The sequence below is a fragment of the Hippopotamus amphibius genome, chromosome 2 (assembly GCF_030028045.1).
Source record: "Hippopotamus amphibius kiboko isolate mHipAmp2 chromosome 2, mHipAmp2.hap2, whole genome shotgun sequence".
Classification (NCBI taxonomy): Eukaryota; Metazoa; Chordata; class Mammalia; order Artiodactyla; family Hippopotamidae; genus Hippopotamus; species Hippopotamus amphibius.
Window position 1 is genome coordinate 177,038,324 of NC_080187.1, and position 1,153,433 is coordinate 178,191,756.

At 41.0% G+C, this 1,153,433-nt stretch overlaps 11 protein-coding genes, 2 long non-coding RNA genes and 1 pseudogene across 20 annotated transcripts; 8 read left to right on the plus strand and 6 right to left on the minus strand.

The window, feature by feature from the left end:
- Positions 1-3,936: 3,936 nt before the first annotated feature.
- Positions 3,937-11,378, plus strand: LPCAT4 (lysophosphatidylcholine acyltransferase 4). Its single transcript, XM_057725023.1, has 14 exons — positions 3,937-4,146; positions 5,397-5,539; positions 5,875-6,095; positions 6,467-6,579; positions 6,693-6,753; positions 7,033-7,091; positions 7,291-7,325; positions 7,844-7,898; positions 8,030-8,112; positions 8,374-8,499; positions 8,847-8,979; positions 10,140-10,238; positions 10,572-10,737; positions 11,011-11,378. Exons 1-14 carry the CDS (start codon positions 4,033-4,035, stop codon positions 11,163-11,165), a joined length of 1,563 nt encoding a protein of 520 aa, XP_057581006.1. The 5' UTR covers positions 3,937-4,032; the 3' UTR covers positions 11,166-11,378.
- A 1,072-nt stretch (positions 11,379-12,450) lies between these two features.
- Positions 12,451-21,961, minus strand: NUTM1 (NUT midline carcinoma family member 1). Its single transcript, XM_057724219.1, has 7 exons — positions 21,877-21,961; positions 19,542-20,250; positions 17,261-17,389; positions 16,006-16,145; positions 15,209-15,495; positions 14,824-14,940; positions 12,451-14,472 (listed from the first exon to the last, which is right to left on the minus strand). Exons 1-7 carry the CDS (start codon positions 21,890-21,892, stop codon positions 12,451-12,453), a joined length of 3,420 nt encoding a protein of 1,139 aa, XP_057580202.1. The 5' UTR covers positions 21,893-21,961.
- Positions 21,962-23,633: 1,672 nt separating this feature from the next.
- Positions 23,634-24,461, plus strand: NOP10 (NOP10 ribonucleoprotein). Its single transcript, XM_057722828.1, has 2 exons — positions 23,634-23,777; positions 24,077-24,461. Exons 1-2 carry the CDS (start codon positions 23,724-23,726, stop codon positions 24,215-24,217), a joined length of 195 nt encoding a protein of 64 aa, XP_057578811.1. The 5' UTR covers positions 23,634-23,723; the 3' UTR covers positions 24,218-24,461.
- Positions 24,462-27,678: 3,217 nt separating this feature from the next.
- Positions 27,679-108,478, plus strand: SLC12A6 (solute carrier family 12 member 6). Of its 4 annotated transcripts, XM_057721464.1 has the most exons (26): positions 27,679-28,912; positions 29,025-29,311; positions 70,897-70,941; positions 82,540-82,634; positions 83,661-83,792; positions 84,529-84,675; positions 86,050-86,104; positions 86,593-86,723; positions 87,407-87,648; positions 89,696-89,910; positions 90,873-91,031; positions 91,207-91,305; positions 91,576-91,633; positions 94,439-94,613; positions 94,910-95,028; positions 96,264-96,362; positions 98,313-98,432; positions 99,478-99,582; positions 99,986-100,154; positions 101,474-101,669; positions 102,239-102,408; positions 103,074-103,205; positions 103,707-103,814; positions 104,015-104,199; positions 104,598-104,731; positions 105,694-108,478. In XM_057721464.1, the coding sequence occupies exons 2-26, from the start codon at positions 29,041-29,043 to the stop codon at positions 105,783-105,785; spliced, it is 3,453 nt and encodes a 1,150-aa protein (XP_057577447.1). In that variant the 5' UTR covers positions 27,679-28,912; positions 29,025-29,040; the 3' UTR covers positions 105,786-108,478. The 4 variants fall into 4 exon arrangements, 3 of the variants coding, with proteins under 3 accessions (XP_057577447.1, XP_057577446.1, XP_057577448.1); XM_057721463.1 differs by having other exon boundaries at positions 27,679-29,311; XM_057721465.1 differs by lacking the exons at positions 27,679-28,912; positions 29,025-29,311 and adding an exon at positions 43,677-43,900.
- EMC4 (ER membrane protein complex subunit 4) lies at positions 108,468-113,034 on the minus strand. 4 transcript variants are annotated; one of them, XM_057721466.1, is made up of 5 exons: positions 112,837-113,034; positions 112,387-112,501; positions 109,787-109,940; positions 109,302-109,462; positions 108,468-109,052 (listed from the first exon to the last, which is right to left on the minus strand). In XM_057721466.1, exons 1-5 carry the CDS (start codon positions 112,920-112,922, stop codon positions 109,017-109,019), a joined length of 552 nt encoding a protein of 183 aa, XP_057577449.1. In that variant the 5' UTR covers positions 112,923-113,034; the 3' UTR covers positions 108,468-109,016. The 4 variants fall into 4 exon arrangements, with proteins under 4 accessions (XP_057577449.1, XP_057577452.1, XP_057577451.1 ...); XM_057721469.1 differs by lacking the exon at positions 112,387-112,501 and having other exon boundaries at positions 112,837-112,976; XM_057721468.1 differs by lacking the exon at positions 112,837-113,034 and having other exon boundaries at positions 112,379-112,501.
- Positions 113,035-122,891: 9,857 nt separating this feature from the next.
- On the plus strand, positions 122,892-171,969 carry KATNBL1 (katanin regulatory subunit B1 like 1). Its single transcript, XM_057721474.1, has 10 exons — positions 122,892-123,123; positions 157,491-157,621; positions 158,680-158,720; positions 160,152-160,431; positions 166,726-166,844; positions 167,536-167,586; positions 167,685-167,774; positions 168,110-168,199; positions 169,015-169,108; positions 170,982-171,969. Exons 2-10 carry the CDS (start codon positions 157,505-157,507, stop codon positions 171,012-171,014), a joined length of 915 nt encoding a protein of 304 aa, XP_057577457.1. The 5' UTR covers positions 122,892-123,123; positions 157,491-157,504; the 3' UTR covers positions 171,015-171,969.
- Positions 171,970-199,019: 27,050 nt separating this feature from the next.
- Positions 199,020-202,241, minus strand: LOC130844998 (uncharacterized). Its single transcript, XR_009051302.1, has 3 exons — positions 202,152-202,241; positions 200,353-200,489; positions 199,020-199,297 (listed from the first exon to the last, which is right to left on the minus strand). It is a non-coding gene; the product is annotated as an uncharacterized LOC130844998 (long non-coding RNA).
- A 93-nt stretch (positions 202,242-202,334) lies between these two features.
- EMC7 (ER membrane protein complex subunit 7) lies at positions 202,335-214,284 on the plus strand. Of its 2 annotated transcripts, XM_057723717.1 has the most exons (5): positions 202,335-202,642; positions 206,144-206,263; positions 210,116-210,254; positions 211,546-211,626; positions 213,817-214,284. In XM_057723717.1, exons 1-5 carry the CDS (start codon positions 202,410-202,412, stop codon positions 213,967-213,969), a joined length of 726 nt encoding a protein of 241 aa, XP_057579700.1. In that variant the 5' UTR covers positions 202,335-202,409; the 3' UTR covers positions 213,970-214,284. The 2 variants fall into 2 exon arrangements, with proteins under 2 accessions (XP_057579700.1, XP_057579701.1); XM_057723718.1 differs by lacking the exon at positions 206,144-206,263 and having other exon boundaries at positions 202,338-202,642.
- Positions 214,285-230,012: 15,728 nt separating this feature from the next.
- Positions 230,013-231,611, minus strand: CHRM5 (cholinergic receptor muscarinic 5). Its single transcript, XM_057723644.1, has one exon. It carries the CDS (start codon positions 231,609-231,611, stop codon positions 230,013-230,015), a length of 1,599 nt encoding a protein of 532 aa, XP_057579627.1.
- A 12,327-nt stretch (positions 231,612-243,938) lies between these two features.
- Positions 243,939-423,807, plus strand: AVEN (apoptosis and caspase activation inhibitor). The gene is made up of 6 exons (XM_057721475.1): positions 243,939-244,356; positions 280,245-280,422; positions 414,347-414,417; positions 419,290-419,385; positions 422,146-422,506; positions 423,316-423,807. The coding sequence occupies exons 1-6, from the start codon at positions 244,108-244,110 to the stop codon at positions 423,429-423,431; spliced, it is 1,071 nt and encodes a 356-aa protein (XP_057577458.1). The 5' UTR covers positions 243,939-244,107; the 3' UTR covers positions 423,432-423,807.
- On the minus strand, positions 289,941-293,680 carry LOC130846665 (lupus La protein homolog; annotated as a pseudogene).
- Positions 423,808-424,161: 354 nt separating the features above from the next.
- RYR3 (ryanodine receptor 3) lies at positions 424,162-786,128 on the minus strand. Its single transcript, XM_057721476.1, is given in 105 exon segments — positions 424,162-424,895; positions 425,858-425,909; positions 428,170-428,270; positions 428,704-428,768; positions 430,094-430,250; positions 431,609-431,743; positions 436,110-436,256; positions 436,548-436,608; positions 437,029-437,156; positions 437,639-437,681; positions 442,293-442,423; positions 445,485-445,685; positions 446,926-447,012; positions 448,063-448,231; positions 449,368-449,426; positions 451,279-452,609; positions 453,268-453,349; positions 455,084-455,188; positions 458,018-458,146; positions 459,107-459,195; positions 459,572-459,652; positions 460,074-460,091; positions 460,346-460,419; positions 462,938-463,014; positions 464,467-464,546; positions 464,699-464,798; positions 465,689-465,745; positions 466,710-466,761; positions 467,229-467,335; positions 468,999-469,095; positions 471,850-471,962; positions 472,440-472,571; positions 474,104-474,163; positions 474,477-474,647; positions 481,939-482,031; positions 482,136-482,223; positions 492,955-493,195; positions 495,815-496,135; positions 502,331-502,461; positions 510,771-510,852; positions 512,220-512,458; positions 514,374-514,434; positions 514,830-514,879; positions 518,299-518,420; positions 519,380-519,447; positions 519,983-520,098; positions 522,879-523,002; positions 523,118-523,193; positions 524,382-524,444; positions 524,653-524,799; positions 525,882-525,971; positions 529,570-529,648; positions 531,849-532,012; positions 533,332-533,472; positions 535,159-535,249; positions 538,443-538,663; positions 541,051-541,220; positions 550,883-551,003; positions 554,183-554,294; positions 555,480-555,660; positions 564,952-565,087; positions 568,532-568,635; positions 569,804-569,933; positions 571,440-571,554; positions 573,615-573,888; positions 593,422-593,559; positions 594,975-595,077; positions 600,140-600,340; positions 602,567-603,362; positions 604,834-605,060; positions 605,462-605,548; positions 611,910-612,075; positions 614,816-614,979; positions 616,895-616,931; positions 617,808-617,983; positions 619,557-619,765; positions 628,388-628,562; positions 629,146-629,321; positions 630,185-630,365; positions 631,727-631,886; positions 633,531-633,614; positions 635,291-635,394; positions 637,005-637,109; positions 641,318-641,534; positions 651,932-652,124; positions 662,721-662,962; positions 664,727-664,860; positions 677,521-677,639; positions 679,141-679,236; positions 681,714-681,849; positions 683,181-683,349; positions 693,908-694,029; positions 697,741-697,905; positions 708,046-708,202; positions 710,394-710,468; positions 715,022-715,115; positions 718,330-718,429; positions 719,341-719,453; positions 725,140-725,218; positions 727,474-727,548; positions 748,691-748,711; positions 756,106-756,213; positions 777,924-778,039; positions 782,567-782,580; positions 786,088-786,128. Coding segments are annotated over 105 exon segments (14,613 nt in total). The 3' UTR covers positions 424,162-424,799.
- Positions 786,129-858,942: 72,814 nt separating this feature from the next.
- LOC130845001 (uncharacterized) lies at positions 858,943-862,886 on the plus strand. Its single transcript, XR_009051303.1, has 3 exons — positions 858,943-859,189; positions 859,260-859,353; positions 862,574-862,886. It is a non-coding gene; the product is annotated as an uncharacterized LOC130845001 (long non-coding RNA).
- A 94,430-nt stretch (positions 862,887-957,316) lies between these two features.
- LOC130846320 (transmembrane and coiled-coil domain-containing protein 5B-like) lies at positions 957,317-1,000,264 on the plus strand. The gene is made up of 12 exons (XM_057724476.1): positions 957,317-957,418; positions 989,574-989,618; positions 990,306-990,455; positions 990,773-990,887; positions 991,213-991,263; positions 991,806-991,874; positions 993,155-993,211; positions 993,700-993,759; positions 994,335-994,399; positions 998,360-998,435; positions 998,694-998,737; positions 1,000,014-1,000,264. The coding sequence occupies exons 1-12, from the start codon at positions 957,369-957,371 to the stop codon at positions 1,000,210-1,000,212; spliced, it is 981 nt and encodes a 326-aa protein (XP_057580459.1). The 5' UTR covers positions 957,317-957,368; the 3' UTR covers positions 1,000,213-1,000,264.
- Positions 1,000,265-1,153,433: the final 153,169 nt, after the last annotated feature.

The following is a 1,153,433-nucleotide window of genomic DNA, read 5'->3' on the forward strand; positions in this document are numbered from 1 at the left end:
CCCCATCCAGGTGTCTAATATGCTAGGTATACCACTGCATGGAGTAATTTCAAGTAGTCTAGAAATCTGTATAAAAGGCAAATATTATCTGCAAGCTGAATAAATAGAACTCACATGGTATGCATAACCACACAATATGTGTGATTACACATATTACTACATAGATGTCTGTAGAACTTAAACTGAACACTGCCGTGTCCTTATTTGACCTCAGCTTACTCTTTACTAGAGGTAGGAACAAGTACAAATTATTTAGAATGCTTTAAAGGTTTTGCACAATATCTTTCAGTCTCCATCCCCACCCCTAACCTCCCAGCAACCTGACCACATGGGTGTATTCAAACCCTCATTAACATTCTCCTGTCCATGAGGAAGTGCTCTTTTTCTGCCTGATTTGTTCTTTCCCAACTTCTTTACAAACTACTACTTATTCATCAAGATCTAATTCAAATGACCCTCTTTAGGGAACTCTCTCTTGAGATATCATGCTCTGCTTAATTGTTCCCTTTGTTATGCTCTAAGAGCTTCTGTTTATATCTGCATTTCAGTATTGCTCATGTAATTGTTAGCGTTGAGATGGTTAAACAATAAACTCTGAGCAAGAGAAAATTTTTACTTTTACAGGAAAAATAAGTGTATTTCTCCACAATAGGAGAACAATCTTCATCCTGGTCCCTGCATCACTTTGTGTCTATAGTAAACACACTAGAATGGCCTTATGATTCCTTCCTCCTTACTATGCATGTCATTGTATAATTCCCTCCTCTTGAGTTCAGGCCCAACTGTGACTTGCTTCTAACAGCAGAATATGGCAAAGGTGATGGGCTATCTCTCACATGATTATGTTACATTATATGGCAAAAGTGAATGGATTTTGCAGATGTAGTTAAGGACCCTGGTCCCTAATTAGCTGACTCTGAGTTAATCAAAAGCAGTATTGTGCTGGGTGGGCTGACCTGAAAGAGGGCCTGGAGGTCAGAGACTCTCTCTCTGGCACTGGATGTAAGAACCAAGCTGCAATGAATTCTACAGCCTCACGGAAATGAACTCTGCCAGCAACTGAGGAGGCCTGGAAGCAGATCCTTCCCCAGTTAAGCCACCAGGAGAGAACATGGCCCTGCTTATACCTTGATTTCAGCCTTGTGAGATGAGACCCCAAGCAGAGAACCTAGCAAACCTGTGTCTGGACTTCTGACCTGGAGAAACTGTGATAATAAATAGAGGCTGTTTTAAGCTGCTAATTTGTTATACAGCAATGGCAAACGAATACAGTAGGGTTTTGCACATAAAATCTCTGACTCAAACTGGCTTAATGGGCAAAGAAAGTGATCCTCTCATGTGACAGGAAGTCCGGAAGTACTTCAGACTTCAATTTGGTTTGTTCGGAGGCTCAATTTTGTCAGCAAAGACCCAGAGTCTCTGCCTCTCACCACTGTGCTATCCTAAGTCATAGCGGATCCTCGGGGTTGCAAGGTGGCTCCAGCAGTCACAAGAGTCACACTCAAGATAAAAATAAGGTGTTAATTCATATGCATTTTCATGAAGAGTGAGGAAACTTCCCAGAAGCTCCTCAGCAGACTTTCCTTCAGGTCTCATTGTCCAGGATCACACATCCATTCCAAATCAGTCACTGACCAGGAGAAAAGAATCACCTCAGATGGGTTCCATCCAACCTGGCTGCCCTCTGGGACAAATGGGTGTGTGAGGCAGCTAGCTACTTGAAGTAAAGTGGAGTTCTATTTAGGAGGAAAGGGGAGAAAGGAACAGCATGCCCACCACAAGTCCCAATCAAAGAGTTACTCTACAAAAAAAGACATGTATAAAACCTGTGGCCCATCAGTCCAGCACTGGCAGAATGAATTATGCCAGAACATCTAAAAGATGGAGGCAGAAAGGAGATGGGCAAAAACAAACTATTGCTATCAGCAAAGCACATCTGTGGAACATTTTAACAAAAGGTAATGAAGACATTTAAAGTATTAAGAACTGGCACAAAGACTGAGATTGCTCTGTAATAACTGATAAGAAATGGAGACAATGAAGTAACAACCTGGCAACCAGCAAGAACATTGTAGGAGACATAAAAGATGAACAAAACAAATGCTAGAAGAATAGAAATACACACCAGACACACTGCCTAAGGGTTTTATCAGTTCAATAGAGAGAATTGGAAATTAGTACCAAAACTGTCTCCATGTATCATTGACAGTATGTGGTTATCCATAATTTAATTAAATAGTAATTTGCATATAATTATCATTACTCTATGGGCTTGAGTCCTAAGTTTAATAACTCCTCATGGTATGGTTATTGATAATTTATGTTAAAATATTAGAGGCATAAAAAGAAAATTATGTGTAATTATGCTTTTAATGAATTGCCTTAATTGAAAAAAATGAAATTATAAAAATATTGAAACCTTGGAAAACCCAAGACATACAGAACCTGCCCTCCCTTAAACAGTAGGTAAAATATATGTATCTAATAATCACATTCAACACCTTATATTTACATATATGTCAATAATATCTAAAAACAAAGCTGGAAACATAAATTAATTTTTAAAATTAAAGATCTGTGGAATCGTCTGCAAAAATCTTTGAGAAATAAATCTTAACTAGGATATCTTTTTATGTTTCTGAGCATGTTGGCTGCTCTCTTGAGTATATAGGCAGGAATGTAAGTGAGTAAATTACGGGGCAAGGAAGGAGGGAAGGGGGTCTAGAGAGAAGTAAAGTTACTTCTGACTTTTGCCTGGTGCCCCTTCCAGTAAATGATTAATGGTACCCAGTGACCCACTAGCCCCCTGATCTGCCATTGTTCCTATTACCCTCAGGAAATGCTGACTGACAGGGATGCAGAAGAGAGAAGTAAAACAAGGTGAACTGAAGGCAGCTTCTTTCCATAAGCAATGAGGCTCATCGCCTTTTTTGTCACTATTATCTTTCTGAAGGTGTTACTGGCTGTAGACCTCAAAGTCTACACAATTCCCTGATCTCACCACAGCCTGACGACCAGGCGCGGACCAACTCATGAGTTTTCTAGGACAGTATGGAGTTTGGGGACGAAGGGTATTACTTTGTCCTCTTACACAGTGGAGAGGGAGAGAAATAGAAAAAAGAGACTAAGAGGAAAAAGAGGGCTGCGTCCAGGGTCAAACCAGCTTTTCAGCTTCGCACTGCGGGTCCCTAGCCAGGCCGGCGTGGGCCCTGCTAAGCGTGTGGCCGGCGTGTCGATGGCTGCCGGCGCCTCGCGGGGTTCTCATACCAGAACAGGCAGCCCCGCCTGGCGCGGGCGGGACGCGGGTGCCGACAGCCGAGGGGCGCGCCGCGAACGCCAGAGGGTGCGAGCGCCTCGAGCCCCAGCGCGATGGCGTCCACCCGACCGCGAAGGAAAGCTGGTCGCGCGGTGGATGCGGCCCGCAAGCCCTGCGGGACGGCGGGGCTCCGCCTCGCCCGCGAGCTGCCGGCCTCCGCTGCCGGCGCGCACGCCCTTCCATTTTCATCCGCCCCGGAGCCCCACCCTCAGCTGCGCTGAGAGGGTGACCTCAACGCCCGGCCGGGGTCGGAGGGCATTCTCAGCTCCGCTCCCTGCTAGCGGCCCCAAAGCCGCTCGAAGCCGGAGGCCTGCGGGGAGGCGGCGGCCGCATCTTTCGAAAGGAGCGCCCGGAGGGCCAGGCCTGGGGGCGGCCCGCAGGCGGGCGCCGCGCTCCAGCACCCGGCCGCCTCGCAACAATGGCCCGAGGGGCTGCGGCCGCGGCCGCGGCCGCGGGCGCGGAAGAGCAGGGGCGCCGGAGCGCTGGAAGCCCCGCCCCTCGGCCGGCTCCCTGACAACGCGGGCCCGGCAGCGCCGCCTGCTCCCCGCCCCTCAGCGCCCCGCACCAGGCGGGGCCGGGGCCAGAGCGCCGCCGCCGCCGCCGCCGCCGCCGCCGCCGCTGCCGCTGCCGCCGCCGCTGCCGCCGCAGCCGCAGCTCTGCAAAGAGGGGCCCGGGGCCGGGCCGGGGCGCCCTCCCTCCCACCTTCTCCCGCCGCTATGAGCCAGGGAAGTCCGGGGGACTGGGCCCCCCTCGACCCCACCCCCGGACCCCCAGCGCCCCCCAACCCCTTCGTGCATGAGTTACATCTCTCCCGCCTCCAGAGGGTTAAGGTAAGCTGTGGGCGGGGGGCGTCGGGAGGACTCGCGGGGATAGAAAAAGGAGGCCTTTTAGGTACATGCGGGGGTGGGAATCCGGAAAGGAGGTGGGTGAGAGGCTAGCGGGGTGGGAGTCAGGGAGTGCGCACGTGGGGGCGGCGGGGCGTGGGCGAGCAGTCCTGGAGAGGGCGCGGGCTTGGGCGATAGAGGAGCTGAAGGTGTGTGAGAATTGACTAGGTGAGGATGGAGGACTGCAGGGGACCCAGGGGTAGGGGAGATGGAGGACACTGAAGACTGCGGATTACATCCTGCGGAGGCCGGTGAGCAAGGATGGAGTTGGAGGCTGCGGATAGCGGGGTTGGGGGTAGGGGCGTGCCGAGTGCTTGTATGAGGCTCTGACTTGGAAGAGGTTTCTGGGCCCGGAGCCTGCACCCCCTGTGCCCTTCCGACAACCCCTCTTTCCACTGCCCCCCTCCCCCCCCACGCACTGCAGCACCTCCTGGTGGAGGTTGGGGGAGGGAGGTAGAAAAGGGGGTTGGCTACAGGAAGTGGAGGGCCGCACCGGCCTGGGAAGGCTCGGGAGTGGTGTGAGAAGGGAGTGTCCTAGGTTTCTGTTGCGTTCACCTCCCCTGAGGCCTCTCCTGGGGCTCGGTTTCTTTACCTGCACTCTCCCCAGGGCAGCCCGTGGAGTCACCCTGGCTCCTGGCAACCCCTACCCTGTGGAGTAGGGCCAAGCTCTTTTCTCCCCCTGTCCCCCAGTACCGGGGGCGTGCTGCTGGGCAGAACTAGAGACTGGCCTGGGTCTGAGAAGTGGACCTCTCTGTGTGTGCGAACCCTCTGCCTCCCAGGCCCAAAGCAGAGTGAACTATGCACCTGGTTTCTGTTGCACATAGGAGCTATTTATGGAAGGGGATGGGGGGAGGAGGAGCTATCTCTAGCCTACTCTACATCGAGCACAGTGCTGGGCGCTTTCACACCAGTTATCCTTGAATCCACTGAACAGTCTCTCAATTTTGTTGGTGTGGTGGGGACCACCTGAAAAACACAAAAGTAAGACCCCTGATCCCATTAATCTTTTATCCTTTCCCCCATTGATATCTTCATCCCACCTTGGATTCCAATCCCATTTCCTGTTCTCACACTACTTGTCACCCGATCTACAGGGGTGATGGCCCTCTGCTCCTGGGTCCATCCTCGTGGGAGAGGGGAAGCCTGGAGGGAGCATCTCACAGCCCTGAAGTGGCCTTCTCTCCCACCCTCTGCAGTTCTGCCTCCTAGGGGCACTGCTGGCCCCCATCCGAGTGCTTCTGGCCTTTATCGTCCTCTTTCTCCTCTGGCCCTTTGCCTGGCTGCAAGTAGCTGGTCTTACTGAGGAGCAGCTTCAGGAGCCGATTACAGGATGGAGAAAGTAAGTGAGGGAGCAGCCCCCAGAGACCCAGCTTCTCATCTCACTTCCCTGCTACCCATTCTGCTCCCTCTTTAAGAAGAGGAGGAGGGAGGGTTCTGAAGTTCTCCTGCCGAGCCTGGGTAGGTGAGATGAGTCAGCCAAGCTCAGGCCCTCGTACCCAGGATCTCCGCTCTAAATGATACACCCTGTTATGTCCCAAAGTAACCAGAGACTTTAGCTCCTTTGCCAGGTAATAGAGGGCAAAAGAAGGGCACTTGCTTTCCTGGGTGTCTGAGCCTGGGGGTGAGTGAAGGTGAGGATGGCCGCCTCCACTGATGCCCAGCCTTGCCCTTCAGGACTGTGTGCCACAATGGGGTGCTGGGCCTCAGCCGCCTGCTCTTTTTCCTGCTGGGTTTCCTCCGGATTCGAGTTCGGGGCCAGCGGGCCTCTCGCCTTCAAGCTCCCGTCCTGGTTGCTGCCCCTCACTCTACTTTCTTTGACCCCATTGTTCTGCTGCCCTGTGACCTGCCCAAGGTTGTGTCTCGAGCTGAGAATCTTTCTGTTCCTGTCATTGGAGGTGAGCAGTTAAAAGGAGTGAAGGGGAGAGATGACCACTCTGGGCAAAAAACACAGGAATCAGAGACACTCTGGAGAGAAGGGGCCCCAAGGAGGGAGGGAGAAATTGGAAGGAATATTGACTCATGCTGGCAAATGAAATGCAAATCAACATCATTTCTGAAGCAGCCTCTTAGACTTTGAGCTCTGTGCTTAGAACAGAGCCTGGAGCTCTGGTCATTTCCCTAAAAGGACAATATACCGTGAAAGGAGGGTCCCCAGGGCAAAGAGGTAACTGGGAAGCATCTCCTACTGTTGAGGAAGAGGAGGCTGCTGGTGTTACTGCCCCTGGGTAAGAACCAAGTGACTCTTTGTATCCCCTCTGGACCCCAGCCCTTCTTCGCTTCAACCAAGCCATCCTAGTATCCAGGCATGACCCGGCTTCTCGGCGCAGAGTGGTAGAGGAGGTCCGAAGGCGGGCCACCTCAGGAGGCAAGTGGCCCCAGGTGGGTAAAGGGTCTTCAGACCTCCTTACCTTTTATGTGCTCCCGAAGAGGCTTCTCTTCCCGCTCCTTCCTTCTGCCCACCTCATTCTGGTCCCATGATTTTTTTTCCCCAGGTACTATTCTTTCCCGAGGGCACCTGCTCCAACAAGAAGGCTTTGCTTAAATTCAAACCAGGTGAATAAAACAGCAGTGAATGTAGGAAAAAGGAGCCCCACATTTGGGGAGGGACTCTGGAATAACCCAAGAAGTGGAGGGGTTGGTGGAGGGAGGAGGACAGGGAACCTCCTAGCTGACACGGAAAAGTCTCCAGAAGCCAGAGAAAATTATCAATGAAATGGAGCAAGGCCACATCGCATCACAGAGCTGATCCAGACCCCTGTACTTCATGCCCTCTAGCTACCTCCATGGACTAACCTCTGCTGGGGGCGGGGTGGGGGTGGAAATGGGATTTAGGAGCCTTCATCGCAGGGGTGCCTGTGCAGCCTGTCCTCATCCGCTACCCCAACAGTCTGGTAAGTCTTAGTGCGAGAGGGGGGGAGGGGGAGCACAAGTCCACCCTGAATGGGAATCCGTGAAAACTGCTAGTGCCACCATGGGATGTGCATGTGGGGGTGGGGCTGGGTCAGGATCAGGGCCTCTGCTCAGAAAGGATTGGCCAGTTCCAGGGGAGAAAAGTCACGCCTTTTCCCCTCACCTCTGCTTCTCACATAGGACACCACCAGCTGGGCGTGGAGGGGCCCTGGCGTGTGAGTAGTGGTGTTCCTGGGGTGAGGGTGGGGAGCAGGGTCCGTCAGAATTCCCGGCGTGTCTTCCACCTTCCAGACGAGGTGAATGGCCCTTCATCCTGGGACTGAGAGAACTCCAGAGAAGGGGATGCCCTATCCCTGTTTTGTTCTGATCTCCTAATATAATCTGGAAGTGCCTTTAGCTATCCCACCTAATCATTCCTGCTGTGATTATGGTGACTTTTGATTTACTTTCCTACCTTTTCTCCCTCAATTGGGTACACCACCAGGCTTGCCTTCTCCCAGTTACTCAAACCCCTTGCCTGCACTTCTTCCTCTGGCATACCCCTGCAGCACTCTCTCTCTTATCCTACCACCTTTCTGGCCCCCCTTTCTCCCAGCTGCAAACTCGTACAGCTGACTGTGTGGCTAGTAGTTTATTTTTATATCGGTGGGCAGAACTTTGCACTCCTGTCCTTGGGGTAGGGAGAGCGCATAGTTAGAGATTGGTGAGCATCTGCGGTCTCTTTTTTTCTTAGACTCAAAGTCCTCTGGCTCACAGCCTCTCAGCCCTGCAGTATTGTGGATGTGGAGGTATGACCCCCCACAGGTGGGGTGGGAGAATGGGTACCTGCTGACCTTGGAAGCTTTGGGGAAAGAGGGTAGAAGGGGTCACCCCCAGCTTTGAGGTCCTGATGAGAAGTCCGTATATTTGTATGTTTCAGTTCCTCCCTGTGTACCACCCCAGCCTGGAGGAGAGCAGGGACCCCACCCTCTATGCCAACAACGTCCAGAGGGTTATGGCACAGTGAGTGTCCCACGGGGTATTTCCTAGAGCAGATATACAGGGCGGAGGAACCACAGGAAGGGGAGGAGGGCTGAGGTTTTGAGGCAAAAATTGGGAATAGGGGGTGGAGCTAGGGCAGGGGGAAGGGCTGTTGGACAGCTGAGGTGGGGGAGGGGAAAGTGAAAGGGGCCCAATCTCCTCTCCCTAGTCAGCACGCCCGAATCAGTAATGAAGCCTCGGAGTCCTCATTCCCCCTGCATTCCATCCCTCTTCATCCTGTAGGGCCCTGGGCATTCCAGCCACCGAGTGTGAGTTTGTAGGGAGCTTGCCTGTGATTGTGGTGGGCCGGCTGAAGGTGGCATTGGAACCACAGCTCTGGGAACTGGGGAAGGTTCTTCGGAAGGCTGGGTAAGTGACCTTGAAGATGAGGGTATATGGGCAAAGAGAAAAAGAAGAAGAAGAAAAAGGAAAATGGGTAGGAGGAAGAAAAGTCTTAAAAAAGAAAAAAAAGTGGGAAGATAAGGAATTTTTTAAAAGATAATGGGGCAAAGGGAAGGAGGAAAAAAAAGAAAGATATGTAATAACCCCATGACAAAAGTAGGAATGGCTCTCCAGGGACTATGAGTCAGAGTACATCTGAGAAAAACACCAGATGTACCCATGCTGGGAGAATTCTTGGGGCTGGGGCCAGGGTCCTGCTGGCTGGTCCAGAAGGAAACCAAGTCAGCTCTGCACCTTCAACAATTCCCTTATAGGCTGTCCCCTGGCTGTGTGGACACTGGGGCAGAGCCAGGCCGGAGTCAAATGATCAGCCAGGAAGAGTTTGCCAAGCAGCTCCAGCTCTCTGACTCCCAGATGGTGGCTAGTGCCTTCAGCTACTTCCAGCAGGTAAACGGACTGGGGTGCTCAAGATTTAAGTGCAGCGCCAGAGGGGCCGTGTGGATGGCCGGTTTGGAGTCTGGGCTGGATGTTCTAACAGCTGTTGGTAGACACCTTCTGAGGTCTGCTGGGGGGTTCATTTTTTTATAGAGTTTTATAGAGTGTCCAGTGCATTGACGAGCAGTGTTTCAGTCGTGAGGAAGAACAATCGCGAAATAATGGTCAGTGAGGTCCATAAATTTCTGAGGCACTTTAGAGATTGGCCGAGATGGGGATCATGTGACCTTGTGGGGCATTGGGGAAGGGTTCGGTGGGGAGGATTAGAGGAGACAGCGTTGGACAGGTCAGACAGTTAAAAGAGTTTGAGACCCAGAAGTAGCTGTAATACTTGGGCAGATTTTTAAAAAATATTCCAGAGCTTCTCTGGGAGATTCCTGAACTTTCTCAGGAATCTTGGTGAGTCATGTATTTCCTGGGACTTAACCAGGTTGTCCTGTCGCATTATAATAACCCCATTCATAATGTTTATGAACAACTCCCAGTGGTCCCAAGGAGTTCTTTTTGACCTAAGAGGCAGCCCGTGGTTTCCAACATCCTCTGAAGGGACAGAGAGTGACCCAGGTGTGCTGATTTCCTTAGACTGGGGCAGACTGTCCCTGAAAGGAGCTTCCCATCATAGCCTGTAGCAGAACAGAACCAAAACCCAGGTGCCCCGTTCCCCCATAGATCTGAGGATACAGCAGGTATCCTCGGGGTGCTATTTTTGGTAAGAAATTATGCCAGTGGCCTCCTTTTAGTTTGTTGGACCAGTTCTCCCACATAGGCCAAGTCAGAAGAGAACCAGTTTTTCCAGCTTGGGGTCCAGAATGCCCTGATAGTATATCAGAAACTTGATGGTAACTTCAACATACCTGAGGGATTCCATCATTCTTAGGAGACCCCTTCATAGGAGAGCTTGGTCACCCGGTGACTTGGGGAGTATAGCGTGTGCAAACCCATGCCCTGAGAGAACTATCAGAGATCCCGGAGAGTTCAGGGCTCACAGTTCTGAGGGAAGTGGACACAGGGGTCACCCCCATGACCGCTGAGAAGAGGGAGGAGCCGAGATCCAGAGCAGCAAGGAGAGCGCGGGGTTGGTCCCTGTGATTATGTTCTCTTCCACTCTCCAGGATGCCAGTGGTTTGGTGGACTTCCGAGACGTGGCCCTTGCGTTGGCAGCTCTGGATGGGGGCAGGAGCCTGGAGGAGCTGACTTGCCTGGCGTTTGAGGTATCAGGAAGTTGTGGGGGTGGGGGGCACACGGTGGCTGTGCTCACCCCACCCAGAGGCCTGTGCCGTGTGCTGTTCCCAGGAGCTTCTGCATAGTCGGTGCTTGGTGTCCACCCTAGTGCCACTCTTTCTGAACCACAGAGCCCCAGCATCTCTGCTGAGGCCTCCCTGGGAACAGGAAGAAGGCAGAAGCTGTGACAATTATATTCAGAAAGGGCCCAGCAGGGCAGGAGGCCTGGGCTTCCCACTCTCGGAAGGGGAGGCGCCTATCAGACAGATGTGCAGGGCCGTGGCACAAGGAGAGAGCTTGACCGGCGTCCCTTTTCCTCCCAGCTGTTTGCCCAGGAGGAAGAGGAGCAGGCCGAGGGGCCCAGCCGCCTGCTGTACAAAGATGGCTTCAGCACCATCCTGCACCTGCTGCTGGGCTCGCCCCGCCCTGCCGCCAGGACTTTGCATGCCGAGCTGTGCCAGGCAGGAGCCCGCCAGGGCCTCTCCCTCTGTGAGTCACCACCTCCAGGCCTTGTGTGGGCACTCGGGGCACCACCAGCACTGAGCTGGGAGGGAACGGGGCTGGAGGCCAGCTCGGGGGATCAGGATGTCCGAGAGGCGTGGCTGGGAGGAAGCAGCGGGGGAGGCAGAGGATGTCAACTTGGATTTGAGACAGTGAGGCTGAGGTGAGAGGAACAGGACACACCAGTTCTGAGAAAAGAGTCGGGCGCCTCCTCCTCTCCTCCTTAGGTCTTTACTTTCCCATCTCGCTCTTAACATCCAGGTGAGTTCCAGGACTTCTCCCTGCACCACCCGCTCCACGGGAAGCTCTTCAGCACCTACCTGCGCCCCTCCCAGACACCAAACGCCTCCTCCCCAGGCAGCGCCCCCGCTCTGGCCAACGGGACTGTGCAGGCCCCCAAGCAGAAGGGCGACTGAGCGCTTCGACCTCCCCAGCTTGCACCCACGCACAGACTCAGGGCAGCGCCAGGGGCTAACCCTGGGCCTCCCTCAAGCCCATCTCTGTCCTGCTTGACTTTTTGTTATTGTTGTTGGTTTTTTTAAGTTGGTTTTCATTTTTCGTTTGTTTGGTTTTATTTTGTAAGAAACTATTTTATATATAAATATATATCTATATCTATTTAAAAAAAACGAAGCTCAATCACATTGATGGTATAATTAGCCGGGAAGGAAAGGGAGTAATGGTTGCAGGCCACCCATGGGAAGACCCTGGAGGTTCCCAAGGTTAGTCCTCTTGGCCACGGGCAGATGAGTCCTCACTTCCAGATGAACGGATCATGCGAATCTCATATCCTCCCTCCTGTTGTCATACCCTGTAACAGGCCTCCTCACCAACCTCTTTTCAGCCTATTCCCTCCTGTTCTGTCCTCATTAGAGACTAAAAAATAGCTAAGTACCATTCCCTATTTAATAATCCTACTGAGATTGATTCCCGTCCCCGTAGCTGGGGCAGAGAGCTGTGTCAGGAACCAACCATCCTGCCTGCAGCTCAGACCTGCCACCTAAGGGGTTTCCGGCTAGGATGAATTGGGGACGTGTAAGTCCTTCTCTCCAGCTGCTTTTCAAGGAAGAAGAAAAGGCCCCCCGTAAAGAAAGTGCTGTGTCTAGGCACAATTATGGAAATTAGTTAGGTTTAGAAAATAGGTATCTATCCCAGAAATCTGACAGGTTAAAGAAAAGGCACTTTCCACCTATGGGCTTTTAAAGAGAAACAGATATTGGAATGATGTTCAGAGAAGCTCTCCCAATACCACATCCAGGCTGCTGATGAGGGGGGAATAAAGTGACCACCGGGGACCCTCAGCGCCAGGGCTTATCAGGCGGCCTAGGTGAGGCTGGAGGTTAGAAAGGCACCTGGGGTCTGTCACATCCAAGGCCGCCCCCACCTCCTTTCTCCTTTTCAGCACTTACCCTATCTAGCAGCAAAGACGGGAGTACAAAGGGGCACACTGGAAGCATTTTCCAACAACAAAATCTTTATTTTCTCCCCCATACAACTCCTTTCGAAGGTACTTCACAAACTCTCACCAAGGGGACCACCTCCAGCCTAACCAATGTGACCCCCCCCCCCATCTGTCCCCATGCTCGCCACTCTCGCAGAACAGAACACAGGGCTGATAACAGGTGTCTGTTGGTGTGGGATCTACTCTGGGCGCCCCACCTGCGGGGACCAGCAAGGGGGACAGGATGGTCCTGCTGCTCCCTACTGGCTACGACGTCGTTTCTTCTTCCTGCCTGTGACGAAACTATCATGCCGCCTTTTATGAGGCTGTGAGGCGCGAACCACTCGCAGAGCCAGGGGTTTCTCCCCAGGCGCCCCAAGGTCAGCTCCCTGGAAGGGCCTCTTTTTAGCAGGGGCTGGACCTCCAACTAGAGCTCGCTTCCCAGCCTTGGCAGCAGGATACGGAGGCTGACCGAGGCCTCTTGCCTCAGAAGCGAGGGAGTGGGATGCTCTCTGGGTCCCACGACCCCCTGAGGAGAGCAGGCCTGAGGCAGGGTGAGAAGTGAAGGGAGGTCCCCTCGGTGACAGGCTAAGTTTAGAGGCCAATAGATGGGCAAAGTTGGAGAGTTCCTTATCTTCCTCCTCCTCCTCCTCTTCCTCCTCCTCCTCCTCCTTGCCTTTGGCCCCATCTGCTGAGCTGCATGTTTCACTAACAGGAGAGGCTTTTCTCAGAACTAACGCGTCCCTGGTTCTCAATCTAGGGGAAGTTCTTCTAAGGCCCTGGTGAGGAGATGTTGATTTGGGGGTTCTAGGTGCATAAGACTCTTGATCCCCTGGTAAGGGAGCAGGGTCTTTAGGCTCAGATAAATCAGTATCCTCCCTGCCCTCTCCTTGGGGATTGTAAGAATTAAAACTTAGTGGACAGGTATCCTCACTGACCTCTAGCTGGAGGCCACAGGCATCCCTAATATCTAGTATGTTGACATGTTCCTCCAACAGAGGAGAAGTGGACTTGCCTCTGCTCTCTGCCTCATCAGGGAAGGAGGAGGTATCTTGGGTCCCCAGGCTAAGGATATTGCCTTGACTTGCAGGCAGGAGGGTTTCTTTAGAAGCCCCCAGTGTAGAGGTACCAATTCTGCTTTCTAGCAACGGGGGGCAACCTTCAGCCCACAGATTACTGGGATCCCGTAGAGTCTCAGGGCTCTGTTCTCTGTTTTCTTTAGGCCTCAAGGCCGGGCTTTTGGCCCTCAGGGGTCCTGACAAGCTGCAGTAGTTTCTCTTTTCCAGGGCAACTGTGGCATCTGTGCCTCCACAGGGATCTACACTGCCTCCCACATCCCCAGGTGCTGTGGTTTCTCCAGGACCCAGAGAAATGTTGCTTCTGGAGCCCAATGCCTGGCTGTCCCCCTGGTGTTCGGTTACACATTCCCCATCATGGAAGTTCTCTATGACCTCCTCAATCTGTAATGGCAACTCCAAGCCTATGGCATCCATCTCATTGCTGAGCCAAAATACTGGACTGAGAGAAGCCCCGTCCCTGTCCCCATCCCCAGGTGCTCTAGGGGAAGGGTTCTGATCATAACTCTGAACTGTGGGAGGACCTCTGTCATCTCCCCACATGACCCCTGAAGAGCCTTCCTGAGGCACTGCTAATGGCGCCGTCCCCTGAGGAGCCACTCCCACACCCCCTATCTGTTGTCCTGTCTGCAGCCCCAGGACCTGCTTTTCTAACCGCTGTCCTTGCAGAGGAGCCAGCTCTGCAAGTCCAACATCCAAACTGGGACCTATTTCGAGCTGGGGGCCTTCCTGCCAGCAAAGGGGCAAAGCCTCGGACGTCCTGTCAGCCACAAGGGAGTGCCCAGGGGGCCTAGCACCTCCCAGGTGGTCATCCTGATGTGGGAATATCTGGTTGGTAACCGTCCCAGACCCTCTTCTCTCTATGCCCAGGGGCCCTGGAGTCCCCTGTGCAGCTGCAAGTTCTAGCTGCAGGTCCCAGCCGCTGGGGGATGGCAGGCTGTTCCCATCTCTGCGCATCCCCCCCGCGCTATCGAGGGCCTGCTCCTGCCCACCAGGCACTTCTCTTGCCCGCTTTCCCAGAGAAGGAGCCTTCCCAAGGTGGACGGTGCCCCCGGCCACCCGGAGCCCAGGTGAGGGCCGAAGCCGCCCACCCCCATCTTCATCCTCATCAGAAACGGAAGGACTTGAGTCTGATTGAGCGCCACTGCAACCTGGAGGTGCCTCCGCATCCTCCTCCTCCAAGGCCAGGAGTCGCTTCTGGACCAGCTAGAAGGAGAATGGACAAATCCTGTTCTATATGTGGTTATAAGAAGGAGTAACAGGCTGGGTGGTGAGGAGATGGAACTTGGGCAGGGCAGGGAATGCAAGCACGTGGCTTCAGTGACAGTATCAAAGCCAGATACCACAGCTCTTCTTTTCCACCTTCCTGGGTCTTATTCCCATGCTTTGAGCCCTTACACTCCCCTTTTCCACGGTCCCTTGCCTACTTGTTCTGCACCCAAAACTGATTGCTGAAGCTGTGTGTCTCCAAGAGTCATACCATCCAAGACAACGTAGGGTTAGATAAAGCCACGAGAGCTTCTCATTCTGATATTCTCCTCTACCTCCCAGGTTTACCTGGGCAAGACTGAGTTCTTCTTCTTGTTCCAGCTCCTCCATTAAAGCCAAGGGATCCCTCTGTTGTTTTGGGGACAGCAGATCTGCCAAAAATTGAGGGTGAATGACAGCCTCCACCTGGGGGGACAGAAGGAAAAGTGATGGGAGTCTTTGACAGGAGGTAACCTGTGAACCATGGCTCTGGAGAAGCAGCCATGCACCTTCCCACTCACCACCCTCTCCCTAGGTTGTTAGAAACCACCAGCTACACACATTCACGTGTGTGCACGCACACACACATATTCCTCAGCACGGAAGACAGTCTAGGGTAGAACCCTAGATCTTTGGTTTCCTGGAGTTCCCACCCCAGGATCTGCTAGAAACCAGACACCCAGGGCCGGCCCACCTTGGAGACAAAGACCTCCTGAGAACACAGCTCATCGATGTAGCTCAGGAGACTTGCGTCTGGATACATCCCTTCTTCCTGCTGCTGCTGCTCTTCCTCTTCCTGTTTTCCATCGGACTCCTCAGTGGCCAAGTGGCTCCCCACCAGCCCTTCCATGATGTCGGTGTACTCCTTCACTGCCTCTGGTGGGATCTCCTTGGGTGCCTCAGGAGCCGGAGGCCTCTGGGCTTTGCGCTGCCGCCGGCGGGGGGCCCGTGCCTTGGAGGCCGCCTTCTTGGGGATGTACACTGAGGGGCGAGGCGGGAAGGAGGATGGGGAAGCGGCACCAAGACCTCGGTTTCTGTCTCCTGCCCGTTTGTCAGGGCAGCAACCTAGGTACACTGAGACGGTTCCCGACTGGATCAGGCTGACCTGACACAGTACCAGCTGGGGGAGAATATTTAGGAGCTGGAGGGTCTGAGAGAGAATCTGGATGAGAAATCTCAGAATCCCTGAAATTCCGAGAAGCCCCCTGATCCAGCCCCTACGTCTTAGGCAGATGAGGTATTATGTGCCTCGGTTACAGTCTCAGTGAGACAGTAGTTGGTTTACTTGGCCAAGATCAATAGCTAGTTTGGGACAAAGGGAACCTGAGAACTCAGCCTTCTAGGTATGTCCTGTCTGGAACATCAAATGCCACTCCCTAGAGAGAAACTGGTAGAAGCAAGGCCAATGCCTCCCCTGATCCGTGACTGGTTTCTGTGCGCCTCCCTTTGAGCTTCTGGCCCACAGCTCCTGTTGGAATTGGGCGGCCTTACCTGGCTGCTGGCAAACCTCAGGGGCTGGGGGCCCTGGAGGATCAAGTTTCAGAAGGGCTGCAGGAGGCAGGCCCTGGGACCCACTCATCAGCCGTGTGTTTTGAATCTGCATCTCCTCCTCGGCTTCAAACTCCATGAACCTGCAGAGGGTGCAGAAAGCCCAGGCAGCGCTGAGAAGACCAAGATCCATTGGAAACCCAGACCCCAGGCCCCAGGGGATCTGCTCACAGATGGCCGAAAACCATCACAGGTTTTTTTCCAAGGTTTTTTCTGGGAAAACCTCACAAGGTCCCCACACAGCCCCTCTACTTGAAGTGGTCCCTTAGGAAGCTTATTAACGAAACCATCTAGAGCTTGTAAGCTTCACAGGACAGAGCCATGGCTTTTTCATACCCTATCTCACCCAGCATCAAAGAGAGTACACAGCAACGATTAACACAGGTTTGTGGAATTCAATCAGGCCTATGCCACAACCTGGCAAGATCGCACACATGGGTCCTTCCTCAAGGCCTCCTCTGCCCCTGCCTACAACCATAAAGAATGGCTGAAATACTGAAGCAGGGCCTGGGTTGCAATTCAAGGCAGTTCCCACCAGGAGGCAGTGCTGAGATCCAGGAATCCTGAGGCTGGGCCTAGGGTCCTGGAAGGGTGAATCTAGGAAGGATGGGTCCAGAAGATTTGGGGGAGAAAGTGATAGCTAAGCTTGGAGGAAAGCCATCATTTTCCTGAGTTACTTTTTTTAACCAAGGAGATTATCATGAAGAAATGGGGGATACAAACCAGAAGACCACTGTGGGCATCCAGGACCTTGCCCTGAAAAACCTCTTCAAGAACCAGCCCTTCCCTGGGATGATGGGCTAAACAATTTCCAGAGGGGCGGTGGCCCCAAGGTCTGCATCAGTAGCTACCTGCTACTGGTCAGTGAGATAGGAGAGAACCTGCCTAGTAGGGCTTACCTCCTCATTGCTAGGTTCCCTTCCGTGTGGAATTTTTACACCAGTTGGGCTCCAATGCCATCCTAAGAGCGTCAATACCAAGGCCCCTATATAACTCAAGATCTGGAGAAGGGACAGCTTCCAAGAGGAGATAGGACAGAAAAGCCCGAAAGTCAAGGTGGCAGGAGGAGCAGCGAGGACCCAGGAGACCCTCTGCTAGCCTACACCTCTCCTCCAGCATCCCTCACAGTAACCACCCACAGCCCAGACCCCTCAGCCACACAGCCCCCCTTGGGAGGACGAGGGTTGGTGGGACTCACTTTTCTGCCATCTCATAAAAGATCATGCGGTCAAAGTTGCTGGTACGCTCCCATTCCTGCACAGCCCTCGGCAGTCCCTCCTCCAGGGTCATAGCGGGCTTCAGCCGGGCCAGGGAACGGAGCACTGGGCTAAAACCCCATTGGGTCAGTCACGGTCTACAGGTGTGCCCCCCACCCACCTGCCCTGACACCCACCTCAGTGCACACCCCCCACCCCTCATCAGACCAAACATGCCCCGCAGTCCCTGTCACAGCCCACTGCTCTTGGACTGCAGACCCTCAACCTCCCATCCACCCTTTTACCATGCTGGCCTTTCTTCCCGCCGAAACTTACAAACCTCACACAAAATCAGAAGATTCCCCAGCTTTTAAAATTAACTACCCTGAACTCTCACAGTGCTGTCCTCCACAAAACACAAGGAAGAAAGTGCTCATATTATTCAAGTAATGGGATTCATTGGAAAGTAGGCTGAAACCTGCCCAAAGGCTCTTACATTTAAAAAAAAAAAGGCACTCCTCGCTAACCAAATGAATCTCTAATTAAAGGCCACGTGGTGTTTTTCTTTGTTGGTTTTTAAGTGTTTTTTGCCTCCGGGATACCCCTCACTGTCACATATCAGTCCTCTCTGAGTTCTTTGTGATGCAGTTTTGCCTTTCTGACTTCTCATGGGTCCTCAATCATTATGGTGCCTGGAATCACCTGGGAAAGCTTGTCACAAACGTAGACTCCAGCCCCCAGAATCCCAAGACGGAGCCTCCCGGGTGAGTGTGACAGAGGGTCTGGACTGCACTGTGGGGGAGACCCTGCCCAGAGCCCCTGAACGGGCGGAGCAGAAATAGTCCAGGAGTTAGAAATTCAGCCTACCAGTCTCCAAGAGAGAGAACCCATAATGCGGGGAGTTGGTACAGTGATCTATACCAAGGACTTTGGGGGAGCCTTTTGATTTATTCACCCCAGAATCAGGGTGGAAAGGGAGACTCCTTTAGGGGTTCAGCCAATGGTGGAACAGCATGTACAGTTTTTTTCAAGTCCAGTAAAATGCAGCATGTGTTATATGGTGGTTTACACAAAATGTTGAGAGGACAGTGCCGTTGAGAGAGACAGTGGGTCTCGGTGGGAAGAAGAGAAAATTCCCCAGATGGTTAATGACTTTGCTTTATAAACATAACAGCCCATGACCCTGGGCTCCCAGGCCAAGCATCCGCTTACACAGGCATTTGGGCCTTCTGTGAGTTCTTTACCTCTTCTAGAGTGCCCTTTTATAATGTAAACAATAACAACAACAATAGCAGCTGCCATTTCACGAGGCATCCTCTGTGCCAGGCACTCTGCTGAGCACGTCACACACACTAACTCATCCCATCTTCTCAGCAACCCTCTCAGGTAGGTATGATCATCCCTCCCCTTTCTAGGTGAGAAAACTGAGGGCAAAGATAGAAAATGTCAGGGCCCAGGAGGACAAATCTAGGGAGTGGTGGGCCCTTGGCCCTTGACCACCAAGCAAGCTCCACCACCTCCCTATTTCCACTTGATTTCTCCTGAAGAAAACAGGGGCAGTGTGGGGACATCCCTGGCAGTCCAGGGGTTAAGACTTCGCCTTCTAGTGCAGGGGGTGCGGGTTTAGTCCCTGGCTGGGGAACTAAGATCCCATATGCCTCGCGGCCAAAAAACATAAAAAAAAATTAATAAATAAAAGAAGCAATATTGTAACAAATTCAATAAAGACTTTTTAAAAATTGTCCACATCAAAAAAAAACCCCCCAAAACAACAAAAAACCTTAAAACAAAAAAAATAATAACAGTAGTAGAGAGAGCAGAGGGCGGCACATAAGCTCCTTGGCCTGGTCCCACACCATCCTCCCCTCCCTATGCTCCTCAGCCTGGCCGGTTTGGACAGCTCAACTCCATGCCAAAAGGTAGTAAAACAGAACGGGAGGGCCCTGGCCCTCGGTATCAGAGACCGAGTTCCAATCATCGCTCAGAGCTTTAGTCTTCTCCTCCATCAATGAGGGTGACCATAAAAATGCCTGCCTGAGCTCACGGGGTTGTGAAGATCACTTGAGAGGAGACACCTGAAAGCTTGTTGTCATCTGGCACGTGGGTAAAGAGGCTTGTTATTGTTGTTGCTGCTGTTGTCATTATTTTCATTCTCATAGCATCTCCATCACCCTCACGACCTGCCCTCAAGTATTCTTAAATAGCCTAACCTCCGTTGTCCACCCCCAAATCCTCCTTATTTAAAAGCCTGTAGGGTAAGGAGTCTCAGGTCTCCCCACTTACATAAGAAAGCAGGAAAGGGCCTCTGCATCAGGACTTTGGGGTAAGTGCCTCCTTGCCAAGGCTTTGTAGCGTTGCCAGCGTCGGAAGTTCTCATAAACACCCTTGGAGGTATAGGAGAGGTCACCCAGTGAGGGCCTGTATCGGGCGGCCGTAGGACCTCCTTCCCCAGTTGCCCTGTGTGGCCCTGGCCAAGCCTTTTCTGGAGGCACGATGGGGGCCAGTTGGGCAGCTGGTGGTAGAGCCTGAGCAGGAAGGCCTGGGAGGCCCTCCTGGCTCACCCCAACAGCCTCAGCAGGCAGAAGGGGCTTCACGTTAGAGGCTGTCGGGAATCCAGGGGCAGGAGCCTCGGGGGCCCCGCAGGGAGCGCCTGAGGCAATCCAACTGAGGGCGGTCTGAGTAAGGATAAAGTTCTGAGTTTGAGAGGGCTCAGCTGGCCCGCCTTCTGTCTTGACTTTGACAATGACTTTGCCAGCTCCGGCTCCACTGGGGCCAGGGCCCCCGTCCCCTGTCACCAACAAGGGGCTGGGGAAAGCAGAGAGCACCAGAGGGTTGCCTGGAGAGAATTCTGAAGGCATCGGGGGCGGTGAGGGCGGCTCCCAGGGTGGTTGATCTGGTGGGCCAGGAGCAGGTTGGGGGAAGGGAAGTGCAGCGTAAGGAGACGGGGCAGAGCCAGGTTTCATGGTCATGTCCGGTCCTGGCAATGGAGACGCTGTAGAGACAAAGAAAAAGAGGGGATGGAGTAGAAGAAAAAGAGACCAGAAGCTAGGTCATCTGAGTTTCATTCTAGTCCCTGAAGAATCAGAGCATGGATTCTCAACAGGTGAGGGAGGGGGAACGTGTATAGTTTGCAAATGTCCCCCCAAGTGTTTCTGATGCCCCTTACTCCCTGTTGAGAATTACTGCACTAAGGAAGCAAGCTGTAATGACCCTTGGACCCAAGAGCTCGTACCCCATAACACATGCCACCCAGCATACGGTACATTCCAAACACATTCAGACCACCTGGATCCTGCTCCCAGCTGCTCTGTGGTCCCTGCCACCAGGCACCAAAGCACTGTTCCCAGGAGGGGGCGTGTGTGTGTGGATTAGATGTTTTGTTCCCAGAAATTTTGTTACATAACAGCCAGGAATGACTAGAGATAAGAGCCAGGAAGTGTGTAAGGGGAGGGCAGTGTGGGGAGAGAGGCTTCCAGAGCTGGAAGTAGATGCCGGACATATTACAATGTGGTCTGTGACCCTTCTGCTTGGAGCCCCTCATATCAGAAACGTAGGGTCCGCTTTTGAACAAGGCACCAACAATGAAGTCTGAAACACAGTTCAAGGGCAGTCAAAGTGACCAAGGATAAATACATAAGATGTGTACTTCATCAGGATGTGTGTCTCCTAGGACTTTTAATAATAATAATAGAAGATCATCGGCCTCATTTCGTGCTACTCTCCTCTCCCTCTTATAAGGAATATTCCACTGGCAAACGAACAACATTCAGTTTCTGCTGCTTCCTGACCATGAAGGAGACACAGAATACGAGCAAACTCTTCACCTCAGCCACAGAGCAGAGGGCCAGGAGCACTCCCCAAAGTACGGAACACAATGAAATGGGTCTGAAGGCCTGAGTTCCACGCAAGGTAGAAAGACAGAGCATCTCAGGGAAGCCCCAGTTCTCATCCTGGCTGGAGTGACCCACCTCCCCTGGCCCTGGAAAGCAAAGAAAACTGCTCCCTGAACTAAAAGAGAAGCCCTCACTGGGGCTGGAAGGAGCCAGAAGACTCTGACCAGAGGCACTTATAGCACCTTCTGGTTTAGCTTCCAGGAGGACATTCCTCTATTGACTTGGCAACAGATGACCCCATTGAACAGTTTTCTAGCCAAGGCTTCCACTCCCCACACCCAGTAAGATCTAGAGTGGCCCCAGCTCAATTCTCTCAGGACAAAATTCGAGAGCAGCCTCCAACTGCCTAAAGAAGACACTTGGGTCTTCCCTTTGAAACCCCCTGTGTCCCTCATACCACACACACCCCTGGCCCTCCCTCACATGTTGAAGGAATCCCTCTTCCAGAGAAGCAAGTTGCTAACTACCATTCCTTCTCTCTACTCAGCACTCTCCTCTGAGGCACTTTGATCTGCCACCCAGGAGGCCCTCTTCCTTCCCCAACCCCTAGTCTTAATGGCACGATCCCCTTCCAGCCTCGCCAAGTGTGATGCCTTTGATGGGGTCTAGTGTTCTCACATCCCTCTAAGTCAGCCCAGAGAGCTGGTCCCCAGATAAAGTGTCAAGTTTTGAATCTCCAAGGAGGGAGGAGGTGGCAGGGACCCTCCCCCTACCTACAGACTCACCTCCATCTGAAGACATCCTCTCAGGTTTGGGCACTAACCGTGGCTGTCTGGAAGCCTCCAGAATGAGACAGTCAGGTCCAGGGCCCAGAGAGTAACCTGGCTCCAGTAGATACACAGGGATCCAAGGAAGGGAGGGTAAAGATCAGATCAAAACAGAACTAGAATCTAGGACTCCAAGCATTCTGCAGTGGGGGAGGGGAGGGGGAATATGGGGTAAGATTAGGGAGATCTTCCACAAAGGGCTCTGGTATGTAGGTAGTAACCAGGAATTTCCTCCAAACCAGAGTAGGGCAACACAATTGTTGTGTATCTCTTTAGGACACCTTGCAAATTCTTTCTCAGATTCCCAACCACGTAGTTTTACATCCCTGTTCCCTATACAATTCTTCACCAATATATCTAGTTTTGTGCCTTTCAATTCCACCCAGTTCTGTACCTGACTTCCTATTAATAGCAGGTTGTGGCAAACTCTTGACAATTTAATATTGGCTGTATTCTCTAAAACCAAATTCAGAGTACATAGTCTGTATGTTTGAGGTTCAAGAGAACAGAATATTTCAAATTAGGGTTGTCTCAGGGTTGAATTGCTGTATGCATATCGTTTCCTTGGAAAGCTGTCCTGCAGTTCCCAACTAGACCACTACCATCTGCTCTGCAGTCCACAGAAGGCTCAGCTTTACCCTTGGCTGAAAAGCCTCCCATTCCATCAAAAACTGCAACTCAGCCTAAAATTTCAAGACCAAAAGGTCCTTTTCGTTTGTTCAATTATTTTTGTTGTTTTAAATTTTTGTTAAATAATTTTAATTTTTTAAATGGGTAACACATCGGCATGGTTCAAAAGTCACACTATGCAAAACAGAATACACAGCAAGCCTCCCTCCGCTCTTTTCCTCTGGAATTGAGTTCTTTATCCCAGAGAAAATCGAATTTCTTCCGAACCCTTACAAAGGTATCTTATGCAACTACAAGTAAACAGAAACTATATTCTTAAAAAAATGCTTTCACGTTTTTCTGGCTATAAAATTAATATATGTTCCAATGTTTTTGCCGTTATAAATAATACGGCAACGATTACCTTCGTAATGATATCTGGGTTCCAATTTTCATTCCTTTAAACTAGAGTCCTATAAGGAGAATTTGTACGTTCTTTTAAAAATTCGCAATACCTCTATGAGGTGCGTCTTATGCTATTATTAGCTACTCACCACTATAAGAAAGAGCGTTGAATTTGTGGTGGAGACCTGAGTTTGAATCTTGGGTCGACCACTAAAACATACTTCACCAGTTTCATAAAATAACTTCACGCTGTCTTCGCTGTGCAGAATACTGAATACCCATCATGCACTCTTTACCGCCAATACTTTGAAATAGGGCGAGGGAACCGGATGTAAAATAGGGGAGGGAAGACAAGCTTCTTTCTTCCCTAAGGTAAAAGGGGCCCTGGATCCTGGAGCCCTGGTTTCTTCAGGTACTAGAAACCCATTGCCTCTGAAATGGGTACGCATCTTGAGATAAAGACGGGGTTCTATTAATTAATATTCAATTTGTATCCATCCCTACCCCCCTCTAAACGCCTAGCAGTGTCTGGCACACAGTGGGCACACTCCACGTGTCTTAGAACGCCTGCAAGGTTGCAACTGGGTTGCAACTGGGTTGCAACTGGCCAAGTGCCGCGCTAGTGCGCTCCCTTCTGGCCAGCTGGAGAAAGGCATAAACTGGACTACATTTCCCGGCGTGCTTTGAGAACGGGACTTCCGGCTATACAGGAAGGAAATTGACCAACACGTGAGGGCTTCTGCTAAGAGGCAGCTGCAGAAGGCGTTGGTAGCTCACGCTTCGGTGTGGTCATGTTCCTCCAGTACTACCTCAACGAGCAGGGAGACCGGGTCTACACGCTGAAGGTGGGTAGAGGGAACAGGTTGTATATGGGCATGGCGAGAAATGTCGTTGGGAGGAGCGGTCGAGATGAGCCAGTGAGTTTCCTAGCTGGGTGGGGGGACTGGAGAGCCCAGAAGCCTGGCGTGGTAAAAGCAGGAGTGTGTGGCTTCTTGATCTGACAGTCGGGTCTCCGGTCTTCATGTTTACCCTTTTCGCGCTGCCCCCTCCCCATCCCGCTCTCCTTCTCCCTCACACGCCAGTGGTTAGGTTTTCCCCACCGCTCCAGTACTGAGATTATGTTCTCTCTTTCCTCCTCGAGCAGAAGCTTGATCCTGTGGGACAGCAGACCTGCTCGGCCCACCCTGCTAGGTTCTCTCCAGACGACAAATACTCTCGACACCGAATCACCATCAAGAAACGCTTCAAGGTGCTCATGACCCAGCAACCGCGCCCCGTCCTCTGAGGATCTCTTAAAATTTCATCTCTTCTGCTGCCTGCTAGCCTCAGGAGACTTTCTGAAACCAAGCTCTTCAGTCTGTGATCCTTGAAGTCTTGCTACGACCCTTGCTCCTTGAATCCAGTCTCCTCCTTGCCTTTGATCATGCTTGTTGTGAGGCAGTGGTGGTAGCATCCCCTTTAAAGGGAAGATGTTTGAGTCTTTTCATACTTTGAATCACTGCCAGGTTATTAAAATGATTTGAAAGCTCTTACTTTGTATGTTGTGGGAAGATGGAGTGGTTTAAAAACGAAAACGAGAGAGATGAGAGGGAGGAGTGCCCCCAGGGGTACAACAAGACCACTTGGAAGAGAAACTTTGGTGGCTGCTGTGGCAAGAGTAGTGCTGTGCTGTGAGTCATAGGAGGGTGCTGGGGAAGGGGAAGAAAGCTTAAGAAAGACTTTTGTACAGCTGACAGTATTCACTGAAAAATACCTGTGTTGTCACTTAGGTAATTTTTTTATCCCTTGAAATGACATTTGGCTGAAAATGAAAGAGTTGCTTGAAAAATAATAGTAGCTATATCGCAGAGAGAAGGCATTGAATTAGAAGCCAGGAGACAACCTGTTTAGTTCCATTTTTCTCATCATTTCTAAGTCCTCTTCCAACTCTAAAATCGATAGGGTTCGGTGGTGGATCTTAATATATCTACTGTGTTTGTCCAACCGATTTGAATAGGAGTGCCTTTATGCATGTTTACTGCCCTTCTGGAAATATTCCCAGGTGTTTAGTCCCCTCTTCTTACATACACCTAACTTTATATTCTCTCCGGTAGGTAGCTGATGTGTGAACTCTACATGAATCTTTGTTTAGAAGATGAGGTATGAGAGATTTAAGCAGGGGGTTTTGTTGTTTTTCAAGCTACTCTTGGAGGTTAATTTTTTATTTTATTTTAAATCCTGGAAGATTTCTTAGGACTTGAGCTTCTATCATGGAGTAACCATAAATTTTTAATCCAATTCATATTAGAGGAATGTTGAGGTAAACTAATGTATACAGGCATTCAAGAAATGTTAGCTTCTTTCCTTATCAGGTTAATCAACTCAGTATTTCTCAATCTTCTGATTCATGGCCTTTGACATTGAATTTGAATGTTTGCTTCGTGCCACTGATTTAAAAATTGCTTTGTGAAGATTGCATTCCAATTATACAATCTTCTTTTTTCTACCAAGATTCTAGACTCCAGAAGCAGATGTAACTTAAATCAGCACAAATTTGACTTATCAAGACTGGCCCTGGAAAGGAGTAAATATGTTTCTCATGAATGCTGATGTCTGACCATCCCAGCAGGAAAGTTCAGGATAGTTGTTGACTGCTGAGGAAATCTCTAGGCTTGAGTCATAGTTAATAGAGACAGATGATTTTCAGTAAGTTACTTACTTAAATTTATGAGAATGGTGAAATAAGTATTTACTGTCAAGCAATTTTTTGTTTCTTAGCCTGTTCACTGAGCAAGGTTCTTAGCATAGAATCTGAGGGATTTTAAAGACCTGTCCTATCAAGGGTTAATGATTGAAGAAATGTTAGAAATTCTGCAAATGACTAGGGAAAGGATCTGCTATGTAAGTTTTTTAAGAACTAAAGTCAGGGGAATTCCCTGGTGGTCCAGTGGTTAGGACTCTGAGCTTCCACTGCTGAGGGGCCCAGGTTGGATCCCTGGTGGGGGAACTAAGATCTTGAAGTCACCCCATGGAGTAGCCAAAAAAAACCAAAGTCAGTAAATTCTAGCATTTTTTTAAAATGTTGACTGTGATTCTGTCTTTATGTTACCCCCCCACACACACCAAAAAAAGGATTAACATTTTCCATGCTACCTGCTGTGTAGACTAATGAAAAGGCAAATTGGTGTGATTATCCCCCAGATTTTTTTTTACTTAAGAGATCTCCTAGGTATTAACATTCTGAGATGTGCTGAGAAATGGGAGAAGAGTCTTAGGAAGTATAGTGTAAAGTGAATGAAAATACACTGTGATGTGAAACAAAATTTGATGTTGTAGAAATCCAGGATATTTTTTTAATAAAGGGAAAGTCTGTTATGACTTGAATGAACAGCAGGCCTGCCTGAGGAGAAAACTGACCCCTCAAGGAGATAAATTTCTTATTTCCTTAAGAAAGCTGTAGGCCTGAATGAATAATCACAGCCTTTATAAAGAATCAAGCTTTGAGGAGATTTACATTTTAAATAGGAATTTAGTTTCCATTTTGTTACCTGGATCTTTTAAACCAGACGTTGGACTTTGTGTGTCATTTGATAAAAGGGAATTTCCTGACTTAGGTCTTAAATATAGTTCTGATCTATTACTAAGGATGATCTTAAACATTTCTTAAACTTGTGCTGAGCAAGGACCCAGGCAAAGCCAGGGTCCAGATTACTGAATTTAAATGTCTTTGGATAAACAACAAGGTCCTACAATATAGCACAGGAAACTATATTCAATATCCTGTGATAAACCATAATGGAAAAGAATATAAAAAAGAAGAATGGCTATATGTATATAACTGAGTTACTTTGCTCTACAGCAGAGATTGGCACAACATTGTAAGTCAACTATACTTTAATAAATTAAAATGTATTGATCAAAGCTCTAGGAAATAACTTTCAAACAAAACATTGATGAGCCGAGTATATTGAAACCTTTATTCATGCATTAAATAAACGTGCTAAGAAAAATATTCTCGTGGCAGTAGCAGGGAAAACAGAGTGGAGTCAAGAGAAAGTATCTCAATGTCTTCTCCAGGTCTAAAATTAAAAACGTTTTCTTTAACGGAGCTTTCAGGCTGACTAGAAAATGAACACAGCAATTTTCTCCCCCAGTTTTACTAAGGTAAAATTGACAAAGTTGTATATATTTAAGGTGTACAACGTGATGACTTGATAGATGTATACATTGTTAAAAAAGAAAACCAACAGCATTTTTTCCCAAAAGACAGGAAAAAGAAAAAATGTACCACAAAGTATGCATAAATTTGAGCATACAGTGCTTTAGAATAGACCACTGCATAAAAACTCCAATGTATAGCCAATATATACCACATATTGTAGATACATGGTATTGAGAGGTTTGTAATTTAAAAAAAATTTTTTTACAGGTTTGTAATTTTCAAAGAAATTAATGAATGGTATTTTCAGGGACGCTCTTATTAAAGAGGTTTTTGAGGTTCCCAGGGCATGAAGCATCGCCTCCTCCCTGAAATACCTCCACCTCCAGAGTGAGTTTGTGCAACGCAGCAGGAGCAAGAGGAAAAAGCATCTTTCTCGGATGCAGGCACCTCAGGGCCCCACACCCAACTACAATTCCCGCCGTGCTCCGCGCCTCGCACGCTCGGCCCTGCCCTTTACCCGCCTGTCCCTTTGCGACCCGGGCGAGCGCATGCGCGCAGCCCTCTCCGCCGCCTCGCGGGCAGCAGAGACTGGGCGGGGCCTCCGGGCGCCTGTGGGACGGTGCCGCCCTCCGACCGCTCCCCCAGGCTTCTCTTCGGACCGTTAACCTCGAATGAGGAACGAGCTGGGAGGAAAAGGAGGGGCTGCGGCGGCGCGGGCACAGCCCGCCGGTCCCGGGGCTGGGGGCGGCGAGGTCACGTAACTGCTGCTCTGGCGTCTGGCCGGGGAGGGGGCGCCCTCCCCGGCAGCCCGAGCCCTCCTGCGCGCACCGCGGCTCGGAAACAGTTACCGGTGGTAAACAACAGCTGCGCGCGCACCCGCATCAGCTGGCGCCGGGATTCCGCACCTGCGACTTCGTCCTCGCCGCTCCTTCCTGCTCAGCCAGGGCCAGCCTGCGAGGCCGTCTCCTGTTCTGTTAGGACCCGAAGGAAGAACAGCGAGGGGCTGACCTTGCGCCGGGGCCCTGGTAGGAGAGAAGGCGTCTGCGGCAAGGGGGTGGCCCGTCCTGTCACTCGCAGGAGAAACCCAGCGAACCGATCCGGGGCTCGATGGACTAGCAGCTACCCGCCACGACCCTGAGCTGTAGTCCGCAGAGTCTCGATCCGCTAGACGCCTCCTGCCAGACCCCAGGGACCTTTCTGCCAGAAGAGCGGCAGGCCACCCGCGCAGACCTCTCGGAGGCAGGAATCCGCTCTGTCCCTGCAGCCTCCTCTGCTCACCCTTCTCTCCTCATTCTCCTCCATCCATAGTGTGCGATATTTTTTCCGTTATGCATGCGCACCTCTCCCACCAGACCCAAGTGGATTATCGGCCTCGGAAACATCGGGTGGCTCTACACACACCTCCTCCCAGCCCGACCTGTGGGGTATTCACCTGATACACAACAGGTGGTCGGGTGTATACGGTTTCGCAGTCTGATCTATGCTATCTGTGTTCGCCTGATAAGGGTGGGCCTGTGCGCACTTTGCTCAACTAGCCTTGGGACATTTGCAGATAAAGGACTGACTACCTCGGCCGAAACCTTAAGGTCGAGGCTAGAAAGGCTTCGTCACCTGCTTCTCTGAGACCATGGCTCTCTGCCCGCATCCCAGGACCAGTGGAGATAACTAGATATCTCTTCATTCTGAAGGAACGAAGTTACATGAGATTGGCATCATTTTGTCTTTTTTTTTTTTTTCTTAAATATTTTTCAGCTGCTGGTAGTGCACTTTTTAGGGCAGCTTGAATTCTAAGTAGAAGGATCCTTATATATAGTGGCTTTTTCTGTGGCATAAATCAAGGTAATTGAGGGTTTTTTTTTAAAAAGTTGTCGTTTCTGTTTTTGCAATCAAAAGTAGCCAGTATAGGAGGAAGGATTTGCAGGGTTTTTCTTTTTTCTTTGTGCTTATAAAGGAAAAGAAAAAGAAAAATGCATCCTCCAGAAACCACCACCAAGATGGCTTCAGTTCGGTTCATGGTGACACCAACGAAGATAGATGACATTCCAGGTTTGTCAGACACCAGCCCGGACCTCAGCTCTCGATCCAGTTCCCGAGTAAGATTTAGCTCCCGGGAAAGTGTGCCTGAAACAAGCCGTAGTGAGGCTATGAGTGAGATGTCTGGAGCCACCACTTCACTGGCAACTGTTGGACTGGATCCAGCCAGTGACCGGACTTCTAACCCCCAAGATGTTACTGAGGGTAAGTAGAAACACATATAGCAAGATACTTCCATTACTGGTTTATTTGTCCAGGATGACAGTATACCCGAGAGATCATTTTTGCGTTATAGAATAATCATCAAGAAGCAAGGTACCTCTTTTTGAGATGCTTAGGCACCCTTTGGAATAATGATTAGCATAGTGGATCTCTGCAATAGTGATTTGGTGTGTGGAAAGGTATATGGCAAGAAGGGAAGTAGATGTATGTTTTGACTTCCTCATTTTTGTCTTCATAGAATTGAAATTGGTATTTTGGTTAAGGATAAATATCAAAGAACTTAATTTTTCAGCACGGAGAATCCTAAATTGTAAAATTTAGTGGAGAGTTGGCTTTGGGGCTCTAACTATTACAGTTTGCTTTTAAAGGCCAGTTATGAGGAGTAATTATTGATCATATCTTAGTTATTGACTTTCCATCAAAGACTTCAGATACTGTATCACAAAATTCTTTTTAAAAATTTATATTTTACAGAGTCAGTGGTTCAAGTGGCTAAGCTCACTCAAGGTGAAGCTGGGTAGATCTGAGTGGGCAATCCTGTCCAAAGGAGAATTCAGAAGCGGCTTTTAGGGCCTGATTCCCACGTACTTTTTTCACTTTGAACTTTAGATGGAATGTAATGAGTACTGAGACCTTGTAGTCAGCAAGTAGCACACAAGCTACTTCTGACTTATATTGACCACTGCAGACTGGCTTCCTAAACCAATTTGCATCATCGTGCTTGGAGGTTTTCATTGCGTTTGGTGAGAAAGAGGTGATGAGATAAAACAGAGAGGTCATAACGTTTTTTGGACTGTAATGTAGAAGAGTTTGAGAAATGCCGTAGTGGTTTATGTATTTAGTGCTGTGCTGTGTTCTAACTAACGTAGATCTGTCATGTAATGAAAACTTCTCTTAAGAATCTTAAAGTCTCTTAAAATGATATTCTACCCACATTTGAAAACCATAGCTTCAGCCACTGACTAGCCATTTTCCGGTGTCAGGAAATATTGTTCCTCCTAACCTAAAGGGTGCCGGAAACTAGAATGATTTTAGTTCCTTATTTGTTTGTGTTTTTTAATGTCTGGAGACAAGGTAGATTTGGTAAAGTTTATAGTCCTAGAATTCACTTATCCTTGACTAATTTTTTTTTTTATGAAGACATTACATGTCGATTCCTGGACTTAACAATTTTCACCTTCTTGACAGGCTTTACACTGTGTACCACGGTGTTAAAATTACATTATGGAATAAAAAATAATTTATCATTTTCTCTTCTTACAAAGTAATTCTAAATTGTGGTTTAGTTTTTACCCATCATACTGTATTTAGGTTGTAAAAATACTGGGTAAAGACTATAAGTGTTAATTTTTTAATGTTGTGATTGTCATTAGGTAATTTATAGTTAAATGTTGTTAGGTTTGTGACTTACATATTAATGGAATTGTATTTTTATTCTGTTTTTAAAAGTGGACTTATGTCAGTAATGTGTTAGCCTTGCAGAAATAGGATCCTTGTCCAGGCTTCTGTTATTATCTATAAGCATTCTTTAAGGTCTAGAATGGTATTGCTTTACACCATAGGGTAAAACTGGGGACATGTCTAGGTGAAATCTATCTTGTTTAGCTGGGTATAGAAGTTAAAGCTTAGTTCTCTACCTAATGTATTCCTTAATGTTTAAATAGTCCCTGGTACTAGATGAAGGGAAATTAACAGTCCAGCCATTAGACTGCACTTTTCCCTAGAGTATTCTTGGGAAACGAGTTTCCTACTTTCCCAATGACTTTTTCTCTTACTGTCTTTTAAAAAGATTCTTATGATGATCATCTTGTGATATATTTTTCACATCATCAGAGAGAACTGGTTAGAAATGTAATTATTTCACCTTTGGCCTTGTAATATGCAGATACCCTTATTAGAAGATGTAGATCTTCAAAGGATGCCGTTGTCAAGAAAATCAAGGATGTGTTAATTTACATTTGTCTCTGAGTTAGATTTAGTATAGGAAAACAGCTACTTCCTTTTCTACAATGGTCTCTATCCTTAAGTTCATAGTGTATTTCAGAATTGTGTTTGCTGTTTTACCGTTTAGAATTTTGTGATTGGGGGGGGGGCACTTTTTACATCCTTCAGTGGTTTCGACATTGGTATGATTCTCTCTCCCCACAATTCCCATGCCTCCCACATTTCTTCCCACCTTAAGTTTCTTATCTTGTGATACACCTTTTACTCACATTACATTGCACAACCAAGGTGGGGTGCCACACCAAGTTTTAAATATTTATTTCTGTTTTAATTTTTTTCTGCTGTTGGCCTTTGGAGTAGTAATTATCTTTCTGCTATCAAAGTGTTTATAGTTCTCTTTCATTTTGTCAAGATTCCATTAGAATTTATAGGACTGTCAAATTGGTAAATAAAATCAGCAATCTTAGTACTGTACTTGCTTATGCATGAAGAACGCCTTAAAGGTACAGAAGGAACTGTTAAAAGTGGATACCTCTGGACAGTTATGAAAATAGGGTGGAGAGGGTGTTCCTCCTCTCCACCTCCTCTCCAAATAGGGTGTTCCTTTATTTAAACAATTTAGTAGGGCATGTACAATTTTTTGTATTGAGAATGTATCACTTTTGTGATTACAGAAATTTTTAAGAGCCATAGTATGTTAGTTAGGGAATCTCAGATGATCAAGAATCAAATTCTGATCACACTCCATTTTAATAAATGAGGAAACTAAGGCTTGCAGAGGTAGTTATTTGTAGATCATGAGTGGCAGAGCCAAGACTGAAGAGCAGGCCTCTTGACTTCTGTCCAGGGCTTTCCATTATATCGTTTTGCCTCTGCCATGATGAACATTGTTTACATTTGCCTCATAACCATTTGGTTAACTTAAATGATTGTTAAAATAATATTACCAAAATAGAGAAGAGAACTTATTTTTATATGTCTTATACAGGCTCTGATAATATTTCACCCTTTTATAGGTCAATAAATGCTCCCCGAGGCTCTGATATGTGTGAGGCACTCCAGTAGGAATTATAGGAAATACTCAGGTAAAATAGAGGTTCTGCCTTTGGAGAGCTCAAGGAAATAGTGTTGAAAATGACAAGAACACTTGCACCAACATTTACTGAGCAACTCTTATGGGCCAGGCTCTGCTCTGGGTGTTAGGGATGATAGAAAGAATCCAATAACTGTTCCAAGGAAAGTTATGATCTAATAGAGAAAGCAAACAAATTTTCATATAAATTCTAATGCTGTATGATAAATGCAGGAATAGAAGTATACATCAAAATACAAAAAAAGAAAAGAATACAGCAAATTTTAGAATAATGCAGTAGAAAAATATAGTTAAGGAAAATGAGGTAAAATGGAGACACCAAGAGACTGGAGGACTTGACAAGGTGAAGTGATAGTGAAAGATGTAGGACTGAAGACTGATCAGACAGTCGAACATTGGGGTTAATGGATACAGAGGTGGGCCAGTTCCAGTGTTAACATGATCTAGTGTACAGCCTTGGGAGTGGGTTTCTGAAGTGGAGTAAAAATAAAAGCCAGTTGAATCAAGGAGCTCTAAGTGTACCAACTTTGAGACTGGCTGTCACCAAGTTTTTATTGAGGGGTGTTAGCTGGTAGAGATGCAAAAATAATTTAGATAAGCCTCTCCTTCATGGAGTCACCTCTGAAACCTTTTCTCATTCAACCCCACACCCAGATAGAATAGATCAGTTCTTTAAGGCCCTATATCTCTTGTACAAACTACTACTATAGCACCTACTTCACTTAATTTTGGTTTTTTATTTTTTTGTTTACGTATTATCTTTCTCACTTGGGCTGTAAGGTTCTTGAGGACAGGGACACAAAGTTGTCTTTGTATCTTCAGAACATAATGTCATCGACTGAAAAAAAAATGCACAACCTAAAAGTTGAGAATTATGTTTTATTTGAGAGACTTACTGAAGACTTAAACCTGGAAGACAGCCTCTCATATAGCTCTGAGGGACTGTTGTGAAGATGTAAGGGAGGAGCCAGGAGATACAGGAGTTTTTGCAAAAAAAAACAAGTAGTCAAAACATCAAGAGATTACTGCTAATTAAAGAAAACCAGACATCTCAAGTTAATGAATTTTGCGTTTTTGTATGTATGCGGAGATGTAAGACTCTTTGAGATGCACCTTAGCTATCTAGGGCCAGAATCCTGTTTTTCTTCATCTTGAATCCCTCAGGGTGCACCATTGGGAGTGGCTGCAGTGACTGATGTCTTGATGGCCTCAATGATATTTAAAAGCTCTTGAGCCAGCCTTGGGGACCATATTTCAAAAGGGAAGAGAGATTAATGTTATATGCGTGGGAAGAACTTCCTACCTGAGATGGGCTTACGAGGGTAAGCAGACGTTCACCAAGTGGATAAGGCCTAGCAGGCTTTTCCTTAAATGCCAGTAGGTCTTACAGAGTATTTAACTGTACTTGGTGCCATTACAGTACTTATGGACATTTAGCCCGCTTGGCTGGTCTACCAATTCTGTGTTATTGGTAGATCACATCAGTCTCTCATGCTAGGGTTAAATAATGTTTGACTAAGAATCAAAATAATGTTGGAAAACTGTCTTTTTATTTTCCATAAGAACATGTTTCAAAATACCAAGCACTCTTTTTATACTTTCGAAAAAAAATTCTAGTTTTTTGCCCTGAACAAAAACAAGTGAATTACAGTGTATTGCCAGTTGTAGGTGACTATTACCTTTCTTTTAAATATACCTTTCATATTATATGGTAATCAAATACTGTCCATTTCACTTTGACACACTAACAGAGAGCTGTAAGTAACATTGTATAAGGTAGTAAAATGGATAATTTTGTAAAAATAAATGGATTTGGTACCTTCTTAGCTTGCCTGATAGCATCCTCTGATAGACTTTTTTTTCAGTCTCAATTCTTCGCCCCACTTTTTTTTTTTTTTTTTTTTAAGAGACAGGTATCACTTGTGTGAGATGTTTTGGTTACAGACCACATCTGTTTTTCCCCTCTCCTCCATACTGCCAAGCCAATGATTAAACTTTATAATATACTACTTTACACCACAAGTAGCAATCAGCTAAATCCAGAATGTGAGAAGTTTTACTGAAAAACTAGAATTTTCACCAAATAAATGGCATGGGGTGGAGGAGGAGTGATGCAGAGGTTGGGGTCAGGGGGAAGCTGTTACAGATAAAAAGCATATCAACCAAATGCAGTGTGTCGGATGTGAGCAAAAGTGGAAAAAGACACTTTGGAGGAAATCAGGGAAATGTGACCATGTACTTGGTATTAAACAGTATTAAGGAATTATTGTGAATTTTCTTAGGTATATTTTTGACATTGTGGTAATGTAAAGCCTTTCTATATAGAGATACATATTGACATATTTACAGGTGCAACAAAATATGTTCCACCTCCCTCCCCCCATGCCAAAAAAATGTTGAGGAGAGATAAACAAGATTGGCAAACATTTATAATTTGTTGAATTGGAGTAAAAGGTACCGGAGGATTCATTTTACTATTTTCTCTAATTTTGTGTATATTTGAAAATATCTGTAATACAGGTTTTTAAGAGGTTGGACTGCAATCCAGAAAGCTACGTTAATAGAAACGACTCTCTTTTATAGAGTCTGTCCTACAATACTCTAGATATTTGATTAAGTATTAGTGATTGGAAGAGTGATTGCTTCAACTTCTTGTCTTTTATCTTGGGTCATCTCTTCTACATCCTAATTCTTTCCATGAGAGGCCTCATTCTTTTCCTGTCAGAGGTATGTTTCTTGATTCCAGATTCTTATAAACTTTGCTTTGATATTACCTGTACTGGAATGGAAAAGAAGGAAGAGGACACTCCTAGTTACCTAAGAATCTTACAAAAGTCATGCTTTTCTATGTTAAGGCTATTAGAATAAGAGGAATGTTTCTTATGCTGACATTCAAGGCAATTTGTACTGACCTAGAAGGATGATATTTTGCTGTAAACTTTTGAATCTTGGTTGCTCCCTTTTTGCCTCCTCTGTGTAATAAATACTTCTGGACTAGCCAGTCTTGAAATGGCACCCCTTGCAAGCTTCACTGGAGAAGGGCAAACTGGATTTCAGTCCCCCCCACCCCTTGCCCCTTTGGCCTGACATAATCTGCACAGCTGCACCTGGTGGGCTTGTTGACTCAGAATAATGCAAATTATATGTGTTAAATTCTTGGTGATGTGTTTCTTAGCAGTAGGTATGAAAATTTGGAGAGCTGTATTGTAGGAATTATGAAATCATTTTATTTTGTGATTGTGTAAAACAGTGTATTACTCAATACACACACACACACAGTACCTTGCTTTAAATTTAATTGCAGAAGTTCAGTTGTTGATTAATAGGAAATATTATTGCCATATTTGCTCAGTTCTAAGTTGTACATTTGTCATGTTTTTTAACATTTCTGATATTCAAGTGCATTTTACTTTTGAAGACTTTTAAGCTACTGTTAAATCACGGGCGTAATTTACAGTTAAGATTTCAGAATCAAACCAGTATTGTACAATAAATAAGTCAATCTGAGAGGCTATGCAAAACTTGAAAATTTGAAGTTACCTCTGGATGTCTTAACTGAAAATATGTAAGGACTAAAGCTTTTTTTTTTTCTTCTTAAAATTTAAGTTTTTATACTTGGAAAGGACAGAAATAGAAAACAAAAGCTGTATTAAGTTATTAGGAAATGGCAGGTATACTTAGGTCTTAATCCTGACTTTAGTTTTTGTTTTTCTCTTTCAGAAATTTCCTTTTATTTTAACTGAGAGCTAGGTTTTAGTCTTCTGCTTTGCATTTTTGTTACTCCATTGCTAAGCCTTATTACATTTCACATGGCCTTGAGAAATCCATGCAAGATATTCAGTTGGTAGCATTTATGTTTACAGTTGGAACCATTTGGTAGATAGCATTGATTTTTTGGCAAAGCGGCACCTAAATTTCTTCCATTTTACCAGACAAGGCTGTTTTTACTTTTGGGGTAAGGGAATTCATTTTTCATATTGTTAATTTTAAAAAAAGAAAACACTAATAAGTTTAAACTCTTGTATACACATGTACATTTTCACTTTGAGGAGCTATGATAATTGAATCCAACTGAAATTTATCTTTATCTTTGAGAGCATTTGCTTTTAATATTTAAGCTATTTTTTAATATCCAGAAATAGTACTTATTTTCACAAGTTAATTTACATCCTAAGATGCATGTAAAAAATTCTGCTTTTGACTTATTTTTTTTCTAATTTAGCAGTGTGTTAATTTCCAAATAAAATTTTAGGAATTAATAGGAAATAGAAAACAGGCTTTCCTATTAGATGAGGTTAATTTTTCCCTTTTCTGAAAAAAACATAAGTGTTGATACTTTTTCATTTAAAAAAGAGTAATTTTTGCTGAGCTAAGTTGGATTTATTGTCCAGGAAAAAGCTGAAACTGATAAGGTTAAGTAACTTGCCCAAGGTCATATGAGTAATAAATTGAAAAATAGTGATTTGAACCCAGTGTATGTGATTCTAACACCAGTATTCTTGTCATTACACTTTTTCTGCTAACAGTGGTTGGCTCTGTTGAAACATTTATTCAGCTGCAAATGTATAATAGAGAGAGGAAGCATAAGGAAATGCAATTTTTATGTTCCGTGTACATTTTTGCAATTATTTTGCTTGGCATTAGGGATATGAAAGGAAAAAAAAATTTTTTTTAAAGTAGTAAAATGATATGTTCCCAGAATAACTTAAGGTTCTATGTTCCTCATAAGAAAGCTGGCCATTTCACTGTCTTTAACACAAATGAGCTCAAATACCTAGGGCAGTATAATAGTGCTGAATTACATGAACAGTTACTGATTTAGTTACACTAGTCCATCTAAAGTTAATGAATATTCATATTTTGACCCATGTCTCAGTAGGTCTGTTTTAAAATGGAGTTTTATTTCAAGGGAGGAAGGAAGCAGTAACTTATAAAAACACTTGTTCTCTGAGGTGAAAATTAACAAGGAAATTTTGTTTCAAATTATGTTTTCATTTTCCTTTCTTTACATTTTTAGAAATATGTCCTAAGTTTTGACAATATGTTGCTCAACATCAGTTTTATTTTCTATACACTATTGGTAGCATTGACTGGAAGCCCATATAGCATATTTCATAATAAAAGAATGAAATGTCATACATCAGAAATGAAATTCTGAGTTACTGAGTAGTCCATGTTAGTAGCTGCCAGTGCTAGCTCTTTGGTTGGTGATTCTTGGGTCCTGTCATACCTAGGGTATAATGACATTGAGATCAGCAGTCTTACACAAGGAATTGTAATATTGTGAAAAAGGTAGCAGTAGAAGCTGAGGGCTCTAAGTATTCAGAGGCTTTTGATAATACCTTCTTTAGTATTTGGATCAGTAGCCAAAATGGATGGCGTAACTATCAAATTAGCTAGCCATCAACTATCCTACTACATTCTTTCCTCTAGCAAACACTTACAACTTTAGGTCCCTGCAGAAGTAACTGGGCAAGGTAGTACTGTGTTGTCCTCTCAAGTTTCTTTCTATGCTTATACTGTATTATACTTACAGTCCCGGTTTTATATTGACTTTTTTATTGTGTAGTTAATTGAATAACAAGACTGTGAGCTCCTTGAGGGCAGGAAGAGTGTCTTGTGCTCTATTGCATTCCTATTTCCTGGCACTTAGTGAACACTCAAATATATATTGAATAAATGCATGATGCCTTCAGCCTCAGTAAAGCATTAGATTTCTCTGATGTTTTGTTCTTGTGTTTGTTTTTTTTATTTTTAGCTGCAGTGGGTCTTTGTTGCTGCATGTGGGTTTTCTCTAGTTGTGGCGAGGGGGCTACTCTTCATTTCAGTGAGCGGGCTTCTCCCTGTGGTGGCTTCTCTTGCTGTGTGGAGCATGGGCTCTAGGCACATGGGCTTCAGTAGTTGCAGCATGCAGGCTCAGTAGTTGTGGCACGTGGGCCCTAGAGTGCCCGGGCTTCAGTGCACTCGATATTTAGCCTAATGTATAAAGCACTGTGGAAGTAATAACATAAGAAATGCCCCTTTTGCCCTAGCCTGGCCTTAAGTCTTTCTTACTGCTTCAAAATATCATAAATTTTTTAAAAAATTTATTTCATTTAAGTATAGCTGATTTACAATGTTGTGTTAATTTCTTCTAGACAGCAAAGTGATTCGGTTATACTATATATATATTCATTTTCATATTCTTTTTCATTATGGTTTATTACAGGATACTGAATATATTAATGGTTCCATGTGCTATATAGTAGGACCTTGTTTATCCATTCTGTATATAATAGTGTACGTCTGCTAATCCCAAACTTCCAATCCCTCCCTCCCTCACCTTATCTCCCTACTGGCAACCACAAGTTTGTTCTCCTTTGGATTTTGTTGGGGGTGGGGGGGTTGTTTTTATTTTTGGCTTTTTGTTTTTAATTTTTTTGGCTGCGCCACTCAGGATCTTCGTTCCCCAGCCAGGGATCGAACCTGGGAACTTGGGCCCCTGGCAGTGGAAATGTGGAGTCCCAACCGCTGGGCTGCCAGGGAATTCCTTGGGGGCGTGTTGTGTTTTTTTAATGTGAAAATGTAAATATTTCAGACCTGTAGGATGACTCTGATTTAAAGCAATATTTGACACTCTAGAATCAAGAAAAGCATTTATGTAGCTGCCTGAATTTTATGTGAAATGAAATTTGACCCACAAGTGATTTGTGTTGTACTCCAATCCAGTTTTTTAGATTTCAGTGAGCTTCATTCAGTTCATTGTATTTTTTCCAACTTTTTTAATGAAAAATTTCAAACATACACAAAAGTCGAAAGACTGTTTCATGAACACGCATATCCATATCCTCCAGATGCTACAATTAACATTTTGCTGTATTTGTTTTATCACATATTTATCCTTTCCATTCATTGATCCATCCATTTTTGAAGCATTTCAAAGTAAGTTGCAGACATCACTGTGCTTCACACCTGAACACTTCAGTATGTATGTAATTAATGTGTAATGTATAATTTATAATGTTTTTGAGATTCATCCATGTTGTTGAATGTATCAGTAGTTCATTCCTGGTTATTGCTGGGTAATAATCTGTTGTATGAACATACTATGGGTTGCTTATCCTGTGATGGATACTAGTCTGTTTCCTGTTTGGGCTATTACGAATAAAGCTGCTAAAAACATACTTGTTCAAAATTTTTTGTGGACTTAGCTTTTATTTCTCTTGGGTAATTTTTATTTCTCTTGGGTAAATACCTAGAAGAGGAATTGCTGGGTCATAGGGTAGGTATATGTTTAAATTTATTAAAAAACTGCCAGACATTCTTCCAAAGTCATCGCACCAACATTCCCATCAACATTTGCTCTACGTCCTTGCCAACAGTTTTAATTGTGATTTTAATTTGCATTTCCCTGTTGGCCACTGATGCTGATGAGCATTTTTTCAAACGCTTAGCCATGTGTATAGCTTCCTTTATGAATTGTCTGTTTGAATCTTTTGCTCATTTTCTATTGAGTTGTCTTTTTATTATTGAGTTGTAGGGGATTTTTATATATTCAAAATACAAGTCCTTTGTCAAGCATATATTTTTGTTTTTTTATAAATTTATTTATTTATTTATTTTTATTTATTGGCTGCGTTGGGTCTTTGTTGCTGCACACGGGCTTTCTCTAGTTGCTGCGAGCGGGAGCTACTGTTCATTGTGGTGCGCAGGCTCTTCATTGTAGTAGCTTCTCTTGTTGTGGAGCACAGGCCCTAGGCGCATGGGCTTCAATAGTTGCAGCACATGGGCTCAGTAGCTGTGGCTCACAGGCTCTAGAGCACAGGCTCAATAGTTGTGGCGCACGGGCTTAGTTGCTCCGTGGCATGTGGAATCTTCCCAGGGCAGGGCTCGAACCCGTGTCCCCTGCATTGGCAGGCGGATTCTTTACCACTGCGTCACCTAGGAAGTCCAAGCATATGTTTTATAAATATTTTCTCCCAGTCTTTGACTTGCCTGTTCATTTTCATAATGGTGTCAGTTTATTGTATTTTTTCAACATTCTATTATGAAAAATTTCAAACATACAGAAAATTCACTCAGAGTGAACACTTGTATACTTACCACCCAGAATCTATCATTATTTTGTTATGCTTTTCTTGTCACATATCTATCCATTTATCTTATTATATGCATTTCAAGGTAAATTGCAGATATTAGTTCATTTTCCCCAAATACTTTAAAATGCATATTATTAGTTAGAATTCAGTATCTGTTTGCAGCTTTCTTTCTTTTGAGTTAAACTTTTCATATAATAAAATACACGCAATTTAAGTGAAGATTGACTGAATTTTGACAAATGCATGTACCTATGGAACTTTAAACTCTGTCAGGATGTAGAATATTACCATCACTCTGGAAAGTGCTCTCATGTCCCATCTCCACTTCCATTCCCCCATAGGCAACCATTGTCCTGTTTTTTTTTGCATCACATTACTTTTGCCAGCTCTAAAACCTCCTGTTAGTGGCTTCATATAGTGTGTACTCTTTCGTTTAAGGCTTCTTTCACCTAGCATGTTTTTGAGATTCATCCATATTGTTGCAGGTATCACACTGGTTCATTCCTTTTTATAGCTGAAGAGTAATCCTTGGTATGAATATGTCAGAGTTTATTTATCCATTCTCCTGTGGATGTACACCTGGGTTTCCAGTTTGGGGCTATTGTTAATAAACTGCTATGAACATTCTTACACAAGCCCTCATGTGGGAATGTATTTTCATTCAGGGGGTAAATACCGAGGGGTGCAATTGTTGGATTATAGGGGAAAGTACTAGACCCTTTTGCAAAGTGGGTGAACCAATTTACACTCCAGTAATAACATATGAAAGTTCCTTTCACTCCACATTCTCACTAAATTTGGTATTGTCACTCTTACCAGTTTTAGCCATCATGGTGGTTGTGGAATGGTATACCTCATTGCGGTAGTTTATTGTACTTTAAATAGCTGTTTCTTAAATCCCACCTTCTCTGTCTTTCCTCTGTTCTATATAGCACTTACACATCTCTTCTTTGCCACTTTCCCCCCAACATTTTCTGTATTACTTTAACTATGCCGTGAATTTTTTATGCCCCTGCACTATTATCTACAGTGCACTCTAGGAGAGAACTATTTTAAACTTGCTGACCATTGTGGTACCAAAGCATCAATATGGTAAATAAATTACTCCTATCGTAGATTAACGGGAATTTGTTACATTCCTACTTGTTTAGTTTGGGTTTTTTTTTTTAATTTATTTTTTTTGGGGGGTACACCAAGTTCAACCATCTGTTTTTATACACATATTCCCGTATTCCTTCCCTCCTTCGACTCCCCCCCGCCCCCGCCCGAGTCCCCTCCACCCTCCCCGTCCCAGTTCTCTAAGGCATCTTCCATCCTCGAGTTGAACTCCCTTTGTTATATAACAACTTCCCACTGGCTATCTATTTTACAGTTGGTAGTACATATATGTCTGTGCTACTCTCTTGCTTCGGGGTTTTTTTTTTTTTTAAAGGGGAGAGGTGACCGGATAACATTTGTACATAGGCTTATATGTACAAGCTGTACATAGATTTATAAACACGTCATTGTTTCTGTCCACTGACTATAAAAGATTAGCCACAGTTAATCTCTCTTAATAAATTAAATATGAAAAGCCAGATCCCATTGGAAATAACCAGTGGCACTAAAGTATTAATACATTTGGAACCTAGAATATAATATTGCACTCTTTGGCAATTTGGTAGTTGCTTTAAGTTGCTTTGAGTAAATTAGTTGCGTAGCTACCTAAGTTGTAAATATGGAAAAATCACCAAGGGCACTACCACAACTGACTTAGTTTCTATCAGAGATAAAAAAATAGTTTCAAAGCCTTGTCAAGTGACAAACATTTCCCTTTCTCTTATTGATAGTTCTCAACCTTGGCTGCCTGTTAGAACCACCTGGGGGAATTTTTAAAAGTCCTGTTGCCCAGGTTCTACTCCAGAGCAATTATATCAGAATAGCTGGGATGGGACCCAGGCATTAGTCATTCTAAAATCTCCCCAGGTGATACCAATGTGCAGCCAACATTACAAACCAGCATTATACAGGAACCCATGAAATAGAATTTAGGTAAGTGTATATGAGTTTTCTATGAAACTTCTGTGCTACCTACAACGAGAGTATTAGAGGTTTTTAAGTGGGCTTCACCATTTACAAGCTCTGTAACTTTGGGCAAGTTCCTGGACTAATGTTTCTGTTTCTGTGATAATTAAATGAGATCATGATGGAAAGTTTCTAGTGCAATGCAGAGCACAAAATAGGTCTTTAACAACTATTGGCTTCATTTTTTTTCTAGAAGTGGTATATTGGAACAAATGGAGATTATAAACCATTCTTCTCCTATAAGTGTAGTGCCATCTTGTTTGTCAGGTGTTACTAACAGTAAAGCCCTCATATTACATTATTAACATGGAAATTAGCACAGAGCTCAGGTTACTGAACTCCCTTGTCTAGGTGCAGAGATAGGGCCTCATACTCTGTAGTTAAAGTCATCAACTGAGAACACAGTTATCTGATAAACTATATCAAGTATGTTATTTTAAGTGTGTGCTGAAGGAACTATACACCTCTTAATTGGGGATTTTCTTGGATTTTTGTTTTTAAACACGTTTAAACTGTACAATACAAAAAATTCTGAGCTCTTCCCTTTAAAAATATTTTGCTCTTTTAAACAAACTTGGACTTTCGGGAAAGTTAATGTCTCTTGTTGGATGTCCTTGTATACACTACAGCATCTAGAACTATGTCTTTATAAAATATATAGGTATTCATTAAATACTGAATGAATATTCTTATCTGAAAGATAAAAAAACTGATCTGTATGACTGTTTTCAATATGCTTTGAAATAAAGCAACAACAGGGGCTTACAAATAGTTTGTTTAATTTTCCAAATTGATGTAGTGCCAGTCTTTCTTTAAAAAGAAAAGTTTATGGAATGAACTGTTCCCTAATCTTATTTCTCTTGTGAGATCTGAGGGCAGAAGTTGAGATCCTGAGGTGCAAATAACTCAAGGAAACAAGAGGATGAGCACACAGTGGGCGGAGTTCCACGCCTTCTGCCTACACTCTAGCCATCGGCAGCTCTGGGAAAGCAGCCTAAACAGTTCTTGGGATTCTTAGAGTTTAATAAGCAAGAGGTGGAATGCTTAATCCTTTTAAGTGAACGGTAAGCACTGTGGAAGGCGTGTCTTCCAGGTTCCACTCCCTTGGGGCTGTAGGTCACGTGAGCTGAAAGTACTTCCCCATTCCCAGCCTAGGTTTCCCGTGGGCAGTGATCAGAGTCGGAAAGGGGCACAGCAAAGAAGAGATAGGCAGGGAAGTGGACTGGAAGGAAGCTTAAATACAGGAAGAGCACAGGTTCCTGGTTGCAATGCCGCACTTCATCGTGACTAAGGTAGAGGATACAGAGGAGGGGGCAGCAGCTTCGGTCTCCCAAGAGGGGGAGCCCAGCTTAGCAGAAGTAGAAGCGGGGATTCAGCATTCAGATGAATCAGGTGAGTACTCAGCGTGGGAGCTTGGGAAACTGGGGGTTTTCGTGAAAGAAACAGTCACTAAAATATTCAAGATGCCTCTCTAAGAATGGAGAAAAAGTATTGTGGTTAAAGTGCTTTTAAATCAACTGTTTCACTCCCTTGTATATCTGATAACTTATCTTACTTTTTTCACATTCTGGTTTGTTTTTCCCCACAATGAGTTCTGTGTTCATTACCTACAGGTGAAACTGAATCGGTGGCAGTGTATGAAAAGCGTTTTCAAGCGAAAAGGCACAGTTAGAGGCAATTTATGCGGAATTTAGAATTCATCTTTTGCTCAGACAGTTTAAATTGTATGTGGAAGAGTACAAAAGCAGGGAGCATGGTTCAGTAGTTTTGTACAGTGGACTTTGCACTTGTTGACTTCTCAAGTTATTCAATATTTTGCCTCAGTTTACCAGTTAAACAGTAATTCAGTAGTGAATGGTCAAAGAATTCTTCAGTGAAAACAAAAGTACAGTAGGTCATTATGGTGACTAGCATACCTTCAGGTTTAATAAATTTGATGAATGGGATTATCCCTATTTTCTCTAAATGATAATAGTTACATTTGCTGGGGGAATTGTGATTTTGAATTTTTAACATGCCATTAAAATCTGAGTTAATATTATGGTATTAAATACAGTCATGGTTTGAAGCCCTTTATAGTTTGTCTGTAACTTTCATAAATTGTCAAAAATTCCTCTAGTGCATGAGTACGGGTTAAGGGAATAAAAATCTCTTAAAACTCTTTTGGATTCCATGATTCTAACTTTCCCTTATAGCAAGTAAACACATCACAGTTCTTTGCTGTAAACTGCTGTTGACCCTCTCCTGTCCTACCAAGCATTCATTAATTTTTAAAAATCTCTAACTTAAAGATAAGGCTTATCAAGAAAAGTTCCATTTGTTTACCTTTTCCTTTTAGTGAGAGAATTTACTTGGGGAAGATAAGAAAGAAGGTTTTATGGAAACTCTTTGTCCACCAAGGTATTTTTTTTTTCACCAGGTTATGTTTCATTTTGCTAAATAAATAGGGTGATTAGTTGAAAGTAAGGTTAACCTCAGCAAGGACCTACTGTGTAGCACAGAACTATACTCAGTATTTTGTAATAACCTATAAGAGAAAAGAATCTGGAAAAGAATATGTAAAAAAGAGCATGTATATGTATAAACTGAATCATTGTGCAGTACAGCTGAAAATAACACAGTATTGTAAATCAACTACAATTAAAAAAGAAAGTAAGGTTAACCTGTTTTGTACTTGAACCTGATTCTCCACAACTCTAAGTCAAAGAAGTTAGGTTCTCTTTGGGGATTGTATGTTTGAAGCTGCACCTTCTTTGTTTTGTTTGCTGCCCTTAGATTTTAATCCTGTTAAGCTTTTGTTTTTGCTGTTGTCTCATTAATCCCACATTCTTCATTCTTCATCACTTCTACTCTGTTTTATTATTTCATCTTTACTGGTCCCATACTGTTTGGGGAAATCTGCTTTATTCAGATTAGAACAGTGTTGAAATCATTTAATCTATTAGTAACCACCTAGAAAGCTGGTAAACAAAAAATTATAGCAATCAACACTGAATAAGTGACATTGCTAGGCTTAATTTACTTTCTTCCGTGGTAGTTGTTTTGAACAAGGAAGAAGTGACAGATATGATCTAACTTGAATTTAATAAGGCTTTTTATTTTGGCGTTTTTCCATGACAGCCCAGAAAGTATACACTTGAATGAACTATTGTTTCATAAGTGAACAACTGATGGGAATACATTATCTAAATTCTATTTATCTTTATTGTAGGGTTAAATTAGAGAGGAAAAAGGAAGGAAATGTATATGGGGAAAACCTCAAAGGTTTTTTGTTTTGCTTTGGAATAAAATGTTTTTGAGGATAGATAGTGGTTTTGGAGCACTTGCTTGAGATGTGATAAGTTGTAGCCACTTGTTCTTCTGTGTTAAAATCCTGAATTGATTGTCGTTTTGTTGCAAGCACCTCTCATACTAGCCAGTTATGTAACCCATCACTTTTTTAAACTGAGTGTTTTTCCTTCTTTGTCTGTGAGGAGAGAAAAATATGATGTACCATCATCTAAACTGAACATATTTAGAAAGCAGATCATCCTTTAAAATGTGTTTTTTAGAAGATGAGATTTATTTGAACTAGACAGGTAGTTTGAGATAAAATAGAAATATAAATGTAGACATAAGCTACTTTTATTTTTTTATTTATTTTTTTTAATAAATTTATTTATTTTATTGGCTGTGCTGGGTTTTCGTTGCTGCACACGGGCTTTCTCTAGTTGCGGCTAGCAGGGGTTACTCTTCATTGTGGTGCGTGGGCTTCTCATTGCGGTGGCCTTTCTTGTTGCAGAGCACAGGCTCTAGGCGCGTGGGCTTCAGTAGTTGCAGCACATGGGCTCAATAGTTGTGACTCATGGGCTCCAGAGCACAGGCTCAATAGTTGTGGTGCACGGGCTTAGTTGCTCCGCGGCATGTGGTATCTTCTTGGGGCAGGACTCGAACCCATGTCCCCTGCATTGGCAGGCAGATTCTTACCCACTGCGCCACCTAGGAAGTCCACATAAGCTACTTTTAAAAAGTACGTTGTGGTGGTCCTTTCGTAATGTATAAAAATATAAAATCACTGTCGTACGCCTGAAACTAATATCGTAAATCAACTATACTTCAATTAAAAAAATGTACATTCACCCCTGCCATGCCAGCTGCTAGAATGCCAGTCTAATAAAACCCTACTTAATTTTGGTTTCAAAGGGAAAAGCGGAAACTCAGACTTACCTAACATCTTTCTTGACTGTATTCCTCCTCCCTGGTCCAGTTTAGGTGCCCTTTCCTGTTTTCTCTGAATCCTGTCCATAGAAATAGCATGTACCACACCCCATATTGCAATCACCTGTTCACCTGTTTGTCTCTCTCCCAAATAGACTGACTATAGGCTCCTTGAGGGTTGAGACCTTATTGGATAATTTTGTATTTCCACGTCCAGGTGAATTACACATAATAGGCAATTCAGTGTACAAACTTGTTCTCTGCCTTCTTTTACTCACTAAACACATGTTCATGCCAGGTGGTGTACTTTTTTCCTAAGGCTACAAAGGCAAAGGAAGTATAAGTTCCCTACCAAAGGCAGCAGAATGGCTTTGGAGCCAGGCACCTGGCTTTGAATGCAAGTCCTACTAATTATTACTAATTAGGAGTAGTGATAATTTGTATTAATTATTGCTTGAGTGACTTTGGGCAAGTTATTTAACTTTTCTAAGCCTTACTTTACTCATTGATAAAGGGAATAACAGTACTACTTACTTCACAAGGTGCTTGTGAATTAATGGGAAAATGAACATAAAGCACTTAACACACGTGACACAGCACTCAAAAATAAGAGCTACCATTTACTCATTATATTGTTATTAGTGGTTTAATAAGAACAAAAAGAAACAGCTTTGGATAACAAATGCTGGAGAGGATTATAATATTGCTCAGAGGGACCCTGGACAGGTATCTCGGAGGATGGGACACAACTGATTCTTGAAGGGAGGTTTAGACAAAGAGATTGCAAGCAGTAGGAACAATTAGAAGGAATAAGAGGAAGACGTAGAGCATGTGGGAAACAGAATTTTAAAGTAGTTAGCACATCGGGCATGTGGTGGGGATGAGGCTGCTTAGTGAAGAAGTGTTAACCAATTTTATCCTCTCCCCACTCTGTGGGATAATGGGTGTTATTGATGCCTTTTTACTTTATTTTATTTTTGGCTGTGTTGGATCTTCCTTGCTGCGCGTGGGCTTTCTCTAGTTGTGGCGAGCAGGGTCTACTCTTTGTTGCGGTGCGAGGGCTTCTCACTGCATTGGCTTCTCTTGTTGTGGAGCATGGGCTCTAGTTGCACGAGCTTCAATAGTTGTGGCTCACTGGCTCTAGACTGCAGGCTCATTAGTTGTGGTGCACGGACTTTGTTGCTCCATGGCATGTGGGATCCTCCAGGACCAGGGATTGAACCCCATGTCCCCTGCATAGGCAGGGGGATTCTTAACCACTGCACCACCAGGGATGTCCCTTGCCTTTTTAGAGATAAGGAAACTGAGGCTGTTGACAGTAACTTGCCTACAGCTCCATGGTGAGTAGTAGCAGAGCCTGTATTCAGAAGTCCTAAATTTTATGTGCTTCCCATCTCACCATGGTGCCAAGTCCTGGCTTTTGAAAAATAAGAGAAAGTTGCTTTTTATGTTAATGTGCATGGGTCACAGGGTTTGATGTAAATATTATGAAATCTGTGTTTTTTTTTATAGGAACAATGCAAGAATTTTACTGTATTGTATTTACTTAATCAGGTATAAATGTTACATTCATTCATTTTAATATTTATTGAGTTTACATATTTCTGTGAAATAATTGTTCCAGGTCTTCTCCCTCACTCATCAGCTCTTTTTTTCTTTCTTTTTTTTTTTGGCCACACTGTGTGGCTTGTGGGATCTTAGTTCCCTGACCAGGGATTGAACCTGGGCCTCAAAGTGAAATCACTGAGTCCTAACCACTAGGCAAACCAGGGAAGGGAATTCCCTCATAAGATCTTATAGTGTCTATGGATTGGGTAGATTTTAACTGCTGGACTTGCCTTCACTTGATACAGCTAGCAGATTGGAAGATTTCTAAGGACATTTGAAGAGACGAACCTATAACAGAAAAGAAGGGACCATTATATTGGTATTGAACAGCATTTCCAAACATTAACTCTTAGCAACCCAAATGGCATGAGTGCATACTCTGGAGAGAGATTTCATGTTAAATGGAGTTTAAATTTTATTAAGAACCTCAAGATGTTAAACTGTTACCTAAACATTAGTGCTGCTTGTTACCCGTGAAAGCTTATGTTCTAAGAAAGGTGATATGACTACCTTTTTATTGACTAACACTGAAATAGGTTGAAATAGACAACTGAGGAGTTCTTTATGTTGATAAAAAAAATCTTTTCTATAGTGAAGATTTAAAAGCTTTTTAGCTATTCACATGTTGGGGGTTTGTTTTTGGTTTTTGGTTCTGTTTTTACCAACCCAACTAACAGAAATTCATATCTGCATGTTTTTAAATCTCAGAGTCGAAAGTTTATCCTTAAACGCGGCTTCATGAGGCATGTTGTTCTCCCCCCCTCATTATTCCGTCATTGTCAGAAAGACTGACACCTCTCTGAAATATCTTCCCAATTCTTTTTACCATGTTTTTTTTTTAACTCTGTTTAAGACCTTAATACAAGAATACAAATTTGAGACTGATAGCTTTCAGTTCTCTACACTTTAAAACTTTGTTTAGATCATTAACCCTTCTTTGTCATATTCATGTTACACTCAGACAGTGAAAGTGATAACACTTTCATTCTCCATTTCAATACTGTTATCACCAATTTTTTAAATATATTTAGAGTTTTTTGGTTGAAGTATAGTTGATGTGCAATACTGTATGTTACAGGTGTACAATATAGTGATTCACAATTTATCATTGATTTTTTTAGAATTTCTTGCTCCCCAGATTTTTCTTGCTTAATGTACCAGCCCTCTGTGTACTCTGCTACTTTTGCCGCACAGGAAATATACCAGAGTAGAACTGATTAATTTGATAAAGATAAAATTTCTCCAAAATATATATACATACATATTGCTTAATATCTTAAAATTCTATACACAAACCAACATTTAATTTAGGATTATGAAACCTTACTGAGTATAATTTTAACAAGTTGTAAATTATTCAAAAAGTTTTCAAATTTCAGACTGAATTTGGACATATGGTATAGGTTACAAAATTGATTATAAGCTGGTAACATTAAAGGCTCTAGCATCTCTTGATTTTGCCAGTTTGAAAGAGGAAACGATTTTACATGAAAAATGTCATCAACATTACAGTAATAATGCCAGATGCTTTACAAATAAATATTGGCTTATTTAATCCTTACAACAACCAGGACAGGTAACCATAATTGCCATTTTAGAGATGAGGGAAGTGAAGTGACAAGAAATTTAAGTAGCTTAAGTGGTAAATGTGGAATTCAAAGTAAAGTCTCTGTGACTTTAAAGCCAGTTTTCTTTTCATCACACCACACTGTTTCTTTCTAGTTTAAACACATGTTTAAACATGTTATGTTTTCTGAAGTAGGCTGCTCTGTTTTCTCAGTAGTTACTAATTCTTCTTAGGTTCTATTTCTTTTGTCTTCGTGAATTTTTCAGAATTGAAAGTTACTTGTTGCTTCTAACTTTTCATGTGTTAGATTGCTTTTTTATTTGGTGTAGAATATTTCCAAATGTAGGATATTCTTTCAAATGATGCTAAAAATTGAGAGAGATGAACAGGCAAGAAACCTGGCTCAGTCTGATCTTTTAGTAGCCTTCCACTCCTTGGCTTTCAAGGGAGATGCTCCTTACCAGTGAGATGGTAATAGGAGCCTTAACGACTAAGGTTAGAAAAAAACGGGCATATGGAGTAAGTGAAAGAATTAAATTTTAGTATAACTTTAAGAATAAATATGCTGCTAAAGGTATGAAAGATGTGTTTTAGTGTATTAGAAAAAAATGTAGTATTTCATTTCATGGGTCTTATTACTTAGAATGAATCTAGGTAAAAACACAAGTCTGTTTAAGGAAAAATACTAACATAGGTGGAGCACAGACATGGCAAAGGTTGAATATGGTACAAAATAACATAAATGATTTTGATCTATTCCAAACCCTCATATACTGAATTGGATTTCATTTCCTTTCCTATGTGTTCTTAACACTGCATCATATAACCTTTTTGTGACAAGAGATTTCCATGGTTGTATTAGAAATGGTGAACCTGTAGTAGGAATCCTTTTCAAAAGCTATCTTCATCTTTCCACCACCACATTGCCTTTGTCCATATATTTTTCTTCCTCTGAACTCTCTTCTGCTTTCTACTCCCTGTCTACACCATTAAAAAATTACACAAACCCACATTACTTCAAGACTAGGCTCATACTCATTTCCTCCAAGATGACTTGACTGATCCTCTACCCCAACTTTGATTATTCCATCATTCAGTATCCATAACCACTCAAAGATACTTTGCAGTGTGCTCCAAACATGTAATAGCTTTGTAATTATATTTGTATCTTTTCAGTTGTAGTGTGTATTACATGAAGATGAGGGACAGTGTTTTAAGATTTTTTTGAAAATTATATGTTTTTTATTATGGAAAATTTCGAACTCACAAAAGTTCAGTAACTTTCTGTTCATTTCTCTTACCTGTTGGTGTTTTTCTTTATTTTTAGATGTTCTTTATATTTAGGGATATCAACCCTTAGTGATGTAAATTAAAAATGTTTTTCCCAGTCATTACTTCTTTTGGGAATTCCCTGGCGTCCAGTGGTTAGGACTCCTCACTTCCATTGCAGGGAACATGTGTTCAATACCTGGTTGGGAAACTAAGATCTTGTAAAGCACGGGGCACGGCCAAAAAAACCCCCAGCAAACATACAAACAAAACACTTCTTTTAAAGTTTTATTGAGGTATAATTGATGTAAAATAAACTGTACGTATTTAAAGTATAACAGTTTGAATTTTAACATAACACTCCTGTAACAATTATCATAGTCAAGATAACATTTTCATCACCGTCAGGAGTTTCCTTGTACCCTTTTGTAACCCACTCACCTAATTCCCTGGTCCCCAGGCAACCACTGATCTGCTTTCTGTCACTATAGTACATTAGTTTGCATTTTCCATAATTTTATATGAATAGAATCATACAATATGTACTTCTTTTTGTCTGACTGCTTTTATACAACATAATTGAGATTCATCCATCTCATCAAAACCTTTAAATCCAACTAACATTAAGATCTTCCTTATTTCTCAGAGCTTAACATTTAGGGCAGTAGCTGAACATGATACAACCCACAGATGTTTGGACCTCACAGAGGCTTTTTAAAATGTTGACTTCTTTGCCAAGATTTGAATATTTTTAGTATTACTCTGTAACCAGGACCTACTTTTCAGAGAGGGTTCCGGGAAGGTGAAATCTCCCTTTCCTTCTGTTACTAATTCCAGCCTGTATCTGCCATTCCTGAGCCAGATGGCCCATGCTTCTGATGAACAGTTAGATGCAAATGAGACCTGAGCTCTGTGGGAGTTCTGTTAGGGAGAGCTGACCCAGGTCTTTTTTTCTCAAGGGCTGGACAAGATCCTCAGAGTGAGGATAAGAATGGCAGGTCCAGAAAAGAGCTTGACTTGGTAGAAATCCACAGACTCCCCTGATGGGGAGAAAGGGAAAGAGCCAGGGGACTCCTGTCTCCCTATCCCTGAGGCTGAGAGATGTAAGGAGACCTGCAAGCCGGGAGGCTTCCTCCTGGGCCTCTACAGGGCTGGCAGCTGGCCTACTGCCCTGCCCCATCTACAAGGGTAGAGGCTGCTTTGCCTTTCTATTCTCTTGAGACTGCTCCTACTTGTGGTCCTCCAACAATGAAACCTAAGCCCTTCTGAAGTAACAGAGAAAAAGAACTAATCTGCGGAAGCCAGGCAGCCAGAAAGAGAAAAGGCACTTTGAGTAAACAATGCAATAGACCAACTAAATAGAAATGCCAGAGGAGACAGTAACTTGAATATGAAAATAATAAACAATAGGAGCACTTAAGGAAGTTCAAGTGAAGTAAAAAAAAAAAAAAACTTATGGAGCAAAAATATGGTTTCCCAGCTAAATACTTATTACTACCTGACTTTCAATCCATGCACATACACTTAAAAAAAAAAAATCTCCGCTAAAGTGTAAGCACCATAAGAGCAGGAATATTTTCTCTTGTATACCTGCTGAGCTTTTAACACAGTCTTGTACATAGTAAGCACCCAGTACATAATTATCAAATAAAGGAATGAATATTATCATTTATTGGCCTGGAAGATTCAAAGCCCAGAGCCAAAAATACAAATAGATTGAAAAAAAGTAAAAGACTTGGAGGATAGATTTAGGACACCCAACATGGCTAATATACATTACAGAAAAAGGAACAAATGAAGGAGAAGCAGTAATTAAACAAATAAAAATTGCCTGAGCTAACAAAAGAGTGCAGATTGACGTTCCAGGGAAGATCAGTGTTGAGAAAAACACACCTAGGCTTATCCTGGTAAAGTTTTTGAACTCCAGGGATTCATTTTGGAGGCTTCCAGATAGAACATGGTATACCTATAAAGTATGAGACTCACATCAGAATTCTAATCCACAACACTGGGAATTAGGAGACAGTGGGCGAATATTACCAAGAGAAAAAGACTATAATCCCACATCCCTATTGCCAGTGAAGATATCATCCACTCTGCATGGGGGAACTGTCATAAATGTAACTTTAGTATTACCCACTTAACCTCCCTGAGAATATTTAAGAAAGGTTTTTAACCAAATAAAAATGAAAGGGATAGAAAAAGTGGAAAATGACAGGCTCTCTGGGAATGTTATATAAATGCTAAGTAAGGACTCTAATCAAAAGAGACACACTTCAGGGAACAATTCAATAATATTTATGATGTAAAAGTACTGAATAAGTCAAAGTAAAACCTCAAAATTGTGGGAGGAAAAAGAGGTAAGAAAGAGCTTTCCAAATGGGGATGAGGAGATGAAAAAGTGTCAGCAAGCATATTTAAGCACGTTAGTCATCAGGAAATGCGCATCAAAGCCACAATGAGGTGCCACTTCACGTCCACTAGGATGGTTCTTATAAAAAAGACATACAATAACAGGTGTTGACAAGATTGTGGAAAAATTGAAACCCTGATATACTTATGGTGGGAACATAAAATGGTGCAACCACTTTGGAAAACAGTTTGGCAGTTCCTCAAGAAGTTACATATAGAGTTACCATATGATCCAGCAATTCCACTTCTAGGTATATACTCAAAATGAGAGTATGTCCACACAAAAAAATTGTACAGGAATGTTCATTGTGGTATTATCCATGATAGCCCCAATTATAGAAACAACACAAATGTCCACCAACTGATGAATAGATAAATAAAGTGTGGTATATCCATATAATGGAGTATTATCTGGCAGTAAAAACAGATAAAATACAGATACGTTGCTACTCTATAGATGAACCTTAAAGACATTATGCAAAATGAAAGAAGCCAGTCACAAAAGACCACATATGATTTCATTTATATGAAATGTCCAGAATAGGTAAATTTAGAGAGACAGAAAGTAGATTAGTGATTGCTTTGGACTGGGCAAGGTGGGGGTGAAATGGACACTGACTGCTAATGGGTACAGGGATTCTTTGGGGGTGGGGAGGGAACCAAAATGTGAAATTAGATGGTGATAGTTGCACAACAATGTGAATATATTAAGAAACATTGAATTGAATACTAAATGGGTAAATTATATGGTACGTAAAGTATATCTCAATAAAATTGTTTTTAAATAAAGGGACTAAGTACTGATAAATGAAACAACTTTCATAAATCTCCAAGGCCTTATGCTGAATGGAAGAAGCCAGTCTCAAAAGAAAGGGTTATATACTGTAAGATTCCATATATATATATATATATATATATATATATATATATTTTAATTATGGAAGATCATTACACATTTACTAATAATCAAAACATATGTGTGTGTGCATGTGTATATTCATGTACACACTAGAAACAGACTTTAAAATTGCAGCATGTACAGTATTTTTTTCTATAAATTTATTTATTTATTTATTTATTGGCTATGTTGGGTCTTTGTTGCTACACACAGGCTTTCTCTCGTTGCAGCGAGCTGGGGCTACTCTTTGTTGTGGTGCGCGGGCTCCTCATTGTGGTGGCTTCTCTCATTGCGGAGCACAGGCTCTGGGCACGTGGGCTTCAGTAGTTGCAGCACACGTGCTCAATAGGTGTGGCTCACGGGCTCTAGAGCACAGACCCAGTAGTTGTGGCACATGGACTTAGTTGCTCCATGGCATGTGAGATCTTCCTGGAGCAGGGATCGAACCTGTGTCCCCTGCGTTGGCAGGCAGATTCTTAACCATGTACAGTACTTTCTATTTTAACTTCTCTTTATGTTTAGAAAACATAAAATGTTAAATTCAGCTTGCATTAAGCAGTTATCATTTTACCAGTGACATAAAATCAATACAGGCTCTTAAAATATCAGAAATGTTTACCTTATCCTCTTAGTCCCATAATGCAAAGCTTTCACTCCTTAGTTCCTTAGCGCTGTAGCTCCTTAGAACTTGAGTGTTCGGGTCAATTCCCTTCCCTTTTTTCTTAAGGAGGTAGTCTATGTGGTCAGACCTTATTCTTCCAAAACCATCTTTTATCAATAAAATGAAGAAAACATGAAATACATTTTTCTACAGTGCATGAAAAGTAATTTGGATCCTCCATAAAGCCAAAGAAAGACATAAGATAGCAACAGTCTCTTGAATGTTTGTAGCAATCCCCAAATCCTTTCCTCTTTGTTACTTCTTGGTGAGATCCTTTTATTATTTTTAACTGTGTAAGTACTGCCCTCTTATGTCATTTATACTTTTCTTAGCTGATCAATTTGTGGGTTTGGTCTAAGAAACTATCTTTATATAGTGGGCTTCATTAAATCTGCTTTTTGCTATTACTCTTGCTATCTTCCGAGTGTTATAGACTGCATTAAAATCACAATCATGTTCATCTCAGGTGAGCTCTTCAACTTCTAGGGGATTTACTCCTGTATATTTTAGAAGAGTTTTAACGAAAGTTAGTTATTTGAATGAGTTCTGAACATAATTTGTATCATTTTCATTTTCTTTACACAAATCTGAAGCCCAAACAAAAAAAGTGGTCTTCTAAGAACATTCCTCTTGCTTGGGACACTTTTCTAAACAGTACTGGTTTCCTCAAGGGCCTCCATCTAATGCTTATGCTTAACATACGGACCAGAACTTGAAGGATATTTTGATGAGCACCCAGAATTGGTGGCAGATCTGCCTGTACCTCCTAGTGTCTCCTTCTAGTTCTTCTTGTCTGGAGTTCTGTATTTTCCCCCCATTGCCATCAGTTTCACCTCCTCCAACATGGGGTTGTACCCCTGCTTCACGGAGTGGGGCCCTGCTGTGGGAGATGGGCTGGGGTGGCCTGGAGAAGGCTCATGACTGGCCCTGATTCTTGGTCCACTCCAGCTTCAGTGACTTACCTGCCAGCTTGTGTTGTCTCACCACTTTCTCTTTAAACCAGGGCAGGTGGATCAGAGGGAAGATTGCTAAATGAATTCTCGTAAATTTCTTTGGAACTTGTGCATAGTGTCCTTTGCTCCCATAGGTGTGTTTGACTCTGCACTTTCACTTCTTCTCACCTTAATTACCTTTCTCATATTTTTAGTGTCTACATTTGTTGGGGGAAACTGGCATGACTGCATTGCAATCATAGTTCTTTCAGTGATTTTTTTTCTGTTTCCTTCTGTGATTGCACTTTCTTCTAGTATTTCCAGGGCTTGATCTCAGCTCCTCTCTCTTTAGTGATAAAAGTTTGTCCTTTTATCACTTTTATCTTCACCTCTACATTTTGGTGATAACTTTAAAATCTTTATTTCTGTCATTAAGCTTTTATTGAAACTAGTACTGAATTTCTATCTCTGGGTATTTTTTCTTTGAAGTCACTTCACCATCAGTCAGTTAACAAACATGTATTGAACATTTTATAGCATGTACAAACCTCTATGTTACAAAGAGTTTTAGTTGTCATAGCAATGTTAAAAGAATTAAAATGGGCAGATAGGACTCCATGCCTCCCTCCAACGTCCCAAGTTGACTTAATGGGCTTCCTCTCATTCTCTTTTCTTTTTTAAAAAAATTTATTCATTTATTTATTTCCTTCTCTCATTATTAATCTTGGCAGCTGTGATGCTGGGGACTGGGGATATTTCACAGCTATGAAATTGATGCCGTCACAAATTCACCATTTCCAACCTCAGTGCACTGTTAACACTATTCAAAAGTTCTGTGTGATCCTAGTTAAACTTCTTTCTCTAAGTTCCTTACAAAACCTAAAATGCTCATTAAGCACCTCCGGTCCTCTATTCTGTTATGTTCAGCACGTGACTGAACTTCTGCTTCACAAGAGTAGACTGTAATTCCAAAACATCTCTCGCAGATTCTCACCACCATCTGTATTGACACTTATCCTTTACTTTCTTCCTTCTCAACGGTGCTTATCTGTACACTGTGCTGTAGAGACTCTCTTGCCTCCTCTCTCTTGTGTTTTCTACTTTATTGACTCCTTCCCCACAAAGTATTAAACTATTTAATCTCTCTCCCCTGCCTCTCCTTCTCCTTCCCCTTCCCCCCGCCTGCCTCCCCCTCCTCCCCCCTCCCCCCCTCCTCCCCCCTCCCCCCCTCCCCCCACCTGCCTCCCCCTCCCCCCACCTGCCTCCCCCTCCTCCCCCCACCTGCCTCCCCCTCCTCCCCCCTCCCCCCACCTGCCTCCCCCTCCCCCCCACCTGCCTCCCCCTCCCCCCCGCCTGCCTCCCCCTCCTCCCCCCGCCTGCCTCCCCCTCCTCCCCCTGCCTGCCTCCCCCTCCTCCCCCCGCCTGCCTCCCCTTCCCCCCCGCCTGCCTCCCCCTCCTCCCCCCTTCCCCCGCCCTGACCAGTGATTGCTTACTTAGTTTCCCATGAGATCCTCAAATCTGTCCCCATCTCCCTATTCTCACTACAGCTATACTGCTTTGGGATAGTCCATTGTCACTTCATGTCTAGCCTCCAAAAGCCATCCATTACAGTCACTACCAGAAGAATTTTTCTCAAATATACATCTCATCCTTTTACATCCCCATTTAAATTAAACCTGTAATGTCTCCCCATTTCCGCAGAATAAGCCTATACTGCACAGCAGGTCATACACGTACCTTCATCATCTACAACATCCTAATGTAGCCTCCTTATCTATTACTCATATATACTAAACACCATAGCAGATGTTCTTGAATGTCTTTATTGTTTCCACACATTTGTTTCATCTTCTTGGATGTTCTTTCCTCCAATACCAAGCAAACACTCTTCCTTTAAGACTGAGCTCAAACATCACTGCTTCCTTTATGGCTTCTCTGTTATGTGATGTAATGTACACACTCCCTTTGTCTATATCTCCGGTGTAGCACTTTAAGCAGCCTGTTGTAATTATTTGTCTTAGGCATATGTGCTATGAGCCTCTTAAGGGTAGCTACTGGGTTTGTTCATCTCTGTGTATGCCCCAGTGCCTAGTATGTAGTCTGACACTTACAAGTGCCTAGTAAATATTTGTGGAATTAATAAGTCGATTAATTAAAAGACAATACAAGGCAGTATATACCCAACAGTTCAGAGGATGATTAAACCTTTTAGAAGATTAAACCTCAGGGTAAGGCTAGGAAGAAGCAGCATTTGAATTGGACCTTTGAAGGATATAGAAGTCAGGTAAGGGGAGACAAAAGAGAGGGAAATTTTCAATGAAAAAATGATACAAAGATGCACACGTCTAGAATCAAGGCTCAAAGCATTCCAGAGAGTTTGGAGCAGAGGGTTTGTGACTAAAAACAGCAAATGATAAGGTTAGAGAGGAGTAAACGACTGCTAGATTATAAAGGGACTTTAAAGCCAGGATTAGGTTTTTGGAGTTCATTCTATAAGCCAAGGGATTCAGACAAATAAACTGGGATCTATTTATGGCTGTTTAAGCCATTAGCCTCTGCTATCACCACCATTACCACTACCACGCCGAGCCTGAAAATTCACAGTAGGAGTGGAGAACAGAGCCTCAAAGGCAGCCCTTTCCTTTCCTTGGAGGGACTTGAATCAGTACCCCACGCATGATGTCAGGATATATATAATCAAGAAGTGACAACGATCTTCTTTTCACAAAATGGTTGGGCACTCCTGGCACTTTAACTTGTAGATCTTTGAAAGTGTTTATTTTTTAAACAATAAAGCAACCTGATAAAGACACCGTTAATAAGGAGGAAAATGCACGATTGTTTAAAGACGGGAGAATTGGTGGCAGGGAGAATAATTGAACTATTTTATCAGTCCAAGCTGTGAAGAATGACTCTAAATGATGGCAGTGCAATGAAAAGAAGATATTGGTATGGAAGCCACAATTGACTGAATTTGATGAATGAGAAAGGGGAAGAATCAAAAGTTGGAAATACATATACTGACTGGTTCTGCTTCTTACCCACTTTATAAATCAATTTTTAAAATCTCCTTTCCTGTCAAGTATATATTATATATTAGGTACAATACATTTATTTATATGTATGGTATTATAGACTAATATAACATTATATATTAGGTATAATATATACCTAATATTGTATACAGGCATATTATTAGGTATATATTTCCTGTTATCTCCAGAACTTCTCCATTAGCTATGTCCTCGTTGTCAGTCCCTCTGAGTAGAATGTCTCCTCTTGTCTATTTTCTCTCAGTCATTCTGCTTTTTTTAAAAAATTAATTATTTATTTATGTTATTGGCTGTGTTGGGTCTTTTTTGCTGTGTGCGGGCTTTCTTTTTAGTTGCGGTGAGTGGAAGCTACTCTTCGTTGCGGTGTGCGGGCTCCTCATTGCCGTGGCTTCTCGTTGCGGACCATGGGCTCTAGGCTCAGTAGTTGCAGCACATGGGCTCAATAGTTATGGCTCATGGGCTCTAAAGCGCAGGCTCAATAGTTGTGGTGCACGGGCTTAGTTGCTCCGCGACATGTGGGATCCTCCCGGAGAAGGGATCGAACCCATGTCTCCTGCATTGGCAGGTGGACTCTCAACCACTGCGCCACCTAGGACGTTCCCATTCTGCTTTTTGATGAACTACCCATCCTTCAAGATTTAGCTCAGTTATCCCCTTGACACCATCCCTGAGCACCAGTTTGTTTTGTTTCCCTTCCTTTTTGATTCTCACAGTATTTGTACCTATACTATAGCAATAATTTTTATTGTTTTCATAATTATTTGCATATTTCCTCTCCAAATTCTTGAGAACAAAGGGTTACTCTTTTGGTATCTGTAGTGCCTAGCACAGCACCTGGCATAGACTAGGCATTCAGAGTACTGGTTGAATTGATATTAACACCCACCTAGAGACTACACTACAGGTGAGTGTTAGCACATGGGTAAACTACAGTGGCCTAGTAATGATTATGCCTGGTGATCTCTGATAAAGCTAGCATTCACTTCATTTGCATATTGTACTCTTGTTTTCTTCTAAAATGCCACTTTTATTTTTAGACTTCCACACAGAGAATTTTAGTTGTTTTTCATCTCCCTTAGATGTCCAAAACTTTTCCTAATAGGACCCAGCTCTTCCAAGCAAACGATCCCAGACAGGTGCCATGGTTATTCCTCTCCTATGATTTTGAGTTCTCCATGATTTTTAAGGTTTTCAGAAGTTTGAATCACAGCTCTTACTGCCTCAGTCCATGTCACTTTTCTCCTTTGGACCCTTGCAGCACTAAAGGCAATATCACAGGTTACCAGCTATACCACCTTGGGCAAATCATTTCTGTTTTCTGAGCTAGTTTCTCCTGGAACATGGGAATAATTCTTCCTCACAGGGTTGCTGTGCAGGTTGGTATGATGATGGTAGGAAAATTTCCCTAAATTGAGTTCCTTAGAGACTGCCTTTATAATCTTTCCATTTTTATGTATCATTTTTGCCTTCATTTTTTTTTCTTACATTGAGTCACTGCTTTTCTGGTTTCCTTTATATAAGAAACTTTGTCACCAAATGAAATAGCAGTGTGTTTGCCACTCTATAAATAAAATATAAACTAAAAATAGATGTAATATAAATGATTTTAATCTTGCTAGATACTGTTGCCAAGCAGAGGCTCTGAGCTTGCTAAAAAAGAGATCATCGAGTTTTGAAGAGTTGTTACAGATATTCTAGCACAGACATAAGGAAATTCTTTTTGATAAAGTGCTTCAACTCCCAGTTAACAGGGTTAATGGTAGGGGTGTAGGGAGAAGGTGGAATCACATCCTAATAATCTAAAATCACACTTTAAAAAACTACCAAGATGTTTAGAACAAATGATTTTAATAAACTTTTAGTGTAAAATTATGATAAATATTTATGAATGCTTGTATTCTTACAGAAGTAATCAAAATATAAAAATAACAAAAGTGAAATAGTGTGGTTACTAAACGTTTTCAAATAGTAAAAATAGAACCATATTCACTGTCCTAGGTAGGTGATCTTTATCTCTTCCTACTATCTCCACCCTTTCAGCCCTGACTCTGTGTTGGATTTCATAACTGCATGGGCTTCTCTTCACCTTCTCATGCCGGGGTGGGGGAGGGGTTCTTCATAGATTTTTATGTTGAATTTGACTCTTCCACTAGATTATGAGCTCCTTAATGTCAGGAAATATACTCATTCTTTTATTCCTCACAGTATCTAACAGGTTTAGGTGTCTTTAAAGCTTACTGAATTAAATTATTATTGTTTATTTGAGTTGCAGTCATTAATAAACTTGTATGGGGAATATAGTACAGGCACTCTTGGGCACTTACTATTGTAATTATTTTATCTAAAAATCTCAAATCACATGTTAATGCATATGTAGTCCAAACTATAAATGTATCAAATTTTGAAATAAGTTGAGTGAATCAAATTATTAGTATCACATGACTATACAATTTTAAGTCAGTGAACACAAGGGTTCACCCACATTACTTCTATATTTTCCTCAGTACTGTTGTACGATTGCAAAATGTTTAAAGTTCCAAGAAATATCTCCAGCTCCCTAAATTCTAATTTTTACCATCATTTGCAGCACTACAATTTTTTATTATTTCTCTTTAGGATCATTCCATGGTTTGTCTCAGTTATCTTTATAGTTCCCGTTTAATGAGTATCTACCACCTCTAATCCTCACAGTAAATTTCTGTGGTGTAGTTTTATTCCTGTTGCATAGATAGCAAATTAAGGCTAAGAAATATTATATCATTTTCCCAGAGTTACATGAATAATGTGTGGTAGAGCTGGGATCTCACCTGAGCTTTATCTGCTTCCAAATCACGTGTTCTATTTTCTTTATGCCTTGTGTTTGCTCCGGGACAGCTGCACAGCTGTCTCAGAGGACCTCCTTTTATCACCGTCATTCATCGTCACCATCACTGCTCTTCTCCCAGTCTTCCACAGCTCAGTAAGTGGCATCTGTGTTCATCAAATTGCTCTGGAAAAACACTTTGACTCCTTTCTTTCTCCTCTGCACCATATCCAGTCCATCAGCATGCTAATCTTGTGAATCCTTCCATTGAAACATACCCAGCATCTGATCCCTTCTCCGCACCTCCACCCCCGCTGAGCTGATCCACACTGCCATTGTCTTTTCTGGAACCATTGTAAAAGCCTTCTAACTATTTCTACTTCTTCACTTGCCTCCTGCAGTCTATTTTCCAGACAACAGCTGGAGTGGGCATATTAAAATATAAACCAAAACCTTCCAGTGGCTTTTTAGCTCACTCAGAGTAAAATCATTAAGTCCCTACTGTGTCCTACAAGGTCTCACATGATCTGTGCCCCCTCCCTCAACACACACATTCATCTCTTTTCCCATATCTTATCACTTTTACTTGGCTACTCTGTTTGGTAACTTAGATTCCTTGCTGTTTATTGAGCGGCCCAACATATCCCTGCTTCAGGGTCTTTGCAACTGTTCCCTCTGCCTGCAGTGTTCTTCCCGCAGATATTTGTATGGCTAGAGGCCTCACTTCAAGTTACTGGTCAAATGTCACATTATCTGAGAGACCTTTTTTAGATTCAGTGTGTAAACTATGAATTAGCACACAAATCATCCCCCCGCTAATCCTCTCTATTCTTGCTGTGCTTTTCTTTTTTGTTTTATAACTCTTATTACTCTTGACACGTATGTTGTTTGTGTATTGTTTGTTTCTTCCCCACTAACATGTAAGCTCTTTGATGACGGGGATTTTGTTACTACATTTCCAGTAATTAGAACAGTGTTTCACATGTAGAAGGTGCTCAAAAAATATTTATTGAGTAAAAAAATGAAAAGGACTACAAAATTTAAAGTAAAATGGACATTACCTTTGAAGGCTAACCCATGAGCTCTCGTTCCAGAAGGTATCATCAGCCTCTCAACTTTTACCATCTTCACTATAGTCATGATCATCTCTCTCTAAGATTTCTGCAGTAGACTTCTAGTTGATTCCCACATTTTTACTCTTGCTCTCTCCACAATCCAGTCTTCAACCAACAGTCTCTGTCTTCTAAAAGGTTAATCAGACCTGTCATGCTGCTATTTAAAACCTTCCAACTATTTCATATCATTTTTAGAATAAACTTCACACTCTTTACCATGGTCTGCAGTACTACGAGATGTATCTGCTACCCAATTTGCTGACCTTTCTTTCTTTCTTTTTTTTAAAACCGCTTTCCTACTCACTGTGTTTTAGCCACGTTCATGTTTCCCAAACACAAAGGCCTTTGTGTAGCTACTTTTATGCTGATCAGTCTTTGTCAAGATTCTCACGTTTGTCTCCTTTACATTGCAGATCTTGTCTTAAAGGTAATCTCCTCAGAAAAATCTTCCCTGTGTAGCAAAGCAAAATAGCCTCTCCAAAAAGAAAAAAATAAATGAAACAAAATAGCCTCTTTATTCAGTCTTCTTAATTTTGGATTAGTGTTATAAAGAAAATAATCTTGATTATTAATTTTCTTTTATTCATTTTAAAAATTTTTATTGGAGTATAGTTGATTTACAATGTTGTATTAGTTTCTGCTGTACCGCAAATTGAATCAGTTATACATATACATATATCCACTCTTTTTCAGATTCTTTTCCTATATAGGTCACTGCAGAGTACTGAGTAGGGTTCCCTGTGCCATACAGTAGGTTCTTATTAGTTATCTATTTTATATATAGTAGTGTGTATATGTCCATCCCAGTCTCCCAATTTATCCCTCACCTCCTTTCCCCCTTGGTAATCGTAAATTTGTTTTCTACATCTGTGATTCTATTTCTGTTTTGTAAATAAGTTCATTTTAATTTTCTTTTATTCTTTATCTTCCCACATCTGCATGAGAATAGCACATTTGTCTTTCTTACTTACTGCTCTAGCCCTATCACATAGAACAATGCCTGGGACTTATCAACTCAAATACTTAAACAGATGGATGGTTGAATGAATGAATGAATGAAGCTTTATAGTAGTCATCTGGGGCCCTTCATAAATCTGCAAAATCTTAGCCTCCTCCCATGAGATCAAGTCATTAGGGTTAGTTATGTGACCCAGGGATTTGTAGTTTAACAAATATTCTAGATGATTCTTTTGACTAGGCAAATCTGGAAAATACTGATTTAATGGGAGTATTGCAGAAGGAATGAAGGAGTAAATGGGAGTGATGATTCAGGGAGTTAGCTTTTAACCTTAGTATATTGATACGAATTGGTTGAACATTTCCCAGAGCATATACCATAGAACACTAATTACACAAGATGTTTGAGAAAAAACAAGGTATCTCTTCTGATATATTGAGGAATGCTGAATATTATATTCTTCCTTGGAGATTAGCTAGGCGGCATATTGGAGGATCTGAGAAATTAAACATTAGAGAAATCTACTTGACTATTAAATAGATTTGCCAAATTTACTTAACATTCCTGCTGCAAGTCATTTTCTCCCCAAACCTATTAATAATAAGGAATATGCACCATACATAAGTACAGTCCATGGTTCAGTGCTGCTACCACAGCTTATTCTCTCCATGGTTAGCTATCTACAGAAATCAGTTCCATGGCAGATAGTTTGGACTAAACTATAAATCCCAGCAGAAACTATCTTTTTTTGGCAGATACTTCTAAATATCTTTTAAAAATTATATTCCTATTATATGAAAAGTTCAAATAAGGATCTTTTGACTTTCCTTTATGGGGTAGGCTTGAAACATAAATAACTAATGATTTAATAACTTTTTGTATGCAGTACTTTATGTTTCCATCTTATTGCTTACTTACTTAGCCTAAAATTGCCTGATTTTTTTCACCCATCTATTTCTTTAAACCCAGTTACTCACATGTAAATTTTCTTAGGTCTGTCTAGCTTCACTGCGGTCAGTTCAAAATCTATGTAAAGAGGATAGGCTCTTCTGATTTTACCTTATTTCAGCTTGTTTTCCCTCTTAAGTTTCCCACCAAAATTAAAGCCTACTCATAATAGGCAGAATCTAATAAATGTGAATGTTAGAGTAATTGTCTTTGGTTCCATCTTTAATCATCTTTGCCTAATTCTGTCACAGTGGCTTCTTATGATGATGATGATGCTTTGGTTTTTTTAAAGTTGGAGTCCAGAAAATTAGAAATGTGTTAAGACTGGTGATTTCAGGTTATTTGGTGTAGTTTTTGCAGTATGTTTAGATAATACAAACGGTAGCATAATAAGCTAATTGTCCTGATGTATATGCCCTTGGTCATGCCTACTTCTTTTTCTAAAAGTTTAGGCAGCAGTTTCCACTATTGTGTTATTTTAATGAAATTACTGATTCTATCTTCAATGAAGACTAAAACCTTTTCACTGAGTTTTAGATGCAAGATATAGGCTAGCTTTATTTGCTTAAAATTCTCTGCCAAGAATAGTAGATGAAGTGATTATCAAAGGAAATTCAGAAGAAGACTATTGCTATGGGCAAAAACTAAGGGAGATAATAAAGCTCTTCAGAAAAACTATAGAGGCAGTTTTGCAAGTGAATACCACCCACAATCACTTTTTTTTCCTCTTTGTTCTCCAAGGCACATGGAAAGAAATTAAATAAAATCTCTGTTCTTAAAAAAAAAAAAAAAAAAAAAACTCTGTTCTTTACCATTTGCCCAGGATGAACTAAATATATTAAGTGCCCATTTGTAACCATATCATTACTGTTACGAGGAAGTAGTTTCAGTTCATTTTTCTAATGGTATTTACCTGTTGTGAAAAGGTATATATTTCTATTTTTTATTTGAACTACCATTTTGCTTGTAGTTATCACAGGCTTTTGTATATAATCTGGTTGTATTATGACCTAGAAGTAGTTTAATTTAGGAAGGCCATCAAAGGGTTCAAATAGTTACATTATAATAGGCAGATAGCTCCCATTACAGGAAGTAATTTGGTTAAAACAAGTATCATTTTGAGTAATATTTAGGACAACTCCCAGTATTAGGCAGACTTGGGTGTGCCCTCATTAGTGACGCAGGCAGGAAGAATGTTAAATGGGAGAGTTCAGACATAGGACAGTAGAAAGGCACCCATACTTATCTCAGAGCACTGTTATCATGTGAATACACGATTTGGATTGCTTGCCCAGAAACACCCTTCAATTTAAACCCATTTACCAGCTGTGATTTTTTTTTTTTACAGCCATGGCTAGTTTCATTCTAGTGGATTCATGAGCTTGTTTACTCCTAGATTTGCCCTTGTTTCACCTTTTACATATATTAATGAAGCATTTCTTTGCATGTCCGTGGGGGTTAGTCTTCGTATTACCAAATAAATATCAAGTAAAGATTTCCCTGCATTCCTTTAATTATAATAAATGAAAAACTTGTAAGGAACTGCACAATAGACTTATTTCTACTCATCTCAAACACAGTTGTCCCTCGGAATCTAGGTGGAATTGGTTCCAGGACCACCCCACCCTTGAATACCAAAATCCGCAGATGCTCAAATCCCTTTTATAAAATGGTGTAGTACAGTAGGCCCTCCAAGTCTGTGGGTTCCACACCCTCAGAAACAGAGGACTGACAGTATAGCAGGAAGAGTCCTGGCTTGACTAAAACATGCACATACATCGTGTATGCACAGCTCAGAAGGCCAGGAAATACACAGTAAAGAAGGTGGTAATTCTTTTTAAGAAAAAAATTCATTTATATACCCCCCTCTAAAATCATACCTATTCTGTCTGAGTTATCTGAGATGTTTTTCTATTTTTTTTTATAGATGCATTCCCTGACAATTCCAGGTAACGTGTTTTAGGCTATTGTACTTTATTTTAGAACAAGAAAGTTAGAATTACAGAGTATTGAGAAACATACGTTCTCAAACATCAAGACTGTATCTTAACCTTTCTCTTTTGTCAGTAGTGTGATGTCTCTTTGGTCACTCATTAGCGCAAGCATTCATCTTCTCAGCTGTAGGTGTTAATATCCAAGGTTCTCAACTTTGTTCTGACCCAGCCCACCTGAGAGATAAAGGTATTCCCATTAGTGACAGTATCTGGGAATCATAATCTTGAGAAGGGTTGTTGGTACAGTTTTAGGGAGGAAAATAGATGATGCTGATAACTGTTCTGCATCTTTTTCGTTAGAATCACTAGAGTAGATCTAGTGATGATCAAGGTTCTTCTGGTTCTGAAATTACATGATTCTTTCCCTACTCTTCCTTTCATGTTACTTATATATTTGTTTCTCTGTAATGATAGGGCCCAATTCTCCCCCTACATGAGAGTGAGAGCTCATGAGTGAGCGATCTAATAAATTAAGATGCTATAGGGGACTTCCCTGGTGGCACAGTGGTTAAGAATCTGCCTGCCATTGCAGGGGACAGTTTGTTCCCTGATCCGGGAAGATCCCACATGCCACAGAGCAACTAAGCCCGTGCGCCACAACTACTGTGCCTGCGTGCTGCAACTACTGAAGCCCATGCACATAGAGCATGTTCTCGGCAACAAGAGAAGCCACCGCAATGAGAAGCCCGCACACTGTAACGAAGAGTAGCCCTCACATGCCACCACTGCGCAGAACAGAGACCCAACACAGCCAAAATAAATAAATAAATAAATTTATTTATTTAAAAAAAAAAACCCATGCTATAGAACTGTCAGTCCTAGTTTTGTCTTATGTACAAGAACAACCCATATTCTTTATTTAGATAGGAAATAAAACTAAATTAAAATGGGAATTCACTTTCTAGTATGTTGGGGAAAATATCTTTTAAAAAATTTGGAATTTCTCTTTTTTAAAACCAAATTAAGGGAGAAAATCTTATAAAAATATATCATTGAAAGGTCACATAGCATTTAAAACTTTAGTTTTACCTTATTTCTTCCTTGATTAAAGTATGTAGTGTATACTATAGTATACACTATATACATCAGAAATCAGAATTTGTTAAGTATTTTGATTGGTTTTTTCTGTCTGGTATGCTTTAAAGTGTTAGATTTAACTTTATATACTTATATATTTTATATTTAGAAACACCATGGAAAATGTTATTTGAATTTTGTTTAAATTAATAATTCTTAATCTTTTTTGTATCTTGGACCCCTTTAAGCAGTCTTAAACCTGCTTAAACCTAGCAACCACGCTAATAACTACAATAATTTCAAAGTAGTGTGGAACCTGAAAGATATTATGAGATATATACAACAACTATAATGCGATATGAAAATATCAGATATTTATTGTTGACAAAATCACAGGTACTTTTATGTAATTTGTTGCCTACATCATATTTGGAGAAAATACTAAACTTCAATTAGAGGTTAGTGAAAATGAAGATGTAATTTTTTTCCTATAGTTCATAGACCCACTGGTCTAAAGTTATTTTTATTCCTTAAACACATTCAAGGAATCCAGATGTAATCCTCAGTATCTCAAGAGATTTACTCTTTGAGGAAAGTGCAGCTCAGAGTCTTTTCCATATTTAGCCCTTAATGCTTTTCAAGCCTTTAAAATAAGCATGTAGTTGGTCGTTAAATGGTGATTGTCAATACCTGTTGGATTAGGAACTTGGTTTATTGTCACTAATCTTGTTACACGTTACTGAAGAAAGAGATTTTATAAAAGCCAGTTTAGTCATTTTATCTTAAAGTCAAATCAGAACATATCTGCTAGTAGTAATGAGTGCTTTACTTATGTCTTGACTTGCAGCTGCTATGGCCACATGTTCTTTTGTCATTAAAAAGAAAATGTAATTCAGGTCATAGGCCCTGAATCATCCTTCTACTTTATGGAACTTTATGGCCAAATTTGTGTGATTATTATGTGTGTGTGTGTGTGTGTGTGTGTATATATATATTTTTTTTTTAGTGAAGCAAGTAAAATGTTTATTAGGAGGAAAAAAGTACAGTCTGAATGTGGATAGACACATGGGCAGACTCGGAGAGATATGTGATTATTTTTTAACTTTTTGTAGTAAAAAATATATATAAGACAAAATTTGCCATTTTACCATTTTAACCATTTTTTAGTGCACAATTCAGTGACAGTGATTACATTCACAATGTTGTACAACCATTATCATTATTTGCAAAATTTCTCATCACCCAGACAGAAACTCTGAACTCTGTTGACCTCAGTAAAGAGGTAAACTGAGGCAAGCCAGAAAAGATGAGTTTATTTAGCAATAGCAGAGGAATTGCAATTTGGGACAGGCAGACTGTAGCAAGCTACAGATGAGCCTGGTGAAAGTTTGGGATAAGTTGTATTTACGTGCAGGGAATGTAAAGAGGGGAGAGTTCAGTTTGAGTCAGTTAAAATCAAAAACAAACAGACCAGCCTTGAAAACTTCCCAAGAAGACCGAGTCAGTCTAGTCATACAAACAAAGCTCAATTCAGCCGACTTTGTGAGACTAACCCAACCTGGGTCATCTCTTGTTCATGCCTCTGGCAAAACTTAGCAAAGTTGATACGAGACAACCTCTGGTCAACCCCCCCCATCATCTGAGAAAATTTTGTTTCTATAAATCAGGCATTTATGGGAAATCAGCCTCTTAGTCCTTAAGTTTTGTCTTCCTGAGGGCACATAGATGAGACTCACCATTTTATATCCTCCATTTCTAGTAACCTTTGACCTACTTTTTGTCTCTAAGTTTGTCAATTTGCCTTTTCTAGATAGTTCATATAAATAGAATCATACAATATTTGTTCTGCTTCTGGCTTATTTCCCTTAGTGTAATATTTTCAAGGTTTATACATGTTGTAGCATGTATCAGAACTTGATTCCTTTTTAAGGCTGAATAATATCCCATCGTATGTATGTATAGATCTTCTTCGACTTACAGTAGGGTTACATCTTGATAAACCCTTCCTAAATTGAAAATATTAAGTCAAAGTGCATTTGCTACACCTAAGCTACTGAACATCATACCTTAGCATAGCCTATGTTAAACGTGCTCAGAACACTTGTATCAGCCTACAGTTGGGCAAAATCATCTAACACGAAGCCTATTTTATAATAAAGTGTTGAGTATCTCATGTAATTTATTGAATACTGTACTGGAAGTAGAGAACACAATGGTTGTATTGGTACAGAATGGTTGTAATTGTTGTTTATTCTCCTGATTCTGTGGCTGACTGGGAGCTATGGCTCGCTGCCCTGCCCAGCATCACGAGAGTATTGTACTGCAAATCACTAACCTGGGAAAAGGTCAAAATTCAAAATCCAGGAACTTCCCTGGTGGTCCATTGGTTAAGACTCTGTGCTTCCACTGCAGAGGCACAGGTTCAATCCCTGGTCAGAGGAATAAGATCCCTCATGTCATGTGGCACAGTAAAGAGAAAAAAAAAATACACACACACACACATTCAAAATCCAAAGTATGGTTTCAGCTGAATGCATATTGCTTTCGCACCATCATAAAACTGAAAAATCTTAAGTCAAACCATCGTAAGTCAGGGACCACCTGTATCATATTTTGTTTATGCATTCATCTTTGGCGGGCACAGATTATTTCCACCTTTTGGCTATTGTGAATAATGCTGCTATAAACATTGTTGTACAGGATCTGAGTCCCTGTTTGCAATTCTTTTGGGTGTATACCATGGGTCATATGGTATTTTTATTGTTTAATTTTTTGAGAAAGCTGTGGGATTATTTTTTATAAGTTCTATTTTTAATATCCTTTCATTAATGTTTCTTGAGCATTACAATTTTTTTTTTTTTGCTTATTTCCTTGGTTGACTTTTGTTGCTGATTTTTAAGAAATTATTTGTTTTGTTCATTCATTTTTCTTTTCTTTTCAATTGTTTGTTTTTCAGACCCGAGTCAGAACTCCATCACAGGGGAACACAGCCAGCTGTTAGGTATAGTATTACTGTGGGTGCTGACTCTCTCTGAAGTCACCCTTTTCCTGCTTATACTAAGAGACATTACTCCCTTCTCTAATTCTATTTTTTGTACCCCTTTTCTACCTTCCACTCCTCAGCTTTTTTTCTTGCTATTTCTATTCCCAACTTGGTAAGTTTTAGGAATTTACTTCTACAATTGATTGCTAAGACTCAATTTAGTTACATTAAAAAGTAATTTTACATGGTCTGTAGTTTTAAAAAAGGTCTATAAGAGAGCTTTGTTTTTCCAAAATAATTTTGAAAAGAAGATATAATATCCTATAATATCTTGTGATCACCTTATTTTAATTTCTGAAAGTACTTCATAAACAGCACGACCTTCAGTGAGCCAAAGAAATTGATGTTCCAGTTCCTATTCTGTGAAATAAGTTATGGAAATGAATTGATTTCTTCTAGGTGTCGTGTATTTAAATTGCAGTAAACTTGTAATTTGACAAGGATTCCACGTCTCAGAACTGATGAATTTTTTAAATATGAAAATAAAACATACTCTGGTGAGGAACTCAGACAATACAAAAAGTATATATAAAAAATTTAAAGGTCCTCTAAAGTATCTCTTCTCCCCACCTCACCTCTTCTCCCCCAAGGTACTTGCTATTGACACTGTCTTGTGAATTCTTACAGAAATTTTTAATTACACATTTATAAATTATATACTATGACTATCTTTTTTCCTTTTTCTGTGAGTGGAGTTATACAGACTGTTCTGTGGTTTCATTTTTTTCACTTAGTATTTTATCTTGGACATCCCATATCAGTACGTAAAGATCTGCCTTATTTCTTTGTAGTAGAATAGGTATTTCATTTATTCCCATGCTATAATTTTATTCGTGAGCATTTAAGTTATTTCAAGGTGTTTTACTGTTACAAATTATGTTGCAGTGAACATCTTGTACATATATCCTTGCATTCTCATTGCCAGTATATTTTTAGGATAAATTCCTAACAGTGGGATTCCCTGGTCAAAAGGTATATATGTTTTCAAGACGATGCATCAACTTGAACCGACCAATAAAGAATATGGAAGCATACGCGGCTCCCTATCATCAAAAGTAGATATTATCAATCTTAAAATTTTTTCTTTAACTAGTAGGTGACAATGGCATCTCTAGTTTTTATTTGTACCTCTTTATGAGTGAGCTAAGTACTTTTAAATATATTAACAGCTATTTTAAGTCTGTCTTTTGATTTGATGTTTACTTTGATTTATGCATTGTTAAACTTTTAGCTGTTTGAATATATGCAAAGCAGCTGTGGGAAATATACGCTATCAAAAGTCCAAAATAGAGAAACTAGTTGACTTGTTTGCTTATTACAAGTTCAGAGTATTAGTTGAAGAAACTGGGATACTCATTTTTTGCTCTTTCTGTGTTAAGGACTTAAGTTTCTGGTCTTAATTCTCATTCCTTTGAGTGAGTTTATGTGCTGGAACACTGACACCTTAGGCACCTAATGAATATTTGTTAAGTAAATGGTTTGACATGAACATATAGCTAGAAATGTGATCACCAGGGTCTTAGCCTTATGGTATTGGAGTGGTCACTATTCTCTTTTTTTAATATTTTTATATTGGATAGTTTATTTAAACTGTTCAAAATTAGTCTTCTCTGTATAAAAATTTCATATTTGGACCAGGAATGATAAGATTTCATCGAATGATTTTGGTAGATCATAAATAATACGTTTCCCCCTAAAATGTTAAATTGCTTCTCTCTCTAATACATGCCTGACAGGGAGAGATGTTTGGAGAGTGGTTCATCATTTGAGCAGGAGCACGTGTGTAATGGAGGGAGGGAAGGACTTAGTTAAAGAAGTGGACAGCTAGGGAGTTCCTACCATTTCAGTGTTACTGAGCTGGATTTTGTTTCCAATTAAGCACTTGTAGTAAAAGATAGTAGATTAATTAATTGTATGCAAAAAGAAGTAGTATGTGATCGTGAGCGTTCTCTCAGTCACTATTAGCTAAAAACCCTAGTATTTGCAGAGAGATTACTCCAGACATTAATCTCATTTGGCAGCCTACAATTGCATTCACTTTTAAATAAACCTGGGAATTTATCCAGTGTAGGTAAGTTTATCCTGCTACCCTGGGTTCTCTCTCTCCTAGGTTCATTAGGTCAGATTATATTCTCCTTTTTTTCTCATGCTGTTAATAATAACTGTCATCCTCTGTCTCCCATTTAACTACAGCCTCAAAATCCTTACTGGTTTATTTTTTAATTTATTTATTTATCTTTGGCCACGCCCGCACAGCTTGCGGGATGTTAGTTCGCCAACCAGGGGTTGAACCCATGCCCTTGACAGTGAAAGTGCGGAGTCTTAATCATTGGACCACAAGGGAATTCCCCTTACTAGTTTATTTTTTAAAATTTGGAGTTTGCAAAAGAGTGAAAGATAATTTTTTTGTTATATTTCCTAATCATCTTATAGTTGCTCAGAAAAGGCATTGGTAGCTTGAATTAAAATCTTGCCAGATTCTATAAAAACCTCATTTAGGATAATTTAGCCATGTAGTTGAAAAACTGCTTCAGTTGCCTTGCCTGCTGAAAGGAGTTTATAATAGGATCTTTCAGACCTTCTAAATGCTTTTCCTGTCAACAGGGTGAAGTTATTTCAGTGTTATCCCACTGACTCATCAGATCTCTTGCAAAACTCAGGGTCATGCTGAGGAGATGTATAGAAAGGTGAAACTGCAGTTGTGATAAAGAAGTAAGCTGTAGGCTTATGATTTATGAACTTTTATGTGTGTATGTATCTATAATTTTCAATTTAAAACATTTTAGAAAGCAAGCAAACAAATGAACAGTGGGCCCTGGCATTTTTACAGTTTTTACCAAACATTCAAGGAAAAATAATTGTGCTCTTCTACAGTTCCTCTCAAGGAACAGGAAAACAAGTAAACACTCCCCAACTCAGTTTGAGACTTGCATAACCTTGATACCAAAACTTAACAATGACAGGATGAGGACAATATAGGTCATTGTTACTTATGAACACAGATACAAATATTCTAAATGAATTATTTGCAATCTGAATCAAGCAATATACAGTTGACCCTTAACAATGTGGGTTTGAACTGCACTGGTCCTCTTATACTAGGATTTATTTTCAGTAGTAAATACTACAGTACTACAGAGTCTGTGGTTGCTTGAATCTGCAGATCCAGAGGAGGAACCTCAGATACGGAAGGTCAACTATAAGTTATACTTTGATTAACCCCCAGCATTATTCAGGAGTCAACTATATTTTTAAAAATTACTCTCGTGACCTGTTGGGTTTCTGCCAAAAATACATGGTTGGTTTATTATTAAAAATCAATTTATATAATTTAGTATATTAACATATTGAAGGAAAAACATCATATAATCATCTTAATAGATGCAAAAAAAGGATTTGATTTGAAACATATCCAGTATTTGAATTCATGAGTTCGTAAAAAATTGGTCATCATTGGAGTATTCTAGTGAACCAATTAATTATTCTGAGAATTGGTCTAAAGGGAAAGAATGAAGTATTTCTCTTGTTGTTAACTATACCAGTGGGTAACCAAATAGTAAATTAGAGGGAATGTTTCTTTATAAAAGTATTTCAGCTAATAAATTAAGGAAGAATAATAGAATATCACCATTTTGTAACCCTTCATAAATTAATGAATCTAGGCATTAATCATCAGCAGTTGCTAGTACCTCAAAAAGAAAGACAGCCAAATAACATGTACCTCCTGTTGGAAGATCAGAATACCACTATGAAGGTGTTTTCCTCCCTCCCCTATAAAAATACTGAATGTGGTTAAGCTTCTAGACCAAATTACCAATTTATAGGAAATAGAGGAAAGCAGAGCAACATGTTAAACAGCATCACACGGGTGCTCATCAAAATCTAGACCATCAGAAACTTTACTGAACATATGATGTAGGTTCTTCAACAAATAAATTGCAAAGAAAAAGAGAGAAAGCAATAGACTTAAGAAGTACAGCAACCAAGCATAACATGTGCCTCTTGTTTGACTATTGACTCAAACTAAAAATCAAAAACATAATTTATAACATTGTAGACATCCTTTCATGTTTACTTAGTCACATAGTTCAGACCCAAACCTCTCTTGTTCTGCCTAGCTCAGACCGACAAAGGCCATTAGACAAGCTCAGGAGTCTAAGGGAGGAATTTGAGGTTTATCTTAAGGCCAAGTTGTAGTGTAAGTGGTAATTGAAAAAAAAGCAACATTATAGAAATAATAGCACCACCACAGTAAAATGCTTATAAAGAGCAGGACATTTGGTACACCCTTTTTCTGCTTACAAAAAAAAAGTCTGCCACAACAAATGGAAATCTGAAATTTTCATTAGAGCCAGTGGCATTCCTGTCAGTTTTCGTTTGACTTGTGCAATGAAACACTAGTAAATTTCCCAATAATATCGGCATCATATGGTTGGTAAAATGAGAAAAAAGAAACATAATAGTGTTTAATTCAAAGCATTACTGAGGCCTGTCTCAGTAGGTATCCTTCAAAGGAATCTTATGATTCTGGATAATTCTAAAACACATACGGGTTTGGTTTTTAGTTTTTGCAGTGTAAAGGTTATTTGCTATTCAGGAACTGGAATTTCCATTCCACTTGGGATTTCCTGGGGTCATAGTAGTGACCCAGACTTCTGAAGGCTGTAGATTGGAAGCAGCATGATTTCCAAGATATTCAGACCAAGAACTGATCCATGCCCTTCAGTATAACCACTGCTGATTTCATACCTGGTTGATCCATGTCTCTCAGTTAACCACTTCTGATGAGAGCTTTGCTCCTTGCGTGGAAAGCCCTGACCTTTCATAGTTGACCAGGAGATCTATTGGACCCTCCCATTTCAAAACACCATCACAAGTAGACCCTGGGTAAGACAATCTGGGAGGCATCATTAGTCTCATAAATGCAGGCAAAGTCTCCAGGGACATTCTTGCAAGCCCCCCCCCCCCCAATTAAGCAAGCAAGCAAGCAAGTAGAAGTTGGGCCAGAAACCTCCAGAACCAAAGTGTATGAAAGTGAAGGTAGTTGCACCTGAAACTTGAGACTAGAGAGGCCCCAAACATAGAGGTGCCAGGGCTGCAGCAAGGGAAGCCAGAGCTGCAGGAGGTGGCTTAGGCCAGCAGGCAGTGGGATGGGGCAGGATAGTTCTGAAGTCAGATTTTTATAGCAGCAGTATTATAGGGCAGGGAAGTAGTATGCTGGAGCTGGAACTCCTTTCCTCCTGTAACCCTCAAGAGGGCTGAAGTGGTATTGAGTCTGGGATATAACACCATTAAATGTCTAAGTAAATAAAGGATGCAGGAAGATGAACATGGTAGCCAGGAATGAAAGACTGTTTAAAGAGAAGGAAAACAAATAGTTGTTGATATTTTAAAAATGGAGTTAAATAGTAGATTAGAAACAGTTGAAGGGTGTTTGTGACCAAAAAGAAAATACACCTAGACATATCTTAATGAAGCTGCAAGACACCTAAGAAAAGCTTTGGAAAGCAGCAGAGAGAAAAAACAGAACATCAAAGGAACGACAGAATAACAGAATTCTCAACAAACAGATAACAAAACAAATAATGTCTTAAAAAGTGTTTGCAAACATTTTATTATCCTAGAATTGTGTTTAGCAAGACACTTAAGATTAAGGGGAAAATACAGACAATTGTAGATGAGTAAAAGCCAACAACTTTTTTTATCACAAGACTTGCTCTAAACTATTAGTTTTCAGCTAGGGACAGTTTTGTACCCCAAGAGATATTTGGAAATGTTTGGAGACATTTTTTATTGTCACCATTGGAGGTGCTACTGGCATCTAGTGACTAGAGGCCAAGGATGCTTTTAAACATCCTAAAATGCACTGGATAGTCCCCCACAACAAATAAGTATATTGTCTCAAATTTCATAGTGCTGAGTTTGAGAAACCCTCCTCTAAAGGAATTCTAAAGAATGTGCTTCAGGTAAAAGGAAAATGATCCCAGAAGACTAGTATTCTGAAATGTAACAAAGAATATTGAACAAATGAAATGGAAAATGTGGACCTTGACCCAAGTCAGTGTTGTCAATATGAAATAATTTCAGTGTCTTATTTGTGTAGTTTTTGTTTTTGTTTTTTAAAGACTCCTGGAAATGTCAGTAATATTATGTAAGTCAGGAGGAGAGAGTTGGAACTGATTAAAAGGATAGAAGTAGAGTGTGGAAACTCCAAGAGAGGAGAGAGAAAAAATGAAATAAGGAAAAACAAACCAAAAAATCCAGAGAGAAAATGAAAATGAATCATAGAGAAAGAAAACCAAAGAGAAATTAAAAAATGGTAGAATTCAGTCTGAATATATCAATTGCTAAGGTTGATGGACTTGACAATTAAAAAGACAGATTGTCAGATTTTTAAAAATACAGCTACTTGCTGTTTACCAGAGATCTACCTAAAGCATATGGACCCAGGAAAAATGGAAAATGGAAAGACAGAAAAGGACACTTAACCAAAAGACAGCTGGTAATGACTATCATTATCTTTTTCCTTCTGCTGTGTTAGGATTTATTCTCCTTTCCTTCTAGCTTCTTAAAATAGGTACTTAGCTCATATAATTTTATTATTTTTACTTTGCTAATGTAAAATTTTAAAGCAATAATCTTCCTTTGAAGCGCTACTTTTGTTGCATCATACAAGTTCCATTAGGTAGTGTTTTCATTGTTATTCAGTGTTAAGTATTTTAATCTTTGATCCTTGAATTGTTAAGCAGTGTGTGGGGTTTAATTTCTAAATTTGCAAGGATTTTAAGTTTATCTTTTTATAATTAAATTCTAACTTGTTGTCATATACCAGGATCATAGCTTATATTATATCTGTTTGAAATTTGTTCAGTCTTTAAGATCTAGTACATGATAACCTTCCATATATAAATTTTCCATGTATGTTTGATTTAAATGTATAGTCTCTAATTTTGCATACAGAACTCTATCTCCATTAAGGTCAGGGTTATTCATTGTGCTATTCAGATTTCTTTACCCTTCCTATTTTATCTGCTTCATCTATCAATTATTGAGAAAAGTATGCTAAAAATCTCCCTGTGTGATGGTAGGTTTATTAATTTCTTGGTATAATTCTGTCCATTTTGCCTCAGATATTTTGAGGCATGGATGGATTGGTGGGTGGATGGATGGATGGGTGGATATGGTAGACAGCCTTTTTTTAAAGGAGCGGGGATGCCCCTTGGCTTGAAGGATCTCAGTTCCCCCACCAGGGATTGAACCCAGGCCACACCAGTGAAAGCACCAAATCCTAACCACTAGACCACCAGGGAATTCCCTAGACAGCCTTTTAAATTGGCTCTGTTGATCCTTTCTCCCTGGTGTTCATGCATGCCAGTTGTGTAATCCTCTCTCCTTTGAGTGAGGGCTGGACTTTATGACTCCTAATTACTAGAATATGGGAAAGGAGATGTAACTTTCAAAATGAGATTACAAAAAGACTGTGACATCTGTCTTGCACTCCCTCTCTGGCTATTTGATGGCTTGCTTGCGGGAATCCAGCCTCCATGCTGTAAGCTGCCCTATGGAAAGTCCCATGGGGCAAGGAACTGAGAACGGCCCTTGACCAACAGCCTGAATAAAAGTGAATCCTGCCAACTGTGAAAGTGGGGTTGCAAGAGGATCTTCCCCAGGCCTTCCAGTGAGACCACAGCCCTGGCAGCAGACTGTGAAGCAGAGGGCCCAGCTAAGCCATGTCTATATTCCTAGGCCCCACTAACTGAGATAAGTGTGTATTGTTTAGCCACTAAATTTAAGGGTAATTTGTTACATAGAAAGAGATAACTATAAACAATAGATGTATGTTTAAAATTTATATACTTTCTTGGTGAATTAAGTCTTCTGTTATATGGTTACCCTCTCATTCCTAATAAAAGTTTTTCTCCTAAAGAAAAATTTATCTGCTAATAATAAAACTGTATCAGCTTTATGTTGATTAGTATTTGCCTGATATATCTCTTTCCTTTAGTTGCAGCCTTTGTGTGTGCATATTATGTCTCTTGTAAACAATATATGCCTGGATTTTGTTGTTTAATCCAATATGTCAGTCTTTATGTTTTAACTTGTAAATTTTGTCTTTTTGCCTTATTATAATTATTGGTATTATTGATATATTTGAACTGTTCTGTCACTCTGAGTTTTCAGTTTTTTCCACATTTTTTCTTTTTGAATCCCTTACTTTAAAAAAATGCTATCTATACCCCTGTCCCCCCCAAAAAAGGAAGTAACATTAACACACTCTCACATGACTCTCTCCTCAGCCCCAGCCCCTACCATATTGTTGTTATCTAGAATAGTTCGGTGGCAAAAGCCTCAATAAATGGGTTTGGAAGAGCCATCCATTTGCTAACTACATGATCTGACTTCTTCCTGACTTTTTAACTACTCTGTCCTTTCCTAACTCTATTTCAGACTTGTTATCTATTCTATTAATCCATTAAGATTGTTTCTGCCTTAGGATCTTTTTAAATTGCTGTCCCCTCTGCCTTAAATGCAGGTTTTTCTTGACCATCCTGTGCCAAGGGTATGCTACAGCCAGCCAGCTCATACCAGCTCATGAGAGCCAATTTGTACGCATCTCTTCCCAAAACTATGTTCAGTGACTTCACATTAGTAGTTTAAAATTAGCATATGTGAGTATTTACACCACAGAAATTGGCAAATACTATAGATCAGTATATATTTTTTAACTTTTTTTTCATCTTTATTGGACTATAATTGCTTTACAATGTCATGTTAGTTTCTGCTGTACAACAAAGTGAATCAGCTATATGTATACATATATCCCCATATCCTGTCCCTCTTGAGCCTTTCTCCCACCGTATGTTTTTTAATTCTGGAGAGCCTGCTTACCAGCACTCTAAAGATCTTACCGAGAGTTATCAGATGTCCTTCCCATCCCCAATCATAATCTAGCCCAGTGCATTTCATTTTTTTCATTGAACTTACCACTTTTCTTAAAGTACTTTTCTGTCTTCTGTGATTTCAGTAAACAATGAAAGTACAGTCTTTAACTGCCTTGTCTACTGTTGTAGTGCCCAGCATATAAGAACTTAATACTTATGGAATTAAGTGAATTTTTAAAATTAATTTATTTTTTGGTTGTGTTGAGTCTTTGTTGCTGCACACGGGCTTTCTGTAGTTGCAGAGAACGTGGGCTACTCTTCGTTGCGGTGCGCAGGCTTCTTATTGCGGTGCCTTCTCTTGTTGTGGAGCATGGGCTCTAGGCGCTCGGGCTTCAGTAGTTGTGGCACACGGGCTCAATAGTTGTGGCTCGTGGGCTCTAGAGCACAGGCTCAGTAGTTATGGCTCACGGGCTTAGTTGATCCACTGCATGTGGGATCTTCGCGGACCAGGGATCAAACCCACGTGCCCTGCATTGGCAAGCACATTCTTAACTACTGTGCCACCAGGGAAGTCCCTGATTAAATGAATTACTCAAAAGTGGTGATAATTTTTAGCTGTGTCATTCTCTTTAGAATTTTCTGGAAACATGAGAGGAAAATAATTGCATTTCTTTTTTTGACTTTTTATTAGGGTATTTCCAAAGGTACAGAAAAGTAAATAGAATAGCATGATGACCTCCATGAACCCATCACTCAGCTTCAACAGTGCTGGAAGTCCTTTTTCAAGCCCCCACCAATTTTTTTCCCAGAATATTTTAAAGAAAATTCCAGATATCATATGATTTTACTTGCCCTTTTTAAAAAAATAACCAGTCCATGTTCACATTCCTCTGATTGTTTTCTGACATTTGGTTTTAGTCAGGATTCTAACAAGTTTCACACCTTGCAATTGATTTGGTATGTCATCTTAAGTCTCTTAATTTATGAGTTCGCCTATTTTAGTTTAATGCCGTTTATTTGTTGATGAAATCAGATTATTTGTCATGTGGAATTTTCCACATTCTGAATTTGATGACTGCATATTTGTGGTGATGTTTAACTAGTTCCTCCTTTGTTTTCTGTGAACTGGTAGTTAGATTTAGAGGCTTGGTTAGATTCAGCTTCCATTCTTTGGGTAAAATATATCATAAGTTGTACAGTATATTTTTCGTTGTGTTACTTTAGAAGATTGTGTTGTCCCCACTTTTAGTGATGTTAAGATTGATCAGTGGGTTCCAGATTGATTAGTGGGTTATGCCTCAGCCTTTCACCTAATGGTTTTAGCAACCATTGATGATCACTGCTCATAACCATTATTTTATTAGGGGTTGAAGATTGGTGATTTTTTTTCTAATTATATCATTCCATCCCCATTTATTAGCCAGAATGTTTCTGTAATGAAGAAATTTTCTTTAACTGTTTGGTTACCTTGAAATATAGTTGGTACAGGAAAGGTGGAATAATTGCTTAATTCTTTACATTTATTATTTTTCAGACCTTGATGTTTCCATAGCAACTCTGCAAAGGGGACTAGATTTTTTTACATACTATCTTGGATATTTCAAGTACTTGCATTTCAATTCATTGCATTGTGTATTTTCAGTGTTCACATTATCCCATTTGTAGCCAGTGGGAACCCCTTCAGATTGGCTCTTCTGTCCTTTGACACGACTTAGTTATTTTGATAGCTTGTTGGCCATTTCTGAAGCTCATCTTACATATTTAAGGTTATGGGACTTTAATTTCTTTAATTTTTGTATTGATCTCTATTTCCTTAATGTTTAAAATCTTAGGATTTGGGGCTTTTTTGTTTTTGTTTTTTTTGGCCTCACCTCACAGCATGCAGGATCTTAGTTCCCCAACCAGGGATCGAACCCATGCCCCCTGTAGTGGAAGTGTGGACTCTTAACCACTGTACCTCCAGGGACGTCCCTAAAAATCTTAGTTTTTAATGACATTTACACAATTTTTAAATTTTTCTTTCTTTCTCTCTGGCCAGGCGATTATAACTATGTAACTTTTATACAATAGAAAATAAAAGTTAAGAAAGCACTCAAACAACAGAACCTCTACTGTTTTAGGGAACCCAATCTCACTCTTTTTTTTTTTTCCTCATAGCGGGTTCACCAAATTCTTGTGGAGTGCCTCTTTTAACGTAAAAATATATGTGGCAAATGTTTGTATAAAAACAACGTCATTTATAAAAGGTGAGACAGCCCTTAAGGCAGAGGGCTTTTACTGCCCTTAGCAACAGCAACAGTATGTAAAGTAGCCCTTGTCTAGCACAGTGTTGTACACTGAGCAGGTACTCAATGACTTTTTTTTTCATCCTCGATTTGGGTGACATTAAGAGTAGGATCTCTATAGGCTAGAATCTTAAAAGAATAGTGTTTCCAGAGGTCTTCATATTGTTACAAAAAGGAATAACCCATGTTTACTTCTTAGAGATTTGCTTTTGCTCCTGTTCAAGAAGGAGTCACATTCTTCAAGCAATGCTGATTGAATTTTACCACTCTCATGTGAAAATTCGAAAATGAAAATAGGTTCTATTATTACAGAGGCAACATGCAGTTATTTGGTTCTGATGCTTCTTCAATACTAATGAGAAATTAACTTGGCTAATTTTTTTTTCCAGATGATGGACATAAGAAAGCTCGAAATGCTTATCTTAACAATTCCAATTATGAAGAAGGAGATGAATATTTTGATAAAAATTTGGCACTCTTTGAGGTAATATTTGGGAGAAAACCAGGGCAGAGATTTCAGGAATAGTAATTTCAAGATCGCTGTTTTCCATCCCATTTAGTTTTAAAACAGTACAGGTTGGATAATTTAATAACTAACGGTAAAAATACAATACTTATAGTTTGTCATTGTAGTTGATTTAATCTTTGTGATCTAATTATTGCTAATTAATGAATAACCAAATCAAATTTCTATGAAATAAAGAGGAATGTTGATATCATAGGCATATGGAGAAACTGGCTGTCTAATTTAACTAGGATTTAAGTGTTTATGTTGTAATAATTTACTAAGTATAAAATTTTTCAACTCTGTGTTTGTGATGAATGACATTTACTTTAGAACTATTAATTAAAAATCAGGGTAGGAAGGAGGCTGCTGGATTAAGAGGACCTGAATGTCTCATCCGACTAAGATAGAATGCACTCTGAGGGGGTCTGTGGCCGGTTGTCAAAAGGAGCCTGGTTTAGTCCAGTGCTGCTTTGTCTTACTTTGGACAGTGACTCGAGTGCCACTTTCCTCGGTGTTCCTGTTTTTTAAATATTTTCTCATAGCTTCCTTCAAGAAAGGGTCTGAGGTAAATATTTGGTTCACTCACAAAAGTTTTTCATTGACCTGTCCATGCTTGGTGCTATAAATAATAGCTATAAATATTAGTAGACTGTTAGTAGTACCGTTGTTAAAGATGATGTGATCAATGTTCTTTATGAGGTTACAACTGTCTACAGGGGCCAGCATGGTTTTGTGTTTTCCGTTAAATTAAGCTCTTAGAGTCATAAAGCTTTCCATATAAGAATTTTATAAGAATTCTATAAGAATTTTATAAGAATTCATGTAGCCCTAATTACATATTATAATTATGGTGAATAATTGATAAATTGATAAATTTTCTTAAAATATTTACCTGTGAAATTTTTTCTTATTTACTTTGCAGTTTTCTGGTAGAGGGATCATTTTGATGCTTATTCTCAGTGTTCTTCATCATTTATTTCTTTCTTATTTCTGTCTTTATAGGAAGAAATGGACACCAGACCAAAGGTGTCTTCTCTGCTCAGCCGCTTGGCCAATTACACTAACCTGACACAAGGAGCAAAGGAACATGAAGAGGCAGAGAACATCACTGAAGGGAAAAAGAAGCCCACCAAGGTGAGGCCTTAGAATAACAAGGACAAATATAAAGAGCCCAGTACACAAGAAAGGAGGAAATGTCCAGGGCATCACTCTGTGCTTGAGAACTATTGACTGCTTGGTATATGCCAGGCACATGAGGGAGTGTGCCGTGGAATTAGTAGCTGGGAGACAAGCATTCTAGGAAAAGGAAATAACACTTCAAAGGGAAAGTGTCCACACCCATCGACTGATGCCATCTCTCTGTTGTGAAGTTGTTGGGTTTTTCAAAGACCAAATATCAGTTTTTCTCAACATGAAAATTTGGAACAGTATTACAAGTAAGGTTTCTGGTTATTCAGGAGTAAAATGACCCTTAGATCTTTTTATTAACTACATTTACCAACTACTAAGGAATTTCATCAAGCCATTATCCTTTTTTTTTTTTTTTTTAAGGAAAAGCTATTGGCCTTGAAGAACAGAAAATTTTAAATCATTGGGGATGCACTTAAAAGTTTATTTGTGCCTATGTAAAAATATGTGGAGAACTATGTAAAGTTAAAATGTATATCTCTAGGAATAATAAAAGGCATGGTGATAGACATTTGTTAAGATGGAGATTGTATATGTATGTGCCTATTTAAAGACTGCTTAAACATCTCTGCTTTGCAAGTAAAATGATAGGGCACAAGTTTTTATATAAAAGTAAATGGATGAATCATCTTTTCTAGATGACTGTGTGATTTTTTTCTTTTGTCAACATCTTTCTTTCCAGACCCCCCAAATGGGTACCTTCATGGGTGTCTACCTCCCATGTCTACAGAATATTTTTGGAGTGATCCTGTTTCTGCGCCTTACATGGGTGGTGGGCACAGCTGGAGTTCTGCAGGCCTTTGCAATTGTCCTTATCTGCTGCTGCTGTGTAAGTCCCGAGCTGGCCCCTGAAGATCACATGGAGCCTTGCAAAAGCTCAAGAGTATCATGCTTAACCTTTTTGGGAATAAAAGAAAGAATATGTACTGGGGAAAGACTCATGATCTCAACAGGGAAGATTATTTTGATATTAAAATCTAAAGGATTTTCAGTTATTTAGTGTCAGTTATTCACTGCTTATATCTGTAATATGATGTACTCAAAGTTACAAAGAAAAACTTCTGTAGGAATTAGAAAACACAGTCCCTGACTTCAAAAAATTCAAAATACAAAGCATTTGAATTTGATAACACTAGTGTTGTGACAGAAAATGTGTTAGAAAATGTGATGTACTACTCCAGTGTGGTACCAATAAACAAAGCTGATTGTTGTTTGGGGGTAAGAGGTATTTGTTTTGTTTTGAAGTCTTATCCGTTATCCCCTCCCCAGAAATTGGTGTGTTCTTTCCAGGTCTTCTCTCCATTTTACTGAGAACATTCTGGTCTTCCTTTAATTTAAACTCCTCTTATCTGTGTATCCCAGCCACATCTCTCACTTTTATTGTAAGTTGGTAGATTATTATAAAATTCTTTATTTTATTGTTAAGCTGTCTACTGACCTCTTTTATTACTATCACCATTATACACTCCCTGTGCTCAGCTGATACTATGCGAAGCAGGGTAAGCAGACACAGTCCATATCATGAATAACTTAATGGTACCTCCATTTTTTTTTTTTCCCCCAGTTTCTTATTCTTGAAACTTCAGGGCCATATTTGGCTCCTTGATTGCCTCTCATAACTCATCAGCTATCAAGGCCAATCAAGTCTCCCTCTGAAATCTCTTTTGTTCAACCCTTTCTTTATATTCCCACTTCTACCACTGCAGTCTTTACCTCTCACTGAACTACTACAATAGCCTACTAATAAGTCACTCTGCTTCCATCTACTTCCTATCTGCAGTCCATTCTGTACTCTGCTGCTATCAGGTAATGTCTTTAAAATACAGTTCTCATGAGCTCAGAAGTCTTCAGTGGTTCCCCTTCTAACTGAATATTATTCTTGTTATCGTAGCCAGTCTTTAGTCAGTTTCCAGTCTGTTTTCCAAGTTTTTAGGGTGAGATCAGTGGTTCTTAATAGCACCTAGCCTACTGACTATGATGTAGGAGTGTTTTAACAGAGTATTCCAGATACCAGTAGTGTGACTAGTGCAGTGTGTTGAAGCACATCATCTCATTTCCATACCATTTGGTATGACAGGCAACTCCCTCCATAAAAATAGGTAGAGTTAAATATTTGATAAGTGCTCTGAGGTCCACAGATGGGAAAGTAGTACAGAAATGTCATCTTTATACAGTAACAATCTTCTCCTTTCTTTCTTTACAGACAATGTTGACTGCTATCTCCATGAGTGCCATTGCCACTAATGGAGTGGTGCCAGGTCAGTAGCTAAGACTGGATTTCAGGGATTGTCATTGATTACTGTATGCTTATGCTATAAAGCCAGAGGTGCAAACTTCCAAGGAACAGAATACTGTTTAGTCTGTCGGCCACAGGCACTAACACTATTTGACTTTAGAATACCTTCTTTTAAAAATCTTTCTATGTTTTAAGCTAGAATCTGTAACTTATACTGCATTCTTAGCTTCTTTTAGTTAGAATATGTATTTTATTCAACTATCTCATGCCTGTGGTAAATATTCCCTGATATCTTTCCAAGTAGTACTGACAAATTGTGCTGCTTTATGTGGCGCATTAGATGTGCAGTATGAAGGTTTCACCTTATACTCCCTACTGGGAAATCTACTTTTTATCACATTCAGGGTTTTCAAGAGCCTGAAAACATCCTTCTTATTACAACTCGTTTATATTGCTGTTACTAACATGCTTTTTTTTTTTATCCTGTTCACCTTCTGTTCTGTCTTTTAGCTGGGGGCTCATACTTTATGATTTCCCGAGCACTGGGCCCAGAGTTTGGTGGGGCTGTTGGCCTCTGCTTTTATCTTGGAACCACATTTGCAGCAGCCATGTATATCCTTGGTGCCATTGAAATTTTTCTGGTGAGTAATGACTTCATTGTGGTCTATAGTATAGAAAAGATATAGATTTGGATTTATTTTGCTGTTTGATATCAAAGCTTCTGAGAAATCAGCTATAGGAATCAATCAGGTGATTGACTGCTAGCCTGTTATTGACCTGCTATTGTGAAATGAGTCAGAAAGACTGAGGGTATCCTCTGCCTGCCTACTCCTTCCCCTCCACCCAATCACCAGCACCCTGCTACCTCAGCCAAAAACTTAGTCTCAGAGGCAAGACTCGACGCTAATGGGGGAAAAGTAAAAGAAAGTTTATCTCTTTGATGGCTCTATTCCAGTGAGATAAAATAGTTTTCATTTATTTATTCACTAGGATATATTTTTTTACTATTTAAAGTAATGATAACAGAAGTAGAACTCAAGCTAGTCATTACAATTATTTTATGTAAAACTTTGAATAAGTTATTGACACATTCCTTGTTTTTCCATTTGGAAGTGTAGGTATTCAGAATGGCATGTAGACTTTAAAAAAATCAATGCTTTCCCATTTCTATAGGCATTTTAGTTTGAAACAGGAATTAGGCTTTGTCTCCAGTCGTTTTCTCTCTCAGTTTTGCTTTCCTTTGTGAAAGCAAATGCAAACTACAACAGTTCTTTTATTTGATTACTTTGAAATGACCTCATTTTCTACTTCTCTTGCCTAACAGATATATATTGTCCCCCGAGCTGCCATCTTTCATAGTGATGATGCGCTCAAGGAGTCAGCAGCCATGCTAAACAACATGCGTGTCTATGGCACGGCCTTCTTGGCCCTCATGGTGTTGGTGGTGTTCATCGGCGTGCGCTATGTGAACAAGTTTGCCTCACTCTTTTTGGCCTGTGTCATTGTGTCCATCTTGGCCATCTATGCTGGAGCCATCAAGTCGTCTTTCGCCCCTCCACACTTCCCGTATGTGTCTCTCTGACTAGCCGTCATTATTTGGTCATCAGCAGTATCTGGTGATGTGATCACTGCAAGCCAGAATTTCGCAGTTTCTCTGAGATCGCCCCCCTGAATAAGCCCCGTTAGCACCTGTGTGGGAAGCCTGCCAGCACACTGCCATGTCCATCCTCTTCTTTGTGTCCCAGGCATAGAACTGGCAGCTGTGGCCATCCTCTGGATATAGAGAGTGGGTTTTTCAGAACCTCCTGATAATGATTATGCATATTTGAACTATTCATGAAGGGCTTTTCAAACAGCATAATTTTGCCAGCATCCTTTGTATTTAGATGTTAGGTTCCTTTTATTGATGATGAATCAAGAGAGTCAAGGAAACCTAGATCCCTACCTGAATAGTTACAATTAAATTTTTTATTCTGCTCTTAGTACAATAATGGGCTTTCTAGTCATAAAATAAAGGGAAACAAATGTCACATCGTTTGCATATAGGAGGGTGAGTCAAAAGTTATCTGCACTGGCTTAGCATTTATAGAAGTTTTACTGTAACCAGAGTGTGGATAATCTTTGACTCACCCTCGTATATCTCTTTCTATATATATATTATATTGCATACCATAAGTAGTACAGGTACCTTAAGGTATATTTTTTGAAGTAGAAATGGATTTGTGCAGATATGTGACTCACAGGCTCACCTGTTTTCCATTTGACTAGACAGCACTGAGTGTTGTTTGCACCTTATTATAGTGACTGTGTTTGAAGAATCATCCCAATTGTCCAAGGATCAGACTCCTCAGTCTTATGTTGATTTAACCTGATTACAGAAAGATAGATTTTTCAAGATGAAAAAACAGGTCCATAGAGATTAAATGACTTGCCCCAAAGTTAATACTTGGCAGAGCAAGAACACTAACCCTGTGATTTCCTGACTCCCAGCTCAGTATTTCTTCTACTATGCTAAATGATGTCAGTAATAGATTCCATCATAAATTTTTATTCTGCTCGTCTAAGGGCTGCCAAGTAACTGAAGACCCGTTGAGTCATAAAAGTACTGAAGGCTACATTCTGGCTATATCTTAACTTGGGAAATTCCATTTTGCCTCAAGTTCTCCTTTGATGCTTTTCCTCTTTTTTGGTGGGCAAAAGTTCACGATGTGTGGTATTTCCATTAAAATATTTCAGCAGAACAAGCCAAAAAACCTAGAGGAATGCATGAAACAGGACTGGGAAATGTTGAGAGTTGTCGAAGCTGCGTATTGGGTACCTGGTTTATTGTGTGTGTATACTATCATTTTGGAGATTTGAAAAGTTGCTTTTTTCCTCCTGAGAGGTATTTTTAACTGTGGGTGTGTTATTCCTTTATTCATATTTATATCTCTGGGTTAAAGAAAAAAATAAAATCAGCAGTTTGTATTTGTATTATCCTTAAATACCCTTACCCCCACTGGGTCTAGGCTTAAGTTCAAAAACAGTTTTCTGTTAGGCCATAGAGGGATGGCCTAATTCTAGCCAAGCTGTCGTCCCTGAAACAGTAGCCAGAAGGTTTGACCTTTAGCATAACATTTTCAAGGGAGTTGTTATGAACATAAGGCTTTTACTTAGCCCAGAAAGAAAGGGGTGGGTTTTTTTTGTGTGTAAGAAGAACAAAAGGACTCTAAGATTCTTTTAGATGTAACAGTTGGTTAATAACCTAGAAATTCTTGAAGATGATTCAGCACAGCATCTTCAGACAGTTCTTCTTCTATTTGCATTCTGTCACTACTACCTAACACCTGTATGACCTTGGGCAGACTACTTTTTCTCCCTAAACTTCAGTTCCTGCATCCACAGTATAGAAATACTAGTACATATTTTGTGAGATCACTGTAAGGGTTACATTGGCAGAAAATGGAAGACACCATTTACAGAGCTAGTCAATATTAGTTCTTTAACCATCTGTGACAGTAAAACCTCTTAGAGATGAGATTTTTTTTCCTTTGCAAACCTATATATTAACCTATTTTCTTTTTTTTAAATACTTTTTCCCCTTGCTTCGTCTTTCTCCCTGGTTTTCATTTAGGGTCTGCATGCTGGGTAACCGCACCCTTTCATCAAGACACATTGATGTTTGCTCAAAGACTAAGGAAATTAACAACATGACAGTACCGTCAAAGTTATGGGGCTTCTTCTGTAACTCCAGTCAGTTTTTCAATGCCACCTGTGACGAATACTTTGTTCACAATAATGTCACTTCAATCCAAGGCATCCCTGGATTGGCTAGCGGTGTCATTACAGGTGAGTTGGGAGGTTTCGGAACACATTTTAAAATTTTTTTCTGAGGAAAATGGGCTTTGCCATCTTATTGAACCTTTATTTTCATTTTTTGGCCGTGCTGTGCGACTTGTGGGATCTTAGTTCCCCATCCAGGAGTCAAACCCACATTCCCTGCATTGCAAGCTCAGAGTCTTAACCACTGGACTGCCAGGGAAGTCCCCAGACTTTGCCATCTTAACTATTCTGTTGTCCATCGATACTCACTGCCACAGTGCCACTTCCCTTCTTAAGTTCAGCACACAGCTCTTAATTCAACATCTCTGTGCCTTTTTGTTAGTGATTTTATCCTTTTTCAGGACTCCCTTGCAATGTTGTCTGCTAAAATTTACTGCTCTTGAAAGCAGAGCTGAGCAAATGACTTTTTAACTTAAGATAATAAAGTACTCTGTGTGTTATTATAAAATTGCCAATGTTTTTCCCACAGTGACAGATAGAACTATTTTAATGTCATCACATCCACATGTGTGTTTTCCTAACTCATCTAAATTTTTGAAACTCTTTCCGTAAGTGACTTCTATTTTAACTGTTCGGTCCACAGATTTCTTTGCATGTAAGCAAGTTTATACTAAGGTGTTAGAAGTAGCATTGATGCCTAATTTTTTTTTAATAGGCTTTGTAAGGCATTCAGCTTTAGTTCGCTTAATTTTTACAAATATGCATTGGTAAACTTAACTGCATTTGTATGTACCAAAGTGTTCTGTCAAATTACATTAGAACCAGATGAGAAAAGGCATTAGGTTTTTATTTATGTGCGCTTTATTGTATGATATGTATGTGCATATATCTGTGCTCATGTAGAAGCAAACATACCCTTAAAAACTATATAAATGATGAATCTGATTTAGAATGTTGTTGGGTAGAAAATTATCTAATTATGTCGTTTCCATACTGCCGCTGCTTATATACCTTTTTTCATGCTGCAGAGAATCTTTGGAGTAATTACCTACCAAAGGGAGAGATTATTGAAAAGTCCTCAGCCAAATCTTCTGATGTCTTAGGCAGCTTAAACCATGAGTATGTCCTTGTTGACATCACCACCTCTTTCACTCTTCTGGTGGGGATCTTCTTTCCCTCTGTCACAGGTAAGCAGATGGATGTTGCCTATTTTACAAGCCATCAGACTCAGGGAGTGATTTTTCTTAGACAAAATTATATCCTCAGGATTCCCAGATTTGCCTCTAGTCTTTGATAGCAATATGAATATCAGAGTGTCCAGGAACTGGAGAAGTTAACTTGTTCTTTTTTCCTTTTCTAAAGGTATCATGGCTGGATCAAACAGATCTGGAGATCTGAAAGATGCTCAAAAGTCTATTCCCATTGGCACTATCCTTGCCATCCTGACCACCTCCTTTGTCTGTATCCTTTTGATGGATCCAGTCTGAGTCTTAGTCATAGCAACAGCCATAGAACAAGGGTGATCAGTATTTTTATCCTGGTAATAAAGATAGCTGCTTTCTACCACCTCACTTCACACCAGATAATCTACCCACCTCATCTCTAAAACCCAGGAAAGAATTTATGAGATTAGTGAATTTAGCCACTCATTTTACTGATAGAAGAAATATCCCGAGTGTTTATGTTCATCTTAGAAGGTGAAGTCAGTTTCCTTGACTCTCAATATTGTAGATTTAAGCAATGTTGTCCTTTTTGGTGCATGTATTGAAGGTGTTGTTCTCAGAGACAAGTGAGTAGTTGATTTCTTTGTAACAGTCACATGTCTACCTTCTATTATGTCTGATCATCCCATATAGCCCCAAGAGAGTTATAAATTCAAAGCCCGCCTGAGGTATATATCACAACTAACAATTAGAAAATACATGTATATAGGCCTCCAAAAGGGAGCTATATAATAAGGGCCAGTATGTTGTTGTATAAGAGGCAATGAATATAGCACTTCAGTAAAGCAGTGAATTTGTCTGAATAATGAGGACTTTTCTGTACAGTAAAAAGAGATGTTGGAAAACTAAGACTAACAGTAAAGGAGGGCAAATAAAAAATAAAACTTTCAGTTGTTTCTAGCATCTCCTCGGTGAGACATAAGTGTGTCTGAATATGGCATTCTAAATAAAATCTTGAAACTTACTTTCTTCATTTCCTTCATGAAGGCTGCTGAGTGTTTTTCCTTTCCTCTTCTCTGTGAGTATAAAAAAATGTTTTGCAAGAGATTTCTAGAAAACTCCTTCTCCAAAACCTGCTATATCTCTTCCCTTTTAACCCATCTTGAGGAGTTAATAGCCTCACCATTCACTCCTTTTTCAAAACAGAAACCTAGACTTTTTCCATCAATTTCCTCATCTGGTTGGTTTCTAAGCCCTGTAAATCTCACCCTTCAGCTTAAAAGATCTCATCCGTTCCACTATTTTTGTCCCCATCAGTCTGTACAGGCCTTCAGGATCTTTTGCCTAGATTATTGTAATACTCTTCCTTTTGGTTTTACCACTTTCTAATCTTTCTTGTACGCTGTCACCAGAATGATGTTTCTAAAACACAAAATTTGATCATGTAACCTTCCTGCTCAGAGCCTGCCAAAGCCCCTTAAAGCCCATTACTTTGGTCTTGCCCTCTCTACCTCTTTCTGATCTCATCTCCTACCATTCCCTCAAAAACTCCCTAAACTCCAGCCATAACTCAGAGTTAAATATTGTTGTTTCAGGTCTCCATTCAGCCACCCATTTGTGTGTGCAGTTTTATTTGCTTAGAGTGGGTTACTCCCACCTGGCAGACTTATATTCATCCTCCAAGACTAGACTAAGTGTCTTCTATCCTGTGAAGCTTTCCCAGACTCACACAACAGATAACCGCCCCTCCCTTTGTTCAACTACTGTACTGAACATGCTGTATTATTGCACTTAGAATACTGCATTGCAGCTACTTGTTTTCATATCGCTATCCCCTGCTAGATTGAATTCTTTGAGGACAAGAACTCTAATAGATGCTATATAAATATTGTTAACAAAAGTAAATAAGTAACACAGTTTACTATTTCTATACAGTTGCAATTGAAAATGAGTTTATAGAGCTTTGGTAAATTATAATGTAACATAAAAATTATAGAAAGTGTAAATTAGAATACCACTTTGGAAAACTGTTGGACATTATCTCTTAAAGTTGAACATATGCATACCTGATGAACCAGCAATTCTACTGCTAGGTCTATCCAACACAAATGCATGCATGAGTGCATTAAGTGTGCACAAGAATTCTTTCAGCAGAATTGTTCTTAAGAGGCAAAATCTGGAAATAGTCCAAATGTCCATAAGCAATAGAATGAGAAAATTATGTATTCGTGTGATGGAAAATTATACAGCAGCGAAAATTAACGAACCACAGCTATTACCAAAAGAAAAGAAAAAAAGGAAAAAGAAAAGTTTCACAATGTTGAATCAAAGAAACCAAACAGAAAACATGTATACTGTTTCATTTATTTAAAGTTTAAGAACAGGTTAAACTGTATAGCATTAAAAGTTAGGATAGTGGGGAGGGAGAAAGAGCTGCTGAGTGGGCATGAGAGAATTTTGGGTGCTGGCAGGTTTTATTTCTTGACTGGGTGGTAGTTACATGGATATTTGCTTTGTGAAAATTTATTGAAATATGCGTTTAGTTTTTGCACATTTCTTTTGTGTGTGTGATAGTGTATAAAAAATTGTTAAAACTGTAAGTAAACAGTGAGATGCCATGTTTTACCCATCAAATTAGCAGTGACTTAAAATTTTAATAAGAGCTGGTGTGCAGTAGGTATGTAGCTATGAACCTTCATCTACTTACAGTGGGAATAAATTCAGTATATCCTTTCTGGAAAGGACTTTGGTAGTGACTTTGAAATATTTAACGATGTTGATCCCTTTTGTTGCAGTTATTCCTTCTTAGAAATCTACCATAAGAAAAAAAAATCTAAAATATGAATGTAGATATGTGCATAAAGATGTTAATCACAGTATTTTCTATAGTAGACAATCAACATTGGAGGAATGGATAATTAAATTATGATGCAGTATCATTAAAACCACTAAAAATGTTTATTCATGAGTTTTTCATGACATAGGAAATTGCTTATAAGCTTAAAAAAATACAGAAGTATAGGTGCAGTGTGGTCTCATCCATGTTTTTAACAACATAGTAAACAGACTAAAATATGCAGGGTATGCTAAATGTTAGCAGTTAGGATTATGGATTTCCTCCCTGATTTTTTTGTATTTTTCTATACTTTTACAGTTTGTCTGCAAAGAGTAGATATTTTGATAATTTGAGGCAGAAGGCTTTAATTAAAGCTTAGCTTATTTCTGGCCCTACAGGTTATTTTTTTCTTAGGCTACTAGTAGTGCCTTTTGATCAGATCTGTCTACCTTTATGTTTATTAATATTATTCATGTCTAGCTCAATTTTGATAATCTAAAAATTATAAATAGAAAAAAATGGGTGAATGTCAGTCTTGTTTTTTCATCTAAAGTTGTTTCCAGGTCAAACTTCCTCACTCCAATTTCTCTCCCAGGTTTGGGGATGCTGTGAAAGGTAATCTCGTGGTAGGTACCTTATCTTGGCCATCCCCATGGGTGATTGTTATTGGCTCCTTCTTCTCCACGTGTGGGGCTGGACTTCAGAGTCTCACAGGTGCACCGAGGCTGCTGCAGGCTATAGCCAAGGATAACATCATACCCTTTCTGAGGGTGAGTGACCCTGTCCTATGCCCTCTTCCTATTTTCTCAGTTTTATAAGACACAGTGTGATCTTCATAGGCTTAGGAATTACTGGCTCATATAATATGAAGACATGGGTTTTTAGCACAAGACCCTCTAAATCTCTAGTGTGAGTTTACGTGAGTGGGGTAAAGGTATTTAAAAGCTACCATAGTTGTAATACTATTATCTTTTAGATCTATGAAGCCATAGCATAGAGGAATCAGGGAGCGTTAACTCAAACCCTCCCCACACTCCTGTGTCTGATATTTCCCTTCTATGTGCAGGTGTTTGGTCACAGCAAAGCCAATGGGGAACCTACCTGGGCTTTACTTCTAACTGCTGCCATTGCAGAGCTGGGAATCCTTATTGCCTCCCTTGATCTTGTGGCCCCAATTCTTTCCATGTAAGAGCCGGTTATTCTTTTCACTTACTCTTGCTTATGTGATGTATAATACATGTTGATTTCCATCAGGCATGTAACAGTAGTGATAACAGAGTGAGCCAAGTATAGGTGTAACTTCACCTACATAATAAATGTTCCTGAGAAGTTTCATGTAAGGCTAACTTTTGTAAGTTGTCATGGTTTCTTTCTAGCTGTATAACTTCAGAAGTTCTTTGCCTTCATTGCTGATTTGTTATCAATTGATTATAGCTTTTACTACTATTCATTCAACTTATTGACTTATTGATGACTTACTACCTACCTGGCACTGGGTGGTATGCTGAGAATAAGCCTGAGATGATTGAAACACAACTTCAGGGAACTGAAGGTAGTTAAAGAAACCAGTGATCCCTGTCTCGCGTGATGAGTACTGTGGTCAAGGTGAACACAGTGCTATATGAGCTCTAAAGTAAGGCCTCTAACTGGACTGAGACTCAGGAAAGGCCTTCTGGAGGAAATGACAGTTGTATCTTGAAGGAGGGCTGGTTATTTGCTAAGCAGTGAACAGGTGAAAGAGATCCCAGGCAGAGAATGTGTGTCAAGGAACTGCGAGATGAAATAGCAGCACATTTGGAGAAGTGGAAGTTTGGCTTTGATGGAATGGGAGATGTGGGTTGGGGAGATGCAGAACAGGGAAGTAGGTAGAGCCAGATCACATAGGACCTGGAACTTTTACCTGAAAGTAATGGGTAATCCTTGGGGACCAAAATGATCATGTTTCTATTTCATAATGATCAATTCAGTATAAAAGAGAGGTTAGGAGGAGGCCAGAATTGAGCTGGGAATGCCAGTTGGAAGCTTATTTCACTAATCCAGCAAAGAAGAAATGAGAGCCTGAACTATGCTGATAGAAGTAGAGGTGGAAAGGAGGGGGGAAAGTTTAGATGTTGGTAAATAGGTAGAATCCAAAGGACTTGATAAGCGAACTTGGAACAAGGTTGAATAGTGAAGAGGAACCCGGGATTATTTCAAGAAAAACTGAATAAAGAGTGGTTGCGTCTTTCACTGGGAGAGAACTTATAAGGTTGAGCAGGTTTGTGGGGAGGTTAAGTTTCTCTACACCCTAGTCTTAATCAAAGGCTAGTGGGCTAGAACAAAGGCTTAAATATAGCAAAACTCTCTGGTTATTTAAAATAACCAGTGAAGAATTATTTTTCAATAATAATCATTCCTCTTACTTTTTTTTATTCTGCCAGGTTTTTTCTCATGTGTTACCTCTTTGTGAACTTGGCATGTGCCTTGCAAACATTACTTCGAACACCCAACTGGAGACCACGGTTCCGCTACTACCACTGGTAAGTCTGCTTTTTTTTCTTCTTCTCCCCTACATTTGGAGAAAACTCATCATTGAACTAGGACACTAGGAGTTTCTGAGTTCTCAATACAATTTTTTCTTGGTCATCCATTTCCTACAGTCTGTTTCAACTTCCAGTGCTCACATGAATTTCCACCATCCTACTGTGTTTTTTATATATGGTTTTATAATAACTTATAATACCCACTTGAGAATGAAGATCAAAACTGTTAAATAAATGCTTCCAGGCTGCTGTGTTCTTCAGGTTAAAACAACCTACCCTTTGCATATCTGATTGCCTGTTTCCCTCTTAGCTAAGCACTGGGCTTCATTCCTTTCCATTTATCCTCATATGCTCATCAGTTTTCATTCTCAGACTCTCTTCCTTGTGATGATTTCTTTAGGAGTTAAGAGTATGAGGGGACTTCCGTGGTGGTCCAGTGGTTAAGACTCTGCACTCCCAGTGCAGGGGGCCTGGGTTCAGTCCCTGGTCGGGGAACTAAGATCCCATATACCTCCAATATTGAGCCTGCACACTCTACAGCCCATGTACCACAACTAGAGAGCCTGCACACTGCAACTAGAGAAGCCCACGCACCACAACGAAGACCCAGCGCAGCCAAAATTAATTAATTAATTAATTTTTAAAAGAAAACAGAGTATGAGCTATGGAGTCAGATGACCTAAGTTCAAGTGTCAGCTCTGCTATTTACTAGCTTTGTAACTTTCAGCAAAGCATATAACCACATAAAATTTTATTTTATTCATTTGTGAAATGGGACTGATAGTATTATCTATCTCACAGGATTATTTTGAGATAATCTAAAGTGCTTAGCACGGTGCCTTTGTACATAACACAGCTCTCAGTGAAATGCTGCTGCAGCTGCTGCTGTTATGTTCACATCTCCTCAGTCCTAAGGAGCCACCACATTTTTAGCTACCATCCCATTTCTTTCCATTTCTTTTCTGTCATAGCTAGTTCTTTAATATGTCCTGTGTGTCCCTGTTGCTACATTCCTCTTTGCTGACTTTTTCCTTGATTCCTTTCTAGCTTCACTTACCAGTGGTGGGTAGTGATGCACCCTTTATCTGGCACAAATTTAGATCTTCAACTGATCTTAACATCTCTCATCCTCTTTCTAGCTTTAACTTTAGTTGAAACCTCATTATGAACTATTTTTGTGTTACTATTTTGCTTTTGTTATTTTTTCTTTCTCTTTACACCGTATTTTCATTCATTAGATCCCAATTTTCTTCAGATTAACAACTGTTCTATTTGTTCTTTGAAATTTGTCATACAACTAAGTTCATTCTGTACAAAAAACAACTTCAATAAATGTAGTTGTCTACCTAATTTATTTGATCAAAGTAAGAATTTCATTATTTTTTTCCAAGTTCCTTATGTAAAGTAAGGAAGCTAATGAGAGATATTTTTCCAGTGGGTTCTGCAGTTGTGTTAATAAATGTTCATAAAGTTTTTAGCCATATTCATATGAAATACTTTTTTTAAGAAGATCACAGAGTTTTGACTACACGTCCCATCTCTGCTTTGCCACGTAGGTATTAATTGTCCTTATAACTACAAATGACTTTAGTAGCATCCCTATTCATTTATGGTTTTCCAGCATTGGGAAACATCAGCACGAAGGATGGTTTGGGGCTCAGTGCAGATCTACTGATTGTTGCTAGTCCATGATAAGACACCTATAAAAACTGAGAAAAAGCATTTAGAAACTTTTATAGCAATTTGACATTGTCACAGCATCCAAGCATATAACAGTTTTTCTAGTAATTCATTTTTATTGCATTTTACAGAAGTTCTATCTGCAGTATATTGGAATTTTAAAAAGTAATAATTTCTCACCAGTTTAAGAGACATCTCTGTCACAGGCTTCCTTTTTGGCTGCCTAGAAAGACATTTTTTAATTTGTTTCTGTTTTTAATTTTCTAGGGCCCTCTCTTTCATGGGAATGAGTATCTGTCTGGCTCTGATGTTCATTTCTTCCTGGTATTATGCCATCGTAGCTATGGTAATAGCTGGTATGATCTACAAGTACATCGAGTACCAAGGGTGAGTCCGGATACAACTTTGATCACTGCTAAAACTATTGAAACTGGCTAGTTTGGTTAGAGCCAGCCCGGTGAAAATTGCATTAGGGATCCAGAAAACTTCATTCATCTGTAACTAAATTTTGTACCCCTAATTCTCTTAGCTATCTTACAGACATAAGCCATTGATCATAAAGGGAACCTTTTGACAAAGTATGAATAGATAAATGAAAAGATAACTAAAAGGATGTACTGAAATAATAATGACGATATTAAAGTATACTTTGCCGTACAGCAGAAACTAACAACATTGTAAATCACCTATACTTCAATAAAAATTTAAAAATAGATAACCAACAAGGACCTACTGTATAGCACAGGGAACTCCGCTCAATACTCTGTAGTAAACTGAATGGGAAAAGAATTTGAAAAAGAATAGAAATATGTATATGTATAACTGAATCACTTTGCTGTACACCTGAAACTAACCCAACGTTGTTATCAACTATACTCCAATATAAAATAAAGATTTAAAAAAAAAACGAGCGTAACACAAATATAAATATTCTTGCTTATCTCTTCAGGCAAGGAATTGTGTCTGAAATGGAGAAGAAATTGGTCCTGAATAACTCTGTAACAGCTAAGACTTCACTAACAACTTCCCAAAATTACGAATAAATAACACTCTGATTTAAAAGATTACATTAAGTTTTGCTTTCTCTGCATTATTTTTGAAATAATTTAAAATTTGGATCTGTAGTAATTTCCTAATCCAAATTGCTGTTTTACGTTACTGCTTTTGAATAGTTACATCACAGGACAAGTTAAGTGACCTTCCAGCCATTATTCTGAGATGTTGTGCAGTGCAGTGTGTTGATGAAGGGTAGTGTTTATCTGCTTACAGTGGGTTCATTATGTTAGTGGAGAGCATCATATAAATAATTAATATGAGCTTTAATATATTACCTTGTATATATGTTACCTTTGGATAAAGTAAACTTTCTTTTTTGAGATTGTACTTGCTATAGTTCAAGTCTGTCTCTGCTCTTTTCTCCTCTTTCTCCCAGAGCTGAGAAAGAATGGGGTGATGGTATTCGTGGGCTGTCCCTCAGTGCAGCCCGATTTGCTTTGCTTCGGCTGGAGGAAGGACCTCCACACACTAAAAACTGGAGGTAAAAAAACAACAGAGCCTAGTGGTGTTTGGCAGAGTTAGCACACAGAAATGTGTGCTTCACTGATTACAGGATAAGGAAATCATGTGGCTCAAGGAATTCATGTAATAGACCTGTTTTGACTGATTCTCAATCCTTGATCCTCTGTTCCATTTTATTCCTGTGATATATGATCTAGACTTCTACCATTTTCATTCTTCCTTCAAGACTGATCAATTTGAGATAATACTGGGAAATTTCAGAGTAACTGTACAGCATGGCTTCATCATTTTCTCTAATCTCTTCCTTCTGTCAAAGTATATGTTTTATACAGATCTCCTGAATTAAAGGTAGAATTGTCATTCTGTCCCCAGACCCAACGTGTTTTCTCATCCCACCCCTTCCCCCGGCAACCTGTTTACAGGCCTCAGTTGCTTGTGTTGCTGAAACTAGATGAAGACCTGCATGTCAAGCATCCTCGCCTCCTCACCTTTGCTTCACAGCTTAAGGCAGGAAAGGGTCTCACTATTGTGGGCTCTGTCATTGTGGGGAACTTCCTGGAGAACTATGGTGAAGCTTTAGCTGCTGAGCAGGTAAGAGTCAAGGCTTATTGACCTAGGGGGATTCAGCTTATGGCTTTGTGCTGTTGAGTCATAAGACCTCGGATTTCTAAGTGGATCGCTTTCCGGAGTGATCTAGGAGGCGTCCTTCTTAGTGCTGACTTGAATGATCATATTCTCCCAAATAATAAAATGAACCAGAAGATAATAATTTATGCTTCCCATTTAAAAAGCATTTCTAAACTAAGATTATCAAGGCTAAGCACTATTTCCAAATAGACTCCAGACACTGACTCAGCCCTGAGAGAAGTCATGTAAATAAATCATCCCTTGAGCTATGGTGATAGTTCCTCTCAATCTTGTGACAACAAGGAGCAATGAGTACATTTTCTTCCTCTTTACTAATCTACATGGTATCATGAGCAAGATTCCTTTGCTACTTCTGACTGACTTATGGGATTAAAGTTCTTCCTGAAGAAGAAAGTAGATTTCAGTCTAATATTTATTATAAATGATAGAACAAACCCTGGAAAAAATTCAGTTACATTTCAGAAATTTTACTGGATTTCATTTTGGAATGCTTTGAAAGCCTAGAACTAGAAATGTTGAAGAAACATTAGTCCAGAATGATCATAAAAATAAATAAAAAGCACAGTATCAGAAATCAAGAGACCCTGATTATCCTAGCTACAGCACTGACTTAATCTGTGCCTGTGGGAAAATCATACCCATTTTCCACACTATTATTCCCTTCACCTTTCCACCAAGAGAGTGAAGTAAAAGTAAATGAAATATTATCTCCAAACTGGCCTGAATAAATAATAGTAAAACAAATACAAGTGTCATAGTAATCACCATTAAAATATCAAAAGGGATGTGGAAATAGGAGAAACAAAAAAGAAAACGTACCTGAGAAAATTCTAAACAGAAACTGAGTCGTCATATTCAATTTCTAGTAATACGAGTGAGGGCAAGACTGGGACTAAGGAAGGAAAGAGATTATGTTCACCCTTCCCCTGGGCAGTTAAGAAGGAATATTGACTATTCACTTTGTGAGGATCCCTATTCTCAATTTGTTTGGTATGTTAGAAAAGCAGAAGAGAGGCAAAGGCAAAGGAACTATCAATACATGTAGACAACTATCTACATATGTAGTAAGCACTTAGAAAGTGAAAAAGGCAAAAGATAATAAAATTTCATTGGGATAAGTTAAACTTTTTGAATTGTTCTGTAGGAAATGTGAACTTATGCAGAGTTTGGAAAGAGGAGGGGAATATAATACGGAGAAGGAGGAAGAAGTTAAAAGATTCAGGAGGACGTAATTCAGTGTTGAAGTTCTGTCTCTCTTTCAGACCATAAAGCATCTAATGGAGGCAGAGAAGGTGAAAGGATTCTCCCAGCTGGTGGTGGCCGCCAAGCTGAGAGAGGGCATTTCTCACCTCATCCAGTCATGTGGCCTTGGAGGCATGAAGCACAACACAGTGGTGATGGGGTGGCCAAATGGCTGGCGCCAGAGTGAAGATGCTCGAGCTTGGAAGACTTTTATTGGTACAAAACACTTCTCATACTATCCTGAGAGCTCAAACAGAGGATGTACCCTAACCCCAGCCCCCAGCATCCTCAAGTAGAGACTGTGCCATTGCTGAAGCATAGTCTTATAAGAGCACCTAAATTACTACCACTAGTAATAACCTGATTCTGCCCACCCCCTCCAGCCTTACATAATGTTCATCAGTCGTTTGTCTCGCCAAGTCTTATGTTAGAAATTATCTCTGAAATTGCTGTATTTCCATGTGTGATCTCCCACTTTGACATTCTCACAGGAATTGGAAGAATTATTCTTCCGCATCAAATTCACGTATCCCACCCCTTAGAAATGTAGTAATCAGAATACACCTAGTAATGTAAATCATAGTTCTAAGTCTAATTCTGTTAGCTATTCACATTTTTCTTAATGATTTTTGTCACTTGATTTGGTGTAACCTACTGTGTAAATAGGACACCTTGCTCAAAGAACTGTGAAAGGGTATTATCCTTTCTTTGCTGACATGGTAGGAAGCAAGGCAAGCTTAAGGATTCATCTCTGCTTATCCTGATTCTCTCTGTTTTCTCCCCAGGCACAGTTCGAGTGACAACAGCTGCCCATCTGGCCCTGCTGGTGGCTAAAAACATCTCCTTCTTTCCCAGCAATGTGGAGCAGTTTTCTGAGGGCAACATCGATGTGTGGTGGATTGTGCATGATGGGGGGATGCTCATGCTCTTACCATTCCTACTGAAACAGCACAAGGTATTTTAAAACGTTAAAAAAAAAAAAGTCTTTCGCCCTTAACTCCTGTCCTGGTTTACTAGGCAGAATCTTCCTTTCATTCTGTAGTACTGGCACTTAGGAGAGTTGGAGATTATTCTTGGCCTTCCAGGATCCCAGATTCAACCTTATGAGAAATAGTTTTCTTTGTAGTTGATACCTAACCATCTCCGAGGGAAATTCAGCAGATTAATAAAGCTCCATATGAGCTCTTGGAAAAGACATTAACAAGTGAACACGTCCTGTTTTTTTTAAAAAAGACCAAAATGCTGGAAACAAGGGTATGTGTGTGTATCTTACATATGTGCATCGTTTGGTAAGACTGAAATTAAAAGTAGTAAATATTTTAGTCTGCACAGTGTCGTCAGTCTGCTATCTGAATAAAGCACCCTCAGTGTATCATGTGCCATCTTTTCTGTTTTGCCAGTTTTTTTCTTGTTATGAAATAAGAACTCCTTTAAACTGTATTTAATGTGTTCCTTAGTCAAGCTTTTGCCCTAGTACAATGATATAGCAAGTGAGAATCTAGGAACAAATACCCTGATACTATACAAGATTGTTCTAGGAAAAATTCTGTTTGTCTTAAGAAATAACTCTTTTTTGCCTTCTTGTATTTAATTTTCCACGTATATATGGTACTTTCTCAGGTGTGGCGAAAATGCAGCATACGGATCTTCACAGTAGCCCAACTAGAAGACAACAGTATTCAGATGAAGAAGGACCTGGCCACCTTCCTGTATCACCTTCGCATTGAGGCAGAGGTGGAAGTGGTAGAGATGGTGAGTAATCTCTTCTGCAAATGTGGATTAATCCCTTAGTTCCAGCAAAACTCTAATATATTGATCTAGATAAGTACAATGCCTATGTAATGCATATTTGTTGGTGGTTTTTATTTTTGCTTTCTTGTTTATTACCTAGAGCTTCTATTTCTGCCAGATTCTTGTCTGCTTAATATAGTTTTAAGTTTCAATTCATATATTCATGCCAAAATCACACATAGCTTTTTTTTTTTAAGTATTAAAAAATAAAATAAAAAGACTGGAGTTTGTGTTTTGTGTTTCAAGGAAACACATACATAATGGTTAGATTGTGGAAAAGACTCAGGGCTCTGGATTTGATCTACAGTCCACAATATTATATTTATGTAGCTCAGTGACTGAACAAAAACTGAAACCTGGATTGATACTGTGATACTTTCTCTGGTTTAGTGAGTGGAAATGAAAGTGTATGGTTCTTTCTCCTCTGTGCTTATTGCCTACTCTGCATGATCTCTGTGGCAGCATGACAGTGACATATCAGCTTATACCTATGAGCGCACACTGATGATGGAGCAGAGGTCCCAGATGCTCCGGCACATGCGACTGTCCAAAACGGAGCGGGACAGAGAGGTGAGACCTTGCTGCATCGGCCTAACCCTGGCCCTATGAAGTCTGTCACTGAGAGGGATGATAGTATTGTTCTCAGCATGACAGACTCTTTCCTGCTTGCTTTGTTAGTTACTCCACTATAAACACATTTCAAAATAATTAAAGATGAAGCATGAGAGAAAATTGGGTATAGAGTCATAGCTGTGTTGGGCCTTCCTCAGGCACAGTTGGTGAAAGATCGGAACTCAATGCTGCGATTGACCAGCATTGGTTCTGATGAGGATGAGGAGACAGAGACCTATCAGGAGAAGGTGCACATGACCTGGACAAAAGACAAGTACATGGCATCCCGGGGGCAAAAGGCTAAGTCAATGGAAGGATTCCAGGACCTGCTTAACATGCGTCCGTAAGTTTTCCAGCTCACAAACTTATCACTTATCATAGGATCCTAGTTAGTGCCACAGATGTGACTTTGCCTGGATACACAGGACAGAACCTGGCCTTCATTTCATCCCAGATCCAGCCGTCTTTCTGTTCTTTGCCTATGCATATCAGCTACCAATTAATATTGTACCCAAGCTAACCATCTTTCTTTCTGTCCACACTGTGTTCCTGGTATAAAACAAGCAAACGTAGAATGAGAAAACCCACGGTATCAATATTATGAGGCAGTCATATTGTTCATTACATTAACCATGGTCAAAGCAAAAAATCTCTAATATCTCAAGTTTTTTAAAGTTGACGATATGCCTAGTTTTCTCTTTGCCTTAACCCACCTGTTTCTTCCTAACACTCCTCTTCCAGGGACCAGTCCAATGTGAGGCGGATGCATACAGCAGTGAAGCTCAATGAGGTGATAGTTAACAAGTCCCATGAAGCAAAGCTGGTTTTATTGAATATGCCAGGGCCACCCCGAAACCCTGAAGGTGATGAAAACTGTATCCTTTCCAAGAGCAGAACTACCCCGTAGGGAAAATCTTAGCCTGTGTTTTAGATGAGACACTAAGTAACTGTAAAAGTTATTGTCTATGACTTCCCCTCTTGAGGAGGGAAGACTGTTAAAAGTCTTAGGCAAGGATCCTTACAAAGCAGTGATACTACTCTCCTTTGGGGCAGCTGGGTGTAATATGTTCTTTCGAACCCTAAAGAGACTTTTTAGGTGGCATATTTGCAATACGACTTTTAACATTCGGTGTATAGAATGACAGCCCTAGAGATGCAACACCTGCATCCTTTCTCCTTTCCAGGCTCTGCCCACTTTGCAAAGCCTCTCTCTTTTGGTGGAGTTAGGGAAGAAGCAGTTGAAGTGGAATCTCCTCTGAGGGGAAAAGATAAGGGTTCTTCCTCATACCCTAATTCCAGGATTGTTTGTACGGGATCCCTTTAGCACTGCAGTGGCATAGGCTGGTCCATTCCCACCAGTACCATTAAGGAAAATAGGTTAAGAGAAAACAAAGAATAAATCAACTATATTTCAGTTGAAAAAGAAAAAAGAACTGGCAGAAAAAATCTAATGAGCAGGTTCACTTGGAAATTACTTGGATTCTCTCTAGGAATCTTACAAGCTATCCTGTTGTGGCTTTTTCTTTTTAGCTTATTTCCTATGTAGTAATAACACATTACTTGTGGGTTTCCCCCATTTTAAAATAACATTTAGAAAAAAAAACTAACAAGTGGGAAAGCGTCTTGTGTTTTTTATGCAAAGAGACTAGATCCCAAGGTTATTTCACAGAGTTAAGTTGAATCCAGAGTTCAGACTTCTCCAGTTCTGAGTATATAATAATTAAAACAAGCACGTTGATTTTGCAGCTTTGTAGTCAGATAAACTCAGGTTATCATGGTGCCAGGTTGTAAAGTGTGCTCTTCTCCTGCCTGTTTGTCTCCTTGACAAATTCTGAAGACATGGAGTTCCTAGAAGTGCTCACCGAAGGACTAGAGCGAGTCCTTCTTGTCCGAGGTGGTGGCAGTGAAGTGATCACCATTTATTCATAATCCACCCCTGAATGACTCTGCTTGTCTTTACCTTTCTGAAAAGGCTCCCATCCTCCGTGGAACTGCCAGCTCTTTACTACCACTTCCATCAACTAGAGACCTGTGTTCTGTATACATCACGCTGAATTCTTAACGAGCTGAGCCACAAGTACTTGTGCGGAAAAGTACAATAGATCCGCTGTTTGCTACCACATGACCTGCTCTCCTTAAAGAAGAAGCAGATATTCCCTCAACATCAGAACAGTGCTCAAGTCCTACAAGCCATGCCTGTACCAGATGAAGGCAAGTTAGAATTAACAAGCAAAACCAATAAAAAGAATTGGCAAAAGGGATGCTAGAAATGAAACAAGACAAAAGACAAGTACACATCTAACATTAAAGATGAGTCTCAGAAATCATGATTCAGTGATGACACCACGGGGGTAACAGCCAGAGAGACCCAGCCTCATCATACTAAAGAATTCATGGCCATGGGGATCTAAGGTCTTTGTGGAGATAACTGTGGCAGGCCAAGATGAAACTTTTCGTCAGAGCATCCACTGCTCTCCTGGACTCTAATTTTACATTAGAGTACTAATATATAAAAACTGAAACATGAAACTGCAGCCTCTACTTCCTCCAAAACAAGATTCCCCCAAAATATGTTTAAGTACACATGGTGTGTTGTATATTTCAGCTGTTTCTCAAATCCATTCTGTGGTTAAGAGTTCAATACAGGCACTGTTACCATGAAAACTGTTTTTTAAAAGGTTGAGTAAAAATTATTTCTTTCAGGTTCTTTGCAAATGGACAACCTAAGTGAACTCCAAAAGGTAGCTCTCAAGATTTACAAAAACATAGTCTGTGGTTACCTATGTGACATGGGCAAAATATACAAGCTGTTATCTAAGAAATACAGATGATGATGCATATTGACCAATAGGTTCTCCTTTCCTTCTCCCTTTTATGCCCTCTGGGTTATAGACATAGATCAAAAGTCAGAGGAACAAACACTAGGAAGACTGGCTAAAATCCTTCCCTAAAACTTTTGGACTATCCTTCAAAGGGAGAATCCAGCAGTGGAATTCAAAGTTTAGAGCCATACTCCTTCCATAGTGCCAAAGTTACTGAGCTGCTGCTGCTCTTCTTACCTGCTTCACTCAAGTGGCATACAATTGGCATTGGCCTGATTCAAGAAACTGCTTTCATTAGGAAACCTGTGGACTTATTCCCAAAGCCATAGTGAAGACTTGAGGGCATGCATCTCAGTGCTCAAAGTATGAGCATTTATTTTTTCAATTTTATTCTTCATTTTGACTGCAGAAACTTGGATCTGAACTAAGATTATCCAAGGTAACAGTCTTTTGCTATTTCAGTTTTGTTTTCAGAAAGCTCTAAATGTGTCAAGGAAATGCTTATGCAAGCTTAGCTTTTTATTTGCTAACTTAATGATCACAAAATACCAGACTTTCAAGCATAGGGAAACTGCCCTGTGTGACTGAGTGGTAGTTTCATACATGTGGAATCTTCATTTATTTTACAGGATAGATAGGATAGGGTATTTCAGGAAACTGTTTTGCCTGTATTCATGACTGCTTTTGAACTTCATTTTATGATAAAGAGTGCCACTCTTGATTACCAGTAGGATGTGGAGCAAGCTGACTTGCTCTGTAGTCTGCAGACTATTCATCTGACCCTTATGGACAGAGGAGAAAAACCCTTCAATATGGCTTAAGAAACTGAGTCATTTTGATTTATTCCCTTTGTTCATCTTTCAACGCCCAGGTCCAGTCAGGTAGCAAAGCAGACGAGATCTTTTTTAAGTCTTTTTTTTTTTCTGCTGCTTCCTGCAGAGTATAGAAGCATTGTTTACAACTTTCATTGCAAAACTCCATTGCTAAGTTGAGTCCAACAGTAGTAGAACAGGTCCCCTAGGACCCAAGCTATTAAAGACCTGTGCTCTAAAGGTCAGCTTACCCAGGAATTCCTTTACATTTACACAGACCCTCTGGCCACAGTGATATATGTATGTATGTGTTTTTTCCCATATAGAAAAAATGTGGGCAGAGAATAAGATGAGTTTTGGAAGAGCGTTTTGTGGCTGGAGCTCTGTAAGAATCCTTTAAAGGGATAATGGAATTAGTGGCTACTAATATAGCTCCTACTTCAGCCCCTAAAACACAATCACTGTTACATGGGGAAGTAGTTATTAGGCCAGATTTAAACTCATCTCTGTCTAGAGCATTTCATGTTTGTGTGTTGCTTATGTTGTCTGCAGGGTGTCTTGTCTCTTTTAATCACTGCAAATAAAGCAATACTGAAAACTTGACGAAGAATGCACCTTAGGGGAAGGGGCTTTGTTTTTCAAGCAGGAAGAGAAAGGAAAGACCTCCTCCTGCCTTTTGAATGAGATCCAGCTTTTAAGTCTTAGCTATGACTTTACCAGGGCAGGTTATGACAATATTTATTTTCCAACTGCTGGCCCTCTGCCTTTTATAGCTATCTTAAAAGCTTAAATTTGAATTGCAGCATCTGTTTGACAGGTGCCAAGTTCCTTTTGGCAGGCAAAAGATCACTACTTTGTATCTTCCATTGCCTCAGATTCCTGTGGCCCCAGAGATCCCGCCAATCCTCATTCCCCCAAATGTGTTAAAAATCCATTTTTGTGGATATTAAAGTAGCAATTACACTGTAAGCATTTTATGTGCTTTTTTTGTCTGGTTTATTTTTCTTTTCATCATGTTCATAATCTGAATTCAGCGTTAGTTTCTCACATTTTCCACAAGTATCTCCAACAGAATTTTTACGTCCCAGCCTGTGTTAACTAGAAGTGAAATATTACGGAGAAAAGATTTAAGGGAAAATTGTGCAACTTTTTTTAAAGCATTGTTCTCAACCATTTAATTTATTAAAAGGAGATGCTGCTGTAGTTCTTGATTTAGCAGCAATGATTCTTTTGTTTACATAGTTGTGGTTTTATTTGTTGTTTTGCTCTACACTGGAAACATAAATAAAGTTTTCTACCTTATTTTCAGTCAAGAGTTGTGGTACAGTTTTTTTTTTTTTTTGTATTTGTAGTGATATGTACATTGTCTTTCTAGGATTTGACTCTTCACCATGGAGAATAGAGCGTTTTTGGTTCTTTTCAGTGAGTGACGTTAAGGGTTAGGATGCTGAGGAGGAGCCGCTGGGCATGAAGAAGGTTGTAGATGAGATCCAGATCCAGAGGCACCACATGTTTCTTTCTCAGGTTCACAAAAGCAGTCCTCCACCACTGAACTCCATTCTCTGGAAAAAGGAAAAATGAATAGGTTAGTGGTGAATGCGTTGAAATAACTTCCTAAATTGAGTACTTAATACTTTAATCATAAGCTCTATTTTGCTTTATCTTTAAAAAATAACAACTTCCAAACTCCTTATGGATCTTATTTCTTAAGAAATAAGCACTAATACCAACTGTGATCCCCCACCAACAAATGGATCAGCTATTTACTGTACATTACAGCTGCCCCAAATTTAACTTTCCTTTTGCCTTACCTCAGGGGGCTCAATGAAGGCTAACCAATCTGATGCATGTGTAGGCAACAGTCCCATTGACTGGCACTTATAAACAGCCAATGCCAAACCCATAAGGTTCCCAATGAGATACACCAAGCCCTGAAGAAACTTCTGGCTTGAACTTTCTAGCATCTTGAAAGCTGTTGGGGTAGCAGAAAGTGTCAAAAAACAAAACAACTTTTTTTTTTTTCAATACGAATCAGGCCATATATTAATATAAATAATACAGGCAGACTGTCCAGTCCCATAGTAAGATAGCAAATAGAACCACTAAAGGTGAACAGAAAACCACAAGCACCATTTCCCCTCCATGCCCCCACCCACTGCCATCAGCACCCTGCACACACTGCTACTGCAACTAGCCAAGAGCTAGCTCTGCTGGAGATATCCAGTATGGGTTCTGCCGAAGAATTTGCCTTTGATTCTTAAAGCTTAGGAAGGATTGTCATTTCGAGAATACTTACTGGCTGAAATGGCCATAAGTGCCTGAATGGGTCGCCAAGCCATCATACACACCATCATAGTAGGGAAGATGGAGATAGTATTGCCTGCCATGTACATGATGAAGAGGTTCATGGGAATCTGTTTCAGGGGACCCAAGGCAATGTCCCAGCAGCGCTAAAACAAACACAGTTTTAACCGCTGATCACAATCCTTAGTCCCACATTTATCGTATCACTGATGTTAAAGTCAAATGAACACGATTCCCAATTCTGTGCTTCTAAGTGAGCTGACTCCTCTGCCCTCCTCCCACTTTGCTCTTCTACTGAAGATAAAGCATCGTCACCATTTGTTTTTCCCTATGGGTTTTCCAGATACCATTTTTCCCTATGATTTCAGGTAAAGAAAAGACTTTCCTACTTTTGTTCTTATACTTCTGCATCTATCATTGGCCGTCTGCAATTGAAGAACTAGATAAATCCACATAGTGGTAGATTAACACACCTCAATCACTAATAGAACAAACAGACAAATCCAGATATAGAAGATCTGAATGACACTATTAACTTAACCCAACTGACATATAGAACACTGCACCCAACAGCTGCAGAATTCACATTCTTTTCAAACACACATGGGACATTTGCAAAAACTGACACTTATTGAGCCATGGAGAAAGTGCCAGTAATTCTCAAAGAACTCAAATCATACAAAGCATATTCTTTGATTATAATGCAATTAAGCTAGGAATCAATAACAAAAAGATAACTAGAAAATCCCCTATGTGTTAGAATGAACAAATGTGCTCTAAATGATCCACTAATCAAAGAAGAAATTTCAGTGGAAAATAGAATATTGTTAACTGATAACAAAATACCATATATTAAAACTGTGGGACACAGAGCTTTGAGAAATTTACACCCTCAAATACATATTAGAAGACTAAAAGTATCTAAGCATCTATTTCAAGAAGTTAGAAAAAACAATAAACCCAAGAATATGGAAAGGAAGGAAATCAAAATGAGTGGAAATTAATGAAATTTTCTTCAAATCAACAAAGCCAAAGGCGTTTTTTTAAAAGATTGAGAAAATCAATACTGGTGAGCCTGATGAATAAGAAATAAGGTAAATATTCAACAGCAGGAATGCAAAAAGGGACATATCTACAGGTCTTGCATATGTTAAACTGATCAATATTATGACTTTTGGCAAATGGCTAAATTTCCAGAAAAAATAAGACCTAAAAGGTGTAAGAAATCGGAAATTTAAAGTCTTATAATTTTAAGAAACTCGTAATTATGCCCAAATGGTATCCCTTGGCAAATTCTAAACACTTAAGGAAAAAATAAAGCCAATATTACACAAACTCAGAGAATAAAAGATGAACTCATTACTGCAATATGGGGTCTCATAAATACCAAAACCTGCCAATGACATCAGGAGAAAAGTTTACAGATCAATATCACCCATGAACCTAAATGTAAAAATCCTAAACAAAATATTTAAAGTAAATCTATATAAGCAGAATAATATACCCCTGTCCCTTGGGTTTATTCACATAAAAGAATAAATGGCCATATCTGTAAACAGTTCCCTAATGTGTCATTTACAAAGATCATTTATCTGAGTTTAAATATCAAATCATCCATACAACTGAATTGTTCTAAAATACATATTTTATAAATAATCTACCTTTAAAATCAGGCCATTTTAGTAATACCTTACTATCATGTATTATTCATATTACACTTTGATGTACCAAGATGAGAAATGACAGGATGCTTATCAAGAAAATCACTGACAACAGCTCTTATTTTCACGTGAAAAGCACTGCATTTCATGAAACAGATCATTTAATATTGAACAATATTAAGGCTGAGGGGAAAGAAAGTGCCAGGCACTGTTCTAGAGACTTGGGAGACAAAATCTTGCTCTCATGGAGCTTACAGGAGTGAAAAGAGAGATGATAAAATAAGTAAACTATATATGAATGATATGGAGAAATACAAAGTAAGAAAACAAGGAGTGCCATGAGGGTAGACTTCACTAAGAAGGTAACATTTGAGAGACCTAAAGGAGATGAGACAGCAAATCATAAAGGTATCTGGGGGGAAAGGGAAGAACAAGTACAAAAAGCCTGAAATAAAAGCTTGCCTGGCGTATTTAAGGAGCAGCAAGAAAGCCATTCTGACTATAGGAGTGAACAAAGGGGAAAGGGATAGGAGATGAAGTGGCTTAGACCAGGATGATAGAGTAAAGCAATAAGAAGTAAGATTTTGAATCTATTTTGAAGGTAAAACGACTATTCTGACAGGTTGGTTGTGTGGTGTAAGGGAACTAGAGTAGAAAAAAAGGACTTCAGCTCGAACGCATTGCTACCAATAGACAATTTTCAATCTAATTCTTATACCTTATGTTCAAACGTCTTTTATTTTTCCAATTATTCAGCACCTTTGGATCTGCTATGTCAACTAATGTAACACTAATCTCAAGCAGTTAAGCTACCAAATATTTCGGATAAGGACCATCTACAGTAAGAAATTCATGTACTGCCTGGGAGAAGAGGGTGGGTGTGTAGGTGAAGACTGGCCCAAGGACTATGGTGACATCTATACCTCTATACCTTCTCCACTAGGATCCGGTCTGTCTCTTGCACGCTGGTATCAGGAACTTGCTTGTCCAAGTAACCAACTGGGTACAGCGAGTCTCCCTGGCCACCGCCCCGGTCACTTCGGCCCCTAGAGACCAAAACCAAGAAACTAATGCCGCAGCCTCCCGCACTTCATAGCCCACATTTCCTGTTCTAATCATAAGAACAAAGATCCTCAGATGCATCTACCCAGATTAGACCAAGCCCCCTCGTGGGTTCGTCAGACCCTTGCCTATATGAAGGAATGATATAAGCATCCTTTGGTCATGGAAACTCGTATGCAGAGAAGCCGCCAGCTCTCCAGGAGTCTTTTTTGTGCCACCCATCCTTTTCGGAGAGTTATGCCTGAGGGATCAGGTCCTATTCCTCTGGGGTAGTTCTGGGGTGAAAGCTCTGATGTCGAACTTTGCCCAGGCACCTCACCTGCTGCCTCCTCCAGGTCCGCTCAGCTCAATCGCCCACTTGAAGCGCCGGCCTCGGTTGGCCACCAGGCTGCCCTGGGCCGTCATGACAACAGCCGCCTACCAAACCGGCAAAGCTCCTGACCAGAGCGTAACCGGGCCTCAAGCTCGACTTTTTGGGCTCACTATGCAAGGCCACTTCCGGCGCGTAAGTATAGACGTCACTTCCGACCCCGGAAATCGTCCTGCGGCCGATCGAAGGGTACGCTAGGAGCTACAGAAGCTGGGAGGAGGAAAAAGGAGGCGGAATGCAAAGCTCCCTGTAACGACTCCCGCACCTTCCCTCCTTTGTGAAGAGGCCAGCTGGGTGTTCCCTGACCTCGGAGGTGCTTTTTACGGGACAGAGGGAAGTCCACACAGACTCTGTGTTAGGAGTCGAAGCCACGAAAAGCTTCTGGAGCTCTTACGCGTTCCCGGGAACACAAAATTCAAATCCTTGTTTAAATCTTTGTTTCACCACGGGTTGTGTGACCTTGAGCGAGTTATTTAGTGGTTTCTGGGTGTTGGATGTCCACTGTATTGTAGGAACTTTGTGTTTATTATTTCACTCAATTATCACAGTAACCTGGCGACTTAGGGTTTTCTCCCTCCTCTGCACAAAACCTAGGAGGCAGTGTGAGCGTGTTAAGCTTCTGAAGTCTCCGTTTGAATCCTGGCTTCGTTACTTAACTGCGTGACTTTGGGCAAGTTAGAGTCGATTCTTCCGTACCTACTTTCAAGTGTTGCTCTGGGGTTAAAAGGAGTCCTCGCCAGAAATGCATGACGTATTTTTTAATGTTATTAATCTCCAGTGTTATTCGTAGTGATTGGGTTTTGTATTCAATTGTATACCTATATCATAATTAAACCTATTATTGTGTTTTTAAGTTGTTTACTGTTTTTTTCCCCTTTTATAATGTTGCTGTCATTGTCATTCAAATCATATATTCCTTCCCTTTTAAAGTACTCCCAACTTGCTATAAAATGTTTTAAACCATAACTCAAAGTTTCTTTGGTCTCAATAGGGTACTCCAGGTCTTTTATTCCTTTGTTCTAGGAATCCTCATAGTGTTATTTGCTAAAACGTGTTCCAAAGAACGTGAAGATATTGAGACTGAACTCAGGAAAGGTTCCAAGGTCAAACAAGTTCGAGATATTGTATTCTGCACATACATCCCAGAGATTCTCGGTGTTATTAGTATAACATTAAAACCACAAGAAATGATTCAGTAAAGAATCTCCTTTCATTTTGTTTCCCAATCTGCCTGAATAACAAACCCCCTTTTCCCTCCCGTCACATCTGTTAATGTCCAATGGAATCAGTGTTCAGAACACAGGGGCCGACTTGCTATACACGCGCTAGAATTCAAGAGAAAGACGAAGGCACTTTTTAAAGATCTGACTGATATTTTTTAAAGATTGTTAGAATATCATTAGAATAATAGATCCTTTATGAAATTGGAGTTTCAGATTGGAATTAAACTTTTGAGGATCCAAGTTTTTGCACAAAAATATGTTTTGCAAAAAAAAAGGGGGGGGGCATATATTTTAATCCTGACTCCAAGTGAACTCCTAAGAGAGGTAGGAACTCTCTTGGCCTTCATTTCTTCATCTATAAAATAAGGGACTTATACCAGATGACTTCTAAGGGTACCTTCTAGTTCTAAAATGTATTTTTTTAGAATACATATTTTGCATATTCTTTCATTTATGGTATATTCATAATACATAAAGAAGTAATGGGATTTCAGATCACTTTTTTAAATTGTTGCTTTCCCATACTTTTCCTAATTCTCTGCATTATGCAGGTACCACTTTTGGATTTAGAAAAATATAAATGTTATTAATTATAACATGACATGATTCTAAACCTAAAAGCGGAATGATTCTGTCCTAGATTCACAGGAGACTCACCTTGGGACCCCGTAAAAAATACTGATGCCTGGGCCGCACCTCCAGAGATTCTAATTCATTTGCTTAGGGTGGAGCAAGGGCATCAGTAGTTTTTATGGCTCTCCAGCTGATTCTACTTTGCAGCACAGACTGAGAACCACTGACCTACAGTGTTTTGTTGCTCTAAAATGACAAGGTTTGAATTTACACAAAGTAATTTAAGCAATCATTAGTTTTTGAGAGCCTCCTTGTATGCCTCCCACTGGGATAAACTTGAATTAGAAAATAATAGGAATACTGAAATTGTAAAAATAAATTTAAAATTCCCTTATTTTGTGGCTTTGGGCAAATATGATTTTAATTAAAGAAACTGTAAGAAGGCAAACCATGGTTCCACAGGTCATATGAGTTGCCTTGTTTGACTTTTACAATTTGTGCCACCTACACAGTTTTGGTATTTACTTTTGTAAATATCTTCCCTGCCCCCGCAGGCCCCACTGCCCCCACCTCTTTAGGGGTCTAAGAAGCTGACTTTTTCTAATACTTCATGCCATTTTCTTCAGAGCAGTTGCATTTGGATTGAAACCTGAACAAAGAAATTTTCTATTCACACAAACAGATTTATAAGAATGGATCCCTTTAAAGGAAAAAGAGCTTTACAGCTATGTCTTAAGTTTTTGGTCTATGCCATTTTACAGTGTCTCTATAGTAATTCTATTCAGCTGTCCTCAGTGGTCCAACCAGTTCCCCCAGTGTGCTCCTAATCCTTTTGGCAGCTTCAATAAAATGGGCTTCTATTGCAGTCTCCTTACTATCATTATTGCCTTCTGAAAAGGAACACCTTACTATTGCACCATTCATGATGCAGTTTATTCCTTGTCAGTAATGGAGTTTTAACAAGAGGAAATTTTTTCTTCCATTTTGTCTGTTAGCGTTTTCAAACCCCTTTAGTGGGGAAAAAAAAATTTTTTTTTAAGATCCTACCTTGCTAGTTCTTATTGGGTTTCTGCATCATTTCTATGCAGATTACAGATTTTCCAATTTCTGGTTCGTGGTTCTGCAGTGTCATGAAATGCCCCCATCAGCAGTGACATGAACTAATATGGTGCTGGCAGAAGATGTTGGTTAGTAATACCATTATTCATTAGCAATTACCTTTTTTAATTTCAGGAGGACTGTTGTGCAATTCATTTAAACAGGTTCCCATTATAGCACTTCCCTCCAGCACTTGCTTAGGAAGCTGGGAGGATTGCCATTCCCACAGATTCCATTAAAGGATGACAAGCATAGCATGAGTCATAATGATACATCACTGATGGCCTAATGTGTTTCTTCAAGCTTGGTTACTCTGGATTCATTCTGGTGATTAATTTCAGCTATCTTGGAAGTGGGCTAAACTATCTCTACATCAAGGATCTGAATGTTCAATCCAGGTCCTTTATGGCAATTTTTTTCTCATGTGCTAATTTTAAAAAGCCTCAATTGGTTCCGTTATAAAACATTGTTTCATAGCCTGAGTTTTCTGTAAGGAGAACTGTGCTCCCAGAATTCATATGTTGAAGCCCTAACCCCCAATGTATTTGGAGATGGGGCCTCGGGGTGGGGGACGGGGGGAGTGATTAGGGTCAGATGAGGTCATGAAGATAGGGCTCTCATACTGGCATTAGTGTCCTTATAAGAAAGACACAAGAGAAGTTGCTCTCTCACTCTGCCATGTGAGGACACAGTGAGAATAACGACTGTCTACAAGCCAGGAAGAGAGCTCTCACCAGGAGCTGAATCAGCCAGCACCTTGATCGTGGACTTCCCAGTGTCCAGAACTGTGAGAAAATAAATTTCTGTTTTTAAAGCCACCCAGTCTGTGGTATTTTGTTATGGTAGCCCAAGCAGACTAATAAAAGGATGAAGTGGGATTCAGAAGAATTGAAGGAGAACAATAAGTACCTTTTGTGCTTACTGAAGTGCTTTTGAAAGACAGTCATTCCTTAAAACATAAAATAAATGTAGGATTAATTTGTAGGAGTTCATTATGTAAATGGAGACATATGAAACAATGTCCACTGACTTGTATTTTCACTTAATCCATCTTGGATGTCTTCCATGTCTGTCACTCAGATATACCTCATCCTTTTGAAAGGCTACAGAGTACACATGGCATGGACAGTAGGATAACTTCGTTAACCAGTCCATCCTTAATTGACGGGCATTTAGGTTGTTCCCATTTGTCACTGTTACAAAAAAAATGTTACTATGAACATCCCTGGATACTTTGTCAACACAGTTTTGTAGGAGAGTCATAGAATTAAGGTTACCACAGAGGTTATAGAGTTACAATATTAATAGATTCAAATAGGCCCCCCAAAATGTGCTAATTTACACTTTTAAGAGTTTGTGGACAAAATTATTTTTAGTGTTATAGTGAGTTATGTAGTGTCTCCCCAAAAATCACATCCACCTGGAATCTCAGAATGTGACCTTAAGTGGATATAGGAACTTTTCAGATGTAATTAATTAAGATGAGGTCATACAGGATTAGGATGGGTTCTAAATCTAATAATTGATATCCTTATAAGAAGAGGAGAGGACACACAGATAGATACATGGGGTAGAAGTCCATGTGATAATGGAGGCAGATTGGAGTGATGCCGCTACAAGCCAAGGATCGCCAGCGCCACCAAAAGCTAGGAGGAGGCAAGGAAAGAAAGATTCTTGCCTAGAGCCTGCAGAAAGATCACGGCCCTGCCAGCACCTTGATTTTGGTTTTCCATCCTCTAAAATTGTGAGAGATTGTGTTTCTATTGTTTTAAGCTACCCAGTTTCTGATACTGTGTTACTGTGGTCCTAGGAAACTAATTCAAGTTTCCTTCTGAAAGAGGAAATCCATTCAAATGAATCAGGCTAGCCAGGGTCAGCTTAAGTGGGAAATAATAACAAATACTAAAATACTACTGCCAACGCTGCTGAATCAAATCCTAACCTTTAAAAACGTCGCACAATTTTAATTTCACAATCGCTGTAAATTAGTAAAGTGATTTTTAAAAATTATTTTAATTGAAAGACATTTATTGTATAAAATGGAAAATACAAATAAGTAAAAAAGATAATTAATAAATCCTACCATGATAATAATTTTCATGGACATTTTGATTTAGACTCTCCCAGATTTTCTGATTTATATTTTGACCTATTTAACATGTTTTATAACATGCTATTCCATGAAGGGCCATATTTTTATTTCTATAAAAGGAAAAGGAAAAAGTATGGCTAAATCTTTCAGTTTTTAAAAAAACTCTCTGATATCTCTGCCAGATGTTCAGTTTCTGTTGCTTTCATCCAGCCCTGGTCACGATTATGAAGCACCACCCCCAATTTCCACAGTCCTTCCCACCCAGCCTGCAACTGGAGCTACACCCCATTTCCTAGGCCTGGAACTAGTCCTGCTACCCTTCGTAGATCAGGGTAATTCTGTAGAATATTTGTGCTCTCCCCTTTAAAGGATTCAGAGTTCAGGTAAGTTTGGGCAGCACTGCCTATGTCTTTTATGTTTGCTTATTTATTTATTTATTTATTTACTTACTTACTTACTTACCTATCTCGCCATGCGGCTTGCGGGATCTTAGTTCCTCCACCAGGGATTGAACTCTAGCCCTCATTAGTTAAAACGCAGAGTCCTAACCACTGGGCCACCAGGGAATTCTCTTTCTTATAGAGATTCACAATTAATGTTAGTATTTTAAAGACTGAGAAGTGCTACAGTAAAGAAATATTTGTTTTATCCAGCAGTTACCAGACTTCTGTGGCCAAGGAAGCCTTTTTTTCTTCTTTTTTTCCTTTTTTTTCAGTCTGTCCACACCTTGTAGAACAGGTGTTCTGAAGAGCACAGCTAATATCGGATAGCCAGTTTAGATTCAGACTCAATTTTGTTACTGCCAAAGTGCTTTGGCCTTGTGTCTAGCCCCAGGAAATGGACTTCAGTCTTAGTGATCTTCCTGCAGCTCCAGTCTCTTGAGGCTGTAGACCTGCTTAGCTCTTTCAAGCCCCCTTTCCAAGGACATCATCCTGCTTCTGATGCTTGTCCTGCCCATTTCATTTCCTTCCTGCCTGCACCCTGCCCTTGAGCTCCTCTCCACTGTGCCTGTTAGGAGGCCCCCATAGTATCGAACCCCCAAGCAACTGCAGGACTGGACTTGTTTTGCGAATGGTCATAGCTTTTAGATGCCCTGTACTGATTAACGGCCATCAGCACCACAGCCAGTCTGTCTCCCCAGCATTGGCCACCCTCCTGGAGCTGGCCTAATTCCAAGACTGCTTTTCCAAGGCAGCAGTCAACCAAACTGTGTTCTCCATCTTAGAAAAATCACTGAACAGGAACAGTGAGGGGTGGGGAGTGTTTTGCAGAGAGAGTCACGATCACTGTGCTATGTACTACTGGAGTGTTTTACGTAGGTTACCCTGTTTCCCAACATCCATAAAGTAAAAATGGTGTAGAAGGGCCCAAAGGCGGCGATCTAGGCTCCTGCTAGAGATGAGCCTTGCTCCAAAACTAGTGTTCTTTCCACTCTAACATGCTGCCCCCTACCATCTTCCAGGTGACAGTGCACCTCATTGCAGGAAATCTACTTGGGGAAGGAGGGAAATGGTCTCTTTAGCTTCAGATTTGAGAATCTATAAATAACAAATATCATCACCCACTTTCCAGCTGTCGAAGTGTAACAGAGCTGCATCCAAAACAAACTGTTTTTAACAGGAGGATCCCCTACCATTCAATAGTCCCCACCCTCCCACCCTCTACCTAACAAACAAAATCCAGGAAACTGCTGCTTCTACCACCAACGCATCTGTACTGTGGTGGTATTTGAAATGATCATGAATCTTGCAAACTAGGAGTGAGCTTTGCTCGTTTCCACTGCTACTGCCTTATCTGAAACTTTCCTTACTGCCATTCTTTCCTTCCACAGTCTGTCTGTACAGGAAGGTGGGAGAGGGAGGAGCAGAATAAAAGGGACTGACTTCTCACTTTGACTGCCAAAGTCAACTGGAATTTTCCAAGGGCTCTGAGGCTAAGCAGTGGATGTAGTTAGCTATGGAATGGATGAACTATTGTGTTTTACATCTCTTCACGCTTGGGCCTCTATCAGGCCTGGCATCAGTCTGAGGGGATGAGGATGGCATCACCACAGTAAAGGCTCTGGCTCCCTGAACCTCCAGCCTGAACTACAACTTTTCTTACCCCAGGTTCAATCCCCCCTCCCTCCCACTAGCCATCTTGCATCCTAGTGATAGATTAATCCTCCTAAAATACTGATTTAACTCTGTCATTTCTCCACTCAATGCCTATGCCTTGGTTTTGTTTTTTTTTTAAGTTTCAACTGCCATTTTTATTATTATTTGCATTTACAGTAATTGGCATTTCAATTAATATTATATGGATTGATCTACATAATATATCATAAAGAAGCAGTTTACAAAGTTGTAAGGATATGATCTCATTTCTGCTCTTAAATATAGTTACATTTGCATAGTAAAATATCTGAAAAGAACATGTTCAAATGGAAAGAATGCTTGTCCATGAGTAACAGATTTAATAGTTTCTAATAATTTTTTTCCTTCCCAAACACCTTTGCTTGATTATTCCAGATCTTCACAACTTGTCAGGTGACAGTCTTTGCTCCTGCTATTCTCCAGAGCTCTCTCCATCCCACTCAGATCGGGATAGACAGCAGTCCTGGAATTGATTTTATACTTTTCCCACCTGTCTGGAACACCCTGCCTGTCAAAATCCTGTCCAGCTTTTCCGGCCTGACTCCAGCCTTCCTGCACGATCCCTTCCCTGATTCTCCACTCAGAAGTGTACATGCAACTTTGCATGAGAGTTCTTTTCTCACGTGGGTGTTTACAGTCATGTTATTCTACACGCCATCCCTGAATGATGTCCATACCCCTGTGAGAGAGGGATGTAGGGCAGAGAGGCTAACTCAGCTGCCTGTTCACTCAGATGGAAGGAATATTTAAGGCCGTCAGAAGGAAGGACTGAGGGAATGGCTAGCGGGGTGAACTTCCTCGGAGACTCCACTGTGAGGGCTGGCGGGGAACTACCTTTCTGTGCATAAGGACGGGTGGTGCAGGGGTAATAAAAATATGTATGGAATGTATTCTTTTTTAATCCATTAAAAAAACAACAACAACAAACTTGGTTGAGCTCCAAGGGGAAAAAAAGTTCAACTTTATTGACTGAAAAGTATCAATGAAGAAAACTGACCTGCATTTTCATCACTAAAGTGGTATATATTTCAAAAACAGCAATATGAAGGCAAACTTCTTTATTTTCACCTTAAGTTATATTGACATTTGGCAGCCACATGAGATCTATGGGCCAGAGATCTGTAAACTTCAGAACCAGAGTCTGGAGACGAACCTGCCTGAGACTCTTGCCCTAAAGGAACTCTAGAATTGAGAACATCAAGGTTCTCCCCTGACCTTCAGACAACCTGGGGCCTTGTTTGAGCTGAGATCCTTCTATGTTAATACAGCAGATTCCCTGAGTCCTAGGACTCCGTTACCTGTCTTGCCTCATCACCCAGCCTTCCTTGAGGGTAAGAACTGTGCCTTACACTCTTCACCCTCTTCTGGTGAGGGCCCAGCACAGTGTCTTTTGCATAGTGGGTCATCAAGAAATTCCTGTTTGTGATAATAGTGATGAGGAAACAGCTTAAGAGAAAATGACTTCACCCATGTGCGTTGAATGTTATTTCTTTAAAACAGCACACCCACTTAGTGGAAGTCATACTCAGGCAATGGTCTACGCTGCACACCACTAGAACCCAGGGCTCCTGCTCCCTTCACTCACTCACCCTGCTGGATGCTCAGCAGCCCCTCCTGTTAACAGGTGTGGCCCCATGCAGAGGCATGTACCAGCTTGTGCTTGGTACAATCTGAGACGCTCTCCAAGGCATTGCTTATGCAAAACATATCCTCAAAGTAATTCTCCCATCGACCTAAAGTAGTGCCGGAAATTTTCACTATCGCTTAATTTTTTTCCTATTAAGTAAGTAAGGACCTTGTTACTAGAGAGGAAAAATACACTGTTATTATCACCTAATGACATTTTAGCTCTGATTAGTTCATGTGCCAGGCCTCTCATTGCTCTCAACTCCCACAGCCTCTAGGATATAATTTTTATCATTGCATTCACCACAATGTATTAGAATGATCTCTTTCCCTGTTTGTCCAAGCCACTGTGAGCTCCCCCAGGCTATCTCCTGGTATAATGTCAGCCTGGCACATGATGGGCCCTCAAAAATATTGTTGAATCCAACTTAGGCAGCCCTGGGGAGTTCTGAACAGAGAGCCTAAAGCAGTCCAGGGATATGGAGTCTTGCAGTGAGCAACTGTTCCACCAAATGCAATACTTGATGGGCTTCTGCAAGGGATGAGAGGCCCACCAAAAACAAACTTGCCCCATCACAATTTGGTTAATGTTGACCAGTAGCTTACCTTTGAAGATGGGTAGACTCTATCTCTACTAAGATGAAGAGAATTACCCACAGCAATTAAAAGCACGTCAGGGACAGATCCAACTCTAACCTCATCCTCTAGTGTCCCTCATCCCAAAGAAACTGAGCCTGCTTCCTAGCGACAGGGTCTACATCATGCATATTTCTCATGTTCTTAAGAGTCCAGTACAGAGTCTGGCAAATATTAGGAACGGAAAAATAAGAGCTAACAATTATATAATGCTTACCATGTGCCAGATACAGTCCTCTAAGAATCTTATATGTGTGAACTCATGTAATCCTCATAACTATGAGGCAGATACCATTAACATCCCCATTTTACAGATGGGGAGTTTATATGACTTCCCCAAGGTCGCAGAGCTCCAGTCTACCCTTTTAAATATTTTGACTTAGTGCACTTAAGTGGGAGCGAATGAATAAGTCTCTCCCTGCACCATATTTTTATAGCAGATTGTTTGTACCTCCTGGTACAACACTTAAAGCACGGTTTCACCCACTAGACTGTCACTAGCGCGGTGTCATTCTTTGACTATCACCCACCCTTAGTTCCTAGAGCAGTATTACAGTACTTGCCACATCGTAGCAGGTCTACCGTGCGTACCTGTGGCCGCCAGGGGGCACTGTGGCCTCACGTCCTCTTCCCCCTCCCTGCGCCCCTGCGCAACCTGAGAGGGGCGGAGCCAGAGTTGGGCGGAGCCTCCGAGACACCCTAGGGGGAGCTATCCCGGCGGGCCTCGCGCGCGGCTGCGTTTGAATGGCCGTGAGTGGGGCTCTGTCCGGGAGCCGAGGGGTAGTCTGGGCTGCCCCGCGAAGTCGGTCAGCGTCTGGGCTGGGCGGAGGCGCCGCGGTACCATGAGGCGCCGGTAAGTGACGACCGGGCCTGCGCCAGTCCCGCGCCTGCGGCTGCCCTGCCGGGGCCGGGCTTCTTCTCGGGCCTGACCGCGCCCTGGGCCCACCTGCAGGCCCCGCGGCGGCCTCTGTTCCGCCCGGCCCGAGCCGGGCTGCCGGGGTCGGGGGTCGGGGCGGCGAGGTCGCGGTCTCCGGTGGAGCCCCCAGCCCGGCCGCGGCGAGGAGGGTCGAGGCGGCGGGCGCGAGGGGTCCGGGCCGGGCGAGGCGTGGACGGACCCTGCTGTCACGTATTTATCTTCGGGCGGAGCCAGCTTGCGCACCCCGCGGAGGGGGAAGGACGCCGGCGTCTGAGGCGCCCTGCTTGAGGACAGGTTCTCCCGAGAGCCGCCTAGGCCCGGCCGTGGTATTTCCTTATTTTCTGTCGGGTCCTTGCTTCCCTGACACATAACCTTTTGTTCAGCAGGACAAAAACTTGACATAACTGCATAAGAGTTGCTGACTGCAACTTTTAAAACCTCATTGTGTTTTCTGAAAAGTTCTTCTGTAACAGTACCTAGGCTTTTACCAAACGCTCTTAAATTGGCTTAAATATGGAGAAAACAAAGAGTTGATTTGTTTTCTTGTGGCTTGTAAAATTCCTTGAAAACAGAGGTGTCTATGTCAGTTTCTTTGAGATTAAAAAAAAAAAAAAGACTGTAACAGAAATTAGGTCTGTAATAATCACCAGTTTAGCACTGGCAAAGATTATGAGAAACTAGTCCACCTAATAGTTTAAATTTGTGTAGTTTGTCCTACTGTGTTATTTTTTAAACCAGCTTCAGACTTGAATCAGAACTTCATACATTGAGGCTTTTACTTGGCTAATAGCTAGCGTTGTAATCATAACATTGGTTAATATTTATTTTATGCTTTCTATATGCCAAGCACTGTTTTGAGAGCTTTGCTTTGTGACAGATACTATTATTATCCCCATTTTGACAAGAAGGAAACTGAGGCACAGAGAAGTTAAGTAACTTGTACAGGGTTACGCAGCTAATATAATTGGGACCCAAGCAGGCTGGCTCCACGCTTTTAGCTATACTGCTCTACTGCCTCCTTTATATGTGGCTCTTTTCAGTTTACAAAGCAGTTTCATTTCATTTACTTCTCTCAACTGGGGAGATAATATACGTGTGAGGTGCGTTCGTCTACATGCACACGCTATTAAATCGAGTTCTCTGCTCTTGGGACATACTTAAGTTTTGTGCGTTGAGCAAAAAAATCCGTTGGCTGTTTTAAGATAAATAGAATTTATAAAGTTCATGTTTGTGTTGTAGTGTATAGTTTTAATTCCTTTGTGTCATTTCCTAAAAGTGTAGAGAACTGTTTGAAACCTATGCATTCTTTAAGATATACCATTATACATTAATGTTTCTTTCTGAAAACTTATTGAGTGGTTACTCTGTACTTGGAATGATTAACTTAACTAATAACTCCATGACAAGAAATAGGATTCAAAAGCAATTAAGAAATCATCAGTGTACACTTATTTACAGCCGAGCATTTAAATTTAATACATCAGTTATCAAGCAGTGTTAGGCCCAATTGGTTATACAAAAGAAATGTGCCAGGGCAACAAACCTGAGGGAAGTTAGCCTAGTTTGGGATATAAAATTAACAATCACCACCACCAAAAAAAAAAAAAAAAAAGATATATGAGATATTCTTTATTAGTGCAGTGAGTATATGATGAACTGAACTGAGTAGATCAGTAGTGCTTCTGCAAGGAACCCAAACTGAAGAATGGATGTAGGGCACTGAATAGAAGTGTGAATGCGTATTTTATGAGAAAACAGTGTGTTCAAAGACTTGGAATTAGGAATGAAAATGGTTTTTATAGGGAACAGCAAGTCTGGTCTATTTGGAGAGTTCCTATTGAGAAAAATAGGATTATGGCAGAAGACTATGAGGAATGTTATTAAGATACATATGTCAAAGAAGTTTAGGTTTGACATATATGTAAAGCAGAGAGAGATATGATTTTAGAAGTTTAAAAACTTTTAAATCGGTGATTCTCAACTGCTGGCTGCTTTGCCCCTCAGGGGACATTTGGCAGTGTCACAACTTGGGGGGTGGGGTGCTACTGGCATCTAGTGGATAGAGGCCAGGAATGCTGCTAAACATCCTGCAATAGGACAGCCCCTCCGTGTGAAATAATTACCCCAGATGTCAGTGGTGATGAGGTTGAGAAACCCACTTTTAAGTTGTTTGCTTATATGCCCAGCCTCTGCTTCCATGTGCTGTAGATAAATATGAATGATATATTTTCAGAGCATGAGTACAAGCAATATTAAAGTTAGGGAGAAGCAGCCTCAAAGACCTCAAGAAGGCAGCTATTGTTGGATTCCTGGGGGAAAAGAGAAGCTTAAGGAGATAGGATAGGCGCAATGAGAATGAACAAGTAGTGGTAAAATGAGACAACTATTTAAACAATATTTTTTTTAAGTTTGAAAATAATGCATGTTCATTGTAGGAAATTTAGGAAATGTAGAGAAAGTGTAAAAAGAGCAAAAGCCACTTAGCTCTCAAGCAGGAAGAACAACCGTTAACATTTTCGTGTGATGGTTCCTTTCAAATCATTTTTTTGTGCTGATAGCTATTTTTCTTTATGAAAGTAGGATTATACATTTTTCTCCCTGTGGGTTTTCTTTTTTTTTTTTTTGACTCAACATATCATGAGTATTTCCCATTCTTTGAAAAATGCTCCTTTAAATGGTCAGTCTTCTTTGTTTTTTGTGTGTGTTCTTTTGAAGTTGGGAATTTTGTATTCAAAAGAGACATTTTGAAGGAGGAAATATTAGAACATAATGACTGATTAACTATAGGAAACAATAGGGGTAAAAGTGTATGGTATCTCCAAGATTTTAAATCTAGGAAACTAAAATAATGGTGCAGCGAGTGAAGTAAATTGGGATACTCATAATACTTTTCATCTTAGGTATGTAAACTGCCATTTACAGAGACACATAATGAGATTTTACTGAGGATCCTTGATGCCTGTCAGCCTACATTTTCCCTAAAACTCCTATAATTAATAATCTTCCTTTTCTTTTTTTTTTTTAACTTTTTGTTTTTTGTACTAAGCTTATTTTTCAGTTTTTCTTAGCAAGTCTTCCCCTTCTTGGAAAGGTTTTTTTTTGTTTTTTGTTTTTAATTAATTTATTTATTTTACTGGCAGTGTTGGGTCTTCGTTGCAGCACATGGGCTTTCTCTAGTTGCGGCGAGCTGAGGCTATTCTTCGTTGTGGTGCATGGGCTTCTCATTGCGGTGGCCTTTCTTGTTGCAGAGCACAGGCTCTAGGCGCATGGGCTTCAGTAGTTGTGGCACATGGGCTCAATAGTTGTGGCTCATGGGCTCTAGAGCGCAGGCTCAATAGTTGTGGCACACAGGCTTAGTTGCTCGGTGGCATGTGGTATCTTCCTGGGGCAGGGCTCAAACCTATGTCCCCTGCATTGGTAGGTGGATTCTTACCCACTGCGCCACCTGGGAAGTCCTGGAAAGGTTTTTTGAATTATGTTTTCTATTAGAATACTAAATAAGGCTCAAGTTTGTTGGTCATGAATCTTTACTTTGAAAGATTAAATGACTAGTTTGAGTTTTTTAAATGTATAGATTGCTAAAATTTATAAGCAAGAGGTGAGTATAACTCTTTCAGAGGAGGAGGAATTACCTTTAAAAATGCTTATCCACTGATGGGATGCCTCATTACATCACATCAATCTATGTTACATTGCTATTTTATCAATCATTATACTTGTTGATCTCTGTCAGTTAATTTGGTGCTTTGTGGAAAATGTATTTAGGAAAGTAAATCTTAAAAAAAAACCCTTAAAACTAATACAAATGATACTTGTACTGGAACTATACACTTTTCAAATTGGATAGGATGTAATTTGACTTTTTTTTTTTTTTTTACTATTGACTGTTTTAGTACTTCATGTTCATCCCCCACCCCTCACCACCCCCAGAATCTTCTCACTAATAGCTAATATCCATTAACTTTGGAGAAGTTTTGTATTTTCTTTGTTCTTGGGGCATGATGAGGATAGAGATGGGAGGAAGGGGTCTTCTGAAAGTTCTTCCCAGTTAGCCTCCCTATAATCACCTCTCTCTCCTTCAGCTTTACACACTGCCTAAAATTCTTTTTGCCTTTAACAAGTCACTCAGGAACCTCCACCTATGTATGAATCATGAATGCCCATTCTAGCATCTCTTCTAACTAGTATAATCTTAAAAGAGGCAGCCTGGTGTTTTATGGGAAAGGCTGTAACACTGGAAGTCACAGTTCTAAGCCTGCTTCTCCTATTAGTGGCTGAGTGTTCTTGGGAAAATCCCTTAATCTTATCTGTAGGTTGAAATTATCTCCAAGGTCCTTTCCAACTCTTAAGAGTCTGAATCTGTGAAGTATTTGCTTTTGTAATTACCATGGGGAGACGATTAGTCTTTCACATCTTAGTGTGAATTAATCATAGGTCATAAATGATTCCTTCCAAAGGCATTTGTAAAAGCTACTCCCATATAATAAGATTGGGGGAGGAATTTTAGAATGGAATTTAAATGTCACTAGAATACAAGCTCCAGGAAGGCAGGGAACTTTGTTTTGTTCACTTCTGTTTTCCCAGTGCCTAGAGTGGTAATTAGTATATAACATGTGTTAATATTTGTTGAATGAGTGAAGGAATGGGTTGTTTTTGAGGAAAGCTTGTTAGAGTACTGTACAGATGCTCTGAGTACCTTGAAGAACTCAGGATACAAATCAACCTGGTTACAATCCAATCATTCCTACAACATAAAAATACCTCCCAGTTGTTGTAAAGCATCCATTGTTCACTTGGCTGCCTTTCAGAACTATTAAGTAATCCCTGTCTTGACAGCCCATCATGCTCACAAAGTGCAGTTTTGTCCATCACCAGATCTTACTTTAGTGCCAGCTTGATTTTTTAATGTGCCTTTTACTCTTATTTGCAAAAATCTCTGCTCTGCCTATTCCCTATACCACTTCATATCATCATTAACAGTGTATTTAATGTTATCGCAAAAATAAATCATAATTGATTAAAATTTGACCTGTCATCTGTGGAGGATTCATGACACAGCAGTTAGAAACTAGTACTCTTGGCCTTCTGATTCCAGTCATCCTAATTCTACAACTGCCATATAAAATAATCTTAAGGAATATTTTTAACCATATGATCCTTATACAAAGCTTCTTAGTGAGCCTATTTTGTCTACAACTAAAATCCAAGATTCTGGACCCAGCATTCAGCGATTCTGCATTTTAGCCAGTCTACCTTTCTAGTCTGTTCTAGTCTTTCCCCTACAGTGACCTGGACTGTAAATTTTTGTTTTTTGCTTTTTTTTTGGCAATGCCCCACGGCTTGCAGGATCTTAGTTCCCCAACCAGGGATCGAATCCGGGCCCTCGACAGTAAAAGCCCAGAGTCCTAACCACTGGACCACCAGGGAATTCCCTGGACTCTATTTAATTATTGAATAGTTGTAGATAATAATGAAACAAAAAAAACACACAGTTATTCTTACCTAGAAGGTATAAGGAGAGGCTGACAGACTATTTCTCAAGAAGCCTTGTATTTTTCTTTGCTGGCAGACATATTTGAAAACTAAATAATAATCAGGAGGAAATTAAGTATATACGTATAGTATATGTGTTTAGTGGTATTAGTTGACTGCTTAGTGAGACTGACTATATAATTCTGTGCCCACAACATTGGATGGTTTATCAGTCTGGATGGGCTAGGTTATTTTGCAGTAACAAAGAACCACCATATCTCAGTGGTTTAAAATAACAAAGAATTATTTCTTCCCAATTTATATTACATGCGAGTTGTCTGGAGGCTCTACTCTGTGTTGTGCTTGCTCAGGAATACTGAGCAAGTCATATGACCATGCCTAACTTCAAGATGATGGGCAAGTATAAACCTATCATGTATCTGAAAGGAGAATTGGAATATCATGACACAATTTTAGTGTTTACTACAGTTGGGGCACCCATTGACTTTTTTTTTTGTTTATTTGGTTTTGGTTTTGGTTGGAGAGGAAAGGTTGCTTTATTCAGGAGGTTGGCAGCCTGGGAAGAAGGTGGACTCATGTCCAAAAAACAACTCCCCCCTTTGACATTTTTTAATATGTTGTTACTCTTCTCTCCCAGCTGACTGTTGTTTCTCATGGTTGACTTAATCATTCTTTAGATATGTTTCATTTATCAGCTGTTCATTAAGTACCCGCTATATGTCAGGCACCATTCTAGATACAAATGACTGGTTCCTGGTCTCATGGAGTTCACAGTCTAGTGGGAGGACATGGACAAGAAGCAAATAAGTTAATTTCAGATAGTGATAAGTGCTATGGAGGGGAAAATAAGGTACTGCTATAGCGAATGGTTGGTGGTGAGGGTGGGGTTATCCTTAATTGGTGGTCAGGGAAATCTTCTGGGGTGGGTGACATTTGAGCTGAGAAGCAGCAGCCCTGAGAGTATATGGGAGGAATATTTTAAGCAGAAGGAATGCCACAAAATGGAAGTGAGCTTGATGTGTTTAAGGACAGAAGACCAGTGTGGCTGAAGCATTTAGGAGGAAACTGACACTGTAGTCCAAGGGAGAGATGATGGTAGTTTGGTCTAGGATAGTGATAATGGAAATAGAGAGAAATGGACAGTTTGGTAATATATTTAAAGGCATAGTCAGTGGATTGGATGTAGGGAATTTAGGAAAAGAGAAATCAGGGATGAATCCTTTGGTTTGGGCTTGAGCAACTGGGAAAATGATGGTTCCATTTACTGAGTTAGGAACAGTTAGGAGGAGCAGATTTGAGAAGGTGGATATTAAGGATTCTATTTTCAATATATTAAGTTCAAGAATGATAACTGTTAGACATCCAAGTGGAACTGACTCATAGGAAGTTGGAGATAGGAGTCCAGAGTTTAGAAGAAACATTGAGACAAGTGATTTTTTTTTTTAATGAAGCTAATATGTTAAATTTGGTGACAGTTACGTCTTAGACCTGAAAGTCATTATATCTCCTTAAAGCTGTGTGTGATTCCTCTGGAGAAGGGAGCATTCCCTAAGAGAAGGGAGTGTTTTTAAACTTCAGTATATGTTCTGATTTCAGCCCAGGAGATAATGGTGGTAACAAACCTTTGTAACTGATGGGATATATGGTAATCCTCACAAGCATTCGAGTATAAGAAGCATTAAGAACCATTGTTATAAAAGGACACTAGCATCATTTTCTGTTGATTTCTTCATTTCAATCTCAAAGGGCAATCTACCCTAATATTTAGGCTCTTAGGGTATACTTCACTCTATTGATTTCAAAATTAGGAACATGTATTATAAACTGGTAACACTACTCCAAATCATGAAGACAGGGTGTTAAAATTAGTTTATATCAGCGTGTCCTTTTTGAGTGTTGTGTGCCTTATTGGCATATCCTTTCACATATATAGAGTCTGTCTATCTTAAAAGCATCAGGAATACCTTTAGTAGGTAAACAAGGGGTCAAAAAGGATCCTTCTAGAGATGTTGTTTTATGTATATGTATATATATTTACATTTCTGAGTTTAAGAAGACAATTGGAAAGGATTAGAGTGTTTTTCCTCCCTGTGAATATTTCCAGAAAAATAATGGAATGTTCTAACAGGGAAGGTAAGGGATATTCATCAGAGCATGCTAAGATAATTATCTACAGGGCTTAAGAAACCCTAAGTCTTCCCAAAGATTTGGGTGTTTATATAGCCATAAGAAGAGAAATATATAATATATTTTCATTTAGTTAAAACATAATTAGGAGTTTGGAATTAACATATACTACTATATATAAAATAGATAAACAACAAGGACCTACTGTATAGCACAGGGAACTCTATTCAATATCTTGTAATAACCTATAGTGGAAAAGAATCTGAAAAAGAATATATATAACTGAATCACTTTGCTGTACACCTGAAACTAACACAACATTGTAAATTAACTATACTTCAATTTTTAAAAAATGGTTAAAAATAAAACATAAGGGATTTCCCTGGTGGTCCGGTGGTTAAGACTCAGTGCCTCCAACACAGGGGGCCCTGGTTCGATCCCTGGTCGGGGAACTAAGATCCCACATGCCATGTGGTGTGGCCTAAAGATTAAAAACAAAACAAAACAAAACAAACAAACAAAAAACCCCATAATACTCGCATTTGATTTAAAAAGTCCAAAAAGGAAGTTACCCTTTCACCTCATCCCCCAGTCACACATATCCTCTCTCTAGAAATGACTTTTGTCCCCAGTTTCTTGTGTATCATTCCAAAGATACTCAGTGAATATATAAGCATTCACGTACACTTTATTTTTTATTTAAATAATAGCATACTGTTCTGTACTTTATCTCCCCCTGCCCACCAACTTTCCAGTAAAAGGCATAAAGTCACTAAAAAAATTGTCTATAGGTCCAAAAGTATTAATAAAGGTAATGATAAACAAACACCTAGTTATCAAAATTTAGCTAACTTTGTTTTCCCATTATTAGTCTCAATTCCTTAGTGTGGAATACTCAGTGGACTTAATTATCATAGCTGAGGAGTAGGTGGTGGAAATGATAATTCCCACTCAGTATCAATTTTGTACTTTTTATTTCAGGGTGGCTTAGTCATAAGAGAGTTGGAATTCAGTTTGGTGTAATTGATTGAAATGATGTATCATCATGTTGTACCCACTGAATTGCCGGAAATCTATATTTTCATGCTTGACCCGCCTTCCTGAATTTGACATTATCTCTCAAACCAGCCTTCCATGGGAAACTGAATTAAGAGAAGGTGGTGATATGAATCACTCAGCAAATAAAAAAGCCCTTGGGGTTTACTCCAGGTACTAGTAGTTTTGAGTTATTAAGAACATGGAATCAGAATGACGGTACTTAAGTTTTATGATTTGAATATTTAATGATATCAGGCTCTGATAACTTGGTAAATTCATTTCCTCAATAGGAATAAACCTAGAAATGTACTAGAAAATCATGTTTCTTACACCAAGGCAACTTTCTTCATTAGTGATGTTTCTATGTAACGTAATAAGAGCTAACACAGAGTGATTAACCACGTGCAAGACATAGTGGTAAGTGGATTATTTTATTTAATTCTCACAACTCTACTCTGAAAATAGGTTAAGTAACTTGCCTGATATTGCATTAACTAGTAAATGGTTAAAGCAGGACTCAAACCCAGGAAGTCTAACTCACCCAAGACTTGTGTTTCCCCATTGCCACATACTGCCTAGTCCTTACGGTTTAATCACATAAGAAAAATAAAATTTATATTAAATATTTCAAAAGCAAACTATAGCATGATATTGTTTATTGTCTGTCAAATTTTCAAAGGGAAAAATTGATAATACAGAACCTTCTGTTATTGAGAGTGCTGATAGTGTTCATTCTCTACCTCTGTTGGCAGGAGTCTGGGTCTAGAGGGCAGCTGTTCATTTCTGCCACATTTGCCAAGCTTACATAGTTACCCAATTTAGAAAATATAAAATTTAAAATAGAAGTTTAAAAGCATTTTCTTTGAAAACTACTTGGAATACTTTGGATAGATTGGTTGAAGGCAGGTGACTCAAAAAAACTTCCTGTCAAATTCAGTGTTGGTTAGAAAGCTAAAGATCAGTGAAGCATAACTGTAACAGTTTAGGCTTTTGCACTGATAATGCTTTGTGAGTGTCATTAAGTTCTTGAGCCACTTTAAAGAAATCCAAAGTAAAAATTATAGATTATGCTTATGCATTATTTTTAGATTTTAAATTAAAATGTTTAAGGTATATGTATACATCTGTCACTTTTTTTCATGCACCATAATTTTAAATGATTTTTTTTGATCATTTTGAATGACCAACCACCACTCCTAGTCACATTACATGAAAGGGCCCTTACTATATATTTCAAGAGCTCTAAAACCATATTTTTCAACCCAGAAATATGTTTATTCAAAGGAAATAATCAAATGTGTACAAATACTTCTTTATACAAATATTCATCTAGTATTTTCTGTAGTAGCAAAAACAAAACATCCAAATGATAAAATATTTATATATTAAATCATTTTCAAAAACAATTTTTCATATGTAGGAAAGTATATGTCAATGGCAAAATGCAGCGTATAAAACTAACAGCATGAGAGGAAAAGCACCAGAATATTATTGATGGTTGAATTACTGCTGATTTTTTTGTTTTAATTCAATTTATTTTAAACTAAGTAACATTTGTATGAAATGCAAAATTTGGTATAAAGAGGGTGTAAAGTAACAAGTTTCTCAGCTGGTCCCCAGCTTTGCAGTTCACCTCTGAGGAAACATTCATTGCTTGCTGAAATATTCTAAAGTGAGAGAGATAATTTTTATCAATGTTTATATCTGATTTTTTTTTTTCTGTTATGCAACACGCTTCCTTCTGCTTCCAAATACAAGGATGTGGAGTGAGGGAGGGAGGGATAGGACATAGTCTTCCTGTGCACAGTTTTTGTTTCTGTCTCTTTCCCCCTCCCCTGCCTTTCACAGTACTGTTGTTGAGACAAAGCTGACTGTATTACAGTCATTAAAGGGAACACCACCTCTAGCCCAGGGCACAAGAACGTGCCATTTTAACTATATCTTTGAGAACACTGCAGTGTGTGTATATATATATATATAGCCCACATATAAGCTTTGCTCATTGAAGTAGTCTAGTATTTTATCTAGTTCTTTTTTTCCTTCTTCTTATATTTTAATTATATTTTGGCCGCACCATGCAGCATGTAGAATCTTAGTTCCCCAACCAGGGATCGAACCCACACCCCCTGCAGTGGAAGCACAGAGTCTTAACCACTGGACTGCTGGGGAAGTCCCTCTTATCTAGTTCTTATAACATGTAAAATTTTAATCATGTAGAAAAATAGAGAGGATGGTATCATGAACATCCCAATTACTTAGCTTTAACAGTTACCAACATTTCTTGTTTCATTGATTTTCCCTGTATCTGTGCAAATCTTACACATCATCTTTGTTCATCTGTATATGTATCTCTAAAAGACTGTCTTAAAAAAAAAAAGACATAACCACAATGCCATTCAACTGGAAATAATAATTTCTTATTCTCATACACTGCTGTTGGGAATGTAAAAGGGTACAACTTTTAAAAGGTTGGCAATTTTCTTAAAAAGTTAAACATAACACCTTCCATATGGCCCAGCCATTCTATTCTTTAGGTATTCACCCAAGAGAAGTGAAAGTATCTGTTCATACTAAGATTTGTACATGACTGGTCATTGGAGTTTTATTAGTAATAGCCCAAACTGGGAGCAACCCAAATATCCATCAGCAGGTGAATGGATAAACAAATTGTGGTACATCCATACAGTAGAATACTGTACTGCTCTGCAATAAAAAGGAATGGACTATTGATACATGTAACGGCATGGATGATTCTCAAAATAATTGTGTTGAGTGAAAGAAACCATCTCCCTCCAAAAAAAGAGTATGTACTGTATGATTCCACTTATATAAATTCTAGAAAATACAAACTAGTCTATAGTGACAGAAAGCAAATCAAGTGGTGAGGAGAGATTGAAAAGGGGCGCAGGAAATTTTGGGAGATGATGGGTAGGGTCACTATTGATTGTGTTAATGGTTTAATGGCTGTATATGTATACATACATACACTTTAAATGTGTGCAGTTTGTTATATGTTAGTTATAATTTAGAGTTATAAGCAAATAATTTTTAATATCACGTTTCCAGTTGATATTCAAATTTCCCTGATTCTAACACATCTTAACAGATTTTTTTCCCACTAGGACACATACTATATTTAGTTGATACAGTCTTTTTTGATGTGTGGGTTCCTCCTCCTCTTTTTGTTTTCCTTGCAGAGTATTTGTTAAGAAAACTGAGTTTTGTGTCCCAGCGAATTTCTGTATTCTGGATTTTTTATAATTACATCCTCATGGTAGTGCTTAGCAGGTTCCTCTCTGGTGTATTTCCTTTAAACTGATAGTTGGTAACAGGTAATTGAGCCTTGATTATGTTTAGGTTAGATTTTTTTGACAAGGATACTTAATAGTAGTGTTGTGTAGTATTTCCTATTGAATATATCACATCATCAGGAGGCATATAATGTCTGGTTGTCTCCTTCTTTGTAATGCTAAAGTTGTCAGCTCATCTATCCATTATAAAGTGATTTGGATGTTGTCTACCTGATCTCTCCGTTATAAAGTTCCCCATCAGCTTCTGCATCTGTTTTTGCTTTTTATTCATGCCCAAATTGAACAACCATTTCTGGAGAAGAACTGAAAATATGGAAACAAGGAAAGCTTTAGATTTTGATTTTTGAGTACATGAGAGTTTTTATTTTTTTAACTATGGTTGCTTAAATAGGATCTTTCCTTCATTTCATTTTCACAATTTCCTGTTTATCTTCAGGACTCAGATCTACTATAACCTGAGACACATTTCTGGATATTTCACAGCCCCTCAGATTAGATGTACTACTAATGCTTTTTTAGCAACCTATACTATTTCTCTTTTATAGCACTTACTGTTTTATGTTTGTCAGCTTTCTTTCCCGCCAGGCTGTGAGCTTCTTGAGAAATAAGGCATACACTTATTAATCTCTTGACATATAGTAGGTGCTCAGTAAATGCATGTTGAATTGAATACGTATGCTTTCTTTCCTTTAATCATTTAAAAAGTGAACCTTAAAATACTAGTATACTTTGATCGGGATGATACTCATATGCTCACTGTTGCCTTATTGATTTTGTCTGGATGATCTGTCCACTGATGTAAGTAAGGTGTTAAAGTCACCTACTGTTATTATGTTATTGTCAAACTCTCCCTTTATGTCTGTTAACTTGCTTTATATATTTAGATGCTCCCACGTCTGCAGGTTTTCTTATTCTTTTGGAGTAAGGCAGGAGTAAAACATCTTTGCTTTTATAGGTGAGTAAAATGAGGCTCAGATGTTCATGTTGTTGGTTAAGTGGGAAAGCTGGGAATTTGAACACGGGTCTGTTTGACCTAATCTTTTAGCTACACTAGCCTTTAAGGTTGTATGCGTCTTTAATTTTTCACCCAGATAGTAAGTTGTGATTCCTGCTGCATAGTGAGCAGAAAGATTTCTAGAGAGCTGAGTCAGGCAGGAGGAACATGGAAGCCTTTGAAGATTAAGCTTTTAACTCCCACTGGCCTCCAAGTGAGGGCATTCACCTCACGTCATTGTTCAGGGAGAGCACCGAGGACATCTTGTGTCCTCAGGGCCGGACACAGCCCACATGGACGAGTAGAATAAAGAGAAAGCCAGAAGGGCAGGCTTTAGTAACCACTTGTCAAAACAGATATATGTTCCAGATGCTTTGAGGAATGTTTCTGGAACCTCTAGGACTGAAGTGTGGACCTCAGTTTCTTAGAGAAAAAAGAATGGATGTGGGCCTCATGAGCCATATTTCTTACTTCCATCAAGTGAGTTCTGAATGTCCAAGGAGCTTAGTGAAAAGCTATTAATGACGTGTTCTGCACCCCAGTTTTTTAAAGTCGGGTTATTGAGATATTATTTACGTGGGCTTCAACATATGCACAGTTGTAAAATAACTACCACAATCAAGATACAGAACATGTCCCTCACCACAAAAAGTACCCTCTTATTCCTTTGTAGTCAACATCTCCCTTCTCCCAGACTCTGGCAAGAAATTGATATTTTTGTTTCCCTATAATTTTGCCTTTTCTAGAATGTCATAAAAATGAGGTATAGTATGTAGCCTTTTGAATCTGGTTTATCTTATTTAGCATAATGTGTCTGAAACTTGTGTTGTCATGTTTTTCAATAATTTTTTTCTTTTTATTGCGGAATAGTTGATACAGAAAGTCAATCTAGGAAAGTAAACATTTTAACTGGGGCAGGGTGGGGGTGACCATACATCCCAGTTTGCTTGGGACAAACCTGGTTTATGCCTATTGACCCAGAATAATTTTTAATAGTATTTCCTTTTACTATCAAATGTGTGCTGGTTTGGCTGATAAATTATATGGTTGTTGTAAACTGAGTGACAAGATATGGTCATAGTTCATTGCTCTACAGTGTTGTCAAATTTGCCTTCCAAAATACCAGAGTTGTATATATTTATATTTCATATAAATATTATCAGTGATAATAGCAGTAATAACGTGCATGTAATCTTATTTTGATCTTCACAGCAGTCTCATTTTGCATTTGAGAAAACTGATTCAGAATATAATAAATGATCTGCCAAAAATCATGAGAGTGAAAGTGATGAAACCTACATTGTCTATCTACACATTTACCTGTAGTATCTCATATTGACTGAGTGACGGTATAGTATATCAGTTAAGAGTGGGGGCAATGATGACAGAATGCCTGGATTCTAGTCATGACTCCTACTGCTTTTTTGCTATTTGACCGTAGGCACATTACATAATCTTTCTGTGCCTTAGTTTTCCTCGTCTATAGAAAGGGCATAATATGATATAGCTGCAATGCCTATGGCTAGCATGTGGTAAGCTTTTGATAAAGGTTGCTATTATTTTTAATGATATTACCATTGTTTCATTAACACTGTTGCAAAAGAAGCTCCCTCCCTCCTTTCTCCGATGTAAAAATAATAGTATGGAATGTTTTGCTCAACTTCCCTTATAATTTAAAAAAATTATTAATCTCTAATAGTATCATACCTGCTTATGGAGGTCTTTGATATTTAGATAAATATTGACAGTTTAGTCTTGATGTAGTTAAATCAATTCCACAAACTCTGTTCCTTGGTATATCTGCATTTTTGGAATTTTATATGTATTGGTCAAAATTAAAAAAAAAAGTTTTTAAAGTAGGATGGTGGCTAAGTTTGGAAATCAGAGTTAAATAAAATTACGGCAGGCTCCTCAGAGCCTTATTTAATATATATAATTAATTTCCAAGAAGCAGTTTAACATCGAGCATATCTAAATTTATGTGGACAGAGTAAAACATCCATTAAAATCTATGTGGATACGCTAAACATAATTTGGGAAATTCTGTAGTAAACAGGAGGGACCTTTTAGAGATTTGGGGATCTTGCTATCAATACCATAGCTTGCAACGGCTGATTTATAGGAACCAGGAAGAGACTGGAGGCAAGAAAATCAAATAATTCGTACAATAATTAGGCTTGAAGTGATTGGGCTAGCATTCTGACACTGGGAAAGGGAAGGTCTAAATGGATCTGTGAAATATTTTGAAGAAGAAAAACTTAGTGATTGACTGGAAGGATGGAGAGGGGAGTCAAAATAACTCCTAGGTTTCTAGTCTGAGAGAAATTTTTTTTTAATTTATTTATTTATTTGAGAGAAATTTGATGCCAGTAGTTTAAAATTTGGTAGCTAGGAGGGCCAGCTAGTTGGCCCGATGCTGGAAGAGATTGAAGAGGTTTGTTCTAGATGTGTTGACTTGGACCTCGCAGTGGCAGATTAGGAAGTCAAATATGTTGAAATTAGAAGAGAGTCTGGGTCTACAGAAATAACTGAAGTTATGAAAGCCTATTTTTCCAACTTTAGTGTAGAGAGAAGAGAGTTGTTGAAGGAAAAGGAACCAAAAAGGAGTAAGGGAACAAGGAGAGTCGATATAGCACTGTGTTGCAGCACTATTTACAATAGCCAAGACATGGAAGCAACCTAAATGTCCATCGACAGATGAATGGATAAAGAAGATGTGGCACATATATACAATGAAATATTACTCAGCCATAAAAACGAATGAAATTGAGCTATTTGTAGTGAGGTGGATGGACCTAGAGTCTGTCGTACAGAGTGAAGTAAATCAGAAAGAGAAAAACAAATACCGTATGCTAACACATATATATGGAATCTAGAAAAAAGGTACTGATTAACCCTGGGCCAGGGTAGGAATAGAGTTGCAGACGTAGAGAAGGTGGGATAGGGAGGGGGAGGGAGGCTTGAGAGGGAGGGGATATGGGGATATGTGTATGCATGTGGCTGATTCACTTTGTTGTACAGCGGAAACTGACACAATACTGTAAAGCAGTTATACTCCAGTAAAGATTAAAAAAAAAAAAGATAGTGCTGTGTCCTGTCAACAGAAAGATTGAGGGTGGGAAGAATGATGGGATGAAAAAGCTAAATGGTGATGAAGAATGAGCAAAGTTCATAGAGTTGTCTTGGCTGACCTCAGTGGGCATCATCAGTGCTCCAGAAGGCTCCCTCATAGCTTCAAGTAACCTTGAAGATGCAATATTTTCAGATGAGAGGGCAGACTAAAAACAAGTTTATAAAGGGTTAAAGAGAAAATGGAAACTAAAAAGCACTCATTGTAGAAATTTGGCAGGAAAGAGAAATAGAGAAAGAGTATAGGAGTTGATAGGGGAAACCTGAGCAAGTTTGAAAACAGAAGGGGAGGAATCAGTTCAAAGGGAGACATTGAAGATATAAAAGCATGTGTGGGAGCTAAGTCCCAAGTGAGGTGAGAAGGCAAGAATTGGGAAAGTTAGATGGAGTTGCCCTAATTTTGGAAAAGTTAAAATAAATTCTTCCTATGAAATGTTACCTTTGTGTTAGCGTTTACACCTTTCTCACTTTTTTACTCTAAGGTAGTTATATAATTTAGTTGGTTTTTATAAGATGGTGACCTCATTAAGTTAGAATATTATTCAGATTATGAAAATAGTTCATGTTCATTGTATAAAATAGAGAAATATGTAAATGAATGAAAAAACCTACCTATAATTCCACCAGCAATAAGTAACTTCTGTTAATGTTTTGATAGAGCTCTTTTGAATGGATTGATTTTATATATACATATAGCTTTTGAAAAACCAGAATTATACTGTGTGTTCAATTTTCTATCCTGCTTTTTATAATACTGTTATTTTTTGAACCTTATCCCACTTCATAAGACATTCTTTGAAAATAGTGTTTTAAATATTCCATTGTAAGCACTGGTCCCATTTGAGTTAGCTTTGGCATTCTCAATTCCTTTTTTCATCACCTTGTTTTTTAACTTGATCCAAATTCCATTATTTATCTTAGGTGCTACAGATAGCAAAGCATTTATTGAGAGGCTGGTAGCTGAATTTAGGAGGAAAGAATCAGTATCCCCAGGCCCTAAAGATTGTCCCAGAAAATCCCATCTTTACCTCCTTTTCCTCTTCCCTGCACTGAAATTCTTGAGAGAAAAAGTTCATGTTCATCCTTCCCTTTCATTTTTTGTGTGGCAGCTGGGTCATGGGGAAACTTATGATTTGTCTTTAAGCCCTGATGGGCCCTAGAAGAGAGAAAAAAAGGTTACTCTTATAGGATAAGGGAAGGATGGAAAGTAGGGCTCCCTTATAGTACAATTCATTTGTCCCTCTCGTCTTCTCCTCAGAAAAATTAGCAATCTCATCTTATTTGGCTTCTTTGGTTATTCAGGATTGAAAATGTTCACTCTGTTGTACTTGGGAATGAACTGGATTCAATTAATGAGAACAAATATGTGGTAGAATGGCACAGATTCTATGCCCTACACTCTGCCACTAACTACCTAAGTGTCTTTGGGCAAGTGACTTGATCTCTCTAGGTGAAAAAAAATATTAGGCTGAAGCTTTAAATTCTAAAACCTCTTTCTTTCTTTTTATTTACTTATTTTTTTAAATTTTTGGCTGTGTTGGGTCTTCATTGCTGTGCACGGGCTTTCTCTAGTGTGGTGAGTGTAGGGGCTACTCTTCGTTGTGGTGTGCTGGCTTCTCATTGTGGTGGCTTCTCTTCTTGCAGAGTGTGGGCTCTAGGCACGTGGGCTTCAAGCAGTTGCAGCACGAGGGCTCAGTAGTTGTGGCTCACAGGCTCTAAAATGGAGGCTCAATAGTTCTGGTGCATGGACTTAGTTGCTCCTCGGCATGTGGGATCTTCCCAGACCAGGGATCAAACCCATGTCCCCTGAGTTGGCGGGCAGATACCTAACCATTGAGCCACCAGGGAAGTCCTTTATTTCTTACTTATATTTTTTATTACTATACAGTAGTGGTCAGTTTTCAGCCTTAAGACTCTTAGGGAATACAATTCATGCCCTTTGTGATAGTGAGAGTGACTCTGTGGTGGTGATTGGAGGAGAATCACTGATACCAGGAATATTAATTATTCAATATTATAATTCTTTGTACAACCATGCTTTGCTTTTCAAGACAAGGAATGAAATTGCCTAGTGAAATTGCAGAGTTAAATACAGTACAAATAATGTACTGTAGTGTATTGATGTAAAAAGAAAGCTTAAGTTAATTTGATCTCAAGCCTGTGACTTATTAGAGACAAAAGTCCAGACATATTTCATTCTTGTAGATGAGCTTTTCTCTTTGTGAGTAGATAGGGAGTTATCTATCTAAGTAACACTTAGAACTACTTAATCTTATGATTTGGTAGCCATTGTAATAAATTATGTGAATAGATCCCTTTTCATCTTTCTGGTAGGAGATCAGTATTATATAAAGGGAATTCATCCCTCCAGCTCCTTCTACATGCCACTATTTTTCTACCATCTCAAGGAAATACCTATAAGCAATCACTTTATTGTCTTCATTTAAGAAAATATGCACTATATCCAAATTCAGAATGGTTATCAGTTAGTATTTTTTTTTCTGTTCTCAATATCTCCTAGCCCTTGCTTTTATTCTCTTAAGGCCTTGTTTCCTTTTATTCTTTTTTCATTAAAAGATTGTCATTTCCAGTTTCTATTATCACTGCCTTCGACCATTCTTAATCCCACTGCAGATTATTCCCTTACTGTGTATTATCAAATGGCACTAAAGAAACACCTAGAAGCCTCAATAATTGCTTTAAACTATTTGAATAGGACTGTCATATGCTCTTAGGGAAAAGGATAATCCTATGTTATTGCCCAGGAAAGGTACTACAAAATGTACAAGACATAAAGCTAAGTGGAATTTGTAGTGTAAAAAATCCTTTGTAATGAGACTTTACTATTATAATTTTGATAATTTCCTTCCTTTTTTTTAAATCTTTAAGCAAATATAATTTATGTACCATAAAATTTACCTGTTTTAAATGTACAGTTTATTGTTTATAAGTACATACAGAATTGTGCAGTTATCAACCCAAATCTAATTTTAGAACATCTCCATTGCCCACCAAAGAGCCTTGTACCCATTTGTAGTTATTCCCACTCCCAACCCCACCCTAGGCAACCACTAATCTACTCTCTGTCTCTATAGGTTTTACTTTTATTTTTTTATTTTTTTTTATTTTTTTGGGCACACGGGCTTAGTTGCTCCGCGGCATGTGGGATCTTCCTGGAGCTGGGATCGAACCCGTGACCTCTGCATTGGCAGGCGGATTCTTAACCACTGCGCCACCTAGGAAGCCCCTGTAGGTTTTACTTTTATGGACATTTCATATAAATGGGATCACAGTCTTTTGTGTTTGCCTTCTTTCACTTTAGCCCAGTGTTCATACATATTGTAACATGTATTAGTACTTCATTTCTTTTTGTTACTGAGCAGTGTTCTAGACAGATATGCTACATTTTATTTATTCATCCACTAGTTGATAGACATTTGGGTCATTTCCACGTTTTGGCTATTCTGAATAGTGTTATGAACATTTGTATACACGTCTTTGTGTAGACATAAACTCTCATTTCTCATGAGTGAATACGTAGGAGTGGAATTGCTGGGTCATATGGTAAATCTATATTTAACATTTTAAGAAACTGCCAAATTGTACCATTTTACATTCCCACAGTAATGTATGAGGGTGCCAGTTTCTCCACATCCTTCTCAACACTTGTTATTGTCTGTCATTTTTGTTGTAGCCATACAAGTGGTGTGAAGTTTTGAAATTAATTAATAAATTAATTGGCTGTGTTGGGTCTTCTTGATGCGCGGCCTTTCTCTAGTTGTGGAAAGTGGGGGCTACTCTTCATTGCGGTGCTCCGGCTTCTCGTTGCGGTGGCTTCTCTTGTTGCGGAGCACGGGCTCTAGGCTCGCAGACCTCAGTAGTTGTAGCACATGGGCTCAATAGTTGTGGCTCACAGGCTCTAGAGCACAGGCTCAGTAGTTGTGGCACGTAGGCTTAGCAGCTCCATGGCATGTGGAATCTTCCCAGACTGGGGCTTGAACCTGTGTCCCCTGCACTGGCAGGCGGATTCTTTTTTTTTTTTTGAATTTGTTTATTGGCTGCATTGGGTCTTTGATGCTGATGGGGCTTTCTCTAGTTGCACTGAGTGGGGGGCTACTCTTCATTGTGGTCCACGGGCTCCTCTTTGAGGTGGCTTCTCTTGTTGCCGAGCTGGGGCTCTAGGCACGTGGGCTGTGGCACACGGGCTCAATAGATGTGGCTAATAGGCTCTAGAGTGCAGGCTCAATAGTTGTGGCGCTCTGGCTTAGGTGCTTCGTGGCATGTGGGATCTTCCCCGAGCAGGGCTTGAACCCAGGTGCCTTGCATTGGCAGGTGGCTTCTTAACCACTGTGCCACCTAGGAAGTCCCGGCAGACGGATTCTTTTTTTTTTTTTTTGTGACTGAATTGGATGCATTTTATTTATTTATTTATTTTTTTACCCTGCCTTGTAATATTTTTTTTTTGCGGGGGGTACATCAAGTTCAATCATCTGTTTTTATACACATATCCCCATACTCCCTCCCTCCTTCAGCTCCCCCCCCCACCCTCCCTCGAGTCCCCCCCACCCTCCCCGTCCCAGTCCTCTAAGGCATCTTCCATCCTCTAGTTGGACTCCCTTTGTTATACAACAACTTCCCACTGGCTATCTATTTAACAGTTGATACTATTTATATGTCTGTGCTACTCTCTCGCTTCGTCTCAGCTTCCCCTTCACCCCCCGCCCCCCCTCAAACCTCGAGTTCTCCAGTCCATTCTCTGCATCTGCGTCCTTGTTCTTGTCACTGAGTTCATCAGTACCATTTTTAGATTCCGTATATGTGAGTTAGCATACAATATTTGTCTTTCTCTTTCTGACTTACTTCACTCTGTATGACAGACTCTAGGTCTTTCCACCTCATGACATATAGCTCCATCTCATCCCTTTTGATAGCTGAGTAATATTCCATTGTATATATATGCCACATCTTCTTTATCCATTCATTTGTTGATGGGCATTTAGGTTGCTTCCATGTCCTGGCTATTGTAAATACTGCTGCAATAAACATTATGGTACAAGTTTCTTTTGGGATTATGGTTTTCTTTGGGTATATGCCCAGGAGTGGGATTACTGGATCATATGGTAGTTCTATTTGTAGTTTTTTAAGGAACCTCCAAATTGTTTTCCGTAGTGGCTGTACCAACTTACATCCCCACCAACAGTGCAGGAGAGTTCCCTTTTCTCCACACCCTCTCCAACATTTGTTGTTTCCAGATTTTGTGATGATGGCCATTCTGATTGGTGTGAGGTGATACCTCATTGTGGCTTTGACTTGCATTTCTCTGATGATTAGTGATGTTGAGCATCTTTTCATGTGTTTGTTGGCCATCTGTATGTCTTCTTTGGAGAAATGTCTATTTAGGTCTTCTGCCCATTTGTGGATTGGGTTATTTGCTTTTGTCATATTAAGCTGCATGAACTGCTTGTATATTTTGGAGGTTAATCCTTTGTCCTTTGTTTCATAGGCAACTATTTTTTCCCATTCTGAGGGTTGCCTTCTAGTCTTGTTTATGGTTTCTTGGTTTCTTTCACAGGCAGACGGATTCTTAACCACCAGATTCTTAACCACCCTGTCACCAGGGAAGCCCCCATTGTGGTTTTGACTTGCGTTTTTCTAATGATGTTAAATTCTTCACTCTTAAAAAAAATGCAACATTGTATGTTCTTTAAAAAACTATTTTAGGCAGTAACCTGGTTGTCTAGTGGTTAGGATTCCAGGCTTTCACTGCCATGGCCCAGGTTCAGTCCCTATCAGGGGAAGTGAGATCCCACAAGCTGTGCAGTGTGACAAGAAAAAAAAATAAAGAAGTTTTAGCTTTTGAAGAAATGAATATTTTTTCCATATGAGAGGGGGACAGACTATCAATAAATAAATGCTACCTTCTAGTGGAAAAAATATTCAAATCTATAGACAAACAATATATATATACATGTACATACGTGTGTGTGTGTAATAAACAGGATTAATTTGTGGGTAAATGATTCTGGTAGTCTATTGTGAAATAGGCTAAAGACCAAAGGTGGAAGTTGTTTCAATTAATTATTTTTACATAGTATAGAATGGAATTTTTACTAGTTGATTCAATATGTATACATAGAGCACTTTCTATATGCCAGACAGTGTTTTAGGCCCAGGGAATATAGCAGTGAACCAGTGGGCAAGATCCCACTCCTCATAGAGCTTACATTTTAGTGGAGAAGACATATGATAAACAGACAAATAATATATATCTAGTAGTGTAAATATTATGAAGAAAGGTAGAATAGGGTGAGAAGATAGAGAAGTGAAAGTAAGAGCTATTTGAGAGGATAGGTCAGAGAAAGTCACTCTGAGGAGGGAATATTGGAGCAAGAACCTAAAAATATTGTAAGGAAGAAAGCCGTAAGAATATATGAGGGGAAAGCATTCCTCAGATACAGAGTACAGAAAACACAGAGCCTTCCTTGAGATGAGAAATTTTGTAATCCATCCTCCACTGATCAGGCAAATTTAGGCCTCAGAGTAAAATAAAACAGTTTTGGTACATTAAACCAAGTTACTTACCTTCCCAAAACTTTATTTAAGAAAAAAATGAGGATTGTAGTTTCTGCATCAGAGATTGTGCTGATGATTAAATAAGTCAATATAAAGCATTTATAGTTCTGTGATAAAATGATGGTAACTATTATTTTATTGGAAATTATTATTCTTACTGTCAGACTACCCATTTTAAGCTTTCAAAATTAACTACTATTTATATTTTAAAAATGCAAGTGACATTAGAGATCTCTTTCTTCCAATTATTTTTATTTCTTAAGGTTTGTTTGTGATAGAGACTACTCCAGATTTATCGATGAGTTGGATTCCAAAAAGTTGACTTTTTTTTTTTGGCTGCTTTGGGTTTTCGTTGCTGTGCGTGGGCTTTCTCTAGTTGTGGCGAGCGGAGGCTACTCTTCGTTGTGGTGCACAGGCTTCTCAGTGCAGTGGCTTCTCTTGTTGTGGAGCACGGTCTCTAGGTGCATGGGCTCCAGTAGTTGCAGCACACAGGCTCAGTAGTTGTGGCATGAGGGCCCTAGAGCACACGGGCTTCAATAGTTGGAGTGCATGGGCTCAGTAGTTGTGGTGCACGGATTTAGTTTCTCTGCGGCATGTGGGCTCTTCCTGGACCAGGGATTGAACCCTTGTGCCCTGCATTGGCAGGTGGATTCTTAACCACTGCGCCACCATGGAAGTCCGTGAGTTTTTACATTTATAGCCTTGAGGGGTATTGGTTTGTAGCTTTCCCTTTTTTGTGCTTTTTTTTTTTTGTCTTATTTTTGCATCAGGATAATATATATTAGCTTCATAAAATGAATTGGGGAGTCTTCCTTGCTCTTCTGTTTGCTTAAAAAGTTTGTGTAGAATTGGTGTTCATTCTTCTTTAAACATTTGGTTGAATTTTCCAGTAAAATCATCCAGGCTTGGAGATTTCTAGTTAGGGAGTTTTAAAATTATGAATTCAGTTTCCTCAATAATTACAGGGCTATTCATGTTGCTTATTTCATATTGAGTGAGTCATGGTGGTCACTTTCTTTTAACTTGTCAAATTTATGTTTGTAGAGTTGGTTGTGGTATTTCCTTATCCTTTCAATGTCTGTAGCATCTATAGTGATACCTCTTTTTTATTCCTGATATTGCTAATTTGTGTTTTCTCTTTTTTCTTTGTCAGTTTCCCTGGAGGTTTGAAATTTTTTTTTACCTCTCAATGAACTAGTTCTTGGTCTTGTTAATTTTTTCTGTTGTTTTTCTGTTTTCAGTTTCATTGATTTCTATTTATTATTCCTTCCTCTGCTTGCTTTGAGTTTATTTTGCTCTTCTTTTTCTAGATTATTAAAGCAGAGGCTTAGATTATTGATTGAGATTTTTCTTCTTCGTGCATTTTAGTGCTAAAAATTTCCCTCAGCACTGTTTTAGCTGTGTCCCACAAATTTTAATGTTAAATTTCTATTTTTATTTTGCACAATGTATTTTATTGATTTCCCTTGAGACTTACTCTTTGACCCATGAATTTTTTAGAACTGCCCAGTTTGGTTTCCAGGTCTTTGGAGATTTTCCTGTTATTTTTCTTTTATTGATTTTTACTTTGATTTCATAGTAGTTGGAGAACATGCTCTATATGATTTCAATTATTATATTTTTTATTTTATTTTAAATTTTTTAGCATTCTGGAATTTGATGTGTGTATATATATATTTTAAAGTGTAGTTGACACAATATTGTGTTAGTTTCAGGTGTACAGCAAAGTGTTTCCATTATACATACTTTTTTTTTTTTCAGATTCTTTTCCCTTATAGGTTATTACAAAATATTGAGTATAGTTCGCTGTATTATACAGTAGGTCCTTGTTGGCTCTCCGTTTTATATATAGTAATGTATATATGTTAATCCCAAACTCCTAATTTATCCCTCCCCCTGCTTACCCCTTTGCTAACCATAAGTTTGTTTTTTATGTCTATGGGTCTATTTCTGTTTTGTATATAAGTTCATTTGTATCTTTTTTTTTTTTTAGATTCCACATGTAAGTGATATCGTATGATATTTGTCTTTCTCTAACTTCACTTTAATGATAATCTCTGGGTTCATCCATATTGCTGCAAATGGCATTATTCCATTCTTTTCTGTGGCTGAGTAGTATTCCATTGTGTATATATACCACATCTTCTTTATCCATTCAGATCATTTTTTGGACATTTAGGTTGCTTCCATGTCTTGGCTATTGTAAAAGAGTGCTGCAGTGAACACTGGGATGCATATATCTTTGTGAATTATAGTTTTCTCTAGGTATATGCCCAGGAGTGGGATTACAGGATCATATGGTAAATCTATTTTTAGTGTTTTAAGGAACCTCCATACTGTTCTACATAGTATCTGTACCAATTTATATTCCCACCAACAGTGTCAGAAGGCTCCTTTTTCTCCACACCCTCTCCAGCATTTATTATTTGTAGACTTTCTAATGATGGCCATTCTGACCAGCATGAGGTGATACCTCATTGTAGTTTTGATTTCTCTAATAATTACCAATGCTGAGCATCATTTCAATTATTTTAAATTGTTGTGGTTTGTTTTATAGCCTAAGATATAGTCTGTCTTGGTATATGTTCTGTGGCATTTGAAAATAATTATTCTGCTGTTGGTGTTGGAGTGTTCTATAAATATTGATTTGATCCTGTTGGTTGATGGTGTTATAGCTTTGCTGAATTTCTATTTGTTTTATCAGTTGTTGAGCGGGAAAATTGAAATCTCCAAGATTATTGTGGATTTGTCTATTTCTTCTTTCAGCCATAGTTTTTTTAATAATTAAACTTTATTGAGCTCTGATTCACATACCATACAATTCACCCACTTAAAGTATATAATTCAGGGACCTTTAGTATATTCACAGAGTTATGCAACCATCATAGTCAATTTTAGAGCATTTTCATCACCTCCCAAAAGAAACCCCATACCCATTATAGCAATGCTAGGTAACCACTAATCTACTTTATGTCTCTATGGATTTGCTTATTCTGAACATTTCATATAAATGGAATCATACACTGTGTGATCTTTCATTTCTGGCTTTTCTTTCACTTAACATAGGGTTTTGAGGTTCATCTATGTTGGAGCATATATCAGGACATTCATTTTTATGGCTAATATTCCATTGTATGGATATACTACATTTTATTTATCCATTCATCAGTTGATAGATGTTTGGATTGTTTCCATTTTTTAGCTCTTATGAATATGCTGCTATGAACATTTGTGTACAAGTTTTTGTGACATGTTTTATTTCTTTTGGGTGTATATGGTCATATGGTAACTCTATTTTTAACCTTTTGAGGAACTGCCAAACTGTTTTCCAAGGTGGCTGGATCATTTTACATCCCCACCAGATACGTATGATGTTATCTGGGCTTTTGCATTGATATTTATTGGTAAAATTGGTCCACAGTTTTATTGTGTAATCTTTATTATATTTTAATAACACTGGTATACTGCCTTCTAAAAAGAATTTGGAAGCTTATCTTTGGAACCACTCTAAGTGACTGCTGTAGTGCTACATTACAACAGTTTTTACCCCATTATTTTAGAAGTTATAATGAAATTGTATGAATTTGGATTTAGAATACGCTTTAACCATATGTATAGACTTCAGTGCCATGTACCAAATGTCTTTATTTTTGAAAGGGGAATTTAAAGAGAGTGCCACTCCAGAGAAGTAACAGTGGACCCAAAGACAGAATTGATTAAGAACACTCCCCACTGAATTGGGAGATTGGGATACCAAATTGTACACTCTAAATATATGCAGTTTCTTGTATGTTGACTGTATCTCAATAAAAGTTCTTAAAAAAACAAAACAAAACAAAAAAACACTCCCCACTGGATCACTAAAGGAAAGAAGCAACATCACAGATGAACCAAAACAGTATTTCATTCATATATATTTCTTCAAACAGATTATCTGACCAACTTTGTTGATTTTATCCTGAAATAAAATTAATTTACATTCCAGTCTAGGAACTAGGCTAAGAGAAAGGTGAGGGAGAAATAAAATTAGATCTCAGTGAAATTTTTACCTTGGAAGACCTATAAGATTGATCAACTACAGACAGTTGAGAGTTGACTGTAAGTCAGGTCCTGTCCTTTCTTTGTAAATACATTATATCTACAGAATAAACAAGAGAATACAGTGGATGGAACTGGCTTTAATGAATGGAAATCTGGACACTTTTAAAACAGTGAAACACTACAGTATTTAATGAGAAACTTTCAGAGAGAACTCTAATTCATCGGTTCCCAAGTGAGGTCTTCAGACCAGTAGCATGAGTGTCACCCAAGAACCTGTTAGAAATGCAGAGTCTCAGGCCCCACCTCAGTCTTTCAGGGCATGGGGCCCAACAATCGGTGTCATAAGAAGCTCCACAAATGATTTTGATACTAAAGTTTTAGAACTGCTGCTCCAGCTTTTCACTTTTATGTTTCTAGGCTGACTTTAAAGCTGATTCCATCCTCTGGCTCCATGTTTTTATCTGTAATTTAGCCGAAATAAACTTATTTCAGAGTCTAAGAGGAAGACAGATTTGCCTAACATTAGGAGCCCCTCTATTAGTGACCAGAATATTCTACACTGGTTAAGGAGGACTGGTAAACAGTTTTGAGATCTTGGAATGAAAGGTACTAATTAATTATTTTACTAGTTATATTTTCCATTTCAAATATCTCTGATTCTGTGATTATGTCAGCTGATTAACTTACATAGTAGCAAAACAGTGACAATAAAAAAATTAAAATTAGTTCTAATTTAATGTCAGGTTACACCTATATGCCATTTGATAAGAAATCATAAAACTGATTATTGTTCTTGGTGTTTTCATTTACTTTTTTTCTTTTTTCTTTATTTTTCAAACTTATAAACTTTCAAGCATAGAGTATTGTAATGTAGGGATTTTGCTATTTCTTGCCAATTTCAAGTTGTAACTTCCAGCCTTGTCAGTTTTTGTTTCATGTATTTTTCACCTGTGTTGTTTGTCTCCCTGATGTTCTAAGATTCCTTTTTAATTTCCTTTTATTTGAAAATGTCTTGGTTTCTCCTTCATTCCTGAAGAATCTCCACATAGGAGATTCTGGGCTGGCAGTTCTTTTCTTTTAGTGCTTAAAATATGTGCCACTGCCTTGTAACTGTCCCTCAGTTCTCTCCATCTCCTCTCTAATGAGCTCCAGGTATTATAAATCAATTTCATTTATGTGAGGACTTCTCCCTTGAGTCTGCTAACCCACTCCAGTTGATATTGTGTACTCCTGCTGCATAGCCTTCATCCTGGGATCTTTCTTCATGAGAATTCCCTTCTCATTTCTCCTGTTGGCTCTCCATTTCTTATATTTCTTCATGAGATCTTTCTTCATGAGAATTCCCATCTCATTTCTCCTGTTGGCTCTCTATTTCTTGTATTTCTCATTTTTGTTTATTATTTCTCTGATTGCTGCAGGAAAAATTTTTTTGGAACTTTGGATCTCTGAAGATATTTTTTCCTACACTTGCATTCAGGTTGTGATTAGTCTGGATATAAAATTTCAGGTTTCCTAATAATTTTGAAGGCATTGTTCTATGTCTTTATCATTTGTATGTGACTTGGTTTGGGTTTTAGGGGGGTATTGTTTATTTGTTTGTTTATTGTATGCTATCACCTTGTCTGGCTTCTCTGCTGCTCTGAAATGTGACAGTGATGTGCCTTGTAGGTCTGTTTTCATCTGCGATGCTGACCCTCAATGTGCCCTTTCAGTTTGGGAATTCATGTCCTTCAACGGTGAATAGTTTTCAGTTATTTCTTTGATTTCCTCTTTGTTTTTTTCTGTACTCTTTCTGAAATTCTGTTTATTTGGATGTTGGTCCCTATAAACTAATGGGTTCTTATAAAAAATCTTTTTACCCTATATTCTAGGAGATACCCTCAACTTTCTTTTCCAACTTCTATTGAGTTTTCCTGCTATCTTATTACATCCTATTTTTAATTTCCAAGAATCTTTGTCAGTTTGTTTTTGTCTCATTTGTGTTTTGTAGAGGTGGTTTATTCTTATTATCTCTTGAGGATTTTTGGCAAGTTTGGTTTATTGAAATATTTACCTGCAAAAAAAATAATTCATTCTCTTAGAGTTTTGACAGTTCGGTAACTACTACCATAATCAAGATATAAAACAGTTCTTTGGGGACTTTGACCATCACCGATGTCAGAATTTTAGGGGAGAGAGAGAGAGTGTGTGTGTTTTCCTCTGGGACTGATCAGAGTTCCCAAGAATCATCTTCTGTACTCTTCCCTGCAGTATTTAAGCCTGGCTGCAGGCCTCTGTGAGGCATGTGGTAGAAAGCAGGTTAGAGGTCTTAACATTTAGTATGTAAACTTTCACTTGATTGCCCTTTTTAGAATATGTTCCTCTCACCCTCATTTGTGCCTGGTGTTTCCCATTCCAAGGACTGTTTTAGATTTTCCATACAATAAAACTCCTTTTTTTTTTACTGAAATGGGGAAGTGGATCCAGGACTCTGTCTTAAATGGATATTCATTCATTGTACTTGTTCTTAAGCCCACCTTTATTCCACTTCTTGAGGTCCTCAGTATTGCCAGTTTCTGAATCTTTGGGGGATCCTGCTTTTCACCTTTCCTCGCTGCTGCTTTAGGATTTGGCGTTCATAGATCTGCTAAGCTATTTATTACTTATGTTTTGCAGTTTCCAAAATGTTGCCATCACCTCATCTTCTATTCTTTGCCCTTAGGTTTATGCCTTTAGAAGCTTTACTGTCATTGTAATAGGGTTTCAGGGAAAGGTAAAAGTAATTGCATGTGTTTAGTTCACTATCTTTAACTAAAATCCCACTTTCTTTCGAACAACAACAACAACAATAACAACAACCCAAAAACAAAGAACAAAAAACACTTACCTTGCGGACAAGACACTTTATGATCTAGCTTCTGCCTATCTCTCCAGCCTCATTTCTCACTCTGCTGCAGCCCACCCCCAGCCTAAGCTCTAGTCACATGCATCTACTTAAGAGATTGCCAAACAAATCATGTTGCTTCATGCCTTTCAGTTCTACACATCCTGTGTTCTCAATGTGCTATTTGCCCTAGAAGACTCTCCTCCGCGGAGCTTTGCTGACTTGCATGGGTGCCCCTCTATCAGGGTGCTTATTGTATTACTGCAGTTATTTATTTACTTTTTTAAAAGTCTCATCATAGAGATTTATTAACCTGGGGGCACAAGTGGATGGGCTGTCCATGAATTAGCAGCAAGAAATCTTAGAGTACTCTGAAATTGATTGCAGAATGTCATGTGTTCGTGCCTATTTTTGGAGAATTCTCTAACGCAGATTTTTTTTTTTTTTTTTTTTTTTACCAAGAATGTGCGTCAGGAAAACCTGTGATGGGTAGGGAGAGGGATGGACTGGGAATTTGGGGTTGGTGGATGCAAACTGTTACATTTAGAATGGATAAACAACAAGGTCCTAATGGATAGCACAGGGAACTATATTCAATCTCCTGTGATAAACCATAATGGAAAAAAATATTAAAAAAGAATGTATATATGTGTATAACTGAGTCACTTTGCTGTATAGCAGAGATTGATACAACATTGTAAATCAACTGTACTTCAATTAAGAAAATAAAAAATTAAAAATTTAATTGGGATTGCCATATATATATTACTCATAAGAAAAAAATATCAAATTGTACACTTTAAATGTATGCAGTTTATTATATATCAATTATATCGCAATAAAAGTTCTTAAAAAAATAGAAGTACCTGTGGGGATTTTTAAAAATATAATTTCTTTGGGCTTTTTGCCTGATACCTAATGAGTTACAGTCTGAAATTAGGGCCCAGAAAGATGTATTTTCAAAGAGCTTTCTAAATGATTCTTTGGAACAGGATCTCTGTTCATCATCTACATTAACTCCAGGGCCTAGCATATAATGAATGCTCAATAAATGTTTAAAGAAAGAATGAGGGAGAAACTTGGGTTTCAGGGCATGACTTGAAATAAATTTGCTATGTGAAACCTGAGTGCAAATGGGAAAGTCACTGATTTCCTCTGTTACATAAATGAAGTCACAGCATTTATTTTCTGCCCTTTGGATATAATTGGAGGAACAAAAGAGTGTGGATTATATTTTTCAAAGATGGAAGAAAGCTTTGGAGAGCTAGCTGCACAAATGAAAGAAAAATTTAAAGATTGGGCTTAAAACAAGTCAGAGATACATCATCCGATTTTGGTTCCCCTGGCTGCTTATGGTGTATATGACTCAGTGATTTGATTCCAAATATTTAGGCTTCTATGCATTTGAATGTCAAGATACCACTACCATTAGACCTGATTTCATAAACTTTAAATTTAATATATGGCTAGTGATATGGAAAATGGGGAGATTGACATGTTGTGTTGGCAAAAATTATATGCCATATTATTGTAATTGGTTGCAACTTAAGAGTGGGAACAGAAAGAACTTTACTGAAATCCCCTGCCTTGTGCTTCCTCTGTGTTTAAGGCTTTAAAAAAATGTTTAACTTAGAACTACATTCATACCTCAAATATATTGCAGGTTTGGTTTCAGACCACCATAATAAAGCAGTCACACAAATTTTTTGGTTTCCCAATGAATATAAAAGTTATGCTTACACTATACTATATGTAGTCTATTAGGTGTGCAGTAGCATTGTCTTAAAAAATGTGCATACCTTAATTTAACCTTTTTTTTTAAACTTTTGATACTTTATTTTTTTTAAATTATTTTTTGGCTGCATTGGGTCTTCATTGCTGCACACAGGCTTTCTCTAGTTGTGGTAAGCGGGGGTTACTCTTCATTGTAGTGCATGGGCTTCTCGGTATGATGGCTTTCTTTTGTTGCAGAGCATGGACTCTAGGCACATGGGCTTCAGTAGTTGCAGCATGCAGGTTCAGTAGTTGTGGCATGCGGGCTCTAGAGTGCAAGCTCAGTAGTTATGGCGCACGGGCTTTGTTGCTCCACGGCATGTGGAATCTTCCCGGCCCAGGGCTCAAACCTGTGTCCCCTGCATTAGCAGACAGATTCTAAACCGCTGGGCCACCTGGAAGTCCCATACCTTAATTTAAAAATACTTTATTGCTAAAAAATGTTAACCATCATCTGAGTCTTCAGCAAGTCATAATCTTTTAGCTGGTGGAAGTTCTTGCCTCAGTGTTGATGGCTGCTGACTGATCAGGATGGTGGTTGCTAAAGTTTGGGGTAGCTGTAGCAGTTTCTTGAAATAAGACAGCAGTGAAGTTTGCTGCATCAATTGACTCATCCTTTCAGTTTCTCTGTAGCATGCAGTGCTGTTTTTTTTTTTTTTTGGGGGGGGGGTACACCAAGTTCAATCATCTGTTTTTATACACATATCCCTGTATTCCCTCCCTTTCTTGACTCCCCCCCCCTCAAGTCCCCCCCACCCTCCCTGCCCCAGTCCTCTAAGGCATGTTCCATCCTCGAGTTGGACTCCCTTTGTTATACAACAACTTCCCACTGACTATCTATTTTACACTTGGTAGTATATATATGCCTGTGCTACTCTCTCGCTTCGTCTCTGCAGTGCTGTTTGATAACACTTCACCCACAGCAGAACTTCTTTCAAAATTGGAGTCAGTACTCTCAAACCCTGCCGCTGCTTTATCAATTAAGTTTGTGTAATAGTCTATATAAATTCTTTGTCATTTCTGCAATTTTCACAGCATCTTCACCAAGAGTAGATTCTCTCAAGAATCCACTTTGCTCATCCAGAAAAAGCAGCTCCTTATCTGTTAAAGTTGTATCATGAAATTGCAGCAATTCAGTCACATCTTCCAGCTCCACTTCCAATTCCAGTCCTCTTGCTGTTTCCACCATATATGCAGTTACTGCCTCCACCAAGTCTTGAACCCCTCAAAGTCATCCATTAGGGTTGGAATCAGCCCTTCCAAAATCCTGTTAATGTTGACATCTTCCCATGAATCACAAACGTTTGTACTGACATCTAGAATGTTGATTCTGTTCCAGAAGGTTTTCAGTTTACTCTGCTATAGCCTTACAAAGTATATTTCTTAAGTATTAAGACTTGAAAGTCAGAATTACTCCTTGATCCATGGGCTGCAGAATGGATGCTGTGTTAGCAGGCATGAAAACAACATGAGTCTCATAGTACATCTCCATCAGAGCTCGTGGGTGACCAGGTGCATTGTGAATGAGCAGTAATATTTTGAAAGGAATCTTTTTTTTCTGAGCAGTAGGTCTCAACAGTGGGCTTAAAATCTTCAGAAAACCATGATGTAAACAGATGTGCTTTCATCCAGGCTTTGTTGTTCCAATTATAGAATTCAGGTAAAGTTGATTTAGCATAGTTCTTAAGGGCCCTAGGATTTGGGGAATGGTAAATAAAGCACTGGCTTCAACTTAAAGTCATCAGCCACATTAGTCCCTAACAAGAGAGTCAGACTGTCATTTGAAGCCAGGCTTTGACTTCTCTCTTAGCTTTGAAAGTCCTAGATGGCACCTCCTTCCAACAGAAGGCTGTTCCGTCACCATTGGAAATCTGTTGTGTAGAGTAGCCACCTTCATTAATTATCTTAGCTAGATCTCCTAGATAACTTGCTACAGCTTCTACATCAGCATTTGCTGCTTCACCTTGCACTTTTATGTTGTAGAGACGGCTTCTTTGCTTAAACCTCATGATTTAACCTCTGCTAGCTTCAAGCTTTTCTTCTGCAGCTTCCCTACCTCTCTCAGCCTTTATTAAAGAGAGTTAGGGCCTTGCTCTGGAATAGGTTTTGGCTTAAGGGAATGTTGTGGCTAGTTTGATCTTCTATCCAGATCACTAAAACTTTCTCCATATTAGCAGTAAGGCCGTTTCGCTTTACCATTTGTATGTTCACTGGAATGGCACTTTTAATTTCCTTCAAGAAAATTTCCTTTGCATTCACAACTTGCCTAATGATGCAAGAGGCCTAGCTTTCAGCCTTCTCAGCTTTTGACATGCCTCCTTCACTACGCTTAATCATTTCTAGGTTTGACTTAAAAGGAGAGATTTGCCACTGTTTCTTTCACTTGAACACTTAGAGGCCATGGTAGGGTTATTTGTTAACCTAATTTCAGTATTGTTGTGTCTTAGGGAATGGGGAAGCCCAAGGAGAGGGAAAGAGTGAGGAATAGCCAGTCAGTGGAGCAGTCAGAACACACACATTTATCAATTAAGTTCATCATCTTATGTGGACAAGATTCATGATGCTCAGAAACAACTACAATAGTAACATCAAAGATCCCTGATCACAAATCATTATAACAAATATAATAATGGAGAGGTTTGAAATATTGTGAGAATTACCAAAATGTGACACAGACACGAAGTGAACAAATGCTGTTGGAAAAATGGTACCAGTAGATTTGCGTGATGCAGGGTTGCCACAGACTTTCAATTTGTAAAAAAAAAAAAAAAGCAAAACAAAAAACCCCCCACAATATCTGTGAAGTGCAGTAAAATGAGGTATGCCCATATGTCCTCTGCTTTATTCGTAAGCCTCTTTTACATAGCGTAGAGCTGTCATTGTATTTTTATGTGCGTTAAGGAAAGGATCAGGCTCTTTTGCTTTTCGTATTTTCCATTTATTATTTTTATTTTTTGTCTAGGTATTTAAGAGATTATGGCATCTGAAACCCACAATGTTAAAAAACGCAACTTTTGTAATAATATTGAGGATCATTTCACTGATCTTCCTAGAAAAAGGATCTCTAATTTCACTAATAAGAACATGAAGGAGGTAAGTCAGTCCATGGTTTCTAGGAACGGGTAAGACAGTATCTCATTCTGTTTAGGCTGCTACAACAGAATACCATAGACTGGGTGGCTCATAAACAACAGAAATTTATTTCTAACAATTTTGGAGGCTGAGAGGTCTAACATCAAAGCCCTAGCAGAGTTGGTATCTAGTAAGGACTCACTTCCTGGTTCATAGATAGCTGTCTTTTCTCTACTTCCTTACATGGTAGAAGGGGCAAGAGAGAATTCTCTGGGCTCTCTTTTATAAGGACAGTTATCCTATTTATGGGGTTTTACTTTTGTGACCTAATGACCTCTCAAAAGCCTTCCTTCCTAATACCATTACTCTGGGGGTTGGGATTTCAACATACGAATTTTGGGGACAGTCATTCAGTTTGACACAGTTTAATCTGTTAAGTCTATGGACAGTTCTGGGCAAAGTGTTTAAACAATGGGAGGGTGATAGTTCTGCTCAATCTGCCAAAATTAAGTAGAACTAATAAAATAATTGAAATCTGTTTATATTTCAAAAGTTCTGAAAACTGGCCAGTATATTGTTTTGATATAAGTTGAAGATTTTAGTTTAATTTTAGAGGGATCACAGAGGTGCTTTTTGTTCACCACTGCAAGGCTCATTAGCATTGATATAATTTCTTAAAACCATATTAAAATTCACCTCATTTATTTAGCACCTTGTATATATAATAGTGACTAGTAGCATGGAAACTAGCCAGATGGATATGTTGCGTTAAAAATACCTACATACAAGGACTTCCTGGATGGCGCAGTGGTAAAGAATCTGCCTGCCAATGCAGGGGACACGGGTTCGAGCCCTGCCCTGGGAAGATTCCACCAAGGAAAAAAAAAAAAAGGAAAAATACCTACATACAATGTTCTTGTAACTAATGATTGAGTGTTCAATATCAGTACAGTAAAAGGCTTAATCTGAAAAATTTAACAATTGCATTTCAGACTTGTTGACATTAATCACAAAGTTTACATAGCTTTGATAAAGAACTTAAATATGCTGCAACTATCTACTTTACTTTTATTTTTTAGGTTAAGAAATCTCCAAAACAGTTGGCTGCTTACATAACTAGGTAAGAGCTTCTTTAAAGTTTATGGGAAACAGCAGATGTTGAAAGCTGGGTAAGAGTGAAAATGGGGCAGGCGGGGGGGAGGAGTATTGTCTTTTAGTATAATAACATTAATTTATTGTCAAACAACTCCTTTGTGCCAGGCACTATGCTAAACATATCAATATTAGATAGGTATCATTACCCCAAGCAGTTGATGAGATTTATGATTTCTTTAGGGTCACACACCCAGAAGGTGGTAAAAATGGCATTTGCTCTTTGATCGGCTAAACTCCAAAGGTGCTTTCTACTAAACCACTGGTTCTCAAAGTGTGATCTAAGAACCCTGGAGGTCCCAAAGGCCTTTCAAGGAGTTTGTGAGGTCAAAACAATCTTTATAACAATACTAAGACATTATTTACCTTCTTCATTCTCACTCTCTTACAAGTGTACAGTAGGGTTTTCCAAAGGCTACATGATATTTGATATCAAAGTATATTGAATGCAGAAGCAGATATGAGGATCCAGCCATCTTCTGTTAAACCAAATAATAGAGATTTTGCACAAGTGCAAAACACTACCATTCTTCTCACTATAATTTTTGTTTGTTTGTTTTGGAAAATAATGGATTTAAAAAAAAAATATTCTGTGTAGTATGTAATGAGGGTTTTTTGGGGAGTTTTTTGTTTTTGGCTTTCCCATGCAGCTTCTGGATCTTAGTTTCCCCATCAGGGATCGAACCTGGCCCCTCAGCAGTTGAAGTGCAGAGTCCTAACCCCTGGACCGCCAGGGAATTCCCCCAAGTTTATCATTTTTAAAGTGAATTAACAGATTTTCTGTTTTAGTTTCTAATTCATCAAATATCAATAGATATTGCCCATATAAAAAAGTTCTTTTGAGACCTCAATAATTTTTAAGATTGCCGAGCACCCTGAGGCCAGAACATTTGAGAAACACTATACTAAACCATGAGATGTGCTCTGTAGTGTTTTATCTTATTCGCCCAAATTAAATATACTTCAGCTTAATTGAAATGTGTCCTCTTTTATTTTATATTAAAATATATATTCAGACTTGCATGGTTCAAATTAAAATGTTCAAAGTTGCACAATTATTGTGTCTCTGTGTTAGAAAAAATTTAGGTGATTAGAAATTGTTATAATTTTCATACTCCCTGAATGCCCTGTAATATTTCATTTTAAAAGTATCTAGTTATTATGCCTCTTCATTTACTTTTAGTATAAAGTATCCTTTTCATTGCTTCCCAGATGGTTTGTAATTTCCCTTTTATTTTCCTCTTCAATCTGAGTTAAGATTTTTAAAAATTATTCTGCTTACTTCTAGTTTTAGTGGATCGTGATCACAAAGCGTGGCCTGTTAAGTCTTTCTCTTTAAAAGTTTTTAAAGGTTTTCATATGGTTCTTTTTCACTTAAGAAAATGAATTCTTTTTACAGAACAGTTGGACAAGCTGTGAAAAGCCCAGATAAACTACGTAAGGTGATCTATCGCAGAAAGAAAGTTCATCATCCTTTTCAAAATCCTTGTTACAGAAAAAAACAGTCCCCTAAAAGTGGGGGCTGTGACATGGCAAATAAAGAAAATGAACTGGCTTGTGCAGGCCACCTTTCTGAAAAATTACAGCATGATAGTCGAACATATTTGGTTAACTCCAGTGATTCTGGTTCTTCCCAGACAGAAAGCCCATCATCAAAATATAGTGGTTTTTTTTCTGAGGTAAGTCATTTATATAAGCTTAACTTTATTTCTTTTTTAATATTGGCTTTTTCCTTTGTCATAGTCTACTAGAAAAATAATTCACTGTTAATTGAATTCAGACTATTTGAGAGATTGTAACTCCCTGAGACAATTTTCCAGATTAATTAAATTTGATTTAGTTTTTTATTCCATTTTTCCAAGTTAGTGATATCTGAGATGGAATGAAATGACTGACCGACTGCTATAAATATCCAGAATGGCAAGTTTGCCAGTAGAGATTAAAGATAGGGAAAAGAAGAAATCTTGCCTAAAAAGTGGACCACAAAAGCCAGTTATCCAGTCACATTTTGCTGGCCTCTCAAAATTGCCATTGGAAACTTTTTTAAGGGAAACATGCTTAGTTTTGCTGTTCTTCTGGCTCAGGCAAAGTTAGTTGTTAGAAGAGGCTCATGGGAATTGTTCTGGGTGATAAAAATGTTCTAAAACTGGACTGTGATGAGGGTTGCACAACTCCTTAAGTTTATTAAAAATCATTGAATTACATACTTTCAATATGTGAGTTTTATGGTATGTAAATTATACCTCAGGAAAACCATTTTTAAAAATTTTTTTAATTAATTTATTTTTTATTTATTTTATTTTTGGCTGCATTGGGTCTTCGTTGCTGTGCTTGGGCTTTCTCTAGTTGCAGTGAGCAGGGGCTACTCTTTGTCACCGTGCATGGGCTTCTCATTGTGGTGGCGTCTCTTCTAGAGCACAGGCTCTAGGCACATAGGCTTCAGTAGTTGTGGCACGTGGGCTCAGTAGTTGTGGCTCGAGGGCTCTAGAGCACAGGCTTAGTAGTTGTGGCACACAGGCTTAGTTGCTTCTCCGCATGTGGGATATTCCTAGACCAGGGCTCGAACCCATGTCGCCTGAATTGGCAGCTGGATTCTTAACCGCGGCACCACCAGGGAAACCCGACCATTTTTTTTTTTATGGTCATTTGAAAGAATGGTTTGATAAAATTTATAAACACATTCTGAGTTTATAATAATAATGATTACATGTTTATTGTACATGTTGTAGAAAATAAATCCAAAGTAAAAAGTTATCCATAATTTCAACATTTGTAAATAACAGTATTAAATTTTTGATGTATTCTTTTCTCTTCATATTATATATATTGTTTGCTAACTTGATTTTTATGTTTAGTAAATTTGGATACTTTTCCATGTAATTAAATAACACTTCTACAGTTTTTTCCCTTCCAGTTTTATCAAGATATAATTGACATACAGCATTTTAAAAGTTTAAGGTATACACATAATGATTTGACTTAAATGAAATGATTACCACATTAAGTTTAGTGAACATCCATCATATATAGATAGAACATTTTAAAAATGGGGAAAAATTTTTTTTCCTTGTGAGAATTCTTAGAATTTACTCTCTTAACAGCTTTTATATATAAAATATAGTAGTATTAATTTATATTTACCAAGTTGTACATTATATCCCTAGTGCTTATTTGTCTTATAGCTAGATATCTTTTGTGTCTTTTGACTCTCTTCATCCAGTTCCCACTCAGCCACCCCCCGCCTCTGGTAACCACAAATCTGATCTCTTTTTCTGTGAGTTTGTTTGTTTATTTATTGGTCTTGATATATAATAGACCTACAACACTGTGTTAGTTCCTGGTGCACAACATAGTGATTTGATATTTCTGTACATTTCAAAATGATCACCACAGTAAGTCTAGTTACCATCTGTCACCATACAAAGATATTATGTAGTTAATGGATACATAACATTACATTGCCATAATGTACCTTAATTTCTTTAACTATGATTTGGTAAACTTAGTATTGTTTCCATCTGGCATGACTGTTTGAAAAGCATTTTCTGTGGCATTTAAGCAAAAAAAAACCCTTTTATATTAAAATGGTCTTAAGTATGTAGATGAATGGAAATGAGCATCATATGTAGGGTAATAATTACAAGTAAATAATATGAAAGAAAAGTAGAAAACAGGGACTTTTCTGGTGGTCCGGTGGTAAAGAATCCCATTTCCAATGCAGGGGACATGGGTTTGATCCCTGGTCAGGGAACTAAGATCCCATGTGCTGCGGGGCAACTAAGCCCGCACGCCACAACTACTGAGATTGTGTGCCTCAGTGAGAGAGCCTGCATGCTGCAAACTACAGAGCCCACGTGCCCTGGAGCCTGCACACCACAACTACACAGCCCATGCACCACAACTAAAGACAGAAAACCCACACACCACAGCTAGAGAGAGAAAACCCCATGCAACACAACTAGAGAGAAGCCCAAGTGCTGCAATGAAGAGACCGTGTGCGGCAACAAAACATCTCAAATGCCTCAACGAAGATCCTGCATGCCGCAACTAAGACCCAATGCAGCCAAAAATATAAAGAAAATTAAGCAAAACAAAACCAAAAAAAAGCAAAAAAAAAAAGGTAGAAAACAAAGTGTTATTAACTAAAACCATAATGAAATTATACAAAGATTCCATTTGCCAGTGAAAATGTTCTTGTATAGATCAGATCCTGGGGGAGTTCCCTGGCGGTCCAGTGGTTGGGACTTGGCATTTTCACTGCTGTGGGCCAGGTTGGATCCCTGGTCAAGGAGCTAAGATTCCGTAAGTTGTGCAGGTTGGCCGCCCACAAAAAAATGATCCTGGAGTAATAGAAAGTTAGTAATGCTAGGAGAAGTGAAGGAAGTGTGTATGGTGTCTGTGAGAAAAGAGGGAGCAAGTAGAATTTGACTTAATAGTGAATTTTCATAAGCCCTGGAGAATAGGATACCTATAGGTACCTAAACCTAGTGTTAAAGAGGATCACTGTCTTAATTCATTCACAAATGCTTATTATTGATGGCTCCCTGCTGTGCAATGCATTCTGCAAGCTCTGAGAAACAGATTGGTAGGTAAAAAACAGACACTACCCCTACTTTCATGTGGTTATAGAAGTGATGAGGCCAACACAGATCAGGAAATCAAAGAAACTACATACCCTGAAGGAAAAGAAAATGTGACTATATAGTCCAGAAATCTGGCCTACATTGGGACCTAGGTTGGTTCTTCAATTGAAACTGAGGGAATAAACATTCTCAGTGAAAATGCCTTAAAAAAAAAAAAGCTTCAGTTGTACATTTGTATTAGTGCCACAGTGTGGCATTTTTCAAGGCCCTCCTTTAACCTTGCTCCCATATGACTACTTTGCACAAACCTTCATTAACCTCATACTTAACAGGTTTATTGATTGTTCTTTTGTTGCTTCAGATGTTTGTTTCTTGACTGACTAGTGCCTGCTCTAAAGACCTAAATTTAAAAGTGATGCTATATTGTTTTGTTAGAGTTCAAATATACATAACCTTTTCACCCAACAGTTACACTCCTAGGTATATACCCAAGAGAATTGAAAACATAAGTCCACACAGATACTTATGAACAAATGCTTATAAGATTTTATAATAGCCAAAAGTGGGAATAATCCAAATGTCCATCAACTGACTGGGTAAATAAAATGTCATATTCTATACAGTAGAGTATCATTTGATCATTAAAAAGGAGTAAAATACCAATATATGCTATGCTGTATATAAATCTTGATCTTTCACACATCATGCTGTGTGAAAGAAGCCACACACAAAAAAAGGCCACATGTTGTATGATTCAATGTATGTGCACCATCCAAATTAGGTAAAGTCATAGGGACAGAAGATTAATGGTTGTGAGGAGCTGGAGAGAGGGGAGAATGGAGCCCAGAGTTTCTTTAGAGAGTGATGAAAAGGTTCTAAAATTCATTATGGTGGTGCTTGCACAGCTCTGTAAATGTATATACTAAAAATTACTGAATTGTATATTTAAAATGGGTAAATTTTATGGTGTGTGAATTATATCTTAGTCTGTTATTGAAAAAAATTGGATCTAGCTGTTCCAGTTCTAAAATTAATCCTACAGAAGGTTTTGTACAAGTGCACATATTTACATACGTAAGGATGTTCAGTGAGGCACAGTTTTAATAGTGAAAAACCAGAATCAATCTAAAGTTATGTTACATAAAGACTGGAGAATATGTAGTTGTTTTTTAAAAGTGAGACTGATCTATGTTTTGACTTTGAAAAATCTTTATAATATATGTGAAAAAACAAAGTTTTCAAAAATATCCAAGGGTGAGTCAAAAATTATCCACACTCGGCTGTAGAATTTATCTTAATTAACTTTTAGAAAAGACAAATACGTCGTTTTTCCACATAATCTCCTTGCTTTTCAATACACTTTGTCCACCTGTCAACAAGCTTTCATATTCCCTCATTGAAAAATGTTTTAGGCTGAGCTGCAAGCCACGATTGCACCGCTGTCTTCACTTCTTCATCAGAGGTGAATCTTCGTCCTCGCAGGGCTGCCTTCAGGCGACCAAACAGGTGAAGTCCGATGGAGCAAGATCAGGACTATAGGGAGGATGCTTTAACACCTCAAAAAGAAGTAATCCAGGACAGACTTAGGTTTCGAAAAGTTTGTGCGAGATGGGTACTGAAACAACTCACGGAAGAGCATAAACAGAAGCATTTGGATATCTGCAAACAAAATTTGGACTAATACTCTAAGGAAGGTGAAAGTTTCTTAAAGAGAATCATTACTGGTGACAAGACACTGATTCATCACTACGAGCCTGAGAGTAAATGGCAGAGTATGGAATGGAAACATCCTCAGTCGCCGACCAAGAAAAAGTTCAAAAGTCAACCATCAGCTGGAAAATTGATGCTTACATTTTTCTGGTATTCTCAAGGGCCAGTATTGGAACATTATCAGAGAAAAGGTTCAGGGCTTCCTAGGTGGCACAGTGGTTGAGAATCCTCTTGCCAATGCAGGGGACACGGGTTTGATCCCTGCTCCAGGAAGATCCCACATGCCTTGGGGCAACTAAGCCCATGTGCCACAAGTATTAAGCCTGTGCTTTAGAGCCCATGAGCCACAACTATTGAGCCCACGTGCTGCAGCTACTGAAGCCCACGCGCCTAGAGCCCATGCTCCACAACAAGAGAAGCCATGGCAGTGAGGAGCCCGCATGCCAAAACGAAGAGTAGCCCCCATTCACTGCAATTAAAAAGAAAGCCCGCGCACAGCAAAAAAAAAAAGACCCAACACAGCCAATAAAATAAATAAATTAATTTAAAAAAAGAAAGAAAGAAAAAAGGTTCAACAGTCAACAGTGCTTGTTACAGTGAGGTGCTTATTGAAGAGCTGAAGCCTAAACTTCGGATTAAACGCAGAGGACTGCTATCCAAGGGCATTGTGATCTTGCATGACAATGTACGTCTGCACACTTCTGCCCACACTGTCAACACTCTGGAAAAGCTTCGTTTTGAGGTGTTAAAGCATCCTCCCTATAGTCCTGATCTTGCTCCATCGGACTTTCACCTATTTGGTCCCCTGAAAGCAGCCCTATGAGGACGAAGATTCACCTCTGATGAAGAAATGAAGACAGTGGTGCATTCGTGGCTCAAAGCTCAGCCTAAAATATTTTTTACTGAGGGAATATGAAAACTTATTGACAGGTGGACAAAGTGTATTGAAAAGCAAGGCGATTATGTCGAAAAATGATGTATGTCTTTTCTAAAAGTTAATTAAGATAAATTCTACAGCCAGAGTGTGGATAATTTTTGACTCACCCTCATAAGTATTAGGATATTTTAATTTTATATATACCTAATCTGTCTTTGTCTAGAAAGTGGTTTGAAAGATACTTACCAGTCTGTTAGCTGTGATTACTTCTGGGAAGTGTTATTAGTTGTTTTTGTGGGCAAGCAGAGAATATTCACTTTTTATTTTATAAAGTTTTATGCTACTTGAACTTTTTACCATAGGCATATATTACCTTAATTATATAGAAAAAAAATGAATGAATGAATTTAAATACTTGTCACAAAACTCAATTTTTGTGGTCCCTTACTCATATGGTATTCAGTTGGTAATGACTAGCCTATATATTTGTGTTTTTCTTTAATTCACATTATAAATTAAATCCTAGGTTTATGGGTGAGTAAAAATTATTGTATGAACTATTGAGATTTAAAAGGAAAATGGTAGCAAGTAAGAAAAAGTATTGATAAAAAAATAAATAGGTCCTAAATTTATTCAAATTATTTGTTTACTGTGTTCACTGCAGTATTCCTTTTCGTGGACCAGTAAAAGGAGTCATCTTCACATAATTTTAAAATATGTCTACCAGAATAATTTAATTGAAAAAAACTGTTCCATGGCATATCTCAATGTGCTTTTCAACAAATTAGATTACTGCCTTTCAGGTTTCTCAGGACCATGAAACAATGGCACAGGTTTTGTTCAGCAGGAATTTGAGATTGAATGTAGCTTTAACTTTCTGGAGAAAGAGAAGTATAAGTGAACTTGTAGCTTACTTGGTGAGGTAAGTGTGACCCTTTATGGTTTTGTTCAGTAAAAGTAATTTCCAGTGTATTATCTAGAAGTGCCTCTTCTTTTTCATGTTATACTGGCTAAAATTTTAAACTTCTATGTTTAGCTTCAATAGTAACAATATGGTTTAAATTACATTTATCGCCAAAGAGTAACCAAAATACAGAAAGCCATCTATTTTATCAGATTGAACAAAGCTGTTACCTTCTCTGACTAAGATTCTTATCTACATAAAACTAAGAGATACATTATGGGAAAACCAACCTTTTAAAAATCCCCTTTGAGTGAAAATTTTAACCATTAACTTCCTCACTGTATTTGTCTCCTCAAATGTTACCTTGGTGAGGCCTTCCGTGACCACCTTATTTAAAAATACATATTTCTTCACTCCCTGTCCCTCTTTCCCATTACATTTTTCTCCATAACACTTACCACCATCAAGATGCTTTATATATTTCACTTGTTTATTGTCTGTCCTTTCACTCTCCACCCCCTCTCATACTCAACACACACATTGAAATACAAGCCCTGTTTGTCTGTTCACTGCCTGTATCCCTAACACATAACTGATCGTAGACACTCAGATCATTTGTTGAATGTGTAAATTTCTCAAAAGCTATGTGAAGGTTATAATATGAAAATAAATAAGAAAATCAGCTATCTAAGCAGTTTTGTTCCCACAGGATAGAAGATCTTGGAGTTGTGGTAGATTGCCTTCCTGTGCTCACGAATAGGTAAAAAGAATATTTTTCAGAAAAAAAGTATGTTTAAATAAGGACAAATTACAACCTGTTCATAATTTTACAACTTAGTATTCATTTATTTATTTTAGTTTACAGGAAGAAAAACAATATATCTCACTTGGCTGCTGTGTAGACTTGTTGCCTCTAGTAAAGTCACTACTTAAAAGCAGATTTGAAGAGTAAGTGCTAATCTGAATTCCAATTCATTTTTCTCTTTCAACATCTGTAATTTTGTGCCTTATAAGTGCATAATAATGGTAGATTGAGCTCCATGAGACATACATCGTTTTCTGTTTCGCAGGAGCTTATAGTCCAATTAGGAAAAGAATATGGAATGACTGAAGAACAATTACAAAACCATCTATAAACATGCTATATAAAATACAATTTTGTGAAAGTAGTGAAATAGAATTTTTAAAAGGGGAATATCAGTATGTATATGTGTTTTTTGAGGGGGGTAGAGTATCATCTTTTCTGAAGGCTCCTTGAATTTTGTAACAAAATGTCATTTCAGGTATATAATAGTTGGTTTAAACTGGCTTCAAGCAGTCATAAAAAGGTGGTGGTCAGAACTGTCATCCAAAACAGAAATTATAAATGATGGGTGAGTATACCTTTAAAAATAAACTCATGCTACTAAAGTTTTTTTTTTCAAGAAAGCAAGCTTGATTAAGCTAGGTGATAATTTTATTTCATGATTATCTGTATATAATACTTATTCTCTTCATTTTCAGAGAAATATTAAATTGGGATACTCTTCATACGTGAAAAGTTGAATTCCAGAGCCCAGTAACCCCCTGTATCTGTTGTTCTGGCAGAATCCTCCCCTTCATTTTGGGAGGCAAAAGCACAGCAGTGGTTTAACCCTTATATCCATTGTAAAGGAGTGAGAGAGAAAAAAAGAGATGACCTTTAGTGGAATAAGGCTGAGGCACAGGAATGGAGTCACTGTGCAGGGTCCTTTGGCTCCTAAACATTAACATGAGAATCCAGTGATCACAGTTCTAAAAACTATTATAATCATAATTTGAGTATTGCCTTGTTGTGAAAATGTGTGGGTATTCTACCAAATGAGCCAGATTATCATGAAGCTACCAAAGAAAAAGAAGAAAAAAAAAATCTCCCAACAGTTTCCTTTAAGTCCATAATTTGCTTTCTAGGCTCTCAAAATTTTCCCACTTCATACCCAGTTGTCTGAATGTTCCAGATGCCTCATTGTTTTCTTTCTTGCTTTAACAACTAAGTAACGTTTAATTTCCATGATTGACATGTACTAGTTTAAAGAGTTGCTTGACTTCAAATGGTATAATTTTATCCTGAAAAATACTTGAAAATTTTAAAGCTGTTTTCATTAAGTGTATTTACTTCCAGAGTCCATATCTTACTATATTTGCATTTTTCCTTTTTTTTTCCTCCTAGAAATATTCAGATTTTAAAACAACAATTAAGTGGATTGTGGGAACAGGAAAACCATCTTACTTTGGTTCCAGGATATACTGGTAATATAGCCAAGGTAATCTATATTTAAGTTTAATTAAAAATTAGAAATAATGTATTAGTATTATGCATTCATAAATGAGCTCTTTCAGATGTCCAGTTCGGTACTACTCTAATAAGGTCTAAAGTTGATTTCACATTTATAAATGCTTAAGGTCCTCTGGATATGAGTATGACTTTGGCAAGGAACATATTGAATGTGTTTCAGATATAGCCACAGAAATAATGTACTAGTAGGTATTTAATGACCTAGCTCCACTTAGAGAAAAATATTTGAAAAAAAGTTAAGAACCCAAGTTAAAGAGGCCTCTGAAAAGACAGTGACACTCAGGAAGCAAGGGGTGAGGAATGTAATCAGATAGTTTGGGGGCATATTTACTTGGCTTTTGCTAATGTCATGCTTTTTGGGGAAAGTTAAATTGCTCAAATCACAGTATGAATTTGACATCTGATTTCTTTATTGATTTGCTTTTCTCAAAGAAAAGGTACATTGTTATTTTGGATTTTAATACTTAAACTTCAGAAAACATTGGTAGTTAAAATATAATTGCAGGAAAAAAATCACTGTTAAGGAATATTTCCACCTTTGTATTGGGCATACTGCTGTCATATAAATGGGCATTAGCTTAGAAGTATAAAAACTTTCTTTGGTTTAAAAATATAATATTCTAAATAAGAGGATTTTTTAAGCTCTTTATTGCAATATAATTGCTTTACACTGTTAATGCCAGTTTTTGCTGTACAACAGAGTGAATCAGCTGTATTTATACATATATCCCTATATCCCCTTCCATGACTCCCTTCCACCCTCCCTGTACCACCTCTCTAAGTCCTCACCCATCCTCGAGTTGATCTCCCTGTTTTATACAGCAGCTTCCCACTAGCTGTTTTATATTTGGTAGTGTATATATGTCAGTGCTACTCTCTCACTTCGTCCCAGCTTCCCCTTCACTTCCCACCCCGTGTCCTCAAGTCCATTCTCTACATCTTCATTCTTGCCTTGTCACTGGGTTCATCAGTACCAGTTTTTTAGATTCCATATATATATGAGTTAGCATACTGTTAAATAAGAGGATTTGTGTCTTGGACTTACTTATAAAATTCTTCTTGGAATACCTTCATGAAAGGAAGCATGATGATGTATCAAGCCAGCGTGTTACCACTGTGTATAATTTTACTCTCTAGAATTCTTAATGATGAAAATCTTATGAACAGAAATCAATTTCCTGAAGTTTTTATGGTTATTTTGATTGCTCTTTTGATAATAGGAAGGAAGATGAAGTAAAAATTGATTGAAAATAAAATACATAATATATCACCTTGTTCTGGAAGTGCCTTGTATTTTTAGTAGTAGAACTAAAAAATTGTTTCTTAGAAATTTGTTTTCAATTGTAATTTTTTATAAAGGGAGAAGCTTTATTGTGAACATAACCATAAGATACTGTATTTATTATTGCAAACAATATTGGGTGATTAAAAGTTCTGTGAAGTTTCTTAAGCTATGATAAGACCTCTTTTACAATATTAAACTCTCATTGCAATTTTTTGAGGGTAGAAATCAGAATGGCTATCGTTAAGCTGGCCTAGAGTTTATATAGCGCTGAAAGAGTTGCTGCGAATGATGTAATGATCTTACTTAGCTATAAAGGCAGAGTTATTTGATCACAGAGACTAAAACATTCACTAAGCACTTTGTGAACACTTTTGAACACATGCTGTGTGCTACAAAAATGCAGATAAAATGTTGAGTAAGACAAATCTTTTGCCCTCAAAAGGTCAACTAAGAGAAACTAAGGCAAAACTAGTGACAGAAAGGGAGAAGAAAATGGGGTGTGTGTATGTGTATTTACAGTACTGGCTAATTAAATGTTTTTGTTTTATTCTCTAAGGATGTAGACGCTTATTTATTACAGTTGCATTGAGAGACTTCATCTACTAAATAGCATTTGATTATCCAAAACATCCCTGGACTATATGACTTCCCAAAAAATGTCTCAACTGAGAACTGTGAACTGTGGAAGAAATCGAAACCATTTTTTCCTTTAAAAAGCCACATAATGAAACCACTAATGAAACCCTAATGATCTACTTCACATTGAAGTGGAAAAATATCCAAAAGGAGCAGCGTCAACTTTAATGAGGTGAAAGTGCACTATGAAGATTGTTCACCTTTGCTGCGTTTGGGATTTATATGGTTATTTGGTAACATTATTGAAGAACTACTGGGTCTTAATGCAGTCCTGCATAAGAATATAATTTATACTATGTGAAAAATAAGACAGGACTTATTACTAGGAATCACAAAGACCAATCATCATTACTTTTTTTAAGATTGTGTTTTATAAGAAAACACTTAAATGTGTGCAGCTACTATTTTCTTATGTTGAAAAGACTTTGAAAGTTTAAACCATTGTAGCAAATAATCAATACTAAAAGTTTTTTGTTCACACTGAGATACTGTGTATGCAGAATGCCTTAATTATTAATAAGCCAATGTGTATGATACCAATATCTGTTTAAGAAAATTAAAACCAACCATGCTTCTGGCATGATAAAATCATGGAATTAAATCAGGGGTTTCCATTCATGTACAATGTTGTTGTTAAAACTTATTCCACACCATTCTTAAAACTTGAGAATATTTTTAGTATCTGATTTTTTTTTTTGCCAGAATCGTGTCATGTATGTATGTGTTATTCCTATATATAAGAAAAAGGTGAATATGTATTTGTATGAATGCTTAACTGGAAATGTCCGTGGAGTTGGCTAATTTATATTCACTTTTTATTGTATATAGATTTCTAATATTTTCAGTTATGTATCATTTGTTTTCTTCATTTGAGTAAATTCACTAAATATTTCTAATTTTTGCTTTTTTAAATTCTGATTTTATATGAATTCTGATTTTTTTTCACTATATATGTTTAAAGAATTACATACTATGCTTTAGAAATGTTTACACTTAGTGCTGACCTTGTATTTTAATTCCAACACTTTACTACCTCCTCCAAAGGTTGGTATGAAATGCCAGCAGACTGTATGAGGTCTTTTTTTTTTAATACCATTTTTAGTATCAGTGAACCCACTTCTGGAATGTCTTAACAGCTGTATACATTATCTTGAAAGTGGCTGGGGTTTAAATACTACTCCTGGTGGCTCATACATCATCTCATCTTTAATAAGCCAGAGAGACATCTGAGCAAAGATTTTTAATAATTGAATTTCTGTTCAGTAATTCTTCAAGCACTTGAATGTAAATCTTTAGCATTTACCCAAATATTGATATGAATCTGAAACAAGCATCTTTCTTACTTTAACAAATGTTACTTTTTCACTGAGTTCTATTTTTGTATAGCTATATTTTGTATAGCTATGTATTCCTCACAGTGAACATCAATTGCAGTAATTGATTATTCGCTAAAGTTTTTAGATTAGAATAATTTCAGATTATTGCACTTCTGGGTTTTGAGAGTTGAGTTATTTAAGAAATCATTTTTCAGGAAGTGGGAATTTGAATTGTAAACCTGCGTCATCTCTGTGAAACCTTAAGATGATGAAATATAACCTTTCTTTGTTCCTATTCCTTTAGTTTTCACTCTCTTATCTAGCAGTTTCAGCTAGTCAGCGCAGTTGGTGCATGATGCTGATGAGGCTAAGGAGAGGAGTTCAATCCTTTTAGGTATTTGTTAACTTTACACACATATACAGAACTATTCATGGCTATGATTGTACCTTCCCTTAGGTATCCATCTCACAAATTCAGCTCTTGATCACAAGGAAGATGCTGTGTATAGCATTACACAAACCCTTCACCTCAAATGGAAAGATAAATAATTGACACATGGGATATTATAGACTTTTAAGCTAATATTTAAAATAATGTTAAAAATAATATCTAAAATTCTGTGTCAGTATAGTTTTCTCTGGGTAAGATCAATGACTAAACAGTGTCTTTTGAAAATCAAACTTCAGTTAATCAAACTTCAGTAAAAATTAGGTACAAATACAAATGAAACATAGTAAAAAGTATTATTTTGTTAATGCTGAGGTATAAATACAAATGAAACATAGTAAAAAGTATTATTTTGTTAATGCTGAGGTATAAATACAAATGAAACATAGTAAAAAGTATTATCCTGTTAAGGCTGCATTTGGGTTTGTTAAGGGAGAGTAGATAATACTTCACTTTTACACACTCAGAGCTATATAAGGCAGCAGTCTTTAGCTCAAAAATATTATTCAGTGGCACACACTCCCAATTTCTGTTCTTGGCATTTGCAGTTTACCTTAGTACCTACCTCTCTCAGTTACCGAGTTAAAATTAGTATTAGGTGGTTTAAGATTCTTGGATAAAAGATGTTGGATAAGTAAACATTGTTGAACTCTTACGTTGCTATCAAGCCCTTCTCATGCTGTTTAATCAGACCAGTGTTGATCTCCAGAAAGAGCCAAAGAAAGTGTTTACAAAGTATTTTGGCTGTTGTATTGACCTAGATTAGGACAATTGCTGTCTGTCTGTCATCGCTCTTTTGTTGCTGTGCTGCTAAGCAGTATAACTGAAGGACTTCCCAAGGTCTCTATGCCTTTCTATCTTTTCTACCTTCTTCAGTTTTCTGTTTGTGACTTTCTAACTTTGTGAGTCCAGGGACAGGTAGTTTTTTGAGATGGTTGAGGTTTATAATCAAGTAATTTGCTTCTCCTAGAGATAAAATAAATGGTTTTATAATAAGAGTTCAGAATAAAAAAAAGTTATGAAGCAAGCATTATCAGATGGTTTTTAAAACTAATCTTTTGGCAGTAATCTCAAAGGTAATTGAGTTACATTATTTACGTGAATCCTGAGGTGTGAGAATTTGGATATAAATATCTGTATCTACTTTGAGGGATGGTTAATAACAGCACTGAACTCTAAGGGCTACTGAAGAATTAAATCCTAATGCCCCTAAACATACTTGGTACATGTCATGTCCTAATCTTAAAAATGGTTGTGTGGGTTTGAATCTATATATGGATGTTGAAATAGTTTTCTCAAACTTAGAACATTTCTATATTTGGCAAGTTGTTGATATAATTAATATCAATGGATAACTAATTTGGATAATGATTATTAGCTATTAAATGCTGAAAATAGAAATTATATTTAAATGTTTATTTAGTTAAGTTAGTCAAGGAGTTTGAAAAAATAAAACTTAATATTTTGGTAGGTCATCCCCAGTTATTTTTCTTCCTGTTTAAGAACAAAATGATAATGTCAGTTGCTGTTGTTAATTTAAAGAAGAAAAAAAAAAGAATCACAAGCAGCTGACTCAACTGGAGTGATCTATTTGGATGCACTACTTATCTTTCAACACAGACTTTTATTTTCTGGATTATTTCAGATAAAAATAGTATTGCTGGACATTTGTTGGCAGGTATTTACTCCTATGTTATTCTTTCTCCCTTAATTTTTAATTCTCCTAGCTATGGAAATTGTCATAGAACTTTGTGACACACTACGCCCCCTCCTTTTTTATTCTGTAACAGGCGTATAGAATAAAAAGTTCATCCTTAAACACTGTATGGTTCTAATTTGTAATATAGCTTGATTGATTCAGTAACAGCACTAAGTATAACAATAAAAATAAATACTGCATATCATATACCCAGTATACTGAGTACATTTTCCAATGCTGTACTTAAAATAATATTTAAAATATTGTAGCCATCATAATTTTCTCTGGGTCAGATCATTGACTTTACAATAAATGCTAACATCAAACTTCAGTAAAAATTAAGTATAATTACAGATGAAACAGTATATACCACAGTATTTTCTCTTATAGACTATAATAATCATAAAACACAAAAAGACTCAGTTACTGGGTTCCTGTGAAAGGGCAGCCCCACAGCTGCCAGTATTTTTTATAGCAATGCTTATTATATATTCTTTGATGTACAGAATTACTATTCTCTGAACTACAAAGAAGTTTTCTATTGTGAGATGCTGTGAGTCTAGGTAAGGAATCAGTCTCCAGATACACTTGAACTAGCATTCAAGTTCTGTGCTTTACAATAGTCTGTATTTTCATGCAGATTTAAACCAGGATTTCTTTTTGGTTTTTTTTTTTTTTTTTAAACATCCTGGACTTGGCCAAGACTGTTGTGACAGTATGGATTATATGAAAGCTAAGGAGTTGATCCAAGTATTTTTTAGGATAAGAAAGAGTTGTTATGGGAGTCCTGGGATACACTGAATTGCTAGAATTACTTGCTTGTAGAATTACTCTACTGTATTTATCAACCAAACTTGCAACATAGAGCCTGGATTGGAATTAGACTTCACTTTCCAGAAGTCAGGAACAGAATTTGCATCCATTTACTTTTCTCCTTTCATTAGAAAAAGAAAGTGAAGGGGAGGAGGAGAAAGAGAGAGAGAAAGAAAAATGAAGAAACTTCACTAGACCTTTGTATAAATTAGTTGTGCAGGTGAATGAGAACCTACCTTACCTTTCACTTCTCTGGAGTACACTGACCAGTTCCTCTCTGTACAACTGCACCTTAGCCTCAATGACTAGAAATACAAGTTAGTACCTTTATTTTAGGCAGGTTCTAAAGCTTACAAAAAGTTTAAAAGATGCTAATCTTTTCTCCTTAGCCATCTTGATTCCTTTTTCCTTACTTAGAATAGATAAGAAATCAATGAAGGGGAGAAATCAATTCACTTTTCAGTCTCTTCTTTTGAAGGCCCCCCTGCCTCTCCCTTAGACATTGGTATTCTTCAAGGTTCTGTCTTAAGTTCTTTTCTCTTCTCACTCTACCATTTCCCTGAAAAAACATTGTTTATTTCCATGGCATCCTTTACCATCTACATTAATTGTTCTCATTTGATGGGCAGAAGGGAGGCCATTTTTTGACTGATCAAATGGGTATGGGTGTTTTTTTAAAAGGCTGAGAAAACACTGAATTATATGTTTATCATTCTCAAGTGTATATCTTGCTCTAAACCCAACTCTTAGTTCATATATTATATATCCAATTGCCTACTGGAAACATCCATTGGGATATCTTGTAGACATCCTAGATAAAATATATCCAGAATTGACCTCATTCTCCACCTCCATTGCCTTGCACCAAACCTGCCTCCCAACAGCTCCCCCCTCCCCCGCCTCCACCACCACCCAGGGATAAAAAAGTTGTGTCTGGGTCCTGGATTTCCATTTTCATTGAATATTCCTAATATCAGCAGCTATCAAGCCACAAACCCATGAGTCATCTTTGAATCATCATCAAATCCTGTTGGTGCAACCCCCTAATTTTTCTCATCTTGCCACATCTCTCCACTTCTGCCATTACTTAGTCTACATTATTCCAGCAGCCTTCTGACTGGTCTCTCTGGCATTCATCCCGCATCCCTACAACCTATTCTCCATACATGCTTCCCCAGAATAGTCTATAGAGCATAAACTTTACTGTGTCACTCCTTAAGGTCTCTTAGGAGAGAGTCTAAACAGTATGATTTACAATCTTTAGATAGCACCACCTCCTTCCTTTCCCTCCTGATGCTTCAGCTAGAATTAACTTGTTACAGTTTCTGAAAAACATTACACTTCCTCTGCAAGAACAATCTTCTCCCAAAGTTCACCCATTTGTCACGTTCTTAGCCTTCAAGTATCAGCTTAAACACAGTACTTCTGGGAGGCCTTCTCTGAAGCCTCTTTAGCTGTTAGAGGTCTCTGCCACACATCTAACCTCAACCCTGTTTTTAACTCTGCATAGTGTTTTGTAATTTCATATTATCTGCCTTCCCGGGTAGATTTATAGCTTTATGAGGCCAGGCTCTGTGTTCTCTGTCACATCCCCTGAACCTAGCATTTACCTAGCCTACCAGTAGTAGGCATTTAATTCTTAAGAAAAATGTAAGAGTGTGGCATCTTTGGGCATACATTGTGTGAGGAAGTAATTTAGTAATCCAAAGCTATTTTGTGATAGCATAGCAGCTAAAAATGAGTAGTTTGAGAATCAAAATACCCAACTTTCTTTTCTCACTTTATTGTTTTATGAAATTGGTTTATAAATGTTCATGCCGCAACAAAATACAACCTTAGGTAAAATGTGTTTGATTCTTAGATGTTACATTTTTCTATTGTATGGTTCTACACTCCACACAAGACCCATGCAAGTGAGAACCATCTATAAAGTTCAGAATTAAGGTATTTTCATGTAATGTGTAAAATACATAAATTTTCTTCGAATTGGTGTTTTGTATTTCTCTTCTGCTTTTATCTTAAAACAATTGAGAATCACACGAGATAGTTTTTTCTCCTGTAAGTTCCTTTTTTAAATTACAAAAGTAGCTCATACTTATTTTTGAAAATAGAATAAGAAAAAGGAGAAAATTAAATACCTATAATCTCATCCACTTAGAGAGGAACCACTGTGTCTATCCTTCCACATTTTATTCTATATGTATGCATATTTTTAATGCAAATGGATTCCTACTCTACATACTGCCATTTGTTGTATTGTTTCCTACTTTCCATACACTGGAAAAGCTTGAAAGTAACAGAAAAAACTCTTTTGCCTATTAAAGCTATGCATTAAAAGCGGTTACTATTAATTTCTTTAGAGAAATTGGAAGAGGTGAAAAAATATTTGAGAGTTACTTTTGAAGTATTCTTAGTATAGGATTCTGGTTTTTTGACCATTACTAAAATACATCATTATGTATTTTTTAAAAAATTTTAGGAAGCGGGCTTATAAGGAAAAATAATTTCTGTATTTTGAAAAGAAACATAGGTTTGTTTAAATGATTCTAGGTATTTTAGAACAAAATTTCAACTTCTGCTGAACAAAATCTCAACTTCTATTTAGCCATCAAACTTAATTTTCTGAATAAATAGTAGTTCAGTCCTTATTTAGGAAACTGACATAACATTAAGCAGTACTATGAATGGTGAGTCAGTATAGAACTAAGATTTGATTTTTAAGATTTAGCCCTATCCAAATAAATCAATTCCAAATAACCTGACTCTCTTAAAACATTTTCGACAGAGTCCATCTAATGAAGTGCTTCTAAGTGAATAATTTTGTCTTTTGCCTAAATAATTGTTATTTACATTTATTTATTTTTAAATAAAAAGTAATCAGTGCATTCTGTCCTGGAAGAAAGTCACTTATATGCTGGAAATGGAGAAAAAAATAATTAATGGTGAATAGGAAGGCAGGTAGGTAAAGCTAGTAATTATGCATATACATACACACATACTCATATGTATATGTGAATATTATCCTTATGCCTAGGATCAACCTATTATCCTATGCTGTAGTCATCCATAAAGATTATTACATCTTTATGCAGAGTAAAGGGAGAGGGGTTTTCTTACAAATGGACACAAATGACTTTTATTGAATGAACATTCTCCTATAATGGATTAGTGTGTTCACACTACTAACTAGGTGAAATTCCTTAGTCTTCATCAACTCTAAGATCACACTTTATATTGGTTTGCTTTCACAAAGAACTATTTAAATGTTTGTTTTAGGGAACAGCAATAAAATTTTATTCTCCACATTATTTGTAAAGTTATTGGCGATTTAACCTCGTATAGTTTTGTCTTCTTTGACCTGGCACTTTTAAAGCCAATTAACAGCAAAACAGATCAATAGAAAATTATTTAGTAATTAATAATTTTTAAACATTCAAATAATATATGACTTTTTTTGACTGTATCACGTACGAGCTTTTTAAAATAAAGACAATTTTTAAAGATGACTGGATAGCAACTGAAACAACCAGTGTTAGGCTTTCAAGAATGTCTGATAGTGTTGATTCAGGGCCGTGTTATTGTTGCCTTAGTCTAATAATTTAATCAATAATTTCTGCTTAGTCAGAATGTAGTTAGGTTAATGTGTATAATGACATCATTCAACAAATCCTCAAAATATGAAATAGCAAAATTCTGCTTTGAAAGTTTCTCATGATAACTAGAAATTATAAATTGGTCAATTATTTAAAGTAATTTTCTGTAAATATTATTTTAATATTGATATAACTTTGGAATTAAATAGTGAAAACTATAGCTGTATATAATAACTGATGTGTTTGATGTAGTCTTCAAGAGGTAGCTAATGTTTTAGAAAAGTATTAAACCATATATCTTAAGATTTTCTTGGACAAATGATACACTTTTGTAATTTGAACTAAATGAAAATACTATGACTTATTCTGTTTTTATGAGGGGGTAGAACCTAATAATTCTTTGCAAATATAAGTTGATAAGGGAGGACTCAGTTGTAAGATTTGTGTTGAAATGACATGGCTTAGTGTTTTTTTTTAAATGTTAATTCAGCTGTTGACTAGTGTGATATTTGAGGAAATACTTTATATCTTTGAAATCAAATACTTAAGTTAAAAGATATTTATAAAATATACACAGCATCCATTAGCTGCTTGTAGCAGCTGGCCCATCCCCATTTGTCAAATCACGTGTGAGTTTCATGTCTGCTACTTTTATCTCTTGATCAATCTTTTCCACCTCTTCTTTTAAGTAAAAAGCAACAGCTGACTATATGGAAGGAATAGCTTCCTCAAATACATGCTAGTAATATTTATTAGTAGTGATCTAAGTAAATTGTAACACTGATAGTTTAGAAATATATGTATACAACCACTATAGGCAAAATGTTTACAGATACCAAAGAAACATAATTTGGTTCAATATTCAACAGTTAAGTTGTTAACAAGTGTTTAAATTTTTATAAAGTTGAATCTATGGAATTTTTTTTTCCCTCAAGTAAGACTAACAGAATTTCTTTTTTCTCCTGTTAATCATTCTGATTATAAGCTCCCTAAAATTCATATTTTAAGTAAATTTCCTAAAACTTTTATTGGAAAATTTAAAAGGTGGTGTTATGTCCCAATGGATGCTAACAGGTGTGATTGAGGCTACGTCTAAAGTTCTCTGTTTACTATATGTCATTGTTTCCAGGTGCTTAACAGAGGCATTAAGTTGTCAGATACCCAGTAGGTAATAAGATGTCAGCTGGTTGAGGTAGTGAGGCCTTCTATAATCAACAGGTTGCTTGCTATATGCTTGTTGATGTTAAGCAGAAAGGTTAGGTACAGTCCCTGTCCTCAAAGAGTTGTTTTAAAATACTATATAATTGTCCCATGATTCTAAAACCATACGATTAGGAAAGACTCTGAAAGATTCAGTTCTTCTCTATACTTTTTAGGACAACCCACATGTAAGCAATTTCATACTCAAATGCATAAGGTAGTATACTGAACATTTTAATGTTTTTTTTCTTTATGTAGTGCATGTTACTTTTTGCTAAATGACTAGCTACAGAAGAGGGAAGCTATTTGCCCTGGTGTCAGTATATGACTCAGACCTTTATAATCAAAACTCAAGTAATGATTAAGTTTAATAGAGAGTTTTGTATACCATGGCCATCGCTGTTTACTTTTAAGTTAGATATATGATTCTGCTGCTTTCAGATGGAATGTTCTATATATAGCCATTAAGTCCATTTGGTCTAATGTATCATTTAAGGCCAGTGTTTCCTTATTGATTTTCTGTCTGGATGATCTGTCCATTGATGTAAGTGGGGTGTTAATGTCCCCTACTGTTATTGTGTTACTGTTGATTTCTCTTTTTATGTCCGTTAATATTTGCCTTATATATTTAGGTGCTTCTATGTTAGGTTCATAGATATTTACAATTGTAAATTGGATTGATCCCTTGGTCATTATGTAGTGTCCTTCTTTGTATCTTGTAACAGTCTTGTTTTAAAGAATTTTCTCAGATATAAATATTGCTACTCTGGCTTTCTTTTAATTCCATTCGCATGGAATACCTTTTTCCATCTCCTTCCTTTTAGTCTGTGTGTGTCTTTAGATCTGAGGTGAGTCTCTTGTAGGCAGCATATATATGGGTCTTGTTTTTGTATACATTCAGCCACTCTGTGTCTTAGCTGGAGCATTTAGTCCATTTACATTTAAGGCAATTATCAATATGTATGTTCTAATGCCATTTTGTTAATTGTTTTGGATTTGTTTTTGTAGGTCTCTTTTTCCCCTTCTTTTTTCTTCTGTGATTTGATGACTGTCTTTAGTGTTATAGTTGATGTATAGAGAGCATTCTATCTGAAAGCAGCAGAATACACATGGAACATTCTCCAGGATAGATCACATACTAGGCCACAAAACAAGCCTCAGTAAATTTAAGAAAACTGAAATCATATCAAGCATCTTTTCTGACCACAATACTATGAAACTAGAAATTAACTACAGGGAGAAACTGCAAAAAAATCCACAAAGGTGGTGGCTAAACAATATGCTACTAAACAACAAATGGATCGCTGAAGAAATCAAAGAGGAAATCAGAAATACCTAGAGACAAATGAAAATGAAAACGCAACAACCCAAAACCTATGGGATGCAACAAAAACAGTTCTAAGAGGGAAGTTTATAGCAATACAAGCTTATCTCAGGAAACAAAACACTCAAATCACCTAACCTTACACCTAAAGCAACTAGAGAAAGAAGAACAAACAAAACCCAAAGTTAGTAGAAGGAAAGAAATTATAAAAATCAGAGCAGAAATAAATGAGAGACTAAAAACAAACAAAAAAAAAAACATAAAAAAGATCAATGAAACTAAAACTGGTTCTTGGAAAAGATAAGCAAAATTGATAAATCTTTAGCCAGACTCATCAATAAAAAAAGGGAGAGGGCCCAAATGAATAAAATCAGAAGTGAAAAAGAAGTTACAACTGATACCACAGACATACAAAGGATCATTATGAGACTACTATGAGCAACTATATGCCAATAAAATGGGCAACCCAGAAGAAATGAACAAATTCTTAGGCACAATCTTCCAATACTGAACCAAGAAGAAATAGAAAATACGAACAGACTAATAATCACAAGTACTGAAATTGAGTCAGTAATTTAAAAACTTCCATCAAACGAAAGTGCAGGATCAGATGGCTTCACAGGTGAATTCTGTACCAAGCATTTAGAGAAGAGTTAACACCTGTCCTTTTGAAACTATCCCAAAAAATTGCAGAGGAGGGAACAGTTCAGAACTCATTCTATGAGGCCAGCATCACCCTGATACCAAAACCTGACAAAGATATCACAGAAAAGAAAATTACAGCCCAGTATCACTGATGAACATAGATGCAAAAATCCTCAACAAAATACTAGCAAACTGACTCCAGCAGTATATTAAAAGGATCATGCACCATGATCAAGTGGAATTTATTCCAAGGATGTAAGGATTTTTCAATACCTGCACATCAATCAGTGTGATATACCACATTAACAGATTAGTAAAAATCATATGATCATCTCAACAGATGCAAAAAAAGCTCTTGATAAAATTCAACATCCATTTATGATAAACAAACAAACCTCTCCAGAAAGTAGGCATAGAGGGAACATATCTCAACATAATAAAGGCCATATATGACAAACCCACAGCTAACATACTCAATGACGAAAAACTGAAAGCATTTCCTCTAAGATAGGAGCAACACAAGGATGCCCACTCTTACCACTTTTATTCAACATAGTTTTGGAAGTCCTAGCCACAGCAGTTACAGAGAAAAAGAAAAGAAGTCCAAATTGGAAGGGAAGAAGTAAAACTGTCAATATTTGCGGATGACACAATACCATACATAGAAAATCCTAAAGACACCACCCAGAATACTGCTAGAGCTCATCAATGAATTCAGTAAAGTTGCAGGGTACAAAATTGATATACAGAAATCTGTTGCATTTCTATATATTAACCATGAAATATCAGAAAGGGAAATTAAGGAAATAATCCTATTTACCATCACATCAAAAAAGGATAAAATACCTAGGAATAAATCTACCTAAGGAGGAAAAATACCTGTACTCAGAAAACTATAAGACACTGATAAAAGAAACTGAGGGCAACACAAAGAGATGGAAAGATATGCCATTTTCTTGAATTGTTAAAATGACCGTACTACCCAAGACAACCCACAGATTCAGTGTAGTCCCTATCAAAACATCAATGGCATTTTTTACAGAACCAGAACAAATAATTTAAAGATTTGTATGGAAACCCAAAAGACCCCAAATAGCCAAAACAATCTTGAGAAAGAACAGAGCTGGAGGAATCACATGCCTTGACTTTAGACCATACTACAAAGCTACAGTAATCAAAACAGTATGGTACTGGCACAGAAACAGACACATTGATTGATGGAAGAAAATAGCCAGAAATGAACCCACCCTTATATGGTCACAATCTACAACAAAGGAGGCAAGAACATACAATAGAGAAAAGGCAGTCTCTTTAATATGTGCTAGGAAAACTGGACAGCTACATGTAAAAGAATGAAATTAAAACATTCTCTAACACTGTATACAAAAATAAACTCAAAATGGATACTACAAAACTCCTTGAGGAAAATAGGCAGAACACTCTTTCACATAAATCACAGCAATGTAAAAGCAGATAGTGTAAAATTCCTATAGGAAAACATAGGCAGAGCACTCTGACATAAATCACAGCAACATTTTTTTGGATCCATCTCCTAAAGCAAAGAAAATAAAAGCAAAAAAAAAACGGGACCTAATTAAGCTTATAAGCTTTTGCACAGCAAAGGAAACTATTGACAAAATGAAAAGGCTGTCTACTGAATGGGAAAATATATTTGCAAGTGATGTGACCTATAAGGGATTAATATCCAACAACTTAACATCAAAAAAACATAAACAGGACTTCCTAGGTGGTGCAGTGGTAAAGAATCCGCCTGCCAATGCAGGGGACATGGGTTCGAGCCCTGCCCTGGGAAGATTCCACATGCCACGGAGCAACTAAGCCTGTGCGCCACAACTATTGAGCCTGTGCTCTAGAGCCCATGAGCCACAACTACTGAGCCCATGTGCCTCAACTATTGAAGCCCACGCGCCTAGGGCCCATGCTCCACAACAAGAGAAGCCACTACAATGAGGAGCCTGCGCACCACAATGAAGAGTAGCCCCTGCTCGCAGCAACTAGAGAAAGTCCGTGTGCAGCAATGAAGACCCAATGCAGCCAATAAATAAATTAAATAAATTAATTAATTTTAAAAAAACAAAAAAACAAAACATAAACAACCCAATTGAAAAATGGGCTGAAGAACTGAATGGACATCTTTCCAAAGAGGAAATGCAGATTGCCAACAGGCACATGAAATGGTGCTCAACATTGCTAATTATCATAGAAATGCAAATGAAAACCACAATTAGATATCACTGCACACCTGTCAGAATGGCCGTCATCAAAAAGAACATAAATGATAAATGTTGGGGAGAATATGGAGAAAAGAAAACCCTCATACACTTTTGGTGGGAATGTAAATTGGTGCAGCCACGGTGGAAAACAGTATGGAGGTTTCTCAAAACACTAAAAATGGAACTACCATATGACCCAGCACTTCCACTCCTGGATATATTGTATATCTGAAAAAAATAAAAACACTAATTTGAAACAATTCATGCACCCCAGAATTTCTAGCAGCATTATTTACAATCGCCAAGATATGGAAGTAACTTGTGTCTATCAACAGATAAAAGGATAAAGAACATGTGGCATATATATCCAAATGGAATAGTACTCAGCCACAAAAAAGAACTAAATTTTGCCATTTGCAGCAACTTGGAGGGTATTATGCTAAGTGACATAAGTCCTACAGAGAAAGACAAATACCATATGATATCACTTATATGTGGAATCTAAAAAATAAAACCAACTAATGAATATAACAGAAAAGAAGCAGACTCACTGATATAGAGAACAAATTAGTGGTTACCAGTGGGGAGAGGGAAGGGGGAGGGGTAACGTAGGGGTAGGGGAGTAAGAGGTACAAACTATCTTGTATAAAATAAGCTACAGGGACTTCCTAGGTGGCGCAGTGGTTAAGAATTCACCTGCCAATGCAGGGGACACGGGTTCGAGCCCTGCTCTGGGAAGATTCCACATGCCATGCAGCAACAAAGTCCGTGCACCACAACTATTGAGCCTGTGCTCTAGATCCTGTGAGCCACAACTATTGAGCCCATGTGCCGCAACTGTTGAAGCCCACGCACCTAGAGCCCATGCTCCGCAACAAGAGAAGTCACTACAATGAGGAGCCAGCACATCACAATGAAGAGTAGCCCCCGCTTACATCAATTAGAGAAAGCCCGTGTGCAGCAACAAAGACCCAATGGAGCCAACAATGAATAAATAAATTGTAAAATAATAATAATAATAATAAGCTACAGCATATATTGTACAACACGGAAAGTATAGCTAATATTTTATAATAACTAAATGGAGTATAACCTTTAAAAATTGTGAGTTGCTGTATTGTACACCTGTGACATATAATATTGTACAGCAAGGATACTTCAATTAAAATATGCTTATGTTCATTGTCCATATTGATGTCTTTGAGAGTAATGGTATCCAGTGGATTAAGGTACAACTTTAAAGGACATTTTGTCTTGGGTTCTTTCCACCCTTCCCTGCATATTATGACTTGTTTTATGAGTAGCTGCTGGGAAGTTTTCCTTAGAAGAATCTGACCCAGAAGAACTCTTGATTACATTTCCAGATCACCTTTAAGCTTATTTTAATTTTTTACGGCTTTATTGAGGTATAATTGATATACAAAAACTGCACATGTTTAATGCATACAATTTGATGTTTATCATATCACAATAAAAAAATAAGCATCCATCACCTCCAAAAATTTCTTTGTGTCCTTGGGGGGGGTGTGTGTATGGCAAGAAAACTTACCATGAGAACTATTCTCTTATCAAAATTTTAAGTGCACAGTACAGCATTATTCACAATAGCCTAGGTAAGGAAACAACCCAAATGTGCACTGACAGACAAATGAATTTACTGTATACATACAATGGGATATTATTCAGCCTTAAAAAAAAAAAGGAAATCTTACCATTTGCAACAACATGGTTGCAGCTGAAAACATACTAAGTGAAATAACTGAAATAACTCATTCCCAGACAAATACTACATAATGCCACTTATATAAGGTATTTAAAGTAACCAAACTTAAAGAAGCAGATAATAATGATGGTTGCCAGGGGATGGGGGGAGGGGGAAATGGAGAACAGCTGTTCAATAAGTATAAAGTTATTAATAACTTCTAGAGGTCTGCTGTACAACATGGTGCTTATAGTTAATAATTGTCTCGTTTAGCCATTTAATACTTTTGGAAGCTGAGGAGAATGCTCCCTTAAAGAAACCAATACACTTCAAATTTTTGCTAAAAGTAGATTCTTTTCACCTTCCTTTATGATATTTTGCTTTTTAAATTTTTTTCCACATGTCATCTACATCCTTGTTCATATTCATTTAGATTGTAAGTCAGCTAGACTTCATGTGCCCTCAATGTTTGTGTCCTGTATCATCTGAGTAAATGGCTGCTTGGTAAATTCTAAGTATTTTTCACTTTTTCTTTCCTTAATTGTTGTAGCAACATTCTTTCTAAATGGCTAACTTTGGCTCTTCAGAGAAAAAGTCACATTTTAATTATAAATGATACATAAAAGCAAAACTGTAGCTCTCCTTTGGGTTTGTTATGCCATTACCCTTTATAGAAAATTATATATAAATTAGGTAAAATCATAGCCTTAAGTATACCTACCACTTACCTCCTCCCTGAGATAACCATTTTAGCTAAAAAACCATTGCCTCGTGAAATTGGCATTGTACAGTGGTTACACAATGAGTGCAGATTGCATTCCTAATTCACAAGATAAAGCCATATGCCAAAAGCACTCCCTCCGTAGGGGTGTGGTTAGCCTGAAATACATTCCCTGAACTATCTCAAATGAAATTGCTGAACTTTTCATTCCAGAGTCTCTTATGTCCTGCGGAATCTGAGCTTTTCCTTCTAAGGATTCAGAAGGAAGCTGTTCCTTAGCACATGCAGAGTCACAAGCAGTGTGAGGACAAAGGGGAAAGGGCACTGGATTAGGATCAGGGGACCCTGAGTTTTAAACACTTAAAAACAGGCTCAGGGAGATTATCAGGTGAAGAAGGTTTTATTTATGTGGATTAGGAGAAATGGGTCTGACTTTAGCTCAATACCCAAAAAAATAATTAACTCTGGTCCATAAGTCCTCAGCATGCTATACAACTTCTGCTTTGGCTCCACAGAGAAAGAGTGTCTTGATAAAACTGTCAAATTTGGTTTAGAAAGGCAGATTTAGACAATGTTTTATATCAACTGAGACTTTTTTTTTTATATATTTCTGAATGCTGTGCCAGAAAATGAGCTAAATCCCTAATCCTTAATAAACTTAGCTCCTTCACTGTAGCCTGGTCTTCCCATTTTTTGTATATTAAGATATTAAAGATCTCAAATACACAACAGCTAGTTGATTATACGTTTTAAGTTTCTGTATTTATAGAAACATCACTTTCTTTGGAAGAGTACTCAGTAAATGCATTGCCTTGTGAGAGGATTTGCTGAGTCACTTGATTCTGTTTGTGATTGCTTCAGCACTGTTGTTTCTGTGAAGCAACAGCAAAGCTGTAATTGTGTCCCACAGGCACATTTTTGACTCCTACTTGCAATTCTTGATTTCCACTCATGAGCTTTTCCAACATTTTATACCTATTTATCCAAGTCATTTCTCGATAAGATCTAAAATATATCTGTGTGTTCATACCTGTTATATATACTTTTAACCATGTCTACATGCGGCACCACAAAATCATTCCCATGGTGCTATGCCTTTTCAGTTATAGGTGGAGCAAGAAAATTTCCATTTAAAATTTATTTTGCTAAATATAGCAAGAAATCAAAGGTGTTCCTGCTTGTATTTTTCCTTAACTATGGAGGTTGTAGTATTATATCGAAACCTCCTTTGCATCAAAATTGGCAAGAACAGGTCTAATCTGTGGCTAAATTATAATCTACCAACACCCTAATAAATATCAGTAAAACCATTTAAGAAAATTGATGCTAAAATAACTCTAATAAGCCTGTGCCTTAAGTTAAGGCAGAGAAAAGGAACAATTATGTTGCTATTATATCTAAAGTACTTTGTTTTTACCACAGTTTAATTTTAGATAATTTGTCTCATTGTACATTCCTCGTATATGTGAAACATATTCATTATTCAAATATAGCCATAAAGCAGAAAATCTGTAAAGAGTAATGTGGAAAGTCCTTTTATCATTCACTCTATCATTCACACCATATAGTAAGGGTCACAAAATGAAAATAAATTTCCTAATTTGCATGTTATAACAGCCCAGATGGACCAAGATAAAGTGTAAACAATCCAAATGCCCATCAACCAATAAATGAGTAAGTAAAATGTGGTATATCCATACAACAGAATATTATTTGATAATAAAAAAGAAATGATGTATTAATATTTGCTACAACATCAATGAACCTTGAAAATATGCTAAGTAAATCAAGCCAGTCACAAAAGGCCACATTGTATGATCCCATTTGTATGAAATGTCCAGAACAGGCAAATCTATAGAGATAGAAAATAGATTATTGGTTGTTTGGGGAAGGATTGGGAAATGACAGCTAAAGAGGGAGGATTAGGGGGGTGGTAATGAAAATGTCTGAAAATTGATTATGGTGATGGACACAATTCTATGAATATACTAAAACTGTGTTCTGTGTACACTGAAAGTTACACTGCATTGTACACTTTAAATGGGTGAATTATATGGTATGTGAATTAGATCTCAAACAAAGCTGTTTCAAAAAAAAAACTCAGTGGCTTAAAAAAAAACCTATTTTGTTATGCTCACAATTTCGGGAGTCAGGAATTTGGGCAGGGCACAGCGGGAACAGGTCATATCTACTCTAACCATGACTGGATCCTAAGTGGGGGAGACTCAACTGACGAGTTGTTTGGTATGGCTCAGCTATGATCCGATGCATTGGTATGCTGCAACCAGCTTGCACCAACTTTGGGAAAAGCCAATTGTGCACATCCCAACTCCACCTTCAGTAGCATGACATAATTGTCACTGGTCATGGAGAGAGTATTTGTACCACAAAAATTGGAAAATACTACAAATTAGGATTTCTTAATTTGAGTATTAGAGCTAAGTACAAAGAAAAAATGAAATGGAATGACATCAGAAGCCTCTCTAAAAGAAGCTTGCAATCATTTTGTGCTTTGTTGTTTTTGTTTGTTTTTACCTAAAATTTTAATATAAGAAATAAGTTGTTAACATGTATCTCTCCCTAGGATGGCAGAATGAAAATTAAGACTAGAACATTCTCATGTTGCAGTAGGCAGCCTTCTGCCAACCTGTGTCTTAGGTTTTCTCTTTCAGAAAAGTAAAGGATGGTAGCCTAAGTTGGGAATACCACAGTGCACCATGAAAAGCCTAGAAATCTATCATTTACTCTTCAAAGACAGCAATTATCATTTTGTTACCGAGTCAAACGTGTGTCTGCTTACCCAAGTGCAGTGAAGCCAATTTAATGACACCAGATTGTGGTGAAGGAAAGTGCAGCATTTTATTGCAAGGCCAAGCAAGGAGGACGGGTGGCTTGTGCTCAAATGGCCAGAACTCCCTGATGGCTTTCAGGGAAAGGTTTTTAAGGACAGGGTGAGGGAGAGGGTTGCAGGATGTGTGACAAGCCTGTGGCATTCTTCTGATTGGTTGGTGGTGAGGTAAATGGAAGTCAACATTGTCGACCTTCTAGTTCCAACCGGTCTGGGGTCCACGTGCTTGCAGTCAGCATGTAGTTCCACCATAAGGTGGAAAAAGGGGTTTCAGTATTTGCAAAATATTAGCTTACGGATATGGCTCAGAATATTATCTATAGGTCTTGAGGAGGAAATAAAGGTCCTTAACTTTGTTTAATGGCTAAAATACTATTATTTTGCCTTATTTGACTGTTTTCCTTTGTTTCTGCATTTTCTCACTTCTCTGATTAAATTGCTCTTTGGAACTCGGGGAAGGCCTAGGAGGCTAAAATTTTTCTAGAGACAAGAGGCAGGCAGAGGACATGGAGGCATCTTTCCCAGGAAGGCCCTATAGGTCCTGCTTGGTTACAGTTTCAAATATTTTAAATGTCAAGTTTTTGCAATGGAAGGAACACACTGAAATCAGCACAGTTAGGGTCTGTTTTTCATATCTCTTGTCCATGCTGAGGATGAGATCCTTGGGTTGATCTGTTCAGAAGTCCCTGCTACTTCACTTTTACCTCTCTGTTTCAACACAATAGTTTGGGAGAGTATGAAATCTGAATTAAATTTTCAAGTGTATTCTGGCCAACAAATTGTCATGCACATAAAAAGAGGTTTAAAACCATACCTTCATTTTTAAAAGACTCTGTTCTATGTACCAGCTATATGCAAGGCTTTGTGGGCTCTATAAGGAGGTACACGCATGGATAAAAGCTAAAAAGTAAGTGGCAAAAAGCATGTGCAGGGAGGGGTGTGGTTGTTTGCGTGTGGTTTTATATACATATATATTTGTGTGTGTATATTGGTGGGTGTAGTTGAACACAAGCTGATTAGTTTGAAGGAATCTGGGAAACATGGTCTCTGTACTCACACTGGCAATTTCAATCAGCATATATCAAATACCTAATTTGTTCAGACAAAATCTTTATAAACTTACTGTGGATAGAAATTTTTTATCTTTTAATTGGAATAGTTTTATTACTGATGTCAGCCTAACTGCTGTATTCTCCATGTTTTACAGTTGATTGGGATTAGATGGGCTTGAGAAAGGTAAGGGGTGAAAGCATCAGTACCTACAGTGGAAACAAAAATGCCTAACCCTCTTCAGTCTGGCTCAGAATCTGCTGAGATTTAATCACTTCAACTCAATGCTGCGAGTGACCTCACTGGACCTTCCTGGCACCTTCACATGGTCTTAGTAACTTTGAAAACACTAAGGTAAAACTTTATAAACCTACTTGGCAGGTTGTTTTTGAGGGAGGAGATGAGGGAAGTTACTAAATCTTCTCCCTTATCTTTTGTAGCAAATAGCTAGAGGGATCTTTCCAACATGTAAGAAGATCAAGATTTGAAATACTTCATAGTTGTCCACTGCCTCAGGATAAAATACCTTGGCTTACTAGGTCCCTCATGTTCTTGACTTTGCTTTCATCTCCAGCCTCATTTCATTTAGACATTATAACCCCACTGGGGGCCAGTGTTTTCTTCAGCTAGTTCATCTGACACACCCTGCAACTTCAACTCCAAGCTTTCAAACTCGCTGCTCCCTTAGCCAAGAACAGAACACTCCTCCCTCCCTCTCTGCTTTTTCCCTCCAACCACCCTCACCACCTCCTCCAAAAATAACCCTTCCTTGAATCTTTGCTGCTTAGCTTACTTTTCAGTTCCTTCCCCCCCGCCCCCGGCTGCATCTTGTGGCTTGGGGGATCTTAGTTCCCTGACCAGGGATTGAACCCAAGCCCTTGGTAGCGAAAGCACGGAGTCCTAACCACTGGACCACGAGGTCACCAGGGAATTCCTCCAGTTTTTGTTTATGTCTGGTGTTCCTCTGTCTCCTCTGCACTGCTTCTACCATGGTACATAAATATTGATATTATTGGCAATACTGCATTTTATTTATTTTCTTGTCAGTAGCTCTTAGGTAGGATCAGTCTAACTCACCATTGTATCTTCAGCAATCAGCTCCATGCATCCTAAATAAGAGGTGTTCAATACAAATCTGTTGAAAAAATGAGTAAATAAAGGAACAAAGGGCTACTGGGTGTTTTTACTAAACCAGCATGTTCAGATAAGACCCAAGTGTCTGTACTTATCAATCATCCATTCTTCTTGGCTGTAGCTGCCAACTCGCACCTGTTTTTCTATCGGGGACAATTCATTCAGTAATAGAATTCCTGTAACAGGACCCTGCCATGCTGTCAATGAGCACATCTGCAAACCCTCTTCTGTTACTGCCATTGGGATTTGCTGCCTAACACATGGATCATTAATTGTAAGACTGTATATTTTGTTGCAGAATTAATATAAGGTGCTTCCTCAATAAGGTACCCGGCACAGTACCCTTTACAGTTTTATTGTTTGATAGATGTGTGCTGATAATTACAGTAAAACCCAGGGGACCTCCAGCAGCTTATCGTATGTCTACTAGTAGATCAGGCGTGAATGTTGTTGGTCCCAACCTATCAGTTGCTCCTCTGACCAGTTCCCACAGAGGGATGGGAGCAGAGAGCTCAGTAATTTTATTGTCAGCGCTATCTACCTCTGTTTAGGGATTTCACCGTTAGCTCGTGGGCCTTTTCTGGCTTCACCTCACCCCAGCTCCTACCCATGCAAAATCATAAAGTGTCTGGGAATGAAAAGGTGTTCTTTTAGAAAAAGATTAGGGACCTTTGAAAACCAGAGTTGGGTAAGTCTGGGATAGGGGAATTGAACTGTTCTATTGGAAACCTAGTTGCTAAAGATTCTTTATCTGAAAACTGTTCATATTCACTTTAATGCAATGGGTCAGAGCATTCCAGCTGAAAGAGCAATGATTAATGCTGTTTGCTGATTACCGTTACCACTTTCCTGTCTGGAATTAGGACATAAGCCTCTCACCACTGTAAGATTAATTTATTCTTGTTTTAGAAAAGCATTCTGAATCTATAAAAATATTGAATCACTGTGTTGTACACTTGAAACTAATGTAATATTGTAAGTCATCTATACTTCAATTAAAAAAAGAAATTAAATGCTTAATTTTTAAAAAAGCATTCTGGTTTTGAGGGAGAACTTTGGTCTGGGATATAAAATTAATCTTCCAGATCTTGGATTTCCATAGCTTGTGTCTGCATTGTGGCCTAGAATATCACACAGGTGGCCATTTTAGGCTATTAATTTCTTTCTGTAAAATCATCTCCTTGTGTGACTACAGGGGAGTTTATTTCTAAGTGATATAAAATGAAGAATGGAAGGGATGTGATAAAATTACTCTAAAATAGAACATTTGATTGTACTGTGTATAATGGAAACACATGTATGTTTCACCCTCCCCTGGAACAAATATACTGTCACAGAAAGCTCATTAAATTGATTCTATTTCTTATCCTGCATTAATCACAGCAAGGTCACACTGAAATCATCTAGGATTAGTCACCAGAATAACAACAGTACTTCCATTTATTATCTGTGATAAATGTCTCACTTCCATTATCTCATTTAATCCTTATAACAACCCTGTGAGACAAGTACTCTAATCCCTGTTTTTTCCACATGAAGAAATTGAGACTCAGCAAAGTGAAGCCACTCTACCAAGGTCTCACTGTTCGTAATTAACAGTGTGCATTTGACTCCAAAGCCTGTGTGTGCATTTTTAACCCTTACGGACCCACTGAGTCAGAATCTCCATGGGTGGGGACCAAGCATCTGATGTTTAACAAGCTTCCCAAGTGATTCTGACACACACAGAAGTTTGAAAATCACTGAGGTCTGTGAACGTGGGAAGGTTTTTTTAGGAATGATAATTCTCAAGTCTGTAGATTTACTTAGGGCCTCACAGTAGTTCGGGAATGGCTAAATTATAACTCATGAGTTCCAAACCATCACCCTGTCTAAATTCAGATAATAATTGTTAACTGGCAATGTCTGTGTTATGACCTATCCTAATATGGAACTGATTGTCATCTCATTCTTCTTTTTTCCTGTTTTCTTTTTTCCTGATCGTTTATTAGTGATAATAACTAGCACTGTTTTGTTATGTGTTGAATCTTTTTCACTTGGTATGTGAAAGATATTTCCTGTAACCACTGTTAATAGAATCTTAAGCAGTTTAAAACAACAACTGTTCAGACTCCAAATAAAGAATCACAAAATCCCAAGATTAAAGTTCTCATGTACAGCCATATGTTACTTGAATTCTCCTTTACAGTATCTCCACCAAGTGGCTAAGTGGCCTATTTCTGCTAGATAGCTGGCTCTTCCTGGGAACAGTCTGTTCTGTCTGACTTAGAAAGTTCTTCCCTATAATGAGCTAAAATAGATTTCTCTAGAGCTTCCATACATTGGTCCTAGTTCTAACCCCCTTAACAGAACATCTTACTCAAATAAAATCAGCCAAAACCTTTAGTCAAGAAAGTAGCTCCCCGACTGCTATTTTCTGAAAGTTCACAGGATGCCTCTCTGAGACTCTGTTTGTTCCATGGCCACGTCAGCATCTGTCACACTATTTTCTGTACAGATGCGCTTAGAATTATAGGACTTAGGCTACATTCATTGATTCATATTGTTTTTTAAAAAAATAAACTTTAGTAATTCTATATATGGGTATTTATTTATTTATTGAAGTATAGTTGATTTACAATGTTCTGTTGGTTTTAGGTATACAGCAAAACTAACACAACATTGTAAATGTGTGTTAGCGTTAAATGTAAATTCAGTTTGTATTCAGCAAACTGAATCACACACACATATACACACATACATATACATATATACACACATACATATAATCTTTAAGATTGTTTTCCCTTATAGGTTATTATAAAATATCGAGTGTAGTTCCCTGTGCTATACAGTAGGTCCTTGTTGGTTATTTATTTTATATATAGTAGCTTGTACTGGGGGTATTTAAATATGCAGGCCCATATGATGGGAAAAGGAATGTGATCTTACATTTTGTTAAAGCCGTCTAAGTGTTCCATTTTATGTTGTCATTAGCATGGATATATTAGATGTAAAAGTCAGATTTAAAGTTTAACATGTTTTTACTTTGTGAGTTGTTTAGAACCTTCTAAAAACCTGGTAGTTGTTAATAGGTCTCTTCTAAATGAGAAATATACTGTACATCAAATTCCTGTGATTCATTTGTTCCTTTGAAGCTCAAAAGGAAAAGAACATTCAGGTCCTCACTGCCCAAGAAGTTCTGGTTCTAACATTCCTTCTTTGAGATATACATTTCCTTTTCACCATCCTTTCCCACAGACCAGAACTGAATCTGGAGCCCAAGAGAAAAATAACAAATGCGTCACTAACCAGTGGTGCAGTTGCCACCAATGTTAACTTTTCATGTTCTGGATTCAATGAGAGTCAGATACAGGCAGAAGCTAAGATAACAGGTTAGTGTTGGGAAGAGACATTTGCCTAGGACTTCCTTGCTGTAGGTAGTCTTGGGTATAAGGTCCATATTTTAGAAGATAAGCAAGACAAATGTTAGTTACTACTATGATCATTCAGGTAGACTGGCCAGGGTGAAAGAAACTTTAATACACTAATCACAGATGGAAATAACACTCTATATTAGCATATACTAGCACAGAAAATCCACAGTTCAATTACAATTTATGGTAAAGTTTAGCTGTGTCCAAGAGACAGTCCCTTCTCCAATATCCTTTTCCTGGGGCCAGAGTGAGAGGCCAGCATCCTCCTCTATCTCCCCTGATGGGTCCAGACTTTTGTCCTTCTATCATGGATTTATTTTATAAGGGAAGAATATGAACTTATAGACAAGCTCTGACAACCAAAAATTACACCGTGGGAAACTATATACCTGTTTAGCCAAAAGGGACTGAACGACATATGAACAATAATAATATGTATCTTATCTTAAAGTCTGATTTTTGAAAAATTATAGGCAAAAATATGTCGATTTATATCATTAATCTTCTAGGGTTAATTCCCACACAAATTAACAGATAAAGTGTACTAACAGTAATTTATAAGCAAAAAGTAGGAAGAGCAGCAATTGAAAATTATGACCAACTCACAGCACTGCTAGTGTAGTATTTCAGACAGCATCCAGTCTGAAAGCTGTAGGAATTCTAATTATTTGCCTCTGCTCATTAATTGTGGGAGCTCAACAACCTACCAAGTATTGTATGGCTGCCAGTCTTCCTCATGGAATTCTAATTTAGAATCTTTGGTAAATCAAGGCCAATTCATGTATTAGGCACAGTAGGCACAGTGCCTAGGGCCCAGGATACTTTTAAGAGCCCACAAATGTCTTAATTTCTCTTAAAATAGGAGAAAATAAATAAAACAATAATGAATATACAATAATGAATCTGCCTGGATTGTATTTGTCTTTATATATACACCAATTCAGTCATAGAATAGAATTAAAAAAATTTTTTATGGAGAAAGGGGTCTACAAAGGCAAGAGTGCCTAGGGCTCCCTAAAGTCATGATAAGGCTCTGTTGTAAACTCTAATACTCTGCTAATGTTGCTCATGGATCCACATTTTAATGGCTCTTAATAACTCACAGAATATAGCAATTAATACTATATGAAATTCTGTGGAGCTGCTTGTCACATGATAAGAATTAAAGAAAGAACTTGGGGCTTCCTAGGTGGCACAGTGGTTGAGAATCCGCCTGCCAATGCAGGGGACACGGGTTCGAGCCCTACTCCAGGAAGATCCCACATGCCGCGGAGCAACTAAGCCCGTGCACCACAACTATTGAGCCTGCGAATCACAACTATTAAGCCCATGTGCTGCAACTACTGAAGCCCACACACCTAGAGCCTGTGCTCTGAAACAAGAGAAGCCGCAGCAATGAGGAGGCCACGCACCACAACGAAGAGTAGCCCCCACTCACCGCAACTAAAAAAAAGAAGAAAGCCTGTGCACAGCAAAAAAGACCCAACACAGCCAATAAAATAAATAAATAAATAAATTTATATTTTAAAAAAAAAGAAAGAACTTGTATTTCATCATCTGAATTGGAGGATCTTCATAGTTCACCCATGAACAGAGGCCATACTTTGATGATCACAGCTCTCCCCCACACCTTCCTACTCAAAGTGTAGTCCATAGACTAGCAGCATAAAGAAATTTGTTAGAAATGCTGAACCTTAGGCCCTACCCAGGACTTGCTAATCAGAATGTGCATTTTACAAATCCTCAGGTGATAGGTATGCATGGGAAAACTGAGAAGCACTGTCAGTTTTAGAAGAATCCATACCCAGGAAATATTCTGCATTCTAATAGGAAGGATTTCTCCAAAAGTAATACAACTGAGTTTAAAAAATCCTTAATCAACAAATCTACCCATCAAAAATGAGTAGTTCAGATCTTACAAGAAGCAGAGAAATTGTCCAACAAATGTAGAAAAGGTGGTCAAAAAAGACAGTAAGAAAACTATAAAACTCTTAGAAGAAAACACAGGGGAAAATCTTCATGATATTGGATTAGGCAATAGTTTCTTAGATATAACACCAAAGTAAAAATAAACAAATCAGACTACATCAAAATTAAAATCACTTGTAATACATCAAAGGACACTATCAACAGAATGAAAAGGCAACCCATGGAATGGGAGAAAATATTTGTAAATCATATATCTGATGAGTTAACATCCAGAAAAATGAAAAACTCCTACAACTCAACAACAAAAAACAAGTCTCTTGAAAAATGGGCAAGGGATTTGAAGAGACATTTCTCCAAAGAATATATGCAGATGGCTATAAGTGCTTGAAAAGATACTAAACATTGCTAGTTGTCTTAGTCCCACTATAACAAAGTTGCACAGACTGGGTAGCTTATAAACAACAAAAATTTCTTTCTCACAGGTCTGGAGACTGGTTAGTCCAAGATCAAGGCACCAGCATGGTCTTGCTCTGATGCAGTCCTGCTTCCTGGTTCATAGCTGGCCATCTTCTCATTGAGTCTTCACATGGTGGAAAGGACTAGAGATCTCTGTGGAGTATCTAAGTACACTAATCCCATTCATGAGGGCTCCATCCTCATGGCCAAATCACTCCCAAAGGCCCCATCTCCTAATACCATCATCTTTGGGAGTTAGGATTTCAACATATGAATTTTGAGGTGACATTAACATTCAGACCATAGCACTAGTCAAATCAAAACCACAGTGAGGAGGGACTTCCCTGGTGGTGCAGTAGTTAAGAATCTGCCTGCCAATGCAGTGGACATGAGTTCAAGCCCTGGTCCGGGAAGATCCCACATGCTGCAGAGCAACTAAGTCGTGTGCCACAACTACTAAGTCTGCGCTCTAGAGCTCGCAAGCCACAACTACTGAGCCCATGTGCTGCAGCTACTGCAGCCTGCCATCTAGAGCCTGTGCTCCGCAACAAGAGAAGCCATTGCACTGAGAAGAGTAGCCCCCACTTACCACAACTAGAGAAAGCCCATGCACAGCAACGAAGACCAAACACAGCCAAAAATAATAAATAAATAAAATAAGTCAAAAAAAAAAAAAACTGAGATATTTCTTCTCACGCATTAGAATGGCTATTTAAAACAACGACAACAAAACAGAAAATACATGGTGTGGTGGATGCAAATGGGAATGTAAAATGGAACTTTTGTGCATTGCTAATGGGAATGTAAAATGATGTGGCTGGTAGGGAAAACAGTATTGTGCTTATTCAAAAAATTAAACACAGAATTACCATATAATCCAGCAATCCCACTTCTAGGTATATACTCTGAAGAAGTGAAAGCAGGGACTTGAATAGATATTTGTACACTCACGTTCATGGCGCCATTATTTACAATAGCCAAAAGGTGGAAGCAACCCAAAAGTCCATCAACAGATGGATTAAAAAGAAATGTAGTAGATAAATACAATGGAATGTTATTCAGTCTTAAAAAGGAAGAAAATTATGACATACTACAATAAGGTTGAACCTTGAGGACATTATACCAGTAAAATAATCCAGTCACAAATGACACACTGTATGATTTCACTCACATGAGTTATCTAGAGTAGTCAAATTCATAGAAACTGAAGGTACAATGGTGGTTCCCAGGGGTTTGGAGCAGAGACAAATGGGGAGTTGTTTAATGGGTATAGAGTTTCAGTTTTGCAAGTTGAAAAAGTTCTGGAGATTGGTTCACAGCAATGTAAATAATAGACTTAACACTACTGAATTGTACACTTAAAAACGGTTAAGGTGGTAACCTCTATGTTATTTTTATTTTACCACAATTATTTTTTTTAAAAACAGGCAGTAAGACTCAAGGCATGAAGATTATCCAGCTTTCAGACTTATTATGCACAGATGTAAATAGAGGGCTAATGCTTTGTAATGGCTGGCATGTGAGGCAGACAACACAGGCAAGGCACAAGGAGGGCTTGGGATGCCTTGTGTAAGCCTAGAGTTCAACTCCTGTTACTTCTCAGGTACCATGACTGGTCTTGGAGCCAATCCTTTAGCCTTGGTTCCTGTGGTGCATTGAACATTCCTATACTGCAGCCACAAGCCAGTAGGAAACTGGATCCACCAGGCTGGAAAAGCCCAAAAGCACAGAGGGCAGTAAGTGTTACATAAGTCCTTTATTCTAACACTTTGGCTTCTTTTTCACCATTGCTCAAATACACTAACAATATATATATTTTGGCATTTACAAAACATTTTTGCTAGAACATCACAGGATGTTTACATTTTTGCCTCTCTGCTTAATATCAAAGATGATTGTTTTCTCCTCATGTTTATAAGTTGTTTATCATATCTTCACACTTCCCTACTTTATTTTACCTACTTTTTCACAGAATTTGGTGGAAGGGATGAGAATTTAGAGTAAAACAAAAATGTGAAATCTTTCTATGCTAATTTATTTTTGTAGGACATTAAGGCAAGTTAGTTGCCTCTTGAATTCCATCTTAGTCCATTTCAGAGGACTTCCATAGGGAACTTTAGAAAGCCAAACTTCAGGTCCCAGTGGATGATAGGAATTTTTAAATATTAAGGGAACTGGTTCCAGCTTACTTGAGTGAAAAAGATTAGCTAATCTACTTGAAGTAAATGAGGTCTGAAAACTCAAGGGGCAGAAATCACTTAAAGTAAGTAGCAGGGTATTTGGGGATTAGCACAGCTAAAGTTTCCCAAGCATTCAGCTAGTATTACTCTATTTTAAAAATAAACCCATTTACTTAAATATAAGCAAAGTAGCTAAGGGTTTGATCCTCATTACTTTGTAGTCACACCTTATAACCTACTATGACAGCCAAAGTGTGACGAATAGTTTGAAAAGCACCGTGACACTGAGCGATGCTGACAAGCAGAACACTTAGACGGGGGGAAAAAGATCAAAATCATCACCAAAGATGCCACTTTAAGGGATCATCAAAACTCTACATAAGGATGGCAACTGTTTTTTGGCTGACTCAAATTTTAAGAGTTCAAAGTAAATTCTATTATATATAGATATATTATTTAGCAATTTTAGCTTCTTTTATTTTTAAAAATAGCTTTATATTTTAATAATTTATATGTTTAAAATATATTTATAATCATAAAAAATTTCAAAAAATCAGAAACATAACTCTTTGAAAAAGATTACCTGTAAAACCCAGAGTCAACCTCTATTAGTATAATTCAACATTTATAAAAATTCCTTGTATGGTTCTTCAGTGTCATCTCTGTCCCTATCCTTGCTCACCTCCTTGTGGCCATGATATGAAGAAGCCAAGTACCAGGCTGCAAAAAAGGAAGAGAGAGAAAGCAAAAATCCTGAATGATAAACTGATCACCAGTCACTTTAACAACATTTTCCATAATTAAGATAAGTAGGTCTTCTTGAAATCCACATGGGTTAGGATCTTTGAGGAAATAGATGGAAGACTTAAGTGGTGACTGTAAATTATCCCTTCATTAAACTTTCTTGGAAGTATGGGCATTGGTAAGGGAAACTAAAAGGGTGTCCTACTCATACTTCCTGTTGGCTGAACCCAACTGGAAGCACTCAGAAGGCAAAGAAACCAAGTTTTCTGCAATCCTTCAAGGTCCAGCCTTCCAGGGCACAAAGCAGAGAGAAGGGTAGAAAGTGGATCTGACTGGGCAAACAGAGCAAGTCCAGTACAAAATCTTTCTAAAGTATTTCATTATCATTACAGTTTCTTTTATAAGGCATGAGTCCAAGAGCTACTTTATGAAATAACTCTTGTATAATTTGGAGTTGAATATCTATGCAATTCCTGTGGTTTACCTGGAAAACACCAGAAATAACAGAATTTCACACCACCTGAAAACATTACTTAGGCTTCTTTCCTCCATCTAACGCCTTCGGGGAGGCATAAGCCTGGCAATTGAGAGGTCAAATCATTGGATACTTTAGTATTAGAGTGACAATAAGGTAGAGGCAGAAAAAAAAGGCAGAAATAAGGATGCAGAGGGTTCAGTTGCTGTGTGATGCTGGTCCTCTATCGCCATTTGCCTCACATAAAAAGTAAACTCCCCAACTTCTACCTGAGGTATTAAGACCAACACTGATTACCTATTAGTCAAACTGAACATGTGCCTTAGACACCAGCAAAAATATGTGAAAGAAAATGAAAAAAAAATTGGGATGAAGCTATTTTTACTTCTATATATTTGTAAATTTTGTATCATTTTAGAAAAGTGAAATTTAATATTATAATTTAGCATCGTTTTGACTGTTGGTGTTGGTGAGGAGGGTTGTAGCACATCCTCTTCTTAGAGCATCCCTGATCCTTCCAAAGATTAAATGCGAAGAAATGGCCATCTTCAGAAGACTCAGGGAAAGCACTCCTAAACAGCAGTTGCTGACGCTCAGAACATAGGTATGGGGTTACATCACTACCCTCCGCCAGGGGTTCAGATCCTTGTCTCTTGTATCTCTTTTTTCAATTTTTGTTACTCTTCTCTGGGAGGCTAACTCTATGAGTGGCAATGCCTAAGACCAACAGAAACCCTGGGCAAGGCACTTTCCTTTCTATCATCAAGAAATAAAAGGATGGGACCAGATGATCTCTGAAATCTTGGCTTAGCCCCCATGATCAAAATTGGCAGGTTCTCTCCACTCATTTGCTATCACAGTAAAGCATTCAAAACTGGACGAACAGTGTAATGTAAATAAATTAATGCAGATAAACATCCTCCGACTCTTTCCCTTTTCACCAGACGCAACCCTTAGTAAACAGTTTACCTATTTTTCCAGCTATTTTTCTATGCAGATAGTATCTCCTTTAAACACGCAAACTGGAGACTTTTCATCTTACACATCTTGGGGAATCTCTAGACGCTTTTTAAAAACGCTCTCTTCTGGACTTGTCTATTCTGAAGTCGGAGCCTCATTTGCAAACGCTACTTAAGATCCTCGTCCCTCTCAGTTCTAATCACCTTTTACTCGCGTGAGGTCCTCAGCGCCCCCGGCGGCCAAAGCAACACACACTTCACTTTTCCTTTGTGCACTGCCGCGTCGAGAGCCGCAACACTTCCGCCTGGCAAGTGGATTGGCTAAGACTGCGGCGCTCGGATTTGAAGCCACGGCGGACGCCCGAAACCGGCGCACAGGGATGACGACATCAGCCGGCGGCGGCGGCGGCGAGAGACCGAGGGCTTCCGGGCTTCCCGGCCTTACCGCCGAGAGCTGCTGTCATGGCGGCCGATCTGTGGGGCTTCTTTTCCGTCCTTCTCCTGCTGCTAGCAAGGGATGCCCAGAGCTCGGAGGTGTCTGGGGCTGCCTCCGAGGGGTCAGGAGGGAGTGGGGTCGGCATTGGAGATCGCTTCAAGATTGAGGGGCGTGCGGTTGTTCCGGGGGTGAAGCCCCAGGACTGGATCTCGGCGGCCCGAGTGCTGGTAGACGGAGAAGAGCACGTCGGCTTTCTGAAGTGAGCATCCTGAGGGCAGCGCGAAAGTCGGAAGGGAATTTGCCCTAGGGGAGCTGAGTGTCAAGACCTGAGGACGTCGCTGTCGGAGGGTGAAGGGGCGGGCGCCGCTAGCGGTCTGTGCCAGGGGGCACCTGGCGAGGCAGTCTGACGCATTCCTCTTCCCGGTCCCGAACCTCAGAAATGAGGATGGCAGCTGCTCGTCCCAGGGCCGGAGCAGTGGAGTCAGTTGTCTTCAACTCCATTTTAGCCCCGGATGGGGACGACCACTACTGGGCCCTGGGGACAGGTGGACCCTTTATTTGTCTTTTGCTGAATTCTTTCCTTTGCATCTCATCTGGTGTCCCTAAAATCTGGCCGCTATTTGCGTTCATTTCAGTCTTTTGGTAGCTTCATGTTGTGTAGAAAGATGCTAAGCAAGTGGGAATTCTCAAAGCCCACAGGGTTTCTAGTGATGACACAGTCGGAGGCTAATGTTGCTGCTTCTAAAATTAATAGGCCCTGAAGTCCCTCATCAAAGCACCTTTTTTGCCTGGAGGTGGGATTGTTGTTCTTTTTTACACTTGAATTCATCGAGGGATTTGCAACATCACTGTTGTCATTTATGTGAGACTCTACAGTGCTTACGCCCTTCTGTCCTTTCTAGCTATTAGTAGAAATAGAATTTGAGCCTATATTAAATGACGTGGAGGATTTATTAGCACTCTAGTTCCGCAGGAACCTGCTTATGAGATGTCTAGTCACAAATATGATGCTTTAAATTTTTAAGTTGCTGCTTGGAAAGTGAAACTTTGATCTGAAAATATTTGATGAAGTGTTTCTCTGATGGGTTTGTATATCTGCAAGTGGTATCTGAAAAGCAGACAATTTAAGTGTGGACATTTAATTCTACCTAGGTGCCTTTGAATGAGAATTTCAACATCAGGTTAATAAATAATGACAAGAAGCTTAAGATCATTTTTAAAGTACTGTTAATTATTAAAAATATGGCATTGGGGCATTTTTTAAGTTTTACCCTAATAAATGATCTTTTAGTAGTAAAACTCGCACTGAGCTTTAGCAAATTAGCCATAAGTAACCATTTGACCTCTCTATTTTTCTATTGCAGTATACAGTTTTTTAAAATAAACATATATTATTTTTATTTGAAAGTTATATATGTGATATGTTTATTGAAGAAAATATAAACGAGCCTTAACATTTTATTGTATCTTTTTTGGAATCATATGACCTATGTTTTTAATAGTAATATGCAATATACAGTGCTTTGTAACCTGCTTTTTTCATTTAATATTTTGTGAGCAGCTTCTGATACCATTTCATGTTCTTTTATTTGTATGTAGAAAGGTTAATTGAGAATGAGTATGAGAAGCTTATGGTGGCAGCCTTTTTGGAAGAGGGATAGGTAATTTGTCTTGTACCTGTAATGCATAACTAGCATGCAGTTTTGACTGTGTTTATGCTTATTGGAGCTAGCTTGGGACTTGGCTACATGGAGATCAGGGGAGTTTCAACTGAGGACTCCCCATGCCACTTCTTGCTCTCATCACTGTGTATGTAAACCATAATTTATTTATCTAGTCCTCTGTTTGGGAGCATTTAGGTAGTTTTCAGTTTTTTGAAATTATGTGCTATGCATTATGTACTGTATGTAAGATTATGTACTATAATTTTTTGAACTTTTTATTATGGAAAATTACAGACATACACTAAAATAAACAGAATAGCTTAGGAACCCATCACAGTTTACTGTTTGGTTTCATATCTCCTCTGTACCTCATTAATTTTTTTCTGGAATATTTAAATATGATCTTAAACATAATTTCACCTGTAAAAACACTATTATGTGTCTCTGAAAGATAAGGGCCTAAAAAAACCCCACAGTACCATTATCGATTTGACAAAATAAATAATAATGCCATAATATCATCTAATACCCAGTCCATTTTTATGTTTCGCCACTTATCTCAGAAATACTCTTATGTGATTGTTTTTTCAAATCAGGGTCCAACAAGGTTTATGTATTGTAGAGTACATTTTAAAAACCAAGTTTTAAAATTTCATTATAAAATGTCTATGTTATCTTTTAAAGTAAAATATTTACCTTAGGATGAAAAATATATTTGCTTTTTCTTTACGCCGTTAGTTCTGCTATTATTTGTGTTGCACAGGAATTAATTCTCTTTTTTCTGGACCTAGAAAAATGTTTTGAAATTCATTCAGTTAGAGTCCCATCCCATCAAGAAATTGAATAGTTAGAATAATTCAAGGAAAAGTTTAATGAAAGGGTTAACCAGAGTAGTTATGGTGTAGGGAAACAACCAGATTATGCAGTACTCCAGACTTTACAACCTCAAGGCTATTGTCACCTCTAAGCCTGAAGGGAGGCGGGGAAGTAAAGGTTACTGAAACCTGGAAAAGAGGAAGGAATTGGAGGGGCAGGATGTATACTAAGTTCATTTTCTTCCCTTCCTGCTGTGGGGAGAGAAGGGTGGAGAATGATCTGAAGGGGAAAAAGAAGACATCCAGCCCAGGAATAAGTTAACTTGTTGTTTACATTTCGATTTTGTTTCAGTTTAGTGTGTACTTTGAAGTAGTAAGGAACTTTTTCCTCTTACTTTTTAGAAAATATTGTGGATGTGACAGAATCAATTATTCCTTTAATTGTGAAAGAGCCTAGTGATTTAAGGAGTATTATTTTGACATTATTATGAGACTGGCAGTTCTCTGATAAAGTCAATCCTTTTAGAACCATTTGGTCTGAAACAGAAACTTCTTTTTCCCCAGAATGGCAGTTTTTCATTAGCAAAACAAATTAATTTTGGTCTGTGAACATGAAATTATCAGTTCTTGATGGGGTGGCTTTTCTAAGTCTGGAAGGTTTAGAAGAAAGCAGTAAGGAAAAGGTGGATGATTTTTTGTTTGTTTGTTTTTTAAGGTGGATGGTTTTAACTGCATAAACATTTTGAACTTCTACCTACCCAAAAAGAAGTAACCAAAGTAGATGGGAACTATTTATAACAAATGGAACAAACAGTGCTTAATTACCTTTTCTGTAAAAAAGGAAAGAAAACAAAATGTAAATTAAAACTAGGAAAAAAAGCCATTTTTAATTAAGAAATTGTTGGAGGGGATTGGCAAAATTGGAACCTTGATATTGTAGGAATGACATATATTATTCATTCCCTTGAATGAAAACATGGCTTTGGAATTGGACCTGTGCTCCTGTCACCTGTCATCTCTATCCCACAGAAGAAATAGAAGTACTTTCTGTGTCAGGGTTCTCTGTGGAATGGTCTGGGGCATTTTCAGAACCTATGCAGTGTAATTATGGAAGCTGAAATGTGGGACAACTCTTGCCAGTTTGAGGTGGTTTTTTTTTTTGCTAATTACTCTGTCATTTTGGGGGAGTGTTGGTTTGGGAGTTAACAGATGATTTAAAACATAAGAAAAGAATAAGCTGTTGATCAGAAGTGACTAAATATGATAATTTCATTGTTTCAGGACAGATGGGAGTTTTGTGGTTCATGATATACCTTCTGGATCTTATGTAGTGGAAGTTATTTCTCCAGCTTACAGGTTTGATCCTGTCCGAGTAGATATCACTTCAAAAGGCAAAATGAGGTGAGGACAACTGATTCAATTTTTACCAAAGGCTAGGCTACTGAGTACCTCATTATATATTCCTTTTAGAATTTATAATTAAGGTTGAAAAGTTTCTTACTTAAACTACAGGTATTCCTTAAAACATTTAAAACATTCTTATATTGTTCTAATCTGAGCATTGATATAATATTGTACAGTTGAACTTTCTCCTGCTCTGGCTTAATATTTATTTTAAAGCTCCTCATATGATTATATAGAGAAGAGGTAAGTTTACTTACCTCTATACGAGGTAAATAGGAGCAAAAGCACTGTGAAATGTGATTATTAAAGGTGGAAATAATTTAACTTTTCTAGGTTGAAAATACTCATCGCTGGGATATTTTGATAATACCTCCTAGTACGTATTTGATAGTATGTTGATCTAAAAATTTCTATACTTTTTCCTTTCTAGAACATTTAGTGTGCAATGGAAATTTAGTATTTCTTTGGAAAACAATAGATTACATCATGGAGTTTATTTCAAAGTGAGGATCATAATAAAAAAATACAGTATTAGAGGCTGGCAGACTAGGAAGAAGTTTCAGAATTTCTAAGTAGATGAACACATGCTTTGAAGCCGAGGCGAAAAGAGTTTTTGGACTAATTCAGGCTCTGATTCTTGAATACCACAAACCTATTTGAAGTTAGAATCAGTTGTGTAGATGTCCATAGTGTTCAGATTCAGCCTTCTGCTGTGATAACCCCAATTTATTTATTTGTTATTAATCTCATGCCAGTAGTGCTCTCTTTGGTCTAATCTGACCAGGAAGTATAGGAAGCAGTTATCTTGCTTGCATTCTTGCTTTATTGAGGTGTAATTAACAAATACCAAACAGTTTTAAATGGTAATGTCTCTTCTTTGAGCTATCACAAAATTACTTTGTATTGTAGTAATAAAGGATAGGTCATGCAAAGGCAAAAATAATTTGGAGGTTAGAGGAGCTGTATTTTACTACTGATCTTTTCATTATGTGCCTAGCATATTTCGGTTGATTTGTAGAGACCCCAAATTGAGCTGACATAAGAGAGATGTTCGGTTAGTACCATAATATTTATATTTGAGTTAGCGTTTACTCCAAAATGCTTTCCTTCCTTTGCTTTTTTTTGGTCATTGAAAGTTTTTAAAGTGTAATGTGTAAATATGCTATAATTAAACTAGTGAGTCATATATTGAGCTGCCTCATCCTTTATATCAGCTGCATGTTAGTCCATTGATGTCATCTCCTGTTGATGGATAGGTAGAGTTTTCTTTTTCCTCTTATAGGATGTGTAATAAGCAGAGATAGTTATTCTTTGGTAATTTAAATTCTTGGTATTATTATGAAACCAATACTGTGATGCCACTGAAAATACGTTCTTTAGAAACAAATTACTTTCCCCTCTATTTCTGAAGTTAAATTGTTGTCGTAGAATATTCTACTGTGTCCAGATTCTAATATTTCTCAGAATTTCTCTTGGCTATTCAGAGCAAGGTGAAGCTTGGAATTAAAGGTAATACCTTGCAAATATGTCTATAAATATTTTTGATGTAATAAATGGATTGTTTCAAAGTAATTGAACCACATTAGCTATTGACTTTCTTGTGTCTTTTTAGAGGCATAAAATTTTAAATATATGTATTTATATATATACATATAAAACTCTAGTATGTTAAAATCTAAACTGTAAAGGACTTGTGACTTTTTGTATATTTTAGAATTGCAAGCTTGGAGATGAGGGGGTTTTGTAGATTTACCATATGAACTTTATATAGGTTTAAAAGTTTTTTTAAAATACTGAAAATACTGGGAGTTCCCTGGGGTTCAGTGGTTAGCACTCCACGCTTTCATTACTGTGGGCCTAGATTCAGTCCCTGGTCGGGGAACTAAGATCCCACAAGCCGCATGGCCTGGCCAAAACAAAACAAAAAAACCTGAATACAGGGGGGAATGAGAGTTGTTAAAAGGGGATACTTATTGATTAAAAACTATAATTTATTTTTATTTATTTTTTTACTTTGAATTTTGAATAAAGTAGTGTGAGCAGTTAGAAATATTTTTCTAAATGTGAAGTTTTATTTGCTTTTTCACCTTGGGTAAAGAGAACTTCCTGCTTTAGTATTTAAGGACTGTTTGCGGCAGTGGGGTTCATATTCTCAGATTCTTTCCTGATGCTTGGATGCCTGAAGCATAGGTAAAAAAAACAAGACCCTTATCATTTTAATAATCGGGAGGGGACAGAGTAGAGAACAAAGAAGAATTCATGTAAGATACTAATATTCTTGACCAGTATTTTGTAAGCGTGCATGATAAGTTAGTTTCAAATATATGTGGGACTTCCATTTCTGACCGTTTGTCAGAATGAAAAATTTTAGAAATGCTGGGTAAAGCATGATAAGCATTTCCTTTTAAATGTATAACTCCCAAAAAAGTAAGGGAAATTCCCAGAGGATAAACTGTAAACTACATTCCTACCTGGGGTTTTTGTTATTCTCTTACCAAAAGGCTTAGATTTTATTAGCAGTGTGTAGGGGAGGCAAGCCTTGGGCATGCTTGGAGTCATAATTAGATCTAAGACCTGGTTCCTTCTTTGATCCTTGGCCTGAAATCCAAAAGATCAGATTGCCAACCTGGCCCTGGCTTTTGGAGGGAAAAATCTATGCTGAAAATTGATAGTCACACCCTCACTGAAATTTGGGGTATGAATTTATTACTTCCTGCATGATCCGGAAACTTCCAGTCTGAACAATTAATAAGATGGTCCCCGGTCATAATCCTGGACTCCTGGTAGAGACGAATGCATAACTCTCTGTCCCGGCCCACGCATAAATAAAGCCTACTTAACTTATAAAAGACCCAAGAAGACAGTGTACATGGAGTCAGCAGATGAATCAGACCTCTGAGAACTCTAGATAGAAGAATTATTGAACATAGGCTATAAAGTGGTTTAAAGTATATTTAAAATGCTTTAAACAAATAAAAGAAATACTTTTGCCATAAGATAATACCAAAATAGACCATAGATATTTGAAAAAAGAATAAAACTGAACTTTTACAATCAGTATACACTTTGGAATACAAAACTCAATGGATGTGCTAAGCAATTGAACAGAGGTTTGGTGAGCTGGAAGACAAATCAGAAAAATTACCCAGAAAGCAATACGGATAAAGAAAAGGACATTGTAAAAATGAGAGTTTAACAAGATGTGGAGTAAAGAATGGAAATGTCTAACGTATGTCTAATAGAAATTCCAGAAGGAAATTATAGAGAAATAGGGGAGGCAGTTTTCAAAAAGTAAACTGCAATATGTGTGAACATGGGTGATTAAAATTAGTGGCATGTCTGGTAAAAATGTAATGTTACCTGTGGCATTGTTGCAGGACTTTCTTAAACCATAAGCTTTTCTTGCAAAATACGCTTTAAAATTAGGTGTGTCCAGTAATGCATATCTCAGACAATCAGAAAAATCCAGCATTTTTGTGTATTTATAACAAAATTCATTTATTATTGAATAGAATCAAAGAGCTTTAGAGCTAGAAGAATTCCAGAAGAACTTTTTATATAACCAGAAGAGTTAAGAACTTAAGACCACAGGCCTAGATAGTAGCAGAACTATAGCTAGAAACTAGGTCTCTTGATTCCAAATCTAGTGTTCTTCCTCTACATTTTGCTAAATATTTTAGACATACGATAAAGTTACTTTGATCAGATTTTCAAGATCAAAAGTTTAGATGCCAAAGCATTTTGGAAAAAGCTAAAGGTAATTATAAGGCATTGCTAATATAAGCATTTCTTTTAACTAGTAATGCTTTTAATAGGATTACTGATGCTTTTTTCATGTTGCTTTATCAGAGCGAGATATGTGAATTACATCAAAACATCAGAAGTGGTCAGACTGCCCTATCCTCTCCAAATGAAATCTTCAGGCCCACCTTCTTACTTTATTAAAAGGGAATCTTGGGGCTGGACAGACTTTCTGATGAACCCAATGGTATGTATCAGGCTACAATAAAGTATCTTTACTAATCTCTAATTTGCTTCCAGGCAGTTGAAAAAAATTCTAACCCCTGTGAAAGGAAAGCTGGAGTCAGATTGTTGGATGAAAGGATTATTGTGAATAGTTTATGAATTTCAGGAAAATAGTAGCTTTGGGAATATATAATGGAAAATATAGTAGTGAAAATGGCACAGTAGATTTGATATTGAAAATGTGCATCAGAAATTAGATAAGTACTTACGTTTAAAATTCAAATAGAATAAGAGTATGTGGTAAGTCACACTGGGGCTATCTCATCCTTACCACCTGCATATTAGTCCACTGATGAATGTGCCATCATTTAATAAATTGCCCCTCTTGATGGCACAAGTAAGGTTTTTTCCCTCTTTTTTTTGAATGTGTAATGAACAGAGAAGTTATTCTGTGGTAATTTAAGTACTTGGTATTTTCATGAAACAATATTATGGTATCCACTAATATAAAATACTAATAGCATATTTAGAAACAAGTTGACTTTTTTTTCTTTGCTGTCTCTGAAAGTTGATTTATTATCTTAAAGTTATCTAAGGGTTGATCGTATTTCTTGATAATAGCTATTCAGATCACAAATAGGGATATTTCAGTCTGTACGTCCTTTGAGAGGAATAAATTAGTATCTGGAACCTGCAGTTAGGCATAAAGAAGCAGGAGGGTAGAGTGGATAGGTGAAATCAGCAATGAGACTCCAAGGCTAATTGAGAAATGTCTTCCATGTTCTCATTTCTAAAATTCTGTGGGAACATATGCAGTTCTAGAAGCTCCTAGGTCATTTTTTAAAACTTGTCTGCTATAGTAGTTGCCTAGTAGTATATTGTACATTAGAGGGTGGAGGAGGGATACGGTGTTTTCTCCAAGAACCACAAGTCATCTGGAAAGAGAGCCCAGCTGGCCATCAGGATCACCAATCTCAATGCCAGGCAGCAGACTGAAGAAAGTGAATGAATAGTTCTGTTTGCAAACTGTTTGTGTTAGATAAAATTCTCAACTCTGCAAAATGATAGGTAGCACAGATATGAAGCGGAGGTGTCTATATAAATCCACACACTTATAGGTAAGGCCCTTATATTGCAACAGTCAAACACTGAGGAGCACCTTGGTGTCAGCAAGGCTCATTCAGTGGAGTTGAAGTGGTGGCTGCTAGTTTTTTTCCATTTACACTATTTGATTCCATCATTGGTTGTTAAGTGCAGATTTTATTCTACATTTATGTGGGAAAAACATTTTCTGAATTTTTTTTCTTTCACAGGTTATGATGATGGTTCTTCCATTATTGATATTTGTGCTTCTGCCCAAAGTGGTCAATACAAGTGATCCTGACATGAGGCGGGTAAGATGATTGAACCATGTTCTGATGCCTGGTCCATCTGTTGTGGCTGAATGGCTTGGGTTTGTTCAGCTTTATCCTAATTACCAAGCCAAATTCATCTATAGGTTGTGTTGATACAGTATTATGTTCTTGGTATTTAATTAATTGTTTCCATTGGACCAGAGAACTTCAGTTGATTCTGCCTGATAATAGCCTGAGTCCCTTCATATAGTTAAAACATTCTGCTTAGTACTTGCCTCTTTGTGCCTCACTTGTTAAATAACATACCTAATCCAAATATTTCGCAAAATGGTAGCTTCTTATAATCTGTCTTTACTTTACAGTACTCTTCAGAGTATACATTTAGTTTATGTGTTCAGACACTCAAAAGAAATTTTGAATAGACCAAGGGAGAAAAATAGAATAGTGGTTTTCGGAACTCTGTACCATACTGTTTGTCAAGGGGGAGAGGAGTTGCCAAGTAAGATGCTTCAAATTTAGTGCCACCACCTTGTCTCTTTTAAATATTGGCTTCTGTATAAAATTTCAGAATTAAAAAAAAAAATTATCTATTCTTCTACCCAAAACCCATCAACAAATATCTCCTGAATTCCAAGTTCTTCTATTGCATTTAATATATTGATATATTTACACTTTATTCATCACTGAATAAACATTTATTAATCAATTTTTAGGTTCTGGTTACAGGGGATACAAAAATGGATTATATGTCATCTCTGTTGTCAACAAGCTCATAGTCCAGTTAAATGTAGGAAATAGATTGGATTTATAAAGCACTCTTCTTGCCACCAGAGGATTTTGTGTGTGTGTGTGTGTGTGTGTGTGTGTGTGTTTTAAATGGAAAAATAAGATATACATAAGTAAAAATGTTTGCTGACGTATTACGTGATTAAGTTCTATAGAAGGTAAGGCATTTATCCCAAGCTGGAATGGCAGAAAAAGCTTCGTGAAAAAAGAAAGCTTTATGATATTTCAAAATGTTCTATTGCTAACTTTTGGCATCTTTGCTTCAGTGTTGGTCAGAAAGTGTACATCCTGTATCCTTGTGTCTGTTAACCCAGTTAACTCTGTAGTATCAGTAGATGGAAACAATAGAAGTCACATTGGATTAAAAATTCATTTCTTACAAAATGCTTTGCATATAGTAAGCAGTATAAAAAGTTGTTCATTCAAGAGCTTCAGAATTCAACAGATTCAGAAATAGAGTTGATGGTATATTTTTGCAGGGACTCAGGACTATATACATTTAATTCTTGATTACTAGGGCATGTTAACTATATACATTTAATCCTTGATTACTAGGGCATGTTAACATATTTGATTTATGTTTATAATGTTTCTTTTCCTGGCTGTATTTGTAAAAGCACTTTCTCCTTGAAAACTCATGTATAAATTCTACCTTTGGGGAGAAAGCCCAAGCTGATAATTGAATAAAAAATTCAATTTTAAATGATAGATAATAGAGTATTGCTATTTTTTTGTTTGAACTAATACAATTTTAAGTTCACTTTTAGAATATCATATGAAATTCAAATGAAGCAGACATTACATTAATATTGTCAAAAGTTGGCTTAGTAAGGGAGAGAACAGAAACCTCAAAAGTGCCATATCCTTAGGTCCTGTGGCTGTAACATTTTAACATTTATGTTGCTTCCTTTAGATGCTGTAACTGAGGTCACCCAAGTCATACAGTATTCATAGATTTACTACTAAGGCCCTTAGGAATCAAGTCTTGGAAATACTACAGTTATCTTCCAGACTTTTCTGATACCTTGTTATGTAGTTAAAGATTGATATTCTGGTTATATGCAGCTAGAAAAAGCATGAGTTTAAGAAAACACTTGTTAAAACAATAAGAAAGCATTTTAATCAGAAAACAAAATAAGGTGGCAGGAGTATAATCACATATATCTGTTATCAGAGAAAATGCCCTTTATAAAAGCATAAGTTGAATCGAATCCCAGGCAACACTTATTGGACATTTACTAAGGGTCGAAATGCTTAGTGATATAAAGGAGACATGAAACGTGGTTTCTGAAATGCTGTTGGATTTGACATTACATCATTGCTTAGAAGCAGTACATTTTACTTGTTCTGTTTCTCTCCTCATTCCTTAATGGAAGTGTTAGTTGTTAAGTGACTTGAAGGGTCCCTGTGCCTTTCATACCATTGTGCTTTGTCTTCCCACAGGAGATGGAGCAGTCAATGAATATGCTGAATTCCAACCATGAATTGCCTGATGTTTCTGAGTTCATGACAAGACTCTTCTCTTCAAAATCATCTGGCAAATCTAGCAGTGGCAGCAGTAAAACAGGCAAAAGTGGGGCTGGCAAAAGGAGGTAGTCAGGCAGGCCAGAGATGGCATTTGCACAAACACGGCAACACTGGGTGACATCCAAGTCTTGAAGGAAAACCGTGTGAAGCAACTACTGTAAACTTGAGTCATCCTTAAAGTTGATCTCTTATAACTGTTGTGTGTGATAACTCTTTAGCACATGTTTTGTATTTGGTACGCAAGAAAACCCAGCTTTCATCCTTTGTCTGTATGAGGTCAATATTGATGTCACTGAATTAATTACAGTGTCCTATAGAAAATGACATTAATAAATTATATTAAGTACTATACATTATGTATATTAAAATAAGTCTTAATCCAGAGATAAAATTATCTTGTCATTTTTTTCCACTTACTGTTTCCTTTATTCCTGACAATTTTCTTCTTTCATTATCTGAGGCTTGAAATTGACCTTTCCTTTTAAAAAGAAGTGGTTGACATTTTTAGAGCAGCATGTACCGTGGGTTTTTGTGTAACTAGACCTTCCAAATTTCTTAGTCCTTCCCTGCCATTTAACATTCCCTGATATTTGAAGTAGAACTACATGTTCCTGATGTAGTTTTAATTTTTATTATTACAGTTAGTTTCAGAGTGTGGGTATATGAATTAGAATAAGTATTATCGATTTTTAAATTCTGGTTACCATCTCTGGTTTCATTTTACAATTATTGAATATCAGCTGTGTGCTGTGGTTCAAGGTAAGGTACAGAGATGGATAATATCCAGTGCCTGTCCTCCGCAGAGCTTATTATGTAGAGAGGAAGCACAAATAATAACAGTGAGTGAATGGCCAGGGGAAAGAAGGGCAGGAGTAGGAGAGCCTTGTAGAGTCTGAGGATGGAAGATCAACCTTAGAGCTCCATGTTGTAATGTTGGTAGTAGAGCAGAGGTAGCTTATAAATCCCCTCATCTTCCCCATTATCAGTTCGCAGAGGTGTTGGAATATAAATTACTACTTTCCAATCAGGGGTATATCAAAACCTTTTTATTTCAACAAGTTACAATGCCTTTTCTTTTGGATTGTTTTAATTAAAAAAGAACTCTGAGGCTACAGTATTGTTTCTTGTAGGGCTCCTGTCCTCTCCTATATTAAAGAACTCCCCTGTTGCTTTCTTAGGGTTATTAAATCAGCAAAAAACAACAACAACAACAAAAGTATTAGTTCAGTTTTCCTTTTTATAATAGGTATCATTGTTCATTTTGAAATGAGGTATGTGAGTTTTCTTTTTTAAAGAAATAAGTTTAAGAAAATTTAAACCAAAGGGAATTCACCAGTGTGAATTCCCAGTGCTTAGGACTCTGGGCTTCCACTGCAGGGGGCACAGTTTCGATCCTTAGTCAGGGAACTATGATCCCTCATGCCATGCAGCACGACAGGGAAAAAAAAAGAAATAAGTTCCAACGCAGGACATTTTAAAAGCTGTATCTCTGATTATATTACATACACTAAAGTTACCACACTGGTTAAGCTATGAATGAATAAAGTGGATAAACCAGTTAATGGTAGAATCTTTAAAAATAGTTATTTATTGAAAATAACTAAAATATTAGAACACTAATTGAATGAAAGTTGCAATTCAAAGGAGCCAGGATATAGTAAGAGTCACAGTTGTACAACCAGAAATCATATTCAAAAATTTCAAAATTTGAATCGTCAAAATTTGCACATGGAATACTTAATAAGCTAGAAATTGGAAAGCACTTCCAAGGAAATTACCATTTCATTTGCTAATTAAAAAACTATATGTGGTTATTTTACATAGATTTTAACACAATCTGAATATAACATATATATATATCCTTTATCATATTACAGAATGTTATATCCTTTATATTACAGAATGTTATTATATGAATTGTATATGAAAATCCTGTCTTTGCACAGACCCTCCATTAAATGCTTAGTGTACTTACAGGTGCAGAAATGATTGTATATTATTAGACAATTTGGAGTTGAGTGCAGAGAGCCCCTGTTTAGTTGCTAACTTGCTTTGTGACTTTGGGCAAGTCACATTCCCTCTTTGGACCATGTCTTGTTCATTATTGTATTTCCAGCATTGAGCATGTAGGCACATAATAAATGTTTGTTGAATGAATAAATAAATGGGCCTCAAGTTTCCTCATCTGTAAATTGAGGGATTTGGATTAGCCCTGTAAACTCCTTTTCGGATATTCCATATATATGTGTACATATATATATACACACACGCACACACATATGTACATATGTATATATATATAAGTAATCCCACTAAATGGGCTCCAACTATATATATTTGGGTATTTTAAAACATATTTCTAAATAACCGTAGTAAAAAAAAATAGAAAATCTTTAGAATTAAATGATCATGAAAATTTGGCGTGAAGATCAAGAAATGGAATCATTCTAAAAGTGTTATGAGGTGATTCATAAGGGACCATGAGAAGATGTATGAGAAAAGCTTACTTGCAATCACTGCTGTCATGGAATCTTGTGCATTACACACAAAGAGAAAAATTTCATTTTGCACTTGTCTCTCCACAGGCCTGGATGGACTTGCCTTCCCATCCACAGCTGGTTGTCCTAAGGGTGGGACTTGAGCCAGTCAGTTGGGTGGTACTGGATCAGAGAAAGCGGTATGTTGATCTTGAGCCACAGGTGAGCAGAATCAACAGTCTAAGGAATCTGGCCCACAAAAAGAGGGTGGCAGATGCCCAAGTGAGAGAAAGACCATGGGGACCCCAGAGACTGGTGGAGCAAGTAGCTGCTGGACAAGCTTTCAGGTCTGTGGAGGTTCAGCTGCTCTTCTTGCAGGGATTCAGTGAAAGCCTCTTAAATCCCTTCCCCCACCATCTCTACCCTAACCCCTTACTTATCATTTATCCTGATTTGGAGAGTACTGTGTCCAGTTTTAGCCTCTATAATAAGATACCTAGAGCCAGTCTAGAGAAAAGCTGCCAGTGTTTAATATTCATACTTTTCTATACAAATGATTCTACTGACCTCATGACTAGATACACTTTAAGAAGGATTAAAGTGGCAGTAATTTTTAGTTTGGTAAAGAGAATACTGAGGGAATTTTCCAAATTCTTGATAATCCCTTTAAAGCAAATTCTGATGAGCTGCATACCACTCTATGAAGTCTGAGAAAGGAAATGGACTTAAATACAGCAGCAGGTATTAGTTTCTTGTGAAGAGGAATTTCTTGGCATGTTAAACAAAATTGTGAAGTGCCAGGGACCATGAGATTTACTTTTCTTGGCGTTCTTAACAAATTGGGCAAAAGTCACCTCTTAGGATGGTTTATATGTGCACTTACCTGATGGTCTCTTAAATTTCTTCCTATCCCCAAAGGTAAAATATTTTAGTCCCAGAATGTGAGGAATGGTAGAATCGATAATGGAGGAGGAAATGAGATATAACAACAAAATTGGACAGTGGGGAAGGAATATCTAAACTCTGACAAGAGCTTTCCTTCCTTTAACATACATCTGTTGAGTTGTCACCCAGCTCACCCCTTTAACTGGTTCTCCCCTGAGAAGGGGGTGCAGTCCAAAGAAATGTTGTCCTAGCAGCTGTATTTGTGCTGTGTGACTCTGCTTTTATGGGCATCTCTTCCAGGTTAGGCCAAAGGCTGTCTCTGGGGAATTTGAAATAAAAACTGAGGGACTAAATGAGTAGATTGCAGCATATAAATTTGCAAGATATTCATGGCTCTTTATTGTGCACATTACAGAAAAGGAGAAAACAGGTTCCAAGCTAGGTGGAAGATGAATTTTGAGAACTGTGCCTTCGTTCAAATCCTTTCCCGTGGTCTCTGCGTTCTTGCTGTTGCATTCCACGGAGCACTGCTATATCCTCTAGTATAGTGTGTATGTGTTTTACTTAAGCTGGTGCCAGTAGATGTCTATCACTTGAACCCAAGTGTCCTAACATACACACTTTTCCAGAACTGACAAAAAGGATCTCCAACCTGCTGCAAGCTTTCTCCTTTTCCCTCAGTCAATGCAAAATTGGCTCTGTTGCCTCCATATCCATCTTGAATGAATGGGTCAGAAGGAACTTTCTGAGTTAAGGGAGAAATTGGGTGAACACATGTCCTGGCTCCATCACTTACAAATTGTATGATCTTGGGAAAGAAACCTTTCTGAGCCTCAGTGTCATCATGTGTAAAATGGATCAAAGGTTCATCTGTAAAATGGGGGAAATATCTACTTCATAAGTAGGACCGTTTAGAACTCTTTACATGTATTACCCCACTTAATATTTATACTGACTCTGCTCATGTAGGTGCTCAGTGAAAGTTTGTAATTATTAATATTCTTACTTTTCAGATGAGGAAACCTTACAATTTTCCCAAGCTCACCAGCTGGTAACCTGGAGCAAATTCTGTTAACGACTTGCTCCAGTGCTTTGCTCACAAGCGAAACTGAAAAAACGGGACATTCCCATTCCCATGATCAGCACATAGCCATACAGCTATTCACTTGCGCATCCTCTGCCTGCCTCTGGTGGCATGGTCTGGGGACTTGCCTCTCTGCTTCCAAACACTCCTCGGAGTGGAGGGGTGGTGTCAAGAGAGTCAAGGGAAACTGACTTCCAAGACAAAGCACTTCTAGTCCTAATTTCTGGTGCCTAGAGCTTCAGACACTGTAGACCTAAAGATCTTTCTAAAAGGTAAATCTGATGGGGTCACTCCCTTATTAAAAACCCTTTGTAGACTCTCCATAGACTTCAAGATAATTCCCCTGACCATGGTCCCTCCAGACTCACTTCTTGCCACTTTGTTCCCACGTACATCTTGTATTTTCCTCATTTCCCCACTTTAAGTTTTGTGTTTTTTTTAATAAATTTACTTATTTTTGGTCAGGTCTTCGTTGCTGCGTGGGCTTTCTCTAGTTGCGGTGAGCAGGGGTTATTCTTTGTTGTGGTGCACGGGCTTCTCATTGTAGTGGCTTCTCTTGTTGCAGAGCACGGACTCTAGGTGCGTGGGCTTCAGTAGTTGTGGCACACAGGCTCAATAGTTGTGGCTCACGGGCTCCAGAGCGCAGGCTCAGTAGTTGTGGTGCACGGGTTTAGTTGCTCCACGGCAGGTGGGATCTTCCTGGACCAGGGCTTGAACTTGTGTCTCCTGCATTGGCAGGCAGGTTCTTTTTTTTGTTTGTTTGTTTTTTAATTTTTTTATTTTTTACAATAAACTGCATATATTTAGAGTGTACAATTTGGTATCCCAATCTCCCAATTCATTCCACCCCCAGGCAGGCAGATTCTTAACCACTGCGCCACCAGGGAAGTTCCCCCCACTTTAAGTTCTATATGTGTGCTAACTTCTGGGCCTTTTTGATTTATTTCTTCCTCTCAACTCTCTACCTGACCCCTATCCCTTCCCCTTGTCTACCTCTTACATTTTTTTCAGGTGTAGATTTCACCTGAAAGGTGTAGAAATCACCTTTGACAAAAATCTTCCAGGTGCCCCCAAGGCTTGGATAAGGGCCTTTTTTTTGGTCTCCTTTCATGCCTGTGCTTACACCATTATAGAATTTGATTTTATCAGATTACCTGTTTACTTCTCTGACTTCCCTCTCTGGACTCTAAGCTACCTGGACTGTAAAGCACTAGTAATACAACAGTCCTGTCCTCAAGGTAGAGTGGGAAGAATCTTAATTTCTCCACTAAAACGGTTCTGGGGTGGCTGCCACATACAGTTTCATCATTTTTAGGGATCCCAACTCAAATTATTAGACAAAGATGGTGATCAGAGATGCACGGTGAATTAAGCTTCTACTTCTAAGGGAACCACAAAGATACGAGCCATGCTAGAAAAAAACCCACAACCTTACCTTGCAACCATCGCCTGCCTCAGGTATGCACTTGCCTATTTAGTAAAGACTGCATTGTAGAGCACCTATCCTATTGAACGTGCCAAAGGCTATTAGGTGAGGGGACACAAGGATGAGCAAAACAGCATGAACTCTGGCTTCAGAGCTTAGAGTTTAGTGGGAGAAATAGACATACATAACCAAACACATGCATATATGTAGTGAAAACCTTGATAGGTGCGCCATGGAGAAGTCCTGGGTGCTATAAAAGCTCATAACACGGGAATATGGATGAGAGGATAGAGGGCCTATGTAGCACTACTCCTCTGAGAAAGTGACCTGGGAGGTAAGATGAAAGACTACATAGGAATAAACTAGGCTGAGGCTGAGAAGGAGGGATAAGAGTGAGAGCTTCCCAGTGTGAGCTGAGGTGGGAGGGAGGTCGGCCCTTGAAGGAACTGAGAGAACCATATAGCTGGAGCACTTCCAGAGGAGGGGAGAGGAGAGGACCTACCTGGAGAGGTAGGCAGAGGCTGCCTGGAGGCCTTGCAGGCCTGAATTCGCCTTATTGTCTCGAAGACACACCTTGCTCCTCTCAGGACAAATGGTAAGGGAAAACCCTGGGTATGGCATTCCAGGGTCATCCGGCGTGACTGACTGCTGATAACCAGTCTCTAAATGAACTGTGGTACATGAAAATCACTATCCCAAAGCCTAGAATCTTTTTTTTAAATTAATTTATTTGTTTATTGGCTGTGTTGGGTCGTTGTTGCTGCACACGGGCTTTCTCTAGTTGTGGCGAGCGGGGGCGACTCTTTGTTGTGGTGCACAGCCTCCTCATTGTGGTGGCTTCTCTTCTTGCAGAGCATGGGCTCCAGAAGTTGCGGCACATGGGCTTAATAGTTGTGGCACATGGGCCTAGTTGCTCTGCGGCATGTGGGACCTTCCTGGAGCAGGGATCAAACCCATGTCCCCTGCATTGGCAGGCGGATTCTTAACCACTGCGCCACCTAGGAAGCCCAAGCCTAGAATCTTTAGTAGAAACCCAAAACCTTTGAGATAATATGTTAATGGCAGAAAAACAAGCCTTGCCTTCCCTCCTGCCTTGCTCTCTGGCCCAACCTCATGTCTTTAAGTGATGTAGCCCAGCAGTGGTCTGTGGCATAAAGCAGCTTCTCTTTCCCTTCAGGTTCTTTGCAGCTGGTGGGGATTGGTTGGGAAGGAACTTCCTGCTCTTCTTCAAGGCATCTCGAAGGATTTTTGACCTCCTGGTAGGCTCTCAGCCCTCCCACTCTGAACCAACTGCTGCCACCTTGAACTTGAGGCTCTTTTCCGTCCTCACTGCTTCAAATTTTATGTATGTAAATATGTGTGTGATTGTATGTATTTGGTTTTGAAAGTGTCCTTGCCAAATCCTACTGACAATTTTGCTAATTTCTGCATTCCCACCTGACCTCTACCTTGAGAAGGGATTGAATTATGGAATAGGAAAGTTAGGCTGTATCCAGACAGGGCAAGACTCCTTTCTGAAAGGCCTGGGAACTAAATTGGGAAAAAGAGCAGAGGATTGCTTGTGAGAGCTTCTAAGTGGAATGTGGGATATAATCCACATTCATCTTGTTTCTCTTCACTCACTTTCTCTTTTCAACCATATAAGGGTTCTATACTATGCAGTTCAGATTTCGGTGCTGGTTTCCCCTTCTGCCAAAGAGCAGGGGAAGAAAGAGGCCTAGAAGAGGGAAATGTTTGTGTTTGAGGAGGAGGAGAGCTGGAGGCCTCCAGCCATCACTGGAGGGGTTCTCTCTGTACTGTTGTTCTGTTACTCTGTGTTCTTGGAGGCAGGGACAGTGTCTTATTCCCCTCTGCAATCCCACGATTCCCACAGAGATAAATAATTCTCTGCTGAACAAATGAGTAACCAGACAAAGGAGTAATCAGGTTGCCTGGATGGTGGTTCTTGGATCTAAGAAGATGGTGAAGGAAAGAGGATGCGAAGATTTGGGGCATTTGTAGAAGGTGGCTCTAGTGACAAGTAGAGGAAAGAAAAAAAATGATTGTGAGTAAAAATGAAACAAGGGTTACTGATTTTAAATGGAGCCTATTCACTCTGGCCATAAAAACCCAAGTACTTTTATTAATACGTTTAAGAAATTGGTCAGGATGAAGTTATTCGTCCATTAATCCTGATTATAGCTAACAAATAGCCTAAGGTCTTTATTTTGTCCTATTCTGACATTTAGACCCTCAGGGCCCAGAGCGGTGATGCTGGGACTTTAGGAAGGAAACTTTCCTTTGCACGCTTTCTGATTGCACTCTCATGGAGCATGCCCTCAGCTAGGCTCCAGATGGATGGGTCTAAAGTCTCCAAAGGTTCTCCTTTCACACATAGAAGGAGCTTTAAAAATCTGGTTCCATTCCTTTAGTTTCCTGTATTTTTGCAGGCCAGGAGAGCAGAGGCAAACCCTTAAAAAATACTAGGTGACTGTCCTATGGCAGTTAGGACTGCCTTGTCCGGCCAGGTCTCTATGATAGAGTTGGGGGCACTGCAGTCTTCTTTGTAGGGGCTCTGAAATCCTTCCCATTTGGTACTACCCAGCATTGGTCTACAGTTTGCTCATCTATAAGATAGGAAATGTTTTTCTTGTTTGGGTATTATTATGGGTTGGATTGTGTCTCCCCAAAGTGTTGGAATCCTAACCCCCAGCACCTCAGAATGTGACCTTATTTAGAAATGGGGTCTTTATAGAGGTAATCAAGTTAAAGTGAAATCATTAGGGTGATCTAATCCAATGTGACTAATGTCCTTATAAAAGGTGTGAATTTGGACACAGAGGCAGATGTACAGAGGGAAGATGACAAGAAGAGACACAGGGAGAAGTTGGCTACCTACAAGCCAAGGAATACCTGAGGCCACCAGGATCTAGGAGATAGGCCTCCAACAGCTTCCCCAGAGCCTTCAGAAGGAGCATGGCCCTGCTGATACCTGGATGTTGGACTTCTGGCCTCCAGAACTGTGAGATAATACATTTCTGTTGTTTTAAGCCACCCGGTTTGTGGTACTGTGTTATGATAGCCCTAGGAATCAAATACAGTTATTTTAAACATTAGATTTTTTAAGTCTTTAAAAGAAATTTCTCTGGCTTATGATTGGTTCTTCTCCCGTTCAGAATTATGGAGGGCAATAATCTCTGTAGACCAAATTGTACTGTGTGCATCTAAAAGAGATGAAAAAGGACAGAAGTAACCTCTTTCTAATCTACATTTAGTTATGGATAGAAGCTCCCCATGTTAATTGGAGACATGATTTTCTGCTTTTGAAGAACTGGATTGGTCAAGAGTGGTCATATTTTCTGCAAAATATGAACATTAGAATTACCAAACACTACTAAGCAGCTCTGTGTTTTAAATAGTATGTTTCTGTACATACAGAAAAAAAATTACAAGGACAGTTGCTGAGATATTTAGCAGAGGTTATCTCTGGGTAGTAGAATTACTGGTAATTTTTTTGTTATTTGCTTATTTATTTTCCAAGTTTTCTAAGCAAATATATGTTATTAATCACTATATATAAAATATAATGACAATAGATCAAAACCTAGTATAGTTTTTAATTTCTAACTCTCCAGGATAGGCCCTACTTCTGGGTACAAAGGATCTGTCAAAAGATTTTCCAGTCATGGCAATCTAGTTTTTTGGGGAGGAGAGTAGACCTCCAAATCCCGATTTAAACCTGTCTTCCAGCCTGTAGTGTTTTCCACTATAGTCTAATGTATGGTACAGTAGTGGGGCTGGGCTATAGTTAGTACACCATGGACAACAGCTTCATGAATTTTCACTAAAAGTTGCTGGACTACCAACCTGTCTTTGGGTGTGTGTGAGATTACCAAAAATAAGAACCAGCTTTCCAGTGAGTGATATTGGGGATGAGTGGATTGAGTATGAACTGCTCTCTGTTGAAGATAAGAGTACCTGTTCCTTTACTGGAATACCACTGAGATGCATTTATGCAAGAAAACTCTCTCTAGAAAATCATTGCTGAAGGCTGTGAATTGAACTCTTTGGAGAACTGCTCTTAGCAGGAGCCTAAAGGCATCTGGTGGTATGAGGCTTGTTCAAGGGCCATATAAAATAAGATTAGGGCTTTTTGACAAATAGATTGCCATAAGACTCACTAATGTAGACAAGTCTGAATGACGGTGAAGCCCAGTGAGCAGACCATGGCTGTGTTTAGGCCTTGGCTTTCTTTGCCTAATCACAGATAATTTAAGGTGGTAGCACCGCTCCCCCCCCCCCCCCCCGCCAACACACACACACACACATCACATACACACACATCACACACACACACACACACACACACACACATTCATCAAGGGAGATGAAGGACAGTGCAGTTAATTGGAAGGATAATTTACCCTATTGGATGTGTTCTTTTTGATTTTAATATGAATACGCGTCAGCCTTTTGCCTATTATTACTTAATATCTTCAGAGTTGTTCAACTTGTTCTACTTGGTGATCTCATTAACAGAAGCAATTATTGAACCTAGTATTATTACCTATAAATTTGATGTCCTTTTAATCTTTTTTAAAAATATTTATTTATTTAGTTGCACTGGGTTTTAGTTGCAGCAGGTTGGCTCCTTAGTTGTGGCTTGCTTGCTTCTTAGTTGTGGCTCACCAGCTTCTTAGTTGTGGTACGCAAACCCTTAGTTGTGGCATGCATGTGGGATGTAGTTCCCTGACCAGGGATCAAACCCAGGCCCCCTGCATTGGGAGCTCAGTGGGCCCCCTCTGTGTCACCAGAGAAGTCCCGATATCCTTTCAATCTTAAAATGAAAAAAAAAAAAAACGCAAACAAATGCTGGAACTTCACTAGAAGGTTGGTTTTTCACACAGTGGTATGTATTTGCAATTCTGAAACTACTGAAGGATTGAGCAAATTGAGCAAATGATGATTCTTACTGTTGGAGAAGAGAGTACAAATATGGAATGGGAAGATTTCTGTAGTATAGGATTTGAATTGCAGATGTCAATAGGAACTCATTGTTTTCAGAAAGTATACACATGTACATATTTCTTAGTTCCATCCACTGAAAGTGACTAACAGCAACGAATACATCCTGATTCCAGAACTGAGTCAGGTACCATTCTCGACTTAATGAAACCGGGGCTCCTTGAAGAAAAGTCTGGTTCTTGGGTTGGGGTGGGGAGAGTGAAGATGAGCCTGGAACATCTTCTTATACCAGAAAGTAAAGGAGTGCTCAGAAAATGTTTGAACTATGTCAAAGGGTCACAGGAATCATCTTGAAGGGCCTCTTACTGCTTAAATTTGTGGCAATTTTAACATTGAAATAATGACAGTAATGGATTTTACGAATTATTTTTATGAGTTAGCTAGCCTATAATAGTAATAAATAGATAATAAAGAGGGAACAAGTCTTCCTTACAGTGGAATGCCAACCATTTGGCAATCATCATAGTAATAACTTATTTGGGTGAGAATAATAGACACTACAATTATTGAGGGGAGACTTGATGATCCATAGGACATTTACAGAGGCTTAAAGTTTCTTTCCCAAAATTATTAATTGCAGAGGGAAAAACAGTGAATTTATAGTGGAGAAATGTGGTGGTGGTGGGGGTACACTTTAACCAAGTGATCCATGGTAGTTAGCATCACCACTACTGGGGTAAAACTTCATGTCTTCCTGATGTGATGCACTGAGGACACGATATCACATTTGTGACATTCCTGCCCAAATCAAAACAAATTAAACGGAATCTAATGTGAAACATCAGACAACCTTAAACTGATGGAAATTCTTTTTTAAAAATTGGATTGAATGTACTCTGAAGAAATGACCACATCATGAAAGACAAAAGAAAGCCGAAGACCTCTTCCAAATTAGAAGAGTCAAAGAGACATGACAACTAAATGCAATGTGTGGTCCTGGATTAGATCCTAACTGGAAAAGAAATCCTTATAATGAATATTGTTTGAACAACTAGTAAAAGTTGAGAATGGACTGTATTACATAATTATGTTTTATATAATAATATTACAGCAATGTTGAATTTCCTGATTTTTTATTTGTATTGTGGTTATGTGAGACAATTTCCTTGTTCTTAAGAAATACCCACTGGAGTATTTAGAGGTCAGTGGACATGATATCTGCAACTTACTCCAAATGGTTGAGAAAAAAAAAATGTGTACACACACACACACACACACACACACACACACACAGAGCATAAATGTGGCAAGATGTTAACAACTGGGGAATGTGGGTGAAGGATATCAGAGTTCTCTATACTGTTATTGCAGCTTTCCTCTAGGTTTAAAATTATCCCCCCCGCCAAAAAAAAAGCTGTATATTTAAAAAAATTTTTCTTCTGGTTCCTTTCTGGGTGCTTAAAAAACATATTTCCCTTCCTCCTCCCACTCCCAATCTGGGGCTCTTATTGACGAGAATTTATATAATCTTAAACTCTGCTGGTGATATGAGGCGGGGGGAGATGGGAATTAGTATCACTTACAACAGGAATGAAATGACTGGGGTACCAGCTCTTCGAGCTGTTGGACAAGAAATGCTGCTGTTCTGGTTTGTTGCAGGGTCTGTATTGGCTAACATGCCCTGGTTTGAGGACTGCCTCACCTCCCTTGTCCTGGAGGGAGATGGGAGCATATTAGTCACAAGAATCTTGTCATCATTATTTCACCTTAATTCAGTTATTGGTAACTGAGAGGAAAGGGGGAAGTCACAAAGGTGGCAAAAGGGCCATGTATCCACATTGTTTATCAACGCCTGCGCCCCCTTAAAAGGCCAGGTGATGTGAGTGTGTGTGGAATCTCTAAGATAGATGGATCTGTCAAGATCACTGAAACCATTTTCTTATTTAAACACTTTGCATCGGACGACTGTATGGTTAAATTTCTTTAATATCCAGGATGCTAGTACGATACAGAAAAGCAACCCAGTCCCCACATCCGTTGCTGTAATTCCAGTATTTACAGTAGACAATGGGATTTTCCTATCCAGAGATTAGGTACAGATTTCACAATGACAAAGAGCCATGATGTTTGCATCAGCATCACCCTCAAAGGACATTCACCAAAGGAGCAAAGCAGAGGCCAGAAATATTGACAAAGTGCTTTAACCAAAAATTGTACTGAAAACAGATTCCTCAACAAGCCATCAAATTCACACCAAGGAGAAACAAACCACAATATTAACAACATAGCAGCATCCACTAGGCAACTAATCAAAGCTGCACATAGTTTACCACAGACAGAGATTTGGAGATGGGGCATAAGAAGGCCAAAAATCCGAAGTCAGCCCATACCCCACCCATCCACCTGCCAGGTCCCTGTAGTTTACAGTTGGATCTGTTCATTCTGAGGACCCCACCGGAGGCCCTATACTAAAGAAGTCTAGTTTCCCCTAGTAGTTTGGGGCATTCTTTTTGTCTTCGTCAAGGGACACGGGTAGTCTGCATAACTGGCTGCCTCACAAAGCCCATGATAAAGGAGGCATAGACCTCTCAATTAATTTCACAAAAGACAAACAAAAAAGGCTAAGTTCTAGGCAATTATGGAGTGAGAAAAGTATGCCCCTAGCAGCACTCTCTCTCCATTCCGTGTTCTTTTGTTTGAATTAGCTTGTATCTTTCTCTACGGTGAACAGTGAGTGAGCTCAAAGTACTATTTTCTTGGAGGGATTTTCACTTTTGTCAGGAGTCAAAGCCTAAACTAAAAGAATCAACTGTTTATCCAGAGCTGGTGGAGCAGGTTTGCTTATGAAGCCACACCCTGTTGGCATCATGTAGAACTGGGAGCCTCTGTCTTGGAGAATTGAGCCAGTTAATATTCCCTATCAAATTCTTGGCAGGTGTTAACCTGCTCTTCATAAAGGCTCAGCAGCTACATTGCTTCTAAGATGTTCCATCTCAACAGCAAGTCCCTACAGGGCTTGAGAGGCCTGAGTTTCCACTTTCCTGAATCCTCCTTGGGACTCCGTAGAAGAGGCCAGTTCACTCTTCAGTGGAAAATTGAAGCTCTCCTATTAGAGGAAACACAGATTGAAACTGTCCACCCTGGCCAGGCAGACAGTAACAATTTGCATGAGTTATTTTACAACAGGAAATCCTGGTAAGGAACACAGAACTAACAAGCCACCACCAATTGGAAGAATACAGGAAAGGTCAAAAGGACAAGCCAGTCCACATGTCCTACCCACCTCCCAAAATTCTTCTCGCTGGAGTCCATCTTGGCTGAGAGATGTGCACACCACCGGAAAGGACCCAAAATCAGAATGATTGGCCAGAGACAACCTGGAAACCCACCCCATAACCATAAAACCTGAGTCTGCGAGCCATGTGTCAGAGCAGTTCTCCTGGGTTCCCTTACCGTCCTGCTCTCCACCCGGGCATCCCTCCCCATAAAGTCTCGCTTTGTCAGCATGTGCATCTCCTCAGACAATTCACTTCTGAGTTTTAGTCAAGAGCTCACTCTCAGGCCCTGGAAGGGGTTCCCCTTCCTGCAACACTCCTATACTCAAGTACATACCAAATTCCCAGGACAACTAAACCAGCTATTTTTATATCCCCTTAGCAAACAAGGCTGAAAAAGAACTGGCCCACATTAGGTGAAAAGAAGTCTGGAGATTTTTATATACAACTGCAGATGTAATGAACAGTTTAAATAATGAGCTTCTGTCTGACAAGAATGTTTCATCTTTAAAATCCTTGTTGTGTGCTACATTGCTGCTTTCTTTGTGGACCATTCATTAATTTGATGCACTATTATATTATTTGAATTTCTTGCATATCAGAATTATCAAAGAAACCTCTTAGATTCAGTTTGTTTATATACACAGAGATTTCAATTAAAATTTGGTTTTTGGATAATCCTGATATTTAAATACATGTTGATAACTTTTATTTTTATACATTATTGTGGCTTACATTTTGTTTTTAAAGAAAACATGATCATTTTTAATGACCATAGTGAGCTTTACTGGACCTCAACAGTTTTTCTGGGCTTCTCATTTTTGTGAATTTGGAGAGGAATGAATGTCAGTCATTTCTGAGCCATGATTTGAAGGACCTTTTTTTTTTTCTTTTTTTTCCCCCAAAGAGCCTTTCCCCCTTGTCCCTCTAAGTAGCACTTCTGGCTGGAGGCAGCACAGTGACCTGCTTGTGCCTGGGTGTGAACTGGGGGTCTGGATGAGGGCCTGAAGAAGTTCAAAAGCATAGAGTGAAATCAAATTTATTTTGCACATTTTGCCTCAGCTTTGCCTTGTGAAGAGATTAGAAAGTAAGACCTCTGAAAACAATTTAAGAGAACCGTGATTAAACAGACTGGAGAGGGTCTTTACCCAGTGAAGGACTGCCATACAATTAGTCTTCCTAAGGACAGAGCATAAGTAAATGGGTTCAAATGGACACAAACTAGAATCCATATTTGTTTACATAAAAGGAAAAAAATTCCCACTGGTAAAAAGAAAATAACGGACTGGGGAGACCTAATATCTTCATTAGCAGAATAGAGGTCCCGCTGTAGGACTGGGTGTGATCAGGTTCCAATGTCCTTCCAGACCCAGGATTCTGAGAGGAAGGGTGATTCTGTGGGGTACCAGCCCGGCCTCGGTGGGTACCAGGAATCAGCATCCGTTGTGAAAGGGAAGAGTAAGAGCTTCGCTCAGATGTAGGGACAGGAAAACATACCACAGTACAGAACATATGATAGCTGTGTAATAAATATTGATCAGTTTATAAAGAGTCTTAGAAGCCAGTTGAGTATCACTCTTATTAGAGATGACACTGACTTACATCCTCTCGGTTCTCACTGGAATGAGACAACCTCGTAGACACATACATACTGCACAGAACTCTGTGACAGGTTTCCCCTGGGTCCCTGCTCTTTCCCACAGAAGGTTAGACAGGGGCTTCCTCAGTCATTGTTCACTGTGACCCAGCATGCCTCCTGCAAAGGGCCACGAGTCTGTCTCTTTACTTTGGTGGCAAATTCCAATGGCATCAGGCCACCCAGGTCACAGATAAGAATCATTCAGTATGGCAGCAACTGTGGCAGCTGTGTCTCCTTCCTTTTGGCGACAGACCTCAAGCCTTTACAGAATCCTCATGGACTCATAAGGGCAGATGTCTTTTTGGAAAGTAAACCAGAATCAGCTTACCTATCCTCAGAGGACCTTGACCATGGTCATTCTTTTGAGGGGAGTCTTTACTTTTCAGGGGAGCTTGCTGTTACCCTGCCAGTACAATTTCTCTTCCACTTTTTTCTTTTTCCATCGGCAGAGAAGCAGCATCTTAAAGGTCTTCCTGAAGGTTCTGTTGCAGAGGGCATAGCAAATGGGGTTGACAGTGCTATTGACGTAGCACAACCAGTAGCCCAAGTGCCACAGGGTGACTGGGACACACTTGTCGCAGAAGGTGGAAACTAGGACCATGATGTTGTAAGGAGTCCATGTGATGATGAAAGCCAGAAGAACTGCACTGAGGGTCTGGGCTGCTTTCCTCTCTTTGATGAGGACCATCCTCTTTCGTTTGGTCATCTGATGGCTGAGGTTGGGATCGAGGCCTTTGGTTGAAGGGTCCTTGGACACAGGGAAAGAGCAGGGCATGATTTTCACTTTTTGACAGCCATTGTTGTTGTCCTGGGTCCCATCAGCTTTCACCACCAATCGGAACTTATAGGCCACACACTTCTGACTCTTGGTTCGATGAGCAGCAGCTGGAGACAGGAAGTATTTTGGGGTGTCATAGTCATTTTTTTCAGTTTGAGCACTCACAAAAGTTTCCTTGGTTTCTTCGGTACTGAATTCTTCCCTTGGGCTTTCCTTGGCCTGACTCTTGTAGACCACTTGAAAGACAGGGTCAGTGGCAGGCTTGTCCTCGTCTTCTGAGGAGGGGTAGCTGCTACAGGTGGTTAGCTGCTCGGCTTTGGCCCACTCAGTGCCTGGGCCAGGGGCTTGGGATGACTTCCCAGTGATGGAGGTGCTCCTGCGGGAGGATGACCAGGAGGCTTGGTTCCTTTCCCTCTGGGCCAATGTGGGCCGGGGGCAGCTAAAGCAGGACCTGAGCAGAATCTTGTGAGCTGGCTTTCTCTTCTCAGCTTCAGCCACGGAGTCAGAGCCCTGGAGGTCAGCCAGGTCCTTGGTTCGCTTCTCTGTTTCCCGGTAGATTCGGCAGTAGAGGATTGTCATGACAGAAACAGGAATGTAGAAGGCCGCGATGGCAGTGCCAAAAGTGATGGTGGGCTCAGAGAGGAACTGGATCTGGCACTCATCCGGTGGTACCGTCCGCTCCCCAACCAAGTACTGCCAGCAGAGGATCGCTGGGGCCCAGAGGATGAAGGAGATTAGCCAGGCCAAGCCAATCATGATGCCAGCCCTCTTTGGGGTACGTTTGGCCCGATACGTCAGGGGTCTTGTGATCGAAAAATAACGGTCAAAACTGATCACCAGAAGGTTCATGACAGAAGCGTTGCTGGCCACGTAGTCCAGCGCAAGCCAAAGGTCACAGGCCAAACTCCCGAGAGCCCAGCGTCCCATGAGGATGTACGTAGTGTAGAGGTTCATGGAGAAGATCCCGATGATGAGATCTGCACAGGCTAAGCTGAGCAGATAATAGTTGTTAACTGTCTTCAGCTGGCTGTTGACTTTGAAGGAGATCATGACTAAGACGTTGCCCACGACGGTGATCAGGCTCACCACGGCCGTCACAGCTGCGATGGTGATGACTTCCCACAACCCGTGGCGTTCCAGAGGCTGGTGAGTCACGGGGGTGCCATTGACGGTCGTTGCATTGTGGTAAGATTCCCCTTCCATCCTGGTGCAAGAGTTTACATTAGGAGTCCGTTTTAGGTTCTAGACGGTTCTCTTTTCTACCTCATCTCTTCTGGCCCGTATCTGGAAGAGAGGGAAATACATCAGCTCCACTCACCAGCATGAATTTCTTTTCCACTCATTGTTTATCATTTCTAATGGAACATTAAATGTGGTCCCACACCCATTCAGAGCAAGATGCTGAGATCTCTAAAGTTTTGATCACACTTTTTATAAAGGCATCTCCTCCCTTTGCTTTTTATGATTACCAGTGTCTGAGAGCCTTTCTTGTACATGGGGCTGCTGCCTTCTTGTGGTTCCAATGGGCAATTAAAAAAAAAAAGGGCTGGGAAGAGGACAAGGGCAAACAAAAATGGAAAAAAAATAAAAAGAATCGGACTGTTGGAAAGTAGACAAAGGGGAAAACAGGTGATGTTAAGTTACCTTAGACTATGGCCTTTAGGGCAGACCCTCTGTTTTTTAGGCTTCTGGTGATAAGTACCTATTCTGTCATGTACTTGGGAAAAAGACAAGTTGTATCTACTTTATAGTCCAATTACTGAAGAGTATCCAGTTTAGTTATAAACCCAGTTATTAAACATTATTGAGACACTGTTGCAAGCCAAGGCTGTATCACACCACTAATCCCTGACTTAATGCACACACTCCCCATGTGTACCTAGTTTTCATCTAGAGGGTTCAAAAGTTGCCCCAGTTGCTGAAGATGACGACCCTCCCTCCGTTTTTGGGCTATTTGCAATGCCACAGATGTTTTATAGTATCTTTTTTTCTGATTATAAAGTAATATGCTCCTGTAAAAGTTCAAGAAATGTCAAAATATATAACATAGAAAGCCAAAGTTTCTTCTAATTCCATCTTGCCAGGGTAATCAATGCTAACAGTGTGTACTTGGCAGCTTTTCCCTATGCATATACATGCTGACAAATATTCAAACATAATTTTCTCAGTGGGTGGATTTTTAACATTTACATTCTAAATTTTGTTTTTTTTACTTAACAAATCATCATGAACATCTTTTGGATCAATACATCTTTTGGATCAAAGCTATCTTTTTTCATTTTAATGACTGTATGTTATTCCACTTAATGACTGTACTATAATTTATTAACCAACTCCCCACTGACAAATTCCGGCTTCAGTGGGTACAAAAGTGTAAATGGTAAAAGATAGGTTTCCCTCCCACCTCTGACCTCCAACCTCCTAATCCCCCTTTTCCAGAGGTAACCACTGTTACCATGACTTATCTTTCCTTCCAGACGTATAATATGTGCATACAAAATATTTGATGATATATGAAAAATACCGCTTTAATTACATGATGATGGATAGTGAAGGGAGAAGAATCTTTTTGATGACCCTCAAAGCACATCATGTAGGCAATACCTGCTCTGCCTCCTGGCCAGTCTTGACACTTCTTTGATAACAGTAATTGATATAAAGATGACAAATTTGTCAAGGGCCATAGATTTCTTGGCTTTGTTTTATATTTCAACTGCATTTTTAGATGCTTTCCTAATACCTCAAATTCGGTATGGAATTAAATTGATGATGTTGTCTTGTACCAGAAACCAGATTCTCTCAACTTCCTGACCTTGCACCCTTCTCCTTCACATCCCAACGAATGCAGTCCAAATTTGCCAAGAAACATCTGTCTTATGGGACCCTTTCCATTCCTGATGCTACCACCCTGGTTCAACCTCCTGTTACCTTACACTGATAACTCCCTGGTGATAGCAATGTCCAAATGACAGCAAGACAAAGCCCCATGATGCCAGGTCACTAGACAGAGGCTCTCTAACACCTGAAAAGACCAAATTTGCTCTACACCCTGCAATCCCCTGGGCAAATTTCATCACAGACTATTTTTAATAGTCAGATCTAAGTCATGCAATGCAAGATAGGTTCTACAGAATTCCTTCCTTTTTCCTTCATTCCTCCTTTTCTTCCTTCCCCCAATAAATATTTATTGAGTGTCTTTTATGTGACAGACTCCAACACTGGGGATACCATGTTGGGGATGCCACTAGTAGGGCTATAGATAAACAGTTAGTAAACATCAGGGGTTGGTACTGCGTGCCATAGGGGCACATGTGAAGGACATCTAACCCAGTCCGGTAGGGGCAGGGGCATTACCTGAGGGAAAGATGTTTCAGCTGAGACTTAAGCATGACGGGGCTTTAGCCAGGCAAAAGGGATGTGTGTGGGGGCGAGGCAGGTTGAGGAAAGAGTGCTGCAGGGTTGAGGGAAGAGCTTGTTTGTAAGTCCAGAGGCAAAAGGAGGCATCAGGTTGGAGGAAGCCTGAGAAGGGAGAGGTGAGTCTAGAGAGGTTGGATAGGAGGGATAGGAGTGAACTTGAGAGTAAGTCCGCTTTCGGGGAGAGCTGTGTTGGGGATTTCCAGACTCCCCATCTGCTCTGGAAGTAGTCTCAACATCCAGCGTGTAGGGGCATTAGTCTGGAGAGAAGTAATAAAGTGGACTGTTTGCTGAATTTTTCTAATCAGGTCTTCAAAATAAAAGTAAACGGTGTTTTGGAGGGATTTAATTTTTCTACCTAATTGTATTAGAAGGTAGTGAGCAGTTTATGAACTTCTGAAGAGTTCTGGGAATGGTGGTGTGCGTGCTCTCCTGTGAACGCATGTGTATCACAGCGGGCTTATCCTTTCTGATCTTTCTCATTTGCAAAAATAAGGAAACTGGACTATGCAATGTAAGATACCTACATTTTTATGATTTTTGTTTATGACATTGTGTGATGGTTAATTTTAAGTGTCATCTTGGCTAGGCTACAGTACCCAGCTGTTTGGTCTAACACCTGAGTCTACGCGTTGCTGTGAAGGTATTTTGTAGATGTGACCAACGTGAATCAGTTGACTTTGAGTAAAGCAGAATATCCTCCATAATGTGGGTGGGATTCATCCAATCAGTTGAAATCCTTAAGGGAAAGGACTGAGGTCCCCAGAAGAAGGAATTCTGCCTCCAGGTTGCCTTCAGATTCAAGACTACAACATTAACTCCTGCTGGGATTTCCAGCCTGCTGGCCTGCACTGCACATTTCAGACTTGTTAGCCCCTACAGTTCTTAAAAATTCCTCAAAAATCTCTCTCTCTCTCTGTCTGTCTCTCTCTCTCTAGTAAATGGAATAAACACTCTGATAGATGGAAAAGAAGATCATTTATAGTTTTAACATCATTTCATAACCACATAAAGGAATCTGGCATTGGGCAGCTTCGTGTTCAAAACTTAGTTCCATTACTTACTGTATGACTTGGGACATGCTACTTAACCTCTTTTAAGTCTCAGATTTTTCAACTTGAAAGTAGAGATACTAAGAGTCCTTATCCCATAGGACTGTTTTAAAGATTAAACAAGATAATCTGGGTTAAGTGCTTTGCATAGTGCCCGGCACAGGAAAATGCTCATTACAAAGGAGCAGTCCAGCATAAAGGACATCAAGATGACTCTTCCTGTGGCGGGAACGGGTCTGAGGCATGGTCTGTTAAGGGACAAGGTGGAATAAAACGATGAGGCCGTACTTCTGCAGCCTTGAGCTGGCTGTTTCAGATGCTTCGTGGTGCTGATGATACTTTTCCCTTTAGTTATTATAGTTGGTGCCTTACTTCTGAGGGCAGAGCAGATTGTCTCCAACCACTCAAGCAGAGTAGCCTACAGTTCTCCTCAAGGTTAACTTATTGGAGTAGGACTGCATTAAGATTCTTGATTGAAAAAAAAGTGGTTCCATAGTCAAATAAGTCGTGGGAATGACATATATTACATAAAGCTCTCAGAGACTCGGAGGACACATGATCCCAGGGAAGGCTGAGAGGTCCTGGGGTCAAGGACATTATTGAATTTGTTTTAACCCAGAGGTGGCTCAGCGTATCTTTTTTCAGCGGAACATCTGTTAGTATCTTGTGGAATCCCACAAGAAGGATCACACCTGGAAAAGGCAATTTAGTGGAAAACATACTGAACTAGGAGTGTGGCCATCTGCATTCTCATTTCAGCTGACATCTTGTGGTTTGAGACAAATCTCTGGGCCTCAGTTTCCTCACATATGAACTTAAGAGGCTGGCATTGGTGATTTATCCCTTAGAATGAGTTCAGCCTTTTCCTATAGACTCATAGTGGAGAACACTGGATGTTGTACTAATTTTAGACCTCAACTGTCCTCTATTCTGAACCAGGAAAATAGCAGTTATTTAGCTGTGCTGTAAATTAGTGTAGTGAAAGCAGCTCTCAGCTAATTTTCTCATCTGTTAAGTGAGTGTAACAATATCTGCTCTACCTACCTTACGGAGTTGTTTTGAGGATTCCCAAATGAGATAATATAGGGAAACCATAAAGTCCTATTCTAATGGCAGGTTGGGGTTAAATTATTGTAAAATGAGAGTTAATCTAGGTAAATGGATTGCACCACCGGCCACTCATTAGAATCATCTGGGAGCTTTTGGAAAATACTAATATCCGGGCCACACTCCAGACCTGTTAACTCCGAATCTATGTAGGAGAGACTTGGGCTCATATTGTTCTGAAATTCCTCAGGTGATTCTCACGTGCAGCCAGGGTGGAAAGCCAGTGCCCTCTCTAAATCCTTGCTACTCAAGGTGCCACCGATAGAGGGCAGTGTTGGCATCACCTGGGAGCAGGTTAGACCTGAGGGATCCCCAGGACCAGGATCAGTGCTTCTCAAAATGCTGACGAATTACTTGGAGGATCTTGTTAAATTGCAGAAGGGAGGGGCTTGCAACTCCACGTGTCTCAAAACTTCTCAATGTTGCTGATCTACGAACCATATTTTAACTAGCAAGGTTAAGGGTAATTTCTGAATTTTCTAGGAAAGGGGAGCCATAGCTTACCATGTGCTGTTGAAACTGGAATTTTCCTACTGAAATGTCCAGTAATAATTTGGATCCCCCTCTACTTTCCAAGGACATTTGAGTTCTTTTTATTTCTCCTGTTTGAAATTAATGCATATTTCCTTTCCAGCTTTGCTTCCTTCTCTCTTTAAAATAAATTTATTTATTTACTTTATTTATTGGCTGCATTGGGTCTTCATTGCTGCACACGGGCTTTCTCTAGTTGCTGTGAGCAGGGGCTACTCCTCATTGTGATGCAGGGGTTCCTTACTGCAGTGACTTCTCTTGTTGCGGAGCATGGGCTTTAGGTGCGTGGGCTTCAATAGTTGCAGCACACGGGCTCAATGGTTGTGGCTCACGGGCTCTGGAGCTCAGGCTCAACAGTTGTGGCGCATGGGCTTAGTTGCTCCGCAGCATGTGGGATGTTCCCGGACCAGGCTTGAACCCATGTCCCCTGCATTGGCAGGCAGATTCTTAACCACTGAGCAACCAGGTAAGCCCCTACAATAAACTTTTTGAATCATTAAAAGGGTTTTGACTGATGGATTGTATTTATGGAGAGAGAACTGAATGTTTTTCTGTGTGTGTGTGTTGTGGAGGCAAATGAAATATAAGTGGTTATGGGGGTTAGTGAGAATTCTTCTGAGTCCTTATTTGGTTACTCAAACTTTATTTTTTTGGCCGTGCTGTGTGGCTTAGTTCCCCAACCAGGGCTTGAACCCAGGCCACTGCAGTGAAAATGCAGTCCGAACCGCTGGACCACCAGGGAATTCCCTGGTTAGTCAAACTTTAAAAGTTCCCATTTTTCACTATAGTGTCAAGAGTATGTTTGTTTCTAGGGTGCCTGCATCTGCAGAGAGCAGATAATCATCCCTGGTTTATTCTCCACCACTGAACAGAAAACAAGAATCTAAGAGTGATGAAAATGTCCTTGTTCCCAACCTTGGTAGATTGCTTCTTGCTTCTTTGTTGTCAATAAATTACAAATGAAGCAAAACAACATAAAACCCAAAAAAGGTAACACTGTATACCAAATGAATTCCTTTCCTTGTGAACTGACCTTGATGACTTCTGGGGCTTTGCTTTCCTGAAACACCTTTTCTCTGAGAAGCTTTATGCCTGAACCACGCGGCACTGTTTCTATAGCAACCACAGTGGAACACTTTAATAGCATCTACAATCCAGTGATATCAGAACACCATCATCACCAGCTCATGCCGTTATGTAGAGTATTCATGTGCCGCTCCTCCTCTCCTTCCATTTCAAGGATAAATAATAGAAAGTAAGCTTAGACACATGATACCATTGGGTTATATATCAGGAAGAACTTACAATGACAAAATGTGTGAATAAGGGAGGTTCTGGACTTGTCTTTTTTGGTTTCTACTTTCAAGGAAGCTCTATCTAACCTTTGACTGATAGAATAGAATGCTGTCCAAAAATGTATGGTGATTAAGAAAGGACTTCTCGGCTGCTCTTGCCTTCTGAGACAGACTGCATTCTGCCATTCTGCCTATGGAATGTGTATCTCTCTAAATTAACATGCATTCAGTTTAAAAAAAAAAAAGGACTTCTCAATGTTGCTGAAGCAATAATATCTGGAAAAGAATTTTAATCTGACATTTTAAAAAACATTTTCTGTGTTCACCACTGTGCTAGATGCTGTGGGGCATATAAAAGGGATATACAATAGTCCTTGAACTGAAGGAGTTAAACTTTTACAGCTCTAAGGAAAAGAGGATATAAGAATTTTTGAGGCTTTATACCACATTTATGTGACAGAGAAGTCTATTACCGAGGTCATCAAATGATTGTACTTTCATTGTAGGACAAGAAAACAGAGGTGGGGTTGCATTATATGAAGACTTAAACGGGAGCCATTCAAAGCATGTGTTGTGACCCTCAGGCCTTGGAGTTACCTAGGTGGGCTGCCTTCTGTTGGGATCAGTCATCTCTTTATCCCGGAGTACTGGGTAGATGTTATCATCTTTTTATGTGTGCCAGGACATGAAAACTCTGCGCAGTATGCCACAAATGGATTTATGTGAGACTCTGGAAGTCCAGAAGCTCTTGACTGTGTTGTCCAAGTCTTCCTAACAGACTTGGAGGCATGGATTGTGTATTCATTGTTGAATTCCCAAGGATAGTGTGTTATTCTGGAAGCACCAAGGGAATGTTTCAAGGATGGGGAAGTGATCAGCTGTATCAAATGAAGCTGATAAAACAAGAAAAGATTAAGACCGACACCTGACTATTGGATGTATTTATATGGAGATCATAAGTCACGTTGGTAAAGTGGTGGGCGTGAGAGCTCTGCGGAGTGAATTAAAGGCTGAATGTGAGGAAAAATGAGACAGTGCTGCAGATGACTCTTCTGAGGAGCTTTGCTATAGAAAAGAGTAGAGAAATGGGGCAGAAGCTGGATTAGAATGTGGGGCCAAGAGTGTTTTTGTTTTTAAGAAAGGGGTAAATATAGCATGTTTGCAACCTAATGTGAGCGATCCATCAGAAGAGAAAAACTGATGTGTATGTGTGTGGCGGAGGGGGGTTGCTGGAGAGATGTCCTCCCATAGGTGAGCAAGGATAAGACCCAGTGCAGTACTAGAGGCATTGGCCTCGCACTGGAGCAGAGGCCCCTCCTAGGAACAGGAGAGGAGGCAGGGTATATGTGTACAGGCATAGGTAGCCTGGGAGTTGTACTAATGGCAGTGGTGGAACGTCTTTTCTGATTGCTTCCAATTCTTTGTGAAACAAAGCAGGACCAGCAGCTGGGAGTGAGGATGGAGGGAGAGAGTAGAAGGAATCAAGTCATGAATTCTGTATGTTAGGAGTTTGTTCTGTTCATTTTTGGCAGTTCTCTACCCCTGACTCCAGCTCTGGAAGCCAAAGCACCATTGTGAGCTGACAGACGGTTCACTTGCCCTCATCTTCACCAGGTTACAGGCTGGGGAACCTGGCCTGAAATGATGGCTCCTGTCAGACTCCCACCCCGTGCAGCCTGAGAGCTCCCCTCGGTGGTGGATGCAGCTGTTCAATACACAAATTAAATAAACAGACATGAGACCTTATCAGTGTTTTCCAATTTGCATTGTTCATAGACCATGCACCAGAAGTCAACTGAACTGTGGAAAATCTGCCTGCCTACAGAGAGAAAAATCAGGAAGATGCTTTTATTCCCAGAAAAATTATATTTGCAAGGGGACAGTGCCTTTAAAAAAAAATCCTATCATAACATCTACTTTCATCAAACAATGAGAGCTTATGAAATCCATGGTCTTGGACTAGGAATTAGGATGTTTTCTTGTGATGTTTAAATGCCCAATACTACCTTGAGATAGTGGTTCTCAAACTTGGGCACCCAGTACAATCACCTGATGAGGGGTTTGTTAAACCCCTGATTGCAGGGCCTCATCCCCAGAGTTTCTGATTCTGGGGTAAGGTCTGAGAGTTTGCATTTCTAATAAGTTCCCAGGTGATGATATGCTGCTGGCCACATTTTGAGAAGTATTGCCTTAAGGAATTGGCTTCATAGGTCATATATATTTAAAAATATGCAAAAAGTGGTTTATCTTCCTAAGGAGTTACCTATGTAATTCAGGACTTTGTTTTTGATATTTCATGAATACTACCTTAGGGAAAACTGAATTTTTTATTCATGCAATGGCATATATTTAAAATCAGTACTATCAAGTCAAAGCAATTGCAGCAAATCCTCCTTCCGTTTGTTATTTATAAAACTAAAAGGTCTCTGGGTTTTTTTGCAATGCAGTAGGTACTTGTGTGCCATTTTCATTCTTGATGATAGACACTTTTCCCATGTGGATCAGAATCAAATGAGGAAAGCATCCTCAACATCCTGGTAAAAGGAATTTCTGCCAGTGGTGTCCTGCAATTAGGTGTTAGCAGGAGACCTCCGAATTCTCCACATCCTAAACACTCTTGAACTGAAAAAAACCTTCAATTAATAGATAGGGAGGGCAGAGTACTGTAGTCCCTGGACTTCTGATGGCATCTGCAGTATAGACTTAAGGACACAGATTCTGAAACCAGACTGACCAGGTATGAATCTGTTTTGTCACTCATAAGCTTGAACAAATGATTGAACTCCTTTGTGACTCAGTTTTCTTATCTGTAAAGTAGGAATAATCATATTTATTCATAGAAATATTAGTATTAAACGAGTTAGTATGTGTAAAGAGCTTGGAATTGTGCCAGGCACAAAGTAAATGTTAAGTAAATGTTAGCTCTTACTATCCAGCACCAAGTCTTTCTGTGTCCCAATTGACAACACGAAACCCACTGATCTTTTCAACCTCATTATTTTGGAGGCTTCTTAAGGGATAGTTACATAGTTAGGTCAATGTGTGCTAGTGGTTCTCATCCAGGGTGATTTTGCCCCTTGGAACAAATGTCTGGAGACATTTTTGGTTGTCATACCTGGGGGGAGGGAGGGTTGCCAGTGGGTAGCATCTAGTGGGTAGAGGCTGGGGATGCTGCTGAATTCTACAATGCACAGGACAAGCCACCACCACCACCAAAACTATACAGCCCTAAATGGTCAAAGTTGAGAAGCCCTGATTTGCGCTGTCTGGTGTGAGATTAATATCTTGGTGAGAGCTGAATCGGTGGCATGCTGATAAATATTTAACCACCTGTTTCTATCCCCACTTCCAGCCAAGTTCTGATTTGCAAAATTTTGCCAATTTCTGTGGTGTAAAAATTCCCACTGTAACCCATTTCAAGCAACCAACTTTATGTCACTGCATGTAGAATTAGGAAGAGATAATGTACCAAACCATTATAGCTCCAGGCCACACAGGGGATGAGGGCCCAGGTTTGTCCAATGGGTTCTTCTGCTAGTTCCCTTTATGCGGTGCAGAGAAAAGGATAAAATTCTTGTTACTATTCCCATTTGCCTGTTTAGTGTTTCTCTAGGAATGGGATTATGAATTTGAGAGTTTAGCATGAGGATGAATAACTTAATTCTGAGCGCCATTGACAGTCTTAATTTCACAAATAAAGACAAGGTAGAAAAGAGAAAAACAGGATGTGGAGGAATAAAAGGGAAAGGCTGGAGAAGAGTAGAGAGGGAAAGGAAAGAAAAACTGATGTACTCTATGAAAAGTAATAGTGTCTACTGACAAAAATGTTAACTATTAAGAAGATGAAGTAACAGAAAAATATAGAATACAATGTTAAAAAAAATAGTTATCCTGACACATGTTCTCTCCCAGCCCTGTATTTCCTCTCTTGACTAATGGCATCACTCACCACCTGGTCATTCAAGCAAGAAACCTCGGCATCACCCCTAACTTCTCACCCCAACCTCGCCGCTTAGAATTGGACACGAAGTCCTATCAGTTCTCCCATCTCCTATCTGTGCCATTATCTTCCTTCTTAGCTCTCAGTTTAGTCCCAAATCATTTGTGGCTTGGACTCTTCCAGCAGTTTCCTAATGGCTGCCTAGAACTCTGATTCTCCTCTACAGAATGGTTTTCTGAGTATAGTAGTTAATAGCATAGAGTCTGAAGCCAGACTGCCCTGGGTTCCTATCATTCCATTACTCACTAGCTGTGTGACCTTGTAAGTTACTTAACATCTTTCTTGGATCCCCCACCTGTGAAATAGGGATGACACTAGTAGTACTTCATAAGGCTGCTGTGGGATTTAAAGGAAGTGCTATATGGGAAGTACTTAGAACTGTGCTCTGTGTTACTTTAAGATAGCGTTTCTCTCCAGTTTACAACACTTCAGCAATTCCCTATTCCCACTTATGAGCCAGGTAAACTCCTGCTCAGCCATCAGGCCTTGGCTCCTGGGTCTGTTTCTCATGAAGCCCTGGGCGACTCATTTAGGCTGTTTAGTTTCTTCCTTCGGGCCTTCACCTTGAATCTCTCCCTGCACTCGGCATACTAGTGCAGTCACCTGTTTACAGAGTTATCTTCCTTGGAGGAAGTGAGCTACTTGAGAGCAAGAACTGTGGCTTTTTTCTTTTTTTTAAATCTTCAAGACCAAGCACTGTGCCTAACAGAGTAGATAATTAGAGGCAATGAATAGTGCTCACTAAATATGGATGTAAGAAAGGACCAGAAAGGATTGGGAAGAAAACACCTGTTTTGCCACACTGATTGGATGATGGATGTTTTAAGCTTCTCTGTATTATTTTCATGTGATTTCTGTAATACAAAGTTAAAAATGCCTCCCATGTATCCACGTAACCAATTGCCCTTTCCCCCCTTGGTTAAAATCTACTTGCTCCATAAAATGGACTATTCCTTAGCAATAAAAGGGAACAAAATAGTAAGCCAAAAAACATGGGTGAGTCCCCAAAACTTTCTACTAAGTGACACTGACACACACACGAACAGACTGAGCTTGCCTGAGTTAGAACGTCAGTTCCGCCACTACCGTAGCTGTGTCACATCACACATGTGGTTTAATTTCTCTAGGGCTAGTCCCTTATCTGTAAAATAAGGATCCCAGTAGTATTAACCTCATAGGGCTGACAGGAGAATTATATGTTCATGTGCTCAGTAAGTGTGAGCTAAAGCAGTCACTTATACAAAAATTCTTTTGAGGTCCTGGGAGCCCCTTCTGCCCATGACAGGCTGCACAGTTCTCTCAGTGGCTTGTTGTAGTCCATACCTCTCACCTGAGGCACCCCCCTTCCTCCCTACCTCCCCCTGAACCCAGAGTTCAGTATAACTTTACTACACATGTTCATTCTTGAAGAGGAGACTAAACAGAAAAAAAAGGAAAAATTAACTCACTGGATGTCTCACTGCACAAGTTAACCACTAATGTACTACAGAAGAACCTTTGTATTCTATTACAACTTAATCACTAAAGAGCTGTTGTCTATAAGCTTCAATTATACATAATGGCCCATCGCTGGAAACCCTGCCTCACAGGTAATGCGCATTAAGCTAAAATTCCTTCCTTCAGCTCACAAGAAACATCCTAACTAGGCCCACTTGTGGGGATGCAGGGAGGAAGAGGAGGCTGACCAGAACCAGGAAGTCTGACTTTACTCCCTCCCTTTCTAGTATAAAAGAAGCCCGAATTCTAACTCAGGCAAGATGGATTTTGAGGGCAGGCGTCCACCATCTTCTCAGTTTGCTGGCTTTCTGAGTAAGTCGCCATTCCTTGCCCCAGCAACTCATCTCTCCATTTACTGGCCTGTCCTCCCGCGAACAGTGGGAGCTTGCACTTGGTAACACTCATAATTTGGTATATACTTTTTAAGACCTTTTCTTATGCACATACAGCATACAGTATGTCTTCTCTTAATCAAAAAACGAGTTCGTGTTATATACACTGTTTATTTTACAACCCATCCTTTTACGGCCCCTCTCCCCGAAACACCCCTGTCCCCCACTTGCAGCTTCTGCTGGCCAGGCCTTTCCGCCGAACCCCCGGCCCTCCCGGAGCCCCGGTTCCGGCCCCACCTGCCAGGGCCGGGGCCGCCCCGCCCCCGCCGCGGACGGCTTCCATCCCCGGCCCCGCACCCCGCGCTCGCTGACACCGGGGCCCGGCGCTCTCGGCTCCTCCGTGCCGCCCGTTTCCGGTGGGGCACGAGCGTCTCCGCGGAGGCCCGGCTCCTACGCGCCCGCGGAGGCCAGATGCAGGCGGAGCGAGGAGGTCGGGGCGGCCGGGGCCGCCGACCCGGCCGCGGCCGGCCCGGCGGGGACCGCGACCGCGAGCGGGCGGGCGCCACAGCGGTGGTGGCGAGAGGCGGCGGCGGCGGGGATGGAGGCGGCCGCCGGGGCCGCGGCCGGGGCTTCCGGGGCGGCCGCGGAGGCCGAGGAGGAGGCGCCCCGCGAGGCGGCCGCCGGGAGCCCGGAGGCCGGGGCGCCGGGCCCAGCGCGCCGGTAAGAGGCGGCGGCGGCCGGGGGAGGGGGGTGGTCCGGGTCGGGGTCGCGTCCGCGCGGGACCGGGGTCGGTGGGGGTCCCAGCCGCGAGTCCAGAGCAGCCAGCGGCGGGCGGGGCGCGCGCGAGCCTGGCGGCGGCGGCGGCGCCTGCGCGGGACGGGCGGAGGGCGGCGGGGGCGCGCGCCGGGGTGTGCACGCGGCGCGGGCGGCCGTGCGTGTCCTGCTGCGTCTGGGCTGGGCTGCCCCAGAGGGTCGGGGCCGTGGGCTCCTCCAGCCTGTCCAGGGGGGTCTGCGCCAAATTATTAAACGAGCCGGCGGCCGCGGCTGTGTGTCTGCCAGTGTAGGGGACCGGTTGGGTTCGGGTGCGGTGTCAGTCACCCTTTTGGAGTGGGGACAGCCAGGCCTCGGTCTCCCGGTGCTTAACCTCACGGGGAGACAGTCCTGTTATTAAGATATTCCTGGGGGTCAGTTTTGTTCACTGCCTGTGCAATGCGTGGCACACAGTAGGCGCATAATAAATGCTTATTGCGTGAAAGAACCCCGACTAGCTGGACTCTATAGTATTTGGGGGCGGGATCAGATGCATAGTTCTCTCTCTCTTGTTTTAGTAGCATAGTTCTCTTTTATTATGTATGTGTAGGGATTAAGGGTCAGTGACCTTCGTCTGTCTGAATTTTCAACCTGTAATGTTTCAGCAGTCAGGTCTCAATTTTAATAGCAATATAATCGGCCATATTCACACATTCATAATTGGAAATGTCTTACAGCTTGGAGCAGAGAATGGCTTCGAGGCAGACTTTTATTCTACTGATATCCTAGCTAAAGGAGTTGAATTTCTGTCTTTATGAGCTGTTCTGTTATTGTTTTAACATTTGTAGTACAAAACTGCCTTGATATTTTGAATTCCCATGTGTGTAGATTTAAAAATTATTGTAGTTTTAGGTTGTTACAATTTCCTACTGAAGTATTTGTGATATCTTAAGGGCATAGTAGGTAGGATGTTCCTAAAGATAGGAGTTATGTACAGAAATAGTTGGAAAAAAATATAAAACGTTAAGTGTGGCATATTTAACCTTGTTAGGATTAAGGTAGGCAATAAATAAAATTTGAGAGAGGTATGAAGAAATTCTTAGAGTCAGCTCACCAGGAAATGAAGGAAACTGACCAGCCTAGTGCACATTACATATCCCATTTTGTCTTTATAACATCATTTACATATATAGCTTTATTACAACTTAATATTTTTAGCAACTTGAAGTTGTTCAAACAACTTTATAACAAATTTGTTGTATATACATACTTTATATGTGTAAAATTTTCGTCTTTGTAGGTTAACCGACTTGCTTAAGCTGTTGTAGCTGGTGGCAGAACTGGGATTTTTACCCAGCTGCCCTTGACTTGATATTATCGCTTATATTTTTGTGACCCAATTATTGCTTTACTGAGAACAAAGTGGACACTTCTTGGTTGCAAGGCTCATGTTTTAACAGTAATCCTAGTAATGGTACCTTTGGTATTTGGTCTCCGTTGAACTAAATGGAGTAAAATGGTGGTATATCATTTAGAGATGAATAATTTTTTTTGATTTGTGCTAATATTGTAACTACTGTATTAAAACGTTAGGCTTTTATCCTTTTTTGGAATGGTCTGAAACATTCCATCTTGTGTTTTCTTTTACGATTTTCTCACGTAAAAGTTTAATGATTCATTGTGTCAGTGAATGTAGATGCTTGGCATAGTGCCTGGGGCATAGCTGCAGCCACTGTTACCATCACTATCATATTTTCAGGCAAAGCAGGACTAAGAGAGGTTGGAAAGATTATTCCTTCATTTTAGTTTGGTTCGTGGCCTCCAAGGTCACTTCCATGTCTCAGATTCTGAAGTGCGGTTCCTATAAAGGTTTGCTAAGAATACCATTCTTGGTACCTAAAGACTAAATGGGACAAAATCGACGAAGCTGCCTGAGGCCTCCTTGCTCTTATATCCTATGGTGCATTTGTACCCCAAATGGAGATTAATTGAAATGATTAGAAAGAAGAAATTCACAGTAGAGTTTTAGCTGTGTAATGACCAGGTACCTAACTCCAGAATTTAATACTGTGTATTTCCTTCGCTTTCTACTTTAATACTATTTCCTTTGCTTTCCACTTTACATATACATAGCTTATAAAGGGAAAACAGGACAAAGTGAAACTAAACAAAACAATTTCTCGATATGTAATACTCCAAGCTAACTTAGTTGAGTACATTGCATCTGCTAGTCTATTGCTCTTAAATCATTCCCTCTGTAGAAGATATGAACCCCATGCCTATGGAGTTTGGGTAAGCACGTCATAAGGCTAGTTACCTTCATTGAATACACACTAGAAGTGTAATATTGTACTGAATACAATCATTAACTTAAACCCCCAAATATTAGGATTTCCTTAGTATTAATCTTTTCGATGAAGTGTTAACAGAGAGGAAGTCAAGGCCAACTGGCAGTCCTTGGAAATTTTTTTCTTCCCTGTAATATTAATAGTAACTTACGTTCATTGAGCACTTAGTATGAGATGAGAAAGCTGAGCCGCAGTTATATTACTCACAGCTAGGAGAGGTTAGGTGATTTACCCAATATCACTCAGTCACCAAATTAAAGTCTGAATTCAACCCAGGCATTTGGCTCCAGAGCTGATTTTTTAACTACTACCCTAAACTGCCTCTGGAGTGACTTTGAGATTTGAAGAGCGGATGTATGGAGGACTGAGTGATCCTTTTCACATCGCTGTTTTCCTGATGTTTTGATATGATTATAAGGTTTTCAGATAATACAGATACCATATTCAGTTATTGTGGGTGTCATATCTTTGCTTTCTTGCTTCATGTTTATGTCAGCTGCTCCTACTCATTCTTTAATTACTTATGTCCAATAAAAGATGGCTGTTTATGGATGCATTAAGGAGAGCAGACTTGGAGGCTTTTTTTGATGAAACTTTTGCTTTGCAAACAATAATATAAATCGTTTGCTTGAGTAGTCATTAATACTAGGTGCCTTTGGCATTTTCATTACTACTATTTTACTTAGTAAAAGGGAAATCTCTGACTTTGTTCAAGCTTAGTGTGAACAGGGAAGAAAAAATGATTGCAAATCAGAGTTGTTGGCAGTCAAAGGCACCTGCTCTTTTGTTGTGGCTGAAAGGAGTCACCTGCATCATGTCAGCCAGCTAGAGACTGAGAGCCTATTAAAGTTCAAACTCAAATGACAGGCTCTAGACTGCATTGCTCCTATTTTCAGAAAGCCTGAAACAAATTTGGTTAGAAACAATGTGCTTAAGTGTCCCGAAAGAGAATTGCTTTGAGATTAGCTTTTGGTAGTCCACAGAATTGGCCCTCTCCCCCTGCTGCTGCAAACTGCTGCTCTGTAACTATTTTGGCATCCTTATCCTTGCTAATGGGTACTGTTTGAGGTCTGCTTTTCTCACGGACCATTGTTCCGCTTACATATTTTCACTATCGACATAGGCAACTGATCCTTGAAACTTCCTGCTTACAGTCCGCCTAAAATTTTTTTGATAAATTATATATGATGTTGTACTTTAACATTTATAATGAACTTTTAAATCAGTGGTTCTGATTGCTTCTGAATAGAAAATTTCCAGTATATTGTCTGTATGGACATTTTGAAATAGAAGTGTCACATCATTCTCACACATGGAGGGAGTCTAAATACTATAGTCATTTGATATTCACCATCATTATCTGTTTTTCTGCCTTTTTCTTTTCTTTTTTTGATGTTTTTCTTCCAGTTTGAGGTATAATTGATATCTAGCACCATATGAGTTTAAGGTGTACAGCATAATGATTTGGTGTACATACATCATGAAATGATTATCACAATAAGTTTAGTGAATATCTGTCATCTCGTATAGATGCAAAATTAAAAAAATAGAAAAAAATTCCTTAGCAGAACTCTGAGGATTTACTCTTAACAACTTTCATATATAACATACAGCAGTGCTAATTATATTTATCATGTTGTACATAAAACCCTAGTACTTGTTTAACTTATAACTAGTTTGTACACCATCATTCATTTAAGAATCACATTAATAAACTTCAGTAGTGAGAAGATTTACATTATTCCTTATTCTTTTGAACTTGTATTTTAATTCCACATGTCCAACACAACTTGACCCAGTGTAATGTTTTCGGCCTTGAAAATCTTTTAGTGATTACCCTTTCTGCTTCCTTATAACAAATTGTGATCAAAAAAAAAAAAAGTTTTGTAACCTTAAAGCTTGGGTATAAGTTTTTTCTTTTCGATTAAATTAAAATCATTGACTTATATACAACTTATTAGCAGTTAAACATAAATGTAAAATTTTATTGTAAATGCATCTCATTTAGCTGGGTGTCCGTGAATGAATACTACTAACTGCCTGAATGAGCAGGATTCACTGTCAATTCTCTTCCTAATTTTTGTTTTTATAGATGTGAGTGCTGAGAAACATAGTTCTCATAATTTGGTGGATGGGAATGGTTGGAGTTTCATCATATAAGTGTCCGTTCTTTAAATACCTTTATGATTATATGCTGAAATCATTATTGTAAAACATTTGAATGATCTGTCAGCTGACAACTAGATTAGGTCCTCCTTCAATTTTGTTGAAAATGAGGAATTGGAAACTACTGATTTGTGAAAGGTCTTTAAAGTTATACTTTCTCACCATCTACACCTATATTTCAAATTACCCTTTGCTTGGGGCTCAGGGAATGTACCAGAGACTGAGAAGGCTGAGAAGGGGTTGCCTTGTCCTCAAGCGCTAAGGGTCCTGTATTTCTAAGCCTGCTCTTAGGAAAGAGTATGGGCATTGAATATCTGGAACTTGATTCTTTTAAAAACATACTTGCTCCAAAACCCTTTGGAAAATCTTTATGAACTCCCAGGCCTGTGCCTGGTCCATCAGAGGCCTGTTGACTAAGATTACATTATTTGCAAGCTCTCCTTTCTATCAGGAGCCTGTGTAGAGCCCTGTGAAAAAGGGTAATGCTGGGGAACAGAGGAAATCAGTACGTGAAGGCTCTGTTAATTGCACAACTGTCAGAAGTCCCTATTCAGGATTTCCTTCTTAGGAATGATTTTCCCGAATATCCCCTCATCTCCTCATGACCTGAGCCCTATCTCCCACTGGGTTCAGTGCCCCGTATTTGAGCTGCCTTATCATCCTGCCACAGCCCTTGACATTCTGATTTGTCTTAGAGAACAGGCGTTGTCTTTTTCACTGTTCAAAATTGAAAAAAAAATATTACTTATTTTCTTTTTTTCTTAGTAAGATAGTTTATTGCATGTATTCTCCCAGAAGGTTGGGTGGTTTTTATTTTTCTGGGTTTTTCTTTGGGTTGCGCATCATGTGCAGAATATGGTTTTTAATTTTCCAGTTTTTTGTCATTCTTAGTAGTGTTACTGTCTTTGTTTTAAACTACTGCTAGGATGGAAAATGGCAAGCTCATAATTCAAGACCACCAGGCTGTGTTTCCTAGGGAATTAGGTGGTAAACCATTTCTGCTTTTTCGTGTTTTCTCCAGAAAAAGTAGTGATTGCTTTTCACAGTACTGGGCAAGTGGCCTCTAGAGAGGCTAAGTCATTTGGTCTTAACCACATCATAGCTTGCCTGACTTGCCTTTTAAAGAAATTAAGTGGTTGTAAAGGTGTTTTCTATTCAGATGTCACTATTTCCTGAAATAGTGACTTTGAAATACCAAAGGGAGAAAAAAAGACCATACTGACAGTTATTTCTGTTTTATAGAAGCTACTGATTAACTTATGAGGGTACTGCCTTTATTCTGTTTAAAATTTCATTCTCTTTTGTTAGAGCCATTTGTGTTGTGTGTGTGTGTGTGTGTTGAGGTACCAAGAATAAATTCTTTAATACTTTCTTCTTTTTTTTTTTCCTTTTGGTTGGAAATAAGAACAACTTTGTTGGTCTGAATGTCTTCTATAAAGGTGTCATGGGGCATTGCATTGATAATTGTTATAGATAATATCTCACTTTTGAGTGGATTTTGTCAAGGGATGCTGAGAAATACAGATTGATATGCTTAGTTTTATCCTGATGTTGCTAGGATGCTGTATTTAGAATTCGACCAACCTGATGTCTGTCAACTTTAAATTAAAAGACAATTTCTATAAGGAATAGTCCTCCCAAGGATGCCATTTCTGCTATCCATGTCACATCACTGGTATGTGCAAATAGCATGAAAATTAGAACATAGGTAGGAGACTAATAGAATGAATTCCCTGTTGTACATATTTAATCCTACCTTTTTTCTTCTTGCTATTGAGGACTGATACAAATATGTCTGATCTGTATTTCCTTAGTACTAAGTCAAACTTACATTGAGGGATAGCAAGCACATTTTAATATTAACCTAAGCAAAGAACTGGGATGACAAGACTGTTACCAAAAATTCATATATACTCTTGGATTATCAGTGCTGTGATTCCTCCATTTCTATATTTAGCTGTGGGAAGTTACTAACACTGAGAAATTTTGTCAATGGATGTGTATTCTGTGAAATAATTAGTCACCAAATTTAGATTTCTATAGTCTCTGGCTTGAAAGGATGATTAACATCTGCATTTTGGGAAAATGTAAAATACTTAGCCTTTGCTCTCAAAGTCTAATGCGCTGTGAATTTCATTTAAATCATGGATTTGGACCTGTGGTTCTATTGTGAATCTAAAGTTCACATCCCATAGCTGGATTCATGATATTGAGGACTAGGATATTTCGCTCTCATTTTTTTTTCTTGTACTGCTAGGCTGATAATGAAATAACATGTCTTTGTTTAATACTTGGACTAATTAAAGCCTAGCCTTATTTTATACTACTGAAGAAGGCTTAATCCCTGTTACAGGTACATAAACTTCAGGTCCTTCTGAACTTATGAGTTCTCTGGGAGCAAAGCTTGATTAAAAAAAAAAATTGAGTTTTTTTTCTAAAGACAAAGCTTGGCTTCCTGTTTTCCCTTAGTGTCCTTCACCCCACTCCCAATTTGCATTTTGATTTGCTGCTTTTTTTTAATGTCAGTAGTATGATTTTATAGAACAATTCCTATTGTGTTTCTTTTTTTTAAATTTTTATTTTATGGAGTATATTTGATTTACAGTGTTATTAGTTTTGGGTGTACAGCAAAGTGATTCGGTTATACATATATATCTCTCTCTACTTTTTCAAATTCTTTTCCCATATAGGTTGTTACACAATACTGAGTAGAGTTCCCTGTGCTATGTAATAGGTCCTTATTGTTTACCTATTAAATTTTAAAAAGTATTTTTCTCTTCTTCACAGCCAAGAGAATCATTAAATTAAAGGGTGGCTAGAGGGAATTCCCTGTGGTGGTTAGGACTCTGCACTCTCACTGCCAAGGGCCGGGTTCCATCCCTGGTTGGGAACTAAGATCCCACAAGCTGTGAGGTGGGGCTAAAAAAAATGACATGACTAGAAAATGTTATTTTAAGAGCAATTATTTTATGTACATTGGAGAGGAAAATTAAGCAGATAACTTGGTTTTTTATTTTTACAATATGGAAGTAGACTAAAATGGAGGGGTTTTAGAGTTGGCAGGGAGGGGGCTCCAGGTTTGTACCTTATCTGTTGCCTGTGTGACTTCCTGGTGGGCAGGGAGGAGAGGGGAAAGTGCTGTTGAAGCCTGAAGATGGGTATCCATACTGGTAGGGGCACCATGGTGATCCCATGTGGGATGGGGTCTCTGAAAGCTTAAGTATTAGAGCTGAGGAATTATGGACCAGGAGTAATTATTATTTCAAGGTGGTAGATAACAGTTTATAGACAAATGGAAGCTAGGGTATAACTTCTCAAAACCTACTAAGTATTCAGCTTTTTGCTTGTCTCCCTTCCTTTCTCTCCTTCCCCCCTCCATCTGTGTTTTTTGTTTTTGTTTTTTCATTTTTTTTTGTTTTTTGTTTTTTTTGGTGTTGTTTTTTTGTTTTCTCATTTTTCTTTCAGGGGCTATATCACATGGTGGTCAGTGATGTGTGTTTTTCAGTCTAGCAGACTGGTTAGAATCCTACCTTCCAACTACCTACTTACTGGTTGTAAAACCTGAGGAAAGTTGCATAAACTTTCTGAAACTCAGTTCCCTTACCTGTAAAGGGTGACTCTAGGAGTGTTTACCTTACAAAGTTGTAAATATCGTAATTAGATGAACACAATCAAAGGTGGTTCCTTTATCTACAGTCACTCTGCTGTCCTTCCTCACACAGAGTCTTTCCTTCTTAGAGTGTTCAGATCAAAGGCAAAACTACACACTTAGTCATACACATGAACTTATCTTTTAGATGTATAGAATGTTTAGAATTTGTATTACTTATTGGATAGGTATTATCTTTTTTCATTTAGAATTTCCTTAAAATTTTTGAAGCGTTAACTCTCCCAGCCTTTACCAAGGGGCTCTATGTGTGTGTTTTTGGGTATGTTTTCAATTCTCCATCAGAAAATTTACAACTCTGCCTTAGCCTTCACTTCCTGCTTATGTAGAGCCTCAAGGTCAGCCTGAGGTAAAAGATTAGGGCCTTCTCAGAGCTTTCCTGGGCATGTGCACAGCCTTGTACATGTGCATGTTCTTCTAGATTTTCAGGAATATGTCAAAGCTTTGTAGCGCTCTCTTGGGCATCTCATTCCCCAGTTCCACCTTATATGTTTCAGCCTCTTTTGAGCCCACCTGGTATCATTGCCTCAGGTAGCAGTGACTTTAAACCTTTGGTGCTGATTTTTTTTTTTTTTAAACATAAATTCCTGGTTATAGGACTGTTTACACAGAATGAGTTCTAAGTCTGCTCAAATAAAAACAAGATCTCAGAACGGAGCTTTTCACAGAGCTTCCAGAAAAGTCAAATAGTGACAGCTCTCTGGGGATGGCACTTTTGGCAAGCTTTTCTGCCCTCTCTGGTGGCTGCAAGGTTGCTGGTTTTCACAGTCACCATTGTTGTGAGGCTTTTGGTTTTCAGGGCTGCTGTAGAGCTGGGTATTAGGGTTAGTGTAGAGTGGGATTGGAATAAGCAAGTTGCTGTTCTTACAGAAATTTACTGTTTTTCTTGAATAAACACTCTTTGGATGTTGCAAAGTTTTGGCTAATTCCCATAGTTCTGAAGGTGTTGGTTTTAACAATTTTTTTGTCAGTGTTCTTGTTTTTTTTTTGTGGCAGAGTGGATTTTCAGAAGTCCTTACGCTACCATTCTGGAAGTGCTTCTGTTCTGCTGTTTTTTGAAGCAGCCATTGCTACTCTTTTTAATTGTTGGAAACTTCTTCTGTTTGTGACAGAACGTATCTCCCCTTGAAGCTATTATGTGTAGGACAGAGTTCTGTTCTCTGGAACAACAGAGTTTTTGACTGAGCCAAAACATAGGAAGAACTCAGACAAAAAATGCCCTGGGGGACTTTTTAAATGTTTAATATGAGAGACATTTTTATCTGAAACTGTCAACTTGGGATTGATCACAGATAGTAAGAGTATGTTAAGTAGCCTAAAACTAATGATTTTTAATTATTTAGTCAAATATGATTTTTTTCATTTTATGAGACTGTTTTCATGATTGATTTCTCTGAAGATTTTGGCACCTAATTTATGGTTTATATTTTTTAGTACATCCTGGGTGACACTCACTTATGTGTGATTGATACACACTACATTATGGTCTCCATTATGTGACTTTTTTCAATTCTAAACTTATTTCAAATTTGACCTCTTCCAACATGCCTCCCTATGTTTTCAAAATTAATGTTTCTTTTCCTTCCCTTTTGTATCAGAGATATAGATGTCTCCTAAGACCAAAAGTTCTACCTATTCTGTTAAATAACAGAAAAATACCAAGAAGAAAATAAAAATTACTTATACTATCATCACCCAGAAATAACCACTGTTAATATTTTGGTGTTAAATGAACCTGGAAAGATGTCATGAAAAGACTTTTAAGGAAAAAAGATAATACATATTTATGTGAAAATTATAAGATGTATACATGCATTGAAAATATCCTGAAAGGGTGTGAGTACCTGGCAAGCTGCTAATCTCTGTTTGGAGTGGGGAAAATATAGAAACCATGCGGAACTTTATCTTTCCCTTTATTCAATTTTTTTATAGTTCTATATTATTAGAAACATAAATACATTCCATTTTTGAAAAGAGGATTCTACAAATAAGCTGTGATTAGAAAATAAGACAAGACAGGCAGGCAAGATGATGCATATACAAATAATAGGGGTCACCTCTGGGTGGAAGGACTGTGTGGTGTCACGAACCATACATAGGGCTTTGTGCAGAAAGGTGGTCACTTTAGTTTGGACAGGTTATGTTCCTGTCTCTCTCCTATTTCTCTCTCCCCACATACACACTCACTCTTTTGTTTTGTTTTTAAGATTTTTTGAATCTTTAAGAGTAAATGGGGGGCTTACCAGGTGGCACAGTGGTTAAGAATCTGTCTGCCAATGCAAAGCACACGGGTTTGAGCCCTGGGTCGGGAAGATCCCACATGCCCCGGAGCAACAAGCCCTCAAGCCACAACTGTTGAGCCCATGTGCCACAACTACTGAAACCCTTGCACCTAGTAGAGCCCGTGCTCTGCAACAAGAGAAGCCACTGCAACTAGAGAAAGCCCATGCACAGCAACAAAGACCCAACACAGCCAATAAATAAGTTAAAAAAAAAAAAAAGTAAATGGTAGACATGATGTCCCTTTACCTCTAAACACTGCAGTATGTGTTTTCTAAAAGCAAGGCAATCTCGTACATAGCACAATTATTAAAATCAGGAAACTAAATTGATACAATACTATCACCTAACTTTGAGATTTTTCCAACTGACCCGATAATGTTCTTTATTAGGCTCTGAATCTTGAGGCGATGACACATAGATGTGGGGCAATTAGAGATTATTTGCTATGGCAGTTACCATGGCATCCTCACTTGTCTATTTCTGTTAGGGGGCCGAGTTCTCAGTTGCTCATTTCCTACTTGAGTTTTTCATTTTTTTCCCCAGCCTCTAGACTTCTCATCTATTTTATAAGCTACTTGAAATTCTTTTTGTAAATTCCTTTTCTACCTCAGTTTGCTAGAATTGATTTCTACAGTTTGCAACCCAACTTGGATACATTTCTCACACTTTGTTTTTCAAAATCTTATTCATCTTCACACGCTTAGTTCGAATGCCACCTGTTTTTGTGAAGCTTCTAAGTTTTCCTCAGCAATGTTGTACTTTGTAAATAGAGCACTTATTTTTAGTCTTCATTTTATTATAGTTGTTTACTTGTATATCTCCCTCATTAATTGTAAGCTACTTGAAGGGCTGTACATGACATAGCACTGCGGTGTTCAGGTGAGTGATAGGATTTATCAGTAGAAGTTAACTTAGAAGGTAAATGGGGCAAGCTAGAGAGTGTGTGTTTTTAAACAGTACCACTGTGGGAGTTCAGGTCAGGGGAACCCTTTATGTTTCATTTGCCCTTGTTATGCTTCTTTTGGTGGTTGAAAGCTCAGTAACTAAAAAGTTATTGCTCTCCCAAGGGCCAGATCTATACAAGAGCTTTAAATCACATTGGATTTTATATTCTCCTTGTTCTGAATCTTTTAAACTTCTTTCCAGTTTAATGCAAACCACAGATTTTTTTAGACTGTGAGAATAAAACAGGAATTAGAGTATCCAGAGGTCTTATGTGTATAGCGCCCCTTTTCACTCTTTTGTTTTCTACTTATGTTTTAAACTCGCTTGTTGTATTATTCAAACTTGATTCATATTTTGTCTATATTTGGGAGTCCTTGCCTCTTTTATCTCTGCCAATTTTTGGTCAGTTATTAAATAGAAATTTTTCTAAAGCTATCTGATTATATGGTTCTATATTTTTAAAATTATGTTTGAAATGTTAGATTCCATAAGGAATTTTAGTGTTTATTTTTCTGTTTTTTAACTGTTTCCTAATCTGTTACTAATGAATTGACAAGAGTACATGTTTGTTAAATTTAAACTAGAATTTATTTTTAAAAATCTGTGTTCTATGTATAGAATAATAGGATTGGAGGAAAAAAAAATTTTTTTTTTTAACCTAGCAGGGAATAATTAATGTAACTAGCTTTTTAGTAGTGTTTCTTTATGCTGTAAAATTAGGTCAGGGCTAACCTAGGACAGAGCATCTCTTGTGCCTTAATTTTATTATTGTTGTTACTTTTGTTTCTTTTGCCAAGTGGAAAATTTAGGTTCTTTATTTGCTTTGAAGAGATGATGGAAACGTAAATTAGGTTGCTTACAAACATTTAAAAATCTATGTTAATTTCCTTGCAGATAGACTTCCTAATGCAACCATATACAGAAAGCACCTTTAAAACTGTTCTTTTTTTTTAAAGTGTTGATCATATCCAGTATTGGCTGAACTTAGATACTCTTGGTGGGAGTTGGGACAACCCATTAATGAAGCCATTTGACATCAGAATTTAGCCTGTGGCCCAGCAATTCCATATTAGCAATGTATCTTACAGATATGTCTGAATAATAGTTAGCAAATATAAGTAGATGACTCTTCTTTGCAACACTGTTTAAATAAGGAAAATCTAGAAACATCTTCCTAAATCTCCATTAAGAAGGACTGGTAGAGTAAATCATGGTATGTCTATGCAGAGGGATACCATGTAGCTATTAAAGATGAAGTAGCTATTAAAGATGAGGTACATATGGAAAATATCTAACATCAAGGGAAAAAGTTATTTCAGAAAACTAAGTATAATATTATTACAATTGTGTAAAAAGAAGTTACTCAAACATAGGCATACAATGGAAGGCTGTATAAGAAACATAGGTAGTGTTTACCTTTGGGGAGTAAGACTAGGAGAAAAGGAGAATTTTCTGGCTTTCTGTGCTATTGAATTTTCATTTTGTTGCCATGAGCATGCATTACTCGTATGAGTAAAGAAACAAATATTAAGTTAAATTAACTAGAACTGCTTCTTCAGAGTAGGCCCTGAAAGTCATCCTTACCTTTAAATGATCAAGAACCTCCCTGTGAAGGAGGCAGGCAGTGTTAAGTGTAAGTTTTTATAGATGAAGAAATTAGTAGTTGGGTGAATTTAGGCCTTTTAAAGGATACAGCCAAGTAGTTGGTGGTGGGATAAATACTTGAACTTGAGGTTTCTAAGTTCTAGGATAAGTTTTTTTTGTTTGTTTATGAATGAACAAAACAATGAGTTGTGAACTTTTTTTCCCCCTCCTAGAAAAGTTATGTACTTTTCATGCTTTCCTATCAAGCACGTGTATCTTTTCTAGTATAGCAAATAGTTAGGCTATATTGAATGGTAGCTTATCCCTTAAATCTGTTGACTTAAATTTTTCTAGTTTATTCAATATGTATCTTGTTGCTCTTAGAGATAGCGAAATGTGGGGTAGTAAAATGTGGAGCTGGGAATTTTTTTCACCAAATGACACAGAAATGGAGGTTTGCACCCAGTATCTAGGTCTAGGTGTGTGGCTTCACGGCACTGGACTCCCCAGGCTGTAAAAGCCATACTTCCATCCCCCAGATTCTAGTTCTTAAACGTAAGGGGTTCCAAGTGGGCTGCTGTGATATGTGATATTACAAAGACTGGGAAGCCTTTGTATCCCATTTACCTTTCCTTCTCACTTTCTTTTCTTTCTACAATTGGGACATCTATAGCAAAAAGTATTAATTCATTCTCTTTCTCACTTCAAGTGTGAAAAGCCTTTAAGAGACCACTCAGTTTTAAAATGTCATCATTATAGTTTATAATCAATTAACTCATCCTGTAGCTTAAAAACAATCGTGTTAGATTCAGATATGCTCTGTAAGTCCACATTCTGGAAGTGCAGACTACTTAAAAGTGACTTGAAATGGTGATGGTTCATTTCTCTTTACGAAAGTTAAAGGATTTTTCTTTTTTTCATAAGAAGTGAATAGTATAGATAAAAGCAAATGTGTAAGTGCTTTTTGGCCTAATCAAATAAAGGACAGTGGAGCCATCTGTCAAATGCAGGTTGAGCTACATGTACTCCAAGGCCCTCGTCCGGCTCCAAATCAGCAACGACAAGAAAATTTCAGGCCGTCCCAGGCATCATCTGCTGCACAGAATGTGTGTCTGCTCCCAGCTGAAGTGAAACTAGCAGCCAAAGCACAGTTTTAGCCTTGAACAGCAGGTGGAGTAAGCAGTCCAGCATTTTTCCAAATGGGACTAATGTTCATTTTGTGCTTTAGTCGTTGATTGAAAAACCATGGATTGCGTGCAGACCTGAGTGTGTTCACACCTTAGCTGAGTAGGTTAAAACAAAAGTAACAAATTTTTAATCGTGATTAAAATTCTTCAATCCTCAATTTTAAGTTTTCTGGATTGTTGATATTATTTCAAACCAGACTGGAAATCTGAGAAATGGTGTATACACATCATTCTCTTTTGTGTTTCTCCTCCCCTTGTTTTGTTAGAATCGTACAGCCTTACCCATAGAGGAAAAAAAAGGGGGAATCAGAGAAACAAGTTGTATGAGAAAATCTTTTGATGGTGGGGTTTCTTATCTCTTGGATGTGCGGGCATTATCTCTGATTATCAGTGTGTATGTCATGGCCAAGGGTAATTCAGGCAAGGATAATTAGCAAATGTGTGAGCTTAATATGCTGCTTACGGCTTCCCTGGTGGCACAGTGGTTAAGAATCTGCCTGCCAATGCGGGGGACACAGGTTTGATCCCTGGTCTGGGAAGATCCCACATGCCTCGGAGCAACTTAGCCTCTGGGCTACAACTACTGAGCCTGTGCGCTAGAGCCCATGAGCCACGACTACTAAAGCCCGCGTGCCTAGAACCTGTGCTCCACAACAAGAGAAGCCACTGCAATGAGAAGCCTGTGCACTGCAAGGAAGAGTGGCCCCCGCTTACCACAACTAGAGAAAAGCCCATGCACAGCAACAGACCCAACGCAGCCAAAAAATAAAAAAATTTTTTAAAAAATGCTGCTTAATATTTTATCCTTAACGTAGGTATTTTTCTAGATGAAAATGTTGCCTGAAACTGACTTGTAATATAAACTCCAGATCTGGTATGTATTATCATATTTGTGAAATTTCAATATAGTTTCATTGATTATTGAGCTTTAATGGCTTAGAGTCAAGGTAGAACTTACAGAATAAATTTTATGGAATAAACAGCAAACTTAGGGAGTTCTTTTCTTTTGGGTTATGAGTCTCTTCTGATATATGGACTTTTGTTTATACTACTTTCTTCATTTTCTGGACTGTATAAACTGAGTTTATATTTGCAGTTTATGTATATAGTGACTTTTGGTGCCACAGCCATCTGTACTTCACTTTCAAAGCTTGTATATCTTAAATACACATTTATTTTAAAAGAACAAATTAAAGAGGCACCTTTTTTAGTGCAGAAGCTGACTGTATATGTTGTATAAACACATATAATTGGCCTGTGCCCCTCTCTATATCCACACATATATCCATTAACATACTAATATAAGTTGTATATTAATATGCTATTTGGAAGCTCTTTGTACTCCCAGTTTTTTCCTGTTTGTTTCTGGTAATTTACATGACTTAATAGTTTTCTCTAGTGAATATTCTCTGGGCAGAATAGCTTCCTTTTTTTGTTTTCTGACCTAAATAATGGTTACTGATGATGTTAGGAACTGAATGTTTCTGTTCCCCCAAAATTCATGTTGAAGCCTTAACCCCCAGGTGACTGTATTTGGAGATAGGGCTTGTAAGGAGGTGATAAAGGTTAAATGAGGTCATAAAGGTGGGGCCCTAATTTGATAGAGCTGGTGCTCTTGTCAGGAAAGAAGAGATCAGAGCCTTCTTTCCTTGATATGTGAGTATACATTGAGAAAGTGGCCATCTACAAGCTTGGTAGCTGGTCCTCACCAGACACAGTCTTGCTGGCACCTTGATCTTGGACAGCAACATAGCATCTTTCTGACTTTACTTCTGTGGTCACATTTCTTTCCCCCCTTTTTTTTTCTGCCTCCCTCTTCCATTTTTGAGGATTCTTATGATTAGAGTGGGCCCATCTGTATAATCCAGGGCAATCTCTCTGTTTTAAGGTCAGCTAATTAGCCACCTTAATTCGCCTTTTGCAGTGTAACCTAACATAGTCACAGGTTCAGGGGATTAGGACATGGACATCTTTAGGGAGCCGTTATTCTGCCTATCAGAGGCAGAAAGTGATATACTTAATAAAGTATAAGGAAACTTTGCTTGGAAAATTATTAGAGTTCTTGTCTTTCAGCCTATCTTTTCTTGAAGGAATCGTGGTCTGTATTTCTCAGCTGTTTAAACCTGTGTCCTGCTTTGAAAAAGTTTTTTTCCCCTCTAAAATATTTACAAACCAACCCCCCCACCCCGCCCCCGCCCAAGTGCTTGGGCTAAAATAAGGTTTGTCACACCTGTACGTAGCCTACATCTGGGCCATTGTTTCAGAGTTCTCGAGTATTTTAGGCTCTGGGATATAACATTTACACTTTTTTCCAACTTAAAAATCTGTCTAGTGTTCGCTTTATTCTTATTACCAGCTCCATTTCCCCCATGTGGTAATTATTTGCTGTTGCTATTGTGAACTTATTTAAAGAGGTAAGCATGCCTAACATTTTCTAAACATGTCCATACGCTTAAGAGGTAGAGAGTGGCTAGTGCTTGTTCAGAAAAAGTAAAAGATCTACAATCTCATTGCTTAGTTGATTTGAAGCTAATTTTCAGTTTCATTGTTGCATCAACTGAAATAACTCATAGCAGCAGGATAAGGTGATTGCTTTTGTTGGTTTGTGGTCTCAAAGCATGTATCCTGCAGGGAGATTTTATATATATATATATATATATATATATATATATATATATATATATATAAATAGATTGTATAGACGTTTTAGAAGAGTTTTAGATTTACAGAGAAATTGACAGACTAGTAGCGTCCCCATATATCCCCTACTCAGTTTTTTCCTGTTATTAACATCTCACATTAGTATGGAACATTTGTTGCAATTAATGGACTAACATGGATATATTGTTATTAACTAAAAGCCATGCTGTCAATTTTGTTTCTAGTAGAAAAGGAATAAATTGGCATTTGAGAATATCATTTATGAAATATAAATAATGTGTTTTTTGGGGGTGGATTAATTATACTTTATTCATCTTTAACTTTGTGACTTGACTTTGTATTGGCTTCTTGATCTGTGAAGACTGACCGTGAAGTGGATTTGAATGTTAGATTTAGCTCTGAGTTTGAAAGTAATTTTTTTTGGTTAGGACTGAGAGTGAGAGATGGTCAGATTAAACCTTGCATTTTTCATGTCTTTATGAGTCTGCCTTCCCGTCACATTTAGAATAAAATCGGAATTCCTTACCCTGCTCTAATGCTCTTCATGATCTGACTCCTGTGAGCCTCTTAGATCTCATTCCTTCACTCTTTCCTCCAAGTTCAATACAGTGTAGCCAGGATACTGGCTTTACTTCTGATTTTTTAAAAAATTAATTTATTGGCTGCGTTCGGTCTTTGTTGTGCACAGGCTTTCTCTAGTTGTGAGCAGGGGCTACCCTTTGATGCGGTGCATGGGCTTCTCACTGTGGTGGCTTCTCTTGTTGCGGAGCACAGGCTCTAGCCACGGAGGCTTCAGTATTTGTAGCACGTGAGCTCAGTAGTTGTGGCTTGTGGGCTCTAGAGCACAGGCTCAGTAGTTGTGGCCCATGGCATGTGGGATCTTCCTGGACCAGGGCTCAAACCCATGTTCCCTGCATTGGCAGGCGGATTCTTGACCACTGAGCCACCAAGGAAGCCCTACTTCTGAGTTTTGAATGTGGCAGGATTGTTCTCTTCTGAGGGCCTGGAACATTCTGCCTTTCTACCCCCAGATCCCTGCATGGCTTACTCCCTCATTTTTCTGATTCTCTGCTTAAATGCCGTCTCTGAAGACATTTCACTGATGATTCTGTATAAAATGGTGCCCTCAGCCTTCTCCAAACCATTACCCTACTTTATCTTTGTAGGGTTTTGTCACTACCTGAAAGCACTGTGTTTTATGCATATATTTATACAAATATTAATTATTTGTTGTTTGACTCCTACAGTAGAATGCCAGCTCCAAGAGGATAGGGAATGTTCCATGCACATCCAACAGTACCTGGCATAGTATAGGCTCTCAACAGATATTTGTTATGTGATCAAATAGTGGATTTTGTATTTAGGCATGACATTAGAATATTTTGGAAATATTCACATTTATTTTCTGTTAGCAGCTTTATGCTTTTCCTATTACAACTAAAAGTAGTGAAGGGAGGCTGGGTGTAGCTGTGGTAACTCTGAAACCAAATTTGCTCTCTGGGCTCCTCTCTGTATACAGTCCTCTATTTTGCCATCAGCAAAAAGAGCCAGAATGAGTTTAAATGCCTCTGCCAAAGAAAGAAGCGTCTGTCAGAATTTCCCAACACTTTTAGACGCCCTTAACAGCCGGAACGTGTGTAGGTTAGTTTTCCTTAGTCTCTTACCGGGAGGCGCAGCTGTTCACAAAGAATAGTTCCCCACCCACCCGGCCTCTTAAACCCCGTGTGATTGGCAGGGAAGGTAAGAGGTGGGGCTTATAGAGTGGGGACTAGAATAGGACAGTGTTCCGGAAGTCAGGAAGTTTTGGTTTTCTTTGCTGTGGGTTTTTTGTTTTTATTTTTATTTTATTTTATTTTTTAGGGTATTAGATAAATGGTGACAACTAAGAGGAGAATAAGAAATGTGCATGAATGTCATGGTTTTATAGCAGTCAGTGATGGGATTTTTCTCTCCCCTGGTGATATCATCAAGTGGAAGGTGAGAAATGGGCTGGCCCTCAGCTCAGGTGTGTGGAAGCTCTCATAATTCGAGAGGTCGAGAGAGATGCCGCCTCAGCAAGCCACGGTAGAATTACCCGGCGGACAGGACCAAGGTGGAATTGGCCCACTACAGCCTGTTTCTCCTGCTGAGTCCAGTTCAGCACTATGGACAGATTACCCAAGGACTCAGAAAAGCAAAGACAGGCCGGCAGATGGGGAAGGGAGTGAAAACCCGGGTAAGCGACCTGTATGGGGGACCAAGGCGGCAAGTTTCTCATTGTTTTCCTTTTCTCTCCGGCCTTGAACCAAAGGCAGGCTCTCAGCAGAGCTGCAGCCATGGCGCAGAGGTAGCTAAAAACCAAGAGAGATTCCATCTTCCTGACCAGAGTACCAGGAAAATGCAAGCTGGAGAGTATTGGGGGGTCGACTCCTTCTTTTGAATCATGGGGTGCGTGCAGGGGGAGGGGCAGCAGACCCTTTGGAGAGCCAGGCTGGCAGGTGGTGCCTGCAGCTAAAACGTGTAGAAGTTTGTCTTTCTGGCCAGAGGAACCAGGAAAATGGGTTCCTGCAGTCCAAAAAGTATGGGGAGATGCCCATTTTCTTTTCTTTTTTTTCTTTTTCTGCTTCACCCACTAAGGGGCAACGTGAGCAGCTAGAACCCGGCCTTTGGGCTAGAGGATTGGGAGACTCCTAGAGAGGAAGGCGCTGAGGGGGATCCTCTCTGTGCATGAAATGTCCAAAGGCAGGGCTCACCCTGAACGGCACGTGGGGGAGACAGACCGGAAGCAGCAGTGTAGCAAAAGCCTTGAGGACTGAAGTGACATTGGAACCATCGCCCACAGAAGATGAGACAGAACTTACTGTCTGGATCTAACCAGATTGGTTGCCTGATAAAATGGAACAAACAAAACCATAACGTTCTCCAGAGGATTTTTTTAACAAGAACTAGAGTCTAAAAAACTTCATATTCATAATGTTATTCTACATCCAAAATTTCACAGTATACTAGGAAAATGTGACCAGTTCTTGAGGCAAAAGACCATCAACAAATGCCAACCCCAAGATGGCCCAGATAATGGAATTCTGAGCCAGAGACTTTAGAGCAGTTATGATAAGCCTGCTCCCTCCATGCGTTCAAGTATCTCGACACTAACGGAAGGACAGCTTTTCTTCTTTTGGAAGATACCATAGGAGGAAATGTTTGTGACCTTGGGTTAGGCAAACATCTCTTTGATCCACACAGGAAAAAAAATTGCCAAGTTGGACTTCCTGAAAATCAAAAACTTACACTTTGGTAAGGACACTGTTGAGAAAACAAACAAAATAAGCCACACAGGAACATATGGGAAATTGTTATACCTTCCATGCAGTACTGCTGTGAACCTAAAATTGCTATAAAGAATAAATTCTATTAAAAACAGAAGCTGCAGACTTGGGAGAAAATATTTTCAAATCACCTATCCAACAAAGGACCTGTATCCAGAAAATATATAGAGCTTTCAAAACTCAGTAGGAAAGTAAACAATTTGTTAAAAAATGGGGAAAAGATTTAAACAGATGGTTTACCCAAGAAGATATATGGATGGCAAATAGCACAAGGTGATCCACGTCATTTGTTATTAGGGAAGTCCAAAGTAAAGCCACAACGAGAAGCCATTTTATGTCTATTAGCATGGCTTAAAAAAAAAAATGACGATACCAAATCCTAGCACTTTCTTGTCCAGGTAAACATACACTTTTGTTTTTTTCTTTTTTTTTTTTGCATACTATGCTTTATTATTTATTTATTTATTTATTTATTTATTTATTTATTTATTTATTAATTAAACATACACTTTTCATATGAGCCAGCAATCCCACTCTTAGGTATGTATTTACCCCAAGAAAATGGAAACTTCTGTGGGCGAATATTTATAGCAGCATTTTTTCTCATAATGGCCAAAAGCCGGAAACAACCCAAAGACCCTTTAACTGGTGAATGGAGACACAAACTATCAATACAATGGACTACAATTTGGCAGTAAAAAGGAATGAACCACTGTTACTCAAAAGAACATGGATGGATCTACTACGCATGTACTAGGCTAAGTGAAAGAAGCTTATGGGGTGGTATGATGGAAAACTTTGGGGTGATAGGACTGTTCTGTATCTTGATCGTGGTGGTGGTTTTATTGATTCCATTTGTCTAAGCTCATAGAACTTCGTATTTTACTATATGGAAATTGATAAAAGAAAATAATTATTGGTGACTATGTAGCTATAATTCTTAGCAGATCCTAAAAGGGTAAGTTTCCCAGACTGAGAGGACTATTATTTTTCACATGATCTACTTTGGCTTTGAGGTAGGTAGGTCATCAGCTCTCTTCAGCTGTGAGAGAAGAGCATGTCCAATTAGCAGACTTGTAAACTTGTGATGTCTTTTTTAAGTGAATTGTGTGCCTCAGCTAAGGAAATCTACGACTCTGGATCTTACTGCTTTTTGCATGACTTCAGGACCATTAGATATAATGAGAGGAATTTCCTTTTTTCTTTTTAACCTTTAGTGCACTGAATTGCTGTGAATAATGCCTGAAGGCTGGTCTTGGGGATTGTGTGCAGAAGGAAGCAGGGTTTATCTTTCTGGTGATTATGACATTTTCTTTGGGACAGACCCAGGGCCTTCTTCCTGTCCCTTCTGTTCTCTAGGGCTCTCTCTGAGGTAGCCCATTCAGAACTATCTTAATGATAAATCACACTCCAGACATTTTCTTTTCTTCTCTTTTTGTCAAAATTGTGATAATGACAGTGTGTTACTCTCAGGGAAGGGCTTTGAATTTCAAGTTTCTTTAATCTAGTCAGTGTGTTGGCTTTTTAGACATCCCAGTGGGGGCACTATTTGGGGGCAGAAGAACCTTTTTGTGCTGAGCATATTATGGGAAGATGCAGCATTTTCATTCTGCTGAGGCTAGAGCTCATGTCCTAATGGATTTTAGCTTTTTCATACTTATTCCTCTTGAGAGTTTCGATTACGATTTTAAACTCACAGGCTGCCTTGTTAGCAATACTATGAGTTTAGTTTGTGCTTCCTCCACAAAAGAGTATTTGCACACTGTTGGCAGGGATCTAGAGCTGGTGGAATTAAGTGTTGCTTTACATTTCTATGAATCGGAGATAGTCTCATGCTTACACAAAAGATGAGGCACACATAATGTCAGTATTGTGAACTCCAAGGGAATTTTACTAACATGCTCAGGCTCACTGTGCCATGGCCCAGCTTCAAGGCCCTTGGCTTGTGTGCATTACATAATCCTGGTCCTGGGATTTGCATTTTGTCCTTGTGGATAGAGAGCTTTGAGAAAATCCACCTTTCTCTAATGCAAGGTAAAAAGCTCTCTCCCTTCCTTACGCATCTTTGCTGCCCTTTCTTTTAATTAAAGTTTTTTCCTCCCTAATGTTGGAAGAGCTTCCTAAAGGTCACACTTGAAAAGCGCTGCAGAAGGGTAATGCAGATTATAGAATCCTGTCTTTTCATGGGGGAAATTATCTCTCAAATCTCTCTGCCTCCAGAAAGTGCATTTTCTTTTTCTCATTTCTGTTTTGGTTAAAGCGGTGCGGATGGGAAGGAAAGAGTTGTGCTAACATGTAGCCATGATGTCATTCTGTTGGTGGCAGAGGAACAGAGAAGGCAGTTTAGCCCAAAAAGAAGAGTGTACCAGCTTAAGCGTCTTGCAAATATGCATTATGGGGCAGACTTAGGCCTTGCGTTTAACGCAGGCATTTATCTTCTTTGCAAACAATGCCATCTTGTGCCATCTACAAAATATTTGCCCTTGAAATCTCTAAATACCATGTTTGTAGAAGTTGTCATCCGATTTCTATGGACTCTAAGGGAGGTAGCTGACGAGTGCTGAGTGACTGAGTCCTTGTCTCTTCAGGTTAATGTTGTCACGTGTAAGTGCTCTTGAAGATAAAAGATTTTAACGTAAAAAAAAAATCAGCCTTCCCACAAAAGAGAAATGTTATGCATTTTGTACAGATTCTATTCATCAGGGAAGAACTGAATAGGAGGATAAATTCAAAAGAGGGGCTTCAAGGGGTAGGAAGTGAGAGACGGTGGAAGCATACATTAAATTATAAGTGTCAGATAAAATACACGCACAAAGAAAGACGTTTCCAGTGACTTGGTTGAGTGATTCATTCCTCCTCTTTCGGTCAGTGTGTGTATGGTCTGCCCCACATCACGTAAGGTAGGGCCTTAAAAGGAAGATAATTCTCTTAGATCCGTTCGTTCATGTGAAATGGCAAATTAAACAGCTTTCACTAGGTAAAGCCTGAGTTTAGCCCTTGTCTTTAAAGAGAGAACAACTAAAAAGTGTGGAGATTGTATCTTTTATCTTTGGAAATTTGACCTAGTTAAGCTTATACATTTTTGCCACAAGAAGAGTAAGACTGTAACTCAGTCAAGGGATCTGAATGAGGTGATGTGCAGAACTTGTATGAAGGCGCACAAGTTTTTAGCTGCACAGGCTGTAACTTAGATCAGCCACTAAGGAAAGTGCAGTGAAAACTGCAGTCCGTTCGGCTGAGTTGTGAGGCGGCGTGAGAAGTGTGTTCTCCAGATGGTGGCATTCATCCTTTAATTAAGAATAGGTGGCATAAGATTTAAATCACACCTGTTTGGTTATAGTTTCCTTTTTTTTCCCTCCACATTTTATCAGTTTGTCACCCATGGGCGTCATCTTCTGTTTTAGTTTCGACAATTTTTGCAAGTGCTCATCAGCTCCCCTGTTTAACAGCATATTTTTTCTTCATGTCATTTATGTGTGTGTGCTTCTCCTCCCAGTCTCTGGTCATATTTATTGCTTTTAACTGTAAGTGACTTATTACTATCAAGTCATTTCCCCATGCTGTGAACCTTGCTGTTTCCAATGATTTAATAGGAACAGGTTGCAGTGGATAAGTTTTTGGGGTCAGACATTTGTTCTCTTTGTGTGGTTGGTAAGTTTTTGGAGGGGGTATGTGACCTGTTTCAACTGTATTTCATCTGTATACCTACAATTGACTGTATGTAAATAAGGTCTTGTCTATCTTCCAGGGCTTCTTTGAAATTAAATAGCTGAATGAGAATGAGTTTTGAGAGACACAAGATGGTGTCATTGATGTAGGGAAGGTAGTTTCACACATCAGAAGATAATTCTTGAATCATCAGTCTCTGGCTGGTTACATCTCTTCTGCCCTTTCAACAGTCTCATCATTTTTCTGTATTGGTAGTTAGGAGTTTTGAGCAGGACCTTCACTAAAGCTTTAGGAATTAAAAGACTTAAAACATTAGAGGGAATGATTTGTTTTATTAAGATTTTGCTCAGTGAAGAGAGATTTGCAAAAGCACTAAATTGCATCTCAGGCAGATCGTCTTTTTGCCTCTGCCATTAAGACCTTGGGCAAGTCCTTTTCTGAACCTCATCTCATCTCAAAGCTCCGGGGCTTAAACCAGATGATCTACAAGGATGCTTTGACAGATACTGTTACTTCAACCAAATTTTCAGTTTGTCTCCTTGGGTTGATTATTGTGGAACAAGTTTATAAAGGTATTGGTAAGAAATTCTGTTCTAAAGGTCAAAAATGACATTATCTAGTAGTAAAACTTGTGTTTCAAGGCATGGAAAAGAGTAGATGACTTCATTAAAAAATAAATTTATTGACTGTTGTGTGCATTGGATAAAGTACAGCGACAGATGAAAGAACTGTATGTGACTTTGAGATTCTTCTAAGTGTTGATGGAATAAATAGTTGCTGGGTAACAGCTTTCAGTTCTTTCAGAATCTCTGAATAAGGCTTACTGAAATCACTTTCCTTGGTGATTGGCATCTTATTAGAATTAATAGCTACATGGTAACAGGGACATTGCATGAAAAATTAAGTGATAAATGTTTCAAAATAGCTAACTTCTTTGAGGAAGCTGCCTAATGTTACAGAAACAAGGATGAGATCTCCATGCTGTTTAAAATGACAGGTGGTGGTGGTGATTTTGTCTCATTTTGTAGGGAGAGTTTAGCACTCCATTCTAGGCTTTGTGATGAATTATTAACAAGTGGACTGGGGGTGAGTTTGGGATGGATGGGTGGGTGGGTTCATCGTTGGTGGAAAAACGCTTGGCAAATCATAATATTTTGATAAGCCCAAGAGATTATTTAGAAGACACTGGTTAAGAAGAAACAAACCTTGTTTTTGTCTAAAAACCTGTGCTCACCAGAGGAGGGTGTTCACTAAATATTTAAACTGTTTGTTCGTTCCCCCGTAGCACACAAGCAGCCAGAGATTCTTGGGTTTAGCTAAACAGTGGGTTCACAAGTTTGATGGAGAAAATTTTGTTGGCTGGATCAAAAACTCTTGGTAGAAATGTTTTAGAAAAAATTCAGGTTCATTTTGCAGCTCTGGAGATAAATATTGCTGAAATACTTTTGACCAAAGTGTAACGTGAATGAAAAGGGGGACATTTGTAAGAGCAAAGAGACTGCCCCATGCAAAGAATGAAGTAACAAGGAAATAAGTGATCATGTGAGATAACTGCTAAGATAGATACCCATCAGAGTCTATCTTTATTATAATGAGTTTATTACATAATTTTGAAAAAATCTGTTGTGCTGATCTGATAGTACTGTGAACTTCATTCTGATAAGGAACCTAGGAAGTAGAAAATTTCTCCCAGTTTTGTGTGCACATAGTGGTTACTGTTCAGATCTGGGGGGTATCGTTTGAAGGTAAGGTGAAGAGCCTCTGAGGAGCTAGGAATGGAGATGAGCTGTATGGCCTCACATTCTTGATTCTGCTAACGAATGGTAATCATTTTTTCATGGCTTTCCTTTTTATCAAACTCTGAAACAAAATAACAGCAATGAGGAAGAGATAAGAATTTGGAGAAGGAAAGGGATGGTGTGAAGAGCCCTCTGAGCCGAGTCATTGAACAACTGCCTCATGAGTTTTTACCTTTTTTCTCTGTTCTCAGATTCTTTCCACCTCACACCCCGCCCCTGCCCTCATATATTGATGTTTCTGAGCAAGATTGAGGCTGCACGGCTGTTCTTTTTTATCCTTTGCCCCAAAAGACTGGGGGTAGAATTTCTAGTTACTTATTTAAAACAGTGTGATTGTATTATGATAAAAAATTTTTCTATGCTGTGTGGGATTTATTGTAAAAATGCCCATATCCTTAGTATCTTTGTCTTTATAATACAACGTTGTGTAGAATTTGATCATGATCCTTGGTTGTTCCTGATTTTCATGTGAAAGCAGGTTCCCAAACTTTTAAAAGGGAGACATGTAAGACTGGCTTTTCAGATTTCATGACTTTAGAGCCCCCTCTTCTGCTATTTTGAAGTGTAAAAATATGGACATCTCGTATCTGGTACATCCCTGCCTCCTCACCACCCCTTCTCCCCACCCCCACCCCCTTTTTATTTTGGTCCCTGTTCTGCGCAATTTTGACTCTACCCCCGGCAGTTTGTCCGGAGTGGAGTCTGGTCCTGCCAAGGAGCTCTGCCCAGCTACTTTTGAGAGCACATAAGGCCCCGCTTACTCAGCCCCTTCAGGCTTTTCTGTGAGCGCCTTGTACACACCCACCACTGGAGTACAAACGACCCGGCACTCTTAGCCGCTGTTCTCAATGGGCCTGCCAAACTTGAAAGCTTCTAGTGAGTGCCTGTTTATTTTGGGATGCTCAGGTCTCCTAGGTGCTCGATCGCCTCCCTCTGCCTCCTCTCACAGGTGCTGGTACATGTGGGGCTTGTGACTGTTGGTGATTTGTTTCTACCTGCTCATTTCTGGCATTTTGTGACCATATCTTGCCACCTAGGTTTTTGTGAATGTTTTCCGTGAAACTTTGATTTTTCTATTGTTGCTGCTCTGTGTGGATTTTATGGGGGAGGGGTGGATTTGGGAAGACTGAAAAACTGCCACTACAGCTACCATCTTCCCAGAATCCTCAAAGATGTTTTTCTTTTTCATACTTTCCCATTGTTGAGCTCCCTGGGCTGTGCCTTGAACACCTCTCATCCCTTATTTAGAAGCATGTTCTTTGCTAATTCTCCTTGAACCTGGGGGCTGCCTTCCAGCAAGCGATACTGGCTGTTTCCTTCACTAGGCTAATCTCAGGCCATGTGTCCCTCAGCCTGAAATGCCTTCCCTGGCTCGCAAGACTGGTCCTGCAGACATCCCCCATCCCTCTCCCTCCTCCGTTGCTGATGCTCGCTTGCTTCCATGACGTCTTATGTTTTATCAAAGCACATATTTCACTGCTTTAAGTGTATATTTACTTCTCTGATTTCCCCACAGGACAGTGGTTCTTAAGGCTATGGACCTTGTCTTGTTTTTTTTATATTCCTAATGCCTGAGCTGGTGCTTGGCATTCAGCAACTACTCAAGAAATGCTTGTTGAAGGAATGTTGGCAAGCCAGCAGTGCAAGGAACAAAAGTGGTCCTCTTTGGATGTATTGTAGGATAGACAGAGGGAAAGAAAAGTGCCGCTTAGGATAGTATTTAAAGAAAAAAAAAATGTGTCTTGGTATGGAACTATGAAGATGATTTGTTATTTTCAAAATTTATGGTGGGGAGAGGGTGGCACTGGCCAAGCCACATCTACCAAAACTGTTTTGATTATAACCAACAGTGGTCATGGGGAACTTAAGAAATTTAGAACAATGATAATGATTAAGAATTAGAACTTTGTGGTTATGAAGGAAGAAATATGGTTATTTTGGATTGAGAACACAATCAAAGACTGAGGAAAATTGGCCCAATGTGATTTCCACATGATCTTGCTTGAGGGCAGAGGGTGGACCAGGGCTACCCAGGTTCCCTCTAGGTCAATAAGTCTTTCCTCATTTAATTAAGTTTTCTCCCTCTGGTGACTTGAAGATTTGGGGAGTGTCTTAAAGTTGGCCAGATAAACAGCAGCTGTATAGTGGTCTGTGATTTGTTTCTGGAAAGTGAAAGGTGATAACGTTAAAAGCTCAGTAACTAAGGAAACCAACCCGGTGCTGGTGGAGAAGTGAGAGGAAAATTTTACTGAGACAGAGTCAAAAGAAAATCTGGCTTCTGGAGAACAAACTGGTGGTTACCAGTGGGAAGAGGGGAGGGGGAAGGGGCATGATAGGAGTAGGGGTTTAAGAGGTACAAACTACTGTGTGTAAGATAAAGAAGCTATAAACAAGGATATATTATATAGCACAGGGAATATAGCCAATATTTTATAATAACTATAAATGGAATATGACCTTTAAAGATGGTGAATCCCCACATTGTAACCCTAAACTTTTATTATAATATCCATCAACTATACTTTAATAAAAACAAATTAATTAAAAACAAGGAAAATCTGGCCATTTCCAGAGTTAAGCCCATGCGGTGTAATCCCCGGGAAGATGGAACACAGGCAGAGGCAGCTGAACTACCGCTTGCTTTCTTCGGAAAAGAGTAAACCGTCAGTGGCTGTGGTTGAGGAGAGTGTGTTTCATACACTGAGCTTACCCAGGAATGCTCGTTCTACATGTGCTCTTCATGTAAAGGTTGATTGTTTTTGTGTATGTAAAACCTTTTAGTGAAATGCTTTAGTAAAGCAAAGATTTTACTTCCAGGCCTCTTAGTTGCTTTTCTAGTTAACGTGTGTGACCTGGATCATAACCACAGCAAGAAGCAAATTGTCTTCATTATAATTGCATCTACTGCCTTCTTTACTGGAAAAATTGTTGATGTTAATTGAGTTCGTGGAATTTTACCTGGGAGTTGGGACTTACAAGGTGGATTAATTTGGTAGTTTTTAAGCCTTTTTAGCCTGAATTCTTACATGGAGCTCAAGTTGTAAAGCAGATAAAACGAAGCCTGTTCATTCTGTTGCTACTCCAACCCTCCTTTCCATAGGACTCCGTGAAAGGACTTACACAAAGCATAGTTTAAAATCACCAATTGGCCCAATGAAAGTTACTGTGGTCCAATTTCCCAGAATGCCCTTAAATTGTGGAAGCCGTGAAGTCTCAAAGTCTTAGGTGGGCTTCCAGCAAATGGTAATTGGCTTTCTGTGCCTCCTACTTTTAGGCAACTCTCTGAAACAATAACACAGGTGAGAAAGAAAGACTTGAGAAAGATATAAGGACTGGGGTTAGTGCAGAGGCCTGTGAAGATGTGTCATCGAACAGCTGCTCTGAGGATTGGGTTACCATTTTCTCTGTTCTCAGATGCCTCCACCTTCTCTTCTTTCCCATATACTGATCACAAGGAGGGACAAGAAAAGAGGCTACATATAATTCTCTTGCTAGAGAAAGAGTCAAATTCGAATATAGTCTGGGTCACTTTTTTTTCCCCCATCCTTAATGGTCACAGTATGTTGGAGCTCAAATGCTATGTACATTGTTCTGGGCTCAATAAATAATTTGTCTATATCTATATGTCATATATTGCATTTACTAATTTTTTTAAATATGATCATGCTGTAGTGTGCATTTTACTTAATACACAATGACAGATGGAAACATCCTTCTTAGTATACCTGTATACTAGGTATATAGTATATTTTTTACTCAACCATTTATTAAAATTTAGCTTCTTGATATATACAAAGTATTTTTGCCAGCACACTTTTCTAATACCCAAAGCTGCCATTGAACTCTTTAACTATGATGGTGTGTGAATTTTTTATTAAAAAGATAATTTTAAAAAAGTAGTGACACATCAGTTGCTTCTTATTGTCCAAATGATTATGAAGATAAAAATGACCTTAAAAGGGTTACAAGTATGAACGTTGGCAACTAGACTATTAACTAATGCTATGTTTTAAAGCTTGACAACATTAAAAAATTTTATAGTAGGATGAATTAATTTCCAATTATATACATTGTAACATTTTTGGTTGGATATATTTGACAGTATTACTTAATTACTGAAATTAGTTTTCAGTGACTTTCTGTAGGAGGGTTTCCCTAAATATGTTCTCTTTCATATCTCTTTATCCCACCTGTTCCCTTCTGTGGTATAATTACATTTTGTGAGGAACATATGAGGTTGTTGAAAAATGTGTGATTGACTATTTTCAACCTCGCTATTAGGTTCAAAGCAGTAAAGCCTTTTCTACACCCATTTATGCCAGGAGAAAGTAGAACAGGGACCTTCAAAAGCTGGGTTCCTGAGTATAAAAGGCTTTAAATAGGATCTGTTGTTTAGTTGTTATGTATTAGTAGCTTCCCAAGTTTTACTGGCTTACCTGCAAACTTTTCATGATAAAGATAATCTTTAAATATTGACTGTTGCTTTTTTGAAAGAAAAGGTAAGAGGATATTTAAAAAAATAGTGTTGCCCAAGCATACTGTTCATAGGCTGGCCATTTAAATTAACCCGATTTTAAGTTAATGTAAATTATTGTTGTAAGTTAAATAGGACCTCAGCTTCTGTGAGTAAATCTTTTTATTGGTTCTGCTGTGTATATTGGTAACTTTTGTCTGGTTGTTCTAGTCATTATTGAAAATGAGGTGTTGAAGTCTCCAAATATTATTGTTGAATTATTTTCCCCCTCAATTCTGTCAGTTTTTGCTTCTTATATTGCAAGGTTCTGTCATTAGGAGCATGTGTTTAAATGTTTATAGTTATCTTTCTGATAGATTGACCCTTTTATCATTGAATAATGTCCTTTGTCTCCTACAACAGTTTTGCCTTGAAGTCTGTTTTGTCTGATATTTGTGTGGCGACTCCAGCTCTCTTTTATATACTGTTTGCATAGAGTATCCTTTTCCATCCTTTTACTTCATTTTTAATGATATTTTGATTTTTGAATCTAACATGTCTCCTGTAGACAGCATGTAGTTGGATTTTTAAAAACCTATTCTGCCATTCTCTGCCTTTTTGATTGAATTGTTTAATCTACTTACATTTAGTGTTATTATTGATGTAGTTGGATATTTATATCTGCCAGTTTACTTTTTGTTTTCCACATCTCATGTGTAGCATTCCTCTGTGCCTCCTTTACTGCTTTCTTTTGTACCAAGTGAATAGTTTTAATGTAACAGTTTAATTCTTTTAATGTTTTTTTCACTTTTTAAAAAGGTCGTTTCCTTAGTGGTTGCTCTCAGGCTTACCATATACATTTTAACTTAGCAGAATCTGCATCAGAGACGTTAATTCCAGTGAAGTGTAGGAACATTACTGCAATACAGCTTTATTCACCTTTCCACCCTTTTGTGGCATTATTGTTATACATATTACATCCATATGCCACAAAACCAACAATACATTGTTATTACCTTATATATTTTTATATCTTTTAAGGAATATGAGAGAAGAAAGAAGAGTAAGCACATATTTATAGCTTTTGTTACAAAAGCCATCTTCTTTCCTATTTCTAGCCTTCATTTGTTTCTGTGTATTCCCCAAATCATTTCCTTAGTCTAACACAGTTTTGCTCCCACTCACATCCTTTTTGCTGTTATTGGCAAATGTATTGTTGGGTCTATAACATACAGAAATAAAACTATGCACGTATTATTTTATAATTGCTTTTAAAATCAGTATTTGGAGGAGAAGCTGTATCAGATATATGTTTTGCAAATATTTCTCCTATTCTGTAGGTTGCCTTTTCACTTTGGTGGTGGTTTCCCTTGCTGTGCAGAAGCTTTTTAGTTTGATGTAGTCTCACTTGTTTGTTTTCGATTTTGTTATCAAATCCAAAACCTCATTCCCAAGACCAATGTCAAGGAATTTACCACCTATGGTTTCTCCTAGGAGTTTTATGGTTTCAGATCTTACATTCAAGTCTTTAATCCATTTTCAGTTAATTTTTGTGTATAGTATAAGATAGGGGCCCAATTTCATTCTTTTGAATGTGGCTCACCAGTTTTCCCATCAACATTTAAAGAAGAGGCTGTTTTTTTCCCCATTGTATATTCTTAGTTCCTTTGTCATAAGTTAATTGACCATATATGCATGTGGTTATTTCTGGGCTCTCAATTCTGTTCCATTGAACTATGTGTCTGTTTTTATGCCAATACCATACTGTTTTGATTGATATAACTTTGTAATATAATTTGAAATCAGGAAGTGTGATGCCTCCAGCCCTGTTCTTCTTTTTCAAGATTGCTTTGGCTATTTGGGGTTTTTTGTGTTTCTTACAAATTTTAGGATTGTTTGTCCTATTTCTGTGAAAAATGCCATTGGAATTTTGATAGGGATTGCATTGAATCTGTAGATTGCTTTCAGTAGTACAGACATTTTAACAATTCTTCTAATCTGTAAGCATGAACTAGCTTTCCATTTATTTGTATTGTCGATTTCTTTGATCAATGTCTTATAGTTCACAGTATACACCAGACTAATTTCATAATAATGATGTTAACATAATAGTCATGCCTTCCTATTTGGTTTTCACATTGCTTTCATCAGTATTTTCTTATTTGTTCTGTTCTTTCCATCATGGGACTTTGCATATGTTATTTTGTCCCAGCTTTTTGCAAAATGAACCAAACATAAAATCTCTAGGAGTTTTTAAGATACACTTTTCTCTAAATTACATCAAATGTCTTCCAAACTTTATTAATTCTTACTGCCCTCTTGTGATGGAGGCTAATAATGACTCTTCTTGTCTCCACAGTTTGGTGGAGGTAATGAGATCTTGTTCAGTGATTCTTCTAAGTTGGGGATTAGTGAGTCATTCAACTGTGCAAGGCCCAGCCTATTATAAACACTTTGTAAATATTAAATTATGGTGATGACAGGGTCATTAATTCTATCTAGATCTCCAGTCTCCCATTTCACTGCTTATTTCTGTGTTAATAATTCCTTGGGTGTTTCAGATCATAATCCTTTCATGTGGAGCTAATTATTTTGCTTAAGTTTACATTTTTGCCATGGGCTATATTTGTGTTCAAAGTTTTCTATTAACTGGAGAAGTCTCTCTGAACTCTGTTTACCCAATGGGTCAATGAAAGAATATTGCATTTTTCCAAATTAAACCCTGCAAATATTTTCAGCTGTAGTTCTACCCCTCAAATTCTCATCAGTTGCAAAGCTATTTTCTTTAGAGTGTTCCTGGCATATGTTATTTATATAGCAGATCTCATTCAGTCACATACCTTTAATCTCCCAGCATCTTTTGGTTCTGAGAAACTTTCAGGAATGGCAGGAAATCTCTAGGTTTCAGCTAGTCTTTGCAATCTCTAGATTATGATGTGGATTGCCATCTTTTTTGTGCTGTCAAGGAGGTTTATGATGATATTTTAAGACTGAAAGTGATTTTGAAAGGTCAGTTACTCCATTGCTTCATGAAAGCTTATGAAATTTGATTCAGGTAAAGATTATTGACTAGTGTTAAATTTGGTAGGTGAATTGCTGGGGAATAGAAATTTGTAGTGGACCAAAATAACAACACAGATAGTTTGCTAGATGTAACAGGGAAAACATATCAATACAGTGGGTGGATCAGGCTTCATCATACAAACTCATTGGTTAATCTTAGCTTTACTTATGTTAACTCAGCTGTTTATCATGTCATTTGATTTGATATTGCATAAGGTTCAGAGCACCATCTATTATGTATTTTAATTTATTTTTTAATTTTTTTAAAAGAACTTTTATTGAGATACAGTTAACAGACAATAAACTGCATATATTTAGAGTGTACAATTTGGTATCCCAGTCTCCCAGTTCATTCCCCCCCAACCCTCCCTGCTTTCCCCACTTGGTGTCCATATGTTTGTTTTCTACATCTGTCTCTATTTCTGCCTTGCAAACGGGTTGATCTGTACCATTTTTCTATATTCCGCATATATGTGTTAATATATGATATTTGTTTTTCTCTTTCTGACTCACTTCACTCTGTATGACAGTCTCTAGGTCCACCATGTCTCTACAAATATTATGTATTTTAGCCAAAAAATATTTAACTGAACACTATTGGGCATTTAGATTAAAAATTTTTTTTTTTACCCACTGTTTCCTGTAAACTAATATATAACACTACAGGGAAGTAGCCAAGTAGAAGATGGGTCCTTTTGGATTCTACCTGTATTGGTCTCTTCAGGAAATCAATGTCATAAAAAATAGAGATTGTGGTAGTTTCAAAGACATTTAAGGGACAAGCAATGAGATTCAATGTATGGACTTGAATACTGGCTTGGACAAACCAACTGTACAGGAAATTTTGGGGGTCAGTTAGGGAAATTTGGAAATAGTCTGAATGTTATATGAAATGAACTCTACTGAAATGCAGAGGTGGAGAATATTGATGAAAAAATATGTTTACCAGAAGTGTATATAAATATAGACATAGTAAAAGATCTGGAGGTGTATACACTAAGGTGTTAGTAGTGGTACTCCTGTGATGGGAATGTGGGCTTTTTATTTATTTTTTGGCTTGTCTCTCCCTCCTAATTTTCTGCAAGATAGATGTCCTTTTTCTGTGTTAATAAAACTTAAAGTCTAATTTATCCTGTACAGATGGATTATTTTATTTCACAAGTTTTTTTTTTCTTGGTAAGGATTTTATAATCTTTGGGATACACCTTTGAATTGTATCTTTAGATTCTATATGTATCTCTTTTTTTAAATTTAATTTTTTGTTATGGAAAATTTCAAACACATTCTAAAGTAAATAGAATAATATAATGAACTTCCATTTACTCATCCTTCAGCTTCAGAAATTATCAATTATGCCCAGTTTAATTCATCTCTACCCACCATCCTCTCCACCTGTTATTTTGAAGCAAATCCCACGTCTTACCTTTACATCCATAAATAGTTCAATATTTATTTCTAAAAGATAAAAACATTAAAATAAATAATTGTATTACACCAAATAATAAGCAGATAAAATAACTATTTCCTTAATGTAAGAAAATATCTTGTTACATTTCTTCAGTAGTCTTATAAGTGATTTTCTTTAGTTTTATATATATATATATATATACACACACACATACATACATATATATTTTTACATATATACATACATACATATATACATATATATTTTTTTGTCCATGTTGTACAGCCTTCGAGATCTTAGTTCCCTGACCAGGGATTGAACCTGGGCCATGGCAGTGAAAGTGCAGAGTCCTAACCACTGGACTGCCAGGGAATTCCCACTAGTTATATTGTTTGAATCAGAGTACAAATAAGTTCCCAACATTACAGTGGTTATGTGTCCATTAAGCTCTTTTAATCTATAGATTTCTCCCTTTTCTTCCACCATTTTTTCCCTTGCAGTTCATTTGCTGAAGAAACTAGACCCTTTATCTTTTGTAATTTCTCACATTCTGCATTTTTCTGCATGCTCTATTAACATTTTAATGCCCAGGACTGGAAACTGTTCTCTAGAATGCATCTGAGCAAGGCTCCCATTTAAAGCTTATAAAATATACTTATGGAGTGTGTTTGTAAAATCTGTAAATTGGAAGAACTGATTTCCGTCCTGAAGTCTCTTGACTTTAAGACTCTTACAGCCTTGGTTATTTCAGTAAGAAGAAACAACTCTTGAAATAGGATACATTGGGGTAGAATTTAGAGATTCAGTTACACAAATTTTTGGTGGGAACTCTTCAGATTTCCTTTTCACAGCTAAATGAAAGTTTACTATGAAAGTACACTCTGATATAATGGGGTTCTCTTGAAATATTATTTAATATTTTCAGAGAGCTTGGTTTGTGTAATGTGCTCTTTATCGTGATACCTATGTACTGTTTTTTGTTTGTATGTTTTTTAAGCTCTTTATTGGAATATAATTGTTTTAGACTGTTGTGCCAGTTTTCGCTGTACAACAAAGTGAATTAGCTGTATTTATGCATATATCCCCATATCCCCTCCCTCCCGCGACTGCCTTCCGCCTTCCCTATCCCACCCCACTAAGTCATCACCCATCATCGAGTTGATCTCCGTTATATGCAGCAGCTTCCCACTAGCTATTTTACATTTGGTAGTGTCTATATACTATTTTCTGTTTTGATTTGTTTTTAAAAATTTTACTGCTAAGGCTACTAAGGTCAAGATTTCCACTGCCTGTTCATTGATTTGTCTCTAATAATTGCAGGTTGAAGGTGACAGTGATGCAGAGACCTATGGAGAAGAGAATGAAGAAGAGGGAAATTATTCTAAAAGGAAGATAGTCTCTAACTGGGATCGATATCAAGATACTGAAAAAGAGGTCGATAATGAAAGTGGAGAATCACAGAGGGGGACAGATTTCAGTGTTCTTCTCAGCTCTGCAGGTATGAATTGAAGTTGCATGCATACTGCTTAGTGCTATGACAGTTGCATAGACATTTATGTTCCTTTTTAAATAGCATTTTAATAACTAGCAATTCATTGTTCTTTGGATTTTAAATCCAGGTAAAGGACAGTGTGTCTAATGGTTTGCAAGGAAAAAGTGACATTTCTTTAAATGGAAGTCTGGGTTTCCACGTACTGATGTAGAATGACTTAAGTCCTGGTTGAAACGGATAAAAGGCTTTATAGGGATGAAAAATGCTAACCTGTGTCCCTCTGAATTGGGTAGTCTGAGAAACAGAAGTGCTTTCTTTGATTTCAGAGGGATCAGTACTTAAGCTTATACAAAGGTTTACAAAGTTTCTCGAAATATATGTTCTTTTTGCCATTTATAGCCAGCAGTATACATGTTAGTGGGTAGGCACATATTGGAGCCATATCTACCCGAACACTACAACTTTTCTTTTTTGTTTTTGGACAGTCTTCTCTATCAGTAAGGTGAAAAACTCGTTCCTTCTATGACCAGCTGTTTAAGATTGACTCCCTTGAGCGGTGCACAGCAGGGGAAGCCTGAGAGCAGTAACAGGAAATGGAGCAGAGCTGGTTGTGTAGAAGGCTACTCCCTGCCAGGGTGTGGCATAAGAATTCAAATGGTAAACTGTAGCTAGAGTTTTGGTTTTCAGGAGTTAAGGATGGGAGGTGTGTGGAGGTGGATGTGCTTATAAAAGGGCAAGGTGAAGGGTCCCTGAGGTGTTGATACTGAGTAACACCTTGATTGTGGTGGTGGACACACAAACTTACACACACACACACACACACACTGGTGAGCACAAATGAGACGGGAAATCTGCCTATGTCAAATGTCAATTCCTGGTTGGGATATTATTCTGTAGTTTTGCAATATGTTATCATTGGGGCCAACTGTATAGGAGACCTTGCTGTATTATTTCTTCTAACTGTGTGAATTTATAATTACTTTGAAAAAAATTGCCAGGTTAAAAAAAATTAAAGGGTGACGCTATGAGAAGCAGAGAAATAAGGGGAAAGTAATATTTTCAGAGAATTGGCTGTGAATTTCCTCTTCTCCCCAACTTGTATGTTGCTGTTGAGTTGTACCTTCCTTTTTTCTCATCTGCCTGTATTTTTGAATGCATGCACCGAACTGAGAATCATAAAGTGATGAATTCTCTTCCAACTTAATAGGATAAACCTTTTGAGTAGGAAAGGAAGAGGTAAGTGGGGAGAGTCTTAGATTTGAGTAGGTGAGCAGATTCCGCCTGGGGTCGTTATGTTTCTGCCATACGTAGCGTAACCCCCTTGTGTGCATGATGGCATCCAGCTGACTGCTCAGGGACTGGGAACTCATCTTTTTGCCACTCAGATGAGTGTGTCTCTCTTGTTACTTGCATTTTGGCTAGTTATGGATTTATAAGCACTCTTCTTCAAGGTAGGAGGAGGGTAAAATGTGGGCTGGTCAGTTTCAATTTTTATCAGCTGTTCTGCAAGAAGATTTAGGGGGAAAATTGAAGCAGTGCATAAAATTAACATGTGGACTACCTACCAGTGGATTTAACTGAATCAATTGTGTAGTCAGTTACTAGGACAGTATCTGGCAATAAAAGATACTGCATAAATGTTTGAAGGCAATTCAGAATTCTAGTCTAACCCAACAGTTATGCACATTGGCTTATGATTTTGGTTACTTATTTTAGCGTTTTATTTATAACTTAAAGCCTGGCATGGTTTGGGTCTTATATGTATTTTTCTTGTAGTCTGCCTTTGCTTACTGATTTCTTAAAGTGGCTTGTTTATCTGTGATTAGTTTCTCGGGAGATTGCAACTGTCACATCTTGCTATGTGCTTACATTTCTTCCCCACTCTGCTGCTGATCTGTCATTTTCTTCTCACTATAGCATAAGCCTGTGAAGGGCTGCCATGCTTTCTTCCTCTATGGTGGTAGGACTCTATTGGTTTACTGTCGAGAAGTGCAGTCCATCCTGTGATCATAAAATGTTAAGAATGTCCTCTAGGTAGGCCGACCATATTCCCTAGAATGATTGTGATTTTTAGTATACTGTCCTTATTTGTATAAATAAATATACAACCCAGGAAAGACATCAGGCGTGCACATCATAAACTTTCCTAGATCCTGCCAAACTGCTCTTCAAAGAGGAGATGGGCTGAAATTCCTAGTGTTTGCCGTCTTTGCCACTAGGCAGCACTGTTAGACTTTTTTTAAATTGTGGCAATTGATTGAGTGGTATCTAGTTGAGATTGCCTCAACAATTATTGGAGTACCCACTATTTCCAGGCATTGTTTCAGAGGCTGAGCATACAGCAGTGAAACAGTACAGACACAGACACCTGCCTTGTGGAGTTGACATGCTAGAGGGTGGAGACAAAATAAAGGAAAGGAAACCACATAAGATGTTACATAGTGGTTATTGCTTAGGATAGAAATGAGGTGGGAGGGGCTGTTAAAGTTTTAGAAAGGTGGCCACAGAAAGTTTTACCGATAAGGTGACATTTGAATAAAGACCTGAGGAAGGTGAGGGAGTGAGCGTTGGGGATATCTGTGGGACGTGTTCCAGGTAGAAGGAAGAGCAAGTTCAGAGGCTTTGAGACAGGAGTAAAGGAAACAGCATAGAGGCCAGCGTGGCTGGAGCAAAGTGAGCAAGTAGGCAGTGAGGTCAGAGAGGCATCACGTGGCCAGGTCATGTGGAAGCTGGTAGAATGATATAAAGATATTGGCTTTTACTCTGAGTAAGATATGCAGCCACCAGAGGGTTTTGAAGAGAAGAATAATATAGCTAACTCATGTTTTAATAGGATCACTCCAGCTGCTGGGTTGGAATAACCTGAAGGCAGGCGAGGCAGGGAGCAGGTAAACCAGTGAGGCTATTGTAATACAGTTCTCCGTTGACATCCATGGGGGATTGGTTCCAGGCCCTCCCCCCCCCCCCCCCCACTGGTGGGTACCAATATTCGAGGATGCTCAAGTCCCTCACATAAAATGGTATAGTACAGTTGGCCCTCTGTTTCCATGGGTTCTGCATTTGTAGATTTCCATCTATGGTGGAATCCCCGGATGTGGAACCTGCAGCTATGGAGGGCCGACTGTGGTGCGGACAAGCACTGATGATGGCTGGGGCCAGGGCAGTAGCAGTGGAGGTGGTGAAACATGGTTGAGTTTTGGATCTATATTGAAGGAACTGCAGATGAAGAGATCGAACTTGCAAATGTGGGGTATGAGATTAAAAGATGCATAAGGATGACACCAGGATTTTGGCCTGAATAGCTAGAAGAAGTGGGGTGACATTAATTGAGATGGATAATGCTATAGAAGGTGCTCAGTTTGCATGTGTTAAAATTGAGATGCCAGCTAAACATCTGTATTTGTCTGAATCCTGTAGGCAATAGATGGTACACTCAATGTAATTGTAAGGCTGTTTAAACAAAGGAATCATTCACAGAGGTATGGGCAGGATGTAGGGAAAGCAAGAAGATAGTACATTTATTGGGAGGGCAGGTAAAGGCAGAGATGTTACCACCCCTGTTACTAGGACTCTGAAGGAGACCTTCAGGTGAGACATTTACTTAAGAGGATGAATCACCTCTGGTCAAAAGATGTAGCCAGCAAAGATGCCTCTGCAGGGAGAAGGACAGGGGAATAAGTGCTCTGGTCTTAGACTCCTTTTTCCCTCCATTCTCCTGTCAAGACTCCCCATAAGCCTAACCTACTGGAAGTTGGAAGGAAAGGGAAGCCTGTAGCTGTGATCCATGTAGGTCAACCTCCTAGGGCAGATCGGGTTGGGGGGTGGTGGTGGTGCAGAGTGAATCTGAAGAGGCAACTGGAAGAGACTGAGCACAACACCCAATAGGAAATATCAAGCAGGAATGTGGGAGGAGAGACATTTGATACAGAAATGTCAACAATTATTAATATTGAGTTTTGTTATGAAGGGAAGGAGAATAATGGGTTGCTGGGGGAAGTGGGTCAAAACATATTTTTTAAACATGGGAGAAGTAATTGCATGTTTGTTTGTTGGTAGAAAGAGCCAGGAAAGAGGTCAAAAATAATGCGAGGAGAGGTGAGAATTGCTGAATCTGTGTTCTTTGGTCCACAAGAGGCGATGCAATTGTTTGTCCAGGAGGAGCGATTGCCCACTGCTAGGGGCTTGGGCAGTTTTTCAACTGTAATTTGAGGAAACGCAGAATATTTGGGCATAGGCATAGGTAGGTGGGTAGATTTGATTGGGGCTTGAGGAAGTTCTCTTCTGATTGCTTCTGTTTTCTTAGTGAAATAAGAAAGCTCTGAGGGAGAGTCAGGGAGGAGGTATTGGAAATGTGAGGAGAGAGTAGAAGGTAAGAAATAGTTATCAGTAGAAAACAAACTCATGGTTGCCAAGGGGGGGGGGATAAATTAGGAATATGGGATTAGCAGGCACACACTACTATACATAAACTAGGTAAGCAACAAGAATTTACTGTATAGCACAGAGAACTATATTCACAATCTTGTAATAACCTACAATGAAAAATAATCTGAAAAAATATATAACTGAATCACTTTGCCCTGTACCCGAAACTAACATTGTTGTAAATCAACTATATTTCAATAATTAAAAAAAAAAACAACCACATAGGGGCTTCCGAGGTGGTGCAGTGGTTAAGAATCCGCCTGCCAATGCAGGGGACATGGGTTTGATCCCTGCTCCAGGAAGATCCCACATACTGCAGAGCAACTAAGCCCATGAGCCACAACTATTGAGCCTGAGCTTTAGAGCCTGTGAGCCACAACTATTGAGCCCATGTGCTGCAACTGCTGAAGCCCATGCACCTAGAGCCTGTTCTTTGCAACAAGAGAAGCCACGGCAACGAGAAACCCGTGCAGCACAACGAAGAGTAGCCCCCACTCACCGCAACTAAAAAAAGCCTGCGCCCAGCAAAAAAGACCCAACACAGCCAATAAAATAAATAAATAAATAAACTTATAAAAAAAAAAAAGAACGAAACTGGACGTTTGTAGAGTTGTGGATGGACCTAGAGACTGTCATACAGAGTGAAGTGAGTCAGAAAGAGAAAAACAAGTATCCTATATTAACACATATATGTGGAATCTAGAAAAATGGTACTGATCAACCAGTTTGCAAGGCAGAAGTAGAGACACAGATGTAGAGAACAAACATATGGATACCAAGCGGGGAAAGCGGGGGTGGGAGGGGTTGGGGTGGGATGAATTGGGAGATTGGGATTGCCATATATACATAACTAATAAGGAAAAAAAAAAACCGCACAACACTTGTCCAGGGAGTGGGAAATGGAATGAAATAGGAAAATGTGGTATGGTTGCTGGGTGCTAATGGAGGCCCATAGGAGGTTGATGGTCATGAAGTTAAGGTGAGAAGAGGTATATTTTCCCCCACTTCACATTCTGCTTTATGGGTGCAGGTATGGAGGGATGGAGAGTAGGATTTAATCATGATTATAGTTCAACCAAGCAAATGCAGTGAAGTGAGAAACAGAAAAGGGGTGATTAGAATGACTGCTGGAGTGTTTAATCTGCATAAGGAGAGACGGGCAGGCATGAGAGAGGTGAGGGGCAGTGGAAAGAGAGTGGGATCAATGGACTGTTGATTTCTCTGTGCAGAAGGATTGTTGACCTCCTTGAAAGGGAATGAGTTGGAAAGGCGGGAAGTGGTGGCCATAGAGTAGAGCATTTCATGCTGGGATTTAGAGGGGCAGTGGTTGTAAATGGTGGTAATGATATACTCTAGTATAAAAACATGAAAATGGGTGGCTCTGAGCTGCCATGGAAGGCTGGGTCGTTGCATTTCTTTAGCTAGCTGTTGAAGCTGAGCATCTTCTTTTGCCGTGCTAGCTTGCTTCTGTGAACTGTCTGCACACATTCTTTGATCATTTGGCTTGTTTGCTTCTTATTGACTTATATTTTTAATATATTCTTGATATTTACCTTTTGATGTTTATTTTTACAAATATCTTCTATTATGGGATTTTCTCTAATTTTTGTAAGATATCTTTCGGTGCATGGTTTTCTGTTTTAATGTAATTGAATTTATCACTTTTCTGTCTTACAACTTGTGTTGTTTTATGCCTTCTTTGGGAAATTCATTTTTCCCGCAAGATCACAAAGATATGTTCGCTTGTACTTTCTCTTAAAAATTCAAGTTTTGTGTTGTTTTACAAAGTGTGTTAAATTTTATCAGGTGCTACATTCTTTCACAACCTTTTAAAAAAAAAAACACCTTATTGAGGTGTTATTGACATGTAGAAGGCTGTTCATATTTAATGTATACAATTTGATGAGTTTGGGGATAAGTTTATACCTGTGAAATAGTCACAGCCATAGAATGTCCATCAACCCCCCCCAAATTTCCTCCCATCTGCTTTATTATTATCTTATTAATTTTGGTGGTAAGAACACTTAAAGTCTACCCTCTTAGCGAATTTTAGGTATACAGTATAGTACTATTAGCTGCAGGCACTCTGTAGTAGATCTCCACCACTTATCTTGTGTAACTGAAACTTTAATGACGATTTTAGATTAGTAGAGTGAGGTGGCATAATTACTCTATCTTGCATTTCAGTCTTCTAAAGAGTATATAACTTTTGGTTCTATCTTCAGTTTTTCTTTTAGTATATAATTTCTTTCCTAACCAAAATTGGAAACAATTTATCAAGATTGAAAATTTAGATTTTTAATATTGGACGTTGAAGTTCAGCATATGATGTTGTAGTCTTTCTTTTGTCAGTGTGGTTTCATAGAAGGTCACAAGCCTCTGAGTAGGACAGATCTGGATTTGAATCCTATCGTGTTTCTGTCTAATCTTAGGCAACACTATTTCTCTCAGTAGGAAATGTAAGAATGGTAGGAAGTAACAGTGCTTGATTTGATGATGTCAGCATCTTATTCCAAATTTACCACTGATTTTAGTTCTGCTTAATGTGTAACCAAGGTGCCTAGATTTAGTATTTATCTGAAATTTTTTGTTGATAGAAGCTTAGTTAACTGTGTTCAGTAAAATGAAGCCCAATTTCTTATTCTCCTTGAATGTTAGACATAATAGCAATGGTTGCCAACAGAATTTATGTCTCCTTGCTTTCCTGAGGAATTAAAAGTTATCCTTGGGTATAATATAACTGACTTATTGAGTCTGTTTCTTGAATAATCAGTGGTGGTGGTCTGAGTTACTAAATATTTAAAAGTTGGTGGCCTTAGGTTAAGTCATAAAATAGTCTTTTCCCCTTTTCAGTGCTTTGCTCCTGTAGTTATTCATCTGCTTTTCTCCCCCATCTTGGCGTCTGCCACGTGCCGTGAAGGATGACCACTGCCATTGCAATGTGTCGTCCAGACCTGGTTTCTCAGTCAAGGGCTCTATGCTTTGGCCTCTTCTTTAGACATTATTTCCTATTCCAGAGTTAGCTGTGCTTTGCATACACCTCTGGTCCAATTCTCAATTGCCATTTTGAAGGCAGACCTTTTGCTAAAAGTATATCTAGCTTAATGTGGTGTCTTTCTTCTAGTAGGATTTCCATTAAAACAGTGAATTTTTGAAGACCATTAATGAATTCAAAAAGTGAATTTCTATTGTGCACACAGCTGGTGTATATGTATGTTGATATATTCACTTTAGAAGACAGTTTGTCATTTTCCAGTAAAGTTGAAGCTCCAGTACTTCCAGCCTTGGAAGATTCTCTAGAGAAGTTCTCGCACGTGTGTATCAGGAGACATGTGCATGAATGTTCATAGCTGTGTTGTTCAGAAGAGCCACAAATGGAAGCACCTGAAATGCCATTAACAGTGGAATGAAAACATAAATATTGTAAGTGGATGAACCTCTGAAACCTTATGTGAATACCTCCAAAATACCTCAGTATGATTCTATTCATATAAAGTTCAAACGTGAGAAAAATGTAAATTGTTATTTACGGATGCATGTTTAAATGGTAAATTGAAAATCAAGGAAATGGTTATTACAAAAATCAGGACTGTGGTTCCCTGCAGTGGAGAGATGAGGGGTAATGGCTGGGAGGGGCACACAGTAGGGGTGGGGTGGGGGTGGTAAGGGCAACTTCTGTGATGTTGGCAGGATTCTCTTTCTTGATCGGGATAATGGTTCCTCGTGTTTGTTTAATAACCCTTTAAATTGTATATATGTATTGGCTATTCTTTTATGTATCTCTCTATACAAGGGGAAAAAAAGTCTAAAAATGGATTTCTCATGGCAGAATTTCAGTTACTACCATAGATCATGGGAAACATTTTGGGAGAAGCAGCCCTTTTCAGCACCTTCAACTTGTGTCTGCAGCACGCAGGTGCTTTTTGCTTTGAGTTTCTGGCCAGGGGCAGTGGCATCTCATTTTTATAAATGGAGTATTGGGAAGGGGACTAGTTTACTTGAAGTCCTTCTTTTTCTGGTAGGATTGGCCGTCTTCAGACATCTGTTTCGTACTCTTTCTGTAAGGCTTCAGCTTATAGCTAATCATGCCTTCAGCTTTTCTTTTTGAATAGTGTATTCTTGCAATTCTAAGTTTCAGAAGCTTTGAAAATGGTACCATACTCTCACATTCAGGCATAAAAACTTAGATCTTTAAGCAATTTTTCTGCCTCCTACTTTTTTTTTTTTTTTCAAATGGTGAGTTATTGAAACCATGCCGTATGCTTTATTTTTTTCTCTCAAGATGTCACACACAACCAGAGTCAGACAAATGTTTACAGTGTGTGCGGGATGCATTGGAGCAATATTGAAGATAAACATGAGAAAAACAACCATTTACGTGCAAGTCTATAAGCTGTTTATTTTAAGTGGAACAAATAAAAATGATTAGAGTACAGTTTGGTCAGCACAGTCGTCTAGGCATATTTTCATTTACAGCTGTTGTAGGAAGAGTCCGTCTATCTTGTGGATGGGATGCTGCCTGATTCACGAATCATTGAATAAAGCCAAGTAGACCTTAAAATAGCTGCTATATATCTTCCTCAGTGTAATTTTATGAAAAGTTAATTTTGGGGGAGCTTTTAATTATAATATTTGATTTTTTTTTTCTTTTTGGCTTCTGTATCCTTTTGCCAGCAATTAGACCGAAAGGGAAAAGAAGGTTGTCACTCCAGCAGCCTGTATTTTTTAATTAAACTTTGAGCCTTCTTTCCCATGAAGCAGCAGGACAGTTGAGCTGTATTTGCCCTCCTTGATTCAGTTCTTTTGTTTTTTTCTCTTTTTATTTGGTGTGTGTTTGGTTAGTTTTTGCTAACATATTCTCATATTACAAAGACATCTTTCCTTTTAAATTTGTATCATTTGAAATAACACAAGCAGAACTTTACATTAAAAAAATCTATATTTTAACAACAACAACAAAAAGACAGGTTAAACCACACACACACAAGACAATCTTTCCTTTTTTACAGATGGGCATTGAAGTGGGTCTAATTTGATTTTCTCTTTTTCAAACCTCCAAAGATAGAAGCAGCTGAAAACCTAGAAATCTGCCTGCAGTCCTACTGGTCTCCTGCCCCGTTGTGTTTTCTGTTGTTCTGATGAAGGCTCTCTGTCTGTTTTTTTTTTTTTTTTCTATAAATTTATTTACTTATTTATTTTATTGGCTGTGTTGGGTCTTTTTTGCTGTGCGCAGACTTTCTTTTAGTTGCGGTGTGTGGGGGCTACTCTTTGTGGTGCGCAGGCTCCTCATTGCCGTGGCTTCTCTTGCTGCGGAGCACAGGCTCTAGGCACGTGGGCTTCAGTAGTTGTAGCACATGGGCTCAATAGTTGTGGCGCACGGGCTTAGTTGCTCCGCGGCATGTGGAATCTACCTGGAGCAGGGATCGAACCCGTGTCCCCTGCATTGGCAGGTGGATTCTTAACCGCTGCGCCACCTAGGAAGCCCCTCTCTGTTTTTACTGGTCCAGCTGCCTCATTTTTACCATGTTCATCATCACTATCAATTTTCATTTTCTTGCTCTGAACCTGTACTTTTCCTTTAACAAACCCAGCCTAGGCAGCTTTAATTCCTTTTCTTTTTCCTTTAAATCCATGACCTTTTAATGGCCATTTGTTGAGGGATTCTGGTTGATCCATCATGATTTTCTTCAGGGCTGTGTTTTGTATCTCTGTTGGTACTCCCCACCTCTCTTTGTTCTTTAATTGGAGGTTACCATTATTGTCTTCTGTGGCTTTATATAGTGCTTCTTTAGCTTTCTCATGAAATAGAATTATTTCTCTCTTTTGTACCTTTGGTAATGTCTATCCACTTTATTTTCCCACAATTTGAGGAAAGGAAGCGTAGATCTTCTCTATAGGTCGGATCATCTGAGTCATCCAAAAAATTCAGCAAACATCCAATCTTTTCTTCTAGAGATTTCATTTCAGCATTTATAGTGCTGCTGTTTTTCTTCTTGTTTAGCTCTCAATTTAGCTTATACTTTATTTTGCCTTCTCTCTCTCTCTTTGCAAATTAATCTTTCTTGAAAAGTATTAGAAAGCCTCTTTATGCTTTTGGTCAGGGGTCTCTAAACTCTTTAGCAAAATCAGACACTGCAGTATGAATCCCTTAAATGCTTTGTATAATGTGTTTCTCATTTGAATATTTTGTGCTTGACCTTTATCTTCTAATCTTTGTCACCAAGGGCTATACCAGTTGAGAAGCCTTTTATATAAATGGATCTGTTTTTACATCACTTTTTTTGTAGTCATCAGTCATCAGACATTTTATACTCAGAGAGAGCTTCTGATTTTAACTTTATTTTCACGAGTTTTGACTTTGATTTTCTTAATACTTCTATTAAAGTCTATAGGCAGTTTAACCTGTTGAATTTTATCTCCAGAGGTACCCAGCTTTCATCCAGTTTGATCTGTTTCTTAAAAGAATTTGTCTCATGGCAAATTAAGGTCATTCAAATAACACTTGGTTTGATGACAGGTTTTGGTCCCAGAGCAGCCATTTTTTCACCGTCACCATTTTCGGCTGTTTTGGCGGTCTTCCTGAGCCCAGTCCTTTAGCGCTGAGCTGCACGATCACTAGCAGTGACCGAAATGTCTCAAGTTGATTTTTTGAATGGAACGTTTATTTAGACTATTAGACAATTTAGATTATTCTTACTAGAAATCGTAATGAGAGAACATCATTGAATCTTTTTGGATTTGACTTGTATTCCAGATACTGTTCTGGTTGATAAATGTCTAACTGGCTGCATCATCAAGTCTGCACGCTACATTCTAACAGCATCTAGCATATTCCTCTCAACTCTGCTGTCTCGCCTCTCAGTCTCTTTATTCTTGTGGACTCATACTTCCTTTTACAAAATTATCCTTATTTAAAGGAGGGTTTTGGGAAGCAGAGCAAATAAATGCTCATGATCAGTGTCATATTTAAGTAGAAGTTGACAAGTTCTCTTTACTGGCTCTAGAAAGAGAGAATAAAAGAGTTATTTTGGTAAAGTCTTTAACAAAGGTCAGGGTACAACCTCTTCTAATAGAAGATGCATGGATTGTGAATTTAAAGGCTATGAAAAGGGCAGATATAACCACAGGATTGTGATAACAAAGTCGTCTGTTTCAGTAAGTGTACCTGAAGTGTTGTATGTGTATTTTGGTAGTAGAATGGAAGGTGCATTGGATTGATGGATGTCAGCTGAACTGTCTTGGTTCTGCCAGTCACTTATTAACCATATGCTCTTGAGGGAGTGAAACTCTTGGAACTTCCTTTTTTATTTTTTTAAACTGTGAATTAGAAATAATGCCTGTCTTGCTTTCATCCAGGATGGTTGTGGGGATCACGTAGAACTATTAGATAAACTATAAAGTGCTGTAAAAAGTTAAGAATTATAGGCAAAGAAAAGCAAACTGTTGGGGTAGAATATACAGTGTAAGTGTGATGATTGAGAAAAGCTAGTTGTATTTGAAGTCAGTCCGTTAACATGGGGCCATCAATGAAATAACAAGATAATACTAACATATATAAGTAGAATGTAAAACACAATGGCCATTAGCTCATTTTCTCTCTTATGGGATTTGTCAACCTCTTTCAATCTCTACGACTACAGAGATGACACAGGGAACTTGAAAGATGATTAAAAATGGGAAAAACTGAATCTCTGATGAAAGGTTTATGATGCTAAGGAAAAGAAGTCTGAGAAGTGGTTTAATAATTATGTCCTATGTGTTCCAGGCCCTGAAGACAATGGAAAAGAACCAAATGTGGTCAACTAAATGTAGGGGAAATAGATTAGATATTTATGTGCATTTTGTACATGAGATGTTAACTGGGCATCTAAGGGAAAGATGTGGAATTGCTTTGATTGGAAATCTTTCAAAATGGATTTAGTCTCATTTGACTGGAATGGATTCAACAATGGTCCTTCCTGCTGCACAGGGACAGGCAGGGTAATTTATCAAGGAATTTTATTTTATATTATTTTATGATTTATTTATTTGGCTGTGCCACTTGGCTTGCAGAATCTTAGTTCCCCGACCAGGGATTGAACCCGGGCCACGGCAGTGAAAGTGCCAAGTCCTAACCGCTAGACCCCCAGGGAACTCCCAAGGAATCTTTTTTTAAACCCTATAATTCTGTTCTCCTGGCTTTTAAAAATTTTGCAATGGTTCTATAGCATTTTACCCAAGCACATTAACACATCCAGTGTGCTCAGAAGGGTTAGGCTTAAAATAAATCAGCAAGGGATGTGTGTGTAAATGGATCCCTGTGGCCATTAGTGACCCTGTGACAGCAGATGACCTTCAGCTAACAAACTGATGACAAGTACTTCCATTTCCTGAATACCTACCAGGTGCAGACTCTGTATAAGGTGTGTCACATAGGCGCTTTTCTATGTTATTGATTCAGGACTGTAGCTATAGGGTAGATTTCATTGTCTCTATATGTGTTGAAATTAAGCCTTAAAAAACAATGTTAAATAACATGTACAACATTCACATGTCTAATATGTAGCAGGATTCAAATTTAAGTGTGCCTAGCTTCAGAGCTGGTATCTTTCCCATTTGATACTATCCATTAAGATCTACATGTATCAATATATCATTATCTGAGATACTCATTCTCTTTTACATTTGTTTCTGCAAAAGGAAGCTTTATTGTTTACACTTAGTCTGCAGCTTGGGAGAGGGCTTGTGGTTGGTTAAGAAGCTGCCTTTGGGCTGGAGGCAGAGACTCAGGCAGAAGTCCAGAGGCCGGGCTGTTGCAGCTGGGCCGTAGAAGGTGCTGCCCCTGGAGGCTTCTGGTCATGCTTAAGGGTGAGCATTTCAAAGAGGTCTCACCCAGCCCTGCCTCAGGCTGGCTGGAGCAGGTTGATCAGGTGGTTGTCCTTCTTGATGAATTTCATGTCGTTGTCCAGGAAGTGTTTCCCCAGGAAGTCAGAGAGTTGGCAGCCTCTGTGGGCAGAACCCAGGCATGCAGATTCAGCAGAACCTGGTTCAGGGTTTCCTCTGGGGCCAGGGCCCCTTTCCTGGCACCCAGGCTGTGACCCCACTCATCTTGAGGCAGCTTCTGCATGTCTTGGAAAAGGACTCAGCCGCAGCCCTGGTTTTGGGTCTTGTAGAGATGTTCAGTGCCCTTGTATTTTTCCAGCAGCTCGTGGCCAGCCACACTTTTGCAGTTGGGATGGAAGCGCAGACAGAGGAAGAGGTATAGGAAGCCCACAGATGCAGGTTGACCAGGTGGGTGATGGCAGCTTTGACCTTGGTGGAATAATGCTGATGGATCTGGGAGCTTGTGGTTGATTGGAGACAAGGAGCTAACCACAAAAACTAGTGTTAACTGTTGTGGGAAGCAAGGGATGGCAAGGACATGGTCCTGGAGGCTGCAGCAGGAGAGGGGATTGGAGGGTGATCTGAGGCTGGAGTATGGGGGCAAATCCTGGGTCTGTTCCAGCCAGCACTGCTGAGGCAAGAGACAGATCCAAGGACTGCCTGGTGCTGTTGATTCTTTTGGTTTTAAAAGAAAGCTAATATCAAATGAATTTGGTGGGGAAAAAAACTCAAATGTACCTTTTCCAGTTGAAAGGTGACATAGCTCAAAAGATTAGAACGTTTACAGATACTGCATTGTATATTCTTAGCGAACTGTTGTACTTGAAGGGAATGGAAGGAACAAATTCACACGATTTGTTATGAGAATACTACATTGGTCCCAGCATTTTCAGTTACTTAAGAGTGGAACTGATACTAATGAAATATCAATATAAATTGCTTAATTTAGTGACTGAGCGTGGTGTACATTCACCAAATAGTGAGGATATCAACTTACTACTTTTCATAATCTGTGGTGAGAATTTGTCTTGGAAATTAAATTTGTATCTTACATGTTTCTTTGGCACTTGTGAAAGGGACTTAATTGTCTCTTGGTCATTAGCTGTTATCCCTTAAATACTGCATCCTGTGTATTATACATGGAGGGAAATATTTCATTTTTAATAATGATACTGCTAGTCTTTTAAAATCATAAAGTTTGAGAACGTTTGTTTTCTTCATCTGTTCATCTATTTATGAGCTAAGTAGATAATTTATGTGGTTTTAGTATTTACTTTGAGAATTCTGTGACTACAGTTTTCTGCCTTGTTTTTATAGTTTAGTATTTATGAATATTTATAGTGAAATTTGAGATTATCATGAATAACTTTGAATAACCAAAGTTAGTATATAGGATTCTAAGTTTATCTTGAATTTCTACCTCCATGGTGGGAATGCAACAGGAATCACATCTGTTAGACAATCAGGCACCTGGGCTTTCTGGCATCGCCTGTTTAGAGAATCATAGAAACTTTCAGTTTTAGAGAGAAGAATCCTTGGAGATAATCCTTTCATTATCTTTTCATTTCCTTTCTTGAGCTTCTGTTTTTGAACATTTCCTACAAATTAAGAGAACGAAGCTTAAGAAGATTAAGTGACTGTGTCCATGGTTTCAATATTGAGCCACTGTCTTTGGCTTCAAACTCAGGATTTTTAACTTGCAGTTATTCCTTTAGGAAACACTTAACAGGTGTCTACAGCATGTCTTGTGTCATGCCAGGTGCTAAGGGTACAGAAATGCCTAAAACATGGTTAAGATTATTGTTGGGACCTCCTACACTATTGGTGGGAATGTAAATTGTTACAGCCACTATGGAGAATAGCGGAGGTTCCTCAAGAAACTAAAAATAGGACCATCATATAATCCCACTCCTGGGCATATACCCAGAGAAAACCATAATTCAAAAAGATACATGCATCCCGATGTTCATTGCAGCACTATTTACAATAGCCAGGACATGGAAGCAACCTAAATGTCCATCAGCAGAGGAATGGATAAAGAAGATTTGGTATGTATATACAATGGAATATTATTCAGCCATAAAAAGGGATGAAATAGTGCCATTTGCAGAGACATGGATAGACCTAGAGACTGTCATACAGAGTGAAGTAAGTCAGAAAGAGAAAAACAAATATCGTATAATATTGCTTACATGTGGAATCTGGAAAAATGGTATAGATGAACTTATTTGCAAAGCAGAAATAGAGACACAGATGTAGAGAACAATTGTATGGATACCAAGGGGGTAATGGGAAGGTGGGATGAATTGGGAGATTGGAATTGACATATATACACTACTATGTAAAAAATAGGTAGCTAATAAGAGCCTACTGTATAGCACAGGGTACCCTACTCAATGTTCTGTGGTGACCTAAATGGGAAGGAAATCTAAAGAGGGCATATGTATATGTATAACTGATTCACTTTGCAGTATAGCAGAAACTAACAACATTGTAAAGCAATGATACTCCAATAAAAATTAATATGAAAAAAAGATTATTGTTGGGAGAGGCAACAGGGGTTCTGAGCATTCCTGCATGTTCTTGCTGGACAAGCCAGGGATGCAGGGCCCTGACCACTCTCTACCTGGGGCAACAAGCAACCATGAGGGATGAGGTAACCTCTCCCCCAGGCAAAGGTCAGGCTTGCTTCCACTTACTGTAAAAGCCGTGAGTCTCCTAAGCTTAGTGTTCCTTTCCTGTAACATGACCCACAGCATGTAGAGGATTCCATGACAGGCTTTTTGAATTACTGCACTGAGGCAGAGGGGGCCTGAGAAACCAATGCAAAGAAACATGAAGCTTTGGCCTTGAGTAATTATGACCTTGGTCTCTGATCCAGGAGTCTCTTATCTTCTGCCGCCATCCATGGAACCGTAATAGCCTAATTTATTATCTTACAAATAGGATAAAGTTTCAGACCCCGCATAGTACTAAACAAGTATCACTTGTGGGAAGATACAGGTGAGAAAACCAACAATTAATGTCCAGTGTGGGCAGCACAGATTGCTGTGGAACAACCAAGGGAAGGCACCCAGTTCATCTTGGGAAGGTCAGGGAGGCTTTTCTGAGTGCATTGCTCTTGACCTGATCAAATTGGATTGTGTGTCTATTGAGGGTTTATCCTCAGTATTTGGCATGGTACACAGCACATGGTTCATGACTATAAGCTTGCTGAATGGATGAATAAACTTATTTGTGGCTGTTGCATGTGATTTACTGCGTCAGTGGTCCATACATTTGCTATGTACAGTTTGTTTCCTTTTTAAGAACTGTAGTCCTGGGAGATAGTCTTCAATGAAAAGCAACTCACTTTGATGCCTAGCATAAATCTATTCCAACAAGTGAGGAAGGTGGTAAAGTGGCAAGATATCTTGCATGTGGATTCATTTAATACTAAGTGGTATTAAGGCGCAATTATTTGTTTTTTGACTTTAATTTTCTAATACTACTTAGATTTTTCAGAAGAGTTGCAATGATAGAGTTCCCTTATACCCTTCACCTAGCTGCCCCTAATGTTAACCAGCATCTTAAACAAACATGGTACCTTTATCAAAACTAAGAAATTAACTTTGGTATACTACAGACTTTATTTGAATTTCCCTGTTTTTCTCTCTGCTGATGTCCTTTCTTTGTTGTAACTCAGGATAGCACATTGCATTTATTTATCTCCTTAGTCTCCTCTAATTTGGGACAGTTTTTCAGTCCTTTCTGGACACTTTTGAAGAATAGTGGTTAGGTATTTTATAGGATGTCCCTCAGTTTGGGTTTTTCTGATATTTCCAGGTGATTGGATTGAGGTTATGGTTTTTTTGGGGGGAATACCACTGAGATGATGTGTCTTGTTGGCACACATGCTAACAATGTGACATTACTTATTGTGTTAACTCTGATCCCTTGATGAAGATGGTATCTGTCAGGTTTTTCCACTGTCAGATTACTTCCTACTCTCTGTTCACTAAGTCCTACTCACACTCAAGGGGATGGGAATTAAGCTTCACCTACTCAGGGGAGGGATGTCAAGGAATTTGTGGGCATATGTTAAAATAATGACAGTAAAGGATAACTATCTCCAGGAATATGCAAATGTCCTGTTTCTCCTTAAAGTCTCAGGGGAACTAGTTCTCTCAGAATGAGGCTAAGTGTTGCCTGGGACAAGAGGTCAAGGTGTAATGACTAAATAGTTGACTTTTTAAATTTTATTTATGCTTTATTGCAGAGCTATCTGTATTATAAATGGTGCTATTCTTGTGTCATTGATCTTTCTGTCAACTTTGTTATAGAATGAAGGCATTTGTATTAATTGAATGGGGTGAATGAGGGTACATTTGTTAAACAAGGTAAAACATTAATAATTGATTTTAATTTCTTTTTCATTAATCAGTTATAAAATGCTTATTTATCTCTGAACATGTGTTGACTACCAAGTAAGAAGGTGCATTTGTGTGTGTGTATATGTATGTGTGTATATATGTATACATATGCATGAGGGTATATGTGTGTTTGTGTGTATGAATAGCTTCATTCCAAATGACTTGTATACATGTGTAAAGTCCATTGATCAGAAAAACTTCATTTAAAGAATAGATATACAGTATATGTATAACTGAATCACTGTGCTGTATGCCTGAAAATAACACAACATTGTAAACAAACTGTACTTGAATTAAAAAAAAACAACTTTGTTTAATGTTGTGTTTCTTATACAAGAGACAGTCATGGTGTCCCATGCAATCAGGAGGTGCAGTCTTCCAAAAGCTAACCTAACAGTTGATAGATGAGAGGGAGGCGTGCTTCAGTGAGCCAGCAGTCATCTCAGCATGTACCACCTATGTGGCTGATCTTCCATGGAAGTTGGGCTAATTTGAGGGTAGCCTTTGTTGCCCTTGGGGTGCTGTCCAAACAGGGGCTGCTCCAGAGAGATAACGTGGTTAATGTGTCTTTAGGTTGATAAGGGGAAAAACACCATGACATTTTGAAGTATGACATAACCATTTATTCCTTACTGCTGCTCTCAGCAGCCCCATAATCTGAATGTGTTCTTGCTTAGCTATTTGAGTTGAGTAAGAGAAAATTGGAATAGTAGTATTTGATACAGAGCAAGATATGGGTAAGGACTTCTAGAGACTGCCGTACAAAGTGAAGTAAGTCAGAGAGAAATATGGTATATTAACGCACATATGTGAAATCTAGAAAAATGGTACAGATGAACCTTTATGCAAAGCAGAAATACAGACACAGATGTAGAGAACAAATGTATGGACACCAAGCAGGGTAGTGGGGGGTGGGATGAATTCGGAGATTGGGATTGACATATATACACTACTATGTATAAAAGAGATAACTGATGAGAACCTACTGTATAGCACAGGGAACTCTACTCAGTGTTCTGTGGTGACCTAAATGGGAAGGAAATCCGAAAAGGAGGGGATAAATGTATATGCATAGCTGATTCACTTTGCTGTGCAGCAGAAACTTACACAATATTGTAAAGCAACTATACTCCAATGAAAAAAATTTATAAGATCTTACAAAAATATGATCATGATTTGAAAGTGGTGATCTAATAGTGGTCCATCGAATTGAATTTGACCATTGGGCTGAAATTTGGTCTCTTAACCATATGTTATTGCTTTGCTCCAGAACAGATTTTAATGATGAGCTATTGTTAGAAATACTTTCATTCATTTTTTTCTTTCGCAAGGCACAGCATTTCTGATTCTTGGGGTCCTCAGAGCAGGGTTTGGGTGAGAGAGGGTATTCTTGCAGGAATTTGCAATGGAGAAGGCAACGCTGTGAAATGTATTGGGGCCATTTCATGTTAATTTAGGTTGAATAACATAACTGCCTTAATTTGCGGTGGAGCGGGCAGATGAGGTGTAGACATAAACAAATGTGTTATAATAGTTCTTATTCGTAGAGCACCTGCCTGGGTATTTGGTACTTTATGTACAATATTCTATTGGTGTTAGACAGTTTTACAGACGTGGCAAGTTAAACTCAAGGAAGTTAATGTGCCTAATGTCACGTAACTAATACATGGTGGAACTGCAGTGTAATTTCCTATCAGCCTGATTCCAAAACCCATCACTGTTCTTTACTGCAGGTTTTGATCATGTGTACAGTTGGCTGTGTAGCAGTAGCCCCTTTTGGTATATTGTATAGAAAATGAGCCATTTCACGGTTTGGGAATAGTTATATCCTGGCCCCTTGTAGTTAAAAAACAAACAAACAAAAAACAACAACAAAAAAACAACCTAAAAAAACCCCCCAAAACTTTTAGCTACTTTTTAAAAAGTTACCTTTGTTGGATAGTTTGGTGCCTTTTGATCTGGGCATGAGAATGGAAACATTACTTATTACTTGCTACTTGTTTCCTTTATACTGAAAAATATGGAAAACAAAATAGAGATTTATTCAACTATCTGGCTTATTTTGACAGAGGTACTCAGGAGCTCTAGTATGGAAATGAGTTTTTCTTGACTGCTGATAATTATGTGTTAACCTATATATGCTGTGTATGTGTAAATGAAAGTCATCTGCTTCATGTTAGGAAAATTGACAAAGCATCACTATTAATATTTTTCACATTACCCTCTTGGATTTCTTATTTGGATACCTTCTTATAATTTTGAGAGAAAATCCAAAGGGATTGTTGCTAGGGCTTAGAGAAGTCTTGGAAAAAGTTGACTGTAATATTTATACATAAACTCAGTGTAATCTCAGTAGACTGTTGAGCATTTTTGCAACTTGATGGTCCCTGTTTTAAAGTGAGAGAGTCCTTGTATGCGAAGCGTTTCTGAATCCCAGGGTTAGTCTTTTTTGAGTTTTGATTGGAGGCTGTCATGATGTCATTTTTAGCATAGGCTGGAGTTACCTATATGAGAACTATATCTTTTCCCTTATATTTTGAAGTCAGAATGGTATTGCATGTTAGTAGTTTTCATACTATTCTTGATGCATTAATTTACATATGGTGTAAATGGAATTTGGGAACAGCTGAGAGATTTGCCTATACCTCTATTCAGAGCAGGAAGCAATTTGGGGCTCTGTGTATAGCTAATCATAAATGGGCCAAGTTGTGGGACCAGTTTTATCTTTAGATAAACTTCCACCTCTTTTTTTCTCTGTGGTGGTCCCTTTTCTTTCCCATTTAGGTACTTGACCACCTATTGTAATGCCCAAGGCTGTTATGCTTTGCCGGCTCTCAGGGTACCTCTCCCAGGAAGCCCATCCGTGTATGTTTTATGTTCATACTTTGTGCTCGTATCACATATGACCAGCGGGCCACAATTGGGGAAATCGGAGGGAGCGTTGTTTGAGAAGAGTGCGTTGGAGTGTTCGTGTGAGGGACTGTACCAGGGCACCCTTGTATAAGTGACGCAGCAGGTAAAGTGAAATCGTTTTAGAGCAGGCCCCTGGGTGAGGTCTTGTCAAGTTAAGACACTCCTGGTGCACGGGTACTTGAAAGATAAGCTGCTAACAAAAAGATATTATTAAATCTGGTCTGTGTAGGAGTGTGCATGTCTGTCAGCTATACAATATAATTCCTAAAGAAGAATTTGCTGTTCCTGATGTGACTTTAAAACGTGTCTTCAGCGCTACATGTTTGATTTTCTTGTGCCTCATCTCCACTGTGCCTGGTTGCTATAAGCCATACTAGTTTACTATGGGATCACTAAAAAAAAGTAGTACTAATTCAGCCACAATATCTTTAGTCTTCACCCCGTTATTCTTATGCTCTTTTTTTTTTTAACACTGAAAATCATAGTGAAAAAGTGAGTTGTTTCTTATTTTGAAACCCGGAGAATAGAGAATTAAGAACTCTCATTACATAATGAATTCATAGCTAAAACAAGTAAGGATTCACCTGAATGGTTTCTTCTAATAACCAGTCTTACATCTCTTGGGTTGCTCCTGCTATTCCAATAACCAGCAGTCGACATAAACATACAGCCGTGCATAAGCTGCTTTTATCCTGACCACTTCAGGTCCCTGTTGCTTTTCTACTTGTACCCTTCAAGATCCCCAAGGGTGACAAATAACAACTCTTGGTTGAGTGAAGTTAATTTGTTTTGAACTTTTGATGTCTTTTTCCTCATTCTTCAAGGGGCATCGTAGAATGTACACCCTCAAACAATCTTAGATTTCATTTAGTTCAAATCTTTCACTTTTCAAATTGGGAAACGGAGACTCATAAAAGTTGGGGTTTAACCTAAGGCCATATATGTGTTTGTTGGAGATGAATTGCTCAGATAAGTATCTTTTCTGAAGGTTCATAAGATAGTGTGGTTTCAAATCATAGTAGTAGACACCCCATTGAATTCCAGTTTTTATTTGGAGAAGAATTTGAGTTGATTCCTTTGGGGTTGTGTCCTTGGGGTAAACTATAGTCAGATTGGTATGTAGAGAAAAAGCAGGAGTCATTTTTTTCAGAATTAAAAGTTGTGAATATTCTCAAGTATATAAACTTTCCCAAATATATTCATATAGGATGAAAAAAGCAATCTGGGGTAACATATAAGCCAAAAGTCCCATCTGTTGTCTGATTTTTGGCTATCTTGTTTTGCTATCCCTACTCTCTCCTCTTGCCTGACAGGGACATATGTCTTTTTCCTCTGTCCATTTTCCATGTTTGCTTTTGTTAGACCTGGAACTTCAGCATAAAAGTGAATATTACTGACTGGTTTCCATGTTTGTGATTTATATCCTTTGAATGTTTCCTGGGTGTAGGAACCACGGGAAAGGAAAAAACTGAGGCTGATTTCTGTGTTTCTTAGACCCTTTAAGGACCAGTTTGTACAACTTAATTTTCATTTTCTTTTAATCTCATAGAGACCTCCTCTGTCTATAATGGATTTACCATACTCTAGTCCTACAATATGTTCAGAGGCTGTTCGGGAAATACTTAGTACATAAATGCCACTTTGATCAGGATGGCCAGTCTATATTGGATCTCTGCCTACAGAGAGATTTTCTTCTCTCATCATCTACTCTGATCCCCCAGTCTTTCTGGACCAGTTCATTTGTAGTTTTAAATAGAAGCAGTGAATTTTGAACTATCTTTCTGATTGAAGCCTGGCTGCTTTAACAGGGAGGACTCACTTACCTGAAGATCTTATTATTGGAAACGTAGAGTATAACAGAGCACTCGTGATTCTCCATTTGTAGAGACAGAGTTTCAGTGTTCAAAATTTCACAGAGATATAGGGATGTAATGAAAAGGAAAATATGCACGGGCCATCCTTTATTTTGAAGTGTCCTTAAGGAGAGAAAACATATGAGTTGTGCTCCGTGAAGCCACCGGGCTGGGATACAACAGCCTGACTCTAAGTATGCTGTGAGAGCCTCCTAACGAGAAAGAAAGTGAATGTATAAAATTGGAACTTATTGTGATGTATAGTACTTGATATGCTGGTGGATAAAGGCAAGGGGAGAGTAGGAGGAGGTGGTGAGGAGGGGAGGGTTTGTTTGAATCTGTTTCATCTTGTGTTTGTTTATGTTAAATCAGATCTTTCTATGGTAACAGTATATGAGAAACAGTATCCTTTTTTTTAAATTTACTTTTTATTTTATATTGGAGTATAGTTGATTTACAATGTGTTAGTTTCGGGTGTACAGCAAAGTGATTCAGTTAGATGTATATCTATTCTTTTTCAGATTCTTTTCCCATATAGGTTATTACAGAATATTGAGTGGAGTCCCCTGTGCTATACAGTAGGTCCTTGTTGATTATCTGTTTTATATATAGAACTGTGTGTATACATTAATCCCAGACTCCTAGTTTATCCCACCCTACACCTTTCTTCTTGAGAAATAGTATCTTTTAAGCGGTAAGCGTATTGGAGCTCACCCCCAATTTTTATCCTGAAGGTATGCTTCCTTGTCTCCCTGTAAGAAGTCCAGAGTCCAGCCTTTGTGTTCCCTTTAAATGTGGTTATTGTGGTTTTTGTTTTATTTTGTTTCTGAAAAGGGGAGTGGCTGAATTTTCTGATTGACCTTTGAGTGAAGAGATGCACATTTTCAATATTCCTAGCTCTTTGGTACTGACCTGAGCCAAAAAATGAATTATTTTTAAAATGCAGTATTAACCTCACCATACCTAGTTCATGCCTTTGTGACCACAAGTTGAGGTATTTTCTACCTAAGAAATCACTGTTGAGAGTTGGTTTCCTTCCCAAGGGACCCTGTAATATTGATTATTTTATTTCTACCCAGGATGTTACTGCGCTACAGGAAGCTGACACAGTGGCGAAGGTAAAAGAAACTAGCTGTGATTCTGTTGTCTAGGATGTTTACTTCAAAAGTTCAGCTGGGTGTCTGAGACAGGAAGTGTACTATAAATTGAGAAAGTTTTTGTCTCTGTCTTTGTATTTACATTTATTTAAAATGTTTGTAATGAAGATAGGTCTATAATGAATAATTAGGTATCCTTCTGATACTTAATAACCTTAATAAAGATGTAGAATTATAACTAGCTCCTAATATATTTATCTCAGAGAAAACAGTTGTATTGCCTACTGGAGTTTTTCTTCACAGACCTATTTATGGAGGGGACATAAAATCTGATGCAAAGATGGCAAAAATTGATACTTGTTAAAGCTGGGTCGTAAGTACACGGGTACTGACTGAAGTAATTCGAAGTAAAATATTAAAAATAAATAGAATATCAAGGATATATTTCAAAGTATTTGAAAACATTTTGAGGGGGGAAGACATTGCTCACTTGGGAGACTGGCTTCAAAATAGGAATCATTTGCGATTTTGGGATAATAGTTGTGAGAATTCCTCAGTAAATAGGAAATAGTGCTAGAGAGGATCGATGAATGGGAAAGAATAAATTACCACATAACTAGTGTGTTACTGTAATTGAAACATGTTTTTGGGGGATGGAAAATGATATTTCCTCTTAGAAAAAAACAAAGGTTGCTCTTATCCACTAAATAAAATATTTAGTTTTGTATTTTTTGTAGTTTAAATACTTGAGCCGTATCTCATTCTCAAAGTAAATTACAGAGCCCACAAACCTGGAATAAACTGAAGGCAACTAAAATGTTTGGCATAATGTTATAAGTGAAAGAATATTATAAAGGAAGCTTCTGGGATTTCCACCAATTAAATTCTGTTGATTTCTCATACTGCATTTCGACTCTTTTTATGACAAATTCTCACTCTTTGATTTCCATGCCTTACTTCTTGATTGCAAATGATACAATTTTCTGAGATTTTGTTAATTTTAGTTACTTCTGAGGTATCCTAACCCAAATTATAGGTGTTTCGTCCTTGTTGATCAGCTTGTGATTTTTTTGACTCCTTGGTCTTGGCTGCTTGGTCACTGTTGAGACGACAGAATAATTGAGTAGCAGTCTGCACGTCTAGCCAGCGCTGTTCTGCAGCAGGTGCCCACTGGGCTAGCAAAAGCCAGGGCTTGACGTAACTCATTCCAGGAATTTTAGATGAGAGTATTTGGCAGTGTCTATACGGATTCATATATGTGTATTAAAATAGAGGGGATGCTTTTGTGGATCCTCTAGATGGCAGAACAGTTACAACAAATATACCTCAGGAGCTTCTCCGAGAAGTATGGGGAGGGGAGGGCAAGGAGAGGTGGGGTATGAAGGGGACCTTCTAGCTAGCAGGGCTCCAGGCTTTCCATCTCAACCCATCCAGGACACATCTGCTTTTGTATACTTTATCTTGATGGTCTGAGATTGTTTTTGAAAGAATGCAACACTGCTAAAAAAAAAATGATGAAATAAAGGTCAAAAAGTCTTGAGCTGTGCACACCAACATCAAACCACAGATTTCTGTGAGGACTAATGAATGCATTCGTCCTTATACCCTGAGCATCTCTAGAGACTGTAACTGACTCCACCCCCACATGCATGCTGATGAATTCCACAGGGATGCTGGCCTGCTTCCACACTCTTCCTACCTCATTTTCTATCAGAGAGAATCAGGTGCAGCATAGACTTTAGCCTTTGTCCCTACTTTGACACAAGAGGTCACCGTTGTTGGCATAGATTTAACAGATAATCTGACAACAATGGCTCTCAAACTCAGAAAGGAGCCTTGACTTAGACATCCACATAGATTCTTCATTCCTCACACAGAGCCACTCTCTCTTCATGTAAGATTTGTAAGTATGCCACTTCCCCATTCTCATCTTTGAGTAGGAAGCTGATTGTAGTATTGCTTCAATTTCTTTTGCAGAATGCTTATCCCAGTTCTCCTGTAATCACCTTTTAATAGCAAGGTCAATCTTGGCCCTTTTGGACTATTGATGAAGTTCTAGACCACAGTATGGTATGGCAAATATAGCAGAAGGGATAAAACAGAAGGATAAATTTGCTATCCTGTGCTTGCACACCTCATAATATCACATAATATGCTTAATACATCTGATCTCTTTATAGCCATGTATGACTGCTCCAAAAAGTTCCTCACATTGAGACACTTCTGTCCAAAAAGTTCCTCACATTGAGACATCTTAGTTGCTCATTACTAGTGAATTGAAGCTAAGGTATATTTCAGGATCACTATTCTTCTGCCTATTTGATGAGATTGTACTTTAGAGTGTATTAGGATACATCTGTACAGTCACTGAACTATTGATTAACTAGTCCTGTGCTTATCTTGGGAATAGACAAATTGAGATGTGGCCCTCATTCTTGAGGCCCTCACCCATGAGGACGCAGAGTTTAATAGGCAAGATAAGTATATAAATAGATATTCAATGCAATCTAACAAGATGTTACAAAAGAGGTGTTACCAAAATGCTATGGCAGTTTCTAGGCATGAAAATTCTTCTGTAGGTAAACTACCCAGAAATTACTGCATGTAGAGGACTGTGTCCTTGCAACACACATGAAGGAAAACATGCAATTGATGAAGGTTTAAGTGTTAGAGTGACACCATATTAAGTGACACCATACTAAGCCTGATAGATCTAGATTATGCATCAACCAGCATATTTAGGTTATTGCACTAAGAAAGTTCTATAAACAGCTAAAGATTTTTATTGGGATAACTGAACTGGAAGCTGTCTTTGACTTTTCCTACTCGAAGAGCACATTATTTAATGCTACATTCCTATAATGATAATTAGTAAATAGGAAGCCTGCAGTGTTCTGATGGTAACAGTGTGACATCACACTATGAGTCTATAAGTGTAACATTTGGTCTGGATTATTGAGCTCTTTCACTAATACCTTCAATACCATAGGAGAAGTGGAGAATGACAGGATCTTCAAACAGCTGTTGAATGATAAAGTGGTAGTCATTAACCAGTACGTGGAAGAATGGTTTAGGAATTCTCTAACACAGCATTGTTTCAAGCAAACTGAGTAATTACGGAGGACAAGTCTTCAGGTTGGCTTCTAGTAATTCATAGAGTTATTTTTTGCACATAATATTTACATGGATCTGAGTCTAGGAGGCTAAGAGACAAATGACTGATATTTTGAATCGGGGCTACTGCAGTTAATCAAAGGATAAACTGCACATGTGTTCACTGTGGAAGGATTGGTGGTTCTGCTCTGTCCTTTGCAGCTAGAGCTGCATGAAAGATGATAAAAAGAGAAGAGAGAGTCTATGTATGTTTGTGTGTCTGTAAGAGGGGCTCTTATTTTGTCTCCTTTGTTGAACTCTAACTTCCAAATTGTTTTTATTATTTTTTGCGAATTTTTATTGAAGACTTACGGAACACCGTAGTTTTGCTTATTGAAGAGATTCCTCTTTTATGAATTCGTGTTTTCTTACAAGGACGTTCACCAGCTTCCTCCTCACCCCCATGTCACGGTGCTGTGTATGTGCCTCACACTAATTAATTGTCATGGGATCACTTTATAACCTATACTTAGGGGTCTCTTATTCAGAGAGATTCTTTCTCATTTTGAGTGTATTGATAATTTTCTCAATTTCCTGAGTGGCGTCAGTATGTGTTTGAACCAGGGTGGAGTTGTGCACCCATCCCTCACATCCCTCGCTCTCCAGGTCCCTCTTCCTTTATTGTCTGGTTGCTCGCTGGTACTTTCCTCCCTCCCATTTTATCATCATCTGCGAATTTTATTAACATGACATTTACTCCCTCTTTTAAATTATTAACGAAGTAAACTGTGAAATGGTACTTTTATCTTTAATGGTTGATGCTGTAAAAGTGACAAGTGCAATTCAAGCATCTTTCCCTCACTCGGCTCCTGTCATGCATCTCCATAGTGTCTCTGTGACAGGACTTGAAATGATAGTGTTTACATCTCTTGCAGCTCGTTCATGCTGAAAGGATATAATCAGTTTGCTATCACAGCTACTTCCCCGGCTCAGATTGTGATGTCACAAACCAAAGATGATTCTCTCTCAGCAGGAAGAAGCTGGAGAGGAGATGAATCTCCATGATGAACCGTCAGCCTTATTCAAATTTGGTCATTTCATGAAGAAAAATTAACCATAATAAAGAACAAAGATACTGGCTAGTTGAAGTACCCTGTTGAATTAAGCTTGGAAAACTTTTCCATGATAGTGGAATGAAGGAAACTCTTTCAAAAATTCTAAGGAAAAATTTGAGAGTTATAATAATGCAGATATCAGTAAATATTTATTGAATTAAAAACATTGTATAGTACTGGTCCCTTTAAATTAATGTGAACACTTAAAAATAACTTATTGGCATATTTCTTATTTTCTGTGCAAAATTATGTGGCTGCTATTTCAGACAAAGATGACATATCAATCTAAAAAGTCAGCAAAGACACAAAATGGATGTACTTTTGACCTATACACCTACTTTTATCTTCTCATCGTTTAAATAATAAGTATAGCTTTGGGATGACTTAAAAAGAGCAGAAGCTAAAAACACAGTAATAAATATCATTGCAGAGATATGACAGGCAAAATATTTGCTCCATTTCTATGAAAGCATCCATTAATACACAATCATATTACTTTTATAATACTTTTTATATTATGTGTGCATAAAAAGCATTCAATTACGGAAACAGTCATTGAGTACTTCCCAAGCATGTTCAAAATCTCTTTAATTGTTAAATCTATCAACACACAACAAAAAAACTCCCATAAATAAACCAAATCTTCAGGTATCAAACCAAATCTTCCAGCATAAAATTCCTTATCCTTTTGTACCCATGAGATGCTAAAGTTGAAGCAGTTTTCAGCTTGAATCATTGATAAATGATGTGTTAAAAATTAGCTAATTTTTATTCTTTTTCACTTAAAATGAAGAAACTGTAGACTGGGATAATTTGGAACAAATTGCTTTCGAGTTTTTTTTTTTTTTGAAAGCTGTTATTTAAATCTCAATAATCAGTATTCAGAATGGGTTATTATAGAGAAATAGCTTGATTTAGATAGGAAAGAAAAATGAAGATTCATTGGAACTGATGCTAACCAGGGCTAAAAGGGGAGGTGAGTTTGCCCATTCATTGTCTTCAGAAGCTAAATCATAGAAGCAAAGTCCCCAAACTAGTGGGACATGGATCTCTTTGTACATTACAGTGAGTAAATAAAATCCAGAGGACTTGAGAAATGTAATTTTATACCCCCTTCAATTCTATTTATTGGAAGCAAGTTGAGCATGATATTGTTAATCTCATATTTTTCCCTAAGTTAATTAAACAATTCTTTGAGTTGAAATATTTTAACTTAAAAATATATGCATATTTTCAAAGCATGTGAGCTTACAAAATATAAAGAGGAAAAAGATTAAAAGAATTCTTAAGGGTTCAGTGTAGTTAAAAAACAATAGTTTTAGTTAGGGCTGGTATACAAAGTACTTTTGAAATTTTTAAGTAAACATTTTCCTGTGCAACGAATTGGTAACACTGCATTTTTACTGCTTGTATTCCAATTGCTGCTTTCCTTTACTGGAAAATGATGGGTGAATTTCTGTAATGAATTCCAATGCAAAAGATTTATGATATTTAAGGTTATTTATAGACTGTCTTAAAAAGAGTGATGGGATCATATAATTTACTCTTTTAATTAAAATTTGGAAAAAGGAAAGAATTCAGTGAAATGGAAGAATTTCAGATTTGACTATTAGGCAAGTGCTGAATAATTCAGATAAATTTCCTTATATTATCAGAAGAGCTCTATAGTTAGGTGTGATTTGCTCTTATTGTTTCCCTTATGTCTTGTCTTCTAAGATAATAGAAGCATATTATTTGCAGGGCTTCTTTATGAAAAGATTAAGCTTTGAACTTTTCCTGTTGAAGTTAACTAATATGGTTGAATTTTTGCTAAAAAAAAATCTAGGGAATTCAGATTCTGACAAATCCTTTTTTTTAAAACATAAGATAGTCTCTCTAAAAGTCTCATTATGGAGTGATTTCTACGGAATTGCTAAAAGGCACTGTACCCTTTAAAATTCTTTGATGGTTTCAGTAGTTCTTTGCATTTTACTGCTTGGGCCATTTGATCTGTGTTAAAGCTTTTGAGGTATTAAGATACCAGACATTTTTTTGTTCTGTTGTTAAATCAGAAAAATGTCCTCATTTATAAATGTTATGAAAATATGCCCAGAACCTTAGGGGATTTTAGCCCCATTCTACTGAAGTGCTATACCTTAGTTTACTAGAGGTTTTTTTTCTTGAGTGTGAATGAGAATGACATCACAGTGTTGTGTTTTTTTTTTTTTTTTGGCTAGTGATAAAAATCAGTCATTGAGCTTTGTTCTTTTGCATCAATAGAAATGATATTAAAAATACATTAATTTTTCTTTGTTTTACCAAGTACCCTGGGAAACAAATTACATTTGAATGTGTTTGGTAAATAGCATCTCTGAATGGCTCTTGTGTCCCATTCAGGGCTCTCTTCATGCATTTTTCAAGCTATTAAATAAAACAAAAATGAGATTTTTTAAGATGAAGACAAAGATGGGACAAATCTATTGAAAAGTGAATGGAATTTTTGGAGTGTTTTCTTACCTAGTTATGGATGATTATAGTTTATACAGCATAAATAAAAACAAGTGTTTACCTCATAAGGCTTAAATCTGCACAGAGCTTAAGGGAAGATCACCTGACATTCAAATCTACTGGCTCATTCACAGCATCATCAGGTTTAGTTTCAGTGGTCGAGACATAAATTAATGTTATAAAATTAAGTCTTACCTGGCAGTGGTTTGTCTGAAGCTCAGTCATTTGAACTCTGGCTGGAAATAGTAAGCTTCGAGACCTGAAATGCCTTCTCTACTTCCTTTAGCGTTTTCTTTTACCACTGTGTTTCTTTCCTGCAGAGTCTGTATTCCTGGTAATCCTGTAGCATTCGTTGGACAGCATGCAATAGATGAAGATTCCTTTTGGATAGAATTATAGAACTAGATGGGTGAATTTTACCTTTCTGTATCCGATAACAGCCGTTGATCTGACCACAGACAACTTGAGTGTTCAGAACTTATTAAAAATTCATTGACTGTTTCAGCAATTGAGAAATCCTGGGTCTTTCCATAGACGTTTTACCTTCTGCAAAAGTTCTGTCCTTATTTCAGATTCACACATGCTGCTGAATCAAGTTGCCTTAAAAAAAAATTGTCTGGACTAGAAACATGGATATTCTCTGCATTCTCTGGCTTTCTTTGTTTTTCCCTTTACCAACTTTTCAGTCCATGAGTTTCCTTTTGGTAGAGGATGAAGGGATTTCTTCTGTCCTTCTTGTGTTTCTGTAACACACAGCTCCAGTCCACTGTTCTGTGAATAGTGAGGGAAAAAATCTGAAAGGAGGTACGGCTTTATCATCATCTCCGGACAGTGAGCACACTTGGCATGAATGAGGAGCTGATATGAGCTATTCAGACCAGACCGCAAACTGCTGGGATGACGCTTTCATACATAATAAACCCATTAATTACTTCTCCTGATGGACAGCAGTATGCCCTGAGAGGGAAAAAAGAGCAGATGATCACATTCAGTTTAATAGGTGCTCTCTGTTTGAGCAGCTTGTCATTGAGAAGTGAATCCAGGAAAAGCTGCAGCTTTGGAATGTGATCAGGTAGAGTGGGCAAGAGTTGTTTTGACAGACAGTTACGTGACGTATTTTGGGAGGAAAAAGAGAGCTGAGCACAGAGGTAGCTGGAATAAGGTTCCAAAATGCTTTTGAAAACGTTCATTTTTCCCTGTTAGTCCTTTTGGAGGGAAGAAGGTAATCTGTATTTTATCTCTGCATTATTTGCAGGGATTTTGCTGAGCTGTTTTCTCATGATATAGCTTTCCCTAAAGAAGGAAAATAATTTTTAAAAAGTCTTTGAGATAGAAAAGTATATTGTGTGTTTAAAAATTTTGTAGCAGGGAAAAGGCTGCTTTCTGTGAAAAAAAAAAAAAATTGTATGCTATGTTCTGACATAAACCTGAGGGTAAGCAGAGAAAAGGCTGCTTTTAAAAAATATGTTTTTACATATGTTTTAGGCACATGCATTTTGTTGCTTTGGAATATAACATCGTTTGACGTAAAAATTTAGCAGGGTCTTCCTTTTAAGATATTCTTAAATTAGATGGAATTTTGAGTAGTTGTATAAATGAATAGGTCTAAAAATGTCAATTTCATAATTTTTTACTTCATGTTTAAAATATCACAAGATGATTTGTTTTCCTACCTGTTCATAGAGTCCTTTTGGGAGAGTTTCTGGGCAAGAGAATGCTTTTGAATGTTTTTAAAAAGTATTATGAAAAATTTCAAATTTATACAAAACTATGAAAAATAATGTGAACTTCCATAAGCCTATTACCCAGATTCAATAATTACCAAGATTTTTGCCACATTAGCTTCAATTAGCTCTTTACTTTTCCTTAGCTGAAATATTTTAAAGCAAATCCCATTTCATCCCTGCATATTTTATATGTATATCTTTACAGCATTAGCACTTTCTCACATGACTGTGCCATTATCACACCTAACAATAATAATAATTATAATTAATATTTAACAGAGGGGTTAATTGTTAATAATCATTTGGGGTCATATACTATCCAGCCTATTTAAAATTTCTCATGTGTCATAAACTGTCTCTTTACATAAGCTTTTTTTGAATTAGGATCTAGACAAAGTCCACACATTATATTTAGTTGTTAGGCATGAGAATTTTAAACCCTGACTAAGATGATCACATATGAGAAAGAGGTAAAATTTAATTTTATTGTGGTATTCTACACACATTCATAATATGAATATCTGCATAAAGAACATATCTCTAGAATATTTTTCCACTTAACATTATGCATGATCCAAAAAAAGGAATGTAATTTTATATGGTAGTGATTGGCCATTGGTCAGGTTCATTGCTTTTTATAAGTTTTGGTTTTGACTTGTTCTGGAGTGTGTGTCTAATGGTTCAGGATTCTGCCCAAGCTGCTGAGCCTACCATTTGTGCTTGGTGAATTTAATTTAGTGCATTCCAGTCAGTTCTGCGTTATTGCTGAAAAAGACCATCTTGCCTGTTTACCTAATCAAACACAGTCGAACATTGCTATAATAAACACTCCAAGTTTAATGCCACTGATTATTAAGCCACTTTGAACATTTGAATGTGACTTAGAGGTCCGTGAAGATCTAAAAAGAGAGATGTAAGAATCAGATGGGGTCATGTGTTCATGAGGACCAGTGACTGTAATACTATATAATTACATAATATCTATAATAGTGTATAAGTTTATAAATTATATAACTATTTCCCAATAATATCAATTTTTTTCCTATGAATTTTTATTTTCCTGTAAGATGTGAACCCCCAGCTCCTTTCTGACAAAGGAGAGCATTTGGCTGCATACTTAACTTTTCCAGGAGTGCAATAACGTGACGTCCTCTAATAACTTGTGTGCTGCATTCTCCCCTGCTGAAGTTCATTCTTCATTCTCATCCAGATTCTCTCGCTCCCTCCATCTTCCAGGTGGGCTCGATAAATGAGAATGGGGAAGATGAAATACGGGGAGCCACTAAAAGGGCATGGACAGAAATTATACCCAGCTTCAGAGGCAGTGCTGAGGACCATGCTCCCGTTACTCTGAAGGGCTGTAGAATTCTCTCCCAAGGTGTCCATGGCTGGTACACCCCTGGCTGTATCTCCTGTCCCATGTCATGTTATGGCATGATTGGTAGCTTTGTGTATCACTTCTTTATGTTCTCAAATTATGCCTTGTTCTTTAAATCTTGCGGAGCAAGGAGTATATGTTTATTCTCTACATATGTGCTTTATTGAAAGCTTGGTAAACAGTTAATGACTATGAGCATTTTATACACATAAATAGAAAAAGATGAGCCAAAATTCTACTTTCTGTAGGATGGACTTTCTGCTTTGATGCAAGGCATTGTCTCTGCGAATAATATTGTTCACAGACCTAATGGGTTGAGCAGCTAGTTGGGTGAATGGCTTGTTCTCCTCATCCCCACCTCCATAGGAAGAGGAGGAAAGTCTCAGGGAGATGGACTTTATGTTCTCTTTGGTGCATAAGATAAAGCACAGTTTTCTTTTGTTCAGATGTTTCAACTCCCATCTCCCATTTTGCAGCTCCCTTTATTCTCTAAATGTAAGTTAATGTAACCTTGCCCATTTCCACTGTAAAAGTGACCAAAGAACTTCAGAAGTTTCATAATCTTTATAGATTTTTAAGCGCTTCATGTATAATAAGATAAATGACTTTCTTCCCACAAAGTTCTTTCTTGCAAGAATGTTTGGTCCATACCAAAAAGTATGCTCACAGCTGTTTTTGAGCCTTTGCAAAATTATAACTGCTTTTATAAAGAAAAAATTAAAAAATAGCCCCTTCTTTCTGTTCTCCAGTTCTTAGATGAGTAGGATTTGTGTTTCAGGATTTCTTCTGTTGGCAACTACTTATTTTTAGGGCATTTTAAATATCCATAATCTCAATTGAAGGTGATTATTTTTCAGTTTAACAAACCAAGAACAAAGTTGCATTTTAAGAGTATCGTAGAATCATGCACGTTCTTTCTAAAAGAGCTTCTTTGGTTGCTCTTGTTGTAGGCATCAAATCTTTGTTGGCTTATTTGGATTATTCTAGATCACTTTAGCCCGTTAATTATAATAATTAACAAATATTTGATTCCTTCCCAGGTACACAACACAACCCTAGATTCTTTGAGTGTGATACATCTACTTTTTGTAGCTTTGGGGTAGAGGCTGGTATCAATCTTACTTTATAAAGGAGGCAGTTTGAAATACAGGCAGGTTAAGTAACTTGCTCAATTCGACCCAGCTAGTAAGACGTTGAACTGTGGTATGAATCCAGTGAGATGCCCTGCTAAGAAAAAAGATCACGGAGGCTTTTCCTTTACGTGTGAGACTCCAGCATAATCAACACTCTACCAAAATGAGATCTGCAGTTTCTCTGAGATCCCAGATGATTGGCAGATGACCCTAAGAGTTGACTGTCCTTGAGAAAAGGACAGCGAATGTCATATAGAAGGAATGTTGCCTTTTTCTGGTTTCCATGCTTAACAGTTATGAAGGGGTGATTTATACTTTCTAAAATTATTCATTTTATTCTTTTATAGGCTCTCAAATAGTAGTATGTTTTAGAATACCAGTCACTTACGTTTAATTAAAAAATTTTAAGCTGAGTGTGGTGCTACGAGGGGATATGAACTAGACTTGTACTTTCCAATAAAACTGATAGGAAACCATTCTTCATATGTCACATTCAGATAAACTGATTGCAATTTTATCATCTTTGGATTTGTTTTATGTTTCACTTTTGAACTTCTTTAGTTTGTTACTCTACTGTAGCACTCACTTATTTCTCTTATCTTGGGCCTTAACCTGTGTCCTGGTGTTCGGTCCTTTCCATCCAATCTGTCCTTCAGATTTTGGCTTCTCCCAGTGACCTGCAGACAACCACTAGAGGTCTCCAGACCACACTTTAGAAGGCTGATTTTACAGGTACACCCCGGTGAGTGGGATAGTAACTGGGGAGATCAGTCACTAATATTTCTCATTAAATATTTATTAAGTGCTTCTAATGTTCCAGGCTCTAGACTAGGCTATGTTCTGGGGGTAAATTTAAAAAAAAAAAAAAAAAAAAGAAGGTAAGGCCGCTGCCCTTAAGAACCCTGCAGCCTAGTGGGGACACTAAAGTGAACACATGGTCACAAAACTGAATGTTAGGTATAGCAACATCCTATACTTTTAGATCCCAGTTGCTGGAGCCCTTCATATTTCCAGGTTTATCAAAGCTCTACTAGGACTCTTGAACTTCTCTGTAGCTCTTCATCTATTGTGAGATCACTTCTGCTTTCTTGATGAGCCCTGATACTGCGTCTTCATCAGTCTGGCAAGGAGCCATTCTCTGGGGCAAACTGGATTATTTGAATAGGCTCTGCTTTTTGTTTTGATGCCCCTCTCAGTGGCTCTAGGCATCTAGTCTTTAGGGAATCACCTCATGCAAGAGTCAGCCTCTCCCAATCCCAGGAACCAGGTAAGCCCCACAATTTGCGATCTTCTGTTTCCTTGTTACTTTAGACTAGAGACATTTTTTAGAAAGGGTCTGTGTCCTGTTTGCATTTCTTGTATGTTAGGGGTGGTCTCCTAGTAATGTGCTTATAGACTTATTCAGAGTGATCCATGAAGAGTACCCAGCACAGAGCATGCCACATGGACAGCAAGTGCTCAGTAAACATCAGCAGTTACGATTATGGAACTTTGTTTAATTTTAGTGCCGGAAGAACTTCAGAGGTAATTTAGTTTAACTACCCACTTTACACAGTAAGTTTGAATGTTCTTTTTCAGATGGGCTGTTTAACTGGAATTGTTATCTTTAGTGCTATCCATTCCAGAGTAGGAAGGCCAAAATTTTGATTCGGTCATTATCAGCTTAATGATTACACTGTTTCATAGGAGTTTTTCATGTGGATAAATATTTTGACGTAAATGGTAATTGTGGGTTTTAAAAGAAATTAAGGATGAAATTGGGAAAGCACCAAACATTTCTACATAAACAGTGATGGTACAGAAAACCCGACAATTTGTTAGTCTTTTATCTGTAACAAAAGTTCCAGGGGGAATTCAGAAAATTATAGATTAGTAACTTTCTGGATGGCAGATTTATTTATTTATTTAGGTAGTTTTTAAAATTCATTTTTATTGCAGTATAGTTGATTTACAATGTTGTGTTACTTTCTGCTGTACAGCAAAGTGAGTCAGTTATACATATACATATATCCACTCTTTTTTAGATTCTTTTCCATATAGGTCATTACAGAGTATTGAGAAGAGTTCCCTGTGCTATACAGTAGGTTCTCATTAGTTATCTATTTTATATATAGTAGTGTGTGTATGTCCATCCCAATCTCCCAACTTATCCCTCCCCCTACCTTTCCCCCTTGGTAACCATAAATTTGTTTTTGGTAGATCTGTTTTTAAAAGTATAGAATCCATGAATACTTAGATGAGCAATTATTGAAGCAAAGGTAGTTTGGTTTCAGAAATAAATAACTATATGGATGAATAGAAACACGGGCTTATATTTTAGATTTAAAAATATATTTTGACAAAGTTTATACCTTAAAATTTATTTTAAGGTGCTTAGTAAACAGCTAAATATTTAAATAATCTTGGGGACCTTTAAGTGAGTACCCAATTGAGCTGGCGAGAGAACTGTAGGGATAGACGTCGGTTCTTGGAATGGAGGAGCTTTGGGGATCCTCTAGGAGTTGAGACAGTTTTCATTTAACATTTTTATAGATTATTTGAAAGACAGAGGATGGGGGAAAGCCCCAAGATTAGACAGTAGTATATGAATCTGTTAGGAATAAATTCTAGAGTAGAGCTGTATGAGTGAGAAATAGAGGCATTTTAGTGTGGGCATGAATGTGTGAAAATAACATTGATAACAGCTGTGTATGATAGACCCTGAGATAAGGGGGGAGTTATGGGAAGGTTTTAAGCAGGGACATTCCATGATTTGCCATGTTTTTAAAAGATATCTCTGAGTCCTATGGGGCATCGTAAGAAATGAAGAGATTGGTAGACTAATAGGGAGATTGTGATGATCTAGGCAGAATATGATGGTTCCTATCTTAGCTCAGGCCGCTATAACAAAATACCATAGACTGGTGTCTTTTTTTTTTTAATTAAGTAAAGAATTTATTAGAAATGCTTAATCCAAGTTTAATGTCTTATATAGTTCACAAGTACGTACTTTTTTATTGAAGTATAGTTGATTAACAATGTTGTGTTGATTTCTGCTGTACAGCAAAGTGATTCAGTTACACATAAATATTCTTTTAAAAATTCTTTTCTGTTATGATTTATCACAGGATATTGAATACAGTTCCCTGTACTATACAGTAGGACCTTGTTCGTTATCCATTCTATACATAATAGTTGGCATCTGCTAACCCCAAACTCCCTGTCCATCCCTCTCCCACCTCCCTCCCCCTTGGCAACCACAAGGCTGTTCTCTATGTCTGTGAGTTTGTTTCTATTTCATAGATAGTTTATTTGTGTCATATTTTAGATTACATATCTAAGTGATATAGTATTTGTCTTTCTCTGACTTGCTTCACTTAGTATGATAATCTCTAGGTCCATCCATGTTGCTACAGATGGCATTATTTCATTCTTTTTTATGGCTGAGTAGTATTCCATTGTGTATATAGACCACATTTTCTTGATCCATTCAGATCCATTCAGTGGACATTTAGGTTGTTGCCATGCATAGGCTGGTGTCTTAATCAACAGGCATTTGTTTCTCACTGTCCCAGAGGCTGGAAAGTCCAAGTTCAAGGCACCAGCACGGTCCAGTTCTGGTCCAGTTCTGAGGACCCTCTTCCTAACTTGCAAATGGCTCCATTCTTTCTGTATCCTCACATTGCCAAGAGAAGAATATCTGTTGTCACTTTGTCTTCTTATAAGGGCACTAATCCCATCATGGGAGCTCTATTCTTGTGACCTCATCTGAACCTGATTACTCCCCAAAGGCCATACCTCCTAGTATCATCACACTGGGGATTAGGGGTTCAACATATGGATTTGAGGGCACACAAACATTCAGTCCATAGCAGTTCCTTAGGCTACGGGAGTAACAGTGGAAAAGGAAAGAAGTGGACAGATTAAAGGAATATTTTGGAAGTATGAAAAATAGGACTTGCTGATGAATTGGAGAGGGATGGAGACGTGAATGTTGAGAATGAGTCTCAGTAGTCTGGCTTGAGTAACTGGATGGAGATGCCATTTGCTGAAACAGGGGAAGCTCCCTGAGGACCAGCTTTGGGAAGGGGCAGATCAAGAGAGAGAATATTGAGTATGCTGGGCTGTGGATCTGGTGAGTCTTACCGTCTTAAATACTTGGGGCATGTGAAGGAATACAGTCTTTATGTGTGGGAGTCAACATACTCTTACATGTAATATTTGTAAATAGGCCTTTTTCTCTGTTTTAAATAGTTTTTAACCTCACTTTGTTTTTCCTTGTCTCCACTATTTACATGCAATACATACTCATCATAACCTCTCTCCTTGAAGGTATTCCAGGGAGGTAGGAAAGGACTTGATAAATCAATCTCTTTGTATGGAGTATGGTTTGAAAAAGACATTCTAGGAGTAAATATACCCATGCATATTTCCATCCCCACCTTTACCTGGTTGACAGTAATTTTAAACAAATCTTCTATGAATGGTTTTCGACATGTCCAGATTGCTTTAATGTTTTTTGGTTTCTCGGTCACACTGGCTCGTAGGTGGAAAGGGCTCTCCTCAGATGGTCCAGACACCTCATTTTCTAGATAATAATCCTGAGCATCTGAGAGGCTGGCATTTACCCAAGGATGCAGATCTTACAACTGGTGAACAGGAGATATATTAGAACAGTAGAACCTCCAGAATCGGAATCCTAGCCTATAGTTCTTTCCATGAGACATACCATTTACTTCTCAATATTCTCTCTTAAGAGAAATGCTTATGAATAGTAAGAGAAATGAATTATGTTTTACGAGAAATATGTTTAAGGTAAAAATATAATCTGTAGAGATTTCATATTTATAATTTGATTGGATTGATACTTTAGTCGTCAGTCGAACAGTTTAGCACCTAAACTATCTGGATCTTTCTAGGCTGGATGTGTAAGGGTGACTAAGGATAAACTGTTCCCAGGGAGCTGACATGGGGTGAGGGAGACAAGCATACAAATGAACAATGTTGTCCTTAGTGTGATTGTTACTCAAGTGGCTATAGAATAGTCAGTAAAATTGGGGCTTACACGCAGGAGGAAACGGTGTTACCTGGAGAGATCAGGGAGGTTTTCTAGAGGAGTGTTGGGGGTAGACATTGGCTCTGTGGTCTTTGTACCTCTCTGGAAGAATCAATTTTAAGAAGCTCATTTTATTTTTCTTATTTATCCTGAAACATTAACAAGAGGCTTGTTGTGTGCTAAGTGGAGAATTAGTTTGAGATTATATGTAAAACATTTAAAATAATAGGGGCGACAATTGGAGCACCCCCCTTCCTCTTTTTCACCCAAGTATTCTAGTTGCCATAACAACCTGATTATGGGAGTGCATTTGCTAGTATGGTTGAGGTTGTGTCAGCAGATCCATTATAAGCTGCAGTTTTCAGGATTTTAAAATTCAATGTCATATCCATCGACGTGACATATAAAATCCCATCCATCGGTTTTATTTTCCCGTCTAGTTGAGTACCTAAAAGTCATTCTCCTCTCCCCTCATGTTGACGAAGTCCAAATATTCAGTGTCTAGGATTCTGCTTTTGTTTGAATATTTTATTGCTCAAAGAAACCTCCATATCTGATCAATTCTCTTATTTTATAATGAGGAAATTCATGCTCTGAAGGGTTAAATGATTTGCCTGAGGGCCAATAATTCAACAGGGTTTTAGTAGTTAATACACTACAGCAGTGATGGTGTTGGAGTTCCGTGTCTGTGCCTAGAGATCTCCTTGATCGTTGATTAAATCACAATGACATGCCTTTGATTTATTTAGATGTGTCTCTTTGTGTGTTTGACGTGTGTCCTTTCTCATATAACAGCATTCTTTTGTCACACGCTGCATTGTAGACATTTGTTTATATGTCCAACTAGTCTCCACTAAACAAACTCCTCAAGGGCGGACACCAGAGTTTACCCATGTCTCCAGCATTTGCTGGGAGAGACTAGCTCCTTCTTGCTCTGACTCAGGTTTCCTTGGCTTCTGATCTTTGTTGCATATTCCTAGTTCCTAGACCTGGTGACCTGTTATTGGTTTGTTGTAGTTTGACTCCTAGCACTCTCCTCTCACTAGAGAGCATGACAGGAGATTGGGAAAGAGGAAGTGGTGGGGGGTGGGGTGGAGGAGGTTGTTCTAGGAGAGGGAGAAGCACAGGGAAGAGTCTGGAAACTCAAGAGCTAGTGCTTTGAGGGCTGTTGCTTTGCTAAAGTGCTATCAGGAGTATGAGGGGTGGGTTAGAGATTAAGGGGCCTGAAGATAGACTTGTACTGGAGTTTCTGCTAAGGAGTTTACAGTTTGTCTAGTAGGTAATAGAGACCATTGTAAGGTCATAAGTACTAATGGAGTTATATGAGGAGATTACCTGGAACTACTGACTTGAAGACTGAAATTTGCATGAAAAAAAAAAGTGAGGCATAGATACACATTTTCTGAGGTAGGAAAATGTAAGCACAGAAGAGGAAGCAATTAATTCTCCCTGGGGTATGATGATAGGGAACTTTTACAAAAGTGATGATATTTTAGCTGGATTTTAAGGGGCAGCTAGGATTACACCAGGCAGGGAAGTGGGACAGATGGAATTTTAGAAATGAGAAGCAGCTTGAACGAAGGATTTGGAGGCAAGGACATGGTTGGCATTTTAGGAGAATCTTGACTGTGCCAATGTTGGTGCCACGTAAGGTCCGAGGGTGCCACTGGCTTGGGATGAGTTTGGACATGTTGGGCTGTGACCAGGTTGCCAAAGGTTTTTGGTGTAGTCTTTGTGCTCTAGATAGATTGGAGTCATGGTCTTTAAAAAAGCAAGAAAATGCTGAGTTGACATAGAGAAATAGTTCTGGCAATTTAGAGACTGAATCAGACAAGGAGAGAGGTAGGCTGTTCTGCTAGAACAGGTTAAAAAAAATGAGTGTCTGTTGAACTAGGGTATGGGGTTAGAAATGGATGCTAGAAATGGAGGCTAAAAGTTGAAGAGGAGAGGCATCTCAGAGGTAAATTTATTAGATGTGGTGACGGACTGCTTACAGCAAAGGAGGAGAAGGAGTGCAAGAGGGAGTTTTCTCATTCAGGCTTCCAGGTGGATTATTTTGCCATGTATCAAGGTGCGGAAAACAGGAAGAGGAGATAGATTTGGGTTAAAGATAATATTTAAGGAGTTATATCCAAATTCTAAGAATCAAGTTATTTGTTTACAAAATACTCATATCCTAAGCGAACATTTAGATGAGCTTTGACAATTGTATACAACTGTGTAATCACCCACACAAACAAGGTGTAGAAAATAGCTCTCAGCCTTTAGGGAGCGTCAGGAACACCTGGGTGGCTTGTTAAAGCACAGATTGCTGCACCCACCCCCAGAGTTTCAGGTTCAGTAGGTCCGGGTAGGGACTTGAGAACTTGCATTTCCAACAATCTCCAGGTGCTGCTGGTTCAGGGCCAGCATTTTGAGAATCTCTGATAGAAAGCATTACCATCACTCCAGAAAGGCCTTTTCCCCTCTTTTCCCTGCTCCCCAGGGAGTCATGGTTTGACTGCTGTCATCATGATACGAATGGAATTACACAGTGTGTACTCTTTTATGTCTGGCTTCTTTTCATACAGTGTGATGATTTGAAATTCACCTATGTTGTTGCATGTAGTTTATTCCTTTTTATTGCTGGCTAGTGTTCTGTCATATGAATATAGCACAATTTGTTTATCAATTCTGTTCAGACATTGTTTTAGTTTCAGTCGTGGGCTATGATGAATGAAATTTCTATGAACATTTATGTACAAGTCTTTATGTGGTCTCATGTTTTCATTTTTCTTGGGTAAATACCTAGGAGTATGCTGGATCATAGGGTAGATATATGTTCAGTTTTCTAAGAAACTGTCAAATCATTTTCCATAGTGGTTGTAACATAACTAGTTGAATTGTGATTAAATGTTAATTGAATCTAGTGAGGTTACTAGATTTTGACTAGACTGAAGGACTTTTGTCAAAGATGAAGGGGCTAGAGTGGACAGGGAAGTTTGGCAAAACTACCCTTTGGGACATATACATAGTTAATCAAGAGTGATGCAACTCTCCTCTGAATCCTAAGAGAAGTTATATCTATACTTGGTCTTAAAAAATGTAGATCACTATTCATTCAAAGAATCTCTAGTAAGCAGTTACTGTGTGCTAGTTAGGGAAAGGTACATGGGTCCAGATATCTGCCCCAAGGACCTCACAGGTAAATTCTTGTACTTTGAGAAGATATAAGGCAGTGCTTTAAAGTCTAAATTGCTCTTAACTCTAGTTTACCTGAATGTCATTATCCTAGAAATCCTAAGCATCAAAGAATCATGACATAAACAAATACCCAAACCTCCCAAACTTAAAGCATTTCATGTCACGGGAAGAAAAGATGGAGCTGTCAATCAATGATATTGGTCCAAGTGGAGGCACCATCTGGGAAAAAAGTGGTATTCAAACCTCAGACTGTATAAGGGAATACAGTCCACATGGGTCAAAATTTTAAATGTAAAAAACCCCTATAAAAGTATTAGAACAAATCACTGACACATTCTTTTCTAACGTCAGAATGGGGAAGGTCTTTCTAAATATCACACAAAATCCAGAGACCATAAATGATTTAAATTTAATCCTATAAAAATTAAGAATTTCTGCAAGGCAAAGACCATAACCAAAGCCAAAACACATACAATTATGTGCATGGTGGTGGGGGTTGGCAGGTTATAGCTCATATTACAGAGAACTAATTTCCAGTATGTATGTAATGAGTTTGAGCAACCTTATTAAAGATGGGCAACGGCTGTGAGCAGACTGTTCACAGAAAATGAAATGCAAATGGCTCTCAAACATGGGAAAAGATGCTCAGCCCACTCATGATAAGAGAATTGCAACTTAAAATGGAACTGAAATCCATATTTTTCAGCTTCCAGACTGACAGACATCAGAAAGTTGGAGAGACCGCGTTGGCAGGGGTGCAGCTGGAGAAGGGCGTTGGGGCTGAGGGAACAGCAGGAGCAGAGACATGGAGGCTGGGAAGCAGGGTCAGCAAATTGGACCAGGGCAGGGAAAGTGGAGGCAAGCACGCTGACAACAGCGAGGAGTGACAGCAGCAAACTCGTGTCCGGGGAGAAGACGGGCAAGCGAGGCATCGAAGCCGTAGCTCAGATGTTCATTATGATGGAGGCAGACAGCCCTGCAGGTACAGTGGCCTGAGAGTGTCACTTTATAGTAACGGGTCAGGGTCACCGCGAAAGATTGCATTGTGCCCAACATTTTTTATTTAAGAAAGCATTAAGATAACATTTTAAGTTAAACAAATCTAGACAATAAATGATAATTTAAGGGCTCTTTCAGTTATCGTAAATGTATAGAGTATCCTTTGTATCTGAAGATGCTGAGTAAATGAAACGCACCTCTTACTGTTTTAGTTGCTTGTTGCCACTCTGACAATAGCAGCTTCTCTTACAGTGAGTTACGTTACATCACTGAATGTTTAGGCCAGTAGCCACCCCTCTGTCTCTCTCTGGTTGCCAAGGAATAGGGAACATAATTTACTGATTGGGAGAGAGATGAACTCCTACTGCTTGATTTTGAAAAAGCAAGTCATTTCGGTAATTTAACAGAGTGGTGCTTTTATTTTTAATTCCCATTCCCCCCTTCCCCTGATATTTCTTTTCCTTCTTTTATTACTTCTGCTTCATTGCTCACTTTATTCTCAGAATTCTAAAATTCATGGTGCTCTTTAAAATGAGGTTATTGTCACTTTTCATGACTAATTTAGTATTGGAGGCAGAAGGTGAGATCAGATAACTACTTGAGATACCTTTTGGTCTAGGATGTTATTCTCTGCAGGCTCCATGGTTTAAGCATTGTACATTGTGGATTATGCCTTCAGATTTTATAAGTATTAGGGGCCCATAGGGCACCAAATATTTAATGAGATTCTTGTCTTCTTACATCCCTAACAAAGAATGTAATTATATGCTCAACCCAAAAAGTTAATTTATGTTTTCCTTCTTACAATTTGGTTGCTATCTAGATTTTTTAAAAAATTTAATCCTTTGCCCAAGTATATTTCCATAGTTTCTTTGTCACTAAGTCAAAAGCTCTAGCAAAAAGATAAACCTTAAGAGAGTACTTTGAATGCTGATGAGTGTAGATCATATAGAGTTTTCTGATAGGCAAGGATGTAGGTGCTGTTAAAAAAAAAAAAAAAGGCAGTGATGTTACATGATTAATATCCTCTGTGGTATCTGAAAGGTAAGCATGTTGTTTTGTATTGAATTCTTGGACAGGTTATCACTCGCCAAGGTGTTTTGTACCCTTTTCAGTGCAAAGTTGTAGAAAGATAACCATCTGATACTTGTCATTAGTCCTTTCAGGGACTTGTCTAGGTAGAAAATCTAATAATTAAGAAATGGTGACACTGATAACTCAGGTGTTATTCATCTCAGAAAGAGTTGAGTTTGTGAGACTAGAAGTAGATGGAAAAATCTTGTTTGCTAATACTGGGATACTTGGAAATCTGTGTGTGTCCTTGAAACGTTTTATTTTCCTTTTTACGTCCTGTGGACGAGGGTCGTGTCAGACTTGGCATTCTTGTGTGTATGTGGCTGTCTTCCTGTAGTGCCATGTTAGACACTCAAGTATTGTTATTGGCTGATTGACATTTTTGTCTATATTGTTTTCCTCGGTTGGACAGTTTCATCTCCATATCCAGTTCAGCTGTCTCAGAAAATTAGGTAAATTTGAGTTGAGCTGTTACACAAAAACCTAATGCATGTTTACTCTCTATTTTTCTACTTGGGCTGTTTGGGAGCCGTTTAAAAAAAAGTTAATTCTGTTTCATTATTTATGCAATTTCATATCTTTTCAGAGATTCATTGTAGTTTTTGCCCATGAGCGTGTTGATTTCTGACTCAGAGGAGAAATACTGAAATTGCAGTAAATGAGACTTAATTTCACACTTCCCTCTAACCAACAAATACTACAGGTGCTACCAATTATGGGCGAGCATCTGTATTGATAGACAAAGTAGGATAAATTTAGGAGTCATTTTCTAATAGTTCAGGGAATAAGTTGCAAGGTGTTTTGCTGTCTTTTCAGTGCTTCACCTCTTCCAACTCCCTCCATCTGTACCCTTGAAAATTAGAATGCATTTTTTTTCTATTTTGATGTGGAAAAGAGAACTGGCATTTATTTTCTAATTGAAGATAATATTAATTATCCCTGCCCCCCCCCCCCCCACTCCCTGTTTGTGAGCTGCTCTTATCTACATCGCCACCTTGGTATAGACTCTGATTTCTAAAATTAGGCCAGATAAAGAGAATTTGGTTCTAAAATACATCTTTTGTTACTACAGCCACCTGAACCGTGGGTGATCTAGAGATCTTGGTATCGAAATTGAATGGATTTTTGAGTTCTAGAGCTGTGCTTACTTGAGTGGAGAATGCTGAATTATGTGTGGTAGGTGTTTAGGAAATTAATTTTTGGCATTGGTTTTCTCTGGCCTTATAGGTGGAGGTGAAAGTGATTTCCCTGAAGAATAGAAGTATTCTTCTCAGCTAAGATACAATTTAACTTTGAAGTCTATCTGTCAAACTTTCCTCCTGTGCTACCATGACCTTTACCAAATAATTTCTTCTTAAAATTATTTTATTTGCATTGTATGTATGATACTTTAATAGTGGACAAGGGCACAGTCCTTGAACTTGGGAAGTAGCCTCTGCCTCGATTTTCTTCTGCTTTATTGGTTTGCTTCTCTTGTTCTAGGATGACCCTAATTGGGTGAGTAAGCGCCTTTTCCCTCATAGCTGGGAGTGACAGACAATGCAGATCCCCTGCATCCTATTATGGACCTTAGAGATGCTTGTCATTTGGCATGAAGTGGGTTTAGCTTCTGAGGTCTCTCTGACTCATTTGGCTAAAGGAGTACCTTTGTAACTTTTCATAGACTTTGAAACTGGTTGAACTGGATACTGTAGAGGTAACTAAAATGATAAACTATAAATACTCTAATTTTTATGATTTGATTAAATATTTAAAATAAATTTCATTTGTAGGAACTGTAAACAGAATAATCTTATGTGTGTATATATATTTTAAAAATACAGATAATCTGTATTAACTTTTGATTACTGATGTTCATTCCAGAAACATCTGTTGAACAACACCATGTGCTTTGGTATTGTGTAGGCCCCCGGGGGGGCGGGGGGAGGGGGTTGGCAGGGATACAAAGAGGGACAAGACCTGGTTCCTGCCTTTTGAGGAGCTTTCATGCTAGCGGAGTGGGTGGATATGCGAATGTGTGACCAGCACCTGACAGAGGTACCTAGAAAGGGTATGAGCACAAAAGAGGAAGTGATTCTTCTCCTTGGAAAGAGGTACTCCTAGGGAGCGTCAGTGGTTGAGTGATGTACAGAGGAGGAGTTTGGGCTTGAGAGAGGGGTAGAGATAAGAGTTTCTGGTGGAAAGGAAAGAGGCAAAGATTTCAAGCAGGAAGTGATCAACGATGTTGAATGCCATAGAGCAGTAAAGCAGGATGAGGACTTTAAAGTGCCAGTAGTTGTGGCTTGGGAGCCACCTTGGCAAAGGCAGTTCAGTGGGGCAGTCAGTGGAGAAGCCAACATGTTGGGGTCTGAAGGATGAGAGAGAAGAAAATGGAGGGAGAGTAGGTGCAGCTTATGTTAAGAAGTTTGTTGGAGAAGAGGCAGAGGTTGAGGGAGAGACAAGGCCAAGGAAAGGGTATTCATGGATTGTAGAATATTTAAAACATCTTGAGTGTAGGCAACCTCAGCTTGTAAGTGGGTTGAGAAGAAGAAGCCATAAAGATGACACTGGCATGAAAGAAAAAGGAGTAATAATCTGTAGATCAAAGTCTGAGAGATGTATAAACAACTAATGGCGTAGGTCATTTTATTTTGTTTATATCTCCTATTCTTCTGGAACCCTAAAGAGCAATGTTACCCTCACACAAACTGGAAATACAGTAGCATAATTCTTGATGAGAGTCCAATATTATGTTCAGTATGAGCTAGGTGAGTTCAGAAAGAGAGTGAATTAGAAACTGGGTACGGAGGTTATAGAATTACTGAGGTTGCAGAGAAAATGTGCTAAAGGACTTTTTGAAATGCAGAGCTTCAGTTTGAGAATTTGTATCTATTCACATAGATTGGGAAGGAAATTTATTTCTTATGTACGTGGAGTCATTTGGGCAAAATGTCTCCTGCCTCCAAGGAGCCAGGTTTGATGAGAATGGAAGAGCGTGGGCTTGAGAATAATGAAATGAGAGATGCTACAGGAGGAAAAGGGAAATGAATGAAGGGATTTGAAGGCTTGCTTAATCTTTAATTTTTAGTTCAGGGAATAATTAATGGCTGTAAGTATTACAGTGACATGGTCAAAGTATTCATTGTTAAGAAATCGTTTCAGGAATACTGTGAAGAAGGTGGAGCCTGAATTACTAAACAGTGTTTGCCTCCCTCCCCCACGGAGGTTTTGGTGCTGGAGGCGTAGACAGAAGCGCCACGCGAGACTTCCCACGGTCTGGCCTCGGTCAAAGCCTCTGGCTCCTCTCTCACAAGTTCACCCTTCTTTTACAGTTTCCTGAACACACAAGACTCTCTACCCTCTTACTGGCTGTTTTATCTCATTATTCCCCTAACCAGCTTTTCCCTTTTCCTGGAGACTCTCACTCATCCTCATTTTCTTCCTGAAACTTTCCCCGATGGCCCAGTGTGGTCAGTCAATCCTTCCTTTCTCGGTGTCGTCTCTGCCCTTGGACCTGTGTTCTCACAACTGTGGTAATGGCCTAATGACAACTTGTAATGTTTGGGCATCTGTCGCCCTCATGACTTTGAAGTTCCTTGAGGGCAGACCCAGTGCCTTTCACTATCAGCACCTGGCAGGATATTTGGCATAAAGTAGGATATCCTTAAAGGTTTGTTGAAATGAATTGAGTTGTCATACCTAAACAACCTTCAAAAACCAAACTTTATTTTAGATGCATTCTTGGGGTCTGAGACTCCTGCCATAGTATCCGTGAGTACAGAGATGGCTTTTTTCCTTATATTTTTAGTAGTTTTAGATATTTATTGATTCTAAAAGTATTCCTTAAAAGTATTATTACTTTCTTTATTGTTATGCCTTCTGCCTCAATGGCATCTTTAAAATATTGATGTTCTTTAGACATTTAGGTATTTAAAATTTGCTTTAAAAATATACAAATAAATTTAGTGGTGTTTGATTCTTTATATCAGTTTGTATAGCAACTGAGACAGCTGACAGGCAATTGAGACATTATTTGATATTCTCATAAGTGTAGATATTTTTAGAAATAGCATGTGCTTTCATGTTTATATATCATTGTGTATATACTTGAGTATATAATCACATATAGTTTTAAAAGATTTTATGTCATTCCTTTTTTTTTTTTTTTTTGGGCTGCCTTGGGTCTTCGTTACTGCTCGAGGGCTTTCTTTAGTTGCAGCGAGTGGGGGCTATTCTTCGTTGTGGTGTGCAGGCTTCTTATTGTGGTGGCTTCTCTTGTTGTGGAGCACAGGCTCTAGGTGTGTGGGCTTCAGTAGATGTGGCACATGGGCTCAGTAGTTGTGGCTCACGGGCTCTAGAGCATAGGCTTAGTAGTTGTGGCACATGGGCTTAGTTGCTCCGTGGCATGTGGGATCTTCCCAGACCAGGGATCAAATCCATGTCTCCTGAATTGGCAGATGGATTCTCAACTACTGCACCACCAGGAAAGTCCCTTATGTCATTCTTGAAAAGAAAAAACCTTTAAAACAGAATTGTTTATATGTTTTCTACCTAGTGGAAACTTATTATTGCAGTATTTTCCGTCCATCATAGATACAGCCTAGCTGTCATTTTTGTTCCAAATGATTGTGTCCAAGGGAGTCTAAGTGATTATACTTCATGGTTAAATCACTTATTTAATTATGTAGTCCCCAAATACATCTATATATTACCAATATTTCTATTTCCCTCATCTGTCTTTCTCAGCCTCTTATGACAGTTTTTCACTTTTCCTATTCTGCTAGTTGGGGTATGTATACCTCTAAATTTTTAAGAAATTAAAGCACTAGGAGCACCCCAGCTGTTTGGCTTTTCCCCTCCTCATGCTGGGGGCATTCAGTGTGGCTATTTGCCCAAGGCAGTCTCCAATGGATGCATAAAGGTCTGGCTGCCAGGATTTTCTGTCAGTGATTTCTTAGAGTTAGATGGGGAAGGGGGTGGAAGGGGCTGGGAGTTTGTCACCTTTTACCTAATCTCCCTGTTTTCAGTAGAGCCCCTCTGCCTCCTCCCATAGCTATGCCTGGTGTCCTGGAGCCTGGAGCTCCTCTGATTCGTGGTTCTAACCTCATCTGCACGTTGGAACAACCCACGGAGATTTTGAAATTACTGATAACCAGCCACACCCCATACTTATCAAAATTCAGGTCAGGAACTCTGTGGTGGGGCTCACATTTTTTTCAAGTTCTCCAGGGGATTCCAAAATGCAGCCAGGTGGGGGAATCATTGCTCCAGAGGGTCCTTCTGTGATCTGGCCCCTCATGCCATCTCAGGTCCCCTCTGTCCCCTCCCCCTTCCCCATCACCTCCCCCATCACCTCCCCCACCATATCAGCTTCCATTCTGTTCACCCACCCAGCGTGCTTCCCCGTTGAGGTCTGTGCAGCCAGCCTGCTGTGTCTTTCTGGGGTGCTCTTTCCCAGGGTATCTGCATGGCTCACTTCTTTCTTTCAGGTTCTTGCTCTCTAGCAAGAAGCACAGCACACTCCCTGTCCCCTGCCCTGCCCCCCCTTGCTCTGGAGCAGTTATCACAGGTCCACTTGCTCGTTTCTCCCCACCAGAGCAGAGGCTGCACGGGGGCAGGCCTTGGCTGTGTTCCCGTGGAGCTTTCTGGGCATCTAGCATGCAGCCTGGCACAGAGCAGTTGCTCGCTGCCCATCAGTTGAACGAATTTCTCTAGAGAAGTTTTCCTGCTGGCCTTGGAGGGGAGAGTTGGTTACATGCTTGTGTCGTGTTGGGCAGGAGCTCTGGGGAGCCTGATGGCTCTTTCTAAGATTTTTTCAGCCTGCCTTTCCCTTTGGAGCCCTCCCTGCACCCACGCGTGAGAGACACCTGTGCCTCCATTCCTAAGCCTTTCTTCTGGGCTGCCCTTCTGAGGTTCACATGACTTGGGCTGCTGGGTCGATTGCCTTCCCCCATTCCGCTGCTGTCATCTCTTCTCTTTGTCCTTATGGATTTATGCTTTTTTGAAAAATGACTTTAACAGTTATTTAAGTGAGAGTTCAGGAGGAGTAGAGGTAACATTTGTAGTCAATCCACTCGTTTTAACCAGAAGTTGGGCCCTTCCTCAGTTCCTCCTTCACTCACAGATTAATTTCTTACATGAATTTATTGGATATCAACTCTGTGCAGGACACTATGAATAAAATACACAGTTCCCTTTCTCATGCGGTTGTGTCCTGGGGTTCATGAGTGGTGAATTTGGATGAAAGAATCAGTATAGTTGATTTACAATGTTGTGCTAATTTCTCCTGTACTGCAAAGTGATTCAGTTATACATATGTATACATTCTTTTTCATATTCTTTTCCATTATGGTTTATCACAGGAGATTGAATATAATTCTCTGTGCTATACGGTAGGACCTTGTTGTTTATCCATTCTATATGTAATTGTTTGCATCTGCTAATCCCAAACTCTCAATCCTTCCCTCCTCCACCCCATTCCTCCTTGGCAACCACAAGTCTGTTCTCTAATTCTGTGAATCTCTTTGTTTCATAGATAAGTTCATTTGTGTCATAGTTTAGATTCCACAAGTATAGGTTCTTTTTACCATTTTTGCAATATTTCTGTAAACTTGAAATTATTTAAAAATAAAGGGTTTTTTTTTTTTTTTTTTAAATGTGTCACGCAGGAACTAAATTGTTGAGAGCCTCCTATGCCATGTCAGAGATCCTGAAGGCTTTGCGAGTCATTGGAGGTCTTAAGCAGGGGAGTGCCGTTGTAAGTTTTGGATTTAGAAATATTAACTCTGAGTGTAAACTAGGATGGGTTCGAGGCATGCAAGACTGCAGGGAGGGAGAGCAGGTAGGAGGCTTTTGCAATAATCCAGAAATGATGAAGGCCTAAGATGAGACCCTGAGGATGGAGCAAAGCCTCTTTTCCCATAAAGCCCATGTTATCAGATTCCCTTGGAGGTAAAGCTGTTTCTGTGGTAACGCAACCTGCCGATATACCATCATTAAGGAAAGTAAGCTTGGTCTTAGAGACTAAGTGTCTCTTGTGGTTGTACCCAGAGATGAAATACTAGGATTTATGACAAAATTGATACTGCCGTACACAAAAAGACCAACCAGAAAGTAGCACGGGTTATTGCTGTTCAGGGGACAGCTCCGGGTGCCGTCATGATGAGACATTGCCCAGAACTGGATTCAACGGGTCTGAAGGATAAAATGTTGGAATTGGTACGCATACGTTTCTATTGTTACCGCAGCCGTAAATTTTCCATTTTATGGGGCTGCGTGTTTCTATCCCGTTGGACAGCGTTTGCTGGCGCTTGTTGCTGTGGAGAGTCTGTCCCTGCTATGCTAGGCTATTAAGTGCCTTAAGGAGTCTTTATATATCTGCTTTAGTGGAAGGGCATTTCTATCATTTTTACTTCAAGTTTTTCTTTTAACAAAAGAACTTTTGGTTAGTTGAATGTTTTAAATTTTATGTTGACTTCTGTCCCACATGTGGGTATTGTTCTCTGTGCGTCCTTTAGGGGAACTTAGCCCAGAGAAACTTCAGTCTAGAGAAATCCCACTTTTCTCCTACAATTTAGCAGGTAATGCAGGAGAACTGTAGAACTGGTCAATTCATCACACAGATAATGGGTTCCCAGCACTGAGGTAGGTGCTGTTGGTTCCTCTGATCTGCTTAGGGGCAGGGATTGTGACCTAATTAATCTTTATATTCTCTTGGTTATCACAGCCTCATTGCTTGCTCGATATCTGGTGAATTGAGCAGGGGATGTGAGAGAAGTAGACTTTGTTCTGTGAGCCACATTCAGAGCTGCATGGGACCTGAGACAGCTTTTTTCAGTAGGTGCCTGTGTATATTGAGTAAATATGGTAACATCAATTTTTTGTGAAGATTCAGGACAAATAAAGGGATTAAAAATTTTAAAAGTTGCGGTAAAAAACACATAAAATTTACCACCTTGATCATTTTTAAGTGTATAGCTCAGTAGTGATAAGTGTATTCACGTGGCGGTGAAACAGATCTCCAGAACTTTTTTAATCTTGCAAATCTGCAACTTTATACCCATTAAATAACAACTCCCCTTTCCCCTCTTTCTTCCAGCCCCTGGCAACCACCATTCTACTTTCTGTTCTATGAATTGGACCACTTTAGATACCTCGTATATGTGGAATCACACAGTATTTGTCTTTTTGCGACTGGTTTATTTCACTTAGCGTAAGGGTTTCAGGGGTCATCCATGTTTTAGCATGTGACAGGATTTCCTTCCCCCCTCAAGGCTGAATAATGTTCCATTGTGTGTATATATCACATTTCATGTATCCACTTATCTATCAATTGACATCCAGGTTGCTGCTGCTTCTTGGCTATTGTGAATAGTGCAAATATTTCTTTTAGACCCTGCTTTAAAGTTCTCTTGGATATATACCCAGAGGTGGAATTGCCGGACCATATGGCAGTCTGTTTTAAATTTTTTGGAGGAACCTCTATACTGTTTTCCACAGCAGTCACAACATTGTACAAACTCCCAGTAGTGTACAAGTGTTCCAGTTTCTCCACATCTTCGCCAACATATTTTTATGCTAAAACAAATGTACTGTGGTATGAAATCTTACCTTTTGAATGACTTTTAAAGGTAAAACAGAAGACTTCAAATAAATTTTGATTCTGTAGTAGATCCTCTAACAAAAGGTATACTTTGGGAGAAACCCTTGAGAAATCCTGAATTATAAAAGAAATCCTGAGAATAATCTAGTTGAGAAGAATTCATGCGCATACACGAACTTAAAGAACATCTTCCCAGAGCAGCACGTCGCAGAGAACAGCTTCCTCTTTCAACACTTATTACCACAGGCACTTAGTAGGGGAGTGAAGTCTAATTATGTCAGTAACACAAGATTTCCTGAACGTGATATTTCTGAATAGGAGCTTGAAGGAGGATGGTAAATGTGACTTGACAGCAAGAAGAATATGCATTAATGTAAAGTAAAAAGTGATCCCATAATGACACAATCATAGAAGTTGACATTGACAGCTAATACTCAGTGCTTTTTTTCCTCTGTATTTAGAAATAGTTGTAATTGGATGTAGTAACTGTGAGTTAATTTAATGAGGACAGGTTGAGTATTTTTATTTTTATTTTCTTCAAGATCTGACAGTAAGTCTTAGCTAATCCCTTAGGACCCAGTGTTTTTGATGATTGTGATTTAGGGTAGGCTGTGCCTTTATTTTCTTCTTCTTTGACATGGCTTGGAGGAAGAAAGAACACTTACTGTCAAGAAAGCAAATGCTGAAAAACTGAAGTGTATAAATAACTAAGTGTTCTACTTTTTGCAAGTATTGCTCCATCTTGGGTTGATCTAAGTCAATCTTAATTTAAGTGATGACTTAAGTTTTCAATATGAATGCTGAGTGTAAGATTGTTGATCCAGAAGTCTTATCTTTTTTGTTTTTTACATGTAGATTTTTCTTCTTATGTATGGTGTATCAGTGTGTCTTAAGATTTGTCCATTTTCAGTTTTTAAATCTACCTTTCTCTGCTGGTGATTTAAATTATTCTTACTTTGGCTGTATTTTAATTACCTTTTGGTTGAAAGCTCTGTTTTTTTAAATGTAAACTGTGCAGTTATCAAAATTGATACTGAAAATATCAGACTAGAATGGATGTTACATTCTGATGGGGTAACAGTAATTTGAGAACATGGACCAGAAAGCTGGTGATAATTCCTATCACACTTGGCCATATTCTTTGGTTGGTACGTTTCGGATACCTGTGTCAGGGGGAAAGCCTTACCATTTGGTTACCCTCGAACAATTGGATGCTGAAGAACTAATTTCATATTTACAAATTAGTAAATGACTTTGCTATAAAATGCTAGCAGCAGAAAACAAATCAGTTTCAGTTTAAATATCATCACGTTTTGAGCAAATTATGTTTAAGCAAGCACCTTCTAAGGTAGCTTCCTTGGAGCACTGATTTCATAGGGTGTTAACAGATATTCTGTGACGAAAGATTTTTGTACTTACTTGGGTTGAAGAACCCTCAACTTAACAGTATAAATCAGATCAATATAAATCTTGACTCTAAGGCTTCTTAGAGCCTTTAATATGTGTGTGATGTTCATTTTTAATTGCTCAAGAATGAGGTATAGCATGCAGCATTTCTGAAACATTTGTGGCATTCTCTTTCGTTAAGGCATCTTGCAGAACTAACATCCAGTAGAGCAAACTGTGGAAAGATGGACTAGGAATGACTAGAGCCAGAGTTCTGTTGTAGATTACAAAAAGGACATGCTCCAAATGAAATTGAATCTCTTATAGTCAGCTTAAGAGATAAGAATCAACTAGATTTTATGTGTGCATCCTGCTCCCCAGTTTCACAGGTATGAATGAAGTCTACTTTGGGGACAGAGAGCAATGGGGACAAGATATCCTGCCAGTCAGTAACTTTTTTTTTTTTTAATTATTTCTTTATGTATTTGGCTGTGTTGGGTCTTCGTAGCTACTCACAGGCTTTGTCTAGTTGTGGTGAGTAGGGGCTACTCTTCATTGCAGTGTGCAGGCTTCTCATTGTGATGGCTTTTCTTTTTGTGGAGCATGGGCTGTAGGCTCATGGGCTTCAGTAGTTGCAGCATGTGGGCTCAGTAGTTGTGGCACACGGGCTTAGTTGCTCCTTGACACGTAGGATCTTCCTGGGCCGGGGATTGAACCCGTGTCCCCTGCATTGGCAGGCGGATTCGTAACCACTGCGCCACTAGGGAAGTCCTCAGTCAGTAACTCTTAACATTGCATTTGTGCTGCAGGACACAGGGAGGAAGTGAAAGGTTGATTGATGAGAGGAAAAATAAATGGAACTTTGTTTTCTTGAAATATTTGGTATTATTTGATTTTATACTCTTTAATTTTACGTGTTAAAAGATAATAAATACCTTAATGATTTTTCAAGATTGTTAAAAGGAAACTGAGATACTGGTTCACATTACCTGTTTAGTCCAAATTATTATTTTTAGCTCATTGTGCCACATTTTCCCCATCCATGGAGAAGAGTTTATAGAATCGTAGCATTTTAGAGCTTTTAGAACTTTTAACAGTTACTTCACCCTATTTTTAAGAATGAGAAAGCTGAGGACTAGGGGTTTTATGTCACTCACTTCATTCACAGCTAATTTATGGTGGGGTTCAGCCTAGAATTTGGGTCTCCTGATTCCTGGTTTAAACTTCTTTCCAATGCATCTTGCAACTCTTAGGGCGGCTGTGCTCTTTGCCTCCCTCCTCTCCCGCCCCCCCCCCCCACCCCCGTTCCTTTAGCGTTTACCTGTGTAGAGGCCTTTGTCTTTAGCACATTTTATTCAGTTGTATATATTACTCCATAAAAAACAATTGCAATTGATTTCTAGCCTCTGATCATACCTCCTAAAATGGTGCCGTTTTACACTCTGACAGTTTATGAGTTATAGCCGATTATTAAAATTTAACCAAATTCTGGTGACCGCATTGGAGATTCAGTGATACTTCAGCGGGAGGAGTGAAGACTGATGGAAGGTTTCAAGGCTTCAGTGGCCAGGACAGGGACGGTGCCATTAAAGGAAACAGGCATATCTGACACTGGGGGTGTGGCAGAACACTTAATGCTTGTGGTAAGACATCTAGAGCTCGTTTAAAAAGTAACTTTATCATTTATTCTGATTATATAACTAGTGCATTCTCAATTTGATTAATAAGGTGCTGCTAAGAGTTTCCATATAAATGTCCAGCAAGTAGCTTAGATTTGTAGGAGGTCTTTGTATACTCTAGAACTAGATGTTAATTTTCGATTAGCTGCATGTGTTAAAATATTTTCTCCCAGGAAATGGCCTGCTAATTTTTTTTCCCTTGCACAATTTAATAAATTAAAGCAAAATGGATCATAGACCTGAAAGTAAGAGCTACAATTTTAAAAAGTCTGGGCAAAAACAGAAAAAGATCTTTGAGATCCTGAGTTGGGTGAGTGTTTTTTAGATAGAACTCCAAATGAACAAACTATAAAAGAGAAAAGAAATTTGTCTCCATCTGTCTTCGTCTGGTTGGGCTGCTGTACCAAAGCACCACCATGAACTAGGTGGCTTTTAACAGCAGAAGTTTCTCACGGATGTGGAGGCTGGGCAGTCCGAGATCAAGGTGCTCGTGTGGTCGGTTCTGGCGAGGGCCCTCTTCAGGTTGCAGACTGCCGACTTCTCATTGTGTCCTCGCGTGATGGAAAGAGAATGGCCAGTGTTTTTTACTTTGGTTTATGGTGTCCTTTGTTGAATGTAACTTTTAAATTTTATAGTTACAAATTTACCAGCCCTGCCCTTTATTGTTTCCGGTCTGTTACTTCAAGAAATCCTTCTTTTCTCTGAACATCTTATGTGTATATATTTACTTTCTTTTCTTTCTTTTCAATTCCTTAATTTTCAAAGTTAGTACTTTAATTCTTAGGTGGTTTTGTGTGTGTGTATGTGTCTGTGTGTCTGAGGAATCTTGCCTTCTCAGTTATTGATATCTCAGATATCTTTGTGAGAGAGAAGTAAGCATTTGTATTAATCATCTCAGGCAGCCTTAGCAAAATACCACAGGCTGGGTGGCTTAAACAGTGGAAGTTTATTTTTTCACGGTTTTGGAGACTAGAAGTGCAAGACCAAGGTGCCAGCATAGCAGGTTCCTGGTGAGGCCTCTTTCCTTGGACTGCAGACGGTCACCTTTTCTGTGTCCTCACATGGTAGGGGTGGGGTGGGGTGGGTAGAAAGTGTACAAGCCCTCTTTTGTCTCTTCTTATAAGGGCACTGATCCCATCAAGGGGATCCCATTCTCATGATCTCATGTAAACCTGATTACCCTCCAAAGGCCATATCCAATACCATCACACTGGGGGTTAGGATTTCAAGATATAAATTTTAGGGGGACACAGTTCAATCCATCGCAGGATTTTGTTTCATTTTTTTCGTATATGGCTAACCAGTTGTCCTGGCCTCATTAACTGCATCAGCCTTTCTTTCCCCACTGATTTATAGTGACATAAAGACCTGTTTTTGAAATCTTCATTTTTAATCACTGCTTTATCTTTAATTGTATTGCTCCCATACTGTCTTAATTATTATAGTTATAGAGTAAGTCTCAGTATCTGAGAAGGCAAGGTTCTACTTTGTTATGCTTTAAAATTGTCTTGGCCATTCTTGGCCCTCCTATATGAAATTTAGGAGTAGTTATTTAAATTCACATACAAACTGAAAAATAACCCCAAACCTAAGGATTTTGTTTGGATTTGCATTGAATTTATCGATGATTTGGGGCGAAATGACTTCTTTGTGATATTGAGTTTTCCCATCCGTAATCATGGCACATACTCCCTTTATTCAGCTCTTTTCTTTTCCTGAATAAGGTATTGTAACTTTTTCCCATGAGAGTCTTTGACATATTTTAATGTATTTATTCTTAGGTAACTGATAGTTTTGTTATGGTGCATAGAATTTTTTATCAATTACATTTTCTAGTTATCAGTGGAACACATTTGATTTAGTAACCTTAGTGAACTCTAATTAATTCTTGTAGTTTGTCTGCAGATACTTTTGCATTTTCCATGTAGTAGCTGGGTTGTCTGAGTACAAGATGAGTTTTGTTTCTTCCTTTTCACTTCTTACATCATTGATTCTTTTTCTTCTCATACTAGTTTTTACACAGGTTGAATGGAGACAGCGATGGAGGGCATCCTTGTTTTGTTTTTTTCTTGATTAGAAATGATTCTAAAATTTCACCATTATGTATATTTGTTGAAGGTTTTTGATAACTTTCATCAGTTTAAGAAAGTTCCCTTCTATTCCTAATTTTGTTTTTGATTTTTTTTTTAATCTTGGAAGTGATTCATTTTATGATTTTGTTTTCAGGAAATTAAATGGTTACTCTCAGACACATTTCTTGCCAATGGTATTACAAAACTAAATGTATGACCATATGTTGACTCAGAATAACTTTTTTAAAAAGTAGAATAATAATCTCTCAAACAGTCTTAAACATTTATGGTACATTATAGAAAATTTGGAAAATACTCAAACACATTAAAGGAAGTAAAAATTAGTCATAACCTATTTAAACACTTTTCTTCTGTTCATATTTTATGAAGTTGAGAAGGCATCCAGCTTCCATCCATATCTGCTTCCTGCTTAATAACCTCTGAACTGATTTGTATGTATTGTTCCTACCTTTTTTCTCTGCATGCAGAAATGCAGACTGATTACTTATATATATTTTTATAACTATTTATGATCATTTATATATATACACATACACAACCTTAAAAAATCCCCAAGAGGGATCATGCTGTATATGTTTTGCAACTTTTGTAATGCAACAGTATTTAATTAAAACATTCCTAGGTTTTTAAAAAATGCTACCTAGAGCTCCCTTATATGAATACACCATAATTCAAACATAGCTCTATTAAAGAAGTTCTTCCTAGTTTTTGACTAATAATAGTAATTGTGAACACTCGGGTACGTACATCTTCACTTACTTATGCTAACGTTTTTATGTGATAGATTCCTAGAAAAAGGACTGCTATGTCTAAAATTATTTTTGTGGCAACTATGACAGAGTGATTTCTTCATTTTATTTTATATTTATTTTTAAAATTTATTTTATTTATTTAGTTGCGTTGGGTCTTCATTGCTGCATGCAGGCTTTCTCTAGTTGTGGTGAGTGGGGGCTAGTTTTCGTTGCAGTGTGCGGGCTGCTCATTGTGGTGACTTCTCTTGTTGTGATGGCCTTCTTATTGTGGAGCATGGCTCTAGGTGCGTGGGCTTCAGTAGTTGCAGCATGTGGGCTCAGTAGTTGTGGCTTACAGGCTCTAGAGCGCAGGCTCAGTAGTTGTGGCGCATGGGCTTAGTTGCTCTGCAGCATGTGGGATCTTCCTGGAGCAGGGATTGAACCCGTGTCCCCTGCATTGGCAGGAGGATTCTTTACCACTGTGCCACCAGGGAAGTCCCTCTTCATTTTAAATGTCTCAGAATTTTCAGTTTGTGCATTTGTGGTTCCAACAGAAGAAAATACAGCCATCAGAACATATGAATCGTGTCTGCACATTATTACCATGGAATCATAGCACTTTGGTGGCTCATACCACTTCTGAAAGGGCCTTAGTGATATCTGTTTCTGTTTCTTATTTTATAGATGAATAAGCTGAAAATCAGAAATTATTTCTGGGATTTGAGATGGGCATGATTATTTTCAGAGTAAATAATATGAGACCTGTATTTTGCCAGGCAGTGCGCTATCTGCTTTGCATACGTGATTTTGTTTGATTTTTTACGCAACAGTATGTAGTACGTATTCTCATTTACCCTTTACAGTTGAGGAGACTGAAGTTTAGGATTTAGGTGCGTAACTTCCTAAAGTTACACAATCCAAAAGTGGTAGAAATGGAGTTTGGAACCACATCTTTCTGATAATAGAGCTCGTGTTCTTTTCATTATGTTACTTTCTGCGAGACCGTGTAACCAGGACACTAGGTAAATACATTATATTCTGGTTGTGTCTGTAGCATATTGATTTCATGATGCAGTGAATAAATATATTCACTGTTCACCAGTTAGTCATCTTTAGTGAGGATGTTAGTATGCTGCTGGGAGAGTCAACTTAATAGAGAGGTTGCTATGAAGGGAGCCAGCTGACATTCGTATTGCTCAGAATGGCTGTCCAGGGTTATTTTGAGATCAATCAATATAAAAAACAAAACCAACCTGGGCATAGATGACACTGTGTGATTTTTTGTCCCCTGTCCCCTACCCAGCAAATTCTTTTCTATTCTTTGGGTTTCTAGAAGAATTGCTTGAAATCTAGCTCCCGAAGTTCTTTTAAATCACGTTATCTTAATTTTATTAGGTATGTTTGCTAAGTACAGTAACAGATTGCGCCTCAGCAGTGAACAAAGAGGGATTTCTTTAGCAGTGAAAATTCCTTTTCTTAAACCAATCTTTTTACCATGATGGGACCCTCTGTTTGCTGATGCTAATTTTTAATTTTAAACAACTTTGATAAGTAGAATCTAGGCTGGTTGATCTGTGTTAATAACTCGTGATCCAAATCTTCATTGGAAGTGGAAATCACTTATTAACTGACTTAGGGATTTTTGAAATAATTCAAATAACATTTTGAATGAGCCTTCACTACTTTCCCTTTCAAACACTTTTAGAACCCTTTCTGACACTGTGAAGGTACATATATTTAAAATTAGGTATAGCCATAAAAAGTATGTCGGCCATACACATTTTAAAAAAATTATTTGTTGGCTGCATTGGGTCTTCGTTGCTGCTTGTGGACTTTCTCTAGCTGCAGTGAGCGGGGACTACTCTTCGTAGCGGTTCGCAGGCTTCTCATTGCGGTGGCTTCTCTTGTTGTGGAGCATGGGCTCTAGGCACGCGGGCTTCAGTAGTTGTAGCACGCAGGCTCAGTAGTTGTGGCTCGCAGGCTCTAGGGCTTAGGCTCAGTAGTTGTGGTGCCCGGGCTTAGTTGCTCCACGGCATGTGGGATCTTCCCAGACTAGAAATCGAACCTGTGTCCCCTGCATTCGCAGGCGGACTCCTAACGGCTGTGCCACCAGGGAAGTCCCTGGCCATATACATTTAACAGACTTGTACATTTATTATTATGTTATTTAGTCTGCTTTAGATTAATTTTTTTTAGAAGAGAGAAGTCATCTCATAGTATCTTAGCAAGTTTGGATCTTAGAGGTTATTCTGGAGACAGCCATTTGATTCCTCTAGAACAAAGATTTCCCCTTTCTTAGATGCCTTAATTCTAAAAAATGTAATGTCTTGACTCTACAATTTAGTTGTCATGAACTTCCTTTTGATTTCTCACTTTTAGCTTTTAAAAAAGGACAGATAGCTTCTCACTGAGACCTTCATCACAGCCAGTGTTAATATGTGACTAGTGTTGCTAGAAAGTGACTGAATCACAGGCCACATCTCATCAGTATTGTAAAGGTAACTGGGGAGTGGGGTGAGTCTATGGGAAAACAATGATCATTTTAACAGATTGAACCTTACAGCTGAAAAAAATTTTCGAGTCTATATTTTAGACTTGTCAGGTTCACAGTCATTTGGTAAAGATATGGACAGGATGTCATTTTGTATCATGGTGACGATAACCCAGCTTCCTCTCTTGTGGCTCCTCATCTTGTAATGATTGCTGAAATACTGAAGGCTTTTGTTGTTGGCCACTCTGTAGTTGCCATATGTCCTGGCCGCGGGTTTCTCTGCATCTCCGCATGGAGCCGGACAGATCACTCAGGTCTAACATGTTCTCGCAGAGCTTCACGACGTTTTTCCTGCTTCCGAAAGACCATTCTACTCCCGCAGTGTGTGGACAAGAGCTGTCGTTGGAATACATCCCACTCCTCTCCAATGACACAGAGTAATTTTTGACCTGCTTAGAATAACTTTTGTGGCTCTGGAGCTGCAGACTCTGAGAAGGAACGTGATTCTTTCAGGGTTCCCTTCATCTCAAGCACAGGTTAATCATGTCCTGTCTTGTAAAGGCAGTGCGTGAGGCAGTGGCTTTCAGACTTCTTTGACCAGGATCCAAGTAAGAAATACAGTTTATGTTGCCACCCCTTCTCCCCACACACCAGAAATAAGACTCACGAAATCTTATACTTACTGCATGCAATGTCTTTGATATATCCTACTATTTACTTAATTTGAAAATGCTTACTATATTGATTTAACAAAACACTAATATACCAAGCCTTGCAATTTAAAAACAGTGCTGACTTGAGACCATTTGTCATTTTCCTTCATAACTGCTTATTATTCCTGTTACAGTTTAACTTCCTCATAGAAATAATCTTCCAGAACTGTGTACCTGGTAATGTAGCATACATAATATTGTTGTTCATAAACTCTTTGTCTTCTGTAGTGTGTATGTAACTGACAAGATTACTGTATGCCTTTTCAACATGTGTGTCCATTGGTGGAAATGGAGACTGCAAATTATTTTGTTGATTTAGAGACAGTAGTTACGAACTTGCCAGTTTGAGTGTATGTTATTGAATAGTATATATTACAAAAAGGACCAGAGGTTCTCAGAACTTGTTTTTATTCTTCAGATTTTTGCTCATGTCAGTAGATGTAGCTTGTTTATACCACCTAATGCTACTCTTAGTGGCTTGCATCATCATTTTCTTTCTTTTTTTAAATATGTATTTATTTGGCTACACCAGGTCTTAGTAGTAGCACATAGGATCTTTAGTTGTGGAGGGCAGGAACTTTAGTTGTGGCATGCAAACTCTTAGTTGCGTGTGTGCACTCTTAGTTGTGGCATGTGGGATCTAGTTCCCTGATCAGGGATTGAACCCAGGCCCCCTGCACTGGGAGCACAGAGCCTTAGCCACTGAACCACCAGGAAGTCCCTGGTGGCTTGCATCTTGACCTAGTAAGATATAGTTACTGACTTAGTGATTTTCAGATGTTTACATGCTAGGAGTCTATTCAAATTAACCTTATAGGATGCTAGGTAGTATTTATTTCTCATTGTGATTTGTTTCCCTGGAGATCAATGTTATCTCAGAATCAAGCTTATTCAAGGAAGTGTGAACTGGATGTTTTATTCTTTCTCTGATCCCTTTCTTCTGTTAGGGGGAGTATTATGACTATGATGAGCTATTTCCTCTGTTGCAAATGACCTATGCTTCTAGATGTGAGAAAGGAATCTTTCTAACCAGTTGAATCTTGTATTCTGCTTACTGCATGAATTCTAATGACCAATATCTTTATTAAGAAAAAAAAGATGAAATGAAGTATTTGAAATTAAATACTTGATTTTGCTGTAATACTGTTTATTTTAATGAATTTAATGTAAATATTCAGCATTGTTTCTTTTTTGGCAAATAGGTTTAAAAAAGTCCCTTAACTTGATGGTCACATGCTCACTGAAATAACTTCAAAATAAATCCATACAAATGATGGTATAAATGGAATGAAATATTTAAATTTCAGTTTTTGAAAGCTGCCTTTCTTTAAGTGAAGAGGGATAATGGCTTACGATTCAGGCTGTAGATAATCTACTCATTGTTTAGACCATACTTGTCATTGTAGTTATTCTGAAAGAAAAGCACCTATAGGTAATTTCTATTTTTTCTGAGTGGGTGGTATATGCAAGTAAAATATAGGCTCTGCCCAGGGAAGAAGAGGGGATGTTTAAAAATCATGAAATCATGGTTATTAGGATCATCATGCTATCTGCCCTTAGTATTTGTTAAATTATAACAGGTTGCTTTTCATTCAGAATTTCATATTCAATGTGATAATCTTAATTTTAGGTCTAAGTGACTATTTCTACAGCATTTTACATTTAGCAGAAAAGTATTTATAGGCTGTTTCATTTGAAAGAAAGAGGGACTGTTTTGCTCGGAGTTATGGACTATAATTTATGCATATTTTATTCATGCTAACATTCTTTTGTAGAAAGTCTCTTTATGTCTAGGACCTTACTTTTTCTTGACTTAAACTGGATTTGAAATTAGTATTTGGTTAATAAACTGTCATTAGGGATTACTAAAGTAGTTCTTTGTCACAAATGGAGTCAAAATAGTCCTTGTGTCATGGTTGAGTTCCTTGTCTTGAGTGGCTAGGCGTCAAGATGCTATCCTGAATCAGGTCTTTAGTCCCCTAATAAAATCTTCCCAACTTTGGAACATGGTTCTGCTTACTCCTAAAAGATTAGGAAGTTGTAGATGAGGGACAGAGAAAGATAGCTGAAGGTTATTTGTAAAATGATGGAAGGTATTTGTTAATTTTTTCTGTTGTCCTGGGGACTTACCATTGTCGTATTGGGACAATTGCTTAAATCTGCTTATCAAGATGCTAGTGCATTTTTAGGACCCATTTAGTATATCTCTAGCAGATGCTTGATTTGCAGCACTTATAAAGAAAGGACTGGATGGATTTTTTTTTTTTTTTTTTTTGCAGCAGCAGTTGTGCCAGTTATAACCAAGCATACTTTATTCATCAGTCTGTTATCATATACTTTTTATTCAGTTCATTAGTAGTTTAATGCCTTATGTTCCTATTTGTTCTGAATAAATTTCCCTTCTCAGATATGTGAAGATTAGACTGATCTGCTTCGCTGTGTATTTAGGGACACTGTGTTTCCCATTTATCACCTGCTGCTAATCTTCAGCAGTAAAATTAAATTGACATTTGTTAAAGGGTGTTTTCATCTATCTTTGCAAAGGGTAGTGAAGAGTAATTAGTCACAGTAATGGCTCCCCCCTCCCCATTTTGTGTGCATTTAGGTTGCTTGCTGAAACAGATTCAGATTTTGTAATGGTGGTAGACAATTCTTGCTTTAGTTTCACGGTTTGTTTAAACAATTAAAAATCCGATGAATCCTTGAAACATTTGTAAATTCGGCAGCCTTGAAAACTTGCCTCCTTTTCTTTGGTCGCCCGCAAGGCTGACACCAGCACCTGTCCTACAGTGTTTTTCCCTTTTTTTCCTTGACCCAGAGGTTGGCCCCAGTCCTGTCTGTTGAAAGAATGTCTAAAGCTACGTGGTCTGGGTAACTTGCTTGAAATCATCACTCAAAATAGGAAGTCAGGACATTGGCAGTGACTTTGAATTTCCTGGGTGACTAAATTTAACATTTCTGTGCTTCAGTGACGAAGGGTTGGTGATTGTCACTGGCTGGTCTTTGCTCATTGGTGTTGTTGTTATTACGGAGATTACTTGTGGGAATTAAACAGAATTAGGCTGAGGGAGAAGGTGATGAGAAATGATAGAAAGTATATTTTAATTAGGCCCTTTTGACTTGAAACTAGTGTGGAGAGTTTTAGTTGTATGTAGGCTGTGGATTTTGGTAGAATGCTTTCTTGTCAGATAGGTCTGGGAGGGAGGATGCTGATTTTTAGCTTATCAGGTTTAAATAAGGTGGTGGGTGGGGTGTGATGGTAGGGAAATACCCTAGAAGGGTGGAAAATTGGAAGCTGCTTGTAGGGTATTTGAATTTTAGGTTTTGTGTATTAAGGGTGATTTCAAATGCTAATATAAAGCCTAGGATAGTTACTATTAAGGCTGTTAGTTTGAGGTAGGGAGGTATAGTTATTAGGGGGGTTGTTACTGGGGGAAGGCTATTGGAGATGATAAATCCTGCAAAGATACTTCCACCTAGGAGGCACGTGAGGGAGTTGAGCAGAAGTGGGTTGTTTTCATTAATTAGGATCAGTGTGGGGAAGCAAAGTTGTCCTAGAATTGCCAAGATGATGATGTGAGTGCTGTAAATGGCTGTAAGAGAGGTGGCGATTAAAGTAATTAATAGGGCTCAGGTGTTGGTATAAGACATATTGGCGGCTTCAATCATTAGGTCTTTGGAATAAAATCCTGTTAGGAATGGTATTCCCGTGAGTGCCATGCTGCCGACGATAAGACCTGGGAGGGAACAAAATGAGTGTGGGAGGCAGGATGCATCAAAGAGCAAGTAAGGCTCAGATGCTAAGATTGATAAAACATGTACACTTTATATGCTGGACATCACTGATTATTCTGGGTCGAGTATCCCATTCTCCACACCTGTGGTCCTAAAGCTCCATTCAGAGCAAGTTTTCTTCTCCCACCAATCAGCTGCTTCTTGGAGAGCGCTCTGCCCATTTTACTGTTTCCCATCATTCAGCATCAAACTCCTGTGCTATTAGTCCTCAAAATGCATTCTTCAGTCTAGACGTGCTGGCCGCAGCACTCCCTACCTCGGATTCTTTCAGGGCCACCTTTGCCGCCAACCCTACAGCCCTGCCTGCTCTGTTGATCTTCTCTCACCTTGCTGGCCCTGCTTCAGCCAAATTTGGGAACACCTCTCTTAGGCTTCTTTCATAACATGAGCTGTCTCCCGAGCTTTCAAATTTTCTCATGCAGAGACTCATCTTTGGATTGACAGCACTCGGTAAATGGTTTGTTCTCATCTTTGTTGCAGTGGTTTATCACTGAGCTTCATGGAGTGATTTTTAATAGTAGTACCAGTGCATTATCGAACAGAGAGGACTTCCATTTTGACCAGATGTTGAAGAGAGCTGAATCTTCAGCTTACAGCTTGACTTGTTTGTTGGTTGGAAGACTTTGGTGTGGGTTAGCTCCTGCCTTGATACATTTCAGACCTTGATTCCACTCCACTGCCTGCAGACTCCATCACCAGGTCTGGAAGGATACACAGTGACGTTTGTATCCTGATGCTGAGTGAGCTGGCACAGTGGGAGTGTTCCTGAAAGTGATCCCTGTACCAAGATGGCGAGCACTACAGAAGTGACTGCAAACCACATGCACACGTCCCACTAAACCCCAACTATGTCTTCAATTCAAATTCCCTTTGAAAGGGCCACAGGGCCCAGGGCCACACCAAAGCTGCCCCGCACGAGGGAAAGTGTGAAGTCAGAATAGAAAGAAAGAGTGCTCTTAACAGAGTGCAGTTAAAATATCTTACTTTTGCAAATTCTACAGAAACATACGACTGCATAAATATATTCCTAGGCTTCCCAGGACCTTGGAAGGAGCCTGTGCAAGTGAGGAGCCCCGAAGTATGAGAGTGAGTCAAAAATTATCCATGCTCTGGCTGTAAAATTTATTTTAATTAACTTTTAGAAAAGACAAATACATCATTTTTCAACATAATCTCCTTGCTTTTCAATACACTTTGTCCATCTGTCAACAAGCTTTCGTATTCCCTCATTAAAAAAATGTTTTAGGCTGAGCTTTGAGCCATGAATTCGCCACTGTCTTCACTTCTTCATCAGAAGTGAATCTTTGTCCTCGCAGGGCTGCTTTCAGGGGACCAAACAGGTGAAAGTCCGATGGAGCAAGATCAGGACTATAGGGAGGATGCTTTAACACCTCAAAATGAAGTTTTTGCTGAGTGTCGACAGTGTGGGCAGAACTGTGCAGACGTGCATTGTCATGCAAGATCACAAGAAGTACTTCTTTAGAAAACACAGTGAAACTAAATAGCTTTTCAATAACTGCCCTCTCCCTGGCTAAACAGTCTGAATTCTTATTTTCTTAGGAATGCTATTCTTGTATTGTGGCCTCTCTTCTGTGAGTCTTTTACACAGCCTTCTTGCAAAAGGAAAACAGAAGACATCCATACTAAATACACTGGAAGGTTTCCTTCCCAACATTCTACATCCAACGGCTACACCCCTATCTTAAAAGCGCTGCCTTATGGTTCCGAAGGCCAGCAGTGCTGTCACTGTAGTGACTGGAGCATGAGAGAAATTAATGGCAGTCGAATGGTCCCACTCTTCCCTTGCCCATTCCTTCAACCAAAGTGTCATACCTGGACATCAAAGACTTCCTTCTTTGTCAGTTTTACCTTAGTCCTGTTGGGGTCAGGTGAGCAGCCCTGGTTTTATATTAAAGGAAGGTATCAGAAGAGATATTTGAGGGCAGATTTCTCTCCATCCACTGTCAGCGCTAATCATTTGTCCTTCTGAGACTTCGTAAAAATGAAAGTGTTAGGTGGGATGGAGTAGTACTTTTTTTGGTAATTGTTTTAGGGAATCATCGGGGGAAGGTCCACGGAGCTTGTGTGAAATCATCGCGTTGCTTTGTAAACCAGAAGATATGTAAACGTTAACATAGTTGACTTAGAGTTCAGTGAAGAGTGAGTTTCAATTCTAATTTTGACATGAACAATTAAATATTTTTTTAAAACAAGGTTTTGATAACAGAGGTATTTGTGATAAGGAGTTTTAAAAAGACATTTAATCACAGTTATATAATTTATGTTGCAAACATAATTTATAGTTTTTTAAATGTTTTCTCTATTTAATTCAGAGTAGGAACAAATCATTTCAATTATTTATTGCCTACCTCCTTCTTCAAATAATGCCAGTAATTCTGGATTTCCATGATAACAGTGGAGTATTCTACACGAGAAGCCAGGAGTGTGCTCTGAATGCGTATTTGTTAAAATAGTAGAAGACAATCATAGTAAAACATTTAAAATGATGTGCTATGAAAAGCATAATACAAGGTATGATTTAACATAAAGATTGTCAGGAAATCTACCAGACTCTGCCAACTGGGTCGTGGACAGTGCAGATGTAAAACATTTCTATTGTTACAGAAAGTGCTTCTGGACAGTACTGCTCTTGAGAGTTGTGTTAAATCTAATGGCTTCTCACCGACTACCTAATAATCACGTACGGGTCTCTCGGGGTTTGAGAATGACCTCATCTCGTACTTATGTAGAGCTGGACCTCTGATCCAAACTCTTTCACCTGTCCTGCATCCCTCTCAAAATTTGTGTCATACGTTCATGATCACTTGTAAACTTTTCCACATGTTCATTCAGCTGTGTTCTCCCAAAAAGAAGCCCCCTTTTGCTTTACCCTCTTTCCATTTGTCTCAATCCTGCCTTATTTCAAAATTTTTTATGCTCAGTATGTGCTGCTTTATATTATTGAGCAGTTTCATTACTTTTTGGAGGACAGGGGCCAGACTGTACCCCTGGTCCTCAGCATTCAGTAAGTGGTTGGTGGAGATGCAAGTACTCTGCATCACAGGTGCACAAATTACCACCTGAGGGCCAAATCTGTCCCATTGCTGGCTTTTGTAAATAAAGTTTTATTGGAACACAGCCACATTCATTTATTTGCTTATTGCCTATGAGCACTTTCGCACTATAACAGTGAGGTAGTAGTTGCAGCAGAGACTGTGTAACCCATAAAGCCTAAAATATTTACTGTTTGTCCCTTTGCCAAGAAAGTTTGCTGATCTTTCCTCCACATTTGTAACATCTCAGGCTCTTAAAATTTGATAGTCACGGAATAAATCATTTAGTATGCCTAGGTGAAGTAATGTGATTATACTCTTCATTAATGCGTCTGCTTGACTATTATTGTAAGGTTACATGTAATTATCATTAACACTGTGGGAATTAAACACATATTTCAGGGATAGAATAAATTTTACCTTCAATTGGTAAAACAATGTTTGACTAAATCTTACATTACTAATTCTTTTTTTTCTGCCTAATAAGGATGTTTCACTGAAATGGAACAAAAGCATGGTAATTACCAAGCTTATATCCCCTTCGTTTCACTGTATCCCTTTTTAATGTAGTTTGACTTAATCTTGTAAAAACTTGCTAATTATTGTATAAAATTTGTACCTGTAAAATATGTGTTCTTAGGTTGACTCAAAGTGTGAGATTTATTTTAAATTGATATTTATTAATCATATATATAATACTAATTAGAATATTTTTACAATTTACGATTAAAGCAGATGTGAGTTTAACATTCATTCATGCACTCATTTATTACTAATGAAACTTTGAGCTTTGGGGAATTATAAATGTCTTTAGGATATGGTCACAGGACAAAAAAGAGGGAGGAACGTTTAAGTATCAAAAGTAAAGCAGAGGGCTTCCTAGGTGGCTTTGAGCTTTGGGGAATTATAAATGTCTTTAGGATATGGTCACAGGACACACAAAAAAGGGGAGGAACATTTAAGTATCAAAAGTAAAGCAGAGGGCTTCCTAGGTGGCTCAGTGGCTAAGAATCCGCCTGCCAATTCAGGGGACACAGGTTCGATCCCTGCTCCAGGAGGATCCCACATGCCGCGGAGCAACTGGGCCCGTGCACCACAACTATTGAGCCTGTGCTTTAGAGCCCGTGAGCCACAACTATTGAGCCCATGTGCTGCAACTACTGAAGCCCACGCACCTAGAGCCCGTGCTCTGCAGCAGGAGAGGCCACAGCAGTGGGGAGCCTGCGCCCCGCAACTAAGAGTAGCCTCCACTCACTGCAACTAAAAGAAAGCCCGCACACAGCAAAAAACGACCCAACACAGCCAATAAAATAAATAAATAAATAAATAAATTTAAAAAAAGTAAAGCAGAAAACATTTTATGAAATACGCTGTTCAGAAGAGAAGGTCTCTGAGATAACAGAGGGTTTGATTGTCAAATCAGATTCACGAGAATCAGATCTTACTTCCCACTAGGCTCTACTGATGTTTTAAGGATACAGATGGTCCTGAGGTACCACAAAGCATGATGAGGACCAGGACTGCCCCCACCCCCCCAAGTCCTCTCTGACTGCGTAAGGGGTCCTCTGGTCCCCATTTAAGGTACCACATCTCTAAGCAATGCCTGTGGTGTGTTAAGAGTGTTTCCATTGGGAAGCATTTCCATGTTGTACTCTGAAGGTGACAGACCTATGTGACATATTTTCCAAGGGATTGTATTCCATAAATCCAAAAATTTCAGATTTGTGAACCATTAATGATTCTAGACAGATTAGGTACATTCTGCTGAAATGATTCCATAGGTAAGGACTCCCCTGCTAATAAACATGATTAGATTTTTTTGTCAAGAGCTCTGACAGTAGTTGCTTACAAGAAGAGTTGACCAGGTTAACTGCCCTCTTTCCCAGAGCTTTTCCACACCTCAGTCCCTCCCACCTCCCTAATGGAGAAGATGAATTGTAGGCTTGCTGCTAACCATTTCTTCCCAGTCTCTCTCCCTAGCCTTGCCCTCCTTCCCCTTTGCTGCCCCTGCTCACATATACAAACATTTGTGATGTGGAAGAAGATAAAAGACCTGAAAGAGGAGGCTGGACAGTAAAGCCATGTCAGTTAGCATGTGCCCTGAGTTTTCCTTTGTTCTTTTTTCTTAACATTTATGGAGATTTGTGGACGTGCTTACATTTTCAGTATGATTCTTGTACCTATATTTTCAGAACAGGTCCAAGTGTCCAAATGAATCTTTCTGACTCTCAGTCCTCACTATGTCATTGCTTTCTCACTGTTTCTGCTGCTACTCCGAGGGGTGTAGTTTAAATATATTCTCCCACCATTTCCAGGGAATGCAGTCTGGTCCCAACTTACCTTTCCAACTCTCTTGGTTTCCATTTTCCTAAAGAATCCTCCTTGCCACCTAGAGGGAACCACCTCTACCTCCAGCAAGGCTCCCTCACACCTGTGACTTTTGGTAATTTCCTTCTGCCACAAACGCCTCCCCCCCCCCCCCGCCCCCCCACTCATCCTTCTCACTCCAGCCTGTCTGAGTTCTACTCCTCTCTCAATTCCGGATGAAATCTCTCCTGTTCTGCCAAACTGTTTCTGACTATCAGTTTACAGCAGGCCCTTTTCTGAAATACTAATTGTCATTGTTTGTGTCTGTCGCCTGGAACCTGCCTGTTTTTCTCCCTAATTAGTTTGCGAGCTCCTGAGGATGGGTACTGTTTTATGTACATTAGGTATGTAGGTACAGTTCTGCAGAGGTTAGTCTGTGTCTGTTAGGAGCTGGTCCATGTGTTGAGGGTATTTGGATAATAATAATAGTAATAACATGTGGGCAGGGCCATATTTTTCAAGTCGGTGAGATAATTGTTTTCTTTGTTTTTTCATGTTTTGTGTTTGTTTGTGAAAATCAGACCTGTCAGTCCTGTGTGAGGGCTGCACTACAGAGGTAGCAGGGTGAGTAGGAGTGGAGGACTCTGTGGCCAATACAAACCCAAGGGCCACCACGATTGCTCGTAAAATGGGGCAATAATAGTACTTACTGCACGTGGTGGCTGTGAAAGTGAAGTGAGTAATGTGTGAAGAGTGTAGAATAGTGTCTGGCATGCAGTGGAGCTGCTGCTGCTTTTTGTTATTTTCTGTTGTTGTTGAGATATGAAATGTAAGAGTCAACAGTTTTTCTTTGTGTCCTAAAATAAGTCAATTTTTTCATTGGTGGTTAAGAGGTTACGTTACTCTGGGAAGCTAGTTATGCCTTCAAAAGATTTTGACCACATCTGAGGGTGAATTCTCATGCCAGAGGAATTCTTGCTACCTAAACATAAGGAACATTCCCAGAGCACACCGATTTCCAAAACCACATTTTCTGTAATGGAGATCCTGTCTGACTGGACAAGTTTTCCCTTCATTAAGCTGTGAGAGCCCTAGAGGTGGCAACAAGGAGAGTGCTGATGTTAGCCTATTTCTTGAAATAATAACTGGCCACTTCAAAAGAAGTGTATGTACAAAGTAAGATGCTGTTTTTTGTTTGTTTGTTTGTTTGTTTTGTTTTGTTTTAAAAAAGGCCTAGGGAAGAGAGTGATACATAAGGGAAGGAAGCATACATGTGGAAACGGAATCCATATTCACTAAGAGAAGGAGAATTGGTGAGGAGTGGGGGCTGTCTCAATGTAGTTATTGTTCTCTAAGCTTTTAGGTGTTCAGTGACCATAGCTTTGTAAGTGCAGAACATGGTAAGGGGGGTGACAGAAGAAGACGGGCTATCAGAGCAGCTAACTCAGTGAGATTCTTGTGATTAGTCTTTCAAGAACCAGGTTTTAAAACTGTGACTGTTAAGAACAGAGGTGGCTGTTAACTAGTTAGATTGAATGTTATTTTGATATACTTATCAATGGAATACAGATTAAAATGATTAATAGTAAAATACCATTTCCTCTTAAATCAGTGAATATAAATGAGACGATAATGTTCATGATTGAAGGTATAGTGTGAGAGGCACTGATTAGGTAACTTATTGGCAATGTCATTGATAGAACCATTAAAGTATTATATTAATATGCTTCTAGATATAAGAATGTTCTCCCTTTTCGTAACTTTACTCTTCTGACTCTATCATTAAAAAATAGAGGATCACATCAACAGACAAATGGATAAAGAAGATGTGGCACATATAAACAAGGGAATATGACGCAGCCATAAAAAGGAACGAAATTGAGTTATTTGTAGTGACGTGGAGGACCTAGAGTCTGTCATACAAAGTGAAGTAAGACAGAGAAACACAAATACCATATGCTAACACATGTATATGGAATCTAAAAAAAATGGTACTGATGAACCCAGTGGCAGGGCAAGAACGAAGATGCAGATGTAGAGAACGGACTTGAGGACACGGGAGTGGGGGAGGGAAAGCTGGGAGGAAGTGAGAGGGTAGCGTTGACATATATACACTACAAAATGTAAAATAGCTAGCTAGTGGGAAGCTGCTGCATAGCACAGGGAGATCAGCTTGATGATGGGTGATGACCTAGAGGGCTGGGATAGGGAGGATGGGAGGGAGGCTCAAGAGAGAGGGGATATGGGGACAAATGTATAAATACAGCTGATTCACTTTATTGTACAGCAGAAACTGGCACAACAGTGTAAAGCAGTTACACTCCAATAAAGATTTGGAAAAAAGAGGATCAGATGGAGATTTATGCATAAGAAAATTAATTGAATCATCATTTATGATGAAAAAATGGGAAACCATCTAAACTTCCACCAATATTGGAGTGGCTGAATTGTTTGATAACTATGAAAGGGAGCATTATACAGCCATTAAGTTTGGGCTGTTGAAGAATATGCGGTAACTTTGGACACATTTGTGATTTAATATTGATTTTAAATGGTGTACTTAGAATGTGTATAATTTATATAAAATTATACATACAGAGCATGACCAGATGAAAATTCATTGAGGGGTTATCTCAGTATCGTGGAATCACAAGTAATTTTAGTTTTCTGTGTATACCTTATTGAAATTTTTTTTAACTTTTTATTTTTTACAATAAACTGCATATATTTAGAGTGTACAATTTGGTATTCCAATCTCCCAATTCGTCCCCCCCCCCCAACCCTCCCCACTTTCCCCATTTGGTGTCCGTATGTTTGTTCTCTACATCTGTGTCTCTATTTCTGCCTTGCAAACCGGTTGACTTGTACCATTTTTCTATAGTCCACATATATGTGTTAATATACAATATTTGTTTTTCTCTTTCTGACTCACTTCACTCTGTGTGACAGTCTCTAGGTCCATCCATGTCTCTAAAATTGTCCCAGTTTCATTGTTTTTTACAGCTGAGTAATATTCCATTGTATGTATGTACCACATCTTCTTTATCCATTCATCTGTTGATAGGCATTTAGGTTGCTTCCATGTCCTGGCTATTGTAAATAGTGTTGCAATGAATATTGGAGTGCATGTGTCTTTTTGAATTATGGTGTTCTCTGGGTATATGCCCAGTAGTGGAATTGTGGGGTCATATGGTAGTTCTATTTTTAGTTTTGCAGGGAACCTCCTTACTGTTTTCCATAGTGGCTGTATCAATTTACATTCCCACCAGCAATGCAAGAGCGTTCCCTTTTCTCCACACCCTCTCCAGCATTTACTGTTTGTAGATTTTCTGATGATGCCCATTCTAACTGGTGTGAGGTGATACCTCATTGTAGTTTTGATTTGCATTTCTCTAATAATTAGTGATGTTGAGCAGCTTTTCATGTGCCTCTTGGCCATCCATATGTCTTCTTTGGAGAAATGCCTATTTAGGTCTTCTGCCCATTTTTGGATTGGGTTGTTTGTTTTTTGATATTGAGCTGGATGAACTGTTTATATATTTTGGAGATTAATCCTTTGTCTGTTGATTGGTTTGCAAATATTTTCTCCCACTCTGAGGGTTGTCTTTTCATCTTGCTTAGAGTTTCCTTTGCTGTGCAGAAGCTTTGAAGTTTCATTAGGTCCCAGTTATTTCTTTTTGTTTTTATTTCCATTATTCTAGGGGGTGGATCAAAAAAGATCTTGCTGTGATTTATGTCAAAGAGTGTTCTTCCTATGTTTTCCTCTAGGAGTTTTATAGTGTCTGGCCTTACATTTAGGTCTTTTATCCATTTTGAGTTTATTTTTGTGTATACCTTATTGAAATTTTTAAAAAAACCTTGTTTTTACTTTTGTAATTAGGAAAAAATGTTACTAAAAAATGAATGGCTGTACTCCCCCATCATAGTGGTCTCTAATGGCTGTGTCAACGTAAGCTAGTAAACGCACTGTTTCGCCAGCAATAAGTAAAGCCTGGCACACAATAGGTGTCCTATAAATGTTTCTTGATTTGAGATTAATTTCTAGGGAGGCTGGACCTAATTACTTTGCCTTTCCCTGTTGGCAGCCTAAAGGAATGAGAATCTTAGTTGTAGAGAGTGTCACTTTTTTAAAAAACTGAAATTCAGTCCAAGGAGTTTGGTCACAGTAAGTGGTTGAAGCTGGACTTTGTAGAAAAGCATTAAAAATTATCAAGAGCAAATAGAAATTTAGCTATTGAAAATTGAAAAAATGAGGAAATATGTTTAGAAAATTAATCATCAAACATTTATTGTCTTTTATGTACTCGCCACTGTGCTAGAGATCCAAAGCGAATCAGATGTGGCCTTTGCCCTCAAGCTCACAGTCCAGTGTGAGATAGACATACACAGAGTGACTTGTCAGGAAACCATGTGGTACATCCAGCAGCAGAGGAACGTCTGGCTGTTACAGTGAGCAGAAGCAGGGCACTCATGCAGGCTGGAGTGGGCAAAAGGAAGGGGATGATGAAGGTTGACATTGGTTACTTTTATTTTATTTATTTATTTATTTATTTATTTATTTATTTATTTTTTGGGGGGGTACACCAGGTGACATTGGTTACTTTTAAAATGCATAGGAGTGAGCTAGATAAAGGAGAAAAGGGGGCAGTCATTCCAGAGAGAAGGAACAGCAAAAGCCAGGGCATGGAGGCGAGGCACAGCCCAGCATACTGGAGGTGGAGGAGGGCGTGTGCCCTTTACTGGAATGGAAGGAGGCAGTAGGTAGTTATTAGGGATCAGGCTGATGAGGAAGGCAGGAAGCAGGTAACAGTGCCCTCTTTGGAGTCCTAAAGACCTTAGACTTTGTCTTCTATATAGTAGTTATTCAGAGGTTTATGCAAAGAGTGACAATGAGATTTGCAAATTTGGAAGACTCTCTGAACTCTCTGGTGGAATATATGGCATGTGGTTTAGAGATACAAGACTAAAGGCAGGAAGAGCACCCAGTTAATGGTCTTTGCAGGAGTGGACCTAGAACATGAGGGGAACAGGACAGGGAGGAGCACGAAAACCAATAGGATGATTAATGAAAGAGGAAAGAAAAATCTAGCATGTATGTTGTAATAGCAGTTTGTTAAATTTTTTTTTTCTGCATCTGTATGTATGCAAAAACAAGACATAGAAAATAACAACTGTAAGGACCTTATAAAGACTGTAATATCATTCATATTAATAGTGATTCTTTTTAAGTAGTAGGAATTCAGGACCCAGTGCCTTTTTTGTTTGTTTTTTTTTTCAAGTATTTTGCTTTGAACGTGGATCACTTTTTTAATTAGGAAAGAAGGCATGTCCTTTTAAAAGTAGTTGGAGAAAGATTAAAGAGAGCACTAGGATTAAGACACCAGTCAGATTTAGGGATGAGACTGCTATAAAAAGGAATACCATAAAGTATTGATAAGAAAATCATAGGACCAAGTGAAGTAAGCCAGTCACAAAGAGACAGATACTGTGTGACCACGCATATGAGTAATCAAGCCCGTAGAGGCAGTAAGTCGAAACGGTTGCAGGGGTTGGGCGAGGGTGGGGGGAAATGGGGAGTTGTGTAAGGAGTATAACGTTTCAGTTTTGTAGGATGAGAAAGTCCTGGAGCTTGGTTGTACAATAGGAACATAACACTACTGAGCTGTACATTTAAAAACAGTGAAGATGGTAAATTTTATGTGTATTTTACCACAATTAAAAAAAAAAAGGTAGGACAAGTCCTCATGCTGTAGTTAATCTCTAGTGCACTATTGCTTGGAGAAGCAGGTATGTCATGAATCCAAGGTCAGGGTTTTACTGGACCCGCGTAGAGGGGAATAAGAGGTGCTGATGAGAGTAAATGCACGTGGTCAGTTAGTTCTGGGGTAGGAGGTGGACAGGCAAGAAATGAGAGGTTAGGAAGGGCTCTTAAAAAGCACGTATATTGAGAAGATGCCAAAGAGACAGGAGATTGAAATCCGAGAATAGGAAATGGAAGTTTCAATGTGTTCTGTGGCAGGGATACTTAACCATATTCATTATAGATCCTGTTCTGTTAGAAGGGAAGCTCCTTAGGGGTTGCTTGGAATTGTTCTTATTTGTACTTTGTAACAATTGAGGGAATATGTAAATATGCTCAATAAAATGATCAGTTGAAGAATGTGTATATATTGAGTCTCACATATTTGGAAGGAGCATCCCACACATAGAAAATGCCTTTTGCTTGCCCCACTTTTCCTTCTGTGGTCTTATGCTGAGCCACAGATTGTTGAGGTGCTTGCCAGGTAGGGCTCAGTACTCATATGGTCTGTTCCCATACCCTTTTTTTCCTAAGGGGAATTGATATTCCACTGAGATGTGGAAACAGTTTTATAGATGTCGACTCCACCCTGCAGATTCTGATTTACTTGCTTTTGGGTAGGACCTGAGCACTTCTATTTTAAACAAGCTCCTTAGATGATTCTGAAATATATGAAAGTTACATACCTACTTTTTGAGAAATACCAATTTTGTCTTTCTAAGGTTAGAATTACCGTATTTGCCTTTGCTATATCATATGACCGTTACCCAATGTTTTCAGACATTATTGAAGTTTGGAGTAGAGTCTGGAATTTATTTTCTTCTTTCTTAGAAAACCTATCAGCAAGATACTAATGTGGATCTTTTTCTTAAAAACACAAACATGAAAACATGCTATTTCATGTTTGAGAAATCAACAGCATTAACCTCCATTGAAAAAGATTAATTTTCTCCACATTGAGGAAATTGTGTTTAGTCATTTGAAACCATGTAATTTATAAGAAAAAATTTAATTATAAAAAAAATCATCCTATAATTTAAAAGACTGGGAAGCCATAACACGCTTCATTAAATTTTATAAAATGCTCTGTTTTGCTTTGACACAAATCATAGCAATGTTCAACTTGTGTTGTCTAAGTTATTTAGTAAACAAGATCTAGAAGAAGGTTGCTAGATTTATAACATCAGTTTGATTTTGAAAGGACATAGGGGGGCTAAATAAGCTTAAATTTTATGGTCATTTAAAGGAGGCTTCAAGAAATTTTTAAAAGTTGATTCATCTTTTCCAGACCTTCCAGTCATTTATGCTTGGCCTTTCTCGGATACATATAAGAATCTGCTTTTACATAAGAAAGCTTAGAGTGAAATATCTTATTTCTGGTTTTGTTGCATACTTTTATTACAGAATAAAACATGTACAGAAAACTGCACAAAATTATAGCTTACACACAAAGCAAATACCCTTGTGATCACCACCTGGGTCAAGAAATATTGGGCTGGCCAAAAAGTTCGTTCTTGGGTCTAAAGACCAAGAAACGGTGCTAGGTGTGTGCATGGCTCACACTCCTGCGTTGGGAGCCTGGAGTCTTAACCACTGGACCACCAGGGAGGTCCCAAATTTCTTTTCTTTTCTGCTTTTTTAAAAATAAATATCTTGCGTTAGTTCTCTCTCCCTTCCCTGCTCCTTCAGTGTGGTTATGCTATTCATTTGAAGTGCGAAGGCGTATCTGTTTGTTTGTTTGTCTTTAGGTGTTCCGTCTGGTACCCACCCAAACTTCTTGGCCGACCCAATAAAACTTTGTACCCCAGGGGCCCTCCTTACACCCCAGCCCCAGCACAGCCTGCTCCTTCCCTCCATTTGTAACCACTGTCCTGGTCTGTAGTAATGAATTCATGTGTTTTCAAAACGTTTGATTACCCAAATGTAGCTCTAGACACTGTAGTTTAGCTCATGAAAAGAAAAACATTGACCTGTTTGAAAAAAAAAAAAAAAAAAAATCTCTTACTGGATGGCAGCACTGTTTAGTAATGGCAGCCACATATGTAATTTAATTGAAAATGTTTTAGTAGCCACCTTACAAAAAACACAAAGAAACAAATGCAATTAATGTTACTATATTTTATTTAATTAGATACATCCAAAGTATTATCATTTGGACATTTAATCAGTGTAAAAATTACTGTGATATTACATACCCCACATATATATATTTTCATGGGAGAGTACGAAACCTTTGAAATCTGGTATGTGTTTTTTACTTATAGCACACCTCAAATTATCTTGGGTCTGGCCATTTGGAAGCTGCCGTATGCTTGTGAGATGCCCCATCATTTTTTGGGGGTACTTTCTTACTTTCTGTCATTAAAGATGTGCCCAATCCCAACCCTGGAATCGACTCTGGGGTTGATTATCTCAGGGGCCCTGGTTCCTTTTGGTGCTGATGGTTCTAAAGACCAAGATACGGTACTAGGTGTGTGCATTGCTCCTGGGGTGCCTTTGCTAGGTGGTCAGAGGTAGGGAATACATGAATATATATATATACACATACACACAGGAGTACACACATATGCATGTATATCTCTCTACATATACTTTTTTTTTCTTTTGCTTTTGTAGCCATGAATTCACACCAGTACTTCCAGTTCTAATCTATCCCCATAAGGTTCCTTCTTGCCTTTCCCTTCATATTTGTATGTTCCTTCTTTCACAGTGAGAACTCTGGCACTCAGAAGTTATCAACCCCATTTACTTATTTGCTCAATCCTTTAATTCATCTAGTATACTAGTATAATTTCTACACCGCTTCTCTCATTTTCCACTACAAAAACCAAAACCATTAGAAAGAGATGGGGATTTATTTGCTGTTTTACCCCACAATTAAGAATATACAGTCAAGTATGGTGTTTATAAATTTCTTTTTTCTTTTTTTTGGCCAAGCCGTGCGGCATGCGGGATCTTAGTTCCCTGACAAGGGATCGAACCCATGCCCCCTGCATTGGGAGCTTGGAGTCTTAATCCCTGGGCCACCAGGGAAGTCCAAAATTTCTTTTTTTTTAAAATAAACATCTTGCATTAGTTATTTCTGCCTTCCCTGCTCCTTCAGAGTGGTTATGCTATTCATTTGAAATACAAAGGAGTCTTCCCCCCCCCCACCCCCGGTTTTAGGTATTTCCTCTCCTACCCACCCATACTGATTCACTTGTACGTAGAACATCGCTAAGCTCACAAAGGTTGAGACTATACAAGGTGCATCCAGAGAAGTATCGCTCCCTTCTGTATCTCTTCCACCCTGCTTCCCCTCCCCTTGTAGATAACTTCCATCACTGTTTTCTAGCTTATCCTTCTTATGTTTCATTTTATAAAGATGGGCATATATATACTTTCTTCGTTTCCCCTTCCTTCTCACACACTGTGTCCAGAATAGGCACATAGAAGAGACAGAAAGTAGATACATGGCTGCCTATGGCTAGAGAATCTGGGGGCAAATGAGGCGTGACTGCTGATGGGCACAGTGTTTCTTCCTGGGATGATGAAAATGTTCTAAAAGCATGGTGGTTGTACACCTCTAAAGGTTCTAAAAGCCTTTGATTTGAGCACTTGAAATGGGTGAATTGTATGGCAAATGTGAGTTATATCTCAATAAAGATGTTATTTTTTAAGTAGCAAGTTATATGTATTCTTTTTGCACTTTGCTTATTTTACATTCAACTGTATTTCCTGGACATTACTTCACATCAGTTCATAGAGATCTTTGCTTTTTTAACTAGCTGCTTAGTAGTCTGTTGTGTATATGAAAAATAGCTTATGTAGCTATTCTCCTGTTCTTAGACATTTAGGTGATTTTCAATCTTTTTCAGTTATAAATGGTTCTACAATGAATAACTATGTGCACATACACCCTCACACTGTTGAGGGTTAACTTCAGGGTACGTTCCTCAAAGTGGGGTTATAGGGTCAAAGGGAAAATGCATGTGCAGTTATAAGAGAATGCCAGTTCTCCTCCATTTTGCTTTCCCATGAGCAATGAGTGAGTGTCTGTCTCCCCATAATTTTGCCAACAGAGTTTATTATCAAGCTTTTCAAACTTTGCCAATATGATGGCTGGAATATAGGATCTTATTATGGTTAAGGTTTTCACTTCTCTTATCATGGGTCAAGTTGAATATCTTCATATTTTAAGTCATTTTTATGTCTTTTTGTGAGTTGTCTTTTCCTGTTTTTCTGTAGGATTTTTTAAAATAAATTTTGTTTATTTATTTATTGGCTGCATTAGGTCTTTGTTGCTGCACACGGGCTTTCTCTAGTTGTGGGGAATGGGGGCTACTCTTCGTTGTGGTGCACGGGCTTCTCATTGTGGTGGCTTCTCTTGTTGTGGAGCATGGGCTCTAGGCGTGTGGACTTCAGTAGTTGTGGCACGTGGGCTCAATAGTTGTGGCTTCTGGGCTCTAGAGTGCAGGCTCAGTAGTTGTGGCACATGGGCTTAGTTGCTCTGAGGCATGTGGGATCTTCTCGGCCCAGGGCTCAAACCCGTGTCCCCTGCATTGGCAGGTGGGTTCTTAACCACTGCGCCACCAGGGAAGCTCCTCTGTAGGATTTTTATTCATGTTCTTCCTCCATTTAAAAAAGTTCTTTGTTGTAAATCAACTGTACTTCAATAAAATTTTAAAAAATTAAAAAAGTTAAGAGCTCTTTGTTTATGAGAGGTATTGACCCTTTCTCTTTGTAGTATGTTGCAGAGATTTTCTCCCAGTTTGTCTTTCAATTTTGCTTATGCACAAGTTTTTATGTAGTCAAATTATTGATCTTTTCTCTCTTTTTTTGCATCTGGATTTTAAATCATAGCTAGAAACCCTTTTTTCTATACTCATTAAAAAGGAATTCATCTATAGTCTCTTCTGGTACTTAGAGTTTCATATTTTACATTTAGATCTCTGATGCATTTGGAGTTTGTACTTCTCTGTGGTTTGAGGAATGGATCTAATGTTATCTTTTTCTAATAACTGTCCACTTGTACCAGTCCTACTTGTTAAAAGGGCTGTCTTTGCCTTGGTGGTTTGAGATACATCTCCCTCATGTGGTAGAGATGGGTCTATTTGTGGGCTTTCTATTCCATTGGCATCTCTGTGTATGCATGTACTACATACTGTTTTAATGAAAGAGGCTTTTTAATGTGTTTTAATATTTTTTCATGGCTTTTCCTTTTCAGTGTGTTCCTAGCTATTCTTGTATGTTTATTTTCACATTCAAACATCACAGAGAATGACTATAAAACTACTGTAAAAGAGCTCATTGCTATCTTGGGGGGGATTTCATTAAATTGATATATTAACTTAAGGAGAACTGACATTCCACTCTCTTCCCACTCCTCAAATGTAAGTATAATTCCATTCACCTCCTCCTCACTCTTTGTGCTGTTGTTTACTTCTATATACAGCAATGACCCCCACCTTATAATGGTGTTATTTTGCTTCAAGCATCAGTTGTCTTTTCAAGAAATTAAGAGAGAAGAAGAAAAGTGGTCTTTTATATCTCCTCACATACTTTCCAGTGCTCTTCAGTGATGTCTGTAGGTCCCAGTTTCCATCTGGTACCCTTTGATGACACTGAGATGTCCTTAGCAAGAGCAGGGGATAGCTTTTCATGCTTTCAAGTCTCCTTTTTTGTTCTCAAAGTGGTGGGCGAGGACATTCTTGCCTTGTTTCTGATTTTATGGGGAAAGCATTCAAGATGTTAAGACTACTTAAATCCTTGGTCATTTTGTTATGACTCAGTGGGTGGGTTTTCAGTTTTACAGGAAATGTATAATCTTTAATGACTTAGGGTGACTTGTATATGAGAGACTTACTGTTTTAGATCTCATCCCATGTTCACTTGCCACTTAGCAAATTGCTAGTTATCCCACCACGAGACTTAGGAAATACTTACTGCAAGGCAGTTTTAATATTAAGCAAAACATAATTAGGAATGTAAATCCTCTCAAAGGCCCTTATGTTCTGTAATGTGCTGTACAGTTCCAAATTAATGATGTTTTGGTTGTCTCTATTACCTACTTCATTAACTGAACAATTGTAGTGGTGACTGTTTGCGAATCAGTATTATTTGGCACCTGTATGTGTATTTCTATTCTCTTTAAAACCAGTCAGTTTAGAAGTTGAACGTTTGGTTTCAGCCTTTGTTTAAAAGTAGGCGTGGCTGCCGTGTTTACGTTAAAGCCTCTTTATGGTATTCTTTTTTCTCTTCTGTCTTTTACATGATAATCTCTAAATAATATATGCAGGTTATAAATGAGAATTATATTAATTTTTAGTAATGAATTTTAGAAAGTTCTTGCCAAATATGGATTCTAGCTGCTGGCCTCTAGGGACGCAGCTTTTTCCCTTTGCCATCAGCGCATCAGTCTATCAACATAGTATACATGAGTGTCGTGTGTCTCCAGTCTGGGTGTGGTGATTGATTTGGTGAATTAGCAGTGAAAGACAAGCTCCTCCCTTAACAGAGAGCTACGATTAGAACAGCTAAGCATTTCAAATGGGCAGAAGGTCAACTAAGGTGCCCTCTTTGAGAGGAATCAAGTTTCATGTTAATGGAAATCCGTACTGGGAAATGTTTTATATTGTAGTTTTGCCCTTTTACCAAGAATTGTCCCTAACATTATAGATAATAATTTTGTGAGGAATCTCATCTGGATGCCCATATTTAAATAACCTTTCTTATGAATATTTTGTATTTCTTGTATTTAAATTTTTTTTTTGTAAACTGAATTTTAATGACTACTGTTACATACCTGATAATTTTAAAATATTAAGCAAAAACTATCGTATTATGTAGGATACCTTCCAACTATGGTCTGTTAACCTTGTTAAGTGGTGAACAGGAAGAGCACGTAGGGAGCACTAACATTGATTGTGCCTCTTCTGAAATACATTCTGTGTTCTTTCACTTCAACTTGATAGCAGCGCTATTAAGCAGATAGGGTTGAATCTTATTTTACAGATGATAAGGTTAAGAGAGATTAATTAACTTTGCTGAGGTCACAGAGCCGATGAGTTGTGGAGATGTGCTTTAGGCACATGTATCTTTGATTTCCATTGCCTCGTGCTGCTTCCAGACATCCACGGATGATTTACATCATGCAGGGAATATATAGGTGATACAAATCCTTGAAGCCTAGAGTTGCTTCCCTTTCCTGTCTTCAAATCAAGTTATTGGAAGATGCAGTATAAAAATAACAAAGTGACTTGCATTTCACCTCTTTTATCTCTCCCCTCCCTCCCTCCTTCTCTCTCTCTCTCTCAATATATAACTGAGCAAAAGCAAGGAAACTATGTAAGTCACTAGCTAGTTGTCAGCCTCTAAGGAACCGGAAGTTTACTAAGATGATTCTTAATTGCTATTCCACTTTTCTGTGTAATTTAGAGCAAACTAGAGTTCCATCTTTTCATATTGCCAATTAGATGAATACACAATGGATTTGCAGTGTTTAAATAATATATGCTTTTATTTTCTGAGCTCGGTATTATTATCCATAGTATTATTTAACTGTTTCAGTTTCTGGCTCAGAGATTATTTTAAAATCCAGGAGTGCCTTAGATTTCAAATGTAATGTATGCTTTTTTTTTAAACAAATTTATTTATTCATTTATTTACTGGCTGCGTTGGGTCTTCGTTGCTGCGTGCGGCTTTTCTCTAGGTGCAGTGAGCAGGGGCTACTCTTCGTTGTGGTGCGTGGGCTTCTCGTTGTGGTGGCTTCTCTTGTTGTGGAGCATGGGCTCTAGGTGCACGGACTCAGGAGTTGTGGCACTTGGGCTCTGGAGCTCAGGCTCAGTAGCTGTGGTGCATTGGCTTAGTTGCTCCGTGGCATGTAGGATCTTTCTGGACTAGGAATTGAACCCATGTCTCCTGCATGGGCAGATGGATTCTTAACCCCTGTGCCACCAGGGAAATCCTGTAATATATGCTTTTAACGAAGAGCTATTCTCTCATTTGATCTTGTTATACTGAATAAAATGTATACCTTTTTTTTTTTTTTCCAGGCATGTGATTTCTGAGTCACTTTGAATGAAAGGTGTGTAGTGCCCTGTGAATGAATGGCTGTGTAAAATACTTAATCATTTAAATGTACTTCATCAAAAAGAAAAGGAAACACAAACTAAAGTACAGATGAAAGTGACAGCTAGTGACAATGTTGATTTTGTTGGGTGACACTGTTGATTTTGTTGGGCATGTCATTCCTGTGTTCCTTTCCTGTTCTTCACGAGGTGTCCAGCACTGGCTCTTGTCTGCTGCCTTTCAGGGTGATATGTGGTTGATGCAACAAGTTTTAACCATGTGTTTTGTTTGACCCCTAATATGGCACTGGCAAAGAGGTGGTTTTGGTGCTGAAAGTGGTGACGAAAAGTGGGGGTGCTGGAGTTTGTCCCCAGAGGAATAAGGAACATTGATTTAACATCTATAAATATTTTTGAGAGAGCATTTTAATGAATTGCATTCAGTGCAGTTTAATTTTTGAAACTGTTCTCACTGCTTTAGCTTCTCTCCCCTAATTCAATGTTGAGTCACAGTGATTCATTCGTTTAAGGTTGCTTTTCTTCCAAAGAGCTCAAGGCACCTTAAGAGGGAATATTTATGATCTTGATATCTGCCCAGAAGTGGGCAAATGGAGAATTGAAGTGGCAACTAGTTGGCTGTGGCAGTGGTACTGGTGTGTCCCCTACCTCTTCATTAGAGCTGCCTTCTCTTGGCTAGACTTTGGATAACTCTGATTTCTTTTTAGGTCTGTCCCTATAAGGAGTAAATGCCTCGGTCCCTCTGTAGAATGTTCTTATTAATCTAACCTCACCATTGTGTCCATAAGACAGATCTCCTCCTAGCAGAAAGAGTAAGGCTTCCTTCGGTGAGTTGAGCATTTATGAGGTGCATTCAGTCACTTTTTAAAATCCTAGAGCAGAAATTCCACTAGTGTCTGTGAGAGAGGAAGCCTGTACCCAGCATCCTTTTAGCCATGGGACAAGTAAATAGACTCCAATACTGGTAGCACAATCTTCAGGCCCCAATAATTTCCATCTACTTTTTGCCTGGTTCTTAGAGCACCAGGCGCAAAACCTTGCACTTACTGGGTATGTGGTAAATGTGTTTGCTTTGTATTATTTTTGTTTCTCTTCTGATCTTTCCTGCAGGTGATTTCTAAATAGACAACTCAATAGTTGTCCAGTAAAGTTCCCAGCCAGCTCACAACATCCCTCCTTGTCTGTTTTTAATGCTCCCTGGAGCTCCCCACTGACAGATCTCAGAGAAAGAGAAGAAAGGTATGCCTCTCACAGAGGCCAAGGGGACCCATGAAAGAGACTGATTTTAACAGGCAGTACCTTGCTTACTAAGCACATGCTTTTAATGCTTAAAAATAGAAGTCCTAAATAAATGCAAAATTGTGGTGTTTATAATTTTATATACCCGTTAGATTATAGTAATTTAGTCATTCTAAAATTGTTTTGATTTTAAATATTTGAAAAAAAATACTTAGTTGTTTTTTAACTGGTAGCTTGATGGGGGTAGGAATATAACTGACAATTTTTAGCATCTAACCAAAATCCTTTCACTTCTAAAGCTAAATTGCTAATTCCAAGGAACAGTGTGCTGACAGTGCCTGCAATTAAGAAGCTCTCACCTTTGTAGATGACAATTTTGTATCTTCCAGCAAGTGTTATTGTTAATGGGAAGAAAAGACTTCTGCTTTCTTGTTCAAACCTTGAACTAGTAACATATCATTATTCATTCATGTTACCGTTAGTGCATTAATTTAGTATAAAATCATTTTATAATCACAAATGGGCAAATAGTTTATTTACATGAGAGCTCTTACTAACCCCCCCACCACTACCCCACCCTCCCACACATTTTACTTTTGTCTTTTTCTCTGGATTGCCAGCCTGTTACCTAGCTCTCTTCCTCTCTCTAAAGTAGAAGGCATGTAATGTCTTCTTTGTTCCTGAGTGTGGAAGTAAAGATGTTTCTGCTGTGTGCCTTCCTGAGAAACCTGGGATTTTGCAAAATCACACACTAAAATAATAGGGCTTAAGGGGAACATAGGTGTAGAGCTGGCCACTTAGAACTTATGCAAGTTTGTGACCAGACGACTGACTGACTGACTCAAGCACCCAAAAAAATAGCTAGTGCTTAGGGAGATCATTTGAGGGGCAGCCCAGGCAGGCAGCTCAGAGAGGTGGGACGCTGCTGCAGGGGAGATTAAGAATGTGCAAAAACGTGTTAGTCTCCGCAGCATCTCTGGAACTCAGCAAGCATCATGCGAGGGACGTTGGTCACACTTCACACGTCCAGCTCTGTCACTCTACAAGACCTACGCAGCTGCTCCCATCTCAGCTGGCTGCTTCTCTTCCCCAGCAGCAGGCCTCTGCCTGAACCAGGACTCAAGCCTCCTGCAGTTTTGTCCATTAATTGGATTCTTTGTCTTTAAAACAAAAATCGATTTATGCACAATAGCCAATATATGGAAATGGCCTAAATGCCCTTTGATGGATGAATGGATAAAACATGTGGTCTATACATACAATGGAATATTATTCAGCCTTAAAAAGGAAGGAAATTCTTTTTTTTCTTCAGATCTTATTGGAGTATAATTGCTTTACAATGTTGTGCCAGTTTCTGCTGTACAACAAAGTGAATCAGCTGTATTTATACATATATTCCCATATCCCCTCCCTCTTGAGCCTCCCTTCCACCCTCCCTATCCCACCCCTGTAAGTCATCACCAATCATTGAGTCAATCTCTCTTCATTGAGTTGCTCTCCCTGTGTTATGCAGCAGCTTCCCACTAGCTTGCTATTTTACATTTGGTAGTGTATATATGTCAATGCTACTCTCTCACTTTGTCCCAGCTTCCCCTTCACCCCCTCCCCCGCCGTGTCCTCAAGTGCATTCTCTATGTCTGTGCCTTTATTCTTGCCCTGCCACTAGGTTCTTCAGAACCATTTTTAAAATTCCATATATATGCATTAGCATACAGTATTTGTTTTTCTGACTTACTTCACTCTGTATGACAGTCCGTAGGTCTATCCACCTCACTACAAACAACTCAATTTCATTCCTTTTTACGGCTGAGTAATATTCCATTGCATGTATGTACCACACCTTCTTTATCCATTCATCTGTTGATGGGCATTTAGGTTGCTTCCATTTCCTGGCTAGTGTAAATAGTGCTGCAATGAACATTGGGGTGCATGTGTCTTTTTGAATTATGGTGTTCTCAGGGTATATGCCCAGTAGTGGAATTGCGGAGTCATATGGTAATTCTATTTTTAGTTTTGCAAGGAACTTCCGTACTGTTCTCCATAGGTATCAATTTACATTCCCACCAACAGTGCAAGAGGGTTCCCCTTTCTCCACACTGTCTCCAGTATTTACTGTTTGTAGATTTTCTGATGATGTCCATTCTCACTGGTGTGAGGTGATACCTCGTTGTAGTTTTGATTTGCATTTCTCTAATAATTAGTGATGTTGAGCAGCTTTTCATGTGTCTCTTGGCCATCCATATGTCTTCTTTGGAGAAATGCCTATTTAGGTCTTCTGCCCATTTTTGGATTGGGTTGTTTGTTTTTTGATATTGAGCTGGATGAACTGTTTATATATTTTGGAGATTAATCCTTTGTCTGTTGATTGGTTTGCAAATATTTTCTCCCACTCTGAGGGTTGTCTTTTCATCTTGCTTAGAGTTTCCTTTGCTGTGCAGAAGCTTTGAAGTTTCATTAGGTCCCAGTTATTTCTTTTTGTTTTTATTTCCATTATTCTAGGGGGTGGATCAAAAAAGATCTTGCTGTGATTTATGTCAAAGAGTGTTCTTCCTATGTTTTCCTCTAGGAGTTTTATAGTGTCTGGCTTTCCACTTAGGTCTTTAATCCATTTTGAGTTTATTTTTGTGTATGGCGTTAGGGAGTATTCTAATTTCATTCTTTTACATGTAGCTGTCCAGTTTTCCCAGCTCCACTTATTGAAAAAGCTGTCTTTTCTCCATTGTATATCCTTGCCTCCTTTGTCATAGATTAGTTGACCATAGTTTATCTCTGGGCTTTCTATCCTATTCCATTGATGTTCCTTTCTGTTTTCGTGCCAGTACCATATTGTCTTGATTACTATAGCTTTGTAGTATAGACTGAAGTCAGGGAGTCTGATTGCTCCAGCTCCATTTTTCTTTCTCAAGATTGCTCTGGCTATTCGGGGTCTTTTGTGTCCCCACACAAATTTTAGCATTTTTTGTTCTAGTTCTGTAAAAAATGCCATCGGTAACTTGATAGGGATTGCACTGAATCTGTAGATTGCTTTCAGTATTATAGTCATTTTCACAATGTTGATTCTTCCAATCCAAGAACATGGTATATTTCTCCATCTGTTTGTATCGTCTTTGATTTCTTTCATTAGTGTCTTATAGTTTTCTGAGTATACATCTTTTACATCTTTAGTTAGGGTTATTCCTAGGTATTTTATTCTTTTTGTTGCAGTGGTGAATGGGATTGTTTCCTTAATTTCTCTTTCTGATCTTTCATTGTTAGTGTATAGAAAAGCAAGAGATTTCTGTGTGCTAATTTTGTATCCTTCAACTTTACCAGATTCATTGATTAGCTCAAGTAGTTTTCTGGTAGCATCTTTAGGATTTTCTATGTATAGTGTCATGTCATCTGCACACAGTGACAGTTTTACTTCTTCTTTTCCAATTTGGATTCCTTTTATTTCTTTTTCTTCTCTGATTGCTGTGGCAAGGACTTCCAAAACTATGTTGAATAGTAGTGGGGAGAGTGGACATCCTTGTCTTGTTCCTGATCTTAGAGGGAATGCTTCCAGCTTTTCACCATTAAGAATGATGTTTGCTATGGGTTTGTTGTATGTGGCCTTTATTATGTTGAGGTAGGTTCCCTCTATGCCCACCTTCTGGAGAGTTTTTATCATAAATGGGTGTTGAATTTTGTCAAAAGCTTTTTCTGCATCTATTGAGATGATCATGTGGTTTTTACCCTTCAATTTGTTAATATGGTGTATCACATTGATTGATTTGCATATATTGAAGAATCCTTGCATTCCAGGGATAAACCTCGCTTGATCATGGTGTATGATCCTTTTAATGTGTTGTTGGATTCCGTTTGCTAGTATTTTGTTGAGGATTTTTGCATCTAAATTCATCAGTGATATTGGCCTGTAATTTTCTTTTTTTGTGGTATCTTTGTCTGGTTTTGGTATCAGGGTGATGGTGGCCTCATAGAATGAGTTTGGGAGTGTTCCTTCCTCTGAAATTTTTTGGAAGTGTTTGAGAAGGATGGGTGTTAGCTCTATCCTAAATGTTTGATAAAATTCACCTGTGAAGCCATCTGGTCCTGGATTTTGTTTGTTGGAAGATTTTTTCTTTTTTATAAATTTATTTATTTATTTATTTATTTTATTGGCTGTGTTGGGTCTTCGTTGCTGCACACGGGCTTTCTCTAGTTGTGGCGAGCAGGGCTAACTCTTCCTTGTGGTGTGTGGGCTTCTCATTGCAGTGGCCTCTCGTTGCAGAGCACAGGCTCCAGGTGCGTGGGCTTCAATAGTTGCAGCACATGGGCTCAGTAGTTGTGGTTCATGGGCTCTAGAGTGCAGGCTCAATAATTGCGCACAAGCTTAGTTGCTCCGTGGCATGTGGTATCTTCCTGGGGCAGGAATCGAACCTGTGTCCCCTGCATTGGCAGGCATATCCTTACCCACTGCGCCACCTAGGAAGTCCCTGTTGGAAGATTTTTAATCACAGTTTCAATTTCATTACTTGTGATTGGTCTGTTCCCATTTTCTGTTTCTTTCTGATTCAGTCTTGGAAGGTTATACCTTTCTAAGAATCTGTCCATTTCATCCAGGTTGTCCATTGTATTGGCATATAGTTGCTTGTAGTAGTCTCTTATGGTGCTTTTTATTTCTGTGGTGTCCGTTGTAACTTCTGTTTCATTTCTGACTTTATTCATTTGAGTCCTCTCCCTCTTTTTCTTGATGAGTCTTGCTAAAGGTTCATCAATTTTGTTTATCTTCTCAAAGAACCAGCTTTTAGTTTTATTGATTTTTGCTATTTTCTTTGTTGCTATTTCACTTATTTCTGCTCTGATCTTTATGATTTCTCTCCATCTACTAACTTTGGGTTTTGTTTGCTCTTCTTTCTCTAGTTTCCTTAGGTGTAAGATTAGATTATTTATTTGGGATTTTTCTTGTTTCTTGAGGTAGGATTGTATTGCTAATAAACTTCCTTCTTAGAACTGCTTTTGCTGCATCCCATAGGTTTTGGATCATTGTGTTTTCATTGTCATTTGTCTCTAGGTATTTTTGATTTCCACTTTGATTTCTTCAGTGATCTTTTGGTTATTTAGAAACATATTGTTTGGCCTCCATGTGTTTGTGTTTTTTACAGTTTTTTTTTTTTTCCTGTAATTGATTTCTAATCTCATAGCATTGTGGTCAGAAAAGATGCTTGATATGATTTCAATTTTCTTAAATTTACCAACACTTGATTTGTGACCCAAAATGTGATCTATCCTGGAGAATTTTCCGTGTGCTGTTTTTGGATGTAATGTCCTATAGATATCTATTAAATCTAGCTGGTTTATTGTGTCGTTTAAAGCTTGTTTTTCCTTATTAACTTTCTGTCTGGATGATCTGCCCATTGGTGTAAGTGGGGTGTTAAAGTCCCCCACTATTACTGTGTTACTGTTGATTTCCTTTTTTATAGTTGTTAGTGTTTGCCTTATGTATTGAGGTGCTCCTATATCGGGTGCATATATATTTATAATTGTTATATTCTCTTCTTGGATTGATCCCTTGATCATTATGTAGTGTCCTTTCTTGTCTCTTGCAGCATCTTATTTTTTTTTAAGCTCTTTATTGGAATATAATTGCTTTACACTCTTGTACCAGCTTATGGGGTACACCAAAGTGAATCAGCTGTATTTATACCCATATCCCCATATCCTCTCCCTCCCGTGACCCCCACCCTGCCCCCGTCCCGGCCCTCCAAAGCATCACCCATCATCGAGTTGATCTCGCTTTGTTAAACAGCGACTTCCCATTAGCTATCTATTTTACAGTTGGTAGTATATATATGTCTATGCTACTCTCTCACTTCGTCCCAGCTTCCCCTTCACCCCCTGCCCCCCAAGACCCGTGTCCTCCAGTCCATTCTCTGCATCTGCCTCCTTATTCTTGTCCTATCACTGGGTTCATCAGTACCATTTTTTTTTCTTTTGATTCCGTATGTATGAGTTAGCATACAATATTTATTTTTCTGGCTTACTTCACTCTGTATGACAGACTCTAGGTCTATCCACCTCATTACATATAGCTCCATTTCATTCCTTTTTATAGCTGAGTAATATTCCACTGTATATATATGGCACATCTTCTTTATCCATTCATTTGCTGATGGGCATTTAGGTTGCTTCCATGTCCTGGCTATTGTAAATAGTGCTGCAATGAACATTACAGTACATGTTTCTTTTTGGATTATGGTTTTCTCTGGGTATATGCCCAGTAGTGGGATTACTGGATCATATGGTAGTTCTAGTTTTAGTTTTTTAAGGAACCTCCAAACTGTTTTCCATAGTGGCTGTACTAACTTATATTCCCACCAACAGTGCAGGAGAGTTCCCTTTTCTCCACACCCTCTCCAACATTTATTGTTTCCAGATTTTTTGATGATGGCCATTCTGACCAGTGTGAAGTGGTACCTCATTGTGGATTTGACTTGCATTTCCCTAATGATTAGTGATGTTGAACATCTTTTCATGTGTTTGTTGGCCATCTGTATGTCTTCTTTGGAGAAGTGTCTATTTAGGTCTTCCGCCCATTTGTGGATTGGGTTATTTGCTTTTTTGGTATTAAGCTTCATGAGCTGCTTGTATATTTTGGAGATTAATCCTTTGTCCGTTGTTTCGTTGGCAAGTATTTTCTCCCATTCTGAGGGTTGCCTTCTTGTCTTGTTTATGGTTTCTTTCACTGCACAGAAGCTTTTAAGTTTCATGAGGTCCCATTTGTTTATTCTTGATTTTATTTCCATGATTCTAGGAGGTGGGTCCAAAAGGATCTTGCTTTGATGTATGTCATACAGTGTTCTGTGTATGTTTTCCTCTAGGAGTTTTATAGTGTCTGGCCTTCCATTTAGGTCTTCAATCCATTTGGAGTTTCTTTTTGTGTATGGTGTTAGGAAGTGTTCTAATTTCCTTCTTTTACATGTTGCTGTCCAATTTTCCTAGCACCACTTATTGAAGAGGCTGTCTTTTTTCCATTGTATATTCGTGCCTCCTTTGTCGAAGATAAGGTGCCCATATGTGCTTGGGTTTACCTCTGAGTTCTCTATTCTATTCCATTGATGTTCCTTTCTATTTTTGTGCCAGTACCATACTGTCTTGATCACTGTGGCCTTGTAGTATAGTTTGAAGTCAGGAAGCCTAATTCCACCAACTCCATCTTTCCTTCTCAAGATTGCCCTGGCTATTCGGAGTCTTTTGCATTTCCATACAAATCGTAAGATTTATTGTTCTAGTTCTGTGAAAAATGCTGTTGGTAATTTGATAGGGATTATGTTGAATCTGTAAATTGTTTTGGGTAGTACAGTCATTTTCACAATGTAGATTCTTCCAATCCAAGAACATGATGTGTCTCTCCATCTGTTTGTGTCGTCTTTGATTTCTTTCATCAGTGTCTCATAGTTTTCCGCATACAGATCTTTTGCCTCCTTAGGCAGGTTTATTCCTAGGGATTTTACTCTTTTTGTTGCAATGGTAAATGGGAGAGTTTCCTTAATTTCTCTTTCTGCTTTTTCATTGTTAGTGTATAGGAATGCAAGAGATTTCTGTGCATTAATTTTGTATCCTGCTACTTTACTAAATTTATCAATTAGTGCTAGCAGGTTTCTGGTAGAGTCTTTAGGGTTTTCTATATATAATATCATGTCATCTGCAAAGAGTGACAATTTTACTTCTTCTTTTCCAATTTGGATTCCTTTTATTTCTTTTTCTTCTCTGATTGCTGTGGCTAAAACTTCCAAAACTATGTTGAATAATAGTGGTGAGAGTGGACACCCTTGTCTTGTTCCTGTTCTTAGAGGTAATTCTTTCAGTTTTTCACCAGTTAGAACGATGTTGGCTTTTGGTTTCTCATATATGGCTTTTATTATGTTGAGGTAATTTCCTTCTATGCCCATTTCCTGGAGAGTTTTTATCATAAATGGATGTTGAACTTTGTCAAAAGCTTTTTCTGCATCTATTGAGATGATCATATGGTTTTTATCCTTCAAGTTGTTGATATGATGTATCACATTGATTGATTTGCGTATATTGAAGAATCCTTGCATCCCAGGGATAAACCCCACTTGATCATGGTGTATGATTTTTTTTAATGTGCTGTTGGAGTCTGTTAGCTAGTATTTTGTTGGGGATTTTTGCATCTATATTCATCAGTGATATTGGTCTGTAGTTTTCTTTTTTTGTGACATCTTTGCCTGGTTTTGGTATCAGGGTGATGGTGGCCTCGTAGAATGAGTTTGGGAGTGCTCCGCCTTCTGCAATATTTTGGAAGAGTTTGAGAAGGATAGGTGTTAGCTCTTCTCGAAATGTTTGATAGAATTCGCCCGTGAACCCATCTGGTCCTGGGCTTTTGTGTGTTGGGAGATTTTTAATCACTGCCTCAATTTCCATACTTGTGATTGGTCTGTTCATGGTTTCTATTTCTTCCTGGTTCAGTCTTGGAAGATTGTATTTTTCTAAGAATGTATCCATTTCTTCCAGGTTATCCAATTGATTGGCATATAGTTGCTTGTAGTAGTCTCTCATGATGTTTTGTATTTCTGAGGTGTCCGTTGTGACTTCTCCTTTTTCATTTCTAATTCTGTTGATTTGCATCTTCTCCCTTTTTTTCTTGATGAGTCTGGCTAATGGTTTATCAATTTTGTTAATCTTCTCAAAGAACCAGCTTTTAGTTTTATTTATTTTTGCTATTGCTTCCTTCCTTTCTTTTTCATTTATTTCTGCTCTGATCTTTATGATTTCTTTCCTTCTGCTCACTTTGGGGTTTCTTTGTTCTTCTTTCTCTAGTTGTTTGAGGTGTAAGGTTAGGTTGTTTATTGGATCATTTTCTTGTTTCTTGCGGTAGGACTGCATTGCTATAAACTTCCCTCTTAGAACTGCTTTTGCTGCATCCCATAGGTTTTGGGTTGTGTTTTCGTTGTCATTTGTTTCTAGATATTTTTTGATTTCCTCTTTGATTTCTGTAGTGATTCCTTGGTTGTTTAAGAGTGAATTGTTTAGCCTCCATGTGTTTGTATTTTTTGCAGTTTTTTTTCCTGTAAATGATATGTAGTCTCATGGCATTGTGGTCTGAGAAGATGCTTGATATGATTTCAGTTTTCTTGAATTTACCAAGGCTTGATTTGTGACCCAAGATGTGATCTATCTTGGAGAATGTCCCACGTGCACTTGAGAAGAAAGTGTATTCTGTCGTTTTTGGATGGAATGTCCTATAAATATCAATGAAGTCGAGCTGGTCTAATGTGTCATTTAAAGCTTGTGTGTCCTTATTTATTTTCTGTTTGGATGATCTGTCCATTGATGTACGTGGGGTGTTAACGTCCCCCACTATTATTGTGTTACTGTTGATTTCCTTTTTTAGAGTTGTTAGCATTTGCCTTATGTATTGAGGTGCTCCTATATCGGGTGCATATATATTTATATTTGTTATATTCTCTTATTGGATTGATCCCTTGGTCATTATGTAATGTCCTGTCTTGTCTCTTGCAACATCTTCTATTTTAAAGACTATTTTATTTGATATGAGTATCGCTACTCTAGCTTTCTTTTGACTTCCATTTGCATGAAGTATCTTTTTCCACCCCCTCATTTTCAGTGTGTATGTGTCCCTAGGTCTGAAATGGGTCTCTTGTAGACAACATGTATATGGGTCTTGTTTTTGTACCCATTCAGCCAGTCTGTGTCTTTTGGTTGGGGCATTTAGTCCATTTACATTCAAGGTCATTATTGATATGTATGTTCCAGTTACCATTTTCTTAATTGTTTTGTTTTTGTTTTTGTAGGCCCTTTTCTTCTCTTGTTTTTCCTGCTTAGAGAAGTTCCTTTAGCATTCGTTGTAGGGCTGGTTTGGTGGTGCTGAATTCTCTTAGCTGTTGCTTGTCTGTAAAACTTTTGATTTCTATGTCAATTCTGAATGAGATCCTTGCTGGGTAGAGTATTCTTGGTTGTAGTTTCTTCCCTTTCATCACTTGAAGTATATCATGCCACTCCCTTCTGGCTTGCAGAGTTTCTGCTGAGAAATCAGCTGTTACCGTTATGAGAGTTCCCTTGTATGTTATTTGTCATTTTTCCTTGTTGCTTTTAATAATTTTTCTTTGTCTTTAATTTTTGTCAGTTTAACTACTGTATGTCTTGGCATGTTTCTCCTTGGGTTTATCCTGCCTGGGACTCTCTGTGCTTCCTGGACTTGGGTGGCTGTTTCCTTTCCCATGTTAGGGAAGTTTTCAACTGTAATCTCTTCCAGTAATTTCTCAGGTCTTTTCTCTCTCTCTTCTCCTTCTGGTACCCCATAAGGTGAATGTTGGTGTGTTTAACATTGTCCCAGAGGTCTCTTAGGCTGTGTTCAGTTCTTTTCATTCTTTTTTCTTTATTTTCTGCATCAGTGATTTTCACCATTCTGTCTTCCAGGTCCCTTATTCTCCCTTCTGCCTCAGTTAATACATTGTTGGTTCCTTCTAGTGTATTTTACATTTCAGTTAGTGTATTGCTTATCTGTGTTTATTTGTTCTTTAATTCTTCTAGGTCTTTGTTAAACTTTTCTTGCATCTTTTTGATCTTTGCATCCTGTCTTTTTTCAATGTCCTGGTTCATTCTCACTATCATTCTGAATTCTTTTTCTGAAAGGTTGCCTATCTACACTTCCTTTAGTTGTTTTTGTGGGTTTTTATCTTGTCCCTTCATCTGGTACAAAGTCCCCTGCTTTTTCATTTTCTTTGTTCTTCAGTGCTGTGGTTTTCAGTTCCACAGAGTCAAATACTGCTGATACTGTTTGGTACTATTGTCTGCCCTCTTGTGGAGGAAGCTATCTAGGAGGCTGGTGGGTGCTTCCTGATGGGAGGGACTGATGGTGGGTTGGGCTGGGTGGGCAGAGGTCAGTAAAACCTTAATCTGATTTGGTGGGCAGAGCTCAGTAAAACTTTAATCTGCTTGCCTGCCAGTGGGTGGGGCTGTGTTCCCACCTTGTTGTTTGTTTGGCCTGAGGCTACCCAGCACTCGAGCTTGCAGGCTCTTTGGCAGGGCTTATGGTGACCAGGGAGGGCTTATGTCAATGAGCACTTACCAGAACCCTTGCTTTGTGTCCCTGTCCCTGCAGTGAGCCACAGCTGCCCCCCACCTCTGCAGGCAACCCTCCAACACCAGCAGGCAGGTCTGGTTCAGTTTCCTGTGGGGTCACTGCTCCTTCCTCCTCGGTCTTGGTGTGCACACTACTTTTTGTGTACCCTCCAAGAATAGAGTCTGTGTTTCCCCTAGTCCTGTGGAGGTCCTGCAATCAAATGCCAGTGGCTTTCAAACTCTGATTCTCTGGGGATTCCTTCTCCCATTGCCAGACCCCCAGGTTGGGAAGCCTGATGTGGGGCTCAGAACCCTCACTCCAGTGGGTGGACTTCTGTGGTATAACTGTTCTCCAGTTTGTGAGTCACCCACCCAGCAGTTATGGAATTTGATTTTATTGCTTTTGCGGCCTTCCTACCATCTCACTGCAGCTTCTTCTCTGTCTCTATATGTGGGGTGTCTTTTTTGGTGAGTTTCAGTGTCTTTCTGTTGATGATTGTTCAGCATTTAGTTCTAATTCCGGTGTTCTTGCAAGAGGGAGTGAGCACATGTCCTTCTACTCTGCCGTCTTGAACTGTCATTAGCTTTTGATGCAAATACTGGGATGAGTATTAATGATCAGTGTGACCTTGTCCATGTGCCCATGTTTTAGAGAAGCAAAAAGGGAGTATCTGGCATTTTCTGCTTTGATAGTAGGAAGAGAACCATCTCATAAGGAAGAGGGTTTAGATCTGGTGGCCAAAAGAATGGTTCATGGCTCCAGTAGGTGACAGTTGGTTTAGCAATTCTGGGAGGTTGTTAGGGACAAATAGATCATCAAACGATGGGAGAGTGTGCTAAAGATAAGTATGTAAGATTTAGGCAGAAATTAAGTATTTTACTTAAATTATAAATGCAAGCACAACTTGGTTTCCAAAAAAACAGTGATATTAACTGATGAATGGAGAAATAAAATGTTATGTTCATACAATCAAATATTTGGCAATAAAAAGAAGTGAAGCACGGATATGTATTACAACTTGGATGAACCTTAGAAACATTGCACTAAGGGAAAGAAGCCAGTCACAAGAGACCACATTTATATGAAATCTCCAGATTAGACAAGTCCATAGAGAGAAAAAGTAGAATAGTGGTTGTCTAGGACTGGGGACGTAGGGAAGAAATGGGGGGTGAGCACTTATGGGTATAGGTTTCCTTTTGGGATGGTGAAATGTTCCAAAATTGATTGTGGTGATGGTTGCATAACTGTGTGAATATACAAAAACCATTGAGATGTGCAGTTTAAGTGGGGGAATTGTATGGTATATGGATTATATCTCAATACAGCTGTTATTAGGGGGAAAAAAAGTCAATGAGAAAATTTAGGAAACAAGACTCTCAATTAATTGAAGGCAGGAAAGGCACTAAAAATGCAAATCAGTGGCTTACCCTTACATGATTTGTATTTGCTTTTGAAACACAGAGGGATATACTCAGACCCCTTTGGCTCACCACTTCCTTCTCCCTAGCCCCGACCTGGCCACCTGTGTGGGAAAGGGAGGAGGACGTCTCATTGTCCTTCTGAGGGAGAAATGGTAAACTAGCCACTGAGGATGAATAGTTGACCGATGTTGCCTTTTATGAATCTGATCAATTAGGAGTTAGAGATAGAATTTGATTTAAACTTTTTATTTAAAAGTTTGTATCTTTTATCATCTAAAAGATCTATCTTATATCATTTATAGCTGAATGTCAAATTTTAGTCCTTAGGGAAATTGTATTGTGGTAGAAGAGAAGTATGATGCTAAAATGATATTTTAATTGACTTATCTGGCTATACAATCAGAGTTTTTGTATTTAAAATTAAAAAAAAATTGTTTTTCCATCTATTTTTCCGTGTTAGAGTCGCTGTGATCTTAGACAATTGAGAACATTTAGACACAGTGTAGCTTTGTGGGAGAGGTGACCTTCTAAATCCAAAGGTTTTCAAGGACATCTTTCCGTAGAGCAGTTACAATTACATAGTCCTAGAAGAGGGCTTAGAAGAAAAGGGGGGAAAAAAGAAGGTTTTTCGATACAGATATAGGATGTTAGACAAGAGTGCATGCAATAATTGTGACCTTGGCATTCTCCCTGTGAATTTCAACAGACTTGCTGTCAACTAGATCCTCTATTCTTGTACTTATTAGCACATGACTTTCTATTGTTTGAGGATCCTCAGCTTTGTAACCTAAAAGGAGGAGTTGGTTTATACTCTGGGAATACTCTTTTGGAGAGGGGAATTACCTGTAAGAATTGTTTCCCTGTGAGTTAGAAATCTTACTAAATTTTGTGTGCTAGCTGCAAGTTAACACTAGAAAAGTATAAATAAATATATTTACTGAAACAAATAAGTATAAACACTTTAGAATTAATGTTGCATTTTCAAGAGGGAACTATTTCAGCAGGTGAGTGAAGTAGATTACAGATAGTGTTTGGGGCCTTCCAGCTGTTTCTAGTTCTGATATTAGATGTTAGCTGAATCAGTAGTGAAAATTCCCAGTTTGGGCCCCAGTCATTGCAGCCTGGGTTGTATGAACAGTCCAAAGAACTACTTCGAAAAGTCCCCTGTTATGTTACATGAATCTCTTCCATTACTTAGGCAGGGGTGAGAAAAGAGGGCTCTTTCTACCACTATTAGTCCCTCAGTGGCTCCCAAGCATCTACTGAGTGAAGTACAGGCTCCTTATTTAGATATTCAACCACCTACTAGCTGGTTCCCACCTGCCTTTTCAATATGTCACACTTAGAGCTAATGCTTTCACCAAATTGGATTCTTCTCTGCTCATCTACCCTTTCCTGCCTCTGGTTTATAACATCGTAGCAATTCTTCCCTTAGAATATCCCACCTTTCTCCTGCCTATCTCCTGGCACTAATCATACTCTTCTGTCCCTGGACTGTCTCAAATACTGTTTTTCAAACACTATGAAGCCCTCTCTTAACTGCCTCCCCCCCCCCCCACCCTGAGCTTCAAAAACATTTTATACTTTTTATGGTGTTATTTGTCATGTTTTTGCCTTGTTTTATAGCTACTTATGTGTCTTATGGATTGAATTGTGTCCCCTCAAAAGATATGTTCAAGTCCTAACCCCCAATACTGGTGAATAGGACCTTATTTAGGAATAAGGTCTTTGCAAATATAATCAAGTTAAGATGAGATCATACTGCATTAGGATGAGCCCTAATCCAGTGACCAGTGTCCTTTCCTTAAAAGAAGAGGGACATTTGGACACAGAGGCGGGAGACACGAGGAAGAAGTCCATGTGACCGCAGATGCAGTTATTGGCATGATGCAGCCACAAGCTAAGGAACACCAAGGATGGCCAGTGGCACCAGAAGCCAGGAAGAGGCAAGCAGGCACCCTCCCCTAGAGCCTTCAGAGAGAGCATGGCTCTGCCAGCACCTTGACTTCCAGCTTTTAGCCTCTGTGAGAGAATACATTTCTGTTGTTTTAAGTTTTCCATTTTGTGCCACTGCCTTAGGAACTGAGATCTTGAGGAAGGTCTGTGAGTGCCTTAATGTTCTCTAACCAGACTATCCAGAGCAGGCTCCTTCGGGAGACGTGATAGGATTCAACAGCTTCTTCCCATTTCTCCATTTTTAGGAGCTAGTGAAGACCTGTTTAAAATTCTTGGCATAATGGCTGTTCCTCCTTCCCACTCTTTTCTGTTTGAGAAATCTTGAGAAGAAACTTGCTATCTTCGATGGAACACTGTGGCCATGCTCTCTTCCAGCTGCTTCTTCCATGTATTGCACATTTGCTGTGAACCAGAAGTAGCTGCTCCGAGGTGCTGCTGAGCAAAGAAGGGGGCCCATGGAGGGTGTGTCCGCTGCTGCGGTTCCACTCATCAGCTCCAGGACATCTCAGGCCATTTTCGTTTTCCTAGTAGAGAGGACCACACTTTTTATTCAGGAAAGATAAAATGCAAAAAGAACAAAAGTAAGTTTCTAAAGAATGTATCTTAGGTCATTATGTATTGCAAAAAAATAGTTTAAAAGTTGAGAATCTTCAGGAAAATACTGCTTTATAATACAAGCAGGGCTGGTGTTTGCATGAATCTTCTCCTATATATTAAAGTTTCCCTGAGGATGCATTTCTAAAACTTGCGTATTAATAACAAGTGGAATATTTTATTTATTGACCTATAGTTGGTTCACAGTGTTTCAGGTGTAGAGCAAAGTGATTCAGTTATGCATACATTCATATATATATATTATTTTTCAAATTCTTTTTCATTATAGGTTATTACAAGATACTGAATATACTTCCCTGTGCTACATAGTATATCCTTGTACAAGTGGAGTATTTTAAAGCCATATTTTCTAATAAATATTTTAGGATTTTTTTTCCTTTTATTTTAATGATTTTTTCCACAGCTTTCTTGAAAATAATTGGTGAATATAATTGTATCTGTTTAAAGTGCACAATGTAATGATTTTGCTATATATATTTACATTGTGGAATGATTACCAAGATCAAGATAATTTTAACATATCTATCACCTCACATGGTTAGCTTTTTTTTAAATGGTGAGAACACTTAAGATCTACTCTCAGCAGCTTTCAAGTATGCCATATAGTATTATTAACTGCAGTTACCATGCTGTACATTAGATCCGTCAGAACTTATTCTTCGTGTAACTGAGAATTTGTGTCCTTTGACCTACATCTCCCCATTTCCATCTCCTCCAGCCCCTGGCAACCGCCATTCTACTCTCTGCTTCTATTAGTTTTCTATTTTAGATTCCACATGTAAGTGAGATCATGCAGTATTTGTATTTGTCTGGTTTATTTCACTTAGCATAAAGCCCCCCAGGTTCATTCATGTTGTTGCAAATGGCAGGATTTTCTTTTTTATGGATTAATATTCCGTTGTGTACACACACACACACACACGTATATATATATATATATGTAAAACACACAGACACTATATTTTCTTTATCCATTCATCTGTTTAAGGATGTTTAGGTTGTTTTGATATCTTGGCTATTGTGAATAAGGCTGCAGTGAACATGGGTGTGCAGATATCTCTTTGAGATCCTGATTTAATTTCCTTTGGCTATACCTATATCCAGGAATGGGTTTGTTGGATCATATAGTAGTTCTATTTTAAATGTTTTGAGGAACCACTGTATTGTTTTCCATAGTGGCTGTACCAATTTATGTTCCTACCAGCAGTGTACAAGAGTTCCCTTTTCTCCAAATCCTTACCAACATTTGTTATCTCTAGTCTTTTTGGTAATACCCATCCTTACAGGTGTGAGATGATCTCATTGTGGTTTTAATTTGTGTTTCCCTGATGATTAGTGATTCTGAGCATTTTTCATGTACCTTTGGCCATTTGTATTTTGTCTTTGGGAAAATGTCTATTCAGGTCCTTTGCCCATTTTTAAATGGGTTGTTTGCTTTTTTGCTGTTGAGTTGTATGGGTTCTATATATATTTTGGATATTAATCCCTTATCAGATATATGGTTTGCAAATATCTTCTCCCATTCTGTAGGTTGCCTTTTCATTTTTTTGATGGTTTCCTTTGCTGTGCAGAAGCTCTTTAGTTTGGTGTAGTCCTGCTTGCTTTTGTTGCCTGTGCTTTTGGTGTCTTATCCAAAAAATCTTTGCCAAACTGAAACAGACTCACAGACTTAGAGAACAAACTTATGGTTACCAATGGGGAAGGGTGGCAGGAGGGATAGATTGGGAGTTTGGGGTTGACATGTACACATTGCTATGTTTAAAATAATATGCCTTTCCATGAAAAACAAATCAACTGTATTCCAGTTAAAAAAAAAAACCTTTGCCAAGATCAGTGTCAGGAGCTTTTCTCCTGTGTTTTCTTTTAGGAGTTTTATGGTTGCTGGTCTTACATTGAAGTCTTTAATCCATTTTCGTTGTAATTTTTTGAGTGTTATAAGATGGGTCCAGTTTCATTTTTTTACATTTGGCTGTCCAGTTTTCCCAGCACCATTTACTGAAGAGACTGTCCTTTCCCCATTGTGTGTTCTTGGTGTCCTTGTCAAAACATTAGTTGGCTGTAGGACTTTTTCCTTCAATTTGCGCCATTCACTTGCCTCGGATAGTGGTAGTTGTTAGAATATTTTCATTTTGAGATCCATCCTTAGTTTCTTTGTATCTTTCTCCAGTTTTGAGGGCAGTGTAAGGCAATGTCCAATTGAAAATTTCTGTATCTTTTCCTCCTTCCTGCTTGTTCTTAATTGAGGTCCTTGATTTAACAGAAGGTTCTGGCTGCAAATATAGTTTTATGTTTCTGCTTTATATTTTGGCAAGTTTCATGAAAATAGAATGTTTACTTTTTGTCTTATTTCTTTATCCCCTACCCACCACCCTTTATGTCACATGGACCACTTGCATCATTTGCTGATTTGTTCTTTGATCCGCACATTTGCTCATTTGCTTATTGGTTCTTGCATGCATAGATTTATGCATTATTCATACAGTAAACACACATGTACTAATTGCCTACTTTTGTGCCAGAAACTGCACTAATCCCAAGAGTATGTGATAATGAAAACAGCGGGCTCTGATGGTTACTGTACTTGAGATGATTGCTTTAGTGAAGGTGTGTGTAAGATGCAGAAATGATCTTGGCTTTGTGTGGAGCAAGGGGGGATTTGTGTGGGATCCCCCACAAAGATCAAATTGTTTGCATCACCCATTTTCTCTCAAGGAATAGGAAAAAAACCCCTCAAGTATCAATGAACAAAAACCAAGGCACTGTCAGTGATGTATCGACACCACAGTGAGATCCTTGTGACACACGGTGAAGGGCACTTGGGTTGATACCGTGGCAAATTGGTTTTGGGTGAAGTTTAGTATCGCAGAACACTGGGCTTGCAGCCACCTTGCTGTGCGCTTGCCCCATTGGTGGAAGACACATTCGTTTGCATGTAATTTTCACAACCAGGCTTTGTGACCACCACCTCCCCACCAAATCCTGTGGTCAGATTGTACACCAGATTTTCTCTGTAGGTGAGGAAAAGGAACCATAGCTGCTTTGTAAGTCTCTAAAGACATGACCCAGCGACAGCCACAGTTCTTACATTATTTGCTTTATTTCTTGACAGGAAGGCAAAACAAAACTTTTAAAATTCAAATTACTCTGCATATTATTTACTCATTAAATCATAGCTCAGTAGAGTAATACTTTAGTGTGTTTCAGAAATAAAAATAAAAGTAAAGAAAATCTAATGGGATGAGAAGACTGATTTTTTTTTTCAATGCAGAAACATATTTCATACCCATTGGGTTGAATAGGATGAGGACGAGGCAGAGAAACAGACATTTAGATTTACATTGGCATGTGAGAAGGCAAATCCAGGGGACAACATGAACTTTTTAATGAGCCTGATATGAGTCTAGACTTTTCAGCTGAGCTCACAGTATGTACAAAAACAAACAACAAAACAGACTTCATAAACCAACAATGGAGAGGGCAATAAAAGCCAGAAGTCTGCTGGATACTAACAGAAATGATCTTAGTATTGATTGGAAATGTTTCATTACAGTGACAAATTAAAAGGCCATCATTATTGGATAATGGGGTCATTTTGTTTTTTTTTGTTTTTTTTAAATTTTATTTATTTATTATTTTTTGGTGGTACACCAAGTTCAATCATCTGGTTTTATACACATATCCCCATATTCCCTCCTCCCTTGACTCCCCCCCGCCTTGAGTCCCCCCCCACCCTCCCCATCCCAGTGCTCTAAGGCATCTTCCATCCTCGAGTTGATCTCCCTTTGTTATACAACAACTTCCCACTGGCTATCTATTTTACAGTTGGTAGTATATATATGTCTGTGCTACTCTCTCGCTTCGTCTCAGCTTCCCCTTCACCCCCCGCCCCCTCCCAAACCTCGAGTTCTCCAGTACATTCTCTGCACCTGCGTGCTTGTTCTTGTCACTGAGTTCATCAGTACCATTTTTAGATTCCGTATATGTGAGTTCGCATACAATATTTGTCTTTCTCTTTCTGACTTACTTCACTCTGTATGACAGACTCTAGGTCTATCCACCTCATGACATATAGCTCCATCTCATCCCTTTTTATAGCTGAGTAATATTCCATTGTATATATATGCCACATCTTCTTTATCCATTCATTTGTTGATGGGCATTTAGGTTGCTTCCATGTCCTGGCTATTGTAAATAGTGCTGCAATAAACATTATGGTACATGTTTCTTTTTGGATTATGGTTTTCTCTGGGTATATGCCCAGTAGTGGGATTACTGGATCATATGGTAGTTCTAGTTTTAGTTTTTTAAAGAATCTCCAAATTGTTTTCCATAGTGGCTGTACCAACTTATATTCCCACCAACAGTGCAGGAGAGTTCCCTTTCCTCCACACCCTCTCCAACATTTGTGGTTTCCAGATTTTGTGATGATGGCCATTCTGAGTGGTGTGAGGTGATACCTCATTGTGGCGTTGACTTGCATTTCTCTGATGATTAGGGATGTTGAGCATCTTTTCATGTGTTTGTTGGCCATCTGTATGTCTTCTTTGGAGAAATGTCTATTTAGGTCTTCTGCCCATTTGTGGATTGGGTTATTTGCTTTTTTGCTATTAAGGTGCATGAGCTGCTTGTATATTTTGGAGGTTAATCCTTTGTCCGTTGTTTCATAGGCAACTATTTTTTCCCATTCTGAGGGTTGCCTTTTAGTCTTGTTTATGGTTTCTTTCGCTGTGCAAAAGCTTTTAAGTTTCATGAGGTCCCATTTGTTTATTCTTGATTTTATTTCCCTGATTCTAGGAGGTGGGTCCAAAAGGATGTTGCTTTGATGGATGTCATAGAGTGTTCTGCCTATGTTTTCCTCTAGGAGTTTTATAGTGTCTGGCCTTACATGTAGGTCTTTAATCCATTTGGAGTTTCTTTTTGTGTATGGTGTTAGGAAGTGTTCTAATTTCATTCTTTTACATGTTGCTGTCCAATTTTCCCAGCACCACTTATTGAAGAGGCTGTCTTTTTTCCATTGTATATTCGTGCCTCCTTTGTCAAAGATAAGTGCCCATATGTGTTTGGGCTTACTTCTGAGTTCTCTATTCTATTCCATTGATCGTCCTTTCTGTTTTTGTGCCAGTACCATGCTGTCTTGATCACTATGGCCTTGTAGTATAGTTTGAAGTCAGGAAGCCTGATGCCTCCAACTCTGTCTTTCCTTCTCAAGATTGCTTTGGCTATTCGGGGTCTTTTGCGTTTCCATACAAATCGTAAGATTTCTTGCTCTAGTTCTGTGAAAGATGCCATTGGTAATTTGATCAGGATTGCATTGAATCTATAAATTGCTTTGGGTAGTACAGTCATTTTTACTATGTTGATTCTTCCAATCCAGGAACATGGTATGTCCCTCCATCTGTTTGTGTCGTCTTTGATTTCTTTCATCAATGTCTTAAAGTTTTCTGCATACAGATCTTTTGCCTCCTTAGGCAGGTTTATTCCTAGGTATTTTATTCTTTTTGTTGCAATGGTGAATGGGAGAGTTTCCTTAATTTCTCTTTCTGCTCTTCTGTTGTAAGTGTATAGGAATGAAAGAGATTTCTGTGCATTAATTTTGTATCCTGCTACTTTACTAAACTCATCAATGAGTGCTAGCAGTTTTCTGGTAGCGTCTTTAGGGTTTTCTATATATAATATCATGTCATCTGCAAAGAGTGACAATTTTACTTCTTCTTTTCCAATTTGTATTCCTTTTATTTCATTTTCTTTGATTGCTGTGGCTAAAACTTCCAAAACTTTGTGGAATAATAATAGTGAGAGTGGACACCCTTGTCTTGTTCCTGTTCTTAGAGGGAATGCTTTCAGTTTTTCCCATTTAGAATGATGTTGGCTTTTGGTTTCTCATATATGGCTTTTATTATGTTGAGGTAATTTCCTTCTATGCCCATTTTCTGGAGAGTTTTTTTTTTTTTATCATAAATGGATGTTGAACTTTGTCAAAAGCTTTTTCTGCATCTATTGAGATGATCATATGGATTTTATCCTTCAAGTTGTTGATATGATGTATCACGTTGATTGATTTGCGTATATTGAAGAATCCTTGCATCCCAGGGATAAACCCCACTTGATCATGGTGTATGACTTTTTTAATGTGCTGTTGGAGTCTGTTAGCTAGTATTTTGTTGAGGATTTTTGCATCTATATTCATCAGTGATATTGGTCTGTAATTTTCATTTTTTGTCACATCTTTGCCTGGTTTTGGTATCAGGGTGATGGTGGCCTCGTAGAATGAGTTTGGAAGTGTTCCTCCTTCTGCAATATTTTGGAAGAGTTTGAGAAGGATAAGTGTTAGCTCTTCTCTAAATGTTTGATAAAATTCACCTGTGAACCCATCTGGTCCTGGGCTTTTGTGTGTTGGGAGATTTTTAATCACTGCCTCAATTTCCGTACTTGTGATTGGTCTGTTCATGGTTTCTATTTCTTCCTGGTTCAGTCTTGGAAGATTGTATTTTTCTAAGAATGTATCCATTTCTTCCAGGTTATCCAATTGATTGGCATATAGTTGCTTGTAGTAGTCTCTCATGATGTTTTGTATTTCTGAGGTGTCCGTTGTGACTTCTCCTTTTTCATTTCTAATTCTGTTGATTTGCATCTTCTCCCTTTTTTTCTTGATGAGTCTGGCTAATGGTTTATCAATTTTGTTAATCTTCTCAAAGAACCAGCTTTTAGTTTTATTTATTTTTCTTATGGTTTCTTTCCTTTCTTTTTCATTTATTTCTGCTCTGATCTTTATGATTTCTTTCCTTCTGCTCACTTTGGGGTTTCTTTGTTCTTCTTTCTCTAGTTGTTTGAGGTGTAAGGTTAGGTTGTTTATTTGATAATTTTCTTGTTTCTTAAGGTAGGACTGTATTGCTATAAACTTCCCTCTTAGAACTGCTTTTGCTGCATCCCATAGGTTTTGGGTTGTTGTTTTTCGTTGTCATTTGTTTCTAGATATTTTTTGATTTCCTCTTTGATTTCTGTAGTGATTCCTTGGTTGTTTAAGAGTGAATTGTTTAGCCTCCATGTGTTTGTATTTTTTGCAGTTTTTTTCCTGTAGTTGATATCTAGTCTCATGGCATTGTGGTCTGAGAAGATGCTTGATATGATTTCAGTTTTCTTGAATTTGCTGAGGTTTGATTTGTGACCCAAGATATGATCTATCCTGGAGAATGTTCCATGTGCACTTGAGAAGAAAGTGTATTCTGTCATTTTTGGATGGAATGTCCTATAAATATCAATGAAGTCGAGCTGGTCTAATGTGTCATTTAAAGCTTGTGTGTCCTTATTTATTTTCTGTTTGGATGATCTGTCCATTGATGTAAGTGGGGTGTTCAAGTCTCCCACTATTATTGTGTTACTGTCGATTTCCCCTTTTATAGCTGTTAGCATTTGCCTTATGTATTGAGGTGCTCCTATATTGGGGGCATAGATATTTACCATTGTGATATGTTCTTCTTGAGTGGATCCCTTGATCATTATGTAGTGTCCTTCCTTGTCTCTTGTAATAGTCTTTACTTTAAAGTCTAATTTGTCTGATATGAGTATTGCTACTCCAGCTTTCTTTTGACTTCCATTTGCATGGAATATCTTTTTCCATCCCTTTCCTTTCAGTCTATATGTATCCATTGGTCTGAAGTGGGTTTCTTGTAGGCAGCATATAGAATGGTCTTGTTTTTGTATCCATTCAGCCAGTCTGTGTCTTTTGGTTGGAGCATTTAATCCATTTACATTTAAAGTGATTATTGACATGTGTGTTCCAATTACCATTTTCTGAATTGTTTTGGGTTTGTATTTGTAGGTGTTTTCCTTTTCTTGTGTTTCCTACTTAGAGAAGTTCCTTTAGCACTTGTTGTAAGGCTGGTTTGGTGTTTAATATGTTTGTCATTTGAAGTCTTTGTGGTGTAACAAAGATGCTCATTTTTATAGCTTCATTAAAAAAATTTTTTTTAATGTATTGGCTGTGTTGGGTCTTCATTTCTGCGCAGGGGCTATCTGTAGTTGCAGAGAATGGAAATTACTCTTCATTGCAGTTCTCAGCCTTATTGTGGTTGCTTCTCTTGTTGCAGACCACAGGCTCGAGGCGCTGGGGCTTCATTAGTTGCGGCACGTAGGCTCAATAGTTGTGGCTCGCAGGCTCTAGCGTGCATGCTCAGTAGTTGTGGTGCACGGGTATAGTTGCTCCATGGCATGTGGGATCTTCCTGGACCGGGGCTTGAACCCTTGTCCCCTGCATTGACAGGCAGATTCTTAACTACTGCATCACCAGGGAAGCCCTATAGCTTTATTAATAGAATAGATTATTTTTTATTTTTTCTAAATAAAATTTCAAATATTCAAAATGTAAAATATGGTAAATATTTTCTGAAAGGTGTATTTTCTTGTACATGTAAATTAAAAGAATAATCTCTTTTGAATATCTTTAAGAGGACATCTTACTTGAGTATCAAAATAAGAAAAAAAGCAGAATTCCAGAAGTATTTCCTATAGATAATATGTTAAATTCCCCAAGATTAAAGCTATTTTATAAAAATGCCCCTTTGGCCTGTAAAGTACATTTCCACGTTGTTTTAGGCCCTGTGAAGGAAGGTAATGACCCACAGCTTTAGCTACTCTGGGCTCTGCTGCACCTCACCTGAGTAATGCATCATCTCAGGGCTTTGCATGTTTCTCCTCCTCTTGGAATGCTCTTCCTCCAGAAATCTGCATGCTCCCTTCCTTGCTTCCTTGAGATGGCCTCACAGTATTACCCATCAGAGAGGCCTTTCCTGACCTCTCCATAATGCACTAGCAGTCCACCCACCCTCCCTCCCCGGTCCCAGCTCTTCTTACCCTGCTTCATTTTTCTCCACAGCACTTACAGCCACTGGACACACTGCATATTTATCTTGTGTAGATGGATGTACCTCTTGGTGCTCTAAGAGGGCAGGGCCTTTGTTTTATTCACCTCTGTATCACCTTCCCCCGCCCCCCAAAATCTGAGACATTGTATAAGGTGCTCAATAAACGTTGAACCAATGTATGAAAGAATGAATGAAGTTTACAGATGAGAAAATGGAGTTAATGAAGATGGAACTAGAACCTGGCTGTCCCAACTCTAAATACATCTTCCCATTATGTGGTTTGTTTTTACTTTTCATGGTTGTACAAAAAAGTGTAACTGAGTAGGCCTGACACAGCTTATCTATAGAAGGGCCTGCTTGCCAGGTTGGCCCTTGGCTGGTGTCTGGGAACTCGGAATTTGGGAGGATTCTCACCATTCCCAGAACTGATTAGAGTGACTCACTCTATCTGCATTGTTTGTACAAACAACATGGTTTATGCTAGACACCTGCTTTCCTCTGGATATCTGGAATTTTAGAACAGGCTAGGCAGCAAGTGCCTATGTGATCAGCCCCTGGTAGGTGCCCTGGGCACCAAGTTTCTAATAAGTCTCCCTGTTAGCCAGTGTTTTACATGGATTGCTGTATTTCGTTGCTGGAGGAATTAGATCCAGGTGACTCCACTGGGAGAGGACTGTTGGAACTTGTGTCTCTGGACTTCATCCATGCCCCTTTTCCCCTGCCTGATTTTGTTCTGTGGCTCTTTTGCTGTAATAAATCATAGCTATGGGTACAACTGTATGTTGAGTCCTGTGAGTCCTTCTAGCAAATCATCGAACCTGAGGATGGTCTCAGGGACCCCTGACATAATGGTGTTCCTCAGCTTGCTCTTTCGACTCATCACTGCATTTTACAAACGTCCTTCTGTGTTAGTTATACAGATCTCATTCTTTTTAATGGCTGAATAGTATTCTATATTAAGAATATGCTGTGAGTTATTTAACCATTCTCCTATTAATGAATATTGAATTTTCCATTTTATAAACAATGCTTGCACATATACACTGAGTTCTAAAACTAGATTTACTTTGGTCAGTTTTGATAGGTACTTCCCAATTATCTTTCAAAAACTTGTTGCAGGGTATATTTCCATTAGCAATAGATAGTGCCCCATCTTTCCACAATCTTACTAATCCTGGATTTATCAGTCTTTTCAATTTTTGTGTCTCATGGTCAGAAAATGGAATGGCCTCTTATGATTTTTAAGTTTGAATTTTCTGACAGCTAGCAAGTTTGAGCATCTTTTCCCATGTTAGCTTCATTTGTCTATTCTTTTGTCCTCAATTCTATTCTGCTGAGTTCTGTTCTTCTGAGTTGATTCGTTAGTGCTCTCAGTATATTAAGGATATTAGCTCTTTGTCTTTTTTATCTTGCTAATTTAAAAATTCAAGTCAGTTTTTCTTTTTCTAATCTTTGTAGTATCTTTTGCTTAACAGAAGTTTTCAATTTCAAGTAGTAAAATCTGTTTATTTTTTCCTTTATGGGTTTTCTAGATATCAAGTCTTGATTTGAAAAGCCCTACCCCATTCTAAGGTAATAAAACTCTTCCTTTTTGGCTTGTCTTAGTATTTTTGTAGTTTCATTTTTTTACATTTATATTTTAAATTTATCTGAAGTTTTTTTTGTGTGTGTCTGTAGCAAGAAATGTGAAAACCTAATGTAAATTTTCTTGCATATGAATAAGAAGATTGTCCCACTCATTGGCTATCATGTCTCCCCCTCCACTGATTTGAAATGCCATCTTCATCACATACAAAGTTGTATGCCTGTGTTTCTTTCTGAAGTATTTTATTTTCCTATTCCTCTGCAGGGACTGTAATGTTTAATGGCTATAACTTTATAGTCTGCTATTTTGAATTGGTAGGTAGGGCTCATTCTTCCTTTTTATTTAAACATTTTCAGAAAAATCTTGTTTGTTATACATTTACTCTTGTAGGTGAAACAGAATAGTTGACAAATTCTCCTTCTACCCCAAATTGGGATTTTTATTGGAATTGCACTGAATATAAATATTTATTTTGGGAGAAGTTGATGTTTTTACAATTGTAAGGTTTCATCTAGGAGTGTTATATTTTTCCATTTATACCTTGTCCTTATCTTCCTTTACTCCTTCCTCAAATTTTATGCTCTAGTAACAACAAATGGCATGCAGGTACCCACAATACCTGCATTTTCTCACTTTCTGATTTTGGCCAAACTGTGTCATTCCTCAGGTCAGGTGTCACCTCTTCTAGGAACCCTGACAGTGCCCCTACCTGAATTAATTACCCCCGACTCCACACACACACACACACACACACACAGTGCTCCCATAAGATGTTGTGTCTTTTGTTGTATGTTCTGTGATTGGTTATTCATGTAGCCATGAGCTCAGCCAGGGCAGCAGTGTCCTATACGGTGTTATACTTTCAGCACACATACAGCCTGGTTCTTAGTAAATTTTTGTTAAATGAACAAACAAGAGTCCTTATTTATAGTTTTATAATTTTCTTCACATAGGGCTCAACATATATTGCTATGTTTTTGTTGCTGTCATGAAGGGGTTCTTTATTCCACCTTACCATTGTCTAATTGTTTATTGATAGTATGTGGAAAACTTATCGATTTTTTTGTTTTGTTTATCTCGTAATCAGCCTTCTACTGAATTTATCTAGTTTTTCAGGTAGATTCCCCTGGCTGGTATTAAATTCTTGATATTATAGCTTGGAAAGAGGTGGCTGAAAGTGACAGAGATAAGTTTTAAAAAATTATTCTATACTTTAAAAAATGCTTTCATAAAAAAGAAACAAAAAATGCTTTCATATTAAAGGGAGATTAGATATGTTATTTCAGAAGATATTTTAGTTTTCCTCTATATTAAGTCAATTATTATCTAAGTAAGAAGTAAACTAAGTTCATATTTGGCTATCTTATAATATGTGGGGTTTTTTTCTTTCCCAGCAAATCTTAGCTAAATGATTAAGCACTGTTAAAAACATATATAGTTGTGAGGCAAATTTGGTTATATTAGTGTTAATGAGTTATGTAGATGAACAGGGTGAACATGAGGTTGATTTGGTAATCGGAACATCCTGATAATTGATGGGTGAATTTTGAGATTGTCTTTCCCTCTTATTCCAGAATAACTTTTTGTGATAATAAGAAACTAAATACTAATATTTGATGTAGAATTATTTCTAGGTAAAAAATATAAAATAAATTTATATTTAGTATTTATGTGTTTTTCTTTTTATTGTGATACTGGAACAATTTATAGTATTGTTTTTTAAACATCAGTGTACTGAAAAGTACTTTTTTTTGCTTGTTTTTTTAATTGAGATATAATTCATATGCCATAAAATTCACCCCATGAAAGTGTACAGTTCAGTGGTTTTTAGTGTATTCACAAAGTTGTGTAACCATCAACACTATCTAATTTTATAACATTTTCATCACCCACCGAAAAAACCCACAAATCCCTATACACATTAGGAGTAACTTCCCATTCCACCTCCCTCTGCCCCCTGGCAACTAACGATTTACTTTTTGTCTCTATGGACTTGTTTAGGCTAAGTGCTTTATATAAAAGGAACAATACATGTGGTCTTGTGTCTGGTGGCTTCCACTTAGCATATATTTCCAAGGTTTATCTATGTCCTAGTATTTATCAGTACTTCATTCCTTTTTGTGGTTGATAAATATTCCATTGTATTGGATATGCCACATTTTGTTTATCCATTTTTCAGTTTGTGGACATTAGGGTTTTTAATACTTTTGGCTATTATGAATAATGCTGCTATAAACATTGGTATTTACGTTTTCATGTGGATGTATGCTTTCATTTCTCTTGGGTGTGTAAGTACCTAGGAGTGCAATTAGTGGGTCATAGGTTATTATTCTATGCTTAACTCTTTGAGGAAGTGTGAAACTGTTTTTCAAACCAGCTTCCCCATTTGATACTCTCGCCATCAGCTTATGAGGTTCCAAATTCTTCATATCCTCGATAACATTTGTTTGTCTACTGAAAAGTACTTTGAATGCCTTGGAACAATGGCAGTTCTTTCTACAGTTCTCATAATTTAGGCTCAACACTTAATATTTGGCAGTAGATGATTGGTCTTTGAAAGCAGTTACTTATTCAGGTAGAATTTCTAACCTTAACCTTATCATTTACTCTCATTCAAGATGGCAATAGAGATTCATTACAGTAGAAAGCAAATGTGAGCTCTCAAACAAACAATCACAATACTTGGCTGTTGCTCTTTCAATTTTATTTACCTCCTGTGGTCCCATGGCAAAAGATTTTTTTCTTTGTTATTTATCCTTCCAAAATTGGTACAGGGAAGTCAGCCTGAGTGACATTCTTTGGAGAGCCCTAGCGTCACTTGGCTTTGGGGGCACAAAATACTGCAGGATGGAACAGCATCATAATTTTTACTAACTGTTTGCTTGGTGATTATGTTGACATCAACTAAAATTACTAAGCATTTGCTGTCTTCCAGTGACTGTGTTAAAGCAGTTTATGTGCATAGATCATTTAATCCTCATAATCCTGTGAAGCTCGGAGCTGTTATTATCCCCATTTGACAGAAAGGAAGTGGAGGCACAGAAAGTACAGGCCACTTTCTTAAAGACATACAGCCACTAAATAGTAGGGCCAGGATTCAAACTCAGACAGTCTGACTTCAGAGCCTAATCACTTTACCACCATAAACACATGAATGTGTTACTTGTACTTTGATTTACCAAAATAATTATCTCTAAGTGAACATCCCCAATTTTGCTCAGTGGCTCACTTTACTTCCTTTTTTTTCTCTCTCTTTTTTCCTCTTCCTTGAAAACTAGATCTGAGGACTTGATTTGATATCCTTCAGGTTGATCTCATTTTCCCCTTGGCACTCAGTTCTTCAGCTTTAAAAGTGTTGTTGACTGTTCAGTGACATAGTATAGTGTCAGGGGAAACTTTGTTATTTCTTTAAAACATTATGAAATCAAAAATCGATCTTAAACTCTCAGATGTGGACTTTGTGAATTTCCTTCTATATCCATGATGTCCAGTTACCATATCCCTTGTCAGCAGTGTTGGTATTATGTGATCATTGGATCTGACACTCTGGAGTCAGATAAGACTCGTACATGTGACCAGTCACCTGGTGCTGGCAGTGTTGGTGCGGGACCTCTCTCAGGCTCACGTTTCACTCTGACCCCTGTGGGTTCTTGCCGGAGGACTGGGTGGCAGGAGCAGTTGAGGGTGAGCTCTGAGCTCTCGTTCATAGTCTTGGCTCAAACAAATCATCTTGGATCTTGCTTCTCTAAGATCACGTGGCCTTGTGTGCCATGCACACGTTGTGATTCACAGTCCTTGATGAGTAGACCTGCTTTGAGAACTTGGGACAGTCTACATAGGAGAGCCCTCTGCTCATGTTGATGGCCCTCTGCGTAATGCTGATCTCTGCCATTTTATTTTGGGATCTGTGTCGTGGCTATTTTTTTCTTCACAGCCATGGCTAGGGTATATTTTGATGTAGTTTATGAGTAACCGTTGCTTAAGTGCTGCAGCACTGTGAAGCCAGCCTACTCTGGTCTTCATGCCATTTGGTGATCACAGGCCCAGCAACTAAACCAAGAAAAGCAAAAAATTAACCATGTTAATTACACAAGTTCACAAAAAATTTTAAATTTAAAAATAATAAAACATAACTACATAATCCAGCCTTTCTCTAGAGACAGTACGTTACCTTGAAGGACTTTACATCTATAAATAGAATTATTAGCTTTTGAATGTCACATAAAACTGTAAAAAAAAAAAAAAACAAAACCCCAAACCCCCAAAAACCTACTTCTTATTTGGCAAGAGGATGGGCCTCTCCAGAAAAGAAACCGAAGGAAAGCAATGCCAGAATTTATTACCTTTAAACAGTTTAAAATATGTTTTGGGTTTAGAAACATTGACATTTCAAATAGCTATTTTTTCTACCAGAAAAGAGAAAACCTTAATATCCTCTCCTGAAGAAGAGTGATAAAAATTGGAATTTTATTTTGTAGCAAAATACTACAATTGAATACTTTGTAAGAATTCAATTTCAATTCTGACATAAAGGCCATTTTAGTGAGGTTACATTTTCACAATGACAGTTGTAAATAAATGCACTTAGTATGTATCATTCACTAAAATTTAACTTGAGAACACAAAAGGATGCTTTGTGCAATTCATTGGAAACAGGCATGTGGAGTAGGAAGGGGTTTGAGTTCCCCTCAGTGGTGGAAGCCCTGGATTCGTGGGAAGAGAGAATACTGTCCATGCATCATATTCAGGCGAGGAAATGAAAGCATCGAACTTCTAGACCCTGGGGTTTTGTGTGTATTAGGGTGGGGGCCCTGTGTGTGGTGGATGCGGGCACCCTTTCTCTTCCTTCAGCATGTGAACTCTGCAGGGGCAAGGGTCATGCCATTCCAGGAGCCCCACAAAGTAGCCAGCCCAGAGCACGGGCTGGAGAACCTCAGACAGCTTGTAATTCTGCCTTTAGAAATCTCAGTTTAATTATGCACCCGTTTTGGAAATTTCCTTGAACAGAATTCTTCCGGTTTTGCCCTGGGCATGCATCTGCCTCTCTTTGTGTTTCATCTCTAAATGACCAAGGAGGGAAAGTGGCATGGAAAGTGGCACTCATCTCTTCCACTTTTGCTCCCTCTTTTCCTTGGAAAACAGGATGGGTTCAAAACTGGATACAAATACAGATCTTCCTCGACTTACAATGGGGTGACGTATGGTAAACCCCTTGTAACTTGAAAGCATCGTTAAGTCAAAAATGCATTTAATACAGTAACCTACTGAACATCATAGCTAAGCCTTGCCCACCTTAAATGTGCTCAGAACACTTACATTAGCCCACAGTTGGGCAAAATCATCTAACACAAAACCTATTTTGTAAAGTGTTGAATGTCTCATGTAATGTATTGAATACTGTGCTGAAAGTGGAAAACAGAATGGTTTTGTGGGTACAGAATGTATGTAAGTGTATTGGTCGTTTACCCCCATGATTGTGAGGCTGACGGGCAGCTGTGGCTCATTGCCGCTGCCCCGCATCACCAAAGAGTATCCGCGTATCACTAGCCTGGGGGAGAGATCAGAATTCAAAGTATGGTTCCTACTTAATGTGTATTGCTTTAGCACCATCAGAAAGTCGAAAAACCATAAGTTGAACCACCATAAGTTGGGGACTGTCTGTATACAATCATTTCCTTGGCTAATCAGGATCTAATCTATTCTCATCTGAATAAAAGTTTATTGTCAGTAACATCCTGGATTTTATATGATGTCATTATTGATGACCATACAGGTTGTGCATTATTATCAATCACTTCAGTTAAAAAAAAAAACTTTCCTCTATTATAATTGAAGCTTATCTTAATTTTATTACTAAGTGATATTATGAATGAGCAACTTTAGGATCTACTCTTTTCCTAAAAATTTCAGGCAAACGGTAGGGATACTTTCCTTCTGTCCAGATAACTCTAAAAGCCCAACATTATACTTTTATCTAAAATTGGATTCTGTCCTTATACATTTCAATTAATTTTCTCTGATTTAAAAAACATCCTTCCAGAAAATTGAATTTCAATCTGATCAACCCTCTATTCTAGCTACCAGTTTATAGGAAATAGAAGGAATAAAAGAATAGGTTAGACAACAATATGAGAATACAAATAGGCAAAATCCAGGAAGTGAAAAAACCAACAGATCAAATGCTCTGGTTTCCTCAACAACAACAGAAAAACTATGAATACTAAAGAGAGTTAAGAGACACATCAACTAAATACATTGTAGGGAATTTATTTGGATTATGGTTTGAATACATTAACTATAAAAACCAATCTTCACCTCTTTACCTCCCAAGAGAAACTCAAAACATTTCATGGAGATATTTAAATATTATCTGTATATTTGATATTCTTTAACTACTGCTGTTTTACATATAATATTATTTTATTGTTGAAAAGGGACCTTGTACCTTAGAGGCATATACCAAAGTTTAAAAAAGAGCATGCTATTTGGTTAATACCTGGAAAGCCCCAAATGGGGCTAAATTTGCAGATATGAGTGCTTAAAGCAAATAGGCCTATAACTTGCTGCAGTCTGCCCAATGGCATCTCCTGGAAACATAGGAAACACGAAATGGAGCAAAGCTTGTTCCTTATGTCAAAAATAATTGCTAAAGCTTGTCAGATGGAATTTAGTAAACAGATTCATTCCACTGGCACCTTGCTTACTAAAGTTTCTCATACAGTGGCAGTAAAAAGATTTATAAAATAATTCTTGCTGTAAAATAGCAAAAACACAAACCCAGCATTTACTACACTTGCCCTACGCTTCAGACATGAGAGAGATAGTAATGATTTAGAGAGACTGCTCTGATAGTTCATGTATGTGAATTCTACTTTGCGATTTGAAGCCTTGAAAAGAGGTTGCTACTTTTGACAGTACCCATGAAAAGCAAAATATTTATTTTGAGTATATAATAAAACACAAACATGATCATCAAACCGGGAACACTAGAGTTAGCATCCAAAGAGCAGATGTTTCTTTATAGATAATCCACTGATGTTCCTACCATTGAACAATCAACGTATTCTGAAAAAACTTTAAGTAAAGCTTTTGGAAATTCAATGACATTTTAAATATGTCAAGGAATCTCAGTATCTAAGTGAATCCGTTCATGAATCCTCTGGTAAAATCGATAAATTATAGTTCAACTTATCAAGTTACTGTCTTATAATTTTGACTTTTTGTGTATCAGATTTTCTTACAACTCAGCACTCTGTCTTTTAGGTATGGAATGGAAACTAGGTAAAAGCAAGCCAAGTACACTCTAAGGCAGCTGTGAATAGTGAGAAACAACTTTTGTACTACTGACATTCTCAAACAGATCCACCCAATACAAGGCAACTTGTGACTTTCCAATAAAAGCAGCACATATAATTGACATAAATAATGCCAGGACCCAAAAAGTGCCCATCAAAATTTGTTCAGTAAAAACAAATACTAAGACTTCTGAATATTCCATTTGCATTTCTGCTTCATAGTTCCGCACTTAAGCATAGGACACTCGTAAACTATCGTCAAAATATGTACTGGCCATCTATGTGAAAGAAAAAATAGCCATGAAATTGATACCAAAGTAAAATGGCAGACCTGCGAAGGCTGGAAGTTAAATGTGGTCAAAACATAGGCCAAGGTTCACATTTAGGAGTTGAATCAGGAAAGGTGCTGATCAAAACAACTGTCTTAAATGGCTAAAGTCTGGGAGACAGGGTTCTGTAGTCAACACCAGATGCCAGGGTTAGTATCTGTGGGCAACTCTAAGTAGGAACAGAGAACCAGGAGGCTGAATGTTACCTCTCTGCCAATCCGGAACAGGCAACAGACATTTATCATGTTATTAGGTGTGGTGTGAACTCCCCAATTTCATCTCCCTCACTACATTTCCTGTCCCTTCTGTCACTGACAATGTGAAAGTCAGCTTTCCAGATTAGTGACTCTGGATATTAATTGGGAAAGTGGCATGTTCTTAGGCATGGAGATTTTCCTGTGCCCAAATTTTGTAGAGGTCCCATCAGATTTTCCCTTGAGCTAATTACTAGTTAGGGTAGCTTCCCAAATTCCTCAGTGTCGTATTTGCATGTCTGCTTCTCAGACATGGCTAGGGAGATGGTGAATAGCCATGGTAATGTTAATTAGAACAATCATTACCCTATGCATAGAGAATTTTTGTATCTTCCACCCTCTTTGTTTTGAAGGTAGCAATTTGACAGAGCCTGCTATTTTTTTTCTTAATTTTTATTTATTTGTTTGTTTATTTATTTGGCTGTGTTGGGTCTTCATTGCTATGTGTGGATTTCCTCTAGCTGCGGTGAGCTGGGGCTACTCTTTGTTGCAGTGCGCAGGCTTCTCATTGCGGTGGCTTCTCTTGTTGCAGAGCATGGGCTGTAGGCGTGCAGGCTCAGTAGTTGTGGCACATGGGCTTAGTTGCTCTGCAGCATGTGGGATCTTCCCGGACCAGGGATTGAACCCGTGTCCCCTGCATTGGCAGGCAGATTCTTAACCTCTGCACCACCAGAGAAAGTCCCTATTTTATTTTTTAATTTTTTACTATTTTGTGTTGTTTTATCTGCAAGTGGTAAGGGTAATTGTCACTTGAGAATTGGTATGTGTTTGGGTACTTATGTAAAATGTGTTTAACAGATAAGAACTAGGACTAGTTGAGTTTCACTAGCCTTGGTTATTATTGTGGAATACAGTGTCGGGAAGTGAAACTTGATACCTAGTTGGAGAATGCTGAGTCACATAAATAATATGACCCAGTCTTCTCTTCAGTCTCTTCTTGCCTCTTCACCCTTCACTGTGCTCGGGCCACACTGGCCTGCCTTCTGCTCCTCCAATGGCCAAACTTCCTTCTGTCCTGAGGCCTCTCTCAGGGGTTTCCTCTGGGGAGATGTTGCCTTACCAAACTCATTCCAGGGGCACTCAAAAGCTAGAATTAAGAGTTTTAAAAAGAAAAGCAAGGATCTGGGACATGAGGAAGTTAATCAAAACTATTATAACTTCAGCAGGTTCTATGTTGCCTACATGAGTTGCCCTCAAAGAAGGTATATTGACTGATGGTCTCAGCTTGGGTATTACTCGTGCTTGCTAGAGCTTCTTAGTTGGAGATTTTATAAAGAAGATTGTGCTTGTGAACAGTGAATTCTTATATGATTTTTAAAAAAGACTTTATAGAATCTTACGAATGAGAGTAGAAGCTAGAAGTAGAAGGAGAGAGAAAAGACCAGTCATTAGCTAAAGGTATGGATATGAGTTTGGATTTTATACTAAGAAGATGTGAATTAGTATCAGAAAGATAATTTCTATAGGATCAAGATGGTGGAGTAGGAGGATGTGTGCTCTCTCCCTCTTGCAGGAGCACCGGAATTTCAATTAACTGCTGAACAATCATCGACAGAAAGACACTGGAACTCACCAAAAAAGATACCCCACATCCAGAGACAAAGGAGAAGCTGCAATGAGATGGTAGGAGGGGTGCAACTGCATTAAAATCAAATCCCACAAATGCTGGGTGGGTGACTCACAAACTGGAGAACATTTATACTGCAGAAGTCCACCCACTAAAGTGAGGGTTCTGAGCCCCATGTCAGGCTTCCCAACCTGGGAGTCCAGCAATGGGAGGAAGAATCCCCAGAGAATCAGACTTTGAAAACCAGTGGGATTTGATTGCAGGACCTCCACAGGACTGGAGGAAACAAAGACTCCACTCTTGGAGGGCACACAAAAAAGTGTGCTCACCAGAACCCAGTGGGAAGGAGCAGTGACCCCATAGGAGACTGAACCAGACCTGCCTGCTGGTGTTGGAGGGTTGCCTGCAGAGGTGGGGGGCAGCTGTGGCTCACGGAGGAGACAGGGGAACTGGCAGCAGGGGTTCTGGGAAGTGCTCATTGGCGTGAGCCCTACCAGAGTCCACCATTAGCCCCACCAAAGAGCCTATAAGCTCCAGCGGTAGGTAGCCTCAGGCCAAACAAGGAACAAGGTCAGAACACAGCCCCACCCATTGGCAGACAAGCAGATTAAAGTCTTACTGAGCTCTGCCCACCCAGCCCAACCCACCATCGGTCCCTCCCATCAGGAAGCACCCACTAGTCTCCTAGATAGCTTCCTCCACAAGAGGGCAGACAGCAGTATCAAGCAGTATCAGAAGTATTTCATCTTGTGGAACTGAAAACCACAGCCACAGAGAAAGATAGAGAAAATAAAAGAGCAGAGGACTTTGTACCAGATGAAGGGACAGGATAAAACCCCAGAAAAACAACTAACTGAAGAGGAGACAGGCACCCTTCCAGAAAAAGAATTCAGAATAATGATAGTGAAGATGATCCAGGACTTTGGACTGGATGCAAAAAAGACTGGATGCAAAGATTGAAAAGTTTACCAAAGACCTAGAAGAATTAAAGAACAAACAAACAGAGATATGCAACACAGTAACTGAAATGAAAAATACACTAGAAGGAACTAATAGCAGATTAACTGAAGCAGAAGGGCGAATAAGTGACCTGGAAGATAGAATGGTGAGAATCACTGATGTGGAAAAGAATAAAGAAAAAAGAATGAAAAGAACTAAAGACAGCCTGAGACCTCTGGGACAATGTTAAACGCACCAACATTCGCATTATAGGGGTCCCAGAAGGAGAAGAGAGAGAGAGACAGGACCGGAGAAAATATTGGAAGAGGTTATAGTTGAAAACTTCCCTAACATGGGAAAGGAAATAGCTACCCAAGTCCAAGAAGCGCAGAGAGTCCCAGGCAGGATAAACCCAAGGAGAAACATGCCAAGACATATAGTAGTCAAATGGACAAAAATTAAAGACAGAGAAAAGTTATTAAAAGCAACAAGGGAAAAACAACAAATAACATACAAGGGAACTCCCATAAGGGTAACAGCTGATTTCCCAGCAGAAACTCTGCAAGCCAGAAGGGAGTGGCATGATATATTTAAAGTGATGAAAGGGAGGAACCTACAACCAAGAATACTCTACCCAGCAAGGATCTCATTCAGATTTGAAGGAGAAAACAAAAGCTTTACAGACAAGCAACAGCTAAGAGAGTTCAGCACCACCAAACCAGCCCTACAACAAATGCTAAAGGAACTTCTCTAAGCGGGAAACGTAAGAGAAGAGAAGGACCTAACAAAAACAAAAACAAAACAATTAAGAAAATGGTAATTGGAACATACATATTGATAATTACCTTGAATGTAAATGGACTAAATGCCCCAACCAAAAGACACAGACAGGCTGAATGGGTACAAAAACAAGACCCATATATATGCTGTCTACAAGAGACCCATTTCAGACCTAGGCACACATACAGACTGAAAGTGAGGGGATGGAAAAACATATTCCATGCAAATGGAAATCAAAAGCAAGCTGGAGCAGCAATGCTCATATCAGATAAAATAGACTTTAAAATAAAAAATGTTACAAGAGACAAGAAAGGACATTACATAAAGATCAAGGGATCCATCCAAGAAGAGGAGATAGCAATTATAAATATATATGTACCCAATATAGGAGCACCTCAATACATAAGATAATTTCAATGAACTGAGCTAACATATAGTAAGAAAATAATGAGTCAAATTAAAGATAATAGATAAGACTTTTAAATCCTTTAATATATGAGACTCTGGCATACATTTAGCCAGTAAGCAACAAATTGAAAGCAACCTCACATTCCTGATGGAAAGGGCTTCAGACATTTCCTCTCACAAACCCCACAGAATTCTCTGAGGGCAGGCTTTGAGCTGTCTGCTTCATCATGGGATTACAGTGTTTGGGGATTTTAATTATTAACATTCACCTTGATGGAGAACTTTTAATTGCAAGAAGAAAACTTGGGCAGATTAAGGTAGAAAATACCATGTTTGAGAGACATAAGTGGTAGTAGGGATAAATTGACTTTCAAAAAAGTACTCAGTGTAGCAAAGAAGATGAAATTAGGAGGAGGAATGGATAACGGGCCAGGAAGTTAAGGGAGTTTGACTCCTCTGTGGGACCAAGTTACTGAGAGTTTTGCAGTGACCTTTGGAGAGGAGAACGTCATTGTCCTAGTGGGACTGTGCCTTTTCTGTCTTGGTGCACTGAAGTGTGTATGAGTGTGTGTTTAAATCTGCACCACATCCTACAGATACGGTTTTCCAGATAATGCCGATTTGGCATTCATCTGGCTTTTCTTTCTCATTTGCTCCCTCTGGAAGTGAATTGTATGTTATTGCAAGATTGCTGATGGGATTAGAGGGCAGTCTACTCCTTAAGGTATTAGACCTGGAACCTGAGATTATACATTTGACGGTTCCACCAACTGCAATAACCAACGAAGTCAACGTTTTGGGTGTCAGTTTATAAATAAAAAACAAGCCATTAGGTGGACTGAATCTTTTTTGAGGAAATTAACACCATGAGTGAGTAATTATTTGTGTATGTTTGTGTAAAACAAGAAAGGGAGAGAGTGCAAACCCTTTCTAAAGCTTTGGGGAAGGAACTTAAATTTCCTTTACATTTCTTTTGTTTGTTGATTTTTTTTTTGTAGTTCACTCTTGTCTTGTTGAATGCAGGATTTGAGAGCAGGGAGTCTTCTCTGTGTATGTTACTAGCACCCAGTTGCATCTGGCACATGGTTGTACTGGAAAATGTATAAGAGAAAGAAAAAATTAATAAATTTAATGAATTGTAACTCCTAAAGTCATTATGGCTTAACTTCACATTATGCTTATTTTCCCTGAGAATGGTAGTAAACAGTATTTATTTTGGTAAAAAGGCCTTGCATTATACTGGAAACTGAAATTGTATCCCACTCTTACTTCATAACAGAATTGGAAAAAATGTTGAAAGGCACATATTGTCTAAAATTAATTTTAATGACAGTCTGAGAAGTTTGAATGTCACAGTATTTCACTGAAGTCATTGGAGGCAACTCATACTTTGGTGAGCACAGTCACTAAGTAGCAGCTGAACCTTATTAACTAACTGCCTTTTGAGTAGGACCCTCGGGTAGTTTGTCACAGAGAGCCATTGCTTCCCCACCTCATATGCATTCTCCCTTTTTCTCCTCAAACCCTGGTTGTTATCTGGGTACATAGCCACCTGGGAAGAAATTAATTCTCCTACCTTCCTCGTGGCTTGATAAAGTAATAGATACAGTTCTGGTCAAAAGAGAAAGAGTGGACATATCCTGTGGTAGCTTCTTTCTCCAACTCTTCTTCCATCTTGCTGTCTGGAATTTTGCTGGGATAGTGTTACTGAATTAAGTCGTGTGGACTCTGCTCAGACCCTAGCCTGGCCAAGGCCCTCCCTCTGCCTCAGTGGGGAAAGGTTCTTTTCCTGCTTGCATCTGTGTAGCCAAATGACAAAGGCAGAGCTGAGATGGATGCAGCGCAAGCTTCATTCGGTGGCCAAAGAATGGAGAAGCAGGAACTTAGTTCACAGATCAACTTCCTGCCCACGTGATGAGAGATGTTTGATTTTAAAGAGTAAAGACAAAGGGAGAAGGAGTGAGGCTAATGATAGGCACATGCCTTAGTCTACGGGGAAGAAGCAGGGCTCTTAGAGGGAGTGGGGTGCCTCCCCCCTTTTATGCATTTTTGGTCCTTGATGTCCAGTCCTGGCTGCTGGTAGATGTGTCATTTAATATGCTAATGTATTAAACTCCATGTGTAATGAGACTCAGGGTCTTCTGGGGGTCAGATTCGTCCCCATCTTGATCCCAGCTGGCTCTGTCTGGTTTTTGTTTTCCTCTTCCTGTAGCTTCCTTTCTTATCTCTGGACCCTGTGACTTAAAGATTTATGTTAACTCCTGTTAGCAGTGGGGGTTGGCAGGTTTTGAGCAAGGATCTGGCGCCAGCTCTGGCAGCAACAGCAGGAGTTCTGGCCATCATCTTTGATCGTGGCAAGGAGGGCCTCCCTAGGAGTGGCAGAGCAGTGAGCTGGAAGGAGCCTGGGCCATCATCCCAGCCTTTGACTGCCTAAGTCTCGACTTCATTTAGTTGACAGGAATAGAACCTTTTCTCTTGTTTAAGCCATAATTTCTCAGTCTTTATTACATGTAGCCAGACATCATCCTCACCAACACACTATTTTACTGCAGATCATTTCTAGGATCTTATGACTTCATCGTCCATATTAGGAGTAATCTTTATATTCTTTTATCTGTTCAGTCTTGTCTGAACACTTGCTGTCATCTTGAAAGTCTATGTCAGGGTTCGATGTTGGTCTTGCTTCTGAAAACAATTGATCTGAGAGATTTTACTAGATTGTCTACTGTAGAATGCAGGTTTAACACTGAATATTCACCAGCTATTTTGGGGAAAACAAGCTAGATTCTAAGTTCCAGAATGTCAGCATCATCCTTCGCTCATAAAGCCTAGAACCTTTTATGGTACCTGAGTATATTTGGCCCTCAACATAATCCATGCAGATGGGGAAGCATCTTTTTAGGGGCATTAGAAAGATAGGCACATCCTATTAGGTAGTGTTCAATGTGGATATTTGATGCTCAGGGGCCTTTGGGGCCCCACACCTGGTGAGAAAGCTAATTATAGGTCACTGCTGAGCAGGAGGAGAGAGTTTCCTTACCTCTCTTGTTCTTTTGGCTCAACCTAACTTTTAAAATTCATCACTATAGTGGCTTGTATAGTCTTCCTCACAAAGACAATATTAGCTGTTGCTTTGTTTTAGGGTAAATACTGAAGTGCTTGACATCTGCGTCTGGAATGGTTCATCTGTGGAAACTAGAAATTGGGGGTAGCAAGGACTTTTAATATCCTATAGGCTGAACTGTGGATCGTCTCTGGACTGATCTGTGTCAGCCCGTGGACTTAGGATCTACCTTGACCTTCCAAATATGCCATGTCTCATGGATGAGCTAGAGAAATTCAAAGAGAAGAAAGGGTATATTTCATTTTCTATAGCAGCCAAGGTGTTGACCATTGAGACATAGTGTCTTTCTATGAAGATTGTGAACGTGTCAACCTATGAAGTTGTTTGTGATTTCCCATAGGCGTGGTGTCCTGGTTGAGGGCATGTTCTCAGGGCTGTGGAGGATGTAAAGGAAGGTGATCATGATAAAGAAGAGCCAGGAAAACGGAGCTTAAAGTGAAGTATTCATCCAGAAATAGTGCCGCCTTCCCCTTGCTTTCTACAGTTGGTTTCCGAAAGGACACACCACAGTGGTCTGGGCCAGTTTTATAAGGAAAAGATCCAAATGCTTAGGACAGATGTTGGTATGGGAATTGCCACTCCCAAATCATTGGAACTGGGTATTTTTAGACTTGGGTACACTTTCCGTCTTTCACACTCATTCTTCGTGTACATCTGATCTGTATTGTCGAAACTGAAAGTCTTTGCAGGTTTCTTTGCCCAGAAAAAGGTTGTTCCTTGTCATCCCACCTGAACTTCCACTGAAGAGCTTTATGGTTAAGTTCTTTTACTTGGCTGAAAGCTCTTTTTTGCTGATGTGGCTGAAAGGGTAAGCCTAAAATTCAAAGCTGTCTTATCAGTGACTAGAGGGTAAGTTTTTTGATAGTATGTTGGTATTGTGGAAGTCTAGTACGTTTGGTGTCCACTTTGTCACTGATCCTGAGACTCGTGTTAGACTAGTTTGAGAAGTTAGGCAGAGTGAGAATCCTGGGTATCACATATGCAGTGACATTTGGTGTATCACCTTTATTTCTCTGGTGCTATCACTATTAGAATACTTAGAGGGCTATAAAAACACTCTTATTTTTTAAAGTACTTATTGACAGGAACCCCTGAAATGATTCCTTTCCTAGCGTGAGGAATTCTTTGTTTTTGAGCTTGGATTGTCATATCTTCAAATGTTGTCAACATATCAAATAGTAGTGTGTCAGATGTCCTAAAATACTTATTGAGTATCTGTTTTTGTCCTAGGAAGCTCAGATGGCTGAGAAGCCCAGTGGATATAGTGGAAAGAGCTTTCTTAGCTGTATGTATAATAGTGTATGTCAGGAGCCAGGAGGTCTCGATGTCCAGCCATTAGCTGGATGGTCAGGCCATTGAGCCTCCCTAGACCTAAGGCTCTTTATTGTTCTATAAAGTGAGGGTTAGCATGAATGACATCTGGTGTTTCAGCTTTTGAGATCTATGGATGTTTTGACTTAAATGCATTCTGAGGTCCTTCTGAGGGCTTCGCCCTTAAGAAGTTCCAGCGTTTTTCTAGATCTCCTTACTTCTGTTTGGCTCAGTTCCAAAAATAACATGTGCTTATTGTTTACCAAGGAAAATCCAACTGGAAAATGTATTATACAGAAAGGAAAAGTCCCCTTCAATCCCACCCTCTGAGAGAGAATCATTGTTAAAATAGGTATATAATTATCTCCACTTATTTCTATGCATGTATTAGTATTTTTGTGATATATACACACATATGTATGTGTATATATAGTATGTGCATATGTATGTGTGTATATATCTTATTCATACTGTACTAAAACTTGATTTTTTTCATGTAAAAGTTGACATAAGGGGCATCTTTCCATGTCAGTACATACAAAGCTACATTATTTTTTTTAATTTAGGTATAATTGATACATAACATTAGTTTGATTTTTTTTCCTATTTGAATGCATCTTTATTCTAAGAATTCTCAAATAATTATTTTTTCCTTCAGATCTTTATTGGAGTATAATTGCTTTACAGTGTTGTGTCAGTTTCTGCTGTAATAACATTAGTTTCAGGTGTACAATATGATTCAATATTTGTATATATTGCAAAATGATCACCACGATAAGTCTAGTTACCATCTGTCACCATACATAGTTACAACTTTATTTTTCTTGTGATGAGAACTTTTAAGATCTACTCTCTTAGCAAGTTTCAGTTATGCAGTACAGTATTATTAACGATAGTCACCATGCTCTACGTTACATAAACTACTGTACTTTTAAAATGATCTCATAGAATGTCACTAATTGACTATTGGAGGCACATTAAATATGCATTTTGGCCAAAATGTCAAGTGTTGAATCATATTCAGCTGAAGCTAAAGCTTAATATCACTGTCATAGAATGGATGTGCTGGAATACATGGAAAAAAATCTGAAGTTTCAACAAAACTATTAAAATTTTATTATAAGATTTTTTAGTTGCCAGGTTTAATTTTGACAATATACAGGCATTCTCATTTCTTACCACTGTCTGCTGTTTAGATTATTCCTACAGTCACTGTACCATCCTACACGTTTGTGATACTAAATAGATGGTAGCTTGGCTGAGGTAGGTAGAGGAGCACAATACTCTTTGACTAGTTCTGCCAGAATAGTTGAGGGTAATGGTGCCCCTCACAATTAAACTTGTCCTCTCAAGAGAAACTAGATAAAGACTAGGTGATAGGCTAGGTGAAGACTTACCTCCTCATTAACTTGGGGATTTGTTTGATGGTCATGAGTTTCATTGAAGGAATCTCCTAAATTGAAGCATTGTGCCCTCCTTTTCCCCCATATTCTTTTCCATTATGGTTTATTACAAGATGTTGAGTATAGTTCCCTGTGCTATACAGTGGGACCTTGTTGTTTATTTTACGTATAGTAGTTTGAATCTGCTAAGCCCGAACTCCTAATTTATTCTCCACCAGCCTTTCCACTTTGGTAACCACAAGTCTGTTTGCTATGTCTGGGTCTGTTTCTGTTTTGTAAATAAATTTGTATCATTTTTTAAGAGTCCACATAGAAGTGATATCATATGGTATGTGTCTTTGACTTACTTTACTTAGTATGACAATCTCTAGGTCCATCCATGTTGCTGCAAATGGCATTATTTCATTCTTTTTATGGCTGAGTAATATTCTAGTGTGTGTGTGTGTACACACACACATCTTTATCCGTTCAACTGTCAGTGGACACGTAGGTTGCTTCCATATCTTGGCTATTGTAAATAGTGCTGCTGTGAACACTGAGGTGTATGTATCTTCTTGAATTAGAGTTTTCTCCAGATATATGCCCATGAGTGGGATTGCTGGATCATATGGCAACTCAACTTTCAGTTTTTTTAAGGAACCTCCATACTGTTTTCCATAGTAGCTACACCAACTTACACATTTGCACCAACAGTGTAGGAGGGTTCCCTTTTCTTTGCATCCTCTCCACCTTTTATCATTTGTAGGTTTTTTAATGATGGCCATTCTGACTGGTGTGAGGTGATACCTCATTGTGTTTTGATTTGCATTTCTCTAATAACTAGTGATGTTGAACATCTTTTCATGTGCATTGTGCTCTGGTCGAAACATTCTTTCTGATTATTTTCAGAAGCATACTTAGGATCATATATATCTTTCTAATATTTTTGCTGCTTTCTACAATTAGTTGATTGAAAAAAATCTATCATTAATTTTGGCTCCAGAAATGTGGCAATAGAGCAATATTGTTGACTTTCATGGTATACAGAATTGTCTTATTTATTTGTTTATTTAGGCTGTGTTTGGTCTTCATTGCTGCACCCAGGCTTTCTCTAGTTGCAGCGAGCGGGGGCTGCTCTTTGTTGCAGTGCACAGGCTTCTCACTGTGGTGGCTTCTCTTGTTGTGGAGCACAGGCTCTAGGTGCGCAGGCTCCAGTAGTTGTGGCACATGGGCTCAGTAGTTGTGGCTCGCAGGCTCTAGAGTGCAGGCTCAGTAGTTGTGGTGCACGGACCAGGAATTGAACCCATATCCCCTGCATTGGCAGGCAGATTTCTCACCACTGCGCCATGAGGGAAGTCCCAGAATCATTTTGATATAACCTGTATCTCAGCTTTTATTGCATGTATACTAACTTCAGCTTTGTTGGAATAGAATAACATGGGACTTTTTATAACATAGGAAAAATATGAACTCTCAAGGTACATGAGTTTTGTTCAAATGCCCCGCCTCCCCTTTTTTTTTTTTTTTTTTAGCAGATTCTAATGAGTAAATTACTTCTTAATAATCATTGGATTTAGCAGGCCTGCTATTTTGGTATTCTTATCTGCAAAGTACAATATCATGGGATTTTGTTTCTGTTGCTCAAGCAGCCTATGTAATAGGCACTAGCTCTTCTCCATCTTGTTTGAGGATATGGTATAAGTACACAGCAAGGAGTTCCACAACTGCCTTGAAATTAGCCTTTGGCTGAAGGAGGAGGAGGAGGAAAGTGCTATACTCCTTTTATGCTTTCTGGTGCTGTTCATTGCGCTGTGCTGTAATGACTTTCTGAACACACAGCTAGTGACTGTGACCAAAACTTTGAATGCTTATGACTCCTAAGACACATTTCACCATGTGTGTTCCATTGTCAGCAATAGTTGGCTTTCCCTGTTCTTCACTGGGTTCCATTCTATACTTCTTCATTCTGATTCATCCTGTTAGTGTGAGAGACAGGAAGTCTCTCAGCCAGAGTATAAAGCAGGAGTGGAACTGAACGCATTGTGAATGCACCATGCTGTCTTATGTAAAGGAAGTCTCCAGTTGCTCCTTGCATTACTGTTATCTTGTACTGATTACGGATTATAGGACCTATGTAATCATAGGATTGCTTTTAATATAGACGTTCAGGAGTGCCAAAAATTAACACCATTGAATAAGGCATTCAGCTGTTCAACCAAGTTTAAAAAATCTACCAGATTGATTTTTAATTCATTCACGATTTATTTCATATATATATTAGCTGCTTGTATTTCTTATTCTCACCCCTCTTCCTGTTTTCCTACTAGGTGGTTTTGTTCTGGTTAATTCGCAAAAGCTCTTTGCTCCTAAGAGACAGGCTCTCTGCCTATGTGTGCTACAGATGTTTATCAGCGGCAAATAAGGTTGTATGGCTGCTATGTTTTAGGATTTTTTAAATGTTTTTTTTGTAGCCTTTCTATAGTCCTTTTAAAATATTAACATTGTATGTGGATACTTTATAAATATTTGTGCAATCACAATACGTACATGCACATATATGCTTATATATCCACATGCACAGATAAGACTTTTATTAATTCAGGTCCTTTATAATATAATTTTTGAGGGATGAAATTGATTTGCCAATGACTAATGGTAGTGATTTTACCCTTTCTCATGCTGAAAAGTGATGTTCTTGGTCTTTTTTACCTTGAATTTGACCTTGTCCGGTGTTAAAATGTTGTGATCCATGTGTTTTGGAAATGCTAGTGGTGTGGTGTAGGTTCTAATTTTATCTTTGTCTCTTTAATTCGGAATTTTTCACTTCTTTTTCCCCTCTTTTAAGTTAGAAGTAAAGAATGGATTTTATGGTTAAATAACACGAGAGGTATAATATCATAGCAGGAGGAAGTAGGCCTGTACCTGAGTCTTGAAGTATAAATAGGATATGAATGGGTAGAAGTGTGTGGGTCTTCCAGACAAGGGAGTTTTAATCCTTTAAAAAAGAAATGAGGATAGGATAGAAATTGCAGTATGTTCAGAATGTGAAAAGAGGCTGACTCTGGCAGAAAGTCTGAAGAAATAGGAAACAAATGTGGGTTAAGGAGGTAGGACCACATTTTGGAGGATCCTGAAAGCTAGGTGGAAAAATAATTATTTATAAATTGGCTATTCTTAATGTAAATGACCAGATAAGTACACATTTACAAAATAAGCCTTGTGTCAAAACTCACTGTGTGGAATCATCTGTCAAGCTTATCTTTTTTTTTTTTTTAATTTTTAAAAAAATTTTTTATTGGAGTATAGTTGCTTTACAATATTATGTTAGTTTAAACTGTACAGCAAAGTGAATCAGCTATATGTATACATATATCCCCTCTTTTTTGGATTTCCTTCCCATTTAGGTCACCACAGAGCACTGAGTAGAGTTCCCTGAACTATACAGTAGATTCTTATTGGTTATCTATTTTATATGTAGTATCAGTGGTGTGTATATGTCATTCCCAATCTCCCAGTTCATCCCCCCACCCACTCACTTTCCCCCTTGGTATCCATACCTTTGTTCTCTACATCTGTGTCTATTACTGCTTTGTAAATAAGATCGTCTATACCAGTTTTCTCAGATTCCACATATATGCATTGATATATTTGTTTCTCCCTTTCTGACTTACTTAACTCTGTATGACAGTCTCTAAGCTTGTTTGTCTTGATTCATTTTCCTTTTTTCCAAGAGCTCAGAGCGGTGCACCGTGAGTCACGTTAACAAATCTAATGCACATTCTTTGAGCTTTATTTTGCACCTGACATTCTAACCAGGTGATTTCGAAGTGATGGTTGAGGTTGGTAACATCGCCTCAAAGAGATATTTTAAGTCTGTATATAGTGGATCAGTTGAAAACTGCTTTCCTTCACTTCTGTTTTTCTCCTTCCTTTTCTGCTGTGCCCACCCCCAAAATCATAAATATGTTTCCTTGCATACGTTAAGCAGATGAAATGAAAATAATGCTAAAAATGGGGAGATGGCCATGTCTGCAGGCCTGGACTGTTCAGTTGTCTCTCAAGAAGCGTGTAAGATGGTGGCTTATTGAGAGTTGAATGAAGCAATGAGTACAGTTGCTGACAGTATTTTCAAGTGCCCACCATGCACAGACTGCTGTGGAAAGATGTGGAAGCCAGGACCTTCTATTGAATGATATTACTGAGTTTCAGATGGTCAGCTCTCTTCAGAAATGGCACTTTTCCTCCCAAAGGGAAATTTAGAGAACCGAGTGTTCTCCTTTGGCTTTGACATAACATGGTATGTTTCTTCTGTTCCTAGGGGACTCCTTCTCACAGTTCCGGTTTGCTGAGGAGAAAGAGTGGGAGGGTGAAGCTTCGTGCCCCAAACAGGTAAGATGGAGCTGTGTCTTGAAAGAGGATTGGCTCTTCGCAGGGCTGAAGACCGGCACCTTTTATGTTGTGGTTGAGATGGAGTCTTCACACAGAGAAGAATCTAGTAATTCATGTTCGGTTCAGCCTCAGTTCCCTAAATTGCTCAGAAAGTTTTCAGGGAGCTTAAGTTATACAGGTTCTTGGAGCTGGAGTTGACCTTTACACCTGTGTGAACTACTCATATAGATCATATGTGATTAGTTCATATAGACTGGGTTGCAGGGCCGAAAGCTTATAGTCACGATTTTGAGCAGATTACTTTGCCATTTGGCTTTCTTTCTTTTCCCTTTCTGTGAAAATTCACCTTAGGCTTGAGAATTATTCTCCCACATTGTTTTTGGTGTTAGGTAAGATGCTCCTTAACTTTATAGTTTTAAATAACTCTTCTTCTATAATTAGGAGAATAAAGCTATAAAATAAGAACAAATATCATAGAAGTCTTTCAGTGGATTGATAAAACCCACACACTTTACTTGCATTGTATTCCTGCCATGTTTTCTTCCCAAGGAGTTTTGATGATTCTCCAGGCAAGATTTCACTGATTCTTTCCATACAAGAGACAACAGGTATTCTCACCCTTTTAAAACGCACAGAGGATGAGTAAGTGGTGGCTTGGCATCTGCTCCCGACTCCGGGGCTAGAGCTTACTGTCTGATACAGTGATCAGACAGTCTGCCCACAGCTCCAGACAGGAGACCGAGCAGCAGACCCGACAGGTAAAGTGCGGGACCCTCCTCCCCGTTTTGCATTCAGCTCAGTACACACACAGTAGGCGGCTCACACCCCTAGCAACGGTCAGTTGCTTAGGATGGACGCTGACTTACCATAAAGACAGAGGGGAGGGAAGTGACTTGTAAAGTGACTGCCTGTCCATTTACAAAGAATATGTATTATAACATAGAAAAAGTTGGGAATTAAAAATATTTGTTTTTGCTTGAGTCTGTTTGGGCAGGCACCTGAATATGGTTTAGAATTCTAGGAGACGTTGTAAACAGACGAATGGAGATCATGGAAGAATTCAGTGAAAGCCAAAGAACTCGCATTTCAACTCCTTCGACCCATGTTGGCTATCAGAGAACATTTTAGTTATCCTGAGAGTTTCAGATAATTCTAAGGTTCTTCACATATCAAAACACATGTTCTTTATTGGATGCAGCTTATTTGAAGATGAATGAGACAGAGACCATGTTTGTTCACCGCCCTAGGCCCCTTACCTTAGCACAGTGGCTAACACGTGTTAGGTGATCAGTAAATATCTACATGATAAATGAAAAAGAATGCAACATAAAGTAAGTGGTATAATGAATGAACGAACGTAATACTGTGGGAGAAAGCTGCTTTGGGCTGGAAGTGATCGAGAGTAGGAGCATGGGATAAGCATCCTTTGAATGGTCCTTGGTGGATGAGTTGAGGTACTAGGACATGCCCCAAACGGAATTCATCACTTCACCATCAGGACTGTTTTGTGTCCCACTTCACTCCTCACTCAGTTCTCTTTATTTTTGCTTACTTGAGAGAGAAAAAGAAGAGGAGAATCTATTTGTTCCTCATGTGCTCCCCTGTCCCCAGTGCAGCCAGTGACATGAGGCAGTGAAGAGTTTGCCATTGGGTCCTGGTGGAGGTCCTCAAAGGGCATCCTGACAGGTGGCTTGCCTTCGTGTATTTGTGGCTCACGTGCAGGGTGAAGGGGACATGGCCTGGCCATCAGGATCCCTGCTTCCGCCATGTTGGCCCCATTTCCACAGGGGAGGTGGTCTCTTAGATCCATGCGTGGAGTTTTGAGACCTGTCCTTTGGACAGTGTGGGGACATGTGAGGAGGGAATGGGTGGGAGGAGAACTTCTTAGGGTGAAAAAAACAGGTCCATTATTTTTTGAAAACCATCTGAAGCTTTTTTGTCATTCCACTTTTCATTTTTGTTGATTAGTGACTTATTTAGTTAGTAGAGCTTCCTCAAGCAACCGCTGAGTTCTGGGTGACCTGCTGTGGTTCCTGAGTGCCTGGGTCCTGAGGGCACAGACTCCCAGGTCCACCCCTGAGAGCACAGTTCTGAGTGAGGCCTGGGACTCTGTACATGGAAAGCATCCCAGCTTGCTCCAAATTGTTGCTTGATCTGGGCGCTTCTGGCGTAAAGTATATTCGTGGTCCCTGAGTCCCCAAATGAATGTGGTTAGTGAGTGCTGTAGCCCCTGAGGAAGGTGTAATGGTCTGTTTAGAGGCTGTAACTGGAGTTTCCAGCAGGTTATTTCCTCACCAAATGGTGTACCTTTACACAGACACTGAGACTTGGAGTCTGATCGGGTTCCTGGACAGGGAGGAACCTTCAGGAATAGATTCTCACCACTCAGACCCAGTTCTTTGCACACTGATGCCGGAGAAGTGGGATGGAGGGACTTTGTTCTAACAGTCAAGGCTGGCCTCGCGCTCCCAGCCTTGGAGTCTGCAGGAGCGGAGGCAGCGGGGTGGCCAGGCTGCATGCTCCAACTGGGTGACCGTCAGGGTCGGCCAGGTGGGTGTGGGGACGGGGCTCTGCAGGTGAGGATGACCCATGGAGCAGAAAAGCTAATTCGTGGTGGTTATTCCAATTAAACCTGTTCTCAAATTCACACTTTACTATTACAAGTAATTCACTTTGGCTCCCTTTATATCTAAGGCCTTCAGCTTTAGCCCTTTAGGGGACAAACTGGTGACAGAAAAGGGAAAGTCTTCTTACACAGTGGCGTTTGATGGCAGGTTCTGGGCTCTGGGACCCCTGCAGGGAGAAGAGAAATCGCTGTGCTGGGCCGAAGTGTCTTAGGGGCCTCGTGGAGGTGGTGCCCTGTCAGCGGGGCCTTGGATGGTGGGTGGGAATTAGAGACGTGGGGGTGGGAGACACTTCAGCAGCTGAAGGCCCATCATTTGGGACTTGGCACATAAGCACAGTTGGGCTGCTCCCCGGATCTCACAGACTTTTCACTGGTAATGATATATACCTTGTAGCCATGTTGCACATGATGCAAAAGTGGGGAGGAAGTTTGGGCACTTCTAGCCGGACCCCAGCTCATCTCAGCAGTCCTTCTCTAGAGAGCCGAGACAGCAGCAGGTGAATGGTTGGCAGGCCTCGTGGAGGGAAAGTCCTCGCTATTTTATAGGCTGAAAGCAGGGGGTCTACACGGGTGACTTTGCGGACACCTTAGCAGCGGGAAGGGTGAGATTTCCAGTTTGTAATGTGGTGACTTACCTGTGTGTTAAGCATTCCGGATCACACCTTTCTAGTGGTTTGAGAAGGTTTCTCCAAATTTCGAAACAAAGACTGGCCATGCTGGTCTTGAGCAAGCACTTGGTGTGCTGTGTGCAGGACTGAGGTGAAGCCTGCACGTGTGCTGTATTTCCCACTCTCCTGCTTTGTATTCCTCCATCCTGCTCCGTAGATACTCTGAGTTTTTTTTAACTTTTTATTTTCTATTGGAGCATATCCGATTAACAGTGTTGTGACAGTTTCAGGTGCACAGCAAAGGGACTCGGCCATACATATACACGTAGCCCTTCTTCCCCAGACTCCCCTCCCATCCAAGCTGCCACATAACATTGAGCAGAGTTCCCTGTGCTATACAGTAGGTCCTTGTTGGTTACCCATTTTAAATATAGCAGTGTGTACATGTCCATCCAAACTCCCTATCCCTTCTCTCCACCCTCCCCACACTGATAACCATACATACGTTCGTTCTCTATGTCCGTGTGTCTCTATATTTTTAGACGTAAGTTCCTTTTTTTCCAGGGTGAGGGGCCACATCTGGTGCTGCCAACATTGCTTACCTCAGAGCTACCATCTCTGGAAACTTTCAGAAGGGCAGTTGAAAAGCTATATTGCTTCTTTTGATCGCTGTGTACTGCTCTTGTGGGGCCCAGGGGTTTGAGTGGATCTTGATTGAGTGTTGTTATGCTACTTAAGAGCACCAGGTATGACTCCCCACTTCCAGTCATTATACACCCATCTACCCAAGACATCCTTACAGTGGATTTGAGATTAGACTCGATGACCCCTGGATTTTCTTCACTAACTTGAAATCAGTGATTGTAGCATAAGGCATGGTTCAGCCTGGGTCTGTGATAGTCCTTGGTAGACAAGGTGGTCAGTAGTGTCTGCCTCTAATGTGAGGTCATTGTAACCACCTTTTAGTTTTTCCATCGCTTGGGTGGCCAGGGCACCTCAAAGCGGCTGTTTAGGAGTCAGGTGATAATCTGGAATGTTTTCTCAAATACAGTGAATTTGTGAGGGCATTGCCTGGATGGGACTTGGCATGTATGCATGAGAAGGGAGTCCAAGGGAGTTTTAGTGTTGGCCTCACACAAAGAGCTGCCATCTGGAGGGCGAGTTTCCATCCTCTGCTTTCTGGTTGGAAGAGAAGCATATGCCTCCTGGGCTCCTCTGGCTGCGCCTGGCAGCCCCATCTGACTGCTGAGATGGCTCTTCCCTGCTCTCCTGAAGCCCAGCCATCTGAATGTGGGGGAGGGGTCCAGCTAGATCTCATTACGTGCTTTGAATCTTTTTCAGTAATTCCAGGGTTTCCACAGTTTCCAGGTGATCATGCGGTCTCGATGTGAGGTGACCACCACCCTGCTGCTGCTCTAGCAGCCTGAGCTGTGGCTCAAGAAGGTGGTTTCGCTTTTGCTTGTCTTAATGCAGAGGTGGTAGAAATTAAAACCATATCAAGTGTGATTTATGATCCGATTCCTCCCAGTTGAAAGTAATGGATAATTTATTTACAGTTACTACCTAGTGTCTTGTGCTCTTTTATTTCTGAAAAGTCATATGTAATCATCTTGATCAATCTGTTTTTTCTTTACATAGAATTCAGCATTTTATGTGGACTGTGAGTCACTGGTTCGAGCCCTTCAAGAACTGCCTCTCTCGCTCCGACTCAATGTTGCTGCTGAATTGATCCAGGTAAAAACCCTGAGAGCATCTTGAGGCCGGTGTGAATTAGGGCAGGAGAAGAAAAAGTGAAAAAAATGCCCCTCTGCAGGATGTTTCAGACTCAGCTTTTCCTTTCATCAAGCTGAGGGTTTTGTATCAGGTAGAATTTCGTAAAGTTTTGAGGGAGAATGAAATACTTTTTAAAGATTTTTTGTTTTTTTTTAATATATTTGAAACATTTTAAAGGATCAAATGTAATGGAATTGAATGAAATCTAAAAGTATAGTCTGGCTTGTATTGTACTCACAGTGTTTATGTGCCAGGCGCTGTGTTAGGCGTGAAGGTTACAATGGTGCATAGACAGACTTGGTTCCTGCCCTCATGGAGCTTAATCTATTGGGAAAGATGGGTATTAATCAAGTTATCAAATTATAAGTACTGTGAAGGGGAATGTTCAGTGTGCTATGAGACTATGTAATAGTGAACCTGATCTACTTTGGTGTGATTAGGAATGGCTTTCCTGACGAAGTGACAGCTAAGCTGAGATCCAAAGTATAAGAACATTTGACTTGGGATTTAAAGAAGATTGACCCAATCAGATCTGCACTAACAATTGTGCTAATAATAATAAGAATAATAAAGAACATTCTGGCTACAGAATGGAGAGAGGACTGTGGGATTGGGATGGGTGTGTTCATGGGTAGATGCACGCACATGCAAGAGCAGAGCGGATGAGGAGAGGCAAATGAGGAGGCTACCGCACGGTCCAGGTGAGTGATACGGAAGCTTGGACCAGAGACGGCAGCGGATTGGACTTTACCAAGAGGTGTACTACAAAAGTAAAATAAACAGGACTTAGTGAAATACTGGAAGTGGAGAGGGAGCAGGCAAAGAATTCTAGGTTTTCCAGCTCATGCAACTTGGAAAGGGTCAGGCTTGGACATTATGAGTTTGTGTTTCTGAGTTGTCAGAGTAAAAGTATTAGTCAATTGGATGTAGAAATTTGTAGTTCAGAATTAAGGGCTGGACATATAAATCTGGGAGATATCAGTATAAGGTAGCTAAGAGGGGAGCCATTGAATTGGCTAAGAGAGGAGGGGCCCAAGGGCTGTACCTTAAGGAACTTTGACATTTAATTGTGCCTTCATTGGATGTTTTATAAATGTGAAACCCTGGGCAGTATTAATTTTAAATAGAATCCCAGCAACTAAAATGATCCGTTTTGCTCTGCACCTGAATGTGATGCTAAGCCTGAGCATGGCCATGAACTGGTTACCCACCCAGGTGTTGTTTCTGTGGCACTTACCTCAAATTTAGGGCAGCGAGTAGATTTCAGGGCTGGAGGACTCTTAGGGGCAGAGAAATAGAGAGGGGACAGCCTTTACCTCTGATGAGAAATCACCCTGGGGCTTCTTTAGGAATGTTTGGGGTATTGGGGGTTGTCTTAGTGACTGGGCAAGTGCTACTTTTCCTCTTGGTGTCCAGAGGTGGTCAAAGTTCTGACATACTTGGTTTGGTCCCACACAGTGAGGAATGGTTAACAGAACACATCAGGGAAACTTTGAGATGAAGGTGATGGGGCCCCCAGGACTGAGGAGAGAAACGGGAAGTATTGGGAGCATTTGAAAGTGAAGGATGTTGTCAGTGGCAGGCCTTAGAGGAAAGATATGAAATAATTGTACTAGCTTGTCACTATTCAGCCAGATTTTCAAATTACATCCCCCCCAGTGTAGAGCAGTTATTCTCAACTGTGTGTGCACGTTAGACGCACCTGGGGAGTTAACAAACAAACAAAAACAATGCCAGACAGCCAATCCAGACCAACTGAATGATTGCAGGATTAGAACAGGGGACCACATCCCAGCTTTGCCCTGCACACCAACAATGCTGGATGAGTTTTTAAGCGCGTGTGTAAAGCCATATTGTCGTAAAAGCCCTGAGGAGTTATTAGGAAGCTGGGTCTGCTCAGGATGTGTAAATGTACACGTGAGGGGACAGTAGCAGCTGCACGTCCTGAACCTACCCCCCTGACGCCAGGCTAGTCACTCCAGGCCTCCCTCCAGAACCATGGTTCTCAGCCTTCCTTACGTTACAGTCACCTGGGGGGAGGGTTTAACTGTACTAAATTGTAACATAGAAAAGTGCATGCTTAAGTCATGGAATCGGCATCCAGATCCAGAATCAGAATATTGCCACCACCCAGAACCTTCTCCCACCCAAACCACTGTCCTGACTTCTAATACTCAAGATTAGTTTTGTCTGTTTGAGGAGTTTTGACAAATGTAATCAAAGAGAGTGTTTTCTTTCATGTTTGGCAATTTTTACTCAAATAATGTTACTAATGGTCATCCTTTTCTTCTTGGTGAATCTGTTCCTCTGTATTTGTGCATTTTAGTACAGTGAACAGATCTGATTTGCTAATTACTTCTTGGTGTCTTTTACAAATGTTTGCCTCGTCGCAGGCTTAAGTATACATTTACGTAGACCTACCAGACTGTCCGTTCTCAGGCCAGTGACAGGAACGCATGAGCCTTTTGAGTTCAGCTCTGAGCTGGGTATCACACAGCTGAGGTGGGCACAGTGGGGAGGTCTCCCACATTTACCTCCCCCCTGCCCCAATCAGTAAGGGGGTTGCTGGGGCAGGGCCTGGATGGAGACACTTTGTGACTTTCCTGTCTGAAGTGAGTTTCCTACTCCACAAAGTCTGATGGCATCCTTTGCTTTAGTTTCTGCTTAAGCAAATACGGCAGGACTTGCATTTTTAACTCAGATATTGTGCTTCTCTTTCAGACCGCCCTTCCTGTAGAGCTTCCTCAGGTGAAACCAAAGAAAAATGCTGATGGCCAGGGATTGGGGATGCAGTTAAAGGGACCCGTGGGGCCTGGAGGAAAGGGGTCCATCTCTGAGCTGAAATCTGCCGCTGCTGGTGGTCCCATGTACCTGGGTAAAGATAGCCCAGGACTGGGCCCTTCCAAGCGTTCTCAGAACCCCACTTCCCTGCTGCAGTCAGCAGCAGACCATTTGGAAGAAGAACTAGATCTGCTGCTTAATTTAGATGCTCCTGTAAAAGAGGGAGGTGACATCTTAGCAGACCAGACAGCTCAGGACCTGGAATCTGAGAAAGATGGGGAGGTGGCCCAAGAAGAAACAGGTATGGTTTTCATTGTATTCCCCATCCATCTCCTTGATTCTGGGTGTTTTTCTGAGAATAGCTTCACCTCAGTCACATCCCTGCACATCTTCATCAGTGTCTGACATCGATCTGCCCTTGTCCACTGACATCTATTACTGTGCTCACATCTTTGCTTCCCCCTGAGTTGACCTTTCTGACAACATTGCTCTCACTCGATATAGTGCGCTTCCAAAGCTGCTGCCTGCCTGACTGCAATCTTAAACCCAGGGCTGCAAATTGAACTCGTGCTGTAAAAGGCATTTAGATACTTGCGGCCTCAGCTGTGCACCAGCAGACCTTTTAATCGACTGTCTGAACAGGCCTGTTGACCAATTCTTCGTGCTTCTTGCTTGCTACTTCTATCCTATTTTTATTTATTTTTTACAAAAGAAGACTTCCCCACTTGTGCATGTTGTGAGATGGTGGCCCATTGGACAGGCAGAGGCCTAGCGACTGCCCCGTCCATACACTGCGTTCAGGACCCTTTAATGGCTTTCCAGGATCACTACAGTAGTAAAAAGGAAGCTAAGCTGTTGGTCTTTTTAAAAAACTAAACTGTCAAATTCAGCATCCAAATAAATAGAAGAGCAAATCTCTACCCCATTTATAAATTTGTTTAGGTATTATTGGATCTTCTTAGGGAGTAGGAACAATAATAGACTGTTTCCCCTTATCGTGAGCGAAATAATAATTTGGCTGGTTTCTGGCATGGATCAAACCCCAGGGAAGCGTTACCCCTCAATTCTGGAACTAACATGAAGTTGTTAACAATGCTTTTATTTTCTTAGGTCCTGCAAAACCGTCTGTGTTGGAAGGGAATAACGTGGCATCTGAGCAACCAAGTATATCCAAAAATGTTACTGAGGAAGAGCTTGAAGACTGGTTGGACAGCATGATTTCCTAATCACAATGGAGAAAAAAGAGAGAAAGAAAATGAAAAGTGCCTGAAGCCAATTTTGGTTGCCTTGTAAGGGCAGGCAGGCCCAAGGCTGTCCTTCCAGAATAGCTGGTTTACAAGCACAGCCCAAGCTCGTGTGGACATCACGCTTAGTGCAGTGGACGCCTACCTCCATGTTCAACATCTGAAATAAGACATTAAGAGGCTTGTCGCATTTGTTCTCTGGCTTGGTAACTGAATAGATTTCTTAAGGGCAGGAGATGTTATGGCCCTTGTTTCCAGTTTCTTCCTCTCAGTGTTTACAGTATAGCAGGTGCTGCTGATGAAGAAAGCTAAGCAACCAGGCATGCATTTTGCCAAAATAAACAAACGCTGGTCTGTGGATTTCTTTCTTTCTTGTGCGAGAGCCGTGGGATGTTAGTCTCATGTCCCTTTTCCCAGCAGTCACAGGGTGGCTGTAAATCACCCAGAAAAGTGGTGCGTTACAAGAGGCCAAACCATGAATTGGTGATTATGACTTTATTGCAGTGGGCACTTCATTTTATTTAAGGAGATTCACCTAAACAGAGCAGCTCCACTACTTACAAGGGAGACCATAAAGCGTTACTCAATTTGGCATAGGATTGAGATCTTTTTTCTGAATTTTCAGTACAGTACTTTTTTTCTAATAACAGCAGTTGACAAGCTGTTACTGAAAAAAAAAATCATATGAATACCCTTCGAGTGCAGTTTCATAAAGACAGACAGAAGAGCAACACAACTAATGGAACTGTCCATCTCGAACATAAACATAAAAAACTTGCATAGCTGTATCTAAAGAGGTTTTTAAGGCACTTAATCGATATTTCAGTGTCGACAAAGTGGTGGTGTGTTTTTTTTCTACTTCTTTAACTGCTTAAAGCTTTTCAAGCCAATTCTGGATACATTCACTAGCAAGTACCATGGGAAAAATTAGACTGCAGTTAAAATGATTTTTTTGGCGCTCAGACCATGAGTCACAAGTAGGATACCATCATGTGGCGTTCAAGTGTTTAAAATTACAGGTATAAAACTTCCTACTTCTCTAGCCCTTCCCTCAGTGGTGCCATCCCAACAAACTAGTTAGAAATGAAAACCTGGAAGGCTTTCAACTGGAACTTCCTTGGTGCTGTACCATCTTTTTTTTCCTTTTAACACTTTGACAGGTTATCTCCCACTGTGCACGTCCATTAGGCACAAAAAGCCAAATTAACTCCAAAATATCACAGATTTGTAACAAACACTTCCTTGTGAGGGAGGCATGTAGGAAACGTCACTTTTCACATGTGTTGCAGAACTGTAAGAGAAGGATTTTTATTGACCGTCCAGAATGGTGGAAGCTTCTTTCATTCCCATTTATCCAAGCTGATCTTCATACTGTTTCCGGAAGCAGTCACCAGCCGGGAAGAAATCCCAACACCTTTCTTGGTACATCTTCCAGACATAAGATTCCTGAAATAATGGGAACAAAGGACACTTCTTTATAAACCACAGTCAGCTGAAACCCAGTTTATTTTCCCTCTATCTGTGTCCCTTTGGGGATACTGACGTGGCTATAGATGCTCAGCTGGCACATTCTTTCTTGCTGTATTCCCAGCTCAGGCTGTTTTGGAAGCAAGAAGCCATTTCTCCTGTCTCCTGACCCCCCCCCCCCCCCCCCCAAAACAAAAACAAAAACCCACAATGAAACCAACGCAGTGCTTGCCACTAAAAATACTTAAAGATTTAGCCGTGGGTTGACTCCATGTCATCTGTAATTGGTACAAGGCAGAATGTACGACGAAGGAGCACTGAGTGCCTGCCGCTGAAGCAGGTGCCCAGAGAGCCAGATCTGGACACCAGCTGCCTCTAAGGGGCTGAGCTGCGAAGTTTTCCTACAAATCTGATGATGTCTGAATATTTGGTAACCTACCTTTTCCTGCCCTGTTCTCCGTCTTTGCATTTCTTTTTCATACTTAGCCACAGAATCCCTGTGACACATACTTTCGCTCACACCCACACGCCCGCGTCCCCGTGTCCCCCACACAGGAGGTCGCTGTCTGTCGCACCATCTCACTCTGACGCTCCTGCTCTTTGTTGGAGCCGCCCACTCGGCTTCGCATTGTCTTTTTCTCTGTAACGTTCTCCCCACCTCCAGCTATTCTACTCTGAAGCAGCAACCATAAGGGTTTAGAAACTGTCAGTGTTTGTGGGGAAGGATAACCAGGGGGTTATTTTGGAATAGGTGGGAGCTGTCTTAGAATTTTGGCTTCAGTCACGAAGAGATGGTGGAACAATGCAGAAAGCAGTGGGAACGTGCACGGAAGAGACGAATGGGATCATGTCTCTGTTTCAGGTACCCTGGGCTCTGCGGAGTCGCGACCTAGGAAGGGGACGTTTAACACAAGGGTGTGATTCTTAAAAATAGTTCTCACCTGACCCGTGTGCTCTGTTTCATCTTTATTAATCAAATACATCAGGAAGAACCTGGAACAAGGGAAGACAGTTTAACAACTGAGAAAAAGACAAGATTAGACACTGTGGTTAGGAAACCAAAGTTCATTTACTCTGTGAAGTGAACTGGAGAGAGGATCAAATACATCATTTAGCACTATGCTGACGACTCTACCTTCCAGGATTAGGGAACTGTGGCAGGATGACACACACCATCATCTAATAATATACCTTTATCTCAAGATGAGCCTGTGAGGAGAGGTCCTTTTTACTGCCATCAGACCTTCAGCTAAGATCACTTGTGAGGAACCATTTTAGCTACCGTTTCATTGTTTAAAAAAATCCTAATGTAAGCAATAAAATGGTAACCAGAACTCTTACCATATAATTTTTAGTAGGCCAGTTTATCATCTTATAAGAATGTGGAATTGAAATGATGTGTCTCAAAGATGTCACAGAAAAGTAAAAAGTATCAATATTTAATCTCATTCAATTGCCTTCATGCTTCCAGAAGTATAGTTTGTTTTTACAGCCCACGGAGAAAGGCCAGTGTTTTTTACTTGCTCTAACTGGGATGTGTCTGAGTCTGTCTGTCTGGAGCACGCAAGTATCCCAGGAGGCTGGGGCTGACCCCTCAGTGCACATTGCATGATCCCAGAGACAGCTTCCAAAGGAACCAGCCCTGCGCCCTTCAGGAAAAGGACTGTGAGGCTGGTGGAAGGAAGAGAAAGCAAATAGCATCCTTGTGAGGGCGGGGAGAGCCTGAGCCCCAGATTTTGAGTTCTCACAGGGTATTCTTAGGTTTATAGTCCCAGATTGTGGCCCACAGTAAGGCAATAAATCTGTTAGGTTCCTTTCTTCCTTTTCTTTGATCAGCCTAAGAAAGGAGGCACGGCCAATACCTTGTCATGTAGGACATTATTGCTTTCCTAGCACATTTATTTGACAAAGCACCATCTTCAGCGGGGAGTGTCAAATGTGAATAAGACAGGCTCTCTCCACTCAGGCTTGCTATTAGAAGGGCACAGAGACAGAAAATAGGTATGTTACAGAGTGCCATGGGAAGACCTTGAAGGGGTCCCAACCCAGGCACCATAGCACTGCCCTCTTATTCTTCTCTATTCACTGGCCTGACATGAGCCATGGGTTCACCTTTTCTAGAAGGACATCCATCCTGACCATCTGCATGGAGATGTAAACAGCAACGAATGCTCATGGCTGAAGGAAAGGTATGCTAAAGTTATTTTTTTGAAACCTGTGTTTCTGTGTTAAGAAACTCATTCTAGCAAAAAGACATACCCTTTCTACTTCTCTTTGACAGTAGCACTTTCCCCAAAGGCAAGGCGTGTTCTATCCTAAAGAAAGGTTAGGATTTTCTAGACAATACATGTAGACACAGAAGGGAAGGGCCAGGCCAGGGAGCAGAGCCCAGCAGTTTCTTTTCTTGAAAATGATGATCACTTCGAGAATCTGAATTGTCAGGTGATCTCTGTTCCCTACAAATTCTGTACGTTATAAGTCTCCTAGACCGTCCATGGCACACAATTGGCTCTGAATACCTTGTTCTTGAGTGAAATAGTCATTATTTGCCTACTGGGTGCCTGACCTCAAATGCTGGGATAGAGCAGTGTGAAAACATGCACATCTAAAAAACAAAACAAAACCCTGCTCTCAGGGAGCTTAGGTATTACTAGGAGAGGATAGACATATGAGGCCTGGAAACTGACCCTGGCATCCAGCAACATGCAGGTCACTGGCCGCCTTGACAAGAGCAAATGAGAATTGGGGGGTGGGGGGTGGGGGGGGGGACGAGGAAGGCCTGACTGGAGAGGGTTCAAAGGAGAGTGGAAAGAGAGAAACTGGAGACCCTGAAGGTGCACACGTTTCCAGTGTTGCTGGAAGGGAAGGAAAAGTGGGGCCATAGCTTTTTTTCTTTGTTTAGGATTAAAAAGTATTTAATGGTAGTAGGAAAGATCCAGCAGAGAGAAAACTTGCTAGCGTTAATATGACCTTGATTGAGAAGGAGTGGGATCTAATTCCAGGTTGAGGGGGTGACATGTGCTTGGAGCAGAAACAGTCAGCAACACATGTCTGTCAATACAGGGGAGGGGCAGGGTATATGGACAAAGATACGGGCTCGTGGGGACTCCTGCAAGTTCTTTCCTAGTTGCCTCTACTTTCCAGAGACCAAGGAGGAAAAGGCTTCGGCAGAGCGTGAACTAAATGATGTAACTGTATTTTACTCACGGCTCCTACCCCCGCCCCGTCACCTCTGCTGCCCAAGGATACTCACAAGTAGTTGGCTAAGTTGTGCTCTTGTAAGGTGTGTGTTTCAAAACCATGAGGGGTCGTGTCAAAGTAGTCATTGCCAATCCCACAGATGAAACATTTAGTCTAAGAAAAAGAGCAGGCAGAAAAGGTATGAGTAGGCGTGACATTACAGGCAGGTGGGCAAAGGGTGATGATCTCCGATTGAATTGAGAGACACTGAAAAATATTTGTCTTTCATGCTTTAGGCTGTTAGTCATCTGCTGCATAGTGTCACATACCTAGGTTCCAGCTAGCAGAGGGTACTTGCTCCCCACCTATGCAGGGGGAACAGCAGAGGCAGCAGGCGGGGGGTGGGGCAGGGTATAGAGCACAGAGGGTGGAGCAGAAGAAATGCCCAGAGCTGGCAGATGGGCACAGAGAAGAGGACAGGCGTGGAAAACAATCACGGTTGGTAATTTTGCCTAGGGCTGTCCCTAAGTAATAGTAGAGCCTATTGTTTAAAAAAATCCACTTGCTGTGAGATACAGAAATCAAGTTGGGAGTCGCAGAACGGTACCTCCATATCCTCTCGTACTTGTTCCTGCTGGTCTCTCAGCTCCCCAAAAGCATCAATAATAAGACCTAGAATTTTAAATACAAAGACAAAACAGGTTGAATAACCTGTTTAGTAGTTCGGGGCAGAGGCCACTTTGTTTTGGAAAAAAAAAAGTGAATTATAAAGCTGAACAGTACAATTCAAGCAAACTCAGAAGAAACACTTGTGTTCACAGATGCTGCATCTTGGTGAACCATTTTCTCATGGTTCCCCTGACCCCACTTCTCTGCAGTGTTTGATGCTAACTATCCACTCCTCCTCGACTGTCTCTCTTCTCATCCTTCCTTGTCCTACTGTTGGCGTGGCCCTTCCCTTTCTGTCTTCCTTATGGGCTTTCCCTCTTCGAGCCCCTTAGGCATTGATGGGTATCAGTCAGGGCTCCTCCTCAGCTTCTAGGCTTCTCTTTCTGGGAAATCTCAACACCCACATCTCTGACCACCACCACCACTAATGGATCCCATTTCTTTTATGTCTGTATTCATTCATATTTGTTTTTGTGTGTCCTTATGATATTTAATATTTCTGTCCGACTCCATTCCTGCCTTGTCTCCTGAAAGACCCATTACAGTTAACTGCTTATTAGCCCTCAACACCTGCACGGCTCCTCTGTACCTCAATCGGCATGACTCAGAGTAAACCCACCCCCATCCTTCTCTAATTCCTGACAAGCTACTGGCTAAAATGCCAATACCTCTCCCTGCAAAGAAGGGAAACACATGTCACCCTCTCATAGCTCCTCTTTCTGCTCCTTCCCCACCCCACTGCCTGGGAGGAAAGTGATCAGGGCAGGAGTCATGACGATGTGGGGCAACACCAGCCACAGGAGGCGTTTAGGAAGCGGAAAGGGAATGAAACGATGAATTCAGAGTGGGCCGTGAAGGAGGGGGTCCTCTGTAAGGATGCTCGAGTTCCCTCTGTCAGTGCCTGGGTGTATCTTTGGCTTTATAGATAGTAGACATTCAAGAAACATCTGCTGAATTTTTTTTTTTAAGTTGCCTTGAAGGTTTTTATTTTTTAATTTTTATTGGAATATTGTTGCTTTACAATGTTGTGTTAGTTTCTACTGTACAGCAAAGTGAATCAGCTATATGTATACATATATGCCCTCGTTTTTGGATTTCCTTCCCATTTAGGTCACCATAGAGCACTGAATAGAGTTCCCTGAGCTATACAGTAGGTTCTCATTAGTTATCTATTTTATACATAGCGTCAATAGTGTATGTGTATTTGTTGAATTAACAAGTGAATACACAGACCTCTTTACAGGAAACAGTTAGGTCATAGACGGTGGAGAGGTGAAGAGAACTAGACTGACTGAGCTCTGTGCAGATGGCATAATGGGCAAGCGTACCTTGGATGATGGCCAGCAGGATGACGATGACGAAGAAGAAGAAGGTAATGTCAAAGACGATGCGGTACATCTCATAGGGGTCCCCAGCAGGGTCTTCAATTTCATCGCCGATGCCCCCTCCAGCTCTCACTCCCACGTACATGTGGAACAGGTAACACTAGAGAAGAGAAATAACGGTGATTCAGGTGGAAGCCGCAGAGTTTCGTTTGTTTTTACAGAGATGGTCAGATCATTCATGTAATTAGATCAAAATATAATTAGATCAACACATGACAGCTCTGAGGCAGGAGAAGGGTCCTCTTGACAAGACTATATTCATGCTGCTAACTCTGTCCTCTACATCCGCTGGTTAGGTTGGTGTCTATAAAGATGGAAAAACTGCTGTTCCATGTAGCCTTTAAAGGGTATATTTTGCTGTTTCCTTAAAAGCAGGTTTGAACTCTTTGACACACACATGAGAATTCACTCTCGGCGTAATTAAGTGAAAAGAACTTTTGGCCCTGATGAGGATGGCATATGCCAGAGATGAGTCTTCTCTCATTGAATTTAAAGCGCCAGCCTGGACCCGGGGCCGGGCTACAGGCTCCGGGAAAAGGCCTCCCCTACGTGGCATCCTCCACACACCGGGGAGGACAGGGCTCCCCGCAGCACCTCCTCCCAAGTGCCTGTGTGCTCCAGATAGGCACCTGGGCCCAGGCTCAGAGAGCAGGCTGCCCTCTGTCTCTCCTCCTGGCTGCGGTGGCTTCGGCGTGGCAGTGGGGCAGTCTTACGGCGGGTGAATCAAAAGCCAGGGGCAGCATGGAGCCCGTGCTGGCCCCACTGTTGCTCCTGTGACTGCAGTGTTACTGTCTCATGGGATGCTTGCCCCAGGAAAGCATATGGAGAGTTTTTAGCCAAAAAGTGTATCTGTCTTCTGGAGAAATGATCACAGGCGGGGGCGGTGCCCTGTCACCTGTCTCTGATACACACGTTCTTTTCCTGAAATCTGGTCGTGATAAATGTCTAGAGAGGCTACTGCCGCTGTGCCGGCTCGCCCTGAGCGGTGCCCTTCTATCCCCGCAGGGGCTGACCTGACAGGAAGCCCACCCTACCCTGCTGCCCCATCCCCGCTGCCCCCGACCCGATCCTGCTGCCATGACGTCTTTCAGGTGACACGGCTGTTCTGAAACAAGCCCCACTGGCTTGCTGAAATCCACTGACCACCAGATTCATGGGACTTTGCTCCTAGTTCTCAGAGACAGAGAGTCAAAACTTGACTTCCATGAGATACGGACACAGGTAATTCCCATCTTCGCCACACACAGATGTGGATGGATGGTGCCCTGCTTAGCTGTGTGCTTCTCTTTCCACCTGGGCCCAACAAGTGGTCTATTCCATCACTTCCGTCTTTCCAGGACCCGCCTCCCTTTCGGACCAGACATCAGTATTCTACTGTCATCTCTGTCCTGCTCTATCTCCACTCTGCTTTGCCCTTCTGTCCCAGCCAGGCCAGGCGGCCCTGCAGGGAACTCTCACCGTCATCATGTCGTCACACTTCATGTCGGGCTCGTCATCATCTTCACTTTTGTTGTAGAACTTGCGGAAGAAGTTGAACGCCACCACGGTGTAGAGGTAAACCACCACAGCCAGGAGACCGACAGTCAGGACCAACTGAGAGTGGAAAGAGAGGGAACAGGGGGTGGGTCTTCTCCACCTTGAAAGGTTGGTGGGAGACTCCGAGAAAACCGAGAGGAAAGGGGAACGATGAGGGGTCTGGAACAAAGGCTGTCATACTGCAGGTGCTGAAGGAAAGCAAGATCATAGAAACAGGCTTACTGGGAGAAAAGAGTAATGATGGACTGTTATGGAACAAAGGTGTCCCCCAGAATTCATATGTTGAGGTGCTAACCCCCAATACCTCTGAATGTGACTGCATTTGGAGATAGGGCCTTTAAAGGGGAGATTTCATTAAGATGAGGCCATTAGGGTGGGCCCTGCTCCAATCTGACTGGTGTTCTTACAAGAGGGGGAGGTTAGGACTTACAGGGAGAGATACCAGATAGCTGTATGCACTGAAGGATGATCAAGTGAAAAGCAGCAAGAGGCAGCTAGCTACACGCCAAGGAGAGAGGCCTCAGAGGAAACCAAGCTGCCCATACCTTGATCTTGGACTTCCAGCCTCCAGAGCTGAGAGGAAATCAATGTCTGTCATCTAAGCTGCATCTTCAGGATTTGGTTAAGGCAGCCCAGGCAGACTGCCAGCTGACGTACTGCACGGGGTGCATGCAAACTACACAGGGATTGAAGGATGAAAATAGTGATGGCACTCTGAGGATGGCTACTTTGTTTTTCCACAGAGATAGCAGTGACCCAAGGCTTCACAATGTAGCTCTTACTCTAATGCTGCTTTTATTTGTTTGTTTCATTGAAGTATAGTTGATTTACAATGTTGTGTTCGTTTCAGGTGAACAGCACAGTGATTCAGTTATACATATATATATTTCTTCTCTATATTCTTTTCCCTTAGAGGTTATTACAAAATATTGAGTATAGTTTCCTGTGCTGTAAAGCAGGTCCTTGTTGTTTACCTATTTTATATACAGTAGTGTATATATGTGAATCCAAAACTCCTAATTTATCCCTCCCCACCCGCTTTGGTAACCGTAAGTTCTAATGCTGCTTCTAAAGAAACTACAAGAAATTAATATAACATTGTAAATCAACTCTACGTCAATAAAATTTTTAAAAAATTTAAAAAAAGAAACTATAGATCCCTTAGGCTGGTGGGTATCCCTACATCACAATATTTTATAACTAACTACGAACTGGATAACTGTCACAGCTTTGAAGTTACTCTAAGAATTATGATGGTTGAGCAGAGTGACATTTTTCACAACAAAGAAACCTGCCTTGGACCTTTGCCGGGGTTATAGGGCCTGTTTGTTTCTCGGCTTTCAGAGGCACTGTGAATGAGGACTGCACAGGACCCACTCATCGGGCCTACGCCAGGGACTAGGTGCGGGGCTGGAGCCCTCAAGATCAACAGCACAACGTCTTTGCCCTCAGTTTGCTGCACAAAAGAGAGGGGGCAAGATAAGTGCCAGAACAGACATATTCAGGGGCTTCTTGAACAATGAATTTAGTAACTTAAACCTTGGATAGCAGACCTCACAGAATAGCAGCTGGTTTAGAAAAAGAGAAAGAACCTGGGCTTTGCACCAAGGAAGAAATGGGGTTGAACCTAAGTTCTGCCACTCAGCAGCTGTGTGCTCTTGGGTGAAATAGCCTCTTTGAGCCTCCGTTCTCTTCTTTCTCAAGTGAGTGTAACATCTGCCTCACAGGGTGGTTGTGAGCCATGGCAACATCTGGCACATAGCACAAGCTGGGCACGTTTTTTTTTTAACAACCTTGCCAGAGTTTCGTCAGCAAGCCCACATATGCAATTCATTGTTCAGTAAGTGCCGGCGAGGGGGTGGAGAAAAGGAAGCCTCCTGCACTGTTGCTGGGAGTGTAAGTTGGTACAGCCACTATGAAGAACAGTATGGAGTTTCCTTCAAAAACTAAAAATGGAGCGACCATGTGACCCAGCGATCCCACTCCAAGGCATATGCCCGGAGAAAACCATAATTTGAAAAGACGCATGCACCCCAATGTGCAGCACTATTTACAATAGCCAGGACATGGAAGCAACCTAAGTGTCCATCAACAGAGGAATGGAAAAAGAAGATGTGGTACATATACACAATGGAATATTACTCAGCCATTAAAAAGAACAAAATAATGCCATTTGCAGCAACAAGGATGGACCTAGAGATTGTCATACTGAAGGAAGTAAGTCAGACATAGAAGGGCAAATATCATATGATATCGCTTATATGTGGAATCTAAAAAAAAAGGGTACAAGTGAACTTACTTACAAAACAGAAGTAGAGTCACCGATGTAGAAGACAAACTTATGCTTACCAGGAGATAAGGGGTGAGGGATAAACTGGGAGATTGCGATTGACACATACACACTACAATATATAAAAAAGATGATTACTAAGAGCCTAGAATAAGCAGCACAGGGAACTCTACTCATTACTCTGAAATGGCCTATATGGGAAAAGAATCTAAAAAGAGTGGACATACGTTTATGTATAACCGATTCATTTTGCAGCACACCTGAAACTAACAAAATATTGTAAATCAACTATACTCCAATAAAATTTTTTTTAATTAAAAAAAATTCTTTAAACTTCATTTATGGTACAGTTTTGTATAATGCCATTAAGCAAAATCAATAAAATTTGAACTTTCAATATCTGAGTGAAGGGGAAGAAAAGAATTCTAAAAGAACATATTGGATAACTGGCATTCCATAAATTATGTTTTGGGAAACGCCACCTTTATAGGATAAAACTTCCCAAGACACACATGGAAAAATAATACACAATGCCCTCTCTCCTAGGAACCTATAAGGAAGTATTTACCACTCTCTAAGCAAACATCTATATCACAGGTTCTGTTATCATCTCCCCAGACTTTAGCTTCTTGTATGTGGCAGCAGATTTCTATCTCCAGCTTTCCTCCATTCCTTTTAGTGTCAACCAAGAAAGTGTTGCTGCTACCAGAAGCCTAGAAGAAATAGTCATTGTAATACCTGATGAGCTAGCACCCTTTCATTTTAGAACAATTAAAGGATTAATCTGACTTTTTTTTATGGTTGGAACTTTTATTTTTCAAGGTGTATAATGTGATGATTTAATATATGCATATAAAGTCATCACCATAATCAAGTTAATTAACATATCCATCACCTCACACAGTTACCATGTATGCTGGGAACACCTAAGATCCACTTTCTTCACAGATTTCAAGTATACATTACAATGTTTTTGACTATAATCACCATGCTTTACATTAGATCCCCAGAACTAATTTATTTAATAACTGAAAGTTTGTACTCTTTGACCAATACTCCCCGCTTCCCCCAACACCCTCAGCCCCTGGTAACTACTGCTCTACTCTCTGGTTCTAGAAGTTTGCCTTTTTAATGATTCCACATATAAGTGACACCATATTTGTCTTTCTGTGTCTGGCTTATTTCACTTAGCATAATGCCCTCTAGGTTCATCCATGCTGTCACAAATGGAAGAATTTCCTTTTTTTAAATGGCTGAATAATATTCTACTGTATTTTCATAACAAATTTTGTTTATCCATTCACCCGTTGATGGACACAGGTTGTTTCCATATCTTGGCTGTTGGGAACAATGCTGCTATGAACACGGGAATATAGATCTCTCTTCGAGATACCGATCTCATTTCCTTCAGATATATATGTACACCCAGACATGGAACTGCTGGGTCATATGGAAGTTCTCTGTTTAATTTTTTGAGGAACCGCCACACTGTCTCCCGTAATGGCTGTACCAAGCTGGGGACATATTAACTTCCTTTTTTTCTCCCTCCTCCTGTAAAGATTTAGAGATGTGAGGGAACACGTCTCATTCATGGATTTGCACTTAATGAGGAATACAATGCTAGGGAGTTTGAGTTTGTTGACAGGAGGAGCCATTAGAGGACTTTAATCGAGGGACTGACCCTGACAATTCTGTAGAAGACAGACTGGATATTGATGAGCATGGATACAGAGCGACGACTATATAGGTGTATGCAGACATGCACATATACATGTAAATATGTATTTAGCTACATATGTCCACATATATACACATATAGCTGTATATGTGTGTGTATATCTGTATATATCTAAGTCATTGATTCTTAATTGGAAGCATGTATCACAAGAACCTAGGGACTTTTCTAACAACATATATGAAACTAAATGTTAGGGGTTTCTGAATCAAGATCTTATGCTTCTTAAGTGATGGCTGCAGTTTTGCAAAACCAATCACTATTCATTCAAGTGCTTGGCCAAGAAAGGTGTGACACATACCTTCCTGTCACACACTAGAGCACTACCTGTCACTGGTTATGTTTTTTCCTATCCATATCTAGGTCCCTCCCGTTCCACACCAATATAAACCCCATACCTGTTTGCCGTTGTGAGTGACAGATGACAGAATAGTCCTCAGAGTCTTGAAGCCCATGGCGATATCCAGCAGATGAGCAGCGAAGAAGAAGTTGTTGTAGTGGCCCAGGACTGACATGGTCGTGTACCAGGCGAGGTAGAGAAAGGACTGGGGAAACAGAAGAAATCGAGCGGCTTTTCAGGCATTCATGAAACCATTTTTTTCTCATCTTTGGGGGCTGAGGTACTATGAACTGGCTCAAGAACTGCCAAGTGAAGCCCCATCTGCCCTACACTGCTGCACAAGAGAGAAGTGCCCCCCCACACCCTAGTCCCTATGTCTTCAACGAGCACTCCCTGCATCTCCCTGGGCTGCCTCTACAGCTTGTTTCTTTGTGGCATCTAATGACATCCCTGGACCTGGGGCACAGAATTTTGCTTTCCCAGATGCCATACTTACATTGTCAGTAAAAACAACTCCCAACTTCCAGATATGGTACTTCATATCGATGGAACTCAGCCTAAAGGGGAACAAATCATTTCAAAACTTATAAATGTCAAGATTTAGTAAAGTGTTTAATAAGGGGAACAAATGAATTTTTTTTCCTCTCTTGGGCTTAATAATCTCAATACAGCTCTGAGCTTTATCAAGTTGTATGTGTTTACCATGAGGATGAGAATGGCTGGATCACACACCCTGAAATTTTAATTAGTCTTTCTCTCTCAGCTCCATCAGGCATAAAAGCTGATAAGTCTTTAGATTTTTTTAAAGCAGTGCTCTCCCCCCCATATTTTAGAACTTAGAAGAAACACTTAGGCCACGCCAGAGCGCAAGACAACAAAGACATGATTGTGAGTTTTCCCTCTAGCACAGGAAGAGGACTGGAAAGACAAAGGGTCTAGTCAGCCAGACTTTGGGATTTAACTCTTAAGCTCTGTACCATGACACCAGGGAAGCTGCCTCTGCTTTGGTCTCTTCTACCGGGCTAAAGTCAAGGGCATTTTTGTCCAAACCCAGGAGTTCGGCAATGCGTTCCGCTCCGTAGAGATCTCCATACTTGTTGATGACCTAAAGCAGAGAGGAGTACAGGCTGAGCTCAGGCCGTGCATCAGCACCAGTGTTTTCTCCGGCCCCCAGGTCTTCAGAGCCGTGTTACACTCTGGGCTCTTCCAAGGGGTTGATAAAGACATAAGTCAAAATGCAAAAGGAAAATAAAGAGAAAAAATAACCCCCAGAGAAAAAAGAAGTAGTAAAGACAAGTGAGTGAAAACTGCTTTTCCAGCTATCATTTAGGAGGGGAGAAACTTACTGTGTAGAAAACAGTGATTCTGTTAAGCTGATTAAGGCAGATGGATATAGGAGCTAAGCCCCAAACCTACATACGTTCCTTTAAAACCCCTTCTGTGACTTACTCTTCTTGAGATACCATCATAAAAGCACCTTTACTTTTATTCATGTTTGCATATGGAGAGCTTAAGAAAAAAAATCTACATCTCTCTGGAGGTCATGGAATTAACTCCCCCCAGCCCCCACACCCCAACAAGGCATACCTTTCTCTTTACAAACTTGTCCCAGTAGTTATTAGGAAAAGATCTGAAAAAGAAAATGAAAGGGATATTCTCAACATCAAAGCAAACACATCAAGAAACTTTGCAGTCTGAGTGTCTGGACCTGTGATCTTTTTGGTTTTTGTCCTGCTCATTGAAGAATTCAAGACTTGATTGAAGTTCAGAATCACCGCAGATCTGATTTCTGGTTTCACTACTTTGTAGTGTGTTCTGAAACACTTGGAAAGCTACTTTGCATTTTCTACTTCAGAATTATGGTTAAGAGGCAGAAATTGTGACGACAAACTAGCTAGACGCAGGGATATGTGTCTTGATCTCAGTGTAACTAGAAACCAAACCCTACAAGGAAACAGATGCATTCAACCTTCCTTCACTGAGTACCTACTTTATGGCAGTAACTGGGGTAGGTGCTGGGGACACGGTGGTGGGAAGTATAGACAAGGTCCCTAACTATGAAGTTTCCAGTCTGGAAATCACCATTAGTTATTACATTTTTTTTTAAAAAATGCAGTGCTCTTCCCCTCTGTTCTCCATTCCTGCATAACTCCTGTGGAGTATGCTTTTCCCTGGGGAATCAGATCCCTCTCTCCTTTGGAGGTGGTCCCTATACCATCCCAACTTTAACCCCATGAGGGAACGTCTTCTGCCAGGTAGCTAGTACCTGCTCCACTGCAAACACCTTCTTATTGTTAAAGTCAAGAAAGAACTGCTACTTTCAGGTATGTTGTCAGAAACCATTTAAAATATTTTGCCCCTCTCCAGAATGATTAATCCTTCCTGACACATTCCTTGCGGGTCTAGTTTGCAGCCAAGGAGCCTCTGGCCCTTGGTGCAAGCATTCTTCTGTTTTCCTTCATTTTTAAGTCATAATTGTGAGCTCTGGAACACAACAGTCCCCTATTCTATAGAGGCCACTCAAGTTGGTGATGAGGAAGGAGGGCTTCCCTCTGTTTGTGGACCTCTCAGAAGAATAACCCTGAGCAAATGCCACCTCTCCCACAATAAGGTGGCAATCTTTAAACAAAACAAATATTTTTGATATTTAAAACAATCTTGGCCTTAAACATCCAAATGCCACTTAAAAGCAAAATCAAATGCTGGGCTTAAAGAGTAAACTGCTAATAGATTTTTTCTATGGGGGGATGGAAATAATTATTTTGACTTTCTTCTTTGTCCATTTTTCTGCTGCTTAGTTTTCTTTCATATATTGTATTTAGAATCTAAAATAAAACAAAAATAAGCCAGTCTTCTTCTGTCAACACTGATATCACCTTTCTCTTAAATCTTTTATACAAAATGGTCTGTAACATACAACTCAGCATTGGCCACATTTTGGCATAAGTGGAAAATTCCACAAGCAAGGCTGAAGGGCCAGTGACTGAAGCCTCTGGTCAAGACCCTTTCACAGATGTGGTCTTACTTTGATCTGAATATTCTTGTTTCCTGACCAGTTATGTAAGCGCCTTCAAGGTAGAAAACATAATTCTACTTGGTAATGTTCCTTTAAGTTTCAGATAGGCAAAGAACCCTCAGAAGGGAAATGCATAAATAAGTGATACATCTATATATGAATGGTCAAGAAAACATAAGATGCTCAACTTCTTAGAAATCAGCAGAATGCATAATGAGATGCTATTACACACCTATCAGATGAGCAAATTTATCTGAGGACAACAAGTGCTGACAAGAAGGCAGAGAGCAGGAATTTTCACAGTGTGCTGGTTTAATGTAAATCAGGACAAACATTTGCATATCCTACTATTCAGCAAATTCATCTCCTGGTCTCTGCTCTAGAGAAACTCTTTTACTTGTGCACCAGCTATAAAAATATTCCTTATAGCACTGTTTATAACAGCCACTAGTTGGAAATAGTTGAAATATCCACTGTCAGGAAAATGGATAAATACACGATAATATACACCTAAAGGAAAATGCTACAGTTTTGAAAATGACCAACTACGGCCACACACATCAACCTAGATGAGTTCTTGAATGGGGTGCTGAACAAAAGATTCAAATGACAGTACAATGCATGTAGTATAACTCCATTTATATAAAGTTCAAAACTAGTTAAGTTGAAACCGCGTATCTAGGGATACATACCTAAGTGGTAGCTCTATAAACTAAGGCAAAAGAATGGCTAGCACTAAAGTCGGGAGAGTGGTTGGCTGGGGTCTGGGGAGGATAGGGACCAGGGAGGATAACATCTGGGACTTCAAAGTTTTCAGCGATGTTCCAGTTTTAAAATATACTATGCTTTAAAATATACATATACATGGGACTTCCCTGGTGGCACAGTGGTTAAGAATCCACCTGCCAATGCAGGGGACACGGGTTCGATCCCTGGGCCAGGAAGATCCCACATGCTTCAGAGTAACTAAGCCTGTGCACCACAACTGCTGAGACTGCACTCTAGAACTCGCGAACCACAACTACTGAGCCCATGTGCCACAACTACTGAAGCCTGTGCGCCTAGAGCCCATGCTCTGCAACCACAGAACCCATCATAATGAGAAGCCCTGCATCGAAGAGCAGCCCCCACTCGCCACAACTAGACAAAGCCCACGCACAGCAACAAAGACCCAATGCAGCCAAAAATAAGTAAAATGTTTGGAAAACAAATAAAAATATATGTATATATTTTATATTTTCTTATATACATGTATTTAACAACATAAGAATAAAATTAAAAAAGAAAGCTCTCCATGACATATAGTTAACTAAAAAAAAAAGCTTGTTACAAAGCACCACCTGTACACTGATGGCATTATTGTGAAGAAAAATTAGAGGTTCATTGATCTAAATGTTTTAAAACAGCTGTTCTACTTATATACGCATTTCCCTATTCATGGGCATTTCAGCCACTTCAAATAAATGTCAGCGACTATCCTTGTTAAAACGGTTTAGTGTTCTTGTCTCATTATCTCCTTAGGATAAATTTCTAGAAACTGAACTTTCTTTTTACAGGGACTTTTAGGTCATATCATCTTGTGCCACAGACATAAGCATTAACGATAGTTACAGAAAGCTTACCAAGGAATAAGATTATTTAATATTTAATATTTCTGTACTATAATAACAAATGGTCAGAAATAAGTCTTAGTAGTTTCCCTTATTTTTCCTTAAGTGAGGAGATTGCCGGTGACCTGCAGGCAGAAACAAGCTTTTGATTTGTGTGCTCACAGCTTTTTTTCCCCTAAGAGAACAGTCTTCCCTTTCTAGGGACTATTAAAAAAAAGCTCAGCAGTGCCTTTGTAGAACTGCCTCTCTAAATTTTCTTAAACATCGTTGAATAAGTAGTGTTTTATTCCCCCAGGGGTCAGGGTTGTTGTTTCTAGATGTGCATATTTTATTGGCACAGCCAGGAGTTTCAACAGTCACCTTTGTTTACATATTCAGCACTATTTCTTTACTTTTCTTTCAGCATATAAATTTATCTTGCAACTTTCATTTCCCTATTGTGAATACAATGGCGTTAGAGCATCACCTTTGCTAATGGTGATCATTTTTTTCCTAACTTTTTATTGTGGTAAAATATACATAACTTAAAATTTACAATCAATCATTTGGCTATATTCCCCGTGTTGTACAATATAACCTTGTAGCTTATTTTTTACCAAATAGTTTATACCTCTTACTCCCCGTCCCTATACTGTCCCTCTTCCCTTCTGTCTCCCCACTGGTAACCACCAGTTTGTTCTCTGTATCCGTGCACCTGCTTCTTTTTTGTTATATTCCCCAGTTTGTTGTGTTTTTTAGATTCCACATTTAAGTGAAATCACACGGTATTTGTCCTCTTCTGTCTGACTTATTGGTGACGGCCAGTTTTTAACAGGGAAGGGGAATGACGAACAGCCATGCACCGGGCGCTGTGCCGAGTATGTGATGGTCCATGCCTGAGTCCTCCCAGGACTGTAGGAGGTGGCATTCTCATCCCTCTATTAATGAAGAAGAAACTGAGGTTTATGAAACTTGATTCCCTTGCCCTAGGTCATGGGCGTTTAAGTTATAGAGCTGGCAGTCTTCTACTTCTCTGCCTCTAGAATCAATGCTTTTAACTACCGCATTAGCAATTACACACACACTTACCAAGAAGGCAGTCTTAATCCCACAGGTCTCAACATCCCCACCTAGATGGTCCTACTTTAGCTGCCCATGGGACTGCCTATCAAATTATATTGGGAAGAGTTCTAGTACCAACCAGGCTATTTGTTTAAGGAGAAGGCTTCAGAGATGGTGCTGTCATAGGGCTGCTGTGCCACTTGGGGACTCTGGAGAAGCTGATCAGCTTGCTCTCTGAACCCCCGGGGTCAGGGAGATACTGTATGACTCGAACATGGAAAACCAGATTAAGTAGTATTGTGCTGGACCATCTGGTCTTAACTAAATATGCTCAGCACTTTCTGATAATATGCTCTGTCTCCCATTAAATGCATAGGGAAATATATATATATATATAAATATATATTTAACTGTTTGAGGCACAATAGGCTACTCTGTGAAAAGGCAGGGGAGAAAATGAGTCCCAGAAAACAAAGGAAGGCTTATCTTAATCAGTCTCCAGGGCTGCTGAAGAAGATGTTATCCTATTTATAGTAGAAACTCCTCTTTCTTTTTGGGGTGGGGGGAAACTTACGGTGTGTTGATTACCAAGCGATCCCATTGCCCCTTGATGTCATCTTCAGAAGGCTGTTCGGTGATATACAGACCATCAAACTCCAGCTTCCTGGCGATTTCTTTTTCTCTTTTGAATACCACCAAAGGGACCTAGGAGTGGGAAGACACTGGTTACTCAGAGAAGGCTTTCTAATGAAAGCATTCTCTCCTATGTGTATCTCACAAATTGGCCTTCCAACCTCAGGGCAGCAATCTCTTTGTAGGGGGATTCTTAGGGTGCCTAGTTGTGGGTCCAAGGCTTCTCACTCCTTTGGCTCATATACCTCCCTCTCCAAAGCTGATCTCATTTGGGCCATCCTTTAAACAGCTGATGGTGGTACAAATTAGACTTCTTGACCTGTCCTGGTGAGAAGACCATATTTAGGTGAATTACAGGGCTGAATGAGTTAGGTCTCTTAAAACACTTAGGCTGGAGATGAACCAAGACTTAGGACAATAAACTTCTAGAATATATTGGATAGCTACAGAAATATGGTGAAAAGTTCAACCCCCTTCAATGGCTAGGGTCATATTCATCTCATGTCTACGAAGTTTGATTAATGAAATATGGCTTAATGGTTAGAATGAGAGGATTCACTGGGCTCTGTACAAAGTCTTTTGCTATTAAAGTTTTCTTCCCGACCTTCCTTCCACGAAGAGCTCCTGCCAGGCACACTTATTTGTTCCCTACCGTTGCTTCCCATTCTCTTATAGTTATGACTTTGCTTTTAGCCTAGATACAGTGGCATGGTTAGAGAGACCTATCACAAAAGTGGTAAGTACACAGAAAATGCTGGGAAAATAATCCACTTGCCCCAGTCATCACCAGACACACACATTTCAGAGAAAAGACAGAGTCAGCAAGGTCAAAGGATATGGCTGGAATCCCAGGAAGTGAGAAGGCAGGATAGCCAGAGCTCCACTAGCCAGAAGAGCTTAACTCAGACAGAGCTAGGGCTTCTCATCCACCTGGAAAGCGACTGGTTACTTGGCAACATCCCTGAGACCCTGGTCTTCAAGCTGTTTCTTCTAATAACTCTTTCTCAAATCTCATGACATCCATAAACCTCATACTGCTCCTTTACTTCCAGGACAAAAAGGTAAATTTGGATAATGGTTTGTAAAGAGTTACTGCTTACCCTTTTTTTCTCCTTTATTTTTTTTTAATGTTTTATTTTTAAAATTTATTTTACTGAAGTATACTTGATTTACAATGTTGTGTTAGTTTCTGGTATATAGCAAAGTGATTCAGTTACACATCTATATACCTTCTTTTTCATAGTCTTTTCCATTATGGTTTATCACAGGATATTGAATATAGTTCCTGCTTACCTTTTTTTTAAACAAGGCAACAACACTGAGGAAATAAAAGAATCACGACAGGAAGGTAGCAAAGGCTACCCTTGGGCATTGCACACTGTAGAATCAGTGACTGTCGGTTCATGGATGATGTGGGAGGGGAAGCAGGGAAAGCCACCCTGACTCCTGTCTGCTGTGGGCTGAGGTAACTCTGAATGGCAATAAGAGCATCGTGTTAGATCAGTACTCATCTCTGGGATGTGAAGTATTCTCCTTCAGTCTTTTATGAGTTTGTATTCCCTTGTAAGCAGGACTTCCACATTTTTATTCCCTAGTGTTTCTTTTTGTTTTCTCTAGGTCACCCATGCACCTGCACCCCAGCCGACAAGCTGAGCTCTAGATGATGAACTAAGCAATAGTAGTGAAAACGCTCTAGTGGTCACTATGTCTGGTTCTGAGTACTTTACATATGTTAATGCATTTAATCCTCCCAGCAACTTTAGCGCTTGGTGTTATAATATTCATTTTCTCACAGATGAGGAAACAGAGGAATGGCAGAGCTATGGGTCCAACCTTGGAGGCCTGGCTCCAGAATCTGTGCTTTCATCGTTATAATTCAGGCCTCAGTGTGGCTTAGGCACAGCAGAACAACTGGACTTCCTACGTGATACTACAGTCCACTGCAGGAAGTGAGGGCCACAAGGATAGGAAAAGATTTCCTGGACTCTTCCCAGGGAGAAGATGGCTGGGTATAGAGCCAAGGAAACTTCCTACTTAAGAGAATTAAGTAAAAAATGTAATGAGAAAAAAAAAAATGTGGTGTATCAGAAACAGAACTGCACTTGGAACACCTAAAACAGAATGACTGAAGACTGACATAACTGCAGCGGAGTCTGAAGATGGCCCCGGCGAACTGTGTCTCCTGGTATTCACGCTCCTGTGTAGCCCCCTTCCCCTCTGTGCAACAGTGGACCTGGGCTGGCCCTGTGACTTGCTCGAATCAACAGGATGCAGTAGAAATGGCACCTTGCCAGTTCTGGGCCTAAGCCTTAAGAAGGATTAGCAGCTTCCATCTGTGCTCTTTTTGGACACCCAAGCCATCATATGCAAGAAGTCCAGCTACCCAGCTGGAGAGAGCATGTGGAGAGGCCACAAGGAAAGGGAGATGCCCTGAGTCTACATGGAGAGAGAGAGAGGCCCAGCTACCCCAGCTGAGCCCAGCCTTCCAGCTGTTCTCTCGCCAATGTGCCAGGCATGGGTGTGGGTCATCTTGTACAGTGTAGCCCAGCTGAGCTCCCAGCTGGTTGCTGATGTGGCCACTTCCACACGGAGCAGAGGAAACGCTCTAATGTGCCCAGGCAGACACAGAATCAGAGAGATAAAATGGTTATCATTTTAAGCCACTGAAATTTGGGGGTGATTTGTTATGCAACAATAGACAATGGAAACAGTAACTCAGCTCAGATAGCTAAAACCTAATAATTTCTGAGGGGTGAAAAGCATCTTAATAAAAATTTCAACATAAATTCAAGCCCATCCATTACCAGCTCCACGTATGACTTAGCCTGAAGATTCTGGTTCTATGAAATGTAACAAGGGGAGCCTGAAGTGAGACTCCTGGGACAAGACTTCTCAAACCAGAGTGTGAATACAGATCACCTGCGGATGACGTTCATTGCAGATTCTGATTTAAAAGGCTTGGGTGGGGGGCAAGAGTCTGCAGTTCTAATCAGCTCCCGGGTGATGCCCAGGCTGCGGCCCCACCAATCTCAGTCTGTTAGTAAAGTCTTAGAGAACAAAGGGCTGGCTGGGTTCAGCAATGATGCTTCTTCCTCAAGGAGTCAGGTTAGATGCAGAGTGGCTGACAACTTACCTTCAGGCAGTAATAGCCCACCACGCAGACTAAAGAGATGATGGTGTGGATAATGGCCAGGGCCCGCAATGTTGGTGCCATATACCCCGTGCTCTCCTGCAGGACAAAGAACACCACTGCTTCCTCCTCTTCCTCATCATTAAAGGAATTCCACAGGTTTGCAACGTCCTCTGTCTCTTCTTCAAAAGGCTCTTCGGTGACCTGATCCAAGACACATACTGTCTTAGAAACATCAGAAAGACATCCCCTGCTGGGCTCTCCCCACATGTTTTATACTGCTGGCAGTTGCTGTACAAATAGTAGTGACTCCATATCACTTGATGAGTAAATGAGGTTTTTAGGTACCTTGTTCCTAGGAATCTCCAGGATCTCTAATAATTGCAAACCAAAATTTTAAGAGACAAAAATCTCTCTCTTGAAAACAAGCCAAAAATTTGAAAGTTAGGAAAGATTTACTACATGTTCTACAATTCCTTGGCTGCAGGAGATAATCTTTAAAATGCTATGGCCTGGGAGGCAACTAAGACAAACACGCATGTGCACAAGTGCACACACGCACACACAAAGCACTTCCATTCTTTCTTAGATGCCATTAATGTCCATGGCTTCACTGCCGTCCTTACACAGTGATTTCCAAATTGGCACCTTTGAGGCTGTCACTCTGCAGGTTCAGCTGCCTGCTGGCTGTCTCCACCTGCATGACTGTCTGAGTCACCTCAAGCTCAGTGTAAAGTCAGGCTTCCCCACGCCCCTCTATACTTTTCTACTATGGGCAATAGCAAGCCATTAGTTTATCAAATGCAAGGCTGATGTGGATAAGAACATGTTTTATAAAAATTAGATTTGTGGTTTTCAATAGGGAGGAAGACAGGCAAGAGACAGAATAGCCAGTTAAAGACTATGTCAAGAATCCAGGACCTTCAGCATTCATTAATTCATCCTACTAACATTTCTTATGTGTCTGCAGTGCATAAGACCCACTTACCAATATTCAAAATCATTTATCTTGATGAGTCTCTCTCTTCCACATCCAGAAACCAACTCCTATTAATTCTTCCCTCATAATTGTTCTAACATACGGGCCAACTCTCATGGCTCTTTGTTACCTTTCTCCTCAGGGGAAGAACTGTATTATTCAGTTTGAAATACCTGACAGCTCCTAATATAGGGTCTAGTACATTGCAGATACCCAACAAACATCTGAAGAATTAAGTAATAACTAGAACAAGCCTCAACGATTGAAATGGTGCCCTAACTGGCTTCCCTTGCAAACAGTCTCTCCACTCTCCCGGTTGCTAAAGACGGAGTCCTCTTTTCGAAGTCAGTGTCTTAGAAGTTTCCTTAGATATTAGAGTTTTTACTTGAATTAAGAGCCTCACTCCTATCACTTTTTAGAAAGTACATAGTCTATTCACCAAATAGCCCCTGAATGAAGCATCACCTTGTAAAAGAGCAGGATGAAGTTGATAGCGAAGGCTACAAACAGAGCGAGGAACCTCAGGGTGTAGAAATTCCTGGCCAGGTAGTGCTGAAAAGGAAAGGACAGGCAGGAGTGGAAGAGCTTTGGCAGGGAGGACCTTCCCTCTCTCACACAGGTGACCTCCTCTGATCGGAAGTTTACACAGGCCTAGGGCTACTCTTCAGTAACCACTCACCTAGGACAATCCTGGCCTTCTTACAACTTATTGGGGGGGGGGGGACCAAAAATGATGATTTTTTAAAAAAATTGCTTAGAATGATGCTCAATTTAAACCTCAGGGAACCAAATGCCTAAACACGCCCTCAGCACAGGACTCAAACGCGCCTATGATGAATGTATGTGTGTGTATGCTTGTGTATGTGCATGGGGGGGCACTCCACCCAGGAAGCAGTCAATCTGGAAATTATGAGTGATCTAGGCCCACAAAAGACCCCTGCAGCTCCCACCCTGGCTGCAGCGAGACTGAGGCCAAGCATCCCTGTCCCCTTGTAACTTACAGCCCCCATGCCTCTGCCTCTCCCCTTTTAGGGGGAACCATTCCCATCCCCACTGCCATCTTCCTTGGAAAAATTGGCACTTGAAGACTGGAATGGTAGCTGCTTGGGGAAGCTCTCCCTCTCTCTGTGGAGGGGCTCCCACCAGTGGTGCTGGGAGGATCAGCGACTGTGCCCCAGTGGGTAATTTCCCAAAGGATATTACAAGCTGTGCTGAGGGCTGATGGCGTGTGGAATAACAAAGCTTTTGAGGACTAGCGTGAGACCCTAACACAACACAGGAATGTTCTTTCTGCATGCGGATGATTGCACCACTTCTGAAGTTTTGGACCAGGATGGGCCAAGTCCCCACCTAGCACATATAAAGGAGCAGCTCTCCTGGAGGGAGTGTGGGGCAGAGGAGCTGGAGCCCTTGTATTTTCCCTTTTCCTTTCCCTCCAACACAGAAGGGACAGGCAGACAATCAGGAAGAGGGAAGGAAGCGGAATGAGAAAGATGGGGAAGCACGACTAACCAAAGAGTGAAAGAAAGTCAGTGGCCGTTTCTCTGAGGTCTGCCCGGGCCAGTACCTGCACCCAAGTGGGGCCAGGGCCGGAGCGCTTACCAGCAACTTGGTCTGATAGATTTCCAGCCCTTTAAAGAAATTGGCCATGAAGGCTTCAGGCTTCTCGACTTTCTGGCCACACCGTCGCTTCTTCCTTTTGGTCACGTCTGCCCACAGGGCCTCTGCCTGCTCTTCTTTGGCTGTGTCCGCTTTCTCCCCATCTTCCATGCTGCAGGAATGAGAAACCCACTCAGCACAGAGGGCAGAGGGAAGCTTGGCCCTGGCAGAGACGCTAACCAAATCTGGGCTGGGAGGGAGGGGAGATGTATTACTCCTTGAGGATGGGAACCTCAGGTCTTTATCACCCCAGAATGCCTGCATGTCACCTTTGTATTTAGTGAGTCATCCCCGCTTTGATGGGTCAGGGTCACAGGCAAACATCAGTTATATACAAGTTTGTAGTCTTCTTCCAAAACCTGGCTTTACCAACCTTTTTCCCCTCAGAAATTTTGTCCTTTATTTTCTAAGCTTTCATGGGAATTACCAGTAGTACTTATTCTTCTAAGTTTGTGGTAGGAATTAAATGAGATATTGTATAAAAGAGCTCGGCAAAAGGTCTGGTATGTAATAGTTACTCAGTAATTACCAGATATCACCATCATTAACAGTATATGAAGTTGCTAAGTGTGAGTGATAATTTGCTCGGTCAGATGGTGAAACGCTGATCTACTATTTGGATTATAAAGTGAAGAGAATTATTAGAATGTGTTTATTGAATAGCTGGGGTAAAAAGAAATGTATCCACACATGCAAAGGTGCTCACCATCACTAATCATCAGGGAAATGCAAATCAAACCCACAAAACCTCACGCCCATCAGAATGGCTATCATCAAAAAGAGAACAAGTAACAAGTCCTGGCCGGGATGTGGAGAAAAGGAAACCCCCGTGCACTGCTGGTGGGAATGTAAACTGGTGCAGCCGCTATGGAAAACAGTATGGAGATTCCTCAAAAAACTAAAAATAGAGCTACCATATGATCCAGCAATTTCACTCCTGGGTATGTATCCGAAGAAAATGAAAACCGTAATTCTAAAAGATACATGCACCCCAATGTTCATAGCAGCATTATTTACAATAGCCAAGATATGGAAGCAACTGACGTGTCCATCTACAGCTGCATGGATAAAGCAGACACACACACACACACACACAGAAAAAATGAAATGCATCCAGGGCTTGCACAATATCTGTTTCTTATATTAATAGAAGTCAAGCTTTCTATGTACCACAGCAACCAAATAGCAGTTAGCATCAAGAACTACCCACCATAGCAAGTAGAGCAGTCCATGCTACCAAGAACTTACTCTGCCTTCTCAGACTCTACTCTTCCTTCTGCTTCATGAGCTGCTTTCATCTCTGCTGCCTAGACAAAAACAACAACAATCAGTCAAAATGTCCTCACATAAGTGAGTTCACGGTGACGAGCCACGTCATTGGCCATTTTACTCTCCGTGGTCACAAGTCTCAATGACTTTCTCTCTTTACGCTGCTGCTTTTCTCAGGATCAAAGATGTCCTGCTATATATCGGTCTGCTTTGGAATGATAAGACAAAGATTTCAAGCTTGAAAACGTAACTGCCCTGTTATTATTCAACCCAAAGAAAAAACTTGTGCTAGGACACTGTCAGAGCCCCGTGAGAGTGGTCCTACTGCTTCGTGGGCTCAGAGAGAGATGGAACACAGGTCCGATCCAGAACCCGCTTCTATCCCACAGCATCTTCCGTTCTCTTCCAGCACCCCAGTCCTCCTGATTGATGACCATTGCACTTAGAATAAAATAAATTCAAGCTCCTTACCAAGGCCTATAATGCCTACATGATCATGGCCTTTCTGTCCGTCCTCATCTTGCATCGCTTGGCTCATTTCCAGCACAAACACTCCGACCGTCATTGCTTTCCTGGGTCATTCCAAATCCTTCCCTGCACCAGGACCTTGTCACAAGTCATATCATTTACCTAGAATATGTCTGCCCTGGCTTTAGATGTGCCTGTTATTCTTCAGAATTTGGTTCAGATGATACCACTTCAGATGCTCCTTGAGCACCCTATTTATAGTAGGGCCTACATTCACCCTGTAACGCATGACCTTGTTCATTTATTTTAGCATATGTCACAAATGACAATCATTTGTTGTCTTCTTCCTCTAGAAGGGAAGCTCCATTAAAATGAAAGTGTTGTCTCTTGTTAAAATCAATGTATTCTCATATCCTAGGAACACAGCCTGGCATGCAGCAGGCTTTGAATGAGTCCCTTTTATGTGTCAAGCTCTGTTCCAGGCCCTGGGTCACATGAGGGAGCAAAACAGAGTAAATAAATGAATACTGTCGGAATGCCTATGATTCTGATGCTTCTCTCCCTGACTCTCAGCCGGGTGAGACTTCTCTCCTGCACATTTCCATAGCACCTGACATGCCTCCTTCCTAACAGTATTCACGCCTGTCCTGACTTGTCCCATGTCTATCTTTTCCACTAAATCATAGGAACGATGCATCTCTCGTTCATCACTGTATTCCCAGAGCCTAAAACAGTGATAAGTGCATATTAACTCTTCAGGGAACATTAATGTAATAAATGAATAATGTCTTTGGGCTCTGATCTCCTTACACTTCTCTTCATATTCTCGTTATCACCAGAATGATGCTGTAAGTTGGATGCCGCAACACCCAGAACTTTGCATGGCCAAGGGGCTCTGAATTCCTGCTCTCTTATTCACTTAATCTAGTTGACTAATTTCAAGTCCGAATTGGATAATGGGTGCATCACAAGGATGAAAGTGTCCCAAGCATGATAAAACTCACTGGACACTGTGCTAAATCATGTGATAACATCTGGACCTTTTAGGACACTGCAGAAATCAGTAAGGTCTCCTCTTATGCTATACCTGGTTTTCTACCCTTTCAGTTACTGAATGAACTTGTGTGCCTTGAGCACTAACCTAATAAAGGTGTGGAAGCAAGTTGAGGATCATGGACCATCCTGTTTGAACTCAACAATGTAAACTGGAAGACCACTCAGCAATCAGACTTTGAGACAACCACCTAAGTCTCGTCTCCCCAGACATGGCAGAGCTGGAATTATCAGATCAAGGTCCTTGCAGAAGAGCTGGTATCTAACACAATGTTGGCTCCTAGGGAGTTGGTGTCAGTACTGATTGCAAGGTGGAGTGACAAGTCTTTCTGGGGACAAAGAAAGATGATAGAAGTAAATCACGCTTACCTGTGCTTTCCTTTTCTTCCGTACAGTACTCTCTAATGTGGGGGGCTCATCCTTGCCAATAATCTCAGAGAGGTCACCCAAACCCACTTCGGGCCCATGCTTTAAGCCACCTTCTTTCTTTGAGTGGAATCCAAAGAGATCTGACATCACTTCCGCATCTCCCTTCTCCCCCTTTACGAAGTGCACAAGTTCCGTGGTGATCCCTGGCTCGGGCACTTCTGCCCGCTCAGCTTCCATAGCATCATCGTGGATACCAAACTGGGTGGGGTCGGGCATGTCACCCAGGATCTTGGTGACTCTGATGTTCTTTGCACCTTCTACGAGGCCCCCTCCAAAAACTGTGCTCCAGAGGATCTGAAAGATTCCTCCCAGTATGGTGAAGACCAAGTGGAAGAGCCCCACAAACAACATCCAGAAGAAAGAGAAGAATACCTTTACCAGCTCCTTCAAGGTCATCTTCTTCACCTTCCTGTACTGCTTCTTGAGGTTCCTCAGGGTGGCCCTCTTCAGAAAGCTGGCCACGTGTCTCTTCACTGAGGCACAGGCCACAGCAAATGCAGAGGCACACTCGAAAGACGTCTCCTCCTCCTCTTCACCCTCAACTTCTAACACATAAGAAGAATCTTCATCACCTTCCTCCTGCTCTTCCGGCCTGTCAGCGGAGTCAGATTCCGAGATCTGCGATGCTAACTGCATCTCAAAGATGGTGTCCTCACAGAAGTTCACGAACAGCTCCATCTTCTCTTGCTCTCCACCTTCGTTGACGACATCAAAGATGAACTGTCGCTTAGACTCCTTCACTTGGGGCTTCTCCCACTGAGTCCGACTGGACTCACTGATCTCAAAATAAACACGCTCAATTTTCTTGGCCCCACCCATGATCTCAATGCGTCCCAGGTACGGTTCGAAGTAATTGAGTACACTTTCTGCTGGGTCCAACAGACACTTAAGGCGAGAATCATTTGGCATATGTTCGGAGAGATTTGTCAGTAACACTGCCACGTTAAACCCTATGTCCTTGGCTGGCTCGTGGAACCGGTCTACAAACTCAATGTAATTGAACATGTCACTCTCATCAGCTTCTGCGCACGAAAGCAGAAAGTCAATCTCTGACTGTGTGTACTGTTTTTGCCCTTCCATGGCTTTCTGGAATTCCTTTTTGGAGATGATCCCTTTCCCATCGGGGTCATGTTCCTTGAAGGCGTCCGAGCTGGTTAAGTCTTTAAGTTTCAGGAACATATCAAAGAATTTCAAGATCATTTCTACATTGGCGGATGACTCCACCAGTGTGTCAACCATCTGCTTGCCAATAGTTCCGTTTACCACATTCCCTGTGAGGCAGGTTCAAAAAGACACACAGATACATAAATAAACCCAAGTCACCATGTCACTGGTCAGGCGGATATGTTTAGAAGACCCATATGCCAAATCGGCCAGCTCTTTTCTGACCGTGGTGATTTGGAAATGGGTAGCAGGGAGCAGCAAGCCATAAAGACTACACCCCTAGGAGCCAAGGGGGAAAGAAACGCAGGGAAGGAGGAGATGGCCACGCCAGCGCCTTTTGTCTGGCCTGGGGCCTGGAGAATGGATTCATTACCAGATTATCGGGGACACATAGGGATAAGTGGTGCCCCTCTCATCCCCTGAGACCTAGGAGGGTGCCCAACTAGATGGCTGGCATACACACTGGCAGCCAGATGTATTGAAAAGCAATGGGGAGAGGGAGAGGATAGGGAAGAGCAAAGCTTGGAGGTTTTCCCCAGTTCATTCTGGCTTTCCTATTGATATAAAATGAGTTGCTTTCAGGCTTTGTCCATCAGACCATGTGCCCCTCACTCATTTTTTTTTTCTGTTTCTGAAAATTTGGCTTTCTAACCAATGTCATACAGCATCAACAACCTGCCCAAAGGATAATCTGCGTGATTAGTACGGTTAGTGCTCGGACCAATCACAGTCGTGTGAATGCCTAGTTATACCAAACAGCCCAACCTTCCAGGAGGGACAGAAGCATCACCACCATGTCCTGAAGGAGATCCAAGAGTTCCTTCAGCAGCTCGATCTGACTGGAATCCTAGAACAGAAACAGGAGATACCCCTGAGCTATCTGATCCCTCAGCAAAGTACAGGGCAGTGAGCAAGGAGAGCCTGCTCTGGGAAGGTCAGGTGAAGGCTGCATCCATCTCCAGAATGAGCTCCCTTCTCATGGTGAATGCGGATGTCTTAGCATCCTCTCTGTGCAGCATCGGGAGGCTCGCTGTAGCAGGGCTCATCCAAAAGAGTTCCTTTACAGTTTTCCTTTTATTAACACAATGTGGCAGATGTACCAACTGTTGTCCCAGACTACTGAACAACCCAGTACACCAAAGAGCTGTTAGGTATCTCTAGTAGCTTAGGTTGCCACTTTTCATACTGAAGAATTACCAGTGAGCTTTTGGGGAATGCTACTGCAATCCAATTACAGTATCGAGGTTCTAATCACCAGTTGGGCTCTCCTTTCTTTCTTAATTTAGGTTCTCCTGATTCTAATTGGTGGTGATCTGGGTGCCACGGGTCCCTTATAATGTTATATCATCGAGGCTATTCCTCCGGATGGTTCTGATACCAGTCTGTTTGGTTTTAATTTCAGCATTGCAGACAGGGCATTGCCGAGTGAGCTCTGGGCTTGATACCTGCGTCACAGAAGGAAAACAATCCCTGGAAGATCTGAGGTGGGGAATCTGAGGGTGAGGTTAAAAAATGCATTCTGGGTCACACTTCTTTTACAGACTCTCTCACAAAGACATAGTTGGCCCTGCAGATTTCAGAGAGATTTTTCTCCCACCTTTGGAGTGTGTCACGGCTATACACAAAACATCATAGAAATGTAGACGGTTAGAGCTAAAAGAGCCCTCAGAAGTCATCTATTCTAACTCCCAATATTTTATAGATGATGAAAGCAAAAACCAGAAAGGGGAAGTGACTTGCCAGAAGACACCAGTGAGGAGGTGGCGGGGTCAGGACCTTGTCCCTGGAGCCTGTACACCGCACTGCCCCACTGGGCTGACATAGCAGTGGACATGTTACCGCAAAATTGGCAGCCCTCCCAAGAACTCTCTCCTCCCATAAGGCCAGAGTCAAAAGGGGAAAAATGAAAGGGGTAAATAGCACATTCCAGAAGAGAGAGGCAGATGTGACAGCCTTGAAAATTTTAGATACACATTATTTAAATTAATGGTGCCGATGTGACTCTAATCAGCCTGAAACACATCCTGAAGTTCTCCCTCATGTGTTGCCATGGAGAGAGGCGATCGACTACTACAGACACTATATTTATTTATTCATAATAAATGCTCTGAGCGATTCCGATTCATCTTGCCAGAGAGATGGGGAGTGAGAAGGAGAGGCAGAGATGGGGAGGAGGGGAAGCGAAGGTGAGAGAGAAGGGATATGTGAATTACAGAGACATGCAGACAGTAGACAGATCAGACGGGGTGGTAGGTCATGTTCATAAATTGCAAAACAGTGACAAGGAAGCAAAAGGGATTAGCACCACAAAAAGCAGGTGTCGAGGCAATTATGGAAAGGGTAGGTTGGTGAGACACAAGAGAAAGCTGCATTCATGCAAAAGCCTATCTGGGACCCCCCAGGAGGTGTTCGTTCCTGTCTCCCACTTAGGCCCTCATTTTAAAAATGAGACCTGATCTGCATGGCTTTTCCAGTCATTTGGTCAAGCAGCCACATCCACAATGGGAAGACCGAGGGGTGGGGACTGACTTAGCATTTCACATCAATGACACATGGGGGAACGGGGAACGGGCCACAGTACCTGAGAGAGTTTCATCTGCATGTTAGCAAAGACATGGAGGAAGCCGACCACTGCGTCCCATAGCCTACTGTGAGCCAGGCTCTGCTGGTTCCCAAGGCAGGGGCCCTGCGGGGAGGAGGACACTCTTATTTCACTGAAGCATCACAAGCTGCTCCGAAACTTGCCCTAAAAAGGGCATCTGGCATCAGCTCATCTATGTGGAGAGCTCTTTCCAAACGTCACATATCTTGTAGCCCAATATTTTCCCAGGATATTAGTTCTCCCCCCACTCCCCCTCCCCCATCCGAAGGTCCTATTTCTAGGAAAAATCACTAGGAATGTCACAGTGCGGTGATTTTCAGAGATTTTCTTTTAGCTTCAGATTTTCTTTTAGTTTCTGTTCTTACGATAAAGAACACTATTTAAGGGACTTCCCCTGTGGCACAGTGGTTAAGAATCCACCTGCCAATGCAGGGGACATGAGTTCGATCCCTGGTCCGTGAAGATCCCACATGCCATGGAGCAACTAAGCCGGTGTGCCACAACTACTGAGCCTGTGCTCTAGAGCCCATGAGCCACAACTATTGAGCCTGCGTGCCACAACTACTGAAGCCCATGTGCCTAGAGCCCATGCTCCGCAACCAGAGAAGCCACCGCAATGAGAAATCCGCGCACTGCAACGAAGAGTAGCCCCTGCTGGCTGCAACTAGAGAAAGCCCGCATGCAGCAACAAAGACCCAGTGCAGCCTAAATAAATAAGTTTAATTAAATTAAATTAAAAACAAAGAACATTATTCAAGAGGTAAATGCTCTGGTTGAAATAGGACTGAAGGGTATTCCAGCTGACTCCAGCCCACACCTTGGCCTAAGAGGGGTTCTGAGGAACTCCAAGGTTCCAAGGAGCACAATTTGAAAACCAGGCCCTCGTGCATCCATTGTTTGCAGACAAAGCTACACATTAAATGTGCTGACCACATGCCTATCTACTCAGGTAAAAAAAAATTCTGAATTATATTCCTAATGTACAACTAATTTTAGGATTTTCTTATCATTAACCTAAACATCAGGTATATCATCTCTATCTTTTCTGAAAGCCAAACATCGAGGGATGACTTGATGACCAGTCTGCATTTTCCATACTAATAAACTTTCCTATTTTTGAAGATCATTATTGAACCACTGTTTCTTTTCTTTTCTTTTCTTTTTAAAAGTAAATTATTTGGAGTTCTTCCGAATGGAGAGTTGTCTATTCTTTCTTGTCTATTTAATCATTTATTTACATCAGTATGGACTCCACATATTCATTTTATGCTTTGGGTTGTAATTCAATACTACTTTATTTTATTTTGTAGCTCTAATTTTTCCAGTTTGGGCCATTGGGAGTTCTTTCAGTTGGCTCCTGTATCCCTTTGTCATACCTCCATCATTTTTTAGCATTTTCTTGCACTGTAGGATTCTCTAGGCTCATCTTGTATGTTTCCTGCCCTAGTTCTAGAATCAGCCATTTCTCTAAGGAGCCCTATTTGCTTTCAATGGAGAATGGTATTAGAAACCAAGATCTGGGCTCTAGGTGTGCTTGTTGCTACTGGGGCATCATTTCCTGAGGCCCTCCTGGCTGGCAGAGCAGTAGGAATGCATGTGTTATACTAATACATGTGTATACACCTATCCATAAATATTTCCATATGTAATCATTTGTATCTATGTTCAGCTGAACATGAGTTTAGCATATGAATATCTCCAACTCTCTCTCATTCCCACAGGGATCTTCTGGTCTCCTCTGCTTGCTCAGCTGTAACCTCCCACTCCATCACTTCCATTATATATGTATAATGGTTTCAGAATTATTAACACATATCCACATGGGAAAAACTTCAGCAACTAAAGTGCTTATGTATAGTTTCTTCTGCCTTTGGTCCTTCAGACTGTACTCATTTCCAAAGTTTCTGAGGCCAGCACCTTATTCCCCACCCCTTCAGTGAGGCTGTTTTATATATATTTTTTGTACATGTAGAGTCTTCTGTGACATTCTGCCTATGGTCCTTATCCTTAACTCTTCCTTATAACCTTTTCCTATAATTTTCTAACCTTTAATCACTCTCAAATCATGCTTCGGTAAATTTTCAAAAGAAACACTGATACCAGTGTTCTAGTATCAAGTTCTAGAAAAGGCTTGGCAGAATTCCCAGGGAAGAGGTGAGCAGGAGAAATTCTGCCTGTATCTCTAAATCAAGTAAGCTTGTTTAAAAATCACTGTTTGTGTACATTTGGTGTCTGATCCCTAGAAGCCTCTAGATTCTTTTTTGAAACAGAACTGATTGTTGAAAGAAACTCACATTCACCCAAAATAAGCTTTTCCTTTACTTTTGGGTTAAGTGCTCCATGGGAAATTCCGGAGATTAGAATGGGTTCTGTAGAGAGCAAATCAGAAGTGCCATTGCACTTAGCTTGTGTGCTTCTGAAGTTACCTTTCCCTTAGAGTGAATTTCTGACAAATTAGGAGGCTCTCATGAATTCTGTTTTTAATCTCAAGGTTCGAGATAATATCATTCGTCTCTTCATTCCTTCACTCTATCAATCATGTCTTCACTCCACTCTCCATGCTTACTGAACACCTATGATGTGCCACACATGCTAGAGATGAAGGATTTTAAAACGGATAGGAAATTTTCTGTTGGCAAAAAGATTTCAGTCTAGGAGGGAAAGCAAACTGTTAACTAGATAAAGGCAAATAAGGTGTGACAATGCTATATACAGGTCACAGGAGGGTTCATAAACTATAGCTTCTTGTAGTGGGTAGGTACTATTGGCTTCTATTTATAGATAAGGAATATTGTCAGTGCTAGAGGTGGATCACAGTCCACATATGCAGCCAAATATCCTGCAGGGAATATAGAATATGAGAATGTTAAAAATGTTCTCTTTGTTTTCAGGCACGCACTCTATAGCACATACCTGGATGTATTCTGTAAGAGAATTGAAAATCTGCTTGGTGACCGCCAGGGCTTTGGAAAAATTGTGCTGTCCAGATTCATCAATGACATCCTTCCCTGAGTAATACCAGTAGAAGTCACTGATTGATTCCTAAGAACAAAAAAGGAGAGTCTCGTATTTCTCACACATCAGTCCATGAAGCTAAACCCAATGTTCAAGAGGAGTACAAGAGCATCCTACATCTTTGTGACCACTTTGTTATGACAGGAGCCTGGGACTCTGTGAAGAAGAACAGAGGTATCTGATCCTGAGCATCTTTTAAGTACAGATATTCCCCCTCAGCAGGAAAGAACAGATAAAAGAGAGGACAGTGTTCAGCTGGACCTGGGTGACCATGTTATCGCACAATTTATCCACATTGAAAAATGTACATTAAAGGTAATATTGATCATCCAAATAATCATGATAGCAGCAGCAACATAATAGCGGACACTGTAAGTGCCAGGCATTGTCCCGAGCACGTCACACGTATTAAACCTCTCCATCTTTACTACCACCCAGTGAGACAGTACTATTCATTTTACAGATGAAGAAAATGGAACACAAGGAGGTTAAATAGACTGCTCCGGGTCGTGAACCGGTGAGTGGCAGAACCAGGCTGAGGAATCCGCAAAGAGAAAAGAGAATCCTTTTTTTAATGTTTGTGTGGATTCTCTTGACATTATTCGGATTTTCCTTCAAACAGTTAAAACCAAGTGACATCTCAACACTAAGAACTTGTGAACTCATCTTATTCCCACTCCTTTCTCTTTTTCCAGTGAAAGTCTGTTCCTGTTCACAGGCTGCCTGCAGCACTGTGGCTAAGTTTACACTGGCGAAACTAAAGTAAACCAGCAGTCTGTAACAGAAGATTCGGTATTGAATCACTCCCCCCACTTCAGTCTTCAAATTCACATTTAGGTATTTGACTTTTGGTAAGTGTGTGCACATAGATTACAGTATCTTCCTTACTGGGGCTGGACCGTATCCTGGGCCACCCCTGACCCTGTGTCACTGTCTTTAGCTTCCGGAAGCGTATGTGAGGCGTGCTACCATCCAATGCCCACTCACCTGCAGACGCAGAAGGTAGTCCACAGTACTGATGATGACATTCACGGTGGTGGTGTTGCCCATCTGAGTCCGCAGGAAGTTCTGGAAATCTGAAACACCAGGGCTGGGTCAGAGCTCGTCCCTGGGGAGTAGGTGGCACCCTGTGGGCTAAGCTCAGAAGAGACTCACCACGTAAAAAGCCCTACAAAGGCACACGGTTTAGGTCCTGGCAGAGCCCTGCCCTGAGCCCTCCCATCCCAGTGACAGCAGAAACTAGACTAAATGAGCTTACTTAGCCTGGGTGGCACTGAATAACATTAGCCATGGAGTTAAAGGTCATGTTACACAGGGCTTATTATTGAGGAATGGATTAACTTTTGTCCTTGAATTAGCAACTGGTTGTATTAAATGTGGCAACCTGAAATGAATCATAATTTTGCACCTGAATGTTGTTTTCCCTTGACAAATCCCATCCGTTCCACTTACCACTGTTATGTCCTTCACAGAGTAACTGCAGGAATCTAAAGAGATCTCGTGTAAACTCGTCATTCTGGAGTACTTTTTCACCTTGAAAACACAGAATACGTGTGAGCATCTGTTTGGCTTTTCAACAGAGAATACCTTCCAATACAGATGGATGGTAAAAATGGTAAAGGAGCTGTGTCAGAACAGTGTGGACAGGGAGCTGTGGGGGAATGGTGACAAACCCAATTAAAAGGGGAACAGAGGCAGTGCCCAACAAAGCTCGAATTGTTAGCCCTGGGATGCATTTGGAAGGAAAACAGCTAGGCTAATGGCAGTAATGGTTCACAGTCCATAACCCATGCTTTGGAAGATGGAAGGCACTTCTTTAATTAAACAACAAACTGCTGAGTTAAACTCAACATGCAAGCACCAAGCCGAAAATGTGTCTGTGTTGAGCCAATTAAATAAGATCCCTTAGGACTCACACACACGGTAGGAACTCGGGCCAGAAACTCAAACTTACCACGCTCACGAACAATGACTGGTCATAAGAGAAAAACAGAAGAATACAGAGTAAGAAAACCACACACATCAAGCTAGACCGTCTTTAGCTAAGACTGGCTCTGTGGACACATCTGCCTGGATGTGCTCTCTCAAAACAATGATGGAAACCTCTTGCTGAAACAGAGCAAGCCCTCGGAGGTTCAGCAGCAGTGAGCAGGGGCTCTCATGGGAGATCGTTAACTAGGATTTTGATCAGGGATAGAGCAGCCTTCACCTTCATCAGTTACTTACGTGTTCCTTCCTCAGTCACCATCCCCAGGCCTTCAGCTTTATTCTGCCTCTCAAATGCATTCAAATCAAGGACACTTGTAACAGACGAAAGAAAACAAGGTTCAGGGCTACGCACACTGGGAAGACGGGTTTCTAACGTCAATGTACCCCTCAACTAAGAATATCTTGTCCTTGTAGTACTATATAAATGCACCACCAACAAATTATGGTGTGGTTGAGAGTCTAATGGTTCCCTGGGTTTGTGCCAAGCAGTGTTGTCCAAGGACGCCTGGAGGTCACAGCCCTTGCCACGCACGAGGACAGGGGTCCGAAACACTCACGGTGACTGTCCTTGTTGTTCTAACTTGAGTCCTTTCTTATGGAGGAAGATTTAGGAGTGCTTTTCAAATAAAGAAGGACTCATCTAAGATTTCTTAAGGGAAAGTTTACTTTAAACTGTACTCATTCATGTTCACCTCCCACATTTACCTACTTTCTCTGAGAATCACAAGGAATTGTAGCTTTTAGTGCTTAGGATGAATACTGATGGAGAGAGCTACAAACTTTCAGATTTTGAAGGGCCACACCCTTTCATTCTATTATTCAGGAGCCAATAGTAGCCAAGATTAAGTGTTCCAGAGGCAATGGCGTCCCTAGGTGTTCTTGAACCTGTGACAAGTTGGCTTTCATTTTTGTCCTCACCTTCCTCAACCTTCCCAGTCACAGCCACCACCAAATCCTGCTTAGCTAGGAACCCCTAGGACAACCACAGAGCTATGATAATGAGGACAATGATCATATGATTTCCAGTGGGGGCGCACTCTCTTTCCCTACTAGAGTCTAACTCCTTCCCCAATATGAAAGATGTCATAGAACATAAGACCAGAAAGTCGCACGAGAACATAGACCTTAGAAAAGCTTATGGCTGAGTCCAGTAAGATTCGGCAAAACATCCTCTTCCTTTCACCACTGGGCAAAGGAAATGGCTGTTGGATTGGAAAGACTTTGGGAGAAAACCCAGCGCCCTTCTTCCCCTTTTAGGGAGTCACATATGTTCTGTAATTTAGATGAATTTCAAAGAGAAAGTGAAAATTCCTATTGCCATTATGCTGGTTTTCCCTAGACACAGCTGTATAAAGGGTCTGCTTGATAATACAAAACTATCCTTTGATTTTGGGAGGAGGATACGGAAACAGGACATTTGGACATAGCTGCTTTGAAGCATCACTGCTGATTCAGGAGACAATCTGTGCCGTGGACATTTCCGACCTTTAGTCCATCCTGAAATACCCATTTCAAATGTGTCGATTTCTTTAATGCTTAACTATTTTACAAATAGATATTATTTTTATAATCAGCGAAAACCCATTAAACATCTTAAAACTGTTAGAACTCAGTTGGCCTCTAAGGGTGTGCCACCTGTCCTTCTAGGCCATCATTACAAATTAGCTTCACAATATTAAGTACTACAGACTACCAAGAGAACCCTGAGAAATTTAATTGAGAATTTCATGAGCAATATGCAACTGAACTGCCTTGATTTTTTGCTATCTTTGAATCCACAGGTACTATTTTACCCTCAGTGAGTCAGGTCTGGCAATGTTACATTTTCTTTTCCTGAGAGAGGTAATAAACAAATTGGTTGTCAGTGGGGGAAAAATGGAGCTGAGGACAAGGGATTGTACTGCAGCTCAAATATGCTCCCTATAGCCCCAGAGTACAATATTTACCCAGTCCAATATGACTAGCAATATGATGAAGTCCACCAAAAAAAGAACATCCATCCTCCAAATTTTCAATTGCACCAATGTTCCAATTTTAAGAATTATTAATTGGAGGCAAATGAGCTAGATAATTACAACTTTGGCTTCTTTCAGAATGAGTTGCAGACGATTCAAAATACATATGAATCTTGGAGAATAAGCTGACACTTTTCTTAGAAAGATTGCTGGCTTGTTTCTGAAACGAGCAAGTGTGGTAACCTTACGACTTTTGGTTACCTATTGTTCATCTGTCGGAGGGTTCAGCCACGAGAAGAGGCTTACACAACTGGGTAATGTAAATGGAAAGTTTAATGCTTTGTTTTTCAGACAGTGTCAAAATGTTCCCACGTCGGGATGTACCTCTGTCAAAATGGATGTGTCAAAATACATACCCACAAAATATCTATTCAGGCTCAAAGAATTGTTAAGGATAGAAATTAACAAAGTGCCTAATGGGTCTAATGAACACATAGCCTTGAGTCATACTGAGGGATTCCTCCTGTTTTCCATTCTTTTCTAGTTTGATTTCTATGAGCACACATGTTTAGGAGAAACTCACACTCAGCTCTGAAGAAAACAACATAAAAAAGGAGGTAAGGTATAGGTAGGTAGGGGTGTGTGTGTGCACGCTTGCACGCAATTTACATTTTCCTTTCTGAATGCTATTTGAAGGTAATCCTGAAGGCTGGAGGAACAATACCCACCCTCTTAGCTTTCTGAAGTAGGTACTCCTTTGTCAATAATTCCATGATAAGCCAGTTTATTCTGTGCCCCACCCCCACCCCAGTCCCCTTTCCCTGAATAGTGAAACATTTTTTAAAAATGCTATGGGTGGTTTTCCCATATTTACCTGCAAGACTGCATAAGGCCAGAAAGGCTTTGAAAGAACCCAGCATCCTTTTTCTCCTTTAAGTAATCTAGCATCTTCTGCAAGGGAGACACATTGGCATAGAAAAAACAATAAAAACTATGGCACAAGTACTGACCCGCCTAATTGTGATGGGCAGATGGCAGCCACGCAGGCACACTGAGTCAGATCCAGGAGGGTGGTTTGTGACCCTGGGTAAGCATCAAGATACTCCACCTGTGAACTTAACCCTTCCATGGGCCTGAGCTCCACCCTCTACTTGTGGAACCAGAATATCTCAGGGCAGATGTTTTATTTTATAAAGGCCCACTGGTATTGACAGTATGGTAGATCTTTGACATTCATAGTTTTACTGCTTGAAGCCTCTTCTATTTGGGAACAGGTTGCAGAACTGGGATCTAGTAATGTTTATGGTTACTGAGGTATAGTCTGAACAACTCATGCAGTGAGTTTAACTGCACTGGCGCAAGGAGCTTAGCTAGTAATGAGCCTAGTTGAGAGCTCAGTATCTCTTTCACAATGAGACTTAGTTTCCTCTGTTCTCTGTTTCTGGCAAGCCAGGAACTTTGACATACTAAGAATTTTGTTTCTTTGGTTTTTTTTTTTGAAGGGCTCTGTAAGAAAGTCAACTGATGGGGTGGTGATGGAAGAGAACAGAAAGAACTACCACTGAAAATGGTAGTTCTTAATGAGACATTTGTTTGTGATGAATTAAAGCCTTGGAAAAATTATATGCAATAATGGTAGTTATGGATTTGGAAATTCTCAAAGACCCTGGGATGTAACCCTCATGAATGCCAAAAGTCTTTGAAAATGCAGTTTCCTGTGCACACAGATGCTTTTATTTGTAGCCAGAGCCTGGAGTGCTCAGGAGACACCAGTGCGTTTCTACCTTCTGTAGCCAATTCCAATTCAGATTGTTGAATGAATTCCATGTGCCAGGCCCTCCACTGTATGTCTGTGTGTGTTCTCTCATTTCATGCATGGTGGCAGGGGGTTTTATTTGCATTATTCACTGCTACATCCTCTACCCATAGAAGAGAGCCTGGCCCTAGCGCATAGTCAGCAATCACTAAACAGCTGTTAAATAAGTGAACAAATGAATGAAGAGTGTGGGGTGATGAACCCCATGTAACTGATCAGGCTCCTTGCTCACAGGAAGGCAGCTAATAAGCGAAAGGATTGAAATAAAAACCTAAGGCTTAGGAAACTTCCTCTAGAGCATAGTTTTGCAGACCATCATCTAATGATGAAAAAATGTCCTGTTTTTCTTTTTGAACCCTAGGTAAACCCTCTTTACTAAGTACACATTTTCTGTAGACTCCTAGTCCTGGCTTTATCTGAATTCCCAGCTACTCTGATATAATTGGCCACTAAGGACAAAACACCAGCAAAGGTGCCTCTGGGTGGCCACCTCTATAGCAGAGTCAACATCTCTTCCCTGAAGTGTGAGAGCTGTCAGATGGAAATACCCCAGGAAGTCTGCCCCACCTCCTGCGAGCTTCTGTTACCTGCTGCACACCGGCGTTGCCCCCATTCAGAATGGCGATCCCCAGCTTCAGAGTCTCCACTACCAAGGGGCTCATCTCACCTGCCGTGGTAAAGATTCGACTGAATCACCAAGGAAACAGAGGGTAAATCACATCTACTGGGTTTTATCAGGACCCTTTAATAATGACTTCATGTCATGGTGTGACATCTCTGCGGTAGTTCAGGGGCCCATGTAGAAATCATGGAAATCACCTTTGCTGGCGCTTATCATCTGAAGGACCATCTCCGCAGCTCCGCGCTCATGCAGCCGAGCTTGCTGATAGAGGGTTTTCTGCTTTTCCATTTCTTTCTCCTAGAAAAGAAAATCAGGGAAAGATTTGTTTACCCCCGGAGAATTCACCGTGGTCAGGTGAGTTGAGAGAAAGAATCTTTATTTGCCTAAGAAGGCAACACACATAATTTTAAACAAAACAGACCTTGGAAATTTATTTTTAGGTGCTGGCCAGCTTTCCAAAACTGTCCACCCATAAATTTACTCACCTTTGGATGCTGAATTTTCTACTTTTTGTACTGATAGGTAACGCAGTCCATTCCCCTGTGATACTCTAATTACAGGAAGTGACCCCAGATTAAAATGTGTTGGTTTTCCATGTTCAATTGTACAGGAAAACTTGCTGAGGGCTCAGTTGGAGTTTTTCTGTCTGAGTGTAGGAAACACCCACCTATCCAGAATGCTCAGACCACACTTAACAGAGACTCTACCAGGTATGAGATGCTAGAGTGTCAAGACTTTCCAAAACTGTAATTATCTTCATTTACTTTTACTGCTGTATATGTTGTCTATAAAACAGTACAAGTAAATTTATATAGTCCTATATTGAAAGATTCAGGGTCCTGCACTACCTCAAAATCAAGACTGTCATTCAGTACATTTACAGAATAACGGTGCAAAAACCATCCAGTGTCTCTCTTGCTGTGAGTTTTCACTTTTGAATGTGCCCTTCCAAGGCCCCTATTACTACCACACTTGGGTAGATGTAGGAGATTTCCCAGAAAAGCAAATCTGTGGGGCCGTTTGCTGGCTGACCGGCTGCCTGCTACCGCTCATTAAGCTGAGAGACAGACGGCGACCACAACTGACGTACGTGTCACCAGACACACATGGTGGGCGAGCCGCGTGGCTAATGTCAGCACCCATCCCTGAAGGCCCTCCTGCTGGCTTCAATCTTAGTGAGAACTTACTTCGAATGTTTTTTCCTTGTCTTCCTCTTCTTCTTCATCTTCCCCACTCTGACAACTCTGAATTCCATGCAGCAGGGCGAGGAGGAGACAGACAATCAAATTAAAGGTGAGCCTGGTAAACAAGACTCTATTCTACTGTGTGAGGGCAGGGGATGGGGTGTAATTCACAGGCACCTCAGGACCTCAGCACTCTGTAAAACCAAGAACACTTGGACCACTGCAGGCAACACTCTAAGTACCACCTTTGCAGTTACCAAGGGGTTCAGAAATGAGAAATGGGAACACTGAGATCACATAATCAATGGGGACCTATCTGGTTTAACCACAGACCCGAACTCTTCTATTTAGTAAAGTTCTGGTGTAAATCGTGAGACAGGAGTGCAGGGAGCTAGCCCTTTCTGAACAAGAACGAGGGGCTTGGCCATAAGATTAGGGAAACCCAGGATGAGAATCCCAAAGTGACCCCACGGTGCAGCTAGTAGAGGAATGGGCACTCCTGCACTCCAACATACCCCCCTTTCTGCCCAACAGTGAGTTCTACCATTTGAGAAGCAGCAGTTCACTTAACCACTAGGCATTCCAGGGGCCACCATCCCTTATATGACATAGAAACGTCATCTCTGGTCACTCCTTCTCTTCCAGAACACTAGGAACTTCCTCTAGTCTCTAAGCTTGTTTTCAAATGTACCGAACTTCCTTCACCTATGAATGTGTCTGGACTACTGGACATCATCTGAGCGTTGAGTGAAAATGCAGGGATGATCTGGATGCCTAAACCCTGCTGAGCTGGCTTAGAAGTGTCCTGTGAACCCACTGTTTCTGCAAAGCATTGACGTTTCCATAGGACGATGGTAGAGTGGCTTACTAATGCTGCCCGTATAGCACATGAATTGTGCAAAGCTTGGAGCCCACGCCATGACCCAGTCCCAGGCCTGCTGCTCAGTGTGACAGTTTCCACGTGCCTAAAGAGGTCCAAGGGAAGCAGAAAGACTGAGGCAATGGACAGAAAACCCACGTGTACCTTGGCCATCATGCTGGCATAGGAGGTGTACAAAGGGTCATTCTCCAGTTTGCTGGAAAGAATGGAGGAAATTTTTAGTAGGTTACCTTGGACCCAGCAGAAAAGACTAAGCGCTTTATATTATTATATAAATTATATACATTATATTAATATATAAGTTAAATATATATATTAAATCTTAAATGTACTAGTGAATTCATTAGAAACCCCCTCCCTCACCCTGATTCTTAGAAACCACTCTGAAAATCTGAATCAGCACTGGCTTGATATGGAATTCAGGGATGAAGTGACAGCTTCAGGCTGCTTCATCTTCAGACTCAGTGTCAGGTGTTATGATGAAAGGGCTGTGGCTTATGTAGTTCCCCTAGAGGGTTCTTGATGGCCAAGACCAGGCCAGCAAGGAGGGCTGCTCAAACCTGGCATGCCCTCTGCCCACACTGCCACCTGCGGGAGGATGGCTTGGGGTCGACACAGCTGTGCCTGTGCCTGCAGTAAGCAGGATGCTCCGGTGGTGCTGACCTCCTCTCCGTGAGAGCATTGCGGCTAAAGTGGAGGATGATCTGATGGAGTGGGTCTGGCTGCTTTTCTGTCTCCTCCTCCTCCTCCTCTTCCACCTTGGGAGATTTCTACACAAACCAAGGCAGATGGGTTTTAGTTGTGGATTTCAGCACGTGGCATACCACCGCACACGAACAAAGGAAAAGCACCAGGCACAGAGCGCATCAACTCAAAGCACAAAAGGAAACCATGACGTCACATGTTTATTTCAGGACAGAAGCCCTAAGGATGCAAGGTTTGGGAATGAAATATATATATATATATTTTTTTTTCAGCCAATTAAAGAAACATTGCAATTTTTGGTTAAAACGAAATGAAAGGCAAAGCAAAAGCCTGACTGCAGGGGAGGCACTACAGACCCCAGTCAGCAGAACTCTCATGCAAGCTCTGGGCACCCGCGTTCAGGAGGGAAGCCCTGGAGAGTCCCCAAGGGGCTGCATCTCTCCACCAACACCTGACATTGCTTTTGGAGAGCTGGGCTGGGAACAAGGGTGGGGCAAGAGTTACAAAGCACTGGGACTGTTCTGGGGTCTACAACTATTCTAGATTCAACCCAGCAAAACATTTCTCTTTCCTGACCTCACCCTGATCCTGAAAATCTTGCTATTCCTGAGACACCATCCTGGAGCTGTGAGCCTTTCGTTTCTCCTCTGAGGAACTCTTTTCTCTATCTCCTTTTACAGAAAGGGAAATAGCAGCTGATGCCAGGCGTGTAAGTGGATTTTCCAGCAGTAGCAGAACCAGCAGGGTGGACCACATTCAGTAAATTGGTGAGAACTATGTAGGTTGTGTGAATGATTCAGAAGAAGGGGAGGGATGAAATGGTGGTCACTGTCAACTTCACACTAATCAAGAAACTGGGAAAACCAAGCAACTGTCTTTTTTTTTTTTTTTTTTTTGGCTTAAAAGCAACTGTCTTTCTCACCGATAGGAATATATGAAAAGATTGAAGGGCATAAAAAGAAATGGAAAGAAAATGCAGGAGAAAGGATTAAAGGAAAAAAGATAAGAGGAAAAGAAACCGGGAGATAGGGAAGGACAGAAGGAGAAAGTAACATGGAAAGTGTAAATAGGAGAAACACAGGGTAAGACTGATGGAGAGAGTAGGGATGAGAGAAGAAGATAAATGGGAGAAGTAAGGAGAAAGAGGAAAAGAACCAGGGCTGGACCAAAGGAGAGAAGGGTGTATTTTCTTTCTGAACCAGAATGAAGCCCAGTGATGCTGCTGTAATAAGCTTTCCCCCTTGCATGTGGTTTCAGTGGTTTTAGAATATGAAGCCTGTTAGAGACAGGGCATGGCAAATCTTCAGAAGGGCCAGATATAGAAATGTGAGTTGCAGGAAGGGGATTTAGATGTGCCTTCCCCAAAGCGGAGCTACTGACAGGAAGCGCAGGGCCTTGGCTAGGGTGGGCTGGCCTCCTGCAACCAAGGGTGCTCAAAACTGAACTTAGCATGAACTTTCCAAGGCACGGCTGTGCACCCCAAGAAATATTAGTTGTTAATAATGAGGAGAAGGGTGATCACAGGACCAGCACCTCCAAGTGAAATTCATCCTCTGGCTCTTATGACCATTATTAGCAGGGCTTCCTCTGATAATTTACATACTTAGTTCCTTTCCAATTTATACACCCAATTCTTTGCGCATCTTTACCGCTTATAACGCACACACAGGAATACAAAAATCAAATTCATTCGCACCCATATCTGCTCCCAGTTGAGTCAGTACTTACAGCCAAATCCTGTACTAGTTTCTCTTCAAAGGAATACTCCTCTGTTTCTATCCAAAATCTCTGATAGCCATGGAGGAAGAGGTTAATAGAGCGGTGCCTGAGCGGAAGGGGTGAGAGTGAGGTCAAGAGGGGTCCACGGGACACCTTGTTTTAGTTTGGGTGGTTAACGGTTAGTAAGCAGTTTTGTACAATTCTTATCTTCTGATTGGTCAGGGTAGCCAAGAGCACACCGTAAGCATTTATTTCAAAGAAACCAGAACCCTCTCACGCGGCAGATCCTGAATATCTGGTTCAAGACCTGGAGGTCACCACAACCCTACTCTGGTCTCACTGGGTCTTTATCACGTTTTCCCTATATTGAGAATTCATTAGGCCAAGGAACAGTCCTGAACTATCTGCTAAATATGGCAATTTGGTTATTCCTTTTGGCTGATTACCTGCCCAGGTAATCCAATCTAAGTCATGCTGATGACGAGTGGGTTAGTCTCAGACACACTGAAAGAAGAAAAGCATGGCTTCTTTACAGGGCATTCGAGGAACCACAGCTGCAAGGGCTCCAGCTTCTACTCAGGAAGCAAAGCTTGGGCACGCTGCACAACTTCCGTGTGCTTCACAGGTTCTAGCTGCGGCCCTGGTATCTGGGAACACTGAATAAACTGGCACAAGCCGCTCACTCCCTATAGGACAAGATTGACTCCTGGGAATATTAGCCACTGAGGAGGAGGTAAGTGGCTACCCAAATGTGAGGAGAAAAGGAGTGAAAGGGAAGGTCAAGACTAGAGTCATCAAGACCTGGTCATGGTTTCTGGGAGAACACAGCTCTTACCATCTTTTTTTCAAAATCTGACCAATCAGAGTTTTTTTCAAAAAATTGTACAAATTTGTGTTTTTATGGTCATGTTAAATCATGGTCAAGAAAGGAGGAGTGTGCAGAGAATGAGCGGGTCTCTCCACAGGTTACATTACCATTAAAATGGGTATAAGCCTGCCATACTGAGTTTTTTCATTAACCTTTTCCAGCCAAACCCGTTGAAAGGTGCTCAGGAAGAAATTGTTAATTTTGTGTCTGGGGAAAAGCATACAGGTTTTCTTTTAAAAACTCATATCAGAGAAACAGTTTCCACATGATAAAATAAATCCCTTCAGCCCTTTAGTCTGGAAGACTCCATGCAGTTTAGATCCTCATAAGAGAGATAAGGAGTGGTCTCCACCGCTAGCTTCTTAGTTTTTATTGTTGCTGTTATGAAATCTCTGTATGATGCTCCAGGGCAACCCCTCTAAAACAGCTGGGCTGGGGTGGGGGTGGCCACGTGGCATCACGGACACAGCGAGTTCCTGGACTTGACGATTATCCACACCGGGGCTGAGTCGCGGAAGGAGCAACCAAAATATTATGGGACGGTACTAACATTTTCAGTGGATTTAGAAAAAACTGCGTGTGTTTGAGAGATGTAATTGCTGCCTAGCTGGCCCTGGAGACTTGTGCTTAAAGCTGAGCCCTTCTGGAGGTCACATTAGCACATCAGGTATGGCTCTCTACCAGGGAGAAAAGTGAATGATGTTTTACCACCTCTAGAAAACAGACAAAAACCCTAGGCATTTTTGCTTTTCTACTGGGCTGTAAATTTCACCTGACTGCCAGGATTTCAGCAGCCTTCATGCCCATGACTGCCTGATTTGATTTTTCAGCTTTTTATTAATGCATTCTACTTGATTTGAGATGCCTCAAGCTTTCCAGGGACACTAGTCTATTTTCTCAAGAGACCTGTAGGAGCAGGTGTGTGTCTCAGAGGCCATGTTTCTCCACCATCTTCAAAGACCCTAACGAGGAGAGCTCAGTTGGCCAGCTGGCTCAGGACAGGGATATAGGACACTCTGGACAAATGATGGCCAAGATGCACAATTTGATGAAAGCGAAATGCCAAGTATAGGAACAGTCTTTCATCTGATATGACAAAGAAACACATTTACTTACACGGGATTCAGAGTTTACTTGGCCAAGTCAGTTTATTTTTCCTGACCAAGTGAGGATGTATCTATTGATTTGAAAGTTGATGAAACAGTGGCTATTCAACTACCAACTTTGTTTACTGATTATAGGCCCAACCTTACTGACGGTGCAATTTATCTGAGGATGGGAATGTTGCCACATCACCAATGACACTGAGTCAGTCTCATTGGTCAGCACGGGCCCAGTCTATACCGATACCCTGCCCTTTGTTGACACAGCATGTGTTCACATATGTCAGAAAAGCCTTCACATGTTTTTGACTTAAGATTATAGACTAAACATCCAGGTAAAGGTCTCATGCCCATGACTGGCCTCTTGGGACATCTCTAACCAGTGCCCTTTCTTCCTCTTGAAGGCAAGTACATCACGCTAAAGGATTCTCAGGTTACATTTCTGTACTCGCTGAGGAAACACAGTAATTTTGCTGCCATCCAAGTACTTGAACATGGAAATGTTGTTTGATCTGTGGATGGAATTTGGGGTAAGATATTTTAGAAAACATTTCCCTTTTTCCAGGGTGCCTTTATAGCTGCACAAAGAATCCTCTCCAGGTAAAACTAGAGAGCTTCCATATGCTTACACGTGGTTGACTTTACAGTGCAAAATGGTGAGCTGAGGCAGGCTTGGAGGCATGAGGGAATCTCATCTGTTTTCAGTTTTTATGCTTATCTTAGCAGGCCATTGTACTATATGCAGACTGTAATGGCTCCGTAAGTGAAGGACTCCAATCTCTAACCCTGAGATTGTGAGAGTCAGGGCCAGAAGAGAACACGGCTGTGGGAAGGTACCTTAATTCTCATCTCTGACTCACATGCCAGGAGAAAATGACAGAATACTTGCCTGGGCAGGTTGTAGAGAGGAGCCATCCTGAAACAGGCCACCACTGCCCGTTTCCGCTGCTTTGACAGCAGTTTGTGCCAGACTGCCTTCTTGGACCTCAAAGGCTGTTCCACCTAAGAAGTAATCACATGGGTAGCTGCATGCTCGGCTGATCTGGGTGGCAGAAGATAGTCACCTGCAGCCCAGACTTCTCAACCCTCGAAGAATTTTAATTTCTCAAATTTAATTTCTGTATTGCAAAAGGTACCCAATACTAAATGATGCAGTCTGTGGAAGTCTTCGGTTTTCTTCCTACTCCCAACTGCTTTTGGTGGCTTATTGCTTAATAGCAGCTTTATAAATGAGTAGGGAACTTGCATGGGTCCTTTGAACTAATGGCAAAAATTTGTAAAACACTGGGAAGGTTAAGCATTGAGGAGTCCTGCTACCAGAAGGCACCAAGATGACACTTTGGGGCGAGCCAGGATGATCCTTGCTCCTTGCTTTCTGTCTTACAAGGGTGCTCTTAACTAAAAGCTGAGTGTGGAGAGGAGTTTTGTATTCTGCAGGGTAGTCCTGCTTCCTCAATCCTCAGGGCAGATGCTACTTACCTGTTCCAGATGGAAGACAGCTGCTGAAATTCTCTGCACACGTTCCACTGTCTTTTCTGGGTTGGAAGGTTCTTCACTCTTCAAAACATCCTTGTATAGGTTCAGTTGCCACTTTACAGCTGGGTCATCAGACTGCAAATAGAAGCACATGCATGAGATGAGCAATCTCTTACACCTCGTGTATTGAAAAGGCCTTTTACTCCTAGCATGGTTCCATGGTATTCAAGAGACTTTTCTATTAATTCCTCTCTCATTTTCTCTATTATCTTTTTTCTGGGACAATGTAGATGCTTTATAGGAACTTCTTATTCTAGCCTATATGTCTCAATCCTTCTGTCATATTTTCTATCCCTTTCTCTCTGTGCTGCATTATGATTTCCTTAAATCACTCTTCCAATTCATAAACTCACTTTTCAGCTGTATCTACTATATTTTTTAACCTATAAATTGAATTTTTAATTTCGATGATTATTTTTAATTTTTTAAAATCACTCTGAGGTCTTTTTCAATCCCACCTCCCCTCTCCTTTTTAAAAAAATAATGTCTAAGTCTTGCTTTATAGTTTATATTGCTGCCTTTATCTCTTTAAATATTTCAACCATACTTTAAAAAAATACCTTTCTGTAGTTTCTTAGGCTTGAATTCTTCCTTGTGTTGCATTTTTTGACTCTCTAATGGTGGTGGATTTCCTTTCACACTGTGTGTTTTTTTTTTTTTTTCTAAATATGAGCTGTATTCATAAGGAGTTTTGTTGACTGGCATCTCAGCTCACATTCTAGCAGGTAGAGACACTGAGTGGTTTCATGGCTGTTTTTGCAGGAGATTCATGCATTTCACTGGTTCAAGGCTAATTTTATGTGAGTTTCTTGCTCTATATTTATGCACGGTATGGGAAATTTGGCCCCACACTCCTCTTCCAGGTTACTAAAACCCCAGCCCCTATGATATATATCTAGTCAAAAGAGCTCTCCAAGTTTTCCCAACTGCATCATCTTCTCTTCATTACTACAATTGAGAGTGCCTTCTTTTTTCTGGCACTTCTAATTTCTTTTTACTGCCTTTTTTTTTTTTTTGTAGTATATTTTACTCATCATTCCTACATATTTGGGATGGAAAGGGGAGGCTATTTGTGTCATTTCAGTCTTCCATCTTAGAGCATAACATAAGGTATCTGAGGGAAGATTTGTTCAGATTTGCAGGCCTGGAAAAATCTTAAATAGCCTTAAAAAGAAAAATTGATCTTTATTTTGTTTGTTTTTTTGGGTTATACCAACTTAGATACAAAGTTAGTTTGTTTACAGATCTCTACAGCTGAAAGTGCTAAAACTTCCCCCAGGTGTCCCTTTCCCTCTTTGACAAGACTTACAGTCAGTAAATTCTGAGACCTAATCTAATCCCCCTGCTATGGCCTGATGCTCACACAGTGGGAGGTGGGAAGATATGTTTTAGTGAGTCTCTTTACAACAGCAAAGGAAAAAACAAAAATGAAGGGCCAAAAAATGAAAAATTAAGGGCAGAGAGTTAGTTCTACCAATTAAGCACAAGTACTCTGAGACTGTTTTTAGAACACTTAAAAAAAAAAAAACATGAGTAGACTAGGCAAGTGGCACCCAGCAGCCAGAAGGAAGCCTGTGTGAGTTCTCATTGTCTTCCTGCTGCATCACCTTTTCCTGCAGGTGCAAGTTATTCCGCAGATGTTCCTTCACCTCTTCATCTGTGTCCTTCTGTGGAAAGAGATGTTAAATTTTATTCCTATAGGTCACTATGGAAATGTAAAGCAGGGTGCAAGGATGCACTGAGAGCCAATGGACAGTTTTGCTGGGATCTTTACTACAAAAACAAAAGAAATGACAGAGACATGTCCCAGAGGCCATGTGCTGATTCCCAAGTCAGCTATAAAGATGATGGCGAGTTGCCTCTGTGCATCTTGGCTTCTGTCCACTGGTCCCCAGGGAAGGAGGACTAACCCTTCAGGGGCTGAGCACCCATCACCACCACCTGTATTACATGTTCCACCAAAGCAGATGGGAGACTTACGTAGCTGTACCGTGATTTTGCGAGGGAGATCAGCTCCTGATCGCCTGGGGTGCACATATTCAAACCAATGGGCAGCATTTTCTTGAGCGCAGCCACGATGAGGGAGGTCTGGATGGAATAGAAGTCTCCCCTCCGCTTTGTCTTCTTCCGCTCCTGGTCCTGTCCTCCAGACTAGGAGATGAGGTTGAAACAAACAGAGGGGCTCAGTGACTCTGAAAGGCACTTCCTCGCCTCGGAGGCAGCCTGCCTCCTGTGGCCCCATCAGTACAGGGTGGGCCTTTCTAGTATACATTGCAGAGGACAGCAAAGGAGCACAGTCAACAAAGACAACCAGCCGGCCGTTCAAGACCGGCCCCGACCCTGAGCCCTTTCCTTGTGCGCATGCTCACGTGACCAGACACACACACATCATGGACACCCATGGTCCCTGCTCGCTTACATCTGGACAGAATGAATGAACTGGTGTTTTTTGTCAAAGAATGATTTGAAAACTGACAAAATGACCGCAGAAAAGGACGGAGGATCCTGATGCTGGGCGGCAGTAAACAAGGGAAAGAGCATCTCCCCTAGAACAACTGCTCGTGGCCAGGGCTGGAGCGAGCCTTTTGGAGCACCGGCATCCCACCCAGCCTCTGCTTGAGGCAGTGCGAATTCCCGCAGGAAAAGGGGAACCCCCAAGTGGGCGGGGCTGCTTTGGGATCTGGCTGTGGCAGAGTTAGGGGAAACAGCGCAGACAGGTGAGGAAGGAACGCCCCGAGTCTGGGGGCGTCTGCCCTCCTCTGGTTACGCTTTCTCGCCCCTTGCTGGGAGCGTTCATCCAGTGAAGTGGGAGGTTTGAGAGAAGAGGCCGATGCACTGGGCTATGGCAGCCCCGGGCAACTAACTGAGGACGCTCTGTACCCACAACACGAGGTGGGTACGGGTGGGCTCAACAAAATAAGGCTCTGCGGTGATCGGATTTTCCTGAGTCAGGCTCCAAAAGGGCAAAGCTGCCCACGTGGTATCTCCCTTGCTGGACTCTGCCTCAGCTGAGGGGGCTCCTGCTGGAAGTGAGGGAGGGCTGGGTGGCTAGAGGCAGAGAATGAAGTCAGGGACCATGCCGGGGGAGAATCGGGGCTCATTAAAGCTTTGCTGTATGAGCTGCCCTCGAGTGTTTGCAGCATCTTGGTGGTCGCGCTGTGGTTACAATAAGGCAAACACACAGGGCTCTGGGAGCAGGCCAGAGCCCAGATGCCTCCTCTGGAACTGTCACGTAAGACCTGGGGCCCTCGGCTGGTGCAGAATTTGCTTTATGAAGGATTGGATTTCTGAGAGAAGATTAAGTAGGGTCAGAACTAACACTGTCTTGGGGCTGATCTCTTTAAATTACTTTCCACAGTGTGAAGGAGGCTCCTAATTACTAATGGACACTCTTAAAATGGAGGTGACCTCTTTTACCCAGCTTGTGGTGGCTAAACTTTCAGGTTGTTACACCACAGAAACCACAGTGAAATCCCTGGCCAGCAAAAGCCAGTCTGACCAAATTCTGCCAGACAATTCTACTTGTACCTGGTGTTCCAAAACAACTGGTCAGACTCAGCACAGCAGGGGAGGGGCAGTGAGGAACATGGGGGGCGGGGAGGTGTAGAGGCAAACAGGCAAGATACCAAGTGTCTTGTGTTGTAGATACACAGTGGAAAGCTGATTCACACCAAGACCTGGAGGGCTCTATCATTTACTGAGTGCTTGCTGGGTTCCTTAGATGTTCTGCTATCATGTAGAGAATTCTAAAGGTCGTGCCTACGGCAAAACTCAAAGTCTAAATTACCCTTGAAAATACCTCAAATTGTCCATAAAGGATAGAACCCAGTTTTGTGTACATAAATTATGAGGTATTGTTACATATACATTACATATAAATGTAAGAGGTAAATAGTAACAGGCAGTATACAATCAAGCAAATATGCAAAATATAACTGTGGATTTGATACACAATGTAAATAATTTCCTGCTTACTATTTTATTTACATTCTCATGTTGTTCTAAGTACAAATGCTGCATATATGATGTGGCTCCCATATGCCTGCTACTTAAAGCATTTCTAATCTTCCCAGCAATGCTGAGATACCAACAAGTCAGTTGTATAAAGGGGAACATGATGCTCGGGGAAGTTAAGTGATTTTTCCAAGGTCACACAGCAGTTAAGAGTCTGGGCCAACACCAGACCCACATCTTCCTGGCCACAGCTCCATTTTTCCTTTTCTAACTAAGAGCTGCATGTGACCTGGTTCCTGCACATCTCCCTGTCTCTGCTACATACCTGAGTGCAGAGGGCTTGGGACAGTGGCAGCAGACACACGTTAATGGAGAGAGAGAGAAATGTTTCCAAGCAATAACCTGTATGGATTGCTAGAAAACTGTCCCAGGGTTTATTCTACTGTGTGCACATTTTATGCAAAAACTCATGGCTATTTCAGATCTTTGCTGCTGATTTCAAACCCTTGACTTTAGCCCTTGGAAAACTCTCTTTGACTCACGGGAGCCTTGCACAAGAGGCAGACATGTATGGTATGGAAGGGCTAGGGTCACTAACAGCAGATAAGAGGAGTGAGTCTCCCCGGCTCTCAGCCCCGGTCAGCATCCCTATCTCTGTTAGTGTGCTGGCTGCAGTGTGGGCAGCTGGAGAAGGGAGCAGAGATAGCAAGGAGACCTCGGATAGGGTGAGGCTTGGCTGGCTTCCCCGGCTTCCCCATTCCAAGGGTGGGTAGGCCTACATTCACTCTTTGACAGGCAGTTGTCTTCCCTGGAGCAGGCCTGGGGGACCTCCAGGTGGGGAAATCCATTCTGTACCACCCCCATGGTGATCACAGTGCAGAGGGTGGCCAGAGCCTGGCACCTCTAATACTAGGACAGAAAAGACACGTCATGCATTTGACCTGTACCTTTACTTGCATGGCCTGTGTGGAAAGACAAGAGAAAAGAAACAAGAAGTCAGTCAGTAAAAGCAGGAGTCCAAGGCATAAGGTACCACATGTTAGCCACAGCTCTTTCACCCCTGTTCCTCAGCCAACACAACAGAAAACCAACTGCTCTGGAAGCCAGTTGACCATGGCATGAAGGTGGAGTGGGAGGTTAGGATGGAGATTAATTGGATCAAGAGGACTTATACCCAGACCAAGCAGCGCACCCCAAGCAGCCATCTCAGAGATCAGCCTTCCACCGTGTGTGACATTCAGACCCAGGAGGTCTTCAGATCTGCCCACCCACGTATACTCTTTAGATCAAATGTCTTCCCCTCTCCCACCTGTCACCAAGGTGGGCTGCAGACACTCTGTCACGTAACCAAAGACCCTGATTTTCTTTCTTCCTTCATCTCCAGAAGATCTCCGGTTACAAAAAGAGTGAGGGGAACTGAACCAAGGGGCCTTGTGCTTCCCCTAAAAAAAGTTTGCTAAAACAATGTACTCTAGGAATGTCCAAGGTGGTTCAGGATCACCCCACAGTCCAAAGGATGGGGCATCACCCTTCTGTGCTGTGACCTTTAAATATACCTTAGGTCAAAGGCTCCTACATGCCATAGGTTCTAATTTTATTCTTTTCTTCACATATTGCTAAGATTAATTGACTCAATGCATTTCCCTAATGCTGGAAATGCTTGTATGCATGTTCTATCTTTCCTTCTTTCTCTCTCTCTCCCTTCCTTCCTTTCCTTTCCTTTTCTTCCTTCCTATCTTATTTTTTAATGTTAGCTGGAACATTTTATTTTCTAAACAGAAATCTAGAAATTCCTATACCTATACCAAAATCACTTCATTTCCCTACATATTATCATCAATAGTTTATGATCAAATAGACAATTTATGTGTGAACTTAAGGAAAAAACAGACACTCTTAAGGGAAAGGGAGCTGGGGGAGGACACAGCACATGGTGGGTGGCGTGCTGTGTGGAGGCAGCACAGGAGGAGGCTTCGGAACAAGGGCAGAGCTGTGCCTTCTGAAGTGCTCATTCCCACTGAGAGGGTAAGGGAAGTAGAGACCAGTCAACCCAACATGAGATGGTAGAGGGAAAGGTGAATTTCCAGAAGCCGGTCTGAAAATGAGAGAGAGAGAGAAAGAGGCACCAAAGGAGGAGGGAGGGCAGTAAGAGGAGAGGGGGAGAGGATGGGAGACAGAGAGATGAAGTGAGATGGGGGAGGGGGGAGGGGTAAGGCAGAGAGAAGAAGAGAGAGCACTTGAACTGCACAAGTGCAAGAGCAAAGGGAATACAAATGAAAGTGAAAAAAGGTTGAGGGGTGGAGGGGATGAGAGAGAGAGGCGAGTGAGCAACCAGGGAGACGGGAGGAAGGAGCCAGCTCCTATATGTCATTCCGAATACCCTTGACAAGCATAAAGATGTCTTCTCAACTCTTCCCTGCCCTTTTCCAGTACACTGAAATCACACTCACAGGGTGGAGTGGCTTTACACAATGAGGCACTCTGATAATTCCTGCCTCACAACTCTTTTATCGTTTATAATCTTGGTCAAGGAACTGGCATTTCTTGGGCTAAACATGTTCTAACTTACCATTCCCCTCCGAGGAAGCTGCTGCCATTTTTCCAGAAAACAAAACAAGTTTAAAAACAAAGCAAAAAACATGTGCTCAGCTTAGTTATGTATAGCTTAACATATATTTGCAAACTGGTGTTATATGAACAAAACACAATACAATGAGCTCTCCCCACATGTGCTTTAGCTGCTGGAAAAAGGACACATCTTTGAACTGACCTTCAGTTAATCAAGTATGACCAGTGTGGCCCACTGTATATTTTTTCCACTTCCTTCCCATTTGCAATGGCATGTGCAGCGTGTGTGGGCCTGCAGCATTCCAGCACACATCTCTCTGCCACATGCACTGAGGCCAGTCTCATTCATACAACACCAGAATTCAGTTAAGAGTGCAGATAAAGGCAAGCACAGATGGCCATTCAGATCAGGTAGTAGAGAGAACATCTAATATCAGGGAGGCAAAGGCAATGGAGATGCAGCTGATAACAAGCAGGACACCCCCTCCCCATCCTCTCAATATGTAGTTCTGTATCCAAAAAATACCAGAAGTGGCTATGAGTTGCTTTTTGTTGGAGGCATGGTATCTCTCTGTCTGAAATCATGTGCTGCACTTATATAATATTATTCTAGAGATGCATTTAAAACTGACTTTTCAACAGGGCATACTAGTAGACCTGGGAGAAGTCAGGCAGTAAGCTCAAGCCCATTCTACATATTGGTAAATTGGGGCCCAGAGAAGTTAAGTGAACGATGCAAGGCCATACCTATACTCAACAGCTGGGTCAAGAGTGGGACTTCACTTCCTTTCAGGCCCCAGTCCTGTTTACTACTAAACTTTGTGTCTCCTGAGAAGCACAGCAAATATTATTTAACACCTAGGGAGTGTCCTTGCATCCATTACACTGTAACTTTGACTCTTTCCAACACAGCTCAGAAAAACTGCATACAACGTCAATGGAAATGAAATGAAAGCATTTGCTCCTGTGGACTAACCTTACCAGCAGGGAAGATGCCCAGATTCTGAACATTCTCCTGAACATGGCCATCCTCTGACAACACTAAAATACCCTTTTCCTCATTCAGTGATGTGAATGAACAATTTCAGGTTAGTTTGTTAGTAGGTTAGTTTTGAAATGTCATTCTTTGTCACCTCATCTCTTTCCAAGTATAAATCCAAGGACCCTGAGTATTCGCTTATCACCAGAGGGTTGAGATATCTTTGCCATTTCTGCTCATCTGGGATCCAAATCAGAGTCATTTCCTTTGCTTTTTTGCCATCCACTGACAATAATAATGGATGCTAGCTGGTTCAATCAAAGGCCCAAAGATCCACCCCACGTTGAAGGGAGCAAGGAATCTGTCTGAGACTCAGTGACTCTCTGTAGGTGCCCGGGGTCAAACGAGAGACTGCAATGGCTGTAAGAAAACCCTTCAGGGGGAACTTAGGCATAGATATCCAGGGATCAGGAGTCTGAAAATATCCTTCCTCATGTACCTCAGATGAACAGCCATATCTGCCAAATGTTGAATGCAAGATAAACTTTGGAAAATCAAATAAAAATTATCCAAAGCACAAAAGGATCCACCTTAAGTAAGGTTCCTCTACAGCAAAGATTCCTCTCGAATGTGAGCATATATACCTAATCTCTCTACATTGTAAGTGCACAGTTGTATTTATCAAACTTTACTAAACAGCGTACACCAGATTCTATACTCTAAGAATCAATTTTTGGATGCTGGAAGAAGTGTTAATGTCAACACAGCTTAAGATGGAAAGTTCAGAGTGATTGCAGCTGACCACAGCTAGCCACGCTTGGTGAAGTTTTGGGTGCTGAAATTTTCACTTTTGGTGTCATACCAACCCCTGGTCGGCAGCTCTGCATACAAAGGCCTTCTATCCCAAATGGTTATTTGGAAAGTTGCCCCAAGAGCTTCGCTACAAACCCATGACTGTCATCTTTCCAGAACTGGTTCTCACTTCTGAGGGTCCCTGTGAACACTCCACCTTCCTGGTCCTCAAAGGCAGCACTGTACCGGCAATGAGAGAGATGCACACCTCAGGTGTCACACGTCACTTATACGTGACAATACAGTCAACCATCACCAAGGCACACTTCTCAGGGGAAGAGAGTCCAGGTAAGCCATGACAGCCGGGAATAAAACAGCACATTTAAGTAAGCCTTGCTTTTGTGTGTGCACCTGAAGGAATGCGTCTAAGAATTCTCTCCAATAAAAACAGCAAAACCTCACTGTGCAGAGCTGATTCAGGGGGAACCGGGAGCAGGGGGAGGGGGAGGAGGGTGGGGGGCTCCTGCTCTTCTCTTCAATACTGCAACACCCCTCCCTGTAGGTGACTCTGTTTTCAGACATATTTGGAACGCCCTGTTTCAAACATTTCCTACAGGGGGATGGACAAATGTTTGGGCTTCTGAATGCAATTCACAGGGAAAATAAACAGAAGACAATAAGAGGTCGGCACAGCTGAAATAAAGCAGCTATTAGATGTTCTGGATAGGAGGAAAATGAGTGCACTGTAAGAATACGAGCCAACAAAATCTTCAAAGCACGGTAATGTCCTCACAGCTAATTAAAATGTGGCTCTAGGCACGTGTGTTTTTGTGGCTTTTCTATACAGGAAGTAGTTCCACTTTAAAACAAGTAACAGCAGCTTTTGTTTCGGAGACCTCTCGAATGCCTTAGGCAAGTCTTGAAGCTTAAACTTTTTGACACTCAAAGCAGCTACTTATTTGTAAAATGTGATGACCATGCTTATCTGAGAGCAGTTTGTTCTGGTTCATCCTCAAAGAAACAACAGTGGAGACTGTTGGTTTTTGTGGTTTGACCTAAATGCAGTGGGAGCTAATCCCTTCATACATTCAAGATACGTAGCTTAGGTCAAGGTTGGAGAGTCTTTGGAATTGACTTCTACGGACTTACTTTTGACATCTTGCTTTTGCTGTCTCCAGTTAAAAATGCCAAATTGTTAATTTCGTTCTGAATCACAAAATTTTGCTCTTCCCTCTTGAAATTCTAAGTGGGAGGGGGAAATAAAAAAGCAAACATTACAAGAAAGTTTTCGGAGACGTGTACCTTTCACTGCCAACTCTAAATCCAGGCCCCCCATGTGTGCTTACGTGAGATTTACACCACAGGATGAAGACCTCTGCCACCATGCGGAAGAGCTGGTCAGAGTCAGCATCAGGGCTTTTGAGCCAGTTAGATCTGAGGTGAAAGATAAATGAATATGCATGTGGAATTCAGCAATGATGGAAACAGTCACACTCTAAAAATTATACCAACATCAGATGCACACATTTATCCAGATAAAACCACATTCCCATAGAAGGCAATCTTCAGAGAGACTAAGAATCAATATACTCCTTGCATGCTTAGATATAGGCATGTAATTGTTGTAAATATTTTTGAAGGAACTACAATAATCATTTCCATTTTACCAAAGGATTCCAGTTTTATCTTAGCAAACAGATGTTAGAAATCAACATTTCAAAATGGTTAAAGGCAGTGTTTTTTGTCCTATAAACTAAAGAGGTGTAACTTCCCTTGTGGCGCAGTGGTTAAGAATCTGCCTGCCAATGCTGGGGACACGGGTTCAATCCCTGGTCCAGGAAGATCCCACATGCCGTGGAGCAACTAAGGCCATGCGCCACAACTACTGAAGCCCACAGGCTCTAGGGCCTGTGTGCTGCAACTCCCGAAGCCTGCACACCGCAATGAAGAGTAGCCCCCGCTCACCACAACTAGAGAAAGCCCACACGCAGCAACGAAGATCTGATACAGCCAAAAAACAAAACAAAACAAAACAAAACCGTTAAAGGGGTGATTAAAGTTACACTCTAAGTTTTGGGCTGGCCTTCTTTAATCCACAAGGCTAGCAAGACTAGGAAAGTCTTGGTCACTATGACATCTGATCTTGTCACAAACTCTTGTTTTTTTTTTTTCTTTTTTCTTGTTATTGTTAAGCCTCTGAAATACTGAGCACACTATAAACAGTTCAGGCCTCACCCCTTTTCCTTTCAAAGATACTTTTATGAATGAAATCTGTAAGACAATATGTTTTTTCACTGATATTCAAAGTGTATAGGCAGAGATCAATACTTCTATGCTCTCTGAAATGGTTTAGAAATTCCCTATAAATAGGCATTTTAAAAATAATATTAAAAAAATACTAGACTAGGTTAAGAAATTTACAGTGGCGGCAAGAAGGCTAAATTGCAGTTGCATTTAGTCATTTCCTAAAAGTTGTCTTGCCCTAAGTATCTTAAATTATATTTTTAAAGGGCTGGTTGAGTTGCCACTTTCAAATATCTTTGTAAAGTAACACAGTAGAAGTTAAATTTTCTATCTTCTTTCTTAAAGAAAATTTTGGCTCTCATGAATGGTCTAAAAAACCCAATCTCCCTTGGTGCCTTCAAGGGAACAGCTATCAAAAGCCAGTTCCCTAAGCCCTGGAACATCAGACTGAATTGCTTTGAGCGGCCCATACCTTCTAGCCATTCACGGAAGGCATGAGGCTAAGGAAGAAAGTAAAGACTCATAAGGCCAAGACCACCTTTGGATTCCCCTCTCATCTCCTCCGTTCCTTACTGCCTTTAACTCTAGCCTCACGGATGTTCTTGTCTAATCTTTCCTGTTTTCTACCTGGGCTGGCCTCTCCTTTATAGGAAGACACTACAGGTGGTCTGCCCAACACTCATTCTCCTCTTCTTCCTTAGGCACAAAATCCCTTTTTACTCCGGGTGGCATCGTGCCCTGCTGAAGATCATTTTACCCAGCCTCCCTTGGGGGACAGTGTGGAACTACGTTCTGATCAATGAGATGGAAGTGGAAGCTGATGGATGAACCTCCTGGAAAAGCTCTCTCAAAAGGATCAGATAGCTGAAGGTACCCTTTTGCTTTTCTACTTCCTCTCTGGAATGAAGATATGACAGCTCAAACTCTAATTGGCAAGTTGCACCGTAAAGTAACTTTGAAGATGGAAACCAATGTTAAGGACAGAAAGACAGAGGAATGAGGGTTTCTAATGAGGAGCAACCACATTGGCCACAGATTGGATGTCTCTGGACGTCTGTTATGTGTGAGATTTAACTTCTAATTTAAGTCACTCTATAAGGTATCCATCACTAGGAGACAAATGCAATCCAAACTTGAGGCTTGAGATTGGTAATGCTTTTTGATTTCTTTCTTATTGATTTTTCAGGAGCGCTTTTACAGGGTCAAGTGTCAAGTTTTATCAGAACTGCCAGCTGTTCCTTCTGTAGTGTTTTGGTTTAAACGAGCTTTATAGGTTTGCACGATGCCTTGAGTGGGAAGAAGCGAGGGGTCACATCCTACCCTACCGAGGAAAAGTATAGCCACAGGGAGTGTGAATCGCAGGGACTCTGAAAACAAAATCTCAGGTAAACATTTGCTCACAGGAGAAAGAAGACGCTTTGGATACCTTTGCATTCATACAGGAATGCAGTTTCAGCTGAACGAATTTTGTTTTCAACATCCTTCTTCCAAGAGGCAGATTTTTACTCTTTGTCTTTAGTGAGGTTCTTTCTTCAGGTTCAGAATTGTGGGTACACATGAACCCCCCCATTCATGTGTAACATGTAACATAAATGTTTTTCCCCAGGCATGTAAATTCTCTGCATCTCTCAAACCAGATTAAGACAGTATTTACAGGAGGACAGAATATCCTGACCTTGCCTCTCCAATCTGCCTGTATCCTTCCTACCCCGAAATGATGTAACCAGGGTCTCTCCTCCCTGCTCCCAGCCTTCCACAGAACTCAAGATCTCTCTCAACATTCAGACATTTTCTCCTTTTGGAGGTACTTAACCGATCTGTGGGTTTCTTTTATCATCTGCTCTGTGTGCTGCCAAAAGGCAGCTGGGAAATGCAAGGCGGTAGGTAGGGAAGAAGGTTGGATTTAGAGGTAAAACAGAGGGACTTCCCTGGTAGTCTAGTGGTTAAGACTTCACCTTCCAATGTAGGGGGTGCAGGTTTGATCCCTCGTCAGGGAACTAAGATTCCACATCCCTTGCCACCAAAAAGAAAAAAAAAACAAACCCAAAACATGAAACAGAAGCAATATTATAACAAATTCAGTAAAGACTAAAAATGGTCCACATCAAAGAAAATCTGAAAAAATACATTAAAAAAAGAGGTAGAACAGAAACAAAAAGCAGGAGAATAAACTCTTGGAGGCAGGCAAGAGTAAGAGAGTTAGATGGCTATGTACAAAATGACAGGTTTTCGAAGAAAGGGAAGCCAGTTATCAGGTTTTGAAAGAAAGTAAAACCATGCTCCTATATTCACGGTCAGGTTGTCTGACTAAGAGGTAAGAGCTTATCTCTGCCTTGTTCCTGAGCCTCTAGTAGAGGATACAGCCTGAGGCGGTCACCGCACAGGATTTACTTGGATTCCCTTCAACAGCATGAGAGATGGGTTTTCACCCCAAATCACACTTTAAATGTGTTTGTTTCTGTTCAGAGTGTGTCTGATTTCCAGAAAGGAGGCTAAGAAGCTGCTGCCTCACGCAGAGAGGTTTGCTGGACCTACATTGATTTATAATCTCCTGGCATGAGGAGGTGGAGCCCTGACGCGCCCTGTTCTGACCACAGCGAGCGTGGCGTTCTCGCTCACTCCGGGCCAGCTTCAGGCTGACCACAGAAGCTTCTCTTCAGAAGATTGTTTCAGGTGTCAAAGAGACTTGAAACACGGCTGTGACAGGGCTGGAGTACAAAAGTGACAAGAGACAACACGGGAGGACAGGACAGGATGGCTCTCTTCAATATTTAAAGAGCTGCCGCAAGAGAGACTGGAGTCGTTTTGTGTGGCTCTAAAGAGCAAAACCAGAGCTGATAGGAGTTACAGATCTGACCTCAAAATGGTTAGAAGTGGGGGGGGGGAGGGGATTGGATGAAGGTGGTTAAAGGTATAAACTTCCAGTTATAAATAAGTACTGCAGATGTAAGGTACAACATGATTAACCTAACACTGTTACATGAAAGTTGTTAAGAGAGTAAATCCTAAGAATTCTCATTACAAGGAAAAATTTCTTTTGTCTTTTATTTTGTATCTATGTGAGATGACGGATGTTCACTAAACTTATTGTGGTAAGCATTTCATGATGTATATAAGTTAAATCATTCTGTTGTGTACCTTATAGAGGGCTGTGTGTCAATTATATCTCAGTAAAACTGCAAGAAAAAAAGTGAATGAGGAGGAGTTGGAAAAAAAAAAAAGGCTCGAACTGTCTGAAACTAGAATGGGGAGGCACGCACGGTATGGCTGTACTGCTGTCCGTAATCGTGGTGGATGATCAGAAACAGGAAATGCATGGCTAGGAAGAGGGAAGAGGGGATGTATTCATCTGGTTATAGGTAAGATAAGCTGACCTCCGACATTCCTGTCAACTCCACCATCCCATACTCCCAAGCCAGCCAGTTCTTCTGGGTAAAGAAAGAGCTCGAGGAAGGTAAAAGCACACACGCAGGAAAGAAATATTTCTAAGCGAGGCTCAGAGGGCCATGATGCTCCCCGGTGTTCAGGGAAGAACGGGTTGAGAAGTGGGGATGAATGAATGAATGATGATTTCAGAGACTCTGTGACATTGCCATTTTTAGCCACTGTCAAACACTGTGTAAGTGGAACCCACTGATCGTCAATAGTGACAAAAGCAATTAAAGAGCTATTCCAGGAGCAACCTACTCTACTTTCATTTTTGTTTTCACCTCAAACTCCGACAAATTCCTTCGCTAAACTGCTTAACATAATTATGTTACCGGAAATGACTAAAATGATGACCCTGAAAGCAGGGTTTCTTTTGAGACAGTGAGTAAGATTTCCCATAGATAGGTAAGGAATTTTATATACATATATATAATTATATACATATATACACCTATATATAATTATATACATATATACACCTATATATTACATGTGTAAGATGTTTATTTTGCAAAGCTAAAGGTAAGTAATCTTATGGAAATATTTTAAATAGTAAGTACAACTTACCTTATGAAATAAATGCTAAAATGGGCATATGGAGACTTATTCCTTGCCCACGAGAGAGTGGCACACCACTCCAAAAGCCAACAACATTCCCCCAAATATTCCTAGATCTCTTCAGTATCTGTAGTGCAGTATTTTAAAATTAAACCTTCCCAAACTTACATTTTAGGCCTCTAAGTGTTAAGAGGGTGTGGTATAAGAAAAATACCTATTTGGTCTTTGTCTTCCACTGGGACCAACAGTCCTTTGCCTGTTCATTAACATTAGCCTCCTATGGCTTCATTTCCTCCGTATGCAGCTTAAATTCCAAGGTCAATCTTCATAATGACCCTATTGTATACACCCGCAACTCCCTAACCCATTTGCCTTCGTCATACTCACTGTGCAAACCCCTCCTCTGGTTACATCCAGCTCTCTTCCCTGTCCTGGCCTATTCCTGGCAGCTGAACTGGCTGGAGAAAAACACAACCTGCTGATGGGTCCCACTTTAAATTCACGACTGCAGATCTCAAGTGGGGCCCTTGATGCTACCGGCAATCACACCGCACTTCCCCGGTCCACCTGCTCTCCCACTCCTCCTGGCCACAGCCTCAGAGCTTCTCCTTCCTCCTCGAACCTCCACGTACCTTCTCGCCATCCTCACTCTCCGCTGATGATCTTGCTTCCTCCTTTACTGAGGATGGAAACAACCAGCAAAGGAATCCTACAGACCACCATCCATCCACATACATAGACGTGTGTGTGTGTGTGTGTGTCCACCAGCAGCAGCACCCACGCTCCCTGCCCTCCTGTCTGCTCCTGTAGATGAATGATCACAGGCTGACCCTCTGCCTGCTCGAGTACATCGCTTTAGAAATTCTCTCTCCCTCTTACATCCACTTCCCCCTCTCCAATGGATCATTTCCATTCATAAAGAAACAAGCTGACAAGTCTGCCATCTTAAAAACTCTCCTCCTGAGCCTCCTTCTGCCTCCAGCTAGCAGCCCATTTCTCCATTCCCCTTTACAGTAAAACTCCCTGACCTAGCTGTCTGTAGTGCTATCTCCAAGTCCTTTTCTCCCATTCTCTTCCAACCTACTCCAAAGAGGTCTTTGTCTCCATCACACCATTGAAACTGCTCTTGTCAAGGTCACCAGTAACCTTCATTCACCATTCTCTCCTCCTGGGAATCCCTTGTGAAGGGTTGGCACCTAGGACACTACATTCTGTTGGTTTCCTCCTGTCTCACTGGTGGCTCCCTCTCATTCTCACTCACTGGTTCCTTCTCTTCTGCCTGACCTGATTGAGCACAAGGGTTCAGTCCTTGGAACGCTTCCCTCTCCCTCTCAAATCTTTATTTATCTCATGCAGTCTCATGTCTCTCAAAGACCACATATCAACATGTAGATGACTCTCAGATTCTTATGTCTACACCAGATTTCCCTCCTGAACTCTGGACTCATAACACATATAGTCAACTGCCCACTCAACATTTTCATTTTTATATTGAAGAGGCAACTCAAATTTAACATGTCTGAAAGGGATCTCCTGATCTTCCCCTAACAACTTCTGTATCCACAATCCTCCCCAACTCAACTGCTGGGAACTCCATCTTTCCATTTGCCCAGAATCACCTTTGACTTACCTCTTTTTTCTTATTCCCAATCTGTATGTCCCAAAGGCTCTACCTTTAAAACAGATCCAGAATCTGACATCTCTGTCAATCTTCATTGCTACCAGCCTGGCCCCAGGCACCACCAAATAAATTTTCTTTTTAATTGTGGTAACATATATATAACATAAAACTACTCATTAGCAATGTCTAGTATAACCATCACAGTCTAGTTTCAGAACATTTTCAGGACACTGAAAGTAAATCTCAGTCCCATTAAGCAGGGGCTCTCCAGCTCCCTCCGCCCCAGCCCTGGCATCACCAGTCTTCTCTGTCCCTTAAAGATCACCCTCAGCCCTTGACTGGGTCACTGTGAACCTCCCAGCCAGTCTCCTCACTTCCTTATTTTGTCCTGACCCCTCCCCACAGTGCTCAAAGACTAAGTCAGATCACATCACAGCTTAGCTTCAAACCTGCACCAACCTCTCATCTTGCTCAGAGTAGAAGCCCTGTACTCTCAGCCCCGTGGAGAGAAGATGCCCTCTCTGACATCTCCTGCTGGTCTCCCCACCCCTCACTCTTCTCCAGCTGCACTGGCCTCCTTGTGATCCCCTGAACATCCCAACACACGCCTTCCTCGGGACTTGCACCAGATGTTCACCCTTCCTGGGAACGTAACCCTTCCCTGGCCTTGCATGGTTCCTGATCACACCTCCTTCAGGTCTGTGTTCAAATGCTGCTCTCTTAGTAACATTCTCTTAAAACTGCCACGCTGGGGCTTCCCTGGTTACACAGTGGTTAAGAATCTGCCTGCCAAGGCAGGGGACATGGGTTCAATCCCTGCCCTGGGAAGATCCCACGTGCCGTGGAGCAACTAAGCCTGTGCGCCACAACTACTGAGCCTGTGCTCTAGAGCCTGTGAGCCGCAACTATTGAACCCATGTGCCACAACTACTGATGCCCACACACATGCTACAGAACAAGAGAAGCCACCACAATGAGAAGCCCGCGCACCACAATGAAGAGTAGCCCCCACTCACCACAACTAGAGAAAGCCCATGAGCAGCAACAAAGACCGAATGCAGCCAATAAATAAAAATAAATTAATTAAAACAAACTTGCCACCCTGGCACTCTTAATTCCCTTCACTTTGCTTGTATAATTTACTTAGATAAGTAAATTATAAGTAAAGTATATAAGTAAATATATAAATGTATAGGTAAGTATATTGTAAATATCTAAGTACTTATTTTGTTTATTGTCTGCTCACCCCACTCTCCTGCCAGAATGAAATCTCCCTAGGTCAACATCTGTTTCTGTATTGTTTTCTCTTGTCCTCTAATGCCTACAACAGTGCCTGACACACAGTCAGTAATATCTGTTGAATGAATGTGTGACAGAGCAGCAGGGGGGCAGAAGTCGGTCACTGCTGCCCTTATTCTACCAATTCCCTCTTCCCTGTGGTGGCCTGTGATGATGGCAAGACAGCCAGGCCACTGATCATATAGAACCATTGGTCAAGGAAAGCACTGCCCAGAGGTCACACATCAGGGATTTGGGGGGTGGGGAGGGGTACTGGTGGTGGCAGCTGTAACCTGCCTCTCTCACCTGTAACAAAACCCAATACCTTCTATCAAACATTTAGAGAAGAGCTAACACCCATCCTCCTCAAACTCTTCCAAAAAATTGCAGAGGAAGGAATACTTTCAAACTCATTCAACGAGGCCACCATCACCCTGATACCAAAACCAGACAAAAATACTACAAAAAAGAAAATTACAGACAAATACCACTGATGAATTTAGATGCAAAAATCCTCAACAAAATACTAGCAAACATAATCCAACAACACATTTAAAGGATCATACACCATGATCAAGTGGGATTTATCCCAGGGATGCAAGGATTCTTCAACATACGCAAATCAATCAATGTGATACACCATATTAACAAATTGAAGAATAAAAACCATATGATCATCTCAATAGATGCAGAAAAAGCTTTTGACAAAATTCAACACCCATTTATGATAACAACTCTCCAGAAAGTGGGCATAGAGGGAACCTACCTCAACATAATAAAGGCCACATATGACAAACCCACAGCAAACATCATTCTCAATGGGGAAAAACTGAAAGCATTCCCTCTAAGATCAGAAACAAGACAAGGATGTCCACTCTCACTACTGCTATTCAACAAAGTTTTGGAAGTCCTTGCCACAGCAATCAGAGAAGAAAAAGAAATAAAAGGAATCCAAATTGGAAAAGAAGTAAAACTGTCACTGTTCGCAGATGACATGATACTATACATAGAAAATTCTAAAGACACTACCAGAAAACTACTTGAGCTAATCAGTGAATTTGGTAAAGTTGCAAGATACAAAATCAGCACACAGAAATCTCTTGCATTCCTATATGCTACCAACGAAAGATCAGAAAAAGAAATTAAGGAAACAATCCCATTCACCACTGCAACAAAAAGAAAAAAATACCTAGGAATAAGCCTAACTATGGAGGTAAAAGACCTGTACTCAGAAAACTATAAGACACTGATGAAAGAAATCGAAGACGACACAAACAGATGGAGAGATATACCATGTTCTTGGATTGGAAGAATCAACATTGTGAAAATGACTATACTACCCCAAGCAACCTACAGATTCAATGCAATCCCTATCAAATTAACAATGGCATTTTTCACAGAATTAGAACAAAAAAATCTTAAAATTTTTATGGAGAAACAAAAGACCCTGAATAGCCAAAGCAATCTTGAGGGAAAAAAATGGAGCTGGAGGAATCAGACTCCCCGACTTCAGTCTATACTACAAAGCTACAGTAACCAAGACAATATGGCACTGGCACAAAAACAGAAATATAGATCAGTGGAACAGGACAGAAAGCCCAGAGATAAACTATGGTCAACTAATCTATGACAAAGGAGGCAAGGATATACAGTGGAGAAAAGACAGTCTCTTCAATAAGTGGTGCTGGGAAAACTGGACAATTACATGTTAAAGAATGAAATTAGAACACTACCTAACACCATACACAGAAATAAACTCAAAATGGATAAAAGACCTAAATGTAAGGCCAGACACTATAAAACTCCTAGAGGAAAATATAGGAAGAACACTCTTTGAGATAAATCACAGCAAGATCTTTCTTGACCCACCTCCTAGAGTAATGGAAATAAAAACAAAAATAAATAAGTGAGACCTAATGAAACTTCAAAGCTTTTGCACAGCAAAGGAAACTACAAAGAAGACGAAAAGACAACCCTCAGAATGGGAGAAAATATTTGCAAACCAATCAACAGACAAAGGATTAATCTCCAAAATATATAAACAGTTAATCCAGCTCAATACCAAAAGAAACCAAACAACTCAATCAAAAAATGGGCAGAAGACCTAAATGGGCATTTTTCCAAAGAAGACATACAGATGGCCAAGAGGCACATGAAAAGCTATTCAACATCACTAATTATTAGAGAAACGCGAATCAAAACTATAATGAAGTATCACCTCACACTGGTTAGAATGGACATCATCAGAATATCTACAAACAATAAATGCTGGAGAGGGTATGGAGAAAAGTGAACCCTCTTGCATTGTTGGTGGGAATGTAAATTGATACAGCCACTATGGAGAGCAGTATTGAGTTTCCTTGAAAAACTAAAAATAGAATTACCATACGACCCAGCAATCCCACTACTGGGCATATACCCAGAGAAAGCCATAATTCTAAAAGATACATGCACCCCAATGTTCATTGCAACACTATTTACAATAGCCAGGACATGGAAGCAACCTAAATGTCTATCAAGAGATGAATGGATAAAGAAGATGTGGTACATACATACAATGGAATATTACTCAGCCATAAAAAGAAACAAAATTGGGACATTTTTAGAGACACCGATGGATCTAGAGACTGTCATACAGAGTGAGGTAAGTCAGAAAGAGAAAAACAAATATCGTATATTAAAGCATATATGTGGAATATAGAAAAATGGTACAGATCAACCGGTTTGCAAGGCAGAAATAGAGACACAGATGTAGAGAACAAACATATGGACACCAAGGGGGGAAACTGGGGGCGGGGAGGGGGGTTGAGGTGGGATGAATTGGGAGATTGGGATTACTATACATACATTACTAATAAGAAAAAAAAATCAAATTGTACACTTTAAATACATGCAGTTTATTGTATCTCAGTTATATCTCAATAAAAGTTCTTTTAAAAAAAGAAAAAAATAATAGCGCGTTGGAAAAAAAAATTTAAAAAACCCAATACTATCTCTCCATCCCAGTGACAGGCTTGCCCAGGCCTCCTCCATACCTGTTATTGTCCACGTAGCGGATCAGCATGGGGTAGAAGGCGTAGAGGTCTCTGCAGAGGATGGCAAACTCATCCAGGATGAGGAGCTCCGCCTCCTGGGTGTCCCCTTTGCTGTCGGCTTTCAGCTGCTCCTCCTCCTGCACAGTCTTGACAGCCTTCTTCTTCAGCTTCTCCAGAGTTGGGATGAAGTGGCTTCTCAGCAGGTCTGGCCTGGCTTTGCTGATGATTGGCTGGGCGTACACTGTATTTGCAAACAAAGGGCCTCCCCCTCATCTCACGTTATGACAATGGATGCAAGGAAAGAAGTGCTACTCAAAGGTGAGGCTGTGAAAAGCCATCAACTCAGACTGGCACCTGCCCTTCTTTCAGTTTCTACTTGGCACTTTCTGTCTCAAGAAATTACAGTTGCTGGGGGCAGGGGTGGAGCTACAGGAGGAAGTCCCTATTCCTGCTTCTCCAGGCGGTGGGGAGCCCCTGCCACCCCTGAACCCTTCATGCACGGCACAGTGCTTGCTTGCTATACCTCTGAGCTCTTCATAACAAGACTACCTTGTTTCATGCTAGAGTAGTGGTTTTGACTCACTAGCTACATTATAAACTCCTTTAAGGAAGTCTATTATTCACAAAACCACCACTGTGTGCAGAGTCGAGAGTAGGCACTCAATACTAGGCTTTCTGGTTATTTTACAGAAAAATCTCTTAAAAATATATGAACCCAACCATAGTTCTCAGCCCCCAACACTTGAGAACTGCCAACCTACTGCCTAGGGGCTCCTCTGGGCCCCGAGAGAAGCAAACTACTATTATCTATAATAAACAGAGGCAGGTTGGGGTGGCCACTAGGAGTCGACGAGCAGAAACAAGGAATCAGTGAGACTCGGGACTGCGATTCTGGCCCTCTTAAAGATAAAGGTAAAACATATATGTCTCACAAAGTTTCTTAAATGGAATATCCTATTGGTCTAATTCATAATAAAGGTCAGGATCAGAGTAAGTATTTAAAGATAAGTGAAATAAAACCCGCAAGGGTCATGAACCATTCACAAAGTGCATTGTGTATTTTGTGTATTTCAAAGGTTCTTTAACGCAGGGCATTTCAAATAGAAATAGCTTATATTCCAGAACTTTTTTCTTTTTAATCTCACTTTGCCTTATTTTTTGCTTTCATAAAAAAGACTGCTTTAGAAAGAGAAGGTGAAGGCAGTTCTCTGCTGTGATGGATTAATCAAGAAGTCGAAACAACCCTGTGATGGTTCACATTTCACACCCCAGCGTTCACCAGGATGCACCTGTGCTTTGGATCTGGAATCAGAATGGCTATTCCATATACAGGTGATTTGAGGTTGCTATTTACAACTGACTTGTTTAGGCACCAGTAATGAAGTGGCCTGACCGAATGAGATCTGGGTTCACCTGTGAAATAACAGGCCAAGTTCAGTTCCCATCAATGTGGCTTGTGCTGTGACATCTTTCCTCCGCACCTCTGAGGAAGCGAGACCTTCTGATTGCCTTCCTTCCCTTAATCCAGATTTACAAATTAGAGCTCCTCAACAAATTGTCTTAGAGTTAAAGATATTCTTGGGCTAATGGATAATTTACAAATTAGAGCTCCTCAACAAATTGTCTTAGAGTCAAACACATTCCTGGGCTAATGGGTAAGAAAGGGACACCAGCTGTATCTACTCATATGTTCCCAGAGGCCTATACTGTCTAGAAGCTATCGGTACCCAAAGTATTTATAATTTGAATCTCAGTTCCTTTTAGAGACAGGAAGGGGGCAGGAAGTTTTCTTCCTCGGTCTTGCAGAGGAATATCTACTCACTTGCCCCGGAAGCTAATAGCTCCTACTGACCCAGCGGCTGTGTTTCATGGTCCAGAAATTGTAGGGGTGAAACAGCTATGGTGGAACTGTCTATCTAAACTGCAGGTCCATCAAAGGCAATGACTTTGCTTTACCTTCTGTCTCCTCCAACACTCCTCTGAGAGGACACTAAAATATTCATGGTTTCCTGGGACTTCTCTGGTGGTCTGGTAGTTAAGACTCCACGCTCCTAATGCAGGGGCCCTGGGTTCAATCCCTGGTCAGGGAACTAGATCCCATATGCCACAACTAAAGAGCTTGCATAATGCAACTAAAGATCCTGTAGGCAGCAACGAAGATCCTGCATGCCTCAACTAAGACCTGGTGCAGCCAAATAAATAAGTAAATAAATATTTTAAAATATTCATGGTTTTCTGACTGTGGAAAGTGTGGTTATTAATTTTCCAAGCCTCTCCTTTTTGGGGCTCGTTTCAGGAACAGAAATCAGCTAACGATACTCATTAAGAGCTTACTGCATGCAAGGAGTTCTAGAGGAATAAAAACAAAACCAAAATCCAAGTGAGGCTACTGTGAATCTAAATTAGAGAGTGTCTTAGAAAGCATAAAGTGAAATACAAATGCTGGAAACTGAGAGTACAGCCCAGGTGGGAGTGAGTTTTGTATGTGTGGAAAACACACGGGGTCACTTACCAAGCAAATATGGACAATTATTACTGTAAGAGCAAATGGATTCTTAAGTACCAAACGCAAATAAGCATTGATCACTGGAGTTGGGTAGAGCTTATTAAGAAGGGCTTCCTGGAGATTTGAGGGGCCTGGATTAGTTGGGGAGTTAGGCAGAAACATTTGCTCCAGGAAGCTCTACAGGCGAATAAGCCAATTTCTTTTTTTTTTTTTTTTTTTTTTTTTTTACTGTTAAATAACTAAGTGGGGGGATGGGGTGGGTCTGGGGGGAATTGCTTAAAGATAGACTAAGAGAAGAAAAGAGAGTCCAGGCATCGTGGTGCTGGGGCTGGGGCGGAAAGGCATGTGCGGTACCTGCAATGCGCTTCATCCAGGAGGCCTCGTCGATGCCCAGGTTGTTATTGATGATTTTCAGAATGTTGCCCAGGATGACACTGAGGTGTTCAGAGGTGACCTTGGTGCACCAGGGCCCTGTGCTGGGGGGCAGGTGCTCAGGCCCCCGCTCCCACCAGTAGGACAGGTAGTTGCAGAGCATAGGCAAGATCACCTCGATGACGTGGGGCATCTCCGTGTACCGGGCCCCTGACTCAGCCAGGTTGTTGATTTCCTTCATCAGGCTGTCCAGCTGGGGGATGTCAGCGCACACCTCCTCCACTGTGTCTGGCATGCCCAGAACTGACCGAGAGGTACAGGAAGAATAAAGGGACAGTAATTCAAAAGCACAGAGAGTGCAACCTTCTGTCTCTGTCCACCCCTCCTTTAGTATTTAGACATAATTTTCCACCCCAGAGCCTCAAACAAGAAAGCACCTGTCCTCTGGCTGCTTTCGTAAAGACTGCAGCTTCTAGAAGCTGGAGTGTCATATTCAGGTTAAAACACTTAAACTGAATCTTAAAGGAGCATAACAGAGACACGGCAGAGGGACATTTCATAAGACCTTTCTGTGATAAAGTCAGTCTCTGCTTCTCCATCCTCGCCTCAGTGCATGCCCTGCAGGAAAGGCAGGACGAGAAGCAGAAAAGAAACCCATTGGTGTCAAGTTGCCAGTTTGTGATTCAGTCACCTGCATCAAGTCTGTACTGTTTCGAAAAGGAAAAAGAAACCTCTTGCATCAAAGATTCTTTCAGCTGGACCAGAGACAACACTTTCCATCCAGTTGAAATTTGGGGGGAAAAACATTGCACATACATTGATTTCTGCATTTCCAACCGAAGTTATTGGTGGCCTGAAGTAACCTTTGCCAAGACCTCTTGTCAATCACTCTAACCTTTTTGTTTCTGAAGGCTTATGTGCAAGGAATGGTGAGTTAGCCCTATCTTTTTCTCACACTGAATGACTGAGGTCAATTCACTGAACAAGGAGAGACAGGATGAAATGATGACAGACAGAGTTCAACATTAAACACTGTCAGATACAAGAATAGCAAACAGGGGCTTCCCTGGTGGCGCAGTGGTTAAGAATCCACCTGCCAATGCAGGGACCACGGGTTCAAGCCCTGGGCCAAGAAGATCCCACATGCCGTGGAGCGACTAAGCCCATGTGCCACAACTACTGAGCCTTTGCTCTAGAGCCTGTGAGCCACAACTGCTGAAGCCTGCACACCTAAAGCCTGTGCTCAACAACAAAAGAAGCCACTGCGATGAGAAATCCTCGCACCACAGCGAAGAGTAGCCCCTACTTGCCACAACTAGAGAAAGTCTGTGTGCAGCAACAAAGACCCAACACGCCAAAAATAAATTAAAAATAAAATAAATCTTAAAAAAAAAAAAAGAATAGCAAACAGAAGAAGCCAAGGGGATATCTGTCCTGTTCTTTTTAAGGCAAAGGACACTCTTTCCCTCCAAGACAGGAGAGTCCAGAAGCACCCTGAGGTTCCTGATGGGTGAGACGCAAGGAAGGGCTCTGAGTGGTGTGACATGGCGTGGTGTGGCATGGCACGGATAAGAAACACGCACAAGCCCAAAGCTCTGCAGAGCTTCCATTTATGTCATAGCCACCAGAGTCCACCTGGGCCGGGCAGGCAGCTCACTGCAGACTCCACCTGCAGACCAAACTTCTCACAGTGGGGCCAAAGCATCAGGCACCAAGGGGCGAGGGAGTCAGAGAAGCAACTGGAAAACATGGTGCATTCTAGATCCACTAGAGAAGCACATTAGATCCACTAGAAGATTTGAGGAAACTATTTTTGATATTAGAACTAAAGTACAAAGTTCTCGTGAATTTCAAAGGACAAAGCAGAAAACTTCAAACAAAATGTGATGTTTAGTGAATTGGGTTATGCCTGCAGGCCCTTTGCCATGGGGTTACCCTGGTGTGAAGTCTCTCTTCTCTAGATTTTAAGTCCATAGGAATGGGAGGGTTAATGAATAAGAGGCCACAGCAAATTCTCTGGCCTTTAGGAATACTGGCCAGTTGAAGGCACTGTCGATTTCTTTCCTGATTGTACTGCCTGGAGCAGGGATACAGAAGAATCCTGGCTACTTTGTAGACAATGAATCTGTAGCTGATAGGAGTGGTTCTAGGAGATGGTGTGCAGCTGCAAAGTGATGGACTTGGAGGAGCCTCCCTGCTACGGAGCAGGCCCTGTGACGTCCTAACACCCTTTCCCTAATTACGATTTTCTGTTGCCATGCCTTCTGGCAAGTAGAAGGCTACAGATCTCTCTTCCTTGGAAGTTGGGAGTGAACCAATGTCCTTTAAAATCCAGACAATTCAAAAGGACTAGCAGCATGAAAGCCAAAGAACACTGAGCTCCTGTGATTTACAGTGGAAGGGAATTATACTGGTCAGACCCAGTCCATTGCCCATGCTGGTCATTTTCAGAGAACAAGTCTAGCCTGTACCTTGCCGCAGGGCAACAAGAATCAGGGGTGACATCAACATGGGGGTCTGGGGAGACTCTAAGAAACAAAATCATTTGACACACACAGTGTCAGAATAAATGGGTACGAACAGTAAAGTCAAACATTTTACCTTCAAGCCCTGCACACAGAACAATGCCAACTGCCACAGATGCAACTGACGTTTACAACCGTTTGCTATAAAATTATACAGGAGAAGGCTCAGGGCGTGTGTGTGTTTAAATGTCACACAGACCATACACCATCATGCACACTTTTTTTTTTTTCCTACCTAAGGAAAACACAGAGTTGCTTGAGGTTCCTTCACTGGAGTCATTATAATGCTCTTTAAAAGTTATTTATATGTAATTGGTCCTCGAGGGGAAGAAACATTTGCAATTCAGGTGGTATTTTGGACTTCAAATGCCACATAATAAACCTGCAGAATGAAAGCTGCTGAGTTATCTACCTGAAAAACAGCTCAGCTGGGTCCTATCAGAATCAGGCACAAGACTGTAAGGGGGACCATTGGAACACACTGGCCTTTCATCTTCTAGATCAGTGGTCCTCAAAGTGCAATTCTCCCACCAGCAGTGGCAGCATCACCTGGAAACTTGTTAGGACCTTCAGAATCCAGACTTTCTGAATTAGAAACTCTAAGGGTAGGACTTGGCATTCTTTAACAAGGCTTTCAAACGATTCTGAACATGCTAGTGCTTGAGAACCATTGGGAACCACTGAGTTAGATTCCAAAGTGGTATTTTCTTCACCAGGCAGCTCCTCCCTCAAGGAGACAGCATCAGAGAGCACCATCTATGTAAGTATAGGCAGAGAGCTTCCATGAAAAGTGGACCAACCTTCTCTCTGGCTGATTTTTCCAACAAGGATTTGGAAAGTAACCTGGCTGATGAGTAGGATGTTTTGGTCAATCTAATATTCTGAAATAGACCACTGCCACACATAACCAAAGATTCCGATCTAGTTTTATCTAGCACATAACAGTATTAAACCGTTTCCAGGCATATCTTAATAATTTTTGGATGAGTCAGAAAATGCTCCAGGACATTACAGGTTAGAAGAGTTCCTAGTATGAGTAACTCTGCTGGCCAGACACCAACTGTTAATTAATAGAGATGCCCAATTGGCTGAAGGCTTGATAAATCAGTTCATATTGTATTTCTCAACCAAAGACGCGCATCATCTGTCACCTCACATCATCTGTCACGTTCCTTTCCCTCCTTGGCCCCTCAGGCCACCTACTTTGTATAGTGAATGAAATCTGCTTCTGAGAGTCCATCAAGCCATCAGTCACTCTCTGGCTCCACGTAAACCTGGTTATCCCAGAATACATACTCATTTACACTCTACTTTTCAAGAGCCATACACATGGTGAGCATTCACTCTTCGTTGATTCATTGAATGATGAAAAACATGGGCTCCGAGGATGTGGGCCCTGAGTCCAACACTGTGTCACTGATGAAGAAGAGTGTCCCCTCTAATCACAATCTTGTCTCTTTTCTTCCTTATGGAGTAGGCAATGATTGATACTTATTTTTAATTTATGGATATATCTTACTAAATCATTGTAAAGGTATATAAAGTAAGAAGGAACATACTTCCAACATGTTGAGAAGCACAATGGGACAGAGTCACTTCCCTCCCTGCCAAAGCCAGTCTAGGGTTTCCTCCATCTTGGTCAAGTTCGCATTTGCCTGCCACTGTACCCCTGTGAGCTCAAGAGCAGAGTAGGTCTCTCTCTTTCCCAAGGTGCAAGCTCTAGCCTTTGGTGATACAGAGACACACTTTTTCTTGAATCACAGTTGGAGCAGAATAAGCATGGAAGTATCCAACACTGTCATGACAGGACCCATGTCCCTCTGGAGCTGGGGAACAACACTGCAGCTGGCTTTTGCCTACAGATGTCACAGCCCTTCCTCCACTTTGCCAAAGCCTGCTCAGTTGCTCAGCTCCTACCTTGACTGCAAGATGTGACTCATTCGGAATCAGGTGGCAGAGAAAAACAAGGTTGGAACTATATTTTTCCTAGTCCATGAAAGGGGAGGAAGGGTGGGATGAGGATGCAGGGGTTGGGGAATTAACTGAGAGATTTCATGTGAGACTTTGGAACGTGGAGGCATCTTGGCAACGTTTCTCTTTCGATGAGCTCTGAGAACACTAGTGTCCACTGTATCCTAGCTCAGGAAGAGAACTTCTTTAAGCCATCTTCCTGGTCATTCTTTCTGGGGGCCGTGTGCTTCTTTGATCTGAAGTAACGAAAGCAAGTGAGAATAAAGCTACCAAGGCTTATTAGCACTCTGGATTCTCTGACAGAAAGAAGAGTGGCGACAGAGAAAAGTGCGGTGGGAACCCCGCCCCCGCCCAGAACCCTTAGGACCCATGATAGTTTGAAAAGGGGGCTTGAACCAAATGGAACCGATGCACAGCCTGGTCATCTGCTCATACTGGGCATCAATATTTTAAGAAAACATTGGTTCTGAATGGGATAGGTTCTGGCTGGAAATGGTTTACTATGATTTTTTTTCTGCTCTGTTTTTCTTAATATTGATTGGGCCCATGGTGTGGTAATTTCCACTTCATATTACATCAGCTCATTGCAGTTCTTTCCAGTTGGAGTCCAAGCTTCACTCAAGGTTCCTGCTGGAAGCTCCTCAGTTCCAATCCATCGCCCTACAGCAGGATCACGATTTATCCATACCTGGGGCCTCTGCCTTCTATGCTCCAGAAGCAGGTTTATCCCCTGCCTTGGATTCCAGTTCTAGGTTATTCTAGAAGAGGGGGTGGGAAAACTTATAAAGGGAGCAGACGGTAAATATTTTAGCCATTGTAGGCCCGACAGTCTTTGCTGCCACTACTCAACTGTCACTGCAGTTGAAGGGGAGCAGCACAGGCCACCCCCAAACATGTCCCTTGGATGGAGGGATTACTTTGAGCTGATCAATTCAGGAGAATGTCTGAAAATGGAGTTACCCTTTTGTAAGGAAAATCTACATTTATAAAGAAAGTTTATCTTAGGTACAAGTGCCTTACCAGAGATCACTTTTTCATCTAAGACTCACGTGCATGGTAGGGAAAACTGTTTACCAAACCTTCCTCTTCTCACTAGCCCATGAACGGCTACCCCCTTCGAAGCCCCAGACGCCTAATCCTTTCCTTAGCTCAGGATGGTGTATAAGCCTCAATGGTTGGGTTGGCTTTTGAGTCTCCTATCTTTGTGGGGCTCCCTTATGTACACATATATACGTAATTAAGTTTGTTTCTCTCCTGTCAATCTGTATTTTTTAGAGGGGGGGGTGGTCTCAGCCAAGAACAACGAAGGGTCGAGGGAAAATTATGTTTCCTCCCCTACACAGTGCTAAAGCAGTGATAACATGTAAATGAGTGGGTGTCACTACGTTCCAATAAAACACCATTTACAGAAATCAGCAGCTGGCCAGATTCGGCCCATGGCCAGAGTTTGCCTACCACTGTTCCAGAACTCAGTGCGTCAACACTCCAGTCAAATTCTCTTTCTTATAGAATTTCAATTCCTTCCTGTGTTTTTCTATGCTTTATTTTCCACGGAGATGGAGAACACGTGGGCATCAACCTTGGAAACACAGCCTCTCCGTGGACTTGAGGAGTGTAAGGAGGTTATCAGTGCAGCTGTGCCCCTCCCCCAACACTCTGGAGAGAAACTGTAAAGGGCCGTCACATCAGGTGCAGAAGGAGAGCAGAGACCAGGGCAGACAGGAGAACCTGAGCGTTTAGGAGGCGACGGACTTAGAAATCAACTGCACTGCCTCCGCATTTTACAGAAGACACAGCCAAAGTCTACAACGATAACAACATACTTGCCTGTGCCCACTCTTCCGGCAAGATGGAAACATGCCACGTGGTCCCAGCTCTGACCTCCCGGCTCCCCTCCGACCACGTGAACCAACCGTGCTGCAGGCTGCCACCCCTGCCTGCGTGGCCTTCCCTCCCACGGCTCTCCTCAAGCACATCACGACCTCTGTGGGCCGATACTCACGAGACCTCTCCCTGGGGGTTTTGGTGTTGAAGACCGAGAGCGGGTTGTAGCGGTTAAGGGTGGGCTCCAGGAAGGCCACTGGGATGGCAGCTGCCAGGGAGGCCAGGCATTCTCCAAGGGCAGGACGCTGCCTGCAAACAAAGACGTCTATTTAGAAGTGGTGACCCCCCCCGCCCCCCATGCTGGCCCCACACATGGCTGGGCCACTTCCCCACAGACGGCCCCACTGGTCATCCCGGGCGCCGGGCTCAGCAAGGCTGTGTGCTCTTCCCCCTCCCTCACCTTTCTCTGGATACTAACCCATGGTTTACAATGGCCTCCTTCCCTGGTACCTAGTTCTTAAGTAACTAAGGTGATATAATACACGACGTAGCTTTGTTCTTCTCTCCCAGCAACTCTGAGAGCGAGTTTTGCTGGCATCTGAACTGAACAGGATCCTCCTTGTTCTCAAAACGTTTTGAAATCTTCTGGGTCATTTCTCCATGTCTATTCCCTGCTATGAATGGAGTTCGCGTCCACCAGTGGGAACAGTAGATAATGGGCCAAAAGAACCAGGAAGACACCAAATGAAAGACCTGCCTTGCAAGAGAAGCAACAGGTCCTAAAACATATTGCTTGATTTAGACGAAAGAGCTCTACCACCTATTATTTCTCTTTTTTCACAAACATTTGTGTGTCCACCACGTATTAAGTTCTGGGTTTTAAGTCATTCTGTGAAACAAGCAATCAATCAGAAACAAATTCCTTGTTCAGTTTTCTAGTTCTCCGGCTGAGAGGACGTGTGCTTGCTTGCAGGATAACCAAGGCTGCAAGAGTAAGCCATGGGAACCAGCCACTGGACGGTCAAAGCAGAGCTAGTATTGAAATAGCACTTCCCCCTAGCAGACCTGGGCTTAGCCTTGGAGCTGTACTGTCTAACCCCGCAGGTCCTTTCTGCTAGTGAAATGATACAGTGACAGTGCTGGCTCAAAGGGCCCCATATATGGTCTGACGTCTGTTGCTTTCTTATGAATGGGAGACCAGAGCCATCTGGTTTCCACCCGTCGATATCTTTTCTCTGCCACTCACTGGCATTCAATCACAGACAGACAACACACCTGTCTTGTGTTATATACGTGATGCCAATTCCCAAATAAGGGGAAAAATTTCTTCAAATAAATCAGCAAGGTAAGTCCTTTGTTAGACTGTGATACTAAGATAACTAGTGGCAAATGCAGACAATACATCGATATTTAAGAGTTGGAAGGGCTTACAGGGTTCAAGCCCGTCTTGTTTGCCTTCCTCTGTGACTGCTCAGCTCAAACTCAGTGTGGATACTGTGTGTGTGAAGCCCACTAGCAGAAGCCTTGGGAGCAAAGGGTATCAGGCTGCATCTTGGGGGATGTTACAGAACCATCATGGAGAAAACTGCCAGCTGGAGAGGGCACACCTGGAGCCAAGAGCCAGTGCTTAGCCCACCACCACACTTCTGCGGAAACAGGAAGGCATTCAGGTCTCAGGATTCCCTTCAGCTCCCACCAAAACTCATACCCAAGACCATGCCCTTCACTGTGCCAACAGCCAACAATTCCAGCAGCATCGAGAAGCCAGCATGTCAAAGCTGCAGGGTCTCTGGATGGGATAACAAGTATTTACTATGGGCAAGGCAGGAGGGAGGCTAGGGAAGCCAGTGTTTACCAAGGAGTGAGCCAGGTAGACTTAACCTTGGCCTTTGGCTTCCAAGTGGTGAAATGAATGCAGAGGAAATATAGAAGCCTGAAGCAATGTGACAAAATAACATGTCTTTATGGTCTAATTATAAGGATTAGAATTAACCTGCAACTTCATTATAGCACAGAGAAAGATACACATTTGAGCTGGGTTAAAAATGTGATCTTAATTGGTCCTGAAAAAATGGCTTGACAGGACTGTCTGGGGTAGAATCAGAATCTGCAGGGGCCTAGCCTGGGGGTACATGGAACTGTTCTGCTTGAGACCCCAGAGGAATCCGCTGGACCAGAGAGGAAGGAGGGAGAGGGCGGGTGAATGAGTCGGTAGAAAGCTGTGTATCCCGTGGAACTCCCACACAATCTTAGCCAAGTTATCAAACTTATGAAAAAAGTCATCTTTTAAGTACTTTAAAAGACAATTAACATACATGTCTTATTTCTTATCTTCTCTCTTCTTCTTGGGCTCAACTTTTAGGGGACCAGCTGACAGCTTATTTGGCCATGAAACATTTGAGCAGATGATTTTCAAATCGGCCCCCAGCAAGCAAGAACGCCCTCAACCAGACGAGCACTCCTTAGCTAACAGCACAGCCTTGTCCTTCCGTGGAAGGTCTGACTGTTAAATCGCCCCATCCAGGTCTGCTCTGGAGGCAGAGCAGCTCCCCCCCATCCCCGCCCCGGCCCCCTCCCGCCCCCCCCCCACCCCAGCCCTGCCCAGCTCCATCTGGAGGCTGCATGAGTGGTGGAGGGAAGGGGGGAGCGAGGGAGGCTGTGGAGACTGCAGAGGCCGGGGCTCCTCTCCGGGAAGCTCTGCAAAGCTGCTTCACTTCCCAGCAGGCCCCGCCAGTCCTGTCCCCCCACCTCTGCCCTCACCACCTCTTCTTCCCCCATTCCTTCCCTTCTTTGCTAAGCTCACTGTGCAGGTGGAAAGGCATAAGAAGAAGCCAACACCCTCAGGGACAACTGAGCGGAGTGAGGGCCTGTATGCATCAAACATGAGGACCCACAAGGGCTGTGTTTTCAGTCAACAATCTCGCCATTTTTACCACCCACAGGGGCCAGCCAGTGAGGAAAACACCCCATTCCTCTCCTCAGTCTTGCCTTTTGAGGAGGAAGAGGAAATAAAGAGTTAAATTATGAAAGGAAAGAAAGGCCATAGCTTTGATTTTAAAAAAAAATCTGGGTGAAAATCATGGATGACAAGGGGTAATATTCAATCTGAGAGCAAATTTTAGTTGGCCCAGGGAGGGCAACCTAGGAAACAGCTGGCCCTGGGTTGTCTCGGTACTGAATTGACCCATTATTCCTTCCTTTCTCTTTCTCTCGCCAAAATTAAAGTTATGATCCCCTGAAAGTGGATTTCTAGAAAGTTAGTCTGATAAAAGGCAATCCTTGGAGCAAAAGACAGTTCTCTGGTGCTCTGCTGACTCCCTGGCTCAAGGGAGAGGGATGTGCATGATATTAATTACTGAAGAACTGAGTCTCTACAAGCTCACCACACTGGCATTTTCTAGTCTGGATCACACGATGATGCTAATTAGCTGTCAGGGAGAAACAACAGTTCTCCTGGCCTCACGGTTAAAAGTTCTGTAAAAGTAAAGCTCAGAAGTCTGCCAATTAATGCTTCTGGCTGTGAAATACCAGAGTGAATGATCTTGGCCTCCAGGTCCAAGAGGGACTGAGCTAGGCAGAGGTCTGCTGTTAAAATGCTTCTCCCATCATTAGCACCCCCCAGGGGGAAGTGTGGGTGTGGACCAAGCAGAGCTAGGGCTGCAGAAACAGCTCCATGGCAACTAAAGGATCTACTGGAAGAGTTTATCACTGGATAGAGAAATTCACTCTCCCCCTCCCCCCTCCCCCTTAGTTCTTATTGCTTAGAACAGTGTTTTTCATATAATAGTATTTGGTCAGTGCTGACAGACTGAAGAGCGTTCAATTTATTTTTCTAGTTGAAGTATAGATGATTTACAAGGTATCAGGCGTGAAGTAAAGTGATGTGTGTGTGTGTGTGTGTGTGTGTGTGTGTGTGTGTGTGTGTTCTTTTTCAGATTCTTTTCCATTATAGGTCATTAAAGGATATTAGATATGGTTCCCTGAGCTATGCAGTAGGTCCTTGTTTTTTCTCTCTGTTATATATAATAGTGTGTATCTGTTAATCCCAAATTCCTAATTTATCCCTCCTTCCCTGCCTTCCCCTTTGGTTCAGTTTGTATTTCAGTTTTTGTTACTTCCTAAATCGATCTCTTAATATTATTTGCATACATCGGGATCTTGCCTCTCAACTGTCTATCATCCGTGACACAGGCAGAGACAAAGTCATCACGGTAATAATAATTATGCCTGCATACATCTGGTGCTTTGCAATTTTGAAAGGTCCTTCATGTAAATTCCAGAGGATGCTAAGGAGAGGAAGCAAAAGGTAGCAGAGGGGCATAAAGTGGAGGCAGAGCAAGGTTCTAGATAGAAATACTAGGAATCTCAGCAGTTTAGGGAAAGCAATGTTTGATCACAAAAAAATTGGTTAAAGTGGGCAAAGCAGGAAGGAAGATACAAACATCTCCAAAGTGTGAAGGCAAAAACAAAGTTTTAATTTGAAATAAAATGGAAATTCAATGCTTAATGTAGTCAGTTACCAAACTTAGTTTTCTTGACCCATCCCCATCAAATGCTCTATCAATTAATCAAAGTATATCCAGGTTAAAGAACGTTAACTATTCTCCATCTTTAGATACACAAAAGCCTTTGCTCTACCCTGAAATTTTGTATCTGAAAACTTTACTTGTCAATGACCATCTCAGTATTGCCTCAGTTAGAAAATATCCCCCCAAAAGTTCTCTACTCTGTTTCAATGACTTTTTCCTTCCCACAGTCAACCCTATCTCTGAGATGTCTACATCTTTAATGCATTCAAGCTATATTGAGCGGTTCCTTTGCAACTCTAAAGACATTCATTAGCCTAAGGAACTTCAGTAGAAGGTGGCAGAGAAATGGTGAATTTCATTATATTGGGTTGGCCAAAAAGTTCATTCAGGTTTTTCTATAACATCTTACAGAAAAACCCAAATGAACTTTTTGGCCAACCCAATACTTTCCTCCCTAAGACCCACAAGAGCTGGGGGAAAATCTGGGAATAAATCTAGATCTAGGCTGAAATTAGAAAATGTGTGGTAACTTCACACTGCAAAGTGAGGATGCTACAATGGAAACATACTTTCAAGACCTACAGCAGAGTCTAGAGATCTTTGGAAGTAAATATGGGGATTTTGAGGAGCCCAGGATACGAGTTTTGCTTGAAACAATGAGGATTAAGGGTGTGAGCAGGCACCGGGAGGCCTGCTGGATGTGTGTGTGGGGCCCAGGTTTTATCCTGCAGAGTGGCAGGCAGGACCAGAGGAGGAAGGAGCATGGGTGCCATGAGCCGTAACTGTGACCTGGACGCCTGGCCGGGAGAACCAGCGGAGGTGAGGTGGAGTGGAAGAGTGAGAAGTAACCCATCTTGTAGCTGCTGCCCCAACCCCTCTAAAGGAGTGAAGAAACATACATTGAATCACGTAGCAAAAGGCCTATTCTATAGGATGCACCACGTATTTCACCAACCTCCCATCTGGGCCAGCTGCTCACTTTGGTTGAGGAAGGACACCAAAGGCTAAGGCGGATGCACTGCTGGGGTAAAGGCACTGCTGCTACAGTGAGAAAGAGTCTTCAGCCAGCTTCTCGGGCTCAAAGATGCCGGATGTTTCACCCCTGCGCACTCCCCTCCACTTGCACACACGCACGGGCACACACACGCATATATGCAAGTGTACATGCACATGTTACTTTCCATCCTTGAGAAACAGCAGTGTACTTGATGACCAAGAAATAGACAAGAAACTGAGTTCAGAAGAACTACCCAGGGGAAAAAAAAAAAAAAGAAAAACTCTTCTCTATACACTCACAGAAAATAAAGTAAGAAAAAGCAACTTGGAGAAAGTTTGAGAAAAATCATACAAACACAGGACAGAAAAGAACAATTAGCTAAAAGTTACTAGAGAGAAAAGGAGAGATGTGAGAGAGAAAAGGAGAAAGGAGACAGCCAATAAATACACATAACTTCCCTCCGTGAACAACAGCCAAGAGGAAAATCCCAACCACAATATAACAAAATGAAAGATTCGCTAAACAAACGAAGACCCAGTTCTGAAGACTGAAGGGTGTATTAAGTTCTGAGAAGAAGAGCAGGGACGGATACAGAAAGGGCAACCCTGGGACACGGTAACAGTGACGTGAATGAGTTGCAAAACCAAAGAAGAACCCAGAGAGCAGCAGCTTCTCCCCTCCCACTGCAGAGTCACAAGTACGGGGAACAAGTCACCGGATCCAGAGAATACACACAGTCAGAACGCGAAGAAGCAAAGTCTGTACACTTCTGAAGGAGGAGAATTATGACCCAAGGATTTTACGCCATGGAAACTGTTCACATATACAGTCAAAGGATGATATTCCAAAATACGCGAAGACTCAAGAGTAGAGCTCTTGTAGAAACAACTACATACGATGGATCTGGCCAACTGAGAGATAAATCAAAATAAAAGTTTTGGAATGGGAAAGTCATGGTTCAAAAGGATTGGCTATGCATCAAATCATTTTAATACAAACCAAGGTAAACAACTAAGGGAATATTAGTTCTAGAATACTGCAGAGTAGAATGTAAATGTTATATATAAGGAATTACGTAGCAAAAAAGGAAAGGTAGGAAGGATAGGAAGTAGCTAGAAATGTAAATGTACTAAACTTGTTAATCTTTTTTAAAGTAGAGACTTAATGATTATTGTATCTAAATGATAAACTAAAAATATGAGTTGTATGATAAAGAAATTTAGTTTTTAGCTTTATCCAACAGGACAACGTTGCAAAGCAACATTACCATCCCACATGTGTAAAAACATACACATGCAGAAAACACCTGGAATGGTACACACCAAACTGTTACTAGGTGGGTGGTCTGGGGTGAAGACAACAACAGACTTTTAACTTTACATATGTCTGTGCTGTTTGATTTTTTTGAATAAGTACGTCTTACTTTCACAATGCAAGAGAAAATAGACAAAAGTCATTAATCGTGGCAGCACCACAACACGAGGATTTTAAATCTTTATTTCCTTAGTTGCTTCATTAGCTAACAGAGAGGCCATAGGGGCCGACTTGATCTAGGTGCTTCTTCAAGCCTGGCTTTTTACCTGCGTGGAATATAAAACACAGGCACCAATATTCACAGTGCTGTGAGTATATTAATAAAGTATAAAAAGTCATATGAAGAAGAGTCTTTTGCTGGTCTGACATTTCAGAGTTGACCTTTTACTTTTTTTTTTTTAAAGAGAATAACGCGTAAGCTTTTCAAAAAATTGTACAAAGAAACGCATACACATATAGATGTATGTATACACACACATATAAACTGAGAGAATAAGAAAAGATATTGAGAAAATATTCACAAATGCTTAATGAAAGTAAAGACACCTCCCCTAAGTGAAATTCTGTATTAATAGAAAAAATTTTATTGTCTCTCTTTGATTTGGTATAAAATATGGTTATGACTTTTGTCCTCCCAGTTTCTATTAAAGGACAAAACTATATTTCATGTAAAAAATAAGGAAAGCTATGTAACTCTAAGGAATTAAAATCATAATTGAAATAAATTAGTTCTTCAATTAATTTCTTGAACTGTAGAAGCTATTTAAGAGCTGTAATTATTAAGACAGATATTTCTTCAACACTTTTTCGTTATTAGCACATGATTTCAAGTCATCAGTTCTTGAGTTCTTGAAGGAGCCAAGCTCTTTTTTTGCTTCATTGAGAAACTGCAGTTAGAATTTCTGTAAGTTCTGATGGGAAATAGGGATTTACCGCTGGATTGTTTCTAAAGGCACCGTAAACCGAGGAGGCCCGTGGAGCGTGGACATCAACGGGATGTTTAGATTAAATTATTTTAAGAACAGATCAAATTCCTTCAGTCTCCTTGTTTGAAAAGGCATAAAGGGGAAAAAAAAGTCTTCCAAGGATAAGACTAAGTCTAGAGTTTGGCTAACACTGTGTTTATCTTTCTTATCTTTCCCGTGGATTTAAACAGAATCACAGAACACGAGGTATTTGATGCTGAAAAGCAGAGGGTCACCAACGGTCTCCACTGCTCCAGGCAGATTAGTGAGCAGAGCAGAAATCCAAGCACCTCGGCAAATCAGCCTGTTCAGATTCAGGACCATCGAATAGCAGTTCTGCTCCCAAAGCGTGGACTCGTTTAAAACTATAGCTAATCTGACAGCTGAGAGTGGTAAAGGTCCAGGGCTGTATCACACAGAAACTCATTAAACACTAAAGCAACTGCCTCACGTCCCTTGAGCTTCTCAGCAAGCCTTAACCACAGGAACTCTGGAAGCTATTTGGAAACTGTGATTACGAAGAAAGAGACATTTCTTGGACATTTTTTGGCCACCAGCCGACTTAGCCTGGCTCTATTGCTCTTCCAGCCACATACATTCTCCAGCTATCTCCACAGAAGTCATCCATCTCAGAAGCCTCATTAACACATTTTATATGGCCATAAACATTTCATATCTTAGGCTCAAAATCACCAAACCATTTCAGTGAGCATTTTGCTTCTGCTGGATTGAAAACATGCTGTTGTTAAGTGTTTAAAGACTTAAATAACACATTCAGATCGAATGTGTTAGCCTCTTTTGTTCGCTAATTACCTTTCAACATAGATGTTCTTTCCTGTCCCGAGGGAATAGAGGCTGCACAGTATATGGTAGCATGAAATCTGCACGTCACCCACTGAAAAGAACAAACAAGAGCTGTCATTCCCATGCATCAATCCCAGAGGCCCACCTCCCGAACGCGGAAAGGGTCCGCAAACAGAAAACACGTGCTGGCATCACCCAAGAGCCAAAAATCTCTCTTTCTCTCTTTTTAACAAACATAGCCCTTCTCTACTCAAATGCTAGTTGCTGAACCGGGAGAGAAAACACGGAGAGAAAAACACCCTCCACTGAGCCATCCCGGTTCCCTTGTGGGCTTCCTAATACAGATCACATGGCTTCTTAGGGAAAGGACGCATTTGACCAGAGTCCTTCCACATGGGTATTTTTTTTTTTTTCTCCATTAGAGGGAGACACTGTAGTCAAATTTTATCCAGAGCTCGATTTCCTTCTTTTGAAAGGAAGAATGCAAGAAATCTGAAGCTTGAACGAGCTTTTTGCTCCTTTCCTAGGGAGACCTGTACAATATCCCTACCTCTTCAGAGAGAGAGCAAAATTCCTCATGTCCACCTGTCCCAAGTTCTCTGATGGATGTTTTTCGAAAGGTAATTTAATTGTATCGTGATTTTGCCATATTTCCCAAGGGAAGGGCATGTTTTTCTTAGGAACTCAGAGTTTCATGGGCAGGCTACGTGCCTCTGCTAATGTATGGAACTGACAATAAGGCTGGAACTAATTTAACACAAAGAGAACTAATTTAATGCTTTATTTTTCAACAAAGGAAGTGCATTGTTTCCATGACACAGAATAACGAGTTTGAATGTTCCCTTACCTCTCCCCCAACCCCATGGAAATAACTGATTTTTGGGGCTATGGAAGACACAGCCTTGGCTACTGGCCACTGCTTAAACTAATTAAATCACGTACCACCATTTAAAATGTGAAACTGAAGTTTGGTGGCAGAATAAGAGGGCTTGACACAGTACTAAATGCAAACTAAAAGAAAACCAACCAACTACAGTCTTCTTCTGGAGGCTCAGATTATGAAAAGTTCGCAGCTTTCTTTTGCTCCTGGTACCCAATGAATAAATTAAAGCCTCTTAACAGGAAATTTGGTTTCTGGGAGCAACCTGTATCTCTCTCTGGATTTCTCAGATAACCTTTTCAAATTACGCGGGAGCACAATGACTGGGCACTAAACCAGTGGGTGGGAAATTCTGGTTCTGCATACCAGTGGAAAAAGATGAAATATTATATACTCAAATTTGGGGATTTCTTCCCCTCCAAGGGTCTATTACTTCATTTTTAAATCTAAGAAGGAAAAAGTGTGGAACAGTTATCTCTACTCTGGCCTCAAGGTCAGCCTAAGGGAACGAGCCACACACTTCCTGCTGATCTGCGGTCAGACGCACACGAACCCACGACAGACCGCGGGCGACTCACGGAGTAAATCCACCCCGAACTGATGCTGAGCCACGTGCTCAAAGATGGACGTCAGGATGGGGAGCAGAGCCACCGTGGTGTAGTTAATATTCTGAGAAACGCCTTTAATCTGCGTTCTGGAATGGGTAAACTTCCCAAGCTTCAGGTTTTCCGAAGTCTTCTCTAAGTCTTCAGCTGCATTTTCAAAGAACGCTCGTAACCCGGCCTTCACCAGCTCTGAGCCTGACTTCATGACGGTCCTGTAAGCAAACCATGTTCAAAGCCAAAAGCATAACCCGAACCTCTGGCCAACCCCCTTCTCGAGACTGGCGACTTGCAGTGCGACCTGGACAGACATTTGACACCCAGGTCACCTGATGACACCGAGTCAGGAGAAACGGAGAGAGTAGTTTTTAGCATCCCAAAAGAAACTGGTATCACACAATTCCAAAGGGGGTGCTGGCAACTGGAAGGCATGCTTGATTTGAGGGAATGACTGCTCAACTCAGGAAATCGACAGAACAATGTAAAATGAAACTGATACTGATCACCTGTTATCTGTATAATACTGCAGCTGGCTACATTCTTCTGTAAATATCTAATTTAAGGCGGGAGAGGGGAGCTTTTCTTGCAGCTCCCTGGGGGCTCAGCAATTTTTATGACTAGTTAGAAATCTAGCCCTCCTGTGATGCAGGACCTCTGAGAGAGAGAGAGAGAAAGAGAGGAGAAAGAATTAAATCAACTGAAGCTTGGATTTCTATCAGTTTGCAGAGATGTTCTAGCTTGGAGAAGGGGAGGGGAGAAGAGCCAGCCTCATTTAAAACAGCTTAATCAGACCACTGAAAAAAAACCACATGGCAATGGAGATTAGCTAAGGGTCTCCGGGGCTTTCCTTTAAAACTCTTTTAAAAAACTTAGAACTGGAACAGAGCCTACAAGTCATCTATTATTTTTTCCATATTTCTACATCTTATTCACAAGATTATGACAGGCTTGCTACAAGGACAGATGCTTTTTATCTACAGCATTTTCGTGATAATCATCCGCAAAAATAAAAACAAGGAAATAAAGTCAGTGAGGCTTGCTCCTGTCCTGTAAGAATTTATGAACCATCTTCCTCAGGCTTTCTCAGAAATGACTATGAAACACAGCAACCTGTGTTTTGTTTGTTTTTGGTTTTGTTTTTTTTGAAGAAAGAGGATTCTAAGGCATTTTGCCTGCTTTTGAGAATAAAGAGTCCTCAGCCCAACTGCATCCCTTGGGACGCTTTGGTCTGATTCTGTAAATTTTGTGCCGTCTTAATATCTCCACAATAACTTGTTTCTCTCCAAAACTTGAAAACCCCCTTTAATTACCCTTAACTTTTTTTTTTTCCTAAATGATTCTTAAGTTTGTACAGGATTTTCATCATCTGGCCACTCTTTTAGGTCGGTGCCTCTCTTCTGCATTGGGTTTGGGGACGTGTGTTCTCCTCCAACCTTTGACAAGGGCCCTGCTTAATGAGTGTGTTAAAGAAAGCCCCCTGTCAGTTATTTGCACTGCTTCTCTTTTTCATCTCATCGAATAATTTATGTTTATACTACCAGAATACACACACACACACACACACACACACACACACACACACACACACACACACACACGTGTGAAAGAAAGGAAGACCTCCTTTCTTGTTCAGCCATCTTTCCTATCAGACCCTCAGGTCATGGGCTCGAATCTGTCTTTGCCTTTGATCTTCTGGTAATCACATCCCCTCCTTGGCCATTCTGAATTCAGAGTGCTATGGGTCCCCTCTCCCAGGATTCTTATGTCCTTGCCACCCATCAGGCAGCTCTTCCTTTTTCTTTTTTTGCAGAGAATTAGGTACAAAGTGGTACTTTGCCATGCTATGTATTTTATCTTCTGAAAGATGAACTTCTCAGTAAGAGAAGACAAGAACTGATCAAGTGCTCAGCTTGCGACATTCGGTATCTGCCGTGACAGCGGCACTCCGTCATGTGAGCTGAGAAAGAATGTGCTAACGTCAGGGTTGGATCCATCTTTTGCCTGTCTTTCCTTCTCCCCCCAGCTCCTGCAGAGCGGTGACACAGCTCCTCTTCAGTACAATAATAAGTGAGGAGAGAGGGTCAGAGAGGAAATCTTGAGAAATTACTGGAAAATTCTGGGCACACTTACCTTGTGTCAAGTGTCTGAGCTAAGATGTGAAGACAGCTCACCATTGTAGTAGAATCGCTCCCTAAAATAAAACAACATCACCTGTGACTCCCCAAGCCATTCAGCCTGTCATTTAAACACAATCTTCTCATTACACACAAACCACAGCCCAGCATAAGTAACCACCAACACACAAAGCGCCAGGCCTCCGTTCTGGGCCAAGGCATTTATCTCTGGCCTGACATATCACTTTATGATGGATGTTACAGGCAGGGCTTAAAACATTCATTGGCGTGGAAAATCTGAGCTGTTCAAGGGGTAGAGAGGTCATTTATCATACTTCAGACCAATTTTCTAAGGCAAATTTAGGTGACACCTTAGCTAAGGCTCAGGTCGTCTGCGGGAGCCACAAGTGAAGGCAAAACACAAGTTCAGGATAATTACAGGGGGTGCAGCCTTTAGCAGGACTTCTCTTACCGAAGAGGGAAATCCTGTGTCGAACAAGAGCAGCGAGTTTGCAGAACAGGCTAAAGCAGAAAAGAACGCAAATCGGAAAGGGACAGAGGTTCAAGGAAGACTCATTTGTACCCCACCCCTCGGCCCCTGTGCGGTAAAACAAAGTGCATAGAACAGCACCCTGGGAAGATGCACTGCGTTCCCCTCAAAGAATGCTCTGGACCACACTAGGTCAACGCGTGGTTCCCACTGTCTTATTGGAGAATCATGAGAGGTACCTGGCAGGCATCTCCAATCTTACAGACAACAATCCTTCTGCAACAGGTACAATATTTTGCGATGAGCCAGATATTGAAAACCACCCCTTGCTATAGAGGACGATATGCTGAAACATTCATGTGTATAACATTCATGGATAAATGAGGATTCTGAAAGGAAGCAAGATTTTTCCATTGCTGCAGTGGACTGCAAGACATTTTTGCAGCCTTCACTGGCGGGGAGGGGGGTGTGAGGCCTTAGCTGGGAGGTGAGCGAGAAGGTGGGACTGGAAGAAAGTTAAAGGTTCAGGTATGGGCAATACTGTATCGAACCAGAAACATTTCAAGAAATGGCTTTTCTCTGTCATCTCCATTAGCCTGACTGGACTGCTGTCCTGTCTGTGTCTTTGAAGCTAGGAAATCCCATCTGCTACGCTTTTGTGTTTTTGACCCTATTCCATGCTTTTACCCACATTTCCTACCACAGAACCCCTGGAGTCCAGTTGTGTCCTACTGTTTTACTTTCCACAATGCCTAGTAGCGGGCCTTGTGCCGTCAGCAAGGAGCCCGGAGGATGTTTCTGAACACACTCCTGATGGCCACTGTAGCCATCACTTGACCTGTGTTGCCGAAGTTCTTGGGAGGAGATTCCTCTGAAGGCTGATGTTATTTGACATTGGCACAGCTAGGTAAAAACTTAGCAATCCCTTCAGAAAGCTCCCCTTCCTGGTAGAACAGAAAGAGAGGAAGTAGAATAAAATCACCCAGTACAGGCCATGGGATTCCAAGGTGAGACCTGGCTGAAGTCCTTCCCAAGATCTTCTTAGAAGTCATGGGTGTCTTGCCCCACACAGGGCAGACGTCTTTAGGGGACAGCTCAAATGGAGAAGAAATCCACCCAAGTGGTGGTGGGGATGAAAACCTTTTCACCTCTAAATGGTTTTCAATGAACGCCCTGAGCCCTTCTGAGCTGTCTACTGGAAACCACCGCCAACGTCTCTCCCGGTTAGTCATTTGTTTTTGCAGTGGAAATGAGTTGGAAATGCTGGCCTAGAGCTTAAGAGAGCTCAGAATAAGTTAGGAGAAATTTGGCAGCCAGCGCGTGTGAAATTAAATACGGACTGCTGCTTTTTTTCTCTTCCCAAGTGTCCCCCGACCGCCCTCCTGCCGGGGTTATGTATCTGATGAAAACTCCTGGAGCTGGCGGAGATGCTGGAGGAATACGAGTTCTGTGTCACTGCCAGGACCAGCCGGGCCGTCCTGGTGAAGCCCCCTCACCACTCTGTGTTTCAGCTTTCTCACCTGTAGGCAGAGACTACGGACAAGACCCTCTTAGTCTGTAGACTTAGGGGCTGATAAACTGAGTTATTTCTGGTGGAATGCTTCAAAATAAACCTGTATAACAAACTGTGTATAAACACAAAATAACATTTTTTCTAACAAAAGCAGATCCTTGGGTTGTTTGATCCTAATACAAATGTGGCCCCCCCTGCTGTCAGAAGTGCTTTCTCAGGCTGGCCAAGGCTGGGGCCTGAAATTTCCACAGGCCCTTTCTTGTCGTCTGTGGGACCCATGAATCAAGCAGAAGCACCGTCCTTCATCCAGAGTTATGAGGGTACCAGAGTGCCTAGGCACCTCTCTCTCATCTCAGAATTTGAAGGCGATACATTAAAGAGATCCCAGGGGAGAGATTCTGGAAAGCACTGGTAAAGGGCATCAGATGCAGGAGAGGTGGGGCCCAGGGGAAGGCTGGGAACAAAAGGGGTCTGGAAATGTGAGCAGGTTCGGTGCCGATACGGCCGCTTCTGTGGGAGGGCGGCGGGCGCACTGATGGATTGGAAAGCTATTTGCAAGGCTGATCAGCTCCAGGTTGTATTCCAGCCGTGACAAATGGTGCCTGGCTGAACAAATGTTACATTTCCATGAATTAATAATCTAAGAAAAACAGATGATGAGAACAGACACACCTGCCCTCTGTCGGCTTATCTGAATATCTCACTTGGCCCCTCATTTCCCTAACTTCTTACAAAACATGCTGGTGCATCGTGAAAATAATCTAGGAAATCTTGGGTCAGTAACTGATTCTAAGTGTGTCTCATTTTGACAGCATGGGCTCCTCCCTGCTTAACAACTATTAATACAAGAAGTAATTACAGTGTAGAGGAAATGGCACTCGATCTGGATAGAGAGGGCTGGGCTTTTATTCTTACCCTAACTTACTACCTGGGTCACTTTAGGCACTGGAGTGACCCTGCCCAAACCTCAGTTTCCTCATCTGCAAAATGAAGATCATAACACACAAGTGATTCTTGGAATTTAAAGCACTGCAGTGTTTCACAATGATACTTCCACAAGTGGGCAATAACTCACGCATATGAAAAACTGAGCTCACTGCTGAGCCATCTGTGCTTGATAAATGTCAGCTAAATCCTAAGGTTGACTATCTTCCCAAAGATGGTGATCGTCAATGGCTGGGCCCTCATAAAATATAAAATACACTGTTCACCATCAGCAGATGCTAGGGAAAGCTGACCGACTGCTTTCACTGCCGTCCTTAACTCTTTGCCATTTGGAAGTCTAATCCATTTCTTCTCACTCGTGAATCAAATGCAGAAAACCTGAGGCAGGGTGGGATCCACCTCGTAGCCTGAAGCCCTTGCTTTGCTCTCAGCTCTGCTGAGGCATCCACGCCTCACGCCAAGTGGGATGAGAAGGGAAGCTGGTGCCTTTGATGAACATTTGTTTCCTATTAAGGCATTTAAATTGAGTTATGTCCCTCTAGATTTCACGTCTCAGATCATCCACCCCAGGACTTGTAAGACCTGATTCTTTAAAAAAAAAAAAAATTAATCTTAAAAAGCCTGATAAGAATGGGATTGAAAACAGTACTAATCTGTTTCTTCTCAATGTTGTCTGTGTGCTTTTCCCAAGCTTCAGAATTACCTTTACCATTTTCTAAATGTCATTTCAGGATAGAAGTTGACCTGAGTATGTAAGTTTCCCCCAAGTCCTACTGATACCCCCAAACACTGCACTTCTCTTGGCTGCCAAAATAATATACAGAAAAGTGTGAATAAAGTCACTTTCAAAACCAAGATGAAAACCAAAACCTCTGAGTTACCAACCGTCGGTCCCCAGCTCACTTCTCCAAAAGATTCACCACTGACGCCCCAGGAATCTGGGGTTTTATATAAATCACATCAGCACCGTGACCTCCTCTTTTGTAGACTCACCTGGCTACCATTTCTTTCTCCTTATGGGAGGCATACCCGCTGCTGCTAAGGGGCTTCAGAGGGGACGAGAGGAAGTAGAGGCGGTGATTGGTGAAGTATTGGTCAACCAGCGGGAGGAGAACCTGAAAGATCCACCAGAGATGAACCTGTAGGAAGCTGGCTGTAACCCTTCCTCTGATTCCTTTGAAAAAGTTCATTCTCAATGAGCAAAAAGCCTCTGAATACCGGTCCTGGAATTTCTAGGAAACTCTACCCTGTGAATCCCAGTTTCCAACACATTTTTTCCCCCTTCTATTCCTGTAATCAGAGGCCTTGGAAATACGTGAAAGGATAGGGCAGGACACTGACTAAGGGCCCAAAGAAATGCACATGGAGCCCTGAATTAACAATTTCAGGGGCATCCTGCAGGAGACCTGCACTCAGATTGGCTTCTTGGACATGGCATCCAACTGGATACTTGAGGCAAGGCCCAGCACTACTAGACTTGAGTGTCCTGTCTCTGCTTCTCAGAGCATGGCTACCTCAAGGCCTCACTTGTATTTAGTTCTCTGACTAGGGTCATGTGGCTGATAGCTAACTGGCATCCAAATTCATTCTCCCTTCTTTCTCTCAGCAGTAGAAACCCCTGTGTTTTAGCTGGGCAAGGGGGTCACCCACCTAGAGAATGCATTACTTGCTTCCCTTGCAGCTAGCTGAGGCTGAAATGATTAAGTTCTAGCCACTGGGTTAGAACTTCAATAAAACAGTAGCTTGCCCTCCCCCCTCTTTTCCCCCTTTCTCACAGATGTGGTACAGGTGAGTCTGTTTGGACCACTGTCAGGGACCACATCTTAGGAGATGGAAGAGCATCAAGAGAGGAAGAACCTGAGTCCCTGGGTGATGGCGTGGAGCAGAGCAGGCTGCCTGCCTCCTCGGACCACCCACCTGCCTCAGACTGTTCCACAATAAAGAAACACATGCCCATTTCATTAAAGCCATTATTGGAGTTCTGAATATCTTTATTGGATATGCTTAACTTGTACCCTAAATTGTACAGATGCTAAGAAGAAAGTAATTTGGTTAAATGGAGAGAGTCACTTACTTTGGCAAAGAATTTGATCTCCTGGTCATGGGGAGACTTTTCAGTTTTCCCACTGCTGACAATGGCTTCTACAAAGACAAAAGTAACACAAAGTTGGCTAGAGCTAAAGAAAACAAAAACAAAAGAGTCACAGCATTGTAGAAACCAAGAAGCTTTTCATCATGAAAAGGCCATTTGATTTTACAAAATATCTAATATTTTACAAAATACTTTACAATTGTGAGGGTTGGTTATTTCTTGTGTCAGTTCTCTAGGGTTTCACTACCCTTTTCTCTACTCTGTTGATGAGAAGGCAGCTTCAGAGAGGTTGAGTCATATGCTCACAGCCACAAAGCAAAATGATGGAAAACTTAGAATAGGATGAGTTATATGAAAAATGACAAGTGATTCAATCAAACTCAGATGGGAAACCAAAGACAAAACTGATTTGTTTAAGTGGGGGGAAAAAAATTCCAGCCACTGTGTCCTTCCCCAAACCATATGTCTAAAAGAATCACGAACAGCTACAGTATGAAAGCATCACTCCTTGAAAAAAGGAATATCAAATTCTTTTTGATGTTATGAGAAGCACACATTTTTGTGATATTTCACAATGATACTTACCCAAATGGGCAATAAACTCTTGAGCAGAATCAACATATTTCAGGATCTTCTTCAAAAACTTATAGGCGAACCTCTTTTCCATGGAGGAGGCATCCAACTCCATATCTTTCATACCTCTAGGTTGGAAATGGGGAAACACCAGGGAGGAACAGAGATAACGATGTGACTTGGTGCACCAGCAATTTTCCCCATGACAACTCTGCTTTCCAAATGTTAATGGTTATTCTGGCTTAGCGACCTGACTGATGACTCATTTCCCCTTTCACTTGAAACCTGCCTCTGTGAGCATGCAAAAACCTAAGCTACAATAATTTCAGAAAAGATTTTTCAGAAAGATCTTTATCATTCATTCAACAAATACTGAGCTAGGGATAAATCAGAGATGCAAACGAGAATCCCTGCCCTCATAGAGCTTACATGCTAGCTATAAATAAACACTACATTAAATAACATGTAAAGTATATGGAGGACTTCCCTGGTGGCACAGTGGTTAAGAGTCTGCCTGCCAATACAGGGGACACGGGTTCGAGCCCTGGTCCAGGAAGATCCCACATGGCCCGGAGCAGCTAAGCCCATGAGCCACAACTACTGAGCCTGAGTGCCACAACTACTGAGGCTCATAGACCTAGAGCCCATGCTTTGCAACAAGAGAAGCCACAACAATGAGAAGCCCATACACTGCAACGAAGAGTAGCCCCCACTCGCTGCAACTAGAGAAAGCCTGTGCACAGCAGCGAAGACCCAACACAGCCAAAAATAAACAAATAAATAAATTAAAAAAAAAAAGAAATCAAAAATTTAAAGTATATGGAATGCGGTAAGTTAATAAGTTTTGTGAAAAAAAGAAAAACTAAAGCAGGATGAAAGGGCTCAAGAGTGCCTGAAGTGGGGGTGAGCAGACTGTCATGTTAAATCAGTGCTGGGCTTATTGGAAGGATGACACCAGAGTACAGGCTTGAAGGAGGTGAACCACATAGACATCAGGGGAGAGAGCTTTCCAGGCATAGGACGCGGGGGTGTAAAGGTCCTGAGTGCATGCTGAGTTGAGGCCGTGTGGAGGGGTGGAAGTGAGCAGGCAGGCAGAGGGCTGTGGGGTGGGCAGCGAAGTCAACCATTAGGAAGCTGTGGGCCGTCCTTAGCGTTTTGCTTTTGCTTTGAGATGGGAAGCTACTGAAAGTTTTGAACAGAGGAAAGGCATGTTATGACCCACATTGTAACAGAATTACTCTAGTTGCTAGGATTAAACTTGACTGTGAGGGCAAGGGTTGAAATAGGGAGCCTGGAAAGGAAGCCCTTTCAGCAATGACAGTGATGGCACGAAGGGTGAGAAGTGGCCAGATTCTGGATATCTTAAAGGGAGAACCATCAGGATTTCCTGAAGGACTAGATGTGGGTTAAGACAAAAAGAGAAGAGTCAAGGTTTTTGGCTTGAGCACCAGGAAGAACAGGCTGTCATTAAGTGATAGGGAAGCTGAGGATGGGGCAGGTCTGAGGCAAGGGTAGCGGGAACCCAGGGTTTCTCCTTGGTGACAGGGATGTCGTCACCTCATAGGTACATCCGAATGCCCACCAGAGGCTCTGCCATAGGGGAAACCGCTGGGAGCATGTGCTTGCTGAATTCAGTCATCTTATTCCTTTCCCCCCCATTTCCTTGATTCCTTTCTTATAGCAAAGAGGAATTTTCACTTCTGTGAGCAAGTTATTTATTGGCAAGTCACAGTCCACATGCACCTCGGTGTTAAGAACAGGATTAAAATGACGATGGGAGTCTTTCTCAAATGCTTCCCTGGAGGCTGTCTCCCGCTGCCTGACCTTTCCTGCTCAACAATACAGCAAATACGTTTTGTTATTTTTTCATATGAGCTACAATAGAAATATCTGTATAGATTTTTATTTGGGTTTCCACCATTCAGTGGCAAAAATTCTGTAGTAAACTAAAAGAAGAAACAGCAGCTGGCTCAGCAGACATGTCTTTCAAAAGGAATGGCTTACTGGGTTGGGGACACTGGCTTGTTTTTTGTTCTACGAAGGACTCAGCAAACACAGCCCATCACCGACACCTGACCGGTGGGGAAACCAGGTTCTACCTTTAAGACTTAAGCATCCCAGACCACCCTCACCTAAAACATTCACCTAGACGATTCCAGCACTCATAATGTCTTAGGAAATCACGATTCATCCAACCTGCCCAGTGGAGCTACCACCTTTGTCCAAAGGTTGCTGAGGCCAGTCATCCTCCCTATTGCTGTGATGGCATTTCATTAAATACCATGTAAAACAACAAAATACACGTGTGACCACAACAAAATACAAGTGATTCTGTGAAAACGAAGTTGCATATTTTGCAAAGACCTGCAATCGTAAGTTTCCATACACAGAATTTTTGAATTAGGTATTTGTGAGACAACTATAAAAGATAGGGAGGAAATTGGAAAAAAAACCCAAAACCCTAGCATACTGCACTTACGTTGTTTTGTATGTGCTTTAATTCTCACTGCTCTTTAGCCCAATTTCAAGAACTTTGAGGATGCATTGTGGATACGGTTTATAATTTCAATCAATACAACGACAAGATCAGATTTGGGGGCCTACAGTGTAAGATTTGTGAATGAATGCATGTGTGTATGTTTTAAGTTAAAATTAAATGTTTAAGGTATGTATGTATAATTTGTCATGATTCTTCGCTGTAACTGATTTTTAGAAATTGATATGACCCGTCTTATTTATGTCAGAAGAGAGGGCTTCAGGCTCAAAAATAAACATTTACTCATTTCAAAGGACTCAACCGCTACCCTCATTCTGATCTGCTTTGTAGGCAGGTGATCAAATATCTAGAGTAGGAGAGACCACACAATCCTGCCCCTGGCCCACTAACATCACCTGGAAGATGACTTACCTAGAAACCACAATGCCATTCACTTGGAGGAACTTAAACAGGTCCTGTGCCTTCTCTCGGTCCCTGAACTTTTCCTTGGCAGTCAGGGTGTCATATGGTACCAAAAGTGGGTGACTGCCGCCACCTGCGGTCAGTAAAGTGAGAGATGACAAAATATTTGGCTCTTCCTTTGCACTTCTGGGAAAACACACCTGCCCCCCAGCTCACCTTGTGTGAGGGATGCTGCGACCCTAGCTCACCTTTGCTCTCCAGCTCCAGCTTCTTCTTCTTGGCCCAGATATTGTGATAGTTCTCAGCTACCACCTCCACCATCCCCTGCATCCCACCGCGGAGGCGATGGTCAGAAAGAAAGCAAGAAAAATGGGTTCATATCTGCCAGGCTATTTCAGGCAGCCTCGGGAGCAGAGCACTGCCAAATGCCAACGGCGCATCGCTGAGTGTCTCCCATCGTTAATTAGTCTCTGCTTATGCACCTCATTAGTTTTATATCTTCCCATACCCACAGAAAACAATTTCTAATTCTGTCCTTCCCTGATAACTTACTATCTTGGCAGTTGGATGCATTTCTGAGGAACACACATTTCCCCGGGAAACTGCATCCTGGCGGCACTTCATTTGTCATGGGAGTCGAGTATCTTACGCCTGACTGAGACAGGGAGCTGAAAGTGGGGGGGGTCAAGCAAAAATCTAGAATCCCTGGAAGCCTCTAGCTTAGCAAACTAAAAATAATCACATGTTGACGAAAACTGCTGCACATAAGATTTCTCAAACAGAATGCATCTTCATAAGGCTCATAAAATAGCAACCTGGAATGAAGGGTGTACTTTGGAAAGAAACTTTCTCTAAGGTCCAGAGGATTGGTCTGATGGGCCCTCCAAGGAGTAACTGCCCCAAGCTGGAGCCGGTCAGGGTCATCAACGTGTGCACTGGCGACGAATGGGAGGAGGAAGCTTAGGACTTTAATTTCAACCTCTTGGTTGTAAGTCCCTAAATCCTGCCATGATGACTTGTCTGCACCACCACGGGCAACTCGAGTGAATCCACCATGGGATAGGCAACTGTCCTCAAGGTTGGGGGGACCTAGTGTGTCCAGGCCAGCACCCCCACCCAGGGGTCTTCTCACAGATTTTCTTCTAGCCGTTATTAGTTTTGTTACTAGTTGTTTATCCTGGCTGTTATAAGTTCTGTTTTGGGTTTTGATACAGTAACTTGCTATCTGTTCTTCCTCTTTTTGAGTCATGACTTGCTATGATGTCCCTGAAAGAACCACAAAGCCTCACCTTCTCAGACAGCTGGTTAATTCTGCTGAGACCATCTCAGATGAGTGCTCAGTGTGGCCCTCTCTAAATCCGATATTTCAGTGTTGGTATGTTTTAGGCACTCCCCCTCCCCACCCCCCTCCCCACACCTTTTAAAAAAAAAAACGCTTTGGAGGGTCATATGTCCTGCACTTGAGGGGTTTTAGAAAGTAAGCTACGCAGTTCTGAAAGTATCAACACTGACCTGGAGCTCTCTGGAGAGCACGACGTTGGAGAGATCCAGGGGAGCAGGGCTGTAGCTGTTGCCCTAGGAAAGCAAAGGCAGAATCACGGGGTTTCCTGTTATTTGCCTTATTCTTAACAGCATCCCCAACTTCAGCTGCCAAAGATGTGTTCCAAAACATCCCCAGGGCTCACTGGTGGTGGGCCTCACCCTGATATCCCAGGGTTAGCTCTCCCAGATTCTCCATGAGTTCTACTGGCCAAGCGTTGGCCTCTGGGCCTGACGGTCATACCTGGCTAGCCTGGGACACGCTTCGAAGCTTCTCATTTTCCCGCTGTTGAACTAGGGCTTCTCCCTCTTTGGTCCTCTCTACAGTCCAGCCCACGGCCAGCATGGTCTTCAAGGACTCTCTGGCAGGCCAGCGATAAATTTCCTTCTCCTGGAAGAGCATTGGAACAGAAAAGCTGTGCAGGGCACACCCTAGCCCTGTGACTGGCCTGTCCCACGGAAGAGAAGTCAGACCTCACAGTGGATGGGTCCACTGGCTCCAGCTTCCTCTCACTGGGTCAGAATACCCTCTGCAGCATCCCGTCTGAAACACGTCATCAGTCTTTCTGAGCTTTTTAAGTATAAGACCCTACAGCCTCCTGCTTTTAGAGGAAACGTGCCAGACAGTATCTACATTCTGTGAATAAAGAGGAGCAAGAACAGGAGAATGACTTCTTCCCTACCCTCCCATCCCCCAAGCACTGCTACCTCTGCCTCCTCCGTGCACTGCCCATTGCACAAGCATTGCCTCCTAGGCCCCGCCCCTTTCTCTCGAGAGTGACTTCTGTTCTCTGGCAGGTATTTAAGATGGAACATGTCAACATGCATCTGCACAAAGCTCTCCTCTGAGCTTGGGATATAGACTTTCTTAGATTTAGAGCTCTCTTTTGAGCCATGCACAATTTTATAGCTGGTCAATTTGCATATAAAGATACACATGTCATCTTTTACCTGTGACACTAGGCTAAAGCCTACAAAGAACTCTTACTGATCGCAAGATAGGAATTCAGAGTTGAGTTGAACCAAATTTTATCATTTAAAAACAAACAAACAAACAAACCAAGAGACCTGTCCCTGTTTCCCTGGGACTCTCTTCTCGATTCTTTTTATCTGTCATGATTGGAAGTCCTTTCTATCTGAATTTTCTCCAACAATTCAAGTCCATCCCCCCCACCCCCAGCCCACAGCAATCTAACAAAAGCCCTTCCTAGTTCAGTTACAAGTGAAACACAAACGCATTTTGGCCCAGCCTCTAAGTGCTGACTGGTGCTTCTCTCTTCCATGGGCTTTCAGCGGAATGGGAGGCTGGGTTCTTAGAAAGCAGTCTTGCGGCTGTGGCCCACGGGCCAGCTCCTGAGGAGTCTGCCGAGTCCTGGAAAGTCTGTGGGGAGCTGGACGGTGAATGTGCCGTCAACTCCTCTGCTGTCTGATACAATTCCCAGGGACGGAAAACTAGCATGGCCTGGTCCTTACCTTCTCTGTTAACGTCTTGAAAGGCCTGATCAACGGATGGGTCTTCACATTTTCATCCAGGGAAATTCCGTATTTCCATCCGTTCTGACTCTGTAGAAATGTTCTCAGTTCAAATATCCTTGGTACCCAGAGTGCCCCGCTATGTGACCCACATCCCAGCTTCTATTTTCACTGAACAAATGAAATAATGGAATGTGACAGAGCTTAGAAATTTCCCTCCAAAATGTCTCATTGATGCTTTAGGGCTGTCAGGCTCTCTGCCCCCTGAATTTTGAACCCTGCTCCTTTCTTTCTTCCTTGTTTTAGTTGCTGTCCCCTCCATTTACTCGCTTGTGTTTCAGGCTCACTAAAGACAGAAGGATGCTTCAGAAGGCCCGAGAATAATGCTTTTCAGGTCAATGTGTCACAGTCACAGGGAAGGGCAGACGTCAAGGCTGAAGGCTTGTGAGCATTGAACCTACTGGCCACGGCATGATTTGGGAGGCTGCTCTGAGGAGGCTGATTTGGTTTGTACTCCTTGCCCACCAACCCCAGAGCAAAACTGCAGCAAGGCGTGCCTTAGCAGTTTAAGAATTTCAAAAGTCATTCAACAAACATTGGAATGCCTATGACTGTAGGTTGCAGACTCTGTCTGCAGAGATAAGTAAGAGTTTGTTTTCTATAACCTCACAGCCCAAAGACTTCTGGCTGCTTTCTCAGACTCTGCCAATGTCCCCTCCCCTTGTTAATGTGGATGTTTCTCAAGTTTCTGTCCCCTTTCAAGGAACTCTCTCTGGGGGATAAAATCTAGGCCCATGGTCCCTAAGTGGACGAACACCAAGTCAGTATTTCCGGCCCAGATCTCTCTCCTAACTTCCATACCTACTTAAGCGCTGCGTGGGTGGCCGCAGGTACCCCTCCACAGGTCTGAAGCAGCACCTGGAATTTCACTTCTCTCAAAGGCTCTTCCTCTCGGGTTCCCTGCATCTCCATGAAGAGCTCCAGCTTACATTCACTTTCCAGGCCAGAAATTGGGAACCTTCCTTGACACCCCCTTCACTCTGCACCTGCTCACCTGTGTTCAACCTCCCAGACCTATAGGTCTGCCTCTGCCTGGCTTTCCCGCCGGTGCTTTAGCTCAGGCCACCACCGGCTGTCACCTGGATTACTGCAACGGCTTCCTATGCCATCTCCCTGTCTCCAGTGTTGCCATCTCTCACAGATTCCTTTTTTTCTACACCACTGTCAGGTGATTTTTATAAAATACTCAGATCAGGGCACTTTGCTGCTTTAAAAATTTCTGATTCCCAGTTGCCATCATGGTAAAATCTAAACTCTTTCTGGCCTCTACAGCTGCAGCAAAGATCTTATGGGCCCCTCTGGGCTCAGGTCCTGGCCTTCTTCCCCTGCTCTACTCTGTGGCCCCACCGTGTTGAACCAAGCTCCCCCAAAGCCACCACTCTCTCTTGCTTCTGGGGGTCTGCACCCCCTGCTCCCACGGCCTGCAGTGCACTTGCTCCCATGTGTATGAACCATGCCCCTCATTCATCACACACTGCAGGTGTCAGCAGCTTGAGGAAGCATTCCTGGACCCCCGCCACTGGCTTGGGGTCTCCTCCCATGTGCTCTCTCTCATGCCCATCACAGCACGGCACAGCCTGTGTAATGGCTGGTTTATTTGGTTTATTGGATTGTGGGGTCCTTGAGGGAAGGGGAAAATACTCTTTTTCTTCTCGGATTATCAATGCCCACCCGGCAATGGTGAGCAAACCTGAAGCTTCCAGGCTAGTGGATGAGAAAGCTTCATCAAATACCACACCAGTAAATGCATAGCTGTTAATTGGTGTATATATAAGTGTATCACTGTTGTATATACAACTACATAAGACTGCTATAAAAATACCGGGAAGGAAAAGAGCAAGGTGTTAAGAGGGCCTGTAACTGAGAAATCTGGGAAAGAGGTGTCCTAGGAATTCACCCTTGGACAGATTTTGAAAGAGGAATTGGTGAATGGTGTTTTCACATGTGTGAGTGCAGATGGGTACCTGGTGCAGACAGCGGGGCAGATCCAGGCATATGTAGTGTGTTGGGGTGGGGGGAGGGAGGGAGGGACAGGGAAAACGAACCTAAATGAAGGGGATGTGGTTAGAGGGCAGACGGTGAAGGGAGAGACAGGCTAGAGATGGTAGCAGAGATTACACAGTGCCTATAGGGCCATGTTAAGGATTTTGACCTTTACATTAAAATAGGAGCTATTAAGGGATTTTAACAAGGAGAAGGGCCTGGCCCGGAGAACATGACCCATTTGGGAGAATCTGACCAAATCTGCATACTGAAACCATCACCTGCCTGTACCACAAAGAACAGACTGGAGAAAACGCACATGGGGAGACTAGTTAGAAGATCATCACATCGTCTGGGCAAAAGATGAGTGCAGCTTGGACTAAAACCATGGCATGGGACAGAGAGAACTATACAAAACCAAGAGCGACTATGGAGCTTAAATACACATGGCTTAGGGATGGCTTGGATATTGCAATGGGTCCATGGAGGTGTCCCCTTCCCTAAGTCAGAGGCTGGCCAAACGGAGCACTGAGAAAACGCAGATGCTCCAGAGCAAGAGTCAGCAAACTGCATACAGCCCGTGGGCCAAATCCAGCCGACCCCCTGTTTTAGAAACATGGTTTTATTGGAACATAAGACAACACTATTTCATTTACATGTTGACACTGGCTGCTTTTGTGCCACAAGAGCAGAGATGAGTATTGCAATGGAGACTGTCCGGCCCACAAAGCCTAAAACGTTCACTATCTGGCCCCTTATAGAAGAAGCATGCCAACCTCTGCTCTAGAACCATGAGTATTAGCCCATTCTATAGATATGACTGTTGTCCTCATGAGCTCTAAATAGGGTTTCAGGAAAGAATCAGAGCAGAGGCTGAGCCAGGGCTTTAAGCTGTCCCTCATGCAGGGTGCAGCCAGGAAGGTGGTTTCTGTGGCCTTGCTGGGGGGATGGGTCTACTGTTACAGGCTGTAAGCCGCAGCTGAGCAATGGCCCAGGGCTTCACTGGCTGCCCACAGGACTCCAGGATGTCTTTGGCACACTGCTCCCCCTTTGCCTGCCAGCATTAAAGGGCTGGCAGAGCAATGAAACTTATTAAGCAGCCTGACCTCATGTGGTGAAGAATTTCAAACACCAGATGGACAGGCTTATTAATAAGGGAAAGTCTGGAAGTTCCAGCACTGCCTGCCACAGGAGGATGTGTGTCCTCCCTAGAATAAAATTCAGCTTGCTGGCAAAATGCGAGGGTAAAGCTTTCCATTCAATTTTCCCTTTTCCAACGCTACATTCAAAGAAAAAATGTAATAAAAGTCTCCAGCCCCGCATTAAGCCTTTATGTCAAACACACGCAACCACGTGCTTGGCCGCCAGCTCCAGGAAATGCAACGTGAAGAGAGCTGTTAACACTCCCAGAATCGATCATTTTCTTGAGAGACACAAAAAGCCGTGCCAGCAGCTGCCACCGCCTATTTCTCAGACCTCCACCAACCCTGGGAAACTGCCGCTCAGGAATAATGAATGCTGCTGGCACGGCGAGTCTGTCACTTAGACAAGTCAGGCAGATTTCCAGGATTGGACCCTTTAATGTTCTTGGGCTGGTTTTTTTTTTCTCTCCCCTGATAATTTTCGGTTGGATGATAATCCCTACCTTGTCACAGGCCCATTTATCATGTGAGTGCTCAGCGTACTTGGTGACGATGTATTCCAATTTTTCAGGCAAGGAGAAACTGTGAAATGAGGGGAGAAATAAAATTACAACCTCCCCAAGCACTTCAGCCAGATGTGCCGAAAAGACGGCCAGCACTAAACAATCAGCCGTCAGAAGCGGGACGTAATCACCCAGCTCACCCCGCGTTTGCAGCTGGACCCCAGATGCAGTGCCCTTCCTGAGCTCAAGGCAGAATCAGGACCAGGTCACAGACACACCCAAGGCTAATCAGCAGGCATCCCTGCAGCAGCCCCTGCTTCACAGGTGGCCCCCCTCCGGCTGCTCCGGGTTCTCTCGGCTCCTAAGAAGCACTTTGGCTCCCCGGCCAGATCTGTCTGGGTTAGACTGTGAGAACAGCTTCATTCAAAGTCACTGCCCTGCCATCTCACAACTCCGATCTGGGGATGGCAGAAGTGGGTAGCTGGAGGACCAGAGGATACAGAATAGTGCTTGTCTACCTTATGGGGTTCAGACTCATGTCTGAATACTAGCATCTCAGCAGTCCGGTAGATACCTGTTGTTTCTGTTAGCCATGCAGCCTTTTCTCGTTGGTAACACGTCCCCACTTAGCTTTAAGGAACAAGTCTTCCTGAACTGCATGCAGTCTTACGTGAACTTCACTGAGGATTGCCACTGACGAGACCAATCAGACCCACTCTTCCTGGAATTTGAATGTTTTTTGTTGTTGTTGCACTGCACAGCTTGTAGGATCTCAGTTCCCCGACCAGGGGTTGAACCCGGTCCATGGCAGTGAAAGCACTGAATCCTGACCACTAGACAACCAGGGAACGTGGAATTTGAATCTTGAGTCAGGTGAGACCAGGAGAGCAAACGCTTCAGGGTTGACTCATCCAATGGGGACACCTGGAGAATGTCCATCTGGCCACTCTGCCTTGGTTCCTGTTGTTGCTGAGGCCTGCTTAGTCAGCCTTTCACTAGGTTTTGATAATGACCTCACATCCTTGCAATAAGGTCCTTTTCTTTTAACTTTTAATTAGAGTTAGTCCCCATTATTCATATTACTCAAGGAACCATACTGATGTCAGAGGTCTCTCTGAAGAAATCAGAGCTCTCCCTGAATGAGTCATCATTAGAACACAATTGCTAGAGTGTCGCATTGTCTTATAATGTTTATGAAAGCATCCAAGTGATTACACCTTTTGTCATCCTTCAGCACACTTACGTTATCATAGGGCCGAGTTCTCTTAAATCAATACCTGCCTTCCCCGTGGCCCCAGCTTGCAGGTTTACCACAGCCCTTACCTCTTCCTGACAGCAGGTTCAATTTTGTTTCCCACCATCTCCTCAGCTCAAGGCTCTGCTAATGGAATGTGTATTTAATTTTCCCGAAGATGAATTTTATACGTTATCAAAGCTGACAGCTCTGGGGAAGGGCCGAGGCTGTGGCTCTCATCTGAGAACTGCTGTCGTGAAACACAAGTCCAAAGGGCTCACATAGGATGCCTCCTTTTTCCTGCTCATTCTACAGCAGTTTTGCAGTTTTCATTGAAAATGCAGCTGGAGATGAAGCCGGTATGCCCCACGACCCATAATCATCACTGGGGCAGAACCGCCAAAGGCAAAATTGAGTCAATCTTGTCTCATATTTTGTCCGTGGCCTAATCATCACCAGTAAGGAGTGCTGGAGAATCAGGGGGAGAAATTAAAAGGTGCTATTGTAGAGTTATTCAAAGATCCAGCATCCATTGGCAAAGAGCAGGTCCAGTCTTCTCAACTAAGGACTCCATGCTGTTCTGCCTTAACGCCCTGAAGCCTTGCCTGAGCTCAGCTGAGTGTTATTTATGGAGATGTTCTGATGTACGATGCTATTAGTACTACACAGGCCTAATTCACAAAGAGCAAAGATCTTGTTAAAAAACTCGTCAATCAATTAATTGCATCATTTGTCACAGTTCTTGCAATGCCTCAGGTGACATACATGGAGAGCATTCATCTCTTATAATAAACCAACCCCGCCCTCCAAAAAAAAAAGCCCAGAATATGATAATATAGCATATAATCAGATATAGATAGATTAAACCTTCAGGAGTTGAGGCCAAAATCCAGGGCCTGATGTGACTTGTAGTGTCAGTGGAAATGATGAACCATGTTGCCAGAAGGGAAGGCAGGGAAGCTTAAATTTCTGGCTACCTTTTGAAAGAGAAACCCTGGCCACGGGGCAAAATCTAGGACCAGCTTAGAGATTGTTTTGGACTCACTTCATGGTGTTGATGGGTTTGGGGTCAAAGTTGCCATCTGCGTCCACTGAAATCTGTTTCTCCAATGTGGCTGAGATTCTGGTATCTAAATAATCTGGTGGCAAGGCCCCAGCTATAGCACTGAGACAGGGCAGCGCCATTCGGAAAAGATCTGAGTCATACCTCTGTGAAGAAAAAACAAAGACCACGTTAGCACACACCCCAGAATCACGGCCACCAGGCAGAACCACTCACCAATTAGCTGGGGTGGAGAGGCGAAGAAAAGCTCACGTGCATTTGCCCAGGTTCACCAAAATGGGGAACGTGTAAGGCCTGTAATACATTATGGTGGCATCTGAGGTATCCTTGTCACACAAAAGTGACAGTCTGTAAAACCTTTGAGTCACTGTTTGCTGTAGGTTGAGAAACCTTACATGGAGGTTTAAATCATATTTCCTCACTAGTTAACTGCAGGAATATCTAAAGGTTAAAGTGGTTCTCACTAGGCCAGAAAAGTATATGAACGTGTCAGCCATAGAGAGTTATAGAGACGGACTCCAGCCTGTGGCTGGAGAGGGCACAGCAGCTTTGCCGGGCCCCTCGGCAGCTGAGGTGGGCCATACGCTGATACCATCAGCAGGCTGCTCTACATCACAGGCATTCTCTCCTGAACCGGCCAGGAGGGACTCCCAGGTAAAACACGTTGGGTGAGGGCTAACCTTTGATCTGCCCGTACCAGACCAAAGGAAGACAGGAGTGATCGTTTAAGTTCAGGTAAACACCAGACTGTAGCTGTACACCTGCTCCAGACATCTGTGCGGAAACCTGACCTGCTCATTTTTTTACCTTTAAAGCTGGTGACCTGTCCACCGCCCTGCCACCCTGAACGTTCCCGATCTAGTGTAAAGCTGGTGTGTCACAAATCTAAATGTGGGTAAAGGGAAGCGAAGGCAAGCGTGAGAGTCGGGGCTGCATTCCAACCAGACTGCACCAGAAGGCTCGGGATTCAGAGGCCCTCAGTGCGCCCTCAAGCCCCTCCCCGTCAGTGGCTGGGAAGTGCCTCCCCTGAATGGTGTAAAGTCTCCTGGGACTCCCACATCAGGGCAGATGCTAGGACCTCCCTAGGCTTGAACCTGGTGAAGGCCAGCTAATGGGAGCCGCACGGCACTGGGGGGAAGGAGTGGGGGCGGGGTAAGTCATTAATACTGGAACCAGGAAATTTTTTGTGATTTACTTTGGAAGTCACTCTCCCATGTATTAGCTTTATGAGTTTGACAAGTTACCAACTGCTCTTTCTCTCACCTGTCAAATGAGCGTCAAGGTAGTTCCTACTTGAGAGAGTTGGGATAATGAATGTGATGCGCTCGTGAAGTGCTTGGCACAGTTCCAGGCACGTGATGGATAGAAGCTGACTAGGTATCAGCTATTCTTATGTGCAGGTGGTTGGATCACTGAGGTTGGGTGCCACCCCTCCCGTCATTTGTTCAGGAAGCATTGCCATTACCTTACGGGAGAGGGAGTCAAAAATCCCCCAGAAGAGCTTCTCTGTCAGATGTAGCTCTTCCTCCACGGCCAGACCGTAGCTCCCCCAGCCCGAAGGCAGACAGTAATACTTCCAGCACTGTTCGTAGTGATTCATCAGAAGCTGGGAAGTTGAGAACAGGTGTGCACCAGTGGGGGTGGGGGTGGGGAGGGCAGAGATGATCCACAGGCACAAACGGCACCCAGGGGAGAAGAAAACAGCACACACACCCATCAGGAGAGTGAAACCAACAATGAAAACAGTTGGGTTATCTACAGAGACGCCCCCAAACGCCACTGGGAACGGTCTGCTCTCGTGCCCAATGAGCTCCAGCCTGAACGGAATCGGCCCCATTCATTCTTATGCCTCCTAACTCACCCCTAGCAGTTCCTGCAAAGTGGAGAGGCACTGTCTCTACTCCAACTGAGAAAATGCTACCCTCTGGAAGTAGTCACTGTGTGCTGTTCCGGCTAGTCAGGGATGGGGAGAATTTCTTCTGAGATCTGTGCTTATAAATGTGGGAGATCCTGGTAATGCTGACATGGGGAGGGGGTGGTGGGGAGCACGCTGTGGGTCTGCAGATTTTCTCGGCATTGATTACAACCCTGACTTCTCTGCCTTTCACGCCAGCCTTCTGACAGCCCAGCCATGTTACAGCAGTTCCCCACGTGGCCAGTAGAGGGCACACATACACAGCCTATGGTCGCATCCCAGCAGGAGGGATCCACATTCTCCAAGAAAAATCCCACCTCTCTGCTGATCTAAGGGGTAAAAGTGAGCTTATTGAGTGCTATTGATGATGCCACTTGGGGAGCCAGAATCCCGCTGACGGCACAGGTCTGCCAAGGAAGCAATGCCAAGTTGAACTGTAAAAACTGGTTTTTAGCTAAAGGACTTTTTTGGGATGGAAACTGGGTGTGTTAGGATCAGACAGGTGAATGAACCCATGGAGGGCTGTGGAATCTCGGACGACATACAAGCTGCCTGGAGTGGAGAAAGAAGACCGAACTAAAGGCTTCTGGGAATTCTGTTTATCCCAGTAAAATTCTTGAAATTCTTGCTTGAACTATTTCTGAAAAGCAGGAAATGTTCTATTGAAATCACTGGGTGGAATTTTCAGGTGTGGTTGGCCACTGCTGATCCTTTTGAATATGCAAATATGGTAGGTGCCTCAGAGTAGAAGATGAAAAACACTGCCCTCTGTGTGGCTGGCTGATTCTGGTGTCCTTCCACCCAGGCCCGGATGCTCCCTGTACCAGCAATTAAATGTTGGTAATTTCTGAGAAAATCAGGAATCAGGTGACAAAGAGAGGGCTCTGTGGCCTTACTTTTCAATAATAAAACAAGGGAAAAGAAGTAAAAAAAAAAAAAAAAGTAAAAAAGAGGATCTGTTACAAAAGGGAAAAAAAAGCACAACACAGTATGGAATAGAAAAGGGACATTTTATTTTCTGCACCTAAGTGAAGCATCACAGGGCCTTCAAATATTTTTTGATATTAAAAACATTCTGAAATCCTAATTAGGGCAGAAAGTACAAAATCCAAATCCCCTCACTAACCTCTGCTAAATAACAAGTAATCGGTGGAAATCGATTAAGGAAAATTGGAGCAGTTAATAAATCTAGCAGAACTATTCTTTCCAGCCTCGACACTCAAGAAGGGATTTGATTTTGGAGGTTGTATTTAGTTAGCTATCAACTTAAAGGAGTAAAACCCATTTAAGATGTATTTATGTCATGAAGATCATGTTTTACAAGGCAAGTTTCCTGTGCCATAGACTTTGTGTATTTCTGTAACGATAGTGGTTTACCTTAAGAGGCATTTTGCAGTATTCACTGAGTTGTGGCACATCAAAAACTAGACGTCGCAGGAGTTGCTGTAACATGGAAGGCCTCAAGTGACTGTAGTACGAAATAAGAAAAACAAAGGGACAGAATGAAAAAAATAAGGAAGAGAGAGTGAAAGAAATACTCAGCGATAACCATACATCAGAGCTGTTCTAGGGTCTATGCACACTCAAAATACAGCTGCTGATTATGCGCAAAGAAATCTATAACAGAAAGAAAGAGCAGGTGATTTTAGAGCCATCGCTACAAACCGACCACCCTCCTGAGCTCTGCAAAAGGAAGATGTTAGAGGTGACCAGCTGCACAGGTGGAATCTGAGGCCACCTACTGGTGTGATCTGAAGGGTGCTCTGAGTTACTACCTGATCCCTGAAATTCTCATTATTGAAATCATTTCTTTGGGTTAGGGGTCTGTCCTCAAAAACGCCTTTAAAAGGCAAATTGAGTAATTAGAGAACAATGTATCAAATTACCAAAGTGTTCATGGCCTTGGTGTTTGGTACAAGTAGATTCTGAGATAAAGGAGAGAGAAACAACATTGATTTAGCCTTTATTTTTAGATTGCCAAACCTTTTAAAACCCAGTGGAACCTCTGGATTCTTCCCAGACAAAATATACACATTCACGCAATTTGGCATGTAAGTTCAGCTCACGAGCCCTTTCCAGAGACGCCTAAGAGCCATGGAGGCAAAGTTCATAACTCTGACGCTGAATGTTAAAATGCCAGGAAAGATATCCTTGCGGGAGTCTACAACAAGGAGGATGGACATGAATGTAGATGGAGAACAAAGCTCGTCTGTTTCACAACTCTTGCTAGAGCTGGCCTTGCAATGAAAAGCCCTGGAGTGAAAAAGCCAGGCATAATATATAGCAAATAAAAGCTTGTCTCTAAATGTAGTAATTATAGATGTATAAAGTTACTCATTTTTTTTAACAGTGTTTATCTAATTAGCAATATCACCTTAAACTGACTAATGAATAAAACCAAGGAATAAAATAAATCCTCAACTCGATTAATTCCTGACTTACTAAAAATAAAAAAAAAATCTAGGTAAGTGTCAGTTTGTCTGCTGTTTCTAGAGCTCAGACGGCCAAGAGGAGGAGTGGGGAAGCTCCTAGGAGTGTAGAAATAGGGCTGCGAGATCTAGTTTTGGTTTGATGTAAGATTCTAATTTCCTCAAGGTCTGGTCTGATTCTTCATAAACAGTTGCATTAACATTAGTCTTGCTATGACTTTCTTTTTTCTTTTCAACTAGGAAACAGCTTACACTGGGAGATAGGACTTCTGGTTTGGTTTCTAAGATACCTGCTGAACTCAGATCTAGCAAAAGGTAGAACAAAATCTATAGCTGTGATTGATGTGGCTAGCAGCCCATTACAGAATCGATGCTGACAGGCAGACTTTCTTTCTGTGCAGATTCGCTGTTTATTCCCTCGGCCACTACTCAGAAGAAAAGTAGCAGCCCATATCCACCAGTAGTGGGGCTCTTGTTCCTCTTTTTGAAGTGGCAGCATGGAAACCCTAGTCACCCTCTTAATTCCTAGAGGCCTGTAGTGTGTTTACCAAGCTTTGTCTCTTTTCTAAGACCAACAGCATTTAAGTGAGCTAAATTCTTTGCCAGTTCTAATGATATTGGAATGAATGAAGTGGTGTCAGAGTATAGGGTCTGATTTTGATGGAGGATGTCAGAGAGAAACGCCTTTTATGGGGCGGGTCCTGGGTAGAGGCCTGCCCCCATACTGTGCAGGACACAGTTTGGTCCTTAAAGTAATTGAAGCCTGTAGGCCTTAGATGATAGAAAGGTAGCAGATAAAGTTTAATTTTAATAAAGCATGTTATTAAAAGAAGGACCCCTGTTACATTTGAAATGTAAATTTGAGATTGCCTTTTAACTTGAGGTTCTAAAAGGACTGACCAGTTGCTTTTTCCTAGGCAGCCTTGGCCCACATGGCATAGTCATCTCTCGTGTGACTAGGAAACAATCCATTCAACAAGAATCAGGACCAGACCCAGCTGGCCACTGAAGGGGATGCCTGCCGGTCCTGATGCCAGGACAACCTATAGCAGCGATTCTCAGTCTCAGCTGCATCAGGGCATCACCTGGGGAGCTGCGCAAGCTAGAGGTCTGGCTCCCTTCCCTAAAGTTTTTGATATTTTGGGCTGAGGTGTGGCCTGAATACTGGGGTATATATCTAGTAGCGCCCAGGTGATTCTATTATGTAGCCGAGGTGGAAAACCCCTGGCTTAAACAGCAGGGGCTGGTCCTGGACGGTGCTGCTGAAACCCGCCATTGGAAGAATCCGTGTTCCTTTGACCCTACCAGACCTGATGTAGTTTCCTGACAATCCCAGCTCTTGGGGTGATTTTACCCTTTGTCCTTGGTTGGCTCTGATGCCCATCTGCAGAGGTGAAAACTACTGCCCTTAATTCCCCATGGGGATTGGAGATAGCTTCTTTCCTTTGTTTTAGGTCTTGTGGGGCCTAGAGGTAGGTTGCTTTGATTCACACTTTTACTCTGTGTAAAGGTCCACTCATTCAGAAGGGGAAAAATCTGCTCCTGGCTCTGTTTTAGGAACTAAAGCATTAGTTCTTAATCTGAATACTTCAGGCCTGAAAATCAGTCTCCATTCCCAGCCCACCAACCCCCAGGGCTAGAGCCTGAGCTGTCCCTCTCTCTTCCCTAGAGTGAGAGATGAGCCTCATGGGAGAGGCAATCAGAGAGAGCCTGTGGGATAAGTTAGGAATTTGGGATTAAAACATACACACTAATGCATATAAAATAAACAACAGGGACCTACTGTATAACACAGCGAACTACACTCAACAGCTTATAATAACCTATAAAGGAAAAGAATCTAAAAAAAGAATGTATGTAAACCTTTTAGGATATGTCATTTATATCTCAATAATGGTGGAAGAAAAGTCTTTTAGGATCAAAAGTATAAAGTAGCATGTTAGCTTTGAAGGGCATAGTAGGAATAAGTGCTTAAAAGAATCACACACATACACAACTGAATCACTTTGCTGTACATCTGAAATGAACACAACATTGTAAATCAACTACATTTCAATAAAAATTTTAAAAAAAAGAAAAAAAGAAAGAGCCTGCGGCAAGTAGGGGACCTAGCACATCCTGAGAGTCTGAGCACATCTCCAGACTAGATTCACCAGGTTTTGGGTTACACAACTAAACGCAGCTGACATGGACGCATACACAGAAGTGAAAAACATGGGAGCAGGTACTTACTTGCAAATGGCCAGCAAACACTCCTCTATGGTGTCCCTCTGAGCTTTGGTGAGGGAACGTCCCTTGGAAAGCCTGTATATTGTCTGCAGTGTAGAGTCGATCAAAGAGGTGTAGTGCTCCGTTCCGGCAAAGAGAGGGGCACATCTTCTGAGGAGTGGGAGCACGGCAGAACATATGTACCTGTTCAGTGCCAGGGCAGCCTCTGTGGTGCTTAGGGAAACCTAAAGAAAGGGGATTGGGACGCTGGTTAGTCTCTTGGGAAAGACAGAGTCAGGCTTCCCCCAGTACCGAGCTCTCATCTAGCAGGGCAGGGAGGTGTACACATATGTGTGTTTCACAGTGACAGACTGAACAACTTTCTACCTTGTTTAAAGAGACCTATTTCTCTTTTGCATCTTAAATTAAAAAAAAAAATCAGGTTAAAAGAAACAATAAACAGAAGAAAAGCAAAGGCTGGCTGGCACTAACTCTTTCCAAATGGGTCACAAACATCTGTTCCCTTCAAAGAAGAAACCTAAACCCTGATTAAAATCAGCTGATGGCTAGTATAACCCAGTACCCTTGATGTTTGCAAAAACCAACTGCCAAGCTACTGGATTATTATTCTGGTTGTCACTCTCTATCACCTTATGGAGACTCACAAGCTGTGCTCTTGCGATTCTGAGATTACTAAATGGTTATAGGCTGAGCCAGCTCACTGGTTTTGTGACAATTTTACAGAGAGGAAGCGGAGCTCTGACCCCCATCACCTAATTTAGGAACACTGTGAGCAATTTGCAGTCTGATAATTGGCCTGTGGGTATGACATCACTGAAGGGAACCTAAGTCTGCATGGGAAAAAGTGTGCAAGGGATAGAAACCTAGGATCTTCTCTAAAACTTTGCTGGAATCCTCACTCACAATGTTCTCTCTTGCTCATTTAGACAGACTGGATTTAAGGAAGGCCCATTTAGTGACACTAAATATAGCCAAAGCATGTTTAACTACCATCTTTGAAAACCTCAGAACTTCCAAAGACACCTTGAGGTCCGCAGAGATGAAATATTATCCTATTTCCTGTGATGATCACAGCTATTATAGCTGTAACACATTTCCTATAACTTATGATTTGATAAACTGTTTTCTTTGAACTGTACATATTTATGGGTGTTTCTATTAATTATCACACGTTTGCCTTCTAGGGACTGCAGTAATCATGGAAAGAAATAGCTAATCTTTCTCATTTATCACTTTTAAAAGACAGAGTTGTTAAAATGAGGAAGGAAGAGCTTTGATTCCAGTGGCTTAAAAGTTTTCAAAAGAGAATGCATGAAAATGCATGTACTGAGGAACTGAATACAAAGCTTCTTTTGTGATAGGTGCTGTGTAGACAAGCATATGATTTGAACACCAAATTCTAGAAGAGTATTTGCTATTTGATCTAGAAACAAATTGAATGCTTTGATCAGGAAACTTGGGAATGTCCCACAAATCAAAAGATTTTTAATTTTTTAAATCAAGGAACTTAAGCTCAAAAAAAATAGCTGTGGAAGCATTGTTTTCATTTTACAAAACAGCCATATAACCCTAATGCCTTCATGGATACACCATTTCTTACCTCCATGCCACAGATAGGGCCAGAGCTCCCATTCAGATTGGGGCTCATACTGCTTTCCTTTTCTGGGTGATCCCATCCATTTCTGCGTAACTCATTCACATTGAAATCCACCCCAATTAAAATATTGGCTAGCTGACCACCCGTCACCAGAGCACAGACTTCTATCTCTGTTGGACACAAGGAGGAGCCTTTGAGAAACTTACAACTGATCAAGCAGATATGCCACTGTCTCTTTAAAAACAACCCTAAACTAGCCAAGATTTTTTAAAAAACTTAAGGTGATGTAATTGGTCTTTCCTCCTTGGACCCAGGACTCCTGGTGCACTGTCTCTCTGCTTCATGATGAATTGGGGCACCTGGCATCTAGGTTTTCTAACTCCTGGGGCCTCTTGTCTTGATGTTTATTGAGGTTGGATTACCCTACCTCACACTTGACTCCCAAACTTGGATTTGCACTTGGCCTCTTAAATAGACCTTGTTATGCCCTGACCTTCAGACTAGCATTCCTGATGGTCAGTGCATGTAACTTAAGGAGTGAGAGTAGGAAAAGTATTTGCAGCCTATCATGCTGCCAGCCATCCTTTTTTATAAGTGATAGAGCCATAATTCGCACATGAGGGAGATTTTGTCTGCCAGGGTACATCTGGTGCATCTAGTGAATTGCATTGCTTTGGGGGTGTGTGCTACTGGCATGTAGTACCAGTAGAGGTCAGAGATACTGCTAAATAGTCTATAATGCATGGGACTCCCCTCCCCCCCCCCATAGTGCTCAGGTGGAGAAATTTTGCACTAGAAGGAGCTAGATTGAATGTCTAAGGTCCAGTTTACCTACATCTAAGTCTCTGGACCAGTCAATTCAGATCTTTCATTTCTTGGTTCCTCTATTTTCTCACCCTTTAAAGCAAACTGTTAATATATAATCAGTGAGTAGATGGAAACTATTCACTTCTAATTCCAATGTTAATCATTTACAGTGATGGAAAAATAATTTTTCTTAGTTTAGCCACTCACTGTATCTAGAGAGGCAGAGGCTCTTAAATCAGGTAAAAATCCTACTTCCAGCAAGTGGAGCAGAAACGTTTGATCCTTTATACCGTAAACGCGGTCCAAGAACAGCACCATGGGTGCCTTGTGGTCTGGGCAGAAGTTGGCTGCCATATCTGGTTCGCTGACTGACCCATCTGAAAGACACACAGAGAATGTCATTTCCCCTTTTCTATCTCCACAGTCTCAAATGGAACATAGAGCTTGTCTGTCTATGGCTTGTTCTCCTGACAAGAATCAGGAATTTTGGAAATAATACAATGTTGTGCTAGAGTCAGCTTATTACTGTATTATAAACTATACTTGAGGTTATTTACATCTATTGTATTTTTATGTTGAAATACAGTACAACAGGGTGCTCTGTGCATTCTCTGTCCAACTCCATGCTCAGTGGTATCACATCCAGAGCTTGAAATTGGTGGGTAAATGCCAGAAATCAGGGCTTGATTTATTGCTTTGTTGAATGATGACATAAGAAAGAGAGGGAGAAAAATGTAAGGCAGATTAAATAGAAAAGTGCATCATGCTTATAGCTACTGCAACATAAATAGTACAAAACTGAGGAAATACTCTTTCAGCATTTAGAAACTATTATCTGATTTGGGTGAAATTTAGATCAGATTATCCAAGAATTCTCGCCTTATTTTTAATAAAGAGGTTGAAAGATAAAGTGGGGAAAATGCCGTGAAGAAAACAAAAGTTTCTTGACGTGGAGAACAAAAAGGATCTTGAAAGAGGATAAAAAAGAAAAAGTCTTCCTCCTGCTGTTTTGTTAACAACAAAAACTAGGAAAGAGAGCCCCTAAATGATTAAGCTAAAGTCACAGCATATTTACTGTAATTCATAGGGCACCCTGAGAGCTGCAAACATTTAGTGCTATCCAGTCCAGAACCTAATTCATCCCAGGCATCCGGGCAGGGCTCTGGGAGAGCAAGGAGAGAAGACACCTTCCAGACAGCAGGCTGCCTGCTCCTCCTCCCCTGAGCACCAGGGGGAGCTGTTTCTGAACATCGGAGGCTGATTTAACCTCTGATGAGTGATGTTCTGAAGTACAGTATTTTCTGCTGGATACTAATGAGTGCTTTGTGTTCAAAGAGGTTGGGAAACACTGAGTTCAACATTTATTTTCTTTATCATATGTTTTCTCAGAGGCTTTATAATCTGAATGTGCTTCATGAAGTTATAAAATGTGATATATTCAAGAATGATGTCACCAACATGGAGAGTAGGAGACCGCAGCCTTGACCACCACCCCCCCCACCCCCAAGGCCAACAATTAAACACCTATCCATGAACAAAACTAGTTCTGGGAAAGCTCAGGGATTTATTTAAGAAACTTCAACAGAGTGGAACAAAAATGTGAGAGTAAGTACACAAAAAGGGAAGGAAGGGTAGCTTCATTTTGCCTGCATCCCACATGCTGGCACTACTTACTGCCAAGGGTGAGACTTCTCATCTGAAAAGAGTTTCTTTTGCCGGAAAGCAAGAGAGAGGTGGGTGATTGGTTTCCTGAGCCTTCTGGGACACCGCATGGAGCTTTGGTTTCATCCCACCCAGAGACTGGCAAAGCTGAGATGTCTAGAGATGGCTAGAAACAAGGAAGAGGGGCAGGGCCTACCAGTATCAGCCAAACAGTAGGAGCCCCTGTGGTTCCCAGTGACCTGCTTGCTGAGGACCCAGCAGCTTCTGCCACTGAAGAAACCAAAAGTCAGCATAGCCACCAGCCACAAAATCCAGATTTCATCGGTTTTTGTCCCACAGGTTTTTGTGTTCACAGGTGCCCAGTCACCTGGCTCTGTCCCCATTGCTCCCCAACAAAAGCCAGAACCCAAAATTCTCACTGGCAGCCAGCCCCAGCCTCTGTGGTTGTACAAGTACGAGATACCACCTAGACCCCTTCAGCTGAAGGATTAGCCACTCCAGCTGTGCACCTGCATTGCTGCCAGCTCAGCTCTCATCACTGGCTTCCACTGCTGCGCAGGTACCCAGGTGAGACCCTGCAGGCACGGGAGTGCATGCTGATAGCCAGGGTCTCTGCAGGTGCTAGTGCACTCACAGTTGGCTCTGGTCTTGCTGTTGGCCCCTGCCCTTGTCATGATGTGTGTGTCTGAAGTTGGCCTCTGCCACTACACAGGCACCTGCAGCTGGTTTCTGCAGCCAAGTGTGTGTGTGTACCACTGGCTCTGGCCACCACTACTGCCTATCCTGGTCCCTAGTTGCTAGACCTGGAAGCACTGCTTAGGACCTCAACAACCCTTGTAGCCACTGAGGATGTCAGGCAGCACTTGCCAAGGACCATGCAGTTGTGAATGTTGTCAACCCCAGTGGCCTGAATCAATAAGACATCATGCCCCCTCTGGACCTGAAGCTGCCACATACCCCTGTGCTTGGTGCCCTGTGCCACGAGACCTTGGGTCACAGCACACTCTAATGAACCCCACCTGAGGGTTAAGGTCTTTCTTTACCAAAGTCAGTCCATAAAGTCTGGAAGAGGTAACTGCTTCTTCAAATGCACAGATACCTATGTGAGGTTACAGGAATCATGAAACATGACACCACACAAAGAACACAGTAAACTTCTAGTAACTGAACCTAAATAAATAGAGATACATGAATTGCCTGACAAAGAATTCAAAATAATTATTTTAAAGATGCTTAGAAAGCTATAAGAGAATCCAGATAAACAATTTAATGAGATAGAGAAAACAATACAAGACCAAAATGATAAGTTCAACAAAGAAATAGAACAGAACATTAAAAACATAAAAAAGAACAGAAAAGAAATACTGGGGCTGAAGAATACAAGTGAATGGAAAAATTCAATAGAGAGCTTCAATAGCACACTGGACCAAGCAGAAGAAACAGTAAACTCAGAGACAGATAATTTGAAATTACCCAGTAAGCGTAACAAAAAGAAAAAAGAATGAAAAGGAATGAAGAGGGCCTACAGGGCCTAAGGGACACCATTAATAGAAACAATTTACATATCACTGGAATCCCAGGAGAAGAGAGAAAGAAAGAGGCAGAAAGCTTATTTAAAGAAATAATGGCTGAAAATTTCCCAAACCTGGGGAGATATTTGGACTTCCAAGTTTATAAAGCTGATTGATCACCCCCAAATTTCAATCCCAAACCATCTTCTCTAAGACAAAGTATAATAAAACTGTCTAAAATCAGAGACAAAGAGAAAATTTTAAAAATAACAAGAGAAAAATATTTCTTTCATACAAGGGAACCTCATTAGAATATCAGTGGATTTCTCAGCCAAAAGCTTCCAGACCAGGAAAGAATGGAATGATATGTTCAAAAGGCTGAAAGAAAAAAAAAAAAAAAAAAGCCAACCAAGAACACTTTACCCAGCAAGTTGTATTTCAGGAATGAAGGTGAGATAAATGCTTTCCCAAACAAATAAAAGCAAAGGGAATTCATCACCACTAGATCTGACTTATAAGAAATGTTGAAAGGAGTTCTTTAAGCTGAAATGAAAGGATACTAATTAATAACATGAAAATATATGAAAATATATCACACACTGTTAAAGCTAAGTATATAGTTAGATTCAGAATACTCTAATATTATAAGGAAGGAAATAAGAAAGATCAGAGCAGAAATAAATGAATTGAGAATAGAAAACAATAATTATCAACAAAACTAACAGCTGACTTTTTGAAAAGATAAACAAAAGTTTATAGTCTTTAGACTTACCAAGAAAAAAGAGAGAAGATTCAAATAAGTAAAATTACAAATGAAAGAAGAGATATTACAACTGATAACACACAAACACAAAGGATTAGAAGAGACTACTATGAACACTTACATGCCAACAAATTGGAGAACCCAGAAGAAACTGATAAATTCCTGAAGCATACAATTTACTGAAAATGAATCATGAAGAAATAGAAAATCTGAACAGACCAATCATGAATAAGGAAATTGAACTAATAATCAAAAACCTCTTCCCAAAGAAAGGCCTAGGAATAGGTGACTTCATGGGTGAATTCTACCAAAATTTAAAGATGAATTATACCAATCCTTCTCAAACTCTTCCAAAAAACTGAAGAGAAGGGGACACTTTCAAATTCATTCTATGAGGCCATATTACCCTGACACCAAAGCCAGATAAGGATACTGTGAGAAAAAACTACTGGCAAATATCCTTGATAAATATAGGTGCAAACACTTTTAACAAAATTGTAGCATACCAAATTCAGCAGACTACTAAAAGGATCATGCATCATGATCAAGAGGGAGTCATCCCTTGGATGCAAGAATGGTTCAGTATATACAAATCAATAAATGTGATCTACCACATTAACAGAATGAAAGACAAAAATCCTATGATCATCTCAATAGATGCAAAAATGCATCTGACAAAATTCAACATACTTTTATGATTAAAAATCTCAACAATTTTGGCATAGAAGGAACATAACTCAACATAGTAAAGGCCATATATGACAAACCACAGCTAACATCTTACTCAACAGTGAAATGCTGAAAGCTTTTCCTCTGAGATCAGGGTCAAGACAAGTGTGTCCACTACTGCCATTCCTATTCAACATAGTATCAGAAATCCTAGTCAGAGCAATTAGGCAAGAAAAAGAAATAAAAGGCAACCAAATCAGAAATGAAAAAGTGAAACTGCCTGTTTGCTGATGGCATGCTTTTTTAAAATTTTATTTATTTATTTATATTTATTGGCTGTGTTGTGTTTTCGTTGCTGTGCGCGGGCTTTCTCTAGTTGAGGAGAATGGGGGCTACTCTTTGTTGCCGTGCACAGGCCTCTCATTGTGGTGGCTTCTCTTGTTGTGGAGCATGGGCTCTAGGAGTGCGGGCTTCAGTAGTTGTGGCATGTGGGCTCAATAGCTGTGGCTCATGGGCTCTAGAGCACAGGCTCAGTAGTTGTGGTGCATGGGCTTAGTTGCTCCATGGCATGTGAGAACTTCCCGGCCCAGGGCTCAAACCTGTGTGCCCTGCATTGGCAGGTGGATTCTTAACCACTGTGCTACCGGGGAAGCCCAATATGATCTTGTATACAGAAAATCCTAGTCTCCACCAAAACATTGTTAGAACTAGTAAGTGAATTCAGTAAAGTTTCAGGATACAAAATCAACATATGAAAATCAGTTGCATATCTACACCCTAACAATGAACTATCTGAAAAAGAAATAAAGAAAACAGTTCCATTTACAACAGCATCAAAAACAATAAAATACTTACAAATAAATTTAACCAGGGAAGTGAAAGATTCATATACCTAAAACAATAAGACATTGATGAAAGAGAATGAAGAATAAATGAATAAGTGGAAAGAAATCCCATGTTCATGGATCAGGAAAGTTAATATTGTTAAAATGTTCATACAATTCAAAGCCATCAGTAAATTTAGTGCAACCCCAACAAAATTCCAATGTCATTTTTCACAGAAATAGAAAAAATAATCCTAAAATTTGTGTGGTACCACAAAAGACCCTGAATAGTCAAAGCAATCTTTTTTTTTTTTTTTAAGAACTTTTATTGAGATACAGTTAACGGACAATTAACAGCATATATTTAGAGTGCATAATTTGGTATCCCAATCTCCCAATTCATTCCCCCCAACCCTCCCCGCTTTCCCCACTTGGTGTCCATATGTTTGTTCTCCACATCTGTGTCTCTATTTCTGCCTTGCATTTCCTCTTTCATAGTTGTTAGCATTTGCCTTGTGTATGGAGGTGCTCCTATATTGGGAGCATAGTTATTTATAATTGTTATCTCCTCTTCTTGGATGGATCCCTTGATCTTTATGTAATGTCCTTTCTTGTCTCTTGTAACATTTTTTATTGTAAAGTCTATTTTATCTGATATGAGTATGGCTACTCCAGCTTGCTTTTGATTTCCATTTGCATGGAATATCTTTTTCCATCCCCTCACTTTCAGTCTGTATGTGTCCCTAGGTCTGAAGTGGGTCTCTTGCAGATAGCATATATATGGGTCTTGTTTTTGTATCCATTCAGCCAGTCTGTGTCTTTTGTTTGGTGCATTTAGTTCATTTACATTCAAGGTAATTATCGATATGTATGTTCCTATTATCATTTTCTTAATTGTTTTGTTTTTGTTTTTGTAGGTCCTTCTCTTCTCTTATGTTTCCCACTTAGAGAAGTTCCTTTAGCATTTGTTGTGGGGCTGGTTTGGTGGTGCTGAATTCTCTTAGCTGTTGCTTGTCTGTAAAGCTTTTGATTTCTCCATTGAATCTGAATGAGATCCTTGCTGGGTAGAGTATTCTTGGTTGTAGGTTCTTCCCTTTCATCACTTGAAATATATCATGCCACTCCCTTCTGGCTTGCAGAGTGTCTGCTGAGAAATCAGCTATTACCCTTATGGGAGTTCCCTTGTATGTTATTTGTCATTTTTCCCTTGTTGCTTTTAATAACATTTCTCTGTCTTTAATTTTTGTCAGTTTGACTACTATATGTCTTGGCGTGTTTCTCCTTGGGTTTATCCTGCCTGGGACTCTCTGTGCTTCCTGGACTTGGGTAGCTATTTCCTTTCCCATGTTAGGGAAGTTTTCAACTATAATCTCTTCCAATATTTTCTTGGGTCTTTTCTCTCTCCTCCTTTTGGGACCCCTATAATGTGAATGTTGGTGCATTTAACACTGTCCCAGTGGTGTCTTAGGCTGTCTTCAGTTCTTTTCATTCTTTTTTCTTTATTCTTTTCCACATCAGCGATTATCACCATTCTGTCTTCTAGGTCACTTACTCGCCCTTCTACCTCAGTTAATCTGCTTCTAGTGTATTTTTCATTTCCATTATTGTGTTTTATATCTCTGTTTGTTTGCTCTTTAATTCTTCTAGGTCTTTGGTAAACTTTTCGATCTTTGCATCCAGTCTTTTTTCAAAGTCCTGGATCATCTTCACTATCATTATTCTGAATTCTTTTTCTGGAAGGGAGCCTATCTCTTCTTCATTTAGTTGTTTTTCTGGGGTTTTATCCTGTCCCTTCATCTGGTACAAAGTCCTCTGCTTTTTCATTTTCTCTTTCTTTCTGTGGCTGTGGTTTTCAGTTCCACAAGACGAAATACTGCTGATACTGCTGTCTCAAAGCAATCTTGACAAAGAACAAAGCGGGAGGCATCACACTTCTGATTTCAGATTGTATTATGAAGCTATAGCAATCAAAACAGTATGATATTGGCATAAAATCAGACACAGAGAGCAATGGAACAGAATAGAGAGCCCAGAAATAAACCCACACATTTACAGTCAACTAACATTTCATGAAAGAGCCAAGAATACTCAATGGGAAAAGGATAATTTCTTCAATAAGTGATATTGGGAAAACTGGATATTCACATGCAAAAGAATGAAATTGGATCCCTTACACAAAAGTTTGAGCCACAAAAGTTGACTTGAAATGGAGACTTAAATATAAGACTTGAAACTAAAATTCCTGGAAGAAAACATAGTGGGTAAGCTCCTTGTCAGGGTCTTGTCAATGATTTTTCTGAATATGACACTGAAAGCAAAAATCAACAAGTGGGACTATATTAAACTAAAAAATCTTCTGCATAGCAAAAGAAACAATCAACAAAATGAGAAGGCAACCTATAGAATGTGAGAAAATATTTGCAAACCATATATCTGAGAAGGAGTTTATATCCAAAATATACAAAGAACCCAAAAAATTCAACAGCAGAAACAAAAACAAATAATCTGATTTAAAATGGGCAAAGGACCCGAATAGACATTTTTCCAAGACATGCAAATGGCCAACAAGTACGTGAAAAGATGCTCAACATCACTAATCATCATGGAAATAAAAATCAAACCACAATGAGATATCACCTCACACTTGTCGAATGGTTATTATCAAAACAAACAAACAAACAAAATAAAAAACAAGGGATAACAAATGCTGGTGGGGATGTGGAAAAACGGGAATCTTTGTGCATTGTTGGTGAGAATATAAATTGATGCAGCCACTATGGAAAACAGTGCTGAGTTTCCTCAAAAACATTACACATAGAACAACGAAATGATCCAGCAATCCCACCTCTGGATATACAGCCTAAGGAAATGAAATCACTATCTCAAAGTGATATCTGCATCCTTATGTTCACTGCAACATTAGTCACAATAGCCAAGACATAGAAATAAAATAAGTCTAAGTGTCCATAGATAGAGGAATAAAGAAAATGTGGTATGTATACACACATGTGCAGACACATGTAAACACACATAGAGGAATATTATTTAGCCATAAGAAGAAGGAAATCCTGCCATTTGCAACAACACGGATGGATCCTGAAGGTATAATGCTAAGTGAAATAAGAGAGAAAGACAAGAATCGTATGAGCTCACTTATATGTCTCATCTAAAACAACTGAGCTCGTAGAAACAGAGTAGATTGATGCTTACCAGGTGTTGGGGGAAGCGAGGGAAATGGAAGACACTGGCCAAAGGGTACAAACTTTCAGTTAAATACCATATGCTAACTCACATATATGGAATCTAAAAAAATGGTACTGATGAACCCAGTGATGGCAAGAATAAAGACGCAGATATAGAGAACGGACTTGAGGACACAAGGCTGGGGGCGAAGGGGAAGCTGGGATGAAGTGAGAGAGTAGCATTGGCATATATACACTACCAAATGTAAAACAGATAGCTAGTGGGAAGCTGCTACATAACACAGGGAGATCAACTCGATGATGGGTGATGACTTAGAGGGGTGGGATAGGGAGGGTGGGAAGGAGTTGCGGGAGGGAGGGGATATGGGGATGTATGTATAAATACAGCTGATTCACTTTGTTGTACAGCAGAAACTGGCACAAGAGTGTGAAGCAATTATACTCTAATAAAGAGCAAAAAAGGTAAGTTCTGGGGATCTAATGAACAGCATGGTGACCACAGTTAACAACACTGCACTATATACTTGAAAGTTGCTCTGAGAGTAGAACTTAAATGTTCTCACCAGCACCATGACCACCACCACCACAACAAATGGTAATTATGCGAGGTGAAGTATGCATTAACTAACCTTATTGTGGTAAACATTTTGCAATATCAAATCATCACATTGTACACCTTAAACGTATATAACGTCATATGTCATAGTTCAATAAAGATGGAAAAATGTGATATAGTCTATAGATTCCCCAAACTGATTGACTGCAAACCCCTTGTTAACACGTACACCAATTAACATCTTTACATTCCTTGGAACACTAGCTTGGGAAACACTGTAACAAAATCATGCTATCTTTTCAATTCTTCCATCTGCTAAGAGGAAACTGCCTGGATAACAGGTGGAGCGACATGGAGAACCTGTGTGCTTTTGGGAGAGTATAAGCTTTGTAAAATTAATACGGACTGAAGCCCAATGTCACAAGTAGCACTTTACGATCCTTGTCTGTGAGGTGCATAGCACTGTGGCACAGGGGAGCACGGCTCAGACCCTGTCCTTTAGTTGCTCTGGCTAGTTGCACAAGCTGGGGGCACAGAGGCAAAGGAGAAGGAAGGTTTGGTGAGAGATCTCATGGTTTCCAGTCCATCAGCCTCCTTACAGAGGTTGGAGTTCAGAGGTCTGGACCAGCCATATTTATAGGAAATGGGGTACAGCAGTGTCAGTGCAGGAGAGCAGGGGAGCCAGCAGCCAGCTAGAGCTGGGAGGAGAGGAAAAAGAGAGAGATACTTCACCTGGACAGCCTGCCCCGCAGTAGGAGGCTGGGAGGAGCCCTGCCCTGCAGACAGAGTCCTGCTGTGAGCGGTGGCCCTGGGGAGACTGGCAGGACTCATCCTTCAGCAGCTTCCCTTACCTTTGTTTAGGGAGGGCAGTTTCAAAGGGATGCTGATGATTCCAACCAAGTCCTCGGTGGGGACCAGGGAGCGCAGGATGGACCTGATCCGGATGGCTTCCCCCTTTCCTGTCTGGATAAGCTGCAAGGTAGGTTTGGAGAGAGTAAGATAAATGAGGTTCCCACACTCCCACTCATCCCACCTTCAAACCTCAGGCAGTAAAATGGTTCTCCTTGTTGGGGGTGGGTAGGGTAGGTACATGTCTATGTTTCCACCTACGTTCTAGACATGTGTGGCCACTGGTAAAAGAGGAGCTTTCTTTTGATTTTCTAGAGGAGGTACTACTGAGGGAAAAACTCTGGCCAGTGAGGGCAAATGGATTCCTTTGCTGTGACAGCGACAGTCATGCTGTCTCGCCATCAAGTCTCAGCAGTGAAGGTGCAGCCTGTTGTTGAGTCTCAGTGTGACTGCAATACTGGGAGCTCTTGGTGGCTATGACAGCAGTGGTGACAATGTGGCCATGATTCCAGACCCTGGAATTCTGCTAAATGTAGAAACAACTTAGGAGTGTCAATTTCCTAAGAGTTTGATTACTGCTGGGACTAGGGCAACAAGAGGGATGTAGCAGATGTCACAGAGAACTTGAGCATCTCAAGGGAGTTATCCAGAGATGGATAATCTGATCCTTATGGCCACAGGTGGGATGTACAGGTGCAAATTCTCCTGGATGTGGGGGCAGCAGGTACACTTCTGGGCACAAGCTCTTAGCCAGCAATGGAACTGTCACAAGGTCAGGGTAGGATCACTCAGGAGGTAGATGGATAACATGCTGGGATATAATGCTTGCAGGATCAGAGACAGGAGAACACCTTTGTGTGACCCTAGCGGCCACCTCTCATTCCTGTGGGCAGAGGGGAGGCTGTCAGTGATGAAAGCATCGCCCCTCCCCCTCACAGAGGAGGGGCCCGGGAAGGGGGAGAGAGAGAGAGAGAGAGTGTGAGTGTGTGTGTGTGTGTGTGTGTGTTTACAAGTCGTTGAATCTGAGGAGCAGTAAGCAAGGAGGAAACTCCTTCCCAGGTGGGGCTCTGAGGCCTTATACCATGCTGCCTGTCTCCCCAAGACTAGGCAAACTGTGTAACCTGCTTTTTTTTCCCTTCGGATCTTTATTGGAGTATAACTGCTTTACACTGTTGTGCCAGTTTCTGCTGTACAACGAAGTGAATCAGCTGTATTTATACATATATCCCCATATCCCCTCCCTCTTGAGCCTCCCCCCCACCCTCCCTACCCCACCCCTCTACGTCATCACTAAGCATCGAGTTGATCTCCCTGTGCTGTGCAGCAGCTTCCCACTAGCCATCCGTTTTACATTTGGTAGCACATACATGTCAACACTACTGTAACCTGCTTTTTGAAGTGATGACAGGTGATCAGGGGAACTGATCCCCTGTCCAAAGACTGTGGGACACCCTAGTATTTCCCTAGCTCCCTTTCAAGTTTCCTTTATCTGTTTAAGGGCACAGAAATGGAAAGACGGGGCTATGTGGGTAAGGTACTAGTTCCACAGTAGGAACGAGAAGGCTAACTTACAAGTTCTGATCAGCCTCCCTTCTGAATATTTAGACTTTCTTCCTTCCACAGTACTTTTATCCTAGATTCTTCCATACTAGAATAGCTTCCCTAAACACCTGTAGATGGATTTGCAAAGAGGCTACATTGTTTATTAGATAAGACTATGACACACTGGAAGAAAGAAAAGAGTGAATGCTTTAATGCCATGTCTTTCAAACTGTAGTCATGACCAATTAAATTAGTAGGTTGTAAAATCAGTTAGTGGATTGTCATCCACATTAAAAAGCATGAAATAAATTAGTAAAGACTAGAAAATATTAGTGTATTATCTTAGTAAGGATAAATTTTGCTTCTGAAATATAAGCATACTAGATTACAATGTAAACTGTATTTCTTTTTTTTTTTTTTTGAATTTTATCTATTTATTTATTATTTTTGGGGGGGTACACCAAGTTCAATCATCTATTTTTATACACATATCCCCGTATTCCCTCCCTCTCTTGACTCCCCCCCACCCTCCCTCAAGTCCCCCCCACCCTCCCCATCCCAGTCCTCTAAGGCATCTTCCATCCTCGAGTTGAACTCCCTTTGTTATACAGCAACTTCCCACTGGCTATCTATTTTACAGTTGGTAGTAACTGTATTTCTTAATATGATCAAAACAATTTTTTTTTTTGGTCAGAAAGTTTGAAAGCCACTACTTTAATCAATTCTGTCTTTCATTAATATTAAACAAATACAATACATCCACTGTTATCCTGGAAGTGACCAAATACATAACCTCATCAATACCAGACAGCACTGCTTATGTCATCCCAACCTGCACTGCAAATACTTCTGAGAGATGTTCTGGCATAATTCAAATGCAGTGAGCACTGCGGAGAGTGGCAGGCGCCTGAGCCTTGAATGAGCAAATCAGACAGTTCTATGAAAAGAGTTACCAAGTTTTGTTTTTTTTTAAATATAAAAAGCACCTTTTCCGTTTTCCTACAAAAGCAATTATTTCTTCTCTCACTTATGATGTGAGGCTTTATGAGAAATAAGGCCAATCTCTCTCTCCACCCCCAGCAGAGATGAGAAAAGGAAGGTGAAAACACAACTTTTTAGTTCAAAACTGGACATCTGAGAAGACATCCCATAAAAATACTCATAGAATCACCTTCTTTTAGTATGTCTGCAAAGCTCACCTGCGGGAGAGAAGCAAACATGAACCATCACGACCTTCCTGAGGCCTGACACCATGGTCGTCAGGGAAGGATTTTCCACGTGGAGTGTCCTCATGGACACAATCAAGAAATCAAGCTGGGTGGGGGGGAGTCCAGGGAGGGAGGGAATATGGGGATATGTGTATAAAAACAGATGACTGAACTTGGTGTACCCCCCCCCCAAAATAATAAATAAAAAAAAAAAAAAAAAAAGAAATCAAGCTGGTCATACTTTGACCAAGTTGAGGCCCAGGGAAACATAATTTTGGGAGGCTTTTGAAACAGTATATGTAGCGGATATGCCCTCCTTGTGTCACAGAGAAATCACACAACATAGAGATTTTCCCAGGAGTCATTCCTTAGAAAGCTGTAGGATTTCCCCAGGTACCAGAGATGGAAACTACTTTTGATGTTGGCTAGGAGGAACAGAGAGAAAGGCTTGTTCACAAATGCCAGAGACAGAAGAAGACATGACATTCATGAAATCTACAGTGTTCCTGGTTCAAGCCCCTCAAAGCTGCTCTCCGGGAACTCATCACTTACGTGCATTTCAGGAGCACAGCGGCCCAGCAGGTCTATAAGAGCTGAATAAAATGACATAATCGCATTGCCCATGTGCACAATCTCGTCTTCATCTTCACGGTCCCCTGTGCTGCTGAGAGAGAACCAGCAAAAGGAGGCGTAAGGAAGCCTGGCAGGTGGGGCCATGCTTTAGACACGATATAGCAACACTTTCTCTGCTCACCCTGGGTATCATGCATCCTTTCCATTGGACTCCTTCTCTCCCTCCAGAGGTCAATGAGGTAGTTTAACTCACCAAGCTCAAGGGACCCAAATATTTGTCCATGACATTCCTAGGGTCCCATGAACTTTACTGACATGAGCAGGTCATGCAGCCCATACACACTCACGGAGCAGCACTGTGACCTCCAAAGTTCCTACCAGCCATGCCTTTCCTTTTGCTTCCTTAATGGACATGGAAAGCACATTGGACAAGAAGTCAGAAAGGTCAGGTCCAGGTCTTGGCTCTGCTGCTAACAAGCTATATGACTCTGGGCTTCAGTTTTTGTCATGCTACATGAGAAAGTTGGGACAGCTTATGTTTTGGGTTCTAACTCTACCAGATTACCTACCAGAACTAATGACCTGCCCCAGCCAAAAAAAAAAAAAAAAAAAAAAAGCCACTGGCTGCAGAGTTATATCTCTTCTCTAGATTCTGGGGTCTAATCTAGAGGCTGCGATAAAAGGGAAATGTGAAAGACATAGTGAAAGGAAGTTCACAAAGCCAATAATGTACTAACTGTATCTTAAGTTCTAAGATTATTAGTGCTGTGATTTTTCATATCCTGTGGCTTTCTTTTTATCTAAGGAATCAAACACTTTCAGAAGAGGGAGTGGAGGGTACTCCCTCTTTTTAAAAGTGAGGCATGAGATGAGACCCCAAGGTTCAAGGTACTGAAGGGAACGGGCTGGAGTTAGACAGTGACCAGAGCCCTGTTGGTCCAGGCCTCTTAGCCTGGATACAGCTTCCTCCTGCGGGGATGCTGTGGGGAGGCACGGAGGGGGCTGACAGAGCTTGCCGACTTCTCCATTTGCCAATTGGCCTGAGTGTAGCAGGAGAAACAGAAAGGGGTGAAGATGATCACTAGCCTTACTAGGAGAGTCAAGACAACAACAAGTTTTGACAAGGTGATCTAAAAGCTTTGAGCCACAGCTGTAAAGAGCCTGTGCTTTCTCTACCAGGGGGAGGTTACTGACACTCGCTTTATCATTCGTGTACTGACAATATTTCAGAGCTCGCCAACCATATCAGGGCCAGAAGGCAATTCTGTTCACTTACACTTCTCTCTTGTAGCCATGTGAGGGGAGGTCGAGGGCTGGGTTCTCAGAGATCTTAATGGCACCTTGCATAGCTGCCAACAGACCGTTTCCTCCTTCACCCCGCAGGGCCGGGCCGAAGCACTCGGGGTGTCTGATGAGCAGCTTGACCACGACACTAGCGTTTTCTTCCACGCTTTCACCTAAGGGAAAGAAGCGTTATTACCATCTCATTGGAGAGGACAACCCCAGAATTGATGTCTAAATTGATGAGGTGGGGAGAGCAGTATTTGATTGAGCCTGTCACATACTCTTAAGATTAGGAGGTAACACGGATGCAGAGAAAGGGGAGCTTTAATAAATTAGGTCAGGCTCTATTTATTTGAAGTATTATGATTAACTGTTCCAGAACAGAGTCCTACTTCTCATTTCAGGATTCTGTGCTATTCACATCACTTCGCTATATTTTGGTCCTCAGAGGGCAAGAAACACACTACTGAGTCTGCCACAAATTCCTGATTAATTCATAAGTGACATAGAGGATAAAAGAACTTTACATCTTTATTAACTCCCGGGGGGGTGCTTAATAAGTATTTCCCTCCTTCCTTGAGAGGAGGTAAGATGGTAACTCAAGCTGGTGTGCCTCAATTAACATCTGGAAAAGTGACATACTAGCTCCTGAGCTGTCTTCTCTCAGAGTCTAATACATACCCCAGAACAACCAGGTCTGTGGGGATGAACCTCAGGGCATTTCTGAAATCATTTCTCCAGGTAAGAATCTACTTGGTAAAGTTATCTTGGTTATTCTTAGAACAGCTCTGTGGGGAGCTAAAGGTTGGAAAATTGTATTCTGCTGGTACTTCTCTTTGGAAGAATCATAGAAAACTAACACAGGGTATCATTTCCCAAAGAAGTAATTAAGCAGTGAACTGTCACCTATAGAAAGAGATAGCCAATGCTTCTCAGAGCCAATATGTATAATCAAAAGTAGTTTTACAGCTTGTTCAATTTCATGAAACACACTTTCTGTCTCAGTGCCTCAGATGACATCCTCATTTGTGTCTGAGAATTTATCCCTGGGCTAAGCCTCAAAGACAAGACTTCTTGATGTTGTGTATTGGATGAAGCCTGAAGAAAAACTTTTCAATAAAATCATTAGATATTATTAGAGGATTGAGCTCTATAATAGAGATAGCATCTTGATACGTTGTTGTAATATTAATTATTTATTCTTCGTAAGAATTACCTTCAATCTTAGCAGGCTAAGGCAGTAAGTATTATCTCACAGTTTCTGTAGCTCAGGAATTTAGGAGTGACTAAGTGAGGTGGTCATGGCTTGAGATCGCCCATGAGGTTGCAGTGAAAATGTCAGCCAGGGCTGCAGGCTTCTGAAGGCTTGACTGGGCGTGGAATGTCCGCTTCCACGCTCACTTACATGGCTGTTGGCAGAAGGCCTCTGTTCCTCACCAGGTTACCTCTCCAGAGGGCAGCATGAACATTCTCATGACGTGCCAGCTGGCTTCGTACAGGGTAAAGGATCCAAGAGACAGGGTGAGGCAGAAGCTGCGATACCTTTTACAACTCTGTCACATGCCGTCACTTCTGCCATATCCTATTCACGAGCAGTGATTCACTGAGCCCCGCTCGCACTCAAAGGCAGAAGAAGTAGGCTCCACCTTTGGTGGGAGGAGCATGGAAGAATTTATAGACATATTTTAAAACTATCACAGGAGTTTAAGTTCTGTTTAATGAAATTTTTTATGAATCAACTTAGAGTAGATCATTAGAATAGGAGCCCATAAAATCTGGCTTCTCTTCCAGGTTTTTAGCAAATCCCGCTGTGAGGACGCACGCTGCACAGTCTTACCGGGTCTTACTTGCCCTGTTGACATGCTCATGCCTTTTCTAGTTTTAGGGTGAGTCTATTAGTCGAACCACATGCAGAGATTTCTTCCATCGTGTCCACCGCATCAGAAGGGCTGAGCTTGCTGTTCAAATACTTGAAATTAACTTGCACTCACACAAACTCACATGTGAACATGCTGCTGTCTCACAGCCCTGGAGAATCTACCCGTAGTCCTGGTCTAGAGCTTGGCCTGCTGACATCCTCTTTCATCACTTGACCTTCTACACCACAGGTAAAATTCAAGATTGTGAGTATATACCTCTGTAAGTTTTAGAACTGTGTAACTAGATTCAGAATAATGTTGCATTAAACTGAATTTATACAGCTCATCAGCATGTATTCACTGTATACAGCTCAATCCTTCAAGAAGAGACTAAAATTTTTATAAAGAAGCTTTTCTTCAAGTTTCATTTAATATAACATCAAAAAAAGAATTTGTTTTTAATTAAACCAGAATCCATGTAAAGAAAATTCTCAGGAGATGCTAAAAGGGTAAAATAGTCACAATAATGGTATGGTGGAATGAAATCAGGGAAGGAAAGGGACGCAAGGAGAGGCTGAGTGACATTGTACAGTTTGATGTTAAGTCCTAAGGACATGCTTTCCTATGAGGTGAACCTAGCATTTATACATGATAGAGTTTAATCACAGAGGGATACTGAAAGAAAAGCATGAGGGGATCAGCATATTTGAAAGCAAATATTCTTAGTTATAGATATAACTGACAGTTGACTGCTTTCAAATGTTGTTCGCCCCCAGAGCTTAACAGGTAGCACACTCTCAGTTGTCATTTTCTGTTATAAGAATAATGAAGCTAAAACTTTGAAATTTTAAGTGTCCAAAATGGAGAAAAAACCCAACCGTGTTAGTCAAGCTTATTTAAACATTATGCTCTGATTCTTTCAATTCTCAGAATGGAAAAACTTGTGGGTCAGTCCTTGTCTTCACCATCACACTGAAATTAACTTAGCGCTTTCCAAAGTGATCAGTGTCATGGAGTTTGATGAGATGTGGACCAGAATGTCCAACAGAATTTGAAAAATTAGACTATGAGTTCTACATTGAGTTTGGTATTGAAATTCACTTGTCAAATTAGCCTTATTTTATCTGAACCTCAGGTCTTCAAATCCAAGCTAATTAGGTTGGTGCTATAACGGGCCCAGGAAGCCATCACCTGGTAACCGAATTGTGGTTGTCCGTGGGGCATGCAGAAGCCACCCTGCAAGAGCAAGGAACTGAAGTGCAACCATTGATGCTAATCCGAGAGAGGACTCAGGAAAAGAATCTCTCAAGGCTTCACAAGGCAGAGAGGATGGCCTGATTAGAAGAGATAGAACATTCTCTTCCTAATCACCTGTAGCTCAGTAAGCTGGACTGCCAACCAAATCCACAGCAGGGAAGCTGGACGCTGACCTTGAGGGCATTTTCCAAGGAAGAGAGAGATCTAAGTAAGCCAGTTTTGCTCAGGGGCTTACAACAGTGTTTTTGCTGGAGTTGCAAATGAGTAATAAGCTTAATAACAGTGTGCATGTTCACAGAGCCTTTCTTCAAAGGCTCTCACAGCACCGCCTTCGTATTACTAGCTTTTTTTCAATGTTCTTCAGAAGTTAGATGGAAATGGAATGATTCTCCCCATTTAAACCAGAAGCAGTCATTCTCACCACAGGGATGATTAGTAAGGATGCAATGGTTTTACCTTCTGCCCATTGCTTTTCTTTCTCTATTCTAACCACAATCCCTGTTTTAAGTGCCTTTGCCTGCAAATGCACTCTTCCTTTCCATACCTTTGACATAAAACCTTGACCTAGGCAACTCCATTTCCTTCAGGAACCGCTTAAACTTGGAAGCCCCAGAGGATCTAGTCCTCTCAAACACCCTATCCTCTTCCTTAAAGCACTGCACACACGTGTAATTAATGAATTGTTTGTATCTGTTTGTATTTTTCTCACTAGACTGTATTTAATGAGAACAGGGCCCATGTCTGAATTATCTAACCCTGTGTGCTCAAGTCTCTTGTTAACATCTTGTAAAGGATCTGATCATTTCCATCTCAGATGATCAGATGGGAAGCGGGGGGTGACTATCCATCACTGCATTGCCAGACTGATTATCAGCCTTTGTTTGCAGGAAACAAGGCTGTCCATTTCCTAGGATCACAAATTTGAGAACAAGAATAACATCTTAGGGACGTCCCTGGTGGCACAGTGGTTAAGACTCCACGCAGCCAATGCAGGGGTCCTCGGTTCAATCCCTGGTCAGGGAACTAGATCCCACATGCATGCCGCAACTAAGAGTTCACATGCCACAAATAAGGGGCCCTCGAGCCACAACAGAGCCCGCCTGTGGCAACTAAGGAGTCCACCTACTGCAACTAAGACCCAGTGCAACCAAATGAATCAATATTAAAAAAAGAATAACATCTTAGACATTTTAATTCTAACCATCCCCAGTCATGAATACCACTCACACTGAAGAATGGTTATTACATTTTTTTTCTGACTCTAAAAACACGGGTACATGAACCAGTTGACTCTTGAAAGCATTTATTCCTACTATGCCTTTCAAAGCTAACATGCTTTGTATTCTTGATCCTAAAAGACTTTTCTTCCACTGTTATTGAGATATAAATGACATATCCTAAAAGGTTTATGTCTTCCAGCTCAACACCCCTCACTAAGCTCTCCCCCAGCTACTCTGTTAAACTATGTCCATTTCTTTCTTTAGGATGTTATTCAACGTTCACCTTCTTACCCAGGCATCCCTATGTTCACTTTACCAGATTCCAATAAGCACGATCACTTTTGGCCTGTCAACCATCACATGTGCCACTATGTAGATGGGTGTAGTTGAGTTTTCAGTATGTATGTACGTTGCTGATGATTTTACTTGGGGTTGCTCTATTTGCCGTTTTGATATGTAAGTGACTTCAGGGCAGAACTTCTAGAGCATGTCTCCTGTCACTTCTCATAAACCCTCATGTACTCTTCACGTGTCTTGTGATGGATGCCCAAGTTATGACCACTGATGATCAAGCTGCCTAGGGAAACAGATTCGCAAAGCTAGGACATCCTGTGTTCCTCACAGCTAAGTTTTTAGCCTGAGGAAGATATCACTAAAATACTCCAAGGACTCTACGGAGGCACAGAATTACTTTTCTTTTCTTTTTGTAGATTGGTAAGGAATCTTTTCCTACTTGATATCTACATTAGGAAGGGATTAATCAGACACCCAGACACATCTATGTGTACACTGGCTATAAACCTGGCAACTCCTGGGTTAAGAGAAACTTGTCAGCTTCAGTACTCCCAGAGTTAAACACAACCCAAGGCTTCCCGGTAAGCTAATAGAGTGCAGAAAATTATATGCTTGAAGAAGTTCTTTTAAAGGCAAATCTTGTTTAAGAAGAATTAACACCAACATTAGGGAAACTAGTAAAATAATGTTAGAAAGGATTTTCTAATTCTATTATTTTGACATAGCAAGAGCTTTTGATTTGGCTTTCTATATTTTTTAAAAAACGTTATCACCAAACAGACAATTTTCGACCGGCTCAAAGAAGAAAATGCTATTTCTCCTTGTTCATTAGACAATACTAGGCAATACAAGGCAATACTACATAATGGTTTGAGTCAAGTTTGGCCTCTGGAGCCAAACTGCTCTGGTTCAAATCCTAGCAAAAGTTCTACTAACTGTGTGATTCTGGGAAATACTTCATCTCTCTAAGCATCAGTGTGTTTATCCATAAAATGATGAAGATAACTGTATCTAACTCATTGGATTGTTGTATAAAATGAATAAGCTAATACATATAGAAGTGCTTTGAACAGTGACTGGTACATGAAAATGCTAAGTGTTAGCTGATGTCACCACCATCACCATCCTCACCACTCATCACCACCTACCACAGTCACCCCTACAACCCACAATGACCATCTACCACCCAACCGTCATATCCGACCACCGCCATCACCCATTGTGACCACCCCTCAGGTCACCCACCACTACCCACAAACCATTATCACCACACCTACCAACACTAACCGCCACTCACCTTGATCACCCCCCAAAATCTACCATGGCTACCACTCAACCACCACGTCCCACCGTGACTGTCATCACCAGACACTACCCACTATTTCTACCCTCACCATCACTCACCAGCATCGCCCATCACCATCCCCCACCATAACCACCCCCATTGTCTACCATGATCACCCATAACACCTTCATCTTTCACTGCTGAGCAGAGGCCACAAAAGTGGCCAGGAAGTCCTTTTTAATCACCTCTTATATATAAAGTCTTCAAAATAAAGATGTAAAGACAAAGAGCTTTGCGATCCCAAGGAACCTGTTTATGAGCGTGCTCCCATTTCAAATGCCCTAACACTCTTGTGAGCATCACATCAACAATGACAGCTAACACGACTGCAGGCTTGCTATGTTTCTGGCACTGTGTGGATCTGAGTTTTCCGTGCATTGTTTCATTCAAGCCTCATAACAACTCTTTGAGGAATATGCAATTATTATCTCAAATGTAAATACATATACATACATATATATATGTCTATGTATGTATATAAAACCCAAGGCTGGGAAACTTTTAGTAATCTGTTTAAATTCACAAAGCTATATTTGAACCCAAGATTCTCCATCCTCCAGCCCAAACTCTTCCATATCACTCTGTTGTGACTGAGCCCCTCTTTCTCCACTAGGCGCTCAACAGGATTCTCATTCTTTCCTTTTTCATACTTGCCATCCCTCTCTCTTTCATACTCTCCCCTGTGACGGTCTATTCCTACCTTTTCAACTGCAGGTGGTCTGCAAGTCCACGTGGTCCCAATCTGTTGCCTGATTGACCTATAGCCCCAATTAGAGGCATCTCCATTCGGGGGTCACGCACTGCAAAATCATGACCTGAATCACACAAGCTCATGACCCTCCATCTCAAACCATTTTCTCCTTCTCACCATCCTTATTTTTCTCCCTACCCTTAAATCTCTAAGCTTCGAAGTGACTTCTGTTCCTTTGCCCTCAACATACAGGGCCCAGCCACCATAATCATCACCACCAGCGAGTCCTATAAATTCTGTCTAATTTCTTCCCAGCTGATCTCCTCCTTCGCATTCCCGTCACCACCATTATAATTCAGAAACTCATTATCCTAACCCAGAAGTTCCCAGTGGTTGCCATCAGTCTCTCTTCTGATGGAAATGTTTCCCAGTTCTCTGCACACTGAATGAAGACAAATCTCTTCAGCTTGGCATTTACACTCTCCCCATTATAGCTGCCTACCTACCTTTTAAACCTCATCTCTTACCATTTCAACCATGTACCTATCCCCCAGACCAGCCGATCACTGTGTTTCCTGAGCAATGTGCTTTAGCCCTCAGGCCACTGCTCAAGCTTCTCCCCAAATGGATCACCTCTCCTGCATCTCTGCATCTGGAAATTTGACCCTTCATGGCTCATCTCTAATATCATCTCCCCAGGAGGCTTTTTTCTGATCTCCACAGGATGTGAGCTTCCCCTCGTGAAACCCTCTATCACTCTGTCCCTATTTTACTCCACTCCTTATTATAGTGACCTCTATCCATGTCTGTTCCACTTACTAGACTGTTAATTCTTTCAAAGCAGAAGCTAACATCTTTTGCCAAAACCAAATGTGCCCCTTATATGATAGAGACACAATAAATATTAAGTTAAAGTGCACATCTCGTCCCACTGATGGTCTAATAGATTTGCTAGAGCTTATTGCACTATGAAATTGTACTGTAGAGAATATATTAAAAAGGCATAAAACAATCTGAAAGCAAAGAGGGTGGACCAAACGCTTTGGTTTAGAGTTTAGCTGAGTATGATCGTACCTAATAAGCATAAGGAAGTTTTAGGATTTGGCCATCCAAGTAAGACCATAGCCAGTGGACTCCTCTACCTTCATAGCCCATGTGGACAGGCCCACTAACTGACTCATAAAGCACTTGATCTTGACTGTGAAGGTGGCCAACATGAACAAATGGGTCTTGCCTGATCTGGTTTGTGTCATACAGTCTATTTACATAATTTGGTGACATTTATGACTCCTTAAAATCTACTTAAGAAATTTCCCTTTATTACCACAGTAACTCTGCATTAATCCTGGACATGCAACCATTTGCATTAGAAGTAACGACTGCAGACTATTAGGGGATACTCTGAAACTGGCCCCAGAGGAAGGAAACGGAGTTTAGCAACGCTGATGATGGACAGATAGCAGGGGCAGTGAAGAACACGCAGAGAGAAGCAGAAGGCCCAGGTTCTCAAACACTTGGCTGGATGAGTCCCAGGGGAACAAAAGACAGACATCTCAGGGTCTGTGACCGAGTCAGGAAAGGGGAAAAACTGGAACAATGGAAACCATTCAAATATTTAGAGTGTATTATGGTGTAGAGAACAAACATTTGGACACCAAGGGGGGAAGCTGTGGGGGGGGGGGGTTGGGGTGGGATGAATTGGGAGGTTGGGATTGCCATATATACACTACTACTAAGAAAAAAACATCAAATTGTACACTTTAAATAGATGCAGTTTATTGTATGTCAATTATATCTCAATAAAAGTTCTTTAAAAAAGTTCTAAAAAAAGAATAGAGTGTATGATAGTGTAGGAAAATAAGCGGGGGTGGGCGTGGGGGGGAGGGGAAGGGAGGCAAGAAGAGCACATGGGAATATAATGATCACGTCACGCCCGTGTAGTTTTAGGTGAATTCTCATAGTTAGAACAATTGGCGTGATTGCTTATCAGCTGCGATCCCTCTTTGTGATCACTTAGCCAGCCCAGTTGGATTCGTTAGCCTGAAACTGCAAACTGGGAAAAGGGAGAAGGATTTTACCTATAATATAAATATTAATACAAGTGAATTAGTATTATAGCAGAATCTAGGGAGACAAGGTACAGTTTTAAGAAAGTAGTCTACTTATTTTACACAAGAGTCAGCACATTAAACTAGTGAAAATACAGAATTTGTGTCAACTTGGAATTCACTATAAATAAGAGGTGACGTGTATTAAGAAGAATAATATTTAGGGTTTCTCTAGCAAATTTTTTTTTCTTCTGGGAGTTTAGTTACCTTTAACAGCTATCAGTTATTCTTGATTTTTATTCATCCATCCATCCACCCATCCATCCACCCATCCATACGACCATCCATCCATTCATCCACCCACCCACCTACCCATCCATCCAACCAACAGTCTAAGGATCTGGAGGCACACTTGCATTTAATTCTGTGAAACAGGTGAGATGAGATAGTAATAAGCCCCCTCTTTTAGGAGAAGAGGTACGGAGAGGTGACAAGCCCAAGCTCATGCAGTGAGTTCCTTGCAGGCTCTGGCACTAGAGCTCAGGACTGTGTACATTGGATTCTATGCTGGATTCTGCTCTTGATCTTTGTCTAGCCTGATTCTCCTGGAGATTTTTCTGCCAGGTGCCACCTACCCATAGAATCTATCAGATTTATAGAGAGGAAGCAGTGCAAAGGATTTCCTTTTCCTAGTATGTGCTGCGATTATGCCATCCTAGGTCTGAAAGGCATGGAAAACTTGAGACTCACTGTTCACGAAGACGGCAAACCTCAGGAAGGACAGGTAGCGCTCTCCTTCAATGGGGTTCCAGCCGACATCAGGGTATCCTTTGGCCAGAAGCATGGGGCAGCTCTGTAGGCCACAGCCTGCCAAGTAGGTTACCACCTGCCAAGAGCAATACAAAAGTACATGCCCAGGTTTTTTATGTAAGTTTTCTATATAGCTGTACGGCATGCAGAATTCTGGGAATGGGAGGGCTTTCACTTCCCCAGAAGCTAGAGAGAGCCCACAACTTTTCAAGTAAATAACTTAGCAGATTTGAAATTGGAACCTTTTATTCACTTTAGTTTCCAAGCAATTGATAAGATTGATGATCACTGCTATGTAGGAATATGCCATGTGCTACCATTCCATGGACTTCTCAGTTCTGGCAAGAGGGACGTGCCATTTAAAAGTGGACCTAGAGGCTTCCCTGGTGGTGCAGTGGTTGAGAGTCCGCCTGCCAATGCAGGGGACACAGGTTTGAGCCCTGGTCTGGGAGGATCCCACCTGCTGTGGAGCAACAAATCTTGTGCACAACGACTACTGAGCCTGCCCTCTATAGCAAGCGAGCCACAACTACTGAAGCCCACGCACCTAGAGCCCCTGTTCTGCAACAAGAGAAGCTACCCTAATAAGAAGCCTGCACACCCCAATGAAGAGTAGCCCCCGCTCACTGCAACTACAGAAAGCCCAACAACAAAGGCACAATACAGCCAATAAATAAAAAGTTAATTAAAAAAAATTTGACTAACACCATACTTAAAAAATAAATAAATAAAAGTAGGCCTAACTAGGGTGCCTCTGGAGAGACAATGGTGGATGTAGGCTGGCCATGTTCATTTGGCCATGGTATTTCAAGACCAAAATGTTCAGTCACTGGTTGACTGGGTGGGCCTTGGACTAATCAGGGGTCCCTATGTAAGTTCTGGCTCAATAACAGCTCTTCCATGTCAGCAGCGAGAGGTTCAGGGTGGGATGGCTAGTAAAGAGGTCACGGCCATTTAAAAACTAGGATGGGTAGTATGTTCTCTTAACTTCCTGGTTACCATACATTTATCAGAAGATTTCAGCTCTGCGATCTGGTAGAATATTTTAGAATTGGCCTACTTTTCAGGTGCCAAGCAAAAAGCTTGGCAAATAGACCTTCTGTGCTGGAAATGCAGTTGTCATTCCAGTTTAGCCTGTGATATTTTATGAACGCAGGGAGAAAAGGGGAATCCGTTGTGCTGCAAATCCTCCAAGTCAGGAACGGTGTTTTCATTTTTCAGTCCCCAGGGCCTGGCACAGAGTAGGTGCTCAATAACCACTTGTCAAATGACTCATGTATTTGCTGACAGCAAATACTCTAAGTCATTTTGCAAGAACGATGGATCTAAATCAAAACTCAGTAAGAAATTATCAGCACACTTTATCCTCCTTAAACCAGCAAGGATACTATTTTGCTTGGTGCTTAGGTTTCATTTTGTCTTAAAAGTGTCAGGAAAAACATTAATAAAGGCAGGAATTAGGCAGAGTTTTCAGGGTTAAGGTGCAGGGCATTTCACTGGTCACAAAAATAAGCGCTCATGTGTGTGCCTGTGTATATGTGTGTGTGTGGGGGGGGTTGTTGTTCAACCTCAGGCCTGATTCCTGTCGTGATGGATAGAAGGGTAGAATAGAATGGCAACATTTACTGGTCCTTCCCCTTCTGCCCTAGGGACCACACTTGGGGCATTTCCGGACACTGATCTGTGCACTGTGCTGAGTCACCGGAACCACTTGAAAAGGAGGCAGCAACCCCTGTCACCCTCCTCTATAGATTTCCCTGGGTCCCATTTCTCCCCTCTCCCTGCCTCCTGGCCTCCACCCTCAACATGTCTTGCATCTTCCGAGGGAGGCTTGGGGTCCTTTTCGAGCAGTATCACGTGAATAGTTGAACGCGGCTGACAGTGGGGTGCTGAGCGCTGAGCCCTGTGGCACTGTCTTGTCGTAAGAGAACCATTGACTACATTTATTTTAAAATTTTATTTCAATTAATTAATTAATTAATTAAGGTATAGTTGTTTTACAATGTTGTGTTAGTTTTTACTGTACAGCAAAGTGGAGTTCCCTGTGCTATCCAGCAGGGAGAACCATTAACTACTTTTAAATACAGGGGTCAGTTATCACCACATCATTCAAATGAAAACTGTGACATTTATTGCTGTTCAAATGTATGAATAGCCAACTTTGACTGAAGTCTGTCCCATCAGAGGCAGAGACCAGGAATATGCGGGGCATTTTGGAACAACTATCACATAACATGCTGCTGGGTGCACAGCTTCTGAGTCCGTGTGTGTATGGGGGGTGGAGGGGGAGGTGTCTTGTGTCTGTTCCAATCAGTTCTCCTTATTGAAACAAGGACGTGTTTTCCAACATACAAACTGTCATACTGCTGTTCTGCTTGAAGCCCTGCAGTGGTTTCCATGGCTTTAAGCTCTACGATGAGGTCCCATAACATAACAGGTAAGAGCACAGCCTCTGCAGCCAGCGCTTGTGACTCCTGGCTCTGACACCGAGGATGTTCCCTAATCTCTCTATGCCTCAGTTTCCTCTCCTACAACTGGGGCAACAATGGAAGGCTTGTCTTGAGAGTCATGCGAGTTAATTCCAAGTGGGGCCTGGCACACAGGGACTCCGTAGGAGGATGGACTTCTGGTATTAGCAGTAATGGCAGCATAAGGCCTGTTCTTTTCTGCTCACTTCCTACCACTGCCCCCAAGCACTCTGCACTCTGGTCACACCCAACTTTCTGAATTTCAAGCACGCCAGTCTCTCCTCTCTGAATGTCAAACATCCCTGGCACACATTTCTCCACCATGTGGCTGAGTAGCTTCTGCCCACCCCGGGGGTCATCTCTGCGCTGAGGGCTCTTCCTGATCCCCTTGTCAGGGTCAGGTGCCTGCTCCTAGGGGCTCCCAAACCCACCACACAGTGGACGACCTTTTCCTTGTCCTCCTCCCCCCACGAGGTTGCTCCTCCCTACACTCAGAAAGTGCATCGCCAATCTCGTCAGCCCAAGGAAACAGTCCCAAGACAGGACGGGGAAAAGAAGCAGGCGAGGCAGGCCCACCCCGACCCCATCACCATCACCACCAGCAGCGCACTTCGCAGTCCTGATGTGGGGCAGCTCAGTTTCGTCTCCTCTGTACACAGAGAGGACATGTGTGGGCGTTCTTTACCTTCATACTAATTATACCATTTTCTGTGATGTCACTTTCTTTAGTGTATAAATACGTAAGTTTGATGACACAGAACTTTATTAGGAACCACAGGTCTCTGGAGGTTCCATGTAGGCCAATGAGGCGGGGTCTTCACACACAAAGAACACACGTGTCCACACATCCACGTCTGTGGAGTTGCTGAGCCCTGCCCACAGGAGATGCTGTGGTCCTGATTACCACACTGCCAGTGACTCACATTCCATCACATTTTCCTCACACGCTAAAGAGGCTGCGATGGGGACCCAGACTTTTGTCTGCTTTTCCTTGGCCTGACTGTGCTGTAGGCAGGGGAGAGCAAGCACAGTGCCTCCCCAGGGCCAGTTACCTTCTCGAGGTCTGGTTCTTCTAAGCCCAGAGCTAACTCATTGTTGTCCATCACGGAAGAAGCGGCCACATCCAGCGGGGTGGATCCTCTCATCGATGGGGAGGCTGAGGAAAGAGGAGAAAAGGAGAGAGAGAGGGAGAAAGAAGCCACCCAGGGCTGAGCTGAGGTTGCAGTGCACAGGAATGGCCAGGAGAGGGAAGCAAACACACAAGCTGGGTCACATTGCTGTCCTCCAAGGGGGACTGCCGGCCCACGTTAGGAACAGTTTTATTTGCTATCTTTCCTCCCCACACTCATTACTGATCGTGACTATGGCTTAACTTAGAAAATCAGTTCACACGATCAGCTGGGACCACATATTTTCAAGTGTTCTTCTAACACGGTAGTTCTTTGGCCCCCATTTGGTGATCATTCCAAAGTCTCAGATGTCACTTGATCAACTAAGCTCATATAACTTGCCCATTTCTGGGGTCACCACCTAGAATTTAAAAATAGCCTCAAACAGCATTAGCTCTTACAGTTAAATCAGGTCAGCAATGCTGTCTTTCATTTCCCTTTGTCTGGTTCTTAGGCTAGAATTGAGAAAAACTTCAGGTGGCATTTTATAAAAAGGTTGGTCAGTCTAAGGCTGCATTTGATAAATAGGAAACCTGAGATTTTAGGTTTCATATGCACAGAATGTGTGTATTTGAGTCTTCCACAAATTCATTTGGTTCATATTCAGAACAGTGAGTGAGGCACACGCATGTGCTGGTTTTCTAGCAGAGGTGATGGATTTACACTTTGTGCATAGTTGCTCCTGGCCCGTCTACCTTGCAGCTACAAAAGCATGGCTGGTTGGCTGATGGGACAGGCATGTAGGCTGCAGCCAGCCTGCCAAGAAGGGATTGGATCCATGACCTTGGTCTCACTAGCGCTGCTCCCTGGTCCGCTGAATGGGCTGGGAGGTGCTGTATCTCCAGACTACCTCCACAATCTCAGGCAGCATTTCATCAACCATGAGCCACTGGTCCCCAGAGAGAAGAGGCAAAACTCTGTGACTATCCGACACAAATCTGTCACCAGCACTGGTTGGCAGCAACTCCTCTACTTAGGTTGGAGAGCAGAGACATGGTATTATTATTATCTCACCTGTTTTTAGATCAGGCAGGGTTCCTTCTTATATTTAAAAATACTATAGTGTGCATGTGACTTCTTTCTCTTTACCGCTGAAGTATTCAGCTGGGCGAGGGTAACCTCTGAGCCTACTGCGGAAGTGATAACGTGACATACCTAGGCCGACACTGCTGTTCTCCAGCAGGTAACTTAGATGCTCAAACATGGCCTTCTGATTTTGTCGGCTAATTCGACAGAAGTAGCACAGGAAACGGCAGCAGCTAGCAACCATCTTTGGAAAGGCAATCTGTAGGGAGAAGTAGGAAGTGTCAAGGAGAAGAAACTACCACGAGGCCTTTCTGAAAAGGCTGACTTCCAAGAGTCTTAGGGTGAAGTCTTGCAAGCTGCCAACAGTTTGGAAAATGAATTTTCTCCTTACTTCCAGGTGGTTCCAAGACTTATTCATAGGAGGGACAGAGAATACACACCTAAGAAGAGGTGTCTAAAAATACTGAGAACTAATTATTGTTCCTGAAGTATCTTTCTTTCAAAGAAAATAGATACCAAAACAGAATCCCAGTCAGCCTTACAGATCGTGTGCAATTGTACAGCCCTACATCAGACCATTGTTTCTAACTAGGAAGGGAGTGGACAGAAAGGGAGATGGGTGATCACAGACAAATAAGACCCAGCATTATATCAAACCTGAGTCTTCTGGGTAAAGAGTGGGCCTACAGTTTTGGAAGCCTCAAAAGCATCACGCTGTCAGACTGTGCGTCTTCCCCAATTACTTCTGTCCTTGGTAACTACTCTCCTATGGGCTCCCATAGTACTTGTAATATAATTCTTATAATTTAGCACCGAGATGCCAACTTCTATTACATTGCCAGTGCTTGGCTTCTCTGCTTAACAAAGTAATTAGCATCTCCAGGGCCTGGGCATGTCTTCTGTTTGTTCAGTCATGCTCAATAAATGGTGTCAGTGTTAACCTTGGCCCCAGAGCCTAGAACGTCCTTGATTTCTGCCACTAGAATCATGGAGGTCCTGAAAGCTGCAGTCTGCCTACCTGCTGAGGCACCCAGACATTTGCTTAGGAATCTTCTGGAGAGAGTCCACTTTCCCAAGAGATCAGAAGGAAGGAAGTGAGGAGGAGGGTGAGCTTGGCTCCTGCTCTTCCTTCAGAATCCATGCCTGTCAATACTGGTGGAACTGCTTTTCTAGGACCAGGCACTTTGGAATCTCCAATATTTGAAAACATACCCTATCTTCTGCCTTCAGAAGCTCTCTAACTCTGAGGAGGACCCAGACAAGTTGGGGTACATGCCCAGGTGGGCCCAGTCAGCACTTCCTGCCCCTTGGCAGCAGGAGCTCCCTGGACAGCAGGCCCCTTTTGGGGGAGCTAGCCAGGAAATCTGACATCATCAGGAGCTTGGCACAGAGAGGAAACATGCACCCTCCAGTGGGAACACTGCCAGGATCGTTATTAAAATGGTGCTCTGCTTTAGAACCTCCTTCCTCGACACAGCACCAAACACCCCAGGTTCCTAAGTGGAGCCCAGAGGAATTCCACGTTGGAAGGAGCAGGGCTGCGGAGGATGGGAAGGAGACTGAGCAGCCCAGTGGAACGAGCGAGAAGAACTCTTACACTGGCTGGACCCCATCTCTTGGCTCCTTCCTGGCTGTGTGCTCATCCCCGCCCCCTCCCGGGAAGAGTCACTAGGCCGTGGGTACCAGCCATGTGGCTGTGAAGAGGTTACCTCATGTGCCCCTGCCCAGGGATCAAGTTCAGGTTAAATTCCCCTCGGAGCATTACCTGAGATTTCTCTGCGCCCAGCACGTTCACCATCACCTCCATGACCGTCTCGTGCATGCCCAGGACACGCATGAGGTTGGGGTGCTGGTAGAACACCTTGTTGTTCATTATGTCTCTAGGGTAATCGGAGACAGAGGTCAGCACTTGCTTATTTCAATGCTACAACGGTTCGGGGGTGAGAACACACAAATGTGCACACACATTCGGGGTGAAGTAATGTACATGCCGTGTGCCGGAAAGATGCTCAGAAGACACTAGGTTGGGAAGAATACACATGGAGGGCCTTTTTTAGCTGATAGGAATATTTTGTGCTCTTTTATTTCTGATAGGAATATTTTGTGCTCTTTTATTTCTACTAAGCGCTCTCTTTTCCTTGAAATATTTCCTTCTAATAACATTAAACAGTTGTCTCTTGATTATTTTTTGTGCTTGTAATAGTTAATAATCCAAATCACTGGATTTCTCTTCCTCCGTGTGCTAAGGGTCTTCTGTTTTTTGTTCTCTCATCCTTATATCTATGTCTCTATGTACTTCAGTTATCCGAATGGTAGGGCTGTACCCTTTTCTTACGGCAATTGTGTATTAGGTCCCAACAATGTTTTTGGACAGCAGTGCTCAAAAAGCAATGAAATGATCAACAATGAAACATAAAAAGAATTATGTTTTTAGTCATTCAACATAAATTCACATAATAAAGCTGCGGGCATATCAAAACACAGAAGCAGCCTGTGAAGGGGCTGTGGAATCCCTTGCAGGTGGTTCCTCTCTACGAATACCCCTTCCCCCAAGGGTTGCAGCTGTTAAGAGGAGACACCACCAGTTTTTAGTGCAGCTGTGTCTACTACAAGGGCTGGGGGAGAAGCGAATTCTGTGGCTTTTTTCTCTTTCCATAAAAGTCTCTTCATCTCTGTTATAAGATTCCTCTTTGGGAATGAGTTTAAAAAAAGCATGCATCCCCCTCCCTGACTCCCAGCAGACATTCCCAGAATCCCTGTTCTGGGCCTCAGTGATGCTCCTTACTTTGCTGGCTCTAGGGTGGTAGGAGAGAACATCCAGCAGCAGGAAGGCTGTAGTCCTAGGGCTTGATTTTAATCAAGTAAAACTGTGGGCCGGTCAGTGAACCTTTTTGGGCTTCTGTTTTCTCATCTGCAAAAGGGAACTATGCTACCTAATTAAATTGTTTTGATGTCTAAAATGTAATCTTTCTTGTGGTATATACATACAATGGAACACTACTCAGCCATAAAAAAGAATGAAAATTTGCCATTTGTAGGAACGTGGATGGACTTGGAGGGCATTATGCTAAGTGAAATAAGTCAGACAGAGACAGATAAACACTGCATGATTTCACTTATACATAGAATCTAAAAAATACAACAAACTAGTGAATATAACAAAAAAGAAGCAGACTGACAGATACAGAGACCAAACTAGTGGTTACCAGTAGGGAGAGGGTAAGGGGAAATGTAGGGGTAACGGAGGGGGAGGTATAAACTACTGGGTGTAAGACAGGCTCAAGGATGTAGTGGACCACACAGGGAATATAGCCAATAGTTTGTAATAACTGTACATGGAAAGTAACCTTTAAAAATTGTAAAAAAAATTTTTTTTTAAATGAAAATAAAAATAAACAAATAAATAAAATGCAATCTTTCTGGTGACATGGCTTCTAAGGAAGAGACATGCATTATTGTCATGGGGAAAGGTGTCTCAAAGAACCGATGAAAGTGACTCTACATTAGTCCTGAGAAAAGGGAGGAACTGGGCTGTAATTATTCTGAGGGACGTCTCAGAAGATCGCCAGTCAAAAACTCAAATGCTCAAAACGTTTCTCTCCTGTTGGGTTGAACACACTGCCCCTTTCTCTGGATTTTTTTATTGCCTCCCTGGGGCTATTTTGATCAGATTCAAACTAAATATCTGCTTTTCTCCAACACTCCTCCCCACTTCTTCTGGCCATGCCCCTTCATCCCGTGTAGCCCACTGTCTGCTCTCTCAGGTTATCAAAGGTGACTGATTTAACAAGCATATAATCCCACGAGGAGTGAAATCAGGATGGGGGCACACGGAGGGTTTATGAGATTTGATTCCAGAACTGCCATGCAGCAAGCTGAACCGGTTTTCCCACCTGCACGCAGCTCCTTTGAGAGCTCGCCCTTGATGGGAACGACCTACCCCAGCCCGTTGATCATGAGCAACTCCTCCTCCTTGCCCATCCGGACACTGAGCAGGCAGCGGATCTGGCCCAGGGCAGCCAGCAGGCTGATGGTGTCGCTCACGGAGGCCTGGCTGATGGTGTAGGTCTTGCGCAGTGCCTGCAGCAGCTCTCCGATGCTGTCGTACTGCCTCCGCAGGAGGGTGAACATCATCCGGACCAGCTCCGCATCCTGGATCTGGTCCTCCTGGGCCCAGCGGATCATCGTCTGCGAGATGAGCTCCTTCAGAGTCGCTAGAAGGACGAGAAGAAGGACCAGTGCTGTGGCTGTCAAGGCTCAGGAGAGCTGCGTCTCTCCACCACGTCATTCAGCGATAACACACCTCATCAACTGGGCAGGGTTAAAAAATTCTTTTTTTAAGGGTGGTGTATGGCAGGTGGAGAAGTAGAATATGTCATCCAAAGGCAGGTGTGTGGGCCATACTGTAAGAAAAGAACATTTCTGTTTTGAATTGAGAAGGCTAAATATTCTATTTGGATTAAATGACATTAAATGACGTTTGAACGATGCTGCACGTAGAAGACAAAATAAGGTGCCTTCTTGCCATCAGGGTGCTCACACACTGGTTCTTTACAGTTTCATTTTGACTTAAAAGTTACATTTTATCTTTATTTTATGATACAATGTAATACACACTAACATGGGGGTGTGTATGCAAGCGCCATGGGATAGAGTGGGGAATGAGTGATTCTGGATGGACAAAAATATAAGACGACATTGGTCACTGCCTCTTTAAAGCACTATTTTTTTAAAACTCTTTATTGGAATGTAATTGCTTTACATTCTTGTACCAGTTTTTGAGGTACACCAAAGTGAATCGGCTGTATTTATACATATATCCCCATATCCCCTCCCTCCCGTGACTCCCTACCACCCTCCCTATCCTGGCCCTCTAAGCCATCACCCATCATCGAGTTGATCTCCCTTTGTTATACAGCAACTTCCCACTAGCTATCTATTTTGCATTTGGTAGTGTATATATGTCAATGCTACTCTCTCACTTCGTCTCAGCTTCCTCTTCGTCCCCCACTCCCAACCCCGTGTCCTCCAGTCCATTCTCTGCATCTGCATCTTTATTCTTGCCCTGTCACTGGGTTCATCAGTACCATTTTTTTTTAGATTCCATATATGGTATTTGTTTTTCTCTTTCTGGCTTACTTCGCTCTGTATGACAGTCTCTAGGTCTACCCACCTTATTACAAATAGCTCCATTTCATTCCTTTTTATGGCTGAGTAATATTCCATTGTGTATATGTGCCACATCTTCTTTATCCATTCTAAAGCACTATTAAGTGCTGGGATTTCTCTACCATAAAACTATTCTCCAAGTATTCTAAAGACACCACGTACCATGAACTGAGTAAGCTGTGCCATTGATTCAAGAACTCTAAAACACATGTGAGATGACACAAACATAAAAATACATTAGGGGATGGAGAGAAGTGGACTGAGAACACTCTATTTCTCTGAAGACTTTGCAGCACTGGGCGTCTGACCATCACCCACTGAACTGGTTGGGTTGTCCTGGATATTTGGCAGGAGTCAGCCGACATTACATCAGAGACTAATTTCACAAGCATCAAGAGAGAAACCAGTATGACTTTGAATTCAAAATGTATCAGGGCTCATGCTGTTTGCACAGAAACACCACTGGCTGCACACGTAAAGGAAAGATGGCTGAAGTGGGACTCAAACCAGCACTGGAACCTTCAGAGGTTGAACTGAATGGCCCCTGAGAAGTGCTGATGGCATCGGTGTGGGAAGATGACCAAAAGGGAGAGGCAGACCTGAGCAGAAGGACAGATGATAGAGGACCCTGCCAGAATGTCTGGGAAGGCACTGCTCACCCTTCTCCATGTCACACACATTTCCGGAAGATGCTGTAACAGAGGTGAGAAATGTTGCTCTTATAATTTCATCCAAGTCCGGCTCTGCCTATTACATTCCTGCAAGGTGAATTCCTGGCACCAGGATCCTTAATTCAGACCCAGTGATAAAGGCGGAGCTCAGGGGATAATGAAGGTCACCAGTCCATCAGTGAAATGACTGGGAATAAACTCAGATGGGTGCTTTCAGTAGCCTGTGCCCCATCTTTAATTGTCTAGTTTTCTACTCTGTTTCACTAAATATGGCAGATATCTGCTCTACATACAGTAATGGCTTATCAGAAGAATATAAAAATAGAACTTCGTTACCAAAACTGCAGAAGCGATCTAGATGTAAAGGATTAATTTAACTTACCACTGTGGTAACATCAACCCTATGGGTATTTTATGTTCAGACAGGAGACATAAGCTGAAAAACTTAAAAAAGGATACCCAAGGCAGAGAAAAGCACCGTTAAAAGATGTTCCTAAGAGATCTCACTAGGCAGGGATTGCTGACTAATATCTGTTAGGTTAGATAATATCTGTAACTCTCTGAGGGAGAAAAGTTACTTATGGTCTAAGCCTGGGCTCCTCTCAGGAACTTGTTTCCTCAGCAGCCAAAGGTAAAAGTTCCTGTTTCTCCTACCTAATAGACACATTAAGGAAGAAAAGCAGGACGAAACCTTAGATGCTCTTGGATGCAACAGAAGTTTATCTAGTCCTGTATGTACAGTTCTGTCTTAAACCTGAATTTGGCCTGAAAGAATTACAAACTTACAACCAAATTCTTGCAGAGATAACACACATCACCATAGTCCCCGCCACCCATGAAAAGCAACCATCAGAGTTGTTCATCAGCTCAAGGACCATCCTTTTTCCAACAGGCAATTTTACAGAGTTGTAATGAAACCAAGCAAATATTAGCTTTCGCTTACCCTGGCTTTCAGATTCAGTCAGGATTTGGGTGAGCTCTTAGTCACACTGACATCAATCCAAATCAACACTTGTAGCCTAGAGTATGGAACATTGCCAGCAAAACACATCATGAGAGGGCAAATGGGAAAGGAAACAGCTATTTATTTTTTGAAAGGGCAAGATTTTATTTTATTTTATTTTAATATATTTGATTTACAATGTTGTATTCATTTCTGCTGTACAGCAAATTGATTCAGATATCTACCTATCTACAGTCTTTTTAAAAAATATTCTTTTCCATTATGGTTTATCACAGAACATTGAATATAGTTCCCTGTGCTATACAGTAAGACTTTGTTGTTATCCATTCTGTATGTAATAGTTTGTATCTGCTAATCCCAAATCCCAACCTATTCCCCCACCCCCCTTCCTCCTTGGCAACCACAAGGCTGTTCTCTATGTCTGTGAGTCCGTTTCTGGGAAACAGCTCTAACCTGAAAGGGTGGAGCAGGAAATGCCCTATGGGTTCTTTGTCCAGGCCAGCCTTCAAGTTACATATGAGACAACAGGATGACAATTACCTGTGTGTGAGCAAGCCAATGCTCAGTTAAAAAAATGTGGCCCCAAGATCCTGACAGAAAAAGCAACTCATCATTGTGTACTGATGGGCAGATGTAATTCAGCCAAAGGCACGACATGTAAGGCCATTCTTGTTGGACAGGGTTTCAAATTGTAAGACCAAGGTCCAGGAAGGGAGAGAAAGAATAACTGAGAAGAAAGCAAATTGGGGGGTGGAGGGAAACATTCTTAAGAACCCTGGAGCATGGCATACTTTGTGGTCTGATGTATGCTAGAGACCTAGCACCCACCAAGCAAACGTAGACTGAATCATGAATTTTTAAAGGTCTAAACACTTCTGGGACTGAGAAAATGGAGCTTTATACCCCTGGCAGCAATGCAGTTGAAAATTCCTCAGACTTTAATTAGCTCCCATGAACCAGCAGCAGAGCATGAATGGACCAGGGTAGAAAGGTTAAAAAGGATACATTTTCTAGAATACGGCAGGCTCTCCATGTATCGGTACATCTGGGGATTAAAATAATTAATGCCCGTAACCATGTCTGGCATATACCGTGGGCTTCATACAGGTATGCTGTCTATACCAATAGCTATAAAAATGTGGTCCACAAACCAGTGGGGTCTCCAAGACCCTTCAGGCAGCTTGCAAGGCCTATTGTATTTTCATAATAATTCTAAGATGTTATCTGCCTTTTTTGTTGTGTAGATGGCTGCACTGGCGGTGCAAAAGCAATAGTGGGTTAAACTGCTGGGTACCTGCACAAATCAAGGCAGCAGCACCAAACTGTGCTTTACCGCCACATCCCCAGAACAACGCCCAGTGTCACACAAGAATGTTCTCAGTGAAATATAAAGATCGTTAATTTTATTAACAATATACTCTTGAGCGTACATCTTTTTAATATCTCATCTGACAAAATGGGCAGCGTGCCTAAAGCACTTCTGTTGTACAAAGGTCAGTGGTTTCCCTGAGGAAAAATACCTGTGCAATTGTGGTGATCATTGTGAGCTGAACTAGCTGCTTATTTTTCATGGAAATGCCGTCTTAATTAAAAAAAACGACAGACAAACTATGGTTAATCACACTTGAGTAACCGATAGATGTTTTCTTAAAAATGAAAGAAGCCTGTCACTTCGAGGAAAACAACTGATAGTATCTGTTGCCAAGTTTAAAATTTGAGCTTTCAAGTGAAAACTAGAATTTTGGAAAATGTTTTATCGGCCACTGTGAATTTGACAGCTTCCCAACACCTAAAGACTTTTCTGATTAAGTTGTTGATGTTAATGAATGTGATTTAAAAATATTTTATAATAAAATGTGTCAACATTTGACAGCTCTGCATAACTTGGTGAACCAATAATTTCCCAAAGATCAATCCATGCATGATGTTACAGAAACATAGTGGGTGCAAGAATCCATTTAACATTTAAGGTAGACTAATGGATTGCTATGTAACCAAATACAAAAATTTCTTTATGATTTCATATTCCACACAGCAAATTCACTTTTGAGGAGCTGTTACTTACTGAGATTTGATGTAGTATCAGAGAAGAATATCCACCATTATCTGAAAAGGCTACTAAAAATACTCCTTCCGTTTTCAACTATGTATCTGTTTGAGGCCAATCCTTTAACCAGATAAAAAATTACAAAAAAAAAAAACAAAAAACAAAAAAGAATCCATCTATCTTCTAAGTCAGACATAAGAGATTTATAAAGATGCAAAACAATGTCACTCATCAGAAAGAGAAAGACAAATATTGTATGCTAACTCACATATACAGAATCTAAAAATGGTACTGATGAACTCAGTGACAAGAACGAGGACGCAGATACAGAGAATGGACTGGAGAACTCGAGGTTTGGGAGGGGGCGGGGGGTGAAGGGGAAGCTGAGACGAAGTGAGAGAGTAGCACAGACATATATATACTACCAACTGTAAAATAGATAGTCAGTGGGAAGTTGTTGTATAACAAAGGGAGTCCAACTCGAGGATGGAAGATGCCTTAGAGGACTGGGGCGGGGAGGGTGGGGGGACTCGAGGGAGGGGAGTCAAGGTAGGGAGGGAATACGGGGATATGTGTATAAAAACAGATGATTGAACTTGGTGTACCCCCAAAAAAATAATAAATTAAAAAAAATTTAGTTGTTTTTCATAGAAGTATGTTATTTATATAGCATGTAATGGCTTTACTAGTTATTATTTATTTATTGAAGCATACTTGATTTATAATATTATATTAGTTTCAGGTGCACAACATGGTGATTCAGTATGTTTATAGATTATGCTCCGTCTAAAGTTATTATAAGATATTGGCTATATTCCCTGTGTTGTACAATATATCCCTGTAGTTCATTTTATACATAATAGTTTGTATCTCTTAATCTCCTGTCCCATCTTGCCCCTCCCTTCTTCCCTCTCGCCACTGGTAACCACTAGTTTGTTCTCTATATCTGTGAGTTTGTTTTTGTTTTGCTACATTCATTTGTTTGTTTTATATTCCACATATAAGTGATACATTGTATTTGTCTTTCTCTGACTTTTTTCACTAAGCATAATAAGGTTTATTATTCTTAAATGAATAAACAAATACTTAAAAAAATTTCTCAGTTTTAAATGCTAATTCTATTTCAGTTTTAACTATGTAAGGTGATAGCTATAATCCTCATAAACTAAAGCATTTTGGGATCCTTGGTAATTTTTAAGAGCACAAAGGGGTCTCAAGACCAAAATTTAGAGAACTGGTGATCTTATAAAAGGGCCTATGTTAGGTGATGGCTGTGATTGGAAAGCAAAGCTTTCCCTCCAGCTAAGATGAAACCCTGTTCCATTAGGCTATGTGATTCTAATCAAGTGGCTGAGACCTGAACCTTGAAAACTGCAGCTTGGGAAGCTTTCTGTTTGTTTCTGGGTGGGAGGTAGATTAAATGAGAGAATAAGAAGAGTAAGACAGCTCACAGTGAGAAATAAAGTGAAGATTAAAGAATCATTATTGTGAAAATTGAATCCCTGCAGTCAGCAAGGGGCCCGGTCATTATTCATTCATCACCAAAGGGCTCCCTGCCAGCCTGAAGGGCCCCCAATGCTTCCCTCTTCCATTTGGGTAGAAGATCAGTCACCTTGGGAGCAAGGAGGGGCCCAGGTATCTTTGATACGGAGGTTACTGGGCCTTCTTCAGCCTGCTCTGTGGCCAGTACAATGGAGCGCACAGAGAAAAGGTGGGCTGCAGGCTGCAAAGGAGACATTACTTATCTGCCCCGATTTTAGCTGACCCTTCAGCAAAGACTTCACTCTTATTAACACTGGAAACTGGGGCTGTCAATTCCAGAAGGCTTTGCTCTGCAAGTCATGTGTATCTAGGCCTCATGACATACCTCACTCATCTGTTTCTGTCTGTCCTCACCTTACTAGCTGAGTTACCTCCAGTTGTGTCCCTCCTAAATTAGCTTATTAATAGAATGATATTTTCTGTTATGTGCCCAATATTGAGTGAAGTACTCTATATAAAACTGTTCTAAGACATAGTAGTTATACACAGCAGCCTAGCTGGGAAAATGAAATCCATACTTGTGAAGAAATAAATGGGTAAAACTGTGTTGCCCAAGACATTTGGAAATAAGACAATTTATAAGAAGGTACAACTTCCAGTGTAATACCTAGGCCCAAAAGAAATCAGAAAAGAGAAATGATCAGATCTTCCTCTCTTACTTTTTACCTCAAGGAGTCCTTTATCTAAAGTTCTTTATATTTCTTGGGACTTCCCTGGTGGCACAGTGGTTAAGAATCTGCCTGCCAATACAGGGGACACGGATTCAATCCCTAGTCCAGGAAGATCCCACATGCTGCTGAGCAACAAAGTCCATGCACCACAACTACTGAGCCTGTGATCTACAGCCCAAGATCACAACTACTGAAGCCCATGCGCCTAGAGCCCGTGCTCCGCAACAAGAGAAGCCACAGCAATGAGAAGCCCGCTCACTGCAACGAAGAGTAGCCCCCACTCACCACAACTAGAGAAAGCCTGTGTGCAGCAATGAAGACCCAACGCAGCCAATAAATAAATACATAAATAAATACAAAAATATATAAATACATATGTAAATAAAAATAAAGTTTTTTGTGTCTCTAGAATAGGTCCACATTACATGGAGACTAAAGAAGCAGGGAGAAGAAGTTCCATCGTGAAGTTAACAGGTTCCTTCCAAGGGAGATATAAAATGATCTGGTAGAAAAGACATTCCAATGGTTTGGAATGACATTTCCCTTCAAAAGATGATTCACACAAGCAGTCCACATAGTTAATTTTTTTTTTCTGGTATCAATGGGAGAGTGCTAACAATTTTGGAAGGATTTTCAAAAAAGCAAACAGAGGCAATTCTTAAGATATATTTGAATGTCCTTCTTAAGCAGAGATAGATACAACTAAATACTGATTTCATTTCTGTTATTTTTCTAAGTTCATCTTTGGAAATGCCGCCTTTTAATGACTAAAAACTCTTTGGTGTTCATAAGAAACACATCTCTAAGTCTGTGAGTCTGTTTCTGCACTTACAGAACAAACTTATGGTTACCAAGGGAGGAATCCTGGGGGTAGGGACAGATTGGGAGTTTGGGATTGACACACACACACTGCTATGTTTAAAATCGATAACCAACAAGATCCTACTGTATAGCACAGGGAACTCAATATTCTGTAGTAATCTATATGGGAAAAGAATCTGAAAAAGAATAGATACTTGTATATGTATAACTGAATCACTTTGCTGTCCACCTGAAACTAACACAGCATTGTTAATCAACGGGGAAAAAAATTGCTAAAACTACAAGAAATCTCCTAAAGGGGGCAAGGCTCCGGGGAAAAGGTAAAGGTGAGGTGGAGATGTCAATCTCCCGTTTGCCATCATGTTTGGCCCCCTCTTCCTTTCTCATACATGCACAGACACGCCTAATTGCTCCACTCACAACCTCCATCCCATGTGATGAAATTGCTTCCACAGTCTTGGTTGCAACTCTAGGATTTTTATCCACCGATTTATCCATTCCAGGAAGGCCTTGTCAAGTGCACTAGATGGTTCAGCTCATGGGATTTTCAAAAAGCTATGGTGCTCTTTCAAAAAGGAAGAAGAAAGATATGTAACCATGCCCCTATTTTTCTGATGAGAAATAAAAACAAATCCTATGAAACAGAGTGCCTTTGGGAAGCTAGATGTGTACGCATGGTTTCCTTGATGATTATAAATGGCTTCATTTATGAAATTATTAACATTCTGACTCACACTCCACTTTTATAATTAGTGTAATTAGGGATAGTCACATTTAGGTAATTATATCAAGTATGTTATCTAGAAACCGCATTTTAAATGATTGCTCAGGCTAACTCAGAATGGAAATATTTCTAAGGCATTGTATTGTTTAGGGAGACTTGATGACTGAGAAATAGTCTAAAAGAAAAATAGCTACTTCTCTACTTGATTTCTGGACTAGTCAGACATTCCACATAAGAAGAAAGGATTAGAGTATCTTCAAATTAGAGCGAGGCTTAGTACATCAGTTTGGGAGCCCAGGTAGTATTTATTGGTAAGTTGCTTATTTCCTTCCACTTGTCACTGTGTAACTTGCTATTGGACCTCAGAACCGTAAGCCCGTCATTCTGTGAACCTTGCAAGAAAATTCTCTAGGGAGTCACCCATCATCCTTGGTATAACTCTTTTCTAAATGATCAAATTACCAGCTTTGCAATGCCAACTACAATAAGAGAAAGGTCATTTATTCTCACAATGCAGGTTTACATTTTTTAGGCTTCAGAGGTCTGGAAAGAATCTTTTCATCTCTAAATTTAGACCATAGTCCAAGTGGCCATCAAGCAATGAAGTGAATGCTTATTATCAAAGAGCAGATGTTGGCCACTGGCAAAGCGAATCCCTGCAGCTTACAGATTCCAAACCTGTGCTGGTGTTACACTTTGAGGGTGCTCTTAAAATATGGGTCAGTTTGGAAGAAAAAGTGTGCTGATTACACTGTGGAGAGGGAGCAAACAAAATTGCACTGCACTTAGTCTAAACTTGGAAAGTAATTTATAATGCTCACACTTACAATGGGAAAAGAAAAATAATTATGTGCCTCTAAATTACATACACTTATTTTTAAATTCTAGGTGATTAAAAAGTCAGCTTGTGGTGTGCTGCAAATGCTCTGGAGGCAGAACAGGTGGTAGATCAATTCCAAATAGGAAGAACAAGTGTATTTTGAACTCGGCTTTCTCCCCGCCCCACCCCATGGTAGGCTGAATAATGGCCCTCCACCCCGCCCACCAAGATGTTCAGTTCCAAATTCTCAGAACCTGTGAATATGTTACCTTCCATGGCAAAGATACGTTGCAGGTGTGATTAAGTTAAGGCTCTTGAGATGGGAAGATTATCTCGGGTTACCAGGATAGGCTCAACGTAATCACAAGGGTTCTTATAAGATGGAGGCAGGAGGGTAGAGTCAGAGAAGGACTTGTGATGACAGAAACACAGGTTGGACTGGTACCACCAGTCAAAAAATGCAGGATGCCTTTTGAATTTGGGAAAGGCAAGAAACGGATTCTCTCCAGAAGCACTGCAATGCTACTAAGCCATTTAAGGCTTATGACCTCCAGAGCTGGGTGATCACAAATTTGTGTTGCTTTAAGCCAACAAGTTTGTGGTAATTTGTTACAGCAGCAGGAGGAAACAAATATAGTTCCATGGATAGAAAGTCCTGGGTTGAGGATATTTGACACCTTTCCCGAAGCTCCGAATCAGACTGGAGGGTCTCAGTGAGCAAGTACTACAGACGCTGAGACCTGAGAGAGAGCCAGTTTTCAAAGTTTTTGCTGAGGCAACTGGAGTAAATGAATGACAGGGTTGCTGACACAAGCAAAGTTTGTCTGGATCTGGCCCAGAGCTTGTGTCAAATGAGAACAACATTAAACGCAGAAAATACCTACTGTAGAACCACTATGGCCCAACAGATGATGTACACACATCACAAACAGAGCATGCTCTAGTTCCCATCACACAGCTTTTTGGCTTCTACTCCCCCTTGGACCACCAAGGGTAGAAATACCTACATCTCAACACTACCCACTGAGCACGAGAAAGATGCTGAAGGTGATGACCATAATGGCATAATGAATATTCCTGGCCATTGAGCCAGCATCCATCTGACCCTCCTTCCTTCTTAACAGAACCCTGCTTTTGTGCAGATATCTGCCTCTCTACCTTATGGCCCATATTCCTCTGTGAAAGGATCTAACTCCACTGCACAGGTGGCTCTGTTGACTAAGTCACCAGCACATGTTATTTTCTAGGTCACACTCATCGGTTCACGAGTTGACCCGTGATCAAGTTCTCCAATCAAAGGTGATCTCAGGATTGTGATCTTGCCTCAAATACCAGGGCAGAAGAAACGTTCTCACTTTTCCCTTGGACACTGCAGTGTGTGGGTGTGAGGCCCAGAACTGCAGCCATCATGTGGGTTGGGGAGGTGAGCAGAACAAAGGGATTAACTCAACCCAGGGAATGGCTCCATCTCCAAACCTCCAGATACACCAGTCACAAAAGTCCCTTGTCAGCTACTCTACCTGAATTGGGTTTTCTCTTCTTTTTTGTTGAAAGTATCTGAAATGATAATCATGGAGGCGAAGTTCTTACGTATGACCTACGCTTTGTATATTCACTTCAGAAGCTGACAGGGATACCATCTTCTAAGTATCAGAACATTAAACTGAGCACTGCTTTACTGAATTCTTATATTCCCTTCCCCTACCCCGTGAAGGGGGAACTATTATTATTCTCTTTTTACAGAGAAGAAAGCTGAAACATACAGAATTTACAGAAATTTTCGTCTAACATCATAAGTAGTAAATGATAGAGCAGGGATTCAAACCTTGCCTACTAGACCCTAAACACATCTACTTTACCATCTTAGTGTGGCTTCCTCTCAACAGCTTCATAAAATTCAGAAAAATAATTATCTTTATTAATGCTACTGCTTAGATGCTCTCATAATAAACTCCAAAATGGATTCAGAAATAAAGCCTGAAAATCATAAAGCTTTAGCTCTTTTTCTAATGGACTCTGAACTGGGCAGATTAGCCATTTTCCCTGAGCCTCGGAATCTTCACCAATGAAATGAAGTGAACAACATAACATTCGTGTTGAAGACAATGAACGGGAGTGTGATCTAGTGACAGAAGTGCTGGGTATTTTGTTTCCCACTCTGCCTGTGTGACCCTGGTATAGATGCTTTACCTCTCTGTGTCTCTGTTCACGTCTATGAAGTCAAGTCACTTGTGGCTTAATATTCTACGATACTATGTCTCTCTGACCCCCTGAGCTCTTGAAAGAGTTGTTCTAATTTGTTAAAATGGTGAATGAATGCCTACGGCTTCATCGGGTTACACTGATGAGCGTCACGGATTTTACCTCTGCATTTTCATGCCAACCAGCCCAGCATGATGTGACTCAGCTTGCTCTTACTAATAGTAAAACCCGAGATTGAGGAAATAAAATCTTAAAATGCCAGCGGTTACTGACCACGGTGAGGACGTGGCCATTATCAGAACATCACCGCACACCACTAATCACTTACATCGAGGAGATGAGCTGTGGAAACTTGATAGCCTTTCTGATGACTGCTCTGATTGCTGGCGGAGAAAGAGCCCTTCCCATGTCAGGGGTCAGATGGCACAATAACACCCTCTAGATTTAGTTGGGAAGATTTACTGGGGAAAAGCTCATGCTCTCTGCGCTCTGTGCTCCAGAGCTTCCTCTGGGCTGAACGTCTGGTCTGTGTTATAAAGTGGCCAAATACCTATGATTTCTTAGAAGAGAAGGTCAGAGAGAAAGTTAAATCCATTCACTCCAAGGAGATTTAGAAAATTCATCATGCTAATTTTTATGAGCTTTCCTGGTGCCTCTCTGGCCGAGGCTGTGCACTTGGTGCCACTTTGGCCTCATTTCAGTAGAACAAGGATGCTATTGAGATCACTGGGAACAAGGTTACAAGGCTCTGAAAACCTGAAAGGCAAAGCCTGCAAAGACAACTGGACGTTGTTCCTCAGTGACAAGAAAGAATCACTCTCTTTATGACGGGGCCCAATGAACAGGCACTGGCTGTCAGACCCCCAGAGGCATGTGATGTGCAAGCCCACCACCACCTGGCTCTGTGGCAAGCAGCTGAACATCTAAGAAAGCACCCAGCTCTCATTCATCTCAGCTCCGTATTTAATTTTTGGACACGTATACTCGTTTCCTTCTCTATTGGCTTCCTTTGCTGGGGAATAAGGATCAAATTTCAGGCTGCTTGCTAGAACATTCTACTTCTCATCACAACAGTAGTAGCCAATATTTACTAAGCGCTTCCTATGTGTCAGACTCTGTGCTAAATGCTGTATCTGACTTATCATTTAACCCTCACGACCGCCATGTAAGAATAGAAAAGACAGATGTGGCAGGAACTGAGTTTCTCCAGCACTGATGGCTGTTGTTAGACTAATCCTCACTTTACTGTTTATTTAGGAAAAGAAGCACTTCAATTTAATAAACCAACCATGGATCTTGTAAATAGGGGGTCTGCGGAGGTAGTGGGGGAGTGAGTGCTGTACAGGAGGTGAAGCCTCCCACCTCTCTGCACAATGAGACCCCACAAACAGCCCAATGTCCCTGGCCTGGCTGCCGTTGACCTTGGCTCTCACAGCAGACCATGTTGGGACAGTCTCGTGGTGGTTGGCTATTTCTGCTAAATCCGTTTCCCTTCCTCAGTGGTTTTCTACCTTGGCCAGAGCTTTCCTACTTGTGAAGCAGACTGCTTCACCCCCAGGACAGTTTCCTCAGCTGGCTGGACACCTCCTCCCATCAGAGGCAGCCCCGCAAAGCGCCAGTGAGGCTGCATTTCGTCGTGGTTCCAATTCTGCCAGCCCATCTCTGTGGTCTCCTGGGGTCTCATCCATCATATGGAGATAATTAGCCTGTTGTTTTTGAAATCAGTCAACCAGCCTCATAATCGCTTTCTCAAAAACAGTCAGGCAGTTAAATGACCGATGATGACAACGGGGAAAAGAGCAGAGAGAGAACAGATGATGTTGGCTGATGTGTTAGGGAGGGAAATCCCTGAAATGAAGACAGAGCACAGATGGGACAGCAAAGGACTCAGGGACCTGAGGTCTCTGTCTTTACTCTGTTGGGAAAGTAATCAAATTGCTTTTATGTTAGTTTCTACCTCTGTGCAGTGTGGAGGATAAACTGATGGTAAGGCCAGCGTCTGGCCACGCATCCTTGACCTTTGCGCTTCCCTGTCCTCACCCTCACTCCCTCCCGCCCCCCGCCCAGCATCCCTGCACAGTTCTGAGAGAGCAGGGGCCCTGGATATGGAGCAAGATCCCCATCTCCGTCTCTTTCTCACTCACTGCAAGAACCTTGTCCAAGTTATTTTGCTTCTCTCAGGCTTAGCTGCCGAAGGTACAAAATGGGAACCTGGCTGTCACTATATCTGGTTGTTTGCTGTGGGATAAGCTCAGATGAGGTGAAACTCAGGTTCGAGCACAGAACCTGGCACAAGTTGGTGCTCAGTTGATGGTCGTTTCCCCTCTATTGACAGACTCTCTTCTCCATTACAAAAGGGCAGGCTGCTCTGCGGGCGGGCCTGACAGTGACAGATCCAACGGATGCAGAACACCTGTTATGCATGGAGGGCTGCGGAGGTCGGGCTCGGGAGCCAGCGCACGATCGCAACCAGTTCCGACCCTGCTCTGCCGTCTGTCGGTGGGCAAGTCGCCGAATGCCTTGGATTCGCTACTTCCTCATCTAAGCGAGGACTCACGATGCCTGTTTTATCCGCTATGCAGGGCTCCCCAGGAGACTGAGACCAGCTATGGGAAATCTCCTTGTGACTTCTATAGAGCTAAATAGAAGTTAAGCCCCACCCCCCACCTCTGTTAACACAATCACCGGTCCTGACCCACTAGGAATCCACACAGACCACCTGTAACCCCTTCCTCTTCCTCACATTTCCAAGTGGTGCCAAGATATGCTGACCCTACTTTTAGAATGTGTCTGACACCTCAAGCTCACTTCTTGCTGTTAACACTTGTATTAGATTGTATTAGATTTTTTCTGCTGTGAAAATCAGCACAAACTTAGTGGCAAAACAACACCAGTTTACTATCTTACAGTTCTGGAGATGAGGAGCCTGACCCAGATAGGAGCTAAACCCAGGCTGGGCTAAAATCATGGTGTGGCTGGGTACATTTCTCTCTGAAGGCCCTAAGGGAGAATCCATTTCCTGCCCCTTCTAGCTTCTAGAGGCTTCTGACATTCCTTGGCTCTTCCTCCAGGAGACCTGAGCCTGGCCCTTCTCATGTCCCCAACATTCTAACTCTCATCTGCCACCTTCTTTCACTTTTAAGGACCCTTGTGGTTACTTTGGGCCCACTCTAGAAATGCAGGAGACTCCCATTTTAAGACCATCTTACAAACAACCTTAATTTCTTTTGCAACTAAATTTCTCTCTGTCCTTTGACTTAATTTACACACACACACACACACACACACACACTCCAGGGATTACGACATGGACATCTGTGGGATCACTGTCCTGCCTACCACACCACCCTTATTCAAGTCCTCAGAACTTCTCATCTAGGGCACTGCACTGATGTCCCAATGGGCCCCCATACCTCCAATGTATCCCCACTGCAGTCCTTTGAACTGTTATCTTGCTAAAATAGGTTGACCAGTGCTTAATACAATGTTTGAGATATGGCAGGTGATCAACAAACATTTTAATAGACAAAAAATGCTTGAAATTGGTGCTTACTCTGTGCCAGGCATACTTTTAAGCACTTTGCATATATTTGCTAATTTAATCATCACATCAAGCAAACGAGGCAAGCATTAATGCTGTGTCCATTGTAGAGATGAGAAAACTGAGGCACAGAGACACTGTCACACGTTCACTCTCATAGGTATTATGTGGCAGAGCAAGAACTTAAGACCAGGAAGCCTAACTCCAGAGCTCTGTGCCCATAACTACATCACTATTTTTAAAATTATATATATATACATATATTTTGGCCACACTGAGCGTCTTGCAAGATCTTAATTCCCTGATCAGGGATTGAACCTGGGCACCCGGTGGTGGAAGCATGGAGTCCTAACCACTGGACAGCCAGGGAAGTCCCTACCTCATTATTACTGAGTAAAAGAATAATTTAGTCCTCAAGAATCTTTCATAGTCATTGCTATGATGTTATTATATAAATAATATGGATGGGAATTGGACTCAGATAGACAAAAGTTTGAATTTTTATGCCACCCCTGTGTGACTCTAAAGTTATTTAATCTGTCTTTATTTCAGTTTCTCTAATTGTAAAATTGGAATAAGATCGTCATCTGCATATTTTTGTTGTGAGAATTAAATGAGGTAATCCTTACAGAAGTGCTTAAGACAATGCCCAGGACACACTGGGTACAATGTAAAATGTCAAACCCTCCCTCCTGGCAGCTATAAGGCCAAGTAGTATAAAATACACAGGAACAGTAACATGTCACAATCTAAGACTGAATACAGTTTAACCACTGGATTTTTCAAGACATTTTGCTCTAACACCACCCTACATTTCCACTCTTCCTCATTCAATTCCTCTTATAATTCAGCTGATCTCAATGCATTGCCACTCCTGGAATATGAATTTTTTGTTGTTTGTTTTGCCTCTGGGCTTTGTTGAAGTAGCTCCTTTCATCAAAAATGCCTCTCCCTTATATATCTACCCAGCTACATCCTTTAAGGATACTTTTCTAATCCTCTCTTCTGGCCACCAACTGTCCTTTATGCATACTTTTATTACAGTACATCCAACCTCGTGATTATATTGAGTTGCTTGTCCACACCTGTTTCCTCCTTTGTCTGTAAGGTCCTCGTCTTCCTCATCTTTGTAAGCCTCAGATAATTAACATGTATTAGAGGTCAGAAAGATTTGTGCTGATGAGCTGAATGTAGAAACAAGTAAGATGTGGTCCTGGTACTAAGTCGCAGTAAGAAAATAAACAGGTACACAAATACTCCACCTGAGGTGGAAAGTTATATATGCCCTGTTAGAAATTCCACAATATGGCAGGGGCAGGGTGATGGAAGATGAGGTTGAAAAAAGATTTCATGGAGGAGGTATCTGTGTGTGTATGTCTTAGGGAGAAGCTGTTTGGAGAGAGTCTAAAGAGGCTCAGAAATACTGCCTGAGTGCCACAGATATCTATACCTACTGCTAAGTTATCTTACTTTGTGTGTGAGTATCTGTGTTGGGGTCCAGGACTTATTTTGGTGGTGAACAGCAGACTTTTCCCCTTCTCAGCATGAGAAAAGGCTGCAGAATTTAGGTGGGGGAGAATTCTGGTCTATGGCTGTTTGGTTATTCAGTGACTGGGTGAGAGCGGATACAGGTAGCAGCTTACTTTGCAGAGAGAAGATGATGGAAAACTTGCCAGGGGGAAAGCACTCAGTGAATGACAGAGTCCAGGAAGGCACCAACTTTGAGCTGTGTAGTGACAGGTGATTTTTTATTTTGTTAATTTTAGAATTTAGCAGAAAGAGCTGGTTGGCCTCTTCTGGAGGGATATCTCTGGGGCTACAGATTTATATTCCAAGAAACCGTACTTAAACTGTAGTGTGTGAGAAACACTGGCCTCCAACTAACATGCAAAAGATTTTGGGGAATGTGCTGGATTGGGATATTAAAAAAGAAATATGACTTAGTATGGTGGGCTGCTACTGTCATAGGTTTTTTTTTTTAATCTCTTCATCATCATATAATCTTTTGAGAAGTTTGTAACAACTTCCATCACAACACGGCCTGGAATTAGTTTGGGCAAATCCCTGTAACACTGAACCAGCTAGCAGGACTCTTTTGGGTTTCATGACACTGTTGCTTCTTCTTTCCTAAAAGTTGAGGTTCCCTGCAGGTTATCTGGCCAACACCAACTGCTCATAGAGGAGAAGTGGCACCACCTACCCTGAAAACCCCAAGTCCAGATCTTTGGCTGGGTTGACTTTTTGATGTTGACATTTGACTACTGTTGGGTTCAGATTCCTACACATGATGAGTTAAGGGAGTGAGCTCCCTCACAGATGCAGTAAGCAAGATACAAAGATGATGTTTTTAAGAAGCCATTCTGTATGTGATGTGTGGGTTGGGGGCTCATTATACATATGCTGATAAATTCTTTGGTAAGTGCCATGTTGTGGGACAAAGGGAAGAGCATGGAATCAGAGTCAGAAGACTGCAATCAGGTCACAGCTTTACTCATCTGGGTTACCTTGGGCTGCTGACATCCAGTCACCTGGAAATTTTTCTGGAACCAGGTAAGGATGGAAAGAATAAGTGAATGAACCAGTATCCCTTAACTCTTCCGAGTCCTATGTTCATCAGCTACCCAATGGAACAGTGGAAAAACTAATAGCAGTAAACTAACACACATGAAGTCTTTGGTAAACTGTTAATTCACAATAGCGTGCTCTTCTCATTATTTAAACTTTTAATGTTCCATCAAATGCAAGGGTAAGAGAAATCATAAGCAATAACACGGGCAAAGTTACCAATATTTTAAAGGATTAGAAACCTTTATGGCAACTGGTTATGCATTCAGAAACATCATTTGCATTCAATCATGTGAAAAACAATTTTGAGGGGTGTGGCAGTTAAACCATCCCCAAGATTTTCTCTTAAAATGTCAGCCCTGAGTGAGGAGCTTTATGTCCCTGGAACATCTGGCAGGGAAGCCATATGCTGACAACCAGACATGCCTGGCCACCTTCTATTTCTGGGACTGCAGGATCGAAGACTTATGACACAAAACTTGAACCTCTCATAATTCTGCTTGTGGAATGCAAGCAGCGTGGGGTGAACCACGGTGTGTCCTACTGGGGTGGCCTTTCAGGTTTGCACATCCTGCCAGAACAGACAGAACATAATCCTTCTGCCTGAGGCCTGGGGTAGCAATGCTAAAGTTTGCAGTCCTTAGGGGCAGACACCATGCTTAGAGTTAGGGAGACTTCACAGAGCCAGGTGACTTAATCTAACGGACCCCATTTACCTAACACGAAGCGGTCACCTTGGAGGACCCCCTGGTTATGACATATTGTGTTCAAAAGAAGCAACCACTTTCAAAACCGACTCTCCACAGGTAACATGGGTCAGCTCAGACTACCTTTAGTTCTGCTTTGGCAGTAACCACAAAGGAAGTCTAAACTCACTTTTTTGGACCTTTGACTTGTGCTGGCCTGTCCTTACCAAAGACCCCCCTCTCCATGGTGACAAATAGGATCGATCTAGGGTTGCCAGTACAACTGCTGCCCAGGACCCCAGACACTCTTGCAGGGGCTTCAACGCTTGTGCTGATAAATGGGGAGGATTCTTTCCCTTCGGAGATAATCTGGCAAAGATGGAAGGTCAACAGAGAGGGCAATAAGGTGTATGAACCAACCCCTAAGTAGCGTTTTCAGACAAACTCATCATATCTTGACAGTCTATTGCTCCAGTCTATAATTTGAAAACATGTTCTAAATTGGATAGGAACAGGGAATAAGATAAAAAGCAACTATATTAAACCTGGGAAATTCCTTCTTTAAGCAAGCAAAATATGTGCAGAATTTGGTAGTAAAGAGCAGACTGATTATAATATACAGACAATCTTCCTCTTGAAATGTTAATGGTAGTCGTAATAGACAGTAAACGGCCTTGCAGAACAAATTATGATCTTGTTTCCACGTGGGTCGAAATGGCAAGAGTCATCTGTACTATGAGGATTAGAGAAGTGATTTGGACAAGATCTGAGAATGTTGAAAAATAGAAGGTCCAATTCCTCTTGGATGCTACATTAGGAAAATCATGGCCAAAACCCCAAAACAACTTCCTCCCCACACCCCACATCCCATGCCCGGTACTTCTTTTTTCTTCTTCTTTTTTTCTTTTTTTTCCCTGTACTTCTGCCTTATTATTATTACGTTATTTCCCCACTAGGGCAATTTTCAATGCTAAGGAAACACCACCAAAAGTGACAGAAACAACAATAGTTAGAAAAGGAAGACTCTGAAGACATAAAAAAGAAAGAATGGAAATCTGTTTGCAGGCCTTTAAACGTAGACAGACAAGAGCAGACTCACCAAGTAATCCATCCCTTTCAGAAAACTCTGAAAGTTCCTTAAGTTACAAGAAAAGCATAGCCACAAATATATAGCAATAACTTCCACCAATAACAGAATGCTTCCTTGAAGCTAAGCAGCCCTTCTCTATCCCACAGTATCTGTTTAGAAAGACCATTACCTTAATTAAGTCTTAGAGGGTCCCCAGGTTGGGAGTACTGTGACTGAAAGGCCCTGGTACTTACTAGGGCATCTCTCCTCCTCCTCTGTCGGCTGCTCCTTCTCTGGCTTGGGAGGGCCTTTGATTTTATACACCAAGGCACGGAATTTTCCAGTCCAGGAGGTGTCCTCCTCCTCCTCTTCCTCTTCCTCCAGAGGAACCCCTAAGCAAGTCACAGAACAGAGTGACAACCTCAAACAGTACATGAAGCCACCGCACAATTGAAAGAATGTAGAAACACTGCTTTCCACCCTTTGGAACTTTCTAAAGATACTATAGACAGCCTCCCATAAGTATTTATCTATATCATGTCTTTTGGCAAGTTTTTTAAAAAGATGATTTCTTGTATATAAGAACATCAAATAATTTCAATCCCAAGACTTAACTTTTCCTAACCTATACCCAAAATGAGCTCTAGAGTGTCCAAAAAGAAAGAATTAACCATGAGTTACTTCAGATGAAAAACTTATCTCTTATCCACACAGTACTACTGATCCACCCATGTACAAGCAGCACAATTGCTGAGAGCCACTTTAAAACCAGCAGATACACATCAAAGTAGGGATGGCTGGTTTAGAATCCTTAAGGGCAGACATGGCCATACATATATCAGTGCAGAAGCTAAAAAGCAAAGGGGATCAGAATCTTGGCTAAGCTGGGAGCAGAGACCCAACTAACTGTAGGTAAATTGGGTGAGGTTTAGTTTATGTAAAGATCAGTTCTTTTCTTTCCTTCAGAGACCCAGTTTCCTCTCTTAGATCTCAGCAACATTTCTTGTAGGTAGAAGAAGTTTCCATCATGTATTATGCCAGGATGATGTCCTACATCTTCTCTGACCCAAATAGTTTGGAGAGAATCATTTCTTGGACAATCAGTATCATAATTTAAAAACGCGGGTGAGTCAAAAATTATCCACACTCCAGTTACATTAAAACTTCTGTTGGCCGCACTGTCTTATCAGCACTTTCCAGCTTTCCGTTCAAGGCTACTGTCTCCCCAGTCACTGCTGTGCAGGTGTGAACGTGTTACATCAGTTCATTTGTAACTGCGGTGCGAGCAAAAATGGATGCCCTATTTGTGATTTGCACAAAAGAAGAGCAGTGTGCAGTGATTCGTTTTTTGTGGTCTGAAGGTGTGTACACTTCTGCCCACACTTGACACTCTGCAGAAACTTCGTTTTGAGGTATTGAAGCATCCTTCCTATAGTCCTGATCTTGCTCCATCAGACTGTCACCTGTTTGGTTCCCTGAAAGCAGCCCTAGGAGGACAAGATTCACTTCTGATGAAGAAGTGAAGACAGGTGCCTTCGCGGCTCGCAGCTCCACCTAAAACACTTTTTAATGAGGGAATGTGAAAGCTTGTTGACAGATGGACAAAGCATATTGAAAAGCAAGGAGATCATGTCGAAAAATATATCTTTCTTTTCTAAAAGTTAGTTAAAATAAATTCTACAGCCCGAGTGAGGATAATTTTTGACTCACCCGCGTAGAAAACTAACTTTGCAACCCCCCACGAGCTTCTAATGAAGGAATCACGAACAGACTTGTCTCGGATAAAGCTTTTATCTTGGAAGCTCACCGCAGTGAATGAGAAGGTCGTCGTGGAAGTCATACAGCTCCTCCCGGATCTCTTCTGGGCACGGGCAGTTCTCTCCCAGTTGAAAGTTAAGAAGCATGTTGATCTTTGAGGGACAAAGAATAATGGCTAGTTGGTTCTCAATGTCTGTCCAAAGAACTCAGATCCAACCTTAGTCAGACACCTAACAGTCTTTGCAAATTTTATTTAACTTGATTTTTTTTTGGTAAAGATGGCCAACATTTAAAAGTAGTTTTCTATAACTGAATCACTTTCCTGTACATCTGAAACACTGTAAATCAACTATACTTCAATAAAAAATAAAAATTTTAGAAAAGGGTACAAACTCCCAGTTATAAGACGAGTAAGTCCTGGGGATGTAATGTACAGCATGGTGACAGTAGTTAAAAATACGGTACTTGAAAATTGCTAAGAGAGTAGATCTTAAAAGTTCCCATCATAAGAAAAAAAAAATCATATAACTTTAACTGAACTTACTGTGGTGATCATTTCACAATATATACATATATCGAATGATTATGTTGTACACCTTAAACTATACAATGTGATGTGTTAACCAAATCTCAATAACTGGGGGAAAAAAATCTCACTACAGATACAAAAAAGGAAAAGAAAATATTCCAGCAATATTGCTTTCCATCACCAAAATACTGTCTCTGCCCTTCTTTGGAGTAATTATGTTGGTAACCATGGCTCTAATACCTATCTTTAGGAAGGAATGCATGATTCTGAGAAAAAAGTCATGCATCCAGGGCATGTTAAATGATATTTGGAGAGATGAGTTACGAGAATACAAAGATGTAAATAATACATTAATGAAACAAAGCCACAAATTATGAGATGGTAAAAAAAAAAAGTCGCTTTCACTTTTTTCTGATTATAAGGGTAATTTATTAATTACACAAAACTTGGAGATTATCTAAAGAAGAAAATTTACTGAGATCTCCCCACTCAAAGACAGCCATTGTCAATATTTTAGTTAATATATTTATGTATGCAAATTGAGATCACATTCTAAATAAACTCTTCTGAAACTCAATTTTTCCACTTAATTTATCCCGAGCACTTAAATTTTTCTTAACCTGATCTTTACCAGGTGTACTTCATTTCATCACAAGGATGAACTGCAATTTATATAAAATGTATATAAAATTAATGATCTGCTATGAAATAAAGTTGTTTCTTTTTTTATCCTTGTAAATAAAGTTAGTTTGAATTTCCTTTCATATAATTTTGTTCACATCTCTGTATCATTTTCTTAGGATACACTCATAGAAGTGAAATGCCTGGATCAAAAGGTTTGCGCATCTTAATGGCTTTTGATATGAATTGCCAGACTGCCCTCCAGAAAGCTCACAACAATTTGCATTATTATCAAGTTTATACAAGACTGTGTATTACTTTGCCATCTCTATTTCAGTAATAAGAGTTAACATATTTTCAAATATTTTCCAGTTTAATGGGTGAAAAATGTCATACCTCTGTTGCTTTAATCTGCATTTAATTGGTGAGGTTGAACTTGGTTTTTCCACACAGAAGGACTGTTTTTATCTCACAGTTTACAAATTTCCCATCCATGTTCTTCCTCCATTTTTCTGTTGTGTAATTATCTTTTTAAAAATTAATCGGCGAGCGCTTTGCACATCTCTAGATTATTAACTCTGGGTAATATATACGTTTCCCAGTTTTTAGTGAGCTTTTAATTTTAACAGAATTTTTTTGACATGTAGATTTTATGTTTTGCAGCCAGCCTATCATCTTTTCCTTTACAGTTTTGTGTCAGAGATGCTTAACTGTTTCTGTGCCATGGACCACTCTGACAGTCTGGTAAAACCCATGGATTTTTTCTCAGATTACTATTTTAAATACCTAAAATAAAATATAGAGGATTACAAGGAGAAGCAAATATATTGAAATCTAGTTGTCAAGATGATAAAAACATTTGTGATATAGTAACATATATACTTATGTATTAACCCATTAGACAAAAAGATTTAGCGGCAGGTCTCACATCCACTGTGATCTTGAAGTAGTGATGAATGTATATGATATTTCAAGGGATTAGAACCACTAATACGATATGAAAAAATATGCAGTTTCTGTGGGTGACAAAGTCAGGTACTTGCTTTGCTGCCTACATCAATAATTGAAAGAAATGCTGTTAGAAATTAATGAAAAGTTGGTGAAAATAAAGCTGCTGCTCAGATTCCTGGATGTCTAAATTCTTTCACAGACCCATGACCCCAAGTTAGTGAATATCTGGAGGCACTGAAGTAATAACTACAGGTAATTTTGTCCATTTTGCTGTGTCAGGAGGGATACCCCAAACACCAGGCAAAATGGTATTTTCTTCTTCTGTTTAGGATATCTAGGTGAAAAAAATTTACAATCTCATTTATTAAACCATGAACCTTCTTTAATATTGTTAGGAAGATCCTTAGTCAAAGCTTCGACTGCAAACAAGCTTTTGGAAGAAGGTAGAGGTATTGTTTATAATAAAATAATATTTGTAAAATAGGTTGGAAAAGTAATTTTGGCGATTCTTCCACAATGTTAAATTATGGTAATTATATCGGCAACATATATGGATGGGTTGTTTATTAAATAAAAACAAGATCTGAAGATCTGGTTTCAAGAATCTGAAAGTTAATTTCTTTACTGAAAGATCTTTTCTTTTGGTGAAACGCTTAGGAAGCAAGTGGTCCATCAGCCCTTAGGGTGTAACCAAAAGGCGAGTGAGCTGAATTTTCTGCTGCAGGTCATACCGTTTAATGACATCCTTTTCAAAGTGAAAGACTTACAGACTGTGCTTGGCTAGTTTGCCAACAATCACTGGACTAATCTTAGCTTTACCTACCTTTGAACTTAGCTATATCCCCCAAGTATGTTTGTTATATCTCTCTGAATAGTGTACGGACATAGGGCTGAAAACCTCTATTTTATCCTCCATGGTTACAGAAGAATGATGTAATCATACTACTGTTTTAAAATTCAGATTCCTATGTATCCTATTTTCCAAGTGATATTCCATTCCAATGCCCTGAGATTGAAATCCTCCCCATCCTTTACTGATATTAAATTCTTATTTAGAAAGTTCTATGGGTAGGTTTCTTCTAGAAATGAATACTCTGGGAGGGGTGGCAGATGGGACAGCTGAGTTTGGTAACAGTGTCCTTCCTTTTATTTCATTTCTAGACCAGCAGCATCAGTGTAGCCTGGAAACCTGCTAAATATGCGAATTATTGGGCCTTACCTTAGACCTACTGAATCAGAAACCCTAGAGGTGGAATCAGCAACCTGTTTTATGCAGCCTTCCAGGGGTTCTGACGTCTGCTCAAGAATCACTGGTCTCACACATTAGAGAAGTTCTTGAGACACAGACCTCTGAAACGGGTCTGAAATGATTGTTCAGAGGATTGTCTAGAAGGCTAAAGGAGGAAGTGACGGTAGGTCCTGAGGATGGCAGAAGAGAAGGTAGGGAGGCAGAATGGGGAAAGAAAGGGTGGAGCCAGCAGGACCCTTCCAGGAGCCAGGATGCTGAGCTGCGTCTATGGGGATACTGTCAGACGGACAACCCAGTCCTGGCTGGGTTAAGGAGATGCCAGAAAATATCCATTAAACTCTAGTCACTGGCTCACTGACAGAAGGTCACAGAACATGGCATGAGGCGAATGCAAATACCTCTGACACTAAAACTAAAGATAGCTCGTCGTACTTACACAATGTTTAGTACCTGACCGATTTCCTGCTAAGCAATCTAAGTGAATTATCTCATGGGATTCTCACAAACATTATCCGCATTCGGCAGCCTGAAGAAACTGAGACAGACAGAAGTAATGCACCCAAGATTACACAGTGAGTGATGGTGGAGCCAGAACAGGAGCCGGGGTCTCAAGCTGACACTGGTGTTTTAATCACTACATCACCCGCCTTCCCATTTTTCACAAATGCAAGTCAGCATCTGCCCAGTGAAATAGGGAATGTTCACACCTGTTGCCAGTCTAAAAGGAGCCTGACAACAGTTGTAAAGACTTCAAGAATAATTCACATTCACTGCATTTTCCTCAGCACAGCACAAAGCATCTGCCCCCACCAATCCACAGGGCCTTTGCATCCTGCCTCTAGCAAAGAGCTCTGCTCTTTATCAAGGCCAGTATCATTCAAAGGAATCTTAAAAAGCTAACATAGGTGGTTCATTTTTAAGCCAATGTAAATATCCGTAGCCTATAAAACAGGTTTTAGGAAAGTACTTGGACCAGGTTGTGGAGGCGCCATTATTATAAAATGGTGGTAATTATACGGATGACATTTATGGATAGGCTGCTTATTAAATATATATAAGATCCAAAGATTTGGTTTTGAAGACAGAAAATAAATTTCTTCACTGAAAGATCTATCTTCTCTTTTGAATACTGAGGGAGCTGTGCCAAGCGGCCTGCAGGATGTATGTGAGCAGCTGAGCAGCAGGGACAAATGGAAACTATCATTTTACAGGATGTCCCTCCCTCACCTGCAAGCTTCTCAAGAGGATTTTCATTCTTTTCAAAGCAGCCTTCCGATCTGGGCGAGACTGAGTACGAGATGTGGTACCGCAAAGAATGGAGACAACACATCCCAGGAGAGGACTCCCTCGCCTGGGTCCCGCTCTGCAGGCTTCCTGGGGCTGGGGGGTGTTTGGAGGAGGTCTAGGTCACAGCGTGAGGGGTTTGGGCCCTTGGATGAGGAAGACTGTGCACCTACCCTCATGAGCTGGGAAATGCTGACTATTGTTGATCTCTGATGGAGAGTAGTGACTACTGGAAGGACCGGACAGAAATCCCTCTAGGGGGTGGAAGCCGGATCCTGACAGTGATCTGGTCTGTGACTCACAGATAGAGGCCCTGGCAAGACTGATGGAGGGAAGGGAGGAAGCCCAGCCCGACATGTGCTTCTGGAAGGCTATCGTCCCACCTAAGACGGCCGGCAAGTGCTCACGGGTCGCCTCAGCCCAGGACCAGCCTGTTTCCTGGTGCTGGTCAGGCTCTTTCCATCTCCCGCAGCTCTCCTGGCTGTCCCCACCCCGGCACAGAAAGGTTTCGTGTACCCTGCTTTGTCAGGTTCAAGTTCTTCCCTAGGAACGGGATAGAGGCTCAGGAGGGGTTTCTCACCTGCTCCTGTGGAGGTGAGCGGAACTCCCTGGTCTTCCGGGCGGTCAGGGCCGCAGACATGTTCAGGGCCTGCATGAGCTCGTTGTAGCGGAACTTCTGATTTGCCTGGAGCTTGGAGACATAAATGTCACCAAAGGCCACGATGGCCTCCACCCGGTGCTGCAGCTCACAGTCACAGAGATAGCTGAGGAGCTCACACATCTGCAAAAGTGTACACACACGCGAAAATAATAATACTTCATGTACATTGGTGAAGCAGCTATCACCCCCATTTTGCAGATGGTAACACTGAGACTTAGGCAATTTAAGGAACTTGCCCAGTGTCACACAGTAAGCATAGAGCTATTACTGGAATCCAAGCTGGCCATTATTGGATGACTCTGGATTACTACTTGAACCCAGAGCCCAGCTCTTCACCACTGAGACCAGGAGAACAACAGGAAAGTGAGCTCATTAAACACAGAGCATGCCTGCCTGTGGAGACAGAGAACAGCATGTAGGAGAGCATTCTCCCAGGGCTCTAAGCTCAGTACAAAAATCCACCACCGAATGGTACATATGAGCACTGGGTCTCCTTCCTGACATCTTCTGGTTCTGGATGATGGGAAAGCGAGACTTCCACTTCCCTCCCCATCTTTCATTGTTTCTGTTTATCGGCACTGTTTTTCTGTGATCAGTTCTTCAGGATTGTTATAACTAATCTTATCACCATTAGAATTTATACTAATAAGAAAAACAATAGCCATACCTTACTGAGCACTAGCTATTTGCTGGCCACTTGCCATACTTTATGTGTGTTCCACATATTTTTACTAAAGTTTAAGTTCTATGAACCCACCTCCACTTAACCCATCACACGTGACTAAAGAACACTCTCCGGTGTGTCTGGGCACAGACAAGGCCCCTGGTGATGGGGTGCTGTCACCTACCAGGACAGTCTCTGCACATCTGCGCACCTCTGTTCTCGCCAGGTAACCTGGAACCCAGAGCTTATGCTTGTCCTACTTGTGATTATAACTACAACATTTAAAGTCCTGTGGGTCAATGAAATAAAAAAAACAAAAAAAACTAAGTTGAATGACTAGGGAACATCTGTGAAAGGCAAGTTTTTTTTTTTTTTTTTTTTTTTTTAAATGCTAGAATTGAGTGTGAGTTAGACAGCTATAAAAAATTGGGGGAAATCTTAAAAAGCTAGAAACATTTTGCACTCAGGTTGCTTTCAATTACCTCTAAATCTGCAGCCCACCTTAAAGACCCCAAACTGGTCATCGTAGATGGTGCGTGACAGGTGTCATCCATGGAAAAGAGAGGACTCTGTGCCAGTCAGGGACTCACATTAAAGAAGAGGCCTCCATCAGAATAGCACATTTCTATGTTTTAATAAAATATTTAAGGTACATATGTAAAATTTGTTATGCTTCTCCTCAATTCAATGTTTTGATGAAATGACCGCCTACCAATCCCATCTCACTGGATAAGAGAGCTTCAACTGCAGATTGTTTTTTATAATATATTTTATGCTAAAATATATTTTGAATTATATTTTATAAAAACACATTGTAATATTATGTTTTATTTTATCATCATCCATATTTTACAAATCATAAAGCTGAGACTGATGGGCTAGTGACTTCGCAAATTTGTGTAACTAGTAAGTGGCTGAGGAGCAGGAATTGAAACCCAGGGATGCCTGAACCAGGCTCACTCCACTAAGACAAACTCCTCTATTTCTTTTCTTTTTTACTTTTTAAAAAATTTTATTGACATATAGTTGATTTACAGTATTGTGTTAATTTCTCCTCTATTTATTTTCATTTCTCTTTTCTCAGTGCTGAGAAGACAAAAGTCGCGATCATCTTCAGTGCATCACTGATACACTTTAAGTCTGGTAAGACTGTTTCAGGAAGCACTGAGGTTCCCCAGGTGATGCCAAGGGAGCAGCTCTAAGGGAGCAGGACTCTTAGCTCAGATGGCATTTTCTTTGAATGCCAGTGTATGTCAGCCTGGTGGTCAGAGCATGGCAACAAATGAGAGCAGGTGATGAGCGTGGTCATCCTACGAGCCAGTTCCTATGGTCAACTCCACAGCCAAAGTCTCCTCCCTGTCTCCAGACAAGATCTCACAAATAAGACCATTAGTCCCAAAGGGTAGGAGATAAGATCAGGGAAAAATCCACCGCTGGTAGCAGAAAAACAATTCTAAAGCACATGCCTTATTGATGAGGGCTGGTATCATTGTTTTGGTTTGGGGAGACTTAGGGCAGACCTTCTAGCTCAGAAACAAGCAGGACCAGTGGGCGCTCTCCCTGAGCATCTCTGCTACACTCCACATTCAGGACAGGGTCCACAGTCCTGGCCTCACCACCAGGCTGCACTGTCTCCCTCCCCAGCTCTTCCCAAGGGCAGGATGCTGGCTGCCCTGCGTTACCTGCAGCTTGACGGACTCTGGTAATCGGGTCTGCAGCAAGCCTCTGATGGGAGCCTCCTTGCTGGCCTTTTCCCCAGCCTCCACGGCCTTCTCCTCCACCTGGGTCACGTCCTCCTTCTCTGCTCCCTCCTCTGTCTCCCCACTGTGCTCCCCGAACACGGAGGGGTCAATGAGGAGGAGGATCTGCCGAACGTCATCATCGTCAAACACGCCCATGACCAGCAGGGCTCCGATGAGTTTCAGCACAGGCACAAACTGGAACTCCACAGACCCCCCGACGGGGTCCCGGATGTGAGCCCCGCTGCCCTGCACTGCCTCCGTCAGCATGCTCAGCGCCTTCGTCTTGAGAAGCTCCAAGGGAATCTCGGGGCTCTGCTTCTGGTGCTCCTCGCTGGTCACGACGAAGCAGGGGGTGGAGAACCTGAACCCTGGCTTGAGGCACGTTCTCAGGCCCACCCCAGGGAGCCCATGCCTCTTGGACTCGTCCGGGTACAGGCGGATTATCCTGGTGCTGCTGGTGATGGGGATGATGTACTCATTCTTCATCATCAGCTTCCTCTCCTTAGCGCTGGCCAAGTGGATGCTGATGAGCAGGTCGTAGAAGCCGGAGCGCAGGAGGCCGGGGAGGTACCGGTTGTCAATGGCGTAGAAGAGCTGGGAGAGGTCCACGTGGCTGCACAGGGCGTAGGCCACCCGGTTGTTTCCCAGGGCACACAAGGCGCTGTAGAGTCTCAGCGTGTGGTAATGGAACTGCATGAGGTCCTCCTGCTCGCAGAGCTCCAGGATGTCCACACACCTGAGGAGAAGACAAGCAATCAACCACTCCACGGGGGGGGGGGGGGGGAATGTGCCAGAATTCAGCAGAGTGCTAAACCTCCGAATCCCCAGGGATCTCACCGGACCCAAGGGAGGCAGAGCAGGTGGAAGCCTGGAGGAGTCTCTTACAGGCTATCATTCCTCTCCCGGTTCTGGTCCATATCCCAGCTCCTGATAACCCACCATTTCTAACTACGAGGGTCTCAAAAGTCTGTAAGACCTAAAAGACACTGGTTTACCAAATATCAAAGTCCCCCTTATCAGGGAAAACCCAAACCTCAGAACTGAAAACACTCAGGTACACGACAGGTGACTTGGTCCTCTTACTTGTAGTCTCAAGGGGATCCTGTTTCCTGATATGAGAGCCCCTCGGAAGTTGTAGCTAAAGCCCCCATCAGTCTACCACCTGCCTCATTTATATAATCTCCACTTAATCATCAGCCATGGGGCTTTCCCTTTCCTGAAAACAAATGCACACCTGCCCTCCTGTCCAGAGGGGAAATACTTTCCAATCTGAGAAAGTAATCCGTTCCCTTTCTTCATCCCGGCTGTAGAGATTTATTTGCTTGTGTATCACTGCCTTGTGTGTGGGGGCCCAGGGCATGAGCTCCGATCTCTGTTTAAATTTTTCTATTTTGTCTTGCTCCTCGCTGAGAATCTGAGGACACTTTGCAACTGGCTTACTTGGCTGGACTCCTGGTCTTTTCTGCTCCTTCCCTACACTAGCCTGTCTGCTGCTGCCCATGACCCAGTGGAACACCTAAAGGTGAGCTACGTGGGTATCACATACCTCCACCTTCTAGTACTTTATTTCTCTAGTCCAAAAGATCAAGGGGTAATAACATCCATAAAAATAAAACATTTAATTCTTTCTCTGTACAGAAACCGAACTAGATTTTTACCTACACAATTTCATTCTTTCTCCCCCAGAAATCCTTTGGGTGGGCATTGATCTCACTGTCTGGATGAGGAGACTGAGGCCTGCAGTGCATGAGTAATGGACTCAAGGCCACACAGCCAGAAAGTGATAGCGCTGGAATTGAACCCAGGCCATAATCCAGGAGCACCTCTTAACAAGGGGGAACCAGGAGCCTGATTCTTGGTTCTCCAAGCAAGCTAGGCATGCCTCATTCTTCCTCTTTTTGCCATCAATAACATATGTATCTGGGTCACGCTAGGGTTTTTAATTAAACATATGGAAATGTCCCTGAGTGTGAGTACTCGGAGCTACAGTGAAAGCCCCGTGGCAGGCACATCGTCGTGAACACCCTGCTGTTTCTCAGTGAATAATGAAAGCGGGGAAGGGAAAGAAGAGACACCGAGGCTCCGGGGAAATGAGGAGTCATCTTGAGCCCCTGGCCAATGAGGATGCTCCTCCCTCCCTCTGGGCTTGCTGGGTCCTGCCTCCCCGCCTCCCGGGCTGGCCCTTCCCCCTTGGGCCCCTCCACTACCTGTTCTCCTCGGGGATGTGGAGCGCCATCATCTGTAGAGGCTCCAGGCACTGCACCACCCAGCCATGGCGCTCGCTCACCCGCTCCATCTCCACCTTCAGGAAGCTGCTGGGCATGCGGCTCCAGAGCACGGGCTGGATGGTTTGGACGTCCAGCCGCGGCGGGCACTGCGGGACGGGGTTCTTCTCTTCACTCTTAAATATGGCTGCCGACAGGGGCATGGCGTTCTGGGGCAAGGCAGAAAGGCATCAGGGGAGAGAACACACGTGCGACACAGAGATGCTCGGTGGCTGGACAAGGCACCTGGCCCACGATAACCAACAGGGTGAGCATACATTAAAGGGAGACAAGTGCATCCAGGGACCAGTGACGGCTTCACCAGCATCAGGGAAGACCGGACATAACGGGTTATACGGGCATTCATTCATTCTTTCGGCATCCAACAGACGTGGGGGAAGGGGAAAATGGGAACCTATTTGTGAATTTCACATGGAAGTGTAGAGGTTTGCGGGGCATATGAGAAGCAAGAGGTGACAGATGTCTGGCTTTCTCAGGCCTGAGCTTCTCCCCCTAATGGTCAGTGCGCCTTCTCATGTCACAGACATTAGGTGAGGGGACAGATAAATACCTTCAGCTTCCCAAGTTCAAACTGAAACAAAGAGGTGCTTGTAGGCTGCAGGAAGACGGCTGGAAACACTTTGGTATTGGGCTCCACCTGGAAACCAAAACAAACCCAGAGGTTTGCCCTGAATTATAAAATCATAGGTGGCTACGAAAGGACCCTAACTCAGAGTGATTGGCCAGAGACAACCCAGAAACCCACAGCATCACCATAAAACCCGAGACTGCGAGCCACGTGGCAGAGCCGTCCTCCTGGGTGCCCCTACCCTCCCGCTCTCCGCCCGGGCGCCCCTTCCCAATAAAGTCTCTTCTTTTGTCAGCCAAAAACCCCACAAACAAACAAACATCACAGGGGGCTAAGTCATGGGCGTTTGAATCAACACGCTCCCTCCAGCTTGACCTGAAAGAGGACAGTTAACTGGCTGCTCGTTGTCCACTGCTCAGAAATCCCCAGAGACCCAGTGCCCACCAGGAGCTATTGTCACTGCTCCCACCGTCAGCACTCCCCTCCTCTCTCCACTCGGGGCTGAACAATCTCACGTCCTTTCATTTACTCTCTCGGGGAACTGAAGCTAGCAGCTCTCTCCAGCACGTAGGAGGACAGTCACAGGTGGGCCACCAACTGGCCACCAAAGGCAATGCCTGCTTTGGGCACAGAACAAGGTGAGGCACTGGCTCTTCACAGAGCATGGAGACCCCTGGCCTGTGGGTAGCACCATCCTCCATCACTCCCTCCCCTGGGAGGCGAGAAGTGAGGGCAGGACGGTGCGGTGACTTCAGTACTTTTTCTGAAGGCACGTGGTTGTGGGTCAGGCAAGCCCAGGGGATGTACAGCAGAGCGTCTCAACCTCAGTCCTACTGATATTTTGGGCTGGGTAAGTCTCTCCTTGGGGGCTGCCCTGTGCATTGTAGGGCAGTTAGCAGCACCCTGGCCTCTATGTACTAAGAGGTCAGCAGCACCCCCCAGCCCCTCCGCAGTCATGGCAACCGCTCCAGAGGCTGCCAGATGTCCCTGAAGGGAGCAGTGCCCCTACCTGAGAGCCCGCTTTGCAGGCAGGGACCACACGGTGCTTCCCTGCAATTACATGAAGAGGCGGCCCCTGGAGCTGGCCTCCTCCCTCAAAATCGCTCCCTCTCGCTTGATTCCTCTGGACTTCTCTCCACCCCTTCCTCACTCTCTATGATTTTAGTTCTTACATTAAATGGTGTGGGATTCACCAACTGCCTTTTAGCTGCCACTGAGATGAGGCATGTGGGTTTACTTATTTATGACATCAGGGGCTCCACTTATCACTTGCTCGCTTTGATGTAGGGCTTTGGTCACACTCGGAGAACCACAGAAGAAACGGGACTTTAATTCCACCAACTGAAGTCCTTTGCCTTTAAGCTAATTCAGACATTAGGACATTCTTGCAACTCTCTCAACCCATCAAATTAGGGGCTGCTGGGTATTGTGAACATACTTGTACAATCCCCTCTCCTAGAACCTGTGTCTTGTTTCCAGCAAACGGAATACGGCAAAAGTGAAAGGACTGTCACTCCCTTGATGAGGTTACACTATGTAAGGCTCCATCTCAGCAGACTGGAGAGGAAGATGCTCACACAGTCTTGGAGAAGTAAACTGGCATGTTGTGAGAGGGCCATGTGAAGAGGAGTTCCAGGGGGTCTCATGGGGCTGAGAGTGGTTGGCCCCTGGCTTCAGCCAGCAAGAAATGGAGCCCTAGTTCTACAAATGCAAGCAACTGAATTCTGCCAACAACCACGTGAGCTTAGAAAAGGACCCCAAGCTCCAGAAAAGAATGCAGCTTGGCTAACACCTTGACTGCAGCCTTGTGAGCTGCTGAGCAGAGGACCCAGCTAAACTGTGCCCTGACTCCTGACCCTTGGACACCATGGGACAATAAATGAATGCTTTTAAGTCACTGAGTTTGTGGTAATTTGTGACGAGGGAATAGAAAATGAATACAGCGATTTTCCTTTCTGCCAGGATATTTGTTACAGGATTCTTGTAAATAATGAACTTCCTCAATGCATTTAGACATAAGATTTGTAAACACACATTTTCATGGCTGGAAGTGACTTAAAAGACTGTGTGGTCCGGTGCTATCATCTGCTCACGAGGAAGAGGCCAAGCGTGTTAAACCCAAGCTTGTGCCCAGAACACATCATTCGAGCATACCACAGCAGGCTCACATTTTGCATATAAACATGTGCTTTCTACCTGATGCTTCAGGTACCCATGGATGACGTGAAGGGATGATGCCTGTAAATCCAACGTGTAGGGATGGGACTGCTAGAACTGCCTGGCTCTGTCTGAAATAAGCTAAGCACATTCAAAGGTTATTTAGTTCCTTTCATATACCTGCTTTGTGTCAGGCTCTGGGTTTATAGGTGAGAGACACAAATGGGAAATTCTGATTTGATGCTGTGTGACTTTGGCCACAAGGCAGGAGTCACCCCTGGGCTGGCCCCAGATTTCTCAGATACCCAATATGTAACATCTAGAACAATGTGTGACCCTCAAGTCATCACAACTTGAAGCAAGTAGAGGTCTGGTGACTAAGAAAACTTCACCTGGACCAGCCAGAAGCCCACGAGCCCATGCTCACAGGGAGAGAAAAATGCATTCAGCCAAGGTTTCCTAGGCTGAACTAAATTGTAGCAATACAGGGAGCCACAGGCCAAAGAGGGTGGCACGTTTTTAGATCCCTCAGGAGTGGTCCCTGCAAACTTCATAAACTACCCAGTCAAATGCCAGGGCCCTCCTCAAACCTCCCTGCAGAGAGGAGGTCCTTGTAAGCATCTAGGATGGATGCCCTGGGACAGATTTATTTCTACCTTGCAGAGCATACTCCCACCATAATGAACAATGGGAATTTCTCTTCCATCACTAAAATAACAAGAACACACAATGTGAGCTCCTGATGGGTGCACACGAGGAGAGAAACTGCAACTGGTGGTGTGGTAAGTGGAATCCTAGACAGCCATCCTGACCCCTGGGGTTAGTCCTGTGATTGTGTATGTCACAGGGCAAAACAGATCCTGCAGATGTTAGTAAGGCTACTAGTCAGTAGACCTTAAGACAGGCAGAATATTCTTGTGGGCCTAATCCAATCACATGAGCCCTCAAAAAAGCAGGTGTTTTCTCCTTCTGGGGGCAGAAGGGAAAATCAGAGAGAGCCTGGAAGCACGAGAAGAACCGGATGTGCCCTTGCTGGCTTTGAAGACAGAAGGGGCCATGTGAGAGGGAATGTGGGCACCTCTGGGAGCAGAGAAGGGTCGACCAGTGAGGAAACGGGGACCTCAGAACCTCAGCCTACAACCACCACTGGATCCTGCTGACAACGGGAATGAACTTGGAGGGGACTCTGCCCAGAGCCTCAGGACAGAGCCAGTGCAGCCCAGCCGACACCTTGATTTCGGGTTTGTGAGAACCTGGGCAGAGAACCCAGTCACACTTTACAGAACTGTGAAATGACAAACAGATGCTGTTTTAAGCTGCTGGTTTTGTAGTAACCTGTTAGGCAGCAATTGAAGGGCTAGTGGCTTCCCAACCGAATTCATCAATTTGATAACAAATACGTAGCATCACTCACTAGGTGCCAGGTACCGTCCCAAGTGCAGGGGATGCAGCAGTGAACCTGAGAGATGGGAGACAGCCTCTGCCTTCAAGGAGCTAGCATTCTGGAAGAGGAGGCTGCATTCTAATGGGATAAGCAGTGAACCCAGCTTTGAGGCGGCCACAAAGTGCCATGGACTTTCTTCCCTTTCGTGTTTTTAAGGCACCTTTCATCACTGGCTGATCTATTTTGTCTTTGCAATGATAGACATTCTATTTCTAATCGTGTGTGAAGGTCAGGGCATAGGGACCAGCCTGAACTGAAAGGTAACCCCTCTCATAAATCTGCATCTTACAGCTGGCTTTGCTCTCCGAGCATTGTGCCTGGTGTGGCAGTGTATGGCAGTAACCAAGGAGTATCTCGTGAACATACATTTTATTTCTCACTTCTCCCATGATTACATTAAGTGAGACAGAAAAAGCTTTTCAAATTGCGTAGCAGTATTTAATGGGGAGGTCTAGAAACATTATTTGAGAGAATCCTTCTCTCATTATTTTGGCGACTGGTCCCTTCTCAATGGAAAGCCAGTGTATAAATATTGCTGCCCTGCTCCTCTCAAGATAATTGAAAAATGAAAATGGCTACAGCTGCAGAATAACAATTATCCCACTGGCGGGAGACCGGATGCATGGCTGGACATGTTACTGTCTCGCTGGGAATGAGAAGGGGGCTGGGTGGGTGTGAGCCTCCTGAGGGTCCCTGCTCAGAGTCCTGGCCTCCTCCCCACCCCCACCCTGAGGTGAGAGCAGGTGGGGAGCCCTGAGCAGAGTTATCAAGATTTGGACGCTTGGAGTCGCACCAGGCACCCTGGGGTGCAGGTGCCACCATGCAGCTCAGACAACTGACCGGCCCAGCATCATCTAAGAACTACTGTGAAAGACGGGATACAAATGGCACAGTGTCCTGCCATTTGTGGTAACATCATGGGCTCTTTCCTGGAGCAGCCAAGTCACTGCTGCTGCAAATGCCATGGGTTATTTATTTATTTATTTATTTATTTATTTATGGACCTTAAAAGTGATTAGAGGCTTTGGAGCTCTCTGCAGCTCAGGGAGGACCCTCTAGTCAAACTCATTTCAAACGTTCATGGGAAAAAGCTAATGGATTCTGAAGGACGGCAGTAATGTATATAAGCCTCCTTTCAGGGGATTTGGGGGGAGGGGAAGGTGGAATCATGAGAAAATACTGGAAGAATAATACCTTACTTTCTGCTTCAAAACCTGGTTCTGCAAAGGCCTCTTTCTGCGAGCTGCTGGTGGGGTCCCGGCTACTGGGTGGTAGTGATGCTTCTACTTCTTCCCGGGAGGAGGAAGAGGGGTGCAGGGGCCCCCCACTGCAGGAGGTCCTGGGGAGGACCGTCACACTGACAGCTTGTCCCCGGCCCTCAGGAAGGGCTCTGCCCATCTAATTTTGGTCACCTAACAGTTCAGATTTGGGGTGGCTACTCTCTCTCTCCTCTACAGACCCCAGCTCTCCAACCACAGGCCGGACAAATGGCTGCCAAGGGGCTTTTCAGCCTGGAGGCTGTAACCTGGGCTGATTCTGGAATCTGGGGTTTTAGCCATTTACACAGGAGCAGGATGCTTTTATCTGCTGTAGTTGGCTAAGATTCCCTGAACACTGCCTGCCACTGTCTGGTCAGAACTCTTCAGGAGCTCCTCATTTCTTCCTAATACCTCCGTACCTTTCCAAACTTGCTACCAAGAACCGTAACCCATTCTACTCTGTCCGTTGTTCCTCAAACTTTCCTTATGCCCTCGTCTCCATTATGCTTCTTGTGCCATGCTTTCAACCTAGTACACTCCTCTCTCTTTACCTGGAAGATTCTTTGTTTCAAAATCAAGATTTCTCTGTAATAAAGCTTTTCTTGACCACTCTTAATGGAAGCAGGCTCTTCCTTCTCTGAACTCATATAACACTCTATCCACACATACACGAGACTGTCCATTCTATCCTGGGAGTGTCGAGAAGGTTTAATACAGAAATTTAACTTTCTAGCTTAGCCTGTCTCATAGTATGCTCTGTAGAACTCTAGACTTATAGAATATTACCAATTGTTAAACTTAAAAAAAAAAAAGCTTTTCTTGGTTAAATAATGAGAAATGATTGGTTAGGTTTCTTTCTGAAGGATTGCTTAAAGTTTTCCTATACTAACACTCACAGGAAAACTTCCAAAGGAGGATATAATTTGTGGTATTTCCCAAGCTTACTTGGCCATCAAAGATGAAAATCTGGCTTAAAGGAGATTAGGCTTCTTGTGGTTAATGACAGGTACACCTGCGTGGGTATAATTGATGGCTTCCCCAAGTAGTTCTGTCGAAGTCCATAGTCAATGAAAGGAGAAAATACATTATTCATGTAAATACATTTTTAAAGGACCTTGTAAAGACGCCATAGTGAATGAGAATAACCTTTTTTGCAAAGGGAATACTTCCTGGCAAATCAGTTTTTATAGGTCTGTATTTTGAGCATAGAAGTATCTTAAAGTGAAGAGTATCTTTGTTGACCTTTTAAACTTTGCATCCTATATACATAGGAAACATGAGAGGTGAACAAGAAATATTGATGGAATTAATGAATAATCTTTTGGAGCCCATCACCAAGGAAAAGCCTTCTTATCTCCTAGAAGGATGACCAGCATTTCTGATCAACCAATAAATGAGATCTTTTCCTCTCTGAACAAAAGTCACTTTACTCTTGTCTTTCTAGATGGCTTTGGACCACGCAGGTACCTCAACTCCATGTGCTGTGGTGGGGATGAGAGGGGACTGAAGAGCAGAGCCCTGAGCACCAGGCTGAGGAGGCTGCTGTCATGGCCCCAGGAGCTGCCCCTACCTGGTAGCAGGTGCCGAGTTCCCTCCCATTGGCCGAGAAGGACAACATGCCCATCGCCAGATCCACGAGGCAGCCGATCTCCAGGTCCACGTTGCTGCGACTCGTTCTTTGGGACGTGGCCACGATGTCCCCACCCCAGACCATGTAGCAGTTGCTGCGCTTCACACTGGGAGTCGGGGAGAGGAAAAGGCACAGAATCTGGACTGGGGCAGTTTGCAATCAAGATTCAGGACTGAAGTGCCCCCAAAGTCTCCAATGAAGCTTTCCAATCAGCCCCCAATAATTTTTTTCTTAAATGAATTCACCCAGTTTGGGACTGTGGCACTCTATCTGCTTCAAAGCGCAGAGTGTTCAGGCTTCCTGTTTCCTGGCTCATCGTCAATTCATGTTTCTGAAACAGTTAATGGGGACGGTAGCATTCCCACCTTAGAGGTGGGAAATAAAGGCACAGAGAGAATGGCCACCACAGGGGGACTCAGAGAGGGATTTGATATAAGAAGCAGGAACACAAAAATCTCAGTGCCAGGGCAAAAGTCCACTTGACACTTGAGAACTCAGGCCCACATTCCCTAGGGTGGCAGGCCTGGGCCAGGGGAGGCTTGCAAAGTAGATAAGTTTGTCTCTGATGTCCTCCCACCTCGTGACCTGTACCACCCTGCCCTCCCAGCTCCCTGGAGACCAACCCTCCTGCACTCTCTACCACCTACTAACCTGGGTGCCTTTCACAGCCAGCTGGTTACCGCTCTCCAGAAAGAAAACTCCATCACAGGCATTTAGATTTAAAAGCCAACTATAATAACCAAAAAGTCTTCAAAGCTCCAAAGCCTGGATTTTTTCATGAGACGATTTCAAACCCTGGCTGGGCTTTGGCGAAGCGGTACGTGGATGCCCAGAGTGCCTCACGATGGCTGCGGGCAAGAGGCAGCTGCTGTGTCTCCTCCTAAGCCCGGTCATCTGAGGGACCCGGCTGCTCAAAGTAACACCAAGTGCTTTCTCTCAGGCTAAAGGAGAGAGTGACTCTATACGGGATGCTAGAGCAGCCACTTTAAACTTCCTGAGGTCAATCTGATTTGGCCCTGGAAAGCCCAGGGTTTGATTAGAATTCTCCCAGGTTCTTTCTGGTTCTAGAAGTCCATCACTTCCCCAGACAACTGGAAATCCCCTTCGTAAGCATCCCGTCACCTCCTCTCCTCACTCTCCTCTGGGGTACCAGTCAGGCTGGTGTCTCAGTGTGAATGCCCTCAGGCAGGGCCAGTGCAAATTGCTCCTTCTGAAGAGTTATAGCCTTTGCTAGATTTCCATTAAGGTTAAACTGCATCCCTGTTATTACTTCTTTTCAGTGATTAGAGTGCTAAGTATACTGATGACCACAGAAACCAATTAATAATGTACAGAAGCTGTGGGAGTGTAAAGTGCCACACTTTGGTCATGTTTCAAAGGGCCCAAGTTTGAAGTGCCTGAAAACATCTGAAAATCAATCCTGTGTTTATTTCTGATTACACAAGGCAAAGAACCAAGAGTCATTGAGCACGTACTATGTACTGGGTCTTATTCTAGGTGCCCATGTGTCACTTAATTTTCACAATGAATGCGGTCACTGGAGGCTCAGATAAATAAAATAATCAGGCTGGCACGGCAGAGCCAGCACACTGGAGCAACAGACCCAACCGGGATGAGAACCATCTGCTTTTTGTTCTTTTGGCGGAAGAACAAAGACTGGACTGGTCAATTGCTTCCACATACTTTCCTTTCTAACCAAACCAGATGTTGCATCTGGTTATAGCATCTACTCTGGGTCTCATAACATGATGGACATTCAGTAATGGTAATAAGAGCGCTGTTTATTGAGTACTTGGGTTGAGGCACTGTTGTAGGCACTTATCTACGTATTCTCTCACTTAATCCCCATAACACTCTGTTAGATTAGAACTATTATTCTCATTTTATAGATGAGGAAATTTACACCCACGGAGGTTAAGTAACAGGTCCAAAGTCACGCCTCTAGTAAGTACTGGAACCCAGTTTAAAACGCAGGCAGTTAAGTCTGTAGTCTTAACCAACTGCCTACAGTGGTCCCCTGAACACAGCAATTCTGCCTGACTTCTGGCCGCCAGGCTCTGATGAGCCAGTAGCAACTACAGAGCACTGAGTGCAGAACATTCCTGAATTTGTAGCGATAAGTGTAGGCACGAGAACCAATTTATTACATTTCTACACAAGCCTGTATGCGCAAGGACTCTAGGAAATCTCCCTTAGCTGGAAATAAGGCATGGTCTGCTGGGTCACCTCTGGGGCATTGCTGGCCAAAGATTCTTCTCCTGGTGATAGTACCAGTGGACCAGAGCGAGGGTATGGGTGTGCCTAAAACATGTTTTCCTTTAAGATCCCTGATTTTATTCAGTGGTTATTATTTATAAATTTGCCATGTTTCTTTCACGTTCTTTATGCTTTCAGCCATCACAGACTTTTGGGATGAGAAGTTCTGAGTTGATCAGCTGCTGTGTGATGTGGTACCTCTTTTAATTTTCTGGAATTGACTCCCCTCAAGCACCCAGGGATTTTTCTCTGTCTTGTTCTGATGTTATAGAAATTGGGGCTTGCCCAGAAATCATGGAAAACAGCTGAGAGGGAGCCTGGACTTTCTAATTGTCCATCTCTACTTTCCATCCCCGGGTCATGTTTTATACACACGATGAAATTGCCCTTTCTTGTGGCTAATAACACTTCTCCCACCATAGTACCCCACCTCCCATTTACTTAAGGATGCTAAGCCTGTGCTTCCTTTTACCTTTACAATAGAGGCCGGATATTTCCTTCTTTGGGGTGTGAGGGGGAAGGGAAAAAGACTGCTGGGGGAGGGAGTGAGGAACCCGATAGCCAACCTTTCCCCTCCGGAGTCCCCTTACCTTTCGTGGACCCGGCCTCTTTCATCCCCCAGAGTAACAGTCACGGTACAGTTTTTGTTCAGGTCAAACTTCTCACTGTACAAGTGATAGTCTGGAGTCACCCATCCAACCCAGACGCAGGAGGGGTCCTGTCCAGCAAAGATGCGGATCGCGTAGTAGCACTGCTGGGGAGAGACCACAGCAGGGGAGTGAGTGGCCCCAGTTGGAGGGAGTGGGCTTAAGAGGCAGAAATTATGCAGACGTCTACTTGGCCCCCTCTTCTTAAAAAGCACACTGTTCAGGAGGTGTACTGCACTGCACTCTGGACTGGGTGAAGGCTGAGGAGAGAACCTGTTTTCCATATTTTTTCCTTTTCTGTTGTGCGTTAGCCTAAAAAAACCAGGCACTTAATATACCACCCTCTGCCCAGAAGATGCTGCTGCTGAGATCAGGGGCAGCCATTTAGAACGGTCAGCACAGAACCCTAACTTTCTTCTGGGTACCAGGGCTGCTGGGGAGAGCCGGGCATCACCTTTGCCCTCCGAGAGAACAGTGGGGGCAGAAAGGTCAGAGCACGCAGGCTACACTTTCCATGTCAGAAGGAAGTCCAAGTTTTTTTTTTCTTTTTAAGTCTTGAAAAAGATGTTATAAAAGAAAAAGCCCACAATGTGGGCAAGTGTGGTCATCAGACTCAATGACAGGCAGGGCTGAAAATTACAGCCATTCTTGGCGGGCATTGTAATAATTTTTGAAGTGTATCGCTACATTATAATAACAGCTAAAGCATTGTGGTAAGCAATGTGACTGCTTCATCATTTTCTTTATGAAACTGAGCACATTCATCCTAAATGAAGTCCTTTTATGTGTAGTCTGTCCTGTTCTTTGGATTGGAAGATAGAAGGGTTAGCCAGACACACCTGTGCTGGAATCGTGGCACTGGTAGCTATTAATCATGTGAGCATGGACAAGTCCTTTGTCCTCTCTGTGCCTCAGAGTGCATGATATCGTCCATCTGCTGGGGTTGCAGTGGAAGTTAAGGGAAGGTGAGGGACTTCCCTGGTGGTCCAGTGGTAAAGAATCCGCCTTCCAATGCAGAGGATGCAGGTTTGATCCCTGATCAGGGAACTAAGATCCAACACGCCGCGGGGTAACTAAGCCCGTGCACCACAACTACTGAGCCTGCATGATGCAAACTACAGAGCCCACGCACCCTGGAGCCCACGTGCTACAACTAGAGAGAGAAAACCCACACGCCACAACTAGAGAGACGCCTATGTGGTGCAGCGAAAGATCCCGCATGCTTCAACGAAGATTCTGCGTGCCGCAAGTAATACCCAAAGCAGCCAATAAATAAATAAACAACAACAAAAAAAGAGGGAGGGTAATACAATGCACCCATTGTAGTGCCCTGCACATAGTAAGTGTGTGACATGATGTGGCAAGAATCTTACTCCTGACAGTAAACCTACAGACTTGGGATTGCAGGATAACTTTAAACAAGGGGTCACATGCATGTCTTCCAAAGAAATTTTTTTTTTTTTTTTTGGTCAGGTGCCAAAGAAGAATGAGAGAAAGAAGGACATTAAGAAGCATTGCTTTCTGAGCACTGCCTAGCTTGTAGAAAAAGAACCAAAAGCAGCCTCCTTCTCCTGGGCTGGCTCCCTGCTCCTTTTTCTCATTCGACTGCATTCAACATTATTCCTGGCACTGCTCAGAGAAACGGGAGAGTTGATACACAGAAGTTTACATAAAAGAGCAAATAAAAGGATTCGATTAAGAGTCCCCCCTTCCTCCCCCAGCTGAGGTTCATGTCCATCAGAAAGGCAGTGCTGGGTGCCTGGTGGCAAACAGGCACCAAGCACACAGTGGTGCCCACTCAGATGCTCCAGGTAGAGTTCTGTTCTGCACTGAATACTGTTTTTCTTTCCCCCACTTGAGAAATGCCATAGATATGTTCTGGAAGCATCGAGATGGATATTAAAAGACAGAGTAATTGGCAGTTAAAGAGGATCTCTAGACAGATCTTTGCTGTAAAGGGCATATGACCAGGCACAGCAGAGAGTCACATAATTAAAACCGTAATTGAGCACATTTACTTACTGTTGTTGTGTGAGACAGTATTTCTTGCATCTGTTTCCTGGGGAGAAGAAAATCCATGTTTTAGTTCTTCAGCTCTATAGAGAAGCCCACAAGTCTGACAGGAAACTGATCTACCTTTCATGATGAAGGCAAGTTTAGGAAGCTGGCTGTTCCCTATGCATGCGTGATCCCAACTGGTCTTGGGACTTGCTCATTTGCAACCCGCTGCCACCAGGCAGGGTTGTAACTTCCCGCTCTTGTCTCTCAGCCCAGGGCTGGGGAGAGGTTGGGGAGATGGTACTAAGGTAGGCAGGGATACCGTGGAATACATTATCCTGTTCTCTCAAGCAGCTTCGCTTGTTTAAATCTTAGTAGACAGTCAAACTCTAGAGGAAACCTGGACCAGATATACATCAATGACTAAAAAAGACATTAAAGGGAAGAAAGATAGCAAGGGATATATTCCTTATCAGGAAGGAGGAGGTCACATTCCTCACGAGTCACATAGCTGCTGGGTTGGATCCTGGCCAGAGGTATGCAAAGAAGTGTTTGCCTACAGAAGCGTCTAATTTCACACAAAGGCAACAACAATTGCACCCTTGCATGCACTTACATCCTTTTTACTCCCAAAACATGGGAATTATAGGTTGCAAGGAGGCTAGGGACTCAGAGAGCTCGGGAAGAGCAGAAACTTGTCCACCGGATGTGACCCAGTTAGGCTTGATTAGTCCCCTAATTATACACTGCACACACACACACATACACACGCACGTGTGCACGGGCACACACATCCTCATTTCTTTCCTGACGGAAAGCAGAGGGAACCCTGCCCACAGGGCTCTAGTGCCGAGGTGGAGTGAGACGGAGACAGACAGAACGCTGACTCTGCAGCAGACACGCGGAGCACCCCTGAGAGCTGGGGGCCCTCCCTCACCTTTTCTGGAAAGCGTCACTGTCCAGACAGGGGCTGTGACTGAAGGAGGAGTGGCACTCGACTGGCACGCTCAGGCGGCAGTAGATCATGGTGGCGTTGCTGTTCTGCGTGCCGAACGTCTTGTGGATCACCTTGAGGCACGGAGGGCTGTCCAAGGTGCCGTCGATCCTCACGACCTGCAGGCGACACGGTCCTCCCCTGACACAGCCTGACCCCGACCCACCCCTCCTCCCTCCCTGACTATTTACGTCAAGGCTTTCTGTGAACTACAAAGCTTGTCATGAGCGATAACAAACCTTTCCACTCCTCCTTATGTGAACCCTGCCCTATAAAACAGCACCGGTCTGCCTCCGGCTGGGGAAATTAGGGATCTAAAGACATGCCCACTGGGTTTTCTTGTGCAAGGTCAAGGGTGCCAGGCAGGGGGTGATGCAGCCTGGTGTTTGCTGATGTTGACCTTTTAGGAAGGTGGAAAGGGGCTAAAGGAGAAAATCTTTCCAGAGCTTTCCCTTGTCAGTGGGCACGAGAATGTCTAAGGGAGAAGGCTCCAGAAAGCCCGAAGCTCAAGAAGAGACATCAGAGTTGGCTCGGAGGGCACTGTCTCCCACCCAGTGCATTTCCCACCTTTACCAGTCACAGCCTGAGTGCAGAGGCTCCTGGAGGCTCCTCTACACACTGAGGAAATTCCTAGCTCCAGGGTACCAGCACTGCAGGGGTGCACTGGAGGAGGAAAGACCGAAGCTGGATTTTTGAAGTGTGTAGGGGGGAGATGGGAAAGGGGACATAACAATAATAATTTTGTTATGATGTGACCATTTCTCCCTAATTCTAGAGAACGGTTCCTATCCTGCGGTCCATGAGTACGCTTACATATTTTTGTGCGGTTTGCGTAGTTTTCTAAGTGGAGGGTCTCTAGATTCTAGTTTGTCAAAGGGGTTCATGACCTCTAAAACGTTTATGAGCCAGCTTTCTATAGTAATGGTCAGGCAGGAATCAGAGAAATTAAAGTCTCTACTATTTAAGCGTGTGGGGGAAAGTGGAGGATGAAGAGTTGATAGTTGCTGAATTCAAACTGGGCGGTGAGTGAAGGGGACTTATAGTCAGGAGGAAGCAAGCCATTGAATCTAAGGCTTCAGTGGAACTGATTTGTCTGACATCCCATCAGCCCCCATCCCACCCCCAGGCCATGAAAAAGCCATGGTGGGTGTGGGTGACGCAGAGGCGAGGAGATGTTGGAACCAGAATCTGTGCCGGGCTCCGTACAATCTTTGGCTTCTCTGCCTCTCTGCTCCCCCCACAAGGTGAGAGCATCATAATCAACTACTACACCTCCACTTAAAAAACTGGAGACGGTTCTGCAGGAATTAAACAGAGCCTAAAAGACTTGGAAGTTATGAGCGGAAGAGAATCATGCCTGGGACATACCATCTTGAGTGCAGGTACTCAACTTTTCTAGGAAAACAACATTTAAGGTCTCTGGATACTGTATTGCTATGATACCAGGATAGGAACATCTGGAGAAAACACAGTGGCCCAACGCTTTGGGGGTGGACCTGCAAGGTGGTTACCACTTGTAAGGTGCCACTCAGCTGCCCCAGCTAAGGCGCCTTCAGCGACAGCTCGGAGGGCCAGCGAGGAGGCAGCCAGGGCGTGGACTTAGGAAACACCGCCTCGTGACAGGAGCCTCAGTGTGAGCTCAGTGCTTCAGTCCCCCTGCCCTGCCGGGGCCCCTGCAACATGTAGCATTACCTCTATCTGTGGGTGATCCTTGGGCACGTTGACGAATGTCGGGAGGCGCTTGCTGAACCACATGGCCACGTCCCGGTTCATGTTGACAGCAAAAGGTTCAAAGCCCTCTTGGAGGCCGCACATGGTATAAAACTTGAAGGTGCTGGCGTCCATCCCGAGATTCATGCGGCCGATCTGAGAGAGGCCCAGAGAGCAGATGGGCACAAAGCCTGCAGGATGATGAGAGAGCCCGGTCAGCCCACAGGACCGTCCCGGGAAGCTGGGAGGAAGTGCAACCCTTCCTTCCTTAACAGTTTTGAGTCCCAGTAGGAAAGACGGGACAGCATCCTTTTCTTTCTTCCTGGCACATAAACTCCACAGGAGGCCAGGTGGTGTTTACGGCTGCCCTTGGTACACGGGAAAGAAAAGTGAGTCTAGTTCAAAATGATTTGCAGAAAAAAGAATTATCCAGCTAAGATTATTCTTAAGATATAAATAAATATCAGCTGGACAAGTAAAACCAAGAAGAGAAAAAGTGAAATTCTTTATCTATGGCTTAGTTAAAATTGATATTAGGCCCTGGATAATTTTATTTTATTTATCTCTGGAGATATTCCTTTTTTTTTTTATTGAAGTATAGTTGATTGACGATTTTATATTAGTTTCAGGTATACAACATAGTGATTCAATATTTTAATAGACTGTACCCCATTTAAAGTTATTACAAAACAACAGCTGTAATTCCCTGTGCTGTACAATACATCCTTGTCGCTTATCTCTTTGATACACAGGAGTTTATGTCTCTTAATTCCACACCACTATCTTGCCCTCCCCTATTCCTCTCCCCACTGGTTATCATTAGTTTGTTCTCTACATCTGTGAGTCCGTTTCTGTTTTGTTATATACATTCAATTTGCTTTATCTTTTAGACTCCACATATAAGTGATAGCATAAGAGTATTTGTCTTTCTCTGTCTGACATTTCACTTAGCATAATACTCTCTGGATCCATCCATGGTACTGCAAATGGCAGAATTTCATTTTTTTTATGGTTAAATAATAATCCAGTGTGTGTTTGTGCATGTACACACACACACACACACACACACACACACAAGCCCAAAGAGTGACCTGGTGTAAATTGTGTAACTTTTCTAAGTCTCCGCATCTTCTCCAGTGAAATGAGAGGTCTGCTGGTTCTTGTCAATTTGAGAGGATGCTCCTAAGAAGTCTTGGATGCTAGCACTATGACTCTGCTTGTTTACAAAACACAGTTTACAAATCCCAGCCTCCCAGCTTACTGCTATGGTCCCCTCTTAAGTAGGAAAGCGAGATTTTCAAGCAGGAGACATAGAAAACTCTGTTCACTCCTACAGTGACTGTCTCTCCAAGCTCTCCTCTGTATCCTCATCATATTAAAACACTGCCATGCAAAACAGACCCAAAGCAGAAGTTCAAATTGTTGGTGTTCTTGTTTGTGGGCTATTTATGAATCATAATTGTGGACCAACAAATCAGCAGAGCTGGGAAAGCACTAATTATCCCAGATCTGGGAAGATGTGAGGCAGGCAGCTGGAGGGCAGCTGAGGCTGCCAGGAGCACTCAGAAAAGGAGGAAGGGCTCCGAGGCTGGTGGCTAAAGCAGGGCTTGGAGCTCCCATCAGGAAAACCGTGTCACTCCTAGGACAGGGGTGTTTGTTTAAGGGGACATTTAAAGGCCTATTTTGGGAGAATTTATGTTCCACAGTAAGTTGGTCTTAAAGACCAAGGTCAAAATGCACTCTTTCTAAAATCAGTGCTTATATACTGTTACCTAAGTCACAAAATTTCTGTGTAAATAAGTCACATAAGTGAAAGGTAAATCCTTTGCAACCTGAGTTGGTTGCTTTCAGAAACTATGAACTCATTTAGGACACTATTTAATACTAAGTAAGAGAGCTACAATGAAAGCCTAGCAATGAAGGTGATGTCTGTACAAAAAGCATCCTCTTAGGACCACCAGGGACTGATGGCCCTACCCCTTGGGAAGGCAGATGGTCTGGTCCATCATACAAGCCCCAATTCATGCACCATCCGAGCACTGCTATGCTTCTGGCACAGCATTTGGGACGGTGATAGATGAAACCATCCTCTTCTACAGACAGAGATTTTTATAAATGAGGAAACTTTGGAGATCTGACTCCAGTATGGAATAAGGACTGCTTGTCGGCAAAATTTTGGGGTCCTTCCTGGGACAGAGGGCTCTGCTCTATGCTATGAGAAGATGTGAAGGAAGGAAAAGAAACCATCCTGATTGCCAGTTGCTTAGAGAAATGGGGACGACAAATGGAACACAAAAGAATGAATGGTGTGTGGTAAGACATCCCCACCCGTGAGACTGTACTTTGGCTTCCAATCTGGAAAAGTACTACTATAGTAGTTTTATCTTGGAGACATGATTTTGAAGCATTCCATCCCTGATGGGAGCAGAGATCTTAGGCAAGTCTCTCTTGGATGTGGAGAAAAGGGAACCCTCCTACACTGTTGGTGGGAATGTAAGTTGGTGCAGCCACTATGGAAAACAGTATGGAGGTTCCTTAAAAAACTAAAAATAGAACTACCATATGCACTAGCAATCCCACTCCTGGGCACATATCCACACAAAACTATAATTCAAACAGATGCATGTACCCCTATGGTCAAAGCAGCACTATTCACAATAGCCAAGGCACGGAAGCAACCTAAATGTTTATTGACAGATGACTGGATAAAGATGATGTGGTAATTATATACAATGGAATATTACTCAGCCATAAAAAAGAATGAAATAATGCCATTTGTAGCAACACAGATGGACCTAGAGGTTATCACATTGAGTGAGGTAAGTCAGACAGAGAAAGACTGATATTTATATGTGGAATCTAAAATATGACATAAATGAACTTATCTACAAAACAGAAATGGACCCACAGATATAGAGAACAGACTTGTGGTTGCCAAGGAGTGGGGTGGAGGAGGGATATTTGGGAGGTTGGGATTAACAGATGCAAACTATTATCTATAGAATGGATAAACAACAAGGTCCTATTGTATAGCACAGGCAACAATATTTGATAACCTGTTATAAACCATAATGGAAAAGAATATGAAAAAGAATGTATTCGTCACTTTGCTGTACAGCAGAAATTAACACATTGTAAATCAATTATACTTCAATAAAATCAATAAAAAAAGAAAGTCTCCCTTCCCCTTTCTTCTCCAGTAACTTGAATGATGGGAAAAGTGAGCAGCAGACTCAGAAACAATGAGGACTTCTCAGTAACTCAGGTCACATCAAGGACTTCCTAGTTACAGACCCCCTGACAATGCAAGATGCATGCGGAAACGAAAAAAGGTCATATTTGCATGAGGCCTTTTTTCTACGGAACTTGGGCTCCTTATTGTTCCTAAGTCATCAGCAGAGGGGACAGTATTTTGCTGAAGGTAAATCTGAAGCTTTGAGGAGCTAACAGACTTGACCAAGGTTGTGAGAAGGGCAAATGACAACATGGGAAAAGATCCCACACTCTCTGACTCACAGACCGGCTGCCAGTCAGCGTACAAGAGAGGGGGTGAAGGTTACAGGGGATGAAGGTCCCAGATTTACAGCTGTTATGTCCTGGGGCAGAGGGCTGTACTCATTACAGAGGAGAGTGCTGTCCCTCTGGGGCAGAAGCCATCTCTATGGGGGAGGGCTAAACACTGCCTGAGAATAGACTCCACAACACAAGTTGGGGATGGCAAAGCAATGGAAGGGCATGTCAGGGACCTCTTGGGGGCTAAGTGGGCACAGCAGAGACAGCTCTGTACAGCAGCAGACGAGAAGCTAAATCCCAGGCTTGAGCCAGAAAAGAGAAACCCCAGAAAGGACCGAGAGCAAAGCTACATCTTCATAAGGCACAGGCACTTTCTCCTGGGGAAGAATACTTGAAAACTGGATATATTTAATTAGCTGCCTCCACCTGGTGGAGAGGCTCCGCTCCATTTCTACAACTTCTTTACTTGAGGTGTTACAACTTCACGTAACTTGAAAACTCTGCTTGATAGACAGGTAAGGGGGAACAACGATGATAAACCCCACCAGCTGATATTTATGAAGTACTTTCTAGGTGTTAGGCCCTGGGCTCAGTGCTCTATAGATTGAGGTCATTAATGTGCCCATTTTACAGATGTGGAAACTGAGGCCTAGCAAGCTGATAACTTGCTCAAGGTCTATCTCTTGGGAAGGATGTGGAAGCAGCATGTGAACAAGGCTGCCTGAGAGCAGTCCAAAGCAAGCAGTGGGGACTGAGGCCCGGATGCCTGCTTTCTAATTCTTATCTCCGGTGACTGGCTCTGTGATGAACTCTTCCTTCACTTTTCAGATGATTTTCCTAAGTGTCGTGTAGTTGATTAGTTTGCCTCTAGATCAGGCAGCTGGAGACCTCCAACCACAAAGCACTCCAGGCCTCTTGGAGGAGAGGGCTGCCTGTCACAAGTGGCCACACTGCTCCCTGGAGTTGATCTGGATGGACAGATCCACTTGGTAAGCCCACATGGCATTACTGTGAACAATGTCGTGCACACAAAAGGATTTACACTTTGCACACAACTCAATCCCTAGCTTCAAGGGAGACTGAAGAAGTAAGAAAATGGGAAAATAAAAGGGAAAAGCAATACTCTGTCCCTACATGCAGCCTAGCAGATGTAACCTACTTCATCGAACATCATTGAAGAGGTTTGAGGAGAAAATTTGCAAATGGCCTTATTTGGAACCTAGATGTACCTAGAGTTCCTGTTCTAGGAAAGGAATGTCAAGAACACATGCATTTAAATCCTGCAGAGGACCCCAGGTTCTGAGAAACCGAATCACAGGGCCTCATGCGGTTTTGTGATTAGGAAGGGAGTCAGCCAGGTTGTCATCTTTTTACAATTCAGGAGCTTGGAAAGAAACCAGTTATCTAGACAATCCCAACCATGGGTCCCTTTTTAATCCATTTCAGATGGAAGAAAGACATGAGAGAAAATCACTCCTAGTAACGGAAACACTAAGATCTTGGGGGATAAGTGGTTAAATGACTGCCTAGACCATTCCTGGGGTGTTTCTGAGAGTCTCAATCCAGCAGTTCATGTTTTACCCATTCATGTTTAATTTTCTAAGCCTTACAAAGATGCCATTCGGGGACAGTACCGAGATGGTCATAAGCCTTGTAGAAAACACAGGAAGCATGAGGCCACGTTCCCCTGCCACAGCCACTTTCTGAAGCATAGGACCCATGCGGGGAGAGAATGACGGAGGACCTTGGGTAGCAGCGGGTTTGTGTGCGGATGGCAGTGACACTGCCTGCAAGTAAGTTTCTGCTGCCTGTGGAAGAGATGCCAGCAGAGCTGGGGGATCTGTTAAATCCTGACAAGCCAACAGCAGGAAAGCCTGGGAGGCTGCCCCTGCAGACACTGAAGCTGTAGCAGAGCAGGATGTGCGCCAGGGGAGTGCCTGGCAGAGGCAAGCACAGGAGACCAGCTCGAAAGCCTCTTCTGTACATCATGTTCTGAGGTCCAGCACAATGTTCAGAATTTCATCTTCCTTTCCCTTAAATGGAATAAAAGAGAACACTAACAGCAAAGGTTTCACCGTGGAAGCTTCTGAGCTTCCAGATGCCTTTCGGGGGCAACATTGTGAGCTGTGATGGTCCAAGCCAGGGAACACAGTAGAGAACAATGATTAGGAAAATTCTAATGAGGCTTATAAGAGTATATCATCTATGATGCAGAAAGGGATGGAGATGACAACTTATAAATAACCTGGAGCAAAAAAAATCAGCCATGAATTGTAGTGTCTGCCCTCATTCCTTCCCCCAAAGGACTAAAACCTTCGCACAGCACAGCTCCCGCGGGGGTAAATGGCCCGAGTCAAGGTTGGGGTGCTGGTGACCAGACACAAACGTATGGGGTATTTTGCTTTACGAGGGGCTGTAACGCACAAAGTGTTTTATTTTCAACAGATGCTTTTCCTAACAGCTCAAGGCAAGAATCGCTGCCTCTTTCCACTTTAGGCAGAGAATAGAGCTGCTATATGGTTATTCTAGGCCTCTGGGTTATTGCCATCAAAGAAAAGCATGCAGACTCCCTTTCAACTGCCCTTCCTCTGACTCCTGAGCCATCACAGAACTGTAAGAGCCTCCCAATTATCTTGTCTCTGTGTTATTAAAGTGCGACACAATACTACAGTACAACGTGTTAACATAATACAGCACAATTCTATTATAAAACAGGGTCCTAATAATAGACTTTGTTACTCTGAAGGTCACATCATGTCTCAGTACACAAAAGGTCTATGAGACATCTTTTTCATTACAGCACCGATGATCTCTAAAAGCAGAGTTCTCCTAAAACATCCCTTTTCTTCACAGTATTCTTCTGCTCAAACCTTAGGACAGCCCCCTGTGTCATACAGAGTGGAGTCCAAGGACGCTGGGCTCAGATTTGATAATAAAGTTTCTTGAATAAAAAGACCAAGTCTTGATGTTTGAGGCTATAATCTACACCTTCTTATTCTTTCCAGCTTTATCTTTTATAAATTCCATACGCAAATCTTCCAAAATGTATCATCACTCTTTCCTGCAGTTTCCTGTTTCCACACTATTCCTCTACTCACATCCCCTTAGAAGAAGACCCTTCTCCTTAGAGGTAGACAGCTCATATTTTTTATTTAACCTTCAGTTCCAATCCCATTCTCATAGAATTTTCATCTTGCATTGGTCATTTGCCATTTCTAACCTACCGCTTCGCATTGGTAGTTACCTTTCCGTATTTTCATCTTATTTATTTTTCCAACTAGAAAATGAACTCCTTAATTTTGCTACTATTTACTTTTTTGTGTATACCGTAGACCACTGCTTCTTATACTTTAAAGTGCATGGGAACCACCGGAGTATCTTGTCTGAATGCAGTTTCTGAATCAGTAGGACTGGCGTGGGGTCTGAGACTCTGCATTTATAACAAGAGGACCATACTTTGAGAAGCAAGGCTTTAGACTTTACAGAGTTCTTAGAACTATGAACACAGGAGATTCTTGTCTCCTCCTTATGTTGAACCAAAGTCTCATAGACAAGTAACCTCCCGAGTCCACTCTCGGGGGAGCCATGACAGGGTCTCTGGTCTTTGGACTCTTCCTACTCCAGAGAGCTACTTTCCCTGGGGATGAGTCTGAATCTTTTGGTTCTTCGTTTCCTCCAGCCTCATGAAGAGAGCACTGCCTGTGATGGGTACTTGGTAAATATCTGTTTCCAAAGGCCAGTGCCAGAAGATTCTCTTCTCCACTGCCCTCATGCCCACCGACAGGACTTCCCCTGCTTGGGCTCTGAACCAGCGCATAAGCCATTCTTTCTTCTGGCAACATCCTTTCCAGTTGTTTCCAAAAATATATTTTTCAAAACTTTGACTTTAAACCTTTTCAGAAGGCATTAAAATATGACCACATCTCACTTCAGTCATCTTGTCTTTCTAGGAAAATACATTGACTAGCAACTTTGCTATTATCCCAAATATATGCCTCTTAGAAAAATCTTTAAAGTTCTTGCAAGGTACAGTTTGATATGCATGTTGCAGATAATACGTGTCTGTAAAAAGCATGAAAGTGATTTGTAAAGCTAAAACACACTATAAATAAAGAATATTTTATATGTATTAAAAATACATACTCATGTATTTCTGCTGCTCTTGCCTTGTTTAACTTTTGGTGTGGGGAGAGAGGACTGTTTCTTTTTGTAAAGTCTCAGAAATTTAGAGCTACCAGGCACCCTAATCATTTACAGAGGGGGAAAGGAGGTACAGAGATACTAAATACAGTCAGTCTGAGATGTCATAGGTGGGGAAGGGCAGAGGCAGGACAGGAACCCAGGTCTCCTGACCCAGAGCAGCCTCTTTTCCTCTCAACCTCCCTGCCTCCTTCTCATCTGTACTGAAGCAGCAGAGAGTGGCAAAGCACCAAGCACAGGAGTGTGACCACAGTGAATATCAAGTCACCATCATAGAATCTTACGTCTAAGAAGGATGTTGGCACTTACACAGTCTATCATCCTGTTTTCTGGTACATATGAAGAAAGCAAAGCCCAGAGAAGACAAGCCAAGCCTCTCTGGGAGCCACACAGTTTGTTAGGAGCAAGTCAGCTGACTTGCAGTCCAGTGCTCCTTCTCCTGGTGCCAACAACCTTGTGTACATAGCAGAATTCTATAAATCAGAAGCGCCCATCGCTCCTTTGTGTAGCTGGAAGCACTGCCCTGACTGCGGTCCATTCATGGCCATTAACAAGTGCAACTGTGCTTGGGTTTCATAGCATGTTTGACTTTCAAAATAAATTCTACTTCATTCAAGGGAACAGCTAGGTCAAACTTCCATGTTTCAATGATTCTCATCAAAGCATCAAGTTCAATTACACAATCACTCAGACTGACAATTCAAAACAGAATAAGAGGATAATTCTTTAATTCATTGACTTTTCTCTCCTGCCAGGGATATTAGTCCACATGCAATTAGCATTTCCTTTCTGATACCGGGAAACCTGGTGAACCTTACCATGCGAAGGCACAGGGCAGGGGATTAGAGGAGAGCTTCTTGGTCAGTTTCTCTGAAAGTTCACTTACATTTACACTGCACATGTCAACTATCACTATTATTTGTCTTGATTCTTCAAAAATAATACTACAAGGGCTTGTCTTCACCACCAGGGTTTCAAATCTGCAAAGATGAGTGTGCCCTAAGAGAGGGGGTAGAAGATCTCACCCCACTCCCTGGATTTCCCTTCATCTCGTGGAGGTGGGGGCGGGGAGGGATGGTGGGGAAAGCTGGTGGATTTACCATTGTCAATCTCGTAGTCTGCGAAGGCAAGTTCAGAGCCTTTGCTGGTGATCAGCAGCTCCCCATTCAGCGTGAAGATCATTGAAGCATCATCCAGGTTAATCATACATCCAACCACATCTCCTGGCTGCCAGGTGCGTCCAAAGTATCCACTCCCTTGATGCCAACGCTGGCCCTAGAAAACAAGAGCGAAGACTTAGAGAAATGGAGGTCCTAGAGGCCTCTGTGCCACTGGAGAAATGAGCCCATGGGTAATTTCGCCTACTGGGTAGTGGTACCTGGTTTCTACAAGGCACTTTCCTTTCTACCATGGACAACTCACACGGAGAAGTAGTCTATCTACAGATGAATGAAACCAAGATACACAGGCTCATCAGAAAAGGCAGGCTGAATCTCTCAATACCTAGTCAGCTATGAAAACAAGCCGAAATCCCTCTAAAACAAAGTGGAAAGATTTCCCCACATACTGGCTGCATGGTGTTCCGTGAGCCTCCCCTGCAGTGGGGGCCATGGGTTCAGAGGCAAGGCGGATACGGAGGTGACTATGGAAAGGACGAGTATGCAGCCCTCCCCTTCTCCAGAGCAAAGAGCAAAGGGACACACACCGGGTGATGATCATTCTATGGTCTAAATTAGCCAGTGTGGTGGCTCCTCCCTTTTGAAGCCAGGGAACCTGATACGCAGCACTTCTCACTTCTGAGGAAATGTTTGGAGCAGGAAACCTGGACTGTGGATGTGCTGACACCAGGCAGACTCACCCTGCTGCCTTCAAACACAAAGGCTTGGTCATCGGCCCCCAGCTCAACGTCAGGCCGACAGCCTGGCCTGGCCCAGCCGACACGCATGTCTCCTCCGGTCACCACCTCAAATTCAAAATACCACTTTCCAGATCTCACTGCATAAGAACGCTCTACCCGGAAAAAGCGGATCTTGTCTATGCTGACTTTCTCCACAGCTGGGTCAGCTATCAAGAAGGAAAGGGAGCAGAGGGTGCAGGAGGGAGAGAGAGGACATAGGTTTTAATATTTAGTGAGCATTCCTCAAAAGACTTTCAACAACAAAGGCTGATGACAGATCTACTAGCCAATAGAGCATTCTGTTCATAACAGAATCACCACTACCACCACCATATCGTAATAACAATACAAGCCACCATTCACGGAGTGACTGCTTTGCAGTAGAAACTGAATCTCAGTTTTTTCTCACGATAATCCTATGAAATCAGTATTACTGTCTTCATTTTATTGAAGAAGAAATTGAGGCTCAGAGAGGTTCATGTGTTCAAGGTCTTAGAGCCAACAAACCAAGGAGAGCAAAGATGGAACCCAAGTCTGTCTTTCTCCACATCTATCCCCTTAACCACGTTTTACTGCCCCACTAGCCCATGGTATCCCCTGGGGTATGAGATGGCAGTGACATGTTAAACACTCACAAGCTGGTGATTTTAGTCAGTGCTAGAATTCAATTTAGAGATGATGTTACCTGGCCCCAAAGTAAGCTGGTATTCACAAGTTTGGAAAACAAGAGAAGTAAAGGTAACTTGGTTTTGTGACCCTGAAAAGCTCAGCTCTGCTGGAGGATAACTTATTCCTTGTGGGACTGGGTCACAGACGTGCTCATTACAGAGACATCTGTCAATGGGACATGGCTCTCTTATCAACATGGTTCCCCTCCTTCCCCCCACTTTTTAAAATACACCACTGAGTTTAGCACTCTAGCACCAACAGCATTTCTAGTAGTGCAAGTTAGACCTGTTGAAAGTTAGCATTCCTCCAGAAGAAGACCTGTTTAGTGAACCGGGGGCCGGAATGAACAATCTCCACTCATTACCTAGTTCTTGGTCTGAGGGTTCGATGTTGTAGCCATAACCAATAAATGTCCGCACGGCTTCCCGAAGGCTGTCCCTATTTGACTTCTTGGTACGCTCATCCAGCAACGTGTATGGAACCAGCCGGGGATTTCTTTTGTTCTTTAAATCCTATATGAAGCCGGAGAAAAGAGACACTGAGAAAATGCATCGCATCTTTCCAAAGAGCTCGTCCCACTCACACACTCCCAGCAACAGTCCTGGCTTCCTCGGGTGAGTCTGCCAGCTCTTCTCCCAGAGCCTTGATATTTACCAATGTACATATTTGCCACTTCAGGATTAAATTGAGTATACATGGAAAATTTGTAGTAACATTCAAAGCTAGCAGTAAAAACATCATTTTAATTATGCCAGCCTGTCAATAAAATGCAGTGTCATGAAATTGGTTAGAAACCTCCATTACCAAGGCGAGGCAGACGGGGGTTTGCATAACTATTCCCACGTGAAAGATCACGCCATGATTTAAACTGCTATGGCCTCCTCACAACAGATTCTTAACTGAGAGACATCTCTGCTCACAGAGAAACGTCTGAAAAGGTGGCAGAGCCACGGTGGGGCCGTTTTACTGTAGGAGGCACGTATTTGTGTGAGAATCCCCCTCGGTTCCTTAGTGGGGACTGAGAAGACAATAAAAACATTGGCATGAAGTCCTTATAACCTTACATGCTGTTTTGAATCCCCACTTCCTTCCCTGCCACAGTTTCCATAGTTGTGGTCTTCCTGGATCCAGACGTGTGCAGATTCGGAGGCTCAGGAATGAATGAACACGTGTGCACACACCTGTCCTTGAACGTCCCTAATACTGAGCCAGGTACTTACTGAGATGAGGGGGGCATTTCAGAGTGAGAGGTGTGCCAGATGGTTTGGACTGAACCCTGGTTCTAAACTCCACTGAATTCCTTGCTAGGCTCTCAGGCTGCCTGTGGATAAGCTAAGAACTCTGCCCAGGAATCTTAGTCCCGTGGACTGAAGTAAGGGGGCATAGGCTTCTTGGCGGGCTGGTCTGCCCCTCTGCTGGGCTAGCTTCCCCTGCTCTTCCCCCTTCAGTGGTGGCTACTTGAGACCATCCCAGAAATACTGTGGGGCTGCGACGTTGATTTGTGTGAGCCTTACCTTGGCCTTGGAGAGTGCATGAAAGCTCAGCTCTCCATGAGGCAGGCAGCAAGATGGGGAATAAGAGAAGATGCAGCCAGCGGCCATATACACAGGGCAACATGATCACAAGTGAACCAGACTAACAAAGGAAAGGTAAGCCCATCCATTGCTGAGAAACTAGAGTTAATGTCAATGTGACCGTTACAAATTTCATCCAGTCCCATGATTTTATAAATAATGAATGCGTTGAGGTGTGAGGAACAGAGTGCAAGGGCAACCTCCGTCTTCCAGTCTCAGACCCACAAAAGCAAAATGGCATTCTGCTGGATGATCACATCTTCTGGCTTCTCCAGCAGGCCTGACCCAGCACTCCTCACCTGTTGAATGCCATAGGTCCATCCTTGTTTTATTCTGTCTTTTGCCCAAACATTGTGTGCATTTTCTGCAAGCTTATCCACTAAAATCTCTTGAGGAGGTAACAGCTTCACATCAGACAAATCCAAAGGGGCTGGCTTATAGCCATTGGACATCATGTAGCTACAAGTAAATGGAAAATATATATTTTGAACAGAACTCTATGACTCCCCCGCTCCAGATTTTAGACCAATAGCACAGGGTCAGAACACTAGGAAAATAAGGCTACAGTCACAGATTCTATCTTTGGCAGAACGGATAGTGCAGCTCTATCTCGGGTCCTTAGAAGAAGACCCTAATCCACCATCCTTTCTGCCAACGTGTGTCACAGATGAAGGCAACTGCTGGAGAAAGTGGATCGTCTGTGCGAATCCATCCTTATTTCTAAGAAAACTACTCTGTCCTACAAACGATGGGCACATTCAGTGTAACATCACCCAAAGCTCCTTTGTCTCACTTCCAAAACACAAAAGGTTATGACCACATTGGCAAGGGTATCGCCACCTTGAGCCAAATGATTTTTCATAAATCAGCAGAGAATGGTCACTCAGTCTTAGAGAACTAAACCTTCACTTTAAGAATTAAAAAAAAAATCATAACATTAGAGAGTTTGTGAGCTTGAAGTAACCTTCCTGATTTGCTGTCCAGTCCAGGAGTCACAGTTGCAAATACCTGTAATTTGACAGATAATTTAACAGATAATGGGAAGATGGGAAAAGCTCAGTATGAGTCCAGGTAGATGCACTGTGTGAATGGAGAGGAGCAGGGCCAAGTGTGGAGTGACTCACAGGAGAGCAACTGACCATAGTCATGTTGGAATGTGAATCCGGAGGCACCCATGGCCCCAAGGCCACTGACTGCCCAGATCAAGGCCAGAACCTGAATGTGATGACTTGCAGACCAACATTACTCTACCCGAGAACCTCTGAGTGAGATGCAAGGTCTACTGCAGGCATGATACTGCCCCTCATCCACCTTCTAGGGATGCCTGACCTTGGGCAGAGTCAACATGTGTTGATCACTGAGCGCTGATCACTCAGCTGCCCCTCCAGCTGCTGCCTCTCAGCTGTGCTGCTCTTGGCACCGGGAGCTGCCTCTGGGAGTGGAGCTTGGCAGCTTGGGAGTTTCACAGGGAGGAAGGGGAAGATAAGCATTCAATTAAGAGCTGGCACTGCCTTGGCTCATAAGTCATTACGACACCTGGGTGTGAATGCGTGTGCACCCAAGGCTGGCATATGGGCAGGTGAGCAAGTGAGCCAGGGGATGTGCCAGCGAGCGCACACCTGAATGTGTGACAACACATGACTCGGTGAATGTATGGACAAGAGGGAGAGAAGAACATTATGCAGATTTAGGGGTCAAATGAAATCTTGGCAGAGACACCCATTTCTGCAAGGGATTTACAAGGCTGGCCCAGCGCCAGAGGAGTGAATCTTTGCTGTGGCTACCGACCGTGTTCAAGCTCTCGTGCCAACCGCTATTCTTACAGACCAGCACAGCGTATCCATCTGAGTGCCGCATCTCCTGGCTCAAAACTAGTGATAGTAGACAGTAGTGTAGGTCCAGGCAGAAGCACTGGAAACATTGTACTTCAATCGGCTTCTGTCTGGGGGAGTCAGTGCCGTCTAGGTACCCAGAGGATCCATCCTGCGCTGGTGCTAGGAGTATCTGGGGCCATCACCTGCCTCTATGCGTGGGCCTCCTGTCCTCCAAGCTTAAGAATTCAGACAGAAGCATTAAAGTCCCAACCATTAAAAGATCACCTACTTTTTGGGCAACTTGACCTTCTTGAGATCCTCCTCAGCAGCCGGGTTAACATGAGCGATGTGGCACCCCAGGGCCAGGAGGGTCCTGTGATGTAACGGAGAGAGAATTCAAGGGTCACTGCAAGGTGGAGGTCAGTGAGAACCCTAACCTGCACCTGAAGTGATAAAAACAGACAGTATTCATTCGTTTTGACCAGAGACTGCCAAACTTTTTCTGTAAAGGGTGAGCTAGGGAATATTTTAGGCTTTGTGGTTCTTACGTCTCTGTTATCACACAACTACTCACTTCTGCCATTGCAGAGCAAAAACAGCCATAGACAATACGCAACTGAAGAGCCTGGCTTTGTTTTTTTTGTTTTTTTTTTTAATTGGAGTATTATTGCTTCACACTGTGTGCCAGTTTCTGCTGTACAACAAAGAATCAGCTGTATTTATACATATATCTCCATATCCCCTCCCTCTTGAGTCTCCCTCCCACCCTCCCCATCCCACCCCTCTAGGTCGTCACCAATCATCGAATTTCTCTCCCTGTGTTATGCAGCAGCTTCCCACTAGCTATCTATTTTATATTTGGTAGTATATATATGTCAATGCTACTCTCTCATCTCATCCCAGCTTCTCCTTTGACTCACCTCCCAAGAGCTTGGGCTTTGTTACAATAAAACTTTTTTACCAAAATAGGTGGCAGGTGAGATCGGCCTGTGGGCCTTAGTTTGCCAACTCTTGATTTAGATGATTGCACACATAAGAATGCAACAAAAAAGAATTTCATTAATAGCCCCTCCGGGAGACATTTTCTAGTTTACAAATTTGCATTAGGATTGTATCCTGCTTCTCTGATTCCAGGGGACAGACAGGATCCTAACAAAAAACCCAGAGGTCAGCAAGTATTTCCTGTGTGCTCCCTGTACAGTGTCTTGAGCTGTGCTGGACACCATGAGGGACAAAAGCCACATCCTCAAGAAGGGTCAGTGTGATGGAAGACATCATATATGGGAGCCTATGAGACAAGGCTCCTGACAGAGCATCACTGTGACAGCAAAACCACAGTGTTAAAATGTTCTGCACCAACTAGAGAACAGAGAAACACAACGCAGAAAACACAAGCTACAAGCCCAACGGGAATTCAAAAAGGGAGATATAAACTTGCTAAAAAATGAAGATCTGAATCAGGGTTTAAACCACAGGTGCGATCACACAGAAGCTAAAAGTTATTTTTTAAATTGAATTTCAGTGAATTAGACCATGTTTTCCCATTCATTTATAGAAATGCCTTATCTTTTTTTCTTTTTAAAAAAATATTTATCATCTCATCTAACCATTACAACAATTATGTACAGATAAGAACTATCACTATCCTCATTTTGTAGACGAGAACATGGAGACTTAGAGAGGTTAAGTTGTCCAATTTCAACATGACCTAGAAGCTGCTGTATATCTTATCTTCTATGCTTGATTATACATGAACTAAAAGAGGCACTTGGTCCTTTGATTCTAAATTTCTCTTCTTTTTTTCTGCCTACCTTTTCCCTGTCCCTGCCAAATAGCAAATTTCTCTAAAGAACTATATATGCTAAACAACAACAGCAGATGTGTTCTTCACTGTGCTAAATCCTTTGGTGGATGAATAATCCCATCCCTGCTAATCTGTCAGAATGCATCATGTTTTCAAGGAAGAGACAACAGGTTTGTAGTTTAGTTATAAGGCATTAAATCATCCACTCACTGTTTAGTCCAAATTCAATTCAATTAAACACTCACTTTAAGGTTTCAGTTGACATTTGTAGGTTATAATTCTTCTCAGTTTCAGGCAGCTTTGAAAACTCCACAAGGCAGGGGTGTTGTCTCTTGTTGTCATCCCGTGTCTAGGTGACAACGTAAGAAAGAATATAATTTAAGTTTTGACACCTGGCACTGCCTTGGAAAACGGAAAAGGACACACGTTGAAACATGGCCCAGGCGATTCACATCAGGCAAGACAAAGACAGCCATCTGCTGATAGGCAAATAGACGATCTTCCCTCTAACAAATGATACACCCTGACCCCAGGCTGCCAGTGGCATGTGTTCCGTGGATTGCTTCCAGTCAAGTGTCTGCATTCAGAACATACTTTCCCAAGAAGCAATTTTATGCGTGGTAGCCATGCTCCTGCCTGTCCAAAATTCATGGGACCACAGTGCCACCGCAGGGTAGCACTCTTCAGAACATAAAGGACTACGGAATCTGGGCCAGCACTGTCCGATAGGAACAAAGTCAGCCCCCAGTGTGAACCACATTTGTAATTTCAAATTTCCTAGTAGCCACATGTGAAAAGCAAAACCAAAACCAAAACAAAAAACAAACAAAAAAACCAGGTGAAATGAATTTTAATGTATTTTACTTAATCCAATACACCCGAAACCGCACCATGTTAACAAGTAATTAACATAAGAAATTATTTGAGCTATTTTATATTAATTTTTCATAGACGTCTTGAAAATCCAATGTGTAATTTATCCTCACAGCACATCTCCACTCAGACTAGTCACATTTTCAGTGCTCAGTAGCCCCACATGGCCCATGGCTATTGTATTGGGTAGTGTAGATCCGGACACTAACTGATTCATTCATTCATTCATTCCACAAACAATTGTTGAATGTCTACTATGTGGTGGGCAGTGAGTTAGACCTTAGGAGTTCAATGGTGAGCTGGGGTAGCCCCAGCCCCATGAAGCATAAAGTCTGATGGAGTAGAAATACGATCATCTTAGAAATAAATTTATAATCGCAATTGTAATTCACTCTCAAAGGAGAGGTTTGTGGTGTTATAAAAGCATAGAGCAGAGAGATGGTCATTTATAAGGAGAATATTTATGGATCTATATCAATATATAAGTGCTAGAGTGCAGGGACCCTTTCAGTAACCAAGCTGGAACGTGCATAATTTGAGAGCGTCAGGGTATAGGAAGCTTCAGAATTATGGATCCTTCTGCCTTCAGACATGACCTTTCACAAGTCACAGAACAAAGTCAGTTTACGTCCTCTTTGGAAAATGTTTTCTAGTGAAAGAGATTCCTCCTCTGAATGCCCATTAATCTTAGTGATCCATCTGAAAACCACATTAAACAAATTCCGATTCACAACAACGAATCAGCCTCTCTTCACCAGCCATGCAGAGACAACAGCGTTTTCTGAAGAGAAAGGGAGATGTGAGGGCTCCGAAGGAGGCAGCTGAGGGATGACCACACTTGATATTCCCTGAAGGGAACACCAGCCTTTGGGAGTAAGAAGGAGATGGACTCCTGGGTCTGTCTGTGCAGAGCTGGTGTCCCCAGCTCTCCTGACTGCAGTTCGACGAACTCTGGAGCAAGGATGCTGGATGCAGTGAGAGTGGGATGGGAGTCAGTAAGAAGCAGTGGATTTAGGCTTGTGATGCTTCTTTCTCATTTGAGTCTGTAAAGAACACTTCCTCTGGCCTGGCCACTCAAACACATACCTTGCCAAAAGTCCAGCCAAGCTCTATTTTATTCATTCCCCAAAGCTCGTGGATGTTTTCCGCCAGCCTATCTCGGATCTTCTCTAGGTGTGGTGGTAAAACAACCTAAAAGGAAAAGGAACAAGTGAGAAGTCAGAACTACAAGAATCAATTGTATTGAAATCTATCACAATCTAGACGGTTTGTGTGCCCCAGCTGAATTCACTACATGTCACCCATGAGGGGCTGCTTCTAGGGATTCCTTCCTCTCTTGGCTTCCTCTGGACCATATCTCCCCTTCCTCTATGCTCTCTCATCCACCTATAGATGGCCACTCCCAACCATCCAGCCTCCAGCCATGGTCTCTCCTGAAGTTCAGACCCACTATTTCAACTACCTGCAGAATTTTTCCACCAAAGTGAACTTAGCATGTTATTCAAAAATGAATTCATTATTTTTCCTTCAAAACCTTTTTCTTGTCTTATCTTTATTTTCTCTTTTTGCTGAATGGCCTCACCATTGCCTCAAGCCTGAAAGTCATCTTAGTGTCTTTTTCTCTTGGCATTATACCCTCCACCCTTCATTCCTCCACCAACCACACCTAATCAGTCACAAAATTCAACATATTTATTTCCTAAGCATCTATCTGAAGGTTCCCCTCCTCTACATCACTCAACCTCATTATTTCTCTACCTGGACCATTGCAAGAGCTTCACAATTGATCTCCCCACCCCCCCACCAATCTATTCTTCACACTGTGGCCAGAGTAATGAGCCCACAACAACGCAACCACGTCAAAACACTCTCCTCCTGAGTACCTCCAAGGGCCCCTTGACACTCCTGAGACACAGATTAAATGTATTAACCAAGTGTATAGTGCCATTCTTCAGTCCTCTCACCACGGTGCTCCCAAACACAGCCTTTCTAAACCTCTTGAGATTCTCCCTAAAGGTCACACTGTCTCATAGTTCTGTGCCCTTGCATATGCAACCTCTATTCTCATTAGTACTCTCCATGAGACAAATAATGTGTATATCCCTCCTCCATACCACATAGCAAATGACGAAGACTTTCTCCTTGGATCAAGCTCTAGGCTGGTGCCTCTGAGCCATTTTTGCCTAGGTTTGATCCTTGAGCTTTGTCCTCAAGATCCCAATTTTACCTAGAATCTTGTTAAATCAGTTTAGCAACAATCCACACCCTTGAGATCTGATCACCCGCTATGTCTGACCAAATTTCTCCACCATCCTCCCCTAGGTGATATCAGATCACTTTGACCTGCCTTCGGTAAGAATGCTGTTAGATCAGTTTAGCAAGAATTCATCCCAACCCATGACGTTCCTCTTAGTAATTTTCCATCACTGATAGGCCCCCCCCACCCCCACCCCAAACCTGCTCCTTGACTGTAAATCCCACTTGCTTGTGTTGTATTCAGAACTGACCCAAGCTCTGTACTGGAGTTCCTTTTCCCTTATTGCCATCACTTCTAAGTAAAATCTGTTTTTACCCCTTTAACTGCTGTCCGGGTCTTAATACAAACTCCCTCAATATTTATCTTTCTGGAGTTAGCTCAAATGCCTTACCACCTTTAGGAAGTGGTTACCTTCAGGGAGAGTTTCTGTATGTTCTCCTGGTACCTTGCTCATCTCTCTCCACAGAGGTCACAAACATGACTCAAGTTTCTCTTTCTTTCCCCTCTTACTTTATTTTACCACTACCACAATAATAACAACAAACAATTATTACTATTTTCAATTATTAGTTGATAGCGCCTAATAAATGAGAGATTTCATATAAAAATCCAGATTTCTAATTTCTCTTGACTGGTTGAAGGATTGCTGACATTGGCCCCACACTTTTGCCTGGCAACTATCAGCTGAGGTTAAGAAATAGCCACCTGCTTTAGGAGGCCTGCATGCTGGACCTGTTTCCCTTCTGTATCACATCCCTGGCTCCTACAGCTCTCACTCTATTACAATAATTATTAGCGTTTCCACTATTTACAAAAATTCCAATTATTTTCAAGGAGGGGAGCTCATGGACAAAACATATATATATTTTTTGTAGAAAAAGTATATCAAATCAGTGATGTACAAGGAGACCACAGAGAAAAGTAGCAATAAAATAATTTAACTATGTGTCATAATCACTATTTACCTTTCAACTAATGACCCTCTTTTAAAAAAAAACCAGCTCATTGAAAAGTCAAAGTTAAGTGGCATGATGTTTTGATCAGGAGCAAAATGGGGAAAATTATTAGCAAACAATGACAACTATATTTGGGTTTGATTGGTTAACTAATATAATCTGTTAAAATTAAGTGCTCCTTAGTCAATCACAGCCTGAAAAGGGACTTCCACGTGGAGGAACCACACGCTTCAGCAAAAGGGGGAAATGTGGAAAGAAGTCTCCACAAACAATCCCACATCATAATTTCAGTGACCTCAATCAGTGACTACCTGCGATAGAGTAACATTGGCTTGATAACTGCCTCCTGGGTGTCCGGGGCCTGAGACTGAAGTCCCCGAGGAAGGCTGCTGGGAGCTGGGCTCCTCCCCCTCAGTGCTCAGCAAGGGCCTGGGGGCACTTCAAGCACTGGACACAGGTAGCACTGAAGGACAGGGATCTAGTCAACAATACTTCATCTGCAAACTGGTTAATGTGCCCCAGGCAGGATGGAGTTGACTTTGTGAGTATCTTGCATTTAACTTCCCCTTAGACAAGAATTTCACAGAATGATATATTCTAAAAAATTGCAAGGTCTCATTCAAAATAATAAACTGCACCTTTCCAATGAGAATGTCCTTATTATTTGATTCCCATCAACACTTCCCTCATTCCAGGGTCTATACAAATTCAGCTTTGGGTCCAGACATGAACATTCTTCTGGCTTGTTGATATATCTCCACTCTTTCCAAATCTTCAATTCTGTATATTTAGAAACTCTTCTCACTCTGGTCCAGACCTCCTTTCCTCCCTCATCAAAACTTCCCCTCATTCTTCTGAACTCTCTTTGAGTCTTGCTTCCTCCAGGAAGCCTTTCTGAGTAACACAGGCGTCTCTGATTACTTGGTAAGGAGGGAGCACAGAGAAGTAGGAATCATGCCCATGAGTACAACCTTTCCCTGCTTGGACACTAACCATCTTGAGTCCATGGAAAAGCTAGTTTAGTTCTCTGGCCCTCAAACTTCTTGTCTAAAATACACAGTGAGCAGATGATTCGATTCCTAGGATCACCCCTGGCTCACAAACTCCTATCTCATTTCCCATCAACGTTCTCAACTCCAACTACTTTCCTGGTGCTGTACTAAGCTCTGTGACACAGGCAGAGAGACACTGTGATTTCCAGTCAATGAGAATTCACAATCATTAGCAACAGGAGGTAAGAAGCAGATGCATGACCACTCACACAGAGCTGAATGTAATAGGGTTATATAGATATTATGGGAAAATACACACTAGAGGCCATCTACAGGTTAAAAGAGCCATATTTCTACAAACTATTACCCCAAGTGCCTCAGAGACAAGGTGGCTTTATTTTCTCTAACAAACACCTAGAATAGTGATGTGAATGCACTGGTGTGGTGGAGACACTGGAAAGCTGTTGTATGCCCCTCGTCATAACCGTGTGAACGTGTGCCTCTCAAAACAGAGACCCTGGGAAGGGAAAGAAAATGTCCACTTACCAGCACCTTCAAGTCCTCTATGCTCTCCCCTGTTGCTTTCAGTTTTACTTCCCACTCTTCTCCTACCTGCTCCTCCTCCTCCAAGCATCCGGCCACAGGAGAATACTCATTGCCACCTGTTCCTATTTTGTGTTTCTACCTCCAAGCCCTTATTTATCCCATTCCTGGTACCTCACCTCTTGGTGCCCCTCCCCATTTGAGTTTATTAAAGGTCCTGACTGAATGCCACCCTCTCTGCACAGATTTTTAGAAACATTCTAGCCTAAAGGATGTCTCTAGCATTTATCTGTGCATACGATCATTCTGCATATTACATTCAGACTTTAAAAAAAAATAACACATTTGCTTCTTATCTCTTCAACTTGGTTGTGAATTCCCAGAGAGTACTGACACACTTCTGCCTATGCCTCACAGAACCTAGTGCAGTGCCTTGCACGCAGCAAGTGCTTAACTTTTTCACCGGTTGCAAATCCTTCAAGAGCTCAATTTGCTGCATGTGGTGGAAACGAGAAGAATAATGGTTGTTCAAATATCACAACAATTCTGTAGAATCTATGATAAAAATGGTTCAAAGACAAAGCAGCAAGGAGGATTTAACCCTATTACGTCTTCTGCATGGGCTGCCTCCTGTTGGCAGCTTGCACCTACCTGACTGGTGTCTATGGGGCACGGGATGAAAGAGGCCTGGGAGAGAAACTGGGTGGTACCCAACAGATCTCGAACACCTTCAGCATCACGTTTATACTCTTTGACAGGCTCCAATCTCATCTTTTCTTTTGGAAGTAAGGCTTCGTAGCAAGGGGCATAGCCAGAGGGAGGCAGGAACTTAAATTCTCCGTGACGTCCACCCATCAGGAAACGTACCCTGTATTATTTAGAGAGACCAGGAAGAGAGAGGTTAAAAAAAAATGCCAGCCCAAATAAGTGAAAGTTAAAGATCAGCTCTCCCCACCCAAATTATTTTTCCAGGAAGTGAGTGATTTCAGATTCATCACAGCAAACACCGTAAAGTATGCAACAGAGCAGCAGAGAGAAAGCCGAGTGTCAATTCATACTGCCCATGATTTTCAGTTGACCATGGCAGCTAAGTTCTTAAAAATTAACTTATATATTAAAATCACTAGATTTTAAATACCAAGTTCATCCTTACTCTAGTAGGGGAATCATTACTATAGACAGTGTTACTATAGTTTGAAAAGAGTAACAGTAATAGTGATGATGACATTATTTTCTGAAAAGATCACATTGAAACTACAGGATGAGAACTTCAAGTCTTTTTTACATGAGAGAGATTGCTCACACAACAATGAAAGGAAACCTGATATAAATATTTGCAGAAAATAGGAAGTTCCTATTTAAGGTGCAGGTAAAAGATCAAGCAATACAAGAGTGTTAAACAGAAATGGTATACGTGCCAGGCGACCTTAATAGGAAAGAAACACTGCAGAGGCTGCAGTTCCCCAAAGTAGCCATATGTGGGCGACTGTGAGGAAGCACCAGCAGGTGGTTACAGCCAAGGGGGGTCAAATGGGCAACAAATGGGCATACTAGGGTCCCAGTGCCCTCCTGGGGGCTCCACCACCTTGCAGGCAGCCGGGCATGATGTCCTGGCTCCCTCCAGCAGTGCCCGCAGGGACCTCCCAAGGAAGAGGGAAGGACCCTTGCGGGTCCATGGTCATGGCAGTCACTAGTTACCAACAAAATGAAATCTTTCGATATTTTAATTCAGCATTCTGGTTGAATTTCAGCTCCATGTATATTGTTAGGTTAGGGTTAGAGCCCAAAGCTCCTCTGCAAGAAAGTGTATTATTTCACATGACCCTTCACAGGCTCTTAGGTTTGGGACTAGAAATATAGCTTTTGCAAATCAACTGCAACCATATTAAACTGATGAGAAAACATGACTGTAATTTTAAGTAATTAAGACATGGCAAGATATGAAGTCCTGTAGATCAACTATAATTTTACATAGGAAAAATCCATCCATACATACAGCAGCTACACGTATTCACTCCTTCCCTCTTTCCCTCTGAGTAACAACTATTTACCGAGCCCATAGGGCTTGCACTGTTCTCCATACTGGGGATTCAGCAATGAACAAAGAATGCCCTGTCCCTGGTGTCACAGAGCAAGCATCCAACGAGACAAAGAGGATAATAACTGATTGGGAGCCATCTGCTGAGGGAATAAAGAGGGAGACTGAGACAACTTGGGGAAGGAGGAGGGTTCTAGATTGGAGGCTAGAAAGGCTTCTCTGAGGGGGAGACATTTTTGTTAACCCCAAGGGAAAAGGAGGAGCCCGTGAGTTCAAAATCTGGAGGAAGAGGATTCCAAGTAGAGGGACAACATGTGCAAAGGCCCTGAGGTAGGGAAGAGCTTGGGTGGAGGGCAGTGTGAGTGAGAACACAGAGAGCCCAAGGGGCAAGAGATGAAGTGGCAGGGGGCAGGGCTAGATCAGGCAGGGTCTGTGAGTTGGGATTTTCTTCTAGGTGAGCAGCTTCTGAGGGATTTTAAGGAGAAATAATACAGAAATCTTCTAGCTGCTCTATGTAGACAGGTCTGGGGACCAATCAGGAGGCACTTGACGCCAATCTAGTCCCACTGAGAGATGAAGGGGGGTTAGACCAAGGTGATAAAGGCCAAGCTGGAGAGCAGCAATTAGATCCCAGTTTTGTTTTGGAATTCAGATTGTTCGGAGCTGGTGTGGGCCTGTGTGTGTGGAAGGGCGTGAGGTATATGTGGGAAAGGTTATGATCTAGCAAAGCTCTTACAGCAACGCTCTCCACTAGACCTCATGTCTTTTAACTGGAATATTCTGCTGGGGCAGCCTTGCAAGAGAGTCTCAGCGTTGGCTGAGTAATCGTGATTGGGTGCAGCCTAATGATAAAACTGGAAAATAAAAATCTCTCTGAGTAAAAGACATGAAGGTTTTTCCCCCCACTTCCCAATATAAACACATTCTTTATCCAAGCAGCATTTTATAAAATGCCATTTTAAAATTAATTACAGAAATCATATGAAGCCTCCCACTTTCCCATTTTAAAGTACTAAACAACGTTATAGAATTAGAACCACAATTGTCCCTTGTGAAAGTTCCTGCGTTAAATGCTATATAACAGGGCGCGGTCTATGTGTATTAAGAATATGAACAATGATATTAGAACAAAACTGAGTCATTAGCCTGTAATGTTACTAATTTAGTGAACCTTCAGGAAATAATGACTAAGCCTTAATATTTGTTGAAAACTTTCCAAAAGTCAGTTGCAACATAACATATTGTGTTACTGACGTGTTGAAACTATGGGATAAAATGAAATCATTTTGAGCAAAGAATTAGTGTGGGAAGTTTTCTGCTTTTCCATTCTCACTGATCATCCTTCCTGTGAAGAGCTGAATACCCAGGAGCTGGTACAGCAAGTGCATTCTTTGCTACTCACTAGTGTACGGATTCCAAGACCAAGTAAATGATTTCTTACGAGGACGTCTAGATGGACTTAATTATTCATAAGCTTTCTTGCCAGTTCTGTTAACTTTTAACATTTCTCTTATGCTTTAAAATTTGCTGTTGTCTTCTGGATAGATACCAAATCAAGAAGGTGCAAATCCATGTAGCACTGAGGGAGAACAATTCTTTTATATTCAGTCATTAAAAGGAGAATAATAATCTGGTTATACATCTTATCACCTCAAATGGCCACAAGGCAGCAAAATGAAAAATTAATGTAGCCAGAAATCAGTGTTTACTGCTTACTGAAGCATTCATCTTCCAATGCCATTATGTTGTGCTTCAGTGGGTAGAAGGAATGGTTCTGGGTGGCTTCCCAAGCCCTGCCAGACAGGAGCCCTGCTCCCCAGCAGGAGAGATTGGATGGGAGCCCGTGCGGGCACAACCCGCCATCTGTGGCTCCTTCCCTCACTGCCCAGAACCTGTGGGAAGGGCACCAACAAACCACCATCAGTACTGGTGATCCTCACGAACTCTCTCCGGGAAACCCAGACTGACCAGGTCAAAGGAAATAACTAGGGATAAAACATAGGCATCAAAAGAAAGGGATCAAAATAAAGAAATAAAATACCTGCAGCCCACTTTAGTTATCTGAGGATATTAAAATGGGATCCCCTTTGTCTCTATTTTATCAGAGGTTCCAGAGGCAAATGATTCAGAGGATGCCAATACTGTCTCATCCTGAAGGGAGGTGCTGGACCAACTACGAGGGCCCATCGGACCATTGTGAAGCCGGTGCAGCTTCAGCCCACCCCATCCCTCCACACTGATAAGACAGGTAAAGAATTCATTTGGAGAAAACTGTCAGGGAGAAAGGGATGGGAGTTCTTTCCCATCAGGAGTCAAATGAGGGCTTTAATGAACGAGTCAGAAACTTGCGAGTGTCCCCTGGAATGTAGTGAGGGACATGTTTGCCTAGTGACAGTGCAGGGCAGAGGGAGAGATGAGCCAGCTGCCAGCCATCAGAAAGGAACTCTGCCTGGAAAGGCAAACGACTGAGCAGAGACCAGAAACCCAGGGACTGGGGGAAGTAGGAGGCCCGCACAACCAGAGCGGGAGGGATGGGGGCGGTTTGGGGTCGGCCAGAAGGGAGCAGCCAGCACAGGTGGTAAAGCCAAGTGAAAAGAGCTGAAGCTGGATGCTTCTGGCCTGGGGCTCTCCAAGAAAGCTACAAAAGAGCCTCAGAAGAGAAAGATGCAGCAATTGTGGAACTGCTTCAAAAGGCCTGATGCCACAAGGCAGCTGCACCACTGCCACTGGATGTGCCCATCCCCCAGTCATCACGGATCTGGACTGGATCCTGGACCCTAGAGGGGACAGGAGCTGGCTAACTGAGGAGCAGTCCAATCTCAGTCCGACTGCAGGAGGAGTGCGGGAGGGCTCAAATATCAACGGGACACAAATCTGGAGTTTCTATACGACGCAAAAGATGGAATTTTTAAAGAAAAGTATTGGCAAGATGGTTCCTGGTCTTAAAAGAAGTAATAAAGTCTATAGAACCTGCCCAAGAACTTACCCAGGAGTCCAGAGAGTGGATTTGAAGAGAGGAAAAGAGAAACAACAAAGTTACACCTATCTAGTCTACTTCCAATAAATCTGTTACCTGGCACCTACTGTTTATCTTTTAAATCCTTTGCCTCATTCATCGATGAAAAGTTTCCAATTTGAACATAAACCTCTCTTCTCCGGGTTCTTCTGCCTGCTCCTTAGGTTCCACTGAATCTCTCAGCATCACAAAAAAATGTTAAATTGAAAATAAAAAGATAATTTAAGAACAGAGCTCATTAAAGTTAGTTTTTCTTTATCTTCCAATTTTTCTCTACATTAATAGATTTAAAAAATCAATTTCATTAATCAATTTAATTTCTTTCACTAAAGCACTTGTGTCATCTTCTGGGGTTCTTCGTATAACTCAGACATGCCATCAGCTCTCCAAGGTCTTTTTCTTCCTAAAATGATTACAGTGAGTGACTATGTCCTTAGATTTCTCCACTTTAGAGATGAGCAATAGCTTCAGTAATAGCCGCCTGGGAGTAGTGAAGTTTGAGGATGTGTAGAGGAATTTTTTATTTACTAGACTAATTTTAAAAACAGAGAAAATTGCATTGAAACATCCCTACTAGCATTTCCAATTTCATCTTTTGAGATCTGTGCATTTTTGCTTGCTAATTTGCGGAAGAGATGATGAGAATACCTATCACAAATCCCCAAGTTTAAACGACTCTCCCATGAATAAAAAAGAGAGTAAAAATCAAGATGAACCTTTGCTATCCTCAAAAAGGATGACTAGGTTTCCTTATTCGTAGCGTACTAGCAAACTGTGAAATTATTTTAGTCTTACTAGATGTCTCATTATTCTTCTTGAATCCCTCCCAGGAGTTAAGATACTGTTCCAAAGAAGAAAAGGATACAGGCTGTGGTTAGGAGGAGAAAGAATTAGCGAGCTTTTGCTGACCTGAATTCAACTCATAAGTCATGATTCATAATTGCATCTTTAGTCCATATCGCTAAGACGGGAGAACAATTTGAGTTATGAACGTTCCCACATCATATTTCTTTCTGGCCAGCGTTTGATGAAAGCTCAGGGCAATCCAGCCAGCGCTCATCATGTTCTCTGCAGAAGTATATTTATCTCAGTAATAATTTCCACAGCATTGACCACAGCAAGCTGGAAATAGCTAAGCTATTGGTTACCTGAATTTTAGCCAAGTCTGGTGGATACCAACAGAAAACAAACAGCAACTGCAAATACCAACCATCCTTGGATAGTGTTGTTTTTATAAATGAGAATGGGCTGGTAAATGAGTTACATAAGAAGATTACGTAGATCTATGGGGAATTTAACCACAGCTATAAAATATATTCTATGATAGTGACTAACATCAACTTTACGCAAAACTAAAAGTAGCACCCAAATTTCACTACACACTGCAGCTTCTGGGTCATGTTCCCCCTGTGGCCCACACCATCATGTCATTTGGCAGGGTGAGATTACCTTTTAATAAGAGCTTCCTGGCATCTAGGTAATTCAACCTTTTGGGTGGGCGCCAAGGTACACATGCCTCATCCCAAATTCTGTCCCAGAACTAATAGGGTTGTTACATTGAGGGCCTATTACACTAATAATACCCTCCACAAACAAACCACAGCGAGAAGGAAACTAAGGAGGCACATTCATAATTGAAAAGAGAGCACTTATTGATTTGTGGATTTTCTTAGTAATTACTCTTGCTGCTTTTGACTTCACTGTGGGTAAATCTAATTGAAAAAGATTTTTGCTCTCCGATGACTCTGGTAGGGACATCCTAATCAGCTGTTATTAACAACACAGTTTGTAATTATAAAAATAATTGTGGGGTCACAAATTCAACATGACGACCTCAGTAAAGACCGTTAAAGAGGAGGAAATGGGGCTGTAAGAGAGAAATCTAATTTAGAGACCAGACAGAAGAGTAAACATGAGAAACAACTCTGAATGCTTGTATGATGGGATAAGAATCTCTTTCTCAATAGGAATAACCTCGCACCTTGCCGGGAGAGATGCTATAAAACCAGAGAAGTACTTGACTATATTGGGTGAAAACAATAATTTCTTTTCAATTTTGTTATTAAACACATTTATTTTCAATAAAATACTTTAATTAACTTGGAATTAATATCCTGCTTTCTCTTTCTAGCCTTCTGCACAATTGAACTAAAGCAGTACAGAGAAGAAGTGCTGGGTTTCAGTATCAAATCATATTTTACCAGTTGATGTAAGAGTAAGTACTGGTATGTTGATCTGATTTGCTCATAAGTGAAAATAAATGAATTGGCAACTCCAACACAGGACCAGCATTGACCCTGAGCAAAGACATTGTGTGATGGACTGGATGTATTTCAGTAAAACGTATTTTCCAGGTATGCAACCAACTGTGATTCCATCTCTCCTCAGGCCATATCATGTTTGGAGAAGCAAAGACGAGAATATGTCACAGGTGATATTTTCCTGACAGAAAGGAAGCTTAAGAGACATCAAGCCTCTGGTACCACTCTTCAGCTTACACTCATTCAATTGCTATAACCAAGAGGTTCTTAGGTTTAAGGTGCTAACTTTTCAAGTCAACACATCTGAACCCCCAGTTCTTAAATTCTCTCAGCAGCTGTGCCTTCTAAGTGGGTTGGACACCTCATTGTTCTTATCTTGGCAGTCTGCTTCTCTTCTCCTGTGCACTGAGAAGGATGCATGATCCCCTGACCCAGACACAAGATACGAGCAACATCTCCTACACAGGAGTAACTTTCAGCCCCTTATCTCTTCACCTGTTAGCTGTAATCTTTGCCAAGAGATTTCAAAAAATCCCAACAACAACAAAAATGTACACACTCAAAAATCCTATCACATTGCTCTGACGGAGATCAGATGGATGAATTAATGATTAAAAATCATGCAACATGTGAGATCGGATGTACTGTTTGCTAAACAGAATACAAAGAAAAGTCTATCAGCCAGCAGACTGGAAAAGATCTCTTCTCCGGAGATTTGACTTCTAGCTAAGCACTTCTCTCAGATGAGATGCTTGGGAAGTAGGTGGGCTTTCTCTGAAAATTAGTGAGACCCAGTGAGTAGCATATGGTCAAAACAAAGAAAAAAGGGAAGGGCACTGATGCTGGCTGACCAAGGCCATTCACTATCCAGATAAATGCGGTCCTGAGAACTGACTGCTTGGTGAACTTGCTTCTCCAGAGAAGGCACTGAGCCAACAGATGGATGATGGCAATGCTGTTATGTCGGATTTAGATTTTTGCTCATTCTCCTTGCCCCCAGGGAATGGGGTAGGGAAGATGTACGACAGGACTTGCACTGGTTTTTCCCCGGATTGCCAGAGGGTCTTTGTTCCAATCAGTTTTCTTTGTGTTTACAGTGCCTCTGTCTTTCAATAATGCCTCTTGTTTTCTACATGCTCCTTATGGATAGCAACAGAAATGATACATTATGTCACACTTCAAAAGAGAGAACTGGGGTGCAACTGTCATGGGAATATTCTCAGCACAGAGAAACACAGGTAAGGAACTCTCAACTCTTCCGAGTATAGTTCCTACCGTTGATGTTACAGTCTCTGGCTTGAACCTGTGAGGCGCAGATTTACAGCCCTAGTAAAGTTTTACTACAATGGTTCTCCATTTGTTACAAGAACCTCAAACAATGAAAATGCTTAATTTCAGTGTGTTATATCCATCTACATGGGTATGTTTATAAATATGCCTCTGTGTGTGTGTATGCATGTAGGTATGTGTATACTGTGTTACTATGTATGTTTGCAAACATACATTACAGGTGTACCCTGGAGATATTGTGAGTTGGGTTCCAGGCATCACAATAAAACAAGCATTACCATAAAGTGAGTCACATGAATATTTTGGTTTCCCAGTGCATATAAAAGCTATGTTTATACTATACTGCAGTCTGTTAAGTGCACAAAAGCATTCTGTATAAAAAAAACCAATGTGCATACATTAATTTAAAAAAAATGCTTTTGGAAAAATGGCATCAATAGACTTGCTCGGTGCAGGGTTGCTACAAACCTGCAATTTGTAAAAATCACAATAAAACAAAGCACAATGCGGTACAGCTGTACCGTATACCATGTATGTTTGCATATCTGTGTCAAATTCCAAAGGTCAATATCGAATCAAAGGATAATTCTTTATTCCTAAATACTTTATTTAATTGAAACAAAATGAAAATTTTATCCTTTTTTGGAAAACACATGAATATATCTTGATTTATCAATCTTCAGGAGGTACTGAGACCTATCACAGTGGTATCACTCTGGACGTCCCATCACTTGGGTACTAGAAGCTCTCAGATGGAGTTTTTGTGGTCCCAGCTCTAAATGTCTGCTCTCCACAACTCTCCTCTTTTCATGGCCCTTTCCAATGGAAACCGGCGTGATTCTAATTGTATTGACTCTAGCTTCCCACTCAGTAAATTATTATCTCCTTAACAAGCAGGGATCAAGAATGCCTAAGAAAATTTTGCAACAAAAGAGCTATAATGAGGTCTTGCCTTATATATGTTAAAATGTATTGTCAGACTAAAATAATTAATACAGCATCCAACTAGTACAAGGAAAGGAGTAGAACAACATACACAACAGTTGGCAACAGGATGAAGAAAAATACATGCATGGTACAAGCCCAATTTAATGAAAATTATCGAGATGTATAAATAAAAAGGTAATGTGATTATCTCTGGGTGGTACAATTATGGGCTCGGTATTTATTTATTTTTTGACTTGCATTACTTTTGTAAAAGGGAAAAAATAGGAAAAAACTAAGTATAAAAAGGTAAATCACAAGCTGGGAAAGATATAATAGTTGAAAATAATAATAGTTTAAAAATCTTAACATAAAAAAAATTGCCCCCCAAATTAATACCGGATAGGCAGAGGATACAGAATTTTAAAAAATGTTGGGTTGAAATAATACGTCAGGACAATAAGCATAAAAAATGTATAACTACATCAGTAATCAAATAGGAATCCAAACTTTAAGATACAATTTTCTTAAATTAATAAAAATTAAAAATAACCAACAGCAGTAAAAGTTCATGAGGACCCAATCAGTTGGGTATTCCCATACGTTACTTTAAACCATACTACAGTCCCAAATTCTTTATCTGAAATTTTTGGAGCTGTGTTTCAGACTTCAGAATTCTTTATATTTTAAAAAAGATAGAAGATAAGACAGGCCGTATATTTTAAATAGAACCTCCAGCTAGGTGAGAGGCCGTACCCCATAATCAAACACAGTAATATTTTTGCAGTTAAGCATGTAAATATTCACAAGAAATGGAATACATGAAAAACTGAAAACAGCCTCATTTCTGTTGATGACAGTATTTGCCACAAAATGAGTTCAGGTCAGATTTTGTGGTGAAATAAGAAAAAAATGTATGGTTTTCAGAGCTTTTTAGATTTCAGAATTGTTGATAGTGAATTCTGAACTGTTCATACAATCTTCCCGAAAATCTCTTTGGCCACATGATTACAAATTTAGACTTAAAAAAATTATACCTTTTGACCTACTTCTGGGAGGAACTAAACAGAAATGCCAACAGAGTTATCCTCACGGATGTTCATGATAATTTCATTTATAACAATAAAAATAAAATCAGCGTGAAAGTCTAACACAAAGTAATGGTTATATTATGGGACAGTGAAATAAAAGGAGAGTATTGGCCCTAAAAAATCGTTTTGAGGAGGATACTTAATAACTTAGGAAAAGGCTCAGTACTTATTGCTGAATGAAAATAATCAAGACATAAAACCTCATATTTAGTGTAATGTCAATTAAGAAATACATATATGTGTAATATAAAAGACGAAGAAAATACAGCAAAATATTAATAGAGATTATGGCTAAATTTTGGGATTATGGGTGATAGTTATTGTCTTATTTATAGCTGTATCTTTCAAAATTTTTATAATGAGCATAAAATACTTTTTATAATTATTAAGGTAATTTTCTACATAGCATTTATCTTATTCATCTTACTATGTATCGGAGGATGTTACATAAACCCTGGCAGGAGGTTTGTGTCCAGCAAGTATATACATGTGACTAATTGCTCCTCCCCTTCCACCATGGCTTTCTTGGGGGAGTTTGGCTCCTGCGCAGAAGCCGTGAAGGAGATTACCATGCTCTCCAGCTCACAGGAGTGGTGGGGAGGTGGGGGAACAGCTACTCTCCATGAAATCACAGCCATAACTTACTTGACACCTGCTGAAAAGCTCACCACAGGGAAGAAGAGCCCATCTGTGTTGAAGTTCTCAAACATCCCCTGCACAGGCTGCCCGTTGATGCGGAAAGAGATGCTGGGTGCTCCCAGGTCCAGGCAACAGCTCACCACGTCGTCCGACTTCAGGAGGTGCTGGTTGATGGAGGCCACGGCTCTGGGTATGCGGCCTGGTGAGCAAAGAACAGGGACAAGGCGTGTGGGACTCTGGAGAAATGCTCACAGGCCACCTGTGGGAGGTGGGGAGGGAGGATGGCACAGAGGAGGTCTGGATATGCCGTTGCATTTGAGATGCAACTTTGCTTTTCCCGCGTGAGGTGAGCAATGAGAAATGGTTTCCTAAGCTTTGTGAAAATGGCCAGCCCAAGATGAGATGCGTCCCAGAGGAAACTCTCAAGCTGCCAGCAATGAGAACAATAAGAACTCAACTTGTTCAACGTGTGCTCAGATTCTGGCCTGGTGTCTGATGTAACGGGCAAACCACTTTGCTGGGTGTGGCTCCTAGAGAGTGTGTGTTTATTCATAGATGCCCAAAGACCTTGCTTTCTTCTATTTCCCCTAAAAGATGTGGCCACCTCAGCAATGGATGCAGGAACCATCCAGGTGAGTAAGAGCAAGGCCATCCAGCCACAAAACACTGCAGCATAGTTTGCTTACTGTTTTTAAAGAATTTTATTACTTCAGTGAGGCAGAGAAACACATTGTCAGTTATATGCTGTATTGGTTGACTTCTTTTGTTGTTGCCTACCCTTCATAAGATGATTTGTCGTTTCTTGACCTAACTTAAAGTAGTGAGAAAACCATCTCTTAGGTTTTCTATGTCACACCACTCCATTTTGGAAGTTCTGGAAGTAAGTTATCATAACCACTCTGACCATCCCACTACCAAGTTTTCAGTTCCATTGGGAAGGGAGTAAAAAAGAGGCAAAAGTTAGGTATTAAATGGGGTTTTAAGTAAAACATTTATAAAGATACATCTTGGGTTTTGATCATGGAAGCAATAAGCAATACACATTCATTAGAAATGTTAATTGTTTATACAGAAAAGTATAAACAAGGAAAAAATGTTACAATGAAATTTTTTTGACTTTTTCACATATATGTAAATATTCACCCAAACTGGGATATTGTAGGTTTTTTAAACTTGTTTTTTCTACTTATCACATTGCAGATATTTGATTGTATAATGGAATATTCATTAGAAACTAGATTTTAATGGCTTCATATGCCATGAAAAGGCAATTTAAAAAAGTCCTCTCAAGATGAGTATGCGAGTTTTCATAAATTTTGTGCATATATCTATGCTATGCAATATTTCTAATCTCAGTTTAGAACGCTTTTTTCAGTGGTTACTGCTATTCTAGTAATAGATTCCAAACTAAGTGGTGGATTTTAAAACAGTGAAACTACTACATTCTCCTTAATAAAAAAAATTTAGGTAACCCCTTGTGGTTATTTTGGGTGATTGACAAAATCGTATTGTATTCTCTCCCACCCTTCCACAAACAGTAAGGAGGCTCTATACTCTGTTAGATACTGTACTTGGGGCTGGGGGTCAAAGCAGAGGATCCAGTTCCTGGTCTTAAGAAATCCATAGTCTGGTGGGAAATAAACATTCAAATAAAGAACTACAAGTCAGTATAACTTTTGGAATGAAGGTGTACATGACGTGATGCCTTTTGAGGTAGAAGAAGGTGTGAAGTCAGCCTGAGAGTATATAACAAGTTAAAACTTAAAGAATGAAAGTTTCACTAGGTAAATGAGAAAGAAAAGAGCATTCCAGACAGAAGGAACAGCTTATGCAAAAGGAGTGTATGAGGGTATGACATCTGCAGAACGGCTAGAGTTTACTGAAGCTGGAACGTAGGGGTTAATGGGGGCTTGGTGGGGGTGGTCGGGGAACAAAGAATGTAGAACATGGACCACCAGCACTGTAACAGCAGAACAGTACCTAATATATTCAATGTATAATGGCAAATTAGCCTGGGATGGCCTCAGACTGTTTTTGTAGCTTTATACCTTGTTTCATTACTGAGATGAAGAATGACTTCCTCATTGTGGGACCCACAGTCAACACTATTTAAAACAAAACAAATCTAAGCAAACTTGACAAGTGTGTAGGTTTGATACCTTTCCAATATTTGCAGTTGACAAGACTGAGTCCTCTAAGCTGAGTTTAGATACCCTAGGGTCCCAGAATCTTTCCTTCCTTATCATATTCAAGTCTGTCATGAAGGGAACCTATGCTGTTAAAACTCAGCAAACTTTGCCATAATTGTCTCATTCTTAAGAGCTTTTGTTTTCCCACTAAAAACCAATCTTTCCTGCTTCAACTGTTTCTTTTTCAATTAGCTAAACTTCTAGAAAATATCACTGTAGTCATTTGAACAAATCCCAAGAAATTTCCATGAATTTGGGAAAACCAGGAAATAATTGAAATGCTGGGTTGGACAACTACTTTCAAAAGTATCCAGATCCCTACTGGATAAAAATACATATCACTTATATGTGGAATCTAAAAAATGATAGAAATGAACTAATTTACAAAACAGACTCACAGAAAACAAACTTACGTTTACCAAAGGGGAAAGAAAGGTGGGGGAGAGGGATAAATTATGAGGTTGGGATTAACATATACACACTACTGTATATAGAATAGATAATCAACAAGGACCTACTGTATAGCACAGGGAACTCTACTCAATACTCTGTAATAATCTATATGGGAAAAGAACCTGAAAAAGAATGGATATATGCATATGTATAACTAAATCACTTTGCTGTATACCTGAAGTACAACACTGTAAATCAATTATACTGCAATATAAAACAAAAAATTTTTTAAATAAAAAAAGACTATTACATTTAAAAAAAAGGGCAAAGGGCCTGAATAGACATTCCTTTAAAGAATATATACAAAAGGCCAACAAGTACCTGAAAAGATGCTAAACATTGCCAATCATCAGGGATATGCAAATTAAAACTGTGATGAGATACCATCTCACGTCTATTAGAGTGGCCATCATTGAGAAGACAAGAGATAACAAATGCTGGCGTGGATATGGAGAAGAGGGAGCCCTTGTAAACCGGTACAGCCACTAAGGAAAAATTTGTGGAGGATCCTCAAAAAATTAAAAACAGAACTACCATATAACCCAGCAATTCCACTTCTGGGGATATATCCAAAGGAAAGGCAAGCACTAACTTGAAAATATATTTGCACCTCCGTGTTCATAGCAGCATTGTTACAATAGCCAAGACACGGAGGCAACCTAAGTGTCCACAGATGGATGAATGGATAAAGAAATTGTCATATATATATAAGCACACACAAAGGAATACTATTCAGCCATAAAAAAACAAGGAACTCTCACCATTTGGAATAGTATGGATGGACCTTGAAGGCAGTATGCTAAGTGAGATAAGTCAGACAGAGAAAGACAAATACTGTATGATCTCACTTACATGTGGAATCTAAAACAAACAGACAAAAAACCAAACTCAGAAAAAAAGAGATCAAACTTGCGTTTAGCACAGGCAGAGGGAGGGGGGAAGGGGAATTGGAGCAAGGTGATGTAAAGGTACAAACTTCCAGTTATGAGATAAATAAGTACTAGGGATATAATGCACAGTACGATGACTGCAGCTAACACTGCTGTATGATATATAAAAAAGTTATTAAGAGAGTGAATCCTAAGAGTTCTAATCACAAGGAGAAAGTTTCCTTTTTTTTTTATTGTATCTATATGAGGAGATGGATATTAGTCGAACCTATTGTGGTCATCATTTCACAATATATGTAAATCAAACCATCATGCTGTCCGCCTTTAACTTATACAGTGATGTATGTTAATTATTTCTCAATAAAACTGAGGAGGGGGGACATTTCCCCCCTCTCTGCATAATTTCCATTTCAAAAAAATACAAATGAGAATAACTTTTACCTTTCTGAAATCCACATTAATTAGGACACAACTGACAGTGTTGAATTGTGACTCCAGGGCCCTCTCGTCCCACCCTCTCAGAATTCACTGTTGGCTTCTGTGCCAGTCTGAGCCTCAGCCAGGAAAGACAAAGAGCAGCCTTCACGAGGGATGCTCTTCATACAGCAGTGCTTTGATGCCATCAGAGGCCGAGTTCTGAGCTTTATTTAGCCTTCAATACGCCATAGCATCAAGTGCCTTCCTGAGGAAGGATGGCTGGGAGAATCTCTCCTGTCCAGTCTGCTCTCTCATTTGAAGACCACCACCAGGATGAGCAATTAGGTCCTTGTGGTCAAGGACAGTGCCTTTTATCTCCCTTATTCTAAGAGACTGGGTGCCTACTAGAAATTGCTGTTGGAACACTTGATAAGAGCGTCTATAGGCAAATTGAAATCATAGTCTGAGCCTATATTTAAAACATATAGAGAATATAGAGTTGGGACCAATATCCAGAAACTGAAGGAATACTGTGGATAATCACTGGCTATAAAGCGTACACTTAGCAAGTGCTTAGAGCAATGTAATGGGAAGTCTATTTGAATAAAAGAGTCCATTTCATACAACATTCATGTTGTAAAAGGTCATCTGATAAAGTACACCTATTTTTAAAATGTAAGTAGTGTAAAGATTTGAAACTAGTAAACGATGGAATTGTGAAATTGCTTTTGTACACTCTGTGTTAAAAAACCGTTCCCATCTGGAGGAAGCAATCTTTACCCCGGCAGGGTTTTCATGACTCCAGATGATTTCGAAGGGTCCTGCACCTCACATTTAAACAAGATGCTTGTACTTCCAGCTGCTCTGTAATAAGGTGGTATGGGAGTGGAGTGGCAGTGGGAGCAGTCTTGGAGCCACAGAGGGCTGAGTTCAAATACCAAGTCTTTACCTGCTGTGCTTTCACTAGAAAATCAGCTTCTACGTCCATAAAATGGGTACAGTAATGCGCACAGTGATGCTGTCCAGAGGCTTGTAAAGGTACCATTATCATTCCCATGATTTTGACAAGACAATAACTGATGTCCGTGTACCACTTGAGAGGCAGTAGCATGTTGAGGTAAAGAGTGTTTCTAGAACCAGGCTCCCTGGGCTTGAATCCTGGCACTGCCATGTACTGTGTGACCTTGGACAAGTCGCTGACCTGTGTGGACTCAAGTTTCTAATCTATCAAATGAAAATAATAATTTCGTGGGGTTATTGTGAGTTTCGAATGAACTATTCCATATAGAAAAACTAGAAAAACCTGACACATTGCAAACCCACAATCAATGCTATTACTATTGCTTTTATAACACCAGACACTTTGATTACTAGGCTAACAGTAAATAAGCTTACCAGAACATTGTAGGGATACTATGTCCTTTATAATATTAGGTAAAAATAACAATATAGAGAATCATAGCATTGAGAGCTGAGTCCAGGAAAGTGATGTGAAAATTGAGTTACTGAAATCAATAAATCCCTTTTATTGAAAGACTGTGCTCAAAAACAGTCACTTTCAAATACATTTAAAATGTATTTGACACTTTTAGCATGACCAACAGAAACGTGATGCTGTACAAAGGAAAAGCAAATATGTCATGGAGAGTTTTCCTAAATCGCCTCAACTGCTTTTCCAGATATTAGGAACTCTGAGTAATCCTCAAGACCATCTACTGGGACAGGCTGGGAAGTCTTGTGGCCTCTGCTAGTCTGAAGAAACCTCTCCTGACTTAGAGGCTCAGGACCATCTGAAAGTCCTGGGAAGCTCAGAAAGGCTGTTCCAAGCCTAGTACTTGGCAGATCAAGGGAAAAGCCACTTCATCACGTGCAGCACATCTTCCAATGAACCCAAGGATGTAATACTGCGGGATTTCGCCTCTTCTGATGAGTAACGTAGAAAACTGGAAACACTGGTGCTCAGCATTTCCAGCTCCCCAGGCCCTTCAGAGTTTGGCATTGTGATGTGAGCACAAATATGCAGGCATTTGGAAAGAGAGAAGATCCAAATACATAAAAAAATGCTGGTGTTCTACAGCTACTCCTTGAATCCTCTCCGCACAGCGCTGGAGTTGGAAAAGTCTGAGTCGCAGAGGGGTGTGTTTTGATAGATGAACAAATACCCTAGAGCTCATCTTAGTAGGGAGACAGGTAAAGACCCTCTCATCCAAGTTTGACTGTAGAGCTAAATTGTCCTGATGAGTCAGAAGTCCTAAGAAATCAGGAAACAATTTTATCCCTTTCATTTACTTCCTGTATCACTTATCTCTTGGGAAGGTGAATTCCCCTCCTTATTCCAATTTTGCAAGGGAATAAGTTGCAGAAAGGGAAGGGTACGTGTGATTTCCTGCTGAGAAACTGCTCCCTAACCAGTGACGTGCTATATATACAGGCTGCCCTGAGCCAAATTCACCCCTAACTGCAGTTCTAAGGCTACGTATGTAAAGGCTACACCAGGAGAGGAAAGGGATGCCAGGACAAGAAAAGAGCCATTTCCTCAGAAATAAGAATCATGCTGCCTGGGCTGACTCAGGAGTCTGTAGAAGGTCTGGGCAGGGCTGAGATGGGGGATATTTGTATAGCTGATGCTTGAAAGTGACTTCCTAGGCTTTGGTGGCTAAAAAGACCTATTAAGGCTGCCCTCCCCCTACACAGAGAAAAAGCTCATTCATATTCCCAGGATGTCACTTTAAAACTTCCTCTCTCATTCAGCATGGAAGCTGGGTTCTTTATCCCCTCAGGATGGGGCTAATCTCAAGGTCTTGAGGGAGGCACATGGAACTCTGAACTTGGTCTTTATGAGGATGGTTGACTTCATAGACAATGAAGGAAGGGAAATCATATTTACTTTGAATCTAGGGCATGTCAAGAACTTCACGTTTCTCATCTAAATTTCCTAAGAGCCTTGTGTCATCTTCATTTTATATCTGAGGAAACCAAGTCTCTGCGAGGTTAAGTAATTTGCCCGGTATCAAAAAACCAAATAAGTGAAAAGCTGGGAATCAAACCCAGGCATGACTACAAAGTCATGCTGTTTCTTCTTGAATTTCTCTACTGACAAAGTGTTAGGGGCTCTGCCATTCTTTCCAACTAGGGCAACCGCCTCTGTGCTTTAATAAGTAGTTAATTACCAGTTAAAGGCAGTAGCTTAATTTACACACATAGATAATTTTAAAGGTAATGGACCATCCATGTTGCTGCAAATGACATTATTTTGTTCTTTTTGATGGCTGAGTAATATCCCATTGCATATATGTACACCTTTTTATCCATCCCTCTATCGATGGACATTGAGGTTGCTTCCACGTCCTGGCTATTGTAAATAGTGCTGCAGTGAATATTGGGGTGCACGTATCTGTTCAAATTATGGTTTTCTTCAGATATATGCCCAGGAGTGGGATTGTAGGATCCTGTGGTAGCTCTATTTTTAGTTTTTCAAGGAACCTCCATACTGTTACCATAGTGGCTGCACCAATTTACATCCCCACCAACAGTGTAGGAGGGTTCCCTTTCCCCCACACCCTCTCCAGCATTTATTGTTTGTAGATTTGATGGTGGCCATTCTGACTGGTGTGAGGTGATACCTCATTGTAGTTTTGATTTGCATTTCTCTAATAATTAGTAACATTGAGCATTTTTTCATGTGCTTTTTGGCCATCTCTATGTCTTCTTTGGAGAAATGTCTAGATCTTCCACACATTTTTTGATTGAGTTTTTTTTTTTTTTGTATTTTTTGCTATTGAGCTTCATGAACTGTTTGTATATTTTGGAGCTGTTTGTATATTTTGTTGGTTGTGTTGTTTGCAAATATTTTCTCCTATTCCTAGAGACTGTCATACTGAGTGAAGTAAGTCAGACAGAGAAAGACAAATATCATACGATATCGCTTATATGTGGAATCTTTAAAAAAGGGTACGAATGAACTTATTTACAAAACAGAGATAGAGTCACAGATGTAGAAAACAAGCTTATGGTTATCAGGGAATAAGGGGGGAGGGATAAAGTGGGAGACTGGGATGGACATATACACACTACAGTACGTGAAATAGATAACCAATAAGAACCTGCTGTGTAGCACAGGGAACTCTCCTCAATATTCTGTAATGGTCTGTATGGGAAAATAATCTTAAAAAAAAGAGAGTGGGTATATGTATAACTGATTCACTTTGCTGTGCACCTGAAGCTAACACAACACTGTAAATCAACTACACTCCAATAAAAAAAATAAAGGTAATGGACTTCGGCATTTACATCTCAAGGAAAAGAAGAAAAATTGCCAGACCAGTTTCCACTAACTCTCCCTAGCCACCCTCCATTCCCTCCTGTAGTAAACTGGAGCATTACTTCATTTCATTTCTACATCAGACACTTACTCTTTCATCAGATAGTCCAAAATTCACTGCTGTCCTGGTGGCAGTCATTAACAGAAACCTTATTTCTTCCGCTGGAGCACACGCTGACATATTTACCTGTAGTGCCTTCTGCAAGACAGATGTTCCCTGTGTGCTGGTTGGAGAATTCAGAATGATGCTCAAAGCCAAGGAAGCTTTGTGTTTTAGTGAGCATGAAAGGTGCCAATTTTGTAGATGCTAGTCTCCCCACATCTCACCAGATGCTTAAGGCTCAGAGATGAAGTCCCCCAAATGCATCTATATGGCTGCTATATTACTGTATGGGTAATGTCAGAAAGCCTCAGTCAGCTTTTAAAAAACTGAGGCCAAGCCCCCTTCCCCTGTATTTCCAATCAGATGAGCCATTGCTAGTGATGACTGCGTGGGCTTGGCACATCTGGCTTCCTGGTCCTGAGTGGACAAGAGGGAAGAGGGGAGCACTGTACACTCCTGGGCACCGTACACTCCTGGAAAAATACACAATTGGATGGATGTCTAGGTCCTGAAATGCACTGACAGCAGCCCTTTCTGGATACACAATGAGTGGGTTCTCTGCCTCCTGACTCACTGATGTATTTATTCTGCAAACTTTACAAAGGGATATGCCAAGTGCCCCATGGAGAACTGCGAAATCTGGAAAAGACAGAGTAAATGTTTTCCTTTGAGAATGGTTAGTTTCTCTTTGAAACTAGGGGCCAATTTGCTTCATCCAAGGGTCTTGGTGGACTTCATATTTCCTTAACCAATTCAGAGTTCTCTCTGGGTGCAGCCCAGGAGCCAGAGAATACGCTTGGGTCACGGTGAGGAGAGGACAGGAGCTGAGTGGCAACTAGCAAGCAGTAGATAATGATTTTCTCACCTCAGTCCCATTTCTCATTGCTCCACAGATTCAATTTTATCAAACTCAGGAGCTATAGATATGTGTGAGCTTAATGACTCTTTTCAAATCACTTCCCCAGGGACAACTTCCTGAGAGCCTTACAACATCTCATGATAACCTAAGCTAAAGGTTACAACAGCTGTATTGCCACAGAAATAGTGGCTCTATGATGGGGTTCTGAGTACCAAGAGAAGATCCCCCCCCCCCCCACCATGAAAATGGAACCAGGGAAGGTTAACCTGGGAGGATAAGAGAACAAGACTTTCACTTCACTCTAACCCATCATCCTGCCATTTTGTACCCACTTTTGTCTGTATCACACTGTCCCCTGGGACATGTAAAACACAGACACAGACAATTTCTTCACATAAATGATCCTGGATAAATAAGTATATAAATGAATACATTTACACCATTTCTAAAAGTTAAAAAATGTTTATACTGAATATAAAACAGCACAAAATTTTTAAGAAAATGTTGATCAATTGAAAGTAAAGACCAATTATAAGAGACATGTCACCAGGACCTGAGCTATTGGTTTTAGCAGGAAGCTAAAGGAAGAAGGAAAACATGATGGATTATGTAGTTCTCAGTTACAAAAGAAAATCCATAGGTTTGTCTTGTGGAGACAAACTTTTCCCTGGTACTGGATTTAGGGAGGAATGTGTGTCCTGGTTCCTTATGTAAGAGGCACGCAGCACAATGCTTACCTAAGACATTTCTATAAGGGACACAATGTTTCCAGTTGCAGTTTTGCAAAAGATACAGATAAGACACACTGTGGACACAGAGATGTGAGGAGCAGAGCTTCTTCTGTGGGTGAAAGCCTGAGGGTTAATCTTACATTTTGACCCAGGCAGAAGCCCACCCACTTCTCCACAGGCACAGGCCATGGACATGCTTGGGGAAAGCATCAATGTCTATCTAAAAAAAAGAAAACTTTGCATTCTTTTAAGAGATTAGCATCTACTGTGTGTCAGGCACAGATCCAGACACCTTATAAAGTGTATCATGAAGCAATATGTTGCATCGACAAAATGACCCACTTGTAGGAAGATCCGGATCCCTCCCAGTGTGGATAAGTTAATCCAACATCTTTGTGTTCAGTTTCCATGTCTGTAACATGCGATCAGTATTATCCATCTTAGGGGGTCAGTGTAAGAATAAAATGAGAGAAAAAATGTACAAAAGATATGGAGCCTACTGCCCAGTAAATAAATGCTCAGTCTTTTTCTCCTTCCCTGTTTGTCCATATAACCTTGACAATTCTATGCAATTAGGATTGTATAGAAGCAGACACAGCTTGATCAAAGTTAAGTGATCTGTACTAGACCATGCAGTTGAAGTGGCAGACTCATGGTTTAAAACCAGGACAGTCTCATTTCAGATGTGATGCCCTTCCTACTTAACCATCTATTTAGTTGAGACTCGAGTCTGTATCATTTCAACAAGAAGCGACCATTTCAATTTGAACAATTTGAGCTTCAATCATCCCCAGTAAGAGACAAGGGGCTGAAGTTTTGGCAAGGTGCCCACCTGACCAAAGGTGAAGTCCATCAAAGCCATAGGAGTACAGGTCATCGCCAACACCGTTGCCTCCCCATCCTTCTCCACCTCCGGGGTATGGAGCATAGCCTGAGGAAGAGGCCCAGCCCACCCGCAGGTGTGTGGGCTCTGCCGTGAGGAAGGGGTCCACCTGGTCGATGATTAGCTCGAAGTACCACTTCTTGTACTGTGCTGAGCCCTCAGCGACTCCCAGGAAGATGTTTGGCCGAATACTGAAATTAAACATGGGACAGGTGGCATCTACAGACTCTTAAGAAAGCAAATTGAACCAGACCATAGGAGGCATGGGCCCAATTAACCGAGGGCAAAAGCAATTTTGTGATTTTCACCTTGTTCTAAAGTACAAAAAGCTTCGGGTCTCCAACACTTGATCAAGTTCTTAGTGGGAGGTGTCAGCACAACATTAATTCCATTATAAAATATAAAGGATATCTCTTCAAACATTCGAGGCAACCAACATTTACTGAGTGCCAACCATAGGTAAAGATCTGAAAACATCATATAGAGTTATATGATTACAAACCCATTTCTTTCTCTAAGTGAAAGAAATGACTTACTCGAGTTCCGTCTTCTAGTAAATTGGTTTAAGCACCCCCAAACCATTTTCGTAACAGCAGCTTTTCCCTCTAGGCATTATTAATAATAATGGCCTCTTGAAAGCATTAAGCAGTCACTATTAGAAATAATCCAGACAGACAAAGAGAAATACTGCATGTTATCACTTACACATGGAATCTAAAAAAATAAATAAAAATAAAAAAAATAAAGAGTCCAACTCCCAGAAAGAGAGAAAAAAGTGGTTTCCAGAGAGCAGGAGTGGGGTCGGGGGGGGATAGGGAGAGGTTGATAAAAGGGCACAAACTTTAGCTTATAAGATGAATAAAGTCTGAGGATATAATATGGTGACTATAGTTGATAACACTGTATTGTGTAATTGCAATTCACTAAGAGAGCAGAACTTACTTCCTCTCATTAAAAAAAAAGGTAACTGTGTAAGGTGATGGATGTGTTAATTAACGTGATGGGGAGAATCCTTTCACAATGTACATCAAGTCATCACATTGTACACTTTAAATACCTCACACTTCTGTTTGTCAATTATACCTCAATAAAGCTAGAAAAAAAATTTCAAGCTTAATGACAAAAAAGGTGCTGTGGGGTGGAGACATCACTACTAGGCAACTTTGTTAAGGGATAGAGGTTTCAATATATCTAGCAAAAATGATTAAAAGCTTGGGACAAACGACTTGGAGTTGCTCTGGTTGGAATCCTACCCTTAGAGGTCCGCTCTCCTGGGTTGGGGCTATGTCCATTTTGGGTGGGCAAGGGAAAAACCAGACTGGTACCCAGAAGAAAGTCTGTGTGATGCTTGCAGACCTGAGCCTACTCTGCACTCCAGAGGGGAGGTTCTTTTCTCACATTGCAGGGTAGGGAGGTAGCTTAGGTGGAAAGCTGCTGCCTAGTCCAGGCCCAGTGAGTTCCTGACTCCCATGTGGCCATATGTACGGACCAGCAGGCCAGAGTTCTTCATCCTGGCCTCCACAGATGCCCTGGGGTAAACGGCCATGTGCCAGAGGATACCAGAAGCCATGGTCTCAACATGGGACATCCACTCTACTAAAAGATCTTTAGAAAAAAAAATGTTGGTATATCAAAATAAAAATAACTATGTTATGAAGAAGGTGTAAGATACACATTAATGTTTAAAATAGAAGTTGGTAGACCCCCTCCCTCAAGGCCAAATTCTTTAGTTATATTTACTCTGCCTTTGGCTACTTCAGGAGAGAAGTTTGAGACACTCAGTGGAAGGAGCTGAAGTACAAGGCCCTAAAAAGAAGTACACATTTGCCTGGTCTCATCTTATGAGGCCGCATCGCCACGGAAATGATGGGCAGGTGACTTTGGAGTTGAGATCAGCCCTTTCCCTCTCCTTTCTGGGGACGAGATGGGCACTGGGATGCTGGTGGTGGTCTTACCTTGTCACGTCATTAATCAGCCGCGTCTGCAGGAGCAGGTTTCTCCAGGGTAGCAAGTTGTCACAGATCAGATTCTGATTGGCTCTCACTGCGACCCCATTGCAGACACAGAGGGAGCAGAGCACGTCCAGAATCTGCAGCAGGACATATGCCATGAGACCTTAGGACCACAGGGAGGTCACAACAGGCAGGACCTGATGGCCACAGCACATGAAGCAAGCGGGTCTCATGAAGGCGGGGGCCAGGTGACAGGTGCAAGGACCTGTCTGGAGTCAAGGAAGCTGCACCTGCCTCACCAGGCACGAATGAGTAATGCCTGGGAGCCTGCTGCCCCTCGGGGAAGTGAGGCTGGGCTTCTTCCTAGCTGCTCTGCCCTAGTCTTGTGCCCCATCCCTCCAAACTAGGCACGTCACCTGTGGTCATTCTTCTGTTCAAGTGGGTAAGAGTCTGAGCTCTGACGACAGCCTGTCTAGGTTAATATCCCAGCCAGGGCCAGGACGAGGGTGAGGCGAGGCATCTAGGGCACAAAACCCAGGCACGACTCCTTCTTGGGGTAGGTGCGAGAAGGCCCTCCACGGGCCTCAAGCTGAAGCTCGCGGTCCTGCCTAGCCTTGGGGGCCCCCTGCACAAGACCAGTCGGCACTCACACAGGTGTTTCCTGGAAGGCACTCAGATTCCCATCTAGCTAAGTTTCCTTGCTCGCCGTAGGCTTGGGACCCTCACTTGGATGAGATAAGGGGACAGCAGCGCAGATTCCGTGTCTTGGGTCTCTTGCTGTGATGATATCAAAGCTCACTAAGATACCCTTATATTCCTAGAAAGCCTATTCAAAAACATTTCACCTACTGTTTCCCTACCTTAGAGTGAGAGCAAACCACAAGAGCAAGCAAACCAGGTGGCCCCTGAATCTACCAGACCCATCGTGAGCTATTCCTATTCCACACTGCTTTCCAGCCACCTGGGACGTGGGAACAGCCCCCAGCCACTTCTGCCACGTGCTGGCCTGTCTGCCCAGTCTCCTTGCACTGCATCCTTGTGCATTCGAGTTTTGTGTTCCTATCAGGACAGGGCAAAGTGCTGGGCCAGGCACTTCTCCTCCCTCTCTCCCCTATGGGGGGGACTGTACAAACAGTGTGGATAAATAACGGCCAGGACTGTGGCAGGCTGTGCTGACGGGGAGGGGGTGGCTGCAGCTGAGTCTTACAAGGTGGCCACCGAAGACTCAATGCTTAGTGAGGTTGGATGGCTTCAGGTTGTTGATGGCATTTGTATCCATAATTCTCACAAACCAATTTTCTACCTGACTCCCTGAATGTCAATTTCATTCCAGATAAATACAAAGCACATTTATGGGACAAGCAGAAAAGAACCCCAAAGGCGGTTTTACGGAGGACTCTCATCATTAGCACTCCGTGAAACATATCGACTGTGGCACTGGAAATTCAGATGATAATTTCTCACTCCAAGAAAAGAGCCGTAGATGGCCAGGAAATTAAATACTTATCATTCAGCCTATCACATATTTTCATCTGTGTTGCCTTGGAGTGACGGTTGTAGGAGCCTTGCTGTCACAGCCGGAGGAAAAGCAGAGCTTAATCCACATACAATAGGAACAGCGAGAAGAAAAAAAGGCTCTGTGAATTGCACAGAGCCCACCGGAGTACTACAGCACCTATAAGTAAATGATGCCGTAAAGAATGTGCTGACATTGTTCAGGCTTAGTTTTAGAAGGCATTTCTGTGGGTAAAATGGGGGGTGGGGGCAAAATTCCTTTTCTAAAAAGTTTAAATGGGTTCTTTTAAAAATGAATGGTTCTAGCAATCCCACTCCTGGCACATACCCGGAGAAAACCATAATTCAAAAAGACACATGAACCCCAATGTTCACTGCAGCACTGTTTACAATAGCCAAGACATGGAAGCAACCTAAATGTCCATTAACAGAGGAATGGATAAAGAAGATGTGGCACATATATACAATGGAATATTAGCCGTAAAAAGGAATGAAATAATGCCATTTGCAGCAACATGGATGGACCTAGAGATTACCATACTAAATGAAGTCAGAATGAGAAAGATAAATATCATATGAGCTCATATGTGGAATCTAATTTGAAAATGATACAAATGAACTTATTTACAAAACAGAAATTCAAAACAGATTTCAAAAACAAACATGATTACCAAAGGGGAAATGTGGGGGTGGAGGATAAATTAGGAGTTTTGGATTAACATACACACACTACTATATATAAAGTAGATAACCAACAAGGACCTACTGTATAGCATGGGGAACTGTACTCAATATTCTATAATGACCTATGTGGGAAAAGAATCTAAAAAAGAATCAATATATGTATAACTGAATCACTTTGCTGTACACCTGAAACTAACACAGTTAGTGAAGTATAGTAAATCAACTATACTTTAATAAAATTTTTTTAAAAAAGTGAAGGGAGTGTAGCTGGGCCATGGGGGACATGAAGACACAGTGCCTATGGGTTATCTATACTTTCTGATGGAGAGGGAGCATCTCAGTGAACTCTGCGTTGCGTGGCTGGCTGTGGCAGGTACTTCCCAGTGGTCACCAGACTCCGCCTCCTTCTCGTCCTGAGCATAGTGAAGCTGCATTTCCCAGCCTCCCTTGCAGCTCTATAGGGTCATGTGACTGAGTTCTGGCTAGTGGAAAGTGGGAACTCAGAGATGATGTACATTGCTTTCAGGCCTGGCCCCTGTACTCTCTCCCTCTTTCCAGCTAGATGTGGAGATCTGAGAAAAGATTACAAATTCCAAGTGCCTCCTTACTCCAAGTGGGATCCAGCAGCGGTGGCATCACCTAGGAGCTTGCCGGGGGTACAGATGCTCAGACCTACCCCTGAGCTTACCAGATCAGAGTCTTCATTTTAAGACGATTCCCAAAAGATTCATAAGCACATGACAGTCTGTGAAGTCCTGTCTTGGGGGACAGTAGGGCCACTACACGAAAGGAACCTGTGTCTCTGAGTGACTACACAGCATGGAGCCCTCCCACTGAGGTAGGAGATAGACGGGCTCCAGGCTAGGCATTTACAAACTGGCCTCTCATTCACATCTCATGAGCCAGAGAAGAAGATGAACTCCCAGCTGGACATTCATTACCAGCCCCCTGTTTACATTTCCCGAGGCCAGAGATAAACGGGCTCCAGGACTACATATTTACGACCGGACTCTATGTCTACATTTTGATATCTGCACTTCAATATAAGAAACAGCAACAGGAATAGGGTGAATAACTGGACATTGGACACTTTTATGGCAGGGACAGAGAGGGGCTAACCCCTGGGAAGAGATCAGGAGGTCTACACCCCCCATCCTCAGGACAAGGGAGACATTACACATGCACAGAAAGGCTCCTTGGGGGTCAAAAAGGAGGGGGCACCACCCCATAATATGTCATGCTAAGCCTTTCCCATAGGCCTCTGGGCTGAAATCCATCTTGGAAAAAAGTTGCACAAGCATGATGGGGAGGGTCCTAAGACAGGTCAGGTGTGGAAAAAGAAACCAGATAATTGGTCAAAGGTAAACAAAGACCCAGGAGAAATGCCCCACATGAATGACTTACTGACTCTTTACTGCCCTCCTCCTCATTAGGGGGGACGCCCACACCCTTTCTCTCCGGGTGTGCATCTCTGCCTTGCTTCTGTCTTAACTAAACAAACTTTTTCTCTGTGTGCTCTCCCACTCGTTGTTATGCTATGTCTCTAATAATAAACTTTGTACCTGCTTTTACAGCTTTAGCCTCCGTGAGAAATGCATTTTTCACTGGGGGCAAGAGCCAGGGAAAAATAGCTTCTAGCCTCCAGCCCTTGCTGGTCTGGTGGCTAGGACTCCTGGTTTTCATCCAGGCTACCCAGGTTCAATTCCTGGGCGGGGAATTAAGATCTTGCTTCACACCACTGCTTACTGCTGCCTCACCGAGATCACCACTGGCTAGCCTTGGACAGCAATGTCATTGTGAGAATTTAGGGTTGTCTGTCTTACAAATTAGACTTCTCTAATTTATACACTGGCCCAACTTGAGAACTTCCCTGGCCCACTTTGTGGAGTTCGTCTGCTGCTTAGTGGTAATCATTTTCATCACTGACACCACATTTCATCCAAGATCCTCTCTTGTGCTTTTAATCTCCATCAGTCACTTCTCCAAACACAGGCTCATGTGGGAATTCTGCTTTACAGGTAAGAAATAGGTATTGTACATCCATGGAAATATCATTTGGCTGTTGCATTTTGTCTTCAGATTTATCTCCAAAAATAGCTTGTTTTAAAAAAAATGCAAAATGTACTTAACTCTGTGAACTTTTTGTCAAGTTGTATACTTGAGAAATGAGTTCTTTGCTGCCCCTGAGGATTCTGTTCTCCCTGTGGATGCGTGAACTGGGTGGTTGGATGCTTCTATATCGCAATGAGTGCCTGGGAACTCAGAGATGATTTTCTGGAGCTACTGTAGCAGGTCTGTGGGAGTTAATGGTTTGCTTACCTGTGCTCTCCTCTGCACTCCCCCTGTCCCCCATCCCTACCCCAGGCTAACTTTTTAGTTCTGATTTATACTTTCTCAGGACCAACGATATTACTGTTCTACCATGGATGTTTCTCACAGGTGGCTCCAAATCCTTGTGAAACAAAGATCATAAAAAATATTTATCTGTGATAACACTGAGCAGGTTTGGAGTAAGGTTGGTTGGGGGGGGCGGCAAGTGAAAAGGGCATATTTTATTTTTATTATTACATGCTTACTCCATGGAAAAATTAGAGGATGACTGTTGTAATTTTCAACAATTTTTCTTACCCAATAACATTGGTGCTACCAACATAGTAAGTGTGTTTCTTACTACTAATAGCCATCTGTTGGATGAGATGAGACTTGTACGTATATGTGAGCTACCATCCAATCATTCAAGATGAGATAGGAGTAGATGCTGGCTCTACACATCCATTCCTCTTATTCATCCATTACAGCCTCAACAAACATGTATTAAATGCCTTCCATGTGTAACATATGAGCTGGGCTCTATGGGGATTACAAGGTCCCTGCTGTGAAGGAACTTAGTCTGTGAGAGAAATATACATCTAATATATCAATAATTACAGGGAAAGGCAGAGTGGAAACATCATGTAACAGAGTGCATGTTGTATGGGGGACTGAAGAGAGGAGATCACATCCAACTGGGATTCAGAAAAAGCTTCACAGAGGGGGTGGCAACTGAATAACTTTTGAAGGCAGATAGAATTTTGATGGGTTCTGGGAAAGCAGAAAGTGAGCAGATGCTGAGGGATCAGCAAGAGGCTTGTCACTGCAAGGTCACAGGGTAGAGTGCATTCAGAAAATGGACCTGGGCAAGAAGTGCAGAGAGTCCCATACAGAATAAACCCAAGGAGAAATACACCAAGACACATATTAATCAAACTAATGAAAATCAAACACAAAGGAAAAAAAACATTAAAAGCAGCAAGAGAAAAGCAACAAATAACATATAAGGGAAAACTCATAAGGATAACAGCTGATCTTTCTGCAGAAACTCTGCAGGTCAGAAGGGAATGGCAGGATATACTGAAAGTCCTGAAAGAGAAAAACCTACAGCCAAGAATACTCTACCCAGCAAGAATCTCACTCAGATTCAACGGAGAAATCAAAAGCTTTACAGACAAGCAATAGTTAAGAGAATTCAGCATCACCAAACCAGCCATACAACAAGTGCTAAAGGAATCTTCTAAGCAGGAAACACAACAGAATAAAAAGACCAACAAAAACAAACCCAAAACAATTAAGAAAATGGTAATTGGAACACACATGTCAATAATCACCTTAAATGTAAATGGATTAAATGCTCCAACCAAAAGACACAGACTGGCTGAATGGATACAAAAACAAGACCCTTCTATATGCTGCCTACAAGAAACCCACTTCAGACCAAGGGACACATATAGACTGAACGTAAAGGAATGGAAAAAGATATTCCATGCAAATGGAAGTCAAAAGAAAGCTGGAGTAGCAATACTCATATCAGACAAATTAGACTTGAAAGTAAAGACTATTACAAGAGACAAGGAAGGACACAACATAATGATCAAGGGATCCATCCAAGAAGAACATACAACGATTGCAAATATCTATGCACCCAACATAGGAGCACCTCAATACATAAGGCAAATGCTAACAGCCATAAAAGGGGAAATCGACAGTAACACAATAATAGTGGGAGACTTGAACACCCCACTTACTTCAATGGACAGATAATCCAAACAGAAAATAAATAACAATACACAAGCTTTAAATGACACAGTAGGCCATCTCGACTTAATTGATATTTATAGGACATTCCATCCAAAAAGTACAGAATATACTTCTCAAGTGCACATGGAGCATTTTCCATGATAGATCACATCTTGGGTCACAAATCAAGCCTTGGTAAATTCAAGAAAATTGAAATCATATCAAGCATCTTCTCTGACCACAACACCATGAGACTAGATATCAATTACAGGGAAAAAACTGTAAAAAATACAAACACATGGAGGCTAAACAATATGCTATTAAACAACCAAGAAATTACTAAAGAAATCAAAGAGGAAATCAAAAAATATCTAGAAACAAATGACAGTGAAAACACGACCCAAAACCTATGGGATGCAGCAAAAGCAGTTCTAAGAGGGAAGTTTATAGCAATACAGTCCTACCTTAAGAAACAAGAAAATTATCGAATAAACAACCTAAACTTACACCTAAAACAATTAGAAAAAGAATAACAAAAAAACCCCAAAGTGAGTGGAAGGAAAGAAATCACAAAGATCAGATCAGAAATAAATGAAAAAGAAAGGAAGGAAACAATAGCAAAGATCAATGAAGCTAAAAGTTGGTTCTTTGAGAAGATAAACAAAATTGATAAACCATTAGCCAGACTCATCAGGAAAAAAAAGGGAGAAGACACAAATCAACAGAATTAGAAATGAAAAAGGAGAAGTAACAACTGACACTGCAGTAACACAAAAGATCATGAGAGACTACTACAAGCAACTATATGCCAATAAATTGGATAACTTAGAAGAAATGGATAAATTCTTAGAAAAGTACAATCTTCCAAGACTGAACCAGGAAGAAATAGAAACTATGAACAGACCAATCACAAGTATGGAAATTGAGACTGTGATTAAAAATCGGCCAACAAACAAAAGCCCAGGGCCAGATGGCTTCCCAGGTGAATTCTATCAAACATTTAGAGAAGAGCTAACACCTATCCTTCTCAAACTCTTTCAAAATATAGCAGAAGGAGGAACACTCCCAAACTCATTCTATGAGGCCACCATCACCCTGATACCAAAACCAGGCAGAGATGTCACAAAAAAAGAAAATTACAGGCCAATATCACTGATGAATATAGATGCAAAAATCCTCAACAAAATACTAGCTAACAGAATCCAACAGCACACTAAAAAAATCATACACCATGATCAAGTGGGGTTTATCTCTGGGATGCAAGGATTCTTCAACATATGCAAATCAATCAATGTGATACATCATATGAACAAACTGAAGGATAAAAATCATACGATAATCTCAATAGATGCAGAAAAAGCTTCTGACAAAATTCAACATCCATTTATGATAAAAACTCTCCAGAAAATGGGCACAGAAGGAAATTACCTCAACATAATAAAAGCCATATATGAGAAACCAACAGCCAACATTATTCTAAATGGGGAAAAACTGAAAGCATTCCCTCTAAGAACAGGAACAAGACAAGGGTGCCCACTCTCACCATTATTATTCAACATAGTTTTGGAAGTTTTAGCCACAGCAATCAGAGAAGAAAATGAAATAAAAGGAATCCAAATTGGAAAAGAAGTAAAATTGTCACTCTTTGCAGATGACATGATAGTATACATAGGTAACCCTAAAGACTGTACCAGAAAACTGCTAGCACTAATCGATGAATTTAGTAAAGTAGCAGGATACAAAATTAATGCACAGAAATCTCTTGCATTCCTATACATGAACAATGAAAAAGGAGAAAGAGAAATTAAGGAAACTCTCCCATTCACCATTGCAACAAAAAGAAGAAAATACTTAGGAATAAACCTGCCTAAGGAGGCAAAAGACCTGTACGCAGAAAACTATAAGACACTGATGAAAGAAATCAAAGATGACACAAACAGATGGAGAGACATACCATGGTCTCGGACTGGAAGAACCAACATTGTGAAAATGACTATACTACCCAAAGCAATTTACACATTTAACGCAATCCCTATCAAATTACCGATGGAATTTTTCACAGAACTAGAACAAGAAATCTTACGATTTGTATGGAAACGCAAAAGACCCCGAATAGCCAAAGCAATCTTGAGAAGGAAAGATGGAGTTGGTGGAATTAGGCTTCCTGACTTCAAACCATACTACAAGGCCACAGTGATCAAGACAGTATGGTACTGGCACAAAAGTAGAAAGGAAGATCAATGGAACTGAATAGAGAACTCAGAGGTAAACCCAAACACATATGGGCACCTTATCTTTGACAAAGGAGGCAAGAATATTCAAGAGAAAAGACAGCCTCTTCAATAAGTGGTGCTGGGAAAATTGGACAGCAACATGTAAAAGAATGAAATTAGAACACTTCCTAACACCATACACAAAAATAAACTCAAAATGGATTAAAGACCTACATGTAAGGCCAGACACGATAAAACTCCTAGAGGAAAACATAGGAAGAACACTCTATGACATACATCAAAGCAAGATCCTTTTTGACCCACCTCCTAGAATCATGGAAATAAAATTAAGAATAAACTAATGGGACCTAATGGAACTTAAAAGCTTTAGCACAGCGAAAGGAACCATAAACAAGATGAATGGGAGAAAATACTTGCCAATGTAGCAACGGACAAAGGATTAATCTCCAAAATATACAAGCAGCTCATGCAGCTTAATACCAAAAAAGCAAATAACCCAATCCACAAATGGGCAGAAGACCTAAATAGACATTTCTCCAAAGAAGACATACAGATGGCCAACACACACATGAAAAGATTCTCCACATCACTAATTATTAGAGAAATGCAAGTCAAGCCACAATGAGGTATCACCTCACACCAGTCAGAATGGCCATCATCCAAAAATCTAGAAACAAATGTTGGAGAGGGTGTGGAGAAAAGGGAACTCTCCTGCACTGTTGGTGGGAATGTAAGCTGGTACAGCCACTATGGAAAACAATTTGGAGGTTCCTTAAAAAACTAAAAATAGAACTACCATATGATCTGGTATTCCCACTATTGGGCATATATCCAGAGAAAACCATAATCCAAAAAGAAACGTGTACCATAATGTTTATTGCAGCACTATTTACAATAGCCAGGACATGGAAGCAACCTAAATGCCCATCAACAAATGAATGGATAAAGAAGATGTGGCACATATATACAATGGAATATTACTCAGTCATAAAAAGGAAGGAAATGGAGCTATATGTAATGAGGTGGATAGGCCTAGAGTCTGTCATACAGAGTGAAGTAAGCCAGAAAGAGAAAAACAAATACTGCATGCTAACTCATATATACGGAATCTAAAAAAAAAAAAAAAAAATGGTACTGATGAACCCAGTGACAGGGCAAGAATAAGGATGCAGATACAGAGAATGGACTGGAGGACAGAGGGTTGAGGGGACGGGGGGCAAAAGGGAAGCTGGGATGAAGTGAGAGAGTAGCACAGACATATATACACTACCAACTGTAAAATAGATAGCTAGTGGGAAGTTGCTGTATAACAAAGGGAGATCAACTCGATGATGGGTGCTGCCTTAGAGGGCCAGGACAGGGAGAGTGGGAGGGAGTTGCGGGAGGGAGGGGATATGGGGATATAGGTATAAATACAGCTGATTCACTTTGGTGTACCTCAAAAGCTGGTACAAGAGTGTAAAGCAATTATATTCCAATAAAGAGGTTAAAAAAAAAAAAAAGGAAGTGGGACCTGGGTAGCATACCCCACTCCTGTCCCTTTCACTCCAAAGATTGTGCTCTTTCGCTCTAACTTTCTGACCTAAATTTGATCATGCTTTAGATGAGTGGCAATGCTTTCCACAGCAAGGACAGAACTGAGAACTAAAATATTGGCTGCCATATAAGTAAACAAAGGATGTCATAGCCATCAGCCATCACATTACAGCCGCCTCAATGGTGGGCCCTGAGGGAACTCAGGAAAGAAACAAAGAATGCCTCCCCATTCTAAACATGTGATTCGAGGTGGCACAGTCAGTAAGAGGTTTCTCAAACCCACTATACCTGCAAACCTTTAAGAAAAATGTCACAACCCTGAAGACCACCTTCGTGGACCCACAGGGGCCCTCAAGTTCCAGTCTGAGAAACACTGACTTATCATATGAAAATGCTTTATGATTGTGAATTTTCCACTGTTATATTTGAAGTATTATATTTAAATAATAAAAATCAGAACACAAAATTAATCATAGTCTCACAGAATACGCCAGAGTGCAGCTTGAGAAACACTGGAAAGAATATTAAACTTGGAGACCTCAATTGTGGTTCTGGTCTGTCATTAACTAGCTGTGTGGCCTCTGGCAGATTGCTTAACCTTCTCAGGGCGCACATACATGGGCCTTGTTTTTGCCTCTGCCAAGTGGAAGTAACAGTGATGCTTCTTCAGGGAGTCATGAAAAGGACGAAAGAAAATGCACATGAACACTGAGGACACTGCCTGGCATTGGACGAATGCAAAACAAATGTGAGCTCTCTTCATCATGATTACTGTCACTGTTTTTTGGAGGAGTTGTGAGGTGCCCCATGGCTCTAAAACTGTATGTATGTTGAATCACTATCTTCACGGAAAACTAAGTGAATGAGTCAGAGATGCCTGGAGACCAGGGACTGGAGAAAACAGAGCAGCCTGCATAGGAAAACATCGCTTTGGCATTTTCCAAGTAAAGATACCATGCTGCAATGGAAGTCTAGCACATTCTTTGCAAAGCTACTGCAAATACCCTTGGTGATCATCTGAGACTAGGTTTCCCTTTGAAAATAAAAGTTATGTACTTGAATAACTCTAATGGAAGACCTGAATTCATGGCAAGCCCGCTACCACCAAAAAATCTATCAAAAGACAAAAAAGGGGACATCCTAGAAGAGACTCTTTTTGTACCATGCTCACATTGGCTCAATTTTGACATCATTGCCAGAATTTCTCAAACAGTGCCCTGGCTCTGGGAGGTTAAAGACTACTCTACCAGTGCACTTGGGTAACATATCAGACCAGGTATTGATTCCAAGCAAAGTCCTGCAGCTTCCTAGGCCTCAGTTTTCTCAACTGTGGAATGGGCAGAACAGTAACCAACTTTCCACCGAGCAACAATCCTTTAAAGGCTTTGTGGCTTTTGGCTGAAAAGAAGCCATCGCAAAGCTGGTTATTTACTAAGTGTGTTCTGTAGCGTGATCATAAAACAGCCCCGGGGGCAACGAATCGCAAGCAGCTTTCCTGTCGAGGGCTCCTCTTGACATGCGCCCAGAGCTCCCGGCTCAGGTCACAGGTTACTTGTGTGCTTCTCGATCACTCTCATTACACTTTGCAGACAGGGAGGAACATGTTGGGATGTAGTGAGGCTGGGCTGAAGCAGGAGCCTCATACCTGCTTTCGATTTACCACGTTCGGGAAAGCTATTACCGACCCCACATATTTCCTTCTTTTCTTTGTCAAGCAATTCCACAGATGCTAAGGACCACGGCTTTTTTGTTTCCTAAGGATGATGCACGTCATCCGAGCAGTGCTGCAGAGGCTTGTTCTCCTGGACCCCCTGAGATGTGTCTCCGACGTGCAGTGCCTCTAACCCATGGCGAGCAGAGAGGGCCAGTGACCAAGCTGGGTTCTCTCCACGCCACATGAGCCCAGCTGCTGTCCCTCACATCCAATCACGCCATCTGGTCTTGAAATGCACCCCCCTAGCCTTGGAGTATCTGCCTGCTCGCTAATGAGTCAGCGCAGCAACCCCCATGCATGGGGCAGATGTCAAAGGGTCGGGATAAGGCATATCCTAATAGACTTTCCCCAGAGGTCATTGTGTCTTAGAGACATAATGCCATAAAAAGAGAGATGTTAGAACTTTATGAGACCTCAAAGAAACTTGAGATAGCATTCCATGTTCATAAATGAGGTAGCGATGTCTTCATTTTACAGCTGAAATGACTGGGGCGCAGGGTCACACACCTGTTTTGTATCAGAGGGAGAGCCCCGCAGCCCGGCCCCTTCAGCTTGTGTGTGCAGATCCACTGGCTTCACCTGGTATGAGCTGTGGCACATCTGATTTCATTTAAGAACATGCCATGTTGCCGAGACTTTCTACATTATTCTAAACCTGATTTCTGTACAGCTTCTTTAGAAAGCTTGGTATTAGCTGTTTCACTACTAAGCTCTTAGACCCGAGAGTGAGCACGAATCCTGCAGCTGCCCTTGTGTGGAGCTGAGTGCCTCACACAGCCCGCTGTGTGTTAAGGGGTATCGATGAACCAGGCTTGGGAAGCAGGTGGAAACTGAGGGGGCCACCCAAGGTCCAGCATGCCTGTCTGGCTTGGAGTGTGTGCCTAGGAAGGAAGGGTCTTTCAGGACCTCAGTTTCCAAAGATTAAAAAAAATTTTTTTTTAAATCAAAGCCAGGAAAGAGAGCAGTCATCACACTCTCCAAAACACACAACAGTTATTAAGCGGCAGGAAAGGAAAAGCCAGGTAAAGCCAATCACTGCTTGGGGTTCTTTCCACGCCTACCTTGTGATTCCGCCCATGCTTATCCAACAGGGAGATGATTGACTTGATGTGGCCCTCTGCTATCAGGTTTAAGGCTTCTGGGCTTTCAATCAGGATGCAGTGCAAAACTTCCAAGATACCTACACGAATGCCACAAAAACCATTTGGACATTAAATAACCTGCAGGACTGACTATAATTAGAAACCTGAGAGTGAAAGGACCATCCTGAGGGGACAGAATAGCATCAATGCTTTGAATCTATTAAATATTTCCAGTCAGAAGAAAGATGCAGCCATCTCGGCTAGACTTCAGGAGCCCTTGGGGCCAACCAGTCTGTAATTTAGAGGCAAGTTTTATTCACTTCTCACCCCATCTCCCTCTTCCTGGACAAAAACATGATCCTTCTGTGTCAAAATACAGAGAAGCAGCTTTAAGACAGAATTCTTAATTTGATCACACCAAGCAATATTTAATTTAAAAACAGATAGAAAAGGGGATACCTAGTTTACTACAAATTCTAAAGGTCATTCAAGTAATTTAGAAAATACTCCGAGTGTTCCTTGAATGAGAATTTTTCTAGGAATCAACCCAGAATTTTTATTTTAGATGCACTGGTGTAGCAGTAAACTATATGCTCACTAAATAAAGACTATTTGGCTTTGTTCCCTTTTCTGGACACAATGGATGGCTTCCTGTATTAAGTGAAGGTTTAAGAAAAACAGGTGCCCCTGCAGCCTGGCACCTACAGGGTTAACACTGGGGTGGACATGCACATGAAGTGGTTGGCCAATGTCTTTATTGGTTTTACTGAGAAGATTCCTCTTGATCCTGTTTTTTTCAAGGTTTTCATAAATTACCCTAAAATGTAGTCTGGCCCATGGGAAGAGGCACTGAAGAAAACAGAGGCTTAGGGAGAAGACACAGGTGTAAGGCGGGTGGTCCTGGAGGAGCCTTCCCTTGGCCTATCCAAGCTCCTGCCATCTTTAGATGATGAAAAGAGCATTAAAACCTTTCAGCTTCCCAGAGTGGGGACCACACCTGTCATGTTGTCTCATCTCTGAGGGGCCAAACCACACAGCCTCATGGCTTGGTCACTTACCAACTGTGACCACCCTTCTTGGCTCAAATTCTCTGGGAGTCACCAAGAAGGGCTCTACAGGATGTCAAGGGCGATTCAGGGGGTATTAGGATTATCATTTCCTCTAAGGTCTCGGTCACCCTTCAGTCCTGCTTCTAAACTAAACAGTTGAGAGGACCATGTCCAAGCAGGGTATGGAAACCCAGAGAACAACAGTCCAACTAGCAGTTAGAAGGAGACCAGCATGCTGGGTGCGGGGTGGACGGGGGTGCGATTCAGGACCCAGGGGGAGGAGGTGAAGGCGCAAAGTGGAAAATCAAGCAGAAACGGAAAGATTTTTGAGGCCTGGGTTAGAGTTGTTCAATAAAGTTATAAAACTGCCAGAAAGATTTAGGCCTTTATTTCTTTTTGTTGAAGTAATTATTAAGAATTGCTTGCAATCCAATGGAAAAAGGAATTGTTCAGAGATTCAACTTCATTTTTTTGTTTGCTTTTTTTAACAGAAAAAACAAAAACCAAAAAACCCTCACTTTCTCCAGTTACATTTCCTGTCAAATCTTACCTGAGGAAGATTCTAGTCTGTCCAATTTGCTGATTAGCCAATCAAGGTTATTGGAGAATTGAGCACAGTTGTTTCTGTTTCCACGAATGAGAGCAGCTGTGAATGAGAACATGTTTGATCATGTAGGTTAAAGGGCACAGTGATGGGCCTGAGAACTTGGGGTGCTGTTCAATACACTACCCGCTTAGCAACTAAAAAGAACTGAATAACACTCTTCCCCTCCCAAGCCGTTTGATACAATCCTGTTTCTACACTTTGAAGAGTAAAACAGTCTACCATTCACTCAAATATTTCCAGAGATTCTACTGTGTACCAGGCATCTGTCTACTTGCTTGGAATAAAACAGTGGGAACACAACAGATTCCCTGCCTTTGTGAAATAGGAGAGAGAGATAATATACACACAAATTAATAAAATTACTTTAGATAGTGATAAGCAAGAAAATAATATCTGCTTGGTTACTGGCTTAAGAACTCAATTTTCTTTAACGTTTTCTTAAATTGAGCCAGAGACTTGCTATTCTTCAGTGCTAAAGGAAGGCACTCAAATGAGTACAGCTGAAAAGGTTGGTTAAACTAATAGGCAAGTAATAACTAAACCTGAAACTCTAAAATATCTAAAATACATCAGTATATGACACTGGTTCCCAAAGTGTGAGACTTGGATAGGAATGTTAGTGTCACTTGAGAACTTGTTAAAAACACAAATTCTCTGGCCTTATCCTATATCTACTGAACAGAAACTCTGGGGACAGACCCAGCATCTGTGCTTTACCCAGCCCTCCAGCTGATTCTGATGCCTGTTCACGTTTGAGAACTACTGGTAAACAATACTGAAAAGGGAGAGAGAGAATATGCTGTCATTAGGTTTTCACTAATCTAGATGAAGCAACCTTCCCCCCATAGTCCAATACTGTAGATGGGACTCTGGAACAAGTCCATGTAAAGTGGCCCCCAAAGTAGCTTGCTCTTCATGCTGTCAGTTTTCAAAGACTGTGGGTTTCACAAATGTTTATAAGGTATGTGGATAAGGAAATGTCTTCCTCGGGGCCTCTGCAGTCATTAGAGGGCAGAACTCAGTCTAAACTCCTACCCTGCTTTTCAGGTTGGCCACAGCAAGGGGGTTAAGCTTGAGGCTCTGGGGTCAGGCTATCAGGACTCAAGCCATAGTTCCACCATTTACAACATGTGTGACCTTGGATGAGTTATGAGCATTTCTGAGCATCCGTTTCTTCATCAATAAAAAGGTCATTTTACCAACGCCTCACAGTGTTGCTCAGAGAATCAAAAAGAGATATTCTACTGCCTGGCATCAACAAATATTAGCTATTATTGTTGTAACAATTACTACCGAGTTTGAACCATATCGTTACAAAATGTTAAGAATTGGAAGAGACTTTCTGAGGTCACTCAGCGCAGTGGCAATCTGATCAGCCTGGCCCTTCACTCTGAGGATGAGTCTAACCTGGCAGCTCTGGGCACCCCCCTGGCCCGCTCAACTTTCCAGAGACTCCCTCTCAATGCGACATGTACATCAGAGCAAAGATTTAATTGTTCTGATGTAAATGATCAGATGCCACATTACCATTGATGGCCACCTTCTCACAGAGGCCAATACTGTCTTCCTCCCATAGGCTGGCAGCCTGGGCCCACGTGATGGCATCAGTTACAGCAGGCACTGGAAGGTCACCATACACTCAGAGTTGTGAGAAGAAATGCTAGGTGCTGGAACATCCCTACTCTTTGCCTCTTTCTTTCCACCAAAATGAAATAAGGAACAGGCCAAAGCAGGAATCATGACTGCCCTAAAAGTGGACCGTGAAAGGGCACACAGTTGAAGAGGATAACCATCCTCAAACCGCAGGTGTAAAAAGGCTAGAACTGGAGGGTACCGTCAACATATTTTTGTCTTGCTCCCTCATTTGAAAGATGAAGAATTGAGGGGCTTCCCTGGTGGTGCAGTGGTTAAGAATCCACCTGCCAATGCAGGGGACACGGGTTTGAGCCCTGGTCCAAGAAGATCCCACATGCCACAAAGCAACTAAGCCTGTGTGCCACAACTACTGAGCCTGTGCTCTAGAGCCCATGAGCCACAACTACTGAGCCCAGATGCCACAACTACTGAAGCCCGTGTGCCTAGAGTCCATGCTCTGCAAAAGAGAAGCCACCACAATGAGAAGCCCATGCACCACAACAAAGAGTAGCCCCCATTCACTGCAACTAGAGAAAACCTACATGCAGCAATGAAGACCCACTGGAGCCAATAAAATAAAAAGGAAGGAAGGAAGGAAGGAAGATGAATTGAGGTTTAGGGAGTGTAAGTGACTGTCAAGGGTTAAACTGTAGTTTTGGCAAAACTGATCACCATATGCTTCCACTTACTGACTTTGTGCTGTCACGTTGGAAAGCACAGTAAGCTACCAGTTAACAAAATGAACGGCTGGGTTAGGATCAAATGGTTAACAAAAGCTTCCAAAGCATGAGGCTGGATGCCAGTCTTAGTTTGTCCCATGGAAATACCTACAGACCACCCTGGGCCACCTTCCCAGAGAGAGGGCTGTGGGTGATACTTACCCAGCAATTTGTAGAGGAGGTTCAGAATTTCTTTCCAGGCCATCCCACTCTCCTCCCTGGCAATCCCTGCGAAGTGTGCTATGCTATTGTAGATATTCAAGCGATCGATGCAGTTTAACACAAGGGCCAACATTCCCTGTGAAGGTGAGTTGGGCAAAAAGTAAAAACACTTAAGATCACGGGATCCCTTTTGTCCTTTCCTCTCCCATATCATGCAGCTTTTAAAGCTGATCATGCTAAAATGCAAATAGACCTTCATGGTGCTAGTTTGGGTTTTGTTTTTCCCTCTCCAAAACAAAATATGCATTTTTATGCCTCAGAGACCTAAATAGCATCCATTTTGGGAGTGAGTCAGCAGTCTCCTCTGACGGGTTTGCCCCCACGTGTTTAACTCAATCCAAGGACATTCTGAAGAAGAGAGAGCGTGAATGAGTCTCACAGAAGCCTGCCCTGTGTCTGGTGTGAAATGATTCTGACTCACCCAGAAACAGCCCTGGATGTAGGACTATTTTTCTCTTAGATGCACCAAGCATCTCCCCATCCTCTCCAAAAGAGGTGGAATTTAGAGACAATAAGACTAAAAGAGGATTTTAAACTACTTTATAGCTAATTTATAATACTATCCCACCCAGTAAAAACATTTGTGCCCAGCTGTTCTCAACGAGCAGGAGGGAGGTGGTACGCATAGCTTCAGCAGCCTATAAGGCACACGGAACGTCCCCCCAGCCAAAGTCTGCTCACATCAGAAGGCTGAGTAGGGAGGGCTCTACTTCCCATGTTACCAACTTTGGAAATGCAAGGGATGAGCCTTGTCCCCAGGAATGGGGGGCTGCAGGAGTATGACCATGGCCTTAAAATTAGTGCCAAATCCTCACATCCAAGTTCAGAAAAGGCATGTGACTTGTCCAAGGACACACACAGTCAGGGATGGAGCCAGAACTGGGGCCAGGGCCCCTGGAGCCCCAAGTTAGCATTTCCCCCATATCCAGGCCCAGGCTCTAGCGACTCAGATGCTCAAGTTCGACTTGAGACATAGCAGCGTCTGTATCTCTCAAACCAGCTCCTCAGGCATTTCTGGTGTGGTGGAACCTGGGCATTCATACGTTTCCGAAAAATTTCCAAGGTAATTCTGACATCTCCCAAAATTTGGGAATCACAGCCAGTGCCATACTCTCATAGCTGAGATTTGTGGAAGATGAATTTTGGATACCTAGGTGACACTGAGGCTTTAAATTAATCTGGTTTGAATGTGCCAATATACAAGCAGGACAGGGTTCGCTGCTAATGTGATCAGGGCTCCAACAGGGAAGGGCGACTTCCAGTGAATCCTTTTCTTTCCAGCTTCCTCTTTCTTGTTCTCTGTCTCTTAAACACATGCATATGTGGAGACAAAGCTAATTCGCAGTCATCAGGGTCCTTTAGCTCTGGATATAAAGAGCATCTCAATTTTTAATGTTTCGGACTTACCTCTTCCTTGAAAAGATTCTGTCTGTTTTTGAGTGAGCGGAGCTTGTTCTGCTTGTCCTCGTGCTGCATCTCCTCCTCCGGGGGCTGGAAGTAGGCAATCAAGTCGTGTAGGGTCTGCAGGACCTCTTCTATCGGCAGGGTGACAGGGGCAGCTGTGCGATTGTTTCCGCTAAAACCACAAGATGGACACTGCTCAGGCAGTGCACCTCCAGCAGGGCCCTGCCAAGTGTCCACTAGGTCCTGGCTCTTCCCTGCCCCACACTGGGCACACGGACTGCTGCCTGGGGTAATCGTTGTAAGGATGACCACACGCTGAAGGGTGCCGACAATTAGAGCAACGGGAAAGAATTTCTGATTCAATTTTAAAGCCATTTCATAAATCAAGGGACATGACCCCTGGCTGCCTGTCACTGTTTTTCTAAGTGGAAACATGTTCATAAATAATAAACTTATTAACCCACAGTTCTCTGAGAGCATCACATGTTCTTGGAATAGGTTAAGCATCAGCTGGAGGGGGTTTCATCACTGGGTCTCCTCCCCCATCTACATCTTCATCTTCTGTCTCTCTCCATGTGTCTTTGTGATATCTCTGCGTGTTTTTCTCCCAATATTCGTGTGTGTGCAGGCACCCCATTTGTTGTGTGTGTGTGCGTCCGCACCCCTTTTGTTGATGTCTCCCTTGCCCTGTCTCTCTCCCCTTCTGACTTCCTCTGTGTGCCCTGCCTGTGTGTATCCACCCCTCCCCCACTGTCCCATCTCTCAACATCCTTCTTCTGTCTCAACATCCCCACCATCTCCCTCACTTTCTCTGCTGTGTTCCTCCCATCCTATATGTGTCTGACTCCCTCTGTCATCATTTCCCAAACAAATCTTATAATTAAATCCTTTCAATACAGAGAGACCACGAACCTCCACAAATGACAAAATGACCCTTCGTCTTCCTGTCTCCTTGAAGGGTACACCGGTGAGCCTTTCAGAGGGCAACGCTAAGAAGAGGGAGGGGGGAATGGACCCAGCCCCTGTGGAACTGTATCTGTGGCCCCAGTGGAAGCGGAACTGATTCCACGTGTAAGTAACATGAGGGTTTTTCCTTGGTGGTCGATTTCTAACGAGCTGTCCTTTACATTTACAGCAGATCTGCTTATATATCAGTCTGGACACATGCTAAGAAAAGACTGGGATCTAGGCCCAAAGCAAAGGCTTATGAACAGCCCTGAAAACATTCCTTATGAGGTAATGATAATTCTATTTTTGTATAAAAAATGCCACAGGCACATGACGAAAAAAGAGTAAACTACCGGCAGGAGGTATTTCTCAGTAATGTGGCCTCTGGCCCGTGACAGATGCTCAGGAAGCTGTTATTACTGACTCTCTGGGACATTACTGGACACAGAGACAGTGAGGAAGAGAACCCATGTGGATATGAGATGAAGGTTTGGGGAAAAAAACTCAATCAGAAACGACTCCTCAATTCCAGATTCAGTGAAGGAAGAATACATTTTCCACAATATTTCTGGTCTAGGTGCAGAGTATGTTTTTCTCTCTCTTTTTTTTTAAATATTTTGCATTTACTAGAGACACTCATGCCAGTTAAGAGTGTTTCTTCATGTGATAAGAAATGAGAATGAAAGGAGGGGTTTGTAGGCATTTCTGTAGCTTGATGGGGGCAGCCTATCACTACCCAGAGGGTTGGAAAGCCCAGGTTAGAGCCACTGCCATTTAACCATGCAATTCTTAGAGTGCCTCTAAGCCTCTTGTGCTTCAATCTTACACCTGAAAAATAGGAAAGTACACTCTATGATTGCCAGGATCCTTCTGGGTCTGTTTTTGTTCTGTGGGTTTTCATTGGTGGATCACTTTGTCTTGCCTCTTGAAGAAATATCAATATAACAGCCCACCAGGGACTGGGGCAGATGCTTCCTTCTTTCCAAAAAGAACACATCGCATGTGTTTGGCATCGGGGACACATCCTCTAAATGGCTTCGTGGTGCTCACATTCTACTCTAGAAACTTGGGGAGGAGGCCCAGATGGACGGGGTCAGTTCACAACTAACTACAATTGGCACCTGTCTCATCTCAGCCTCCGCCACTTCTACAGCCACTGTGCCAACTGTGTTCTCAAATCTTTGCCAAGGATTTCTTTTGTTAAGTAAGAGCTCAGGTGATTCTGAGTATCATATAGTTACCATAACATAATTATTTATATATCGTTTCCCTCCAAAGGTTAAACTCGGAGGACAGCTGGATAGCATCTTTTCTCCAGCAGGACTTCCAAGACACCTCCATCCATCACATTGTTCATTTGTCCTATTGGACAGTTCGCAGCAACTACACAGGAGATAATGAGACAGCACAGGAAAACTTAACCTTTTCTTCTTCCTTGTTCTTTCTTATTCATTCATTATTCCTTTAATTTTTTTCTTGCAGAAGGCCACTCTCTCTTTCTGGTTTCCATTTGTATACAGCACTGTTGGTTTCTCAAAAGAGATGGGAGAGAAGAATCTATTTCCAAATTATTTTGTCATCCTTCACTTTCCAGCTCTTGCAAAATTTAAATACCATGGCTTTTGCAGCACTCACCTTAGTTTACTGTTCATTAGTCCTCCTTTCTTATAAAACATCCTGTGGCTGGGAGAATCAAGAATTTCCCCCATTGAGGGTAGGGCTTCCAGAAGGGAGGAGCTCAGTAAGTTCTTTCTCCCATAAAAGTGATAAAATTGGACAAAATCATCCAAAAAACTATTTTAGGACTCTGGAAATTGACCAAAAGCATACGGAAAATTGAGAAGTGTATTTTTTTTTAAAGAAATAATGAACTTTGGTAAGAACAGTGGGAGTCTACAGCGTTTCAGCCTGAGATTGCTCCCAACCCTCCCCCGCCTCGTGGTAAAGAAGTTCTAACAGGGTGGGGCAGGCCTTGTGCAAGGTCACAAACAGACACACGCAGGAAGGACCAGAGAGGGCCCTAGCTATCCATTCATCCCTGGCTGAATACGAGGCCTTGTGCAAGCAGAAAGTAAAATCCAGGACAGACTTAAAACTGCCTGACCTTTCTACATGATCTCCAACCCATCAGCAAAGGATAGCAGGCTTGCCTTGCAAGAAATAAGTCCTTCAAGCTAAAAGCAAATGACACTAGACAGTAACTAGCATCCATACAGAGAAATAAAGAGCACTGGTAAAGGTAATTATGTAGGTCAATGTAAAACACAATAGAAATATATATTTCTCTTTTGTTCTCATAACTAATTAAAAAATCAAACGCATAAAACAATGATTATAAAACTGTACTGCTAGGCTTATAACATGAAGATATAATACACGTCATTATTATCACAAAGGAGTTGAGAGAGACTAGAACAATACTGGAGCAAAGTTGATTTATTTTACTTGTAAAGTTAGTATTAATGTGAAGTAGATTGTTTCTGGTCAAATACATGCTGAGTTCCCTAGAGCAACCACTAAGTATATAACTAAAAAAAAGTAGTTAAAAAAATTCAAAGGAATTAAAATGGTACTAGAAAATGTGGATTTAACACAAAAGAAAGAAGTAAAGGAAGAACAGAGGAATGAAAAGACACATAAAAATCAAATAGCAAAATGGCAGATGCGAATCTAGTCATTTAAATAATTATACTACCTATAAACTGATTACAGACACCAGTAAAAGGAAGAGACCATCAGATTACACTTAAAAAAAGATTCAGGACTTCCCTGGTGGCGCAGTGGTTAAGAATCCGCCAGCCAATGCAGGGGACATTGGTTTGATCCCTAGTCTGGGAAGATCCCACATGCCACGGAGCAACTAAGTCCGTGCACCACAACTACTGAGCCTGAGCTCTAGAGCCCGTGAGCCACAACTACTGAACCCCGCACACCTAGAGCTGCTGCTCCACAACAAGAGAACCTGCTGCAATGAGAAGCCTGCACACCACAGAGTAGCCCCTGCTCACCACAACCAGAGAAAGCCCGTGCACAGCAACGAAGACCCAATGCAGCCAATAAATAAATAGTAAAGAAATAAATAAATTAATTAAAAGAAAGATTCAAAGTATGCTATCTATAAGACACATTTCCCATTCAAAGACACAAATAGGTTGAAAGTAAAAGGACTGAAGATACACCATGCAAACAGTAACTCTACGTGGCATGTAAGACAGCTGGAGCGGCTCTATAAAACAGACACTGAGAAGAAAAAACATTCATAAAGAAAAAAGGGACTCAGTCATACAAAAGAATGACCTTCTGCCATTTACAGCAATGTGGATGGACCTAGAGAATATTATGCTGAGTAAAATACATCAGACAGAGGAAGTCAAACACTGTATGATATCACTTACATGTAGAATCTAAAAAACAATACAAATGAACATAGATGCAAAACAGAAACAGACTCACAGATACAGAAAACAGACTTGTGGTTGACAATGGGGAGAGGGAAGTGGGGAGGGACAAAACAGGGGTATGGGATTAACAGATACAGACTATTATGTATAAAATCCATAAGCAAGAAGGATAGACTGCACAGCACAAGGAATTAGAGCCATTATCTTGTGATAACTTATAATGAAGTGCAATCTGCAAAAATATGGAATCACTATGCTTTACTGACACCTGAAACTAATATAATACTGTAAGTCAACTATACTTCAATTTCAAAGAAAAGAAACATGTAGGGAAAATTGAAAAAAAGAAAAGAAAAAAGGGAGGCATTTTATAGTTATAAGAGTCAATTTGGGGGGAAGATATACCTATTATAAACATGAAGCACCCAATAACAGAGACCAAAATATGTGCAGCAAAAACTGACAGAATTGAGGGGAAAATAGTCAATTCAACAATAATAGACATCAATTACATTTTCAACCAGATAGTGTAATAAACTATATAAATAAAGGACAAAACCACATCATCATCTCAGGAGGCAAAAAGAATTTGGCAAAATCTAACACTCATTCAAGATAAAAAGCTCTTAGCAAACTAGGAATAGAAGAGAACTTCCTCAACCTGATAAAGGGCATCGACAAAAACCCTGTAGTTATTTAACAGCATACTTCATGGTCAAAGACCAAATATTTTCCCACTAGTTCAGGATCAAGACAAGGATGTCTGTTCTCTCTACTTTACTCCACATTGTAGTGGATATTCCATCTAGTGCAATCATGCAAAATAAAATAAAATAGAATTAGAAATAAAAGGTATTCTTTGTGGAAAGGAAAAAAAAACTTTTTGTTCACAGATGACATGATCCTGTATGTATAAAATTCTAAAGAGTCCATACCAAGAAATACTCCCAGTAGAATAAAAAATTTCATCTAAGTCATAGGATACATAATTGGAATTTTAAAAACTCAATTTCTATATACCAGTATTTATAGACACCAGCAGTGAACAATCTGGAATGAAATTAAGAAAACATTTCCATTTGTAGTTACATCAAAAATAAATACTCAGGAATAAATTTTACAAAAGTGTAAGATTTATACACTGGAAACTGTAATATCTTGCTGAAAGGAATCCAAGAATAATAAATGGACATTCCATCTTTATGGACTGAAAGATTCATTAAAATACAAGTTTCCCAAAACTGATCTATAGATCCAATGCAGTATCTATCAAAATCCTACCAGACTTTCTCACAGAAATTGACAAATTCACTCTAAAATTTATATGGGAATGCAAAGGACCTGGAAGAGCCAAAATAATTTTGCAAAGAAGTAGAAAATTGTAGGACTCACTCTGCCTGATTTTAATGCTTACTATAAATATCTACTTTAATGAAGACAGTGTTGTATTATCGTACACATGTTTTAGCATGTGGGTTGAATATGCCTATGTGTGTATTGCTCTCTCTCACTCTATATACACACACACAATCATGTATATACATACATATATACTTTTATGTATACATACGTGTGTATGATGTATATATATGTATGTGTCTGTATAAAACACATACACAGAAATACTCTTCAGCAACAGAAAGGAACAGAACACCATTATGTACTGAACCTCAAAAATGTAATGCTAAATGAAAAGGCCAGATTCAAAAGATCACATATAGTGTGATTTATCAACTTAATGCATTAACATGTGAGAAAAGTAGATGTCTGGTTGCCTAAGGCTGGGGGCGGCAACTAGTATAAATTGCAATGGGCATAAGGAATCCTTTCAGGGTGATGAAAATGTTCTGAAACAGAACTGTTGCCATGGGTGTACAGCTCCATCAATTTATTAAAATTCACTGAGTTGTACACTTAAAAGGATGAATTTTATGATATGTAAATTATAACCCAATAAAGCTGTTTAAAAATAATTTTCCCATTGTTAGGCATGTAACTCCCACTGGATTTTTAAAAATAACAACTTTATTGGAACATAATTCACATATCATACAGTCATCTATTTAAAGGGTACAATTTAATGGTTTAATGGTTCTTAGTATATTTACAGAGTTGTGCAACCATCACCTAAATCAGCTTTAGAATTTTTCCTCAGCTTTCCCCCAAATCCCATACCCATTAGTAGTCACTCCTCTTTTCACCGGCTACCACCCCAGCCCTAGGCAACCACAAATCTGTTTTCTGTCTCTACAGATTTGCCTGTTGTGGATATTTCATATGAATGCAATAACACAATATGGGGTCTTTTGTGGCTGGCTTCTTTCACTGAGCATAATGTCTTCAAGGTTCATTTATGCTGTAGTGTATATGAGTACTTCATTCCTTTTTATAGATATATAATATTCCATTGTATGGATATAGCACCTTTCAGTTACTCATTCATCAGTTGATAGACATTTAGGCTGTTTCCACTTTTGGGCTATTATGAGTAATGCTTTGAACATTTGTGTACAAATTTTTGTGTGGACACATGTTTCATATCTCTTGGGCATATACCTAGGAATGAAATTAAGTCATATGGTGTTGCTATGTTTAATGTTTTGAGGAATTCCCAGACTGTATTCCAACACAACTGCAACATTTTTTTATTTTTTTTATTTTTATTTTATTTTTTTGGGGGTACACCAGGTTCAATCATCTGTTTTTATACACATATCCCCGTATTCCCTCCCTTCCTTGACTCCCTCCCCTCGATTCCCCCCCACCCTCCCTGCCCCAGTCCTCTAAGGCATCTTCCATCCTCGAGTTGGACTCCCTTTGTTATACAACAACTTCCCACTGACGCTTTTACAGTTGGTAGTATATATATGTCTGTGCTACTCTCTCGCTTCTTCTCAGTTTCCCCTTCACCCCCCGCCCCCTCCCATACCTCGAGTTCTCCAGTCCATTCTCTGTATCTGCGTCCTTGTTCTGGTCACTGAGTTCATCAGTACCATTTTTAGATTCCGTATATGTGAGTTAGCATACAATATTTGTCCTTCTCTTTCTGACTTACTTCACTATGTATGACAGATTGTAGTTCTATCCACCTCATTACATATAGCTCCATCTCATCCCTTTTTATAGCTGAGTAATATTCCATTGTATATATATGCCACATCTTCTGTATCCATTCATTTGTTGATGGGCATTTAGGTTGCTTCCATGTCCTGGCTATTGTAAACAGTGCTGCAATAAACATTATGGTACGTTTCTTTTGGGATTATGGTTTTCTTTGGGTATATGCCCAGGAGTGGGATTACTGGATCATATGGTAGTTCTATTTGTAGTTTTTTAAGGAACCTCCAAATTGTTTTCCACAGTGGCTGTACCAACTTACAGTCCCACCAACAGTGCAGGAGAGTTCCCTTTTCTCCACACCCTCTCCAACATTTGTTGTTTCCAGACTTTGTGATGATGGCCATTCTGACTGGTGTGAGGTGATACCTCATTGTGGCTTTGACTTGCATTTCTCTGATGATGAGTGATGTTGAGCATCTTTTCTTGTGTTTGTTGGCCATCTGTATGTCTTCTTTGGAGAAATGTCTATTTAGGTCTTCTGCCCATTTGTGGATTGGGTTATTTGCTTTTTTGGTGTTAAGCTTCATGAGCTGCTTGTATATTTTGGAGGTTAATCCTTTGTCCGTTGTTTCATAGGCAATTATTTTTTCCCATTCTGAGGGTTGCCTTTTAGTCTTGTTTATGGTTTCTTTTGCTGTGCAAAAGCTTTTAAGTTTCATGAGGTCCCATTCGTTTATTCTTGATTTTATTTCCCTGATTCTAGGAGGTGGGTCAAAAAGGATGTTGCTTTGATGGATGTCATAGAGTGTTCTGCCTATGTTTTCCTCTAGGAGTTTGATAGTGTCTGGCCTTACATGTAGGTCTTTAATCCATTTGGAGTTTCTTTTTGTGTATGGTGTTAGGAAGTGTTCTAATTTCATTCTTTTACATGTTGCTGTCCAATTTTCCCAGCACCACTTATTGAAGAGGCTGTCTTTTTTCCATTGTATACTCGTGCCTCCTTTGTCAAAGATAAGGTGCCCATATGTTTTTGGGCTTACTTCTGAGTTCTCTATTCTATTCCATTGATCTTCCTTTCTATTTTTGTGCCAGTACCATACTGTCTTGATCACTATGGCCTTGTAGTATAGTTTGAAGTCAGGAAGCCTGATTCCACCAACTCCATTTTTCCTTCTCAAGATTGCTTTGGCTATTCGGGGTCTTTTGCGTTTCCATACAAATCGTAAGATTTCTTGCTCTAGTTCTGTGAAAAGCTTTTACTTTTGATAAAGTACAACCTATTTTTTTCTTCTGTAGGTTTTGTTCTTGGTATCAAATTGAAGAAACCATTGCCTAATTCAAGGTCATGATGATTTGAGCCTTTGTTTTCTCCTCCAGGTTTTATAGTTTTAGGTCTTGCAATCAGGTCTTTAATCCTTTTTGAATTAATTTTTGTGTATGTGTGAGGTAGGGGCCCCCGACTCAAAGATATAAGGGCAGAGGCTGAGAGAATTGTCCACTCCCTACAGTGACTGCTGTGGTCATAGTCCAGACTACACGAAAACTTCGTTCATACATGTAGCTAATGTTTTCTGCCCAAACCAAGTCATTCATTCTTAGGCTCTTCAGAGGAGAGCAGTCTGGATGTAATGCAGAATAAAAAGCGGGCTTCCTAGGTGGCACAGTGGTTAAGAATCCGCCTGCCAATGTAGAGGACACGGGTTTGATCCCTGCTCCAGGAAGATCCCACATGCCGCGGAGCAACTAAGCCCGCGCACCAAAAAAAAAAAAAAAGAATAAAAAGGGAGAAGTATTTTTGCTCAAAGTTCGCAGGAAACCAGTGGCAGAGCCAAAAGCAGACAGAAGATCATTGACTTGCAGCCCTCAGTCCCATCCTGTGGCAGGAATACCCCTTTTGTCTACTTTTCTTCCTTCAATTTAGTATCAGGACCCCTGTGTTGTACATGACCAACCAACCAGAGATGGTTTGCCCTCTACTTCCTCTCTCTTCCCATCTTTTCAGGACAGACCTCAGACATGGTACTAGTAAACTATTTTTAATCACATAGTGGATGACGTATACTTATCAGGACAGTTGTGGCTGACTGTTAGAATTATCTGGGGAGCTCTAATAAAAAGCTGGTGTTTTGGATCCCACTCCAGAGACTCTGATGCAGTTGGTTGGAGATGCCACGTGGGCATCAGGGTATTAAACGCTTCCCAGAGGAATCTAACATCTGGCCAAGTTTAGGACCTCTATTCCAGGGCAGTGGTTTGTAAACTTTAGCAGGTGTCAGCATCAACTGCAGGGCCCATTAAAACTCAGTTTTTCTGAGGTACCACTCCTAGGTGTCTGATTCAGTAGGTCTGTCTGGGATAAAACCCAAGAATTTGTATTTTTAACGAGTTCCCAGGTGATGTTGCTGGGCTGATCCAGGGACCTACTTTAAGAACCTGCAGGAGATCTCAAAGCAGCAAGACAGAAGGAAACTGAGCCCCAGAAGCAGGATGGTCTGTTTTCCCTAGGCCACTTGCCTCCCCTATACTATTACTTGAAAAAGAAAAGTTTATTCTAAACCACAATAGCAGCTTAGCCTGTATTCTAACTAACACACATCGCTGGGATCACAGTGATTCAACAGGAAGGAAAATAAAAGTGTAACATTTTTTTCTCATTTCATGCAAATTCACACACGCAATTGAAACCCTCCAGGCATTAGAGAGGTTTCCCTATGAGCGAAGGATGGCTTGCAGCACTGCACTGTTTACAACAGAATCCGTTCCTCGTGGTAACTGGTGAGCACAATCCCCAGAGCTCTGTTTCGGCAGCACTGATGAGGCTGGAGGGATTATGATCCAAGCAGGCAGCTAAGCTGCTTGCCCCATTTAAGTCCCAGCCATAGGTGGGTAACCTGAGCCTTGCCTGCAAATCTCCTGGAACCACACCACAGGAACAATTCTGAATGATGTAGAAAGCCTTTCTAAATAGCACAGAAGGTGTGGATCTGTCTCTCCTCTCTCCTCCTCTCTTCATGCACGAATACAAAAGACACTTAAAGCGCTCCAGCTCTCTCCACCTAATTTTCATGAGAAGACCTTGGGTGTTCATGACACCAACCTGAATAACTAATGGGGCCTGGGCATTTGTTGGGCCAAGAGTGAACCTGGGAGGAGCTTACCTACTGGGAAATATGTTTCAATCCCAAGCTCTTTCTAGCAAAACTCTCTGCTGGTGCATAATTATTTCCTGAAAATTTATAGTATTAAAAGAGGGTGGTTGGTGGGATTGGATGGCCACAAAATAGAAACTGACAGGCAGAGAAAGGGAAGGAGCTCACGTACCTTACAAACTGGCTGAATGAGGCGGTCGTGTTCCGGATGATCCGGGCAGCCTGGGACTCCTCACGCTGGCATCTCTGCAGTGTTAACCCGTCATCCATGTGGCCTTCCTGATGGAGTATGACCTACCCCAGAGCCAAAGGCAGCAGCTCCAGGTTACACAGCTGGACACTCAACGTTTCTTACCGTATTTCCCTCATTCCTTGTATTCCTTTCCCCCAACCGAGCTCCACTGGGCCCATTTTGAAAGTGGGACATTAACAAAGTTATTTTGCCCATACGCCCTATTACTGACGTTTGACTCACTCCTGAGACACGGTGCTCTGATGAAAATGAAATTTTATGTGCCACGGTGGTGTGAGTTACAACAAATTCCTTGGACCTAGATGGCCGGTTTGAAAGGGTGAAAACATGTTATGATAGCTTTTTCTCTTAAAATGAACACAAGACCTTATCCTTGGAGATGAGAAAAATCACTTTGTTCAGAGCCTTTTCCTCTGGAGATAAACAGAGGAAGAAGAAAGATTAAGTAAAACCCTCTAAAACCCTCTACTGGAATCAGGCGTGGCTCTCTCTCCTGAAGCACAGCTGCACTGGGTGAGTTGATTGTAGAACCGGGGAAGCAGCTTGAGATGGTGGTTTGCTTCTCATGGAGGCTAGATAGGGGATTTGAAAGCATGGGCTTGAGTTATCAGCTGACCTGAGTTCTAATCCTGCTAGGCCACTTCCCAGCTGTGTGACCTTGGGCAAATTACTTAACCTCTCCCTGCTTTGACTTCACCACCTGCAGGTGGACTTATCTTAGAGGGTTGTCTGGAAGGTTAGATGATTTACATGTCAATCATTTAGCACATTACCTAGAATATAAAAGGTACTCAATGAATATTTGTTATAAGGGACAGTATATTACTGATCTCAGATCAGTTGTCTGGAAGCTAGGTATACTTATTGCTCACCAATGACATCATGATACAATTTTTGGGTGAGGCTTGCAGCTTTTGGTACAGAGGTCAATGGGTTTTTTTTCTCTTGAAAGGGCCAAATATGTGCGGTTATTAACTGCGTTGGTTTGGTTCTGGTTCAAGTCAGGGTCAAATCCTGATTCAAGTTCCTGGCATGGTGTCCTCTTGATGTAAGTGAAGGGAGACCATTTGTAGGTCCTGGGGAAGGAGAGGTGTGTGTGTGTGGGGGGGAGGGGGGCGGTCAGTCAGTCTATACGTCAATTACATAAACTATGTGGCTCCTGAAAATATCTTTAGAATAAGGATTTTTGGTATCTCTCATTTTTAGCACAAAGAAACAACTTTTTTCCTTTCCATGTGAAAATCTTTTCCTTACTTTGTATTCTTCTGAAAGTATATCCTGATTTAATGAATTCACACAGGAAGTAGAATGCTGGCTTGCACACGTTTATGTTCATTTTTGAAAAAGAGACCTTGCATCCCATCTACCTACTGTAGCTTAAGAAAGGATGCCCTTACTATTGGATTCACCAACTGTTTCAAAACATTGCTTTGTCTGAGATTCCCAGCAACTGCTTACCAATGTTGCATTTATATTTGGCAATACATCTCACTATGTTTACTCTGGCCTCAGTCCCAGCATTTGAGTCCCCAAAGACCCACATCCTTAGGTTTTGCTTGTTCAGATAACACATTCAAACTGGCCAGCCAAACAAGAAAGTAATGAGAAATGGGGGAAATACAGCTGTTAGGATGTTGTTATTATGCATCCTGTTGATTGCAGCTCAGGTCCTAAGGTCCTTTTTCTCTTGGAGGAATTCCATAACCCAAGAGCCTAGAGCAGAAGCCCAAGTTGGGAATGGAAAGAGAGTACTTCCTTTCAGGTGAGTTACCATTCGTCAGGTTTTTCACTGTGTCCGTTTCCCACTGGTTTTTCTAAATTCCTACTTTGTTTCATAAGATGCTTAACACAGATTGGACAGTCTTTGTATTTACAGAGGGGAACTTAACTTGCTTCTCACGAAATGGAGCTGGGCAGCCCTGTCAGGGGCTGAATGTTATGGCACTGTTTAGAGAGAGTTTCTGAAAGTGTCTCCCAAATTCACACATGCATCCCAGCAGTTAAATGGACCTATGGACCATGGCCCCAGAAGAAAAAGGCAGGGACAGTCACAATAAATCAATACCATAAACTGGGCTCTCTCCTAGTTGACAGGGTCCTTCGACACTGTCCCCACCCACCCAGAGTTACAGCCAAGATACACGAATTCTACTCTCTTTAAATGTCATCCTTATCTTAGTAGGTCTGAAAAATTGTGGAAACTCTAGATGATATTATCATACTCTTTAGAGGATTTAACTCTCTGATAGGCTGTTAGGGGAGATAATGGGCTTTTGGCATCTATTTTCATTTTGCCCTTATTTCCAGAGTGCAGCCCTTACTCCTGGGGTAGAGCCCTTCTGGGATTCAGCTGAAGATCTACTGTATTTTCAAAGGCCATTCCAGCTTGAGGGACCCTGAACCTCCACCTCTGTCTCCCTAGTACTGTCATACTGTCTCTGCTTTGCTCTTCTCCACCATAGAGAAATACCACTTTCTGTTCTCTCTTAGCTTCATACCCTATTCACAGTCAGCTTAAGAAGCTAGGGGAAACTGTATATAGAAGTTCAGGTTCATGTTTCTATAGTTTCCTCCACTCTGGCCCCTCAAACCCCAGAAACCTCAGCTGATCTTATCATAAATATGTCTCTCCAGCCCAGTGAAACTAATAGAAGACCCCATTCCTTGTGCTGCAACTCAGAAAAATGCTGAGGGGAAAGTGGTGATAAAGGAGGAACCCACCTTAGTGCACTTACATCCTGTTTGGGATCTTCAGCACCCATGTGCTGGCTGCCTTGCTTGTTGAAACCTTCAGATGGGTTTGTGTGTTTCTGTGTTTAATCCAGCCTTTCTAATTGTTGGCAAAGGAAGGGCTGGGTGCATACAAGCTACTCTTTGTGTTTTCTTACTTATTCTGTTTTCTCTCTTCATCACTTTATTTTCCCCTCTGGATATTTGCCTGGTATGTTTTACTTTACACAAAAGTAAACTATGTATTACCTTATGGTTTCCTCTCAACCTCCTTTCTTATAATAACCAGCATTCTAGGAAACTTTTCATCCCCTCCACATTAGGATGACATACACAAAATACAATGTACAATGCTTCCAAGAGCCTTATTATGGGACTCCTCGACTACCCAAACCCATGTTTTGTAAGGGTTTTCAAAAAAAAAAAAAAAAGCATCATGCCTAGAGCATCTATTTTCTGGTTCCTATCAAAAGAAACCCTAACATGGCAATTGACTTTCTGGAAAAAAGATGCTGTGTGTATCCAAGCCAGATTTCCCACTGTAGCAGCCTGTGACAGACCACTCAGATCTGGATTCATTCTCTGGGGATACAGTATCATCCCATGGTATCTCATCTTCCTGCACATTGGTTCCTGTGCACTTGCTTTTAGGCAATCTGTGTTTTTCTCTATAGAGATTCTATTTAATCTGCATATTATGAAAATTGCATAGTAACTCAATTATCCACTTACATGAAAGAAGCAAGGATGTGGATAATCCCAAAACAGCATACTACCAAAAGTCATTTCGTTCACGTTTTAGAGCACAAAGAACATATTCTACCCCCTCCCCTTACAGATTTGTCATCTATCTTTTTTTCCCCACTGAATATGAGGTCAAAGTAACATTGGGCTACACAATTTGTCACAGAAATAACTCTTCAGAATAGTAAGAATAGTAAGAAGTAAACACACATCATGTTCTCCTGATTCTCACAATCACGTCTCTTGCCTAGTTGCTTCCAGCCTTTCTGACCCCTCACCTTTCTTTTCAGAGGTCCCAGGCGGGATGTCTTGGCATCTTGTGCTTTGTAGGTCACCCACAGACCACTGGCTATATGTTGGACAAAGCAGACAGAGTCTCCGTACTTGATTTCTGGGACTCCCATGCCTTCTATATCTCGCTTGTGACTGGAATCCAATTTCTCCTTGATTTCCTATTTCACAGAAAATGAAACAAACGCAGGCATGCCTGATTACATAGAAGTGCAATGTATAAAACAAGTCACCTGTGCAGAATTTGTAAGCCAGGGAACCAATTATCAGGATGATCATGATGAGCCTGTCCAAGCCAGGATTTCAGAAAGGCTCGCCTCCTTTATCTGCTGCTAATTGTAAAATCAATGGATTTCAAGTTTTAGCTACTTTGGTGATTATTCAAACCCACGGGAAATGGAGGATGCCTGTAGGGTCTCTCTTTGGTTCCGGTTTTATATAATTCTCCATTATATTTTCTACTTTTCTCATCCCGACTTAGATACCTTAGTAACTAACCCTTTACTGGCCAAATAACTTATTTTAAGCAAGTTGTACTTTCCATGATTTTAATGGTTACCTTATATAAACGTCCTGACTCAGGGCCTTAAATATATCTGTTCAAATCATATAAGTATCTTTTATAGAAATCAGCAAAGGAAACAGACTCTTGGAGCAGGTAGGAGGCTACTGTACCTTAAGTCTAATGCAGTAATTGTATTCGTGTCTATGGCCTCCTCAGTTGTGTGCTACAGTCAATGGGTTTCATTCTTCAATTGCCACTGTTTCATGAAACTTACTGTCTACTATGGAGAAAGGAGTTGCTATGCACCAGGTGTTCACTTGGTGACAACCTGAGGTGCCTGTCACAGAGTGAGTCAGGATGTAGACTGGTAACTCTGTCCCCTTCTCAGCATTCAGGGCTTCTGAATGGTTCAACCCTATTTCCACTTCTCCACATCTTGTGTCAAATCGCTCATTTGTAAAAGCCACTAGCTAGGCAGCATTTTGAATTTTTTACGGAATAAAAATGTAGCACGCTGTTCCCTCCGCTTGTGCCAACTCTACTCCCGTTCTTAATGATGGAACAGCAGGAGCACATTGAACATTGAGCTCTTCCCATGTGCAAGGAAGTGCTCTAAGTTCCTTACATATGGTAATTCTTCATAATGGCCTCTGATATAGCTACAAATATTATCCCAGTTTTACAGAGGAGAAAATGAAGGTACAGAGAAACAAGTAATTTGTCCAAGGTCACTTGGAAGTAGTGAAAGGGCCAAGATTTAAACCAGGAGGTCCGACTCCAGAGACTGTGTTCTTCCCATGGCTCCAAACTCCTACTCACCCTTCAGTACCCTGCTCAGGTGCTACACTCTCTGTAAAGGCAGAGTTAGTCTCTCCTGCCATATTTTCCCAGCACAGTCTCACCCCTCTATTGAGTATTTAGCACATCACAATGTAAATGTGCTTGTTTATACGATACTTTCCTTTTGCCATGTTATAAGAGAATGAAGGGCATGAACCAGATGACAATTAATTTTGGATTCCTAATACAGAGAATTATCAATTACTTAAACATATATTGAAGGAACAAATATATATAGCTGAGTAATTTTTTCTTTCAAATATATATATATTTTTCATTTCAGCTCCTATTTCTTTCCTTCAGACCTTCATAAAAACAAAATTAGTTACTTTGCACACATTTACAGGATCATTTTGAGCAATGTTAATACACTGCAAGAATATTTTTATTTTAAACGTATGTTGAGACACTGGCTGGATTGTTAAATATGACATTTCTCAAAATGAACATTTCCAAAGGAACGTATTTCTGATTTTATAACAAAAGTCAGGGGGACAATAGAATTTGATATTTTAGGATTTCTTCATAGGCAAGTGGTCAAGAATGCATTTATTCTATAAAACAATGGATACTTGATTTTCATTTCAAAAATATCCATAGTTCTATAGATACTCAAGCCAGTAGATGGATTTAAAATACTCCAAAGTTTTCATCTCTAGCCTGTTCTCTAACTATAGGCAATGCAGCAAAATGAAAATATTACACACTACAGCTGTTAAATATGAACAATTACACTGACTACCAAGAGCTCATAGCTAAAACAGCGCCTATTCCCCAGTGATCAGTGACTATGATCATCTCACTTGTTTTATCACTTTTCATGGATTTAAATATGGCTTTGCCAAAATACAATAAATACTAAGATCTGGTTTTTTTAGAGTCTCTGAAATAAATGGGTCATTACTGTTTACAGAACGGGGTGTCTGTGTCTTTGCTTTTACAAAATGGCATCAACTCCCAAAGTTCTACGGCTGGCACTGAGGGGCTGCTTCTAATTCAAAAGAAAGACAGGAACAATAACAACAAAGACTACAACATACAAACAAACCAACACTAAAGCCAACTCTACCCAAACCTAAACAACAACGACACAACTTAAGGAAATGAGAGCATCCCGAGATAGAGAAGCCGGATTTGGCTGACCGCAGGTGGCTGAGCTCCTTCTGACTTAAGCCCTGAACTAAGGCTCCCCCTTCTCTGTCTTCACTTGAACATAGTCCCAGATGCATTTACTCTACTGCTGGAAATGGAACCTTCCTACACGATAGGGCTATTTCAGTCACTCCCTTTCAAAAACTCCCCAATTCCCACAGAACACAATTCTCACTTTTAAAGTGCTTGTATACCACAGAACACAATATCACTTCTAAAGTGCTTTAACCAAACTGGACTACGTCTCTGTGTCATGTCAAGTGTTCCCTCCGTCAGGGCCTTTACTGACATTACACTTCCTGCTTGGAACGCCCCTACTTCATCTCTGTATCTTTACATCTCATCCATTCAGCCTTTCCCAGATCCACCTGTGCATTTTCTCTGATCTCAAGGCACCTCCCTTCCCCTCTCTCAAGGCTCTTAACCATCTTCTGTGATATGAACCCTTTGCTAGCATACTTCCTGTCCCACCTCCAAGGGCAAGACTGAGATTTGTTTGTCTTTACATTTCACGCAATGCTCTGCCTAGGTGGCAAATAATTTGTCTGTGTTTTATTGGCCTGTGGGCATCAATTTATCTGTTTATCTGCATCAGCCTCCCCTATGTTAGATCATGAGTGGATTCCAAGAACGAACAGGTTACCTGGCCTCATAAAGTGCTGGGGGGTAGTAATAATCATTACCCCTTGTCTCCACTGAGAGTTTATAAGGAGATGGTTGTGACCACATCACAACTGTCACATGAATATGTATTCAGTTTAGGTGATAAGTTGCTACTCTCCAGATTAATTACAAATTTCTAGAAGGACGGGAAAGGGAACGAGAACTAGTATGCGTTTAGTGCCCACTTTGAGCGAAGTATTTTGCCAAGTGCTTTACAATGACAAGACCATCATGTGAATTTATCAAAGCCAAACACAGGGATATGTGTCATACATGACACTTTAAAAACATTTTCTCTAAACCTTTCAATGGCTCTGCTGTTTTTATTTCTCCTACTTTATGGATGATAAAACTGAGGCTTGCAGAGTTGGAGCAATTTGTTTGAAGCCCTGTAGCTAGTAAGCAATGGAAGAGAGTCGAAAGATAAGTGTAATTCCAAAGCCCATTTGTCACTTGAACATAATTTTTTGAATGGTAACCATCAGCACAACTAAATATTGATTGTATTAATGTTTTAGGTGTTTGAATGCTGTTATAAAGAAAAAATTGAAAATATATGTTATTTTGTGGAAAAAAAAAAGGCTCTGGGTTCTAAAATATAAACTTTAGGAATCATACATACAGACCACTAATGATGACAAGGTGATACAGTTTATATTCAAGGTGCAACTGGAATTTGGAAGAGAGAACAACTCTCTCTGCCTGGGGAGTTTGGGATGATTTTATACCAATTGCCACTTGATGTGAGCTTGGCTAGGAGAAAGAGGAGAGACAGGGAATACGGAAGGGGATGACATTCTAGTAAGATGTGCACAGTGTGGCAAGGGAGTGGTGAGGTCCAGAAAGGGACTTGAACAACAAGGACTCTGACTTTATCCCATAGGTGCATGTTTCTCAAACTCACGCTGTTCACAGACCTTCTGTGGGAAAAGAGGCCTTTGGACAGTACTGTATCTTCTCCCAGGAGTCAAAGGGAGCATGGGGATAGTATAAAATGGACTCATGAGAATAGCAGAAAGAAACAGAACAACCTATTCAACCCTGTTTAACGTAGCACTTTACTTAAAAAATTTCGTTTTCATAGAACTGTTGTTTGGAACACCTCTTGGAAAAAGCTAGCATGGGTAACGGGAATCCACTGAGAATTTTAATAGGCGGCTAACACAAGGGTTGCATCTTAGAACAACTGTCCCAGCAGCAATGCGAATGATGGACTGAAAAGAAACAAAGGCATAGAGACGGACACGTTTTAGCTATGGTATTAGAAATCTAGCTTGATACCTGGGATAGAATAGGTCCTAATTCCTGTTTATTATTAGAGTGAAATTTGCTAAATTTGACATTTATATTCACAGAGGACAAGAACGTACCTTTGGTCACAGAGGACAAGAAGGTACCTTTCCAGCAGGAAGCAACCAACAAAGATTCAGAGGAAAAGGAGATACGGGGTCAGCCATCAACAAAGTGCTGGTGAGACCATTTCTTCCGAAGAGTCTCAGGAGAAACCTTGAGAAATCACTTGTAGGTTCACTTCTCCACCAATATGTCCCCTTTTGAATTTCTGATCTAGAATGGGAGGTCTCAGAATGGCCTTAAAAAGATTGCACGCTGCAGGATACTGCTAGGAGCCTGGCTGGCCCCAAGGCTGGCTGCAGAGCCTCTGCTGGGTGGGAGGCCAAGGATGGAGCCTCTGCTCTCTCCAGCATGCTGGGGAGCGGGCTCTTCTGCCTCGTTAGGGAAGGTGCACTTCATGAGCAGATGTCACTGTGCTGGACTCTTTTCTCCGTCTTTCTCATCAATTCCTCCCTGCACGATCACCTTCAGGTAGGCAGCACTCCCGCCATTTCGTGGATAAGGAAACACTCTCTTATGTCATCTTCCTGGTCTCATGTAATCCTCACAACAATCCTTCAAGACATATTTCTTCACTCTCGTTTTTTACAAGAAGACTGAGTAGCAAATGGCAAAGCCAGGATTGAAACCCAAGTTTCTCCCACTTCAAAGCCCAGGGTTCTCTGTGACGGCCTCTCTATCTGATCCACTTGGAACAGTCAAGACTCGGGAAATCGTTGATTTAAATTTTAAAACGGTTTCGTGGATTTCATTTAAAATGAAACTGCAGGAAGCGGTGCTGTCTTGGGATGATTGAATCTCAGGGTCCATGCTTTCTTCTTTCCCCTTCCCTCCTGTCCTCCCTACCCTCTCCTTCCCCAACGGAGAACTTGGTGAGGAAGGGGACAGGGCAAGCGAGGGGACAGGCGCACACAGCGCTACATCAGCACCCGTGATTTCACAGAGGGATGCCGTGAGCCCAGCTGGCCCCCTGCTTCCGGAGGGGCTGCTGCGGTTAAAAAGCACAGGCGGATCTGGTCCACAGGGACTCTTTCTGCACACAGCAGAGAGAGCAGCGGGCAGCTTTTAAAGGGGAAGTCACGTTTGGCCAAGAACACAGATCTTAGCATAGAGAAGATATTTGATAAATGTTGACGGAATTGAACACAGCGATAGCTTTCTGCCTTTACGTAACAAAGGAGGCAAAATCTGAGACTATCCAAATCATTCAAAACTTATGGTAGAGTCATTAAAAGTAGCTATGAAACAAATGGTTTCATATAAGAAGACTTGCTTTCACATTATTAATTCACCCTTCCCTGAAAGGAACTGCGTGTTATAAACTGATGCGGAGACACAACATCTAAACAGACAGTATTGCTGTGCCAGAGTAAATGTTACATCACATGACCCGACAAGCCTTGGGGAACGCATTGCCTTGCAATGTCAAGAGCACGGGAAAATGCTGTGAAATCAAGTTCACAGAAATTTGACATCGATCTTCAAATTAATGAACCTCCTTCCTTGAGTGTTTACAGGGGTTGTGTCATGATCGAAAACGATCACACAATGATGATAAAATTCTACGAAGAAAATGGAGGTTAAAATGGAATGGATTTCACTCTGTGTTAGTCTATTACCACATTTATGTATCCCTTTAGCAAGCAATGTTCGAACCTACTGCGTGCTACATACTGTGCAGGGTGCAGAGCGGTCCAGAAAAGGGAGGGGGTATGTATGCTCCTTGTCATCCAGGAGTGATGTGATGGCTGCAATGGAATCATGAACAGGGCCCTGCTGGAGGAGAGTGGAAGGGCCTTCTTCCCGCGAGGGACACTTGACCCTTGTCTGTGGGTGAAGAGGAGTTCACTGATGACGGTATGGGGAGGGTTCAAAGGGACTCTAGGTACAGGTTTAGCGATGAGAAAAAGATAACACGTTCAAAGACAATACACATTTAGTATGCCAGAGCTCAAGGCAAACATGAGCTGGTGGCCAGAGATACCATGGAAGGGCAGGCAGGGGCTGGCCCCTAAAGCATCTTTTATGACAGACTTCCAATAAGGTACAACTAGGTTAAGAATTGTGTTCAAGGGTCCACAGAGGAGAGATGGGCGTCAAGGCCAGGTCTCGGCGACTTGGAAGCCATGCTCTCTCTTACGCCCTACCCCTTCCAGATTAAGGGAATAGGTGCGATGCTGTGACTCAGAGCCCTCAATCCCGCCTAGGCCTCCAGTTTGATCTGCGTCCCCTGCCGAAGGAGAGGAAGCTCTGACCAACAGCCCGTTCTGCTCACTCACATAGTTTGCTCAGAGACCACAGTCTGATTCCACCTGAGCCAGGCCAGGCCAACGACGGCAGCCCCTCCCAGTAAGGCTCAGTCACGCCCCTGTGCCGTTGTGTGGTTACAAGATTCACAGGGGCACCTGCTGTCTTCCTTGTAAGGACAGCTTGCTGAGGATGTGAACACACACCTGCAGCTGTCCCGGGGCCCCTGGTGCTGGGCTCGTAGCTGTCACAGGCTAATGCAACCTGACAGGAAACATGGGGCAGGAAGCCCATCACTGCCCAGCTAGCCCAACGTCCTCCCAGAACGCAAGAGTCTAAATAGTGCTCCTTCCAGGAGTCTCCTCTCCTGTTTTCCAGATTCTCCAGCACACAGAGAAGATCAGCTGAATAACCCCACTCAACCCTGTACACCGAGGCACGAAGGACACACTATGTCCCCCTCTCAGCCTTCCCACTGAGTCCCCCCAACCCCTGTGCCACCACCCAGATCCTGACATGCTATTTCAGACCACTGTCTGCCGTCTGCTCCATCACCTAACACCTGGTTTGGGTGAGAGCTAGCAAGACAACTTAGCGCCTTCCCGCTGCTGAAAAACAGAGGCACAAATCTCTCTGCTGGGGAACATTGCTATTCCCCAGCGAGGGGAAGGAAGCACAGTGGAGAGTGTATTTAAGGAAGAGAGCCTGCACTAAGCAAGGAAAAAAGACACGTACTAAGGAGGAGTCTGGAGGCCCAGAGAAATCAAGACATCTCTAGAGTGCTTCCCCAGGAGCTCTTATGGATTGTGGACGGCAAAACTATGTGTTCCCACATGTTCTTCCTTCCTGTGCACCTTCACAGGTAAGATGCCTAATGCCTGCCCACACCATGTCCTAAGGAAGCCCCCAGCTCCTGGGGGTTGCAGCCTCATCTTGGCCTGACACAGAGACTAGGTCATTTTAATTTCAGTCCTTTCAAGTTAAAATGAAGGTATCTGGGCTGAATACTGCTGCGCTGAAAGTTATTTAAACCTCTAATATCGTGACGCCAATGAAATGCAACCACACTGCCAAATGCACAGGACAGTGTGACTCACGGGTGACTTTTCATCTAGCCCTGCTATGCCAGCAGCCCCTGGTACCATGATGCCTTTCAGCCATCAGCTGCTGGCCTCCCTTTGCATGGAAACAGAGAGACTTGGGGAGATAAGCAATGAGCCTTCTGAGGGTAAAATGTGCTCACAGGCCGGAAGTGGTGCCAAGGAGAAGGAATGTTTTGAGGACTCCCTGTGGTGCCCTGAGCTTCTCTGGCTTCCCGCAGAGGCCACAGCACGGCGCTGAGCCACACTCCCTGAGGCTGGGCCAAGAAAGGAATGGCACGGAAGGGTCCCCTTGGAACACGATCCTGCCAGCTGCCTGGAAGGCCACCTGATTCTCCTGCTGTCATAAGAGAAGCCTCTTTCTGCATAGACCTCAGCATCAGGGTTTGTCCCAGGGCTGAGGACACTGGGGTAGAATGCTCAAATAAGGGATACACCAAGCTGGCATTCTTAGAAAGGCATTTACTTGGTCATCAGTCATGATGAGACACTTCTTATTTTCCACCCTTCCCCACCTTCCCACACCTGCTCTCCCCCCACGCCCCATGTCCAAGTTGTCTCTTTGGGAAGAATAGGATCTTGCTTGTCTCTGCTCTTAGGACTTTTCTGTTGCTTCGTTTAGCTGCTCCTTTTAGCCAGTTGCAATGTCCTAAGCCACTTCCCGAAGGCCAAAATATTTTACTCCATAGACATAAACTTGAATTTAAAATCCATCTTTTACACAGATGTAGAGAACAGACTTGAGGACACAGGTGGGGAGGGGAAGCTGGGATGAAGTGAGAGAGTAGCACTGACAATATATACACTACCAAATGTAAAATGGCTGGCTAGTGGGAAGCTGCTGCATAGCACAGGGAGAACAACTCGATGCTTGGTGATGACCTAGAGGTGTGGGATAGGGAGGGTGGGAGGGAGGCTTGAGAGGGAGGGGATATGGGGATATATGTATAAATACAGCTGATTCACTTTGTTGTACAGCAGAAACTAACACAACATTGTAAAGCAATTATACTCCAAGTAAAGATCTGAAGAAAAAAAAAAAAAAACCACACAAAAGAAAATAAGTGAAATCCTTCTTTTGTTGGGAATTTTAAAAAAACAAAAGTGAGGGTAACATGAAGGAGATGTGCTCCGAAAACCAGAATGAAGTCAAGAAGCCAGCACGCCACTGGAAGAGAAGCAGACAGAAGAAGATGCTTGAAGGGAATTTAGGGCAGGAAGCTCTCATTTCTTAATGTTTGAACTATGGGTGTAGGAAAAGCCTAACTCTGATATAGGGCAACTAGGGGAGAAAAATCTCTATGTAAAAGAGATTCTTTGGCATAAAAGGAGGGAAACAAGGAGTCTGACCTCCTTCTTCAAGGAAGGTGGTGCTGAAAGACTGGCCTCCTCTGATTCATTATGAAGCAGAGATGCCCCATAGGAATGCAGCTGTCAGCTTGACACTGAGTCCTACATGAATGGAATCATCAATGACCCTTTACTGAAATCGTGTTGAGAACACAAATCAAGATCTATTTCTGGAAAGGGCAAAGAAGAATGAAGCTAGGGAAGAAGCTCCCAAGGGAGATGTTGAGCTCTCCTCTTAGGAGGTGCGGGCTCCCTGGAAACTATGCATATGTTGTCAAAGCCCTTCTCATGCTTGGGTGATCTTTCCAGAACAATCACAAAGTGACATAGCACTGAACTGCCCTTCAGAACTTTAGCTCAGTGTGCAATTCTGACCATCCAACTAGATCCAGCTCTGAGTCACATAGAGTCAAAGCCTGGCTGACCATTAAAGATAGAGGTTTAAAAAAATATTTGTCTCCCCACACATCAAATGGCAAAGCTACATGTTTGGGGTTGACATAGCAACTACAGAATCCACTCTTAAAGAAAGCTGGGGATGGACAGGCCAGAGCTAAGAGATCTGGAGAGAACAGATGACCTAGGAAAAGGAACTAGTAACTCAGTATAATACGAATAACTGCAAGATGATGTCATGTCCAGAATTACGCCTTCTCTGCACCTTTTTGAAAGAAATCAAGTCGTTAATTTAAGTAAATGTAGTACTGAAATTCCTACCTCCATGTTACCCTTGCTTTATGGGAGTGAAGCATATGACTTAAAAGTATTAAAAACAATTAAGAACATATTAAACAACAACAATTTTCCATTAGCCTCTGAGCAACACTGTCCATTCCTGTGATCCTTTTTGTTTTCTAGGGCTTTCTACTCCCCTTTAAAGTTTTTCTCTCTTAAGATTTCAACCTTCAACCAAGGTACACATTCCTCTATGAGCTCAATTCAAAAGATAAGAGAACAAAATATTTATCATAGGTCTAATTTCCAATTCCATTTTGTTCCAGCCTACTTTCTTTTCAGTCATAGTTCTACCTAGAGGTTTCAGAACTTTCACTTTGAGAAGAAGGTCAAAAAGTCCACCTTACCTTTGATGCTCGGAAGGAGAAGGCTGTGGACTTGGTGTCTGATTTTCCCCGGTCTTGCAGTATAAGGCCTTGGTCCTCTGTCAAGGCTAGGTAGTGGCCTGTGGTGAGATGCCGAAGTCGGAAAGCCTGGCCCCATCTGATGTTACTGCCACTCCAGCTGGGTGGATGAAATAGACAAGAAATTGCATTTACACAAAAATAAGTCTCTTTCAATATTTATCCTGTGCTTTTTCACACATGCTCTGACTCAACACCCTTCATCCCCCCCGACTGCTGACTTGCTCTAGAATTGCATGTCTGCCTACCACTCACCATGGTGTTCTCTTGTGACCACTCTTAAGCTCACCAACAAGGAACCTGGTCCTGGGGTCAGGTCAATGGTTTAATGTAACTGGAAATCCCAAGCTTCCAATTTTTCCTTCACTCCACTGAAGTGTCTTGATGCCAAAAATCACCCAAAAAATGGGAAGCTTGCTTTTTAAGAGAAACTTGTTTCTGGGAAAATGAAGCATTTCCAAACGTGCCATCTCAACTCAAGCATTTTACTACCACCAGAGATTTGAAAAGAGATACACACCCCTGTGTTCACTGCAGCATTATTCACTATAGCCAAGGTATGGAAGCAACCTAGCTGTTCATCGATAAAGAAAATGCGGGATATAGACATATACAATAGAATACTATTCAGCCATAAATAAAGAATGAAATTGTGCCATTTGTGACAACATGGATGGACCTTGAGGGTATTATCCTAAGTGAAACAAATAAAAGTAAGAAATCATATCATGTGATTTCACTCATGTGAAATCTGAAAAACAAAACAAATGAGGAAACAAAGGAAATAACATAAAATTCATAGATACAAAGAATAGATTGTCAGAGAGGAAGCAGGTTGGGGAGGTGGGAGAAATGGGTAAAGGGGATCAAGAGGTACAAAGTTCCATGGTCCTACATCAAAAGGTTGGCACTCAACAGAAGTCGTGGTAAATGTTAGGGCAGGAATTATTCACTGAATAATCTGTATCTAATTTACCTTTAAAGTTAGAACAAAATGTTTCAGAAATACACAAATCAGCTTTTAAAATGACTCCCCTCTTGATCTAATTCTTTGGAGCACCAAAGAATCCAAATAACATCGATAAAAGGCTTAAATTCTTCATGTTTATGACTCTGGGGAAATAAACAAAGAACTATATATACATACTTATTTTGATTTTTTAAAAAGTCCATTAAGCAAGAACCAAGCCCTAATATCCTGAAAAAAAGAGTATGATACTGTAAGAATTTCAGCAGGCTTGAAAGAGAATAAAAATGCCACAAGCCAGCTAACAAGAAGGTGTTCTTTAGAACCAGGATTCTTTCAACCAGCCACTTTCAGAGTTTCTCAGTAAAAAAAATTGAATGTACCTGCCTGTGTGTGTGTAAGAGAAGTTCTAATATTTTCTCCTGGTCTCCACTGGATTATCTTGAGGACTTCTTGGGGGGGCATATGCTCCCTCTGCCCACCCCGCCCCCCACCATTAGAGAGATTTTACTTTGAATGAGTGTTCAGGGAGAGACCAAGCAGAGAGCTAGAGGGAAAGGCAGAGAAGGAAAACCAAAAATGGCAACAATGACCCTCCTCTCTTACCCTGAGCAGTTCAGCTCTAGCCTAATGTGTGATTCGTTTTGGCAAAATAAAAGTCCCGAGCTTAACTGGACCCCCTTCAGTAGTTTGATGTTTAGAGATGGCATGTTTTTACTCAAGTACCTACCTCCAAGGTCTCAGCCTCCCATCCTTCCATCCAGGTACAACTGTTTCTGACAAGTTCTGGTATATATGGTTTCCCTCACAGCTGCACCTCCAGTAATGTTTTAGTCTTCCCTACTTCATGCCATGACAGCCACCACTCTGTCATTTAAAGATAACTTTGCACTGGAGCCAACAAGGCTGAGAGGAGAAAGACCTACCTGGGTTCCAGAGGATCTGTTTAAGAAAACAGATGGGCGAAGAGCTTTGATGGCTTTCACTGGATGTGTCTGTGCTAGCCTTTTATAACATAGACACTGAAGGGCAGCAGGAGCTGGGGGCTTGGTTCAAGGCAGCAGAGCCTGCTAGCTTCAGAGTCACAACAGAGGTCTTGGAAATCATGTGTGTGTGTGTGTGTGTGTGTGTGTGTGTGTGTGTGTGTGTGTGTGTTGCTTTAAAAACAAAAAACAAAGTCACAGACATTTCAGAATTTAGCTCTTAGCCAAGGAACTTCTGAGAATTTACCAGCTGATGTGGAACAAATGAAACATTTAAGACAATGGACCGTCCTGGAAAAGAAAATAATCTTGAGAAGAACGCCACCCTGACACTCCATTACCTTATCCGAAGGGGTTCCACTCTCCACAGAGATCTGGCTCTCGTGCCAGCTCCGCCGGCTTCGTAGTATATCCTCCTGTGAGCAGAGTTGGAGATTAGCTCCTCCGCGCAGGGTGCGGATCAGCACCCGGCAGGGAACAGCTCCCTGCAGGGGCTGCTCGGAACCCGCTGCATCTCTAAGCCCTCAGAGTCGGCAAGATGAGAGGCGAGAGTCAAAGGAAGGCACAACTTGCCAGTCTCTCTGATAAGGGGGAAAAAGGTGCTAAAGGGGAGGGAACTGCTCGCCACAAACTCGTCATGGACTGTCGAGTGTACAATGAAAAGACCGTCTCCATTTGCACATCAGGAGTCAAAACAGCCCGGTCACATCATCAGACCAGATACCGAATGCTCTGATTCTTTCACCTTCAGCTCCCTGATGCAGGTTCACATCTTTAGAAATTGTATTCGTACTTGTAAAAAATATACGTAGTACAGTGTGAATTCATTTCCATTGTTCTAGGGAGCTGGGAACAAAGCTTTATGCTCAGCTGCTGTAGTGTTCAGGGTTTTGTTACTATACTGTTGTCTCCTTTCCTGCATTAATGATACTCTTTTAATGTGTTTTTAGCAAAAATATTTATTTTGGAATAACTCTAGATTTACCAAAAAGTTGCAAAGATAGTCCAGAGAGCTTCCATAGAGTCTCCTCTAGTTTCCCCTACGGTTATCATCTGACATTACTAAGGTACAGCTGTTAGAACTAAGAAACCAACACTGGCACATCATTACTAACTAAACTCAAGACTATCTGGATTTCACCAGTTTTTCTACTAATTCTTTTCCTGTCCCAGGATTCTATCCTGGAGGTCACACTGCACTTAGCTGTCATGTTTTCCCTGTTTCCTTTGGTATGTTAGAGTTTCTTAGTCTTTTCTTGTTTTTCATGACTTTGCCAGTTTTGAGGAGTACGGGTCAGGAATTTTGTAATATGTCCCTCCATTTGGGTTTGTCTGATGTTTATCTGATGATTAGCAAAGTCTAGTATTTTAATCTGTACAATAAAGACCAGCCCATCTATATCACAGATTATGAGGAATTAAACGAACTATCATAGTTTAAGGCATGTCTCCTGAACCTGGAGTACCTGGTATACTGAATCTAGACATTTTCTGAGAATCTTGTGACCTTAGATCAAGACTGATCATTTAATTGCATTTAATTTCACTAATTTAAAATGCTACCTCTACTATGGAGGACTTGTATATATTACAATCGAATTACTCAAACCCCAGAAGAATCAATCTTGATCTAAATTTTGAGACAACATGTAATCAATAGAGGGGAAGAGGAAATGTGCGGTAATTATTTCCTTCTCCCAAGAAGTAATATAATTATGAGTTGATTAAAAATATGGGCTTGGGAATCAGGCAGACCTGAGTTTGAATGTATTAGCTGCATGCCCTTGTCAAGTCCCTTCAAATATCTGTGCATCAGTTTCCTCATCTGTAAAATGAGCCTATAAGGGTACTTCGGTCACAGAATGGTTGTGAGCATTTAATGTGTTTTTTTAAAAGCTACGAATGTGCACAAAGATGTTCATGGATGTACAAAATACTATGTATTGTGGGTTTATCTAAACTTTGTTTAAATATAGATGTTTAAAGCATGCATAGAAAACTACATTACATGGCATAGAAATACAATGAAACACTACATTAACAGTGGTTACCCTTGGATGGTGGGATTATAGAAGACATTCTAAACATTTTTCAAATGTACATGCTATCAGGAAATATGTAGTACATATTAGGAAAGAAATCCTATGCTACATTAGTACTCTAACACCCCAGTCCCAGAATAGTATTAATACTGCACTGACCTAGCCCCACAGGAAAATGTTGAGATTTTCACTGATGCTTCTCCATCCTCAGTGAGAGCAAGAAGGGTCTCTCAGGTGGAGAGGGTGGAGCAGGTCACATGACTTGAGAACTCTCTCTCCCTCTGACATCTAAAGAATTCTAAAAGATTGGTCCTTCCCACCTAGGAAGTGCAGGCGGCTTGCTCCACTGAATCTTGCAAGGTTACAGAGGTTGAAACAACCTGTCCCGTTCTCTAAAACAATTACCCAAGGAGAGGAGGTGAGTAGGTGGGGAACTGAGGTGCTCTGAAAGCTTGGCTGACAGCTTAGCCTTGGCTTCAGTAAGTTAAGTGACTTACCCCAGGGTGTTTGACAAGCCCGAGGTAGAGCTCAGAATGTTAGATTATTCTCTTGGCTTTGCACCCTGGGACAGTCAGCCTCTTTCCCCAGCCTGGCTGCTCTCAGGCTTTATAAAGAACAGAAATGATTTCCTCTGGAAAGTCATCCCCATTACAGTGGAATCACTTGCATGCCTTCCTAACTGTGGGGACCTGTTAGTGTTTTCTCAATTTCTTATTCCTTTGTGCTCTCCCAAATTTCAGTATTCCTGGCCATCCTGAGGCCAGGAATTTACCTGGTGAGGATTTACCTGGTGACACACGACAATGAAGAGGCTTATCACTCACCTCACCTAGACATCAACTAATGCCAAAGCATCCTGTGTTGAATGAGAGACCAGTTGCTACAAAAATCTGAGTTCCAGTATAAGGAGCCATTGCTGACTCACCCCAGTCTCAACTCCTTCATGTTTCCATACAAAGGAAAGGAATACTCTTTTTATTTTTATCTGTCAATTTCTTTTTCTTTCCCAAAATACAAATTAGATCACGTGAAATCCTCAGCCAAAAGAAGGCCACCTTTTCTCTTAACTCATTGATGTCATGCATGCCTTCTCATTCTGGGAATTCCTCTCCATCTGTTTCACTCTCCCTGGCATCTTCTTTCAAATACTTGTCCAGCCTTTCTTTTGGGTTAGGATCTTGTTGAACCACTCAACAGGAACCCACCAAATGACAAGCTTCTCCAAGCATCATTGTTTCTGCCCAGATGCTTCTAATTTGGTTTTAAATTTAATGACAGGTGCATGTGGGTGCATGTGTGTGGGGGGGTGGGGTGGGTAGGGTAAAGGGCCATGCATGGGTTACCATTTTAATTTTTTCCAAATTCCTTTCCTTAAAAGAATAGGAATGGAAGAAAGAACTAGTGAGTTTTGACATGTTCCATCTTAGATGTAGCAAACTCTGCAAAACTCACAAAACTTCAGTTCTATATCCACCTGCAAGCCTTCCCCTTACTGCAGCAGAACAAGATATTAAAGAGTCAGTACTTGGGCTACTGCATAATATAATTTTTTTAAAGAAGAAAAAGAAAATCACAACTGAATAGGATCACATGACATTATTTAGCTTAGGGAATCTTTAATTCCAAAGGAAATCAGGTCAACCTAATTTTTTCTACTCAGACATAAGTGTCAGCTGCTGGACAAATGCCAGGAAGGTCATGAGTGAATTAATCAGACGCTTGCCGTCGGTCTGTGCTTTATGTGTCCTAGACACTATTCCGGGTCATGTCTGTTTCCCATGAAGGGATACAGAGGACAGAGCAAGTAGGAAGAGGTTCAGAACAATAAAGGATATACATTGCCAATGGATAGTTTCTAATACGCACAATAACACACTCAGCACCTTGCTCCTGGGGGTCCTTTAGAACATAAAATAAGGAAGGAGCCCCGGCTGGAGACTGAACATCTTTGGGTTTCAGGCTCCCATCTGAAATCATCCAGTGTGACCTTTGGCAGGAGACCAACTTAGATGATTTCTAAGGTGTGTGAATGTGATCATGTATTTCTAATGAAGTAAAAGAAATGCAGTTAATGAGATTCCCGTAGGCATCATGCAAACACACAGAATTTATTACAGCTGGGAGATCAGACTCATTTCTGTCCCAAGTGCAGTCTAATTTACGTCTGAGACTTGATATATTTTAAAATATATCAGAGTTCCATAGTTAGAGAGGCCAAGCTTTTTATACTCTGTTCCTCTGTATATAAACAGAATACTAAAGGATGCTTCAGTATGAATTTAAGACCTACATTAATATCTTCCATCTCCTGATTTTGAATTTTGGAAAAGCATCCATTGAGTAGATAACTAGAGGACCAAAGAAAGCATCTTCATCCTCAGCAGCATCCTCTACATGCTGCCCCTGGCACCATCCTCTGCTAACTGCAGCTCTGGTTGGATACCGACATTTGGTTTCTCCAATCCTATCTGATGATAAGCAGAATGAAATCACCAAACTCCACCTTTAAAGCACATAAAAGGGAGAGTAATAGAGATGATCTGCCTTTGAAGAGCCTGGTGAATAATTTATGTAAGTGCACAGACTCACTAGAATGATTATTCTGATTTCCATCACCAAAATGGGTTCTTCAGTTGACAATTAACGCTACAGAAACTCCTTAGATTCAGAAGCAACCAAAGAAAACAAAGGGATTGAAAAGCATCATAGAACTGCTTGCCTAAGAAGCAGCATGTGTACACAGCTACTCCTGTGAGCACACTTGAGCATACTGCCTCTCCTGTTTTATAACTGCAACCCATGACTGGAGGGAAGTTTGTCAATTAACTAACACTTACAGAATTCATCTGTGGCCACATCCAAACGCAAACCCTTTAGTCGAGTTACTGGAGACAGGAGACAAGAGAAGGATGAAGCTATTTGCTTACCTGTGCTGGGAATCATTCTGGTCTGTTGATGGTATTGTCAAACACTCATCGTGACCATGGAAAAGACGTACTACATGCCCACCAAGTAAGTATCCTATAAGAGAATTATATCCTACCATGAGCTTACAGGAAGTTGAATAATAAGAACACTGTATTTAAAAAGGGTAAATTCATGCATATCTGAGTCAGGTATGGAAAACACCAAGAGAAAAGCATTTGGGAAATGACAGATTCCATGACTTCAGGTCTCAGGTAGAAAAGACAAGAAAGTCAAAACAATTCTGACATTGAAGGTTAAACAGGGCTTCAGCGATGAGCAAGTCCAAGATCAAAAGGGAAGGTGAAAAAGTGTCAGTTCATATCATTAAAAGCCAAAAGGTCACCTGTAACTAACACAATGTTGTATACCAATTATGCCTCAATAAAAATAATGCAACATTTAAACACACACACACACACACACACACACACACACACACACACACACACACACACACACACAGCCAAAAGCAAATTTAAGTTGCTACTCTTAGGAAGATAAGGGTTTTCCAATTGTTTATGATATAAATACATCCAACACCAAGTTCCTGGATAAGCTCTTACAATCTGGATGTGTATACTTTGTGGCAAATTCCAAGTTAACTTGCAGTCATGAGAAAGAAAGAAGGTGCTGGGCAGGGGGAAACAAACTGTTATTCCGAGCTGTCTTAGGAGGAGCTAGTTTTCTTCCAACACCTTAAATAAACACAGATCAAACCTGGACACTATTTCTACAGCACCAAGGAGAAGGCAGAATAACATTCCAGTAACCCTGAGTGGACAAGCACAGAGACAGGTATCAGTGAGTCCTTAGCTTTCAGAATAAGGAAAGGAATCTCAATAGCCACAGAGTTCAAAGATGGATAGGAAACAATGAACTTCAAGGATGTGATGACCAATTAGTCTTCGAATAAATTGTGAGCCTCCATTGAAAGAACACAGGAGCAGCAGAGGGGCCCCCGTCTGAGCTTTACCTTGCATGAAGAAATGGAATTTGTTATCCCTTTGAATTAAAAAATTCTCCCAGCTAGTCAGTTCTCAGGAGACATATGGACATAATATGTTCAATGTCTGTATCAGGGTTTTGAGAAAATCACATAATTAGATCACTTTAGGGCCTGTCAAGCTATGTTGGGTGTTGGATTAAAACAGCAAGAAGGAGAAGTTATGCCAGAGGAGAAACGGGTGTTATCCATGCATCCATACAGGGGCAGTCTGATATTTCCTAGTTCATTTTTTTTTTCATCCAGGGAAGGCAAGTTCTTCTTAAACGTCCTTCAAACATTTAGAAGGCATTTTCTCATTTTCTTCTCTCTTACTGTAATAATATTTTCAATTGCATACTTTTTTGCATTAAAATAATTCATGATATACTGTAGGGGAATTGTTAACAGCCAATTTATTTAGAAAAATAACCCCTTCCATGATCACATTCTTGATTAAACTCTCCAGTGTCTCATGACGGTGAGGCCATGCTCCATGTGGAGCCCATCATTTACAGTCCTCAGGCCCCTCCAATTAATAGTCTACTCCACAGAGGAAACTGCCAAATGCTGGCACATCCCAACATTTCTTGACTGAAACATACCAGGGCAATAATCAGGAAAGGAGGGTCAAGAGGAAGATCGCTCACTCTCTCAAGGGCTGAAGTGGGTTTCTCCCCAGTGGATGCTGAGAAGGCATTCTGCAGAGTCGGATGACTCAAGTGATCAGCTACCTAGGCTCTGTCACAGGGGCACTCAATACTTCTAAAAGCATTGCTGTGAAGTGATCTGTAATTAATTAACCTCCACAGCCCTCTTTTGGGACTAGGCAATAATTTTATTCCTATAGTGGAAATGAAAAAAATTAACATGAAGAAGATTCAGTCAAAACTTCCTTGGGGGGGCTTTCCTGGTGGTACAGTGGTTAAGAATCCGCCTGCCAAAGCAGGGGACACGGGTTTGAACCCTGGTCTGGGAAGATCCCACATGCCACGAAGTAACTAAGCCTGTGAGTCACAACTACTGAGCGTGCGCTCTAGGGCATGCGAGCCACAGCTACTGAGCCCAAGCACCTAAAGCCAGTGCTCTGCAACAAGAGAAGCCACCACAATAAGAAGCATGTGCACTGCAATAAAGAGTAGCCCTGCTCTCCAAAAGTACAGAAAGCCCGCGCACGGCGATGAAAACCCAAAGCAGCCAATAAATAAAAAACAAATTAAAAAAAAAAAACTTCCTTGGGGGAGATTTTTTAACCCAGGGTTCCTTGATTCCTGATAGAAAGAGAATGACTGACAATAGATGCAGAGCAATGGGTGAATTTTGGTGTGAAAGTAGAGAGCTAAACATACTCTGCTTTTGAAAAGTCTTCCATCACCTGCCAAAAGAATTAAAAATTTGTTGTTTCCTGATTATTCAATTTAGCTACGATGCCTCCTGAAACACCTTGACAACTCTCAGTTTTCCTTCTATTTCCCAACATCATTGAATAGAGAAGCATTCCAAGTTTGAAACTACTACACTCAAGATTTAAAATGGGGTTAAAGCCTGTGATATGAGTATTTTAAAAAATTCTGATCTTGCTATAAAGTGTGATGTGATGTGATAATCTTTAGGTCACTGACGTGGTTATTCTACTCAGCTCTGATATTACTCATGAGTAAGGTAAGGCCAGTGTATTCATTATATAACTTGAAAAGTGTATTGACTTTGCCTGGTTCCAAGAAATAGGCTATGTTGTACAAACTTTGATGATCTTACTTCTAAGGGAAAAATAAAATACAGAGAAAATACCATTTGTTATTTTTAAATGGCCTTCCATAAATACAAGCAAAAACAAATGACAAACATCCTTTTATTATAGAGAAAGTCCTTCTCCCACCTGTATGGAGAAATGCATTAGGGAGGAATACAAAAAAAAAAAAATCACCTTCTTGGCAAGTGTCTTCTAAAAGTGAACCTGCTAAGGTCTGTATATTTATAACCGTAAATAAAAATGAAAAGTCTGTGGGAGGGGGAAGTTATGTCTCTAAGGTCCTGAATGCACATGTGCCAAAATAATAGCGGACTTGAAAGGGTTGAAAAATCTTGTCAGGAATGCTCATGTAATCAGAAATCAGGACAGAAAAGAAATCCACACTAACATCAGAGAAAGGAATTCAGGTGAACCAAAATCATGCTGTGTACCGAGACTGTCAGGCAGGAGCTGGGAAGCCGCAGAAAATGTCAATATACAAAGCACAAGACAAACAGGCAGGCTGAGGGCTGAATGCACATAAAGAAGCACACCTTCTTCAATGCTACTTCCTGAGCACGTAGGATGTACATTCCAGAGTGTTTGCATAAAGGAGGCATCCACTTGTATGTTACCGTTTGATATTGAGAGATGCTGCAGCAGAAACAGAAATGAGACATCCTTTAAATCAACAGGTCAGTTCTGACAGAAGTGGCTCACCTAGAACTTCAAGGATTGAATTAAACAGCCTTACTGTCATTGGGCTTTTTCTACATAGCCTGTGGGAGGTTGTCATACCCAATCTAGAAAGAGCTTCAAAGTGGGACACTTTATTCAGGGGAGAGGAAGCATTCAGCTGCAGAGCGGGCAGCCAAGTAGTGACTTCGTCCCCTCAGCTGGACCCCTGATTCAACAGGAAGTTATGAAACGTCTATTCTTGGTAGGAGAAGGGAACTCACAAGTGGGAAAAATTACTCCAGCCTCTGGTCTAGGCAAAGTAAAATCTGCTGGCAGGATTGGCACTGAGAAGCTTAAAAACTTGTCTGTGACCTTTCCCTGATCTGCAAGGTAGTGCCCCATCCTCCACCCCTAAGGGCTTGATGTCAATAACGCCTGCCTAGTACCATCCCCAGGTGCAGAATCTCACCTGCCTCTTCCAACCACTGTGACACCCCACACGCTGGAACATGTACAACTCTCTTTCTCCCTCCAGCATAAGTTTATGTTTTTATATCCAACACTTTCTGGCTTGCTCTTCATTGGACAAGAGGTAAAGAATGTGATAAACTGAGAGTAACTAACATGTTAATAGTTGTTTTGCTTAGGAAGTGCCTGGGGGCGTTTAAGCAGAGTTTGCTGGGAACAGTACTTTAAAAAAATAACTAACAGTTACATTCTAGGCCCCCTGATAAGCTGGCAGGAGAGAGAATTTAATCACTCCTCAAATATACTGTGTAAATGTATCTTATCCTACCCAATCTGATGTGGTTCTGTTCTCCCTGGCCATCCATTCCTAAAGGAAACTATTCTGGAAATGAAAGATGCTTGTGTTAGGAGGTACTTACAAGGTATCTTTCCGAGGATACGCTGACAAGGATGAGGTCATCACCAATTCGAACCTTTTCTCCCTCAGACCTCTGCTTGGAAGCGGGATGTATGGTCCACCAACAGGCTTCTCCTACACAAAGGCTCCTTGAGTTAGTGATTGCTTCATGAAAGCCAGTGTCCCTAATTCTGTCCCTCATTCTCCTTTCTCCTGATGAGAATCCCTGAAACATGCACACGTACATTCTGGGCCTCAATTTCTATTTATCTATAAGCATTCCAGTTACCCCACGTCTGCTCTTGAGTATGTTAATTATCTTCAGTTTCTCTAGAGACAGAAAGACAGGATTTGGAAAAGAGTACTGGAGGTCACAAACTACAGAAGCCTTTGAGTGTTTTTAATACACATAGAAAAATGCTTTTTTTCATAAGCACCTACAAATCTTTAAGAAATGACTTCATTGGTCTACTGACCATTTACAGACTTTTATCTTTGCCCCACCCCTTCCCCATTAAATACTGCTAAATCATCACGAATTCCACGGAAAAAAAATTAGAGGTTTTCAAAAGGCCCAAGTCTGCAAGGACTAAGACAGCAGGTGAGAAGTTAGTAGCAAAGAAGAAAAATTGACATTTTGGAAAAAAGAATGTAGATAGATGCTTTTTGCCAAGAGAAAGCTACAACTCCAGTCTTTGGGAAAATGGATGAAAAGTTGATCCAAGAAATAAGGCCATTCCTGCTACATACTCTCCAGAAACTCTCTGGAATTGGAGGTAACAGTTCCTTGTGAAGGCAACCATAGAAGATGGGGTTGAAAACAGGAGGACTGACTGAAAGTTTTAAGGGAACATTTAACCTTTTGCATCCTTTTCTCTATCCTGCATGCCAGGTGACTCCTCCTCCACTCTACAGAAGAATAGAAGTTAAATCCATGGAATGACAAACCATCCGAGTTATCAGACACTGTCAGACAAAGAAGTAAAGAGCAGTGCTGAAAATGGAGAATAGTTAGAATTCTACAGCCTCATTAGTAAAACCCCAGCTCCTTTTCCTTTATCTCCATTCCTCAGCTTCCAGAATGCCAGCTGCGATGCTGAACCTTCCCCCACCCAAATGAAGATTACTCTTTAGGGAAGCCAAACTACCCAACATAAAAGATACTACTGTTTCAGGCATCTCCAGTGCAATGCCTAGTCCCTGCTAGATTACCCCAAAGTGAGGCTTAAGAGATGGCAAGCCACTCACACAGTCAGTACTTCCTGTCCGCGTTTACCACCTAGATCTAAATATCAACTGGGACCAAGGATGACCTGACGTGTGAGGAAAGTCTCTCACATGAACGACAGGAACAAACCAAAAAATGGGTAAAGGGAAAAAAACGAAGATTACAGAGAGCTGAACATAACTTTAAGCAAATCTTAGAATTAATAATCTCAGAGAGATAAGAAAAAGTAACATTCAGGAAGCAGCTATGAGTATCCATGAAGGATCCCTTCAAAGAAAAAGAAAACTCTGTGATCCTGAAAAAGAGAGAAACAGGAAGGTTGTAGGATAAAGTTGACAAATTCTCCCAAACTGAAGAATGAAGAATAACAGATTAGAAATAAAACAGAAAAGAAAATTAGAAAACCAATCTAGAGGAGTTCCAGAAAGCAAGAACAGAGAAAACAAAGGGAGGAAATTAACAGAGATAATACTAAAATTTCCCCAAAGCTGAAAGACAAACACTTTCAAATTGAAGAGGCCTGCAGAGTCCCTAGCACAGTGGAGAATGGACACACACACCAGGGTTCACTTCTGTGACACTGAGAATAAGCAGAATCCAGGCAAGACATAGCACTATGGAACTGCAGACATCAGGGCAAAAGAGAAGACCCAAGTAGCTCTCAGAAAATATAAACAGGTCACACACAAAGGATCAGGAATCAGAATGTAGACATCTCACAGCCAGACCAAAAGCTAGAAGAAAACAGAAGAAAACCTTCAGGAGGCTGAGAAAAAAAAATATTTCCAGTGTAGAATACTCTTATGAATTACTTGTAAAGCTGGAATTAAACTTTCGGACAACAATTTTTCTCCCACGGATCTTTTCTGTAAAAGCTACTGGAAATGGACTCCCTCAAGATGTGATAAACCAATAAGGGGAAAAACATGAGATCCAGGAAATACAGAATCTTGGAGAGAGGAAATGGGAATTTCCTAGATGATGGTGGATGTTTCTAAGAAGATGAAACTGATAGAATAGCTACTGTGACTGAATCTAATCAGGGGAGAGTTTCTGTTCTGTGGGACAGTTTAGAAATGAATGACTGGGTCATGGAAAGTAAAGCAAAAAACAAGGCAATTAAGTATTGGGGAAACTCAAAAGCAATACAATAAAGTGAACTGACCATAGTATATCACGAGTCTCATTTGCAAATAAAAGTTACAGTTATATCAATATAAGTAGTTATTGATTTGGTAGTTATATAAAAAAATAGATGCAAATATATTGGGAGGATGGAAGGAGAAAACAGGGAAGAGTGAGTATAAGAGCTAAATTTTTATTATTCACTTAGGACTTCAACAGATCATATCTAATCTGGAAAGAATAACCAAATAGCAGTAAACTGTATGACTCATACACAAGTAGGGAACATACTAGAGGAGCTGAGAGTGGATGCCCCAGAGAGGCAGGAATCCAGAACGGGGAGGGGTGCGGCCAGAAGATGGATGTTTTCAATAAGCATAGGAGCACTATTTCTCTCTTTCAACTATGTACAGGTATTCCTTTGATTTACTTTGGTTAAAAAAATATGATCATTTTGAGTACATTTTGATTAAGCTTAAACTTTTGTAACAGAAGAGGCTGGCCTTTACATTTGAAGAGGAAAATGACATGTATATATTCATTATGTGCTCTGGACCACTGAGGGGTACTGGGATGAAGGGGTCCTAAAGAGGTGCACGGGAGAAGAGCATCCTTGTTCTCTCATCCTCTCCTGGGAACAGGTCAGTGGTCTGGAGCCTAGGGATGGGGCCAATCTCTACATCCGTAGGATATGCGAGGGCTGGTTGAAGGTTCTAAAATACCTAACAGAACTTTTAGTGGGTTTTTTTTTTTTTTTCATTTTTTTCCCCCAATTCTAAACCAATTCTAAGCTATGTCTAAATGAAAACAACAAAAAAACTTTTGAAAGGAGAAAAGAAAGAACCCAATAAGCAAAATCAGGGGCAAAATGGTCACCAGCTCTGTTAGGTCAGTCAAATCATTTACCATCCACTGTGCAGGGGGAAAATATTCAAGAAACTGCTTCCAAACTTCTACTCACATTCTCCTAGAGATTCAACTCAACTACTTGTTTTCAACTGAGAAGAGGTTTCTGAGCCAAAAGTGCCTTCACAGAATGACCTGGGTAAGAAACAATGCTATTCTGTCAGATCCTGAGTGACTCTTCTCCTGAAGTGAGAAGACCCACCCAGGCCATCCTGAACTGTATCTGAGCTCTTGAGCCTTCTTCTCCTCTCCCACAAATACCAAGCTGGCCTTCTTCAAGGAGAATATGAAATGGGTTGGGGGTGAAGGAGGTAAAATAAATCGTTTTAGGCTCTAGGTTTTCATGAACATCTGGTCAACCCTGTCCCCTCTGTCTTTCTGCCAAAGTCAGCTTCTGATCAGCCAGCTTGAACTTGGGTTGGTGCATGTGTTTCCCTAGTCTGTCAGCAGAATTCACACCAAGTCTGATTTTAGGGATTTAGAAAAAAAGTGCTAGAAAGAGTAATATTCTCTGCTATTTTCCTCTATTTTTATTGGAGGCTCTAATAATTAAACAAAATCAATTTCTTGAACACCTGACTAGAAAGTGGTTATTTCTCAAATTTCTTCCCAACTCTCAGAAAGTCTAAAGGCATTTTACTGGTATAAACAGAATGACCATATATGACTTTTGTGATTACGTGCTCCAAGACTGACAGCTGGTTTATAGTTAGAGGTCAACTTATACTCAGAATGTGTGGCACTTCACTCATTTTGTAGTTTTCAGCAAACGTTGACAACACCTTAGAGGAAATTATATTTTAAGAATAACACCTTAGTTGAAAACAAAGCAACCTCAAATCAAATTCAAACATAATCTGATTTTAGGAGAAAAAAAAAAACCTAAAGAGGTAGGCTCACTCTTCTGCTCTGTACAAAAAGGAGGAGAGGGAGGGGATTCCTGGACCGGACTGTACATGATGCAGAAACAGCAAATACACATCGGTTAAACTCTAGATTGTTTTTCTAGATACCTGTAAAATCAGACAATCTGGATCATCCTCTTATGAACTGACGTAGTTTTAGAAAAACTACATGGACTTTGTCCTTCTTTGGCCACCCAGCAATGGCACTCCCCTCCTATTTGGGGGAAAACGTCATGATATTAATGACTTTCTCCAAGTGAGACCCTTCCTGTCGTGTCACCCAGGCTGTTTGCTCTTTCCTGGCCTTTGTTCCTGCCCATTCTCTACGCCTGGGGCTCAGCTTCAGAGCAGGCCTATGCCACATCCTTCCAGTACACTCTCATTCTGCTTGAGTTAACGGAATCAGTTTCTACTGTCTGCAACCGAGAATCCTGATTGGTCCATAAGCCCTACCTCTAAACGGAGCAGAAATTCAGAAATTACATATGTAATGCCCTTGGCAGACAGATTGCGCATGAATATTTCCAGCCACAGGGAACCTCCTGCGTCCACGGCCAGCTGTTCCTCTGCTGGATGCAGCAGATATTACAAAAATGGCCTCCTTCACTGAGGTGAAATGGGTCTCTTTTCAAGTTCTATCCACTGCTCCATGGGTCTTCGGAAGAACCCACAGCAAGTCAGCCCCTTCTTTAATACCAGAAATATTTGTTGATAATTCTCTTTGTCCTCTGTTCTTCATTTCTGGTGTCCAGGGAGACACCAGCGAGAACCTGCATCTTCCTGGGTCACCACCTTTTTTAGGATCCACCATTTGACTGTCATTATTTTTGACTGAAATAAATAGCCAGTGTTTCCCAAAGTACATGACAGCATATGATGTACAGCGCTGGTGGTGGAGGGCAATTAAACAACACTGAATCATACAGTGAGAAATTTATTACTTTTAAACCTTTTGATTCTATCAGAAAGTTTTCAGTTTGGAGCTTGTGTATCATGAACACTTTTCTAATATTTGCCAACATCTCTTTAATTATTTAGTGACATGGTTTTCTTTTCATTATATTTACTTTTACAGCAAGCAATACCAGTTTTCTATTTATAGCAAGGATGTTCGTTTTGAATATAAAACTTTAAATATAAAAGTAAGTACATTTAAAGAAAAGTATAAAGTAAATTATAATAAAGGGGACGCACAGGAGTGGCAAAAACCTTGATGGTGGATGTCATTGACTAACATTCGGGAAACACTGCCTTGAAAACAGCTGGTTCACTGCAGAATAAAATGGGACTACTCTTTTGATCTAGACACTATACTTCATTACGTAAACCATATTATGCTTTGTTTTTTAGCGATAATTCGTTATCATTGGTTTTTATCAGGAATAACATCTCTACTTACTTTCAGTTCCTAACCCTAAAAATTGTTTTTCTTTGAGACTCTGGCAGACTGTGGTTTAAGTATATGCTCGCCTTCATTCTCAGTTCCTATGTTTTCATTGCACATTCTTTTTTCATTATTATTATTCACCAAAGTTTTATCAGACCTCTTTCTTGACCAGCTTGGTTTGGAATCCCAAATGAGTAGCATTCAGTATCCTTCTCAAAAGCCCTTAGCCCGAGACCCCACTGAGCAGCAGGCCTAGGTGTGTCGACTTACCTGTGGCATGTTCTCGCAGACCTACATCAAAGGCAAGTTTATCTGTCTGGGATCTTGATGTAGTCAAACATGTTAGATACTGTGGAACAAGAGCAGATGCTAGTGAAGTCATACTCTTCTGTCAAATCTTGGCATCTCACCACTAGTTGTCAATTTCAACACTGAGATACTACAAAAAGGGCTTGTTTATCTTATTCATCGCTATAGTAATTCTGGGATATATTTTTATAATATGTTCAAAGCCTCAAAAATGTTCTTATTCTGATGACCCAGTGATTTAACTCATAGGATCATGAGAAATAAGTTGAAATAGAAAAAGTCTGAAATATTAAATATGCTTTAGTTCAAAGATACTCTGAGAAACTTTTAAACTGGGAACAATATAAACAGAACATAAATGACCAACAATAATGGAAAGGTTAATAAACTTTGGTATTTCAGTGTATGGAATATTACATTACCATGAAGCGTATTTATCAAGAGTATGTAAGAGCAAGGAATATATACAAAATAGTGTACTTGTGCAGTTGCCACGTACGCAAAATTTAAATGCCTAGCAACCAGGCTAAAGGTTACACCAAACTGATAGCAAGTTATCTTTGGACAGTGGGAGCGACCTTGATGACCGCCCCATTTCTATTTATTTTCTGTTTTTCAAATTTTCTATGAGCTTTAAACCTTCTCAAATGTCTATATTTTTTCTAATTATAAAAATACATGTGCATGTAAAACTTAAAAATTATTTAAAAAAACTTAATAAAGGAAAAAAGTCCACAGCCTGTTCCCTGCCTCCTTTCTTGATAGGCACAGCAGGCCGTCTTAGAGTTAGACTGGGAGGCAGATAATGCACTTGGCACGAGCTTCCAGAGTTATACTTCTAGTTCTCTGCAACAGCAAAATGGAGAATCACTGTATTGTGCAGTCATCTCTCACAGGCTTTATGCTCAGAGCTGCTCCTGGAAGGACTTGGCCAGTATAGAATTCATGTTAACTGTGAGCAGGGTTTCTGGAGAGTAGGAGGCAACTGACCTAGCAACAAATAATGTAAACCTCCCTCTCTCTAGCACAATGCTAGCCCGAGTTTTCAAAGCCAAAAGAAGTGTGCTATTTGAGATTTGCTTATTCTATTTAGGTAGAAAAAGAGAGGTATTAAGGTTTTATTTACCCTATGCATAAGCACCAGTTTCTTAAAGGTAAATGATCACCTCTCAATTCTAGAGATTCCCCACTCTGTCTCCCATCTCCTGCTCAGATAGCCTTCCATTTGGGCATTTTTGTTCTTTGTCCTTTGCCACAAGGGACTATCACAGACGAATGTTCACGCTGAAAAGGTCAACTTCTTACCAGTGCTCAGGAAAAAAAAAATGCTGCAATAAATAAATAATTTAAGAGGCAGCTGCTGCTCTTGCTGCCAATTTGACAGATCAAACTTTGAGACGAACTATGCAGCGTGCTGCAGGTGTAAAATGTGTGAAAATAAAGTCTTGAATTAATGTACAGTTTTCCACTAGGGCTGGAGAAAGAAATCTTCCTTACACTGATAGCAAGGGAGAATGATATACGTAGGAACTGAGGGTAAATGTTATAAGAGTTGGCACGTATTATACTTGATTGAGATCACAGTATTCCTCTTAATAACTCCCTGCAAAAGAACGGCAATATCTGTATTCTACAAGTTACATTTATTTAGAACTTGAAAATAATTTTCAAGTTATATTGTTACCACCATTTTGGTTAATTCTGATTCTAGATCTCTGAAGAGTTATACCCTGATCTGCTTTCTGTGACTACTTTGCACCTTATCTGCCTCCTGCCTCTGGATTAACATAATACCTTCAAATTCTTCCAGGACTGAAGGCACCAGATATCATCCTATTTCCTTTAGCTAGTAAAAGAAGAGAAATTTCACAAAAAACCCCATTCGATTGCTTTTTCTCCTATGCCGGTTATCCTCGTGTACTGAAGTCATCAGTTATCCCATAGTTTATTTGATCATCTGTTCAACAGATATTTACTGAGCATCTAGTATATCAAGACACTGCGCTCAGTCGAGTTAGGTTTAGTTAAATAAATTTTTAAAAAAGACATGGTCTTTTTCTTCATGGAGTGGGGAGGAAGGTGTTCAGACACTAAACACAGAAATATGTAATCGCCAAGTGAGGTAAGTTACACGAAGGAAACTCTTAGACAGTAATGTGCTCTAGTTACTTCTATTCCAAATGACTCCACTGCTTACTTAACCTGATCTAGACACTTGCGGGTTTCCTGCCCTTTCTTCCCTCCTCATCTTCCCCCTCCTCCTTGAATGGTGAAAGCGGATCCAGATGTACTTACCATTCCGCTGAAGGAGTGCCGCAGGAGAATCGCGTGGCCGTACAGCAGGGTCCTGTGGCCACCGCCTTGTGCTGCCTGTGGGGGAAGGAGGGAGAGACGTGTCAGCACCGGCCAGGCGTGGCCTCTTTGATGGCAAAGCAACACAAGGAGTCTTGGAAGACAGACGACAAAGAAAAGACCCATCGCGAAGCTCCCAAGGAATTCATTCTAGAAGCGAGTGGCCAGCCTACAGGCGGGGGGAGACTGGTGACCACAGCCATGCAACATCCTTGGGAGAGGGTGGGTGGGGCCAGACCTCTTCTCGAAAATGGCCCCTGCCCGGGATCCGCAGAAACCCAGCGCTGAGCCACCAGAGAAGCACGTAAATGAGATCGGTGCTGCTTACCTTCCTTTGAAACTTCTCAGAAGCGTTCAGAGTGAGAGAGAGAAACAAATGTGATGTAACTACAGCCTAGTGACAGAAAGGCAGCGTGGGGTCAGGCGTATGGTCACAGTCTGCGCCTTGTGGTCTTTTCTCTTCAGAAGGCACTTGTGCCTCCTGCCCACTCAGTTAAATGGGTCCTATTTACCCACATTTCACCAATGAAAGAGGGCTCTGAAATCCGGGGCTTCCAAAGGGCAACCAGTGACACGGGAATAGATCCTCTAGTCAAGGGACCATCTAGGTGCCCTCTCTCTGCCCCATCAGGCAGCTCCACTCTCGCTGTTCACTCGGCGGCAACCCAAGCAGCGGGAGAGCCCCAAGAGGAAGAGACAGCCCAACATAAAGCCACTGGTGTCTGCTTCTCACCTTTCCCCTTATCTGATTCAAACACCACGATCTGAACCGAAGAGCACATATGTATTCCAGGTAGAGGTAAGCAGGTAACAGGGAAAACTAAAATCTACAGAAAATTCTAGTATTTTTTTGGCATCAACACGTTCAACATTTTACCCAACTCTCTCCCTGTCACGTTAACCTGCCCTCAGAGACAGTCACATTCTTTTGGTCGCACACCCCTTTTAGGAAGAAGTACTTGCGCATAGGTCCCCAACCCCACATATGGACAAAAAGATAGTTCAAAGCCTGAGACTAAAATTAATCTTAAAGACAAATTCTAACATTTTCCTTCCATATGCCCAGGGCACCTCGTACGCATGGTATTTTAGTCAGAGCTACAGAGCAGCAGCCCAAAGGCTGGTTTGAGGGTCTGCTCCTCTCCTGGGTCGACCCCCCCATCAGGGCCATGGGCGATGAAAGGGGAAGCTGGCGGTGGAGAGAAGGCAGAGGTCTGGATAGTAAGGCCTTGCAACTCTATTTGGATTAAGAGAATCACCCTGTAAAAGAGATGATTTTTCATGTCATACAACGAGCCTGAAGAAAAGGAAAAAGATAAATATGGTATCGTGTTAAAAAAAAAAAAAAAGCTGGTAACTATATATAAATGTGGCTGTGCTCTTTTCCACAGCGATAGAGATATTTCAATGCTCTCTAGACTTTAATACTACGGAAGGATTAAAAGTTCTTCGCAATATTTCTGAATTTCTTGAAACCATCTGAACTAACTTGAGCTGCTGTGTTTACAAATGTCAACAGCTTATGTTAAAATTAGCCATACCAAAGAATTTTCACCTCTTGTCAGTCTCACTGATATTTTCCCTGCACCAGTTGTAATATTACAAGTCAATTAATAGCTCACGATGGCCGATGGTGTGCGTGTATGCTCGCAGACCAGTCCTGTGCCTGAAGCTGAACTACCGACTGAACGACACTTCCCATTGCTGTGGGTCACCCGTTCCCTCAGTTCTGCTTTGTCCTGGTCAACTCTGTGAGTCATGCTAGGAGTCAGGAGTTGCTGGCCCCCCCGAGGGGCACTAAGGAGCCCGTGCTCCCCTCCTCTGCCAGTGCCGGAGACAGCTCCTGGCCCGCGTGTCCTCCATGATCAGGCCCACAGAGAAGCAGAGGGATGTAATTACCCCCCTGGGGTGGAACGGAACATCACGTGCAGCTCCTCCCTCCACTAGGATCTTAGATGCCTGTGCTCATCAGCTTGTTGGTACGCAGGCTGCTGGACACCCCACTGCAAGTGTCTGCTTTACTAGGCCTAGGGTGGAACCTGAGAACTCACACTCCTCATAGGTTCCAGGGAACATGACATTGATTGATGCCGCTGGTCGAGCGGCCACAGTTTGAGGACCACGGCTTTAAGGAACGATTGAGCTTCCGTGCCAGAAGGGTGGAGGAGCGTTTTCTGCAGAAGTTTTGATACTCATCATCCCGGTGAGAGGCATCACTGGCACACACCATGCCTCGGTGCTTTACGTCCATCACGGTTCCTTCTCCTACCTTTTCAAGGTAGGAATCGTTTCACCCACGTGGAGTGTGAGGAATCTGAAACTCAGAGAGGTAAGGATCTTGGATGTGGTGGTGGTGGGAACTGAACTCAGAGTTAACTCCAAAACCTGGCTTATTTCACCCTGCTTTTTATAATATATTCATTTGCCTACTGTGTACAAAACCAAGGTACACAGTGCCAGGAAGAATAAGATGGAAAGATACTTTCTCAGCTCCCTAATGAAGGTGAATTGATACAGTTGAAATGAAATGAGCTCTAATCACACAGCAGGCACACAACTACCCTAAATGCTGTACATGAATCATCTCATTTTCTCTCTTCATTAGCGCTGTGAAGTGATGATGGAATTACCTCCATTTTACAGAAGCACAAGCTGAGGCTTCAAGAAGTAAAGTCACTTGCTCAAAGTCGTACAGGTTCCCAGGGCAACAAAGATGAGGGATTTAACCATGTGCTCTATTGTCTCCCTCTCTGTATTCTGGCAGGAGACAAACCTTGTGTATAAAAAACCATGGTACAAATAGAAATGACCTCCCTGTTCAGAAAGGTGAAGACACACAGCATTGGAATAGACCAGGAGGGTAATGAGGGTGTTAAGGAATTGCTTTATCAAAAAGGTAGACAATAACATTGTAGTAGGACTGTTGACGTGTAATGATGGTTTAAAAAAATAAAAAAGAGGAACCCATATGGGCGAAGCACTGGAGGTGGAGAGTATGAAGTACATGTGGGGACTGGTGGAAGATTCATTGGTTAGGGTTGGGTTTGATAAAAGAGAACAGCTGGAAATGAGTTAGGACCCAGGTGCGGGGCTGTCAGACTATAGAGGGCCACACCTGACTGCTCCACAGCTAACAGGACACCGGTGGAGGTTTTTGAATGGAGAATGTCACAGTCAAAATTGTACCTTAGGACGGTAACCCCGACTGCGAAATGGTAAAAGAACGGGAGGCATCAAACCCTAAGGACAGAAAAGATCATTCTCTCATTCATGTTCCAGGACAACCTAAGGAGAGGATGTAGACCAAATATCTTGGAGTCATCCTCTACTCCTTCCACCCTTTCACACTCCACAGTCCATCCAAAGCACCTTCGGTGCCACCTTCAAAATATATTTGCTATCCAACTACTCAGGGCCCTGCTGCTACCAGTCTGGTCCAACCTACTGCCCTGTCTCACCGTGATACAATAACGGCCTCCTAACTGTGCCCCAGGCTGCACCCGCCCCATTTCTAGTCTGAGCTAACACAGCAGTCAGGGCCATCTGTTTAAGACTGTCAATCACCTCACGTTAATTTTCTTGCTCAAAACCCTCCCAATGGCTTCCTTTCACACTTAGAAGTACAGCATCCTCACCACGGCTTCCAAGGCCCTGCATCAAGAATTGGCAAATTTTCTCTATAAAAGACCAGACAGTAAATACTTGGGGCTTTGCAGGACACATATGTCATGTAGTCTTATTTTTTAAACAACTTTTTCAAAAATTAAAAGCCATTCTTACCGAGAGGTCTTTACATAAACAAGCGTGGGCGGGATGCAGCTGGCTGTTGTGAACCCTGCCCTGCCTGATCTGGTTCCCTGCACCTATCTGACCTCATCACCTGCCAGCAGGAGGGTCTCCACCACTCCCTCTGCTCTGGCCACATAGCCCTTCCTCTATTCTTCAGACAAGAAAGCTCCTACTGCAGGGCCTTTGCACACATGCTTCCCTGTACCTGGAATGCTCTTTCTTCAATATTCTCATGGCTCATTTCCATCCTTATTCATCTCTGTGCTCAGATATCTCATTAGAGAAGTCTTCTCTGATCATCTCTTCTAAAAGAACAATCACCCTTACTATAAGATCACATTTTTTTCTGCTTTATTATTTCTCATGACATTTCTTAGCTGATATATTACTTTTGATGTGTATCTTCCTTCCCTCCCTCCCCCTAGGACAGAAGCTTCCTGAGTCTTTGGTGTGTTCTCTGTCATATCAATATCAATTTTATCAGTGCCTGGCAAACAGGAGGCACTCATTTTCGTATTACACATTCATATTTCCTATTCATATTTCCTGAACGAATGAATCATAATTGGACGAGGTAGTCCTTTTGTTTCCCTCATACAAATGGAAAAAGAGAAACTTTCCTATGGTCAGCTCTGATTTGAACTTGGGCCTACCTACAAATTCTACCAACCCTTTTCACTATTTGACGCTAATTCCGGATAACACTCCAGGAAAGAGGTGATATGCTTACACAGAAAACCTCATGGGTCTGTTCACAAGCAGAATCCAGACCTCAAGACTGTGAGGCTTTATTGGGACGGCAGTCCTGTCCCTGCTGGGAGTGACCTTGGCTGTCATCGCTGACAGAATGAGCATATATGGTAACAGCTCGCGGGATGGGAGTGCAGCAGGGGGCGAAACTAGCAGAAGTGCCCTGATGCCATGTCCTGAGGAAAAATATTCCACTAGATCATTAATCCAATCATCTCATCTGTAATTTCAAAAGTGATTCCATCAGTGACATTTCTTTTGGTGGTTCCCAGAGGACGCTGTCACCCAGTAAGATAAACTTGATATGGCAACAAAGAAGAGGGGAACTCTGCTTCCTCTCTCCAGCCAGACATAAATATTTCAAGACTGTTGGATCTCTAAGCCACCTTCTCTTATAATCTGGAACCCCAGACTCCACTTTGGGGGTTCCAGGACCTGGAAAGACTCCTTATGGATCTAACATAAGCCGTGAAAGATTTGGGGGCCACCTTCTTGGAGGGTTTATGGGGCACAACATCATTTCCTAGGTAGAGATGTGTGTACTTTCATTTTCCTTTCCTTCCCCTTCCCCACCTCCCTTCCACTCTGTTAGGCTATCAAAGAAAGAAAGCAGCCTTGCTAGAAGGTCACAGAGCAACATGTCCTGAACGTGTTGGAGGCCCTTTACATTACCCAGGAGGTTTCTTTTGACACACGTGACAACTAAATAACGATGATGCCATACAAGGAAAAAACCAGCAACACCTAATAGCAGAAGCAAAAGTACGTAACCTAGTAGTTCCAGTTAGGAAACATAATGAACGTTTCTATTCACAGTTGCTACAAAATACTAAAATTTTAAGGAATTTACCTAAATGTTGAGCTAAACCTTCAAAATGAAACCACAAACTTTTGCTCTATAAAATAAAATCTGATTTGGTGAAATGGAAAGGTGTACCTGGTTACGGAACGAGACTGCTAGCATCTGTTGATGCTTATTCTCCCAAATTTAACGTACAGATTTAATGTCATTTTAATGAAAATTCCAGTAGGGTATTTTGGAATTCAACAAAATTGCTATAAAATTAATCTGCAAACATAAACAGTAAGAAACTTATTCTAAAAAGGAACCAAGTTTTAGAAAATGTTATGAAGCAGAATTCATTCATTCTGGTAATGGTTCAAAAGAAGAATGTTACACAATACAGACAGGCCGTGAACAAATCTGAAATGCACTATATGATAAAGCAGATTTTTAGTACAATGAGGGAAGGCAGGATTATTAAGCAAATGTCTCTTTGATATGCGGCTAGCAAAACAGAAAAGTATTCAGTAAGAGCCACAGGAAATATAAAAGATAGATTCTGGATGGGTAGCAGAATTAGATAATTCCTTTTAAAATTAAATTCTAAGGCAACTAGAATGTAATAAATAGTCCACATTCTTTTACGGACCTAATACTTATCCATGTTCTGAAGCAACAGATAAACTCAAAGGAAATAAAAAGACAGGATTTTACCAAGATTACTAAACTTCAGAACAATGGGAACATCAACATGTAATAGACTACAGAAATTCTTTGTATGGCTTCAACAAAAGGATTAACATCTCATTGAAATGTAGGGAAAAAAAGCACCAAATAAAGAAACGGGCAAGGGATATGAATACGTGATGCGTATCAGGAATAAAATTAAAACATATGGCAGAGATCTTAGCTCTTCTAGTAATGAAAGGAATGACAATTAAAGCAACTTTGATGTATCATTTTTCATCAACTAAATTTTCAAAATTGGGGAAAAAGCCTTAATGCCATCAGAGCTGCAATGTAGCTGGTGCTACGCTGTACAAGCGGCACTGAGTACAACTCTTTTGCAAAGCGCTATGGTAATACCGAAAAAGAGCCACAAAGAAGTCAATAATCTTTGCTGTAGTAATCCTACTTCTGGGAGTGATTTTTAAAAAAGCAAAACAGTATACACATTGTGGTGAAAAGAGCATCATAACGGAGCAAACATAAACCTGGAAAGGACTTCAATATCCAAGAGAAAAGTATCTAATAAAACATGGGGCTTCTTCAGGATGTTCTATCCTGCAACCATTAACAAAGTCAATTTACAGAGGCTGCTGGAAACACAGAAAATGGTTATAATAGACTATCATGAAAAAGGCAGAATGCAAAATGCCTTCTACTATCATATACACATGCAAGAATGATAAGGAAACCTATAAAAATGAAATAGTCATTTGGGTGATTGCAGAACCATTGGATTTTCCTTTTTCAAATTTTTCTTTAGCACTACTACCACGTGATCATTTCAGCAAAACGTGTGTGTGCGTGGCGGCTACACCACGCTGCATGTGTTTAAATAATGGAGGGCTACAAAAGTGTTCTGTCTCTGTTAAAACTCCAGTTTGAGGTTTAATTTGCCAGGGCTCTCTGTAGAGGACCTTACCTGCCTGAAAGGTGGCTGGCAAGGCAGACCTAGCATGCTTGCAGTTAGACGCTTACTCCAGAGTCGAGCCCCACGCTGCTGTCGGATAGAAAGCCCAGAGAGGCAGCCTGTATCTAAGATACCTCTGTCCTCCTCTGAGTTCCCTCAGGCCTAGCCCCAGACTCCGCAGGGAAAATCTCTTGCCCAGGGAGTCACCGTTGCTTAGATCTCAAACACACTGGCTCTTCTGACAGCCCTTAGTGGCTCCTTCACCTTGGATCCCATCCTTGTTCCTAGGGACTTGGTTCCTACACTATTCCATGCTTCCCAAGGCTGCCTCCACAAGCCAGAAGATTCCAGGTCCACCTTCCTTGACTGCTACGAGCCATCACGCCCGTCTGGCCAAATTCCCAAGACCCTACTCAAGTACCCCACTGTTCTAGGAGGGGTTGACAGATAGAACTGCATAATCAGTGGGGCAGATGGGACTCCCCAGCTCAAATGGCACCGAAGGAACTGTTGGGGCACTTTCCAAACAGGTCTTGGACTGGAAATTCCTGGTAACAGAGACAATTTTCCCTCTTTAATGATAGTTAAAGCGGCATACTGGAATTTAGAAAGACCAGGGGTGGGAATGCACACGTACAGATTAGTCTGACTTGTGATTTGGAGTCAGAACCAGGGAATATGACAGCAGCAATTCCACAAGCACATTCTAGCCATCTTAATTCGCTCACTATGTGTGAAATTCTGAAAAACCCAACGCAGGACAATAAACGCTTTTCTTCACCACCTTTTCTGGGTCAGATATTCTACTCTTCAGCTAGGTAACTGTCAAGTCCAGCTTTTGGTTCCTCACTTTAAGGGATATAAAGACACTATAATAAGTCTGAAGTATCATTCTTATAATTTGACACCTTGATTTTCCACCTGTGAAAGGATGATTAATATGGATCTAAGACTCTTAGTCAAAGATTTCTGAGCCATTAGCTATAGAGAAAGCCACGGCATCAGGACGGAGTCCCTAATGAGGTTTCCTCTAAAAGAAAAGCTTCAAATGAGTCTGGGCCAATTCGACCACGGCAGTGCAGGCCCTTAAGGTAAACACACATGAAAGGAGGCCACGTTCTTGGCATCCTTCATGGGCCTCTTGGGATATTGTTAAAAACCACAACCACGAAATAGAATTTTAATGAAGTTCAGAAAAGAGGAGGAAGTGCAGCATCTGAGAGCCCACTTCCCCAAGTTCAATGATCACGACAGTCTCCCTAGTTGCCTTACTGACAAGATAGATCCACGATTCACAGGCTGCAGGCACAGTACAATCCCAAAGGAAAAAGGCTAAAGCTGGTCTGCAGAGGGCCTACGGCAGAACTTGCTCTGTCTGAGGCCATGCTCTCCCAGCAAGGTCAGCAGGGTGACCGTGACTCCAGGGAGCCCAACCTCCTACCCCTCAGGGCTGCTCCCTCCCCATCACTGCATATCCCAGGGCCCAAGAACAGAAGGCTCCAAGAGTTGTGCACAAAGGCAGGCTAGTCTCTTTTCTTTCTTTTACTTCTTAATTAGAGAAAACACAGGCAAACCCCAAACAATCCATCCCCTGACCATCTAGCACTGAAGGCCAAATGTACCGTTCTCGTAGTTTATAATTCATTGAATTCAGCCAACTCACCCTCTTGGAAGCACCTAGAAGTATTCTTCCCAGGTAAGAAGATTTTAGCAATCTTATTTTTGTTCCAGTCATTAATGTCATAGCCACATGGAAGTAGTTCAGGACAAAAGGATGAAAAGCCAGAGCCTGATGTGAGAAAATGTAAGTTCTGGCTCATAAGCATCATCTGTCACAAGAACCTGCACAGCAAGGAGGTATTTTCTTCCAGGAAAGTGCTCACATGGCTTCTCTTTTGCACAGATCTGGCCGAAGAGGTAAGGAAAATCAGAGAGAGGGCTCAGGTGACTTAGGGATCGCAGAGTTGCTGCCGTGATGACCCTGAGTTCATTATTTCCTGTGAGCACTTCAAGTCACGAGAAGGAAGAGCCTGTGGATGGTGCAGATTTGAGCCCTGAATGCATGACTAAAGGCAAGTGAGAAATCTCCTGCCTTTCAAGTCTTTAAAGACAAGGGTCTCGGCTCTTTGAACACGGTGAGCACATGCCACCATGTTCCCTCCCCTCCTTCCCAACCCACGATGTTTGGAGAACAAATTAAATGACTTTTGGATGTTCCCACACAGCTGGGATTTTACAAATGCTGACGCTGAAACAGGAGGATAAGCATTCTCCATTGAGGGAGGAAAAGGTGGCCACTGGGATGCCTCCAAATTGAGCCTGGGATCATTCTAGACGTGCCCGTGCTTCTCTTTGAAGATACACTTCACAGGGAAACCAGATAGCCAAGATGGCAGCTTGAACACGTTTCCTTTCATGGTATCTTTTAATAAAGCAAATTGACAGGAGATATTTGTCAGAGCATTAATGACATTTAGATTGATGACAAGTATACTCTGAAAGAAGTGAAGTGATTACTTTCTTCTCTGAATTAATTTTTCCCCTTTCTCCTATAGCTGACTAACAGATTTCTAAGAGTCTGACCCTGCCAAGTTCATTCTCTACATACAAGGACCCTGTCAACTAGATTTGTTTTCCAGTCACTGATCTAGTTTTTATTTGAACCAGCCATCCTCATCATTCATCAGACTTCTGATGAAACAGTCAACCAGCGGCCACATAGAGTCAAGACTAAGAACTTTGCTCCACCATTTTCTTTCACCCAAGGTAATGTATAACAAATATTTTGTACAAAGAGTTTAACATCTAAAAGGTCAGATTACCTTGACATGAAAAATCAAATACTGTCTTTAATCTACTATGTCTCTAGGAGAAAAAAATCACCATTCATCCTGAGAATTAATAAAATAGGAGTAAGTTTTTATCATGAAACCACTATTGAGTCCTACTGTGTGCAAACCCCTCTACTCATATGGGCTATGAAGAAGAAATTGAACTCAAATATATTTTGTTGTTAGATCCTCCTCCCTCTCTCCTGCACTCTTTAACCTATTTTTTTCTCTCCCGGACATTATCAACACAACATCTGTTTCCTTCATCCCTCTGACCCCCTTGCACTCTTCCCAATTCTGATCTTGCTGGATAGAGATAAATGCATCCTGTTCTCTCTACATCTACACAGTAAGCCTAGGGCCAAGTTTACATTTCCAAGCAAAACAAACAAACAAAAGCCCGATCTTTCCTTGAAGTACTGAAGTGGCCTTAGGTGGAGAAGCTGATTCTCAAAGAGTTCTGTGTATGTGCGGGCCTGTGGATGCATAGAACAGGTGCTCCTGATACTTCTTGCATATCTGTGGACCATACACTGCTCAGAGGGCAATGGCAATGATTCTTCTGAACTTCTCAGGGGTTGATTACTCAGAAGTGCTCCTCAATCCCAGCTATCCATCAGAATCACTGGTGGAGCTTTCAAAATGAAAACAAAGCAAAGAAAAAAAAAAACTACAGTCTCAAAGCAGGGCCATTTCGCTAGGACTCTTATTTGGTAAGCTTCTGGTGGGTCCTGGGATCCTAGGTAATTCCAACGCACAGCCAAGCTTCAGAGCCACCACCCCTCTGGACCCTTCCCCAGCCACACTGGACCCTTCATCTAAGTAATCAGTATGATGCTTACGGTCAGCAAGTACTGGGTTGGCCAACAAGTTCATTTGGGTTTTTTGGTAACATGGAAAAACCAAATAAACTTTTTGGCCAACCCAATACTTCCCCGCTCTCAGAAGCATCATTCTGGACCAGTTGCTGATTTTCCTTTCAGCATTTCTCCAGGATCCTACCAAAGCAAAGAACACACATGGTTGCTCCCCCTTGCCCTTGACAGCTCTAGGACTAATGTTTAACTATAACTCTCTCTTAGTTCCGCTGCCACGTATGTGACAGATGGAAAGACACAAATTTCTACTGTAAAACCTGTGTGGTGAGGGCTATGGACAATTCAGACTTGGTAGAAAAAGAGTTCCAGGCCCACTCTGATGACATCTAGATCTCTGCACCCATTTTCATGGAGTCCAAGACCAGCTAGACTCTTCCGACGCTGCGTCATCTGCAGTCTGGCCTTCCCTCTCCCACCAGTCTGGAGTTCATAAGGCCTGGGAAGAGATGAAGTTGGGGGCAAAAAACAGAACAGATGAGGGGGAGGGACTTTTATTTTTTTTCTCTACTTGGTCACCCCCTCCCCAATCAGTCACTTCCAATCTTCTGTTCTAACTCTGGTTCCTGTGTCCTCAGCCCTTAAGTGTGCCCTCCTGCATTCTATCTTATAACATTCTACTTTTCCCTCTAATGTCCCTTAGAGTTGTTTTTAATCATCTAACACTTGGGCAGTGCAATTCCCATGGTTGCTTTCAAAAGCCCAGCTTAAGTCTAAGTGTTCTTGCCAACAACTGGCTCTTCTGCCAAAGAGAAAAATAAAACTTTTTGCATAAATACAGATGATTCACTTTGTTGTACAGCAAAAACTGGCACAACAGTGTAAAGCAATTATATTCCAATAAAGCTTAAAAAATAAAAAATAAATTAATTAAAAAAATAAATAAAACTTCTTTTTCTTTTTCAAATGTCTCCTCTGCTGGTCTGTGAATGGAAGCCAGGATCTGGATAGAGGAAGCGCTATCTGATCTATCTTCTCCCCACTGCGCAGGGAGTAAATTCATCACTGACATTGAGAGGATAACCAACTGGGACTGACAGTAAAACCCAACTAGAGCTGCAAGAAACCACAGTAAAGCTTTGTGGGCAAGGGGAGAAAGGCACATTAAAATTAGCACCTGCTATCTCTAAGAAGAGAAGGAGAGTGGCTGGCTCAGAAACACCAGGTATGGGTTACAATTTGAAAAAAAAATTATGCCCAAATAAGCAAAACTAAATCTCAGTTGTGCTGATGTTTGCCTCCTTCAATGGCTGGAGAAAAATCAATCAATCATTTCCCAGTGGGGTTGTGATGTGATGATTAATATTTACAATGTGATGATTTGGTACAGAAAAGAACACTGCAAGCAACAAATTAGCTGAAAAAGAAATAAAGAAAATGATCCCATTTATGATAACATCAAAAAATAAAATGCTTAGGAATAAATTTATCCAAGGAGGTAAACGATTTTTACACTGAAAAATACAAGATACTGATGAAATAAACTGAAAAAGACAAAAATAAATGGAAAGACATCCTGTGTTCATGGATTAGAATACTGTTAAAATGTCCATACTACCCAAAGCCATGCATAGAATCAATGCAATCCTGATCAAGATTCCAGTGGCATTTTTCATAGAAATAGGAAAAAACACTATTAAAATTTGCATGGAACCAAACTATATTACAAAGATACAGTAATCAAAAAGTATGGTATTAGCATAAAAAACAGGCATATAGACCAATGGAACAGAATTAAGAGCCCGGAACTAAACTCATGTATACATGATCAACTAACACTTGACAAGGGAGCCAAGAATACTCAATGGAGAAAAGACAGTCTCTTCAATAATTGCGGCTGGGAAAATTGGATATTCATATGTAAAAGAATGATCTCATTAAATGGTGCGAGGAAAACTGGATATTCATGTGTAAGAATGATCTTACATCACTCAAAATTAAGTCAAAATGGATTAAAAACTTTTATATGTGACCTGAAACCATAAAACTCCTGGAAGGAAACAGAGAGAAAAAAATCCCTTGACATAGGCCTTGGCAATGATTTTTTGGATATGACACCCAAAGCAAATGCAACAAAATTAAACAATCAGGACTACATCAAACATAAATACTTCTGCATAGCAAAGCACACAATCAACAAATTGGAAATAGAAGAAAATATTTGCAAATCATATATCTGATAAGAGGGTAGTATCAAAATACTTAAAGAACTCAGACAACTCAATAGCAAAAAAACCTCCAAATAATTAAATTAAAAATGGGCAAAGGATTTGAAGTGACATTTTTTCAAAGACACACAAATGGCCAAGTATATGAAAAGGTGCTCAACATCACTAATCATTAGGGAAATTCTGTGATATCACCTCATGCCTGTTAAAATGGCTATTATTAAAAAGGGAAAAGACAACAAATGCTGGCAAGGATTCAGAGAAAAGAAGACCCTCATACACAGTTGGTGAAAATGTAGATTAGTGCAGCCACTGTGGAAAACCGTTATGGAGGTTTCTCAAAAAATATAAAATAGAACTACCATATGATCCAGCAATTCCACTTCTGGCTATTTATCTGAAGGAAATGAAATGACTATGCCAAAGAGATACCTACACCCCCCATGTTCAGTGCAGCATCATTTACAATAGCTAAGATATGGAAGCAACCTAAATGTCTATCAACGATGAATGGATAAAGAAAATGTGGTACAGTGGAATACTATTCAGCTATAAAAAGAAGGAAATCCTGCTTTGCAACAACATGGATGGACCTTGAAGGCATTATGCTAAGTGAAATAAGTCAGACAAATACTGTATAATCTCACGTCTATGTGGAATCTAAAAAAACCCAAATTCATAGAAAATGATATCAGATTTGTGGTTACCAAGGCAAGGAGTGGGGAGTGTTGGAATTGGGTGAAGGTAGTTAAAAGATACAAACTTCCAGTTATAAGATAAATAAGCATTGGGGATATAATATACAACATGATGACTATAGGTAACACAACTGTATGGTATGTTTGAAAGTTGCTAAGAGAGCAAATCCTAAAAGTTCTTACCACAAGGAAAAAAAAAACTTTTTGTAACTATGTATATGAAGTGATGGATATCAGCTAAACTTATTACAGTAATCATTTTACAATATGTGTATGCCAAGTTGTCATGCTGTATACCAGTGTTGTATATCAATTACATCTCAATTAAACAACAACAACAAAAAGAATATTGCAGTTGATTTCTGCTCTTTATGCTGGGAGAGATCACTGCTGACTGTGAATGATGCTCAGAAACCTGAAGAAGTAAATATGTTATCTAAAGAGTCTGTGGTGATGAGAATAAAACTGAATTAAGCATCCAGAAAAAAAAAAAATGAGTCTGCGGTGAGAGAGAAAGTCAGAGAAACAGACAGACTGTCTTGAGCCAGAGCAGCTAAAAAATTCCTGGTAACTTATCACTGTCTAGTAATCAATACTCATCTATAACTGTCTATGCAGTATGAAGAAGATCTTCCTTAATACACTAGAAAACTGTGCCATGAAACCAGAGGATGGGAAGGACATACTGAAGGTATTCCCTAAGTGCTTTTTAAATAAATGGAGAAAGGACAGCACAATACACTATAGCAGGAAACCTGTCATCTCAAAGAGAAAAAATATTTAATAAGTGCTCATGTTTTAATAAGACAGGAAAAATTAAGTAAGGCTGAAATTATATTGGAGTTATCATTGTGAACTTTAAATTCAGGTTCTTCATAAAAATGAAGTTTTGATCACTAAGTGCTTTAAGAAATCTTTCTTTTGGTATCATACTAATACCTCCTTCCCACTAGTCGTGGAGGGGCCAATGTAACATATGTAACATACATCTCTCACCACAGAGTCTGGTCTCTGACATTAAGGTCTCTAACATCATTCACCATGAAATGCAACCTGGGATGTTTAAAGAGTTGTGTAATTGCATGACAAAAAAGAAAAAGAAAAGGAAAAGTTAATATGAGCCTGGGCTACCTTACTCCTGCAAGGAAGCAAGACTTCTCTCAAAGACCTCAGCAGAAATGCTAAAAAGGCTAACATGCGCCCTCTTTGACCAGAGGGGGTCTGAGCATCACAGAGAAAATGACGGCTGCATTTTGGAACATGTCAGGTGTCTGAAGAGAGGTGTGAGTCTAAGATGATACTAGAGCATGGTGACATAGCATGTGAAAGGGTCACCACAACATACATATGAGCTCCTATTAGTCTTACAGCAGGGATTCTAAGTTCAAATTATGATAGTCCTATATCGATGTTATTCTTCACTCACTAGATTATAAAACAAAAGTATAAGGTAGAAAGGCTATTTAGAAGGTGGGAGAACACTGAGTCATGGGTTTGGTTCTTGCACTGATTGTGATAACATGGTAACCCAGATTGTCTCTTATTGGTGAACTATCATAGGGATTGCTTTTCAAAAAAAAAAAAAAAAATCTGTTACGAAGAATTGCAGGTGCTCCATCTGGGACAGAATGCTGAACAAGGTCTTGTGGGCCACAAACTGGACCATCTGGAGCCAGGTGGCCCCAGCTTTAGGGAGGCTGGGGACCTGTGCTTGGGGTGTGGTCTCAGTCCTCCCTGCTCTTGAGGACCCTGGGATTAGTAGGAAAAAAAAAAACTGGATTCAACCTGAGACTTCTGTTCCAGATCAAGTGAGTATATTTCAAATCAATCTTATAGGTTTGGAAGTCTTTTGGTTTGGAGGGATACACATAGGTATATATGCTAACAACAGGATCATTTGGGGCTGAGTGTACTTATGTTTTGCGCGAGACCTGAGCATAAGCTAAAGTAGCCCTTATTGACTGAAACATGGGTGAATGTCTAGGATGGAAATCTCTGAATTCATTTGGGATGTTTCACAATATACAACAATCAGGACATCATCCATCAGAGGAGGGATTTAAGCAACTGAGTTTTCAACATAGTTTAATGCAAGAAATTAAAATGGAGGCTGTTTTTCTTCTATTGGAGCTACATTTTAGGGACTTCCCTGGTGGCCGAGTGGTTAAGAATCTGCCTGCCAATCCAGGGGACATGGGTTCCATCCCTGGTCCAGGAAGATCCCGCATGCCATGGAGCAACTAAGCCCATGTGCCACAATCACTGAGCCTGTTCTCTAGAATCTGCGAGCTGCAATTATTGAGCCCTTGAGCCACAACTACTGAAGCCCGTGCTCCTAGAGCCTGTGCTCTGCAATGAGAAGTCAACGCAGTGAGAAGCCCTCGCACCACAATGAAGAGTAGCCCCCACTCACTGCAACTAGAGAAAGCCCACGTGCAGCAAAGACGACCCAATGCAGCCAGTAAATAAATAAATAAACTTAGGGAAAAAAAGAACTACATTTTAGCAGCAAAGTACTACAGGGGAAAAATAAATGAAATAAAAAGGACAGACACAAAGACATCCCTTTTATATAGGAGGATAAGTTTGGAAAGACAAGTGTAAATGTAGGGAAATGTTGAATGATATTTATTATTCACAAGAAAGAAAAATGCCAAGGTTCACTAACAGGATTAAAATGAAGTGAATTTATTTTTTAAAAGGTACACAAGTCAGAGAGTCCTTATGGACAGACAGAAAAATGGGGGTAATGCACTGGTAGAACCCAGGAGCATTTTGCATTCCTGCCAGCACAAAAAAACTAGGTGAAACAAGAAATCAGTTGCAAATGAACCTGTTAGCACCAGGATTCAGCAAGTGAACTTATCATTCCTGGTTGCCCTGGGAACAGCTTGATCTAATAAAACCTAATGAAAAATTGCAAATTAAGTCAATAGTGTTAGAGGTGAAGCAATTGTGGCCTAGGGAGCTCCACTTGTGGGGAAGATACAGTGAAGACTGTAAGAGGGATTTGTGCTTTAGGAAAAGACTGAGGTTATGAGACAAGGAATTAGAGTTTTATATAAACAGGTTAACTTGACAGTGCATTCTTTCTTTTTTTTGAGTTTTCTCTTATTATTAGAATGTTGATTTTTTAAAATTGAAGTATAGTTGGTTTACAATATTATGTTAGTTTCAGGTGTACTGCAAAGTGATTAGGATATATGTATATGTATTTATATATATATACGTATGTATTTATATGTGTGTGTGTATCCATTCTTTTTCAGATTCTTTCTCCTTATAGGTTATTACAAAATATTGAGTAGAGTTCTCTGTGCTATACAGTAGGTCCTTGTTGTTTGTCTATTTTATATATAGCAGTGTGTATCTGTGAATCCCAAACTCCTAATTTATCCCTCCTCCCCCTCTCCCCTTTAGTATCCATAAGTTTGTTTTCTATGTCTGTGAGAGACTGCATTATTGAGAGAGCCTGGAACTACCGCAGTTCTATTGTTTCTCCCACAGACTGACTGAAATCAGTGTAGCTAATAAATCATGCATTTGTATACCCCTGTTGCCTTGCACACTCATGCAGCTGCCCAGAGGGAACAATGAACTGGGAAACAGCGGTCACTCATTCTCTTGGTGACCCAGGTCAACCTCCTGGGGTCAGAGAATTGTGTCTCTGCTGCTCAGACCTCTCCCAGGCCTTTAGCATCACCCAGGGCTGAGGCCTGCCTGGGTGCAATGCGGGAGTAGAACAGGGAGCTGCATCTACCACAAAATGTACAACCCTGAGAAGAGCAAGAGGTTCTGAAATGCTAGCATCTTATTAAATATACACCCTCCCTTTTCGCCATTATTGGAAATCTCTGGATGAAATTGGCATAGAAATATGTTATTGGGCCCTGTTAAAGGCTGAGAGAAAGAATGTGATTTTGAGATACTGTATTACATCAGGTCATTTTTTTCCAAAATTTGTGTAAATCCTAAAGTTGGATCAGGGTTTGCCAACAGTCCCTTTAGCAAGCTGACATGGGGAAATCCCCACGAGGGCAGGGGATAGGCTAAAGTTGCTGGGGTTGTAACATGGGGAAACAGTCCTAAAAACTATTGGGGCAAAATGCCAGGTCTTCTTGCCCCTGGAGCTGTGTGCTGAACACAGCGTGCTGCAGTAACTTAGAGAATCAGCACCATGGATAGCTCTGCTTGACTGACTAAAGGTGCCTCAAGAATTACAATTCAGTTACCTGTATCCACTAATAAGATAAAATCTAGAGATTTTTGTATTCCAGAAGTAATTTTGAGAATTTCTGATACCAAGTCATAAACTTCAGGATAAGAATAACTATTTAAAGACATACACACAGTTTAAAAAAAAAGACAATGTATTCAACTTACCTTTCTAATAATCTCACCAAAGACATGAAAATAGGTATTTTTCAGGAGTGGTCATGCCATGAGTTTCCACTGGCCCCAGCCCCATCCAGAGAGCAGTACTCAGGGGAGTTGGGAAGAGGAAACACCTCCTCAAGCAAATTCCCAAATGCTGTTCTTCAGCAGAAGCCTGTGTGGTGCTGGCCACGCTGACACAGGCACAGCTCTTAATTCATTCTTAAGAACAACATCCTGACTCTCCTGCCCACTGCCCTCCACCTTATAAACGCAGACGAGCAGCAGAGAAATGGGGCAGGGAACCCAGAATCTAGCCGCACATCACCAGTGAGATGGCGGCAGGTGATTTTTTAATAACGTGCTAGCTCCACTCTCCTCTCCATAACAAAAACAAAGGAGGCACAACTGGTGCCTACGAACTCAGAGGCCTCTTCCTTCCAACACGGAGCTAAGACCTGGAGTTATCCATCAAGGAAGATGTGAATGACTACCACCAACAAGGGCACCAACTATCTGGGTTTTATCAAAAAACTTTGTAAATAAGCCAAAACACATGTCTGGTGTTTGGCTGCAACTACTTAGAACATGGAGTCCACAAGCTGTACATGAGAACAGGCCTTAGGGTTTCACAAGTTCAAGAACTGGTGCAATTTCAATAACAAGACCAAAACAGATCATCCATGGTTGCCAATCTCACTTTTTGCCCAATAAGGGCATTTTAAAAGGAAAGAAACAACACTGTCACTTATTCTATCAATATAATTTTCAAAAAGAAACTATGCCAGCTTTATTCCAATTATGTTATAACACACTAAAAAGGACATAATCATTATGCTAAGCGAAATAAGTCAGATAAAGACAAACACAGTATGATATCACTTACGTGTGGAGCCCAAAGAACACAACTAACTAATGAATGTTACAAAAAAGAAGCAGACTCACAGACAGAGAGAACAAACTAGCGGTTACCAGTTGAAGGCGGGAGGGGCAATATGAGGCACAAACTACTGGGTGTAGGATGGGCTGCAAGGATGTATTGTACAAAACGGGGAATACAGCCAACATTTTGGAATGACGGCAAATGGAGTATATAAACTTTAAAAATGGCATAAAAAGACATATTTTTAAAAAGGACATAATCACAGAAAGGCAGACCTTTCCATTTATAAAGTTTATTAGTGAAACAATTCGTACAGTGTCTTTCTTTTCCTAATTTCCCTGATGACTTTCAGATTCTTCCTCAAGGACAGGCGCTGGTCCTGGAAAAGCATCCTAAGATGTTCAGGAGCCGCAAATGTAGTTCAAAGGCCCCATCTTGCAGAGGGGTAGAACAAGACCCAGAGAGCAGCAATGCCTGGGCCACAGTGCCCAGCCCCTAGCAGTCCTGCCCTTCCCTCCCTCCCGTTAGAGCAACATCTCTGGACTGAGGATCAAGGCTCAGCCCCACCTCCCTTCCCCCTCAGTACCAGCCTAAGTCTCAGCTGCAGGAGATGCCAGGTAAGAACAAGCATTCTCCCTTTAGCTTTCCTCCTCCTCCTCCTCCACCATGGACTCCCTAAATCTTCTTATTCCTGCTTTCTTTCCGCTGATTCCATTTGGTCATTCCCGATCCTTCCATTCTAAAACTAGTATTCGTAATCATAGGATGGGGCCATTGGCTACAGGGTTTTTGTTCCAGTGAGGATTAAAGCACCAGTTGAGATTAGGGTTTCTCTGGCACCCAGTTAATTTTTCTTTACCAGAATTTCCAAATAGGTGCTTTCATTACACTTTTATGAAATGAAAATAAGCTGGAGTTTTTTCTAGTTCATTCAGTTTTCCCTACAAATGTATAATTTAAACTCTGGTAGCTATTAAATTATATGATCAAAGGAAAAGTCTAATAAATAACCTGAAAGGTTTCTTCTATTCTCCCAGGATTTCTCGAATTCCAAACGTGCTTCATTTTTAAAAGGTAAGCAATGCTATTAAAATGAAAGATTTCCCCTAATTCTAATATCCCACAACTCAGGATTTAAAAAAAATTTTTAAATGCAGCTGAAATTCATCTCTGCCCATCCTCCTAACTAGCTATTAAAAAAAAAATCAGCAAAATTTCTCTTCAAAACATCCCATGTAAGAATACAACTATTTACCTACTTAGTCTGTGCTGGAGAAAGTTTAAGTACCAATCCTTCCTCACTCCTCTCAGAAACTTTAATGAAGATGTTTAAATTGTTTTGCAATTAAAATGTAAAGAGCACATTCACACACACACAAATATACACAACCACTGAAAACTACCTTTAGTTCAGCCTTGGGGAAGAAGCTCAAGCTTTCTAAGACAACAGAGGTCATTATGACATTACTATACTCACAGAGCATTCAAATGTCCACAGCAACAATGAGAAGAATTCTAGGGTTTGTGTAACATCAGCCAAGCTATACGTTATCACATTTACAAAATAACCCAAGATCACACAGGCATATTGATTTTAAGCAGGAGGTACAGACTTCAGAATGAAAAAAAAATTCCACCAAAGGACAGGCAATTCCACTAAAGCTAAAACACTATATTCAGAAAGGAGAGGTTTGATAGAGTCTGGAGCTTTAAAAATTTAATTCTGTGGGTTCTTTACTTGAAAATGCTTTTACTCAGGATATGAATAAATGTAAAAAGCTAGTTAACTTTAATGGTTACTCTTAACTGTTGAAATTAACATTTGATTTTTCCACTGGTTCACTTTGGGGATGCTGCATGAGAAAGGGAAAATATCAAACTAGCTTTTTCCACTTTTATTATGAATTCCAGCATTCTGGAAGAGCAGAGCTGGAGTTGCATAATAGACTAGGCGAGTCTGAAGCACTGAGAAGCTTGGAGTGTAAGGCAAGGCTGCACACTTCTGTCAACTCATCAACTTGAACCCTGTGGCCACAGGCCATTTAGACCATAGTCAGAGGGAAAAAGAATTTAAAAACAATTTTCAATATCTTGAAGTGAAAAAAAAAAAGAAAATAAAGAGTCCACAGGCAAGCTATCCTTGTAAATTCAGAGCAGCAATTTAACAAGCTTCTTGGCAACAAATTTCTAAGTGTGCAGCCACCTCTAATTCCACCAGACTGACGTGTGTGGTGTTTTTTTTTAATTGCAGAGACACAAAGGATGGAAACTGCCCTGAACATTCACAAGTGAAAAGCCCAGTTCATTACAAATACAGCTGAAGTCAGTTGTCCATGCAAAGAACACATACAGTAAAGGAGTGAATAACATACCCATTCTGAGAGGTCACTGAGCTAGCAAAATTGAAAACAAAACAGTAAATGGATATTTTAGTGTGTGCCAGTCTTGCTGAAAGCTTTCAAGTCATTTGAGGAATCTACTGATACTTAACAATAGCGAAAAACCCCAATGGGAATAAAGGGTATGAAATTCCTACTTGATGAATATTTTGTGGTTTTAGCTAGAAGTAAGCAGTGATATTAGATGTTAAAGTTTGTTTTTACTTTTCCAGTCCCGTGCTGATGTCATCAAGAAACTAGCAAAAGGGCAACATGCTGTAGCCTAAATTTGTCTGCAGCACTTTTTTTGTAATTCCATTTATGCAAGAAAATCCACCCAAAGAAAATGGTCAGTACCTACATCAGAAAATTTGGAATTTCTTTTTCTTAGAAATACTGCAATCAATTAGAAATTTTCTTTCACCAGAGAGGAGTTTTCTTACCATGAGGTAAGTTCTTCCAGATGGCAAATTTTAATGAGATGTCATGTTATCGAAAAAGGCCAGTTCAACAATAAAATGTGAATTACTTGCACACATTTTCGTTAGTATTAGTTGATCAGAGAAACACTAAAATCTGGTAGATCAGCATAAAATTCTAAAATCATAGCATAGCATGAGAGAATAGTAAGGAGGAGAAAAGAAAATAAGAGAAGGGACCTAAGTTTAATGACAACTTGGTCTGTGGAAAAACACATTAAAAAACCTTAGTTTGGAGGACTTTTATTATTGTTTGATTTCTGAAAATAATATCTGGCTTATTGAAGAAAGAAGTTCTATCAAAACTACAGAATAGATCCCATATTCTTCCACAAGGTGACTTATAGGAGATTCATGTCTCAAAAAAGTTAAAACTGTACTGTCATCACTTAGTGCTTTAGGGTTGCTGTTCTGGATGGAGTTTGAAAAAATTCTCTTCATCCATACCAAGTCAGAGAGAGAATAAATCCATTTATCCATCTACCTAAAATTATGGGAGCCAGGGTCTCCAAGAATAATGGCTAATACAAACAGGCTATCATTTCCACAAGTAATAGGTGATGGGCTATTGTCAACGGGACACACCAGAGGAAGTGAGGTGGTGACACTTTTCCACTTTAACTTGGTGCACTGCAGCCATCACAAACAGGAGGAAGTTCTTTTGCCTCTTGACTTCTTTCTTTTAGAGATGGTGAAACCAAAGCCCAGAGGCAGTGAGAGATTTGCCCACAGTCAAACTTCCAGTAGGTGGCAGTGCTAGGACTAAACCTCCCGACTTGGCTTTGTCGCCAAAACAGGCTGCTGTGAGCAAATGTGAGTGAAGGCTAACATGGGGCAGACTTTAAAGAGTAGTTTTTGGTATATAAACTCCTCAAGCTTTTGCATACAAGAGCAATTTCACCAAATAGGCTCTGTTATTTTGTTAATAAAAAAATATTATTGTTTTTGTAGCAGGGGTGTATGACCAGCCATAGGTTAAAAACAGAAATGGAAGCTTCCCAAATCAGAATGTTCTTTTTCTCCCTTTCAAAAGAAAAAGCAGGATCAAGTCAAACAAGTTAAGAATTTAATTCTGTGGTATCTGGCTGCTGTCAATTAGGCAGTAGGTACAGGTAACAACCCCAGGATGAACAACTGACGGGAGCTGGCACTGGAGAGGGGAGGTCCTGAGCGGGAGCACCGAGTTGGTACTTGGAGAGCTTGACACAGTGGCTTTTTACCAACTAGTGCAAAGGAAGTTCAAACTTGAACACCTAATGCAGTGATTGGTGCATCCTGGCTATCCTAGCTTTACAGCATACATGGGCTGGTCCTGGGACTTACATCTCAACACATGCAGAAGTGACTTTGTACTTTTTCTCCAAAGGAAATCTTCCATCCTATTCTAAAGGTGTAATGGATGCCTGCTGTTGGATCTGACTCATGAAATAAATAATTTCTTTCTTTCTTTTAAAAAATGTCAATGGGGATGAAGTTTATCTAGAACTGTGTACACAGTTCCTCCAGCGGTCTTGTTCCCTCCCCACACACATACCAAAATCAGTTCTCATTATGGCTCTTTTCTGACTATGATGAAGGGAAGAGGAAAACCTCAGATTGAGAGGCTACACCTGGATGATGTAATATGAAACTGATGGTGGGAACTCAGGGTCCCAGGAACAAAGAGGTAAGACTCCTATTTGCCTTCTTCATTCTGGGTGAGTTTGCACAAGATCTCTACATCTGGGCACAGCCAGAATTCAAACTTTAGACAATGGGCTTCTAACTCCCCTCATCAGCATCTGTTTTGACTTGTTCATTACTTAACCATGTCAGAGGAGATGCATCTTTAGCGGAGTCTTTTTTAATAATGTTGTCACCTTTCTGTGATTAAATTTCCTCTGACTTTATAAGATGGATGAATGTCTTGAACTTGGCTGCAAGGTTAGTAACTCATGACATGAACTTTAAATAACCTTTACATGAATACATCAAAATGTAAGATTATGCTTCCTTGGATGTTTACAAGGTTACACAATGCCAGGAGGCAACGCTTAGCTTCTCTGAAAGCACAGACACATCATCCCTGAGCAGGACAAGTGTGCCACCACACGTGTGCATTTCTTTAGCAACTGTGCCGCGTGCAGTATTCCCTACTCTAAAGACAGGGGCAAGTGAAAGGAGTTGAAGCTCCTCTTAGTATTTTTTTTTAAATAAATTTATGTATTTATTCATTTATTGGCTGCTTTGGGTCTTCGTTGCTGTGCGTGGGCTTTCTCTAGTTGTGGCGAGTGGGGTCTACTCTTTGTTGTGCTGCGCTGGCTTCTCAGTGCAGTGGCTTCTCTTGTTGCTGAGCATGGTCTCTAGGCATGCAGGCTTCAGTAGCTGTGGCTCAAGGGCTCAATAGTTGTGGCTCACAGGCTCTAGAGTGCAGGCTTAGTAGTTGTGGTGCATGGACTTAATTGCTTCTTAGCATGTGGGATCTTCCTGGACCAGGGATCGAACCCGTGTCCCCTGCACTGGCAGGCAGATTCTTACCCACTGTGCCACCAGGGATGTCCTGAAGCTCCTCTTAGTGTTAATGGGACCATCTCATAAGTAAAATGGGGACTTAAACGACCACCTCTCAGTGAGCTTATCTGTGAGATAAGTTCTTGCAGAAACAGCATCTTTCTAGGTCACATTTCCCAATCAAGTTTAAAAGGCTGATTGCATACTTGCATTCTAGATATTTTAGAATCTAAAGTCAAGCATGATCATATACAACCATAACATCAATTCTTTTTTCACGTATATTTCATCTCTTTCTTTTTTTTTAAGTATGAAAAGTCTGACAGTGATTAAGTCAACTTTTGGAGAAAACCAGAGCCCTTATCAGGAGTGCAGCTGATAACTGTGTTACAGCCTTTCATTTTCAGAAGCATTATGTCCATTCATGTCAAAACCCATTTGTAGTTATACAGCCCTCGATTTAACATGCACCTGGGCATATAGCATGGGACTCTCCTTCTTTTGCGGCATTTGAATATGCCTGAAGGATCTGTGACAGAAGGAAGCGGATCAGAGATGAAAAGAGGAGCCAATATTCATTTCCACACCCACAGGCACTTGTCAGCACTTATTTAATTCTCACCCGATCCTATGAGGGAGGTTGCATTTTGAAGGTGTGGAAAGCCGGGTACAGAAAGGGGAAATAATGTGTCCCAGAGGTCACTTGCTCCAGTATAGCCTGGCCTGAAAACACAGCTGCCTGACTCCAAAAACGGAGCTTCTCTCGCTACAAATGCTGCTAGGTCTGTATTCAGAGTCATTGCCATAGGATGATGAGGACTGAGGACTCAGAGGGAGATGGTGACATCCTTTCTAGCCCCATGTCCTGCTGAAGGTGGCTGGGGACCTCACATACTGTAAGTTTTATCACTCCAAAATGTGAAAATATGTTAATATTTGTATGAAGGGATTTTACATAAAACTCTAGCTACTTAACTGGTCACAGTGCCAAGCATCCATCTCTTGGTAGTATTCCCCAGAATAACATCAGGTAGGACTTAATCAGAGGTCAAGTGACCCAAGGATGAGTTTAGCAAGGGTGGACTCTGAGGCGAACTGATGTTCTCTGCCCCCAGGGCCTCCTCATCATTCATTCTCCTTTTCAACATAAAGCCGGGTCCCATATACTACTGGTTGTAGCTCAGGACATTTCAATAATAAACTCTCTGTCATGAAACCAAGCTGGACACACCTTTGTTTTCTTTGTTAGCAAAAGGATTGTTGCAGAACCGTCAATCCTTGCAAAAAGACTTCCTTACGCACATCATATGAATAAACAAATAACCGATGTCATTAAAAAAACAGTCCACTTGCTGTGCAGCAGTGAACAGACACACAAGGACCAATTTATGCCTAGAAGGAAAAATGACACTCTTCAAAGCATCCTGTTTGGTGGCAGTCATGATCATTAGGGAAAGTAATATCTGTTTAAAAGCAGTAAATGCCTATTTGCAAACAGAATGGACTGGCGTGCAGAGGAGGCGTCAACCCAGTCAAACAACCCCATGCTCCCCAGAGGATCATTACGGTTTGTCATGTTATCTCACTTCCTTCTTGATTTTTCCTCTTTTTCTTTTTCTTCCCTGCTGAATATTATCATCTCAAATCAAATTAAGTACTAACAGTAAGTGTGCACAGCAATCACTTCAGAAAAGCAAAACATTCAGATTCAAGAGGTTATATAAAAATATTATTTCTCATAATAAAGATTGAGAGCCCAGATGGAATTGGGGGAGAGTTCCAAGAGGCTTATAGCAACTGAAGCTGCTGTTCAGCAGAGCCACCAACAAATAATACATTCTAAATCATTTGAAAAGAGTACTCTCTATCTGTACTCCAGCTCTTCTTTCAAGTCCCTTCCTTCTAGCTCTAAGATCTCTAGTTATTAATAATAACAGCAATAATGTATCAAGGTGGGGAATAATTATTCGATCATTCTTTTCTTTGGTAAAATAGCACAAAACAGCAATACGACACATGGGAAATTTCAGAGTCTGAATCAACACGCTGATTGCTATCCAACGACTTTTTAATAGTAAAAACGTCATGGATTGTTTATTTTGGACAATTTTCAAAGAGAATGGATCCTCCAATAAGATTCAATGTATTGGTTTTTAAATACTGTAAATTAAAGATGGCCCCTGAAATATGTAACTATATGGAGTAAACTTCTGCTATAACATGGCTGGTAATTAAGGTATATCTCATTCATATGTTCCAAAACTAAGCATTCAATCTTATTAAGTTGGCATTTGTATTCTGTTTGGAAAATGAGTTGTTATTTATTCTTTTTTAAAAGACAAATCAAGTTAAGACTACCATTTAAGTTCTTGGCAACAAAGAAGAGCAAGGGTTATAACCAGAACTTTTCAATTTACTTTGTCATCTACAGGATTCCTTGAACTACTTGAACTAAACGATAAAGAAAAAAGAAGTCCTTTGAAATGCACTTTTGTGACCAATCAAGATAAGAGAATGCCCACGAGATAATTCTCCAGTTACATAGCTTCTATCTTTCCAACTTCTACCCCAGGTCATACGTTGGCAGGGTCTAGCTGATTGTGGTTGACATTGAAAGTGGTGATATTCCAAATCGACCGGGTCTCCCTCACCAAAGATGTCTGTAAATCATGCGTTAATTATGTTGGGGAAAAAAATGAGCAATTAAAAAGTATTTTGTCCCCCTGAACTGGAAACGTTTGAGGGTGTGTGCCTAAGGAGGAAAGCACGGGGTACTGAGGTCAATGTACCCTGTGGGGGAGGTGAACACGGACTTCAGGGACCATCAAAAGAACAAAAACTCACCTGTGTTAATGCTCTAAGGAACAAAACAAAGCTATTTTCAGGTGGCTAATGAAAGCATACTATTCTAAACCAAAAGAGTAAAGAATCAGTTATTGGTGTTAAGGACCCTCGAAAACTAATTAAACATCCTAATTTTACAGATGAGAACCCGATGGCCCCAAGAGATTAGAAGACTTATGTAAGATCACATTAAGAGATGGAAGATGACCTAAAATGTAAATATTGGTTCTCTTGAGTTTACGGTCATTGTCTCTTCTACCACCAACGAGACACTGCTTTATTATGTGTGAGTTCATTCGAGTCCAGTAATAAACTGTGCTAGGTCCTGCAAATATTCGTACCTACATGCAGTATAGAATGCAAAAACTTAAACTTGTAATTATATACACAATGGTAAGAACTATTTGTTGACTGTTGCTCAAGTAAGGGCACCCATCCTAGAGCCACAGGGTCAACAAAGGCTTCTCAGTCGACCTAATATCTAGACTTGTTCCTTGAAGGAGAAGTAAAGATTACATAAGGGAAGAGAGAGCGGAGGAGAAAGCTGTTCTAAATGGAGGGAACAGCTGATACATACCATCAGAGGTAAAGAGAATTGTTTGAGGAAGTGGGAGGAATTCAATGTAGTTGAATGCTTGGGGGTATATGGTGAGAGATGGGGCAGGAAAAGTGAGCAGGGCTCACTAAATCCTGAAGGCCTTTATGCCTAGTTAAGGAATTTAGGATTTCTCTTAAGGTAATGGGCAGACAGAGAATTTTAAAACAGTAAAATGTAGTGATTAGATCTGCATTTTGGAAAGAACATGATGACAGCTGAGTGGAAAAAAAAAATGATAGGGGAGGTAGGCACAGAAGGAATCAAAGCAGTTAGTCTGATGTAGTAACCCAGAAGATAAAGGATAGTCATCTAATACAGTATCTAAGGGGGGTGGAGAGAGATGTTTGAATTTGAGATATTCAGGCCATAGAATTAAACTACTTGATGATAAATGAATACAAATAAATGTGACTCATTAGATAAAGGGTCAAAAATTATTCTGAAGTCTCTGGCCAAAGTCTTGCCTGGGAGACCTTTGGGAGACCATCATCCCTTGGTTAAAGACTTAGAGACAATTTACTAACAATAGACACTCAAGACAGCTCTGTGTTTGCTCATCATGAGTGAAACTGTGGAGATCTGGGTATATGCCAAAGACTCTGAATTCTACAGGAAATCCTCTCCAAAATGCCATAACCTGGTTGTGCTGCAGTGGGGCAGTCATGAATCTCTGATGAGACTGTCCCAAGAAAAAAGAACCAGCCTAACAGGTTACCCCCATCCCAAGGCCCTTTCAGCCTCTCCATATTTCCCAATGGATTCTGGGTTCAATGTCCTCCCGCTCAGGCAGCATTAGTGGTGATCTATTTTATTTTCTGGTGGAAGTTGGTTAACGCAAAGGAAGCAGAATTAGGGCTGCTAAAGAAGAGGAATAAGAGGACTGACTCAAGGAAAATGGAAAACTAAGGTTTTCTAGTTCAAAACTGGAGGAATGAACTGAAGTGTGTCCTTTTGGTCTATCAGCAAATCCCCACCCAGGGCATAATTCAGGTACTCACCCCTTCGCCGCCATTTTCACCTGTGTTGGCAAGCATCTCCTGCAGGGCCCTGACAGAGAGGGACTGTTCCAGCACAAAATTGCAGACACAGAGATCTGGAGGCACATACTGTGGAAATAAAACCAGAATGAGGATTCCCACTCATATCAGTTGGGGATCAGCCATGCAACAACATCTCAAGGGCAAAGAGCCAAAGTAACAATTGGATTGATGGATGGATGAATGAGTACAAAAGGTAGTTTTTTTTTTTTACATTGAAAGGGGTTTCAAGCTGGATTCTAAAGGAGAAGGAGAAGAAAAGCTCTAAGTCTCAAGGGAACAGTGACCAAAAATGTCAGGATCAACTTGAGTGAGGGCTGGGGCACACGTGGGAGAAGAAGACACATACCGCCTTGCTAAAGGAGGAAAGCCTGATCAACACTGATGTCTGGGTGGGACCAAAGGAAGAAAGTCAGTGGGATCTCATCCACAATAATTTGTAAGAGGACAAGACCAGAATGTGGCTCTTGACAATAGTGACCACAACAGGGATACCACAGTGTAAAAAGGGGCAGCGAGGCCTAAGAGCTATATAAATTTAACTCTGAACAAAGAGATGTCCAGAACTATAAGAATTGATGACCCCTACAACAATCATTCCAATTTCTTATGTGTTCAGGTAGTACCATGATATTCTCAAACATTTCTCAAAAACAGTTAAAGACAGCCTTCTCTGCACCCAGTACTTTTCTGGACCAGGTATTGTTTTAAGTGCTTTGCTCACATTAACTCATTTAATCCTCACAATCACTCCATGTACAGTTATTATTAATATTCCACTTTACAGCCAAGGCAACTAAGGCACAGAGAAGTTAAGTCACCTGCCCAAGGTCACAGCTTACACTTGGCTGAGCTGGATTCAAATCCAGGCAGTCTGTCTCTAAATCCATACACTTAACTCTGTTCCTGCTGCTGATGAAAACATTACAGATTTTTTTTGCAACTAGAATATTTTCATTCAGCAAGTATTTAAGTATTATATTTATGTAAAACACAATGCTCGGTATTGACAAAGATACAAAGACATGCAAAACAAAATCACTGCTCTTCAGGAGTTCACAATCTGGTTCCATGACACACCATTTTCCTTGGGAATACAGCTTATATCCACCTTGCACACCAAGCCTTTGTTTCCTCTGTGATATTGGCTCAACATTGACACCATGAGAGTAACAGGAATGAAGAACGAGGGCCAGAAGTCACCAACAGCTATGCCTAACACTCAGAGACAGGTAACGCTGTTTTCATGGAGCTCCAATTTAAAAGCTAAAGCAAGCCTGCTACCAAAGCACAGATAACCCCTCTGATTTTCAACATTTTCATTTTTAAAATAAAGATAATGGAATTGGTGATGTTTAAGTTCCCTTTAATTTCCAAGTGTTCATACATTCTTCCTTCTCCTCCCCAACCTCAACTCCCTCCAAACAGATGTCCCACTTGTTGGACTTGCCCACTTTTTTCCCTCTAGTAAGTTTTAAGACCCCCTACGTCAAGAGTGGGTCATCCTATTCTGAAGGCTACTGGCCCATGGGTGACTTATGTTTTGAGTATTGCCACTTAAAACTTCTCTACTCAGGGAATCTACAGTCAGAAATCCTAAAAACCCAGACTTCCAAGAATTCTCGTATTATAGGAAATTGCCCGGTTCTCTTTATGAACATGATGTAACCAAGGAGAAACTAACACGAAAAGACAACCACCTTTATTTTACACGTCTCTTGCTTTGTTTTCAATGTCTGTTCCTGCTGCAGGTAATTAACTCATTTGTATGGGACTTGAGAAAGCAGACAGCTGGTGATGCAGGGCAAGGCTTCACATGTGTTTTTAGAGCACATATTGCATCGATAATAGACAGACAATAATATGATAGCAGACAATAATATGATAAAGCATTTCCCTAAAGACCATATGCCATAAACACACACTGTCTGACTCAGTCTCCCAAAAGAGGATGCCATCTCACAAGATTTTACAGAGGTTTTTTCCTACCACATCTTGGTCTATCTGGATTTCATGTCACCAGAATAGGAAGCACATAGAACCAGGGTTTCAGTGTTTCCTCTTCCCCCTTCACTTCACTGGAGCGTGGGATTTGGAGATTTTTCTATTCAGGAATGTCTGCAGGTATGGTTGATACTTTAAAGGGTGCATTTTGGCTAATTGACTGACCCCAACATTCACACTCAGTTTTACAAGAACCCTATTCAGTCCAGTCTCTTTAAGACAAACTTCCACAACTCAAAGTGCTAGAGATCCTGTCCATACATGAGGTTGTGTGATTCTCAAACAGCTCTCTTTCCTTCTGTGTCTGGTTTGCTTGGACAGGGATAGGAGTTCTCCCCCAGCACCACCATCCTCCATCCTGATGGAGGACCACTGATATCAGACACTAGGCATGCGCCAATTATATTTTTCTTTTCCCTCCAGATATTAAAAGTCCCAAGGTGGTCATGATTTAATTACTGGTGCAGATAGGTCCATTTACAGAGGGAAAGTGAGCATGGGGAGGAAGCACCTCATATGGGAGCGCTGTATCTACCACCGGTTTACATCATTTCCTTATAGTTTAGTTTTTCTACCTCTAGAGCGTGGTCCTGCCTGGACTCTCCTTGCTCAGGGATAAGGTCACACCACTCCAAGAGCATGCAGAACAACATGTGGGCAGTGGCAAGGGAGGGGACAGGGCAACAGGAATATCTGGAGAAAAACAAAATGCAGCTAGCAACGTGTGACATGGAGCGCAGAGCACAGAGCCATCTGACCTGCTCTGCCAGCTGCCATCCTTAATTAAACTCCACACCAGCCTGAGCTCCCACCTCCACACGCCCCAAGAATGCGCGAAGGCCACTGGTCCATCAAAGCTAATTTGTTTGCAGCGTGAGAGCCCCCCAGGAGGCCAGCTCATTGTCTCCGTGCTCTGGAGCCTGGGCCCCAGTCACTGCCTGGCGGGCGTGGGGCACGTGTTTGATGATTCTCAGCACGGAGAGAAGGGCTCTGTTGACATCTGTTCTGAAATAGCTCCTCATCACTCTCCCCAGCCCTGTCCTCAGCCTAGAGAAGGACCATGTTTCCAAATGTCCTACAGAAAACCTTGAGATGCCAGGGCTCTGCATAAGCCAGGAACTAGGTATTCATTTAGCCACACTATATAGAAAACGGCAAAAGGGAAGGCCTGTGCACCCTCCATGTCCCATAAATCTATGTAACATATACCTCACTGCATTCAAAGTGTGTTTCTAGGGCTCACTAAGTCCAAGATGGTGGGAATTTAATACTTCTGCTGTTGGATTCATCTAGCATTTTCCTAGCTAGCACCCCACAATGTACGCTCACCAGGCTACTAGTTTGTACGAGATAAGCCTTCAGGGAAATGAAGAATTAGTTAACAGGAGGGGGGCTGTCCTCCCTATATTACGCTGTTAAGCACGCTGCTGCGGCTTATATAGTTCTTCACACAGCGCAGTCTGTTTCACTAGACTGTATCTTGCAAAATCTGTGTGTTATTCTACGTTTGGTATCCTCAGTACACAGAACAGCAAGTGCTCAACTCAAGCCTTGCTGAACTGACTCTGCGTCCTAGACTCTCTGAGAGTGTGTGACTGACGGTGTCTGTGGTTGCAGACAAATTGCGCTGAGCATGCACCTGCCTGGCTGAGCCCCTTCCCTAAGTCTCCTGCTTAAGATTCAGGGGACCCTTCTTCTCTCATTGTCATGCGTCTCCTCCCACTTCTCTGTGAACTCATGTGGCTCTCACATGGCCGTGCCTCAATAATATACCCTGTAAGGGCATCAATGGCTTTGAATGAAAAGCAATAAAGAGTATATTGGTTAAGCGTGAACACTAGCACAGGATTGCCTGAGGTCCTGTCTCTGTTTAACCACTTATTAGTTGAATGCCATTAGCAAGGTAATGTAGTCTCTTTGTGCCTCAGTTTCTCTATCTGTAAAGTACAGATCGAATAGTACCTACTACTGAAAATAAACTAAGTTTTTATGCTTAAAGAGCTTAAAGCATGGTCTGGCACATATTAAGTACTCAGTAAGGGTCATATGTTATCCACACAGGGCAGTGAAACCCAAACATCAATAACTCTCTTAAATGTTCATGTATATTTCTACTATTTTTGAAGTTCTTATTTTGTGTAAGGATAAAGTGAAATCCCTGTCCTACAAGGTTGTGTGGTCTCATGGAGCATCGGGGAAGCCTATGGACAACTTCCAAAGTACGATTCAAAGACCCATAGGTGGGTAAGGAAGTGTGTGAGGAGGCACACAGAGATGAACAGACCTGCAGTGCAGAGAGGGGGAGGGGAACAAAGGGAGGTGAGGAGCGAGGCTGAGGAAGAAGTAGGCCTTAGACTGAGGGTCTTGAGTGCCCCTGCCAAGGATTTTGGACAAAGCTCCTTTATCTTCAGAGCAATAGGTGACATTAAAGGAAGGGATCGAATCAAATACGCACCTTTGAATGATCCCCGCAGGTCCAGTGTGAAGGGGGCTGGACGAAGGCAGGGAAACAAGTTAGGAGGCTGCTGCAATAACCTGGTTGCAAGGTGACAATGGCATGAATTAAAGTCAAAGTAGTGGAAATGGAGATAAAGCAGATAAAGAATTTGCAAAATCTTCAGACGCTAAGAGAGAAGATCTGGTGACTAACTGGATGAAGGAGAGGAGTAGAAGATGACCAGTGTTCCTATCAGAGGGAATCAGTATTAAAAAGATAGAATTCAGGAAGGATCAGAAGTACTACACAGACAGTAATTACACTTGGTAGATTGTCCCTGGATCTCCATTCGGGTAACAGAATGATGATGGAGAGCAAAGTCTCTATGACGATGTAGGGGTATCCCTGCAGGTGTCAGCAGAGGGAGGCTCTCCTGGGAGAAAAGGAGGACCATGAGAGAATGACACGTGTTCTCCACAAAAGGAGAATTCCTAGAGACCCAGCAGCCAAAGTCAGCCTAAGTAACCTTACTTTCCTTTCCCATGTCCGTAAGGCAGTCAGCCAGTATTTAGAGAACCTAACAATATGCATTCAGTACTGTACTAGCTGCTGTGGGGAAAAAAGAGGAAAGACATGGCTCCTATCCTTTAAGGAATTTTTAAGCTATTTAAGGAGACAGATCTACCATACATGAGACTTTATGAAACAGTACAAAAGTCCACATTCAATGCTAAATCGAGGAGTATGAGTTACATGTTTTGCAGGACCCAAAGGCCTCTCAGCGAGGAAAGGCCAGCCCAGGCTGGAGCGTGGCCTGAAGAGGGTTCACGTGGGCAAGTAGTTCCCGGCACAGAGCCAGAACTCAAATTTTTGCTTAATGAACAAGATGGGAGAATTATTTTTCCGTTTCCCTGTGTGGATTCTTCCCTTCTGTTTGACATTCCATTAGCTGAAGCAGCATTTTTAAGTTATAGGCGTTGCAGCACCTATACTGTCCTTACTTCCCTTTGCTTTTTCACCTAATTCACTGTCCCTCGTCCGCACCCCACCCCCCATCTCCGTGGGCACTGTGTCTGCTGGTAACAGGCAGAGCTGGACTCTGTCTCCAGTGGTCTGGCTTCTAATGCCTTGTTTGTTCCGCTTCACCACAGCTTCTCAAACAGGACTGATAACCATCTCCCTCTGATGGTTCAATGTAGCCCTACTCAAAGACTGTGGATGAGAAGACTTGCCAGGCCCTTGGGGGCAGAAAATTATTCTCTCCTCCAGAAAATGCTCCAGGTCAGTCTGGCCCCATTGGGTACAGTGTGGCATTGGATAAGACGAAACTTCCATGGGAGAGCATCAGGATGGCTAGAGATGGCACGTGTAGCTTGTATCTCAGGAGCTTTAAGCACTTCACAGACATGATCTCATCCACCTACAGCAGACATGAGCTCATTTGTGGACTGCCCCTCTTTTATTGATAATACATAATTATTTGTATTGGGTTTATACTTCAAAGGCAGAGCAGATCATTAACCAAACTAACACCTACATCTCATCTCAACCAGGTTTTATTTAAGTATTTATGCAGTTAAGTGACTTTTAAATCTACCTTTGTCACCTCTGCTAAGTTTCTGATAGATTATACTGAAGGAATTTACATAGTGAATATTTAAATCTGAAGCTGTTGCTCAGTCTCTGTAATTCTATAAAAATAGTTGGTGGCTTTACAATTTTTAGAGGTGGGTAAATTGAAATACAAAGGAATTAGGCAAAACATACGGGCAAGTAGAGAAACAAGAATAGAAATCATATATTCATTTAAAATGTATCTATTTACCTATCTATATAATTGTAGCAGGTATTGTACTAAATCCTCTATAAATATTATCTCATTTAACTCTTACCTCAACTCTTTTAGCAAAAAGATTATAGGTAGACAGTTTATAAATGATAAAACAGACTCCGAAAGGCTGAAACACTTCCCAACAATCACATGCTGAGAAGGGAACAGCATTTAAATCAGGAATTTCAAACTCAACTCTTTCCGATTCTGTGTCAATATTCCTGAAGAGAAGGTTTTCATCCTTATACCAATGTTGTGTTGTGGAACTCTAAGTCTACTAGGCTACCTCCTCCCAATTCTTTTTTTTTTTTTTTTGGCCACACCAAGGGGCATGCGGGGATCTTAAGTTCCCTGGCCAGGGATTGAACCCATGCCCCCTGCAGTGGAAGCACAGAGTCTTAACCACTGGACCGCCAGGGAAATCCCCTCCCAATTCTTATACTTTAAGAATTTAAGGACTTCATGTTAGGTTCTTGACTATCTCAGGAAGAGTTCTCTATTCTGGAATGGCCATTGGGGATGCAAAGATTACGGACCACAGTTAGTGGGAGTATCAGGGCTCAAGAGCTGTCTAAAATTGAGATTCCTGGAAGGCAAGCTCATTTTCATCTTTCTGCAGTTCTGAAACCTGAGACCAACTTACCATGTAAGCTCTCTCTTCCAAAAAGCAATTCAACTCTGGGCATGACCGGAAAAGTTTCTACCAAGGACATACATGTGCAGATTTTAAACATGTGTACATCCAGATTTTAAACATGTTGAGGGCAGAGACTTTGCCTATCTGTGTTAAAAGTTATCATGAAACAAGTTTAAAATGTATAAAACCTCGTTCAAGTTTTTTAAAAATATATTTTGCTATAGAAAAGGATAGAGAGTCTTTCTGAAAATACATACAGACACTATTCAAAACATTTGAGTTCCAATTTTTGCCTGAATTTTGCTAACAAAAACCATTATATGTAAACAGTAAGGCACACAGAAGTTAAACTTATAGCTGGAAAATATTCTTTTACGGGAGGACAGGAGAAAGATGTTACTATCTTTTAAAGGAACGAAATGAAGAAGGTGCCTTCTGATGCCTGAGGAATTAACCACAAGAAGGCAGTGCTCTCAGCATCCCCCAGTCTCTTGGTGGTTGTTTATTCTAGCGAACACGGAGCATCCCTGGGAGGACTGACAGCTGTGGAAAATCACAATCACAGTGCAAGGAGACTTACTAAGCAAAATCACTCACGGTCACAAACAGAGCGCCTGCAGCGTCTGATGCCATGCTGGCTTGAGGTTTACTCCAAGACAGAGGGAGCATTCAGAAGGAAAGGGATGGAATAAGTTGATTATGCACAAGGGAAAGGAAGAAGATTATCAAGTTATAGAAAGCTGTTGATATTTTTAAAAAATAAAAAGCTTCTACTAAGGAGTTAAATATTTACTCGAGCAGAACACTTGCTGAAACACTTCCTATGTGAATGAGAAGCCACTGCCACCTAGAAGCAGGAAATCCAAATTGCAGGACAAATATCCTTTGACAAAAGTCCTGCCAAGAAATACTAGCCCAAAGTGCTAAAGAACTAAAAACACCCACAATCACTGTTTCTTTGCCCCATTCCCTCAAATGCCCAGATATTGGCTGTTTAATTGACACTGATCGACAGATCCATTAAAGTCTAGCCTCTCATAGGGAGAATGTTTATTCATTCAAGTAAGAGCCACACTTACAACATCAACTATCTTTTTGATGATGCTCAGAGATTTCTCACAAGAGGTAACACAAATAAGCTTGTTTCAGAAGCGTGAATGCAGAAACACAGTTGGCCCAACAATCTTCTGGGCAAGACTGCTAACATTTCAGATTCCTGGGACCCTTCTCCAGGTGGTACTTTAAAAGAACATCTCAGGTGATTCTGAAGCAGGACATCTCTGACCCCAATTTGAAAGATACCACAGAGCAACTGGACCAAACAAGTAAATTCAGGTCCCTGGGTAGTAACTGATTCTTACGCTAGATTTTTCATTAAAAGAGTTCAATTCATCAAAATGTAAGAAAGTCTTTCAAATGAATAACCCAGTAATTTGACATCCACATAATGGTTGTTTTCAGGATCTTGCCTGCTATGGCCCCAACCAAAAGTAATGCTGAGGTACCCCGGACGCCTATATTCTGCCAAGCATCAGTTGTTTCCGGCACAGTTAGGAAGAATGTCACCAAGAGCCTGGCAAAAATCAGTGCGGTGAAGCTTGTGTTCTTTAAAATAAGGAAGAGGGGGCAGTCAAAGAATCAGAGTAAAAGGCTGGGCAGCTGGCTTATAAAGCTGCCTGCTGGGAAAATGCATAACTGACAGGCTGGATGGTTGATTTGGTTCTTGATTGAGCCAAGTGTTTCCTCCCTGCCCGGCATGGTCGGCGTGTTAAATAACAAAGGTACCAAAAGGTAGACATGTGGAACGCTTGCACCTGGAAAAAACAAGCTGTGCGGAGGAGCAGCAAACAATACCGACCGTTTACAGACAGAGAGAGCGGAAACAATGACTCTTTAGAAGGTCCTAAAAAACATGGCCATAAATAAACCTCTAGCGTCATGGGTAGCACAGGTAACACAACAAGCTCTGTGGTAAGGAATGGGACCCGGAATTCCTAGTTTTCAATGGGATCTCCTGTGAGAAATTGAAGCTGTTATTCCGAAGAGCTTACATATCAGAAGAACAGCCGAGCTCAGGAAAGAGGAAAGGCTTCATGTCAGCAAGGAGATGAAACCAGCATGCGTGTTCCACGTGCCGTGAATAAATTGAGGGCGTCAGTGTCAGTAAGAGGAGCAGCACAGGGTACAGGGTGGCGGAGGTGGAGTGAGGTGAGATGGGCAGAAATATCGAGAGATGAGATCAAAGCTGAGGCGGGTGGGCTGGCAGGAAAGCCTAGACTCAGCCTCACGTTTGTGTTTTCGCCTCGAGCTTGGTTTCCTTTCGTCTCGGTGGGAGGAAGACTGACCAGCCGTGTACCGCCCCCGTATTCCTTGGCAATTGCGCTTGCTCTCTCCTCCCTTTTGAGAAATGATGTGGTTGGTAGAGAATTTAGAAACCATGGCAAGGCTTTTCTCCATCACCTAGCAGTGATATCCAGCAGCTGCAGGAGGGGACAATATGTGTCTCTTGGCCTCTCATTGCATAACAGGAAGGAGAAGATTGAGGAAAGTGTTCTGAGGCGCCCACAAGAGCGGAGAAGATGCCAAACTCAATTAAAGGCTGATGGAACAGAGACACTGGGTACCAATGGCAGTTCTGTCCCCTTAGGTGCAATGATCACCACTGTTATTACTGGGGAGAACCTCCTGTGTACTGAGTCCTGCTTGACTACAGTATCAGCTCCTCGAGGCTCCTGGACTCTGGATCTGAAGTGGACACAAAGCTCAGGGCGCCAAAGGGCAAGGACAACAGCTTGGCTTCCAAATGGTTTGAATTTTTTTTTTTCCCAATGCCTCCTTCCCACTCTCAGATTAAATCCAAACTCCAATGTGGAAATGCAGTTTTTATTTTTTGTCTGCTCCATGGAATTTTTGTTTTGGTAAAAATAAACATGTCACTATAGACTAAATTCTGGATTCAATTTTTTTAGTTTGGCAGGACTATATGGATAGATGTTCATAAAAGTTGCAGTTTTAAGAAGACTTTGTGGAAATAAGTAACAGTTATAAATGCTTTTCTCCAATATGGAAAAAGTCCTCCTATATCCCACCCCCTTCAACTGTCTCACAGTGTCTGAGCTAAACTACTACCACTAGATGTTTACATGTGCAAGGGTTAGTATCACATGCCCCCATTCACAAGGGGGCATGTAGTACTCAACACAGATATTTTAAAACATGTATATTGGACAGGGATTTAGCACTGCCAGTCAGAAGTAGCTGCATGAGTTAAAAATGTTCACTTAGACAAGAATAAGGATGCAGATACAGAGAATGGACTGGAGACCTCGAGGTATGGGAGGGGGCGGGGGGTGAAGGGGAAGCTGAGACGAAGCGAGAGAGTAACACAGACATATATATACTACCAACTGTAAAATAGTCAGTGGGAAGTTGTTGTATAACAAAGGGAGTCCAACTCGAGGATGGAAGATGCCTTAGAGGACTGGGGCAGGGAGGGTGGGGGGGACTCGAGGGGGGGGAGTCAAGGAAGGGAGGGAATACGGGGATATGTGTATAAAAACAGATGATTGAACCTGATGTACCCCCCCCAAAAAAATAAAAAAAAAACAAAAACAAAAAAAAACCAACTTAAAAAAAAATAATTCTGAAACATGAAAAAAAATGTTCACTTAATAATAAGCACTGCTTAGGTGGAGTGGGCTATATCTAGTTCAATAGTGCCAACCTCACCAGGAAGCATTCCAAGTATGAAGGATGAACAAACATAAAATGCTCATTAAACTGCGGAGATGTGCTGGATCCTATTCTCTCCAAACCGTCTCTCCTATTGAAGTCACTGATACCTTTCACTCAGGTCGTGAGCCAGCTTTGATAAATACAGGGAAACCTGTAGGAGACTCAGTCTCTTCCTGTTTGAACCCAACCCATCACTCAGCATCTGGTGAAGGTGATCAGGAAACACCATGTCAAATACTGCCTCTGCCTAACCATCCAAGTTCACGTGACAGAGTCTCCACTTCCTCAGCTGCACTAGATAACTAACCCAGGTTACCGAGGTTTCCCACCAACAATGAGGACAGAGAATCGGTGGTGCAGGGCAGATTACTCAGGAGGGAAGGGGAAAGGAAAAACCATCAACAGGAGTTACCTTCAATTCACAACGGTTGTGTCAACTTGGGACCATGAGAGAGAACGAACACATTAACAGAAGCTGACAGAGCAATGACACACGTCAAAAAGGAAAGTCCTTGCTCATGGTGACCCAAGATAAGTTTGTCAGACCTTATGAAGATAAATGTCTCAAAATAGTCAGCTGCTCTCCAGCGGCATTTGTCCTTATGTTCTTAATGAGCAAGATGAAGATGAGTGCCATGTTTGGCCTAGTAAACCTGCACAATTTGGGAAAGAAGCAAGTTCATTCATTACTACAGCAATTGGAAACTTTCCACGGCAGCCTGTAGGTAAGTGTGAACGTGATACTAATGAAGTCAAGGTCGGTGGTAGCTTTGCCTCATTTTGTGATGACATCGAGATACTTTGTCTTTACTTAGTCAAACAAGGAAACAGATGTATAAGGCCAATGACTGCAAATTCAAACCTGCCACAATTTCTGAAAGTGAGGTCTGTGGACCACCTGCATAGGTACCAGGCAGGAGTTTGTTTAAAAAAACAGAAGCAGATTTCTGGCTCCATGCCAGACAAGGCTGGGGACTGAAGGATGTGCGCATTCAAGGTTGAGAACCTCAGCCTTTCTGGGTGAGCTCAAGTGCCAAGCCTCACGGATGCTGGCTAAGCTCGCCATCTTTAAGGATAAAGCATTCATGTCATAGTTTACCTGAGAAATCAGGGAGTGAGCAAAACCACAGTGCTTATTTTTCAACCTGAAAGGTGACCAGCGGACATTCTGGAAACTTCTTCATGATCATCAGAAAGTTCTCATCTTTCTTGGCCATATTTTTCACAAAAAAAGGAATTCCCTTTAGCTGTTTACTAAGAGGTTTTGCTGAATGATAACGGTAAGCCTTCTTGCGTTCACTCAGTCGCAGAGTTTGCATTAAATTCTAAAAACTCTCCTCATCTTTAGGTAAAAGAAGTAGAATGGTTTGAACCAAGATGCTACAACTTAGGGTAATAATTCAGATTTCAAGCCTCAAGTGACTGCTCTTGGGATGGAAGAGGTGGGATGGAAATCAGTTATTCCACCCTCGGTGCTCTGAGGCAGTACTGTACCTGAACCGCCCCAAAGAGATGATAATCTCTTCTATTTTGAAGTAGAAATATGTTGGGATGTATAGCAAAGTGCTAAAGTAGGGCTTAAGGCAAAAGTCTTTGATGAAAGTGCTCTAATAAGAAATGGATCATTAGGGTCAAAGGTTTTTAAATTCTATCAACCACTCAATAGCTCAAAAACAGCTGTCTGACAGAGGCTTACAAACAGCTTTCTTGTACCAGTTGTTCTCATCTAAAGGTTTTGCATAAAGCTCAGCTGAGTTTAAGTGGAATGGAAGAAAAATGATTGGAAAACATACTAACAGGCAAAGCAGCTAAATCCTGGAATGACTGTTTTAAGAACAATTTGAATCACTCCCTGAAATAATCTGGATGAAGAAAAACATTAATTCTCCATAGCATTCTGAATTATTTAAAATCAACTATTTGCTACACATCAGGAATTTAAGAACAAACAAGATATTGTTTCCAAATGACTCATAAAGTGTTCCAGTTCATATAGTTTGTTCAGGTCACTATTTAAAAACGAATGAAACTACTGAATGAACTACTGAAAAGGAGAAATAAAGCTGTCAACTTAAATGTCTGGAAATCTTAACCTCTAAAACAATTCTAAATGCTTCCTTTATAAAACTCTCTTCGTGTGGTGGCCAGGCAAATCAGATCCGAGAGGTTATTTTGTGTAACATTTTAAAGCACGTTGGAGGGAGAGCAAAACCAGATTTCTGGAATCACTATTTAGTATTCTTTGTAAACAATAATCTCACCTATGAATTATGAATATGTACATCATTTCAAAAGACTGCACAAAAGGTCATCAGCATGACTGAGTTTCTTTCCCCCAGGTTTTCAAATACCCACAAGGAATAAAAATGATGGATGTAACATGCCTTTGGTTCTTGACTCAAATTCTAACACAAATGCAATGCATCATTTTAATGCCATATAAAAGTAACAACTGGAAGAGAGATATTCTCCTAATCACAGGAAAAAGAGGGGCAAGTCTTTGTGATCTAATTAGTAAGTTCAAGAGTTGGTGGAAGAAGAAAAAATATTGCTAATCGAGACCAAAATAGCAGCTATTAGGTCTAAAGAGCAAAGTACTAAGCACTGCAGAGGAGCCCGGGTATGAATAATACCTACTCATAATTCACCTGGGGCCATCTGCCTGCTATGAACAAGTAAATGACAAATGAGCAGCAGAGCTATGGTACCACTTTACACACTGAATAAATTCTTCGTAAAGATTCCCACCACTAAAGGTGCAAACTGTCTTTAAATGAAAAGAGGGGATGGTATTGCCTCAAGCAGATAAGTTGTCAAGACAGTACTAATAACTCAAAGAGGAAGGAGGACAATATAGATGAGAAGAGATCTCAGGGTTAACACTTTTTCCCTTCTCTTTAACTAGGTCCTCAGATCCGGCAAATGACAAATGCATTAATAAACTTGACTGTGTTGATCTTAACTTATGCTATTCCTTTTGATATCTGTTTCTCTTCTTATCTCTTAACTGTTAGAAACAGCAGAGCATGAAGCTCAATGTGGATGTAGCAATGGGAAGAAAACTTCTGGAAAGAAAACCATGTAGCTGCTGAATGGGAAGAACTGGACCACAGAGCCATCATTTTCAGAATCTGAGCATCTCTAGGATTGGACTCCAACCCTTTGACTTGATGAATTCACATATGGACCAATAGGAAATGAGCCCTTTGTCCTGCCGACACAAAACAATAGTCCCTGACCCCATGTGAACAATCTTCCCTTGGGGCTCTCTCCATTCCAGATGCTCATTCTCTCATTTTTCAGGTAACTCGGGTTAGGAGGTAGGGTCTATGTCCTTCTCCTTCCTGGGACGATTTCTAGGTCACTGCTCTTCCACAAGTGAACTCCTTCTCCTGGCGACATGACCCTTTGCTGCCACCCTTTTTGCTATTTGTGTATTTCTGTGACTTTCCCATCTCCACTGAAATCGCTGACTCCTTTTTGTTCCGCTCCTGGTGATTAGAACATTCACGTTGTTATTTGTTGAACTGTGTGCTCCCCCAAATATATGTTGACGTCTTGACCCCCAGTAACTGCTAATATGACCTAATTTGGAAATAGGATCTTTACAGATGTAATCAGGTTAAGATGAAGTCATTAGGGTGGGGCCTAATCCAATAGAACTGCTATCCTTATAAGAAGGGGAAAACACCATGTGAAGACAGAGACAAGCAGAGAAAAGGGCCAGATGAAGAAGGAGGCAGAGATTGGGCTTATGCTGCCACAAACTGAGGGACACTGGGGCCACCAGAAACTAGAATGGGCAAGGAGGGTCCTCCAACAGAGGCTTCAGAGGGAGCGTAGCTCTGTCAACACCTTGATTTCTGACTACTAGCCTCCAGAACTGTAAGAGAATAAACTTCTGTTATTTGAAGCCACCTAGTTTATGCTAATTTGTTACAGTAACTCTAGGAAACTAATAGGCTATATGAATAATATATCACATATTACAGCTTCTCGGTTATTTTGCTTCTTGTTTACCAATGATCTTCTACACTGCAGTTCAGCAACCCTCTTTAACTGTCAGACACCTGGGGCCTAGTTTCAGCCAAACTGCTCTGCTCTGAAACTGCTGATGGATACACCCCACCACCTAACCACGGAGTCAGCTTCCAGCTGGCTTGCTCACTCAATTACTCTCATCACTATTTACACCCCTTATTCCTTTTCACTCCCAGTCTCCTCCTATCTTTAGTTCTTTCCTCATTCAGCATAAATTCCAAGATTCCGTGGTCTAGTCTCCTAAACTCTCTTATCCTTTTGACATTTATCATACTCACCCGACAACACTTTGACCCTGGCAGAATTTAGCTATCAACTTTCTTCGTGCCTGTGCTGGGCTGATGACACAATTCAGAAAATTGGTAGCAGTGAAAAGTCATAGTTACCAACCTCAACTGGCCCTCCCTGTCGGGCCCTCACGTTGCTCGGCAATCGCACTGCTCTTCTCTAGGTGTCTTACTCTCCCAAACTTTCTGCACAAAACCTATAGGTCTACACTCATCCTTGCCTTCTTCCCTCTTCAATGGAATGGGAGTTCTTCCTTTGCCTGAAGGCCAATTTCCTATCTCTGTTTTTAATACCAGCTCTTTCTACTCTATCAGCAGTTTGCACATGAAACCATCCCTTCCCTCTCCTGCATCTCTTTCTTCTCTTTCTCCACTTGTACCTTTCCATCAGCATGGGAACATGGTAAGTCCTAAACACACTTAAGTCTTTTCACTTATTGCTTAATCCTTTTTATCTAACGTACTCTGACTCTCCTTTATCTGTCACTTTTAAGGTCACAAATATCCTGCTGATCCTCAAATCCAGCCCTTTTAATTAATTAATTCAGTACATGGGCAAGTTAACTGAATAAAGCAACCGTTCCTGAGGACCTAACGTGTGTCTGATTGTCTGCTAGGGATAACAAAGGCTATTTCTTAAATAGCACTTTGCATGTGTCAGGCCCTGTGTAAGTACTTTACAATTATAAACACTTGTAATTGAATCTTTGCAATAATGCTATGATATGGGAACATTTTTAATGATGAAGCTGAGGCAAAGAGAGAGAAGTCATTTGAACCAATGGTCAGAAAGCCATTAGGCAGTGAAGCCAAAATTACCAGCCCAGAAATTCTAGCTCCATGGCTGTGTTTCTTAACTGCTGTACTATACATGCATACCTGGTTCTATTGTGTTTTGCAGACATTACTTTTTTTTTTTTTTTTTTTTTTTTCAAATTGAAGGTTTGTGGCTACCATACATCAGTCAAGTCTATTGGTACCATTTTTTTCCAACCTCATTTGCTCACTTTGTGTCTCTGTGTCATGTTTCGGTAATTCTCACATCTCAAACTTTTTCATTATTATTATATTTGAAATGGTGAGCTGTGACCAGTGATCTTTGATGTTACTACTATGAATGGATGAAGGCTCAGATGATGGTTAGCATTTTTTAGCAACGAACTATTTTTAAATTAAGGTATGTGCATTGTTTTTTTGGACATAGTGCTATTACACACTTCATAGACTACCTTAGAGTGTAAATGTAATTTTTAAATGTACTGGGAAACCAAAAAACTTTGTGTGACTCACTTTATTGGGATATTCGCTTTATTGCGGTGGTCTGGACCCAAACCTGCAATATCTCTAAGGTATGCTTGCATAGTCTTTGACCGTAGTGATCACAGAATGGTGGAGGGCAGGAGAAAAGACAGGTAAACCATGCTAATTGAGTGCAATGGAGATTTTGACCCCATTGACAGCATTTCTGTGCCTTATATCCCAATACAGAGGCACTCAGGAATCTGCCTTATCACCACTTTATAAACTTACTTTCTAGAAAAAATAGGATAATCTATATACTATAAAAGTTAGCTATAAAAATTTTAATATTGCTTCATGTGCTGAGAGCATTTGCATTTTAATAGATTCTCTTTGATTTAAGCAAAATACATATCTCTAACTTTGGAATGTCAGGCATTCAGAGGACAGATGCGGGAAGGTTGTGGAAGAGGGTATGGAGATCTCCCCAGGTATTCTTAAAATCTAACCACTTGGAGAAATGTGGCTTCTTTATCATTAAAGAAGTCAGAGTCATAATACTCTTTATTGATGAGGGCTATAGAAATTAGACAGTGATTTGAGTTTGGAAGGAATCATCTTCAGGAAGTCACTTAACTTTGTCTTAATTATTATATCTTTCTTTTTTTGTAAATGAGAACAGTATTTGCTCCATAGGGTTGTAAAGATTAAATGAAAAGAAGTATGTAAGCACCCACAGCAGTGCTTGCTAACTGTTAAAAAAATAAAAAGGTCAGAATTTTAGTGTATAAGCCTCTATATTACAAGACAAGGGACTTTTTTTGAGCAAGTTTTATAACACTTTGGCCTTTCATAAAATCTCAAGTCCACAGAGAATACTACACACTAAAATAACAATCAGAAGTTCAAAAAAAAAAAAAGTGCACAACTTCAGGCTGAGCCTCTGTCTGTAAATTTGCACAGGCTTAGGTTTTCAGGAGTAAATCTTTCAGAGCTGAAGACAATAAAAACAACAGAAAATGAGGTTTTTTAAGCCAAGAATTCCATCATAATTTATGTCATTGACATAATGATGTTTGCACAATCACAGATGTTTAATTCTGGGTCTTGAGAACCTATATAAGTTCTCAGAAACCACAGCAGACTATTTTTCAGTTTTCAAAAAAGGAGGTGAAAACAGGAATGAAATTTTCCCTGAAAATGTTCAGTTTGAAAATCAGATTTGAAACTGGATTTTTCATTTTGAATAAACCACAATCAGTAAGACACAATGTTCCCTGACAGAGAGGTGGAACTTTTTTCTGAGACACTAGAGCCCAAAGACTTTAGATGTGACACCGGCTTTTAAAGGGCACTAGGGTAAATTGTTTCACTTCATCAACTTCACTTTCATTATCATTAAAACCAGTGAAACAAACAAACCTCAGTCTGTTGCAACTGATTTTAAACAAAAAGTTCCCATATTTTTCCCCCTTTTTGATGATCTGCATACAATTAAGGAAGGTGGAAGTCAGGATTTGGACAGGTGTTGGGCTACAGTAGTCAAATAATTGTCATCAGTGAAGATTCCTATGGGATAAGGCTTATGAAATTCTTTCCTCTTTCTGCATGAGAATTTGACCTTCAGTTAATTGTCCAGTTCTGTTCCTGGGACAACCTGATAAAACTGATATGTTAATTATGTTACTAGGGAACATTGCTTAGGGTGAAAAGGATCCCTGACTGGTAGCCTGCCTTGGGACTGGAAAGACCACCAGGACCTCATAGAAAGTCCTATATTTGTGATTTCCCTTGTAGTGTGTAAGGTGTGATGACCCTTGCAGTGGCAGTGGTCATTTGTGGGCACCTCAAAAGCTATGTCTATGGAGTTGTTACAAGAGACACTGGCTCCTGTGGTATATGAAGCTATTAAGCCATGGTGACTCCATACCTGCCTGATGTGGACCTTGTCTCTTTGAACTTGAGCTGTCATTTGGGGTGGGGATTCAGAAGGCAGCCCCCGAAGGACTGCAAGATTCCCGCAGGAGCGCCTGACACTTCCCAGCAGGCAAGCCATGGCTCCTGTCCTACTGAGCAGATTGGGGTCTATCAGCATCTTATGAGTCCGGATGTGAAGTTGAACCAAACATGACCCCCCTGTTGGACACTGCAGGTACAACGCAGAGATACACTATTAAGCACCAGAGGAAAAGTAGTAAATTCCTGATTCCTGGGAGACATTTCCCACTTAAAAATGACAGTTAATAAACACTTGTTGCTATTGATAAAATAAAGAAGCACCATTTCCGCTCGATGTTTCCTGGTCTCTGGTTTTAACCCTGAGTCTTCCCTACAAAACAAAATACATTTTAACTCCTCAAGCTGTGCTCATTTGAACGGAAAGCTGAATAAGGGTGCCTCCATGAATTAATATCTGCAGTTTCAGGGGCCTTCAGAGAAGCGTGGGCCATGACAAACAGGAATCAAAGTCAAGAGAACTCTCCCAAGTGCTCAACAGTCTCCAGGTCTATAGCAAGTGTTGATATTCTTATACTTTTGCTTCTTATTCTTATACCCTCTCATTCCTTGCTTCAATATGACCTCTTTTTTCTCAGGGCTCATACACTGAGAATATCTTTTAAACACCTTATCTCAGCTCTTCTTTCTCTGAGGTCTTTCTTCTCCCTAGAGTTCATTTCAGTTTTATCTGAGTCTCAACTAGCTTGAAATACCCTTGACTAGGAATGCCCAAGGTCAACAGTTGGCTCTGTAGCCAGCTGATAAGAGTAACGTTTGATGTCTGTGCCTCATGTCCAGTGCCAGGCTTGGGAATACACATACCTTCTCACTTCATTGCATGGCTTACATTAGTTTCCAAGAGCCTAAAAATGGCACAGCTGGTTGTGAAATCTGAGAATTAGAAGTATCTAGTGAAAAGGGAGGGGACAGGCCAGAAGAGGTGTGTGCATAGGTGGAACTGGTTGTAGGAAAGCCTGAAGCCACAGAAAATGGACTCATCTAGCAGGCTTCTCTTAGGAGTGGTGACAGGAAATTCTGAAAACCTACTCTATCCTTTCCAGGAACTTTACCCTGTTTTTTCTGTGAGAAGCCCTCATGAGAAGCCCTACATTTTCTTATTATATACAAAAGAGACACTTACATAATGACAGTGGGTGTGCTGTTGGTATATCCTTTTAGGAAAGCAGTTTAATACTGTTTATGCTTCTGATACCATTAATTCTTCTCCTGGACATTACTCCAGGAAGCAAAAGTAAATCAACAAAACCACATACATGAATTTTTTTTTAATAACCACGAAGACTACATAGCAACGTGGAGCTGGCTCAAACATGAAAGGAAAAAAGTGGAATGTCTGAATACCCACTATGAGTATGACTTTGAAAATATATGGGTACATGTGGGAAAAGGCCAGAGTGAAAAACAAAAATGAAAACAGTTGTGACAGGGGAATATAGTTACAGATGATACATTATATTTCTTCTAAAAATTCTTCAGTCATGTTATCTTGTTTTAAATTTAAAATGAAAAATTAAAATAAGAACAATCACTTAGTCAAGTGGGGATCAGGAAGGATTTTTCTTATCCCTAACGCATTTATGAGTAGTATGGGTTTTTATTTTTACATACAAAGAATTCTCTAATTATGATTTTTAGTTCTCTTTAATTTGTCTTAGGTAATCTGGTCTAGGTAAGAGTAAATCACAATAGCCAATGGTTAAATAGAGTTTACAATGTGCTGGGTGGTTCACATGTATTAACTCATTTAATCCTATAACAACCTTATTAGATGGTTACTAGTAAATTCCCATTAAGCAGATGAGAAAACTAAGTTCAGAAAGGTGAGATACCTTGTTCAAGGCCCTGGCTTGAGCTGGTGGTGAGTAGTGGAGACAGGATTCAAACTCTGCCAGTCTGGCTCCAGAGCTGTGCCCTAAACCAAGGTCCTATGCCCCACTCAATGGATGACTAGCAAATGGTACCATGGGTTTCTAATTCAGGCTAATGCTCTTTCTATTGCACTAGGCTGCATCTTATCTGGCAGATGAGAAAGCTGAAAACAAGACTGAGTGACTTGCTCATGGTCACATCACTAGCTAATGTCTGAGAATTAACTTCTGGATTTATAATCTAATGATTTTCCTATTATCTCAGACTGCTGGGAATGAACAGAAAAATACCTAGCTAAGAACAAAAGTAAATGAGAAAAGGCCTCAGGGAAATCAAACCTAAGACCTTTAAAAAGATAAAAATCTTCCTTGTCTCTTTGCTCTGCCATTTATTTGAATGTGACTCTGTTCTACGTGCCACTGACAGATGTCTGTGCTCATGAATCAGCGACCTACACGGGAGGGAGGCAGGGTGAGGGAGAGGAGAGGGGCTTCTGGGAGACACGGCCTTCACCGTGCACATCTGCTGTTCTAGGATTTGGCCAAACTCTGCATGTGTGCCTGCGTTGTATATGTTTGCATGGAGAAATGACATGCCAATCAGGTGGGCTTACTGGGAAATGTAACCATTTTCTGATTTAAAATAAAAACTGTTCTGTAAGAAAAACAGCGTGGAGGGGTGATGACTTGGCTAGACTATAGTACTCAGTTATTTAATCAATCACCAACCTAGGTTTTGATGTGAAGGCATTTTGTAGATGTAATTAGCATCTGCGATCAGTCAACTTCAAAGGGGATTAGCCTTGCTGACGTGGGTGAGCTTCCCCCAGTCAGTAGAAGGCCTTAAGCATGAAAACTGAGGCTTCTTGAAGGGGAAAAAAAAAAAAAAAATCTACCTTAATACAGCATGAACTCCTAAGTTTCCAGTTGATCTGACCTGCTGATTTCAGACCTGCCAGTCCCCATAATTGCATAAGCCACTTCCTTAAAAGAAATCAAAATCCATATCCATCCATCCATCCACCCACCTATCTAGAAAAAAGGAGAGAGCCTATTGGTTCTGTTTCTCTGGAAAACTCTGACTGATATAAAGGTCTTCCTGGGATGACAAAGTACTGTGAGAATACTGGGCACACAGATCTACCTGATATTCAGTTCAGGAAAAGCAGAAAGCATCTGAAAATGGAGAAAGCAAAGTCTGACTGAGGAGAGATTATGTTACATGCCACCACACAGGCAGGGACCAGGGCAAATGTTCCTCTCTGCCCCCAGGTCACAGCAGGCAGTTACAACTATCTCAGCACAGCCACAGCTGAAAGTGATGAGCTTGCTGAGAAGCACAGGTCCAAGGACCCATGAGTCCCTGTAGCAATAAAATGATAGCTGGGAGTGAAGAAGATGCACTAAGATTTCTAGGAATTAACAACAAGAAAGGTGTTCTGGGAGTAATAAAAGAACCTCCACGAAGACCGGCAATGACCTCAAGGCATCCCCTCTGTCCTGCTGAACACTGAAAGACAGTGTTCTGACCTGCTTCCCATTTTAAAAATAAATGTATTCTTTCAGATTTCTTCCTCCCCATCCTCATCACCCTTACCACCATCCCCCAGCAGTTCTGTCCCCTAGACGGCTGTCTGGGGAGCGCCAAGAGGGAAGGTGCGGGGCAGGCAGTCCATCTCACCTTGGCTTCTGAAGTGGGTTCCAAGAAGCACAGGCGATTCCCGAGTCCCTCAGCTGCCAGGCAGAACTTCCTCTGCTCCTTGTGGAGGTTGGCGATGCACTGGAGGACCACTTCGTCTTCCTGCCAGGGGAACAGAGACCCACGTGAGCAGCGACGGACCACCTCCCCACACAGAGCCGCGTCCCCAGGGTGCCTCGCTGTGCCTTTATCTGGTATGCTGAGGGGCACATGCCCTAGAATGCTAGATAAGGGAGAGTGCATTCTTCACGTGGCACAACTGAACTCCTCGCCTGAGTCAGGACTTGCCTCCGTTCTGGGGTGGGGTCAGAGAGAGCAAGTACTGCTGGAACAGAGGTACTGCTTAAACACACAGTGCGAGCCTCACTTCTGAGAGGTACAAACTGCCCACCATCCAAGTGAGCAGATGATTTCAACACCTGAGTGAACGTGAACGTAAACCTAAGCAATCTCTCCGAAGAAACAATAAAACATTGAGGTGAGACTGAGGGAAACAGACAACAGCGGAGGTCTGAGGGAGGCGGGGCTTGTGGAGGGAAAGGCCATTTTATGTCAGGCAGAGAAGAGACGCGTTTTGCCGGGAGAGGGGGTGTATGCGGTGATGACGCATTTCCCAGAGAGGACAGAGGCAGCTGTGGAGGGTAGCAGGAGATGAGTGTTAGACATACGGGAAAGGAAGACTGAAAGAAACCTTGAGGAGCCAGACTGGAAGGAGGAGCTGAAGGTCAAGTAGAGGAGCCACTCTGAACTCCCAAAGAGGGGACCTTCCTCCTAGGCATGAATCTCCAAAGCAGCCCTCCTCCCATTGCAGTCACCTTGTTGATGGTGTGGAAATGAGGCTGGCCTCCATTTACACTAATGTGCTCACCCCCTGCTCGACCCTGCCTGAGGCTGAGAGGAAAACCTTTTCCTCACCATCTCTCCATCCTTGCTCCTCCAGTCTGTCAGTCCACATGCTCTCTCCATCACTACTTGACTTGGGGTTTCAAACATCAAAAAGATTTCCAGGTATGGTTAAGTTAAACGAGTAAACAGAGGAGCAACAGGTGGAGCTTTCTCCTCAGCAATTGCCTTCCTGTTCCTGGTCTTACTCCTATGTCCCGGGTGTTAGTGTCTGTCCTGGAGAATTAGAAAGAGGTACTAAACACACAAGGTTTTTCTTCAACTGTGTCTACAACATGCCTGGTCATGTGGGAAAATGAAATCCTCTACTTGGTGGGAACATGAAGAGAATCAACAGGACCAGCTCCCAGAAATATGCCTGCGGGTGCCCAGGGATTGGCCAGGGGCAGCAGAAGCCACGAATCACAGACATATGAGGTGAAGATTGGGGGAATAAAAAAAGCTCCACACTTTCACTAGCACTGAAATGTCACTGTTCATCACTAAATTGAGTCAGTAATAAATTCAAGCCTCTGCTTCTAGTGAAGTCACAATTCAGTCTTCATTTGAATTGAGAGAAAAGAAAACTCCAGAATATCACTGTTCTCAAGATGTGAGCTCAGGGAAATCGCTGAAAAGGATGCCATTATTTCCCAGGCAGAGTCTTCCCCCAGATTGCACAGTGACCAGGGCTGATACCATCCCCCTAAGGGGCACAGGCCATGGGGAATGATGAGCTGTCAAAATGATGGAAGGGTGCTACAAGACATTGGCCATGGGAGTTAAATGGTCTGTACTGCAAGAGGCAGTCCACAAAACACAGGTTTTTGTCCAAAATGTCAAGAGGAACCCCCCATCGAGAAATATTTAAGTATCTCCCATCTACGCACCATTCTCCAGTGAAAACAGGCATTTGGAAATCACAGTTGTGGGTCTATAGACTAGACTTTTCAAGAGCTAGTGAAACGTCAACAAGGTTTTCTCTTTATTATGTGTCTTAGAGAATCTCTTTCCATGATCTCCTTTCCCATGCTCTTTCTACCCCAAAGTGCCCAAACCACCTTGCACCAGCTGCCTCGGGATATACTTATCTCCTGAAGCTGACCTATGCTGTAATTCACATACTCACAACCTAGGCTGCTGATCAACAAATGAAATAAAAGAATTGCTCTGGCTCAGTAACCACTTCCTAAGGAGCACGCATGTACAGACACTGTCCGACTCAGCACTCTGGGGGACACAGGTGCATGTGCGACTCTGGGTCAAACTCACCCTTCTCCAAACATGTTCAGTCCCTTCCATGTGCTGCCTGGAACCATACGCTCAGTGCTGACATGGCTACAGACACCACCTGGCGTGGCAGCCTGTACCTGCCTTTGCTCCAGACAGCAGCTATTATCTCCACAAACCTTCAATAGACAGACATCTGGAGCCTTGGAGTACTTGACCTGGAAATCTTTGCACCATTTGGAATCATGAGATGAGTTAGTGTAACTCATCTCATAAATTCTCTCACTCCTTAGTGAAACAGAGAACCACCACTCCCACCCTTTTGTTGGGTTTCCTCCTTTCTCCCTTTTCTTTAAATCAAACCTGGGAATTTCCAGATAATGCTATTTCCAAGGAACCCCCTCCCCCCCCCTTTTTTTTTTTTACACCAAATTCAATCAGCTGTATTTATACACATATCCCCATATTCCCTCCCTCCCGCGACTCCCCCCCACCCTCCCCGTCCCGGCCCTCTAAGGCATCACCCCTCATCGAGTTGATCTCCCTTTGTTATACAGCAACTTCCCACTGGCTATCCATTTCACAGTTGGTAGTGTATATATGCCTATGCTACTCTCTCACTTCGTCCCAGCTTCCCCTTCGCCCCCCGCTCCCCCAACCCCGTGTCCTCCAGTCCAATGGAATATTACTCAGCTATAAAAAGGAAGCCCCTTTTTAATTGAAAGTTACAACTTCTTCTTTGTTGTCTCCTCTCCCCAGAAGCTTGCACTCTCCTCACATCCCCCAAAGCCAACTCAGAGCATTCTCTTCTGCTCAGGTGCAAACACTCTTCTAGTTTGAGACACATGATAGTCAATCTCATGTCTTCTCTGGTAACCTATGCCATCTATCAACAGACTGGTTACTTCTCCCACCACTTATCTGACTCAATGACAATCAGGAAATCTGATAAACATTTTTGTGTGAATTTAACACATGTATTATCTACCATCCAAGGGCAAAGAATTCTTCCAGGGTACCATGGAGTACACCAGGTTTTGTAAGAGGAGATCTGTTAATGCTGTCATGATGGAGCCGACGGCTGAAAGGCCAGCCCGTGGCCTTTCTCCACTCTGCTTTAGCCATCATCTCCAGTAACTTCAAGGTTCATGTGGACACTCTATTCAAAATGAACACCCTGACCTAATGACTGTCACTCCGTTTTAGTAACACACGCTAATGAACATTTCTTGTCATAACCTAGAATGATTCCAATTCTAAAATCCAAAACTAGACTCTTACTCTACAGACGCACTTGCCTCTCTTGCTTTCTGATCCTCTCTCATTATTTTTGCTTTCCCCTTCATCAATACGTCCAGCTCCAAGAGGGCACTGCCATCTCCATTATTTCCACCACCCCAGCAAGGAAAATGATTGATTTCTTGACAGAGAAAACAACACAACTTTGAAGTTTTGTTCTACTACAAATTTATGGGGTGCTTTGGTAATGCATTCTCAGCTTGTTTGAATCTTGTTTCACTGGAACAAGACGATAAAGCTTTGCCTTTTTTGTAGGACTTACAGTAGATCCAACTCAGTCAATATCAAATAATAATACCTTCTGTCTATGCGAGAAAGACAGGCAAGCTAAAGAGAAGAAAGTGCTAGGTTGGAGGGCACAATAATCAGTCATGGTAAGACCTTTCAGACTCAGCCTCTGTCCTTAAGGGTGAGAGGTATGAATCCCTTAGGTCCCCAGGAAATAACCTCTGTAAGATCACATGAAGGTTTCCCTCCCCACCACTGCTGAGTTCTCCCCTCCACCTCTAGTCTTATCTCTCCTTCATTCCTATTGCCTACTGTCTCCCAAATAAGTCTCGGTCAGCATCCATGATATGCTCCTTCTTGAAATCCCTCCATTCCTTCATTCAATTCAGTATTCTCCTAGTTCTCCTACCTTTCCGATGGATCCTTCCCATGTTCCCCTTCTCCTGCCACACCTAAATACAGGGATAGGCCAAGGATGGGTCTTTGTCATTTTCCCTTAGCAATCTCATTCATTCTTCAGGCTTCCAGTTTTATTCTGAGGAGTTGTAATGCCATCTGTACATCCAACCTGATGACATTCTAAGGTTCCAAACCTCCACCTATTCCTAACTTGATCAATGGATTTATCGACACCTCCAAGCAATATATCCCAATGCATCAAAAGGCTTCCTTTTCAGTCTACTCATCTTTTTACGTTTCCTGTGTTTGTCAATGATGCATCCAGCTTCTCTGCAGCCCAGGCTCAACATCATCACTTCTTCTCTGAGTCTTCCCTCCCTCCTGTCCAACAGCAAATGGGCCAGAGGAAGGAGAGACTGGAACTCTAGAAACCAGGACAAGGCTATCACGACACTCAGAGCATTCTTCCTCTGTTCTGTTCCTGGAGGCATAGCTCTGACCTTATCATTTTCCTACTAAGAATCCACAATGACTCTCTACACTGTCCATAAAACAAATACAAATTACTTGAACTAGTATATGAGGACCTTCACTTTCCAACCTATCTTCCCAACTTCTTCCCAACAGATGTCCTTGGCCTTCTTTACCTCCATGCCCTTACTCACGCTGTCTCTAATTCTAAAGCTGCCGTGATTTGCCCTAATTTTCCATGTTCGTAGATTCCCTAGCCTCCCAAGCTCAGCTCAAATACCACATTCTCCATGAAGCCCAGGTCAGCTTGCCTCTCCTGCCGCACTTCCATAGCAATCATCACCATACTCTTCATACTAATTATTCATATGCATGCCTTATCCTTAGCTATGTTATATATTTGGAAATGGCTTGCATTTGCTGATCTCTGATTGTATAACAGGCACTGTGCTTTATACACAATAACCCATTTAAGTTTCACGTTAACACTATGATGCAGGTACTATTGTTATCTCCATGTGACAAATGAGGAGCCCCTATGCAGAGCAGTTATGTAACTTGCCCAAGGTCTCATGGTGGCAAGGGGTAGAGCCTGGTATCCAGTCTGGACAGTCTGTATCCATGCTCTCTTTCCCAACTTTTCTCAGCTGACTCTGTACCCCTTGAAGGTGGGACCCCCATCTGGTGCAAGTTTACACCTGTTGGAATACTCACAAGCATGGTGCCTTATACACATTACACACCCAACTGTAATTTACTGAATGGGTGTGTTTTCACCTTGTAACCCCAGTTAATTACAAACTCTGTTAGAGCAGAAGACTGCTTCCCCATCCAAGTGGGGAATATAATGTGTTTAGTAAAAGCATGTTGGCTGATTGGCATACGGAATTCAATTAGAAGAAGAGACTTCTCTACCTTCACATAACAATAGTTATTGTAGAAAGGGTCACTGCTTCACTGGTGAGTCAGAACCGAGTAATCTCATAAAAAGAGAACGGATATTGACATAAAGAAGTAATGGGGAGTGAGCAATAATGAGGCTTTGGAGTCCATTTCAAATTTTTTTAGTTTCTGTTGCTGTTATTATTATTACTGAGAATAATCACCATTCACTCTACACCAGACACTCTGTTGAAATTTCCCCCCAGATAATTTAACATCCATATCAACACAACCATTCTAAGAATCAGGAAACCAAACCTCTAAGGAATTAGCCAATTTTAATGACTGAACATTTAATGAACAGCCATTACGTGCCATCATGTTCCAAGATCTCAGTTTAATCCTTACAACCACCCTAGGGTAGGTACAAATATCCTCTCTATTCGTCAATAAAGCAGTTGAGGCAAAAAGAGGATAATTAATAGCATTGCATAGCATGGAAGTGACAGATTCTGACCTTGACCCTAGGATTACATAAATCAGGAGCCTGTCCTCTTTACCATGGTGCCAAACTGGCTCTCGACTCCAAGAGACTGACCTTAGCAATAGGTTTGGAACATGTCTTCCAGACTCTAAGGCCCATGGTCATGGTGTCGATAAAAATAGATACATGCCAGCCCTCCCACATGGCCATACAACTTTAAAAAGCAACCAAATCACAGAGCACAATGCCAGAGAGAACAGCCAGAGAACTTAAAATCAAATAAAACCAAATTTCCCTGTGCCCCAGGACTATGACAATGGAAGGAGTGAACATTATCTGCAAACTTGTAGCAGAGGAGGAGAAATGATTAAAATCCAAGGTGTATCATATATCAGCATCCCTGCAAGCTATGCGGTTCACGAACGCCAGCTATTCCTGTCATAGCTCCAGCCTGTGGTGATGTTGAGTGATAGTCCCTGAACAAGAATATACAGCCTTCGGCTCTTTGCTGAGATTTCATATTACCACAGGTCGCCTCTGACAAAGTAAAGTTCTTTCTGTATTCCGCTAGCTAAAGAACTTTGAACTTGAAAATGAATGGGGCTTAACTATACTATCCCTACTACTTCTTTCTTACACCCCAGCTCCCAGCCCAAGCGCCAGATGGTCCGTGCTTGCTATCTCAGAGTTGATGCCGGGGACACCTTGGCTCTCCCTCTTCTCTCTGGGTCATTTACAAAGGACTCTTTGGGACCAAATAAAATGTCTGACAGCCCTATTTAAGGTAGATCACTGGGCAGCTGATGACAGCCCTATAGTTAGCTGTGCACATCACTGGTCCCGAGAAGCTCGTGAGCGGGAGCACGTGGGACATAGTGCAGTCCAGCAGATTTCATGGTCCACATTTAAGTGCAAATATGACTGGAGAGGACAATGCATAACCATTTATTGCTTTAAAAAAGAACATGTGGGTAGCCACTTATCTTGAACATCAGGCACTATTTTGGGAACTGATACAGTTAGAGCTACCTGCTAAATATATACATGGGTGACAGAGCTCATTCTCAGGCTTTACCCCAAAGCATCTCTTAAATGAAAAATAAGTGGGCAGTTGGGATGAGGAGACCATCCACAGATTATTTCACAAGGATTAATGGCACTGGCGGTCTGCTGTATGTTCTAGGTGTCAGTCATTTTAACTATTTGCTTCCTTAGATTCTAAGCTCCTTAGTGGCAGGAGGCTCTCATTTCCCTGTGAATCCTCAGTGCCTGGCACTGGGTAGAAAAGCACAAATATTTGTGAATTTAATGAAAGAATCATATATTTTGAAAGCAACTAATAATATTAACAAAATATGTATAAAAATTGCATCATAAAGAGACTTCTGCATTTTCTTACTTGCAGAGTCTAGAATGCCAATGTGGAAATAGGTGGAATTATATAAAAGGTTCTATGACACCCTGTTTGCTTCCACAATGGCCCTATGAGACCTACAAATATTCTTAATCCTATTTTAAAAATTATGAAGCTGAAGGTGATGACTGAGGGAGGAGATTAGCCCAATGTCCAACTGTAGAGGCTGACGTTATGTTGTGCCTCTAAGGATAACATTTCTAGGGGTTTGCTGTTGCTATTGTCTGTTTTGGTTTTAGTATGATTACACCTTTGGAACTCATTTTTCCAATCTGTCAAAAATTAGGAACGGCTCCTATCTCTGGTTCCTTACTACTCACTGGTTGTTGCAAAATTTAATAAAATGAAAATGCCAGGATCCCAAGAGACCAAGTTGATATACTTTATCATTCCTCCCTTTTTACAATACTTTCATCATTTGGCTCATAGGGTAGACTTTCTCTTTCTTTTCGCTTCTCTTCACTAGAAGCTCCTTCTCACGCTCCTTGGCTCCCAGACTATTCCTCAGAGTTCCCTTCTTTCCCTGAACTCCCCTCCCTAGTGATCTCATTTGGTTTCATGGCTTTAAAAACCCTCTGTAGTCATTAATATTAATGGCGCTCAAATTTGTATCACCAGCTTAAACGTCTCCTCTGAGCTCCAGACTTGTATCTCCAATTGCTGAATATGTCCTTCTCCTAATTATCTCCCTTGCATGCCCCGCCTGTGGTCTGTCTCAGGAGACGGCAGTTCCATTCTTTAGATGCTCAGGCAAAAGAAAAATCTTGAAGTCATACCGATTCCTCTTTTTTCTCACCTCACTTTCACACCAGCAACAAATCCTACCCATTCTACCTTCACAATACATCTGATAGGACCACCTTGCATCCTCTTCACCACCACCACCCAGTCACGCCATCACCTCTTGTCATGGTTACTACAATCACCTCTGAACTTATCCCCCACTCATATCTCTTTTCTACACAGTAGCCGGAGGAAGGCTTTTAATTGAGGTCATGTCTCTCCACTACTCAAAACTCGCAAGTGGCTTTCTGTCTCACTCAGGAAAAAGGCAGAATTCTCACTGTGGTCCTACGAGGTCCTAACATATGCTCAGCTGTCTGTGATAGCACTTCTATCACTCTTCTGATTGCTTAGTTTCAGCTGCACTGGCCTCCTTCTAGAAGCTCAAATTTTTGAAGTATATTCCTCCCCCCAACCCTTTGCACTGGCTGTTCTCTTTGCTCAGAATGTTCTTCTCCAGATCTCTGCAGGGCTCCTTCCCTCACTTCCTTTAAGTGTCTCCTCAGTGTCAGCTTATCAGAGAGGCTTCCCGATTATAAAATTACAATCCCATTCCCACTCTGCACTTCCCATCATTTTTTTAAATTAATTTATTTATTTAACTGGCTGTGTTGGGTCTTTTTTGCTGTGCACAGGCTTTCTTTAGTTGTGGTGAGCGGGGGCTACTCTTCGTTGTGGTGCGCAGGCTCCTCATTGCCGTTGCTTCTCTTGTTGCAGAGCATGGGCTCTAGGCACGTGGGCTTCAGTAGTTGCAGCACATGGGCTCAATAGTTGTGGCTCATGGGCTCTAAAGCTCAGGCTCAATAGTTGTGGCACATGGGCTTAGTTGCTCCACAGCACGTGGGATCTTCCTGGAGCAGGGATCGAACCTGTGTCCCCTGCATTGGCAGGTGGATTCTCAAACACTGTGCCACCTAGGAAGCCCCATCTTTCTTAATCTGCCTTCTTTCCCCACTAGCACTTACCACCTAAGAACATATACTTATTTGTTTCTTATCTCTTTCCTCCTTCATTAGAATGTAACCTCCATGGATACTGTATCTCTGATGCCTGAAACAGTGCCTGATACAAGGTAAGCACTCAGGCACCAAATAAAAGACTGGTGGTTTTATTTCCTATTAAATACAGTGCCTCCCAAAACTTATGAATTCATTACACCCTTTTATTCCTTTACAGGAAGCATGCAAACATTCCTTGGTCTCAGCTGGAATTGTTTACTTATGCTAAGGGCTGACAAACAAAAGAAGCAACCTACAGCCTACAGGGCCCTTTCTGCTCCAGCAGCTGGAAGGAGTGTCCTGTCTCCTCTTTATAACTTTTCCCATTGTCAAGAAGGCTGAATTTGAAGTCTGATGATACAGTTGACTGAGTCTCCCCCATGGCTTGGTCCCTTTGGAACTCACAGAGAAGAAGGCAAAGGGGAAAGCCTTCCCTGAGTTGATTAGGGAGCTCTGAAGGCAGTAGGGTTTACATATGCAATTCATTCCCTCAGAACAGGCTGCTATGCAAAGTGGAAGAATGCAGTGACCTATGACATCTGCTAGAAATAATGGTCAATTTATTTAAATTTTCGATTCTCACAGGATAGAAAAATAATGATCTAGTTGGTATCGAGGCAATTTCAGGCCCCACAGGAAGGCTTTTTGTTGTTGTTGTTTAATAAAATTGTACGTAGCTTGATATTTTGAATCCTCTCCCCCACAGCACACGAGTGACCACACCCGCGAGCACACACACACCCCTTCAATTTCTTTCTTCTTTAGGCACGTCAGCCAGGGTGAAGAGTGAGTGGGAAAGCTAGAACACTAAAACAAATCATGATGTTCAATGTCTAGCCTAAGAGAGAGCAAGGGTCAATAATAGTTATGGCAGGGAAATGTAGTCTCTGGATCTAACGTTGCTCTGAACCTAATCTTAAAAAGGTGGGAAATGTAAACTGGTACAGCCACTACGGAGAACAGCATGGAGGTTCGTTAAAAAACTAAAAATAGAACTACCATATGATCCTGCAATCCCACTCCTGAACATATATCCAGAGAAAATCGTAATTCGAAAAGATACATACACCCCAATGTTCATAGCAGTACTATTTACAACAGCCAGGACATGGAAGCAACCTAAACGTCCACTGACAGAGGAATGGATAAAGAAGATGTGGGGACATATATACAGTGAAACATTACTCAGCCATGAAAAGAATGAAATAAGGCCATTTGCAGAAACATGGATGGACCTAGAGATTATCATATTAAGTGAAGTAAGTCAGAGAAAGACAAATATCATACAGTATCACTTATATGTGGAATCTAAAGAAATGATACAAATGAATGTATTTACAAAATAGAAACAGACTCACATAGAAAACAAACTTATGGTTACCAAAGGGGAGAGCAGGGAAGGGATAAATTAGAAAGTTGGGATTAACACACACACTACTACATATAAAATACATAAACAACAAGGACCTACTGTATAGCATGGGGAACTATACTCAATATCCTGTAATAACCTATAATAGAAAAGAATCTGAAAAAGAATAGACATATATACAGGTATAACTGAATCACTTTGCTGTACACCTGAACTAATGGAATATTGTAAATCAACTATACTCCAATATAAAAAATTTTTAAATAAAAAGGAAGTTTGACCAGCACACTTCAACTTCCCATGTTTGTATAACTGCTGATGAGTTTGCAAGCCACCTCCATCTTGAGAAACCGTGAGCCCCCTAACCCCAGAAAGAGACAAAGAGCATCCAATTCTGACTCTGCCAACAACACTAATGAGACCTTGATGAACTGTGCAACGATACCTGCATTTTTATGTTATTACATCTATTCTTTTTTTTTTTTTAAGAGTAGTAGTGTTTTCTTTAATTTCTGTACTTTTCACATTTTGAAAAGGAACATACGTGTAAACTACTGGATATTAAGAAAAATATCCACAGCCTTAAAAGCCAGGAAGCAATCATTACCTCTGTGTAGGATTACAGATGACCCATTTTCTTTGCTTTTCTATATTTTTTTAAATAAATTTTTAATTACTTATGTATTTTATACATATTAGCATATATATGTCAACCCCAATCTCCCAATTCATCCCACCATCCGCCTACCCCTTCTCCCCTTGGTGTCCATACATTTGTTCTCTACATCTGTGTCTCTACTTCTGCTTTGCAAACTGGTTCACCTGTACCATTTTTCTAGACTTCACATATACATCTATTCTTTATTTTACGTCAGTTTCCTCTGCTTTTGTCATTGGTTCTGGGATCTTTGGCTTCTGACTTGAGGCATAATGCTATCCCTGGGCCATGTAATTCCCCCCTGACAGTCCACCCATCTTTAAGCCAGATCTTCTAACAATCCCTGAGACATAAACTAAGTATTGAGTTTCTCTCTGCTAGTATAAGATAGTGCTTCAGACAGCAAACTTTCTGGAATTTTCTCCCTTAAGATCTGTAGAAAAAGCAAACAAAACTAGAATACCCTACACGTAGGACACACTTGAATACTCTGTGTGTGAATAATCACTCCAACTTACTGACAGACGTTGTATCAGAAAGCAAGAACAAAGCATCCAGCAATTTCCATAACAGAACCTAATAGCTAGGGAACACTGTTCCTTTTTCAAAAAGGTTGCTTGATGAAGTCAGTAGGTTACAATGAAATTTATGGGCTGATATTCAGATGGCTAAGTCTTTGAAAATAGATCATTTAAAGGCAAAAGAAGTGTTTTCATAGTTTAATGGTGCATAAAGCCCTAAGAACTGTCCAGGGCTAGTTTCTTTAAAAAGTTATCCATTTCTTCCAGCTTACATACAGTCATTCAAGAAATATTTGTGTGCCTACTGCTGTACCAGACTCTGTTTCATGGCCTGAAATGGTGAATAAAGGCAAGGTATCTCTCCTCTTGGAGCCCCCAATCTAAGCAGATGACAATCTTGTCGTATAGATTGGCTCAGATGGGATTTAGCTGGCAGTGGTTTGCAAAGACAATGGTGTAATTCAGGACCAGAGGAATCTGAGTAAGACAGAAGAACACAGGAATGTTTGAGATACTTCTTTCTCTTCCCTGACACCTTTTCTGTCCAGACTGAGCTCCTGTGTATGTGTTTCTGTCAGAGGACTTACCCCATCCGTATTCTAACTCTTGAATTTCTTGTTGAAATCCCCTCTTATCAGATTCTTTTTTTCTTGCTTGGAAGGCAAGGATTACACCCTGCTCATGGCCATCTTGTTTGTGTGGTATCCCTAGCACCTACCATATGGCCAACATGTGGATGCTTGCTGAGTGAAAAATCATGAAGCTGGGGAGAAACAGTGGATCAGAAGAGTGGGTCAAAGCTGAGTAAAAAGCTGTAGACCAAGAGTACCTGAAAGTCAGGAATTGGAACCAGACACTGTTGGAGGTCATAAGACATCTCATGAAGAGACAGAGGACCCATGAAAGCTAAGCCAAGCCCGTTTCTACTCACAGGGACTCACCTTGACACATCCTCCTGGGTCAGGACTCGGTGTTTAGCTATCAGAGTCTAATCTGGGGTTAAAAGTCAGCTGTTGTGTGCAACAATTTCCCACACTTGATGGTTTCAATTCAGCGAGGCTCTTCCTATCACAAATCAGTGAATACACAGCACCGATGGAAGGTGTGTGCTAGCAGGCAAGTTAAATACAAGGAGAAGCCACCAGGCACAGGTTTAAAAACTTCGTATTTTATAAAATTTCAAAAATCTCATCACGTTAGTCATCACATTACGCGCAGGTACAGCCACTTGGGCATAGGCTCAGATGTCGTACGTAACGGCCTCCAGTCAGACGGTTATTGCTTTTGTTAATCCATTATTCATGAATTTATGAAGTATTCATTAATGCCTATTATACGCCACGCACTGCTAGGTCCTAAGACGACACAAATGTATCAGGGCTAGTAAGTGGGGATTTAAGTGTTGTTCTGTGTGACTCCAAAACCCACATTCTTCCCATTATATCAAGGCTCCTCGGTGAAGAAAGCATTTCAGTAACTTAACAACGGACGCCACTCCCACTCAGAAATGCTGTGTGCTCAATTGCTCACCTTACTGGGGGGTGTGGGTTGGGGGGAGGGTGGTTGCAGCTGGAAGACGTTCATGGAAGGGGAAACCATCTTTCTTAAATAAAATACAGACAGCCAATGGTTTCTTCATCTTAGTCCAGTGCAAATAGAACGTCAAGCCCCAGGGTCATTCTTTTTGCCCACACTCCACCCCGCCAGTCACTACGACACTGCTGCCCCTAAATCCTGCCTGGACTTAAGGAGTTTTTTTGTTGTCACTTTTTTTTTTTTTTTTTTTTAATTCCAGAGTGTACTACAGGCTTAGAAAATGCTAGTGTTCTTCTGCAGCAAAAGCCCTCAGCGTTCTTGGCCAAACCAAAATCTAATGAAATCCAATAAAATTAAAAGCATATGAGATGGGGTTATTTAATTTGCTTGCTTGATTCCTTTTGTTATATAGACTAGAATTTATTCCATATCCCTCAGATGAAAAAGAGAAAAAGCCATATTGCCTTTCTTTCTAAATATAGTAACGTCTGGCTCTGAATCTTGACTTGCAATAATTTCAATCTCAGTCATGTGCAGGGAAGCTTTCCCCTCCCCAGGGCTGTATAACAATCCCAGGAGAGTTATACAGTCCATAAAATTTGGAGCAAAAAGCAGCTGGTCCTGTGTCCATCAAGATTGCTCCCAAGATGCCCATTTTCCAAGCCTGTGTGGGCCATTTGCTGGCAGGGATCCAGTAGTTCTTTACCCTTCTTAGGCACAGAGACTGTGGTCCCCAAGGTCTTGGTGCTTCAGGATCAGCATCCCCATCGCCCTACCATCTCCTAGGTAGTATATGGACAAGACTGAAGGTCCCTGCTACCTATGAAGCCCCTGCCATGTCCTTCCTTCCAGCCTCCAAAGCAAGACTTTGCCAGGTTTGGCAACTTAGCCTCACCCTGTCCATGCCTCAGGACCCATCCCCTACTAGGACCACCCAAATTTTCACCTCTAAGAGACTTTGGGAAATAAAAGTCCTCAGGGCAAAAGGAAGCCCCAGATCTCAGGACACAAAGCCTAGCCTGTCTTGATGAGAAAGAAAAGAAAGAAAGAACTCATTTTCATTCTATATTTATTTTTCCCAAACTTTTCTCACTTGGATGAGTCAGCAGGAAAAATACAAACCTGCCCCTGCTGCAAAGCTGAGGTGCTCAAACACATGTGAACATGAGAATCACCTGGAGCACTTTTCAAATATGCTGATAGCGGGGTCCCACTCTGATCCAAATGATGGGAATCTCTGGGGAAGGGAGCTGGGTGCAAGTTTCCCCAAGTGACTGATGCACAGTGAGGGTGGAGAACTCCTTTCCAGACTCAGGTCAGAGGTGACAACTGGGGAAGTCAGAGGTGGCCAGCAGATACCCTGATACAAGTATGGAATCATAGGGGAAAATAAGTGAGTTCTGGATGTGATAAAAGGAAAATCCTGGGGGAAAGATCAGGTATCGTCATTTCCTTTTAATCAAGGACCCAAAAGCTAGGCCCACAGTTGGCCCAAGACCCTCCATTCACCAAAGGCTGTCATCTGCGTGTGTCTCATCAGGTGTGCTCCTCCAGAACTTAGCCTGATTCCTTTTTTCTCTTTTTTTTTGCTAGGTCTTTATAATGTTGCCTCTTGAGACACTTTCTCCCTGAGTACAGAGGACTAGCAAGATGATCTGCCAGCTACCAGCAAATCACCAGGAGAAACTAACATCTCACAGACTCCTCCAAAATGAGCGAATCATAAATTAACAGTGGGTCGAGATGTTTAAAACAGAAAGCTAGACAACCAAGCAGCAAGTGCTATATTGTTCTCACTGTACCTGACATTATCTGTGCCATGACACCTGGGGATCTTTCCTTTCCTTTCCCCAACCCACTCCCAAACCCCTCCTTGACAAGTATGAATGACTTTCTGATAACTTCAAGGAAGAGCAAGTAAAACCATTTTTAATGAATAACACTCTTTACATTCCCTAAAGAAACTAAAGTGCTTTGTAGCTAGGGACAACCGAGCCTCAAAATGTGTAAGGGAACTGTTCAGAGCTACCCAGTGGCCAGTCTCGAAAGAGAATCAAGTTCTCTCCACCCCTCCTCAACAACACATTTCCCTCTCAGTGACAGGAGTCAGGATATCTAAACAACGTTCCAAAGCTAATAGGCATCCATCTGTTTCTTTGGCATGTATTTTCTACCTGGAAATAGGGAAAGCAATGTCAGTCTTCTTTCCTAAAGGTGGGGAATATTTATGGTTGGGATCACACAATGCTAGATAATTTGTGTGACTTAGAAGTGAAAGTATTTCAAACAAACTTTTGAAATCACAGCTCATCTATTAGGTGGCTACACATGTGTTGAACACAAGCAGAATTCTGGTCACTGCAATATTTATGTTCCCAGGGATCAAGAACCTTTCCTTTAATAATTTTAGGTTGTATACCCTGGAGTTGACTTAGAGTGAAGCATCACTATCCACTGCTTTTATTTTTTATTTTTTTGGCTTTTTAAAAATTGAAGTATAGGTGGTTGGGAAATTAGGAGGTTGGGATTAACATATGCAAACCACTGTATATAAAATAGATAACCAACGAGGATCTACTGTATAGCACAGGGAACTCTAGTCAGTATTTTGTAATAACCTATAATGGAAGAGAATTGGAAGAAGAATATACTTATATATGTATGTATAATTGAATCGCTGTGCTGTCCACCTGAGACTAACACAATACTGTAAATCAACTATACTTCAATTACAAAATAAATAAGTTAGTAAAAGATGTTAGAAGGGATTAAGTATACTTCTGAAGAAAAAAACTGAAGTACAGGTGATTTACAATATTGTATAATGATTATTATTAGTTTTCTTTTTTATTCAGCAGATCAACGATACAGAAAGGCCCTGATTTTATCCTACAGTTGCAACTAATTGTAGGTCTTATGATTTTTGATTCAGCCTTGACCAACTAAAACTGCACAGAGCAGATCACACCAGCAACAGCGTAAAGCAGTATCCACCTCTACCAGCAAAATGCTAAGAAAGTGCTCATGAGCTCAATCCTCCTTGTGTTGCCACGATCGGGTTCTCCAGTGCGAATATCCCTCCAGACCAAGATAAGGCGAGGAAAAATGGTCTCCATAGAATCATAGCATGTTTAGAGGAGAAGCATCTCAGCAGCCATTGAATTCAAACTTCTTGGGAGTTCGTTCACACAAATGAGGGGGAAAATTCACACGCGAAGCACCAAAAAATAACAAAAACGTAATGAAAGATGTAATACTATTCTGCACACTTCACTTTCCAAATTAAAAACCTCCTCTGCCATGTGCTAGCATGCTCTGCCTATCCACAGTCAGTGCCTGTTAACTAGTTAATCCTCTTGCCATTCTGCGAGATCACTTCTTTAGGCTTTATTAGATTTAGCCTGAGGAATTCCAAAGAGAATGGAAATTTATTATTCATCTGCAAGTAGGGAACGATTGATATATGGAAGATGGTAACCATCTGTTACCTACTGAGGTCAGAATGAGACAGGCGAGCCCGAAAGATATAGCAGAAAAGACTGAAATGAGATATGAGGAAGGCCTTACGGAAAGTGAGGGTTAAACAGGACCATAAATTATCAAGATTGGATTACATTTATTTACAAACCGAACACAGAACGATCTCTTCTGGGAGTGTTTCAAGCATCTTGTGATTGGAATTCTGTAAGAACACAACTCTGCGGAAATAGCCATTAAAAGAAGATTATTTTTGGTCGATTTACCCAATTTTAGCATCTTGATACTCATGTACTAGAGGATGTGAGTGCCATGAATGCATAAACTGTGTTTAATTCTCCCTCTCCTCTGTTTAGCATAGCATTATGTGCAAATAAATAGGCAATAAAGTATTTTTCCTGCTCTTTGTTTAACAAGGTAGACAGTTGTGCCTAATACTTTTGTCTAGAACCAACATCCAGAAACCAGGATTCCTGGCGTCTATCCGCGTGACAATGTGACAAAGCCTCATCCGTTTATTCAACGATGCGTGATATTATCTCCGCTCCTGCAGCCAGTTGCTGTCACTTCAGGTCACCAGGAACCTGCAATCTGTCATATCCAGGGGATCTTTTCTGACTTTGTCTTTCTTGACCTATGTGGCCACAGGCACTGCAAATCTCCCCATTTTTCTGGAAACGTATTCTCTCTTGGCTTCTAACGCAACACATGACTCTCCTAGCGCATTCCCATCATCTCACCTCTCATTCAGCCTCTCTCACGCTCTGTCCTCAAGCTTCCGTCTGCTCGTACTATTCACAAAGTGACCCCACCTAAGTCACTGGTTTCAACTCACACCTCCTTCACTTACAACTCCTCAATCTCTCCCGTCTGTGCCCAGGCCCCTATGTTAGAATGAAGGCCGCTGGTCATCTCCATTTGGATGTCCCTGATGCTCTGCAAGTCGATTCCTCCAAAACATGTCATTACCCTTCCCTCCCCAGACTTGTTCCTTCTACACTCCCTCTATGGGCAACGGGTCCCATCACTCACCCACACGCCCATGGCAGGAGGCTGGACGTCATCCACAGCTCCTCTCTCTCGCATAGCCAGTGAGAATTTCCTTTCCTTCTCCCCTCCTCTCCATTCCTACTGCTCCTGCTCTGGTTTAGGCCCCCAGGATCACAGTAGCTTCTTTACCGAGCCTGGCCTTCTGCTCCACTCCCTTCCATCAATCCTGCACGCTCCTGACAGACTGACATCCCCAGAAGGCATATCTGAGCAGCTCACTCCATTGCTTAAACCTCTCCAGTGGTTTCCCCGTGACTTTCGTCTTCCTCCTCCTCACCTGGCTTCTGCCCTCTTGTCCACAGCCTCAGTCCCCACCCCTCTGAGCTACTACCCCTCCCTCAAAGGCTAAATTCCAGCCCCCTGGAGCTACTATTGAAGTGCCGTGCTTTCCTCTCACCTCTGAGCCTTTGCACATGGTATTCGACTGGCCTAGGACACCTGTCTCCATCACACTCCCTATTTTCTAAGACTTACGATACACATCATCCCATCTGCAAAGACCCACCATTGTCTTCCACAGTACTCCCTGCACACCTCTGGCCGTGCGTTTATTACCTTGCACCCTAACTGCAGTTTCGTCTGCCTCCCTCTGCTGCCTCCACGATCCCTGATGATGGGGACTACGTCCGACTCAGCGGTGTGCCTAGAACGAGACCCTGCATGGAGGAGGTGCCCAGTAAATGCCGCATGAATGGAGGATGAGCTTAGCTGGCCCGGGATCTTAACCTCACAGCCTCTTATACCAATACAGTCACTGCTTAATTTCTAGTTTGTATTTGTTAAGCCAAGCCACCGGAGGGGAATGTGGGTGGAAAGAAAAGGCCAACATTACATGCAATGGAGTAGCAGGCTGGTTGAAACAGTCCCAGGAGCAGGTGCCACAACGGCCGTCTCTGGCTGGTTACTCCGGTTTGAGAGCCTCAGCAGCAGTGTGGCTCCTTATTTCTTAGCCCTCAAGTCTTCTCTTCACTGGCAGCTCCTGGTGTCAGGAGCCATGGTTTTCAGTCCTCCAGTGTCATCACAGGACTTTGCCAAGGGAAGCCCCGCCTCAGAAAGAACTAAAGGAACAGACCAGCAGGATGTCCTCCAGCCTTAGTTGAATCCCCACTGTGCCTGTTGTTGAGGTTTTGAGTGATTGCCAACTTTCAGGGGCAATTCCATTCCCCCCAAGCCTCAGCCCAACAAGAACCCAGCAACCTCCTGGTTCAACATGAGCCCACCACTTACCTACGAATCCTCAGAAAGAACCCAATGGAAAGGAAAGCCTGTGCCTAACTCACTGTGCCTCTCAACTGTGTCAAAGAGTTCCTCACTGTCCTACATGTCAGTTCCTTTGTTTGTGCGTGAGTGAACCCTATGTTTGCCCCTCTGAAGCTAATACTTCCTTTAGAAACAACGTCCTTGCTGCTTTTGTGCTTTTGATTTTTAAAAAGTCATAAACTAAAACCTGTGTGTTGACTATTGCAGAAACACAAGGACAATGCAATACCACCTGTTTATTTTCCAAGTATAATAAGTTTGTGGTAGAATGGCATAGTCAACATTTGCATACAGATGTACACTTTTAGGGAGGCTAAACTGTCGCTCTTTATGCTATACCAGTTGGTCTTTTCTGCATTAAACCTACAGAATTATCATATGTCCCTCTTTAGATTTCTGCTTTTTTATGGAAGTAATCAATATATAGGATTTTCTCGCCCAGGCAATCATGGAAGCAGATGTTCTCTCTTTCTACCATGTGTAATGCCAGAGTTTTATGGGAGATGGCTCTAGAGGAGGAATATATAAAAATTTCCACACAGTTAAAGGTAACCACTAGCAAAGCTGGAAAAAGCTTGTGGAATCCACTGTATCTGGGCCAGGATGAGAGAAAATGCCGAAAAGCCTTCTAAAGAATAGTAGTTAAAATTTATTTGTCCACCAGTCTTGCTTTAAGATGGCACTTAGGCTTCTCAACTTTCTTGCATTTCAGTTGACAAATAGATGTTTTAATAAAGGTCTTGGTTTATTTAGAGCTTAGAGATACAACTTGTTGCTTCACTAGATTCCTTTCTGAAGCTATAAGCTATAATTTCATTTGCTGCCCCTAAGAAGAAAATCCTAGTTTCAACAGCAGCAAACCTCACTGGTGTCTTTGGAGAGGGAAAAAGAGCCAGAGTGCTGTGGGCCTTGCCACTCTGAAGATTTTATCTGACAAGTTACACATTCAGAGAGAGAGAAAACGTCCACTGGCAGGAACATATGGCTGTAGGTTTTTATGTAATTATGGTTAAAGCATTAGGATGTTTTGCAAGTCTGTCTTGCGCATTGATTGATTTTGCTACTTCAATTTTCATATAAAATCCATTACAGTAGAGTGGTGACGAGTACCAGGCTCTGAAAATCAGACTAGCTGGGTTGGTATCTTATCTCTGAATCTAGCCATGTGGTCTTTGGCAAACTTTATTACCTTCTTGCCTCAATTTTTTTGGTTGTGAAATGGGAATAATAAATATTTCTTCAGGCATCATGTGGGATGAAATGAGCAAATATAAAACTTCTGAAATTATACTTGCACACAACGAGCATTCCACAGATAATGGTATTTTGTTAATATTGGTACCATGTTTTATTAAGAAACCCTTTAAAATAACCAACACTTAATGGCCTATGTCCCCTTAGGACAATAGAAGAGACTGATCTTCACAGACACATAATTAGTGACTCCAAAGATACAACCATGGTTTAGAAGGAGAAATTGGGCTGATTCTGGGGTTTTTTGGTTGCTTTTTTGACAACTGAGATGCGACTTTAAACCTAAACAACGTAAAATCCCCCCAACAGATTACTGACCCAAACCTGCAATATCGGTCATGCTTTTGGAAGCTGTAAATGAAATGAGAAACATCCTGCTTCTGCCCGGCAGTGAAGTGCCAGCCCTCTGAGTCATCACCGGGACTGACCAGACAGCAAGTAACAACCCGCTCCGGACCCCATAACCAAGTTTGGCTGTCCACTCCCAGTACGACTGGGATCTTTTCCATTCTTTGAAACCAGTTCTAAGAGACAAATAAACATGCCCTGGACCACACAGTTCTCCTCCACTCTCAAGTTCTAGTTGGTTGCTGGAGTACAGAGGCATTTTCCTGTCCTTCAACCAGACTTTCAGTGCCCTAGACAGGTTGATTAAGTCTGTGACAGCAGATGTAACAGAAGAAACACCAAAATGAAATTCCCAAGTCCCTGGTTTGAGTGCTGATTAGATGACTCACTGGCTGCGTGGCTCTGGGTAAGTCCTCACTTCTATGAGCCTTATTTAGAAAATAAAGTTAATAATGCCCAAGTCAAAGACGACTGTGAGAAGTAACATAATCGTGTATGCAGGAAACATAACAAATATTAGTGACCCCTATTTGCAGCCTTCAACTTTATATGTTAGTCTGCCAATTTGCCTGGGGCCCTATCATCCTTGCTATGTAACCCCCAAGCTCCCCTCTGGACTTGACCTCTGGCCTCTAGATCTTCTGGGTTCTCTTCCATTCAGTGAAGTTCCAGCCGGCCGCTACACATCCCACAGACGAATTAATAATCCTGGAGTTAACAGAGCTTGTCTGCCTCACTAACATGATGGTATATTCTTCCCAGTTTTTTGTTTTTTTTAAATTTGGGCTCCTTTTTCTTGACAATCCTGACACCTTCTAACAGAGCTGCACAGCCAGTTTTTCATGGTTTTTTCATCCAGTTTATATATGGGAGGCTCTACCAGGCAAACGGGAACTGTTACTATCCTGAAAGATGCACGAGGGTGAAAAAGGGAGAGAGAGGAGATTAGCATACAGGATTGAACAGATGTAATGACTGACAGCCCTTGTTCTCTGCTGGGGAAAAGAAGAAGAAAGCCACTGTTTACTGAGCACCAGTTCTGTGCTAGGCACTTTGTAAGTAGCACCTCATCAATACTGATGATACCCTCATATGCATTTCACAGAGGAGAAAACTAATAAGGCTCTGAATTCATATCATTTACCCAAAGCCACCCAGTGGAAGAGATGAAATGACAATCCAGGTCTGCTGGGGTGGGGGTAGGGGAAGGAGAGAAATAGGTGAGGGAGATTAAGAGGTACAAACTTCCAGTTACAAAAGAAAAGCATCATGGGTATGAAATGTACAATGTGGGGAGTTGGAAGAAAAAAAAAAAGAATCCAGGTCTGCTGGAAGGGATCAGGGAAAAGTCACCTCATCTTTATGTTGCCTCTGCCCATGCTGGGTTGCTTCAGCAGGCCCTGGAACTCCTGAGCTGGAAAGTCACTAAACATGCCTCCCACCCCAGAGCAGGGCAGTGAGGAGCACCCAGCGTAAGAGACACACAGTATTGCTCTGTTTCCTGTGGTCCAGAGCACATGCCCTGGAAGGCTTTTCTCTCCTGGCACCTACAGGTGGACACGAATTGGGCATGACCAAAATCTGTTTACTGGAGGAGAGGATCAGGGAGCCAGAGCTGATGCTTCTGCAAAGATAAGGATCCTGCAGACCCTGCAGTCTAAACAAAGGCTACGTATATCATCTGCAGGCTGACACTGTATTTAAACAAACAAACAAACAAGACCAGGAAGTGCTAGAGCTCTGTCGGGTAATAGACAGGGTCACTCTGGTCCAAACGATTTCATCTCAGCACTCCGGGCTCTGTAAACTGCAGTGCAGAAACATCTGACTTGGCGCGACCTGACATGAAGGCAGGAGACATGCCTTTGCTGCACGCAAAGCTATAGCATGTGGCTTAGGGTTTGGTGGCACCCAGTCCCTCCCCTCTCTCCTCCTAGCCTGAGGAATCAATTATGTATTAGAAACTCATGATCAGGCTCTTGTTTTCCCAAATCAAGTGCAGCCAATAGACTCAAGAGCTAATTAGTTAGCAGGATGGTTTTTTTTGTGTGTGTGAGAAGGGCACTGGAGAATCTCAGACTCTTGGTCAGACCTATTGGGTGAGGCCATGCAGGTGAGTGATGCTCTGGGCATCCTTCCATTAAGGGGGGATTCCTGCTAAGGTGTCAACAGAATTAGCTCCGTGCTGCTGACTTATTTCCTAAGTCTCAATGCTTCAGTCACAGGAAGGCAGGGGACAGGGGATTGAGATGGAGAGAGAACTCCTACATAGTTTGCTCTCTACTAGGGAACAATAGGACTGCCCATAAGGAAAAATTAAGAATATGTTTACGTTTTCTTTGGGGTACTCTTCCACCTCATTCAAACTCTATTCCACTGCCCTGACAGCCCTTTATCTCTCTCCTTCCAAAATGTCAGGGTCTTCAACACTTCCCTCCGGCTGAATACCTTCCTTTCACACCAGCACGGGCTCACAGTCTTTGGAGCAAAGAGATCCACGCTTCAAAGTTACTGACCTCCTACACACTTTGTCAAAACTTCCAGGCTCGTGATGTTATCACAAAAAGATTAAACTTTTGGGAACTGTCAGGGTTTTTCCAGGTTTCATTATGGCATCTGTGTTATTTTTATAGGCAGTATGGGACTACACATGGCACTCTTACATTTTAAAGTTTATTACCAGGAGCACAAATGTATTTCTGTAATGTGTTCAATATCCTGCCCTCCCACTACGATATGCCGCGGGCAGGCTCTCAGATGGCCTCCATGGATCCCCACCCTCCTGGGTTCACACTCTGTGTAATCCCCACCCCTTGAGTGTAGCTAGACCTGGGGACTTCCTCCTGATGAAAAGAATGCAGCAAAATGGTGTGACATCACTTCCAAGATTAGGTTACATAGAGACCATGTCTTCCGTTTCGTGTCCTCTCTTGCTGTCTCTGGTAGATGTCCAGCGCCTCACAGGGAGGTCCACATGGTCAAGAACTGCTATCTCTGGCCAATAGCCAGCAAAGATCAGAGGCTGCTAATAGCCAGGTAAGTCATCATGGAAGTACCTCCTCCCCTAGTAGAACCCTGAGATGCCTATGGCCTGTGAGATACCTTGAACCAGAGGACCTAGCTAAGCCACATCCAGATTCCTGACACATAGAAACGGAGCGATCATAAATGTTTGTTGTTTGAAGCCAGTAAGTTTGGGGGTAACATGTTATGCAGCAGCAGATAACTATTTTGTATATCAGATGTTCTGAGCACTGAAACTCTCCCCAGGACATTCTTCTCAGACAACATGTATCACAGATACCTGACATTTGTACTACACTTCCCTCTTGGAACCTGTGGATGGTACAGAGAATCGATCACCCCACACCCCAGGCAGCCCCTTCCAATCAATCAGAACGGACCACCAAGACAAACACATTTGTCCTCAGGAGCTGACTGTATGAGAAGAGTGCCATCACCTGTCATCCCCTGTCACCTAACGAGGCCCAGAATCTCCTTCCCACGGCCTCGGTTCCCTCACTCTGTCTTTGATTTTCTTTAGGAGCCCAACTGCACTGAAACAAAGAATTGATTTGCGAATAAATCTCACCTTTGCTCTATCAGCTAAAGGCCCCTCATGACTTTGTCATGGTCTGTGGAAACTGCTGTCTATGATTGGTATGTTATGTACATTTCCTTATTTCATTAGTGTTCAGTCACCTTCAAATCTTACTGTCAAAGCTTTTCCTTTGTTCCCTTCTTTAGAAATATTTATCCATTTGTCTAAGAAGTCTGCAACAGTCTCCCCTGATGAGTGTGTTTTGTAAGTCACATAGAAACATGAATAAAGGAGTCACATCTTTAAGACTTTCAAGATTCTTTTCTTGTTCAACCAGAGTATCTTTTCATTGGTAGACTGGGCTGCCTCAGAGTCTTACCTACTCTCAGTCCCAATTAAACATTATTTGTATCTAGAAAATGAGGACAAGAAAAAGCAATCAGGGAGCTCAAACCTTTCCTTCTAAGTGAGATATGGCAGGATGGGGAACTGCCTCCGCACTTGCTTGTGTCTGGCAGCTGGACAGGCTTCTGCTTCCCCGAGAGGGGCTGCTCATGACTGGGTGCCCCTCAGTGGAAGACTCAGCCACCTCAAGGCACTGGGAACCAAGACATGGTGAGCAGTGGGAACCTGAGACCAGCTTAGCACAAGACACAGTCTCTCCAGGACCAGCTTTGCGCTATTTAATTTCACTGTCGAAGAATGCTATAGTGAAGGTCCATTTTGTATCTATTAAATTGAGGTAGGAGATAGATGGGCTCCAGGCTAGGCATTTACAACTGGCCTCCCGTTTACATCTCATGAGGCAGAGAAGATGAGCTCCAGGCCGGACATTCATTACCAGCCCCGTTTACATTTCCCGAGGCAAGAGACAAACAGGCTCCAGGACTACATATTTATGACCGGACTCTATGTCTACATTTTGATATCTGCACTTTGATATAAGAAACAGCAACAGGAATAGGGTAGGTAACCAGACACTGGACACTCTTATGGCAGGGACAGAGAGGGGCTAACCCCTGGGAAGAGATCAGGAGGTCTACACCCCCCATCCTTGGGACAAGGGAGACATTACACTTGCACAGAAAGGCTCCTTGGGGGTCAAAAAGGAGGGGGCACCACCCCATAATATGTCATGCTAAGCCTTTTCCATAGGCCTCCGGGCTGAAATCCATCTTGGAAAAAAGATGTGCATGCATGATGGGGAGGGTCCTAGGACAGGTCAGGTGTGGAAAAAGAAACCAGATAATTGGTCAAAGGTAAACAAAGGCCCGGAAGAACTGCCCCACATAAATGACTTAACCGCCTCTTTACTGCCCTCCTCCTCATTAGGGGGGACGCCCACACCCTTTCTCTCCGGGTGTGCATCTCTGCCTTGCTCCTGTCTTAACTAAACAGTTTCTCTGTGTGCTCTCCCACTCGTTGTTATGCTATGTCTCTAATAATAAACTTTGTACCTGCTTTTACAGCTTTAGCCTCCGTGAGAAATGCACTTTTCACTGGGGGCAAGAGCCAGGGGAAAATAGCTTCTAGCCTCCAGCCCTTGCTGGTCTGGTGGCTAGGACTCCTGGTTTCCATCCAGGCTACCCAGGTTCATTTCCTGGGCAGGGAATTAAGATCTCTCTTCACACCACTGCTTACTGCTGCCTCACTGAGATCAAAACTACTAAGTTTTTTTTTTTACTTTATTTTTTTATTATCATTTTTTAACATACAATAAACTGCATATATTTAGAGTGTACTATTTGGTATCCCAATCTCCCAATTCATTCCCCCGCAACCCTCCCCACTTTCCCCACTTGGTGTCCATATGTTTGTTCTCTACATCTGTGTCTCTATTTCTGCCTTGCAAACCGGTTGATTTGTACCACTTCTCTATATTCCACATATATGTGTTAATATACAATATTTGTTTTTCTCTTTCTGACTCACTTCACTCTGTATGACAGTCTCTATGTCCACCCATGTCTCTACAAATGTCCCAATTTCATTCCTTTTTATAGCTGAGTAATATTCCATTGTATATATGTACCACAACTTCTTTATCCATTCATCTGTTGATGGACGTTTAGGTTGCTTCCATGTCCTGGCTATTGTAAATAGTGCTGCAATGAACACTGGAGTGCATGTGTGTTTTTGAATTATGGTGTTCTCTGGGTATATGCCCAGCAGTGGGATTGCTGGGTCATATGGTAGCAAAACTACTAAGTTTTAAAAATAACATATCTTTTATTATTATAGATCTACTACTTTCTAACTTGGGGATCTTGGGCAATTTACTTAATTCACTGAGCTTCCATTTCCACATGCTCAACTAGAGATTTTCTAGGGTCTATCATATGGTGCGTGCACACTAAATGGTACATATTGTGATTATCATCTACTGAAGGAAATGACCAACAATAAGCTATCATCTAATCTTTAGAGCCATGCTGAACAACAGAACTTTCTGTGATGATGGAAACGTTCTACAATCTGTGCTATTCAAGATGGTAACCACTAGCCACATGTGGCTATTGAATACTTGAAATATGGTTAGCGTAACTGAGGAACTGAATTTTTAATTTTATTGTAGTTTATTCAAATTTAAATAGCTCCATATGGCCAGTGGCTACCGTATTGGACATGCAGCTTTAGAGGAATAACTTATTTCCGAATCAGCCTGTCATTCTCACGTCCTTCCCACAGGAAGTGCAAGCAGACTGCCTGCACAGACCAGAGAGCACTGCAAAATATCACCTCCACCCCTTAAAGAGTCCAGGAGTGCAATACAGCTCAGAGGAGAGCACTTTGTGAATGGAGATGGGACGGAGAGGGAAGCCCTTTCAGGCAAAGAGAGTGCGTCTGACCTACAATAAACTGGATGTTCAGTTCCACTTGTTCTGAAGAACACTTGTCACTTTGTACCCAGTTATCATCACCATCATCTAGTCACCTTAATGGCTGCTGGCTGGATGAAGTCAGGGGCTTCTCTGTGTCAGACTAATGAGATCATGAGAATTTAAAGTAATTAATACCAAGTCCCAAGTAACGAACACTACATGAAATGTCAGCTGCCTTCAAGCTAATACTAACACCTGTACATATTTCACTTTCTTATGGATCAAGCACTTATAAGTCAGGCTAAACACTAGAATACAAAATGGAACACAGTTCTTGACCTCATTTCTCTCACTCTAATCAAAGTTAGAGGAGCAAGTAAAGAGTTGTGTAGGATGAGAAGTACCATATGGCATCATGAAGAGTCCGTTATCAACTGCAGATGATGGAAACAGAGTAGAAAAGCTTTCTCAGAGCAGGAGGCTATTGAGCAGGGTTGTGAAGGCATCTGAGAACTTGCCTCATCAGAGTATGTAAGGGAAGGGGGGTGCTCCTGGCAGAGAAGAAGCACGTGCAGAGCCTGACACCTTTGAGAAGCATCAGTAGTTCATGACCGACACTCAAGGGCCAAATCGGGGAGGAATACAGAAAAGTAAGTGCGATTAGAACTTAAAAGGTTATCCTAAGTAGTTTTAGATTTTTTCTTAGAAAATGGGAAACCACTCAAGGATATCAAATAGGATAAGAACAAGATTTGTGTATTAGATTACTGTGAACGTCAGGTGGGAGATGGACTGGTTGCAGGGCATGGGTGGGGGATCAATTAGAAGACACCTGCACTGGGGCTTCCGGGTGGTGCAGTGTTTAAGAATCTGCCTGCCAATGCAGGGGACAGGGGTTTGAACCTTGGGCCAGGAAGATCCCACATGCCGTGGAGCAACTAAGCTCATGTGCCACAACTACTGAGCCTGTGCTCTAGAGCCCACAGGCTACAACTCCTGAGCCCACATGCCGCCAGTACTGAAGCCCATGCGCCTAGAGCCTGTGCTCCACAACGAGAAGCCACCGCAACGAGAAGCCCGAGCACCACAATGAAGAGTAGCCCCCACTTCCTGCAACTAGAGAAAGCCCACGTGCAGCAGCAAACACCCAGTGCAGCCAATAAATAATTATTTTTTTAAAAGAAGAAGAAGAAGACACCTGCACTGGAGCAAGAGACAGGGGAGGGTGTGTGTGGAAGGGAAGGAGCAGAAACGGGGAATCCACAATGGCTAACAACTGTTGGTTTTCTTTCTTTCTTTTTTTTAATAGAAAGGATGGAACTACACCAGAGTGAGTTTTATGGTGGGGAAGGAGTTTTATAAGATTGAAATACTGTAATGGCTTTAACTGTGTTCCCCAAAATCCGTATGTTGAGGTCCTAACCTCATTACCTCAGAATTCAACTGCGTTTAGAGATAACCAGCCTCATGATGGTGTTTAATCTTAATCACATCAGGATTAAAGACAGATTAAGGTTAAACATGGTCATTAGGCTGGTCCCCAATCCAATATGACTGGTCTCCTCAACAGAAGAGGAGATTCAGACACAGGCACAGAGGGAAGGCCATGAAGACACTGGATAGAGACAGCCATCCATGAGCTAAGGAGAGAGGCCTCAGGAGAAACCAATCTTGCTGACACCTTGATCTCAGACTTCAACTCCAGAACTGTGAGAAAATACACTTCTTTCTTTAAGCCACTTGGTCTATGGTATTTTGTTACAGCCGTCCTAGCAAACTAATACAAATATATTTGTTCTATTTTTATAACAATATCTACCCATATAAAGAGATGTTGGTGTTTATTCTAAAGCTTCCATACCGGGGAGGGAAAAGCTCAGTTTTCCTATGTCTTCAACTTGGAAAATCTTTTACCCTCATCTCTTTTGCCTGGTTCTCATGAGAACACTAATTTGAGCAAGAGAAGAGGAAAACAGAAGTTCGGCCAATAGTAATAAAAGGCATTTTCTCCAGATCATGGAAAAAGATAGGTTTTTAGTTCCCATTCTAAAACTTTCTCATGTAGAAAATAAATATGAGGGGTGGGAATATTCTTAAGAAATTGCCTCCACTATCCTCAGGACTTTGGACACTGAAGCCGTTCCTGAGAGTTCACGTACAGGCTTAAGGGAAGCAAATCTCCTCCTCAGGTGCCTCAGGTCCCAGAACCTTTAGAGTCTTAAGGCTCATCTTTGCTATCTAATTTAAAGCACTTCTACTGTTATTTACGACGGTACAAAAAATGACATCAATCTTCCTCTTTGGCTATAAAATGTATAATCCAGTATCCCAGTACAAAATAAGGATCAATTATGTTGATTTTTTAACTTTCATCAAAATAAAAAATCATTCCATCAGAATGATATTTTAGCTTTTCCACCAAAATCGAAATGGAATTCTTCCCTTGAATTTCATCAAGTCTCAAAAGGGTTTTCATGTATGAACGTGTGTGTGTACTTATTCTTGTGGCAAAATGAGATAAGGAGAGGTGGGAACTGACATTCACATCTGAGACTGAAAAACAGAGGCAGCTTCTCAGCAATGTAGTATTTACCAAACCTAAGGCCTACCATGTGTCTGCCACATTTCCCAGGGGGGACCTCATTCAGGAAAAGTAAGATGTATTTCTTCACTTAGATGGCTTATAGGTATTTCAATGTGATTATACCCCAAACAGATCTTTTAATTACCTCTTGTGTCTTCCTCAGTACTGCAAATACCACCAAATCTTCATTTTCGATCCCACTCTCTCTCTTAACTCCCTCCCGTATCCAGTCCTTCCGCCGCTCCCATCACCATCACCTCCAAACCATACCCCGTTTTCCCACTTCTGGCATCCTCACTGCTGACTTCTCAGCCCAAGTTCTCATCACCTCTGCTCTGGCCACCACTGAAGCTTCTTAACTCAAACTTCCTGCTTCATTCTCCTCGGTCATCTTAGCAGTCAAATGCAATCTTCATAGAACTTAAGAGATCAAACCACTTCTCTGCTACAAACCTTCAGTATTGTCCAGGTTTCCTCAAGATTAATCCAAACACCTGATCGTCTCCTCCAAGGCCGGACGTGAGCTGCCTGTTGGCTTCATCTCTACCTCAACTACCATCACTGTCCCTCCAGGTCACCAGGACCCACTCACCCTGGCCTTATTTCAGTCCTTGAATGTGACAAGCCCTTCCCTTTCAGGGCTTCTGACCTTGCCATTCTTTCTGCCTGCCGTGCTCTTCTGCTAGTTTTAATATGTGGCGGCTCACTCAGCCCTCGGCTCTGAGCCTGGAACGGGATGCGGAGCCAGCCACTCTCTCGCACCACAGCTAATACACCGGAGACCTGCCACAATCTGCATGTATTAATGTGCTTTCTCGTTGTCTGTCTTCCCCACCAAAATGTAAGCATCCTGAGGGCAGGGCGGTCCTACGCTCACCACTGCGCCACCAGCACGGCCAGTGCTCGGTAAACAGCCACCAAACAAGAGAGACCCACAAGTAGGGACTGGGGCAATCTCACGTTGAATCCAGCATCAGGAGACACTTTTCCCTCATTGCCCTGCAGTTGAAATTAGCAAAATAAGAAATACTTCCAAACCTTCTCTTTTTCAGAAAGCAAATTAAAATGCAAATCGGCTTAATTGGAGGAGCTGCTGCTAAGAAAACTTCCGGCTCTAACAAGCTTCCCGCTCACAGAGCTGAATAATTAGTGTCAGCTACCTGTCTGGACTGAGTCTGTGATGGCCTCCCGGTCCCAGCTTTGAGCACAGACCCCGTTCGCAGGCCATGACAAAGAGCAAAATGCCCCCCAAATTGTATTATTGTGGGTCCCCACTTGGTTTTCCAGACTGAAATTTTTATTTCAAAAAACTGATAACCACAAAGCCCTCAGATTCATTTCAGGTGCACGGGGTACCCTGCAATGATCACCCCAATATAACCTACAGGGTATGGGAGAACTCAGCTTCGGGCAATGGCTACCTCCCCCAGGAACTGTGCTGTGTTGGGGTGGAACAGATTTTCAGGCTGTCTCACACAGAACCCCAGATGAACTGTCAACACGTAGGCTGAAGTCACCAAAGATAGCAGGAGCTAGATGAAGGCAGAAAACAAGAGGGAATTATAAGGGAAAATGTGACAGAGCACCCTGCCGCTGTGTGCAGGGGGCTGCGACATGGCCCATGAGTTCCCAAATGCACGAGCAAGATGGGCATGTTAACTGTGCCTGCTTCATCACTTCCAGACTCTGGGGTGCCCATGTCATATAAAACAAAAAAGGGCTTGACAACCTGACGCTGAACAACGTCACAACCTTCTTTACCATCTTAAGCAAGCAGCACTTTTGATATGATGTTGTCATGTTATTAGGGGCTGTTCACTAATTTCTCAGGGGGAAAAATGGGTTAACCTCTTTTTAAATAGATCATAAACTTTTTGCTTTATTAAACGGCCTCTATTGAACATAATTTAGCCCACTGTTAATCACTTAGGCTCATGGCAACTAAGTTAAATAATGATGCTGTGGCCTTCCTGTGCCAGGTGGCCTTCCTGAAGAGCCCCAGGGCAATACCCTTTGCTTGTTTCTGACTTGTTCCAGGGTTTGGTTCATTTTCTAGCTCTCCACTAGAAATGCCCTGCTTTTGTTTATTCAGTTTGTAATTCCCTCCTTTCTCCCACCTTCTACTGTGCTATGGTCTGGAAATCCTCATTAGCAAAACAATTAGAACTATCTAACTTAAGAACAAATGCCCTTTGGTTATGGTTTGGTGAGTGAATACATGCACTTAATGTTTTGGCTTTGTGACGTCCATTTTGGCTGTTCAGAGACCTCTGCTTGTTATTAGATCACCAGTTATATTTTAAATGTTCACAGATACTGGATAAGTGACCTCCAGATAAAGGAGGTACTGCCTTGGTGGAAATTTCCGTCTAAAACTTCTTTGGCTTGAGGAAAGGAAATAAAAGGTGACATTTCCAAGCCGTGTGCAATCTGCTGATATCGTCAGGTAGTTATAACCAGTCGTGCTAATTGTCTGTGTTATCAGCATTGCCATTTTTGAATGTCACTTCTTTGCAAACTCCTCTCCTATTTAGTTTGGGCAGAAGCATCACAGAAAACCATTTCACACTGAAATCCTCAAATCTAACTCTTCTTTTTGAAACTTTGAAAACAATTTTAGAAACAAAATATGAGGGCATTAAAATACATGTACGTTTTTAAACTACCTAATATTAAGCAAAATAAACAAAAAAAAATTGAACACAAATGCTCAAAGGTAAGCTGTATGAAAACAGCTAACTTGGTTTTGGGAGAATATAAAAATGAAATGGCATGAAACGATATAATTAATTCATGATGGAAATGCCAACTGCTTGGCTGAATATTGTTTTCACAACCATCTTTTGGCTACATTTCCACTTTTAGATGGAAAAAAAAGGTAATTTATTATATTGATTATCATTATGGTCAACTTTCAAATGCAGGGGACAGATAATACTGAGTTGAGAAATCAAAAAAATTTTTTTGGTTCCCTCAACAGTCACTCACTGACACATCAGTTTCTAGCTTTGCCTTCTCTCTGGTTCCATCCTACAGTCAACAGCCTATGGCCCAGCTGAGTGGTAGAGAAAATGAAATTTGGAAATACCTGTGGATAATCCCCAAAGTGGTAACTGAGAATTAATTTGCTGAATGATATTCCAGTGATATGTCTGAAAACCACTTCCTTTCTGTACAATTAATATCTTTCCTCTTCCCTCTCCTATACTCAAGGAAATAATTCAGTCTCCAGCTAGAGGTTCACCATGGAATCCAATGGGGTGACCATGTAAGGACCTGCAACAGGTATTTCAATCAACAGCAGTAAGGTATTTAGGACATTCGGAGGAATAAAATGGAATTAAAAAGCCAAACGTATAAAGAAGAGCATTCACTTAAAAGCAGAGGTCTTTAAACAATGAACTTTTAGGGCATGAGCCTTTTGTAAATTTAACTGTACAATCACAGAAAATGTTTGAGAGAGATGGTTTGGTCAAGTGGCTGAGAGCATGGGCTCTGGAACCAAGTGATAGATTTCGGTCTCTATTTGCACTACCTGTGTGATCATGGGGAAATTTCCTCATCTTAAAAATGAGAATAATAATAGCACCTACTCACCAAGGTCGCTTCAAAAATTAAATCAAGTACTCAGAAAAACTCCTGAAAAATTGTAACTGCTAAGTAAGTATTAACTAAAAAAGCACCTATTATACAAAGATGATCCCTACAAAGGGGCTTTTGGTCAAAGTGACATTAGTTAACACCGTTGCCGAAGTGGATGATCCAAAATCCAGAATGAACAATATGGCATACAGAGAATAAAACCTGATGTGCGATTTCCTCTAGGTACTCTTGTCCCCAGCTGCAACCAGGACTGCAGTAAATACATTGCTGGGAAGAGGGCTGAACATTGAATCCATTGCACTTGTTTGCAGCCTGCCTAGAACGAAGGCAGACCCTCAACCACCGAGGTGACCCTGACGATGTGGCTGGCTGAGCACAAAGTGCTGGATAATGATGGAAATCGCTCAGCTGTGCTGTGCATGTAACTGGGGTAAGAAGCTCCTGCCGCACAAAGGCGAGTGACTTGAGAAATCATTGTTACCAGCAGGAGAACAAACTGATGAGAGATCCTGGCAGCTCCTGAGTCCTAAGCTCGAAGCACTATTATTCTTGCTGCTGCTTTGTACTATTCTTTCCCTTTTGCCTTCCATGTACTTGGTCAATGCATTTATTAAAATGCTCGCACTGTACCTATTTCAGTATTTCCTAAGGTGAACTTCCTGGATCACCCACATCAGATTCATCTGCATGTTTAAAGATCCAGGTTTTAGGGTTCTCGCAAGTTGAAACAGAATCTCTAGGGATGGAGTCTAGATTTTTCAGAATTTTGAACAAGAAAGCCAAAAGATACCCAGAGATGCTATGTTGCAGAGTCACTTCAATACACACAGGTTTTAAAGTTAGCACTTACTGCCACTTTGGATCTTTGTTATCAGGGCGACCCTATGCATTGTATGATGTTTGGCTGCATCCCTTGCTTCTACCCATCAGATGCCAGGAGCGCCACCAACATCCCGGTTGGAACAACTAAAAACATCTCTAGACATCACCAAATATCCCCTGGGGGACAAAATCATCCCGGGTTGAAAACAACTGAGCTAGTTTGTCTTTAAACTCGCATGGGATTGAGGCTCAGACGACTGCCTCGGTGACGCTGTGAGGCTCACGTGTTCATCTCTGGGCTACCTTGTTTACCTGAGTTCAAGGCGGGGCTACACATCCACACCTCAATTTTATTTGTATTTCCCATTACACCTTGCATGTTGAACTCAATTCATTAAAAGATGAGTTATAATTCAAGAAGCTAAAGGTAATATGTTTTGAGCTACCCATTGCCAGTTGCTCTGACATCAAATCAGAACGAGAGAGTGTTTTAAGCCAAGGAACAAGCTCCTGCTCCCACAGACCTGCCCTCTGATGCTTGGTCATTCTAACAGTGCTCGAAGGGAATTAATCCCAGTGCATTCGGTGGTTTCAAATATCCATGCCTGTTTAATTACAGCACATAAAAGGCAACCCGTTTTCCATAAGAAAAGAGCAAGTCCATATGTTTATGGATGAAAAGGGACTAATGAAGGATAATACAACCGTATCTATCATTCTTGTACACTTGCTTCCTGCATGTCAGCCGAAGAACTAAAAGCTTTGTAAGTTTATTTCAATGAATCCCCTCAATAACCTCATGGTATTGGCACTATTATCATCCCCATGTTATTTATAAGGAAAGTGAAAGCTTAATGAGATTGAGTAACGCGTCCACAGTCACACAACCATTTTATTGTTGGTAGTTAATTTAGTCTTAAAACATTTTGAATAGAGATAAGAAACAGGAAATACTCCCTACTTAATTTTATGAGATTAAAACCACTTAAGGAGAATAGGGGAAAAGACAAAGACTGCTTTGTTCGTGAGTATACATTTTAAAACAACAATAACAAAATAATGGCAAACTGAACCCAATAAAGTAAGCAGAAGATATTATATCATAATCTAATTGAGCACATTCCTGGGATTCTAAAATTGAGTACATAAATTACTTTCTGATGTTACACCGATCACATTAATGGAATAAGGTAGAAAAATGGTATGATGCTCTTAATAGATGCAGAAAAAGCATTGGAATAGTCATTCACGAAAAATAAAAAAAAAAAAACAACTAAAAACCCCTAGCAAACTAGTTAAGTGAAAGAAACTTGCTTAAGTCATCTTCAGTGATAAAACAATGGAAGCAGTCCCTTTAAAAATTAAAACAAGTATATCCACTATCACGAGTACTATTCAGCATTGTACTATGCAATATCACAAAAGAAAAAACCTGTCATTGTTTGTGGTCTATATACTTTCATGTACAGAAAGCCCGAATGAATCCAAAGACAAATAGAAATATTAAGAAATTTACAAGTTGGCTGGTTCTAAGATCAACACCCCAAAACAGCAAAAGCATTTCTATGTCCCAGCAATAAAAACTTGCAAAACAAAGCTTAAAAAAAAAAGATTTAAATAACAACAACAAATAAACCAGGAAAATACATTAACAAAAGATTATAGGACTTTTAATTTTTTAACTTTTTGAACTTTGAGCTAATAATACTCCTCACCTCTTGGCCCACAAATCAACATTGGCCCGTTCACTTCCATTTCTGCTTCGATTCCAGAGCACCCGTAGAAAAGCATCTAATCTGTTTGATTTGTATCCTTGTTTGAGTCCTTGTAAAGTGCAGATTACTGTTTTATGTGCCTGTATATTTAACTGACGTACAAGGTAATGTGCCATTGATTCCATGCTTTCTTTTAGTTATCATTATGTTTTCAAATCTATCAATTTCAGGAGAAACTCATAACTGTTACTGAAAGACATTAAAGAAGACCTGAATAAATGGACCATGATCAAAGAGAAAAAAGATACTGTAAAGATGTCAATTACCCTTAAATTAATCTATCAATTCAGTACAATGCAACAAAAATAACAAGTGTGTGTGTGCTTACCTTGACAACTCTAAAAATTACATGGAAGATAACAGAAGCAAGAATAGCTAAGATGCTTGAAAGAAGAACAACAGGGAATAAGGAAGGAGGACTTGCCCTACCACAAAACAACCCTCTTTTAAAGTTATAGTAAGTAAGATAATGTGGTGTTGGGCCCAACATAAGCATATAAGACCAATGGAAAAGTATAGCTCAGAAACAGGCCACTGTGGCAGATACTGTAAGTTGGCTCACCTATTACTTATTTCAACCCCATTCCATCTTGCTTTCCTCTGAAGTGGAGGCTACCCAATTAAACACTCTATTTAAATTCCTGGACTCCTTTAAGCTAAGGTTAGCATTTGTTAACAGTTGTATACAATAAGATTTCCTCAAGGAAAATTTCTCTTCCTGAAAAGCACAAGGTAAAGCATCACAAAGATTGGGTCTTTGCCCTTTACAATTCCCCCTCTTCTTCCTGACTTGAACACAGATGTGATGTCTGGAGGTGCAGCAGCCATCTTGCAACCATGAGGAAAATGTTAAGGATGTGAAGGATGGCAGAGCTGTAATGCAAAATAACTTCAGGCTCTTGATGATGCTTTTGAACTGCTATGCTGGCCTGAACTGCCTTTCCCCTACTTATTGCATGAGATAAATAGGCCCCATGTTAGTTTAACAGGCCACTATAGTAATATTTTCTATTGCTTAGAATCAAATAGAACTTTAACTCACACACAGACACACATACAATCTTGGTACTGACAGAGGTGAAAGTATAAATAATTACAGTAAGTGACGCCGAGACAATGGGTTAGCTACCTGAATAATAACACTAGATCCTCACTTCACAACACATATAACATCAATTCCAGTGAATTAAATATTTCAATGTAAAAAGAAAAACCTTCAAAATTTTAGAAGAAGATAAGAATACTTTGGGCATTGTGATAGATAAGGATCACTTAAATAAGAAACAAATAATACCATGTATCTTGCAAATCTAATACACCTGACTGCATTAAAACTAAAAATACAGTTTCATTAAAAGATAAAGTAAAAGTACAGGTCAAAAATTGGGAGATCTTGGTAATATATAACCCACAGATTAACAGCTATAATGTACTCAATAATGTACATTATAAGATGTAAGAACTCTTACAAATTATTTAGAAAAGTAACTCAGTATAAAAATGGGGAAAAGCCATGAGCAGAAATTTCAAAAAAACAAAAACAAAAACACAAAAACAGATGTCTGGCAACTATATAAAAAAGATGCCCAACCTCAATAGTAATAAAAATTAAACACAACATGACCCCATTTCAGTCTATCAGATTTGCAAAAAACATAGAAATCCAACAAAAACCAGTATAGCAAGGACATAGAACAAGGAGGATTCAGACAATGGTGGTGGGAATGTAAACTGGTATAAGCACCACTTTGGAATAGTTTGGCATTAGACAATATGAATGAAGATGCACACAGATCATCAATTTCACTGCTAAGTATAAATTCTGCAGAAGTTCTCACACAAGCACAAGAATGTTCACAATAGCACAGCACACACACAGACACATAAAAAATCCCAAACTCGCCACTGACAGAATATACTGTAACACACGTATGCACTGGAATACCAGAGAACAACTGAAAATTAACTGATGAGAACTATATATATCAACATAAATGAAACTCTCAATATTAAGTAATAATACACGTTCCAGAAGAATATGATACCATTTATATAAATTTTTTTTTAAAAAAGCAAATACTTTTTTATTAGTGTTTAGAGGGATGTGGAAAACCCTAAAGAGAAGCAAGAGAATGACAAATACAAAATTTGGTCAGAGGTTACCTCTGGGCAGGAGGGAAAGAGATACAGTTAGGGAGGGTCATATGGTTATTGATAATGTTGGTTTAGCTGAATAGTAAGTACATGTGCTCATTTTACCTTTATTCTTTGTACCTCACATATAGGCAGTATGTATTTTTATATGTATGAAATTGTTCGTAAAATTGCCAAGTTTCCACACCAAACTATTTTCAAAAACGTTGCCATGAAATTGGTTGATGCTATTCTGTGTAATAGAGAGGGGATAGTTTTAGATACATTGGAAACATGGGAAGGAAGGAATGGATTCAACTGAGTTATAACACCTTCTGGAGCAGATATATGATTTGAAACCTTTAAATGTGCAGATGACACAGAGCTTCTGCAGCCATATGAACTGTAAGTACCACAACCACCACGGTACTGCAGGTGATTTGCAGAGCAAACTTCTGAAGCTGTGACTGGCTAACAATCAACAAAACAACCAGTAAATTTCACCATGGGCAAGCACAAGACAGTATTTTTATTAAAAATAAATAAATACCCCATATTCTCCCAGCTGCCTAATGAGCTTTCTCTCTGGCACAACTTGGAAAAGAAGTCTTGATGACATCACAAACTATTTTTAATGACATTGACCCAGTGTGTTATTGCCTGGAAAAATGGCCAACAAAATGTCAATGATCATTAGAAAAGGTACAAAATATTATCTTATAATTTTGGAGAACAAGGATGCTTATGTATTTGGTACATTGTGTGCAGTCCAAATTGTTGTTCTTAATAAAAAATGTAATGGATCTGGAGAAGATTCAAGCAGATTAAATATAACAATCAAGGGGATGAAGTTGTACCAAATGAAGTCAGGCTAAGATACAATCTAGAAGATGAGATTTGAAAAGGAATGTAACTAGGTTGTATCAACTTACCATCCAAAGGTATAGACCAGGCATCTCAAAGCTTGAGAGAAGGAAGGAGAAACCAACATATATGGAAGATCTGAAATGTACTAGCTACTAAGTTAGGTGCTTTCTCACATATACTTGTTTTATTTTTAAAACACAAAGTAATTCTTATATAAAGTAATCATGTGAAACTCATTACTCCAAAAGATGCTACAGAATCAAGATAAAAATGGGCTACTTATCATTTTTAGCTTTTCTTACCCCTGTTCATACTCCTAACACTGCATTTATTTACACAGTAATTTTCCCAAATGTCCTTTAAACTCTTTGATTGTACCCGCTTACTTCTTTTTCATCTTTTATGTCCAGCACACAGAACCTGACAAGTTTTGAGCACTTAATATGTACTTATTAAATGAAATGATGAATGACCAAAATAGTTTTAGATAAATCCAAAGGTACACTCAAGGTCTAATAATGGAATTAAGGGTTTGAGGGCCTAACCTTTGATACTAATGTTGTTAAAAAAAAAAAATAATCACACCAGGATGTTCTTCTGTAACAATGGATTTCCTGTGGGAGATAGCAAGCTGAGCAGTGTGGGGACCCCTGGGTCCAACTCTGGGTGGCAGTTTTATGCTCCGTACACACTAACAGAAAATACATACCTGACTATATACAACTTAAAATGCATCTCTGTAAAGTAGATAGCAATGAACTAGAAGATCCCATTTCATCTTCCTCCAGAATGTTAGCCTGAGTCAAAGCCTGATAAAGGTAAAAGTTAATATAGGTTTCAAGCAATGGACAAACCAAGTGAAAGGGTTAATCAATAAACTAATTTAATGCAGCCAATATGATGGGCATTATTTCCAAGGTTGCAAGATTAGATTAAATTAGGCCAAAGAGTTGGCTTCTATTGATTTTTCTATCCTCATTTCATACAAGCCACACACTGAAAAACTAATTCAGTGTGGAATTAGCGGAACTAGAAACAGAGTTATATCTCGTGGAATGTAAGTGCTTCCCATGGTCAAAAACTGATGGATAAGATGATTGGCTCTATCTCAAGGCTAGTTCCATAGTCGTCTGAAAACCTGACTTAAGTGCAGCCTTGTCGCAAAGCTCAGGAGTAGGACTCTTAAAGTGACAGGAAGTTTCACAGTCCAGAGGGAAGGAAAAATCTTGGAACAGTGATTTTTCTCAAACAGATGATGCAGCTACAGGATAAGGGCTGGCAGGTTAAATGCAGGTGTATTGTTTTGAAAACTACATCTATGCAGTTCAGTAATATCCTCTGTGCTCCCTAGATACCAAGCTATTCTTCCTTTTAACTTAAAGCAGACACGGCTCTTTTCCTGCTGTCCTAGTCATCTTTGTACCTCAGCACCTACGATTTTTATGATCCTTACAAGCTCCTACTGTGATACTCGGCTTGGCTTTCTCTAAAAAACTCAGTCAGCCATGAAGAGAACATCAACTTATTCTCATCTGAAACTGAATCATTAATATTTGTGAGGCACCTTTGAGATAAATGAGAGCCAGCTGTTACATTCACATTTTTTTTTTCTACAAGTAGCCAAATCGAAAGAAAGGCAAGGGAAAACACCATGCGTGAGGGTAACCCACTGACTTAACAGAAGAAACTTCTATCTCCAATCAGTCAAGTTGTTTGTTCTCTAAGATATGTCAGCAGATCACTTGATGATGCAAAACCTCCCATAGCCCCACAAACTTCCCAGTCTCACCTCTCCCCCACACCCACACAAAAAGGGCAATGCTCTTTTTTCTGTTTTAAGCTTTAAATTACATCAGCAATACATGAGCACGTGTTTATTTAAGTCTTTTTGGCATTTCAGAAAAGGCTAAATCCTCTATGATCATCCTCCATCCCTGTTTCCTCTATTCCCAGAGATAAAATTAGGTTTGTCTCCTTCCAGACACACCTACACACACGTATACATACTCATATCTATGTGTGGTTGTATGTAAATGTAGCAACAGAAACTGTATAGGGTCTCCCTTCTTGACCCGCCTCCCAGAATAACGGAAATAAAAACAAAAATAAACAAATGGGACCTAAGGAAACTTAAAAGAAGGAAACCATAAACTAGACAAAAAGACAACCCTCAGAATGGGAAAAAATATTTGTAAATGAAGCAACTGACAAAGGATTAGTCTCCAAAATACGCAAGCAGTTCATGAAGCTCAATATGAAAAAAACAAACAACCCAATCCAAAAATGGGTGGAAGACCTAAATAGACATTTCTCCAAAGAAGACATGCAGATGGCCAACGAACACATGAAAAGATGCTCAACATCACTCATCATTAGAGAAATGCAAATCAAAACCACAATGAGGTATCACCTCACACCAGTCAGTATGGCCATCATCAAAAAATCTAGAAACAATAAATGCTGGAGAGGGTACGGAGAAAAGGGAACCCTCCTTCACTGTAGGTAGGAATGTAAGTAAGTTGGTACAGCCACTGTGGAAAACAGAATGGACGTTCCTTAAAAAACTAAAAATAGAATTACTATATGACCCAGCAATTCCACTACTGGGCATATACTCAGAGAAAACCATAATTCAAAAAGAGACATGTACCACAATGTTCACTGCAGCATTATTTATGATAGCCAGGACATGGAAGAAACCTAAATGTCCATCGACAGATGAATGGATAAAGAAGATGTGGCACATATATACAATGGAATATTACTCAGCCATAAAAAAGAATGAAATTGAGCTATTTGTAGTGAGGTGGGTGGACCTGGAGTGTGTCATACAGAGTGAAGTAAGCCAGAAAGAAAAACAAATACTGTATGCTAACAAATATATACGGAATCTAGAAAAATGGTGCTGATGAACCTAGCGGCAGGGTAGGAATAGAGATGCAGATGTAGAGTACGGACTTGAAGACACCGGGGGGAGAGTAAGCTGGGACATAGTGAGAGAGTAGCATTGACAGATACACACTACCAAATGTAAAATAGATGGCTAGTGGGAAGCTACTACAGAGCACAGGGAGATCAGCTTGATGCTTTGTGATGACCTAAAGAGGTGGAATAGGGAGGCTGGGAGGGAGGCTCAAGAAGGAGGGCATATGGGGATATATGCATACATGTGGCTCTTTCATTTTGTGGTACAGCACAAACTGATACAATACTGTAAAGCAATTATACTCCAATAAAGATTAAAAGAAAAAACTATATAGGATCTCATAAAAAGTATTATATATATAAGATTATGCATAGATAGATAACTTTTATTACCCCCACTCAATGACATGGGAGACTCCTCTGTGTTGAGCTAGAACAGATCTAGCTTATTCCATTTAACTGCTTCATACTTAGTTTCCCATGGTTTAGAAATACTCTGTTATTTCACAATGGACACTCTTATGCTTACCTCCTGCTGGGTTGGATAGAAACTTTCAATTCACCTAAAGCAGTCATACTAATTTCTAGTGCCATCAACAATGAGCAAGAGTCCCGATTACCCCACATTCTCAGCTATTCTTGGTAATGTCAACATTTTTATTTAGGGCGGTTCACTTTGACCCACTCTTTTTTGTACCCCTGAGTTCAGTCATTTTTCTAAGCAGGGATAAGGAAGGTGGGTCCAAAAAAATGGAGTGGTAAGAAAGCAATTTAGACTTTTTTTTGAGGCTGCCAGTATTTGATGAGCTTACCAGCAGTCACATCTCTCCAGCAATCTACACCTCCTCTTCCCTAGTTTTTCTGATGTTGGCTGGAAATATCACTCATTCATTTGGTCCAATAAATGTCCCTTTCCTCTTAGACCACCCCCAGGCATAGCCAGAAGGCCCTAGGTGCTCTGAAGAACTTCTGGCTGAAGGAATTGCAGAAAAACAAAGAAAGGTCTTTATCCCATCGCTGCTATTTCCATTTCATAAAGAAACACTAGTAATAACCCGTCTTCTGCAAAGAAATATTATTTGTGTCACATAATATTTAACAGAGTTCTGCCTTTTCAAACACCAACTGTCAGAAGTACCCAGTCACTTTAAGAAGCTTCCTAAATTATTCATTGGATTTTTGTGATTTTCCTATACATGTTCAAAAAGTTCTCAATAAATCTATTTAAACAAAATGTACAAAGGAAGAAGTCCCTCAAAATAGTATTTTGAGAGGGGATGTAGAGGAGTGTTGGGGAAGCATTCAGAATTCTGAGGAGTGAGTCTTCTCTTCAAAGAGCTTTATTAAAAGCACAATGAAAACATCAGTGCCATCAATGGCACTTTTTAACCAGTAAATTAGAGGACCATTATAAGCTCAAATCTGATACCATAATCACCATTAAAAGCTTCTGGCTTAGCCTCCCAGAAGCTAAGAGGAAGGAACCTGCAGCACTTTATATTTATTATCTCAGGTTTTTTTAAAACCTTTTGCAGAAGAGGCTGTAGGTTCAAGGAAGGTAGTTTATAAGAAAAAAATCTCTTTGAGCAACATGACAATCCTTAGTGACTCCTACACTTCACTAATGTAGGGTACTCATTGGGCTAAAAAATATTTCCTTGCTCACAAATTTCTATATCAACCCATAATAACCGAGAGGAAATAAAATGATAACTTCTTTGGGGTCCCTCATGGTGTTAACGCTTAAAAAAACTTAGACACATTGAAAAATCAGCCTCATAGGCCTCCTGAATCATCTGTTTCAACAATTATTCTAAGGGAGTATTAGAAGACACCACAAAGGATCAGAGTGGGAGAAAAGGAGAAATAAACTCCTGCAGTGTCCCATCCCTAAACATAAAGTATTGTTTCTTTCCCAAGATGTTGGAGCCACTGGGCATTTTGATGGCTGAGGGACAAGATTCTTGTGTAGGTGCTCCTCTTAAAATTTTCAGGTTTCAACAGTAAAGAACTCAAGAGCATAAAGGAATAGAAGTCACCAGATATTCAAATCACACTCTGGTATGATGTCTCATTACCTCAGGTATTTGTAAAACTTTAACCCAGCACTAGATGGCTTCACTGGCAGGTTCTATGAAACATATAAAGAGAATTAATACCAACCCTTCTCAAACTCTTTAAAAAAAAAATAGAAGAGAAGGGAACACTTTCAAACTCATTTTGTGATGCCAGCAGTACCCTGATATCAAAACCAGACAAGGACACTACAAGAAAAGACAATTACAGGCCAGTATCCCTGATGAACATCAAAGCAAAAATCTTTAACAAAATATTAGCAAACTGAATTCAATGATACATTAAAAGGATCATACACCATGATCAAGTGGGATTTATTCCAAGGATGCAAGAATGTTTCAATATCTGCAATTCAATGTGATATACCACATTAACCAAAATAAAGGTTAAAAATCATATGGTTATCTCAGTAGATGTGGAAACAGCATTTGACAAAATTCAACATCCGTTTATGATAAAAACTCCCAATAAAGTGACCAAAGAGGGAATGTACTTCAACTTAATGAAGGCCATGTATGAGAAGTCCACAGCTAACATCACACTCAATAGTGGAACTCTGAAAATTTTTTCCTCTTATTTCAGGATCAAGACAAGAATTCCCACTCTCATCACTTTTATTCAACATTGTATTACAAGTCCTAGACAGAGGAATGAGGCAAGAAATAAATAAATAAAAAGCTTACAGATCAGAAAGGAAGTAAAATTGCTTTGTTTGCAGATGATATGATCTTATATATAGAAAATCCAAAGACACAACCAAAAAACTATTAGAACTAATAAATGAATTCAGCAAGCTGGATTACAAGAATATGGTTAACATGTCCATTCTACCCAAATCCATCTACAGATTCAATGCAATCCCAAAATTCCAATGGCATTTTTCACAGAGATAAAACAAACAATCCTAAAATTTGTATGGAATCACAAAGACCCTGAATAACCAAAGCAATCTTGAGAAAGAAGAATAAAGCTGGAGGAATCACACTCCCTGATTTCAAACTCTATTACAAAGCTATAATAATCAGAACAGTATGGTACTGTCATAAAAAGAGACACATTGCTCAATGGAACAGAATAGAGAGCCCAGAAAAAGCCTGTGCATATATGGTCAATTAATTTATGACAAAGAAATCAAGAATATACAGTGATAAAAGGGCTATCTCTTCAATAAACAGTGCTGAGAAAAGTGGACAGCCACATAAAAACAGAGGAAACTGAACCTCTATATTACACCACACATTAAAAAAAAAAAAAAAAGAACCTCAAACTGAATTAAAATAACTAAAACTGAAACCATAAAATTTCTAGAAGAAAACATAGGCAGTAAACTCTTTGACATGGCTCTTGGCAATTTTTTGGAATGACATCAAAAACAAAGGAAACAAAAGAAAAAATACTCAAGTGGGAACTACGTCAAACTAAAAAGTTAGTACTCAGCAAAGGAAACTATCAACAAAATGAAATGGCAACCTACATAATGTGAGAAAATACTTAGAGACCATATATCTGATAAGGGGTTAATATGCAAAGTACGTAAAGGACTCATACAATTCAATAGCCAAAAAAACCCAAACAGTTTGCTTTAAAAATGGGCAGAAAAAAATAGACAAAATAGACATTTTGCCAAAGAACACATACAGATGGCCAATACGTACATGAAAAGATGCCTAACCTCACTAATCACAGGGAAATGCAAATCAAAATCACAATGAGATATCACCTCATATCTGTCAGAATTGTTATTATTTAAAAAAGTAAACGGGGGAGGGAGGACTCAAGATGGCAGAGTAGGAGGACATGTGCTCACTCCCTCTTGCAAGAGCACCAGAATTACAACTAACTGCTGAACAATCATTGACAGAAAGACACTGGAACTCACCAAAAAAAAAAAAAAAAAAAAAAAAACCCACATCCAGAAACTAAGGAGAAGCCACAATGAGACAGTAGGAGGGGTACAATCGCGTTAAAATCAAATCCCATAAATGCTGGATGGGTGACTCACAAACTAGAGAACAGTTATACCACAGAAGTCCACCCACTAAAGTGAGGGTTCTGAGCACCATGTCAGTCTTCCTAACCTGGGGGTCCAGCAACGGGAGGAGGAATCCCCAGAGAATCAGACTTTGAAAGCCAGCAGGATTTGATTGCAGGACCTCCACAGGACTGGGGGAAATGGAGACTCCACTCTTGGAGGGCACACAAAAAGTTGTGCTCACCAGGACCCAGGGGGAAGGAGCAGTGACCCCATAGAAGACTGACCCAGACCTACCTACTGGTGTTGGAGGGTTGCCTGCAGAGGTGGGGGGCAGCTGGGGCTCACTGAGGAGACAGGGGCACTGGCAGCAGGGGTTCTGGGAAGTGCTCATTGGCATGAGCCCTCCCAGAGTCTGCCATTAGCCCCACCAAAGAGCCTGTAAGCTCTAGTGCTGGGTAGCCTCAGGCCAAACATCCAACAAGGTGGGAACATAGCCCCACCCATTGACAGACAAGCAGATACTTGTCACTGAGCTCTGCCCACCAAATGGGATTAAAGTTTTACTGAGCTCCACCCACCAGCCCAACCCACCATCAGTCCCTCCCATCAGGAAGCACACACCACCCTCCTAGATAGCTTCCTCCACAAGAGGGCAAACAGCAGTATCAAGCAGTTTCAGCAGTATTTCATCTTGCGGAACTGAAAACCACAGCCACAGAAAGACAGAGAAAATGAAAAGGCAAAAGACTTTGTACCAGATGAAGGGACAAGATAAAACACCAGAAAAACAACTAAATGAAGAGGAGGTAGGCACCCCTCCAGAAAAAGAATTCAGAATAATGATGATAAAGATGATCCAGAACTTTGAGAAAAAGACTGGATGCAAAGATCGAAAAGTTGCAAGAAAAGTTTACCAAAGACCTAGAAGAATTAAAGAACAAACAAACAGAGATATGCAACACAATAACTAAAATGAAAAATACACTAGAAAGAACCAGTAGCAGATTAACAGAGGCAGAAGAGCAAATAAGTGAGCTGGAAGAGAGAATGGTGATAATCACTGATGCAGAAAAGAATAAAGAAAAAAGAATGAAAAGAACTGAAGACAGCCTAAGAGACCTCTAGGACACGTTAAATGCACAAACATTTGCATTTTAGGGGTCCCAGAAGGAGAAGAGAGAGAGAAAGGACCCGAGAAAATATTGGAAGAGATTATAGCTGAAAACTTCCCTAACATGGGAAAGGAAATAGCTACCCAAGTCCAGAAAGCACAGAGAGTCCCAGGCAGGATAAACCCAAGAAGAAACACACCAAGACATATAGTAGTTAAAGTGACAAAAATTAAAGACAGAGAAAAGTTATTAAAAGCAACAAGGGAAAAACGACAAATAACATACAAGGGAACTCCCATAAGGGTAACAGCTGATTTCTCAGCAGGAACTCGGCAAGCCAGAAGGGAGTGGCATGATATATTTAAAGTGATGAAAGGGAAGAACCTACAACCAAGAATACTCTACCCAGCAAGGATCTCATTCAGATTTGACAGAGAAATCAAAACCTTTACAGACAAGCAACAGCTAAGGGAATTCAGCACCACCAAACCAGCCCTACAACAAATGCTGAAGGAACTTCTCTAAGCAGGAAACACAAGACAAGAAAGGGACCTACAAAAACAAAAACAAAACAATTAAGAAAATGGTAATAGGAACATACATATAGATAATTACCTTGAATGTAAATGGACTAAATGCCCCAACCAAAAGACACAGACTGGTTGAATGGATACAAAAACAAGACCCATATATATGCTGTCTCCAAGAGACCCACTTCAGACCTAGGGACACATACAGACTGAAAGTGAGGGGATGGAAAAAGATATCCCATGCAAATGGAAATCAAAAGAAAGCTGGAATAGCCACACTCATATCAGATAAAATAGACTTTAAAATAAAAAATGTTACGAGAGACAAGAAAGGACACTACATAAAGATAGACGGATCAATCCAAAAAGAAGAGATAACAATTATAAATATATATGCACCTAATAGAGGAGCACCTCACTACATAAGGCAAATGCTAACAACTATGAAAGAGGACATCAACAGTAACACAATAATAGTGGGGGACTTTCACACCCCACTTACACCAATGGACAGATCATCCACACAGAAAATTAACAAGGAAACACAAGCTTTAAATGACACAATAAATCAGCTTGATTTAATAGATATCTATAAGGCATTACATCCAAAAACAGCAGGTTACACTTTCTTCTCAAGTACACATGGAACATTCTCCAGGATAGATCACATTTTGGGTCATAAATCAAGCATTGGTAAATTCAAGAAAATTGAAATCGTATCAAGCATCTTTTCTGACCACAATGCTATGAGATTAGAAATCAATTACAGGAAAAAAAACTGTAAAAAACACAAACACATGGAGGCTAAACAATACGCTACTAAATAGCCAACAGATCACTGAAGAAATCAAAGAGGAAATCAAAAAATACCTAGAGACAAATGACAATGAAAATACAACGATCCAAAACCTGTGGGATGCAGCAAAGGCAGTTCTAAGAGGAAAGTTTATAGCGATAAAATCCTACCTCAAGAAACAAGAAAAATCCCAAATAAACAATCTAACCTTACACCTAAAGAAACTAGAGAAAGAGGAGCAAACAAAACCCAAAGTGAGTAGACAGAGAGAAATCATAAAGATCAGAGCAGAAATAAATGAAATCGAGACAAAGAAAACCATAGCAAAAATCAATAAAACTAAAAGCTGGTTCTTTGAGAAGATAAATAAAATCGATAAACTTCTAGCAAGACTCATCAAGAAAAAGAGGGAGAGGACTCAAAGCAATAAAATTAGCAATGAAACAGGAGAAGTTACAATGGAGACCGCAGAAATACAAAGCACCATAAGAGACTACTACAAGCAACTATATGCCACTACAATGGACAACCTGGATGAAATGGACAGATTCTTAGAAAGGTATAAACTTCCAAGATTGAATCAGGAAGAAATAGAAAATATGAACAGACCAATCACAAGTAATGAAATTGAAACTGTGATTAAAAATCTCCCATCAAACAAAAGGCCAGGACCAGATGACTTCACAGGTGAATTTCATCAAACATTTAGAGAAGAGCTAACACCCATCCTTCTCAAACTCTTCCAAAACATTGCAGAGAAAGGAACACTCCCAAATGCATTTTATGAGGCCACCATCACCCTGATACCAAAACCAGACACAGATACTACAAAAAAAGAAAATTACAGGCCAATATCACTGATGAATTTAGATGCAAAAATCCTCAACAAAATACTAGCCAACAGAATCCAACAACACATTCAAAGGATCATACACCATGATCAAGTGGGGTTTATCCCTGGGATGCAAGGATTCTTCAATATACACAAATCAATCAACGTGATACATCATATTAACAAATTGAAGGATAAAAACCACATGATCATCTCAATAGATGCAGAAAAAGCTTTTGACAAAATTCAACATCCATTTATGATAAAAACTCTCCAGAAGGTGGGCACAGAGGGAAGCTACCTCAACATAATAAAGGCCCAAAAACCCACAGCAAACATCATTCTCAATGGTGAAAAACTGGAAGCATTCCCTCTAAGATCAGAAACAAGACAAGGATGTCCACTCTTGCCACTGCTATTCAACACAGTTTTGGAAGTCTTTGCCACAGCAATCAGAGAAGAAATAAAAGGAATCCAAATTGGAAAAAAAGAAGTAAAACTGTCACTGTTCGCAGATGACATGACACTATACTTAGAAAATCCTAAAGATGCAACCAGAAAACTACTTGAGCTAATCAATGAATTTGGTAAAGTTGCAGGATACAAATTAACACACAGAAATCTCTTGCATTTCTATACACTAACAATGAAAGATCAGAAAGAGAAATTAAGGAAACAATCCCATTCACCATGGCAACAAAAAGAATCAAATACCTAGGAATAAACCTAACCAAGGAGGTAAAAGACCTGTACTCAGGAAACTATAAGACACTAATGAAGGAAATCAAAGACGACACAAACAGATAGAGGGACATACCATGTTCTTGGATTGGAAGAATAAACACTGTGAAAATGACTATACTACCCCAAGCAATTTACAAATTCAGTGCAATTCCAATCAAATTACCAATGGCAATTTTTACAGAACTAGAACAAAAAAATCCTAAAATTTGTATGGAGACACAAAAGACCCCGAATAGCCAAAGCAATCTTGAGGGGAAAAAATGGAGCTGGAGGAATCAGACTCCCTGACTTCAGACTATACTACAAAGCTACAGTAACCAAGACAATATGGTACTGGCACAAAAACAGAAATATAGATCAATGGAACAGGATAGAAAGCCCAGAGATAAACTATGGTCAACTAATCTATGACAAAGGAGGCAAGGGTATACAATGGAGAAAAGGCAGCCTCTTCAATAAGTGGTGCTGGGAAAACTGGACAGCTACATGTCAAAGAATGAAATTAGAACACTTCCTAACACCATACACAAAAATAAACTCCAAATGGATTAAAGACCTAAATGGAAGGTCAGACACTATAAAACTCCTAGAGGAAAACATAGGAAGAACACTCTTTGACGTAAATAACAGCAAGATCTTTTTTGATTCACCTCCTAGAGTAATGGAAATAAAAACAAAAATAAATAAGTGGGACCTAATGAAACTTCAAAGCTTCTGCACAGCAAAGGAAACTATAAGCAAGACAAAAAGACAACCCCCAGAATGGGAGAAAATATTTGCAAATGAATCAACAGACAAGGGATTAATCTCCAAAATATATAAACAGTTCATCCAGCTCAATATGAAAAAAACAAACAACCCAATCCAAAAATGGGCATAAGACCTAAATAGGCATTTCTCCAAAGACGACATACGGATGGCCAAGAGGCACATGAAAAGCTGCTCAACATAACTAATTATTAGAGAAATGCAAATCAAAACCACAATGAGATATCACCTCACACCAGTTAGAATGGGCAGCATCAGAAAGTCTATAAACAGTAAATGCTGGAGAGGGTGTGGAGAAAAGGGAATGCTCTTGCACTGCTGTGGGAATGTAAATTGATACAGCCACTATGGAAAACAGTATGGAGGTTCCTTGCAAAACTAAAAATAGAACTACCATATGACCCAGAAATCCCACTGCTGGACATGTACCCACAGAACACCATAATTCAAAAAGACACATGCACTCCAATATTCATTGCAGCACTATTTACAATAGCCAGGACATGGAAGCAACCTAAATACCCATCAACAGATGAATGGATAAAAAAGATGTGGTACATATATACAATGGAATATTACTCAGCTGTAAAAAGCAATGAAACTGGGACATTTGTAGAGACATGCATGGACCTAAAGACTGTCATACAAAGTGAAGTGAGTCAGAAAGAGAAAAACAAATATCATATATTAACACATACATGTGGATTATAGAAAAATGGTACAAATCAACCGGTTTGCAAGGCAGAAATAGAGACACAGATGTAGAGAACAAGCATGTGGACACCAAGTGGGGAAAGTGGAGAGGGTTGGGGGGGAATGAATTGGAAGATTGGGATACCAAATAGTACATTCTAAATATATGCAGTTTATTGTGTGTTAACTGTATCTCAATAAAATTTCTTAAAGAAAAAAAAAGTAAAGCAGGGTAAGAAATGCTTGCAAGGATATGGAGAAAAGGGAACCTTTGTGCACTATTGGTGGCAGTGTAAATTGGTTCAGCCACCATGGAAAACAGTATGGAGGTTTCTCAAAAAAATAAAATTATAACTATAAATAAAAATATGATCCAGCAATTCTACTTCTAGGTATGTATCCAAAGGAAATGAAAACACTAACTTGAAAAGATACCTGCCCCCCTTAATTCATTGCAGCATTATTTATAACAGCCAAGATATAAAAACAATGTAAGTGTTGATCAATGGATGAATGGATAAAGAAATTGTAAGAGATACACACACACACACACACACACACACACACACACACAGAGTGGAATATTATCATCCATACAAAAGAATAAAATCTTGCCATTTGTGATAACATGAATAGACCTTGAGGACACTACGCTCAGTGAAACAAGTCAGAGAAAGACAAAAAACTATGATCTCACTTATATACGGATTCTAAAAATAAACCGAACTCAGATATAGAGACCAGACTGGTGGTTGCCACAGGTGGGAAGCACGTTGGGTGAAAATTGGTAAAGATAGTCAAAGGGTAAAAATTTCCAGTTATAAAATGAATAAGTCATGGGGATGTAATGAGAGCATGGTGACTACAGTTAATAATACAGTATTCTATATTTGAAAGTTGCTAAGGGAGTAGATTATAAAAGTTCTCATTACAAGAGAAAAAATTTGCAACTATGTGTAGTGATAGATGTTAACTAGACTTATCGTGGGATCTTGTCACAATATATGCATATATATATATATATGTAATCAGTATGCTGTATACCTGAAACTAATATAATACTTCGATTATCTCTCAAAAAAAAGAAAAAACCACTTTAGTGAAAAGCCTAATGTAGTACCCTAGAGAATCATGTTAACAACTCTATTTTTTCATTAAAATATTTCCTCTAAACTACAACTCATTACATTATTCACTTTTAAAAAAACAAGTCAGAAAAAACGTCTGACTGAATTGGGTCTGGCTATGTGAATGCTAGAAAACAACAAGGAATCAAGTAGAATTGGAAAGAATCTGAGTTTTTCCCATGCATCTTCCTCTTCAAAGGGAGGAGAGAGAAACCGTGAATAAAATTAGATTAAGGTTGTATTTCCACGCCAGCATTTTATTTTGCCTTAAGATCCAGATGTGATGTGAGAAGACCCAGAAACCTGAGTCTGAGGTATTTTGTTTTTGTTCAACAATACAGAGGATTTTGTTTATCCAAGATATTTGGGTAAGGATTATTAAAATCTTCGCAGTACAGATCTTAATATCTGTACACACAAAGATAATTTTCATAAAGGAAATTAAGGGAGAGAAAGTGAAATCCTTCTTGGAGCAGAGCTTGTTAAACCTAAGATAGTGCCTATCATTATTAATTACCAAGTGCTCACATGTCAAGTGTCACAGTGTCATTTGATACAGAAGCAGCTTATTCACTCTAATGCAACACAAGAGACACAGATAGAGGTAGGGAAATAAGGAAATGCACCATAGTTCCACATGTATGACGAACATGAGGCTTATCTAAGAATTTCAGATTGTTCAAGAATATCAGGTGGCCTTCTACTACAAGCCAAAGACAAAGGCATGAACCTTTCCCTCAAGGAGCTTACTATGCAAACAGAATGGACACACGTGGCAGATTATTATACCTGATGGTTGAGATAGACAAGGGGGAAGAGGTGAGGTCAAAGAGATGTCTTTGGCTGGAAGGAGAGAAAAGAGAAAGGATTCACCAAGAAGGCGTTTCCTGCATCAACACTTCTAGTCTGCTCAAGACCTGCCCTTTGCTATTTTCTTTGAATCAGAGCTCCGATCTAGAGTAAGACTTCCCAGCAGGAACAGGGGAAGGATATGCAGCCATGACACTTCTTTAATGTCAGACTCTGGTTTCACGTGTTACAAAAGTGGATCTGCACCTGCTCCCTTTCCACCTCTGGCTTTCACTGGGATGCCACTGATTGGTGACTGGCCCCATTTGGAGACATCAGACAAGCTTTGCACGGATGCATGCATATTCACTTCACAGAGAGTCATGAATAAACTTCCAGGGATGGGCTACCATACAATAGCCAGCTTCAAAAAAGGAAAATCAAGTCTGTTTTTTTAAGTCATCATCCCAAAATGTATTTTTCAAGGAAGAAAGAATACTAGTTGCAAACATTTACTGAAAAGCACACTCATAAACACACAAAATTGTAGCTATGAGCAGAGTTCTCTATTGCTAATTACCAATCATCGCAGTTTGAATCTTTTTTGATCCTTCGTCAGAAATTTCTTCTGACACCAGTCCTCAGGTTGGAGCTAAATTCAAGAAAGACTAGAACATTAAATTTTGATGCTACTTACTTTTTTAATGAACACCCACTGACTCACGGACCCGTACACACTCAGTTCAAGGCTTTGCTGCATATTCTCCTCCGGATCCTTGCCTCCATCAGAGGCACTACTTAGCCAGTAACTATGGAGCCCAACGAATACTCCCTGAGCATGGTGGGATGGAGAAAACGAGGCCTGAGAATCCCTGGACCCAATTTCCAATCCTGGTTCTGGCACTGATCAGCTGTTGATTTACTTAACCTCTATGAGTCTCAGTTTTATCCATGTTAAATGTGGATGATGATAAAACATTATAGAGTTATTGGGAAGGCTGAATCCAATTAGATGCATGCAGAAGCATTTAATAAACCGTGTAACTCTTGCATTGTTTTTGTACCTACTAAGCTATGTTTAATACAAAAATATTACACTTTTACCAGTAAAAGGATGGCAAGGTGCCACCTCCAGGGGTGACATCTTTAATGACTAATTAAGCAACATGGAATAGCGAGTGCCTATAGCCTGCTGTCTTTCAAACTTAGGAACAAAGGCCCATCCTCACTTCCAAGTCTGGAGCCAACATCATCTCAAATCTGGAAGCAAGGCTGAAGCACATGAAGGACCACAGTGGATGCCTACAATCACTACATTTTCTTAAAAACAAAGAAAAGCTTTCAACTAAGCGATTTCAGTTTTGCAATCATAATATTTCAAAAGGTTATTAATTCAGTTCCTGATATTTACTTATTATTCTCTTTTGCCTTAACTGTCAAGAAGCTCAGAACAAAGTTTTATGTCTAGTTTTAAAAAGAATGCTTAGCCTGTGCTTTTTGCTAGAACTTTTTTCCTGACTCACACCTCCTCCCCCTTTCATTAATGTTTTTTCAAAAGACTGCTACTGAACTTGCAGCTTTTATTTTAAGATCGGAGAGTCAGGGAGGCAGGTTATAAACAACGAAGGAACATATCAACACACTGTTTTTAAAAGATAAAAAATGACAAAATTTTGACTCTCAACCTAGTACAACTTCAGACTAAACAGCCAGCATCAGAAAACTCACGGTAGACTGTAGACAACACAGGATTATTTTGTTGAGTGTTTACTTCCGAATTGCTACCTACTGTGATCTCCCTCTTGACTTCTTTGCAAACAGGAGGCTTGCTCTCATCTCTCTAGTTTCAGATTTCACCAAAAATTCAGGAACTGAGTGACGACTACAAGTGGACCCATCTGCCAACCAAGAAGGATGAACTATTTTGGAGCTACAATAATGCCATGAGGAGTCGGAATTTCCCAAGGCCTCTGCAGAAAACGATAGACTACAATTCCTCCTGCTGGATTTCACATCTTTCAAAGCCACAGGGTAAGCAAGATTGTGTATTTTGCGAAGCCTCATTAACAGAAACCTCTTATGCAATTCTTTGTCTTCCTTAGGGGGGCTGTGAAGTGACTTACACAAACTGGCTGTTCAATAAACTTGAATAAATAAAACACAGTCAAGATCAACAGTGGCAAATAGGATTCACTTTTAAGGAGTCTGTTCTGATGAATATATGGCCACCAGGAAAGACAGGTAAGTTTCAAGGTACGGAAACTCTACCTATAATCCTGAGAATAAGGGCGGAGGGCTGGTTTCCATAAATGAGGTGTGCAGGTAAAGACATTCTCACAGTCACATCTTAATCAAACCCCTACAGTAGGCATAATGTAAATAATATATCAATATGATAAATGAGATGAATAAGACAAAGGAGTCCAAGGCAAAAATACCCATGTGACAATAAATAACCACTGTAACACAGATAAGTGAGCCATGACCCAGCCCAGCATGCCAGGTGAGGCTTCACAGAGAAGTCTTTCTATGGGATTGAGAATCAAGGACAAATTCCTTATACAAGGTTCAGCCAGGCAGAGGCAAGAACATGCTCTAAGTTCTGGTCACATGAATGTGTCTGGTCTACACTGGCCGGGGACTCACAGGCTGAGAAAAAGGGGTGAGGCAGCAGACAAGGCTAGCAACCTAGGCTACCGAGGGCCTTGTATGCACTGCCAGATAGTTTGAAGTTTATTTTGAGAAAGTAGAAATCCGAAGTAGTTCAAGCAGAAGAGTTTTATAATCAGGTTTTTAGAAAGGTAAGTCCACAGGCTGCAAAACAGACCCCAACTTAACAATTACTGAGTGTGCTCTAGGTGCTAAGCCAAGTACCAGGGGCTCAGCATGTACCATCCTCACAGCGGGCCAATCAGGTAGAGGCTATTGCTCTCCCTTTCTATAGATAAGGACACAGGGCTTAGTGAGATTAAATGACTCGCCCAAGGTGTCACAGTTAGTGACACTTCTGAGACAGACCAGTATCTCCCATCAGGGTCTGATTCCAATGCTTATGCTCTTAGAACTAGAAGGAAAGGAGATCACAGACAGGCTGATGCCCTAGTACAGCCCAGAGACAAGGAGCATCTGAACCAGGGCAAAGAAAGTAGGACTTGTTATCACCAGCACACCACAATAGCCAGGAGCTGCTGTTTTAGCAGATTAATCCCGAATGCAATAGAGGGTATTTCAGAGCAAAGAGTTGCCTTACTTTAAAAAATGTGAAAGAATGCTCCAACTACAACTATTCACTTGGAAATACAAATCTACAATCAAACATCATTTTTCAGAGCAAAAACAGGAACACGTATCTTAAGAAGCCTTATGAACAAAAATGTCTTCAAAGCTTGGTATTACTTACTAGAAAATGTCTTTGCATATCTCAAAACTAGTGGGCACAAACCCACAATGAGGTTGTACTTCACACCCACTAGGATGGCCATAATAATAAAATAAAACAACATCCAAAAAGGAAAATAAATGTTGGCAAGGATGTAAGGAAATTAGAGCCCTCCTACACTGCCAGTGGGAATGTGAAATGGTGCAGCTGTTGTGGAAAACATTTTGGCGGTTCTTTAAAAAGTTAAACATAGGATTATCACATGACCCAGCAATTCCACTTCTACCTTTATACCCAAAAGAACTGAAAGCAGAGATTCAAACAGAGTCATGTAGGACAATGTTCACTGCAGCATTATTCACCATAGCCAAGAGGCAGAAACAATTGAAGCGTCTAGAAACAGACGAATGGATCAAGGTAATGTGGTATATACCTACCATGGAATGTCACTCAGTTATAAAAAGGAATGATGTTCTGATACCTGCTACAACATGGATGAACCGTGGAAAAATTCTAGGTGAAATGACCCATACACAAAGGGAAAAATACTGCATGATTCCACTTACATGAAATACCTCGAGGAGGCAAATTCCTAGACTCAGAAAGATTAGAGATTACCAGGGGACTGGGGTGGGGGTGGGATGGGGAGTTTTTGCTTATTGGCTGGAGTCTCTATCTGGGGTGACGGAAAAGTTTTAGAAATAGATAGTAGCGATAGTTACAAACACTTTGAAAGTACTTAATGACACTGGATTGTACTTAAAATGTACTTGAAAAACTGTACTTAAAAATGGTTAAAATGGCAAATTCTATGTTATGTATGTTACCATGATAAAAAATATTTCCCTCAAAAAAAAAAAAAAAAACTAATGTACAGAATTGCCTCAACCATTGCCAGAGGGAATAAATGCAACCTTTCTTGTCTATAGAATAGTGTTGAACTTGGCCTCCCCGCTGGATAAGAATGACAATATATGCAAATGAACCTAGAACCTTCCAAATATGTTATCCAAAAGAATTTGGTGGCTTCCTACAACCTACAGGCTAATATTTAAACTATTTTACAGGTGATGCAACACCTTTCCTGATTTGGTTCCTACTTACCCGTCCAAGTCCAGGCTCATCTCATATTACCTCTGATTTCTCTGTGACTATGCTTCAGGAATACTCACACATCCCAGGACAGGCTGGGCTCTCCTGTACCTCTGTTTGCCCATGCTGTTCCATGTGCTTAGGAAGGGCTCACTCTCTGTACCCCACCCCCAACTTTTATCACGCAGCAATCAATCTAGCCTAAACCATCTATCAAGTTTCAGTTCCATGAAGTCTTCCCTGGACTTCCGAGCCTCCTTACCCGTGGTCCATTGCCTTTATTTATTGATCCCTCAATAATAGCAACTATAATATTCTAACTGCTTATTTGTATCTCTATATTATGCTAGACTGTTACTCTGTGGAAAGCAGTAATATGCCATTTCACTTCTCTCAGCAGGGACTAGTATTCCGTAAGTGTTTTTCTAACAAATGGGCCAAACAGAGAGCCCAGCCCTCAGCTGGGGAATGAAGACGCTGGTGCCCCAGATTCTAAGCAGTGGTCACACATTGGTACTTCCTCGGGGCACTTCAATGGACACTGAATTTCGGTATGAACAGCAGGTATGAAGTAAAACATTGAACAATCGAAGTCAGAAAAGCTGCAAAGCATCACTCACACCTGTGGGACTATAAGAAATCCACCCACTTTGGAACCTGAGGAAGTTTCCTGAGAAGGCAAATGGGAAGCAGTTTATGGAAAATGTGCTCCCTGTGAAACAGAATTGTTCAATGATGAAGACGCACTGAGTTGCAATGCAATGAAGGGAAACCAAACATGAAGGTGAAAAATAAAAATGTTAGTAATCATCCAATACTACCAACCTCAAATGGGTAATTTGATTTTTTTTTTGTCACTAAATACATCTGTTCCTAAGTAGAAGACCTTCCACGTTTTATGTGACTAAATAAACCTTCTTTAAAATCCAACCATTTTTTGTTCTGCTTCTAAATACATCTGATAACTGGGTTACTCTGAAGCACTACCTAGCAGGTGAGTTGATATACATAGGGGGTTTTCCAGTCATCAGAAAGATGTGTTTCTAAATTAAAATTAACAAACTGATACTCTGACAAATTCCTATGAGTTTGGTCAGCATGCTTAGGCTCTAATAGACCCTACGTGAGCATAATTTTAAATGAGCATTTAGTTCTTTAGGATTGAGAATTCCAACATTAGGAATGATGTCATCCTGGGGGACATCATTTCTTTATGGCAGAAATGGGGGTTATATTAAGGAAGATCTTTCCCCAGTCACCTCCTTTCTTCCTCCCCTCCAAGAGGCTACCTGGTTGTTATGCTCCCTAGGTTTCTACCTTTCATCAGTTAGCTAATTCCAGCTCTGCTCAATTTTAACTACCTACAACCCCATACATATTATTTCATTCGGAAAACTTATTCCGCATCCTTCACATTCAGCTTTAAACTTTTGACTACTTTTCAACTGAAGTTTACTTAGTACTCCTGGCCTGACTGGATAGGAGTCACCACTGAATATCTCCCTCCCCTGTGCTCCTCTGGGCACGCTAACAAGATTCTACTTTTACCAGCGTGCTGGATCCACTGGAGAACAGAGAATTAGACTCAGATATCAAAGTCTTGCTCCTCTGCTTCTCCAGAGCTTTTTATTATCAGTAGGCCTGAGCCACTGCTCCAGTATGGCAGCCTGGGCCCCTGCCCAGCACTTGGAAATGACCTGTGTTCTGAGTCTTCTCTCCTGGAGCCACCATCTGACACCATGTCAGGCGCCGTGCTGGTTTTCAGAGGCATTCCAAAAACAAGCTGGACTCTGCTGTGATCGAGTCCCCGAGGGCCTAGCTGAGAAGTTTACCTAAGGGTCATGCCTCATTTCATCACAACCTCAAAGAGGCTTTTAACATGCTCAGTTCAGAAGGACGTGGCTTGGCCTAGTCTTGAATGTCCAGGCCCAGAGAAGGTTCACATATGCCCTTTAGCAAGTCTAATTCGTAAATCCTCACTCTGATGTGTGCCATCTCCCAGCCCTGAGGTTAGACCCACACGGCAGCTGATGTCACAGCAAGAAAAGATGACTGACGGAGGTAGGAGGGGTGAAGCCCTAGGTTTCAACTCTGGCTCCCTGACTTAGTCCCACACGTGAAGTTGGGCTTGTTAGTCATTCCTCTGAGCCTCTGCGTTCCCAGTTTTAATACATGCATAGACATCTTTTAAATTTGAAAAGTTGGTCCCCTAAAACACTTCCACTAAGAACTGATCACTACAAACGGAAGGGCCAGAAACTTGAACTTGACCAGCTCCTAAGATTCACGAACCTGGCTCTCTCCAGTCTGCTGCCCATGAACCTGCTCTCACTAGTGGCTGGGCTGGATTTTCCTTGCTTCCCTTCTATTTTAACGTATCGGTTTTAACTCTTCCGGGTAGCTCTGGAGAATTAAAGCAACAGGGAGATGCCAGCTCAGCAGGGTGCCAGGGAGATTGAGGGCTGAAGCTAAGCCCACAGAAGCAATAATGGAAAACACACTTTGACTTAAAAGATTTTAAATTGCCATTTTTACAAGAACAGGTTCTATTTATTCTGGGGTTAAATAAAAAAGATAGCTGTTCACTCAGGAGTGATGTGAAAAATGATGGGACTTCAAAGCCTTGGATGCCTCCAAGTCCTTTCACATTGTGGCTGCTTTGTGTTTATCATACCAAGGAAAGCACTTTTCACAGTCTTAAGGTTTTGAAATGAGAGGTCCTTCTCATGCTGGTCTCGTGTTTTTAATTTATCGAATTGTAAGCATAAACTTCTAGGCACATGTGATTCTCTGAGGTGGATGGGCTGAGCCTGATTATTGAAGGGTTTAGAGAAAAGCAGGTGAAAGCTGACACCAATTTACAAAATCCCTCTGGCACCCTCCCCCCAACCTTGAATTAACTTGACCCCTCCCACAATGGAAGTGTTTGGTGTACTGAAGCTCCTTTTATAGAGGACGGTTTTATTAAGATATAATTCACACATCGTACTTTCAAAGCGCACAATTAAGTGGTTCAGTACGTTCACAGAATTCTGCAGCTTTCACTAGCATCTAGTTTTAAAAGATTTTCATTACCTCAAAAAGAAATGCCATACTCATTGGCAGTCACTCCCCATTTTACCTTCTCCCCAGCCCCTGGCAACCACTTGTCTGCTTCTGGTCTCTACGGATTTGCCCATCCTGGCCATTTCACACAAGGGGCAGGCATCATGCCGTATTTATCTTTTTGTGACTGCTTTTGATGCTCCTTTTCAGTTTCCTCTGAGCACCCTTTGCCCTCTCTCCTTCCCTTATAGGGCACAGGCCTTCCGGTTCTCTCATGGGTCCTCCCCCTCATTCTGCTCTCTGCTGTCTGCCTGGGTCATCTCACCACCTCCCCCTCCCCACACCCCTCCCCCCACAAAAGCTTTGATTCCTCTGCTGAAGACTCAGGCTCAGACCTTTATCTCCAGCTTAGATCTCTCAACCTGGCTTCTGGTCCACACCTCCTCCACTACCTCCTGGGCATCTCTCCTTGAATTTCTCACAGATAAAGGTGTCTAAAAGCGAGCTCATTGTCTCCTCCCAACCCTCGAAGCCACTGCCTCCCCCAGTGCTCCTCACCTCACCATTTCCCTGGGTTTCAGAACCAGAGACCCAAGCCTCATCCTTGAAGCCTCACTCCCTTGCCTTTTTCTCCTCATCCAATGATAACCAAGCTCCGCTAAATCTTTCCCACCCCATGTAGATGACTACCATCCTCAATACCATTTTCCTAGGCCAGGCCTGGATTTTCAATCTGGACTGTGAGCAAACTCCAGTTGGGGCTCTCTGCCTTTAGTCTTGTCTCCAACCTATCATTAGACCCAGAGTGACTGACTGGAAACAGCTCTGATTAGGTCAACTCCCTTGCTGAAGGCCCTTCTAAGTACCCGACATAGCTTTCAAAGTCTTGTCATATCTGGCCTCTGCCTCCTCCTCCAGTCTCATCATGCACCAGCTCAGCTTTTATTACATTTCTCCTCCAATTCACTGGGATCTTTCTTACCTCCAGGCCTGTGCTCTGGATAGAATGAATCGTGAGTGAACCTCTCTTTGACCTGACTAACCTATTCAGATCTCTTTTGGTCATCCTTTCAAGGCAATTCTCCCCAACTATGCACCATCCCCAAGAAAAGATTAGAGGCTCCTCTCTTGTGTGCTCCTCTTCGTGATACCTTGTACTACTGCGCTCATGGCATTTTTCACGTAACCTGAATCATCTGTTTACTTGCCTCTGCCTCCCACTGGCCTGTGAGCTCTGGGAGGGCTCACCAGGTATCCTCAATGCCTGGCACACTGCCTGACACAGCACAGGTGCTCAAAAGCACTCCTAGTATGACAGCCTATCATTTGCAACATACAGGCAACGGACATCGTAAGATTCCACTTTACCAATGGTGGGTACTGACCCAGACTACTTTTGCTCTTTTATTTCTCCTATTTGGGCACATTTCAGGGTAGGGCCCGAGCAGAAGCAAACAGATTCCTTTCTTATGAGGGAGGAAAAGAATGAGGCAAACAACTCAAACATCGGTTGCCTTTTTAAAATTTGATTTCTTTTTTTCCGTCTAAAGGGAAGGACAACAACGTGCTGGTTATGTGGAGACCTGACTCTAGCGCTTTTGTCTCTCACCTGCCGGGCTGAACCTGACTCCTCCGTGCTTTAACTTCCTCCTGTGCAGCACGAGGAGGATAGACACTACTTACCAGGGTGCTGAGAGAACCAGTAAGAGATGTGAAGGGACCTCAGCTCTGAAAGGGACAGCCTACAGGAAATACAGTGGATTTCACCTTGCTCTTCTAGGCCATTAGAAACATATTAGCCAAACTTAAATACCAATACAAGTAACATGACACACAGGCATGAATTAAGCTCTGTGGAGAGATATACACAAGACCCTGGGCTTGAGACACCCAGGCCACCTACTGAACATCCATCTCCCTGACACTCTGATCCTCTATCTTTTGGTTGCTCAGCTGCAGGTAAGGAGAAAACTCATCAAATTTTCTTTTTTTAGCCTTAAAGAATGAGCAACACATCCATTTCCCCTGTTCCAGCCTCCATGCAACTCAGATTTGTGACAACAAGGCTGAATTCTCCTAAGGAGAAAGTGTGATTAGGGTAACACGTTAAGGATTGCTTGTGGAAAGTCACCTATTGTCTGATAAATTTATAATTATAGGTTGCATCTCAGCTCTCTTAGAGGCACCATAACAGTCTCTTAGTTTTAATTCTGCTGGTGGAGAGGAAGACTTTACATCATTTAGGAGGCCAGCTGTGTTGTACTTCAGCTACAAAATATGAAAGTTCTCAAGTGTGCTTGGCATATATTCTGAGCTGAAACACATGCTGCTTACGCAGGCAAAATGTCCTTGCACTGCAGATGCCTGGTAAAGGGACCTGGGGACTTTAGACACATGTGACCTATTGACACTGGCTCCCTCACTGATGAGCAGATGCCGTATCACTTTTTCCTTCTGATTCACGTCTTATAAACGGGCACCAATTCAACTTAGAGCCACACCACCACAGAATCTTATAACTAAAAGGAGGAAAGTGATCAAACCCAATGCCTAAGTTATAAAGAAAATGAAGCACAGAAAGTATATTTCATGTGGTCACATTTTTCAGGTAAAGGTACTATTTCCATTACGTGTCAGAGAACCTTTTATAAGACACTTTATTTCCTTACATCTTTTGAAACTAAAGCTGAAAGGAAAGCACATAGATTTAAAAAAAAAAAAAAAAAAAAGGCGGAGAAGGCAGGAGCTCAACGTATATGATGGGAGACGGGAGAATCCAACATCAGACTGATTGCTTCCAGGCACAGCTCACCTCCAAGAGCCAGAACCAACTTTCCGACTTAAAATGGATTCCCCAACCCCTTCTAGGGAGGTCACCAGCAAGCAGAAACAGGACTGACACCTCTAACATGCTTGTTGCAAGTTGAAGAATTTCAAGTCTGTGGTGCCACTGTTACCTAAAATAGAACAGAGGGTTTCGGCAACTTCAATTTGCCACGGTGGCTTTTTCAAAGTTGACGTCTCTCCTTTACCTAATTCTTGATTCCCAGCCCGTGCCCGTGTCTCCTCAGGAATCTCTGCCCCCTAACTATCCCCTTGCTCTTACATCTCTACTTGCTCTCTTCCTACTTGGTCCTACCCCCCCCCCCCGCTCCATACCTACCGACACCAAAAGCTTAAGCTTCCCTCACTATGAAACACACAGCAGGATGGCTGTGCGCCACCCCCATGTCCTCCCACCAAAGGCTACTCACCTTTCTACTTCTCCTGAACATTTCAAGCTTCTAGAAATAGAGAGTCACCTATCCTCATGGCTGCCTCTTCCTTACCCCCATTCATTCCCTTAGATCTCAGAAATGTATTTTGGCTTCTGCCCTCAGCATGCTAGCAGACTGCCCTGATTCCCCAAAGCAACCCAACTTCCAAATCCTGTTTTCTGCACCATCTAAATATTTTGTGAATGTGTCACCTTCCCCATTCCCAGTGTCTGAAGTCAAGGCCCTCGTGTCTCTGGACAGTAACTTTATGCCTGGCCTTAGTAAAGCTTCTATCTTTGCCTTTCCCAGTTACTCAATTATACTGCTTCCAGAGCTAGTTGCCTTAAAATACAAATCTGAAGTCATCTTCTATTCAAAAACCTTCAATTACATGTCACTTACAGGCTAGCTTAGTCTATAAAATATGTTCTATAGAATAAAGTCCAGTTTCCCCCAATTACCATTCCAGGATCAGTTTCCTCTATGTGATTCCACCTCTGGCCACAATGAACTCTTGCTAGAATCCACTTTGTCCAGTTTTTTCATGTCTTGCCGTCTTCCTTTATGCTTTTCTTGCTGCCTGGAATATGTTCTTTCCATTTTCTCAAGCTGTTCTCGTTCTAATTTTCCTTTGAAGTCTAGTTCAAGTGTCAACTTCTCTTGGAAGCCTTCCCCACACCCTGGCTTGCAGTGATCACTCCCTCTCTCACTGTCCTCAGGGCTCCTGTAGCACCAGGACACTTTTCTATCACAGCACTTAACATACTGCACTGTAATGGTTACTTTTAAAGAAGACTATCTTGTCTATCAAACAGCATGACTCTTCCGCTAAGAATTAACTGTTCTCTGCTTTGATTTCAGAGTTCTTTCAGGCCTTTTGGAAATCACGCCTGCTAAGCATCTCTTCCTAATGTTCATCTTTTCAGAAGTTTGCTAAAATAGGATGAAATCTTGCCCAAGACATAAATCTTGTGAGAATCCTCTAAATTGGCAAGAAAAAGCATTCAGACAATACAAATGTGTTTTTACCATGTTTCCTGGGAAATGCAAGATACTTTCCTTTTCTTAAAAAGCATAGCAAGTCCCCTTCTAGAAGCACACATGCCAGAATTCAAGAGGTTGCAAGAATGCATTTTTCTTCTTCAAAAGAGGAGAGTCATTTTATACATGAAAAAACCTTGGTATTAAAAAAACTCATGATTATTAAGATGGTACACTTGCCTTTCAGGTTTAGAGATGGGCAGGCCATTCCCATCCTCAAAAAGAGCACAATAAGAAGATGGAGAAACCATCCTATGGAATCTTATTTTCTCAAACAGAATCTTTTTCTCTTGATCAAGACTCAACCCCAGCTGCCTTCCTCCAGGAAGACTGGCTTCCCTTCTCCTTTCCCTGACACGAATGCATACAAACTTGGTTTTCTCCATTTAACGAGCAAATCTGTTTGCAAACAGGAAGCTGCCGAAGTGGGAGGGTGTGAAACAGGCAAACCGGAGGACAGTTCTGAAAATGCACCAGCGGAGCAGGAGCTCAATTTAGCCACACTGCTCAGCTTCAGAGTTACAACCAAACCCGTGCATCCCCACTGGTGCAGGAAAAGGCCTGAGTCCCGTCCTCCTGAGCCCTGGTGACAAAGGCTAGGCCCTGAAGGGAAACCACAGGGCTTTCCTCTCCTTTCCCCGGAGGGCAGGGAGACCTCTGCCAACAAACAGGGTCTGCTGGTTGGGATGGCTGCAAAGTGATCCTTCTGGTGACAACCAAGTTATTTAATGGAAACCCACACACCACCACCTGCTGCCTCTCCCAACGGCTTAAAGAGAGTCGGAGTTTCCGCTGTTAGCTTGCCCACCCTGCCACCAAGGAGGAGTAGCATCAAAGCCCAGATGCAGCTCGGGAACATACCTCTGGCACTTGGAAGAGGTCACCAGCAAGTCAGTACCCAGTACATCATGCCCTTCCCAGCCACAGGCCAAAGGGGTCATTAGATGGAAAAGCTGCATTCTTTCGCTAGAAGCTACTGCCTCTGGGAGTCCAGAACTGTATCCGAAAGGGAAATGAGTCTATTTCATTTCACTGTCATATTTATCATCTATTTGCCTAAGTCACTATCCTAAGTAATTTAGAAACTCTTCACTAAAGAGCCTAGTGAGTGGCACCAACAGGTGTAACTGACACACAAGAAACATACATTTGATATTGCATTCACCGTAACATGAGATTTCTTGGTGGACAACTGCGACGAATTCTTTCTTGGGGGTTAATCTGACCCTAAAATGTCTTCATGGAGCCGATGACTACAGAAAACCTCCAAAAGATAGGAAAGAGACCAGACATTTGCAAAGGGTCTGACAGTTTTCTCCCTGTGTCTTGGGACTGATCGGCAAGGTGATGGCCACCAGCAAGGTCCATGAGGAGCCACTGCTGTACAGCCAAAGGCCAGAGACCTGCAGAGAAACATGATTTTCTGATAAAGACATAGGCTCTCGGAAAGTGTGAAACCTCTGCAGCCCTCATGATCTTTCTATGTGAGCAGTCAGGGAAATTAACTCAGTGTTAATCTGATGTGGTAAGTTCTGTGATTCAGATTTTGGCAGCTTTGCTCCATTAGTAAATAACTAAAAAAAAAAGTAATTTTGAAGACAGAGCATGTGCAGGAAACAAGTGATGATGCCTAATCAGCCCACAAGTATCCTATCAAACCAGCCTTGCACCTTATTCCTTCTCATGTCCATATGTGGCCACACAAACTCCTCTCACTATATACATGTGAACAGAATAGATAGATTTGTTCACCTTGATTACAAATGTCTGCCTCCTACTTCTTGTTGCCTGCATCACTTAATACCTCCAAGATGTCAAGGTGATGGCTGAGTGTCGTGTAGAGACAACAATCTATTGTTTACATTTAGTCTGAATATCTCATAACTTTTCTCAGAGGCTCAGCAAAACAATTTCAGCACTAGGGAAACAATTTTCAAACAGCCAGAGCAAGAAAAACCCAGGCAGAGGGGGCTGAGAAGCAGGGTGTCAGCAGGAAGCCAGCTTCTAAGCCAAGGATTCATGTGGCAATGGTACCCTGCTGGGCCCTCCACCCACCGCTGTGCTGTTCAAGGGCCCACAGCCCTCCTATCACTCAGAAGCTAAAAGAATTTACAGCGAAGAGCAAACTTCTCTAAGAGATGTTTACAACTCAATTCCAACTCTCTGACAATTAGATGAAAATTAAGGCAACGAAGCGCACACGGACTGCTCATTGCCTTCTGAGCAGTCGCCTTTCTCCGCCTGACAACCTTTTCTTCTCAAATCCATTATGGATGGCTGGCCCTGTGTTTGAATAATGAGGATGAACTTGAGTGACAAAAAGTTTGTCTAAACTTGTAACAAATCATTCTCAACATCTTGACATGTAGTGAATAATTAATTTCCACTGTAGAGGCTACCTGCCTGTTCAATTCTTCTCAGATGATTCCAAATTAGAGAGCCTTGGGCCTGTCAAGTCAAGTGCTCTGAAGAAGCAAAGCATCGTGTTCAGTTATTTAAAAATACATGAGGAGCAATAATGCCCCTGAGTCTGATGAGCTGGCAGATCAGGCCCAAATATCTGCTGCATCAGTGCTGTGACACTTATTCCCCAGGCAGCAGCACTATATGGGCCAGTTACACAGCATCTCTCACTCTCATTTATCACTGTACACAGAGCCACACATCATGTTTACGCAGTGAGATGTACAATTTTTCCAAGTTCAAGACCAAACAATAAAAGAAAGGAAACAGAATCTATTTTAACTTGACTTCTACATTCTTTGGGGTTTATACCTGCTTTGGACTGCTCCAAGCTATAGATGTGATTTGAATCCCAGGACCACCAGACCCTAGTACTTTCAGGAGTCTCTTGTGTTGCAATCCTCCTCCAATCTAGGTCTGAAGGAAAAAGGGAATGAGAATTGGCATTGCCTCATTCCCTCGTATCTTTTTAGTCTATAGAATAGATTGATTGCCTCCAAGAGGTAGGTTTTAATTCAGCCATTTTGCAAGCATAGCTAGAACTCCAGGCGTGAAAAACTCCTAAGATACTGTCTCTTGTACACCCACCTCTGGCCAAGATGGGAGAGAAGGCCCAGATTTACCCTCCTTCCTGCAAGGACTATAGGAAAACAAACAAACTAGGACAAGATAGGGTATATGAAACAATGGTTTTCAAGACACTGGCCATCAGGCAAAGAAGGGTGGTAAGCTCTACAGCTGGCCCTGCTTTCTGACTGCGGGGGTTCCAGGTTGTGGCATGGAGAGGGGACCCCTAGGGGGAGCCTGAGTGAAGGAGACGGAGCTGAGAATCTGGAGAGACCTAGACAGCTAGTGTGCATGGGACAGAGTACCAGCGAGGCGAGAGCTACGGGGGGAGGGGGGTGGCTAGATTGTGTCCTGTGTTTCTAAGGAGAATGCAGTCACCTAGGCCTTTGGCCAAACCAAATGGATAACTGGAACGTCTCCACCTGTCAGTGCTTGCAGACAGAAAGGCCACTAGTTAGCAATCGAAAAGTGAACCCCTGCTGCATTACGAAAATGAGATTGGAGTTAAGGAAAAAAAAACAAAACAAAACCCTACCTGGATACATATGCACAAGAGTGAATTTCTGTCAAATTTGTGAGGACTATTTTCCAGGTACCAATCACTCTAAGTAAATGCCTATAAATCTTAAAGATCCATTTTTCCATTCAATGGGGACAACAATTGAGGTTCAGACCAAAGATACTTATATTCTGCCCATTAGGGTTGCCAGATAAAATACCAGATGGCATGCAGCATTTGGGACATGCTGAAAAGTTATTTGTTGTTTATCTGAAATTCAAGTTTAGCTTGGTGTCCCTTTTTCTCTTCTAAATCTGGGAACCTTACTCCCAAACAACACTGCATAGGAGAACTTTACTAGATTTGACTCGAGTGAGGAAGAAGGGAAAGGAAAGAATACACAGGCTGCAGGAACTGCTCAGATGGCAACTATACAACTCATGGTTAATCTGGAACCCAGTGGCCATACTAGGAGTACATGCTTTCCTATTTGACACTCCTGCTTTCTGTAGACACCACCATTTTCTCTTTACTGTCTCCCTTCCACTGCCAAGGAGCAAGGGTTCCACTTAGCTGGTATGACGCTACGTGAACCCCATCCTACTCCATCCAATGGCACAAAATGAATTACCCAACTCTCAGGTCTTGACCGGGGTGAGTCGGCATGTCACCTCTCCAGGGCCTTCCCACCTCTCTCACAGTACAAGTCAACGTCCTCACAGTGGCCTCCGAGGCCCCCAGCACTCTGGTTCCCGCTACCTCACCGGCTGTTCCTCTGTCACACCAAGCATGGCCCATCTCAGGCCCAGGAACTGCCATTCCTTCTGCCTGGAAGTCTCTCCACAGATCCCTCTAAGGCCCGCTCTCACGCTTCCATCAGGCCTTTGTCCAGTGAGGCTCCTCCCCTCCACCATACACAGCCTACTCCCATTGCTTTGTTGTACTTCCCTGCCGACATATAAATTTATTTGCTTTTCTACTTCTTGTTGCTCTCTCTCCTGTCCTAGAATGAACACTCAGTTGGGGCAGGAATTTTGTTCTGTTCCTTGATGTAACCCAGACTCAAACCTCACACGTATCAGGAACTCAATATACATTTGTGGAAGGAATCAATGGACCCACCTGAGGTCGTTCTCTGCTCTTCAACAGGAGGGTTCTCATCTCCTGGCTCTTTCAGCTACCTCCAAACTGATTCTTTAGAACACAGGCTGGAGACTGTAGCCCATGGCAGACTAGGGGCCTGCCTGCACTGTTTAACTTGAGGATGTGCAGGGTAGGGCTGCCTGATCCCCATTTAGAGACCCTCTGTCCATTGTTTCATGATAATTCTTTATTTCTTGGCTCTTAAAAGCTTATCTCTGATAAAAGCTCCAGTGTAAATGTTCTTGAGAGGCAATTAAATCTCATTTGATAAACACTTTCCCTGTCAGGCTGATGTGAACAGATCACAGATAGAGGTTTTATGGAGGTGGAGTGAGGCCAGAGGTGGGGGGAAAACAGTTGGAGGATTCCTGAGAGGGGTGCTGAAACACTCGGAGGTCCAGCCATCTGGCTAAAGGGAGCTAGTTATCTGTCATCAGTTATCTACTCCTTGAGACTCCCTCCTTCCTGATCACCTCTCTAATCAGAGAAGATGGTAATGGAAGAGAGCATTTTTTTGGCATCTAATCACACTGCTATGTCCATGTATGTCCGACAAAGCACACCAAGTGCTAATGAACCACTGTGATGCTCTTTCCATCCTAACCCCCACTACAATTGAATACCCTTTCTAGTCACAGGGATGAGCAGATTACTCAGGGTGGATGGCCAGAATAACACATCCTTCTAGGTACACTGCTTAGTTCAAGAGTAGGTACATGACCTAAGCATGGCCATTAAAGGTCCTTTTTAGAATTAATAGGGATGGTAGAGATGAGAGGAACACATTCTTTTCTCCAAGATCTGCAGCGGTGAGGATGCTAAGTGCCTGGAGCCACTGTGGGTCTCTTTGTTCCCATAAAGGGAACCTGCCTGAAAATAAAGCAGAGCCAACCAAGAAACAGAGATTAGAATCACGATGACATCATCCAAATCCTCAGATCACCATCACCTGCACTATCCAATTACATTAGCAAATAAGTTTCCCATATTGCAAGATCGTTTGAGTTGCAATTTTCACACTTGAAACATCATTAGTACATACCATTACTACCTACAGGCCTTACCTACTTGTGAGTATCAGAGAAGCATTTATCCAATGAGTTGATCACTGTTTTCTACTGGAGAAACTATTTACTGAAAACACAATACATTCAGGCTAAAAGAATATATAAGCACACCAGCAAGATTTCATGGTTCTCCACATTTGCTCAACTGTATTTCTTTTCACTATGGAAGGCAAGACAAACCTTCCATGGTTCCAGAATCTTATCTCTGGGCTAGAATCTTAGCCAATAACTCAGTGAAAAATCCCTGGGAACATCCCTAGAGAGTGGACACAAGACAGTGTATAAGGTCACATCTTATCCAGTTAAACTCCAAGCCACAACTTAACGCAGTGTGTCAGGAGTGCATTTTAGGGCCTCAGTCTCCGGTGCCAGGACTGTGGCCTTAGAGAATGAAAACCAGCCATGGCTGCTCACTCAGATCACTAAGCCACCGCTCACACTACAAACACCCACCCAAGAAGACCAGAGTCCTCTTTTGTATGTTTGATATTTTCTATCCTCACTTTTGGCTCAGAGAACTTTGAGTATTTACAGTAATTTCATAAATATTATCTCACTGGGGCTTTCACAGCAGCCTGGGAAGTATTATGGTTCCTACTTTCCAAATGAGACAACCAAGGCTTCCCAAGGTTATCATGTTCCCAATGTCACTAAGCCAGTCAGCAGCAGAACCAGGACTTAAACTCGGGCCATTTGACTTAAGGATTCATATTCTTTTCGTTCTGCTTCCAAGTTTCCCCAAGAGATAGCCCCTCGGATACTTGACATCTGATACCAGAAAGAAAAAAAAAAAGAGAGACTTTAAACAAACATTACATGTATACATTAAAAGTACATATTCTATCTAGAAAGAAAAAAAATCAGTCTACAGCTTCCAAAAATCCAATTCATGTCAATCCTACTTATATTTTTATTATGAATGTATTATGAACTTGTAACTATTTTCCATTTGCATTAAGACTTTGTTATAGTGGTAATGCTTTTCAGTTTTTAATAGTTTGCTTGGTTTATATGCTTTTAACAGTGACTCAAGCTTAATATTTTCCAATTTTGACAGTGAAAAGTAACAACAGTAGTAAGTCATTTAAAATCATAAATAGGTTCCTATTTTGTGATACGTTTATTGTGCTAGTTGAATTAGCTATTTTAATGACAGTCATTGTGTATGCACACACCAGCTGGCTAAAGAGAATGGTCTAGCCCAAGGAACTTGAGCTTTGAGATCAGATAAACTTTGATTCAGATCACAGCCACTCTCATCTACGTGACCTTGGCCAAGTTACTTAGCAGCTCTGAAGTCCATTTTTTTCTTTAATTGGTTAAAAAGGGATGAATATTTACCATTTAGAATTGATGTGAGGATTAAATAAGCACACAAATGTGTAGAAGTTCAATATAAGTGAGTTCCTTCCCTTTAAAGATCACCAATATGTTCCATCATTTATAGTCAACAGTATAAGCTCAAAAACAACAGTGCAAGCAATATTTTGATTTTATATCCTGTCATCATTTCTACTAATAAAAGGCACCACTCCAGATGCAAGCTAACCGTTATTTTACTACCACATCACCCCTGAAAGGAAGAGGCAAAACACTGACAGAACAGGAAAATGTGGCCTGCTGTTACAAGTGAAAAATATCCATACAAAACAACTGTTTATCTCTGGCTTGACAAGATGTTCCATATGCTTTTTGGTGATGGTATTTATATTTTATAACTCATCTAAAATTATGGCTGGCTAAGAGTCTCTCTTCTGGCTTTAATTTGGAAGCCATCCAAGATTTATTTAAAGAACAAACAGCCAAATCTAACAGAGTAACGACATTTTGAAGAATTTGGAGAAAACAATGGACCTGATTATGAACAGATTCCTCTTAACCATTTAAGTTCAGCCTTGGATGTCAAGGATACACAGAAATATTTGAATATAATTATTGGCCATGAAGCTGATAGGAGAAAAAATCGTGGTTATTTTATTCACCTCAATGAAAAAAGAAAAATGATTCATTTTATGTTTTCTACAATTACATTTACATCAACGCATCATACATGTTTACTGAAAATTTTGTTACAGAATTATTATTCTATAGTGAAATTTACGATTTGACCTAGAAGAATCTTCAGATTTCATCAAACCTATTAATATTAAAAGACATCTTCATTTCTTATGTATGTGTATATATATTTGTACACTAAGGATGTTTATATTTAATATGTATCAGGCATATACAGCACTGGGTAAAGTGTACCTTTGACATATAAAGTATTTCAATTCAGCTCTAATTACTAAATGCACCTAATACCCACTAGCAGAAAAAAACAACACAAATCTCAGCATTTCTCAGTATAGTCTTCAGAATTAGCTTCATGGCTTTAAGCATATATCTTATGTATAGTTTAGATTTGCTTACCTTCACAAACCCAAATATTCTATAAAGATATTGGCCCAGAGTTAAAAAAAAAGAAAAGAAACAGAAAAGAAAAAAGAAAGAAAAAGCATTGTCACGAACAGCTTTAATTTGCTACCTATCCATGGTTAGAAAGTAAATAACACAGCTAGCTGAAGGGATCTTTCATCAGATACTGGGTTTCAAACCTCTTTATAGAGTCCTGGTTCAGAAACGAAGTCTTTTCGATTCCTCATATCCAAATCAGCTGTCCAGGCCACTCATTCATTTCCATGCTGCCTCACAATGAGACATAAAGTACCAGAGTGAAATGCCAGCAAACGCTCATTTAAATGATTCTGTCTCTACTCATGTGCTGGTGGATGTGGTCACTCACAGCAGGGTCATGGCTGAGACTGAGGGGCTGGCACGGCCCACCACTATCCATCTGTGGGAAGTTCACTGACCACTAGCACCTCTGCAGCTGACACCATGGTCAACCTCATTAGTTTCGGCCCCATTGAGCACAGGATTTCATAACAACAAATAGCACCAAGTCTAAAAACACAAACTTGGTATCTCACAGCAGCAGTCTTCTGAGTCTTCAGGTAGTAGTCCTTGGGTACCCCACTGCCTAGGGCTGATTCTGACAGACATGCCCTTGGTGCAGGATCTACCCCGAAGAGACCATCTCCAAAGCTGGTGGCCTAAGTCTAGAAAAGCTGTTTAATATGTTAAGTTCAGCCTAGTGTTAACAAAAACAACACTAGCCTGACTCTCTATATTTCCACCATAAATCAGGTTTTCAAGTAGAGGTCTGGGTTAAGATGATGGACAAAAGCTATTTATCCAAGGCAGACTGTAACTCTACACGAATATGACAGCAACACCAAGCGCCTGGTGAATGCTTTTTCACGTGCTTGATGCAAAAGGCGTATGCAAGCCTCCTCTGCACCTTCAGTATTTGGGGAGTGAAAATCAAGTTAGGAAATCTAAATTCCACTGTCATTTACTAATCATACCACGTCAGCAGTGCCATCCATTGCCCTTCCTCATCTATGAAATGGAAACAGCTACAGTCACCCTGCTCTATGAGGAAGGCACTTGTGAACAAATCAACCACAAAAACAAGTATGAATTTGTTAGTATCTTATGATGTCTTTCCTACCTGATATTCTTACACTGTACAGAAATATCTACGGCCAAGAAAACACTCTTAAAACACAATATTTACACTGGTCTCTATTCCTTTTCCCCAAAGCAAACGCTCTCTAAATACTTTTAACCATTTCTGCAGGAGATATTTGTAGATGTTTTGCTTCTCTATCTGCTACTTTATAATAATTATGGGGGAAGAACCTTACCTTTCTCTGTTAGAGTGTACTGCCCTGATTAAGGGGTCTCGGGGTCTTAAGTATCTGTATACCATCTTTTTAAAAATAAACTTATACTTATCAAATGGGAAAGGGGTGGGGGAGGGATAAATTAGGAGCTTGGGATTAACACATACACTCTAGTATAAAAACTAGATAACAAGAACCTACTGTACAGCACAGGGAACTATATTCAGTATTTTGTAATAACCTATAAGGGAAAAGAATCTGAAAAAGAATATATATATTACATATGTACAACTGAACCGTTGTGTTGTATGCCTGAAACTAACACAACATTGTAAATCAACTGTTTTAAAAAGTCATTGTAGAAGTTAATATATATTCACTCAGAAAATTTGGAAAACACAATGGAAAGAAAAAAAATTAAATCACCCACAGTCCTCCACCAGAGACAATCGCTGTTAACATTTTGGTAGATATCCTTGTTCAATTATTTACATAGATAGGGATTTGAGAGAGAGGGAGAGAGATCATAATTGATCCCAAAATGCTATCAAATATAAGATTTACCATCCTTGCAATAAGAATCCTGTAAGGGTGGGGCAAATACATTGTAAAATGTATACTTATTTTAAAAATGTTAAATAGAAAACAATGTTATGGTTAAAGGGAAAAGAAAGAAAACAATTTGTCTTAGTCTTCAAGAAATAACATGTTTTCCACATAGCATCACACTGAACATACTGTTTATAACCCGATTTTTCCAGTAAAATATTGTGAACATTCGTCCATGTAAAAAGTGTTCTACAGGTCAGAAATTCTAGAGTTTCTACAGCATCTTTTTAATAGCTATATAGTATTCAGCTGGGGAGACGGACAGCTAAAGACAACCTTTGGGTGGCCTGTTACAGGATTTTACCAGGTGGCTTAACTTCATGCTATAGAGCGCTTGTGAAATCAACAAGAAAATTACACCTATCTTGACCAAGGCTGTTACTGCAAGGATAAAATTATTAACTTTTTGAAAGAGCTTTGAGAAGTTAAAAGTGCTCCCTAAATGTAATACAGTACTTCCATCATCCGAAGGAAGGCATCCAGGGGCTTCTCAACTCCATTCTCCTTCAGGTGGGTTCACCCAACAAGGCAGTGCTATTTTTAAGACCTCATAATAGCTGAGCATAAGATATCAGTAAATGAGACTCTCGAGGGACACACCTCAAGCAGTGCGGTTAAGAAAAGCACTAGTTCATATCCAGCCCAAGGTTGCTAATGCCTTTAACATGTCCTGGCAACCAGAAAATCTCTTACACAACCAAAAGCTGTTTGAGGGTGACCAGATCACAGTGGTGGTAAAGGCATGTTGCTAGCTTGGCCAGTCATTTCTCTGAGACAGACCTGCCCAGGCTGCCTGGACTCCAGGTGAGTATGACTGACCCCCAAGAGTCGCTCAGAGATCTTGCCACAAGAAGTGGCAAGAAAAGGGTACAAAAGAAGATTCACAGAATATTGTTTCTCGTTCAGGTCATAGCTTTAGTTGAACTGTGAATTGGGGGAAGAAAGGAATCGGTAATGATAATTTAGTCATAACCTTCCCCAATGGAAGCCAACTCAGGCATCTGGCCATGGAAGCTATTTTTTTCCTTTCAGACACTAAAAAAATCAAGCACTTTTACTCCTTACCTCCTCACTTACTGCAGGAAATGGCCCCGCTCTCTTACCTTGTTCTCACAGCTCCCATGAAGGAAGAAGGTCTCCAAGAAGAAAGTTTAAGTCACAAGAGAACTCAGCCCTCTGCAGCTTTCACCAACCTCTATGCAGAGAAATGGCTCAGGGCTTTATCTGCTCTCGCCCAGCACGTGAATACAAAGGGCAACAGGTTCAATCCATTATCTTCATTATTGAGAGTGACTTTTAAAGGAAAAGGAGTCACAAAAGGGGAGCCTATAGGGTGTGTGTAGGAGGAAGGATTTTTATCTCTTTGCCTCAGTAGTAGGTAGGGTTGGTCATTCAATTTATTATCCAAATCAGGACACTTTCAAGAGTGAAAAGGTATGCAACCAAGAATTATAAGACAATAATGTAAACCAGGACAGTCCCAGTTTACATACGGTTACCTTAGTGTTAGGACATGCATTAAAGTGTTTGAGTCTCACAAATGTGGAATTATTCGGACACAAAAGAATACACGCACAATTCTATTTAAGCAAGGTTCAAAAACATGCAAAACGTATCCATCAGGCTACAAATCCGGTTAGCGTATTCCTTGGGAGAAGGGGTGAGAAGGAGAGGAGCAGGGCATGGGAGGGGCTTTGGGGATTCTGATAATATTCAGTTTCCTGACCTGGAGTTATAGAGATTTTGTGATAATTCACTGAGCTGTACTGGTATATGTGTATTTTGAAGTTTATTAAAAAGGAAGCCTTACGATTTGACTGTTTGTACATATGTATATACATCCACCTATATGCATATATATCCATATCTTTATCTATAGCTACAGCTATAATTATAGATGTATCTTTCTTTTGGGTTTACTGTAGCATCAGCTGCTGTGTCACTCTTCTCCCTGCCTGCGGGACTGAGGAGGTACAGGTAAACATTGCTCACATGATGCATGAGCAATTTAGGGTTATCTTTTTAAATACAGAGAAAGAGAGCTTGGTTCTGGATCAACTGATTTGTTAAACTGTAACAATGCGGACCTTAATAGTACCATAAATGCTGTCCTTAAATTGATAACAAACAAATACAAATTATGTCCTCAAACTCTCACCACAATGTAGCTCTATTTCACAAGTGAAGAAATAGAGACTTAGAAAGAGGAGGTCACTTGTCAAAGGTGAGGCCAGGATCTGGCCCCAGGTGTGATGGGTTTTAAAGCCTGTGCTCTTTACCATGATGTCTCTGTGTTTTTAGGACTCTTGGTTTCTACTCATCAAAATCCCAAACCTTGTATAGGACCCTAGATTTACATCTAATGCTACAGTTTGGAGAAACTAAATAGTTAACCTAGAGAACCAAAAATGTCAGCACAATCTGGAAGGCCCATTTTTAGCATGTTGTGGGCAGGTGACAGCTTATAGTGCCCAGTGGCACCCAGGTACCCGGACCACTGGAGATGCCCGCTTCCTCTGGGGTGAGGTCTCCCCTCCAGGTCAGGGCCTCACTCTCCTTGGAGCCAGGTGCATGGCTCAACTATGCCCCTGGAGGTCTGTACCACCCATCATCCCTGACTTAAGGTCCTCTGTGCTTCAGGGTTCTCCCAACACCATCTCACTCCCACAGCGGGCAACCAAAGTCCCCTCTGCCTGGGCAAGGAAAGCACGGGACAATCCTTATCCCTGAAATCCCAGGCACTTGTTTTACACAAAGTGAAACTAGTATAGATCCTTTTGCCATTTGAAGACATTCTATCCGGATAGCACATTTCAGTACAACCCAAATTTTTGGTGACCTAATTTAATTCAGATTCCCAATTTTCAGACTGTGACATTGCCAGACATCATTCCCTGAGTCCACTATTTATGTTCTTGACAGTAAAGAGATTAGAAAGTCACAAATTCCTCTCACTGCTGCTACACCAACGTCTAGCATACCCACAAGCGCTGTGGATGACTGCTGCCTTGACAGTTCCTGACGACAAAACCTACCAGCTTTGCTTTGACCACTGACATTTCATGATCTATACACTCTGGGGAAAAAAATCTTTAAAAAAAGGCAGTTCCTCAATAGTTTCTGTAAACATCGTGTGTTTGTCACACGTTTTATTTAAGGGTACTTTAAATTTATAAAGGATCATTCTTTGAGGAGTCCTGAGTTGAATATTTTACCTTGATGGGACACTAGAGAAAGAGTTTAAATAGATTATATTATCATACGGGTGTTATATTAGATATACTAGGCTTTTGATAAATCACAAAAATCAAATGTATTCTGTTTCCTTCTCAGGGAATATATAAGCTCCAATTCTTCTGCAGACACTATTCCTTGCCTTATTTTAGCAGTACTAACAAAACACACCTGGCTTAGTTTCTTGACCAAGGAAATAAAGAGGTTGGTTGGATTTCAAAGGCTATAAAGAGGGCTGAAGGAGGAAGGCACCTCTCTAAGCCTTCTTTCCTAAGGGATGCGGTTTCTATGGGTGAAAGACAAACATCTCCGCAGGGCTCTACACCCAAGTCATCTGCTATCTCACTGGTAACAGGTAGCCCTGATATCAGGGCCGGACCCCTCCTACATGCTCATGTGTAGTATTGAGGGGCAGGGAGATCCAGGGGTGGGGTGGGGGGCTAGGCGGATCCAAAGGCGTAGAAAGAGGTTGCTTCTGAGAGTGACTGGAAATGGCAGCCCCTAGACACACAGAAGTTTTTCCGTCTCAGACTCTTTAAAATATTAATTTGCTGTCCACATATAAAATCAAGAGATTTCACACTATCCTGTATTTACAGATTCTCTTGAACCTCCTGGGTCTTGAGTTCCTCCCTGGCAACACCTGGCTGCAGCTGAGCAGCAGATGCTCCCTGTGGACGGGTCACCTCTTCTCCAGTTTGCCCCAGTCCCTGGCACCCCCGGTGCCTCTCACCCTGGCCTGTCCCAGCCCTGCGTCATCTGTCTGGCCATGTACTCATACAGGCTTGCCAGCTCTGATCTAGAGAGAGAGTCATTGCGACGAGGAGTTGGAGAGCTTGTGATAAAATCCCACTACTTCACCAAAGACAAGGCGATGCGACTCTCAGGCGGGCAGAGGCCATAAGAAGAACACTGAGGTGCAAGCCATGACTGTCCCCACTGGGCACAGGTCAGATGTGCCACCCGAGGTGTCAGCCACAAGGGTTTGCTGGGGGGGGGGCGGGGCAGGTGCAGGGCGCTCCATTCCCACCCACACAGACTGGATATATTTTCCGACTTGTAATCTAAAGGAGGGTGGTCCTAACAAAGCCTGTGCAGGGCTCTTTCAGTGAGGGGTGCTACTTTGGGTTAGAAAACATCCAGCTTCCCGAATTACCCAAGTGGGCCAACAACCGAACACAAGATCACTTCAGACAACACCCACATCTCTTCAGGCACCCAGGAAAAGTCATGACTCCAAAACGTCTGTGTCCCTGAACGATAACACAGGTGGATGGAGTCTCTCACCCACTCGCTCAGGCCAGGGGACTGTGGCCAGGGGACAGGCACAATGGGACAGATAAGAACTCAATTCCGAGGCGAGCCGTCCCCAAGATAAATCACTCCGCTAACCAGACTCAGCAGGCAGGAACCTCAGAGTGAAGCATGTCGGCTTTTGCCACTGCGTGGAGCAGCCAGATATGATTTCTAGGATGTCTGACAAACGTGGGGCTCCAGCTCCAGGGGAAGGGCTTAGCAGAGCTCCTGCCTGGGTCACTGGCAGCCTGTCAGTCACTGGGTCCGGCACGGATTCTATCACCAGCTCAAATTTTACGCTCCGCCTGTCTCTCTGGTTTGCCTGTCAGTCATCTGAGAGCCTGGACTGACATTTAGAAATGCCCAGTGCCAAACTACTTGTGCTCACTGCATTACGCAGCTAGTGTTGGAGATAAAAGGGCCCCGGATGGGCTCCATTTTAAAATTTCAAACTATCACAAACACAGCAGTGCTCCAGGAGCTATGGGTAAGAAGATATGAAACATAAAAACATCATCTCTGAATCAGAAGTGCCTTCCATCATCAAACCACTGCTTGAGGTACCGGCTCCGGCTAGACCCCCATGTCTGTGACTGATATGGAAAGTGATACCTTGACGTGTGCACAGCTGTGAGGGTGGGCACTAGTTTCTCACAATCAGACCTTATAACTGCCTTGCTGGGGCATCTGAGCAAATTTTGTTTTTCCTCTAAAAATTACCTTGACATCACAACGCCGGGGAGAACACACATTAGTTTCTAATCTGCTGGTTCTCAGATTTTGGCTTTGTAAAACCCCAATGCCAAAGCTGCACTCCAGACCATACCAAGGAAACCAGAACCTCTGGGACCCAGCATTTTTTAAAAATCCACCATGATTCGTGTTGTACCATATACCAGTCTGGTTCTCCCTACCTTTCACATTCCAAATTTTTCTCCATTCATCTCTCAGAACTGGCTTTCAAAATCAATTTCCCTACCTCTTGTTATTGCCCGAACAGTTGCTACGTTATTTGGGAATTAGCTTGACTTGTGAAAAACAGAGTCGGCACATTTCAGTTGGTGGAAGCCCCGGAGATTCAAAGATGAGCTTTTCTATACAGCATCATTTCAGAATCAAATTAGTTCGTGGCCTCAGCCAAGAATCTCACGCAATGAAGGAAAGAATTCTTCCACTGAAATTACAGTTCTCTTCACAGGATAACACCCCAAAGAGATACTGAGGAGAAAAATCAGCTCAGCAGCCAAAGTGACAACTTGTGACTCAACATGATGGAAAAAAACAAGGTGTCTCATACCCACCCCTCTCCCTGCCCCCAAACCTGAAAAACAAAAGATCTGATATCTGCGCCGATCAAAACAACATGGAAAGTTGGACCGTGAAACAAATTCTTTCTCTCTGACTACTGGATTCAGATTACCACATGCTCTGATATTCTGATTCGCTCAACTCTCTTTCGGGCTCTGCAGAAAATATTTTAAAGGATGTTGAGCCCCAGTGAGAGGTTTGTGTATTCTGTAATGCCTTGCTTCCTTGCCTAATGTCTCAGCCCATCATAGGGTTGCCACCATGCTAAGACAAAGGGCTGTCCTGCTCTGGGAAGGAGACCCTGCCAGGCAGTGTTAAATGTATGCCCTTACATTCGCCAACATGGGAAACGAGGATAGTGACACTTCAACTGATTTCCCAAGTTTGCGGGAGAATGGAGAGGTCAGCCGTGCCACACGGGGTGGTCCAAAGGCACAAACTTTGGACCCAGACAAACGTGAGTCTGGCCCTGCCACTTACTAGTTCAGTGACCTCGGGAAAAAATGCTTAATTTCTTTATGTTTCAGGTTCCTCGTCTGAAAAGGGGATTGCCAAGTCTAGCTCACGGGGCTGCTAGAAGCGTTAAATGAGATACTACTGATACTTCTAATGCTGGGTCAGGTATGTGGTCCTCGCTCAGTGGTGTTTGTACTCTTTCCCTGGGATTGATCAGGAAAGCCAACAGGAGGTGTTCTGGTCCAAGGATCCAAGATTGTGAGTTTGCCTGGATTGGAATTCAAGCTTATCAACCCACACCAGCGTCCAATAGAGGTTCTGAGAGTTACCAAACTGGCAATGTGCCGGGCATAAGATATAGTGTGGAGAGTTCCTAATCCAGGGTCCTACCCAACAGTCACCCCACGTTGAATTTTCTCATCTTGCTCCTCAGCTATAATGGGTTTTGAGTGGGTTCATTATCAATTTCAATCCAGAATATATAATTGCTTCCTTTCCTATAAATAATCAACTTTTTCTATTTCCACCACTTATTTTTTTAACATGTTTTTCCTTCTCCTCCAATTCCCAGAAATGGCATAAAAAATGTTACATTTTCACATATGTTACTTAGGTTCCCAGCATGTTTCCTCTAGTCTTTATAACAACCTTGCTGTAGAAATACAACCACTCCACTGAGGGGAAAGTCAGTAGGTATGGAGAAAGTTCACTTGATATTTATGCTGATGTTCTGAAAACAAGTAATGATTATGGCCCAATACTCAGTCCTGGACTGTTTCAGTTCCTTGTTAAAGTCATCAGTTACTAGATTCTACCTGTTAACGTCAACCGAGGTGGACTGCTTCCTAAAAATGTTTAAGCAGTTACAAAACACACGTAAATGCTATGGACAATGTCCCACTTGATAGAGGTGGCTCCGTGGGACGGAGGTGAGACGGTCCCAGCCACTCATTCAGGGTCTTTGAAAGAAACTTTTTCAGCATCTCCAACTCCATAGCCAATATGAGCGTTCCCATGGCCACAGCTATACACACACTGGGGGCTAGCTTCTCGTGCAATTCACTGGCCCCTGTATACTTCTCAAATACACCTGAGCAATAATGACAACTGCACATATAAAGTCTTTCTTCTTTTCATTTTCACCATAGGACACCATTAAAGATGCCCCTTGCTTCAATTTCATCCAGCTGAATTTCTGACTGTCCCAGAAGCTGTTGGTGACCCATCATCCTATCCCCTCAAAGCATTCCACTAGAGGCTGAGGTCTCCCTATTACAAGCATTTTCTCCTCCTTGCCTCAAGGGCTCTCCTAGCCACAGGAGCCTGTTAGGCCCTCAAATGGAAGAGGCTGGCATTATTAGGGAGTTTATGATCCAGGGAGTAGGCTTCCAACAAGATAGAAGGGAATGAGTGACTAAATACCCAATTCTTCACCCCTCAGAACAACTCTGGGGCATGTTCTGCACCGTCTCTGAGGGCCTGAGCAGGACTGAGTCTCAGCTGCCCACAGGGGTGACCTGCTTTCACCCTGGGTTGGCTTCCCTTCCCTGCCTCACTTCCCCGCACCTACCAATGCTTCTTGAAATCACCTTGTAAGTAAACTACTTGTACTCCAACCTCATTTCAAGATATGCTTGTGGCTCAGTCCAACCTACGACACAGACACTTGCCATGAAACCAAAATGGTTTACCATTACAACCAGAGTTTCTTCACGCCTTCATTGAACATACATTTTTTTGAGGGTTTGCTCTGTAGCTGGCCCTGTCCTGGGTTCTAGGGCTGCAGTAGTTAACAAGACAGACACCATCCTTTTCTCATTAAATTTATAGTCTAGCAGGAGAGACAGACATCAAACAAGGATTCAACTGACGGGTGCCATGAAGATGAAGTGCAGAACACAACCAGTATTTAAGAAGACCTTTCTATGTTTGGAGAAAAGAGTTCCCTTAGGAAGCAGCTTTTAGCCAAAGGCATGGGTGGAAGTGAGCCATGTAAACAGTGGGTGGAACGGTGTCCCAGGCAGAGGACACGGCACGTATAAAAGCCTTGAGGCTGAAGGAGACAGCGCTGCAGAATGAAGGCAAACGTGGCTGGAGCACCTAGAAAAGCTTACACCCTCTTCTAATCCCTTGTGAGTTATCACACTGGGCAAGGAACCCTACAGAAACAGAGGACTATTTAATTTTGACAGTTCAAAACTCAACACACTATTAATTCACTCATCTGATGATTTATCAGTTCTGCCTGTTTGGTCCAGCCCTCAAAAATCTGATTACTTTTAAACGCCATTCAAAAGCATGAAATCCTGAAGTTGTTCAACAGTAAGGTGGAAAGTGTAACCCCAGTGGAGGCACACTGGTTCAGACTGGTTGGACTTCTAGTCCTTTCTTAGAAAAAGAAAATGTGTTTGAGAATCTGTGCATGAGAATTACTCTCGAATCTTTGACCTGGTGGTGGTAGGGGGTGGTTTGGAGAAATGAGAGAAAAGGGGTATGATTAATTTATTTTCTACTCTTTCATGGATCCGAAATATCACCTCCACGTTCAGAGATTCAGTAGGATTTGTGGAACTCAACATATAGTTGCACTCCTGGCTAGGATTTATCACAGTCACGTAGTAAGGATACACAGCAGGATCACAATAGAAAAAGACACAGGCAGAAAAATCAATGCCAGGCTTCCTTCTGCCCTCTCCCTCCTGAAAAAGTGTACACTGAGCATGCTTCTTTCTCTAGCAACTAAAAATGTAATACTGTGTAATGTTTTCTAACAGGGATCCTATTAGAGATTCATCACACAGGCTTTTACTGGGTATGCCTAGCACATACCACTATCCCAGATTCCCAAAAGCAAGCAGGTGTTTGGCATCATCACATTGTGCAGACAGTCTAGGCACAGTGGACCACCCTTACCTCTTAAGGGAATGAGTCAAGTGCCAAATTCTCAAATGCCAGCTGCAGGCCAGCCTTGCAAATAGGTCCTTCTAAAGAAGCCCTCAGGCCTGTTATGCTAACTCTTTTCCACACATCTACCACCCCTGTAAATAAGAAATTCTGAGAACAAATGGAATGCATTTCCCCCTATTTTCAGCATCATAAGATCAACAGAGAAAGATAAGTAACTTAATAGGAAGCTTTACAGGCATTCTCTTCTGCAGCAGCTTGGTCCTGAGTGGTTTGGAAGCATAAGTATTAAGTTGCTCAGGTGTGGTTTAGGTGCCTGCAGGTACACAAACATTGAAGCCAGTCTTGGCCCAGCCAAAAGAACGGCTCAACCAAAAAACTTATTTTTTAACTCTCCAATAGACAGCACAAATCACTTAATGATTACTTTCATTTGCAAAACACGTTAAAAACTAAGACCATCTCTTCTGTCTCCCAACAGCAAGATACTGCTTGGAATAAAAGTGCAGATTTCCAGCAATGAAGCCAACTCATCCAGTGATATAAAATCCATTTACGACAAACATAAACCATGTTTTCAGCAATAATTTACATATCTGAAATGAGAGAAACTGGAAACTGATCAGCATAGCCTAAATAAATGGTCCTCTTCATTGTAACTCTTTTATAGCCAAAGTGACCTTTCTTACTTAGTGCCAAGGCAGCATATTTATAGGATGCTATTTTCTCATGTAATTCACTGTCACATTATATTTTCATAAATATTCCTGAAATGTAAAACAGCTGCATATTATAACCACAAAGACTAACCTATATCCTTGAAAAAGCAATGTAAAAACATTAAATTTTGCAAAGAGAATCATTCACAATTTCACACAATATCTATTTTATTGGCATATTACCTCAATCTCTGTCCACATGCATATATATTTGATGAAGTTGTGATCATATTGTACTTCTACTTTCACAGATTGTTCAGCATACAACAAATATTTTCCATGTTTCTCTATAGATGCCATGTGTTATTATTCCATTCCATTATTTGCTATAGATTTACTTTGTTGTTGTTTGTTTGTTTGCTTTTTATTATTTTATAATTTTTTTTGAGGTACACCAAGGTCAATCATCTGTATTTTTTTTATTTATTTATTATTTTTTGGGGGGTACACCAAGTTCAATCATCTGTTTTTATACACATATCCCCATATCCCCTCCCTCCCTCGACTCCCCCCCACCCTCCCCGTCCCAGTCCTCCAAGGCATCATCCATCATAGAGCTGAACTCCCTTTGTTATACAGCAATTTCCCACTGGCTATCTGTTTTACAGTTGGTAGTATATATATGTCTATGCTACTCTCTCACTTTGTCTCAGCTTCCCCTTCACCACCTGACCCCCCAAACCTCAAGTTCTCCAGTCCATTCTCTGCATCTGCGTCCTTATTCTTGTCTTGTCATTGAGTTCATCAGTACCATTTTTAGATTCCGTATATATGAGTTAGCATACTATATTTGTCTTTCTCTTTCTGACTTAACTTCACTCGTATGACAGACTCTAGGTCTGTCTACCTCATTACATATAGCTCCATCTCATTCCTTTTTATAGCTGAGTAATATTCCATTGTATATATATGCCACATCTTCTTTATCCATTCACTTGTGGATGGGCATTTAGGTTGCTTCCATGTCCTGGCTATTGTAAATAGTGCTGCAATAAACATTATGGTATATGTTTCTTTTGGGATTATGGTTTTCTCTGTGTATATGCCCAGGAGTGGGATTACTGGATCATATGGTAGTTCTATTTGTAGTTTTTTAAGGAACCTCCAAACTGTTTTCCATAGTGGCTGTACCAACTTACATCCCCACCAACAGTGCAGGAGAGTTCCCTTTTCTCCACACCTTCTCCAACATTTGTTGTTTCCAGATTTTGTGATGATGGCCATTCTGACTGGTGTGAGGTGATACCTCATTGTGGCTTTGACTTGCATTTCTCTGATAATTACTGATGTTGAGCATCTTTTCATGTGTTTGTTGGCCATCTGTATGTCTTCTTTGGAGAAATGTCTATTTAGGTCTTCTGCCCATTCGTGGATTGGGTTATTTGCTTTTTTTGGTATTATGCTGCATGAGCTGTTTGTATATTTTGGAGGTTAATCCTTTGTCCATTGTTTCATTGGCAACTATTTTTTCCCATTCTGAGGGTTGCCTTCTTGTCTTGTTTATGGTTTCTTTTGCTGTGCAAAAGCTAAGTTTCATGAGGTCCCATTTGTTTATTCTTGATTTTATTTCTAGATTTACTTTTAATACATGTTTTTATTAAAAATGCTCATTTAATCAATGTAATCTACACACATTGTTTAAAGTCAAATGGTCAAGAAATGAGGTATAATAAAACGTCAAAGTCCCCTGCCTTACCACATCGCAGCTGCTGCCATGCCCCAGTAGCAGCCATTTTTATTTGAATGTTCAAGTTTTCTACTGATTATCTTTACTTCACTAAATAGCATACTTACTGCTTGGCACATTATTGGTTTTAGATGTTATCTATTAGTTGTTACTTTTAGTTTCCTTATTGGTTTTCTTTATATTTAGATACTATAGTTATCTCTTCATTTCATCTTCCATCTGCTACAAGCAATATTTTTCTTAATTTCCCACTCTGAGAGAATGAAGAGTTATGAGAGTCCTTCGTTTCTCTTCTCCAGCTTCCAGCTCCGAACGTCTGTTGCTCATATTTACACTTTTACAGTGTAAGATTGATACCTTCTACACGTTGTTTTGTAGACATGACTCTCTTCCACACTGTGTCTATATTGATTTCAACTTTTAGAATCAAACTAAAAGTATCTATATAATGACTCCATAAATATCATTCACTCTTAGAGCTAAATGATACAGTATGATTATATCTCCTTTCTGCACAGCTCTTTATTTTTCCCAGTTTCTAGTTTCCTTTGTTTTCCCTCTTGCAATGCTTATCTGTATCACCTTTTTATATTATCTAAAGAATCAAAGGGAGTAACGTGTGGAATTGCTTTCCCTCACCTACACCTACCCTGATAACTTCCTAAATCAGTCTTTTCTCCTGTTCCAATCATGACTAATTGCTACCAATCAGTTAGTACAACCTAGCTGTCAAGCTGAGGACTCTCCATTATACTCCTGTGCTGAAATTATTTTCAGAATTTCACCTTCTCCTTTTGATTTTTCTTCCTCTTAGGACGTATCTGAAAATATTTGTACTCTACCCTCACACTTGCCCAATAATTTTGCTGGACAGAGAAGTCTAATGGAAAACTTTCACTCAACAACCTGAAGTTTTACCCCACGAACAGATGGCATGCCTCATTGTTGCGATTCCTATTCCTTTGTGATTTGCCTGTTATTTTCTTTCTCATAAAATCTTCCATTTATTCCAGGTATTCAGAACTTTCTGAAACTGAGTGTTTTTCCTGTAGATCAAGCTTTATTCATTTGTGCTGGACATCCGTGAATCTTTTCACTCAGGTCCTTCAGTTTTAAAAAATTATCTTAAAATATTTCTTTGTTAAGTTTCTTCTCTTTTCTTTGTTCTCTCTGTATGGTCCTTCTAGATTTATTCTCCATGACTTATTTTTCCTCTCATATTTTCCATGACTGTATCTCTTTATTCTACTTTGTAAGAGATTGCCTCAACATTATCTTTTTTAAATTTATTTATTTATTTATTTTATTGGCTGTGTTGGGTCTTTTTTGCTGTGTGCGGGCTTTCTTTAGTTGCGGTGAGTGGGGGCTACTCTTCACTGTGATGCGTGGGCTCCCCATTGCCGTGGCTTCTCTTGTTGCGGAGCATGGGCTCTAGGTGCGTGGGCTTCAGTAGTTGCAGCACATGGGTTCAATAGTTGTGGCTCACGGGCTCTAAAGCACAGGCTCAATAGTTGCAGCGCATGGGCTTAGTTGCTCCGCGGCATGTGGGATCTTCCTAGAGCAGAGATCGAACCTGTGTCCCCTGCATTAGCAGGCAGATTCTTAACCACTGCGCCACCTATCTTCCACATTTTCAGTGTTTTTTAAATTTCAATAGTCACATTTTAAGAATTTAAGTATAGTTGGTTTACAATGTTGTGTTAGTTTCTGGTATATAGCAAAGTGATTCAGCGATACATATATATGCATACACACACACATATATCTGCTTTTTTCAGATTCTTTTCCTTTAGAGATTATTACAAGATATTGAATATAGTTCCCTGTGCTAACAGTAGGACCTTGTTGTTTATCAATACTCACATTTTAAATGTTTTGTCATTTGTTCATTTTTTAAAGCACCTTGTTTTATAGATACAGCATCTATTCACATTTTCCTGAAAATCATAAAAACACTCTCACTGTTTGACTTATTTCTGTTTTCTGTGAGGTCATTTTTTTCTATTCATTTTTCTTTTTTTTTTTTCTTTCATTTTTCAAACTCTCCAACTCTCTGGTGATCCTTGGTTATTCATAATTAAGAATCAAGCACTAGAAAGCGGAAAGGTACTTCATATCCATCAGGAGGACTACTACCAAAATAACAGAAAATAAAAGGTTTGGGTGAGGAAGTGGAGAAATTGGAACCCTTCTGCACTGTTGGTGGGAATATAAACTGATGCATCTGCAATGGAAAACAGTATGTTGTTCCTCAAAAAAATTTGAAACAGAACTGCCGTATGATCCAGCAATCCCACTTCTGTGATTATACCCAAAAGAATCAAAAGCAGGGTCTTGAAGAATTACCTGTACATTCACAGCAGCATTACTCACAATAGCCAAAAGGTGAAGGCAACTCAACTGTCCATCAATGGATGAATGGATAAACAAAATGCAGTATATACTGATATATGCAATGGACTATTATTCAACCTTAGAAAAGGAAGGAAAGCCTGACACCTGCTACAACATGAATGAATCTTGAGTGAAATAAGCCAGTCACAAAAAGACAAATAGTGTATGATTCCACTTATATAAGATATCTAGAGTAATCAAATTATAAAGAATCATGGTTGCTAGAGGCTAGGGGAGGGGGAAATGGAAATTATTTAAGGGGTACAGAATTTCAGTTCTGCAAGATGAAAAATTCTGGAGATGGTTGTACAATCATGCGAATATGCTAAACACTGAACTGTGCATTTAAAAATGGTTAAAGTGGGAAAAAAATAGTTAAGGTGGTTGAAAATAACAACTACAACTTGCAGGAAGCTGTAGCACACGCATTGGAACCCTGCTCATTATTTCTCAGTAATCACCATCTCAACCCATGCTGGCATGATTCCAAATAGATTCGAATGTACAGGTTCAAGACAATTTTATCAATTTGGAATATGGTGATGATCAATATTAATATTGCACACGCATATAAACATTTTTCTCCAAGAGAATGGGCTCTCTGACACCTTAAAATTCGTGCTATATTTGGAAATGTCATAATTATGATAAAACGAAGGCATCAAAGAATGAAAGGCCAGTGAGTTGAAGAACTCAGCAGTTCTTATTCTTAATTCATACCTTCTTCTTAGAAGATATAAAGCAAATAAGGGGGTGGTGTTGGAAGGGAAAGAATTTCAGGCTCTATGAATAAAATGAAATGCTACCAACTTCAGAAAAATTGACATAGAAGGTAAAAAAAATTTATAAAGATTTCAGGCTTTTAAATCCATAAATTCTCTTTTCCTAAAGAAGTATTATTTCTGTTTTACAAAAGTAGACACTTTTAGAGAAAAGAAACAAGGGTACTGGTATCAGCACATTTCATGAAAATTCTTGATATAGAGGCAAGTCATTTCTGCCCCAAATCAGTGACAACATAGAGGATGAGTATTCGGCTTTGTCATTCAGAGTTTAAACTCTGAGGTTTTGTTTTTGTTTTTTAATGTAGGAAGAAGTCACTTTTTAACTTCAGGTCTCCTCACTTTATATATAAAAACAGTACTGGAGGCAGCGACAGAAAAAAATGACTGGAATCATACTGCTTATCATTGTGCTAAAAATAGGAAGCTACGCTTAAGTATCCTGGCATTCACAGGGGGAAAAGAGAAAATTTCCATTGTCACTGTGGTTAGCAAAGAGAACATATTTCTTCATCTTCTGCAAAGAAAGCAAAAAAAAAAAAAAAATTACCATTGAGTACAAAGGGGTAGCACCTGGCTCTAAGTCAAGTCTGCCAAGAGGCACAGAAGTAATCAATAAACACTTATCAGCTAATCACACAGCATCTCGCTTCCATGAGTGAAATGCCAAGTGTTGTACACATGCTGAAATTAACCCTTAATACAGATGAAAAAGAAGGAGAATAAGGAAAAAGCTGAGGAACTGGTGTACATCAAATTTCCTAGTTAGTGGTTTAGCTTTCTTCTTTTTATACCTTGTGGGGACCATCTAGGTGTGGAGGGGAAAACATCAAGGCTACTGTATGAGTCTTATTTTCCTATTTCTTCCATAGTTACCCTTTAGTTTTAAATGCTTATGAGATAGCCTTGGAAATCGCACACCACTGCCAATCAACCTTTAGAAAATCATTAGTCAAAACACCAAATGCAAAGCACTCAATTTATGTCCAAGAAACTGAATTACAATCAGAGGCTCAAAGGAATTATCCAGATAATTCAGGCGAAACCCACCCTGCTGCCCTTGGACTGCATAATTTAATAAACTAATTGCCCTTTCCTTCACTTAACGCTTTCAAGTACCTGGAGAAGCAGATGAGCTAGACTGTTGGGTTTTGAAGTTTTAAAAAAGAACATAAGCAGTCAAGCCATCTTTCTTTAGTGTGGGTCCAAAAAAGGTATTTCATTGTATCACAATTGCAAGATTCCTGGAGGGAGTCTTAGATTCAAGATCTAGGAGACAGAACTTACCACCCTATCAAACAGGGGCAGAGGGCACAGGGCCAAAGTTGCTTTGGTTTTTCTGCTTCCGTGGTCCTACTAACTAGAAACTAACTGAACTCTTATGGTTTGAAAGGCAAGACTTAGGCACTGTGAACTCCATGAAAATGCTGGATGTCAATCTATGCTATTAGCGTGAAATCCAGAAGGCAGTTCTTGGAAGACACCAACAAGGACCACCAGTCCTCTTAGTCAAAGAATACTAATTGCCTAACAGAGGTGCCTCAGATGCGACATATCTAAAAACTGCATCTATTTAAAAAAAAAAATTTTCCCCATGTTCCCTCTCCAGTGGCAGCAACACTAGGTAGCAGTTGCTACAATACAAACATGGCAGTCTACCTCTTTCCTTGTTCCTCATATGCGTGTCCTGGAGCTCTGACTGCTGCCCCCATCACTGCTCCCTGGGATTCCTGCAAGAGTCTCCCACCACTGCCTGGTCCCCTGCCTTCATAAGGCAGTCTCCATTTCCTTCCCCACTGCTGTTCTATTATCTTTTGGATATATGATCACATCACTTTCTTATTTAAAATCTCTCAGCCCAAAAGAAACTTGTACCGTAATGTTTATTGCAGCACTCTTTACAATAGCCAGGACATGGAAGCAACCTAAATGCCCATCAACAAATGAATGGATACAGAAGATGTGGCATATATATACAATGGAATATTACTCAGCTATAAAAAGGGATGAGATGGAGCTATATGTAATGAGGTGGATAGAACTACAGTCTGTCATACAGAGTGAAGTAAGTCAGAAAGAGAAGGACAAATATTGTATGCTAACTCACATATACGGAATCTAAAAATGGTACTGTTGGACTCAGTGACCAGAACAAGGATGCAGATACAGAGAATGGACTGGAGAACTCGAGGTATGGGAGGGGGCGGGGGGTGAAGGGGAAACTGAGAGGAAGCGAGAGGGTAACACAGACATATATATACTACCAACTGTAAAATAGTCAGTGGGAAGTTGTTGTATAACAAAGGGAGTCCAACTCGAGGATGGAAGATGCCTTTGAGGACTGGGGCGGGGAGGGTGGGGGGGACTCGAGGTGGGGGCGTCAAGGAAGGGAGGGAAGATGGGGATATGTGTATAAAAACGGATGATTGAACCTGGTGTACCCCCCCAAAAAATAAATAAAAAATAAAAAAATAAAAAAAAAATAAAATCTCTCAGGGTGCCAAGTGTCTCTAGGTATAAAGAACTGCTTATGGTTTAGCTAAGAATTTTCTTTTAGTCAAGGTGATACAGATACAAGTTTAAGTATTACTAAAAGATAGACAATGAAATGTCAATTTTTCACTCATCCCAGACCCTGAGAGCTCCTACTCTTAATAGTTTCTCAGGTATCGCAAAATTTTTCTGTGATATACACACAGATTTTTGTAATTTTATATAAATTTTTTTTACCCACTTTATGTTGCATTCTCTCATATGAACACATACAGATGCACTTTATTCTTCTGAATAGTATTCAACTGCAAGTATAAACCATAGTTTATTTAATTAGCACCTCTCTGTGGAGACTTCTATTGTTTTTTTAGTCCTGTACTCTCAGAAACAAAATTGCAGTGAGTGCAGAGTCAAGCTCAAAGCTTTCCGCAGACAAGTTCTTTAGGATCTGGCTGCTGCCCACACCCTTTGCTTCGTCTCCTCCACTTCCCCATGCACAGTCTTCCTCTGGCCACACCATGCCACAGGCAATTCCCCCAAAACACTGTGCTGCTAGGTTACATCTGCCTGTGATGTCCTCTCTGCCCTTCTTAGTCTGGCCAACTTTCACTCATCTTCTAAAAGTACTCAAATTTTATTCTAAGTTTGAGGTCCCTCCTTCCCTTTCTGAACTCCTTTGATTCTTGTGCTACACGCTGCTCCATGCATTCTAGAAATAATCTTTACACCTGCCATTATCCCGGCACACCCAAGACACGAGATGGACGAAGGCGGGCATATAGGTAGCTGAAATCACAGATACTTGAAAAGAAGACGGGATGAGGCATATAAGAGCCTAAATGAAAATCATCACACTCTGTGGCACTGGCATGCTCCCCACCCGTGAACAGAGCTCCTGTGGCACAGAGGGTGCTGAAGTGGGCGAGCAGGGGAAGGTGCCCCTGGGAGACCAACATCAACACGCAACGCACGGCAGCTGGGCTAAGTGAGCCGTGACTATTGCAGATAGCACAGGAGGCCAACTGAAAGGGAGAAGGCAAGATCTGGAGCCCTGAAGAATGATTTCGAGGGGTGGCAGGATTGAATTGAATCTTGAAGGAAGAATTAGACTGAGCGGAACCACCAGGGTGGGGAGTATGACCTGAGCAAACACCTGGAGGACGATTAGGCTGGGGCAGCTGAGGTTTGCCGAGGAGAGAGGGAGACAGGAAGAGGACTGAGCTCGGATTTTGATGACTGGCGATGTAGGGCTGGCTCCTTCATGAATTAATGCAATAAATACTTATTGAATCTTTGGCTGTTTCGGGCACTGGTGTCAGCAGTAAACAAAATAAAAATCCCTGACCTCACAGAGCATCCGTACCAGGGGTGCTGCTGTTACTTCTCAGCGTAACCTTGAGCAAAGCTTCCTAACTGCATATCTGCCTCCTTACATAGAATACACAGGCCTTGGGCATTTCTAAGATCGCTTTTCCCTCCCACATTCTAAGATGAATAGGAAGAGATTGGAAATTTGGTGGCGCCAGATGACAGTGAGCTATGGAAGCGGGACTCCTTCATTTGGGGGGCAGAAAGGCTTTGTTTCCCTGTGTACGGGGAACACCTTCCAGGTTTAGGAGGTTTAGGGAGATTGGTCTGATAACCTGAAGGCAGAAAAGAGAAAACAGGAGGCTGGAAACAATTTAGGAGATAACTGATCCTTACAAGGCGATGAAGACTCAGACATACATCCTGAGATTCAACATCATGGGTGAATAGCACAGATTTGATAAACCACCGCTTCCTAAAAATACCATCTCTATTAAATAGCTGGCTATCAAGGCTTCATTGCCATGATGCTGACAAAGATCAGCAGAACTAGAGAGAGCTTTTCAGGCTAAAGACAATTTTGGATCTCCATGAGACTGGGCTTAAGTGTACATGTGTTGCTTCATGGACTCCAAAGCAGTGTCCCGCATGCCAGAGGAATACCATACAGCCCGTACCAGCTACAAAACACTGTAAGGGGTTTGGCTTGACAACGTGGAAATAGACAGCTGGCTACACTGTGTAAGATGAATGAAGCCCAAGTAATGTGAGTTGTCTCCCTGGCATTCTGATAATAAGCACAGCATGTGGAACTTGCTATCTTTAGCCCTCTCGCTAGAAAATTCTAGAGTGCTTATCACCCTGGCAGTTAATAGCTCAGCCATCTCTAGTTCAACCTACCCATGGCTAAAAGAACTTTAGAAGTCACTCAAAGATAAATGTTCCCTGCCAGAAAATGTCTTAAAATAGAATGTTGGAAGGATTTCCCTGGAGCAAGTAATAGGCACTTGCTTAAGTACCTCCGTGCCGAGTTCTACCTCCTGCCTCCAAGAGCAGACTCTGGTCAGTCCCTTTGCTGAGCCTAGGGCACTGGGAGCCCCTTTATATAAGGTCGGCTGGGAGAGAAGTCACCAATTTTGAACTGGAGCAGAAGTTAATGGCTCAGTCTCAGTTCTGTTCTTCTTGACTTATCAATTCCATTGTTTGCTTCCAATTAGGTGAAAAACAAACAAGCAAACTGAAGAATGATGAAATCTAGGTGGCAGGACAGTCCACGTCAAAGTCAAGTGGGCTTTGCTAACAGAATAATGACAAAAGGCTTCTCAAAAGAAAAAAAAGTCAAACCAGATCTTAGTATCCAATCTGCCCCAACTCCCCCAGCATGACCCTTCAATTCCATTCCTTTTAGTCTATAATATGGAACAGCCACATGGCGTCATCAATAACCCAGTGTCATTTCTATCTTTATTTCTGAATATTACATGAGCAACCTTTCCAATTCTTGAAAACCATAGTGTTTCACATCGTCACAAACATTTCTCCAGTTTTATGTGATTGCCAAGCAGTAACCAGACAGCTTGCACTCATTTCTTTCCTGACCAGAAGATTATCAGAATCTGTTGTCTTTTTCCATCTCCATTTTTTCCCACATGCGTGTGGAGAGATTGATACCCAGAGGGGTGAAGTAGTTTATCCACAGTTTAGAAGAAAGAAAGGGGAATTTTTGTAGTAGCACTGGCACGATTTTCACTTGGATGAAATATAATATTAAAACATATTTTCAATCTACTTTCTGTCCTAAAACTAACTTCTGACAAGCCAAACAAATACTCTGAGTACACCTATCAAATTTATTCCATAAGGAAACACTAAGTCCTCTCTCTTCCTCTGCTTCTTGTTTAAACAACTTGGGTTTCCTTGGCTGTCATTGCAAACCAGCCTAACACCCACCACATTAGCCTCCGTCAAAGGTGAAGAGAAAGCCTCAAAACACTTAGAATCCAAGCTGCTTGGGACTAAAAAGTCTTTTAAAATTCTGCTGTGTATGGCCTCTGACCCCTTGATGACATTTCTCCCAGGAAACACCACCTGTAAGTTTAAAGCAGTGTGAGGCTTACCATATATAAAATAGTTAAATGACAAGGATTTACTGTATAGCCCAGGGAACTATACTCAATATCTTGTAATAATACGTAATGGAAAAGAATTGGAAAAAAAAGAATATATGTATATATACACACACATATACATCTGAATCGCTTTGCTGTACAATATTGTAAACAAGCTATACTTCAATTTAAAAAAATAAATGTCTTTAATTGAAAACAAGAAGCAGTGTGAGGCTCAGAAACAGGCAGAGGGGCACAGAGCTCTTTCGGTTCTAATGTTGCGGTTCCTCCAAGAGTTCCCGGGATTTGTTGAACAAAGCACTGAATAGAGGGGAAGGAGTCTAGGCTCACTGGCTCCTCTGAATCTGAACACTTTCAAGCAATATCTGCAGGCCTCTAGGAACACACATAATAATAACTACGATTTATTAAATACTGGAAAGCCTAGGCTAAGGGCTATATGCGTACTAATTCTTTAAATTCTCACCACAACCCCATAAGTATTATTATCCACCATGTTTTCTAGATAAAGAATCTGGGGTATCAGGAAATGTACACGACATGCTCAAAGTCACCCACATAGTAAGTGGAAGAGACGATTGAACCTGGAGGAATCTATAATAGTTCTAGAGCTCAGGCATTTAACAGCTCTGCGACACAGCCTCCCACAAGGAAAGTCCTGCATCTTCACTGCACAGGCTCACCTGGGGCAGAGACAATGCTCATGTTTACTAAAGACTACATTTCCCAGCTCTCCCTACAGTTAGGTTAGGTCATGTGACTGGGTACTGGACAGTCAGATGTGAGCAGACATGATGTAAGCACACCTAGGGTGGACACTTAAAAGTGTCCCGTGTGGACCTTCAGCTCCCTCTTTCCTGTCCATGGAGGCTTGGAAGGCATAAGTTCTAGATGGCATAGTTATAAGATGGATGCAGCTGGGGTGTCCCAGTCACTGCTTGGAGAAGAGCCACCCAGGAGCACCACTCAGCTCACACCAGGTAGTGATGTGAGGAAGAAAGAAACTTCTATAAGAGTAAGCCATTAAGATTTCAAGATAGGTTTGTAACCATGGCATAGCCTTGCCAATTCTGAGCACACACCATGCAATTTACTTCAGGTTTTAATTATTGGGGCCCATTATTGACTACATCTGTCTAAGTGAGTCTGCATGAACCCTACTGTTTTCCCTGCTTCCCTAAGCTACTAAATTACCTTCCTGATCAAAAAGGGTTATGCTGTTTCTGCCAGATTTCTTTCAAAACATTGCCTCATGTAAGGATAAATAGATCAATGAAACAGAATAGAAAGTCCAAAAATAGACCGACACATATGTGGTCAATTGATTTTCAACAAAGGCACCAAGAAATTCAATAGGGAAAGGGAAGTCTTTTCAACAAATCGTGCTGGAACAACTGGATATCTGTACGTAAAAAAAAAGAACTTCAGTTCCTAACTTGCTCCATGCACAAAAATAAATTTGAGATAAATCGTAGACACAAATGTAAAAGAACCATAAAGCTTCCAGAGGAAAATGTAAGAGAAAGCATGACGTTGCAGTAGGAGAAAACTTCTCAGGCTGGTGGAGTGGATGCTGTGGCGAGCTACCCAGTTTCCCCCCACCAGACCAAGAACCTCATTCCCCCAGCTGCAAGTGTTTTGGTTCTCGTGGTTCACAGCTAAGTCTCTCCAGATGTTTCCTTCTGTGAAAGGGATCTACCTCACCCAGAGTTACATTCTATCCCCAGAGACAACTCTCGTCCAATGACTGCGGACAAAAAAGACCTGCCCCTTTATCTCAATTTGGGACAACTTTGAAGGGTTATCCCATGAGAAATGAAACATATGGTCACAAAAGACTTGTTCGTGAATGTCTGCTGTAGGCTTACTCATGATGGCCCCCAGATGGAAACGCAAATGTCCATCAGAAGAGAATGAACAAATCATGGGATATACATACAAATGAATACTACTCAGCAACTAAAAACAACAAACTACTGATACATCCAGTGTCACAGAGGATCTTAAAAACATTAGGTTGAGCCAAAGGAGCAAGACACAAAAAAGTACATATGGTATGGGTTCCATTCATATGAAACACCAGATCAGGTAAAACTACGTACTAGAAATTAGAAAGTGGTTGTTTCTGCAGTGAGGAGGGGGAAATTCCCTGAAAAGTGGCTAAAACAAACTTTCTGTGTTGATAGAAAGGTTCTATATCCTAATCAGAATGGTGGTTACCCGGGTGGATGCAGTTGGCAAAACTCATCAAGCTGTACATGAAAGCTCTGTGCATTTTACTGTATGAAGATTGTATTTCAATAAAAAAATGTTTGTCTCACATCTGGGCTTCCTCTCTCACCCCCACCTGTGGGCACAGTTCTCTATCACTGTCGATCCCACTGAAGTGGATTTAAAGAGTGGTTCATAACACGACTCCCATGTTCGAGTCTGAAGCCTTGAAACTCCCCTATCTGGCTTCCCCCAGAACTCTGTCTTCTCCTTTCACTCTCTCCTGAATTTAAAGGACCTGGAGTTCCCTCCTTTTAAGAGTTTTAAGGTTCTTGGAGGACTATGACAACTTCCTTCCTCATCTACTCTCCATCTCTGAGTCCAGAAAGCTAGACTCACTATTTTGCTATCTAAAGAATTAACGTCTCTTCCATCCCCAGACCAGGGAGGACTTATTAGCAATAACAACAGCAATAACAGTAATTGCCCTTTCTTGAGTGCTCACTGTGGGTCAAGCAGTGTTCTAAATGGTTTATTTACTGTCTCACCCACTTTGGGCTGCTATAACAGAATGCCATTGACTGGGTGGCTTATAAACAACAGAAATTTACTTCTCAGAGCTCTGGAGGCTGAGAAGTCCAAGATCAAGACGCTGGCAGATGCTGCGTCTGGTGAGAGCTCACTTCCTGATTCACAGACAGAACCTCACGTGGTGGAAAGGGCAAGGAAGCACTCTGGGGTCTTCTTTATAAGAGCAATAACCCCATTCGTGATGGCTCCACCCTCATGAACTAATCACCTTCCAAAGGCCCCAGCTCCTAACGCTATCACCTTGGGGGTTAGGTTTCAACATATGAATTTGGGGGGGAAGACATTCAGTCCACACATTGTCTCACTTAAAAATAGCTCAACTCCTTAAAGCAGGTATTATTATCCCCATTTTACAGATAAGAAAACAGAGACTTAGAGAAATTTGGTAACTTATCCATATTCATAGAGATAATAGGTAAAAAACCCAGGATGCAAATTCAACTCTGACTCCAAAGGCTGGCTCCTCTCCACTAGACACTATTTGCTTTTGACATGTATTCAATAAAATATCTTACTCGAATAAAAAAAGATAGCTATGTTTTTAATAACATAATGCTTATAGCAAGTATTCAAGATAGATTTAAAAATAAATAACAGCACTTTTTTGGTTTAGAAACAAGGAGCATCAAGCTGCAGCTCTGATTCAGGCTGGGTAAAGCCCATGGAGAGCCAAGGCCGTGGAGCAGTGGACTGCAGCTATCGAATGTCCCGAAGGACTCGGGAGACACCCAAAGTGCCCCAGACACATGCTACCCCAATGACATTTCTGCTCATTGAATGTTTAGTGCAATATACTTCACCTGCTCTCAATTATAACATTAGCATTTCATTAACATTCAGAGCACAAAATTTGCTGCTGGTTCTTTATAAACCCCAGTGAGATTCATTTCAGGCCATCAGATACAATTTCAAGTTGTCCCAAAGATGTATGTGTGATCTGGTGTGCTGAGAAATCTTTCCTGACGCCACTGAGTGTGGACATTTTTCACTTCCCTCTGTGGGGGCTGCTCAAAGCAAAGAAGGCAGAGGCGGCACTAAGGATGATTGACAAGGGTTTGGGGGTGTGTGTGTGTGTGTGTGTGTGTGTGTGTGTGCATGTGTGTGTGTGTGTGTGTGTGTGTGCATGTGTGTGTGTATGTGTTATTTAGCCACTGACTAAATAAGGGATGAGCTTAGAACTAGTCACATATCAGTCAGCTGGGGAGGCAGCCACAGTCACCACTCAATTATTCAGATGCTGAGGATCCGGGGTCCGAAATTAACCTGTTTTTTTTTTTTTTTTTTGGTTACTCATCTTCCTCCCTCTAGTTACCTATCTTTTCAACATTTCACTACTGATTAGCTGCTCCATTGGAGATTTGACAGAGAAAATAAAAAGATACCAAATGAAACCAGCCAATGTTGTTTTCTGACAGAATCCCTGATTCAAGGCCTTGTGAGGAAGGTGGCTTAAACCATCACATAAAATTAGATTAATTTAATCATCTATAAATTTGACTTATCCTTTATAGTTTCTAGTCTCTTATTCTCTATTCCTACTGCAAACCATATTAAAAAATGATTTTAACTTCCATTTCATCTGTCTTGCACTTTTACAAATGATCATAAATATTGGTAGCTAATGGGAGAAAGACTTAGACATTTTTCATTGGGAGTCAGAAATAGATACCGTGTAGGGAACAAATCCCTTGCCGTGAGATAGCTGTTTGCTCAATCCCCTGAGATGTATATTGTATTTTAAAGGTTGTAAGGTCAGAAGTCTTAGCTATTTTTAAAGGAAATACTATGATTTCAGCTCCACATACCATGTAAGCTGCTTATAAATTAAGCCATTACAGCACTTCAGGAAGTATTGTGCTCTGAGATGATGTAGTGTCCACAGCACATGGGAGGTAGGGGGTTGCACAGCTCTACCCTGAAGACCACAGTTCCCTCTCCCCCGTCCATGCCAACCCTGGGGACCAACCCTGGGGACCATCTTCACATAGCCACAATGACTGAGAGACAAATTAGATCGTGTAGTGCCTCCTCTCATCTGTGTTAGCCACTTCCGACAGCCCTCAGTTTAATCGTCTTGAACCTATTCAAGGGAATCCAATTTCACTGTTGTGGGTCTGCAGCAGAACTAAGCATTACGATGCCTTTTCCTAAGATTACAAGCAATTTAAAACACATCAGAATATAAAAAGCAAGTCACCTCCTGGAAACTTATCCTGGACAAAACAAAACAAAACAGAGGAGTTGTTGCATCACTATCTGACACATGTCCAGAAATACATATTGAGATTCCACTCAATGGTCTATCACCAACACTATTATTTTTCCTAAAAATAGGTGGATCACTTACTATACCAGGCCTAGGACTCTCCTGCTCAGCCATTTGCAGATGCTTATTGGTGAATTCAAGAGAGACTAGGAAGGCGAGGACTCAATCAGCATAAATCCACCATTCCTAGAAATCTAGGTGAAAGTGAATGGGTCAGTAAACTCACTGATGGGAGCAACGGCAGAGACACACCTGAGAAGAATGAGATAGTGTCTGATATTGGCAATGATGCCAAATTCACGTTGAAGCCCTGATTCCTAATGTGATAGTATTAGGAGGTGGGGCTTTGGGGAGGTAAGTAGGTTTAGATGAGGTCATGAGGGCAGGGCTCTCATGATGGGATTAGTGCCCTTATAAGGAGAGACACCCAAGGGTGAGTTATCCCTCTCCCTCCTTCCCTCCTCCTCCTCCTCCCTCCCCCCTCCTCTCTCCCCCCACTTCTCCCCTGCCCATCATATGAGAACACAGCCATAAATGCCATAGGATGCCAAGTCAGGAAGAGAGCTCTCACCAAAACCCAACCATGCCAGCACCCTAATCTTCCAATCTCCAGAACTGTGAGGGGAAAAAAAAAGCCTGTTTTTAAGCCACTAGTTATGGTATTCTGTTATGGCAGCCTGAGCAGGCTAGGACAGTGCCACTGCCTACAAAGGGTATGTAACCCAGATCAGGTACAACATAAACACGGAGACATGAGCAATGCAAGGGTATCTACTGTCATACACTAAGTTAAAGGTCTCATGATTTCGGAGAAGGCACAGATTAACCCGGACTGAAGTATTCAGGAAGGCAGATGAGGAGTTGAAACTTGAGTGGAGCTTTCAATCGTGAGAGGAGACAAAAAGGAGAGCATCTTGTAGGTGGGAGGCCAGCAAAGGCAGAGTGAGGAAGAGAGGAGAGCCAGGGTCAGCCTGTGGTCCAGGAGAAGCAGGAGGTGCATGGTGAAAGGCCAGGTTCTCTGCAAGAGGCGAGGACCTGCAAGCTGTTTAAACTCTGCACAGTGAAGTGATGGCAAAGCTTCATGAGCAAGGCAGGGAAAACGACAAAGCCTGAGGATCCTAGTCTACAGACTGAGAATAGCACGGGTCCCTCCTCTGTGCCGCTGCTGTGAGGGACCCACGTGGAGCAGTTAGCACAGGGCCTCGCGCACCGAACATCAACAGGAAGGCAAAGGCCTCGCTGGCCAGGGTGAGTACCGAAGCCCCCCAGGCCTCAGCGTCTTGGCAGAAACGCCCCATAAACAAACTGGCTGATGCTCAGGAGGGCTCAGCAGAGACGGCATCACTTCTGGCTCAGCCCGCCGGCCCTCTCCCAACTCCCCACCTCACAGCAGGCCCTGGACTCATCATGTCTAGAACCTGGCCATGCTCACCACAGCCCGCAAGGCGTCAGGAGCTGCTGCATTTCCAGCCGTGTACTGCCCAGTTGGAGAATCAATCACTGGTTCCCAGAAAAAAGACATGAGGTCTCCTGCTAGATGTCAGTCTGTCCCTCACTCCCAGCTCCCCTGTCCCTGTTGGCTTGTCTGCTGAACGGGGACTGACTGATTCCAAGTTGTAGAAGGAGCTCGGGGCTGAGGCCCTGAGATGCTGCTTTCCAGCTGAGCGACCCCATCCCTCAGCCTCTTTACCTCCTGCCTGCTCCCTCATTCACAAAACAGGATAATACACTCCCTCAAAGAGCTGATACAGGATCACAGGAGATGCTGTGGGTGAATGCTTTTGCTAAATATGTTACAAAATAAATATTCAATTTAAAAAATCTGTCTTAGGTTCACTTATTTATTAACCAAATATTTACTGGACACCCTCTATGTGCCAGGAACTATTCTTGGAAGTGGATTGTTGGAAGTAGCAGATAAACCAGACCCCAGTCCTTGCCTCCTGGTGCTTATATTCTAGGACCTGTATCTCCCGGGAATGCAGGTGGTGGACAGTGTAGAGAAGCACCCATCTCTTAACAGCTGCTTCTCTAGTTATCTTCATTTCCAGTGTCATCGTCTGTCTTCCCTGCCTGTCTAAAGTAGCCTTAAACTTGACTTTGCCTTTCGTTTCAGTTTTGCCTCTGGTGCCTCTGGATGCTTTACTTGACTCGCTTTACTTGACTTTCTCCACCCTGGCTCCCGGCCCTGCTTGTCTTGCACCAAAGCCGCCAACATCCTGGCACGACAATTCCCATAAAATGCCCATCTGGAAAATGGAAAACTGGGTACATATCAGCACTCCAAAAAGTTTATTTTGCATCAGGGCCACAACAGTGACTACCGAGATGAAAGATGAGAAGCCTAGCCAAGAACTGAGAGTCAGCACTCTTTACGGCCAGCTGTGTCCAGCCTGCAAGCAGCACGGCTTGCCAGCTGCCTTTCTCAGCACATCTGGCCTGGGAGTTCTGGACTTCAGTGTTCTGAGCCAATAAGAGCACCAAGGGAATGATCACCGTTGATTTTCTGACATCATGATTATAGGCCTCAAAATAACTCATCAGTAACCGGGTGAGAGGTGGAGGTGGGGCAGACCAGGTGGAAACCATGTCAGAGGGCGCACAGTGAAGGGCTCTACCTACTCAAATCTGCTCAGATGGAAACAAAAGGCTTTTTTGGAAAGCGTCTCACTGCATGGTTTTTACAGCAGCAGGTAGAAGGAAAAGCCTTCAGCTGCTAAGACATACTTCCAAGCCAAACCAATTTGGTTGCCATGGTACCAAGGCTCCTACAAGGGGGGGAAAAGATGCATTTTCAAATACTTGTTTGAAATATTCAAATAAATGGCAGTGTGATGGCTGAAAGTGTCAGGAGGCCCCTGCAATTCAAGCGAACAAACCCACTGAGGAGTACTTCCTATGTGCTAGGCACATTGTATTAGGTGTCAGATGGAGGCTGGAATGAATAAGATGCTGTCCATGCTCTACCCAAGGGGTTTATGATCAAGCCTGGCAGAGAAATACTTCACAAAGAGAACTAAAACATAAGGCAGAGTGTGATAACTACTGAAGGAAAGGCACAAATATCTATTCACTTATTTACTCACTCATTAAACAAATATTTGAGTCCCAGCTCTCCTAGAGATGTTTGGTGTCCACTGATAAGAAAAATAAGCAGTATATATAGACTGGGTAAACAACAAGGTCCTATTGTATAGTACAGGGAACTATATTCAATATCCTGTAATAAACCATAATGGAAAATAATTTTAAAAAGTAAAAAGAAGCAGGATGTCTTCCTTTATCAACTAGGGCAGGGAGAGACCTGAGCAATAGATGATAAATTAGAGATGAATAATGATATAGATAGATAGATAGATAATTGATAGATGATTGATGAATAGATGGATGATGGAAGGATGGATGGACGATAGATAGATAGATAGATAGATAGATAGATAGATAGATAGATAGATAGATACGAGGGTGAATCAAAAATTATCTGCACTCTGACAGTAGAATTTATAGAACTTTTAATATAAGGCGTGCAGATAATTTTTGACTCACCCTCGTAGACGGGCAGAGAGATGAGAGATTACAAAGTGATGGTTGCCATGAAGGTAACAGACAGGATCCTATAATAAAAGTGCTCCTCGAGCACAGAGGTGGGGAAATTATTACAACTGTAAGGAGAAAGGTAGGCATCATGGAAGAGACAGCATGTGAGCCTGGCCATGGATGATGAGTAGGTTTTAACAAACAGGGAGAGGACCAAGAGCATCCAAGGACAAGAAACCGAACAAAGGCACAGAGGTGGAAGAGTGCCAGTGGTCCTTGTGACAGTGGAACAGCTAGAATGTAAGGAGAATGCCTGAAGGGGGAGGCAGGAAGTTAACAAGGTCCATGCCAGGACAGCAGAGCACAGCAGCTAGGACTTGGTTCTGGAACCAGCTTGTCTGGTTTGGCCACTTCTTAGGAGCGTGACCTTTACTTTATTGGTGATTCAGTCTCATTCTCCGCAAACTGGGGATTACAGTGTTGTTTTAGGGATTAAATGATTTTATATCATTCAAACATGTAAAGTAGCATCTGGCCTTTAGCAATGCGTGTTACGACTGAGGAGAGAGTGGTTGCTGCAAGTAAAGGCCTTCTAACAGTGCTGGTGCAAAGCAGGGGCTCACTCAAGCCCTCCTTGAACTTGGGAAATGTCCCTGGTGATGACCAAATGTCCCTGATCGTGACCCATTATTATGAGGTGCACTGAGGAAGGTAAAGCTTTCTGGACACCGCCTTCCCTCTGATTGAAATCATCTCTTCTGGACCTTGCTGTGAGTTTGGCCCTTCAGGCTCGTGTCTTGGGTCTCAAGGCACTAGGACCTGCCATCTGATGGGGGCTTTCTCCACTGCTCTCCCTGCTGAGGGAGTCGATCCACTGCTGAGGGTGGCGTGCTGCAGACACTGCAGGTGAACAGACTGTGTTCCGAGGGGGTGGACCAGAAGGAGGTGACTCATTGCATTTTTCTTGGGAGCTATGTACCTCCCTGGGAAGGTGCGACCATTTTATACTAAACATGTCACTGAATTGACCACCACTAACCTGAGACCAGGAGGCACATCTATCTCACCACGTCCTGTAGTCACAGCTTAAATGGCCTCAGAAAGGTCCCAAAGGCAAAGCTAACAACAGATGTGGGCCTCACAGACCAGCGTAGGGGCTACTGAAGCTGAACCCTGCACCTCCCCTCACCCCACCAAGCTTATAAGCCCTGCTGATGCTGCAAGGGGAGATGCAAAGTGGTTTGCCAGGCCTCATGATAAGGAACCAGCACAGGAAAGAGAGAGAGAGAAAGAATGTTACAACAGAGAGAGAGATTCCCCTTCTCAAGCTGCAAAACCAGGCTATGACCCAGAATCTAGCACAATGGATATATTCAGATGAGCTAAGGCAATTCAAACTCTGTGGGGGTCTGTTTGTTCCTTATGCTGAGTCCTTATGTCTTTTTGTGATTTACCTTGGTGAACTGGTAGCTAGGCTGGCTTTTCCAAAGAGGATTGACTAGCAGCCTGAGCAAAGTTAAAGGGTTTTTGCAATTTACTGGCAAAATAACAACATTTCAATAAAAAACTAGAGTTCAGTTTGAGCCTCTATTCCTCCTTCCCACCTACACTGGCAACAACACCTATATACGTGTACATTCAGTATTGGAGAGTATGTGTCATATAAACAAAGTGAAGGGAAACTTCTGATGTGAGAGATCATTGGCTGCAGAGAAGCCACACAACTTTACATGAGTCAGTTATCTCTGTGGGCTTCAGTTTTCACATCTGCAAAATGGTGAGGCTGATCTGAGAGATTTCCTGAGCTCTCCGCAGCATACAGAATCTGGGCACGTACAGTCATGTGTTGTCATCAGATCAGCCAGCACTGCTACTGGGTATAGCTTCAGGGATATGAAAGCAGCTCAGAAATTTACAACACTGTACTTCTGCATGAAAAGGGGGCTGAATTTTGCTTTGTTTTTAAATCATGGTGTACACAGGCATCATTTAACTTGTTAAGAACAAATCTCTTTACTGCAACCTTAGTACCAAACCAATAATTGTACTCATTAGAAATGGTCCTCATCCAGCCTAAGCCTGGGCAGGATTCAAGAGCCTCATTTTCTCTTTTTTTCTTGCCACAGGGTTATTCTGTGTACATGTTCTTATAACTGGAAAAGCTATATTATATTCATCAGGGATACTGGCTTATAGTTGCCTTTTCTTATTCAGATTTTTTTCATTAATGCAATTGGACTGCACCACCATTTAAATTAAATCAACTGAGGGAACATCAACAAAATGGCAGTATAATAAGAGTTTCTAACAATGGTCCCCTCCCAAAAATATCAATTTGAACCACTATCCACACGGGAAAATACCTTCACAAAATCTAAGGAGTCCAGGTGATGAATTATAGCACCTGGATGAAGTGCAGAAATTAGAAAAGATGCATTGAGGAGGGCAGAAAATATAGATTCAAATTACCCCCATCACCCTTCCCCCAAGCCAGACATTCCAGCTCAGAGATAGACACTTCCTCCAGGAGATGAGAGTGAAGTGGGTGCCCATTTCACTGAAGACCCCAGCACAGCCCACCCCAGCACCAGGTCGACTCCTGTGACCCAAAGAGGCTCCCTCTGTGCTCTCTTGAGAACTCAGGCCCCCAGCACATCCCAGCACTGGCCAGAACTCATGGCGCTGGCAGCTCTTGTGGCCCTAGGCTCCCAATCCTGCAAACCTAGGCTCCAGGTGGGCACCCACAAACCTAAGCTTCCAGACAGGGCCTGGGCCAGGCTGACTGCTGAAGCCCCAGGCCCCAGCCAGGCCCTCCCCCATGACCCAGGCTCCTGATCTTCCCCACCACAAAACGAGCCCAACAGACCCAACCTCCAGGCCAGCTCCTGGGAAACCAGGCTCCTGGCCTGTCTCAGTACCAGTCTACCTTGTAGGGCCCCAGATGCTAGGCCCAAAGCTGTGGTCCCTGGCACCAGTTATACCCAGGATGCAAGCCTGCCCATGCAGACCCAGGTCCCAGGCCCACCACCATAGACTCAAATACAAGGTCCACCCCAGTGACAGCAGGTTCCAGACTTGCCCCCATGTATCCAGATATCAAGCCTTCCCACTCTCTAGCCCAGACAAAAGACCTGCCTACCCAGGGACTCCAGCACAACACTCCCGAGCTCTTTACAGGGTTAGTATTACCCTGGTACCAAAGCCAGATAAAGACACAAGAAAAGGATACTACAGGCTAATATCCCCAATGAATATAGATGTAAAATTCTCAACAAAATACTATCAAACCAAATTCAATAGCACATTAAAAAGATCACACACTAGGATGATGAATTTGCAACAATGTGATATATTACATCCACAGAATGAAAGATAAAAATATGATCATCTCAGCAGATGCAGAAAAAGCATTTGACAAAATTCAACTTTTCATTAAAAAAACTCAAAAAATCAGGTATAAAAGGAACGTATCTCAACATAATAAAGGCCATATATCATAAACCCACAGCTAACATAATCTTCAACAGTGAAAGTTTGAAAGCTTACCAACTAAGATTAGGAGCATGACAAGGGTGCCGCTCCTATTCAACATAGTACTGGAGGTCCTAGCCAGAGCAATTAGGCAAGAAAAAGAAATATAAGACATCCAAATTGGAAAGGAAGAAGTGAAACTGTTTCTGTTTGCAGATGATATGATCTTATACACAGAAAATCCTAAAGACTTCACCAAGAAGCTATTAGAATTAATCAACAAATTCAGTAAATCTACAGGATACAAAATCAATACACAAAACTAAACTGCATTACTATATGCTAACAACAAATTATCTGAAAAAGAAATAAAGAAAACAACTCCATTTACAATAACGTCAAAAATAATAAAATAGGAATAAATTTAACCAAGGAGGTAAAACAATCTGTACACTGAAAATTATAAGACATTGATGAAAGAAATTGAAGAAGACACAAATAAATGAAAAGGCATGTGTTAATTAATATGCAATCTATTAATTCTTCTACAGATCAGAAGAATTAATATTGTTAAAATGTCCATAGCCAAAAACCATCTATGGATTCAATGCAATCCTTATCAAAGTTCCAATGGTGTTTTTCACAGAAATAGAAAAACAATCTTAAAATTCATATGGAACCACAAAAGACCCAAATAGCCAAAGCAATCTCGAGAAACAAGAACAAAACTAGAGGCACGACAATTCCTCATTTCAAACTTTACTATAAAGGTATAATAATCAAAACAGTATGGTACTGGTATAAAAACAAATACATAGGCTAATGAAACAGAAACGGGAGCCAAGGAAAAATCCCATGCATATATGATCAACTAGTATTTGACAAGGTAGCTAAGATCACTCAATGGAGAAAGGACAGTCTCTTCAATAAATGGTGCTGAGAAAACTGGATATTCACATGCAAAATAATGAAATTTGACCCCTGTATTACCTCACTCACAAAAATTAACTTGAAATGGATTGAAGACTTAAATGTAAGGTCTGAAACTATGAAACTACTAGAAGAAAAGGTAAGGAAAAAGCTCCTTGACATTGATCTTGGAGACAATTTTTTGACACCAAAAGTGCAAGCAACAAAAGCAAAAATCAAGAAGTGGGACTACATCAAACTGAAAAGCTTCTACACAGCAAAAGAAGCAATCAACAGAGTGAAAAGGCAACCTATGGGATAGGAGAAAATAGCTGCAAACCATCCATCTGATAAGGGGTTAATATCCAAAATATATAAGGAATTCATACAATTGAATGCATACAACAAAACGACAACAAAAAACAAACAAATAATCTGCTTTTAACATGGGCAGAGGATCTGAATAGACATTTTTCCAAAGAAAACATAGAAATGGCCAACAGGTACATAAAAAGGTGCTCAATATCACTAACCATTAGGGAAATGCAAATCAAAACTACAATGAGATATCACCTCATCCCTGTTAGAATGACTATTATCAAAAAGACTAGACATAACAAGTGTTGGTGAGGACGTAGAGAAAAGGGAACCCTTGAGCATTGTTGGTGAGAGTGTAAATTGGTGCAGCCACTATGGAAAACAGTATGGAAGTTCCTCAAAAAATTAAAACTGGAACTACCGTATGATTCTGCAATCCCATGTCTGAGTATATATCCAAAAGAAGTGAAATCACTATCTCAAAGAGACAACTGCATCCCCATGTTCATTGTAGCACTATTCACTATAGTCAAGATATGGAAACAACTTGTGTCCATCAATAAATGAGTGTATTAAAAAATAATAATATTATTCAGCCACAGGAAAGAAGAAAATTCTGCCTTTTGTAACAACATGGATGGATCTCGAGGGCATCATGCTAAGTGAAATAAGTCGGACAGAGAAAGGCAAATACTGTATGTTCTCATTTATATGTAGAATCCAAAAAGGCCAAACTCATAGAAATAGAAAGTAGAATGTAGTTACCAGGGTAGAACTAGGGAGTGGGAATAACGGGAAGATGTTGGTCAAAGGGTACAAGCTTTTAGCTATGAGATGAATAAGTTCTGGGGATAGAATGTATATATAGCATAATGATTATAATTAACAATATTGTATTATATACTTGAAAGTTGTGAAGAGAATAGATACTAAATATTAACACCAGACACACGCAAATGATAATTATGTGAGAAAAGGGAACTGTTAACTAACCTAATTGTGATCATCAATTTGCAATACACATCAAATCATGTTGCACACTTTAAACGAAAAAAAAGTTAAAAAAAATTTTTTTGTTGTGTCATTCATTTATCTTTATTTTTTATTGAAGTATAGTTGATGTACAATACTGTATGTTATACATTTTTTAACATAGTGATTCACAATTTTTAAAGGTTATACTCCATTTATAGCTATTATAAAATATTGGCTATATTCCCTGTGCTTAAAATATATCCTTATACTTTATTTCATACAAAATAGTTTGTACCTCTTAATCCCCTACCCCTATCTTATCCCTCCCTCCTTCCCTCTCTCCACTGGTAACCACTAGTTTGTTCTCTATATCTGTGAGTCTGTTTTTGTTTTGTCATATTTCCTAATCTGTTGTATTTCTTAGGTTCCACATATAAGTGATATCATACAGTATTTGTCTTTCTCTGTCTGACTTAGTTCCCTTAGCATAATGCCCTTAAAGAACATCCATGTTGTTTCAAGTGGTAACATTTCATTATTTTTTGTGGCTGAGTAGTATTCCATCATATTTGTATACCTTATTTCTTTACTCATTCATCTGTTAATCGACACGTAGGTTGCTTCCATATCTTAGCTATTGTAAATAATGCTGCTATGAACATTGAATGCATGTATCTTTTTGGATTAGTGTTTTAGATTTTTCTGGATATATACCCAGGAGTGGGAAAAAATGTTTTTAAATCTTTGGGGTCAAAATAAACAAATTTTAAAATAAATTAAATCAACTCTATCTAAAAGCTCTGAAGACTACAACAGAGCTAGGAAAAGGGGCAGGAATAGGGAGGTAGAGATGAAAAAAAGAAAGAAATTAAATTCAGAGGAGATAAGCATAAGGTCTCTGTAGTTATTTCTTGGTCATATATTTTCTTTATACTTTCTGAGCTTCTTTTCAGAAATGAAGTGTGACAGAACGTAACATCTGGTAGTAAACTGCATGTTTTCTGATTTGATGACATAACCACTGGTGGTATCACAGCCTCTGGCTGCTGAAAATAAATGTACTTACAAAAATAAAAATAATGTTTTGGTATTTATTTTCACAGTTCTTAAATCATCTACAATGTCTTTAGAAGCACTTAAATGAATGAATGAATAAACTGTTTACTCCCAGTGCTAGAATGACCTCTCTGATATGAGACATACCCACTGTCATCCAGGTATCCTTGCATGCCTCTAGAGATGGGGTGGCTTGTTTCCTCCTATGATATTCCATTCCATCTTCACTATTAGAAAATGCTTCCTTTGAAATCAAATGGAATCAAATCCATCTCTCTCATTTTCTACTAATTGGTCGTACTGTTCTGCATCTGGGCTATGTATAGGAAGTCTCTTACATACAGCAAAATTCTCTCATATTTTGAATAAAGCTATTGACTGTGTGCCTCCAGGCTCCATGATTCCCTGGGTCCAGTAGTTCCTTCTAGCTCACAGTGCTTAAGCTATTCAACATCCAGTCATTCTCCTAGCAAACCCCTCCTCCAATTTATCTTTGTCTATCTCAGTGTAGTCCAAGTTCACATTAGTTCTTCATCAGGCACACTACTCAGTAAAGTCATATTGAATTTACCATCAATTTAAAACCCCTAAGTCTTTTTCACCAGTACCACTACTGCTGGTTCTCTTAGTTTTTTGAAACTAATTGCAGAGGCCAACATTAATTCCTATAAAAATTCACCTTGGATGGGGTCCATCATTCCTAACTATTAAGAATTTTTTAAAATTCTCCCATCCAATATATTAGCTACTCCTAAAAGCTTCATGATATCTACAAATTGAAAAGCATGTCTTTTTAGACTTTACCTAATTCATTGAAAAAAATTGTTTGCATTCTAGCAAGTAATAGATGATAAGTGTCCTTTAAGTATGAGCATTAGTTACCAAGCACAATTCTGGCATCATTCAGTTTATGTTTTTCTTTTTTGTTTACAACACTTTCACAAGAGACCTTATTAAGTGCTGTATAAACTGTAGATATATATGTAAAACACTAGCTCAATCTTAACAAATTAAGGAAAATCAACTTCTCTGAGATGACTTACACTTGGTGAACTGGTTTCTACTGATCACAGATAGCTTTTCCTAACTTTCACAAACTACCCCTTTCATAACTTATTCTAGAGTATCGGATGTAATTGATGTCCAACTCACTCTTTTTTTTATTTTTTATTTTTTTTAAATTTTTTATTTTATTTTATTTTTTTTGGGGGGGTACATCAGGTTCAATCATCTGTTTTTATACACATATCCCCGTATTCCCTCCCTTCCTTGACTCCCCCCCCCGAGTCCCCCCCACCCTCCCTGCCCCAGTCCTCTAAGGCATCTTCCGTCCTCGAGTTGGACTCCCTTTGTTATACAACAACTTCCCACTGACTATTTTACAGTTGGTAGCATATATATGTCTGTGCTACTCTCTCGCTTCGTCTCAGCTTCCCCTTCACCCCCCGCCCCCTCCCATACCTCGAGTTCTCCAGTCCATTCTCTGTATCTGCATCCTTATTCTTGTCACTGAGTTCATCAGTACCATTTTTAGATTCCGTATATGTGAGTTAGCATACAATATTTGTCCTTCTCTTTCTGACTTACTTCACTATGTATGACAGATTGTAGTTCTATCCACCTCATTACATATAGCTCCATCTCATCCCTTTTTATAGCTGAGTAATATTCCATTGTATATATATGCCACATCTTCTGATCAAACTCACTCTTTACAATCTATTTTACAATCTACTGGTCTTTACAATCTACTTCCTTTTTTGTTAAATCTAGAAACTCTATATCCCTCTTTCCCCCTGTCCTGAGCACCTTTCTTCTCCTTTCAATCTCTTAAAGATTCTGTAGAAAATTCAGTGATTTTACTGACTGCTTCTCAGTTCCCTTGGATGCAGCTCATCCAGGCTAGAAGCTACGAGCTCTCAATTCCCTGTTATTAATTAATGTTTATTCTCCTAATCTTTTTTTAAATTAATTAATTATTTATTGACTGCATTGGGTCTTTGTTGCTGCACAGACTTTCTCCAGTTGTGGCAAGCAGGGGCTACTCTTCATTGTGGTGCTCAGGCTCCTCATTGAGGTGGTTTCTCTTGTTGCAGAGCACAGGCTCTAAGCATGTGGGTTTCAGTAGCTGCAGCACATAGGCTCAATAGTTGTGGCACACAGGGTTAGTTGCTCTGTGGCATGTGGGATCTTCCCAGACCAGGGATCGAACCCATGCCCCCTGCATTGGCAGGTGGATTCTTTTTTTTTTTAGGTTTTTTTTTTATAACTTTTTATTTTTTTATTTTTTACAATAAACTGCATATATTTAGAGTGTACAATTTGGTATTCCAGTCTCCCAATTCGTTCCCCCCCCAACCCTTCCTGCTTTCCCCACTTGGTGTCCATATGTTTGTTCTCTACATCTGTGTCTCTATTTCTGCCTTGCAAACCAGTGGATTTGTACCATTTTCCTATAGTCCACATATATGTGTTAATATACAATATTTGTTTTTCTCTTTCTGACTCACTTCACTCTGTATGACAGTCTCCAGGTCCATCCATGTCTCTAAAAATGTCCCAGTTTCATTGCTTTTTACAGCTGAGTAATATTCCATTGTATGTATGTACCACACCTTCTTTATCCATTCATCTGTTGATGGACATTTAGGTTGCTTCCATGTCCTGGCTATTGTAAATAGTGCTGCAATGAACACTGGAATGCATGTGTCTTTTTGAATTATGGTGTTCTCTGCGTATATGCCCAGTAGTGGGATTGCTGGGTCGTATGGTAGTTCTATTTTTAGTTTTGCAAGGAACCTCCATACTGTTTTCCATAGTGGCTGTATCAATTTACATTCCCACCAGCAATGCAAGAGCGTTCCTTTTTCTCCACACCCTCTCCAGCATTTACTGTTTGTAGATTTTTTGATGATGCCCATTCTAACCGGTGTGAGGTGATATCTCATTGTGGTTTTGATTTGCAATTCTCTAATAATTAGTTATGTTGAGCAGCTTTTCATGTGCCTCTTGGCCATCCATATGTCTTCTTTGGAGAAATGCCTGTTTAGGTCTTCTGCCCATTTTTTTATTGGGTTGTTTATTTTTTTGATATTGAGCTGGATGAACTGTTTATATATTTTGGAGATTAAGCCTTTGTCTGTTGATTCATTTGCAAATATTTTTTCCCATTCTGAGGATTGTCTTCTCATCTTGCATATAGTTTCCTTTGCTGTGCAGAAGCTTTAAAGTTTCATTAGGTCCCACTTATTTATTTTTGTTTTTATTTCCATTACTCTAGGGGGTGGATCAAAAAAGATCTTGCTGTTATTTACGTCGAAGAGTGTTCTTCCTATGTTTTCCTCTAGGAGTTTTATAGTGTCTGGCCTTACATCTAGGTCTTTTATCCATTTTGAGTTTATTTTTGTGTATGGTGTTAGGAAGTGTTCTAATTTCATTCTTTGACATGTAGCTGTTCAGTTTTCCCAGCACCACTTATTGAAGAGGCTGCCTTTTCTCCATTGTATATCCTTGCCTCCTCTGTCATAGATTAGTTGACCATAGTTTATCTCTGGGCTTTCTATCCTGTTCCATTGATCTATATTTCTGTTTTTGTGCCAGTACCACACTGTCTTGATCACTGTAGCCTTGTAGTATAGGGCAGGTGGATTCTTAACCACTGTGCCACCTAGGAAGTCCCATTCCCCCAATCTTAAGACAAGGATAAGCACCGTGACCCCAAGGAGGAAGTCTATCTGGACTGTTCCTTCTTATATTCTTTCTGCACCAACTGAACTAAAATGGCTCTTTGAATTACCATTATTTTTCACCAGCAGCAGCTGATCCGAACCCTCGATCTTCTGAGTACTGTTCTTACACTTTGCTGCTACTTTGTCATACTCCTCTTGGTTACAAGTTTTTCTGTCCATCTTTGGGATGTGTCCTCTCTGCCTCTGAACTCTTGTAGAAGCTCCCTAAGCATTCAAAACGCAACTGCAAATGATCTCAGGAATGAAGGAAAGAGGGTAAGTTCTTAAACATATGTTCTTAAATATCTTCTTTTCTTCCTTGCTGAGATCATTTGCAAGTGGTTGAGTTACTTTTTGAGAATGCCCCAACACTATTGACTCCCCTTTCCTGTTAGAATTAGATACCATGGAATCATATCTCCAGCTTTTTCTGACATATCTGAAGTCTGCCTTGCTCAGGTCAATGGTTCCTCTGTCTAGTCTTCTTTAAATTTTTTTCTGATGAACTCTAAGGAGAGAATCACTTTCTTCTAGAGTGCATTCTTCTCCAGCGCATCAATCTGGGGCTTCCTTGTTGGACAGAATTCTGTCCCCCTTGTCACTTCTTCAATATCTTAGGAGAGGACTTTTATTGCAGAGCATGTCAATGCATTTTCTGGCCCTCTGCTTTTCAGCTGAACGTGTCTGCCTATGCAGGTCCAGATATTTGAAGTCTCCCACTGTTACTCTATTTTGCATTTCTCCAGTATTGTTCCCATGGTTTTACAAGCTGCTAACAAAAATCCTGATCTGGTTAAAATGAGAATTTAGAGAAAAGGTACAGATGGGGAACAGAGGGAACCTACAAAGGTGTGCTCATGAGGTATGCATGGAAGGCAGCAATTTGGCTTAATCACTTGTTTCAAAGTAATCATAGAACCCCTTTGCTCCATATGAAACACAGAGAATAAGAGAAAGAACAGGTTTGTGCTGTGAACAGTCAATTAACCACTGAGAGATACAGTTTAGTGCTGCCCTGTCCAACAAATGTATAACGTGAGCCACACATGTAATGTAAACTTTCTAGGAGCCACTTTTTAAAAATGCAGAAAAAGACAGGTGAAATAACTACTAACAACATTTTATTTAACCCAGTAGATCCAAGATATTGTCACCTCAGCATGGACTCAATATAAAAAGTCACTATAGATATTATATATTTTTATAATATATAAAACTAAGTCTTTGAAATCTGGTGTATAATTCCAACTTACTACACACCTCAATTCAGATGCTAAATTTTCATCAGAAATACCCGATCTGTATTTAGATTTTATAAAATTTACAGTTGAAAAAGCAGATTCTTATATCCACCTTGTTCCAAACATACATAAAACATTTCCAATAACTGGATCCAGTATTAATTTTTAAATTTAAACTTTAAATTAAATAAAATTTCAGTCCTCAGTTGCACCACCACATTTCAAGTGCTTAATAGCCATAGATGGCTGGTGGCTACCAAATTGGAGAGCACAATGTAGAGACACTGTAAGTTTTGAATGCAATAACCTCTTTTTTAAGAAAAATTTCTTGGGCTCAACATATAATAGTGATTTTTAAGCTAACATCCCATGATTGAGAAAATGCAAACTGGCAAAACAGATGTACCTAGTAACTCCTTTAAATAATTTCATTTTAATTTTCACGGTTATATCTACAAATGCTTGAAACATACACTCCAATATAAAATAAAAATTAAAATTTAAAAAATATGAATATAAATATCTCAAAAGAGTGTATTTTTTTAAGTGAGCACACAGCTTTTTAGTACACATGTGGATTTGAAAACCAACTGTAGTAACTCCTAGAATCCACTGGTTAAAGGATTTCCCTGCACCCCAAAACTGAGCATTAGAGATCGATACTGGTTAAAATAGAAGAGAAAGCTCTGGAGCTATTATCAACTTGTAGCATACTCACAAAAACTAGTTATCAAATGTTAGCACATCAACAATCAACACAGAACTGAGACATTTCAATTGGAATGACAGAGAAAGGTAAGAGGCAAAATTCAGAGCAGTGGCCACACTGGCTAAATAAGCCTCTCTGCAAAAGATGAAGAGAGGGGAACAAGGAGGGCAGGCCCTGCAGAAGTTGCCTGCTTTCTCTCTTTTGCTGAAGGCTGACGGATATACAAGGCACCCTTGCGATGTTCATTACGTGTTTATTTATTCACTCAACCAATGTGCATGGAACTGCCATCACGTGTGGACCACTGTGTTGGGGAAGAAGAAGTTAGGACAGGGTGAGGATACAAAGAAGTACATAGTTCACAGCCTTGTGCTAAAGCCACTGCCCCTATTCTCTAACAGGAGAGAGAAGACCCAAGCTCAACTGACACTATCACAATGTAGAAAGTGTAGGTGGCATAAGGGAAGGGAAATAAATCATACAGATTTCACAAGAGGAAAACATTAATACTGTCCAGGATGGTTGGGGGAACTTCGGGGGAGGGGATGACTATAGTGTCTTGTCTTGGGCATTGAAAGATGGTCATGGTATATGATGTTTCAGGGAAGGACTTTCCAAGCCTGGAGCCAAGTGTGAGAAGACACATGGAAAAGCACAGGGGGCAGGGGTGGGATGCTGAGCAATTCAATTCTATTAAAACACTGAGTGAAAGAGAGAGCTAAGACTGACAGAGAAGGCTGCGGTCAGCCTTAGCTGCCATGCTAGGATTTGGGCCCTGGGGCCTCTGTTCTAGCAGCTGAACAGAGGATTTAAACATTGTATGTATTTATACAAATGTGCAGGTTTATACCCATGAAATGATGATGCTGATGATGATGATGAAGATGATGATGCAGATGATGCTGTGATGATGCTGTGATGATGACGTCTAACATGTACTGAGTGCTTATGAGTGCCAGGCCCTCTTCTCAATGCTTTACATGCATTATCTCGCTTAATTCTCCCAACAACCCTATGATGTAGAAGAGAGGGGGAAACATCAGGCTGTTCATCTTGGAACACAGCAAGGCAAGAGAGAACAGAAGACAAAAATACCAAACAATAAATGCAGTAGCACAAGCCAACAGGGAGTTCTTATTTACAAGAGCTGCAGAGCCTTCGGTACAAAAAATAAGAAGTGACACACCGCGGGAGGTAAGAGCAATGTGTTATAAACAACACAGCTCTAACCTGTTGGATTCACCTCCCGCGGGACACCTCGAAGACGGTCTGAATGGGGTCCTGCCTGGCTATGGATACCTGGCCGGTGGCCAAGGGGCTCAGCCCCTGGGACCCAGGTGCCTCATCGGCCAGCTTCTAGTCAGTTCCCTTCGTGGGGCTCCCACTGAACCCCGCTCACAGAGGAAGATGCTGGGCTTAGATCACTCTTTGTCTAGGTATGGTTCCCAGACAACAAGCATCTGAATCATCTGGGAATTGCTGAAAGACAGCTACCTGGGCCCCATTCCAGACTGATTAACTCTAAGTCACTGAGAGTAGGCTCTGGGAATCTGTGTTTTTCACACGGCACCACCTGCTGGGAATCAGGAACCACTGGCTCATGTATCAGCCAAGCCACTGCCGCTCTGGAAGGGAAAATCACACAATAAAGGGGCTCCTCAAGGCTAGGAGCTGTTGATGTTACAGTGAAGCAAGCCCTTTCTGCTGTTAATTTAGCCCATATTTTACATTCATGATGCTGCCTGAGGTCTGGGCACCTGCCATTCTTGCAGTTTCTTTTACTTTGCTCTGCTCTGGCTACTCTTCAAAAGGTGTGATGCTAAACATCCCTGAACTTCATTCTTCCTCATCCTCTCCTGTGAAGTCTATCCTGTTGATACTGCCATGTAATTCCCATACTGCTATTAGAGAATGGAGAGAGCCATGCGTGGGCAGGTAGTTTTGTTCCTGTAATGCTTTTGCAAAAATGGCATCAGTATATATTTGCTCACCATCCTTCCAGTAAGGCTGTAGATTGCCAAGGGGTCCTATCTTTTGCAATAATTCTGTCATTTACTTAGCAAGGCACCCAATGGAGAGTCCCAGGTGGGAAGGAAGAGCTTCTTTACCACAGAGGAGAGCTGAGATCTAGTGTTTATTTCTCACCACACACATGAAGGTGCAGTAGTGAAGCTAAACCAGCCCAGCTGATGACCTGCATCCAGACCCACGAGCCAACTGGGCCCCAGCTGCATGCAGCATGAGAAGGCTCCAGCTAGCGGGGAACATGCCATGTGCTCCAATTAGATGCGGAGCTGCCTTGCGCTCCCAGCCACTAATGCTCTAGGCTGGGGAAGAGAGGCAGGAAGGGGAGAACAGAGGGAAGGGAATCAGGGAGGAAAATGGGTGTCCAGGCAGACCCCAGTCTACTGTTCCGTCTCCAAGAGGAGAGAGCTGGCCACTCTGAAGCAGACTCCTTAGCTGCCTGTGGCTGTAAAAATCTTCAAGGAAAGATTCAAAACTAAGGCACTTTGCAGATGAACCACTCAGGGGCAAACCCTAGCTACCCCACTCACTGACTGTGTGTCCTTGGGAAGGTCATTTACCCCCTGTAAGCCTCCAATTCCCCATTTGTAAAATTCATCCGAACACACATTAAGCCAGTCCTAGGTGTTTAGTAGAAAGACATGAAAGCATGTATCCTCAAGAAGACTTGTACACAAGTGTTCATGACAACTTTACTTATTAGCGCCAAAGACTGTAAACAACCATCAGCAGGTGAACTGATAAACTGTGATATATGTGTATAATGCAACACAACTCAGCAAAAAAGAAAAAGGAGCTGCTGATACATGAAATAATATAGGTGGACAGAGAGAGAGAGAGAGAGAGAGAGATCGATCTAGAGATAGATATATGTCCCATCTATAACACTATGCTGAGCAAAAGAAGCCAGACACAAAAGACTATACACTACAGGATTCCATTTACATGAAATTCTAGAAAAGACAAACCTAATCTATAGGGATAGGAAGCAGAGCAGTGTTTGCCTGGGACTAGGGAGTAGGCAGTGGACAGGGACTGACTATACAGACTATAAAGGGGCAGGAGGAAATCTTTTGGGAAACTGCCCCATCAATGATTGTAGTAATGGTTACACATGTTTATACATTTGTCAAAACTCACCACACTGTTTATTTGAGTGGGTGCATTTTATGTATTTAAGCAGCATCTCAATAATAAAATTTATTTATATATGGCACTACCATATACCGGGCACTATTCTAGGTACTAGAATACGGTCATGAACAAAACAAAGTGTCTGCCCTCATGAAGCTTACTTTCTAAAGAGGGGAGACAGATAATCAATGCATAAAAATGGATTAAACTCATTGTGATGAATTCCACCATCAAAATAAAGACAGGTAAGGGGATACAAAGGGACAGAGGTGCTATTTTAGATAGAGGATCAGAGAAGGCCTCTTCGAAGAGAGTACATTTTGAGCAGAGGCTTCAGTGGAGAGAAGGGGAGGGAGAGGGAAAGGGAGACGGAGAGGGAGGGGGAGAGGGAGTGGGAGAGGGAGAGAGAGGGAGAGACAGAAAGAAAGAAGGAGAAGGAGAAGGAGAAAGAGAGGAGGAGGAGGAAGAGAAGAGACAATCTGGGGAAAGAGCATCCCAAGTACTGGGAACAGGAAGTGCAAAGGTCCTGAGGCAGAACTACATCTAGGGTGGCTGGGAAACCACTATGAGGGAAGCCAGTTGATCAAAGTTGAGAGTAAGAGACTAAAGACCTCATCCTGCAGGTCCTTCAAAAACTGTGTAGGGAATTTGGAATGAAGTATGTGGGAAAGTGAGTGGAAACTTTGTTTGTTATCATTGTTGCTGTTATTGTTGTGTCTTTTTACATAAGAAACAAATGATGTGATACGATCTGACTTATATGTTTAAGCATCATGCTGGTTGCTTGTGTAGAAGAGGAGAAAGGGAGAAAAGATGGAAGCAATAGTTATGAGGAGACTAGTGTAGTACGTGGGCAAGAGGTGACAGTGACTGGGGCTAGGGTGTGAGGGTGGAGGTGGCAGAAGGTGGTCAGGGTAAATTTGAGGAGTAAAAAGTACCTACCTCACAGGGTGGCTCTGAGGAAAACTGAAGAGAACTCCATATACTCTCAGTACCTAAAAAGTACTCAGAACACTCTAAGCACTTGAAGTATAGCTTAGAATAGTACGTAGAATATTCTAAGGAAAATAGAACAGAAATGTGCTTAGAATACGCTAAGCCCCTGAAAAGTGCTCAGAATAGCACCGGGCCTATAGTTAGGACTCAGTCCTGTGAGCTGGGATTATCACTCCTCTGTGGTAAAAGAACAGTCATCATCCCTGTACGGAAGAAAGCACTTTGTGTTTTTGGCCAAAGGGTTGTGAGGGGCCCTCGTCTGCACAGGTTTAACTACTGCTAAGGTACAAGGGACTGTGACAGAGCAAAATTTAATAAAGTGTTAAAACTAAGGTAAAATGGTTCCTGCTATTCCACACTACTGTTACCCTGTTTCAACAGTCACTACGAGGAGACTAAGTCAAAACTCTTGTGAGTATTAGACTCTGGGACAGGAATTAAGGACCTGAGCTCCACCTGGGTCCTGGGCTGAATCGTGTTGGGTCACCATGTTTCTGCAGCCCCTTTTCACATTAGCACAACAGAGAGTTTTATTAGTGGAGACAGCACAAATTTTGATGCATTTCAATCTTCTCTGAATCCCTCTCTTTATGGGTCAGTTAGAGACACGGTCAAACAAATTCCAAATAAGCCAACTAGAGGCCGAGAGAATTTTCCAATGGAGAAACCCCAGGCCCCTGACTGGTGCTCGAGTCTGAGCTCACAGATGGGCAAGGGTGCCCAGCACAGAGCCATGCCTATGCCCCAGCCTGCTTGATCCACTGTGGTTACTCTGGACAAGTCCATGAACTTAGCATAAGCATCCTCATTTCTCCAAGGAAAAAAGCAAGGTGTAGTGCAAATATGTGAATTGCCAGTGGTCACTCAGCCAGCATTTGAACCAACCTTACTCCATACTCTTCTGATTAATCTGCCAGCACAGAAGGAAGTAATCAGAGGTGAAGAGAGTCACCCCATCCCCATGCTGTTGCTAAGGTGACAGGCAGTGATGCTATATGGGTATAAAAAGAGCTTGGACATAGCCCTTCTTCTAGTGAAGTTTTCCATCTGGTCCAATACAAGAATACTAAAGTTTCCAGCATACTTATAAAGATCACTGCTCATTTTAAACAGGTATTATAAAATAATTTAAAACACAAAAATGCAGCAAGTTGGGAAATCTGGATGGGTTAGTCTGGAGAACTAGATTCAGATTTTAAAAGCTGAAGATATTTGAACATTAGAGAAATTCTGAAATCTAGAGAATCTGTGACAGATTAGGGTGATACGGAGTGACGTGTAGCTCACTCAGGGATGACAGTGATACCCACACCACTCTCTGATCTATGCAGCCTTACCTTTTCTCTTGTCAAATAAGTAAGAGCAATGTGGCAAATAAGTTTTCCCAAACAAATAAGTGCCTACAAGGGCAGGGGATTTTGTTTGTTTATTTATTTGGTGGTGGTTGTTTGTTCTTTCGCAGATCATTCAAGAACAAAGATGATGTAATCTTCAAGAAGTCCAGTAGTGCCTAAATAATCTAGGCCTGATAAGTGTCAGAAAAGGAGGGCTAGGCCCTCTTCCAACATTTTTAGACTTCTGTTTGCTGCAAACACCACACACATCCAGTACCAGGCCACATGGTGAGAAAACAAAGACAGAGGCAGCAAACAGACAGGTAAAGGCAGCCAAAATAAAGGGAAGGATGGGAAACATACCTTCCACTTCCTAAAGACATGTCCAAAAGAGTCAGGCATAGGACTCACTCCTTTCCAAAGAAGCATCTAGACTAGATTACCTGATAATCAATGACTTTGCTGAATTATGGCCCCCAAAGTCCCATCTTCCTATGTGATAACTATTACTATCTACCATTTATTAGATGCTTACCATATGCCAAGTTAGAGAGAAGTTAAATGTTGCATTGGTGCCTGGAGAGTAAACCTCAATCTTATGTACTAAACAATTTCCTTAGGACCTGGAAGACAGTTTTTGTTTCCAGATGTCAGAGCTCGTGGAGGGAGGCTTGCAAGTATCTTAAGGTGTGCCTGAGACTCCATCCCAGTGACTCAGGGGACCCTTCCCCTCTTCCTTCCTTATCCAGGTTCACAATCTCTTGATCTGAGCTTGTGTGCCTGCCTCCATCCTGTGTCTTGGTCCCCTCTCAGGAGTCTCTTCAGAGGGGCCGCCTGGCTTTCCGTTTCCAAGTCACTCTCAGGATCCTCCCAGATCATTTTGACCCATGTATTGTGGTCACCCATGCTGACCCCACCCTCAGCCCAGAACCTCAGGAGCTAAGGCTGGGCCCAGAGCCCCCTGACCCTGCTTGTCCAGGAGGGCAGCTCTGCCAGTGTCGAGGAACAGAACCACACATGTCAACCGCATTACAAAGGAAGCATACGCTGCTATTATCAAATTCATTTCTAAAGTAAATCTTCCTTCAGTCAAAGCTAAGACCTGATCATCCAGTCCAAGATGACACCTTTTAAAAACAGACTAGGTTCACAGAGTGCTAATATTTTTATCACTCATGCAGTTCAGTTATAGTGGTCTATTGTATACACTTCAATTTCAGCAATCACCAAATCACCAGATTTTAACCAAAACATTCTCAAATTTGCTAATAGTAAGCCCTCCAGAAAGATCCTCGTGCTTCTGATATAATGAATACAACTAAAGACTCCTTACATAAACTTATAACAATAGCTTTTATAAATTACTTTTGACAAACTGTGACGTACCACTATAATCTATCACTCTAATTATTGTTTTGGAGTTAACATCTTTTGTTGTTTGACAGCCTAACTATGATGCTTACTGAAGTTAATGAATGAATCCATAAGCCCATGAATTTAATATTTTATTCGGTTATAGTCTTGCAAGTGAGTGCAATGAGCCGATCTTTCCTTTTCCCTACACAATTTGGGGCAATAAATTCTGCTTTTACTTCTGCTTCTCACCTTTACCTATAAATGGCTCACCTGTTGCAATTCTGGGTCCACCTGTTTTTCTATGTCCTTCGTCTTGGGCTCTGTTGAATATTAGAATGGTCGGAAGCAGACCCTAGCATCCTACCAGTCTAGATAACTGATCCAGATTAATGGAAAAAACAGATGGGAAATTCCCATTTGGTCCCAACTGTCTAAATATTTAGCTTCCATGGGTTTCAACTCCCCTACTAACTCATAAACTTATTGTTAATAATACCTACCATTGATTGGATGCTTACTATGTGGTAGGCACTGTCACAATAAACCATCTTTATAGATGGGGGAGCAGAGGGACAGACACTTGAGTAACTGGTCAAAGCAACTGACAGGGCTAAACAAGCATCATAACACCAGGCTGTTCTAAGTAGTCATTAGGCCAACTTCTTGTACTGTTATTATGTGCAGGGACTATGCTAAGGGACTTTGCATGTGTATTTTTAATCTCATTTAATCCTCAAAATAAACATATGATGTGTATATAATCATTTGCATTTTACTGAGGAAGAAACCAAGATTCAGAGAGAGTATGTGACAGTCTTTTTCTACACATAGTTTTATTCATTTTGATTTTTTTTAATAAATTTATTTATTTAATTTATTTATTGGCTGCGTTGTGTCTTTGTTGCTGCACATAGGCTTTCTCTAGTTGCTGTGAGCAGGGGCTACTCTTCATTGTGGTGCATGGGCTCCTTGCTATAGTGGCTTCTCTTGCTGTGGAACACAGGCCTTAAGCGCATGGGCTTCAATAGTTGCGGTACACGGGCTCAATAGTTGTGGTGCACAGGCTTAGTTGCTCTGTGGCATGTGGGATCTTCCAAGAGCAGGGCTCAAACCAGTGTCCCCTGCATTGGCAGGTGGATTCTTAACCACTGCGCCACCAGGGAAGTCCATTTTGATATGTTCTTAACTATTGTTTCTTCTATCTGTGCCATTGCATCTCTCCATAGAGAAAGGTCTACAAATTCAAATTCGGACTTCTAAGCCTACCTCCAAAATGGCAGCCAGTAACCACAAGGTTGGTACCATGTAGAGCCACCCACACCTACTTTTGTCTTTCTCACTTGTTAATGATGGTAACAATAATAATAATAAAAACAACTTAAATTTTGATAGTACATTAAAAGCATACCAGAATACTTTATTGCTATCCTTGTGACAATGCTGTGAAGTAGGAATGATCATTATTCTGCTTTAAGAGATAAGGAATTCCAAGTTTAGTTGGGATTCTATAGATTGCCAGAGATCAACCATCTAGGAAGAGACAGAAATGAGACTCAAACATAGACCTTCTTGCTTCAAATTCTGGGCTCTTTCCAACAAGCCATGCATTTCACTTGGATTCATCGAACCTCATTATACATATGACTCACAAGTCTATTCTATAGTCCTTATCTATCTCCTAAATTCAAGTATAGCTCTACTATCCATCTGCTAGGCATCTCCATTTGAATGTCCTAGCTGTGGGACTTGTCCTTGTTTCCCTCACAGTATCGACAACTGGGTGCTGCATGGAGTAGCCACTTAATATCAATTATTAAATAAATAAATGAAGGATTTCAAAGGAAAAAGGAGAGACAGTCCCATAACTGAGCTAAGTGAGGTGGTAGGGACCTGGCCAGTGTAGGAACTAGGAGATACCAAGCTCTCTTCCTCTGCATTCTGAGTACCACTGGCATCAGTACTGCCCAGCCCAGAAGACCAGGGGGACAGGCAGCCATTTCCTTCTGGCAGCTCAAGTGACAAAGGGCCTCCACAGGGCCAGATGCAGTGAGAGCAACACCAGCCTGGGAGGCCCAGACACTCCAGATGTCTCATGACTGGATTAATGGTTGAAATATGGCAGAAGAGAAGATAACCATGGCTTTGATTGTCTTACAGTAGCCACAGTACCAGAAAACCCATCTCTACTGCTTATCAGCACTGTAAGCATGCACAAACATCTTTAAATTTTCAAACCTCAGTTTCCTCATCTATTCAATGGGGACAATAACATTTTATAGTACTAATAGGAGGCTAATAAATGAGGTATTGCATGATGCAAAATAAATATTAGCTATTATTATAAGAATGTCTTATTCTCCTTGCCATTAAATGATCGCAAGTTAGAAACCTTCAGGATTAAATATTGAAAACACAATTTTCCCTAATCCCATGCTTCTTTTGGAAGATATAAGGATGACAAGCTTGCCCAAAGCACCTAATGACATGCTCTTGGCTGTCAGGGTACATGGTGAATGTGCTGAAAGGCAGTTCTGTCACAGACTAGCCAATGAAGTCCAACTACTTTACCTGTGAATTGCTAAGGAAATTGAGGGTCACAGGAAAGGGTACACTTCTAGATCAGCCTTGAGGAACTCTTCCCTGAAAGAAAGACCTCCCTATTCTATAAAGAGTACACATGAGAGTTAGTGAGAAACTACTCCCTACCCCCATTCCTATACTACAACTTCCCGCCATACTCAGCTGATTAAATCAATTCCAGAGCAGGTTTGCCAAGTAGATGAAAGGCCTGGCATTCTTGAATAATAATAAGTCAAGAGCTGCATTATGAAGTGATACTTGACACTTAGCAGTTTTTCTTTTTTGTGAGGATGCCCTCATTTACAGGACTTGAAAAGACTCTTGATATTTCCCCATGGGTAGGTTCAGGGCTTCACATGTGGCATTAGTCAAAATGTTTGCACTTAATGTGTGCAGTTTGCAGAAAGAAAAGCAAATAGAAAGCAATGCTTTATCAGAAGAGGTGGCGGAAAACCAGATTCCAAAGACAGAATTAGAACTGAGTGGATGAAATACTAACAAATGGGCATCTAACTACATGATTCTTTCACAAGTGATTTCTTGGCAGATGTTGCAGAGAGGCTGAATGAAACAGCTGCAAGGTCAAATGCATCTCTAAGGATTCTCATGGATGTCACCTGTATCTGAGATAGTGGGATGTTAAACATTTATCTTGGGTAATGACAATAAATACTCATTAAATTTTGCATTTGCCAACTTCTTTTGCTTTAGAACTCAAACCATTTGCCAGAATCACAAAGTGACCTCAGAAGGTCATGTCAACCTTTCCTTTGATTCTGAGCAGCCTTCAGATGAATGGATGTCCAAACTGCTCTTCAAAGATCTCTCAAAAGGGAGGAGTCACAGCTTTCCATTTCCCAGGGCCAAACAGTTGGAAAATCATCTATTTTATACACACTAAAGCTCCCTTACTGGGAAGGAACTCTCTTTCACATATATGTTATAAGGATGGGATATGTTATTCTTATAGAAGATGCCTTCTTCTGAAGTGTTTGCCCTGGCCCTGGCAGAGAAAATACCAAGATTGCTGCTAGACCTTCTGATAACTGGGGGGAAACTGCTCTACAGGAGTATTTCACAGGATCACAGCAACATAGAACTTTAGAGCCAAGAAGAACCTTTCTGATATGTGAATCCAATCTCTGGTTTTCAAGAGTGGATAACCCCCTACTAGAGTGACCCATGCTAAATCTGGGACAGTCTTGGGTGATTCAGTGTGGTTGGTGGTCTTATTCCCCAGTCAGGTTCAATCTCTCACCAAGTCTACTTAGCTCAACCTCCCAAATAGGCTTCAACTCTGATGCTGTCTCTACAACTCCACTGGTCCAAGCTATTTTCTAGCCTTGTCTATCATAATCACTCCCTAATGTGTCTCCCTGTCTCTACTCTTGTCCCCATAAAATATCTTTTGCACACACCATCAATAGTAATCTCTTTTAAAAAGAGATCAAATCACATCAATATCTTCCTTAAAATCTTTCAGTTGCTTCCTTTGGCAAATGGAATAACATAGAAATATCATGGCAAAAATCAGACTTGGCTATACATTACTGCCTTCTGAAGAGCCAACTCGGGCTGTTCTTATTAAAATTCAAATTAAATAGAAAATACATTCATATACCTTAGAGAAGTGAAGAAGATGAAAAAAAAAAAAAAACTGGGTTTGCTGTTCTAAACCTTTCTACTTGGTATAGCAATGTCAGAAGAAGACCCTGTAGAGTAGGTTCTACACTTTGGGAAGCACTTTCCAAAGGAGAACTCATGTTAGGCCTGGGGGAGATGTCATAGCCCACAGTAAATATAACATACTAAGAGAAAAGCAAATGGGCCCACAAAGTCCTGATATTTAACTGAGACACTTGGAATTGCTTATACATATTTTCTAGAAATGGTCTGGTTACAGTTTTAGCATTGATTCTCTAAATCACTACCATGCGTGAACAGAAGTGGCAACAGGCTTCTGCTTTAAAAATTAATTGTACGAAGCGAGAGAGTAGCACAGACATATATATACTACCAACTGTAAAATAGTCAGTGGGAAGTTGTTGTGTAACAAAGGGAGTCCAACTCGAGGATGGAAGATGCCTTAGAGGACTGGGGCGGGGAGGGTGGGGGGGACTCAAGGGGGGGGGGAGTCAAGGAAGGGAGGGAATACGGGGATATGTGTATAAAAACAGATGTTTGAACCTGGTGTACCCCCCCAAAAAAATAATAATAAAAATAATAATAATAAAAAATTTAAAAAAAAAGGAAAAAAAAAAAAAACTAATTGTAGTAGCCAAGACATGGAGCAATCTAAGTGTCCATGGACAGAGGAATGGATAAAGGAGATGCTATATATATACACATACATATACAGTGGAATACTACTCAGCCATAAAAAAGAATGAAATAATGCCATTTGTAGCAACATGAATGAACCTAGAGATGATCATACTAAGTGAAATGTCAGACAGAGAAAGACATCATATGATACCACTTATATGTGGAATCTAAAAAATGATATAAATGAACTTATTTATAAAACAAAAACAGACTCACAGACTTAGAAAACAAACTTATGGTTACCAAAGGGTGGTGGGAAGGATAAAGTAGGAATTTGGGATTAACACAAACATATTACTATGTATAAAAGAGATAAACAACCAGGACCTACTGTATAGCACAGGGAACTATATTCAGTATCTTGTAATAATCTATAATGGAAAAGAACCTGAAAAAGAATATATATATGAATATATAACTGAATCACCTTGGTGTATACCTGAAACATCGTAAATCAACTATACTTCAGTTTCTTAAGAAGGCTAACTGTAGTATCCAACTTTGAAATTCAGTGAGAGTAATCAAGTACTCTGACACTAAAGCTTTTTCTTGTGAATAATATCTCATAAACTATTAGCTAAAACAGTATCAGATCCAAAGTAACTGAGATGCAGAGAAATAACTATTGTCTTTTTAAAGTCACACAGCTAGTAATGAGCAGAGCCAGAACTAAGCACCCAGTCTCCCAGGTATTTACGCACCTACTTCCCCACTGCTTCAATCAAGTTAAGTCAACGGGAGAGGCTCCAAAGTGTGATGGGTTTGGCCTGGCAGTGAGAATCTGGAACAGTGCTTATCAAGATAGGAAGAAAGCATTGGCTGTATCAGAACAACTGATCTGGGTACCACCAGAAGGCTTCAATCCTAAAGCCACTCTTTGAGACTAAAGAAAATGGTTATGAAAGACAGTGGTAAAAGAATGAAAAGACAAGCCACAGAATGGGAGAAAATATTTGCAAAACACATATCTGGTAAAGGACCTGTATCTAAAGATGTATACAAAGAACTTTAAAGCTCAACAATAAGAAAACAAATAACCCAATTAAAAATGGATAAAAAATCTGAATAGTCACCTAAGAAGATATGCAGATTGCCAAAAACATGTGAATAGATGCTTAACATCATTTGTCACTAGGAATTGCAAATTAAAACAACGAGATGGTACTGTACACCTATTAGAATGGGTAAATCCAGAAAACTGACATACCAAATGCTGGCAAGGTTGCCAAGCAACAGGAAGTCTTATTCTTTGCTGCTGGGAATGCAAAATGGTATAGCCACTTTGGAAGGCAGTTTGGCAGCTTCTTACAAAGTAAACATAATCTTACCATCCAATCCAGCATTCACGCTCTTAGGTATTTACCGAATTGATTTGAAACTTTATGTCCACACAAAAACCTGCACATGAATATTATTCATAGCAGCTTTAGTCACAATTGCCAAAACTGGAAGCAATCAAGATGTCCTTCAATAGGTGAATGGATAAACAAACCAGGATACATCCATCCAATGGAATATTATTCACTGAATAAAGGAAAAGAGCTATCACACCACAAAAAGACACGGAGGAATCTTAAGTGCATCTTGCTAAGTGAGAGAAACCAGTGTGAAAAGGCTACCTACTGTATGATTCTAACTACACATATGACATTCTGGAAAAGCCAAAACTATAGGCACAGTGAAAAGATCAGTGATTGTCAGGGGGTCAAGGGGAGGAAGGGTGGGATGAAGTATAGGAGATTTTTAGGGTGATGAAACTATTCTGTATGATACTATAATAGTGGATACATGATACTAAGCCTCTGTCAACACCCATTGAACTTTATAGCATTAAAAGTGAATCTTAATGCATGCACATTAAAAAAAATCATTTAGACATCAGAAAACATCAGGAAAGGATGAAGATGATGACAAAGAGAATCTGATTATATTGCAAATGTATGAAACAACCTGACTGACGGGAGTGGGGAGAAGATGCTCACCTATGTAACTCTGGAAATGAATGACGTCTCTAAGACTAAAGGCAAAACGAAGTGCACAAAGCCCTGTACTCTAGTTGATTTAGTTGTTTCCCACAGGGGTATGGGTCAACAATTCTGACATGGCTACATATGTAGACCAGAAGTGAACCATTAAGTAAATGGATGGTGGATGGGAGGAGACGGGTTTCTCACTGTGGGAGTGAAATTTACAGATAGGCAAGATGAGAAGCCGAGAACAATCCATGCAGTCACGTATTAGTTTGGAGACATTGATAAGCACTCATGTTTTACTTAATATAGATATAGATTATTTATAGACTATTACATTCAGAATACTCATAGATATATGTATATACAGAGGTTGTTATTATGTGTACAGCCCTATGTTAGTAAGAAGGACCTAAAATAAGCAAAACGCCAGTAGAAACACCTAGCACCTAGAACTTGGTTTCTGACACCATTCTCCAATAAAAGGAGAAATGGCTGATTCTAGGACTAGGACAGGGACTATGCAAGATGAACCTGGAGCATCTTTTAGTGCCAGAAAGTAAGGAAATGCTGAGAAAAAAAAAATGACGGGATTATGTCAAAGGGGCACAGGAGTCAACTGGAAGAGCTCCCAAGAGCTGGAATGATGTGAGCAACAAAATAAAGTGATATTGGATTATAACTCAAGGTATAAAACAAATCTCCATCCCTTCATACTGATATAAATAAATGATCGAATAAATTAAAGGTGGAGAAGAGACAAATCTCCCATGCAGAAGACTTCTGGATAATTTATGTAGGTCTTCCGCCCTCAAGGAGGTGGCGCATTACTCCTCACACCTTGTGGGCTGTGCAAAGTGACTTCCTCCCAAGGGGGACAGTGTGGCAAGGGGGGTAAAAAGCACCTTGACTGTGGAGAAACCTCACAAACACAACATCAGCCAGGTGATCAAGGTCAGCACCAAGAGTCATAAATCATCTTGGTGGCACGTACCCTTGATATGATGCGATGAACTCAGCACGTCACCTCTGTGATCTTCCTCTCCCCAAACCCAGAACCCCAGCCATAATCATGAGAAAAACATCAGACAAATTCCAAAAGAGGGACATTCTACAAGGTACCTGACGAGGATGCCTCAAAACTGTCAAGGTCATCAACAGTAAAGTCTGAGAAACTCTCAGAGCCATGAGAAACCTAAGGAGATGTGACACCTAATGTAATGTGGTATCCTAGCTGGGATCCTGGGACAGAAGAAGGACATTAGGTAAGAACTAAGGATATTTGAATAACTATCGGTGTTAGTTATTAATAATGTGTCTATATTAGTTCATTAACAGTAACAAATGGACCATCCTAACGTAAGATGCTAATAAAAATAGGAGGAACTATGATGGGGTGGGGGAGTAATACAGGAACTCTGTACTAGCTGCTCTTTTTTTTTTCTCTGTAACTCTAAAACTGTTTTAAAAAATAAAGTTTATCAGTAAAAAAATCCACAAACACTAATTTGTCTTCTGGAGGCTATTTTTTAGGACCAATAAAGCAACATGATAATGCTGGTTGCCTCTTGTTCCTTCTGGTATCTTACAAAGAGAGGGTCACAGGAGAACCTTGCCTACCAGTTTTTCTGATGTCAATAGGATTTCTAACTATGACAAGATACCCCCCCCCCCCGCAAATAGGGCATTTTAAAGAATCCTGAACTTATACAGTTAAACTCATGTCAATTCTTACATGTGGATATCGACAGTTGAAACATTTCCCTGGATACAGTTGTTCAAATTAGGAGGTAAAGCCATGAATAAATCACTCTATGCCCTCCCAAATGGTTCCGGGGTTCCTGGTGTTATGGCTTCCTAGGGCACTGCCACACTCTGGTGCACATTTCACGTAAGGATGCAGGTAAACAATTAGGAGAAGAGGATTTACTCCATTCATTTCAGTAGCACTGCATTGAAACCATTTTAGGTCAGTAAGTAGGAACAAAAGAATGTCATTATTTGTTCAGAAATTACAATTTCTTATTTTCTATATATTTTTATGACCAATTCCCCATCAGCTATGTCTCTCTCACCCCAACATACACACACACACCCTAAAACAAGAAAGCTTTGTTCCCTCTCTCATATTCCAAATATTATCTGTCACCTTTACCTTAAAAACAGAAAGGTCAACATCCTTTAGAAGGTGGTATAGTATTGTTATTTTAGAAATAGAAAAAAATATAAAAGATGGTTTTAGATTATGATACTCCCATTCAATAGAATGCTACATAGCCTCTTAAAATAAATACACTAACATGGAAAAATATCTAAGATAATTAAGTTTAAAAAGTTGTCAACTAAGTGTAACATAATTTGATTTTTATTAAGAAAGGGAATATGTTAATATAATATATATACATATAATATGTGTTAATATATTCAGAGGAAACTATCTGGAGAAATGTACTCCAAACTGCTCTATAGGAGGATGATGTGATAAAGGATTTCAAGTATGGATTTCTGTCATGTTTGAACTTTTATAAACAGAGCATATTCAATGTTAAAAAATGTCTATGCATTTCCTCTTCAACATCATGTGGCCTGATGCAACTAGGTGCTGGCAATTCTGGAGAGACCTATGCACCCTTCGAGTTCTGCCAGGATGCAGGTTGGGTCCAACGCTTGACAGAGAATGAAGTCTGAGACCATCTTTAGTCCTATGGGTGATGTAGGTTACACACTACCTTCTCCTCTGTTCAACCCATATCTAAAACCTTGTCATGAAAATATTTATAGCTGTAAAGACATTCATTGCAGAAATGCTCTACTGAATCTCCACCTGGTGGTTACCCGGCTCCTGGCTGGACACAGGGACCACACTAACCTCATGAGATAGCCATTTTATTCTTAGGAGTTTTGGGATATTTCCAAAAAAAATTCTAAATGCGACTCAAAATTACAGAATAGCTCCTCAATGACATCCTGAATAGCCATTTTTAATGCTGCATCTAGCATAATACACAACATATAGCAGCTACTCAATAAATATTTATCGAATGCATAAGTTGATTGTTGAGCATAGATAGGCTTACGCTCTGCTCTGTTCTTCTTTTCCCAGAGTTTGCACCCTATATTTTAGCCACTACATCACACAGTTACTTTGTATTGAAAAAAGCAACAATTGCAAAAAAAGCAATGAATTAGAAACCAAGAAACATGAGTTCTGTTTCTGGTTGTGCTATTTATTAAGTGTGCAAATTTAGGGAAGTCATTTCACATCTTTGAACTCTTCTTTCATATCTGCGAAATGTGGGGAGAATTGGGAAGGTGGATTTCAACAATAAAACTCTGAAAATAAGCTACAGCATCAAGACTTCTGCCGTCCTATACAGGTACTCATGTCCAAGCCCAGGACTTTTCAATTATACTTATTAAATATGACCTTTGTGTCTTGGTCTCTTATTTCGTATATTAAATAACATTTCCTACCCCTCTTCCCTGCCCAATTCAGCTTTCTAGTGGCTGGAGATTTAATAACTCAACTGAAAGAATAAGTTGAAAATAGACCTTGTTGTCTAAAGAAACCACTTTAAAAATGCTTGTATCATTATACTCACCAAGAGTCTTTCACCCAGAACCAGTCTTTAAAGTTAGAGTTGAGTGGAAACATTTGAGAAACGTTTTGAAGGCAGTGGGCTTAAGAGCCACCCAGAAAAAAACTTTGCCTGAGAAAATAAACCTTTTTTTTCCTATATGAACTGGTTGATTCTAAAACTTCTTTCAGAAAAAAAAAAAAAAAAAAAAAAAAAAGTCCTCTAAGAATGAACATATTAAAAACATGCAAATGGAGATCTGAGAGCTTTGTTAGAAAACACTCGCCAGTGTGGATACAGCCATGGTGGGATCTAATTTTCTCAATTTTAGCCTTCAATTGGCAAGTGGTCAGCACTGGGAAGTACTTTCTAAGAAGAAATGACTTGTCATTACTCAACTCAATGGTACCAAGACACATCTGTTCAGCCATTTGGCAGATTTTGGTACTAGCTACAATGTTTAATCAAGTCAGCGGAGTTTCTTTTTCCAGTAGGGGTTTATGAGGATGGATTGAAACCTCATCAATAAAGGCAGAGTTTTCTGTCTTTGGCCGATGGTAACTTCTCACTACTCGGCAGTAACACTGCTTTGTAAAAAGCAACAACAAAAATTCTAGCAAGTGAATGAACGTTTTTAAATATAAGCTTACCACAGCATTTCAGGACTTTTCCTCTGGCAAAGAATTTTCTGACTCTTAAAATAAGATTGCTAGAAGCTGCCATCTTTGGAAATCTCCTTAACCTTCCTCCATTTCACTAATCATGCTGCAAAGCCAGAAGATGCTAAGAATTAGTACTGTACATGAAAAATGCAAATGCCCAAGACATCTTTGTGAATAACTACGTAGTCACGCTGTCTGCAACTGGGCCAGATAATCAGAAACCAAGGCAAAAGCTTGCTTTTATTCCTGGGAAGGGACACCTCCTGGTAACTTCATCTGAAAAATGAGATCAAAACAATGGGGACAGAAGATAATAATAAATGTCCAACTATTTTGAAAATATCAAAATGTGTGGACAGGAAATAATACTAAAGGGAAAAAAATGTTTTTTCACTTATAGGAGCAATCTCTTTTCCTGAGACAGTGAAAAATAGGCAAGGATGATCACAAATAACTCTGAAGATGGAAAAGGCAGAAAAATTCAAAAGATGGTGAAGTGAGAGCTTCTGGGAAGTCAAACTGGGGGCTGGGGGAAAGCAAAAAATAGTGACAAAATAACCCAAAATAAATTCTCTTGGGTGATTCAGCAGACAAAGAAGACAGTACAAAGAAAAAAAAACACACAAAAGGAGGTGTTTGTTAGACTTCAAAAGAGAAAGGGAATAAAAGATGAAGGTTATTTTTTATTTTTCGTTTGACAACAAAGGGCAGGTTAGGGAAACTGGGAGCTTATGGGGAAGCAAGGAGTCATCCCTTTGCTTTTAAAGAACTCAGAACTTTCAGAGGACCTGTGCAAGCAGATTTTACTTATACCCTGATGATGCTATAAAATACCGCACTGCTCGTACAGACAGCTCCATGCATTACCTCAATGGCTGCTCTTTTTTTTAACACAGTGGGGAGGTGGGAAGGTAAGAAAATCACACTCCCTGATTCCAATTTCTCATTTACATTATCAAAAAAAGCTTCGCTATGGATGCTCTTAATTAAGTGGAGCAAGAGAGACATTTAAAACAACCAACTCTGTTTTGTTCAAAACCTTATACTTCTGCCCTTTTAGAAACCCCTGAGATGAGATATTATATCTAGATACCTCATCACAGATCACAATTTGTCCTCTGACATTACCTATGAGGAGGGACCAAGGGTCCAGAATTTGAACAGAACATCTGAGCTGTGAGTTAATATCAATAAGAAATGTCTTTTTCCTTTGGAAACGGTTTTGAGGTTGAGTCTCAGAGTATGGCTGGGAAATTCATAGTTTGATTATAATTGTAATAAGAGCCAAAATCTAGGGCATAGATTCCAGTAGCTGGAGAAAAACAATTTTAATGAAAATCCTACAATTCTGAAGGGAAGCATCTTGTTTCTGACTTTGAATTTGGGGGATGGAAAAAGGAATCTGAAAGAGGAAACTGATTGACACAAACTGGCTCTAACTACTCTAAACAAGATCATTGGATAACATCAGGTACATCAACAAGAGACCTGCTTTCCTTGAAGTGACTTTTTAAGCTATTGCAGGTTATGGAAATGTCCCCTATTAATTCATTTTCAATCCTCAGTCAATGGATATCAAAGCATCAAGCAGAAAACTGGCATCAGGGCTGTGATCTTAGTACAAGAAACGAACACTACATCCCAACTCAGCTCAGAAAAATGAACACCTCTCAACTTTCCTCAGGTACGAATTTCTTTTAGGAGTGTAACTTTCATTGTCTTGTATTTTATTCCTAAATTGTGAAAACTGAGTTTGAGGCAATGCAACAAATTGTCAGTTGTCTAAACCCCACACTATGGAAATTTGCAGATGGCAGGGGCCAGAAGTCAGTGAAGGCTCCCAGCAGGAGCATTTATGTAACATATGCTGCCCTTCCTAAATGCTGAAGTAATCCACCCCACCGCAGCTGTGGGGGCAGGACCTGCTGCTCCACTGGAAAGCAGAAATCCGGCACATCCACTCCCATATTGTTTCTTTTACTTGTCCTGCTGAATCATTTGTGTATCATGCTAAGAAGGTATGGAGCACCTGGACTGGCCCATGAACCATTAGACCTCAATTCTAGTTCCAGCCCTGCCACTAATTTGCCCTGTGGCTTTGGGGAGGCCATCCTTGAACCTCAGTTTCCTCTTCTAAAACAATTAGAATTCTGGTCAGGAATAATTTACAATCTCTTTGAGCTCTAACATCTTTTGATTTTTTAAAAAATCCTTTTTGGACAGAAGGCAGAGACAGATAAGATAGGGTTTTTGCCCTCCTTCAGGCTGTGGACAGCACCGTGAGAAAAGTAAAGTTTGTCACTGAAGTCCTCTGAGCATGCTTGGACCTCTAATATTAGTCCTTTTCAACAAAGTTTCCACAAGGGGATGAAGCTTTCATGTCCTATGACATCCTCTCTCTGTGATGAAGGAACTTCCCTCCTATGCATCTAAATTGGTACTAGTTATGTACCATCCTCCGGAGAACGAGAAAACAGCCACTCAGATCGAATTCCAGGTTATGTGATTCAGATGAGGAACTCCAGTTGAGAAAGGCTGCAAGATACTATCTTCCCATAGAATCATCATAGAAAGCTAAAGCTCAAAGGACCATACGGATCGTACTTTCCTAATGGTTCTCAAAGTGCGGTCCCTAAACCAGCAGCAGCAGCACCTGAGAACTTAGTCAAATGCAGTCTCACTCACCCCAGTCCACTGAATCAGAAACTCTGGGGATGGGACCCAGCAATCTGTGTTTCAACAAGCCATAAGGTGTGGGAAGACATTCTGGAACCTTTTTGAAATATTGAAAATGTTGAAGTATGTGGGCTGAGCGATGGGATTCAGAATGTCCTGCTTGAGCAGTGGAGGAGCTGAGGGTGCGGGGCGTGGAGACTAATATCACCCTGTTTGGTCCTGAGGGATGGCTGGTTAGCCAAAGACGGGTAAGATTCCTCAGAGGAGGAACAACCTAAGACAGGCACAGTCGCAGAGGGGCCAACACGGGTGGGGCACAGACCCCTAATATCTGAGAGAGGTCTCCTGCCCCCGGGGCTGTTTTGCTCTCCACCCCCAGCTCAAATCCACACCTGCTCAACTCGGACCCAGGAAGTAAACAAAGATAATTGCCTCAGTCATGTGAGGCCTTTGATTGTTTATGAGTGTAACCTGAGAATGTTAGCCCACAAACTCAATAAAAGCAGCCTGGGATGAGTCAGCGGGGCTCTTGATCCGAGAGGTCTTGAGCCCCCCGGTCCCACTTTTCTCTTCAGTCTGTGTCTGTGTCTTCTTCAAGCTTGCGGCACCCGTCACTCACCTCGAGTCGCCGAGCTGGTCTCGGCAATAAGGGTGATTCTAACGCATGCCAGTGTTTGAGATCTACTGTTCTAGTCCTTGTACCTTCCTTTTCAGGTGAGGAAGGCAGGAGTATAGGAAAAGTCACTTGCCCAAGCTGGCACCTTTAGTGTGTGGTTAGGCCGTGATTAGAATCAGGTGTTGTGAATGGAATTTTATCCTCCCTCCAAATTCATCTGTTGAAGCCTTATCCCCCAATGTGGCTGATTTTGAAGACAGAGCCTTAAAGAGGTAATTAAGGTTAATGAGGTCAGAAGGGTGGGGCCCTAATATTATACAACAGGACTGTCATCCTTATAAGAAGAGGAAGAGACACCCAGAATGTGTACACCCAAAGAAAATGCCATGTGAGGATGCAGAGAGAAGGCAGCCATCTGCAAGCCTAGAAGAGAGACCTTAAGAGAAACCAAACCTGCCAACACCTTGAACTTGGACTTCTAGCTTCTAGAACTGTGAGAAATAAATTTCTGCTGTTTAAGCCACCCAGTCTGTGGTATTTTATTATGGCAGCTCTAGCAAATGAATACACCAGGTCTTCTGATTCTCTGGACATGAATCTTTTATTTCAATTAAGTAACTTTGGAGTTCTGGAATAAGACTCCAACACCTAAAGAAACAAATGAATCCCTAGGATGGCTGTTCTGTCAGCTTGACAGATGGTAAGAAGAGGGCTTCCTGGAGCCCTGACGATATGCACAGGCCACACACTGCTCAGAGGGTAAGTTCTCCAAACCCGCAACTTGTGTAATGGTTTTGTCACAGTCATATATGAGCCGTGGTCCTTATAAGAGGGTTTAAAGGGGACACTAAATCGGGAAAAGTTAAGGAAGATTGAGTAACAAAAGGTATGAGGTGCCTGTCTTCCCAGAAGAAGCAGGCGGTAGTACTGGGACAGGTTCTAGAAGGGCAGTGACCAAACCTGCCAACGCTGGATGCACCTCAAGCTCAGTCGGTCATCTTCCTCTCCCCTTCCCTGTTAGGCCATAAAGACTGGCTCCTCTTGTTTCTGTGGCTCAGATAATAGCATTTCTATCCTTCTGATGATGCCGCCTAGAATCCCTGAGGCCACTTTGACTTTTTTGATTCCTTCCTCTTCCATTTCCACCAGGCAGCACCCGATCCCGCTCATTCTGCCTCTGAGATATATTTCAGATCCTTCCTCTCTTCTCTCTCCCAGCTGCCACTACTTTTGATGATACTTCTGTCATCTCTTGCCTGAGCTAAACTTGAAGTCTTATAACTGGTCCTCTGGTCACTGACCTTACCCTTTCATATTCTCTCCAAAAGACAGAAGTCTCCCCTCCAAAACACAGATCTCAGACAATGGTCTTCATAATCCTATCTGCCCTCCCAGTCTGTCCTTTGGCCACACGCCCATCACCCCCGCAGGCACAGCAGCCCCACTCCTCTCCAGTCCCCAAACCCAGCATGATCCTTCCCTCCACTGGGTCCAAGTATCTGGCAGTCTTAACTCTTTTTGGAATATACCTTTTTCTCCCCCTCTGATTTGTGTGTGTACGTGTGTGTGTGTGTGTTTGTGTGTGTATGTGAAATGTCATCTATGATATAATAACAACCCTCGTGTTCCCGTCACCAATATAAAGAACAGAATATTACCTATTACCCATCTTAGGAAGCCTTCTTCTCACACCTCCCTTCCCTCATCTGCCAGAGCAGCTCTCCTTAATCTGCAGGCTTTTCAGTCTCCTACTTTCCTTGGTAGTTTTACATACATGTGTATGTACCCATGAATAATATTATTTAGTTCTGCTTGTTTTTAAGAGAAGCCAAATGTTTGTAGCTTTCAAAGACTTGCTTTTTTACCATTATGTTCATAAGATTTACTCACATTATTGCAGGTAGAGAACTCATTTCACTGTTCTTTATAAATCTATGTGAATATATACGTATGGTATGCACACTCTTTTCCATTCTGTTGTTGACTGGTGTGTGGGTTGTTTGTACAATATTATGAACATGGCTGAACACATGTCCATGTACACGTGCATGAGTTTAGAGGCTGTATCTAGAAGAACTGCTGGGCCATAGCATATATGTATGCGATCTGGCAATGCCAGGTTGTTTTCTAAAGTGTCTATACCTGGGACATCCCTGGTGGCGCAGTGGTTGAGAATCTGCCTGCCAATGCAGGGGACATGGGTTCGAGCCCTGGTCAGGGAAGATTCCACATGCTGCGGAGCAACTAAGCCCCATGTGTCAAAACTACTGAGCCTGTGCTCTAGAGTCCACAAGCCGCAACTACTGAGCCCGTATTCCACAACTACTGAAGCCCGCACGCCTAGAGCATGTGCTCTGCAACAAGAGAAGCCACCACAATGAGAAGCCCATGCACTGCAACAAAGAGTTGCACCTGCTCTCCACAACTAGTGAAAGCCCGTGTGCAGCAACAAAGACCCAACGCCGCCAAAAATAAATAAATAAATTTATATAAATAAAGTGGCTATACCAGTTGATAGTCATAACTTCATCTATTGATAATTTCAGCTGATATTTTATTTAAGATTTTGCATCTGTGTTGAAAAGTGAATTTGGTAACTTTCCTCTCAAATAATATTTGAGTGATTTTGGTGTAGAGGTGGTACTGACCTCATACAGTAATTTGGGCGTCTCTCCTTTACACTCTTTTAAAAGGTTTTGGAAGATTGGAATTATCAGTTGCTCGATTTTTTTTTTTTTTTTTTTTTCTGTTGTAGAATTTGCCTATGAAATTACCTAGGCCTGTGTTGTTGTCGTTGTTGTTGTTAAGCTCTTTATTGGAGTATAAATGCTTTACACTATTGTGCCAGTTAGGCCTGTGTTTTTGAAGGAAACTTTTTAAAATACAGTGATTCATTTCATTTAATAGTCTTTAGGAGCATTCCAATTTTCTCCTTCATCTTAAATCAGTTTTGCTAATTTATACTCTTTTAGGAATTTGACCTAACATCCAAATTTGCAAAATTATGGGCATAAAGTGGTTCATGATATTCTCTTATCATCTAAATCTCTAACTGCATCAGAGATTTAACAATATTATTCCTAATACTTTTTATTCGTGCCTTCTCTCTTCTTTTTTACATTAGTCTTGTCAGACTTTGAGAAGCATTGTTAGTCTTCATATTGCAACACAAACCGATGTGCATTCTTGGGGCTTTTCTTGACCACATTCTTCTTTCTCTCCCTTACAGGAGCCCACCCACACTGGATCACCCCTCCACTGTCACCTGGATGCAAGATCACACTGCTGAGTGAATGTGCTGATAGGACACACGCTGTGCCCTTTGATAGTTCCCAGTGCTTTCTGCTACTTTTTTTTTACCTCACTCTCACAGCCCTGGGCTTCTACCTCTCAAGTAAAAAAAGTGTTAGTAACTTTAGTCTTGGCCTAAGATTCTGGTTTCTGGAGCACCCAGGCTAAAGCAGTCTTTTAAAATAACCAGATTTTGGCTTTGGTTTAGGGAGTCTTTCTTTTTATTTATTTCTGCTAGTGTCTTTATCATGTCCTTCCTTTTCCTTTCTCTGGGTTTACTTTCTGTTTTGTTTTGAAAGTTTGTAAGTTAGATGATTAGTCATTTATTCCAATCATTCTCTTTTTCTAACATCCATCTTTAAGGCAGAGGTCAGCAAACCAAGAGTCCACTGACTCCTGTTTTCGTAAATAAAGTTTCACTGGGTCACAGCCACACCCACTTATTTTCATATTGTCCCTAGCGACTTCTGTGCTACAACAGCAAAGTAGAGTAGTTGTGACAGCGTTGTGACTATAACTAGTAATATTTTACTATCTATTCCTTTACAGAAAAGGTTTGTTAACCTCTGCTTTAAAGATTTTTCTCTAAATATTGCTTGAGTTACATCAAGAATTTTACTACACTGTTATGAGATTTGTGTGATACTGATTTTCTGAAAATTTTATAAATTTTATTCCTGGCCTAGTATATGGTCGCTTTTGCAATTTTTTAATGTATGTTTGAAAATAATGTGTATTCCCTATACATATGTATATGTAGTATCTTATTAATCATATCTTTGAAATCTTCTGTATCCTTACTGATTGTCTGCTTAATCAAAAATTAATGAAAAAAAGTGTTAAAATTTCCCTCTAAAGGGTGTATTTATCAGTTTCACTTACAGCACCGTCCATTTTTGCTATATTTTTTCAGATATATAACAATTAAACCTTTTATAATTTCAAGGTGAACTGATTCTCTTGTGCAGATAAGCATTGTTCCTATCATTTCTAATGATGTTCATTTCTAATGATATGTCTTAAGTGTGTCTCTTATAAACAGTAAATAGTTGAATTTTGTTTATGTATCTGCTCTGAGAATCTTTAACTTTAATTAGATAGTAAGTCTTTTTAGTTGATCGTAATTATTGATGTAGCTGGATTACTTTGATCATCTGATTTCTTATTTCTCATTTTGTCTCTTTAGATTGATTGACATTTCCCCCACTATATTTTTTTTCTTCTTTACTTGCTTTAAAGTTATATAATTTTTCTTTCTTTCTTTTTTTAAAGGCTAATTTAGAAATTTTAACTTGCATATTTAACTTAGCTTCAAATTAATATCTTTAGCTTCCCACAACGATAAAAAAACGAATTGTTTATCATCTCCTCCTTCTTGATTTATATGCTGTTATTGTCCAGAACTGTTGGATATATATCGATTTTTTTAACCTCCAAACTTAGTGTTACTGTTTCATATCAACTTGTTTACCATTTTTACTTGTTTTGGTTTTATTTTGCTTTTCTTAGTATTTCCTCTTTCGTCTCAGACCCTCTTCCTGGGATCATTTTTATTCCACATAAAATATGTCCTTTAGCTAAGTCATCTTTGTGGCAAACTTCCTTGGATTTGTTTTGTCTATAAATGTTTTTATTTAATCTTTACACTTAAAAGATCATTTCACTGGATATCTTATTTTTCAGACCTTAATATATAAATATATATTTATATGTATCATTTTGTCACTCCAGAATTATTTAATTATATATTTATTAAAATAATTATATACTTGCTATATGTAATATATAAATATGTATTGTATGTGTATATTTTTTGTCACTGCAGAATAGCTAGAAGCATTATCACTTAGGTGAATCAGAAAAATCAGAAGTCTATTTCTAGTTAAACTATTAAGAGTCTATTTTATAATTGACAAAATTACAACAAAAAATTGACAAATACATAATTATATTGTAAGACTTTAATACAATTCTTTCTGTAATTTATGAATCAAGCAAATAAAAAATTATAAATATTTAGAATGTTCCAAGAAAAAAAAAAGTTTATTTTATTTTCTAGTGAAGAGTCTGATTTGCTACCAAAAATTACTTAATTAAACCAGACTATGCTTCAGTACATCTTCCTAAATGTGGAATTAGCTAGTGATCTACTTAATAAAAACATCAACAAACAGCTATAATATAATAGGATGAATTTAAGGACAGGTTATTTTGCCTTAACTATGTGAATGTACCCTAAGGTGCTTGGCATCAAGAATATTAATACATATTTGAAAGAGAATGAATCAGTTTTAAAAGATTATTCTTTCAAAAGATCCAAAGAACATTTGTCTGGAAAAAAAGCATATTAAAAATTACACAGTAGGATGAAGAGGCTGAAAACCTTGAACACCAGCCTTTAAAATAGGCTCTCTCAACTCTGCTCATAAAACTGCAAAAAAAGCACTGTCACTCGACTGCTCTGCTCTTGGGAGAGCAGCTACCTGGAAAGGTAGTGAAGTCCTCTGAATTTATAGAGGGCTGATAAATCTGAATTCCATAAACCATCAAAAGTACCCTCTTCCATCCAAAATAAAACCCGAACCAAAACAGACATACTGAGCACAAAGATGCCATAAAAAATTCCAAAAAGTCAAAGCAATCTTGAGAAAGAACAAAGCTGGAGGCAGTACGCTCCGAGACTTCAAACTCTATTACCAAGCTACAGTAATTCAAATAGTGTGGTACTAGCATAAAAACAAACACATATATCAATGGAACGGAATAGAGAGCCCAGAAATAAACCCACACACATATGGTCAAATAATTTACGACAAAAGAGTTAAGAATATACAATGAGGAAAGGACAGCTTCTTCAATAAACGATGTTGGGAAAACTGGGTAGTCACATGCAAAAAACTGAAACTGGACCACTACCTTACACTATACAGAAAAATTAACTCAAAATGGCTTAAAGACTTGAACATAGACCTCAAACCATAAAACTCCTAGAAGAAAACATAGGTGGTAGGCTCCTTGACATAGGTCATGACAATGATTCTCTGAATCTGACATCAAAAGTGAGAGCAACAAAAGCAAAAATTAACAAGTGGGGCTACATCAAACTAAAAAACTTCTGCACAGCAAAAGAAACCATCAATAAAATGAAAAGGGCAACCTACTGAATAGGAGAAAATATTTACACATCACATATCTTATAAGCAGCTAACATCCAAAATATGTAAAGATCTCATACAACACAATGGCAAAAAAGGAAACAATGCAATCTAAAAATGGGCAGGAGATCTAAATAGACATTCTGCCAAAGAAGAAAGACAGGTATTACATGGAACAATGCTCTACATCATTAGTCATCAGGGAAATGCAAATCAAAACCACAGTAAGATATCACCCCTGTCAGAGTGGCTATTATAAAAAAAAAAAAATCTGGAAATAACAAGTGTTGGTGAGGATGTAGAGAAAAGGGAAACTTGTGCACTGTTTGTGGAAATGGGGAAATGTTAATTGGTGGAGCCACTTTGGAAACAGTATGGAGGTTCCTCAAAAAATTAAAAGTAGAAGTATCATATGATCTAGCAATTCTACTTCCGGGTTTTTATCAGTAGAAGACAAAAACGCTAACTCAAAAAGATATGCATTCCCATGTTCATTACAGCACTATCCACAATAGCCAAGACATGGAAACAACTTAAGTGTCCATCGATGGATAAATTGTGAGAGATATATATATATAAAATTCAGCCATAAGAAAAAATGAAATCTTGCCTTTTGTGACAAACTCAAGGGCATTATGCTAAGTGAAATAAGTCAGAGAAAGAAAAATATATATGATCTCTCTTACATGTGGAATTTTATATGTGTGTGTGTGTGTGTGTGTGTGTGTGTGTGTATACTCATAGATGCAGAGAACAGACTGCTGGTTGCCAGAGGCAGGGGATGGTGGGTAGAAGAAATGGGTGAACTGCTTTTGTTTTTTGGATTTTTTTTTAGCTTAAATAAGTTTATTTGAGAATAAAAATAAGCACAAAGATGCACAAGTACATAATCACATGGGCCAATCTTTGACATGGCTCAGTGTTCCAGCAAACCTCTGTCTACTTAAGCCACTACCACCTCACCTGGACCATTGCAGTCACCTTCCAACTGCTCTCCCTCCTTCTACTTCTCTCCTACTACATGGAAGCCAGAGCTCTCAACCATGTCACTCCCTTTTTAAAACCTCCCAGATGCTTCTCATCAGAACACTATCTCAACTCAATCTCATCGCAACTTTCTATTTAAAGACACAACACAATGGTCAAAGGTGGATTCCCTAGAGACAGACCACCTGGCTCTGGCATGGACAGACTGTGTGTGAACTTGAAGTTGCTTATCCTCTCTGAGCCTGAGTTTTCTTATGAGTACAGTGGAGATAATAATAATGCCTACCTACACTATAGGGTTGATGTGATTCCCACATGATGCGATTAGCAAGGCTTACAAGACCCTGTTAGATCTGACCCCTGCCTACCTCTAACTCCATGTCCTACAATCTTCCCCTTTTTCATTCCACACTAGCCTCTCCAGCCTTAGGGCCTCTGACCCGTCTTCTCTCTTTTCTCTCATACGTTCTCTGCAGCTTCTCTCTCATACCATTCAGAGCTCAACTCAAATGTAACCTCACAATCATTTCGCCTTAAATAACCACCTAGACCTCTGCAAACTGTCACTCTCTACTCCCTGATCATGTATTACTTTTCCTCATAGCTTTTATCCTTACATGATATCACATTTACTCATTGTTTATATGTTCTTTGTCTCCCTCACTGGAACGTAAGCTTCATGAGGGCAGGAGTTCCATATGTCATGTTTACTATCATATCCCTAGTGTCTATTGCAGTGCTTGGTACATAGGAGGCATTCAAAAATATTCTTTGAATACTAGAATAAATGAAATGCTTACTAGGGCAGATAGTTCCTCATAAATAAAATGTTACTGTTATTGTCAGAAAATATTAGACCCAGAACTGAACTTAAAAATTATCTAGCCCTATTCATTTTAGAGATGCATGAACAATAGTCCAAATTTGCAGAATTAGTGGCAGAGCTAAGACTACGACCCAAATGCTAAACAGGAGGGTACTTTCAAGAGATAATTCTGTGAAAACTAACATTTCACTACTCTTTAGTTCATTTTAATTCTGTGCAACAGTATCCATAAGACTGACAACGCAAATTGTTAGCCGTGGAAGAAGGGTGGCTCTGAGTATCTATTCTTATTGTAGCTACAGTCTATGCCATCCTGCTAGGAGTATGCCTACAATTCCAGTTATTATTCACTTGTATGAATCAAAGCGTTAAAGACTGATTTTAAAATGAAACTACCTAGGTACTGTATTGGTCAATCTTTAACACCCTAGCTCAAATTAATTCACAGAAGCAGTAACAAGATACTGAAAAGAATCATGATGTAAAGGCACACTGGGAAGGCAGACTTCGGACGGGAGGAAAAATAGGACAATTCAAACACAGCATAGCTAGCCTCCCGGATGAGCTAGCTGACGAGCAGCACCCCCTAGTGTGTGTGTAGGAAGGTACAGTCAGTCGGTGGGAGGAAAGCTGGGGAGCCAAAAATGACACGCTGGCAACTGATCCCATGAGACTTTCAGAAAGGGGGAAGCCAGGACAAAGAAAACAAAAACAAAGACACTCTTCTTTTAGCTTTATTTAGTATAAGTTCTGCGAGTAAATATGGGGCATGAGAAAGGAGTACAAAGACAAGGGAGCCCATGAAAGGGTGCACCCCAATATTTTTGGGATGAAGAAAATGTTACCCAAAATTGAAGAACCACCACCTTGAGATTAATTACTCTTGAGATTAATTGGTCAGAATGGTGCCGCCATAGAATGTAGCACAAGTAAAAGCTGACCAGCTCCACTTAGGCCCAGAATGCCTCAAGCCTAGGTAAGAAGGCTGCCCTGAGGGACCCCTGGGGTCTCTGCATTTAGATCCAGGATTTCTTCCTTTTTGCCCATTTGTGCCGCCATCTTGATTTACCAACGGTTGTCTTCCTAACTCCCAACTTTTAGCTCCATTTCCTAGGTTGAGTTTAGCTGGAACAAAAGGTATCAGATTTCAAATAAACTTAAGTTTCCTCCTGTTTTCCCCACTTTGTTTTATTTGGTTGTTCTTTAAGTGTTTACTCAGCACATGCTATATAGGCTGTGCTGTTTGCCATTGGGGATACATCAGAAATAACAACAAAAATCTAAAATGCCTTAATCACAGTCACACCACACACACACACATACACACACACATACCCCTTTTAAATGTTATGGGAAAAGAGTCAGTCCTGTTAGAAGTTTACAATGTTTAATTCCGAATGGAATTTACATTGTCTAATTCAGAATGGAACCTGCGATTTACAAGTAACCTAGTTACTTATAAAAAGGTGGAGTCCCTTTTTGTAAGTAACTAGGCTAAAAACAAGCCATCGGGTGTGCTGAATACCTAATCTAAGCAATGAGGTCTTGCAGAAACACTGAATAAAACAATCATTCAAGAAATCACTGAGCCACTGTGCACACACATATGGGCACTGGCAGGAACTATAAGAAATCAAACTAACTAAAGAAGACCTTGCCCCCAGGGAGATATTCAGTCTTGTGGAGAAAGGAAATTTATGTCCCATGAAACCAAGTTTGCACAATATAATCAAGTACCAGGTTATTTAGTTCAGACAACAATAATTAGCAAGTACTTTCCAGTCATATTCCTCACTAGACTTTTAGCAAAATTTTAAACAAACTATCTGAATGTGTTGATTTGAATTTTGATCTCCTATTTTTTTTCACTATTATATGTAACCATATGGTGGCTCACCAAAGGCAAGAGCCAGGGTAGTAAAGCCTATAAAGTCTATTCAAGAAGGGGTCGCATTCCACTACTGCTATGGCTTTAGGGCTCAGGTGCCCCAGGGCCTAGAAATGGCCTCTGGCAGGAGTATAGAAGCCAAGTTTTAACAGTTTGAGGTATGAGGGACACTGCTTATGTTTAACTTTTTTTTAACAGCCAGAGTCCTCCCTCAATAAAGCCTGTTTCTAGATATTCTTGACGTGCCTATTTCTTTTTCTGTTGCCTTAAACCCCTTGCCTGAGCTAAGGTGAAGCGTCTTCTATAGCTATAGAGTAGTTCTCACTCCATGAAGAAAAGTTTAGGTGCAACATGAGACTCTTCTTTCATTTCCATTCCAGGAGCAAGGCCAGGTCCCTGTCAGTGGAGGTTCTCTCTGGTAACAGCCTCAGACCTCTCAAGTCCCGTCTTTAAAGATGCCATTGCTCAAGTGATCTATATCTGTCCTTAAAGGCCCAACTGGATTCTCAAAGTATCAGATATACAGCTGTGAACTGAAGAAACCACTATAAAAGAGTACCCTTACATAATCTGTATCTGTATATTCTACTTTACCGAAGCCATACAGTAGTGAATTAACATAAGCATATATTTTGAAATCTTTAGAATCGAATTATTTATGTTAGCTAGTTCTCCATTACCTAAAGAATTAAGGCCAGATCACCTTGATTTGCTTGCAAAATAGTTTTCCAGTCTTATCTCCCAACAGTCTTCCATGTACCCCCTATATTCTAGTCTTTACAGTTCCCTGCATGTGCCACATATTTTCACACCTCCGCATTTTACTTGATGATGATCCTTCTGTCTGAAATGCACTTTTAACCCCATTTTCCATCTATCAACACCTATTGAACCCACCTGGTTCAAATACTCCCTCTTTTCAAAGTTTCCCTGACTCCCTAGTCAAAATTAAGTATTCCTTCTAGGCTGTGTAACTTCTATCTTTGTCTTAATCTACTGTTAGTTCTTTAGATGTCTAAGCTCTCCTACTAAACTTTAAAATGATTGAGAATAGGATTATTTATTTTGCTCCGCTTAAATCTTTTTCAGTTTCTAGCACATGTCTTTCACATAGTATGTACTCAACAAATGTTGGATGGATGGATGGATGGATGGATGGATGGATGGATGGATGGATAACACACAGTATCTCAATTTCCTAACATAAAAATTAACAGATGATTATCAAGGGTCATTACCTAACTATAAATGTCTTAGGATTCTTTTAGAAAGCTATTAGCTCTGATTTAGCTTAGTAGACATGGCGGGGGGTAGGAGTAGGGGGGACACCTCAGTAGACTCACATAAGAAAGAAAGAGAAGCCTCACCAAAGTCTTATTCAGGACTCTACAGGAAGAAATCTCAGAAGCAGGTCCAGAAGAACCTCTAGGTTCTAAAGGAGGACTAGAGCTTGGAGGAAACAAGAGATAATATAAAAGTAGAAACAAGCTGAGCAACATGAAAGCATTAAAGTATTTTCAAAGCCAAACAAAAATCAATTTTGAATTATCAATAACTTGAACTGTTAACCAAATGGCTTCCTTTCATGCATAGATATGAATGGTGGCTGAGTTTTACTTCACATCTGCATGTCCACATGCCAGTGGAGGATGATGGTACATGCTGCTGCTGGCGTTCACACAGAAATAAAGGGGCTATAAAGGGTGACTGGTTTCTATCTGGTACAGGTTAGAGACTTTTAAAGCACACAGAAGTCTTTTCCAGGGTAGACTGACATAAAAATAGCCTTCAGTTACTCAAATAAGCATCAGTTTGCAAACATCTAGAAACACATCAAATTGGTATCAATGATATATAGAGCAGACATATGTTCCACACACAGGGAATTGCTCCATATTCACTTTCTATTTCCATAAGGACCTAGAAATGTCGCATGTGTGTTTAGTCCTGAGAATCAGACAAACATATGTGTGAGGTCAGAGCCATCCTCGTTTCTTATTTTTTACAAGCTGACTTCATGTATGTCATTGAGGTCAGAAACTGAGACATTAGTCCCCACATCCCCAAGCCTGGATGATTCCATGATATGACTGAGATTTCTGTCTTCATGGTAACACACTTACATCAGTATCACCAACTATAAGGGCACACAGAGGGGAACTCAGGCAGCGAGAATGCAGTGAGGTAGGGACATGGGCTGGAAGACCAGCATGTGAGAATGCATTTGTTCATTCAACAGCTATTTTCAGAGACCTACTATGTGCCAAGCACCATCCTTAGTATTGAGAATATAACAAAAACAGACAAAATTCTGACCCTTGAGTGGCAGGAGAGATGCCAACAGAATAAATAAATAAAATATGTAGTATGTTAAATAGTGATGTGTGAGAGGTGAAGAAAAATCAGCAGTACAAAAGAGACAGTTAACATAAATTCAAACATTGAAAACATTGAGTTCTGTCTAAGATACTGACATCTACACAAGAAGACTGGGGTGAAAATTATGAAGTTAGTGAAGCATGAGCTTTTTGCTCCTTCTCCTTACCCTTTAGGTGCCATCTTTTTTTCCTTTTTTTAACGTACCCTCTCTTTCCCCTATTTCCCTAGGAGACCCAGGGTAACCGACTGCAGAATTGAACCTACCAGTGCCCTGGCGAGCATTCCTTTTCTTTCAAGCCCACATGGTATATTACCAGATCAAGGTTTTATTTCCAGATAATCTGATAATCCAAGAGGAAGCATAGCAACATCCAAATCCACTCCCAGGCAATACATTTGCCATGGACATAATGCCTTAGTCAAAAGGAGTCTCTTGAATGTCAGGAATTCCATGCACCTTGTCACATGGTGAGAGAGACATCTGGGGTTTATCTTCCCCGACAACATATATACCTAACCTATGGGCGAGAGAGAGGTTAACCCTAAATCTCTTTTACTCTAAAACCCCAATAAACCTGCTTTTAATTTTCATTTGATTTCGGGAGTTTAAAGTAGACGCAGAGCCTCTATGGGCTGAGTTATTCGCCTTCTTATGTGTATTCTGGAGGGTTCACCAAGACTTGACCATGAGTGACATGCACTTAGCGCAGCCATAGAGCAGAGCAAAACCTGAGGATCAGTAACTGTATTTGTCATCACCTATGAAGCAGCTGGAAGTCAAACCCATGTTCCTGTTGTTCATTAAAAGCATGATTTGGGACTGCAACCTTCACACGTGCAGAAACCCAAGCAGGAACACGTGCACACCCACAGGATTTCACTTGGCGAAGGCTTCTAGGGAGCAGGTGGGAGAGCTATTTAGATTTTTTTTCCAATTAATTGAGTTAGAAATTGTAGTAAATAAACAGTTTTAAGTACATCTTCTACCCTCTAAACAGTTCCTGTATCACTGAAGAGCAGCTGCTTCAGGATCCCAGGTGGCTCATAGAAGCACAGGCTGAGCATGGGTGCTGGGGACCTGGCAAAGGGAATCCCCAGCCACTGGGGAGGGGACCTACCATGAGAATATGTATTATAGCACATTGTATCTTGTAGCACACAGGGGAAAATATGCATCTGAGATACTCTGCTCATTACAGCTCTACAAACATTACAAACATTTAATGATATCAACAGCTACATGAAAAGTTATCAATATTCCCATTTTAGAGATGAGGAAACTGTCAGGATCTTACAGTCTGCAAGTGATCAATCCCGAATTCACACTCAGGTCTGTTTCACCTTGATCTCTTAAACACTCTCTTATTAGAGAGCACACGTGATGATGGTACTGATGCTAATGACAGTGAAGATAATGGTGATATGGAAATGGCAGTGAAACCAGAGAAACCAGCAACTGTAAGGCTGATAATAGGACAGAACTAAGACACACAATTAAAAAAAAACCGGTCTGGCTAGGCAAAATTTATACCAATTATAGTCATTTACGTGAATCATGTACAATGATATCTAATTATGCGTCACTACAATAATATTTATGTACAAAAATAAATATGTCAGAATAACTTTGATCTAAAATGTATTTGATTAGAATAGTGAGCTCTAGACACACATAATCAGACTTCACTGTTGCCCAGTTCTAATGTGCATGTATGACACCTTTATAGCTTTTATATTTTATAAAGTATATTTATATTTTATAACTTATATTTCTGAGGACATCCTCAAGCACCAGACATTATCAGATGTTGGGGGAGAAGGAGGCAGCTAATAGTAACAAAATAGAGCCTGGTTCTGGAGAATCTCAGGGTGTGGTCATTTTATCCTGACCCCTTTCTGTGAATTAATTGACAGTCACCATTCTACAGATTAGGAAGGAAACTGAGGCTAGATCCAATGAAACAGCTCATCCACAGAGTTTAGTTTTCTATTCCAACTAAAAAGGTGAAATTTATTGCTAATGAAATACCCAGACTCAGTATCAAAAAACAAAACAAAACAAAAAAAACCCCATCCTTTCTTTAAGGAAATCAAAAGCTCACCCATTCTCTACTATCTGGGGGAAATCTCACTTTAATTTTTTAAATTATAATTTTCCATACACTTAGCCCAATTAAGTTTCGGTTGCTGGGACCAGCTTTATATTTTATTATATAAAAATGAAGAGCCAGTTGGGGGCTACAATCTAATCAAAAACAAGGAACCATCAGCCAGCCCACTTGCCCAGAACTCCCATTACACCTGTCACTCCTCAAGGATGAGAGAATTTTAACTAGGTAAACATCTACCCTCATCCAAGGAAGGGACAATTCTTCACAAAGATTAAATAACCAACATTATCCAATTTAATTCCATGAAAATCAGAGAAAAAATAATGGAAATAATGCATGGTAGAAAAGGAGGGAGGTAAAAATCAGAAGCTTGGGTCACTGCCTGCAGCAGGACCCCTCAAAGGAGAGGGCACTAAAGTATGTAGCAAGACTCAAGCTTTACTTTATGTTCAAGCTTTGCATCCACAGACATGAGAAGGGGTCAGGTAAGATGCACAGCCAGATCTTTATAGTGGATGACCTTGCATTGCTAAAAATACAGTGAATTCCCTGAAAGGTAAATTTCCATACTTAAGGCATAGGTTGAAAAAAATCTCCCCAAACAAGGACAGTGAGCTGCTTGTATTTAGGATTCTGCAAACCTCCCCATCCACTGATATGGGTGATCAAAAATTGCCGGAGGAAGAGTCAATCGGCATTTGTATCAAGAAGTTGTGCACAGTAGACACTCTGAAAACTGACCTTTCAGTCTGTGCACTTGGGGCCACGTCCGTCCCAGGCTCATTTCCATTCACAAGGCCGGGTCATATTATACTTAAGCCGAATGTTGGCAATCCAGACCATGGAATAATCCCAGGGCATTGTCCCTTTGTACTCTGCAACTCTAAAATGGATGTGCAATGACATTTGGAGTAGCTAGTGTGACTAATGTCAATGCTTTACACTGGTTGTTGAGACAATATTAATAGCTAATATTTACTGAGGACTTACTATATGTTGGGCACTCTTCCAAGCACCTTACATGGATAATCTCATTTAATCCTCACAACAGCCCTTATTACTACTCTCATTGAACCCATGAGGAAACAGGTGCAGAAGTTAAGAAACATCCCCAAGGTCATAGATTTTAATAAGAAAAATTTTGTACCACCAAAGTATGGAAAAGTTAAATTGTTATAATACAGCTGAAGTGACTGATATCCTTGCTGTCTCAAAACCAGACTGAGCCCCTTCTTGACCTCCAGCAGTTGGAGGCATGGAACATTATGATATCATTTATCTATGTAACTCTCAGTCACTTGTCAGAGCCAGGCTGGTCAAAAAATGTTGAATGGATACGCTGCTTACTTTATATTTCATGATATCTATATCTATATGACAATTTTAAAGGGTGTTCAAAGGCTAGCACAATCTACATTCATTTTGATGATCAAGTCTATCATTTATTAAGCCTACTAATCTGTTTGCCTGCCAGTCTCTCTCTTAGACATTGTGACAGACGATACATTGTCTTTTATGTTGACATTTCCATCCAAGAACCTTGATGTGTATTGTGAGCCCGATTCTACTCATAAAAGTATTCATGCATTCCAGGGAGCGCATTCACTCAGAATCTGAGGGTTCAGCCACGGCTGCAAATGGGCAGACAACTCAGGGTCATGCCGCAGATGTGTTTTGCTTGGCTGACAGTGTTTAAGAATTTTTTTTTTTTTTTACTTGAATGTGTAGATCAGGACCACCTCTCTTTGCAAATAAAACCAGATTCACATATTTAGTTACCTGCCTGGCCCCAAAAGTGTTTAAAAGTGAGCCCTCCAATCTACTGGTACCTAGGGATTTGGAGTAGACTGAATTTGAGGCCTCTGTGTTCCTGGAGTTTATAATCTGTGGCCAACGCTTTAGGCAGAGAAGAAACTTTTCAGGCAATGGGGCAAGTAAACATCTTTTATTCCAGGTTACTTCTCGCATATACATATATCTAATTCTCCTGAAGAAGGCTCACAATCTCTTCTCTCCTAGTTTCAAGGCATCCCTGAAATATATTCATTACTGCCATGTCTTCAGAAATGGATGAATTAAAACCCATGGAAGGGCAGACAATCCTACAGGTATCTGCTGATGGAAATGCCACCAAATAAAGCAAATGCTTTTGCTCCAAGTTTACCCACTTGACTGGTATGTTCTGTTTTTCATCTTAAAATCCCTCTTGCAAAGAAATGAGATGTGCTCAAGACATCTCTGTGGTTTATTCTTGGACTCCTCTTTTCTAGGTAGCCTGGACAGAAGAGAGGCTGACTTGGAGGTGGACCACTGCTACAATTCAGAACAATAGCTATGTGTCCTGGATGATACAGATGAAGGGGCTTATGAGGGCCTCACACTCCCCCAGGATTGCCTGCTCTATTTTGATGTGACCTCTTGGATTCAGCTTTTGGTTCATTGTGAAGTTGTGGCCAACTAGATCCCTCTTAGAACGCCAGAATTATTTACAGTCTGGATCTGGTCCACGGCATAGAGTACAGCAGTGCCAATCAATATTTCTTACACTGTGGAACATTTATGCGCCATTGATGGAAAACTTTCCACTTCTTCCTGTAGTCCCACTGACTAGCTGTCTCTGCTCAGGCCCATTAGAGAACTCAACTGTGAAATTATCAGAGAGTAAATGTCAGGCCTGTCACTGGTGTGTTTGAGAAGCATGTACCTTCCAGTAAGAGCCTTTCCTATTTGCTCTGTTGGGTGATAGGCAGCTCTCCTTGGCATTCTCCTCTTTTGCTGTAGGAATTGTTCTCATTGTCCCTGAATTGGTTTCAAGGACTCTGGAGCATCTGCTTAGGATAAGGATGAGCAACACATCACCAAATAGGATAACTGATACTGGAGTTTTGTCACTTGAACACTTTTCTTCTTCGGGAAGGTGCTGCCTTAGTGCTCACTTTGAGGTAGAGTCACCTCATCTTATAACAATCTGAGACTTTCTTTTTCTAACTGTTGTCTCTGATTCTGAAGTATCTAAAACAAAGTATTTATCAGCACCAGTCCTGGCTGCAAATAGTGATCCTCCCACTGCCTGAAGTGAGGTTGGCCGCTTTCTCCCATGTAGCTCCAGGATTCCTCCCCTGTGATCAAAGGTCATCAGTAGATAAAGATGGAGTCTCTCTCTGTGCCACCACCCCCAGAATCCAGACTTTGGTGCCCTGATGCTTCTTCTGCCTACTCAGGGTTCCCCAAGAATCAGTGCAGGGCTCACCCAGGCTTGCCCCTCTCAGGAGTGCTCCCAAGTGCTCTCACATGTCACCAATCCAACTCCTTTTTCTTTCAGAAACTGGCTCTGCTCAGTTGTTACTGATTCTAATCATTGATGGTATCCTCCAAGCCAACAATTTTGCATTTCTGTATTTTGACAGAGGGAATTGCTTGAGTCAATGCCTCATCCCAAAGGCAGACCAAGGAGAAAGACAGCCTTCTGGGTCACACTGACACTGACACCGACTCGGACTTGCATATTTTTACACTTTCCTGAAAGCCGTGCTGCCTTGCTCATCACATGGGTTGGAAACCACACGTAAGCTAAACTCAGTAGAAAACTGTTGATGGCCTGTAAGGTTCTGCACAAGCAGCGGCAGCTGTGTCTCCAGAGCTCTCTCCTGCCTCCTTTGCACTCTGAAAAGTAAGCAGCAGCCAGCAGCTGTCACCCCAGAGGGGATGGCTCCTGTTGAGTGAAATTTCTGAATCTCTGTGATCTGATTTTAGGATGTTTGCTGTCCTTCTTTCTTGGTTACTGGATCCAAAAAATTAGACCTCCTCAAGTGGTCAGGCCTGTATGGGGGCTGGGAGATCTGAAATCAATGAGGAGTTCACTGTCTAAGGAGGTGGAAAGTGAAAGAAAAAGAAAAAACCAACAAAGAGAAAAACAGGGCCCTGTGCCTCAGTGTCTCCTACTTGTAAGGCCACGTCCGGCCTAAAAGGACAATAGCCCAGAGCATTCCTGTAGAGTCAGCAATGTGCTCGGAGCTGGACAAGGGAAGAAGTGCATGTGAGGAGAGGAGGCACAGCTCTTTTATTTTTGAATACTGCATCATCAGTCTCAGAGCTGATCTGAACTTTGTTTTCTAACAATCAGGAATCAGAAATGACATAGGGAGTAAAAATCAATCTTGGCACCTCACAAGGCCCATCCCTATAACAGGATCAGGACCAAGGTGCCAGCACTTTTCATTCCCTCTCTCTGAGGTGAAGAGGTGCTATGATGGCAAAACCCACTGAAGCAAAGGAAGCTGCAGTGGCTGGAAATGTCTTTGTCCCTAAAATACCTCATCTTCCAAACAAGAAGATGGCTGAGAGGATGCCAGTCTGATGCCCGAGGACCCGACGTGGCTCCCTGGGGAGAAGTGGTGCCCTGCAGCCTCAGCATTGGCTGGGATCCCACCACAAAAGCATATGCTTCATCCAGGTGCGGCCAAAAAAGGAACTTTTCAAACGCCCTGACTCTCCAAACAGACGTGACTGAAGCAGCAAAATCCCTGGGAAGAAAAGCAGGGTTGGCTTTATAGGGAAGCTGGTCCTGATGCTCTGGGGGAAAGGAAGATGGGGCTCATAAAAGAAATGGGAGGGGGGAAATGGGAGGGGTAGCTTTGACGGGAAGAGAGATGAGATTCAGTAAGAAAAGGTGGTCCAGTGGGAAATCGTAGCTTTGGTAATTTTCTGGGAAGACAAAATATAACTCTGAATGTTTTGTTTGGTGGCTGGAATCCTGGGGACCTACCTGGCCTTTTGAAGGCTCTTGCAAGAACTGACTTGCCTTCTCAATCAAGTCTTTCTGTCAAATAGCTTGAGAGAAGCTAGTGTTTGCTTTAATCAAGTAATTTCCCAGATATACTGGGGTTGGACCAACATTGGAGACTGTCTAAGGACTCTGGGATGAAGGGGAGTCCCTGAGGCAGAGAGTATTTTAGAGGAAAGGGAAAATGTGCTTTTTCCACAAGATCCAGTCGCAAGCTGGGTTGATTTCCTTGTCCAGGAGAAACACAGTGATAATACCTGATGAAATGCACCCTCTTCTCTCCTTTGAGGTACTGTCAGAATGACCATCACCTCTCGTGACACTTCTCTGAAGCTGCTAAAGCAGGTTCTACCTTCATACAGTGGAGAAAACCTCCATTTTCTTAAGGGACTCATTCAAGGTCACACCGAGCTAGGGCTAGAAATAAGAATTCCTGCCTCCAAGTTCAACTTTTTTTATGTCATCATTCTACCACTACTGGATATACCTTGTATGAAGGGTAGCTTAAAGACAGAGCTAATAAAGAAGGGTTTATACAAATGTGGGGTTGTGGGAAATGAGTTGGAGTGTAGGTTTCTGAAGACATTCCTGGGCCTACACAAGAGATGGGGAAGAATCAGGCAGGAGGATGCCAGTTAATTAGAAAATGATAGAGCCAGTGGCTTCTAAACTAAACCCTCTTTAAGTTGTAAGGTAAAGGAATAGTCCAATGATGAAATAAAACATCCTTCCCAGGAAGTGGTGAAAACAGGTGATCACAAAAAAAGCAACAGAGGCAAATGAACACAGATATTCATAATAAGATCTATTTAAATACAAATCCTTCAAAAATAATTACCACGGTATTATTTCCAGACAAATTCCTTCCACCCTCTCTTTTTCAACATTTTTTCCCCTCAGATCAACCCTAAGGAACCCAGGAAATATATTTGGTTTTCCTCTAATCCAGTATCAGAAAAGAAATAAAGAATTGTTAAAAATTGTATTTCACTGAAGTGTCTTCATCCTGCTTGACAATCATACTCGCATCAGAAAAAATATGCAGACACACCTTATTCAACTGCAGACCTGTTCTGGATTCCACTCCTCTTATACTGGGCTACAACACACTCCATACATTTCCAAGTTCACAGTCACCATCACCTTATTCCCTGGCAGCTCACGATCCCTCAGGACAAGGCTGGTCACTGGCAATCAGTGCCTCTGGGTGGAAACTACCACCCCCAGGGCTGATGTGACCTTTCTGACGCAAGTTAATATCTGTGAGAAGGACCTGGCTTCCTTCTGCACCTACCCAGGGAATTTCTCTGGAAAGGAGGGAATATCGGGTGTCCAGCTATCCTGCTACAGCTCCTTAATAAGATCAGTTTTCCAACTCCAGAGGAAAAGAGACTGAGAAAGCGCGAAGTCATATTGGGAGACCTAGAGTGTTGGAATATTCCGCATTGTGCCATTTTAACCGTCAAACCTAATTCCACAAGAAAGCCCAGTCCTGTTCTCCAACCACACACACCTGGTACTGAGTCTGCATCCTGGCACTCCCTCCATCACCACGCACTGTCGCCCCAAGCCAATGTGCTTGAAGGAAGAAGTCACTGGTGTCCACCTCCTCCCCCTGCTTCCCTGAGGAAAAGCTACCAAAAGCATGACATTGGCATCATGCCACTGTTATGTAAATGGACCCAGCTGAGGGGAGAAGCAAGCAGGACTCTATAACCTATCAAGGGAAAGTTCACTGTCATCCCAACCTGGCACTACTAAATGCTCTGGACCAACGTGAACTCACGTTAGTGCTGCAGCTCAAATTCAGGGATTTGTCCTAGTCACCCTGTAGGGAGGAACCCAAGACCACAGGAGCAATCTCAACTCTCAGCCCAAGTGCCTTCTCCTGTGGCGTGAGAGCTGCACATTTAGATGAAGGAGGACAACTTTCTACGAGGATGGTTCAATGAGGCAGCTATGATCAATCTTTAATGGACACTAACAGAAACAAATGTCTATCTCATTTTGAGTTGTTTCAGCTAACTTTGTGGTGGAAAGGGGGTTGGCAAAGAGAAGGCTGTGGCATTTTAAAAACAAGCTGAGGCTTGGAGGTTTTCCTTTCTCTCTTTTTTCATGGATGCTGTATGTGGTCCAAGGGGAAAAAAATTGGGGGGAGAAACCATCTTCTCCCTGGCACGCTCAAAGCATGATGCAGTGCCAACCGCTCTACCAACTGTCTGGAGAGGGGGTAATTGTCACTCTCCTCACCGCAACTTCTTGCTTTCAGATCAGCGGCTGGCAGGTTTATCTGCTTCTGAGCAGCTTTGGAGCCACATCAGTGACACTGGCTACGTCAGCAAGAGCAATTGGAAGGGAGGATGATGCCACTGCCAGCAGCAGTGGGAGGGAAAATTGTAGCCTTCAAGAAAATTCTTAGGTCTATCCATCTGGCTGACTTGCTCTCATTGAGTTAGATGACTGCTGGTGATTTCAGAAGCCCAAGAGAGAGTCGGGAGCTTTACACAGCCACTTTCAATTTTGGGGTACAGGAGCTTTTAGTTAATAGGAAGTGCTTACATTTGTAAGCACATCCCTTGTATAGGACCTGCTGCCGACTTAGGAGAGGGTGGGCTTCAAATGTATCAACCAAGATGAACACCACCACCCAGCCAGTGCCTGAAGCCCCAGGACACACGCCTACAGGGATTACTACAGTAATTCTGGCCCATTTCAGGTCATCGATAGTCTAGCTGCTTTCATCTTTGTCACTATCAAGATAAACAGGACACAGTAACCACCAACAATTTGACAAGGATCCTTGACACAGTACTATTCTGTGGTCTATTTTTTTTTTAAGTAGGCTTAAAAGCCTCTGCTCTTGAAGTGGCAACCCTCTAAAGTCCCCAGTTGCAAAGATAGAATTCTATTTAATTGTCAAAAATCAACCACCTTCCGGTCCAGGACAATGTTAAGGCAAAGAGGCATTACGTGACTAACATATGGCCAAAATGCTTTCAAAGATATTGTTTTGGGAAAAGGAGGAAACTCTAAGGTAAAGGTAGGTGGGGGAATTTAAACTGAAATACGTTCTCCAACCCAGTCTTGGTCAAAAGGGAAAAATTTCCACTGATAGCATAGCCCCATGATTCCTGACACCCCTAAAAGCATCAAGATAACATCAAAATCTTATGCAGATCAAAAACTTACATCAGTTAGGTTTGAAGAAATAATTTTGTCTAATTCATGGATACAGAGGGAGCGTGTTAGGGTTTAGAACGCGGCAGTTCTCATCTCAGCATATTCTTAAGATTATAACCTCTGGAGTAATGCTCAATGTCCGTCTCTAGTGGGAATTTAATTTAACATTATGGAATGACAATTATCAGTAACTTCTGGGCAACCATGGCCAAGTCACTTGATTTCCTGCGCCTCAGTTTCATCACCTATTCTCTCCCCAATAAGCCGAAGATGAAGGTAAGCTCCTTCACAGGGTTACTGAGGAACACACCTAAAAATGCTTAAGGTGATTACTAACTAGAAGGAAAAAGCTGAATGCCACATTTAGAGTCATTCGCCCCCATGGTCACTTCCAGCTCTCACTCAAAGCCATAACTGACACGCAGTACCTCTGCAACAGAGGTTCTTAACCTAGGTCCTTGAACCACAGAGAAGGCCATGAATGGGCTTTAGAAGGAGCCCACCTGCTCTGATCTGGGGGCAGGATGTCCACAGCACAAGCAGTTTAAGAAGCACTGCTGTACAGTAAGCCTTGGTTACAGGTGTACCAAAAAAAAAATAGTAACACTGCCTGATGGAGAGGAAAAATCAGGGAAGATGGCCACAGAAGCCAAAGAAATACATAGGATCAGATCTCAAGAAAACCACCAGGACTTTTCCTTGACCCTCTGAGTCATCTATCCAACACTGAGCCTGTCAGAATGAAACTTCTTCAATCAACAATGCCTAGAAAATCATTAATAATGGGCAGAAGAAATGACTGACTGAGGAGGGCACAAGGCAGGAAGTACCTGAGCTGCCATCCATCCAATACCAAGAACACCTGTTAGAAAGAAAGCCTGAGGATTTTACAGGACTTTGGGGGGAATAGGCAGATTTACCACAAAAGGCTGTAAGGAGTGGTATGTGTGGCTGTCTTGTGTGCAGTGTGAGAGATGAGGATGAGGTCTGGGTCTGCAGATCAGAGCCAGGATGAAGAGATGGATGATTCTGTAGTATCAGAAAGTAGTACCAGAAGGGTAGTAGGTCCCAAAGTAGACCCAAGTTCCAGCCCTGAAAGAGAAACCATGTTTGGGAGAGAAACTAAAGGGAATTGTAAGGAAGCACTTCATGAAGGAGAGAGAATGGTGCAAAAGATGGACAAGAGCTAAACTGTGATCTTCAGAGACCAGGTTTGAAGGTGGCACTTAAAGAGAAGGAGAGAAAGGATTCCAAATCCTGAGAGCTAGGCAGAGCATATAAAATGATCTAACACTTATAGAGCAATTTACAGTTTACAAAACATTATGACATTCACTATCTCATTTAATCCTTATCACCCTGAAATGCTGGTTGTATTTTCTTCATTTTACCCATGAGGAAACTGAGGCTTGGAAGGGCGGATTATGGGACTTGCTCAAGGTCACTTGGCGAAAATCTGAGCTGGGACGCACCCCAGTGCCCCCACCCCTCCCGGTTGTTGTCCACCTCTGAAACCTTTACATTAACTCCTAAGGGGCAAGGATGATGTGGTTACAACAGACTCCACCCCACCCCCACCCCCGCCACTTCCCCTAAAATCTGGGACGGAGCAGCGCCCTCCGGTGCCAGGGAGGGGACCTGAGTAACCCGGAGCCGGAGCCCGGGGTTCCCCTGTCCTGCGGGGCTGGGAAGAGCGGGCAGCAGAAGCCACGGCTCTTACACTCGGGCAAGTCAAGTAACGCTCCAGCAGCAGCTGCCGGCTTGGGGCTTGACGTGCAAGGGGCAGCGCTGGGCGAAATGCCTTCCGAGCGATCCCAGGGCTGGGACCCTGAGCCTGCGCTGCTTCTCCATTCCCCATGCTCGCCCCTGCCCCGCTGCTTCCTTCTGGCTGTTCTCCAGAGCGTGGAGGAGGCGACAGGGGGCTGGGGTGGAGTGCTGGGGTGAAAGAGCGGGTCGACTCTGGGGCGAGAGCTTCCACTTCTGATTCTCTGGGTCAGAACAACCACGAGCGAACCCTGGCTGGAAGTTTGGGCATCCAAGGTTTCAGATCAAGTAGCAAGTTGCCCGGAGAGCAGTAGAGGTGGAGGTGGAGGTGGAGGTCTGGGGTGGGGATGGCGGTAGGAGAAGAAGGGACAGGCAGGAGAAGGGGCCCCTTCCCACACAGCCCCCTCGCGGCCCTGCGGGTGGGTGGCGGGTCCGTCTCTGCAGCCCGCGGGTGCGGAGAACGCGCCGAGCACCGGGCATCGGGCACCGCGCATCGGGCACCGCGGCGCAGCGCAGCCCCTCCTCGCCCGGCTCCGCGCTCCTCCCCACCTGCCCGCCGCCTCGCCCCCGCCGCGGAGACTCACAGTCCTCAGGAACTGGATCTCGTCCTCGCCTCCTTCTCCCCCTTCGGCCATGGCTCCCGAGGCGTCGGCGGTGCCCCAGCCTCCGGCGCCTCTGCTTCCCCCGGCAGCCGCTCGGCGTGCGCCCGCGGCTGCTGCGCTCTTTCTCCTCCTCCTCCTCCTCCTCCTTCTCTTCCTCCTCCTCCTCCTTCTCCTCCTCCTCTTCCTCCTCCTCCTCCGGCTCTTGGCTCAGCCTGAGCAGCGCGGAGCTAATCCCGGACCATATAGGGAGCTGGGCTAACAGTCCACTGCACTGCAGAGCGCCAACGCCAACCAAACAGCCCGCCTACCCTCTCGCCTCTCGCCCCAGCCAAGTGCGCCGCAGCCGCGGGGCCCGCTGAGAGGGCAGCGCCGGGCGCACGGAGCGGGCGGGGGCGGCGCGGAGACCCGGGCGGGGGCCGTGGGGCCTCCCCCGCACCGCACCGCGCAGCGCCGCCAGCTCAGCGGAGACGCGCGCCCCGCGGCGACGGGAGGGAGCCCTTACCCTCCTCGCATTCGCAAACAAAGGCCACTTGCTTAGCTCCAGTGTGCCCAGACTGAGCACCAACCCTCTCGCTTTGCCCACTTTGCGTGCGTGTGTGTGTGTGTGTGTGTGTGTGTGTGTGTGACTCGAATGCTTTGCTTCAACCGGAGTGCCTCGTTCGGACCCCCAGCCTCCGAAGGCTTGAGAGGGGTGTGCCTGTGATCTTCTGAGCGGCAGGGAGAAAACGTTATAGTGAGAGTGTCTGTCCATTCATAACAAAGTTTGCAACTCCCGGGATAGCCCTTTCTGCACCTTAAGAGAGCCCCTTCCCCTCTTCAAAATCCAATCAGCATATTTTACCAACCCGCTTGATTATGGATTGCTGCTGGACAGAGTAACATCCCTCTGCACCTCAGAAAGCTCCCAGGGATTCCCCATTCCATCCACAATTCAGAGGTCTAGTGGCATGAAAGCCCCTTCTCTCTGCCGACCCCTCAACTCCTAAACTTATTCTGCATTTTAGGGTGCCAGCCCTGGGAACTCTAAAAAAGAAAGAGAAGAGGTTATACAGGGAGACCTCTTCAAGGTTCTTGGACTGCTGACATCTCACCCAGCCTTAGGTCACTTTCTGGAGTTGGGAGGCTGTCCGATGGATTGGTGCTTGCTAAAGCTGAGGACACAGGATGCCCCCTTCTGTCTGCTGGCCAAGAGAAGCTTTCAAGAGAAGGAGCGTTAGGAAGAACTGTACACCTAGGATGGAGAGGAACCCAGAAGATGTATGGGTGACAATTCTGGGCTACTGGTGGCAGAGGACACTGGGAACACCAACCAATTTTGCAGCTTCCTTGTGGATGACCTCTCTCTTGGCTCTACCTTAAGACCTTTTTCCTGGGCTCTACTCTCACACTTTCTGTTGGACATCAGAGATGCTGAGAAAAATGTGTTTTTTTCTTATATTTTACCAAAACTGTTTCCTTCCAGAGGCTGCACCTTGGCCCTAGTGCCTCTTCGGAAGCCTGCCTAGAGTAAATCAAACCGTCTGCACATAGTGGCCCTTCACATATTGGGAGGGCACCTGCCATGCTCACTTCTGTAACCTACCATCCATTTCTCCCATATCCTGGCTAAAGAGTCTTCTTCCCCTGGCCATCCCCTGTAGCACAATTTTCAGAGCCTCCATAATCTCTGATGGCCTTGTTATAAGCATTCCAATTTGTCTTCTTCCTCCTAACTTGTAGTGCTCTTCTCCCTTGTTTTGGACAGTCTGTACATGCAGCCTAATGTTGCATTGGCTTTGGAACAGCATCAATGACACCTTATGTCTGCATTTAACTAGAATTTCTGTAGCTTTTTGTTTTTTTCTCCACCCACCCCGCTCCATGTGAGCCACTAAAGTCAAGATTTCCCTACTATGGTCATGTCCAAGTACTTAAGTACCAACTTTAAAATATATTTCTTTCTATTATAATTCATTTTATTTACTTTTGTCTATATATGGTCCTTTAAGACATCTTTGGGTCTAGATCATGCCATCCAAACTGCTCACTGTCATTACACTATACCACACCACTAGACACCTTCTTGGGTCAAGTTTCATACTTTTGTCTACGATTATTCGATAGATAAAGAACCTACCTAAATATATTATTTTGCAGCCCCAATTTTTTCTTGCTCATGAGACTACACCTGCCTTTTTTCACACACTTTACTGAAATCAAGGTACATGAGGTAGGACACTACCTGCTTTATGGGTCAAATAACCCCACCACAAAAGGAAGTGGGAACAACACTCCTTGCTCTAACACCATGAGTGCATCTGCTTGGATTCTGGGTGGTCCTTACATTCCTTTAGTGTACACAAAAGTGAGCTGTTTAATTACCCAGTCTCGGATTTATTCTGGGGCTCAGCCTGTGGTTTCAGCCTATAGTTTGGAGAAAGTTGAGCATTTCCCTCTGTGTGAAATCCTCTTCCATTCTCTAAGATTTCCCTAAAATTTACCAATAAGGCTGCTGTAGTCAGGTGATCAAATTATCTCACCACTTTAGCAGTTAATTCATCCAGGTCTATAGATATAACACTGAATATGACAGCCAAAGCCCTTGTCCTCAGGGATAGTTGAAAGAAAAAGTGGAAAGAAAGGAAACTAGGATGGTTGAGATAGATAGGTAGATTTCAGATAGTGGGCTTTGTTAGTCCTCCCATGAAGTCTGGGAGAGAATAAACTAAGATTAAGTTACTTGTCTTAATTTATACATCTGGTAAGTGGCAGAACTGTCATTCAGACTTTGATTGTCTGACTCCAAGCCTAATACTTTTTGGTACTTATACTGTGCCACCTTGCTTCTAGGACAGCAAAGTGGAAACCATCAAACCAAAGTCTGATACACCTCCTCCCCACCACCCTAAACCCCCATATACATCAGGTTTTCTCCCCCACACCCTGTATTTTAAACTGAGTCTCTTCCAAAAGCAGTTATTCGTAGAGAGCTAGAAGACTTGGACCCTAGGTCGCAGAGGACATAGCAGCTACTATAGTCTCATTGGAAAAAGCTAAGGCTGCCAGTTTTCTAAACCCCTGAACGCTTTCTGTCATTATTAAAAGTCCAGTGAGGTGCCCACAGAGCAATAAAATACCTTTGGGATGCTCGAGTTGTTCAACGCCAGCCCTGGAAAGCAGCAGCATTTGAAGGTGAGGCCCTGTGCAGCCAGTATCAGCAGCAGCTGGAAAGCACACAATAACAGCCCCTAGGCCTGTGGGGCCAAACAAGACAGTTTTAATTTTATCCTTTCAGCACGTCTGTACCTTTTACAAATATACTTTTGAGTGGTCTGACAAAAATCTGAAGCCTGATTATTGAAATACAATTTACATATTTTATTTTTCCCTCTGGCAAATTCTGAAATGAAGTATTGGTTCTGAGGAGATTCTCACACAACAGGGCCTCTTATATGTGTTTTACCAGGAAGATTGATACAGCTTGAAAATATTAATGAGAAATGGCTATAGTCATATAATTCAGTATCTCATTTGCTATTGCTTTATCACTTACCGTGGTCAATTGCTCAAGTGGTGTTAATGAGGCCGGGGTTGTGGATTCAATTCCAGGAGGGCCAGTTAGTCTCACTCTATTTGCTGGTCAAAGACCCTGGCCCCTTTACTCTGGCCAAAAGCCTCATAAATCTTTGCTGGTTTAACAATGGGAAGGCAGGCCCAAGCCGGGTGACTAAGACGTACCATGTTTGGAGACACAGAAGCTAAGAGGTCACACTTGATAAAGATAGCCTTCATCCATATTATTGGAGATATATTAAACTCTACACAACATTGAATCTGCCTTCTATATCCATTGGCCTCACCTCCCAACTGCAGGAGTCATTCACCTGCTGAAAATACATTTCTCCGTTAATTGTGCACATGAGTGTGGCCTGCATTGACTCACGGTCCGCCTGGGGAAAGGACGAAAGGCAGCGATGGGAAAACTGTAGAGATGAGGAGGTGGATGACCTCTGCTAGCTGCCATAATTTTTGATCAAACACCATACTGATGAGTACTATCTATATATTGACGGAAGATTTATTTACTTTTCCATGAGCAAAGAGAGAAAAGAAAATCACATTTCTTTGCTTTTTCTTCAAGTATTTAAATTGTGAAGCGCTTTCCCTGGTGGTAGGGCAAGAAGGTATTGTCAACCAATTAAGCTCATGAACAGAAATAATACCTAAAAAGAACACCTGCTTTTGATTTGGCACTGATAGGAATGATGAGGTACACCCTTACAAAAGTCTTTTTTTTTTTTTTATGTTAAGTAAAGATTATCATTAGTTTCCAAGATCTTTGCAATAAGCCACTAAGTTGATGAATTCCTTTGGTCCAAAGACTTGGAAGCCATACCAAAAAGTCTTGACTTGAATTCTTTTCTTGGTTAGCAAGGGGACAGATGCAGGAAAATATTTGTCTTTTTCTGATGATATCTGTTTTATCTCTCTCAGAAAAGTCATAGACATCACAACTGCCTAACACAGGCAAGAATTCACAGTTAAGAAGACCTCCTGCAGTTAACACATGGGAAATGTCTTTATTTTATTCTTTTTCTGACATCTCAAGATTGGAAGATTACATAAGAAGGTCAGAGTTAATATGCCTCTCTGGTGAAAATCTCTTAAAACTAAACCACTCAAAGAGGGGGCTCTGTTCCAGGGGGCGTTTTGAATGAATCTCAGCAGAAATGGAGCCAAGCTGGGCACACCTGCAGAAGCCTGGAAGGCAGATCCTTTGAGCTGATTCAACCTCAGGGCATCTCCAGCTGGAACCTTTTGTTAAAGCAATAGATTAAGCCGCAATAGTATCATTGCTCGTTTGCATTTGCCTCCAGGTCAACCACTGTTTAATCTCAAACTTACATTCTCTTGAGTGTATAGCACAAAGTTTACATTAGGCAGATGAGGGTTTGAGTTCTGGGTAAGACTCTACAATTTAAGGATTATAAGACCCTGAGAAAGTGATTTAAACTCTCAGAACCTGTTTCATCTTCTGAAAAATGGGAATGAAAAGACTTGCTTCTCAAGGTTACTTTAAGGGTTAAATGACTTAGTGATTAGAAAATGCTTATCAGAGAGTGTCTTGTAAAAAGTGCTCAGTAGAAAATCATGAGGGACTTCCCTGGTGGTCCAGTGGTTAAGACTCTGGGCTTCCACTGCAGGAAGTGCCAGTTCGATCTCTGTTCAGGGAACTAAGATTCTGCATGCCCCGTGGTAAGGCCAAAAAAAAAAAAAAAGAAAAGAAAAGAAAATCCTGAGATCTCTCTTGCAGATCTGTCCCCTTCCTCTTCCTTAGTATTGATTTCCAATGTCTGCCCATCAGGTCTGTTAGTGAAGTCCCATTCTCATTTGACTTTTCCTGAGTCCTCTACTCACCAAAAAAGACACAATGCCTCTGATTTCAGGAAACAATTTCCTGCCCCAATAAGCAGAACATTCTGGGCAGATCTCACGCGTTACGAGTTAATGGTGAACACAAGCACTGCTTTTCTGTGTTTGTTTCCTATGGAGTTTTGTTCTGAGCTATATTATGTCCACATCTTTAATGAGAAATGTATTCTGTTGCTATGGCGTACTGAAATTCATGGCTTCCTCTGGTAGGTGGAATCATCAGCGCCCACCTCCGTCAGGTTTTGCCTTGGGCTCTGTGAGATTGAGATCTATGAAACTACGCTTAATCACATAAGTCTCAGTTACACTAAATTCAATGCCTTTGATTTCTAATTTCTGCATTTCAATTCTTCCTGCCTGCAGTTCAGTGGCACAGATTTATTGGAGCTGCTGCCAGCAACAATTTGCTCTGACCTGCTACAGTTTTAAGAGTTCCTGCCGAAATAGGCAGGTACACAGTGGGAAGGAGATGAATTAAGTTTTGTGTCATTTATTTCAGGTGCCAGGGTAAGACCCACATTTCAGGAGGTAAAAATGGAAGTAAATAACTTTTATTCTGGCTCTAAGGTAATGTTTCCATAGCCAACTTCTGGGTTAATTTGTCTCTCCAGCCTGGGTTGAGCTGATCTCATTTCCAATATCTTTGAGCTGGTGAAATTTCCTTTACAATGATTAAGGAATTTATCAAAGTAAATCTTCTTTCTCTCTACTCTACAAGGATGCACAGTTTTCCGTTGGCATTCAGAGCTTCAGTGTCCTAGGATGCGAGCAATGCTTTTGAAATTTCTTCTCAATATGTCACTGCTGCTGACAAGTGTGGCAGATCACTCCCAGCCTCTGATAAGAGTTCGGAGACTGGCAGTGCTGCTGGGGGCCTCCTCTCACTCTCATCTGAGATCCAAACAAGAGTCAGAGATTTTAAACTCTACCTGCCACATTCAACCTGGAATTGAAGAGGAAGTAAGCATTCCAGCCCAGTGGATCCATAGACCACTAAAAATCTAGAGAAAATTTTTGGCAGTACCATGAGGTTGCTAGCTTTTTATGTTGCTGTGTAAGCACATTTGAAAAATCTGTTAATGCCTAGACCATTGTTTTATAAAAGAAAGAACATTTTAGCATAATAGTAGAAATGACCCACCTCCTAGAATCATGGAAATAAAATCAAAAATAAACAAATGGGACCTCATGAAACTTAAAAGCCTTTGCACAGCAAAAGAAACCAAAAACAAGACAAGAAGGCAACCCTCAGAATGGGAAAAAATAGTCGCCAACGAAACAATGGACAAAGGATTAACCTCCAAAATATACAAACAGCTCATGCAGCTTAATACCAAAAAAACAAATAACCCAATCCACAAATGGGCAGAAGACCTAAATAGACATTTCTCCAAAGAAGACATACAGATGGCCAATAAACACATGAAAAGATGTTCAACATCACTAATTATCAGAGAAATGCAAGTCAAAGCCACAATGAGGTACCACCTCACACCAATCAGAATGGCCATCATCACAAAATCTGGAAACAACAAATGTTGGAGAGCGCGTGGAGAAAAGGGAACTCTCCTGCACTGTTGGTGGGAATGTAAGTTGGTGCAGCCACTATGGAAAACAGTTTGGAGGTTCCTTTAAAAACTACAAATAGAACTACCATATGATCCAGTAATCCCACTCCTGGGCATATACCCAGAGAAAACCATAATCCCAAAGGAAACATGCACCATAATGTTTATTGCAGCACTATTTACAATAGCCAGGACACGGAAGCAACCTAAATGCCCATCAGCAAATGAATGGATAAAGAAGATGTGGCATATATATACAATGGAATATTACTCAGCTATAAAAAGGGATGAGATGGAGCTATATGTAATGAGGTGGATAGACCTAGAGTCTGTCATACAGAGTGAAGTAAGTCAGAAAGATAAAGACAAATATAGTATGCTAACTCATATATACGGAATCTAAAAATGGTACTGATGAACTCAGTGACAAGACAAGAATAAGGACGCAGATGCAGAGAATGGACTGGAGATCTCGAGGTTTGTGGGGGCGGGGGGTGAAGGGGAAGCTGAGATGAAGTGAGAGAGTAGCACAGACATATATATACTACCATCTGTAGAATAGATAGCCTGTGGGAAGTTGCTGTATAACAAAGGGAGTTCAGCTCTATGATGGATGATGCCTTGGAGGACTGGGACAGGGAGGGTGGGGGGGAGTCGAGGGAGGGAGGGGATATGGGGATATGTGTATAAATACAGATGATTGACCTTGGTGTACCTCAAAAACTGGTACAAGAGTGTAAAGCAATTATATTCCATAAAAAAATTTTTTTAAAAAAGATTAAAAAAAAGGAAAAAAGATATACTCAAAAAATAAATAAATTTGACTTTAAGAACAACTCACTACATTCTCTCTCTCTCCTCCTCTCCACCTCTCTCTGTCTCCTTCCTTCCTTCCTTTGCTGCACAGGAGATGCCAATATCATCAGAGACCAATAATGGTCTGGGACTGATAAAGTCAACCTCCTCATTCTAAGATGAGAAAACTGAGGGTCTCTGAGGTGAACTGAATTGATGAAAGCTGGGACTAGGCCCAGACCTCCTGGCTCCTTGTCTAGTATTTATTTTCCCCACTTTCTTTGTAATGGAATTCAGGATAATGGCCCAGAGGTACAGCCAGATCCTGGAGTATCTACTTAATCATCAAATAAAATCATTTGCCTTTATTAAGTTGTGATGTTAAGTGACTTGACTATAGTCTAATTCTTTAAAAATCAATAATACCTGTGTGGGGATTCTCTAGTGGCTAGCTAGAGTATTTGTTCCCTAAGGAATGATTTACTAGTCTTTAAAACCAATAAAAACAAATAAATAAACAAAACAAACCCATAAAGTTAAGATTGAGGTCAATCTTAAAGATTCCTCACTTAAACTCTTGTACATTAAAACGGTATGTAGAGGAGGTTTGGGGATTGGATGGTCCTAGAATACCCTTCAAAAAAGCAAAGGATCGATTTCCTAAATTGCATGATTTACACACCATTTTCAGATTTTTCAAGCCCTTCCTTTTATTGGTTTCTACCTTAACATTCTGGTCTCTGACCTCCAAGGTTAAGAGAGACACCCCAAGCATGACATTTTAATGTTGGTCCTTGTTCTCCTCCTTGACCATCTCGCAAAACTTGGCCCTGTTGACTAGTTACTGTTCCTTGGAACTAATACTATTCCTTCCTCATCCTTGGGGTCCATCCTTGGAGAGCACTACCCTGGCTCTCCTACATCTCTGCCTCCTTTGATGACTTCTCTTCCTCGTCAGGGGTGGGCATTCCCCAATACTCCATCCTTGATCTGCCTTCATCCTGTGTAAATCCAAGTCTTATCCTTTCTTGTGACTTCAGCCACCACCACTTCTAAGCCCTGATCTTTATTACCAGCTCTTCCAAGTTCCAAACTCACTTTTTCTAACCTCATGCTGAATGTTTCCAACCATGTATATATCACCATTTCCTCAAACACAACATGACTAAAATAGAATTCATCTCATAAGGAAGAGCCCTCCCCATGAACTCTCGTTTTCCACACCAGCTAGCTTCTCCTTCCTCCTTCCAACATCTACATCTGTGTTATTGGTACCACCATCCCTGGAGGAACGATTTCTAGAACCGAGGCCTTATTTCTCCAGTGACACGGGCGAAGGAACCAGTAGAAATAATAAACACCACTCAGTCAAGATATCAGGACACACTGGTTCTCCCTGTTGCACTGCCCTGCTCTGAGCTCTGTAACAGAGTTTGGTGTGTAAGAAACAAAATAAAAGGTGGGGGGAAGGATAAATTAGGAATTTGGGATTAACAGATACACACTACTATACATAAAATAATCAACAAGGACCAACTGTACAGTACAGGGAACTCTACTCAATAATCTGTAATAACCTATAAGGGAAAAGAATCTGAAAAAGAATGGATATATGTATATGTATATCTGAATCACTTTGCTGTACACCTGAAATTAACACAACATTGTAAATCAACTGTACTTCAAATAAAAAAAAATAATGCCTCCCATAGAGTCACCTTCAAACCACAGACCAAGGTCATCTAGACTTAAAATATTTAAAAGCAAAGACAAAATTCAGGAGTTAATGAGAGAAAATAAGCTTTGCCAAGGACTTCTGGAGGAAGCTGTGATTCTTCTTGAATGGGCAGGGTATCAACCTGCTTCAGCAAATTTCAAATCTCTTCACTATGTTACCCTATGCTTTGAATCCTGGCATCAACATATGTCAGCTTTATGAGTTCAGGTAAGACAGCTGAACTTTCCTTGTTTCAATCTCTTTATTTGCAAACAAAAATAAAATGTAAAGTTGTTAATAGGATGGTTGAAGAATTGAAGTGGTCAGTATCTATAAAGCTTTTAGAACAGTGATTAGTAATGAATAGATGCTGAGTTAATGTCTGGCTTTCCAAAAGCAGACCCTGAGACAAGGATTTGGGAGATGATCCCAGGAAATGCCTGTAAGTGAGGAAATGAGACAGGGAAGGGGAGAAAGCCAGTAAGGGATAAGTTATCAAGCCAGTTTCTCCTGTGAGAAAATGTGGGCCTAATCTCATTGGGGAACTCTGGGAGTCAGTAAAGAACACCCACCTCAGAGTCACCCCAAGAAGGTCAAGGAAGCCAAGGTATTTTTATACTATCTCCGGATAGGGCGAAAGGCTGCTCCGAAGGGAGCAAATTGTCTGGCACTTCTAACTGCCATGGCTGCCAGAGAAAGCCCTCAGGCAGTTGCAAACTGGGCTGGCAAGACCCGTACAATGGTAGAGCCCAAGGAGATGTATGGGAACGTTGTCTACCGGCATGCTCAATAAATATGCCATCGTCATCATCACCGTTGAAGTTCAAAAGCAAAACAGATGAAAGCCAGGCTCTTCTGGCTGAAGCTGGTAGGAGAGACTGGGGGCGATGAACCCAAGATTTGCCCTGGGATCCCAGTTTTCTCATCCCAGGTGACAGACCTGAGTTGCCTCTACAGAATCTTAGAGATCCACAGAGCAGTTTGTGGAGCACAGTTCAAGGTGCCTGCTCCCGGGACCCTTTCCATCCTCAAGGAACTGCAACTTCGTTTCTGAGACAAACTATAAACATAGGAGAGGAAGGTAAGCAGCAGTGGAGATTAGGACTTGCTCAGTGTCCAGTGAGTGGGGCAGAAGTTGTTTGGAGGGGTGAGGTTGCCATGGGCTGGAGCTGTCAGAATGGGCTCCACTGAGTGAATAGGATTAAGCTCAGCCCTATACGATGATGAGTTTTCGATTAGAAGGACAGAGGCAGAATTTCCAGGAGGCAGCAATACACTGATGGGCCCAAGAGTTCTCCAGATGCTGGCTGTCAATGTTGACGGCCTGGGGGCTGGGACTGCTGCTTTGCACCATCCCTCAGTTATCCTGGAGTGTGCAAAGTGTTTATGCTAGCAGGGATGCCATTCTCCCTAAACCATCACTCCCAGAGGCAGACCCAGCTTTCAATCTCTCTCTCCACCCCGCACCGATCTTCCATCTTACACGTTACCTCTCATATCATAATAATAGCTACCAACAACTCTGTGAAGTAGGCATTTTAATCACCATTTTATAGATGAGGAGATTAAGAGTGGGGGTTAAGGAATGTCTCTAAAGCTAAATTTGGATTTGCACCCTAGTCTATCTTATTTCAAAGCCAGACCAAATCACCATGCTTGATGCCTCCAGTTCAAGCAAAGAGAAGACAAAGAACTCTTTTAATTACTTCAAATTTGGGATAGTCAAATTAGATCCTGCAGATGAATGCAATGCACTTATATTGATACGTTTTTTCTTCTCTCTCAGTATCAGCACAGCTATGGGTACCCCTTCTAAGGCTACTTCTCTCCCAGCAGCTGCTGCAAGCTTACAGAAAACAAATTGGGAAGGGACAAAAGAGAATAGATTGAAATATATTTGAGTGACAGCTTCCTTGCCTTGGTCAACAGATGGTGCATTTATGGCATTCTTGGATCTCTAGGAGAAGAAGAATTCCTTGAGATCTGAGTTCAGCCCCACTTCTGCAAAAATTGCAAGGCTCATTCAGCTAGTACTTAACATTCCATCTGTTACCTTTTGGCAGCTTTTTTTTTTTAATCAAAGGTACTCATTACCTGAAGCCTCCTTTTTCTGTAACAGGTGCGTTAAAAATATCATCATTCAGACATTCATTCATTCATTTCTAATAAGACAGCTTAGAAAAGTAGAGAGAGTAAAATATTATCCTTCATTTACAGCTAAGGAGAGAGAGATGACCAATAATGATCCTTTAATATGGCCTTTCCCTCTTGTAAACATCACCCCCCCCCCCCCCCCCCCCCGCCTCCCTGTCAGCATCTCCAGAGAAAATCTCTGCAAGATTCCGGAGTAGATCACAGGAAGGGCAGATGCAGGCTCTTCTCAGAGTTCCAGTTAAGTGATGGCTTGCCAATCCCTAAGGCTAGAGGTCCCCTTCACGTTTTTCATCACATAAATCCATGACTGGACGCTGAAAATCCTTGGGTAAAATCACATCATGATGAAAGGGGTCAGATACAGAAAGATGGCTGTAGATGTCATTTCCCAAATACTTCAGAAATATTTTCCGACATCCTGGGCTCCTTTAGGCACTGGGTTCTCTGGGACCACCTGTGTATGTGGACATGCCATTCTAAATTTAGAATCCCAGGAAACTAGCACAAGCTTGGGAAGTTAATGTGGAAAATGTAAGACTAACTCCCTAAGGAGCAGCAATTAGTCTTAATTGCCTGGCGGTGACATTGTGTGTTTCTCTAGAAGGATATACACAATGATTCTTCCCCAGACTTTTCGTGATGATGATAGCTGCAGTAGTCACGGTAGTGGTAGTAAACGCACATTGACTGTGTGTCAGGCACTGGTTGGTTTTTATATGAATTAAATCATTTAGCCCTACAATAGTCCTATGTAGTCGGGATTATTATTATTGTCCACACTTTACAAATGAGTTCGCTGAGGCATAGAGTTCATATTCCTTGCCCAAGTTCACATAGCTCATCAGGGGTGGGATTTAAGTACAGGCAGACTGTATGAGTTATCTACTGCTGTATTACAAATTACCCCAGGACTTAGTGTCTTAAAACAATATTTATTATCTCATACTCTATGTGGGTCAGGAATCTGAGTGGGGCTTCGCTGGGACTTCGGACTCAGGGTCTCTCACAGGCTGCACTCAAGCAGTCAGCAAGGGCTGGTCATAGTGGGGAAGGTCCACCTCCATCGTCCCTCGTGTGTTTATTGAGAGAACTCAATTCTTTGTGGCCTATTGGACCGAGGGCCTCAGCTCCTCTCTGAATGTTGGCCAAAGGCTTCCCGCCGTTCCTTGCCACATGGGCCCCTCCATAAGGAAGTTTACAGCATGGCAGCTCGCTTCATGAGAACGTGCGAGCCAGAAGATTCAGAGGGAGAGAGAGAGGAAGAGAGAGAGTGCTAGTAAGATGGAAGTCACGATCTTTTGTAACCTAATCTCAGAAATGACATCTCATCACTCTGCCACATTCTACTCATTAAAAATGATTTTCTAGGTCCAACCCACTCTCAAAAAGAGTGTATAATACAAAGGGTGTGAATACCAGAGGCTAGGATCAGTGGGGGCATCTTCAAGGATGCCTTCCACACGGTATGACTGCAGAGCCCAAGGCATTGATCCAGAGAGGAAATTGATCCACATTTTCCTCACAGTCAAATTCAGAAGAATCAAACCTATCTCAACAAAGGGCATAGAGATGGGAAAGTTCTAGCCCAAGGACCAGCTCCAGCCAGGAGCTAAAGGTGATCAGTTTCAGGTCACTTAAGCTTTGGGTGTTATGTTTCCCTACCTGGCAAACTCTGCCATTCAGCTCTAAGGGTAAAGAAGATGAAAAGCTGGGAATAATAATTATTTCTCCAATTCCTACTTTAAAGTTAGTGATGACAGCAGTTTAGCTCAGGAACAGTCACTCTTCCCTCTCTACGTCTTCCTGTCCTTTGTCTTTCCCGCCCTAGTTTCGTGTGTCTCTCTGTGGCAATTTCTCTGTCTCCATTCTGTGTCTCTCCTCCACTCACCTCCCACCTGACGGGCTTGCTCTTCCTATTCTCTTATTCTCTTCTTGAGCTGCATTTTTTTTTAATCCTTTACCCTTCTACTCCCTGGGTTGTTTTTAAATTTTAATTTATAAGAAAGTGTTAGGAAGGAAGAAGTCAAGATCAAACAAATTCACCACAATGTGGTAGAATGGTCAGTTTTATGTGTCAATTTGGCTAGACTACAGTACCCTGTTATTTAATCAAACACTAATCTGGTGGTGTTGTGAAGGTGTTTTTGTTGATCTAGTTATGATCTATAGTCCGTTGACTTTATGCAAAGGAGATTATCCTGTATAATCTGAGTGGGACTGATCTAATCTGTTGAAACTGAGGTTTCCTCAAAGAAGAAATTGATTTACATGATTGTGGGAACTAGGCAAGTCCTAAATCTATAGGGCATGCTATCAGGACAAGAAAGCTGGAAGCTCCTGGGTGGGAGTAATGTTACAATCCATAGGAAAAATTTCTGAATTAGTCCTTGGTAACACACTTCTCAGATGTTTTTCAGCTCCTCTTCCCTCTCATCAGAACTTGCTTGTCATGTTTTCCATTCTCTCGGGGAACTGATTGCTAATACATTGTTCTATTATTCTGTTTTATTCACAATTATGTTCTTAGCTCTGAGTCTCTCAATTTATGTCATTTCATACAGGTTTATTTAAAGGCTGATTGGTAAGTTTGACTTAAATAGGAGCATCCAGAAAAACTAACTAACTAACTAACTAAATAAATAAATAAATAGGAGCATCCAATGTCTCAACCCAAAGATAGGACAAATGGTCAGGTTCATGTACCATGTGGGACAACGGAAGGGAAATACTTGGGGGCAAGAGCACCTCTTCATGCTTCTCATATCCTATCACTCAGCTGCCTAATCAGCCACCTGTATTCACACTATATTTCTGTGCCTGTTCCAATATGTGGTTACAGACTGACATTAGACCACACAGACCGCCTGTGCCCAAACTCCACTAAAGATTACTGGTCTCAAAGTGTGGTCTGAGGACCCCAAGAGGTCCCCAAAACACTCTCAAGGGGTCTGCTAAGTCCTTCTTTCCCACCTACATATCTGTGCGATGCTATATGTTCTTCACACACTTCAAAACAACATATTACAACAGATTATAAATGAAAAAGCAGGTATAAGAATCATGTTCTCTTTTATTGTCACCCATTAAAGAGATTTGAAAAAATGTATAATGATGGGCTTTTTCTCACTGATTTTTTCAGGAAAACAGTTATTTGCATAAAATGTTATAGGCAGTGAGTTTATTATTGTTATTTTAAATGAGCTAATGCATACCTATTTTTAGAAATTTAATCTATTTTAATTTCTAATATGAGAAATATCATTAGCTGTAACCCACACAAACAAAAGCTCTTTGTGTTTGCAATAATTTTTAAGAGAGTCAAGAATTCTAAACTCAAAATGCTTGAGAAACTGTGGCTATAGATCACTGATTCTGTTTCTGCTGGACCAGGAAGCACAGTGTGCCCCTGGGGGTGACTGGCCAGCCCAGGAATTGGGAGCAATTTAGAGTGACATGTAGCCTCAAGCCTGTCCCTTTCCTTAATGGCCAAACCCACATCAGAAGCCATGTTTCATGTTCCTTCTTTATCTTCTACAGAGCCTAGCAGGACCGTGAGCACACCAAACACACTCTATAAAATGCATTGATCGATTTTTGCTGATCTTCAATTGTGCAGAATGTATTAATGTGGAGTAAGGAGGTTTCTGTCATGCAGCTCAAGAGGCTTGATGTCAGCCTCAAGAGCTGAAACATAAACAGTTTGGGAGGTCCCCTCACCCCCGCCTCGAAACACACAGCCTGGAAACTGCAGCCTTTTCTCATTCCATGGAGTCGCTAGGTCCAAGAGATTTCGGAGTTCTCCTTTGGTTCAAGAAACTGGCAGGACAGGACACCAGCATTTACAGCATGGATCTTCGATGAACTACAGATTAGGGATTGGTTATGTGGAACCCAAGGTGTATTGCCTGTGTACAGGCTCTATCTTGTACAGTTTTTAAGTCCAGGCTAAAGTACAGTTACAGGTGCTGAATTAAAGCTCATCCTACTGGCTATGAGATCTTAAGCAAATTTCTTACACTCTACCAGCCTCAGTTTCCCTATCTGTAAAATAGGAATACTAGTAACATGAATTGAAAAAGCTGTGGTGGAAATTAAATGATGTAATGTATGCCAAGTGCTTAGCAGAGGGGCCTGACACCACGAAAGACCTGGAAAAAATGTGAACTCGTAACTGGTCTTATATATCTAACACTTCTTTGTGTTAGGCAGAGTAGAGCGGCAGGGAAATGGAATTTCTGTTCTTACATGGTCGTTAATATTTAATATGCTAAGCACTAGAGAGACTCATTGTTTCCCACAGTGCTTGCTGTGGATGGGAAAGGAAATCAGATTTGTCTTGCTTCTTTTTTCATTCTCACCAAAAGCCCAAAGATGGAGGAGAAGTAGGAGGAGAAAGAGGACAACCACTGGTTAAATAAAGAAACTGTGCTTCCAATGTGACCGCCTGTTGTGTGTGAGTCTGGGACAATCCCCTTCATTTCAACAAGATCCTGTTTGTGTTGGAACAGGAGCTTTTCTTGCTGGAGGGAAAGGGCACGGCGTTGACCGGGGAGTGTGTTTGTTTGCCACAGGTCCTAGGGCTGCTGGTTAACTGTCAGCAAAGAGTTGGTTTTCATGTCTGGAGCCAGGAAAACATACTCCTTAATGCCCACATATTTGCGGTGTGACACACGTCCTGGAAGCCCGTCACACAGATTGCAGCAGTCACCTGATTGTTTCCCAGGAAAGAGTGTCTTCATGAGATATTATTAGGGATGAATGCTGCAAGCGATGAGCACCGAGGACAGGGTGGCAGCCACCTAACTTCAAAGGCTCCTCTCCTCCAGTCCCCCGCAGGCTGAGCCCTGTCATCAGCCTGCTCCAAAAAAGGTCTTTCAGCAGCAAGGGGATGGTGACTTTCCTGGTAGCTGCATTTGAGAATCAAAGGGCTGATTTCAGGTAATGATGTGATGTTTGTCCGGAGACGGGCTTGGGCACTGCTCTCCTGTTCTGCTGAAGGAATGCAAAGCAGCATGATTTCACACAGAATGGCTGGCTGTGGTGTGTGTTTGAATTAAAACCAAGGTAAACAAGAAAACACCCACCACTCCACCAATGGTGCTCTTGGCACCCAAAGAGGCAAACTAATGCCGGGGGTTGGAACTAGAGAGCGCTGAGTATGAAATCAACTAATTCACTTGTTTCAGAAGAGGGCAAAGCTGGCAAGTTGCAATGCCAGGTAATGTCTGAAAAGACGCTTGAAAGAATGCATATTGTTTAACTAGAAGAGCAAAAAACCAGGGAAAGGATATAACAAAACTTTATGTGTGTTTAACAAGCTGTTTCCATCACTACTGGACAGAGGAAGAGAATGTGGACTCGAATTAGAAATTTGGGTTAAGTTATGAGAACTCTGTTGCTGTAATAACAGGGGAGGTAATGGAACAAATGCCTCAGTGCATCTTTATTTTTTTTAAGCTCTTTATTGAAGTATAATTGTTTTACACTGCTGTGCCAGTTTCTGCTGTGCAGCAAAGTGACTCAGCTGTATTTATACACATATCCCCATAACCCCTCCCCACCACGACTCCTTCCCACCTCCCTATCCCACCCCTCTAAATCATCACCAATCATCAGTGTTGATCTCCCTGTGTTAGGCCCAGTGACAGGGCAAGAATAAAGATGCAGATGTAGAGAACGGACTTGAGGACACGGGGTGGGGGGCGAAGGGGAAGCTGGCACAAAGTGAGAGATTAGCGTTGACATGCATATACTACCAAATGTAAAAATAGATAGCTAGTGGGAAGCTGTTGCATAACTCAGAACATCTTTATAAATTTATTTATATTTATTTATTTTTATTTATTGGCTGCACTGGGTCTTCGTTGCTGCACACAGGCTTTCTGTAGTTGCAGCAAGCAGGACCTACTCTTCATTGTGGTGCATGGGCTTCTCATTGCAGTGACTTCTCTCATTGTGGAGCACAGGCTCTAAGCATGTGGGCTTCAGTAGTTGCTGCACAGAGGCTCAATAGTTGTGGCTCACGGGCTCTACAGTGCAGGCTCAACTGCTGTGGCACACAGGCTTAGTTGCTCCGCAGCATGTGGGATCTTCCCGGAGCAGGGCTTGAACTCGTGTCCCCTGCATTGGCAGGCAGATTCTTAACTACTGCTCCACCTAGGAAGTCCCTCAGTGCATCTTTAAAATGGAGGAGTCCCCATGTGTTAGAAGTGGCCCTGGGGCCACCCTTCAATTTTAGGCAGTGAGTTGCAAATATTATGGTGCATTATTTTCTACGTAATCTTTGACCTAAAGAAACACTTGTTATTACCTAAGATGGCAATGAGGCAATGGCAGCGTTTAAAAATAACCAAGGCAAGACATAAAAATATCAAGTAGCAAACAATTAATAAATGAAGAGGTATTTAGAAGCAAGAAAGTATGAATAGGGAACAGTGGAAGACTGTGGGCATGTGGATGCTTATTTCAATTTTCCAAATTGTGTTCTTGTTAGCGACATTCCCCATCAACAATCGGGGCTCTCTCCAGATCCCATTACCCTTCCTGAGATCCAGGCATCCACATAATTAGGTTCGGTCTCCCTCTGGTGGCGAGGAGCTAATCTAGCTTCTGATAAAGCTTGTGTATCCTCTATCATCCCTCCGATTCGAGTTCAGTGTTCTGACAAATACCGTTTTCACATGTAGCAGATGAAACTCACAATTTTTACAGAATAAAGAAATAATAAAATACAAACTAACTATGGTTCCTGTTTAATTTCTTGTAAAGAATTCAGGAAGCAATTTGGGATCTTGAAGAACCTAAGTAATAATTACTGGACTATTATCTAAAAAGAGGTGTCATTAATAGGGATTCTGTGTTACTGAGATGGGTAGAGAGTCTGATAAATAAGCTTTCACTGTTGATGGCAACTAAAACACTCTAGTTTATAGAGATGTTCTCAGCCAGGACGACCTTCATAAACCTACTTGAAATGAACTTGAAAAGATAAAAAGACCAACAATTACTGAAAAGAACCAGGAGATAAGAAAAAATAATAATAATTGAATTTCAATCATGGTCTAAGCAACATACTTAATAAATAGACAGGATTCTCATCCTGATACTGCCGCCATCTGGTTCTGCGTTCTTGGATTTCATTAGATACTCTGACGGTCTTAAAATAAATGTCATCTTTTTTTTCTTAAAATATCTCCAATATTACTTGCAACCTAAATATTAACCAAAGTAATATTAACTCGATATTAATACTCTCCAAAAGACGGTAATTGGCATTGACCCCTATCAAGATAATTAAAAACAATGAATACACGAGGAAGGTTTCCTCTGATTATTTAAAAGACATTGGGAAATATGGCAGAGATGAGCATCAAAGTGGACACGTTTTGTACACAGCTGCAAGGAAAGGGCCCAACATTTCATCTCAAACTCAGATTTGGAAGGAAGAATCTGTAAATGAGCTTTGGTCGGAAGCCCATCCAGGTCTACATACCTGTGGCTGTAAAGAATGTGAACAGGATGGGGTTGGGGGCTGGGGCAGATAACTCAGTAGATGTTCACTGCAAGGGCAAACTCTTATCAGTCTAAAATAAGTGAATGATCTCTTGATTTGACACTTGATAAGTATATATACTTATGCTGCTGCTACTATTGTTGATAATTAAGAAGGAAGTGAATATTTTTTGTTTATCTCATTGACTTTAGGTAGCAGAACTGAAGCCATATTATTCAGTTAATGTATTCTAACCCATGCTACAAAAAGGTTTTATGTCTCTGTTAAGATTTCTTACAAGGAATATGGCATAGTAAAAAACTTAATCTCTTAGATAAAAATGCATCTGAGCCTTAAATGTCTGCTATAAAATTCCATAATTTAAAAAAAAAAAGTCAAATTTTGATAGAAGGATTTGAGACAAGAGCAACGATGATTGATGTAGTGCTCTTTAACTATGTTTTCTGCCTAACATTTTTATGTTTCCAGTGTCTTTAAATTCATACATTAGCTATTTCCTCTAATGTTGCAGGCAGAAGGATTATTAGTTATTGTCTATTTTATTAATTAGAGAAAAAAATAAGGGACTTCTGAAGATCACAGAAAAATTCCTAGAGAACTCCACATGGTTCTTGTTTGATTCATTCATTTATCCATCAATTCATTCATTAATTTTTCAACAGATATCTCTAGAGCAAATCTGTTTATTATGTATATATCCTTGTAAGTGTAGGAAAGGTGAATAAGATAAAATATCCCTGTATACAAGGAGTTTGGAATATAGTAGGACCAATCAGGCAACTACATGTATAAATATAGAAAATCAGCTGAAATGGTGCTTTAGAAGTTCATGGAATTGGAATTCCAGAAGCTAAAGGGACCTTGGAAATTATGAAGCCTAACTTCTCTTATAGGGCACACTCTATAGAATATTTAGTATCCAGGGTCATTTCTTGACACTCTTAATATATGTATATATATAATATTATCTATTATGTGTATATACTTAATATATATTATTTGCATATGTATATAAAGAATATAAAGGGAAAACCCTGGAGATATGTATGCGTGTATGCATTTATATATGTAAACATATATATATATTTCCTATGAGAATATGTGTGTGTGTGTATATATATATCTCCTATGGAAACAGACCATTTTGCATTTGAACAGTTTTAAGTGAGAAAAGAATCCTCTTGATATTAAGCAAAAAACAGACTTCAGTTTTTAATCTTTACTTGCAAACCTACACTATTTATTCCTAAAAAAATTTTTTTCCATGATGGATATTTTAACATTAAACCCACCTCCTCCTAGGTTGTTTCTTTTCTAGGACAGAGCCTGACCATCTTTCTGCATTCTGGTTTGCTTCTTTTGCAAGAACTAAATTTGTATTGTCTTTAAATGTGACGCCCATATTGGATCTGATCTATTCGAAGTGTGGTGGGGCCACTTCATCTCATGATATTTGTTAACACTTCTGTTGATACTAATGAATTATATAAATGTATGTGCTTTTGTAGCATCTGAAGTCAACTAAAGCCCCAGATCTTGCTGCTCCAGCCACCATCCTGGCCAGGAGAACTATAGTGTGTGGAGGGAAGGGAGAGGGGGCAAGGGAGGGCTAGTTAAGGAAATACCTCTTGCATTTGCTGGGTCTCTTGAACAGAACCTGGGCATGTGGACAGAAGAGTAAATCAGGCTGGCCCTTGTCATGGATTTGGAGTTCCAGGCTAAGGAGAAAATGGAAAAGGCAGTCCTGAATGAGGGCAGTCCAGAAAGCAAGGCAAAAAATAGAAATTTAACATCTAAGAAGCAAGTCAAGATGAAAATCAAGATCCATAGTGAAATGGCTTCAAGCAGGAACAGGTAAGGTTGCAAAGCACGTTTCAGAGGTGGAATCCAGAACAGTAACTCAAAGCAGTGTTAGGTCTTCCAGGAGTGAGCTCAGAGAATAAGAAAAAGCTATTAAGAGGACCAAGACTGTTTTAGCACCTTCACTTAATCAATATGTCCTATTTGCCATGGCCTGGGCTGAGCACCAGGTATAAAAGATGAAGAAGATATACACCCAGATCTCAGAGTTCTCACAGCCTCCTTTGGAAGATGATCACAGGCCATCTACCTCTACATGATGTGATTGGTACATTGATGGAGCAACTACAAGAACCACAGAAGAGGAGCAAGACCTCCGAAGGAGGTGACTGTCTGAGTCTTACAGGATGAGAAGGAGTTGGATAGATGAAAGGAATGGGAAAGGACTTTCTAGTTGGAAGAAAAAAGTCAAGGGAAGGCCCAGAGAAAGAGAAACAGCGTGATGTAAAACAAAGCTACTTGTAGTTCTGGATTGCTGGATTGTCAAGTGTAAATCACTAGAAGTCAGATTTTTCCTTTCCTGTATTGAGAAGTTACATTTAGAACCAAAGAAAGGGGCATTACATTTATTCATTTTAATACTCATATTATTTGTTTAGCCCTTTCGTAGTAGTCTTAGAATATTCTCAAAATATCAACGGTCTGTAGTTACTCTTTCCCCAGGCTTCAGATCATCTGAAAATTTGGTGACTATTCTTTTTCTAATTTCCTCTCGTCCTTGATCAAAAAGTAAAAATAAAACTGCAGCACCACGTCTAGAGCCCTTCAATATTCTCTAGAGGTCTCCTGCCAAACTGACATTGATCCAGCAATCAACAGCCTACGCATATGGTTCTTTAATTAGCTAACACTCTGCAGTAATGAGAGATAGTAAGGCTACCTAATGCCAGGAAGGGCAGGCTAGGATAACTTGGCAAGGATCCAGATACAAAAGTGCACCTGCCAAAGGGGAAACCAGGCATCGGAAGACAGATCCACACGGCAGTGCTGGAGGGAGCCCCATCCAACAGGCAGTGTCTGGAGATCATGCTAACAGACAACAAGCAAGCAGTCAAGTGGGGAGCAGGGCAGAGAATGAGGATTACATAATATAATGGTTTATCTAAAGGGTGAGTGGGGCAGAGTGTTCGGAAGGATATTTGAAAATCCAGGGGAACATTTAACATCAAGGATACAGTTTATGACCTACTAGAACCCAAGCTACTAGTCAAGCTCGTGGGCAATCCTCCAATTCCCAGGGGAAGATATGGTAAAATCAAAGCATGGTTCTGGAGGTAAAAGAGGACAAAGAATGTAGCAAAGATGAGTACCAGAGCATAGAAAGCCAGTAAGAACTGGATCTAGCTACCGGGACTTGGGCAAGTCCCGGTAACTAGATTAAGGACTTAGTTTTAGAAGCAAGAGAGCAATCTAGATATGCAACAGAGTCAGAACTGGATAGGCCACTAGTGTGACTTGAACTAGACCACCTCATAGCCTCTTGTCTGGAGACAGAGTAAGGCTGAACCTGCAGGTGGGAAATCAGTGGCCCCAGGTTTAGGGAGAGGAGGGCTCCAGAGGCCAGGAATCTATATGTCAATAGTAATAAGCGGGTCATGTTTCTTCTCCTGATTCACACTGCAAGACTTGGTCACATGCATCGCCCACTTGGAGATTCTCTATTACTCCCCTGAGCCTTCATCTCACAACCTTATCAAGAAAGGGAATGAGATTACACTGATGCAGTTTGCCCTCCCTGTTGGCAGCTGGCTTCCAGCTATCACCGCTTCCTTCCTTTAAGTGTTCACAGACTTGTGCTTCATAATTCAACCTAATTTTGATAGAGATCAACATAAAACTCTAATCAAAGCTTAGAGAAGTTCAGAAAGGGGAATCATGGAATTATATGATTCCATGACTGGGGAGAAAATATGGGTAGTTTTAGGGGGTATTTACCTTCATCCTTGAAAGATGAAGAGCAGGTATCAGTTGGTGGAATGGGAGTGGAGAAAATGATACTGTATCACACAGTGGAGAGAAGGAGGAGCTTAAGAACTAAAGATGACTGTAGACTGCAGTCCAGTCTGGCTAGGTATAAAAAGTGAGACTGGAGAAAGGAGGAGAGTCAGGTCCTTGGAGACAGAGGATATGATCTTTGCTGGGAATGTGAATATGATCTTTGCTGGGAATGTAACGGGTAGTAACTGAAGGTATTTTCCTGGCCTGAGTGGAACCTTAAAAAGAGTGATATGAATCGTGAAAAAAGCATCAGGCAAAACCCAAATAAAGGGCACTCTGTACAATAACAGGCCTGTACATGTTAAAGTATTAATGCTGTGAAAGGTGAAGAAAGACTGCAAAACTATTCCAGAATAAAGGAAACTAAATAAACATAACAATTGAATGCAACAGGTGACTTGGGACTTTTTTTAGCTATAAAGACATTATTGGGATAATTGGCAAAAATCTGAATAAGGTCCATAGATTAGAAAACAGTATGGTGTCAATATAATTTTCATCATTGTATTTTGGTTATGTATGAAAATATTCTTTTTTAGGGAATATTCCCTTCAGCATTTAGGGGCAAAAGGACATATATCTGCAACTGACAAATGGTTCAGAAATATAGAAATATAGTAACATACACACATGCTTATGTATGTGTATGTAAAGTATATACCAACTACACATATATGGGGGGTGTATGCATATCCAACAATCTATCTATCTAAATATCTATCTGGAGAGAGAGAGAAAATTTTAAAATGTAATAACATCAATATTTGGAGGATCTGGGTGAAAGGTATTCTTCAATTCTTTGTGGTTTTCTTGAAACTTTTCTGTAGAACCAAAAATATGTCAAAATAAAAGTTAAAATAAAAAATAAAACCCATAATGTAACGACAGAGTGGAGTGGAGTGACTGATTAGGAGGCTCCAAGGGGGCTAGTGCAATTGTCCAGGTGAGACGTAATAAGTGCCAGGTGTTGGCAGGAGCAGACAAGGGAAGGAAACAAGAAGTATTCCACAGGTAAATGTGCCAGTATTGGCAACTCAATAGATAGGATACAAGAGCTCAGATGACTTGGAATTTTCAGGTCAGGGTGCCAGAGAGAATGGTGTCACCTTCACAACTGGAAACGTTTACTTGATGATCATGGTAGGAGTTACTGATAAGACTTCAAAATAAAAGCTGTAATTTTAGGAAAAATGTGTGAAAGAGAATAACTTGGACTGAGACTAGAATCCCTGAACACTTCATAGGTAAGTTGATCATTATTTTGTTGCTGTTAAAGTATCCAATTAAATTTAATTGTTGTCCAGCTGGTAAATTTGTGTTTGTGCAACCAGCCAGAAAAGAACTGTATCCATCCCCAGTGAAGATGAAGAGTGCTGAGTGCTGAAAGGTAACAAAAGCAAACCCCGTAGTTGTGAGACGAGCTTTCAGAAGCGCCCAGGGGCTGGGCTGGGCTGGCCATCCCTCTTGGACTCACAGCCTTCTCATAGAGCCTGGTGTCCCACTCAGCTCTGTGTCTTTATCAGGCCACTCGGGTCACCAGGCCCAATAAGGGAGGCCCCTGTCGATCAGAGCTTACTGGTGCCTTCTTGTCTGCAGGTCGATATCCTGAAATATTAAGCCTCCACCCTCTTTGCTTTTTCCAAAAAGTTTCTTCTCTTATCAATTATCATGGTGAAATGTATTCTCTGCTCACAATTCTTCCTTCCCTTCTTTGTTCACCCTGTGAACTTCCCCATTTGTTGATTCTGGCCTGGGCCATCTGAAGGAAATGGCAGGTGTAAGGTCTGAGCAGAAGCATTACCTGTTTCTGCTTTCCTCTTGTCCTCCTGTCCTCTGCCAGGACCACATGCCCTGGCTAATGGCTGATCCATTGGGACTCAAGCCCTTGCAACCCAAGTCTAGACAAGCCCAGTCAGGTCCAAGCCAAGCAGAGACACAAATGACCTAACAGACACATGACAAAGAAATGAAGGTTTATTGTTGCAACCATTGAGTTTTGGGGTTGTTAATCACACAGCAAAGTCACAGCAGAAAGTAATGAGTGAATACTACTCTCTTGTCTATGTTGTTTGAAGCTTTTCACTCACCCTTTGGATTTTGATGCTTTAGAAGCCTTCTTTGGAACTGAACTCTGGCTTTTCTGGCCTGTCTGGCCTCCCCTTATAAACCACCCCTAATCCACGGATCATATGATTTCTGGTCTCCCCCTTACAACTCTGACCCATCATGGCAATTCCCTGGTACCTGCATCCCCACAGGATGTTTACTGGCCCACAGATCAGGAAATAGACATGAGGTGGGTAGTACTCAGAACACTAAGGTCCTCACCTATGGGAAAGTCAGTTATTTTGAAAGCTTTCCTTTTTAAAACACAACTGAAAAGGAGTGAAAAAATGATTGGGAATAGTGAAAATCATAAATGCTCCCAAAGTTCAGGCCCAAGGGCAGAAATGTATTATTCAGAGGAGAATTCCTCACTCAAAACTATATGCTTTTATATCACATGCACTTTTTTTTTTTCCTTTTCATTCTTTTTATTTTTATTTTTATTATTTTTTGGGGGGTACACCAGGTTCAATCATCTGTTTTTTTACACATATCCCCGTATTCCCTCCCTTCCTTGACTCCCCCAAGTTCCCGAAACATAGTACGTTCATCATGCATGATGACTAAGAGTTATTAACAAAAAAACCAAAATACATTTTTCAGATAAATAATGAAATGGGAAAATGTTCATGATATACTTTTAAGTGAAAAAAGCAATTTATAAAAAATATGTAGTATGTTCCCAATGGGTATAAACACACACACATAAAACACACACACACACATAACACACACACACACACACACACGTGTGTATTTTTGTGTATCTGTGTGGTATGTGTATAGAAAAATTTCACACATATAGAAATATTATCAGACTAAGACAAAGCAGATTATTATCAGTGATGGCATCGGAATTACGGCTATTTTATTCTTGGTATGTTTTTGCATTTTATACTTTTGCAGTAAGGTACAGGTTTTACATTATTAACTGGAAAAAAATAAGTTTTTGTGAATGTTTTCTTCTGATCATTAAGTTAATATAAGTACCTTCTAATAGAACTAATATTTTGTAGCTATGTAATTGGAATTAACGTGATAGTTGACCATTAATGACTATAGCGGAGTTTTGTAGCTATAAATTGAGCTATACTGTGTGCAAATAAAGTACAAGTCATTTCCTTTTCGGCTCCAAATTATTAGAGTTCAAGGACCAGAGAGAACTGAGGCAAGACGCGTGGTCTGGAGCTTAGGAGCCTCAGAGACTTCAGACACGGGATTGTACTCTCCTCTCCCTCCTTCTGAGCTGATCTCTGGGGTCCGCAGCCACGTAAAGCTCCCATTCTTCCTGCCTGTTGCTTGAGACTTTGCATTTTCTACTCCAATAAATAACACTTTGACAATTGGTGTGATGGTATGATCTAATCGTCAACCAGCTTCAGTCGCGCTGGTAAGGAGAAATCACTACCTGCAGCTAATTGAGCACAGTGATGGAAGTTAGGGGGAGACAGCTGTGGGATGCAAACCCAGACCCAGGAGGCAGAGGCTCACTCTCTTGGCACAATAAGCTTCGAACGTTAGGTGGAAGATGAGCTCCCACTCTGAGAGATTCCTTTTTCTTTCTTTTTAAATGATCACAATATTGAGATGAACTGGGAGATTGGGATTGCCATATATACATTACTAATAAGAAAAAAAATCAAATTGTACATTTTAAATACATGCATTTTATTGTATGGCAATTATATCTCAATAAAAGTTCTTAAAAAAATAAAATAAAAAACAGCAGTTTGGGAACCCCCCCAAAAAAGGCAGTTTAAGAATACCATTTTAAAAAAGTAGAAGAAAGAAAGAAAAAATTAAAGTATTAAAAGTAAAATTAAAAATTTTTAAAGAAATTTTTACAAACAAAATTTTGTGGAAAAAGATCAGAATTAAATTTAGAGCACTGAACTAGTTCCAGTTTATCACATTATGTACATGCTATTTAAAAGGACTAGTCTGAGGTTTTTCAGAGGTTTGGGGGTTTTTTGTTCTTTTTTAATTTTTGGTTTAACATTGCACAACACTTTTCTTCTTTCTGTAACTGATAATAGTGGTAAACCACATGCTAGGGTTTTCAGAAAATTAGAATAATCTTTAACAAGTACTAATATTGAAACCTGACATACTGTTAATATCCTATTAATAACAAATACATTGAAATAAGCTTTAATGTATTTCAGCCCAGATATGGGTAAATATACTTTACTCCCCATAAATAAATAAATAATCATGATATTGAGAGAAAGAGAGAAATAAATAGGGTGAGCTCTTGGCTCGAGTAAGATCTCCTCGGCGGAGTTCCCACCCTGCTCCACCCTCAGGACCTAAAGCTCCTTCCTCCCAGAACCGGAAGCTTCAACACAGAGAATGGTATGATGCTAACAGCCTGAAGTTTTCAGAAGAGATTAGGGGACGCCCCCTCCAAGACTTCAAGGGCTGGGGAGAAATGAATCATCCACTTGCTGAGGCTGAAAAAATGAGGGTGGGGGAGTGGGTGTTTGTTGTTGATCCCACAATCCCAATTTTATTGAAGATAGTTTAATTTCATCTTGTAATTCCTTCATCCTTGCCAGCGTTTGGCTAGGAACAGGTTGGTGACAACATTCTGCTAATGAGACTTGAGAGGAGTGGACTGAGGATTCCTGGGAAGCACAGGAAGAAATGGTCTTCCTTCCTAAGGACATTGTTATGTCTGCATGTGACACTTGGAGCTGCCTCAGTCATCTGCTCCCAGCCTGAGCGTTAAGACGACACTAATGATAACAGACCAGGGAGTGGAACAAAACCAGAGACTCCGCAGCATGCTTGGGCCACTGAATCAAACAAGGCTGAGCTCTCTGGACTTCCAGTTATGGAAGGTCATACATGCCTTACTGTTTAGTCACTCGGAGTTAAGGAAGAGGAAGAGCTCCGGGAAGTGATTCTCCGTAGGTGAGTCAAATATCCACAGGATGTAAATTTAAAGGGTGGACCGTGACACCTGAGCTCACAGGTGGGGAACTGGGTGACTTATAGACTGGGTCCACCTAACCCTTTGCCTCCCTGATTAAGCACAGTTTGCAATACAGCAAAACTGAAGGAAAGACCTTTCTTTGGATTTTCATGTGTGTTTTTCTCAGCCAGCGTAGCAGAGTTACAAATAACTCAGGTTCTATACGCATATGTGCAAAGAAGATATAGTTAATTTTCCATAAGCCTCCATCCTCACTAGGTACCAGAAAAATTTGCTAATTAACTTGCTAATTAAATTTTTTGTCTCTTAGGGTTTAAACAATCTCCTGAATCAGATTATTCAAAGTTCAGTTTCCTAGTGGGGCTGGTATAAAGCAAACACTTTGGATGACTTGGTCTCTCTGGGTAAATTCTCAGGTTCCAGAATGCTGCTCTATACGTTTCCTCCTTGTTAAGAGATCTATGAAGCATCTTACTAGGCTCCTGCAGTGGGTGTCCTCTGGGGGCTTGCTGGTCTTGCTATAGTATGGCTCGTCTGATCTGCGCCCTTAACTGGTAATCATGGTGGTGTGGCTGTTCCCATATGGCCCTCTCAGGTCACGTCCTTGTACCCATCCCTGGAGTCAGTGGTCCCGACTGCCTGCTCCTACATGAAAACACCTCTCACAGGAGCCTCTTCATCCTGCTGCTATCCTCACTCTCCCAGCACTTCCCATCCCTTCAGCAGGACACACGGACATCTCCCCAGGCAAGATGAGGCCAGCGAGAAGCCAGGAGCAGGGCCCTAGGCTCGCCGACCCAATCAGCTCACCCCGCTCCATCACTCTCTCACTGCATTGGACTTGGAGCCACGCAGGGTGCCAGGGCTCGCCAAGAAGCAGCAGCCTCTTCCAGGCTTCTCCCAGGAAGCACTGCAGAGTCTCAGGATTATGGAGGCCTCATTACCCACCTTAATGTTCCCACAAGCCCATTTGCTCAAGGCTTGGGCTCCAGAATAGGAGACAATACCTCATTTCTTCTTTTCACAAACCTGAAGGTGTTGAAAAGTTCAGGCTCATCACTTCTCCATCTTATCTACAGGCTTCCGCCCAAACCTAAAACTCTCAGATCAAGACCACCTGGCACGGAGCTGTTAAAGAAGCAAGGTTTGGGCCATAGACATCCCTTCTCTACCTCCATAAGTCTTTGCTTTTACGACTTTTGAATTTACTAAATTGCTTAAGCAAAACCCTTTAAATCTGAAATTCAAATGGCCTTTCTTTCTACACAGCATTAACTTATTCCTTATGTGGTACAATGAGCCTCAAGTTTGCTTAAAGGTAGCAGGCCACAGAGCATTGGACTTAAGGGAAAAAAATAACATATATAATGAGCCATATTTGATAGTAGGGAATAAATGGAGACATGGGGTGGGGCCTGGGGTGGTTTTCCCACCAGCTACCCAGTATCACAGAGTGCACTGCCCATTCTCTGCGTCCTTTAAAGCCCCATTGCCAAGATAAGAAATGCAAGTTATCTGGGCTTTTTCAACACCTATGAATCCTTCTTGAATGATCTGATAAACAGGTAAAATCAGTCTTACAGATTTCTATTCCTCTCCACTGTTACATCAAGGAATTAAATTGAAAATGCTACAAGATAATCTTTGAATAAATACTGCTTAAATGAAGAGGGGTCTATAACCCTGTCTAATTAAATCTCAAATTAAGCATAGAGAATCAGGAGGGCCTTGTTTGTTAAGGAATTGCAATGGGATAGAACCAATATCAAAATCACCATAGCAATAGCAAACCACACGCTATCTGAATTTGAGGTACCATTGGCCCAGAAGGGTGTATGATCATAAGAAAGATAAGGAAAAAAATCACCCACTTTTCCAGTATGGAAAGCAAAATCAATGTTTGATGAAGAATTTTCATGTTAATGATTCCTGATTATACCCTTGAAACCAGGGTTTTTCCTTTTCTGTTTTTTAATTCTAACCCATAATAAGAAATACATTTTATTTTCATGATGCACTCTTATAATTGGGAAGAAACTTCTACTCTTATTACAAGTTAATCACTAAAGGGATGTTGCCTGTAAGCTTAAATTGTACATAATGGCCCACCTCTGGGAACCCTGCCTCCCAGGTAATGAGCCTTAAGCTAAGATGCCCTGTTTAGCTCACAGGAAACATTATGACCAGGCCCACCTATGAATGGCTGTGGGAAGAAAGAAATTAACACATCCCCTCTAGAGTCTGGGGAACAGGACTTTACCCCCTCCCCTTTTTAGTATAAAAGAAGCTTGAATTCTAACTCAGGGAAGATGATTCTTTGGGAAATTAGCCCACCATCTTCTCAGTTTACTGGGTTTCCAGGTAAAGTCACTATTCCTTGCCCCAGCAACTCATTTCTCGATTTATTGGCATGTTGTGCAGTTGTTGTGCAGTAAGAAGTATGAGCTTGGACTCAGTAACATGCTAATCTATTCTGCTTTGTCCTAGTCTTTGGCTTGTGGTATCTTAGTTCCCTGACCAGGGACTGAACCCAGGTCCTTGGCAGTGAGAACATGGAGTCCTAACCACTGGACTGCCAGGGAATTCCCTATTCATTACTTTTCAATGCTGGCAGTGACCCACTAAATTGATGTCATGGTCCACTAGTGGATTATGATCTGTAGTTTGAAAAATGCACATTGCCTTTTTTTAATATAAATTTATTTATTTAGTTAGTTATTGGCTGTGTTGGGTCTTCGTTGCTGCCCTCAGGCTCTCTCCAGTTGCGGAGAGCAGGGGCTTCTCTTTGTTGCGATGTGGGGGCTTCTCATTGTGGTGGCTTCTCTTGTTGTGGAGAATAGGCTCTAGGCACTTGGGCTTCAGTAGTTGTGGCACGTGGGCTCAATAGTTGTGGCTTGCGGGCTCTAAAACACAGGCTCAGTAGCTGTGGTGCACGGACTTCGCTGCTCCGCGGCATGTGGGATCTTCCCCCACCAGGGCTTGAACCTGTGTCCTCTGCATTGGCAGGCGGATTCTTAACCACTGTGCCACCAGGGAAGCCTCATATTGCCTTTTAAAATGTTTCTCAAAATGTGATCCAAAGACCTCCCCCAAAACACACTGCATCAGAATCTCCTGGGGTTCCTATGTAAAAATGCAGTTTCCTGTATTTCTTTCCTGGACTCTGAAAGTGAATCCATTTGCCTGTGGCCATGGCTCCCAACCTGCATTCTCATTCCATCGTGGGCCTCGGATTCGGTGGGGATGGTCACAAACCATGGCTCCCGAGGAGTAAAGGTGGACGAAAGGCGGAAGCTGAGCTCAGTGTTGCAGGAGGCTTAACAGTCATCAGTCCTGAGGGGCGGGGGAGAAGCTGCAGGACGAACAGACCAGGGATCAGGAGGCAAGAAGAGCAGAAACAGACTGAGGAAAGCAGCACAAGCAGAGGGGGCTGAGCCTTCCTGGATTTGAAAGTGCGTGAATAAGTCGCCCTAACTAAGTGCCGTAGGGCCACTCTCCATCATGCTGGCCAAAAGCAGAACCTGAGAGTGGGGCCTGGGATTCCAACTGAAATAAGTTCCCCAGGAGATTTTTATGCCAATAAAGGTGAAAAGACATTACCCACTGCCTGGCATAAATAGTGATGTTCACTCTCTAAGAAGGAGACGATTAAAACGTGCAGCTGCAGGCACGAAATAAACGTTAGCCATCCACCAAAGTGAGGTTTAGTTTCTTCTCCATCATCTAAGGCACATTTGCTTCTTTCAGTGGAGTCCCCCTTCTCTTGCTCATCATAGTTCCAACAAAATATTTGATCTTTCACCAGGGCCCCTATCATTGGTTTCAGCTGAAATTCAGATCCACTTCTCACTACCAGGTGAGACACAGGGCTTGCCTCCAGCCAAGGACATATGACGCCAAACGTTAGCCGGACTGAAATAGGATTTCTGAATAAGATGGCTTTGAGGTTGTTCTCAGCTAGGATCTGCAAAAAATTTCATCATCTTAAAAACCAAATCCAGAAAGCTAATATATTAATTTTTAACGAAGAAAATGTAACTCTCAGGAAGATGAATGCTTGTGTGCATCTCCCTGTAAGCAATTTTCCTGGGGTATGAAATTATCAGTGTTGCTTGGTGATCATGGCGTCTCAGCAAGTGGAACTAGTCAGGGGAGCCTCCTGCCCATTGAGGTTGGAATGGATGCATTTCAGGCCCTCTCTAGGGACACAGCTGCCCCGAGGGCAGCAGGTTCCAGTCTTAGGGCACTTGCTATTCTGGACATTTTGGAGACACACTGCTGGCAGAAGAAGCTCCAAATATAACTTTTCTTTCTCATTTTTATAAAACAAAGGTTTCATACCTTTACCTTCTATTTGGTTATTACAGAAAACTCAGAGAAGCAAAGTGTGCAAAATAAAAAATACCCTCCTAGTAAATACTGCCATCAACAGCCCAGTGATTCTTCTAGACTCTTTGGTTTCCATCCATTGTTGTTTTAATCTTTTCTGAGCATGGTAGCCCCTGACTCCTCCCTTCTCCATCCAGGGGTAGGTCCTAGATCTGGGTGATGAACAAGGGACAGGGCAGAGGGGCAAAGCAGAGCACACAGTTCACCAGCTTCTCAGGGGGTAATTCAGAGGTGCCGAATGCCAGGACAGCAGTTTGAGCAGACAGCGGTGTGTGTCGCGAAACACAGAGGCAGACAGCCTGGGAGTGAGCTTAGCCCACCTTCTCTTGTAACTGAAATTTCCCCTTGAATTTCTCCCTGCTCAGGGAAGCAAAACTGGTCAGTTGAGAGCAGGTGATAATTACTGCTGATGTTTTTGGACCATTTACCCTGTGCCAATCACTCTTTGAATATTTCTTGAGGGCCTATTTTGTTCCAAGCGCTTTTACATACACTGAAAAAAAAGTGGAAACAAAACAAAACAAAACCCTGATCTCATGAAACTTCCATTCTCATGTGGAAGCAATTTTTCAAACACGTGAGGTAAGTAGACTATTAAATGGTGATAAATGCTATGGAGGGTAATAAGGCAGGAAAGGGGGGCGGGCTGGAGGAGAGTAGGATTTTAAATGGTCAGGAAGACCTCTTGGAGAAGGTGATGTCTGAACAAGGACCAGAGAGAAGTCAGGCAGTGAGCCACATGGAAAAGCATTCTAGGCTGAGGGAACAGCCAGGCCCTGAGCAGGCACAATGGCTGGGTTGGAGCGTGGCAACAGAGGACACAAGGTCAGAGCCTGATGGGTGGAGGGAAGGGCCAGTTGGCGTTGGCTGCTGTTTAAAGGCCACTGTAGGGATTTGAACTTTTACCCTCAAGTCAAATGGAGTGACTCGAATCCCTGGGTGTGGGAAGTAGAAGAGTGACATGTTCTGATTTCCGTTTCAAAAGCTCCCTCTGGCTGCTGTGCTGAGAGCAGACTGTCGGAGCCCAGGGCATCTGGGGACCTACTGTAACACTGCAGGGCGGCAGGCGATGGGGGCTGGGGCAGAGGCAGCAGCGAGGGAAATTGTGAGAAGCGGGGGGCGAGTTTTGGACATGTTTCAAAGATGGATGTGTCAGGATTTGCGGACTGACTAGAAGTAGGGTTCAGAGAAAGAGGGGAATCAAGGTTGACAGCAATGAGAAGGATAAAGTTGCCATTTCCTGTGACAAGGAAAACCGTGGGGAGGCAGGTTGTGGGGGGAAGATCAGGTTTCAGCGGGATGTAAGTTTAAGGTGCCTATTAGGCATGTAAGTGGAGATAACTGTCCTTTGGGCATATACTTGAGAATGCCAGCATGTGACACAGAAGGAGACCAACTAGGGAGAAACAGATAGAGAAGAAAAATGGTCTAATGACTCTCTCTGGGTCACACCACTATTTAGAGATCTGGGAGGTGAAGAAACACCAGGACATGAACCTGAGCTTGCGAACCCAGGGAGGTGAGGGGAAGCTAGGAGTGGGAAGGCACAGTGAAGGAGAAGGGGGTAGCTGACTGTGGTAGATACTGCAGAGAGCCAAGGGAGACCAGCTGGGTTTGGAGGTGTGGGAATTGTTCAGGGCTTCAACAGCAGCAGTTTTGGTTGAGTCATGAAGGATGAAAGCTCAGTGGGAGTGATTTCACGATAATATGGGAGAAGAGGAATTGGAAACAGAATAGATAATTCTTTCTGCAAGTTCTGCTCTAAAGGGAAGGAGATAAATGGGGTGGTAGCCAGAGGCTGATGTGAGGTTCAAGAGAGGGCTTCTGATTTTTATTTTTTCACGGCAGGATAAATGACAGTTTGTATGCTGGTGGGCATGATCCACTCGAGAGGGGGAAATGATGATACAGGGAAGAGACAGGAGCATTGCTGGGGTGGTGTTCTTGTGTAGAAGAGGGGGAGGGGGCCTAATGCATGAGTGGAGAGGTGCACAGACAGACCTCCTCCGTGGTACCAAGATGGGAGGCAGAGAGTACCCGGGCACAGACGCCTGTTAGCAAGTTGAGGTGGCAGTGGGAGTTTATGGACGTTCTCGTCTCATTGCTTTTAGATTCTCAGTGAAATATAAAGCAAGTCATCAGCTGAGAATGAGGTTGGGGCAGGAAGTGTGGGAGGTTTAAAGAAAGAGAAGCACTCTGAGGAGAGAGGAAGAATGAATGGATAAAAGAAACGCACGCTGGCTCTGTTTTTTAGTGATTTATTCATTAATCATTACAATAGCCGTATGCAGAGGAACTAGTCTCCTCATCTGAAAATAACGAAACAGGATGATAAAACAGATACCCCCAGTAAGCAAGACCTCTTAAGAGGCAGGCTTCACCAGCCAAGAGTAAAAGCAAGGAGTACGTGGTTAACAGACCTGCCTCAGATCCTGAAGACTTTCAGGAGTTGGTTCTTGTGTATCTGAATGATTTGTCTTTTTTTTTTTTTTTTTTGCCTCAATGACTGAGGCTCCATTCCATATAATAAAAAGGGTCTAATTAGCACAGTATTATAAAATATGAAAATTGACCCAGCCCTTTCTCTCTGCCAGTCAGACTGTCTGACAAGAAGCAGGGGTTCTATTTACAACCATCTGGTTGTAACAGGGAAGAGCCAATTCTGACTCCGTGTTGGATCTGTTTCTTTTACTTTAACCTTTGCTTCCCATTCCTTTTGTTCACTAAAAGGTTACTGTCTATATATAATGGCCTGCCTCGTGGAAACCCTGCTCTTCTGCCTGAATATTAAACCAAAGTGCCTTTGTTCAGGGAAATATTCTGACCCTGTCCACCTGTGGATGGCTGCAAGAAAGAAGAAATTAACACGTCCTCTCCCTGAGGCTGGCCATTCCAGGAGATATTTGCAAGACTTATGGCCTTTTTATTTTACTTCCCAATCTCCTCCCCCTCACTGTTCTGTAAAATAAACTGGCATCCAAACCCCGAAAAGAGGGTTCTTTTGAGATAATAGTCTGCCATCTTCTTGGTCTGCTGGCTTTCTGAATAAAGTCACTATTCCTTGTCTCAACATCTCATCTCCGGAGTTATTGGTCTGTCATGCAGCAAGCAGAGTGAGCTTGTACACAATAACAAGGTCATTTCTGAGTCCTCCAATGCCTCTTGGTTTGAATTTGGTTAGACTTCCCACAGCTAGCATACTTCTGATTCGAGCTTAAGAACTGTTTTATTACTTACAGTCACTGCACAAAAGCATTGCCTGAGAATGATAAACACGGTCTCTCAAAGACTGGATCTTTCCTAAGGAATAAAAGAGGCTATTTTAATCAGATTAAAGACAGTTGGAATATTTAGCATTTCAGTCCTTCAAGCTGATCATGTTTGTATGCACCAGCTCTCTGACTCTAATTTGAGAAGAGTTTTCTGTATATAACTCAAATTACCAATTAATAAGACTTTACTGTCACTATTCATTACTTTTCCTTGATCCCAGGGTAACAATTTTACCTTGATGTGTCAATACAAATGGTGACAACTACTGATTGTGTTGACATTCAATTTAGTTCCAAATTTTTTAATCAAAAATATGTGTAATGATGTATCTCTGCCACATGTTAAGATAATTTTTTTCTACCATCTCTCCCATTTTAAGTAGCAGTTATGACTTTGGCATATGTCTTTATCAGAAGAGGAAATATCTACTTTTCTGTTTTGGGAGGAAGACACGAGGAAAGATAGTAAGTGCTTTATGGCTTAAAGCAGCCTAACTAAAATCTGACACAAAAAACCCTCATTCGGGTTCTAGTTTTGAGACATTGGCCCAAATCAATCTGAGTTTGATTGGGAAAAGTTTTTTCTGGCTCACTTCGGTCTAGAAATACCGAATGGGAAGTTTCATAAATAGGGCATGTAAACTGGACATGACTGGAGAAGGCACACCTTTTCTGTTCATTACCATTATTTTCTGGATTACAAGCTAAACAGAAAGTGAGAAAATAATATCACTTACATCCATCTGCTCTTCAAGAACACATTAAAAAAATTATAGAGACCTTATTCACTGTTTTTTTTTTCCTCCAAAGGACAGCATTTACAACAGTTGTTCAGTATAAGGATATGAAGACACACACACAGAACAGTTTCATTTAATGGAAGTCCGGGTTGTACTAATAGTTTTATTGTATGGCATTTATCATCAATAGTAAGATAGGTTATGTACCCACCATTAAAACATGCAACTACTTCATCTTTGGAATTTAACTGAAAGGAGCTATGGCACCCTTTTGACTCACTCGTAGGACAGATACTTATTGAAGGCCTAGCATATGTCAGTCATTGTACTAGTACCTGGGAACACAAAATAAGGGAGAATGCATGCTTGTAGTATGTATAGCACACTCAGACAGAAATGGGCCTGTTAAGGGAAAATTGTATAAGGAAAAATGCTTTTCTGGTGGGCTCATTCTGAGCACCAGGGTATTGATCACCTTTGCAATTTTTAGATAGGTGGAATCAATTGAGACAGCTGTCTATAATAATGCTTGCGAAATTATTTCTAATTTTTGTAAAGTTAATCAAAGGGTTGAGAATGCCTGAACTCACACTGTCAAACAAGAACACTAGTTTACCATTGTTAACTCAACAGCTAAATGATGGATCAATAGATAGAGATAGAATAAGTAAAAATGCTATATCGCGGTGTTTTGGGATTAACTTCCAATCTACCCTTAATGCAAATTAGTGAATTATTTCTCTTTGGCTCCGCACCCTCTTCTGCTTGTTCAGATTCTACTGAGAACTATTCCTGCTCTGTACTGGTCTGGCCTTAAACTGCTGCTTCCTTGTATCAAGGCACTTGCTGCCAATTTCAGAGTTCTGTGTTTTGATTTGCAAATGTACAAGTTCAGATGTTGTATTACAGGGTCTCATCAATTTTATTTCTTAGGAGATTTGCTTTGTTAAGTAAGCTTGGCAAAATGCTTGCCAATATATACTCATTAACAGGGAATAGTTTCTCGATTTGCATATTGCTAATGCTTTCTATCTGTCTCTATTCTGAATGTTCCTGAAGACTTTGTAGGAAAAATAACATATGGGTTGCATTTGAATTGGAAAAGAATTCTCCTATTGCACAGAAATTACAGGTGCCACAATGCTTATTACATCTCTCTAACCTTTACACACCCTTCTGTTTAGGCACCATGAAAGTTTTAGGATCTCATGTTCTAACAAGTGTTATACTTTCATAAGGAGATATATACAAAATTTCTGTGAGATTAAATGACAGGGTAATTAATTGCTCTAGGAGTTGGGTGTTCCTAGAAGGCTTCACAAAGGAGCTAAACCTTGAGAAAAGACTAGGCATTTTCCAGGAAAACAAGTGCAGAAGACTTTCAGCTAAAGAGAAAAGACATAGAGGGGGTAAACCTTCACTACATTTAATTTTGTCATTATTTTTAAGTAATCAGAATTTGGTTTACTCTGGTTCTACTACCAAAGATGAGGGCCAACTCTGGAAGATGAGAAGACTTACTCTTCAACTTTGACTTTATGCATCCCACCAAGACCAGCTCTCCTGAAAAGCTGATAAACTCCTTTTCACATCCAAAGTATCTGTTCTGCACCCTCATTCACTCAGGACATTTGCTTTAGCTTTTTAAGGCAGCAATTCTTTATCTCAAAAGGTTCAAGATAAAACCTCAATAACTGGTCATAACTGATACAGTACTCTTTCCAGGTATTCTAACAGGTCGATTCTGAATGCAAAAAGGTTTACTGAAAATTAATGAATCTTTATTTGTGGAATTTTTGTCATTTTTGTAGTTTGGTGGGGATATATGTTAGTACCGTAACTTTAATGTCTACTCTCACAGCATGGACAGAACTGTGTGAAATATTATCCCTCCCTTGAAAAATCAGATGTTAATGTTATATCTCAGCCAAGGTAATCTTTGTTTCATTTGCTTTTTTTTTTAAATTAGTTAATTTTATTGGCTGTGTTGGGTCTCCTTTTTGCTGTGCGCGGGCTTTCTTTAGTTGCAGTGAGTGGGGGCTACTCTTCGTTGTGGTGCACGGGCTCCTCATTGCCTTGGCTTCTCTTGTTACAGAGCACGGGCTCTAGGTGCATGGGCTTCAGTAGTTGCAGCACATGGGCTCAGTAGTTGTGGCTCATGGGCTCTAAAGCGCAGGCTCAATAGTTGTGGCACACGGGTTTAGTTGCTCCATGGCATGTGGGATCTTCCGGGAGCAGGGATCGAACCCGTGTCCCCTGCATTGGCAGGCGGATTCTCAACCACTGTGCCACCTAGGAAGCCCCTCATTTGCTTTTTATAACCAAGATTATATTTTTCCCAATCCAGGAGGAAATGATTTCACCAGAAGCTGGAATATCTTGTTCAGCCTTAATTTGTTTTAAAACAAGGAAGAGAGATGGCAATTTTTTTTTAAGTGCAGAGAAGCGTGTTACTTATTTAGCTGAACAAGATTGCATTGAAAGAGTGTTTTTCTTTTGTAGTGAGACTTAAAAAATGGTAATTTACCTAATTTTTTTTCATTTTTGTGAAAAGCCTTCCATCACTATTCTGGTTTCCCCACTAGTAAGTGAAAATGTAATGGGAATACATTAATCACATTTTCTTTTTTTTTTTTTTTTGGCGCACGGGCTTAGTTGCTCCGTGGCATGTGGGATCTTCCTGGAGCAGGGATCAAACCCGTGTCCTCTGCATTGGCAGGCGGATTCTCAACCACTGCGCCACCTAGGAAGCCCTAATCACATTTTCTAATAAGATTCTGTAGCTATTTGTCCTAAACTCTAGGGAAACCATAAGTCCCTAATTACAGCTCATCAATTGCAATTAAGTCTTTCAACTACTCCCTAGATGTAGTTGAGAAAAGGAAAACGAGTCACTAATAAATTTTAGAGAAGATTGAAAGCTCTTTCTACAGCTGTCAAGGGGCCCATTAGTGACCTGTGAAAGAAAATCCCACTCTGCATTTGGGAAGTCTTTACCACAGAGTAGCTCTTATTTTCCTGAGATAGTCTTAGGACTTGGGTTCTTGGTGCAGTGGCTCTTGTGGCGGTGGGTTGGCCTTAGGCACAATGGCTCTGACTGCCTTTGCAGACTTTGGGTCTATACTGTAGAGGTGCCTGCTCACCATTCACATTTTCAAGTGTTCCAGTTTCAAAAACCTGGAGTTAAGTACTCAGTTAAGCAGAGAGAGGATGGAAGAGGATCACTATATACCGGAGAAGCAGACGAGATGTGGTGTTTAGTGTGAAGGACGAGGATGGAGTGCAGGAGGCTGAAGTGTTAATCCAGTAAAGCTCCTTGGAGCTATGCAGGGAGCCTGAGATGACACTCAGGGTTTCTCAGCTGCAGCCTTTCAGGGGTGACTGCAGTGTCTTGCTTACGAGGTCCAGTAGATGCAAAGAGCCCTCTGTTTAACTTCTTTTGTTTGGGTCACTGCAGTTGTAGTATGCTTGAACTGGAAGCCTGTTCTTGGTTTTGTGTCTGAAAGATTCTTTTTTTTTTTTTTTTATTGTATAGCTTTTATTTTCTATGTATGAAAGCCTGAATACCAACTTTTGCCATAAAACCAAACTAGTTATACTTTTACAATATGACCAGTAGATATTTAATATGAATTAGTCCATTAATATCATGCAGAGACATGGGGCTTTGAGAGATGACCTAATGAGTCTGCTGCGGAAAGTCACATCCAAACATTCCACAGAAGATAAGACTTCATCTAGTCTCAATGGAAAACACAGAAAAAATTCTATAGTATCTCTCAGTTATTATTTCTGTTACATCCCTCCACACTTGCTGGCTAAACGTTCTTTGTTTTTGCTCAAAGCTGGACACCAATACAATGCTATATCTTGCTATACAGTTATTAGAAGTGAGCCAAATTTGCTACTGTAAAAGGAAAAAAAAAAAAAAAACAAAGATAGAAACATTATCCATCACAAGAATCAAAATGTCCCTAGGATTAAAACAGACCAGTTGTCAAGGTACTGGATCAAATACAATATTATAATAAGGCAAAGCTACATCTAGCCCTGGGTAGATTCTAACACTGTTTGAAGGATTCTAAGCACCTCACTCCTGGTTTCTTGCCTCCTCCTCACGGGACACCTGAAAGTTAGATAGCATTCTGTTTATCTACAGCTGTGTAACAGCAAAGCATACACACAGCTTAGATGCTTAAGAAAGTTACGATATTTTCCTATTTTTATTATTTATTTATTTAAACTTTTTATTTTATATCGAGTATAGTTAATTAACAATGTTGTGTTACTTTCAGGTGTACAGCTAAGTGATTCAGTTATACACATACATGTATCTTTTCCTTTTCAAATTCTTTTCCCATTTAGGTTGTTGCATAATATTGAGTTCCCTGTGCTATACAGTAGGTCCTTTTTGGTTATCCATTTTAAATATAGCAGTATGTACACATCAACAATATTTTCTTTTTTTCCTTACAAATCTACAACGTGGGCAGGCCCCCGTGGGAACAACTATTCTCTTCTCTGTGGTATTAGCTGGAGCTGTTTGACTGGGGGCTGGAGGACCTGCCTTCAAGATTTCTTGCTCACATGGCTGGAAAGTTGGCACTGGCTGTTGCCAAGCAGCTCACCCAGGTCTGGGAGCCCAATACTTTGAGGCTTTCCATGGGCTGCTGGGGCTCCCTCAAAGCACGGCCGCTGAATTCCACAGGAACCAGGCAAAAGCTGCACAGGCTTTTCTAAGCTAGCCTTGGAAGCCACTCAGTGTCACTTCCACTGCATCCTATTTACGAAAACAATCACAAGTTTGGCCAAATTCGAGGAGGAAGGGACTAGGATTCCTAACCTGATGAGGGAGTGGCCATGTCCTAGAAAGACCTATTATTATGGCCGTCTTTGGAAAATGTAACAAAGTGGTCCCTTTCACTGAGAGGAGTCCTGTTCACAAGGCACATGATGCTCTGCGGTCTCTCTAGCCAAGTCTGCCAGCCATCAGGCTCCTGATTCCTTCATGGAATCTTCAGAATATACAGCCCTCACCAAATGTTTTTTTATATGCCAACTACCTAATGAGATTGTAATGTCTGGATTACTCTTTTAAGATTAATTTTAAATTAGCTTATAGACTAGATTTTTCACCTGTAAAATTAAGCAGTGTGGAATAATTTCACAGGTTCCTTGAGCACTAAGATTCTCGCTCTCTTTCTTAGTATTAAGAAGCTAATCGCGTACTATGAGAAACATTCTATGCAACAACTGGCTTATACTCTTCAAAAAAGCAGGGTCATGTAAGACAGAAGAAGGCAGAACTGTTCCATAAAAAAGGGGACTAAAGAGACTTGACAACTAAATGCAATGTGTGCTCCTGGATGGGATCCTGGATATAGGAAAAATGCTATAACGAACACTATTGGCACAATTGGCAAAATTCAAATACTATAAATCATAGGCATTATGCAAATATGCATAGAACTTAAATGATTTTAATTTGAATATATTTGAATCTCAATACTTAGAGTGGCATGATTGACATGACAGCAATCATAAAAATTCAACACTTGTTTACATTCCAAATAAATAAACACCCACCAATCAGCAGTGAGGCAGGTGAGGTGAGGCAAATGAGGACAACGCATTTAACCAAATATTGTCCCTTTTAGGACTTTTTAGTGACTCCAGCAGCAACTCAGCTCAGGGTTTCCCTGACTTCATCTGACCTCCTTCCCACCTGAGAGAGCCTCCTGCCCCTGAAGGCAGTAGAGAAGTGGAGAGGGCCTCAGCTTCTGCTGTAGCTCTGATCGGTTGCATCCACGTTTGCACCATCCTTACTGACTCCCTTTGGATTCAGGACTTTAACCACGTCTGTCTGTTCCACTGGGATCTCCTCCTTTGCCTGCCTAGTTCTAAAGTTGGACAGGTCCCTCCTCTTAATTGAAAGTCCCTCCCTTCCCTCTGCAGAGTCTGAGTCTGTTGGATTCCACACTATGGGGTAACCCTTATGAGTCCTGGATCCTCACTGCCCTGTTTCTGTAAGTAGCAGCATCAGGTTCAAATAAGAATTCAGTCTTCCAGTCTCCACTTACTGCCAAATCGCAATTCCAATCTTTAAATTGTGTCTGTCATAAATATTAAATAAACTTTAAATATTAATGGGGTCTTATTTCATGATGGAAGCACCCTGGTCTTTACCTTTTTGTCCTGCACCGGTTTCTTGCCCACCACCTGGCCCTCAGGCTGATTCACCTGCCAAACCACCTCCCAGCCTCTTTCCATCAAGTCCTCTTTTCTCCCCCTCCCCTCTCTCGCACAAATTTATTGTGAACTCAATTTGGCTACTTTCCTTCATTTCTGGCCTCCTCCAGTCATCTGGGCTTTTTCCTCGCCCATTTCTGATTCTGCTGGAGCATCTGCAAGTACAGGAACTGTTCTGGGATCGGTAAACAGAGAGTGAGGGAGAGTAAGAAGATAAACTGGCAAACACAAGATTCTCTTTTCTGAATGGGAGGAGACAGGAACCGGAAATATTTAGATGTTAATTTTTTTTTTTAACTTGCATCAAAATAGGTCACTGTAAAACACCACATGAAAGGCATGAATGAATGTTTCCACAGTAATCAAGGTGCAAAAAAGATCATATTTCCTTCTGTTCTTCATCAGGTCAAACCTGTTTCTCAGCCCACCTTTTCAGGATCAGCGAGATGCCCAATATCAGTATGTTTCTGTCGCTTCCTCCCCTCACCACCCACTCTTCCCTGTGTTATACCAGGATGCTCAGCTTTTGTCATCCAGGAAAACGAGAGAGAAGAGTTAGCCATCCATCACGATCCCTACTTACATTCTGCTGGTCCAGCTGCTGTGAGGCCTGAGAGGCAGCCATATCCACTGAGCCCTGTCCCTCCATGCCAGGCCCACGCAGGGGCCCCCATCAGGGCTGCCTCAGAAGCTACATCACAGAGCATCCTGCCTCCATTGGCCTTCCTATGGCCTCTGCCATGCCCAGGCTTGTTTCTGGACTACTGGAAGCAAAAGGGCCACATCTTCGTGTCCCTCACAGAACCCACAAACCAGGTACTGCTCATGCTTTCAGATGTCAGTCCACTCATGTAAATGGGCAACTTCAGTATCAGCCAATGGGGAGTGATGAGGGACATGTGAATTAAAGAGTGAATATTCCATCTAAATAGGCACCCAATGTTATCAGGTTTGATTTTTCAAGAGGAACTGATATTGAAGATTTTCGTGTGAAATCTCCCATTTTGAAGTTGCTACCAATGAGCTACAAAATCATAAACACACATCCATGACTCATATGAGCCCCTCTGCCCGCTGGCAGTTTGCAAACTTTGAGCCTCAGAACTAAGGGGGCCATTTCTGCTTCTGCTTAAAGCCATGCCTTCCATTACTTTCCGATCTTGGCAAATTCAGAGTGATTGTTTCAACAGGCCTAGACTAGACTCAGATGAAGGGAAAAAGTCTGTTTTGGGGTTGCCTTTTGTGAAAGTGTCACTTCTGTTTCTTTCAGCTGTTACCTGTGAACTCACCATCCACTAAAAACATGAAAGTAAAGTGCCTTTTCTCTACATGTTTTATGGAAGTATAGAATAAATGTAGTGTAAAAACACATGTATAGTGTTTAAGGAATGGTAATTAGTCAACAATCATGTACCCAGGCCAGATGACAAAATATACTCCATAAGTTTCCTATACCTTACCCTGATCTCATCCCCTCTCTCCTCCAGAATAGAAACCACTATTATGAATTTTGTGATAACTATTCCCTTGATTCTTTTAATATATTTATTACCTGCGTATGTGCTCTAAAATATATTGTTTAGTTTAACCAACTTTGAACTTTGTATATCTCAAATTAGAATGCGTACATTCTTCTGTAATCTGTTTCTTTTGGTCAACATTATGTTTAAGGGACTCATCCATGTTATTGAGTGTAATCATAAATTATTTCTTCTGCTGTATGTCACAACTTATTTTTCCATTATACTGTTGATGGACACTGGGTTGCTTCAAATGGTTTGCTATTATTAGCAATGCTGTGTAAAAATTTTTGTACATTCTCTCCTGGAGTATATGCACAAGAGTTTTTTTTTTTTAGGATATGTTATATAGTGAGAGAAATGCAGGTAAAGACTGTGATGAGCTACTGCCAATATATTAGAATAGCTAAAATAAAAATAATGACAACCCAATACCTATTCCTGAAAAAAACTCTCAGAAAACTAAGAATAGAGGAAAAACTTTTCAACTTGATAAGGACCATCTACAAAATCCCTACAGCTAGCATCCTACCTAATGGTAAGAAACTTGAAGATTTCCCACTAGGATCAGGTACAGACAAGGATGTCCACTCTCATCACTTTTGTCAATATCATGCTGTAATTCCTTGATAATGCAATAAGGCAAGAAAAGGAAATGAAAGATACGCAGATTGAGAAGGAAGACATAAAACTATCTTTGTTCACAGATGCTATGATCATCTTGTATATAATCTGAAACAATTGACAACAAAACAAAACAAGTCTCCTAGAACTAATAAGCAATTGATTATAGCAAGGTGGCAAGATACAAGGTTAATATACAAAAGTCAGTCGTTTTCCTATATAACAACAAAGAACAAGTGGAAATTGACATTAAAAATATGATATCATTTACATTAGCACCCTCCAAGATGAAATACTTAGCATGTTGGAACACAGCCCACTGGCCAGCAGGCCAGTAGCAGCCCTGAGATACCTGTGGCCCCAGCCTCACCCACCAGTGGGCCAATACCAGCCCCAGGACACCTTGGACTCCTCAGCCATTTGCCCCAGAATCTGGGCCCATGTACCAGTTGGCCAGTACTAGCCCTGGGACCCAGATTCACCTACCAGTGGGCTGACACCAGCCTCAGGACCCCTGTGGCCCCACAGCCAGTCACATCAGGACCTATCCTGCACACCAGCAGACCAGCACCAGCTCCAGGACCCCCTGGACCCCAACCCTACCCACCTGCAAGCCAATACCAGCTTTGGGACCCCAGGCCCCACAGCCAGGCCCTCCAGGCCCAACTCCATTCACCAGTGGGTCAGCACTAGCCCTGGGCCCCACCAGGGCTCTGTAGCCAGCCACTCCATGACCTGGTCCTGCCCACCAAAAAGCTGACACCAGGACTGTGACTCCTCAAGTGGTGCAGTCAGTAGCCAGCCTTATGCACCAGCAGCCATCAGCTTCTGCATTAGGCAGGCCCTGACAGTAAACCAGGCCAGGGGCCAGCCATGCCTACTAGCACACCTATAGCAGTCCGACTGCCACCACCGGAAGAACATGTTCCAAGTGAAGGAATGAGATAAAAGCCAGAAGAAGAGCTAAGTGAAGTGGAGATAAGCAATACATCTGATAAAGAGTTCAAGGTAATGATCATAAAGATGCTTATAAAACTCAGAAGAAGAATGGATGAACACAGTGAGAAGAAAAGTTTAACAAAGAGTTAGAAAATATAAAGAAGATCCAAGCAGAGCTTAAGAATAAAATAACTGAAATAAAAAATAAACTAGAAAGAGTAAACAGTAGATTAGATGATACAGAGGAACAGATCAGAGAACTAGAAGATGGAATAGTGGAAATTACTGAAGCTAAAGAAAATAAGAGAAAAGAATTTTTAAAAATGAGGAGAGTTTAAAAGAGATCTGAGACAACACCAAGTGTACTAACATTCACATTATAGGGGTCCCAGAAGGAGAAGAGAGAAAGGGGCAGAAAACATATTTTAAGATGTAATAGCTTAACACTTCCCTAACATGGGAAAGGAAACAGACATACAGGTCCAGGAAGCACAGTGAGTCCCAAACAAGATCAACCCAATAAGGTCCACACCAAGAAACATTATAATTAGAATGACAAAAATTGAAGACAAAGATGTGAAAAGCAACTAGTTATGTGCAAGAGAACTCCCATAAGACTATTAGTTGACTTTTCAGCAAAAACTCTACAGGCCAGAAGGGAGTGGCATGATAGATTTTAAAAGATGAAAGAGAAAAAAAAAAACTATAACCAAATATACTCTAGCCAGGAAGGCTATCACTTGAAGGAAAGATCAAGAGTTTTACAGGGCTTCCCTGCTGGCACAGTGGTTAAGAATTCCCCTGCCAATGCAGGGTACATGGGTTCATTCCCTGGTCCGGGAAGATCCCACGTGCCATGGAGCAACTAAGCCTGTGCGCCACAACTACTGAGCCTGCGCTCTAGAGCCCACGAGCCACAACTATTGAGCCCATGAGCCACAACTACTGAAGCTCTCATGCCTAGAAGCCGTGCTCCACAGCAAGAGAAGCCACTGCAATAAGAAGCCCGCTCACTGCAATGAAGAGTAGCTAGCCCCCACTCTCCATAACTACAAAAAGCCAGCATGCAACAACGAAGACCCAATGGGGCCAATAAATAAAAAATAATAAATAAATAAATTAAAAAAAAAAGCTAAGCAAATAATAAAAGCGCACTTTAAGAAAAAAAAAAAGTTTTACAGACAAGCAAGAGCTAAAAGAGTTCAGCACTACAAAACCAGCTTTACAAGAAATGTTAAAGGGACTTCTCTAAACAAAAAAGTAAAGGCCACAAATAGAAATATGAAAATTACAAAAGGAAAAATCTCATTGGTAATGCAAATATACAGTAAAGGTGGTAGATCAACCACATACAAAGATCTCCAAAAAATGAGGAGAGAATTCTGAAGGAGTGAACAGTAGAGTTATGTCTCTGGACCTAATACTCCTCTTTCCTCCTTCCTGCTCCACCTCCACCTACTCTCCACCTTTGAAACATCAGACTTTCCTTCCCAATGACTTGACAGTGCCTCTTCAGGGGAAATAAAGGAATTTGTTTTGCAGGTCCAAGAATCCAACTTGGGGAGAATGAGGGCTTGCTTGGCTCATAGATAAGACATCCCCAGGTTCTTCCTAGCCTGCTCTCAGATGTTGCTGCCCCTCACCATTTGGATGCATTGAATAGAGGTGTATGGTTTGGATTTTGGGTGCAGCAATTTGCACACACACCACACAGAGATTGTGAAGGAAATGAGCATGATATCAACTACTATTAGGTCTATGGATTTGAGAAAATGAAGAAATGTGTCCCATAGAACTGATTACCATTTCAGAAGCAGTTTAAAATGTGTCCAGAAATTTGTTCCATAGATCTTACGGCTCTTTAGGAGGAGAATTAGGCTGTCCTAAAGTTCTGAACTCTGTTCCACCTCTGCCTAAAGGGATGACAAGGAGTTGCTGCTACCCCACCCACCCCGACCCACTATGACATGCTGCCCCACCCAGCTAGAGATGACACGTCCAGCTATATATAGAGAATTCAATCATCAAGGAGATACCTTTTCTGAAAGTTCTGACATTCAGCTGGAAATCTCAGTGGGAGCAGAAGAAATCTCTGTTGCAAGAGGAGGGTGAGCTCAGAGGGCATCATCATAGGCTGGGTTGCCTTCTGTATACACAAGAGAGTAGAAAGAAAAGGAAAATGCAGGGAGGGCTATGAAAGGAGAAGAAGGTAGAAGAAGGAATTAAAAGGGCAATTAAAACAAAAAAGGCTCCAAAGAAAAGAGGAAGGAACCAAAGATGGAATGTGATAGGAGGTTTGGTGTTCTACTTTTCTTAGATTGGGTTCAGTCCTGACATTAATTTTGGTGCAGTGGAGTAGATACCATCCCTGGCAGCCCAACATTTTTTTTTCCTTTCAGTAGTTATATACTGTTGTTCATGCTACCGTTTCTCTTCCCATTTCCTGATCAACCCTGCCATAATATCTGGAGTTTATTAAAAAGTAGGATGGCTATAGACCAACAGAAATCAGCCAGCCAGCTTTTCAGTATCCTCTGACTCCTCTATTATTCTTTTTCTCTAAGTTTCCCTGAAGGTCAGGGTTAGATATAAACTCTCAGTGTGTTTTCCAATAGACACAAGCTTGAGTTCTCCTAGCACTTTACCTGTGACTGGGCCAACGCACGCAAGAAAGGGGAAAGGTTTAGCCAAAGTGTGAAAAACCGTGAAAACAAAAAGATTTCTGTACTTCAGTGGGATTCATTTCTGAGATTCATTTGAGAGATATGAGCTGGCTTACTGAAATTTAACAAAATATTGCAACTGATTCTGAAATGTGAGAGGGTCTAGGTGACATGGATTTCTTCTTGGCTCTGTCTTGCCTGGTCAAACCTTTTCCCTACTCTTTCCTGGGCCAATGACTAGGGGCTTCGTTTCCATAACACATGCTTGTATTAACAATTTAGGAGACCTACAATGGAAGAAGCTGGACAGGACCCATTGGATGATGAGTAAGTAATGGGAATAAGGAACTAGTATGAGGAGCATCTACCACAATCCAATAAGGAAGAAAACCTCGACTGTGCAGGACATTATCTCCTCAAGCCTGGAAGCCTTCCTAGGGAGGAAAGCCTTTGATTTCAGTTCTTTGGACTTCATCATACTAGAAGTGGGGTTTTCAGAGATACCTAATGTCTCCAAAAGCAAACCAGTCTTATTTGGGGAAAAGATCCACCCTTGTCCCTGCCCCCTACCCAGCCCACGTGCCTACCTGACTAGGGTATAAGCTATTCAATATAACAAACTCTTTAGGAGACTGTGATAAAAGGAGATTGAAAATATTCTTCTCCTTTGCAGATATTTAAATGCTTTATAGGTGTGGCTTGGATTCCACATACCCTGTATATATTTCTTGAAAACAAATGTTAGAATATAATTATTCAAATGAAAAAAAATTTTCTTTTGCTTCATAAAAGATTTGTGTTTTAATGGCTTCCATTTATAATATTTAAGATTAAAATGTGATTTGACTCCAGGAATTTACGTTATGCAAAACACCATAGAAATCAATTTATCATGGGAAATGATAACGTAGGGCTGGCCAGACATAGTAATAACAACAGAAGATGGAATAAGCGAGATGACAGCTCGTATGTTTTCCTGTCCTGAGTTTGGTAATGAAGATGATTTTCCTGCAGGCAGGAGATGATGGAAATAACGAAACTAGAAGTCACAAAACAGAACCTCGACTACCTGAACTCAGACCTTGAAAAGGACCTGCAGAGACTGGATGAGGCAAATCAGGTTCTTCTCAAAAAAATTCAAGAGAAAGAAGAAACCGTTCAAAGGTCAGGCTTTGCCGTCAGTGGGGAAGGGTTTCTGCTCACCTGAATTCCCCCTGGGATCAAGAGGGGGTGGCAGGAAGGTTTATTTCTTTGTCCATGAATCTCGGCATGTTATTGAAATTCTGAAACTAAACAGTGGCGCCCTCAACCGGTTTTATGGACAGATTTTTTTGCACTAAATTTCCACATTAAGTTGACATTTTACTGCCACTGTCAGTTGATATTCTCTGGCTTCCTGAGACCTTGGCAGTCGCTTCCCAAGCTGGGGCTCTGGCAGCTTTCTTAGGACTGAGTCAACCCTAGGTGACACTATTTTTCAGTCTGGAAAGAGAGATTACCCTGTCCATAGGACAAGCCAGAGAGAAGGAGGAGCTGAACCACATCATCTCTGAGAATGAAGCCCTGCGGGATCTGGAATTAGAGACAGCAAAGCTGGTAAGGAGACATCTAGAAAGGGACAGTCTGATGTACTTAGCTTGCAGTCCGCTGCTCTCTCTTTCCCCTTCTCTCTTTCCCATCATCTCCGGTCACTGCTGTGTCGGTGGAAGTCACAGCTGTTTAACAGAGTGCTTTGGCAATGATGTGCTTGGCACGGGTGTAAGGCCTGGGCTGTGTTCCCAGATCCTCTGTGTGGGGCCAGTGTGCACTTTTCCCACTTGGAACCCTCATCCCCCAGATGGGGCTTCAGTGGCCCGGTGAGTGGGAAGGTATGAGGACAGAGTGGGGTTTGATCCCTTTACCTCTTTCTTTCTTTCCCCAGGAAAAAAATAAAGAGATTCTAAGCAGGAATGTGGTGGAGGTGCAGAAGAAGGTAAGGGGGGCCCTGGGTTTTCGGGGGTCCGAGGATAAGTCCACCTTGAAAGGAGGATCATTTCTTAGAATCCCAATAGAGTCGTCGTCTTCCTGAACGCTCCTGTCGGAAAGAGAAGAGGAGGAAGTGTGTGCTCCTTCCTGACTCTGCCTTCCAAATCCCTCAGAACAGACTCTGGCTAATTGATACCAGCCTTTGTCCTCTGGGAATTGCAGACCTGGGGTGGGAAGTCTAAAGGACCATGGAGGGAAAAATTTTCCCTCCCTCCCCCAACTACTCTGCCCCAGTTCCTCTTCCCGCTCTGCCCACCCGCCTCACATCCTTTGTGCTGTACTTCTCATGGGCTGTGGGAACAGAAAGGTCTGTGCAGCTGGCATGGAGTCAGGCAGCTTCCACCGGGAGGAGACACTTTTTTATCAAGCTTCCACCTGAGATCAGAATTAATTAATCACCATCCTGCAGTTTTGAGACGTCTGACTCTATCCCACATTTTCATGTCTGGATGCCTTACTCAGTTTATAATTTGGGGGATGGTATTTCAGATTTCAAAGAGATTTAAGAATGTTGGCCTTGATAAAGAAGCCCTAAAGCAGATGTTGGCAGAATTGAAGGTGAGTAGAAAAGTAGAGCCACAGATTTTCTGGGAGATGTTGTGTCGATTCTAAGTTTGGGGAGGAATGCTTCCAATCACTCCCCTAGGCTAAGTCTGCCTGTGTGCTCACAGAGGTGAGCCAATGTCCTTTGTTCCCTCTGCTTTACCCCCGACCTGGGTGACATTCATAACTTTATTCGTCACACTCGTGGCAGAGATGACTGCAATAGCACCAGAGTGGAGGGAATTGCTCCAGAGACTTCATCATCCATTAGCCAATGGAACACACATTCTGAGTGCCCATCGGGACCTGCCCTCAAGAAATTTATGATCTAAACAACACGCAAATACAGATGGTCAAGTAAGAAGAGAATAGTAACTTCCACCATTATACACAGATAGGTCAAGGATTGTATCTGATTTTCTTTTTTCTTTTTCTTGATTGGGGTATAGTTGTTTTACAATGTTGTGTTAGTTTCTACTGCAGAGCAAAGTGGAGTTCCCTGTGCTATACAGCAGGTTCTCATTAGTTATCTATTTTATACATATTAGTGTACATATGTCAATCCCAATCTCCCATTTCATCCCATGGCTTATAGGCTAAGAAAGTTTTATTTTTTAATTTATTTTATTTTTTTCTTCTACCAGGAGGTAAACCAATGAGGGCATGAATTTTTGTCTATGTTGTTCGCTCCTATTCCCCCAGTGCCAAGAATAGTGCCTGGCACATGGTAGTAGCCCAGTAAATATTTGTAGGATGAATGAATGAATTGGATGCCCAATAGAGGGCAGAAGTCCTATTGAAATGCTCTCTGCAGCTGTATGTGGTGAATACGGCAATTTGGCTGAGCCCACCATGCCAGAGCCCTACTGTCCTGTTTTTCTCTGAATAAGAGGCAGGAGGTTTCTCTTTCACTCCGGGATTCAGGCGGCACATGGGCGCACCCTGTGGCTTACAAGAGGGGGAACGGGGCTGGTGCTTTGGTGAATCAGACTGGAGGAAGGAGGATGATTAGGTCCACAGACTGGGCTGTCAGACGACCAAGACTTACATGTCAGCTCTGCCACTGTGTGACTTTTAAACAAGTTATGCCCTTCACCTGTCCTTGCCTTTGTCTCCTCACCTGTAAAATGGGGCCAATCATAGCGCCCACTCCAGACTGTCATAGGCTGTGCTCACTATATAATAGCCACTGTTATCATGCTCATTGCTGGTCTGGAGGGAGGATGACTATTACCCCTTTGCCTGCCACTGAAGAATGCTATCAACTTTCTGCTGCCACCTGCTGTCTTCCGTAGGTGAAACTACAAAAGTCGACAGCATCCTGTGCCAATCAAGAGAAGGAACTGGTCAAGGTAGAGGCAGAGTCTCCCCCACTGAGGATCTGTTCTGGATACAAATGGGAGAGAACCCCAAAGGCCTTAGAAACAGAACAGCTTGAGGCACGGGAGGGGGAGGAGCAAGAACACCTGGCAGATGAATTTCTGATTCACCTGCAGGTGAAGGGAAAGAACGCTTATATTAAAAGTACTGGTTTTACCATTTCTTAAACACCCCTCTACCTCAAATACTCGAAGACTATCGTTGAAGCCCAGCCCTAAGTGCCCTGAAACATCTCCTGATGTGTCACCTGAGAGGCACATGAGAACCTGGGCAAACATCTTCCTTTGCTCAAAATTAGACCCTGCCCCTGAACGATGATATCACCACTTTGTGATGTGGTTGCTTTCCCTCATAAGAAGTTGCTAAGTAACCAGCCAAATATCCAGTGCGCAAGTTGGGAACCGCCAAGGCTTGGCTGTGATTTAATCCATGAAATTTGTTAATTCTCTTTTCTTTCTAGATAGAGAGTGACTACCAATCTGTGTATCAGCTCTGTGAGGACCAGGCCCACTACATAAAGGTACACTGCCTCTGGGAAAAAGTCAGAGTAGAGGCAGGATTTTTTCAATGCCATGGATACCTTGGTTTCTCATTAAGGCTAAAATCTGCCACTGGGGAAAATGCCATTTATACAGCAGCAGCAACAAAAACAACAACAAAGACAGATGTCTGTTAAGGATTTATTTTGTGCTGGGCACTGGCACATATAGTATTTTTAAGAAATCACCATTGAGTATTGTTCTCAATCAGTTTGTCCAGTAACTCTTTGGGGATGATGTTATGATCAGAGGACACGGGTTCGAGGAAGTTTGGTAACGTGCTCTGAAAACATAGCTAGTAAGTGTGAGAGCTGGGATTGGAATACAAGCAGGATCCAAAGAGAGAACTGCTTTTTTTTCCCCACATGTATCCATCCAGTCACTAATACCTCCTAATTTTTATTAGAACATCTTCCTCCCTGTGTGTGCACATTCATACAAGCACCATTTGGAATATAAGGAGTTAGTTCTTACAAGAATCTGTTATCAATGACATGGTAATGAAATATACAGAAATTCTTGATTATGATCAATATTTTTTTATTTCCACGGGAAGAAATACCAGGAAATTCTGAGGCAGATGGAAAAGGAAAAGGAAGTGCTGCTTCTTGAAAAAGAAGTGTAAGTTTGGGAAAAATGACCTTGTCGATGGGCTGAAGTTAAGTCTCCAGGCAGTCTTTGAAGGGTAGGGTACTTGTTTTTTTTTTTTAAAGCTCTTTATTGGAATATAATTGCTTTACACTCTTGTGCCAGCTTTTGAGGTACACCAAAGTGAATCAGCTGTATTTATACATATATCCCCATATCCCCTCCCTCCCGCGACTCCCTCCCGAGAGTACTTCTCAACCAATTTGTGTCACTATAAATAGCCGCCAACAAGTTATCTCTGTCAACTTCTGCTCCTTGTTCAGTACTGAAAAATCATCAGCATTCAGGCTCCTCTCTTGCCTTTCTCAGCAACTGGTGTTTAAAAGGTCTGTTTTTTAATGTTCATGTCCTCAGTTGAGTGTTATTCCTGAAAATTGTCTATGCTGACCCCTTTCCCAGGACATGGTAAACCCACCACACTGACTGGGGGCCCCAGTGATATCCATTTATGTATGCTCTGTATCCATAGACTTGCATGGTTTAGGACTGGACACGCTTTCCTTTGTTTGCTTATACTGTTTTTTTTTAAACAACAGCTTTATTGAGATATAATTCACATACCATAAAATTCACGCTAATAAATTTTACAATTCAGTGGTGTAGTCAGAGTGTAACCATCCTATCATCTGATTTCAAAATATTTCCACCATCCCAAAAAGAAGCCCTGGTATCCACTAGCAGTCACTCCCATGCTCCCTCCCTTTAGCTCCTTGTTTGCTTATACTTTTTAATTGTTGTGTATTATATTATATAATATACATAGAGCGCACAAATCTTAAGAGACGCATTAAATACCACTCAGATCCAGATTTAGAACTTTGTAAGTACCCCAAAAGGCTCCCTTGTGCCCTCTTCTCAGTCAATATTCCTTGCAAAGGTAACCATGATTCTGATTCCTATCATTTTGATTGGTTTTATATGATCTTGAACTTTATGTAAATTCAATACATTCTCGTCTCTGGCTTTCACTGAGATTTATTGCCATTGCTGCGTGCTCCTGTGGTTCACCCTTTTCATAGATGTATAGTATTCCATTGTAGGAATATGGCCCAATTTATCTATTTTTTTCCATTGATTAACATTGTGGTTATTTCCAGTTTGGGGCTATTCAACTAAGCTGCTATAAACATTCTTGTGCATGTCCTTTGGTGGACAATGCACTCATTTCTCTCAGTTTTAAACCAAGGAATGGAATTGCTGGGTCAGAAAGTATACACATCTTCAGCTTTACTAGACAAAAACCAAATGATTTTCCAAAGTGGCTGTACCCACATCTCCTCCCACAAGAATTTATACTAGTTCTAATTATTCTACTTCCGCATGTACACTTGGTATTTATAGTCTTTGTAATTTTAGCCACTCTGGCAGGAGTGTAGTGATATCCAATTTTGATTTTAATGATGCATTTCATTACTGATTATTAATGATGTATATCTTTTCAAATACTTACTGGAAGTTTGTATATCCTCTTTTATGTTTTTTGCCTATATTTGGGAGATTGTTGGTCTTTTTCTGATTATTTTGTAGGAGTTCCTTATATTTTTTTCATAAGGTCCTTTGTCACATATAGCTATTACAGTCATTCTATGGCCTTTCTGTTTTATTCTCTTAATAGAATCTTTTGATAAACAATTTCTTAATTTTTCAGGAAATCTAATCCGTCAATTTTTTTTCCCTTTTTTGTGCAGTGTTTTATTTAGGTCTGAAAACTATTCTCTTATGCTTTCCCCTAGAATTCTTTTGTTTTACCTTTGACGATTAGGTTTACATGCATCTGGAATTTGTTTTTTCAATGGTGTGAGGTAGAGATCAAGATTCATTTTTGTGTATGTGTGGGTAGCCAGTTGGCCCAGCACCATTTATTTAAAAGCACATGCATTTTCAGTGATGCCTTGTTTGATAGGTCAGGTGACATGTATGTGTGAGTCTGTTTCTGGATACTTTATTCTGCACCATTAGTCTATGCCTCTAGTCTTGTGCACTGTTTTAATTCCTATAGCTTTATAATTAGTCTTGATTTATCATAGCTTAAATTCTGCAATGGTTTGTTGTTCTTCAAGACTATCTTGGCTATTTTTGGCCCTTTGAATTTCCATGTAAATTTTAAAATGAGTTTTTCAATTTCTACCAAAAAAGCTTGCTGAGATTTTGATCAAAATTACATGGACTCTATAGATAAATTTGGAGGCTAATTAATATCTAAACAACATTGAGTTTTCCAAGCCATGAACTAACTTATTATCTCCCCATGTATTTAGATCTTCTTTAATTTTTCATAAATATGTTTTGTAGTTTTCTGTAGTGTGCTTGTGCATCTTTTATCACCTTTTATCAGATTTATTCTTAGGTATTTGATATTTTTGGTGTTATTGTAAATAAGATATTTGTTAATTTGATTTTCTTATTGATTACTGAGAGTATATAGAAATACAATTGGTTTATAGATTCAGTTGACCCTTGAACAGCGTGGGGGCTAGGGGCAAAAATCCTCTGCACAGTTGAAAATTCATGTGCTACTATGCCTCAAAAACAAAGGAATTGATAAATGACTCACCCAATGGCAGGAAGCTGAAACAGTTTGAATAGATGGACTCAGGACTCAAAGCCTTCCTTGGATTTTTTCCCTTATGGTCTAACTCTAATCTCTGTCGCCATGTTTAATAGGTCTCAAACTCCAAATATTACTCCCCAGCACTGCATGACTATTCCAACCTTTACTCAGCTCTTGAGGCATCTTCTGCTTTCTGAGTTTTCTTGGAATCTTGAGCTACCCATGTAGAGCTTAGCAGCCAGCTATCAGCTAGCTAGGGAAGTTCATGCAGGTATTTGAACTCATTCCTCTGTTTCCTTCCTTCCTTGGATTTTTCCCCTTATGCTCTTAAACTCTAATGCCTGTCTTCTCAGCCAACCAGTGCTGCCACTTCCTCCTTGGACTCTATTCCCTGTACCACAAATTGACAAGTGCCCTTGGGGAAAAGCCTTGGATGCATGAGGAGCTTACCTCAGTATGCTTCACTTTGCTCAGGGTTTGTATCCCCTCATGTTCTGACTGCATTCTTCAATGCATTCAAATGGCTGTTTTATGTATTTTGTCCAGTTTTTATAGTTGCCTATAGAGTTGGACTAGCATGATACAAGCTATTTCATCAAGGCCAGAACCTGGAGTCTGTGCCATTTCTTCCCTTTTTTCTCTATTTGATGATTACAAAAAGATTTCTGTGAAAAGCATAATAAGTTTTTACTGGATCTGACTCTCTGGGAAGAAACAGCTCTAAACTCTGAACAACAAAACAAAACAAATCAACAAATAATCAGAAGACACTGGAGAGTGAATAAAACCAGGTAGGCTCTGGAGGGGGGTTGACATTTGGAAGAAGGGAAAGGCAGAGGTGATTTCCCCATTTTATCACTGAGGGCAAGCTAAACTTGGTATGTGAGGGTCAACTAAAAAACCTTGAGGAAATTTAGTCTTTCTGGGCTAGAAAACAGAGGACAGAGTTCGGGGTAGTCAAACTGCTGGACAAAAAAAAAAAGAGAGAGCCAGAGATGGAGAGTCTCAAATTTTCTCAACTCTGCCCAAATCATAGGCTGACCTCCAAAACCATGCATGCCCAGGGCATTCTATGAACAGCCCAGCTGAGGATGTCAGACCTGAACTGAGGTTTGAGGTGCGACCAGAAGACAGACTTTTTTCAGTGTGAATCCACCATCAGGGCTGTGTCACGGTTACTCTCCACCGATTGTCTTTTCTCTTGAGAATGGACCACATTTTCCTGTTTCTTTGACCAGTTATGAATTTTGAATACTGAGCATTGTAAATATTATCAAGAATCGAAGAAATAAATCATAGATGTTGCATGACTTAGAAAAGCACCTTTTCTCAGCCCCATGGATTATGTTACTTAAGTCTTGGATCTGCTCTTTTTCACCCAGATTCAAAGCCCAGAACAACTCATCCCAAACAGTGAAACCAGAGTCAACTCTGGTGGAGACCATCCAAAGCAACATGGTAAGTCTTTCTTGTCCCAAATTGGAGTTTTCCTCTATCCCTTCCCTGGCTTCTCCCTTCCTGCTCCCTGCCCCCTTCTCTTCTTTTCAATAACTGTGGAGTTAGGAAATAATGGGCCTCAGTAGCTTGCTTCACACCATAGCAGCTAGGAAGTGGCAGAGCCAGTGACTCCTGGGTCAAGCTCTCAGCCACCCTGCTATACTGCCTCTCTGTGAGCACATGGACAGGCACACCTGTAGCTTTTATTGCTTCCCACAGGAGAAGACCATCATTAAGAAACAGAGGAGAATCTTTTGGTACAGGTAAGCGGTAGAATCACATGTGGCTTTTTGTTTGTTTGCTTGTTTCCTAGTCTCGGTTATAGTCACTCTGCAGAAGTAAGTAACTTGATGAGAGCATACGGACTAAGGATAGACACATCCACCAACCAGAAAATATCAGGCAGCCCTAGATTACTCCCAACCCTTTCTTCCTTCTTTTCTCAAAACCAAAGTTATATAGGACTTGGTGGCTGGAGAAAGTGGCTATTTTTGAGAAGTTCAAGGTAAAGATTGCAGGTTGCATTTCAATTTCAATTTCCACTCTTACAACTCATAGTAGGGCCCCTTTCTACTTTTCAGATCCTGAACCTGATAATCTGCTCTCCCTTTTGCTGGAGAGTTCAGAGTGCATTATTTTTCTTAGTTATATTACTGCAGCCTGTAACATTTTAGAAAAAAAAATTCCTTGAACTCCATGCCTTTTCTTTTTAAATTTTTGAAATGAGACTAACTCTAAAATGCTTCATATGGCATTTTAATGAAAAAGCTTCAATTTATGACATTTCAATATAGCTAAAGACTGAAGGCCTTAGGCCAGTTTTCAGGGTGGAATTTTCTTGGGTGCACACAAGAAAATACATGCATACAATCTATTAGTGTTTGAGTTGTTTTTTCTTTTTCTTTTTCTTTTTTTTTTTTTTTTTTTTTGGCCACATTGCACGACTTGCAAGATCTTAGTCCCTGACCAGTGATCAAACCCGCACACTTGGCAGGGAAAGTAAGGAGTCCTAACCACTGGGCCGTCAGGGAATTCCCCTGAGTTGGTTTCCTTTGGCACTTGATGTTTAGCAAAAAGCAACCCCAGTCATCTTAGGTGGATGTTAATGTCAGAGATGACCCAGACATATTTCAAATTCTAAAAGTTCTTGCTATAGTAGACCTGCAGAGGGCCACTGACCATAAGACTCATGGGTGTGACAGTCCTGGACCTTTTCTGACAACCCCCACAAAGGACTGCATATATAGAACCTGGAAGGTCTCATCCTTCTGCACCTCCACCTCTTCTATGTGGACATCTATTCTGTTGGAGGGCTTAAATGTCAGGAGGGCCGTATTCAACTCCTCACCACCACATCAGTCTTTTTCTGTTATTGCCAATCCCCTGTCCTCAACATTTGTGTCTCCATTCCCCATTCCCCCATCAGGATGGCCTGAAGAAAGCAATTCACCAGTCATTTGTGAGTGTGAGAGTCACCTCCTGCTGCTGGATCCTGGGCTATGTCTTTCCCCCATGCTTATGATGGATGTCTCTTTGCAGGCATTTCAAGTATCTTGTCTTCATGGTCATGATCTTCATTAGGCTGCTGGGTGATGTGCTTTTCTACCTGCAGTACATAAGCCCAGACCTCCTTGTGGCTGCTCTGCCCATGGTAATGAGCAGAGACACCTTGAAGAGGCTGAGGGACATCTTATTTCCCTTCCTAACTCTGGAGGTGGAAGAAGTTCTGCCACATTAGTCTGGAGTGACCTGGGGGCTTCACACTGCACCCGAGTGGAGAGGGGGGCATGGCTGTGGCCCCAAGTGAGGGATGGGCCAGGAGGGAAGTGGGAGTTTTGACTCAGAGCTGCTACTTTGACATCTGACCTCTTCACTTCATTCTCTTCCCTTGCTTTTTCTCCAGAGTGTCTCTCTTTCAAATAAAAACATGTTTGATCAGAGGTCACTGTGTCAGTCTATGAAATTGGTCTGTGAGTTTAGTCTGTGAGTCCTTTAGGGAAGATAACACATTCTCTTCCCTAAAGCTCTTTTATTTTATATTATGTTGTGCCTTACAGGAGTGGGGCATCCTGAAAGCGGACCTTTTACATGTACACAGATGGTTACTCATTCTCAGTTGAGAAGAAAATTACCCTAAAATTCGAGTGCTATGATAAATTCAAGTTGTAATTCAAATGCCATCCCTCCCATAATGCCTCCTCTGATCTCTCCCCACCCCAGACAGCCCCACTTTCCTTCTTCTGAATGCTGCTGGCACCTTCTCTGGGCTTCCCTACTGCCCTGTCCACTTCCGCCTGCAGTGTCTTTGCTGTGTCTTGACAGCAGGGCTTCTGACCCCTTGATTTTGTATCATCCCACGTGCCCCAAGAACAGTGTCTTTAGGAGGATTCCTTGAAGAGGCTGTAACTATGGCATTTGGAGGGTGGCAATGGAAACCATGACCTAGACCTGTACTGTGAGAGCCCTTTCTTTTGCTAGTACAGCCAACTGGGCATTGGCGGTAGAAAGGGAAGGGAAAAAGTAAAAAAAGGAAAGGAAAAGGAAGTAGGAGGATGTGCCACAAGACACAGAGTCGTGTGGCCCTCTGGTGGTGTCTCCTGGGTACCAAAGCTAAATGGTGGAGGCACCTTCCTTCGGCAGCTCCTTCCTCCTGTGCGTTCCTGAGGCTCTTGCTATCTGGTGACTTTTCTCCTTTCAAGATCATTCTTGACAAAGGTTTTCACTGAATTTCCCTTGCACAGCGATGTTGGGGTGGAAGAGACATACTGTATGTTGGCTTTGGCCGCAGACATGACCCTATCCCACGTTTTCTTTGGGGGGTGTCTGAGGAGGATAGGCTGAATGGTCTCTGAAGGTGCCTAAAAAATAAAAAACTGATCAACACCACCCTCTTGTGGCCAAGGACAAGCCCTATTGCATTTCAGTGGGCTTCCCTCCAACAGGCAGGAGTGCGATCAGCAAGTTGAAGCAGAAAGTTGGATCTTGGACAATTCTTTGAGCTCTAGTAAGTCCAATTAGTCTTTATTCACTCAGTCAACAAAGATTCACTGAACCTCTTCCTTGGGCCAGGCAGTATTCTAGGCACTGGGATTACAGCAATGAATGAAATAGATAAAAATCTCTGCTCGCATTGTAGTGGGTAGAGACAGATAATAAGTAATTAAAATATAAAAATGCCGTATGATATTGGGATATATTCACAAGTTAGATGGGGGAGGAGGAAGGGGTGATGATGGGCAGCCGCTACCATGCTCCCTTGAGAAGGCAGAATTACTTCAACCAAGACCTGGAGGTGATGAAGGAGGCATGTGGATACCAAGGAGGGTAGCAGGCCAACAGGGAAACAGCAAGCACATGGCCTTGAAGGTGGAATGTGCCCCTTGGTGCTTTTGAGTTTCCTTTGCTGATTCCCTGCTCATACCTCTGTAACAGTCCCTTCATTAAACTCTTCGTTGGAATCCTCTGAGTTGAGTTCTGCTTCCTGCCAAGACCCTGGCTGATCCACTATTCCCTGGCCAGAAGCATGCTCCAGGCTGGAGGATTTCAGCATTGGGGTGATTCTAAACTACAGGTGTATGTGAAGAAAACACCTGCAACTGGCCAAGAGATGTATCCACAGAGTAGTATTTCCTGAGTCATCCTCGTCTCTGGTCACAGTCCCTCATAAGCACACGGAAGGCCCAGGCTCTCCTCCACTACCCAGCCCTCCCTACCACCACGTCCTAGACAAATGTGGGCCAGTCTCAATATTCAGGACTGGCTAGGAAATATCAGCTTAGGAAAACTGGGACTAGGTAGGCCCTCACTTGCAGTCAGCTATTCAGTGGGAATTTGAAACCTTAAAGCTGTATTGGACATCCATGTTGCAGAAGCACAGAGGCTTTTCTGCCTCCTGGTAGGAAGCTGGCTCCAGAAGGGCCTAGACGGCACTCAAAAGGTTCTGGGAAGCAGAAGAGAGGTTGCTGCTGCTTTAGATGAGCAGGGCTGAGCTGGACATCCCACTTCCAGCAACTGGGAGCTCATCACAACCAACGTCCCACATATTCGTCAGTTTCTGAAAGATTTTAACAAAATAAGGCACCTAGCACAAGCAAGGGCGCGTGAAGAGCATTCAACAACAGGAGTTTGCTTTCTCATATTAGATAAAACTTTGCCTTCATCTAACAGTTCATCTTATATAGCAACACAGCAAAGCAACTACCTCTTTTATATTTTAGTCACTAAAATGAACAGCCTTCTGTTCTCCAAATGAACATTCCCAAGTCCTCTAAGCTGTCACATGGCATGGCTTCTAGATCTTATATTATCTTATTTACCTTTCCCTGGCACCTACTGAGCTGAACAGAATACTACAGGTGAGGTCTGACTGGCACGGCACAGTACAGTAGCCCTATTCTCCTTTTAGTCTAAACAGTATGACTTTATTAATGCTGCCGAAGATTTCATTAGCCATTGTGGCAGCTATATCACACAAAGATATGAGCTTGGAGTCAACCAAGATTCTTAACCTTTCTGGACATGAATCATTTTTATCCTACATCTTCTCTGTATTGTATTTGTATAATTAAAAACAACATACTAATAAAACCATACTAAAAACCATGTAGGACTTACCACTTGCTCCATTAAATTTCATTTGTTGGTTTGGATGCTTCCTTTCAGTCTGTTGCAATCATTCAAAACCCCGATTCTGTGAAGGAATTAACTGGTCCATTTAATGACCAGAGACACCTGGTAGAATAGAAATTGCTGAACTTTGAATGGAGAGAGGCTTGGGTGTGAAATCTCCTTTGGCCTGTAATAACTGTTGACCCCAGGCAACTAGTTAACCCTTGCTTTAGAGTGGCTTAATTATACATTCCCCCAGGCATTTTTTACAGCAGCTGCCATGCTTTTTCAGTATTCTGAAATGGAATGTCTTTTGTTCTGAATGCTTGAATTCAATTAAATAGATTAAGCACTTTCCTTATATCTTCTCATCTATCTGAAAACTTGATTACCTGTTAACTCTTTGGGACTATATTTTTTTTACCATGCTAAAGATCAATTTCCTTGATAGAGAAGGAGATGTGGAATAGGACTCATCTTTTAACATTATAGCCCATGCCCTAAGGAGTGGCCTACCCCTTTCATCTCTCCTGTTCCAAACATAGCATTAAAAGTGCCTTTTTTAAAAAGTGCACTTTATAATTTCTTTTTGCAAACCCCCCCGCAAGTGTTGTCTCAAAAAAAAAAAAAAAAAAAAAAATGCCCTGAATAAGGAAGCAAGCCTTGGACCCTAGTCTCAGCCTTTTTGTTATGTATCTGATTTTCTACAAGTCACCATACCCTCTTCAGGCCTGATTTCTGAGTGCTTTCTAAGATCATCATGCTGACATTCTTTGGTGTTACAAACTAGTCCAACCGAGTTTTTGCATGAGTGAGAAACAAGCCTGTCAGGCTTCAGCGCTCCCACTGATCTTAGCCCTTTCCTGGCCTCTCCTCTTTCCAGGGAATCCCTCTAGAAGCCTGGAATTGCTTCCATCACTTTTCATGGTCAGGAGTTTTAAAGGGTGATGCTTCTGTAATTCTTCTTGAGAAGAAACAGTGTTTCTATTAACTCTAAGAATGAGTTAAGAAGTTTGGTTTAAAGGTTTAGTTCAACAAACATTTATTGAGTTCCTACTATGTGCCAGAAACTGCACAATCAGTGCACTGGGATGTGGAGAAGGGAGGGAGAACAGGTGAAGAAATACGCACTAAGTCATGCTCTCAAAGACTCAGTTGTGTGGCACAGCCCAGCACTCAACACCAAGATTAGTGGCAACTCTGAAGCTTATCTGAACACTGATGTAATGGGGACTCAGAACAATCAATAACCACATTTATTGATCATTGACTGTACTGCAGACACTGCATTAGGTACTTCCTTATGGTCTCCATTTCGTAGTTTGGTGAACTGCCTGAGACTATCCACATAGTAAATGGCAGAGCCAGGGCTCATAGGCCACTTCTGGACTTGCCCAGGACACATGAAAGGCAAGTGAGAAAGATGTGATCAAGACCCCTGAAGTCATCTTCAAATATAATAGTAACCTGCCAAGCACTAGAACTATTGAATTAGTAATTGCAATCAGTTACTTTTCTTTTCTTTTAAATTTATTATTTTTTATTTATTTGTTTATTGGCTGTGTTGGGCCTTCGTTGCTGCACATGGGCTTCCTCTAGTTGTGGCGAGCACCACTCTTCATTGTGGTGCGTGGGCTCCTCATTGTGGTGGCTTCTCATTGTGGAGCTCGGGCTCTAGGCACACAGGCTTCAGTAGCTGCGGCACATCGGCTCCACAGTTGTGGCTCACAGACTCTAAAGCGCAGGCTCAATAGTTGTGGCACACAGGCTTTGTTGCTCCGCGGCACGTGGGCTCTTCCTGGAGCAGGGATGGAACCTGTGTCCTCTGCATTGGCAGGCGGATTCTTAACCACTGCACCACCCAGGAAGTCCCAGTTACTTTTCTATTACTTATTTTCCTTTCTCCTCTATAGTTTGTTTAAAGTTACTGTAGAAATCCAGTATCATCCCTTTCACTGTCTTAAATTTACCTTTGGAGCTGAATTATCCCCTCTAGTTTCATGATTCCCTTTAAAATAAAAAAAATGCTTGGATAAATGCTTTATCAAGGCATTGAGGGCCATTCGTATCTTAGTATGAATACAAAGTGGAAGAACTGAGTTTTATGGAGGGGGGAGGAGCTGAAAGAAATATTAAGGCTGTTGTCACCTGAAGGTGCATTGAATCGAGGGAGTAACAGGGAACCTGAAGTAATCATTAGAATAACTCTACCAAGAGCAGCTTTGCCTGAAAGAGCCTTTGCGGAGCCCAAGTGAAAGCTTTCGTTCTCACACATAGCCACACCACACTCACGTTACAGCTTTTAGTATAAAATAATCGGAGCTGGAGGGAACCCAACCCCGTCCAGGGGTGCCATTGTCCCCTGCAGGTTGCTCTCTTGCAAAGCCCAGTTGAATTTTTCTGGTGGGTCGTTCTCCCACACTCCACGTGTATTCACCAGTTAGAACTGCATTGGGTCTTTTGAAATCCTTGCCTTTATGCCGTGGTCATTCACCCCCTGTGTGTGGGTGCCAGCTTGAAAGCACAATGTTAGTTGATCCCTGTGGGAGTCCCGTGAGTTTGAAACTGAGGGCTCTACGGTTCCGGAGCTCAAGAGCCACCAGCTCTGCTGCAGAAACCACGAATGGCAGGCGCTTCTCTCTCCTCTTGCTCAGGCAGGTAGAAGGCTTCCCTGCTGCTGCCGTAAAGGGCTCTCAGCTGGCAAAGCTGCCCTAATGTGTGGTTGTCTACCCTTTGCCATTAGTCTGTAGGAGACTGACCCCTGCTTGGAGCTCAGAATTTGTTTTTCTTCTGGGAGGTTTGTTAGCAGGTGGTGATGAAGCCTGGATCTAGCCTGAGGCTTTTCTCAGCCCCATTGAACTAATTTGCAGAAGAGTGGAAGGAGCAAGGGGCAGTGACTTTCAGCAGTTATTTTAAAAGAGTTACAATTCAGGGGGTGGTAAAATGGGATAGAGGTGAAGGTTGGGGAGTGTCCAAGCAGGTCTGATGAGAAGCGGAATGGATTTCCTGTCTAGGGATCCCTTCTTTGGCTAGAATTTTCCTGCTGCAAATGTAGGTGGTTGTGAGATTCTCTACCTTCCAGGCCAGTTTAACCTGGAACTACAACTGTAGTCAACATTAAACAAAACCACATAACAGTTTAAACTCTGTACAGTTTACAGTCAGTACCTCTTAGAAATAAGAGGTAAATTTGAGCTAAGGTGCTGAAAGATCCACCTGCTTCTCCAGTCATGGTCTGAGCATCTCTGTAGGAAACTGATGAATCAACAAAAGCATGGAGCCCAGTGTACCAGTGACTTCCTATGTAATGAGAAACCTATCCTCTCCCCTAGGTTATATGCTACTGGGAAGATCACCACGGACCAATCTTACATGAAAAAAAAAAAAAAATCAATTCAACAAATTCATGTCCCTCCTTCCTACACAGTGAACAGCACACAGCAGAATCTGATTATATAAAGTTTACCTTGAAAGAGTTTATAATCTACTAGCAAGGCAAAAAAGTACTTAGTAACTGTAAGGCAAAGGAAAGTGAGGCGAGTACCATTAAGAGGATACAGAGTGTCAAGGAGGCTCAAAGGAAATAGATTATATCTAGAGCAGGAAGGAGCTGATGGGGAGGTGTCATTTGATACAAGCATTGACAGAGGGATAGGATTTCCACCCTCAGAGACAGAGGAGGCAGGGCTTTCTAACTGAGGAAGATGAGAAATGGTGATTCAGATACTCCCCAGGCTTTTAAATAAACTAATCTAGACTGCCCAGGGAGAGGGAAGAGCGCCACTAATCCTTTGAACATGGAAAGAAAATTCTCCCAGGAGAAAGAATCTTAACAGCAGTTTATTCGATTACTAATTGTTCAAGAGACATTATTAATTATTCACTTACATTTGATATGCAAGAAAGAGTTCTAAAGCAGACTCAATAAAGATTTGTCTTCGGTGGATTAGATATTGACAGGATTGGAGGGAGAATTTCCCATCCTCTGTTGGTTCACAAACTGACTCCCATATGCGAAGGGCAAGGAGAGAACGAGGAGGCGAATCACTCCAGACTGGTAAGTGGCAGTTTAATAAGCAAGAAACTTACATAGGAGGCTTGTCTTAGGCGGCCAGGAAATGAGTAGGTTTACTCACCCACCCACCAGAATCTTAAAGTTTTTGTAGAGGCCTTAATGGGGTTCTATCATGTATACCATCTAGATGGTCTCAACAACACCTTACATGTTGAAGACTATGTCCTTGAGGCATCTTCTAGTTTGGGGGTGGGGAGCTGGGGAACAGAGGAAACACACATTCCAAGGACTGGGAGGGGTGAGGAGCCTCTGATTGCCCAAGTCCAGCTCATGGGTCAACCAGTAGTCACGTCCTTTCAATGACCTCATCCAACATGTCAATCCTTAAACCTTCAAGGCCAGTGATTCCATAGGTACTCAGACCAAAGTGAAACATTATTCAGTAAATAGAAGAAAAAGGGAAAGAACATGTTGTGAGTCTGTGGAAGAGGAATTCAGTTACTTCCTTTATACCAGAGACTCCCGTTAGAGTAATACATTAGAATCACCTGGGGATATTTAAAAACTATTGGTGTCTGGGTCCCAACCTTAGATATCTTGATTTCATTTAAGGTCATTGATAGTTTTGAAAAGCCCCCCTCCTCATCCCAGGAGATTCCAATATACAGCCAGGGCTGAGAACCACTGCTCTTAAAGCATTTAGAGTAAACTTCAGACTCTATGCAGAGAGACAGGTGGGGAGCAGCTATTTCCAATTTGGAAAAATTAGTGAGAAGAAGCAGGGACATCTCTACGCGGGAAGACAGAGGTCACCTCAATATGAAGCCACCCAACTGATCATTCTCTCTTCATATTTACAGCTGCTTTGGCATCTTCCAGCTGGGTCTACATTTGCTGCTACCTACCTCAAACTGATAAGAATACTTTCTTTAGCATATTGAGGTTTTTTTGTTTTTCCTATTCCATAGAGAGAGTCTAAATATGAGGGTAAAGCAAAACCTTAGTCCTTTCCAAATGTGGGAGATAGAATAATGTCCCCTGAGATATCCACATCCTATTCTCTGGAACCTGTAAATATGTGACTCACATGAGACTTTGCAGATGTGATTAAGTTAAGGATCCTGCGATGTGGAGATTATCCTCTATTTTCCAAGCGGACCTGATGTAATCACAAGGGTTGTTTCAAGTGAAAGAGGAAAGGAGAGTCAGAGTTGGAGGAGATATGATGACAGAAGCAGAGGTCAGAGCAAAGGCTTTGAATATGGGAGGGGCCATGAGCCAAGAAATGCAGGCAGCCCCTAGAAGCTGCTAAATACTTTACACTCATTATCTTATTTAATCCTCGTAACAACCCTGTTCCATAGGTCCTCTTGTTGTCCTGTTTTATGGAGGAAGAGCCAGACTCTGAGGGTTAAGATTTATATTTCTTAAAATCTGAAATATCACTAATTATAGGATGCACCATTATATGTCACTAGGAAAAAAAAAAAGACACCATCAACACACACCATTTCCAATTCTAATCCAAATTCACAAAATAACTGAGATACAATTTTCCATGTGATAACTTTTACACTGCATTGTAGAAACATCAAATATCAAATTCTTTAAAATATATTCTATTGATACTTTTAAAATTTTCTCTTTGGAGCCCTTAAATCTGCACTGTCCAGCATGGTAGCCACTAACCATATATGCCTAGTCCAAAATGAGATGTGAGGTAGGTGTAAAATAAAACAGATTTCAAAGGCTTAGAATGATTAAAAAAAAGTTAAATATCTCACTAGTAATTTTCTGTATTGATTACACACTGAAGTGATACAATATTTTAGATTTATTGGGTTAGGTAATATATAACACTAAAATTAATTTTACCTGTTTGTTTTTACCTTTTAATGTGGCCTCTAAAGAATTAAAAATTTCACATGTGCCTTGCATTCTGTTGCAGTTAGCACTGCCTGAGAGCATGTGAGTAATTTGCCTATTGGGTAAAACAGCACAATACTGGAGTTATGGAACTATCTTGTGTCTTTTTCCAGAGGATAAAGTACGATATTCACAAAATCAGGGTGAAGTGAATGTATGTACGTTGTTGGAAGTAAAAGGGATCAGGACAAGATGCCCCTTTTAGTTTTTATTTTGGAATTCACTTTAAAATGTTTTTATTTCAATAAGATGCATACAGCATAAAATTTACTGTTTTAACCATCTGTAATTGTATAAATTCAGTGCACTAAGTATATTCACAATGTCATGCAACCATCAACACGATCCATCTCTAGAACTTTTCCATCTTCCTGAACTGAAACTCTGTACCCATTAAACACTAACTCCCCATTTTCTCTCCTCCCAGCCTCTGGCAACCATCATTCTACTTTTTGTCTTTATGAATTTGATTTTATACCTCATATAATTGGAATTATACAATTACGTCCTTTGTGTCTGGCTTATTTCACTTAATATAATGTCCTCAAGGCTCAGTCAATCCTTTCCAAGGATGAATAATATTCCATTTGTGTATATGTCACATTTTGTTTATCCATTCATCTGTTCATGGATGCAATACGTCACTTTGCACTTGCTATGTTACTTATAATTGTTCTACTTTTGATGAAGGGCTTTAGCTTTGATTTATCTCATATTCTTTCGTAGTATCTCTTGGACATCTTATGGCATAGGGCCTCTTAATAGATTCCTCTTAATGATTCATGCTTTTCAGAGCTCTTTACAAATTGGGCAATTTTTGGAGGAACCAGGAGTATACATTCTCTGCCGCATTGTCAATAGATTTCGGTAAGTTAGAAGAAATTTTGTTGACAAATGATTTGCCACCAGGTCAGGCAGACAAGACAGTTCTGTTGAGAGGCTGAATTCTCACATTAGAATTAAGACTAGGAACCCAGTGTTATTCCACTATGATATTGATCCAGTGCCTCCCGTCTACAGCCTTGGGATAAATGGACATTCTACAAGGTTACTGGCTCGAGTGAATCTGTGCAAAGCAAACCAGGAACCAAGAAGCAAAACCCTTTCCTCCTTCAATGTCTCTCCAGTATCCTCTATTGATAAGTTTACACTTGGCCAGTTGGTAAAGGAACAATATTTGAGGGGCCAGGATCCATTTTCACAGAGCAGGCAAAAAGGATGAATTTGGAGCTCACAGTCAATAATCTATAACTGGCACAAAAATTTAGATGAGTGATAGAAAAAGACCTATACAAGCATAGAGTGATAAGCCGAGCAGTCCTAGTCTCATAGACAGGGAGTGAAGGGAGTTTGTTGAGTATGAAGAATGAAAGCGCTAGTGATATGTAAAAGAATATTTGTGTTTTGAAGACCCTAAAACGCCCTTGGTAACCTGAAATGAATAAACAGGAAAACCCTGGCTGTTGTAAGCAAAAGCGTTTAGTGGTCCATCTCTCCTGCCCCAGTGGGTGAGACCATATAGGTTCTTTCAGCAATTATTTAATGAACACTTACTAGGTGCAAGTACAACTCTAGTTACCAAGGAGACAGTAGTAAACAAGTAGACATAGTACCTGACCTCTTGGCCCTTAAGATAGAACAAGACAATGAATAAGAAACAAAGCAACAGGCTATTAAGACAATAAATAACAAGCAATTGAAACAGATGTGAAGGTGCTATACCTAGGAAACACTGGCTGATGTTATAAAAAGTAACTGGGATTATGGTACATGTTTCTTTTTGGATAATGGTTTTCTCTGGGTATATGCCCAGTAGTGGGATTACTAGGTCATATGGTAATTCCATTTTTAGTTTTTTAAGGAATCTCCAAACTATTTTCCATAGTGGCTGTATCAACTTACATTCCCACCAACAGTGCAGGAGAGTTCCCTTTTCTTCACACCCTCTGCAACATTTATTGTTTCTAGATGTTTTGATGATGGCCATTCTGACCAGTGTGAGGTAATACCTCATTGTGGCTTTAACTTGCATTTCTGTAATGATTAGTGATGTTGAGCATCTTTTCATGTATTTGTTAGCCATCTGCATGTCTTCTTTGGAGAATATTACTCAACCATAAAAAGGAATGAAATTGAACTATATGTAATGAGGTGGATAGACCTAGAGACTGTCATACAGAGCAAAGTAAGCCAGAAAGAGGAAAACAAATACCGTAAGCTAACTCATATATATGGAATCTGAAGAAATGGTACTGATGAACCCAATGACAGGGCAAGAGTGGAGATACAGATGTAGAAGATGGACTTGAGGACACGGGGCTGGGGTGGGGGGCGAAGGGGAAGCTGGGACGAAGTGAAAGAGTAGCATAGACATATTTCCGCTACCAACTGTAAAATAGATAGCTAGTGGGAAGTTGCTGTATAACAAAGGGAGATCAACTTGATGACGGGTGATGCCTTAGAGGGCCAGGACAGGGAGTGTGGGGGGGAGTTGTGGGAGGGAGGGGATATGGGGATGTATGTATAAATACAGCTGATTCACTTCGGTGAACCTCAAAACCTAGTACAAGAGTGTAAAGCAATTATATTCCAATCAAGAGCTTAAAAAAAAAAGTAACTGGGGAGAAGGGTCAGCTGCACTGGATGGGGTACACTGGAAAAGTCCTCTGCTGAAGTGACATTCAAACTGAGAATGAAAGGATGGGCAAGACCTAGGCAATTGAGGGCAAAGGGAAAAGCACTCCAAGAAGAAAGAAGAGCAAGCGCCAAGGCCATGAGGCAGGAAACAGCTGGCTTTACTCAGAGCAGAGCTGGGAAGAAAGAAGAGATGCGGGGAGATGAGGTAGGAAGGGAGGGGAGGCATATCTTGTCAACAGTGGCAATACACTAAGACCAGCTTACTTCCCTGCAGCAGACAGAGGTGTGATAGAAAGAAGAGCCCTGGGGCTCCATAAAGAGAAAGAAATCATCTGATTATTTCAGCGTGGCTGGTGTGATATTACGTGTCTATATCAGATTAGGTTAAGCTACAGCCCAGCTTCAGCTGCTGTTCCAATCATGAATGCAGCCTTGAGGGGCAGCTAGCATCTAATCAGAAGGCCTGTGTTCTAAAAGCAACAACTCCGTGCACTTCTCTTATCCATCACCCAATCAACACCGGAAGCTTGGGTAATGAAATAAATTTCAAAAATAAGTTTATAAAATTAATGGCTTGTTAATAGTTTAAATATTAGAAATTTGGCTTTTACTGTTGAAATTAAGGGTATGCAGTTTTGTGACCGGCCAATTTTTTTTTTTTTTTTTTAGATTTCCAAATGATTTCTGAAGTCCAAAGGGTAATATAATGTCATAATAATATTTCACAAAGGTGATTGAAACCATGTCTCTTCCATACAATGCATTTATAAAAATGGGACATGCAAAGCAAGATGAAATGTGATCTGGAAATATTAAAAATTATAAAAGTGCATTTTCTGAATTCTACCCCTTCATTATCACCCCCCCCTTTTTTAATGATAGATAATCTGGCCAAAATATTTTTAATCCGCTCCCTATCCACGCATAAACAGAGAGTACAAGAATTCAGTGAGACATGTAGCCTATACTTTGTGTATGGAACCCAAGGCTTGATTCTAAATTGGTTGTTTTCAGCCACTGTGGTAATCCTTCGCCACCTCAGACTTTTTAGTGACTACCTTTTCGGTGTGTTGTTGTTGTTTTGTTAAAAAAAAAAAAAAACCTAATTGGTCACTTGCATGACCAATTTGGTTTACATCCATTTGTAACACATTTCCAAGTGACAAAAAACTGGCAGCAGGCATTTAAAAGAGAGCAATTGGTGGAAAGTAATTTACTCTAAATACAGATGAGAATTCTAGATTTAAAATCTGAACCATGGCTAATGGCCTGAGAGCACACACATTTCCTGCAATTAGCAGCAAGGTCTCCAATATAAGGGAAAGCCTATCCCAGAAGTGGGGGTGGGGGGAGTGGGGGGGGGGTGGCACAAGAACAGTACGGGTCTAAGTAAGCAGCTCTAACATCCTTCAGGCAAGGCTTCCCGCAGGAGGAGAATTGACGTTGGGGAGGGCTCGGCAGAAGTGCGGACATGTGAAGAAGCATCCTTTTCAATCATTCTCATCAGTCTTCTCAATCTTTCCTCTGTGGTTCCTAGAATTCGGGGCTGTGAGCAAAGATCACGCCAGGCCCAGCTCTCAAGACCTGAAGGAACATATTATCTTAATACTCCACTCCCTTCTAACCTACTAAATAAGTGAGAATATGTTTGTGACAATTTCTGTAGCTCAACCCATTCTTACGAATTTTTCTATATTGTTATTATTAAATATTTATTTATTTATTTGGTTGTGCCGGGTCTAAGCTGTAGCAGGCGGGCTCCGTAGTTGCAGATCGCTGTCTCCTTAGCTGCAGCATGCAGGCTCCTTAGCTGTGGCATGCGAACTCTCAGTTGTGACATGCATGTGGGATCTAGTTCCCTGACCAGGGATGGAACCCGGGCCCCCTGCATTGGGAGCGTGGAGTCTTATCCACTGCGCCACCAGGGAAGTCCCCAAATTTTTCTGCAAGATGCTTTCAATCATGTTTTAGAGTAATTGTTTAAAAGATAGATCGATAAGGGAAGCCAACATTACGTGTGGAAAAAGTTAATTCCAGAGGGAGTAAGTGGAAATTATGGAATTAGAATTCATGTTCTTTTTATGGGTCACCTGTAGGAGGAAGCCAGTAAAATAATAACTGGTACTTAGGACGAAGACTTCTAAGATATTAGAAAGTTAATGGAATAGAAATTTGTGGAGGCCTTGAGCATAGGCTTCAAAGACCTTAATTAAGGGAACATAACCAACCAAGGACCCCGACTCTGAACGGATTCCCTTACTATATCCCCCTTCCCTGAACACAGGCGGGACACTGAGGCAAGTCTGTTCCTGGACACAGAACTCTCCTGATGGCCACCTTTGGTTCAGGGACCCCTGATGGCCTTGCAGAGCCTTCCCGGGACTGCCTGGTAGCCCAGGATGCTTCTGTCCAAACTTCCTCCCCCCATTCCTTTAGTCGTGGTCAAACTGGCATCATAGTCAGATTGTTCTCCCAGCCTTTCTGGCTCAGTCCCCATTTTTTCTCATAGGCATGTCACCTAATAACACCCTTGCATGTTTAATCACATATCATCAGTGTCTGTTGCTTGGAGGACCTGGACACACAATCCTTTCTACCATGTTTTTCTTCAGATATTTCAAATGATGGTAATAGTCCTAATTAACTCAGAGCCAGTTCCTTCTCTCTTAGTCCTTGGGGCGGGGGAGGTGTCACTAAAGTCTGGGTGAAAATGTGTTTGTTTTGGACGTGGATATCTAGTAATTGTGGTGATTCTAATTTGATGTTATTAAAGTTCAATAAGTATCCTATTTTTATAAATAAGAATATAATCCACTTAAATGATAAATTGTAATTCTTAGAAATCTCCTTGAATATCTGTAGAGAGATTTTAAATGCCTCACAGATAGGGTACACCCACATCTTCATTTTCAAAAAACAGATTTTCACAGCAGTAACTCAAGTTTTAGTTTATGCATTTGTTCAGAACTAGATTTGAAGGAGACCTTAGGCATCTTTTGTTCTAACTCCCCTCCCTCCTTTTTTTTCTGAAGGAGAAATTTAGGGCCACTGGGGAAAAAGGGCTTTGCCCAAGGGCACATATTCTCTCAGGTCAAAGTCAGGTCCTGACACCAGCGCCCAAATGCTCAGCACTGTGCAGTGGGCACCTCTGCATGCTGCTTCCAGCTGAAGGAGCCTCTAGGCAATGGAAAAGCAAAGAGACGATTTGCTCCACATTTTGAGTGGCCTCATGCAAAGCCAGGGAAGTAGAAATAAGAGCAGACGTGTTAAGTGTTAAGAGAAACTGAATTCTTGTTTAATCTCTCCTAATAGCTGCTGCTTGGCCTTGGGTAATGCTTGCAGCATCCCTGGATCTTAGTTTCAACTGTAAAATTTTGGTGTCAAACTCAGTAATCCTCAAGGTCCTTTCCACTCTTACATTTGCTGTCTGTCCTTGGCAGACATCACGGGGAAAGGTGTTGCCAAATGATTAAATACAGAGTACAGCCAAGGGATGTCGTGGGGCCAAGGAATATCTGACTCTTGCAGTTTAAGCTAAATATCTAAGTATCTAAAGAAATTAAACAGCAGTGGTGTCTATGCTACACACTACCCCAGGATACACGACGAGCACACAATAAAAATAGTATCCAAAAATGATGGAAATAAGTTAAACCTCGAACTGCAAAAAGTATTCTGCTCTTCTCTATGTAACAAATGATCTGACACAAACTATTTGAAGGTCATTTCTTATACACTACCTATAGTTCACCAGCCTCTTCAAATGTCAACTCCTACCATAGTTAACACTTGGATCTTACGATCATTTAAGAGTAACATTGCAGTTACATGGTTTGAACCCATCTTAGAAATGTAAGTGGTGCTTTTGCCTGTGTTAAAGGAGAAAATCTAAATCCATTTATTTCATCTGTAATTTTAGCTTCTATGCCTTGTTCTGATTGCCATATATACCACCTTCTCTTTTGTCTCCGAGACAAAAATTTAGGTTATTTATTAAAAATTTGAAAAAATATTGCTAAGCCTTTCTCACATAGTGTGCTGTGCTGGGTTGTACCGTGTGACCTCCATCTGCTCTTCCAGTCTACTCTCGCTCTTTCCCACCTGCTCTCTCTGGCCCTGAATGTTGACTTGTATAGACTGCATCCACGGGGGTCGCCTGCTTTCATTTGGGTCTAGTACCTAAAACAGACAAGTGGGAAAGAGGAAAGTGAGACCAGGGTATTAACTTTCATGGCTACTTCTCACTGGCTATGTCCCTTAACTAAGGCAGAACAACCAGCCCTGTGCCTCTCTGATTCTGGTAAACTTTGTCCCTGTGGCTTAGATGTGTGGGGAAGAAAAAGATCCACTGGACTGGGCAGTTAGAAGACCTTAGTTGAATTTTGCCAGAGTACTTCGGAGGTGCAGCGGATGGGAGTCTGGAGGAGGGGTAGAGGTGGTGAGGGGTAATCTTTTCTGTGAAAAGAAGAGAAATGGAGGAAGAGATCCCGGCGGGGGGGAGGTCTTGAGGAAAGGTTTTTGTGTCGAGGCTAGAGACGAGAATGCTTACAGGCTGAGGGGAGTTGGAGCATAATTGAACTGGTGGGCCAGACAGAGCTGCCCGGTAGCAATAGAAGCCAGTACTATGGCAACAGCATTTGAGAAAAGGCTCTGTTGCCAGGTTGACCACCAAGGAGAAAAGAAGCAAGATTCTCAAACTGTCTCCTCCATCCAGCGTTCAGGGCAATAACTTAAAAGCTTAGGGAAATTTCAAACTTGGAAGCTGATTGGCTAGTCTTGAATTAGTGCATATAAGCTGCTCATGCTGCTGGAAGCCAGACTTTCCTTCTTGAAGGACTTGCTTTGTAAAGGACTTTGCTGTTAACCTTTCTGTTCTTTGAGTTCCATAGACTGAAGAGTCTTGGTTCTGGGGTCATCCTGGAGACAGGGATTCCCATCTAGTACGTGCGCAGTGCTGTCTCTGTAAAATAACTCAGGGTTTGATTCATCAACAATCTGTTTAAGGAGGCAAAACCAGTTTTAAGTTTGTCAATGTTTTATGTGCTGTTTCAGTAGGTGGGCAGAGACTAGGTCAAAGGCATGGGTTGGGAGGAAGCATTTGACTTGGAAAGCTTGGGTTTTTAAGAACGGAAGCCGTGGGGACCAGGTTCACAAACACACCTTTAATGGTCTGTGTGTACGAAAGTTGATGAAATTATTTCCCAGGAATATCTATGCTCTCTGTGAAATAGGACACTGAAGTCAAGGAATTAGAGGAAAAGATTTCAGGAAAGAGTGAAGTTTTAGCACCTGAGGAGTGTAGGAGGCAGAGACGTTCTTTAGATAAGCAAAGAGAAGTCAGGCATGTTGTGTATGTGGTGACTTTCTCTGTCTGCAGATGAAAGGACTGCTCTTAGCACCTGGAATTGTCCAGCTTTGTGGGTTTTACCCGGTGGCTGAAGGGGAAGCACATGGAGTTGAGGGTGCTGCTAAGAGAAAGACAATGGACTCTAGACTTAGTAATGAAGGAAAATGTGATCAGTAGAGTGTTGACGCTGATGAAATAAAATTCCTATTTTAAGGCCAGACAAGAAAAATCCAAACAGAATTTTTTTCTCTGCTCACTGGGGCCTCTTCCCTTCCCTCTAGTGTGCACTGTGTATCTGCATCATGCGTTAACCAGACCTCCCCAATGGCAGACATACCTGCTCAACCTCAAAGCTCAATTTTTCTTCTTCTGGCGCCAGTGATGTAATGGCTTAGAAGATAACATTCCTTTCTCAATCCTATAAGAGTTCATGGTGACCAACCACTCACCTCGTATGTGCGAATGTCTTTGGTGAACTTTATGTACAATGCCAAAATATAATTTTCCTTAAAGATAGCAATTGGTATGGAACTGACTAGGTCAGACCGTCTGGGGAGATACTGGGCTGCACCTAATGAAAGTTCTCAGCTTAAATACTTTAGTGCCATGGGACAGATTGGTCATCAAATGCCTCCCAAACTTTGGTCGAAATTAAGACTGAAAGGAAGAGAGTTGTAAAATGAGGAATGTTGCCCACCATCCAGTTCTATCAAGTCACTGAAGTCACTGAGCAGCAGTAAGTAAACCCTGAAAGGAATTCAGGGCAAAGATCAGGATGAGACACTTTGTGCTCTGGGAGAACTGGCAAAACCGGCCCTCAGATGGCTAGCTGTTTTCAGGAGAACATTTTATGAGCTCAGTTTCTTGCATCTTGCTATACACAGAAAAGCACTAAAACCATTAACGGAGATATCTGTTTCTCACAAATAGCAGTGACCTTCTACCAAGCTGTGTGCTTGATTGTACTTTCCCCTTCACCAAAATCACGTCCAGAGTGCCTGCCTCACTTTACTTCTTCGGAACCATCCTCACAGCTTTCTGAAAGGCTGTTACAATCCTCAGGTGGGCACAAATAAAATTTTCCATTTTTCTTAGATTGACTATATTTTTTTCATGTGGACCATTTTTAAAGTCTTTATTGGATTTGTTACAATATTGCTTCTGTTTTATGTTTTGGTTTTTTGGCCCCAAGACATGTGGGATCTTCGCTGCTTGACCAGGGATTGAACCCGCGTCCCCTGAGCTGGAAGGTGAAGTCTTAACCACTGGACTGTCAGAAAAGTCTCTCTTAGACTGACTATTGATTAATTTTTTGTCAATAAAAACTTCAGAAAAGTGGGGGAAAAGAGTCCCATAGGGGCTTCATGAGGGTTAAATGTGATAACAAAAAAAACTTTGTTGGGAACTGTGCAGGCAGGGTCTGTAATTTTACCCTATTTATAAGCTACCAAGTTAGTGTGCTGCAGGATGCTGGCAGAAGACACAAGACTCCAAAGTCAAAAATGACGAACTTAATACTCATAGTAGCCAGAGCTTCCTACTCATTTGGACTGGTTCTCTATGTCCCCCCAAGTCCCATGGGGGCAACACAAGGTCTGTGATAGACACTCACACACACAATGGGTTGAGTTGTAGGATTGACCACTAAGTTAAATTTGGAGATTTACCACTTTCTTGTAAGCAAAAGCAAACTTGCTCATTGTCCAGGGGGAGACATTACTGCAGACCTCAAGGTTAAGTGCTGCAAACACAACTCTGAGAAATGGCCTGGCTAGAGCAGTCAGAGCCTGCGTTCTTGGCACACCCAGCAAGAATGTGCAGGGATGCTCAGAGCACATGGCCGATTGCTTCTTCCAATACGTATAGTGTCTGGCTGATAGTGGGTTTTCAATAAATATTAGCCATAATTGATGACCATGTTGTTATTCATGATTAAGTTGAATTCTAGTTAAAATTCAGGGGAGATACATGGAGGAGCCGAAGATGCACAGTCACAGGTACACATATTTCACCAGCAGGGACTTGATATTAAGCTCCAGCAAAATGAAAACTCTGGCGTGTTTGACTTATTTGTAGATGAAATGCAAAGAAAATAAGAACTAGAAGTCTGTGAATAAATATGTTATAGAAAATTATTCTTCTTAATACTATGTAAGTATGAAATGTGAAAGCAGAACAGATGATGAAGTGGTTAAAGTAAACCGTAATGTGATCACATTTTTGAAAACATAGTGGATAAGTGTGAGGTGCAGAGAAAGGACTCTGCACAAATTGTGGCTGAGAAGGTTAATCTTCATATACCATTTACTTAAAAGTTCAAAAGGAGACGAGTAGATATACAAAACTGGAGACAATTTCCAGAATGTTTCCAAAGTCAAGGAATGGACTCAATGACCTCCCTGGACAACTAAAATAAGATTTTTTTTACATGATCTATGATCTAATTTGAAGGTTATATAAAAAAAAACACACACACATTTTAAAACCCAACCACCAACTCATTTTCCTTGGATTCCTTCTCCAATTTCACAAGATGATAGGGATCCTTTCCACTCTGCTCTTATAAATTGGTCCAGCCTGCACTTTTTCCTTGTCCCTTACTCTCTGATGTCAAATTCTTTATGAGATTAACAAGGCGTTCCCAATCAGAGACAAGGAGTTTCCTTATAATTGAATATTCAATGGAACCATTATCCTTTATGTGCTCTGATATTCATCTTAATTGAGGAGATATTTTCTCAGGCTCTCTGGATGAGAGCATGGTTTCTGGAGGGTTCTCGGAACTGCTTTTGTTAAAACCACGAGATTGTCCCTCCCCAATCCTCTCCCATCCAGACAAATATTCCCTGTCTACACCCTGTACAATCCATAGTTACTGATCTAAAGTTACTCAGGATTTTATTTCTAACTACAATTAGAAACCATTTTTCAAAAAACAAAACTAATCACAGAAACAACACAGAATTGAGCCTAGCGCCACCCAAATGAGTCAGATCTTGGCACAACTATCTTCTTAACTTTATCATTCTGGCTAATAGGCATTTGCCCAAATGACTTTATTTCAGTTTAGCCAGTTGGGGCCACCTTCTGAATCTAGTTTGTGAAGGATTTGGGACACCTGACTTAAATTTCCACTGGATTTGCTAGCTCAGCTGGGGCACTGATGGTTGCTGTGGTTGAATAGCCTAGGCCTTAGGGGTGCACGTGCAGTTTTACCAGGTTCATTTCTAGGCAGATTCCAGGTTCTTAAGAGCTCAAAGATCAAATGCAGCATCTCCCCTTATACTTTATTATGAGGGTGAAGGGAAAGGAAGAGTGAGTGATCCCAACTATATCAAAATAAAAACTTCTGCCTAGTGCTATGGTGTGACTTTCTAATCTTTCACGTACATATTATAAGAGAGGTTTATTTTTAGGAAGCTTCAGCCTACTATTGGCTTCATGTAAATGTTATTTATTTACGTGGGGCTTTTTAAAATGTATAAACCTCCCTGGCCATTTCTTCCAAAGACTCAGATTGCAAGAACTCTTTTAAAATTAAGTTAATCTGTAATTTGTCAAAAATGAACCGATTAGCTTATTGAAGGAAGTTACTGGAAAAAACTGAAATAAGACAAAACAAGGAGGTTCCTCCCAGCCCTCCTGTTTTCTTGAATGTAAATATACTTCATATAGTAAAGATAAGGTATCTTAAGTCTCTATCTTGTCTTATAGCTTAAACGATCAGGATGAACTAATTCTAGAACGCTGCCCCAAATCAATGATACATAGATCTCTAAAATAAAACTTGACATGAGAAGGGAAATTCTAAGGGTAAAGACTATCTTCCCATCAATTAATCTCATCTCCCTCTTTGATATTCTAGCACTAGGTAAGATATGGATATTTCAAGTCATATGCCCTCTGGCAAGGAGCCAATGAGTCTCTGCTTCAACATGGAACCAGCTGAGTGTTCTGGGGAAGATAATAAACCCAGTGATTAGCAGAGACATCTGGTCACCTTAGTCTTCCCCCCCAGTCCGGGTGTGAACTTGCTTTTTTTAATCCTTGAGACATGACACTCAAGAGTTTATTGGTTCAAGAAGATGTGTTTTGTACACACACACACACACACACACGCACTGGAATATTAGCCATAAAAAAAGAATGAAATATTGTCGTTTGCAGCAACATGGATAGACCTAGAGATGATCATACTAAGTGAAGTAAGGCAGACAGAGAAAGACAAATAATCATATGATATCACTTATATGTAGAATCTAAAAAGATGATACACATGAACTTATTCACAAAAGAGAAACAGACTCACAGACATAGAAAACAAACTTGTGGTTACCAAAGGGGGAGGGGGGGATAAATTCAGAGTATGGGATTAACACACTACTATACATAACATACATAAGCAACAAGGATTTATTGTATAACATAGGGAACTGTATTCAATATCTTGTAGTAACCTATAATGGAAAGTAATTTGAAAAAAAATATATATATATAATCGAATCACTTTGCTGTACACCTGAAACTAACACAATATTGTAAATCAACTATACTGCAAATTTATAAAAGAGTTGATACCACACAAAGAATTACATTTTTGTTAATGCTCATGTTTATCTTGCATGTCAGCATCTCAGGAACAAACACATCTCCTTTCACTACAGCAGAAAGCTAAGCCACTTGCTGGCTTGGAGGTGGCAGTGCCCTGTAGCAAGTGTGTATGGAAGGAAAGATCAGATCCCCATTAGGTGGCCCTTGCTCTTGCTCCTCTTTTCCCTTTTCCACGGGGAATCGTTAAGTTCCAGCTCAGTAGTTAGTGTTGTCTTCTTCCCGGCTAGGAGCATCCTCACAGCGCACATGACTCCAGTGTCCAGGCATTAGATACTTCTGTGTTAAATGAGAAACACTAATTCGAACAGCTTATCCTTTAGGTCTGTTGTGAAATCCACCCAATAAGTAGGAGTGATACCTGCTGGTGAATGAATTGCGCTATCTGAAGTGAAGCTGAGTTTCTGAAGCAGTCAGCAAACCAAGAAGAGCGCAATCTGGAAGGTTGTGACTATGCATTCTGGTTCCTAAAAAGCAAGACTGGCACAGAACAGAAAAATCCAATGAACCTTGGCCCGTTAGTGTTTTAGCATTTATTTTGGGTACAGGTGGGATAGTGGAGAGGACCCTGGTCATGGAAATGAAAGATTTTTGCTCTAGTCTCAGTCTGGAAACCTTATCTCAAATTTTTTCTCTGAACTTTCAACAGTTGGTGTGAAATTAAATGACAGAATTAATGTTAAAGCACTGGTGATTTTGCCTCCACAAGACATTTGATGATGTCTGGAGACATTTTTGGTTTTCACAATTGGGTGGTGGGTGGTGCTCCTAGTGGGTCCAGGCCAGGGATGCTCCTAAAAGTCGTGCAACGCACATGGCAGCCCTCGAGCAAAGACTTATCTGCCCTTAAATGTCAATAGTGCTGAGGCTGACAAATCCTATCTAGGTCCATCTTCTTGGTTCTGTTTGACCCAGGGAATCTGATAAATGAGTGCTTTACTAAGAGTGAGTTTCCTGAGTAGGTAGCTGATTTGGGGAGGAGTGGGTAGAGGATTCTGGGTAGTGCAGATTCAGGTGATAACCTGGGTCCCTTGTGGTTAAATATTGATCTGGTTGTTAGTTTTCACTGGCCTCAGCTCCCAAGTTGGCAGATTAGTGGGAGGGCATTGCTGTGGAATTTACAGAAATAGTTGGTACCTATGTCAAAAGGTCCCTCTGAGTGTCTGGGTTATAATTATAAACTTTAGATGGGGTGATATATTGGTGTCTTATCAGTTTGTTGCATTTACAAAAACTCTTCCAGCTCATTTAAGTAAAGAAGAGTCACTTATTAAAATTTATGTTGGTTATTCATTTTAAATATAGCAGCGTGTACACGTCGGACCCAACAAGGACCTACTGTACAGCACAGGGAACTCTGCTCAATATTATGTAACAACCTAAATGGGAAAAGAATTTGAAAAAGAATGGATACAGGTACATGTATAACTGAATCACTTTGCTGTACACCTGAAACTATCGCAACGTTGTTTGTTAATCGACCACACTCCAGTATAAAATGGAAAGTTAAAAAAAGTTATGTTAAAATTTATGATGTGGGTTCTTATCTTGGGTCTATCACTGGAAGAATTTTGGAGAAGTCAATATCCTTTATTGGGAACTTATCGCCTACATGTGATTCCAGACTCTAACTTTTATAGATGTGCTTAGATGCACTGAGGCTAGAATCCATGAGACAGAATTATTCAGAAGATTGTCAGTGACAGAACTGAAGAGCTTAATATACAAAAAAGTAGAAATGGAGAGAAGATAAATGTTAATGATTGATTGAGGGGTACCTAAAGGCCTAGAGAATTGTTTATATAGGAGATCTACATGTAAATGTGCCTCAAATCCTGAAAGGTCCCCTTTCCCTATGAGACGCTCCATAAGTGCCTATAAGAATTTATCTAGATTTCCATTTATGCCCTCCATCCAGGTACCTCTATTTTACATCCTGCTATTGATTCCTACCCCCTTTCTACTTCTCTGCTCAGGACCTTTGACTGATGCCCCTACTAGACCTCTACTTGGCTCCAATGTTTTCTTTGCCTCAGACATATCCCTTGTTTTGTGCCTTGTCTCCCCCCATACCCGCAGCCACCAAGCCTAGGATCCAGGAAACCTTAACAGTCACAGCTGCCTGAACCTTGGCTAGGAGGCATGTTCATGAGATCACATTCAAAGTGACCAGCCCTGGAGAAAAAAGGAATTAGGGAGCATTCTGGAAGGGCAAAACCTTAGGATAGTAAACTTACATTTGATAATCCATATAAAACTCTCAGCAAGAAGCTATGTTTCAAATAGAATCTTAAGGATTTTTATGTCTTGTAACTTATGCAAAAAACAAGACAATAGTGTTCATAGCAAATGTTTCCTGAATGTAGGGACTGAGTCATGTTTGCTCTCATCCCAGAGACTAGCATGCTGCATGAAACATGGTGAGCCCACCACATGTGTTTTTTGGATCAAATCCATTTCTAACTTGTGTCTGTGGTTTGTGTTTACTCAGAATTATGGAAAGATCAGGCAAGTTGATGGAAGAATCATTGAGTGTAAAAAGGAATTTTTTTACAACTGTCTCTTCTCACAGTCTTGCAGGGAAGGGTGAGCAGGCAATGACCTAGAATAAAAACTATCACTTTTTGCACAAATCCAAGAAATCCTGGTGTCAAGTTTTGGAGGGGAAGCAAGGTACTGTTGGCTGTTCTTAGAGAAAGGACGTGAAGGGGAGAGGGAGACAGTTTTGAAATTGTTAATATCCAAGATACGATTCACCAAATTACTTTGTTCTACTGGAGCTATGTACACAAAAGATGCAGAACTTCCTGGAGATCACCAGCCCTTAAGAATGCACGTGAATTGGCAAATGAATGGATAAAGAAGATGTGGCATATATATACAATGGACTATTACTCAGCTATAAAAAGGAATGAGATGGAGCTATATGTAATGAGGTGGATAGACCTAGAGTCTGTCATACAGAGTGAAGTAAGTCAGAAAGAGAAAGACAAATATTGTATGCTAACTCATATATACGGAATCTAAAAATGGTACTGATGAACTCAGTGACAAGACAAGAACAAGGATGCAGATGTAGAGAATGGACTGGAGAACTCGAGGTTTGGTGGGGGGGGTGAAGGGGAAGCTGAGACGAAGTGAGAGAGTAGCATAGACTTACATATACTACCAACTGTAAAATAGATAGCCAGTGGGAAGTTGCTGTATAACAAAGGGAGTTCAGCTCGATGATGGATGATGCCTTGGAGGACTGGGATGGGGAGGGTGGGGGGGAGTTGAGGGAGGGAGGGGATACAGGGATATGTGTATAAATACAGATGATTGACCTTGGTGTACCTCAAAAAAATTAATTAATTTAAAAAAAAGAATGCACGTGAAGTAGACTTTGAATGGGGGATCCCACAGTATTTTGGGACTCTTTATGTGCTGTCCTTCCCCTTCAGTAAATCTCACCTTACCTCTAGACACACTCACTTACACACACAGATCCCTGACCCACTCTGGTTCAGGAAGGGGTACACAGGTACTTTATCATCCAAGATAACAGGAGTCCCAAGGTAACAGTGTACCCAACTGGTCCTGTGTGGATGGCATTTTTTAATTTGAATCATTTAAAATATACTAGTAGAACGCCTTTGTAAATTCTTAATTACATCTGAGTCATGAATCTCTTTGAGAACCTAATAAAAAGCCATGGACTATCTTTCCAGAAAAATGAATATAAGGATGTAGGCACAATATTTTCAGACACATATAATTTCAGGAAATTTATAGATATTTCTAAGTAGAACCTTAAAATCTTCATGTCAAAAATCTCTAGGAATTGTGGAAAGAATACTTTTTGAAGTAAATAATCATTAATCAATCCACTGATGTGTATATTTGTGACAGGGGCTGCAACCCAGCTACCTCTGAGAGTCAGGCAGCAAACCTAACTGAGTGATTCAGGGAGGATGTAAGGCAATGGAAATGGTAGGGATGTGGAGACCTGGTGAGCTCAGGCCCCTGGAAGAGGCAGATGCTCCTCAGCCCACCCCCTGGCATGTAGGTTCAGTATTTCCAGAATTTAGATGTTTTTACAGAAAGATAAAAACCTGGATTTTACTATATCTTCTGATTTATAGCAGACTCTGCAAGCAAGCAAAACATGACAAGTTACACTCCCCTTGACGATATTTTATTTAAAATTTTTAATGTATAGAAAAGAAGAAAGAATTATGAAGTGAATATTCAAACACTCACCACCCAGTTTCTACAGGAAACTTTTGGCTTTTTTGCTTTATCACATATTTATCCACCCACCATGCCTCTACTCACCCATCCATCCATCCATCTTAATTTTTATGCATTTTGGTACACTCCCACCGAAACACGTCTGGTCGCTCATTCTTGGTCCCTATTTTGATCTATTGTTACGTATTTATCTGCATGTGTGTGTGCGTTTGTAGGTGTGTGTGAGTACGCGCATGCCCACGTGTGTGTTTTAAATGAAGCGTCTGTGTCTGAGCTTACACATTTGGGGTATGAAATAATTAACCAGTAATGCCGCTGCACTGCTGTGGCCCAGGGCCAATCTTGCGCGGGAGTATGACATTCAGATGCTTGTTGCACCTGGAGCAACAGAGCAGCGTGAGAGGGCGAGAGGAGGGGACCTGCCAGGAAGGGCCAGGTGTGCCAGGGCTCACACTCTGATGCTGCCTCACCCCCAGCCCCACTGGTGCCCACCGGAAGCCCGTCTGGCACCTTTGCATATTTCCTCTATCGGTTCTGAGCTCAGAGGGAGAGAGGCAGGATGATTTACCCCCCCACCACCCCAGACACACACTCAAAAGCAAGCAAAACCCCTCTGACATGGCATCAGACAGAATCCAAGCCCATCAAGAGCTCACCTGTCTAGCAGGCCACATGGTGTGGCCAAAAACATTTTTTTTTTTAATAACATAAATAAAAAATAAAGGCATCTTCACGTAAAAAAAAAAAAGAATTCCATTTCTCTGCTTGTTTCATAAAGTTCTCAAGTTAAACAACGATTCCAGCGTTGTTGTAGTAGGTCCTCTGGGCTGAATCCCTCCTGACCAGTCAAGATTCTGGGGTCCCAGTGGGTGAAAATAGGTAAACTTCCCTGCCCCACCCCCACACCTCCCGGGTCCTCTCCCACAGGTGTGGCTTTTGCCAGCCATATTGTGTGATTTCGGTCCCAGAAGTTGCCACATCTGCTACATCTGATTTATGTATAAGCCCCTGCACCCCTTACACACCCTCAATCACAGTCTTGATCTTCCCAGTTCAAGACCTGTTTGTGCAGAAGGGACTTAGGGATAGAAGGGAGGCCAGTGTGTCTTTGCATGTGCTGTGTGCTAACGAAGGCAGCGCTCCCCAGGCAAAGCTGTCAAACTTGTGTTCAAACCGCTTCTCTTTGCTGCCCCATTCTCCTACTGGCCATCCTTTTCTCCTTGGAATGCAGCCTCCACATGGGACCCTTTATTCCCACTATTCCTTTACCTCCTTCAGATTGGCTTATTCTCTGTCAAGCCCAGATCTGCCTCTTCTCTCCTCTCAACGGATCTTAACTAACTTTCCTTTTACCCTCAGGGCTGTCCTATGTGATTGGCCAGGAAGAAATTAATGTCATGTCTTCGTTTGCTCTAAGACTGATGACTAACACTCATTTAATGGACTGCTCTCACATCTTAATTCCTTCGCTCAACGATGAGTGATGAGGGTCCATTAGGTACCCAGGCTGAACCTTTGCAAGAGATATCTCCAACAGAGGGGCCACTCCTGCTGCCTTTGTCTGATATTAACAATAGCGTACTTATTTCACTGAAAGTCCTGCTCTCTCTGAAGCAAGTGAAAACAACAACAGGTAATAAATACTTGTTCGCTGTTAAAGGAAAACTTCAGTGACATACTTTTTGCTTACCAAATGTTGAAGGTAAAAAAATGATAATGAATGTTGTTGAAGATGAAGTGAAATTGACACTCATGTACAGTGCAAGAAAATACACTGGTGTGTATGCTCTGGAAGGAAGTTTGGCAGTTTGATGGTGATGATTAGACTACACACACACACGAAATAACACATTATATACACATATGTTGTGTATATGTGTGTGTATATACACATATACATGTACATATGCATAAATAAGCTATTTGAAGGACTTAGATGAAGGTCAACAGTGCCCTGTGGGGTCTGACCCTGCCTGCCTCTCCAATCTCATGTCCCCCTCTCCTTCTAGCTCTGAGTCTATCCACACTGGCTTCTCTCAACTCTGCAACACACCTCATGTTTCCTCCCGCATGTTATTCTTTCTGCCTGGGTGGTTCTTTACCCTTCTTTTCACTAATCATTTCCTGCTCACCCTGTAGACCTCAGTTTAAGAGTCACCACCCCAGGAAGCCTTCTTAGACCATTATTCCTCTCCCTCAACCCACCTAAGTCTGGACAGACTCCCTTATCCTCTGCTTTTAAGGACTATATTGCTTTCCTTGTGCCACTTCGCCCAGTACGTCCTGATACTCTCCTTTGTGGGGTTATATTATTCACCTGTCTCCCTTCATGAACTATATGCTCAAAGAGAGCAGGTTTGTGTTCACCTTTCCATTCCTGGTACCTAGAAAAGGACTTGGTATTTAGAAGGGGCTCAAGAAATACTTGTGGATCAAATAAATAAATACTCATTGAATTAAAGAAATGAATGATGAGATTATAATCTATTTTTATTTTCTCCTTTGTGCTTCCTTGCATTTTTCAAATTTCAACAATCATGTGATACTTTTATAATAAAAAAGAAAGTCATTTTTAAAAAGTGTTTCCTTTCCTTTGAGGCTGCAGCTGTTCTCTGCAGAGCCTGCTGCCTTTGGCACTGATTCCTGAGCCATGGAACAGGAGTATGCTACATTGTCTGAAAATCTGCCCCAGTTGGGGACAGTCTTTCCTGCCCAACACCTTTGGGTTATTGGGCACAAAGCAGTGGATTCAGACTCCTGCTCTCATCTCTCTCCTGCCCTCAGAGGTGAAGCCTGGTGGCTTTCATGACTCAGCAGATGACTCGTGGACAAAGCAGTGTACGAAGTGTGTCTTGCCAGCTGACGATGAGACAGTGGGATTTTACTGAGTGCAAGTTCTGCTATAGTGTCTGAGGATGTATCTCTTGGCATGAAACCATCACACATCACTCCACTCTACTCCTCTTTATTCAGAAGAACTATAGTCATTATGACTTTTCCTGTGGAGTCAAACCTAAGCTTTTACAGTGAATTAATGCAAGAAACAACGGTTTCAACTTGAGACTCAAGTTCTTACTTTCTTCCTACAAGCTGACAGCATAAATGCAATAATGGTTGTAGCTTAGCGAGAGTAATTTCTCCATATGGCACTTCAGGTGGCAGTTGAGATATTTTTAATACTTCTACAGGCAAGTTAAAAAAAAAATCTTGCCAGTCTGCAAACATTTTACCAGCCTCCACACTCACCTACACATTGCAACGTTCCAAGGATAATCTGTCATTTCAAATCCTTTTTGGAATGAGTTGGAGAATAAATAAATACGGATGATGCATCAGAAGGGACAGAGCCCCCTCAATCTAAATAGCCATCATTCTGGTGGTCTGAATGGGGGTCTAAATAACATTCAATTGTTATTTAACTTCTGGCTTTTCCATGGCCTGATTAATCTTTCCTCAGACTGTGAATGCACATTAAGTGACAGAGTTGCAGCACAAAGCCTTGTTTCTCAGTGTCTTAGATCCCGGGATATGCTACAGAGATTGGCATCTTAGCACCATTGAGTATTTTCAGGAAATTTGGGGGTGATGAGGAGTTACTGATAAGACAGAAAAGCATCTACATTAGGACAAATGTGGCAGCAGGCAAAATGCATTTATCCGGTGTTGAGATGAAAAGCTGATTACACAGCCAAGGGCAAATGAGGTGGAAACATCTTGGATATTAGGTTTGCTGTGTCCTACATTTCAGAGGGATGCGATCATTGGTTTGTTTCCTGTGGACAGCTTTCCTCAGGGTTGAAATAAACACAAAATCTATCCTGGAGAATGTTGCATGTAGAAATTTAGCTGTCAGGACAAAGAGCAACATTAAAATTAGTGGTCCTATGGCAGGCGCTCTGGGATAACTGTGTCATCCCCTATCCGGGACAGATGAGGACACTGAGGTCCAGACTGGTTAAAGTGGTTTGGGCCACATAGTGTAAGGAAATATTGGATCCTTTCTGGAATTATCTGTTATGCGGTCGTATCCTGTCAGAGCACAGTCCTTCTCTGTGGGAAGGCAAGCCATCCCCGGGAGTGCTCACGGGGAGCTCTTCCTATCCATTTTCCCATCACAGCTCCCAGAATTCACTTGTAGTGTCTAGTCCCCATGTTCAGTCCAGCTGGTCTCCCCTTGGCATCCACACACGGGTTCTACAGAGGCCCGTTCCCTGACATCGGCTCTTGGGTAGAAGAAACTCCTTGCTCCTGTCTGGTCACATAATGGAAAGGTGGGACTCTGAGGCCACAGATGATGCCACCTGCCACATCTCATCTCTTTGTTCCCAGCCTGGATTCGAGTCCATCCAAAGGCAACCACCAAAATGTCTGTGTCCTTTTCTCTGTCAGGCTTCTCTGTTTCTTTTTCAAACATCTCTTCTGATTTTTCTTTGACATTGAAATCACCTACCTCAAGGAAGGGCAGAGGTGCAATTAAACACAGCAGATCACTTATTTTATGTAAGGCATTATGGGGATAAGGTGGTAAAACCACAGCCAATCCTCTCCCTCAAGTTACTTTGAACCCAAAGGAGGAAACAATTATGTCTGTTGCCCTTTACGAGGGACAAGGGGATAAGAGAAGCACAAAACAACATGCTACAGAAGCACAAAGCTGGAAATGAACCCTGACAGGGAAGGAGGGAAGGCTTCAGGGAGGAAGCAGCTTGTGAGCTGGAGCTTACTGGAGGAAGGACCTGTTTATCTCATTCTTTGAAAGGAAGCACTTAGTGGTCGAACCAACATCTGTGGTTTCCATTGGCTGCAGAAGGTCACAACAGTAGGACTGAAAAGCTGCAGGTTTATGGAGGATCCATCCTAGATCGTGGCCTAAGTTTCTCTTTCTCCCCTTCTTGTAGGAAAGGGATGGTTTAGTCTTTTGAGAGGAGTTGAGAGTTAATGACCTGTGAGCACTAGTAATGTTTCTTGCTGTTAGAGGTCATGGTAGAAGCATAAGGGAATGTATGCATTCCAGATGTTTCCCTCCCCAGTCCAAGGTCAGGAGCAGTCCTCTGGGCAGTAAGCTGATGGAGTTATTAAATGCATTTCACACAAGCTAAACAGTGCTTGAGTGCACAGGAATCACCTGGGATACTTTATTACAGTGCAGATTCTAATTCAGTAGGTCTGGGGTGGTCCTGAGAGTCTGCACTTCCAATAAGCTTTGAGGTAAGGCTGATCCTGCTGGTATACTGACCACACATTGGAATGAATGTCACTATCTCATTTCACTAGACGCTAATTAGGAGGTAATGAAGAGAGTTTGGGAATGGATGGGGAATTACATAAAAACCTCTGCCTACCACTAAGGGCTTAAAAAGAAGACATGTAAACATGTAACATGAAACCCAAGTAGGCAGGAACCATCTTTTATATTTTCTTGGTTCTATTTAGAAAGTAGAGTATTTTGATAGACAAACTGACCGAATTCAGTATTTAAAAATTCATACCATATATTTCAGAGAGGGGTGCATTCTATAGTGATTATTAGAGACAGCTTCTTCCTTTAGGAAGGCAGAATGGTGCACTGTAAAAATGTGGGTCTCGGAGTTAGAAGAATCTGGGATTAAGACTTTCTCAGCTATGTAATCTCAAGTGAGTTATCATTCTCTCTAATCTCAGTTTCCCATCTTTGGAATGAGGATAATACCTACCCTGTTGGGTGGCTGTGAAGACTAGCAATGATGTTTACAAAGTGATATCTTCAAGTCTGATGCAGACTTGTGTCTGTCCTCAACTAAGTTGTGTTTCATTGAGGTCATGAGTTTTATTAAAATGGATATCCCCAGAGTCTAGTACAGCCACTAACATATATTAGGCACTTAGTAACTGTTTATTAAACCAGGGGCATGTACAACCCTAAATGTGTATACCACTAACCTGTTAATTAGTGTATACCTTTCTATTATCTATAACCTTCAACTTATTTATATTCTGTCTTTATAAATAACCTCTTTGGAAAAATATTTTTCTTCTTTTCTCTTTAAGCCACTTCCTACACACCCCTCCCTCCCAAGCTTAGAACAATTACATATTTCAAAGTTTGATTAAAGCTTAGAAGCGGATTATGAATCTCTTTAGAAAGCTTTTGAAACAATGCTAAAATAAGACTTTAGGTTATATTCTCTTTTTTCTTTCCAGGACTAAGCTCTTATGGCCATGATATTATTTTGTCGGTTTACTTTAAAAGATTCCTACTTCAGTTAAAATCTAGTTAGACTCAAGCCCTGGAAAAATTTACTTCCTACCCATTAATATCAAATCACCTCTCTTTTCTATGACCAAAGCTGACTTGCAATTTCTCCTAACACATTTCAGAGGTGATGCTTCACTCTTGGAAGTGTTTGTGAAGCTGCAGTTTCAAGAAGTGTGAGAATTGGGTCCCTCTAGGATAGTTTTTCAGGTAAACAAACAAACAAACAAAGCTTCAAAATAATGAGTTGCCTTAATGCTTTTGTTCTTCTAATTGATAATAATGGCTTTGAAACAGAAATATTGACCTAGTATTGACTCTATTTCTAATTAATTATATGACAACTATTTGACCTCTCTGAACCTCAGTGTTCTTACCTAAGAGGTGGAATTTACACAAGATAGATGTGTGGATTGAAGGAAATAACTATATATAAAGTGCCTATTAGTGTTTGGCTAATATGAGTAAGAATATATTACAGTGTCCATAAACTATTATCTAGGAAAAAAATTAAGAAAAAGTCACATTAAAATATCAACTCTTTTTTTTCACGTTTATTTATGACTGAGCAGAATATTATTTGCACAGAATCTGTTCAGCATAGATTTCTTAAGTGCCAGAAGGATGATAAATTTTGCCTTTATCAGGAAGCAGACTGAAGGCAATACCCTTGCTCGCCTACCTCCTTGGGGCAGACAGAAATGCCACCCAAATCACAGCCCAAACAACAGTATCATTAAGGCCTCAAATTCTCTCATAAAACCTTTGAAGGTACTTCATTCCAACAATGTTTACACATTTAGGGGACAAGCAGTTTACCTTGGCATCAAAGCGTACACGATCCACCGGCACAGAAACAGTGGCAACCAGATCTTGAACGCAAGCAGGTAGCCTCCATTGTGAGGCCCAGGCCTCTTGACATCCGAACTCAACTTTCCTTTCCCAGATTGCCAAGACCCTAGCTCATACTTTTGCTCAAAGCTGTTTAGCTCTTAACTACAAGCAGTCAAAGTAATTCACCTGCCATGGGTTCTGGCTAAAGAGCTATTTGGAGGCGGAATTGGGAGTGTGAGGGAGACTAACATAAGAGTGTTCACGCGTGGATTCTGTTTCTTGAGTTTTCCGCCTTGGCTCCTTTTAGCACTTATGATGGAGAATGTCTAGGCTGGGGGTGCAAGGGCAGTGGCCGTTGACCTGACCACTGGAGTGGCACAGCCTTACGGGGTCTCCGAGGCGTGGGAAACAGGAACCGTGGGAAACAGGAACCGTGGGAGGCACAGGCCTGCTCCCTTCCCCCCATCGCTTCGAATCTGTCCAGGGCGCGCGCTCGGAGACGCGCCTGGGGGCACGCAAGCTCGGGGCGTGGGGCCGGGGATTGGCTGTTGCCCGGGCCGTCTACCTTAGACCTAGCCTTGCGACCGCCACCTCCTACCCGGCCGCCTGGAATCGCGTTGCCCTAGCCAGGCGCAGCGGCTCCGCTGCTGATTGGGCGCCTTCGCCTCCCACCACCTTGCCATACGCCCGCTCGGGTGCCGCTGCGCGTTCCCATTGGTCGTCAGCCCTGCCGATCAGCCCACAGCTCACCTCCCCCAAACAGCCCGTCGGGCAGGCGCGTGCTAGGGAGGCGGGGCCTAGTGTTTGGGGGTGGGGCTGGGGCGGGGCCTCGACGGAGGCCGGCGCCGCGGCGGCTTCAGGCTCTGGCTCTGGACTCGAGCGCGGCATCCTCGCTGCAGCCGTTACCGCTGCTGCACCTGGTCAGGTAAAGGGAGCCTTGTCTGTCTTGCTGGCGGTCTGCCCCGCCTCTTCTCCTTCCCGACCAAAGGTTGCCTGCTCCGCCTCCTGGGGCTTCAGGGCTCGGAAAGAGGCGTCAAATCTGTTTTGCCTGGCTGCCTTATCTTCCTCCCCTTCTGCGTCCCTTCCTCCAGCTCCGCGGCTAAGAGGTTTCGAAGTGCGTTGTTGGGCCCCCACCCGGGTCTTCCTAACGCTCCTCACTACAGAACTGTCTGTTAACTCCCAGCCCTCTTGACCTGCCAGTGCAGTCTCATCCCCAGCTTGGCACAGGAAGGGTGGAAAGGCGGGTGGAGGAGGGAGGGATGCAGCGCTTTATTTTGAAGCTAGATGTGTTTAGTTCTGAAGGGGACTACTTCAGTGGGGTTGGTTTGGGAGCGGTCGCTGCTTCATGGCCATGACTGGCAGTGACTAGAAGGATATCTGTTGCCGCTTTGTGCTTATATTTATAGGTAACATTCACCATCACTTTTCATCATCAGTCATCATCAATAACTACACCAGGACCACCACCATCAACATTTCTCTTCCTCCATCAGAGCTCTCCAGGTTCTGCAAAAGCAGTCTCTGTTCAGGCATGTAAGTGCTGACCCCCAAATAATAAGCAATGACCTTGCTCCCCTGAGACCAGAGCCAAGTCCTCTTTTGACTGAAGGACAGGTAGCTGGGAGCAGGGTGTGAATGGGAGGAGTTTCCTTATCCCCCTCTGTGGTTGAGATCGCCACAGAAAACGCTTTGTTTTAATCATTTACAGTGCTGCTTGCTGGCTCCTGGAGAGTTTGGCATTGGCACTCAGGCACTCCTGATGGGCTAAATGCAGAGTCCAGGACCAGTGCTACAGGCCTGTGCAGTATGGGTGCTTTAGTCATGGAGCGGTGAATGTCTAGACCCAAGCCTTTAAGAGAACCAGGTCAAGCAGCTGAATGTCTGACTTTCTTCCACAGTGGCTCTGGTTGTAGGAAAACGTGATCCATGTGTGCATACGGGGTGTGAGCCATCTTGTGTTGTGTGCCCTCTGGGGGAATCTGAGTTCCTGGAGAGAGAATCAGGTTGTGTTGTCTACAGCAGGCAGCATCTTATGGGCACACCATTGGTATTCAGCAGCCATTGCTCAGCTGTTCTTAAGGCTTACTACAAGATCATTTGGACCTCAGGCTTATTAACCCATATTCAGGAGGGAAAACAGTAAAGCTGAGAGTTCCATATCAGATTAACTGTCATTATGGAAGGTGGTGCCTTAAAAGCGTGTACAAGTCCCAGGTCTTCTTGGTCAGTGATATTTAACCATTCGTCTCCTTTTTCTCAACTGTTTATAGTGCAGTAGGACCCATGAATTAAATGCCTTTAGATATCTGCATGAACAAAGGAGCAGTGGCTTCACTGGAGGGAAACGATGGGTAAAAGTTAGAAGGCAGTATATCATAATGGTTAAACTCATAAACCTGGGTTCAAGTCCTGGACTGGCCACCTACTAGCTGAGTGGATTTTGGCAAGTCACTTACCCTTCTGGATTTTAACTTCTTGTCTATAAAGTGGGGATAATATTACCTGCCTCATAGGGGAAGTTGTTGTTGAAATGCTCAGTAGTTCCCAGAACATAGTAAATGGAGAATGAATGGTAACTGTTATTAATAACACTTGCCAGCAAGAATAATAAAGGCCAGCGTTCTGTCCCTAAAATGTACATTTTTACCCCATTGTCTTTCTCCCTCCTTTTTAGGTCTCAAGGGTGATCCCAGTGGGGGATGGTAGTCTTCAGGCTCCTCGTAAGACTCTATGTTAGAGATGTGGCATGTGTTTGGACAGATATTTCTCTCACCAGCCAGAGCAAATGCTGAGCAGGCTCTATTAAAATACATTAAAGATGTAGCTATAGAGAAGGTTTCTGGACCTCTGGGCCCGTCCTAGGCCGCTGCTTTCTCCGTGGGTGTTCAGTGCACTGACTTGGTAAATTGTGCTCCTTACAGAATCCCTAGTGAATGCATTGGCTTCTGCCTAGGAGAAGCGAACTACTTCAGAAATGCTCCTGGGAATTAAAGAAACTCTAATTTGCCAGCATGGAAGAATTTGTGTTTTGCAATATTTTTATTCTCTAAGAATAATGTTTTTCTTTGCCTATGTAGAAAACAGCAAGCAGTCACTGAACATCTATGTGGTTAAGTTTTCTTATATAGAAAGAGAAGGTAACAGTTTTATCTGCTCTTTGGGGATACTTTGTTATTTATAGGATATTGTCAATTGTATTAGCTAGGGTATTTTTTGTTGTGTAGGATGGAAACCCAGCAGAAATAATTCTAAGCAAAAATGAGTGTTTTTGGCTAATATAACTGAGCCACAGCCAGACTCTAAAGTCTTAGTGAGAGAGTTGGTCTACCCCAGCTCCTGAGATCCAGATGCTTTTCTGGTTGCTAGCTTGTTTTCTGTCTCTTCGTCTCTTTTGATTCTTTGATTTCTGCTCTTCTTTCCCTTATTCCTTCCTATCACAGACCTTGTCCTCTCGGTGACTTCATAAGCTCTAGATTCACATCCATCTAGCTCTGTAACCCAAGAATAACCCCCTTCTCCTCTAGTTCTAAAGTGAATCCCAGGGAAGAACTGTGATCCATCAATCCTTGGTCACAGACTTAATTGTGTTCAGAATGAAGGTTTTGGCTAAGGGGATGGGGTCCCTTGGGTGCTATGGTTGTCTGGGGGTGATCTCCTATCCTATCCTTCCTTCCTCTTTAAACATAAAACTGGTAGAACTGTCCCCAGAGGAGGAGGGATGGGTAGAATAGGAGTAGAGTGAAACTTGATGTGATGATGGTACACATCCTTGATAGAGGATTCAGAAACACTCCTCTCCTACCTCACATATGGTGACTCAAAGTCATTTTATGTTAAAGCTTTGGACTCATGCATGTCATCCCAGGCAGTAGTATTTTAGATGGTTTTGCCTTTAATGGTTTTCTTATTAAAACCTTACGGGTCATTGCAGCACTATTTACAATAGCCAGGACATGGAAGCAACCTAAATGCCCATCAACAGATGAATGGACAAAAAAGATGTGGTACATATATACAATGGAATATTACTCAGCTGTAAAAATGAATGAAACTGGGACTTTTGTAGAGACATGGATGGACCTAGAGACTGTCATACAGAGTGAAGTGAGTCAGAAAGAGAAAAACATATATTAACACATATATGCAGAATATAGAAAAATGGTACAAATCAACCGGTTTGCAAGGCAGAAATAGAGACACAGATGTAGAGAACAAACTTATGGACACCAAGTGGGGAAAGCGGGGAGGGTTGGGGGGGAATGAATTGGGAGATTGGGATTACCATATATATACATTACTAACAAGGAAAAAAATACCAAATTGTGCACTCTAAATATATGCACTTTATTGTATGTTAAAAAATAAAATAAAGAAATAAAAATGAAAGCAATGGAAAAAAAACCTACGGGTATAATTGTGAAAACATATCAGGATATTTAATAATACACAGTGATTCCACCGTTGGTAGATCATAACCTCTTGTTGGGATTTTGTTTAACAGGAGCCATTATTTTTAGAGGCGCTGTGTTAAAAATCAGCTTTATTCACAGCAGGTCCCAGCCTGTGGATTGTTAAAGTTATAGCCATTAATCTGATTTGCTTGATCTTGTAGAGATGCTAAACCATGGGAATTGTATCCTCACGGAGCAAATATGAGCTTGCACCAACAGGCTGGCCTTGGGAGGGAATTGAAACATCCCTGTGTTTAGTGTCTGTGTGGAAGTGCTGACAAAGCAGTCATCTGTATGCCCTGCAGTATAATTACTAAAGTGGGAAGATGGGAAGGAGGCTACGAACCACCTTACCTTGTCAACATATGAAAGCAGACCTCTGGGAAGTGGACCATTCCCTCCCACTTAGGCTTCTCAGGCTCTCTGGCTAGATGTATAACAATTCCCTAAATAATCTATGTTTCTGTATTTCTCTAGGCTTTGAATGTCTAATACCATAGTTGCGATGAGGGTAGGGAAGGGGAGAGAGTTGGTCTCTCTTTCGGCCACTTCAACTCACCAGTTTCCTGAAATGCCTTCTGTAATTCACCTCTGTAAGAAGTAGGCTACTGCTAGGTTTTTTGTTCTTGCTTTTGGTTTTTGTTCTTTTTTAAACCAGTTCATCTATTTCCTTACCTTAATCGAAACTGACCTATATTGCTTTCCATCTTATTAGGGCTGTATCTGTATCTTCTTTCTAAAGTGTCATAGATCATTATTAAAGACCAACATCTTTCAAATTAAACACTTTGTACCTTGGTCTTCTGAGTCACGGGCTATAGGGGGAAATATTTTGGAAGTAGAAAGAACTTTTTTTTAACTAGAGAAAAACAAACAGAAGTTTACTAGCATGTGCATGTAGCTTGCATGTGGGAGCACCCCAGACATGAGTAGCTCCAAGGGGTGGTTAGAACCTGGGCTTAAAATCATTTTAGGCTAAAGGAAAAGGAGTTTGGGGCTTCTGGATAGGGGAGGCAAGTTATGGGAAAGTGACCTGGTAAACAAGGGTTGTTTAGTAAGGTTTATTGTGCCGATTTCAGTCTGTAACTTCTCCATTGATAAGAGTTAGTTCTCTTTAGGGCTTGGGAGAAGGACACACCTTTTACAAATAGAAATTTCTTTTATAAATGTAAATTTCCTTTACAAAAGGAAAACTTGTGTACTGTTTTTAGAGCTTTTCCTGCATCTGCTGGTACTCAGTGGTTTTTAACTCAAAATAACCCATTTGCCAAAGAGGCATATTGTGTAGTATATTCTGATACCCCTCACTCTGCCCTTTGAAAATTCCCTTTTTCTAGGAAGTTTTATATATCAAAATTGAGCTGGTAGCTGTCGAGAGATTCTGGTTAGGGTTTGTAAGATAAGAGACTTACAAAGGGAGAGAGAAAGCAAAAACAACATAGATTGGAACAATCTATGAAAAAGCACAAAAGGACAAATTTAAAGCATTGCCCTCGCTCATTGAATCCATTTTTCAGTCTTGAAACAGGAGTCCCGTTAAACCGTTGTGTCTCATTTCAGGAGGTGGTGATGTAAGTGGGAATAAGGTGCCCCTCTAAGTTAGGCCTCTGTACAATGTGAGAAATGAGGCACTTAGTAACGGGCATTTCACTGGAAACAAAAAGAAAACAAAGATTAATGGTTAGAACAAACTATAAACCCATGTTTTGAGTCCAGAGGGCAGTTGGTTAAGAATATTTCTAGATGTTGGGCTCAAAGCCTCCTTGGATGGTTGGAGTGGGGACAGGCAGTGACAATTTGGTGAATTTCCTTGTCTGCAGTTTCAGTGTCTCTGGTGATGGCATTGGGTTTTCCAGTGAACTTTCTGAGTGCCCTATCCAGCAACTGGAATGAAAGTTGGGTAGGCAGGACTTTTTAATGTCCGTGTGGGTCATCAGAATGTAGGCATTAAAGGACAAGTAGCAGATGCAGCCAGAAGGCTGACTGAGGGGCAGACGGTAGATAAGGCTGTAAATGTAGGGTAGGAGACACCATTGTGTTGCTGCTGTCAAGGTATTAGTACTAACATCCCAGTAGAAGCGCTGTAGCCCACGTTTTTATGAAAGAAGCACAAAGAACACAAGATGTCCTACAGGCCAGTATTTAAAAATCCAACCAACAGACCAAGGTGTGGCTGCTCTTTTTAAGCTATGATTGCCTTGTTTTTGCCCACATGAGTGTCTGTGCACACACATCCAGGCTCAGATGATTTCTCCAGTGACTTCCTCTGTGAAACACAGAAGGAAAAAGATAGATATTTCAGAGAGAGGGAGAAACCGTCTGCTTATTGGTAGAAGCTCAATCTAGTGATCCACTCACCATGGTAATTTTGGTAAACGATCAAGTTCCCCAAACTTTGACATTTGCACAAATGAAGTGCCAGTGAAATTCTCTGAAAGAACGGCATCAACCTGTGGCTGAGAGAAAACCCTTCTGAGCAGCACATGGGTGATCATGGTGCCGCCTCAGACTCCCCAAGAGCTTGCTCCGGTTTTTCACTTTCTCTGAGTCTTACAGAGCTGTTTTTCTGCTCTTTATTTATTTATTTATTTATTTATTTATTTATTTATTTATTTAATTTTTTTGACTGCATCAGGTCTTCGCTGCTGCACGCAGGCTTTTCTCTAGTTGCGGTGAGCAGAGGCTACTCTTCGATGCGGTGGCTTCTCATTACGGTGGCTTCTCTGGTTGCTGAGCATGGGCTCTAGGTGCGAGGGCTCCAGTAGTTGCAGCGCACGGGCTCAGTAGTTGTGGCGCACAGGTTTAGTTGCTCCGAGGCATGTAGGATTTTCCCAGACCAGGGATCAAACCTGCATCCCCTGCATTGGCAGGCAGATTCTTAACCACTGCACCACCAGGGAAGTCCCTTTCCCGTTCTTCAGTGTTGTAAATATTGCTGATCTAGGATGGGGAAAGTATTTTGGAATAACCATTGCTGTCTTAGTGTTGAATGATCTTTTTCTCCTGTGAGAATTACAATGGGACAAATGTAGTTATGTTGAATGTGTTCAGTCCCTGGGAGGCAGTAACTAAAATCTATATTTGTCAGCATTTTCAAAGGGTGCATCGCAGCGCTGGTCTGCTGACTGATTGAAAGCTCATCCCTGTGATCTTAGCCCTGTGAGTACGAATAAAATCAATGTCTCACCATTACACCATGGGGTCCGTAGAGCTTGTTGATGCTCTGTTCTGAGGAAATTGTTCTCACAGTCTGTTCCAAGAGCAGGCAGTGAGTATGAGTGCTGCTCTGTGTCCATCCTGTGGTTAATGCGGGGGATTTAAGCTCCTTCCCTTGGTTACCTTTGTGCAGTAGCTAAGTGGACTGTACCTCTTGGGTAGATGCGTAAATCAGGGCTGGGAGAGGTTACTATGCTTGCTTAAGGGTATGGCTATAAATGGATCCTGGGTACTATTTACTCTACCTGCTGGACTTGCATTCCACCTTCTGCCTGTGCCCTCATAAGCCACAGAGAATATTCCTGGCTTTAAATTTTTTCTTTAACTTTCAAAGCAGAATAAACCAAACATATAGTGTAGTATTCTGGGCATGGATTTAGTAAAAAGCAAGAGTTGCTGTTTTTAGGCATCAAAATGATTATCCTTTCTCTTTTTAGATAAAGGCAGCCACTTTAGAAAATTTCCTAAGCCTAGTTCATATTTGGAAAGCTTTGCAAATAATTTTTTAAAAGCCCACAGGTCTGCAGAAAACAATTCATCTGCAGAATTGGCATCCATCCTGTCCCCATTTGCCAATGTCCTCATCTCCTTTTTATCTCTGTTTCTGCTGCAGCATCTTCTACCTTCTACTACAGGAGATCAACTGGGCTTATGAATCGACTCTTTCCTACCCACTCAACCCCCACAGAAATATGAATAGAGCACACCACATATAGTAAGGGGTATCGTCCAGGTGTTAACTTTCGGATTTGTCTTAAGCTGGTCCTAATTTCTTTAAAGCTCTGAAAAATAGGTTAATTTTAATTTTCACGATGATTTGAAGAACTGAAACTCCATGATACCCTAGTGTCATAAGGCTGACAGAGTGAAAAAACACAAATAAACATACTGTTTCCTCTACAAATCTTGTACCCAAGTTATTCTCTAGGTAGGTGACAAGATATATTTCTAGTTGTACAGTGGAGAAAAGTGAGATAGGGAGATAAAAAGTGACTTGGCCAAGGTCACTCACGGGCAGCCACACAGCCAAGAATAGATCCAGGTCACCTGACTCCCTGGGCTTTGTTCATTACATCACTCAACCTCTCTTCAGGAAGAAACAGCCCAGCCAACCACAAAAAAGAAAGAACAGTTAATTCTCAGACTCCGTTTTGGGGGCTTGGCCTTTTTTTAAATATTATTTTGGGTTAAAAGATGTATCAATAGCTGCCAGATTGCAGCACCGTTAGCAAGATTTAGGATCTTAACTAAGGTCAAATTAGTTAAGAAAAACAAAATTCTGAGTTGACTAATAAGAAAAAAAATATCAAATTGTACACTTTAAATATTAAAGAAAAGAAAAACAAAATTCTGTATCTATAGTCAATAATACTGTATCGTATACTTAACAGTTTAAGAGGGTAGATCTCATGTGTTCTTACCAAAATAAAGAAAAAATTGTAAAAAGAGAAGCAAAGTTCTAGTGTCGTAGTCACAAATGACAAAGCAGAAGGGGAGGTAGCTGAAGACTCCAGAGTGGTTGCTAGGGAGCTTGTACTCAAACCACATCTGAGAAGGAAGAGATACAGAAAAGAGGAGAGAAGGGGGTATGTTGTCTAAGACAGCACACGTAGAGGTATGGCATGGAGCCAGGAGAATAGCATCAGCAAAACCAAGGTCATAAGCAAGAGGATCTGAAAAAAGTCGCTAAGGCAGTTTTTTTGAGAGAAGGTTCTTCACGTTACAATGAGCGCATGATGTATAGATTCTGCTGCCTGAATAAGACGAGGTCAGATTTCACAGAGCGGGAGGAAACGGAGCTACTCAATTCTCATTTTGTTCCTGTCTTTTCCATTCAAGTGTAGCGGATGAGAATCTCCATCTACAAAGACAGGAATATAAAAATATCTCATCGCTTTATGGTTTTTTACAAACCATGTTCCTGTCTGTTTCAAGCCTCTTCCTTCTGAGAAGGTGAAAGACTTATTCTCAGTCCTTCTTAGGGTCCTAGACACATTTTCCCACAGTTGTGTCAGGGATCTAGGGGGCTGACACAGTGGGGCAGCATGGGGAGAGGGGACCCTCTGGTTGCATCTGACCACACAGGTTACACTGTAGCACCCAATGTTTCTGCTCATGTGTTTCTCTCAGTTGCTGTTGCCCAGGTCATCTTTAGTTCACAGAATTATTTTAGTGACATTTCCGATGGTTCCTTCTGCCTAGGTGTACCACACACAGCTCAGGGGCTCTTGGCCTCCCCAGGGACACTGCCAGGAAGGAGGGCCTGGCTCCCCCTTCTCCAGGGTCTGCAGCCTACCCCTCTGCTTTCCCAACAGCCATGGGGCTGATCCTTCATGTTTCTTCCAGATTCTCCACGTCCATAAATCTCATTCCTTTTTACCTCCTTCAGGCAATTCCCTATATCCTTCTAAGTGTTTGGGATTTTGGAAAACAAAATCCAGAGATATTCTTAGGCTATTTCTCTTTTTCTCCTTGCCACGTGCCTCTCCTGATGCAACGAACACCTGTTCTGATACCTGCCTTATTGGGGGTCAAGCAAAAGGGGAAAATACAAGGAGAAAAGAAAATGAAACATGGATTAATATCTCTGAACATTAGTTTCCTTTAGAAGGACAGTAATTTGGGGTATCTGTCTTGCTCTCATTCATTTTCCTTTCTCTGAAAATGACCCCAATGAACATATAAGCATGGGCTCCATATACATAAGACTGTGTCCCTGGTCAGGGCCACTTAGATCAGGGGTGGAAATCTAATCCACCCTGGGCCAGTTGGAGTCTCTTCCCCGAGAATTAGAGTGTAGGGTTGAACGGTGGCACTAACTAAGAGTGAGTGGAGTTAAGTCACAGAGAAGTGCTCCAGGGACGGCTGTGGGAAAGCTCTGCTTCCTGTTCTTCCTATTTGTGGCTTTTCTACTCTTTCTTTGATTTCACGAAATTGCCCATGAATTTCATGAAATTGGATCTGCTTCTCTTTTTAAGGTAGCCAAAATCAGTTTCAGTTGCTTGCAACCAAGAGTAATTTAAGTGCTCTTCAAAATTGCAAAGGCAGAAAAACATGGTAAAGAGGAAACTGAAATTCAAGATAGGCAAAGAGATAGTAAAATAGAATCTAGGTATTTAAGATGTGTTCATCTAATGATTTAAAGTGACAGTTGCAAGAATTACATTTGTAATCCTGGGAGAACTTTTGGTGTTTTTTGAGGAGCTGTTTTTAACTGCGCGCAGGGCTTTTAGTAGAATCTTTGACACACTAAAGCACAGTCAGCTGGTATGCAGGGTGTTCAAGGATGAAATTGTTTCCATTTGAGGGCTTGTTGAAGAGACTAGGATGGTTTAGTCAGGATGAGATGTCTCAGGAAACAGGGCTGGCTTTCAGGTATTTAAAAGGACTACTGGACAGAAGAGAGGTTGAATTTACTCATCTCAACTCCGGAACAAGCACCGATGGAAAGATAGTCATGGAAAGGGATTTTAACTCGGAATAAGGGGATTTTTTTTTTTTCAACATTTAGAGCTGTCTGGCATGCTATGAGATTTCCTTGTGGGGTAGAGAACAATTTGCCATAGAAGAGTTCAAGTTGAGATTGGATGGCCATTCACAAAGGTTACGATGAAAGAGAGAATCCAGAATTGGGATGGAATGGATAACTTCTAAATTTCTTTTAAATCCAAGATTCCGTCATTTTCCATATAAATATTATTAAGTCCTCAACTAGAAAAATGCCAACCCACATTTTGACAGAATGCAATCTGATTTAAAGCACTTTGCAAATATAGTTTTTATGAAAAATTTCTTCCTTCCTTTATTAAAAAAAAAAACCCTGTGGGCTACAAGCTGTCATTGAAGGAAGACATTCTCAAAAAGAGAAACAGGAATGTATTTTCTCTAAATTGGAATTGACAGTGATTAATGGTTTCACAGCCAGGTGGTTCACTGAATTGAAGACTGTGTAATATTAACGTAATTATGCAAAACCCAGGGAATACTGAATTGCATTGCCTATAAATTTCTAAGCTCTTAGAAACTGAGTAGATTCTTTGAGTTATTTTAAAGAATAAATCAGAATCCCAACTCTTCTCCCAAACCTTTAGAAATGAAAAAAATGTTACCAAGGCACATTCAGTTAAACCTGAACAGATAGCTCAGATACTTTATCCACCACTCCCCAAAACACTCATATAATCTAGTCCCTTTCACAACTCTGTGACCCTTTGTGTTTTTTAGATTATTATTTTTAACTAGAGGGTAAGAACTGGGTTATTCTAGTTTATCATTTACCACAGTAAGCAGATGTTGACATTCAATAATCATATCTTAAACAAGAAGGGACAAGGAAAGCCACTTAGTTGGAAATCCTGGTCTTACAGTCTTACAGGCTCCACCAGATATAGTCTGACATCATGAAGCTTTTCATAATCTCTTTCATAATCCCTTACTCTTCATGTAAAAACCTTTGAAAATGTAAACACACATATAACCATTCATTAGCTCTCCACTCTGTTTATTTAAGTGGATTACATTTATAAAGAGCATTCAAAAGAATCCAGTCTTTTCTGCTTTGCAAATTGGATTCTCAAGTCATTTTAAAGACACCATTTCCAACATAAGTAAAAAACCTGCTTTCTACCTATTTTAGAGTCTAAACTGAAAAGGAAAGGAACATAATCATGCGTGCAGACTCTGACGTAAAACCTTTTTAAAACTCATTTTTGGAAATGTAAAAAAATACAAAAGATACAAAGAAGAAAATAGCAGTGATCCATGTTCTCACCAGGAAGAGTTAACTACACCTTGATATAGTCTCTCCCTCTATTTTAGGAGACACACTTTAAAAAATATCACATATGTTGATTACCAAGATTTCAAATAAGGAAGAAAGTTACAAAGATGGCAATTTAAAAATATCATCTCCTGTACTGTAATTCCCATTGTTAACCTTAGTGAACATCATTTCAGACATCTATCTATCTATTGATCTATCTGTCTGTTAGGACAGATGGATATTTAGGTAGAAACATTTTTATAAAGATGAATAGAGATGCTATTTATAATGAAGTGATTTTTTTTTAAAGTTTTCGAGCAATTAAAAGAAACTGAATTGAAACTAAAGAATGGCCAGACTTCAAATAAGTTAATCCCTTTTCGAGATACATTATTTCTTTTAAAAAATCTCTTTATGGCTAAAGTATCATGAAAACTATTAAGAAGTTAGAGCCCTTGTTACTAATTATATTACTATTTTTATGAGCTTTCTTCCTCAGACTGTATCAATCAACTTCCTTTTTTGAAAAAAGGTTAACACTTCTTGAACGTTCCATCCCTCCTCACCTCCCTAGTGTTATTAGATGTTATTATTATTTGTATATTATTCAGATTATATATTCTGTTTTGCTATGGGAATGTATTTTGAGAGTTGTTTAGTAGTGATTCTATGCTTAAATGGCTGACTGCATATAGCCTCTGGGAGTGACGTCTTTTGTGCTTTATTTTCAGTTATTTTATCCACTATCTGATAAGGGACACCCACTAACTGGACACAATCATTCATCATCCCCGATACTTAGGGTCTCCAACGCTGTGTAAACCATTATCACTCATCACTGAAAAGTTGTTGAGTACCATTTGATGCTAGGCATTGCTGAATGCTGAAAATTCAGGGTTGAAGAGCACGTCTTCCCTGCCCTCAAGAAGTGAGAGCAACCGAAGTACTAAGTCCTAGTGTGTCGGCTCCTTGAAAGTGCTTCTCTTATTTCTTTAACGTCAGAGCCCATTATATGACCTGGTATTCCACAGGCCCACAAGTAATACTTGTTCAATTAAATGGTCCTTTATGTGCCAGAAACTGTGGTGAGTTAAAAATTATATCTAATTTGTCTTGACAACAAAACTATTAGGTAGGCATTTATTGTCACCATTTTATAGATGAGGAAGCGGAGTCCCAGGTAGTAATATCCCAAAGTGATACAACAGGATTTAATTGTAAAACTTATTCTTTTTTCGTGACACCTGGTCATTTATGTTGGAAGTCATAGAGGAAAGAGGCACGTGAACTGCTGATTGTAATACAGTGGGATGAGTAATATAACAGTGCGTATACAGTCCAGAGGTTAAGAGGCTGCCAGGTGGTGAATCTCCACTCCACCATCTATTTGCTGTATGACATCGAGCAAGCTCCTTCCCTTCTCTAAGCCTTCATTTCCTATCTGTAAAATGGGATTAAGAGTGGGAAGATTCAGTGAAGTGATTCAGGTAAAATGTTTAGCGTAATACTTGCCACAAGTGCTCAAGAAAAGAGTAGCCTTTCATGTTATATTTACAAAGTGCTCTGGAAGCTTAAAGGGAGGAATCATTTTTTTTCCCCTGGATTTTCAAGGGAGGGGACACTTGTGCCTGGGCTGTGCTGGCAGCATAGGAATTCATTGGGGGAGAGGGACGGAGTCTTGGCAGCAAGAGAAACATGAAACATAGGACTGGAGATCCTGCTGAGTATTTGCATTCCCCTATTCAACTCTGAAATTTCCTTCCTTCACTTGTACGTCTCAGGAGCGTCCAAACAGGAGTATCTGTGTTTAGAAATGCTGACTTGCAAATAGACCATCGTATCTTACTGGACCATCTTCCCATTGAGAAGGTGAATTAGTCAGTGTCTGCACAGCTCCGAGGAAATGTGAGGTGACAGGGAAGTTTTAGGGCTATTGGTCCAGGAGGCCAGGGGCCATCCCAGGCCAGCTTGAGAGCACCTTTTAGTCCTCAGAAGAAACGTGCCACCTGTCTGATATTCCAGAACAGCGTTCCTCAGCCTTGTTTTCATTGTCCTTCTCCTTTAGACTTTTCTCTAATTGCTGTCCCCACCCCTGCCATGAAATGTAACTAGCACAGATAATTGTGTATCTGATTTTATATTAGTATGTGTTCATCCCTACTTCATACATAAAAAGAATAAGATTTTTGACCCTCTCCTCAAGAACCAACTTATATGAAACAGACTTTAGTGGGCATTCTCAAGGAAGCTGCTGGTCTGGAGCTAACCCTGAACTTGAAGGCTCTAACTGCTGTACTTTTTATTATGCTTTCAGTTGTACTTCTGCAATGATCCCTACGGCACCAGCTTCCCAACTGCACTCTCTCTCTCTGCTTCCTCGCCTGCCCTTTCACAGTCAATTTTCCATATAGCAGCCTGGGTGACCTTTTAAAAATGTAATCAGATCACATCTGTCCTCTGCTTAAAACTCTCAGATACCTTCCCATTGGACTAAGAATAAAATTTGGACTCTATCTCACAGCCCCTAAAGTCTAGCTGATCTATTCCCACCTCACACTCCAGTCTCTGCATGGACAAAAGCCATCGGGCAGAAAGTCAGGTTTTTGCAGCAAAGAGCTCTCGGTGTGTGAAGATGACTGCTGAGAGGGTGTGGGTGAGCACAGACAGCAGTGGCTACCACAGTGGAGGGCACAGAGAAGGGGATTTGTGTGCTCATGGAAGTCCGGAAAGGCTTCTCTGAACAAGTGACAGTGATGGAACCACAACATGAAAAATGATTATGCATTAACTGGGGGATGGCATTCATGGTCTGAGCAGAGGGAATAGCACGTGCAGAGCCCCACAACAGGAGGGAGAGGGCAGCACGTGTGCCACCGGAAGGGAACTGTGGCTGCAGCAGGACATGAAATGATGCTGCAGAAATAGGTGGGGGACTCGTCACACAGGGCCTGTGCGGCCATGTTAAGGGTTGCAGCCCGTCTTAAGAGTGACATTGCCACTGAAGGGTTTTGACTGTGTGACTAGTTGAGGAGGAGACAAGGTCCAATTTTGTTTTGAAAAGATTGCGCTGGTTGCAATGTGAGTGTAGACCAGTTGGGAGGTGACCAGCTGGTGCTGGTTTGCCCGGGTACCTGGCTGGGTTTAGCACTGAAAGGCCTGCGTCTGGGAAACTCCCCCATTCATGGGCAAGGCTGCCTGGTTGGTCACCCAGTGCTGGGCAGTTGTTCAGGTGAGATATCATGGTTGTCTCATGAACGATGCAGGCTCTTCTTTTCCCTAGACTCACATCAGAAAAAGAAAGGTCAGCACCACCAATGTCTATTTCTGAAAGCCCGTTAGAATCGGCCTCTGAAAATATACAGGCTACGTAGCAATACACACACACACACACACACACACACACACACACACACACACACAAAATCCACACACACCGCATTCCTAATGTGCAAATTGCTTTAGGTAAGCCTTGATTATTTTTCCTGTACAGGCTGAGTGGCATCACGTTTTTGACATCTCAAAGCCTGGAGCCTGCCCAAGTGAAGGTCGATCGAGGTAAGAAGGGGGACTAAGTCATTGCCGCACCTTGAACCTCCACTCACTGTCAAGCCGCACCCTGGCCCTGGGCTTCTGTGCCGTCTCTTCACCCCCAGCTTCCTGATTCCAGCCTTGCTTTCCCCCCGCCTCATGCTGTGAGCCCCCCAACCCCATTGCTCTCTGACCATGTTGTACTGCAGAGCACTTTTGTGGTTCCCAATTGCCCCTCAAAGTAAACAGCTCCACGCTTAGATTTCAAAGCTGCTTCTCGCACCCCCTTATCTAATCACCCTTCCCACTCTCCTCTAGTCCCCGGAGGTAGAAGATTTTTGTTACTAATCCATCCAAAAGAATTGAGGGAGGGATGTTGCTGCTCCTACTCCCACTGTACATAGCTAACTGGGCCCACTCTGTGCCAGGCACTGTTTTTAAACACTGTATCTACCTAGTTGTCAATGTTTGTATTAAGAAATGGCTCACTCATTGGACGGGCTTTTATTGAGTACCCATGATTTTCTAGTTAATTGCTCAAGCACAGGACATAGCCGGGAACAAGGCTCCTCTTTTCATGGTGGTTATGTTCTGCAGTGTGTGGGGAGAGACTGAGTAACTGATGGATATGTACTGTGGCAGATGGTAAGTTCCATGGGACAGACACATCCTGGTGAGGGCTGGAGAGTGACATGGGCCGTGGGCACTTTTTTGTGTCGAGTCACCAAGGAAGCCTTTTCATGAGGTGTCATTTGAGCAGATACCTGAAGGCAGCCAGAGACTGAGTCATAAAGATTCTGGGAAATTTCAGGCAAAGGGAACAGCAACAACTATATATGTATAGTTTATGGTGGAATCCCGAAATCACACCTTTCATTTTCCTTTCAGGCACTAGTCAAGGTTTCATAAATTCAGTTTCCCCCTTGTTTAAAATCTTGTAGCATTTTAAAAAATCTCTTTTCTTCACTTTTTAACATTTCCTACTGCCACTGTAGTGGAAATTTTGGTATCAATCTAGTCTTTTACTCTCTAACCTGACTTTTCGTATTTTTCATATTTTTCTCTCCTTGATACACATTTTAATCATGGAAAGCCAATTTTGTTCCTGATAATGATTATTTTGTCCACTTTAATTGTTGTGTGTTTTTTGGAAAGTAAAACTCAAGCCATCATTGATCATTAATTCTGGCTACAAATAATAATGTGCTTGAATCTCTAGGCAGAGACACAGGTTGGACTTATGTCTTCAGATAATGACACTTTAGCCCACTATTTACTGAATGTCTGCCATCTTTAAGGCATGTGCTGTAGGGAATACAAAGATGGTGATGACAGTCCCTTCCCTTAGGGAGCTTTTGATCAAACAGGAAAAATAAGTCACAGAAGGTTAATTGGCCATCGGAGGCAGGGTGTGTTGGGAGTCTATTCCTGGATAACGTGGGTCTGGAACACAAAATAATAAAAGCTATTACTTTTATAGTCCCTGCTAATATCAGACACTAGGTTCTCAATGCCAGTAGGTCTACCAGGTGTCATTATTGCCTGTATTTTAAGAATGAGAAATTGAAGCACATAGAGATTACATAGCTAGGGTTACCATGCTGAGTGAAAGAGCTGGGATTTGAACCAAGGCAGTATTGGTTCTAAAGCTGTGCTAAGGGAGGGATGCTTTGGAACTCAGAACTATGAGACAGCGAGCCCAAGGACATCGGAAGTCTGAGTTCATGGGCACCATTAGGATTAAGCCAAACATTCTAATAGAGAGGGCTAAACAGATATGAGCCCCAGTGCAGGACATGGAGACATTGCAGGCTGCTAAGCTCCTGGGAAGGGCCTCAAGTTGAAGATTTTTGCCTTTGTGCCTGGGTCAGGAGGGAGCAATTAAAGCAGCTCTTCAGTTGGTACATGTTAAGTGCTGAATAAAGGGTTTGGACCAAAGGAGTAAAAGCTTTAAAAGTGCTGGGTGGAGAGAACACTGTGTCCTGGGTCTCATTCAAGCTAATAATGAATTTTCTTTTCTAATAGAGGTGGAAATAATAAGCCTTGATTAATTCCTCTATTTTTCACCCATGTTAATTTTACATTCAGTCTCACTTGTTTCCCACAGTTCACTTGTGTTCCTTCTGGTTCTTGCGTTGCTGATGGAAGTTCGGTTCCCCCCCCCCCCCACTTGTAAATGTCATGCCATTTCCTTTGCCTGACTCCACCCCTTACCGTCCTGTGGTGTCCTTTGGCTCCAGAAGTCTAGGTTCTGATTCCATATGTGCCCTGAATTTATTCTACCCAGAAAAGTAATTTGGAGAGTGGGCTCCATTTCTCTGCAGAAGGGATTATGGAATTGCACTGAAAACAGGGAAAATAAAAAGCTCCTGTACAGCTCCTGAGGTGCAGAGAGGTTAAGTGACTTACAGAAGATCATTCTGTTAGCAAGTGGCAGAGCTGGATTTGAGCCCAAGCCTTCTGACTCTGAATTCATTGTTTTTTCTTTGGTCTGCGCTGCCCGGGTGGAAACTCTCTCACATGAAGATTGATCAGTCCTGGACCAGCTGTACCATGGGGTGAGTGCTCCATATTCCATGACTTAAAGGAGAGGAGTTAGTGAGTGAGTGGTCTACTTAATGAGGCTCCCTGTCCCTGGTCAGTCCTGTAAGGGATTTTCGGAGCCAGGGCTCTGCGGCAAACCATCTGGGTTCAGGTCCCAGCTCAGCCATTTACCAGCTGTGAGACCTTAAGCAAATTCCTTACCTTCTCTGTGCCTCAGTTTCTTCATTATAGAACAGGGATAAGTAACGGTACCTACCTCATAGACTTTTTTGCCTGTGTGAAAATAAATGTGTTAAAAGAGGTAAAGCCCTAAGAAGAGTGACCAGCACGTGGTGAGTGGTCACTAAACAAGTAATTACCTATTTAATTAATTATTTAATAGTAATTAGCTATTGAAAGAGCTAAAGCTATTTCCTTTAGGTATCTAAACCTTTTGCTTGAGAACCAAAGCTTAGAAACACTCCTGGTACCCCTAAGTTGTGTCTTAGCTGCAGGCAGAAGCGTTAGGTTTTTTGTCAGTGCTGGGGCGACCTCTGACCGAATCAATACCTTTTCTATGTAGGTGAAGCTGAATTCCCTAAATTGGCTCCACAGCCTGTCATTATCTTTGACAGGGCAACCCTGCAAATGAAAATACTCCTGTGTTGGCTAACTCGGGTAGTCAAAAGCTAAATGATTTCTATCTGCTCATATCTTGAAAGTGACTTTTCTTAGGGACAGGAAAGAAAGTGTTATTACCAGCAAGGGGAAGGGAAGCAGAAAGAGGCTGGTTAGAGGTGCCAAAGACTAATTCTCCATCCAGAATAGTGCAGAGGAAAAAAGGGTTGACGTAAATAGTTGGCATTCAAGGAATGATTTTTAGGTGAAAAACGTGCCATTTGTTTTGGGGGCCCTCCAGCCAGGTATTTCTCTCAAACCTCCCTTAGTAAAGTCGACTTATCTCTCACATCTGATCAGGTAGGTTGCTTATTTTTAAAGACTATGCATGTGAGATTCTTTCAAAAAGTATGAGACGTGGGATTTTAAAGCATTGTAGCCTCAGTTCAACTCTGACAATAATAAATAAACATTCCAGTTGGGGCAGGACCTCTCATTTGAAGGGGATGCTGTATGGGTGAGAATTTCTTGATGCTTTTGACATCTATGGGAGAATACTGCTAAGTATGTGTGTGTTGGGGCAGTAGGTATGTTCAGGGTTTCTCTGCTTTGATGTGTACTAAATTTTGACCTCATTGGGGCCATACTTATCTTTTAGCTTCCAGTTTCTGGGCCAGCAGATATATAGTAAGCGCCGTGTGAAGTGTCTAAGCTTAGCTTCAGAGGACTCATTTCTTTATTTAAAAACAAAGGAAAGAGGAGAAGATGTGGAAACATAAGGGCTACTTGTGCCTTCTTGAATTTCTTACAAAAAGAAGTAATGAAATGAGGAAATATATGGTAGAGCACTTAGAAGACTGAGGAATTTTCTTCTGCAATGTCAATTCCCTCCCTAGAAATAACTTAGGCAATCTCTACGATTGAGACCCTAGTTCTTAAAAAATAGTTTTTTTCCTCTGAAAGGGAATCTAGTTTTATTAATTACAGTAAATATGTGGTAGGAAAAATTCTCTCCATCTGGACAATCTGCTCAGTTTCATGGGCTCCTAATCTAGCCTCATGGGTCAGTTCCCAGATTTTGAAACAGAAATCATGACAGAATCAAACCATCACACTTTGCTTTTGGAAAAACTACAGTGTGGAATGTGGAAATATTTCTGATTGCCCAACCATTCTGTAAGTCCAGATATGAGTGATTCAGTCAGTCATACACAGGGATATTGTCCTTGGTAACATTCATATAGTATAGGAGTTGGGAACCTGCAAAACCACATGATATTTGCTTATTTGATCCTGTGCTTCCTAGGAATCTAGATGCATTAGATTGATCCCGCAAATACTGGCAGATCAAATTCTGGGTTTTATGGAATTCAGTGGTCTAATTAACTGAACCAAGAAAATTTTAATGATAATTTTTAATAATCATTACTACTGTTTTTGTTGCAAATGAAAATTTTATGATGTGGAATATTATGGAATATAGTTTAAGAGAGCAAAGACTCTTCACCTTTCCAAGAAGAATATGTACCATAACATATACAAAAAAATAATCCTAGCTCAGGGTGGAAGTGTTCTGAAGTCCAACTCATCCAAGCATGTAGTCATCATGGAGGTAAAACCAAGAGGACCTAGTAATGGATTGAACTCTGAGAGGGGGCAGTTATTAAGGAAGACTAATAGATCTGTGCAACTGGATGATGATGGTTTAATTTCCTCAGAATCTATCAAATAGTCATCAACATGCACTTAAAAATGTCCAATTATAGCAAGCCTTCCAAAGAAACCCATTCCATTTGGATGACTTTGATTTTCCCTTCTTTGGGATGGAAGCCATTTTTATCATTGAGTTTCTTCTCTTTCTTATCCTTTTCTGTATCACTTGCTTCTTCTTCACTCTATGTGGACTAAATAACCCAGTAATCACTTGTTTATGGGTTGAAGTGAGGACACAGTAATACTAACACCTTACTATGGTGAATCTTAGCTTTTTCCTGTTTACATAGGACTTCATCCACCTCCTAAAACCCCCCCAGTTATTTCCTGGAACCTCATATGGGCTCAGCCATCAGTCTAGTAATACAGTCCCTCAGCCTTGTCCTTGCTGCACCCTGTTCTGGCCACTTCTGCTGATGCCCTCTGTTAAATAACACCCTGCTGAGCACAGCAGGTTTCTGTGATGGCTTTTTGAGTTCTCAGGTTGCTGAAGGAGATGGTACATTGGGAAGAATGGCTCCTTCGGCAACCCTGGCCATGCTTTCTCACCTGGGCTCTGAAGCAGCACTGCTTGGTTTCATAGTCTTACAAAGTCTTTCATGAATATAAAGAATTTTCCTATCTTCTTTCCTCTGTGTGGGTTACGTATTGTACCTTTCTGTCCATTGTCCTCATCTCTCTCTCGTCCACCTGACCCACAATTCCCCTCTCTCTCCAGATTCCTATAACTAAATATGCCCCCTTCATTCCTCTTGTGCCTCTAATCCCCAAAACTTCTTCTGTATATCCACTCTAATAAATTTATGAGGGATTCCTTGTCCATCAGTTTCACAAAAAGGTGGACTGGATATTCCAGACCAGCCACAGGTAGGTCACTCTGCTACATGATAGCTTTAGACTGATCTTCTTCAGCTGCTCCATCATTTTCCTGTGGGATGTAGGATGCTCTCATTGGAAAATCCCTGGGAAGGTCATCCTTGTACTAACTGCATTATTTCAGTGATGTGACTCCCCACCTCCCACCCTATTCTCTTCCTCCTCAAAGTCTCATTCTTTCTTTCTCCATCCTTTATAGTTTCCTCCAGCTTTATTGAAATGATTTGCTTTCTCTTTTCCTTTCCCCCATGTTTAAAATCCTTTCTAATAAGCTAGAGTACTGAAAGCCAGTCCTCAAGCCCCTCCTACTTGGATGTTCTGTACTGAAAGAACTGTGGACTTTGGGGTTATACTGAGCTTGTGTTGAAGCCCAACTCTGCCACCTCCTCCTGGGAACTTCATTTCTTATGATGTATAAAATGAAAGCAACAACCTTAGGAGGCAGCAGTTAATTGCTAGAGTTAAGTGAGATAACAAAGGCAGACTTTCTAACTCAGTGTCAAACCGCATAACCAGTGTCAGTCTCCTCTCCTTCCCCTTTCTGTCCCATCTCTTGGTGACAAGCTTCACTTTGCCATATGCTTGCTGTGGTCCATCACTGCATGCTGACCCACATAACACTCCTGCAGTATGTGGTGTGCCTTTCTCTGCCTGCCATCCTTCCTCCAGGCTACTCAGTATACATCCTCTGCATCAAGCTGGCCATGGGACCTCAAGCTAGTAAGTGCATTGATCATCTAGTCATAAATCCATACGTTCCACCTCCTCGTACCTTAATAGTGGTGTCAAATTTTCACTGATACTGTAAAATCTGTGAGCACCTTAGATGTATCATACGTCTCCCATTAGAATCACTGTGTTTTGCACACTGTGCAAATCCATGCATTCTGATGACAGCTAGTGATTTTAACACATAATTGTATAAATAACCACATTTCTAACTGCATTTGTGAATGTGTTCATTGTGCAGATTTTACTGAAACACCCAAGAACTGAAGAAGAACGAACTGTAGTTATGGTTATAAGAGTGACATCTGGGGTCTGGGAAGGCAGTTGCAACTGAAGGAAAGAGATGGGGAAGTGTTGTATCCTGTCTCCCAACATCAAGATTTAAGAAAACCCCATAGTTCATTATCCCTTCATTAAATTCCCTTCATTAGATGCTAAGACCCATTGGTGGAATTAAATTTGCATGCCCAGAAGTTACTTATATTACAAAATGTTGGTATTTACTGAAATATTTCATGTTCCAAAACATGTTTTTTGGAAGACTAGCCCAAATGCTGTAAATCTGTTTGGCTCAAATAGGGACCCAAAGCAGCCAAACGGATGTTTCTCTTGATAATGTCAGGCCCCTTAAGGAGAATATTTTTAGTAAATCCTACTAATGTTCTTAATCCATACAGAATTCCCTCAACTGGAAAACTGATTTATCATGGAAGTATGTTCCCACTTTAGAGAACATTTTTACTCAATCTGATGACAAAAGAGTATTTAATAGTGTGCTCCCTGGTGGCCTCATCTGATTCACAGATTTACACTGCCATTTGTGAGATAGAAATTTGGGCCAATTGCAACTTTTTATAAAAGGCTACAAAAAATTATGGAACCCCAGGCCTCCATGTCCTTCTAATTCTGCATTCTTATTACCATCACAGGCCTGTTTGCCATGCTTATTATATATTTGCTTTTATTTCAAATTGTTTTTGAAACTTGTCACAGACAATGTAAACTCTTTCTGACGTCAGAACTGTGCTCAGAGTCCTTCAGTTCCCAGGGGTTCCTTTGTGTGCTGATGAGGGTTGGAGACCTATCACTCTTTCTGTTAGATAGAAAGGAGTGAAATTGAAGGAGTTTATATATTCCCTCAATGATTCTTGTTTTCTTCATAAAAACTATAATTTTATAGTTTTCTGTGTATTCCTCCAATGTCACAATGTCAGAAGGAAAGCGCTAAGCTAGTCTACACTGCAGAAGCAAAATTTCTACCTTTAAAACTCTGATTTGACTATGAAATCATAAACGCTGTAATCAAAACAATAGCCATTTGTCCTAACATTGAATTTCTGTTATTTATGACATATATTTATTTCTTCAGCCTACCAGAAGTTTTAACCATCTCAAATTAAGAAATGATCTTATTGTTTTATGTTTTTCAAAGAATTTTTTTTTGGTTGTTATTTGAATCCCAGGAACACAGGAGATTTCTAGAAGCAGCATAAGACTGCTATAAGAAGTTATTTTGGGCAACCATCTATACCTCAAAACTTTAGCTTTCCACCAGCTTCATAAGTGTATACTTATCTTCACCTTTACTCTCTCTAAGCTTGCTGTTTGGCTAGGTGCAGTCTTTGACTTCTGATACAGTAATAAGCTTTTTATGTTTCTGCCTTTCAATTGAGATCAGTTAACAGATTGTTGAGAATGAACTTGTGGAATCATCTGGAAATGCTTCTACAGTTGTATGCAAATGGTGTGAAAACTGTTAGACACCTGTGTGACATCCAGCTGTAGGAATTGTAGAGATTTTTGCATAAAGTAGTGAAATTCTGAGTGGCAATCACATGAGGAATTCTCAGAGCAGTGCAGTTTATTAAAAGAAGATATGTTTTGAGCCCAGGATGGTACTTTTTCCTTAGCTAAACCTTTGGGTCCAGCCATAGCTGCCGTGATGTGGAAAGTCTCTGTCTTAGGACCTGTTGAAGTTAGAGATGAGACTGTAATTCTTTTAAATTCAGGCATCAGAAGATACGGACTAGTTAGATCTTGTTTAAATATTCCTATTATAAGCTTCCAGTCTTCAGCCGAATGTGGGTTTGGTTTAAATGTTTGAGCAGATATAATTCCAAGTGTACATACCCACGGCTAAGCTCCTGATCACAGGGGGGACTGCTTCAAAGTCTGGGGGTGCTCTGACATTTTTTATTACACCTCCTGCAGTCAAAAGTTATTAACACTCAATTGTAATTCTCTTAGCTTCACTTGAGGCAAACTTAATGGTGATGTCCAATTTTAACCTTCTTTACCTTCTCTGGGGCATTGCAGGACAAATCTTTCTCTAGACCCTAGCGTACTTTTAGGACAAAGAAGAATTCTCAGCAGGAATTTTTGCAAACATTATTTGCTCTTTTTCCTTTCTGCCAGGTGGATAATTAACATTCTGGCTAAGGGGCATGTAGATCATGGCCTTAACTTGCAGAATCGCGGTAATCTCTTAACCATCTTTTAACAAAGAGAAGAGAAATAATCCTTACGTAGAGGTGTTAGAGGTCTCCTGCGAGTATCCCATAACAGATTCATTATCCCTCTGTGAAGTTTTGGAAAATGCAGTATTTTGTGACTTCTACGTGCAAGCTTTTAAGACATTCAGGCTTGGATTCAATTTTCAATTCTCAAGACTTTGGGTAGGTTACTTAAGCTTACATGAGTCTCATGGGTAGAGGGAGTACTGTTAATACTCATCTCATCGATCTGTGAGAATTAAATGAATGAGGCATAGAAGACTTAGCTAGGGCCTAGCACAGGTTAAGAACTCATGAAATGTTGGCTCATCTCATCTTCCTCCTCCTCGCCTTCCTTTTCTTCCTCCTTCTCAACCGAGTATGAATCTACCTATTTTATTACCAGACCTCTTTTTTTTTTTTAGCTCTTTATTGGAATATAATTGCTTTACACTCTTGTACCAGCTGATGAGGTACACCAAAGTCAATCAGCTGTATTTATACACATATCCCCATATCTCCTCCCTCCCACGACTCCCCCGCACCCTCCCCGTGCCGGCCCTCTAAGGCATCACCCATCAACGAGTTGATCTCCCTTTATTATACAGCAACTTCCCACTAGCTATCTATTTTATACTTGGTAGTATATATATGTCTATGCTACTCTCTCACTTCGTCCCCGCTTCCCCTTTGCCCCCCGCACACCCAATCCCGTGTCCTGCAGTCCATTCTCTGCATCTGCATCCAGACCTCTTTCTTAAAAATTTTTATAGATTTTTACTGCTTGTCAGCAAAATGTCATCTTCCTGCCTCTTCATTAGTCAAACTAAGGGAAGTGGGCTTGCCAGATAGCAGTGGTGATGCCAGCTGTCTTTGCTGAAACAGACATGAACACTGGGTTGGAATACAGTGCTGGGTTACCCTGTCCCTTTCTTGGGAGATCCTTCTGTTTAAACATTGCTGTGTAGAGAGTTACTGGTATGGTGCAAAATTCATCTTAAGATAACTAACTTATATGGCACCTTTTATGAAATGACACTAGATTTAAGATGAATAAGGGCCTTCCTTTATTCCCATGGTAAATGTTAGGGTTTGTGAAACTTCAGTACCAATATGTCTTCCTCAACAAAAGCAGCAATGCAGAAAGGAAGCAGATACACCTTATGAAACCATTGCCTATAAATCATAGTTCTCTGTAGGATTCTGAATATTTAATCAGACATAGAGCTCTTCTAAAGATTGTATTTACATGAGAAACCCTTACCAAAGAGTGGCTTTGAGCCCACTTGCTTCATTCTCTGTAGTACTACATTGCATTTTTTAAGCTCTTTATTGGAATATAATTGCTTTACACTCTTGTACCAGTTTATGAGGTACACCAAAGTCAATCAGCTGTATTTATACACATATCCCCATATCCCCTCCCTCCCGCCACTCCCCCCCCACCCTCCCTGTCCCGGCCCTCTAAGGCATCACCCATCATCCAGTTGATCTCCCTTTGTTATACAGCAATTTCCCACTGGCTATCTATTTTACAGTTGGTAGTATATGTATGTCTATGCTACTCTCTCACTTCGTCCCAGCTTCCGCTTCGCCCCCTGCCCTCCAACCCCATGTCCTGCAGTCCATTCTCTGCATCTGCATCCTTATTCTTGTCCTGTCACTGGGTTCGTCAGTACCATTTTCTTTTCTTTTCTTTTTTCTTTTTTTAGATTCCATATATATGTTAGCATACAGTATTTGTTTTTCTCTTTCTGGCTTACTTCACTCTGTATGACAGACTCTACATTGCATTTAAAATTCTATCCAGCAATAAATTTTTTATGGCATTTTGTTTCTTTAGTCATTGTTGCTGTCTTCTTTTTCTTTTTTAATGGCTTTCAGCTATAGTGGGATAGTAGAAAGAGCACCAAACTGGGAGTCCAGAAACCTGGGTTTGAAACCTCTGTTGACCACTAGCTGTGTGACTGGGGCAAGTCACTTGAAACTTTCTGGTCTCCTTTAGCCTCTCTGTATGTAAGTGACAATGACAACATCTATCATACTGACCTCAGAGAGTGGCTGTATGTCTCAGATGGAAGTTGGAGCCACACAACTTCTCTTACAGAAGTTTTATACAAATCTCATATTATGATGATGTGTGGAAATATTTGGAGCATTTTATAAAATTGGAACACATAATGTGAGACAGTTAAAATGTTTTTGTTTTTGTTTTCCAACAGAGGGACTATAGGGGAAAGGAAGAGAAAGCAGAGTAGCTTTATCTCTGAGAGTCTCTGTGCCCCTCCCTTCCTCTGTGAGGGCTGTGCTCTCTGGTGGATCTTTAAACAAGAGAGTGTCCTCAAAGTACCCTGCCTGGATCCTTACTCCTGTATAAAATTTAAAAGCCTATTTAAATCCCTTTTTCTGTATAATTGGAAAGTCATTGTTCAAGAGCAGTGTCCTTAATTTGGAAATGCAAATTTGACTTAACACATGCAATGATTGTTCCTGATTTAAAGTTCTCATAAAAGCAAACTCCACAAAATGGGTTCACATATTTAAAAAGATACTCCTAATTTTTGAAAAGGAAGCTATCTCTGTCTTACCAAGAGTGTACCAAGCCCATCTTTGTGGGGTGCTGTGCAATCAAACACTGACCTTTGAACCTTAAGCATTCAATGAGTAAGAATCTCATGTGTACAGATTCTTTTTTATAATCATGAGGAAGGGGTTTATTCCCTCTGTATACCCCTATATCTCCCATAGATGATGATATAAACCGGATAATGACATGAGTCCAGAGATGTGTTGAGGATCTCAGTATCTTATATTCTCATGGAGATCATGTGGAGAACATGTAGCGAAGCTCTGAAGAGGTAAGGGAGAGGTGAAGAAAGGATTCTCTGAAGTCTTTGGGGGAATCTTCCATGCTCATACCTTGTAGCATATCTGGATATCTGAGTGGGTTGGCTTAGGGGTCAAAACAAACAAATGCAAAAAGGAGATATTTTTCATACTCTTTGATAACCAGCTGTGACTTTGGCTAGAAAGTTATTGACCAAAATAATGCTATTGACCAAAATGTGGCCTCTATTTAGCTGTTTTAGAGATTTGCCAGTATGTTATAATAAGGGCCAGCTTGGAGTGCTTTTGACTCATAGTCAAATCAGAGTTTTAAACATAGAAATTTTGCTTCTGTAGTAAAGGATTAGCTTAGTGCTTTCCTTCTGGTGACATTGTAGGAATACAAAGAAAATCATAAAATTATAGTCTTTATGAAGGAAACAAAAAATCATTGAGGTAATAATGTAAACTCTTTCAATTTCACTACTTTCTGTCTTATGATTGTCTTCTCCTCTTTCCTTAGCCCTAGTCTTTGACCATGAAACAACCCTCCTTCTTGTCAAGGCTGACCCTCCTCATTTGTCCTTGAGCCCATGTCTTCATCCTTTGGTGCCTTCCTTCATCTATTGTCCCATATTTTATCCCATCTTTCACTTGTATCATCAATATCTCCCTCTTCATCACTTCTTTCTTCTCAACCTAAAAACCTGCTCAGGTTTCCTTTGTCTTGAAAAGTAAGAAAAAATTAACAGCAAAGTCAAAGCCCTTGATACCTGTACAGGTTATTACTCATTACCTTCTCTTAACCATCTGCCTTTTCTCTTGCTCTTTGCAATGTATTTTGGTGTTCTTTTACTTTGCTAAAATTACTATCTAAACTGTGCCTGTAATCTCCCCTTCTAATTTGTTTCTTTTTCAGTCTCTTTGCAAAATTTGGTGTTTTCCTGAGTTCCTCATTCTTGACGCTCTTTCTGATCTCTTTCTACTCCATTCTGTTCTGTTGTTACCGCTAAGTTCATCTTCCTTAAGTTTAGTCCTGAACATATTACTTTTCTGATCAAAACCCATCAACGGTTTCCCATTTTTCTATGAAGTTAGCATGAATTTCCCACCAACCTGGATTCAGATTTTTTTACAATGTGACATCACTTTATCTTATTTCTCCTGACACATATCTAAAAAACAAAAAGTAATTTTTCCCTTTGTACACGTTAGCAAATTTCCCAGTCTTGTATAATGCTCCTCCTCTTCAAATTCCCTTTTCTTAATCTCTACCTGTTGAGATCTTACCCTTTAGTGAGAGGCAATTTCAAATGTTTTTCCTGAAGGGTTTTCTTATCCTACAAATCAGATGTATTGATACTCTCTCCTTTCTTTGGTCTTCTCTGATATTTTGTTTGATGTCTATTGAATGGGTCTCTTTCTGCTTTATATTGTAGTAATTTAGTTATTACTCCCGTACTCCTATTCCTGCAGTGTTTAGATTCTTTAAAGAAAGAATCCTTTAGGGGGAGAAGAGCTAGAAAGCTATTGCAGGCCTGTGTTTGTGTTTATATATTCTATCTGAGGAACAGTAACACTGCACTCCATCCTAGGATGGGTGGGAAGAAGACAGGGAGGCACTAACATGTTCAGAATCATGTGTGAGAGGCAGAATTCAAAGCTACCTTAGGCCTGAATGAGCCATGAGAGAGAGCAGTAACTGGTACACAGAAGAAGTAACTATAGCTGGAGGAGGGCTCCCCAAGAGGAGCTGTGATCATCATTAGTAGAGGACACAACTACTGCAAAATCATAGTCTAGGAGGGAGGAAGCCAGGAAGTAAATATCCTGACCCTTTTAGCATTTTCCAGTGGCTAAACCCAGTAGAAACCAGAATGCAAAGGAGCTTGTTGATGTTGACTGAGTCCAAAAAAGTCAGTCTCCTGGTACTTAGAGTGGCGTGCAGAAGGGTAGAACGTGAATCTGAATGGACAGATGGACAATTTCCAGTTAAATAATGGAGGTTATAATCTAAGCAATATTGGGCTCAGATGGAGTCACAGGGCATGGCTGTGCTAATGGCTAAGCAAAAAAAGCTTTGCATTGGCCTTTTAAGTCCAGAATCAATTAGGAAATTTACAGTAAGCAGACAGGATGACTGCAGCTAATTCTTGGATCTTATTTTAGGCATTGGTGAAATATGTTATGAGCGTTGGATAGAATCTGCTAAAGGCAATAATTTCCTATTATGATGAGGCATAACAGATCTTTCCATTTGGGAGAGAGTAAAATCATGTGCTTGCTTATTGGAAGAAGAGTCAGGGAAGAAATCACCCCAGCAGTGTTGTCATGGAGAGAGTGTCTACCTGGACTTTGCAAGAGGAAATGAAAGACCTGAAGACTTCCCGGGAAACAAAGTGCTCTGACACTGAGCACAACCAGAGAAGGTCACTTGGTAGACCAAATTAAGATGTATAATTTAGTGTGTGGCACCTGTAGCACTGCTGCGTCTTAGTCAAAGCAGAGTGAGGCAATGCTGCTTGAAATAGTCCTATGAACTCAGCATGGAATTGTATTTAACCCCACTCCATAAAGCTTTCCTTGCTATTTTGCTTGGTTTTTTTTCTCCTAATACTTACTTTCTTTTTCCTCTGGTTTCTCAGATGGAAAATATATATAATGATTCAGCACTGTACTGCGCTCTGACTTGGTAATGGATTGTCATAGGGAAGTGTTTGCCCTGCTCTGAAGCCTTCTTTTGATATGGAGCACACTGGAGTGCTGAGGTTGAAGTTCATTTGCTCAGGGCAGACTTCTTCAAAGAGGAGGAGTTTTGTGGTTTCTCTCTTGGTCATCTAGTAGGTATCACCAAGTAGTATTTTGAGTCAGTGGATTGGAAATTTAAGAGATTAAATTTCTCAAGTCACAGAGGACCTGAAATTTGAAGGAATAAAGGACACAAGGTATGTTTATCTAGATACAGACACCGGCAGGGATGCTAGACTGAAGGCTGAATTCTGACAGTCTGTCTTTGGTTGGGAGGGAGATTTGGGATAACTAACCGTGTTAGTTATTCCATGCTCCAGAGGCAGCGCTATAATTATTCATTGATGATGGTGGAGGATGTACAGAAGGAATTATTTTGATAAAAATAATTTCAAACTGTGAAAGAGAATGCGGAAGTAAGTTTGAAAATGTTTGTATTTCTTTGCAATAATCTATCTTAAATTTGGATGTTCAAATGATTCTAATACTCATCCTAGGATCAGAAAACATGATATTATCTTTTCTTTTCATAAATTTCCTCTAAGATGCACTGTGGTTGCCAAATTCAAGCAAGTTGGATTGTCTTTATGCCACTCATGTATCAAAACCTGTGTTCTTGTGCATTCAGAGAAGAAACTTGTTCTTTTCAACTGACTCTACCTTAAAATTAAACTGTAATTCCCAGTCCCTATCTTTCACTGCAGATAATTTCTTTTGCTTGAAAGTTTTTGTTAAGTGATTAGGCCCAGAGAAAAAGGTACTAGGAGTACCTTCTCTATTTGCTTATATGATCACTGAAAACTCAGAAATTATGAACACATGGCATGAACATTTGCATCTGGAGTTGGACCCCCAGAATCTGGTAGAATAATATTTCATCTTGGAAGCAGAGAAACCTCTGTGACATTAAAAAAAATTTTTTTTTCAGGATTCTAAGAATGAAATGCTTTTCTTTTATAATTCATGGGGACTTATTTTTGCCAAGTATTCTGCCACAAATCACATGGCCAACGTTGGTATCTATAACCCAAAAGTCTTTTATCTTTTTTAGTCTATGGTTTGATCCCTAGTTGAAATGGTTTCGTCATGGTATCACACCATGCTTGTGACTCTCACTATTTTTACAGTGTTTCTCTGCAAAAGAAAATGTAGTGAAGAAAATTTTAGATGGAAAATGTAACAGGTCTTTAGTCTTTAAGAAGGGGTGATGGATAAAGCTGAAACTAATAATTTAAGGATATAACTGGGTATGTGACTCCTGTTAGTCTCAGGGAAGGGGGAAAGAAAGTCTTGCTAGTATTATGGAAGCGCTATGCTTTAATCTAACATTAGCTTCTGAGACATGGGTTCTGGTCTCCGTTTGGCTACACTGATTGAAAGATTTTAGATCTAGGGTTTATAGACTTATAATAAAATCATAATAAGAAGTTTAACTTATTTAAATACAAAATATGGGGAGTTATCTTACTACCTATTTCTTTCTCAGCCTCTTTTGTAGTCTCTTTTCACTTCATTCCTTAAATATCTGCATTCCCAGTACTACACTCTATAACCTTTGCTTTTCTCAGTCTGCATACTCTCCTTGAGTAACTTCATCCAAGCCAATGTCTTTAACTCCATATTGTTTGCATCCTGATAATCTTTGTCTTTTAATGTTGTGTTTTGACTGTCTACATTTAATGTAATTATTGACGTGTTTAGATTTAGGTTTACCAGTTTTTTTCCATTTGTTTTTATTTTTTGTTTGTTGCCTTTTTTTGTTCCTCTCTTTTATTTCCCTTTTCTTGTTTTATTTTTAGTTACTTGAACATTTTTATTATTCTGTTTTAATATACTATTTGTATTTTTGATTATATATTTGTATATTTTTTAAAATGTTTTCTCTGGAGATTATAATATACATGCTGAACTCTTTACTGTGTACTTAGAATTAAATTACTATTTTACTTTACCACCATGTAGGTCCTGTTACCTACTCTCTTTTATGTTGTAGTTGTATACACTGCAACTCCACTAAACAATAGTTTTTGCTTTCAACTTTCAAACATTGTTTAAAGAATGCAAGAGAAGAACAATACTATATTTACACAGATGTTTACTATTTCTGTTACTCTTCATTCTTGATGTTACACGTTTCTTTCTGGTAACTTTTTTCTTCTGTCTGAAGAGCTTTCTTTAGCAATTCTTTTAAAGCAGGTCTGTGGGCAACTAATTTTCTTACTTTTCCTCATCTTTATTTCATCTTCATTTTTGAAGAATGTTTTCACTGGATATAAAATTCTGGGTTGACGGGTCTTTTTTCCCCCAGCACTTTAAAAATGTTCAACTTCCTTTTGGCCCTGATGGTTTCTGATGAGAGGTCTGCAGTCACTTAAGTCATTTCTCCATAGGCAATGCATCATTTTTCTCTGGCTGTTTCAAGATTTTTTTTCTTTGTCTTTAGTTCCCAGCAGTTTGAATATGTTGGGTCTGGGTATAAACTGATTTGGGTATATTCTTCTTGGGGCTCACTAAGCTTCTTGAATCTGTAGGTTTATGTGTTTCAACAAATTTGGGAAGTTTTCAATGATTATTTTTTCAAATATATTTTCTGTGCTAGGCTCTTTCTCTTCTTCTTCTAGGACTCTGATAAGATAAATGGTAGTCCTTTTTTTGTACCATGGATCCTTGAGGCTCTGATTATTTACTTTTTCAATTTTCTCTCTCCCTGTTGTTCAGATTGGGTAATTTCTATTCATCTATCTTTGGGTTCATTGTCTCTTTTCTCTACATCTCCATTCTGCTATTGAACCTATCTAATGAGTTTTTTGTTTCATTACTGTATTTTTAAGTTCTAAAATTTCCATTTGACTCTCTTCTATATCTTCAATTTCTTCAAAGAAATTGAAGAAAGAAAGAATTTCTCTCTTTCCACTCATTTCAAGCATGTTAACTCTTACTTGATGGAACACTTCTGTTACAGTTGCTCTAAGTCTTTGTCAGATAATTCAACATCTATGTCATCTCAGAGTTGACATCGGTTGATTAATTTTCCCATGGGAGTTGAGATTTTCCTGGTTCTTTGTATTGATGAGTAGTTTTGGGTTGCATGCTAAATATTTTGAATATTATAAATGCTAAGTCTTGTTTTCCCTTTTTTTCAGGCAGCCAACCTGGTTTAGTTCGGGCTGTAAGTTCCCATGAGCCTTCTGTTGGTTGCGGTTTTAGAATCAGTTCCATTTTCAAAGCTTTTGCAGTGTTCTTTGGAGCTGTCCCATGCATGTGCCACCTAGTTGCCACTGTATGACATCTGTCTCTTAGTCCTAAGGTCCATCTGTTAGGTTTTTTTATTCAAAGTCTTTGGAATGCTGCTTAGGATCAGGTCCACATATACACAGCTTGGGGGTTCATAAACAACTGATTGGGTCACTCTCTAAGCTTCCCATATTTGGGGGCTCTCTGGGGCTTTTCAGTCCTCTACCCATAAATCAGAGATTGTATTTATCCACCTCTGCTTCAAACTTTCTGCAACTGTGCTGATATTTGGGGCCAAGGAAGGGCAGAGCAAAGAGATAAAAAAAGGAACAGGGTTTGCTCCACCATCTTGGGACTGCAGTTCCACTGATCAAAGAGGAGCATTCCTCTGTCTTAGAGTTTTAGGTGCCAACAGGATCCTACTACTGATGCTGTCACTGTCAGGAGATATCTTTCCTACTTCCGATTCTTAACTAGGAGGTTTCCCCTAGAACTTTATCTGTTTATGCTGATACTCACTTACATGTTTCAGGATGATCTGAGCCCAGGCTAGGGGGCTACTGGAGGGAAAATGGGCAAATTTAACTGCTTTATTGTTGTGTGACACTTCAAAGTCTAGTAGTCTTCACCAATTGGCTTGCTGCTGTTTACTTTTCAGAGTACTCAACTAACTGCTCCATGCATTCTATATAGGTTTTTAAGGTGTATTCAGTGGTTGAGTAGGATGGAGTGTGTTTACTTTATCTTACTTAGAACTGGAAGTCCTTATATATCATACGATTACTTCTAAATGTGTAACTCTAGTGTATATCTCCTTCCTAAGCCCTACGGCACTGCATCTTGCAGTTTCTTGCACGTGTGTGCTTTAATATGAAAACTCAAAATTTCCAAAACTGAACTCATCATCTTCCCCCAAAGCCTTCTTCCATCTCTTATCTTTGTGAATGGCAGCATATTTCTATCCAATCACCTATCTAAAATTATGGAAATAAACTCTTTTCTATTACACATATCCAATTCATCACTAGGTCCTATCAGTTCTGTCTTCTTAAATTGAGTTTCACTTTTCCATCCACATTACCACGGCCCTGGTTCCGACTATTAACAGTTCTTTCTGAAATACTGAAAGGGTCTTTTAGTGACCTATAACCCTGGTCTTATTGGTCTAGTCTCTACTTTGCTTCTGGAGTGATCTTTCTATAATATAAATCTAAATAAACAGCATGCCATGCCTAGGAGTTTTCAGTTTATTCCCCATGGTTCCTGGGATGTTCAAGCTCCTTAGCCTGTGTTCAGTATAGTCACTTACCATACTTCTGGTTCTTTGTTCCCAGATTGGAGAAAATGTAGTCCCAAGAGCATGGGGCACACCCCTGTTTCTTTTTTCTCTCTCTCTCTTCTGCCCCTCCCTAGTTCCAAACATGGGCACCAGAAAGAGCATTCCGCATTGAAGTTTCTGTGTGGGAGAGGCGATAAAGTAGAGTGTTTTTTTTTCTTAATAGTAGGTTCATGCCTTGCACTGTGTATTTATTGCTATAAAATCCAATCTCATAATTTCCTAAACCTTGGCTTTAGTTTCCCAACTATGACTAACATACATAATACTAACCATGACATTTTCTCCGTGTACATAATCAAGACTTATAAAGACAAGGAGAAAAAAATAGTTAACCCTATAGTAGAGCACTATATGTCTATAATCCTCACAAAAGTTATAGCCTTCATATGAGTTCCTTCCGCTTTATTTTCTGTATTAGAATTATTATTGAGTTCTACTTGACAGGTACAGATGCAATGAATTTATGGTGCCCTGACCCTAGATTATGTTCTTTAAGGGACAGCCTTAGAGAACAGCATTTTGCCTGATCAGATGTGCTGAAACTAACCAATAAGTGGTAAAAGCAAGATGTGAGACATATTTGAAGAAATAATGTGAGTAACACCAAGCTAGCAAAATAAAAGAACTCTTCAAATTTACTGGAAAACCAGTTCATCAGTAGAAAGCAGTAGATGAGGAGTCACTTTACCTACAAAGCCATGAAATGAGACAAACCTGGGTTTTATCCTTGCTTCTTCTGAGCCACATGACCTTAGACTAGATCCTTGATCTCTCTGAATTTCAGTCTCTTCATCTGTAAAAGGAAGATGTGTTTATTAAATGAGATAACAAAATTAAAGTGTGCACATGTATATGTTTAATACATAAAAATTCCCTCTTTTAGAGAATAGGCTTTTAGAGTAAGCAATCATATTTTCACCTGAAATCATGGCGTCAACTTTGTGCTGCTACTTTGGACAGATTATAAAAAAAACTTTGTCTTCCCCTTCTCCCAAATCACACACTTCTCCTAATCTGGGGAAATTGAGATGGTAAGAAGAACTAGAGGAGAATGATGCTTGAAGGCAAAACAAGGCCTCTCCCATCTTTTTGCAACTTAAAATAGCACTTCTGCATCTTCACTTCAGCTTGTTTGTCAGTTCCAGAATTGAACTCTCGATGCTCAGCATCATGAACAGTGGATATTGGCAGCCCAGCAATTGCTTTTATAGCTTGTTGTTATAAAACTGCCCCCAAATAAAAAACCGCCTCCAAAGTGAGTTCTTGGGTATTTTCAGAGAGTTTGTACCAATAAGTATTAGGTATCTATATACATGTGCATCTTTAGGAAAGGCGAGGAATGAGCATTTTAGAAAAGTTTTAGGACTATGACTAGTTGAAAACAATCATAGAAAATTGTGAAAGAGGCAAGGCCTCTGCTGGCCTCCCATCTCTTCTGTGCTTCCTCTCTTCATGCCCTTCTAACCCTTTCTGTGAGTACCCTGAGTCCTCCTGGAACTTCTGGGTTGACAAGATGTTTGCATTTTCTTTTTACCTTCTATCACTCTTATCTTCATCTGTCTTTGTTAAGAAGTTTCTATTAAAAAGCTCTTACTCCTTTCTCTCTTCCTTCACTCAAAATATACTTTTATGTAGCTTTTTACTACTTAGACCCATTTAGAAAAGACCTGAGATATCACTAAAGAAGTCAAGGGTTAATAAATGGTTATTGTGTTAACCTTCCCAGGGAATTTCTTTTAAGTTTGGAAATATTGGAGACTGGGAAATGCCTTCATGTAAGAAATAAAATATAATATAGAATTCTAAGCTCATGATTGTGTGAAGGGATGTTAGCCACAGAGACACCCCTGGGATACTTCACACCACATGAGGGAGCAGCCACCTTCACTGTCCAGGTGACATTTCAGCCACTTTGATGGCGAAGACGTTGAAAATCCATAGCGGGCCAGCAGTGGCTTACAAGTTTTCCTTTTTCTCTGCCATACCGTTTAGCTTTACATAGGCAAAAGAAAAACAAAAAAAACAACAAAAAAATTTGATTAATATTCCTGAGTTACTTCTTTAAATTTTAAAATTTAAATCTTTCACTTTTAGCTCTTTTGGCAAAATATATGAATTTTGTCCAGAAGAGACTCCAAATTTGTGGCCTAATATCTTTCCCCCACACTTCTTTAAATTAAATAAGTAGTTAAATCTTAGAAAGTGATTCTTGGAGAGTAAAACGGTTTGACTCATTTTTGCAAAGTAATATTTCAAACATGAGTTACTAAAATGTCTCTATTTTCTTAGGATCTCAAAGCCCCCTTTCCTCGGAATTTCTGGGAGGTACGTTGGCACTGTTTCATAGAAAAACTAAACTGAAGCCTTGAGAAGTTAAGAGACCTGCTTAGGGTATACATCGAGTTCCCACATGGGGAAAAGGGACTTTTGTCTTGGGGCTAAAATTAGAGCGCTCTCCCATTCTCAGCTGTAGAAAAGCTTTGCTAGTCAAGGGCGAGCTGGGAGTGGGGAAGAGGTTGCAGTCAGCCTCCTGGCTGATGCCTTGAGCTGGTTGAGGTCAGCCAGAGAGGAAGGATAAGTCCAGGTTATGCGTTGATTTATGTCGCTGTGTGACTCATGCACTCTGCTAGACTAGCTGCTTTCTTCCCCTGTTCCTCTCACAGGCAGTCTCAATGCTGGAGATGACTGTCAGCTGCTTTCCCTGCATAGCCACCATCACATGCCCCACCACCAGAGCCTGGGAAGCCTGACCACAGACCAGCATCTCCGAGGCATGAATAATTAGGTAGGCATAATGGAAGGCACTCACTGCACCCTCCAATTGCGTAAGCCCATTACTGAACTCTGCTACATCAGCTTCTATCTTCCGAGGGGAGAAGTCAGAGGATTTTCATACAAGGGCACCGTAACTCTAGACAGATCCAATAAAGGGTTTCATAACTGCTACCAAGTCAGGGAGGGGTCCGACATCAACAGCCTCAGCCTGCAACCGAACGAACATCCGGGCGACATATTTTTCAAACCAGCTCCCACAAAAGACATTCTAACTGAGCTGTACAAACTCACGGCTGAGAGAGAGAGACTGCTGGCCAATCTGCTGAGTTCAGACCACATCCTGGGGATTACGATGGGGAACCAGGAGGGGAAGCTGCTGGAGCTCTCTGTGAGCCTGGCCCCCGAGGACGACTGTTTCCAGAGTGCTGGCGACTGGCTGGGGGAGCCCGCCGTGGGTTGTCTCAATAAGAGGAGCTCCCACGGGAACAAAAAAGCCCGGAGGTTTGGTGGAAGGAGAGAGAGCTTTGAGGTGCTCTCTCAAAGCTCCCCCCAGAAGAGAACAAGAAGAAAGGGCTGTGGTGGCCAGGAATCAGCAACTCTGATGGGGAAGGACCGGATCTGTTCCAGCAACTCCCGTCCTCTTTCTCAAACAAGGTCTCATCTTAGGCTCCTAGAGGAGAGAGGCGACTTGCTCCCAAATGGGGCACTTACCTCTTCCCAGCAGAGGAGAGAGAGCTGCACCCCAGAGACCCCCAGGACACGCGATGCTGACCCTGGCTTGGGGAGCTTCAAGAAGGCTTCTGAGGATGCAGGGCTTGAAGGAGGTGGGCTGCCCCCTGACTGCAGCTCCACAGAGCCAGGAGATGATGGTGCTGGGGGGCCGAAGAGGGGCCTTCACAGGCTGGCGCATCTGCACACAGGTTCGTCTGAAAGGCACAAGGAGCCAGAGAAACATCCAGTGGCAGAGAGGGGCCAGAGAGAGAAGCCTGCTGAACGGACTTGCAGGAAGAAGCCTATTTCCAAAGTGGTGGCCAAAGTCCAGGCTATGTCCACTCAGGTGCAACAAGTAGTTAAAACGCATCCTGAGGGTGAGGAAAGGGTTGCCGTTTGCCCAGCAGCCCAAGCTGAGTTCATACCCAGCGCAGACTTGCTCACCCTCCCGGGAGCTGAGGCTGGGGCTTGGGGTGCTGGGTGCTGGGGCAAGGAACAGCAAGGGGACAGGTCGTGGCAGCCATCAGCCGAGGAGTGTCTCCCAGCCAGAACCGAGGGGGCTGTGAACAAGGTCCTCCTGAAGGTGATAGAGAGTGAGAAATTAGATGACGCCATCGAGGGGAAACGGCTGGGCTTTCCCTTTAGCACGACAGCCACCCACACCCTCCCAGAAGCCAGGAGCAAGAGGGGGTCTGGGCTGCTGCGTGGCCACCAAACCTTGTTTCTGGATCTGCCCCATGGTGTGGACCCTGGAGGTGATGAGAAGAGGCTGCCCCCCCCGGCCCTGGCGGCTCTCAGCACCATATTGAATAATTCATCCTTTCCGTCCAGCACGCACAAACGGATGTCACCTGTTCCCTTGCCTCTCTCTCCAAGGCTCCCCAGCCCTCAGCACCGTCACAGGATCCTCCGGCTCCCATCACTGCTTGGTGAGAGGGAAGCCACTCTTGATGACTCTCTTGGTAGAAAGAGCCGTGCTTTCTCTGGGTCCCCCTTTGCTGACATCTTGGAGCCACCACCCTCTGCAAAGGTCACGGAGACCAAAGGAGCCAGTTCGACCTCCCTCAGAGCGGGCCAACCTCGGTTGGTGCCTGGGGAACCTTTGGAAAGAACCTTGGGGCCAGGGAGGACCACAGCTCAGCCCCAGCACCAGTCACCTCCAGGTTAGTCCCGGTTTAAATGCTTTCCAGGTGTTCTTGGGCGACCCACAAACTGTCAGTCTGCTCGTGCTATTCAGAGACTGGCTAATTAATGATGAATCACAATTCCTTGGCCTGTTAGTCAATTCACTTTGTAACAGGACAGCTGGGAATGGTATAAAAGAGTGTGGAGATGGTGAGGATGGTGTTGACTTATGGCATTAGGCCTGTCGTTGCTTCCACAAGCGATACTTTGTAAATGTCCATTTTAATTGTTTGTTTTGGAATGCTCTAAAGCTGCCTCCATGGCGCTTAACACAGGACTCTCAAAGGAAACAGGACTGGGCAGAGAGAAGTAGCAACTTGTCGCTGCCTTTGATGGTAATTGGCCTCTTGACCTAAATTCTGCTGTTCATGTTGCTGGGGTGGCTTGGATTTGTTGGGATTCTCTAAGCAGAGGAGCAGAAACATGCTGTGTCTTTGCTTATCTGTCTGTTGTTAGAGGTTTTGGGTTTGGTTTTTTTTTTTTTTTTTTTCTTTTTTTTTCAGTGATCACTTTCATAAGCATCCTTAGTTTATGACAAAAACTTTTTATTTTTAAATACTAGAAGAGGGGTGCAGTCCTTCTAACTTGAAGAAACTTGGTTCAGATTTTCTTTTTTTTTTTTTTTTTTTACTGTTTTTTATTTCCCAAATAAGCATGAAGTAATGTTTATTCTGAAGTTATGTTTTATGTATGGATTTCTACTGTTACTGGTATAATACCATGTCATGCAAATGGTGCTAAAGAGCCAATTTGGCTTGTATGTTTCAGGTGATTTAAAATTTTATATGAAAACGATTTGGGTGGTTCTATAAGTAGGATCAATAAGACCAAAAGAGACAGTGTATAAAACTGCCACTCCTGTATTCACTGCATTTTCCAGGTCAGTGCGGCCAGATGCTTAGGGTCTTATATGCCATTGTGTAGGTAATAGGTTCTTTTTCAGCGGTCCTTTCACAGCACGTGGTCAATGCTTTGTCTCGGCTCGTAATGTGATATATAATCTCTTAAAGGTTTGAGAAAACATCATGTGCAATTTTTGAGAGAAAAATATCTGTCTAGGAAAGAGGAATTTCAAAAGCTTCTGTTCATATTGAACTCTTACCATTTCATACATTTCTCTGAATCATCGATCCAGAGTGTGTTTCTTTAAAAATGTGGTAAATGCTCTTCATTTTGTGTTTGTAATGTATTGCTCTTAGTTTGACGAAACTTGCTACTTACTAATATAACCAAGGTGCTTCATCAGGAAAATCATAGAATTGAAGACTTTATATCATGTATCATAGAACCCTAGTGGTGAAAATCCTTTCTACTTGTGAATGCTGGAGCCTTTGAAATACTTGGGAAGGAAGCTCTCTGCATTATTATTAGAGAGAGACTTCTGGAGACACGGGCATGCAAGAGCCGCCTCAACTCTAAAGGGTCTTTTGAGAAGTCACACTAAACCTCACAACTGGGTGTGCTGCTCCTCCAGAAACTGCACATTAAATATACTGAGCTTCAGTAAATCTCCAGCTCCTCCCTGATTTAGAATTATCTTTTTATTTTGTTGTCCTTTTTCTATTTAAAAAAAAATTATAAAGCTCCGTCATATCTGGGTCAAAGTAGGCACACAGAGGACATTCAGTTTCTATGATAACTGGCCTTGAGCTCACTGAGGGGCAGGTTCAACAGAGGGTCACCCTTTCCCATGACCTCTCCATACAATTGCTCAGAACCATTCCCTTTACTCTGGCCCCCGCCTTCCTTTGGAATCTTCATAGCACTTTAGGAACCAGTCATTAAAATCACATGGATTCCTTGGCAGGGAGATCACCTGTGCTTTTAATGTTATAAAAGAAGGTATTGGAAAGGGGAAAAATAGGAGCAGGAGAGGCCTTTTTTTTCTGGCATGGATAACTTCTGTTTTGCTGGGATCTTCCTCCAGGACATCCAAACGTTATCTCTTATCATTATCCCTCTTTGTAAAGCCTGAAGGGAGGGAGTCTTCTAGATAGCATCTTTAAACGTATCGTGTGTTCCTGTCTCCTTTCAATCCCCTTCCCTGTGGCCTCGAGTCCTCAGCGTATTCTGGATCTTTCAGTACCTTCCTGCAGCTGGTGGGTCCACACGGGGAGAATTTTCCTGCTTCCAGCTTCCTTTGTCTTTCACTTCATTTCTCCTCCCTCCACATCCCAGCAGAGGCCTCAGACAGTCCCAGACGGGGGGGATAGATCATTCATTTACCATCACCCAACAGGAGCCTTTATCTGAGTCCAATTCCCACCTTTCTCCCACGTTAGCTATTATTCAGGTTGAGTTTATGGTCTGTGGACATTTATTTCCTGTGGAAATTACATCTAGGCATTTTATTGAAGTGATGTGATTAAGATTATTGAAAGTGCTCATTAGCTGCTGAAGTAAGAGATTAAGTCTGGCAAAAGTAATCAGATCCGTTTCCAGCTGGAAGACTCTTTAGTGTTATGGGCAAGTCGTAATTCCCAGGAAAGAGTGAAATCCGCTTCTCCTTCTCACAGAACCAAGCAGTGAAAGCCAGCATTACCATCTACACAGGAAATCGCATGACAGCTATTGGTCCCCCTCCTGTTGGCTTCGTAATTTTCCTGACTCTTCATTCCAAGGTCTATGCACAGGAATTTTTTATCTGGTGGTGATGTGATCAGAAAATATTCTCACCATGAATGGTGGCCGGAGTTGTCTGCTCATGGTCCTCCCCTCCCCCCACCCCTCCCCCCATCCCCACTCCACCGCCACCTTGGTTTTATGGAAACTGCTGTGCAGTGAATGGTCCTAAGCCATTGTGGAATGTGGTATTTTCTCAAGCCTGAGGGATTCTAGTTGTGCTAACCTGAGTAGTGGTGTCCTTGGGGCTGAGATTCCCTTCTGTTTTTCCGGCCGCCTTTTGCCTTTGATCTGAAATAGACTCTTTTAATGCCAGAAGAATCACATGGAACTTGGCTCACCATACTCAGGAAGATCCCCAGTGCTGCAGTGTGCTCCTCAGCGATCTGATGATCTTTCTCCTTTGAAGTCACTGAGGTGGTGATGGAGGCACATGCCCCCGGCATAGTTCCTCTTGATATTGTGAATCATGTGATCAGTGCTTGTGCCCTTCAAAGGATGTAGTTAATGGCAACTGATTAAGGGTTGAGAGTTATGCTTGTAGCAGATTTTGTTATATCTAATACTGTCAAAGCTTTGATTTCTCTTTGGGCATATATTATGGGGAGTAGATACAAATTCTCCCTATATTAATATTGAGGTTTGATACCATCCCCCCAAAATTTTAAAGAAGCTCCACAACACTCATAGCTATACCCAGCCATTTAAGATTACTACAGAAAGTATGGCGTGCATAGAAAATTATCTGTAATTCATGTTAAGAAAGAAAGATTAAAAATTGCATATACCATAGTATATCCACCTAAAACATATACAGGACTTAAATTGACAGGAAATACATTGTTACACACTTTCGAGAAAGTAAGGGGATTGTAATTGAAACTGTATGTAACTTTGACCTAGGAATTTTAGGAATTTAGCTCACATAAATAGATGCACTAGTAAGAATATATATATATATAAGGCTGTTTACTGCAGCATTGTACATAGTGGGCAAAGCAGCTGGAAAAAAAAAGGAATGTCAATCAGTAGAGAAATGGCTATGTAAATTAGAGTATATTTAGCCTCTATAATATTATGAGGCTATTTGAAGTATGGAACTAGATCTCTAGCAAGTTGCAAAATACTGTAGAGTATACTCTGTTTTTGTAAAGACAAGTTTTACCCCTCTCTATATATGAGTGTATATGTTTGGTATGTGTTTGAATATCATGGAGACAGATGTAAAGAAAGACAGGCCAGGCTGTTTACATTCTTCATCTAGCGGCAAGGCAGGGTGAAGGTGGGGAATGAGGTGAAGGGGAAGGACCCAGCAGCACTGAGGAAGAGAATTAACTTGTTTTTTTTTTTTTTTAATTTAAAAAAAAATTTTTTTTAAGAACTTTTATTGAGATACAGTTAACAGACAATAAACTGCATATATTTAGAGTGTACAATTTGGTATTTTTTTGCTTATTAGTAATGTATATATATGGCAATCCCAATCTCCCAATTTATTCCCCCCCAACCCTCGCCGCTTTCCCAACTTGGTGCCCATATGTTTGTTCTCTACATCTGTGTCTCTGTTTCTGCCTTGCAAACCGGTTGATTTGTACCATTTTTCTATATTGCGCATATATGTTTTAATGTACAATATTTGTTTTTCTCTTTCTGACTCACTTCACTCTGTATGACAGTCTCCAGGTCCATCCATGTCTCTACAAATGTCCCAGTTTCATTGCTTTTCACAGCTAAGTAATATTCCATTGTATGTAAGTACCACATCTTCTTTATCCATTCATCTGTTGATGGACATTTAGGTTGCTTCCATGTTCTGGCTATTGTAAATAGTGCTGTGGTCAACATTGGGGTGCATGTGTCTTTTTGAATTATGGTGTTCTCTGGGTATATGCCCAGGAGTGGGATTGCTGGGTCATATGGTAACTCTATTTTTAGTTTTGCAAGGAACCTCCATACTGTTCTCCATAGTGGCTGGATCAATTTCCATTCCCACCAACAGTGCAAGAGTGTTCCCTTTTCTCCACACCCTCTCCAGCATTTGCTGTTTGTAGATTTTCTGGTGATGCCCATTCTAACTGCTATGAGCTTAGAATAGCCTCGTTGTAGTTTTGATATGCATTTCTCTAATAATTAGTGATGTTGAGCAGCTTTTCATGTGCCTCTTGGCCATCTGTATGTCTTCTTTGGAGAAATGCCTGTTTGGGTCTTCTGCCCATTTTTTGACTGGGTTGTTTATTTTTTTGATATTGAGCTGGATGAACTGTTTATATATTTTGGAGATTAAGCCTTTGTCTGTTGATTTGTTTGCAAATATTTTCTCCCATTCTGAGGGTTGTCTTTTCGTCTTGCTTATAGTTTCCTTCGCTGTGCAGGAGCTTTGAAGCTTCATTAGGTCCCACTTATTTATTTTGGTTTTTATTCCCATTACTGTAGGGGGTGGATCAAAAAAAATCTTGCTGTAATTTATGTCAAAGAGTGTTCTTCCTATGTTTTCCTCTAGCAGTTTTATAATGTCTGGCCTTACGTTTAGGTCTTTAATCCATTTTGAGTTTATTTTTGTGTATGGTGTTAGGGAATGTTCTAATCTCATTCTTTTACATGTAGCTGTCCAGTTTTCCCAGCACCACTTATTGAAGAGGCTGCCTTTGCTCCATTGTATATCCTTGCCTCCTTTGTCATAGATTAGTTGACCATAGTTTATCTCTGGGCTTTCTATCCTGTTCCATTGACCTATATTTCTGTTTTTGTGCCAGTACCATACTGTCTTGATCACTGTAGCCTTGTAGTATAGCCTGAAGTCAGGAAGCCTGATTCCACCAACTCCGTCTTTCCTTCTCAAGATTGCTTTGGCTATTTGGGGTCTTTTGCATTTCCATACAAATTGTAAAATTTCTTGTTCTAGTTTTGTGAAAAATGCCATTGGTAATTTGATAGGATTTGCATTGAATTTGTAAGTTGCTTTGCATAGTATAGTCATTTTCACAATGTTGATTCTTCCAATCCAAGGACATGGTATATCTCTCCATCTGTTTTTGTCATCTCTGATTTCTTTCATTAGTGTCTTATAGTTTTCTGAGTACAGGTCTTTTACCTCCTTAGTTAGGTTTATTCCTAGGTATTTTATTCTTTTTGTTGCAATGGTGAATGGGGTTGTTTCCTTAATTTCTCTTTCTGATCGTTCATTGTTGGTGTATAGAAATGCAAGATATTTCTCTGTGTTAATTTGTATCCTGCAACTTTACCAAATTCATTGATTAGCTCAAGTAGTTTCCTGGTGGCATCTTTAGGATTTTCTATGTATAGTATCATGTCATCTGCGAACAGTGACAGTTTTACTTCTTCTTTTCCAATTTGGATTCCTTTTATTTCATTTTCTTCTCTGATTGCTGTGGCAAGGACTTCCAAAACTACATTGAATAGTAGTGGCAAGAGTGGACACCCTTGTCTTGTTTCTGATCTTAGAGGAAATGCTTCCAGTTTTTCACCATTGAGAATGATGCTTGCTGTGGGTTTGTCATGTATGGCCTTTATTGTGTTGAGGTAGTTTCCCTCTATGCCCACTTTCTGGAGAGTTTTTATCATAAATGGGTGTTGAATTTTGTCAAAAGCTTTTTCTGCATTTATTGAGATGATCATGTGGTTTTTATCCTCCAATTTGTTAATATGGTGTATCACATTGATTGATTTGCATATATTGAAGAATCCTTGCATTCCAGGGATAAACCCCACTTGATCATGTTGTATGATCCTTTTAATGTGTTGTTGGATTCTGTTTGCTGGTATTTTGTTGAGGATTTTTGCATCTAAATTCATCAGTGATATTGGCCTGTAATTTTCTTTTTTTGTAGTATCTTTGGTTTTGGTATCAGGGTGATGGTGGCCTCCTAAAATGAGTTTGGGAGTGTTCCTTCCTCTGAAGTTTTTTGGAAGAGCTTGAGAAGAATGGGTGTTAGCTCTTCTCTAAATGTTTGATAAAATTCACCTGTGAGTCCATCTGGTTAACTTCTTTTCTTTACGTATTTTTACTTTGTTTACCTGGTTATGGTGAATGTGTCAGTTTTATGATTTTTAAAGATTTATTGAACTACTTTTTAAAGAAAAAAATAAATACACCACCTAGAGGGGTTGTGTGTTTGTAACTGTGTTGGGGAGGGGGGGTGTAGGATTATAGCTAAACCACAATTTTCTGTGTCTTCCCCATGTTCTTTAGTGAAGCAAGAAGCTCAGTATTGAGACTATAGCATTGTTACAAAGGGATGTGCAGGTTGCTAGAGAGCTATAAAAGCAGTGTCCAAGAAGGACTAGTCAGGGAAGCAGGATTAGATGAGGAGGGAGCAGTATCCAGAAGCTAAGAGAAGAAGCCAGTTAAGAAAGGCTTCTGACCCTCCTGCACTGTTGGTGAGAATGTAAATTGGTACAGCCACTATGGAAAACAGTATGGAGAATCCTCCAAAAACTAAAAGCAGAGTTGCCGTATGATCCAGCAACCCCACTCCTGGGCATATGTCCAGACAAAACTATAATTTGAAAAGATACATTCACCCCCATATTCATAGCAGCACTATTTACAATAGCCAAGACATGGAAGCAACCTAAATGTTCATCGACAGATAAATCAATAAAGAAGATGTGGTACATATATACAATGGAATACTAGTCAGCCATAAAAAAGAAATAATGCCATTTGCAGCAACATAGATGGACCTAGAGGTTATCATACTAAGTGAAGTAAATCAAGAAGGGAAAGACAAATACCTTATGACATCACTTATGTGTGGAATATTAAGTATGACACAGTTGAAACTTATGAACGAAGCAGAAACAGACTCATAGATGTGGACAACAGGCTTGTGGTTGCCAAGGGGGGGGGTGGGGTGGGAGAGAGATGGGTTGGGAGTTTGGGATTAGCCAATGCTAATTATTATATAGAGAATGAATAAACAACAAGGTCCTACTGTATAGCACAGGGAACTATATTCAATATCTTATAATAAACCATAATGGAAAAGAAAGTATATATATATATATGTATATGAAAAAGAATGTGTACATATGTATAACTGAATCACTTTGCTATACAGCAGAAATTAACACAACATTGTTAAAATAAATAAAATAAATTAAAAAAAAAAAAAAGGAAAGAAAAGAAAGGCTCCTGGGTTAAACAGTGTCCTGACAGGAAGCAGACACCCAGGCTGAAGTAGCAAGGGAAGCAGTGGAACCCAGACAGGGGAACTTAAAGGAGAGAACCACGTGGCAGGAATGGTAGCCTGTGGTAGAGGCATTTAGCAGAGAGGAAGCTGTGAGAATAAATACCCTGGCCTCACTCTCCTTTGGTCTTCTGCCTGGAAATTTTCTTGAAGTGAACCAGCACAAAAGGCAGAGTGAAAGGGAGCAGGTAGATGTCTCCAAGCTCAGACTTCCAGGGCCCAGGGGAGGATGGAGAAGGGTCAGAATAGATGTGGAGGACAAATGAGAGACAAGATGATGCAGATAGACTGAGCCTTGAAGACCAAGAAATGTAGAAAGATAGAGTGGGATTTTAAAAGAATGATAGGGTAAAAAAAAAAAATGTGTGAGTTTGTGTGGTGTGTTTTGATATAGAACAGTGGTTATCTTGATAATAAATGATTATTGGGGTGTTTTGTTTCTTTGTTGTATGATCTCTCTACCTCTAAATTTAATTTGGTTGACTGTCTCTTTTATTGCTAAAAGTACAAACTAGAGGAAGTAAAAGAAATAATTGGGAGATCTTATGATACAGTTTTCAGCCTGTGGATTCAGAAAAAATTGTCTAGTTTTTAAAAACAAAGCTCTTATATTAACAGTGATTGATAGCACATTGTGCTTGAATGCATTTTGTGAAAAAGCACAAAAAGAATTTTAAAATATCTTCCCCAATTATCTCAAATTAAGAATAGCTAATTAACATATGAAATATGAAATGGATTTTCTACTAATGAACAATTTGTATTTTGAGGTCAGTTTCCATATTAAAATAAATGATGAATGTTTCTCTCATTCAAATTTTGTATTTCGAAAGGGAATATGTTTCAAAAGCCAGGACCATGACCACGATCTGATGTTTCAAAACCCCAAGCCAGTTCTACATGTGTGAATTTTTTCCCAGATTAACGTCCAACTGTGCTTTAAGGATAGCACCTTCTATGGAAATGTTTTTCACTTGTCTCTCGTCTATTCTTGGAGTCAGAGCACAAGATTTCAAGCACGGGTGGCAGTCTAGGGCCCTAGGCCATATCCATCCATCTAAAGTAATTCTAAAGATGTAGAAATGGCAGAATTAACACTGAGATTAAAAGTTAAAGCTACTGAAAAATCTTAAAAGAGAAAAACATTTTATAAATAAGTATTAAATTTTGAAAAAAAATTATTTGCACACTTTATTTATGTATTTATATAACTCAGCCATTCTGGCTCATAGCATCATTGGTTGGGGTATAAGAAAAGACTCAAATTTTTAGTTGTAATTGGGTTAGAAGAATTTTATCAAGTTGATAAAACAAAGTGCTGAATAATACGAGTGTGTTTTATTTCATTCCTTCTGGGTTCACCTGGAAGAGGGTGCATTTTGAAAACAGTAAATGCCCCCCTGAGGCCACTCTTTCCCTCTTCACAGCCTTTACACTCTCAGGTGAATGGCTGTTACTGCCTACCTTACTTCATCCTCTTTCTGATCACTTACAAGAGAGCAGCTTCTGTTAGATAGTTCTTAGATGGTCATAAAGCCATATTTAATACATTTTTGTGGCCTCTGGGCTGTGATATTAGGCCATACCATCCCCCTAGAATTCATCCATGTGCCCTAGCAGCTCAGCCTCCTGCCATGGCAAGTTCTAGAGTTCTTTCCCTCTCACAGAAGGATCTAAAAGGTTTTCCCAGTCATGGATTGTTCTACTACGTTGAACCAGATGCTTTCTATCTGACACAGAGCCTTACAGGATAGAATTTGAACTAGAATTGGGATTCAGATACAGATAGGATGTAGAGGGACTTGTGGGGACCTTGAAGCCTATTGAACCATAAGTTGGAACAGTGGACGATGGAAGGAGAAGTATCAACAAGTTTGGGCCAGGGGCTTCCTAGGTGGCGCAGTGGTTAAGAATCCGCCTGCCAGTGCAGAGAACACGGGTTTGATCCCTGCTCTAGGAAGATCCCACATGCCGTGGAGCAACTAAGCTCCGTGTGCCAAAAAAAAAAAACAAACAAGTTTGGGCCAAAAGTCTGTGCACAGACATTTCCTCCTCCTCCTAAGAGGGCCCTTGCGCTCTAAGGAGAAGGGGCTTTAGCATGAAAGGAAGGAAGCCATCAGAAAGCCCAACAGTTTTACAGTGTGGAAGAGCTGTTCAAGAGAAACAGAAACATTCTTATTTTGTTGAAGTACAGTTGATTCACAATGTCTTATTAATTTCTGCTGTACAGGGAAGTGATTCTCACACACACACACACACACACACACACATTCTTTTTCATATTCTTTTCCATTGTGGTTTATCACAGGATATTGAATACGGTAGGACCTTGTTTATCCATTCTTTATACAATAGATCGCATCTGCTAATCCCAAACTCCCAATCCATCCCTCTTCCCCGCCCCCCCACCCCCGCTGGCAACCACAGATCTGTTCTCTATGTCTGTGAGTCTGAAGAGAAGCAGAAACTTTCTTGCTGGCCAGAAGGAGGGCAAAGCCCCAGCCTCCATGGTCTCAAGTTATTAGCAACCCAAGGGCAGCAGAGTGATAGAGCAGCAGAGCAGAGGGGTGGCAAGGGCAGCAGGCGCCCAAGTGCAGAAGCCTTCAGGGTGCCCTGGAGGGCATACATGGGGAGGAAGAGCCTAAGAACAGACAACTTCATGCCCAGCAAGTGAGGGTGGGCTTCAGACACTGTGGTTCAGATTTCTGTGCAGCGTGACACAGTGTTATTCACTCCGAGGCAGTAAGTTGGATCATCCAGGTTTCACATATTTTTCCTAAAATATTCTGATATGGGTTTTTTGTTTGTTTGTTTGAATCCATTAAAGTTTTGAGGTTGTTTTGCATTTGGAGGGAGAACCCCAAAATAATCCTATGGCTGATGAAAGCTGTTGGCTTGCAGTTTAGCCCAGAGGAATTGTGGAGAGAGTAAATACCACATGAGGCTTCAGCCTCAGCACAGTCTCCCCAGGATTCAGACAGGCCTGGGCATGTCCGGATAATTAGATGGTTAGACCTGTCATGAGTCTTTTGCTCAAATGCCCAGAGGATGGTCACAGGGCAGAGCCCCTCCAGAGAAAAGCAGGATTCAAGGCACAGGAGAGGGTACCAGCCCTTGGAGGTGGGGGTGGGGGTGGCAGGGAGGACACTGAAAATAGCATAAGGTGTGTCCTCCTGATTTTCTGCACACTTGTGCCTGGATGGTAGGGAGAGAGGACAGCAGTAAGAAAACAGTGTGAAAATGCAAAGAGTAATTTGACTAAAATGTCCTTAAGATAGTGAAGGTGGGGTCTGCATAGGAGAGTATAATAAACTGGTGGGTGAAGGGGCCCTGCTCCAGGTGCTGCTGAGGCAGGATGCGACAGAGCACACACAGTGGAGGGAACTGGATGTGACCTTATCCCACGGAGGAGAGGGGAGGTGGGGCAGGTAGGCAGTAGTGCCCAAGCAACGCACCTGATACCTTAGCTGCAGCAACCTGGTGACAATTCTCCAAGCATCCAGAGGCACCTTCAGCTGCCAGACAAGTGAGGACAGCAATTTTGATAAGGGATGCGGAGGATTGGATCCATCCATGCACGTGCTTCCTGGAATGATTTGGAGAAATTGGTGCATAGGGGGAGGGGAGCCGCCAAATTGGTAGAGCCAGAGAAATAGTGATTTTGCACCCTGTTATTACTTCCCCTGAAGGAATATCAAATTCACAGGGTTCTTTTGAATATCAAGTGAAATGATGTCAATGAAAATACTTCCGCACACATTAGAAAATGTTAGCTTTATTATAATTGTAGATCATTATCAGTTCATTGGGTTAGAAAGGATTTCAATAGTCTACTCCTTTTGTTGTTTTCCAGTGATGAAACGATGCTACAAATAATAGGTCACAACTGGTTAATCTATGTGAATTTCTTGATTTGCTCTCAAAGCTTCTACATTTGCTTCTGTTTTTTAAGTCACTTGCTATTTTTTAAGTGACATTGGTCTCTTGTTTTTTCTTCCAGTTTTATTGAGCTATAACAAACATACAGCACTGTATAAGTTTAAGCTGAACAGCATAATGATTTGATTTACATACATCATGGAATGATTATCTTGATGAGTTTAGTGAACATCCATGCAATGTTAAAGAAATAGAAAAAAGAATTTTTTTCTTGTGATGAGAACTCTTAGAACTTACTCTCAACAATTTTCGTATATGACATACAGCAGTGTTAATTGTATTTATTGTGGTATACATTATATCCCTAGTACTCATTTATCTTATAACTGGAAGTTTTGACTTTTTGACTGCCTTTATCCAATTCCCCCATCCCGCACCCCCTACTCTGGTAACCGCAAATCTGATCTCTTTTACTCTGTTTGCGTGCTTGTTTGTTTTTGAAGCATAATTGACCTACGACACTATGTTGTTTCCTGTTACACAACATAGCAATTCGTATATTGGTACATTTCAAACTGATCACCAGGAGTCTAGTTAAAATCTGTCACCATACAAAGATGTTACACACTTATTGACTATATTCCCACACCGTACATTTCATAACCCGGGATTCATTATTTTGTATCTCTAATCTCCCTCACCTATTTATTTCTCCCCGCCCGGTAACCACTTGTTTGTTCTCTGTATATATAACTCTGTTTCTATTTTGTTTTGTCTGTTGGATTCCTTTTCTTTTTTGTGTATTACAGATTTTTGGTTTGTGGTTATCATGAGGTTTATAAATAGTTATCTATTGATCTATATTATCTATCTGTCTGTCTGCATGATTTTAAGTCAGTGATCTCTTAATTTCAAACACATTTTAACAACCCTGCATTTTTACTCCCTCACAGCATGTTTACTGTTTCTGACATCATATTTTACATCTAATTATTTTGTGTATCCCTTAACTACTTATTGTGGGTATACATGATTTTATTACTTTTGTCTTTTGACCTTCCTACTACCTTTGTACATGGTTGATTTACCACCTTTACTGTATACTTGCCTTTACCAATGAGATTTTTCCTTTGATTATTTGCATGTTTCTAGTTGTGGCCTTTTATTTTTCTCTTAGAGTAATTCCTTTAACACTTCTTGTAAAGCTGGTTTAGTGATGCTGGACTCTTTTAGCTTTTGCTTATCTGTAAAGCTTTGGATTTCTTCATCAAATCTGAATGAAAGCCTTGCCTGGTAGATTATTCTTGGTTGTAGGTTTCTCAGTTTCATCACTTTGAATATATCATGCCACCCTGTTCTGGCCTGCAGTTTCTGCTGAAAAGTCAGCTGATAGTCTTATGGGAGTTCCCTTGTATGTAACTTGTTGCTTTTCTCTTGCTACTTTTAATATTCTCTCTTTATCTTTGATTTTCGCCATTTTAATTATAAAATGTCTTGGTGTGGTCCTCTTTGGGTTGATCCTGCTTGGGACTCTCTGTGACTTCCGTGCTTGGATGTCTGTTTTCTTTCCTACGTTAGGGAAATTTTCAGTTATTATGTCTTCAAATAGTTCTCTACCCCCTTCTCTCTGTATTCTCCTTATGGGAACCCTATAATGTAGCATTAGTACACTTTTTTTTTTAAGCTCTTTATTGGAATATATTTGCTTTACACTCTTGTACCAGTTTTTGAGGTACACCAAAGTGAATCAGCTGTATTTATACATACATCCCCATATCCCCTCCCTCCCGCGACTCCCTCCCCTCCTCCCTGTCCTGGCCCTCTAAGGAATCTCCCATCATCAAGTTGATCTCCTTTTGTTATACAGCAACTTCCCACTAGCTATCTGTTTTACAGTTGGTAGTGTAAATATGTCTATGCTACTCTCTCACTTCATCCCAGCTTCCCCTTTGCCCCTCACCCCAGCCCCGTGTCCTCAAGTCCATTCTCTACTTCTGTATCTCCACTCTTGCCTGTCACTGGATTCATCAGTACCATTTCTTCAGATTCCATATATGTGTGTTAGCATACAGTATTTGTTTTTCTCTTTCTGGCTTACTTCACTCTGTATGACAGACTCTAGGTCTATCCACTTCATGACATATAGTTCAATTTCATTCCTTTTTATGGCTGAGTAATATTCCATTGTATATATGTGCCACATCTTCTTTATCCACTCATCTGTTGATGGGCATTTAGGTTGTTTCCATGTCCTGGCTATTGTAAATAGTGCTGCAATGAACATTATGCTACTTGTTTCTTTTTGGATTATGGTTTTCTCTGGGTATATGCCCATAGTGGGATTACTGGATCATATGGTAGTTCTATTTTTAGTTTTTTAAGGAACCTCCAAACTGTTTTCCATAGTGGCTGTACCAGCTTACATTCCCACCAACAGTGCAGGAGAGTTCCCTTTTTTCCACACCTTCTCTAATATGTCACAGATGAAGGGAAAAGGTAAACAAATAAATGAAGAGGAAATAGGAAAATTGCCTGAAAAAGAATTCAGAGTTATGATAGTAAAGATGATCCAAATTCTCGATGACAAAATAGAGAAAATACAAGAAACAGTTAATAAGGACTCAGAAGAACTAAAGAACAAACAAACAGTAATAGATAACAAAATAACTGAAATTAAAAATACTTTAGATGGTATAAACAGTAGAATAACTGAGGCAGAAGAACGAATAAGTGAGTTGGAAGATAGAATGGGGGAAATAACTGCCACAGAGCACGAAAAAGAAAAAAGAATAAAAAGAATGGAAGACAGCCTCAGAGACCTTGGTGACAACATTAAGTGCACCAACATTCGAATCATAGGCATCCCAGAAGAAGAAGAAAACAAGAAAGGGTCTGAGAAAATATTTGAAGAGGTTATCATGGAAAACTTCCCCAACATGGGAAAGGAAATAATTAATCAAGTCCAAGAAGTGCAGAGAGTCCCATACAGAATAAACCCAAGGAGAAATACACCAAGGCACATATTAATCAAACTAACAAAAATTAAACACAAAGAAAAAATATTAAAAGCAGCAAGAGCAAAGCAACAAATAACATATAAGGGAAAACCCATAAGGATAACAGCTGATCTTTCTGCAGAAACTCTGCAGGCCAGAAGGGAGTGGCAGGATATACTGAAAGTCCTGAAAGAGAGAAACCTACAGCCAAGAATACTCTACCCAGCAAGAATCTCATTCAGATTCGAGGGAGAAATCAAAAGCTTTACAGATAAGCAAAAGTTAAGAGAATTCAGCACCACCAAACCAGCCTTACAACAATTGCTAAAGGAACTTTTCTAAGCAGGAAACAAAAGAGAAGGAAAAGACCTACAAAAACAAACCCAAAACAATTAAGAAAATGGTAATAGGAACATGCATGTCAATAATCACCTTAAATGTAAATGGATTAAATGCTCCAACCAAAAGTACACTTTTGATGTTATCCCAGGGGTCTCTTAAGCCATCTACATTTCTTTTTATTCTTTTTTCTGTTTAGCTTCAGTGATTTCTACTACTCTGTCTTCCAGTTCACTGATCCATTCCTTTGCATCATCTGATTTACTGTTGATGCCTTCTAGTGTATTTTTCACTTCAGTAATTGTAGTCCTCGTCTCTGGTTGGTTCTTCTTTGTACTTTCTAATCCTTTGTTGAAAACTTCTAACTTCTGGCTCTGTTCTTTGTCCTCTCCCAAGAGTTCTTTGAACGTCTTTACAATCATTGTCTTGAACTCTGTGTCAGGTAAGTTGCCTGTCTACCAGTCACTAGTTCTTCTGGGGTTTTATCTTGCTCCTTCATTTGGGACATATTCCTCTGTCATCTCATTTTGCCTAATTTTCTATTTTTATTTCTCTATATTTGGTAGGTTGATTATGTTTCATGAGCTTGGAGAAGTGGCCTTTTGTAGGAAATGTCCTGTGGGACCCAGCAGTATGCTCCCCTCTGGTCACCAGAGCTATCTGATCCAGGGGTGCCCCCTATGTGGGTCCTTCTGATGTGGCAGACTGACTACTGTGGGTTGTCTGGTAGTCCTGTCTGGCCCCCTGGTTTGGTTGGTTGCCAGGCCCTGCCTTGTATGGAGGTTGTTGCCACTGATGACAGGGCTGGGTCATGAGGCAGCTGGCTGCTGGTGGGGGGGGGGGGTGTCCCAGGGCTAGTGCTGGCTCACTGGTGGACAGGTTCTAAGGTGGGTGGTTGTGGGGCTGGGGTTCCTGGATCTACTGTTGGCCTGCTGATGGGTGGGGCCAGGGTGTGGGAGGGTCCCAGGGTTAGTGTCTGCTCACTGATGGGTGGAATTGTGTTCTTTGGACTCTGCAACAGGACCCTGAGTGTCTCAAAGCTTGTGTCAGCCTGCTGGTGGGTGGGGCCAGAGTCCAGAGGATCCCAGGGCTGGTACCAGCATGCTGGTGTGTGGGGCCAGGCCCTGAGTCCTCTGGCAGACAGGGCTGAGTTCAGGGGTTTCTGTGGGCTCAGAGGTTCTTAAGATAACAGGCCTTGGGCTTCCCTGGTGGTGCAGTGATTAAGATCCGCCTGCCAATGCTGGGGGCACGGGTTCGATCCCTGAGCTGGGAAGATCCCACATGCTGTGGAGCAACTAAGCCCACGTGTAACAACTACTGAGGCTGTGCTCTAGAGCCCACGAGCCATGACTACTGAGCCCACGTGCCACAACTACTGAAGCCCACATGCCTAGAGCCTATGCTCCACAACAAGAGAAGCCACCACAATGAGAAGCCCACACACTGCAACGAAGGGTCGCCCCTGCTCTCCACAACTAGATAGAGCCCGTTCACAGCAATGAAGACCCAATGCAGCCAATACATACATACATACATACATACATATATTTTAAAAAAAGATAACAGGCCTGCTGGTAGGTGGAGCTGTGTCTCTCCCTGGCTAATTGCTTGGCCTGCGGCGTCTCAGTGTTGGTGCCAACAGATTAGTGGGCAGGGTCAGGTCTTAGAGCTAACAAGCTAGAGGGAGGATTCCACAATGGTGCTTCCCAGCACCCGTGTCCATGTGGTGGAACAAGCTCCCAAAAATGGCTGTCCCCAGTGTCTGTGTGCCCGGGGTGAGCTTCACTTTCCTCCTGCCTCTCCAAGAGACTCAAAGATCAGCAGGTAGGTCTGACCCAGGCTCCTTTCCAATGCCTACTTCTGCCTTGGGTCCAAAGGTGTGAGATTTTGTGGGTGGCTTTCAAGACTGGAGTCTTTATTTCCTACAGCCCTCTGGTTCTCCCCAAAGCAAGCCCCACTGGCCTTCAAATCAAACATTCTAGGGTTCATCTTCCTGGTGCAGGACTCTCAGGCTGGGGGGCCCAGAGTGGGGCTCAGACCCCTTGCTGCTTGGAGAAAACCTCTGCCGTTGTAATTATCCTCCCATTTGTGTGTCACCCACCTGGAGGTATGGGTTTTGACCATACCAAATCTTCACCCTCTCCTACCCATCTCATTGTGGTTCCTTTCTTTTTATCATCAGTTGTAGAAGATCTTTTCTGCTAGTCTCCTGGTCTTTCTCATCAACAGTTGCTCTGTAAATAAATAGTGGTAATTTTGGTGTGCTCATGGGAGGAGGTGAGCTCAGGGTCTTCCAGCTCTGCCAACTCTTGACCACTCCTCTGGTGTCTTATTGTTTTATTAATTTTAGGTTAATTTTGGATTTTCCACCTAATTTGTAAAAAAGTTGAAGGGTCATATATGATACCACTGATGCACTCCCCAGAATATAGCTTAAAACTAGCCCACTCAATAGATTTTGAATCAGGGGAGTTTTATTTTTAAATTAAATTAACAAAGAAATTGGAATTGCCTTTCCAATATTAATGCCATTCCAATATGAAATTGTAAATTAAAGAGGGATATAGAAAAAGAAAAGAAAAATGTCTCCTTTCTTTCTACCAATTATTTCTGAACCACCTGAAGTCATGACTTCCCTTTACAAAACTGTTTCATTTTCTGCAGCTAATAGTAATCTTATCCCTCCTGATTTCCATATCATATTTTTGTTAAAATGGTACGTCTTGAACCTTGATTATTTGCATCTTATGTTCGTACATATTTTTCATAATATTCTTTCATTGTTTTGCCTGTCAATCTTGAGTTCCCATCAAGATTTTTCCTGTCTTATACTTTGGTTGGAAGGTTTGCAGCTTCTTGAATTGCATGTCACAAGGTAGCCAATATGTATTGGTTTAAATACATTTTTATAGTTGTTAACTTTAATTAAAAATGACCTTCAATTTACAAGTGACAAGGCAACGACTATTAGTGACAGATTGCCCTGAGACTAGTTAGACAGAATGGTTGGAAATTCCTTCAGCTGGTTTGCCATAGCTTACAGCAGAGTGGAGTGGGTTTGTCCCTGCTGTTCTCTTGGTGTCTCATTTTCATTTGGAAACTGTTTCTGCTGATGATAGAACATGTAAGAATTAAAATAGGTGTTTCCTTATTTTTATTTTTTAAAAAAGCCTCTCAAATTCAGGAATGGTATCACATTCATCATTACTTCCCTGGAATCAGGCTTAGTAAATGACATATGGCATGTTTTTTTTTGAATGAATGAATAAATGGATGAAAGTTGAGAAAACTTAGTCTGCAAACTGGTAACAGGGGCAATTTTTTCCCATTTTTCTTCCCAAGTGAAACAGAATGAAACTGGTTTCATGCCCAATTCTGTGATGACTATCATGTTTTGGGTAGATAATATTTTATTTTTAAAGTAACTTTAAAACTATTAATCTCCACAAAGGTTTAGGAATCTAAATGTACCCAGAGAACAGGAATGATATTAAAGGAAACCTGCATCCTCAAAGCCAAGTGTTTTTGTGAACAGATAGACTGTTCTTTTCAGTGGAATAACTTTACAACATTATCAATTTTACCAGAATAGACTTTAAATCTTAAATGAGGCTTAACTTTATTGTTAAAGCCAGTCACTGAAGGGTGGTCAAGTGATCAAACTTGAAATGGAAGCCAGAGGCAGCTCGCTGTTTCATGTGTTCTGCTGGTCACAGATTAACCATGTTTCATTGTGCGTGATCAAAGGCCAGCAAGTTTGCACCAAGATACACTTTATGACCCAACACATTGGTGAACTAAAAGGCTGAGCAGATAACATGTAACTCTTCTAGCCTGTGATTCAGGGGGTCCCAAAAGGCCCACCTGCTGGGTACCTGATGCCCACTGCTGAAGTCTGCCTTCAAGCTTCAGATAGCGAAAGCGTTGTTGTCAGAATAGTTGTGTATAATACACATGTAAATTGAGGCCATGTGATTGATTTCCAAAGCTATGCAAAAAACTCAAGTCATATTGATTTGCCGATGAAGCACCTGTTATTACCTAGCAGAGCAGGATCCTTAAAGAATGAGTTATGGAACAGGGTTCCAAGAGCGGAAGCAGAAGTCAAGACCAGGAAAGGAATGGGCAGGCCCTAGGTAACAGCGTGAGAATTTGAGGCCCTGAACCGGTGGGCAGTATGATAATACCAGGGACCTAAATTACATCAGCAAATTCCTTTGCCTTTGCCATATGATTCAACTGAATCATGGATGTGGTATACCATCATCTTCACAGGTTCTGCCCTCATTCAAGGAGAGGGGATTATTCTGGGCACGTCCCCCAGGAGATGGAAATCCAGGAGACTATTTTAGAATTCTGCCTACCACAGTATCCTTCCGTTATCAAAGAGTTTCCATTCCCTTTCTGGTCTTGCCTTCTGCTTCCACTATCAGAACCCTGTCCCTACAACTTTCCCTAATGAAACCTAATCCACAACAGACTGTTCTCATTTCTGGATCATAATAATCATAGTATATTGGTTAAGAGTGTGTGTGCTGAAGTTGAACATTTTAGTGTCAAATCCCAGTTTCGTTACCTACTAGAAGATTGACATTGGCCTCAATTACCTCGTCTATAGAGAGAGCGCTGATAGTATTCATATAGTAGATATGGGTTGTTAGCAATTAAGTGATATAAAACATTTAACAGGTTTGGCACAGTGTCTAGAATATAATTCTCCAAAAATCTTTGGATGTAATTTTTAGTATAACCAGTCTGAATGGTTTTATTCATATATTATTTCTATACATGGGATATGCCAATAAATTCCTATGCATCCTTCAAAATTCATCCTGACCTTGGTTCTGCAAAATGTCAGTGTTTGCGTAATGCTGGGAAACTGAATGAATAGTTTAGGGAACCCTATTTTTTAACTCTTCTGTAAGTCTAAAATTATTGTAAACTCAAAAGTTTTTTTTAAAAGGCCTAAATGTTATTTCCACTATAAAGCCTTCTGACTCACCTCATTGTAGAATGAACTCTTTCATTCTATCTCATGGAACTTTACATGATGTTTACAATGATGTTTATCACATTGTATCATATTATTTGTTTACATGTCTTTCTGGAATATAAACTCCATGGACACAGAGACTAAGCTTTATTCATCTTGTATCACTAATGTGTGGCATCACATCTGGTATCCCTTACAGCACATGTGACATCAATGCTGGCTCCATAACTAATTGTTGGATAACTTTTTGTTTATTGTGCACAAGAAATTCACCAATGGCAAAATGAGATGTGCTGATAGGAGCCTATGGGATAGGAGCAAAATGAGATGTGCTGATAGGAGCCTATGGGACAGTATGGTATAGAAACAGTGATTATCAAAGCGTGGTCCCTGAGCAGGCAGCATCATTAGCCACAACTGGAAACTTGTTAAAATGCTGTTTCTTGGGCCCCATCCCCCAGACCTACTGAATCAGAAATTCCAAGGGTGGGGGCCAAGCTCTCTGTGCTTAACCATTTTAGTGGAGATCAATATTAAAAACATAAATTATTATACTAAGGTATAGGTACATTAGATGAATTCAAAACCTTTTAGGTGTAGATATTTATTAGAGGGAAATGATATAGATGAATTATCCTTGGGAAATAATTGAATTTTCACTTACTCATTTCTATAATAATTTTAAATAATTATTATAGAGTTTATTAGATATAGATATATTATTAGATATAGACCTATACACTTGTAAACATGAAAAAGTTTCTTAATTTTTTTATTAGCTTTCTTCCAACCAATTCTTGCACACTGCTTTAATACAGGAAAGTAGAAAGCTATTCTTGAATATTTCCCTATCTGACGTTTGTTGCTGTGATCACACTTTTTTTCTGTTAATCATAATATTAACCATTCTGGCCTCAATACAGATGTCTTCAAATAAGTATTGATGCCTGCCAAGTGCCAGCTGCTGTCATATGGTCCAAGATGCTACTTCTTCAAATTGTATTTAAGCATCCATTAGGCTTTCGGTAAATAGCTTTTGTAACCAGTTTTCTGTTATCAGCAAATAGTGGTGGAGTTACAGGATTTCATCTACTAAGTAATTAAGATATTACAATCACACATCTGCGGCTTTATTCTAAAGAGCAGTGGTACTATTTTGTTGCCATCTTTCTAATTCCTTTAAGAACAAATGTCTTAGAAAATCATACGATAATGCATGACTCATCTCACTAAGAGCCTGAATCAGGAAAGCAGAAGCAAAGCCTTAGCCTCTGTGATTTTGGAGGAAAATCACTTCCTGTGTCCTTTGGGCAATATTTTCCTTTCAGAGATTTGGAGGCTGCCCTTTCAAAACTCACCTGCCTTTAGATGCCTTTTTCCTTCTCATGGGAAACAGACCGTAATTCACACAACTGTTCAGCTGAGCTGGGTTGGGCGCGAAGACCCTGCCTTGAAATCAGGAAACCCACATTCAAATCCTGCCTCTCTCCATTACTGGCAATGTGACTGTGAGATACAACCTCATCATCTCTCATACTTAATAATGGGTTAGTAACACCACTCTTTCGGAGTTGCTGTGAGAATTAAATGAGGAGACATACATGAGAGTGCTTTACAAATATAAGGACTTCTTTTTATGGTTACAAATAGCAACCTTGAAAAGAGCAATCACTTCTTGATTATCCTTAGTGATCCTAATCGTCTGTATACCAAAGAGGCCCACAGTTAAGTGGACATCCTCTGCAGACTATATCCTGGGAAGCTGCACTTATGTTTTCATCCCCCAAGGGCACTATTTACTGTCATCTCTTTCAGGTGGGGAACCAATAACAGGTCATGACTTTCTCAGCCTTGTATTTCAGGGCAAATAGGTTTGGCAGTAGTGAGAAGGTGATCAATTGAAAACAGAGGTAAGAATCAAACAGCTCTGTGATGGTCTTGATGTTAGTGGTAACAAGCGATAGATTCCAAAATACTGTGAACTCAGAACTATATAAATTTGATTGGATCTGCAGTTAGAGAAAACAGAGTCAAGGATCACTGGAAGGTTCCTGCCTCAAGTGACTAGGAAGACAACTGCTCTATTAAAACATGCTGGGGGCTTCCCTATGGCGCAGTGGTTAAGAATCTGCCTGCCAATGCAGGAGATATGGGTTCGATCCCTGGGCTAGGAAGATCCCACATGCCTCGGATCAACTAAGCCCATGCGACAGCTACTAAGCCTGCGCTCTAGAGCCTGCAAGCCACAACTGCTGAGCCAGCATGCTGCAACTACTGAAGCCCACGTGCTTAGAGCCCAAGCTCGGCAACAAAAAAAGTTACCACGATGAGAAACCCGCACACCACAATGAAGAGTAGCCCCTACTTACCACAACTAGAGAAAGCCTGCACATAGCAAGGAAGAACCAATGCAGTCAAAAATAAAGTAAATAAATAATAAAATAAATTTAACCACAACAACAACAAAAACAACATGCTGAGTCTGCAACCAGGAGTCCAGTTATAGTCAGAGTGCTGATGAATGGACCTGTGTCAAAACGTAGAAGGGTGTCACGGGCATATCACAGACTCATCACCACTCCCTGTCCTGTCCAGATCTTTTCTCCTCAACATCTTGTTGGCGTTCTTAATCACCTTTGGAGAAAAACTGAGTGGAGAGAGGTGTTAGGTGACAGAATCAAGGAGTATTAATTCTTCCTAACCTAGATGGAACAAGATTAAAATCAAGAGGATACTGGAAACATACTGCATTTAGATTAAAATAGCCACTTACAAGTAAAGAACATAGGAGAATTCGGTTTCAGCTTTAGTTGACAACATATTGATTTGGAGCCAGTTGGGTAATGTGGTTGTTGAAAGTAAAAAGCCAGGCTCCATTAGTGATAGATATTCATGTCAGAGGAGAAGATGCGCTACTGTACTCTACATAGTCTGATGAATCTGGAGGTTTTGGTGTAATTAGGGGTATGTATTTGAAGGGGGCTGCTGACACATTGGATTACATGCAGGGGACCAGGATGGAGACCTATTTGGAAATTTTTTCATAGGAAAAAGAATCCAAAAGAATAGTGAGCCAGTAAAATTGGAAAGGAGGTACATGACAAAGGCCGTGTAGTGAATGCTGTGTGTGCCACCCAGATCCTCCTGTCAAGATCAAAGCCCTAGTTCCCTTAGCTACCCAACTGTCAGAGTCTTGCTGGCTGGTGGCTGACAGCTGAGTGCCTCCCCTGGCCCTGCCCTCTGCCTAAGAGAGCTGCCTCACTGGAGATTCCACCCACTCCTCAGGGGCAGCCCTATCCAATGACCAGTCTGTGTGTGATGGTACCAAAGCCCAATCCTTGTCTTGTGCAGGAAACAACCCTGAAGGCACATCCCAGCTTCAGCGCTCCCTGTGTGATCAGCTGAAGCCTCTGCTGTGGCTGCATCATCATCTGCCCAGCCCTGCATCCCTCACTGTCTTATAGGTGTTGTTCCCAAGAGCACTTTCCACTAAACTTTCTGCATGGAAATCTCTCAGTTCATTTCCCCGAGAATCTTGCCTGCAACAGCTGACATTTCAAAGACTGGGAAAGGGTAAATTATTCAATAAATGATGCTGGGCCAATTGGTTAGCCATATGGAAAGAAAAAATAAACCTCGCGCCATGCACAAAATCTATTTGAGGTGGATTTAGAACTGAGCTGTGAAAAGCAAAACTTGATAGCTCTTAGTAGAAAATATGCAAGGATTAGGCAAGGGTTGCTTAAAACCACAAACCATAAAGAAGATTATTGGTCAATTTGTCTGTATTAAAATAATCTGAAATTTAAATTAAATCTTCTGACTATGACAAATGATATCATTTTAAGAAGTAGTAAGGAAAACTGGGAGAAGATATTTGCAGCACTTGTGACTAACAAAGAGACTATATAAAGAATTCATTTAAATTAGTAAATAAAAGGCAAAATACCCAGGAGAAGAAAATAGCCAGTTCACTTTAGAGAAAATCTGAATGATGAGTGAGTTTATGAATGAGTGGAAAAATGCTCAGCCTCACAAACAATGAGGAAAATGACAATGAAAATAAGATCCTATTTCAGACACTTCAGGTTGGAAACAATTATTTAAAATGTATTTTATGATACTTCTTTTTCTTCCCTTCTTTTCCTTCTCCCCTTCCTTTTTTTGTATCTGCCTTTGCACATGCTGTTTCCGTGAGAAACAACCTACTCATCCATCAATACCTAGCACGCATGTCATCTTTTCCATGAAGCTCTCCTAGCTGTCCTAGTTAGAGTTAAGCATTTCCTCTTATATATTCCAGATGGTACTTTGTGCTTCTTTCACTTCAGAACACTTGGTATCATAATTATTTGTTTGCATGTGAGTCTCTGACACTAACTAGATTATGAGCCCCTGGATGGCAGGAATCATAGGATGTTTCTCTGTGTGCCTGTGGCATTTATCGTCATGTCTGGTGCTTGACTAGTAAATATATATTAGATAAATGAACCAGTTCCTTGCCCCAGTGGCTTTTTCTGAAGATCAGACCCCCTTAAAATGAGGGCTGAAAAGTCAAAGGCTCTGCAGTGGTTGCTTTGCTTTCTTTTTAATGTGTCTACTAAAGTGAATTCAAGATAAACTCTACTTTTGAAAGAAGCTTTTAATTTCTCATTACCTGCAGTGGAGCATATAGTTAAATGTGGTCCCTGCCCTCAATTTAATTAAAGAGGATAGCAGATAAGCTGGTTCCTTTCACCATAGGTAGAAAGTTGCATAGGGACAAACTAAATGTTATATTTCTTTTTTAAAAAATTAATCACTTTATTTATTTATTGGCTGCATTGGGTCTTCGTTTCTGTGCACAGGCTTTCTCTAGTTGCGGAGAGCAGGGGCTACTCTTCGTTGTGGTGCATGGGCTTCTCATTACAGTGGCTTCTCCTGTAGCGGAGCATGGGCTATAGGCACGCAGACTTCAGTAACTGTGGCATATGGCTCAATACTTGTGGCTCTCGGGCTGTAGAGTGCAGGCTCAGTAGTTGTGGCGCACGGGCTTAGTTGCTCCGGGGCATGTGGGATCTTCCCAGCCTAGGGATTGAACCCATAGCCCCTGCATTGGCAGACGGATTCTTAACCACTACACCACCAGGGAAGCCCCTCCTTGGTTTTTTATTGCTTTTCTTCTACGCATATTGCTGCATTAGTGATACTATCAAGATTTATTTTTAATCCTGAAAAAAATGAAAGAAACGAAATATTTTGTCTAGAGAGATAAAATATGTTGACATATTTAAAAAAAATAAAATATCTCCCTCTGGAAATCTAAGTCTTTGGAAGCATACACCCTCAGGGCATTTTAAAAATTTCTTATTTCTTTTTTTAAAAGCCAGGAGCAGTTCTACAAACTCCGCAAGGGAGTATATGATTTAGTTGATATTTGTTGCCTCTAAACAGTGATTATAAAATATTAAAGCTGTGAAGGATCCTTTGGCCTAGTGCTTTTATAGTACAGGTAAAATAAGTAAGGTACCATCCGAAGTGTTCTGTTTAGTGCTAGAATAGTCCAGATCTTCTAACTTAGATTTTGGTTCTTTCCTTTTCTCCATATATTGTCCCCACCACCAGTTTGAAGGTAACAAGAAACTTATTTGGATTTTCAGGGAATTTGAGTTACAATGGTTATTTACATATTTACTTTGGAGCCCTTGAAATTTCCCCAATAAGCAATTGCCTGGTGGCCTTTGTTCCATTAATAATTAACTTTCATTGGCACCTAAACTCAAGAGGATAAAACAATTCCATTCCAGAGCACTGTAATTATTTAGGCTCATGGTCAGTATGGAGTAAGAGGGAAACGTTTGAAAAGTAAATTAAAAATTTACTTGCTAATTATGTAACATAATAAATAATTTGTTGTATATAATAATCTCATATGATAATTGAAATATAATTAGTAATATCCCAGGAGTTCCATCTGCTCATTGATTAAATAACAGAATAAATCTCTGAGGACAATAAATCTTTGAGGATCTTTCACCTCTAAATATTTTGATTCTTTGAGAATTCACCCAGACTTTGCTGGTCTTGCAAAGTTAGCTGATGCTTGAAGTGTTGCTTAGCAAAGAAGGTTTTCTTCATTTTTTTTTTTTGTCCCTTAAAAGTGATCTATGACTAAAATGCCATCTTGTCTTTCGGAAGGGTTCCTAGGAATCTCATTCGTTAATCTACATAGATGTGTTTTCTGTACTTCAGATACTTCGTAAGCTATGATTTATAGAAGCTAAATAAATTATTGTTGTTCACATCATATGTTACTTGATTAAATGGATGTACGGTTTGAAGGAGGCGTCATGGAAGAACATGGGTACTCACATCTGTGCTCACGTCTGAACTCTTGCTGTCTAAGGCAAGTTATACAACCTCTCAGTCTCAGTTTTCTCTTCTCTGCTTTGTGAATAATAACAAAATGTACCTCATAGAGTTCTTATGAAGAATAACTAAGATGCCAGGCCCAGTCAGGCACACTGTGAACCATCATGTCTCTGGGATGTACCAAAAGAAACTGCGACAGCTAGTAACGTTTTTCTTTTTGGTGCTGACATCTACGTTTCCTATTGATCTCATTGAAGCTTTAAATACCTTGCTGTTACTGTCCTGCGGTATGTGTTTTAAAAAACTTACTTTTTGATTGCATATTCAAAACAATTGGTCATAATTTGATGTGCCAGTGAAGACAGGGAAGTGTGTTTCTCATTTCCACAACAAATTCCTCTGCCTTTTTCCCCACCACACTTCTTTATAGAAACAGCGTAGTGAAAGGATTGCTGGATTTCCATATAAATGTTCAGAAAAGACCGATGGGCAGATTCTCTAGTAGCTGGAATCAGTAGACCGTGAATTTCTTTAGTACAGGTTCTGTATTTTTCATGTTTGCATTCCCAGTACCCAACCAGCATAAATAAATCTGGTGGTGAATAAATTCGGTAGTGAGTGAACATTTTATAGAGCATATGGGAGGGAGCAAACCTCCTTCCAGATTCTGGTAAAGATTTGGTACTTAACAGGAACTTTAATCAATTTCATAAGCAGAAGCTGATCATTTTCTGCCCATATTTATCATGTTTCTGGTGCAAAGGAGCAACTAAAACCAGTGAAGGCTGGCACGGGACCACAGAAAGGGATGATCACAGTACCTGAGCAACGGATAAAGTAGATTCTATACCAGATTTGACATTAACCGAGACTGTTCTCATAGACGCATTGGCAGTGGGTTTTCAATTGTTTTTTTATTTTTATTTTTAATTTTTAAATAATTTTTTTTTAAATTGTATTTATTTTTGGCTGCATTGGGTCTTCATTGCTCCACACGGGCTTTCTCTAGTTGCAGCGAGTGGGGGCTACTCTTCGTTGCAGTGTGCAGGCTTCTCATTGTGGTGGCTTCTCTTATTGCAGAGCACAGGCTCTAGGTGTGCGGGCTTCAGTAGTCGTGGTATACAGGCTCAGTAGTTGTGGCTCACAGGCTCTAGAGAGCAGGCTGAGTAGTTGTGGCCCACGGGCTTAGTTGGCTCCGTGGCGTGTGGGATCTTCCTGGGCCAGGGATTGAACCCTTGTCTGCTGCATTGGCAGGCAGATTCTTAACCACTGCGCAACCAAGGAAGTTCCTCAACTGGTTTTTTATGAAGAGGATTTAGAATTTTCCATCAAAACTCACTGTGTCATTTATCATTTATAATGTGTTGCATTTATTTATGCAACTGAATTGTATATAGTTCTTCACTATCAATTAATTATTTTATTGTCACCATAAAGTCATAGCTTAAAGAATAGTCCCTGTCCTGGGCAATGTTATAACAGATTAAGAGACCTTACCTAATTATTGTAAATAATATTATTATGCCTAGGACAAGTGAAACCAGAATAAACAGTAGCTCTTACAGTATGCTGCTTTAACAAGGAATATTTCCAACCAAGAGTGCTGTGCATGACATCAGTACCAATGTTTTTTTAATGAATACAGGAATGTTAAAAAATGCTGATAAGAAAATATTTTTTTCTCCAGCAGTACTGCTTACTGGTTCAATAAATATGACCCTGCATTACTGAAGTATTTCATTCCTGCCCATGAAAATCTTATCTAAAATGTTTTTGATCAATGCCCCACTGCTGCTCAGAGTTGATTATTATAATTCAAAGTTATTTTTTTAAACGACTGCAAAACTTTCTCCAGCGTACACAGTTTATTGTATCTGTCCACATTGACCAAGGCATCCTCTCACCTCTCCTAGTCCTCCATCTCAACAGAAGAGATTAGAAGAATCTATTCGTCACTGATCAATGGACTGCCAGAACTCAGTTTTTCTTTACTACCTTCCCTAGGCGTAGAATTCTAGAAAACCCAACAATAAGGTTCATAAAATAGAGTGAATGAGACATGAGGAATTGACATTAATTATGGCATCACCAACTGTACTAGGCTAATTACATGGAATTTCATTTAACCCTTAGGCATCTGTGCTTTTCCCACCATCTCATGCCTGTGTGTGAAAAGCAATGAGGTTAGCTGAAGGTACAGCTCCGGTACAGTTTCATATGGCTTCTGTGTATTTATCCTTTGAATTTTTTAAAAAAATCGCTCAATTAGGTAAGTGTTTCCTCATGACTGAGAAGGTCATTTTGTCAATATAAACCATTTTCATAAAAGTCTAATCTACCATAATGCCTTAAAATGCCATACATGTTTGTAAGATGTTAGGAATCGAAATTTATTCTCAAAATGAATTCTACTTGCTGGCTCATCCTCATAACTTTTATCCAGTAGATCCCATTTCATCCCCAAACAGCCTGCTGTGTTTTTCTTCGGCTCACAGGTCCCCTGCCTGTTGGTTTGAGAGGCAGGCTCCTCCCTTTTGGTGTGTGCCAGAGGATGCTTCGGGTGGCATCTGAGTAGCTTAGAGGTGGGTTTCAAGACAGTAGTAGCTACAAATAGCAGACTTCGTTGTTTAGAAACTAAATAATTTTCCTCATCAGATTGCAGGCATTTCATGGAATAAATGTTAACTTATGTAGGGTTTTATTATACTTGGATTGAATGTTTAAACTGACCAGTGTGATCAAGAACTGGGTCCCGAGTGTGTGGCTTATTGAGGCATCTGAGAAATTATTTCTTTCCTTCAGAGGAAGGCATGCTGTAGTAGAAAGAGCATGAATTATTTTAAAGTGGATTAAAAATAGTTAAGGTAGGATTTTAGAATATACGTTCCAGATCTGAGCTTAGCCCCATCGATGGGGCTATGGAGTGTTCTTGCCAAAGAGCTGAATCTATAGGTCATCAAACATCCAGGGCTAACTTCCAGTTCACAGGAAGTGTAGAAACTAGAGGATAAGTTAAGAAACACCATGAGCAGGCAAACAGATAAGCCCATAGGTGGTTCTGTACTGGGTGCTTTATTTTAAAATTGTTCTATGTCAATTAAACCTCACTGGGTAGGTTTAAGGTGTACAGCGTGTTGATTTCATACATTTATATACTGCGGTATGATTACTGTCATAGTATTAGGTAACACCTCTATCACATCATGTAATTATTGTTTCTTTTTTGTGATGAGAACAATTAAGATCTAGTCTCTTAGCAACGCTGATGAGTTTATAAGGCAGTAAACAAAAGAGACAGATTAAGAGGGGGAGGGGAGACTGATTGATATGGCAAATATCTATAAGAAACTTAAGAGACATAGCAACCAAATGTAATGTGTGGACTTTGAAATATGATTGAAATAGGCCGTCTGTAAAAAGACATTTCTGAGACAAACAGGAAAATTGAATATAGGTAGATATTTGGTAATACTGAGGTGTACTGTTAAACCTGTTAGGTATGATAATGGCATCGTGAGTGTGTAAGACAGTGGTTTTCATTGTGTGGCCTCGGACTCACTTCACGAGCATCACCCAGGAATACGTTAGAAATGAAAATCCTCAGCCCCACCCCCAGCGAACTGAATAAGAAACTCCGCCGAGTGGGGCCCAGTAAAACTACGAGAATCACTGGTGTAAGAAAATATCCACATTTTTAAAGAGGTGCATGTTGGGGTGTGCAGGGGCGAAACAATATCGTGTCTGGTAATGATCTCACGACACTTAAGTGAAAATAAAGGGAAGGATTTGACGAAGCAAGTGTGGCACGTCTTGATAACTGTTTTGTTGGGGTCATGGGTTTGTGTGGCTGCATTATATGGTCCTCTCTATTTTTGTGTGCATTTGGGAATATTCATTAGAAAAAGTTTTGGAGAGCTGACCATACACACACACACACACACACACACACACACACACACACACACACGGAGGAATCTGTCTCAGAGAAAACATACAAACAAACAAAAGCTTGCTTTTAAAATGTATAGAAGCTTCCAGTTTTCCTAGAGCAAACTGGGTGTTTTAGTCTTGACCTGGCCACTGACCGCTTTGCTGAGTGGTCTTGCGAAGTCAGTTTCCCAGGAACCTCATCCTTCTTGTCTGTTGGATGAGGAGGTTCGGCATGTGACCTGTTGCAAAGGCTCTCAAGCCTGCTGTTCTGGATTCTCTGAGTACCCAGCTGGGTGGCCAGGCTCCTCAGCAGCGTTTCTCAAGTCTGGAGTGTGCTCTCGGGGTGAGCTCTCTCTTCCTGCCCCCCACTCCCTCGCCTTTCCTCTGGTTTCCATCCATCTGCCAGCTCAGAGAACATTCTGTGGGATGACTGAAGCTCAGGCACATCACCCTCTGACAGAGTAGAGAGGGTGTGAAATTTCATGAAGAAGATCTCTGCATACTTGCCATGGGAGGTGCCTTTTCGGTTAGGTCCGAGATGGCAAAGGCCCAGAGCAGAGTTTGGGACCTGCTCTCATGCCGTTTGCCCGGAGCCCTTTCTCTTGCCTCTCCCACTGCTACGTCCGTCATCTCCTCCTACAGGGAGGGACATAGCCATAGCGGGGGTAAGCTCTGAATGCATCCAGGAGCCCTAATTCATAGCTCTCGTACTTCGAGACCTCTGTTGATTAGAATCATCAAAGCTGTGTACCCAGTTTGACAGACAGCCGTGGTATCCTCACTGCTAGCAGGAGTCAGGTTACCTAGTAAAACATGAAAATGTAGAATTTCCACGCTAATTCAAGCTCTGTGTGTCCACGTGGAGGAGCGAGACAAGGGGAAGGCAGTATGGCTCTGGGCAAGGCTTTGGGGGACACACGGGTTGGTCTTGGGGCGGGGATGGCAAAGGAGGAAGTGACGGGAATGTAGGAGCGTCCGTGTGTGCATAGGCGGCACGTTGCATTGGCAAGAGGGAAGAAAGATGAAACGGAGGCAGCTTGTGGGGAGAAGGAGCAACAGCTGCAGAGTCCAGCCGCCAGCAGGCGGTGAGGCATCCTCTACCCTCCTCCTCTTCAGATTGATTACCTGATAGAAACCTAGTTCCGCAGTGCGGGTGATCCATGATAGTGTTCCCGCTGACTGAGCCGTTCCTGGAGGCCTTTTCCCAGTGTTGGCACTTGCCTATTTTCTCTTCTCACGTTTCTCCATTCCTTTCATTTTCCTCTAGTGATCTCGGCCCTTCCTGGGTCGTACAAACAGAGCGTGGGCATTGGCTAAAAACAACAGTAACTGCAACAACGGCTGTTTGTTGAACACTTATGCATCAGCCACTGAATTGGATACTTGATAAATATTACATTTAATTCAGACCACAATTCCTGTGATAGCTGTTATCCCCATTTTACAGATGAGGGACAGAGAGTCGGGGAAGGGAAACTAATTGCAGAGTCACCCAGCCAAGAAGTGGCAGAACCCAGAGTCAAACCCAGGTCTAACCAGCTGCAGCTGTTGTCCCTCATCGCCCTCCCTCATCCCTGTCCCTTCTGTCATTGGTGGCAGGGAAGGGAGTGAAAAACTGGAACCAGAGCAGTAGGGCAACCTGTTGAGGGGGCCTCGTGGTGGGGGGTCCTTTAAGAGGCTGCAGTACCTGGGGCTCCCCTAGTTTCCCTGAGGCCCGTGATCACATCAGGAAGCCATTCCCCTGTATAAAGAAATGTGTGAGCATCTCACATGGTACATGGGAAGAAAATACATTGTGCACTTTTGGTAGGAACATTAATTTATTCAGTGGACTATGATGCAAAATCAGAATCCTCCCTGGGAAGAAATGTGGATGCCAGGACACATCCTTGGTGATATCAGTAAACACTGGCTCATGAATCGAGGACTTTTCCAATCAGTGTCATGCCCACTCTTTGGGAACGACGTTAGTTCAGAATCATGTAGGTTTCCTTTTTCTTCTTTGAACCATACAGCTACCCCTCTCATTCAAAGTGGGCAGAGAGAAGAAAGGTAACATTCCAGAATGCTTCTGAAACTCTTACCTTGCCTGTCTCTTTCAACCAGAAGGGGCAAGTGTGGGAGAGCGGCTTAGGTGCAGGATGGTGGTGACCGTGAAGGGTCTTGCTGCAGCAGGGAATGGAGAGGGTGTCAGATAATGAAAGCTGTGGACAAGAACTACCAACTACAGTCACATCTGTGGGTACACGTGACTACTTACACGTAATGTCCACATGCGTTATCGTCAGAGCCTCATAAAAGTCCCCGTGAGTAAATATACCCAACCCCCAGGTGGGTATATTTCTACCTGCTTTTTTTTAAATCACTTATTTATTTAATTGTATATTTCCTACTTGTTCCAGAAAGGATTTAAGGGTCTTGCATTCAGTATAGCAGATAAACTGCATTTAACATAGGTGCTAAGAATTAGAGAGAAAGCATTCTTTGGATAGGGTTGTACTGACCTTCCTCAATTTTGGATCCAAAACACTATGGACCCCTGAACCTGACCCTTGATCTATTTTCAGAATGAAATAATTATAACATTGTTCATCAAGGAAATCACTTGCTTAGACACGTGCATCCTGAAATATCACTGTTCATAATTAGGAAGCAGCAGTTTGAGAACTATTCCAGAGACTGAGAAGTGGGCACTTACTTTCCATTCCTACTTGAAATTGTTCCCAAACCCTTCCCTCTTTGTGCTCACGTTTCTGTCCTCGTCTATGTGGGTGTGCAGTACGTGTGCATAAAATGTGTGTTTTTCATCAGTTCCCAAGAGATTCAAACCTCTTCAAGACCATGTACTTGCTGTGTGATTCCTCACAATCCTTTTCCCGAAGCAGAGAAGGCCATCTCCATTTAAATGAGGATGGAACAGGACTCAGAGAGGGTAACTGGCTAAGCACATAGCACACACAGGCTCTGATGTTGAATCACCTGTCCTCCCATTTTACCACATTGCCGTGTCCCCTGTGGCCATGGACCCATCTTCTCTGAACTGTAACAGTGAACACAGCTCTTTCACTGTGATTATTTGTATTTATATCTGTGAGGCACTTAAAAATCATTCATCCCACAGTATTGTTTGAATACCTATCATGGATTCATCACTGATATAGGTAGAGTGGACACAGCAGTGGACAAACAGACCAAAAATAAAAGCTAATCCCTGTTCATCGAGCTCACATCCATCCTAGAGGGGTGAGGACCAAAACATAAAGTCATCAGTAAGTTCTGTACTATGTTCGCAGGGCATATATGTGATGGGCCAAAACAAGGCAGTTCAAGAATAGGTAGTGCCTAAGTCTGTTGCATGGTTTTATGGTCCATAGATGAGAAAATTAGTATTGGTATATGATGCACAATGATAATTCTATCCAGTTTTAAGTAATATGTTTTAGAATATTGCGTCACCCTGGGAAGGTAACCCGATTGCAGGAGCATTCCACGGAGAGTCACTTCCTACTGCGTGCCTTGCCAGCTAAGCTTTTTAGTTTCTCAGCTTCACTCACCCCTTCCAAGAGGCCTCCTTGTTCCTCAGGGGATCGCTTTCTCATATTTCAGAAGAACAGTGCATACCTGTGTCAGGTGTGAAAGGAATCTTTCCTACTTGATGCCAACAAGAGGCAGCACCAGGGAAGGCCGACAGACAGAGCACACATTCTTCTAACTGGGTTATTCTGTGCTCTGTTCATCTACTTGTGAGGTTTTCCCACTGGTGTTTGGTTTGTACCAGGATTTAAAGTCAATATTCTGATTTTCAAGAACACAGCCCTACAAAAGAGGACTTAATGGCAAGAGTGCCATTCTAAAGATACTCAAAACTTGACACTGGCCTTTTGAAATAAAAATTATGTTGAGAAACTTCTGGGAGAGGGTCCTCAAATAGTTGTGTCTTTAACATCTAAAGTGCTCATTGGTCTTGGTGTGTGCGGGTCAAACAGCGCATCCTCTGGATTGTAATACTTAAAAAAAAATTTCCTCACAGGATCAAATGGGGGGGGGGGGTGCATCAGAAGATAATTTGAAGGGAGAAACTCAGTAAAGCAGATATTTCAAATGCACAGGATGCCTTTATTTTAGTGCAAAAAATTGTGACTCAAATGTATTGCTTTTCTAAGTTTTTTTAAGGAAAGGCAGAATAGCTGAATGTTGGAGGGGTTAAGCAACTCTTCCAGGGTCGCAGTTTTCTTTTTCCTTTCAGTGCCCTTCCACTTGACCTTGTGGCCGACAGTCCAACAGTTGGTCATGAAGCTCTCCTCAACCACTGCTGTTTCCCCTAATGTCTGCAGCAGATCCGAAAGCTTGCATAAGAGTAGCCAAGTATAAAGTGGGGTGCTGATGCAGTTAGAGAACTTGTTTTGAAACTGCCTCTGCATGGCAAGCACACACTTTTTATTTAGATTGCTTATTGCATAGTTTGGGGTGAGATGGGCTGGAACTGTTAGCTCAGTGCCACCCTGTCCCACTGCTTCCGGAATCATCCATAGGCCACCCAAGGGCGTCCTTGCCGTTGTTTGGTTTCAACTCGTCTTTTAAACTTTGTCAATTCCTACAACCCCGTTTAAAATGAGTAGAATTAGGGATCTAGTCTGGTAATTTATTAGGTCTATTTCTCTTTTTAAAATTAATTAATTTATTTATTGGCTGCTTTGGGTCTTCTTTGCTGCGTGTGGGCTTTCTTTAGTTGTGGTGTGTGGGCTTCACATTTCGGTGGTTTCTCTTGCTGCAGAGCATGGACTTTAGGCATGCGGGCTTCGGTAGTTGTGGCTCGAGGGCTCGACAGCCACAGGCTCAGTTGTTGTGGCGCATGGGCTTAGCTGTTCTGTGGCACGTTGGATCTTCCCAGCCCAGGGATCGAACCCGTGTCCCCTGTATTGGCAGGCAGATTCTTAACCACGGTACCGCCAGGGAAGCCCTAGGTCTACTTCTTAATTCACAGAAAGCAGTGGCTTCCTGGCTGTTCTGTAGCATGGCTTACATAAGCTTCATGGTTTGATGGCAGTGCCTTGGACTAATGTCTTGTCCATCACACAGATTGGAAGGAAGCACATCTGCTTGAGCTCTTCTGAACTCTAAGCAAGTAGTTTGATGTGTCAATTCTTGGTTATACTTATAATAAAACAAGTAGAAAGGTTAATGGCTCCCTCCTTTGCCCAAAGATGTATAAACATGCCCCTGTGGCTTCAGGATCCTTTGAAGAAAGCATCAGTGGTGCCCACAGTTATGATTACTCATAATTGTAGAAACTTAGGCGTTGAGAAGCTGTAATCTTCCTCCCAACATCATCTAGCTCCATTCCTATGCAGAAGATAGGGTTCCAGAGAGATAAACTGACTTTCCTAAGGTCAAGTAGCTAGTTGCTTCCAGAGCCAGGATTAGGGTGGGGTCTCCAGCATTCCAGTTAATGTGTTTTCCTCTACAATGCTCTGATCCTGTTTGCACTCCTTCACCTGCTCGTGTACAGTCATAGAACTTACGGGTTCATGTTGTGAGAGGCTCCCTCAGAAGCTCATCACTTCTAACTCTTTCACTTTACGCATGAGGACAGGGAGACGCAGAGACTTTTACATGTCTTACCCAGAATCGCAGAGGTTGTTGGTGCTAGAACTGGAACTAGAGACCAGGCTCTCTGACTCCCAGCCCAGGGCTCTTTCAACCAACACCTTACTTCTTCATCGATGGCTGCACCTTGGAGAGTGTTTTAACACAGAACCTAGAGACCTCTGAGAACTCAGTCGTATAGTCCTCTCTTCTTGTGAGTCAAACTATTGAAGAACACAGAGTAATGATGGCACTTGACATGAAGGACAGAGCTAGAGCCTCTGCCTCCAATTCCTTCTGCGAATTTATTGATTCACGGCTTGTCTTTCTCTTGTACAAAGCGGGGGCAGTGAATTAGATGTTCCTTTTGGAAAATTCTGTGGTCCTTTCCCAGCCGTGTACGTGTCTTTGTGTTTTGTCCAGCAGAGGGGAACATGTGCTCACAGACTAACAGCCCCCTGGGCTACTCCAGATTGGATTATTATGAAGACACCTCAAGAGTGTAGTGAAAGAGATTCAGATCTGGGCAAGACACCATGTGGGAGGAGCTGGAGACAGTTGTGGAGGAGTTCAGGTGGCTGTGCTGCTGGGAATTAGCTAAGGAAATTAAAGGTGTCTCTAGACAACAGATTGCCAAGGGCCCCGGAAATTCTTTTTAGGTTAATACCACACGGAGAAGAATGATAGACTGAAAAGCTGCAGGTTTGGATGTTCCTGTTACCATGTTATCCTGGGCTCTTAGGTGTGATGTATGATACCCTGGGTATAATGTATGCATATCGTGCCAGTCCTGGTCTGTGGTTCCTTTTACAAATGACATAATGTGGCTGCCTTAGGAAAAGATAGAAGGTCTCCTTTCAGCACCCAATTGTACACAGGCAGCTTCTTCACACCTGAAGCCTGTGTGCTGAGGTCTGAGAAAGACCAGCTGATTCATGGTAGACCGCCATGGATCAAGATAGAGTCTCCAGAAAAAATGAAGTACCTGCTTCTCCTGGACAGAGTATGGAAGAGCAGGAAGGAAAGATGTTATAGTCTTAGCTTGAGAAGCTGAAGGTGTAGAACGGTTTTGGAGAAATGCTGTTTTATTGAAATATTCAGATGCTCCATGTTTTGGACTCTCAGAGTTGAGACAGACATTTACATCCAGGAAAGAAGGAGAGGGGGAGAGGAAAAGAAGGAAGAGGGGCAAGTCGGGGAGTTAGAGAGGTAGTGGTGGGGGTGGGGAGGCAAAAAGAAAAGAAAATTCTAGATGTCCTTCTTCTAACCCAGCTGTGGAAAATATGATTTCAGGTCCTTGCCTGCCTGGTCTGAACAATTGCCCTGGGGGTCAGAGGTCATCTCAGGGCACTTCCAAGGACCTGCATGTCCTTGCCTTCATTCTTTCTTTCGTGTGGAGCACGTCTAGGCAGGCTAGGTGGGAAAATCTTGATAACATGCTACATCTGATCGGGTCAGTATCTTTCTCCCAGGATCTGAAAGAGCTTCTCTCATGTAATGCTTAGTAGAGGTGTTTCTATCCCTTGAGGCTGGGTTGCCCCCAGAGGGCTTTTACCTAGTAAGTGTTGACTGCGTTTTTTCCCGCTTTTCCATGCTCTGACCCACCACCCTCATGGATTTCCTGATGGCCTGGCCTCCTGGGCACTCAGGCAGCTGCTCTGAGGAGGTGGCCTGCAATGATGGTGTAACACTCATGTTGGTTGTGTGTCTGTGAAAGGTATTTTCTGAGGTAAGCACTTGGCATTGTGCATTCCATTCACAACCTATGAGAAACCATGTCAAATGTATACGATCCCTGCCCCACAGGCGCCTACTTAACATGGTCTGGGCCACATTGACACAGAACAAACAAATATATTGATGACCAGATGATTAGAGGTTTTTCAAAACCTCTTGTCATCTTCAGCTGACATTGACTTGTTCAAAGGAGCACCATGTAAGTCAATAGGAATAATAACCATCGTCATCCTCACTTTACTACAGCTCTTTATAGTCTGCCGTGCGCCTTCCCGGACATCTGATTGGATCCTCCCACCCACCCGGTGATGGTCATCGAAATTGTTATTTGCTTTAAAGATGAAGAAATTGAGGCCCAGAATTTAAGTAACTTCCACTTGAGAAATATACCTAGTAAGAGGTGGAACTAAAACTCAGATCTCTTAGAACAAGTATGATTGTTAAAACTGATAACAGCTTGTTGATATATAATAAAGCTAATGTGGATAGTTTGGTTCTAAAAACTGGAAGAACTATATACTGTGTTTGAAAGAATCAGATAATTTCCTGAGCCTTCTGGAAAAAATTTCTTTTCTAACATTAAATATATGTATATATAATTATACTAAATATATATATATATATAATTCTAGAAATTTTGGAAACATAGGAATTATTTTAAAAACTAATAAATAAAAACTGCCCAATTCTATAAGCCTGAAATAACCACTTAATATTTTGAACTTTTAAAACTGCATATCTATATTAAGCAAATTATAATGGCTTTATATTATAGCACAGCATTTTTGCATGCCATTAAATAGTCTTAAAATCAATTTTAGTATTTGCATATATTCCACTGAATAAATTCACCATAATTTTTTAAACTATTCTTTTCTTACATTCTTAGGTTTACTATCAGAGACTAGTGCAGCACACAACTTTTCATCTAAAATTTTGTTTACATTCCTAAATACTTCATGAAACCAATTCCTACATCAAGCATTTAAAAAAGCATATACAGGCTTAGTTTTTGAAGTAGAAACAAAATGCTAGCAGAGCAGTAGCTGACTGGCAGAAGAGGAATGTGTTCTGAATTTGGGGGAATTGGGATCAAGAATAGAAAGATATTTGGTCAATGGAAATTGAAGGCTCTTCCAGGTGTAAGGGAGAAATCTTTGTAGATCTCAGCATAGATATCACCTTCTTTAAAGTTTTGCCAGACCTCCTCTCCCATGTGCGTACCATATATCAGATTACACGAGCTTCTCACATGCCTCCCGCACTCAGCACCTGCACGTTTGTAGCACTTACCATGCATGTTCATTTCTAATTGCCTGCTTGCTTCTGAGAAGCCCCTATAGGACTGCAAGTTCTTGAGGGTGGGGACCCTGTTTTCCTTACTGTAGCATTCCTGCACTCAGCACAGTGTGTGGCACGTCATAGGAACTTGTATCAGTCTGCTCCAGCTGCCACAACAAGATGCCACAGGCTATGTGTCTTAAACAACAGACATTTATTTTCTCACAGTTTTAGAGGCTGGAAGCCAAGATCAAGGTGCTGGCAGGGATGGTATCCTCGGGCTTCTCTCCACCTTTTGCAGATGGCTGCCGCTTTGTGGCCTGTTTCCATGGTCAGCCCTCTGTGCGCCTGTGTGCCCTCGGGTATGTCCTAATCTCTTGTAAGAACACCAGTCAGATTGCATTAGGGCCCACCCTAATGGCCTCATGTAAATTAATCACCTCTTAAAGATCCCATCTCTCTCTCTCTGTCTGGAATCATTTTAGTACTGATTTATTTATTTATTTACTTACTTAATTTTTATTTTGTATTGGAGTATAGTTGATTAACAATCATGGGTTAGTTACAGGTGTACAGCAAAGTGATTCAGTTATACCCATACAAGTATCCATTCTTTTTCAAATTCTTTTCCCATTTAGGATATTACAGAATATTGAGCTGAGTTCCCTGAGCTATACAGTAGGTCCTTGTTGGTTATCTATTTTAAATATAGTAGTGTGACCATGTCTGTCCTAAAATCCCAATCTGTCCTTCCCCCCAACAGTTCCCCCCATAACCATAAGTTCATTCTCTAAGTCTGTGAATGTTTCTGTTTTGTAAAGTTCATTTGTATCATTTTTTCTTAGATTCTGCATATAAGCAATATTATATGATATTTGTCTTTGACTGACTTCACTTAGTATGATCATCTCCAGGTCCATCCATGTTGCTGCAAATGACATTAGTTCATTCTTTTTAATGGTTGAGTAATATTCCATTGTATATATGTACCACATCTTCTTTATCCATTCATCTGTCGGTGGACATTTTGGTTGCTCTAAATACAATCCTATTCTGAGGTACTGGGGGTGGGGGTCAGGGCTTCAACATACGAGTTTAGAGGAACATAATTCAGTCCATTACGTTATTCCATACATATATTTTATTGTGAAATGCTTGACATGCTTATAGATGAATAAGAAGATAACATTTACATTCCAGCATCCTACCTTCTGGATGTTAGTCAGCTCCTTTCCTGCCAGAGATAGGAACAGAGACAGTCTGGTATCTTACAGAAGATGCCAGACTTGGAGTCAGAGCCCTGGGTCCACATCCTGGCTCTACCAGTTCCCAGCTCTGTGACCTTAACCACCCCCAGCGTCAGTCTCCTCATCTAGAAAATTGGGATAATAACACCTACTGCAGTAGATGGTTGTGAGACTAGATGAGGTCGTGCATGTGGGGGTGTCTAGAATAATGTAGACATGTAATGTAGCCATGAAGTAGACATCAAAAAATGCCAGTTTGACCTGTCAATTGAAAAGTATGTTAGAAATAAAAAGTATTTCAATTTAGCTGTGAGGGAGGGCACAGATGCTGACACAGTCTGAAAGTTACTGAGTTTTAAACAGGGTTTCAGGGTTCTCACCATGGTTATTCCTACACACTGCTGCTCCAGCCTCAGATTTATTCCAGCTCAGTTAAGATGAGTGGTTTACTAATCTTTTTTCATTTGAAAAAAAATGACATTATTTATATGTAAAGCACTTATTTATAACCGACAGTTTCCAGATTTCATTAAGTAATTTCAATTCTTGCTCCACAATTCTGGTAGCTAATGGCACTGTGGTGTTGCTTGATTGCTGTTTTCTCTGAGAGTGGTGTTACTCGAGCTTGAAAATATGTCTTTACATAAAATATCATGATGCCTCAGTGTAATGACCATGATAACTTGAGTGAGACATTTTATAAATGGACTTGGAATATAAATTTTCCGTTTAGGAGGTGGAAAGAACATTTTCACTGATGAACAGACAGCAGGCTATGAGAGCACAGACAGAGCCTGGTGAATCTTTAGGACCCTTCAAGAATCAGTGGTCCGGGCTTCCCTGGTGGCACAGTGGCTGGGAATCCTCCTGCCAATGCAGGGGACATGGGTTCGATCCCTGGTGCAGGAAGATTCCACATGCCGCTGCGCAACTAAGTCCATGCACTACAACTACTGAGCCTGCGCTCTACAGCCCGCGAGCCACAACTGTTGAGCACACATGCCACAACTATGGAAGCCTGTGCTCTGCAACAAGAGAGGCCACCACAATGAGAAGCCTGTACACCACAACGAAGAGTAGCCCCCGCTCAACGCAACTAGAGAAAGCCTGTGCAGCAACGAAGACCCAATGCAGCCAATGAATGAAAAAAAAAAAAAAAGAATCAGTGGCCCAGAGTCAGAGCCTCCTTGCTGGTCTTGTCTGAGCAACAGTCATGACCAAATATTCACTTGATCTACTTCTCATCTCCCATCTCTGAGGATGTTTGGTTGTTCAGAAACCTGTCTTTTACTCTCTTTTTCCAGGACATGTTGTTTGCTTTCCTTGTTGCTCCATCCTACTTCAGTTATGCTTCTCTCTTGGTCCCATCACCGTGCCCTCCTCTTCCTTCTTCCTCCTGCCTCATTCCTGCATTCTGTTCCAACAAGCCTGCAGCTTCCTCCTCTCCTCATTGACCTTTCTTCTGTCTCCTGACCTGCCTCCGTGTCTGGGCATTCTGCCATGATCTGCTTCTCTGTCTCTCATTTTCTCTCTCTCTCTCCTGTCCTGTTGCTGCCTCTTCCCCTTCTGTCCTCAGATCCTCTCTAGAATGAGCAGAGGTGTGAGATCCCTCAGTGGCACATTGTTGTTAAACTTCACGGAGACCTGGGGAGAGGGTCTTGGAATTGTGGCACCTACTTCTCCACAGACACTACTAGTGGACGTAGCATCAGCGTCCTGGTAAGCATCACTCCGATAAAAGCTTCCTGAAATCACCTCCTGGGCTCGGCAGAGCCTACATCTGAGAAGGAAGCTTCACAGCCCCAGTGGGAGCTCGATCAAGTGAATGAGAAGGAAGCTTTGGCTGGAATGGAGCTGGGTTTGATCTGAAAACATTTTCACTTCAACTTTTATGCTTGTCGAGTAGCTTTGGGATGCTTGCAGATTTGGCTTCTGTTTTAAAGGTTCATGAGTGTTTGAAAAAATCTTTATTCCATTTATAGAGACAGTTGCACTGGATTTCATTTAGTAAGCAGTAGTGATGTGTTGTTATTGTTTTGTTTACAGTTAGGTATGGATTCACTTATTAACTCAACTTATTAGTTTTTCTGGTCCATCACTTGAGACTGTGGTTAAGTGGATGGTCCATGTGAGAACAGAATTGGGTTGTTAGAGGGTCTCAGGGTCCGGGTTGAAGCCAGATGAGCATTAACCATGACATTGCTGAAAACAGTGGACATCTGTGGTTGGGTCATGATGATCCAGCCAACCATTTGGTTCACTTTGAGACCATAGTCCCAAAGGAAAGCAGGTCCAGCCTGACCCCCTGTCTGTTTGAGGGAACATAAGATGTGAAATCTCCTCTTTGCGCCTTGCTGACAGTGCTCCATCTTGTTTGCCTCTCCCTATCCAGCTTCTAATGCTCCACATATCTTTTTGCAACATGCATCTTGCAATTTTCTCAAACTCCCACATGTAACCAGGCAGGTAACCTCTCTGCAGAGTCAGCCAGCCCCAGTTTTTCTTTGTCAGAAAAACCACTTTGCCTTTAATCAAGATGAAACATTTATCCCACTCTGCAGTTACACAGCCAGTTATTTATGGGTTTCAGTTTTCCTTCCCAAAGTTTCGGAGCCAGAGGACTCTCCAGGAAGGCGGATCCAGAAGAGTTCAGGTTTCACGGCCCTGCAAATTGGTGGTTATAGTAATTTGTCTCCCTCCTTTTCCCTGGTTTCTGCTCTAACCTGCCTGTAGCCTACATGGCTCCTTGCTTGCCTTCTCTTCCTGTCTGCTGAACTGCCTCCACTCCAGGCGTGTTGCCAGGGTCTGCGGCTCTCTCTTTTTAGCCCATTTCCTGCCTCTTCCCTTTCTCTCTCTGACCTACTGCAGAATGAACAAAAGCATAAGAACCCTCAGCCAAACCTGCGGGCCTTTTTAATGAGTTTTGGAGGTTGATGAATGATAACATTAAATATAAGTAATATACATACTCAGCAAATAATAAGAGTAAATGTAGGGTTGGTCTGTCTTCAAAAAATTCTGGACATTTTAGGCATCGACTCTCCACCATCTGTACCCACTTTCCTTTCCAGCTTTATCTCGCACTTGGCTCCCCTGCACAGACTCTGTGCCTCAAGTCTCCCTATTATTTTGGAATACTCCGTGCTGCTTTGTCAGACCGCCTGCCTGTGGTACCCATCTGCTTCTTCTCCATCCAACTCTTGTCAGCCAGGGAGGTGGAACCCCCGTCCTGTCTCCTTCAAAGGGTTGCTTCCTTGGTCATTCCACCTTCTCATCGTCCTCTGAATCTAGAACTCTTTGTATTTCTTTATGGTGTTTAATCACACCCAGTGTCTCTGATGAGGATGGGCACTCCTTATGACCAGGGATAAATTCCTTTTAGTCAGCAGCTGTGGCAGCTGCAGCTGCAAAAACATAACATTTACACTGTGCTTTATCATTTGTAAAGCCCTCTCATCTATGTTATCTCATCTGGTTTTCAGAATTGCACTGTGAGGTTGGTATTATTATTATTATCTTGTATATAGAGCTTTAGAAGAAACTGAGTGGCTTTTTGAAAAGCAGAGCCTTTAACCATGAATTATTAAAAAGAGATGGTTTTTAGAAAGAAATTTGGCATTTTTCAATGGGCTATAAATAACCAATCAATCATACTTAGGAAGTTAAAACGTAGACATTTAATAGTAATGAAACACTTCCTTGATAAACTCACATGAAGATATGAAAACCTCAGTCACTAAAACTGTGGGAGCTTTTACTAAAAGTTGACCATTTAATGAACCCTATTCTTGTTTTAGTTTTACACTGTTTATTTATTTATTTATTTAGCATATTTGCCTCTGACGTGTAACAGCTTTTAATACTGAATTTTTTTTCCAGACTGTTTTTTTAGAGCAGTTTTAGGTTTACATTAAAATCAAGGGGAAGATACAGAGATTTCTCTTTAACCCCCTGCCCTCCCACATGTACAGTCTCCTCCCCCACTGTCAACATCCCCCACCGGAGGGGACATTTGCTACAGTTCCTGAACCTGCACTGACACATCAATCATGATCACCCAGAGTCCACAGATTACATTCGTTCACTCTTGGTGTTGTACATTCTGTGGGTTTGAACACATGCATGAGGACACATACCCGCCATTATAGTATCATGCAGAATAATTTTACTGCCCTAAGAATCCTCTGTGTTTTTTATGATTGTCAATTTGCCTGTAACATTTAACAGGTTTTCTTTTAAAAAAATTTTTGTACAATTTTTAAAGGTTATTTTCCATTTACAGTTATTACAAAATATTGGCTATATTCCCCATGTTGTACAATACATCCTTGAGCCTGTTTTCACACTCCATTAGCTATAATTTAGATCTTTAAATTCAAGAAATATTTGTTTGAACAGCAATCATCACTCATTTGCAAACCTCATTCGGTATTTCCTTTGCGTGATCGTCTACATGTATTGTCCTAGTGTCTTGGTATTCACAATCCAGGATGAACCTAACTTTCTTCATTTAGAACTAACCTTCAAGACTGGATTTTAAAACAAAATTTCTTTCTTAAATGATAATAGCTAACAACTATTGACAGCTTATTATGTGTCAGGTGCTTTCTGTGTATTATTTCTAAACCCTTCAGGAGTCTTTGAGAAAGGTTATTTATTGGCTCCATTTTATGGACAATAAAAATTGGATTTAGGTTAACTTTCTTAAACTGAGTACCTACAGCTAGTAACTGTTGGATCGGGGATTCAAACTCTGCTTTCCACCATATCATATGGCCTCTCTGGATATAATCTTATTATATGACATCATGCTGTCATGCTATTTTTTTAAATTATTTTTTTATTGGAGTATAATTGCTTTACAATGTTGTGTTAGTTTCTGCTATACCATGAAGTGAATCAGATATATGTATACCTATATCCCCTCCCTCTTGGACCTCCCTCCCAAACCCCCGCCCCCGCATCCCACCCATCTAGGTCATCTCAGAGCGCTGAGCTGAGCTTCCTGTGCTTTGTAGCATGTTCCTGCTAGCTGTCTATGCTAAGCATGGCAGTGCATTTATGTCAATCCCAATCTCCCAGTTCATGCCACCCTCCCCTTCCCTTCCCTGTGTCCACATGTCCGTTCTCTACATCTATGTCTCTATTCCTGCCCTGCAAATAGGTTCATCTGTACCATTTTTCTAGATTCCACATATATGTGTTAATATACATTTGTTTTCCTCTTTCCGGTTTATTTCACTCAGGGGTGATACAGAGAAACTTGGTCCCTTTAAATTATGTCTGAATTCCATGATAGGGTAGAAGTGGGCTGGAGAAGGCATTTGGTATATTCCAGAGATATAGCCTCATTGCATCGCTTCTGATTCAAAGAAGTCAGAGCCTCAGTAGATGAGAGCAGCACATAGGAACTGTAACATTTTCCCTTGTGGCAAGCAAGGCTGCATTATTTATTTCTCCTCCTCCTTCCCACCCCCCAAAATCTGAGAAATAAAAATTAAGCCCACTTTTGCCCTTTTCTCCCCATCTAGTACTGAATTGATCTTGTGCAAAGGCATAATGAGGGGATCAGGAGAGTGCTGTTGAGTCTAGTGTCTGATTTATGGATACTACTCCCTCTCCCTCAAAACTTTGTGGATCAATTTCTGAAAAGGAAAGCAACCATCTCAGATCTGTCTTCCAGAACCCAGATTATTAGATTAGACAAAACAGATACTGTAAGAGTTAAGCAATATTTGTGTATGTCGATGGTGAAGACCAAGGGCTCTTCCACTCCAGTGATTCTCAGCCCTGGCTACATGTTGGGATCATCTGAGAGCTTTAAAGAAATCCCAGTGTTCAGTCCCAGGTGGTGTGTCAGAAAGCCACCACAGCTGCCCCCTCCTGCCCAGTGGTAGGGCCACGGAAAGCATTGCTGATGAAGAAGCAAAATGACAGGGGTGGGTGAAATGTGCAGAGGGGCTCCCTCATTGGTCAGAAGCCGTGAGTGGCACAGAGAAGCTGTAATAGCAAAGCAAGAAGCTGACTACCTCCACTGCATGTCTGTGTATGAGAACTTTTACAGTGGGCTTCAGTATGTTTTCCCACGTGGCATCCACTTCCCCTTTGTCTGGTAATAGTACCCACTTTTCCTTTGCGGACCCACCTCTTATTTTCTCATTTTATGTGCTAAGAATGAGGCTGATCTCCTGGATCTAGAGTTTTGAGCAGCATCGTAAAGCATTTAGCTGTGTCTGGTACATAGTACATGCTGAAAAAATGTTAGTTTCCTTTATTAAGATCGGAGAACTTGTACTATGCCAGTCTTTTACCACCCCTGCACATAAGAAATATAAGCAGTTCCCTTCCTTTTAGATTATGCCCCAAAACCATGGCAGCAATTAGAACAAAGACCCTGATTCTCAGCCCTTTGGAGGAGCTTACTTAGAGTAGGACAGGCCAGCAGGGGTCAGTTCAGCATTCATGGATTTGACACAGACATTAAGGTGTCTCTCTCACACATTATTTATATTGCTAGTGGCCCTTAGATTCAAATATTGCTGGATTATCAAGTGAAACTAGTTAGGTGATGTCAGGACTTGGACCTCGTTGTTTATCCTGTTGTGTTTTATAAACTCAGGATGCTTAGAAGGCATGCATGAAATTTACTATGAAATAAGCATTTAAAGAGTGAGCCTAATGTGCATAGTCTAAAACCCATATTAATTTTATAAAACCTATTCTGAGCTACCTTCCCTTCCCACTATGGTATGTACCTTTGGGGGAGAAAATTGTTGATAAATGACTAGATTAAAAAACTTTTTTCTTCTTGAAGAGCACAATTACTTGGTTACTTGAACTTAGAGAACACAATAATTTTTTTTTGGGGGGGTACACCAGGTTCAATCATCTGTTTTTATACACATATCCCCTTATTCCCTCCCTTCCTTGATTCTCCCACCCTCGAGTCCCCCCCACCCTCCCTGCCCCAGTCCTCTAAGGCATCTTCCATCCTCGAGTTGGACTCCCTTTGTTATACAACAACTTCCCACTGACTATTTTACAGTTGGTAGTATATATATGTCTGTGCTACTCTCTTGCTTCGTCTCAGTTTCCCCTTCACCCCCCGCCCCCTCCCATACCTCGAGTTCTCCAGTCCATTCTCTGTATCTGCATCCTTGTTCTTGTCACTGAGTTCATCAGTACCATTTTTAGATTCCGTATATGTGAGTTAGCATACAATATTTGTCCTTCTCTTTCTCACTTACTTCACTCTGTATGACAGATTGTAGTTCTATCCACCTCATTACATATAGCTCCATCTCATCCCTTTTTATAGCTGAGTAATATTCCATTGTATATATATGCCACATCTTCTGTATCCATTCATTTGTTGATGGGCATTTAGGTTGCTTCCATGTCCTGAACAATAATTTAAGAAGGGATGGAAACAAATAGAATTGGAATATGACAAGAAGAAGGCTTCTCAGTTTATTCACTTTTTCGGTGAGGAGAGCTAGGGGCTTTCAGAATCTTTTAGACTTCATATGACCAAGAGCATTGTACTTCATTCTGTTGGCAAGGCAGTTTTTTTGTTTGTTTTGTTTGCATATCTTTATTGGAATATAATTGCTTATCTGTCTTTATTCCTGCCCTGCCACTAGGTTCATCAGTACCATTTTTTGTTTGTTTGTTTTTGTTTAGATTCCATATATATGCGTTAGCATACAGTATTTGTTTTTCTCTTTCTGATTTAGTTCACTCTGTATGGCAGACTCTAGATTCATCCACCTCACTACAAGTAACTCAATTTCATTCCTTTTTATGTCTGAGTAACATTCCATTGTATACATGTGCTGCATCTTCTTTATCCATTCATCTGTTGATGGACATCTAGGTTGCTTTCGTGTCCTGGCTATTGTAAATAGTGCTGCAATGAACATTGTGGTACATGTATCATTTTTAATTATGGTTTTCTCCGGGTATATACCCAGTAGTGGGATTGCTGGATCATATGGTAGTTCTACTTTTAGTTTTTTAAGGAACCTCCATACTGTTCTCCATAATGGTTGTATCAATTTACATTCTCACCAACAGTGCAGGAGGATTCCCTGTTCCCTACACCCTCTCTAGCATTTATTGTTCCTAGATATTTTTTAAGCCCTTTATTGGAATATAATTGCTTTACACTGTTGTGCCAGTTTTTGCTATACAACAAAGTGAGTCAGCTGTATTTCTACATATATCCCCATATTCCCTCTCTCCTGCAACTCCTTCCCACCCTCCCTATCTCAGCCCTCTAAGTCATTACCCATCATTGAGTTGATCTCCCTGTGTCATGCCGCAGCTTCCCACTAGCTATCAGTTTTACATTTGGTAGTGTATATATGTCAATGTTACTCTCTCACTTCATCTTAGCTTCCCTTTCGTCCCCCACCCCGTGTCCTCAAGTCCGTTCTCTACATCTGCATCTTTATTCTTGCCCTGTCACTGGGTTCATCAGTACCATTTTATTAGATTCTATATATATGAGTTAGCATATGGTATTTGTTTTTCTCTTTCTGGCTTACTTTGCTCTGTATGACAGACTCTAGGTCCATCCACCTCACTACAAATAATTTAATTTCATTCCTTTTTATGGCTGAGTAATATTCCATTGTATATGTGTGCCACATCTTCTTTTGTTCCTAGATTTTTTGATGATGGCCATTCTGACCAGTGAAGATGATACCTCATTATGGTTTTGATTTGCAGTTCTCTAATGATTAGTGATGTTGAGCATTCTTTCATGTGTTTGTTGGCCATCTGTATGTCTTCTTTGGAGAAATGTCTGTCTAGGTCTTCTGGGCAGGGCAGTTTTTTGTTTGTTTCTTTGTGTGGTTAGCTATAAAATTTTCCAGGAACCCTCTCCTGAATTTCCAGAATATTACTCTTTTTTTTGCCTGTTTTTTTTTTGGTCTATGGCCCTGACTGTACTGTCAGCTCCTCAAAAGCAGGGATTGTGTCTTGTTGACATTGTTTGCTTGTAGTACATAGTTAGTAAGTGAACAAATAAATGAATTAATAGGAAAAACAATGATAGTGACCTAGTAATGTTCTAGATTTTTCTTGCTGTACCTCTAAGTCTATTGCTTTCTTTTCCTTTTTCAGTTTTTAAAATAAAAAAGTAATGCTTGTCAACTATGTACTTTATTGGGAAGTAAGATAACAGACACAGGATATCCATGTAGAAATATATGTGGTACTAGTGTGAACTCCATTAGAAGTGAAGGAATAAAGCAATCCCTTTGGGCTCTCACTTTTTAGATAGTCCAACACTTTGTAATGATACCAGTATTGAGTTGAATATGACCCTGAATCTCCCATGTGGTTTGAGGGAGCAGAGGCACAAAGTATTCAGTCATATTACCACTCAAACTCAGACTAGACATATAATCTAAGTCTTATTGATAAAATATATACTTTTTGTTACAAAACATAGGACCTACGACTCTTTCGGTCAAAAGCCAGGATTTAAATTTCTATTGAACTAAGGCCTTGGAGAAATCGGGCTGTGAATCATAGATGGGTCACTGTAAATTGTTTTCTTACAACATCACCTGGCTCTCCTTCCATGTGTCCCTTGCGGAATGTTTTCCAGTTTACTTTTTTGGGTCATGTGGATAAAGGCAGGGCAGTATCCTGCAGATAAAGCCAAAACCTCTGCCAAGCAGTGATGGGAAGAAAGAAGGGAACTGAGTTTTCCACGCAAGGCTTCAGGCTCACAATTCAGTCAGCAGCTCAGCGTCTGGAGTGACAGGTATGTGCTCATAAGCAAGAGTTCTGGATCATGGGAAAAACAGGTAGTAGATCCAAAAGAAATATTTAAAAAGCACGTGAAGTTAAGCACACAAGGATATTTAATGCAGTTTATAAGGTAGAAAAACGAAGGAAATACCCAAATGTCCAGTAAAAGGGGATTGAATAAAATGAATTGTTGTGTATTCTTGTACATATATCCATAGAAATGGACATGTAGCCACTTAATGGTGTAAATATACAGGCACTGAGAATAGAGCAATGACTGAGGAATATTGGGAAATTAAAAGGCAATCAAACAAGCTGTAGAACATTATGTCTGGTATCACTACATGTGTATATTCACACATCCCCACATATAACAATGGTAACCTCTGGGAGCACCAATAAGAGATTTTTTTTTCTTTCACAATGTACAATTGCGTATTGTTTGACTATCTCACAGTGAACATGCACAGGATGGCCAACGTTGAAAACTTCCTTTCCCCAGTGCATGGAAAAAAGTGCATTGGCTAAATAACCATTCTGTATGAGCACCAGTGTGTGGCCTGGTCCTTTGATGGGGAAGATGGTGGTGGCCCTTGGAAAGGGTGAGGAGGGGAATAGAGTGACTGGAGTTAGCACATCTGCTATTTTTCGCACCTGTGCCATAATTTGCAAACATAAAATAAATTTTATTTGTCTAATTTTTATGTTCTGTAAAGCCTTAGAACAAAAGAACAGATTCTTTCGGAGAAGTGAAATTGAATTCTCATTTCAACATGAAGCTCTCTGTTGGTCAGTTGGATATGTCCTTGGAAAGCGAAGTCCTGAATCAAACTGTGCCTTCAGCTAGCTTTGTGACCTCAGATTATCTGAGTCATTTAATTGCTAATCTCTCAGTTTCCCAACCTGTTAAATTTGATTGTAGTAATCCTTACCATCACATTCCTGAGTAGGGTGTTGTGAAGCTTAGTAAGATCATGTTAACAAAATGCTTTGAGCTCTTTAGATAAAAGACGCAACATAAACACAAAGTCTCATTAAGATAATTATACAGCAATTTTTTCGTAGTTCAGGTTTACATCCAAGGCTAAATGTAGTGATGGAGATCATTTTATGGGGGCTGGGAAAGAGATTAGCTTTCAAAATCTGAAAATAAAATCCCTAACACACGTTGAAGACAGATACAGTAGAATCACTAGTTCTTAGAATAGGAGGACTTTGCTTTGAATCAAAAACTTGAAAGTAAAAAAAAAAAAAGTTGTCTCTGTGTTTAACTGGAAACATCTTTTGAAAAGCAAAGGGATCACTTCTTTTACCCCCCTGAAAGAAGAAAATAAAAAGAAGCTTTTCAAGAATATTGTTGGTTTTGTAAAAAAGTTGTATCATTCATAGGACTGTAAAGTGGTGAGACCTGTCTGGCCCACTGTGTGCAGGGAACGTTGACTCATTCATGCTGGGCGGAGTTTCTCCCGAGGCTCTGTACCAGTTGCTCCTACGATGGAGCAGGGGAAGTATACCCTCTACCCACTAGGTCCTTCTTCTCCAGCTCTCCTGAGAACCCATCATGTTTGCTGCAGGCTCCCCACCCTTGAGCACCATGAGTGCCTGCTACCACTATAACCCAAGACATGGACAGTCAATTTCAGTCCCCAAGATTTGGAAGTGCCGACACTGGAGGTCAGTAACCCCAGAGGAAGGTAAGCTTGAAAGCAAGAGCCCATGCTTTTGCTTGCAGGGGGGGAAAGAATAAATCTATTTAGATGATCAGAATTGAAATTCCTCTTTACTTAATAAGTGCCTTTAATTTGCTAGATTTATGGGCTGAACTATGAAAGAAGACTTTTTGGTGAAAGGCCATTGTTTGGCACTAGTTGGTTCAGGCGTCTTCCAGTTGTAACCTGCAGGGCTGCTGATCTCAAATTTTTAAAATCATACCATCTGAATTTTACATATCTATATAAAATCTGAGTATGTTGATTTAGTTATGTTGAGCAAAACTAAGGATAAGCACTTTTTTGTTTGTCTTTTAATTTACTTAGTAAGAAAGGTTTAAAAATAGTCTTCCCCTAGATAGGTTATTTTCATCATAAGGACTTTGGAATATAAATGTGACAATTTGTAATGTTGAAATATGAAGATTTCATACAGTTCTTTAAAGATGGGTTGCAGTAATAAAATGCTATATCAATATCAAGAAAAATTTAATCTATATTATTTAGCCAAGGCAGGTGAAAACACTTTGTATCTAATCCTTTAATGGATATTGTTTAAATAATACTCTTTGCATTTAGTATCTAATATGGACATTGTTAGGATGTGAGAGGTTTTGGATTTCTTCTTTCCTGCAAGAACTGTCCCTCTTTCCTATCAAACAAGTTTTGTGGTAATGAGGTAAATACTTTCTAATTTTATATTCAAATTAGAGAAATTACCTAGGAAAGCTAAGTTATGTAAAATAAAATAATTTCAGCCTTAAGGGAGATACTGACATGTTTTTGCTCTCCTGTTTCTTTCTATCTGCAGGTACTTAGCTGATGCCATAATTCCTATTTCTCTGGTTTGTTCTAATCTTTTAGATGGATTTCTTACTTTGCCCTTGAGAATCTCTGTGTTTAGATTGGGGATCACCAATGGTTCCAAATGGAGCTGGTATTAAACTATGAGGAAAGTTGTTAATAAAGCAAATGAGAAAATTCTTTAGTTATAATTGCTTAGTGAGAGCTGATAATTAAAACATAAAAAGCTAAAGTTTCCCATGGAGGATATTAGTCAACGAGTCAAATACTTTAAATTTGCAAGCTATGTTTTGTGAACTAGGCATTTCTTAAAGGGATACATACATATGTATTCCCATTTACTCAGAAATTGTATGATTTCATCTTACGACAAAATCAGAATCAGTTTTAGAAAATGTCTGCTCAAATTCACAGCATGTTATATCATTATTTTGAATTAGGACAACAAAGATTTTCTTTTTAGGAGTAGGAAGGAGAGTAGTGTTCATTCCCCTTCCCTACTACCATCCCATCACCAATAACCTAGAATAGATGAAGAATAGGCATTGGATTTTTTTAATATAAATTTGTTTGTTTATTTATTTATTTATTGGCCGCGTTTGGTCTTCACTGATGCACACGGACTTTCTCTAGTTGCAGAGAGTGGGGGCTACTCTTCATTGCAGTGCACGGGCTTCTCATTGCGGTGGTTTCTCTCATATAGAGTACAGGCTATAGGCAGGCAGACTTCAGTAGTTGTGGCACATGGGTTTAGTTGTTCCACGGCATGTGGGATCTTCCTGGACCAAGAATCAAACCCATGTTCTCTGCATTGGCAGGCAGATTCTTTTTTTTTTTAAGCTCTTTATTGGAGTATAACAGCTTTACACTGTTGTGACAGTTTGTGCTGTACAAAAAAGTGAATCAGCTGTTCTTAACCACTGCACCACCAGGGAAGTCCCGGCTTTGGATGTTTATTGCTAGTGTGTAGCCTGTGATCTTGCTAAACTCACACATTAGTTCCATTAACTTTTGTGTAGAATCTTTGGGCTCTTTTACATAGAAAATCACGTTACATATGAATAAAGTCAGTTTTATTTCCTCCTTTCAAAAAGAAAAAGAAAGAAAAGAGAATAGGCATTGAAATGCAGGGTAAATCCATATTTTATTTCTAGTTCAAACACTAATTTGCTAATGGCCCTGAATATGTTTTATAACCATTGTTTGCTTTGGTGCTTCTTCCATTAAGGACAGAAAGTGGGTCCTATCTCATCAAAATACTCCAGGAGTGCTGTTTGCGGTGTAATGACGATCTCTCGTAGATGTAGGTAAAACACATCTCAGAAATAAGGTTGTTTGCTTATTGGAATCACTTGCAAAACATTGATTAATTTTTCTATGTAACTATAAATTTTGGTCTCTGAAGTGGACTCAATAAATTTCTCGAGGTGCAAGGAGCAAAGATTCAGCTCAATCAAGATTTTCCAATAGCAGTTGTCAAGATTAAAGAATTTGTTTTGGGGAAAAGATGTTCAATAGCATATCCTAGTTAGATAAGAATACTCCAAGAATTGAATTCACCTTGTAAGCCTCACAGCCCTTGTATTTCTCAGAATGCCGGTAATCAAAATGCAGCTATGATTTCTATAACCTCCAGATTTTAAGTTTCTCTAAAGTAGATGGAGGATTCTGCATTGTCTTCTTTATTGCAGGGAATTACAAATGCTTTTGTTGTTATTGCCAAAATCTGAGGGAGTATAGCTTTCAGCAGTGGCACCTGGATTTGTTTTCTTTCTCTTTGGGAGTGGGGGGTGGGGGCTGGTAGGAGCTGGTGGAGAGTAGTGATTTCTTTGCCAACATTCAATGGTTAAAACATTTTTCATATATTAATCATCCAGAAACTCTACTAGTAAAGACCTGTCCCCTTTGAGTACTGGAGTAGTCCCCAAATTAGATCTTTTATTTTCTCAAACTGTGCTTACTTATCCATGTGTAAGTGATATACCTGGATCTGAAACTAACTTTAATTTCAAATAGAATATTTCTCAGTCCCTGCAGTACCATCCATTAGCTCATTTGTAGTTGGGTCATTGACTTTAGTGCCATATATGCTTGTGGTAGTAAAAGTAATAGTAGTGGTATTGATGGTAATAAAAGTGTTAACAACCATTTACTGAGTGCTCTATAAAGTACTTTAAATGTTTCATCTTGTTTAATTCTCACAAAACTCTTGGAGGAATCTCTCTTATTTCCATTTTGTAGATGAAGGACCTACCCAAATGGATGGATAGTAACCTTTCTGAGTCCAAGGTCTATACTTTTCTTGCTATTCTATGTGAGAAAAAAAAAAATCTTATCTGGTATTACTGGTCTTTGCAGCTTATAATCATATTTGGCCTTCAATATGAATCTCCCTCTATAACTGCTTTATCACAGGCAGTGTTGCTGGGAGAGGTTGGCATGCAGTGCCAAATAATGAGCAGAAATAATTTAATCCAGGGAGATGGAATGAATATCTAGATTTTTCCAAGTTTTGTCCTTGGGTGAAGTAAGAATTGGTGTGAGCCATGGATACTTTAGGATAGCTAGAGGGTTTTCCCAACCAGATGTAAAGAAAAGTAAAAAATTAGGCTTCCTAGTCTATAGGTTGAACTCCAGTGAGAAAGTTGTTCTAGCTCTCCATTTTTTTTCCTCTATAAAATGGGGATTTAAGTGACTACTAATAGGGCTAAGGAGGATCATAGCACTAACTAGACAACAGGGATATAGCTAAAACTTGGGATCCCCTTTTTTATGGTTAGATCTCTAGTGTTCCTGAATATGCCTTCAATATGAAAGACTTGTAATCCCCATTCACCCCAAGAAAGCCCTTCAACACACCCCAGAGCCACCTAAGAAGCTTATTGATATTCTTACTGCAAGCAGTGTGAGAGAATTCGGTGGAAATGAATAGCAATGCAGATGGGTCTGCTGGTTGAAGGCCACAGGTTAAGGTGGTGGGGTTGCCTATAAGCTGAAGCTAGGGTCAATAAAATCACCTGCCCACAATAAGCTAAGAGCAACCACAAGTTTGTTCTCTATATCTGTGAGTCTATTTCTGTTTTGTATATACATTCTTTTGTATTATTTTTTAGATTCCACACATAAGTGTTACCATATAGTATTTGTCTTTTTCTTTATGACATTCCACTAAGGATAGTATTCTCTAGGTCCATCCACATTACTGCAAATGGCAATATTTCATTCTTTTTTATGGCTGAGTAATATTCCACTGTGTGTATAATATACCTTCTTAGTCTAATTGTCTGTTAATGGGCAGTTGGGTTGCTTCCATATCTTGGCTATTGTAAATAGTGCTGCCTGTGAACTTTGGGGTGCATGTATCTTTTAGAAGTAGTGTTTTCCTTTTTTTTCTGGATATATATTCAGAAGTGGTATGCTGGATCATCTGGTAGTTCTATTTTTATTTTTTTAAGGAAGCTCTATACAAACTTGTGGTTACCAAAGGGAAGAAGGAAGGGGAGAGGGACGAATAAGGGGTATGGGATTAACAAGACAAGCAACAAGGATATACTCTACAGCACAGGGAATTATACCCACTACCTTGTAATAATCTATAATGGAATATATTCTGCAAAAATACTGAATCACTGTGCTGTACCCTGATATAACAAATGTTGTAAATCAACCATAGTTCAATTAAAAAAAAAAAAAAGAGTAAAGAAGTCATGCAGAAAGAGAGCTTGTAAGTGGTACCTAAAAGCATGGCCAGAAGCAGCAACGTGGGAGCTGAGAGTGGATTAGGAATCAAAGAGGCAAGGAAGGGTAAGGAAGAACAACAGGTCTGGAGGAAACAGGTAAGCAGTTCCAGACAATTACCTGATGCAGGTGCTGTCCACAGCTGGATGTTAGGTGCTCAGTGCATTGTGGCTTGTGGGAGAACCATTTTGCAATTTAAAGGCAGAGGCGAGGCGGTGATGGGGGGCTGGCAGGAAAAGTCTCTCCCTGATCTACTTATTTTCATGACTTGTGGATGAAATCCAATCTTCTGAGCAAGGCTCTGTACAGGGCCTTGACCACCTGGTCCTTTCCTGCCTCTTCCATAAGTGGCACATCTTCTGGTTACATTAACACATGTGCCATCTGCTGAGCACTTAGGTTCTTTTATGTGTACTGTGCCTTCTGGCCTGCTAGGTTAAATCATTCATTCCTCAAGTATCAAGTGTTATTTCCCCTGAGAAGTAGCCCATCCCTGGTGACCCCTCCACCCCACAGCCCCTTAGGACCTCCTTAATACCCTCCTTTAACACTTACACTCCCAGAGTGTATTTACTTCTTCATTTTCCTTGTGGGATATTGGACTCCTTGAAGGCAAGGACTTGTCTTAGTTATCTTTGTATCACAAGATTCAGTAGGTGCTTAGTCAGTATTTTGACTGAATGGATAAATGTTTTGATGATGGAAGACACTACTTGTGAGATCGATACACTGATCTTACATTGAGTTAAAGATGAGTGTGAGTCATACCTTCCAAGGTATGTTCAGCAACCAGACCCCCAAACTTTTCAGTGGCTGGTTGAATGGTAACTGTAGAGATTTTGCATCTTTTTAATCAAACACGAATGGCAAAATAAGGGAGAGAAAAAAAGGATAATTTCCAGAAGTGAAAGATCTTCTTCCATTTATCAGCTAAAGTAGGATCATTTTCATTCTTTTAATTGTTGTACTTTATGGGCATTTAGGATGTGCGTTCAGTCAGGTGATGAGAATACAGACTTTATAGTTTAGGTGAGACACTGCAGCAGCCATTACTCTTTATTTACTGGCTGTGTCCAAGAAAGGGAGCATTGTTGGTCACATGGCAGGGAAGGAAATCCCAAGTGCTTTTGTGATGAGACAAGGAGAGACTCATGTTTGTGTGGTATCCTCGGGGTGTACACAGACAAGCAGCTGGATGATTCAAAAGGTTGAACCAACAATGACTTGTCCCAGAAAAGGAATAGATGTGACAGAGACGGGCATCTGGGAGTCAAGGACCACATGTTATGTGTTCAACTCTTTTCTGAACATTTCTCGGAAAATATTCAGATTTTTGTAATTTCTGTGTATTTATGTTAAGGTTCAAATGTTCAGGAAGCAAGAGAGCAATTATTTCTTCTTATGTCGTTGCCCTGACGTCAGGCTCTTAGGGTGCTTTCCTTAACGTCCTGGGCTGCTTGATTCTTCCTCGGACAAGCAGGGACTCGCAGGAGTAGTAGCCACAGGCCTGGCCTGGGCAGAGGGTGTGGAGCCTCCCGTCCACACTGGCAGAGCATCGAGACAAAGGACAGGCACCAGCAGTGGGGTCCTGCAGGACCTCCAGGTCTGGAGTGAAACCAGGTTGACATTCTAAAACAGAACTGCAAGAAGAGAAGGAGGGTCGGAAACCACTTTAGCAGCCCATTCGAGGGACGTTGAGCACTATCAAGGGAGGAGCTTGACTTGGTCCTAGAAGAATGAAGCCTGGAGCAGTTCCTGAGCTGAGAAGCAGGCAGGTGGCTGTTTATCTGATTTCACACACGTACCGGGCACAGCGTAATGAGAGTAATTAAAGGGACAGTAGAAGCAGTTTTCAGTGAGGGTTTTATTAAAGAAGGGTCTGCTTTGACGTCAGGTGGTACCTCAGGGAGATGGTCTGGAAGGAATCCGGGCTGGAGGGACTCACCTGGCCATGGAGCTGACTCTGAGGTGGAACAACCAGTGTCCAGTAGGTAGTGTTCAACGTGACAAACGTGGCAAACCTGAGTTTGTGGCTGATGTCATTATCCAAGGGGCTTCTGTCTAGAAGGGCGAGAGGAGTAACAGCAGGTGGGCAGTGGTGCTATTGAAGTTGGAATGGGGGCTGGGCTGCGGAGGAAGGTCCCTTGGTATATTGACACAGGGTGATTTTTCTGTTTCCTTCAGGAGCCCAGGTATTGACTGGAGGTGGGGGCGCAGGGTGGTGCTTCATGGAGATGCAAACTGTCATGGAGACAGGAGGCTTCATAAGTGTGTATACCCTGTGTTCCCAGCTATATTGCCTAATGAGGTAAACAGGATACCAACACAAATTACGCATAGAGACTAGAATAAAATCCACTGAAACACCGTGATAGTCATCCCTGAATAGGGGGACTGTGACTGCCTGTTTTTCCTTCTCCTCATAGATATTTTCTAAGTCTTCAATATAACCAAATTCTACCTTGTTAAATGAAGAATGAAACATTACATTTTGAAAAGGGTAGGTGGGAGGGATCTTAAATTTCACTGGCTTCACAGTTTGCTTCATTTTTATTAACTACTGATTGAAAGGATAAGACACTTGGGTAGTTCAAAATAATAGATGATTCAACGTTTGTAGCGGACCCAAGTCACAAACACATGGGAACACTCATTTTGTTCAGTTCCTGTGTGGAAGTTGTTTGAATCCATGTCAAGGAGCCAGCTGTCCTTTGGAAAAGAATATGTCAGAAAGTAAGTAATACATTAACAAGTGAACACACAGGATACAGTTCAAGCTTTGGGAGTGAGGCATGTACACCGGTAAATGTAGGCATTAGAAACATAACACATTTAGAGGTACATGTGTCTTGGGGGTGTTAAACATTTTGCTTGTACTTTATCCGTAAGAATGTTGTTCCCTTGTGCCTTGTGCACTCTGAGGCCCTGTGAATATAAATGTATCTCTATTATCAGTGGGTTGAAAAGCAAAGGTTCTATTAGCATAGCTCTGCCTTCAGCTCGTTCCTTGTACACCCTGCTGTACAGCTGCTGAGGGCAGCCGTATGAGGAAGCTAAACCTTTCGGACAGGGTAAACGCAGTTGCGATAGCCCTTGAGGTTGACGTACCTCTGCTCTGAAAGCCCTGCATATCCTACCACCTCCTGGCAAACCACGTTCGTGGCATCTGTGTGCACACTCATATTACTGAAGTATTAATTAAGTATCATGCTATTACTTAACTTTCAGGTGTGAGCTCTAGGAGAACAAGGATGACATCTTAAGCTTCTAGTGATTGAGGAGCAATGACTGTTACCATGTACTGGAAACAGTCCAGATAAATACTGGAAAAAAAGATACCAGATATACAGCTAGAATATGTGCCAGTCACTTAATGAACTGGAGTTTTTGTAACTACCTTGTTGCCTCTAAAATCACTGGATTGCTTTTTACAAGTTTAAATTAAACACTGTTGCCTGAAATTCTCCCCAACATGTACCCAGTGGTCTTTCATTAGGCATCTCCAGGGAACCTTTTAATTTTATTGGATTGCTGTGCTTACCACTGGTTTAATGTAGAAATAACAGTTTCAATTTTTTTAAATTAAAAGGATTATATAAGAAAACTACTACAGAAAACAAAAAGACAGTGATAAAAATCTTCCATAATCCAACCACCTCTTTTCATAGATAGGTATTTTTAAATGACTAAGTTTATTTATTTTATATTTTATAAATTTAAAAATTTAACTTGTATATCTACCTAAAGTTATTTTGCACTTTTTATATTTACGTACAATATCATTAATTATAGCTTTGTAATTTTAATGGATGATAATATCATGTAGATAAACCATAGCACCAGATCCACTGTTAGATATTTAAATTGTCTCCAAGTTGAAACAAATAGAAAATACTGTGGTTAACATCTTTCTTCATATAGCTTTTCGTTTGCATTAAATGATTTCTTTCATGTAAATTCAAGGAAGTATTAGTACAAAGATATGAATATCTTGTTAGCGCCACAGTTCTTTCACCCAAATTACACTAATATATACTATCAATTCATAGAAAATGGTAACTCACAGGGTCTTTTTTAAAAAACAACTTTATTGAGATATAATACACATGCCATACAATTCCCCTATCTGAAATGTACAACTCACCAGTTTTTAGTATATTCACAGAGATATGCAGCTGTCACCGCAATCAATTTTAGAACACTTCATCATTCCCCCAAAACCCAGTACTCACTAGCAGTCACTCTCCCCACAATTCCCTTCAGCCCTAGGTTACCACTAATTTACTTTCTGCCTGTGTAGGTTTTCCTGCCTGGAAATTTTATACAAATGAGCTCATTCACTATGTGGTCTTTGTAACTGGCCTCTTTCACTTAGCATAATGTTTCCAGGATTTATCCTTTTTATTGCCAAATAATAGTCATTGTATAGATATAGCACATTTTGCTTATCTATTCATGAGTAGGTGGACGTTTGGGTTGTTTTCTACCTTTTGGCTGTTATTAATAATGCTGTTATGAACAATTTGTATACAAGTTTTTATGTGGACATTTGTTCTTATTTCTGTTGGGTATGTAGGAGTGGAATTGTTGAATCATATTGTAATTCTTTATTTCACCTTTTGAGAAAATACCAGTTTGTTTTCCAAAGCTGATGCACCATTTTACATTCCCACCAGCAATGTAGGAGTCCCAGTGTTTCCACATCCTTGCCAACACTTGTTATTATCTGCCTTTTTTATTATAGCTACCCTAGTGGATATGAAAATGATATTTCATTGTGGTTTTGGTTTACATGTCACAGGGCTCATTAAAGTTGTTTTTGTATTTTAAATTACCTGTGTAGTGTTTAAAGCATTTTACAACATATACTAAAAATATATATATATATAGTTTGTAGAGGGGATCTACGATGCATACACCATGGAAAAACATACATAAATGAAACAGCTCACAGATTGGGAGGGAAATATCCCATCAGAAATACACATAAGGTAATAAATGTCATGCTGTAAGAAGTTTAAAACAATCATTTGACTAGCAGTTTGTAATTAGCACTTATTTATGCATATTTTCTCATTTACTCTGAATAATTATTATTTTAGGTGCTATACAAAGACAACTTTAAGAAAATGTAAAAGAGTTGTGTCTAGAACTTCATTAAGGTTAATAAAAATATACTGTATGCCAAGGCATTAAAAATTATATTAATATAGACAATTTTAATTGACTGCAAATACTGACAGGTTGTCTGTATTCATTAATGGCAAATAGAAAATGGCTAAAGGAGTGGCAGAAGGATTTTGATTGAGATTTAATAAATTTTAAAATAAAAGACTTGTCCATCATCAAAATTCCTTATTGGCGTGCACTTGTAAAAATCTATCCTGAATATAGTCAAACATTAAAATGAAGAAGAGATGAGAAGAGGAGGCCTGTTGTGAAGGGCTGTGGGTACCTGTCTTATTGATGTCATCTGGGGTGTGTGACAGGATAACCCTCCTCAGAAAGTGATCTTCCTATTCTGTTAATACAGAATTTTAATATTTTTAAATTATAAAAATATTCTATAGCCATTATAGAAAAACATTGAAAGATTTATAAGCATAGAAGAAAAGAAAACCTTCCATCATCACGACCCATAGAAAAATTACTGTTAAAATTTACATTTCTGTTCAATTTTTCTACTATACTTAAGTAAAATTCCTCCACTTGATACATAATTTTTTGACTTAACATGTTATAAACCTTTTCCCATATTTTCAAATGTTTCATAAATATTCTTTTAATTATTGTGAACTGTTCTGTGTAGAGAATTGGGCCATCCATTTACTATCATTCACCTAATTTTGGACACTTGGCTTGTTTATAATTTTTCAACCTTTTAATAATGTGACAAACATTTTTACGTGGGACATTTGCATTTTTAAAGAGTTTATAGTGGATTCCTATGAGAATTAGTGTCAAAAGTATGACTGTTATCTACATTTTAATATTTATTATCAAATTATTCCTCCAAATTTTGTTCAGTATGCTCCCACTAACAGAGTAACCATGGACTTATTTCATTTATTTATTCAACAAATATTTAATGGAAACTTGCTATGTCCAGGCACCACGTGAACTGCTGGGGCTGACTTAATGAATATGATAGGCACTGTGCTGTTTTTTAAGAGAGGAGCACCAATGTTACTGCCCTATTACCAGCATTGCATATTTTCAAAGTTTTGTCTTTCTGACTTGATGTGGGAATGTTGTATTTTATTGCTCTTTTAACTTGCATCTCTTTCATTACTAGTGATGTTGAACATTTCTCCATATTTAGTGGTTATTTATCTTATTTGCCCTTTGCCCATTTATCCATTAAAGTCTTAAAAAGTACATGGAAACTTATGCATGGATTTGCATGTTGTCTTTTCACAGGGACCTCACAAATCTTATTTACATGTTAGAGTGGTTAGAGATATTTGTTAATTTAATAAAATGTTTTAGTACATTTGCTGCTAAACCAAGTACCCATCTTCGTCTTGAACAGAGGCTTGAAGCCCTCTCTAGACTGAGTATTAGTATTCCTTGAGTGACCCCTTCTTGAGTTTTGGGGTAAGAAATGAGATGTAAATGATATTAAAGTTATAGTGAGTTTGCTAGGTTATTTGGTATCTTCTTGGGCTAATTGTGAATCTTAGGACATCTTCAGTGTTAGACTGGATAACTCTTTCCCTGTTCTGGGAACCGATTGCTCATCTGAAGGATTCTTATTGGGAGGCAGAGTGGTAATCAATACTGTAGGCTGAGGTCACTGACAGGGGCCAAAGACAATAATGTGTGAAACTTAGAATAAATTGGTTTTGGGTTTTTGTCTGGATTTACTAAGACAGGGGAATTGAGCAAATGATGCCTCTTTGGGGTCTCTTTGAAGTGACCATCTAATAAATCAAGGAAAGGGCAGTTAAATTTCTCTCGGTGGGAAGATGAAAAGAGGAATGGCATACAGTTACATGTCAGGTGCCAAGGGCTATCAACCTTTCTTTAAGCGTGGGGAGAGGAGTTTGGATAATTGGGAAGTTTTTGTTGTAGAGTGACCTTTTTCATCCTTTCACTTTTTTTTCCTTTTTCTCCTTATTTTCAGTTTCTCTAGGCCTGTCCTTGCTTAATCATTCAACATTGTATCTCATAATTTCATCCTTCAGTCTGTCTTTCCTTGAAGAGCAAGGAAAGTAAAGGAATCCCATTCTCTTATAAAAAGGTCTTTGAATTCATGTCCTTTACTCTTGTCTGCCATTACCTCCTTTCTCTACTTGCAGAAGTTAAAAGGTATAGAGATGATTCACACCTACTGATGATTTCAGCATATCTTTTAGCCTTATGTGTTTCCCCCCCTCCATCAAATCTTTTAGCAAAATTGGGCTTCATATGTTTCCTATTTTGTTCAGTTGACAAGGATGCCAGTAAGTAAAAGCTGCCAAAAAGTGAGCCAACAAAAGAAGAATCAGATGGTTTAGTCAAAGGATGGGCAAAAACACGGCACACGTACCACCTCTCTTCCCTCCTGTGTCACAGAGAGCAGTGCTAATCAACTACAAGACTCTTTCCTGCTGAGCCTGAACATGGCCTCAGAATTCTTGCCAGTGTTGCATTCTAGCCATTCACTCCCAATACCAGGGCATCCAAGCTGAAATCTATTTTATATTCCTAATGTTAAGATCTACAAACATAGCTCTGGGGCTTTAAGAGTTAACTATAAATGATAAGTAATATCTGTAATATACTAGCATTTGTCTTTTCTTTCTCTTAAAAGAGGCCCTACCTTAATGCCATCTGTAGAGAAGAAAATATGATCTGATAACTGGCATTGCTATAGCCAACTTTGAGACTTAGTTATATAGTTTCAGGTAATGATAAGTGTTATGGATAAAATATTTCGAAGAGAAAATGTTGGCAAAGGGGCAGTGACGAGAAGACTTCTCTGCTGGAAGAATATTGAGAAACCTGAATGATGTGAGGAAATCAATCACGTGATGATCCGGAGGACAGAATTCCAGCAGAAGAAACACCAAATGTAAATACCGTAGTCAGGAGTGAGATTCCCTTACAGAACGGCAAGGAGGTTGAGGTGACAGAATGAGTGAAGTGAGTAAGGGAGAGGGTGGAAGATGGGGAGAAAGAGGTAGATGGGGTCAGATCGGGTGAGGTCCTTTAAGGCCAGGAATTTGCCTTTTTTTTTTTTTAACTGCAGTGGGACACCATTGTGTGATTTTGATTTGAGGAATTGTGTGACATTTTAAAAGATCCCTCAGGTGCTTTTGGATGGTATTATTGGGGGCAGGAGTGCAAAAGTGAGAAGAGCTGGGAGATTATTTTAGTTGCCCAGATGAGAGTAGATAGTGGCTTAGACTGGGTGGTAATGAAATGCCAAATGGTCAGATGCAGGATACTGTTTGGTGCTTGATCAGCTAGGTCTTGTTCATATCATTAGTGTGGAACGTGAGAGAAAGAGAGGGCTCAAGGATGAAGCAGGTTCTTTTTTTTTTTTTTTTGGCCACGCGGCTTGTGGAATCTCATCCCCAGCCAGGATTGAACCTGGGGCCACGGCACTGAAAGCACCAAGTCCTAACCACTGGACTGCCAGGGAAGTCCCAGGGATAAAGCAGGTTCTTAATCTTAGAAACTGAGTGAATATCAATGCCATTTGGTGAAGTGGGAAAGATGGAGGAAGGAGCAAGGTTAGGAGGAAAATCAAGAGTTTGGGAGGCATGTTAGACATGCAGTGAGTAGTCGGTGCCTGAATGAGACAGGAGAGTGAGAGGTCTGGCTGCATATGTTAATTTAGAATTTAGGAAGTATTTAAAATTTTGAGGCTGATTGAGATGACCAGTGGAGTGGGTGAAGATGGAGAAGGGGGCCCAGTACAGATCTTTGGGGTGCTGAAACATTTAGAGCTATGGTTCTCAACTCGGTAGCATCTAGCAATGTCTGGAGACATTCTTAGTTGTCACAGTTGACGGGGGTAGGAGGGCGGAGTGCTACTGGGTAGCTAGTGGTTAGAGGCCAGAGATGCTACTAAACATCCTACAGTGCACAGAACATCCTCACCCAGTGAAGAATGATGTGACCTCAAGTGTCAATAGTACTAAGGTTAAGAACCCTGATGCAGCAGTAGGGAGGACATGGCGCCAGCAAGAGTGAGTGGTGAACTAGGAGGAAAATTGGAAGAGTTCTAAGGATGGGGTTTCTAGGAAACTCCAAGGGGAAAAATGTGTGTTCATCTCTGCCTGATGCTACTGAGAAGTTCCATGAGATGAGGACTGAGAATTAATTGCTGGGTACAGTAAGGTAGAGGATTTGGGGATGCATCCATAGGAGTCAAGATTCTTTTGAAGGCTGATATAGTCAAATGATGAGATTTACACATTTTCCTAAAATTGAGTACATGTTAAAGAAATCTGACCCACTTTTTCTTTCAGACACAGAGGCAATACCAAATGAAATTTTTGGTATTTTCATTGTTTAGCCTGTGTTTGTAAAGTACTGATTTCAACTGACTCTGGTTAGCTTAATCAAGATAGGAAATTATTTGTAAAATACTATGGTATTTTTATGAAGTTAAGGGAAAATTGGTTAATTGAGCCTTGGGGCCGAGTGGCAACCACGAAGCTCGGCTCATAAGCAAGATTTCATGGACTTTTCCTATCATTTCATGACCTAGATGCCATGACTCAGTCTCTTTCAGTTTCTTGTTCCTATTTTTTTGTGGGTTTTTTTTTTCGAAAAAAAAAATTAGCATCAGGTTGGGTCACATACCTATTTTGTGACCAGTCAATTCTGAAAAGCCCAGATCACATTTGCTGCTCAGAGCCCACTCTCCCACCCCCCTCCCACCCCCGCTTAGATTCTGGGAGTAGTTCCCAGAAAAGGGAGAACAGTGAAGGGAACAGGCCAACATTCTAGAGATGCTTCTAGATTTTACTCCTTTATTCTAAACATCTGTGCATCCAAGTAGGTCCTCAACAGCTTCACTCTAATTCTACCGTGTATAACCACAAACACTTCCTCCTTTACAGGAGGGAAGATAAACCAGCACAGTTACTAGATCCAGAAGTGATGTCATGGGAATCCTATTCTTTGAGTTCACAGCCACTGGATAGTGTTCATTTCTCCTCTTGTCCCATGAGGATCCATTTAAATATTTTACAAATTATGAATCGAATGTTTTGATTCCAATTAACATACCCTATATATTAGTGATACCCCCGAAAAAAGGAGGGAGAAAAAGAAAAAGTTAATAGTATTAATTGAAGGAATAAATAGGGAGAATTCATCAATCTCTAGATATCCTAACAGTGTGTAGGAACATACAGGTTTAGTCAAGCTAGTGGGAAGCAGCTGTATAACACAGGGAGATCAACTCAGTGGTTGGTGATGACTCAGAGGGGTGAGATAGGGAGGGTGTGAAGGAGCCACGGAAAGGAGGGGATATGGGGATGTATGTATAAATACAGTGATTCACTTTGTTGTACAGCAGAAACTGGCACAACAGTGTAAAGCAATTATATTCCAATAAAGAGCTTAAAAAAAAAAAAAAAGATTCCCTGTTTACCTAATCTCAAGGTCATAAACTACACTGAGTCTTTCCCCATTCATTACCCATTCCAAGTTGTTCTTGCCTTTTACCAGCATTTCAGTGGGTCTGAATTCCTTTGGGGTCTGAACCTTTATTTCTGAGGGGTCTTAACCTTCAGCAGTCCAGCCTAGATAATGTTATGAGAGTCTTCTGTTAACCTGTCCTCAAGATTCCTCTCATACCCGAGCAATCCTGTTTCCCTCTAAGAGGATAAATCATGCTAGCTATTAATCAAAGCCCCTACCCACTTTTTGCCTGTTCTTTTCCTGGTGGGAGGAGCTCAAAATGGCCTAGAGAAAATCCGTTTCTAATTCTGAGAGATGCCTCTTGCCCCCGACCCCTGCCCAGTGCATTTGGCAATGAAACATCTCAAGCACCCAGACCATTGGGTCCAGACTTGTTTACTATTAATCCCTCAGTTTCTAGTCCCCTGTACCGGCAGTGAGGCAGGTGGCATAATTTATTGATCATCAGAATAGAGCATGTACTTCGTGTTTTGGACAGCTCCCCAGCTCACAAAATGCTGCCTCCCAGGGCAGCGTCACTGTCTCTCTGAGAATCCTTGAAGAGGGTCAGTCTGACTCTGCTTAACATGGAAGCCATCACAGTGAGCTTTCGGCATTATTATTGTTTTTTCTTTTAGTGGAGCAAATATGAAGATTCAAAAGAGCATTATTTTAAAAATAGAAATTATTTTTTTAAATTTCTGCAAAGAAAACAGCATCAAATCTCTTCAGCAAAGTAACGCCTTTACTAATCTACATCAAAGTATCCAACTTTTCCTTTACTATTTTCTCTATTCAGTTATTTCACACTATCCTTGATTCCATGGCAACTTATAGAACTATTTTAGAATTAAATTAGCTGGAAGACACTGCTGCATGAGTAGGTACATATTACTAGTTTCCCTAGTAATTGTGTTTTCATTTCCTTTCGTTTTCAATGGCTAGAGCCATCTTGGGTACATCTCATGTTTTAATTGTGCTACGTTCTCTAATATATCTTTTCCCCTAACCTCATCCCAGGGTGGTTGTGGCTTTCCCTAGGAATTTTCTGGCATCGCTATCATTGATATCATTGACTGTCATTTCAAGTAAAGGAAGAGAAAATAACTTATTTGGCACTTCCATTCATTAGCAACAAGTCACTGCAGTGCCCCATACTAATTTTTTAAATGATAAATTGTGAACATTTGTCAAGAGAGTCCACATCTTTGTATGTAAATAAAATGTAAGCCCACAGTAAAAACCTTAAACCTGAAATACTTGTCAGCACAAGTCAGTCTAATCCTCTTTGTTCTTCTGAAGCCGTTATTGACAGTCTTGTGCTTATTTATAATTTCTCAGCAACGCTAGACTCAAAAGTTCCTATTCTATTATTTGTTTGGTGGAATCATTCCAGGGAATATTTATCATGAACTTGAGTATATTGATAAGTTCTTCTTGGCTGAAAAATATATGATGAACTCAATTCTATTCCTAATATAGATTTAGCTCACTTCATGGATCAACTGCTTTCCTGAAAGATTTGCCAATGAAGTTAATTTTCTTCTAGTAAATTGATTTTTCTACTGACATGCATTTTAAATTGGAGCTGTGTTTTCCAGTAGACAATAGCCCCAAGACATAGTAAAATCACATTTGAGATTATAGCATTCCCCTGATGGGGAAAAAAAAAAAGGCAATTTTCAGATAGTGATAAAATGCTAAAAATAAGTTATTAAATTGAAGATGATTAGGGTTAATTTTATGTTTGACCAAGTAGATTCAAAGTATAAAGGAAAAGAAACCATGATAACTTAGCTGAACAAAACATTCTGAAAAGCCCCTGTCTCCTCTAATACTTTACTGCAGGAAAACATAAAATTCTTTTTGATGGCTTAGGTTTTGTTTGCGGTTTTTTTTTTTTAAATTTTTTTTCCTTTGAGCATATACTAGCTTGAAGGGAGAATGAGAAACAACGGAAATATTTCAAAATAAATCAAATAGAATATGAGAACATATTACTGCACTGTTCATTTGAACTTTGAAAGTGAACGCTTTGGAGAAATGGAGTTTCTTTTTGCCTTCCACAGGGTCCAATTTAGCACCAAATAGAGATTAATAATTCTGACATCAAGGGTGTATATAGTGTTTATGGCATTTAGTTTCTTACTTTATAAACTACAAATTATACTTTGGTAGACATCTTGTAATATATCTTTATAATAGATCTCGAATAACAAAATGATTATTCTTCTAAGATAGAGCCACACAAGTCAATTTTTATTGGTTAAAGGATAAGAACATGTTTAACATTTTAGAATAGGTGTCAGCAAACTTTTTCTGTAAAGAACCAAATAGTAAATATTTTTGACTTTGTAGGCCATAGGGTCTCTGTGGCTTCTTCCTCTTCCCCCTCTGCCTGCCCTTCCCTATTCCCCTCCTGACCCCCCACCCCCTCTCTCTGCTTCTTTCTCCTTCTTCCTCTCCTTTAAAAATGGAAAAAATGTAAAAACTATTCTTAGCTCACAGACTGTACAAAAACAGGCTGTGTGCTGTATGTGACCACTGGGCCAGAGCTGTCAACCCCTGTTTCAGATACATATTGCCAAATGCTCTCCAAGGATGTATACCAACTTACTCTCAGCAGGAATCTTCAGGAGTATTTATTTCACAGTAGTTTCCTTGTATCATTTTAATATTTATATGAGGACATTCATTCTAGATTATTTTTCAAAATGTGCAGCTTTAACCTTTATTACTGTTTCTTTGATCACAGAAGTTTAATACTCTAGGTCCAGTTCAAAATATTCTACTAAAGACATTCATTTGGCGAGGCACTGAAGTCAAATAAATCCATCTCTAATGTGTGAGACCTTAAAATGATCAGGGAGCACTCTCAGCTTCCGTCTCATGAACCATGACTAAGTTCCCTGGTGGAAGCCTCCCTCCTCTGGACACTAAGCTCTCTGAACCCACAAAGCCCAAGGTTACAAGGATAGGAAGTAAAAATTATGCAAGTGTAATATTGTGAGGGGCCCATCTCACTTTTCCTTTTGGTCCCCAGACCTGCGTGTTCTGGGAGAATGAGCACTGAATTTTTCCTTCTAACTGAAAGTATATACTATATCTTTGGGATAATTGCAGCATCAAAGATTTGAAAGATGCAGAGATGGTGATTCATACCACACTCCCATTTAAGTTCTCTTTCGCTAGTGAGAAAACAGATGGCTTTTAGAGAATGTCTGGCTTATTCTAAACTTAATAACATGAGGATGCAAATTGCAAGCACTGTTTCAGATATGGTATACTTCCTGAGTATATTAGCACAGCCCCTGGGAGCTAATATGCATTTATTGATACAGAAAATGCTTTATTTTCATGCCAATCATTTCATCTTCATCTGGAAGGGACAGCAGTATGTTTGTCACTTCCTTACTTTAAAGTATGACAATTTACCTTTTCTCTGTCATAAAGTCTGAAAGGAATTTGATCATTTTAATAGCTCTTAGTATATTACATTGGCCCATTACACTGCTGCTATTATTCTAACTGGGCATCACAAGCATCAGATAGCAAGTACCCTAAATGCCTTAGTAATACAAAAGCATGCTAAAACGTAGGAAATAAACCTCATTCCTAATTCCAATTACTCTATCAGTCAGAGACCTGGCCGAAAATAGATGGTATATTCAAAAGGGTTTAAGCTGAAAATAACTTAATGAAGAGATTATGTCCAGACCAATTAAGAAAACCAGCATGAGTTTGTGAGCTTCCCAGAAACCAGCAACAGCAAAAAGTCATTACCAGCCCTAGGCCTGACGGGGAAAAGGGCAGAGACAGTGTTACAGGAAGCTGGCAAGAACTGGAGGTATGAAACAGGACCAGGTGGCAAAGATACGGTTGCTGAAAAAAGTAGCCACCTTTAAAAATCTTGACCCAGCAGGTCCAAAGTGACACAACCTCTTTCTCCTTTTGCTGTCCACTTTCTTGCAGTTTATGTGAGATATTCTCCTCAGCTATCTTATAGTCATTGATTGTCCATGCTTAAGGTCTGGAGATTAGAGCCTGTGCTCTAGGTGTGTGGGCTTCAGTAGTTGCAGCATGCAGGCTCAGTAGTTGTGGCATGTGGGCTCAGTTGTTGTGGCTCATGGGCTCTAGAATGCAGGCTCACTAGTTGTGGCGTACAGGCTTAGTTGCTCCAAGGCATGTGGGGTCTTCCCAGACCAGGGATTGAACCTGTGTCCCCTGCATTGGCAAGCGGATTCTTAACCACTGAGCCACCAGAGAAGTCCTGAAGTTTATTTTTGTCTGATATTGATATAACTACTCAAGCCTTCTGTGATTAATGTTTGCATAATATAGCTTTTCCCATACTTCTTTTGTTAACCTATTTATAATTTTACATTTAAAATGAGTTTCTTATAGATAGCATATAGTTGAGTCTTGCTTTTTTTATCTAGCTTGATAAACTCTAGCATTAAATTAGAGAGTTTAAGTGATTTATATTTAATGTAACTATCAGTGTGGTTGAGCTTTAGTCTACCTTCCATTTTTGGTTCTCTTTTACATAACTTTCTGTCTTCTTTTGTATCAAGTACTTCTAGGATTCCACTTTGTGTCCATCTCCACTGTTGGAGATACCATTTTTAAAAACTGGTTACTCTAGAGTTCATAATATGTAACTTTAATTTATCACAATCTATTTTAAATAGTATTATACCACTTCATATAAGTATATGACTCTTAAAACAGAATATTACCATTTTTCTCTCTTAGATGTTGTTATTGTCAACATTTTATATCTACACGTTATAAACCCCAGAATACATTATTTTGCTTCAGTTAATTACATTATTAAATAACTTCAATAATGAGAAGAATGTGTATTTACTCACATATTTATCATTTTTGGTGTTTTCCAAATTTTCTTCTAATTTTTTTCCCTTTGCCTAAAAAAAATTTATTATTACTTTCTGTGGTCTGAGTCAGCTGGAGATAAATTGTCTAGCTTTTAATTGTCTGAAAAAGTCTTTATTTTTCTTTCATTTTAGAAGATACTTTCACTGGATATAAAATTCTAGGTTGACTTTTTAAAAATCTCATATCATTAGACACTTTTTACCTTTCTGCAATTTAAAGTTGTCATTTCATTTTCTTAATGCTTGCATGTTTTGACAAGAAGTCTGTAATTATTCTTTTCTTTGGTTTTCTAAACATAATGTTTTTCTCTTTTACAATATTTTTTATCACTGGCTTTTAGCAATTTTACTTATTATGGTTTTCTTTGTGTTTATCTTCCTTTAGGTTCATAGAGCTTCTTTGATCTATGGGCATGCAATTTTTATTGAATTTGGAAATTTTTTAGCCAACTTTTCTTTAAATATTTTTCTGTCTCTCTCAGACCCCTGCTTCTAATTTTACATACATTAGACTGCCTGACAATTCCCCATAGGCCACTGGGGCCCTATTAATTATTTTCAGTCCGGAAATCACCTCTTAGCTGGAAGCCTGGGCAATTTATGAGGCTCACTTCATTTGTTGTACCACTTTCAAGGATTATAGTACTGCACTGCTTGCTATTAAATATCTAAAAATAGCTGTTTCCTATATTTTGTTTAGTTTTCAGTTGTTTATGGCAGGAGGTTAATTCCAGGCTCTGGGTTCGGAACCTAATTCTCCTACTTACAATTTGACCCTGGGCAAAGTTAATGTCTCTATTTCATTAGTTTTCTCATCTTTAATACTTTACACCTAACCTGCAGGATTATTGTGAAGATTCTCAGTAATTTGTAACATATATAAAGTGTGTGATGCATAGTAAATGTCCCATGTGTAGGACATTACTTACCCTTAAGAAAATTAATTTGTGGAGAGAGAAAATGATAAGCAAGCCTTGGCTAAGGTTGTTGGGATAAAGAGCCGGGCTCCTCTTCAGTACTAATGCCTGGGGTAGAAGAGAGATAGAAAAACTCTGTTGCCTAGGACACCTTGGCAGAATGATTCATTTAAAAAACTTGCTGTTGTCCAGGACATGGAAGCAACCTAAATGCCCATCAACAAATGAATGGATAAAGAAGATGTGGCATATATATACAATGGAATATTACTCAGCTATAAAAAGGGATGAGATGGAGCTATATGTAATGAGGTGGATAGAACTACAATCTGTCATACAGAGTGAAGTAAGTCAGAAAGAGAAGGACAAATATTGTATGCTAACTCACATATACGGAATCTAAAAATGGTACTGATGAACTCAGTGACAAGAACAAGGATGCAGATACAGAGAATGGACTGGAGAACTCGAGATTTGGGAGGGGGCGGGGGGTGAAGGTGAAGCTGAGACGAAGCGAGAGAGTAGCACAGACATATATATACTACCAACTGTAAAATAGATAGTCAGTGGGAAGTTGTTGTATAACAAAGGGAGTCCAATTCGAGGATGGAAGATGCCTTAGAGGACTGGGGCGGGGAGGGTGGGGGGGACGCGAGGGTGGGGGGAGTCAAGGAAGGGAGGGAATACAGGGATATGTGTATAAAAACAGATGATTGAACTTGGTGTACCCCCCCCCCAAAAAGAAAAAAAACTTGCTGTTGGGACTTCCCTGGTGGTCCAGTGTTTAAGACTCTGCACTCCCAATGCGGGGGGCCTGGGTTCAATCCCTGGTCAGGGAACTAGATCCCTCATGCTGCAACTAAAGAGCCCTCATGCCACACTGAAGATCCCACATGCAGCAACTAAGACCCAGCACAGCCAAATAAATAATGAATTAAAAAAAAACAAAAAACTTGCTGTTTCTAGGATGCCACTACTTAGCCGCTCTGCTAAAGAACACATCACTTCAGTTCCACATCATCGAGTGGTCAAGGTGATCTCCACACCTTTCTGGTCAGAAGGACAAAGGTCCCTGATAGACGACTTGTCCAGCCCCATTGGCTCTGTGAAGTCAGCTGTTGGTCAAACAGCTGGGATGGGACTTAAGGCTTAGGTGGGAACGAACTCTGTAATATAGCACTTTCTCTCGGAATTTAATATTAGAAAAACCTTTGTCAGCCTGCAGGATCAGTGTTTCTTCCTTTTGATAATGGGGTGAAGTTACTAAATGCTCTTTCATTCTTGCTTTATAAGGACACTCAAAGCCATATTTTGTTCTTAACCTCTTAAACGTTTATCCTTAACATGGGGTATGTGTCTTCTTTTTTTCTTTGTATCAGTCTTGTAATGTATATCCATTTTTTGTGAATTTCTTAAGATCATTTTTTTTGGAAAGAGATTTTTAAAAAATTGTTTATTATGTATTTTATGATTCAAGGCTTAGTATTTTGTACTGCCTTAACTATTAAGATAATTAGTAATTATGTCATCTCTCTTTAAGAGTTGGGTTCCTCATTGGTGCAGCTATCCCCATAATAACTGGAACAATGTGACATAAAAAGAAAAAAAAGTTATTCAGATTTATTTGTAATGGATACTATAAGAAATATTTTCATTCTTGCTCTTTGGTAATATTTTCTGTTAATAAGCAAGTATATTCCTCATGACCAAACATACCAAAGTGTGTTGATAACCTAGGCATTTGAAGTACCAATATCAATTTCTTCAGCATTTACTATCTGTGAATGGACAGAGGTTCTTCATGTCTCAGTGAACATCACAACTTTCCAGATTTGATCCTTTCTTGATCTGTTCTGCACCAAACCTTACTTAGGTGCACCTGCTCTTACCTTGTATCCTTTGTAAAGCAGAGTGACTCAGCAGCCTTTGTGCTACTTTGAATACATGCCCCTGTTCTCAGGTGTTAAAATAGCCACTATAACTATAGCCACAGTTCAGTTTCCTGGCTTGAGTACTGTTTGCCTCTCATCTAACATTTGTATTCTTTACAGGAAAAGATCATGGAAAGAGGTTAACATAATAATCATAAAAATAGATATTGAGGTACCTCTTTAAAAAGCCATTTCATTTACAGCTATGCCTATAAACAGTTTCATTCATGCTCTGGGCTCCTGTGTTTGACCTTTGAGGAAAATGTGTCATAGGGTGTTTATGAAGCGCCCTGAGGAGCTGCACTTTTTGGATATGATCAGCCACTCACTGGGAGCTATTGCATTTGATGACGTGAATTCTATTTTTAGAACTTGAACAGATTTGGGATCTGCTGCACTGAAGTGCTACTGTGAATTCTTATGAGCTTAATTTTTCTTCTCTGTATCTTCTTTGACAAAATAGTCCTTAACACAAGTATGTGGTGTGTATTGTGCCCTTACTGTAAACAGCTTTCTTTTTCTTTTCTTTTCTTTTTTTTTTTAACTTAAAACAGGGGTCTTGTTTGCATACCCCATCAGTTCATCACCCCTAGTTCAGGAAAAGTTTTCTGGAGGAAAACAATTTTGAGCACAGCTCAATATCAGGCATATTCTTAATATGTTTATTTTATTAATAAGGAAATGAAGATTCAAGGAGGTTTAGTAATTCCACTAAGGGCACACAATTAGTAAAGGTCACAGTTAGGACTTGATCCCACCTGTCAAACCATTCACATCTCCTTCTTCCTCAGACCTCAATATTCCCATCTGGGAGTTGGCAGTAACATCCTTTTCTAAACAGCATGGAAGATTTCCCTGGAACCTGGATTTTAGTTCTGCCTTTGCCACTAGCTGGGTATGTTGGAAACATCACAATCTTCCTGAGGTTCTGTTCCCTCAACTATAAAATGAGCAGTAGATGGGGAGATACATAAGATCCCTTCTAACTCTAAATTCTGTTTTATTTTACTTGAATTTGCACATAATTTTATTTTTATTTTTCAATTAATTAATTAATTAATTGGCTGCATTGGGTCTTTGTTGCTGCACGCAGGCTTTCTGTAGTTGCAGCGAGCAGGGTCTACTCTTTGTTGCGGAGCGTGAGCTTCTCAGTGCGATGGCTTCTCTTGTTGCAGAGCATGAGCTCTAGGAACACGGGCTTCACTAGTTGTGGCATGTGGGCTCAATAGTTGTGGCTCGTGGGCTCTAGAGTACAGGATCAGTAGTTGTGGTGCACGGGCTTAGTTGCCCTGCTGCATGTGGAATCTTCCTGGACCAGGCATCAAACCCACGTCCCCTGCATTGGCAGGCAGATTCTTTTTTTCTTTTTTCTTTTTATAAATTTATTTATTTTATTTATTTATTGGCTGCGTTGGGTCTTCTTTGCTGCACACAGGCTTTCTCTAGTTGCTGCGAGTGGGGGCTACTCTTCATTGTGGTGCACAGGCTCCTCATTGTAGTGGCTTCTCTTGTTGTGGAGCATGGGCCTTAGGCGTGTGGGCTTCAGTAGTTGCAGCACATGGGCTCAATAGTTGTGGCACATGGGCTTAGTTGCTCCGTGGCATGTGGAATCTTCCCAGAGCAGGGCTTGAACCCATGTCCCCTGCATTAGTAGGCGGATTCTAAACCAATGCGCCACCTAGGAAGTCCGGCAGGAGGATTCTTAACCACTGCACCGCCAGGGAAGTCCCTGCGCATAATTTTAGACATTCAAATAATTTTGCATTCATTTGATGGAATTGGATGCTTTCCTCATAGATTCTGAAATTGACATGCCTACTCCCCAGTCTGTCCTACTTCTGGGTCTACCCACAGCCCTCCCTGCCTTTGTATACCTTACACCTGTCTCTCCTTGCTCATAATTTCTCTCTCTACATACTTCTCACAAGGAGAGTTAGAAGCTGGGATGGGTAGATGCTTTCTCAGAGTTATATCTACCTAGCTGGTTTAGTGACATTATATCATTAAACATCACAAGGAGTGAAAATGGGGGCAGTGGGATTGCTAAGGGTTGATCTCTAATTGACAGGTACCAGCCATGAGACTTTGCTTGGCCAAAGCTCTGTCTTCCTAGATATAAACATGAATAATTACACATAAGCACACACCCTCTTTACAAATACTTAACAATGTCATTTTCCATTAGCTACACATCTAGATTGCTGTCTCTCTTGCTTGTAAGTACATGTTTGAATAACATAACAGAAGACAACCTGTCTCCCTTTACATATCAGTTCTGATATTCACGGTTGAGAAAACTTCACCTCTTTGGATTTATTTTAAGTCAAGTATGATGGATGGCCTTGGGAGCTACAGCATGGGAACAAAAAACTCATGAGAGTTTCAGGCAGGGGTTTTTTTTTTTTCTTCTTCTCCTTTCGGAGGCATAACACTCCATCATTGCTGTCAAGTGAGGGCTCGGTATGATGGGAAAATTAGAGGAGAAAGGCTGAAAGCCACTGTAATTTTGTTCCTTAGGGACTTTTGTCCAGACCTGATTATATAGTATGTTTGCAAACTTCTCTTTGGAATTTGGGGTGTGTGTGTGTGAGAGAGATAATTAAACCTATTTAAGGTTATTATTTTTATTGAAATGTAGTTTGTGTGTGGACTATGATATGAATGAGGAAATGAGTATGGTGTGAATTTTCACCTGATTTTTTCAAAACCTAATATAGTGAATAAGTATTTTAGTACAAATTATAAAATAAAAATATGGTAGCCTTTAAGTCCTCTCAGCTGAAATGGTTTAAATTTTTTTTAAACTCTTTATTGGAATATATTTGCTTTACACTCTTGTACCCGTCTCTGAGGTACACCAAAGTGAATCAGCTGCATCTACACACATATCCCCATATCCCCTCCCTCCCGCGACTGCCCCCCACCCTCCCTGTCCTGGCCCTCAAATTTTTATAAGTATAGTGTTTCTGGTGGGGGCAGATGATGGAGTGTATAAGGCAGCTATTTCAACAAATAAAACCCAAATATTAATGGCTCACAGCAGATATTTATTGTTCTCATTCATTGGTCTAAGAGTTGACAAGGTTCGCTTGACCTGATCTGGGCTCAGCTGCACCTGGCTCCAGGTGGCAGGACTGGGTTTGGGTCTGCTCAGTGTCTAAGTCCAGGCTCCCTAGGCCATGCTAGTCTTGTGGTGATGGCAGAAGCACAGGCAGGGTATAAAAACACAAGATGCCTCATAAGATCTTCGCTCAGAACTAGCACACTGTCACATCACCCACATTCAATTGGCCAAAGCAAGTCACAGGGCCAGGATCCAACATCCATGGACCCAGTGTCCATGGACCTGGGGAAATACACAACATCTGCACCAGTGGGAGGAGCTACTGGAAAGGCCTTGGGTGCGTAATCACAATGTAGGTAGACAGTGGAGACATGGGAACGATAAACCAGTGTACCTCAGGTAGGGGGACTTATTCCATTGGGGGCAGATGAGCTATGGAGACTGCCTCCAGTTTTAAATGGCACATAACTTTTCCCTTCTGTCTGCTTCCATTGTATTGATAATTGACAGCAAAATCCCAGTCTGATGTTGTAGGTTAGCATCAGGAAGTGCAGCTCATCTGGGAAAAGCACAGACTTTCAAAGTGGTCCCAAGGTAAGTCGCCCTTCCTGTACTGTGACTGTGCTGTATGTTGTATTAACAGGTGGTGGAATTAACCTGTGTGTGTATGTGTGGTCCATCGAGCTGCTGAAATGTTTCTGAGAAACAAAATAGCTAATAAATATTGAGGAAAAATCAGATTTAGAGTATATGCACAAGAAAGGGGAAGACATGATTAAGTTGATAAGACTGTTTTAAGCTTTTCATAAAATGTTAAATGAAAATCTAACACCTCAAAATCTATTTGCATCAGAAAAAAGTAAATGACATTTCACTGTTCTGACACAATATACTTACCTAACTTCAGGTAATTTTTATCTCTCTTTATTAAATGTATTCAGTTGAAGAGAGTAGTTTGGCCACTATCTATTTTAACAGACGTAGACGTGCTTTATTTTTGCTCAAAAAACTTGAGTTGATATTATTAAAACTCTCCATTCAAAGACTTACTTTATATACATATATATAAAATACCTTACATCTGCTATTTTATGTATATGTATATGAATATATAAAATAGCTTACATCTGCCAACCCCAACCTCCCACTCCGTTATATATATATATGGGTGAGTCAAAAACTATCCACACCCTGGCTGTAGAATTTATTTTAATTAACTTTTAGAAAAGACAAATACATCATTTTTTTCACATAATCTTCCTTTTCAATACACTTTGTCCACCTGTCAACAAGCTTTCGTATTCCCTCATTAAACAATGTTTTAGGCTGAGCTGTGAGCCACGAATGCACTGCTGTTTGCACTTCTTCATCAGAAGTGAATCTTCGTCCTCATAGGGCTGCTTTCAGGGGACCAAACAGGTGAAAGACCAATGGAGCAAGATTAAGACTATAGGGAGGATGCTTTAACACCTCAAAACAAACTTTTTGCAGTGTGTTGACAGTGTGGGCAGAAGTGTGCAGACATGCACACCCTCAGACCACAAAAAACGAGTCACTGCATGCTGCTTTTCTTTCGTGCAGATCCCAAGTGGGGCATCCATTTTTGCTTGCACCACAGTTACAAATGAACTAGTGTAACACATTCACACCTGCACAGCAGTGACTGGGGAGACAGTAGCCTTGAACAGAAAGCACTGATAACACAGTGTGGCCAACAGAAGTTTTAATATAACCGGATAATTTTTGACTCACCCTCGTAGAATGGATACACAACAAGGTCCTACTGTATAGCACAGAGAACTATATTCAATATCCTATGATAAACCATAATGGAAAAGAATATAAAAAAGAATGTATATATATATTTATAGCTGAATCACTTTTGTACAGCGGAAATTAACACAACATTGTAAATCAACTATACTTCAATTAAAAAATTAAGTCATAAAAAAAGACTTTATGAGTTATGTTCTTTGTAATGGTGAATTTGTCTTGTGCCCTCACCTACTTTGTCAGACTTCTGAGAAGAACAGTTTTGTTACTTATTTCTGCGCTTGGTCTTTTCCGTCCTAACAATTCTTCCCTAAATTACTACAAGTCACGGTTTTACCTTGCATGTTTGCTTCATAGGGATATTGTCTGGTTAAAATTAGGTATTAGAAACTGGTTCTTGAAAGTTAAAACTGTTTCTAAACTGAAGTTACTTTTCATCATTTTTGCCTAAACTTCACATCTTTCCTCTGCCTAAAGTGAGCTGGACTGCATCCCACACCTCGTTCATGCAGTGGTGGACAGCCACGGCAGGTGTGCGGGTGAGTTTACATGTGCATCTGTGTGTTATCTCAGGACACCAGATCCTTGTCATTGTGGGAGTTTACCACTCTCTTATGCCTAAATGATGAACTTCTATTCACCAGACAATGTGCCTTTGATGATCTAGATGTTTTACCTTAGGTGTTGTACAGCATGTTCTCTGTGATATATGTAGCATGTTTTATGTTGTTTTATCAATCTGTGTAAATTGTACCCAAAGCTAACAGCTATTCCAAAATAAAAGGAAAAGTAGAGGGATTTGAAACGAGGGATCTGATTAATAATGAATACATTTCTGTAGGTAAGGTGGCCTGGTGAGAGTGTACCATAAATTTTTAAAAATTTATTTGCTATTTTCTTACCAAAGATGAACAGAAATAATGTAGAAGGGGGGATGAACTATATATAAATGAAAGTTATCTGAACAGAAATATTCTAGGAGGGAGATAAGCTTTCTAAATGGAAGTTAAAAGGGGTCCGAGCTTTAATCTCTTCATCTTTTAAAGCATGGCCAGCACTGCCCTCCTCTTGGGGACACCATGAGGATATAGTGGAGGAGCTTAGCAGGCTGCCTCCTCTCTGAGGTTTTTTAGGCATTAGTCCTTTCCCATGTCTTCTGAGCAGGAGTGGGGGCATCTGTAGCAAATGAGGCACTAACAAAAGCCCAGAAGAAAGTCTATCTGGAGAGAGTAGATAGAAAGAGGCATATGGAAAGAATGAGGCCAAGTTCCTGAAAAGACCCTCATTCTAAGACATCTGGCTCAGGTGAAGAAAGAGCCTGGTTGTAACCAGTCTGGTTGCCCATGTCTGCAGAGTAGATACCTGAGGCCCTGGACCTTCATTTTCTCGATGGTCACAGC

What these genes read in the sequence shown, in the direction of transcription:
- LPCAT4 (XM_057725023.1), top strand. Translation starts at nt 4,033, where the DNA reads ATGAGCCAGGGAAGTCCGGGGGACTGGGCCCCCCTCGACCCCACCCCC. An exon ending in TTCTGTTCCTGTCATTGGAG is followed by an intron (nt 6,096 to 6,466) that starts GTGAGCAGTTAA and finishes TCTGGACCCCAG; the next exon opens with CCCTTCTTCGCTTCAACCAA. An exon ending in CAGGAGGCAAGTGGCCCCAG is followed by an intron (nt 6,580 to 6,692) that starts GTGGGTAAAGGG and finishes TTTTTTCCCCAG; the next exon opens with GTACTATTCTTTCCCGAGGG.
- NUTM1 (XM_057724219.1), bottom strand. An exon ending in TTTTATGAGATGGCAGAAAA is followed by an intron (nt 16,146 to 17,260) that starts GTGAGTCCCACC and finishes CACCCTCTGCAG; the next exon opens with GTTCATGGAGTTTGAAGCCG. An exon ending in AGGAGGTCTTTGTCTCCAAG is followed by an intron (nt 14,941 to 15,208) that starts GTGGGCCGGCCC and finishes CTGTCCCCCCAG; the next exon opens with GTGGAGGCTGTCATTCACCC.
- NOP10 (XM_057722828.1), top strand. Translation starts at nt 23,724, where the DNA reads ATGTTCCTCCAGTACTACCTCAACGAGCAGGGAGACCGGGTCTACACG. An exon ending in ACCGGGTCTACACGCTGAAG is followed by an intron (nt 23,778 to 24,076) that starts GTGGGTAGAGGG and finishes CTCCTCGAGCAG; the next exon opens with AAGCTTGATCCTGTGGGACA.
- SLC12A6 (XM_057721463.1), top strand. Translation starts at nt 29,041, where the DNA reads ATGCATCCTCCAGAAACCACCACCAAGATGGCTTCAGTTCGGTTCATG. An exon ending in CTTCTTTCCCTCTGTCACAG is followed by an intron (nt 91,032 to 91,206) that starts GTAAGCAGATGG and finishes CCTTTTCTAAAG; the next exon opens with GTATCATGGCTGGATCAAAC. An exon ending in CGGTTCCGCTACTACCACTG is followed by an intron (nt 96,363 to 98,312) that starts GTAAGTCTGCTT and finishes TTAATTTTCTAG; the next exon opens with GGCCCTCTCTTTCATGGGAA.
- EMC4 (XM_057721466.1), bottom strand. Translation starts at nt 112,922, where the DNA reads ATGACGGCCCAGGGCAGCCTGGTGGCCAACCGAGGCCGGCGCTTCAAG. An exon ending in GGACCTGGAGGAGGCAGCAG is followed by an intron (nt 112,502 to 112,836) that starts GTGAGGTGCCTG and finishes TTTGGTCTCTAG; the next exon opens with GGGCCGAAGTGACCGGGGCG. An exon ending in ACTTATGGCCATTTCAGCCA is followed by an intron (nt 109,463 to 109,786) that starts GTAAGTATTCTC and finishes CTACCCCAACAG; the next exon opens with CTTTCAAGATGCTAGAAAGT.
- KATNBL1 (XM_057721474.1), top strand. Translation starts at nt 157,505, where the DNA reads ATGGCATCTGAAACCCACAATGTTAAAAAACGCAACTTTTGTAATAAT. An exon ending in CTTGTAGCTTACTTGGTGAG is followed by an intron (nt 166,845 to 167,535) that starts GTAAGTGTGACC and finishes TTGTTCCCACAG; the next exon opens with GATAGAAGATCTTGGAGTTG. An exon ending in CTTAAAAGCAGATTTGAAGA is followed by an intron (nt 167,775 to 168,109) that starts GTAAGTGCTAAT and finishes ATGTCATTTCAG; the next exon opens with GTATATAATAGTTGGTTTAA.
- EMC7 (XM_057723717.1), top strand. Translation starts at nt 202,410, where the DNA reads ATGGCGGCCGATCTGTGGGGCTTCTTTTCCGTCCTTCTCCTGCTGCTA. An exon ending in GAGCACGTCGGCTTTCTGAA is followed by an intron (nt 202,643 to 206,143) that starts GTGAGCATCCTG and finishes TCATTGTTTCAG; the next exon opens with GACAGATGGGAGTTTTGTGG. An exon ending in GTGATCCTGACATGAGGCGG is followed by an intron (nt 211,627 to 213,816) that starts GTAAGATGATTG and finishes GTCTTCCCACAG; the next exon opens with GAGATGGAGCAGTCAATGAA.
- CHRM5 (XM_057723644.1), bottom strand. Translation starts at nt 231,611, where the DNA reads ATGGAAGGGGAATCTTACCACAATGCAACGACCGTCAATGGCACCCCC.
- AVEN (XM_057721475.1), top strand. Translation starts at nt 244,108, where the DNA reads ATGCAGGCGGAGCGAGGAGGTCGGGGCGGCCGGGGCCGCCGACCCGGC. An exon ending in TTGCTGCTGAATTGATCCAG is followed by an intron (nt 419,386 to 422,145) that starts GTAAAAACCCTG and finishes CTTCTCTTTCAG; the next exon opens with ACCGCCCTTCCTGTAGAGCT. An exon ending in GGTGGCCCAAGAAGAAACAG is followed by an intron (nt 422,507 to 423,315) that starts GTATGGTTTTCA and finishes TTATTTTCTTAG; the next exon opens with GTCCTGCAAAACCGTCTGTG.
- LOC130846320 (XM_057724476.1), top strand. Translation starts at nt 957,369, where the DNA reads ATGGTGACTTTCCTGGTAGCTGCATTTGAGAATCAAAGGGCTGATTTC. An exon ending in TGGTGGAGGTGCAGAAGAAG is followed by an intron (nt 991,264 to 991,805) that starts GTAAGGGGGGCC and finishes ATGGTATTTCAG; the next exon opens with ATTTCAAAGAGATTTAAGAA. An exon ending in AAGAGAAGGAACTGGTCAAG is followed by an intron (nt 993,212 to 993,699) that starts GTAGAGGCAGAG and finishes TTTTCTTTCTAG; the next exon opens with ATAGAGAGTGACTACCAATC.